Source organism: Triturus cristatus, chromosome 3_2 (genome assembly GCF_964204655.1).
Source record: "Triturus cristatus chromosome 3_2, aTriCri1.1, whole genome shotgun sequence".
Lineage (NCBI taxonomy): Eukaryota > Metazoa > Chordata > Amphibia > Caudata > Salamandridae > Triturus > Triturus cristatus.
Genome location: NC_140584.1, coordinates 328,434,484 through 329,546,399, shown reverse-complemented (window position 1 = coordinate 329,546,399; position 1,111,916 = coordinate 328,434,484). Strand labels below are relative to the sequence as shown.

General features: G+C 45.1%; 1 protein-coding gene and 1 long non-coding RNA gene across 3 annotated transcripts; both read right to left on the bottom strand.

Annotated features, from left to right (window-relative positions):
* Positions 1-183,075: 183,075 nt before the first annotated feature.
* On the bottom strand, positions 183,076-278,070 carry LOC146857292 (uncharacterized). Its single transcript, XR_014979563.1, has 4 exons — positions 277,607-278,070; positions 264,530-264,661; positions 183,522-183,702; positions 183,076-183,425 (listed from the first exon to the last, which is right to left on the bottom strand). It is a non-coding gene; the product is annotated as an uncharacterized LOC146857292 (long non-coding RNA).
* A 261,068-nt stretch (positions 278,071-539,138) lies between these two features.
* On the bottom strand, positions 539,139-1,110,005 carry LOC146857291 (uromodulin-like). 2 transcript variants are annotated; one of them, XM_085647790.1, is made up of 9 exons: positions 1,109,823-1,110,005; positions 1,064,167-1,064,184; positions 971,496-971,672; positions 843,201-843,302; positions 810,664-810,887; positions 710,771-710,934; positions 609,254-609,496; positions 608,265-608,424; positions 539,139-540,288 (listed from the first exon to the last, which is right to left on the bottom strand). In XM_085647790.1, exons 1-9 carry the CDS (start codon positions 1,109,884-1,109,886, stop codon positions 540,271-540,273), a joined length of 1,170 nt encoding a protein of 389 aa, XP_085503916.1. In that variant the 5' UTR covers positions 1,109,887-1,110,005; the 3' UTR covers positions 539,139-540,270. The 2 variants fall into 2 exon arrangements, with proteins under 2 accessions (XP_085503916.1, XP_085503915.1); XM_085647789.1 differs by lacking the exon at positions 1,109,823-1,110,005 and adding an exon at positions 1,082,810-1,082,985.
* Positions 1,110,006-1,111,916: the final 1,911 nt, after the last annotated feature.

The window sequence follows — 1,111,916 nt, the reverse complement described above, 5'->3', positions numbered from 1 at the left end:
ATGTTTTTTGCTGCTGCTGTCGCAGGTAAACTGGTAGTATCGGCTATTAGCAGCAGCTTGTGAACGGGGTGATACATTTATCACCACTTTGGGTGCAATATAGTGTTGATAACTCGCCGATAAGTCCTTGAGAATATGTCCCTAGGTATGCTCACTCTGCCTCCTTACATTTAAAAAAAAAATCATTTACAGGACACAGGGACCAAGACCCTGAGGCTTGTAATGGCCGCCAAAACATATTTTTGGGATTGAAACCAACCAATCGGGATTGACTAGTCCCCTTTAAATTGGCCAATCAGAGCATATCTGGACAGTCTAGATATCTCTATTTAATTGAACCTTAATTTCTCAAAAGCTACTGGATGCATTCATGCCAAATCACAAAAAGAACATTCTGCGTACCAGGATCTAGCATCCTTCCAAATTTGGTGTACTTCTGTTCAGCAGTACTGTAGCCCTGCCTAAAGCAGTCTTTGGAAAATGTATGGGGATTTCGCGTTTTGGAAGCCTTCTTTTGTTTTCAACACCCGCTTGATGTATCACCCCAAAACTATCCATGCACAAGCTAGTCAAAAAGTAGCACATTTTTGGAATGTCTCATAGAGATTCCTCAAACGGGGCCAAAGTTATAAACAACAATTAAAACACTTAGCCTATGGAACAGCTTACAGCTTACCTGACTATAACTACAATATATATATCTCAGTGGCAGTTGTCACTGGGTAGTTATAGTCAGGTAAGCTGTAAGCTGTCAGCTCTCAGGAATCCCACTGTGTTGTACTTACTGGAGGTAACAGGAGGGCATGTGGGCCCCCACGAACACACAGCATCCAAGAGGACTTCATCCCCTAACCAGTAGTGCACCAGGAGGCACGCTTGAAGAGTGGTGGAGGAAGGGGGCATGGCCTTTGAAGACCTCTCAACAATTCCTCTGTGTGGCAATTACTGGAGCAAACAGGAAGGCTTGTTGGCCCCAGGGACACTCTATTGCCAAGGGGACTTCATCCCCTATCCAGCAGTGTGCCAGGAGGCGCGTTTGCAGAGTGGTGGAAAAAGGGAGTGTGGCCTCCGAAGACCTCTCAGCAATCATGCATTTTGGAACCTACTGGAGTTAGCAGAAGGAGTTGTTGGCCCCCTAAGAACCCTCAGCAGCCAAGGGGACTTCATCCTCTAACCAGTAGTGCATCAGGAGGCATGTTTGCACAGTGGTGGAGAAAGGGGGTATGGCCTCCGAAGCCTTCTCGGCATTCCTGCTGCGTGAGACTTACTGGAGCTAACAGGAGGGCTTGTTAGCACCCTAGGACCCTCTGGATCCAAGGGGACTTCATCTCCCAATCAGCAGCATGCCGGGAGGCATTTTTGCATAGTGGTGGAGAAAGGGGGCATGGCTTCTGAAGCCTTCTCGTCATTCCTACTGGGTAGGACTTGCCGGAGCTAGCAGGAGGGCTTGTTGGCCTCCAAGGACCCTCAGCAGCGAAGGGGACTTCATCCCCCAACCAGCAGCGTGCCAGGAGACGCAATTGCAGAGTGGTGCAGAAAGGGGGCAGGTTTCCAGCATCATGCTGTTAGCCTTTTCTTTTTTTTCTCTAAATTATAAAGTAAGGGGGCCATCTGGCCCGCCTTCTCTGGGCCGATTTTGGCCCCCGGGACCCCATCCCACAGGGCATGTCCCCTTTTTTTTAAACATAGGAGGGGAGCCATGCAGCCCCCCTCCCGGGCCGATTTTGGCCGGGGACGCATCTCCCAGGGACTGGCCACAATCCTGGGTGCCCTGGTCCCACCCAGGGCACCCAGTTATTCATGTTGGGGACCCCGGGGTACCTCAAGGCCAGCTCCCCACCTCCTGCGGGAGCCAGCATTGCTTTTGGATAGAGGAAGCAGCTGAACATGCAGCTCCCTCTGTCTAAAAGCAATTTTGCTTTGAGTAAGTAGAGCATTTTACATGCTCTCACTTACTCGAAGAGAGAAGAGTTTGGTATGATTTGGTGTGAGCGGTGCTCCCACCAAGTCACAGCAAACTGCAATGTCCCGGGGTGGGCACTCCGAGACATTGTTGGAGCTGGCTTTGAGAGGTGGCGGTCCACAGGGTCCTTATTTGTTCCAGGAGGGGGGTTGTGTGGCCCTCCTCCTTTGCAGGTCACAGCAGGTTGTGGTCCCAAGGGCTGCGGGGGGCTGCATGACCCCCCACTTTCACTTTCAGCTTTTGCCCTGTTGAGGTGGCATGGGGGTTGCAGCAAGGTCAACCCCGCAATCAACTGTGAAAAATGCCCCAGGGAAGTGTTGATCCCTGGGGCCTTAGGGATCCTAGTAGGGGGGCCTTTTGGCCCCCCTCCCATATATTTGGACATGCCCCTGGGACCTGGCCCACCCGGGGGCGATTCTAAACGAAGCGTGGGAGCCTGCGCTTCATTTAATTTTTTACATATTAGGTGGGAGTCGTGGGTCCAGTGCAACTCCCACCTAATTGTTTTTGAAAAATGCTTTTTTGGCCCTGTGGGTCCTCCCCCCAAGAGGCTTATGGGTCAGGGTGTTTTTACCCTGCCCACGTTTCTTTTTTTAAATGTTTTTTATGTGACTCGGTTCAACCGAGTCATAAGATGGCCGCCAACACTTCCTGGTTTGAAGTGTTGACAGCCAATCAGATCTCAGTTCGACATCTCGGCTGGGGACATGGATCCTCCGCATCCCCAGTTACAAATCTTAAAAATCTTTAAATGCGCTTTCTAGTCCAACAGGTACCGTTCTACCAAATCTGGTGTAACTCTGTTCAGCACTTCGGGCTGTAGCCATGTCTAAATTTTCCTATGGAAATCAGCATGGAGAAAAAGCGTTTTTGGACCCCCCCCTTTTTTCTCAACCCCATCTTAACGAATCATCCCGAAATTTTCAAGACAACAGCTGAAGTGAGTAGCAAACTAGTTTTGAAAATTTCGCAAGGATTCGTTAAACGAGGCCAACGTTATTGGCAAATTAAAAAACGATCTTCCTATGTAAACAACATCCTAATTATAACTACCTTCTGGCAAATGCCAGTAGGTTTTATATACATATATATATATATGTATATGCCAAGAGTACAGCAACAGTATTTCCTGACGTCTTGCATATAAAAATTGTTCAACACTCCGATTGGGCTTACAGTTAAGGCACAATAAAGTTCATTGAGGTTTAAAAGAGTAAAAAAGAAAAAATAACTGTATTGCAAGTATACAGGACCCATAGTGATGTAAAATTATATTCATTGAATCACAGTGCGAATAGAGCACCAAAGCATGTAACTGGAAGTTATTATATAAACATTGTTATATATATTTTTAAGTATTGAAAATTGCAAGCAATGAACTTTTCCTTAAAATGTAGTCTTTCGTCTATGTTTTCTGCATCACGGGGTGGAGGAAGCACACATAAAATGGATTGTGGGAATTTGGCTCATTTGTGTGATCAAGGCAGAGGATCCTGCCGACACGCGTCATAGCCCTCGATCAAATGCTAATAAGTAATTTGGAAATTACCTTTGTCGCTGTGTCGGACTCCGGTGTGGAAGGAAAGACGCTGTTTTTTTTATATATATATATATATATATATATATATATATATATATATATATATATATATATATATATATATATATATATATATATATTCACTGAAAAAACCATAGGTTTCACACATGTTATAGTTAGCGGAAATTTTACTGATAAAAAACCAATGAAATTGCCCCGTTATAGTTAGTGCTGGCAACTATAACTCACGCGACCGCAATCCTCTGCTGATGCTAATACTGTATTTAGACACTTATTTGCCCATGTCTTCTTCCATACATTTTTAGCTATACATATATTACAAATATTTTTTTTTCATAAAGACACATATGTCATCAGCAGAAGATTGCGGTCGCGTGAGTTATAGTTGCCAGCACTAACTATAACGGGGCAATTTCATTGGTTTTTTATCAGTAAAATTTCCGCTAACTATAACATGTGTGAAACCTATGGTTTTTTCAGTGAATTTGCAAGGTTTTTTAAATGCTAATTCCTAACTATAACGTGTGTGAAACCTATGGTTTTTTCAGTGAATTTGTACGGTTTTTTAAATGCTAAGTGACTTTACGCCATTCGTGGCGTGCGCGCCCACTTAACGCAGTTCGTTCCGTGCGCGCACGGTGCGCTTCGCGCACCGTGCGCGCACAGTGAGCACGCGGTGCGCTTCGCGCACCGCGCACCCACTTTACGCAGTTAGTGCCGTGCCCACGTTACGCTAGATGGGCCATGTACGCACGATGCGCTTCGCGCACCGTGCGCACATGGAGGACATATTATGCGCTTCCTTGTGATAGGTAATCTGTTGAAATTTTTTGGGAAAATTGTCTGTGCTCTGATAAGCCATGCACAAATGGTGGGCTTCGGCCACCATTTGCACAAGGGGTGGAGAAAGTGTGGATAGTGTTTTTTTTATTTTTATTTTTTTACCGTACGCTTACGGTAAGCGTACGGTAAGCGTACCCCGCGAAATTGCCGAAAAAAAAATAATGCCGTTTTTGCTCTTGGGGGATGTTTGGGGACTCCCTCAACATGACTATGTGAGAGGGAGTTGTCAAAACATCCCCGTAAGATGTTTTTGGCCATCATGTTTGATACATAACACCCAGTGCGGTAGACAAAATGGCGGACGCCGCTTCCTGGTTTCTGCCGATTCGAATGTTTACTAAGATCTAAGAGCCAATCAGAATCGCGCTCGCGCACGCCACCGTACGCTTACCGTAAGCGTACGGTAAGCGTACCGTAAGCGGGCTCAGATATATATATTGATTTAAAGGCTATTTTCTCAGAATCTACTGAACAGATTTACACCAAACCTACAAAAGGCACTTCCTTGACCTAGGGACTACCTCTCTGCCAAATTTCTAGTAATTCTGTTCAGCCGTTCGGGCTGTAGCTCGTTCTAAAGGTCCTATGGAAAAATGCATGGGAAAAACGCGTTTTGGGACCCCCCTTTTATCTCAGCCCCCGCTTGACGAATCCCCCCGAGACTTTCAGGGTAGGAGCGGAGCGTAGCGCCCCACCTATTTTGAGAAATTCGCGAGGATTCGTCGACCGGCGCCAAAGTTATTCAAAATAGAATGTTGAGGTTTTCCTATGGAAACGTGGTCCTAACTATAACTACCTACTGGCGACCGCCAGTAGGTAATACACACATATATATATATATTATCTACTGGCGGTCGCCAGTAGATAGTTATAGTTAGGACCGTGTTTCCATTGGAAATCCGCAACATTCTATTTGGAATAACTTTGGCGCCGGTTGACGAATCCTCAAAATAGGTGGGGTGGTCCGCTCCGCTCCTTCCCTGAAAGTCTCGGGGGGATTCGTCAAGCAGGGGCTGAGAAAAAAGGGGGGTCCCAAAACGCGTTTTCCCCATGCAATTTTCCATAGGGACCTTTAGTCCAAGGTACAGCCCGAACGGCTGAACAGAATTACTTGAAATTTGGCAGAGAGGTAGTCCTCAGCTCAGGGACCCACAAGTTGCCTGCTGAAGAGAGAGCCACACGACAGGAAAGTCTTTGCCAACAAACATTTATTGCAGGGTACAACGAGAAAAACAGCCGTGGATCACAGGAATAAAGTCCAGTTTAGCCTGACGCGTTTCGTGCTAGATAGCACTTTCTCAAAAGCTCCTGGACAAGCAACAGACTCGGCATTCTTTCAGCACCACTATTTCAATCATACACCCCGCCCAGATAGGCGCGGTCTCTCCCGTGGCCTGCTGGATGTTGTGGTGCATCGTATTGCTACTGTGAGCGGCCGTTTCAGTGCTCAATGTCGAATTCAATAAAGCCCCAGTGGGTTGCGATACAGGGCTTGTGTCCCCGCTGGCACTATGGTTCTTCCAACAACAGGCACCTGTCCCACAAGCAGCGGCGTCGATTGGCGTCGCTGCAGGATGCTGAAACAGCAATGGGCCTCTCTCTGCGGCTCAGGCAAAGCTGCATAAATCCAACCCACAAGTTGCCTGCTGAAGAGAGAGCCACACGACAAGAAAGTCTTTGCCAACAATCATTTATTGCACGGTACAGTGAGGAAAACAGCCGTGGATCACAGGAATAAAGTCCAGTTTCACCTGATGCGTTTCGTGCTCGATAGCACTTTCTCAAAGGCACCTGGACAAGCAACAGACTCGGCATTCTTTCAGCACCGCTATTTCAATCATACACTCCGGCCAGATAGGCGCGGCCTCTCTCGTGGCCTGCTGGATGTTGTGGTGCATCGTATTGCTACTGTGAGCTGCCGTTTCAGTGCTCAATGTCGAATTGAATAAAGCCCCAGTGGGTTGCGATACAGGGCTTTTGTCCCCGCTGGCACTATGGTTCCTCCAACAACAGGCACCTGTCCCACAAGCAGCGGCGTCGATTGGCGTCACTGCAGGATGCTGAAACAGCAATGGGGCTCTCTCTGCGGCTCAGGCAAAGCCGCATAAATCCAACCCACAAGTTGACTGCTGAAGAGAGAGCCACACGACAGGAAAGTCTTTGCCAACAATCATTTATTGCAGGGTACAGCGAGGAAAACAGCCGTGGATCACAGGAATAAAGTCCAGTTTCGCCTGACGCTTTTCGTGCTAGATAGCACTTTTTCAAAGGCACCTGGACAATCAACAGACTCGGCATTCTTTGAGCACAGCTATTTCAATCATACACCCCGCCCAGATAGGCAAGGCCTCTCCCGTGGCCTGCTGGATGTTGTGGTGCATCGTATTGCTACTGTCAGCTGCTGTTTCAGTGCTCAATGTCGAATTGAATAAAGCCCCAGTGGGTTGCGATACAGGGCTTGTGTCCCCGCTGGCACTATGGTTCCTCCAACAACAGGCACCTGTCCGACAAGCAGCGGTGTCGATTGGCGTCGCTGCAGGATGCTGAAACAGCAATGGGGCTCTCTCTGCGGCTCAGGCAAAGCCGCATAAATCCAACTTACAAGTTGCCTGCTGAAGAGAGAGCCACACAACAGGAAAGTCTTTGCCAACAATCATTTATTGCAGGGTACAGCGAGGAAAACAGCAGTGGATCACAGGAATAAAGTCCAGGTTCGCCTGACGCGTTTCGTGCTAAATATATATATATCCACAAAAGTAGTCACAAATTTGTGCGCTCTCAGGGTCAAAAAACACATCCAAGTTAATTAGCAGCCAGGTTTATTCCACCACAACGTGTTTCAACTGCATCCGCAGCCTTGATCACGTGTACTTCGTGTCTTTTAACACCAGACGTGAGATCACCAACATAGATAATGGACAATGCATGGTACATTTGGCAGCCATATTGGACGGGTGATATAGTCTAGCCGTTAAGATAGCAAAGCTTGCACTGATCAGACCATAAGAACAAAATGTATAAAAATTCCAAATGAAATCGTGATCAAATTGCGTCGCTCCGGAGGCCACGCCCCCTTCTTGAAGCACTCTGCAAACGCGCCCCATGGCGCGTTTGCAGAGGGGGAACTAATTCCCCTTGAATACTGGGGGTCCCTGGGGGCCAACTAGCCCACCAGAAACCTCCAGTATGTGCCAGGGGGCTGCATTGCAGAGAGGTGGTCTGAGGCCACGCCCCTTTTTACACCTCTCTGCAACGCAGCTCTGTCGCGCTTACTGGAGGTAGCTGGTAGGCTAGTTGCACCCCAGGGACCCTCAGTATTCAAGCGGAGTTAATCCCCCAACTTAAAACGTGCCACAGGGTGCGTTTGCACAGTGGTGAAGGGAGGGGGCGGGGCCTGTGGCGTGGTTTAAGTTGGGGAATTAATCCCTTGTCAATCCTGAGGGTCCCTGGGGGCCAACTAGTACACCAGGTACCTCCAGTATGCGCCACAGAGCTGCGTTACAGAGTGTTGTAAAAAGGGGCGTGGCCTCTGAACACCTCTCTGCAATGCAGACCCCTGGCGCATACTGGAGGTACCTGGTGGGCTAGTTGGCCCCCAGGGACCCACAGGATTGAGGAGGAATTAATTCTCTAACTTAATATGCGCCACAGGGCGTGTTTGCAGACATGTCACTTCAGGCCACTCCCCCTTCCTTCACCACTGTGCAAACACACCCTGTGGCGCGTTTTAAGTTGGGGAATTAATTATCTTTCAATACTGAGGGTCCCTGAGGGCCAAATAGCCCAACAGGTGTCTCCAGTATGCGCCAGGGAGCTGCGTTGCAGACAGGTGTTCAGAGGCCACGCCCCTTTTTACACCTCTCTTCAACGCAGCTCTGTGGCGCTTACTGGATGTACCTAGTGGGCTAGTTGGACTCTAGGGACCCTCATGATTGAAGGGGAATAATTTCCCCAACTTAAAACGCGCCACAGGGCGTGTTTGCACAGTAGTGAAGGGAGGAGATGGTGTAGGAAAGTGGCTCTATATATTCTGGACCAAAGTAAAATCATCCGAACAATGAATTCCGATTTACTCACCTGTTATCAGGAGAGACCTCTGTGCTGCATCTTTGAGCCCAGTACTGATCCTGAAAAGAAATTCTAACCTACTTACCAGTAAATTGAATTTCGTTCCATAGGCTAACATTGACTGGTTTCACTTGGAAATTCTTCTAAGTGTGGTTTTGGAACTTTAAAATATTCATCTAAAATCATCCGAACAACGAATTCTGATTTACTCACCTGTTATCAGGAGAGAACCCAGTGCTGAATCCTTTAGCCCAGCACTGACCCTGAAAAGTAATTCTAACCATACTTACCAGTAACTTGTATTTCCTTCCACAGGAATCCATTGTCAGGTTTTCACCAGGAAAGTTTCTAAGAGTCAACTTTTAAAATACAATAATATTCCTTAAAAATCACTAGTGTAACCAAAACGCTTTTACTCAACTGTGTACAGGAGATGTCCCAGGACTGAATCTAGGATCCAGTCCTGTGGTTAGAAAAGTAATCCATAAAGTAACTAATTGCATTTAACTAGAAATTCCCATTGAGCTCAATGTTGCATTGGGTTTGAAATTGTGTTGCCCATTGCAACAACAGTAAATACTGTACTTAAAAGTCTATTGCCTATTTGCAAAGTATTTAAATTAAAGTAATTCCTTCTGAGAAATATATTTTGTAATGTAATGTATAATGTAATTAGAATGTAATTTAAAAAATAAAATATCTAAAAATAAATAGTTTAAAAACATGTAGTACATCAGTATCAAAAAAATAAATATAACAATTAATACATTTAAAAATTGTCATTTACAAAACCTTCGAAATTCACTGAAAAAAACATAGGTTTCAGACATGTTATAGTTAGGAATTAGCATTTAAAAAACCTTAGGAATTCACTGAAAAAACCATAGGTTTCAGAGGCATTATAGTTAGCTGGACATTTCACTCGTACAAAACCATTGAAATTCCCCCATTATAGTTAGTTCAGCTAACTATAACTCGCGCACCCGCAATGCACTGCTGATGACGTCACAAATTATATCACTCATGACATGGTCAGTGACATCACTCATGACATCACTCATGACATCTCAAATGACATCACTCATGACATCACTGATGACATCATCCTTGTGATAGAGTGGCAGACCTCCTCTCACCCCAATATAACCTTTGATACACGCACTCAAAAATAGAAACTAACATTTTCTAAACAATGGTCATACCAATACCAGTTACAACAACCTATTCAGTAATTCTAAGATCTACATACACATCCACTCAAACACCAACAGTCCTATATAGTCACTCATACATGTACTCACTCATCAAATGTACTCATATACCTATACATCCTGTTACACACCGCCACTCATCCATAGAGTTACTCACACACATAGTCACCCATGCTAATAAAGAATCAAACTTCCATTTACTTGCATATACAGTTATGCACACACCAGAAAACTTACTTCTACAGAAAGTTACACATACTTACTCTTTTAAAAAATCACTTAAAGAAACACATACTTATTCATACAGGAACTCTTCCAATCTCTCACTCTCACACATGCTCACTTATATACAGCGATACTCACATATACTAGTTTAAAACATATGTAGTTACTTATAAAGACACTATTGAGACAGTCATTCACTCACTAACACACCCATACACACACTCATCCACTCATACAGTCCTGCACATATACTGTCTTCAACACATACAAACAGTGACGTACTCATTCATACATCTATGCACTAAGTAATACCCTCCACTGAACCATACAGACACTCAGACACTCATACTGATACTCGAAAAACCAAGTAATAACCCAAATAGACACTCATGTAGCTACTCACCAACCCATACAGTCACTTATACACAAAGTGAGAGACTTATACAGATATTTACATATTTAATCATCACTCAGTAACCCATGTATTCACTAAGATACACTTAATCAGTCCGTTATACAATCAATTTTGCAAAAACAAATCATCCATTTAGACACTTATATACCCATTTATTCTTCCATCGACCTTGAGATCTACATATATAAAAAATATTTAATTTTCAGAAAGACACACATTCACTGGATGATGTCATCAGTGATGTCATCAGTGAAGTCATGAGTGACGTCACTGATCATGTCATGAGTGATGTACTATGTGACATCATCAGCAGTGCATTGCGGGCGCGCGAGTTATAGTTAGTTGAACTAACTATAACAGGGGAATTTCAATGGTTTTGTACGAGTGAACTGTCCAGCTAACTATAACGCCCCTGAAACCTATGCTTTTTTCAGTGAATATATATATATAATATATATATATATATATATATATATATATATTCACTGAAAAAAACATAGGTTTTACAGACGTTAAAGTTAGTAATTAGCATTTGAAAAACCTTAGAAATTCACTGAAAAAAACATAGGTTTCAGGGACGTTATAGTTAGTTGGACCTTTGACTCATATAAAACCAGAGAGATTCGCCAGTTATAGTTAGTCGAGGTAACTATAACTTGAGCGCCTGCAATGCGAATTTCTCTGGTTTTATATGAGTCAAATGTCCAACTAACTATAACGTCCCTGAAATCTATGTTTTTTTCAGTGAATTTCTAAGGTTTTTCAAATGCTAATTCCTAACTATAACGTCTGTAAAACCTATATTTTTTTCAGTGAATTTCAAAGGTTTTTTAAATGTTAATTTCATATTTTAATATTAATAAAACCTATATTTTTTCTAATTGTGTTTTAATATTTTGAAACTCTATTATCCTTTTTTTAACTTTAAAAATGATGTAGTGTTTTATATCTTCCCTCCTAAAAATATGCATATCAAACATTTTTTGGGGGGGAGAAAACTACTGTCCCGTACCGGTACTCTACCAACCTCGATCAGCACGCGAATCCTATCCACCACATTTAAATGATGCGCATTTCGTATCCAATAGGTTTATGACACCACGTCCTGCGTAACAACATGTACGTGTGCGGTCGCGCCAGCTGCTACTTTAGTATGCGATGGGTACGCACTACCAAGCCGTGCGTTACCCACCATCTTCATCAATATTCATGGTCTGTAAAGTAGCCTTCCACCTGTAATAGCCATACACCTACAAGTTACATAACCAAAGTTTTCCCCACTACCAGAGGTAACATAGTTACATACACTGCCCACAGCACAATGTAATATCATACGGCCCAGGGGCATTATCATGCATAGATAATGAACAAAAGGACACAGATAAATAGTGGAAGTGGGTATGAGCATATGTGCTCAACACCTTTTTATTACCAGGGTTACATATCCAGTAACGTCTGTGGTGGATGCGTGAGGAGTCAGTGTAAACAATTCCTCAAGAAATAGATGCTGCTATCATCTACTACAGCAGTAATCATTGGATCACACACAGACATTCAATAATAAAAGAATCAATAGTTTGTACTGCAGTAAGGTAGGGACAGTAGATGTGAAGTAATACAGAAAAATATTCTATCGTAAAAGAAACACAACTTATGGTATACTGAGACACAATTAATAGATCAGAAATAATACACAAAAAGATTTTATCATAAAGGGTCCATCAGTTTTAGTGCACTCAGAAAGCCACATCAAAATCATTCAACATGTCCACAACCTCAATGATGTGTGCTGTAGACGGGCAGGCCGTACTTGGAGTAATATCTGTTGCCATCAACAGAACATCATCAGCAATAGCAACTCAATCTAAATTGTGAACACTGCTGTCTACAGTGTAGGCCAGAGAGAGCGGTCAGCAAGGGCCCACAGCTACGTAAGGGGGAATTCAGCTACACAGTTTGTTGTACGTGACGCAACACAAGCGTGTCTGGAGCCTGTAATAATACGTATTCATGGTGTAGACAGAGCACACTGGAGCAATGTCTTTTCCTACAGAACTGCGTCATCTACAAGACCAACTTGAGAAGAATTGTGAACACTGCTATCTTCAGTGTTAATTGTAAACAGTACTCACACAGACATTCATGAATACTTTCTCTCACTTCCTCTTAACAAAAGACAACAACATACATTGCAGAAAAATCTGCATGCAATAAATAAAACAAAACAATTCAAATACCATTTCTGATGTCTCCTGTGTAGACTATTCAGTGTTCCTTTGCACTTGCAAATTAAATTTGGTCATTGTACTAAACCTATAAGTCATTTCAAAAAATGGCTTCAAAGAAGTATACTAAAAACATAATATGTATATTCCAATAGACGTTGTAGTTACTTGACTACTGGATTCTATAATTAAATAATCAGCACTCGATCTGAATTGTGAACACTTCTGTCTGCATTCTAGGCCAGACTCACTATTCATTAACACCTGACAGTCATGTACCGTTCAATTCGAAAGCATGGACTTGCTTGCAGCAGATCAGAAGGGGTACACAGAAATAATATCAAACTTCAACTTCTGACATCCTCAATCATACAATCAAGACCCCATTTTACTGTTCAGACCTGCTTCGGACCACAGTGTACTCCACCGACTAGTGTCAACCAAGCACAATGATAATTTGCAACAGTTAGCTACGGAAACACGGAGTCTGATGCACCTCAACGGAGGGAGTTCTATGAAAACCAAGCAACAAGTAATATCAGACATCTTCCACTGTGGAATCAAGACACCGTTCCACTGTTGGGACCTACAGTTGCTTGCACCTGGTCGAAGGGAGTACCTTCATCTCCACTCTCAGATGAACTTCTAACATCCTACATTGTCAGATCAAGACACCGTTCCACTGTTGGGACCTAGAGTTTGATGCACCTCATCGGAGGGGGTACCACAATTCATCACAAACTGTAACTTCTGACATCCTCAATCATAGAATCAAGACCCCGTTTCACTGTTTGGACCTGCTGTACCGTGGTGTACTCCACCAACTACAGTCAACCAAGGCCATTAATCATGTGCAGCAGTTAACTACGGAAGCACAAAGTCTGATGCACCTCAACAGAAGGACCTCTGAAAATTCACCTGCACGTTATATCGGACATCGTCCATTGTGGGATCAAGACACCGTTCCACTGTTGGGACCTAGAGTTGGTTGCACCTGGTCAAAAGGAGTATCTTCATCTCCACTCTCAGATGCAGTTCTAACATCATCCATTGTGGGATCAAAAGACCGTTCCACTATTGGAACCTACAGTTCGTTGCACCTGATCAGAGGGGGTACACAAAAATCATCACACACTTTAACTTCTCACATCCTTAATCACAGAATCAAGACCCAGTTTCACTGTTCAAACCTGCTGTACCACGGTGTACTCCACTGACTGGTGTCAACGAAGCACAATAATCATGTGCAACAGTTAACTACGGAAGCACAGTGTCTGATGCACCTCAACGGAGGAAGTTCTATGAAAACCAAGCAACAAGTAATATTCGACATCTTCCATTCTGGTATCAAGACACTGTTCCACTATTAGGACCTAGAGCTGGTTGCACCTGGTTGAAGGTGTTACACAGAAATAAACACAGACTTTAACTTCTGACATCCTCAATAATAGAATCAAGACCCCGTTTCAGTATTCGGACCTGCTGTACCGTGGAGTACTCCAGTGACTACACTCAACCAACCCCAATAATCCTGTACAGCAGTTAGCTACGGAAGTACAGAGTCTGATGCACCTCAACAGAGTGAGTTCTGCGAAGAACAAGCAGCAGGTAATATCGGACATCATCCATGGTGGAATCAAGACACCGTTCCACTGTTAGGACCTAGAGTTATTTGCACCTGGTCGAAGGGAGTACCTTCATCTCCACTCTCAGATGCATTTGTAACATCGTCCATTGTGGGATCATGATGCCATTCCGCTGTTGGGACCTAGAGTTGATTGCACCCGGTCAGAGGGGGTACACAGAAATTATCACAGACTTTAACTTCTGACATCCTCAATCATAGAATCAAGACCCCGTTTCACTGTTTGTACCTGCTGTACCGCATTGCAATTTCAACTTCATGCATAGCAATGGCTGCTTCATTTTCCAGTATTGCTCATCCAAGAAGATCGTGACTACATGGAGCACTAGTTTCACTCTCTTGAGAACTTTCATTACTAATTTCAGCTGTAATAGTATTTTCTGTTCAACTTCATCATTCAACATTTTTAAATATATAGCAAAAATGGTACATGCAACGCTACTTTGACATGTATTACAAGAATCTTCGTAACAGTCAAAGTCTCCAAATAATTCACTTTCACTACACCATGAATTAAACAGTTGCAGAAGTGCTAAATAGTAAAATTCTCCCTTATCTAAACTTTCACAACTAACTTTCTTATGGTTTGTGAGATTACTCTTTGCATGTCTTACTAAACAACCATGACATCCAACTACTGCATATTTTCCTTCTTTTACATTCTCTTTAACATTTCAAGCTGTAATGTTGAAGTACTTCATACAGACATAGATGTTGACTCCTTTTCGGTTAGTACGTGTCCAACATATTAGTTTTAAGATTGTCTGTACTGTCTGCTTCATTTACTGCAAATTCTTCAATTTCTTCAAATCATTTTAAGACTCTATTTCGTTTGCAGGCAAGATCTAATCTTACCCAAATTACTCCTCGTGGCCTTGAATTTAAATTTGAAGAGCACAATCAGTCTGAACATCCATACAATCCAATTTCTCGGTGGGAAAGCATTTTCAAAGTAAAGCTGTACAATTCTTTACTAAGGCTCTTCTCTTGTGTAATTTCTTCCCACAGTTCTTTCATCTCTATTTTTTCTGATTTTGGTATGTACGATGTAATGTAACATACAACAGCAATTGAGTTATCTGTAACATACTGAATTTCCATGTTCGCATTCCACATTTTTAAAACGACTGAATTGTAATCATTGATATACTTTGATACTTCTCTTCTTTTTAACTTGTAGTTATTCTTTTGATATTTCCGAGTTATTGTGTGCCTTACAGAAGAAAAAAGAATATTTACAAATAACTGGACAGGAGAATCCAAACCGACATCTGGTGTAATATTTTCCTTTAAAGTTGAAGTTTCTTCTGCAATGCTTTCAACAACTGTGACTTTGGAAACGTAAAACTTGCTATCTCAAGCTTCTATAGCCTTCTTCTCTTGGTATCTCACATGTCACATAATATTCAATGAAAGACAATACTGTTTCATCAGAATCATTTCCAAATTTAGGTTCATCCTTGATCCATAGTAGCATATGTACATGAGACGCACCTCTTGCTTGATACTCCTTTCTCCAAAAGAAATCGATAACCTCTCCAAGAGCTGTATTCTTTTTATTGCAGATAAAAGACATTATAGATTGAAACCTATCATTACAATATCTGAACACTTATACAGGATCCAATGGACACAGTTGACCATGAGTCTTTATTTCAACATTTTTTATATTGGAATTCGCTTCTCTTAGAAAGTCAAGCAAATCTTCCCATGCATACTCTGCACAGCTAAGTGAAACAAACCATGTTCTTGTACCTACGTTCCGTAACATACACTTGACTTCTTCATGACGACAATACCAGTACTCATTTGTTTCACGTTGACATGCCATCAAATTGATTAAGTGTCCTTCTAAATTTTCATCTCTTTCTTGATGTTTCTGTACAAATTCATTCGCAGAAAGAACTTATTGATGAACTTTAGTTTTAAGTATGTGGTTCACTGCATACGACAAAGAAGACAGATCACTTTCAAACAAAAAGGTGAAATATGTATAAAATGCACAGTCGAAATCTAGGATCTTCAGAATTTAATCTGAAATTTCAAGTGGTCAAATAGAGAAAGTGGACAAGTCAAGGACTGAAGATATTTATGAACATTACACAATATGTCCTTTGCATTCAAAAGAAGTAATAGGAAGCAGCATTGAGTTATTTGAAATGAAAAAAACACAGGGAACTCCAATAAGTGTATGGGAGAAATCCTTGGAAGGTCATTATTTTCCACAGCTGTTTCCTACAGGAGAAGGTGGACGGTATAATGATCCACCTGTACCGATTGCAGCTTCAGAATATCGATCAACAAGATTCATCTTCTAAACTTATTACCTGTTCACCCACATTTACAGTTTTGTAATAAATATTGTTCTCTTTAAGATATAAGGTAGCCTTTTCAACTTTATTAACACCCCCAAAATCTTTCCATATTTCCCGACTTTTTGTTACTACAACATTTACTAGAATGACTACTGCCTAATTTTCCTCTTTCACTCCCGCAATAGTTTCAATATCTTTCTTAAAATCCAAAGGTAAGTACACCACTCTTCCTTCAAACCTCTTTGCAAGTCTGTTGGTGACAGTTTACATGTTTTAGGCTCCATCCGAATTACAGTTTGAAAAGAATTAACACATTGAATTAGAACAGACTCATATGTATTCAATTCTGCCAGTTCCTCCGGAATAGCTACTAATTCTAATTTATTATGTACTTCTCTAAAAGGCATTTTCTTCTCTTCTAATTTGTTATAACAATATTTACATATACGTTGATCACTACCTAACTCAAATTGACCTTTCACCAACAAGTAAATTGTAAATTCTACCCACTTACCATTGTTCTCCTTTTCACTTTTCAAATACAAATCAACATTCCTACTTTGACTTTTATAATCAGTACGTCGACAACAAACACAAACATAGTCTCGTATTTCACACCACACTACATTAAAATTTGCAATTTCTTCTTCAAACTGATCAGTGCTAATCACTTTCCCATCTCCTCCAACATCTGTAATTTTCAAACTTTCACGTTCTATGAACTGCTCCTCTGAACCAAAATATTGCATTTAAATATCATTACACTTTTTTTTGAACAACTAATAAAGAAGCATATAAAAGACTTGTACTTAGTTCACTTAAAAATAATGGAGAACTTTTTACATAGTACACTTTCCTCACAAACTTCCGCATTTCTGAATAACATACTGCTAACATCCTCAACTGAAAAAAAACACTTTTACAAACTTTTCTTCAAAGACAAGCCAGAGAATGCCCATACTTCTCAGTATATTTTCTTACGTGACATAGATCTAGTCCTTGTAACAACTTAACGTTCTGTTTAATACTTTCTCTTCAAAATCACAATTAATAACTTCTGTTTTAAATTGAAAGCACTATCCACTATACTTTCAATACGCTGTTTCTCTTTCAATTCAAAAACATTCCTTTTATATTTGAAGCATTCTTTCATTGAATTCTGAATCACTCTAGATCGAAAAAGTCTCTGACGATTTTCATGAAACTCCTTTTGTCTCCGAGTAACAGATACTATTTCTTTATCATCTTTCCTTTTCCTGGTATTTGAAATTGAACTCTGCTTCACCTTACTTGAAAAATTCCTATTTTTCCTCTTGTGTGATCCTTTTTCATCTTGTACTTATAGTAGAACAAAGTTTTTTGTACTACTCCCATTTTATCCAAATACAAACTTTTGCCTTTTGCACAAATATATATTTTTCTTCTCTTTTATTTTTTACTTCTTCTTGGCCTTTCCAAATTTTAATCCAAATGAAATAATTTTCTGAAAAAAAACAGATTCAATTATTTTTCACATTTGTTCACTATGTTAAAATTATAAAATACAATTACAAAACTTCCACTAACAACTTCCACACCCAGTGCTGCAACGTGATTGAACACGAAAGAGCAGCACTAACATGACAAGTAGTGCCATAGAACATACAGCAAGTATTTATTTAATTATTTACAAACACCTTTACAATTTATATGTAACTGCACTACCTCATACTTTTCACCTCTCTGCCGCACCCCACCAGCCCACACCACTCTCTCTGCAACCCACTACAAACAACTTCATAGATAGTATTTTAATTTTTTTTTAATCTATGTACTTAAGATGATATTATCAACCAAAAAGCACACACAAAAATTACCATTATTAGCCTACAATTTTATCTACAACTTTCCAAACATAACACTGCCCCCCCCGGTTTTAAGTGCGGGGGGAGGGGTGTCTGTGGGTGTCTGAGCAACAGCACTTTATTTTAGGTGGCCTCGAAACAGGTCTTTATGGGGGTCTACTTTTGGGCCTCGCAAACCTCATCCCTTTTTTTTTCCTTTAGTGCACTGCAGTGAGACTGTGAGAGCATGCACATTACTCACTACTTAGAAGTGCAGACATCATGCCAGGTGACTCGCATTATAGGAGAAGGGAAATCCTTTAAAAAGACACTTTTTCTCTCAGAATTTCCCTTCTCTTTTTGCAACGCAGGAGCAACATCATCGTGGGGTAATTAGCAAACACACCACTAGGCGCGCATCACCCATTGCCCTGGACTCTCTCAAACAGCTTCCTGAGCGCACACACAGAGCCGCACCCGAGTACTTCACAGGTTTTCAAAAGATCATTTTTTGGTAAAGAAGACTCTGTTCTTTTTCACCCCTTTTTACAGCCCCTACATCCCCACTCTGCCTATTGCTGAAAAAATTAGGCTCCCCCGAAATTTCGCTCTGGTTGCACCTCTTGAAACGACCACAAGCAAGCAACTCCAGCACAAACCTGCTCTGACCTTACACATTCTCTTGTTTTAGGGCAACAAAAACACACGCTTTGCCTGCCTCAGTTCTCACACCCCCTCTTTAATATGAACATAAAAGCTTTCCACTTACTTTTATATTCCTATTCTGTACATCACATGGAAATATAGAAATCAAGGTTCTCACCACCCCAAATTACCTCTCTGGTATACTTTCTCAAATGTAAGAATACAGGTATTCAGTATCTGTAAGTCACGGCCACTTTTAAACAGTGTACCTATATACAACTCGACAAAACGTTATGTTTGTAAATTAACGTCTTACACTTAAAAGCTCCTTCACATTTCTTTCGCTATATGTACCTTTCTTTAAAACACCACCAGAGAAGGATGGTGAAGTATGCTCCACAAAGAGCAACTCAAAGCTTTGTTATTCTTTATAAAATAATCTGCCCGTCAATGCTTTTCGCAAACCTTTTCGACCCCTTAAAAGGCTGGATGGATGAGTATAATACGTCCTATTTAGGATTGGGGGCGGACGAAGCCCGAAAATAAGAACGTATAGTTGAATAAAAGGTGAGTGGATGCATGGCCAGATGCATCAATGCATATATACATAGATGGATGTATCAATGTATGAATGGAAGGATAAATGAATACAGGGACCAGTACTTACGATAGACTGGTGGACTGATAGATGCTTAGGATTGGTTATGGGACAGATGTATCTATGGATATATAGGCGTATGGCTGCATGAATGATACAGTGCTGACAATAGGCGAGTGCGCTCATAGATGCTTAAGATAAGTGCAGGAACAGCTGTATGTATGTATATAAGCAGGAATGTATGCATCAATTAAAAGATGGTTGGATGGCGCAGTGCTTCGGATAGATGAATGCTGGGCTTTAATTGGGCCGGGTCTGAGGACCAGCACTTATTTTCAAGGAGCCTCCAAAAGGGTCTCTATCAGGCTCTATTTTCAGCCCTCGCAAACATAGTCAATTTTATTTTCGGCCCTCTCAAACAGTAATTTTTTTTTTCTTGCACTGTAGTGAGAGCATGCACATCGATGTATGCATGCTTATTTTGCTAACTACTGAGAACTGGAGACATCAGGCTACGTCACCCACGTTGTAGAAGGAAGGGAAATCCTTCAAAGAATGTTTTTTTCCAAACGTAGAAAAATTGGAGAGGATTTTCTAAAGCACACAATGATACTTATCTTGATTTAGACCACGGCCCAACTTGCATAGCCAACACCCCTTTAAGAGCTCCCCCCCCCCTTTTAGAGCACCCCGACTTTCTGAAATGCTCATAAGCAAAGCGTATTAAAACACGCAAATTTGCGAGTAAAACATATACCATGCCATAGGGCACTTTATAAGTGCTCCCAGTGGTACTACATCACCTTTATTAGCTCGACATCTGCACGTTACTATATTCTGTGTTTTAATCAGAAACATACCCACCTCCCCCGCACCCACAACCACCCACGCCCTTCCTTAACCGTACAAAATAAAAAAGAAACCCCCACCATTATTAGTAGCACCACTATACCCACACACAGGCTTAATTTTAACAGGTGTGTGCCGGAACACTTATCAACAAAAAGTATTCAAACATGCAAATTTGCGGGTAAAACATATACCATGCCATAGGGTACTTTATAAGTGCTCCCAGTGGTACTACATAACCTTTAGTAGCTCCACATCTCCACGTTACTATATTCTGTATTTCAAACAGCAACATAACTACCACCCCCACACCCACCCCCGCCCTTAGTTAACAGTATGAAATCAAACAGAAACCCCCCATTCCTAGTAGCGACACTATACCCATACACAGGCTTAATTTTAACATGTGTCTACAGGAACACTTATCAGCAAAAACTATTCAAACATGCAAATTCGCGGGTAAAACATAAACCATCCCATAGTACTGTTTATAAATAGGCCCAGTGAAACTACATTACCTTTAGTAACTACACATGCCCACGTTACAAATATCCCTCTTATAATCAGCAACATACGCACTTCCCTACCCCCACCCATCCCTTGCTTAACCTTACGAAATCAAACAACGAGCCCCAGCACTCCCGTTACCGCTACTATAGCCATACATAGACTTAATGTCAACAGGTGTCTGCCGGAACGCTCCTCAGCAAAAGCTATTAAAACCTGCAATTTTGCAACTCACACATACACCATACCATAAGACGGTTTATAAATAGTCACAGTACCACTACACCACCTCAACACTCGCCCTTGTTTAACTTTACGCAATAAAAGAAAGAGCCCCACAAACGTAGAAGTGCCACTATAGCCATACAGAGGCTTAATTTCAACAGATGTCTCCCAAAAAGCTCATCAGCAAAACGTATTAAAACATGACAATTTGCGGGTAAAACATATACCATGCAATATGGCACTTTATCAGTGCTCCCAGTGGTACTACATCACCTTTAGTACCTCCACATCTCCACGTTACTATATTCTGTGTTTCAAACAGCAACATAACTACCTCCCCCACACCCACCCCCGCCCTTGCTTAACAGTACAAAATCAAACATAAACCCCCCCATTCCTAGTAGCGCCACTATACCCATATACAACGTTAATTTTAACAAGTGTCTGCCGGAAAACTTATCAGCGAAAAGTATTCAAACATGCAAATTGGCAGGTACAACATAAACCATCCCATAGCACGGTTTATAAATGGGCCCAGTTGAACTACACCACCGTTACTAGCTAGACATCTATATGTTACGAAAGTCGTTTAAACACTCTGTAGAGTGTATAGCAGGGCATGGGAGAGTAAACAAAGTTCTAATTCCCAAACTTTAGATATACAGTCCCTTTACTGTATCTATATTAAAGATATTAAATGGAATGAATAAATTGAGTGTCTCAAAACGGATAGTGAAGCTCACCATCAGTAAAACACGAACCACTTCAACAACTACATATATCCGCCACAGCGACACAGCCTGACAAATAGTATCACTTATAATCACATGTAGTTCTGTAATGTCAACAAAGTCATACAGTAAATATACCGCACATTTAAATTTTTTATCTCTCACACATTTATAAAACATCTCTTCTAAAGAAGCACTCCCCAACTACTTCTATTCCATAAGAACAGACAATAATTAATAAGTTTACTACCATATATTTTAGTATATTTACCTTTTTATTATTCACTTGTCAGAAAGTACAAAAACTATTCACTATACCAAATGCAAACCAAAAACCATATTCATATTTAGCTCAACCTAGGATCACATGATTCAAACTATGCGTACATATAAAAGGAACGTATTACTTTTCCTATCTCCATCTCCTCTCCATGTAATCTCAAAACACTGTACACGGCCCCACTGTACAACAACCTACCCTGACTTACATTCAAACCTACCTCTCTGTGTCAAAAATAAGACCACAATCTGCCCACATAACATTTCCGCATTTCGTTTTATCGCTTTTAACTTAATAACACATACGTCTCCTACCACCCACCGCCCCACTATTTCCACAAAAAGTATCAGTTGCAAATGTGCAACATTTTCTTTATCTCCCCAAATACATTACAAGCTCAAATTAAAGCTGTACCTCATTTTCAAAACAATACAGTCCTATAAAGATGACAAACTACACTTCTTCTCTGTGAAAAATTCCTAAACATATATAAAATACTTATATAACAGCTCAAATTTTATGCATATTTCATAACCAATATCAAACACCACACTTTACTAACACTATATTACTTTGAATTAAAAAATACTTTAAAATCAAAAACATAACCTCAAATACTTAATCAATACTATAAAACACATAACACACCTTGTTCATTTCTAACTCACCTTTGAAGTTATTATCCAGATTTCAAATGACACACGCATACAATTCTCTCTTTCTCACATAGTACATGTAAAGCTCCAACTTCATCAAGAATGAAACCAGGAATGGCACAATTTCTCTCTGTCACTCCACACATAAAGGCATGTAAAGAACAAATCAGAATACTTCATTCCTTCAACGACATTCCAAAACTTACCTCCATTGGTTAATTTTGAATTTTTCTTCAGAAAAGCTACTTATTATTCCGCGCCACATACAGGTCACAAGTTCAACCTATTTTATCACATTTCTGGAACCTTCTACGACACCTGCATGTTAAAAGTTCATCATTTTTTTTTTTAACCTAACAATATACTTTTGCAACATTTTATCGAACATTCAACGGCACGTGCACGTTAAAAGTTCACAATAGGGGTCAGTAGTTCAGCAGCATTATTCCCAACTCCAGCAGCACCTCACCATACGCCCCCAGCACCATCAGACCCATAGGAGTCAATGCTTTCCCCTTTCCAAATACCAAATTCATTTCATAAACACAAATTTACCTTCGCACTCCCTGTATAACACCCCCTAAGCACCATACACAAGTTACAATGTTCAAAACAAAAGTTCCTCCAAGTAGTTATAACTACATGCTGACACTACTTGCACAGTTGTGGCACAGCGGCCAGAGCACATGACTTCACAGCATATGACACACAGTTTGGGCTCACACTTTCATCCCCGAGTCCGGCAGCAGCGCAGCTTAGCAGCATGAGACTCTACACACTACCTCACATATTTTCCGTACCCCAGACCATTCAGACTAGTACGGGTCAGTAGTTCGACCTAGTAGTTATAAACAGATGCTGACACTACTTCCACAACTGTACTGCAGCTGCCATGACACATGACTTCACAGCATAAGACACACAATTTAGACTCACGCTCTAATCCCCGAGTCCTGCACCATCCCACCCTAGCAGCATAACACTCTAGGCAATACCTCACTTAATTATCATAGCCTAGCACTTTCACACCGGTAGGTATGATTAGTTCACTTCGAACCCCCTCTATAGCACACCCTAAACACCCCACAGAGGTTACAGTGCTTCTACACTCCTATTTCCCATTTTTCCCCCTTTTTTCCCCTTACTCACTTCAACGGAATCACAAAATGGCAGCCAACACTCCCTCCTTCCATGAGACTCTAGACAATACCTCACATATTTTCCGTACCCAGAACTTTCACACCACTACGGGTCAGTAGTTCATCCTAGTAGGTATAAACACATGCTGACACTACTTTTACAACTGTACTGCAGCGTCCAGAGCACATGACTTCACAGCATAAGACACACAGTGTGGGCTCACGCTTTAATACTCGAGTCGCGTACAAGCTCACCTTAGAAATATCACACACTAGCCAATACCTCACTTAAATTTTGCAGCCTAGAACTTTCACACCGGTAGGTATGCTTAGTTCACTTCGCACCCCCTCTATAGCACACCCTAAACACCCCACAAAGGTTACAGTGGTCCTACGATCCTCTTTCCCACATTTTTTGCCCTTTTTCCCCCTTACTCGCTTCAACGGAATCACAAAATGGCGGCCAACACTTCCTAGTTGCAAACGCTCACAGCCAATCAGCAGCAAGCTTGTGCTCGTAACGCCTCAGCCAATCAGATGACAGAATTCCCAAATATCGATATCTGTAAATTTCGATATTTCTCAAAAACTACTGTGACGGTGCAAAGCGCTGTAATGTCACTGCAGCGACGGAGGGAGGTAATGCATATGCAAGCAGAAGAAGGCAGAATGCCGAAACGCATCCTCGCACGCAAAATGTGGACTTTGGAGCAGTGACATTACAGCGCTTTGCACCGCCATTGGGCACCCAAGGCACAAGCGTCGATTGAATCGACGGTCATCCAGACTGGTGGGGATCCGGATATTTACCGCCCCCTGCGCCGAGTGCCATGAGCCCAGGGTTTGACGAAGGGGCTTCCGAATTGGGGTCATCATAGAACAACCAGTGGGACACTTGGAATTGCATGACAGCGACGGAGGGAGGTAATGCATGAATTGTGGAACTTTGGGAGGGCTATCAAGGCACAATATGAAAAATCCTCATTAAGTATCGGGACTTTAATCTTCATTACATACTCCCGCTGTACGGGTTGAGAATTTCCTGGAAAAATAAGGTTAAAGACATTGGTACTGAATCAACCAATCCCCTCCCTCCTTTGAGTCGCTGCATCCAATAAGGAGTCAGCTAGTATTTTAAAAACTGTGCCGTCACTAATATATACAAATGCATATGCGAGCAGAAGAAGGCAGAACGCCGAAACGCGTCCTCGCATGCAAATAAATTATTGAAGCAATCCCGTGAGTGCAGTGTGTTTTTGACACAAGAGCCTTCATATTTGGGATGGACCACTTCCATTTCTTTCATGCACCCGTCAGCAAGAGTGCAGTATGCGCAAAAGGTGGACTTTGGAGCAGTGATATATATATATATATATATTTTCGTTTATGATGGAAGGGCCATCGTGTGAGGCCCGCCTCCACTTGGGGAATGGACTTTTTCAGCAGCTAGGATTTGCAGAGGAATTTTTCCTTAGCACCTTGTGCTTGAGGCAATGACTTTGAAAGGCAAACGAAAAGCTGCACGGAAACTCAGTGGTAGTGAGTCTTTACTAATGCACCGTGACCGAGGTATGGAACTGTCCGTTTAAAAGCATGTGTTGCACTCGGTACACTGTGGATTAAGTGTGGTTTTACCAAAATCGACTTTGAAAACCAGTATAGGCAGTTATGGAGCACTCTGGGTATTGTAGTCCCGTATGATGTAATTAAAAGTTAATAAGATCGTACAACAAAGGAAAACCATGATGGTGCTACCATTTGGGGGTTTAAAAGGTAACCTAAAACAAAAACTTGTACTTGCCTCTGTTGTACTATTGAAATTCGGTGAGAATTACAAATGAGAAACCATGAAAGAACTGTCCCTTTAAACTGGAAGAAATGGATGTTGGTCCCTTTTCAATGTCTGAAGAAGTTACGTTATTTAAATCTAACGAACCCACTGACATTACAGCAAGTGGCATATGATGAAGAGTCGCTGGACTCGAAACGCGTCATGCCTGTTGGTCTTATAATAAAGAAACCCTTCAAGCACTGTTGGTGTGGCCCGTACAGCGTTGCAGTAGGATCGCGTGTTTCTTTTGGATATATATTTCAGCAAATCGGCTCCAGATACAGCAGTTGGTGCAGGCATTCAGGGCGGAACCATGCCTTGCAATTATTTTTCACCTAAAAGGCGACTCGACTGCGTGATTCTACTGACGAGGGCTACAGCTGATTAAAGATATTGGAGGATACTTCCAGAAGATAAAATCGATGTTTAAAAAAATAAAGGAACAGTGGAAATTAAAAAAATTGAAATTACTTGTTTTGGACTATACTGATTGAAGCCCTTAAGAAGCGAAACATTCACGAAACACGTGTTGGCTTGGCTGTATATGTCAGAATATTTGATGAAGAACTTTGATCAAGTGTATGGAGGCTTGGCTGTAAATTTCACGCTATTTGAGGAAGAAATTTCTCAAGTGTATGAAAAAAAGATAAGCTTGAAATAGAAGACTATATATGCACTTCTGAACTGTGATATGTGTCTCGGCACATGAATAAATACATATATATATATTTTATGTTGCTGCTAATGGGATAACAATAAAAGCACTCTAAAGAATTCCTGTCTGCTTGGTGGTCCGTTCCTGCCTGTGTTTTGTGAATCAAACACTTGGGTGTCAGGATTGTGGTCGTGATATATATATATATATATATGTATATATATAATTATATATGTGTATATATTACCTACTGGTGGTCGCCAGTAGGTAGTTAAAGTTAGGACCTATTATCCATAGGAAATCTGCAACATTCTATTTGGAATAACTTTGCCGCCGGTTGACAATCTTTGCGAAATTTTCAAAACTGGTGGGGCGCTCCGGTCCGTTCCTATCCTGAAAGTCTCAGGGTGATTCGTCAAGCAGGGGTCGAGAAAAAAGGGGGGTCCCAAAACATGTTTTCCCCATGCAATGTCCCATAGGAACCTTTAATCGTAGCTACAGCACAAACTGCTGAACAGAATTACACCAAATTTGGCAAAGAGGTAGCCCTTGGTTCACACTCGTGCCTATTTGTTAAATGGTGTAAATCCGTTCAGTAGTTCCTGAGAAAATCAAAATCACATATATATCTATGGCAGCGGTGGATCCGCGCACCCTGCCGAGCACAAGCTGTATGCTAATTGGCTGTCAACACTCCAAACCAGGAAGTGTTGGCAGCCATCTTGTGCCTCGGTAGAACCGAGGCACAAGAAAGCAGGAAAAAAACCTCGCAAAACGCAAAAAGTGGGCAGGGTAGAAACCCCCTGACCCCCTAGGCCTACTTAGGTGTCCCACAAGGACCCCCAGGGCCAAAAAAAGCATTTAAAAAATAAAAAAATTGGCGAGATTCGCGCATTTAGCACGAATTTCGACCGAAATTAACAAAAAAAACGAAGTGCAGGCTCCCACGCTTCGTTGTTAATTAGCCCCTAGGGGGCCAAATCCTGGGGGCAATACTTATTATGTAAGTGGGGCCCAGAGGGGCCCCCCAGCCCCGGGGACCGCCACCCCTGGGGCCTCTTTACATTAGGTGGGGGGGCTCTCAGGCCCCCTCAGCCCCAGGAACCGCCACCCCCCGGGGCTTTCAGAAAAGAATGGCGGGGAGGCTCGTGGCCCCCTCGCAGCCCCGGGGACTGCCACCTCCCGGGGCTCGATTTAATTTTGATTGTGAGGGGGCACACTGCCCCCCCGCAGCCCCGGGGACCGCCATCCCCCGGGGCTTTTAAAAAAAGAAAACCCTGTGTGGGGAGGCTCAAGCCCCCCCACACGCCCTGGCAACCGCCACCTCCCCGGGGCTCTAAATATTTAGATTGGGGGGTCCGCAATGGACCCCCCCAGCCCCGGGGACCACCACCCCCCTGGGGCTTTGAAAATGTGAGGAGGGGGGCCGCATGGCCCCCCTCCTGGAGCCATTAATGGCCCTGGGGACAGGGCTGAGGTGACTTGTGCAAACACGCCCTGTGGCGCATTTTAAGTTGGGGAAAAAAATCCCCTTAAATCATGAGGGCTCCGGGGGGCCAACTAGCCCACCAGGTGCTTCCAGTAAGCACCACTGCGCTGCGTTGCAGAGAGGTGGTCTAGGCCGTGCCCCTTTTTACACGTCTCTGCAACGCAGCTATGTGGCGCTTACTGAAGGTACCTAGTGGGTTAGTTGGACCCTAGGGACCCTCAGGATTCAAGGGGACTTAATCAGACAACTTAAAACGGCCACAGGGAGCATTTACACAGTGGTGAAGGGAGGGGACGGGGCCTGAGGTGACGTATGCAAACACGCCCTTTGGCGCATTTTAAGTTGGGGAAATAATTCCCCTTCAATCCTGAGGGACCCTGGGGGCCAACTAGCCAACCAGGTGCTTCCAGTAAGCGCCACTGCGCTGCGTTGCAGAGAGGTGGTCTATGCCGTGCCCCTTTTTAAATCTCTCTGCTACGCAGCTCTGTGGCGCTTACTGGAGGTACTTAGAGGGCTAGTTGGACCCTAGGGACCCTCAGAATTGAAGGGGAATTATTTCCCCAACTTTAAACATGCCACAGGGCGTGTTTGCACAGTGGTGAAGGGAGGGGATGGTGTAGGAAAGTGGCTCCATATATATATACTGGACCAAAGTAAAATCAGCCGAACTACGAATTCCGATTTACTCACCTGTTATCAGGAGAGACCTCAGTGCTGCATCTTTGAGCCCAGTACTGATCCTGAAAAGTAATTCTAACCGTACTTACCAGTAACTTGAATTTCCTTCCATAGGCTAACATTGACTGGTCTCACTTGGAAATTCTTCTAAGTGTGGAGTTTTGGAACTTTAAAATATTCCTTTAAAATCAGCCAAACTACGAATTCCGATTCACTCACCTGTTATCAGAAGAAATCTCAGTGCTGCATCTTTGAGCCCAGTACTGATCCTGAAAAGTAATTCTAACCGTACTTACCAGTAACTTGAATTTTCTTCCATAGGCTAACATTGACTTGTTTCACTTGGAAATTCTTCTAAGTGTGGAGTTTTAGAACTTTAAAATATTCCTCTAAAATCAGCCGAACAACGAATTCCGATTTACTCACCTGTTAGCAGGAGAGACCTCAGTGCTGCATCTTTGAACCCAGTACTGATCCTGAAAAGTAATTCTAACCATACTTACCAGTAACTTGAATTTCCTTCATTAGGATATCATTGCCTACTTTTTGCTGAAAAAGTTTCTTAGTGTCGATTTTTGAAACTTACATATATTCTCTAAAAATCGTGCCAACGATAAAAACGTGCATGTTTTAGATAGAGGGCCCAGTGCTGAACCTAAGAGTCCAGCACTGGATTAAAAAAGTAACATGAACATACTTTACCTGCAAACTGAATTTCCTTCCATAGGATAACGATGGTAATTCCAACTGAAAAAGTTTCTGTTTCAACTTTTAAAATACAATAATATTCCTTAAAAATCACTACTGTAACCAAAACGCTTTTACTTAACTGTTTACAGCTCATGTCCGGTGACTGAATCTAGGATCCAGTCCTGTGGTTAGAAAAGTAATCTACAAAGTAACTAATTGCATTTAACCAGAAATTTCCATTGAGCTCAATGTTGCATTGTGTTTGAAATTGTGTTGCCTATTGCAACAAACTGTAACTATTGCATTCAAAAAGTCTATTGCCTATTTGAAAAGTATTTAACTAAAGTAACTCATCCTGAGAAAGTATATTTTTATACCTTGTTGGTTCTAAAATAAAACAACTATATCTTTTGATACAAAACAATTGGCTTAGAGTTCAGTTCTTGAGTGTGTGAGACCATTTGCTGACTGAGTGTGTACAACAAATGCTTTACACTGTCCTCTGATACTGCCTTACTGCTCGACCAAGCTACCACTTTAGAGAGTAAGGTTATATCTAACTTTAACCTCTGCCAAACCTCTGGGGACTGGGGACTCTATACACACTGTATCTTACTTTGGTCCAGTATATATAGGGCCACTTTCCTACACCATCCCCTCCCTTCACCACTGTGTAAACGCGCCCTGAATCCGTTTTAATTTGAGAGATTAAGTTCCCTTGAATCCTGAGTGTCCCTAGGGTCCAAGTAGCCCACTAGGTACCTCCAGTAAGCGCCACCGAGCTGCTTTGCAGAGAGGTGTAAAAAGGGGCACGGCTTGGGCCACCTGTCTGAAACACAGTGCAGTGGTGCTTAGTGGAAGCACCTGGTGGGCTAGTTAGCACCCTGGAGCTCTCAGGATTGAAGGGGAATTATTTCCCCAACTTAAAACGCACCACAGGACGTGTTTTCACACGTCACCACAGGCTCCACCCGCTCCCTTCACCACTGTGCAAACACGCCCGTGGTGTGTTTTAAGTTGGGGGATTAACTCTTCTTGAATACTGAGGGTCCCCGGGGTGCAACTAGCCCACCAGCTACCTCCAGTAAGCACCACAGAGCTGCGTTGCAGTGAGGTGTAAAAAGGGGCGTGGCCTCAGAACACCTCTCTGCAACGCAGCCCCATGGTGCATACTGGAGGTTCCTGGTGGGCTACTTGGCCCCCAGGGACCCCCAGTATTCAAGGGGAATTCATTCCCCCTCTGCACACGCGCCAGGGGGTGTGTTTGCAGAGTGCTGCAAGAAGGGGGCGTGGCCTCCGGCGCAATACCGGTCTTTTTTGGGTTTTTTTGTTTTAAGAAGGGGGGCTGTGTGGCCCCCCTTATTTTCCTAATATTTTGGCCATCGGGACCCCATCCCCCAGGGCCTGCCCTCCAATTTTTTTTTTTAAATCAAAAATTGAAAAGGGGGCCACGTGCCCCCCCTCCCGAGGCCTTAATCGGCACTGGGGACCCCATCCCCCGGGGCATGGCCTTTTTTTAAAAATAAAATTCTTTTGGAGGGGGCTGCGTTGCCCCCCTCCTTAGGCCACTTAAGGCCCCGGGGATCCCATCACCCGGGCCGGCCTTTGTTTTTTTATTTTTGTAAAACTTGTAGCCCCGGGGGCTGGCCCTCTCTGTTGGGGACCGTGTGGGTGTCCCCAATCCCCCCATGGTCCCAGTCGGCTCCCCACGTCCTTCGGGAGCCGGCATTGCTTTTCCACATGGGGAGCTGCTAAGATGCAGCTCCCCGTGTGGAAAAGCAATTTGGTTTGAATTTTGAAAGAGAGAGCAGATTTCCTGCTCTCTCTTTCAAAATTCAAACAAAGTTTGCTATGGTAGGACAGGAGCCACGAGGCTCCCGCCCTGCCATAGCAAACTACAGTGTCCCGGGTGTGGGCACCCTGGGACACTGCAGGAGCTGGCCCTGGGGTGTGGCGGTCCCCAAGGCCATCAATGGCTCCAGGAGGGGGGCCGCGCGTCCCCCTCATCACATTTTCAAAGCCCCGGGGGTGGTGGTCCCCTGGGCTGGGGGGTCCATCACGGACCCCCCAATCTAAATATTTAGAGCCCTGGGGAGGTGGCGGTCCCTGGGGCGTGTGGGGAGGCTTGAGCCCCCCACACAGGGTTTTTTTTTAAAACCCCGGGGGTGGCGGTCCCCGGGGCTGCAGGGAGGCAGTGTGCCCCCTCGCAATCAAAATTAAATCAAGTTGGGGAAATAATTCCCCTTCAATCCTGAGGGACCCTGGGGGCCAACTAGCCAACCAGGTGCTTCCAGTAAGCGCCACTGCGCTGCGTTGCAGAGAGGTGGTCTATGCCGTGCCCCTTTTTAAATCTCTCTGCTACGCAGCTCTGTGGCGCTTACTGGAGGTACTTAGAGGGCTAGTTGGACCCTAGGGACCCTCAGAATTGAAGGGGAATTATTTCCCCAACTTTAAACATGCCACAGGGCGTGTTTGCACAGTGGTGAAGGGAGGGGATGGTGTAGGAAAGTGGCTCCATATATATATACTGGACCAAAGTAAAATCAGCCGAACTACGAATTCCGATTTACTCACCTGTTATCAGGAGAGACCTCAGTGCTGCATCTTTGAGCCCAGTACTGATCCTGAAAAGTAATTCTAACCGTACTTACCAGTAACTTGAATTTCCTTCCATAGGCTAACATTGACTGGTCTCACTTGGAAATTCTTCTAAGTGTGGAGTTTTGGAACTTTAAAATATTCCTTTAAAATCAGCCAAACTACGAATTCCGATTCACTCACCTGTTATCAGAAGAAATCTCAGTGCTGCATCTTTGAGCCCAGTACTGATCCTGAAAAGTAATTCTAACCGTACTTACCAGTAACTTGAATTTTCTTCCATAGGCTAACATTGACTTGTTTCACTTGGAAATTCTTCTAAGTGTGGAGTTTTAGAACTTTAAAATATTCCTCTAAAATCAGCCGAACAACGAATTCCGATTTACTCACCTGTTAGCAGGAGAGACCTCAGTGCTGCATCTTTGAACCCAGTACTGATCCTGAAAAGTAATTCTAACCATACTTACCAGTAACTTGAATTTCCTTCATTAGGATATCATTGCCTACTTTTTGCTGAAAAAGTTTCTTAGTGTCGATTTTTGAAACTTACATATATTCTCTAAAAATCGTGCCAACGATAAAAACGTGCATGTTTTAGATAGAGGGCCCAGTGCTGAACCTAAGAGTCCAGCACTGGATTAAAAAAGTAACATGAACATACTTTACCTGCAAACTGAATTTCCTTCCATAGGATAACGATGGTAATTCCAACTGAAAAAGTTTCTGTTTCAACTTTTAAAATACAATAATATTCCTTAAAAATCACTACTGTAACCAAAACGCTTTTACTTAACTGTTTACAGCTCATGTCCGGTGACTGAATCTAGGATCCAGTCCTGTGGTTAGAAAAGTAATCTACAAAGTAACTAATTGCATTTAACCAGAAATTTCCATTGAGCTCAATGTTGCATTGTGTTTGAAATTGTGTTGCCTATTGCAACAAACTGTAACTATTGCATTCAAAAAGTCTATTGCCTATTTGAAAAGTATTTAACTAAAGTAACTCATCCTGAGAAAGTATATTTTTATACCTTGTTGGTTCTAAAATAAAACAACTATATCTTTTGATACAAAACAATTGGCTTAGAGTTCAGTTCTTGAGTGTGTGAGACCATTTGCTGACTGAGTGTGTACAACAAATGCTTTACACTGTCCTCTGATACTGCCTTACTGCTCGACCAAGCTACCACTTTAGAGAGTAAGGTTATATCTAACTTTAACCTCTGCCAAACCTCTGGGGACTGGGGACTCTATACACACTGTATCTTACTTTGGTCCAGTATATATAGGGCCACTTTCCTACACCATCCCCTCCCTTCACCACTGTGTAAACGCGCCCTGAATCCGTTTTAATTTGAGAGATTAAGTTCCCTTGAATCCTGAGTGTCCCTAGGGTCCAAGTAGCCCACTAGGTACCTCCAGTAAGCGCCACCGAGCTGCTTTGCAGAGAGGTGTAAAAAGGGGCACGGCTTGGGCCACCTGTCTGAAACACAGTGCAGTGGTGCTTAGTGGAAGCACCTGGTGGGCTAGTTAGCACCCTGGAGCTCTCAGGATTGAAGGGGAATTATTTCCCCAACTTAAAACGCACCACAGGACGTGTTTTCACACGTCACCACAGGCTCCACCCGCTCCCTTCACCACTGTGCAAACACGCCCGTGGTGTGTTTTAAGTTGGGGGATTAACTCTTCTTGAATACTGAGGGTCCCCGGGGTGCAACTAGCCCACCAGCTACCTCCAGTAAGCACCACAGAGCTGCGTTGCAGTGAGGTGTAAAAAGGGGCGTGGCCTCAGAACACCTCTCTGCAACGCAGCCCCATGGTGCATACTGGAGGTTCCTGGTGGGCTACTTGGCCCCCAGGGACCCCCAGTATTCAAGGGGAATTCATTCCCCCTCTGCACACGCGCCAGGGGGTGTGTTTGCAGAGTGCTGCAAGAAGGGGGCGTGGCCTCCGGCGCAATACCGGTCTTTTTTGGGTTTTTTTGTTTTAAGAAGGGGGGCTGTGTGGCCCCCCTTATTTTCCTAATATTTTGGCCATCGGGACCCCATCCCCCAGGGCCTGCCCTCCAATTTTTTTTTTTAAATCAAAAATTGAAAAGGGGGCCACGTGCCCCCCCTCCCGAGGCCTTAATCGGCACTGGGGACCCCATCCCCCGGGGCATGGCCTTTTTTTAAAAATAAAATTCTTTTGGAGGGGGCTGCGTTGCCCCCCTCCTTAGGCCACTTAAGGCCCCGGGGATCCCATCACCCGGGCCGGCCTTTGTTTTTTTATTTTTGTAAAACTTGTAGCCCCGGGGGCTGGCCCTCTCTGTTGGGGACCGTGTGGGTGTCCCCAATCCCCCCATGGTCCCAGTCGGCTCCCCACGTCCTTCGGGAGCCGGCATTGCTTTTCCACATGGGGAGCTGCTAAGATGCAGCTCCCCGTGTGGAAAAGCAATTTGGTTTGAATTTTGAAAGAGAGAGCAGATTTCCTGCTCTCTCTTTCAAAATTCAAACAAAGTTTGCTATGGTAGGACAGGAGCCACGAGGCTCCCGCCCTGCCATAGCAAACTACAGTGTCCCGGGTGTGGGCACCCTGGGACACTGCAGGAGCTGGCCCTGGGGTGTGGCGGTCCCCAAGGCCATCAATGGCTCCAGGAGGGGGGCCGCGCGTCCCCCTCATCACATTTTCAAAGCCCCGGGGGTGGTGGTCCCCTGGGCTGGGGGGTCCATCACGGACCCCCCAATCTAAATATTTAGAGCCCTGGGGAGGTGGCGGTCCCTGGGGCGTGTGGGGAGGCTTGAGCCCCCCACACAGGGTTTTTTTTTAAAACCCCGGGGGTGGCGGTCCCCGGGGCTGCAGGGAGGCAGTGTGCCCCCTCGCAATCAAAATTAAATCGAGCCCCCGGGGAGTGGTGGTCCCCGGGGCTGCGGGGGGGCCATGAGCCCCACACCATTCTTTTCTGAAAGCCCCAGGGAGTGGCGGTCCCCGGGGCTGGGGGGGCCTCAGAGCCCCCCGCAACTAATTTAAAGAAGCCCCGGGGATGGCGGTCCCTGGGGCTGGGGGTAAAGAAGCCCCGGGGGTGGCGGTCCCTGGGGCTAGGGGGCCTGAGAGCCCCCATCATCTAATTCAAAGAAGCCCCAGGGGTGGCAGTCCCTGGAGCTGGGGGGCCCCCCGTGCCCCCCTTTACATAAGTATTGCCCCTGGGATTTGGCCCCCCGGGGGCTAATTAACAACGAAGCGCGGGAGCCCGTGCTTCATTTTTTAAAAATATTTCGGCTTAAATTTGCACTGGGTGCGCGAATCTCGCCGATGTTTTTTTTTTAATGATGTTTTGGGCCCTGGGGGACCTTGTGGGACCCCCTGAGCAGGCCTAGGGGGTCAGGGTGTTTCTACCCTGCCCCCTTTTTGCGCTTTACGAGGTTTTTTTCTGCTTTCTTGTGCCTTGGTTCTACCGAGGCACAAGATGGCTGCCAACACTTCCTGGTTTGGAGTGTTGACAGCCAATTAGCATACAGCTCATGCTCGGCAGGGTGCGCGGATCCACCGCTGCCATAGATATATATTTGATTTTGATTTTCTCAGGAACTACAGAACGGATTTACACCATTTAACACAAAGGCACAAGTGTTAACCAAGGGCTACCTCTTTGCCAAATTTGGTGTAATTCCGTTCAGCAGTTCGGGCTGTAGCTGCGATTAAAGGTTCCTATGGGAAATTGCATGGGGAAAACACGTTTTGGACCCCTCTTTTTTCTCGCCCCCGCTTGACAAATCACCCCGAGACTTTCAGGATAGGAGCGGACCGGAGCACCTCACCAGTTTTGAAACCTTCGCGAAGATTCGTCAACCGGCGCCAAAGTTATTCCAAATAGAATGTTGCGGATTTCTTATGGATAATAGGTCCTAACTATAACTACCTACTGGCGACCGCCAGTAGGTGATATATATATATATATATATATATATATATATATATATATATATATAAAAATATATATATATATATATATATATATATATATATATATATATATATATATATATTACCTACTGGCGGTCGCCAGTAGGTAGTTATAGTTAGGACCCTGTTTCCATAGGAAATCCGCAACATTCTATTTGGAATAACTTTGGCGCCGGTCGACGAATCCTCGCGAAATTTTCAAAATAGGTGGGGCGCTACGCTCCGCTCCTACCCTGAAAGTCTCGGGGGGATTCGTCAAGCAGGGGCCGAGAAAAAAGGGGGGTCCCAAAACGCATTTTCCCCATGCATTTTTCCATAGGACCTTTAGACACAGCTACAGCCCGAACGGCTGAACAGAATTACTTGAAATTTGGCAGAGAGGTAGCCATAAGGTCAAGGAAGTGCCTTTTGCAGGTCTGGTGTAAATCTGTTCAGTATTTCCTGAGAAAATAGCATTTAAAAGCATATATATATGTGGGCGGAGCCTAACCACACATCTCATCCTGAGATCTGATTGGCTGTCAGCACTTCATCCAAGAAGTGTTGGCAGCCATCTTGGGACCAATATACATGATAGCACCTCATTAAAAAGCATTGCAGTTAATAGAAGGTTTTAAGACTTTAGTTACATTATAAATCATTTGTTGATGGTACCATACTCATTTTAGGAATTGTGGTATGTTCTAAGGTGATTTCACCATGTGAAAAAGCCTTCTGCTGGGATATCATGATTGAGAGAAAAATATTTTCTCATGCTTTTACCACAGAGGTTTGGAAGGTGATCTATAGGCTAAACTGAGAGCTTATTTTCTGTAAATTCACATTATCTTTCTCAGTCATGTGAGAATGAAGTCTGACATTCTCAGTAAAACATGTACATCCAACAAGGGCAGAGACTGTCAGTTGATTCCTTTGTGTTCTACTGCAGCTTCCCAGAGTGTTCCAAAGAACTGCTAGAGCGCTAACAGTCCTACTTATGATAAACGTATGGCACACCTGAAGCCATCTTGCTTGGATTAAAGTGGTAACTCTTAAAACATTTAATTTAAAAAGGAACAAAATGAGGAGGTTCATTTTTCCATAAAAAGTATGATTAGTGCTGCAGAAAGAAAAATTAGGGCACATTTTGAGTGACTTCTCAAATCCTCTTCTATTTCATTAAAAAATTCTGACATGCAGACTGAAACATGCACTTTCAATACCAGCAGCAGTTTTCCCTGGTGAGCAGTAGCTTTACTACAGTGATCTAATGAGCAAAAAGAGTGCTAACATTCTGAATTTATGGCAAATGTGTGACACATCTGAATGCCTTCTTGATGGAATCAAAGTAAAAAACTGAAAGTATTTCCTACTGAGGAGACTGCAGTAAATGAGGAAATTAGGAAACTTCATAACAAATAAGTCTCCCAAGATGGCCACCAGAGACAAAAGAGCCCAAATGTAGCCCAAATATCACCCAGATGTAGCCCAAGTATAGCCCAATGACAGAATGTCCCAGAATGTTCTTAAAAACAACTAGAGCGCTTACTGTCTTCATTATGACAAAAGTATGGCACACCTGAAGCCATCTTGATTGGAATAAACTGGTAACACTTAAAACATTTAATTTAAAAAGGAACACAATGAGGAGGTTCATTTTGCCATAGAAATTATGATTAATGCTGAAGAAAGAAAATGAGGGCACATTTTGAGTGACTTCTCAAATCCTCTTCTATTTCATTAAACAATTCTGACATGCAGACTGAAACATGCACTTTTAATACCAGGAGCAGACTTCCATGGTGCAGTAGTTTTACTACAGTGATCTAATGAGCAACTAGAGTGCTAACATTCAGAATTTATGGCAAATGTGTGACATATCTGAATACCTTCATGATGGAATCAAAGTAAAAAACTGAAAGCATTTCCTACTGAGGAGACTGCAGTACATGAGGAAATTAGGAAACTTCATAACAAATAAATCTCCCAAGATGGCCACCGGAGACAAAAGAGCCCAAATGTAGCCCAAAATCACCCAGATGTAGCCCAAATATAGCCCAATGACAGAAGTGTGCAAAACACTTATTATTTTGTGTTTTTGCAGTGTTATATAGTGCAGACTTGTCAGGTATTGGAGTGCTTTACATGAGCATTGGTTACATCACACAAGAACAAATTCATTTTGGTTGTAGACATGGGGAGACTAAGTGATTTGACCAGAATCACAGAATGTCGAGCTGAAGCAGAAACTTCAACCTGGTTCCCCAGTTGCAAATTCTGCAGTTCTGGAAGTAACACCACATCCTCTCCCCTAAGTGCAACATTTAATCAAGTGGTCAACTGGATAAAAAAACATAAAGATAACAAATAATTTAAAAGTGCTTTGTCGCTATTTGAAAACTCAGAAAATATGTCCTTATTTTAGTCTTTTAGAGCACTAACCATAATTTTGATGCCAATAAGACCCTCTCATATATGTAATTTCTAAAGGAAATGCTCTAGGTATTACAGTTTTGATTACATCAAGATGATGTCAGGCGTTCCACACTTTTGTAATAAATATAGAATGTTAGCAATCTAGTTGTTCATTAGGATACTGTTGAGAGGCAGAGGCCAGGGGCACGGACTCTGAAAATTGAAGGCAGGTAGGAGGGTGCAAAGGCAACAATTTAACCACACTGAGCAGGCAGGAAGGGCCGTGGAAGCACAACAGACTATGGAGGGCAGTGGAAAGGGGGGCAGGGGCAACAAACCAACAATACAGGACTTGCAAGAGAGGCTGTTGGAGGGAAGATCTATTACGGGTCAAGGAAGCTAGGGGCGGTCCCCAGATCCCCGGGAGCCACCACAGAACTGAGCAGGAGAGTGAGTCAGGGACAAAAGGGGCACCTTAATTTGAGCCGGGGTGCCTAGGAACGCTTGCTCCAAAAATGAAGAAAACAGACATATGAGACATGGAATTGGAGGCAGAATACAATGGCAGTTTAATGAGAAGATGCAACTTCAAAGAAACCGCAGAATAGAGACATAAAGTACAAAATACAGAATCCAGATAATCATACAGCTGTCATAATATTCTCTGTATCTCAATTAATGTACTGACAGAGAGAGAGAGAAAACACATCTATAAATGCATCATGAGAAACAAGTTACACCAAGGAAAATGTTACCTAGGAACACTCACGTTTACTCTTAGAGCAAGCATTCCTGCAATTACAATACAAAATCTTTTAAATGCAAAAGTAAAGAGAACAATGGTTAAACATAACATGACCTTTCATATAGGTAAAATAGAATAAGATACTTCAAGCAAAGCAGAGCAAGACATTTTAAGCAAAGGAAGACAAGAGCTCCCAGCTCTTGGGGAAAACCTGCACTGCCTGTTAACCTACATACAGACGGCGAGGTAGTCCGTCGATATCTGTGGGTGCTCCCTTTTTATATCATTTTGTGGGCTCCTTTGCACGCTACATCTACCTACGTATGCTACCCAAAAGCTTCGTCTGCAGATTTTACCAGACATTTCGTCATTTACCCACTTAATGCTGACAATGGACTGGGTGAAAAGGTCAGTCTCTCAGGCCAATCGCTTATCGTAAGTTCCATAGAGCAAGCAGAAAATAATGGGTATTGTACGGGAATTCAATATATTCATGTATAAAATCTCCTCAGTTCTCCTAACTTGACGCTCTGCGGTTGCCACTTCCTTAAAAGCGGGAAACCTGCCCAGGAAGCAAGTACCAGTCCAGGATGCAGCCTACTGTATGTCGACAGCTTCAGGGGGATCTTGAACTTTGATACCGAGCACGGAGCACTCGGGTAGGGTGGGGGCTACTAGTTTGGATCAGAAGGCCTCGCAGACCTGCCTTCAGACTGCTATACACTAAAATTGCAGAGCTATGGTCAATTTAACAAAGAGGCCTACATATTGAACAGAAGGGCCTACACAGGGGTTTTATGCTGGCTGAGTGGTAAGGATGTCTCAGGATAATTATATAGCAACACAGGACCCGCTGGTCAATTTAATACGGCCTACAAATGCAGCTGGCAGGGCAAGGACAAGGGTCTCATACTTCAGGTGTGGACAGAGCGGGCCAGGGGCCCCCTGTGATACAAAATCTACCCTCCTTCAAGGCTGTGGCAATGTAATAGACCATTGTGGGCAGAAGGAAGAGGCAATGGTAGTACAACCATACATGCCAACAGACCCGATTCAGCCAGGAAACGTCCAATGTTTTTAAGCTCAAATGGGCTTTATTTGATCTGTCTCCTGTCTACAATATCCTCTTTTTCAATGTAACTCAAAGGGGAAAATCAATACCCCAGTTCTTTTTCAAAATCTCCCTCTTACCAAGTTCAAAATGTTCGCAAGTATGGTACATTGGATCATGGAAGGAAATGGGATAGGGACATGGACTTGAATAACAGAGGACAGGAGGGACATGGAGAGGTGCACCAAACTGACCCTGCAGGGCAGGCATCAGGGTTTGCAGCAGCACAATACACCACACAGGGCATGCAGGACGGGAGTGCAGCACAACAATCCATAGAAAGCAAGAGGGAGGGGACAGGACCATGCACATGGACAACAGAGAACAGAGGGGCAAGAGGCAATGGTAGCTAGCTGACCATAACAGACAAGCCAGGAGGGAGGGAGTAGGGCTGGGGGCAAGGGGGCAGGACAGGAGCAGCAAGATAGCCATGGAGGTCAGGCAGGATGGGCACTAGAAGCAAGACACACCATGAAGAGCAACAGTGAGACTGTGATGGCATACACACAGACCATGGAGGGAAGGTGGGAGGGGGTCAGGGGCAGCTAACTGACCACACAGGGAAGGTGGGAGGGGCCATGGCAGCACAGAAGACCATGCATGGCAAGTGGGAGGGTTAGTGGCAGCACAATGGCTATGATGGGCAAGAAGGAGGGTGGAGGGGCATGCACAAAGGACGATGGAGGATAGAAGGGAGGGTCAGGACCTGTGCACAGACAAGAAAGTTCAGGGGAAGGGACCTCACAACAGACCACACGGGGCAGGCAGGAGGAGCAGTTGCAGCACAACAGACCAGGGAGGGCAGAAGGGTGTGGCAGTACAATGGACCATGTAGGACAGGAGGAAGAGGATAGGGGCATGGCATGTGGACAGGCAGGGTGAAGGTGGCAGGGACAGGTTACAGTCATCTGACAATGCTAGGCAGGTGGGAGGGGAGTGGCAGCTCAACAGAACACTCAGAGTAGATAGGAGTGGCAGGTCCATGGGACATGGTGGGCAAAAAGGATGGAGCAGGGGCATGCACAAAGACATCGGAGGGCAGGGGGAAGGAGAATAGGGGCAGCAAGCTAAGCACAGAGTTTAAGCAGGAGGTCAATGATGGGGCATAGAATTGGGCAATGGAGGGCAGAAGGAGTGGACTGGTACATCATACTAAATTGAGGGCAGTGGCAGCACATCAGACCATGCATGGCAGGAGGGAGGAGGCTAGTCCATGGATTCACACAACAGAGGATAGGGAGGAAGGGGATGGGGCAGCAAGCTAACTGTTCAGAGAAGGCGGGTATTAGGAACTTTATTGTTTTTAAAACATTGTGTCTGTGCGAACTACTTAAAATATGAACAAGTATGCAGCATAATCTCACTTTTATTCAGGAAGAAGAGGACATTTGTGACTGTGACTCCGGGCTCACTTGGCAGAAACACCCCCTGACCCTCCACCCCCTATCGCAAAATGTAATGCCCGTGAAAAGGGTAGGTGAACACAGTGTTATATAGAACATAGTCCTGAGAGCACGATTGAAAATGAAAACTAGATATAGTGTATGGTATAAACTATGCACCAAAAAGTGTGATATAAGATGAACCGGGCGTGAAATATAATATGCAATACATTGTGCGCAATGACAGATTCATTGGAGAGCGCGAGATAGCACAGGCACTAGCGCGTGCTATGCGATATGCGCCTTGGAGTGTAATATGCACAGGGCAGTGTTGTGTAACCTAACTAGTCTCTAAAGTTGTAATATAAAATATGTGCTGGGGAGTGTAACGTTGCATATGCACTGTGACAAAGATATGGATCCCAGATTGTAATATGTATGGCATAGCACTGTGCCTTATAACATAGGCATCAAGAAAGGCACGTTAGATGGGGCAATATAACCCGTGCGAAGACAAGTGTGGCATGACATATTCACGGGGTGGTGTTACAGTGCACATGGGCTAGAGAGTGTCATAGCATATGCACTAGCTAGTGGAATACAACACAGAGGTGTGTGGCCCTCGGCAGGCAATGGTGGGTGTAACACAGCATTGGGCTCTGTCAGGAGCACGCTGTGACTCTCAAGTGATGTTCGTCCCCTTTCCAGAGAGTAAAATAAAAAGTATTACACATCCGGCAGTGGATGTGTGTTTTATTAACCGTGAGGGGGGTTTCTTGCATAGTTTTGGTCGAATTTTTGTCGAATCCCCTTTGAAAGGCTTGGTGTGCATGTGTATTAAATGTGCCAGTCAATAGCTACCCATGTTTGTATAAATAAACGACAAGGGTGTCTACCAGGATTAGGCACGGTAGGGCATCAGACATGTCAGAGCTTCACTAGTGGTGTAAATACATTCCACGTGGATTCATTGCATGCATAGTCGCCTTTTAATGAATATCACGCAAATCGTCATGGTGATAGGTACGTACGGTTTGTCCAGCATGTCCTAAGTGTGTCTATAAATATATATTTTTTAAAAATAATAAAAAACAGTGGCCGGCCCTGGGGATTGGGGTCAAAAAAATATAATTAGGAGACTGGCCCTGGGGGATGGGGTCATCAGGGCCAATAAATTAGAATAAGAAGGGGAACCAAACAGCCCCCCTTCTTAAAAAACTAAAATAAATAAAAGACTGGCATCGTGCCGGAGGCCATGCCCCCTCCGTGCAGCACTCTGCAAACGCGCCCCCAACAGGCATCTCCAGTATGCGCCAGGGAGCTGCGCTGCAGCCAGGTGTTCTGAGGCCAAGCCCCTTTTTACACCTCTCTGCAACGCAGCTCTGTGGCACTTACTGGTGGTACCTAGTGGTCTAGTTTGACCCTAGGGACCCTTAGGATTCAAGGGGACTTAATCTCTCAACTTAGAACAGCCACAGGGCGCGTTTACACAGTGGTGAAGGGAGGGTACGGGGCCTGAGGTGACGTGTGCAAACACGCACTATGGCACGTTTTAAATTGGGGATATAATTTCCCTTCAATACTGAGGGCCCCTGGGGGCTAACTAGCCCACCAAGTGCTTCCAGTAAGCGCCACTGAGCTGCATTGCAGAGAGGTGGTCCAGGCCGTGCCACTTTTTACACCTCTCTGCAACGCAGCTCTGTGGCACGTACTGGAGGTACCTAGTGGGCTAGTTGGACCCTAGGGACCCTCAGGATTCAAATGAACTTAATCTCCCAACTAAAAATGGACACAGGGCGTGTTTACACAGTGGTGAATGGAGGGGACGGGCCTGAGTTAACGTGTGCAAAAACGCCCTGTGGCCTGTTTTAAGAGGTAGTTTTAATCCCCATGCCCTATTATATACTAGGGGCTTACAGAGGAGGTCATGCTAATCACAGGGGGACCCCAACGCATAATGTTCCCTAGTGTATGTAGGTGTTTTCACTGTATTCTAAGTGTCTTTTAACATAGCACTGGCTCTAGGACTGGTTAGTCAGACTCAGTTACCACCAGTATCCGTCTGAAAAAGTTGAGGGTACAGGATGATTTTGCAACAAGGCTTCTTTCTGCTCTTCTTTTTGTTCTTTCTGCACGTTATCCTTCTTCCTGCACTTATCTTCGTATTTGAGGACTTCTGTTGCTTCTTTCTGCACTTCTTTTGTTTCTTTCTGTGCATTTTTTCTTCTTTCTTCACATGTCCTATCTCTGTAGGCATAGTTAGAAATTAGCATTTAAAAAACCTTTGAAATTCACAGAAAAAACCATAGGTTTCAGGCACGTTATAGTTAGGAATTAGCATTTAAAAAACCTCAGAAATTCACTGAAAAAACCATAGGTTTCAGGGGTGTTATAGTTAGCTGGACTTTTCACTTGTACAAAACCATTGAAATTCCCCCGTTATAGTTAGTTCAGCTAACTATAACTCGCGCGCCCGCAATGCACTGCTGATGACGTCACATATTACATCACTCATGACATGGTCAGTGACATCACTCATGACATCACTGATGACATCTCAAATGACATCACTGATGACATCACTGATGACATCATCCTTGTGATAGAGTGGCAGACCTCCTCTCACCCTAATATAACCTTTGATACACACATTCAAAAATAGAGACTAAAATTTTCAAAACAATGGACATACCAATACCAGTTACAACAACCTTTTCAGTAATTCTAAGATCCACATACACATCCACTCATTCACCAACAGTCCTATACAGTCACTCATACATGTACTCACTCATCATATGTACTCATACACCTATACATCCTGTTACACAATGCCACTCATCCATAGAGTTACTCACACACATAGTCACTCATGCTAATAAAGAATCAAACATACATTTACTTGCATATACAGTTATACACACACCACCATACTTACTTCTACAGAAACTTACACATACTTAGTCTTTTAAACAATCACTTATAGAAACACATATTTATTCATACAGGAACTCTTTCAATCTCTCACTCTCACATATACTCACATATATACACCAATAGTCACATATACTAGTTTAAAACATATGTAGTTACTCATAAAGACACTATTGAGACAGTCATTCACTCACTAACACACCCATGCACACACTCATCCACCCATACAGTCCTGCACACATGCTGTCTTCAACACATACAAACAGTGAGTCACTCATTCATGCACCTATGCACTACGTAATACCCCCCACCGAACCATGCAGACACTCAGACTGATACTCAAAAAACCAACTAATAACCTATATAGACACCCATGTAGCTACTCACCAACCCATGCAGCCACTTATACACAAAGTGAGAGACTGATACAGATATTTACATATTTAAACATTACTCACTAAGCCATGTATTCACTATGATACACTTAATCAGTTCCGGCCACTGTTCTTTATTATTTTTAAAAAATATATATTTATAGACACACCTAGGACATGCTGGACAAACCGTACGTACCTATCACCATGACGATTTGCGTGATATTCATTAAAAGGCGACTATGCATGCAATGAATCCACGTGGAATGTATTTACACCACTAGTGAAGCTCTGACATGTCTGATGCATCCTTTTTGCCCACCATGTCCCATGGACCTGCCACTCCTATCTACTCTGAGTGTTCTGTTGAGCTGCCACTCCCCCCCCACCGAACCATACAGACACTCAGACATCCAGTGAATGTGTGTTTTTCTGAAAATTAAATATGTTTTATATATGTATATCTCAAGGTCGATGGAAGAATAAATGGGTATATAAGTGTCTAAATGGATGATTTGTTTTTGAAAAATTGATTGTGTAACTGACTGATTAAGTGTATCATAGTGAATACATGGCTTAGTGAGTAATGTTTAAATATGTAAATATCTGTATCAGTCTCTCACTTTGTGTATAAGTGGCTGCATGGGTTGGTGAGTAGCTACATGGGTGTCTATATAGGTTATTAGTTGGTTTTTTGAGTATCAGTCTGAGTGTCTGCATGGTTCGGTGGGGGGTATTACGTAGTGCATAGGTGCATGAATGAGTGACTCACTGTTTGTATGTGTTGAACACAGCATGTGTGCAGGACTGTATGGGTGGATGAGTGTGTGTATGGGTGTGTTAGTGAGTGAATGACTGTCTCAATAGTGTCTTTATGAGTAACTACATATGTTTTAAACTAGTATATGTGACTATTGGTGTATATATGTGAGTATATGTGAGAGTGAGAGATTGAAAGAGTTCCTGTATGAATAAGTATGTGTTTCTATAAGTGATTGTTTAAAAGACTAAGTATGTGTAAGTTTCCGTAGAAGTAAGTATGGTGGTGTGTGTATAACTGTATATGCAAGTAAATGTATGTTTGATTCTTTATTAGCATGAGTGACTATGTGTGTGAGTAACTCTATGGATGAGTGGCATTGTGTAACAGGATGTATAGGTGTATGAGTACATATGATGAGTGAGTACATGTATGAGTGACTGTATAGGACTGTTGGTGAATGAGTGGATGTGTATGTGGATCTTAGAATTACTGAAGAGGTTGTTGTAACTGGTATTGGTATGTCCATTGTTTTGAAAATTTTAGTCTCTATTTTTGAATGTGTGTATCAAAGGTTATATTAGGGTGAGAGGAGGTCTGCCACTCTATCACAAGGATGATGTCATCAGTGATGTCATCAGTGATGTCATTTGAGATGTCATCAGTGATGTCATGAGTGATGTCACTGACCATGTCATGAGTGATGTAATATGTGACGTCATCAGCAGTGCATTGCGGGCGCGCGAGTTATAGTTAGCTGAACTAACTATAACGGGGGAATTTCAATGGTTTTGTACAAGTGAAAAGTCCAGCTAACTATAACACCCCTGAAACCTATGGTTTTTTCAGTGAATTTCTGAGGTTTTTTAAATGCTAATTCCTAACTATAACGTGCCTGAAACCTATGGTTTTTTCTGTGAATATATATATATATATCACTCCAAAAGTGCCCAAGATCATGAAGACGCCACTCCGTGACTGAACAGGTCACCAACCTTCTTTATTTGGGAACTGCACAATGTGTCTGTTTGTTGACAAGGTCCCGACGCGTTTCGAAGTACATTCTTCTTCCTCATGGGACGATACACGAATGAGGAAACGGAGCGCTGCACCCATATTTATCCAGAGCATATGCACTCTCAGGTGAGTTGCATGCTGGTAGATGCAGTGTTGCTTTTGTTCCTTCGGTGGAATCCGTACGCCTTAATCTCAAACCTTTGCGTGTCATTGTTCATTTTTCATTTTTACAGCCCTCCAGTGGGCTACAGACACATTATTCAGTTCCAATTAAGCAGTTCACTCACGCTGCAAATCGGATGTCTAATGGCATTCCCAGCAGTCCCGCTATCTCATTCCCAGCGGGCGGTGCATCCTCCGCGGTTGAGGCTAACCGCGTGAAACATCACTCCAAAAGTGCCCCAGATCATGAAGACGCCACTCCGTGACTGAACAGGTCACCAACCTTCTTTATTTGGGAACTGCGCAATGTGTCTGTTTGTTGACAAGGTCCCGACGCGTTTCGAAGTACATTCTTCTTCCTCATGGGACGACACAAGAATGAGGAAACGGAGCGCTGCACCCATATTTATCCAGAGCGTATGCACTCTCAGGTGAGTTGCATGCTGGTAGATGCAGTGTTGCTTTTGTTCCTTCGGTGAAATCCGTGCGCCTCAATCTCAAACCTTTGCGTGTCATTGTTCATTTTTCAGATCGAAACGCGTCGGGACCGTTAGAGCAGGAAGGTCGATATCCAACTAACAGACCGCCAAATTTGGTGCCGTCACCCAAACACATAGAAGTCAGGACCAGTCAAATCAAATAACGGGGTAGAGATGATAAACTCCTACGCCAATGGTTCTGTTACAATATAGATTTTCCCACATAAAGAAATCTATATTAATAATATATCCCAATTTATACAAAACGGTGGCTCTAACGGATACAAGGAAAGGATCCATACCTTTATAGAGGTTCCCTTAGTGTGTTCCGAGCTGAGGCGAGAGATATTTCACTTCTACAGATTATGTAAATTATTAGACATAATCCCTCGATATATCCAGATTGAAAAATTATTTTACTGTCCTGAGGAAGGTGAAAATATTGAATAAACACCGAAACGCTGCGTCGACTTGTAATGTTTTTAAGAACTTTGATTTTTATATGCTTTTAGTTTTCCGATACGCTTAGATTGTAACCTATTTTGGGAGGAAGATTACCATTGATTTATGATTGATTATGCAATATTTCTATTTTTGGAATAAAATTGTCTTTTGCAATATACTCATGATCAAAATGAATGAGTCTCTTTGTGCAAACATATGCTGTACTGTGTTACTGTGATTAGTAGATTCTTCTTAAGTTGTATTAGGTTTTGTTGATTGAGGCACATAGTGAATAAGGATCACTGCTAGATTTTTTAGCATCTAATTCTTTGGTTTAGATAGAGGTATATTTGCTTCTACCTATCACTACATAGGGACTTCTTGTTTTTTAGCTCATTAGTATACCTCGTCCCTAATAACTATATAGGGGTACTTCCCGTACTTGTTTACGTTTTACATGCCCTTGCACCTGTAATGCTTGGTTTATAATGTTGAATACTGATGTGTTGATGTGAGGTACTCCCTGTGGTCCATGAGATATGTATCCTATTCTGGTGGGTATCTGTTAGAATTGAGAATCTCTGGTTGGCACAGATATGCACTTGTGACAAGCAGGGACTCTTACTTCTAAGTCAGGATAAGGGGATCACCCTTTCAAATAACCCCTGCTCACCCTTTAGGTAGTGTGACGCAAGAAGTCAAGACTATTATCAGGGCGTCATAGGTTAAGCATTTGTGAACACATACAGTAATACAATGACACACCACAAATGGACACCAGTCAAGGTTATATCAAAAATAGGTTTCTTTATATAAGGCTTAGCACAAGACCAGAATAACGAATAAAATGACCACAGTATTATTTTAAAGTTCAATGTTCTTGTAAAAAGGCTTAAACTACAAAAAATAGGCTTCTTTTAGTCAATTCTGCTTCTTTTCAGGCTTTGTACGGTTCGTACCTGGGTGTGCGACTCGTCCGCATTAAAAACAAGGAAAGTACGAGTCAAACAATCGGTGCGGACTCCGGGGTTCGTAACATGCACGCTGCGGTGCGAACAGAACAAAGTACCTTAAGTTCGTGGGGTCCGCGACGGACAGTGCGGGACAAGTTGATGGGTCCGGGTCGTAGTTCGGCAGCGTATTCAGATGCTGGTCGGGTCGCGGCGTCGGGACGCGGCGTTGGTACGGGACCTTCAGGGATATGTGCGGATGGCCCGGATCAGCTTGCAGAGTCCGTGGCATTCGGCGTTCGAGCCGTACCTTCGCTGCGGATAGGCGGCGACACTTCTCGGCGCCGTACAGCGTACGGGGAGGATCAGCGTGATGCGGCATCTCGGTGCTGAGTATGGCACGGTGCAGTACGATAGCAGCGTACGGACCGTACCTGCAGGACAGCGAAGCTTGTTTTCAGCGTACAGGGTTCGGCAGCCAGGGCTGTACGACTCGAATCGGCAGGGAAGGTTAGGTGCGATGCGGCCGGGAGGGATACGGCGCGTACTAACGCTTTTGGATCAGCGTAGACGCACGGTGCCGGGCGGCAAAGATACGGCTTCGCGGCGGATGGGGTACGAGTCGTACTGGGGCCAAATCCAGCGGGAAACAAGCAAGAATTGTCCAGGCAACTCAGTTTTGGAAGGCAGATGAGTCCAATGGTCCTAGGACTCAGTTCAGGGGGAAAGCTCTCTTCCAAGCCCTTGGAGATAGTTGAAACAAAGTGCAAAGTCTCTCTCAGTCTTTTCCTCTCCTTTCTCAGCAAGGCACCAACTGCAGGCCAATCCCCCAGGTCAGGGAAAGTTACTCCTCCTTCAGCTTCTTCCAGGTCCTTCGGGTCAGGCAGAGTTTCTTCGTGGTTCAATCAGGATCTCCTCTCTCTGGAGGAAATTAGAATAGAGCGCTCTCCAGGCGCTATGTGGAGGACCAGCACAAGGTCATTGATAGATCCAGGAACAGAAACAAAAGGTCCCACAAAGTCCATCAGGCATCCAGGGGCTGGGCTTGGCCCAGGGAGGCAAGCCTTCCCCTGGGCCCCAGCAGCAGCAAGCCCCTGGTTGTTTCAAGTTAAGCACAAGAACAAGAACATTTTCATGGGCTCACAGCCCCTCTTTTATACACAGAATCCTTTTTCTCCAAAGGTGGAGGGAAGGGGCAAACCAGATGCAACTGGTTCCTGAGCACTTTGTTTTGCTCAGCCCCTCTCCCTATTCGCAGAGCAGGTCAGGGTCATCAGCCGCACCACGGGGGGTGGAGCCAGCATTGTGTCGGGAAAGCCCAGCCCTATTCTCAGAACAGGCCAGGGTCATCAGTTGCACCACAGGGGGCGGAGCCAGCATTGTGTGGGGAAAGCCCCGCCCTATTCAGGTCCTAGGTGTACTCCTCCCACTCATCAACCTGCAGAGCTCTCCACCCACCACTGGGGCAGACCCACCCTGACTCCTGGAGCCAGGCACACCAGCCAATCACACGCCAGACAGTCACTGCACATTTATGCCAGTGTCTAGAAGTGGCGCCTTTATACTAGCTACAGTAACGCCGCACACATCATTGCGCAGCATTCACTCTCACGAGTTTGCACATATCAAACTCGACCCTGCAGTCCCCACGCATCAGAAACTAGCACGGTCACTCAGATCCCCCATGCATTCCTATGGGAGGGCAGGTCAGTCTCATTCAACCACACAGAGCGCACGCGCTTTCCACTGGGACACAGTGTGAAAGTGCCTAGAGGCCTAAAACTACTAGTACAACACAGGAAAAAGGCTAGGATACTGCAAAAAGTTCTAGGGGTGAACTTGCCAGAAGGGCCAAGTCCAACAGTATCCATGTCATCCTTTGCAGATACCTGGGTGTGTCAGGATCAACTATTTGTGTACATCTCTCTGTGAGCATTTCATTGGCATGGTCACATCTGTGGCTTGCACTGAGGTTCCGTGAGAATCGTAATGGCACTTTTTGGGTGTGTTCGAATATGGACGATTTTGGTATCTACGAACCGCAAATGACGAGTTTAGTGGGTGTACGCGTTTTCGCTACGCTACTATGTACGGTTCGTCTCATTTCTGGGTATGTCCATCTGAACCCTTGGGTTCCATCTTAGATACGGCATCCATTTTGTTTCTTGCACTCAAGTAGCCAGCGAACGGACCTTGTCCGCTTCGTGACCCTGGGATTCCCAAGCTTTTGCGGAAGACACGTGTTCCTTTGAAGGTGTCTTTATGATGAGGGGGTTGACACGGCAAGGGCAGATGGCTCCGCTCGAGGCTCATCTTGCCGTGCCAGTCTATTGTTTCAGTCATGAATGCATTAGGCACGAGTCCTTTGATCCTGCAATCGAGTTTCCGATATTGCTCTTTACACTCTTTTTCCAATCTGTTGTGCATCCTTGTTTTTCCTTTGCATCTGTTTTGTCCCTTCTTCTAAATTCGTTTACAGTCGGAATGGAATGTGCTTAATGTGGGGATAATGTGCTTTTACAGTTGGGAACCGGCAATGCTGCTGTAATTATGTTCCGGGCTTCTGAAACGTGAGTGCGACCTTTTTGAAGTTTACTATGGGAACTGAGTTGTAACCTTTTGTTCGTCATGTTGTGCAATGACGAAAATGTGTATAAAAGGAGCGATCCACTTGTGCAATTTGAAGCAGTCTCTCAGAACCTACACGTTGTGTACTTCTTGCGATTTCTGTATCCCTGCAGTAAATAAACGCTGATCTTTGACGCCGCAGGAAGTGTCCCGTGTCTCTGTGTTTTGTACGCTGGAGCAGGTAACCCACGGAGGTTTCAGGTGTTGTCCCCTGGCACCGCTGGGCCTTAGAATAGCCCAGTCCTTCAGTTGGCGCCCAACATGGGGCGACATCAGCGGTACCGGTCCAAAGCCCGACGATCGTGAGGAACTTCGTGTGAAATCTCCGAGGGAAGGTGCACCCCGCTTCATCGATCCAGTTGTCGAAATAAGTGGCCCGAAGACTTTTCCCGCGAAGATTCCCGCCTCCTGACGGCTGCGACGGACTGATGCCCTGACTGTCGACCTGTTTTGGCGCCTGGCGTAGTCCTTTGTACGGCGAGACGATAGACGGGCCTTCCTGGTGACGCCATTGCACTTTCAGTTAAGTATTTGTGGGTCGCTCCCAGAGTTCTTGGTTAAACCTGGTTGTTTGCATGGTTCCATTGCATTTGTGGTTGTTAGTTGTTGGTTCTTAGTTGTTGGGTTTTATTTGACGATTGCAATTGCCAAAAACCGAGGGTCTTGCATTTTTTTTGCGAGGACATCGTAATTCGATAGCTCTTGAAGTTTGTAAACTCGGTTAGTGTGCACAATGCCTGGCCGTAGTACTTTGTTTGGTTTCCTTAAATGTTGCAGCACGGATTCCCGACTGGAGGATTCATGTCCGATACCTCCAGTTGGAACTCCAATTTATGAGCTCTATAGTCGCCACGGAGTAGGTCCTATTGTATACAATGAATATTGGATTCGTTACACTAAAAATGATGGTGTTCTTAGTTGGCCATCACATGGTAGTTTCGAAACTGCAATATTAGATAATCTTGAAGCTAAATTGTTTAAAAAGAAGGTTAGGCCGGCCATGTTTGATTCCTTTCGGTTATGGCGTAAAGAGGCCAAGCAGAAAGAAATCAAACAGATTAAGAAAAATAAGAGAGAAGGTGTTATTACGGTGATGCGAAATGCAGAACAGTATCAGCGAGACAAAGACGAGAAGGAGCAGGAAGTTTGTGCTAGACTTCATCATATGGCAGTGGATAAATGTTATCCGGTTTTACCGTCTGGTCCTGATAAGACGGGAGAAGAAGCGGTAGAAGATCCCATATTGTCTTATCTATTGAAATCACCACCTCCCTATGCACCAGATACTGTGGGTCCTGTGATTCCTCCTGTTCTTCAACCTGTTGTTCTGGCGGTTGCTGGTCAGCCTGTCGTTCCTCCTGTTCTTCCGAATCCCCTTGTGCCACAAATTGTTCATCCTCCTTTACCCGCTCTTTTTCCTACTGCTCCTTTGCCAGTATCTCATCAGCCTATTGTTACTACTACTCCCGTTATCCCGACTACCGCTACTGCTTCTACGTTTACTCCTAATGTCGTTGCTCCTGTGCTCCCTTCTTCTTCTCCTTCCGTTCGTAGTCGTATATTTAATGCTGTCGCAAATCTCTATTCTCCGCTTTTCGGACCAATACTCGGGTCTGATCTTTCTGATGTCGCTCAGAGGCGCAGTCAAATTCCTGATGGTAGGGAACGTGAGTCGTTAGTGAAAATGGCACGTAAATGGATTAGGCATCCTGCGAAGTACACTTCGCGTATAGTTTTTGAGACATTTTCCCAGTTCAATGAGCCCACACAAAGATTCGTGTTCGAGGAAATGTGTAAATCCTTGAGAGAAGAGTGGGATAATGAGGAGGTAGACAATGTACCGCCCGAGATCACTGAACTTCAGAATCAGTTTTCGACTGGTATGATTGTGGGTGGTAATGTCCGACGTGCTTTAGAGCGTCTGTTATCTTTTCGATCTACAGTACAACCTCGAGCATTGTTTAAGGACGAAACTGAGGAGCGGACGGCTCAACCTGGTCAGTATCCTATGCGGGAAGTTCCCCCAGTATGGATGCCAGGTGATCCTGCTGCTAATCCTGTTGTTCCACCACACTTTCAGAGAGTTTGGATACACCTCCCATGGAAGCGATCGGAAGTTTTGCAGGTAAAGCAAACTTTGCCTGACCCCCGCAAGAATCCTGCAGGTTATTATAAGGAGTTGTCCCAATTAGTGGATGCTACTGTTATGAACCATGCCGATATCGACATGTTGTTTGGTAACGTAGTCCCTCAACCGATTTGGGCGAAAATCCGTCAAGAGAATCACGCAGCTGAGTTAGGCGGTGATTGGGCTGCTCTTGCGGCGGCTGACGGACGGCAAGTTGGTGGGGCTAAACCTGAACAGATCATTGAGAATCTGCCCCAGAGGATAATTACACTTATGAAGACACTTATGCCAGCAATACGCGTTAATTGGGGCAAATTGTTTGCGTGCAAACAAAAGAAGGGCGAGAGTGTCTCCGATTTCTTTACGAGATTTGAGGAGGCATTTATCGATCATAGTGGTCAGGATATGAGCTCTGAGGGAGGTCAGCGATTGTTCGTTGATAAATTTGTATCGAATTTGTTGCCTGAACTAAGCAACAAGTTGAAGAATTCTGAAAGTTCGTGGGCCGTTTCTACCACTGCTCAGATATTAGCCACGGCCCAATACTACGAAAATAGAGAGAAAGAAGAAAGCGAGCGCGCAGATAAGAAAACGAAGGATCTTAAAACTAAGGTCTTATTGCAGCAAGCGTTTCCTCCGCGCTCGAATCAAAATGACTCGCAACAGCCAAATCGATTACAATCACAGTTTTCTAGATCGCAGTCGCGTACTGACTCCTCTACACCTCGCTCTATGTTGGGGTATAATCAATGCGCATATTGTAGGGGTGAGGGCCATTTGAAGTTTAATTGTCCAGTTTTGCGTGACCGAAACAATGGTGTTTCGGCTCGAGGAGGTCGTAGTGGTCCTCAACAAGCGTCACGTGGTAGAGGTCGTGGTGTTACTCAGAATCAGACTGAGCGTTTTGCCACTTCATCAGACTCGCAAAATTGCTTTGATCGGCGCGATCCATCGTCTGGTAGATCTGCGCAGTATCATATGGATGACTATTATGTCGAGCATGATGTTGATGCTGACGGTAATTACTAGGACAGCCATAGACAAAGAGAGGGAGTAGTATCAGTTCCGGTTGATCAGAGAGGGCCTTATGTCGCAGTTACCACATTGGGCGTAGTTGAGCCTTTTCTGTTGGACACTGGTGCAGCGAAAAGTTCCATTATGCATTTGAAACTCCCTGCCGCGCCTTTGTCTGGCTTAACAAATGTTTCCGTTGGATTCTCTGGCGTCCCTGTTAGCAATCCAGTTTCTAGCCCTTTGCCCCTTACAATTGGGTCTCGTGAGTTAGAAGCTCCTTTGATTTTGACTACTGGTTGTGGTGAGAATCTTTTGGGCCTGGATTTGTTGAAGCGGTTATATGCGACTTTGTACTGTTCCCCTGCGGGAGTGGAGTTTACGTTGGGTCAGAGAGTGATCTCTCCTATGTATTTGTCGACTGATAAGCTCCCACCGGAATTGAGTTCTCTTCCTGAGTCTTTGTGGGCAACAGGTCCCAATGATGTGGGCCTGCTGGATATACCACCTTATGTTGTTCAATTGAAATCCAACGTGCGACTGCCACGCATTCCCCAGTATCGTATCTCTCTTGATGGAGAACGAGCACTATTAGCGATCATTTACGATTTGATCGATAAAGATGTCATTGAAGAAACTCGGGGTAACGTGTGTAATAGTCCTGTGTTACCGATTTTGAAACGAACTGATCCATCCAAGCCTCCTGTGTATCGTTTTGTTATTGATTTAAGGGAGGTAAATAAAATTGTTATTCCACAGTTTCCCGTGGTGCCTGATATTACGGCTTTGCTGACTCTGATTCCAGCTTCTGCATCATGGTTCTCGGTAATTGATTTGAAGAATGCTTTCTTTAGCATTCCAATTGCTGAAGAAAGCAGAGATCTATTCGGTTTCTCATTAGGTGGTCGCAGTTTCAGGTTTAAATGCGCACCTCAGGGCTACTGTGAGAGTCCATCGATCTACAGCCAAGCTCTTAAGAGTCAACTTGATGCGTTTGTGTTACCGGCTGGTGCGGCCTTGATTCAGTACGTTGATGATCTGTTGGTAGCTGCTGACACCGAACAGATTTGTAGAACTGCTACAGTATCACTGTTACAGCATCTATGTGACTTACATCACAAAGTGTCACCTTCTAAACTACAATATTGTTGTCACGAAGTAACCTATCTAGGTCACTTATTGTCAAAGGCGGGAAGAAGGTTGACCCCTGAAAGAATCGCAGCAATTGCTCGAATGACTGTGCCAATAACTCAGAGAGATGTGCGTGCCTTTCTCGGTATCACGTCATACTGCAGGCAGTGGATTCCGAACTTTTCACTGTTAGCGAAGCCATTGATAGCTCTCACGTGCAAGGATGTTTCGACTCCTTTGCCATGGACGGAAGAATGTCAGAAAAGTTTTTCTGAACTACGTGATGCGCTGTGTTCGGCTCCTGTGTTAGGTACTCCTGATTACAGTAAGCCATGTACACTATACGTTCACGAGAGAGAAGGTTGTGCGTTGAGTGTTTTGACGCAACAATTTGGTGGTAAGCAGCGTCCGTGTGCGTATTTTTCCGCGACTTTAGACCCGGTAGCTAGAGCGTTGCCAAGTTGCTTGAGGGCGACAGCGGCAGCTGCGGTGTCTATTCGACAATCCGCAGGTCTGGTCATGGATAATATGCTCATAGTGATGGTTCCGCATGCAGTTGACACTCTCCTGAATCGGACAAAAACTCAGCATCTGACGAGTGCAAGGTTGTCCGGGTATGAGTTGACACTTTTGGCAAGTCATATACAGATCAAGCGTTGTAATGTGCTGAATCCGGCGACATTGTTGCCGACTAATATGGAATCAGATGATGTACCACCACATGATTGTTATTTACGAACTGAGGAAGAAACAAAGGGTCGTGTGGACCTGAAAAACACTCCATTGACAGACCCCGATGGCACTTTGTATGTTGATGGTTCATGTTTTAAGTTGCCGAATGGTGATGTGACGACTGCGTATGCTGTAGTGACGTTGAGCACGGTTGTGGAAACTGCGAGATTGAGTCAGAATTCAGCGCAAGCGGCAGAATTGATTGCATTGACAAGAGCGTGTGTTTTATCTAAGGGAAAGCGAGTGAATGTGTTTACCGACAGTCAGTATGCGTTTGGTGTTGCACATAGTTTTGGTCGATTGTGGAGAGAAAGAGGATTGATGACATCGCATGGTGCGAAGATCCAACACGGACAGGTCGTGAACGATCTTTTGGATGCACTTACATTGCCTAAACAGGTGGCGATCATTAAATGTAGTGCGCATCGAAAGGTTACGGATGACGTTGGTCGTGGTAATGCATTTGCGGATGAGATTGCTAAAGAAACGGCTAAGAATCTTGCAACCCGAATGTATGTTACGAGTTCAGTGAGGTGGCCGACGGAGACTGGTATGTGTGAAGACACTGTTGAGAGCGTGAAAGCAATTCAGAATGAGGCCACTGAAACTGAAAAGATCAAGTGGAAAGAAAGCACGGGAAAGTTAGACACGCATGGATGTTGGGTTGACTTGTCAGAATATCAGAGGTGAATGTTACCGGATGCATATGTGCTAGCTGTTGTGACTATGGCTCACGGCTTGTCACACATTAGTGCGAAAGGTATATGTAAGTTATTGTCCCCTGTATGGAAGAACGATGGTATTACTAAATGTGCTGAGAGGGTGGTTAAGAGTTGTATGGTGTGTTTGATGCATAATCCTGGCAAGGGCACCCCCACTCCACCCGGTCATTTTGCTCCTCCTGCCTGTCCCTTTGAGGTTATCCAACTGGACTTCATCCATATGGAGAGATGCAATAATCTGAAGTACGTTTTGGTTGTGGTTTGTGCGTTCTCCAGATGGATCGAGGCCTATCCTCTTAAGGATAATACTGCCCTGTCCACAGCGAAAGTCCTACTGAAGGAATACTTTCCTCGGTATGGAATGCCACGGATTGTGTGGTCAGATAACGGAAGCGAGTTTGTGGGAAGCGTGATGCAGAGTGTGTGTAAGGGCCTTGGAATTCGACAGAAATTCCATAGCGCCAATCATCCCCAGGCAGCGGGTTTGGTTGAAGGGTACAATGGTACTCTGAAGCTGAAACTTGCGAAGATACAAGCTACGACTGGTTTGTCATGGCCTGATGCCTTGCCTCTGGCTCTCTTATCAACCAGAGCGACTGTGCACTCTCGAGTAGGGCTCAGCCCATATGAGATTGTGTTCGGCCGCCCTGCGAACATTTGGGGAGTCCCGAGGCCTAAGGCCTTTGACAGTCTTGAGTATCCAATGCTAATTGATTATCTTCATGATCTGACTGCTAAACTGAGGTTAATTCATCAACAGGTCTTTGAAGCGTTACCGGCACAGACAGAGGGTCCTGGACATCGGCTTCAACCGGGTGACTGGGTTGTTACCCGCAATTTTGACAGAAAACGTAACTTGGAGCCGAGATTTGTGGGTCCCTTCCAAGTGCTGCTGGCTACAAGGACTGCAGTTCGGTTGGAAGGCAGGAAGAACTGGGTGCACGCCACACATACCAAGAAAGTTCCGATCCCTTCACCAGCAGACAGTTGGGTGAGAACTGGTATTGCGGCAACGGAAACCGAGACCCCTCTATGCTTTGTGCCGTTTAGTGATGCTCAACCTGTAAGAGACAATTCATTGCAGCCAGACACATCTGTTGAGCCGTCTGTTTTGGAGAACTCAAGGTCTGCATTGTCATCTGATCGACTGAACACTGTTTCACCAGTTGAACAATTATTTGAAGAACAGACTCGACCTGGAAGAAATCGATATTTTCTTCGCCCATGTGACAAAGACTAATAACATTTTTCTTATATTTTCCTTTACTGTTGCCACGAGCATTAAGAACAATTACATCCTTTTCTGATTTTTGAGTTCCTTTTTATGTGTGCTCTTTACAGCTAAGAGATTTTTATTAAATTGAGTGTTTGCTTAAGAAAACCTATCATCCGGGTTAACCGTAGGGCCGTGCGGGTACTCCTTTCTGTTTAGCAGGTTCCTGACACTAGGTCGGTTACTTTTTGTCGACTCCTGGGAACTCCTGGGAATTGATAATCGCTACTCAGAACGAAGTGCGTCAAGGACGTCACGGACGGTTTTTAGAGGATGGCATTCTCTAAGCTGTTGGAAGTAGAAAGGATGTCGGCGCAAAGATCAAAATTGCATAAGATTATACGAACAAAATGTTTTTTGTTTCTGGTATTCCTGCTGTTTCTGACTGTATCTATGCTATTGGTGGGTGGAGTGTATTTTGGAATACAGTCGTTATTGCCTTCCATTTCACCTACTTTTTCACCTAAACTAAGTTCTCCACATTCCTTTCATCCTCTGCCCCAACATGAACAGGTTAGGCGTGCGGAATTCATGAATAATTCCTTCGTTCAACTCCTACATCAGCATCAGTTGGTGATGAATACTACCAATTGTTGGGTGTGCGGGTTAATGCCACATACCATGGATAGGGGTATTCCGTATTTGGTTCTCCCTTATAGCTCCCAAGGGTCAGCTCGAGCATTCCAAACTATGTTCCGTAGTGCACTAGATTCCTACCCCAGTCGAGAGCCACGCTCTACAAACTTCGGTCCTGGTCCGTACCACAAGCCTTTGGCGATAGCGATTGCTGATTTAGATAGAGATATTTTTGAGGCATCGCTTATTCCAGATGAAGAGGTGCAAGCCTATAAAGATCTGAGTGAGGCTGAGTATAGTATGTCAGTGGGTGATAGACAGCTTAAGAGCTCGTCTTCAATATGGATCGTACCCCACCTCGGTAACTTCTGCTTGAAAGGTCTTGGTCGAAATCCGAGAGCACAACTTGGGAAGAGTGCTTGTACTGATACGTATGTTTTACCAACGCTCTCTTCCCCTGTTTTCTTGACTGCCAAGGGTACCTATTTCGTATGTTATGAGCGTGCATATACATGGTTGCCCCGTGACTTCTCGGGTACCTGTTATATTGCGAATCTTTTGCCACCAACTTTTACAGTTGCCTCAGACTATCACAAGACTAGAGTTGTGAGAGGCGTTATTAGTGAAGAGGACACTGCCGGTCAAGAAGCAGGAGACTTCTTTAAGGGTTTCTTGCCGTTTTGGGGACCTATGGTTAATAGTAGGAACCTGAGACAGTTGACACGTGTGGTAGAGTCGACTGCTAACATAACTGCGAGTGCTCTTGGTAATTTAACAGCAGAACTTCAGGCGGATAGACTTATGACGTTGCAGAACCGGATGGTTCTAGACGTTGTTCTAGCAGATAGAGGTGGTGTGTGCAAAGTGATCCATTCGAGTTGTTGCATTTTCATCCCTGACAACGCTCCAACTGTTTACCAAACAATCTCGAAGTTACATAAGATCTCCGAGTCCATGCACGTGGACGAAGGTGGTTGGGCACTTCTAGGATGGTTTTGGGGCCTGATATCAACTTGGGGTTGGAAGATTCTGATGATCGTAGGGGTTGTTGTAACGTTTTTGTTCACGTGTTGTCTTTGTGTGCAGTGTGGTCCTGCCTTATGTGGTCTTTGTGCCTCAATGTGTATAAGACGGCCATCTGTTACCAAGGAGACATTGATGGATAGAATGATGTTCCAGCAACAACTGAACGATTTGATGAATATCGAAATCGATTCTGATCTCGACTAGTGCTTGCCTACATGAGGGCAAAAGGAGCGTCTGAGGTTCCGTGAGAATCGTAATGGCACTTTTTGGGTGTGTTCGAATATGGACGAGTTTGGTATCTACGAACCGCAAATGACGAGTTTAGTGGGTGTACGCGTTTTCGCTACGCTACTATGTACGGTTCGTCTCATTTCTGGGTATGTCCATCTGAACCCTTGGGTTCCATCTTAGATACGGCATCCATTTTGTTTCTTGCACTCAAGTAGCCAGCGAACGGACCTTGTCCGCTTCGTGACCCTGGTATTCCCAAGCTTTTGCAGAAGACACGTGTTCCTTTGAAGGTGTCTTTATGATGAGGGGGTTGACACGGCAAGGGCAGATGGCTCCGCTCGAGGCTCATCTTGCCGTGCCAGTCTATTGTTTCAGTCATGCATGCATTAGGCACGAGTCCTTTGATCCTGCAATCGAGTTTCCGATATTGCTCTTTACACTCTTTTTCCAATCTGTTGTGCATCCTTGTTTTTCCTTTGCATCTGTTTCTGTCCCTTCTTCTAAATTCGTTTACAGTCGGAATGGAATGTGCTTAATGTGGGGATAATATGCTTTTACAGTTGGGAACCGGCAATGCTGCTGTAATTATGTTCCGGGCTTCTGAAACGTGAGTGCGACCTTTTTGAAGTTTACTGTGGGAACTGAGTTGTAACCTTTTGTTCGTCATGTTGTGCAATGACGAAAATGTGTATAAAAGGAGCGATCCACTTGTGCAATTTGAAGCAGTCTCTCAGAACCTACACGTTGTGTACTTCTTGCGATTTCTGTATCCCTGCAGTAAATAAACGCTGATCTTTGATGCCGCAGGAAGTGTCCCGTGTCTCTGTGTTTTGTACGCTGGAGCAGGTAACCCACGAAGGTTTCAGGTGTTGTCCCCTGGCACCGCTGGGCCTTAGAATAGCCCAGTCCTTCAGCAACCCTGCACATATGATGTGCTTCCCATTGTCCAATTTGTCATTTCCACATAATTTGTGTTCATCAACATTGGACCTACAGGTGTGGGCATCATTGTAATAGGAGCAACTGGGGCCTCTGTGCAACTTGCTAGACATATGGTTTGGGTATGGGCAGATGACTAAGGGGAGACTCACGTACCCAGGCTGTTGTGACCAGAGACTTCATTGTGTGGTAACTGATGGCTGACTGACCAAGTGTTCTGCAGACATGAGTGGGACTTGCGGTGAATATGTTTGGCACAGCTGGGCTCCTACAGGAGTTGTGTCCCCTCAAGTTAGTGTGTTGTCCAGTGACATGGCCTGGGCCCATGGTGTGTGTTGTATGAGCATGTGTGTGTGTCCACATCCCTGTTCATACGCAGACAGTGTTCCCTTGATATGTTCCTGTTGTTGATGCTTGCTGAGTGGTACTGGGTTCATCCCACTACTTTTCCAATGGGCTACCAGATGTGTGGGTGCATGACACACTACTGTTAATTGGTGTATCATCATTGGGATTTGTCAGTTCTGAGTGGTGATGATGTTGTCAGATACAGATGGGACACAGTCAGGGTTCCTCAAGGCACTTGTTTGTTTGCGATATCATGTAGTTGTCTCTAGGTGGTAGTTTTCAGTGATTGAGACATTTGTATGTGTGTGTGACTGCTCCCACTTGTCGGGTTCACGGCTGCGATGCTGGCAGGTGTCAGCATGTGTGCCTTGTGTTTCTCCTTGGCATCTGCATTGTCCTGGGACTGTGGCAGGGATTCTGAAGGTTACATGAGCTTTGAGGTCATGAATTGAGTTTATAGATGAATGAATGAATGAAGGAATTGAGTTTTATAGAGCGCACATAGCTGCCCTGGGGCGTCCAAGCGCTGAGATTACCGACTGAGGTTAAGAATGCTTTAGGGAAGAATGTCTAACCTAACTACTAATTAATGAACAAAAGCGTTTTCAGCTGTTTGCGGAAAGAACTGAAGTCGGGGTTGGACCTTAGATGTTGGGGAAGAGCATTCCACAGTTTGGCCACATTAAAGGAAAAGGAGCGGCCTCCCGATCTTGATTTCTTTATTTTCGGCACAATGGCCAAATTGGCAAAGGTTGAGCGCAGATGTCTGACGGGCTGATAGGGTGTAATAAGGGGAAAATTAATTGCTGGGCCTGAAGACCAAAAGGCCTGATGTGCAATGCAGAGTGATTTGAAATTAACTCTTTCCCTAACGGGAAGCCAGTGCAGTCTCCTTAGGCCGGACTTTACTGATGATCTGCGGGGAATTTGTAGAAGAGTCCGTGCAGCGCAATTCTGTATCAACTGCAGTTTGCGTAGTGTGAAGTCGGGAGCTCCCAGATATAAAGCATTCCCTAAATCCAACCGTGATTGGATCAGGCCCAGAACCATGGTCTTTCTTGCTTCGAAGGGGAGTAGAGGAAGGACCTTCCTGATGACTCTAAGAATGCCAAAACAGATAGCAGATAATCTTATTGCCTGCTGGTCAAATGACAGGGACCTATCCAGCCATACACCAAGGCTCTTAATGGTATCTTTAGCCACAGGGGCAGGTCCCGAACTGGGTGGCCAAAAAGTATCGATGGAAGAAGGTGCGAGACGACCTAAGAGCATAAGCTCAGTCTTGTCTCCGTTGAGTTTGAGACAAGACTTGGTCATCCAGCTCTTAACCATCTCCAGACAGCCTGCAAGATTCGCACACGCTAAGGATCCCCCTTCCTGTGCCAAAGAAACCACCAGCTGAGTATCGTCCGCGTAGGTAATGATCTTAATACCATACGGATGGACGATCTCAGCTAGCGGTCTCATGTAGACGTTAAATAACGTCGGGCTCAACGATGATCCCTGCGGGACTCCACATCCCAGAGGCTTACTGGTGGAGGTAACATTGCCCTCATATACCTGAAAGGATCTGTCATTCAGGTAGGACCTGAGCCACTCCAAGGCCTTGTCAGATATTCAGGTGTCCAGGAGACGTTGCAAAAGGATATCGTGATTGATGGTATCAAATGCAGCGCTCAGATCGAGGAGGATGACTGCCACCGATCCTCCCCGATCTAAGATCCTCCTGGACTCCTCTGTTACGGCCAATAGTGCAGTCTCGGTCCCATGCTTGTGGCGGAAGCCTGTCTGGGAGGGATCGAGCAGCTGGTTTTGTTCGAGAAAAGTTGTTAATAGACCGTTTATGTATTTCACCAAGATTTTAGCTGCCCAAGGCAGCAAGGAGATCGGACGAAAGTTGTTAAGATTCTTGGTGTCCAAATTGGGTTTTTTAACAAGGGCCCTCACCATGGCCTGTTTCCAGGCCACTGGGACTGTGCTGGTAGAGATCGAGGTGTTTAATACAGCTAACAGTGTAGGAAGGATGGTCTGAGTGGCAGAGACTAGAATGTGTGGAGGTGCTGGGTCCCTAGGGGAACCTGATTTCACCTGATGCATGAGGGAGGTGAGATGGTCCGCATCCATCTGGGGAAATTCCGCCAACACTGGAAGGCAGTTAAGTGTGTTTTCTTGTAGGGGACATAAAGGTGTCTCCTTCAAAGTAGTCTGCTCTGGGGATGGAAAGGAAGAGTAAATGAGATTTATTTTCTGGAAGAAAAAATTGGCCAAATCTTCACAGCGGAGCCGAGGATTTTCGTCAACAAGTGGAGGCGTTGGGAGGTTAATAAGACTTTTTACAATCCTGTAGATCTCCTTAGAGCTGGAGCTGGCCTCTGCGATTTTGTGTGAGTAATATAAAGATTGTGCGCTCTTTATGTCTTTTTTTATATACTCTGATAGCCTCTCTATAGATGGTTTTGTCTGCTCCAGCATATCCTAATCGCCATTTGCGTTCCAATCTCTTACAGTGGCACTTTTTCATCCGTAAATCATTCGAATACCAAGGAGCTGAAATCCTAGATCTTTTTAAGACAGTTTTCTTCATAGGGAGCGTAGCATTTAAAGAGTTGTTTATCCATTCATTAAACATTTCATTGCCCAGTGATGGAGTCTGACCAACTGAGGGAATTGAGTTTTGTAATTCCTGAGTCCACTGAGCCAGCGGGATTTTAGACCAATTGCGTGTTTCTCGCACTGTAGGTGCGAGGGACAGAGATTTATCAGTTTTCCATAGAAGCGGGATTAATGCATGGTCTGTCCAGGGGAGTGCTGTAGGGAGGCATGCTTTCAAGTTGGGACAGTTGCTAAACACCGGATCCAACAAATGACCTTTGGTGTGCGTGGGGGATGAAACCAGCTGGGACAGCTGTAAAGCAGAAAAATCCCCAATTAATTTATTGGCGATAGAATCATCAGGTTAATCGAAATGAATGTTAAAATCGCCCAATAACGTAAAGTTGGAGGGTGAACAGGCTAGGTCAGCAACCAGCGAGGGCAGAGATTCGTGAAACTGTTTGGCTGGGCCCGGAGGGCGATATATAAGTGCACCAGAATAACTTGTATTAGGAGAGAATTCAAGGGAGAAAGACAGGCTTTCGCAGTCCGAGAAGGGATTAGGGGTGCAGTGACAGGTGAAACAGTCTCTGAAAATGATTGCCAAACCACCCCCTCTTTCCTTCACGCGGTCCTGTCTCACATGGTAACCCTGCCCCAGGGTTTGAACCAACTCCGGGTTGGATTGCGAAGTTAGCCATGTCTCGGTGAGAAAAAGAACATCGGGTTTTCTCTCCTCGAGTAGCAATGATAATTCTGTACAATGTCTAGGCAGAGACCTACAGTTTAAAAGGGACATTCTAAACAATTGTTGCCTGTGTGTGTGGGGCTTAGTAGTGAGAAGTGTGTTGCAGTCCCTGCATTGAATAGGTAGGTCAAGCGGAAGGTACTTATGTGCGCAAGACAAATTTACCTGTGAGTTGATCATTCGTAATTCTGTAGAGGTGTATCTCCTAATATTTTTAGTAGAGATAAAGGTTGTGGCCCCTGGTCCCGGCCCGTCGCGGACGGGCGCAGACGGGCGCAGACGGGCTTGCCTTAAGCGCGCCTTCGGCGCGCAAACGGCGCGCCCGCTGCGCTCGTCCGCTGCGCCTCCTGAAGTGACACATTTTTATATGTGCTGGATGACGGCCAGGGGGGCGTGACCTCAAATGGGGGCGTGGCCCGCCGGTGATGGCGGCGGGGTGTTTGCCTCTGCCCAGGGTCCCGTGTCAGCGCTAGATCCGCTGCACGGCGAGGGGAAAGCGTGTAACCCCAAGAGGAGCAGTTGAAGCGGTAAGTACAATAAAAATAAACAAATGGATATTAAAATCAATAGCAAGTGTTAGCCTACTCCCGGCTTCCGCCTCAGGAGGTAAAGTTTCTAGCGTCGCTCACAATCAGTAACGTTTAAGTAAGGTGGGCGGGGGGCGTGGCCTCAAAAGGGGGCGTGGCCAGCGATCTCGCCGGTGATGGCGGCGGGGTGTTTGCCTCTGCCCAGGGTCCCGTGTCAGTGCTAGATCCGCTGCACGGCGAGGGGAAAGCGTGTAACCCCAAGAGGAGCAATTGAAGCGGTAAGTACAATAAAAATAAACAAATGGATATGAAAATCATGGCCATGTACCGCATACTGTGCAGTATGTCTGTCATTCCCCAGGTTTGTAAACTGTCCTTGTGTGATGTGTCTGTGCACCTTAGTTCATCCCAACATTCCTGGGTTTGTCATGGTGCATGTGCAATGTCACCTGTCCATGTGGGCTTCACAGATACACATTGTTGCAGTTCAGGGTGTGTGATGTTGAGGGTGGACTGATGTGAATGTTTGCATGGACGGTCCCCTAGCTCCCGTTTGTCCATGGATGAGGGGCCATGCTGAGTGATTTGTGTTTGTGTATGTGTGATGTATGTTTGTGGCACAGGACACATGTCTGGGTTACCCAGTTTGTACGACATCTGCCTTTGTCATCACAGTGGAGGTGTCATGCATGCTTGTGTCACCCCAATGTCTGGTCCTAGGGGGTAGTGCTTTTGTGTGTCAGTCTCTTGCTGTGTTAGTTGGTGTTCATTCCAGCTTGCGTCACATGTGTCTGTTGTGCTCCCTCTCATCTCCCAATGCCTGATTGCCCACTGAGGGTGTTCCACTGCTGGTTTACTTTTGTATGGCACTGTGTCCACATCTGTGTCACTGTGGTTCAGCCCCCCTCATGTGTTGTGTAGTTGCCTGGGGATACTGTGACATACACACACATGTTGTGTCCGATGTGCAGTGTGAGTTTGCCTGTTTGTGTTTGTGCATCTGCACCAGTGCGTTGGTATTGCTGTTGTGAGCCTTTGTCTGGATGCTGTTTCTGTGATTTTGCATGCTGTCCCTGTGAGTCATTTCACATCATTGTGCACATTCATCCTGGTTGTTGGGTGCCATTGCTGGCATGTGTAGGACCGGGGGTCACCAGGCCCTATGGGGGTAGCGTGGCGCGAGCAGGTAGGCATCCAAGGGCTTACGTGTAAAGTGACCATACAGCACACACATCCACTGAGACAGGAAAGGCACACAATAATTGACACCACACAGTGGGTTGAATAAAACCAATCAGTTTTATCTAGATCAACATTAGGATCAAAAGCATTTCTTTAGGAATAGATTGGCAGTTCATTAAAACATCAAAACCTGGCATGGAATCATAGCGCAGCACCTGGCGATCCTGGGGAGCGTCAAACACAGCATTTACACAAAGCGCTGCCCATAGCAATTCATTAGCGCTTCATGACATGGCATTGGAACATAGCGCTGCACATAGCAAATCAATAGCGCTTCATGGCATGGCATTGGAAGATAGCGCTGCAGATAGCAAATCAATAGCGCTTTAAATATGGCATTTTGACATAGCGCTGCACATAGCATATCCTTAGCGCTTCAAAACATGACCTGTAGACATAGCACTGCACATAGCAACTCATTAGGACACTAAGCCTTGTAATTCATGACGGCGCTAGGCTGGCAAGGACTCGGGGCACTATAGCCAGCCTCGGGCATCACAGCAGTAGCTGTAGCGTTGCATCAGTGCCGGGGATCAGAGCGCTAACCATTTACTTCCTTAAAGCGCTATTCCTTGCAGTGTATCCGGGCATGTCAGTGGGGCCTCAAATGTGTTCACCCCCTACAGCATCCCTCTAGGCCATGTAAGGCAATTACCCGCAATGTAGCCGGTAGGAGGCCTTCGGTATGGTAGGGGGGTACCCCGACTCTCCTGAGGCCCAGTTCACTCCTTCCACGAGGTACTCACGCCGCCCTGCACAGGGCGAGGAGCTGAGGGTGCCATAGCTTGTTTAATTCCCCCTTCTGGGGTCAATGAGGCCCACCGGCTTGTACACGAGTCGTCCCCGGGGGAGGGGCGAGTCCCGGGACTCTCCTCGGCCTTCCGCCCGCCTCCCCCAGGGGTTACCTGGATCTTCGACTCCTCGCGGGTCGCTGCTGACGATACTCGGCTGCGCGGGGGCTCGCTTCCTCCAGAGCCTCTCCCGCCAGCCCCCTGCGCCGCACGGCGTTGTCCGGGCCGAAGGTTGCCTGAGGGTTGCAGGACTTCCTCCACCGGAGGTCAGGGCCCATCGCACCCGCAGCCGCCGATGTCAGCGCGGCCTGCGGGGGCTCGGCCCTCTCAACGAATAGCGATGCGGCGGGGACGGCGCTTGGCAGACCGCCCCCGTCAGGTGACAGGAGTCGTGAGCTTCAGGCCTACGCGGCCTCGGCAAGACGTCTCGGCCTAACGAGGCCTTCCCGCGGATTCTGGCGGTCCTCTCCCAGCTACGGCCTGCGTCGCGTGGTCGTCTTCGGTCGCGGCGGGCCCCAGTCTTCCCCGCGGGCCCCCGGGAATGTCAGGGGACAGTCTACTCGGCCCCGGGCCACAGCGGTGAGTGCGTTTCAGGACCCCTCAGCGGTGGCCTGCAGCTTGGGGGGTGGCGATTGGTTTGGCGCCCAGCGCCCCTTTTTCCCCCCAGAGACGCCCCAGCTCAGGGCAGGTAGGTTGGGAGGTGGCAGGCCACACGCTAGTGGTAGAACAAGCTAGGGAGGGGGAGCCAGGTTAAGTCAGGGAGCGCAGGCGTGGCACAGCACGGGAACCTGGTCGATCCCCCAGCAGTTCTGTGGTAAGTTTCTGTGGTGAGTTCTTTGGTAAGTTCCTTGGCGCTGGTTGGATCTGGCGCCCTTAGTAGTTTGGTTCCTTGGAGGGGGGTAGGATGAGTTGGTGACTGAAGGGATTTCTCAGTCACGCTTGGTAGGTTGTCCCTGGGTTCCCCTCCCGCTGAGCCAGGTCAGTGGGCTAGTTCAGGATCCCTCACTCAACTTAGAAGGCAGCATCTAAGCCCTGTCACTTTCAGTGACATAGGTCCCTGACTAGGCCCTACCGCCTAAAACTTCTGCGTAGGTTCCCCCAGGTCTGCGTCGCCCCAACTGACTAAAAATGTTCCCTCCTTTCCTTAAGTATCCCTAGGTCAGGTGACCACTCTCTAAGGCGGCAAAAGTAAACCCCACCCTTCTTCTAGAAGGTTCCAGCAAGTTCCAGGAGCTTCCCCACTCTAGCTATAGGACAAAAAGGCGGGCTGGTGTTGCAACAATGTTGTAGGGTCCCAGGCAGCTCCTGGCAACTAGGGTGCTACTAAAAAGGCCACTCCGCAGTAGCAGGGGCCTGTGGCAGCCATATTGGGGGAAGAGAGCACCTGCACCTTAACACCGATTAGCAGTGAAAAGGCGCTCGGAGACCTAAGGCCAACGAAAAAGAGGGTGGAAAAAATGAGGCAAGGGCAAAAACACAGGGAAAGACCACCCTAGGGCTGACAGGTCTAACAGCATGGAATGTGAGTTAGTGAGCTGACACCTACAGTCTACACATATTGTTTTGGTTAGTGTGTCTATTTTCGAGATGTGTGCATGCTTGGTGATGGTCACTTCTGCTGTTGTGTCATTGTACGCTGTGTGCATTGTCAGCCCCCATGTGTGGTGCTTTTCTGCACATGGCCCAGAGTGTTATGTTTTCACAGCACTGTTTGCCTCAACACATCTCTGTGTGTATGGGACACAACCACTATTTTCCCCCAGAAGTGTTTGATGTGTTGGGAGCAGGGATCATACATGCTGTTAGTTATTTGCAGCTTTGACCATGATGACACTTACCTTTTGGTCACTGTGTTGAGGGGGGTTTGGTCCCCATCACCACAATGCTCCACATCAGCTGCATTTTGTGAGCCCCCACTTGACTTCTGTTCTACACAGTGAGGGGGTGTTCTTTTAACATTGCCACAGTGCTATGGTGATGCTTGCCTTGTGTATGTCACACTCATGTGTTGGTCACACATGTGCTGTTACTTACATTGTATGCTCGTAGCCATAATCACTGTTGTGGGCATTTGTCACAGACTACACACTGTTGTCATGATGTTATGGGGGATGTATTTGGCAGACATACCTGATGTTGGAGTATGCTGGATGTGTTGCTCATCACCCATCCTATGGCTGGGGGTTGCAGGGGTGATGGGCAACATAAGCCCTATGGATGGGAGTGGCAGGGGTGATGGGCAACATAAGCACTATGGGTGGGGGTGGCAGGGGTGATGGGCAACAGGTCCCCTGTGAGTGGGGGTGGCAGAGGTGATGGGCAACATCAGCCCTATGGCTGGGGGGGCAGGGGTGATGGGCAACAGGTCCCCTATGAGTGGGGGTGGCAGGGGTGGTGGTCAACATAAGCCCTATGGCTGGGGGTGGCAGGGGTGATGTGCAACATAAGCCCTATGGCTGGGGGTGGCAGGGGTGATGGGCAACATAAGCACTATGGGTGGGGGTGGCAGGGGTGATGGGCAACAGGTCCCCTGTGAGTGGGGGAGGCAGAGGTGATGGGCAACAGGTCCCCTGTGAGTGGGGGTGGCAGAGGTGATGGGCAACATCAGCCCTATGGCTGGGGGTGGCAGGGGTGAAGGGCAACAGGTCCCCTATGAGTGGGGGTGGCAGGGGTGATGGTCAACATAAGCCCTATGGCTGGTGGTGGCAGGGGTGATGGGCAACATGTCCCCTGTGAGTGGGGGTGGCAGGGGTGATGGGCAACATAAGCCCTATGGCTGGGGGTGGGAGGGGTGATGGCCAACATCAGCCCTATGGCTGGGGGTGGCAGGGGTGATGGGCAACATAAGCCCTATGGCTGGGGGTGGCAGGGGTGATGGGCAACAGGTCCCCTGTGAGTGGGGGTGGCAAGGGTGATGGGCAACATTAGCCCTATGGCTGGGGGTGGCAGGGGTGATGTGCAACATAAGCCCTATGGCTGGGGGTGGCAGAGGTGATGGGCAACATAAGCACTATGGGTGGGGGTGGCAGGGGTGATGGGCAACAGGTCCCCTGTGAGTGGGGGTGGCAGAGGTGATGGGCAACATCAGCCCTATGGCTGGGGGGGCAGGGGTGATGGGCAACAGGTCCCCTATGAGTGGGGGTGGCAGGGGTGATGGTCAACATAAGCCCTATGGCTGGGGGTGGCAGGGGTGATGGGCAACATGTCCCCTGTGAGTGGGGGTGGCAGGGGTGATGGGCAACATTAGCCCTATGGCTAAGGGTGGCAGGGGTGATGTGCAACATAAGCCCTATGGCTGGGGGTGGCAGGGGTGATGGGCAACATAAGCACTATGGGTGGGGGTGGCAGGGGTGATGGGCAACAGGTCCCCTGTGAGTGGGGGAGGCAGAGGTGATGGGCAACAGGTCCCCTGTGAGTGGGGGTGGCAGAGGTGATGGGCAACATCAGCCCTATGGCTGGGGGTGGCAGGGGTGAAGGGCAACAGGTCCCCTATGAGTGGGGGTGGCAGGGGTGATGGTCAACATAAGCCCTATGGCTGGGGGTGGCAGGGGTGATAGGCAACATGTCCCCTGTGAGTGGGGGTGGCAGGGGTGATGGGCAACATAAGCCCTATGGCTGGGGGTGGGAGGGGTGATGGCCAACATCAGCCCTATGGCTGGGGGTGGCAGGGGTGATGGGCAACATAAGCCCTATGGCTGGGGGTGGCAGGGGTGATGGGCAACAGGTCCCCTGTGAGTGGGGGTGGCAAGGGTGATGGGCAACATTAGCCCTATGGCTGGGGGTGCAGGGGTGATAGGCAACATAAGCACTATGGGTGGGGGTGGCAGGGGTGATGGGCAACAGGTCCCCTGTGAGTGGGGGTGGCAGAGGTGATAGGCAACATGAGCCCTATGGCTGGGGGTGGCAGGGGTGATGGGCAACAGGTCCCCTATGAGTGGGGGTGGCAGGGGTGATGGTCAACATAAGCCCTATGGCTGGGAGTGGCAGGGGTGATGGGCAACATCAGCCCTATGGATGGGGGTGGCAGGGGTGATGGGCAACAGGTCCCCTGTGAGTGGGGGTGGCAGGGGTGATGGACAACAGGTCCCCTGTGAATGGGGGTGGCATGGGTGATGGGCAATAGGTACCCTGTGAGTGGGGGTGGCAGTAGTGATGGGTAACAGATCCACTATGGGTGGGGGTGTTTGTGGTGCTGGCCATGCAACCCCTATGGTGGGCTGTTGTTAGTGGCCAGGATGTGGATCCCCTGTGTGTGTGTGCCATTTTGCGGGTGCGTGTCGTTTGTTTGTGTTGTAGGTGTCTGACTTACCGCCTGCGCCGTTGCTCCCTGATCCGGTCATAGATGTAGAGTACTGGTATGACCTGCGCGATGGGATTCATGATGTGTTTGTGTTGTACACGCTGCTTTTTGCTCCGTCTCATACCCGCTGCAAGATTGTCCGTCTTGTAGCCGTGGATTGAGTTGTGGCACGAATCGTAGCTGATATGCTTGTTTTCCGGATGCTGTGACGTCCCGTGCGTGACGACCTGTCCGGCACGTAGGAAGTACGCATCGTACTTGTCATGCCGGAAACTGCTATGGATACTGTTTCCGGGTGACACGGTTCATCTTTAAGAGTTACAGCTCGGACGGAGAATGGGGCTTGATTCACAGCCTATGTGTCGGTCGTGTTTTGGCAGTTATGCTCATCGTACTTACTCTACAGGACGGACCGGCTCTGGGTGCATGTCGGTCGCACGGTAAGGCTATGGACAGCTGTCCGACCGGCCATCGGAATCGGCCCCAAGGTGCGAACAGAAAAAGAACATCTCAAAATCAGCAGCAGAGCCAGAACTGGCCTGACCTCCTCATCAAGCTCTTCAGCTGAAACCGTGAGAGCGTGAGCACAGCCATCTTTGTTCGAGGCACTTATTCGCCGAAGGCCACAACTACTGCTAAGGTGACAGGCACTTGCCATATTAATCATAGTATGTAGCACAAGTTGTCTGTCAAGCAGAGGTTCCGCAATGTAGACATCTATTGTAATACATATTATCATACAGGAATGCAGAAAATGAGTACAGTGTACCAAGCCAGTAACCCTCTGGCAGTGCAATTACTTGAGAGGAGGGTGTTCCTGTGACTCTCTTATTAGTCAGATGTATGCTATTGAGGGAGAGTTAGCTGCAAGTAAAGTCTCTATTAAATATACATTTGGATTGTGTTTACATAGTGACTCCTATATATACAATTGTAGAACAAACAGGGCATCTACACATATATGTCCTAAAAGTGTAGATGATTCCCCTCATCAGACTGCTCCCGCTCAATCGAAATGAACTAAATATCACAAAATCTATCTTTTTAGTGCCAATTATCATAACTGAGAAAACAAATCAATTTATACTTATAATTTCTCTACATTTAACACCTCTCCAACTCCTTCTTGCCCTTTCACAACTACACAGACAAACTCACCGTCCAACCTTACACTTATAGAGTGACTGGCCACGTAGATTTAGCAAGTCTCCTTCCTAGTGACGTAAACTCAGCAAAAGAGGAGTAAAGATTTACCAAGCCAATACTAAGCCTCCTTTTAAAGTGAACAGCCCTCATTCTGAGTCGTCTGGTAATCGTCATTGGGGCGGTAATGGGAGTTACCAGACCCCCCGGAGTTATCACAGAGTATTTTTATTGTGAGTCTACAGGTGTGCCAGTAAAACACCCAAACAGGACTCGACTCCGAAGAAAGTTGAACAATTTGATGAAAATGTATTCATTGGAAGAGCCTAGAAGAAAGGAATCGCAGCATCCAGGCACAGATCATCAACTGCCGTGATCCGATTCAGAAACACCATGGTCCAAGCGAGACAAGCTAGTAGATAAAATTCACTAAAAACACAAGAAACATGGAACAAAATACTTAACCCATTGAGTTAGTGAATGCTAAAAACTAGAATACACAATAACACCAAATGGAGGATACAGCACTTTGGCAGCTGAAAGCAGCCGATATCTCCAGGTAATATATGGCTAAGGCGCCCTGTTTACCGTTTTCACTGATTTTTACAGATAAATACAGGCATAAAACATACATTTTCTTGCCTGTATTTATTTTTTAAATGTGGATAAAAACGGAAATTTGGTTGCTTTTTTAGTAATTCTAAATACTGTCTGCCATGACTGCCAGGCTAATAGATGTGTGGATTGATAGATAAGGGGTGTTGTGTCCTGCTGGACACAGTCTAGTGTTTCTGCCAGCCACTTCCCCGAGGGCTGGCCCACACACACACCTCCTCACCCATCCAACACGGACGTCACCAGTCAGGTGACCCCGCGAATAAAAGGGCCCGAGTGCACGTGCTCGTGGCTAGTACACAGTACCCCATACGCTGTGTCTGTGTCGTCCTTTCTCTGACATGTGGGCCTAAGGCCCAGAACGTAACACTGGCGACGAGCGGGATTTGCCCGTGTGTGCAGCCGCCGTTTATGAAGATGGTGACAAGGGAGAATGTGTGTTGCCTGTATCTAGGGCACCCCCTGTGAGGAAATGCCCGACAGCCCGCGGGGCGTGAGAAGAGCCCTGGGGGCGGAAGAGCGAGCCCACCCCGCACTACAGAGGCTGCTGGTGAGCCATCCGGCGTGAAGTGCCTCTTCCCCCCCCCCTATCCGTGTGTGCAGGGAAGGAAGGCGAGTGAGGCCGGACTGCCTAGTTTGCCAGCCGCCGCTGCAGACAGCACCTCGAGGTGGTGGCAGGCCGCGGAAGATAGGGGGCTGAAGGTGAGCCCTGAATGCGGAAGGTGGTGGGCAGCCAAGAGGGCGGTTTCAGATGGCGGCGAGACACTGCCGATAGGCAGCTACAAACTCCCAGCGCAGCCCGGAGGATGAGAGGTGCTGCGGAGGAGCAGCAGAGCGGAAGCCCACCCCGCAGTGGAAGGGGACAGAACCCTGGCCATCTAAGAGGCCGTCAAGAAGACTGCAGTGCGGCACCCCCCCCCCTCACCCCCCCTTCGCACCAGTGAAGGTTGGTGCGGAGAATGCAGCGAGGGGAGAAGTGGCACGTCGGCATTGTAAGGGGAATGTGAGCGCAGTGAGGCAAGGCCCAGCACCTGCCGAGTGGAACAGACGTCTGCGGGCAAGGCTGGTGCCGCTGTGAGCTGATGCAGCAAGTGACGAAACGGCATGGGGCAATAAAACAACCCGTGAGCGGAGGCACCCTGCGGCGAGGAGCTAGCAGATGAGCCTCCAAGCGTCCTTCCTCCCCGCTGCCCTATAGTGCATTAAGTAACGGCCAGCGGGAGCAGGAAATTACGCTGGTCACTTCGCTCAATCCAGCCCTGAAACCAGTAGGCGTTTTGGTGGCTTTTCAAAAGAAAAAAAAACTGAAAGCGCTGACAAGAGTACATAAATAAATTCCGATGGCAGCCTGGCGTCCAAACCTTTAAACGGAAACGAGACTGACCTTTTTCAAGCCCGCATGTGAGAGGGAGCCTTCGTTTTGTTGTCTGGCGGCAATAGTTGCTAAAACGGTAAAGTGACCCACGGAATCAAGGGAGCCCTCGAGGTTGCGAGGAAATCCGGGCACTGGCATCACTACAGGAGGAGAATGCAACAGGAGCTACAAAACGCACGTTGACTCAACAACACAGAGTTAACCTAAAGAGAGACTGCAAAGAAAACAAATATATGAGCAGCACTGCCACCTAGTGACCATTCAGCAATACTGCATCCGCTAAAGAGGGGAAAGAAAAATACAGTACATGACCAGGACGCACTGCTGGGGCACACAGACACTGCAAAGGGAGAGGCAGCCCCCTGTTTTGTCTCTGATAAAAAAAAAAAAACACAGTGAAAGGGGAGGATGCCAGCCCTACCGAGAATATTTCCATTCCTGATACGACCCCGCTAAGAACTCCTGACCCACAGCTGTCCTAGACCAAAACAGCATGTAGTAGCCAAGCAGCAAAGTGCAAAGGCAACAAGCCCACGAAAAGGCGCAAGGAGAACTTACTCGGTGCACATGCCCTACAGTGGTCTTCTGACCCCACTGCAAGGAAAAGGTGCAAGAACACCAGGAGCCAGCAAGCAGCTCGATATCAAGGGCCACAGAAGGTATGCAAGACTGCACCAGAGAAGAGAGAGAGAAGCCCATGAAGACACGGCGCACAGGAGAGACCGCCAGGCCGGTGGAGAGAAGAAGAGACCGCCAGGCCGGTGGAGAGTAGAGACCCCAGGCGGGTGGAGAGAAGAAGAGACCCCCAGGCCGGTGGAGTGAGTGAGAGACCCCCCAGGCTAGTGGAGCGAGAAGAAGAGCCCCAAGGCTGGTGGAGAGAAGAAGAGACCCCAGGCCGGTGGAGGGAAGAAGAGACCCCCCAGGCCGGTGGAGTGAGTGAGAGACCCCCCAGGCTAGTAGAGCGAGAAGAAGAGCCCCAAGGCTGGTGGAGAGAAGAAGAGACCCCAGGCTGGTGGAGAGAAGAAGAGACCCCTACCAGGAGAGAGAGAGACACCCTGATGCCAATACCAATGTCTTTCAGTCAGAGAATTACCTACCCTGGAAAGCTGAAAGTGTAGTGAGCCGAGAGGAGAAGTAACGCAACAGTAACAAGCTCTAGTGAGAAATGCGAACAGTTGCACGCCAACTCGCGGTGAATGGTCCCATCGCAGTAAAGAGAACCTGGCTGATATTTCTCAGAAAAGTGATAGATAAGTATATACACTAGTTGTGGCAAGTGACCACCACAGCAAGAAAAGCAAGTATGCAGCGCCACTGCTGCCAGAGCAGAGGCAAGGAAAAGAGGAGACGGAAGGGCGATTACCGGCCATCTGCAAAGCACCAAGGAAATTCCCAGAAGGGAGAGGGGCCCCGTGTGGCCCGAAAGCAGGAGGCAGAGAGATCGTAATCACCCCACCTGCACCAACGTCGCCCAGCAGTGGGCCAGAGATTAGTCAGGGAGTGCCCCTAATACTGGGTTAAGACTTTGGTGTGCAACAGTCTGTTGCCGGCATGAGGATAATCCAGCACTCCGAGTGGCGCGTCACCACTACTGACGCAAGAAAAGGGAGATAATTACCTCCCACAGCAACCCTAAATCACAGCCGGACTATACGGATCCCTCAAAGCACGCCTACTTCCACTACCATCCCTGAAATTGGCGGGCGCACCTGAGAAGACGCCCTATCCTACCTGACCGGACCGGTGAGAGATCGGTGGCGGGAGCAAATGTATAGCCCAGAGAACACAACGGAGTGAGCAGGAGGTCCCTGTGAGATTTTGTGGCCCTATCGCCACATTTCAGAGCAGGTGTAGAAGCGACTTGCATTGCGCGGCTACTGCAACACGATGCCACTGCAACACTATGCCATTGCAGCACGATGCCACTGCAACACGATGCCCTTGCAGCACGATGTCACTGCAACACGATGCCATTGCAGCATGATGCCACTGCAACACAATGCCATTGCAGCACGATGCCACTGCAACACGATGTCATTGCAGCAAGATGCCACTGCAGCAAGATGCCACTGCAGCAAGAAGCGACCTGCATTATGTGGTCTGTCGACACATTTTAGAGAAGATAAGGAGTGGCGAGATATAGGACAGTGAAAGTCCTATTCCAGGAAAACGGACGACAACAAGTGAGCAGTGGAAATCAACAAAAGGGGACTAGAACAAGTACTCGCACGATCACCTGAGTGCACCTTCTAAGATACGACAGCCACTGGGGTGGGGTGACATCATTCTTCATAGTGACCGTCATCCACCTGTCGCCGGCTGCTTAAAGGAAAGGGCATCCCTGTTCTACTTACGCAAATGCCAAATCAGAAGAGCTGCGCCAAGTGTCCGACGAGTATCATGACTGCCAAGATTCGCCAGTCATCCCTACTCACTGCCAGTTATCACCAGATGTGGTGCAAGTCGTCTCATGGCATCCCCTCCATATCTGTCATGTGCATCACTACCATCCTTGGAGCTTCAAGTACAACAACTGGAGTCCCACACCACTTGCCAGAACACTCGACGATCCGAAAATGCAGTGACCATCTGTTTAACCGGCGCATGTTCTGATCCTGGTAGCGAGAGCATGTTTCTGACCAAGACACATCCACCCCTGAAGTTTGCACGAGTGACGAGGCAGTGGCTCCAGAGTCAGAGCCCATATGCAGTCCCAGGGCAACTCATCCAAGGGGCCTCCCAGAGCGTGAGAGATGGACTTTACTGTGCCCCACCAATGGATTCCAGGAAGTAGCCAGGCCATCTAACCGAGAATTTCAACAGGTCACAGAATGCCAAGTCTGTCGTCGAAGGGTCAAGCGACGCAATCGTCCGGTGTGGCAGTGGACTCATCTATACGCTCCTGATGCACCCATGTTGAACAATAAGACACTAATCGCCTCACAGCAAGAGTACGCTCGACCGATAAACATCACGTAGGTGGACCATCCCTCAACTGAAGCAAAGCTGAAAGGTCCGGATATCATCAGCACCGTGTTCGTCCCCAGATATACCTGGTTAAAGTATGGACATGTGCCAAGACATCTGGGTGCTCCCAGCTGCACCTGTTCACCGCTGTCCTGCGAACTACATCTCTAAACTGTGAGGCTTTTTTCCATTTATGTTCGTTGTTTTTTTTCCTTCCCGTAGGTTGGACTTTTGTTTGTTGTTTTTCGTTTTATTAAAATTTGGGAGGAATGTTGTGTCCTGCTGGACACAGTCTAGTGTTTCTGCCAGCCACTTCCCCGAGGGCTGGCCCACACACACACCTCCTCACCCATCCAACACGGACGTCACCAGTCAGGTGACCCCGCGAATAAAAGGGCCCGAGTGCACGTGCTCGTGGCTAGTACACAGTACCCCATACGCTGTGTCTGTGTCGTCCTTTCTCTGACATGTGGGCCTAAGGCCCAGAACGTAACAAGGGGGTTGACAAAGGCAGGAATTTCAGTAAATATGTGTGGTATCTTGTTTTCTTCTGCACACTCTCCTTTCTTTGTGTCCTGTACTCAGCTGCTCAGCCAGTCACTGTGATATCATGGAATGTTGCCTCTGTGTATGTTCAAGTGTATCTGTCAGTTTATCTATGTAGGCTGAGCAGCAGGGTTGCTGCTCCTGGTGGGGCTTATTTTGCTGTACTTGATTATCTGGATTTAAATGCTGTTTATCCCACTTCATCTCTTGTAACTATCTTCTAAGAATAAACCTGGAACTTGGATACAGCTACAACGGAGTTTCTTGCTTTTATTGGATTTCACAATAGGCTTTAACAGCAGTAGATATGCCCAAGGTTGATGTTGAAATGTGCATGTTTTCATATAAGTGTCTTGATTTATCTTCTCTGGGTTGTTCACAGCACTGAAAACTTGCAGACATTCAAGCATGAGTGGATATTTATCGGGTAAATAAATATGGAAATCTACTAATTTCAGTTGAATTTTTCCACAAAACCCAATATAAATATGTATAAATACTGATAAAATTAGCAAAAAGAAATACGGATAAATACAGATGGAAATGGCAAAAAAATAAATACAATAAAACCGGGAGCCCTATATGTGGCCCAATGCATAAACAATGCAGAGACTGGTGCGGAAAAACGTAACATCCCATAATTTAAAGTATTTACACCCTCGGAGTCTATGGGGGAACACTGGAGAAATCTGCGCAGCTTGCAATGGTCATGGGCGAGATTGTGTTTGTGTGTGCAATAGAATAGTGAATATACAAAAAGTGATGGATCGAATTCTTAAATTGATCTCAGCCACTGGTAATTAATTACTTGGGCCACATCCTAGTCCATTGCTGTTTTGCACACCATGCCACCTCAGTGATTTGCAGATCAGTCTTGACCCTGATCCAGTGGCAACAGTCTAGATCGAGCAGCTACTCCAGGTCCTCCCTGATCCCGGACAGAAGCAACCTAGGACCGGTTTCATCCAATATTGGACTCGTGTGCCAGGTGTAGCTTGTGTTGTATTTGAGACATTGGACCTTCACACATAACAAAGTAACGAAGGGAAGAAAAAGTAGAAGAACCTACCCCATAATGACCCAAGTGATATTGGCTATGACGTGATGGGGAAGTAAATAAAAGGACCCGATGCCCAGACCTCGTGGTCAAATAGTGAATCTGATACTGGTGTTGTCTCCTGTTTGATTCTGGCTGTGCGCGCACTCATGGCTTCAGGTCATGCTACAGCACATAACAGCTTGGTTCTAGTGACGCAATATGTAAAGAACCGACGCCTGGGCATACCCTTCCCACTGAGGTGGCATGCTGTGCAAAATAATTATGGACCGGGATGTGACCCTGAATGAACACCAGTGGCAGCAATTAATTTAAGCATAGTCTTAAAGGTAGAAGGAGTGTGCTGTTCCTCAAGGTAAGACATGTGAGAGAAATTATAGTTCGCAAGGAAAGGAATATGCTCCAATAGGAGCACGGGTCTTCACACACCAGGATGGGTGTCATGCTTCATCATTGGGCTAGTTCCTCATCGGGCCAACGCTGCAATGCCCGACGGGCACCCACTAGGGGGCTCTTTGCAGGACATCTTTTTCTTAGCCATCTTGGTTGGTTGGTAAGAATCACATACATTGGATGGCTTGCCAGGCTTCAGGACCATGATTATTAGAGCCTTACAACCAGAGGGTGGTAATTGACCTGATTGCCTAGCCTCCTCAAACATCTCCAAGAAGCACAGAGCCAGAAGATCAGCATATTCCTTAAAAATTGGGCAGTCAGGCCTTCTAACCCAGGTGCTTTATCTCTGGCCATACTGTTGATGATTAGAGTGACATCTTACTGTGTAACTGGTATGCCAAAGTACATTCTCCTGCCATAGCAGTTGAACGGAGTCAAAGTAGACATTAAGCCTGTTAGGCGGGTATATAGCTTGTGGAAGCGTAAAGAATGGTATAATAGTGGAACACTGTTTGGGCGATGTCCTCTGAGGCGTAGTAGGAATTTTATCAGCTCTGTCTCCCTCACCGAATCGGCATGCTGCATCTTTCTTATGCAGGAGTCTGACTTCAGAATCGGTGGTGTCCTCGTATCCGGACATTTTGTGCCATATGTCCGTGAGGCATCAGACATTCAACTACTCAAAGATTCAAAGCTCCAGATCACAAATCACGGACTCTAGTGTCTGCAGCCATCTGCGTAGGTCTTGGAGGACCCCAGAATGTTTGATATGCAAATACCCCAAATGTAAACCTTGAATGCCTCTCAAAGAAGGCCAGGTGAGTTCACTGATCCAACATTGTGTGTAAAGTATTCAACCATGGCACCATGTATCTCGGATCTGAAGGAGAGTCTAGCAGAGCACATGCAGGCCACCTCCAAGTGAAGATCCAATTGGGCGTGCCCAGCAGGGTCAGCAAGAGGGCCAGCTGTGCATGATCAGAAAGTGTGCACGGCAAGTGCTCTACACCCTTAATGTAACCAGAGAGGTTTGGAGTCAGTTGTCAATGCATGATAACATAGGTGCCATTAATGACAAGGTGGTGCCTGGCTTGCCAGATGTCTACTAGCACTTGATCAGTGAGGGGGGACTGCAAATATGCATTGGTGTGGGGGGTGCAGCCTAACAGTAGAAGGCAATTTGTCCAGATGTGGGGCCAGTACTACATTTAAGTACCCTCCTCAGATCACTGTGACAAAGACCGGACACAGCAACCCAGAAGGGCACTGTCAGTTGACTCACCAGGGTAACCCAGTCATGCAGCAGCCCTCAGGTCCATTCCACCAGCCTCAGTGCCATCTTGGGGCCCCAGCAGTCACTGGCAACTGGGTGCAGCAGTAGGAACATCCAGCAGCCCGCAGTCCTGGATCTCTGGCAGACCGCCGCCCCACCACCACTGCACAGGCACAGCCCAAGGCTCCCCTCCAGGGTCCCAGGCAGCTGCCACTCTACAGATCTAAATAGGGGGAGGGCAGGCTTGGCAGGCAGCTTCCCCCAGAGTCACCCTTTTGCTGTTGCATAGCTGCGGTTGCAGTGGGCAGCCAGCCGGCTCTTCAAAGTCCAATCGTCCACTGCTCTCCAAATGCCAGGGGAGGGGGCAGGCTCAGCAGGCATCCATTCTCAATGTCTTTCTGGCATGGCTGCAACAAACACAGCTATGGGTCTTGTCTCCTCCAGGTCTTTCAAGCACCACCTCTCCAGAGCAGGGCAGGCCGAAGGCAACACAATGCACACAGTAGGTCCCAATCTCTGCAATCACTAGGGAGGTTCCTCAGGGCCACAAGTGGCCATTGACGTCAGCCTGGCTCTCCAGCATGCAGTGCTAGCCCACCTGATGTTTCAATATTAGCCCGATAGAATCACATTTGTGAAGGATAATGGGCTGGGCCAGTGGAGCCTCACCAAATGTCAGTTATCTTGCAGCTTGTCTCACCAGCGGCACCACTTTTCTGTAGAATTAAGTGTGTCGTCCCTAGGAGGGATGTGAATACCCAGACGTGGATTCGGTGCTGTAAGAATTACAGAAGCCAAATTAACAGATTCATCCTTCCCCAAAACTGAACAATAATGTGTTACAAAAAGATTTGTGGTGGACCAGATAGCTGTCCAGCATATCTCCTGATGGGAAATTCCAGCTAACTCGGCTCATGAAGTAGAGAGTGATCTTGTTGACCTTCCTTGTATTGTTTGTGACAGTTCTGCCCCTGTTGATAAGTATGCTTGGGCTGTAGCCTAACTGATCCATCTACTTAGTGTGAGTGTAGATACTTTCTTCCCTCTATTCACTACCTATTGTGAAACAAAAAGGGAATTTGATTACCTGAAGTACTTTCTCCTCTGAAAGTAGATTTGTAGAGCTCTTTTATTATCTAGCACAACTGGAATGGACTCTTGTGAATCAGTGGTCATTACCGGTAATACTATCTCTTGTGAAAAATGAAACTTGTTTTGATAATGGGGTTAAAATTCGTTCTGGTCTAAAGACAACCTGGTCTGGTAAAATGTATAATAGGCATAAATTATCGCAAGTGAGGTCATTTTCACCTGCCTCCTAGCTGATGTAATTATGACTAAGAATTACAGTTTTGATGAGTTCTGTGAAATGTTGGTTGATTCTAAGGGTTCAAATGGAGACTTCTGTAAGCCTTTTAATACTTTTGTGGAAGTGCTGTATGCCTAACATCTATCATCTCAAAAACACGCCCACAGGTTGGGTTGTTCAGGGATGGCACCAAAAATTAGACTAAGTCCTAAATATGCAACAAAATCAGTAAGGAATCGAACAGCATCCCTGGTAACATAGGAAACATCTCTGGCTCACCTTCAAATTCGAGGGTTTATATGGGAATTTTCCCATAGAAGGTCATGAAAAGTGCAGAATCATTGTGGTGTGAGCAAAGAAATTAATTTTCAGCAAATCAGATTACCGAATTTTAAACTGTAATAAAACCCTTCCACTTAAGTACTAACTCACTACATGAAAATTGAATTAGTATTTCTGACCTGATCATCCAGAAGTGTGAGAACAAACTAGTTACATTACCAACAGTGAACTATTTTGAATGAATGTAATGCTTCATGCAAGCGGAAGATCCTTGGAAAATGTTTACATTAGTGAGCACATGCTAGAGAGGCTTCCACAAGAGCATTGCCATTCACAAATAAACAAAACATTTCTTGCTTGACTACGTGCAGAAGAATTATAAAGAAAGCACAAATATGATGCAACATCCATTGGAAACAACATAGTGCTGAGGCCTAGTTAGCATAAGGCAGGAAATTGTAATTTAACAGACCATATTAAAATACTTTCAAAGATAATAGCTCTGTGTCAGTGAGCACATATGAATTTGAGTGTAGGGCATTGGTCCAGCACACTGTTAATAATGCACAATCTTGATTAATACATAAAGGCTCCCTTAGTATTGACAAATCCCATTTTCCTATCAAGTTTGGAACTACAGGTTTTATTGGTCTAAAACCTTTCAATAACTTTGGTGTTAATGGAATGATTTTTGAGATGTCTGAGGAGGTTTCCCTAAAAGCTCTTATGGCTGCCCACTGAGATGACAATGTTGCCGGAGGTAAGCCCATTAGAAACCCATCTCTTAGGAAGCCTAAAATTTGTAACTGATCACAAGTCTTTGGATCTAAGGACTCGGTAAAACACCACTTTTCAAGATATAACCAGTATTGAAAGTATGACCTGAGTGTAGATATTCACAAGGATCTATCTCCGATTTAACAGCACTTTAGCGCAGCCAAAGTTGTGATAAATTTACCTCCCCATTCACAAGCTGGGGTTAACAGCCCACAGCGCCAGTTTACCCGCGATAGCAGGCTTAAAAAACATCGCCACAGAAGACCCCCGCAACTATCGCACAGTAGGCGTTCCTGAGCAAAATGCAGCAACAACATCACGCAACATTCTTAACGACCACACAGATCTGCGATAGGAACACAAAACAGGTGATAAGGCACGTTAGCACCACAAAATTAACACCTGCTCAGACCTCGTGCAAAGTAGGACCACAACCTGCACCAGACAAGGGAGCACAGCCCATAGCCACACATGAAGAACAATAGATGCCCAGAGCAACTGAACATGCAGCTCCGACACCCAAGAGGGCCACAACACCCACCGACATCAAACCTAGGCCAGCAAAACCCTCCCCTGGGCCCCCCCAATCCCAGCCAAAGAAACTGCACACCAACAACACGAATCCCAAAAGAAATATCTTGCCTGATGTCGCACAAGCAGGAAAATCAACATACATGCGTGGCCAGAAAATGGAGAATCAGTCATACAGCAATACAATCATCAACACAAAACAATATTCAAACAAAAGCCAAAACAACCATTCGAATGAGTCCTAGCGGGTCCTCACTGGACAAGCTGTAGGACACAGCCTGGAAGACAAAATCCAAGAGAAGAAGGTGTGCCATGCGCCCAACAAAGGAAAGAGAGGGAGAGAGCGAGGAAGAGAGACAGAGTGAGATTGCACAAGCAGTGCAAGGCCTCTCCGGCACCTGGCACCACATGCCAACATGTGTGTGTTTATTGCCATCCGTACACCATGAGCCCAAGGCCTCGTCCCTATCCCAGCGCAAAGCCACATGAGATTCCAAAAACGCAAGTAGCATTCAGACAAACATCAGGGATGAAAGCTCCATTGTTCAAATGCAGAAGGTGGGAGGACACCTGCACTTCCGGCCTTGGTCCAGAACGCGGCTGGAACACCCTGGAAGAGATGCCATGGCAGATGGGGACGACTCCCACACCACGCATTACACCATTGAACTATCCGACTTATCCACACCCCACACACAGAAGCCCCTGCCTGAGGTACCCCCGCATGGGATGCCCATGACACTCACGGAAACAGCAACCCATTCTCCCCAACATTGCACACACATTCAAATCATTGCTCAGAACTGTGGCATATTCTCCACACAACTGCAGCAATCCAGAAGAGTGCCGGCTCCAGGAGACGCACCAACACAATGGCAGGCCATCCCGGGCACATGCACAGCCCCCGTCACGTGGAACAGTACCGCATTTACTGGGCGCACTGCCACTGGCAGTGCTGCGGATCAGTTACCCGCTGAGCTTCCGCCTGGCCTATGTCACCTGTGTCCAGCCATGGTTCCACTGCCGAACATGCACTTTCGAGTGTCCCATGGATGTCTGCCTATCCAACACAACCGTAGATGAATTGGATTATGACTTGTGTCTGCGCCCCCTGTTGGATCACCAACAGGAGTGTAACCGAGACAGCCGTGCATGGAATGCATGACCTACTGTGTATGTATTGGCAGTTGTGCATGGGAGATTGCACAATTCCTCGTGTGCAGTGACCACATCAAGGTGCTCCCCTATTGGGCTGTGTTGCGAATTGGTGAAACCTGCCCGGACCAGTTAATGGATTGGCTCACCCTGGTGTTTCTTGAACACGACAACAATGTAATATTGGAACACATTGCACATGAAGCCGCACGGGCATACATGGACGAGTGTGCAATGGGGGTGACTCCCTTTTGCAAGCTCCACCTCTGTGAACCAGACATTGTTTTGGGATAGTAGCTGGCCTACCTGTGCACTTACGTGACCTCAGCGATATGAGTATGGTGTCCAACCTCTGACCATGTGGGGCAATGTCATATATCATAACAGAATGTGTCCACACAGATGTGTGTGAGTAGGTATACGACGTAAAGTTCTATTGCCACATGTGATGTAGGACACCACTCCTGGCCTGCTACCGATTTGGTCATTCCTACACACAGCCCTATTCAATACATGGACGTCTACCTACGTTGGGGGGTTGTGAGATTGTTGTTGATGTGCAATGGGGACACAGCTAGTACTCACCTTCACAGTCATCCAATTGCCCATGTGTCTCAGGGATATACATGCACATAGATGTCAGTTACCAGGGTGTACCTTCATGTGCAATCATTATCCCTACATTCAGCCATACTTCCATACGTGAGTGAACATAGTCATGACACATCTGTGTGATTTAGAATGTTTTATTCACATTCAGGTGACTGATGGAGCTGGAGCTGTACATGGCCATCCAAGCCCACATTACATGGAAGCTCAGTGGTAGGTCAACCAAAGTCCTTTAGGGATTGAAAAGTGATTAGGAAGAGGGGGAGTGCAGTCCACAGCAGGATTTCTGTGTAATTGTCCAGCAGTGAAGATATGGCAGTCCGTGTTGGGGTCTGGGGGAATGTCGCAGAGTGTTCCGGGGGTCAGTGGGAGGTATTGTCCCAGGGCATGATGCATAGGGCAGAACCAGGCAGGTACAGGCCATTTGGCGGTGATGGATGCTACTGCCTCCTTCCTCACACAGTAATTGCCATCTCCATCTTACTGTTTGTGGCGGGGTAATGGCTGCATCACTGTGTGCCACTGACACATCAGACTGCGAAGGTGATGGGGCAGCATCACTTTGTGCCACTGACACATCAGGGGTTGGAGCTGTGTGTGTCAATGTTCTCGCTTCAGTCATCTGGGACAGGCTCAGTGGCAGCAGTGGCAAGATTATGAACCGCAGGGCACTGAAGTTCACAGCTACTACTCACTGGTGTCCAGCTGTGGCAGCCATGCTTCCAGCCACCATCTGCTCCATGGTCTCCTTTGACCTCCGCATCTGTGCCAACTCTGTGCTGTCACAGCTGGTGCCTGTCTGACCACACAGTACTTGTATTCGATTAATGGCCCCAGCGAGTTCAGCCAAGGACTGTGGTGGAGTATGGTGCGTACAGAGGCTGTCTGAAAGGGACTGTATGTGGTCCCTGATGGGACTCAGACTCCCACGTATGGCATCGAGTTTGGCTGCCCCGAGCTCGAAACCCACCTGCAGCTGTTCAGCCAACTCCACCTGGCAAACCCACAAACGCTGTTGGAACTCCATGTATTGGTTGGGTGGGTCCTGGGTGACAGCCGTGGTGGTGCGTGTTCCTGCTGTGTGGTCTGTGCAGGTGGTGGGGTCACCTTGGGGCATCTGGCCTGCCCTGCTCCTGGGCATGGGGTGCGGAGGCTGTCCATTATCCGTTGGAGGGTGTCTTGACATATGTGCAGGTTGTCCTCTTCATCATCAATGATGGGAAGTGTGATGTGCTCTTCAGGAGGTGTTATTTGTCCCTCTGCAATGTAATGGGGAGATGCAGGTTAACAGAGTTACATATGAAGGTTGTAGATTTGCAGATGTTTCCATTCAGACTGCATGCCAAGGTACACTGTGACTGTTTTTGTGGAGCTGGCTATTTGATGGCAGTCAGTGTGTTTTTTGACAACATGACGGATGTGTGACAGTACCCGTACATTGTCATCACACAGTGTTAGGCAATGCCAGATGTGAGTGGACGGTTACTACACACGTAGGGAGACCTGTTGTGAGCCCTGTCCTGTGGTGTTGGTGTTGCACTTTGTGCCACATTGCCGTCATTGCTGATGTTCTGTGCTTGCTATGTGTGTGTGCTGCATTGTGGGTGAGTTGTCCCTGCAGCTCTGATTTCGTGTAGCCTTCTCCCTTTGTGGCGGGGTGCCTTTGAATTGTGTGCTTTTCGGGGGCTGATTTGTTTTTGACTTGGGCCATCTGTGCTCTCGAACAGATTTTGTGGCCTGGTGCATTGGTCGTCTGCTGCGTGTATTGTACGGCATGTGTTGTGAGTGCACGTGGATATGTCAGAGTGTGATGTGCTCCTTTACGGATGTGATCCACACTGGGCCACCTCCATGTCGAATCATGGGCCATGTCATGTTTTTTGGCTGCTGCCATGCTATCGGGCATGCAGTGTCACTTGCATAGCCTGTGTGGGTCACAGAGCCGCTGCTTTGCTGTGTGCAAGGGTCGGTTGTGATATTGGTGATAAAGAGGGTGGCCCTTTGGTGCACATTGTGGACGGGAACCTACTTGGTGTTTCTATGTGTGCTGCAGTGTGCCAAGGCTATCAGGGACATGTTCCACGATCACTGTGGGTGTGCAGTGTGCAGTGTGCAGTGTGCTACACATAATTGTGCATGCGTGCCATTGTGCCCATCTTCCCCAGTCCCCCCAGTCCCTGGTCGTTACTCACCCTGTTGCTGTTGGGTCAGGTCGTATCGAGCTTTGTCCAGGGCCCCAAATCCTGCCCCCGTCTCCACACTGCTGACTGTGGCCACAATTTCCTCCAGCTCATCCAGCTCCTCCTGTGTCGCAGGACTCCCACCTCCTGTCGCTGTCGCTGCCTTCCTGTTGGCTGCAAGTTTCTGTTTGGTTTGGTTGTGCACTTCATGCCAGCGCCTCTTGACCTCCTCCATTGACCTCCTCGACACTCTGACTGCATTGACGCTGGTGACGATGGCCTGCCATATTTCCGTTTGGGTTGCCAGTGCAGCACTGGAGGTGCCGAACAGTTGTTGATGGTGTTCTGTCACCTCCGTGACGATGATCCGGTCTTCCTGCGGACTGAACCCCATCTTCCTCTTCTCCTTGCACTTCCCCGAACACGGGGTTCCTGGCTGGCCCTCCGTGGGGCTTATGGGGTTGAACTTGTCCTCTGCACTCGGTCCGGATGCATCCATGGTGCTACACAGTTTGAATTGGTTTTGGTGTATTTCTTTCTTTCTTTTATAGGGTATTTTCCCGCCAGACGCGTGGGATTTACAGGCCTGTGTCTGCTTTTCGCAGATTTTTGTATGACGATTGGCCTCATGGCATGATTTATTGTGTTCGCATTTCGCATTTTGCGGCGTGGCGTTGATTTTTACGCTGACGTTTGATGCGTCATCTGGTGACTCGCATGCTACCGCCGCGTTGTGAATACTTGGGGGCCGATTAGGATGGGGGGCAGAAAACCACCCTGACCGCCGTGGATCCGTAAATCGACCGCCCGCTGGCACCGTGGAAAATCCAGCGTCCAAATTAGGAACAACCTCCAAAAAGCACCGCGGCGGACAAGGCCACGAAAAACCGCCCGTAGCAGGCGGAGATGGCAAAAAACGTCCGCGGCATTCGCGGCGGTGAAAAAACAATCCGCCGCCAGGACAGCAGAGAAACCGCACGGAAAATTAGGATAACCCCGATGCCCACGCTGTACGTTCCACAGTTTCCGACCGCTGCGGTCGTAAACAGTGATGAATGGGAGAGCTGGCAGAAGAGCTGCAGCACAGCCACCTCTGCGGACGCTCTGTGACAAATATGGCGGATTAAAGAAAAAACCCACAACAAGGCTACAAAGTGCACACAGCAAACTAGCAATGCCTCCAAAAACACAAAACACACCCCAATGACACAACCACAAGGCAAATACAAAAATACAAATCCCAGGACAACCCACACAACACACCTGACAGCAATACCCCATTTGGACACACCCACATAGCTGAGTATAAAACCAGCCCCTTCCCTGACCACAATCCCTTGCAACATTCTAAGACTGAAGTCCACTAACCCTGACAACAAAGGATAGGCAAAGCAACACACCATCACTACTCACACCACACACAGCACCACCACCACTTCCACACCTGTACCTCTGAACCCCCTGCCCATCACACACCACACACATCAACCCCACCACTCACACCCCTGCTCCCATAACCCCTTTGCACATCACACACCATGGCCACACATAAAATGCCAAAATTCAGGTGAGTTGACAGTCATGGTAGACGAGATAGTCAGAGTGGAACCACAACTGTTTGGTAGCCTGGTCAAACAGACACCATTAGCCACAAGAGCACAAATGTGGTCAAGGATAGTCGATAAGGTCAATGCAGTAGGGACCACCCCATGCTCAAAAACTGAAATCATGAAGCAGTGGCATGACCTGAAGAGGGTTGTCAAACAGAAAAGGAGCAAGAACCATGAGCTGGCTCAGAGGACTGGCGTTGGCCCTCCCATCCCACCAAAACCATTCAATGCATGGGAGGAGAAGGTGCTTGCCATACTGCATCCAGAGAGTCTCACAGGAATAGCCGGGGGAGTGTAGGCTGGTAAGTACAAACAAATGACTACCACCACACTGCTATGTACTGTCTTGCACAACTACAAAGCTACACTACTAGGCCCAAGTACATTCACATGCACCACACACTACCCAACACATGTCTCACAGATCCAACATTCACTCACTCACATCCACCCTAAACGTAGCTAGCAACATCACCATGGGGGCATGTTCACAGGAAGCCAGCACAACAACTTCCACCAGGCCTCCTTTTCCCACAGCTCAGCAAGATGGAGCACTCCAAACCCAGAAGTAGTTGGAATCCATTGGCTCACCACAAACAAACTAACAGGTGGGTAGCCATCTTGCCATGGAGGCTGTGTGGGGGTGGGAGGACTGCACAACAACTCCCACCATGCTCCCTGTCCCACCCCTGAGCAGGATGTAGCACTCAACATCACCCAGAAGCATCAGGAAGCCATTGTCCCACTACTAGCAAACTAACAGGTAGGTAGCCATCTTAACAGTGAGGGGTGTTAGTGGGTGTGAAGACTGTACTACAACTCCCATCATGCTCCCTGTCCCACCCCTGAGCATGATGGACCACCACCCCCACCCAGAAGTAGTTGGAAGTAATTGTCTCACTACAAACAAACTAACAGCTAGGTAGCCATCTTGCCATGGAGGCTGTGTGGGGGTGGGAGGCCTGCACAACAACTCCCACCATGCCCCCTGTCCCACCCCTGAGCAGGATGTAACACTCAACACCGCCTAGAAGCATAAGGAAGACACTGTCCCACTACAAACAAACTAACAGATATGTAGCCATCTTGCCATGGAGGCTAGGTGACGGTGGGGGGCCTGCACAACAATTCCCACCATGCCCCCTGTCCCGCCCCTGAGCAGGATGTAGCACTCAACACCACCCAGAAGCATCAGGAAGACATTGTCCCACTACAAACAAACTAACAGGTAGGAAACCATCTTAACAGGGAGGGATGTTTGTGGGTGTGAATACTGTACTACAACTCCCACCATGCCCCCTGTCCCACCCCTGAGCAGGATGTAGCACTCAACACCACCCAGAAGCATTAGGAAGACATTGTCCCACTACTAACAAACTAACAGGTAGGAAGCCATCTTGCCATGGAGGCTGTGTGGGGGTGGGAGGCCTGCACAACAACTCCCACCATGCCCCCTGTCCCACCCCTGGGGGGATGTACTACTCAACACCACCCAGAAGCATCAGGAAGACATTTTCCCACTACAAACAAACTGACAGTTAGGTAGCCATCTTAACAGGGAGGGGTGTTTGTGGGTGCGAAGACTGTACTAAAACTCCCACCATTCCCCCTGTCCCACATCTGAGCATGATGGAGCACCACCCCCAACCAGAAGCAGTTGGAAGCCATTGTCTCACTACAAACTAACAGCTAGGTAGCCTTCTTGACAGGGAGGGATGTATGTGGGTGGGAAGACAGCAGTAATACTCCCACCAGGCCCCCAGGCACACTCCTGAGCAGATGGAGCACTCCACACCCAGAAGCAATTGGAAGCCATTGCCCCACCACAAGCAAACTAACAGGTAGGTAGCCATCTTGCCATGGAGGCTGTTTGGGGGTGGGAGGCCTGCCCTACAACTCCCAGCAGGCAGCCCTGTCCCAACACAAGCAGGATGGAGCACTCCACACCTGAAACCAGTTCCAAGCCATTGGCTCACTACAAACAAACTAACAGGTAGGCAGACATCTTCCCTGGGAGGTCTGTTTGGGGGGTGGGATGCCTGCACAACAACTCATCCCAGACCCCCTCATCCCACAGACTATTAAGATGAAGCATACCCTCCTACCCAGATGCATGTGTCAGCCATTGTATCACTACAAACAAACTAACAGGTAGGTAGACATATCATGCTTGCTTGTCACACCCCTGAGCAGGATGTGTCAAGTCAAAGCCAAATGGGAAAACAGAACAGGTAAGTAGCCAGTATGTGCACACAGCCATTCTCCATAAAAAGCATGGTGCCACATGACAACACCAGCCCTCTCATTGCACACACATACACACAGATCCTATTGCCACTCACAGTGTGCACACAGCTAAGCAAATGAGACTGTCACAGCAACCAAAGTGTGACACCAATGCACATGTTGAAGAAAGTCTGGGCACAATCATGCACAGCACTGAATTCCATGTGTAAGTGTCATGGGGTCAGAGCAGCAAGGACCAAATGAGAAACAAGAAAGCATTGTTGGTGGTACAAATCCAGATATGCACATGACAAGACCAAGGTATGCAGGAGATGACAATGGCCAGTTCATGCCCAGATGTCAGGTCTGACAGGGCAGAGTATACCCTAAAATATTCCTCACCGAGATTTTATGTTGCGCTAGTCCCTAGATGGCAACATGTCCCTGCACTCACAAATTATGCACGTTGTGCATGGTAGGTATTGACAACTCGCACCATGGACAAGTAATGTATGTACCACAGCATCATGTCAGGAGGCACAGTAGTGCACATAGAAAAAAATGTGATGAACAGGCAACTGTGTGGTGTACAAACAGCGAATGATATACAGCTAACACAAAGCTTTCGGGGTGCACTACAATGACAATCTCCCATCTGACCCACAGAACTCACTGCAGAGGGAAACCTGCAGAGCCAGTCTCCCCCCCCCGGTACATGGACTCTTGGATGTTGACTCCCGGGATTCTCTGGACGATGAGCTCAAAGCCGGCCCATTTGGTGTGCCACGGCGGAACAGGTCCCAGGGCCCATCGTCCCCCCACCACATCTACTGCAATAACAACGTCTCTGCAGACCCCTGCTGTTACGGCCTGTGTGTCCTCCACCACCACCATCACCACCACCAGTGCTGCCTGCAACACTCCCCCTGTCCCAGAGGATGGCCACCCCACCCCACCAACTGAGGAGGGCAGGGAGAGGATGCGGGTGCCTACAGTGGTGAGGCAACAGGTCTGTGGCAGCAGGGAAGGTGGGAGGTGCACGGTCACTCACAGAAAACAAGAAGCTGGGACCCAATCCCTGGACCACATCAACAGAGTCCTTGGGGCATATGAACGGGCCCAGGGACAAATGGGCCGGTCGGAAGAAGTGTTCCGTGAGCTCATCCTGCTGATGAGGTCCATCGACACCCGCATGGGACTAATTGTGGACCTCTTGGGCCAGCAAGTGGCGGCACTGAGTGACAGGCCTGCGCCACAACCAACACCTCCACCTCCCTCTGGTGGGCCACAGGATGACAGTTCACCATCCTTCCCTGCGCCCACAGAGAGGGGTGAGTCCTCAGACCCCACTGTCCCTACAGCAGGGGCCCCCCTGCCAAGCAACGAAGGGGCCATCCTAAGAAAACCCTGGGAATATCTGGAGGCAAGGCACCTGCCAAACGCCAATCACGGAGCCAGCCTTGATGGCAACCCACTTCACCACTGCATTGACTTATTGGACTGTCCTTCCCCACACTGCATTGTGAATGGCATCTGTCTGTTGGACTGGGTCACCACATCAATGTGGTGGCTACTCGATTATCTCATCCACCATACCTGTCAACTCACTGCTCCACTAATCACCTCAATGTAAATGTTCACCCCCTCACATGTCACCATTGTAAATAAAAAATCCTTACACAAAAGTTGTTGTGTCTGCTCCATCTTTATTCCAGGATGTGCTGTCTTCAACATGATTACAATGTACCAGGAATATCGAATGTATGTAGGCAAGGAGAGGTTGAAGGCACCTAGGAAAACACAAAAGAACAACATTCACTAGTCTGGGTGTGGCATCACAGACATCACACAACACCTACCATCAAGATAATCCAACATGCACACATCACCTACCATCAAGATAAGCCAACATACACATCCTGTCGAAGTACAAAACTGCCCTGTCCCAGAAACATTGTCAGCCACCACTGAGTCAACAACTGGCTGCAGTCACAAACCCCACATACACCTTCACAACAACCGCAACATCATCAGACAATGGATCCGTTGTACATTGTCACTCACCTTCAAGTGAAGTAGCGGGTGATGAGCTGTTGACGCAGGTCAACACCTTCCTCCTCTCCACTGTCCTCATCACTGGACACGGGTTGGTGTGCAGGCGGGGGCCTTTGCTGCTCATCATCATCCTGGATCAAGGGAATCTCCTTGCGAATGGCTAGGTTGTGGAGCATGCAGCATGCCACAATAATCTGACACACCTTCCCGGGCGAGTACATCAGTGCACCTCCGGTCTTGTCCAGGCATTGGAAACGTGACTTCAGCAGACCAAAGGTGAGCTCCACCACACGACGTGTCCTCCCATGGGCATCATTGTAGCGGACATCAGCTGGTGTCCTGGGATCCCGCAGTGGGCTCAGCAACCAAGGACGGTTGGGATATGCAGAGTCACCTATGTGTGACAAACACAGAAACACATTGCAATGTTGCTGGGTCAGAGGACAGCATGTCACACACACAGCACGCTATTGACTAGGCATACTCACCCACAATCCATGCACGCTCGGGAAGCAGATTAGCCATCAGCTGGGGTATAATGCTATTCCGCAGGATGTAGGAGTCATGGGCCGAGCCTGGAAATTTGGCACACACGTGCGAGATGATCATGTCTGCCTGGCACACCACCTGCACATTTATGGAGTGGAAATGTTTGTGATCCCGGTAGATGTGCTCACATGCCTGTGGTGGTACAAGCCCAACATAGGTGCAATCAATGGCACCAACTACATGGGGGATGTGTCCAAGGGGATAAAAATCTCCCTTCACAGCAGCGAATTCCTGCCCTCTGGTAAAATGGATATATGTGTCCTTGTATATCATCATGGCAGACAGGACATCCCGTAGCACCATGCTGAACATCGGTTGCGACATTTCACCTGCGCTGGACACCGTGTGCTTGAACGATCCAGTGGCAAAAAAATGCAGGGCCACCATCACCTTAGACGTTGGGGTGAAAGCTGTTGGATATGTTCTGCGAGGCTGCAGGTGGGGCTCCAACTGAGCACAAAGGGTCTGTACGGTGGCTCTATCCAGATGGAATTTCCGGATGATCTCCTCATTCTCCATGTCTGCCAGCACTGTAAAGAGACGATGCAGATTTGAGATGAAAGTGGACACATGTCAATGCAATACATCATGAGATGGGCCCAGCATCTCACGTTTTGGCGGACACAACGCCAACAATGACTGTCATCTAAATTGTGTTACAGACCAGCTGACATGTAGGGACTCCATAAGCTACACTGATCGTACACCTGTCAACTGACACACAGCAAGTACATCCAAATCATACTCGCCATATGAGAATGCACATATGGATATGGCCACGTTCACCATGGGCACGGCTGGGAGTATATCATCCAGCATTAGTGTAAAAATGCAACACCACTGTCTCACACCTAGGTGCTGCACCTGACACACCTTCAGGCGTTAGTCGAACCTGGCACACATCAACAACACCAATGACCACAGGCTGAGCGTACGTGATGAGTGTGTGCATGGTCAAACATAAGTGAACAGGCACATATGGGCAATCTTCAACTTGAAATACATCACAGTGATTTTCCCTGCATATTTACACCTTGACATGTGTACACATTGGGGAGTCCATAACAACACTGTCCTGTGTACAGGCCCATCAATATCACATATGACATGTGAGGGAGTACAAGCCAATCTAAGAAATTAGATACACAAACATGGCATATGTACTCAGCAGTGGGGTACATGGCACATTGGCATTGTGTGCACTATGACGTGCCATCAACCATGGGGACACTGTGCACTGTGGATGACTGCCAGATGGCCACTGACACAGCATGGTGTGCCCTTTGGTGCTGTCACAGTCACAGTCACCCGCACCCAAATCCCAGTCTCCCATGTCTCTGTATGGCACCCAACTCGTGGTAGCTACTGCCTGGCCCCTGTGGTGTGTCATTGGCAATGCCCAGGACACAATTGCGGTAGTGATTGATATATATGTATCGCCAAATGGCTGTTGGCATGCTCCACCACCCAAATCCCGGTCACCCCTGTCTCTGTATGGCACCCAAGTCGCGGTAGCTACCACCTGGCCCCTGTGGTGTGTCACCGGCAATGCCCAGGACACAATCGCGGTAATGATTGATATATATGTATTGCCAAATGGTGGTTGGCATGCTCCGCCACCCAAATCCCGGTCACCCAAATCTCTGTATGGCACACAACTTGCGGTAGCTAACGCCTGGCCCCTGTGGTGTGTCACCGTCAATGCCCAGTACACAATCGTGGTAGTGATTGATACATATGTATTGCCAAATGGCGGTTGGCATGCTCCGCCACCCAAATCCCAGTCACCCATGTCACTGTATGGCACCCAAACCACGGTAGCTACCGCCTGGCCCCTGTGGTGTGTCACCGCCATGGACCATGCCCTTACAGCCAATAGGTTCCGCTATTGCAGTAGCATGATGCAATTTTGAAAATCGCGGTAGGCATGCTCCGCCACCACGGAGCCGGTCATTGGATGCAGTTGAAAGATGCACCACCGCGGTAGTGCCCGCCTGGCCCCTTAGGTGTGTCACCACCATAGACCATGCCCTTACAGCCAATGGGATCTGCTATTGCGGTAGCATGATGCAATTTTGAAAATCGCTGTAGGCATGCTCCGCCAAGGCAGAGCCAGTCATTGGATGCACCACAGCGGTAGTGCCCGCCTGGCCCCTGCGGTGTGTCACCGCCATGGATCATGCCCTTTCAGGCAATGGGATCTGCTATCGCGGTAGCATGATGCAATTTTGAAATTCGCGGTAGGCGTTCTCCACCACCGCGGAGCCGGTCATTGGATGCATTTGACAAAGGCTGACCTGGAACACCAATTGCAGCAGTTTAGAACCACTGAAACGACACCAGGGGGCTATATATGTGTGGAAGAGAGCCCCACATTTCCACTGCTCACAGAGCCTGCTGCCTGAGACCCCTCACCTGCTGCTGCCTCCTGGGACTGCTGCCTGAGACCCCTCACCTGCTGCTGCCTCCAGGGACTGCTGCCTGAGACACCTCACCTGCTGCTGCCTCCAGGGACTGCTGCTTGAGAAACCTCACCTGCTGCTGCCTCCTGGGACTGCTGCCTAAGACCCCTCACCTGCTGCTGCCTCCAGGGACTTCTGCCTGAGACCCCTCACCTGCTGCTGCCATCTCTGTAGTCTCATGTCCACAGTGATGGCAAGGACTGAGAAGATCCTTGCCAGTCCCTTCACAAGCAAGGAGCTGGAGGTCCTGGTGGGCGAGGTGCTCACACAGTACCCAAGGCTATATGGTGCCCCAAATGGCGTGGTAAGTCTTCAACAGTGGGGGTGAGAGTGCAGGGGGGCACACATGTAGTCGGTCTGATGCAGTATGTGCCTGAGAGTGTGGGGTTGTGTCATGCACTGCCTAACATGGTGAGTCCTAGGGTGAAGGGGGTGTACCCTACTCCACACGTTTCCCTGCCTGCACATCAAGATTGGAGGGACATGTCTTGTCTTGTCAGCCATACAGTGACGCAGCAAGTTGCTAATGCAGGAGTCATGACAGTGATTGCTTGTGTGAAAGGCTGTGTGGGTCCCAGTTGTCTATCTCAGTGTGAATGCACCTGCCCTGCACAGTCACCACCCAATCTGACATGGACACATCACTGAATGTACAAAGTGTTACATGTGTGTTTTTTGCAGGACTCTCCATCAATGAGCCATATCAGCCCTGTAGATTGCACATGACTGGCCCTGTGAGAAGGGTGTGGGTTTGTGAGATCATGTCCCTCAATGTGATATCCATGACACAGTGAGCTATTCATAGGACAAGGTCGTTGAGTCCTGTGCAGTGTTGGACACAGTGAGTCTCCCCCAAACACATGTTGATATGTGACGTATGTCTTGCTCTACCTGGAAATGGACAGTAGATGTGGGCAGACTACACATGGCTTTCTGTGCTAGCATCCTGCTTGAATATGAGATGTGCAGGTACAGTGTCCCCCTCACACCTGCATGCATGTACGTGTGCTTATCACATGCAGATGTACCCTGTGAGATGCATTCCTGTCTCTGCAAGACATATCTGTGGAGTTGGGATGAGTCAGTATCATGCTACTTTACTGAGAGATTTTGTTACATAACACTGTGTAACTGACGTTTTCCCCCTCTTGTCTCCCATGCCTGCAGCTCAAAGTACACCAGCATAAGGCCATGTGGAGGGCCATTGCGACCAAGGTGTGGGCTCTGGGTGTGTCAAACCGCCGGCGCTCCCACTGCCACACGGCTGGCAAAGAACGTTGCGGAGAAGACACTGGGGCTGCTCCCTCGCAGTGGCAGATTGGCACGGCGCTGCATGACACCACTAATATGCCGCATCTTGGCCGTGACACACCCTTAGCTGGATGCATGATTGAAAGAGCATCAGCAGCAAATTAGGGGTGAATATTCTGGGAAGAGTGACTTTGGCTGTGTGTGGCTGCATGTGTACCAAGCCTGTGCCAGTGCTGGCCTATGTGATGTTGGTAGTGTGATGCAGTGGCTTGTGAATGGCCTCTGTGCTGGGTGCAGTTGTCATGCATTTGTCCTACCTGTACTACCTAAGGGAATTCGAGTACTGGGTATTTCAATAGCATTCTGGGTGGTGGGCTTCAGGTCTAAGCTATTTGTGTACTGTTTGAACTGAGCCACATACAGGATGTTGTGCTGTGTGGTCATCACATGGCTCACTTATGGCCGGTTTTCTTGCTTACACACACTGTTTGAGTAACAAAAGTGTGTTTGCACAATGTTATTGCACAGGTTGGCGTGCAACATATAGATTTAGTAATCCTCAGTGTTGCTTTGCTTGCATATGTTTGTTCTGTTGCTGCCACTGAACTGACCCTACATCTCTCTCTCTCATGCAGCATTTGCCGTGGTCACGGAGGGACAGGGGACGGACACCAGTGGTAGGGAAACAAGCACAACAGCTGCACAGGAGCCCAGTGACACAGATGTGACCAGCGCCTCGGAGGGGGACAGGAGTCTGCTGGAGGAATCACAGCCCGAGACGCAAAGTTCTACGTCATCTGATGCCAGCGGTGACACATCCATGTTGGCGGTCACAGGGAATGGGGAATCTGCATCATCTTCCACCACACAGCGAACAGTGCCCACCCTCCCAGCCACTTCCTCTGGTGCTGCCCGTGTTCGCATCAGTAAGAGAGAAAGTGTCCTTCACCCCAGGCACCGCTGCCCCTGCCCCTGTCCCCCCTGCTGCCATCAGTGCTGAGACTGTGGACCTTTTGCGCCAGCTTTGTGTAGGCCAGACAGCTCTCCTCAATACATTCATAGACCACGACAAAAAATTGGCACAGGTGGTTACTTTCATGGAGGGCGTACATTCAGACATGTGTGAGCTACACCGGACGGTCCAGTCTTTGTCCTCGGCAGTGACAGCAGCCCTTCAACTGGCACAATCTCATATTCCAGCTCCAGTCCCTTTGGCCACCCCCATGCCAGTGGCCATGTCTGACAATAGTGACCACACTCCACAGACCTCAAGGTCACGATACAGCACACGCAGCACACAACAGCAGCAGCCCAAGCGGTCCAGGCCGCAGACACCATCCCCACAGAAAACCAAAGCCACCCCAGAGCGCAAAGAGAAAAGCCCGTCAGGCGACACCACGGCCCAAAAAGCAAAGAAGCAGACCTCAGGGTCACATGCCTCAGAGCCATCCCCAGCCAAGGACTCCCCTGTCCCAAAAGCGTCTCGCAAAGACAAGCAGACAGTTTCCGTGCCCAGTGAGAAAGTGGTGCCTGCCAAGGCTACACATAAGAAGGGCTCCAAGGCAGATTCACCCACTACCTCGACTCCCATTCCAATCCCAGTGAAGCAGGGAAAGGAGGGCACTGTTGGGGGAACACCTGGTAAACAGGGGATGGAGGGGCAGAGGCAAGGCCAGTCGAAGCATCCTGCTGGATCCAGCACGTCCCCAGAGGGAGGGCCAGCGTCTGCACCTGCTGCAGCCTTGGTGTTGAGTGTGCCTGTTGTGTCCACACTACTTCCCATTGATCCAAAGTCAGGAAAGCCATTTAGAATCCCCACAAAGTGGAAAGGCACCCCTCCACAATCTCTCACCGACACTGTCTCACGTCAGCATGACTCCACCTCCACGTGCCACTACACCACCTGGTCCAAGCAGCCCTCCGGCTTCCCAAGCCACTAATAGCTCTACCTCAGCTGGGCCTCTCTCTCCCCAGTCAAGTGCTCCAACTGTGCTGGACACACAGACAGCTCCCAGTCTGACTGACAGCCAAGTCTGAATGCTGGTCAACCTCACATACCTGTCTCTCCCACAGCAGGGCCTGTGCTGCCCATCGTGACACCCCAGACTGTGTTGCTGACCATGGCAGGGTACAGTCACACACATTCCTTGTGCAGCTTCTCCTGGACTCACTCTGCACTTTGTCCTTCCCACTGGCATTTTCGTTAACTGCTGTGTGCCCCCTGCCTGTGCAGCTTCTCATCGACTCACTCTGCACTTTGTCCTGCCCACTGGCCTTGTCGTTCACTGCTGTGTGCCCCCTGCCTGTGCAGCTTCTTATGGACTCACTCTACACTTTGTCCTGCCCACTGGCCTTGTCGTTCACTGCTGTGTGCCCCCTGCCTGTGCAGCTTCTCATGGACTCACTCTGCACTTTGTCCTGCCCACTGGCCTTGTCGTTCACTGCTGTGTGCCCCCTGCCTGTGCAGCTTCTCATGGACTCACTCTGCACATTGTCCTGCCCACTGGCCTTGTCGTTCACTGCAGTGTGCCCCCTGCCTGTTCAGATTCTCATGGACTCACTCTACACTTCGTTTTGACCACTGGCCTTGTTGTTCACTGCTGTATGCCCCCTGCCTGTGCAGCTTCTCAGGGACTCACTCAGGAAGAACTGAAGACTTCGATTTTGTGGACATCGATATTTTGGCTCCGATATTTTTGTCATCGATAATTCGGTAGTCGATATTCTGTCAGTGATTCTGTCTGTTCTTACTACAACAGTTTTGTGGACAATGTGGTGAGAGAAACATTGAAGTGCTCACTGCTCTGCCTTGAGCTCTAATCAATTTGATGAACGAGTCAATTATTCTTCTGACCATTTTTCGTTTATTTCTAACCTCTCTAGGACTGCTCCCCAGCCAATTGCAATTGCATCAGTTGTTATGATGTGTGTACCGGGATACTGGAAACATTTTTCCTTCTTGAGATGGTTTGTTTGACAACTACTACAGTAGTTTGTTTGTTACCTCCATGGCTGGAATGAACCTGTTGCAATGCAGAGTCTCAGGAGACCAGTGTTTCAGTAGATGGAACACCACAGGATTCTAACACCATTATAATCTTAGACATAAGTCCCTGAATTTTCAGCCACATCCTTGCAGATGATTAGGGCAATGTAAACAGTCTCGACAACTGCTCCTTTATATTGGAGATCCGGAGCCTGGAAGATAAGCCTTATTTAATTCTGGATCCAGCAACGCTCCTACGACGTTCTTCTTCATTGTGGGTTGTAGGCTCTATTTGAGGAAGTTGACTTCATGACCCAGAGATTGTAGTATTGCACATACTTGGTCCATACTGGTCTGCACCTTGAAAAAAGATGACCCACACACAAGCTAATCGTCTAAGTAGGGAAACATCTCTATGTTCTGTAAACAGAGGTATGCCACTGCTGGTGCTAGTACCTTTGTAAATATCCTCAGTGAGGGTGATAGGCCGAATGGTAATGCCATGTACTGAGAGTGGTTGTTCTGTTCTCCACCGCTTACCAGAGCTATTTTTGTTGGCAAGGGTAGTCAGTATGTGAAAATACACATTTTGAAAGCCTAGTGTTGCCATAAAATATCCCTCTGAAAGGAGAGGAATCATGGATTGCACAAATTCAGCATCCTGAATGTGGTGTAATGTCGTACTTTAATCTCTGGGACCGCGTAGGGGACAGGGCCCTACCCCTGTCTATCTTGGTATTAGCAAACCGCAAATGGTAAATGCGGCATGTACGAGTGCTTTATATATCGTTCTAGCTATGAATGCACTGTGTACACGTTATTCTGCTTCAACTACGCGGGTTCCATTTTGGAAGCAGTGGCCATCTTGTCATTGCCCTCACATAGGCTATGATGGAGTAAATACGGGCCTCACAGTACATGGACTTTCCCTCTGACTTCTCTGTGACCTGGGCAGCTGGCTCTGCTGCCCCAGGTCAAACCGGTCTCACGAGCTCCCCTTCCTCCGTCCACCTGTGATTAGCATCAGGGCTTGACCCGTCATAAAACCCTTTCATTCTATACAATCCCCCGGCTAATCTCTTCCACACCTGCTTGTTCCTGCTTTATGACTTGTTTCCCAAAACAGGAGATGCTCGTGTTTATTGGGGGGTCTATTGACATCAAATGTGGGATCTGAACCTTACTGTGTAAATCATTATGGGCTGGCCGAACTGGAATGTGGGATGGTCATCATGACTCTGCTTTTTCGTTTGAAATGTATACATGTAATGGCCGTATCATAAAACCTAGGAATGTATGCTTGAGGCAAGTAAAAGGGTATTTAAGATGAAGTCCGTTCCTATGATTTTCAGCAGTCTCCTGAGAACATACACGCTGTTGTACTTCTAGGATACCTGTAATTGGTCTGCAGCCAATAAACGAATCTTTAACTTCACCCAGAAGACTCTGTGTTTCTGTAGGTCTGGAACAGGGTGAACCCAGAAGTCATAGGGTGTGTGCCCCTGCACCGCTGGGTCTAAAATACCCAGTACTTCAGTTTGGCGCCCAACTCGGGACGATTTCAGCGGTACCAGTCCAAGCCAGAGGTTCGTGAGGAGCTTCGTGTGGAAATTCCGGAGGAAGGCCGCCACTTCATCGACCCCTGCATGTCGACGTGGTCCGAAAGTCTTTTCTGCGAGGTTCTCCGCGTCCCGACGGCTACGAAGGACTGCTGCCCTGATTAATCGACCTGTTTTGGACCCTTGACGAGTTTTGAGAGAGCGAAACAATCGAGAGAGTCTTCTGGTGACGCCATCGATCAACAATATTCAGTTAAGTATAAGTGGAGCGTCTCCTATTTGTTTTTGGTATCCTTCGGGATCGTTTGATTTGGTAATTTGGTACTTTGGAGTTTGCAAACGCCAAAGCCAGAGGACTCGTGTATTCACGAGGCTATCGTAATCGATAATCCTTTGACGTTTGGATCTAGACTAGCGAGCAAAGATGCCTGGTTCTGGAATATTTGGTAGATTATTCTGTTTGGGTTGTGGAAAGGATTTCCAGCTAGAGGAATCATGTCCGGTTCCTCCGGTTGGAACTCCAACTTATGAGCTCTATGTAAAACTTGGCGTAGGCCCCATTGCATATAACGAAGTATGGATCCACTACACCAGGAAAGATGGTGTTTTAAAATGGCCCCAAAATGGTAGTTTTGATACCGATATTTTAGATAATTTGGAAATTAAATTGTTTAAGAAAAAAGCCCGGCCGGCGATGTTTGACTCTTTCCGCTTATGGCGAAAGGAAGCCAAACAAAAGGAAATTAAGTTAGCGAAAAAGAATAAGAGAGAGAAAGTATGACAGTAATGCAAGCAGCTGTACAATTTAAAGACAATGAAGAGGAGCAGATGAGTGAGCAATTGCATAGGCAGCGCAAGTTAGGGATTGACAAATGTTACCCAGCCTTACCACATTCTAAGCAGAATGAGTTAGAAGAAAAGGAGAAAGATCCCCTGATGTCACATTTGTTGAGTTCGCCACCCCCGTATGCTCAAAATGCCACGGCGCCTCCCCAGCTTGTAAATATGCCACCTCCAGTGAATATACTGCAAGCCTTGCCGCTACCGCCAGCTGCTTTGCAGCCGGTTCCTATCCATGTAGCGCAGCCCTCTCAAGGGCCGCCAGTTGTGCTTCCAACTGCCCCCGCACTTCCTGCGACTTTGCCTAATACAGCAGCTGCCTCCGCTGACACTCTTCCTTCCACCACTCCAGTACCTGTCTCTACATCCTCTTTTCTTCCCTCTGTTTTTCCCCCTGTTCTCGCCTCAGCTTCTCCTTCAGCGCGACAGCGCTTAGCTAATGTGGTTACTACATTAATGTCGCCCCTCTTTGAGTCATCTGGTGCAACTCCTGGTTTACAGCGTAAGCAATTGCGTAGCCAATTGCCTAACCCCGATGAGAAAAAGGTCATAGATAACATGGCGCGTAGATGGATTGTTTTTCCTTCACTGTATGATGTGGAATCAGTTGTCAACGTTTTCCATCAATGGGATGCCCCAAAACAGAGATATGTGTTTGAGAAAATGTGCGAAATTCTCTGTGAAGAATTGGAGGATAGTGGTAAAAATCCGAGCCCGCAGGAATTGTGTAGAGTGAGGTTTGATTTTGGAACTGGTATAATTGTGGATCGCGAAGTAGATAAAGCAGTTGCGGTTGTATTGTCCTTTAGGAATGATGATTGCCAACAGTCATTGTTTGAACAAGATGTCCTTGTGGGGAAAAAGGTAAAAGCACGACAATACCCTATGAGAGAAGTTCCCCCGGTATGGAAGGAAGCGGTTGCAGCTGCCGGTGGTAACCCCGCTGTGGCAGCGCATTTCCAGCGTGTTTGGGTGCATGTTCCATGGAAGCGCTCTGAGGTGTTAGCGCTTAAGCAGTCCTTGCCTGATCCCCGTAAAAACCCAGCAGGTTATTATAAAGAGTTGTCACAGACGGCAGGGTCATGCATTATGAATCTGGCCGACATAGACATGTTGTTTGGTAATGTTGTTCCACAGCCTCTATGGGGATCAATTCGTAATGTAGATCACAATGCAGAACTAGGGGATACATGGGCTAACATTGTTGCTGCTGATGCTAGACAAACTGGTGGTGCGAAACCAGAACCTTTAGTAGCTGAACTGCCTGGTAGAATCATCACGTATATGAAGACAATAATGCCTGCGATGCGCGTAAATTGGGACAAGTTATCTGCATGCAAGCAGAAGAAAGATGAGACAGTGTCAGACTTCTTTACTAGGTTTGAAGAAACATTTATTGACCACAGTGGGCAGGATATGAGTACTGAGGGTGGCCAACGGTTATTTGTGGATAAGTTTGTGCAGAATCTACTCCTTGACCTGTGTAAAAAGTTAAAGGATTCGGAAAGTTCTTGGGCTGTTTCTTCTTCAGCGCAAATACTGGCTACTGCACAGTATTATGAAAATAGAGATAAAGACGAGAAAGATAGAACAGAGAAGAAAACGAAGGAACTAAAGACAAAGGTCCTTTTACAGCAGGCCTATCCGCCACGTGGAGGTCAGAATAATTATAGGCAACCCCAAGGTGTCTATCACCAACCCCAACAGTTTCAGAACAACCAGCAAATGAATGGGTATTATCAAACACGTGTCCCTGTAGGTCCCAACCAATGTTCATACTGCAAAGAGGAAGGTCATTATAAATATAGTTGCCCTAAATTAATGCAGCGGAACGGTAATGCGTATGGCGCAAGAGGTAGGGGTGGTCAGCAAGCTCCTAGAGGCAGAGGGCGTGGAAATGCTCCCCAGAATGCGCGTCCTCTGCCGCCTCAAAGTACCATCAATAGCTTTGATCAGCAAGCTAACGCGATTAGTAATACGGCCCAGTATTATAATAATGATTATTATGCAGAGGACGGTGATGCAGAAAGTATTGATTACTAGGACAGCCATAGACAGAGAGAGGGAGTTGTTTCAGTGCCAGTGGATCAGAGTGGACCGTATGTTGAGGTGACTACAGCAAATGTAACGGAGCCTTTTCTGCTAGACACTGGTGCTGCAAAGAGTTCAATCATGCATTCAAAACTCCCTGGCGCACCTTTGTCTGGCGATATAAATGTTTCAGTAGGTTTTTCTGGCGCCCCAGTTAGGAACCCGATTTCTAGTCCCATGTCACTTTCTGTTGGACCTTGCGAGCTGAAAGCACCCCTGATTCTGACAACGGGTGGTGGTGAGAATTTGCTGGGATTAGAGTTGTTGAAAAGATTGCATGCTACACTGTATTGTTCTCCTTCAGGAGTACAACTTACATTAGGTAAGAAAGTGATTTCCCCAATGTACTTGTCTAAAAATACAATGCCACCTGAATTGTCATCCCTTCCGGATGCCCTTTGGGCTACTGGTCCCAATGATGTGGGCCTCTTGGAGATACCACCATATGTGGTGACTTTAAAGGCTAATGTCAGACTGCCACGTATTCCCCAGTACAAGATCTCTAACGAAGGCCAGAAAGCATTGTTAGACATTGTCAGCGACTTGATTCATAAGGGCGTGATTGAAGAGACAAGAGGCAACGTTTGCAATAGTCCGATTTTACCTGTCTTAAAACGAACGGATCCTTCACAGCCACCTGTTTACAGATTTGTGATTGATCTCAGAGAGGTTAATAAGATTGTTGTGCCACAGTTTCCGGTTGTCCCTGATATAACTGCCTTGTTAACAATGATTCCAGCCTCTGCTGCATGGTTTTCAGTGATTGATTGAAAGAATGCTTTCTTTAGCATCCCAATTGCAGAAGAGAGCAGAGATATTTTTGGTTTTAGTCTGGGAGGCCGAAGCTTCCGCTTCAAACGCGCTCCCCAGGGCTACTGTGAAAGTCCATCAATATATAGTCAGGCTTTGAAAGCGCAGCTTGATGCACTTGTTTTACCTAGTGGCGCTATCCTGATTCAGTACGTGGACGATTTACTGATCGCTGCGGATACTGAAAAGATTTGTAAAGAAGCCACATTGTCACTGTTGCGCCATTTATCCGCTTTCCATCACAAAGTGTCTCTCTCTAAGCTGCAATATTGTCGACAAGAGGTGACCTACTTAGGTCATCTCTTATCGAAGGAGGGAAGGAAACTGACCCCAGAAAGAATTCAAGCCATTGCACAGTTGAGTGTGCCGAAAACACAGAGAGAAGTGCGTGCTTTCTTGGGAATCACCTCATACTGTAGGCATTGGATCCCTAGTTTTTCTTTGTTGGCAAAACCTTTGTTAGCATTAACATGTAAAGACACACCGAATCCTATCCCATGGTCTGAAGAGTGCCAGAAAAGTTTTGTGGAATTGCGTAATGCATTATGTTCAGCACCTGTGTTGGGTACCCCTGACTACAGTAAGCCTTTTACATTGTATGTTCACGAGAAAGATGGTTGTGCGTTATCAGTGTTAACACAGCCTTTTGGCGACAGACCGCGCCCATGCGCATATTTTTCATCAACCTTGGACCCTGTAGCGAGGGCATTGCCAAGCTGTCTGAGAGCGACAGCTGCTGCAGCGATGTCTATCCGACAATCTGCTGGTTTGGTAATGGACAATACATTGATTGTTATGGTTCCACACGCAGTAGACACATTATTAAATAGGACCAAGACACAACACTTGACTAGTGCGCGATTATCAGGTTATGAGCTTACACTGTTAGCAAATCACATACACATAAAAATATGCAATACGCTGAATCCAGCTACGTTATTGCCAATTCCAGCAGACTCAGACGAGATTGAGCAACCTGATTGTCTGTTCAGAACAGAAGAAGAGACGAAAGGGAGAGTAGATCTTAAAGATACTCCCCTGATTGATTGTGATGGCACTTTATGGGTGGATGGTTCATGTTTCAAGCTCTCTAATGGTGACACGACTGCTGCATATGCTATCACGACTTTGCACACGGTCGTGGAAACTGCACGAGTGCCACATAATTCGGCCCAAGCAGCAGAATTAATCGCCCTCACGAGAGCATGTGTGTTATCTGAAGGAATGAGAGTGAATATATACACAGATAGCCAGTACGCCTTTGGCGTGGCTCATAATTTTGGGCGACTGTGGAAGGAGCGTGGGTTCCTGACGTCGCATGGAGCTAAAATTCGGAATGGCAAGTTGGTGAATGATCTCCTTGAGTCACTGACCCTACCGTTGCAAGTTGCGATCATGAAATGCAGTGCGCACAGGAAAGTCACAGATGATGTTGGACGTGGGAATGCGTTTGCTGATGAGACCGCGAAAGAAACAGCACAGAATGTGAAGACTAGAATGTATGTTGCAGGCCCCGCAAGATGGGTTAATGATGTGGGAATGTGTGAGAACACAATAGAGAGCGTGAAGTCGCTTCAAGCTGAAGCCACAGAGGAAGAGTTAAGCAAGTGGAGAGAAAGTATGGGTAAGTTGGATGAGAATGGTTGTTGGATTGATCTGACAGAACATAAGCGATGGTTGTTGCCTGATGCATATGTGCTTCCAGTGGTTACAATGGCACATGGAATGGCACATATCAGTACGAAAGGTATATGCAAGTTGTTGGCTCCAGTATGGCAGAATGCTGGGATTCCCAAGTGTGCAGAGAATGTGGTCAAGAATTGCATAGTATGTTTGAAGTACAACCCTGGTAGGGGAACCCCAACTCCAGCTGGTCACTTTGCACCCCCATCATGTCCATTTGAAGTTTTGCAGCTGGACTTTATTCACATGGAAAGATGCAACAACCTGAAATATGTACTGGTGGTTGTTTGTGCTTTCTCAAAATGGATAGAGGCTTATCCTCTGAAAGATAACACTGCCCTATCCACAGCCAAAGCCCTTGTGAAGGAATTTTTCCCTAGGTTTGGGATGCCAAGAACGGTGTGGTGTGATAATGGAAGTGAGTTTGTGGGTAAAGTGATGAAGAACGTATGTGAAGGGCTAGGGATAAAGCAGAAGTTCCACGCTGCAAATCACCCTCAATCAGCTGGATTAGTAGAACGCTACAATGGAGCCTTAAAGCTCAAGCTGGCCAAAATTCAGGCGAGCACCGGTCTTAAATGGCCTGACGCTCTGCCTTTAGCACTCCTGTCCACCAGAATGACCATACACTCACGAGTGGGACTTAGCCCTTACGAGGTTGTTTTTGGCCACCCGGCCAACGTATGGGGTGTACCGAGGCCTACGAAGTTCAGTGAGATAGAGCATCCAGTACTGCTCGATTACCTGCATGATTTGACTGTTAAACTGCGTGTTTTGCACCAACAGGTACATGATACTCTTCCCCAAGCTTCTGAACCTCCTGGACACCCTATCAACCCTGGCTCGTGGGTGCTAGTCCGAAATTTCCAGCGCAAGAGCAACGACGAGCCTCGCTGGATCGGCCCTCATCTTGTTCTTCTTTCGACAAGATCAGCAGTGCGAGTAAAAGGGAAGAAACACTGGATCCATGGTACCCACTGTAAAGTAGTCCCCTTGCCTCTGCCATATGACCAGTGGGTCAAGGAGGGTATCGCCGACTCTGAGACGGACACTGTGCCTCGTTTTGTACCCTTCAGTGACGCACGCCTAAAAGACACAGTTTCAGACCAAGAAAGTGACAATATTCTGCAAGAAGCTGTGCCACCATCAAATCGATTGGACACCACTGAGCCTGAACTTTTGTTTCAAGACCAAACAGCACCTGGCCGTCTCCGCTATAATTTGAGACCTAGGCCCATGGACAAATAAAGATTTTCTCACTATTTCCTTTTTAACATTTTTGCTCTCCCATCTGAAGGACTTTCTTGATTTTTATTTTTCGAACCACCATCCGGGTTCTGCCGCAGGGTCGCGGTGCCAAGACTTTGGGGTACAGGCCGAAGACGCTAGGTCAACAGTTCTGGTTGGTCTAGGGCGTTTCCCTGGACTGACAGGCGTACTCCTTAGCAGAAGAAACTCATCCGCCGTGAGCGGCCCGAGTAGAGGATGGAGTTTTTTAAGATGGAGAGACCGATTGAGGAAATGAACTTTAACGCAAGGATGTGTAGAATTGTAAAAAGTAAATGTTTTGTCTTTTTGTGCCTTTTTACACTGTGTAGCATAATAATGTTTATTGTAGGATTTGTGTTTTTCTCCGCTCAAAAGCCCATTGCACCCACTGAACAGCCTATACCTCTTTCTACTGCCTCCTCTCACTCTTTTCACCCTTTGCCTGAGCACGAACAGACCAGACGATCAGAGTTCGTAAATAACTCGTTTATCCAGCTCTTGCACCAGCACAAACTAGTAATGAATACGACCAATTGCTGGGTGTGTGGGTTAATGCCACATACCATTAACAAGGGTATTCCCTACCTGGTGCTAGTTACAATGGATCGTCATGGACATTCCAGACCATGTTTCTCTATGCTCTAGATACATACTCCCCTCGCCAACCGCGTTCCATCAGACCTATCACCAATAATAAGGCTTTGATAAAAGGAGTTGCCGATATGAGTAGGGATATCGATGCATACTCATCCATTCCCAAAGAAGAGTTGAGACCTTATGTAGGATGGAACGCGACGGGGTATAGTATTAGTCTGGGTGAAAGACAGCGAAAAATTTCATCTCCAATCTGGGTCGTACCCCACATGGGTCGGTTCTGCTTACAGGGTAATGGTCAGAATCCTAGAGCTCAACTGGGAAGAAGTGACTGTACTGAAACGTACACTTTCCCGTCACAGTTTTCCCCTGCGTTTTTGGCTGCCAAGGGCACATATTTCATCTGTAATGACCGAGCATATACATGGCTGCCCCCTGATTTCTCGGGCACATGTTATATTGCGAACTTGCTACCGCCGACATTTACTGCTGCCTCTGACTATCACAAGACCAGAGTTGTGAGAGGTGTGATTAGTAAGGAAGACACTGCGGGTCAGGAAGCGGGAGACTTCTTCTTGGGTTTCCTGCCATTTTGGGGACCTATGGTGAATAGTAGGAACCTGAGACAGCTGACTCGTGTGGTTGAATCCACTGTTAATGTAACGGCTGGTGCCCTTGGTAATCTGACAGCTGAGCTCCAAGCGGATCGCCTTATGACTCTGCAGAACCGCATGGTTCTAGACGTTATTCTTGCAGACCGCGGTGGGGTATGCAAGGTCATCCAATCCAGTTGCTGCATTTTCATACCAGATAATGCTCCAACAGTGTATCAAGCCATCTCCAAACTCCATAAAATATCTGAATCCATACACGTGGATAAGGGAGATTGGTCACTGGTGGGGTGGTTCTGGGAATTGATATTTGCCTGGGGTTGGAAAGTTCTGATGGTCATTGGAATGATCTTAGCCATTCTTTTCCTGTTCTGTCTGTGCGTACAGTGTGCTCCTGCGATATGTGGCCTCTGTGCTACCTTATGTGTAAGGAAACCTGTATCGAGGGACGAACTAAGTAATAGGATGATGCTACAGCAACATCTCCATGACTTCGTGAACATTGACCTAGACTCGGATTAAGATGAGTATAGTGATTGCCTATGTAAGGGCAAAAGGAGGGTCTGTCGTACTTTAATCTCTGGGACCGCGTAGGGGACAGGGCCCTACCCCTGTCTATCTTGGTATTAGCAAACCGCAAATGGTAAATGCGGCATGTACGAGTGCTTTATATATCGTTCTAGCTATGAATGCACTGTGTACACGTTATTCTGCTTCAACTACGCGGGTTCCATTTTGGAAGCAGTGGCCATCTTGTCATTGCCCTCACATAGGCTATGATGGAGTAAATACGGGCCTCACAGTACATGGACTTTCCCTCTGACTTCTCTGTGACCTGGGCAGCTGGCTCTGCTGCCCCAGGTCAAACCGGTCTCACGAGCTCCCCTTCCTCCGTCCACCTGTGATTAGCATCAGGGCTTGACCCGTCATAAAACCCTTTCATTCTATACAATCCCCCGGCTAATCTCTTCCACACCTGCTTGTTCCTGCTTTATGACTTGTTTCCCAAAACAGGAGATGCTCGTGTTTATTGGGGGGTCTATTGACATCAAATGTGGGATCTGAACCTTACTGTGTAAATCATTATGGGCTGGCCGAACTGGAATGTGGGATGGTCATCATGACTCTGCTTTTTCGTTTGAAATGTATACATGTAATGGCCGTATCATAAAACCTAGGAATGTATGCTTGAGGCAAGAAAAAGGGTATTTAAGATGAAGTCCGTTCCTATGATTTTCAGCAGTCTCCTGAGAACATACACGCTGTTGTACTTCTAGGATACCTGTAATTGGTCTGCAGCCAATAAACGAATCTTTGACTTCACCCAGAAGACTCTGTGTTTCTGTAGGTCTGGAACAGGGTGAACCCAGAAGTCATAGGGTGTGTGCCCCTGCACCGCTGGGTCTAAAATACCCAGTACTTCAGTAATGGGCAAATTTGCTGAGTAGTTTCAAGTTAGACACTAGCCTGGACCTTCCTTCTAGTTTTGGTACCAAGAAGATTATAGATGAGATGCCGGACACTTTCTGTGCTGGTGGAACTGGTAAGATCGCTCACTTCTGAATCAGGGTTTGTACCCCTGATATCTTTGCCAGTTTCTCTTCATCCCTCTTGAGAAGTGCTATGCTTTGTGTACTTGCAAGTCACACTAACACCCTTGAGGGTACCCTGGCGCTAAAGTGGTGTCAATGCGTAATGATTTTTCTGGAGGAGTTTCTGTGAACTCTGTCATGTATCATTTTTGGTGAGTTTGGAGAACCCACGGATCTTGAACAATCTTCTGCCATCCTGGATAAAAGCTTAATATCCTGCCGTCAATGTTCTTTTTCTTTAGTCTTTTAGTGTGGCACTTGGGCCCCAACCTTCCCGCCAAATGCCATTTTGATTACTACAGAGGCAGCTGTTTTTTCTGTAGGAAATTGTAGATCCTTACTGGTGCTTTGAAATGATATAACATTGTCCTTTCTTCCACTGACGTTTTTGTCATAGTTATGCTCTGAACAGCTTGGAACCTGACAATGGCAGCTCGTAAATTAATGACCTTTGGGATTGGTATGCTTTCCACATCTTTAACCATAACACTCTCCTTCCAGCTGCGACTTATCCTTTTGCCTGGCTGCTTCCCAAAAAGAGTCAAAGGTGATATATGAGAGGATTTGTGCTAATAGATCTATCTTCCTTAAAATCTTGGTTGGATCTTTTTCTTCCAACAGGCAGATGTAAAGCTATAGGGATTGCTTGGTTGGCCGGTGTTAGTCATTTTTAATGAATACTAAATTAAAAAACAACTGTTGTTGTGCTCATCTTTAAATTTGAAAGACAGCACCGTCATTTGGCAGACTGTGGTAAGTGCCAGTGTTGATAATTAAGGGGCTGATTAGGATGACAAGCAGACTTTCGTCCGAATGCCACCCTATCAGAAACAGGACCGCCTGACAGGCTGTCAGCGGTTCCGACATAGGCATTACAATGCAACCACCACCATGCCAGTTGCAATGGATATATATTACATTGCAGCGGGTGCTGCTGACTGCAGCACATGCCGCAATGCAAAAATTGAACATATTAGATATATCTGTACCACATGGGGTGCCGGCCACATGGTGCTGGATATGTAGGGGGGGCACAGTAGATGCCCCCATAACCCACAGCTCAGGGCAAGGGGGGAAGAGGGGCTCCCTGGCGGCCCCCAAAGTACCTTTCCACCTGCCTTTTACTGGCGGGTTACCCACCATGAAAAGGCAGGTGGAAAGGGACATCATAATCCCAATGGCGGTGCCTGGTAGGCACCACCACCGTTGTAGGAATATATGATTCCCCCGACACACCGTCAGGCTCAAGGAGCACGTTGGATGCGTGGCTTCGGTCTTTCCGAATGCCATGCATCCGCCCGCCATCGTAATGTGGCAGGTGGTGATACAGTCACCGATGGTGGAGGGACCACCATTGACAAGCTGTCGATGGGGGTACCACCGCTATCCTAATCAGCCCCTAAGTGCCGGTCCTGAGCACAGGAAACCACCAACTCAAATTAAGTACTCTTGAAGCATAAAAACATAAGTGAAAACAATTATGTAATTAATGTAAAAGTAGCACCAAAGTATAAGCATGACACTTACCTTGAAACTGCACGTATCGAACAGGTTATAACAAACCGGAAACCAGCATGATGCCAAGGGAGGGAGGAGGGATCATTCATAGCGACTAAAACTTGTTGAAGATTAAACAAAAGCATCTTCGATTAAAAGCTTGTGGATGGGCTTTTGCGAGGTGGGAACACCACAATATTTTTTGACTGGGACTTGGAGCACTGGTAAGGGGGTAATGTACATAATTCTGGGTACACTTATATTTAGCCATATGACCTGTGGCCCTGGCTGAATTGTTCTCTGTAGGAAATTGGGATTCTGGTTGAGGGTTTGAAACACTACTCAAGCAGTAAACACAATATCTGTCAGGCTGAGACGCAAGCAAGCCCCAAATTAACCTGTGTTCAACCTTCGTAGTTTGGCACAAAGCACTCAGGCTTAACTTAGAGGCAATGTGTAAAGTATTTATGCAGCACTTCAAACAGTAAAAAAGTGAAAACACAACGCAAGAAAAAATCCCATACCAAATTTGAAAACTAGAGTAAAATGTATAATTATTTAAGACCAAAACAACAGCATGCAATTTTAAAGTTTTCAATGAAAATAGCGCTTACAAGCACAAAGGACCAACTGTGGTTATTTGGTTGTGCCGGACTGGGACAAAGTCAAAAGTTTAGGCTGACCACGATGGAGTGTGGATTGGATACAGGGACCAAGTTAAGCCTGTATTGCATCATCATCAGGAATGCCATTGATGGGGGGTTTGCAATGTGAAGGCATGCACTAAGGATGCTGTTGAGGGGCTGCTATATGGAGTTCTGCAGCATCGTAGAGGATGCCATTGATGAGAGGCTTACGTCGAGGCCTGCGTCGAGGATCCGTCACACAATGGAGGTTCTGAGGATGCTGAGAAGAGATGCATCACACAGTGTCAGTTCTGTACCCATGACCACTGCTGGGTTGGCAGGGCACTTACAGGCCCTCTTCCAGGTGTCCAGGAGTGGGGTAGCACCACTTGAGGGGTAGGACTCACAGCAGACAGAGTCCAGGTGCTGGGTTCAAGGTGGTTGGAGCACTTCCTGTGCATAAGGCTCCGATCTGCAGTCAAGCCACCTGACCCTTGGAGTCACTCTGGTGGTCCTGGGTTCAAGATGCAGTCCTTTCCACTCAGGCATCTGGGCAACAGTGACAGTCCTCCTTGCAGAGCAGCTCAGCAGTCCTTCTGAGTCTTCTGCAAGTCCAGAGATTTATTGAAGAGTTGGGTCTGAGGGTCCATTATTTATACCTTGTGCCCACATTAAAGTAGGAGACATTTCTAAAGGCTTCCACCTCCAGTTTGTCTGAGCTAACTAAAGACTAAGGTCAAACTGTTTGTGAGAGTGCATAGCCTCTGTGATGTGCAAGTGTGGTAGGTGACAGCACTCCCCCTCATCAAGTTACAGATGGCCCATCCTGCTAACACCTATTCCCCATTTGCCTCACTGTCTGAGATCATTACGCAAAGACCAATTGCCAGCTGAACCTAGTCATGTGGCACAGGATACAGGCAGCAAATGGTTAGGATAACAAAATGTCAACTTTCTAAAAGTGGCATTTTTAAAATTGTGACGAAAAATCCAACTTCACCATTAAAGAGCTTTATTTTCTTTTAGAAAGAAAAGCAATACAGAAGATTTACCGTACCTACATCCATAGACCGGAGAGGCATAATATAACAGATAGCAAGAGACAAACTGTGGGAGGAAGAGGGGAAGGTGAGGAAGTTGCGAATGTCCGCTAGGGACTGGGAGGTGGGGATTTGGGTAGAAGGTAGGAGAGTAATGTCCAGGTGAGGGAGAAAGTGCTGCTTGACGAGTGCTGCCCCCTCATGGTGTACTAGCTATAATTCAGGGGATGAATGCAGTTGTCCAAAGCTCAGTTTCACTAGCTCACCCAGCATCATTTGCAGAGGGTGTAAGTAGAAGAATCCGCATATAGGCCAGACAGGACAGTTCCCTGAAATCTCATGCCAGGAATTGTTTGCATGGACCTCATGTCTTATAAAATTGGGGCAGCCTGTGTTCAATGGCAGCTGTCAGTTTCTCCAGGCTGAGCAATCCCTATTTCTGTGCCCTAGTTGGACAGAATCACTTGGCTGGCTGCACATAGGGCAAGCGGAATGGCCCTTCCTGCTGCTGTGCAGAGGGGTATGTTGGAGCAATTGGGGGGGGGGGGCACAAAAAAATATAGCTAGGAAACTTGGGTAAATTTGTCTTATACATTTCATTAATATCTGCCAGAATGCCCACTCAATAGTGCTGTCATTTAGGGCATTGCCAGAGAATATGGGTCAGCGTACCTGGATGTCCGCAGTTTCGCTAGCAGCCATCATTCCCATTTTGTTTCCACTTAGCCATTCCAGCTGGGGGGTAGTACTAGTAATTTGTCAGTATGAGGAGGGTCTCTTTCCTGGAAGCCCTATAGGTGCGGGACAAAGCCATGAAATCAGCAGGCCTGGGAGTAGCAGTCCATCAATGTTAGTGTTCACTTGTTGCCACCCCACTGCATCAGGGGGCACCCCTCCTGGTGCACCCCTAGAGTGGATGGAGGGGGAGGGGAGGAAGAGAGCCCCCACCAACACTCAATGGCGGTGCCGTCCAAAAGGCACCAGCTGTCCCCATTGCTAGCCGCAGTGCGCAGCCCTTGGTCACTGCAGCCAGATGGCTTCTGGGCACTCAGTGCAGTCCTAAGCAAAATTGCTTGTCATGCAATAGTGAAAAAAGAATTTAAGCACTGCGCCCTGCTCTCTGGGCTATTTAGGGCTCACCCTTGTGGTGACTTGTGTGTGTATTAAAAAGGAAGATTTAGGAGCATGGGAAAAGATTTATTTTGCCAGGTATGAATGGCAATGTAAACTGCATGTACAGGCTGCAATGGCAGACCTGAGACATGTTTAAAAAGGCTACCAAAGTAGTCGGCACAATAATTGCTGCAGCCCTAATAGAATATGTACGCAAGGAAAACCCAAGGATCGTTAGGGGCCAAGGGAACCTGAGTAATTTTAGAGACAACGGCCCCTTAGCAAAAACTTAAATACAGTTGTTCTGGATACATAAATCAGTTCCATAAATACATTCAAGGATCAGAGTTTTCAATTTTAGTACTACAATTCAAACAAAAATTTGAATGACCCCAGCCGGAATAATTTCAAAATCCAAATATCAAGAGAGCAAACAAACAATAAACTGGACCATACAATAAGCAAAAAAACAATAAAGCACAGAAAACCAGGTGTTAAAAACTGGCAACAAAAAACATATAGACATATACAGGCAAGCAAACAGTGACCAACGTTAATAGAACACATTCAGGTCAGTTCTTATTAAAAGCAAAACACTACGGCACCCAAAAACAAAAAATACTACAAAGCATAGTGTAACGGGTCAGAGTGTATGTCAACGACATTTCAATGCCGTAAAAATATGGGATCATCATCAGGACTAAGGATCAGTTGCCTGGCATTGGTATCAATTGATATATTACATCACGTGTCTGATTTTTTCAACAGTCTGTAACTAAGCAAACATCAGGCTCTTTCAACACAATAAGGTCTGTTCATGAGTATCATATGAAGATGAAGCACCTACAATAAACAAGGAGAGAAAAGGAAGGAATGGGAATGAGAATTAGGAGAATGAAGAAATTATTTTTATGTTTAAGATATGGATATGAGGGTCGTGCACCCAGAGAGATGTGCACTGCGAAAATTTTTTTTTTTTTTTTTTTTTTTTTAATTTTTATTGAGCAGATTCAAGAAATACAAAAAAGCAATAATGATAGAAACTTTTGGGTGGCAGGACGAACAAATAATGAATACTAGGCGGTTAAATAACGCAGTAGACATCAATGGGAATCCAATTACATTTCTGAAAGCGAGAAAAGCGGAGAAAGAAAAGAAAAGAAAGCCATTTTTAAGGATAAAATTAACATTGAAGCGAAATTCACCTGAGGTATTATAAAGCATTTATAGTGAACAAAGCCTTCAAATATACGTATATACTAATGTTTTAACAGGAGAATCGAATTAGTCCCTCAGTGACTCATACCAATTAGTTATTGGTAACCAAACTTGTTCCCCATGAAGTCGAGACTTTTTCCCTCTGGCTCCATAGATAGCTATTTCCTGCTTGTATATTGCCAGTAGTCTATTTAGCCATCCCTGGAAAGTTGGTGCTTCGGGATCTTTCCATCTTGTTGATAAAATTATTCTATAGACCGCAGTGCCTATGTAAATAGCAGGAATTTCTAGGTTGGTGAGACCGAGAGAATCATCATATCCTAACAAAAACAAAGTAGTTGATGTTTTTATCTCATGCCCAAAAATTTCGGCCCAATACTTAATGATGGCATTTTTAAGCTGTTCCAGTTTGGGGCAATCCGAAAACATGTGTATAAGGTCAGCCGGACCTAGAGTACATCTGGGACACTTGTCATGTTCTGTCTTACCCCAGGAGAACAGTTTGAAGGGGGTATAATATAAATTAAATGTAGTTTTATAAACTTGGGCCTTTAAATTAGAGGCGAGTAGGACTTTGGAAGACAGGTAAAGAGTCATATCTATATCTACATTAACATTGTTCAATTTATTGGCCCAGCTGGTTTCTATATGTTCAAGGTCGTCGGGGGGATTTCTTATGAAAATATCATATAGATGACTTATTCTGGTACGGTGTTTTCCTAAAAGGTCTAGAAGTGGTATGGGTTTCAGTTCTATGTCGGATTTAATTTATCTAAGACTTGTATAAATTTGAATAAATTTTAAATAGTCTGTGGGTTGAATATGATATTTCACATATACTTCATCAAATGTTGTTTTGCCCTCACTATCCAGAAAATCCCCAATAGTTATGATGCCCAGGTTCGCCCACCGCCTTGTTATATTATCATTGAGGAATTGCGGTATGGCTGCGCTATCCCATAACGGTGTATATGTAGTGAATTTTGAGATTGAGAGCATTTTAGTAATTCTATTCCAAATTTTCCGGGCATCTATAAAGGTCTTAAATTTGATTTTTTTAAAGTAAGAAGGTTCTACTTGTCTCAATAGCAGACCTCTTGCTTTACTGCCCAGCATCAACTCATAGATTGATGGTATATAATGATCATGATTGTTGTTGTTACTGTTAGTACCTGGTATAAGCAAAACCATCATCGGTTGTAGGAAAGTGGCCCATAAATAATAAGTTAAATTTGGAATGGCTAAACCACCTCTGGAAGATGATAATGTCAGTTTTGCTAGGGCTCGCCTTATCTTCCCATAGCTCCAGATAAAGGATGATATCGCACGATCTAAAGTTTTAATTGTGTCGATACTGGGAAGAAGGGGAATTGCTCTAAATAAATATAAAATCTTTGGGAATACCACCATTTTAACGTAGTTACCTCTACCAATTATAGAAAGATGAAGGTTATTTATTCTAAGTAAGTCTGTTTTTATTTTTTTAATTAGGGGATCATAATTTATTGCATTAATTTCACTTATTTTTGGTGAGATATTCACTCCAAGATATTTTGCCGAATTAACTCTATAGAGGCTTATAAAGGGAGTATTGGCAGTAGATAGCACCATTGTTTTATCTTGGTTCAATGAGTATCCAGAATATAAACCAAAAGTACGGGTGATTTCTTCAATATTAGTTATAGCCTCAGTGGGGTTAGTTGATGCAACATCATCGGCATAGGCAAGAACTTTAGTGTCATATATGCCAGCATTGATAGGTCTGATCGATGGTGATGTTAATAATTTGAGGATTAAGGGATTGATATATAAGGCGAACAATAATGGAGAGCACGGGCAACCTTGACGTGTACCCCTTTGGATATTAATAATTGCAGACTCACATCCACCCGTCATTACTTTTGCCTTGGGGTCTGCATAAAGGGCTTTAATAGATTTTATAAAGACCGGGCCAAAGTTGTTAACGGCTAATATTTCCCAAAGAAACTGCCAAGAGACCCGGTCAAAAGCTTTCTCAGCATCAAGCAAGATCAACGACATCTGGTCCCCCCTTGCTCCCACGATGTCAAAAAGGGAGATCACTCTACGCGTATGATCCGTAGTGCTCTTACCGGGTATGAAACCATGCTGCCAGGGAGAGACCAGACGTTCGATGATCCTGCTCAAGCGATTAGCAAAGATTTTAGCATATATTTTTGAGTCTGAATTAATCAGGGATATTGGTCGATATGATGTTGTTAATTCTGGTGGCTTGTCTTTTTTAATAAAGATGACAATATTCGTTTGTTTCCAGGATTCAGGAGATTTACCAAGCCATTGTATCCCCAGAAAAAGATCATGCATAAATGGGATAATTAAGTTGCCCAATATTTTATAAAGGTCAGTAGGTATTTTGTCTGGCCCCGCCGCCTTTCCTGCTGCTAATTCGGCTAAGGCAAGTTCTACTTCAGCTATGGATATGTCTTTATCAAGCTCGTCTTTTGTACCATCATCAATGCTGTTAGTCAAATTAGTCTCTTCCAACCAGTTCTCTAAGAAATCCTTGGTATCAACGGCTGAACCTTGATCTTCATTTTGATACAATTTTTGATAATAATCATGAAAGCATTTAGTGATGTCCTCTTGAGTGGTATATTCCACTCCCCCATATTTGATACTCTGGATGGAATTACGAGACTGTGATTGCCGAGTTCTAAGGGCAAGGTATCTCCCTACATTCTCGCCAGTCTCATAGATCTTACTCCGATTCGATTGGAGAATTTCGGCCGCCTTACGAGTTAGGTCGTTGTTAATCTCGGCTTTGAGCACTAAGATTTTACTTAGTATGTCTTCGGCCGGAATCCCCAAGCGCAACTGACTAGCATGTAAGTACTCTAATTCCATGAGTCTATTGGTCAATTGATTTTGCAATTTTTCCTGCTCTTTTTTTCGACTGGCGACAAAGGTAGCGGTCTCTCCCCTTAATGCAGCCTTGAAGCAGTCCCAAACATTGAACCGAGATGCACTATATTGATTAATATCAAAGAATTCTTGGGTCCATTGCCTGATATGAGCGATGTATGCTTGATTGACAAGAAGTTTGCGGTCAAATGTCCATTGTGGATAGGCCCTCTTAAAGTTGGGGACATCACATATTAAACAAAGTGCGTTGTGATCTGATATTGTCTTTGGGGCTTTAACAATGGAGGCATTAGAAGCAATATCGGTGGTTGTGTATATATAATCAATACGTACATATTTCCTATGAGGATAGGAAAAATATGTATATCCGGGATCTCCGCCATTCTTTAATGACCATATGTCACGAAGATTATGACTATGAATCAAATTTTGTAATGCCCTGAACACTCTTGGTTTTCGACCCAAATAAGTATGTTGGTTTTGATTATATTGTAGTTGGTCACTTGATAAATTGAAATCGCCACATAAGATTAGAGGGCCAGTCCATAATGCTAATTCTGAGTCTAGCTCAATCAATAATGTAGGGTCATCGATGTTGGGGCCATAAATAGAACATATGACAATTCCTATATTAAGTTGGGCAATGGCCCATCTACCGTATATGTCAGCCTTTTTACGTGTTGGAGTGCCGAATCCTGTTCTTGCAAAAATAGTGACCCCCCTAGTTTTAGAGGTTTGTGTGGTTGCAACCAATAGGTTAAAGCCCGGGATGTTCAAATTATCAATCTCCCCAATCGGAATATGGGTTTCCTGTATACATATAATATCCCAGGAGTTTTGATTCACTAGTTGATTAAATTGAGCCCTCTTTCCTTTGTCATTAAGTCCTGCCACGTTCCAACAGCCTAATTTTAACTTCCCCATTTTATTGTTTTATTTTTTAGACAGTGCACATGAAGCGTAAATAGTGGTTTAATGTTCATACATAATCTTATAGTATTCTCAGATCTGCTCATTTTACAACACATTTTTTCCCCCCTTCCCCCCCCCGTCCCTCCCAACAAAACACCCACCCAGCTCCGCCCCCTACACACCCCCCCCAACCCACCCAAACACCCCAGAAAAAGGCAACAAGACTCCATAAGAGTCTTTTGTGATGGTTTAGCAGTATCTGACCGACACCGGAAAACAATACGACCCAAAAAAAAAAAAAAAAAAAAGGAACAAACAAGCAGAAAGGGAGAAAAAGCAGAGCAAAGCCGCGCGAAAATCAGAGAGAGAGGAGTGACCAGAAATTGTTTGTCCTTCTCTCTACAATGTATAGTGCAATTAAACAGTCAATTAAACAGTCATTTAGACACCGTGAATCGCCCTCGCTCTAAGTTTTGCATACTAATTGCAGATTTAAGAGAGGTAGTCCAACAATGCCGATGATATAAGGCGTTTATAAAGTGGTTTAAGCATTTTACTTTAAGCTGTCAAGGTACTCTTTAGCCTTAATCTCGGATGTGAAAAACTTAATTTGCCCACCATTGATCACTTTTAACTTAGCCGGGTTGTTAAGATATACCGTTACATTCTTCTCTTGGAAAGGTTTATTAGCTGTCTTAATCTCCATCTGCGTTCAACTGTGTAATGGCAAAAGTCAGGGCGCACGAAATAGGAGATGGTATCTTTGCTGCGAGGTTTATCCGGCTTAGCTTTATCGGAGATGACTTGTCGAAGCATAAAGTTTCCAAAATAAACTAAAATCGCTCGTGGGTATTTCCCAGCTACAGCCGTAGATTTTGGAATTAAAGGAACTCTGTGCGCTCGCTGTACCTCGTAGTTCCAGTCCCAGGCAGCAAGTTCAGGTAGTGTATCGCGCAGCAACTGTATGATGAAGGATCGACAATCTTCGCCCTCGATTTTCTCTGGAACACCAAGAACGCGAAGGTTATTCCTGCGAAGTCTATTTTCATAGTCCTCCAATTTCCATCTAGTATCTTTAAGTTCTGCCTCATGTGCCTCAAGCCGATCATTTACTCTGGTAGCATCGGTTTCATTCTGAACGATCCGCGCCTTTATGTCGTGCAGCCTTTCTGTAAAAGCGCCCATCGTTTTTGATAATTTTCGGACAACCCCTTGGACCTTCTGCACAGCTACTCTCGCTTTGCGACTGTCTCTTGAGGTCTCTTCACGATGAGAAGCAATGGCCTGTAACACTGTTTCCATGACTTGAGATAATGTCGCACCAGTTACACCAGAGTCATCAGGTTGTGGACCAGCTTGCTGACTATTTGCGGCTTGATTTAAATTTGATGCCTGTGGCGTGACAATGATATTTTGATTTTGACTAGAATTCAAAACAGTTGGAGTGTAATCCCAGGTTAGTTCGTTTGTTCCTTGACAGCCTGCTTTCGCCTTTTTAAGTACTGTCCGTTTTTTATCACGTGGTTCCCTTGAAGGATTGAAGTCAGAATCGGTACTGGTGTACGAGTCAGAATCGTTCTCACCCTCATCCACCTCGTCCTCTGTGTCGCCGGACAAACTAAAGTCTTCTGATAATGAGTAGAAGTCGGTTATATCTTTATCTTTATCTTTATCCGCCTCAGTTGTCTCAATATGATCAGTATAATGATCGCTTGTCTCGCCATTGACTATTTTGACTATTTCAGGTTCTCCATTCCGATTTAACAGAAGTTCAGCTGTCTCTTCCCTCTCAGTTGTTGGCCGGACCGTAGTATAGGGTGATTGAGTTAAAGGATCTATTGAAGTTCCCCTGACCGGCTCTAACGGCACTAACGGACAATTGCTGTCACTGCCACTGCCAACATGAGGATAAGGACTGTCTGGTCCTGTGACTGGAGCGAAGGTAGCTAGGGTCTGTGGCTGAGTGGCTAATGTCTCCAAAGTCTCAGAATTAAATACAGAGAAATCTTGACCATTGGTGATCTTAGTAATCATAGGAGCAAAAGCAGAAGCAGGAAGAATCGCTTGACTTACCGGGGTGTTCGCAGCATCCGACCCCTCAGCAGTTAGCAGAGCGTCTTGTCCTCCATTGCAACCTTTATTATGCTCTGGTATATCAGAGTCAGGAATCTTCCTCATCTGCTTCGGGCTATCAGTATTCTCGATATTATCAATATCAATATCGATATCAATTTCAACAGCTGTTAAGGCAGCCACTCCGGCTGTTGTAGTATCGCTAGCATCTACCTCCTTCAGCTCCTTTGACTGGCCACGCCGAGTCTGCCTGTGTTGGAGTCTCTGATTGGCAGCACGCATCATTGTCAGAACAGTGGGAGCACTTACAGAGGCGGAAGCAGACGAAGATGCGGTAGCCTTTTTGTTAAGGACCTCAGAACCATGGGACGAGACTCTTGTAATTGGACCCCCCGCATACTCCTCTCGGGACGTCCCGCGTCTGTTGTTCATTTCTTGCTCACGCAGTGCTAGACGGGTCGTTCTAGCTTTGGCGGCTGCAGAACTGAGAGCCGCGCTTTTGGGAGGCATGGTATCAGCGCCGTGCTTAACCTGCAGTTCGTGCTCGGAGCCACTGCCGCCACCGCTACCGCCACAGCCGCCGCAACTCTGGTGTGAGCGCTCAGGGAGAGGATGAGTGCCGAGGAGGAGGCGGCCACCAACCAGTGAACGCAGGACGGCACGTCCGACGATAGAAGCAAGAAGCGAGAGCGGCGTCCTCGAGATTGAGATCACGACCTGCACAGGTAGAATCAGGGGCTTGGTAGGCATCTCTTCCTAGAATCCTCTTAAACTATTGCAATGCTTTTTTTTTTTCAATTGATCCGGGGAAGCATAGTACATCTCTTGTTTGTTACAATCCGATCCGGGCCGGTCAGGAGCTGCTACCGGCGTCTAGCTCGACGCCTCCATCTTGCCGTGTGTTGCAGCAAGAATTTCCTATTTTTTTTTTATTTTTTTTTTATTTTTATTGAGCAGATTCAAGAAATACAAAAAAGCAATAATGATAGAAACTTTTGGGTGGCAGGACGAACAAATAATGAATACTAGGCGGTTAAATAACGCAGTAGACATCAATGGGAATCCAATTACATTTCTGAAAGCGAGAAAAGCGGAGAAAGAAAAGAAAAGAACACTGCGAAAATTTCTATTGAAGTAGTGGAAGCAAAGGACCAAAAAACAATCATACATGAACCTTGAGAAAGGGTAACATGCTAGCTTGTGCCCTGGCAACAAATGATTACTAGTAATGCTCGATCAATAATTCATAGTGCCAAGGTGACTGGAAAAAGTGTGATTGCACGAGTGAAGGATCGAAAAATATAAGGGCAGATATACCTACAAGGTAGTGAACTGTTGTATCGAAAAATTGAGGCGGATTTGGGAGAAATGCAAATATACACTCAGTGGGCCCGATTTACAGAACTAACTTAAGGCACAATCCTAAACTTACTACTTTTGGTATTCACAGAAGGCATTTAGTAGTAGTAAAGATAGGATTTTGTCTTAAGTCTGTCTTAAGTCTGTCGTACTACTTTTGGTATTCACAGAAGGCATTTAGTAGTAGTAAAGTGAGGATTTTGTCTTAAGTTTGACTTAAGACAGACTTAAGACAGTCCTAAGACAAAATCCTAACTTTACTACTACTAAATGCCTTCTGTGAATACCAAAAGTAGTACGTTTAGGATTTTGTCTTAAGTTAGTTCTGTGAATCGGGCCCAGTGAGTATAACATATATTCTGGTGTAAGAGACTAGTATAGTAATAATTCAGAAGACCCTTACTAGTGCTGCTTCTATTGACAAGCGTTTTCAATACGATGCGAGAGTAAACCACAAGTGGGAATAAATGCCTGTTCAGGGAGGAATTACAAAAACAAATCTAACATGAGAGCAATTTGTAAAAAAAATAGCTCCTCCGATTTTGGAGAGCATCTTTTCGGCAAAAGAGAAAGAAATTATCAGTGTGGATGGTGGGTCTTACCTTAATAGAGAAGTGGTCCGAAATGAAAACGTATGTGTGTCATGCTGACCCAATAGAAATGTGCAAAGCAGAGCATGCTTACAGAGGGAGTAGAAATAGGACAGGCTAAACATGGAAAGCAGAACATTCTTACAAACAGAGAAAGTATAAATCAAGCTGGTTCAAATAGGAATAGTAAATGTTTTTGAGAAGACGGCTGCCATCTTGGAAGGGTCCTTAGTATCGTTAGGCCTTATTAAGAATTTTTTTTATTTTATTTATTTTTTGTTTTTTATAGAGCGTGAACTTGACCCGTCAGGGTATCAGAGCGCTTTGCAGGAATCCGCAGTTGTAGACAAAAGACTTGGAGTGGGGGGGGGGGGTGCTGGATACATAGGAGATAAAAGGACAAGTAATTACATTTTACATTTACAATATACGAGAAACAAGGTCCCAGGGTACATGGCGTGATGCCCGGAGGTGCTGGGTGGATGGTGTATGGGTACTCCATGGGGATGCATTAGACAGAAGTGGAGCAAGGTCTCTGGATGATTAGAAGGCAAAATTTAGGTGAGGAATTTGACCATTAGTAAGGTTTTGGCATCTTTTTTGAAGTGAGCAAGAGAAGGGATTCTTCTAATGGCGGGCGGGAGTGAGTTCTATATTCTTGGTGCGGCCCTGGAGAAGGCCCGATTGTAAGTTTTCTTTTTCCGAAAGCGTGCAGGTTGGAGCAAGAGGTCTCTGGTGGACCGGGAGTTTCTGCTTCCTCCGGATATCACGAGTTTCTGGGCAAGATATACAGGGGAGTTTGAGTATAATGCCTTGTGCGTGATCCATGCCTATTTGAGTTGGATTCTGGCCTGTAGAGGAAGCCAGTTCAGAGCTTTCAGATGTGGTGAAATGTGGTCGAATTTCCTTGAGCCAGTTAGTAGTCTAGCGGCCGCGTTGAGGCAGGCTTTTACAGGTGCCAGGGAGATCTTGGGTAGACCCGAGAAGGTACAGGAGCCATATTTAAGTCTAGAGATGACAAGTGACTGGACTGCCATTTTTAGGTCGAGAGTATCAAGGAAAGGTTTGAGTTTCCTTAGGTAGCTCAAGAAGAATCTGGCTGATTTGACCATCGAGTTGATGTGGTCCCGCATGCTCAAGTTACAGTCAAGGATTATTCCAAGAGATTTGTTTTGTAACTAAAGAATGGTGCTGTCCTGATATGTAGACCAGGAGCCAGGGATGTAGTTAAGTAGATTTATTGGTTCAGGTAAGATGGTACAGGGTGCCCCACCGGGAGCAGCATCCTGCTGCTCAGCCCCACTCAATATAACAGATCTCTCCTTCAAAACATGCACACACTCCCAACATTCCATGACATCATACTCATGCAGGCTGAGCAGCCAGGACTCGGAAGTATAGGATGTAACATATCTCCTTCCTTTAAAACAATTAAAACAACAAAAAGCAAATTGCAGGAACAATATCACATTTCGTTACTAAGGAAATAAAATCAATTAGATCACGAAAATCACATTAGATGGGTAAATGCATACTTAGATCACAACATCAATCAATTAGCATTCTCGGATATTAAGATCGACCAGATCAAATAAAATGATAAGATAAATGATTTCTCTCTAGTTCACATAAGAACATATAGCATAAATAATAGTGTTCTTCATAAAGAATAGTAATGAAACATGTAAGGGCACATTAAAAAATTGCACATGTTTCATGCAGTGTGCAATCAAAACATATGGCAAATGTTTCAGGGAAAATACAATCACAATACTTGCCCAGTACACCCTGTAGAACACCGCAGGGAAAATGCGATCACCACACTTACCCAGTACACTTCAGAAGAACCTCACAACACACCTATCTCCCTCTGCCAAGGAACATGAAAAGAAAAAAAATAACAATCACACATGTTTTAGCATGGATGTAATAACGCACACTAAATGACGTGCGAGGGAGAACTAAAAAAAATGTAATGCACGCCAAACATTACATGTTACCAACACAACCTTGACGTGCGAGACAGAAGATAAAATATATGCACTCGGCAACTACAAAACTAATTATTAAATACTCTGCCAAGGCAACCCTGACATGCAAAGCAAAGCACCTTCCCAACACAACCCTGACGTGTGAGGGACATTCCCAACGCAACTTTGGCGCGCGAGGTACACTGCCAACGCAACCCTGACGTGCGCGGCAAATCATATTCTCAACACAACCATGACGTGTGAAGGACACTCCCAACGCAACCCTGACGTGCGAGGGACACTGCCAACGCAACCTTGACGCGCGAGGCAAACCACATTCCCAACACAACCATGACGTGTGAAGGACACTCCCAACGCAACCATGACGTGCGAGGGACACTGCCAACGCAACCCTGACGTGCGAGGTAAATCACATTCCCAACACAACCATGACGTGTGAAGGATACTCCCAACGCAACCATCACGTGCGAGGGACACTACCAACGCAACCCTGACGTGCGAGGCAAATCACATTCCCAACACAACCCTGACGTGTGAAGGATATTCCCAACGCAACCCTGACGTGCGAGGGAAAAGCAAAGATACAACAATACAGCACGGGGTACTCGACCCACCAAACATGCTTAGACAAAACACGGTTCATACCCCCAGGCCCGTATAGAAAATCTCAGCCTGTAAATAACAGAATTGCTATAATAATACATAAGTACATTCACATTAATTTATGGTTGAAAGGTCTTGAATAACATTACCACAGTACAACATACATTAACTGTGCAGGTAAACTATGTAAATTTCTTCTTGCTTGTTTAGCAGAATTTTTCAAAAACAATAAACTAAAACTACACAAAGGTAGTCACCGTTGTCGTCAATTCCAGAGTAGTTTGAACACGATCTCAACTAGTTGGCGAATTTTTTGAATAACGTAGAGGAAATCACTGGTCCACAGTTTTCATAAATATGTCATGCCCTGATGAAGAACTCAGCATGCAGAAACAGAAACCACTTCAAAAGCAACCATCAAACAAATCTTACTTAGTTATCCATGAGGTGCAACAACATCGTGGGCACATCGCATTAAAAGTTGAAAAGTACACGAGGCTGGACCGTGACCACGATGCTTCGAAAACTTTACTGTCCTTGACAAACAAAAAAAAAAACGTGGTTGGCCAAAATTTACGTAGAGAATAAAGGAATCACTGACTGCAGGCCTCCACAAGATGGCGGCACGTTTCAAACGCAAAGGCGGATGGCTCACGGCACAAACGTGCTTTCACTGTCCATGCACATGATGCAGACATCACAAGGAAATAATAACGCAAGAGGCAAGGTGAAGGTCAGTGGTGCGTGCACCGAACACCTCTCGGATTCAAAAAGAATTAATATTGTTTAACTGCAGCGAAAATGTTAGCACATAGGCAACCTCGTTTAAGGAAATAAACATACTCGTTATAATCAAAACTGCGGACATAAACACACCACAAAGTACTTAGCAGATGCTTCCCCACGGTTTTCTCCATATTGCGTGCACAATTTTGCACAAATCTATACGTGTTTCCCACGCAGTTGATCAATATCGCAACCAACTCCTCTATGTGCCTCATTTAACTGTCCTTTCCCCGGTTGCAAATGCTCGACAGACTCTTGGTTGCGCTCTTGATGCTGAATAGGAAAACCCCATAATTTCTGCTTCTACTCACTTATGTCATTTCATATCTACTCTCCATTTACACGGACCTGACCAGCATTACGTGAACAAACATATGGCCCCAAGTTAAACGCTTCACGGGACCCGACTCATGCCCCCGATTTCGGAATGCTTTTTAATATGTACTCTCCCAGCTAAAGTGAATGTTCCAAGATCCGTGTGTTACTTCAAAACCCACATTGCCGGTTCAGATGACTTCAGCTTGGCAGACCGCTTAAACCTCACATTTAAATATCTTCTGGTCTTCAGTATGTCGTACAGGCATTGTGCCAATTGTCACTACATGTGGATTGTCAAATCAAAATCCAGAGCAAAACGTTCATTTCATACTGTCTGAAGGCAGTTCAAAATCCCACGTCAAAAGGTTTCATTTAATACAGTCTGTAAGCAAGTTTCACGCCACTCAAGCCACATAATGTCCAACGCCAAACACATACCTCGGTGGACTGTCTGTTGGAAAAGACACCGGTGGGGCATCCAAGGCGTTGCGCAGGCTTAAATTTCAGGCTTCTTTTAGATACTGGCCATCTTCTTTTAGTTCCATCTGTAATTTCTTGGTTCTTCGCGCGTGGTTCTTTTCAAAATCGTCGCCATTTTTGTAACTAAAGAATGGTGCTGTCGTGATATGTAGACCAGGAGCCAGGGATGTAGTTAAGTAGATTTATTGGTTCAGGTAAGATGGTACAGGGTGCCCCACCAGGAGCAGCATCCTGCTGCTCAGCCCCACTCAATCTAACAGATCTCTCTTTCAAAACATGCACACACTCCCAACATTCCATGACATCATACTCATGCAGGCTGAGCAGCCAGGACTAGGAAGTATAGGATGTAACAATTTAGCCGAGTTCACGATGGTCGAAGCATAGTTGAAGGCTGTGATGGCCTCAATCCATACCTAAGTCTCAGGGTTGTTTTTAGGAGGGGAAATTAGTAGAAATTCTGCCTTCTTTGCGTTGAGTTTGAGTTGATTGGAGGAGAGCTATTGGACAGTCAATTTCAGGGCTTTATTCAGGGAAAGAATATCCTCGAGGGAGGAGATTTTGATGTAGATCTGGGTGTCGCCAGTGTACATGTGGTAGGAGATATTTGCAGTGTGTACTACTTCAGCAAGCGGCTCGAGGTAAAAGTTTGAAGAGTGAAGGAGGAGCCTCATCAAGATGGCCGCTCGGAGCTAATGCTCCATGGCGAACCCTCTGACCAGCTACCTGTGCGGCGTTCCACCACACTGTTATCCTACCTAAAACAACGATTCTGGAACCAGAATGCAGGAGGATCACCTATAGCTCAAAATCACCCTTCTCCGATCTTGCATCACAGAGAAATAAGCCGTGACGTCCCTGCCACCGAATATGCCAAGATGGCTCCTGGGGAACTGTGAGACCGCACCAGGTGGTTGAAAGAAGTGCTCTGCGATGCAGCTGACCTTCATTTATCCAGCCGACAGTGCCCCCCCCCCCAAAAAAAAGTGATTTGCAGCTATCGTAAGACCTGTTTGCAGATCGGAGAGACCTACCTTGTGGCATGTAAAACATAAGATGGTGCCTCGGATCGATCTAAGCTCGCTGTGACAGTGAGGGTGTGTGGTAGCACGTAATCATGCACCTCGGCTTGGCGGTGGCTGGCCGGGACATCGAGACTGGAGCTCGTACCGCAGAGACAAGACGCGTGCAACCAGGTGGCCTACAGTAGCCTGATTGTGAAGTTCGATCCGGCAGCGGATTGAGTTTGCAGCCGCAGAGTAATTGCGACACAGCAGGATCCGTAACTACGGGTGGACAACCGTGACATCAAACGGCCCAACGGCGGGCGGAGCTCCCTCCTTCCCTGCGGTACGATAATTGCGAGGGAGTGGGAAGTATTTTTGAACGCTGCCGGGGGCTCTCTCAACACGCTATCTGCAGGGGCTGTGTCGATAGCGTGCTATGGCGGCTGTCCAGTGACATGGGAAACAGCTGGATGCAGCGTTGTAGTGCATCGCGTAATGTAAAGAACTGCCAAGTAAGGTCATGGTGACTCTGCATACGTGACAAAGCTTTCCTGGGGACCAGTATGAACAGCGCTGCTGGAGTTGCGTAAACATTATTGTGTGGGAAGCCTGCGAGGGAGTGGAGGCAGATGGCCATCAACAGTGCAGTGTACTCAGCAGTGAGGGAATAGGCCGCACTGCAGACAGATACTGAATGGAGCCTGAGTGGTCATGCTGAGCTGTGTTATCTGAAGTCCGGGAGGAGCTGTGACCCACAAAATAGGCCCGCACTTCCGACGAGAGGGCTGCGAGTCCAGTGACTGCACCAGTAACCGGTAAAGACAACAGGCGAGTGGAACCACTGTGTAGTGTGTGTCAAAGGTGGGGACAGTGAGCAGAAATGTGTGTGGAGAGCGGCAGGAGGGTGTATTTGTCTGAACAATAGAAACCCCTGTGCATAAAATACTAAAGTGCAGTATGGGGAGGTCTGATAAACAACTTTCCAAGCTCTCCTTTGAATCACGCCGCACATCTTGGCCGGTGGGCGAGCACTTCGACATTGAGTTTGAGATGGGCCAACCACATGTGCCTCTTCACTAGTGCTCCCCCTCTCTACAACTAAGTTGCCCCGGTGCGGAGAGAGTGCCCGTCCCCGGAACACAACTAGACTGTGGACTCATTGTCTTTGACCTTTGGAGGACCCCCTGATGTTTTTACCTTCCCCATTGCCGGTAGGCTTGTCTTTGTCTGTTTGCCAGCTTCTAGCTCAACTCCCCCCCCCACCTCCCTCTATGCTCCTTGGGACTTGTTTTTGTTTCATCTCTTCCCTATGTAACCGATGTTATTCGGTGTTTACTGATATTATCCTATGTAACCGACAGCGGAGCCCTAGAAACATGGTCGTTGCCTGGTGGAGCAACCCTGGTAACTATAGAGGAGATTGGGTGTGGATCTCCCCCTTGGCCTTCACCTTCCCTCCTGACCTGGGCACTGTTTCTCGTCTCACCGCTTATCTGCTCCATAGGACTCGTTTCTATATTATTTACTGTCCCAGTAACCGATGTAATTATGTATCTCTGTTTTTATCTCCGTTATGCTATGCTTGAGTAACAGATGTAACTATGTAACTCTATTCCTTTCTAATGCTCTTTTCTGAGGCCTGGGCAACATGGCTGATGTCCAATGGAGCTGCTAGACAGCTATAGAGGAGATTGGCCCTGGTTCACCCCTTGACCGTCACCTACCCGGCTGGACAGTGGGCATAGTTGTCCATGTCTCCCCACTGTGTCTACTACCTCCCTCACTGACCTTACCACCACTCATTGAGACCTTGCTTTTTGACTGATGCCCAGTGGAGCTACCTTGATAGCTATAGAGACGATGGGCTGTGTACTCCCCCCACGGCCGTCACCTACCCAGCCAGACTTTGGGCAGACTTTCCTTCGTCTCTACGCCGTATCTCCCTCCCACCTGTTTACCTCACCCTTCTACGCTCCTTTCATCTTGTCTTCCCTGAAGAAGGGAGGCGTTAATTATTGCAGTCCAGCTAGGAATGATGGATCGGGCAGCAGCAGCTAGGCAGTTAGAGGGGAGTGGGTCATTAAAGTGGTTGTTCGGATTTAAGGTGGATAGGATTTTCGAGACGGAGTGTTCGTCATAGATTTTGAAGTCGGTCCAGTGGGCTTGGTTTTTGGGTGAAGCCTGTGGAGGCGGCTCAGAGGGAGGCAGAACTGGAAGAGGTTGAGAGTGGGTTGCGGATCTGAGTTCGTTTCCTAAGGCTGTGATTTTGTCTGAGAAAAAGGAGGAGAATTCCTCGGATGATATTAGTGACTTGGAGGTTTCTTTCGATGTTTTGGCCAGTTTCTAGGAATGGTGTTTGACCAATTCGAAGAGTTTGCGGAGTCTGTTCCTGGTGTTGCCCAGTTCAGATCTGAAGAATTCTTTTTTTGAGTTGAGGATGTTCTAAATGTGCGGCTGAGGGGTCCTGTCTCCAGATTCTTTCTGACTGCTGGAGGGATTTCCTCTCGCTGTTGAGGGACTCATTGAACCAGGGGTTTCTGTCTTTGGTTTGAGTACTTTTTAGTTTTAGCGGGGCAAGCTCATCAAGGACGTTAGTTATGGTCGCAGAGTAATGATCATTAAGGTCACTGACTGATGTGATATGGGGGGGAGGTCAGACTTACAGCGAGCTGCCAGTTCCCTGGAATCAAGGTTCTTGCTGTCTCTGACCCAGCGTTTGACACAATTGACACAATCAATTGTGTAGTGAGAAACCAAAAGAAGAGAAATGGGGGTTATATTATTATCAAAATCATATAAAATATATTGTTAAACAAAGTCATTCTCTGTGCCAAGGTCATTTAGTGCAATCAGCGAGTAATGCAGTTATATGATTAATGATCACATGAACGTAGACCAGTCCTTCATCCGGTTTAGTCCTTTTTGAAAACTATCCGCTTTCAGAATCCATTTTAGTTCAGTTTTATGGAGAATGGCTGAGATGTCTCCTCCACGCATAGGGACCTTAATGACTTTAACTACTTGCCATTTAATGTCTTTCTCATCATGTCCACACCTTTGGAAATATTCCACCAGTGGTGCATTTGCCACCTTGCATTTTATTCAACTTTTGTGTTGGTAAATTCTGATGCATATTTTTTGCTTGGTTTGCCCTACATAGATAATTTTGCAAGGACACATAGTCACATAAATACCATTCTGAGTATTGCAGTTAAAAATTTCTGTTAAAACATTTCTTACATTGTTGTGAACAAATTGTTTTGTTTCAATTGTGTATTCATACCTATTGCATTCTCTGCATTAGAAATATCCAACCAAAGATGTGGATCCCCATAGGCCGTGCAATGTTAAATTTTTCTTAGTAGGAGGAAGGCATGCCCTAGCTAAGTGCTCTTTTAGGTTCTTGCTTTTTTCAAAGGCAAAAAGTAGGCATTTAACCTCTTCAGTGCCCCGCCCTTTCCACGCCCTGTGCCGGGCGTTTCATTAGCGGGCGGGGTTCATGACGAGATAGTCTCGTCATGGGCACAGCGCAACCGCGCTCCATGACGAGACTATCTCGTCATGGGCACTGAAGGGGTTAATGGATAATTTATCTGTATTTATGGTATGCCAATAATGTTTGATAATTTTCTTTGAGTTCATTATAAATTGGTGAAAAAGTGGTCCCACATACCATGTTATGTGAGCTTTTTTTAGTGTTAGGGGAGAGTAGTATCCCACGCGGACTGTACCATGCCCTCTTACTGGATTTGGTGATAAGTGCGTGGGCAAGCTCTGGCCAACAGTTTAGTCTTGAGCACCTCTGCTTCTTTGAAGAAATCCTCTTTGAAAAAGCAATTTCTATGTATCCTAAGAAATTGTGAGTATGGATGCGAGTCTTCAGTGCTCTGGGATAAAAGCTTGAGTATGCTAGTATTGTGTTTCGTACAGTGGGTTTGTTGTATAGGGAAGTGTACAGCTGCCAATCATTGTCTTTTATCAGTAAGTCTAGAAAGGAAATTTGTTGTCTATTAGATTGGAATGTGAATTTAAGTCTTTTACAAGTTGTGTTGAGCCAAGTGATAAATGTGGTTAAGGTGTTCTCATCATCCTTCCAAATCATGAAGATATCATCAATATATCTCTTCCACATTAATGTGTTTTCATTGTATGGGTTCCTTTCTGTCAAAACCGTCTGAGACTCTATTGCATCCATAAAGAGAATTGCAAAATTTGGGGCATAGATATCCCCCATGGAAGTGCCCTTGATTTGTTGATAATAACCTCCTTCGAATAAGAAAAAAACTCCTTTTGGGAGTCAATTCCAGAAGATCCAAAATGAAATCTGACAGGCCTGTATGAGGCGGTTCCCTGTCCTCAAGGATCTGTCTAATAACGTCTATTCATTCTGCTTGGGGCATGTTCGTATATAGAGACTCAATGTCCAAAGTACAAAGAAAGCATGTTTCTCTGTTAAAGGGCATACGCTCAATTTGGTTGATCATATCAGTGCCCTCTTTTACATGGCATCTTGTTCCAGGTACATATTCTTTGATAAAAAAAACCAATGTATCTTCCAAGTGATTCTAGAATTGAGCCACACCCAGAAATGGTAGGTCTGCCCAGGGGAGCTGTTTGATCTTTATGTATTTTGTGAGGGTGTATATCACAGGAGTTCTAGGATTCCTGGTGTTAAAAAAAATCTTCATTTTTAGAAAGGAATCCTTCTTTCCGACCTTTTCTAGTAAGTGATGAAATGGCGGTCTGTAGTTCCTTTTTATGGTTTCCATTGAGTCTCAAGTAGTGACAATTGTTTGAAATCTGTCTCATGATCTCCTCTTTGTATCCTAAAGTTCAATCCCTCTGCCCTTGTTGGTAGGTTTACAATAAGAGTGTTGTTCATTTTCAGGTTATTGAGTGCTTGTTTTTCCGAAAGAGTTATATTGTAGGGAACAAAATCTTTTTGGGGGGTAACTTAGAGATATCTTTCAATACCAGCTTTTCAAATGTGGAACTTCATGTGGAATGGCCGAAGATGGGGCGAAAATGTAGATGGGGGTTGAAACTGTTATATGCCTGAGAAGGAGTGAAATAATTATTCTTAAAAAAGCATGCAGCCTGATTTTCCTAAAAAAACTGAATATGTCCAATTGTAATTCCCAAAAGCTGGGGTGGGTCGTGGGCACGAAGGATAGTCCTTTGCTCAATATTGATATTTCAGTTGTGGATAAATTGTGGGTAGACAGATTAAATACTGGGATGGTTTGGTCATTTCTTATATCTGTGAAATTAGAAATGGGGATGTTTGTTACTGGTCCCCCCATTTGTAGTATTTATGACAAGTTTGTCTTTCCCCTGGAGTGTCAAAATACCATTGACTCACCCCTTCCTCTCCCCCTCCCATGTCTCCATGGTCTGTCTGAGTCAGCCCATGAAAAATTAGGTTTATGAGTGGTTTTCAAGGAACTCGGACCCTCTCTGGGGTCTGAACGGTCTGTTGATTCCGCAGATGAATCAGTAAAGGTTATCAGATCCGACTAAACTGTTGTCCAGAGGTTACCCACGCAAACTTATCACCAAATCCATTAAGCGGGCATGGTACAGTCCCCCCTGAGATAGTACTCCCCCCTAACACTAAAAAAGGTCAGACAAAATGGTATGTGTGACCACTTTTTCACCAATTTCCAATTAATTCAAAAAAATGATCAAACGTCATTGGCATGCCCTAAATACCGATGAATTATTCATTGAACGCCCACTTTTTGTCTTTAAAAAAGCAAGAACATAAAAGAGCACTTAGGGGCTCACTAGGATTGCAGAAGGACCACCACCACCAGCCATGCGGTGGCGGTCCTTCTGTCCTCCAACCGCGATTTCCCCTGCCACATTAGGATGGCGGGCGAATCCGACCGCGGCCGTGGCGGTCACAAAGGCTGTCCGCCACGGAACTGCCACAGGCAATCCTTATGATTGCCTGGTGGAGCAGTCTTCATGAGTAAAATGCCGGCGGTGTCTAGCAGGCACCGCCTGCCCAATTACGATGCTGGCTGTAGCCAGCCTTTGGCATGGAAAGGCTGGTGGGGATTGGGTTTGGGGGCCCATTGCAGGCCCCCTTTGTGTTGGGGAAGGTGAGGGTGCACTTGGGGGGTACCCATGGTACGCCCCTACATTTCACAACACTACGTGGCAGGCAACATGTGGTAGTTGCCACGTAGTGCTGTGAAATGCGCAACATGGCATATTGACATTGCGGCGGGTGCTGCTCTCAGCAGCACCCACGGTAATGTTAATAATCAAGATCCGACCACCATGTTGGCAGTCGCATCGTGTGCGGACTGCTGCATGCAAGGCGGACCGTCCCAGTTTACACTAGGATGGCGGAAAAGCTTAAGTACGTCCGCTATCATAATGAGCCCTTTAGTTAGGGCATGCCTTCCTCCTACTAAGACAAATTTACCATTGTATGACCTGTAGGGATCAACCCCTTTGGTCGGACATTTCAAATGCGGAGAATGCAGTGTGTGTGACTACACTATTGAAACAAAACAATTTGTCCAAAACAATGATGTGAAATGTTTTAACAGAATTTTTTAACTGCAATACCCCAAATGTTATTTATGTGATTATGTGTCTTTGTAAAATGATATATGTAGGGCAAACCATGCAAAAAATACGGATCAGAATTTGCCAACACAGGAGTCTAATAAGATGCAAGGTGGCAAAGCACCACTGGTGGAACATTTCCAGAGGTGTGGACATGATAACAATGAGATTAAATGGCAAGTTGTGGAAGTCATTAAGGCCCCTTTGCGCGGCGGAGACATCTCCGCCATTATCAACAAAACTCAATAAAATGGATTCTGAAGACGGATAGCTTTCAAAAAGGACTAAACCAGATGGAGGACTGGTCTACGCTCGTGTGATCATAATTCATATAACTGCTTTACTGGCTAAATGCGCTAAATGACCTTTGCGCACATTCACACAAAATGATTTTGTCAGCATTATGTCCATTTGCTAAATCTTGATTACAATATAATTATATGCACACCTGTGGAGATTATGATGAGATGAGAATGACTTTATTTAACAATCTATTTTCTTCGATTTTGATAATATTATGACCCGCATTTCTCTTCTTTTGGTTTCTCACTATTCAATTGATTGCTTCTCGATGAGGCCTATCGATACTAAGGGAACTTCCAAGATGGCTTCTGTCTACTCAAAAACATTTACTATTCCTATTTGAACCAGTCCTATTTCTACTTCCTCTGTTTGTAAACATGTTCTTCTTTCCATTTTGAGCCTGTCTTATTTCTCCTCCCTCTGTTTGTAGGCATGCTCTGCTTTCCATTTTGAGCCTGTCCCATTTCTCCACCCTCTGTTTGTAAGCATGCTCTGTTTTGCACATTGCTGTCGGGTCAGCATGACACGAATACATTTTCATTCTGGGCCACTTCTCTATTAAGTTAAGAACCACCATCCTCACTGATAATTACTTTTCTCTTTTACCGAAAAGACGCTCTCCATAATCGGAGGAGCTATTTTTTACACATTGCTGTCATGATAGATTTGTTTTTGTAATTCCTCTCTGAAAAGGCATTGATTCCCACTTGTGGTTTACTCTTGCATCGTATTAAAAATGCATGTCAATAGAAGCAGCACTAGTAAGGGTTTTCTGAATTATTACTATACTAGTCTCTTATACCAGAGTATATGTTATACTCACTCAATTCCTTAATTTGAGAAATAGAGTGTATTGTTTTATGGGTGTTTATTTGGATTTCTTAACTATCCGCCGCAATTTTTGGTTATAATGGTGCACTACCTTGTATGTATATCTGCCCTTTAATTTTTCAATTCTTCACACATCCATGGGACTGCAATCACACTCTTACTAGTCACCTTGACTCTATGGATTGTGGATCGGTGTGTTACTAGTAATCAGTTGCTGCCAGGGGACAAGATAGTATGTTGCCCTTGTCTCACGGTACATGCATGATTGTTTTTTGGTCCTTTGCTTCTACTACTTCAAGAGGAAATTTCGCAGTACACATCTCTCTAGGTGCACGGCCCTAATATACATATTTTAAAAATAAAAATGATTTCTTCATTTTCCTAATTCTCATTCCAATTCCTTCCTTTTCTCTCCTTGTTTATTTTAGGTGCTTCATCATCATATGATACTCTTGAACAGACCATATTGTGTTGAAAAAGTCTGATGTTTGCTTAATCACAGACTGTTGAAAAAATTAGGCGCTTCATGTAATATGTCAATTGCAGTGGCGGCTGGTGGATTTTGAAAGTGGTGGGGCGAAAAATTTTCTACCCTAATGTAATAAGCGAGCGAAGGCCGAACTGCAAAAGGAGAATGCCCAATCCTCAAACTGGTATGCTTGCAAAATGACCCCCAAGCCAAGCACATACAACCAACGGAAAGAGGCCCTCTAAGTGTTTCCCACCTGTAACACATCTCTGAACCACCTATGTTTTCATTGTTTATAATAATGAAAATGCTGCAGTTTGTTCTTATTTATCTTATGCAACTTACAACCATTGACAAAGCCTATAGTCCTGGCTCGTTATAGGTTTAATATCACTCATATTATATATCTGGAGGCAATGACAGAAGAAGCAAATTCACAAGGTGGCAATAGGAGTGAAACTTAGACAAAATACCTGTTTCTAGGGTAATTTTCAGAAAACTATATGCAACACAACTGCTTTAAGAAATCCTTAATATTAGAATTATGCCTAAAAATGCTTTAGTTGAAAAAATTCTGTTTACCCCATCAAGTTTTGACATTCTTGTGTGTTTAAGGCGTTATTGTGATAGCAAAGTAAAACAAATCAATGAGCACCGGAGATAAATGAGAACCAGGACTAGGTTGTCCCCACATCACTCAAACCCCATGGAAACATAAGTAGGTCATTGTCACCATCTTTAAAGTGCCATAGCCTTTAGAGACAGTCCATCCAAACAATGGCAAAGTATTAAAAAAACGCAGGCAAGGCTGTGGCCGACTTGGGCTGACCAAGATAAATACATTAATCAATCAATCCATAAATCCATCTATCGGCTTAAAAAAAAAATAGACAAAAAGGAAGTCACAACCATATAGACGTTCCATAAACAGATAAGGCCTCAGCCAATTCTTCTGCCGGATTTTCTCCATGCAATAAACTGCTGAATGCCTTGAGGAGCTTGTTTTTTTTCACTGAAACATTTCCAGGCCCTGGGGCTACCATTGTAATCATTGTGGGGAAACGTTTTAAAGCAATGTTAAATGCATACCACAATGGCATTGCAAATTAAAGAAGTTTAATGCCGTTTTTCCCCAGAGTGGGTTCCAAGAGCCAGAGAAAGTAAATTGCGAGCTGTCCATAATGTCACATCTTCAAACAATTTATTTGTATTTCTAATTTCTGGTGCTTTCGTTTGCTTTGCAATGCGAACATCTATCTCATGTAGGCAAAGTCAGCCACTCGGCCTAGTACATACATTAATCATCTAAGATATTTTAATTTACTCGTTTTTAGGTCTCGCCTGACCCAGCGCATGCGCTGGTCTGGCGAGACTTATTGAGAGGGCTCCAAAAAGTGCTACCAGGCCAGCCTAGAGCTACAGTGCATGTGCGCGGGCACGCGCGCCGCTTTACCGCGATTACTTTCGCGGCCGAAGCGCCGCAGCACCGCTTTGATGTTTGATCGTGATTGCGATCACTTTCACTTTCGCGGCCCTACGGCCGCTTGGCATAGCCAATAGGTCTCGCTTTTGGGACCTTATAAGTATTAAGTTATGCAACTGTTGCATGGCTAAACACTTATAAGGTCCCAAAGGCGAGACCTATTGGCTATGCCAATGCTTGTTTGACACTGTCATTTGTTTTATGTAGTACTGTGAACCATCCTCACTTAGGGCGACACCAAGTGACGATGGCAGCATCTCTGCATCGACTAACTAACGAGAGGAAACTGAGGCCCACCAACGAGCTGAAAGGCGGAAAATGTGGAGACACAGCATAAGGCCCTTCCTGGAAGGTGACCGCTTCATAACCACCGCGCGCTGCTGACCTCAAGCAGGTCTGTGCAAGGCCCTCTCAGGTCTCTGTGTACACAGCGCTCCGCGCCATTGCTGGTCTGTATCTTTAAACACCTGAGTACTAGTGCGTGACTATTGGTTTAACATGGGACATATCTCACACTTTTACCCACAGGCTCGCTATTGAGCTTGTGTGCACTGCACAGGGTGGGCTATTTGCGGTCAGTGACAGTGTCGCGTTGGCGATGGATGACATATAAAGGCTCAGATTGGCCAAAGATAGCATGAGAAGAAGTTTAAAGATTCGTGTCTCAGCAATGGCCATAGGCTTTGATCCTCCTAAGGGCAAAGTATTGCAAAGATGACACTTTAATGGTCTGGTGGCATCAAGCTCTAGCCCAATAGTTCCAGCGCCCTTGCAGAGGCCCGAGGTATATTTTAATTCAACGCCAGGATACCCCCGGCGGGTGATAGTGTGCTTTGCAAACCCCTGTGGTGCATGCTAGTGATCATTACACAGGGCTTTCAACAGTAAGAAGCGGAGATCGTGCAAATACTTGCACACGCAAAGACACTATCGGAGACTATTGGCCTACACTCTAACCCGGTTTGCCGATTCTAGAACACTATGTCACGATGCATTAACTGTACACAACACAGCTTCCTCTGCTATTACTCGTTTCTCTATGGTTTCAACGTTATTTCCTCATTACAATGCATCAAATGTTTTCAAAAAAAGTTTACTACGCCATGCCCCATGGTTATCAAGGTTCTACAGTTTAGCCAGAGGGGAAGAAGGTCCATACGTCTTCCAACATTGAGATTTGTAAGACTATAAATCTGCTGTCCCCGTGGCTTCTGCTGTGAGCAGTTATTGCGAGCCTGCGGAGCACATGCCAAGACTTGGTGGCACATTTTGTACTTCTAAGGATAGAATTTAATGTTCTGTTCACATTTGAGGTAGTCTGCCATGCTAAAGGCACCACTTTCCTTTACGTTAGATTAAAGTATTTGATTTTCAGTTGCTTCCTATCTGACATTGTCACCTATACATCCAGTTTACCGACATTGCTGGTAAATGCCTGTGTCTGTCTGTGCTTGTGTGACGCGTGCACACTTTGGTTTGTATACACTTGCAGAGACGCAGACAAGAGTCTGACATTAGCATGTACAGACTACGCACTTAGAAAGTCATGCAGACGGCTATGTTCTAACCCCACTCTGGTGCCCCTGTGATTATTGAATATAGCGCCATGTGCGCCCAAAATGCCTCTTGAATGCTTCTGCCAGACAAATCTACTATGCGATGCGAAGGAGTAACAGATGTTTATTGTCACTCAACAGTACCAGTCACGGACGGAATTACGGGTGGGTGGGGGAGGGGGGGGGGAAATGGGGTTGTTGCGGGGGAATAGTGGGAAGCGGGAGGGGTTTAATTAAATACAATTTATTATCAAATAAAAAAGTACTTAGCTTATGGAAGGGTCCGGGTCCGACTCCCGCCGTCCTACGCCATGCCAATTCCTGCAGGTCTCCTGAGTCTCCTTGTGACCTCGTCACCAGGAAAGGAAGCCTCCCTTCCTCTGCCTCCGCCAATCACGGCGCTGCTGAGGCGCTGGGGAGAGCGCCCCAGCCGCGCCATTTTCGCCCGCATAGAGAACAAGGGAGAGTGGGCGGTAGTGCTCGAGGGCAGGGGGGAGTGGCTTACCCAGTGTTGTGGGTACTGGCTGTTTGGTCGGCTCCATGGGCCGACCAAACAGTCAGTACCCACAACACTGGGTAAGCCACCCCCACTCTGCCCTCGAGCACGTCCGCCCACCCTTCTGTCCCCAACAAGGCACTTCTGCTTTCTCGCAGTGCGAGAAGCAGAAACATAAAATGGTAGTTTTTACCATTTTATGTTTCTGCCTTCTCGCACTGCGAGAAAGCAGGGGGGCGACGCCCAAACGCCGCTATGAAGGAGCCGCCACTGGTCAATTGATACCATGCCAGGCAACTGATCCTCAATCCTGATGACTATCCCATATTTTTACGAGATTGAAATGTCATCGACATACACTCTGACCCGTTACACTATACTTTGTAGTATTTTTTGTTTTGGGTGCAGTAGTGTTTTGTTTTTAATAAGAAGTTACATAAACGTGTTATGTTAATGTTGGTCACTGTTTGCTTGCCTGTATATGTCTATATGTTTTTGTTGTCAGTTTTAAAAACCTGTTTTTCTGTGCATTCTTTTTTTTTTGCTCATTGTTCGTTTCAGTTCTTTGTTTGTTTGCTCTCCTGATCTTTGTTTTTTTTAAATTATTCCGACTGGGGTAATTCAAATTTTTGTTTGAATTGTAGTAACACAATTGAAAACTCTGATCATATAATCTGTTTATGGGACTGATTTTTGCATCCAGAACGACTGTATTTCATTTTTTGTTAAGGGACCGTTGTCTCTAGCATTACTCAAGCAGCCCCACTAGTAGTATTTCATTTACATGCCCCGGGTACATGTGGTACCACTTTACAAAGGATTTACAAGTAAGTTACATGTCCCAATTGGGTGTAATCCAATGTTGCCATGTTTAAAGGAGAGAGCACAAGAACATCAGCACTGGTAGCAGTGGTAAAGTGCTTAGAGTCCTAATGCCAGCAAAAATGAAATCAGAAGAATGGATGTCAAAACATTGGGGGGAACCACACAATGACAGGCCCAACATTCTTCTTCCGTGAACTGTATGACAGAGCACGTGCATCTGCGCCAATATAACTGCAGAGCATTCCAGTTAGCTTGAATAAACAATGAAAATACATGAGTTGGGTGGCCTCATTGCCACCTAAAAGTGGTGTGGGAGGATTTTTGCCTCCAGTGGCGGCTCCTCTCCTAAGGCACAGGAGCTCCGCCCCACTGCATTTTTTGCAGTGGAAAGAATAAAAATAAAATGATAATAAAACTACGTTATTATAATTTTATTTTCCCTTTGTAATGCAGCTTTACAGGGAAAGCTTAGCTCTCCTCACAGCCAGCAAGGGGAGAGATGGTGGGCACTTAATTGAGCATCACTGATTGGCCAGCCCTCTGGGGTGGGCCAAACAGTCCTGCACACTTTGCATGTTCCTCACCAGGCTGCATTTCGCAGCCTGGTGAGATACATGTACAGGCTCCCATTCCCTGTCCTTGCGCTGATTCGCGGTGCTCAGACCAATCACAATGCTGCATTGCAGCATTGCGATTGGCTTAGGGGAGGGAGCCTGTACTTCTGAGGATGACAGGAGTTGAAGCGGTGGTCTAGCGGTAGGCCGCAAGGTACGTTTATTTTACTTTATTTTTCAATCTCCCCCTCCCCACCCGTGTTACTCGGTGGCAGCCGCCAATGTTTGCCTCTCTAGCCCATGTATAGCTTCAAGCAACCAGTGACATTCTTCCGCTTCCTGCCACTCTTGGGGTTGATGTCACAGAATAAGGCTGCTACTGAGAGCTTCACTTCATGCCCCTCTAGACCTGCTTGTGGCTCATAGGATCTATCAGGTAAGATTTAGCTGCCACTTTTGTAGACCCCCTCATGAAGAATAGTTGCTGAAGAGAAAGCATTGGCAGAGTCAACAGGCCTCGCCTATGTACAGCATATAAAGAGGGCAATGGCAGAGCATATAGGTTCAAAGGCGAGAACTATTGGCTTTATCAATGCTTATTAGATCGTGGCGCAATACCCTGTGATTCTGAGCAAGTCTGATAATCTCCCCAAACATAAAAACATGTATATGACATTTGACAAAAGATCCTATCACAAAAAGAAAGCAATTGCGCCTATGTCCATGCCTTTGTGAAAATACATTTGGAAGCAGATAACATCTGTTTTCACAAGAAACATCCATTTTAGAGGAGAAAAGGGAGTCTTTGAAGTGTGTGTGACACAGACAAACATAGCTGCAAATGGCAAGAAGTTCAATGAGGTGAACAGAGTAAAAATAAAAATAAGTATCTCAATTACAGCTCGATCAGTTGAATGACAGTAATCAATCTGCAACCATCAGTGCTTGGTCCATGCTCCAGCCAAAAGAAGAGGAAGTGAAGCCGGTCCCCGCTGGCCAATTAGAAGGCAGCACATAAGAGTGACAATGAAATCAACAAATGAAATGTTAAGCAATGCCAAAGGCAAGACCTAAAAATTATGAAAGAATATTATCGTAAGTAATAACTTCGAGCAGCGCTTGATGTACTGTTTAGAATAGATCACCAGTTGCTACTTCTGTTAAAACTTGAGAGTAAATCCTCTACAGTGGCTAAAAGAAAAATCGGTATTAAAAGCCATTTTATGACTTTAACCATTCATTGGAAAAAAATAGGAATGTGAGCTTGATGCTGCAAGTCTGTAAATGGGGCATGGGGAGGCACATAGTGATAACAGAAAAAATATGATTGAATAAAATGAAATCTGCTGGCACAGTGGCCGGTAGGGCGTATACAGTGCTCTATACTGGAGCTTTTCAACTTCAAACAGCATTTTGCATTGCATTGCATATTAATTTAATATGCAGCAGTCAGTTTACTTTTAATGGAAACAACAAACTTTGTAGCTAGCGAGGGCTGCAAATGCTTTCATCTCTACAGCCGTGTCATACCCTAATTTCTTTATTAAGAAGTAGGGTAACCAGAATTTGAAAAAAAAGAAAAAAAAATAATTTTGCAAACATAAAGGAAGGACTACAAGTTTCCATCACGTGATGGGGACAGAATGACCTAAATAACAGAGCTCATCAACATAGAAACACACAGGATGAAGCACTAAGTGAATACATTATTTGCAACTTTTAAACCCAGTATAATGGGTGTTTGTTAAATTGCTTTCTGAAAACAGCTGCTACCTAGTCCTGTCTTGGAAGGCAAAAAAATGTGCCCTGGTCTGTTTTCAATCATCCCTCTCTGAAAACTTGCCAAGATCTACTAGGACAACTCCTAAAAGCCCTGGACTAGCCCAGCAAATCCGAGACACCTGATCACAAGGAGGGATGAAAAGCCTCACCAATAGAGGTGCTCCACCCATAAGCTTGGTGATAACAGTACCCTGCTCCGAAAAAGTGAGTTAACCTCAGAACGGCAAGCATTCATTAAAAACATAAATATGTTATATCCATTTAATCTAAACAGAATTAGAGAGCAAACGGGTATGCTAGGATACAGGAAAGTTATTGGCCACTGTCTGACCTCATCTGTCCATGTCTTTGCTGACCTGAAAAGAAATGTGTCAGAGCACCGTCATGATTAGGATTTCGGATTCCCACAGGCTTTTCATGTTGGGCTTTCTGACATGAAAAGCCTGGCAGAAAACGACTTTGGGGGCCCCTAGTAGGGCCTCCTTGCTACAGCGTCCTCAGGTTGGGGCCCTGAGGGCACATACGGTGCACCCTTTCAATTCCTGCACGTGTGGTCTCTTCCACATGGTGCAGGGATTAACAAAAACTCCAGTTTTTCTATGGAAGCTTGTGCTGTGGCCAGTTTACAGCTGCAGCACAAGCTCCCATACAGAAATGGGAGTTTGCGACCGCACCATATAATTAGATGGTCGGAACCGCCGACGTACTGTCAGTCAGTTCCAACACCGAAACGGTGTCCCCGACATCGTATGAGGCCCAGAGTGTTCAAACCTTCGGAACAACAAAGGCCCTTACTTCATCACTTACATATGTGGGCTAGAGAAACTGTCCTCTGGACAGGAAAGGAAGAAAAAGCCCTGTCTAAAATCCAGGATTTGAGCCACAACATTCCTATGCAATGCTGTCAGGGACTCCTTTAATTGAATACTCACTTTCCCTGGAAACTTTCAAAATAAACTGTTTGCTGTTACTGTTCCAAAAACCAACATTTTCAACTCATAACTAAGTGATATTTGCTCTTTATGAATGCTTGCACATGAACACAAATTCCCCAAAAAGCCAAGGGTACAAAAAATTACATTATTCACCCTTTGACGTCCTTAATTATATCACAGAGTTGACTCTTTACCTCACATGCAGCTCATCAACAGACTTCTGTTTGCATTCGAAAAGATATCCCAAATGGTAAACCATAGGGAAATGTAAAAACGTTTATTAAAATTAAAAACAAAGAACACATATTTTTGTGTTAAATATTAATGTAAATGAATTGTATATATTGTATTTTACATGTACAACAAAATAGAAAAAATTCTGCAGCACTAATAAATTACATTTCAATAAAATATTTAATGAATTTATATATTTAAATTAATTCGAACAATTTTCCATTTAATGACAAAATACATATTCTTTCTTTTGTATTAATAATTATTAAAAGCGATGTATAGAAATAATTTAAAGAAATGTAATTATACCTTAATAGAAAATAAAGTTACATTCATTTTTTTATTAAAAAGGTTAATAAAATATTTAAAATAAAATAATCTATATGTTTTAGTATAAGAATGTTTTAAACAATAAATCAAATGTATTCTTATTTTGAACTTGTTAACATTATTTCCAATAGGGCTTCATTTTAAAGGCCTACCTCCAATATTTCCTATGGGAGGGTGTTGCAGTACCAGTGGTTGGCCATGTGTTGTGCTGGACTTACTCGAGCTGTGAAATGAAGTGCATTTACTACAGTGTTGGACCCATTTTAGCCATAGTAGCTTTTGAAGATTTAATTTTAAAATAAACAGTCTCCTTCAAACGCCCATCAAATACACAAATTTAAAAGACATCTATTATAATGAAAAATATTTGTGCAATGGTAGAAAAAATTAATTCTACATATTTTATATTTTCATTAATTCTAATGTAATAGTGTGTTTTAAGAACAATACTCAGCCATTGCTGAACAATATACCCCACAACCTGTGATAAATAGCTAATAAATCATTATTTAATACAATATGTAATCACCTAAGTTAATTTCTTTAAAAAATGTAAACAAACCATTTTCTGTTAAAACGTAACATAATTTATAGATTAAATACATTAATGTTCATTTGCATATATATTCAAGGCTATCCACAAAATTCAGAACAAGGCAAGGAGAAAGTTCCTCTATGAAACCGGTGCACTGAGAGTTGCTACCTGGCAGGGAATCAAGTCACTGGGAGATCTGAATTTCAGATCATAATGCCCTCACACACCTGTTAGGGTGTCATGCTTCATCATAGGGTGCTCCTTGTCAGACCAGCGCTGCAATTTCTGACGGGCCCTTGGCTTCCTTGGCGGAGATCTTCAGATCTGAGGGTGCCGTGTGTGGTGAGTGCATGTGGTCTAAAAATAGTGAATTGTGATGTGCATAACGTGACTTAAAATAGGCACCGGACCCCAGCACCGTTTAATTCAATAAGGGCACAGGACTAAGTAAAAGTAGTGGTGCTATCAAGATGTCCTAAGGTACCAGGATAGCTTTTTATGTGTGCATGGTCAACATGTTTCGTGCCCGTGGAGCCCCAATGTCTGGCGACACTTAATCAGGACCTTCATAAACAATAGGATTGAGCCTCCTAGTGGGGCCGGGGGACTCCTCGTAAATTGAGGATGTCCAGGTAAAGTGTGTCTGATCCCGGATAGGAATCAGTGAAAAGTCTCTACCTCAATGGTGGGGTACACTACTTCATAGGCGAAGGGGAGGGACCCGACCACTGTAGGGACCACCTAGCTGGAAGATCGGGCACTGCCGTCTCACCTGCGCATCTACCCCACATCTGGATATCCACAAAATTCCCCAATAATTTCCCAACATCAAAAATAACAAATTAATTGTAAAATTATAAAACATATGCACTAATAAATAACAGCGTCAAACATTACAAACTGAAAACATTAAATAATACAGATAAATAATATGCCCTTCAATATAAACATCACTCCCCATAGCTCCCAAAAATGGTACACCTGGGTAAAAAATATTTTCAAACTATCTAAACAAATAATTTTTAATGTAAAATTAATTAAACATATTTAAAATAATGTTAGGTTATGAAATGGCACAATTAATACTCTACACAATGAATATCAAGTTATACATTTATTTATATTTTAAACACTGCCCACCCAGTCCCAAAATAAACTCTGCAATCAGAATTATATGTCATTAACAAATTAAAAATGTTAGTACACATCAAACCAATAAAGTATCAAGAATTAGCACATCAATACAGTATCATTAAATAATATATAACTAAATCTACTACTCAACTAATACTCCCAAAACCCAACAACCTGAGAGAATTATACATTACTGTATTTGTTTAACAAATAATTAACAATATATATTTCACAATAAAATAAATAATTTAAAACATCACCTAGTTAATACAAAATAATCAATTATACTTTAGTTCACAGTATTTTAGACTCCAATATTAGTGCATAAAAAAACAATATACTTTCCTTTGATATTTTTTTAGACAATGATTTGTTTTACCACAATATCATGGTTAGATGATATTATGGAGTCGATATCTGGGTGGAATAACATAAATTGGTCACCAAACGTTGTTGGGTGCAGTAGTTTGTAAACTAGTTTCAGATTTACAATAACCTATAAGAGAAAGCCTAATTTTCCGCAGTGCCACGTTAACATGTTCATGCACAAATCAAATATGCCTCTAACCAGTTCACATGTGAATGTCTTTCAAGTAAGGGAGTTGGACATGTGCATGGCACGCATTTAGCTGTGTTTCTCTCTTTAACTGCACCACCTGCTTCTGGCTTTGCCTTTGTTATAAACCAACGAGCTTCAAGCTAAGCACATGATTTCCACAATGACTGCACACGTAAATGCCTTGGTGAAACATCACAAGGTGAAGCCAGAAATCGGTTGGCAAAGCATGCCACTTTACTCCTCTCTTGGGATAAAAAGTATGGTGGTACGGTCCTTGTCACATGAACTATCGACTTGTATCATGGTGGCTCCCTTGTCTATGGCCTGCAAGGAATCCTCCCAATTACATTTCCACCCAATCTTTCAGATGACCCCACTCACCACAAAAACATCAGAAACTTGCCTATTCATTTTTCCTCTATAGATGCAGACCACGGGAGTGTGATAATCTAGCGTGCAATCTGCTTAGTGGGCTTTAAGAAGAATTTGCTACTGAAGGTCTGATTATGATGATGGTGGGACCATCACCGACAGCTTGTCGGTGGCGGTTCCACCGCCATTATGACACTGTTTACCGCCCACCCCATTAGGATGGAGGGCGGATGTCTGGCGGTCGGAGAGACCGACTGCCACGCATCCGACCGGTTGTGTCCGTCGGTGCATCGCAGGGAGTTGTATCCCTACAACAGTGGCAGTGCCTGCTCAGGCACTGCCGTAGGGATTACAATGTCCCTTTCCACCAGCCTTTTCATAGCGGTTAACCTGCCATGAAAAGGCTGGTGGAAAGGGACTTTGGGGACCCATAGCGGGCCCCCTTCCCACCTGAACCTCTGATATGGGCCCAGGTGCCCCCTACATATCCCTGCACCATGTGGCAGGCATCTCATGGTGCAGGGTGCAGCACATGCTGCAAAACAAAAAATACACTTTGCGACGTCATTGAAGGCGGTCGCATTGTAATTACCATGGTTGGACTGCCGACAGCTAGTCGGGCGGTCCCATCCTCAATATGATGGCGGTCAGACGAAAGTCCGACAGCCATCATAATGAAGCCTGAGTTTCTAACTCCTTATTTATATATATAATGTGTAATGGACACTCTCCAAAGGGCACTCTTTCACTCATCCTTTTTCTGTCTGTCTCTCCGCTTGTCTATGCTTTGTCATCTCTGCCATTCCTTCATTTCTCCCACTGTCTCTGTTGCAGCCTTTCTCTCTCCAACTCTCCTCTACTCTTTCTGCTTATTCTGTCTCTCTTCTTCTCAGTCTGCATCTTGCTGTCTCTTTCAGAGTATCTCTGGTTTTCTATCTTGCCATCTTTCTAACAACTTCTCTTCCATCTCCTGTCCTCTCTGCTTCACTTTTTGTCTCTCTGTTTCTGCCTCTCTTTGTTTCTCCCTGCCTGTCTCTCTCTGTTTCCCAGTTTCCTATCCATTTTTTGTATATGCTTCTTTCTCCATTGTCTTGAGTGCTCTTATTGACTGCATGTGACACAGTGGCATTATATAAAATAAATTGGCTGACCTGCTTTCAGTGTTTAAATTTGTGGATTCCAGCAGTGTTTTCTGTGTTTTCCAAATCTTTTGAAATCAGTGCTTATCAGGGTTTATTCAGCTGCCTAACCCTCAAATTAGACATTTGTTTCCAGTTTTTACAAAACATTTTGGGGCCTATTAGGATGGTGGGTGGATCGCCACTGCCAGGCCAGCGGTAGCCACCGCCGGCCCAGCGGGGGCGATACGCCCGCTATCCTGCCATGAATGACCCCCCGCCACATTAGGATGGCTGGGGGGTCCACGGCGGACGGGAAGACCGTCAGTCGCTTTTCCACCGGTCGACTCGTCGACCTAGCAGAAAACTGCCACAACATGGTGGCAGGCACCACGCAGTGCCTGTCACCTTGTGCATGCGAATGGATGATGTGCATCCACAGCATTGTAGCGGGCCGTGCTGTGAGAACCCCACCACAATGTTGTGGATGGGGGATGCCACCATGGCGGTGGCATCCTAATGGCATCCTAATGGCCACAGCGGGATCGCCGCACCTCTGGCGGGCGGTCCCGTTCACCGTTACGTTGGCAGGCGGACTTTGTCTGCCCGCCATTGTAATAGGCCCCTTTGATTTTTGCAGTGATTGTTATAAAGCGCATATTTACTTTAAAGTAGAAGTAATGAAGGCTATGTAGTGTCTTCCCATTGGCAGTGTGCCAAATTGACTCATGTTAGACTGTTTTAAGTATAGAAATTCTGCCTATTGCACACTCACTCACACTCACATCTCATTACTCTCTCTCACACATCACATTACATCTCACTCTCGTTCTGTCAGAACTCCTTCTGGTTTACAGGACTACTAATTGATTAAAAACATGAGTGCTATATACAAATGTTTTATTCAACAAATTCCTGGATGCAATCTGTGGTAATTCACCCGCTTCTTACTGAATATTATGACATTGAACTGGTGGTCAAATCCACCAACAGCATTGCACCTTGTCAAACCATTAGAATTTTGAATTAGACCAGATTCATTTGTAGCTTTTTATTCTGCGTGGGCATTCTTAGCACCCAAACGGCCCCTGTACTAATATTTCACTTTAAGTCAGTCCTGACCTTATAACAGATATCATATTACATTCTTGGACTTGACATTTAGCTGGTAACATTGTAATTTATAAGCTCTAAAACTTCAACAGTAAAAGTAAGTTGCATATAAATCCAGGATTAGCTAAAGGTTTCACACATAACAATGGGCCACCTTGCACCTTTTGATAAGTGGAAAGTCTTGTTATATTTTCACCACTATTCCATGTGCATGGTGACAGCCCTCTTTTCACAGGTGCCTGTTGTAAGGAAATGTCTCTTTTTGCATGATAACCCCCAAAGGTTTGGACTTATGCTGCTGTTTCTTCGAAACTGAGATTGCACTGAGGCCTGCTAACATGACCTCAGTGTCAGTGCTGTGATTCTAAAAAACTATATGTCTGATTGGCTTATCCACAATTGGCATAGGTTGACTTACTTTTAAGTCCCCATTATATTGTGCCACGGAAATCCAGTACCTACAAGTTAAAGTGCCACTCGTGCAGATATGCTAAAAATAGGTAGTGATTTGGAGAGAAAGGTTTAGCTACATCTGTTATTGGTTTTGAAAAAATAAAAAATAAATTCTGTTTTTAGGGATATTCTAGAAATTGCCATGCGTCAAATACACCTGCTACAGTTTAATTTGAAGCTAGTAGTATTCTGCTTACAAAAAGTAATGTGTACGTTTGACCTAGTGGTAGCTAGGGAGTGCTGCTAACTTGGTCACCTGGGATATGGAGCAAAAAGAAAATGGGGGAAGGGAACAAAAACGACTACACTGTGCATCTCAAAAAGAGTAGTGTGAAAACATTGATAATTAGGGAGTGTTTGGCTTTTATTTTGAGTAGTTTTTACAAAGTAAGACATAAATGAGCATAATCGCAGGTTGTTAAGTGATTTACGGGCTTCCATGCACCTCCTCAAATCCACCGCAAAGTTGCACAGGAGGGCCACACTGAGCATCGTGAAGGATCAGCGGAGTTCCGGAAATGACAACCAAATTGATCTTCTACCCAGCAAACATGGAAAGGGTTAAAAAAAATACTGACCATTCAAAAGTGGTATAACGAGAATAAAAGGTTAAAAGAAATCTGTGATTTGTTGACTACAAGAGAATAAGTAAGAAAACATGGCGATGGGTAGCCATTTTAGCTGCTTTTGCATTGAGAGTGGAGGAGGATTGCCATACTTCTGTAACTTGAGATTTTTAATAAAAACAGATGTTAACAAAAATAGAAATTAAAATTGGAGAACAGCAAAGAGCTTGAAGTATAAAAAATATATTTAGATAAACAATTGTGAGTGTATACAAGGTGAAATGAAATGTGTAGCTTCTAGACACTACACTAGAAGGAAGCTTAGATGAGAACATTAACTAAAAATAGAGTGTGCAGGAAAGGAGAAAGAAGAATTGTTATACTGAAAATATTGTCATTTTATTAAGTCAGTATGAGTTAATATGCTTGAAATTAGATGTGGGTGTTTGCCATCGCATGTAATTTAATAGTATGTAATTTCCAACCACTCACAGTGAGGCAGGCACTTACATACCCAGTTACATTCCCACAAAAGCACTTATGTACCCACCACTCATACACCCAGACAGTGACCGGAGACCAGCAGACCAGTGGAAACTTTTTTTTTACTGAATCTCAATTAGCAAACTACTGCCCGATCTCCCTGCAGCCATACCCAGCCAAGATCCTGGAGAGAGCAATCAACAAGTGACTTGCAGACCACCTCTACCTTCACCAACTACTGGGCTCCAATGACTCAGGTTTCAGACCCAATCACAGCACCAAGATCGCAGCAGCCGATGACATCAGGATGATCCTTGCCCAATGAGAAACAGCAGCCCTCATCCTGCTTGACCTCTTAGTGGTCTTCGAACGGTCTCCCACTTCACCCTGATCAGAAGACTTCACAGAAAGTCATCATGCCACCCTACGCGTCAAAAGTCAGAAACCTCATATGTGGAGTCACCCAAGCGGATGTTGCAGCCCAACCTTGTTCAATATCTACATGACCCATTTGGCTGACATCACCAGATTGCATGGCATTAACATTCTCTTAGATCCAGAGGACACTCAACTGATATCCTACCTTACGGGCAAGACTCCCATAGCAAATAACAACTTCACCACCTGCATGTTCACAGCAGTTCCAAATGCCTCAAGTTCAACTCAGACAAGACGGAAGTTGTGATTTGGTGGCAAGGGGAGAGAAGTTGGCCTAACGGCTAGGGCGGTCGCCCTTGATTCTGAGGAACTGGGTTCGAGTCGCGGCAATGACGCTGAACATCCTGTGATTCTGGGCAAATCACTTAATCTCCCAGTGCCTAACAAAAATGAATGTGTCCTCATGTAATGCAACTAGTGCTAAATAAACCGCTCTGATACCCGACTCGGGTCAAGTTTGCGCTATATAAAACTCTGTAAAAAAAAAAAAAAAGACCTCTCCGTGGGACTCCACCTGGTGTCAGGCAGAACTCGAACCAACCCCCATCGCCCATGGAAGAAACCTAGGAATCATCCTTGATGACAAGCTTGACATAACAGCCCAGGGCAGGATGGTGACCTCCAACTGCTTCCAAATCCTTAATAGGCTGCAAAAAATCTGCAAGTGTCTACCAGAGAACACCAGGAGAAGGCACCCATAACCATCAGACTTGACTATGGCAAAGCACTTTAAGTAGGAATCACCAAACACCTCTTGAACAGGCTCCTAACCATCCAAAATGCTGCATCAAGTCTTGTCCTCAACCTACCATCACTCCACACCTAGAGGAACTTCATTGGCTCCCCATACACAGGCGCACTCATTTCAAACTCCTTACATGTACAAACACACACACAAAGCACCTCACAACATAGATCTGCCTACCCACCAGCACATGTACTCCGCATACATGGAGCAGGAGATTGCGCCTTCTCATACTCTGTGAAAGCATGGAGCAAACTCTTACAGCACATCAGATCCTCTTCATCATTTCTTGAGTTCAGCAAGAAGCTGGAGACCTGGCTTTTTGAATAAATAAATGGGAGATCGCCGCCTGCGAAGCTCCTGGATACCCTAATTGGTAATTTGCGAGCTATACAAATATGCATATCACCATAAACACCCCAGCCAGACTTCAGGGGACATCGACCACTGTTAGCAAAGTGCTCCACTGTGTTCATGGATCAACAGCCACAGCATCTTTTAGGATCTTAATCATCCTGTATCCCCTGCATCAGGCCCTCTCTATTAATGTCTATGGCGGTTTGCCCATAGGACCTGGAACTGCACTGGAGACTGCTTTTGCTGCATGGTAATTCTCCTGCCAATCATTATTGGCCCTTATGACTCACTCACTGCTAGAGTTGGTCGCCCAAAGTGGGCCAGAGCAATCGAACACAACTTTACAAAAGTAAAGCAGTACTTTATTTGCTTAATAATTTATATCTCTAGAATCCTCTGCTGGATTGTATTCATTTTGGAGTCTAACAATTCTAAAACCAAGAGCTATTTTTATAAATTGGTGTCAGATTTCCTTTGTGTTATGCTTCTTTCTTATTCAACCATTTCGATATTTCTAAATCCTTTACACTTGTTCCTTTGACAAAGCCTGACAACTCGAAGCCAAACTACCCAGGGTTGAGCTAAGGTCCTGCAAACAAACCTGACTGGACCCTAGACGGGGCTGTGAGTTTATTACATGATGAAGTCACAGAAGCACACCAAATAATAAAATGCTTTCCTCAGATTGTTGCCTAGTGGTGGGATCCACCACTTGTAGCAAGCAGTGCCATACAGTTAATAAGGATATAACTGTCAAAAAGCCACCCAGGCAATACCTGAAAGGAAGTTCTTGTAATTTACAACAAAGTTGCAAAGTTTTGGAGTCTCCCAAGTACTGTTTCTGAAAGTTTTCAAACTTCTAAAACGTTTTGAGAAAGTAAAAAAAGTTTTAAAAGTTTTGTCACAGTTTTTGCAAAGTTCCAAAAGGTCACAAAAATGGCTAGGAAACATGAAAATAGACTTGGTCACCCTGTCCACCCTTCGATTCAATGACTTGAGGGATATGTACAACGACAGGAAGATCAGCTTGGGGGCTTCAGCAAAAGAAGAGGCTCTAGAGAATATCCTCAGCGCCTGGGAAGAGACCCACAGAGCTAAGCACTATCAGAAAAATGAAATCACCCCAGACAGTAGGGGAGGTAGACCATGACAGAGAGGCCATCAATAAGGAGGGTAATATTGATGATGACACCCTTACTCCCAGTTTCTGCAGCAGGCTGCATCTTGCAGTGAGTGGAGCATGAAATCAGAGATGAGGTCAACAAACTTCGAGGGCCAACTAAGTCTCTTCTAGCAGGAGTAGTGCATGCTGACTTTGGAGGAAAGGAGACTGGCCTTTGAAGAAAGAAGGTTCAAGGTAGGCTTGAAGTCCCAAGAGAAAGGTGGCAGCAACAAAGGCAGTGAGGTAACTGCAGAGGGTGCCTGTGATTCGAGCTTGCCCAGATGCCGCTTGTCAGTTTCATGAGGGCAATGACACTGACAAGCTGCTGGCATCCTATGAATGTGGTGGACTTTGAATAGTGGGGGGTTACTGGCCTAAAGAAGGAAGCTGTGTCCCCTGCCACACCAGTGTGGTGTCTGCTGGGAAATGACCTGGAAATATCTGCTGTGAAAGGTATGGAAAGGAGGTCTCATGCAGCAATGATTGGCCTCCCTGAGAGGGTGGGTGTCAAGTAGAGCTCAAACAGCCTTACTGGGAAGTTAAGACTCTCTTGGGTTTTGGAAGAATGACCCAGGTCCTTAGTAGCAAGAGAAAGGGCAGGATGTCTGGTCAGCCAACCTCCCAAAGTCCTCAGGTTCAGAGGGAGCTTCACCCTGTAGGGAAGAGTCTGGCACCTGAATAGGAGGATGTTTCCTTGACAGACCTTCCAAAGATGGCAGAGCTTCTGAAGCAGCTGGGCCCTACAGAGAAGACGAGCTAGGGAAAGAAGACGTGTCACCCTCCTGAAGACTTAAGGCAACTATCTGAAAAGAAAGAACAAAGGGATGGCAATGGTAGCCATACGGTATACTGGAAGGAGGGATTTCTGTACAGTGAGTCAAGGGACCCATAACCAGGGGCAACCAAGAGAGAGGTTGTCCTCCAGCAGTACAGAGAATTCCCCCTTAACCTAGCCCATGAGATTCTCTTAGCTGGCCCTCTGGGACAGACCAAAACCTGGGAGAAGTTTGTCAATCACTTTTACTAGCCACAGATGTGTGAGGAAATAAAGGAGTTTTGTCTATCCTGTGTCACCTGCCAAGCTTGTGGAAAGACAGGAGGCAAGTCAAAGGGTCCCCTCATATCACTCCCTGTGGTGGGGACTCCCTTTAAGACTATGGGATTGACATTGTTGGTTCTTTAGACACACAAACTGCATCTGGAAATTGTTTTATCTTGGTGGTAATGGACTATGCCATCAGCTATCCAGAAACAATTGCTCTGAGGACAGTGACTACTCCTGATGTGGCTAAGGCACTGTTTGGTATGTTAAACAGAGTATGTTTCTGTTAGAAGGGCGCTCTCTGGGGAGTCAGAGGGTGTCGGACTGACCACCCCGAGAGCCAACGTTCCGTAGGAAAGTAGCCGAGCGCCGCTGAGAAGCCTCCTGGGCGAGGTCCTTCTCCTATGATCGTACCAGCCAAGCAACCCCCACCACCACAAAGGGACACAACAAGGGTATCACTTCTCACAAGTCTTTATCGGTATCTCAAAGGCAGGTTTCTGTGGCAATATTTACAGGTGGATCGAGGGATCCCAAAGAGTCTCAGGGTCGTTCAGGGACGGGGTAGCGGGACAGTCTCAGTACCAGCCTGGTACGGGAACACCCTGCACCTAGCTCTCAATCCTCTCGCTGGGGGGTTTCTGGGAGCCGGAACGTCGTCCGCCGGGCTCGGAGGGTTGCCTCGATGAGGTCGAGCCGCGATGAGATCAGCAGGGCTCCGATGGTTACTTCTGCGAGGTCGAGCCGCGACGAGGTCAGCAGGGCTCCGATGGTTACTTCTGCAAGGTCGAGCCGCGACAAGGTCAGCAGGGCTCCGATGGTTACTTCTGCGAGGTCGAGCCGCGACAAGGTCAGCAGGGCTCTGATGTTCCGTGAGGGTCTTCTTCTCAGCAAGGGGGAGCTGCGATGCAGTCAGCAGGGCTCGAGTTCCACGTTCCAGGCAAGGAGTCTCTCTCCGTAGGGTCAGCCGCGATCCGATCAGCAGGGCTCTCGACTCCAGGATACAACTACTGTCCTGGTTTTGGGCTGCCCCAGATATAGGTCTGGAGCCCTTTAATGCCCGGACCCTCGCACCTGGGGAGGTCGGAGGGGCCGGGAGAGGAGCGTCCAGACACCCAGCGGGGGGTGGAGCCAGCGCCCAGGGAGGCCGGAGGGCGATCGCACCCAGGCGTCGGGGGACGGCTGGAGGCCCCATCGAAACTCTCCTCCTCCGGAATCTGTGGAGTGGCCACTCGACCCCCTCCGGTCAGGTCTTGGCACCTTGAGGTCAGGGCTTCGCGGGGACTGAGGCCGGGGGCGGGTCGCGTCACGGCGGCTGGAGGGTAGCGGGGTAAAATCCAGGGGGACCCCGAAGGATTTGGGTAGCCCCTGTTTAGTCTGGTAGGAGGGTTCAGGACCACGCCACGAGGCCGGGTCCAACAGTTTCCCTAAGGAAGTTATTTTAGACAGCAGCATTAACTGTATGTGTGCCTATCTGAAAGCAATGTGGGATGAGTATTATAAGTACACCACCTCCTTTCATTCCCAAGGTAATGGTTGAGACATTTAACAAGACCCTAAAAGGCATGATAATGAGTTTGCCATAAAACCTCAGAAGGAGACGGGATGTTCTCCTTCCATGCCTCTTCTTTACCTACAGGGAGGTACCCCAAAAAGGAGTGGGCTTCAGCCCCTCTGAGCTCCTCTTTGACCTCCTCTGTTTACTGAGGAAAGGTAGGGAAAGGCCCATCAAGCAACATAAACAAGCCATTGAGGATTATATAGTAGGCCTTCATTACAGGATGGCAGAGTGCATGAAGAAGACAAACAGAAAATTGGAGACTAGCCAGGAGCTTGCCAAGCACTGGTATGACCAGAAGTCCTTACTGGTAGATTACCAACCAGGACAGTTAGACTGGAATTTAGAGCCCGTACCTTCTAGGGCCCTCAAGGACAAGTTGACTGGAGCCTATCCCATTTTGGAAAAGCAGGGGGGTGTTACCTATCTAGTAGAATTATGCACCCCAAGAAACCTTCACAGCATTATCCATGTTAACAAGCTAAACTTCCACCATGACACATCAGACATGACCATGCTCATGGTGACAGATGATGGGGAAGAAGAGCAAACAGAAACTCTCCCTGGCCTACTATCAAGCAATATCAAAGATGAATCAATGGATGGTGTAGTCCTCTCCTCCACTTTAACCAACCAACAGCAAACAGATTGTTACAACTTTCTGAAACAGTTTGCTGGTCTGTTTTTCTTGACTCTAGGTCTGACAACTTGGTGTACCCATGAGGTGGACACACATGACAGCTTGCCTGTCAAAAGCAAGATTTATAGGTAATCTGATCAGTTCAAAGCCAGCATTAAGGCTGAGGTTGCCAAGATTCTAGAGCTTGCAGTGATTGAGATGTCCAGTAGTTCATGCACCAGCCCAGTGGTTCGCGGGCCCAAACCATACCAAAAAGGGGGTAAACCTGAGATGATGCTCTATGTGGACTACAGAGGTCTAAATGCAGTCTCCCAGATTGATGCTCACCCCATACCCAGAGCTGATGAGCTCATTGACAAATTAAGGGCTGCCAAGTACCTAATAACATTTGATCTGCCTTCAGGCTAGTAGCAGATAGCCTTCACACAAGGAGCGAAGCAGAGGTCTACCTTCTCAACTGCTGAAGGCCACTTTCAGTTTAAGGTGATGCCCTTTGGGTTAAAAATGCAATTGCCACCTTCCAAAGTATGGTAAAACAGAGTTCGTTGAGGTTTGGAAAGTTTCAGTGCAGTGCAGCAATTTGTACAGATGTTGACGTTATACATATGTCAAAAATTGGTGCTTGTGGGCCCGATTCACAGAACTAATCTGAGACAAAATCCCAAACTTACTACTTTTGGTAATCACAAAAGGCATTTAGTAGTAGTAAAGTTAGGATTTTGTCTTAAGTCTGTCTTAAGTCTGTCTTAAGTATGTCTTAAGTCTGTCTTAAGCCAAACTTAAGACAAAATCCTCAGATTAGTTCTGTAAATCGGCCCCTGTGAGTCCAATAGAATTTATTTTAAGATTCATGTGCAGAGCCACACTGGCCACTGCTGCTCCCTCCTCCAACCATTAACTGCTCACCCCTCCACGCACACACTCACGTCTAGGTCAAACATTCTCATTCACTCAGGAGGGCAGCATTCTATGCGATGTCCACTCGTTAGCAGGACATTGTGTGACCAACCCTGGAAAAACAGGACAGCAACTGCCAGGCCTCACATCACATATGATATAGCTAACGTTCCTAAAACTATGACATCACTTTGACTAATCTGAATCATCTTGAATCTAGTTACACTATATAACATATTTCCCTTCCCAAAAAACATTTGTAAACCCCAATCCCATCAAAACTATAAGCATATAAAAAAAAACAATTCTACAGTTAATATACTTTTTTTAATTTAACAAATAATTTCTCAGATATCCTGGCAATTTCACATCTCTTCCACGTCTTCTTCTCTCCAGGCCATCTTCACTTTTCTTCACCACATTTTGTTTTACAATATTCACTTCTGTTTTCTTCCTTTTACTTTTCCACTTCAGAATTACCTCATTTAACCTCACTCTTCATATGCCACTCTTTTCCATCTTCCAGCACCACACTGTATCTTTTAACCTCCATTACCCGCTTCGGGGCAGACCACTTTGACATCCCTTTCCTCACACTTCCCAACATCCTGGTACACACGCAGTTTTGTACACATCACACCTGGTATCTCCTATTCTCTTTGTGGTGTACTCGTTTTGCTTACACTGCATGCTTCACGCAAATCCTTCTCATTTACATTCCTTCTTCCCATGTTACCCATCCACCCTGGTACAACTTTAGTACAAGGTTTCCTTCATTTTAGCAACACAAACAGTTCTTGTAATGTAGTGAAATGTGGGGTAGTGCGATAACTCCTTAACAAATTCTTTAACTCCTCCCTCCACTCTGACCTATTTCGTAATACCAATTGCACCTTCTTACTTAACACTCTATTTAATCTTTCCACTAGTCCATTTTTGCAAGGGTGCCCACCAGCAGTTTTAACATGCTTTACCCCACACTATGCCAAATACATCTCAAATTCTTCTGACACAAACTGTGGTCCATTGTCCATTACTACCTCCTCAGGATACCTTTCTTTCCTCCACACTTCCTCGCAAAACTCTTTTATTCTTCGGGACTTGACCTCATTCACCATGCTTACTTTTTGGCAGTTTGAATGGTAGTCCACCATTATTACAGCAAACTTCTTTCCTCTTCCTTCAAATTTGAAGGGTCCACTAATGCCCATGGCATCCTTCTGCCAAGGTTTACAAGGAAATGGAATGAGAACAACTGGTATCTCCTTTACTGCATGCGTCTTGTTACTGCATGTACAATTCTTACAATTTCTCACAAACATCTCCACATCACAGTCAACTTCCAGCCACCAGAAATCTTCCCTCACTTTTCTTTTCATTCCAGAAATACCACCATGCCCTTCACATAAAGCCCACAATACTCTTTCTCTCAACTCTCCAGGCACTATATATCTGCTCCCCCTTCTTACAACTCCCTCCTGATACAACAACTCGGACCACACGTCTATATAGTTCACCAAATCCTACACATCTCCCTCTAACTTGGTCCAATCCTTAGGTATCTTTCTCACAAGGGACTGCATCTCTGCATTACTAGCCATAGTTTCTTTCCACTCCTTTTCAGACACTGCCTTGACCCCAGTGTCACTTATGTTAGCTACCATCCTTTCTTCCTCCTCTTCCTCATTCTCTCTCTGCACCGGTAAATGCGTCAAACAATTAGCATTTACATTCCTTACTCCAGGAACATACTTCACTTCAAAAGTGTATTTATGCAACCTGTACATCCACTTAGCAATTCTTGGGGAGAAGTCTGATCTGCTCCCTTGGTTGTAAATACATCAACCAAAGGGTTATGGTCAGTACGCAAACCTTCTCCCCCAAACAACATTTCTCAAATGTTGGACTCCCCATCAGCAAGCAAATGCCTCGTTCTTAATCGCGGAATAACTCACTTCTGCCCCCTTCAACGTTCTTGATGCAAACGCCACAACTCTTTCTTTTCCACTTCTTACTTGCATGAGCACGGCACCCAAACCATGCATGCTGGCATCTGTGGATACAATAGTATGATTATGCCAATCAAAATGTTATAACTCTACAGCATTAACTATGCTCATCTTTATATCATTGAAGGCAAAATTACACTTTTCTGTCCAAACATATGTTTGCCCTTTGTTCATCAGAACTCGCAGAGGCTGCAAAATACCAGCAAAACCCTTTACAAGCTTGGTGTAATATTCTGCCAAGCCTAAAAATTCTCTCAAATGGTCTTTATCTAACGAACATGGCGCCTTCTCAATTGCATCCATCAGCTGGTGTTTGGGCTTAATTCCTTTATATGAAATAGTGTGGCCAAGGCACCCTTCAAAATACCCCACACTTTCCTCAACAACTCGTCATGCTTTACCTTGTCTTTCACCCACAGCAAAATATCGCCCTGGAAAAATCGTACATTTCCTACCTCCCCCAGTAATCTCTGCATCACCCTTGCAATTACTGCAGAAGCAATCTGAATGGCATATGCACAAACTGGAATTTCGTCTCTGGTGTTATGAATGAAGTCAAGTGCCTTGAACCTTGCTCGCTGCATCGCCAATTCGGCGATGCAGCGAGCGCAAGGTGAATAGTTTTATTTATTTAATTACTTACCTTACTCCTGTCCGTCGTATGTCCAAGTCCACTACCCACCACCCTGCCCCTCCCCTGCCTCACCTCACCGCCTGCAGCATTCCCTCGGCGAGCCGCCACTGGATGCAACAATATCTGGTGGTATGCGTTGGATAAGTCAAGCGTCGAAAACATTTTCCCCCCTTTCACTCCAGCCAACAGCTCATTAATGTTAGGCATAGGATGGCGGTCCACCCATATATTTTCATTGAGTTTGCGTAGGTCCACACACATTCTAATACTTCCATTAGGCATGCAGGCGATAATTACCGGACTTAACCAATCTCATGACTTGAAAAGCTCAATCATCCCAACTCCAACAATCTCATCAATTAAACTTTCAATACATCCTTCAACACTGCAGGTACACCTTCGTGGCAATAGCTCCTTCCTTTATCATGATTCTGAGCGCAAATATCTTCAACTAATCCAAACCACTTCCGAACAACTTTGGGAACGTATCTTGCAACACCTTCACATCCCTGTGAGCTACTGACAACACTTGTTCCACCGTATTGGGATTTAGGACAATATCTATGGCTCTTTGCTCCCTACACCCTAGCAAACAATGCCCTTTCTTCACCACGTATATGCAACATGTGATTTCTCTGGGCCTGATTCACAAAGTAAAATGAGATAAAAGTCTAACTTTACGACTTTTGGTATTAACAAAGGGCATTTACGAGTAGTAAAGCTTGACTTTTTCCTCAGTTTTGGTCTCAGTTAGACTTAAGACCAAAATTTAAGTTTAACTGAGAGAAAAATCGAACATTACTCCTCCTAAATGCCCTTTGTGAATATCATAAAGTTAGACTTTCATCTCAGTTTACCTTTGTGAATCGGGCCCCCTGTGTTTGAACGACAAATTGGCTTAGAAACACCCTTCAACTGGTAACTTATTCCCACCATTCCCAACTAATTCAATCTTAGTAGTAGATAGCTCTTCTTTCCTTAAGCGTTCCCATATTTCCTGATCAATGAGTGTATACGGCGAGCATGAATCGGCTCACATTTCCACAGGAACCTCATTGATTGATACATAGCAGAGGCTGCCCCCGAAGGGAGCCTTGAGGGCCAGCGCCATAACAGCCGCCTGAGCCCCTAGGGAACGAATCCGGTTGGCGCTGGTTTGCGCCACCCGGCGAAACGCGCCGAGGCCTGCTCCCTTCCCCCTTCCAAGGACAAAGGGAAGAGAGAAAGGAGGAAGGGGATATAAGGCGACACTCTACCTGGGCAGCTCACCTTTGCATCAGGGAGCTGGGGGAGCGGCGCCGGCGAATTGCAAATAACCGTCTCGTCTCCGTCGCGACCCAGGGAACAGTGAAGAATGACCCCGGCCAGCAGGAGAAAGCAAGGAGCCCGGCGACCATGAGAAGTACCGGGAGAAGGAGGACGGCGCGGCCTCCACTGGGGCATGGAAGGTCGGGGCAGAGTGGACCGGAGGCTCGAGGTTGCGAGACGCAGGCATGACCCCCAGCTCCCCAGGCAGCAGTCGAAGACGCTTTTGCTGCCGAAAGTAGTGGCAGGGTAAGGAATCAAGGAGAGAGGAGTGGCGGCGTTTCAGGCTGGTCACCCTGTGAGTTATCATCTTCGTCCTGCTCTGACTGTCTTAGCAGTCGAATTATGTGCGAGATATGAAAAAGTAAATAATAGTAGCGACAATGGTTGCAGATGCTGGAAACCCAGTGGGCTGAGAGCGGGACTGATGCATCAGAACGCCGACACCGGCGGGTGCCCTACCACAATTTACCCCGTAACAAACCCTCCTTAGCGTCTATGTTTAGCGGGTATGTCGTGAAACCCTGCACCATGGTAAACAGTCCTTTTCCGGGCCATAGTCATAAGCATGGCAGCCCCGGCAGCAAACCTGGTCCCTGTTCGTCTGCTGTTTTATTTACCAGAAGTGTGTGTTTGCATAATTATACAGGACCTGCGTCAACGTTTAATGAAAAGGCCGTCTATGTCCCGTGGGCGGGATGGATGGTGCGATTTACTCATCTCTTACCGTCATTGTTGCTCCCTGCTGCTTCCGTTTGTTACCCACCTATGCTTTTCAGTCCTCCCGCTTGGAGCTGCCACTGTGTTGGTCGGTCTTTCCAAGGTCTGTTACGAGCAGAGGGGGTGGGGATCTGCAGTGCAGGTCAGTGCTGAGCAGCGGGGCCGGTGAAAAGGAAACTGGTCACAGCTAGCATCATAATGTGACTCCAAGGGCTGGAAATGTTAGCACACGAATCCGGAAGCCTGGTCACCAGCCTTCCTCCCTTCACTCTAAAAGGCAGTCTTCCTTCAGGAGAGCTGCAGAGGGCTGCACCAGAAGTGTTGGACGTCAGTCCATGAAAGAGGATTGTCTGCCCACTGCCAGCATTGCATTAAATGTGGTAGTTGTCATAAGTGTCTTTTAAAGTGGAGGAATTCAGTGATGTGTGATTCTGGGGCCCTCCTATGCCTGTCCGAAGCTTCATAGGGCCCGGGTCACCTAATTAATGCAGCGCCTTTCTCTGATTTTCCTGCCTCTGGGCACCTGTTTCACAATGGAAATATTTTCCAGGGAAACATTCAAATGCTGCTCTAGCAATTTGCCCCAGTTAGTGGAGGCTGGGCTTATCCCCTTGGTTTCAATACTATAGAACACAATAGCATACCGCGCTCACGTGTGATGTGTGGGCACATTTTGCTGAGGGAAGTGTGTCTGTGAATAGCGCCGGGGGACTGTGAGTGTTGCGCACGCTGTTTTGAACCCAGCAAGCGTGCTTCGGCCCTCGGCGATGTGTGTGCTGAGCCGAGTGACTCATCACGACAGCTGCAACACCTGCACAATAGTACAAAGTGATGCTCCATAAATGGTTGCCATAAAGGGTTAGAGGCTAGAATGACATTTACGAAAATAAGTTGCTACCTGATAGACTGAATGTCGATTTTGAGGCATTTCTGGCTGCCCCCCCCCCCCGGATTTAAACCAGGTTACAATACTTCTTGCGGAATGTGACCTTGCGGTGTAATAACAGTGACATCTAGTGGCCCGAGTGCAAGGGGGCATAGTATCACTATTGGCATCCTTTCCCACCCCTCCAACATAACATACATGCAAATAAATAAACACACCACACATTTTTTGTTTGGGTAAAGTTGCTGCAGGTTTATTACATACACCGTTATGTAATAGGTGGGTTATCTTCCGGGTGATCCAAGGGCAAGCAACCAACTGGGCCGCCTGATGAGCCAGGCAGCAATGGGGCAAACCCCACCTGTGCTGCCCTTCCTGGTGATCCTCTTCCCAGATCACGTGACACATGGTCCGTTATTACTCACGCCCCTTTCAGGGCGGAGCGTAGCATAACAAACCCCCGGTTGTTCAGGCCCACAACCGCCCGAAGGACTAACAGGCCGCCAACACGGTATCCCAGGAACCTCCCATGAGTCTCCTAGGATTTGGCTCTGGCACCCCCTATGGTGCCGCGCAGAGGTACCCTTCTGTACCCGTCTGCTTCCAGATCGCCCTGTAACTCCGCCACAGCTCTGGAGGCGGCCACCGTTGCTGCCAGAGCCCCCCACCAAAACAGCTATAGTCTTACCTCCAACCTCTCCTGTCTAGAGCCTCCTGCAACTCTTGATGAAAGTGAACCATTCCTACTGGTTATAAATGACCCCATCTATATTCCAATAGCCCTTGACGTTAGCCTGGTTCAGCTAGTGTCTGATGAAACAGAAGGCCCTTTTGGCCTGTGAAGTTGTGCCAAGAACTATTCACCCCCTGCGGCGAAGTTCACTGCGTCGCATGACTCAGCCCCACGCCAACTCTGGGTGTGACGGTTTCAGACACCCTGGCTCACAATTCCCCATCTATTTGCTGCTCTTACCTAGCTGCCGTCCTTCTAGCACGGTGTGTAGCTGAACAACTGTGTCCAACATCTATGGGACTGCAGCCCACTTGCTGGGTGACCACTCCCATAACCCACCTGCCTGCATTGGCTATAGGGCGAGAAGGGATGTCCTTAACATTTGAGCAGCCCCTTTAGCTTTCAAAATCATGACGCACAGGAATGTTCATAACTAGAAGTATGTGACAATGAGCAAGGCTGCCCTACAGCACTTACCCTGCATTCCTTATGGGGATTTTTCCCGCTCAGCTCCCTCTGTGGTGAAACCCCCTAGGAACACCCGCTTCGAGAATCTGTCTGATTTGCACAATGCGCACTGTCTGCAATAGTAGCCCATTGTGCTTGACACCTTATTACCCCATTTATTGGGACGGCAGCACACTATGTTGGCTGACCGCGTCACACCAAGCATGACTAATCTAGCTGACCGTGCGGGACTTTTGAGCTTGAACACAGGAACAGGTCACTTAGTAAAGTGACCTGTCACTTAGTAAAGTGACTTAGGGAAGTAAGTGCACTGGGGTGCACTTACTTCCCCCCGTTGACCAGACAATTGCACAGACCTCTTTGGGAGCTAACCCTGGTGAACGCCTTATTGTTGTGAAATCTGGTTTGACACTGTATGTATTATGCCCGCTATTGGCGACACCTCACCCTTTCATGTCGGGACAACTTCTGCAGTGCACCTCGTTTGGGTCACAGATGCCAATACCTGCTAACCTTTTCTGACCCTGGAGGCTTAAACTCGTAGAAGTTTCGGAATCCCAGATTCCCAGTTTCATGTTAGCTGCAGTACACTTTCAGTGGATCCGCTGGGAGATACCACCAACCGCATTGGTCATGAGAACATTAAGAAGCACCCAATTTTCACCTGGGCGTACCTCGAAATGATACTGGCTTTGCATAGCTGTAAGGCCAGAGACACACATCTTAAACCGGATTACTGGTTTTTGCCGGGGAACAACCTTTACAACGCAACTTTTACAACGCACTACCTTTACAACGCATTTTTTACAACGCATAATCCATTACAACGCATGCCATTACAACGCATGACACTACAACGCATTTTTAAAAACTACCTTTACAACGCATTCCATTACAACGCATACTACCATTACAACGCATACCATTACAACGCATAATATTACACTACACTATCCAACACTTACCCTACTGTTGCACCCCCTGGAGTTAGAATAGTAATTTTTACCCCTATACTATCCAACACTTACCCTACTGATGCACCCCCTGGAGTTAGAATAGTAATTTTTACCCCTATACTATCCAACACTTACCCTACTGTTGCACCCCCTGGAGTTAGAATAGTAATTTTTACCCCTATACTATCCAACACTTACCCTACTGATGCACCCCCTGGAGTTAGAATAGTAATTTTTACCCCTATACTATCCAACACTTACCCTACTGATGCACCCCTGGAGTTAGAATAGTAATTTTTACCCCTATACTATCCAACACTTACCCTACTGATGCACCCCCTGGAGTTAGAATAGTAATTTTTACCCTATACTATCCAACACTTACCCTACTGATGCACCCCCTGGAGTTAGAATAGTAATTTTTACCCGTATACTATCCAACACTTACCCTACTGTTGCACCCCCTGGAGTTAGAATAGTAATTTTTACCCCTATACTATCCAACACTTACCCTACTGATGCACCCCCTGGAGTTAGAATAGTAATTTTTACCCCTATACTATCCAACACTTACCCTACTGATGCACCCCCTGGAGTTAGAATAGTAATGTTTACCCCTATACTATCCAACACTTACCCTACTGATGCACCCCCTGGAGTTAGAATAGTAATTTTTACCCCTATACTATCCAACACTTAGCCTACTGATGCACCCCCTGGAGTTAGAATAGTAATTTTTACCCCTATACTATCCAACACTTACCCTACTGATGCACCCCCTGGAGTTAGAATAGTAATTTTTACCCCTATACTATCCAACACTTACCCTACTGATGCACCCCCTGGAGTTAGAATAGTAATTTTTACCCCTATACTATCCAACACTTACCCTACTGTTGCACCCCCTGGAGTTAGAATAGTAATTTTTACCCCTATACTATCCAACACTTACCCTACTGTTGCACCCCCTGGAGTTAGAATAGTAATTTTTACCCCTATACTATCTAATACTTACCTTAAATGTAATTTAATATAATGCGTTGTAATGGTATGCGTTGTAAAGGTAGTATGCGTTGTAATGGCAATGCGTTGTAAAGGTATTTTTTAAAAATGCGTTGTAGTATCATGCGTTGTAATGTCATGCGTTGTAATGGATTATGCGTTGTAAAAAATGCGTTGTAAGTGCATGCGTTGTAAAAGTGTGCGTTGTAACGTCATACATCCGTTTTTGCCACTTGGCACCCTTCAGGTTGCAGCTCTATGTTTGTGAGTGCGCGTGCCCCCAGGGCACAATGTCACTGAACAGCCGGTGTCTGTTACCCACTCGCTGTTACTTATCTATCTCCGACTGCCCTTACTTGGATTGAAGGAAAGCTGGATGCTTCCTAAGGACTGTAGAATTAATGCTCCAACCTAGTTTGACCCCAAAACTTAGGGAAAACCCAAGTAGTACTCATGCCCTTCATGGTGCATCTACCCCAGCGTTGACCATCGATATATTTGGGACACTGGTAGCAGGAGATGCCCCTTCCAATCTCAGGTTCTAGCCCATAGAAGGATAACCCACGGGGCAGGCAAGCCTGTGGGAACCAGAGGGGAACATTCTGTGCAACTACCTGCCTTTTCCTGAATCAAGGTGATGCCAAGGTCAGTAATACCCTGTCACTATTTGGCTCTAATGCAGTGTTTACCAAACTTTTTATGCACCGCAGCACACTTGATAGATGAAAACTACCACCACCCGCCTGCTGCCCTGGCTAAAGCGTGGGTGAATATGTCTTACTGAAGAGAACTGAAACCTGCCCATGGTTGCAGAGGGATGCCCACCCAGAGTACATGGTACCTGTCTCTATATGGTGCCAACAGATGTTCCTCATAAAGGCCCTTGTGCCGAATTGCCCAATGCAGCTCAGCATTTTGTAGCGCCTCTCGTTGCGTTGTAATTTCCAGAATAAGTGTAGAATTATACTTCCCATCTTTGGGCTGGTAACCGGTGGCAAAGGCAGACAGACCCTGGGCATAAGATTAGTTTCCTAGAGTAAAACAATAATTATACCGCACCATGACCACAGGCAGTGAGTGCGCCCCCTGAGACATCCCCCAGTTCTGTGTGACACAAACCCTGACGCGCCGTGTGCCAGTTGTGTGTATCATTCTAGGGTGACTAAGGCCTAATGTCCCAGGTTGATCCCCGTATGAGGGTACAGACTGATGATTAAGCGCTGCGCCAGCCAATATCACTAGAGTCAGTGCAACCATTGCAAGGTGACATGCCGAGGTAAGCCCACCCAGAATTCGCCTGCCAATGCGAGAGGACCAAGCATTCATCGCTTCTTAAGCCCTCACTGTCGATGGTAGGCACGCCCCGCGTATGAGACCACTCTACATGGGCAACGGTTGTCTCTCACAAGGACTGTGTTACCTCAGCCTCAGTCCTCTGGCAGCACAGTGCCCCACAGGCTCCCTCCTGTTTGCGCGGTCAATGCAATGTGGCATGGCTGACCCGTACGCTGCCGTTTCGTGCTAGGCTTAGTGTGCTGCCGGCTTGTGTTTTGCGGCATCTGTCATTGCATCCGGATATATACTACAAAGCCACACTACACCTACAACACGCCAGTACCATTGGCTTTAACCATGCTTGTTAGTTGTATAAGATCATTGAAGCCACAATTCTGGCTTGGCATCGTAGCATACTGAAATTCTTTCATTCTGACATAGTGAGACTGTCACCTTTATGTGTTGAACATTGCATTAAATGTCTCCCTTCAATGAATAGCAAGCTCAACCGCAAATAGGACCACAACACCACCAATCAACGGAAATCAACCATAGCCCCCTGTAAAACAGGTAAATGTGTGTAAAACCCAGCCATAGCCAAACTAAACCATAGAAGCAGTTTATCTGGGGAATTGTAGAGACGTAACTGATTCTAGACAACCTGTCCCTTCTATCTGAAACTCGATAATCATTAACAGAATGCCAAGTGACTTAAAAAGAAGCATATCAACTGTACTGCTCCACGTGGTGCAAAGGCTCTTGCTATAAGAAGGGACTCAAATATGGTGCTTTCTTTACCTGCCTTCACATAATCTGCAGTCATGTGACCTTAGCTTGATAACATTAACAGGATGCCAAGTGACTTAAAAAGAGGCATATCAACTGTAACAAGCTTCACGTGGTGCAAAGGCTCTTGCTGTAAGAGGGAACCTCCAATAAGGTGCTTTCTTTACCTGCCTTCACTTCATCTGCAGTCATTTGACCTTGGCTTGTGGCTATGGCATTCAGACTGGCCATCGGCACACCGCGCATTTACTAGATCTTCCGCTCCCTGAAACCCTGACCGATCTGCCATTCATAGCGTTATTCTAACGCGCATTGAGAATTACATATTAATTACACAAATGTAACGTGTATGTAAATGCAAAGGTATTGAAATGCTATACATGAGCGCCATCTCTTCGCAGATGCTGCTATACACCAACCGCAGACATCCAGCTGCAGCACACGCAGTGTGTGTCCTGTACAGCGCAGCACAAAGCATGTGTGATTAACTTGTACAACCACCGACATTTGCTTCTGGTTGAGTTACACCTTTACGACAATGAGCTGACCATTGCATTGTGAATCCACAAAGTGTCGCTGGGCTATAACCTTTTGACCGGATGTATGACGTTACAACGCACACTTTTACAACGCATGCACTTACAACGCATTTTTTACAACGCATAATCCATTACAACGCATGACATTACAACGCATGACACTACAACGCATTTTTAAAAAATACCTTTACAACGCATTGCCATTACAACGCATACTACCTTTACAACGCATACCATTACAACGCATTATATTAAATTACATTTAAGGTAAGTATTAGATAGTATAGGGGTAAAAATTACTATTCTAACTCCAGGGGGTGCATCAGTAGGGTAAGTGTTGGATAGTATAGGGGTAAAAATTACTATTCTAACTCCAGGGGGTGCATCAGTAGGGTAAGTGTTGGATAGTATAGGGGTAAAAATTACTATTCTAACTCCAGGGGGTGCATCAGTAGGGTAAGTGTTGGATAGTATAGGGGTAAAAATTACTATTCTAACTCCAGGGGGTGCAACAGTAGGGTAAGTGTTGGATAGTATAGGGGTAAAAATTACTATTCTAACTCCAGGGGGTGCATCAGTAGGGTAAGTGTTGGATAGTATAGGGGTAAAAATTACTATTCTAACTCCAGGGGGTGCATCAGTAAGGTAAGTGTTGGATAGTATAGGGGTAAAAATTACTATTCTAACTCCAGGGGGTGCATCAGTAGGGTAAGTGTTGGATAGTATAGGGGTACAAATTACTATTCTAACTCCAGGGGGTGCATCAGTAGGGTAAGTGTTGGATAGTATAGGGGTAAAAATTACTATTCTAACTCCAGGGGGTGCATCAGTAGGGTAAGTGTTGGATAGTATAGGGGTAAAAATTACTATTCTAACTCCAGGGGGTGCATCAGTAGGGTAAGTGTTGGATAGTATAGGGGTAAAAATTACTATTCTAACTCCAGGGGGTGCATCAGTAGGGTAAGTGTTGGATAGTATAGGGGTAAAAATTACTATTCTAACTCCAGGGGGTGCATCAGTAGGGTAAGTGTTGGATAGTATAGGGGTAAAAATTACTATTCTAACTCCAGGGGGTGCATCAGTAGGGTAAGTGTTGGATAGTATAGGGGTAAAAATGACTATTCTAACTCCAGGGGGTGCATCAGTAGGGTAAGTGTTGGATAGTATAGGGGTCAAAATTACTATTCTAACTCCAGGGGGTGCAACAGTAGGGTAAGTGTTGGATAGTGTAGTGTAATATTATGCGTTGTAATGGTATGCGTTGTAATGGTAGTATGCGTTGTAATGGAATGCGTTGTAAAGGTAGTTTTTAAAAATGCGTTGTAGTGTCATGCGTTGTAATGTCATGCGTTGTAATGGATTATGCGTTGTAAAAAATGCGTTGTAAAGGTAGTGCGTTGTAAAAGTTGCGTTGTAAAGGTTGTTCCCCCTTTTGACCATATACTGCCCATCCCAAATTAAATACACAACTCGCACACTTCCTTATACAAAACAATCATTGTTCTAAGGGCCTCGCTGGAAGTGCGCCTTTTTAAAGAATAGCTGGAGAAACCCCCTTAAATTGTGAACGTTCAAACTTGGGTGAACAACAAAACAGAGGGGCAGTGCCCCCGTTGGCCCAGACACCTCATTGTGTTTTTTACACACTAGCTGGCACATGCATCAACGTAGGCTTTTGCGATTCCTTAATTGCGATTATTAAGAAATCACAATTAAGGAATTGCAAAAGCCTATGCATGTAGGAATCGCTATAAAAATGAGAATCTGCCCGTTTGTGACCGGTTTTTCATTTGATGCATGTGCCTGTAGATCACATATTGGCTACCGGAAAGGAAAAACTACAGAACCGTAAAGAAAGCGGTTATACTGATGCTGCCGTAATAGACGAAGCAAAACTTACACCAGTTCCCCACACTGGCCTCAAATCTTGATTTAGCTGGTCAATGAATGAAGAGACCCAAAACCAAAGTACACAATGCTCCTCATGCCTTAGTACGCCCGGGAGCTGTTCATGCCATCCATTGTGTCATTTTCAAGCCGGACTGAAGTTCAATTTAATAAAGAGGGTCTAGGTCTCACTGAATTGGAGGTCATTATGTTTGGTTTATTTGTTGCTGTGGGCTCTTTCTGAGGTTAGGATCCCTTATGCTCGCTGTTCACAGGAGCTGTGGGGCTGATCACTTACTTAAGCCCACCAATATCTGGGGTGGGGGAGGGGGAGACTGTAAAACATAGAAGTACTTGTGAGCGTCAGTCACAGGCTACACTTAGGCCCAACTGCATGATTACCAAATGTGGTGGGAGCAGGGTCAGAGTGACTTAGGGACTGTGACATGCGTCTTCTGCAAACTGAGATTAGAACGCAATGGGAAACAGCTGGAGCTATATAGTAGATAGTGCTTCCTAGAACCCTCCCTACAACGAGCATTTTTACCACCCGTCCGTGACTCACTTCTGAGCAGGCAGCATGGACCGGACTGAGGGGGCCCTGCTGACTGCCTGCCTCCAGCTACCGGGCACCGGCTCCGTCCCTAAAGGCAACTGAGCCTGGGCTATGCACCTGAATTTAGAAAGGCGCCCAGCACCACTGCTGCCACTTGCAATACACAGAGCCCGCCGCACACCCCACGGTATGCCTACTACTCTCCGGCACGCAGGACCGACTGCCAATGCTTAGCACAGACTCCAAACTTCTCAGATTTCAGCCCGCACACAACGAAAGGCACTCTGCACTTCAACCCACTGAGGAACACCCTTCTATCCAGTGGACGCCGAACACTGCCAATCATCGAAATGTGTCAGCAACAAATAAGGCGGCGTATACAAAATATTACAGCTGCGGGACAGGTCGACCAACTCTTCCAGACACACTTGTGAAACTCAAATCTCAACCCGTTTGATTTGGCAGGCATCGCATGCCGTCAGGGCGCCAGACCTCAGCAGGTCGAAAACAGTGAAGGTCACAGACTCAATTGCAGGGACCCGCGACCAGCACGCAACACAACTCACCCCAAACCCCCCAAGGATGACCGCCACACCGGTTCGAAAGCGACGTGCACACCGCGTGTCCCTCCTGACACACCTGGACCACCAGAGACCCTGCACACTGCCTCTCGTCCCCCAACCGTGCAGGCATGGCTGCCTTGCCAAAGGCCCCTCCCGGCCTCAGACTAAACACTCGAGCACTCGAACATTACTCTCCAGGGGTGGAACTGGCCGGCTCTGCACGTGTGAAGATGCGCTAATTACTCACATGACCGAGCCCGCGACCTACACACAACTCGGCTCGGATGCCCAACTGACTAAAACCAAGCCAGTATTTGTCCACGATCACACAATTTAGAGGAGTGGGAACAGAAACCCTATTATCGGGTCTCGTATGGTCAACAATAACACTAACGCAAAAAAAATCCGACATCAGGGATCAGAGAACCTAGCTAGATGGGAAGGGAGGGGTCTACTTAGTGAGTAAGACGCACCTCAAATAGAGAAAAGAAAATACTTTTCTTGAGTCCCCTCACTCACCAAAGGTTTCCCCTAGGTGACATGCTTCATCATTGGGGCCATCCCTAGCATCTACTGCTTGGGGCGTGCTGCGACTTGCGACAGTTACGTGGGAGCACTATTTAGTGAAGACTATGTGTAGTGCAGTGAGAGGGGAGTGGTGTGGTTTTAAATTAAAAATTACCTAGCTAGTGAGCGTAAATGAGTTTATTCGTGCTCCTAGTTGGTAAAGGATAAAAAGGGGGGTTAATAAAAGGGAGGAATTAGGTAATAATGTGCTAATAGTCCCTAATATTGAAAGCCAACATGTTTCGAGGTTGTCCCCTAAACCTCTTCTTCAGGACCGCATGGGGATCAGCCCCATGTGTACCACTCCGTGCAAAGACCTATAATAAGGTGATAAAGTAAAAAGGAAAAATAAACGCGCACATTAGTGTCAGCGTAAATCTATTACATACGGTTAGATTGAACGCGTAGTATTTAGTAGTTAATCAAAATTTGCCTCATGGTCTGCCGGGGTGGAGGAGCCTAAATAACCTTGACACGGCTTGCCTCCGTCAAATTGACCTATTGGATCCCATCGGCGGACCACATCTTGATGTCGGATCTTTTTTTGCATTATTAGTACCTAGGAGGACGAACCTAGCCATATCCTCCTCTCCCCTTTCCCCTCTCCTTATTTCAACAATAACACTAGACAGGGATATTAATGCGAATCTTAACCAGTTCTGTAGCATGACATCAAAAACACGCGGAGAGTATTGCAGACGTTAATACTTAATTGTAAATTGTGTGCGCACTTTTGTTATCCGTGAAAGCGGTTGGCACAACACCAGCAACCGTGAGTTGGGGTGGGGGATAATGCAAAACATCCCACCCCACACAAGTACAAGGGAGAGCAACGACCTCCAGTGGCACATGAAAATATACGCGTTTAAGTAACAGTTGTGACTGTCGGCGAAAATGGAAGAGAACGCAAACACAGAATTGAGGGAGGCCATCCTCAATGCCGCTCGTCCTGGGCAAGACACGCCCCCACATCAAGAAAAGCCAACAAAGCCAATACCACCCTCACGGGGCGCAGGCTAACCCACGGAAGACCGCCCCGGTATCCCAGAATCCCGTTGGGCCCAGGCACACCCAGGCCGCAGGCCCCCATACATGTCGCTCCCTAACCCTCAAAGAGCCAAGAAAACAGTAAGTCAATGGGGCGGCCGCTGGCACCGGCCCGTCCCCAACTCCCGCAATACAAATCGAAACCACGGCATCCGGGACTGCCTCAACCCCATACAGCAACAACCAAGCGGTCGGTGCCACCGGGTCCCTTAAAGGGGAAACAAGTGGAGGGAGGCTGTTCGGTTCACACACTGGCCCCTCCCGGTCCGCACCAACCGTTCAACCCTGCATGCACCTCCACGCGCCGCCAGCCAACGGATCAGCGTGCATGTCCCCCGGGGAACTAAGAAGACGGCATCAACGCCAACGAGGCCGGCCATCAATTACGGGGACACAAGACCAGATGGCTGAGACAGCCCCCGCACACGCAAAGCATCTCCCAACGCCTCCCCACACGGGCTCGAGAAACTGGCTGCCCGACCAGATGGAGCATTGTTCTGACCCCGTAGGCCACCTTCATGGCACAACACTAACCTCACAATCCGCTGAGAACCCGGACCATGGGTTGAATAGGGCCCCACGATGCAAGAGAACAGTCGCAAAGCCCGCAAAGAGGGCGCTAAGTTGGTCGGAGGCATATATCCTCTCCCCAAGTCCTGGCGCCGAGGAAGGGATACCCCTAGCGCACCGCAACCAGGCTGGGGGGACTCCACCTAGAGTCCCTGCCCCTGATGGGGGCGGGGGGTGTGGGGTGCCCAGGTGACAATAGAATGCTGACCTCTCTAGTGGCCCCCTGCGGGGGCCTCGGTCAGCCACATAGATATCAATAATACACAGGGTCCCACGTTGTTCATGTGGCCTCACCGCTATTGCTGCCGACTTTGACACAGGGAAACCAAGTTTCGAGTCTTGGGTCAACTCCACATCCCGTGATTCGGGGCAAACCACGGACACCCTGCATCCCAATGACAGTAGGAATGTGTCTGGGTGTAACGGCATTGATGCTCATGTGAAGCGCTCCAATACCCGAGTCATAAACCTGCAACAATTAATAAATAAATTAATAAATAAACCCACAGGAAGGGTTCTTACGGTTTGCTACCATAGATTAGAGGTGACCCTTTGCGCGACGCACAATATCATTAAAAAGTGAAAGTTTTAAAGTGAAAGATTTAAACATGAACATGGAAGCATTTTTGTCTTCCGCCCTGACGCCCAGATCACTAGTACACAAGGTGGGCAATCGAATTCACCCATCTAATTGCTTTTATGGAAGATGATTCAAGCGGGTGCATATATAAACCGAGGATGTGGTCCGTTGGCTAGACTGCCGACTTTGGTGCTGGCAACCAGGGTTCGAGCCCGGGTTCGCGTCCAACTCCTGTGATTCTGAGCAAAACACTTAGGGGCATATTATCAAGCCAGGCGATAAAATTATCGCCGCTTTAGCGGCAGAAAACTGTTGCCAAAACGGCGATAATGGGCTTGATAATATGCTCTATGGAATTCCAATTGAAGCTCAGGTTAGATGTCCTTCACATCTAACATGGGCTTCAATTGGAATTCCATAGAGCATATTATCAAGCCCATCATCGCCGTTTTAGCGGCAGTTTTCTGCCGCTAAAGCGGCGATAATTTTATCGCCTGGCTTGATAATATGCCCCTAGATCTCCCCGTGCCTGAATGTGTAATGTAAAAACGGTGCTCAGGTAACGCGCTCCAATACCTAGGGGTCGAGTTCGCGCTATATAAATATGCAACAAGAACTTATAAATTTTAAATAACGGCCGGGAACGCGTGACCCTGTTTTTAAATTTGTTTTCGAGCCCAATGAGCATGAGCGAGCAGCAGTATGCTCTTCGCATTCACTCCAAGGGTGTTGACTGGGTGTAAATAAATATAGTACAAAGTTATGCTCCATCAATAATTGCCGGGGAGCACTGCTGCACACTGAATTACTGGGTGTAAATGAAGGTCGGCTAAGTACAAAGTTATGCTCCATAAGTAGTGGCAGGGGAACACTGTTGTTCGACCGAATTGTTGTGCACGCGGTATTTTGAGCCCAGCAAGTGTGCTGCAGCCTTCAGAGTGGTGTGCTGAGCCGATGTGATGCATCACAACAGCTGCAGAATCTGTACTATATAGTATGAAGTGAAGCGCCATAAATAGTTGCCGGGGAGCACTGTAGTACACGGAATGACCAAATTGTTGTGCAATTGGTATTTGAGCTCCGCATTTCTGGCAAGAGTCCGGATAATTAAAAAATAAAATAAAAATCAGGGCAGGAGTATAGGGTCCATTAGCGAAGGTCCCTCGCCTGCCGCAGTAACCTTATGTCCTGGGTGTACCGAAAGGGATCGTTTCCCCTTGGAGATATTGGCTAGTCCATAAATGAAAGGCAGTGATGTCCCTGTCTATCGCGTCATTGCCTCGCAAATTTAGTCGCAGTACTTTAGCGGGGAAAAAGATGGTGTCGGGAAAAAGCAGTTTATTGTGAGTAACGCATTACACTCCAGGTGTAATTGTGGTGCTGTGGTCTATACCAGGATTAGCTGAATATTAAATAACACAGGGGTGAGCGGTGACCTAGCGGTACACCAGAAGTCAGCTGAGTTAAGACTAAAGAGTATAAAATCTTCGAGCGACAACTGAATTAAACCGGACCACTGAAGCTCGAGATCGCGGTGAGGTCCCTCAACCCATCCAGTAGTTAATGTAAGCCTACGTTGCGGTGCGTGGGGAGAAGTTGGGCGCAGCGGCCAAAGCTTCCTGACCCCAGACTAAGAGGTTCACGATTCGAGCCCTGGTGCCGGCTGCAGGTTAGCCCAGCTCCATGTGACTCGGGGTAATAGCTTACTTAATCTCCCCGACGGCCCCCAGCGCCGGAAAATAACAATAAAAAAAATCACTCTTTGGAGCTGGCTGCGCGCTTTGCAAAAATGCTGGTATGTCATTCCTCGATTCGTTTATGTTTTCAATCAGCATCAATGGACAACCTCGCGATACCACAATGCCAGATAGTGATATTGAATATTGGCCAGGCGGTCACCGTCCTTCAACGGACACCACAAATTTAGAATGAAGAGGGATGCATGAAACCAGGGTGTATGCCAACCCGGGAGGTACGGCCTGATGCAATGTGCAGTGGTGCTGGCATAGAATCATGTTTCTTGCTCACTGGGGTTACCGAGAAGGCGCGTTTTGGGCAGTATAATGTGGGTTGTCTTCCTCCCAGTGTAAGAATTAAGCACAGTGGATTGGGTAGTACAGTCGGCAAATATGAATCAGGCTCACTGATTTTGCAGGGGTGCCTAGCGCTTGAATGGGGCAACAGCAAGGGCAGGCTGAACAGAGAGCAGCAGCAGGCGCATGGGACGACATAGAGAGGGGGGAGCCGCAGGAAGACAGAAGCCTCCCTGGCGGCGTGTCGGAAACAAAAGGTGTATTGGTTTAGTTATGGAAACACACCAACAGGGCGGTGTGTAGAAGGAGGGCCACTCACTCTGGGATGCCTTACGGCTCAGTGAGTACACCTGACAAAAATCGGGGTAGCAAACGGAGACGGCACTCGCAGCCCAGCCCCCGCCAGACGGCAGGGCACTAAAGGGAACTAGCAAGGTAGTGAGTTGGGGCCTACCACCGGGGAAAGGATACCCCCCACATGCAAAGAGGCGTGGAAAACAATAAAGAACAATCTACGAGCTGTCAGGGTGATTTACGACCCTAGGAGATGCAAATGAGCAAAAGACAAACCAGTGATTTATGGCCAAACGATGATTTATGGCTGATGATTTATGATGCCCAGGCAGAATGATTTATGACAACAGAATGATGACAGATTGTGACAGGATGATTTATGACAGCCGATGATTTATGACCCCGATTTATGGCTGATGATTTATGATGATCAGGCAGAGTGATTTATGACAGCGAAATAATGGCCGGTTGCGGCAGAATGATTTATGACACCCGATGAATTATGACCCATGAGTTATGATGTCCTATAGCACCGAGTGATAACTAATTTGTGATCATGTTTGATAATGAATTATGACCCCGGACACCAGAAGGTGTCCAGGGGAATGTACATATATGATGTATGTAATGAGTAATAAAAACTGCGGCCAACAACCACCACAAAAACTGCAATGACTGTTGGCTGTGTTCATAATGCAGATGCACAAGTATGGTACAGTTCCCGGAATAGGCGCAGTGCGGGGGTTAATACACTTAGCGAGGCGATAAAGATTGTCACCCGACATATCCACTTTGTTTACTGTAAACTCTTGCTCAGGTTCCTCTTTTGTAATCTCATCCAACATCAAAACTTCAACATCATCATCATATGAGTCCTCATCCTCTCCTCCATTGGCACCTTATATACAATTTACACTACTATTCCCTTGGAATTTCTTTTGACTACTTACTCTAGAAAAGTGTTGAATTCTGTTACACTAAAAATATTTGGCCTTCGTAGCAGGACAGTTACTTGAAGATGTTATATGTCTAATGCTCCCACATCTATAACACTGTCTTTGTGCTCCTTCATTCCTTTTGCTATACCCTCACTCTTCTTTTATCTATCATCCTTACGTTCTTTATATACTATTTGCACAGATTGGTTGTCATTCCACTTTCTTTGTAACTGCTTCACATAATGCGGTGTCTTCAATACGTTTAGCAATTGCAATGGCCTTATCTAATGATGGATCCTTTAAACGTAACAACTTTTCTTGTACCTTCATATTCTTTGTGCAATCATTTGATTCCTTTTATTATTTGTGCCTCACTTCAACAGTTACAGCTTCCCCTGTTGATTCAGCGCGCCTCAGCAGAATTATGCGCCTCTCACCCAATGCGCTCCTCTCCCACCATTTTAAGTTCATACCCCACCCAGCTTGGAATTCTCCTGCTCCTGACGTCATGCATCCCAATACGGAGCTGTGCACATGTTCCTCTCTGTGCAGGGCACACCGTACTCCAGCCATTGTAATTGCTCCAGTCAGCATTGGCTGGCAACAAAAAATGTGAGCTTGCGCTATAGGTGCCCATGCTCCTCCTATGCGGCACTTAATTTCTCTTAACAACCTGGCTCACTTGGAGTGACCCTTGTGCCGCTACCTCCATTTTCTTCCTTGCCACAAGAATTTTTAAAATGTAAGCTCACGCTACAGGAGCACGCGCTGCTGTCACGCAGCACGTACTCTAAACAGCCTGGCTTGTGCTGAGAGATGCTCGTGCCGTTACCTTGTGCTTCTTCTTTGCGGCAAACCTTTTAAATTGGATGAAATATTTAACAATTTCACCACCTCTTCAGATCGCTCCTACTCCAGGCAACCCACACAGCGGTCGACACTGTCCTCAGAACTTCCCCACAGCAAAACAGCAGTGGTCACACCAACCAGCCCACGCACAAGTACAATTTAGGGTTGGTCTTCCTCATGGGAAAATCCCATCCTTGTCGCCATTGAAAAAGAAGGCAGACTCCAATCTTCTTGATTTCTTTATTTTTCTTAAGAACAAGTGTGCGACCAACCCGGGTAAGCAAGGACAGCAACTGCCAGTCCTACCATCACATATGGCATAGTTAACATTCCTAATAATATGAGATAACTTTGAATAAGCAGAATCATGTTGAATCTAGTTACACTATATAACAGCTATTACTACAACATTTGTAACAAATTATTGATTCCTTCTGTGGTGTTTAGTTAAAATTATAACCTGGTCTTTTTTTGTTTCTTTTGCATCTTTCATTCTAATAACATTTATTTCATGAGAGTGTTTACTCCTTGTCTCTTCTACAAACTTTTCTGAATGTTCAATACTCTTGTCTTAAACTACACCACCCACAGAATTCTTAAAAGAAGCTACTTCCTTTAATTTGATAAATCATCTCCCCGTAACACTTCAACATAAGCTAGAAACATTTCCAGCCAAATCGCCCACCTTATTATTGACTCTCCTGGTGACAATAAAAAGAATGGTGGCTTCTGAATTCCAGCCATGATCAAATAGGTGCAGAGAAGGATAAAAATAATAAACTAAAACAAATAAAAAGTCACCGTTGACAATATGGATGCAGTTTGCAATTTATAAAGTATGCTTGTCACCATTGGTAAGTAACAGCAACATGTTGTATGTAGACAAGGGAACCCAATTAGATAGGTGAGGGACCTTGGGTGCTGGTATTTTATATGAATAGTGGGCCCTCACATGAAGGATAAGGTAAGGGAATTATTATAGAAGTACAATGAGAGCTATAATGTGTTGTCCAGCCGGACAAAATATATTTAATATTCCAAATATACACAAAGAAAACAAAACAATGAAGTGGAAACACAAACCCTGCAACAATTAAAACATGAAAGGAAGCTCAGGCATTTCTTGGTGCTTGAAGGAAATCATGGGATTGCCAAGCATAAATTAAGGAAAACACCTTAGCACAAATAAATAATGCATAAAACAGTGTCAAGGTGTTAAGGAGTCAACGACGTTTCGATCCCATACACAGAGGTACCAGGATCATCATCATGACTTAGTCATATTAGCATGAGATTAGTACCTGTTAAAGTGAGGAGAGAGAGGGGTAGGGGGAGGAGAAGAGAAAAGAGTGGGGGTAACATTAAAGAATTGGAGTAAAAATAAAAATAAAAGATTTGGAGTAAAAATAACCATGAAGCTCATGGGCAGTCATGCAGGCGTAGTGATACTTTTCGGTATTTATCTCAGTGGATGGTAAACAGGTCTATTAAGGAACAGAATAGCTGTGAGTAAATGTGAGTAAAAATTAGAAGAGACGTTTCTAGTTAAGTATGGTGTGATTATAATATTAGCAAGCACATAGGTAAAGCGTTGCGCTAAGAGGTAAAAAAGTGAGACATATCCTTTTTGTAAAGAACAGTGCGTGAAGGAATGCTTACCGCTTGCAAAAAACAGTTGTAGTCCCGCAGGAGACTAAGAAGAACTGTGAAGGCAATCGAATGCCAACTCTAAAGCCTAAAATAGGATAATATGGAAGGTTTAGATGGAGTGTCAGTGTAAAATAAACAATAGCGTGAGGAGTGAAGGTGGGGGTGTGAGCATATGTTTCTATTTTCCACATAATCAGATTCATCCAATAGGATAATTCCTTTTTTGTAACACAAGACAATAATCACAAGCAATTTGAATAGAAGAAGTAATTTTATTGGCATCAGCCACTTTTTCATTTCATTTAGAGAAAAGGAATAGCAGACACACGTTTTGCCTTTCTTGACAATTTAAGCCAGGGCTTTCTCAAGGCTAATTATTGTATTCAGCAATCAACAGATCAGAAGGTGCATATGCATTCAGATTTGCTTCAAAGGACTTATGTCAACATCAAAGGTATTTGTGTCCATGTACTGTCTGTACACTCGAAAACGGTCCCGGGGTAATCCCGTGTAGGGTCGATCCAGCGTGAGGAGTGAAGGGGAAGAATCTTACCATAATCGTGATCCAAAAATAGGGTACAATTTAAATGGCCACAATGGGCAATCTGTGAAGGAAGTCAGAGGAATCAGAATACGGTAATGAGGGCGCTACATGCTCAATACAACGCTCAATACAACGCGCAATAGTCCTTTTGACTTACCAAATTTGTAGAAAGCCGGGCAACAAGTGCCAAATCTCAGCAGCAAGGGTGTTACGACCGATCAAGTAGACCGCGAGTGTCAGAGTGAAGTGATCGCGGTATCCATGTTTTGAAGAAACAGAGTAAGGTATCTTGTGACGGCGGCACGTCGGTCACATGGGGGGTGATAGTGTGCGGTGAGCTGGTGAATGAGAAGAGAAATTAGGCAGCCATATTGTTAGTAAGGAAAAGGGAGTTGAGACAATGAGCTTGTATAGGAACGATACCACAAAATGCCGCAAAGCAGCCATTAAAAATAATCCTGGAATTTTGGCATCGCATACATTTCTGCAACACACATATTGCCATCATACAAGGGCAAAAACTGTCTCCAGTACTTGGCAATACATAGACTGTCATCATATGAGGGCTTAAAACGTTTGTATAAATACACTGACTAGATTTACATACATGTGCCACAATCAGAGTAGTAGAACAATAATAATTCCTAAGAACATGAATCGCATAAAAACTGTTTCTGAACGCTATGGGAATAGAAGATAATGGAGCTAGTCAAGACTAGAAAAGACAGAGGCATATGGCAATTGTGCCTCTTAATAGTGATGCGCTTTGCGTAGGTGAAGCAGAGCAGTTTTTGAACTGCTAACTCGACTTTGCCATTTAAACTAATGACAAATTTCAGACCATCCCTTTTTTTTATATATATATAAGTCAGCCCTAAGACAGGATGCTATATATTAAAAATCAGAACATGCACTTTATGTGTTCTTACAGTAAAAATAACCAACATGTTTTTTGCTGTAGATAGGCTAGTTGCCCCATTGGCAAGTACAGGGTTACAGCTGACAACTGTGCTAACATCTGAATGTAACTTCTAACATTGGTACTTCAATGTAACAAAAGAATTGTTAAATTTAACTCGACTTAATGCCCAAGTCAAATTTAATGAAAATGCTAATTTAGAAAGTTGTAACTATGTTACCCATGTTTTACAGTGACTGTTTAGGGTTGCTGGCCACGAGACAGCTTTCTTCTCTCCAGGGGAGATGGTTCAGCGATTCACAAGAAGGAACACAAAAGGGGCCTGCCATTTGAAGAGGTGTTACCTCTGCACACCATGAAGGCCACACAGGGTGCAAGCCTGTAAGGCAGGCTTTAAAAGGGAATCCACCTTTAAAAGACAAAATATGGACACACACGAGAGGAGTTGCTAGTTTATTCTGGTAGACAGGATGGTGTTGGGGACAGAGAGAAGGAAATCGTTGCCAAATAAGTTGTTCTGTGGGCCCCAACTAGCCACACTTCTAGGGCAGGCTACCAAGCTCCACACATGGAGAGAGAGGGTCTGTCATCTTGAGAGTGGGCAGAAAAGTTCACTCTGAGATAGCTAGATGCCACACTTTGCAGGAAGTTGTCATCAGGTGGGATGGGATCTGGTATCCCATTGGCTAGTGGACACTGCATCCCCAAAGAAAGGTTGTGGGCATGAAAGTGGCACCACTGGCACCCAGACCGCAGATTACATCTGCACTGGAGAGAGGACGGAAGATGGAATGCCCTGCTGTTCCCTGGACCTGGCACAGACAGACTGCATTAACGAATGGACTGCAGCTTAGGCTCCTAGGGCTAGCAAAAAGAGAAGTTTGACTTTGGTGCCCTGCTTGAAGAAAAGTTATCCTCGAGCCCCAGACAAAAGAGGTAAACTCCAAGAGTCATTTGGCTGACTTCCTGCTACAGCTCCAGGGCCATGAAAGATGAGGAAGCCTGCCTTGGTAAGTTTGTAGCCACAAGTGTTGCTGACTGGCAAAGTGCAGCTGGGAGATGGAATCTTGATGCAAAAGTTGCATCCGAGTCTCCTGGACCTTGGAGATTCATTGGAGTATTGTTTGGTTGCCCAGGATGGACACTAGCCTCAGTGAAAGAGAACTGCTGATTGTGCTGTAACTGGACACTAGTGGGCCTCTGGCAACTGGTTTTTGGCTGGGCTTAAAGTGGACTTTGAGAGACATCATCCTCTGTTCCCCCCACCTAGTTCGTGAACCAAGGGTGGCCCCAGGAAGCACCCAATCAACCGGATCAGCATTCACAGCATCCTTCAGCAACTTCAGCTTCCTACATCTCTTGCAACAGGACTACTCCATTGATGCATATTGCGGTTCACCCATAGAACCTGGAACAGGAGTGAAAACTGCTTTGACTGCAAGATAATTGTCCTGCCAACCCTCATTGGCCCTTGTGACTCTCTCCCTACCGGAGTTGGTCACCCAAAGCAGGACAGAGTGATCCAATAGATTTAATTTGTTTTGGTGTCTGAAAAGTCATAAAAATAAGTGCTATTTTATAAAATGGTATCAAATTTCCTGTGTGTTGTGCTTTTTTCTTATTCAACAGTGTGTTACTTCTAAATACTTTACATTTTCTGTTTTGACAAAGCCTGACTGCTCAAAGCCACAGCTACCCAAGGTTGAGCTATGGTACTGCAAACAAACCTGACTGGGCCCAAGATGGGTTTGTGAGTTTATTGTGAGTTTATTACATGGTGAGTTCAAACAGACACACCATATGATAAAACGCTTTTCTCACACCTGTCACCACACTTTGCATTAAATGTTTATAGTCTGGGGTGTTTGGCAGTTGACCTGCTACGAATAGTGACTTGTTAGAACTGGGGGCTGATGTATCAAAGGGCTTTACCCATTCTTTGTCTGTGAATAATGTCATAGTACATATTAGCCAAGGATCTAAAGAACCAGCCATTTCACCAATCAATGAAAGAATTAAATAGTGCCAAAATATCAAATATGATTTTAATAGTCCCAGATTCTCTACAGTTTCTATAATTCTTAGATCAAACCTAAACCATGCTTAGAAACCCTGAACCTTTAATCAAAGCACCCAAAACTGGAAGAAACAAAAGGAAGAAGAAACAATATTGTAGGGATATCACTAAACAACCAGACTCAAATAAAATAATCTTAGACCAATCTTTCTTTCTGCTAACTTATATAACAAAGTTACATTGTGTTGGCCCCTTCAGCAAGAAATAAAATTGACTCATTCTCTCTCATTTTCCTTTCTTTGAATTACATTTTGATTTATAGTTGTATAAGTGTTCATCGGTTCTTATACGCCGTACCGTTTCCTTTTCACTGGGTTTTTATCAAGAATTATAGGTTTATACCTCAAAGAGGGCAGCCTAAAAATACAATAAAGAAATAAACATATAGACTTGCGACTCAGGAGGTCTTGGGAGTGTTCAGGTAGAACAATGAGACTGTACTATGACATTCTATACCCAGGGGCTCCCAAGTTGGTCTCAGACCTGCCCGTGGTCCTCGCACAACATGGATACTAGAGAACCTGGGAGACAGTGAAATGCGTAATTTGCTCTTTTCTTGCTAGTCACCTGTCAAAACACCATTTACACTTAGCAAGGAATACTTGAGACACATGGCCAGAGAGTGCAGAAAGGGGTCCACAAAGTTAAAGCGTGTAGCGCTTGGATCACTTGCACAGCATGTATGAGGCCCTTGTGGCGAACAAACAGACAGCATGAGGATCTTAACGTACAGAGACAGTGTGAGGAGTTTGAGGCATAATGAAAGATATTGAAAGGAACTTAAGGTACATTAACAGACTGTAGGAATGAAGGAAGTGACCCAATTAGGGCCACCTGGGACACTCGCACCACCTCTCAGCCTTCCATACAAATGAAGAGTCGGTCAGACAGTAGAGAATACAAACCAAGTATGTTTTATTCAGGATACACTTGAGTGGAGTCCAGTCTGACCAGTCTTCTTGGATTGCTGCAGAGGGAATGGGCCCGATTCACAGAACTAACTTAAGACAAAATCCTAAACTTACTACCATTTTGGTATTCACAGAAGGCACTTACTCATTTCGGTATTCACAGAAGTTAGGAGTCCTAACTTTAGGACTCCTAAATGCCTTCTGTGAATACCGAAAGTCTTAAAGTTAGGATTTTTCTCAGTTTAGGAGTCCTAAAGTTAGGAGTCCTAACTGTACTACTCCTAAACTGAGAAAAATCCTAACTTTAAGACTTTCGGTAATCACAGAAGGCATTTAGGAGTCCTAAAGTTAGGAGTCCTAACTTCTGTGAATACCGAAATGAGTAAGTGCTTTCTGTGAATACCAAAATGAGTAAGTGCCTTCTGTGAATACCAAAATGGTAGTAAGTTTAGGATTTTGTCTTAAGTTAGTTCTGTGAATCGGGCCCATTTACTTTGGCAAGCATGGTAATACAATATGTACAGTTTCAGAGTCAATGAAGACACGCCCCAACTGGAAATTTCCAGTTGGTAGCTGGTGAACAAAGGAGATACAGAAGAATGGGTTTTAATCCTGAGACCGGGCACATCCTATGTCAACTCCAAGGTCACTCTGCCTGCACCCGCCGCTCTAAGGGTGGGAACAGGCTTATCTAGTGAGAGAGGTGTGTACAGACAAGGACAGTGCATTCATTAGTAAAGTGAAGCTCAACCTTGGAGAAACGAAGACTATCGCAGCTGCTTTCAGCTGGGGCAGAGAGAGAGAGAGACAGAAGTTAGTCTTGATCATGGTTCAAAATGGCCGCTGTAAATAAAATGGTGCTGGGAATGCTAACTTAAGACATGCAATGCATAGACAAACATTTTTACTCCAACAGGAATCATGAGCAATAAGCAACAAGTTCACAGAAGGGATGCTTAAATTAAAATATCCATTGGCAATCACTTCCATCTGCATTCCAGACCGTCATTTTTCTCACACTATGCCACTCTGGACATAGGCCTACTATATGCAAATCATTCTTGCTCCAGCTGCAACAGAAACAGTCCAACCTTAACTGCCGGGCCAGGTCACTACCACACAGGAACGTAAACAACCCCAGACCGGTTTTGACCTACGTACGTTGTGCCGGTGAGATGTAGCCTGAGTCCTGTGGCACAGTGAGCAGGAAAAGCATCACTGGGGATACCCTTCAGACCTAGGGCATCTACTACAACAAACAACATGGTAATGGTAGAAATGCTTCAGTTAATGTCAGCTACTGACAATCTCTTAAGGTTGTATTCCAGACCAGCATTCCAGTCAAAGGAGACCTAACCTGGCAGTCAGGGCTGGATTGTTTTTATTGGAGCAAGACCAAGGCTGAGCTGAATATGACTGGTTCATCTCTGCGGTGGTATCATGGACAAACAAATGATTAACTTGATTGCTGCCCAGAGTAATTATCAGTGTCTGTTATTAATTTGATCAATCCACCCATCACATTTTTGTTTTCCTCAGTGTGATGTACTAAGTGTCACAGGTGTACCCAGATATGGATCCTGGGCTCACTCAACCACTGACCTCAAGCACCCTGCTAACTAGGTTCATGTAGGTTGAATCCAGTCTGGGGTTGCATGTGTCTGGAGTTGCTTGTGCTGCCATTGAGGGGGAGCCTGACAGTTTAAGCTGCACTGTTATTATTGGAGCATGACCAAGGCTGGTTTCCACATGGCTGGTCTCTGCTTGAAGTAGCATGGCGGCCAAAAAAGGATGCACTGGAATGTGGCCCACAGTAATGGCCAAGTGGCTGAGATGAATTCATGCAATCCACTCATCACTTTTCTGTTTTTCTCTGTTAGAATATTGAATCACATGGATAGATGCCGTGAGTCACAGAGGTAGTGCAATAATCGTGGGGCACGGAAACAGACAGTGTTAGGACCTTGACACTTGTGGAGAGATAGTCCAAAAAGCTTGGAGCACATCAGAAGGCAGGATGAGCAGCATCTGGCCCAGGGACTGCTAGTATGATGAGCTCAAGCTACAGAGACAGTGTGAGGACCATGAGGTATATGGGAAGACTGCCCAGGACTCCGCAGGCACACGCCGGGAGCACTTTAAGATCGAATATTTTTAAAATCAATGTGATATTTCTGTGTATCTGTTTTTAAAACAAACTAAGCCTACCACAAACAGCTGAGAGCGCTCCTTAGTGCCGGCTGCAACGATTCCTTGACGCCATTCCGGCGAGACTCTAGGCCACGCCCACTTCCAGGCCACGCCCCCTCAGGCAGCATATTTAAGCGCCAAACCGAGCGCCGCACTCAGAACTGCCCAGGACTCCGCAGGCACACGCCGGGAGCACTTTAAGATCGAATATTTTTAAAATCAATGTGATATTTCTGTGTATCTGTTTTTAAAACAAACTAAGCCTACCACAAACAGCTGAGAGCGCTCCTTAGCGCCGGCTGCAACGATTCCTTGATGCCATTCCGGCGAGACTCTAGGCCACGCCCACTTCCAGGCCACGCCCCCCCCAGGCAGCATATTTAAGCGCCAAACCGAGCGCCGCACTCAGAACTGCCCAGGACTCCGCAGGCACACGCCGGGAGCACTTTAAGATCGAATATTTTTAAAATCAATGTGATATTTCTGTGTATCTGTTTTTAAAACAAACTAAGCCTACCACAAACAGCTGAGAGCGCTCCTTAGCGCCGGCTGCAATGATTCCTTGACGCCATTCCGGCGAGACTCTAGGCCACGCCCACTTCCAGGCCACGCCCCCTCAGGCAGCATATTTAAGCGCCGAACCGAGCGCCGCACTCAGAACTGCCCAGGACTCCGCAGGCACACGCCGGGGGCACTTTAAGATCGAATATTTTTAAAATCAATGTGATATTTCTGTGTATCTGTTTTTAAAACAAACTAAGCCTACCACAAACAGCTGAGAGCGCTCCTTAGCGCCGGCTGCAACGATTCCTTGACGCCATTCCGGCGAGACTCTAGGCCACGCCCACTTCCAGGCCACGCCCCCTCAGGCAGCATATTTAAGCGCCAAACCGAGCGCCGCACTCAGAACTGCCCAGGACTCCGCAGGCACACGCCGGGAGCACTTTAAGATCGAATATTTTTAAAATCAATGTGATATTTCTGTGTATCTGTTTTTAAAACAAACTAAGCCTACCACAAACAGCTGAGAGCGCTCCTTAGCACCGGCTGCAACGATTCCTTGACGCCATTCCGGCGAGACTCTAGGCCACGCCCACTTCCAGGCCACGCCCCCTCAGGCAGCATATTTAAGCGCCAAACCGAGCGCCGCACTCAGAACTGCCCAGGACTCCGCAGGCACACGCCGGGAGCACTTTAAGATCGAATATTTTTAAAATCAATGTGATATTTCTGTGTATCTGTTTTTAAAACAAACTAAGCCTACCACAAACAGCTGAGAGCGCTCCTTAGCGCCGGCTGCAATGATTCCTTGACGCCATTCCGGCGAGACTCTAGGCCACGCCCACTTCCAGGCCACGCCCCCTCAGGCAGCATATTTAAGCGCCGAACCGAGCGCCGCACTCAGAACTGCCCAGGACTCCGCAGGCACACGCCGGGAGCACTTTAAGATCGAATATTTTTAAAATCAATGTGATATTTCTGTGTATCTGTTTTTAAAACAAACTAAGCCTACCACAAACAGCTGAGAGCGCTCCTTAGCGCCGGCTGCAACGATTCCTTGACGCCATTCCGGCGAGACTCTAGGCCACGCCCACTTCCAGGCCACGCCCCCTCAGGCAGCATATTTAAGCGCCAAACCGAGCGCCGCACTCAGAACTGCCCAGGACTCCGCAGGCACACGCCGGGAGCACTTTAAGATCGAATATTTTTAAAATCAATGTGATATTTCTGTGTATCTGTTTTTAAAACAAACTAAGCCTACCACAAACAGCTGAGAGCGCTCCTTAGCGCCGGCTGCAATGATTCCTTGACGCCATTCCGGCGAGACTCTAGGCCACGCCCACTTCCAGGCCACGCCCCCTCAGGCAGCATATTTAAGCGCCGAACCGAGCGCCGCACTCAGAACTGCCCAGGACTCCGCAGGCACACGCCGGGAGCACTTTAAGATCGAATATTTTTAAAATCAATGTGATATTTCTGTGTATCTGTTTTTAAAACAAACTAAGCCTACCACAAACAGCTGAGAGCGCTCCTTAGCGCCGGCTGCAACGATTCCTTGACGCCATTCCGGCGAGACTCTAGGCCACGCCCACTTCCAGGCCACGCCCCCTCAGGCAGCATATTTAAGCGCCAAACCGAGCGCCGCACTCAGAACTGCCCAGGACTCCGCAGGCACACGCCGGGAGCACTTTAAGATCGAATATTTTTAAAATCAATGTGATATTTCTGTGTATCTGTTTTTAAAACAAACTAAGCCTACCACAAACAGCTGAGAGCGCTCCTTAGCGCCGGCTGCAACGATTCCTTGACGCCATTCCGGCGAGACTCTAGGCCACGCCCACTTCCAGGCCACGCCCCCTCAGGCAGCATATTTAAGCGCCAAACCGAGCGCCGCACTCAGAACTGCCCAGGACTCCGCAGGCACACGCCGGGAGCACTTTAAGATCGAATATTTTTAAAATCAATGTGATATTTCTGTGTATCTGTTTTTAAAACAAACTAAGCATACCACAAACAGCTGAGAGCGCTCCTTAGCGCCGGCTACAACGATTCCTTGACGCCATTCCGGCGAGACTCTAGGCCACGCCCACTTCCAGGCCACGCCCCCTCAGGCAGCATATTTAAGCGCCAAACCGAGCGCCGCACTCAGAACTGCCCAGGACTCCGCAGGCACACGCCGGGAGCACTTTAAGATCGAATATTTTTAAAATCAATGTGATATTTCTGTGTATCTGTTTTTAAAACAAACTAAGCCTACCACAAACAGCTGAGAGCGCTCCTTAGCGCCGGCTGCAACGATTCCTTGACGCCATTCCGGCGAGACTCTAGGCCACGCCCACTTCCAGGCCACGCCCCCTCAGGCAGCATATTTAAGCGCCAAACCGAGCGCCGCACTCAGAACTGCCCAGGACTCCGCAGGCACACGCCGGGAGCACTTTAAGATCGAATATTTTTAAAATCAATGTGATATTTCTGTGTATCTGTTTTTAAAACAAACTAAGCCTACCACAAACAGCTGAGAGCGCTCCTTAGCGCCGGCTGCAACGATTCCTTGACGCCATTCCGGCGAGACTCTAGGCCACGCCCACTTCCAGGCCACGCCCCCTCAGGCAGCATATTTAAGCGCCAAACCGAGCGCCGCACTCAGAACTGCCCAGGACTCCGCAGGCACACGCCGGGAGCACTTTAAGATCGAATATTTTTAAAATCAATGTGATATTTCTGTGTATCTGTTTTTAAAACAAACTAAGCCTACCACAAACAGCTGAGAGCGCTCCTTAGCGCCGGCTGCAACGATTCCTTGACGCCATTCCGGCGAGACTCTAGGCCACGCCCACTTCCAGGCCACGCCCCCTCAGGCAGCATATTTAAGCGCCAAACCGAGCGCCGCACTCAGAACTGCCCAGGACTCCGCAGGCACACGCCGGGAGCACTTTAAGATCGAATATTTTTAAAATCAATGTGATATTTCTGTGTATCTGTTTTTAAAACAAACTAAGCCTACCACAAACAGCTGAGAGCGCTCCTTAGCGCCGGCTGCAACGATTCCTTGACGCCATTCCGGCGAGACTCTAGGCCACGCCCACTTCCAGGCCACACCCCCTCAGGCAGCATATTTAAGCGCCAAACCGAGCGCCGCACTCAGAACTGCCCAGGACTCCGCAGGCACAAGCCGGGAGCACTTTAAGATCGAATATTTTTAAAATCAATGTGATATTTCTGTGTATCTGTTTTTAAAACAAACTAAGCCTACCACAAACAGCTGAGAGCGCTCCTTAGCGCCGGCTGCAACGATTCCTTGACGCCATTCCGGCGAGACTCTAGGCCACGCCCACTTCCAGGCCACGCCCCCTCAGGCAGCATATTTAAGCGCCAAACCGAGCGCCGCACTCAGAACTGCCCAGGACTCCGCAGGCACACGCCGGGAGCACTTTAAGATCGAATATTTTTAAAATCAATGTGATATTTCTGTGTATCTGTTTTTAAAACAAACTAAGCCTACCACAAACAGCTGAGAGCGCTCCTTAGCGCCAGCTGCAACGATTCCTTGACGCCATTCCGGCGAGACTCTAGGCCACGCCCACTTCCAGGCCACGCCCCCCAAATCCGCCTATAATATGTGCTACCAGAGGAAGCGCAGCGGACGAGCGCAGCGGGAGCGCCGTTTGCGCGCCAAAGGCGCGCCTAAGGCAAGCCCGTCTGCACCCGTCCGCGCCAGGACAGAGCCCAGGGCCAGACCCCCTGCACAAAAGGATAAAGAAATCGTTCATAGGAAATACACTTCACAAGAAATCTTGTCGTTAAGATGCTCCGCAACTTGCCCACCAATAGATCTGCAGAAAGAAGGTAAGCAATGTCCTTGCTGCCCTCTTAAATTCGATTTCGCCACAATAAATAACACAAATAAGATTTCTATAAATAACAATATAGAGAATACTAAAATGTGTACTATCAAGGCAGGGCTAATAAACGCCAGATCAATGGTAAAACACAACACCCACATCGCCTATTTGATCGAAAACCAAGAAGTCGATGTATTGTTTGTAACGGAAACATGGGCGGATGAAGCATCCGACGCCGACCTCTCATTAGCAATACCCGAAAAATACTCATTATATAGAGTAGATAGAAAAATGAAACGGGGAGGAGGGTTAGCGATTATAGCTAAAGAAAGCCTCAGGATTAAGAGCTCTGAAAAAGGTAGCCACCCTGACTGTGAAACCATGACATTTCAAATTATGGTTACAAACAAGTATACTTTCAATGGGCTACTAATTTATAGACCACCAAATGCAAAAAAACCGCTCATTGAATTATTAAGTCCCTTCCTTGAATCTTGTGTAATGAACCAGGACTATACAATATTGGGAGACTTCAATTTACATTTGGAGAAAACCACAGACCCCAGAATCAACACCTTTAAAGAGGCAATGGCTAATTTTGATCTAGACCAAAAAGTCCATTTAGATACACATGTAGCAGGACATACACTTGATGGTATCTTTACATCCTGCCAAAAATTAACAAAGGTAGAAGTCCACCCGATCGCATGGACAGATCATAAATTAGTATCCTTCCAGCTAGAGACTATAGAGGACCTGGGAAAACCAACTGAAATTCCCAAGAGAGTCACTTATCCTGATTGGTCAAAAGTAGACCCTCAAATATTAGTAGAGGTAATGAACTCCTCATTTCCAACGCTAGAAAGTGACAGCAATATAGCCTGCACGCAATTCAACGATTGGTTAAATACAGCCACTCAGAGTTCCGTACCACAGAAAAGAGCGACCTTCAAAAGGAAGTCACCTTCACAACCCTGGTACTCGGAAGCTTTAAAAACACAAAAACAGACCTGCAGAAGAGCAGAGAAAAAGTGGAGATCGCAATATGACCCCAAATTAAAGGTAGACTATAAAAATGAACTGGCCACCTATAAAAATATGATAATCGCAGAAAAAAGCAAATTCTTTGTACACAAAATAAATGAATCCAAGAACTCGAGTAAAGATCTGTTCGCAGTATTCAAAAAACTTGCCAAAATCGAAAATAATAATCCAGAGGATATATCATCTGACTTCTGCAATACTTTAGGCCACTTCTTCGTAAATAAAGTGTCTTCAGTATATGAACTATTTAAAAACAATCAGATAGACCATATAACTCAAAACCCCACAAATAACACAAAACTAGACAACCAACCCAGCGGCACCCCATCCTTTCACTGGTCCTTACCTACAGTGGAACAAATTATTAAGGAAATAACGACAACCAACTCAGGCAGTCCCTTAGACCCATGTCCACCGAAGATATTGCAAATATGTTCAGAACAAATAGGACCAGCACTTCAAAAATTGTTTGAAGTAATTCTGAACACCAGCATATTTCCAAATGACTGGAAAACCATTTCAATCAGGCCACTACTGAAAAAACCTCATCTGGACAGTGAAGTCCCCAGCAATTACAGACCCATAGCTAGGATTCCTTTCGCCGCAAAAGTGCTGGAGAAACTGCTGAACAAACAGTTCTCAAGGTACCTACTGGACAACAATTGGCTTGACCACTCTCAATTCGGATTCCGGGAAGGGCACGGAACAGAAACAGCCCTCCTCACGGCCACCGAGGAACTTAGAAGTATACTAGACAAGGGGGAAAAGGCCGCCTTGATGCTATTGGATCTCTCGGCGGCCTTCGACACGGTCAGCCACGAGATACTAATAAAACACATTAGGGAAGCCGGAGCTAGCGACCACGCGTGCAATCTCATCGTATCCTACCTCAAGGACAGAAAATTCACAGTTGAATTAGGAGAAGCAAAGTCAGACTCCTTTAAAGTACCATGCGGTGTCCCACAGGGCTCTTCATTAAGCCCAACACTTTTTAATTTATACGTGGCCCCCCTTGCTGAAGTAATAAGAGAAAATGGCTTTACACCAATATCCTACGCCGACGATACACAAATTGTCATTTCCATAGGCAAAGACAATAAAGTAACAGCCAAGAAATTCCAACTATGCATGCTAAAAGTTAGTCAATGGATGCAACAAAATTGCCTCAAACTCAACGGAGAAAAGAGTGAGGTAATGATTCTGGGAGGTAATGCTGATATCTGGTCCCCAGAGTGGTGGTCTCCTGAACTGGGAACAAGACCAGAACCCTCAGAGAAGGCTGAAAACTTGGGATTCATGATAGACACCAAATTAACATACGAAGCCCAAGTAAACAAACTAGCCTCGTCTTTCTGGCTGATATTAAAAATGATAAGAAAAATACTCCCATATCTGCCTCAAGACACACGCAGAACAGTAGTGACAGCCCTTGCACTGTCTCGATTGGACTACGGTAACGCATTATATGCGGGAGCCAGAGTAAAAATCATGGAAAAAATGCAGCGACTCCAGAATGCAGCGGCACGACTGATACTGGAAATTCCCAAGTTTCAGCCTATTAGTCATAAACTAGAGACACTCCATTGGCTACCTGTGGCCAAAAGAGTCAAGTTCAAATCACTGTGCTTAACCTACAAGGCACTGCAGGGCAAAGGCCCTCACTTCCTGAAAACACACCTGAAACATTACGAACCTTCAAGGCTTCTCAGATCTGGTAAAAAAAAACTGATAGCGATACCCAAGTTTAAACGATCAAACTGGGGAGGAAGAAGTTTCCTCGTTCACGCAGCACGGACATGGAACTTACTACCACTTGATGTAAAAAACAGCCCAACTCTGGAGATATTTAGAAAGAAAATCAAGACTTGGCTTTTCACCGCATAAACTACACTAACTCCAGACCTGCACCGTAAACTGGACAATTCATAGCGCCAAGACACCTCCGGGCATTCGTGCGCTTTAGAAATGGACAAATCAAATCAATCAAATCAAGACAGTGTGAGGACCTGGGACACATATTGAGAGTATTTAAAGGCATGTTCAGACAGTGTGGGGAGCTTGAAGCACATTAAAAGATGATGTTACCATCTTGAGGCACATGAACCATGTGAAGTGACTGAGACATTGAGACAGACATTGGTAGGATCTTGAGAAGCAGACAGAAAGTGTGAGGAGCTTATGGCAACTAGAGAGTGACTGTAAAGATCTTGAGATACACGGACAGAGAGTAAAAGAAGCTTGGGTGAACTGACGAGGCAGAGTGAAGAGCTTGGGGCTCCGGAGCAGACAAGGTGAGGAGCTGGAAACATATGGACAATGTGATAAGCTTGATGGACATAATGTGAGTAGCAAGAGGCACATTAATTGGCAGTGGGAGGGGCTTGAAGCGGCGTTTAGAGACAGCATTAGGATCTAAAGGCAGATTGACAGACAGTGTGAGGAGATTGACACACAAGATACGTTTTAGGATCCTGAAGCACAGAAGCTCGAGGCACAAAGATGGAACCACAAGCCTGAGGCACATAAATAGTGTGAAAAGCTTGAACACTTAGTGGCGATTGCGATGTAGTTTGGAAAGCATTCCAACTGAATCGGTTCCGGAATGCTTTTCGAACGACTAGGATCGGGGGAGTCTGACCAAGTGATTTGGATGCATTTGGATACGAGTGGGTCGGACACCCATTGAAGTCTATGGAAGCCTGTGTTCCGAACAAGAGCACAGGCTTCCATTCATCAACTTGGGAAGTGCAAACAGATACAAGGAGGAGGAACACAGTAAAAGATACAACTCCTGAGTGACCATATAAAATAAATACAACATCATGCGTACCATCACCCTGCACACCTTCAGGAAGAGCCTTAAGACCTGGCTCTTCGACTGACTGGAGCTGCTCCCCCCACCCCCCCAGTGCCTTGAGACCCTCACGGGTGAGTAGTGCGCTTACAATTCCCCTTATTGATTGATTTGTCCTTGACCTAGTTGGATCACACATATTGATATAAAGCCCAGTATAAGGCACTGATTAAAAACCTTTTTTGCAATTTTCAAGGGCTCCTGTCTCAGATAGGCACTAAAGGGAATGCCATGTTATATCAGGCTAGAGGATTTTTGCATACAAATTATTTGCCATTTGGTTGGTCTCTTGGAGCTATTGGCTGTGTCAGCAGAATTTGGAAGTTTATGGCAAAATATTATAATTGTGGACAGTTTGGCAGGCACAGGTACATGGGGTCCAGAGGAAGATAAGGTAGCTTCCCTATGGTAAAGCTATCATTACTTTGGCAAGTGAAGGGAGACAGGGCTAGGGCTGCACCCCAATTATGGTAAAATGTTGACTATAAAACTGGGTGCTCAAGTGCCATTTCCCTTGCTTGTGTTGGGCCCATGGCACCCTTTCTGTGCAAAAAGGATCTTGGGCTTCACTCTGGTACAAACAGTGAGCTGCCGGTCACTGCTCAGAACAGGAGAAAATGTGTCCATTTGAATGGGTGCCCTTGGAGAGCATCGAATTCGTTTTCTGGAAGTCCAGACATGGCCTTCACTTAGTCTAATTCAGACTTTATCAACAATCAGAATGCACTGTGGTCGAGGCTGTATGGAAATAAGGTAGGATGCGTCTCCATTCACACTCAAGTCTGCAACATTAATCCTGATTTTTAGCAGTTTTACATAACTGAGTGACGTGTGCAGGAGTTCTGGGTGGGGGTGAGGTGCTGGGGACTGGATGATGAAGATAGAGGGTGTGGATCTGTACGTTAATAGAAGATTGGAGTGAGAGGGCGGACAAGAGGAGCACGTCCATTTTAGAATGTTTCTCTGCCCAAAGAGTAAAACACAAACTTCTGTTTTTCTTCAGTATCTACCTGGACGATCACCTTGGAAACTGTGGCCACGGCACATTCCTTTGAGAGACTCATATAAATCCATAGATTTCATTGTTCCCTGTGACAGCTTAAAGATCACTTCCTCTAGCCCTCAGGGTTCCAAAGGATGGGCAATGGTTTGCGTGTAAGGAATTACTACTGAAAGGAGCAGTAGTGCAAGTTGCACAAGATTCTAAGTATGTTTTTCAGCAACAGTTTCCTCGTTGGGAAAAACCTAAAAATGTTACGCCCTGTCCTGAATTATGAATAGGACATTTTTGCCCACTGTGTTACAGAGAAACTAGTTGTTTCTTTGAGAGTTTTTAGAATTAAAACGATTTTTATTGGCAGAACTCACATCATGACAATACAGAGCGTCGTTGCCTACAACCCAGCACAACTGATGGCGCATGTCCTTCTGTGGCTCAAATGAAATTGTTTCAAGTTTGCAAACCCAACATTGTAAATCATTGTCTTGAGCCACAACATCCACTGTATATATTTGTTCACATCCACACTTTGCGCCGTTTTCGCTGATATCACAATTGTCACTTGCGTCGCCACCTGCTTGTGTCACATACACAATTGAGCACCAAGTCCAACTCGGGTTGCCTCACGCATTATTTGCTTACAGTGCTGCTACAACTGTACCTTTTAATTTTGTACATAATTATATGATGCCATGTGCACATTTCAAAACCATCTCTGAGTCTCCCTCTTTCCTTTCCACGTGATGTATTATACATACGTATCTAATTGTCCTCTTTAGTGCTACCAGTTGGGATATTGTCTTTTCCTTTATTCCAGTGTGGAGCAGAAGTTTGGATGAATATATATATATATATTCACTTAAAAAACCATAGGTTTCACACATGTTATAGTTAGGTGGACATTTCACTTGTAAAAACCAATGAAATTCCCCGGTTATAGTTAGTTCAGATAACTATAACTCGCGCGACCGCCACTCTATCACAAGGATGATGTCATCAGTGATGTCATGAGTGATGCCACTGACCATGTCATGAGTGATGTAACGTCATGAGCAGTGGATTGCGGGCGCGCGAGTTATAGTTATCTGAACTAACTATAACGGGGGAATTTCATTGTTTTTTTACGAGTGAAATGTCCACCTAACTATATGCTAATTCCTAACTATAACGTGTGTGAAACCTATAGTTTTTTTAAGTGAATTTGTACGTTTTTTTAAATGCTAAGTTATGTATGTATTATTATATATTTTTTTTAAGGTTTTTCACCATGCACGCACCCCGTGATTTAAAAAAAAAAAAAACAGTTTTTTTCACCCTTCGGGGTCCTTCAGGGACCCCCTGACAAAGGCTAGGGGGTCAGGAACTCTCTACCCTGCCCCCTTTTCACGTTCGCCACCTCTCTTCTTCAGTGTCGCACCCAAAACAAACAAAATGGCGGCCGACACTTCCTGATTTCGACCGATTCGAATGTTGACTGACATGTAACCACCAATCAGAATTACGCTCGCGCACGTAAGGGTGCGCGCACGGTGCGCGCACAGTGCGCGCATAAAGATATTTATGTACTTTTAACTGCAATTTTATCAGGAACTACTGTACAGATTGACTCCATATATGCAAAAGGCACATGCCTGACCTGAGGACTACCTCTCTGCCAAATTTCAAGTAATTCTGTTCAGCCGTTCGGGCTGTACCTTCGACTAAAGGTCCTATGGGAAAAAGCATGGAGAAAACGCGTTTTGGGACCCCCCTTTTTTCTCGGCCCCCGCTTGACGAATCACCCCGAGACTTTCAGGGTAGGAGCTGAGCGGAGCGCCCCATTAGTTTTGAAAATTTCGCGAGGATTCATCATCCGGCACCAAAGTTATTCAAAATAGAATTTTCAGATTTCCTATGAAAACACGGTCCTAACTATAACTATCTACTGGCGACCGCCAGTTGATAATATATATATATATATATATATATATATATATATATATATATATGATCGCTCACTCCTTCCTCCTTCCAGAAACAAGGCAAGCACTCGTAGGGGATTATTCTTTCAAATTTATTCAATTCTCCGCTCTTAAAACATGACGCGTTTCGGCTGACGCCTTAGTCTTATGTTTTTAAGTTTCGCGCCACAACACGGCTCACCTTTAAAATTACGGTATAGGTCACATGATGCATTTTACAATTAGCATGGAAATCAAAGACAGACCATTGAACTCGTATGTCTTAACGCCATATTGGAGTATGCAATTCCTCAATTCGCCCGATATACGGGACAGACCTCACTAGGTAATTCACCAACTGCTATCAGAAGATTTCCAAAGATGTTTATTTGGACAGTATACAAAGATATCACGATATGATCAAACTATGGCTGGATAAATCGATGTTGGACATGGAGGAATATTTATTTCTTCGTTGCCTAAATCCAGTAGTACCGACTTTTTATCATATCCCCAAAATTCACAAAAGTTGCACGAAACCACCAGGGAGACCTATCGTTTCCTCACAAGGAGGACTTACTGAACATTTGTCATCATTTATTGATTTCTTCCTTTTTCCTTTGGTTAAGACATTGCCCGCGTATATTAAAGACTCACAGGATTTCCTCATGCTCATTGAGAAACAACAGTGGAGTCCGGGATACAAATTGATTGTACTAGATATCACTAGTTTGTACACTCGAATACAACATGAACATGGCCTGGAGGCAGTGACACATTTTTTGAAAAAGAAACCATTAAAATTCACTGAGCATAATGTCATGATTCTCCAATTCACATAATTTTGTCTGAAGAATAATATCTTTGTTTTTGGCGAGGATTTCTACCGTCAAATCTCCGGTACAGCGATGGGCACCTGCTTTGCTCCCAGCTACGCAAATTTATTTGTGGGCTGGTGGGAGGAGCAGGTGTCCAGAGCGTCTAACGATGCCATTATGGGAAAGGTAATCTCCTGGCATCGTTATATTGACGACCTCTGTATAATTTGGGATGGTTCGGAACAATCAGCCAGACAATTCATTGATGATCTAAATGAGAATGTAGTGAATTTGGAGTTTAGTGGAACTATTAGTTCAGAGTCAGTGAACTTTTTGGATCTTAAAATTAGTATAGACAACAACCAAATACATGTGTCACTATACCGTAAACCAACGGCAGGTAACTCATTGTTACACGCGACTAGTAACCATCCATCAGGGTTAATTAAAAGTATCCCCTATGGGGAATTTTTAAGATTGAAGCGTAACAGCACTAGAGAAGTGGACTTTGAAATAGCCGCTCAGGCTAGTGTTACCAGGTTTCTTGCCAGAGGCTATAATAGAGCTCTTCTGGACATGACCCTTAATAAGGTGAGGAGTATGTCCCGACAAGATCTATTTACCAATGGAAGAATGAGAAAAAACGAAATGGGAATCAACAAATTTAGGATGACAACTACTTTTTCGAGTGATGCCAACGAATTAAGAGCTATTATGAGAAGAAATTGGCATATCCTCACAACTGATAACATCATAGGTTCAGATATTCCATCTACTCCTTTGTTAACCTTTAGGAAGGCCAGATCGTTAAAGGATGGCCTTGTCCAAAGTCACTTTTTCCCTAAACCAAACACAAAAGGGGAACCTTGAGGGATCTCAGGGGTTTCTTCCCCTGTGGTAAATGTAAGGCCTGTGTATACAGTAGAAGAACTCTAACGTATCAAGTTATGGGTCTTAAAAAGCCCAAAACCATAAACAAGTTTCTCACATGTAACAGCGTTTATGTGGTCTACTGTCTTGTATGCCCATGTGGACTGCGGTACATCGGCAGCACTATTCATCCAGTGAAGATAAGAATTCTAGAACACATGAGGGCAATAGCTAAAAAGGATGCAACCTATTCAATGGCAAGACATTTTTCTGAGAAACATGGTAGCGATAGGGAGCTGCTAAGGTTTTTCGGGCTAGACCAGGTACCTGCCAATGTTAGAGGAGGAGACAGGATCAAACAACTACGTAGACTTGAATCGAGGTATATCATTGACCTGAGCACTAAGATACCAAACGGATTGAATATAGGAGAAGAATTGGCTGTGCATTTGGGTGATTAATTAATTAATTTCTGTGACAACAAAAAAATGCTATGATTAACAGATATTTTTTAATATTGAAAGTGTAATTGATGTACTCATGTTGATTGGTTTTATGATTGGGTTTGGATGTACAATGGAAATGCGAAATGTAAGCCGATACACGGCAGGATAAAAGCATTGAACTCATAATCTCAGCCGATACACGGCATGATCATCATTGAGATGAGAATGAGGTTTAATATAACCTCTTACCCGTGAAGAATGTATATATACATTTTGGCCTCGCTGTGTGAATTACCTAGTGAGGTCTGTCCCGTATATCGGGCGAATTGAGGAATTGCATACTCCAATATGGCGTTAAGACATACGAGTTCAATGGTCTGTCTTTGATTTCCATGCTAATTGTAAAATGCATCATGTGACCTATACCGTAATTTTAAGGTGAGCCGTGTTGTGACGCGAAACTTAAAAACATAAGACTAAGGCGTCAGCCGAAACGCGTCATGTTTTAAGAGCGGAGAATTGAATACATTTGAAAGAATAATCCCCTACGAGTGCTTGCCTTGTTTCTGGAAGGAGGAAGGAGTGAGCGATCATTTGAACGCGGATGCACCTCCGCGAACGAAGCACCCGTCCGTGAGTGCGCCGGTCTGAGGTGCAGTCGGAGCTACTATATATATATATATATATATATATATATATATATATATATATATATAGGCTGTCTGGTTTTAGGTTTAAACCTATGATAACTAATAAAACACCACCAGAAGGGAATAGCTCTCACCAGTGTAAACATATAAACACTGAAAAAAAAACATGCACAACCTAAATGCCATTCAAAGAAAGGAAAAGGAGAGTGAAAGAGTCATTTGTATTTCTTCCTGAATGGGCCAATACAATGTAACGTTGTTATGTAAGATAGCAGTAAGAAAGACTGAGCTAACATTATTCTGCTTGAGTTTTGTTGTTTAGGGATGTCACTAAAATATTGTTTCTTCATCCTTTTTTCAGTTGTGTAGTATTTGGTCTAAAGATACAGGGGTTAGAAGCATGTTTTAGGTGTTGTTTATTTATTTTATAAACTGTAGAGAATCAGGAAATATCTAAATCATATTTGATTGTTTGGCACGTTTGAGTCTTTCACCGATAGGAAAAATTTAGGTTTCATAAGAATCTTTCCCAACATGCACCATCACATTTACCCACAGAGAATGGGCAAAAACCCTCCATACATCAGTCCCCTTTTCTAGTGAGCCAGTATTGATAGTAGGTGAATTGCCAAACACTCCAGGTTTAAACATTCAATGCAATGTATAGTTACAGGTATATGAGCGCAGTCACAAAGCATCTGGGATACTGGTGAAAACATGACACCAGACTTTTGGAAAACATGGAATGCAGTGTCACTTGGAATGCTGCTGCAAAAAGTTGTTACCAAGTTCAACAAAGATTGGAGTGATATTGTTTGTATGTGCAGTGATTCAGCTACGTATATGAAAAAGTTGTGTGATGACCTGTCAAAATCAATACCTGAGCTGAAGTGCTTCCCTGTAAGAGATCCTTGCCACTTGTTAGATGCAATCTGAAAGCATCTTTACAATCTTCAGAGTTAATGAAGAATGCTATTGACTTTTTAGTCCATTCTGGTGCACTGTTTTGTTATGCGTGGGAACTAAAACACAAATATTTCTCTTTTTGTGCTTTGTGTGGCATCAAAGAAAGAGTCATCCGAACTGTGCCACTTAGCTGGTGGTTCTCAGTCCTAGAGGCATGAATGTTATATTATCCATGTGGCAACCTTTTACACAACGTTTGCTGAGTGATGATGCAAACGGCAAGAAATGTGAGGATCTTTGTTCACATATTGATGGTGATCTGAAAAGAGTACACTCTTCTGCACTCTTAGATTTTTACAGGAAAGCATGACTGCTGTAGTGGACATAATAAAAATACTAGAGTCTGAAGACACACTTGTCTGCCAAGTGTTCAGCATAATTTGTGTAGATGTGAAACATCTCCTTGAGAGTAAGCTGGGTGACACTTTTAGTGACTTTGGCACTGCAACATGTTCCATGTTAGAGTGCTTGCCACTTGGTAAGCATAGAAATGTTGGGGAGAAATTTAGGAACTTTTATTTTACAATGTATGAGAAATAGCCCTTCACCAACCATGGCATTTGAAGTCAATGAAGCCTCCCTATGGTACTCTGCACAAGTTATAGATCCCTCCAGTAAAGGGAAATTTTCTCCAGAGTTTCAAAAGTGCTGCCTCATTTTTGACTACTTCTATAACTCTGAGGGCATATGCGCCCAGTTCAACGCATATGTTGCAGAACCTCTTGTAGAGAATCACAATTTTCAGGTGCACCAGTATTGGCATGGAAAGCGGTGCCAGTGGCCAGAGTTAGCAAATTGTGTACAGGTTATTTTGACTATGCCTGTCTCAAGTACCAATGTTGAGAGGACCTTTTCACAGATAAAAGTTTACATGAGAAGGAAAGAGCGAGCGTGCATGATCAAATACTCACTGAAGAAGTATTGTATGGTGTACTACGATAAGTTTGATTTATAAAAATGCATTTGGACCTCATATATACTATGCGTACACTGTCTATATACCATGCACTATCAGTGCAGAAAGAAAGAAATAATAAAAGCAAAAAGTTCCATAAGCACCGGAAAAACACTGTTTCTATTGTTTTTAATGGCACAAAATGTGTAACCACTGATAACCACAGTTTTTTTAAGGTACTGAAATCACTGGAAAACACTGAAAAAAACCACACCAGAATTTACCAAAAATATAAACTGAAAACAGGAAAGCCTATATATATGGCTTATATATGTTTATATATATATATATTTTCTTTTTCGCTACCGATTCCTGCTTTAAACAAGGAAACCAGCACTCACGGGGTCAAATTGCAGCAAGTATCCTTTATTCGGAACGCGCAACACACAAACGCGTTTCGGAACTTGTCCTTCGTCATTGTTTGCCATTCTCAATCATCAGCCACATGTTTTAAAGCACCATGGTTATAGGCATGAACACAAAGGAGGGGTAATGCTCGTAAAATACAAGCGCCATTTTATAATGGTGTTTCGATGGTAACATCAATGCCCAAATTTCATGTTTATAAAAACTTTTAACAATTTATGATATATATAACAAAATCACTTGTCATATTGATATGTATAGACATACAGAAGGAGAATAATGCTCATAAGATACAAGCGCCATTTAATAATTGTATTGTGATGTTAGCCTTGATACCCAACTTTCCTGTTTATGTAAACTTTTGACAATTCATGGTAGGCCTTACATTTACCACATGGGTAAACCCCCTTCAACTCATTTAATGTTCCCTTGATCACTGGCTGGGCTCGGGTGGAAGAAGTCTATCAGACTGCCCTTTCGGGGGCCTGTCCTCGCTGTGCATGCTGGTAAATGCAGTTCAGGAAAGTGTAAAATCTTTAGTAGACGCTGTCCTTCTTCCACCCGAGCCCAGCCAGTGATCAAGGGAGGTTGTCCCGGAACGCGTGTGGCATAAGTGGCAAAGATCATGCTGGGAGGTCCGTTACCGGTCTTGTTGCTGTCATTCAAATAAAGGAGGCAGAGTTTAACATTGTGTGTGGTTTCCTCAACGAACGAGCAAACTTCATTTGGAATGTTTTGTGGCCCGCTCTGGCCACGAGGAGACCCCCCTGCAGACTGAACAGGTCCGTGTGCCATGGATTTTGAAGCACACAATGGAACAACGTGCTGGTTTGGCTGACAAAAGAAAAGCAGCAAGCAGGTAGTGCACCACACAGCAACCCAATGGATTTTTATTTTTATTTTGGTAGGGAAAACGGACAGTGTCTACTAAAGATTTTACACTTAACTGAACTGCATTTACCAGCATGCACAGCGAGGACACGCCCCCGAAGGGGCAGTCTGATAGACTTTAAAACATTGTAAAAAAATGAACACGCTGTCCTTCTTCCACCCGAGCCCAGCCAGTGATCAAGGGAGGTTGTCCTGGAACGCGTGTGGCATTAGTGGCAAAGATTATGCTGGGAGGTCCGTTACCGGTCTTGTTGCTGTCATTCAAATAAAGGAGGCAGAGTTTAACGTTGTGTGTGGTTTCCTCAACGAACGAGCAAACTTCATTTAGAATGTTTTGTGGCCCGCTCTGGCCACGAGGAGACCCCCCTGCAGACTGAACAGGTCCGTGTGCCATGGATTTTGAAGCACACAATGGAACAACGTGCTGGTTTGGCTGACAAAAGAAAAGCAGCAAGCAGGTAGTGCACCACACAGCAACCCAATGGATTTTTATTTTTATTTTGGTAGGGAAAACGGACAGTGTCTACTAAAGATTTTACACTTACCTGAACTGCATTTACCAGCATGCACAGCGAGGACACGCCCCCGAAGGGGCAGTCTGATAGACTTTAAAACATTGTAAAAAAATGAACACGCTGTCCTTCTTCCACCCGAGCCCAGCCAGTGATCAAGGGAGGTTGTCCCGGAACGCGTGTGACATTAGTGGCAAAGATTATACTGGGAGGTCCGTTACCGGTCTTGTTGCTGTCATTCAAATAAAGGAGGCAGAGTTTAGGGTTGTGTGTGGTTTCCTCAACGAACGAGCAAACTTCATTTGGAATATATATATATATATATATATATATATATATATATATATATATATATATATATATATATATATATATATATATATATATATGTTTAAATGAAAAAGTTGTATGGAAAGCATAAAGGAGAGAGTAGAGTGAGAAGAGAGAGTAACATAGAAAAGAAGAGAGAGAGGAAGAGGGGAAAGCCTCACACCATAATACCTGAGTTCTCGTTCAATCTTCCAGGCTTGGGACTACATTCCAATCTCTCAAAACCCATCACAAACCTGATTGTTATGTCTCTCATGATGCACTTTATTGCAGGGGTAGTTCACAAAAGTCAGTCACCTACAGGGCCCTGTGCAATGAAATCCACCACGGTAGAGCCCAGGACTTCCCATGCACACTGCCAGAGGTGCCAAGAAAGTTATCAAGAACTAGTCCTCTACGAGGCGCTGTCCGTGCACAATCCCAGAGGTGGAAGACGGTGCCGATGTAGTTCACAAGATTCAGTCACCCACGAGGTGAGGTCAATGCATTTTTTGTTTTCCAGTTTTATGTAGCACAAACTCGACCCGGAGGTATTGGAGTTGCTTTACATGAGCACCAGTTACATTACACAAGCACACAAACATTTTAGGTCAGGCATGGGGAGATTAAGTTATGTACCCAGAATCACAGTGAGCTGAGCCAAGGCCAAAGCTCGAACCTGGTTCCCCAGCGACAAAGTAAGAAGTTCTGCCGTTACGCCACATTCTCTTCACAAGTCAGTGACCTACGGGGATCTATGCAGTGAAATCCACCACAACGGTGCCCACGACTCATAGTATGCACTCCTACTGGTGCTGAAGTAGTTCACAAGAGCCTGTCACCTCAGGGGCACGGTGCAGCGAAATCCAGCCCTACAGAGCCAACGGCCCACGGGCCAGTGCACACTCGCAGAGGTGTAAGCTCACACAATCCTGTCACCTATGGAGTACTGGCGAAATATTCACCCACAAAAAACCCTGCGATGCACTAGGCACACTCTTCGACTTGGGTGGCGGCAGTTCACAAGAGCCTGTCACCTATGGGGCCTTGTGCAGAAAATTCAGCAGAGCTCCCAACGCACCAATGCACGCTCTTGGAGGTGCTGGCAAGGTTCACAAGAGCAACTCACTTATGGGTCTCTGCGCAGTGAAACCCACCATCCACGTGTAACCCCACGGCACACTAGACACACTCCCACTGGTGACTGGGTGGATGTCGAGACCTGGCCGGCTATAGGCCTTTGCCATAGGAAAATCCGTAGCGGGTGCTGAAGTAGTTCATGCGAGCCAGTCACCTCAGGGGCCCGGTGCAGCGTAATCCAGCCCAACAGAGCCAACGGCCCATGGCCCAGTGTACACTCACAGAAGTGTAAGCTCACACAATCCTGTCACCTATGGAGCTCTGGCGAAATATTCACCCAAAAGAAACCCCTCGATGCACTAGGCAAACTCTTACGACGGGGTGGCGGCAGTTCACAAGAGCCTGTCACCTATGGGGCCTTGTGCAGAAAATTCAGCAGAGCTCCCGACGCACCAATGCACGCTCTTGGAGGTGCTGGCAAGGTTCACAAGAGCAACTCACTTATGGGTCTCTGCGCAGTGAAACCCACCATCCACGTGTAACCCCACGGCACACTAGACACACTCCCACTGGTGACTGGGTGGATGTCGAGACCTGGCCGGCTATAGGCCTTTGCCATAGGGAAATCTGTAGCGGCTGAGCACGTGACTCACCAAGCACCCATGCACGTGTTCGGTAAGGGCATCAGATCCAAGGTTACCCCATTAGGGATTTTTCACCACAGATAAACAAAGCCTAGAGACACCTCGCGCTCTGACACAACCGCTAGAGCCTAGAGATCGTTTGAAGGGCAGGAGGTGCTGTATAAAGACCGTGCAGCATAGAATAAACACACACTCCTCTAGCAGGAAGCAGAAAGCTGTTTGCAGAAAATAGCGGTGCCGGTGTAGTTCACAAGATTCAGTCACCCACGCGGTGAGGTCAATGCATTTTTTGTTTTCCAGTTTTATGTAACATGACCTTGACCCAGAGGTATTGGAGTTGCTTTACATGAGCACCAGTTACATTACACAAGGACACATCCATTTTATGGCAGGCATGGGGAGATTAAGTTATGTGCCAAGAATCGCAGTAAGATGAGCCGAGGCCGAAGCTCTAACCTGGTTCCCCAGTGACAAAGCCGGAAGCTCTGCCATTATGCCACATTCTCTTCACAAGTCAGTGACCTATGGGGATCTATGCAGTGAAATCCACAACAACGGAGCCCACGACTCATAGTACGCACTCCTACTGGTGCTGAAGTAGTTCACGAGAGCCAGTCACATCAGGGGCCCGGTGCAGCAAGATCCCGCCCAACAGAGCCAACAGCCCATGGCCCAGTGCACACTCGCAGAAGTGTAAGCTCACACAATCCTGTCACCTACGGAGCTCTGGCAAAATATTCACCCACAAGAAACCCCGCGATGCACTAGGCACACTCTTCGACTGAGGTGGCGGCAGCTCACAAGAGCCTGTCACCTATGGGGCCTTGTGCAGCAAATTCAGCAGAGCTCCCGACGCACCAATGCACGCTCTCGGAGGTGCTGGTGAGGTTCACAAGAGCCACTCACTTACAGGTCTCTGCGCAGTGAAACCCACCATCCACGTGTAACACCACGGCGCACCAGACACACTCCCACTAGTGACTGGGTGGGTGTCGAGTCCTGGCCGACTATAGGCCTTTGCCATATGGAAATCCGTAGCGGCTGAGCATGTGACCCACCGAGCACCCACGCACATGTTCGGTAAGGGCATCAGATCCAAGGTTACCCCAATACCCCATTACAGATAACACAGTCTAGAGACACCTGGCGCTATGACACAACTGCTAGCGCCTAGAGGTCGTTTAAAGGGCAGGTGGTGCTTTATAAAGACCGCGCAGTATAGAATTAACACACACTTCTCTAGCAGGCAGTGGAAAGCTGTTTGCAGAAAATAGCCATGCCGGTGTAGTTCACAAGATTCAGTCACCCACTAGGTGAGGTCAATGCATTTTTTGTTTTCCAGTTTTATAGGGTTTCAGAGAGGGATTGTGTAGAGGTTACTGAATGTCACAAAGCCTGCACTTCCATTAGACTGCGCCAGCACAACTGAGCGTCACAGGAAGACTGTTGAAATGGCCGTCAATGTTCCCCCTTTCTGAAGTGGTTCATTCTAACCAACGGCTTCTAAATAACAAGCGCGGCGGGGTCCCGAAAGTGAAAGAGGATCCCTTGTCTTTATGGGACCATGTGTTTAAACACATGGCCCCATAAAGTTAAGAAATCGCTTACGACAGAAGGAAAGCAGGTGAGCCAGTCCAAGTGGGCCGGAACAAAAAGCCAAAGGAAGGCAACATACATAGCTAATTTCCAATGGCTGGCCACCATTTAGCATAAACGGTGACGCCAGCCAATGGAAATGAGGGGCGGGGCTTCAAGCCCTTTTCTAAAAGTCCTCATCTGAATTAAATATTGCCGAGCGAGATGCGCATGTGTGTAGCAACGCTAGGCGAGACCTAAAAAGAACATTCCCAAAACCCAACCAATAAAGCCCTACACCCAGCCCCACCCCCGCCCCTCCTCTCCCCCGGTGATCCAGAATTATAGGCAGAAGATCCTATATGTTCCTAAGTGGCCAGTTCCCTGGGTATCAAGTGTCTTTGAGAGTTTTTACGTCTCGCATAGGGCAGCACATGCGCTGCCTCTACGAGGCATCAGGTAATCTAAATGTGTTGGGTGAAACTCCGCCTATTGGCAGTAGTTTTTGCTGCCGCTTGCTATTGTTGGACGTTGCCATAGCTCCTGTTAGCTTGGTTTTTACAGGCTCTTTAGTCCGAAAGCAGCGGCACCTAACTACTGTTTTCGTCCGCCATTGGAATGCAATGGCTGTTCTGCTGAATCCCAGAATATGTAGTCCTTTTTTCCTTTGAACTGCTCTAAGTGCCCGAATAGCGGGAGTTGCAGGGACTACATATCCCATCAGGCCAAGCGCTTTCTTACCGCACGTTGATATCACCACCATAATCCACATGATCAGTTCATGGACATACATGGGAACGCTGCGTGAAGACATCGACATCATGATTAATTACATCGAACACCCCCTTTGGAGAGACCCCACAGTTTTGTCATCCCACTTAAAGCCCTGGAAAAAACACCATGCCACAGTAACCTCATGTCCTAGCACTGTGCATCATGCATGACTTCCAAGGCTTCAGATTGACTATGTGCAGGGCATCTTGAACCCCTCCCTTTGCTTTAGGAAATACAGTAAGGGGTGAGTTCCTGATGGGTCTCTTCTATCTGCAACTCTGCAGACGAAGGCTCATCTCACAATTAATGTGAAAAGGTGGGTGAGAGAGTAAGTAAAGGGATGGGTGGATGGCTGGATGGATGGATTAGTGAAAGGGTGAGTGGATGAATGAAAGTGTGAATCGATGGATGATGAGAGAGAACGGATGGATGGATGAGTGAAATGATGGATGGATGAATTGATAAGTGAAAGGGTGAATGGACGGACAGATGTGTGAAAGATTGGATGTAAGGATGGATGAGTGAGTGAAAGGGAGGGTACATGATCAAAAGGTTGGATAGATGAGTGAAGGAGTGAAAGGGTGGATGGATGAGAGAAAAGATGGATGGGTGATTGAAAGGATGGATGAGTGACAGGGTCAATGGATGGATTCATGAGTGGATGAGTAGATGGATGGTTGGTGGATGGAAGGAAGGATGGATGGCTAAGTGAAAGGGTTGATGGAGAGAGAAAGGGAGGATGGATATGTGGATGACTGAAAGGGTGAATGTGTGGAAGGGTGAGTGACTGCGTGGATGGATGGGTAAGTGAAAGGGGGGCTGGATGGGTAAAAGGGTAAATGGCTGGATGTATTAGTGAATGGATGGATGGGTGGAAGAGTGGATGGATGAGTGTGCGGATAGATAGGGTGAAAGGGTGGATGAATGGATAATGGATGAGTAAAAGGGTGGATGGAGGGATGGATAATTGAAATTATGGATGGAAGGATACATGATGGATAGGTTTGCAAATGGTTGAATATAATTAGATTTGGATTAGCCGCATCTTATGCTTGCCACTTTACATCTCACAATGTCTATCCGAGCAGATCTTCCCGACCATTTCTCTCACCAAACATGCCTGCTTAGGACCATGAATTGTAAACAAAATATCAGACTGGACAACCCAGTGCTGTAACCGTATATTTAGATTATTATCATTTGAAATACCACAAAAAGACCTGCACAGTTGATCAAAGCTGTGGGCATACTGAAAAACTGTGAAGTGCACGATTGTTTCAACATAATATAAACGTATTTTGACTAGTGCTTAAAAGGTTGTCTATTTACATACTTACATCCTATTGCACAACCTCCTCTGATGTGTCTGTAAAACTTACCTTTTGTCCTGAAGTTTTGTCCTGAATTTTGACCTCCTGTCCTGAATTTTTGTCCTGAATTTTGACCCTTTGTCCTGAATTTTTACACTCACCGTCCTGAATTTGCACCCATGCCAGTTGGTCACCCTAGTGTGTGTATGGGAAGCTTCCGCTACTAGTATACAACCTATATATTTTAGTGTGTGGGAGAAGCCCACACCAATGTTTCCCGTGCTGTCTATGTTCTCTAGGGGCGCTTGAATGTGTTGCAGTGTGTCTTGTATGTATATGGGGCACTTGCACTGCTAATCAAACGACAAGGTAACAGTTCCTATAGCGGGCAGTCCCAGTAAGGTATACTGCCTGAAGGGTGGCGAAAAAGAGGTAGAGGAGGTTCGTGGTGATGTCTGAGATGTAGGCCAGATACTCCTGGGTGGTGTTCCAAGTGCCCTCACACACCCTTGCGGGTGCAAAGCATCATCATCGGGCGTTGCTCCTCGTGGGGGTGGCGCTGCAGTCCCTCACGGGCCCTTCAAGAGGGCTCTCGGTCGGAGATCTTTTTGTTGGAGTAGCCGTAGTTGTGCGTGCGGGTGTGTGGGGATAGTGGGTGATGTGGTGAGACTAAAAAGACCCGCAGGTACCTCAAACGGTTTATTAGTGAGTCCATAGGGTCTAGTTAAAATCTAACGGGGAGTGGTGCCTGAATAGCACTCTAAAAAGTAGGGGAAAGGTAGATTGTTCTGCTACTCTCAACCCGTGTGTGACAAAATTAGAGTGAGAGTGAGAACGTGAGGTGGGTGGTCAACATGTTTCGCGCTGCCCGCGGTCCCTAACGGATCGATCCTGGAGGCACGTAGGTTTTCGGAATAGATTACCCGGGGCTTAACTGGCGCCGCCGCCCCAGCTGATCTCTATCCGGTACAGCTTGGACCCACTTAATATTGGGTTCGCTCTTTGGGACACGAACAATACGTGTTCCCTCTGAGATGGGAATATAGGATACACTTGCTCCTATATCTCAGTTTTTGTTATTCTTTTTACTTTTGGTCCTGACGAAGTGCTACGGATCCGTTGAGGTACCTGCGGGTCTTTTTAGTTTCACCACATCACCCACTATCCCCACACACCCGCACACACAACTATGGCTACTCCAACAAAAAGATCTCCGACAGAGAGCCCTCTTGAAGGGCCCGTGAGGGACTGCAGCGCCACCCCCACGAGGAGCAACGCCCGATGATGATGCTTTGCACCCGCAAGGGTGTGTGAGGGCACTTGGAACACCACCCAGGAGTATCTGGCCTACATCTCAGACATCACCACGAACCTCCTCTACCTCTTTTTCGCCACCCTTCAGGCAGTATACCTTACTGGGACTGCCCGCTATAGGAACTGTTACCTTGTCGTTTGATTAGCTAACTTAGGAGCGTTGGTACAGGACCTTCTCTTTAACCCTTGCTCCTGGTCCCCCTCTAGTGTGTTTAGCACTTGCACTGCTACCACCTGTTCTGTGCCTATTCGGTGGTCGATTGATTGCTTGTTCACCGAGCTGTGGTGTGTTGTAATAAGGCCGATTGGTTTCGCGTTTTGTTTTTTATGTTTGGGATATTCCCGGGTGCTGTTTCCCAAATGAAACATTTGCTTTTATTTTTGGACTTGTTAAGATTTCGTTTTTTTAAAAACGGAAATGAAAACAAACATTTATTGTTCCACTTTGACGTTTGTATTAAACACAACCTGCATTGCTGTAACATGTAGGAATACGTGTTTTTTTATACATAACCTAAATTTGTAAAGCGCACAGTCACACGGGTTTCTTGTGGCTGAGTGACAGGTTTTTTTGTTTCTTGTTTTACATAGCACTTCTCATCGCAAACAGCGTTTGTTGCAATCAATGTCTTTTAATGGTACTCATTTTACCTACCTTGCAAGGATGAAATACTAAATCCTTTTGCCAGGTTTAAACTTGTGATCGTCAAGCTCCAAGCATTTCTTAGCAGCCAGCACAAAGCTATTTTGCAGTTGCAGAGGTCAAAGTTGAGCCGTTGCGACTACAAAATAGCCTTTTTACGGAATCGCAATTAGGGTTCCAGGATCAATACAGAATCAGTATTTGGAAAGGGTGTGTAAAGAGCATAGCTTCCAAATACCGATTCCTAAACTTATGTATTAATGTTTTGCAACCTACATTACGGTTGCAAAACATTAATATTTTACAACCAAATCCAAACTGATGGTAACCATTTACAAAAGAGAAGGGGCCCCTTGGGATTGTCGATAAACATTTTTAGTAGCTTTGGTCCCTTGGACCACTGCCTGCTTCTAAAACAAGCATTTGCAATGCAATAAGTCTCGCATTTGCGAGAGTTTAAGCTATTGGCATTGTAAATGGCAACGCCTTTTATTTATGTTTTAAAAACCAACACGTAAATAAAAGACATTGTCATTTACAATGCCAACAGCTCAAACTCTTCCAAATGCGAGACCTATTGCATTGCAAATGCTTGTTAGAAATGGAGATATAGACTTCAATGCGGTTTGAAAAGAAGTTTTATTCATGTAAGCCCCAGACACATCTGGTTCAGAAGAAGGCCGAAGGAATAATGACAAGCAACTGATAAGCAACCGTCAACTGTGGAATGTGAGGTATGGTGTCACAGGCAGTGCCAATGAGGATAGGAGAGAGGTATTGCATCACAATGGAACATTAGCATGTTTATACATCATCACAGCAGAGTTATCTGCTGAAATGGAAATTCTGAGTAGAGGGGTATTTTTGCACGGGCAATATTACCGCGGATTTTTTTAGACACATGTCATATTGTGAAATTTGTCTCTGGAAATTGGCCCGGTAGTGGGTCCTTAACCTTTTCAATCAGGGTGGGAATTATAATTTTTTCTGTAAATTCCCATTCCCATGAAATGACATTAAATTCGAAGGTAATTTCTCACAGGCTCTTGCAATGAATGGCAGTGTGTGTATGAGTGTTTTTTTTCCCAGAAGCTGAGAGGACACAAATCAAGCTGCAGCATTTAAAACCCTCTTAAAAAGGAATGCTCAGGGAAGATAAACGAAAAGCAATTGAAACCCAAATTAAGGTTACTCATAATCCTGCAGTTTTGAGGAAGCTTTTTTAAAACTGCTTTTAGAAGGTTTTTTTCTCTAAGAAAACCAAAAACATTGCTCAGGTGCAGACAGACAGCTCATTGGAACAGTGTTTTGGCAGATGTGCATTCAACACAGATCAAGAAGCACTCGTTTTTTCAATATTTCTTTTTGTTAATAGATCATCTCTCAGTGTCCATTATACATTCTGATACTCTTCTAGTTGTCTCTCGTAGGTTCTCCATAATCATCAAGAAGTCAACATCATCTTCAAAACCCGTAGTAGGCTCTCGATTTACCCCACACTACTTTGAAATTTTGTGGGCATCCCTACTTTCATCACTACCGTCTCTGCTGCTCTGAATATGTCAATACCCTTTTGCTATCTTTGTTTCCCCAACTTGGTAGTTGTTATGTATCTTTCCCCTATGATAAATTCCGGTACACAAAACAATAGTATACTCCTGGGAAAGTCTAAGAAATTTGGATGTAACTGCTGATTTTGCCTGTCACCTCTTACAGTGTTACATGTTTCTCCCATTCACGTGCCAAGCCTAATTCTGTTCTAGGGCTGGACTCTGCTCATCTGCGGCTCCACCGCTTGTCTTTAAGATCCCGTCCCTTCTCCCTCAGCCGTTGGCGCTCTTTGCACTCTCCGCTGAGGCGGGAGTAAGCTGCCAGGGCCACTTCTTTTCTCACTGACTGTCTCATTCTTCCACACTCGCGTCTCTCAGCCAGCAGCATTCGAGTCCAGGGTGAGTCGCAGTCTCACTCAGCCACACAGGCTCACTACATAATGGAGCCCTTGGCCAGCTATTTGCAGTGAGGTGAGATGTACCAATTCTACATTGGGCCCTGGTCTTCTTTTTTGTGTTTTTCCGTTACCACTGTCATGGATCCTCTTTATACTAGACCACACTTCTGTTCACCCCAGTGATGTGCTTTGATTTCCTCTCTATTGCACAATCAATCTTGTCTCACCGCCTGATAGTCAAAGACGCTCCTCATGAATTTTTTTTAGATGCTTAGTTTAGAAGGCTGTTTACTGATTAATATAGGAAGTCGGTTTGAGCAACAAAAAAGAAAGTTTGCCATGCTGGCTGTTAGTCCACGCCCCCAATTTTGGGAAAACTGTAGTTTATTTTTCAAATCATGTACCCAGACACCTTGTCCAGCCTTGTCTGTGTCATTGTTGGGGCCTACTTGTCTTTAAGTTGAATTAGAAAGGATTGTCCAGAAAGGGTTTAATGCTGACATGATTTGAGTTTTTTTCTGTTGGAACTACAGTTCAGGGTACAAAGTCCAGCCTCTCTGGATTGAATCCTTGAGGGCAGAGTTGGTTAATGTACTGCCCACCCAGAGAGGTAAAGACTTCACCACCTTTTATGAACGGCACCTCTAGTATTGAGTTTCAAGCATCACTTAAATGGTGTTCCAGTTCTGTTATTTGATTGCAGCACATTGGGAATGCCAAACACAGAAATTCTTTTCACTAGGATTGGGCTACATCAATAGCGGGCGGTCGAAGTTCGAAAGGCGGGGCCGAGATCGGCCCCGCCGCAAATATGGCGGGGCACCGACCCCCTCCTCCCCACGCCCTTGTGTGTCCATCAGGCGGCGCGGACCACCGCGTCATCATGACGCGGTGGGCGCGCCGTGTGTGGGATTGGCTCACAACGGTGACCCATGGCCCGGAAGCGGTTAAGGCGCTTCCGGGTCATGGGGGAGTAGGGGGGGGCTGGGGGTCAGACCAGTTAGAACTGGTCTGACCCCAGGTATGAGGTTAAAAGGCTGGGGAGCGCGGGACTCGGTCTCTTTGTCCCGCGCTCTCACAGCACCTGGTCGCAGCCCTTTAGGAGACTGCTTAACTTCTTTTGTTTGCTTTTTCTTGCAGGCTCGCTTTACAGGAGGACCGTGCAGCGCCGGTATCAGTTGCCGTGGTTCCGGGTCTACTGGCTTTCGAGAGCATCCTGGTGGCAGCGCGAGTACTGCGGGGACAAAGAAGCATTGGTCGCGGTCGCGTGAGGTGTCGTGATCGTCATCGTCCTGGTTCCAGCACGGAGCAGGGAAGCGCTCGTCTCGTGGTTGCGTGAGGGGGTGGTGAGGCTCGTGAGCCCGGGTGCACGGCGCGCGTACGCGCCGAAAAGGTATTCGTCAGGGGGGGGGGGGGGTGTACGGATGGTGTGTGAAGAAAGCCCCGGTGCTTAGCATTGTTGTTGTCTCCCATTCGATTCGCGTAACGCTACGGGTGCTCGTGTAAGGCGCTCTGATACCACGAGGGTGCAATTTCATGTGAACAGCTATTGAATTGAAGGGTTTAAGTCACGGTGATAACTCGCAAGGCTTTTTAAAACCGAATTCATTGACTCGAAGTCAATGTTTGTGATAGATTGGCGCTTTGTCTGGGGCCCTTGCTCTCAAGGTGACAGGCTCAATCTGCAGGGATTCTATTCAGGGGGACCTTTTTTAAATTACTGCTCCTGTGAGGCTACGCATTGGGTGTTTATTAATTTTGAGCAATTAAGGAGTTTCATTGGCCTAGGGGTAGAGCGGCTGACTCTCACTCTTAAGGTTAGGTGTTCTAGTCTGGTGTTTCAGTATCCTCACTTAAGGGGTATGAGAGGGTAAAACTTTTATATTTATCCGCAATTACATTCTTTGTGTTTGTGAGTGTGAAGGGGGGCAGGGGCAGTGTTTTTTGCAAAAAATTGTAATTGTTGTATTGCGCTAAGGTTGTGTCGCTTGTTTCTTTCTCAGGTACAGAGCAAGTTGAATTGAGTTAGGGAGGGTTATTGCAGGGTCGTGGTGTGGGACATAGCACAGCATGTCAGCTAAGCGGGGAACTAAGCGTTCGCGCATGGAGCATATGCTGGAAGCAATGATGCGTAGGATGGCGACTATGGATAGGAGATGGGGCAAGGTTGAGCAAATGGGGCATAGCCTAGCTGAGCTCAGGCAGAAGGTTGAGGATCAGGGTGGGCCGTCTGGTAGGCCCAAGCGGACAATAGTACCCCCAAAACCGAGGGGGGAATTGGAGGCTCTCCCCAAACGGGTCAGACATAAGAAAGCGAAGAGTCAGGAGCCCAAAATAGTGGGACCTATAGAGACACCGGGAGGGGGTGGTCCTTCTGGGCTTCCAGCAGTGCCAGAGATTCCTAGTTTAGTGCCCAACGTCCCAGGGTCAGCAGTCCCGGTACCTACACCGGTTCCGGTGACCCCTGTGCCGGTACCAGTAGTGCCAAGTATCATCCCAGTTGTGCTCCCAACAGGCCCCAATGTTCCTGCCTTGAACCCGGTGGCTCCGGTACCGTCACCAGCAGGAGGTGGGCAGGTCCCGTCGGAATTAGCCAATCAAATAGCTGCAGTACTTCCATGGTTAGGAAAGGGGGGGGTGTTGCAGTTGGCGGCGGGCACTGACCCTTTGGTAGAGGCGCAAGGAATGGTGGCAAAGATCATGGCGGCCCAGGGCGGGGAACAGAGCCTGGGTGCGGAGAAGGTCCAGCAAGCACAGCCAGGGCTTCAGGAAAGCGACAGTGGAAAGGCCAAGACGGCAGACCCAGCGGGTAAGGAGCTGGCGTTACCTTTGTTGGGCGCCGGGGTGTTACCTTCCAGGAAGGAATATTTAGCGTGTCATGTGGCAAAAGATGTGAAAGAATTGATTTGGGCTGGGGCGTATGTAAACATGTTTTCCTTGTTGGTGGATAACAGGGAAATGGAGTATGCAAAGAGACAGAAGGATTGGATGCTTCCCAGTGAATGGCGGGCAGAAATGTCTAGATTCAGAGTAGAGGAGACATTGACTAATTGGATAAGGGCATTTTCTGTGTATATGGCCATAGTGGCAGAACGTACACCCAATATGCAGGCGGAAATGGCTTGTTATCAGAGCAGGGTGGCAATGACGCATGATAAATACGGGGGTGTTGGTTGGAAGGAATATGATATGAACTTTAGGAAAGCGAAGGAGTTTGACCCTTCACTCACTTGGGACAGGGTGGATTCTATTTCCTGGTTTGATCAGTTTGCCCCAGGGCAGCCGGGCAATACAGGGCAGAATTGGGGCAAGGCGCACATTTCACCGGCACATCAGCCCTTTCGGGCAGGGCACCCCGGGGTGGCTGCGCCGGCCACTGAGAAAGGGGGAAAGCGAAAGGGAGTGTGCTGGGACTTTAATAGGAAGTCTTGTACCAGAGCCCAAGGCACCTGTAAATTCAAGCAGCCATGTGCCATATGTAATCACCCCTCTCACCCGGAGTCAAAGTGCCTTAAGAAAGGGAACACCTTTCCAGGGTCAAGAGGGGGAAAAATGCAGGAATGAGGAGGGAAGAGAAAAGGTAACGCATTCACCCATTGATGTCTTTGCAATGAATCCCTGGTTAAATCGGTATCCAGATCATGCTACAGCCAGAACGCTACAGGAAGGGTTTTTGTATGGTTTCAGGATACCAGTGGGAGATTACAAGGGGACTTCAGAGTGCAAAAATCAATTGTCTGTCAGATCAAACACAAAGGTTGTAGTGCAAAAGATTAAGAAGGAATTGGGCTTAGGTAGAATTGTGGGTCCGTTCGATGTCCCCCCGGTGCCTAATTTTGTCTGTTCTCCCCTGGGGGTGGTACCAAAAAAGGAAGAAGGGGAGTTTAGGTTGATTCATAATCTATCAGCGCCCAGAGGCAAGTCATTGAATGATGCCATCAATGAAGAACTTTGCAGTGTAAAATATGCGTCCTTTGATCAGGCAGTAGAGATGTTGAGGGCTGTGGGTCCGGGGGCCTTGTTGGCTAAATCTGATATCGAATCTGCATTCAGACTGTTGCCAGTGCATCCTTTAGATCATCATTTGCTGGGTTTTTCATTTCAAGGACAGTTTTACATGGATAGGTGCATGCCTATGGGTTGTTCAGTTTCTTGTGCCTATTTTGAAAAATTTAGTTCTTTTTTGGAGTGGGTTTTCAGACAAATTACAGGACATCATTTTGTGATGCATTATCTTGATGATTTTCTCTTTTTGGGATCGGCTGGTTCTCAGGAATGTGTTGTGGCCTTGGAGGAATTCTGTGGACTCATGCGTACATTTGGGGTCCCCCTGGCTCAGGGAAAGACAGTGGGCCCAACAACCACGATTGAGTTCCTAGGCATTGAAATTGATTCAGTACAGGGATGTTTTAGGTTACCTGAACAAAAGATAATGAAGTTCCGTGCTGCTTTACAACAGTGCTTGTTAAAAGACAAAGTGACGTTACATCAGTTGCAACAGGTGGTAGGACAGTTGAATTTCGCACTGAGAGTGATACCTATGGCTCGACCATTCTCTCGTTCCATTTCTCAGGCTATGACAGGCTTACACGAGAAGCACCATCACACGCGACTGTCATCTGAGGTTCGCCAGGACATGCGTATTTGGATCGCATTTCTGAAGGGTTTCAATGGCAGAATAGTGTGGCCCGGTCCCCCCACTACTTCGGCTGCCTTGGGATTATGGACCGACGCGGCGGGTAGTGTGGGTTTTGGTGCCATACTTGGGAACAAGTGGGTGGCTCAGCAGTGGCCGGGTTGGTGGTTTGAGTGTGGACTAACAACTAACATAGGTTTTTTGGAATTGTTTCCCATTTGGGTTGCTTTAACGGTATGGCCCCAGAACCTGCAGAATCAGTCTGTAATCTTTTGGTCTGATAACATGACAGTGGTAGAATCCATCAATTAACAGGCGGCAAGGTGTAAAATGATTCTTCGCCTGTTTAAAGAAATAGTGCTGTTGTGTATGAAGCTAAATGTACAGTTTAAGGCGAAGCATGTCTCTCTCGCTTCAAGATGCAGGTTTTCAGGGAACATCTACCATCCGCAGAAGCATCATCAACACACTTTCCAGAAGTTCTTTGGCAGATTGGTGCCCCCAACTACAGAACCTCGTGGCTGCTAGCCTAGCTCCTGGGACCAGGAAAGCTTATGAAGGGGCGTTTTGGTCTTACTGTAATTTTCTGGGTCAGGACTGGGAGGAGAGATGGGATACTTCAGGCGCTTTCCTCTTGTTTTTAGACAGCTTACATAGGGGGGGGCGCACAGTGGCGGCAGCCAGGCGTCATGTAGCGGCAGTTTCCTTCTTTGCGCAGATCAGAGGCACGAAGGATCCCACAAATGGTTTCATTGTAAGAAAGGCATTGAAGGGTTGGCGACGAATTCAAGGTACGATTCCGGACACCAGGCAGCCAATAGGGTTGGAGCGGCTGAGCGCGCTGCTGATGGCGCTGGGCGCCGTATGCAGTTCAGTGGGGGAGACTCTATTATTCAGAGCTGCCTTTGCATTGGCTTTCTATGGGGCACTCAGAGTTTCTGAATTGGTAGCACGCAATAAGCGAGATGGTCAGGGCGGCCTTTTAATGGAATACGTGAAGGTACAAGGTGACATTTTGCTGTTGACCATCAAAAAATCCAAAACCGATCAGGAGGCTCGGGGAGAAGGGGTGGTACTGCATAGGGCGCGTAATAACCCGTGTTGCCCGATAATGCATCTGAAAAATTACCTCAGTTTGAGGAACAGCGCGTTGGGAGGAGCATTGTTATTACATGCGGACGGTACCCCACTGACCGTGTATCAGTTCAAAAAGGTATTGAATATGGCAATCAGCAAGGCAGGCATGGAACGCATTCTTTCAGGATAGGGGCTGCCACTGAGGCAACGGCTAGGGGGTTGCACTTCAGTAAGGTACAGAGGATCGGACGATGGGTGTCCAATAGTTATAAACATTATGTGCGGCTGCACATGTTGTGATTGCACATTATGATTGTGTACTGATGCTTCATTGTCTGTCATTTTCTTCACAGTTTCTCGAACCTGTCACGCAGGAGGGGAACTGCCATCATCACAGCAGCAACAGTCTTCGCAGCAATCGGCAAAGCTACAGGTCATAGGGACACGTAATGTGTGGATTGTGGGGCATTCATATGTACGGCGTATGAAATCTGGTTTTTTTGCAGGTAACTATAGGCAAAGGGCAGAGCAGAGGGGTTTCACAGTGTCTTTCCATGGGAAGGGGGGCCTTTGCCTTAGTCAATTTAGGGGATTTATGATGGATCTGCTGAAGAGGCACAGTTCTCCCTCTATCGTTATTCTACATCTGGGGGGCAATGACTTGGTAACGTTGGGCAGGAGGGTTTTGTTGGAGAACCTAATCTCAGAGATTAGTTGGTTAGCCAAGGCCTGCCAGGGTTGCTACATAGTTTGGTCTCACATGATACCTAGATTTAAATGGAGAGGGGGGGACTCTGTGAGGGCCTTGAACCACTCGGTAAAGAGGGTCAACAATAATTTAGGGAAACTTTTCAGATCCTCCAAATTGCAATGCATTGCGCATGGGTGTGTCAGGGGGGAACAGTGCTTCTTAAAAGACGGGGTCCACCTGACTAGGTTAGGTAATGACATAATGTTGGAGAATTTCATGGCCTGGCTAGAGGGTCTGAGGGAAGGGGCATGACCTTTCTGAGGGTTAGTTTGGGGGGGGCCAGATAGTCGGGCAACTATGCTGGCCTGTGGCGGTAAGGTCATGACTAGTGAGCAGTAAATTTAAGGTCCTTTTGGGGCGGCCTCATTCTCGGATGGGGTCGCCCAGGGGGAGGGACAAGGGGTCCCTCCTATAACTCCAGGGGCGGTACATCCGGTTGGCTGGATGGGTGCGGGGAAGGGGGGAGTCACGCTTTCTTTTAGGCTGGTTGGCCACCCCGCACTGGCATGGACGTCATTAAATGGCGCAGAGTGCAAGACCCCCCAAATTGGCGTGGAGTTCAGGGAACGTATGGGGGTAACCGGGGGGGGAAGTACCCTCTCGGTAAGCGGGCCCCCTGCGCATGCGCAACCCTACGGGGGGGCGCGGTCAAATTGATAAGGATCTGACACCAGTTAATGACCTTGCCGTAGGCCCAAATAGGATACGTAGAAAGTAATTAATGTATGATTATGATCTTTATGTTAGATTCGGATAGGAAAACTATGTATTAGTGATATGTTAAGGTTAGCCATCAGAAATCTGTGCATATTAATTGTAATCAAATGTCGTGTTATGTTTCTGCGTATAAAATGTAAATAATATTTATCTCTTAAAACTTTTTGATTTGATTTCATATTTTAATAAATACGGCCAGGGGTTGTTCGACCCCCGCCTCCAAAAGTCATTACCTTTTCATGTGCCTCATTACAAATGTGTTTATGTCCAGGGGGGGGAGGGGGAAATTCGGTAGTCCCTGCCCATATCGAAAGGCGGGGCCGGGATCGGCCCCGCCGCAAATATGGCGGGGCACCGACCCCCTCCTCCCCACGCCCTTGTGTGTCCATCGGGCGGCGCGGACCACCGCGTCATCATGACGCGGTGGGCGCGACGTGTGTGGGATTGGCTCACAACGGTGACCCATGGCCCGGAAGCGGTTAAGGCACTTCCGGGTCATGGGGGAGTAGGGGGGGCTGGGGGTCAGACCAGTTAGAACTGGTCTGACCCCAGGTATGAGGTTAAAAGGCTGAGGAGCGCGGGACTCGGTCTCTTTGTCCCGCGCTCTCACAGCACCTGGTTGCAGCCCTTTAGGAGGCTGCTTAACTTCTTTTGTTTGCCCACCCTCCATCCCCTGTTGCAAGGTATTTAATGGGTGTTAGTAATTGACGGTGTGGTTCCTTCCTTAGGCGTTTTCTCCCGCTTGCAGGTCTTCAATCGTCGTATTTATTGCTATTCCTTGGTCAGGCGGTAAGGTCATGACTAGTGAGCAGTAAATTTAAGGTCCTTAGGGGGCGGCCTCATTCTCGGATGGGGTCGCCCAGGGGGAGGGACAAGGGGTCTCTCCTATAACTCCAGGGGCGGTACATCCGGTTGGCTGGATGGGTGCGGGGAAGGGGGGGAGTCATGCTTTCTTTTAGGCTGGTTGGCCACCCCGCACTGGCATGGACGTCATTAAATGGCGCAGAGTGCAAGACCCCCCAAATTGGCGTGGAGTTCAGGGAATGTATGGGGGTAACCGGGGGGGGGGGGGAAGTACCCTCTCGGTAAGCGGGCCCCCTGCGCATGCGCAACCCTACGGGGGGGCGCGGTCAAATTGATAAGGATCTGACACCAGTTAATGACCTTGCCGTAGGCCCAAATAGGATACGCAGAGAGTAATTAATGTATGATTATGATCTTTATGCTAGATTCGGATAGGAAAACTATGTATTAGTGATATGTTAAGGTTAGCCATCTGAAATCTGTGCATATTAATTGTAATCAAATGTCGTGTTATGTTTCTGCGTATAAATTGTAAATAATGTTTATCTCTTAAAACTTTTTGATTTGTTTTCATATTTTAATAAATACGGCCGGGGGTTGTTCGACCCCCGCCTCCAAAAGTCATTACCTTTTCATGTGCCTCATTACAAATGTGTTTATGTCCGGGGGGGGGAGGGGGAAATTCGGTAGTCCCTGCCCATATGAGTTTCCTATCATTGTCGTCGTTGGAACCGCGGGATGCCGGCGCACGGGAGTTCCACGCCTCCACGCCGCTAGCGTGCTAATGGCCCCGCCCCCTTCCCACAAGCAGAACGAGAAGCGTACCGATGGCGGCAGCGGCAGCGGGGAATTGATGCGGTTACACGCGCGCTGCCTGAGGCTGGTTAAGCAATGATACTAGCTCCAAGCGCGTTGAGAGGAGAGGGGGAAAAAACGGGCTTCTTTGCTCCAATGCTGACGCCGACGCTGACACCAGGCTGCATCGATGTCTGGGAATGCCAAACACAGAAATTCTTTTCACTAGGATTGGGCTTGTGTGGGAATCCAGCGTTTGGGTATCTTAAATGGTCATCAAACAATACTGACAGCTACCAGCCAGTCTGCAATGAGTCAAAGTCTGCACAGACACTCTGCCACCCTTATGTGCCTCAGGGTGAAGTGTAGCTGGCTGTGGTCTTTTGTGGAGATTCGGCCACTTTGGACAAAATGCAGATGCTTAATATCTCCTCCACTAGGTTATCTGAGATAGCATTGTCCATCAATAGCTAAATATCATTTAAAGAATGTCTGCCTATTGTAGGTAATAACTGTAACTGAACATCCTACTTTCAATGGGATTATATTTTTTGTAAACAGTAAGTAGGACACAATAGAGCCTATTGACAAAAGCGTTTTGGAGTTCATGAAGCAGTACACCTCTAGTACTCTTTTATGTACTTTTACATGTCTGTGTGAATTAGCCCCAAAACTTCTCAAATTGGAATAACATGGGAATATTCGGCGAATATTCATATACAATTTGTGCAAACAGAAAGTACCCCCTTTGCACTTTTACTATTAGTGGTTTGTACTTTTCGGGCACCATTCACAAAGGGATGTGATAAAAAAATATATGCCTTTAGAACTACTTCCTGCAGTCTCAAATGGTTTTGTTTAATTATATTTTTAAATAAACCACCCGAGATACCAGGGTGAAAGATTGATACAGGAATGCATATGAGCACCAACATTATTTCATCTTTAAGTGGTGAAAGCATTCTGCAACGCTGATGACGGTGAAGATGAAATTGCCTAGCTTACATTTCTCTTGCTTTTCCTTTTCTCAGCATCAGGGTCCATCACATTCCATGGATTGGGATATTTATGGATCTAGGTGGTATCAAACATAGACTTCTCTCCATTACCCTGACTGAGGGTTTTTTTTTCGTTCAGGGAAGAAGGGACATATTTGGCAGTCAGCTTCTTTTCACTAGGCCTGGGAGAAATTTAAATTAAGCCGTCATAAATCTGGAAACTCCACCTTACGCCAATTAAATGCATAATAAGGTCACCGTTCTTGGCAAAATGATAGTGCTGGAACGTGGGAAAAGTGCAAACAACCAGAACACAAGCAGCTGTTGTTCTTTGTGGTTTTTGCACTTTTTTTTAACTGCGAAATGCATCTTTGCATCTAAATTTGCACGATGACACATTTCGAGCTAAAATATATTGCTAAATTATGAATTTTCATAATGCATAATTACTTGCGATTTCACCTACTTTTCCTGATATTTTGCATAATTAAGCAAAAGCAAATTACTCAAATTCTGCACACTTCCACTTTTTCACCAGCTGGAATAGTGAAAAGATTCCACATTGTTGACTCAGGTGGAGTTTTTGAGAGGTCATCTGCTATTATTTGAGATCTTATTCCTAATTTACTCCTTATTCTATATTTCTGCCTCTCTCCTGCTGTTCTTCTTCTGCAGAAGCCATCCTAAATGTGAAAAAGTATTTTAGTTTTCCCCAAAAATATAAACCACACCAAAAAACAGTACAATCTTCTTTCCTGAAGGTCTTCAATGAGCTATTACAAACTCAATAACTATTTGAATGCGAATACGACTGAAGAATAGGGGGGCGAGGCCAGCAGCCAACGGGAATGGCCGCAAGCTAGTGGAGCTCCGCAGCCCTCGCCCATTATCCTGCCGTAATCCTGTCTCACAATCGACCCTGAGTGCCACAGCCGGTGGAACTTGAGCCCCAGATGCGACTGGACCCAGTTGGTTGCAGCCTTGGTGCCTGATTGCGGCTATATCGACTCCCAAGTGATGAGCCCTCCAGAGGAGCGACAACACAAAATGGTGGCACGGCGATCACAGTGAACTGCCTCCAGCTTCTGGAGCCAATGGAGCCTCCACTCACACTGCCACCTGGCTGCAATGCCTTGGGTGCTGTGAGGAGCAGGGGCAGGACCCGCAAAGACTTCCTTCTCGGCGGTGAGTCGGCAGAGCCGGGGTGTGTGCTTAACGCCAGCAAGAGTCTGCAACATGCCGGCCCGCAGCGTGGAATGGTAGCGCGCCGGCCCGGGAGCAGACGGAGTGGAACTGCAGCTTTCCAGGGCCCGGCGGGTGTTAAAAGGCCTGAGATGATGGCGGAGTTCGGCTGTGGCCGGATTGATGCCTGTGTGGCCGGAGGGGACATTTATTGCTCATGACGTATGGTGCAGTGGCGCAGCTGCTATAGACTGAGTCAATGGATTCCCTCGGCGGCAACACCAAAAAAAGGCCGTGGCTTTGCGAAAGGACACCCATACCAGCTGAGGAATCCAGCCGACAAGGTGGAAATTGAGGCCACGGCACTGCCCTGGTGGGCGCAGGCGGTGGTGAAGATGCCCGGTTAGCCTGCCAGCCCTGGGGAGCCTTCTGACTGCACCCCAGCGACCTGTGTGTTGGCCCCCCTGCCCTGGGAGATCTGTGAGGGTGCCAGTTGCTGCACTGTGCATGTCCATAAAGGCGACCACCCAATAAAAACTGTTTGAAGAGGACAATTCGGCCCACCGCGCTTCCTGGGGCTTGCATATTCCCCAAGCCTAGAGACTTCCGTACACGATGTGGCGAGGACTCATCACTCACTGTTTTGAGCCATCTGTGAATGCCTGGACTGGAAAACCTGACAGGCCACCGGAGGCACGTGCGCCCCGGACTGGCGACAGCGATTACCGGTCTCGACCCTAATTCTGCTCTACATACTTGGCCACGCGCCAGGAACCATGGCAAGGGGAGAGACACGAAACCTGCGATGCAGACCAAACTTGAAAAGTTTGCCTGGTCAAGAACCGGTGAGAATCAAGAGCCCCCCCCGCTCAGAGGTCCGCAATGAAGCAGGGCAAGCATCCGCCTCCAGAGACCTCACACTTCAGGACATCATGACTGCTATTAATGCCTTGCGTACCTCGCTAGAGACTCAAATTGACGTGGTGAATGTTGAGGTCTCACTTATCAGAGCGGACCTCCGAAGGATGGACAACAGAGTCAAGGAGATTGAAGAGGTCACTACTGAATTAACGAGGGAGACCTCCCAACTCAAACGTGAAGCACAACTACTGCGAGAAACCCAGGCCAAAATGGTGATGCAACTGGACGATTATGAAGGGCGGGCACAGCAAGACAACCTGCGCATCCTCGGGGTCCCAGAACGAGCGGAGGGTCCGGCGACCAATCTCTTTGTGGTGGACTTGATTTCCAACCATCTGAAACCAAAGGGATTATCCAATTACTTTTCTATTGAACGAGATCTCCGAATCCCAGAGGGGCGACCTAAGCCTGGAGCTCCACCTCGGCCAATTTTAGCTCTGGTTTTTAACTTTCGAGATCGTGATGATATTCTTCCGGCCGCATGTTCCAGCCCGCCACTTACTCTGGAGAACAGCGCCATCACAATCTTACCGGATTTTACAACGAAAGTCCAAAACCAACGGCACCATTTTTTAACGGTCAAGAAGGCGCTGAGGGATCGAGACATTAAGTATGCAATGCTCTTCCCAGCGAAGCTGCGTGTGGTTGCAAAGGGTAAGACCTGGTTCTTCTCCACCCCTGAGGACGCATGGGACTGGCTTGAAGGGTGGCGTCGAGTGGGAAGGCCTGCCACCGAGAAACCTGATGATCCACGGCAAAACAGACTGAAGCCCACCACAGCGTCCCAGACCGAGTCCGCCGCTGCGGATCATGAGACTCCTTCGGGGAGCTGAGGAATGGTTAGACCCTGACTTTCCTATGGGTCGAGCATCATAGTTAAGTGACTCGGGCTGCACATGTGTTGTATCTATGAGTAATCATTTGGGGTCCCTGGTTGGAGTTCTGTTGACACTATGCTGAATTGAGACCTTGGATCGAGTACGCCTAACTGCTGGCTATCTGGGGGAGGGAGAGGTATCACTTTTCGATTGTATTCACTATATGGCCCAATCCGGGACGAGATTCCTGTCTCTTGTCCGTAACGGTTTTTCATGCTTAACATTTCGAGTTGAAATACCAACAAACTTGCCAACAAACTTTTGATAGACACTCATACGGGCACAAGTAGTCTACTCAATGTGACCTGACTGTATTTATTTCAAAAATGCTTTTTATTCAATTTTTTAAATAATGTTTGCATCTCCTATTAGTTAAAATGCAATTTTACTACTTCCACACATTACAAACACCCCACAAAAATACCAAATACATTCAATGAATTGGGATCTGCACAGCAAATAATTTTTAACAACATAAATAAAGACAAATCCTACACATGACTCAGACAAGACATATAACATATAACAAACAAAGAATTTGCTCCAAATGGGTTAAACTTGATTTGCACCTTTCTTAAACCTCACAGTAGAGCAAAAACAAACAGTGTGTATTTTTCAAAAAAACAATTTCTGCACTGTCAAAGCAAAACAATATGCTAAATTTACAAATTTGGTGGAACAGGCAGGAATAAAATTCTTTGTATCACATATGTTTGAGGAAACAGAGGTCGACTCGTTTCAAACCACACATTTGTTAGTTTGGGGTTCTCTTCAGGACCAAACACTAAAAAAGAAGAGTATTTTACTCTTATTGCCCTGTCTAGCTTTTTTCTACTGTCGTGAGACAGCAGTGTGTGGCCCCTCTTCGAAGCCAGTTTCAAAGAGGCTCATCGCTTACCTATTTGGAAAGATCAGCCGATCTTGCGTAGGGATCAATCCGATATTTTTTTCGCAATTCTATTTTAGAAGAAAAATGGAGAAAAAAAAAAAGAAAGCAGTCTAAACCTTCAGTCTTATAAATCGTCTTGATAATAAAACTTGGACCCCACGTAGTAGTTGACTTACTCAATGTCTAGAAATAGTTGTGTCCGTGCTGAGGGTCTGTGATGTTTAGGTTGACACCTCTGGGGCAAAGGAAAACATGCGTTAAACATTAACGTACGTTAAAATTTAAAGTTGGTATTTTATTTTCCGTGTGTTGTCAGCCCCACTTTACGTACTTTGTGAAATCTTCTTATGTGCAAATGGAGGCTATCTTCGTTTTTTTCAAATTCAGGAACCTGCATTGAGAAACAATACTTGGCATAAGCTGTCTGAGTTGCCTACTGTATCTCCTAAGCTATAAGCGATGTTAACAATTGGCTGGCTGTAATTATTTTAGTAGTATTAATGGAATGCAGTCTTAACTGGGATTCTTTTTATGCAGTGGCATACCATAAGCCTCGCGGCCAATAACGAAACTTATCTTAGAAAATACTGAAAAGTGCTGACATCTAAGTTTGCCCATTAGTTCAGCTTTTCTACAATTGCAGCAATAATGACAGTATGCTAACATTAAGCAGACATTAAAAATGTGTTTCCTTCTGTTTCTCCGGTGCGAGTTTATACCTTTTAGGAGTTTCTTACAGGCACCGCAGAGTCCATTATTTCATTCTCCGGAGTCTATCACGGTCGTAATGATTGCGGATCTAATCCCTCCGGTGTTGTATTTCATCTTCCGGGTGATGGGGGGAACAGTGTCACGTGGTCGTTTCCCAGAATGAATTGTGGGAGCTGTAGTCTTTATAGTGCGAGACTCGGTGAGTTCATTCATTTAACTTGCTAATTTGCCTCTAAGCTTGCTAAATGAATAGATTGGAGCACACCATAATGTTTAAAGTTGTTTATTGGCAGACTTGTAAGGGGAATCTTCTTACTTGTTAGGCATATATACTCACGTCAAAACTGAGATATCAATAAGGGGTGAAAATCAAATTGTTTACAAGAGCACCTTCTTGGTTCATCTTTATAACTTGTAAATTTCCAAAAGTTCATTAAGACCATCAACTGCTGTGTTAAATTTAACTATAAGCAAAGCTTCTCTTTGGATCAATTTTGCGTCTTTGTCCCCTCCTCAAGGGTCATGTTCCACCTTTGATATGACCGTCCACGTAAGATCCTTCTATAGATGGTTGTTATTCTTCCAATGATTGACCAACGGGGCTGATTGTACATTTTTTCTAATTCTCAATTTGTGTTGGGAGATCCGATGGCGGACCTCCTGATTGATTTTACCAATATAGAGTTTAGGACAAGGGCATAGAATTCCGTAAACCACATTTTTTGTTTTGCAGTTAGTGTATGTCTCATGTTTCCGATTTATATTTCTATAAGAGAAAAGGGAACCAAATTGGAGTTGGGGCAAAAATTTGTGACACAAACAACTCTGTTTGTTGTTGGTCTCTCCTTCTTCTGCGGGAAAACTTACCCTATGGACAATTTCTAAGGATTAAACGTAATTGTTCTTTTAAGGATGAGTATACCTGCCATGCCAACAATCTACTTGAAAGACTAATGGATCGAGGATATCCTAAGAAACTTCTAAAAAATGCCATGAAGAGAGCATGGTGGACACCATGATAGTCTCTTCTACAGAAGAAAGAGAAACCAACAACAAACAGAGTTGTTTGTCTCACAACTTTTTGCCCGAACTCCAATTTGTTGAAAAGAAATATAAATCAAAATTGGCATTTGATCCAAAATCTTGACCCTTCATTTGCAACGTACCCTTTGTTTGCCTTGAAGAAGGAAAGAAGTATCGCGAATCAAATTGTTTGGGCTGCATTACCAAAAATTCCATCAAAAAATACACTGCGAGAACATTTGTATTTACCTGCTATCAAAGGACACCACAAGTGTGGGACTTGTGTGTGCTGCGATACAACTATTGAAGGTTCCATTTTCTCTTACAGAAATATTAATTGGAAACATGAGACATACACCAACTGCAAGACAAAAATTTTGGTTTATGGCATTCTATGCTCTTGTCCTAAACTCTATATGGGTAAAACCAATCAGGAGGTCCGCCATCGGATCTCTCAACACAAATCGAGAATTAGAAAAAATGTACAGTCATCCCCGTTGGTCAATCATTGGAAGAATAACAACCATCTAGAGAAGGCTCTTACGTGGACGGTCATATCAAAGGTGGAACAAGACCCTCGAGGAGGGGACATAGACCGGAGACTGATCCAAAGAGAAGTTTCACTTATAGTTAAATTTAACACAGCAGTTGATGATCTTAATGAACTTTCGGAAATTTACAAGTTATAAAGATGAACCAAAAAGGTGCTTATTGACATCTCAGGTTTGACGCGAGTACATATGCCTAACAAGTAAGAAGATTCACCTTACAAATCTGCCAATAAACAACTTTAAACATTGTGGTGTGCTCCAATCTATTCATTTAGCAAGCTTAGAGGCAAATTAGCAAGTTAAATGAATGAAGTCACCGAGTCTCGCACTATAAAGACTACAGTTCCCACAATTCATTCTGGGAACTCTAATGTTTAACGGATGTTTTCCTTTCCCCAGAGGTGTCAACTTAAACATCACAGACCCTCAGCACGGACACAACTATTTCTAGATGTTGAGTACATCAAGTACTATGTGGGTTCCAAGTTTTATTATCCAGACAATTTATAAGACTGAAGGTTTTGACTGTTTTTCTTTTCCTTTTCTTTTTTCTTCTAAAATAGAATTGCGAAAAGACTATCCGATAGATCCCTATGTGAGATCGGCAGATCTCCCTAAATAGGTAAGCGGTCAGCCTCTTTGATGCTGGCTTCCAAGAGGGGCCTTGCACTGCTGTCTCGCAACAGTAGAAAAAAGCTAGACAGGGCAATAAGAGTAAAATACTCTTCTTTTTTCCTTTTTAGTGTTTGGTCCTGAAGAGAACGCCAAACTAACAAACGTGGGGTTCGAAACGTGTCGACCTCTGTTTCCTCAAACATGTGTGATACAAAGAATTTTATTCCTGCCTGTTCCACCAAATTTGTAAATTTGGCATATTGTTTTGCTTTGACAGTGCACAAATAGTTTTTTTGAAAAATACACACTGTTTGTTTTTGGTCTACTGTGAGGTTTAAGAAAGGTGCAAATCAAGTTTCACCCATTTGGAGCAAATTCTTTGTTTGTTATATGTTGTATGTCTTGTCTGAATCATGTGTAGGATTTGTCTTTATTTATATTGTTAAAAATAATTTGTTGTGCAGATCCCAATTCATTGAATGTATTTGGCATTTTTGTGGGGTGTTTGTAATGTGTGGAAGTAGTAAAATTGCATTTTAACAAATAAGAGATGCAAAACTTTTTCAAAAAATGTAATAAAAAGCATTTTTGAAATAAATACAGTCGGGTCACATTGAGTGGACTACTTGTGCCTGTATGAGTGTCTATCAAAAGAGATATCAGTATTGGCAAGTTTGATGGTATTTTGATTATTAGGCTCAGCCTTACTGATAAGAGCCAGACCCTTCATTGTTAGCTAAGGTTTCGAGTTTGGCGGCGGCGGCTGCTCACCAAGCACCTCTGTAATTTTGGGAAGGGCGACAGGCACTCTGCCTTGTTGGGGAGTGGGTAGTTTTAGATCCACTGGCAGAGGGGCAGGGAGGGGAGAAGGGTTTGGGCGGTGGGAGGAGTCATATTTTTCTTTTTGTCTTCACAGTTTGTTATTTGCAGCGTTACACCCAGTCACTGATACTATTGTCACTCATGCCTCCCATGGCCTCCGGCCGCTCTTCACCTTCGGTACATCTATGTACATCCTTGTTTCTGATAATTGGTTGGGGAGATAAGTGACGATCCAGGTGGGCCCACATCTCCATATTTTTATTTGCTCTATGGCTACTACCTCAGTTGAGACTTCATTGTCAGCACTGATGTGGAACGTCAATGGGTTGGGGGACAAGCTGAAATGGGGTCTAGTGCTGCAATATCTCCGGCCCCATGCCCCTGATCTCGCCCTAGTACAGGAAACTCACTTGGTGGGTAATAATTGTAAAGCTTTGTCCCACTGGGGTTACAAACTCCTTGTTCATGCGGGGTACACCTCCGGGTCCAGAGGTACAGGTATTCTGGTGAGAAGGAGTTTTGCACTTACACCGAACCGTACATGGGCGCACCCACAGGGTAGATTTGCGGTGTTGGAGGCTAGCTGGGAGGGGAAACCCATCAATGTTGTTTCAGTCTACATCCCACCAGGCCTGGGCAGGGAGGCATTGGCCGACCTGGTATGACTCCTGTTGGACCTCTTGGAGGGTCCGCTTCTCCGGGGGGGGGGGGGATTTTAATATGCCTCCCAATGACCTATTGGATAGATACCCGGCGCACCCCCAACACCGCTCTGGTACACACATGTCAGACTTGTTTGCAGCCATAGTGGTCATCGACATATGGAGTATTTCCACCCAGACCTGACACAATACACCTTCCACTCGGGTGCACATGGTAGTCTCTCTTGGATAGATTTTTTCCTGACCCAATCGATCCATATTGGCAGCTTCCGGAATCTAAGCTGTCTGATCAGGGGCATCTCAGATCACTCCCCGGTATGGGTTGAATTCACACATTCTAATTGGCGACAGCGCAACGCGATAGTCTTCGCTCCCTGGCTGCTCCGTATCCCAGATGTTAAAGAGAGCCTGGTGTCACAAACAGAGAATTACTTCAAGGAGAACGTCGTGTCGGTGGACTCGGCGCAGATAGTGTGGGAGGCCTTTAAAATGGTGGTGAAGGGTCGGGCGCTAGCCCTCAAGGTGGGATAAACTAGGAAACTAAATCTACACCTAGAACAGCTTGAAAGAGAAATACTGCATCTTGAAACAGAGTATTCTCACGCCCCTATTGAGAGTACAGAACATAGCTTAGTTATGAAGCAACTTGAATATAAAACCTTGGCCAGGGAGTGGCCAGGGTTTTATATTCTAAAAATACCGCACTGAATATCCGTCGTCTCCATAATGTCTTGGGCCGTCAACACGTCACAGCAGAAGACACAGTGTTGCTGTCCTTGGACACCAAGATGGCATTTGACTTCATCAAGTGGCCTTACCTCTTTGAGGTGCTGTGATGCTTCGGGTTTGGCCCCAAATTCCTGGGGTGGGTCAAGCTGCTTTAGACAGACCTTAAAGATCAGGTAAAGGCTAATAACCGCCTCTCATGAACATTCCCACTGAGAAGGGGGACGAGACAAGAGTGCCCATTGTCCCCTTTTATCTACTCTTTGATCTTGGAGCCACTAGCTTCGTAGCTCCGGGACCATCTGGTGTTACGAGGGTTGAAATGGGCAGAGGGGACAGAAGACAGAATATCCCTGTACGCCGATGATATTCTCCTGTATCTGGCATCTCCAAAGAGATCAGTGCATAGACTTTTAAATATCTTCACCAACTTCGGCAGGTACTCAGGGTACTTCATTAATTGGTTGAAACCCATGATCTTTGCCATCCATGGCTTGCTTTCTGTACTCCCACCTGATTGTGACATTGAAATAGCTACCGATGGGTTTCGGTACTTGGGGATCTATGTCACCCCGATCCCGTAAAATTCCACGCTAAAAACCTAGCTGTGCCTCTAGACAGCCTGAGTGGCGACGTTAAACACTGGCGCACACTGCCCCTTTCTCTGTTGGGTCACACTTTATAAAATGTTAGCTCTTCCCCGTTCCCAATATATACTTCAGAACTGCCCATACAATATTTCAATAAAATCGAGGGTGAGGTTCGGACTCTGTTGTGGGATGGGAGGGTGCCCAGTTTTGCTTTGACTGAACTGACCAAGGGCTGGTACGATGGGGGGATAGCACTCCCGGATATGCGTCTGTACTATTGGGCCTCACAGCTGGTGGTGGCGAACCACTGGTTGTTCCGCCCCCCTGACGGACCCAGCCTTTTTCGTAGACAGTTAACATATTGGTCGTGCAGGCTAATTGGGGGCCCTCTATTCGATGGCCGGGAAGGGTCACTATCTGGGACCTACGGCCTACACGGTGGACGTCTGGCATTGGGCAAAGCAGAGACTTGGCTGGCTTGATGTGTTGACGAGGGCTACCCCACTATGGTCAGCCCAAAGGCTGGGCACCCTCTGTAACCAACCCGGCTTTGACAGATGGGACACTATTGGCATTTTGACAATAGATCACCTATGGAAAAAGGGCAAAATACTGAAATTCACAGAAGTGGAAAAGGAATATCAACTCTCACGGGGAGAGGTCTTTTGCTATCTCCAGATCCGGCATGCTCTCAAGACAGCCCTCCATGGGGCCGAGGAACTACCGGAATCGGCTCCCCTTGAAGAACGGCTCCTTTGCCTCTGCCAAACCTCTGCCAAAAAAAGCAGTGTCGCTCACATACCGGAAGCTCTGTAATAACTTGCCAGACTAGTTTCAGTCGCTCCGGGATAAATGGCAGAGGGATCTGGGGCTGCTCGAGGATGATGACTGGCAGTCAGCGTTGATGCCCCCTAGGGAAGTGGCTTTCTCTCTCAGACTCCACCTTGTCCAATTGAAGGTTCTACACATAGCTTACATGACGGGTATTACCCTTGCAAAGATCGTTAGGTGCCGAGATTCCCTATGTCTCTGTCGCTGCAATGGGTAGGCAACCTTCTATCACATCATGTGGGACTGCCCGCACATTCAGGCCCTATGGGATATGGCAACACAGTTCATGCAACGAGAACTGCACAAGGACATCATTTTGACACCACAAATGGGGCTCCTCAACATTTGGGAGGCTACTGACCTCACCGAGATTGAGCAGCAGTGGGTTGCCCTGGGATACACATTGGTAAAACGAAACATAGCTACCAAATGGGGAGTAGCGGACACTCCAACCTCCAGAACTTGGGCGAGAGACCTAGATAAATATATGATTGCCGAAAAAGAGGTTCTTAAATCTAGGGGTTGCCCTCGGAAGTGGGATAAGAAATGGGGAAAGTGGAATGTTGATAGGGGGGACCTGTGTGTATCGCCGACTATAGAAATGGAGATGTCAGAACACCGACGTGACAGAAGGGATATCGATGGCTGAGTGACACTGATATTTCAACAGATAATGTGTGTAAAACATCTGTTTTTGTCAATGTATTGATGCTGACTATATATGTGACTGATGCTGCCTTATTTAAAATAATAACAACTGTTGAAAAAAAAGACTGAAGAATAATCGCAAGTGCTAAAAACAAGTACCTAAAAAAATCACAGTCGTGTTTGTAGTCATAAGTTTGTAGTTTAAAAAATGTGTAAACATATTAAACACTTTCTTTATGAAAATGTTTTCAGACAAAAACGATTCTGTGGAGGATCACAAAAAGGAAAAAAATTCTCAGTTAAAAAATCAAAATCCCATAAAAAGGTTAGATTAAAGAATCCCAAAAATTAACAGAAAAAAAGTTTAATTAAAGAACCAAAACAAAAATCTGCAAAGCACGTATTGCCTAACTGAAATGGGTTATATGGAGGGCAAAGCTATAAGCCAGGCACTGCAGACCACACCCGTTTGGTGCAGCCAAACGCTATGAACAATTGGTGTTGGTCGACCCCAGCATGTTGGACACACAGCCAGGGTCTGCAGACAGCCACCACTGCACATGCCTGAAAGAAGGAATTGACCACATGCGGAGGGTTGGGCTCTGACCCTGACTATAAACCAGGCCTTGTGGTCCGCAGGGTGTTAGCTAATGGGCAGTATTATTTTGATCCATTTCACATAAAAAAATGGTAGACCATTCACCAAAGTATTTTCAGAACATAAATAAGTACGCCAGTACTTTTACTTTACTTTCTTGAAAATTATATTCAAAAAGGTCCAGCCAAAGATCACTGCCACTCTCCTATCTCTTATAAAAGTTCTCTGCTACCAGAGAAATGCAGAGTTCTACTTTTTGGGTGTTAATATGTAGTTATGACTTTCTGCATCCCAGGATTAGTTCATATCTGTCACGGTGAGAGAAGGTGGGTTGCGCAATTGGAAGTTCAAAAAATAAGAGTTTTCCATTTTAGCTCCCATAGGCAATTTTTCTCTCTGCTACAGCAGAAACCTATAACCGGTGGCTGCTGCTGCCAAAGCAAAGCTCTAGTACAGGGATTTAAATAAAAATAAAATCACTTACCTGCTGCCTGCCCCCGGCCACCTGGGTGACGCCCCCTTTGCCCACCACTCTGCAAACAAGCTCCCTGGTGCATTATTGGATGGGGATTAAAGTGTCCTTTGCTGCTGGGGGTCCTTAGGGGCCAACTAGCCTACCTGCTACCTCCAGAAGCCCCACACAGCTGGATTGCTGAGAGTGGTCAGACGCCACACACCCTTTTTACACCACTCTGCAATCACGCCTCCTGGCGCACTCCTGCTTGGTCCACTTTAGTTCTGAAGCACTCAGGACCCAAGGGTAGATCATTGCCCCACCAGCAGTGCGCCAAAAGGTGCGTTTGCAGAGTGGAGGAAAAAGGGGCGTGGTCTCAGACCACCTCTCAGCAGTCCCACTGTGTGGGGCTTAATGGAGGTTATAGGTGGGCCACTTGGCCCCTAAGGACCCTCAGTAGCGAAGGGGACTTCATCCCCCAACCTAGATCGCACCAGGAGGCACATTTGCAGAGTAGTGCTAAAAGGGGGCGGGGCTTCTGGGAAGTTGCTGTAGTCGTCCCTTATTTTTTTTTTATTTTAGGAAGGGGGGCTTTGTGGCCCCCTTTTCCTTGCCCCTTTTGGGCCGTGGGACCTCATCCCCCGGGGCCAGATCCATCTGTCTCTTATATTTTAAATACATAGAGAGGGGGGTGAGCAGCCTCCCTCCCAGGCCATTTTTGGCCCCGGGGACCCCATCCCCCTGGGCATGGCCATTTGAAAAAATGAAAATTAATATCATTTTCAGGGAGGGGGGTGCGTGGACCCCCTCCCCAGGCCAATTTCAGCTCTGGGGACCCCATTCCATGCTAACATGCAGCTTCCTGGGGGTAAAAACCAAAGTGTACTCGCTTTGAACAAGCAAGAGCAAAGTGCTCTCGCTTGTTCAAAGTAAGTACACTGTTTGCTATGGCAGCTCCCGCCCTGCCATAGCAAACTGCAATGTCCCGGGGGTGGGTACCCCGTGACATTTCTGGCACCGTCCCTGGGGGGTGGCATTCCCCAGGGCTATAAAGAGCTTTAGGAGGGGGGCCGCTTGGCCTCCCTTCCATCGTGTTTAAAGCCCTGGGGAGGTGGTGGTCACCGGGGCCGAGGGTCTGCAATGGACCCTCGCACATAATTATTTATGTATGCCTCAGGGAGGTGGTGGTCTGTGTGGGGTGGCTCGGGCCCCCCCACACAAAATTTGCTTTCAAAGAAGAGCCCTGGGGAGGTGGTGGTCCCCAGGGCTGCGTGGGGGCCACGTGCCCCGGCACATAATAATTAAAGCCCGGGAAGGTGACGGTCCCTGGAGCCCCTGCACCATATTTTGACATTGCCCCCGACATCTGGCCCACCTGAGGGGCTTAATTAAATGGAGCGCGGGAGAACACGCTTTGTTTTTTTTGTGCAGGATCCTGCCGATTAATTTTGTTTTTTAGGCTTTTTTGGGCCTTGGGACCCCTGAGCAGGCCCAGGGGGTCATGGTGTTTCTATCCTGCAACCTTTTCTTTTTTTATCAGTTTTTTTACTGTTTTTCTTGTGACTCAGTTCAACCGAGTCACAAGATGGCTGCCAGCACTTCCTGGTTTTAGTGTTGACAGCCAATCAGAGTCAAGCTCGTGCTCAAGGGGTTCACGGATACACCGCTGTCACCAGATACTAATATTTTTAAATATATCAATTTCTCAGGAACTACTGAACAGATTTACACCATTTAAAGCAAAGAGTGAGCTCCGGACCAACAACCACCTTTCTGCCAAATTTGGTGTAATTCCGTCCAGCAGTTTGGGCTGATAGAAATTAACATGGAGAAAAAAGCATTTTGGGGCCCTCCTTTTTTTCTCAGCCCCGGTTTGAAGAATCACCCTGAAACTTTCAAGACAGGAGCTGACAGGAGCGAGCCATTAGTTTTGAAAATTTCGAGAAGATTCATCAAAGGCACTAAAGATGTTGGCAAAAGAAAAAACACTTTTTCTATGGAAACTAACTATAACTCGCGCGCCCGCAATCCACTGCTGATGACGTCACATATTACATCTACTGGATGATGTCATCAGTGATGTCATTTGAGATGTCATCAGTGATGTCATCAGTGATGTCAGTGACCATGTCATGAATGATGCAATATGTGACATCATCAGCAGTGAGTTATAGTTAGTAGAACTAACTATAACGGAGGAATTTCAATGGTTTTGTATGAGTGAAATGTCCAGCTAACTATAACACCCCTGAAACCTATGGTTTTTTCAGTGAATTTCTAAGGTTTTTTAAATGCTAATTCCTAACTATAACATGCCTGAAAACTATGGTTTTTTCAGTGAATTTCAAAGGTTTTTTAAATGCTAATTGCTATCTATAACATGTCTGAAACCTATGGTTTTTTCAGTGAATTTCAAAGATTTCTTAAATGACAATTTTCAAATGTAATAATAGTTATATTTATTTTTTTGATACTGATTTTCTACATTTTTTAACTATTTATTTTTTGTTATTATTTAGTTTTTAAATGACATATATTTTTTATATAAATTGAATTTTTTTTTTAAATATTGAAACTAATTTTTTTTGTTTTATAGTTTTTTTTAAATATATTTATATTATTTTCTTTATTGTTTTCTTTTCCAATTTTTTGGGGGGAGTTGCGCACCCAATGCGTACCTTTCTCGATTGCTGAGCGGAACCTAGCCGCCATTTTAGGATTGTTGTGTAGGATCCGTGTAGGATGTGCGATGGGTGCATATTTTCGTGCGCGATCGCTATGCAACCGGTACGCGACTCCAGGCGCCTACGCGACACATACGTATTACTTTACCCAATGCTTGCGTGCATGTGCGTGACGTCATATACGTGTTCGACGTGTTAGGAGTCGCGCACCCAGCTCCTGCACACCAGGGGGCCGCGCTGAGCGCCGCACTGGGTGCACGACTCCTAATTTGCCCGTAAAACAAAAATTTGCACCCGTCAATAATTTCTATTTACCCCGGGGACCCCATCTCCCGGGGCCTATATACAACGTTGTGGACCGTGGGGGGAGCCCCATTACCCCCACGGTCCAAGTCGGGTTCCCGCGTCCTCCGGGAGCCGGCATTGCTTTTCCACACGGGGAGCTGCTAATATGCAGCTTCCCATGTTGAAAAGCACTATGGTTTGCATTTTGAAAGAGAGTGCAGATATCCCTGCTCTCTCTTTCAAAATCCAAACCAACTTTGCTATGACAGGGCAGGAGCCTCGGCTCCCGCCCTGCCATAGCAAACAGCAGTGTCCCAGAGGTGGACACCCCGAGACACTGCAGGAGCTGGCCCTGGGGGTTGGCGGTCCCCAGGACCATCGACGGCTCCAGGAGGGGGGCAAAGCCCCAGGGGGGTGGTGGTCCCCGGGGCTTGGGGGGGCGTTTGAGCCCCCCCACCCATTTTTTTGAAAGCCCCAGGGGGTAGCAGTCCCCGGGGCTAGGGGGGGCCTTTGAGCCCCCCCGCCCATTTATTTTGTAGCCCCGGGTGGTGGCAGTCCCTGGGGTTGGTGGGCCCCTCTGGGCCCCCCATCAAATTTATTATTTTTGCCCCCGGGATTTGGCCCCCCGGGGGCTAATTAGTAAAGAATTGCAGGAGCCTGCACTTCGTTTTATTTCATTTTTTTACAGCAGGATCCGCGCACCCTGCACGCATTTTGCCATTTTTTCAACAATTTTTTTTTTGGGGGGCGCTGGGGGTCCTTGTGGGACCCCCTAAGCAGGTCTAGAGGGTCGGGGTATTTCTACCCTGCCCCCTTTATACGTTTTGCACACTTGATGCACTGATTTCTTGATCCTCGCTTGGCTGCCAACACTTCCTGGTTTGGAGTGTTGACAGCCAGTTGACAACCAATTAGCATGCAGCTCGTGATCGGGAGAGTGCGCGCTGGGTGCGCATAGGGTGCGCAGATCCTCCGAGGCCATAGATATATATGTGATTTTACTTTTGATCTTCTTAGCAACTACTGAACGGATTTACACCATTTAACCAAAAGGCACGAGTGTGAACCAAGGGCTACCTCTTTGCCAAATTTGGTGTAATTCCGTTCAGCAGTTCGGGCTGTAGCTGCGATTAAAGGTTCCTAAGGAAAATTGTATGGGGAAAACACGTTTTGGGACCCCCCCTTTTTTCTCGGCCACTGCTTGACGAATCACACCAAGACTTTCAGGATAGAAGCGGACCGGAGAGCCCCACCAGTTTTGAAAATTTCGCGAAGATTCATCAACCGGCGCCAGTGTTATTCCAAATAGAATGATGCGGATTTCCTATGGATAATAGGTCCTAACTATAACTCCCTACTGGCGACCGCCAGTAGTATATATATATATATATATATATCGAATCCTCCTTCCGAAGTACCAGCCGGTACTGCCAAGAAGACACGGACACTCTGATGCTGGTTCAAATTCTCATGCTCGGTTTATTTGTTCAACAAAATTCTGGTTCAGACGCGTTTCGACCGACACAGCGGTCTTGATCACATGATTAGCATCTACTGAACGTGGCTTTTTAAAGGAGCCTCGCCCCCAGTTACGTGTAGACATAGACAAAATACTCTCAATTTGGCTGTGTATATCGGTTATACAAACATACGAGGATCATGTTCCATATTAAAGGTAAAAATGCATAGAGATCTAATAAATTGTAAAATAACGCATAGATTAGCTTGATAGTTGATTCCAGTCCAAGAATAAATGAACACAATTATATTTTCCTCATTGATATTTTTCAAACCTATAATTATCATTCATATTGCTCATCGCTGCTATCCGGATAAAAATGCCTGCACTGCATTAAATTACAGCCATTGTAATGGGTGGAAATGAATCAAGAGCGAACTCTCCTCACCCATTGTGTGCAAATAACGCATATCATGTGCAAGTATAGCATCACTGATGACATCTCAAATGACATCACTGATGACATCACTGATAACCTCATCCATGTGATAATTTGATGCATCTTCTCACACCCTAGTATAACCTTTGATACACCGACTCTAAATTACAGACTGCCATTCTCAAAACCATGGACACTCCAACACAAATAACTACATACCCACTCACTGATTCTTAGGTTTACACACACATCCACTCACTCACCCATACAGTCACTCATACTTATGGTCACTCAGTACAGGACTATCATATGCACTCATACACTTATATAGACACTCACACACTGCCACTCATTCATAGAGGTACTCACACACCTAGTCAGTCATGCAAATAATTAATCACACTGCCATTTACTCACCTATGCAGTTATACACACACCAGCTCAATTACTCATACAAATACTAGCACTTTCTTACGCTCTTATACAATCACTGATACAAGCACACACCCATCCATACAGCCACTCTCACAATCACACACTCTCACTTATAGCCATTTATATACTCCAACACACATATATACTGCCTTTGACATATGTAGTTACTCATTTACCACTGAGATATACATTCACTCACTAACACACCCATACACACACACACACCCACCCATACAGTCCATCACAGATGCACTCTTGAAACCATGCACCCAGTGAATCACCCACTCACACATCTATGCACAGAGTCACACACACCCCACCCACACAAACACTCAGGTACCCATACAGATACTCAGAACAACCAATCAATAGCCCATATAGACACTCATGTAGCTATTCGCAAACTCATGCAGCCGCTGACACACCAACAGACAGACGGATACAGACATTCACACAGTTTAGTCACTAACCCATGCATTCAGTAAGATATGTTTAATCACTCACTTATAGAGTCAGCCACGCAACTACTAAATCATCCATTCAGATACTTATACACCCACTCATTCTTCAATACGCCATTCCCTATATATATATTGAACATATTTAAACTTTACAGAAACACACAGTCACTCGATGATGTAATCAGTGATGGCATTTGAGATGTCATCAGTGATGTCACTGACCATGTCATTCATGAGTGATGTAATATGTGACGTCATTAGCAGTGCATTACGGGGGCGTGAGTTATAGTTAGCTGAACTAACTATAACGGGGAATTTCTCTGGTTTTGAGTGAAATGTCCAACTAACTATAACTTTCACTAAAACCTATGTTTTTTTCCAGTGAATTTCTAAGGTTTTGTAAATGCTAATTTCTAACTATAACGTACCTGACACCTATGGTTTTTTCAGTGAATATATATATATGTTTAAGGGTACTTCAAACTTTTTATGTGTTTAAACATACATTTGCGTAATATAATTGATATGTGCTCTGGGGACCCCACACATGGGTGGGACTATTCGGTGCTTCTGACTTTGATGAGTATCCCCTGTAAGACCGCGCTGTTGCGGCCGAAACACATCATGCAAGGCAATTGCCTGGATTATGTGACTGTTGGATTACTTTTTGTTCCTGAAATAAAGCACTTTTTAAATTTAACTGCAGCGCCTTGTGGTTCGTACCTGTTTGGCCGCAGCAAGCAATTGTGAGGAGCCAGGACTGTTGTAATATATATATATATATCAGCTCTCATTCCCGTATTATAAGGAAAGTAAGCACTCACGGGTGACGTTCCTCAGGATCTTTTATTCAGACCAAACAAATGCGTTTCGGCGAACTGCCTTCTTCGGTGTTACCGGCACAGCCGGAAGTCGCCATCTTTAAACTCTTACAGAAATACATCGTAGTAAACAATGTTGAATGTTTGTATAGTATGGAAAAAAATAATTAATTTGTTGCCATTCTAATTGCACACTACAAAATGGCGCCGATATCGGCTATTATGTGCAGAGCCCCTTGTTTATTACGATGTATTTCTGTAAGAGTTTACAGATGGCGACTTTCGGCTGTGCCGGTAACACCGAAGAAGGCAGTTCACCGAAACGTGTTTGTTTGGTCTGAATAAAAGATCCTGAGGAACGTCACCCGTGAGTGTTTACTTTCCTTATAATACAGGAATGAAAGCTGATATATTTTTTGTGGAGTGCACCGCCACTGGATAGCACCCGTCTGCGAGTGATTTCAATTGAGTGCAAAGAGAGCGTTAATATATATATATATATATATATATATATATATATATATATATATATATATATATATATATATATATATATATATATATATATATATTATCTACTGGCGGTCGCCAGTAGATAGTTATAGTTACAACCTAGTTTCCATAGGAAATCTCAAAATTCTATTTTGAATAACTTTTGTCTCTCGCAGTCTGAGGGGGTGAAAAAAAAAGGTGGAGAACGTGAAAAGGGGGCAGAGTGGACAGTTCCTGACCCCCTAGCCTTGGTGAGGGGGTCACAGAAGGACCCCCAAGGGAGAAAAAAACTTTTTTTTTTTTTTTTAAATCGCGAGGTGCGCGCACCCTGCACGCACGGCACCCACTGCGAACTGTGGGTGCTCGGTGCGCGAAGCGCACCGAGTGCCCACAGTGCGCGCACGGTGCGCGCAGGGTGCGCGCACCACGCGATTTAAAAAAACAAAATACATTTCACGGTGCGCGCACGGTGAAAAACCTGAAAAAAAAAATTATTAAATACATAACTTAGCGTTTAAAAAACCGTACAAATTCACTGAAAAATCCATAGGTCTCCCACACGTTATAGTTACGAATTAGCATTTAAAAAACCTTGCAAATTCACTTAAAAAACCATAGGTTTCACACATGTTATAGTTAGCTGGACATTTCACTCGTAAAAAACCAATGAAATTCCCCCGTTATAGTTACTGCAGGCAACTATAACTCACGCGACCGCAATCCTCTGCTGATGACGTCAGATATTACATCACTGATGACATATGTGTCTTTATGAAAAATAAATATTTGTAATATATGTATAGCTAAAGATTAATGGAAGAAGACATGGGTAAATAAGTGTCTAAACACAGTGATGTAATATCTGACTTCATCAGCAGAGGATTGCGGTCGCGTGAGTTATAGTTGCCTGCAGTAACTATAACGGGGGAATTTCATTGGTTTTTTACGAGTGAAATGTCCAGCTAACTATAACATGTGTGAAACCTATGGTTTTTTAAGTGAATTTGCAAGGTTTTTTAAATGCTAATTCGTAACTATAACGTGTGTGAAACCTATGGTTTTTTCAGTGAATATATATTACCTACTGGCGGTCGCCAGTAGGTAGTTATAGTTAGGACCCCTTTTCCATAGGAAAACCTCAACATTCTATTTTGAATAACTTTGGGGCCGGTCCATGAATCCTCGCGAATTTCTCAAAATAGGTGGGGCGCTACGCTCCGCTCCTACCCCGAAAGTCTCGGGGGGATCCGTCAAGCGGGGGCTGAGATAAAAGGGGGGTCCCAAAACGCGTTTTTCCCATGCATTTTTCCATAGGACCTTTAGAACGAGCTACAGCCCGAACGGCTGAACAGAATTACTCGAAATTTGGCAGAGAGGTAGTCCCTAGGTCAAGGAAGTGCCTTTTGTAGGTTTGGTGTAAATCTGTTCAGTAGATTCTGAGAAAATAGCCTTTAAATCAATATATATATCTGAGCCCGCTTACGGTACGCTTACCGTACGCTTACCGTAAGCGTACGGTGGCGTGCGCGAGCGCGATTCTGATTGGCTCTTAGATCTTAGTAAACATTCGAATCGGCCGAAACCAGGAAGCGGCGGCCGCCATTTTGTGTATTTCACTCAGAAAAAAAAGAGTGAAAACAAGAAAAGGGGGCAATGAGGAGAGTTACAGACCCCCTTACATTTGTGAGGGGGTCAAAGAAGGACTGTAAAGTACAAAGAAAACATTTATTGATTTTAAAAAAAATCACGGGAACGCGTACGGTAAGCTTTACGGTAAGCGTACGGTAGAAAAAAAAAATGAAAATCAGATTTAAGTGTTTAGATATTAGGGGGCTCTAAAAAGAGCCGTTGTGTTTATGAAATGATTTTTTAGTGGTACCTACAAGTAAGTACCGATGCAGAGTCTAAGGTTCAAGAGGAAGACTCTGTTCCCTTCATCATTGAAGTGCACACCATCTCCTCTATAAATGTCTTGCAGGTCATAACGCAAGTTGTTGTGGTAAATGGCACCCATACCATAGTCACGGAGGAAAGCAGAAACTGATTTGTTGACGTGCTTTCTTGCTTTGTCATCGCACCGCGTGCCCACCGTGCGTGCACGGCACTAACTGCGTAAAGTGGGCGCACGGTGCGCGAAGCGCACCGTGCGTGCACGGAACGAACTGCGTTAAGTGGGCGCGCACGCCACGAATGGCGTAAAGTAACTTAGCATTTAAAAAAACGTACAAATTCACTGAAAAAACCATAGGTTTCACACACGTTATAGTTAGGAATTAGCATTTAAAAAACCTTGCAAATTCACTGAAAAAACCATAGGTTTCACACATGTTATAGTTAGCGGAAATTTTACTGATAAAAAACCAATGAAATTCCCCCGTTATAGTTAGTGCAGGCAACTATAACTCACGCGACCGCAATCTTCTGCTGATGACATATGTGTCTTTATGAAAAAAAAATATTTGTAATATATGTATAGCTAAAAATGTATGGAAGAAGACATGGGCAAATAAGTGTCTAAATCCAGTATTAGCATCAGCAGAGGATTGCGGTCGCGTGAGTTATAGTTGCCTGCACTAACTATAACGGGGGAATTTCATTGGTTTTTTATCAGTAAAATTTCCGCTAACTATAACATGTGTGAAACCTATGGTTTTTTCAGTGAATATATATATATATATATATATATATATATATATATATATATATATATATATATATATATATATTACCTACTGGCAGTCGCCAGTAGGTAGTTATAGTTAGGACCCTGTTTCCATAGGAAATCCGCAACATTCTATTTGGAATAACTTTGGCGCCGGTGGACGAATCCTCGCGAAATTTTCAAAATAGGTGGGGCGCTACGCTCCGCTCCTACCCTGAAAGTCTCGGGTGGATTCGTCAAGCGGGGGCTGAGAAAAAAGGGGGGTCCCAAAACGCGTTTTTCGAATGCATTTTTCCATAGGACCTTTAGACACAGCTACAGCCCGAACGGCTGAACAGAGTTACTTGAAATTTGGCAGAGAGGTAGTCCTCAGGTCAAGGAAGTGCCTTTTGTAGGTCTGGTGTTAATCTGTTCAGTAGTTCCTGAGAAAATAGCATTTAAATCAATATATATATCTGTGGCAGCTTACGGTGCGCTTACCGTGCGCTTACGGTAAGCTTACCGTACGCGTACGGTGACGTGCGCGAGCGCGATTCTGATTGGCTGTTAGATCTTAGTAAACATTCGAATCGGTCGAAACCAGGAAGCTGCGGCCGCCATTTTCTCTCTCGCACTCTGAGGGGGGGAGTAAAAACAAAGGGAAAAAACATGTAAAGGGGCTGTTTAGACAGCTCCTAACCACCTAGCCTTGATGAAGGTGTACCCAAAGAACCCCCAAGGGCAAAAACAAAAAAACAAATTTTTTCGAAAAATTTCCAATTACGCTTACCGTACGCGTACGGTAAAAAATAAATAAAAAAAAAAAACGATCCATACTCTCCCCAACCCCTGTTCAAATGGTGCCTGCCATGCACCATTTGTGCATGGCATATTAAAATAATGAAAATGTAAAAGTTTACCTTGCACAACGAAGCGCATAATATGCCCTCCATGTGCGCACGGTGCGCGAAGCGCATCGTGTGTACATGGCCCATCCAGCGTAACGTGGGCACGCGGTGCGCATAGCGCACCGCGTGCCCACCGTGCGTGCACGGCACTAACTGCGTAAAGTGGGCGCGCGGTGCGCGAAGCGCACCGCGTGCTCACTGTGCGCGCACGGTGCACGAAGCGCACCGTGCGCGCACGGAACGAACTGCGTTAAGTGGGCGCGCACGCCACGAATGGCGTAAAGTAACTTAGCATTTAAAAAAACGTACAAATTCACTGAAACAAAAATTAGGTTTCACACACGTTATAGTTAGGAATTAGCATTTAAAAAACCTTGCAAATTCACTGAAAAAACCATAGGTTTCACACATGTTATAGTTAGCTGGACATTTTACTGATAAAAAACCTATGAAATTCCCCCGTTATAGTTAGTGCAGGCAACTATAACTCACGCAACCGCAATCCTCTGCTGATGACATATGTGTCTTTATGAAAAAAAAATATTTGTAATATATGTATAGCTAAAATTTAATGGAAGAACACATGGGCAAATAAGTATCTAAATACAGTATTAGCATCAGCAGAGGATTGCGGTTGCGTGAGTTATAGTTGCCTGCACTAACCATAACGGGGGAATTTCATAGGTTTTTTATCAGTAAAATGTCCAGCTAACTATAACATGTGTGAAACCTATGGTTTTTTCAGTGAATATATATATATATATTTATATGTTCACTAGTTTTTGACATGCCTGTACTCTCACCTAGAATAACTTAAGGCGACATATGGCTGCTTTTTTTTTTATCCTGTACTCAAAGCAGAATGACAATGTCTGCAAAGTGTGCTGTTACTCGAAAGTCAAAATGTCAAATCCCATTTTACTGAACGCACTCTATCTTTCTAAAATTAGGAAATTCAAAGGAAAATGAATTGGGTAATTGAAATCATTCTAATATGCAGTACTATGAAAAGCTAAATGTTCAGCAAAAGTGTTCTGAGAGAAACAAGTACTATTGATGTAACAGACCCTAACGGTTTCATTTAAGACTAAGTGCTAAATCAGGTGATAGCACTCCATGGCACAGTCAGAGTTGTTGACTACTTTAAACAGCTGATTGAAAGCAAAATTTTCGAAGGCTTTGCAACACGCGAGGTGATGCAAAGCAATGCAATGCAAAGTGGCGCACAGTATTTACTATTCAGAGCAAAAGTTGTTTTGTGCTGGAATGGTGTATGTTTCTCTGTCCAAAAATCAATTTGAGCTGCTTTGCTTCACTTTGCGTCTAGGGGCATTATTGAGACGGACCACCGCAAAAACTCACAGATTTTGAAAGAAAGCCTAATGCACTTAGGTAGCACAGACTATGTGTAGAATTAATGGCTATTTGAAGCAGATACAGACATGGGAAATTTGTTAATTTCTCAAACAAAAGGGACACTTTGCATGTGTGGCAGTGCAAGCAAGTTAAAACACATGTTTCCCGTCGAGCACCGGGCCCAAGAGAGTGCTAGTCTCTTCTCCAATCTTACTTGCTATAACCAAGAGGTGATGGTCCTCTGATGGATCTTTCTCTATGGTAGTCAAGAAGGGGAATCTAGGATAGCCCCACTGTTAGTCTACCCAATGAGGACCACCAACTGGTAGCCTAACTCCATGCACAGATCAAAGGAAATAAAGTAATCTCGAATAAAGGACTCACAAAAGATTAGTAAAATAAATGATTTATTGGATTAGTGATCCAAAATACACAGCTGAGTAATATTTTTATCAATTCAGTCATGCATCCTAATGCATGCAGCAAAAACCTTAATATTTGGACAGAATAGTCAAGGAATACAAAGGATAGTTCATAAATCAATATAATCTCTTTATTTAGAATCTCTCAAGAGTGCACAGGGTTCAAATAGCGTTGCCATAGAGTCCTCAGAAAGCAAATGAATAGCTCATAAGTGCAAGAGCAAGTTTGTGCAAGAAGAGTTTTTTTCCAAAAGCCTTAGCTTCTCCTCAAAATCAACAAATTATATAAGGGGTATTTGTCATCATGACGTTAATTGTCAGTCCACTGTGGAGTGGCCTCATGTGATCACTCTTCCGTTCAGCAGGTACAAATTGATACTCCAAGAGATTTTACCACTTGTATTATGTGAAAGTATGGAAGATTACATCCTCACAAGTGTATCGACAGTAAGCCTTAACATTGTTGAATTATCCAGGGACACAGTCAATAGACTAAGTTCCCATGAAATCCACACAATGGAGAATTTAGAAAGATGTCCAACTGTCCTTTAAGGAATGTGACGTGATCAAAAGAAATAAGCAACATTGGGAAAAGAGTAAAAAGTTCAGCACATCATGTCATAGAAATACAGAGCCTGAAGAGAAAAATTAATTCAAATGTCTTTGAAAATCATTTGTAATTTATACAATTATTTTTTATGTATAAAACTCCTAAATTATGCAAAAAAAATCCTAAAAACTTTCAAATATTTATATATGAGCATATCACAACATTTAGGAACTAATTACGATGTCGGGCAGACTTAAGTCCGCTCGACACCGTCTCGGTTCTGGGAGCAACCGACCTCTAGTCGGCAGTCCCGACTGCCCAATTAGGATGCAACGAACACTGATTGGTTGCATTCCTACATTTTCCTTTGGGAGCATACATTACGGTGTAAACCGGCCGTGATACATGCTCTTATGGGGAAATGGGAGGTGCTGTTCCTCCTTCCACCCTGTGGCTGCCACCTCAAGGTGCCTCCCACAGGGTGCAGGGATCAACAGGAGGGGCACCACAGGTACCTCCTTGGCCCCCAACCGCAGGTCACTCACAGAAGAGGGCACTGCTGGGGGTCCCCAAACATCCTTTCTGACATAGTTTCCATGTCACAAAGGCACAGCGTGCAAATGACGTCGCCACTGCGTCACTGCTTTCACCATGCATGCGTGGGAAGGAAACAGTGCCCTCACGCATAGCTCATCTACAACTCTGGTGCAAGGGAAAGGTACAGGGACAGGGTGCTCTTTCAGAGGCAAGTGGATAGTGTCAGGAAGTATAAATAATATTGTGTGGTGGTACCTGTGGCTGGAAGCTGACATTAAGGTAGGATTTGAGAAGGTACATTTAAGAGCAAGAGAAGTTGCTGCCTAGGCTAGTGCGGCCAGGTGAAAGAAGAAGATGGAAGCGCTCAAAAGCAAATAATTTCTGGCTGTTAAATTGGTATTGGAATTGAAAATTTACACTGCAGTGGAGAGGGAAGCGTCAGAGGTAGGCAGTGTTCAGGGAAGGGTGGTTGGGGCTGGAATATTTTGTTAAATCATATGTTAATATTTTTAGAGTGTGCAGCTAAGCCGGAGGCTGTATACCGAGAGCTCTGCTTGTTTCCAATATATTAGCCTTTTTCATGTGTACAGGAGTGTAAGAGTGGCCTTACACGGAGGTGATGGAACCACCCTCTCCACATGGAGTATTTGCGGAGGACGCACAAGCACAGTATGCAGATGACATCGCTGGTCTTTTCCTCATCACGGAGAACGTTAGAGTTGCCCTTCCTCAAAGACCGCCAGCCCGGCCACCTTCAGTTCTGGGCCTAAGATAAAACACCAAAGACCATCTGGCCATGGTTATCTCTACCTTTGTCCTGCAACCCCTAAAATGATCTGTCTGTAACCTGATGGTTGTGGCCTTCTCAACCTAGACATTCAGTGTGTGTATTGTGCTTGCCTGATTAATAATGGATCATAATAATGAATACATTTTAATATCACCTCACTCCCCACTGATTTTGTTGGGCAATATTGACTGTCGAAAGTAGTGTTGCGCGGACAGGGCTTTAACTACCAGCGGATATCTCTCTAGTGTTACACAACCCCTAACCTCATCAGCAACCCCGCGAAACCACTTTATCCTGTTTAAGATCACATCCTGGCATGCATGATGATTTTCTCGAGCACGAGTATTCCAGAGACCTGTCTGATGGGCTCTTGGTGATATTCAGAGACAAGGCGACACATCACGCCCGAGGCTGCGAGTGTTGTTTTTCTTTGTTGAACTTTACCATGGTATTTACCTGTTAAAAGGATATTTTTAGCATGTAGACAGCATAGAATAAGAGAAGGTGAGAAAATCAACACATTTTCCTGCTGCCTGGGGCATAAAACCACATGCATTCTTGGTCAGGGTGGGGACTAAGAGAGATAATAGCGCCGGGGTGGAGGAGCTCAGTTAATGGCCGGATTTCTAGCCTCGGTCTTTACTCTATCAGGCAGACACATCGCCTCCTCAGGCCAGGAATCCTTTGTAGAGCTCTTTAAATTATTTTTAAAAGTAGATATTTGCTTTAATCCCTCCACGGCTCACAGACGGTCGTGGGCATAACCTACCTGCCAAAAACAATAAAGGGCATATTATCAAGCACGGCGTTAACATTATCGCCGCTTTAGAGGCAGAAAACTGCCGCTAAAACGGCGATAATGGGCTTGATAAAATGCTCTATGGAATTCCAATTGAAGCCCATGTTAAATGTGATGGACATCTAACATGGGCTTCAATTGGAATTCCATAGAACATATTATCAAGCCCATTATCGCCGCTAAAGCAGCAGTTTTCTGCCGCCAAAGCGGCGATAATTTTATCGCCTGGCTTGATAATATGCCCCTAAGACTCTCTAGACAGGGCCTCTAGGAGGCAGGAAAGGAAGGCAGGTACAATGATGAAGATTACCATCAAGCAGTCTACCTGCTCACCCTCTTTTTCCTCCCCTTCATTTCTCCTGGAGGATATACAAAAGGGTGACTACATCTTGATCCATGAAACCTCCAGCAAAACATACCGCCAGCAAAGGCAATGCAACACATATCGCTGTTGTGCCTCACCAAACCACAGCAAAGAGGAAAGGGTAACCCAGGACAATAACCAAGCTGACAGTCCCACTGCCGCTCTCGTGACACAACAAACCTTCAGGGGGAGAGCAATAAAGTTGAAACTGTACAGACATCTCCCAATGCATAGCTTTAAATGGGCAGGTACTGTCCGGTTTGGAGTACTGGCACTTTTTAATTTTAAGAGGGAGAGTACCAGCACTTCTCAAGAGAAATGTAATACTTTTAATTGGAGAGTTCCGGCACTTCTCAGAGACAAGCAGGTAGTCTGGTACAGAGTACCTGCAGTTCTGTGTTTCCATTTCAAGCACTGTCCCTATGTATCAGATAGGCAACACCTGGAACTCCACCCTGGATGGCAGTGGGCACAAGGAGAATGCCCAGCAATCCTGCCAGCAGGGAAATAAAAGAACAGAATTATACCAGCATATTGAGGGTAAAATATCATCTAGCAAAAATAGTGTGGCCTAAATATCATCTAGAAAAGTATCTCTCAATCAGAATTAATAATAGAAAATGTACTCAAAGTGGAGCAATATTCTATCCACAATATTCATACCAGATGACATTTTTTTTATTGATACTGATAGAGCGAACCTAAAAGCTACAAAGAATATGAAAAAATACCAGTGTCAGACAATGCAAGATGCAAGGGCCTTTCAGACAAGTCCCCCTTGACACCATCAAGTTGCATAGGAACTCAGCACTATAAGAAATACCAGAGATAACAATCTCCCACGAGGAAGGATGCCAGCAAGTATCCAAACCAGGGGAACAGTCCAAGAAGTAGCTAGTTGATGGTTCCAGTGCTGTGACCTCAGCCAGCCACTCCAAAAAGCAAAGTAGCAGACTGCATTGGACAAAAACTTGCATGGAAATTCCCCTGAGGTCCATAACATGGAACAGTGGAGCCACCACAAAATACAAGGCCAACGTTATTGAGGGCAATATGAAAACCAACCCAGGTATGCAGTGCAGATAAGTAAGGATCGAACCAGATAGGCAACTTTGAAAAAAAGACCAATGGATAGAGAATGCCCACAGTGATGCCTGCCTCCAGGAGCCCAAACACACCCAGGAAAGTAGGTGAAGAAGCAATGCATTACCCAAGGAACAAAGGGAAAGCCCAAGACATAGGTAGGAGACCATAGTAGAGGGCAGATGACAAAAAGCACTGGACAGGGTCAATCCTGGTACACCAAAATCCATATAATTTGACATAAGGCTACCAGATCAACCCAGAGGACCCCCAATAGCTCCATCCAAATGCAGATATCTCTCAGCAGTGGCTGGGACTGTAGAAGAAGCTGCATGTATTGAAAGCCCATCCACAGGCCACAAGCACAGTAGTGCAAACATTTCCAAGGAAACGTGACCCAAAACCAGAACCAAAGAGGAGGGTAGCAGCGTACAAAATTGCAGGTGACAAGTGGACAATGAAACATGCACCATGGACATATGCTGTCATGACAATCAGAGAACATTACCACCCCTAGCAAAACAGAGAAAATCCCAGAATAACAGACAAACTGAAAGGATGTAACCAAGAAGGGAATTGCAAGTCCCCTCTGACACAGGGACCCATTGTCAAAGCCTGCCTTGTCATGGAGTTGCAAGTCTCCTCTGATGCAGGGACTCAGGGTCTAAGCCTGCCTTATCATTGCCCAATGACTACCACAAGAGACAAGCATCTTTATTCCGTTGGGAAGGAAGGGCTGGTCCTACAGTGGCCTACTCCTGCAGCAGGAGATCTCACATTGCCAGTCCCAGTGACAAAATGACAAACATGATCACCTGCGCCCTGCCCATGCAGGACACCAAATGTAGATGCTAGGGACCGGAAACCAGCCCAACAGATCAGAAACAGGAAGTGCAACAATGGGCACTGACACAGGAGAAATTAAAAATAAGTACACGGCACCTCGAGCAGGAGAAGCAAAGGGCAGTAGTGTTAATGCCATAAGAACACCAGACCAGAGGAGAGAGGGTCAGAGGGCCATCCAGTCCCCCAGTGGGAGGACTTCAGAAGAGGTACAAAAAAAGAATTAAAGGGATCCACTCCTCACCTTGCCATATCTAAGATGAGACCATCAACGAGTAGCTGCTGAATGCATGAGAGAAGACCTGAGCAAATACTGCCTTCACCGGGGAAGCCAAAAGAGAGCCCTCTCTGACCATAAATGGTCACACCATGCATACCCCAGCCTCTGGAACAAAGATCAGGAAGCCTGTCACCATGGCAGTGACAGATGGGTTTTGTTATTTTCCTCCGCAGAATGCACTGCCTTTATACATATAAAATAGAATTTTAAGTTGTTAGCATGTGGGTCGAAATATGAAATCAATAGAACATGTAATGGTATGAATATTATCCCTAAGGAATATTGGCAAGTTACATCGACCAGTCTAGACAGACCAAGACAAAAGAAAATAGGATTCATTTCACTGTGTAATTGACCGCATCATAAGGGGCAGTCTACATGTTATTGCCCCATCAGAATCCCAGAAATGATTTCCAACTTGTAGGCCATCTGACATAAAATTATATAAGAAACGTCTGACATTTGACTCTAAATTGGCCTGCATTTCTTTTGAGCTGTCATAGTTTTCCTGCCGGCTGATGGTGACAAGGATGAGGATACCACTGAATCCCCAGGAACAGATGAGGGAGCCAGACAATCCAGCCTTGACTCTGCTACCTGGAGGCTGGGCACATGGGACCTCCATAAAATGAGGAGCAGTTGTGAATCAACATCGGAGCAGTCCACCAAGGTGCTGAGATTTGAAAGCGATTTTCTTTTACACTTGATGGCATCACTTTCACATGTTTTGCTTGTGGTTGTTTCAGTTTAAAAATTTACGTTTTTACCTGCCCCTGATTGCATCATTTTTTATCTGTTTTGTTTAGAAATTTGAAGATTATACTTGCTTGTGACTGTTTCATTTTACCTGTTACATTGTGGGCTTTTCGGTCAAAAATCTGGTGTATCTGCAAATTGCCTGTGACAACCTGATTTTTCTTCCTAGTTTCCCCCTGTATCTGTGTTCAGACCTGTGTGTGAAGCAATCCACCCCAGCTCCCATTTTGTCTTAGCAAGTGATTGGAACCAGATGAATCCCCCCCCCCCACCTTAGCAACAGAGATATTGTACTCCAGAGACTGAACAGAGGGTGCTCTGAGATTGTAGTAATCTTCTGTTAGTTGTTTAAGCTGTATTTTAAGGGATAGTAAAACTGGTTTTATGGCCTGGAGAGTGATTTCAGTGTTTGAAAAGCAGTATTGTTAGAGGGCAAAGTTTTAGGCCCTTACCTGCAGTACTTCAGAGTGTGGATTGAGCCTACTTGTCTCCTAGGAGATTCAGAATTCAGGAGCAGCTTCCAGTCCCCTGGCCAGTAAACATTGCCTGAGGTCGCTGGTGCCTTATATAGGCTGCTTTTGGATGTTACATGCGTGCATTGATTGGTGGCTGTATCTGATGTTTCTACTGGATTAGGGTTAGTGTTCTCATTGGCTGACTATTTGAGGGTGCTGATTGGTTCCTGGGTTAGTTGTTCTATTGGATGTAGGGCTTAGGGTTAGTAACACATATGCAGCAACAACGCATCTCTCTTTTAAACACCTCTCATCAATTGGACAATTTAGAATCATACTACATGACTCACATGCTGCACCACCACCCCAACACATACACCTTCTGCAATAAACAGACGCATACAAAATAAGCAACATGCCACTCTTCACAACTTTACTTTTTCATGTTTGCTGCACAACAAGTTTACACTACAAAAACAACACAGCTCACCAACTCACTCTCAAACACTGTGTCCACCACCTACACACGCCAACCTATTAAAATGTCTTCTTAGCCTGCTGAACGAGGAACATGATACAGAACAGCTACACGATTGATATCCTCATACAGCTAATTCTAAAGACACACCTGCTACAAGCCCACAGCATACTGCTCACTCTTCTACAGGACAAAGTCACGCTATCACCAAAGCACATTCTCTAAACTGTCTACTAATAAATGCTCGACCACTCTCTAAAAACAAACATGACATCTACAACCTTCTCATTGACCCAAAACCTGACATACTCTTCATCACTAAATCATTATTAGGGCATGACATGACTCCAGTTCTGCATGAAGCCGTTCCCCTAAGCTATCAAACTATCACGCAAAATCGAATACACAAAGATGGAGGTGGCCTAGATTTTGTGTTCAAACAAACATTACATATCACTAAAGCTGACAAAGTCTCCATACAGGGTTGTGAAGCCCTTTTCACCAGATGCAATCCTACACCGTCTTCCTCGCGTAACTTTCTGCTCCTTTACAGACCTCCACCTAGCAATGCAACATTCACAGGCACAATTCTAGACACTCTTTCAAACCTGATAACACTACACTTCAACCTATGCATTCTGGGTGACCAACATTTGGTTTGACAAACCCAATATGCCACATCCAAAAACAATCATCACTGGCCTAGACACACTGAATCTGCATCAGATCGTCCACAAACCCAAACACATCACTGGACACATTCTAGATGTCATTTTTGCTAATACAGAACCAGTTACCTTTCAAGCAATGACTCCAGTTACATGGTCAAGCCATCATTTTCTTGCTTTCCAACATAAAACAACACAAAGCAATGCACCTAAAACCACCTTATGTGCATCTACCTATTTACGATGGAACAAACTCAGGGTTATATTTACAAGAATTGCCGCTAAGCAAAATTGACGTTGCTTAGCCGCAACTTTTTAATGCGGTGTATCACCGAAAACTATCCCCATGTGAGCAACGTATTTACAGTACATCTCTACATGGTGATAGGCACAGCTCACTGAGCCAAAAGGTGCCACTAACCAGAGTGTCCCTTCGATAAAAATCTTGACCCTAACGTGAAAAAAGTGCAAGCTGGCCAGTCAATTACCTGCTGAAAACTCACGTTAGCCGGCGGGCCGGCACTTTTTTTGCGTCTGGTGGGAAAAAAGTGCAGAAAAACGCCTAAAACAAACAAAAAGCAACCCTCAATGCAAAATGGAGCAGCCTGGAACCCGTGTAGCAGCAGACAACGACCACCCTAATCCCCCTAACAACCAGGATGACAAGCCAGAGTACCAGGGGAAGAGGAAAAGGAAAACCACATTCAGTTAGGAGGAAAATTAGATACTGATTGCGGAGGAGATGGAGAATCAACACCAGCGCTTCGTCAGCTCCAGGGTATCATTGGGGACCAAAAATGCCATTTAGCAGTCCATTGTCAGCAAGGTGAATGCTGTAGCAGAGGTCACGAGGACAGTGATTAACGGCAAGAAGCGCTGACATGATGCCAAGTGCACGACTAAGCAGAAACTGGCCAGCAATCGACAGGCAGCACTGCAGACTGGAAGTGGGAGTCCAGCACCACAGGAGGAGCTTGATGCCTTTAAAGAACAGGTGTCCACAGTCATCTGTGAGGAGTCAGTGTTTAGAGACAGGATAGTGCTGAATATGACCAGCTATATCAGCAACAGGGTAAGTACCAACTAGGAACAGGGGGGAGTAATGTTTTTCCGTCCATCTACAAATGTCTCAGTGTCCACCCACACTGTTTGTTGACCAAATTCCAGCTACAAATGTCCTTGTGGGTACATGCACATGTCCCCTGGGATGCTCAGGTTATTAAAAAACATTTAAACTCATATAATGGTGGGGTAAGGGACTTTTAATCAAGCACACCTGCATGCACTCAACACCAACTGACCAGTCAAGTGTCTTATAACTCTGGGGCAAATTAACAAGAAAAGTGATGGAGTGTGGCATCAGTTCCCTTGGCATAAAATAGTGCTCTGCCACTCCAGAAATGCAGGCCTGTGCTATATATACCACAGTACGTCCCAGTCCTGGTTTCCACCATGCACTGCTGAAAAATGTGTCTGCACAGTGTCAACGCTGGCACTCTTGCACAATGCTGCAAGAGTGTCTGTATTAGTACTAAGCCGATACATTTCTCTGAAGTGCTGCGTGAAATACAATGCTGCACTCTATCGTTGTACATACAGTTCTGAAATGTGTGTCAGAAGTAGGTGAGTATGGCGTCAATCCAAAAAGGCTGGTCTGTCACAGTCTTGTACAAATGCCCACAAGTACAGTGTGAAAGTGTGTCACAATTACACATTGTCGAAAAAGCCACATCAGGTGGCTCTACACTACCTGTTAAATGTTGTGAAGCACGGTTTCACACAGTAAAGTCCAAAAGAGTGATGGTCCTGTTGCCACAGTGGCTTCGAAAAATGCCACAGGTAGCATGAATGCGTCATCTGCTGTTTGGTTGTGTGCAGGTGAATACAGCACATAAAATCACTTTCTTAAATGTAGGACAGAACTATTTGCAGGTGATTCACCCTTGTTGTTCACATGAAAAGCCACAAAAACAAAGCAAGCACCTTGCTTTGTGGATGTGCACATTCCCCAATGATTACACATTACATACTGGAAGTGCAAGTTGCTTTCAATGTTTGCACACGTGTCCTGTTCAATTGAGTATAGTTCACTGCCCCAGCATTGTAGGCATGGGTTAATCATAAATATCCACATGCCTGTTGTGTATGCAATGCTCATTTAACCACACATTCCTATCACGGTAAGTGAAGGGTGAGAAGGGCCCTCATTCACAATGTTGCAATTGTGCAAATTACTTGGCTACACGCTGTCTTGCTCTTATTATTATGAAATCTGTTTATTGTCCTTTTAGTTGTGAACAAATTACATAGTACAATGTAGAATCCAATTGGTTAATAATTGCAATAAAGTCAGTAATACATCACTTATCTTGTACACAGTAATGAATGGAATCTGGTTTGACGCCCATTGATCAGAAGGGAATAAGATTACGGTCCCCTGCGCCAGTACCATCTTAAAAATGTCCCCTTCGCCGTCTTGTGATCAGGTGCTTCCCCCACGGGGACTGGTAGTATTGCACCCAATTATCCCCGTCAGGTGGTCACTTCTATTTCATTAGCCATAAGAAAACGAGGCAAAACAACAAGCGCCCCAATTAAACCAAAACAACAGCAGCAAATTCTGGCCTTACTTCAGCATCCCCTCACATTGTCCTCTGTGCCATCCCCCCTCCCCCCCTCTCTCCCCCGTCATCCCCGTACCCGTCCATTCAGGTCGCTCATTCAACACCATCTCTGGCACCCTGAACCTCTCCTAGTCGGCTAATCCCTAAGCGCCATATTTCGAGCCCAGTCCGCCAGCTAGGTATCTCCCCTCCCCTCCGCAAGGGCATCTCCGAATCGACCCCCATCATGCCCCAGAGTGTCCTAATCCAGGCACGTCAGAACCCGTAAAATTGTGTCCCATTCGGCCGCCATTGGCGTTCGCCTGAGGCCTAGTGTTTCCTCCCTCAGGAGGGCCGTGCTCTCTGCCCTTGCCCACTCCAGCAGCGAACTCCGACACGCTTGTGCATGAGGAGGATCTGCCGCCTTCCAGCGTTTAGTAAGTAATCCCTTCGCCACCACCAATCCCAAGTCGATAAACCTCGACGTGACCTTCGTAGCTGGAGTTCTACGAAAAAGGTGTAATAAGCAGGCTGACCATTCAAATGGGACCTGGCGGCTCGTACATGTACTCAGCGCTCCGTGAATTGCCCGCCAGTATGAAGTCAGCGCGGAGCAGCTCCACAACATGTGGACCAGCCCAGCGTCCAGCTCTCCGCAACGGGGACAACCCACGTCCACGCGATGGAAATACCGGTTGATAGAGGCAGGTGTGAGGTATGCCCTATGCAGAATAAAATATTGGATTTGGCGGAACCGCACGTTCCTTGGGATCCTTGTTGGGCCCTGCAGTGCCCTGTCCCATTCCTTGTCAATCATGGGACAGACCAAGTCCGCTTCCCATTTCCGACGCAGCGGAGTCAAGTCGACCACCGTGTGTGTGCGCAATGAAGCCGCGAACCATCTGATCAAATGCCACTCTCGCCCCATGACATGGAGGTATTGCATAGTGAGGTGTTGCCCAGGCTCCTCTCTGATGTCGCCCCACCGACTCGTCAGCGACGCTATCAGCGAGCGGTGACGAAGAAACACGCTGTCTTGCTCTTATTACTCAAAATGCATTTATCAACATGAACGTTGCTTAATGTGATGTTTTGTTGGCAGTATGTCATTGTATTCATGGTTCAGGGTTTGGTGGTCAATGACTCATATAGACATGTGTGGAACATTGGTCTTAGCTAAAGTCAATAGTGGCAGGAGAAAATGCATAGCCACTGATGTCTGTGATCATTCAGCCATTAACTACTGCATATAAGGACTCTGTACACTACAGTACTTATCATCCATGTGCACACCTCTGTGCTGTCCAACAAAGATCTCCTGCTTGCATCAGGTCATCATTGTCACTGCTGTGGGAAACACAAGGGGAGGGCATGCACTTCTCCACTCTGGTCCACTCCTCTGTCTGTTGACATATGTTTGAATTGGCACTTTAACAATTTGCCAGCACCATGTGCAATTTAAATCTGGTTTAAGGGGCATATGTAGTCAATATAGACCATTAACACAAATGACACATCCCTGGGTGTGCTGAATGACACATGGCACCCTCTAACAGATTGCAACATCTTCCTGTTGTGGCAAGACGCAAAAAATGCAAGAAAGTAGCCACATTACACAATACTCAGTAACTGTCAAGGAAATCATTCCTTGGGAGCACCATCCTCAAAATGCCCAACTTCTGGCAGCACCAATTCTGTTTGTTAAATGTACCAAAAGATCAGAGTGGCCAGATAAGGGGAAGAGAATTAGGGAGGGTACTGCGGGGAAGGAGGCCTGGAACAAGAGATATAGGCGCTTTTACTTGTAATCAATATGAATCATGATTAGTCACCGAATGATTGTAGAACCGAAAGGACGTGACAAAACGTAATAGTCTCTTACCTGTGGGAATAAAGTGAAAACTGTTCTATGTTTAAACACTCCTAAAACATAGAGTGATTACACAAGGAAAGCTTGATATCCTCAGACTCTATATTTATATCTAGAGCAGTAATTAATTCAACACTCTTAACTGCAGAGTGTTTCCATTCATAGTTTCATTATTGTTCCAGTTTAATGCTCAGAGTCGTATCTTCTTTCAGCAGAAGAAAATATACACTGCTTGATATTGACACTGCTTCAGTATTTTGAGTGGGCAATATGCTATAGATGTAACTGTTATCGTAATTTCCAAACAATTAGTCCGTACTTCTGCACTTATTCTGTAATTATGCTCTTTTTTCCACAACTGTTATTGTCACATAATCATTAGTTTTCAGGTTCTTTACTGCCCAGATGTGGGTCCCTTGCTCACTGATTCAACCCAGATCTGTGACTGGGGGTGAGTGTCTGAAAATGTTCAGCGTTCCGTCAGTCATCTCCTTCTGTTTGCTTTGTTGGCCCTAAGCTGGCAGGGTATGCCCAGACGTGGGTCCCTTGCTCACTTTGCCACTGAATTCAAGCTAGCCATGCTGATGAGGGCTGTTACCCCAAACCGGTCCCATGATGCTTGTTTCTGGTCCAGGGAACACATGGCTTGGCAGTTCAGGCTGGACTTTTCCCATGAGGCACAAGATCTAGGCTGATTTGCATATAGCTGTGTCTGAACTGGGGTGACGAAGTGAGCTAAAGAAGGATGATGGAATCAACCCAGATCTGTGACTGGGGATGAGTGTCTGAAAAGTTTCAGTGCTCCTTCCATCATCTCCTTCCGTTTGCTTTGTTCGCCCTAAGTTGGCAGGGTATGCCCAGATGTGGGTCTCTTGCTCACTTTGCCACTGGATTCAAGCTAGCCTGGCTGATGAGGGCTGTTAGCCCGAAACCAGTCTCCATGATGCTTGTTTCCGCTCCAGGGAAGACATGGCTTGGCAGTTCAGGCTGGACTGTTCCCATGAGGCACAGGGTCTAGACTGATTTGCATATAGCTGTGTCTGAACTGGGGTGGCGAAGTGAGCTAAAGAACGATGATGGATTCAACCCAGATCTGTGACTAGGGTGAGTGTCTGAAAAGTTTCAGCGCTTTGTCAATCATCTCCTTCTGTTTGCTCTTTACTGTTAATGTCACACAATTATTAGTTTTCAGGTTCTTTATTCATTACTCATATCTTTTCTCTCTTTGATTATGAAATTCCACCTTGGTAGTTTGTACTAGTCTCTATTTGACAGAGATCTCCATTCGTATTCCAGAGAAATCAATGGGGGTGGGGCAGGAAGTATCACAGCGAACAAGGTAATGCGACGTCCTTACTAGTGAGACTTTGATCTGACTCTGAACGCAAGATAAATACTCCTATCTTATCTTCCTGAATGCACAAACTCTGGAAAAACAGCATAGAGACAAAAATTCACCTGTTTCTTCTGACCGCGGCAGGAACTCCTTCTTCTACAACGAGCCGCAATCACAAGCGATTGGCATCGGGTGCGGCCGGTATTTATAATAGTGCCACACCCAAGATGGCACCCATAACGAGAAACACGTACCTGCATAAACAGAACAAAAGATGCCGGTTAACAAAGGTAACAATAGGTTTCTATGGCATAAGAAAACAAGGCTAATGGTGCAAGATGACCTTTACAAAGAATGAAAGCGGCAATAAATACATGTGGGTCAATCACAACAAGGCACTATTACTGGGCATAGGTGACAATAAGAGCATGTGTGCCATTCACAGTAAAGCTACTAATGGGCTCACAGTACAAGTTACACACACTACAAGCTATCAGTTACTATGAAGGCACTAATGGGCACACAATACACAAAACAAGTTATATAGTAGCTATCAGTCATGACAGTAACATGGTCACATAACTGTATAACAGTCAGTTGTTTGTCCTGATCTCAGTTTCAAATATACAGAGGGATCAATGGACACATATCCGTGTTCAGAAGACATACCTATGATGAATCACATCTTGCTAAACACAATCACTTAAAACAATGCAATACAAAAGATGTCTGTGATTTCCATTTGAAAAATAGGTTACGTTGTAGCCACTTTGTCTACATTAACCACCGAAAGGCAAAGTGAATATTTACGTTTGATTTACTAACAATGTCCTTCACCATCTTGAATAATCTGGGTTGTGTAGATTTCCCACTTTAAGCTTCACCCCTGCACTCATAATTGTATGTGTGTGTATTGAATTTACCTGGTATCAACCAAGGTACACTTAGACCAAAGGGTTAGGGGGTCTGAGTAGAGGGTATGACTGTCAATGAACATGAAGGTGTTCCTTCCTGCACTCAAACATCCCTTAATGGGACTGACCTGGGTCAATGTGTGCCTCACACATGAACACACATAGACACATCTCAGATCATGCTAATTGGAACAAATCACCTTGTCTCAACAACTTTGAAATTGCTGTCTCCCTGGGCTCAAGTTCATGAGTGGCCTCATCCTCAAGCCACACTAGTAAATAGGTGGCATTGGCAATATCAATTATTATTATAACATTTGTTAAGCGCTACTGTTACCCGTAGCTGTCCTGGCACTATGTGAAATCTTGCCCAAGGCTCAGAGCAGAGGTCAGATTAACCGGTAAACAGCCAAGTTTTTAAAGCTTTTCGAAAATCCAGTAAGCTGGTCATACCTCTGAGGTATAGTGGAAGATTATTCCAAGCCTTGGCTGCATTCACTACAAAACTTCTTCCACCCCAGGTGGCCTTTTTTGCAAATGGCACATGGACCAGCTTAGCATCAAATGACCGCAGTGATCTGATTGGCGTATACCAATACAGCACTCTTTTAAATAAGCCGGGCCGGTCCCATGAAGTGCCCTGTGAGCCAGACACAAAGCTTTAAATTGGGTACGCTTCCTAACTGGCAACCAATGAAGCTTCTGTATCTCCTTCAAGATTTGTGCATATTTTGGAATGCCCGATACCAATCTAGCAGCAGCATTCTGCAGGAGTTGCAACTTCTGCATTATTCCTTCCTGGATATTAAAATACAAACTGTTACACTAATCCAGCCTAGACATGGTGAGAGCAGTGATGACTGTTTGGCGACATTCTTTAGGTAAAAACGGCAGAATTTTCTTGCAGGACCTGAGAGCAAAGGACGTAGCAGTGGCCACTGAATTCACTTGGTCTCTGAAACTAAGCTTCTGGTCAACTCACACTCCTAGGATTTTTACCTTCCTGTTAGGTGAGGGGAGAGGACCCAAGATGTCTGGCCACCATTCTGGGGTCTAAAAATTAGGATCATTGTCAAAACATACCACCTCCGTCTTACCAGAGTTCAATTTAAGGCAGTTTTGGGCCATCCAAATCCCTACGGCATTCATGCAGTCCTTAAAATGGACAGCCGTGCTCCGCCACTCAGCTGGTTGTAATGAAACCACGATTTGGGTATCATCCGCATAGGAGGTCAAGCTAAACCCAAATGACTGAATAAGGGGCGCCATAGAGGACACATATATGTTAAATAGTGTCAGACTCAATGAGGACCCCTGCGGGACCCCACATGGCAATGAAAAAGGCTTGGATGAGAATTCCCTCAGAGACACTGACTGACTCCGGTTTGACAGGAAAGATTTCAGAAGTCTCCAGGCGGAGCCCTGTACTCCGATCTCCTGCAGCTGGTCCATCAACAAATCGTGATGGGCCGTATCAAATGCTGTAGAAAGATCTACCATGATCAAAGCAGCCTTGCCCCCTTGATCTAAAATGGTCCGGATCTCTTCAGTAGATTTTCAGGAGAGCAGATTCGGTGCTATGCCCCCCTCTGAAGCCATACTGGGTTGGGTCCAATGCTTGAGTAGACTTCAGAAGTTGCGTATTTAAATTCCTCTCAACAATTTTTGCAGGTACCGGGAGTCTGGATATAGGCCTGAAATTGTTGGGGTCTTTTGCGTCAAGATTCGGTTTCTTTAGTAGTGGCAGAATAGAGGTTTTTTTCCATTCTAGCGGGAAATACCCCTCTGAGTATGTAGTAATAAAAATGGAGTTCAAGACTCGGGAGACCGGTTCTGCCACTAACTTTAATATCGTTATCGGGCAAGGTTCAGAAGGGGAGCCAGATTTAACCAGCATATGAAGATTAAAGGTCTCTGTAACTGTAAGCTGGGCACATTTTTCCAGGTGAGCTTTCTTTTCTGTATTTAAGTCATCCATTTGGCCCAAAGTAGTCTTAGGTGTTACATTAGAGAAAGTGGAGAAGATAGCATCCACTTTCCCATAGAAGAATCTGGCCAATTTTTCACAGAGTTCCTGACTAGGCGTAGCTGTAATAGCCACTGGTTTGGCCAAACTGGTGACTGTGATAAATCTTTCCCTTGCTAAGTTTTTTGCATTGTTTATCTTAGTGGAGAAGAATATAAGCTTTGCATAATGAATCAGCTGTTGGGTTCAGTGGAATGTCCACATCAAAACTTTGGGCATCATTCATATGTATCCAGCCAAAGGACAGCACAGCGGGCCTTGCTTCTGTTCTGTCCTACGGCTAAAGAAAAGGGCATGAAAGGGCTGTATCTCATAGATGTTACATTCCAGTAATTTTCTCCTGCTGTGGTGCACAATGTGCTGCGTCTTGCCAAAGCAGGCAGCCTTTGCACCATGGTCAAGTCTGCCTACATTGAGTGGACGATCACCTTTTGTGCAGGAACCGAAACCTTCTTGCACAATATCAATCAGAATAGGCTTTTCCATCTTTGCATGTGTGCAAAGTGTCAAAAAGCCATGGATGTTCCTGGGAATACCCCAGCAACATCTCAGGAATGTACCTTTCACACGTTTTTCAGTGTAAAAGGGATACAGATTCATACGCCCTTGAAAAACCACATACCATGTCCTTATAAATCTGCCTGTGTCACAATGCACCACCGTAACGTCAAACAAAGTGATTGACTGTCAGCACAATGATACCGGCTGGCCCTCATAAATGAGACCCTCAAGGATCCCTAATCATACACACCTAGAGTATGGAAGGGTGCATATTCACCAGTGGGGTGTATCCATGTGAGGTAGCTCAATGCAGCATTGTAAATAAGTTTAAATAACAAGCACCACAGGAAGGTCTGCATAGATGAAGTTTTAGGTACACTTATAGTACGGAGTCTGCTCTGTTGGAGGTGACAGAATGTATCATGGGTATGCTAGACCAAGAAGGAAAGGCTGTTCGGATCCTGCTCTATTTTTCGGCGGCCTTTGACACTGTTCCACACAATAGGAAGCCTCTTGATAGACTAGCAAACATTGGTTTGGGCGGGACCGCCCAAACATGGATGTCCTCCTTCTTGGAAAACAGATCACAGGACATCTGGTAACCCCCTTTTTCATCTCCCATATCTGCCATTAATTTGGGTGTTCACTAGGGCTCTATTATCAGTCCCACCATTTTCAATATATACCTATCACCCCTTGAATTTGTGGTAGAAGAAGAAGGCGATAAAATTGTGTCATACGCGGATGACACTCAGCTGATTTTTACCTGTGACAAAGGAACCGACTTTGACAGCGCAAATAGCACAGCACAAAGGTATTCAATTGGCTTAAGATAAATCAGCTGAAGTGTAACCCGGATAAAACAGAAGTCGTCTTCTTTGGACAACCTGAAACGTATAACTGGAGCACTTGGTGGCCAAAAGACCTGTCACTCCCGCCTTCAGCTAAGGAGAAAGTCAAGATCTTAGTTATTGTCATTAACAATACTCTCTCCATGTGTTCACAGATTCAAACTCTAACCAGCGCGTGCTTTGGTATACTTCGCATGTTAAAGAAATTCCTGCCACTGCTATCACTAGACAGTAGAAAGATAGTGGTGCAATCCTTGTTGACATCTAAACTAGACTATGTCAACAGTTTGTACCACGGTTTGCCAAAATGTCTCATTCAGCGCCTGCAAGTGGTGCAAAACACGGCAGCCAGAGCATTTGTGAGGCCTAAACCCAGATCTAGTATGACCCCAATTCTAAGGTCCTTCCACTGGCTGCGTATGAAAAAAAGGATCAACTTCAAAGCTATGGAGAACTTTTTTAAAGCTTTCTACGTATGAGGGAAGATCATTCGGTTTCCTTGGCGCAAGGATGTGGAACAGTCTTCTAGATCCTCTGAGTTCAACCACAGACCTGCTAACTTTCAGAAAGAATCTTAAAACCTGGATTTAAAAAACGTACCCTTCTCCATCACCCCTCCACTCCTCGCGCTGTTTTGCACCAGGACACTCTAGTTTGAGTGGCTGTGCGCTATATCAAATGCATTTATTTCATTTAATTTCATATTTCATAGACTTTGAACACTGACATACAAACCTGCGTGCAACAGGTGTTACGTGTAACACAAGAGAATGGAAAGTGTCATGAACTCGAATTGTAAAATGCTAAAATGCTTGGAACAGTATCTGCCCTTTACAGTGCAGAAGATGGAACATCACCTCCTGCTCAGAAGTCTGTCCCACTCTTCAATGATGGCATTGATGGTGAAGAAGAGCTCACAATCATCGACCAGGACACCCTCCAAGAGCTGCTCAACTCCATAGGTAGCCCTTCTCCGGACCCGGAGAGATCCAGCAGCGTTGTGGCATCTCCAGCGGGCCCGCCAAACATCCAGAAGGCACCACCTATCACCACAGCCACAAACATGAACTCTGAGGACCCACAGATACTATTTCAATGTATTGCGGTAGGAGTCCAGCGTGAGGTGGCAGACCTGGTGCAGCGGGGTTGGAGAGCCTGGCAGCCAAACCATAAGGGGATCCGTGGGTACCTTAGTTCCAGTAGGGACCCCTCCGCTGCCATCAGAGGCCCCTACAGTCCGCTCTATAATCTCCAGCAGAACCTGGCTGACATTGCCGGTGTTACGACACAGAGGCAACAGCAACTGTCCTGCTTAAGTGGCACCAGCGATGTGGCCAAAGAGTTGGGGGCATTGCGGAAGATCATGGAAAACATGGAGCAGAAGCAGGCTTCCCACTTGGCTGCCATGGCTGCCTACCACCGTGACATTGCTGGAGTCCTGCAAGCCCTGCAGCCCATTCTCGCTGTAGAGATATCTCATCTGGTGGCACAAATGAATGCTGCTGCACCTACAGCATCCACCTCTTCTGCCTCTGAAGTGTCTGTGTGCCCCTAAGCTGCCGCAAATCATACAGCACCTGCACGGGAGGCACCAGACATATCAGAGGAGGAAGATGTGGATGAAAAATCAATCACAAGGAGAAGCCAGCAGTAGTGTTCATCTGTGTCAAATGGCTAGTTTCTGCTTAGCCCTGTGCTTACCATCATGCCTCGGAATATCACCAGTACCACACTGACGTTGCTACGTTCACCTTGGACATTTCATGGACTGCCAATGTGGCCATTGATCCTCAGTGACACTGCAATCATTCTCCTAACTGAAGTTTTTTGATTCCTCAACATATCTCATGTCATGTCGCCCCACAATTACTCTGTCTGTCCATCACCTGGCTATGTATACAATTTGGGGGTTGTTCTCAAAAGAACCGATCCAACCAAACTATTTCAAATTCACACATGTAAATAAAAGCACTTCAATTTCCATGATGTGTGTTGTCAGTGGTGATCAAACTTGAGAGTTGTCAACAATGTGCGTAAGCAGTGCAGCTAGCACAACAAAGCCAGAGGGCATTACCAAAAATGTGGTCTGCTGAGTCTGCTTCCTTGTTAGGCAGTGAGATGACAGGAGATGTGTGAATGACTCACTGGCTCAAATCTTCAAGGCAACATTGTCACTGGAATGCCACTTTCACAACGTTCGTGTGGGGATAGGGCCTTGGCCAATTAATCAAGTCTGCATAAAGCCAGTTGAAGTGGCCTAACCTTACTTAGGTAACGAGGCATAGTTTGAACCTATACTAGCCAATGTGGTGTACAATGGGTGTTGTGATGGCTGTTCTGCCAAAACACAGTGCCAGATAGATTCTTTACCACATTCACAAAGATAATGTACTAATGTTGCTGTAAGAGGAGAAATGGTGGTGCAATAAAACAGTGACCCACATACATAGTTTAAAAACAAATGTTGTAGTGGCATTTCGAAGTTGATATAACACGTATACATTCACTGTATCTACTGTCATAATTACTTTCGTTGTTTTCCACATCTCAATCTCCTGACATCAATATCTGTAGGATACTTGATCCATATACATTTATGTTAGAAGGTACTATGCATTTTTCATTATAAACATTGTAACCTCCCCCCATTGTTGAGTCAGATCATCTAAAAGGAGAGCTAGCAGGAAGGTCTTCACATTAATCACTTCTAGCCTCTTTGTCATTCTCAAGTATTACCTCCAGTGGTCGGTTCCACTGGACCTGAGCCCTCTTCCCTTTCTCCCAGTGATTCCTCATCCAGGGCACGTGGTTCTTTAGTGTCAGCTATCATGAGGAACCACTCTCGTGCATCCTCTTCTAGCCTTTCATCCCTCCTGAGTTTTTTTCATTCTAACTAGTTCCGCTATCGCCCATTTGCCCATGTCATTTAGTCAACCCTCCAAAGTGGTGAGGTCCGGGCTGAGCCACTTCATCGCAATCCTTATTTTTGCCAGTACTAGACCCAATAGAACAAACTTTCTACTAAACGCCTTAGTTTTAGGCATGTGAAACAGCCCTAATATTACTACCATGACTGTTCGTGAGATTTTCCATCCGGTGGCAACTTGTATCCTGTCTATTACGTTCCCCCAGTATTGTGCAAGTGTGGGATAGTCCCATATCATGTGGACAAAATTCACTTCTGCCTGTTCACAACTAGGGCATTTGTTAGTGCGGTCCGGGTATATTTTGTTAAAAGTTTTGGGGGTCAGATAGTTCTGATGAATAATATTATATTGGATAGGCTTAAATCTCGCATAGGAATTTGTATTCCTGACTCCCTAATGTACTTTAACCCGATCTTTTTCTGACAGGGGTTCGCCTACCCTATCGTCCCATCGTGCCTGGACAGGAAGGTTTTTTTTTTGGAAGATCATCTCTTAGCACTCTCTATAAATGTGTGACTAGTCTGCGTCCCCCGGTCAGGTTAAGTAGTGCCTGTAGGGTCAATGTGATGTGCGGCTCCTGTTGAAATGAGGGCCATATTTCCCGGGCGACAGCTGCAATCTTTGAATATTGTAAGAATTGGCCCCTACCTACTTCATACATATTTTCTGCTTCTTCCCTAGTTATAAATTGATTATTACTATGTAGATCTCCCATTGTATGGCATCCCCCTTTTATCCATCGCTTAAGGGACATTGACTCCGCTATCTTTTTAAAAGGTTGCACCTTCCATAGTGACATATCCGGGGCATAGGGTGCATGTCGGACTACTTGTTTAATTGCCATTTCCCAAATCGCTGCTACATGTTGAATAATGTATGGGTATGATTCGGGGATTTCGGTCCCCCTCATAAAGAGCTCGGGCAAGGGGATCTCTCCATATGTACCCACCAATAATTGTTTCTCTCAATTCTTATCTTCATCCATCCAGTGTACAGCATGCTGAAGTTGCGTGGCCATATAATAGAGCTCCAGACGTGGGACCTCCATTCCTCCCGCTTCCCATTTTTGTTGGAGGGTGTCAAGTTTTACACTTTTCCTTCCATTGGCCCACAATAGTTCTATCAGTAAGCGCTCTATTGTTTAAAATAATGTTGTGGGATTTTATATATTGAATTCTGCAAGATGTAGAGGCATCTTGGTAGTATGACCATCTTTGTTATAGCTATTCTTCCCATCAGAGATAGCAGCAGCTCCTTCTAGAATTTAACAGAACGACTGATGCCTTCTATCATTTTCCTAACATTGCTCTCTAGATAGGCTGTGGGGGTGTTGATTAATTGTATCCCTAGGTACCTGACCTGCTTTGATACCCACGTCAGCCCTACACTGGGTAAGTCGTGTTCCAGTAGCTCAGTCAGTCTCCCCATAGGGAACAATTTCGTCTTCCCACAGTTAAGACGGAGACCGGACACTGCTCCCAATTTTTCAAGTTCTGCGAATAGAGCTGGTACTGCTTCATCTGGGTGGCGCATATATTCTAATGTGCCGTCTGCGTACATCAAGACCACATGTAAGGTCTCTCCTAATTGGATTCCCCACTTTCCCAGCTTCTATCTCAGTGTAATAGCCAAAAGCTCCATTGCAATGGCGAATATGAGAGGAGATAATGTGCAGCTCTGTTGGTTGCCTTTCGTCAAAGCAATTGGTCTCAAACCTGTCCTCGTAGTTTCACTCTGGCCGACGGTCGGTATAGATTATTTTATTTTAACCCATTGGATAAAGTCCTGACCCAGCCCCATTCTTTCGTGAATTGCCCAGATATATTCCCACTCAACTTCGATATCTAGAAGCGCCAATGCACTGTTCCCACTCACTAGACTGGGAGCATGCCATACATGTACCAGTCTACGCAAACTGCGAGTGATATTCCACCTGGGTATGAACCCAGCCTGGTAAGAATGAACAAGTTCGGACATATATGGAAGCAGGCGGGACGCCAAAATCCAGCTTAAGATCTTGGCGTCCATATTTAGGAGAGATATTGGTCTGTAGGTGTTCGGGATTAGGGTTTTTAATCTGGTTTAAGTATCATAGTTACTTCTGCTTCTTTCATTGTTTTTGGTAGGAATATTTTTGCTAGTGCCTCATTAAAGACCTCCAGTAACTGGTCAGCTATCAGTGGGGATAATCTTTGGTAGAATTCTGCTGGAAGTCCGTCACTCCCCGGGTATTTTTCTGTTTTTAGTTTCTTAATGGCTAGTAACAGTTCCTCTTTTGTAATTGGCCCCCAAGGGCCTCAGCCTCCCCTCTTGTTAATGTGGGTATTTTCATAGTGTTTAAAAAATCTCGCATTATTTGCTTGGGTGGGTGAGGATTTTTGTTGCATACTGATTCTAAGTGTAGTGCAAATTCCCCTAGGATCGTCTTCTGTGTACAGAGGGTATCCCCATTTTTATTTTGCATTTGTAAAATAGGTGTAGCTTCTTTATCCGATCTTAGAAGTCTCGCCAATATTGCGCCAGTTCTATCTCCTTCCATATATATCCTCTGTCTATGTGTTGTGTATGTACATTTTTCCAACCTAGTCCAGGATTCCAGTAATTCCTCTCTCACTTTATGCCATTTGGTGCTATATTGTGTTATATTGTGTAAATCGTCTTCCATTTTTTTCAGCTGTCATTCTAGTGTTTTAATATATCTCTCCAGTTGATGTTTCACCCCATAGGTCATCTTCATACATACTCCCCTTATTACCACCTTCATAGCCTCCCATTCGGACGATCTGTTAGCTGTACATCCCTAGTTTTCCTCGAAGTAATCCAATATAGCCTGTGATATTTGTGACGCATAAGGTAGATCAGTATGCGCCTCCACCTGTAGTCTCCATAGTGGAATAGCAGGGCAGCCCTCTCTCAATTTTTCAGTGTCAGTAACAGTGGCGAATGGTCAGAGAGGTAGTGAGGCAGATAAACTATACCTTCCGTCGCTGCTGATAGCTCAGGTGTCAGACATTAATGGTCAATGCAGCTGAATGTGTTAGCTGCCGGGGTGCAGCACGAAAATGTTTTCCTATGTGGGTTCCTAGCTCTTCATTCGTCTCTCAGCTGCATGCCCTGCACTATTGTTAGTAGTGATGCTGTCATTCGGGGCTTTGTGTTATTTCTAGGGGGCTCTCTATCTAACATACCATCAAATATGCAATTAAAGACTCCTGTGAGTATAATCTCCGCACCCATATATGGCGTCACCGCCTTCATAATTGTCAGAAAAAAATCAGAACAGTCCGAATTGGGTGTGTAAACATTAATAATACATACTTCCCTTCCCTCCAAATTGCCATGCAAAATGACAAATCTCTTCTCTGATTCTAGGACATGATGTAAGTGCTGAGAAGGAGTCCCAGATGTTACCCATATGAGTGCTCCTCTCGCGTATCCCGAATAAGAGGTAATATAGATCTGTCCCCTCCATCTCCTCTTTACACTAGTAATTGTATCTCCCCATTTGTGAGTCTCTTGCAGACAGGCTATGGCCACCTTATATCGAGTCAGAAAGGCATGTATTCTGCGTCTTTTATCAAATCCTGCTATACCCCGCACATTCCAGCTAGCAATCTTTAGAACTTGTGCAGCCATCATTAGTTGTTGTAATCCGCATTTTGCCTGTTCCTCCCATAAGTTTGTCACATCCCTCACTCCATACATACTGGATTTTAAATGGGACCGGTATTTTGGACTCGACAATGTGATCTACCCCCAACTCAATATAACATTGGAAACTGAACTTTACCTTGCCCTCTCCGTCCCCTTGGGCAGTCGTTCGACTCTCGCCTCCGTCATTATAACTGATGCCATTTTCAACACTTACCGCCTTATCACCCTCCCCCCTCAACAAGTGCGTACTTTTGGTTTCCATAACATTACTTTCCAAGTACATATATCGTATACAAGTATTTAACTCTGGTTTTAGTATTAAAGTTCCTATAGATGGTTGCTGTGACAGTGGACTGGTCTCCGCCGGGGTGTGAGGAAACTCCTCAAGCTCCCCAAGTGAATCTCAGCCTCTGTTGGGGGAAATGCTACCCCTCGACTGCCGCGCACCATCCTAAGTTATTTTTTATGATAGTGTTTTCTCCGCCTCATTGTCCTTATTGTTAAAGAAAGAGATCTCTCCCCTGATGTAAACATGTTCGTTGATCGCTTATCTGTGTTTATCCTTATGTCCTCTAGATTCTGTTCATTCATGCCCATTTCCAGAGCCCCCCGGATCTGTCATCATATCCTGTGATGTCATATCCGATTCGGGTACGGATCTGTATCAGAGGCATGAAGTGTCCCATCTTGTAGAACTTTGATCCGCCCAGGAATGCCTTGCCATCTTGGTTGAAGCTGTCTCTTTGATCTCCGTGCCCCTGCATCTGATTCCTGGTCTCCTGGGTTCTGCTGATCCCGTGGGTGGCACCAGGCAGTTCCATCCTTCTCCCCTGGCATCTAGCCAGTCGCTGGCTTCAGAAGCTGAGAAAGACAACAGAACACGGCCCTCCTGTTCAATGCGTAGCTTTGCAGGGAATATGAGACTATATTTTAAATGTAGGTCTCTAAGTCTCCTCTTGACTGCTATTAAGGTCTTTCTCTGCTCTTGAACTCTTTGTGTGTAGTCTGGATATATTGATATAGGGTGTCCCTCCTAGTGAATTTGTCCTCTAGTGCGGATAGTCTGCAGAATGACATTGCGGTCTTTATAATTAAAAAATCTAGCACTGATGGCTCGTGGAGGTGTGCCTGGTTTGGGCGGGGGAACTAATGCCTTATGTGCTCTATCCACATTGAAAAATTTGGAGAGTCTCCTAGGGGTCAATTCCTTCGTGATCCAGACCTCTAGAAATAATTCTGCTGAGGGGCCATCTGCTTTCTCTGGAAAACCAAGAAATTGTAGGTTGTTCCATCTTGATCGTCCTTCTGAGTCTTCTGTCACTGAGATTACGTACTTCCTTCTGTCCGACACTTTCCTTAGGTCACATCGTAGAAGATTAACATCTATGGCTATTGCTTCAATTCTGTGTACCATATCTTCTCTCGTTATCTGGATCGCTTGAATTACATCTGCTAGTGTAGGGGGAGCTGTGTTAGTCTGTTCATGTGGGTCCAGCCTTCCGTTGGTGTTTTCTTCCCTCGTTTCTGCACCTTGTATAATTGGTTGTGCATAATTCGATATTTATTAGCTTGTGCTTTTGTTGCCTTTTCCTTCACCATTGTTTCAGGGAGTGCCACTTCTTGTATTAGTAGAATTAGGAAGTCCTCCCCCCCTGCACTTCCTTAAGTGTGATATTTGATCCAAATATTTTCCCTATGAGAGTGTTATATTCTATGTATCCTCTTGGGCTCAGCCTTCCTTCCGCCCCTCCAGGAGTGCCACAGCTTTGCCTGGTCTTGTAGAGAGTCCTTACCAGCGGCGCTGCGTCACTGGTCTAGGTGAGCAGCTGCCGCCCGCCCTTGCTACTCCCCTTTGGTCATTGTCATTGTGATGTCCCGTTCTCTTTGTGTTTATCTGCTTGCCTGTTGCCGACTTTGCGTGCCTTGGTCCTCACTACTTCATATATTTTAATGTTATTTTTTTCAGGGTGCCGCCTTTCTTTTGTGTCCTGGTTGTTCAGGCCTTTGCAGTGTCTCTTAGGATGGTCCACAAGAGAATCGCACCCTCCCTTCCTTTGCTACTGTTTTCCTTGTTGTTCAGGATGGGTTTCTTGAACCCCCTTCCCCATTAATCAATGTGGGGCCGTGGGCGGGCTTAGTGCCACATTATGTGTTGTCAGTTGATGCACAAATAATAAACCTGGTGTGTGTGTGCAATGTTATGCAGGCCCAAACCTCAGCTTTTAATTTTCTCCCCTTGCTCTCTTGAAATATTCAATGCGTTGTGGGCCCCTTGTATATCCACCGCATCTAGGTGTGGTCTACCCTCGCTGCCGGCACTCCTTACCCTGTGACGTGGTCTATCAGGACTCTCCCCGTCGTCGGCTTGCCCATGAGTGCACCCGCACACCGGCCGCTCGTCACGGTCACAGGCCTCTTCCCTTTTTGTCAGACTTTGGGTCTCTGTCTCCACGCACTATCGGCCCTCCGGGTACCATTCGGCACCCCGTGTCTCCTGCGTGTCTTCTTCAACTCGGAGCTTGTTGGACTGCTTACTCTGCTCCTACGGCTCCTCAGCTCTCAAGATGGCGCCGACCGGCTCCCGAGAGCCCACCACTCGTCTTTACGATCTCTACACACTCGGCTGCTCTCCGTTTTGTATAAGCATCAGGGAAGGTCGGCACCGTGTTCCGATGACTTTTGGGACATTTTTTGGAGCAGGATTCGGTAGGATAATGATAAAATTAACAGGCAGTTGAGAGGAGCTCTGACGAGTTTGTCTACATGGCTATCTTGCTTGGCCACGCCCCCAATTCACATACATAGTTGTGCAGCATTTTGATGGACACATCCATGCAGCAAAACAAAATGACTCTCAGTGTAAGGGTGTCTGCGTTGTAGGTGAGGTAATTTTCATGTGCAGGAAGGTGTCCCTTCCTGTACATGAAACAACAATTGTGTTTTGCTGTTTCCATGGGTTCTGTTCAACGCATCACACATGGAAACAGCAAAAACAAAGAGAAATTGGACATTTATACTCATTGTTCAAGGATAAGTCCAGGTTTACCCTGGTCTCAGTTTTGACCACTGCCCCATCTTTACAACACCCCTGTAAATATGGGGCAGCCTCAAAATCGGGGTGTTTAGTGGTGGAACGGCCAATACAACACCCATTGCCTTCCCCTTTCATGCTAAGTATAGCATGAATTTGTGCCTCATGTACAAGGCAGTGTTAAGCCACATTAGGTGGCTTACCGCTGCTTTGCAAATAATGCAAATCCCCTATCGCCAACCAAACATCTACAAAAGTGACGGGGTGACAATAGGGGCTTGTAAATATGACCCCAAGTACCACACAAAATACCTAGATCATGGAACCAACGTGGTGTGAGTCCAGTGCCTCCATTGTCTAATGTATTGTTTTTTACTTGGTGAGTTTCATTGAAGATGGCAACTTATTCAGCACACTATCCCAATGCAATATCTACAAATAACTTTGCAATCCTACATATCATGCGTTTTTGTAACTCACAATGAAACAGCAGTATGACAGTAGCCTGTCCCTAGAAGAAGACGTGACTCCGTTTTGAGATAATCAATAGAGTTTTGGTGAAATTAATCTGATGTATCCAAATTCTAACTCATAAGTTCACAGATTTATCTTAAACACCAGGGACACCACTAAACACTATAACTGTATTAATTAAAAAAGATACTACCTAAAATAAACCTAATACTAATAAACTATCCTAACCTACACTAACCTAACTTATGTGAGTTAAATAAACACTAAACTAACTATTTTACTTTAAACTATACACATAAGAACATACAATATACATCAACCCCCTTTTAAGGCATATCTGTAGACGGGACCAAGAAAACGTAACCTGCACAACACTAACTAAACCTATATCCTAAACAAATATATATTTTTTTGTATTTTTCTTTTTTTTAAATTAAAATACAAAAATATTAACCTCCAACCCAAAGGAAGAGGAAACTTAACACAAAACACTATATAAAATGCATAAGAAATATAAAAGCTAACCTCCACCTAACACTAATCTAAACCTACTCTAAAACTACACTCAACACTACCTAATATCCTACAAGAAGAAAGAAGAGAAAAGTTAACATAAAGGAATAGGAGGATTGTACAAGGAGGATTGTAAAATTGGTTTTGGGTCAGAAGGGGACCCCCAGGGCACCCTTTATGGCCTGGAGGTTGGACATCGTCTCCAATATGTCTCGCTCCATAGTAGCCATGTGCACGTTGAGGTCCAAAATGAACCTTCGGTCATCATTGCTGTAGCCAATTATCTGTCTAAGTTGTTCTGGTGCAGCCGGTTGAGATGCTGTGCTTTGCGGGGCAGGTTGTGATGGGGAGCCGGTAGCAGAGCGGATGTCATTGTTGCAGGTTTTACCCTCATAGAGAACAGTCCTTTTCTGCCTGATCTCTGAGCACACACCCTAAACTAGCTTTTATTCATTCCGTAGGCTGTATACCCATTTGCACTGTCCTGAGGAAGACCCGCCGTGACGCTTATTATATTTTGCGCAGTACACGGGGTCGAAACGTCGACGCACCCTTATATGTCTACACAATGCTTCTGATCACAGATTAATTCACATAGGATCTTGTAGCATATGTGAAAAACCATAAAGACATATCAAGAAATAATGTACCTTTCTATTCTACTTATTCACTTTTACCTCATTTGAAATATATTGTATGTACTATTTATCATCACATGTCACTTTATCACCACAAGTCACCAATATTTTGCTCTTTTGAACTTATGTATTACGACAGCCCATAATACTTTATTCCCTTAAATTACCAAATTGCAAACTTTTTATTGGTGTGTGCTTTTTTCCTCATTTATCTGATATCTGTTACATGTAATGAATATTTTTTGAACTTTCTAAAAGAAATTAGAAATTCCCGACAGAACCATTGTATTTATATAATAACTTGTAGCAGGTTGGGCAGGTGTGGTAGTTTGGTGAGCAGCTGATGGGTGAGAATGTGTACCCCCATGTCGGACATCAGAAGGGCCTGACATTGCATCATTGTCTCTCTGCTGCATTGAAAAGCAGGCATGACACCACTCTTTTGTCCACTTATTTTTAAATAATAAAAAATCCGACCCTCTCCTCACAGTACCTCCTCGTCATGGCATGGTACCCCTTAGCCACTTGATAAATGTGTTTATAGCGGTCCTTTCGCAGATTGAACAGCCTGACCTCCTCAGGTGGACTCTAGTCTGTAAAGAAATACACACATGACAAGATGTAAGATCCAAGACAAATAACAACGTTCACCATGTATCTCATAAACACAAGTGAACAAAAACATGAACTCTACACTTTTATCAATTGTTTGCTACTTCTGACATGATATGACAAGTTCAATGTGAAGGAAAACTCTTTATCACAACCTGATGGTGATACCAACATGGCAATATATGGTACGGTACATATCAAGGGAAGAGTAGAGCAACAAAAGTGGTAGATTAGCTGAGTTCAATGATGACGCGGACACAGAATCAGACTGAGTCCACCATGGTAATGTCGTCAAGGAGACAGCTTTACAGGCCCATTGCAGAGCCAGGGCATGACATTTACACCAAGACATAGGATGCACTGGTTGAAATAGTGGCAGACCACTAAACACCACAGTGCTACTCATGTACAACTGGAAACCAAATAACTTTTCATTAATTCACTACAAAGTTGGATGTGTCTACACAGCTACACATCCATGAGTCATGCTGTATACATCTACTTGAAACATCTAAGTAAACGTATGTCACAACTCTGCTTTTTGAAAGACAACGGGCACATTTACCAGGAAGTGGCGGAATGCGGTGTTAGTCTGCTTGGCATCACGCTGCCCTCTGCCACTACTGAAACGCAGGGCTGCACCTTATTTGCATCAAATTGGTGCAGCAATGCATATCTCCCTGCACGGGTGCTAAACTTATCAGGCTAGCGCCAATGCAGGCACCCTTGCACAAAAGTGCAAGGGTGTCTACTTTGAGCGGAAGGTTGTTTATGTGCAGGAAGGTGAAACTTCCTGCACATGAGCAATCAATGGCCCTTTTGCTGTTTCCTTGTGTGCCGCACAACACAGCACACATAGAAACATCAAATATGAGGAGAAATTAAAAATTTCTTATTCTTGTACATGTTTAAGAACATGTTTCCCATGGTTTTAACTATTCCGCACTCCCCCCTATTTATGCTGCCCTAGTAGATATGGGTCAGCGTACAAAAAATAGGGTTTGCGGTGTAGCATTGCCCACCCCTTTCACCCTAAGTATAGAGTGAAAGGGAGTCTTATGCACAAGTTAGGGTTAAGCCACATTAAGTGGCTTAACGCTGCCTCGTGACTAAGGCAAAGCTCTTATCACCGCTACAACATTGTGAAATGGTACGTTGTGGTGGCGATAGGGGCTTTGAAATATACCCCGACATGTCAAAAATTCACTATATTTGAAGCAAGACAGGGATTAATGTCTGAAATTGAAGTTGGGCACCTAACTATGACTTATGGTTGTATTGACTCATTCAAACAAGTTGTGGGTCTGGGTTAGGCCACTCATCCAATGTTGTCACATACACTAGCTCTCAGCTTGTGTATGAGACTGCCTCTTTGGAGTAATACTTGTCACAGACAACTGTTGCTCCAATGATCTGATCATCAGTAACTGCTACATCAGGCCAGTGTGTAGATGGATTCCATGTCTGGTCACACCCATCACCAACATCCCTCAAATGTTTCCTCTTTTGTATGTACACTGTGAGACCCACCTTCATCGGTTGGAGTAACATACACAATTTGCACTTATGGCCTCAGTAAAAGTGCTACCGTAACTTCACAAGATTCACTGACTCAGTCAATACAGACAAACCCAACCATATTTCATGTTGCTGTAGCCAGACAATGTGAACTAATGCTTCCATGTACACATGCCACTATATCAAGAAGGCATATTCACTTTGTGAATTGAATAAGAATTTACACCTGATATCACAATACTACGCAAATTGCAGGCCCATTGTATGAAAAATCCATACAGTATTAATCTTGCTATTAGCATCCACAGCGCACAGCTTCCAACAAACATTTAAAGGAGGGACACAATGAGTAACATAGAACCCAACATCAGATAAAAAGATTGTATATGGGCAACCTTTGAGTAGAATGGTGTAGGGCAGTGTCTTTCCAAATTGGTTGCCAATCTGCTCCAACATTTTCCAAATGCATGGTAGCAACGAATGTGCCATGATAAGGGGCACACACCATTTTTTATTGACAACAGTGTCAACTTTTTCTGCCTAGCACCAAAGCAGGCCCCCTTGCACAATGGTGACAGAGTGCCTACATGGTTGGAATGCAGCAAAATATGTTCAATGACAGGGAAAAACACTGAAAAGACCATATACTTGCTAGTACAGTGCAGGGATGAATTTACAAACTGGGGATGTGCAACATAAAGTCTAGATGACTTATGATCTGTTCTATCAGTACATCATAAATATGTGCGAAAATCTCAACTTTATGCTGCCTCACCACACTAGAGGCCATGTCCATGTAATGCACACCCAAACTGTGTTCAGCAACATACAGCAGAATTCATCTAAAAGTATCTGTTTTTACAAAAAGCAAACATATGGCCTAAGACACTCAACAGTGGCGTGTGGGTCCATAAAAGCATCAACGTCAGCTTGAGTGAACAGTGGTCTACCAGCTGTGACAGTTTTTTTTTTATCAGACATGAGTTTTCACATGTCATGTTCATTATTGAATTCATCTTCATACAATTTTATGAACGATTACAGTAATGTCTTTGTTCATGTTGCCTACATGAAGGGATGTGCTTTGCCTATCTGACACACAGCACTTGGCCATTGCAGGCTTGTGGACTACAAAACAATCCTGCAAGTATACGTGATCATATTGTGACTACAACTTGAAGGACACATTTACCAGGCACTATTGCCTCAACAGCCTGACTTTTCTTGACAATGTGTAGTCAATATGGAGCTAGCATTTTTCACAAAGCTGTGTTAAGACACTTGACGTGGTTTTATCCCGCCTTGTGTATAAGGCAGCTTTTCACACTCAACTTTGTGTGAAGTGTTTCTTTGTGAATGGGTGTTGTGATGGGCGTTCCAGCACAACAGCCATAGTATATTTCAATGGAGCATATTTAAAAGGCTGGTGTACATATGGTCCTGTGTCGACATTAGGAACTGTCAAAAACTGGTTAGACCCTTGTTCAACAGGGATAGACGAGTGATTCCATCAGGTTTGGAGTTTTGCCATGTGTGTTGCGTTGTTCAGCTCACATAGGCCGTCCTTGCACATTGCAAGTCCTCATCGACAAAACCCGCTGTCCACTATCTATGTATATTGCATGATACCGCACTTTCTAATTGTTCATATGCGGGAAGCAACACATTCCTGCACATGGCCAATCATTCACTTCAATGCAGGCACACTTGCACAATGGTTCAAGTGTGTCTACGTTGGAGCTAGGCAGCTTCTATTTCCCCAGAGTTGATAGCATTATCCTGTTGCACACATTACATTGTGTCACTGACTACAGTTGTTAACAGAGAAAACACACTGTGTTATATACTTACCACCTTGCCTGCCAACAATGATCCCCAGGTGATCCAGAAGGTCTCCCTCACGTCCGACCAAATCCTGCCATCGGTGGTTTCACTGGTGGACAGTCCAGCTAGAGGAACCCCCACAATGCCCCTTCTGACATACAGCCCTCCCTATCCTTACCCAACATAACTAAACCCACTATTCCCAAAAAAGTAAACACCCCAACCAAGTAACTAACAAATATACCCCTTCCACAAACACCTGACACGATAAACACAAATATGTAAAAACACAAAAAGACAGCGACACAGGACTTGACAGGGACAGTAGACTAGACACCAAACCACTCTCTCACAACACAAAACCAGCAGACACTTCTAAACACCTCCACAACTCTCTACAGACACTAACAGTGTGGTTAAAAGAGGAAGTGAAAGTATTGAGCCCGGGCGTAGTGCTCCGCTCCGCCCACGGAGTGTACGTAGCGCTGCCTGCTTCGCGGTTTACGAAGTAGGCATAGCAGGCAGCGCTACGCACACGCCACGGCGAAGCAGAGCTGCCCGCCACCCGCCGCCCGCCCGCCCTCATTTTAAAATAATTTAAAGAATTTTAAAGTAAATAAAATGCCTTACCTGCGGTGCGGCGTCCCGGGGCCCGCGAGAAATGCGCATGCGCGGGCGTCCGCGCATGCGCATTTGTGAGAAGAAGTTGCAATCAACCAGGAAGAGGGAGCCCCGGGACGCCGCACCGCAGGTAAGGCATTTTCTCTTACTTTTAAAATACTTTAACTTATTTTAAAATGAGGGCGGGCGGGAGGCGGGCGGCGCGTAGTAGGGCTACGCGGAGCGCGCGAGTGTGCTTAGATTTGGCCACACTACGCGATGCTCCACGTAGCCCAACTACGCCCACTACGCCCAGGGTTAGAAAGTATACAGTACTACTACATGAAACATGATGCATACTGACATCATTCCCTGGGCGTATGCGGCATGTTTTTGGACTCTGTGTGAACAAATTTGCCCTTTAAGGTGTAAGGTTCATTTGTCATTGATGACACAGGTACTTAGCGAGGGTTTCCCACGGGGGTATTAAAAAATGTACTGCTTATGGGAAAACACAGTAAAAAGGTTGCTGCTAAGTGCTAGTTGAACAGCAAATGTAGCTTGCGATCTGTGTTCTGTAGGTGACTTCAGTCATTCTGATATGTCTTGAAATCAGTAATCCTGAGCTGACAACATGCACTCATTCCTCACACTGATGCATATCTAGATATTGTCATGTGTGATAGATAATGGATGCATCAGTGGTAGTCATACTGATTACCATTGGTTGTATGTGTGACTATATATAAGGCTGTTACATTACACATTGCTATGATGTTTGTACCAAGTTAATGGGCTTGCAACACACAATAACTTGAACCACAAGCATTCACTACTTGTGTTGAGGAATTTTAATACTGCATACAATAAAGATTGACTTCAGAATCTCATTTGAGTATATGCCTAGGTGGAGGCAAAGACGTGCATATTTACAATGGTTTGTGCTAAGGCACTCATGGCCATATTTGCTACACATTTTTGAGGTTGCTAATCACAAATATTTTTTACGGTGTCTATCGACCACATCCACCGACATGTTATCGACTTATGTAGAATATGTCATTACATGGCGTTAGGATCAGCTCACAGCAGACTAAAATGCCCCTCACTCTAGCGTAACAGCGATACACATCTTGCAGCTAAAGTGAAAAAAAAGAAGGCTGGAGACTCAGCATTAAAAAATATTATGCAACTCGGCCCTCTGTCACTTTTCTACCTCTAGAGGCAAAAAGAGCTTACAAAGTCACTTCTGATGAAAAATTCCAAAATGTATACACCAGAATGCAGAATGGTTCAGCACAGGTCAACAACCCCAACAAAGCCAGTAACAGCCATGATGTCCAGCCAGAGTCCCTGGGGAAGAGGAAATGCTGAATCTGTGCCTCATGTCTGAAAAGTGGCACAACGTTTGGGAAAAACAGCATTACAGCACTTTACATTGCGCAATCATTCCAACACCATAGTGTCCAATGCCTGGAAGCGCAGACAGTCCCCAGGGCCTGGAGACCACGCTGGGCCTTTGTCTGAGACCCGGAGTGGTAGACACAGGTGCTGTGGAGTTGCTGCAGACTAAGGGTGGAGGCGGGGCGCGTGTCATGCACAAGCCTGTGGTCCCCAGCTGTAGGCATTGAGGCGTCAGTGATCACCCTTACCTGATTACAAAGTCTGTCAGGTCATATGTGGACACATTGCTGACCTGAGAAGCCCACATGGTGCACCTTGGAGCTGTGATCAGTTGAGGCGCACCTGCACAACAACATAGGGAAGTCTGCATTGCATGACTCGCACCAACGCTACACTGGGGTGACAGGGGAGATTACCAATGTTGAGCTGTCCCTCTCAGCATCACGAGGCCGGAGGAAGTTGCGCTGGCTGGATGCTGTGGAGGGTGAGGCCACTGAGCTGCGCAAAACTTGTGTGGCAGGAGAACCATGACAATGCACCTAAGAGGGGCCAGTTGCATCACCTGCATCAGGAGGTTCACCTGCCGACTCGGGATACACTGCTGTACCCAGGCTTGTGAAATCCAGACTGGCTGATGATTCTGGTGGCTGAGTCATAGATTTGGAATGAGCGCAGTGGTTTGAGGCATGGTGTCGATGTTCAGGTTAGGAGAAGGTTGGACAGGGAGTGGAGGAGGCCCAGGGGTCGTGTCTGGGCAAGAGCCGTGGGTGCACTGCTTGTACCACCGTGATTTCCTGGTCCTCTGGGGAACATGGAATCTGGTTGCCACAGTTAGATCGGAGGAGGCGATTGGGTGGTGCATCCTTTCCTCACCCCATGGTAGTGAGCTCTTGTGTGTACAGGTGATTTCCCTAGGTGCCGCTTGAATGGAGATTTCTGTCTAGCATACACCCGACTGGGGGAGAGGGGCTGGTTGGCCACACTGGACTGCAACACATGTCATCCATAGTGCATGGCCATCTGGCGCAACGATGTGTGTTCATGAGTATTTGGTACATTCCTTGAGAGATACAACCGTATGTGACATGCTCATTTCATATTAGATGCATGGTTTTATTTGTGTTCAACTGTGCCTGCAGATGTAGGGATATTTTGACTTGCCCCTAGATTACACACATTGTGCAATTGGCATTTGTAAGCTTATAGTGGCAGTCCAGAGGCAGGTAATGCAACTTCATTGTGCTACCATGTTTACGCAGTCCATCTTACACAATACATTGACCATTGCTAATGTGATTGCAGCCGCGGTCTGTGCAGGTAACAGCGGTGGGGCCAAGTGGGGGGGAGGTTTTCAAGGGATGATGCTGAGGGAAAATTAATGATTTATTTAAATTTCCCTCAGCATCATCCCTCGAAATACCACCAAGCGGCCCCACCGCTGTTACCTGCACTGACCGCGGCTGTGTGATTGGTTGTTTGTTACTTGCATGTTTTGGCTATATTTATCGGTATTCCTGTTGCAATTCACTCATGTGTCTGTCTGTTTTCTGTCTTTGGGCTGTCAACACAGAGTAAGTGTGATGGGATGAGGATACTGCCAGTTCTCAACATTTATTACCATGCCACACTCATGTTGTTGGACATGTGACATCCACAGTTTCTTGTCATGGCATTGCCATGTCTATAGTCCTACATACACGTTGTTGATTGATGATGTTTTCCCAGTTGTCCCATGTCTGACCTATGTGTCATTGTTTGTGTGGATAAAAATGTAGCATTGTTATATCAGTGCAGTGTTGAATGATGAGTCATGAACAGTGTTTGTGATGCAAGACATTTGCTTATTTGTCATTACAGTGACACATGTTTCAGCTAGGGAGTTAGTTCACTTGCTAATGCTGAATATGTGTATGCTGGGTGTTTAAAGCATTCCCTTCACTGTATTGATACATTCGTTAGTTTGGCTCTACTAACTTTTGATTCTTCAACCTCCACACCCTAAAGTTGTTCCAGTTCACCTTTGTCATGTATCTTTGAGACTTTTTTCAGTAACCATTTTTTCAGTGTCACAGATTACACAGAGATATTGTTTGTCAAAAATTTAGACTGGAGTAGAGCTGTGTGGTCCCAGCTACACTGATGCATCATACACACATTGTATAGAGTCCTACACTCTTGTGTTAAGACAGACCTGATTGTGCTTAGGACACCACACAACAATCCCCTTTTTATTTCTCAATGATAAACTAAATGCAGTCTGTAGTTCCGATGCCCAAAACATTTACCCATTCCCGGTCATACTTTAGTTGGTGTCATATCCCCTGCTAGGTGATTGATCTATGTGAAACTCTTGTTTTTTTCACTTAACTTTACATGATTGTTGACCTTCTGAAGTCACAAACCAAGCATACAAGATATTATTATGCTACATCACAAGGTGGCACCATTTGTGCACAACTATAAGTGATGCAAGAAATTTGAGAGGTGACATTAGGAAAAGAAGTTACGGATGATGGCATCCCTCTTGATGTTGCAGCTTCTGAAGTTGTAGGTTGGCTTGGATCAACTTCTTCCTCCTGCCCATCCTCAGGATTGTCCATCTCTTCCTGGTCTTCAGGCAGAGGTTTATTTGTCCTCACACAAATGTTGTGCAAGATACAACAGACTAGTATGATCTTTCATACCTATTCAGGTCTGTACAGGAGTCTTCCACCAGAAATGTCCCAGCAACAACAACTGGATTTGAGGACTCCAATGGCCCTTGTGTGGCCCAGTGCCACATTATAGTCTCTCTGGGCCTGTGTGTGGGGCACTTCGATGGGGGTCATTACCCATGGTAATAGTGCTTATCCTTGGCCAGCTGAAACAGAACATGGAGAAAAGGGTACATTATGTACTATCCTGATGTGTTAGCGGTGTAGATTTTTTGACTTTGTGTCCATTGTGCAGCTTTGCACATTCTCCTTCCACTTGATGTGGTTCATACAAATGGTCTGCATCCATACCATTGAATTGCCAATAGTTTTCAGCCTTCAAATCACTCGAATGCAGTTGGCCCAATACTGTGTAAGAGCTCCAAGTTGTAATTGTCAAGTCAGGATGTATGGGTACCTTTAAAAAAAAAGTTAACACTCATCGTCCTTACGCTCACATGACACATGGCAATGGCTGTAGGGGTTACCTCAATTTGTGCCAAATTTGTTATTGGCTGTGATAATCTTCATGTTAAACTTGCAATGGGTCAGGCATGGACATGAAAGCAGATCATTTTGACCCTCTGAGTTTTGATCATCACATGTTAGTGCATACTGAACATTTTTGGGACCCCATACATTTTCCTTTGTGCATATGGAGTTTGGACATTGACATTGTCACAAGTATACAGCATACACTGCAAGTCAAGACAACTTGGCGCAAGTGTATATAATATCTTAAGGTAAAAGGAATTTCTCTTGGGTAAGAAGTTACGGACGTCAATCCAAGTTACAACCAACCATACATCAACCTAAAAACCACTCAGATTCCCATTTATATTCACAGATAAGGACCCAAAGAACAATTATATGCACATGGACAGAAACCAGTCCTGGTATCGCAAAATTACTTTATTTTAAAATCACAAATTGATACAAATAAGAGTCAAATACAAATCAAATATGGAATAGCTAAAAAAATGTATGTTGACAAAATCATACATTAGAAAAACAAATCACTTAAAATACACAAGAGACAAAAAAAAAAGTGAAACATTAAAAACATCATAGTTCAGTTATTTCGAATAAATCAACTTTGTTGGAGTCTATCCATATTCATATGATTAGATTGAAATGTTCCAGAATATTTTTAACATATAGAGGGAGTTTACTGCGGTGACCAAGAGAGATACCGCCACTTCTGTGTTAAACTAAATCTCAAATACAATTTCTCTACGTGTGGGGAATTTGACATAATCAAAGGTATGTAAGATGCCTCTTTACTCAAGGCTCACTAATATCATAATATAACTTAGTGAGAGATGTGTGTGGGGGAGTCTAACTTCCTCACACAGATATTTATAGATATGCATCTCTATATTTCTCCTTTATAGGACTATTCCAAAACTACAGAGGAGAATTAGTGGAATGAGCTCGAGGTTAGCAACGCCCACGGCCCCCCAGTAAGGCTTGAGGACTATTCAGCCTCTGGCAGGAGAGGCACCATAATTAATGGTTGGTGTATTACTATAAGACACCTCAAATTAGGATATATTTGAGTAAATTGTAGAATAATATCTCTCAAAATATATATATTTAGTTCTTTTGTAGGATCATCATCTTCCACTATTTGTTAAGATTCTTTAATATTGCCACGTCTGCACATCGCACAAGGATTGTGGCTTACTATTGAGTATCAGTCTCAAAGGTGGGTGTCATTGAAGACAGTTTTAACAGAATCAAACCCATTTGGGTGGTTATCTTGGACTTTAATGTTCTATCTTAATACACTAGAGGACATCTTGAGCGTGGATAAGGACTTACAGTTATTATATGAAGTTATCCTTACTATAATGAGGACATCTTTTGGAAGACTTCTTAAATAGATATTCCTCTATATGTATGAGTATGATAACTGTTGAATGGGAATATGTGACATTTGCACTGCCCGTTTGGGAGATGGAGAATTATATACATAGCTCAGTTAACTTTGGTTTTGTAGAATGATTGGTGGTTCTATATATGTTTTCTCTTTATAGAGTGTTGAGTGTGTTATGAATGGAATGGTGTCTTTGGGCCCTTAAAACAATTGTAAAATCACAGCGCCATTATGGACCATTCATGTACAGTTTATAGAGATGGATTAATGTGTTTAGTTTTAACTCCATATTGATTCTAGTTTTAATTCTATTGTGATGCTATATACATTTTTCTTGATTTAACAGTATTTTTATGTGGTTTTTGTTTCATTTCATTATTTCCTGTTTTTTAACTAGGCATATATGAATATGTATCACAGATAGGAGAGACAATAATCATTAATGTCCTGATGACGGTGGTTTACAAATAAAATACAGCCACCGAAACGCGTCGACGCTCTTTGTCACATGGTTATGTTCTAGGAACATTTGAGTCTAATCATATGAATATTGATAGACTCCAACAAAGTTGATTCATTTGAAATAACCGAACTATGATGTTTTTAATGTTTCACTTGTATTTTCTGTCTCTTGTGTATTTTAAATGATTGGTTTTTCTAATGTATGATTTTGTCAACATACAATTTTTTATCTGGTCCATATTTGATTTGTATTTGCCTCTTATTCGTATCAAATTTGTGATTTTCAATAAAAGTAATTTTGCGATACCGGGACTGGTTTCTGTCCATGTGCTTATAATTGTTCTTTTGGTCCTTATCTGTGAATATAAATGGGAATCTGAGTGGTTTTTAGGTTGATATATGGTTGGTTGTAACTTGGTTTGACATCTGAAATTCCTTTTAGATTAATTATTCTTGGTACCCTGTCTCTTGGAACGTGGGGTCACTTCCGTTTTGTTTTACATATATAATATCTTGGACACTATTTGTTATTCATTCATTGTGTGTTTACTCTGGTACGTACAGTTCTATTTACCACTGACACACACACAAAATGCCCTTTTTATTCTCAGTTATGATTAGATGAGATGTGTTGTGTGCATGTAATGTGATGTGTATTGGCTGCACAGTGTGTTCCCTTGGATGAGAGCTAGGTCAATGTAGTTTCTCAGCAAATGTTCTTTTTTTATGTTGCCTGCTATTTATGTCAATATTTTTGTTATGTTAAGCAGTATTGTCTAGCATGACTAGTGCAGTATGGGTGTCTGTGATTCATTAGCTTACTCAGGTGAGTGTGTTATGTCATCGCTCCTCTTGAACTTGGGAACACCGTTGGACCCACAGCGTTCACAACAGGGAGCATTTGCTTTCTCATTGGCTAGCTATAGCTGTTGAATATGAATTGTGCTTACATTCATGTCCCAGACAATATCCGGATGTGCAGATGTTTGCCATGATAATCTGTGTGCCACTGTACATCGGTGATTGTGTAGAGAGCTGAGCTTACCTGAATGCATAGCAAAGTGTAGTGATGTGCTTTTGTCTCACATACACAACATCCATGTTGTTAATACGCAAACATATTTGACGATTAATGTAGTTGAATGATTGAGCTGTTGGCACATTGTGGACATGTAATCTTGTTGGGTGGAGTGGACATTAGGTAATATGATACATGTTTCAGAAATCATGCTATGTGATCTGAGTTACTCTTTCTTACATTATGTGATATAAGTACCATGGACTAATCATGGTGTATATGAGGATGACCCTTATGCTTCTGTATCCTAATTTGGGATTCAGGAGGGTGACCCAACACTTGGAGCCTCTTAAATGTCTGCACTGCTTTTGAGGGCTATTTTGAGGTTGTTGTCTCAGGATATCTTGAATGTTGAGGACTGACAAATTGTCTATGTAAGCCAATGTTGCCGTTTGCTAAGTTTGTGATGGCCTTCGCAGTGGGTTGCCTTACATGATTAACTATTGTTATTTTGTACACTCAGCATTAATTCTGCACATGACCAGGTCGTGGGACAATGGCAATGTCCTTCACCAAGGCAGCATGCTAGATGACTATCCCTCATCCCATGAGACTGGTTTGTGTGGTCAACAATGTCTTGTTGAATGTCACCATGACCAACACCAGGGTATACGGTAGCACACGCTAGACATAATTGAGCATGGGAGATTGTGACAGATGTGTTTGACTTCCCATAGCTGGCTGACATCTGTGGCAGCACTGGCATTGTATGGACAAAGGAGAAACTTAACAACAGTGGGAAAAAAATAATATTAGGCTACGATTGTGATTCAGAGGGTTTATTGACTATGAACCACTAAACAGGAATTATGAACACTTGATGGATAAACTATTGTTACTGACATGGCAATAGCAGGACAGAGTGATGATAGACTGAAAATGAGTGTGAAAGCTAAGGAATTTGGAGATGGTGGGACCTTGACTGAACATGTATAATAGATCATGGTTTGACGATACAAGTGTGAGGCACGTAAACAGTCAACTTCAACAAATGGATTGGGTTATACACATATATTTGAAATTTGGAAAGCAGACTAATCAGATTTCACATGGGAATGAGTGGATGAATTGAGGTCAAGACAAAGTTGATGAATGAAGGTAAGAAGGAACGATGGAAGGGCTTGAGGTAGTTCATCCAACTGGACTCCACAACATGGGAATAAATGATTAACTGTGAGGCAGATCAGATTATTTTAACATGAAAATAAATGAGCAATGCCGAAAGCTAGGAGGTGTACAATATGTTGAGATAATAGACCAAGGTGAGGTATGACTTTAAATGAGATTCTACTGCACATGAGATTGGAGGGATCGATTCAGATGTTTTTGTGGTGCCCATATTTTGAATGGGTGAGGTATGCAGTGATCAAATGTCACTGACGAATGTGCACTTTCTGCACATTACTATGAATGTGCATCTGCAAAATCCATCATTGTGAGACATTGTAATAAGGGTATCTGGCACCAGAGGCAATTGAATGCTAAATGTTGAACTCAATGCGGCTTAGTTATAAGCCCCTTTCACCACAGGTGGGTCACCATTTGAGACACACCAGCAGAGCTACCTGCTGCACTCTACTTACTGGGACATGCAAAGCCAAACCCCATGTCTTTTCATGTCCTTTTTCATATCTTTGGGCATATGGCAACTTTAAACCAGATACTTTTTGTATTGGTGGCAGACCATGGGTGTTGACGTGGGTGTTCCCACACAACATCCATTTATTTGACTACATTCAAGCTTCCTGAAAAATTGTACACCTGGAAATGCATCAGAATTATACGAATCCCCAGGGGAGGCATAGAGATGTGCAACATGGAGATACGTCTACATTTCTCTTTCTTTTTTTAGTCTTTCTGAGCATGCTGCAATCTGACACAACACATAGGAAGAGAAAATAACCTTTTATGATTGTTTATGTGAAATAAGGTGTCCCTTCATGCTGAAGTACTTTCATCACCATGACGCTGGCACACTTGCACCATGGTACAAGGGTGCCTGCGTTGGTGCATGTCAGCTAATTGAGCACCAGCACAGGGGAGAGCAGAGTGATCCATCATTTCATTGTACATATGACGCATCCCTCTGTTTCAGAATTAACACAGCACAGCACAGACATATGGCTTGTGGCGCCTGCTGCATTGTTTCCTTGCAATTTTTGGCTAATGAGTTCTGCAAGATTTGTATTCCTTGAGTGACTTAGTGGGTTTCAAGTGCATTTCAAGCCTACTCCCTTGTCGGAACTAATCACATATATGTTGTTCTTTGCCATTATGTGTTTATGTATGGTAGTTGGCCCAGAAACAATATAAGCACAATGCGATTCTCTACATGTGCATTTTAACATTGTTGACCTCCATGATTGAGTGACTTGAGGTGTGTAGTGTGTTCAGTTTGTACTTACCAACAAGCAGTCCATTTCAATAGATGCCATGCTGGAACCGCTGGTTGATGACCGATTGGCGGAAGATAAATGAATCATGGACACTGCCAGGGTACTTAGCCATGACATTCAGGAACACTCCAAGATGATCAATTATTCCCTGCACATTCATTGAGTATGTGTGCTTCCTGTTCCTGTAGATGTGTGCAGTGTCCGCAGGAGGCACAAGTTGCACATGGGTGCAGTCCATTGACCCCAACACATGCGGAAAACTAGCAATAGCATTGAAGCCTTGCTTATTGGTGAGTTGTTCTTGCACAGTGTTGGGAAGGTGTAGGTGCTGCGGTTTCTGGCTAATGATGGCATCCAGGACAGTGTGGAGAAACCTGGAGAAGGATGCCTGGCAAACTCCAGCCACTCTGGCGGAGGTAGGTTGGAAAGTGCCGGAGGCCAACATGTGCAGCACAGAAAGTAGTTTGGTCTGCGGAGGGATGTTTGTGCTGTGCTGGGATTTGACCTGCAGCCTTGTCGCTATCTGGTTGAGGAGGCATAGAATGGAGAATCTTTTTAGCCTGTAATGAGCTATGACCTCATCAGGATGGAGGTGCATAAAGGTGATCCCTTGGCGGTAGACCTGCTCTCATCTGCGCCACTGCCTCAGTGGTGGTGGGGGTCTTCTTGGTGCTCCAAGTTGCAGTAGCAGAAGCTCCATGGCATCGTTGAGGTTGCCAATGATGATCTGGGATTGTCTTCCTTATATACAGGTGTGTTTGCACGATTTAAGACCAGGTAAGTATTGACGTTAGAAAACTGCTGCTAATTTGACATAGAAGCAGTTTTGGGGGTTAATCGACATACTGGGATTTCCTTGTAAATGTTGTGTTGTGTGTCTTGCCTCAGTTTTTTCATGGGAACGCCTACATTCATCCCCTTTTCATTCCACCAACAGAAGTGGTGATCTTGAAAATTCCCATTTCTCTGGGAAACTGCCGCTAACATGAGTTTGCGACAATTTGTAACTATGGCGATAAAAAAAAATCCACTGTAACATCAAAAAACGATGCTATGCCAGTGTTAAGTTCTTGTAAATATACCCAAATATTTTTCAAACTAACCAACATTTTTAAACCCTACAAAACGGAGACAAGAGAATGAGAGTGTGTGTTTTGTCTGTGTGTATGTGAAAATGTCAGTTAAAATCTAACAGACACCTCACCATACCTAACTGTAAGCACCTGTTCCCAACTAATTACTACAGAATTTCGTTTTAGGGGTCGCACACCCCAAACACCTCCATGAAGCTATGCCCCTGCAGAAGACAAGTTCCCTTTCCTTAGCTTTAAATAAAAATTAAACGTATCACGTTACCCAAGTGGATCTTTTTTAAGTGCTTTACTTTAAATGCTATGTTGACAAATTTGTCGTTTTAGGACAAATCATTGGCACTTTTCACTTTTGTTGGTATTAGGCATTTTATCCACTGCCCACCAGAATCGTTTTAACTGTTTTTAGTCTTCCTTGTCATTTTAGAGGATGAACTATTTCCACTAGCCACATTTAGTTGCCAAGCAGTTTACCTATTATGTAGATTGCTTTAAGGCTTGTATTAACCCAACATATTTTTCACTTCCTGCTGCATTCACTCTTTCCCTTATCTTTCCCCCTTCTATTTCACCACACACTAAAAATTCCCGTTGTGTACATTGCTCCATTATTTGAAGCTGCGTTTGTGTGTAAATCTGAAAAATACATTAGGTCAATGGTGGAGCATGGGAATTTTGCATTTGTAGTCGGATAGAGTGTGAATCCTGCCACTTTCGGCTCAGAGTGCCAGCCCCAGTGTTACAAATCAGAACAAGCATTGGCATAGCCAATAGGTCTCGCCTTTGGGACCTTATAAGTGTTTAGCTATGCAACAGTTGCATAACTAAATACTTATACGGTCCCAAAAGCGAAACCTATTGGCTATGCAAAGCGGCCGTGAAAGTGATCGCGATCATATATCAAAGGGGCCGCGAAAGTGAAAGTACTCGTGGTAAAGCGCGGCGCGCGCGCCCGCGCACATGCACTGTAGCTCCAGGCTGGCCTGGTAGCACTTTTTGGAGCCCTCTCAATAAGTCTCCCCAGACCAGCGCATGCGCTGGGTCAGGCGAGACCTAAAAATGAGCAGCCCTCATCTGTTGTCAACAATGATGTACCTTAGTCTAAATACCAGAGAGGAAGCAGCTCTTCACGAGAATCATGAATCACCAGGCAGGAAGCATTTTTTCTTTCTCTATGATAAGATCTAGCCCTGAGAAGCTCTGCACTCCGGCATGTTTGATACAAATGAACTTCAAGTCCAAGGCAGCAAGGCAGCAAAACATAGTTACCCTGAAGCTTGGGCGTTGCTAAGAATGTCAACATTTCTTAAGGCTGTGCTAGGCTGTGTCCTAGCTTAATGCAAATGCCACAGGTTTTTCTGGGTTTTCTCTCATACCGCAGGAGCACTCTCTCCCTAGATGTCTCACTTACTTCACTCACATTTTAATACAGGGTTCGCCCAATAGGGGGGTATTACTATCTGGATTAAGGTTTCAATTAATTGACAAATTAGCTAAAAGGACAAATGTTATAAAGATGTTTTACTGCTACATTTGTGGCCCTATTCCACATTTGTAATAGTGGTACGACAAAAAATCCCCTAACCTGTATTAACTTGATAACATATTGGCCAACAATACCTATCCAATCATCCCAGATGTACTTGGAGATTTTATCACATCACATCTGAGTCCTTAAATGGGTTTTTGGTCTGACTGTAAAGAATGATTAAATATGGGGTATCTCTAATTTATCAGCTCCTTATCTAAGAAGATGATCTGTAATTGCTCTACAGCTACTTACCACCTTCATGGTCTGAAAGCCTGTAAAGGCAGATCATCATCAGATGAGAATGTAGAACTCACTATTAGAAAATGGGAATTGTCTAGTAACATTGATTAAGTTTAATTGCAACAATGAATAGAAAATAGCGGCTGCGTAACCTTGGTGCACAGAAACGTAGCAACCAAATTACACATACAAAATCAAATACTTCACTGGATTCTCAAAGACGAAAAACACTAACAAATTGTCTTCAGAAGGACAATGCCCATGAACATAAACGGTAGTCTTGAGCACTCCGAAAATAGTCAGAATCTACTCTTCTGTAGATTGTCTTTACACTCATTTATTCAGAAATCAAGGTCAGCATCTACACATCTTCCTAGTCAACGCGTGTTTCATCTTTTGATGGGTACATCCCACTTGACTTCATCAGGGCTAAAAATCTAGTGCATTTTATTACATACATATTATACTTATATGCAACATGCCTCCACTATGTACCCAGTAATAAGTAGTATGTCGTTGAGTGTAAAATTTAAACAACAGATGGAAAGTAAAGGATACATTTAGTAATCTATTAAAAAAGCACAAACAGAATAGACTTTAACCAATGCACAGCGTGGGAAAAGTGAATTAATATATCATAGCTACATTCTCACCCGAGATAGCATCATATATAGCCATATGTTTCAAAATTAAGAGTATTCTACAATATAACGACTGTAAATTATTAATAAAACGTATTTAAGATCATTTAATCTCAACAAATTGTTTACACAATGATCATCCTGCTGATTTGGCACCCTCAAACTAAATCTATTAAAAATCATGAATAGAATGGACTTTAACCATTACACCACATGTGAAATGCAAAATATGGACGCATATTTCATAATAATATGACATACAAAGACCACCTCCTCGATCTAAAGAAAGGCGACGAGCCACTCTGATCAGGTATGCAGCAAATGTATTTTTTAATGACGGAAAAGCATGAACACAGCATGTTTTAACCCTCTCTGGGTCATGCTCATGTGACCTGTGATACTACTCTCTGTTTTAAATGCCCTCATCACCGTAGACAGTGAAGACACACTACATTCACATTTAGTATCGAGCAGGTGGGTCAGGAGGAGGCTGTCAGGGCCACTTGGAGGAGGGTACAGGCTCCCGGGAATGGATCTGTGATCACTGGGTTGAGCTGCTACCTCTAGGCCATGGAGGCTATCCAGCTGTGGTGCTTTCTTCTGGCAGGGCAGAGTTGCGTCGACACAAATGTTGGTCTTCTACCTCTGTGGTCCATTTTGTAGTAGTGAGTCGTTCGACACAAATGTCGGTCCTCAACTACTGCGGTCTTTCTACCCAGGGACTAGTGCCTCTAGCCCTCAGGAAGGATCTTGGAGATTGTTTGAAGGCTGAAAGGTATCCAGGGTTTCTTGGAGGCCTGGCGGGGATTCTGGAAGGACAACCAGTTCAGTTGTCGAACCGGCTACAGACGGCGGGGTTCTTTCTGCAGTAGTTCAGTTCCTGGTCCAGCAGCAGTCTCAGGAACAAGGTTCGGTAGAGCCCTTAAATTCTAAATTTAAGGGAGTTACTGAGGTCGGGGCTAGTAGCCAATAGCTACTGCCCCTAGGGTGACTTCATCCTTTGGGTGACCCCTCCCTTTGGGAAGAGGGGCATATCCCTGTTCCTATTGGGCCTGATCCTCCAATTCAAGGCCGGCAATTTCTAAGAGAGGGGTTTACCTCAACTCCTGGTGACCCTAAGGATGTGCCATGCTAAGACGGACACTCCTACTCTGCTTACTAATTTTCCCACTGGTCCGGCCCCCAAAAGTGGGGTCTGGACAGGGTCTGGCATCGCAACTATTTGGAGCTGCCCAAATCAGCACATCACATGGTGAGAGCCTTTAAGGGTCACTGGCAAATGTTGCTTCTCCTGCCAGGGGAAGGTGTGATGGAAGCAAATGATGGACGGAATGCTGAATGAATCAAACATTTACCGCCAGTCAAGAGATCTGGGTTAAATCCATTATTCTTTTGCTCACTATGCCACCCCACTGTGGACCAAATGGAAACAGTCCAGCACAAACAGCCAAGCCAGGTCCTTCCTGGACTGAAAAGAAGCATCCTGGGACCAGTTTTGGAGTAACACCCCTCATCAGCAAGGCAAGCTGGAATCCAGAGGCACAGCAAATAAGGGATGCACAGCCACTCAGAGCAGGTTTTGTTTCGGACCTCTAGGAGTGCAAAGGCTCTCACCCCATGAGGTCAGAAACCTGTCTGGTTGTGTCTGGCTGGCGGGGACCAGTTAGCCAATATACTATAGGTCTGTTGTTTTTCTAAGATGCCCTCTGAGTGCATTTTGTAATAAATCCACAACTGGTATCAGTGTGGGTTTATTATGCTGAGAAGTTGGTACCGTACTTCCCAGTTTTCAGTTAAACCATCATGGAGCCATGGAGTTCATAATGATGACCTTCCAGCCCATGTACTCAAAATGCTTCACTGCAATTACAATGTCACAGAGGGTACTTTGCTCATGCAGGTATGCCCTCACCTGTGGCTTGGTGCACCCTGCTTTAAAGCTGTAAGTTCTGCCAGAGGGGTGGCTTGACCATGCCACAGGCAGGGTTGGGGAGCTTGGCACACAGGGATGTGTGCCATCTCAACTCTTCAGGTTGCTCTGCACTAAAACACACATCCTGCAATGGTAGTGAGTGGATGTTAAGGTGAGGGGTCTTTGAGTGTGGCATAATGCATGCTGCACCATTCAGATGGCCCCCTTTGGTCAGAAGGCCCATAGTACCAGGGATACTTTTTGCAAGGGACCTACATGTGGCCCAGGGGTGTGCTATTTTTGGGAAAGAACAGAGGTGCTGGGCCCTGGTTAGCAGGGTCTCAGCACACACTTGGTCAAATTGGCATGTGGCATCTGGCAAAAAGGTAGGGGGTAACCAAGCAAGAAGAGGCACTTTCCTGCAGTTGTTTCCTAAGTAAATCAAATATCCTTGTAGGCCTTCATCCAAGCATAATTTATGGTTTGATAGTCCTTGTAGGAGGCCAAATTCAAATATTTTAAGTGGATTTAAGAGTAAAGACTAGAAGGCTATAGCTGGTACAAGGCATGCCTAAGAAACTATCTTGAATTTGTGCAAGGGAAATTAGGAACAGCAACAATGGTGGAGCTTAATGGTATTGTCAAGGGACAAAGATTCAATGTATTTTGCCAGATTTTTGCATGTGGTAGCCTAGCAATAGCGAATAGAGATACACACACATTTGGCAGTTTATATACTCACAACATTCATACATCCACATACATACATCAGGCAGTTCATATATTTACAATGTTTGGATACCTCAAGGTTGCAATTAGGATCCCTCACTCACTCACTCATAACCATAAATTGATCTACCACCCTCCTAATCTAAAATCAGTATTTTTACAGCAAATAGTAGATTATGTTGCCTCCGAACAAACACTATCTCAGAAAAACATCTTCCTAGGAGATCTCCACATTGACTGCAGGAATTTCAAATCAACTCACTGAACTACATCATCAAACACATGATCTCCAACAATGCTCTTTCCACCCATGTCATGTTCTTGATCATGTAATGTCAAAAGCAATACAGGCAAAGTGTCAACATCTAAAATTAACTGGGCTGACCATTTCCCCGTCTTGTTTTCGCTATTTCTCCCTGAGACTTCTCTCATCTTTCCTGACCTGTTAGAGGTAATGAAATCACACAGACTCCACAACCTTACTGCTAAAATGGAATTCAACACACTTCTTAAGAAATATAACAGCATTATTTCCAAAGCCATTAATTTTTTGGCCCCACTGAAAAGGAAATGTTTACATCCCATTCCCTCCCGTCTTTAGTTCACCCCTGAACTAAATTACAGAATGAAAGAAATATATGCATTTTAAAATCAATGGATACTTACCAAGTCACCAATAATGCACATAAAGTTGAAAACTATACAGGCATCACATTTAGCAAGCTGACTTCAAATCTTTCAAAATCCTTCCAGAACTGTTTTCAATTCCATTCACCTCTCCCCGTGTGAAGACTAGCCTAAACTCACCTGTTAAATTATGTAAGACCTTCATGAACTTTTTCACCCTAAAAATCTCTTTGTCATGCTCAACTACCTCCACCTTAGTGACCGGGCCTCCAATCACAACCAAATCAAAGAGCACATGGAAGACATTTAAAGCCATCTCACAAGCTCTCAGTATGACCTCCTCGAGATTGTCAAAACATGAATTCCACCCCATATTGCAAGAGCGTCATCCCAAATATCATGGCCAACTTCACCTTGGTCTCTGAAATCTGGGTCAAATTTATCAACTCCTCCCTTCTATAATTAGGTGGCATTTTATTATACTGATATGTTAGAAATGTGGGTGAATCCAGAATCCATAATTGAACAACAGTGTAGAATCAGTGAAAAAGATACTAGGGCTGTTTAAGATACAAATTACTGATGGAATAGTCTGTGATGGTCAGATTGAACCTTTTTGAATTTTAAATCTGTAATGAAATTTAGGAACTGTTTAGAGTAATTTGAGATGTCACTAGCAAAATAACTTTCTATAAAAGTTTGACTGGTCATTTTACCACTAACTTCAACCTACCATACCTGGTCTAAAGTGAATAAATTTTGACTTGTTCTATTTTTTAACAGTTTACCATAAATTTAGAAATAAAGGACTTATTTTGGTTAGGGTATCCGAATTATATTATTGTTTAAGAGAATCTGATGATAGAGGCCCTTTGTATTTGCTATTTTTCATTTCCAGCTGTCGGTATAGCTGGTGAGACACATACTCCTAGGGTCTCTTCATGAATTTCCAGAAACAATTATGTTTACTTAGTTGTTATCACATGTTTAGGCCAATTGCATCATTTGCATTGTAAATAAATTGTTTGCATTTACTTTAATGCTTTGGCTTAACTTTAAGTGTGGTTGCATCTGTATTTGTATGTTTGTTGGGCGTTGAACCCAGCTGAACATAAATGATTAAATATACAACAAAGTCAGTTTTTGATTTATTTATTGTTCTCTTCCCATTGTGTTTGTAATGTAAGATCAATAATACTTTTGTGTGTTGCACACACACAATGAACATCCTGGGAATTATGTTGCACTCTTGATAGACCCCACAAAGTATGTTGTGTAGTCTCTGTATATGTTCGATTGGTCTCATGTTTAACATGTGGTTTTTCAGATTCTGTTTTCAGATGCCGAATTGAAGAAATTCCTCGGGTGTGGCAATACGGATCCCTCTGAAACCCCTTCTTGGCGCAAACCTTCAAAGACCTGCTCTCTACATAGCTACATCCCCTGAGGCAAGGAACATATTCAACAGCTATCTGGCCTTAGTAACCTTATCTTGTAATTCAAAACCTTTTGCATTATAACACTCGTCCCAAAAAAACCTCGATCCATCAAATCCTGCCACTACCGACCAATTACCAGTGGCCCATTCCTAGGAATACTAATTGAAAATACTGCTTTCCCTCAGATTTCTGAATTAATGAAAGGAAAAAATCTTCTTTCAGATCACCAACTGGGCTTCCATGCAGGCACAGGAAATAAATCTGCACTGGTAGCTATTCTAGGTAAATCTATTAATGGTGATAGCCAGAAACAGAGTAGTAGCACTATTAATGTTTTGTCTAATTGATGCTGGTCACACTTTGAACACTGTTATCTACTACTGAGACTAGAAAAACTAAGCATTTGAGGAAGCATCCTATAATGGCTGTCCTCCTATCCCAAAGGCGAGTACCTCATAGTTACAACACCCTTGTCCAAATTAATCCCTTTCGTTGCAGTCCCTGAGGAACCCCAAGGCTTGGATTATCTCTCCATTGCAGTCCATGCTCCTTATGACTTCTATAACAGAATGGAATAGTTTCTTCATCATAATCTGCTACAACTATGCCAGTGATACACAGATCATCTTAAAATTGGAAAAACTGGAGAAGCTAAAACCAAAACCTGACCACTGTCTCTGAGAGATTAATAAATGGATGCTAACTAACCAAAACTGAAATCCTGACCCGTGAACAATGGGGAATTTTGAAATCTACTACAATATGGCCAAATAAATGAAAGACCTGGCTATTGTCATCAAATGAAACAAGGAACTTTGAAGTGGATATAGACTCAGACCTCTCTTTGCTCGCTCATGTGAATCAAATCAGAAGTATCTTTCACACAACATGAACACTCAGACACCTGGGATGCCATTAAAAACTACAGACTATTTTCACCCTCATTTTGTAGCATTTAAACAATGTGTATGCCCGGTACCTCTTTATAAATTGCAAAGGATTTAAAAAAACTTGCAGCAAAGCATCTAATACACCCGCACCTTTAGAATAACACCATGCCAATACTCCAGGCACTATTCTATCTTCTTATAGCCAGATGGTCTGCCTTTAAAGCACTGACGTGTGTGCTCAATAAGAGTTAGGCAAGTAACTCATGGCTTGAAACAGAAATGATGTCTGACCTCTAGATTGTGTCTCTTTTATAATAAACAATACAGTGAAATCATGCAGCAGGCATATATTATGATTGAATTCTTACATAGGTTTAACAAATCAGGATACAGGATATAATGTAGCGTCATCTAACAAGATCCCTTAAATAAATATAGTAATAAGAACCCTTTTAGCCTAATGTCATTGGCTGTGATAGTTCAAATTGTTATGTTTTGTAATGTACCGCAATATAGGCCTGGGTAGTCACCTAACCTTTCACCTACATTTTCCCTGCAATTGTGCTACATAATGGTTTGTGGCTTGGACCGTGTACCTAGTTAGGTGCTGCACAAAATGTAGTGTGGTTTTCCCAGAAAATTAGCCGTATTAATTATGCATGAGGATTCTCAGAATCACAGCAGGATTATCATCTTCTGCATTATAACTGTGTATAAAGGTCATCCCTTCCGTCATCCTGGGCCGACATGACACAGCAAGGTAGTACCCCTGAGGGTACCGTTTGGGTATATATACACCAAATCTTTGCTGGGGTGGGCAGAGGAGAAAGATTTCTATGCTGACACACTGACGCGAGATGCTGAGGTTCCTGCACACAGACACTCCAGCACGCAGTGGTCTGACATCTCTTGCGTTGTGTCCATCTCGTAACCAAGACGGGGTCCTTCATTCTCTCACACCAGGGAATGGGGTTCGTCTTATCCTAAGGGGATTCTTGGCTCAACACCTTCATTCATGCTAGGTACACTTAGGTATATCTAGTTGCATCGTAGAAGTATGCATTATTTTTGTCATGTATTTACATACATGCCTATAGTCATTGTTTGAGCACTATGGCAGAGATCTACCATCCATTTACTCTATTGGTGCTTATAATCATTTATATCTGTTTCTGTCTTATGGTTGTTTCAGCAAACCTATTTTACACTAGAATGACACTGGTTCAATAAATACTTATTAAAAACATCCGCATTGTGTATTCTGTGTATCTCTCCAAGACAAAGTGAGCACGAGTGACTGAGCGAAAAGTACTGTACTGTTTCCACAATCCCTGATGGGACAGGGTTGTCATGTTCGAAAAATGCAAGAAACTATTCTCTCCTTGGTAGGAGGAGTTTACAGTGGCACTGTGAGCTAGCTGGTATACAGGCGAACATACACGGTGGGGGTGTCTGGAATCAGCCTGAACACAAATCCCACAGTTTATGTTGTCTAAATGTGCAGATCCTATATAGATTTATAGGAACTACACAACAAAATCTAGTCACACTCAAAACAATGACAGACCCATATAATAAATAGACTTCCTGTAAGCAGACAGTAAAAGGCCTAGACCAGTAACAATTTGCTGTAAGGCTTCCCTTTAGTTCACAGAGAACAATATATTTGTATTTATATTTATTGAGCGCAATATTTATCCCAAGGGACATCACAGCGATAGGAAATCGTTATTGTGGTATGAGAATGATGATTAACCTGACAATTTCGGGATTGAGACTTCAGTCAAAGTGGAAGTAAGTGGTTTGGCTATGTTTTGGGGAACAGCCATGTTTTTAGTTTCTTCCTAAAGGACAAATATTCATCCGTTAGGCGAAGGTCTAAGGGTAGCTCATTCCATTGGACGGCCGCCAGATTAGAAAAGGACCGCTGTCCAGCTCTAACCTTCTTGATCCATTTGGTCTTGGCCATGGCCTGATGGCGAGATCCCACATTTCGAGTGGCCTATAAAATTGAATTTTATCTCTTAAGATTCGGGGGACATTCTTATGTAGTGCTCCTTGAGCATAATACAGGAGCTTGAACTTAGCCCTTTGGCGTACGGGCAGCCAGTGCAGTTCCCTCAGACTTTCAGATGCCGATCTGTATTTGCTCTTGTTGCAGACCAATTGAGCAGCAGCATTCTGGACCTCCTGTAATCGGGAGAAAAGATAGTCAGGCATGTCCACATAGAGCTCATTCCTGTAATCAAATCTGAGTAATGGTTTCTTCAGTTTAAGGGGATCCGTGAGAAAAGTCTGCGTAGTAGTTTAATCAAAGCGAAGCTTTTTCCACGTAGCGCTCGGAGTTGGTCTTGCATTGTTAGAGCATTATCAATGAGAAAGCCCAGTTTTTTTGTAGCTCACTTGGGTTCTATGGCAGCCCCCAGTGCCTGGGGCCACCAGGTATTGTCCAAGATTAAGTGTGCTTCACCACAAAACAGGATCTCAGACTTTTCAGCGTTTAATTTCAGGCTGTGTCCCGTCATCCAGGTTGCTGTTTCTGAGAGAAGGTTAATTAGATTGTGTTTGGTATTTTACTGCCTTTGTTCAAAGTCAATTAGCAACTGTGTTTTATCCGCTTAGAAGCAGATGTCGAAGCCCCATGTCCTGCTGATCTCCGCTAGGGAGGAGACATAAGCGTTAAAGAGAGTGGGGCTCAAGGAGACCCCCCTGTGGGAATCCGTATCTGATAGTTCTTAAGCTGGAAGGATGTTATCTGATACTGCATGTAGGGTGGCTTCTGTATGTTTGTCAGCTCCTAAACCGGTCTGAGAGGGATCTAGCAGTTCATTTGTTTCTTTGAAGTTGTTTATTGACCAGTTTCTCCAACAATTTAGACAGGTAAGGTAATTGAGAGATTGGTCGGTAGCTTGCAGGATTATAGATTTCTAGACTGCTTTTTTTTAATAATGGAAATACAATGGTTTCTTTCCATTTGTCTGGAAATTATGCTGAGTCCAAGGATTTAAAAAAAAATGAGAGTGACATGCCGGCTTAGGACTGAAGCAAGTCTTGAGAAAATATCAACACAGCATTGCATATTCTGCTGTTTGTGGAGAAAGAGTGAGATCAAAACGTGGATGCTTATAAAGACAGCATGGCGTTAGGCCTACTTTAGCCCTTTGTTTGGCTAATGTTAAAAAACATGGTTAGGTGAACTACAGCATTTTTTTTTCAGTGCAAACTATTCATGTCCCTACTCAAACATTATATATGAATCAGAAATATCTCTAACAAATTTCCCCTATTGTGATGATGATTCATCATCATAATTCATGCGACATTTCCATCATCTTCAGCTTCATGTGTCTCAATTCTTCTATATTTATTATATCATCATAGACCCGTGCTTTTATCTTCTCCGTTAGACCAGTCAGACTTAGTGTGGTCTTTCCCCAAACTTTTTGCCTTACCTCCTTTGCCTTACCCCCAAGGTAGGCCCTAGGTAGCCCATAGGGCAGGGTGCTGTGTAATTAAAAGATTGGATGTATACTTATAAACTTTGGATGCCCTGGTAGTGAAAAACTCCAAAGTTTGTTTTTTACAACTGTAAGGCCTACCCCACCCATAGGTTAACATTAGGGATTACTTGTTATATTTAAGAAGCTGTAATTTCTCATTTGGAGTAGGTAGCTATATCATGTTTGGTGTCTTTGGAATTATAGTGCCCTATTCAATGGAAAAGTCAGGTCTTTGATTACAATTTTAAAATTGGCACTTTTAGAAATGGCATTTTTCTTCCCTTAGCCCTTTTGTGCCTATAGCCTTGCCTACGTCACATGCCTGGGTGTAACTGACGGTTAGACTTTGTGACTTATTTCCAGACAGTCAAACAACAGGATGATTAGGTGTGCCTGAATTGACCATCTGCTGGCAAGATGAGGAGGTGGAGCTGAGCACCGCCGGAATAGCATGTGCTCTGCCTTCTCACAAGGTCTCCATCCTATTGCCACTGCAGCCAGCTTGGGCAAGGGAGTCAGGAAATTTCATTCACTTCAAAGTCACTGTCTAGAAGCTTCTCCTATCTTCTAGAACCAGGGCACCACCTTATAAAAAGATGACCTCAGACACCAACTCTTCCATACACTTCTGGACCTGTAGATAGTCTGCCAGGAAGAAGGACTGCTGTGCGGCTGGAAGGACTGCCACTCTGCAGGATTCCTGCTCAGAAGGACTGCTGCCCTATTGGATTGCTACCCTGTTGTCCTGCATTCTGCCAGGGTACAAGAACTGGACCTTCAACTGCCCCAGGACCTCCAGAGTGACCCACAAGGGCTAGTTTTCTGGCCTCCTGCTCAGAACCAATGGGACACAAAAGGCTTTCTCCATCTTGAACCTGCCCCTGAATTCAGCCTATGTGAGTCCTGACCCTCTAAGTGGTGCCCCTCCAGTCCTGGACTCCTGGAATTAGTGCTAACGGCCCCTAGATTGTCACAATCCGAAGGTGGGGACTGTCCGCCTGAGGTGCATTACTGGTCATATTGATTTCACGGCTACTCCCACTATGCTCTTCTCCATAGCAGCAAATCCTTTTCAGCGGTAGTTCACCAAATGGGTATCCAGCCTCATGGAAATGTTTTTAGATACATCCCTCTTTCTCGTCCCACTGGAGATTTTCTACTTCCATTTCAGAAACTAAGTCCAAACATAAAAATCTTTAATGTAGCATCAACCCAAGGCTATCCGACAACAACCTTCCCTCCTTGGACACTTACTGCAGCCTTGCCCCGCTAAACCTTATGATCTCAGGGCAAGTTTATCAAATAATTTTTAAGTCTGAAGGCAAGCACTGACCAGGTTCAATCCTCTTCTTGTATCCGAAATGTGCTCCATTGTGTTCAGCCATATTTATTTACTTTGACCTGGTCTTGTGCAGCTAGATGTCCGCGGTTGACGAGTTGATCTTTAAGGCACTTGTTTTTACTAAAACATTAAACAATTCATAACTCCTGTTCTACTGATTGGATGTTTGTCATTTTAGTGTAAAATAATTTATTAAAAGTTACTCAATTTTTCTTAATTAGCTTAAGATTGTTCTTGCATTGTCTGTTCACTTTTTTGGTGTTTGTGTGCTGCATAAAATACTTTACTTTTTGCCTCTAAATTAAGCCGGATTGCTTTTTGTGCTAACTACACAGGATTCAGCACAGGTTAATTTAGTGACTTTTTGTGGTTCACCCTGCAAGGGATTGTGTCTGTTGCTCGACCAGGGCTCATCCCCAGTCAACCAACAACCCAATTTCTCACATTGGTGTTCAGTGGTGTGGATCAGGACTTGTGTTTGTGCACTTTCATAAAGTGAATTTTGTTACACATAAATCCCAGATAAATAATTTGACATCAGAGTGACCTCTTTTTAAATTCTTCCTTAGTTTTCCTTTGGCGGTTCCCCCGTTTCTAAATTTGATTAACCCTACCTTCCTTTTTTCTTCAATGAAGAAAGAGCTGTGAAACTTTGATAACCACAGCAGGGCTGAGCTGCTGAAACTCTGCAAACAAAGGTACCTGAATGCAGACAAGAGGGTTAACAAACAGGATCTCCAAGTAGCCCTCAGAGCTTGGAGGAGGCACACATGTAGCAATCGGCTTCAGGAGAGGACGATGGAGAAGATGATGCGCAGGACTGGGACTTAAGTGAGGATGAGGAGCAGGACCAGGAGAGTAACCCTGGACTGCCTGGATAGCTCAACTGCCCCACAGAGAGAAACCAGGATAACCACGATGGGACTGGGGCCGGTGTATGCTCCAGAGGCCTGTCACAAGTGGAATTGGAAGACAGGAGGGAGGAGAGGAATCTGGAGCTGGCCAAATTTAATCTTGAAGCTGAGAAGGAGAAGGCTGAGGCGGAGAGGGCCTTGGCAAAGAAGAAGGCTATGGATGAGAATGCCTTAGCTGGGAAAAAGCTGCATTTGGAGCATGAAAACAGCATGAGGGAGCTAAAGCCAGGCAAACCTCAGGAGCCAACAGTGATGTTTGCAGTGTACCAACAGTGTCTGCTGGAGAGGTGAGAGTCTGCATACCTCAGGAACTGGTGCATAACTATGTGGTGGGAGACGATATGGGCAAGTGGTTTGGTGCTTAGGAAGTTGCACTTAGGCTACACAAGGTGCCAGAGGAATACTAGAGGGTGGGGAAGCCTGTAGAAACATATGCCCACAGAGAGGAGGGATACACTTTTCACACTAGAGGCAGAGGTTCATTCCAGGTATGCCCCAATTAAAGTAATACTTGTTAAGTTTGGGATGAATCCTGAGATGTACTGTATGAGGTCAAGGGACAGCTACAAGCTCTCAATCCAGTCTTGGGTAGATTTTCTAGACTATGCCAGCATGGTACTGAAGGGCTCTGTGAGGGGCAGCAAAGGGGATGATCATACTTGGCTGTACATCCTAATTCTGAGGGAGCACCTGCTCAAAAGTTGTGGAGCAGCGGAAGCCCCTGGGAGATAGCAAGCTTACTGACCCCAGGAAGCTTGCTGGGGAAGCAGACCTCTCGGTCAGCACCAGAGTGTCTAAGAAGGTGTCTGGGGGGACTCCGTAAAGGATGGTCAGGGTTCCAAACAGCAGGAAGAGGGGGAGTTAAAAATAAAACCAAGGAGTTCTCTCAAGTCCCCCAAAACAGTTTACAGGGGATAGGGGCCCAATCCCAATGTGGCCAACAGAGGAAATGCTTCATAGATAAGCATCCTGGAAAGTTCATCCCTAAGTGCTATGAGTGCTAGCAATATGGGCATGTCAAGGGAGGTGACAAGTTCTCCAAAATGGTATCAACCCCCAATAGCCCGGAGCACAGCAGCTGGCCAGTATGGCGCTTGGGGAGGAGCTGGCCCCAGTTAGTGTTGTGTAGCCTAGTGATGGCACCATAGTGTCTCTGGGTGACACAGAGATGGTGCCCAAAGCCCACAGTTCTTCCAATACTTCAAAGTATGAGCAGTGGGTCACCATCAATGGGCAGTAGGTGGCCGCTTTGAGGGACACAGGAGGCAGTATGATTACTGTCAGGCATTATCTGGTGTCTCAGAGTATGTGATACCCTAGACATTCTACCAGGTTGTAGCAGCAGGCAAATAAGAGAGTCACAATCCTGTGACTCTGGTTCCCTTCTAATGCGGTGGGAGGGTCTCAGGTCTTCTGAAAGTTGCTGTAAGTCCTGCGATGCCCATGGACTGTCTCTTAGGGAATGACCTGGAGCACACTGCCCTGAAGGAAGTGGAGCTCTGGTCAACCTGGAAATGTTAGGGTTACCTGAGTGGATCTGTGTGACTACTAGGTCCATGACTGCCCAGGAAGGGAGTCAAGAAGGTCTACAGCCTGGGAGAATGGCCCAGAAAGCTGCCAGGAAAGAGAAGGGTAAGGGACGTGGGAAACCAGCCCTTGAATGTCCAGCAGCACAGGTGGATAGGGTGCTGGAGGAGGCCACTTCGGAGCTAACTGTGTAGGACATTGCCTACCTTGGTGACCTGTTATGTTATGTTATCTTACCTTGTAAAGCGCGTCAGCTGCCCCAGCAAGGGGGTGTCCCGGCGCTAATGCAGGAAAGACAAACACAGCAAAGAGCCCGCCAGAAAACTAAGGGGCAGGGAAAAGATAGGTCTTAATGGCCTTTCTGAAAGCCAAGTATTTGTCAAGGCCACGGATCTGCACAGGGAGTGAGTTCCAAAGGGTGGCGGCTCTGTAGCGAAAGGAACGGCCGCCAGACCGAACTCTACGGGGTCGGGGAACCACCACCAAGTGCTGACCCTGTGAGCGAAGTTGTCGCGAAGGGACATAAGGCAGCAAGAGATCAGCCAGTATGGGAGGTGAGGCCAATTTCAAAACCTTGAAGGCGATGCACAAGGCTTTGAATTCAATGCGTCTGGCTACAGGTAGCCAGTGCAGACGGCGAATAGCATTAGACACAGAGCAGAATTTGCGGAGACCTAGAAGTGTTCTGGCGGCTGCATTCTGTGCCCTTTGCAGCCTCTGGACCTCCGCCTTGTTGGACCTAAATAAACGGAGCAGGCATAGTCAAGTCTAGATAAGACCGTCGCCTGAATGATGACCTGATGCGTAGAGGCGTCGAAAAGGCCTAGCAGTGGTCTAAGCCCCCGAAGGAGTCCAAAACATGTCCCAGACGTTTTTTCATTTGCACTTGATAATTCAAAGAGGAATCAAGCCATACCCTGAGGTTTTTTACTACCTGTTTTGGGGAAGGGGGCTTGCCAAGGCTAGTTGGCCACCAGAGATCACTCCACCGACCATGGTCCCTACCCACTAACAATACCTCAGATTTATTGGAGTTCAGTTGGAGGCAGTTACTGTTCATCCACTCGGCCACTGCTGCAAGGTCACCCTGAAACTTAAGGGCATCCTGCTCGGTGTCATTAGAGAGTGACACCACCAACTGAGTATTGTCAGCGTAGGAGACCATGGTCAGACTTCTACTGCTGGCAACTGCCGCTAAAGGCTGAACATATATGTTGAATAATAGGGGGCTAAGGGAGGAGCCCTGGGGCACCCCTTGTTTAACTGGATGTATGGCAGAGGCGAACGGGGGGGCAATAACCGTAAATTACCTCTCATGGAGAAATGAGCAAAGCCAGTCCAAAGCAGAACCCAAAATTCAAACCTCCGAAAGGCGTCTCAGCATTATGTCATGCGACACCGTGTCTCATCAGCAGCTGACCAAAGATGTTCCGTAACTGCTAAAAGTGCTGACTCCGTACTATGGCCCGGCCTGAAACCATTGTGGGAAGAATCCAGAAGATTATTAGCGGTCAGATACTCTGATAGAATGGAATTCACATAGGCCTCTGTAATTTTGGCTGCCCATGGAAGCAGAGAAATGGGGCAATAGTTCTCTGGTCTGTCTGGGTTAAGGGAAGGTTTCTTCAGTAAAGGAATCACATTAGCCTGTTTCCAGGCCCGGGGCACTACAGCTGTTCTAAGAGAACAATTAATCAACTGATTCAGGGGCGGTAGAATTGTTGACAGTACCTTCTTAAACTGGTCAGGTTTAAGTGGGTCGGCAGGAGAACCTGACTTGATCTTATAGCAGAGAGCAGAGAGTTGATCAGCCGTGACAGGCGGAAAAGTGTGGAGAGTGTTGGCCTGTTGACAGCCATGTGGCTCCAGCGTGATGCTATTAATGGACGTAAACGACTGATAAATGGAGTCCACCTTTTCCACAAAAAAAAGGGCAAGATCCTCACACTGCTTGTTGGACTTAATGGTAGACCCAGCTGCAGTTTGTTTAGATTGCAAACTGGCCAGAATAGAGAAAGTACCTGCCTGAACTTGTTGGATTGCAAGTAGAAGGGGGACCAACCAAGGAGGATTTAATCAAGGCACCGAAAGAGTGCCCAACCCTTGGTGGCCTGAGGGGGAAAGCTACAGCCCAGGCAGCTGGTGACACCTCTGGATTTCACCTCTGGATTTCACCTCAAATATTGGGAGAATGACCTGCATAGTGAGTCTGAGGCAACTGGTGTATTGGTATTTCCTCAATGTTATTGTTTTTTCCTACTGGAGCTGGCTAATTAGATACCCCTAGCAGAACTTCTAGTTCAGGAAAAGATCTTACGCCATCTTGAACACACACCTGTACCCACCCTGACTGAATCCTGGCCCTCTAAGTGGTGCCCTTCCACTTCCCAACCCTTGGAAGTGGTTCAAAAGGTGCTCAGATTCTAAAGTGGGGCCTAAAGTGTACCAGGAGGAGACCGGGACCAACCTGCTCACTTACCTGCCTGAGGTGCATCGCCGATTGGATTGACTTTGTGGCTTCTCCTCTATGATTGTCTGCACAGCAGCACATCATTTTCAGAGGTACTTTACCAAAGGGGTATCCAGCCTTGTGGAACTGTCTTCAGCTGCAAGTGCTCTGCCTCATCTTGTTGGAGATTTTTGACTTCATTGAACAGACATAGGGCCTGATTTCAATCTTGGTAGATGAGTTTCTCCATCATAAAGTTGACAGATATGATCTCAACTGAAATAAAAAACACATAGGACATAATGGGATTTATATTTTGGCGGATGCGATATCCCTCACCTTTGTGACAGAGTACTCACCCACAGAGATCTAAATCAGGCCCTATGTCCGAAAGTGAAATCTTCAACGCAGCTTCAACCCAATGCTATCCAACAATGGTGCTCCCTCCTAGTACACCTCCTGCAGCCTTCTCAAAACATTTTTTCTAAGAGGTTTTTATAAGTCCAAATGTAAGCGCTCCGACTGCGCTCCATCATAGACGGTCTTATTTTTTACTTTGACCTAGTCTGGCACGGCTAGATGTCATCAGTTTGGGCTTTGCTCTTTTAGGCCCTCATTTTTATAAAAATATTTAAAATTCATTACTCCGGTTCTATTGATTGGCTTTTTGTCACTTTTGGTGTCAAATAATTTGTTAAAATGTACTCTATTTTTCTAAACTGGTTTGGGATTTTTGTTGTGTTGAACTTTATTGCTGTTTGTGCGCTGCATAAATATTATACACATTGCCTGTAAGTTAAGCCTGACTGCTTTTTGTACCTAGCTACCGAGGGTTAAGCACAGGTTAATTTAGTGACTTTTTGTGGTTTACCCTGCAATGATTGTGGCTGTTACTTGACCAGGGCTCACAGCCCAATCAACCAACAAGCACATTTCTCACATTTTTCAAATTAATCTAGTTGTTTCTTTCCCTTATTTATAGACAGTGCTGGTGACTTCTTTTTACAACCACAATGTAAATACATTTTTAAGAAAATTGCTACTCAGAATTTAGGCAAAAGAATGAAACCAATCATACATAGAAGAACAATGATTAGTGGTGTAAGCAAAATGTCCATAGGTAGGCGATTTTGCATAATCACTTAATGCATTGCCATAACCTCCTTATTAGTGCAGATTACTGCAACAGCAGTATTAGAAGTCAAACAATTTACTAAGGGAAATAGCTTTCTAATCTTCACATCACTAAAAACCACACAGATTAAGAGTATCATAGCACCAAGTGCATGTGGACTGGGAACAGCAACCAGCCCTGGCAGATTGCGGCTCGGCCGGCCTTAGGAGCGGGGTGGGGATAGTAAAAAGCACTACCCGCCCTTTCGCTACAGGGGGCTGAAATAGCAGCACTGCAGCAAAACTGTCCCCGAGTGACAAACCAGCTCCCTTCGGCCAGAAAATTGGCCCCGCCCCTCTGGCCCACCGGGGAAATGCCCGGTGCCCACTATGGCCAGTCCGGCACTGCATCTAACATATTTTGTCGAAAACCACATTCATTCTCTTAACTTTCTTATCATCCCTCTCACCTATATCAATTACATGGTAAATATGAGGAAAGGCTAAGGCAAGATAGCAGCTTCCCACCAAATTAAGTGGGAAGTTAAAATGAGCAGTTTTACAACAAACATAATGAATCCCTCTAAATATCAATTCTTCTCCTGACTAAAATTTATCATCAACAATATAACTCTGATCACACGCACTCTCTTCAACCATTTTCTTTGGCTCCTTTTGTCATTTGCTCCATTCTCAGTCTAAAATCTATTCTTGATTTCCTGAACTTTCCTTGCGCCTCACCCTGCAAATGAATCTCTTTCACATCTTCAATCAATCAGGGAATTAAAACCGCACTACTCACCCGTGAGGGTCTCAAGATGCTGGGGGGGGGGGACAGCAGTTCCATTCAGTCGAAGAGCCAGGTCTTGAACGCTTTCCTGAAGGAGTTCAAGGAAGGGGCGCTGATGTTGATAGGGAGCTCGTTCCAGGTTTTGGCTGCAGTGTAGGAGAAGGCTCTTCCCCCTGTTCTGGCTCTGCGGATGTGCAGGATTTTGGCGAAGGTGAGGTTGGTGGAGCGGAGGTTTCGTTTGGGTACGTGGAAGGCGATTCTTCCTAATTTCTGATAATTTTCCCACTTGTCCCAATATTTTCTTCAATAAACAAATGCATCTCATCACTCAACTTTCACACACACAAGCGTATCTATGGTCGTATTAGATTTCAGATTAGAATGTATTTCTTTATTAGCCTCAAATGACTAGAAATGGATTTTAGATTTTCATTCTCAGGAATACTCCTCCCCCCCCCCCGAGAAACATTGAAGTCTGTGAGGTAGGGTGCAAGTAATTCATGATCAAGATGAATGTTTGCATAAATATTACACAATAAATAATAGGATAAAGGAAATTTCAGGTAAGTTACCTCTCTGAAACAGAAGCAGGCAAAATATTACATACATAACAGTTATGAATCTACATCATTTCAGAATATGGCACTAACAGATTAGAATATATGTTCTTCTCAAAATTACCTATAGATCTATCCTTATGTGTTACCTTCCTATCTACTGTACTTTTGTGTGCAGTGGTTAAATCACTATACCTAAAGCGAGGTGAAGCATATGCAACTGGCAGAATTAGATGAAAAATGTTGTCCAAATAATATTTTGCTTCCTATTAACTTTGACTGGATAACCAAGGTAAAAAAAACCAGGCTCTATCACTGAAAAACTTTGCACACATTTTTCCCAAAAGAATGTTTTTTTATTTCCAATTGTTCATGGTGGGTTCTTATTCAAACATAAATTGGCAATTTGTCAAATAATATATATTTTCACATCTAATTCAACATCTGCCAAGTAGAACCACTCTGGACCTGCATATGTTTTGTTCAGGACTCTTACCTTTGTTCATCTTTTGACTAACGTTTGCTCACTATCACACTTCTTGCAATCTTTTTTTTCCATCTCTAGTTCTTCTCTGATTGTGGCTCTTTTTCCACTTCTCACGGGCACAGGCCACTTATCTCCTTGATGCACATTCTCATCTTCGGTTGTATGTTTAGATGCCTACCTTTACCAGGCATGTTGTTACTTCACAGTCTTTACACCAAATGTGTCTTTACCATGCATATTGTTACAACGACATGCCTTATAGAAAGCAATGGACTTTGGAACTGTGTAATTTACTATTCCAACTCCGGTTTGCGCATCAGTAGGAAAAGAGTTGAACTTTAAAGTCCAACGCCTCTTTCCCTTTGGCATGTCATTGTAATGATATGCGTGGTAACACAGCACGTTTTAATGGCAGCACGTGATACGCACCTTGTTGTAAATGTGGTTTCCCCTTATCTTCAGATACTTTTATGGCTACTTCTGTATCTTCCACGTTTTCACTTATCTGATTGTTGGTGTCAGCAGCATGATCCATCATAAACTGATATCCTTCAAATGCAATCACTTTTCAGCTTCACGCCTTCTCATTGAGCTTGATTCTCTTGTTGTTCTTAAGTTAGAACTTGATCTTGAGTCTGATCTTCACCATCCTAATCTGGATCCATACAGCAAACTGTATGAGAACTTAAGCAAAAGAATGAGACCAATCATACGTAGAAGACCACTGATTAGTGATTTCACGCTGTGAAGCATTCGTCGTTGTCACCACTTCTTCACCTGCACTCTTAACTTTATTCATTTGAGATGTGTGGATCCACTGTGGAAAGCCTCCATAATTCAGAGCAGTATTTGACACAAGGGTCACCTGATGAGGGGCATTCCATCTTGGCTCTAGTTGTGAACGGTTTCTACTATTCAGTAAGACTGTGCGTTTGGGCAACATATGCATCAAAACTGTGTGAGACTGAGTCGGCTCATACCATCAGAACATGTTGACCTAATTCTGGCTAGCTCACAGTGCACCATCTAGATTTCTAAATCTTACAAGATAGCGGATAGTGTCTGCAGCTTCAGAACATGACAACCCTGATTCTCGAAAAATAAATTGTGGAAACAGATCTACCCTTTCGATGTCAACTCAGGCATAACCAAAGGGAGACACAAGAAGTACACAAATATTTATTGGAGCTATTGGATTCTTGTATAAAATATGTGCAATGATGAATAGAATGAAGCAAAATAATATTACCAGCGCTATAAAAATGGTAAACAAAATAAACAATTCAACTATTGCGCATTTACATTGATTATATGCATACACATAATTGTACTTCTACCTAGAACTGCCTATCCTATAAAGCATAGGCTGTGCAGATCTGCCTGAATACCTTACAGTGGTCTAACTCCCCATTTACCTGTGGCTGTGTGTCATTTGGGATCCAAACTTAGTGTAGAACAAGCTGCCATCCTTATCAGGATAGTGACGAGATTCTGCTGAGCTTGAATTCCAGCGTGGGGCGACCTCGACAATCCATTAAAATGCTCCTTTGTCTAAACAAAGGCTGGGTGCAGTTTATATAATAAACTCGACCCATTCTTTCTATGCAATAGCTCTGGTCCATCTGTCATTGTTGATTCTTCCTGCCCAGAGCTGTCGCCGAACGGACAACAAACAACTACATTTTGCGCAGTGTACCTAGTCCTTGTACAGAATGTTCGAGGGCCTGATAACGGCCCTACAGAGAAATGTAAGTGTAAGTTATCTATTTCCTGAGAACATTATCCCATACGGGCATGCATGCAAATGTGTGCTAAAAGTCATTATTTAAAAATATGTCAACATTAAACGTGAAATGTAAAAGGGAAGTGTTTGTGTCCTATGTAACCTTATGACACTAAGCAAGATTTATGGACATGCTTTTTCACAGCTCCCCAGGCTGCTAGGGTGTGCAACACAGTTTTTCTTTTGCTGATGGAGTTGCCAAGTTCATATGGTGAAAGTTAAAGCATACAACATCAATTAGACCATTACAGTAATCTCACACATTGTCACCACTCATAGATATAAGTGCAGCTGAAGGAACAGAAGAAATTGTCTTGGCTTTCACCATTAGTACCTTGTATTTTGCTACCTCATCCGCACATCCACATACATGTTATCCTTAGCAATTATATTGTTTATTGTTCATGGGCAGTACATTTGACCACTGAAATCTCGTAATGTTACTCTAATGCTGCCAACAGTTTGAAAATGTATGTCCCAATATAGATAGGGACACCAGAAATGTCATATCTGACAATTGTCCAAAATTGTAGATTACTCCAAAACTGTCTGTTAGTGTGAATTGACATATTTAATTAATTGGTTAAGCAGCATGCTCTTGTTAATGCAACCAGTTCTGCAGCGTGTACTGAGGTAACATTACAGAAGTATGATGCTTCCATAATATTCTATATGGTACAGACTGCATATGGCGCTCTCAATATTCTATTATGGTCTTTTGGAATAGAACCATCCAAAATAAAATGCAATCATCTTGTTCAAGCGCATTATCCTGTTAGCTTGGACTTGGTTGTGTATACAAAATCCAGTTAAATAGATTTAATCATGATCACAGTCATCCTCATCATTATCTTTACTTTTGCTTACAAAAGCATTGTAGGATTTAGGACAGTTCCTCTTCTGATAGAAATATTGCCAGCCTCTAGAATTGTTTGGTCATAGTTAGTCTGCTGTTTGTCAAATGCTGAGTTGGAGTCAGCAAATTCTCAACTGAATGAGAGGCTAATACAATAATGGGTATAGAATCACAAACCGAGAGGATTATGATGATCCATCACGTTCATCTCGCTTTGTTCAGTTGCTAGATTACGGCTGGTACTGAGTATTAACAACAACCAGGAAGTGCTGTGGGCACTGGATCTAATGTGGTAGAGAAGTAAGCCACTGGTTGTTTCACTTGTCTATGCATTTGAGTAAGTATTGGCGATAGACATCCTTCTCTTTCATGGCATAATATGTAGAAATCCTTTTTGGGGGATTCCTACAGTGGTTTTTCTCTGAACGCGAGGAAGGCATGCATACCTTTATCATCAAATGGCTCTGGATCGTTAACATTGGTGTGAATAAACCTCAATAAAGGCTTTGCAATCAGGGAAAGGGTTGAAATCCACGGTCTTCAGTAACCAACCATTCACAGAATCATCCTCACTTCTCTTTTTCGTAGTTTCAGAAACACATTGTTTTCACTCCTTTCTCAATAAGTTGCCCCAAATAAATAACATCTGTCATGCATTACTTCATTTGTGTGGTTGACACTTTATGCCCATTGTCTGCAAGATGGTTCAAGAGTACAACTGCATCTAACTTGCAATCCTCTCTTGTTTTAGATTTGAGCATCAAGTCACATATATACTGCATCAGCACTGAGTTACAGGGCAACTGCAGATTTTCCAAATGTTTCTTTAAAATCTGGCTAAGGATTGAGATACTCTATATATACCTTATTGCATACACATCAAATGAGAGCTTTATTTTAAAGTGTAAATGCAAAGAGATATTATCTAGCCACATGAAAAGGAATGGAGTTGAACGCCTGGTACAAGTCAATGACTGTATACCATTATGGATCTGAATTAATCTGAAAACAAACTCAAAGGAGGATTCAGTACCACAGCACAACATGGGACTACAGTTTTATTAACTTGAAGGGGTTCTTAGATCACCCTCCGCAATATGCTTATTTTTGAATTCCCATGACAGGCAACTCGCAGGGGCTACCTAGTAATTTACCATGTTCAATCACTTTCTCAATCACAGCTTCCAAGCCTTCCTCTGCTTCTTGAGTAAGCTTGTATTAGCAGTTCAAGGGTAAACTGCATTTGGTTCACTACAGTTTTTACTTTCTCTGAACTTGAAATCAACCCAATTTCTTTGCTTGCACAATTCCATATCTCCCCTTTTGCTGTGTGTCTTAAACCAGGAGGTCAATTCACTTCTGTTAGAACTTGGAATAGATGAACCTTGGATTCCTGTGATTTTTTTTATTTCAGAGTCCTCTTCCTGTGTTTGAACTGTTATCCCTTGCATAAAAAATCACACAATTCTTTTTGCAGAGTAAGGGTCTGATTTAGATCTTGGTGGATTGTTTTACTCTGTCACAACACTAATGGATATCTCGTTCACCAAAATATAGATCCCATTGAATATAATGGAATTTCAATTTTGGAACAAGGGTTATCCGTCATCGTTGTGACAGAGTAACCCATCTAGATCTAAATCAGGCACTGCATCTCTACCCAGTAAATTAACAGGACTCATTTCACATATTAAGAATTGGTGGTTATTTTCTATTGACCGAGTTTTAACAGGGGCGTTCATTGAGAATTAGTATTTTTTCTGTTAATGATGCCTACAGCTTGGACTTCTGTTCCAGAGAGGGGTAGATTTCAACTCTCCATGGGTTGATTCTTGAAGCGGGTAGCAGTTGTATCAATCAGAAATTATACTGGGTGGGCATTCACCTCACTTTGTACATATGGGGCATTCTGATAAACCTCTAGAACTACACCAAGCATGCAATCCTCTTCCCCCTCAGGGACTGTCATTGTGACTGATTGAGTCAAGTAGAAACTCCAAAAGTTGCTGAAATCTAGAGAAATGTGTTATTTAGCCATTAAAAGATTTCATTGAAAACTTGAACTCTGTTGGAAATTAGGCATTCTATTTTGCATGTTTTGCTGCATCACTAGAGCTACAGGCATATTCATCACATTGAATTGCCTTTGATTCTGCATGTTCTGCTCAGAAGCCTATTGAATACATCACATTCTGCGCTATCTGATTATGCAGCATTTGAGGAACCAAATAATTTTAAATTCTATATGGATTCTGTCTACATTCCTGATTTCAGAGCCTAAGGCACCCCTAAGAATAAAAAAGAGTACCTTTTTAAGCATCTTAATGTTCAAATTCATTTCATTAGAATTATTCCACAAATCCTTTATAGCTACCCTGGGTAACAACTTTTCCAACCTGTGTAGATGACACACTATTTCCTTGAACACCTATTGACCGTATGCTAGGATTTACCTCACAATGTGTATCTTCAACATAACCAGAGTCAAAATCTGAATCCAACATTTGATTTCTAGCGCCTTTCTCTTTTAAGTTTAAAAGCTTTATTAAGAAAACTGGCAGAGGACAATACATTCAAAGATCAAGAAAAATGTACAATCAATACAGTAATTAAAACATTGAAAAATGCAGAGCATATAATAAAATAAAATCTATAGCAGTCGCAAAAATATTAAATATTTACTTAGTGAACAAACAGCACGGTACAAGTTTTAAAAAAAAAGATTTTGTAAACGTAGATAAAAAGGGAGGAGGGGAATGAGGAAAATAAATAAAGATCAATAAAGCTCATATCATCCTGTGGATGATATAATAATCATTAGCCAATGAAGATCAAGTAACTAAGTTAATATCTAAATACTTAATAAAATATTAATAAATATAGCATGTCAATATATGAACTTAGTGGACAATTCAAACATCCAAGGAGGTTTAATGTTTTCAGATCTGTAAAAGTAGCTTTTAGTACAATGTTTACTAGATTTAGTAAAAAATAATGTGGGAAGTAGGCATAATAATTCCCTACTAGGGGAACCAGGTGAAGAGTCTGCAAATGCCCTCTCTAATCTGTGATGATAGCAAACCTTTTACCACCAAGCCTTAAAAGAAATATTGGAGGTACATTCCTAGTTGGTAGTAATCTGTTGCAAAGCAATAGCTAAGAAAAGATCTAGCAACATATTAGCATCACAATTTGATCACTAATTATTAGCCAAACTGCCTACAAATATAGACGTTGTACTAAACCAGAATGGAAGATTGCAAGAATGAGATTAATTTGCTTCCAAAGTTAGTGTAAAAAAAGTAAAGTATTAGGGCACAAAAATACCATATGCAAATTATGCATCAGATTGCTATGTGTACAGTAACAAGACCAACTAACACCTTTAGCAGTTTTGGAAACCTTTTAAATTAGGGGAGTAAGATGTAGGTAATAATAAAGGCAAAACCGATCCTGGGTAGCTTCTGTTCCGGTTCAGGGAGGACCTGGCTAGGCAGGTCGGGCGGGACTATTCCCATCGGAGCACGATGACGACTAATTGGCATATAGCTCGGTCTAAACTGTAGTTGCATGGTGTGCAAAATAAAGATGGACTGGGATGTGGCCCAGTAATTACCATTGGCTGAGATTATTTTAAGCATTCCTTCAATCACTCTTTGTATACTTTGCCATGGATTTGTTAACATTAGTTTTTTTGTATAATATAATACTTGCACTGCTCCTTCCCATTCTGAATCTGTGTTGTATAAGTGTAACTCAACAAGTCTTTTCACTTAAGAAGAGCCAAGACTTTGCAATAGCTATGTGTTTTTTGCTAATATAGTACCATAAGAAGGTCCACTGGAAATATGCAACTATGCAGCTGCAGCGTATCCCACATAATCAAAGATTCACCACATTTGTTACATAATCCATCATCTGCTGCATAATTTGCAGATTTTAACAAAACAAAATGTTGTTTCTAACCCAAGCTCATCAAAAGTTACTAAAATGCAGTGACGTGTTGCTGTGTAATGGAAGGCCATTTGCAAAGGTTGCCTGGTCATCTTTGAGTTGCTTATTTCTGTATTTCAGTGTAAAATTTTCCAATATAGTGTAAATGTGTAAAAATCATGAATACTATCACAAAACATGCCAGATTACACCAAGTAATATGCCTTTATTGAGACATAATATAGTCAACCCTGGTGATTTATTTATTCTTAGCCACATAATTCTCGCAGCCCTGGTTTAAGTCAGGAGCAACAACACAGCAGAACGAAATACATATCCTGATTGTATGCTCATTTTCACTTACTTTTCTTGCAATGACAAGATCCTTAAAACTGTTTCTGCCATAAAACTGTTTTGATCTCTTAATTCCTCTGTGACAGGAGCTTGTCCCCTTGATATAGTGAGGTGTCTCAGGTACGCCTTCTGTTTACATGTGCACAACAAAAGCACCCAATCCAGTGGCGTAACGAAAGTTCAAGGGGCCCCCCTGCAATATACACGGAGGGGCCCCCGCTCCAGATTTATTCCAGAGCACTCAGGCATAAGTACTGTGCTGAGGGGGCCCCCTGCAGCTCAGGGCCCCCCCGCACCGTGGGGGCTGCGGGGCCTGTGTTACGCCCCTGACCCAATCCTGCGCCGCCACCCTTGTAACCAGGCTCTTAAACTATCCCAAAGAGTTGGCAGCTCAGCTAAAAGTTGCACAAATATGCTTTTATTGCAAGCCTGCAGGCTCATTTGTTTTTCTCTCTGAGAAAAAGGACAGAAGAGGATTTTCTGTTTGTGAACTGGCATTGGGTGAGACACAGGGCTATCTTGGGAGGGCTTGTCTAACCATAGCAGTGACAATGAGATGAAGCATTTAATAACCAAAAAAATGCCTGTCTAAGACAGAAGACCTTGTTGTATTGTATAAAGTAAGGACAATTGAAATCTCCTTCAAGTCCTTTAAGTTTGTATAAAGTAATTCAAGACTTCCTTTTATCCTATACAAAGTTTAATAGGAGTGAGTTAATTGTCCTTAAATATTTCTGGGGAAAAGGAACAGGGATAATGAAGGTACTGAAAAAAATTAATGGGGAAATCATCATTTTTTTGAGTCTAGGTGACCCCATCAAGATAAAATTAGAGGGGTCCAATCACAGATTCTGGTTTTAGAAGATCTTTAAATAAGATTAATGAAAACTGAGTTAGTAATTCACTTGGTGATTCAAATCCCTGTATATTTAATTTTTGTAAAATTCCTGGTAAATCCTGAAGACTCAATTTATTTATTGTTAAAATATTTACTTAAGGGAAGCATTCCCATTTTATCTTGGTGGGCCATGGGCGTATTTTGGGTCCAAATATAAGCAGAAAAACTGAAATCTTGCTAGGTAGGGATGGCAAATGTATTTCCAGATTTAAAACAAAGAAAATAATATCATGCTCATAAGCTGCTATTTTCTAATGATTGGTATCATAATCAAAGGCTGAAATTAAAGGGTTTTGTCAGGTTTTTGAATAAAATGGTAGAATAATAGACAACCATGGATAAACAATAATGGAGATACAGGCAGCCTTGCTGTACATCGTCTTGGAGATTGAAATAGTCAGAGACTCTCCCATTAACTAATATACAACTTTAGGGGAATCATATAACTAAGATATGAATGAGATTATTTTATGAACCAAGGCATGACAATGTCGTGATTTAAGTATAAAACCCCAATCAAACCTAGCAAAACCATTTTCTACCTCAATGGTCAATACAGCCAGAAGCTATCTTAGAGAAGAGACTTTACTTAAAACATTGAAAAACAATATTGTGTTATCTGAGCCAAGTCTTTCCTTTATGAAGACAACTTGGTCAAGTCTAATTGACTTTGGTAAGATGGTATTGGGTCATAAAGCAAGGGCTTGGGCAAATATTTTATAGTCATCATTACCTTATGATGTTGATCTTCAACTTTTACATACAGAATGATCTTTGCCCTCCTTTTGAAGAAGACAAATAGCTGCTTTTTGAAAAGTTCCTTTAGTTGCATTAATAGATGAAAACGATGAGAATAAATGTAACATTTGTGGCACTAATATGATGGAGAAACAACAGTAAAATTCAACAGAGAAACCATTGGGGCCAGGTGACTTACCATTTTTTTAAATTTTAATTGCAGAGGTGATTTCTTGAAGAGATATAGCCTGTTCTAGAAAAACCTGAATTAGTTTGGTAATAGAATTTACCAAACATTGGCAGAGCCATTAGGTTTAGCCCCAGTAAAATCCATTGGTTTTGTCAATGTATTTTTAGACATGCTGCACAGCAACATATTCTGCTGTGCAACATGACTTAAAGTTGTATGTTTTTTTAAAGTATTGTGACATGCCCAGTCTTGACCACTTCATAGGACTTTTTCTTGTAAGACTAAGCAGTTCCAGCGGCTGTGTATTTGTGTTAAAAACAGGGCGGGGTGAACAGGTGATCAAGCAACACGAGGGCAACATGGCTTAAAGTAAAAAAAAAGTGGTGCGCTTAGCTCTTTTTAAAATTTTAAGCCACGTTGCCCTCATGTTGCTTAACCACCCCCTCCCCCATACTGTTTGTTATACAAATCGCACACATGCTGCTGTGCAACTGGTCATAACAAAAAGTACTATGGCACGGCCAATGTTGGCCATTGTCATAGCACTTTTGCAATTTGTAAGTGTTATGATAAAACTGAACAAGAATCCAAAGCACTCATTTGTGAACCAATTGCAAAGCCCAGGGTACACTTAGCAAAGTTCTATGAGGCACAGTCTCTTGAGATCTGATTGGTAAATGTTCAAAATACATTGCTGGAAAGTAAACTTGTAGTTGAAGAATAGCCTACAATAGTGTATCGTCAACAAAAGTAAAAACCCAGCAAGGGTAATGGGGTAGAAATTGGCAATCTTTCCACCGTGATAGAAATGAGAGAAAAACAAAACTTTCCTAAAAAATCCCCAACCACCAGAGTTGCCCCTTGGTCGCATGCTTCATCATTGGGGTTCCTCCCGATCCGCTGCGGATCGAGGCGTGCTGCGACTAAGTGAATAAGTGGGAGCACTTGTTGGTATTTCTATGATAAAATAGTTACAGTAGCCGGGGAAGGACATTCATTTTAACCAGGTTGATGCGGCCTAACCAGGAAATGTGAAGTGGTCTCCCCCACCAAAAGCCCTCCAGAATTGAGCTCCACCGACGTGGCCAATTCGCCACTGCCCAGATGGATAGAGTGTTTGTGATTGTGAGGCCTAAATATTGGATAGAGCAGGAGGTCCACTCAAAGGGAGAGTGTAGATAGATGGCAAAGGCACTGTGGTGGGAGAGCTTGAAGGTCTACAAAACTTGGACCACTGCAGGGAGGGAGTAGTCCAGCTCTGTTATGGTAAGGAGGAGGGCATCTACATAAAGCAGAACCTTATGGTCCTGTCCTCCAAAGGAATACCATTGATGTCAGCTGCTTGCCGCAAGTGTATAGCGAGTGGCTCTACCACAAGGGCAAAGATCAGGGGGAAGTGGGGGCAACTATGTTGGGTGGCCTGAGAGAAGAGGAAGTAGCTGGTGAGCTGGGCATTAATGCAAATGGAGACTGTAGGGGCCAGGTATGATGCCATAATCCTTCTAACCATGACCAGTACTAACCCTATGTTCTGGAGGACCGCGATGAGGAAAGTCCAGCTCACCTGGTCAATAACCTTTTCAGCATCTAAGGAGAGCAGAAGAGCAAGGATTGAGTTTTGCTGGGCCTCCTCAACAAGATGTACAAGACCTTGTGCATTGTCTGGTCCCTGCCTAGGCCATATAAAGACCACGTGGTCCGGGTCAATCTACAGAGGGAGGAGATTTTCAAGGGGGTTGGCCAGCGTCTTGGTACAGAGATTTGCATCAATATTCAGGAAACTGATTGGGCGGTAGGATGAGCAAAGCATCAGATCCGTGCAAGGCTTGGTAGTTAGCATAATTTTTAAATTGGACATAGTCGGCGTAAGGCCTATTGTATGAGTAAATAAATTATAGAGGGGGCAGGTGGTCCGGCAGCTAAGACAAAAAACAACATATAGGTCGGGTTGAGGCCATAGGGGCAAGGGGATTTGCCCTTGAGGAATGCTTCAACACCTCTGCAGAGCTTAGTAATCGTGAAAGGTTCCTCCAGGTGTGGAGCAAGGGAGGTGTCTAGTGGTTGACAAGGGCAGCTCTGGATGTATGCAGCTACTTCAGTCTGTTCTTCACTTCCTGAGGTGTATTGGTTAGTCGCCCACTCAAACCTTTGCTATGCGTGACCTAGCGTGTTCAAGTCTTCATTTATATGGAAGCAGGGAGCCCGCTTTATCCCCACCCTTGGAATATTTTGCTTGCGAGTGAGAAGGGAGAGCTCAGCTTTGTTGATCCAGTATGGCTGAAGCTGGCCACGTAAAATTGCTGATTGATGCTTACTGCGCAGTTTAGGACACTGTTTATCAGTATGCTCTAGCAAGAGAATTTCTTCTGTGAATGCAATCCAGATAGGCATGCCTCCCAGGTCCAGGCTACAGAGATGGAGGTTATCACTCTGCAAATGGTGGCTCTGAGTCCATCCCAGAGAACATGGGGAGGGGTATCAGGTAAAGAGTTGAGTGTGAAGTGTTCTATGATGGCATCTTGGATAGCTGCCTTGTCTACCGGGTCCCTCAAGAGTTGGTGGGGATATGCAATGTGAAAAGTTGGCACATGGTATCTATAGGAGCTCAAAATGCATGTGATCTGAAATGGATATATCGGAGATCTGCACAGAAGAGAGAGTGTTTACTAGAGAGGATGTGAAAAACAGATAGCCAATGCAGGAGTAGGATAAGTGCATGGGGGAATAAAAAGAGTAATCTTTCACCTCTGGATGTAAATAGCGCCAGTCATCAACCAGGACCGCATCTCGAATCTCTTTCATAAGTTCCCCAGACATTGCTTCTGTACCCTGCATGTGTGTTGTATTCCTATCCAGGTCGGGGTCCCCAAACAGTTGAAGTCCCCGCCCTACTACATTATTGCCCTTAATAGTCTTCAGCTATTCCAATAAGGTTTGAAGTAGGAATGTGTCTTGCACCTGATTTGGTGCATAGTGGCTGAAAAGCGTTAGGGTGTTCCTTCCCCTATCCACAGTCATAGTGAGAAATCTCCCACCTGGGTCTTTTGTTGATTTAATGTCTTTTGTGTGGAAGCCCCTCTTACCAAGTATGACAGCCCCCAGAGTCTTGGAGTCAGTAAATGCCCAGTGTTGGTGTGGGAACTTAGTGTAAGCCATGCGATAACAATCAGTGCGAAGCAGGTGGGTCTCTTGTAGAAAAAGAAAATATCAGGGTCATGTTGCGCCAGGTAATGCCAGATCTAATGTCATTTACTAGGAGAGTTAAGCCCATGGACATTGAAAGATAACAATCTCAAATCATGTGTATTGATCATAGAAAAGGATAGCTATTTGGAGCCCCCATTAAGAGATGGGGCCACCTTGAATGCGGGGGTTGGTGTAGCGAGGGTATCCCACGTTCCCATTACATGATAATGGTCGTGGAGAGCAAGTGGATAGGAAGACAAACGGGGGGAAACACAAAAGGCCAACAGAGAGCATCCATGTGAACTGCTCCATGACGGGTCAGGGAAAAGGTACCAGACCCTATTGATCTTCAACGGAGGAAAGTTCATGTAGTGGGGCATGAGACCAGAGGGAACATTGAGTAGAATTAGACTCAATACCCTAGCTCTAAAATAGGACAGAAGGAAAATGCAGCAAGTAGTCAATAAACAGTCACAGGCTGAGCCCGAGCCCCAAACCCTGCCAGGGGAGCCACAGTCCGGGAAGCCAGAGGGCAATAGGGACAGAGTAGAAAGAGGAGTTAGATAAGTTTATTGTGGATTTATTGTCTTGGCAGAGGAGTGAGCATGTTCTGTTTTCATCTGTTGGAGGCATGCAATGATGTCTGCTTTGGTTGAGTCTGAGTCCTGCACCACCCTATTATTGTGGACGCACCATTGAACCGTCTGCCACTTGGTTCATCAGGAGTCTGGGCGCACAGAAGGGGCAAGATATCCCTGTCAGGGGAGCAGCTGGAAACGCCGAAGATCAATCTGACCTCCACGAGGGAGCGAACCATGCGCTATTTCTCATTCCAGGCGAAGAGAAGTCCGAATGGGTGGGCCCTTTGATATTTGATTCCCAGAGTGCATACTTGGTCTGTTACTGGTTTCAAGTCTTGTCTCCTCTTCATTGTCAGCAAGGAGTGGTCTTGGTAAATCTGCATAGTGTGACCCCTGAACACTTTGTCTGCTTTGCCTATCGCTGCTCAAAGCACTGCCTCCTTGTTCGGGAAGTGGACCCTGATGAGAATGTCTAGGGGCGCATCTGACTGGTCCAGAGTGGTTGCAACACAATGGGCCCTATCTAGAATAAGGGGGATCTCCTTCTGCTCACCCTAGATTGCCATCTGAAGGTCCCTAGTGAAGGACACATAGACCTCCCCCTCCAACCTGTAAGGGATGCGTCTGATACGCAGGTTGTTGCATCGCCCCCGATTTTCCAGGTCCTTCTGCTTGGCCTGCAGCTCAATGTATTGTGCTTCAAAAGCATTGACCCTCCTCCAAAAGGCCTCCTGGTCCTCCGCATGGGATTGGATGGTGCATTCCAGGTCGTCCACCCTGTCTCCCACTGCAGTGATGTACTTGCATAGGTCAGAGAGGCAAGTCTTCAGAGACTATATCTCTTGTTGGATGCCATCAATTAATTTCTCTAGATAATCCTGGGTGATTGTGAGGGTGGGGAAGCCACAGCGGGCTGCGAGGGGGGTTCTTTCTTGTTGCCTATATTAGGTGTCGCTATCTTAGTCCATAGGGAGACCACTGAGCTGTCCCTGGCAGCTTAGCCCCTGGAAATATTCAAGAAGGCTGGTATGATGCACAACCCAGGGAAGCCAGGTAGAGAGCTGCAGGGTGGCATGCCCACCGGGGATCTGCAGGCATGGGCAGAGAAGGAGCAAAAACCTCAGTAGTTGAAGAGGTGGTGGTGCTATAAAGCGCCATGGCAGGAGAGTTTCGCAGTATACGGAATTGCCACAAAAGATGCAAGTTGGCCCAGCACTACCACTCCAGGTGGCAAAGGAGTAGAGAGAGTCAGTCAAGATTCTGTCTGAGAGGCTCAGTTCATGCTGGTAATGCCCCTCGCTTACCACCAGCCCTGTATTAAGGCAAGCTGCAGCAAAGTGACCTTCCCCAATGCGGCACTGATGGAGGGACCGCACCTTGCATCCCAAGGGCTGGAGGTGTTGCAATGGCTGCAGGTCTGCTTGTAGAGTTCATTGGGAGCCGCTGATCCCCCAAGATGGGAGGGAGAAACCAGATCAAGTCCCCGACAGGGTCCCCGCAGGAGGAAAATCTGACCCCAAGAAGACCACGCAGCCACTGATAAGTTCTCAGTGGGCAGTGGAGGCAGGCAGTCCAGAAGCCTTCAGGGTCCCCCTAAGCCCCAAGAGAAAGAGTACCTTTGAAGTATGGCTCCCAAGTGGCTGTGGAGAGGGGGCCAGATGCTGTGAGGGTGTTGTTTAGGACTCCCACGCAACGTCTGGTGAGCCAGTATCAAAAGAAGGGCACGCACTGCTCACTATTGATGAGGCCTCTGGCAGCTGGGCAGTGGGCAGGTCTCACCGGTGGTAGTGTGGCCACATTCACCTGGGGGAAGCAGGCCTCGGTGCCGGGAACCCTGCAAAATCTCAGGCGGGTACAACTCCCCTCGCTACCCAGGAGCATGGATGGCCCCAATGAAAGTCCTTGTCACCAGTGACAGGGAGGTGGAGGTGCTGCACTGTTGAAGGCCCCCAGCCAGTCCAAGTCCATCTCTGGTGAACCCCTCGGGGTAAAAACGAGGCTTTAAGAGGCTATCAAGGCCTGAGGGTTGCAGGAGCTCCGATGAGCCATGTCCTACACCATTCCTGGTCAGGCAATGATGGCATAGCACTTTGAAAAAAAAAACTTAAAGCCATGTTGCATAGCAGCTGTCACTGCTGAACAGCATGTCAAAAATACATTAACAAATAAATTGAGGTGAAACTTATTGACTTTGCCAATTCTTGTTGTTGAGGGCAATAGCTTTTGTTGACAGCGCACGCACGTAAAAACTAGAGGCATTGAAAAGCAAAGTGAAATAAACCAGAGACACCATTGAGAACCACAAATACAATAGACCAGGAGTTGTGAAGATAACAGCCAATGCAATCAACAGACATTGAAATTATAGGATATGGGGTGGGAGTGGTGATGGTGATGGCAGTTAGTTGGGGGCAGTGATGTGGCAACTTCATTTATCACCATTTGATAATTTGTGAGTGCATTTTACCATTTTCAGAGTCTAGGAATATTGCACTTTATAGCAATGGAAAAAAAAACTAAGTACTTTGCAAATCAAATAGAAAGGTGGGGTGCATACGTATAAAGAGATTTGTGATGTATGCTGTAAGCTCACCTTATGCAGCCGCTCCTTCTCCCTGAGTTGCTATGACGCTCTCTTGTCTTTCAAAATGTTTTGTTTCTGGTTTTTAGGGATTCGGGTGGGTCGATTTAAAGAATCTCGACTTTCTGTGAAATAAGAAACTTTTATCTAAAAGGGGCTTGAAATAGAAGAATGCTCTTAATCACGTTTCCTTATTTTACAGGCTTTGATGGTACAAAACAAGGTGGACTAATGACATTTAAAAATGAGCATTACATGCACACTAAGGACCTGATTAGGAGTTTGGCGGTCCATCTGACTGCCGAACCCGTGGTGGCGGTCTGCCCAGAGTATTACTAATACGGCAGTGGGACCAACACAGGATCGCTGCAACTGCCGGGGATCATGGATCCCTATGTTGTGGCTCCGCGATCAGAGGCCCTATTATGCTTTGAGAGGCAGCTGTGGCACAGCCGAGCATATTAGGAGTTTCCTGACCCCCTCACCTTCAATGGTGGTGAGCCAGCCATTAAAAGTGTGTTGGTGAGGAAACGTAGTGGTACTTACAGGGTTCCTGTTTCCTCAGGCCACTAGATTCATGCAGGGGGGCACATGGTGTGTGTGCATGTCCCCCTTTTACTGTACGGCATAGACTTCACAGTCCATGCCTTGCAGGAACAAGCTTTGGCATTCCAATTGCTGTACCTTTTTAATAGGAACCGCTGTAGAAACGCCAAAGGATCGCCCACCAGACCAGGAGAGAACTTCTAATCTGACAGGCGATCTGACTACAGGTTTGGTTGTCCTGGAGCGAGATGCTGGCATGGCGACCCGCTACAGGACCACCAAACTCATAATCAGGCCCTAAGTGTTAAAAAAGCATGTTGGATATCATGATCTGTATGAGCGGTAGTGACTGGCTATGAAACGAGTACAGCCTTGCTAAAGAAGCTGCCAGCCCTCTGCCAAACAGTCATTCACACATAAAAAATTTGTTTTTAACAACATATAAGGGTATGTGTTAGGAGACCATACAATGTCTGTACTACCTGGTTTTGCTAAAAGCACTTTCATAAAATACATCTCTTAAAGATGGCACCTTTTCTTCAATATTATTACTATATTTTTTAACAATTTATGAATAAAGTAATTTAATTGATCAAGCTACCCATAATCAGTTAGAAATGTGTCCGGTAATGCACTTAGTACTCAATGGTAAATACTAAGCATATTTTAACGCAATATGGCACAATACTTTTGACAAGAAACCATCCTTCTGTTTCCTGTTCTCTCTGAGTCAGAACAGGCAGAGTATCATTAAACTGAATGTGGAGAGATAAAGGGACATCTGTGTGCTGTCTCATCTACACAAACTGCTCACATTTACAGTCACCACGAAAAGCTCGTTCTGTGGGTTACATGTTTACTGCAGTAGTATTGTGTTTGATTAACAGCATTTTGTGTGCATGCCGGTAAGTTAAAATAATGTGTCTGCTGGTCAGTGAAAGTACACTGGCCAGAGGAAGCAGTATTTCGTCCTGGCTCCATGGCAGGGACAGAAGACTCCGAATCCCAGGAAAAAGCCGGACGCCAATAGGATCAGCTCACCAATGGGAAGCAAGAAAACAACTGTGATGTGAGAGCCAGCCAATTATAGGTAAGGGTAAATAATGGCCAAGCTTGAAGCCCCCTTTAAGATTTTTTTTCCGTAGAGTGGCTTTTTTTTGTCAGGGCATGCGCGATGTAGGCAAAACTAAAAATAAAGTCAACAGTGTATTCTGGGGTATGTAAATTCTCATACAATTGAACACATTTCCCAAGAATATCACTATTTTTAAATATTGGGATACCTTGACTATTTTGAAAAGATTCGAATTTGGTACCTTTTAATTAATTTTGAGATAATTTGCCAAACGTTCTCTGCTTTGTTACAACACCCATAGTAACCGGAATTACTCTTTAGCAAGTAGTCTGAGGCATTATTTTCTCAAAATTAACTTAGCAACTACTGGATCTTGCAAAGTACTATTTGATTTAGAGAAGTAAAATTGATGTTCGTCTTATAAAATTAGCAAGCAAATTATTGTATTCCTTGAGTAAATTCTTCTCTTTCTGAAAAATGTAATCAATAGTAAAACCACGTGCAGTTTCTTTCAAAGTAGCCCATAACAAACTGAGGAGACATATAGGAGTTGTTCTGAATATCAAAGAATTTAGAAGCAAAGGCAGGGATCGAAAATAAAGTATCTGATAACAAAAGCATTGTTAAATTTCCATCTCTTAATTTATGAACAGGAAGTAAATCAAAATCAATCACAACAGGGGCATGGTCTGAAATCAAAATTGGCTAAGTCTCAGCTCTAATAAGATTTTGGTACAATTGTTTGCCAAAAAAAAGTAAGTGATCTAATCTAGTGAGAGACCTATGGGATGACGAGAAAAGAGTATAATCATTTGATGCAGGATTACATAATCTCCAGGAATCTACCAGGGACCTATTTATTTATTTATTTCGTAAACTTATAAGGCGCAACAGCTACCCAAAAAGGGTTTCCCGGCGCCGAGCTACCATCAAGAAAGTCAAGGAAGTCAAGAAAGTCAGGGGTGAAGAGACTGGCTATTCACGTTAACATTCGAATAGCCAAGTCTTAACATTTTTCCGAAATCTGCCATAGTTGTCTTCTTTACGAATAAAAGGAGGAAGAGTATTCCAAAGTGCCGGACCCAGGTAGGCAAATGATTTGCCACCCATTCTTGCCAATTTAAATCTAGGAACACAGAAGTATGAGAGAGATTGTGACCGGAGGTTAAGTTTGGGAAGATAAGGGTTGGCCAAAGCAAGGAGATATTTAGGCGCTGTACCTGCCTTGATGCTAAACATGTACGTCAAGGCTTTGAAGCGGATTCTGCTGTCTACCCTGAGCCAGTGAAGCTCACGGCGGTAGCTAGAGACCTCAGAGTTTTTTGGAATTTTACACAGCAGTCGGACTGCGGCATTTTGAACAAGTTGTAGTCGACTGACAACAGCTTTATTTGACCCAAGATACAAGATATTTCCATAGTCAAGCCGCGAGGTGGCAAGGGCATTGACTACAGTCTTCTGGGTTGAAAGGGGCAGCATCCAGATAATTTTCCTCAACCATTTAATGATGGTGAGGCACAACCCAAAAACTTTATTGACCTGTTTGCTCATTGAGAGGGCACTGTCCAAAATGAAACCCAGATTTCGAACTTGGGTCACTGGTATTGGAAGAGCGGCCAGCTGGTCAGGCCAGTGGGCAGGAGTCCAAAGTTCTTGTTGTTTCCCTAAAAGGAGAACCTCAGTCTTGTCTCCGTTGAGTTTTAGTTGATTACTCGTCATCCAGTTAAGGATGTTTTGAAGGCCAAGTTTAAGGGGAGATGAAGAGGCGGTGCCTGGTTCGGATAAGGAAAAAATGATTTGGGAATCATCTGCATAGGTCATAAGGGAGAGTCCAGATTTTTCTGCAAGGTCAGCCAAGGGTCTAAGGTAGATGTTAAAAAATATGGGGCTCAGAATGGATCCCTGAGGTACGCCGTGGGGGGCACTAAATGATTCAGAGCAGGCCAAGGAGGATGTTATTTGGAAAGTCCGGTCATCCAAAAAAGAGCGAATCCAATCAAGTGCTTTCCCCCGGACACCATTTCTATATAGTGTCTTGACAAGAATGTCGTGTGATATAGTGTCAAAGGCCGCGCTCAGATCGAGGAGCACAAGCGCGACCGTCTGACTTTTGTCGAGGAGAGAACGGATATGCTCTGTAACTCCCGGAAGCGTGGTTTCCGTCGAGAAGCCAACTCGGAAACCAGATTGTGAGGGGTGTAGGAGAGAGTTCTTTTCGACAAAGGTGGATAAAGCCGTATGAACATGTCTCTCTAAGCACTTGGAGAATGCCGGGAGCAGGGAAATTGGTCTGTAATTAGCCAGGCATTTCGGATTAGCTGTAGGTTTTTTCAGCAGTGGCGTGACCATTGCGTGTTTCCAAAGGCTCGGAACTGAGGAAAGTTCAAGCGAAGCGTTGAGCGTATCAACAATGACTCCTAAGGACTGATCGTCGAGTTGTTTGAGGATTTTAATTGGGATAGGGTCCCTAGGGGAACCAGATTTGATGTTTTTAAGAATTAATTTCATTGTGTCAACCTCTATGAATGGCCACGCTTCCAAGATAGTTCCACCGGGTGGAGCACAATCCACATCAATGGAGGGGATAATTATGGTGTTGTAAGATTTAATGTCCTTGATAATTTTTTCAATTTTGTCAGAGAAGAAACAAGCAAGGTCTTGGCATTGTTGTGAATTGAGTGGAGGGGCCACGGCTGTGGTGTGGGCGCCAGCTAAATCCTTGACCATGTTAAAAAGAGTTTTAGATTTATTGGATGCTTCGGTAATAGCCTGGGACACGAAGGCCGCACGGGTTTTGGCACAGGCAGAGTGGTATAAATTCCTGGCCACATGATAGTTGTTTTTAGCTTCAAGGTCATAGTCTTTGCGCCATTTTCGCTCCAATGCCTTACATTTTGATTTTTCGATTTTTAAAAGGTCGTTAAACCATGGGGCAGGATGGCGATGTCTATTACTTTTAATGGAAGAGGTAGATAGGCAGTGATCAGCAGCAACGCTGAGCCATCTATGAGTGGCATCAGCCAGGCTATTCATGTTCTGGCTCATTTTAGGAGGATTTTCATGAAGTGCCTCATTTAGTTTGACTATATCAAGTGACTTCCACTTTTTTCTAAGAACGACGGGCGTATCAGATATCGAAGCAGTGGTAGGTGGAAATGTAATACTTAGTTCGATTAGGTAGTGGTCTGACCAGCAGATGGGAGACGTGTTATGCCATTTAAGCTCAATAAAGTTGGAAAAGATGGGGTCAAGTAGATGACCTTTGTTGTGAGTCGGCCCAGTGTTGATTAAGGTCAAGTTAAGGGCCTTCAGGTCATCAAGCAGATTAGTACAGGCGGAAATGGAGGGGTCCTCCAAATGCAGGTTAAGGTCACCGATAAGGGAGAAATTTTTAGAAGCCATATAGTAGGGAGTAATATGGCTAGCTAAATTTGAAGCCCAAGTGGCAAAATTTCCAGGGGGCCGATACATCAGTATGCCGGACATTGTACAATTGGGATTCAGGGAGATTTTAAAAAAGCCCGCTTCACAGTCCGGGATGGAAATTTGTTCAAAGGTACACTTCACAGTTCTATCAAAAATAATAGCAATTCCACCGCCGGACTGGTTTTGTCTATCAATTCTAGTGATAGCGTAGTTAGAGGGGAGGGCGGAAGCCACATCAGGGCCCGCACTCTCGTGGAGCCAAGTTTCTGTAAAAAAGAGGATACTGGGATTAGCTTCTAATAGGAGATTAAAAATGTCGAGTCTATGCTTGGGAAGTGAACGGCAGTTTGTGCTATACAGCATGAATTCCTTCCCCACGACAGGACGAGGTTGTTTGTGTTTCCTGTGTCGTCTAGTGTCAACAGGAAATGGTTGAAGAATAGTTGTGGTAAACTTACACTTGTTACATGACACCACTCTGGTGCTGTGGAGGTTTAGTGTGGAGCAACTTACGTTGGATGATGGGCGTAGCGCACGCAGTTCAAGCGAGGATCTGACCGACTGTCTGAGAATGGGAGGTGTAAAGTCTTCTGCCCCTAGCCCCGTACTGGCCCGGACGGGCCCAGACGGGCTAGTCTTTGGCTTGTCTTCGGCGTGCGGAGTGCGTGTCCGCTGCGCCTGTTAGCTGCGCTTCCAGGGCGTGTACATACTTTAAAGGTCGGGAAGGGGGCGTGACTAACTGAAAAGGGCGTGGCCAGGCGATTCGTGGGCGGCAATGGCGGGAAAGGACTCGCCCTCCTCGTCCCAGCACTGGCTCTGCTAAAGTGAAAGATGACCGGCCCTAGAGCACCGGCAACACAGGTAAAAACAAGTACAAATAGTAAACAAGTAACTCTGTGCAAATTAGCGTGTAAGGTTAAAAGTTAAAAAAGTCAACACCCCCGGCTTCCGCCTCAAGGGTAGCTTGTAGTAACACCGGCTCGTGATTCAGCAGCGGCGTTTAAGTGCGTCGGGAAGGGGGCGTGGCTAACTGAAAGGGGCGTGGCCAGGCGATTCGTGGGCGGCAATGGCGGGAAAGGACTCGCCCTCCTCGTCCCAGCACTGGCTCTGCTAAAGTGAAAGATGACCGGCCCTAGAGCACCGGCAACACAGGTAAAAACAAGTACAAATAGTAAACAAGTAACTCTGTGCAAATTAGCGTGTAAGGTTAAAAGTTAAAAAAGTCAACACCCCCGGCTTCCGCCTCAAGGGTAGCTTGTAGTAACACCGGCTCGTGATTCAGCAGCGGCGTTTAAGTGCGTCGGGAAGGGGGCGTGGCTAACTGAAAGGGGCGTGGCCAGGCGATTCGTGGGCGGCAATGGCGGGAAAGGACACCTATGTGTTGTATAAGAGCAAAAATGTTTGTGCATTCTATGAAGAACAAATTGCCAATCTAAAAAGGAGTGCATAATTTGATTACAATTACCTCCTGGATAAAATATTCATCATCATGTTGATCATTTGTTGTAATATGAGGCCAATATATAAACTCATTTTGAGAGGGATCATAACATTTGAATATTGTCACAAGAATATTGTTAAAATTAAGTTTGCCAATATAGTATCCCTTCCCAATTTCTTGAGAAATAACATTAACATTGGACTGTTTACTACACAGAGTACAGCACCATTATTTTTTATTCAGAGTTTGGGAGATGAGAACCTTGCCCACCCAAGACTTTTCAAGCCTAAAAGATTCTGGCTCTGTGAAATGAGTTTCTTGTATTAAAACGAAGTCAAGCTTGTATTTAGCAAGTTGGGAAAGAATTCTCTGTCTTTTAATGGGATTATTTAAACCTTTGACATTTCAAGTAATGGCATTGAATTATAATTGAACGCTATAGATAAGAGCTCTGATCACACTATGTTCATGAGCTAGAGTAAACAAGAGGATGAAAATGAATTAAGGGTAATGGGGGAGAAAGAAAGAAGAAAAAAGAAGACAAAGAGAAAATAACATACAGGAAAAATATGCAAGGGGGACAAACAAGAAGGAGAAAAGATAAACAAAATAGAAGAAAGTAGATAGTGCACACCACATAAATGGTGACTGAATACTGTACCTACTTGGAGCTGAAAATGTGTAGGGTGCTGACAGCACAGTATGAGGGCACCCAGGAGATGAAAGGTGCCAAACGACGGTGAACAATAATAGAGGGGTAATAACATGAGGGTGATACACAGCGAGTATACCTGAGATGAGAAAAATGAAAAGCTATACACAGAAACAACAAAATGTATATAATAACAGAAAACTCATAAAACAGCCAAGGAAAACAACATTGACTTCATCACTATGTAGAGTTTGAAGCATGACTAAATTGCATATCTAAAGATAATGACTAAAATTAAAAAAGAAACATTCTATATAAAACAAAAAAAATAAACATTAATTAGGTGAGGGACCAGCAGTATCCATGGATTCTCCAGAGTATTTTTCAATTTGTTAGGTTCTGCATGATCATGAAAGGTGAACGATTTACCCTTGTAGGTGACTTTGAAGAAACATGAATGAATCAAATCGATGCGAGCTCTCATGGGTTTGAGTAATGCATGAAGGCCAAGAAAGTCTACCATCTATTTGCTGTGGATTTGGCAACATCTTTGACAAGAAACGTTTTCAACCAGACCAAATAATTCCCATTTTAGCTGTTGTAGCTTTTAAAACGTTAAGGAGATCTGTGAACTCTAGGAAAAGAGTAATAACCCTTCGAAGTTTAGAGAAAAATGAGTGTGAGGTATGTTTGTGACCTAATCTGTAAGCCTTTTCAATGTTTAGACCGGTATAATATTCCATATAGGTACTATAATATGCCTCGGTAAACTCGTTACCCTTCACTTATATTCTCTCCCTACATTACACTTGTCACAGTTTACAGGGACTGACCGTTTACCTAGATATTAGACTGCATTCATAACACAGGTTTTCCCTAGTTCGAAATCTCATACATTATGCATGAGGGTTCTTGGAAACACAGCAGGACTACCATCTCCTGTATAAAATCTAATTACAAAGTTCCGGCCCAACGTCATCCTTAGGCTGACACAGTAACACAGCAAGGTAGGACCCCTGGGGAGACCTATGGAGATATATATACATCACATCTTGCTAAGATAGCTAGAGGAGACCAAGACTTCCCGGCCGACACACTGACCAGAGACGCTGAGGTTCCTGCATGCAGACACTCCAGCTCGCAGTGGTATAACATCCCTCGCGGGATGTCCAACTCGAGACCAGGACGGGGTCCCACAGTCTCACTTAAGGTAATGTGGTTGACTAGATCCCAGAGGAATTCTTGGCTTAACATCTGCACCCATGCTAGGTACACTTAGGTACATCTAGATAGGGAGGCATTGTAGGAGTACGCATATTTTATAATGTGTTCTATACACTTAAATGTATTCATGATTTTAGTAAGAAGGTAGAACTATATCATCCTTTTACTTTCATAGTACTGTTAATCATTTATATTCTATACTGTCTAAGGGTTGTTGCGGCACATCTATTCTACACCAGAATAACAACTGTTCAATAAATGATTATTGAAAATGGCAAGTTTGTTTCATTCTGTGTATCTCCCTGAGAGAAACTAAGTAAGCACGAGTGACTGAGCGAAAGGTAGCACATTGTTTCCATGGTCCTGAGGGACCAGGGTTGTCATGTTCATGTTGCCAGAAACTATTCTCTCCTTGGTAAGAGGAGATTATAGTGGCATTGTGTGCTACCTGATACAGAAAGGCTAACATACCCGGTGGGGGTGATCAGAGTTTGTCTGACAGCAATGCTACAGTGTATGTCGTCTAAACGCGCAGATCCTGTATATTTTCTATAGGAACTACATGACACCTGGTGAGTTTTGTAGATCTAAAATGTGCTAAAAGGTAGTGAAGCTAGAAATATCGTCACTGCCTACATCGTCTTCAGGAAAACCATAAATGCGAATATTATATCACCTATGTCTGTTTTTATAGGTATTACGCTTGCTTTTTAAGAGAGTTATTTCTTGTTGGAATGAAGCAATCTTATTAGACTCATCCTGAATGCTACTCACTCTTTGTTGAACCTCAGAGACACAAGTTTCCAAAAATGATCACTCTGCATCCAGATTCTGAATGCTTATGTTGATTTCTTCCACAAAAGTGCGAAGCTCCTATTTCATTGAGTAAAAGTTCCATGGAGTTGAATGAGGATGATGTGCCAGGTGAGGGAGCATTCTGGACTTTCACTGATGTATTGATTTTGTACTGGCTGAAAGGCATGGTAAGGCATAAATATTGGGAGATGACATACATTGAATGTTCACCTTGTGAGATAACAAAGTCAAAACGCACAGATTTAAAAATGTTGCCTGCCAATTTTAGGCTTCTTGTTTTTCCAAAGTAATCAAAGTCAAGAGAGATTACCTATGTGATCAAATATGAAGACTCAAGCAGACAATAATGATGCTGCAAATAAAAGATAATGCTAATCGAAAGTAGGAGGAGAGGTTTTGGCCTTTACAATGGCTACATGTGAAGATTACAAAAAGGAAGCTCTTGCACCAGCCAAAAATCTGAATAAAAAGCAAAAAGGGAGCATAAAAAGAAGTGAAGAATTAAACAAAGTCAATGCATGCATTTAATGAAGAATTGTGCCTTTGTGAGATATTTTCTGTGGTAGTGCTGTAAATAAAATTAGAAGACAATGGCCCCTGAGTCTGTGTGAGTGGGAACATGATTCAAAGCCATGCAGTGGAGCGCATCCAGAATGAAGAGAAAATCAATCCGCTCACCCATGAGAAGCTAGTTCTTGAAATATCATAATTTCAGTAACAGCAATGTAAGGGAGGTGCCCATAGCAAAAGAAAAAATCAGGTGCAGCACTTAGTTCCCTCAGCAAGCGACCATCCTCCATAGCGTCCAAGCAACATCCCCCTTCTAGCACCTTTCTGAATTTTTTTTATCCTCACAACCATTAGGTTTTCTTTCAGCTTCCCTGCTTCGCATCGAAACAGTAAACACAGAACTATGCATATTTTACCGTCTTATCAATACTTAGTCTGACAACACATTGCAATATACTGGATATGGAAACTAAGTTCCATACACAAATTCAAAACAAAATCTGACACTATGCTGCTAAAGCCTTCTTTTTTCATATCTTCAAGTCTGCTGTACTTTCTATAAATTTGCATTGGCCTCTCATAATAAGCATACACTGATTCCTTTGGATCCTGTGTGGCTGTCATAATTTCCGACCAATTCACCTCTTTCTTTGGCACATTTTGATTCATATATGTTATATGTTTTGTGCACTTCTCCAAAACGGCAGGTTCCTGTCCATTCTGAGGAAGGCCTCTTTGAGGTTCTTCTGTTGGCCATGTTACTGATGGCTTGCATTCGGTCCATAAATCCTTTGGAACAATGATTTCAAACAACTTATTCAAATCTAACCAAAACTAATGTGAAATTGTCATCAATGTTTCCATCTCTCTATACCATATATCTGGTTTCTCCCTCAGCTTTGGAAAGCTTATTATAAATGTAGAGAGATTCAGACCAAGTGCAAGGAGCATGCATACACACCCCAACATGCATAAATTGAAAAAGGAATTCAATCACAGCCATTTCCATTTCATTCATAGTCATACTCACTCCTTTTTCTGCTTTTTTCTTTTGTGCCTTACCGTCTTATTTAATTTTCCATTAATCTCTGTGTTACTTCAAGTCTCACAAATACCTTGTGCACTTAATTCTCTAATATGTACATGTAGGGTTAATAAGCCCATTTAATTCACCTCGGTTTGGCCCAAATCCATTCTGTAATTTCTGTGTAAATTTCATAAATCAACATCACACTGTTCTGCTAATTCTTCAAGCTTACTGTATGCTTCTCAAGCACATTTATCTGCTTCGTTACTAAAATATTTAAATTCATCTTTATTATATAATGTCAGTCTTTCTCCACCAATTTTACCCTGAAAAATGTCTTCAAGCTCAGGTTTTGATTGATGAATATTTATTTCTCTTCTTGATGCTTCATTAAATTGCACTGTAGAGACAATAGCAACAGTAGACGTAACTGTGTCAACAGCAGTTGGAATGATATTAGTAGGAGTAATCCTACTATAGCCTACTCACCTCTTATGTGCTGTTGGCACTCCCGATGAATACATATTCATGCTCCGCTCTACGGCACCTATATCCTGAGCAGGTGGTCTGGATGTCTATGAAACAACATTATATGGAGGGGGCCTTAAATTTAACAGATTATAAAGTACATTGTCCTACTTATCTGAATTATTCTGTATATTTTTCTTTTTTTTCTACTTCTAATTTTTCATTTAATCATTCTTGCTGTCGATTTTCTCAATGACAATTGCAGGAAACCCACCTAGCCACAGCATCACATCCTCTCTCCCTGCTCTTCTCTGCATTCCCCATTTAGAGTCTAACCAATGGCTCACAGTATTCTACCTTGGCTTTTCATTCTCTTTCATTTTTCCTACTTCCTACATGATCCCACTCATCTAACGCTTCTAATTGTTCAGGTCTAGGTGCGATTTTCTTTCATACACCACATGCTTCAAATGTTCAATCTTTCTCAGACTAAAGGTACCATTTAAAGGAAATTGCATCATCTTGTCATCAGATGTTATCTCATTCCATTCTCTTAACCACATACATGTATTGATCCCTAAATGTAACATCATTTCAGAAATAGGAGAATCATCCAGAGGAATATCTTCTCTTTCCATAGTAGGAACCATAGACTTTTAGAAAGCAGCATTCATTTGCAATTAGTCTCACTATATGCAAACCAGGTGATATAATAATAATCAACCAATCAGAGTGCCGCTACAGTACGGATTAACCAATCACAGCGTGACCTACAGTGATAACAAAGAAATAACAGATATTTTAATACAATTCCTTGTCTGCTTCATATAAATACAGGAAAGAAAGGACAGCAAGCTAGATCAATCTCACACAGAAAGAGAACAGCACCTATGGTACTATCAATCATTCTAAGGCAAGTTTTGACTACTGGCAACCCTTTGATCAGCTCATTTACACCCGTGCAGTAAGAAATACACAATCACCAATCCAGATTAGAAGGCATTTAACTAAACTTTTGGTAATTCAGAAAATCTCTATCCTGAAATGAAGGTTGTGCCTCACAATAGACCTCCACTTTCGGACAAGCTTAACATGAATATCTTGAGAACTTAGATTTCAACTAATCTGTTTACCAAAACCAAGGAAAACTCAACATTACTGACAATATTTCAATATTTTTGATGCACTAACTTTTGAAATGTCAACACATTTGACAATGATGCATAAAACGTACTTTAACAATCTCATCTAAAAGATCTGACAAAATTATCAAAATCTCAATAAGTTAGACTCCTAAATCTGCAAATCAAAATCACTTAATGAAAAAGCCTGTGAACAATATAATTAATGACACCACGAGAATTCACATTCTCTGACTACAAGTACTACAATGCATTCCCTAGATGGTAAAATTAAGAAAACATGAAGATACCACAGCACTCAAAATAGAATTCTGACAAATCAAAGTACATCATGTAGGGTTCATAGAAAATCCAGTATCAGTTTCTACAAACCCTACATGGTGGACTTTGATTAGTCAGACTTCTATTTTGAGTGCAGTGGTTTCTTTTTCCTCAAGTTTATACTGTAGACCCTTCTGGTCTGTTGTACTCTGTACCTTCTTGCAGAAGCGTGCATGATGCTAGGAGAGAACCAACAAAGTTTTTTGCTTAGTATACTTTATTCACAATATTGCATACCTCACAGTCTTCCAGATGCCAAAATTAGTTGCAATGCATTTGCCCTATTGATACTCACACTTCTTTGCTTGGGAGCAGCTCAGGAACCCAAAACCACTCCAAATAATCCAATGGATCCAGATCTTATGAACCAAGAATGTATACAGTATTCCAGAGAGAGGTGACCCTTATATAGGGCGAGATGTACGTATGCTTCGCTTAGTGATTCCCAAATAGTGATTCCATCCAAATCACAATTAGGAATTCTCTAATGGTAATGTATGAAAGTTCACTTTTCACAATTTGCGATTCAGTAAGAGTTGCTTTAGCTACTTTGCGATTTGATAATTGGGAATTGCAAAATCTGTAAATTGGCATTAGGAAATCACAATTAGGAAGAGTCACTTTTGGGGAACAGAATGATGACATCACTATGAGCAAGTGATCAAATGCATGCCCCTCCTAGTGTTCTGTAACACAGAGGAAGTGAGTGCAGTTGTAGGAGTACATCTTTGGACCCTTGTGGAATCTTTGCTTGCAAATAACTACAATTATGTCCAGGGAAGAGGCAGACTAAGATCTAGCAGGTAGAAAGTGCAAGCTTACATTTTCAGAGAAGGAACTGGAGGTCCTAACTGAGGAGTGTGTTGCCTATAATGAGGATCTGTTTGGTAAGAGCCAGAAGCCCAAAACACATAAAATCTGGAATTACATCTTGGAGAAAATCAAATCCCTTCGAGAGCTGCAATGTACCATTCTAGAAATCAGGAAAAGATAGTGAGACTGAAGATCGTGTACACAAGAGAAGGTAGCAAGTCGCTTGGTAGAGTAACATTGGACAGCCGGAGAAACATCTCAGCAGTCACCACCAACACCCATGGAAACAATGATTTAGGAAACAATTCTGCTGAAGAGTGCTGTTGGGGTGTCCAACATCAATTCCTTCAATTGACCATCTACATTGGAAGGCAACATTTCATAAGATTTTCATTAAATTGTGATGGTAAAAGAAATACAGATATTTCAATAATGTATATAAGAAAACTCTCTCCATTTAATGGTTGTTTTAACTTTCAAATGCATTATGGAAGTTGTAGTAAAAATAATCATTCATTTATCATATGCAGAGATACACATGTAAAATAGGTTACTCTCAAAAACATTGTCATTATCTTATCTAATAATGACAGAAGAAAATCTTAAATTTTCATGTAAAAAAACAGTATTTGAAAGTACTACTATATATTTTTCATATATATATATTTACTGAAAAAACCAAAGGTTTCAGGGGCGTTATAGTTAGGAATTGGCATTTAAAAAACCTTAGAAATTCACTGAAAAAAACATAGGTTTCAGGGATGTTATAGTTAGCTGGACATTTCCTTCGTACAAAACCCTAGAAATTCCCCTGTTATAGTTAGTTCAGCTAACTATAACTCGCGCCCCCGCAATGCACTGCTGATGACGTCACATATTACATCACTCATGACATGGTCAGTGACATTACTGATGACATCACTGATGACATCTCAAATGACATCACTGATGACATCACTGATGACGTCATCCAGTGACTGTGTGTTTCTGTAAAGTTTAAATATGTTTTATATATTTATAGTGAAAGGCCTGTGGAAGAATGAGTGGGTGTACAAGTGTGTGAATGGATGATTTTCTAGAGCGTAACTGACTCTATAAGTGAGTCATTAAATGTATCTTACTGCAGACTAGTGACTAAACTGTGTGAATGTCTGTATGTGTCTGTCTGTTGGTGTATAAATGGCTGCATGGTTTTTTGAATAGCTATATGAGTGTCTATATGGGTTATTGATTGGTTGTCTGACTATCTGTATGGGTGCTTGAGTGTTTGTGTGGGTAGGGTGTGTGTGACTCTGTGCATAGAGGTGTGAGTGGGTGATTCTATGGTTGTATGGTTTTAAGAGTGCATCTGTGATGAACTGTATGGTTGAGTGAGTGTATATCTCAGTGGTACATGTGTGACTAACTACATATGTGAAAGGCAGTATATATGCATGTAAGAGTATATAAGTGGGTATATGTGAGAGTGTGTGATTGTGAGAGTGGCTGTATGGATGAGTGTGTGCTTGTATCAATGATTGTATAAGAGTGTAAGAATGTGGTACTATTTTTATGAGTAAGGGAACTTGAGTGTGTATAACTGCATAGGTGAGTAAATGGGAGTGTGATTAATTATTTGCATGACTGACTAGGTGTGAGAGTACCTCTATGGATGATTGGTGGTGTGTGAGTGTCTATGTAGGTGTATAAATGCATACAATAGTCTTGTACGGAGTGACTGTAAGTATGAGTGACTGTACAGGTGGGTGAGTGGAGGTGTATGTAGACCTAAGAGTTAATGAGTGGGTATGTAGTTATTGGTATTGGAGTATCTATGGTTTTGAGAATGGACGTCTGAAATTTTGAGTTGGTGTATCAACGGTTAAATTAGGGTGTGAGAAGATGCAGTAATTTATCACATGGATGACGTCATCAGTGATGTCATCAGTGATGTCATTTGAGATGTCATCAGTGATGTCACTGACCTTGTCATGAGTGATGTAATATGTGACGTCATCAGCAGTGCATTGCGGGGGCGCGAGTTATAGTTAGCTGAACTAACTATAACAGGGGAATTTCTGGGGTTTTGTACGAGGGAAATGTCCAACTAACTATAACACCCCTGAAACCTATGGTTTTTTCAGTGAATTTCTAAGGTTTTTTAAATGCCAATTCCTAACTATAACGCCCCTGTAACCTTTGTTTTTTTCAGTGAATTTCAATGGTTTTTTAATTGCCAATTCCTAACTATAACATGCATGAAACCTATGGTTTTTTCAGTGGATTTCAAAGGTTTTTTAAATGCTAATTCCTATCTATAACTTATCTCTGAAGATATCATGTTTAATGATTTTAATTGGATTTGTATATTTTCCAAATTCAGTGTGTCAATTTCATTAATTACGTTCTGTTTAAAATACTTTTTTATCACCATTTTTTAAACTTATTTTTTCAATTAATTCTTTTAAAAATTAAAAAATATTATTTGAACTTAATGGGTTTTTCAAACATTTTTTTAACTATCTGTTCAAAACTTTATTTTATATATATTTTTCAATGTTTTTGGATCCGCGCACCCTAAGCGCACCGTTCTCGATCCCTACGCGATAGCATCCGCGCATGGTAAGCGTTGGGTACGTGTTTAGTGCGTGATTGCAATGCGACCGGTACGCGACTCCCAGCCTATACGCGACACGTTCGATGTACGTGACGTTTACACGCTTCCGCGATGCGTCATCTGCGTCTATGACGCGGTAGGTGCGCGGATCCCGTGAAATATTTAACATTTAAAAAAACATATATATATGTATTTCATGTGAATATTAATTGAAGACAAATTCTAAACTAGTCTTAAAACTAATATATTTTTACATCTAATCCTATAACTTTTTTTAATTCAATTTCGCGGATGCGCGCTGTGTGCGTGCTGCGTACGCGCACGGTGCGCGGATCCCATGTGACCTGCAAAAAAAGAGATTTGATTGGTTCATTACACTTCCTCTTCTAATTATTAAAAGACCCCACCCATTTCAATCATTCTTCTTTGACCTTCTTTAGAGCACCATCTCTTTGGAGAGAAGAAGATTTTTTAGACTAAGTTTACACTTAGCTCTAACTTTTTTCAACCAAAAATGGCTTCAGGGCAGCAGGCATCACCTGCATCTCCTCATACTTCTGAGGATGAATTTTTGGAGGAGGCACCACCCAAAGAACGTTTTTCTTCAGTGGTGTGGAAATTTTTTACTTTTCCCGAGGGGCAGAATAAGACCAATGCCACCTTGGTCACGTGCAAGATTTGCAAAAGAGTGCTGTCATGAGGGGATCCTAACAAGAAATACTCGTGCGACACGGCAAGTATGATGAAGCACCTGAGGAGCCTTCATCCAAACAATCCTCGCAGCTGAGCACATCAAGAGTGCATCCATCAGCCCAAACCTTGGACATCCGTCCTCAATTTCAATTTTTAAAAGTGCTCTGCACTAAGTGCAATAAGACTTTGTGCTATGGTGAGCAGTCGATCGATCTGATCTGCCACTGGCAAGAAAGTCACATTTGCTAGTTTTTTTAATTTATTTTTTATTGTTCCCTGAAGTTCATTGTTTGGTTTCTCCTGTTTTTTTTTTTTTTTTTTTTTGTAGAAAAACCAAAATAAATTTAAAATTGATCAGAAAACCCCCAAAAAAGTTATAAAAGAAGAAAGAAGGAAAAAAAAAAGTTCTTGTAAGAACTAACTTTCCTGGTTTAAAAAAGAGCTAAATTTCTTTGTTAGTGTTAGTTTAGATGAATGTATGTGTAGTACGTAATTGACTGAATGAATGCATTAGTAGCGTATGGTGAATGTATAAGTGCAGAACTATGAGGAAGTGCTGCAGCATCACACAGTAACCTCTTTAACTGCAGTATGCTGTAGTACTTCCGAAGCTCAGGGATGCAACATATGTACATAAATATGTTGCAAATCTATGCTTCTGTCTGCACGGCTGCTTAAACTGCAGCCATGTGGTGACACAGGCACCCTTGCACCATAGTGCAAGGATATCTGTGTCATGTGCTGTTTGTTTTTCTACAGGAAGACAAACCTTCCTGCACAAAAACAATGAGAAAATGCATTTTTCTCCTTCAATGTATGCTGAACATTTCAGCATGCATTGAAGATATAAAAATGTGGAGAAATTAAAACAATTCTCCTTGTTGTGCTTTCCTACACCAATTTTAGAATGGTGCACCATTCACACACATATCGAGATTTATGATTTCTGATAAATCTAGACATGTGTCTTGTTCAATGAGTATTAAGTGCAATCATGCACAACAACACTTATAGAACACCCTTTCAACACAAAGTGGTCTGCATGATGAGGTTGTATTTACATGGAGTATAAAAAGTGCACAGAGTGCCTTTTCCTCTCTTTGTAAATATGAAAGAGTATCTTACACAATAACTATGCTACAAAAAGTGACATATTTCCGTTTTTAAAATTCCTTGAGAATGATAAAAGGTAAGCACAGAGTTTTGTCTGCAAAGATGTTCAAAGAAGAATGATTGAAATAATTGCGGTCCTTCAATAGCTAAAATAGGAAATATTATGAACCCCTCAAATCTCTTTTTTTGCAGGTCACATGATATCTGATTATGGTCAGATTTCAAAACTACATAGGTATAAACAGAGTGTTTTTAGGAACATGTTTCAACTTTGTAGCTTCTTGCAGACCTCCCCATTCTGCATATTGAGACTTGGTTAAACTTACCTTCACAGTAATAGGAATAAAAAATGGTACACATTTTTTTGACATTTTCATTCCAATCTAAATTCATAAAAATTGCTTATTTCAAAATTTGGATCTGTGAAAGAAAAGGAAAAAAAATTATAACATGTAATAATACATTTTTTACAACACAGCATAATTTCCACAAAGTAAGTTTTTTGTCTTTTTGCTGTTCTCAGAATATATTAAATTTCACTAAAAATAGTGATTTCAATCGTACTCATCACTTAACAGCGGGCAAAAAAAAAAACAATCTCAAAGATTGTTAAAAAAACAACAACATGCTATTCTCAAAAAAAAAAACAAGATACAAATCACAGATATATAAAATGCATACAGCTAACAAAATTTTATAAGTTTAACTTACAAAAACTGTAAATGTTGTCGCTTTAAAATATTCACCGAATCTAAGGATGAATGTTTGGAGGATGCACCACGCCCACAACGTTTTCCTTCAGTGTGTGGAAATGTTCTTCTTTTCTCGAGGGGCAAACAAAGACCAATGCCACGTTCGTCACGCGCAAGATTCGCAAAAGAGTTCTGTTACGAGGGGATCTTAACAAAAAATACTTGTGTGGCACAGCAAGTATGATGAAACACCTAAGGGTCCTTCATCCAAACAATCTTGCACGAGAAGAGTGCAAACAGATGAGAAACACTCCTGTTCTGTATCTGTATAAAAGAATCACAAATAAATGTAAATTAATAACTTTCAAATTTATACTATTCCATTACTGTACAAACACATTTTATATAAAAAACTGACTAAGAAACTATAGCCCTGAACCACAAGGTTAAAACACTACATGCATAGTGCATACTACTTTGAAGCAGTTCATGCCCTAAAGCCTACCTCACTAAAAGACTACATGCTAACTGACTAAATGATTACAGTACTATAAGGAGACACAATGGGTTAGTGACAGGGTGTTTGCTAGAAGTGTATGAATAGTAACTAGGGAATTGAAGGTGTGAAAGACAACTGTGTAGGTGATTAGAGGACTGCATCCATACTGCATAGGCATTTAAAGCAGTCCATGTGCTAAGGCATGTCTACTTGGGTACTGACTGAATGATTAGAGTACAGCAAGGAGAGTGCCTAGGTGAATTTATAAGTGGTAAGCTTTTCGCACAGGGAATGGATTAGTACTTGGTACTGAATGGGTCACTAGAGGAGTGCAAAGGGAGTGACAGGATGTTTGCTGGACTGTATGGATACTGACTAGGGAATTGAAAGTGTGATAGACAAGTGTCTAGGTGGTTAGAACACTGCAAACAGAGTGGATAGGGGTTTGAAGCAGTCCATGTTCTAAGGCCTGGCTCAGTGCATGAATACTTAGGCACTGACTGAATGATTAGAGTACTCCAAAGATAGTATCTAGGGGAATTTATAAGTGTTTGGGTTTTGGCACAGTGAAAGGATTAGTACATGATGCTGAATGGGTCACTAGAGGACTGCAAAGGGAGTTACAGGGTGTTTCCTGGAAGTGTATGGATACTGACTGGCGAATTGAAAATGTGAAAGACAAGTGTATAGTATGTTAGCAGACTGCATGCATACTGCATAGACATTTGAAACAATCTATGTGGTAATGTATGTTTCACAACATGAGTACTTGGAAACTGACTAAATCATCAGAATACTGCTAGGTTAGTGCCTGGGTAAAACTTTTAAATTTTCAGTTCTGGCACAGTGAAGAGAATAGCACATGGTACTGCACTTTAGTGTCAAACCCTGACTCATTTTATCAATGCATAAGCAAAGAATAGCTTCTGAAGCTACTAAAACTTGACAACATGACCAATTTTAAAACAGTTATCTGTCATCAAATACACTATGTTACCAAATGCTTCTCTCACAATCCTTACCCACATGTACACAGACTCACAGTGTGATTTTAGACAAGCAACACTATCCCTAGCAGTTTACCAAAACTCATTCACTAGTCTAGAAGAGGTAATGGTACTGCACACAATCTACATATTCAAGTACAGCACATTAGTGTCAAAGCATGACTCACTTGACAACATGACAGGTTTTAAAAGAGTTATCTGCTAAAAAATACACAATGTTACCAAATGCTTCTCTCACAGTGGTTCCCAAATGCACACAGACTCACAGTGTGATTCTAGACAACAACCACTATCCTTAGGACTTTACCAAAAATCATTCACTACTGTGGAACTGATAAGGGAACTGCACACAATCTACATATTTCAGGACTGCACTTTTCTGTCAAAGCCTGACTCATTTAATAAAAGCATAATCGAAAACTGGCTTCTAATTCTCCTAAAACTTGACAACATGACAGGTTTTAAAAAAGTTATCTGTCACAAAATACACACTGTTACCAAATGCTTCTCTCACAGTGGTTCCCAAATACACACAGACTCACAGTGTGATTCTAGACAAGCAACACTATCCCTAGCAGCTTACCAAAACACATTCACTACTGTACAAGGGGTAAGGAGACTACACACAATCTACATATTAAAGTACAGCACATTAGTGTCAAAGCATAACTTATTTTATCAATGCATAAGCAAAGACTGTCTTCTAATGCTACAAAAACTTGACAACATGACAGGTTTTAAAACAGTTATCTGTCAGCAAATACACGATGTTACCAAATGCCTCTCTCACAGTGGTTCCCAAATGCACACATACTCACTGTGTGATTCTAGACAAACAACACTAACCCTTGCACTATACCAAAACACATTTCTTCATCTGGAAGAAGAACTACATTTTAGTATAGAAACATAACATAACTCATTTCACAAATTCATAAACAATGACTGGTTTCTAATTCTACCAAAATATAAAAACAGCACAGTTATCTGTCTGCAAACACATGAAAAACACAAATGCTTATCACAGAATGGTTTCTACATGCACACACACTGTCAATAAGATTGTAGAGTAAAAAAGTACTCCCTACACTTTAGCAGGAGAAATACATTAGTCTGATTAAAATCAAAATAGTCTACATACATCCCCTCACAATTAAATAACTCTCCTTTCAATTTGTTTTGTAGATTAAGAAGTTTATCAGTCACTCACCATATTTTCTTTTACAGAATCTCTGCACTGTGCACCTCTCAGCAAAAACAAAGAATGGAAAAGTTTCCCTTTCATTTTCCACACATATACATGTAAACATCAAATCACAATCCTTCACACATAAACTCAAAAGCAAACACACATTTCTATTGGTTAAACATTTCAACCCTTTCCAACTGAAATACATTTCAACCCTTCCCCCAATCTGCCTTCTGCCTGTTACCATAGAAACAGGTCATGGAACACTGCACTGAGCACACAGGTCACAAGTTCAGCACACAATGTTGCTAAACAAGACAGGAAGTGTGCTTGACTTTTCAACATATCAGCTTATCATATATAATGTTCCTTACAATCTGTTTTTGTCAACCAATAAGAATCATACCTTTCAATAACAGCAAAATACACCCTACCTTTCAGTGTAGAAAGTAGTCATACAACCAATGATTTCTTGTCTTTTTTCAAAAACAAATTCTGTGGATCCGCGCACCCAACGCGAGAGAATCCATGCACCCAATGCGATAGGATGCGTGCACCGTGTGCGCATTTCGCTGTTTTTTTTTTTTTTTTTTTTTAAAGGGGACCCCAGGGGGTCCTTCTAGGACCCCCTAAGCACCTCTAGAGGGTCAGAGTATTTCCACTCTGCCCCCTTTATATGTTTTACACACTTATTCCCCTTGCTTCTTCAGCCTCGCTTTTACCGAGGCAGAAAATGGCCGCCAACAGTTCCTGGTTTTGAATGTAAACAGACACTCAACAGCCAATTAGCATTCAGCGCGCGATCGGGAGGGTGCGTGCTTGGTTCAGGGAGGGTGCGCTTACGGTGCGGGTAGGATCCGCGGATCCTCCCCGGCCATAGATATTTATGTACTTTTAACTCTAATTTTCTCAGGAACTACTAAACGGATTCACACCATTTATGCAAAAGGCACTAGGCTGAACTGAGGACTACCTCTTTGCCAAATTTGGTGTCATTCCGTTCAGCGGTTCGGGCTGTAGCTGCGACAACAGATCCTATGGGAAATTGCATGGGAAAACGTGTTTTGGGACCCCCCTTTTTTCTCGGGCCCCGCTTGACGAATCACCATGAAACTTTCAGGGTAGGAGTGTAGCAGAGCTGGCCAAAAATTTCGTGAGGATTCGTCAACCAGCGCCAGACTTATTGGGAATAGAATGTTGCGGATTTCCTATGGAAAATAGTCCTAACTATAACTACCTACTGGCGACCGCCAGTAGGTAATATATATATATATACATATATGACAACAGATAGAGCGTGACACAGAAGAAGCACTGACTTGTGAAATTGATCAATCCACAGACATACCTGCCACACAGACAGAGCAAGTAACAACCAGAAGAAGAGCTACAGTTTCATCACTCCCTGATGTCCCAGATATGAGAGATGAAGCAACCCCAGCCTAGGAAAGCACTGCAATATCTTTGAGAGAAAGACAGGTGCGTTGCAGATTTTTGCATTAGCATCGTCATGCCACAGTTTCTACTAATGCTGGTCTTCTTACTGCAGGAAATGCTTCACAGACATCTAAATTGTTCGAAGGATTAGAGGCCTCTATGCTCTCTGTGCAGCAGGTGCAGACCAATATTATTATAAATATTATATATGTAAATCGTCAACAAAAGGTTATCGCACAATGTCACATTTGCTCGATGGGCAAGGGAGCTTTAGGTAAGCAGTTGAAGTAGTAAGATCATGATGAATAGCAACTTTGCAAGGCTCACTGAATCTATAAATTAACTTGTTACAACAATACACCAGGACCACTCAACACAGGGCCAAAATAATCACCAGCACATGGTGAAGTTTGACATTAAGCCAATCCATAAACCCTCAAGCACAGGCTACTAGCAGTTGCTCTAGATGCATTGTTAACATTTAAAGGAGGATGGGTCACTTCAGTAGTTATGTACTTGTGACTTAGTGCAGGTTACAACTGCCTTGAAAAATATTCAAACCAGTGTAATATCAGGGCCTGCAGAAGTAGGGTTAGGGGATAGTGAAGAGACATCAAGCTTAAGTAGCCTCTCCATGCCTGATGTATCAAACCTTAGGCGCAAACGGCAACATACATCTAGTACAGATGTTGGTGATCCTCCACAGCAGGCAAGGCTGAGAAAAGTGGTGCAAGTAGCGATAGAAGAAAGAATTAATCTATTTGTTGTCTTTTTATGTGTATTTCACTTCTTGTCATGCTTGCTTAATGAAAAAACACTAAACAATGGTGAAAAAAGTTGTTCATGCTGTATATTTTTGATCTTTCAACACAAATTGATAATGATTCTTGATTAAAAGGAGCATTTTGATTTTAAACCATCATCAAACATGTGGTACTGTTTTTATTTCTAATATTCCATGTTTACTTGCATTAAAAAAAATTAGTGGTAATTTCAGCCTAATGTACTCTATCATCAGTAGCACTACAGGCATCTTGTTGGTGTTGTATTTGTGTTGTATTTGTGGTATTCCATCCTCAGGATCAGAATCTGATTCAATTTCTACATTGTGTAGACCCCTCCTAATTCCAAGATTATGCAAAATTGCACATGTAGCTATGATTTTCCAACATGTTTGGGGAAGGTACTGGAGGGGTCCACCACTCTTGTGCCGAAACCTGAAGCGTCCTTTTTGGATTCCAAAGGTCCTCTCTATGACAGCGTGTGTAGTTTTGTGAGCACTTCGTATTTCCACTCACTCCCTGTACGTAGATTTAAATAAGGCGTCAAGATGCAATGCCATAATGCATATATAATATCTCCTAAAACATTAAAAAACTGAAATTAGTATGGATTTTTAGTTTGCATGCTAAACTGAGCATAAAATATTTAATATTGTTTTACCAAGTAGAAACTGTGGCGAAAGTCCCCTGAAGACAGCCTATTGTATATCCCTGTGTGGCAGAACATATATGAATCATGAGGACTGCCTGGAAATCAGGGCACAAGGTCTGTTATTATACAGGATGCATCATACGCAATCTGTTCATTAAGGGAGTGACTATTTTTGCAGTTTTGAAAAATAAATTCATTAGCAGATGGTGGACAGATAGCAATATGTGTACCATCAACGCACCCAATGACATTAGGAAAATTTGGCTGACCATAAAATGATATTTTTGCATGTTGTAAGTCCTGTTGAAATGCATGAAAATAAATGTGCTCATTCATTTTAGACAACATAAAATAAAGAAACATATGGAAGAAACTTGCCAATGGACTTTAGGACACTGCCCCTGCTCCTGCCATTACTCCCTGGTAACACCCAGATACTAAAATGTGCAGGCAACATTAGCATTGCTTCTATCTGTGGGGATCTGTAAGACTGTATGTGAATCAGCAATCATTTCTAAAATTACCTTACTGCTGAGCCTGTATTTCTCAAATATCTCCTCCTCACTTTGATTGAACAGAGTTACCCTAACCCTAAAAATCCTCTCTTGTTTCCTCCCCTGAACATCAATCAAAATTCTCATCCTCTTTGCCAGAACATACAATGCTGCCATTGTGAAAAGGGTCTGATGCATTTTGGGCCAGTTTATATAGGTTGCACCTGATTAGCACCAGATTGAAATTGGTGGTAATTGCATTTCTAAAACTGCATTTTACGACAAGTTGCAATTAGGAAATACTTCATACATACAAATTACGAATCACAATTTGGAAATCCCTATTTGTGATTCTTTACTTGGAATCTCAAAAATAGCGATTTGCAAAATTAAGGACCAGCCAAATTGCCTTTTGTATATTCTGAAACGGGCATTTGCATTCACAAATAGCGATTCAGAAAATTTGCAGATGCAAAAGCCTTCCGTACATCTGTCCCCAAATATCTTATCAGCACCTGAATTCTCCACCAAAACTGAATCTGTCTGTCATCTTTAACAAGTTTATTTATCACCAAGCTCATCTGAGAATCAGTTCACCAGGGCTAGCACTCCTACCCACAGTCATTAGTCACCTCAGACTCAACACTCCATTGCTAGGGACAATCCACTGGAAGTGAGCTGAGGGGGAACAGCTGTGCCCCAGGGTGATGTAATCAAAGAAACCTAATGGGGAATGTAAAATATCTCCACAGCAGTACAGGTAAGAGGGGGCATAAATTTAAAGTAAGAGAGAGAATGCGGAAGAAGAATGGGAATGGAAAAGTGCATGTAAGAAATTGAGAGAATGGATATGACAGAGAGGCAGATATAACCAACTGTTATGACAGAAGACCAAGCTCTGAAGATCAAGGATATTTATGAATTGAACATACAGATACAAAATCTTTAAATTTTTGGGGCGAAAATCTTATTCCAGATAATCTTTGAGTGAATCTTCCATTGCTAGTTTGACTTTCCTTCATGTGTACTGAATTATCATGTGACATCTTAGACCTACTCATGGTAATACGCTCCATTCTCCATACTGGACCATTGTCAAGTTTGACCACATTTTTCCACCCATATGACGTGTGCTGGTGAAAAATGCATGGAAAACTTACTCCATTTTTTTTTTTACAGTTATAACACCCCCAACCTTCCAATCGATTACTCTCACATTGTTAGATGTATTGTATTGATAACTGTAGTTTTTTTTTGTTCATTATGTCACCTCGGTCAATATCAACCTGACAATACAGTCTTAGCTACAGAGGAGCTCATTTACATCCTGGTTATCTCCCTTTCAATGATGCATAGGGGAATATTTAGGTGACAATGTGAGGAGTGCTATGATGCCCTAATCATATTTTGAAGTGCAAGTTTCCCAGATTGCCCATTGATTGAAGCTGAGTCATCATGCAGTCTATCCTCTAACAAACCATTGTCCCTTGGAAAATCGGGATCAGTCTTTTGATGATGAATAGTGAGATGCAGAAACATGTTTTCATCTGTTGTGATGTGACGTGCACCCCATTTTACAATGCCAATGCATATGACACACCTTCTTCCATGAATGTTTCTTTGAGGAATTCCATCAACACCACAGTGGTAATGTGTTTATGACTCTAAATCGATCACTATGATAGTTGTTGGTCTACTAACTCGGGGACAAACCTTCCCTTTCGTTCTAAAACACCTCAATGGACCTATGCTATCTATCATGGACTAAAAGGCGCATGGAAAGTAGATTTGACTATGTTGTTGGCAGAACAAATTGTGCAAACCCTTACTTTGCGATCTTTCGTTGTATCCATTCCTGACTTTATAATGCCTAAAAACATATAGCGCCACACCGGGGCATCGGGAAGCATGTGATCGAGACAAAGTCAAAGTTTAGGCCGACTGCGATGGAGCCCTTGTCAGATGCACTAAGAAGTAGGTCCGGTCAATATTTCACCTTCACACTTAGAAACGTTTCTGGAGTTTTTTCTTCCAATTTCGATCAACCCTCCGCAGCAGTTCAGCTTCAATAAGGGTTCGCCAGCTGAACTTTGTGCGAGGCCCGATCAAATCCTGGAAGTCTGGAGCTCAGGAGCTTTCAGAGGGATGACCTGGAATCCTGGGTGGGTCGCGGTTCATGTAGTCAGATTGATTCTCAATGCTGGGTCGGTCACCACATGGAGCTTTTTTACAAAAGATCTCAACATTTCTCCAAACTTTAGGAGGTGCTTTCTGAAGGTATCCTTGTAGGTTTAAAGTGTTCAAAACACCAATCCAAATGTCTAGAATCTCCTAGATGGTCTCTGGGATGTCTGGACTACAATTCCCACAATGCACCTGGCCAAATCCTTGAAAGTTGTTTGTACACACTTGAGGATAGGGATTCTTGATGGAGATGATGCAGGTGGGCTCTGTTAACCTGTAGCTGGCAAATTGTCTTTAGATTACATATGCATGTCTCTAGTGCATGTCCTTGGCCACTTTTGTCCTGCAGCTGGAGGAACATAATAGGCTATTTATATAACTCTTTAGCCAGTCAATATGGCTGCCTGTATCCAGTGCCAGCCATTTTCTACACCCCAGTCACACCTAGGTTGACTCTTTAGGGTTTAACACTGCCTCACTTTTACTAACAAAGATATAGGTTGCTCTACTAACCCCACCTCTCTGGGCTCTCCTCATTCAGTTCCACACTTACCGCCACTATCATATCATCATCTCACTCTGAGGTTGAAACTTTAAAGCATTATCTTACTTGCCTTTACAAGTGAAAGCCTTGGCCACCCTCTGTTGCTCTGATCTATCCCTATAGAACATGTGATTTGATTGAATCCTTGTGTATCCCTGTAGGTAGCCCCGCTGGTTCCTAGACAGATCCTCAATCTCCCTGACCATGTCTACTAGGTGAAATACATGCCAATTACTCATTCTTGTGTCACTCTAGGGACTGGAACCTGCCACAACTGCCTCTAAATAGTGCATATCATGTAGTCATCCACTGCCATCTTTTATTGGACTCCTTAGAGAAGTGCTGATTTGTTTACAATAAATAAATGAATGTACATTGTCTTTGTTCAATCTCTCCATTTACTTGTCATTATCACACATATTATTGATGCAACTTTGCATAAGAAAAGAGCACCACTCTGATCACTTCCACAAAACATCAAAAGCTTCCCACATAGGCCCCAAAGAAAATGACAACATTTCCTAATATGTTTTCCGCACAGAGCGGAGTACTACTCTTCTCTTAATGCACTTCCACATCTCGTCAGAGGTAGTTAGTGTTATATAAGTTACTTTACAACACAATACAGAACAGGGCTCACCCTTTTTTAACTGAAGCAGCATATGTTCTCCTCATTAGGCTATGGGGAAGCTGAATTTAAACCAGGGCTGTGGGGCTTTGTAGCTACACTTGTGGGAGAGCAGCCTACTCCCTCTAAAAACATTTGTGATATTGTGAGGAGAGTACAAGAAGAGTTATGTGGTTAGTGCAAATGTGTCCTTTGCAGACCCGGATGACTGACCAGCTTCAAAAGATGAACAGTCCTCAGGAATAGGTAAGAAAATTATGTGTTAAAAATAAAAAGTTACACTGACGATGAAACCAATGATTTGGGCAGCTGACACAAACAGAAGACAATGCCCAGTATTTCAGATTTTGCTTATTTTTGATGTTGAATTCTCCAACATCTTCCTCTTTACGGAAAATATTATATTTAAATAGCCCTAAAGACTACACAATCAACCCAACGAAAGCTTGCAACTGCAACCTCATTAGAATGAAAAGCTCATTCTGTATGCAGAAAATATATCTTTTACACTCTCTCACTCTTCTTTCTAATGTCTCTTTCCATATGAGGTCCATTATCAGCCTTGGGAACACCCCGTGATCTATCACTTCCAACAGAACTAGAGACCTTGAGATGACCTACATTCCACTATTGGTTTCCCAAGATCCTAACAGAACTTTCTTGCATTCCCAGCACTTCAGCTGATTCACAATACCTGGACAAACCTTTATGCTCAAACAGAAGATCCTTCATCGGCACTCATCCACAAACATACACCACTTTGGACCTATGGGTTATCAAAAGTCTTCTTCATCAATGTTTGTCTCTCTTAAGGACTTCACTTGACTTACGCCATACATCCCACACAGAGAGACCAATCTGTCCCGGGTCACCCCTTTCCCTAATCCATAAGGCACACAAATCAGAAAAAGCTTTCCTTTCTCTTACTCCTTCTGTGGGAGAAATTCCAGCATCAGTATATGGGCCAGTCCTATTGAAGCGAAACATTTCCTGTATGAATTTTATAATAGCTTGCCCGTACCCCATCGTCATTTGTATAAATAAACTCTATAATAATTCTGTTGTACCCTTGCACTAATCTGTTGATCTGATGATGATATAATGCTGCCCTCACATGCACAATTCCCTTCTTGAGCTATAAATTAATCTCCATAGAGGTCATTTCCTTCCTATGGAATGCTAAAAAAGAAAAAAACAATAAAACTCAATCTTGGGTTACTTACTAAACGTTGCTAACACCCACCTTGTTAAATAATCAACTGCCGCTGTTACATACCTATGTTTCTCAGGTTGCCAGCTAATCAGTCCCAAAAATTGAATCCAAGCATGTCTCATGCCTTATCTACCTACTCAATTGGTGGAAAATTGGAAGAAATTTGTCACACATTGAACAAATACCACAACACCTCCCATACCTTTCCAATACATCGTTGGACACAAAAATTGCTCTCCTAGGGCCTCATGTAGGTAAATAAATTTTACCGGTTCTTAAATACCGAGCCGTACCGAATCGGTAAATTAGAATAGGTAAGTTATATGTAGGTAAAAATTCGGTAACAGTTACCGATTCGGTAACATTCGGTAATCACGAATCGGAATTCACCGAATCGGTAAATACCGAGGTGGTATATACCGAATCGGTAAATACCGAGGTGGTATTTACCGAATCGGTAAATACCGAGGTGGTATTTAGCCAATCGGAAAATACCGAGGATACTACCACCTTCCCTCAACCAAGTAGCCAATATCATAATCATGTCATAATAGAAGGTCTCCCCGGCTTGAATAGGGGACCCCATACCTCAAAAATCAGCTCAGTGAAATCACATCACAGGAGCATCAGGAGCCGTCTCGCAGGAAGGCACGTCTTCGGTCTGAACAATAAACATGATGTCTGTGATATGAAAAGCACCAACTTTCAGGTATTTGCAGCTGCGCGTGTGTCATGGCTAAATAGTGGGTCGAACAACCTAGAGTGGAAAACATGCATCGTGTAAAATTCCAGACTGTGTGTCACAGCATGTACAGACCAAGGTCGCTGCGCAGAGCTTGGGATGGGAACAACAGAATGCACTCGTCTGAAGGAAGTCTCGAGTCAGCAGTTTATTCAAGAAAGAACATGTAAACGCAGTGTCGTGTGCAAAGACAAAAAGATGGCTACATAATATTCAACGTGGTTATGCTAACTGAACAATGTATGTACGTATTCAGGGAGAACTCACTACACGCCCCCTTGAGCGAAGCAACATGTAATAGGCAAGAAAAGAGAGAACGCAGAGTTCAGTTTCGTCAGAGCAGAACAAGGCGTAACCAATGCAGCGCCAAAGTCCTAAAGTCCAATTCATTGCAGCATAAAATTCCAAAAAACACAATGCAAGTATAGTAAAAAACTCAAGCAGACCATCAGGAAGAGAAAAACGAGAAATAAGAGAAATAAATGTTGCGCCAGGGTGCTGTCCAGTAGCACAGGCGCAATGGACGACAATCCAGTTAATCCATGAATGTATAGGCAGCATATGTGGCCACGGCTTCCAACAAAAAATCGTTAGCAGGGCCACTAAAAGTCTCAGCCATCCAATTAAGTAAAGAAAAGGAACATACGTGTTCTCCAACCAACGGAGCCTCTAGCACAATCAGAGGGCACCCGGAAGGTTCCTCCAAATAGCTCATGGACAAGAAGTCGTAGGCTGCCGCTGAGATGTCCCAATTACCCAGGATACCATGCGCCGCACCACACGCCATGATCCGGACACCAGAACAGGACAACTCGTGAGACACTAAGGGCCTCATCAGTCGATCGAAATCCGGCACCGGAGACACCATGTTGGTCAAGCACAAATCCAGAGGCCATTCAAAGGGACAATCCAGGCAGTGTAATACAGGTTGTACGCAGGTGAAGTAGGAATACCTGAAGGATAATCCATAAGCCAGGCTCAAAGTCGCCAATGGCAAAGTACCATAGAAGTCAAGCATCCTATCACGAAGAAGATGCAGACGGGATAGGTGCTCGTGTGGCACAGAAGGAGCAGCCATTCCGGAGTACGAAAAGGTAAAGCAGCACACCTGCCACTAGCGCCAGAAGCAGCGGAACACCTCAAAAGATGCTCGAGAAAAGTGAATGAACAAATGCCGGAATTACACCAAAAATATTTCGGAAAGAGGTCACGGGGCCCTGAGCCCACATGTTACAAAAAAATGAGCCAGGCCGGTCGTGGACGAGGCATTGATAATAGTTTGGATCAAAGAGCTGAAATGCAGGGGGAGGTCAGTATTCAGAGGCGCCTGTACCTCAGTGCGCGTATCCGCAACGTGAAGGACAAATGTTTCACGAGAGGAAGTCAAAGGCACCTCTTTGTGGGACAATGGCGCTCTATTCTGCTCAACTTGTTGAACTCTGCTTTCAAGGTTGGAATCGAAGGCCAGATGGAAACATCCCGCCGCACATGCGGGGGTGGAAAAAAAAACAGTATTGCAGCAGACAACTTTATGCGAGACAGTTATGTACGGGATTCCCACTCACATCCCGCAGCAAGCTTCATTAATCAAAATTAAATAAATACCGTTTGCGAGCAGAGTGAAAGAAGGTGTAATCACAGGCACTGGGATACCTCGTAGGACGCACGCCAAAATCGGGGCTCGTACATTGCATGCGCCGTGTACTTGCATGTGCCTATTGTCTCATGTATGAATCCTAGAAGTGAGAGTGCTAAAGCTATTATCTATGACGGCAAAAGCCTTCTCCATGTTTGCTTGGTCAATAGCTCTCAATCTGGAAGCCGCCTCACTGTGCGACAACTTGCAGACTTCGTTGTAGGTAGCATACGCCCGCCTTTGGGTTCTGCCACCCACAGGACCATTCCCAAAATCATTCAATTCGGTATGCACATTGATGGAGTGAGTGGACTTCCTGATCCTGTAGATGTGCTCTGTGTCAGCTGGTGGACAGATTGGGATGTGTGTACCATCAATGCAGCCAATGAAATGGGGGAACTGTGCCATGTGATAAAAGTCTGTTTTTGTTTACTGCAGTGCAGCCTGTGTGTTGTGGAAGCTGATGTAGTGGTGCATTCTCTGCATCATGGCATCCAGGAAACTCCTGAGGGAACGGGACGGGCAACTCTGGGATACACCACCCACCGCAGCTGTCACCACCTGATAACTGCCGGATGCCAACAGATGTGGGCTGCAGAGCACCTGCACATGTGGGGGTGTGGCGTGCGCCCTTCTTATTGGCTGGTCCAGGAGTGGGTGCAGGTCCCTGATTAAGTCCATGATGGTTTCGGGGTGTAGCCTGTACCTCTCATGTATCTCTGCATCAGTCAGCTGGACTAGTGTGATGCGCTGTCTGTAGATGCGTTCCTCCTGTCGCCAAACCCTCAGTCCTGCTGCCTGTAGATGTGGGCGCCTTGCAATGACGTACATAGCGGGCATGTTGTCCACGCTGTTGCATTTTGGGATTGCTTATCTGCACTGTTGATGGTTACCACCTGCTTTCAATCCGTGTTAATTACCGACTCTAATTTACCGATTTTCTTGGATTTCTTAATTACCGAGTGCTCCTACATGTCATTTTCATTTTTACCACTTCATATTTACCACTTCATATTTACCGATTCGTTAATTATGTATTCGGTAACTCTGAATCGGTATTTTGGAATTCGGTAAATATGAATCGGTATTTACCGCCTCATATTTACCGAAAAGTCGTTTTTGGACTCCTACATCTCACTTGTCTGACTACCGGTCGGTAACGGCATATTTACCGAAAATCGGCCGTTACCGACCGGTATTTGGCTACCTACATGAGGCCCCTAATGTTTTATTTGCCAGCCTCATTCCTAAATTTCCTTTCTGTGACACCTGAACAGCTTCCCACATAGTAGTCCTTCTTCTGAGAGTTCAGTAATACTGTACCTCAGTCTCTAAAATACTTTTACTGGGGCCACCCTTAAAAAACATATTTCGAGAGAAATCACTTTAACAGCTCAATGCCATTCTACTCTAATCCTACCCACCATTCCAAAAACCACAAAACATGCTATCAAACACCTTTCCAACTCCTTATCCTCACACTGTCCCTCCTCCTCTATGATCAGTATCCTAGACAAACAATCTAACATCCATTTCTCACCACTCAGTACAAATTCTACGGTAAAGCTGTACTGAAGTAATGTGCAGGCCAATCTCAGCAATCTAGCTGTAGATATGTTAATTTGCTGTCACCTCAAAATATCTGTAAGTAGTTTGTGGTCAGTCCTTAATATAAATATTTGCCCCCACATATAAGTCCCCACCCACCAACATTTTGTTTTCAGTAATGAATTACCTCCTCTCTGTGTCTCTCAATGTATTGGAAGCAAAGTCCATAATAAACTCACAACTGCTCTCCTTTTGTGTTGAAACGGCCCCCAAGTCATATGTACAGGCATCAACCACTGCAATTGTTTCCCTGGCAGTTACATATGGTTGTAAGATAGGTGCTTCACTTAGTTGAGTTTTTATTAGAAATAGGTGAAATTTAAATTACGGTGATAAAATGTGCATAATTTCAGGAATTTCACATTACCCTTATGTGAAATTTACGCCAGTACCATTTGCTGCAAAAATGTACTGCGCATGCACAGGAACAACTGAACACGACCGACTGTTGTTCATGGTGGTTTTGGCTTTTAGCACTTTTTTAGTATGAAATGCGTTCTTGCCTTAAAAATTGCAAGAACGCATTTCATACTGAAATATAGAGCTAGATAACGGATTTGCATTTAGCGTTATTATGAGGATTTTTCTGCCATCTCGCAGAAATTTTGCATAATCGCGCAAAAGCAAAATATGTAAATTTGACACACCCCTATTTTCCTACTCGTCAAATATTTAGAGACTAACTGACATCTAACAGCAAGAAGCAAACTCTGATCTCACCGAAAAGCGTACAATTCAGAAGCACACTTCGGTTTACAACATTGAAAAAGACTTCACTTCCGGAGAACAATCCAAGCCTACAGTACCTAGATTCCATACTAAATACCTTGCATCAGCTTCATTGTTAGAGGCCTTTAGGTTTCATGGCATCTTGTCCTCTTGGTCACCACATAAGATCCTTATAGAGCCACCTATACCTTGAGTGGGAAAAAGAAGAAGAAACTCAGATGAGATTCCAAGATTAAACAAAATCCACTGGTCAGAATCTAGTCTCATCCAGAGGCATCCTTTAACGTCTAACATCTTGGTTCTCAGAATTGGACTGGTTTCCTCTCGGAAGATGGTCAATTTTTGGCAGCATGTGGCTCGTCAAAACGCAATTAAACACATGAATATTCTAGAATTTGAAGATTGTTCTTTACCCCTCATATTTTCCAACATGGTGAATAAGGAAGAGAGATGAGATCTTCCCATCTGCGCGTATAATACCACTGCAATTATTTACATGGAGAAGTAGAAGGGAAGGTGAACTAGCACCCAAAGTTCTTTGTCCATCCGGATAGAGCTTTGATCAATGGTCACACGGAAAAGGAACTCTCTGTATGAAAATCAAGTGGCGGGTCACCTCAACCTAGTGGCAGACAAAGACAAACTGAGCAGGATGTATTAGTTGCTACATATGTGATCTCCACATCCAAACATGATAAGATAGATTTTCATATTAGTGTTTCTGTGAAACACATCTCCCAATTTATCAGATACAAATCTTGGATAGGTTTTGGTCATAACTCCAAGAGACACTTTACTTGCAGCAAAAGAGTTCCTGGTCTTCTTTCATCCACATCCATGTCATCTGCAATTTAATAATCAATTTTAGAAGGAAGTCCTCTTGCAAAATGAGACACATAGATCAGTGTGGCCCAATGAGATCTTCTATAAAGATATATCCTAGAGGAGAGATGTGGAGTCATGTTCTAGCTCCCTCCTGCCAAGTGCTGAGCTTGACTACCTAATCACAACACACTGTAGAGAGGGGGGACGGGGAGCTATTAGAAGGAGAACAGGTCAAGTACCATTGCTCCCAAGAACTAACGTAGTATACACTAAGGGGTAGCTGTTCCTGAAGAGAAAATGAATGGCAAGGGTGTGTGAGGGCACTATATTCAAAAGGAGGAATTCCCCTTCATTCTAATCATCCCAACTCCATTTGAGATAGACAACTCTTATACCTATGTGCAAACCAGAATAGGTTGCCATTCCTTTTCTCTTCAGGAACAGCTACCCCTTAGAGTATACCTTGACTACCTAATGCCTTATAATTTAAGCAATAATCAATTCAACCTTTCTGATGAAAATGTGTTTTTTATTCTGGCTTTGCTAATTGTGCTTTAGAACAAGTCCTAAATCCACTGCTCTACAGACAGACTTTTTTCTTTGACTTTCCATTTAGGACCTTGTGATGCAGAGAGAGTCTAGGTTGTCTTCCTGAGCAGCTAAGGAATTTAAAACCACCGCAGGCCAATTGTACTCTTTGCAAAGATGAACTGCTCCAAAGGATATTGTGATGGGCATCTGACAGAATATATATGTAGCCCTGTTAGCTCCAGTTCACAAGTCATTTGAGTAATTGACATCTTTTAACAATTGTTGACATGGAAATCTGCTTTTTTTGTGGTAAGGATATATATAGGCTGGGGATGTTAGTTATATAGTGGCTTTTTTTGCCAAGGAATAAAAAGAGGTATTCATGAATTCTAAGAACTCAGCATACATTTTAAGCAAGGATGGCTTCTGGGTTTCAATCCTTCTATGGAATTAGTCTCTCGACTGTTTTATGTCCAAGAACAGACTTCTGAGCTGTGTGGAAAAAATGTTTCAAGAGTCTTCAGGGGTGTTCCTTATGAGGGCCCTGACATTGCAAGGAGCAGACAAAGTCTATATGGAGTGTTACACAGTCACCTGTATTCGGCAAAGCCATTGCCTTTGTTGGGTCGTGTAATTTAGGTAAAAAATACAAAATGAGAAACTTTTACCTTTTTTAACATTCTTATCTGTTTTTTTATCGGGAAAATATCACAACAAGAGACAGAAATGTTTCTCTTTTTTTGGGCTGATTTATATAGCGCAAACTCGACCCGAAGGTATTGGAGCGCTTTACATGAGCACTGATTACGTTACACAAGGACACATTCATTTTTAGGTCTCGCCTAGCAGCGCGCATGCGCTGCATAGGACGAGACCTTTTGGAATCGAATCAGTTTTTGGCCTATAAACGTGCACACGTTGCATTGCTTTTAATGGCAACGCATGCACGTTTGGCGATTCCCTTGCGGGAGCGAGCTTTGACACCATATGTTTGTAATTAACTTGCAAACACATGGTGCCCCTGGCTCGCTTCCGCAAGATAAACGCTCCCCCACCCCTCCCACTTGTTAACCCGCGGGCGCACACAGCAGCAGTCACAGCCGCCTGTCCAAGATCAGGAGAGAGCCCGCGTAACTCATTTCTTTGAAAGCCTCTGCCTGGCAAAGGAAACGTCTCAGGATGTCCCACCGTGGTAAGAATAGTAGAGCGCGGCGTCCATGTCAAGCGACTGTTCACAGCCGCCACAGCGGAATCCCTGCCTGGCGATGACTCACTCGCCCCCGCTCTTCCGGTACGTTAACTCCGCATAAGAGACTGAACATACTGCTTAGCAAAAGCACCTCACTTCTGACCGTTAGCAGCCCTGCCAACCGGCGTTTTTTAAAAACCTGTATCTTGTTCCTTTATCTTTTGTTAAAAGCGATCGCTACCTTGCGAGCACTGAAATTCACAAGTTGAACCTATTTCTTCAAAGCTGTTTTCAGTTCATGAACAGATTTTATGTTGTTCGGCGAAATAACATGTTAGAAGCCTTTTAAGTAAAATCACAAAATTGTTTAAGTTGTTTACTGTCCGCTTACACCTGGAGGCAGTTGGCCATACAACTTCTGCCCCTCAGGTGCTAAAGCATGAATGTGTATTGTCCTTTTAAGTGCAGGCATCAAAGGGCCTTAAAAGAGCAGCACCAGCAAAATCGAAGGATGACTGAGTTGTTAGCCGGTTTTCTGAAATTTACACCAAGACAAAGAGATTTTTTAATATATTTATTAAGCTTGTTAAGAGCAACGAATATATACTTTAGACATCGATAACTACTAAACGTAGCTCCATCTGTGTTTTTCTTCTGACAGTCAAAGGAGGAGATGTGGCTTAAAGACCAAGGCTTGAGACCTTAGAACACGGGCAAGGAACAAGGCACGAATCCGCAACATCGTGTGATTCTGAGAAACATCGCTTCATCCCCCATGCCAAAATAAATGTGTGACGTAGTGTATGGATCTGTCGCAGTGAGCTATAATGCCCTTGGGAGAGGATCGCGCTATTATAAAGTGTGTAAAGAGGCGCTATCAATAAAAACTCCCTTATGTATAAAGCTGTTGCAATGCAGAAGTTCTAGAGGAAACGCGAATGATAAAGCAGGGCTTATCTGACGTAAGCGGAGTTATCACAACCTTTGTCATGACAAGCCACTTAGGTCACGGACTGCCTCGCCCAAGATTACACTACCTAAGTGGACTAAAGGACACGTAAAACTGTTTTGGAAACAGTTAAATTTCGAGTGGCTCTGAAAAAACGTCCCCTCCATATTTGACCACAGATTAGGAGAACACGAGGTTCAAGACCGACGTAGCAACCCGCGTGACCTTTCCCCCACATCCACTGCAAACGGCCTTAGTTCACTGGATTTCTCAATCTATATTTCTTAATGTTTCTAACGCGGGACGGGTGTGGTTGCTACACTCTGGCAGAGGAAGTACTAGTCACGCTAGACAGTAGAGCTCTACCTTACTCAATCTTTCATTAAAGATCGGGTTAATTTAAAAACAAAGGGGCATATCAGCAACAACCGGCGATAATTATTGCTAAGCGCACTTAGCGCTAGGATAATTATTGCCGACTAACGTGAGATAGCGTGCTATTAGCAACACTTATCTCAAAAGCGACAAAAATCCTAACGCTAACTGCCTATCGTGAGATTATCGCTGGAAACCCAACGATAATCTCACGAAGTGTGGCGTTAGCTTGTTGATAGGGACTCACAAACTTAGCCATGATATCCACCTTCTGTAGGATATCATGGCTAAATCAGTCCTGAAGCAGGTGTAAGGAAAGTAGCGACAACAGGGGTTATCGCTGCTTTTCCTGCCGCTATGCTTCATAGCGTGGGGCTTGATGATAGGAGAAATGTCGCTTAGCGACATTTCTCCTGTCATGTCAGGTCAGGAACGCCCACTTTGCATCTCATTAGAGATGCAAAGCTGGGCGTTAAGAATCCCGGCGGAAAAGCAAGGTTTCACGCGTTAGCGTGACCTTGCTAATTAGGCGATAAAATTATCTCCACTTTTTGGCCGAAAACGGCCGCAAAAGCGGCGATAATTTTTTATCGCCGCCTTGTCAATATCTAAACGTCCATTCATTAACTGCAACTGCAGTATCATTGCCGCCGTTAAAAAGGCTTCGTTCGCTTTGTACATACTACTAGAGATGTTTTCGTGAGTACGAAAATAGATTAAAAAATGTGTGTCTATTTGCTTCATCTCATGCCAGCATACGCCATGATTATGTTAAAAAGGCAAATACACGTGTATGCATCTGACTCTAGTTCGGATCTGTCAGTGGTCATGTTTTACTATTTTCGAGTAGAGAGATGCAGAACTAGTCATAGCCAGGTTCGATGCATTTATATGGAACTGATTATTAATTATATATACATGTTGGAAAGTAGGTCTTTCAAATGTTTTTGAATTGCAGTTAAATCACTGATATTTCCGTATATATCACTATATTGGCAAAATCAGTACACGTAATGCCGTATCAACAGGGAAAGAACATTATGGGGGAAACTGATTGATGCAACCGGCAAGGTCACCAAGAAAGCTCTCGGCTTAGATTCATAGGCGTGCACTGAGCGTTCCGGAATCCGGATTTGTTCTAGAGAATCAGGAATTCGGGTCGTAGCTCAGAAAAGTGTCAAGGACAGGGGAAGTTTTCCATGGCTAACCACATTCACTCCAACTTTACCAGTAAATAAGTGGAGTTTTACCTTTGATTCACCTTTGCATCTTTGTTAACCTGCTGTGGAAACTGTATACGGCTATGTCATATAAAATTTAATATATTGGCACAGATCACGTTTATGGGTGAACCACACTGCTCTTCCATCTAGTCTGATCATACACCTATCCTTTTCCAGCACCTAGACACCCTACTTACGTACCTACACCCCCCGCCCTCTGCCTTGTGATCCCCACTACCAGATTACACCTTTGGTGCAAATTATGTTTAAGGTTCAAATGCCCAAGTTAGGCAGTATTTACCCAGCTACTAGCTGCACATGGGCTTTTTTGCACAGCCTCTACCCAGTGCTATTTGTCTACAGGTTTTTAGGAGGAAGAACCTGGGAAACCACTTTTTGACAAATAGCTCAACAAGCATTTGCAATGCAATAGGTCTCGCATTTGCGAGAGTTTAAGCTATTGGAATTGTAAACGACAATGCCTTTTATTTAGGTTTTAAAAACCAACACGTAAATAAAAGGCATTGCCATTTACAATGCTAATAGCTCAAACTCTCACAACTGCGAGACCTATTGCATTGCAAATGCTTGTTTTGGTAGGCACGGGGAGATGTGGGGGCATATCAACAAGGGCTTTATCTCTGCTTTTTTGGCTTTAAAAGCCAAAAAAGCAGAGATAAAACTAGCACCCTATCAACAACAGGGTGCTAACATGAAAATTTGCATGTTAGCACCCTTTTACTCTACGCTTCCCTTTGCATCTCTAATGAGATGCAAAGGGGGCGTTCCAGAGTAAAATAATAGGAGAAATGTCGCTAAGCGACATTTCTCCTATTATCAAGAATATCGCTAACCCTGTTAGAGACAAAAAAAGCAGCGCTAACCGCGGTTAATGCTGCTTTTTTACATCTGGTATTTTTCTGACTTAGCCATGATATCCTATGGAAGGTGGATATCATGGCTAAGTTTGCCTGTCCCTATCAACAAGGTAACGTGAGATTATCGCTGTGTTTCCAGCAATAATCTCACGTTAGCCTGTTAGCGTGAGGATTTTTATCGCTATTGAGATAAGCGTTGCTAATAGCACGCTATCTCAGCGATAAAAATTCACGCTAGCCGGCGATAATTATCCTAGCGCTAAATGCGCTTTGCGATTATTATCGCCGGTTGTTGTTGATATGCCCCTAAGTGATTTGCCCAGGATCACAGGATGTGGACGCGACCCTGAGGCTCAAACCTTGGTAAAGAGGCCCACTGTACATTCTTCATGAACAATAAATAACAACAAACTGATTCACATTAGGACCCCCTGCTCGGCTCTTCTTGAGGCAGCTACCTCAAAGCAGTGACTGCCCATGCAGTGCCAACCACCTTCAATTTCTGGCCAAAATATTTTAAATGAAAACAGCTTCTTGAGGAGAAAGACAGTGCCTACAAGAGGTGTGCAACACTCATTCTGGGGGTCGCTTCATAGTGTGAATTAGCAACGGGTTGACAAGACGCAGAAGAGAAAGCGAGATCCTACTGAGCTCACACAGTTTTATTTGAGGCTCCTGAGACCCTCACACCCTTGTCCTTGCACACTAAAACCCCATCCCCATCTACCACTCAAACATCCCATCTTTATGTCCTTGGAACCAAGGGCAGGACAGGCCATTTATTCCACCTGGCATTTCCCCTGTGAGTTGTAGCTCTTGGAGGCTAGTTTTGAGATCTCAGGGCCACTCCTGGTGCCTCTGTCACTCTCCCCAGAACCCCGGGGTTAATTGAAGCAGGCACAAGGAGGCTTTTATAGAGAGAGGGAAAGAAAGAGGGGTAGGGTGAAATTAGAGCAAAAAGTGATCAGAGAGGTAGGATAGGGAGGAGAGCAGCAGGGAAAATGGATGGATGGAAAGCGAGAGATAGCACGAGAAGACGAAGAGAGCGGGACTGGATTGAGCATTTTTGCCAGAGCTGCTTTTTGTACCACAACTTGGCTCTGTTAGCACCCTTCATTCCCTGAAGGCCCCGTATCTGTGCACTCCGTGCTAATCACACCCCTTCAACTTTCTTACCGGCAGCTTTGTACATAGCATAGTCCCTGGTAAATCCAACAATTTACCACATCTATGACCAGGCTCCGGTACACTCTCAGCCCTTTTCATTTACACACCAATAACCCTTGTCTCCTAACACTCCTTCACCAACTGGTGTCACAGAGGCCGTCACCCCCCCAAAGGGGGGGGGGGGGAGGCTCCGGGGCCAGCGCCATAACAAACGCCAAGCCCTAGGGGAAAAACTGGTTCTGGCCGCCCAGAAGTGCCCAGATGCAGCGCCAAGTGTGCATGGCCCCCACTCATCATCACCACAGTGGCACCAGGCCCCCGTCCAATGGGGGGCCTGGTGAGATACAAACCCCCCAATGGGGGAACAGCTCCCGCGTGGCGGGAAAGGTGTGGGGGGATATAAGCCACCGCTCCCCAGGTAGCTCCTAACTTTGTGGAGCGGGGGCGCACTAGTTTTTCGGACCGTCTCTCAAAGTCAGTTTGCGGCGAGGCGAAGCGCTGCCGGAGGAAATCTGGACCCAGGGAGGAGCAAGGTTTGAATCCCTAAGCCCTAAGGTGCGCCCGCTCTTTGATCACCACCACGGCCGGAGTCGCGATCCGCTACACCGATCACAGCAAGGTTTGGGAACCCCTGAGCCTGAAGGTGCGCCCGCTCTCTGGTCACTGCCGTGGCCGGGCTACAGGGTGCGTGCCCCGGCTCGGTTCACGCCACAGTGCCCGGTCACCACGCTGGGTGGGCTTGCCCTGCTACATCGATCCCGGAGTGAGTCAAGCCCACTCTGCTCGGTCCCCGCCGCAGCCAGAGCCATGATCGACAGACTTACCCGGTGGCATCGCCCCCCTGTTTTAAACTCAGCTGCCCGAAGGGACACTCAGGCCCCCCTTTTCACCAGGCGCTGAAGCGGTGTGGAAGTCCCCGTGCCGGCACACGAGTGCACCAGCCAATACTCACGGTGGATGGTTCTGCAGAGCAACGCAGTGTACCACTGAGCAGCCGATCAAACCCCGCCCAGTGAAACCAAGGCAGGAGATTTAAAGAGGCCATCGCCAATTTTTTTCGGCATTCGTCGAGCAAGACAAAAGCAACAACTGAACACGTGGGGGCGCGAGGTTTAGGCAAAGAAGGTCTCTTTTTGGTGCATACAAGAGGGCAGCAGCACCCGCCAGGAGCAATGGAAGCGCAAGGAGGGCAGCCAGAGGAACTCACAGAGCTGCTAAAGAAGATCCGGGCAGTCTCTGCAGTGCATGGCAACGATTGGCTACAAACGCATTTGGGCCAGGAAGGCGGCGAAGGGTCAGGGGGCCAAGCACCGGGAGACGAGGGTTCACCAGCACCCAAAAGAAGCAGGAAGACAGTGCCCAAACAGCCCCAGAGGAAAGCCCCTCGGAAGAAGCTACAGAAGAGGGACATGCCGCCCGAAGCCATCCCGGCAACGGCAGGTGACCACGGCGAGACCCACAGCAGAGCTGCAAGTGGTGAGCATATTACTGCAATTGTCCAAGAATATTCAAAATCCATGGCACCCGTATTACTCAAGGGGTTTGGGTCACAGGGAACTGAGGACACAGGGGCGCAATGCGCAGAGGGGGTATCGGGACTGCCATGGCATTTATTTGACCCAGGCTAAGCGCGGCAGGAGAGGCTGTAGGGGCAGGTTGCGCAGGGCAAACGGGGGGAGCTGGGGTCCCCACTCGCAGCTTGGGGTTACACTGGCACGGCAAGCGACACAGCGCGAGAAGCGGCAGCCACAGAGGCATACACTAGACCATCGCCAGGTCCGGCCTCCATGACCACAAGAGCCACGGGTTTGGCAAGCCTCATACCTTTGGCAGTCAAGGAAAGAATATGGAGGAAAGAATTTGTGGACATTTTTTTCCCTGCTAGAAATCCAATTAGATGGTTTGGAGCTCACGACTTGCGAGAAGAAATATGAGAATAGAAGGGAGAGGCGCAGGGAGAGAAAGGAAATACATTTTGATAATTGGCTGGACGCTATTAGAATAAGGGCGTGCATAATTGTGGAGAAATATCCACGCTGCACAGCAGACCTTTGGTTATATGAGGCTGATATTCATTGGGCGCAAAGGCAATTTCCCGGGGATGCATGGCTGGAATACGACAAGGGTTTCAGGTTAAAAATGTAAAGGCACCCGAAGATGGAATGGAACGAGGAGGACGTCTCTGGTTTCATACAGAAAATGTTGGTAGCCAAGGAGGTGAAGTCTTGGGCAGGCAGGAGGGATCAGTCATTTCGGTGGTCATCCTACAAAGGGAAGGGCAGGGCGTTTAACAGGCCTAGGCATAGCACAGGGAAACCGACAGCCCCCAGTGGGACAACAGCAGTCTGCTGGAAATATGACGCCGGGGAATGCACGTGGGGTGCATCATGTAAATTCCAACATGCATGTTCCATTTGTGGGGGTGGACATCCAGCGGCCCGTTGTCGGTGCAAGCATAAGCACAAGGGGGACAAAAAAGATAAGAAAAGGAAACAATAGTGCAAACACGGATGCGGCGGGGGAACCACAAGTGTTACACAACTGCCAGCTAGCCACATCCCCAATCATCACTCAGCAACTTCGAAGGCTGGCAAACAAATACACTAACAAAACAGACGCAGCAATATTGGTGAAAGGTTTTGAGGAAGGTTTCAGGACTCCATTTATAGGTCCACTGCCATTAGATGGGGCAAACAACCTAAAATCTGCGCTGGCACACCCGGGGGTGGTGAACAAGAAACTTGGAAAAGAAAAGTCCTTGGGCAGAATAGAGGGCCCCCTCCCCGCTCATTTGCATAAAGGTCTAGTTATCTCTCCCCTTGGAGTGGTCCACAAAAAGGAACTGGGGCAATTCCGATTAATCCACCATCTCTCCTTCCCGAGGGGTCATCAGTAAACGACGGTCTAAGTCCAGAGGTTTGTACAGTGGGTTATGCGTCAGTGGAGGATGCAATTGACCTAGTGAGGTCAGCAGGACGGGGGGCACTCATGGCTAAGGCGGACATTGAGTCCGCTTTCCGCCTGCTTCAAGTACATCCCTCCAGCTTCCACCTGCTAGGTTTCCAGTGGGAGGGGAACATGTATATTGACAAAGCCATGCCTATGGGTTGCGCAATATCCTGTGCATATTTCAAACAGTTCAGCACCTTCTTAGAATGGGCTCTACATGACAGACACCCAGCAGGGGGGAAGCTGCACTACTTGGATGATTTTCTGTTTACAGGCCCTGCTGAGTCACCAGAATGCGGTAACACACTAGCAGCCTTTGAAGAGCTTGCGGGGGAATTGGGGATCCAGCTGACAGCTGACAAGACAGTGGGACCCACCACAAAAATCACGCTTTTGGGCATAGAATTGGACTCAGTCACAGGGACGGCCAAGTTACCGGAAGACAAGGTGGTAGACTTCAGAGCAGAAGTAAGGGGTCTATGCGGCCGCAACAAAGCGACTCTCCGTGATCTGCAGAGGTTGATTGGTAAGCTCAATTTTGCAGCTAGGGTAATCCCTGCAGGAAGGGTTTTTACAAGGTGCCTCGCCCAGCTAACTACAGGCCTCACCCACAAACACCAGCACATCCGCGGCAGGGGTCAATCAGGACTTGCTAATGTGGAACCAATTCTTAACAGACTTCAACGGTGTCCTGATCTGGAGAGAGGGTTGGGTAACAGCCAGGCAGATAGCCCTATTTACTGATGCTTCCGGGAACACGGGCTTTGGGGCAATTCTGGGGAAGAAAGGGTGCGCAGACCAGTGGCCGGATAAGTGGCACAGGCAGGGCATCACCAGTAACATAACATTCCTGGAGCTGTTCTCTATTGTAGTAGCACTGACAGTATGGAAGCAGGACTTAAAGAACATGAAGCTGACACTTTGGTCAGACAATAAGGGGGTGGTGCAGGCCATTAATAAGGTTCAGCGAGGTACCCTGACACTAAGATTAATGCGACAGTTGGTTAAATTGCAGCTGGAGGGGAACTTCGATCTGAAGGCCCGCCATGTACCAGGGGTGGACAATGCAGTAGCGGACGCCCTGTCCAGATCACAGATAAGCAGCTTCAGAAAAATGGTGCCTGGGGCAGACGAGGTGATGACCACTTTTACAGAACACTTGTAGAACCTGGGGGGGGTAGACCGATCTGCATTGGTAAATCAGGCCCTGACACCAGAGGCAGACAAACGATACAGGAAGTACGCAGCAACAGTGATGCAGACAGGGGGCATACAGACTCTGACAGTTATGGGCAAGACACAAAGAGCAGTGGAGCTATTCATACAATGGGCATTCACCATCAAGGGATCAAGGTCATAGGCGCAGGCCCACCTGGCGGCCATAGCCCATTTCACAAAGATACACACAGGGGAAGATCCCACGGCTTCCCTGTACCTAGAAGGTGGAAATGGGCTGAGGGGGTTAGAGCGGACAGCAGGCGTCCCATAGATTTCAGTAAATAGGGCCAGCTAATGGAGGCACTAGCGGTTTGCGCGAAGAACATATTTGAGCTCCACATGTTCCAGGCAGCCTTCTCCACGGTGTTCTTTGGCGCATTCCGCATCAGCGAACTGGTGACACCCAGGAAACATGGGCACGCAGGGCGGTGCCTCCAAGCGCGGACATCAAACCTGGGGCAGCATCAGTGGAGATAGTGCTGAGGAGGTCCAAAACGGACCAGGTAGGAAAGGGGGCAGTAATACGGCAGACGTGCATACGGGGGAGCGAGTATTGTGCAGGGTGCTGCTTGCTCAAATACATGGGAACTCGCCCGGCAAGGGACGGGCCATTTTTCAAACATCAGGATGGGAGCAACCTGAGCAAATTCCAATTCACAGCAGTGTTGTGTCAAGCCCTCACCAAAGCTGGGCTGTCACCGGAGGCATTTGCCTCCCACTCTTTCAGGATTGGCGCGGCAACCTCTGCATCGCAGTATGGCATGTCGGAAGCAAGGATTCAGGCAGTTGGCGGTCCCGAGCATACAAAAACTACATCAGGGCACAGTTACTTTAATCCCACTGGCAAGGGTGGGGGGGCCATCACCTTCGGATGCTGCACGGCAGGGTGAGTGGCCGAGCCTGTCACCTTGGGATGCCGCACGGCAGGGTGACGGGGTACAACTTCAAAGGGGGATGGAGGGGGAACGGGGCGCCACCACCGCTGCAACAGCCGCCTGACATTTTGATCCTTTTTCTAGCAGGGAAATGCCCCCGTCTGGTGTGGGCAGTAGACCCCTCCTTCGTGTCCAGGATGTAGACATGGTGGCAGCGTGCAGGTCACAGGATGGCAGGCAGACCCAAAGGCACATGCATTCGCTGGTTGGGGCAGCTGGGGATGGGATGGAGCCAGCTGCAGGAAACACTCAAGAACCTGCTTGCAGATACGGCATGGCACCCGGACATACTGATCATTCACCTCGGGGGCAACGACCTGGCCCAGGTCGGAAGTAAGGCTCTGGGGCAAGCCATATAGGAGGATCTCACAGGAGCAGCCACATGGTTCAGCAGCACGACCATCATATGGTCAGAGGTGATCAGTAGGATGCATTGGAGGGTCGCTGAATCGAACAAAGCGGTGGATAACGCCTGAAGAAAAATGAACATCGCGATTCACAAATTCTGCAAGACCAACGGTTTGGAATCCATCAGGCATGGGCTCATCCACCCTGGGCGCCTGGAACTGTATGGCCAGGACGGGGTCCATCTATCAGAAGAGGGGATGAGAGTCTTCTGGGATAACCTGTGAGGTGCAATGTCCCTGGCAGGCTGTAGATAAGAAGAACAAGAAACAAACAAATCGGGGGGGGAGCCGCAGGAAGACGTTAGCCTCCCTGCGGTGTGGCAGAAAAATAATGGTACAATGGTTGGCTAAGGAGACACACTGACAGGGCGGTGTGTAGGAGGAGGGCCACTCACTTTGGGATGCCGCACGGCAGGGTGAGTTGGCCGGGCCAAGGAGGGGAGTAGCAAATGGAGACGGCGCTCGCAGCCCAGACCCGGCCGGACAACAGGGCACGAAACCGTAGCGAGTTGGGGCCTAACTCTGGGGAGAAGCTACCCCTCCCTACACGCAGAGGTCGTGGGTGACCAACCAAACGGTGGTCCCAGAAAAGACAAGAAAAGAAGGATTACCAAGAGCTAACAAAAGAACTGGTTTGGGTGCCATTTACGAACTGGGGAAGTGTACAGAATGTACCGCAATATGATACGCATAATATGCTAATGATATGTATGATTTATGACCATGTGCGTAATCCTAATAAACTACGGCCAACAACCACTACAACTACAATGCATGTTGGCTACTTTATTAGGGGACGAAGGCGGTGGAGTGGGGAAGGATGGGCCCGAATGGGCTCAGTGCGGGGGTTATTAATATCTTGATAGTATAGCACCGTGTCACCCTCTTCTTCTCACACTCCACCCAGCCACACTGCTTGCCTCTCACATCTCTCCAGTGCTTGATTGGTAAAAAAACATAAGTGCCAGAGCCCTCATCAGGAGGCCGGTCCAGCTTGCACAACCCATTGCTCTTTCCAAGGCGACCAATGACAGTAGCGACAAAACTACTAACCATCACACTCCAACAATCAGACAATTCAGTCTGACAATTCAGACTATACCGGGTCCCAAAGCTATAACAAGCAGTTGCAATGCAATAGGTCTTGCATTTGCGAGAGTTTGAGCCATTAGCATTGCTAATGACAATGCTTTTTATTCATGTGTTTTGAAAACCTGCAAGCTGTGCGTTAACACGCATTTTGTACTTATAGTCGATGCTTACGAGAAGCAAGGCTGGCAGTAACTGTGCATCTTTTACTGCCAGCCTTGCTACTCCTAAGCAACGAGTATAAGTACAAAGTGTGTGTGATTACGCACCGCTTGCAGGTTTTAAAAATACATAAATAAACGGCTTTGTCATTTACATAATAGCTCAAACTCTCCCAAATGCAAGACCTATTGCACTGCAAGTGCGAGGTGCTGCCATCCAACCAATCAGACGAACAACAGTGTTTTAGAAAAAGACCAAACATCTTTATTAGGAGTGTAAACCAGTTTTCCTGAAAGTGAGAACACTGAAACTGCATGCATTTTGAAAATGAAGCACGATCAACTAATTTTCAAATTAATCACACTGTCGCTACAATTCCAGAACTGTTGACAAGAATTTTACAATTCCTGCATCTCATTTGAAAAATGCCCTGTTATTATTTTTTTCCCTAATCTTTTCAAATATTTTAGAGCTTACATAGTCTATCTTGGTCTCGGGCCAGCCTGGGATCATCATACGGACAGTTCAGACAGGGAGACACGTGATTTACTATCTCTGGGCAGAAAAGAGTAATGGAACCAATCTCGCACCAATAGCTGTTTGAAAGTACTTTTGGTATCTTATGTGCGTGAGTTTGCAAAAAGAGGGAATGAGAGCTGATCAAGGGAGGGACGGGCACAATGCATTCTCCAATTTGTTTCAGTTCATGTTCAATCCAGTCCAGCAACTAAAAACATCGAGGTTGTCACATGTAAAAAAAAATATTAAAACAAATAAAAGGTTTTATTATTTGCAGACGAGCAGAGCAATATCACTACTGTTGTGCCTGGGACAGGAAGCAGCAACTGCTGAGGATTTTGGTAACCCCCCCAAGACGGCTTCTCTGAAGATTGCTGCCTTTCTTCAACTCCATAGTTTATGTAGCGCCCCCTGCATAGCACGAGTTGTATAAGAGTGCAGTGAAGTCATGTTTTACAACAACAACATGGCAGTAACAAATGAATATCTCTAGATATTTATACATACAAATACACGCGCATGTAAAACCAAAAGCACCTTGCCTGTCTCTCATTCAGTGCCTGTTTCTGCATCATTCTTCGCCCGCCCCTGTCACTGCCTTTCCCGACATACTTAAAACTCAGAGGATAGTATGCAGGCATACACTGCACATCAAACAGATGAATTTAAAAGTAACTCCCCTGTCTTCTAGAAAAGTCGAATTTGATGTGGGAGTTTGGCTAAAGAATAAAAGAAATACTTTGATGGGAGCAACTTCTCATTACTTTAGAGGGCACACACTGCAGGCAAAACCCCTCCCATTTAGGGGTGGAGCCTCAGGCCGATCTGATCACTGACAGCCGAAGCGCTTTCATTTCCAGGAGTGGGACTGTGGTGTCGCGTGCCTTGTGTGACCCGCTACCGCTGGGGGCCTGGCCGGACAATAATGACAACGGACACGGAGCTTTGTGGTATAGTCCACCGCCGCAGCCTTTCTGGCGTACTCTATTTTATTATCCCACATCACGTGACCTGACGCGTACGCCTCAGCGTATCACTTCAGTGTCACGACATTACATTCCTCCCCAACACACAAAAACTTAAACATTCAAAAAACCATATCCTAATACTCCGGACTTCGGAAGACTGTCCACTCTGACATTGGCCCCACTTTAACATATGCCAACTTATCAACCCCAAATCAAAACAATCTTACTTGACGTAGTCCTTAAGGCGACGGGAAGGCTCGGGGGGCTGTCGCAAGTTGTAACGAGACTCCCCACTGTCCGGCAATGCACCTGAACTTCTGCCCACATAGTCATCGTTGGCATTCCCATCACCGACGGCTGGGGCATCCGGTTCACTTCGCGGTGACACATCTGGCTGGTGGTCGAGCCACCTTGAGTCAACATCCCGAGACTGGGAATCAGCTCCTCCAATCGCTGTGTCCATGGACTCAGTCTGTTCTGGCGACCTCTCCACACTCCGAGGGCGGCCCTGGTGCACCCCCTGATGCGAGCTTCCTGTTCCGATGGAGGGCTGAATCTTCTTGAAGTATGAAACAGTGACGCAGGTACCCTTGACCTCTTCCACAGTCCATGATTCCGTTTCGAACCTCAGTCTGAACTTGCTGCCAGGTGTTCTATTCTTGATAAGTACCACGTCACCTGGTACCATGTCCGGCACCACCGCTCGGCGTCGGGTATCGGCATGCACATAGGCTCCTCGGCGCCGGGTGTCAATGGCACGGTCGTCGGCGGCTTCAGGTCGCCACCCCGGATGATGTGGTATAGTGTCCGTGACTACCCTTCCCATCAGCAAGTGAGCAGGGGCAGCCCCAGTGGTAGAGTGGGGCGTCTGTCGATAGCTTTGGAGGAAGGTAAAGATGGCGAGCTCTACAGACTGGCTTTTGTCATGAGCAATGCGTATTACCTTGTTGAGGGTCCTTATGAAGCGTTCGGCCTCCCCATTTGCTTGAGGCCAACGGGGCGTGATTCGCCGATGACGAATACCCAAAGCCTGCAGATACACCGCGAACTCTTGGCTCTGGAAGGGGGACCCATTGTCCGTTCTGATTTCCTTCACCAGTCCATGGGTAGCCATCATCTTCTCTAGTTTTTTAATCACCTCACTGGCGCTTAAGGCCGCCAGTATTTCTACTTCGGGATACTTTGAGTGGTCATCGATGGCGACTAGAGTGTGCCTTCCGTCCGGTAGGCTGCCAAAATCCACGCTGATCTGGGACCAAGGTATTCTTGAACGAGGTTCCATCACAATGGGGGCAGGCCTGGGTGCTTCCCCGGTGACCTGGCAGGCGTGACAGGCCTGAACCGTGGCTTCTACTAGGTCGTCCATGAGGGGGAACCAGACCTTCGTGCGCAGTCTCGACTTGGTTTTCACCATGCCTTGATGGCCGACATGGGCTAGACCCACCATTCTTTGAGTTAATGACGTCGGGATGACCAGTCTATGCCCCCTCAGCAGACATCCAGTGTCATCCTCAGTCAGCTCCTCCCTGACATGGTAAAGGCTGTCCATTATCTGATTCGCCACGGGCGTCAGGCTCTTCCACTCTTCTCTGGCTCCATTCCAGTTGTTGTTCTGGACTGCTTGCTTAGCTCTTTGCAGACATTCATCCTGGCTGGTGGCACGTAGCAGGCTGGCCATGGACACCGGTATGGGACACGACCGAGCGGTGACACATCGTACATACTCCTCGGTTTCCGCCGCTTCTTCCATTTCTTGTGGAGAGGCCTTACGAGGGTGACGAGAGAGGTAGTCCGCTGGATTCCATGTCCCAGGCTGGTATTCTATTCTGCAGTTGTAATTTTGCAACTGGAGCATCCACTTCTCGATTCTCGGTGGTGGTTTGGTGGAGGTACCCGAGAAGGGGGCCACCAGGGGCTTGTGGTCAGTGACCACTACGAATGGTTTTCCGTACATATATAAGTGGAAATGGCGACAGCCCCAATGAATTGCAATTGCCTCTTTCTCTATTTGGGAATATCTTTGTTCCGTCTCGGTGAGTGACCTGCTGGCGAAAGCCACGGGAGCCCATTCCTCTTGACTCGTCTTTCTTTGCAGAAGGACTGCACCCAGTCCAACCGGACCTGCATCCACGGCAATTAGCGTGAGCTTGGCAGGGTCAAAGAAGGCGAGCATGGTTGCTTCTGAAAGCGCATTTTTGATTTCTTCGAAGGCCCGAGCCTGCTTGCTGCCCCACGTCCACGGGGTGGACTCTTTTGTCAGCTCTCTCAGAGGCGCTGTTAGGTTGGCCAAGTCTTTGATGAATCTACCACAGTAGTTGACCATTCCTAAAAATCTCCGAACTTCCGTGATGTTTGTGGGTGCAGCCGCTTCTTTAATGTTCTTCACTTTCTCCAGATCCGGGTTTACTCCCTCCGCCGAGAATGTGTACCCAAAGAACTGCAGCTTATCGCACAGGAACTCGCTCTTTTCTCGATGCAGTGTGAGACCCGCGTCTTTTATCCGCCGTAGCACTTGTAGCAGTCGCTCGTTGTGTTCTGCGATCGTCGTGGCGTGTACCATAATGTCATCGCTGACATTAATTGCCCCCGGGATCCCCGCGATGAGCTCCTGGATCACGTTTTGGAACACCTCGGCAGCACTCGATACTCCGAAGCTCAACCGGGTGTACCGTCTTAGCCCAACGTGTGTTGAAAACGTGGTAATGTTTCGGGACGCTTCATCCAGTACCAGTTGGTGGTACCCTGATCGAAGATCCAACTTCGAGAACCACCTGGCACCCGCCATCTCTCCAATGAGATCGTCGATGGTGGGGGTGATGTGGCGCTCCCTCTTGATGGCCACGTTGGGGAGTCTCATGTCAACGCATATCCTGACTGCGCCGGGTTGCTTGGGCTTCCTTGCTACTACTATGGGAGACACACACGGGGTAGGTCCAGATACCTTTTCGATTATTCCGGCCGCCTCAAGCTTCTTCAGTTCAGCCTCCACCAATGGTCTGAGATGGAATGCTATCCGCCGGTGTCGCAAGGCTATTGGCTGAACGGTGTGATCTATGTGTAAGTGGATTTCTTTGCCACAGAATTTGCCTATTCCTTGGAACACCTCTTCAAATTCCTCCAGGATATGGTGCATGGATTCCTGGTGCACTCCGAATGCGAAAGTCACTACTCCGAGGTCTTCCGCAGCTCTGCAGCCTAGGAGCATGCCTTGCCCATCTTCCGTGACGTATATGTTTGACGTGACCGACCGTGTTCCATGAGATATCGTGGTTTTGAACTTCCTACACACCTTCAGCGGTTCCTCCTGTCCATACGTGAACACCGTTATTGTTGAGGGGTGTAACACGGGCTTCGGGTCCATGGAGTTGTGCAGTGCGGCAGCCATGATGTTGATGCTGGCCCCCGTATCCACCACTGTGGTGATCTCTTGCAATCCTACCCGGACTTTGCACTGCGGGAGCCGTCGCGTCTTGCGCATTGCATTGCCTATCATGTGTATCCTGTGTACCACTTTCTCTTCTTCGCCATCGTCATCCATGTCGCTGGCCACTAGTTCTCCTTCATCCACAGCGTTCACTGTTTGGCGGGGTTTGCGGAATCTTTTCGATCGGCAAACCTTCTCGAAGTGGTTGAAGCGACCACACCCCAGACACTTCTTCCCACGTGCGGGACATTCCGCCTCGGCATGTGGCGTTCCCCCGCAGTATCCGCACGACTTCGGCTGTCCCGGAGCGGCAGGTCCCGCCCCCTTTTTGGGCCACCTCTGTTTCGGCCTGACTGCTACCGCGTTGACTGGCTCCACCTTCACCGGTGCCTGCAGGGCAGCTTCCATGTGCACGGCGCGCGCTTTCGACAGCTCCTTCATCCGACCCATCGTTAGTATCTCCGCCAGGGGTTTACCAGATTCTTCCAATATTCGCTCCCTCAGTTTGGCTGACGCACACCCCTGTATTGTCTGTCCTCTTATTTCTTCCGTCTCATCTCGGAACCCACAGGTGGTTGCTAGGTTCTTAAGGCGGGCGTGGAACTTGTCTAGCGACTCCTCGGGGAGCTGGCGCACCTGGCGGAATATGAATCGCTCATAATCGCGGTTCGCCATTGGTTCGAAGTGTTCATTTAACGCGGCTATCAGTGTCGTGTGAGTTTTGGGGGTGTTTTCCACGAGCGTCTTGACTATATTGTGAATGTCCTTCCCCCCGAGATGAATGATCATTGCGCGCTTTTGGTCCTTGTGGACCTTCGTGGCTTCAAAGAAGATCCGTAATCTGTCTTCCCAATCCTTCCATCGGGCTGCCACTGCGGTCGGGGGCCCCTCTACTGTGAATGGCTCAATTGGGGGAATGTTTGTCATGTTGCGCGTGTGCCGCCTACGCTAGGCGAGACCTGTCTCTGAAAAGGGTGTGGTGTCTTGCAGTGTCCCTCTCCCCTGTGGCAGACTGACGCCCCTTGATGTGTAATAGTGGGACCACTCCCGTACCTGTAGGGCTGTGCAGTCACTTGGGGGCCTTTTGTAGGGCTTTACAGTCACTCGGGGGCCTTGATAAGCTGGCCCACAGCACTCTTCTGAGCTCTAATCAGGGAAATCCCACTTCAAAGCCTTCAAAACGCAGGGCTCATTACTCACGGTGCTGATAGCTCCCAGAGTGCACCGCCCACGGCCTGCGCGTGACAGCGCTCCCGGCCGGCTTCAGGGGGACAGACCACGTGGCAGGCAGCGCGTCGAGGGTAATCACGGAGCGTTACAACAAACAAATGATGGACGGAATGCTGACAATGCAGACATTCTCCCCCAGTCAAGAGATCTGGGTTAAATCCATCGTTCTTTTGCCCACTACACCACCCCAGTTCAGACATGGCCATATGCAAATCAGTCTTGACCCTGTGCCTCATGGGAACAGTCCAGCCCGAACTGCCAAGCCATGTCTTCCCTGGACCGGAATCAAGCATCCTAGGACCGGTTTCTGGCTATCAGCCGTCATCAGCCAGGATAGCTTGACTCCAGTGGCGTAGTGAGCACGGGTCCCACGTCTGGGAATACCCATCCCACTTAGGGCAAAAAGCGTTACAACAAACAAATGATGGACGGAATGCTGACAATGCAGACATTCTCCCCCAGTCAAGAGATCTGGGTTAAATCCATCGTTCTTTTGCCCACTACACCACCCCAGTTCAGACATGGCCATATGCAAATCAGTCTTGACCCTGTGCCTCATGGGAACAGTCCAGCCCGAACTGCCAAGCCATGTCTTCCCTGGACCGGAATCAAGCATCCTAGGACCGGTTTCTGGCTATCAGCCGTCATCAGCCAGGATAGCTTGACTCCAGTGGCGTAGTGAGCACGGGTCCCACGTCTGGGAATACCCATCCCACTTAGGGCAAAAAGCGTTACAACAAACAAATGATGGACGGAATGCTGACAATGCAGACATTCTCCCCCAGTCAAGAGATCTGGGTTAAATCCATCGTTCTTTTGCCCACTACACCACCCCAGTTCAGACATGGCCATATGCAAATCAGTCTTGACCCTGTGCCTCATGGGAACAGTCCAGCCCGAACTGCCAAGCCATGTCTTCCCTGGACCGGAATCAAGCATCCTAGGACCGGTTTCTGGCTATCAGCCGTCATCAGCCAGGATAGCTTGACTCCAGTGGCGTAGTGAGCACGGGTCCCACGTCTGGGAATACCCATCCCACTTAGGGCAAAAAGCGTTACAACAAACAAATGATGGACGGAATGCTGACAATGCAGACATTCTCCCCCAGTCAAGAGATCTGGGTTAAATCCATCGTTCTTTTGCCCACTACACCACCCCAGTTCAGACATGGCCATATGCAAATCAGTCTTGACCCTGTGCCTCATGGGAACAGTCCAGCCCGAACTGCCAAGCCATGTCTTCCCTGGACCGGAATCAAGCATCCTAGGACCGGTTTCTGGCTATCAGCCGTCATCAGCCAGGATAGCTTGACTCCAGTGGCGTAGTGAGCACGGGTCCCACGTCTGGGAATACCCATCCCACTTAGGGCAAAAAGCGTTACAACAAACAAATGATGGACGGAATGCTGACAATGCAGACATTCTCCCCCAGTCAAGAGATCTGGGTTAAATCCATCGTTCTTTTGCCCACTACACCACCCCAGTTCAGACATGGCCATATGCAAATCAGTCTTGACCCTGTGCCTCATGGGAACAGTCCAGCCCGAACTGCCAAGCCATGTCTTCCCTGGACCGGAATCAAGCATCCTAGGACCGGTTTCTGGCTATCAGCCGTCATCAGCCAGGATAGCTTGACTCCAGTGGCGTAGTGAGCACGGGTCCCACGTCTGGGAATACCCATCCCACTTAGGGCAAAAAGCGTTACAACAAACAAATGATGGACGGAATGCTGACAATGCAGACATTCTCCCCCAGTCAAGAGATCTGGGTTAAATCCATCGTTCTTTTGCCCACTACACCACCCCAGTTCAGACATGGCCATATGCAAATCAGTCTTGACCCTGTGCCTCATGGGAACAGTCCAGCCCGAACTGCCAAGCCATGTCTTCCCTGGACCGGAATCAAGCATCCTAGGACCGGTTTCTGGCTATCAGCCGTCATCAGCCAGGATAGCTTGACTCCAGTGGCGTAGTGAGCACGGGTCCCACGTCTGGGAATACCCATCCCACTTAGGGCAAAAAGCGTTACAACAAACAAATGATGGACGGAATGCTGACAATGCAGACATTCTCCCCCAGTCAAGAGATCTGGGTTAAATCCATCGTTCTTTTGCCCACTACACCACCCCAGTTCAGACATGGCCATATGCAAATCAGTCTTGACCCTGTGCCTCATGGGAACAGTCCAGCCCGAACTGCCAAGCCATGTCTTCCCTGGACCGGAATCAAGCATCCTAGGACCGGTTTCTGGCTATCAGCCGTCATCAGCCAGGATAGCTTGACTCCAGTGGCATAGTGAGCACGGGTCCCACGTCTGGGAATACCCATCCCACTTAGGGCAAAAAGCGTTACAACAAACAAATGATGGACGGAATGCTGACAATGCAGACATTCTCCCCCAGTCAAGAGATCTGGGTTAAATCCATCGTTCTTTTGCCCACTACACCACCCCAGTTCAGACATGGCCATATGCAAATCAGTCTTGACCCTGTGCCTCATGGGAACAGTCCAGCCCGAACTGCCAAGCCATGTCTTCCCTGGACCGGAATCAAGCATCCTAGGACCGGTTTCTGGCTATCAGCCGTCATCAGCCAGGATAGCTTGACTCCAGTGGCGTAGTGAGCACGGGTCCCACGTCTGGGAATACCCATCCCACTTAGGGCAAAAAGCGTTACAACAAACAAATGATGGACGGAATGCTGACAATGCAGACATTCTCCCCCAGTCAAGAGATCTGGGTTAAATCCATCGTTCTTTTGCCCACTACACCACCCCAGTTCAGACATGGCCATATGCAAATCAGTCTTGACCCTGTGCCTCATGGGAACAGTCCAGCCCGAACTGCCAAGCCATGTCTTCCCTGGACCGGAATCAAGCATCCTAGGACCGGTTTCTGGCTATCAGCCGTCATCAGCCAGGATAGCTTGACTCCAGTGGCGTAGTGAGCACGGGTCCCACGTCTGGGAATACCCATCCCACTTAGGGCAAAAAGCGTTACAACAAACAAATGATGGACGGAATGCTGACAATGCCGACATTCTCCCCCAGTCAAGAGATCTGGGTTAAATCCATCGTTCTTTTGCCCACTACACCACCCCAGTTCAGACATGGCCATATGCAAATCAGTCTTGACCCTGTGCCTCATGGGAACAGTCCAGCCCGAACTGCCAAGCCATGTCTTCCCTGGACCGGAATCAAGCATCCTAGGACCGGTTTCTGGCTATCAGCCGTCATCAGCCAGGATAGCTTGACTCCAGTGGCGTAGTGAGCACGGGTCCCACGTCTGGGAATACCCATCCCACTTAGGGCAAAAAGCGTTACAACAAACAAATGATGGACGGAATGCTGACAATGCAGACATTCTCCCCCAGTCAAGAGATCTGGGTTAAATCCATCGTTCTTTTGCCCACTACACCACCCCAGTTCAGACATGGCCATATGCAAATCAGTCTTGACCCTGTGCCTCATGGGAACAGTCCAGCCCGAACTGCCAAGCCATGTCTTCCCTGGACCGGAATCAAGCATCCTAGGACCGGTTTCTGGCTATCAGCCGTCATCAGCCAGGATAGCTTGACTCCAGTGGCGTAGTGAGCACGGGTCCCACGTCTGGGAATACCCATCCCACTTAGGGCAAAAAGCGTTACAACAAACAAATGATGGACGGAATGCTGACAATGCAGACATTCTCCCCCAGTCAAGAGATCTGAGTTAAATCCATCGTTCTTTTGCCCACTACACCACCCCAGTTCAGACATGGCCATATGCAAATCAGTCTTGACCCTGTGCCTCATGGGAACAGTCCAGCCCGAACTGCCAAGCCATGTCTTCCCTGGACCGGAATCAAGCATCCTAGGACCGGTTTCTGGCTATCAGCCGTCATCAGCCAGGATAGCTTGACTCCAGTGGCGTAGTGAGCACGGGTCCCACGTCTGGGAATACCCATCCCACTTAGGGCAAAAAGCGTTACAACAAACAAATGATGGACGGAATGCTGACAATGCAGACATTCTCCCCCAGTCAAGAGATCTGGGTTAAATCCATCGTTCTTTTGCCCACTACACCACCCCAGTTCAGACATGGCCATATGCAAATCAGTCTTGACCCTGTGCCTCATGGGAACAGTCCAGCCCGAACTGCCAAGCCATGTCTTCCCTGGACCGGAATCAAGCATCCTAGGACCGGTTTCTGGCTATCAGCCGTCATCAGCCAGGATAGCTTGACTCCAGTGGCGTAGTGAGCACGGGTCCCACGTCTGGGAATACCCATCCCACTTAGGGCAAAAAGCGTTACAACAAACAAATGATGGACGGAATGCTGACAATGCAGACATTCTCCCCCAGTCAAGAGATCTGGGTTAAATCCATCGTTCTTTTGCCCACTACACCACCCCAGTTCAGACATGGCCATATGCAAATCAGTCTTGACCCTGTGCCTCATGGGAACAGTCCAGCCCGAACTGCCAAGCCATGTCTTCCCTGGACCGGAATCAAGCATCCTAGGACCGGTTTCTGGCTATCAGCCGTCATCAGCCAGGATAGCTTGACTCCAGTGGCGTAGTGAGCACGGGTCCCACGTCTGGGAATACCCATCCCACTTAGGGCAAAAAGCGTTACAACAAACAAATGATGGACGGAATGCTGACAATGCAGACATTCTCCCCCAGTCAAGAGATCTGGGTTAAATCCATCGTTCTTTTGCCCACTACACCACCCCAGTTCAGACATGGCCATATGCAAATCAGTCTTGACCCTGTGCCTCATGGGAACAGTCCAGCCCGAACTGCCAAGCCATGTCTTCCCTGGACCGGAATCAAGCATCCTAGGACCGGTTTCTGGCTATCAGCCGTCATCAGCCAGGATAGCTTGACTCCAGTGGCGTAGTGAGCACGGGTCCCACGTCTGGGAATACCCATCCCACTTAGGGCAAAAAGCGTTACAACAAACAAATGATGGACGGAATGCTGACAATGCAGACATTCTCCCCCAGTCAAGAGATCTGGGTTAAATCCATCGTTCTTTTGCCCACTACACCACCCCAGTTCAGACATGGCCATATGCAAATCAGTCTTGACCCTGTGCCTCATGGGAACAGTCCAGCCCGAACTGCCAAGCCATGTCTTCCCTGGACCGGAATCAAGCATCCTAGGACCGGTTTCTGGCTATCAGCCGTCATCAGCCAGGATAGCTTGACTCCAGTGGCGTAGTGAGCACGGGTCCCACGTCTGGGAATACCCATCCCACTTAGGGCAAAAAGCGTTACAACAAACAAATGATGGACGGAATGCTGACAATGCAGACATTCTCCCCCAGTCACGGAGGCACCGTGCAGCGGTCCAGTCTTCACCGGGCAACAAACGCGCGGCGCGCGCTTCAGACCTCGCACGTGGCCACGTACAACTCCAGGGGCACCACGCGATTTACTGCTCCCTGCGGGGGCACGAGCACCGCGAGCGGAGCTCGCTACACGGCTGCCACACCCGCACGAGGGACAACAGCGAGGGCACGCCCACCCTCGTCGCCACTCTGTGGTGTCGCGTGCCTTGTGTGACCCGCTACCGCTGGGGGCCTGGCCGGACAATAATGACACCGGACACGGAGCTTTGTGGTATAGTCCGCCGCCGCCGCCTTTCTGGCTTACGTGCGTGCGCGACTCTATTTTATTATCCTGCATCACGTGACCTGACGCGTACGCCTCAGCGTATCGCGTCAGTGTCACGACATTACATGGGACGATCTAATCGGCATGTGGCACTGAGGGAAAACTTGTAATATATTTGGAAGCAGTGGGCGTGGTGTTGCTGGGGTGAAGTGGGTGCATAAAAAAAGAAATATATAAACACGGTGGCCATAATCATTAAATAAAGGGCGGCACACAGTACGAGAAATAAGCACTCACAGTGTAACACAAACAGAAAAAAATTAGTAGTCCCCAAAATAGTACATAAACACTCACAGCGTTAGGAAACTGTAGGTGGTCAGTGCTCCTGGCCGATTAATGGAACTGATGTATCGAGTGCTCCTACCATGAGGAGCCAGCAAGCAGGAGGGTAGCAGGAGTGAAGCAACCCAAAGCAGCTGGTGGGATTACACTCCGTATAGTTATTACAGCAGGTCTTCCAGCAGGGCATGCATGCTGCTATAGGCTCAAACTCAAACTGGCTTTGCGTGGCAGGTTTTAGTCACTTTAATCAGTATTGGCTGAATAAACAACTATTGTTGTGTTTCTCACCAAAGCAGACTAACAGCACCACCACGTGGCAGATTGTCATAAGTGCTGGTGTTGACGGTTAATTACTGGTGTTATGTAAAATCTGGTATCCCTTTGGGATGTGTATACCCTGCTCTTATGCTATCTTCTGAGAATAAACTCCACACAGGCAGGATTAGACAAAAGCAGCCGATCTCTCCTCAGGGTGGGTGAGTGAGGAGATACAGGAGCTCAGGCTATAAATTACCTGACGCTTCTCTAATACTGCAGCCACTGCTGCACAAGAAGAGACAGGAAGCAAATTCTGAGTAATACAAAGAAGGAAACATGAAATGAATGAAAATTAAATGCATGCATGGAGTCGGGCAAGGGGAGAGAATGACAGAGAAGGGAAACAATGGCAGAGGTTAAAAAACCTATAAGGGTAAAACACATCAATAGGGGAGGGATATTAAAGTGTGATGAATAGAATAAAGACAATGAGAACAAGTCTCGCTTTTGGTACCTTATAAGTGTTAAGTTATGGAGCACAATATCCTTGGTGCAACAGCATTAACTGTTGCATGGATAAACACTTATAAGGCCCCATAGGCAAGACCTATTGACTATGCCAATGTTTTTTTTAATTAAAAGGACAAGCAGTGCTATCAGGCTCCAGCTGCCACTTAGAGGTAGAGAGAGAGAGGTGTGTAGAGAGATAGGTGTGTAGAGAGAGGTGGGTAGAGAGAGGTGTGTAGAGAGAGGTGCGTAGAGAGAGGTGTGGAGATAGAGGTGTGTAGAGAGAGGTGTGTAGAGAGAGAGGTATAGAGAGAGAGGTGTAGAGAGAGAGGTGTAGAGAGAGGTGTGGAGAGAGGTGTGGAGAGAGGTGTGGAGAGAGGTGTAGAGAGGGGAAGAGAGAGGGGTGTAGAGAGAGGGGTGTAGAGAGAGGGGCGTAGAGAGCGAGGTGTAGAGAGAGGTGTAGAGAGAGAGGTGTAGAGAGGCAGAGAGAGGTAGAGAGGTAGAGAGGGAGAGGTAGAGAGGTAGAGAGAGAGAGAGGTAGAGAGGTAGAGAGAGGTAGAGAGGTAGAGAGAGGTAGGGAGAGAGGTAGAGAGAGGTAGAGAGAGGTAGAGCGGTAGAGAGGGAGAGAGGGAGAGTTAGAGAGAGAGGTAGAGAGAGGGAGAGAGGTAGAGAGAGAGGTAGAGAGGTAGAGAGAGGTAGAGAGAGAGAGGTAGAGGAAGAGAGAGAGGTAGGGAGAGAGAAGTAGAGGTAGAGAGGTAGAGAGAAAGAGGTAGAGAGAGAGGTAGAGAGAGAGAGGTAGAGAGAGAGGTAGGGAGGTAGAGTGAGGTAGAGAGAGAGAGGTAGAGAGAGGTAGAGAGAGAGGGAGAGAGAGAGAGAGGTAGCGAGGTAGAGAGGTAGAGAGAGAGAGGTTGGAGGAAGAGATAGAGAGAGGTAGAGAGAGAGGTATAAAGAGGGTGGAGGAACAGAGAGATAGGGTGGAGGAAGCACGTGTGTGTATGGGTCTAGGAAATGGCATAGGGTCACACTCAGAGGTAGGAAGTACGCAAAAATGAAGGATGCCAGGGGTGTGTTAAGAAGTATATGTGGTGTGTAGTGATTGCCTCTTTGTCTTCAAAGTAGTGATCTCAGGGCGGTATAACGAGGAAGAATGAATGAGATTCATTTGTGCAATGACATGTTGGATTTGCAGAACCAGGATATTTTACAAGTGGGCTGACACATTTAGTATTTCCAAGTGATTTCTTAGGGCAAGGGATACGTCATGATGGAGTACATCCCTTAAGTATTGTACATCCACAGAAGTTGACACAGTCGATAAGGACACGTGGGGTATATCTCTAAGCTTATCTTTCCCACAATTTTGTTTTGTGTGCTTAAATGAATGTTCAATTTATAGATGCCCACAAAACCAACTGTGAAAACAATCTGCAATACTTGTAAACTGATAATATGTAGTCATTCGAAAAATGTTTTTACAGATGAACATATGCTTTATTATTGCAGCGTTCTGAAATAAAAACATTAATATGCTGCTTTCTCCGTGTCTTTGTATAGTTTAATTGTTCCAATTACAGTTTATTTGTGCACATTGGCTAACCTTGGGCAGCTGCTTTTGCGCAAACTATTGGTATGGACATCATCGTTTGTAGGTTGCTGAGGTGCTCATGAAGGGTGGTCTAAGCTTCAAAACACACATAAGTGGTTTGTGGAAGTGATATGAGGAATGGCCAAAAGGAACTGTGAGTGAAGTCGACTTGGGAGGGAACAAAGCACAGAAAGGAGGGTGGGTAAAGTTGAAGCCGATCGCAAAGGGAAAAAAACATGAACGAAAATTAACTAAAGAGCATAAAGACACATAATCAGGCCAGTCACAGCAGCGGAGCCCGGCTGTTGGAAATGTCACAGTGAAAGCCTCTGCTCTTTACGTCCAACTTAAGTTGTGTTGTAGGTGGTGGTGAGGAGATAAGGATGTGATTCTACGTCAAGAGCAGCTGACTGAGGAGCAATGGGTTTGAGACTTGGCGTTGCCTCATCAACATTATGTGATTATGGAAACTCCCGTATTTAAAACATTTTTTTCAAAATGAGGTAAAAAAATACATAAAAGTGATTTGGGAGGGGGTGGGTAGACTGGCAGTCTCACCCGCTTCATGCCGCACCATGGGCTCCTGCTGTCTGTCCATCAGGCGCCCTATCTGTCCTAGGCAGAGGGCCACCTCATGCTTGAGCAGCGCAGACGGATCCTGGAACGCCCCGCTGATACCGGTAAATACACTAACAAGCATTTGCAATGCAATAGGTCTCGCATTTGTTGCAGTTGGAGCTACTGGCATTGTAAATGGCAGTGTTTGTTATCAATGTTTTTGTTTGCAGTGGAGTGATTATTTAAAATTTACACACTATACCATATTATAAGCTATTCTAGCAACTGTACAGAAAAGCTATGGCTATTTTAACGTAAAGGAGTGTGAATGGGTGAATAAAAATACAAAAAACAGGATCTAAAAATTTTAAATGGAATGTATAGCAGGGGACAGGGACTACCGATCACAACAAATGTACTTGAAGTGATTGGGGCATCATATGCAATTAAAAAAATCAAAAAAAAATATCAAAAAAAAAAAAAAAAACGAGAGCTGTGCAGTGAAGCTGAACACTTACTTATGGTACTGGGAGCAGAGATGGCTCCGAAGCTGAACAACTGCCAATGACACAGGCAGGAGAAAATAACAAGCAACAAAAAGATGCGTGGCCGCGAGACGTGCTCTGTGGTGGGGGAGGGGGAGGAGCTTTGAAGGCAGCACGAGCAAGACGGAGAGGCGGAGCGAGGCGCGCGGCCTTGTGCGCGTAACCGCACGCTCTCTGCCTCACAAAAAGCTATGGTCGGCTTTTTGAAGCCCCGTAACGAAAAGTCTCGCCAGAACTCAGGCGAGACCTAAAAAGCAGGAGAGGAAAATGGAGGAATAAATTTTTTGGATTTTATACAATGAACAATTTACATATCTGTTTTCAAAACACATAACTGGCACTGTAAGTGCAACAACAGTGATCGTTTCATTATCTGAATACAATAATAAGGCTGCCACCTTACTGGCATATCACCAGCCTGCGTTATATTTCTGTGCCTGTGCCATTTAAAACAAGCATTGGCGAAGCCAATATGTCTTGCCTATGAGAGAGTTATTTGTCTATGTTGTGTAGCAGTATGGCTGGAGTGCAGCATGAATGAAAGTAAAAAAAAGGGGATGTGATATAGTCTTAGCCTTTTTTTATTGTAGGCGGAGCAGGAGTAAAGCCAGAGGACATGAGGAGGGAGGAAGGGGATGGGTGTGGTGTGGGGCAATATTGACAACGGAAGGGGTGGTAATAAAAGCACCTTTTGGTTTTTTTTAGGTTGGAGGCAAACATCTTCCAAGTACCATGCATTAGTGGTTAGCTTAATGCAGTTTAATGTGGTAGTCCTAAACACTGCACTAAATGCTTAGTCATGCATTTATAGTGCCTCCTAGCATGGCAGCCCTGCAAGGCCCAAGAAACTGAAAGTAGGAGCAGGCTGTTGCAAAAGCTCAATCCACGGGCTCCATGCTGGCAGTGCTGTGCATACAGTGCTGCCAGTGAGCATACATTATATAGTGCTGCCCTCAAGGTTGAGTTTCTTCACTCACAATAATGAACACAAATTGTCATCACACAGCACAGTGCCTGCCTCAGGCAATGCCTGCAGTGCACAATAAGGTCAGGCCTCGGGTACTCCACCATGCGACATGCCATGGCTCAGGCTGTCAAACAGACTCTGATAATTGCATCCACTCTTACTTTTTTTAACTCTTTTTATTAATCAACATGCCAAATAGCACAGGTTGCAAATCATCAATGACATACAATCATATGTAATATACAGGTAGGTTATTCTCAGCATAATTTTTACAAAATAGATTAATCAAACATACATCTCACCATCAATAAGTAATGAGCCTTACCGTCTTTCTTCACTGCATTGCGTTGTAGTTCCAAAATGGATGACAAGCACATCTCCCCCTGTAAGTATTCCAGGCAGCCCATTTACGATCCCATTTTTTGGGGCATCCTCTATATTTGAACACATCCTTCTCAGCAATCATGGCTCTATCCATATCAGCTACCCAGTCCCAGACAGTTGGCGTTTCACCCACACCCCATTTTTTTGCAATGTTTCGTTTTGCAGGGGCCCATCCCAGTGAAACCCATGTTTTCTCAGTCTGGGTGAGGTCTGTGGCTTCCCAAATGTTTAATAGGCATAGTATTGGGATAACCATCAATTTCCCACGGCACCCTCCAGGTGATCTGCGATTGCTTTACAGTATGTTTGGGCAACTAGGCACTCCCAAATAGTGTGAAAGAAAATTCCATCCTGGCGACACTGTTTGAGGCAATAAGGGTCAGCTCTCCTGCCCATTTTGACCAGAACTCCTGCGGCCAAGTAAACGTGGTGTAGAACTTTGAGTTGGACAAGCCGCAGTCTCATGGGGATGGCTACCTCCCTTAGGGAGGCCAAAGTGTCTCGCCAGTCCTCTTCCTCCAGCTCTCCCAGATCCCCCTCCCAGCGCTGCAATTGCATCCACTCTTGACAGTCATAATCAGCCTGAGACCACCCAGCAGTGGGCTCTCCTTGCCCAGGTTGAGACTGAGAGTGATGATCCATCCAAGCGGCGGCGATTTGCCATGTTGTATTTTGGAAACTGGCGCCACCTGCATGGAACCATAGGTGACAGTTAACTCACGTCCACAAAGAAGCCAGTGATTGTATGATGAATGACCAGTAACCTGGAAACTGGTGAGCAAAACTATGTTTTTGTGTTATGGCATGCCGATTGCACCCCTGCAGGCATGGAGTAAGTAGAGCTGCCAGCACCTATCAGGCCACTCTGCCCTACAGACCCCCGGCCTCATTTGGTAGTGCTGTACTTGTACGACCTTGTGTGCTAGTGTATCAGCACATTGACAGACTGGCACCAGAATGTTTTTTTTTTCAAAATCCTCCTGCTTGCTTCCAGGAAGGCATCACTGCCACAGGGCAGGGTCCATGGGGCTCACCTGCTGGTGCCAGAAATACAAGTGACTCATGCCACACGTGCTGCTCTGGACAGGCATCAACATGTGGGAGGGCAAAGGATGGCACTTTGCTTGTGTCCAGTCATGGCAATTACATGTGCCACAATGTCACGTTTTAAACAGCTGGAGCAAGTCAAAATCAACAGGGGTATACCCAAATGACCCTTTATATACCTGGGTAAGGGACGTAGTTTTATACAATCGAAAATGGTAAAAAGGAATAGATCAAAAATGTTTTTGAGTAGAGCACATTTAATTACCCTCTCTCCAATTATTATTTTTGAAGAATTGTATCAAAACATATTTACACTCTACATAGATAATAGCACCTAATCAAGAAGAAAACAGTATATATACACACAAAAAAATATATATTTATACACAAAGACATGACATAAATCACAACATTCTGCCAAAAATTCACAATATGCGGCAATTCCTAATTATCTAGATGCTCGGATTGCAGTGCACCTCCCTAAACCAATGGTGGTGCTCCCTCAATCAATAACTCATTCAACTTCTTCGTTTTCACATATCGCCATCTATTCAAATATCAGGCGTAACTTTTTTCACTTTTTTCGAGTCTAATCACTTCTCCGGCTCTCTATTAGTCACTCGCCACAACAAAGCATCCACTGCAATCTGAGCACCTAGATAATTAGGAATTGCCGCATATTGTGAATTTTTGGCTGCGGTGTCAGCCTGTGAGATTTTTTGTACAGTAATGTATTAACCCTGTCCTGAGGAGGCCTAAGAAGTATTAAGGCTGAAACGTGGTCGCGTAGACACTTCGTAAGGAGGAGTCGTCGGAAATATAGTGATTATTTGACATTGTATGATGGTACACTGGTATGACCTATACTAGTTGATAGACCTTAAGTGTACCACCTGGACTACCTCTTAGTGGTCCTTCCAGATCTGTAAGGAGGACACTAGTGGAAATAATTCTCTTAGGGTTATTGTGTTATACATTGATGGTTTGTGTGTATATATACTGTTTTCTTCTTGATTAGGTGCTATTATCTATGTAGAGTGTAAATATGTTTTGATACAATTCTTCAAAAATAATAATTGGAGAGAGGGTAATTAAATGTGCTCTACTCAAAAACATTTTTGTATGTATTAAACAGCTGGAGCGGCTGAAAAGTGTGGTGGACTTGCAACAGGCAGGGAGTTTGTACCCGTGTACCCCCATGAGAGTGCAAGGTCTCCACCTACTCTTACTCCACGCCGTCACCACCAGCAGCATTGAGCAGCAGAGCATGACAGCAGACTAGGGAGCAGCATCTCTGCTCTAGTTGAGTGGTAAAAGGCATCCAATGTGTGTCCACACACAAGAGGAGCTATTTTGTGAGCATCAGCCGGCAGAGGGCTAACAAAGAGAGGGTGGGCAACACGGACAATTGATGGAGGAAGGGTGGGACTCAGAGCAAGCCCATGGACAATGCATGTACGCAAACACTGGCAACAACAAGGACAACAACTGGCAGGAGGGTGAGTAAGGTACAGAATAATACAGGAAACAACCAAGGAGTGTGATTTGGGAAAGCAACAACACACGAAACAATGGAAGGTGCATGGGTGGGTGGGTTGCAAACAACAACACAAGAAGGTAGCGTAGGTGGAGGCAAGCAACAACACGGGCAACAACTGAAGGAGGGTAGATGTTGAAAGAAACTAAACAGGCAAGGAGAGTTGGTGGGGAAAAGCAACATTAAGTGGGGCAACAATGGAAGAAGGGAAGGTGGGTGGAAGCAAGTAACAACATAGGCAACAATGGATGAGATCCAAGGTGGATGTTGCAAGCAACAACTCAGGCAACAACAGACGGAGGGAGGGAGGGCCAGGAGCAAGCAACAACAAGTGCAACAATGGAAGTAGGATGGGCAAGTAGAAGCAAGCAATAACATGGACAACAATGGAAGTAGGGAGGGTGGGTGCAAGCAAACAACAATGCTGGCAACAATGAAAGGAAGGGGGTGGGTGGAATAAGCTACAATATGGGCAACAGCAGAAGGAGGGATGATGGGTGTTGCAAGCCAAAACACCGGCAACAGCAAAAGGAATTTGGATGGGTGGGGCAAGCAACAACATGTCCAACAATGGAAGGAGGGAGTGTTGTTGCGCAACATGGATGAGGAAGGGACCCTTAGGGGAGTACATGAGGAAGCCAGCTGAACAAGACACACTCTGTTAGAGTGCTTAAACACAAAGAAAAAGTAATGCTTAGAAAAAATGAACAGTGAAGGGACAAAAGTAACATGTCCATTCTCGAGTGATGGGACAAACACGCAAAAAAAAAGGAAGCCTACGGAATCTTACCAATAAAAAGCAAATAAATGAGAGTGACAGTGAAGTCAACCAATGGTAAGCAATGAGAGGGCTCTAAGCCCACTCTTAGAAAACAAAAGATCTAAAATTCACAGCGTAAGCTCTGTCTAGGTGGCAGATACAAAGCAAATGCATACAATTCTGCATGTTTTCTTTTAACATATGAACCTAAAGCAGGAAGCATGTGAATGAATCATTTAAGTGTAACTTTCCAATACTCACTAAAAGAAATGGAGGCATGATTGTTATAAGTAATGAGGACTGAGCGTTTCACACAAATTCATTTTCACCTACCAGCTCTTGGCTGTTCCAAAATAGCAAAGGTAAGCAAAGTATATATATATTTCTAGTGTAACCTGATTATCAGGTATCTGTACATGATGTGAGATAGCAGACTTCACTTCTTAATTTACAACATGTTGCAGTTTGGGACTTGTAGTTTCCCTTCCAAGATTGATAGCATAGCTGAAAAAATATAGCAAGCAAAGTACTGATGTAGCTAATTGAGAAGGTCACCAAAATATGCTGTGTGGGCATCAACAGTGCAATAGTCAACAACTTGAAAAGAATCAGTACTTCCCAGGCACCTGCAGCTCAAGCCTCAGTCAAACACAGAATAGCTACAGGCAGGTACACTAATACACCTATGCATTGTTACATGCCTAGGTGTCCTAGATGACTTCTTAAGGAGGCAAGAGAAGTACAAAAAAAATTGGAGGAAAACATTTTCAAATAAAGAAAATTAAATTAGGAACAATCCTTAGTCTATATCTATTGTTAGATATTGGAGTTGGATGCATCATCTATTTGGTTTGCTTATAGTGTCAGGTTAGTTAATGGCAGCTAGTCTGGTTTGGCAGTGGTTACAGCACATACTTGCTTTGCACTATAACGTGTATTTGACATTTTGCAAAAATTTGGAAATTGGTAGCTATCACAACATGCCCATATAAGCTAAGTGAACAGTGAACCAAAAATAATGGCCCATACGGGCTATTTTTGATAGCCCCTCCGTACCAAGTGTTATCACTTACCAGCATAGAATTTGACATACTCTTCACTTGTTGACTAAGTGAATACAGTACCCTTCCTAGTAATTTCCACTATGTTTTTTAAGAATACAAAATTTTATGAAATATACATTGCCATAGTATCTCTATCCCCTACTACTCAAGGGTTACCTTTTAGCCATAGGCCATTTGAAATTTCATTTAATTTTGCAGGGGACTACACTACGTCTATCTACATTTGAAATTTGTAACGCACCCTCACATCCAGTTGTTGTGGAGATTACCAAATGTAATGACCTGTACGCTGCTATAATATTTTGTATTAGTTACGTTTAAAGATTTAACGCTTACCTTGTTAAGATTTTAAACAATTTCATGTTGGCTTGGTGACTATAGTATTTTTCCACCACGTCACACCCTTCTTTGTGTTTTCCAACATCTTCTTCTACAGGGACACCAAATATTACAGCTAATTTATTGCAATATCTTGTATCCCCTACATTTCAATGCTAACCTTTTAGCCATTTGCCAGCTAAAATGGCTTTTTTTCAATAGGCAATTATAGTATCTTTTAGCAGTTTTGATATAATTACACAAGCTTTCACTTCTGATTCTATTAGGGGATACTAAATATAATGGCCCATACAGGCTGTACTATTTGGTATCCCCTATGTTTCTTGGGTTAAAACATACCAGGATACAATTTGACATGGTCTTATAGTAGTGTGGAGAACACAGTACTTTTCTAAGACATCACAGCCTTCTTTATGTTTTCCAATGCCTCTTTCAATGGGGATACCAAATATTATGGCACATGCAATGATATAATATCTGCTATCCCCTACTTTTCAAGGTTTACTTTTTAACCACTGACAAGTTGAACTTGCCTTTTATTTGACAGCAGATTGCAGTATCTTTTAGCACTTTTTATTGCATTCCACAAGCTTTCACATCTGGTTTCTTTGAGGGATACCAAATATAATGGACAGTGCGGGCTATATTATTAGCTATTTCATATGTAATTAGACTTAAGCTTACCAGGTTACAATTTGACATGGCCTTGTGTTAGCATGGTGAGCAAAGTGCTTTTTTGCCATCTCGCAGCATTTTTTATGTGTTCCAGTGTCTCTTTCTATGTGGATACCAAATATTATGGCTCATGCTTTGCTATAATATGTTGTATCTCCTACTTTTCAAGGTTTACCTTTTAACAATCGACAAGTTGAAACAGCTTTTTATTTAACAGCAGATTACAGTATATGTTAGTACTTGTTAATGCATTTCACAAGCTTTCATATAGGGTTCATTTTGGGGACACCAAATGTAATGGCCCATACAGACTGTAATAGTATCCCTTAGGGTTTAGGGTGAAAATGTACCAGGATACAATTTGACATGGTCTTATGTCAATTGGGTGAGCACAGCATTTGCCTTCCAACAGGCACCCTTCCTTGAGTTTTCCAACACCTTTTACTATGGGGATATCACACATTATGGCTCATACATTGATGTTATTTCTGTTATCCCCTACTTTAGAAGGTTTTCTTTATAGCCATTGACAAACTGAAGTTGCCTTTCATTAGATACCAGATCTCAGTCTCTTTTCGCTTTTTTGATTTCATTCCACATGCTTTAATGCCCGGTTCTTTTGGGGAATAACAAATATAATGTCCCATACAGAGTTTAGTATTTGGTATTCCCTAAGTTGCAAGGGTCATATCTTACCAAGATTCTTTTGGACTTGGTCCTATGTTGGCTTGGTGAGCACAAACTTTTTCTGCCAACTGGCACCCTTCCTTGAGGTTTTTACCATCTCTTGCTATGGGGATACCAAATATTATTTCTCATGCATTGCTGTAATATCTCATATTCCCTACTTTCATGGGTTACCCTTTAGCCAATGACCCGTTGAAGTTACTTTTTATTTGATAGCAGTCTATGGTATATTTTCCCATTTTTAATATAATTACGGAAGATTTTACATCCTTTTCTTTTAGGGTATACCAAATATAGTGATCTATATGGCCAATAATATTTGGTATCCCCTATGTTTCTCGGTTTAGAACTTTCCAGGATTCAATTTGACATGGGCTTATGTTGGATGGGTGAGCACAGTATTTCTATGCCGAATAGCACCCTTCCCTGTGCTTTCCAACATTGTTGACTATGGGGATACCAAATAATATGCCTCAAGCATTGCTGTGACATCTTGCATCCCCTTCGTTTTATGGGTTAACCTCTAACCATTGACCAGTTGAAGTTGCCTTTTATTTGATAGCAGACTACAGTAGCTTTTTTCAATTTTTTTACATCATTCCACAAGATTTTACTTCCCTTTGGGGATACCAAATATAATGGCCTATACACACTATGATATTTGATATCCCCTATGTTTCTCAGGCTAAAACGTACCAGGATTCATTTTGACATGATCTTATCTGGGATGGGTGAGCACAGTTTTTCTATTCGAAATGCACCCTTCCTTTTGCTTTCCAACATTGATTACTATGGGGATACCAAATATTATGGCTTATGCATTGATGTAATATCTCTTATCCACTACATTTCATGGGTTACCCTTTAGCGATTGACCAGTTGAAGTTGCTTTTATTTGATAGCAGACTACCATATCTCTTCAACTTCTTTTATATCATTCCACAATATTTTACATCTGGTTCCTTTTGGGGACACACGGCATATAATATTTGGCATTCCCTATGTTTTTTAGGTTAGAACCGAACAGGATTCAATTTGACATGGTCTTATGTTGGATGGGAGAGCACAGTATTTCTATGCCTAATAGCACCCTCCCTTGTGTTTTCCAACATCACTTACTATGAGCATACTAAATATTATGGCTCACGCATTGCGGTAATATCTCAAATCCCCTATATTTCATGGGTTACCCTTTAGCCATTGGCCAGTTTAAGTTGGCTTTCATTTAGTAGCAGACTACAGTATCTTTTCAGATTGTTTACGTCATTGCACAAGACTTTACATTTGATTCCCTTAGGGGATACCAAAGATAACAGCATATACTGGGTATAATATTTGGTATCTCCTATGTTTCTCGTGTTAGAACTCACCAGGGTTCAATTTGACATGGTCTTATGTTAGATAGGGTGAGCAGAGTATTTGTACACTAAATAACACCCTTCCTTTTGCTTTCCAACATCTTTTACTATGGGGATACAAAATATTATGGCTCACACATTGCTGTAATATCTTGTATCCCCCTACATTTCATGGGTTACCCTTTAGCCATTAACCAGTTGAAGTTGTTTTTTATTTGATAGCAGACTAGAGTATCTTATCACATTTTATTGATCATTCCACAAGATTTTACATTTGGTTCCCTCAGAGGATATCAAATATAATGGCCTATACCGGCTATAATGTTTGGTATCCCCTTTTTTTCTTGGGCTGTAACCTAGATTCAATTTGACATGGTCTTATGGTGGATGGGTGATCACAGTATTTCTATGAAAAATAGCACAGTTGCTTGTGTTTTCCAACATCATTTACTATGGGGTTACCAAATATTATGCCTCATGCATTGCTGTAACATTACATATCCCCTGTGTTTTATGGCATACCCTTTCAGCCATTGACCAGTTGAAGTTGCCTTTTATTTGATGGCTAGCTAGAGCATCTTTTCAAACTTTTTAACATCATTTGATATCCGGTTCCCTTTCAGGATACCAAATATAATGGCCTAATCCGGGATAATATTTGGTATCCCCTAGGTTTCTCAGGTTAGAACATACCAGGATTCAATTTTACATGGTCTTATGTTGGATGGGTGAGCTCAGTATTTTTTTGCCAAATAGCACCCTTCCTTTTGCTTTCCAAAATTGTTTACTATGGGGATACCAAAAATATTGGCTTTTATTTGATAGCAGACTACAGTATCTTTTCACATTTTTGATATCATTCCTCAAGATTTTACATCTGCTCCCCTGGATGATTCCAAATATACTGGCCTATACCGGGTATAATATTTGGTATCCCCTATGTTTCTTATGTTAGAACTTACGAGGATTCAAATTGACATGATCTTATGTTGGATGGGTGAACACAGTATTTCCCTCCCATTTAACACCCTTCATTGTGTTTTCCAACATCTTTTATTGTGAGGATATCACATATTACGGCTTTTGCATTGCTTAAATATCTGGTATCCCCTTCGTTTCAAGGGTTACCTTTTAGCCATTGGCCAACTCAAGGTGTCTTTTATTTTCATTATTATTGTTATTATTATGTTTACACATTTTGATTTTATTCAACAAGCTTTCACATCGAATTCCTTTAAGGGATAGCAAATATCATGTTGAATATAGGCTATAATAATTGGTATCCCCTTTGCTTCTTTGGTCCGAGCTTACCAGGATTTTATTTAACATGGCCTGTTGGCTGGGTGAACACAGTATTTTCCTGCCAAATAGCACCCTTCCAATTCAAGTTGCCTTTTATTAAATAGCAGATTAAAGGATCTTCCCTGCACTTTTATTTTATTCTATAAGCTTTCACATCAAGTTCCTTTGGGGGATAGCACAATCAATGCCTCATATGAGCTATAATACTTGGTGTCCCCTATGTTTCTTGGGTTAGAGTTTACCAGGATTCAATTTGACATGGCCATCTATTGGCTGGGAAAACACAGTATTGTACTGCTAAATAGCACCCTTCCCTTTGTTTTCCAACATCTTTTGCTATGGGGAAATGTTGGACATGGCCGTTCTTAGGGGGATTTCCCTAAAACATTTTTGCTTTTTGGCCTCCTGGTTTTTGCTGACTCTCTTTTCATGACCTTAAGACTCTAAGCAGTTTCCCACTGTACTGCAGAGGGAAAGTGCACGTGCCCTACCTACACATGCCAGGATGGGGTGCTTACTTGATTGGTGTAGGTGTAGGGGTCGTACCTGTGAGTGCCCTGTAAAAAGATACACCACATGCATACCCAGGGTAGTACTGCACTGGCTAGTAGTGGCTGTCAGTACTGATTGTGTGACCCACCGGAATAGCCTGTCAAGCTTGTATCATGCTCACGTTGGCTTTTTTCACTCATTTGCCAACCCTGAGGGGGCCTTTCACCATCACCAGAGCACCCTTAGGGTACGTCCTGAGGGGAGAAGCTCAGGGTAGGTAAGCGGCTGGGTAGGTACATATGCATGTGCTCTGCCCGGGTAGTGTAGAAGCCCCATGAGACACCTCCTGTGTTTGACTGATTCTCTCATTGTGGCCTTTGAGCCCAGGGCACTTTCGCACTGTAAATGCAGTGTGAAGGTGTGTGCACCCTTCTTCCCATGTTAGGAAGTGGTGCTTACTTGGTGCTTGTAAAAGAGGTCACCAGCCTGCCATTGCATGCAGGTGTGTGTGTACTTGCACCAGGAGTGATTTTAACCATGTGTCCAGCCTGCCACTGCAGGCCAGGTCGGCACACATGCACCTATGATGTTTTTAAACATGTCACGAGCTTGCAATTGAAGACTGGTGTGTGCACTTGTACCTATAGTGTTTTTAAGAATCTGTCCAGCATGCCAGTGGAGGTCTGTGCACGTGTAATCGTGCTTATCCACAGGCTGGCCTTTCTAAATTCCTAGCCAATCCTGAGAGGACCTCTCACTAACACTAGAGCACCCATAGAGGACGTACTAAGTGGTGAAGTGAGTGGTACGTGAGAGGCCATACAGGTACACATGTATGTTCCCTGCCCAGGTAGTGAGCAATACCCATGTGTGATTTTACTATCTATGCGATTTGCTCTTCCCATAGGCTAACCTGGGGATATGGTTGAAATTACTTCAGGATGCAATAGTGGATTTCAGTGAAGTACCATCATCATGTTTCCTATCATTGGATTCACAATGGCAAACCCTTTCCTATGGTAAAGGTGTTTTTGTCATTTCTAGCTTAAAAATACGACTTCTAGAAAATGGGCTTTTCTCTGCTCTAAAACTTTGCGTGCCTTTTAGCTTGATTCCAGTCAATAATGGAGGCTAGGGGAGTACATCTGGGCATTCCCCAGTGACAGCTATAATACACTGGGCATGCAACTGGAACGACAGATTTCGGCCATTTAAGGGCCTGGCTGAATAGATTGGAAGAAGAGGTTTTGACACTTAGCCTCTGGGAACCAGATCATGGCCCCACTAAAGATTAAGATCTGCATTCCGTGGTCTCAGGGCAGATAGTACTGAAATTTAGGAGAGACATCTGTGGTTCAAGGGGAGACCCTCTGAACCACCTCCTCTTCAAAGGCACACTACAGTATGACTACTGGTGCCATACATCAGCAGGGGAGGGATACACTTGTGCGTATGTGGGACTGGAGAGGCTGGAATTGCATGGTGCACACTACCAGAGTAATCTGTTGTGCACAAGCAGGATTACTGCTATTGACTGGAACATTCTGGTACTACTGTATTAATGCACACCAGACTTTGTGCTTGGATTGCCTGGGTGCGAATCTAATCAATGTGCACCTGATCGGGTGCCTCTTTCTTCTTAGAGGCTCTCCCGCTTCATTCCCCATTCATCTATTGTTCACTTTTTGGCCCTCAGTGGGGTGGACCAACTGCCCTTTACTCACCTGACTCCAGACAACATTGTGTTGCTAGGTAGTATTGCCTAGATTGGGCCTGGGTAGGGAGAGTGATTGACTGGGCTGAAGGAGAGCTTCCAAGTGTGATCGAAACTGGTCAAGAGACTTCGTGACCACACCCTATTCTTTGCAGAACTGGGCTGGTGCCTGAAGGCCATTGTGGAACCCTTTTTGAGTGACCAACTATTGCCCTCAGCCCACTTCTGTTCTTTATCCTGTGGGTGAACGTCCTGAGTGGCTGCCAAACTCCCATTTGACGACTGCCTCCTAATTAGTCCTGCTACCTACCCCAACCTACTTCTCTGGTATCCTGACTAAGTGTGACTTTGGCCAAATGCAGACTAGTATTTGGGGGAAGACTGGTTATCTCAAATCTGCGGGCATAGGATAGTTGGGTAGTTGGGGTGAGTTGGAGGGTGAAGGGAAGTTTGGGCCACAGGGTCTTCAGTGTGCAATCAATTGACCTGCTGGGTATCAGTTGCACTGGATTACGGTGCTGTGTGTGAGCGCATTCTGTCTGGACCTGCCTGAAATCCGTTGTATGGTGTATCGGTGCTGAGTGTGTGTGTGTGTGTGTGTGTGTGTGTGTGTGTGTGTGTGTGTGTGTGCGCGGGAGTGACAGTCTGCGGACTGCCTGTGATTAACGACACTGGCCGGTGGTGTAGCCTTACACGTTGATTTCTTGCCAGAACGATACGCTTGACATTGGTTTTTCCTGCGCGTCCTCGGCCCACGGACCTGCTAAAAAGTGTTAACATTTTTATAACTGTCTGGAATTGAATTGTAAGAATTGCTAGGATGGACCTAGGGCTGACAATGTGTTTCAATGCACAAGGGTGCTCCAGAATTGGTTAGAATAGGATATTTCCCAAGGGTGCATACTACTGATGTAATTTCAACACAGTTGGGCTAGTACTTCTAGTGATATTTCCAAGCGTTATTTATGCCCAGAAACACAATGTTCATGTTTTGTTGATTATTGTGTGTTGAATACAAAGATTACTAACATGTATCTCCTGTGAAGTCTCTTTTGTGAAGCTCAATGTATTTATTGTGAGTGTTGTACAAATGATATACACTTTGCCTCTGTGATAAGCCTGACTGCTCAGTGCCAAGCTATCCAAGGGTGAGCGCAGGTTATACAGTGAGTGTAATCACCCACACCTGATGGGAGTGGAAGGTTCTGCCTGGCTAGGTTCTTGCCTCAGTCAATCAGAAAGTGACAGATCCAACACGATTCCACATATTATGGGTCCTGCATTGCTGTAATATCTGTTATCCCCTACTTTTCAAGGGTTACCTTTTAGCTACTGAGCAATACATGTTGTCTTATAATTAATGGCAGACTACAGTATCTTTTCACTTTTTAATTTTTGCTTCCACAAGCTTTCACATCAGGTTCCCTTAGTGGATACCAAATATAATGCCTGATATGGGCTATACTATTTGGTATACCCAGTCTTTCTTTGATTAGAGCTCACCAGGATTCTATTTGACATGACTTTCTGTTGGCTGGGTGAACACAGTATTTTCCTGCCAAATAGTACCCTTCATTGTGTTTTCCAACATCTTTAATTGTGGGAATACCACATATTACGGCTCCTGCATTGATGTAATAGCTGGTATCCCCTACTTTCCAAGGGTCACCTTTTAGCTACAGACCACTTTAAGTTGCCTCTAGTTTTATTTGATAGCAGATTGCAGTATTTTTTGCATTTCTCATTTCATTCCACAAGCTTTCATTTTGGGTTCATTTGGGGGATACCAAGTATAATGCCTCATATGGGCCCTAATATTTGGTATCCCCTTTGTTTCTCAGGCTAGAACTTATCAGGATTCAATTTACATGGCATTCTGTCTGCTAGGTGGACGAAGGGGCATATTTACAAGAGAATAGTGGAGTGCTACGTTAAGCCAAAATTGCTAACGCCGCGCCATTCTGAAAATGCAAGGATACGTCATATTTACAATAAAACAGTGCAACCCTGCATTTTCCCTAGCGCTGCTCTTAAATTCAGCTGCCTAGAGCCAATGCAGGTACCCTTGCACCGTAGTGCAAGGGTGCCTCCGTTGCAGGAAATGGTTGCACATTAACAACTACTAATGGCAAATTGTAACTTCTATGTGTGCTGCAGAAAGCAGCTCATATAGAAGTTGCAAAGCTTAATATTTTAATGATTGTTCATGTGCAGGAAGGGACACCTTCCTGCACATGAAGGGACACCTTCCTGCACATGAACAATCATCAGTGGCGATTTACTGTTTCTATGTGTGCTGCAGAATGCAGCACACATAGAAACAGCATAAACAAGGAGAAATTAATAATTTCTCCTCGTTTTGCCAGGTTAAGACCAGGTTTTCCCTGGTCTTATTTTTGGCGCCACTCCATATTTATGCCGCACTTGTAAATAGGGGGCAGTGTCAAAAAGCAATGGGTGTTGCGGTCGAAAGCCCACCGTAAAACCCATTGCCTACCCCTTTCACGCTAAGTGTTGCATCAAAGGGGGCCTTATTCACAAGGTCGCGTTAAACCATGTTTATTAGCTTAACGCTGCCTTGCAAATAAGGTGATGGGAATATAGCCACAGGAATGTCATAAAAAGTGAGGTTCTTGTGGGGAGAAACTCTTGAAAATGTGCCCTAAAGTATTTTCCTGCCAAACAGAACCCTTCCCTGTGTTTTCCATATCTTTTACTGTGGGGATACCACATATTACGGCTTCTGTATTGCTGTAATATTTGGTATCTCCTGCTTTTCATGGCTTACCTTTTAGCCTCGGATCAACTCAAGTTGCCTTTTATTTGATAGTAGACTTCATTATATTTTCACATTTTGATTTAATTCCATAAGCTTTTGTAACCGGTTCCTTGGGGGGATAACACATTTAATGCCTCATTTGAGTTATAATATTTGTATCCCTTATGTTTCTAGAGTTAGAGCTTACCAGTATTCAATTTGATATGGATGTCTGTTGGCTGGGTGAACACAGTCTTTTCCTGCCTGTCAAATCGCACACTTTACTGTGTTTTCCAACATATTTTACTATGGAGATACCACATGATAGGGCTCCTGCATTGCTGTAATATCTTGTATATCCTAATTTTCAAGGCTTACCTTTCAGCAAATGTCCAATTCAATTTGACTTTTATTCTATAGCAGAGTACAGTATCTTTTCACATTTTTGATTTCAATCTATAAGATTTCACATGCAGTTCCTTTTGGGGATACCACATATAATGCATCATATGAGCTATAATATTTGGTATCCCCTATGTTTCTTGTGTTAGAGTTTACCTTAATTCTATATGACATTGCCTTCTGTTGTCTGGGTGAACACAGTATTTTCCTTCCGAATAGCACCCTTTACTGTGTTTTGTAACATCTTCTACTATGGGGATACCACATATTAAGGCTTCTGCATTGCTATAATATCTGGTATCCCCTACTTTTCAGGGGTTACTTTTTAGCCACTGACCAATTCAAGTTGCCTTTTTTTCAGTAGCACACTACAGTATCTTTTACATTTTTTGGTTTAATTCCAAAAGCTTTCACATCCGGTTCCTTTTGGGGATACCAAATATAAGGGCCCATACAGGCTATAATATTTGGTATCCCCCTAGGTTTCTAGGGTAAGAAGTTAGCAGGATACAATTTCACGTGATTTTATGTTGGCTGGGTGAACAAAGTATCTTTCCGCCACACAGCACCATTCCTGATGATTTACAAAATCTTTTGCTATGGAGATAGCAAACATTACAGATTATACGTTGCTATAATACCTGGTACCACCTTCTTTTCAAGGGTTACCTTGTAGCTGTTCAACATTTGAAGCTACCTTTTATTTGATAGCAGACTGCAGTATCTTTTGACTTTTTTAAATATCATTCCCCAAGCTTTCACTTCCTTTTCCTTTTGGGGGATCCCAAATATAATACTTCATGTGGGGTATAATATTTGGTATCCTGTATTGTTCTAAGAGTAGAACTTACCAGGATAGAATTTGACATGGTGTTATTTTTTGCGGGTGAGCCCATTTGTTTCTGTCAACTGGAACCTTTTGATGTGTTTTCTGCTTTCTCTTTCAATAGGAATACCAAATATTATGGCTCATGCATTGCTGTAATATCTGGTATCCCCTACTTTTCACAGGGTACCTTTTAGCCATTGCCCAACTAAAGCTGCCTTTTATTTGATAGAAGATTACAGTAGCTTTTTGTATTTTTGATTTCATTCCATAAGGTTCACATGCTGTTCCTTTGGGGATATCAAATATAATAGCCCATATGGGCTATTATAATTGGTATCACCTGGGTTACTAAGGTTAGAGCTTGACATATTATAATTTTACATGGTCTGAAAGCCAGCATAAAAACACAGTATTTTTCTGCCAAATACTACTTTTCCTTGTGTTTCCCAACACTGTTTACTATGGGGACACCAAATATTAGCGCTTTAGCATTTCTGAAATATCTCGTGTCCCCAGCTTTTCATGGATTACCCTTTAGCCATTAACCAACTGAAGTTGCTTTTTATTTTATAGCTGATCAAAGTATGTTTTTGCATTTTTTATTTAATTACACAAACTTTCAGATCTGTTTCCTTTTAGGGTTACCAAATGCCTCATAGGGGTATAATATGTGTTATCCCCTATATTTCTGTGGTTACAACTAGCCAGGACATTATGTGTCATGGCCTAATGTTGGCGGGTTGACAATAGTATTTTTCTGTGACATTGCACACTTCCTTTTGTTTTTCGTTCTCTCTTTCTGTGAGGATACCAAATATTATGGCCAAAGCATTGCTGTAATATCTTGTATACCCTCCTTTCCATGGGCTAACTTTTCACAATTGACAAGTTCAAACTGACTTTTATTTGACAGCAGGTTACAGTATTGTTTAGTACTTTTGATATAATTCCACAAGCTTTCACATTTTGTTCCGTTAGGGAATACCAAATATAATGGTGCTCATGGGCTATAAAATTTGGTATCCCTTATGTTTCTTTGATTAAAACTCACCAGGATACAATTTTATATGGTATTATACTGGCAGGGTGAACACAGTGCTTTTGTGACAAATCACATCCTTCCTTGTGTTTTCCACTTTCACTTTCGAAGAGGATACCAACATTCATGGATCATGCATTGCTGTAATATCTGGTATCCCCCTATTTTTCAAGGCTAACCTTTTAACCAGTATTACATTGATATTGCATTATATTTAACAGCAGAATACAGAGTGTTTTAGTAGTTTTTTCAATTATTCCACAAGCTTTGATTATCAGCTTCTTTAAGGGATACCGAATATAATGGCCTATGTCGGCTGTAATATCTGATCCATCATGCCTCAAGGTTAAGCCTGACTGCTTTGTGCCAAGCTACCAGAATGTTATGCACAGGTTAATTTGAGGACTGCTTGTGTTTCACCCTGACAAGAATTGTGTTTTTTTTCTTTGATAGGGTTTTCATCCACCCCAACCAATAACCCAATTTGTCACAAGAGTGATAGGTTGCAAGATGAAATTTTAACTAAGATAAGAAATGTTCATTTTATTCCCAGTGCTCACCAGCTGCCTTAAGGCTGTTGTAGTAATATTCTGTGTTCTTATTTTAAATGTGCAAGGCAACAAATTGAACCTGGTGAAGTAAACCCTTTTGTAATCATAAAAGGGGATTTAGACAAAATGTCCGAAATAAAAATACCGTTGGACAAAACATTGTGTCAGGGATATTGAGCACAAAAATATTGTAAAGGTAAGTTTCTATAGGTAAGCAATGTTTGACTATATATAACTCCACATATATGTACCTTAACAATATGCATATCTTCAAAGTACATAGGTGTGGAGTTACAAATAGTAACTTGATACTTTCCTATTTGCACTTATCTTCTCAATAGTTTAGACCTCAATATTTTTTAAATAATATTCTGTCCACACAATATTTTTTTCCGCTATTCTGTCAGTGATCCCATAAAAGCGTTTTTTCATAGTGTAGTGATTGTGTGTGACATTGAAAAGGTCAAAGCTGGGCTCTGAAATTAGCACTGCGTCCCTGTTTAGGGACTGTTAGTAACGAAAAGCACAGACATCATTTCAACTATGTATTAGTTTGTGCAGGGCTACAACCTGTCTTTTACATTCAAGTGCTCGTGCATTGAACTAATTTCACTCCTGTCACCTGTGGGTGTGAAAACAATCGTCCATTTATGTGTTTTTACCATAAGGCAGCATCGCAGGCCTCCCTGCTGTGGTGCCCTGCAGTAAAAGAAAAGGGCAGGAATGTGCCGTATCTGTCAGATACGGCGCAATCCTATCCTTTTCCCCTGCGCTGGCGCACAATGCGATGCCATGCGTCAATGCAGGAACCTTTGAACCATTGTGAAAGGGTGCCTGCATTGAGGGGATGATTGTTTTTGTGAAGGAAGGGAAACCTTCCTGCACAAAAAGAATCAAAAGAGACCTTTTCCTTTTTCTATGTCTGCTGCAGAATGCAGCACACAAGGAAAAAGGAAAAATGAGGCGAAATAAAGATATTTCTCCTCGTTGTGCCTCCCATACGCCTCCCCTGGGGAGGCATACTTTTTGGCGCTGCCTCAGATTTATGATTTCTACTAAATCTGGGGCAGTGTCAAAATGCCATGGATGTTGCTGGGAACACCCCAGCAACACCCATTGCACGCTCCTTTAACACAGAATACTGCATTAAAGGGGACAATGTTTACGAAGCAGCATTAATTAAAAAAATAGTGGCTTGGTGCTGCCTCGTAAATAGGGAGCAGGCTCCTGCACTATGGAACATCACGAAAAGTGACGTTCCAACGGCGCAAGGGGCTTTATAAATGAGGCCCCAAGTTTACACAACATCACGACATGTAGATCACCCAAACGACCCTTCAAGAGCTGTCATGAACAAACTACCTCAACCTCAAGTGTGTCTTAAGACTCATCACATGGAATTTAGCACTCAATAGGCAGACCTCAGAATTCACCATTTCAGATCCCTTTCTGGGAGTCTTTGGGCCAGATCCATGGAAATTGGACTCAATTACATAGTATTGTGTTAACACAAATATTGTGTTAAATTAGTGTTCCTATACTAATGAACATAGCCAAAATATTTGTTTTAATTGTGGACAGTAATAGCATCCAAAAATATCAATTTTGTAATATTTATACAGGTTAAAGTAGTAAATGTAAATTCTATAATATATAAAATTAATATAGTGTCTGATCTACAGTATGGAGCACCATGTAATACAGTACAGTGCCATCAAGTGGAGTGGATTAGCATAGATTGGAATAAAGTGTCATAGAGTGGAGTGGTGTGGCATGTCATATAGTATGGGAAACCGTCAAATAGTGGAGTAAGGTACAGTGTTGTAGAGTAAAGTGACATAGAGTAGAGGACAGTGTGGCAAAGTGTGGTAGAGGATAGTTGCATAGAATGTCTTAGATTTGAGTGGCATAAAGTGCCATAGAGTGCAATAGTGGAGTACCGAGGAGTAGTGTGTCGTAGACAAGACTGGAGTAAATTGGGGTGGTGTGGTGTAGCGGGAGTTGCGTAGAGTGGAGTAGAGTGTGGTAGAGTAGCATACAGTGGACTATAGGGCTCTTCAGTGACATACACTGTAGTGCAGTGTTCTGCAGTGGAGTAGCATAGAGTGGAGTATTGTAGAGTGGAGGGGCATAGATAGTAATAGAGCGGAGTAGAGTGGCTTACATTGGCATAGAGTAAACTGGAGTGGTGTAAACTGGGTGTAGACTGGAGAACAGTGTTGTACTGTGGAGTCGCAGATTCGCACATAAGCTCATAGGCCCACTCGAATGAACAGCATGATAAGCCAGGTTGATGGATATATGACTTTGGCAGTTGCAGACGCCATGTACCACTACAGTAGTGATGGTGGTTCTCACAGGATATACCACAAATTGGGCAGTGCCATGACAAGTGCCTCAGGCATGCTGCAAGAGTGCTGGACAGCACAATGATGGCTGTCTTGTAGTGTCTTGATGCAATTCCACACATGAATTTTACAGGTGAACAGGTGACCTCACTCAACTTCAGACAGCGCAGGCTTGGTTTCCAGTGTTATTCGGCATCCTTTGGTCACTTCACAGCTGGTAATATAGCTGGACAGCCTCTCTTCCATTATGGCTATGCCCAGCCTCTCCCCTTCCCTCTCTGAGCAGTCATACATTCGTCCTGGTGCTAGGTAGACCCACAGCTTCTCCAGCTAGTTCCAAAGACTTCTGGTGACATACACTCACCTCTGTGAGGACTGGCTGTCAGGACCACAACCCAGTCCTGGATCACAGCACCTCTGTGAAACATTCTCTTTCATGGTGATACTGGAATCTGCATAAAAGTTGTTTGGACCCCATCATTATACTCATTATACTAATTTTCCCGTTGGGACGTGGATTTACTACCTAAGGTCCTGCGATTGGTTTGAGGTGTTCCTTTCCTGATGTCTTTGGCTGTAGTGCAGGCAAAAATGTAAATAGCACATAGCTTTTGTTAAAGGTAATGTCTCTCACAACACATAATGAGGATTCTGGCTCAAAGTAGTAGTATCTAAAATACTGGCATAGTTAAGTCTGAAGGTTCTTCACCTAGCTGTCATCCATCATTCACCTTCCTAAAATCGCAATGAGGACATACAAAAGGGCAGGCCCTACCTTGATACTTCCTTGCCTCTAGCAACAGAATCTCCTGGCACACGTCTACTCCCCTACTGACCATCACATTGTAGTATCTACGAAGAGCAACCCCTTTGTAAAAGGTCCTCATATCATTTCCAAGGGTATCCCAGTCTACATCCTCCTCTTTGTCATTGTGTGGGTCTGAACTCCCCAGCTTCAGGAATGCAGGAAATACACTTCAGCAAGTTGAATTTTGCCCCAACATTTTTTGTGAACTTCCCTTCCTTTACTCTGCACCCTACAACCTAGATGTACAATTAACTAGTTTTCATGAATAAGTGCCCAATTAGACACATTCTATGCAGGTATTGGATATTAGTCTGCAGCTGAAAAATGAGTCTAGATTGAAGACAGAAGAAGAAATAAGTGCCCCAGGTTTTTGGTTAAACTGGACAACATGACAAGTCAGGAAAACAATGTCTCCCCTGCTCACTTCATTTCGGAAACTCATTTTTTATTTCACCTTACTCCATATTTCCTCAAACATAAAAGAAAATAAGCTGTGTCATGCAGTTTTTATGCTGTATTCTGAAAATATGTTTTACAGTCATGGTATACATTTTGCATGTTTGATTTTTCTATTGTGGTGACCTCATGCTATACACTGCATTTTTCCTTAATCACTTATAGACATTCTTTTAAAGACTCTGATAAATTGAATGCAATATAATTTAAATTGAAATTCAGTGAGGGAACGTTGCTCTTATGCACCCACAGTTGCCACATCCAGCTCATCCAGGGGCCGTATTATGCAAAGTGCCCGAGGGGTGCAATGGGCATTGTTATTACAGTAGGGGCTGCAGACATTTTTGTGGCCCCTTCTGTAATAGAGATAGTGCTGGGGCACATATAGCTCCAGCCCTATCATCATCAACACTTTGCGGCTGCAACAACCGCTTCTTTTGGCGTGGGTGGGATTCCGAAGTGATGGGGGGTTCTTGTGACCAAACTGGCACCTCTTGTGTTAAGTGACTTGGACGTAGAAGAGTGTAGCAGCAATGACGAGGGGTCTGTGACCAGCACGGCAGCCCCCAGGGAACCACGCAGCAGGCTGAGACCCAGCAAGGACAACAGATATGGTGAGCACCAAGTGCTGAGTGACAGGGACATGCAGAGCACGAGGGGGCACGGGCAAAAGCAAAAAAGTGAGGGAACTACTGGGCAAATTGGAAATTATGGCACACAGCTGGGTTTAAACAATTATGCAGCAAATGGGCCATGGGCAGCGAATGGGCCCTGGGCTTCTCAGCCCCTGTGGCCAGCACACCCGAGGATGGGACAACAAGACTTCCAGGGTGAGGCATGGGGCAGGCACAGGCATACCCAGTGGCATGGAAGCACTAGTGGCAGTGGCCGGTGCCAGGAGTCCCGTACGGGGGGCCCTCACCTGGGAACAGGGCACGACAAGGAGGACATTTGCCTCAACTGGAAGAGAGAGGGAAAGAAAGGGCAGAAGGAGCAAACAGGCATAGCACGTGAGAGGTCACAGGAAGATAGAGACAAAGAGGGCACGGTCACAGGGGGAGCAGCACCGGGCAGTCAGGATGGTACAACGGTACCCAAGTGATCCCAACCAGCCAAGTCTCGGGCAGGGGAAGGGCGAGACTTGGCGAGTAAGCCCCAAGCAAGTACATATGTCCCTCTCTGGGCGACCCGCTCACCACCACAAAACTACTGGGCTTAGCAAAACTTATCCTGCTTACGGTGAAGGAAAGGATCTGGCGAAAGGAGTACATAGATATTTTCTAGTTGCTCAAGGAGCGCCAGGCAGGGTTAGTCTTGGCAATTCAGGACAAAACAGGATGAGGACAGAAGGGAGAGGCGCAGGCCAAGGGTGGAGAAAACGATAGAGAACTGGCTGCAGGCATAGAGGACCCTGGCATGCGTGTTCATAGAAAAATTCCCACAAAGTGCAGCAGCTTTGATCCTATATGAGCAGAAAGTTCATGAAGCTCAGCAAAAGTATCAGGGAGACGCATGGTTGAGGTACGATGAAGGCTTCAGGGAAAAAATGCAGACCTAGCCAATAACGGAATGGGCCTGTCAGGACATAGAGGGTTTCACGAATCACATGGTGGCAGCCAGGGAGGAGCTAGGCACACGTGAACCTAATTTTCGTCCATCAGGGTGCAAAGGGAAACATGAAGGGCATGAACAAGGGTTCAGAGGTAAAGGCCAAACAGGCGTGAGAGCAGGGAAAACACGCATGGCGACATGCTGGAAATACAACAAGGATGAATGCAAATGGGGGACCGCCTGTAGATTTAAACACAGCTGTGGGACATGCGGCAGCAGCCATCTAGCCATACAATGCAGACAGTCGCAAAGAACAGCTAACAACAGAGAAAAAGGCAAAACAAAGAATTAATGGTAGGGGTGAGACAGTGCAGAGAGAAAAAGGGGATGCGGGCAGAGGGCCACCACTGCCTACTCCCATAAATACAAGGAGAATGATAAGGTTGCTAAGTCACTACCTGAGGGCAGCAGCCAGGAAACAACTAGCGGAGTGTTTCACATCTGGGTTTCCCATCCCTTACAAGGGACCAGTGGCACCGCGGCTTAGCTGCAACCTAAAATCCATGCAAGACAACCCAGAGGCTGACAGACATTCATATCAATGAAGCGATAAAACCTTTAGCTCAACATCACCGGAGAGTGCCCATACATCTGAAACCACAGTTAGAAGAAGAAATTCAAAGCCTGCTGGCACAGGATATTATAAAGCAAGCCGATGGACCGACCCCCTGGGTGTTTCCAATAATAGCAGTACCAAAGAAGAACACCTCAAAGATTTGCATATGCGTTGACATGAGAGTACCAAACACAGCAATTGAGTGGGAAAGGCACCCTGGACCTCACCTAAATGACATGATCAGCTGTCTTACTGGCGCATACCGATTTTCAAAGCTAGATCTGTGCAAAGGATACCATCAACTGGAGCTTGACCCGCAATCACGCTACATCACTACCTTCTCCACTTACATGAGTCTTTTTTGCTACAAACGACTCAGTTTTGGGTTATCATCAGCAGCAGAGATATTTCAAGAGATCATAAGGCAAGTAATAAGGCCGGTGAAAAAAAACTTGAATTACAGTGATGGCATCCTGGTGTTCAGCCGTTCAGATGAAGAGCACGACAAGGCCCTATGTGAGGTCTGCAACCAGTTGGAACAAGCGGGCCTAACTCTGAATGAAGAGAAGTGTGAACTGGGGAGAAAGGAACTAGTATTTTTTGGTCACATCTTTTAAAAAAAGGAATGAGGTCGGACCCCAGCAAAGTGGAGACACTGGAAAAGGCAAGATCTCCAACAGAAGTAGCGGAAACGAGGTCATTTCTTGGTCTAGCAAGCTACTGTGCTCACAGCATAAAAAGACTTTGCCACAGTGAGCACACCTCTTCGGGACCTAAAAAAGCAGGGTCAGAAATGTCTCTAGACACAGGAATGCAATAGGGCATTTGAGGCCATTAGACACGCAGTAATGGCTGTAGATCATCTTGCCTATTTCGACCCATCGCTATGCACTGAGCTGACTGTGGACGCAAGCCCGGTAGGGTTAAGAGCAATCCTAGCACAACACATGCCTGGAAGAGATTCGCCCAGGAAAATTGTCGCATATGCGAGCAAAAGTTTGTCTCACATCGAAAGGGCATACTCCCAGCCAGAGAAGGAAAGCCTAGAAGTGGTATGGGTGTGTGAACACTACCACATGTTCATCTACGGGAAACCATTTACCATTGTAACAGACCATCAGGCCCTAGTGACAATATATGGAAATCAATACACAAAGATACCTCCACACATTGAACGATGGGGAATAAGATTATGATTTCAAGATTGTTCACAAGCTGGGAAAAGAACACAACCCAGCTGACTACATGTCATGACATCCCCTACCACAGGCACCAGAAGAATCCCTCAATTTTGTGTTGAGGCAGAACACTCCTGTACCAATAACAATGACAGAGCTAGAACAAGAGACTGCGAGAGATGCCACAATGCAAGCAGTCAAAAGGGCAACACAACAGCAAAGATGGAGACACGTAAACAGCAACAGCACCATGGGAGAAGGAGTTAACAGGTAAGAAATGCTGGCATTCAAAAACATACACGAGGAACTCTCAGAGACAGAAAAAAGAATCCTACTACAAGGAACAAACACTATGTTGGCAGACTGTAAACTTGGCACATGAATCCCACAGAGCCATGGTAGGAACAAAAAAATGCTATGGGAGAAAGTATGGTTCCCAGGCTTGGATCGACTGGTGGCGAACACTATCCTAAACTGTCACCTATGCCACATAACAGGACAGGACGACCAGCAAAGCCAGAACAGCTACAGATGTCAGAGCTTCCAGGGGCAATGTGGACAACGTTGGAAGATGACATCTATGGGCCATTGGACACGGGCAATTACTTGCTAGCGGTCATTGATGAATACTCCAGATTTAACATAGTGCGACACGCCTTGTCAACATCAGCGACCGCGACATTGCCAATACTTGATGACGTATTTGCAGCCTGGGGTTCCCCACAAACAAGTTCATGGACCACCTAAGCATTCACCACCGGAAAATAACGCCTCTGTGGCCACAAGCAAACAACATGGTGGAGAGGTTCATGGAGAACATAAAGAAAGCAGTCCAAAGCGCAAATCTAGCACAGATCTCTATAGGACAAGCACTCTGTCAAATACTAAGAGACTATTGAAACACCCCGCACAGCTCCACGGGACGATGCCCAGCAGAAGTAGTGCTGGGAAGGACAAGCAGGACAAGATTACCCCAACTAGAAGCAAAAGTGCCACCAGAGCACAACAACATTGCAGTAAGAGACCAGGAGGCAAAACACAAGATGGAACTATATGCGGACGCCAGGAGACATGCCACTTCATCGCACCTGAAGCAAGGGGACTCACTCTGGGTGCGCCAGCAACAGTCAAGAAAATCAGAGAGTCCATTCTCAGATGAACCACTGACAATAATAAACGTCAAGGGGCCAATGATAACAGCTGCATCAGGCCCCTTTTGAATCACCAGAAATAGTTCTCACTTCAATGGACTAAAGACACTGGATGAAGGCGGAGGAGACACAGCAGCAAAGAACAACGAAACACATGGAAAAGAGGAAGTTATGGACAGCAAGGGAAGAAGGACACTCAACGGTGAGAGACAAGAAGAGGGATCACAGAAGGAAACGGAAGAAGTATGTCCAAGAAGAGTGGGCAAAAGGCTAAAAAGACTGATTGAGGAAATGTAATGATGGGGATCAAGGACCATCGTCTCTCTCTCTCTCTCTTTTTCTCTCTCTCTCTCTCTCTCTCGCCATCACTTTTCTTTCATTTTATTTCTACTTGGAGGGAGATGTTGTGACCTGGGTCAGAGGGCACTAGGACCCTGCACCCGAATGTTGGGAGGGGATAGCAACCGGACACCACTTCCGGTCAAGGAGTGGGGAGGGCATTCTATGAAGACATGGGCAAGGAGATGGACATGTGTGTGGGCACCAAGAAGAAGTAACTAATAAAGTACATAAGGCTAACCTACCTGTCTGCGCGTGTTCTTGTGTGGCGACCCAACAAGCGGCCTTCTGCATCTTCGGCGGGTCGCTTCAGCACACAAATATGGTTAGGAAGAGAGGTGAGAGTAGAGTCCAACGCCTTGGCCCTTGGCTTCAGGTCAGTAATAGCCTACTCGGTATCATGGACTCTGTCCACTAATTTTCTTTGATCAGCATGTAGTAGTGTGAGGTCAGTTGTTATTTTGCTCTCCAAGGATGTGCTTGTGCTTGCTAGCAAGGAGTTGATCTTTTCCACTTCCACCCATACTGAATCCAATGTATCACCTTTGAACACTGATGAATGCAGCTGGGGGGAGAGTCAGAGGGCACAGATCTTTGATCGGCGGCCAGCGGTGAGCGGGTGGCCACCTCATTGGTACCAGTGCGTGTTCGATCCATGTTGTAAAGTACTGTGTAAGTGTCACGCCAAGAGCCCGCTTGCCAACATCAGCCGAGTGCGTTAGTGCGGCAGTACGAGCAGCTCCAGGATACTAGAACACAGAAAGACGTGCATGAAATACAGAGAATGATGCAGCCATAGCGGCTGCAATATGTGTCAAGGAGTTTTTCCCTTTTGGTGTGCTTTAGCGGTGCCTCAAGCAAGAAAAGACCCACAACAGTGGCCAGCATTAAGAGCTCACCAGCTTTCAAGCAGTCAATTGGACCCACAAAGTTTACGGCATGATGAGCTTACCTAGTCAGCAATTCATCCATTTTACAGCTTTATGTTGTTACTTTCTGACGCTATGGGTTCATCAGCTAAACCAGATTTTTGCATAGCTTCCACGAACAGTCAATGAAACAAGTGAGCTCTGGGCAGTGCTTTAAATGGGCCGGTACTGTCAGGTACGGAGTAGAAGCACTTTTTTATTTTGAGAGGGTGTAGTAAGCGCTTTCGAAGGAGACGATCCAAATAACTTGAAGAAGCGAAGGATAAGGAATATGAATATGTTTATTCCAATTGAGAAGACCCACGACTGATCACATCAGAAACCCAGTCTCAATCTGAATGTCACATCAACATTCTAGAACAGGACTGAGTCACACAGAATACCTACATAACTAAGATTCCTTAAAGTAACAATATACAAATAGAAATGAATTAATGAATATTAACTTACTACACATCCTCTCTTTTTCACAGAAGAAGAAATTAAGCCAAACTATAAAGGAATATATTTGAGAAAAAGAAAACAATAAAATATAAACAAAATAACATAGAAAAAAAAAAGAATAAAACAATTAATTAAGTCATGACATAATCACGGAAACGGAGGGGTGCTGACCTTATTCTAGAGCCTCCATGAATCCTACTACTACCATCACCTTCTCCTTTCTAAGATGTTGAACAATGTGAGGCTTGATGTGATGATGTTGCATTAGAAACACCTCTATCAGGATGATCCGAATAACTAAGAGATGAGTGAATAGAGGAACTAGTTTGTGCGCAAACATTGTCACAAACACCAAACCAATCTGAATCCAAATTTTCAATTACATTAGTGTTATGTTTGTTTTCACGAATAATGGTAGCTTGTTTATTGGTTATTTTAATAAGTGCATTTTTGTTCCACCAACCTCTATCCTGTAGGAGAACGGCCATACGAGAAACTCTTATAACTTGAACAGGAGATAAAAATTTTGAGTGACCTTTAGAAACTTTAATGGGTTTCCTGATCAAAACCCAATCACCAGGAAATATAGGTTTATCAGAAACATGCTTGCGTTTATCATAATCATGTTTACAACTGTCTTGTTTTTTATTTACACAATCTCTAATTTTGTTTAAATCAAGAGGAACGCTGGGCGTGGCCAAGATGGCGGAGAGCTAGGACGTGCTCTGCCTTCTCTCCTCCGCCCGCCGCACCAAAAGCACTAACATCGGCCTCTGATCGCACAGGTGCCGGCAGAACTGAACCCTACACTACCTGGTCACAGCCGGCGATTCCTCTGCTGGGCCTCCCGGGCTCTCGGTGAGCATTCCAGCGGCTCTTGGCCCCGGCCAGGCCTGTCTCCTGGACGCGAGCGTGCCGCTGGGGGAGGTGCTGCGGTCGCTGGTATCTGAGCTGACGGCGCTGACCCGCGAGTCGCTACAGCGTGACGGAGGTGGAATACTGGACGCCGAGGCATATCCTACTATTTGAGGCCAGCGAACAGCAGTAGCGGCGGCCGGTGGCGGCCTTGAAGTCCAGGCCCAGCGTGGAGCGGCAGCCTAGCCGAGGTGTGCCCGAGGAACGCGACTGCCACCGCGAGGACTCGCGGTCTGAGGTGAGCGACTCGGCCTACGCAGCGATACCCCAGCCTTCGGCGTCGCGGGACGCCTTGATCAGCGGCGCTGCGCTTTGCTGCCTCCCTTCCTCGCTGTGCTCTCTGTTACCCGGGGCCATCGAAGGGCCTTGCATGCGAGGCGGCCAGCCCGCGAGAAGCGGCGAATTTGGGACTGTGCCTGCCCGGAACGGGCCTACCGCCCCTGCTCATCTGGTCACTGCAAGGCGGACTCTTGGGGCCGAGCCCCTGCTTGGTGTGGCCCTCAGCCTAACTATCACACGTTCCAGCGGCGCCCGTCAGGAGGCAGGCGGAGTCTGCGGCCGGCTGAGGCCCAGTGCAGAGTGCGGTAGCCACGGCCTAAATTTTGGGTGAACCCGGCGGGGGTGAGGGACACCCGAGGCGGCGCCGGTGACGCGTGGATGCCCTGCTGACCCCCTGAGACCGGGAGGACGTGTGGGCGGCATTCCAGTAGCCGCAGCGGCGGGGCACCGCAGACGCCCGCACGAGTCTGGAGAACGCTGGGGCGGTCGGACGACAGAGGGACCTGAGGCCTGGTCGGGCACGCAACGGCGCTGGCCTAGCTTGAGGAGAGGCGGCTGGGGCGCCTGCGGGCAGAGGCGGCAACCCAGCATCCACGGCGGAGCCGGGGGCCGCCTGGCTGGTGGTCGCCCTTGAAGGACGGAGGGCCTGTTTGGCTGGCCCCCACCCACACGAGACGAAGGACTGGGGCCCGGAGGGGAAAGAACCAGCGGCGGAGCGTCCCTATCTGCACACGGCGGGGTAGAGGAGACGCCGGACCCCCAGAGGTGAGACAGCTCTGTGCCCGCAAGGCGCTGGGGACGTGAAGGCGCTGCACACCAGCTGAGCCCCCGGGCGTGAGGAGGTGCCGGGAGGTGCCCGGGGGCGGGGGGCGGAGGGGACGGGCCCCGTCGCCACGACAATGGGCCAGGAGCGGGCGGAGGCGGCCGCCGGTTTTCCCCACCCGAGAGGGGGAGAGCCCCCTGGAGTTGAAGAGTGCTAGCGGCTGCTGCCGGTCCCCCCACGGCGGCTGCTTCGGAGAGAGGCGCAGGGGCCTGCAGAGGGTGCCACTGCGACGGGCCCTTCAGCGGAGGGGGTGGAAGGCGCTGAACACGAGGGTGGACCGTGTAGCACCCCAGCGGCGGTCGGAGCCTGCAGCGGGCGGAGCGCTGTGGAGAACAGACCTTGGGGATCTGCCTGGCGGGCTGGTGGCTTGATTTCTGGTGCCACGCCAGGAGAGACGGTACGGCGGTGCACCTACCCGCACAATGGCGACCCACCGGGGCAAAGGCAAAGACAAGGCGCAGAGCAAGTCGTTGCAGGAGTTGTTTGCTAAGCCGCAGGGGGGAGCTGCGGCGCCAGCCCCAGAAACTCAGACAGCCATGGCTGACGCGACACGGCCGAAGGGGGCCAGGGACGATGGGGAGGCACCGATCACCAGGGCGTTCCTGATGTCGTTATTTGCGGAGCAACGGGAGGACTTCAAATGCATGAAGCAGGAACTCGCGGCGGAGTTACGGGAGGTACGGCGGGACCTGGATGGCATGGGGGACAGAGTGCAAGCGGTGGAAGACAGGATGGATACACAGGACACGGATCTCTCCCTAGTACACCAGGATCTTCTACGCCTCCATGACCAGCAGGTGGACATTCAAACACTATATTAAAGATATCTCAGAGATGAGTGGGGGTCCAAGGGATAAAGTTTAAAGACTCAAATAGTTGTAATCCCCAGGTCCACGAACTATATCAACATAAGCAACTATGAGTCTCGCCTGTGTGAAAACCTTGACACAATCGTAAGGGAAATGCTAATGCTGTGAGTTCATGTGTACATGTGTGCGTGTACGCATGAGTGTAAAATTCCCATCATCCACCCGAAGTGGTTTGCTTCATCATCTGGGAATTAGGGACTCATTTAGAGAACCATCTTCTACTTGACAAGTCGTAGATATTGGTCTCTTCTATGTCCCAAACTGGTAAGTGGTAGTTTTGTTAGATGATGATTGGGTGTGATGGTCGCAGTGCTGGTGTGAGGTGATGGTGTATAAGTGCTGGTTAAAATATGTCTAGCAAGGCACTTAAAAACTTTATTGGGTACCTACCTTGTTGACAAAGTCTAAAAACAGTGCTCCAACAGTTTCAAAATATAATAACTGTGTTGAAAAACGGTCTACATGTTTCTGCTAACGGATGTAAATCATCCAAGCTTTCGTCAGGACCTTGAAGCTACTGCGAAAAAAACTGTGCAAATTAATGAAGTGGTTTATACAACCTGGACCCTAATGGGGGGCCAAGAATCTCCGTAGGAGGTAGTTTACATTCACTGACCTGCATAAATGGAGAAAAAGAGAAAGAAAAAGAACACAACATAGCAAAACAACCCTTCACATAGTGTAATTATAAAGGTTAACAAATAGCATCCAGCACAATGTCCGATATACCGAATACTCTTAGATGTATTAAGACTATGATAAGTCTGTGAGCTTAAATCGAAATTAGACGACTTAAAGGCACTTACCCTATACGTGATGGGTGTGCGCCTCACCTCACCTGGCTACTGCTCAGGTTTAAGGAGGCCCCGCTCTGTAGAGAAAATCAGAGGGTTCGACAGTGTTAAAACCTAGTGGTTGGTTGAAATTAAAACGCTATAGCCCAGCCGCGTAATGTCGAGATGCGCCAGATCTCACTGAACGTCACCCGACTGCCACAACAATGGTCTCAAAAAAAGTGTACTAGATCTCGGTAATGTTTGTAAAGACTTCAGGATCGGCCTCAGTGGGGGGCCAACTAGTCTAATAAGTCTAATGCGTGTCGCGTTGCATCAAGTCTTTTGCTCAATAGCGTCGGAGAATACGCTAAACTATTTCAGACGGTAGGAAAATGCCAGCTCACCTATCCGTCGGTACCTCTTGTCAGTGCTGAGCTCGTAGGGGAGGCAACCTGCGATGTGTACGAGCTCTGCAGAAATAGAGAAAGCCGATCTTCGTTGTCACGGCAACCAGGGAGAAACGCGGCCGTCGTTCGGACGCTGATGAAACGTCATCGCGTTCCGTTCGTGAGCCTGGGAAATGTAGTATTAGAACCGATGGTTCTAACGAGCGACAGTCGTTGGGACCATACCTACACTCAACCTCTCATATTAGATCGGAGTACATGGATGTTTGTTTATTTTAAATCGGTAGTATTTGCGTAAAAGTAATGCACCAGGCCAACAGGTACATATTGAGCCCGTGTCTCATACTCAACCAGAGCAGCTATTCAAAACTACGAAACACCTGATAACATGGTGTTAATAGCTTGTACTAGACAGGAAGAAACAGATCGCCATCAATCTTAGCGAGACCACTCCTGAGCGGGGCGAGAAATGCCTATAGTATATTGAGCATCCCTATATCTTAGTACAGTTCATCTGAGGGGTACTAAATGGTGTCTGCTCTTAGAGTGAGGCCCAAGGAATATCATCATTCAGCCCGTTAAGATCACTTCGAAGTCTGAAGACCCATTTCTGTTCCTTGTGGAATAGAAAATTAGTGATGTCTGTTATGTGTGGTGGGATGAATGGTTGTTCAAGGACTAACCACCTTATGTCTTCTGGTTTGTGATTTAATGTAAGGAAATGGTTAGTCATTCTAGTCGCTTGTTTTTTCCGTCTAATAGTACTCTTGTGTTCACTTATTCTCACTTTAATTTTACGGGTGGTCATCCCTACATATTTAAGTGAGCAAGGACATGTAATCAGATAGATGACTTTCTCTGAATTACAGTTAGTATGTTTGTTGAGAATCCAGGGTTTTGAGGTACCAATGTCAATCGATTTGGTGGGTTCAGTTTGTGGACAAACTGAACAGGAACCACAAGGGTAGTGGCCTTGAACAGGTGGGAGGTTCCAGAGTGTTGATGTGATAGGGTTCCTTTTTGCTTTTGGTCGTGTGTGTACCAAATTGTCCCTGAGGTTCGTTCCTCTCTTGAATGAGAAGAGTGGAGGAGGGATTTTTTCATTGTTCAAATTGAGAATCCGCCAATGCTTGCGTACCACTTTTTGCACGTCATTTGACAGTGTGCTAAAGGTGTTTACAAATGTCAGTCTCTTGAGTGGTGGTTTTGGTATAGCTGGCGCGATGAGAGCGTCCCTGTTATTGTTTGCTGCTCTTTTTTTGGCTTGTCTTACCAAGTGTCTAGGGTATTTCCTGACTTTCAATTGCTGTGACAGATCGGCTGCATGTTTGTCAAAAGTCTCTTTCGTGGAGCAGTTTCTGCGTATACGCAGGAACTGACCGATAGGCAGATTATTCCTTAAGGACTTAGGATGGTGGCTCTGGAAATTCAACAGAGAATTCTTCGCTTGGGGTTTCTTGTATAGTTCACTCCCCAGAGTCCCTTGTGAGGGGTAAATGACAATATCTAAGAAAGGCAATCTGCATTGGTCGTGTGTCACAGTGAATCTCAAAAAATTGTTTTGGGTGTTTAACCAAGCATGGAAATCGAGTAAGGTAGTAACACTGCCACGCCAAACTACCAAAATATCGTCGATATACCTCTTCCATATGACAATTTTGTCACGGAAGGGATTGGTATTAGTCAACACATTGTTCTGTTCAAATAAATGAACGTAGAGATTCGCCAGGCTGGGAGCAAAAATGCTCCCCATCGATGTGCCTGAGGTTTGGAGGTAGATGGTCTCCTCGTACCTGAAGAAATTTTCTTTCATTGCCAGCCTGGCACATTCCATGATGAAATTGATTGGGGTAATCGTGACCAGATCTTTGGTGTCAAGTAGACCCCTGATAGCCTCTAATGTTTCATCCTGGGGAATGCAGGTGTAAAGTGACTCGACATCGAAACTAACCAGTAGGTCTGTTTCGATGTCAAATGGAGTCTCAGGTAACAGTCTAAGGACATCTTTGGTGTCCTGAAGGAATGTTGGCATTTCTTTGACCAAAGGCCGGAGGAAAAAGTCTACAAAAGTGGACAAGGGTTCTAAAAGTGACCCGATCCCTGAGATAATGGGACGTCCTGGTGGTGGTCTAGTGGCTTTATGTATCTTGGGGAGGACATAAAAGTAGGGCATGACAGGATGTGTCGTGATTAAGAATTCAGACTCTTGTTGAGTGATCCAGCCTGATTCCTTGGCTTCATAAACCATGTCATTTATCTCTTTGGATAATCTTGTGGTTGGATCCTCGGGCAAAACCCGGTAGGATTTTGTGTCGTTTAATTGTCTAAGACATTCCATCCGATAGATGGCTGAGTCCAGAATGACAATGGCACCCCCCTTATCAGCAGGCTTGATGGTAATAGTGTCGTCATTAGATAGTGTCGTCATAGCTTGTTTCTCCACAAGAGGAAGGTTACAGTAGCCACTTCTACTTCTAGAACAGAGAGAGGAAACATCATTGGTCACAGCTTGTTCAAAGACTTTGACATTATCTGGCACTAAATGTGCTGGTGGAGTGAAATTAGAGGGTGGTCTTAGACCTGTGTTGGTTTCTGCTGATAGGTCATCTTGATCTATCGTATCGCCTCCCTTTTCTTTATTCTTGAAAAAGAAATGTAGACGTACTTTACGAAAGAATTTGCCCATTTCACACCTCAATTGGAAGGGGTCGCCTATGGAAGTTGGAACAAAACCTAAACCTTTATTAAGGACCTCTAGTTCAGTTGAAGAAAGTTGACGCTGGCTTAGATTCACCACTAGTTTGTCACGTTCACATGTGTGTCCCATATGTTCTAAGTGTTCTGTGGTGGCTGGTCTGTTTGCCAGTGTACCTGTTGTGTTGATCCTCCTCTTCTCCTGCCTCTGCTGCGTCCACGACCTTGCCCTAAAAAAGGTTGCTGTCCAAAATGGGTAGGTGGTGGTGGCTGGCAAGGAAAGGGTGGCATGGGTGGAGCATATGGGGAGGGTTGAAAACCCCACAGTGCGGGGGGCCACCAGGGTCTGGGTTGGTCATAGTAGTTTTGTGTACCTCGTCTCCTGTTGGCCCGTGAGCGCTGATAGTTTTGTCTTTGCGACGGTGTCCCTGTGGTGGAACCCTCTGAATCTGATGAGGGAGTATCTGTCCCTGATGAAGAATAGTTTGAGCCATATTTCTTGCCCTTTTTGTTATATTCTGGAGGGATGTAGGTGTCGCTAGTATATGGGTAGACTTTTTCGAAGGAGAAACGAGCCAGATCTTTTTTGAATTTCTCTATCTTCGTCAATAAGATAGTGTCTTTGTGCTCTTTGTTGGCTTTATTGGTGTCCTCAAGATTTCTTTTAAATAAAGCACTAGTGATGGTGGCTTTGATTTGGCCCTCTAAAGTTTGTATTTCTACAAGGATAAGGTCAGCTGCCTTTTTGGCTGTAGAGATGATTAAAATCAGCCAGTCGCGGGTACATCGCCACGCGATGAGCGACCAGTCCTTGAGGAAAGTTTTGTCTGTCAAAAAAAGTCGTGGTGTGTTAGTTACTATCAGGCCCATGGGAGCACTATTGTTTCTTAAATATTCTGTCATTATAGCGCCATGTATGAATGTGCGCGAGTGAGACTTTTTCAGAGTAAGTAAGGTTTCCCATTCGTCTATAGTGTTGTTGGAGACCGATGGCAGACTGTCTATGATGCTGGGGTTGGTACTCAAGATCGACTGTAGCATGTTGTCATCAAATGACAATCCAGTGAGTTCGGCCATCTTTAAACAGAGGGCGGCGTGGGCAGCGAAGTGAAAGTACTCGTAATGCGCTTAGCTGCGTGAGTACAAAGAGAGGACCCGCAGCCGAGGCTGCTCCAAAAACTATATTAAAGATATCTCAGAGATGAGTGGGGGTCCAAGGGATAAAGTTTAAAGACTCAAATAGTTGTAATCCCCAGGTCCACGAACTATATCAACATAAGCAACTATGAGTCTCGCCTGTGTGAAAACCTTGACACAATCGTAAGGGAAATGCTAATGCTGTGAGTTCATGTGTACATGTGTGCGTGTACGCATGAGTGTAAAATTCCCATCATCCACCCGAAGTGGTTTGCTTCATCATCTGGGAATTAGGGACTCATTTAGAGAACCATCTTCTACTTGACAAGTCGTAGATATTGGTCTCTTCTATGTCCCAAACTGGTAAGTGGTAGTTTTGTTAGATGATGATTGGGTGTGATGGTCGCAGTGCTGGTGTGAGGTGATGGTGTATAAGTGCTGGTTAAAATATGTCTAGCAAGGCACTTAAAAACTTTATTGGGTAGCTACCTTGTTGACAAAGTCTAAAAACAGTGCTCTAACAGTTTCAAAATATAATAACTGTGTTGAAAAACGGTCTACATGTTTCTGCTAACGGATGTAAATCATCCAAGCTTTCGTCAGGACCTTGAAGCTACTGCGAAAAAAACTGTGCAAATTAATGAAGTGGTTTATACAACCTGGACCCTAATGGGGGGCCAAGAAACTCCGTAGGAGGTAGTTTACATTCACTGACCTGCATAAATGGAGAAAAAGAGAAAGAAAAAGAACACAACATAGCAAAACAACCCTTCACATAGTGTAATTATAAAGGTTAACAAATAGCATCCAGCACAATGTCCGATATACCGAATACTCTTAGATGTATTAAGACTATGATAAGTCTGTGAGCTTAAATCGAAATTAGACGACTTAAAGGCACTTACCCTATACGTGATGGGTGTGCGCCTCACCTCACCTGGCTACTGCTCAGGTTTAAGGAGGCCCCGCTCTGTAGAGAAAATCAGAGGGTTCGACAGTGTTAAAACCTAGTGGTTGGTTGAAATTAAAACGCTATAGCCCAGCCGCGTAATGTCGAGATGCGCCAGATCTCACTGAACGTCACCCGACTGCCACAACAATGGTCTCAAAAAAAGTGTACTAGATCTCGGTAATGTTTGTAAAGACTTCAGGATCGGCCTCAGTGGGGGGCCAACTAGTCTAATAAGTCTAATGCGTGTCGCGTTGCATCAAGTCTTTTGCTCAATAGCGTCGGCGAATACGCTAAACTATTTCAGACGGTAGGAAAATGCCAGCTCACCTATCCGTCGGTACCTCTTGTCAGTGCTGAGCTCGTAGGGGAGGCAACCTGCGATGTGTACGAGCTCTGCAGAAATAGAGAAAGCCGATCTTCGTTGTCACGGCAACCAGGGAGAAACGCGGCCGTCGTTCGGACGCTGATGAAACGTCATCGCGTTCCGTTCGTGAGCCTGGGAAATGTAGTATTAGAACCGATGGTTCTAACGAGCGACAGTCGTTGGGACCATACCTACACTCAACCTCTCATATTAGATCGGAGTACATGGATGTTTGTTTATTTTAAATCGGTAGTATTTGCGTAAAAGTAATGCACCAGGCCAACAGGTACATATTGAGCCCGTGTCTCATACTCAACCAGAGCAGCTATTCAAAACTACGAAACACCTGATAACATGGTGTTAATAGCTTGTACTAGACAGGAAGAAACAGATCGCCATCAATCTTAGCGAGACCACTCCTGAGCGGGGCGAGAAATGCCTATAGTATATTGAGCATCCCTATATCTTAGTACGGTTCATCTGAGGGGTACTAAATGGTGTCTGCTCTTAGAGTGAGGCCCAAGGAATATCATCATTCAGCCCGTTAAGATCACTTCGAAGTCTGAAGACCCATTTCTGTTCCTTGTGGAATAGAAAATTAGTGATGTCTGTTATGTGTGGTGGGATGAATGGTTGTTCAAGGACTAACCACCTTATGTCTTCTGGTTTGTGATTTAATGTAAGGAAATGGTTAGTCATTCTAGTCGCTTGTTTTTTCCGTCTAATAGTACTCTTGTGTTCACTTATTCTCACTTTAATTTTACGGGTGGTCATCCCTACATATTTAAGTGAGCAAGGACATGTAATCAGATAGATGACTTTCTCTGAATTACAGTTAGTATGTTTGTTGAGAATCCAGGGTTTTGAGGTACCAATGTCAATCGATTTGGTGGGTTCAGTTTGTGGACAAACTGAACAGGAACCACAAGGGTAGTGGCCTTGAACAGGTGGGAGGTTCCAGAGTGTTGATGTGATAGGGTTCCTTTTTGCTTTTGGTCGTGTGTGTACCAAATTGTCCCTGAGGTTCGTTCCTCTCTTGAATGAGAAGAGTGGAGGAGGGATTTTTTCATTGTTCAAATTGAGAATCCGCCAATGCTTGCGTACCACTTTTTGGACGTCATTTGACAGTGTGCTAAAGGTGTTTACAAATGTCAGTCTCTTGAGTGGTGGTTTTGGTATAGCTGGCGCGATGAGAGCGTCCCTGTTATTGTTTGCTGCTCTTTTTTTGGCTTGTCTTACCAAGTGTCTAGGGTATTTCCTGACTTTCAATTGCTGTGACAGATCGGCTGCATGTTTGTCAAAAGTCTCTTTCGTGGAGCAGTTTCTGCGTATACGCAGGAACTGACCGATAGGCAGATTATTCCTTAAGGACTTAGGATGGTGGCTCTGGAAATTCAACAGAGAATTCTTCGCTTGGGGTTTCTTGTATAGTTCACTCCCCAGAGTCCCTTGTGAGGGGTAAATGACAATATCTAAGAAAGGCAATCTGCATTGGTCGTGTGTCACAGTGAATCTCAAAAAATTGTTTTGGGTGTTTAACCAAGCATGGAAATCGAGTAAGGTAGTAACACTGCCACGGTCCCCCCCGGTCCCCCTCGCCCGGATAATGCCCCGCCAGCCGACATCCTGGTCTGCCTCCAGGACTACAACACGAAAGAGGAGATCCTCCGCAAGGCCAGATCTCAACACCCCATCACCTTTTGAGGTAATCTCCCGGTTCTCTATCAGGACCTTTCCGCCCTGACCCTACAAAAGCGCAGAACCTTCCGCCCTGTCACGGATGCTCTCCGTCAACGGGACATTAAATACTCCTGGGGACACCCATTTCATCTTATCTTTCGGCACAACGACCGGCTCTATCAGCTTCGTTCCCTGACGGAGGCGTGCAAGCTTTTGGACATTGACTGCCCGCAGGAGGAAGAGGAGGGTCCGGTAGCGGGCTCTCAGAAAGCCGGTGGCCCGGGTTCAGGCTGGAGCCAACTGAAGCAGCGGCGCAGAGGTGCCAGGGGGCGGAGACCCCCCCCCCGAGGAGATTGCCCAGGGCCGTCAGGGGGCCATTGCCTCGGTGGTGGGAGCGCTGGCTCCAAAAGCCGAAGGCCCTTGAAGGGGGCCGCCTGGGGGCTGTGACATTATGGTTTCGTATTGATTTCCATTACCCCGCACCCACTGGAGAGTCGCTGGCAGACGCAAGGGCGGGCGGGGGAGGGGAGGCTCTCTGGATGGCCACGTTTCTCCCCTTGACATTGAACATTCCGATCTTCCTTGGAAGATGGACTACTGGTTCGCTTCACACTGTTGGGGTACGGGAGGGGGGTGATTTGGGGTCAGTTGGGGAAATTTTTTCTCTTCTCTATTTCTTTTCTTCCTTTCCTTCTCTTTCCTGTGTCGGGCTCGAGGGGCGGTGGTTGGATGGCTTTGGCACACTCCGGTTACCACAGGGATGCACGACATCAGCTAACGTTTCCTGACCGGTGGGAATGCCTCCAACAACTATTAAGATCCTTACGCTCAATGTCCGGGGCCTTAACAATCCTATCAAACGAAGATCCATAATTTCCCTTCTCGCACAGTCGGGGGCGGAGTTATGCCTGCTCCAGGAGACGCATTTGCTTACGAAAGACACACACCGGCTGCAGTCTAGGTCGTTCCCCATACAGCTCTTTTCCTGTGATTCCGCAAAACGGGCGGGGGTGGCGATGCTTCTAGCGCCGAAGTTTAAGGGGTTCTCGCTGCGCAAGGTGGCGGAGATCAAGGGTAGGCTGCTGGTTTACCAATTCCGGCTGGGAGAATACACATTCACGGCGGGCATGATTTACGCACCCAACGATAGACCTGAACGCTTCCTCCAGACGGCGCTGACGGAGTTGTCGGCTTCCACGGACCGGAGGTTGCTACTTGGGGGTGACCTAAATCTGGTCTTCGACAACGTGATGGACCGCTCTGCACAGCGCACGGGGCAGGTAGGCACGCTGTCACAGACGGGACGCACGGCAATACAGGAATTAGATATGGTGGATCTCTGGCGGCTGTATAATCCCGCGGCCTGGGAATATACGCACACTTCAAGCGCGCACGGCACGTATGCGCGCCTGGACTATTTCCTGGCCACCCGAGTACTTGGGCAAGAGACCTCTGAGGTGGAGATTTTAGCGGCCTCCCTCTCTGATCATGCAGCGGTGGTTATGACGCTGAAGCTCCCACCCATGGATAGGAGAAGGCGCCTCTGGCGTTTGCGGGACGCACTCCTGCTTCGCCCCGTGGTGGTTAAAAAGCTGCAAGGGGTCATTGAAGAATACCTTCGATTTAACGACAACGAAGACACGGCCCTGCCCACGCGCTGGCTGGCTCTGAAGGCGGTGGTCCGGGGGGCCATTATAGCCCTCTCCGTGGCAGAGAACAAGGAGCGACAGGCGAAAAGCTTGGAGCTATCACAGAAAGTCAGGGAGCTAGAACATATGCATAGTTGCACCGGGGCCCCGAGGCCCCGAGGGTCTGGCGGCTGTTAAAAACACAGAGAGCGCAGTTGGAGGCGCTGGACCGCGACAGGGCAGAATACGCATCGCTGCGCCTTCGGCATAGCTACTATGTGGGAGGTGATAAATGTGGTGGCCTCTTGGCCCGCTGCCTTAGGGAGCGCAGAGCGAGAGACGGTGTCAAGGCGATAGTGGACTCGGGTGGGGTCCTGCACACGGAAGACCGAGAGATCGCTGCGACGTTTCGGGATTTCTATGCCCGGCTCTATGACGGGCAGCCCCTCGCTGATGGCGGGCTGGACACCTACCTAGACCAAGCACGGGTAACAGGCCTCTCGGCACTCCAAGTGGAGCTGCTGGACTCGCCGATCCGGCCGGAGGAGGTGATTTCGGCCATCTCGAGGCTCAAGCTAGGCAAGTCCCCGGGCCCCGATGGCTTTACGGCTTCATTTTACAAGCAATTCTGCCCCTTGGTCACCCCGATTCTCACCCGTCTATTCAACTCGTTTGACTCGTTCGGGGAGATGCCTTCCTCCTTCTTGGACGCCGCTATCGTGGTGATCCCCAAAATCGGGAAGGATAGCACGCTGTGCGGTTCTTACCGGCCGATCTCCCTCTTAAACTTGGACCTCAAGCTGTACACGGGGATTTTAGCGGCCCGTATTGCGCCGCATCTGCCGAACCTCATTGATCCGGACCAGGCAGGCTTTATTCCAGGCCGCCAAACGAGCGATCACACGAAACGGGTCCTGCATCTTATTGAGAAGGCCTCTCGATGCCCGGCAGATTACGCCCTCCTGGCGGTGGATGCCGAGAAGGTCTTCGACCGAGTACATTGGCCCTATCTTGAAGCGGTCCTGCAACGGTTCGGCCTGCGGGACAAAATGCGGGCGCGCATACTCAACTGCTACCGGGAACCCCACGCATCGGTCCGAGTTAATGGCCATACCTCTGAGCCATTTCGGATTTCACGGGGCACTCGGCAGGGCTGTCCCCTCTCCCCGTTGCTTTTTGCGATGTATACCCCTTGCCCCTTGCCGAACACATACGACAGGACAGCCGGATCACCGCCATTCGTTTCGGGGGAGACACCCACAAGATATGTCTCTACGCCGAAGATGTTTTATTGACCTTCCGCGGGAGCCCTTGCCGTCCCTGGGGGCGATCCTCGAGGACCTCGCGGTGTTTGGGGAACTGTCCGGCTTTAAAGTTAATGTTGCTAAGTCAGTGGCGCTCTCCCTCTCTCTCACACCGGGAGCGGTGGCGGACCTCCGTGCGGCCTATCCGGTTCCCTGGTCGTCGGAACCAGTCCCCTATCTCAGGGTGCAGTTGACCCCAACGATTCCGAGCATTCGGACCCTGAACTACGAGCGCCTCTCTTCCGCCATCAAAACGGACCTCCAGCGATGGAGACACCGGCCTCTCTCCTGGCTTGGGCGGGTGGCGGCCATTAAAATGACGATACTGCCTAAGATATTGTATGTGTTCCACACGCTCCCCGTATATCCACCGAAGGGCTGGATCAAAAAGGTCCAATCGGAGTTAGCACGCTTCATTTGGCAAGGCAGGAAGCCTCGCCTCAAACGCCAGGTTAGTTCTCTTCCGCCAGAGCACGGGGGCATTGGAGTCCCCGATCTCAAGCTCTACTTCCAGGCCGCTCAGCTACGGTATCTGGTGGAATGGATGAGGCCTGAATCTGAAAAGCACTGGCTGTTCCAGGACCGGGCGGTGGCGGGGACAGCACTGGCAGCGATCCCGTTTCTACGCCGGGAACAGCGGCCCCCTAACCTGTATGCCTCGTGGGTGACCCAAGCTGTGGTACGGATCTGGGATCAGACCGGCGAAAGACAAGAGCTGACGTCGCTCCCCTCGCCCCTGACCCCCCTGTTCGGGAACTCCGATTTCCCGCCGGGGTTCCCGGAGTCCTCCTTCCCGGGTTGGCGATACTCCAGCTGTAGAGCATTGGGGGTCCTGTATGACGAGGGCCCGTTCATCCCCTTGGCGCGGTTGGCAGCGGATTATGGAATTCCGGCTAAGGACTTGATCGGCTATTTGCAGATCAAACACTGGGCCACGCAGCCGCGGGAGAAACGGGCAGCACAACGCCGGCTCACAACGTTCGAACGTTGGCTGATCACACGTCAAACGGACAAAAAGCTGACATCCGATCTTTATAAGACGCTCCTCTCGTCACACTACCACTCATACCACGCGGGGCAGGCACGATGGGAGAGGGACCTGGGAAGGGACCTTTTGACACGGGAATGGGAGGGTTGCTGTTATAGGGATATCTTGGCGATGGAGCGTATCTCTCTGACACTGGCGGGGAAGGGCGCCTCCTTCGCGGAACTGTGGCAGCCGTTCCGGTCCCTCTTGTCCCAGGATTTCCGGGAGCTGACTTGTCCCCGATACCTGCGCCTTCTCCGGCTCAGTGCTGACCTGGAGGATGGGGACACCACTTCGAGGCCATGATTACCACATTGGCTCCGGGGTGGCCCTTTACGCCTGGGTTGCGGGTCCCTCTGCTCCTGAGACAGGACTACATATCTTGATTCTTTCTTTCTTCTTTCTTTCTTTCTCATCTCTATTTCTTTTTGTTCCAGGGGTACGGGGGAGGGGGTGGAGGGAGGGAGGCCGAGGGGGTTTTGGGGGTTCGGGTTCAGGGTGGGGGGAGGAGGATATGGTGGCTGCTGGGCCTCGTAAGCATCCCTCCGATTTCCCACCCGGCTAATGGGGGTGGAAGTGAGCTTTGTTGATTTTATTCCTGATGGGGTCGGGGAAAGTATGCTTGCCTGTTGCTATATTTTTCTCGGTGGAAAACTTTAATAAAAAGATTTAAACCTAAATCAAGAGGAACATGAGAAGATTTCTCTAGTAACCATGAAGGATTGAGTTTAGAAGTTGGTATGCAGCCTCTTAACAACATAAAAGGTGAAACACCTGTGGTAGTATGTGGTGTGGTATTGTAGTTCCAGACTTTCTGGAATAAAAATGAGGGAATGTTTAATCCACTACTAACAGCTGTTTGTACCGCATCTTTTAACAAACGGTGAGCATGCTCAACAAGTCCATTAGTAGATGGACTGTACAATGGAGCTAGGGTATGTTTGATATCTAATTTCCTTAAAAACATGTCAAAGTCATGAGCAGTAAAATGAGAACCATTGTCAGTTAAAATGTCATCAGGTGTTCCTTCAGTGTAAAATAAGCGTTGCAAAAATAAAATGGCAGTATTTGAATCTGCATTTTTGACAAAAGAAAAATAGATCCGTTTAGAGAAATAATCTACAGCCACAATTAGATATTTGTTTTCCGAATTGAAAACAGAAAATGGACCCGAATAATCTAAACCAATTTTCTTCCATGCTGCAGAAGGCCATTGGACTGGACAAAGAGGGGAATTAGAAGACTTCCAATGTTTGTCGGAGCAAAGACGTTGAGGACATTGGTTAACGTGAGTTTTTACTTGATTGTCAATACCAGGCCACCAATACGTTTGTTTAATTTTGTTGACAGTAGCAGTGGTACCTGGATGTCCCTCATGAGCTAGAGAAATGTTCCTGTCTCTAATACCTCTGGGAGGAACAAATTGTTTTCTTCTACAGATAGACTCCGATCCAAGGGCCAACCATTGACTAGAAATTTTTTGGCATTCTGCAAGCAATCATCTTGTTCAAAACTTCGCACCCAATCTTCCTGAGTTATTTTGTAGCTTTGTACAACATTTTCAACAGAGAAAACACATTAAATCTCATCATCAGAATCAAGAGGTCCTTGCTTGTGAGGAAGAGGAATGCGTGAAAGACAATCGGCTCGAATATTTTTCCCACTAGGAAGATACTTGATATCAAAATTGAATTCCTGCAGTCTAGCTAATAACCTCACCAGCCGAGAAGATGCTTTATTAGAGGAACTATCACCAAGCATGTACATTAACGATTTATGATCTGTAAACAGCTGAAATTTAGTTCCCCAAATATACATGCAACATTTTTCAACCGACCAAATGCAAGCTGATGCTTCACGCTCAATGGTACTGTAATTGAGTTCAGCAGAAGTTAACGTACGAGAAGCAAAAGCTATCGTGCATTCTTGTCCATTAACAATCTGGCTCAAGACAGCCCCAAGACCTTTGGCACTAGCATCAACGGTTATTATGCTTTGAACACCAAAGGTAAATGGTTTAATTGCAGTGGCATTGACAATTAATTGTTTGACTGATGTGAAAGCTTCATTTGTGTCTGCAGACCACTCAAATTTTGCATGTTTTTTAAATAAATTCCTAAGAGGTTGTACGACTAAGGCATAACCTTGAACAAAGCGAGCATAGTATTCACTCAATCCGAGAAATGCTCTCAAAGAATCCTTGTCTGAGGGAGCAGGTGCATTTTTGATTGCATCCAGTAACGAATTTATTGGTTTAATACACTCACTAGATAAATTGTGACCTAAGTAGTACACGTCCTGAGCAAGAAAATTGCATTGTTTTATATTTACAGTCATACTTTGTGTTTGTAAATTTTGCAAAACCTTTTCAACTAGGATGTAATGGTGTTCTAATGTTTCAGAGTGCACCAAGATGTCATCCTGAAAAGCTTGAATCCCAGAGCAATTTTTGAAAATCTTGTCCATCAATCTCTGAAATATACTGGCAGCAGATGCTAACCCAAAAGGGAGTCTCTTATACATGTAAACACCTAACGGAGTTACAAAAGTCGTTAGAGGTTGAGATTTGACGGACAACGGGATTTGGTGATATGCGGAGCGTAAATCAATTGTGGAAAATAATTTACTGCAACCTAATTTTGCAAGCATATCATGAATTTTAGGTAAAGGATGGGCATCCACAACAATGCTACGATTGAGAATTCTCAAATCCGCACATAGATGAATATCGCCAGAGTGCTTACGTGTCACGACTGCAGCAGAAACCCACTCTGATGATTCCACAGGACAGATAATATCTTAAGAACACAATTGGTCAAGGTGTTTTTTGAGATCGTCCCTAACAGAGAGGGGAACAGGGCATACTTTTTGAATAACAGGAAAAACTTTATCTTTCAATTTAATAGTGTGTTCAAAGTTTTTGACTAAACCAACTTCTGTACTAACCACAGATTTGTATTTCTCAAATAATTTACCAAGAATAGGGTCTTGTGTTTTGTTATCGTCAATCGATAAAACAGTAAAATCCCCCAGTACCACAGGTTCAGGATGACCAGGTTTCAACAGTATCCCCAAACCAGCCTGATCACGCCATCCTAAAATGTCTCTACCGTCCAATGCAACATAAACTTTTGTGTTGATGACTCTTCCTTTGAAGTTAATTGTGTCATTAACATATCCACGCATAATGATGTCATAATCACCAAACGCTTTGGATTCACATCAGTAGATATTAATTTAGTGTTTGGCCATAACTTGTAAAATGTTTTCTTGTCTAAAATAGTGATTGGAGATCCTGAATCTGCCATTACATCAATGTCAATTTGACCGATCAATACTTTGCAATTAGGACCTTTAACTTTTTTACCATCAAGGGAATTGATATGTACAGATAAAGAAGACACATTCAAAGCATCACAAATTTCATCATCAGTGTAAATGTAGTTCACTTTGCTTTTGTCCTTAGGTAATCTACTCATAGTGAAAAAATGACCAATTTTTTTACAAATATTACATCTCTTGCCTTGAGCTGGACAATTAGGATTATTACCTAGATGAAATTTTGATCCACACCTGTAAAAAAAATGTTTAGGTTTACGCTCAAACACTTTTTTGTCCTTTAAACGATTGGTGACAGCATTAACATCAATTTGATTACTATTATCTGAAGATATGTTCATAACATTGGTGTTGTTGGGTGCACTAGAAGTCTCAGCTAAGCTTTTTGACGATGTAACAGAGCACTCAATGCTCTTTGCGATGATCATAACTTCATCCAAAGTAGGATTTTTACAAGTTAAAATACGTTCTTGTATTTTTTTGTTGTAACAGTTAAATACTAATAGATCTCGAAGTGCAGTATCTAAGTAGGAACCAAATTCGCATTTTGAGGCAAGAACTCTTAACGTTGCTAAATAATCCTCTATAGATTCCTCTGCCAATTGTTTTTGTTTAAAAAAAACATGCCTTTCAACCATAATTGAGGGTTCATCTTTGTATTGTTTCCCCAAGCGAGCTAAAGCTTCAGAATATACATTCCAAGAATCATCTGATGATGGATTTTGGACAATTGGTAGACTATCAAATAATTGTTGGCCAGCATCACCAAGCTGATTAAATAAAATAGCCCTTTTTCTTGATGGAGAATACTCAAGAGCATCTATTGCCTCCAGATAGTTTGTAAACACTTGCAACCATTTGTGCCAAGGAGTAGGTGGCTTACCTGCCACATTAAAAAAACATGGTGGTGCTAAAATACTTTCATTTGAATTTGCCATTGTGGGAAGAAAAAAACGACAGAAATAAAAGATTGCCTTTTGGTTATAAATCCGATGTAATAGGTTCCGATTGTAAATAAAGAAGAAAAAAAAACACGAAGGAAAAACGATCTCAAAGAACAACGTGGCACCAGTATCTTTGAATGGAGACCATCCCAATCATGCAAACTGGCCACTAAAGCGTGATGAAGCAATCACCCGTTGACGTATTACCCTCGTGTGAGGAAGCGTCACAGTTCCGAAGGAGGAGCGTCTATGATGAGGGAGATGCAGACGATATCAGTTTGGAACGGGAGCGCGAACCAGAAGATAGCATGCAAGAGCAATTCAGGCAATCCAATGGGTGCAGCAGTCGGTGGGTCCTTTTTTAAAATTCTTCTCGGTTGAGCACAATTCACAAAATCTAAAGCACTCTGCCCGAATGGTGAAATCCCAGTCCGTCGCCAAAATATGTAGTGAGCGCTTTCGAAGGAGATGATCCAAATAACTTGAAGAAGCGAAGGATAAGGAATATGAATATGTTTATTCCAATTAAGAAGACCCACGACTGATCACCAGTCTCAATCTGAATGTCACATCAAAATTCTAGAACAGAACCGAGTCACACAGAATACCTACATAACTAAGATTCCTTAAAGTAACAATATACAAATAGAAATGAATTAATGAATATTAACTTACTACAGAGGGAGAGTACCGGCACTTCTCAAGAGAAATGCTATAGTTTTAATTGGAGAGTACCGGCACTTCTCAGAAACAACCAGGTACTCTGCTCCAATTTCAATTTCAAGCACTGGCTCTGGGAGGATATAAGGCAAATAATGAAGATAAAGGGGACTTCTGATCCCAGGCTTGCAAGCTTCCCTCCAGTAGAGCCATGTCTGGTATGCCAGAAAACACCATAGCAAGCACACCCTAGATCCCTAGGAAAATCACTTCTCCGTGTTTATCAAGAGGGAGACTGTGTATTATACACAGCATGACAAAGGGGAGGATGGGGCCTCTGAGTAATCATGAGCAGTGTGCTAGGTCTGTCTCCAGCCACTTGGTGATGCGGCGGCGCCCTCCAGCAGGGACCGCAGACAGGGGAGTGCTAATGTGGTACCGGTGCCCTAAAGGAACATGACCAAGAGTTTTTCAGAACATTGAGGGGGTGCGAGGTCGCCTGATCACAGCAAAGCAGCTGGACTCACTGTCAGTCCCACATGCCATCAGCCAAACCACAACGCAGCCCCTAACGGATCCTCTCAGGAGCAGTCATCCCCGTCAGGAGCACTACAGGTACAAGTAGCAGTGCCTGCATCCACCCGGGTCAGTGCGCCCAACACTCCAGCCACCAGCAGGAAAAGCCGTGGAGCGCAGCCACCAAAACGTTACATCCAATGCTCCAGCGGCACGATGGACGGATCATCTGTAGGATGGACCCACGCTGATCCCGAGCATGCAGGTACAGCTTTTAGGTGTTGCCGGGGGGAATGCTGGCAGCCAGCCAGCCATCGTATACGCCCTAGCACACAGGTCTCATGCCTCAGCAAACGGATCCGGTATCCCAGCGGTGCAGATCCGGTTTGGTCTCCGGCAGGCCGCACCAGGCCGCAGTTTACCCAGAATCTCAACTAGCCTCATAAAAACGGGGATCAATTACCCCTGACGGTGAATTGCCCTGGGGAAGCAATAACCATCTAGGAGAGTATGAATGGCAGGCTCATATCAGGACAATCGAGCGACTGATGGGGATTAGTGGCGGAACCCTCTCAAGATGCGTCTGCCATCTTGGCTGCCTAAGCCACGTCCCACCAACTAGTACACATCTTATCCCACTCTGTTATGACCAAGGCATTAACCGTGTGTTTGACGTCGCCTAGTTGAAGCCTCTATTATTCTGGATATGCATCTGGTCGACAAAGGAGCTGTATGATTACAGAGATTGTCTGAGGGATCTAATGAGACTTGACTACGCCATGAAGGTTCCCTGGTTGAGGTTCATTTATAGCTGGTGTAAGAAGTTTAATTTATTAACATTTTGGAAGACCCCTGACCAAATTTGTACGGCAAATAGACAGGTTTTAAAATCTGTATATTGGCCTTATGTGTGTGAACAACAACTTAGAAAGAGTAACCTAGGCCACTAGACTGAGATGTTTCTTGAGATCAAACCAGTCCCGGCATTTGAACACTTCTTAGACATTGTTACTTCACCTGTTGCTAAAAGCCTTTATTTAAGGATCACATATGGCTGCTTGCCTTTGAGAACATTTAGTAGCAGCTGCAATAAAAATCAGGTTTCCGTGGTATGTCCTGCATGTGATTTGGACCCAGAGTCATTGGACCATATTTTGATTGTATGCCCAAGTTATAATGACATACGTCATAAGTGGCTCAGTCCTATTTGTTTGAACATGGGGTTACTCATTACCAAGAGACGCAGGGCATAAGAAAAACTTACATGTCAGGACCTATTGTGTTTTCAGTAAGAAACCCACATAGCGATAGGGGAAGTCGTGCATCTCCAGAAACGTTGGTGTGGTCAATGTTACAGCACTACTTATTCAGGTTTCGCCCAGAGAGCCCTTATATGGGTTAGGCCTGCGGTTTACTTTCGATGCATGGCCACGAAAATAGACCCTGAAGGGCAATATGTTCTGGTGGAGGGACAGTTAGGTGGCAGACCCCTTTTATTAGGAAGTATTTATGAGCCGAATGTAGCACAACTAGCCTTCTTGGTCCACCTCATTGTCATCCTTATCAGTGGGACGCACATCCCTTTGATTTTTGGGGGGATTTTAACTCTGTCTTAAACCCACAATTAAAATGCTCCTACCCTCCTTTGCTGACCTCTCCTGTAGTGGGGGCCACGACTTGCCTCACCCAATGGCTCACACACTGGTCCCTGTTGGAAAGCTGGTGCACCCTACATCCAGATACATGAGAATATTCTTACTACTCACACCCACATGATCTCCATGTGTGCCTGGACTGAATACTCTGTCATCCTGCCACCCAACTCCAGGCCATTATTTTTAAGTACTTAGGGAAAACATTCTCAGATCAAAACCCGCTCCAATTGCACCTTGAGTGGAATGCACCACATCACTGGTCCTCTCATGGCGGTTGCAGTCATCCATGTTGGAGGCCCGGGCATTTCGAGATGTGACTTATTAGCAGACTCCCATTACCTCACAGAGAATTGGAGTACAGCTACCTCCAGATCAGTGGAATTGGAAGCACTGAAAGTGTTACTGTGAGTGAAATGCATTCATGCGGTGGTGGGTGTAAGGACAGACCTTGAGGGACCTGGTCTGGATGGAGACATCTCTAGGAACCCTGGAACTGGCATCGAATGTAGATCTGTTGGAACACCTGGCCATGGCTGCTGCCACAAAATGTCACGCCCAACTGATAGAACATCTTCGATGTCTGGACTTTCGGGCCTACCAGGCAAAAATGCTTGTGGAAGGGGACAAGTCTGGCTACCTTTGGGCTTGGCTACTGAGAAGCATGATACCAGTTACTCCTATTACCATGCTTAGAATGACTCTGACTGACCTGGCAACTAGTCAAGAGACCATACATGCCGCATTTACCACTCATTGCCAACACCTCTATGATCCCCCCTTGCAGACAACCAGGTCCATATCCGAGACTTCCTTAATAAGGTCACATTACCAGTTGTGGATTCCGTGTACCGGGAGCACTTTAATGTGCTTATCACGTTGCAAGAAAGCAGAGGAGTCATTAGGGGAGCAGCCACGAGTAAGACTCTGGGACTAGATGGGCTCCCAGTCAAGTTTTATAAGACCTATGAGGACCTCCTGGCTCCTAAGCTACTCGAGCTGAATCAGGATGCAGTCACGGCGGGTCGCCTTCCCCTGACTCTTTCAGAGTCCTTGCTCGTATCCCTCTCAAAGCCTTACAGAGATCCACTAGAGGTGACATCATACCACTCACTGTCTCTGCTAGGGACGATTACAAAATTCTAACTTAGATCATAGCAATGCAACTTCTCGAGTGTCTGCCCGGCCTGGTCCACTGGGACCAGAACGGCTTTATTCCCGGCAGATCAACCACCCTAAATATTCATAGGCTTCATAGAGTGTTGGAACTGGCGCCTGCCCAATGACCATACGTGGCATGCATATTATTAGACCTGGAGAAGACATTTGATACCGTGGTTGACTGTGGGTTTATTTTTGAAACGCTAACATGCATGGTATCAATGGTGGAATCCAGCGACTCATCCAGCTCTTCTATATGCAACCCACTGCCCGTGTGAAGATTGGGCAATGCATTGCAGACCCAATATGGGTGAGCAGGGGAACGCAACAGAGGTGCCCCTTGTCCCTGCTCCTCTTTGCCAGAACGATAGAGCACCTGTTGCAGTGACTCAGACAGCAGGGCCATAATTCGGACATGCTGATAGCAGATGAGATGCACATCGTCGCCCTATCCGTGGACAATGTGCTGATTTACATCCACGACACCCGTACAGGAATAGAGGAAATCAGAGACAGCGTAATGGAGTTTCAAGCCACTTCAGGCCTGAGAGTGAATTGGGGTAAATCTTGCCTGTTCCCGCTTTGCTTGGACTGTCTGCTGCAGCACTTGTGGGTGGACTTGCACCTTTCGGTATTTGGGCATTCACATTTATCATGCCACACATGACCTCATTGATGATAACCTCACTAGGACCAATGCCAGATGGCTCTTTGGAGCACGCTCACACTCACTGTTCAGGGTAAAGTGTTTTTGTTCAAAATAGTGATGATCCCACGGTTACTATATTTCTTCAACAATTTTTAAGTGCAGATACCTAGAGGTATGTTTTGTGCCCAACCTGCTATGCTGGGGGCTTCCTCTGGAATAAAGGCAAATTGCTTAATCACCCTGTGCAAAAAAATTGAGTCCTTGCGTAATGCAGCTAGTGCTCATGTGAAGGGCTCGAATGCCTTTGGGTGGATTTTACTCTACATGGAACTGCTAAAATAAAAAAAAATATGAGGTAGAAAGCTGTTTACAGCAGTGCAATATCAGTAATTGATGACTGGCTGTAATTTAAGTGTCAATATAATACATTGGAATTCCATCTGGCATCAGATGTTTTTGTGTCTGATCATCATCTCAGGCCTTTGTTTCACGCATTTTGTCTTTGGCTATCTGATATGGGTTTTCAGGATAATGATTTGCATAGAAACCTATTGTTATAACCTGTTGTGTTGTGTGCATCTTCCTTATTACTATTCTGTCCCTTGCTGCTCAGCCATGAGTGATGTCACTTAGAATGTTGAGTGTGTGAGACTGGAGGAGTTGGCAGTTGGTAGAGATGGGCTGAGCAGCAGGGAGGCTGCTCCTGGTGGGGCTTTACAGGGCTTATATATGGACTTAACAGAGGCTTTACTTGAACTTTACATGGACTTTGTAACGTATTAAATAAACCTACAACTTGTTCTAAGCGGCCTGTCTACGAGACATCCTTCATTATTACACTGGCGACGATTGGAAAATAATCTACATGTGTGCTACTTCTATGGATTATGGACTTTGAATTTAATGGATTTACAAGTGAAAAGGAACTTCAAGTGAGCTTTCAAGCTGGATGCTGATAGGAACTGTACTGAAACTGTGAGTAAAGTGGAATTACAAGCTGCGTATTTGCTGAAGGAAACTGCACTCTAGCTAAAGATGTGTGGAAAGTGATTGAAACTGGAACTTAAGAGAGATTACAAGTGAACTTTTGGAAGCTGACACTCAAGAGCCCCACCAGTGAGCACTCCATCGGTCGCCCTAATGGGAGTGTCAGTTCTTTTTGAAACTTTCTGTACAAGACTTTCTTGTTCTCTCCATGTTAAAGTGAACCTACATGTTGTGGAGGAACGGTTGTGAATACCTTGTGAAAAGCAGATTTGGAAATTGCTGCCATCCAGGAAGAATTGCTTTGCCCCAGCTATCTGTTTTGGGAGAGGAAATGACCCTCCTGTTTTGAAGTAAATACTTCAGTTGGGAAATGTTTGCTACGTGACTCTCTAGAGGAAGCAGTGTTGTTGTGGAGTTACACGAGATTGGTGCAGTGAGATGCTGTGAACGTGAGCCTCGACGCTCGTGAACACTCAAGCGCGAGTTACAATCAGCGCGCGCAGTCTTACCTGATGTTGATTGTCTTGCGATCCTCTCCGATGCTTCAGGCTGCTCGCGGTGTGTGCCTGCTTCTGGACGCGTGCATGCACGGGCGTGCTGTGAGCCATCCAGCCCAGCGTCATTAACGTGCCACCATCTTTGGTTTACCTACATGGTGGGAATTACGCTCTACAAGCTGTATGAAGGTGGAAACGGAATACTGCTAACCACGATTTGAAACTCGATTCTGAAGAGGTGTTGGAGTTTTCCTGAAGTAAAGTGAAGTTTGGCTCACACTGTGTGCATGAGCGGCTGGCGGTTGAGGGAGGCATAGTTCGACCACAGGGGCGCTATGAGGACTGGAATTGCTTAGGCTCAGAGTGGTGAGTCTAAGTTTACCGAGCATGTAGTTCATTCATCTTGTCAAGGTGGACAGTTTCCTGCTCTGAAACGCATTAAATACTCTGAACTTTTGAGTGGGAATTTCGGGTGAGAGATCGCTCACCGGAGTATGGGACTTTCACTTCATTTTTAATACTTGTTAATTTCTTCTAAAAGTGATATGAGTGTTTGGGGTAGTTACTACATTGTGGGATGGTAACTCGTTTTATGAGTGGTGAATTATAGTGGGTTAATGAGTGATCTAGTTTTCAATGTTATGTTGAGGCTGTGGGGTGTGTGTCTCTCAGTCCTGGTTCAAGGGTGTTGTCCTGGTTCAAGGGTCTTGTGTATAATTTTGTGGTGAGGTTGTTGGCGGGCTCTGCTTCAATTCTGGGTGGTGAGTATCCATTTCTTTGGTAGGGTGGTGGAGCTGTGTGGAGCGATGTGTTCAATTTTGAGACGTTTTTGGGAGCTAAATGCCTTCGTAAGGAAGGGAGATGTGTTATAACCTGTTGTGTTGTGTGCATCTTCCTTATTACTATTCTGTCCCTTGCTGCTCAGCCATGAGTGATGTCACTTAGAATGTTGAGTGTGTGAGACTGGAGGAGTTGGCAGTTGGTAGAGATGGGCTGAGCAGCAGGGAGGCTGCTCCTGGTGGGGCTTTACAGGGCTTATATATGGACTTAACAGAGGCTTTACTTGAACTTTACATGGACTTTGTAACGTATTAAATAAACCTACAACTTGTTCTAAGCGGCCTGTCTACGAGACATCCTTCATTATTACACCTATATTTTAATGAAAGTAGGCTTGTTTTGGTTTGAATATTAAAAGGTCCTAAACTACAACATGGGCCGTTTTACCAACAGCACTTTATAGTTGATGGGAGGCGAGTCAGGCAGCACCTGGAATCTTTAGGGAGTTTACTGCTGGCAAAAGGTGACTAGTTATGAAACTAAGAGAAGAACTACTTGAGGACTTGAAAAATAGAAACAATTTTCTCTGAAGGCTAGATAGCAGAAATGAAAGTTGGGATGATGTTTATTTTAGGTGGTACCAATTGAACATTTCAACACAGAAAAGACAATGAAACAAAGTCAAAGCTGTTTATTAAAGTTTGATGACTCTCTCTTTTGATATCCCAGGATTAGAAAGCAAAGGGCAGGGAAAGCTGGATGCATGCCCCAGTGTGAGAGTCAGGTCCTGACTGAGTTTCAGTCTCTACACAGAAATGCTTGCTTTCTCATCCTCCAACCCCCTGGTCCCTCTTTACCCAGCAGTGCTTGCTCTTACTTTCTCCATTCCATTCCTGCCTTGACATTCTTTCCTCAGCGGTTATTGCTCTCCCTCTTTCTCTCAAACTTCTCACCTATTAACCTCCAACTCTCATCCCTTTACTCCCTTTGATGCCTCTCTTCGGAGCAGCACTTGATCTCTCATTCCCCCTCCCCTTTTGCTTGATCTTTGCTCAGTATTGCCTTCTCTTATTCCATCCCTCTCCTTGGCCACTCTCTTTTTGGCAGTGCCTTGTTTCTATTCTGTCCCTTCTCCTGGTCACTCCTTTCTCTGAAGTGTTGCTCTGCTTTGTAAAAGATGGTATTCCGCTTTCCCTGCTGAGACTAACCAGAGCCACATCCCAGATCTTGGTGCAGTGTCGATACAAGATGAAAGTTATTTGGCTTGTTGTGGAAAATTTGGTTGTTGGTTGAGGAGGGTGTGTGAGCCCTTCTGAAACAACAGTCACAATCCCTGTGAAGGTAAACCTTAAACATTACTAAATTAATCTGTTCTTAACCCTCTGGTAGATTGCCACAAACGCAACTTAGAGGCAATGTGTAAAGTATTTATGCAGCATACAAACAGTAATAATGCGAAACACAACACTAGAAAAATCCTAACCCAATTTAGGAAACAACGGATACATCTTAATAAACAAAACAACACCAAAACAAATCCAATCAGTACAGCCAAAGTTATGATTGTTTAAAGTTGTTAGTAAAATCTAGAGCATAAAAGATCAACGCGCCAACCAGGGATATTTGGTTGCGCAAGACCGGTACAAAGTCAAAAGTTATGGTCAACTGCCATGGAGCACAAGCCAGATAATCAAGGTGGATTAGAACTGGTCTAGACGTACCTTTGGACTGTGAAGAACTTTTGAAGAAAAGTCCAGGAGAAGGTAGAGTTCAATAGGGCAAGCCAGCAGGCTGTGCTCAAAGAGGGGTTGTCATCACCGGGGAGTGCTGGAAAAAGTCTTGGTGAAGCAATTGACAATGGCAGGAAAAAGCTCTGAGCAGAAGTTGGATTTCCAGGATAAGGTGTTTGTAGTTGTTGATGGGGAGCTGGTCGGCATTGAGCCCAGAAAAGATTTTTACCTTCCAACTTCGACAACTTTTTCAGGTCGAAAACCTCCGGCGGAACCGAGCTACAAGCTGTAGCCGAAGAAGACTCGACAAGGCCAGATGCCGTCACTGAGAGGTCCTGGTGAACAGGATTTGCTGCTGAGGTGAAGAACTTAGTGGGAGCTACTGCAAAGTCAGACCGACTGGCAATGAACCTTGGGCAGATCGACTGGCAGGTAGGTCCCGGTCTTCTGTTGGTTTTCCTAACACTTTTTAGTGATATTTTTTGAAGTCCCAAGATTTAAGGGTAGGTGGTAGAAGCAACTCTAACACCACTTCCAAATGTGCATGATGGGGGGAACCATTTGGAGGCTGAAATAACTCACTCCAGCAGAGTGACCAGGTGCAGGGTTCAAGGTCCCTGGAGCTTGTTATGCCCCTGTAGGTCAGTCAGGAGGCCAGCCAACTGGTTCTTAGAGTCACGTCTGGTGGTCCTGCATTCAAGGGGATGGTCCAGTTGTCCTTCAAGCAGTGAGGTACGACTCTAGAAGCAGTGCAGTCCTCTGGGGAGCAAGGCAGGTCTCAAGAAGCAGGGCAGTCCTTTGGTAGCAGCAGGACAGCCCTCAGGAGGCCAAAGCAGGCCTCAAGCAAGAGGGCAGTCCTCTGGAGGTCCATGAAGTCCTTCCGAAGTCTTCCACAGGTTCAGAAGCGTACTGAAGGAATGATCTGAGGGTCCAATATTTATACCTGGTGCTGGCCTTTGAAGTGTGAGAATTTCCTATGCTACCCCCATATCTGGTTCTTTAAAGATCTTTCCTTACCCTGCCAAGGCTCTTAGATTTCTGGGGTGAAAAAGACTAGTTTCAGGTTTCTCTGTGAGTGTACACTGGAGGCAGCCTTTTTGAAGTGTATTTGGGGCAGGGAACAGCTCCACCCCCAGCTATCCTAGCAGGATGACCCAACCTGCCAACACCTAATCCCCTTTAAACAGGGGTAATGGGGAAGGGGAAACTGGTCCAGGTGCGGTAGGGAGTAGCGTCGATGTTTCGATCTGGCTTATCAGCAGAAGAGGGACTTTAATACCTCAGCTATGCGGATCTTCTTCAGGTCAAGGGGACGGGTGAAGTTTACTGCCTTACGGAAACTCTCCTTACAAATTCAAATGAATAATTTGCATGTGGCCAGGTTGCATCTAACTGTTTATTGATTATCAGTTTTGTACAGTCTTGTAAATATATGCCCTTTACTTTTCTACACACTTTGAGCTCTCTTGACTCCTATATATACACTTGAGCACTCCTTCTTACACATTCCCTAGAACATTTTCCTACCTTCTTGACCCTCTAATGATTGTTCCTTTAAATGATTGAATAAATATATTGTAATAATGCTTAGCGGTTTTTTCTGTACATTTATTTTTACGATTTTCACACATTTGGGAGCTGATTAATGTAAGCACAAATAGGTTGTTAATTCTGTTAATCTAACTCTTCCTTGAATAATTGGTCCAGGACCATTGTTTCTTTATAATAACTGATACCCAGGTTCGGGGACCTTTTGGGAATACCCCATTGTTTATAATAACTTTCTAAAAGTTGCATTTTCTGAATTTCGACCTAATATTGACTGTACCATTAAAGATGATTTACGTTACAATTCATTGAGCCCATGATTTGAGACATCCCTACCTGTTCCCAATCAAAAGATAGCACCTTTTAAATGTAATGCAGTAACACAATGTTATCCACTGGGAGAGTCAGGCCTATCAGTAGTAAAAAATGAACTTAGGGGGTTTTTACTACCAGGACATTCAAAACGTAAAAGCAGACAGGGGCGGTGGGTGAGATTTTAAAGTGGTGGGGCGCAAACGAATTAGCATACAGCACCGTCGCGAGCGAGCCCCCAAAAGGGGGGTTTGGGGGGGTTACCCCCCCCTAAGAAAATTTTGAAAAAAAAGAAGAAAAATCGTGCATTTTCAAGCAAATTTGAGAAAGCAGGAAGGTTAATAAAGCAATTGTGAAAGTGCAGTTATTACATTAATAGATGGCATAACATAGGTAGCTGCTTATTCAGTATTACCACAGAGCTTCATACATTCTGTCCTATTATGCTCAGGTGCTGAATTCAGACTATAAGACTCATGGAAATCTCAGCTCTAAGAGTAGAAGAAGTTGCACAGCAGTGTAATGGTTGCCAGGCTCGTTCCGCAGGAGCGTCAGGAACTTGAAGAAAAGTCCACAGTCTTCCCCTACGGCCTTCCGACTCTATTAGACTCTAGAGTAACGAATGTCACGCAAGGGGAAAACAGGGAAACAAAACAAGGAAAGGCGGGGGAAGAAAAACAGTCTGACAACATACTGAATATTAGACTCTAGAGTAACGAATGGCAAGCAAGGGGAAAACAGGGAAACAAAACAAGGAAAGGCGGGGGAAGAAAAACAGTCTTACAATATACTGAATATAAAAGAGGCAGCGCAATGCGCTGTTACCGTGATTCTGGTTGAGCTGAACTTTGTACACACACTTCACATAGGTCCACGCAAGTACCCCAAATATAAATGGTATAAAGCAGTGTTTCCCAAACTGTGGTCCGCGGACCCCCAGGGGTCCGTGACACATTCCCAGGGGGTCCTCAGGCAGTAATTTTAAAAGCACAAAAAAGTTCCTTGTAGAATCAGCAGTTTTCCAGCAACAATAAAAGTGTCAAGATTACGTCGGTGATTAATGTACCTGCTGGAGAGAGATGAGAGTTGTGTCAAGTGGCAGCTTTGACTTATCTAATGTAGCACAGAGGGTTAATATGCCTACTGCAAAGAACGTGTACCATGCATTTTGAAAAACATTTTTTATGTGCCTAGGTTAGTGGGTTACTGCTTTAGTCACAGATTCTTTTGTTACTGTGCAGTTCATAAGTGACAATAGTAATCTAGCACAGTGACCTATAAACTGTCATCAAAGAGCTGCTTGCAAGCTGCATGATACAAGTTAGAAACATATGTTTGTTTCAAGTCTTTCATTATCCTAATCCTGCTAAAAAGGTTTATTTGGGTGGCAATACATTTTTATTGTTAAAGTCAATGCTAACCACTGTTATGTTCTGAATCCTGAGTTTGTGCTTCTCCAGACCAAGCACTCTTTAAAAATGCCTACCAGTATGAATAACATGTGAATCCTACACCCTGTAGTCGCATTTGCCTTATGTAACATTTTCTATACACTGATTTACACGTATGAATCATTGTCTCCATGGGGCAGATTTGCAAGGAAATTGACTGTGTGTGTCGCAAGCCATTTGGCTGCGCCGCACTGAGTCACTTTCGAAGCACAGGGATGCGACATATTTACAACAATATGTTGCATCTCTGTGCTTCCCCCTGTGCTGGCGCACAAACTGCTGCCATGCGCCTGCACAGGCACATTTGCACCATGGTGCAAGGATGCCTGTGTCGTGGGGAGATTGTTTACATGCAGGAAGGGTTACTTCCTGCACATAAACAATCAGAAATGGCGTTTTTCAACTTCTAAGTGTGCTGCATTAGCACACATAGAACTTGCAAAACGTCATTGTTTTACTGATTGTTTATGTGCAGGAAGGGACACCTTCCTGTACATAAACAATCACCAGAGGTAATATCCTGTTTCTATGCGTGCTGCAGAATGCAACATGCATAGAAAGAGGAGAAATTAATACATTTCTCCAAGTTGCCCCTCCCTACGCCTCCCCTGGGGTGGCGTAGCATTCAGACACATTTCCAGATTTACGATTCCTCGCAAATCTGGAAATGTGTCTGGTTCCATGGGTTATGTGTGGGAACACCCACAGCAACACTCATGGAACGTCCCTTTCACGTAAAGTGCTGTGTGCAATTGGGCCATATTTACAAGACCAGGAAAAGTCACGCAGGGTTGCTTTTCCTGCCTTGGAAATATGGGGCACTAAAATGCGTCACCGGTGCATCACTTTTTGTGACGCACCTGTGGCGCAAGGGGCTTGTAAATCTGCCCCTATATGTGTGTGATTTAAGGTGCTCTGACATCCTTCAATGGTATGAGAGATGTTATAAAACAAATTATATACATGTGACAGAGGGGCTATGGAGAGATGAGAGGCACTGTTGGAGGAGGATAATATGGGAATCATTGAAGAACCCCAACAAAGATTGTCATATCCTGGTGCATAGTAAGGTCATCATTTACTACTCTTTAAAAGCTGATACAATTCAATATATAATGATAAATTTGTTGTAGACTGCACCATTGTTTCCTAAATTGTCTTGGGGGGAGAGCCTCCCAAAGCCCCCTTTGTAGTGGTCAGGCGCACTCACTGCACTAGGTGTGCACTGTATGGGGACTGGTCTGAAAACATTTGCCAGGGCTGCTTTGGGTTTCCAGTCTGGCCCTGGCAGGAGTCTCATACTGCGAAATAAAACCAACCATTTAAAAGTTAGTCATGGAGATGCAGCGCTAACCCTCCTGTTTTTTGCAAATTCTTTCAATATAAAATACTAAAATCCTTAGGAATTCGAGTATCCGTTTTGTGTGCACACGTGTGTTTATTGTTTTCAAATTACTGTTTTAATGTTTGAAATTTAAGTCATACAAATTGCTTGGGGGTCCCCGGCTTCCAGTGGTGACTCAATTGGGGTCCTCGGGAGTAAACAGTTTGGGAACCACTGGTATAAAGGTTTTCGCAATTTGCCAAGGGGAAAGGTTTGATAGGCAACACAAGCAACGAATCGTTCACCCTGCTGGAGACAGGTCCGGCCAGTGAACAAAGGTGAGCAAATCTGTGTAGTCTCCAAATAGAACAAACACTACAAAACTTTTAAAAACAGAGATAACAATGCATTTCTTACCTCAATCAGAATTTTTTGTATTCAAACAAGTAGCAGCATTCACTTTTTGTAGATGAAATCCGCACGTCTCTCTTTCAGTGTAGCAAACTTGTCAATTACTTTCATGTTGAAGTCCGGTATCTTTTGGACTAGCTTGCTCTCTACAGATAGCATCGCCAAAGCATTTAGTCTTTCCTCTAGCATGGTGTTCCTGAGGAATATCTTTATGCGCTTTAAGGCTGAAAAACATCGTTCAGCTTCTACTGTTGTCATTGGAGTCGTAATCACAATTTTTAGTAAAGTCAATGGGCCCGATTCACAGAACTAACTTAAGACAAAATCCTAAACTTACTACTTTTGGTATTCACAGAAGTTAGGATTTTGTCTTAAGTTTGTCTTAAGACAAACTTAAGACAGACTTAAGACAGTCTTAAGACAGACTTAAGACAGTCTTAAGACAGACTTAAGACAAACTTAAGACAGACTTAAGACAGACTTAAGACAGACTTAAATTAGGATTTTGTCTTAAGTTTGTCTTAAGTCTGCCTTAAGTCTGTCTTAAGTCTGTCTTAAGTTTGTCTTAAGTCTGTCTTAAGACTGTCTTAAGTCTGTCTTAAGACTGTCTTAAGTCTGTCTTAAGTTTGTCTTAAGACAAACTTAAGACAAAATCCTAACTTCTGTGAATACCAAAAGTAGTAAGTTTAGGATTTTGTCTTAAGTTTGTTCTGTGAATCGGCCCCACTGTCTCTGTAAGTGAGTTTTCCATATGCAGTTTATGAATTAAACTCAGCAAAGTCAAGGCGCTTGTGGCCTTCCGGTACACAGGCATTCCGTAGAGTACAGTTAACTCAGTTCTCAGCTGCTCTTTTTTGAGCATAGGATATGCTTCCACAGCCTGATTCAGAGCACGCTCAGGGAAGGATTCATCATATTGTGCAAACTCTTTACTTTGCAATAAAGTCGCACTCACCAAATGTTTTGTGAACGAAAAACGTTCTTTCGCCTGCACAATTACAATGTCACATATCTCCTTTCCAATTCGAACCAGAGAGGTGATGTTTTGTCTGCGGTTTGCAAAAACAGAATGCTCCGGCAGTTTGCTCTCTAAATCTTCAACCCCATCTCTCACTTTCATAATCTGTTGTACAAATGCAGATGTATTGGCTTTCACAGAGACAGTATCTAGGTCTTTTCTTTGCAACTGATCGTATAACACATCAACAGGAATCATTATGTCATGAAATAAAAACAGTAAGAACTGAAACTCTTTGTCTTGTAGTGTTCTAATAAAGCCATGGGCTTCATTCTGACTTGTGTGATCAAAGTCTGCTCTGGATGCTATGGCGACAAAACATTTCTCAAGGCCCTCCCTCTGTTCAAAGATTAAGTTGACTGTACGAATGTGAAAGTTCCAACGAGTTGAGGATCCCCTTGGTACGCTTTTGTCCACAATCTCATGAAGGGCTTCTGTTCTTTTGGGGGAACGTGTGAAGAATGCTGCTATGCCTCCGATATCATGAAAGAAAACTCGTGTCTCTCTGATCTTTGATACCGCCTGTTGCATAATAAGATTGAGTTGGTGGGCGTAACAGTGCACAAAATGAGCATTAGGGTACACATCTCGAATTCTCTTCTGAACTCCACTAAGGCTCCCACTCATTACGGATGCACCGTCATAGCTTTGTGCGATAAGTTTTTGTTTTTGAGGCAGGTCCGGGAAAATTAAGTCCAGTTGACACAGTATTGCTTCAGTGATGGTTGCTGCACTAGAGTCACTTAAATGCGTGAAGCCATAAAATCTTTCCACAATGTTTCTGTCACTGTCAAGGTACCGAAACACTAACACGGACTGTGTTTGAGTGGACACATCAGTGGTGTCATCAGCCTGAATAGCCACAAAGTCTGTGTTTCGCAACTCTTGCACAATATGGCTTCTTATAATTTCGAGCATACAGTCAAGGAGTTCATTTTGTGTTGTATTAGAGGTGTCCTTAAAGACTGTAGCATGTGCTAAATGTCTTTCCAAATCCTGGTCTATGGTTGACATTAAATCCACTAGGCCTCGGAAGATCCCAGGTTTTGAGGAAGTTTCTGATTCGTCATGGCCTCGCAATGCCAGTTCGAAAGCACCACAGAAACGAATGCAATCAATGATCTTGGATAGATTTTGTCTGTTCTTATCAACAGCTTCATTGTGTTTTTGAATGGATTTGCGATACGCATCATTTATCTGCTGCTCAATTGGTGCGTCTTCCCCCAACATTCCCAGTCTTGTCAGGTTTTCCAGATGATTTCTTGTGAGCGCATGCTTCTTTATTTTTTCAGCGATGTGCTTCAGGTCGACCATTCCTTGCCGTGTCCAAGAAAAGTCACCGCCAAACAGCAAGCAGGGGAAGCAGAACAGAGAATTGCGTATAGGGCAGCCTGTAAGCCAATCAGCTTTTGTGTACCAGGCATTTGAGAATGTACGTTTTGACATTTTTCCTCTGTCCTGGGTAGTTTGCTGTAGGTTTATTTCAGGCTGATGAGGTCCCAATTCTTTTAACTTCAGTTTTTGTTCAAGTGGAATGACTTTGTAATCAGCTCTTGTACTGTATTCATGATGGGGTGTCGGGTGTTGCTGGCCTTACCAATATATATATATATATATATATATATATATATATATATATATATATATATATATATATATATATATATATATATATATTAAAGAAACCTGTCAATAATCAAAGTACAACGTATAAGGTGCAGTGCAATAATATCAAATTTCAGTATAAATACATTATACATATATATTGTGCATTATCCTAATACATCTCAAATGACTGCTAAAAATAGAGCCGTACTGCCTCCTGCCTCTCTGTGCCATAGTGTTGCTGGAGGCACTGAAAGACACTGCTTGAGGGCCTTGAGAGTGACCACATGACATACATGCTCTAACTACGATGTAAAAAAATATATAGCATCAGTTGCCTTACCTTTAACACTGGTGTTTGCTGGGTTGTAGCCGGGGTCGGGTGAGAGAGCAGCAAAGGAGGTTGGGGTCCTCTTGTTGTTTGCTGGAAAATTGCCCCAAAATGCGGTAATGTTTCAGGTTGTCAGGTGCTGAAAATGAAAAGATAACAATTTATTTTTGAAACAGTAGGGTAATGAAACAAAGACTGTGGGGAAAAAACATAACGCTCCAATTTTTTCCTAGACATCAGATGAATCTATTGGAGGCTTTGAAAATAAGGAGAAAGTGACTGCCAGGGAAAGAGGTCCCATCACTGCCCTAGAAACAGTTACCAGATTAGAAGGAATGAATTGAGTGCAAAAACCTGCATCCTCTGAGGTCCAGACATCATTCTCATTGTAAGGTCCCTGAAGAGGCAAGTCTGAGTCTGACCCCTAGGTACCAAATATTTAACCTTTGCAGCGGGTGTCATAACTCTGCAGGACGGTCTGTTCTGTGACCTCATCACTACTCTAGAAAAGTGGCTAGGGATAATGGGGAGAGACCCAATCTAGTTAGTAGAGCAAACAAACACACATAGGAAACAGACAGGGCAACCCTAGTCTTTGTGCTTCTGAAAAGCTGTGTTCTCAGTGTCAATGGGAAATAGTCACATTTTGAATGGTGTCTTGTTTTTTACACCACTTTTTCCCATACATCAACCATTTCGACTACCACACCACCAGCTCATTGTCACTAACAAGAGCATCATCATTACCCCTACCGCTACTATTACTACAACACATTAGCACCACTGCTATTACTACCACCAATACTACCATCACCATTAGCAGTGTTACACTACCATTACCTCCATCAACATTACCAATACCAAAGCAATTGTGCCTGCTTGTGTTCACATGTTTTACTAGATGAAAGCCAGATCAAAATTGCAGTAGAAGAAAACATTGTGTTGAAGAAATGAGCCTCGGTTAAACAGCCCTGCTCGGTGCAAGCGACTGCACTGCTATGAAACTAGCACGACTCCCCTACCCCGCTCTCATCCCTCATTAGAAAACAGTAAATCGTGGCTGTCAATACAAACCCCTTGATTTATGGCAGAATAGCAATTACCGAATCATTGAGGCATTGTGACTGGCCCTGGGCATGTATTTTGGCAGGTATGCTTGTCTCCGTTATTGACTGGGGCGAGCTTTGTTTAAGTCTGAACTGTGAAAATGTAGTAATTGACAGGGAGCGCTTGGCAGCTCGCACTGGCAGCCTTGCCAGGCATTATGCGCAATTGAAAAGAAATCATAACCCCAAGAAAACCACTCTGTGGCCTCTGCCGCGGGATAGGGTAAGAGAGAGATAAGGAGCTGGCTTTGGAAGGCATGGGTTATGTAATGCGGTCCATAAGAGCGCTACTATGTGCACCGCATAAGTATTTTTTTTAACTGAAAGTAGGTCTTAAACTTTTATTAAATCGATCGTGTTTTTTGTTGTTGTTTGTTTTTACCTGTGACGTGGGGAAGTGTTGGCAGTTAAGTATACAAGGAACCAGAGTGACGGAAAAGGCGATGAATCAAAAGAGAGATCGGGTGGAGGTATAGAGGATTGTGCTGGAAGCCTGAAGCGATTCGTTGTGGTAGAGAAGGTGGGGAGTGGCGATAAGGTGCTATATGATGCCCTTACGGAGTACCGGGAGACGAGGCCAGAACAAACAATGAAGTAGAACGATGTGCTTATTTCCATTTATTTATGTTACAGTTGGTGAGTGAGGAGTAGAAGTTTTATGCAAAGCAGGATCAGGGATTATTGAATTGTTCTACTTTCTCAGGTCGTGTCATTGCTCCGAAAAAAGCTCGCGTGGTCCAACAGCAGAAGCTGAAGAAGGTGAGCTTTCAGTATCAAAAACTGCTATGCAGCAACTGGATACAGCGATTAAATTCTGACCTGCTCATTAAACAAGCGCAATTCATTTCGCTCTCATCTGAAACGCCTAAAAAAAGTCGGGTTTGACCAGCTTTACAAGCTACCGCTAATATTTTGTAACGAGACAAACTTGCAGCTCTGCCAGTCCACGAAATCCTGACCACCGTAGTGCTCTTTCTGTCTAGAGAGTAACACACACAGCCACAGGTACGTCACTGCACCTAGTATCTGACCTGCAGCATCCCCCTTAGTTACCTCACTATGATACGTAGCTCTGTAGTGTTAAATCACCATAACCCTGTTTTGAAGCACTCTACTGTTACGTCAGTGAAACCAGCATTTACCCATGTCAAAGCACCACCGTCATGATTATATTACTTTCTGCATGCCATAGGTACAAATTGAAGACACAGACTGCAAACAAAGTGCCTATTCTGTGGGCAGTTTGTAAAGTATGTGCTGTTTGTATGAGTCTCTATGAGCTTCCTGCCAGGAAGAAACACAAAAAAATACACGAGCTACACAAAACACCTGAAATACGACAGCTTCTCAAGATTTAACAATTGTTCTTTTTCCATAGGGAGAATATGGCTCCCCAGGGAAAAGCGCTTCACCTTTCACCTCCGTTAGAGATCAGCGTCTCCCATTCCCATCCACCCAGGAAAGTCACTTGTATCTCTAACTAGAGCAAAATTGAATTCATTTCCTTGTTGCAAGCCCACCGGCTGAAGAAATCTAAATATATACAAGCCTACATGTTTGTGAGTATTCATCTATTTGTAGGGGGTAGGTAGATCATGCTAAAATTATCCAAACCCAGGCTATAACTACTGTCACCCTAATGAATTTCCATTTAAGTGTACTTTGCTATCGGAAAATCCCACAAATCCGGGTTCTATGAATTATGGTGTGATATTTATGAATGGAAAATACATTTCCCACATCTAAACGCCATTCGGGTTGTAATGATTTTGAAATATAGCCTGGAGCTAATGAAGCGAGGGGCAGGGCAGTGTGTGAACTAAACGGTCAAGAACCAGCGAGGGCAGTGATTGATCAGAGACGAAAGGGAGCACAGGAGAAAGGGTAGTATGTGAGGAAAAGGGTCAGGGAGCTGTGAGGGCAGTGTGTGAGCAGAAGTGGCTGCGAGTGGAGACAGCATTGAGTCTACAGATGGGGCAGGGAAGAGAGGTAGTAGTGTATGAACGGGGGCACTTTGTGAACAGAAATGGCAGAGTGGGCAATGAGTGTTTAGCGATGGTATGCAGCAGATGAGGCACAGTGCAATCAGAAGAGGAAAGAGAGTAGGGTGGAGCGAGTGTGTGAGCGAAGGACAAGGCAGAGATATGGTAATGAAAATAATGCCATGAAATGATCTTAAAATGTATCACAATTAACACATTTCAGAAGTGGATACCGCCTGGTGTATTCCAGTACTCCCTATAGTTCTTACCAAGTTATAAATCAAAATAGGGAAATGTGTTTTGTCCCGTAGCAATACATTTGTGAACCTGGCTCCCATGGTCGTAACCCGACACGAAAATAAACAAACAGAGGTGCACCCATTCACATGTTTTTGCAGGTTCAGATGGCGCGAGCTCGACCCGCAGGTATCGGAGCACTTTACCTGATCATCAGTTACATTACACAAGGTCACTTTTTCCCCGAATTAGATCCTGCAGTATGGTAGAGGATCTAGAGTTGTGACCAGAGCTGTCGACTTTGGAACGGGGCCAGGATGATCCTGGCCCCGTTCCAAAGTCGACAGCTCTGGTCACAACTCTAGATCCTCTACCATACTTCCCGTTTCCTACTGTGAAGTGTCAGTGATGCTCTCTCATTCAAAGTATTTCACCCAAGGGTAGCATCGCGTGCCACACAAGATGCAAAAGGACAACGCAGACACGACTTGTGTGCTGTTCGCCCAGCCAAACGTCTGCATACAGCAGCACAGAAAGTACACAACACAATTAAGAGGAGAGAAATGCAAATATCACGGATAAAATCGACAAATGTGCGTGGGAGTCACACCGCTGGCATTATTTTAAACCAACTATCAAACAAATGTGTCCCTAAGAAAGCAGCAACACGTTAGCGCGGTGAAAGACCTGGTTAAGCATTTCCCCATATTTCCCCAACCGATCCTACCTGTGTGTCCTCAGCCACCGTCCAGTCCACGAGTGGAGTCACGACCACGAGGCTCAGGCGACGCGCACGAAGTGAACCTGTTACCCGACCGTTACCGGATCCAAGCAGCACGCTTACCTTACGTCAAGGTCAAGTTCGGCATCCAATCATGATTGCCCCTGCTCATGCTGCGTGGTGACCGGCCAATCCTGGCGCAGTGGCGCTGCATGCAGCGCCAGGATTGGCTTGGAGGGCAGAGTGACTGCTCGCCATGTCGCCCTTTTGCTGCCAGCGCTGCCGCCAGCAGGTCCTGCACCCCCCCCCCCCCTCCCCCCTACTAGCTAATGGGGCCGGCCTGGGTGCGCATGCTCGGGCAAGTTGCTGCCCGAAGCATACATGCGGGCAGCGGGGAAAAAAACGTTTTTTAGACCTGTCAATCATCCAATCACCACACCAGCCAGCCCGCCCCCCTGCACACTCCCGATAAAGTCGGGTGCTGCCCGGCGCCGCCGGAATAATGTGCGCAGTAAGTAAATGGTAATTTGGAAAATGGTATTGTAAAAGTTTAAAACATTATATTTTAATTATTCCACGCAGCAGGGCTGGTGGGGCTACGCCCCTACGCCCCAATGGACGCACCGCGGCTGAAAGCAGATGCCATACTTTTTAATTACAATGCACCCTGTCCTTTGGGCTTTTTAGGGCCTACACGAGGGATGACATATGTATTAAAAAAGAAAGTTTAGGCCTGGCAAAAAGTGTATTTTGCCAGGTCAACCAGGCAGTTTAAAGCTGTAATGGCAGACTTGCAAAGTGCTACTTTAGTGGTAGGCACAATGAATGCTACAGACCCACTAATAGCATTCCGGTCCAGATTTCTCAATGTCATGCAACACAGCGCAGCAAGACACCTTGCTGCACTGCGTGACAGGGAAAGGGCAGGAATGCACGCAGATATCCTTGCACCATGGTGCAAAGGAGCCTGCGTTGCACGCAGGATTGTTTTTATGGAGGAAGGGACACCTTCCTGCACAAAACCATTCTTCTGAGGCTTTTTGCTCTTTCTACATGTGCTGCATTCTGCAGCACACATGCACAAAGAGAAGCAAACAAGGAGAAATAAAGATATTTCTCCTCGTTACGTCTCCCTTGGGAAAGCAGAGCATTTCATACATTCCCAGGCCTACTACTCAAGCTAAATCTTGGATTGCACCCAAATTCATGGGTGGGTGCGTGGAAACATCCATGCACCACCCATAGAACTCCTCCCTGGGGCAGAGTAATGCAAGGCAGTGACTTCCAAGCCATGCAGGGCCATGCAAGCTGACATTGCGTGGCTTGGTAAATCTTATTCTAGGTTTTGCGTCACACTGTGTCCCCTTGAGTGGCGCAAGGGCAACAAACAACCTTTAATAAATATGCCCCTTAATTTACAGGTCCTGGGTACGTGTAGTGCCACATACTAGGAACTGACATATAAATTAAATGTACCAATCAAGTGGAAGCCAATTGTATCATGTTTTAAGGAGAAAGCACTTTAACACTGGTTGGCTGTAGAAAAGTGCACAGAGTCTTAATGCCAACAAAAACGAATTAAGAACACATAAGGGGACAAAGCAAAAAGTTTGGCAGTGACCCTGCAGAGAGGGTCATGTCCAACAGATACCTGAAGTCATTAGGCATCTGACCATAAATGCTTTCTGAATGCGGAAGGGCAAAGGTCTAGCAGAGAACCAGATTTCATTCTCAAAACCACTTTGGTAAGAGTCTTAATGTGAACAGGATGAAATTCGGATAGTAATGTGACCTGGGCAGATCAAGCTTTGAATCAACTTTAAAAAAAATATATTTTTCAACCCCAATTCTGATAACATTGATTTTTTATCCATGTGTTTAGTTGATTGCAGAGCATCTTAGAAGGAGCTTGTAAGAAATTGGGTTACAGTATGAGGAGGGCTGAAACACTTCTGAAGCAGCAACCACAATTCCTTCATGGTGAGGTCACAGGCAAACCCTAAATTAACCCTTGTTCAACCCTTGGATAGATGACACTGAGCCTACCTTAGAGGCAATGTGTAAAGTATTTGTCAAGTTTCAGTGCTCCATCAATCATCTCCTTATGTTTGCTTTGTTCGTCCTATGTTGTCAGGGTATGCCCAGACCTGGGTCCTCTGCTCACTTTGCCACTGGATTCAAGCTAGCCTGGTTGATGAGGGGTGTTAATCCGAAACCAGTCCTTGGATGCTTGTTCCCGGTCCAGGGAAGACCTGGCTTGACAGGGTCAAGACTAATTTGCACATAGCTGGGTCTGAACTGGGGTGGCGAAGTGAGCTAAAGAATGATGATGGATTCAACCTAGATCTGTGACTGGGGTTGAGTGTCTCTAAAGTTTCAGTGCTCCGTTCATCATCTCTTTGTGTTTGCAAACGTATTTGTGCAACATTTAAAACAGTAGCAGAGTGAAAACACTCCACAAAAGGATCAGAACTCAGTTTAGAGAAATAAAGTAATTTATTATAAATAAAAAATGACCAAAAACATAAAAAATCAGTAAAAATAGCGTTAAAAAGTACAAAGCGCTAACTGCAGATATCTGGTTGCACTAGACTTGGACAAAGTCACAAGTCCAGGCCAACCACAAAGGAGCATGGGATAGCTACATGGACCCAGTTAGGTACAAAGCACCTTGTTTTGTGCAGCCTTGTGCATTTGCGAGCCGAAGATGAGTAGGCAAGCTGAAGTGATGCATCGGTTCTGAGATGTAGCAAGGCTGCGGTGTGAGGTCCTGCACCATCGTCCATGATCCCATTGACAATGGCTTGCAATGCAAAGCCCACCTTGAAGGATACGTCACACAGTCAGGGTGGTGCGTAGGTTCTGAGGCACTGAGAAGCTGCGATGCTGAGCTCTGGATCCACAGAGGCTGGTAGAGCATCTTAGGCCAACTTCCAAGAGTCCAGGACTGGGGTGGCACCACTTGGCAGGGTATATTCATGGATGTCGCAGTCCAGATGCTGAGTTCAAGATTACCGAAGCCTTCTGTCCCTGAGGCTCAAGTCAGGAGGCCAGCCAACTAACCTGTGTAGACACTTTGGAGTCCTGGGTTCAACAGATGGAGATCCAGTCCTTCTCACCCAGGCAAGAAGGCAGCCAGTCAGCAAAGCGGGTGGTAGTCCTTCTTCCTGGCAGAGTATCCACAGGTCCAGAAGTGTGCTGAAGAGTTGGAGTCTGAGATCCAATATTTATATCCAGTTGTGCCTCTGAAATGGGGATGAGCTTCAAGAGGTTTCCATTTGAAGTCCCCAGGCATACTGCCTTCCCTGCCCTGGCTTCAAACTAACGACACGGGGCATGGAGCCCTTGTGAGACTTGTTCCAGTTCCGCCCTCCCATCCTACCAGTGATGGCCCATCCAGGCACATCTAAACTCACTGTTGTGTGTGGCTATCTAGGAACACACAAATCTCATTTGTCAGCTACACCCAGTCATATGACCAAGAGACATGTTACAGACACTAAATGGCTAAGGCAGGAAATTGGCAGCTTTCTAAAAGTAGCATTTTCAAAATGTTAACTTTAAAATCTGATTTCATCACAAGTTAGGATTTATCATTATAATTCCAAAGACACCAAACCTGACCTGGTTACCTGCTCCCATTTGAAAATTTTAGCTTCTAAAATGTAATAAAGTAACTCCAATGTTATCCTGTGGGAGAGGTATGCCTTGTAGTAGTGAAAAATGCATGTAACAGTTCTTCACTACCAGGAAATGTAAAACTTAAAAGTAAATGTCCTACGTTTTAAACACACTGCACTGTCCCCTCTGTGCTGTCCAGGGTTTATTTTGCCATGTCAAAATGGCAGTTTAAATCGTCACACACAGGCTGCGTTGACAGGCCTTAGACATGTTCAAGGACTACTTACTTGGGTAAAACACACAAGATGATGGACGGAATGTTGCACATTGGCAAAACATTCACCCCCAGTCACGGAGCTGGGTTTAATCCATCATTATTTTGCTCACCACGCCACCCCAGTTCAGACATGGCCATATGCAAATCAGTCTTGACCCTGTGCCTCATGGGAACAGTCCAGCCCGAGCTGCAAAGCCATGTCTTCCCTGGACCGGAATCAAGCATCCTAGGACCGGTTTCGGGGTTTCACCCCTCTTCAGCCAGGATAGCTTGACTCCAGTGGCGTAGTGAGCACGGGACCCACGTCTGGGCATACACTTCCCACATAGGGCGAACAGCAAAACACACAAGATGATGGACGGAATGTTGCACATTGGCAAAACATTCACCCCCAGTCACAGATCTGGGTTTAATCCATCGTTATTTTGCTCACCACGCCACCCCAGTTCAGACATGGCCATATGCAAATCAGTCTTGACCCTGTGCCTCATGGGAACAGTCCAGCCCGAGCTGCCAAGCCATGTCTTTCCTGGACCGGAATCAAGCATCCTAGGACCGGTTTCGGAGTTTCACCCCTCTTCAGCCAGGATAGCTTGACTCCAGTGGCGTAGTGTCAGAAACCGGTCCTAGGAAGCTTGTTTCCAGTCCAGGGAAGACATAGCTTGGCAGTTCGGGCTGGACTGTTCCCATGAGGCACTGGGTCAGACTGATTTGCATATGGCCATGTCTGAACTGGGGTGGCAGAGTGGGCTAAAGAACGGTGATGGATTAAACCCAGATCAGTTGACTGGGGGTGAGTGCTTGCAATGTTCAACACTCCATCCATCATTTCCTTTGGTTTTTGCTTTGTTTGCCATAAGTTGGCAGGGTATGCTCAGACGTGAGTCCCTTGCTCACTTTGCCACTGGATTCAAGCAAGCCTGGCTGAAGACGGCTGAAATGCCAGAAACTGGTCCTAGGAAGCTTGTTTCCGGTCCAGGGAAGACATGGCTTGGCAGTTCGGGCTGGACTGTTCCCATGAGGCACAGGGTCAGACTGATTTGCATATGGCCATGTCTGAAACTGGGGTTGCAGATTGGGCAAAAGAACGGTGATGGATTAAACCCAGATCAGTTGACTGGGGGTGAGTGCTTGCAATGTTCAACACTCCGTTCATCATTTCCTTTGGCTTCTACTTACTTGGGTGTCAGAATTAGTGCTGCGGGCCTACTAATAAGCTGGAATGGCATGGGGAGCAAAGTAAACAGCGGATTTAGGCCCAGATCTCTGTACTGGGTCAAATGTTTGACATTGTTCAGCAATCTGTCCATCAATCGTTGTTTTCGCATTTGTCACCCGAGTGGGACGGGTATGCCCAGATGGGGGTCCCGTGCTCTCCTTGCCACTTGACACAAGCTAGCCTGGCTGATGAGGGGTGATACCTCAAAGCAGGTCCCATGGTGCTAGTTTCTGGTCCGGGGAGGACCTAGCCGCGTAGTTCGGATTGGACTGTTCCCATTGGGAGCAGGGTCATGACTGATTTGCTTGGGGAGCAAAAAAACAATGGATTTAGGCCTCGATCTCTATACTGGGGTGGATGTTTGACATTGTTCAGTATTCTGTCTATCAATTGTTGTTTTTGCAGACCCACTAGTAGCATTTAGTTTACAGACCGTGGGCACAAGCAGTACTGCTTTACTAGGGACTTATCTGTACATTACATAAGCTAATTGGGGCTAAGCGAATGTCATTAGATTTTATGGAGTTATAACATTCACTTTAGCACTAGTTGGCAGTGGTAAAGTGTGCAGAGTCCTCATACCCGTAAAATGAGATTAGCAAATATGGAGGAGGAAGGCAAAAGGTTTGAGGGAAGACCAGTTGACAGGTCTAACAGAGCTTGTCACTTCATAAGTACTCAAGAGGTAAACTAGGGTAAAAGGTTGATGGTAGATGTTTGTCCCATCTACCATTTGAAGTAAGTGTTTGATGTGTCCAAACCAAGACATATGTATGTTCTATAAGAAAGTCAGATGCATTATTAGGACAAACTTACTGATACAAGGATTATCACAAAACAACAGTAATCCACTGAGCTGTCTAAGTAAAATACAATCTGTCACACAAGAATACATACTTGCATGTTACACACTGTGCTTTGCAACAGGCATATTAACCCTCAATGCTATGATTTAAAATTATTGTATTGTTTATTTAACATGAAAAATACAATGAATACACAACAATGCATTTGGGTCACAATTCGGTATACAACGCAGCATATTTATGAAGATGTAAACCGTTTTCAGGAGGTCATGCCCTCTACTGGTAGTATTGGGGCAAGACCTGGTGAGAAGTTCATGCTATTTTATGATAAATGAAACCTGTAACTAGATTGTACTCAGATCCGTTCAGCAAGTGCATTAACCTTCATAGTCAGTTATCTTACCAATGTTATACCTGGGAATTTGCTTACACGGTGATCACCACAGCTAGTGCCTTATTGTGAGGTAATTTAAGATGTAGACTGCTTGTTTTCAAAAAAGTACCAAGTACACATTTACTGTAATATGTCAATTTCTTTGAATCTGATGTATATATGTATATATATCTTGAATATCAACCCCTGCTCTTCTTCTCTGCCCCTTGTGACTCCAGCATTGCTACCAAGTTTCCCAGATCCATGCATGATGTGCTGCTCCAGCCCTGGTTTTTCTTTGAATTCTCAGATTTGCAGTCCTGTTTTGTAATGGAAAAAGACAAGACTACAAGTCCCAGAATTGAAAGAAAAAAACTGGATTAGGGACATAGGAAACTTGAGAGGGCTCCTCCAGCCAGTTCATCTGCCACAATGTCCGCCCCACTTTATAGGATCCTTTAGTCATTGTTTTCCACAGACAGCATTGGTTAAAAGAAAAATCTACGAATGCCACAATGCAACTTTTTGCAGGTTGAAGTAGAGGTGGGTAAGTCAAAGAAAACTTGAGGCAGGCTGAAGCCTGAAGCCTGGCTCTGGCTTACCTGGAGGTCCTGTTAGAACCTTAAACCGATAACAAGCTGAGCGTTGAAATGGTTCAGCCAGCTCAGCCCAGGGTGTGGCGTTATGGCTAGCGCTGTCGCTTTTGGAACAGAGTAACCAGGTTCTAGTCTAAATGTTGGCTCAACATTATGTGATTCTGGGCAAAACACTTAACCTACACCAAATATTACGCAACACCCGCTTTAGTGCTGGTGGCGCCCAGTGACAAAATAATTTTTGGCGCCCCCGTGACCACCTCCTCGGATTCCCTCACTACCACCGGGCAATAGCACCCCTCATCTTTCCGTAGCCTCTCTCTCACATACATTTAATTTGTTTTTGAAGCTTTGGTAAAGGCTGGCTTTACTAATAAGAAGTACATCTACCCAAACAAACCCTTTTCTGCAGTTTGCATGCACCTCTTTGATGACAGTTCATAACAGTCACTGTTCTATATTAGGAATGTTTCTTATGAATTGCGGCAACAAAAGGATCTCTGTGACAATAGCAGTCATCCACTCAGCTATCCACATAAAATACAGATCTGTACTTTGCAGCAGGTATATTAATACTCTTCGCTATTTTATGGCAACTGAAAACTGCCCCTGGATAAAACTCTGATTTCCCTCCCTAGCCGGAAAATTACCCAGAAGAGTTACTTTTACGGAAGGAACTCTTCCAAAGGTATTTTTAAATCATAGGTTATAGCTAAACACAGTGCTCCTATCCCCACTAGGCCGGCGCCCTTCCCCAGGTCAGTGCCCAGTGTGGCCGCACCAGTCGCACTGCCCTAAAGCCAGACCTGATATGGAGTATTTTTCACCCACCAGTTCCATCTCGCTATAGATGACTTGCTACAACACCTTCCACTGACAACAACATGCGCATAAGAAAAAGAAGCCTTAAAATAACTTTCAAGTGTTGACCTCTACAACATTACTGTACGTCAATCATGGGTAAATATTAGCATGTAAGAGTACTATAGCATTCACAAATTTTTATAGCTTTTACCAAAACACATCATACAGCAGCACAGACAATGTTTGACAGTATTTATAAGACACAATATAGCTTAATGGTCAAGTGCTCCACTAGAAGCAGGTACAGTGTTCTTAGCAGATTCACCAAAAGTATTAGATTATTTTAGTTTTTAATATTGCTCAGACTTGATCTTGCTGATGCAGCGTTTGACACAGTAGTGTCAGGTACAGTACACCACAGCACGTGTACAGTAACAATCTCTATTAACAGTTTGGGAAGTAGTAGGACATGAAAATGATAGAGGTAGACTGAAAATGTTCATCATAAGTCACAATACCCTTAGAGAGCTTGAAGCAAATACTCTGCACACACACATTCCCCAGTGGTTTGGTAAGAGAGAAAATATGTGGTGCACTCTCAGAAGCACCATACACCCCAAATATACAATACAGAAAACTAATGTTTGAAATGCTTGATTCCCATATAGGTGACGAGAATTCATCAAACGGGCAACGCAAAGTTTCACCTGAAATGTATTTATAGATCTCTAGATCATCTTATCATGTCACACCTGTTGTATTTTATGAAACTCTTCAACTAGAAAGTTTCCCTGCTTTTTCCTGCTGTTGTTCCAGGATTGAAAACAAATTAATAAATAACCCACAACTTTACCACAATAGACATATTCTAAAGGTATCCACAGATTTATCTAAATTGTGACTGACCCAGTATATTTTTAAACGTCGACATTGTGGTAAAACATGGAATACGTGAAAACATGAATAAATAAACCACCACTATGTAGAATACGGATATGTGTTGCATTTTGTTAGGAAATATGTTATGCAGCATGTACTGTTTTCTTCAATGCTTTGTTTCTTTAATGGCATGCGTCTCGTTTATATTCTACAAGGATTCCACATTCTTCTGGAAGTCTAGCAATGAATAGTTCCACCAGGTCATGTGAGTTGCATCTGCACATCAACCTAGGTGGATGCCTATTTGCCGTGCTGTAATAAACCTACTAATTTTCTACAAATTTGACTTCAGCAACTTCTTAATAATATGTGACTTACCTGTAATCCTAGTTCTCTTCCAGGGGATACTCATCAAAGTCAGAAGCACTGAATAGCCCCACCCATGTGCCGGGACCCCAGAGCACATATCAAATATATTAGATATAAGTATGTTTAAACACTTAAAAGTAAGAAGTACCCTTAAACATATATATATATATATATATATATATATATATATATATATATATATATATATATATATATATATATATATATATATATATATATATATATATATATATATAGGAGTGTGTGGGTTGTGGACATTGGTATTTATTCGTGTGTCTATTTCACTGGTGGTTAAATATTTTTAGCTATTGCAATATGTCTGCCGACGCCTTGAAGAGTAGAGAGGAGGCAGCCAATGAAATGTTTGATTACTCTTCGGCCGGCAAGTCATCGTCTACTGGACAAGCTACAGCCTCGCAAGCCAGGAGCCCAAATTTATGAGAAATGTTCAAAAGACTGGAAAAACTGATGAGGGCTGAACAGTCCAAATGGTGGGAGCACCGTTCCCTATCCCGCTATTTGGAAGTTGGGTGCATCCCCGTGGGCTCCGCAACAAGTTGGCGCCCAGTTATAAACAACCGGACCCAAACATGCTTAATGAATGGGCAGAGTGTAATTTAGAGTCTTCGCGTATGCTAGTAACCATCCTGGTTAAATATGCTGAAAGCGATCGCGCGTCTCTGCAATTGAAAATTGATGAACTCAACCATGAAATCAGTACTTTGGAAACCCCAGCCAACTGTGAAAAATATCGGGAAGATATGCAAATTAGGCTACATAAAGAGGAGGATGTGATAAAAAAAACGGAAGGCGTACAAATTTCAGAGAGACAAGATCGACTATCAGCAAGGGCGATTATTCACCTTCGCAAAGAAATTTGATGCCATTAAAGCCTCCAAGAACCAAGCTATTCGGTTGCCTGCAGAAGCCAGTACCAGTGCAACTCCTCAATTGGCTTCTTCACTATTTGATCTTAGCTCTCTGCCTGATAGTGAGTCAGATACCGAGCAAAGCCGACAAGCTGCAAGGTTGGGGTTTACCAAATTCTCCCTAGCCCAAGAGGTGGATTGCTAGCAGCAAGATCGCCGAGAAACCTTACGACCCAGGAGGACAAATACATACAGCACCAAAGAAACAACCAAAGGCGAAGGCAACGACGTAAATCAAACATCAAATGGCAAACAAAAAAGACAAGCATTGGCACAGCCAATAGGTCTCGCCTTTGGGACCTTATAAGTGTTTAGCCATGCAACTAAACACTTATTAAGGTCCCAAAGGGGAGACCTATTGGCTATGCCAATGCTTGTTTCTCGTGTTGTTGATCTCTACTATGTTGATGCAATTACCTTAAGGCCAAATTTCCTCTCTTGTGCCCTCCTTGCATTAGGCCACAACATTACTGGATCTTTTTCGTTGTGTCTTTTCGTGTCTGCAAGGAAACTCTGGGGTTAAGAGTCCACACCACAGGACATTCCACACATTGAAATGGCTGTCTTGTAACTTTTCAGTTTGCCTGCATTCAGGTGGTTGGTCACAAGACAGCCAATGTCAGGGCTGCACTAAGATGCTAATCTGACTGGAGCACTTCCGGAATTCCACTGATAACCATCTGTGCGGGTCAGCAATAGACCTGGGGAAAGGGAAATGGGACAAGAGATAGAAACTGAGACTTGGGACATATTCACTTTGCCTGTTCTTGCTGCTGGGCTCAACCTACACTGCTGAGGCATTAACATATACAACAGGAAATAAACTGTTTTACTACACTGTAATTTGCATTACATTTAATGGTTTCTACAATGACATATGAAATACCTTGTGACAATCTCTGTAAAACCCAATCTCTAGTGCCGATGTAAACCCTAAGACTTCCTAAAGCTGAAAGATACAATCACCCTTTGTAATAGATGAATGAAATAACCTGAGCTATAATACATATTCCTACACAGATAGCTACCTTCCGTGAATTGTAAATCAAGTCTGTCATTTGAATGTCTCCGTGTACATTAGTTGTAAAATTATGAATACACATTAGTGTTGTGTATACTCTACTGACAATATATATTCGCTTCCCACCAATGGCAGTACCTTAATACTATATGTGACTCGAGTAATCTAAACAAAGTCTTTACAAGTTCAGTATTCCTCTAGCTTCTCTTTGGTACCAGAGTCATCCTTCGGAGGATGACTCGAGTACTAATGTGTAAATAAAAGTCCTAATCTTTGATCTCAAGTGTTAAATATTGTTGAAAATATGAAGAGTTTCAATCTCCTGGTAACCATGTTCTAGCTGCAGCAACTTAGTATCCTGCTAAATTCCTCGTGTTTCAGACATGCTCTGAAACACAAGGAACTTACACTGCATGGATCTAAGATGGCTGCAGCAATTGCAAGTCGTGTGAGAGTCTTGTGGTTCTCTGGGATATATATTTTGTCTCGACTTGCGTGTTTTGCATAGTGCATGCTGTGCTGCTGCAAAAGCTCACATCAAACGATGCCTACAATCTGTTGGCCGCCTCTACAGACTCAAGCACACATGAAGTTTGGAGGAGCACATCTCTGTGTTTGCATGGCATACGCAGGTGAGAGCAGCACGCATACAATCATGACAGCTACTCAGAATGGCTGAAACATGCAGCAAGGCTTAGTTGTTACTCACCCTGATTGGTCATTCTACAGCAAGTCAGATTGACACAGCTGCCTCAGGGCTTTATATGTCTAGTTTTGTGGCCCAGGAAGACCAACCTGCAGAGGATGGGCTTTTGCTCCTTTTGCCCTGCAGCCCTGAAGGTAGGTAGTATATATACCACCAGCGCAGGACGACATACAAAGGAACGGAAATAATATTTTCCATTCCCGCCATGAAGGAAACACGTGATGTTTTAAAACTGAGAGCACGTGTCTTACTTCTAAGGTCCTGTCTCCATATTTTTTCAACATAGAACAAAAGAGTGTTCTATATTGGGAATTGTAGGAGGCTTGTGTGATAAACACTGTATTTAACTGGCAATGATTTTTTGAGGCTTTCAGAACAAACAACCCCTGTGCAACTCTTTTGAGAAAGCTCTTGTGAAACTAAGAGTACAACGAATTTTGAGAGTATACCAGGGTATCATTACAGCACTTGATCATAAAAGGCCTTTCAATGACCTTAACACATACAGTTTATTCCAGTTTGTTCACTGCATAAAGGTTTTGGTGTTTGTAATAATTCTAGAAATAACAGTGCTATAGAGTGGTACGTGCCAGATTTTAAATATAACCAGAGACTGTGTAATGAGTTCCTTTCAACTTCAGTGCTTGCTGGAACTATAGAAGGGGAGAAGTGTGGCTCAATGGTTAGAGTGGCAGACCTCGATGCAGAGCACTGGTCTGGGACCAGGGTTTGATTCCCGCCGTGGCAGGGTCTCGGGCTATAAATTCCTCGGACTGGATATTCTCGCCTCAGTGCCTATTCTAATCTTGGGTCCCACGCTGCAACTCTGGGCAATAGCTTGCTTAATCTCCACAACAGCACTGGGATGCCTGGCCTCACCATGGGGGTGCCCAGGAGTGGACACTTCACATGGAAAGCCAGGAAGGGTTCCTTCAGTGGTATGAGTACAGCACTGAGATACCCGTAGTGGTCACGGTGCTATATAAATACCTATACATTTACATACTGCGTAAGTATTCCGGAAATCTATCATGGAGCTAGACATGTGCTCTATTACCACCAATGTGGCACAGAAATATTGATTTATTTATAAATGTATTGCATGTTTACATAGACAGAGAAACATTAATAGAAGAATCAAATGCAGCATTTAAAAAATAAAAACATTTTATATAAAGTTAGTCCATATAAATGTTACATATACTTTAGGGAAACACCCGTTTCTTGATGTTTATTCTGTGACTGTCAACATTGGCTTCTTGTTTCTCCCTTTCACCTTGTATGCTTTTCTTGTACATTTTATTCTTACCTTTATCTACCCATATGTGTGTGTGTATGTATATATAGAGAAAGAGATAAGTGTGACCAAAATGTTTGCAATGGCGTTGCCATGAAACTAAAATTCATGAGTAACGATGCTACATTCACTTTGTCCACACGCTATACTTACAAGTCAACCTTAACATCTGTTATTACGCGGGAAAGCTTAATTGAGATGCTTTTGGGAGGCTATGTTCATAAGTTTGTAAAAAAATGCATATGAACCCACATGCATGTGTTTCATTCATGATGGCACCACTGGGAACTTTACAACCCCCTGTCGGTGAAAACTAAAACTTGATATCTGTGTAGTATCCTCTTACCGAGCATATTTAGTAGCCACCATAGGGTGGAGGGCGAGGCTACCTCGAGGGCCCCTTCGAAGAGAGCCCTGTCCGCTAAAAGTAGAACAACTGCTGCCGAACTCAGCAAAGCACTGTGAGGCGGCATGCACTGCACCCCTGGGGATGCACGGGAAACGTGTTGCATTATTTAATGAAGCGCTGTATTGGCAGGGGTGGCAAGAAGCTTTGCAGCAGATGCCACAGGGCAGCGATACTTCTGTTGCTTGGCAGAGCCTAAAATACATAATAACATTACGTCGCGTTGCTCCCAGACACCGTCAAAGCACACAGTTACCTGTACACACCCTTGCATTAGGTGAAAGCATACCTTTGAACTTCTTTGGCAGTAAGTTTAGGCTGAGCCATAACAACCTGTGAGATTGTGCCAAAGATGCTCATGTCACAACAACCTGCCAGTGGCAGGGTATGCTTGGCAGGAAGGATACCGCAGCACTCGGTGCGCAGCAGCAGGAACCCCTAACCGCCCTCCACCACCCCCCCACCCACACAAACACTTTCCAAACAATAGACAGTGCTAAAAAAAGAAATTACAACATGCATTTCCCATCTCCGGACCATTGGTCTTCCTGAAGCTACCCAGTCCTCGCCACAGGATGTCACACCAAACCATGACAGAAGAAGCACGGCCAGCGGGCGTCCAACTAAATTGCACCTTGCTTGGTCACTTTCAATAAAAGTACCATGAAAAATGATTTTTTTAGAAACACAAGAGAGGTTTTCTAACCGATGCCAGACAAAACAAGGTTTGAGCCCTGCAAGCAGCCGCCACCGTGCAGGCAGCCCCTCCAGCGCAGCGTGCAGCAATCAATACATGAAGCATTACGGGTGGTCATCTCTGGAAATCTTTCTCTACAGAAGAGCAATTTCTGCCTGCGACTCTGCAGAAAGGAAATGCCCGTAAGCGGCTGTCGAACTCCAGAAGACCCATCGATGCAAGGTTGAGTACGTGACACATCTGTAAAGTGGGCTCTGCACCCAGACAACCAGCCAGAGCCACCTAGTCCCCGTTGAACTTACATTTCCAAACACCACCAAAAGCCTCCCTTGGGCTGACCGTGAACGGATTCTCTAAAGAGGAAACTAGTAAGGCGGGGCCGGCATCGGACCTGCCGATGATATGGCGGTCCTGCCGGCCCCGACGACACCGTAGGCGGGCCTGTCGGGCCCCTTGTGACGTGACAGGCTCGCCCTCCAATGAGTCTACAGTTAGACATGGCCCGGAAGTGAAAGTTTCACTTCCGGATCATGGAAGTCGCCAGGGCCCGCCCCTCTTGAGGGGCGAGCACTTGCCACTAATAAAAGGCTGGGGAGCAGAGGAATCTTCCTCTGTTGCCTTCCGCGCTCCCCAGCCTTATTGTGCGACCTCCTTAGGAGGTCGTTGGATAATATTTGGTGACATTTGGTGACATTGCACCAATTGCAGCAAACTGTAGGGCAGTTGAACTTTGCCCTCAGGGTGATCCCAATGGCACGCCCACTCTCTTGCTCTATCGCCCAAGCCATGACTGGACTTCAGGATAAACATCATCATACCAGACTGTCAGCTGAGGTCAAGCAGGACATGCGGATTTGGATGACATTCCTGCAAGATTTCAATGGCAGGGTGGTCTGGCCCAGTCCACCCACTACCTCTGCAGAGCTGGGTTTATGGACTGACTCTGCAGTGTGGGGTTTGGCACCATACTTGGCAATGAGTGGGTGGCCAGACGCATGGGTACAGACTGGTTTAACGTCTAACATTGGTTTCTTAGAGTTGTTCCCTATTTGGGTCGCCTTAACGGTATGGTCGGACAGGTTGCGTAACCAATCGGTAATATTTTGGTCTGACAACATGACTGTGGTAGAATACATCAACCAGCAGGCTGCAAGATGTAAGTTGATCCTCCGCCTGTTAAAAGATATTGTCCTTTTGTGTATGAAGGAGAATATACTGTTTAGGGCTAAACATGTCCCAGGTGTGTTGAATAATGCTGCTGATGCACTCTCTCGCTCCAAGATGCAGGTTTTCAGGACACACCTCCCTTCTGCAGACGCGAACCCAACACCCTTCCCAGAAGTACTTTGGCAGATTGGTGCCCCCAACTACCGAACCTCGTGGCAGCTAGCCTAGCCCCCAGGACCAAGAAAGCCTATGAGGGGGCGTTTTGGGCATATTGCACCTTTTTGGGGAAGGATTGGGTGGAGGAGTGGCACACCGCTAGGGCATTGCAGCGCTATTTAGGCACATTGCACGATGAGGGACGCACAGTGGCGGCAGCTAGGCGACACGTGGCGGCAATATCTTTCTTTGCCCAAGCCAAGGACAGAGGGGATCCCACGGATAGCTTCACAGTCAGAAAGGCCTAAAAAGGTTGGCAGCGCATTCAGGGGACAACACCCGGTTCAAGGCGTCCGATTGGGATGGAGGCACTAGCCGCCCTACTAGGGGCATTGGACGCTATCTGCACGACAAGAGGGGAAGCTTTATTATTTAGGGCTGCTTTTTCCTTAGCATTTTATGGCGCATTTCGCGTAAGCGAATTGGTCGCGCAGAATAAGCGGGATGCTCATGGGGGTTTACCATGTAAAAATTCAGGGCGATGCCATATTGATCTGCATAAGAAAGTCCAAGATGGATCAGGAGGCCCAAGAGGAAGGGTTGGTTCTACACAGAGCACAGGGCAACCCATGCTGCCCAGTAACACAAGTGGAGGCATTTTTGAGTCAGAGATCTGCTAGGGGAGGTGGGAATATATTAATTCATGCAGATGGTACACCTCTCACCCGGTTATCGCATCTTCCGGCGCTCGCATTGTTTATTAGTTACAAAAACATAAAACACAACAGTTTTGAACCAGAGAGGTCACTCAGCAACTTTTTAACAGTGGTCACGGAAGCACAACTCCAACAACGAAGTAAACAAAAAACAGACTCGCTCATGTAGTCAATCCATTAATCTGTTTTCTGACAAAATTATGGAATATTGCAGGCTGTTCACTTCTTTGAATGAAAGCCTGGCCATTCGGGACAGCTTACAAGCCAACTTGAAGCACATGGCAAGCAAAGCACATGCCAAGTGTGCAGCTCGCCTGAAAAGCGTTGGTGGCAGGGTCTATCTGCATTCATACCTTGTCTGCAGTGGCAGGCTTTAACAAGCGCGCCTCGCGCTACAAGTGGGAGGGGTGGGGGGAGTGCAAGAGCACACAAAGCGTTTCCCTTGCGGGAGCAAGCCAGGGGCACCATGTGTTTGTAAGTTAATTACAAACATATGGTGGCAAGCTCGCTCCCGCAAGGGAATCGCCAGACGTGCACGCGTTGCCATTGAAGGCAATGGAACGCGTGCACGTTTTTAGGGCAAATGCTGCATCGATGGCTAAAGGTCATTTTCCAAGCAGCACATGCTCGCTGCTAGGCGAGACCTAAAAAAACAATGCCAACAAAAGATGGAACAAGAAATGAATATACCAACTGATGAGATTGACCAAGCAGGGTCACCATTGACTGTTATAAATCTCACTGATAGCCGTCTGAGTCAAGCAGAGTTGCGAGTTCTATCCCTTGGCCTCCATTTCAGGCCAGTCAGCAACTTCAATTATGCAAAGACGCGGATAGACTTGTATAAATATACTCGCAAGTTGAAACTCCGCAAATATTTCCTGTCTAACAAAGCTGAACGTAAGGTCTCTAAGGTTGGAACAGGACAGGCAGCAGGCACCACGCAAGTTTTAAGTGCCAATGACCTAGCACTTTAACAAGACTTACAACAATTGAACAATGAGAGCGCAGGTCCAAATTTTGAGGATGAACAGATCAATTTGAACATGCCTGGTAGCACCAATTTCAAACCAAAATCTACATTTACACCTTTGATGCTACATGACAATATCGATATTTTCCATGAACTTTCCATTGCAGAACTCAAAAGACTATATACTGCCACAATGCGTGATCACTACAAGCACACACCACAAAACAATTGCTAAACCCAACTTATGAAAAACTTAAGGCAAATGGCAACATCATAGTTCGCCAGTCCGATAAAGGAGGCAATGTGGTGCTATGGCCTAGAGACTTGTATCTAGAGGAAGCCTTTAACCAGTTAAACGACCATCAATGCTACAAGAGATGTGACATTGGTACCGTTAAACTGGCGCGGTTTGATTTCTACACACAACTGGTGGCCTGGAGAAGCGCAGGATTACTTAGATGAACTAAAATTTTATAAAAACGATCATCCTGTGATCCCAGCAATATACTTCATCTCCAAGATACACAAATGTGCTGAAAAACCCCTGGCAGGCCCATAATATCGGCACGCAATGGATTGATGGAAAATACATCTGTCTGCATCGATGCCTTCCTACAGGAGCATGTGAGGGCTTTGCCATCTTTCGTCCAAGATGCAGGCGACTTCCTGAGAAAATTGGAAGGGGTTATATGGGATTCCTCATATTGGCTGATAACTTTGGATGTTACATCCCTATGTACTAGTATATACCGTCAGGATGGTCTAAAAGCTGTTAGACATTACTTAGGAAAGAGGCCTATTCAAATGTACAACCACAATAAGATGTTAATTTCCATGACTGCTACATGTTTAAATAACAGTTTTTTCTTGTTTTCTAACCAGTTTTTTCAGCAGGTCAGATGTGTTGCCATGGGGGCCTGCTTCTCCCCAAGTTATGCCTCTCTGCATATGGCCATGTGGGAGAAGCAGGTCCTCTATGGCCAACATCATGTGGTCTTTATCCGGCATGTAATCCATTGGTATCGTTATATTGCCGACATTTTCTTGATCTGGAATGGCACAAAGCAACAGGTCGTAGATTTTATCAACCTGATCAATGTAAACACCCTTAATCTGCAGTTTACAGCAAATCTGAGCCAAGATCTTTTTTGGTTTCTGGACGTAGAGATATTTACCAAAAATGACAAACTAGAGACCAGGCTATTTGGAAAGCCTACGGCCGGCAATACCGTTCTACATGCTGCAAGTCACAATCCGGTACATTTGATATGCAGCATCCCCTATGGCGAGATGTTGCGCATTAGGCTCATTTGTAGTACCGAATCTGAATGTACTTTAGCGCAGCAAGCTAGTAAATTGAGATTCTTGGCCAGAGGCTATGCTGCCTCCACGATTGACAAAGCCATTTACCAAAGCCAATCACATCCCTAGACAGGTTGTCTTGGAAAACAAGACAACCAATGATTCTTCGGCACATGGGAATGAGCCTACTAGACTAATTCTAATTTACAATCGCCAGCACCAGGCCCTTTGCAAGATATTTAAGAAAAACTGGAGTCTGGTACGCAATGACCCTGTCACTGGGGATCTAATGGCAGCTACTTCTGAGATTACTTACAGGAAAGCACGGTCTATGTGGGATTTGTTAGTCAAAACCAGTCCAGAGTTAGTCGTTAACAAATCATGGCTCAACTCCAGTAAGAGTTTCAGAAGATGCACCAGCTGCAAAGCTTGCAGACATGGTGTCAATAAAACTGAATACAAGATTCCCTTCTGTGATGCCCCTAAGCCCATCTATAGGATGCCCACTTGCAAAACAGATTATGCCGTCTATGTGCTGGAGTGTCCGTGTGGCCTGCAATATGTTGGTAGTACCAAGTTGCAGGTCCACAAAAGGATACTCCAGTACATTAGAGAAATCAGTGGAAGGGACTGGGGGGGGGGGGGAAGTACCCTCACGTTGAACGGGCCCTCTGCGCATGCGCACTAAGGCGGGAGGGCGGGGTTTAAGGGATAAGGATCTGACACCAGTTATTGACCTTGCCATAGGCTCAAACATGGATGCGCAGAAAATGATTGCCATTATGATTATGAATGATGTATGCTTAGATTCGGATAGGTAATAACTTGTATTAGAGTGATGTTAAGGTTAGCCATCTGATATCTGTACATATCAAATGTAATCAAATGTCAATAATATGATTGTCTGCGTAAAGATTGGTTTTGTAAAAATTAATATTTAATGTTTGATTAATTTTGTTAATAAATACGGCCGGGGGTTATCTACGACCCCCTTTTCCAACTAAACCCGTGTCCCTGATATTCTGTGGAGCTGAACAATGGAGGAGGGGGTCTAGGTAGTACCAGGCCATATTATTTTCTGTGCCCCGTTATCGCATCTTCCGGCGCTCGCATTGTTTATTAGTTACAAAAACATAAAACAAAACAGTTTTGAACCAGAGAGGTCACACAGCAACTTTTAAACAGTGGTCACGGAAGCACAACTTCAACAACGAAGTAAACAAAAAACAGACTCGCTCATGTAGTCAATCCATTAATCTGTTTTCTGACACAATTATGGAATATTGCAGGCTGTTCACTTCTTTGAATGAAAGCCTGGCCATTCGGGACAGCTTACAAGCCAACTTGAAGCACATGGCAAGCAAAGCACATGCCAAGTGTACAGCTCGCCTGAAAAGCGTTGGTGGCAGGGTCTATCTGCATTCATACCTTGTCTGCAGTGGCAGGCTTTAACAAGCGCGCCTCGCGCTACAAGTGGGAGGGGTGGGGGGAGTGCAAGAGCACACAAAGCGTTTCCCTTGCGGGAGCGAGCCAGGGGCACCATGTGTTTGTAAGTTAATTACAAACATATGGTGTCAAGCTCGCTCCTGCAAGGGAATCGCCAGACGTGCACGCGTTGCCATTGAAGGCAATGGAACGCGTGCACGTTTTTAGGGCAAATGCTGCATCGATGGCTAAAGGTCATTTTCCAAGCAGCACATGCTCGCTGCTAGGCGAGACCTAAAAAAACAATGCCAACAAAAGATGGAACAAGAAATGAATATACCAACTGATGAGATTGACCAAGCAGGGTCACCATTGACTGTTATAAATCTCACTGATAGCCGTCTGAGTCAAGCAGAGTTGCGAGTTCTATCCCTTGGCCTCCATTTCAGGCCAGTCAGCAACTTCAATTATGCAAAGACGTGGATAGACTTGTATAAATATACTCGCAAGTTGAAACTCCGCAAATATTTCCTGTCGAACAAAGCTGAACGTAAGGTCTCTAAGGTTGGAACAGGACAGGCAGCAGGCACCACGCAAGTTTTAAGTGCCAATGACCTAGCACTTTTACAGGACTTACAACAATTGAACAATGAGATCTCAGGTCCAAATTTTGAGGATGAACAGATCAATTTGAACATGCCTGGTAGCACCAATTTCAAACCAAAATCTACATTTACACCTTTGATGCTACATGACAATATCGATATTTTCCATGAACTTTCCATTGCAGAACTCAAAAGACTATATACTGCCACAATGTGTGATCACTACAAGCACACACCACAAAACAATTGCTAAACCCAACTTATGAAAAACTTAAGGCAAATGGCAACATTATAGTTCGCCAGTCCGATAAAGGAGGCAATGTGGTGCTATGGCCTAGAGACTTGTATCTAGAGGAAGCGTTTAACCAGTTAAACGACCATCAATGCTACAAGAGATGTGACATTGGAACCGTTAAACTGGCGCGGTTTGATTTCTACACACAACTGGTGGCCTGGAGAAGCGCAGGATTACTTAGATGAACTAAAATTTTATAAAAACGATCATCCTGTGATCCCAGCAATATACTTCATCTCCAAGATACACAAATGTGCTGAAAAACCCCTGGCAGGCCCATAATATCGGCACGCAATGGATTGATGGAAAATACATCTGTCTACATCGATGCCTTCCTACAGGAGCATGTGAGGGCTTTGCCATCTTTCGTCCAAGATGCAGGCGACTTCCTGAGAAAATTGGAAGGGGTTATAAGGGATTTCTCATATTGGCTGATAACTTTGGATGTTACATCCCTTTATACTAGTATATACCATCAGGACGGTCTAAAAGCTGTTAGACATTACTTAGGAAAGAGGCCCATTCAAATGTACAACCACAATACGATGTTAATTTCCATGACTGCTACATGTTTAAATAACAGTTTTTTCTTGTTTTTTAACCAGTTTTTTCAGCAGGTCAGATGTGTTGCCATGGGGGCCTGCTTCTCCCCAAGTTATGCCTCTCTGCATATGGCCATGTGGGAGAAGCAGGTCCTCTATGGCCAACATCATGTGGTCTTTATCCGGCATGTAATCCATTGGTATCGTTATATTGCCGACATTTTCTTGATCAGGAATGGCACAAAGCAACAGGTCGTAGATTTTATCAACCTGATCAATGTAAACACCCTTAATCTGCAGTTTACAGCAAATCTGAGCCAAGATCTTTTTTGGTTTCTGGACGTAGAGATATTTACCAAAAATGACAAACAAGAGACCAGGCTATTTAGAAAGCCTACGGCCGGCAATACCGTTCTACATGCTGCAAGTCACAATCCGGTACATCTGATATGCAGCTTCCCCTATGGCGAGATGTTGCGCATTAGGCTCATTTGTAGTACCGATTCTGAATGTACTTTAGCCCAGGAAGCTAGTAAATTGAGATTCTTGGCCAGAGGCTATGCTGCCTCCATGATTGACAAAGCCATTACCAAAGCCAATCACATCCCTAGACAGGTTGTCTTGGAAAACAAGACAACCAATGCTTCTTCGGCACATGGGAATGAGCCTACTAGACTAATTCTAATTTACAATCGCCAGCACCAGGCCCTTTGCAAGATATTTAAGAAAAACTGGAGTCTGGTACGCAATGACCCTGTCACTGGGGCTCTAATGGCAGCTACTTCTGAGATTATTTACAGGAAAGCACGGTCTATGTGGGATTTGTTAGTTAAAACCAGTCCAGAGTTAGTCGTTAACAAATCATGGCTCAACTCCAGTAAGGGTTTCAGAAGATGCACCAGCTGCAAAGCTTGCAGACATGGTGTCAATAAAACTGAATACAAGATTCCCTTCTGTGATGCCCCTAGACCCATCTATAGGATGCTCACTTGCAAAACAGATTATGCCGTCTATGTGCTGGAGTGTCCGTGTGGCCTGCAATATGTTGGTAGTACCAAGTTGCAGGTCCACAAAAGGATACTTCAGTACATTAGAGAAATCAGTGGAAGTGATGCATCCTACCTGGTGGCTCGCCACTTCAAGGAATACCATGACAACAAGATTGAGCTTCTAAAATATTTTGTCACCCAATCAGTGTTGCCCCTCAGTCGTGGAGGTAACGGGAAGCTCTCTTGAGAGCTCTGGAAACCAAATATATCCTTGAACTTGATATCAATACGCCATTAGGCTTACATTCCATCAAATACTTTTTTACTTGCTTGTAACAGGGTTCCAACTACTATAGTGCTGCACTTTATTGACCTTATACATTTTTGGGTTTGCCCCTTGAATCCATGAAATCTTAACATTATTAACATCACTTTTTATCATTTTATACACTTTTAGAACTTTATTTGCATCAACACTTTTTATGGTTATATGTATGGACATATTTCTTCATGGCCCACTGGGGCATGTATGGTTCTTCTCACATGCTACTGCAGCACTTATATTCCAGTAGACCAGACAGTTTTTTTGTTTATAGATAGTGTAATTAACAGCAAATCTGCTATCTGTGAACACAAGGTCCGAGTTCAAACTTTTGTACCAGAGACTTCAACAACCTTAGGCTATTTAGCATGCCTGTTCCTCTCAACCGCGTTTATTATGAATAGATGACAATCATTTGATGTCCTATTTTGAGTTGTGGGTCATGTGCTTTGACGTTAATTGGTCATATGTGTTCATTGATCAAGTCTAAACCCACTGGGGTTTTATTTTTCTCTGCATATTTTGCACAACATTATTTGCACTATGTTCAATTGGATTTTTATAACATTTTAAAAATCTTTCTTTTACTGTTTGAACCTTAAAATACTGATTACGTGCATCAATATCATGTTTTTAATATGAAGCATTTTTAATATGAAGTAATTTTAGCTACATAGTTTATTGCTGCACTTCATTAAGACATTAGCCCTTGCATGGTTGAATTTCTTCTATGTCCATATGTTGGTGCTGTCAACCAATCACGTTGCGTGTTACTTTGCACTTTAAATGTTGGCATACTACTCACAAGGCGCCATGTGAACAAGGCCTCTGGTAGGCTGAAACGCGTCATGGCAGGCATGCAGAGCAGCTATTAAAACTCACTTTGCACATACAGCTGGGTCTGTTATCGTCTGTTCCTGATTCCTGATATCTGGCAATTCGGGGATTTCTGTGGTGAAATTGTTGGTATGTAAATATATATATGTTCACTGAAAAAACCATAGGTTTCAGGGGCGTTATAGTTAGCTGGACTTTTCACTCGTACAAAACCATTGAAATTCCCCTGTTATAGTTAGTTCAGCTAACTATAACTCACGCGCCCGCAATGCACTGCTGATGACGTCACATATTACATCACTCATGACATGGTCAGTGACATCACTCATGACATCACTGATGACATCTCAAATGACATCACTGATGACATCATCCAGTGAATGTGTGTTTTTCTGAAAATTACATATGTTTTATATATGTATATCTCAAGGTCGATGGAAGAATAAATGGATATATAAGTGTCTAAATGAATGATTTGTTTTTGAAAAATTGATTGTATAACTGACTGATTAAGTGTATCTTAGTGAATACATGGCTTAGTGAGTAATGTTTAAATATATAAATATCTGTATCAGTCTCTCACTTTGTGTATAAGTGGCTGGATGGGTTGGTGAGTAGCTACATGAGTGTCTATAAGGGTTATTAGTTGGTTTTTTGAGTATCAGTATGAGTGTCTGAGTGTCTGTATGGTTCGGTGGGGGTATTACGTAGTGCATAGGTGCATGAATGAGTGACTCACTGTTTGTATGTGTTGAAGACAGCATGTGTGCAGGACTGTATGGGTGGATGAGTGTGTGCATGGGTGTGTTAGTGAGTGAATGACTGTCTCAATAGTGTCTTTATGAGTAACTACATATGTTTTAAACTAGTATATGTAACTATTGGTGTATATAAGTGAGTATATGTGAGAGTGAGAGATTGGAAGAGTTACTGTATGAATAAGTATGTGTTTCTATAAGTGATTGTTTAAAATACTAAGTATGTGTAAGTTACTGTAGAAGTAAGTGTGGTGGTGTGTGTATAACTGTATATGCAAGTACATATACATGATTCTTTATTAGCATGAGTGACTATGTGTGTGAGTAACTCTATGGATGAGTGGTGCTGTGTAACAGGATGTATAGGTGTATGAGTACATATGATGAGTGAGTACATGTATGAGTGACTGTATAGGACTGTTGGTGAATGAGTGGATGTGTATGTGGATCTTAGAATTACTGAATAGGTTGTTGTAACTGGTATTGGTATGTCCATTGTTTTGAAAATTTTAGTTTCTATTTTTGAATGTGTGTATCAAAGGTTATATTAGGGGGAGAGGAGGTCTGCCACTCTATCACAAGGATGATGTCATCAGTGATGTCATCAGTGATGTTATTTGAGATGTCATCAGTGATGTCATGAGTGATGTCACTGACCATGTCCTGAGTGATGTAATATGTGACGTCATCAGCAGTGCATTGCGGGCGCGCGAGTTATAGTTAGCTGAACTAACTATAACAGGGGAATTTCAATGGCTTTGTACGAGTGAAAAGTCCAGCTAACACTAACTACACCTCTGTTTTTTTCAGTGAATTTCTAAGGTTTTTTGAATGCTAATTCCTAACTATAACGTGCCTGAAACCTATGGTTTTTTCAGTGAATTTCAAAGGTTTTTTAAATGCTAATTTCTAACTATGCCTACAGAGATAGGACATGTGAAGAAAGAAGAAAAAACGCACAGAAAGAAAAAAAAATGCAGAAAGAAGCAACAGAAGTCCTCAAAGACGAAGAAAAGTGCAGGAAGAAGGATAACGTGCAGGAAGAACAAGCAGAAAGAAGCCTTGTTGCAAAATCATCCTGTTCCCTCAACTTTTTCAGACAGATACGGGTGGTAACTGAGTCTGACTAACCAGTCCTAGAGCCAGTACTATGTTAAAAGACACTCAGAATACAGTGAAAACACCTACATACACTAGGGAACACTATGCGTTGGGGTCCCCCTGTGATTAGCATGACCTCCTCTGTAAGCCCCTAGTATATAAAAGGGCAGGGGATTAAAACTACCTCTTAAAACGCGCCACAAGGCGTGTTTGCACAAGTCACCTCAGGCCCCGTCCCCTCCCTTCCCCACTGTGTAAACACGCCCTGTGGCCGTTTTAAGTTGGGAGATTAAGTCCCCTTGATTCCTGAGGGTCCCTAGGGTCCAACTAGACCACTAGGTACCTCCAGTAAGCACCACAGAGCTGCGTTGCAGAGAGATGTAAAAAGGGGCACGGCCTAGACCACCTCTCTGCAACGCAGCGCAGTGGCGCCTACTGGAAGCACCTGGTGGGCTAGTTGGCCCCCAGGGTTCCTCAGGATTGAAGGGGAATTATTTCCCCAACTTAAAACACGCCACAGGGCGTGTTTGCACACGTTAACTCAGGCCCCGTCCCCTCCCTTCACCACTGTTTAAACACGCCGTTTTTAGTTGGGATATTAAGTTCATTTGAATACTGAGGGTCCCTAGGGTCCAACTAGCCCACTAGGAATTAATTCCCCAACTTACAACTGGCCATGGGGTGCGTTTGCAGGGTGCTGCAAGGAGGGGGCGTGGCCTCCAGCACGATGCCTGTTTTTTATTTATTTTATTTTTTTAAGAAGGAGGGCTGTGTGGCCCCCCTTCTTTTTCTAATTTATTGGCCCTGGGGACCCCATCCCCCAGGGCCTGCACCCTAATTTTTTTTGTCGAAAAAAATACATTTGGAAGGGGGCCGCGTGGCCTCCCTCCCAAGGCCTTGGGCCCGATTCACAGAACTAACTTAAGACAAAATCCTAAACTTACTACTTTTGGTATTCACAGAAGTTAGGATTTTGTCTTAAGTTTGTCTTAAGTCTGTCTTAAGTCTGTCTTAAATCTGTCTTAAGTCTGTCTTAAGTTTGTCTTAAGACAAACTTAAGACAAGATCCTAACTTCTGTGAATACCAAAAGTAGTAAGTTTAGGATTTTGTCTTAAGTTAATTCTGTGAATCGGCCCCCTTAATCGGCCCCGGGTACCCCAACCCCCGGGTCATGCCCCTTTTTTTTAAAAATTCTTTAGGAGGGGGCTGCGTTGCCCCCGTCCTCAGGCCACTGATGGCCCCGGGGACCCCATCCCCAGGAGCCGGCCTTTGTTTTTTATTATTTAAAGAAAATATATATTTATAGAAACACCTAGGACATGCTGGACAAACCGTATGTACCTATCACCATGACGATTTGCGTGATATTCTTTAAAAGGCGATTATGCATACAATGAATCCACATGGAATGTATTTACACCGCTAGTGAAGCTCTGACATGTCTGACGCCCTACCGTGCCTAATCCTGGCGCCCCCGCCGGTGGGTACTCTCCAAGTAGACACCCTTGTTGTTTATTTATACAAACATGGGTAGCTATTGACGGGCACATTTAATACACACGCACATCAAGCCATTCAAAGGGGATTCGACAAAAATTCGACCAAACTATGCAAGAAACACCCCTCACGGTTAATAAAACACACATCCACCGCCGGATGTGTAATACTTTTTATTTTACTCTCTGGAAAGGAGAGGAACCTCACTTGAGAGTCATAGCGTGCTCCTGGCTGAGCCCAATGCTGTGTTACACCCACCAGTGCCCGCCGAGTGCCACACACCTCTGTGTTGTATTCCACCAGCTAGTGCATATGCTATGACACTCTCTAGCCCATGTGCACTGTAACACCACCCCGTGAATATGTCATGCCACACTTGCCTTCGCACAGGTTATATTGCCCCATCTAACGTGCCTTCCTCGATGCCTATGTTATAACAGACAGCGCTATGCCATACATATTACAATCTGGGATCCATATCTTTGTCACAGTGCATACGCAACGTTACACTCCCCAGCACATATTTTATATTACAACTTTAGAGACTAGTTAGGTTACACAACACTGCCCTGTGCATATTACACTCCAAGGCGAATATCGCATAGCACGCGCTAGTGCCTGTGCTATCTCGCTCTCTCCAATGAATCTGTCATTGCGCACAATGTATTGCATATTATATTTCATGCCCCGGTTCATCTTATATCACACTTTTTGGTGCATAGTTTATACCATATACTATATCTAGTTTTCATTTTCAATCGTGCTCTCAGGACAATGTTCTATATAACACTGCGTCCACCTACCCTTTTCACGGGCATTACATTTTGCGATGGGAGGTGGAGGGTCAGGGGGTGTTTCTGCCAAGTGAGCCCGAAGTCACAGTCACAAACGTCCTCTTCTTCCTGAATAAAAGTGAGATTATGCTGCATACTTGTTCATATTTTAAGTAGTTCGCACAGACACACATTTTAGAAACAATAAAGTTCCTAATACCCACCTTCTCTGAACAGTTAGCTTGCTGCCCCATCACCTCCTCCATATCCTCTGTTGTCTGAAACCATGGACTAGCCTCCTCCTCCTGCCATGCATGGTCTGATGTGCTGCCACTGCCCTCCATTTAGCATGATGTACCAGTCCACTCCTCCTGCCCTCCATTGCCCAATTCTATGGCCCATCATTGACCTCCTGCTTAGCCTCTGTGCTTAGCTTGCTGCCCCTATTCTCCTTCCCCCTGCCCTCCGATGTCTTTGTGCATGCCCCTGCTCCATCCATTTTGCCCACCATGTTCCATGGACCTGCCACTCCTATTTACTCTCAGTGTTCTGTTGAGCTGCCACTCCCCTCGCACCTGCCTAGCATGGTCAGATGACTGTAACCTGTCCCTGCCACCTCCACCCTGCCTGTCCACATGCCATGCCCCTATCCCTTTCCTCCTGTCCTCCATGGTCCATTTTACTGCCACACCCTTCTGTCCTCCCTGGTCTGTTGTGCTGCAACTGCTCCTCCTGCCTGCCCCACGCGGTCTGTTGTGAGGCCCCTTCCCCTGAACTCTCTTGTCTGTGCCCAGGTCCTGACCCTCCCTTCTATCCTCCATGGTCCTTTGTGCATGCCCCTGCACCCTCCTTCTTGCCCATCATAGCCATTGTGCTGCCACTAACCCTCCCGCTTACCATGCATGGTCTTCTGTGCTGCCATGGCCCTTCCCACCTTCCCTGTGTGGTCAGCTACCTGCCCATGACCCCCTCCCACCTTCCCTCCACGGTCTGTGTGTATGCCATCATAGTCTCACTGTTGCTCTCCATGGTGTGTCTTGTTTCTAGTGCCCATCCTGCCTGATCTCCATGGTCATCTTGCTGCTCCTGCCCTGCCCCCTTGCCCCCAGCCCTCAGTTTCCATGTGCAGACCCCTATTCCCTCCCTCCTGGCTTGTCTGTTCCATTGTAATGCCCTTGATCCGCCCCTCCTGCCCTTTATGGTCTGTAATGCTGCAGCTTTCTCTCCTGTCTGTCCATTATGGTCAGCTAGCTACCATTGCCTCTTTCCCCTCTGTTCTGTGTTGTCCATGTGCATTGTCCTGTCCCCTCCCTATTGCTTTCTATGGATTGTTGTGCTGCACTCCCGTCCCGCATGCCCTGTGTGGTGTATTGTGCTGCTGCAAACCCTGATGCCTGCCCTGTAGGGTCAGTTTGGTGCACCTCTCCATGTCCCTCCTGTCCTCTGTTATCCGAGTCCATGTCCCTACCCCAATTCCTCCTGCCTACCATGATCCAATGTACCATACTTGCGAACATTTTGAACTTGGTAAGAGGGAGATTTTGGAAAAAAACTGGAGTATTGATTTTCCCCTTTGAGTTACATTGAAAAAGAGGAGATTGTAGACAGGAGACAGATCAAATAAAGCCCATTTGAGCTTAAAAACATTGGACGTTTCCTGGCTGAAACGGTCTGTTGGCATGTATGGTTGTACTACAACTGCCTCTTCCTTCTGCCCACAATGGTCTATTATTTTGCCACAGCCTCTCTTGCCAGTCCTGTATTGTTGGTTTGTTGCCCCTGCCCCCGTTTCCAGTGCCCTCCATAGTCTGTTGTGCTGCCACTGCCCTTCCTGCCTGCCCAGTGTGGCCAAAGTATTGCCTCTGCACTCTCCTACCTGCCTTCCATTTTCAGAGTCCGTGCCCCTGGCCTCTGCCTCTCAACAGTATCCCTAGATTGCTAACATTCTATATTTATTACAAAAGTGTGGAACACCTGACGTCATCTTGATGTAATCAAAACTGTAATACCTAGAGCATTTCCTTTAGAAATTACATATATGCATCAAAATTATGGTTAGTGCTCTAAAAAACTGAAATGAGGACATATTTTCTGAGTTTTCAAATAGCGACAAAGAACGTTTAAATTATTTGTAATCTTTATGTTTTTTTATCCAGTTGACCACTTGATTAAATGTTGCACTTAGGGGAGAGGATGTGGTGTTACTTCCAGAGCTGCAGACTTTGCAACTGGGAAACCAGGTTGGAGTTTCTGCTTCAGCTCAACATTCTGTGATTCTGGTCAAATCACTTAATCTCCACATGTCTACAACCAAAATGAATTTGATCTTGTGTGATGTAACCAATGCTCATGTAAAGCACTCCAATACCTGACAAGTCTGCACTATATAAAACTGCAAATACACAAAAAATAAGTGTTTTGCACACTTCTGTCATTGGGCTACATGTGGGCTACATCTGGGTGATATTTGTGCTGCATTTGGGCTCTTTTGTCTCTGGTGGCCATCTCATCTTGGGAGATTTATTTGTTATGAAGTTTCCTAATTTCCTCATTTACTAGTCTCCTCAGTAGGAAAAGCTTTCAGTTTTTTACTTTGATTCCATCAAGAAGGTATTCAGATATGTCACACATTTGACTTGCTGCTCTTGCTATGCCACCAAAAGATGCAAGAGGTAGAGTGGTCAACGCTAATCTTACAGGAACTATGGACCAGTTTATTACCAAAGTAAATTGTGTCATAGATCAAGAGATTACGATATTGGAACGCCGAGTTTCCCAGGACCTTGCGATAGCCAGGCGGTCTTCAATGGGGCACATTGCTAATGTGCGGTCTCCTGTCCATCAAGTCCATGACTGTAGTCGTGCTGTATTACCAACAACAGAATCCCCGACTACACACCTATTATCTAGTGGAGTAACTCATGTTTCCTCGGGGGAACTGTCTATGGCCTCTGACTCGTTACTGTCTCCCCCCCATATGCTGTTGCCTGCTCCTAGCATAGCACTGGAGAATAGCACCAGGCAATTGCGGGAGAGGCACCCTGGGGCTATTCCTAAGTATAAGCAGGGGCTGTCTAATAGCAATGGTGGTAAGAACAAGAATGGGGGGAAGAAACTGAAAGCAGTGAGACATATTAGAAACCCTAGGCCAATCCCTGCTATACTGGAGCAGCCTGATATGGATGCCATGGCAAACATAGCCGCACCATTAGCTTATCCATTATCCACCAGATTGGCAAATCAGGCTGCAAGCGGGGGGTCAAGCCAAGTAGACAGGGCTGAGGGAATGGCCTCTGAGTTGACCAATATATCTGACACAATTAGGATGCTCCTTCGTCCAATGGAGGATAGATTAAGTAAGATTGAGCAGCATTTATTAAGGATCGAGCAAGGCTTTGCGGGAATCATTGATTCCTCAAAGAATGACACTCATTCCAGGATTTCCCAACCACTAGATAATGTTAGAGAAGATAATGCCCTGGTTGTCTAAAAAGATCCACCAGTATCGACTGTAGGCCATCAGGTCTTGGTTGAAGCTAATAAGGGTATAACTGCGGCTGTTGCTATTAAATCTTCCCAGCATAATATCTCCCAGTCTAATGAGGGTGGTAGGGTCTCTATTACCCAGGTTTCTAGGGGGGAAAATATCCCAAACTTACCCCCGGAAGCCTGTCCATTTGTGGTAATTCTAGCAGGGGTCCCCGAACTGGGCAAACATGAAGTTGAATCCCCCGCAACCCTGAGGAACAGGGTTGTTCATTGGCTAAACAAAAATAGACCTTTGCCACTACATATAATGTGCAAAATACTCATGGTTAGGAGGGTGCCATGGGTAGGACATCTGGCCAAGAACATAAGGGGGGACTGTATCGTGATCAACTTCAATGATCCTAAAATAGTTGAGCATATCTGTAATTGGAGATATCCCAGCCCAGGAGTAATTATTCGCCCTCTCCCTCTGACCTACTTCTATCCCCCAGGTCACTTTATATCTTCGGCGGAAGGGTGGACATTAGTGCAGCGGAATGGAAGGGGGCTGCCGCAAGGGGGATGGCGTAGACCTTTACCATCCTTAGACTCTACCCCCATTCAAAATCGATTTAGCAGTTTGGAGGCTGTCGACTGACTCCAGGATAGAGCTGGAGTAACGACTAGTCCCCCGCTCCCCCTAGGCTGCTGTACTTCTGCCCCTCTTGTATTATACCAGCCCCCGGGTCCTGATTTACTGACTCCTGTCATAATATCACAGAGGGTTAAAAACATTACTGGTCAACATCTGGATTATTCTTCAAGTGCCTTAATTTCCTGTGATTGTCTTACCAGTCATCTTAAGCTTGTTTCGTGGAATGTGGCGGGCTTGCGTAATAAGCTTTCCCTTCCGGATTGGAATGATTTTATTGATGGGTATGACCTGTGTTTATTCCAGGAAACCTGGAGCCTTGAACTGCTGTATAAACCTGGCTTTTCCTGTTTCTTTGTACCAGCTATCTCGGTAGGTCGAGGTCGTCCATCTGGTGGGCTCATGGTATGGGTCAGGGTAGAACTCAACCTTAAGATTACTCACCATTCTTGTTCTTCACTGGATGTAATGAGACTCTCTCTTAAGGGCACTGATAGTAATTTTACCTGGGAACTCTTTAATGTATATGCTAGAGGCACCCAAGGGGGTGCAAAATCCCCTACCATCTCTGCTCTCTCTGATATGCTTCTTTCTTGTCCTTCTGATTCTTTCCTTCTGGTCGCCGGCGACCTTAATTGCTCATTTGAGCCTTTAGCAGTAGATGCCATCTTGGGAATCTATGATGAGGATGCTAGATGGGGCATCCCCTCTTTGTCACTCAAGCCAGTGAAGAGATGGCTACCAGTTGTCATTCAAATAAACGCTCTTATGTTAGAATTTGGGATAAGAGCTGTAAATGGGCGTACGACTTCTGATGTAATGGGAGCAACTACATATAACAGGGTCCCCTGCCAAAGTAGAATCGACTATATATTGGTCGACAGAAGGGCCTGGAAGTTTGTGGTTGATATGGCCATTATACCCTCAGTAAATAGTGATCATAACCCTCTGTCTCTTACAATGTTGGAAATGTGGCATAGGAAGGAGCATACTTCCACCATTGGATTGAAAATGTTAACCAAGACAGTCATACCATCTAACTGTAACAGGTTCCTTAAATGGCCTAAGTTTATTTTGAGTGATTTAAGATTAAATACCCTTGAAGAAATTCTTATTGATCAGACTCTTAGGCTTTCTGCAGCATGTAAGGATAGGGTTGGGCCCGTTGCTGCAGAAAAAATGTATGTGGACACCATAGATTCGATCAGCACTCTGTTTGTAGACCACAGTAAAAAGCGCCAGATGAGTGCTAAGCCAGCGCAGAAGTGGTTTAATAGAAACTGTAGATTGAAAAAAGACAGCTTGGTCCTTGCTACTAAATCCAATAATCCAGGTGAGGTCCGGCTGGCAAGACTGCAGTATAGGCAGGCTATTGTAGATGCAAAGAGGGATAGGGAAGAATTGCATTGGGAGAGTTTAAAAATTGCGAGCCAGTCTAAGAATGGCGAGCTTTTCTGGTCTATAGTGAGAAGATCCAATGACCGTGATCTCGACCAAATTCCTAATAATATAACGGATAGGGAGTGGTTTGAGCATTTCAGGAAATTGTATGTAGGGGATGAGCAACTAGGTGGCTTAGGGCCCCAAAGTGGCACCCTAGCCACCGACCCAGAACAGGTCCCATTTAATAGGATAGAGAAGAGAGAGGTGGAGGCTGCTATAAATAGGATTGTACCCGCTAAGGCCCCGGGATAAGATGGCATTCCGGGTGACCTATTTAAAGCTAATATTGAGGGAAGGGCATCTTACTTTGTAATTCTTATCAGTGCTCTGTTGGAAGGCTCGCCGGTCCCGAATTCTTGGAAGGGGGCCGAAGTAATTCCTATTTATAAGAGGGGTCTAAGGGGGGACCCTGCCAACTACCGCCCAATCAGTCTTATAGACGCTGGACAGAAGCTGGTCGGCAGGGTTCTCCTGGAGAGGGTCCTCTCATGGGCGGAAGAAAATAATATTATTTCGCAGTTCCAGGCGGGATTTAGGACCCGTACAAGTACGATTGATCAGGCATTTAGGTTGGCGCTCTTACACTGGAAGGTGGTCACCATTGGCAAGGGCGGTCTTTATTTGGCATTTATTGATCTAAAGACCGCCTTTGACTTGGTCTCCTGTGACCGCCTATGGCTGGTCCTGCAGGAGATGGGGATCCCTCCGCCTATTCTGAATCTTTTGATTCGTAGGCATGATGGTAATTATGCCCGAATCAGATGGGGGTCACAGGAGCAAAAAACTGACAAAATTCCTGTGAATAGAGGGGTCCGCCAAGGTTGTGTATTGGCTCCCACACTCTTCACGCTCTTTGTGAACGGTGTAGTTTCTTTCTTGCTTGAAGTCAATGCCGACGCCCCGGTTCTGGCGGGTGATAAAGTCCCCGCATTACTCTTTGCGGACAATACGCTGTTAGTATCGAAAACACCGGCAGGATTGCAGAAGCTGTTAGATCGTTTCTCTCTGTTTTGTAAGCTGAGGGGCCTTGCCATTAATACTTCTGAAATTAAACTTCTTTATTTTAACCCGAGTAGATCGTCCAGATCTACTTTGATTCTCGACGGGATGCCATTAGAGCGTCAAAGAGTTTGACTACTTGGGGATTAGAATTTCTGACAAATTTAAATGGCAGCCACATATTGATAAAATGGCGCTTAATCATAAGCGGGTAGTGGGAGCACTAGGGAGGGAACTTTGTGCCTCTATTACCAAGCCCATTACTCCTGCCCTCGAAATCTACGCTGCGAAAGCTCTAGGCTGCGCCCTTTATGGTGCAGAACTCTGGGGCTTTGGTTGTGTAGACGTGTCAGTTACTTCTGAAAACAAGTTCTTTAGGGAGCTTGTATCGCTCCCAAGGGGACCCTCAACTAAGCCACTTCTGAGTGACTTGGGTCGGCATTCTATTAAAGACCTAGTCACTCTGCGCCCTCTTTTATATTGGGCGCGGTTATGGCGCACTCCCGAGCTTTCTAGATATGCTGATGGCCTAAAAGAGGTCATGAATCTCCAAGGAGCCTATAAAATTGGATGGCTAGTTAATATAAAGAAGTTCCTTTTGGCAATAGGCCTTTTAACAGCTTGGGAGTCTGGGGCATTGCTATCTAAGGCAGAAATTAAGAGAGCCTATTGGGTATGGATCGATCACCAGGAGCAGAGGGATCCAAACCAAGGCAGATTGACTGAGGCATTTCGGCAGCTTAAGCCTACGCCCCGCCTTGAGCCCTATCTAGACTTTGTAACGAAGCCGAGGGATAGATCCCGTTTTATCCAGTTTAGGATGGGCACCCTTCCTCTTCGTGATCGTACAAGTAAGTGGAATCTCCCGCATCAGACACCTGTGGATTGTCCTAATTGCTTAGGTGTTATTGAAAATATCCCTCACTTTCTTTGTGTATGCCCAGCCTACTCGAAACCTAGACTGAAATGGCTAAAACCTGTGTGCTTGCAGCTTGGAACTAGGGACCACTCTGTTGCACTTAGAATACTTAAGGCTGACGTCAGTACAACCCTAGTATGTGGGGTGGCTAAATTTCTTAGCTGGGCATGGTTGATCAGGCAGAAGGCTATATGATGAATTTTTATTATATTTTTCTTATTCTTCACAAAGCTGTCAAAGTTTAATACTTTTTGTAAAAATATTTATTGTAACAATTAGGTTTATATATGGATTCTCTTTTAATGTACTTTTTATGAATTGTGCTTCAATGTGTAAATGTGCTTTTATGATATCAAATATTGAAATAAAGCTTTGTTGTTGATTGTTGATTGTTGATTGTTGATATGTCACACATTTGCCATAAATTCTGAATGTTAGCACTCTAGTTGCTCATTAGATCACTGCTACTGATAACCACGGAAGTCTGCTGCTGGTATTAAAAGTGCATGTTTCAGTCTGCATATCAGAATTTGTTAATGAAATAGAAGAGGATTTGAGAAGTCACTCAAAATGTGCCCTAATTTTTCTTTCTTCAGCACTAATCATAATTTCTATGGCAAAATAAACCCCCTCATTTTGTTCCTTTTTAAATTAAATGTTTTAAGTGTTACCAGTTTATTCCAATCAAGATGGCTTCAGGTGTGCCATACTTTTGTCATAAGTAAGACAGTAAGCACTCTAGTTGTTCTTAAGAACACTCTGGGACATTCTGTCATTGGGCTATACTTGGGCTACATCTGGGTGATATTTGGGCTACATTTGGGCTCTTTTGTCTCTGGTGGCCATCTTGGGAGATTTATTTGTTATGAAGTTTCCTAATGTCCTCATTTACTGCAGTCTCCTCAGTAGGAAATACTTTCAGTTTTTTACTTTGGTTCCTTAAAGAAGGCATTCAGATGTGTCACACATTTGCCATAAATTCTGAATGTTAGCACTCTAGTTGCTCATTACATCACTGTAGTAAAGCTACTGCTCATCAGGGAAGTCTGCTGCTGATATTCAAAGTGCATGTTTCAGTCTGCATGTCAGAATTTTTTTATGAAATAGAAGAGGATTTGAGAAGTCACTCAAAATGTGCCCTAATTTTTCTTTCTGCAGCACTAATCATAATTTCTATTGCAAAATGAACTCCCTCATTTTGTTCCTTTGTAAATTAAATGTTTTGAGTGTTACCACTTTATTCCAATCAAGATGGCTTCAGGTGTGCCATACGTTTGTCATAAGTAAGACTGTTAGCGCTCTAGTTGTTCTTTGGAACACTCTGGGAAGCTGCAGTAGAACACAAAGGAATCAACTGACAGTCTCTGCCCTTGTTGGATGTACATGTTTTACTGAGAATGTCAGACTTCATTCTCACATGCCTGAGAAAGATAATGTGAATTTACAGAAAATATGCTCTCAGTTTAGCTTATAGATCACCTTCCAAACCTCTGTGGGAAAAGCACGAGAAAATTGTTTTCTCTCAAACATGATTCATGATATCACAGCAGAAGGCTTTTTCACATGGTAAAATCACCTTAGAACACACCACAATTCCTAAAATGAGTATGGTACCATCAACAAATGATTTATAATGTAACTAAAGTCTTAAAACCTTCTATTAACTACAATGCTTTGTAATGAGGTGCTATCATGTATATTGGTCCCAAGATGGCTGCCAACACTTCTTGGAAGAAGTGCTGACAGCCAATCAGATCTCACGATGAGATGTGTGGTTAGGCTCCGCCCAGATATATATGTGATTTTACTTTTGATTTTCTCAGGAACTACTAAACGGATTTACACCATTTAAGCAAAAGGCACGAGTCTGAACTGAGGACTACCTCTTTGCCAAATTTGGTGTAATTCCGTTCAGCAGTTCGGGCTGTAGCTGCGTCAACAGATCCTATGGGAAAATGCATGGGGAAAACGCGTTTTGGGACCCCCTTTTTTCTTGGCCCCCGCTTGACGAATCACCGTGACATTTTCAGGATAGGAGCGGACTGGAGCTGGCCAAAAGTTTGGAAGAGTTCACGAGGATTCGTCAATCGGCGCCAACGTTATTCCAAATAGAATGTTGCGGATTTCCTATGGAAAATAGGTCCTAACTATAACTACCTACTGGCGACTGCCAGTAGGTAATATATATATATATATATATTCACTTAAAAAAACCATAGGTTTCACACATGTTATAGTTAGCTGGGCATTTCACTCGTAAAAAACCAAATGAAATTCCCCCGTTATAGTTAGTTCAGATAACTATAACTCGCACGCCCGCAATCCACTGCTCATGACGTCACATATTACATCACTCATGACATGGTCAGTGGCATCACTCATGACATCACTGATGACATCATCCTTGTGATAGAGTGGCGGTCGCGCGAGTTATAGTTATCTGAACTAACTATAACGGGGGAATTTCATTGGTTTTTTACGAGTGAAATGTCCAGCTAATATAACATGTGTGAAACCTATGGTTTTTTAAGTGAATTTGCAAGGTTTTTTAAATGCTAATTCCTAACTATAACGTGTGTGAAACCTATGGTTTTCTAAGTGAATTTGTACGGTTTTTTAAATGCTAAATTATGTATTTATTAATTAATTTATTTTTTTCAAGGTTTTTCACCGTGCGCGCACGCTGCGCTGCGCGCACAGTGCGCGCGCTTCGGGCACACGGTGCGCTGCGCACACCGTGCGCGCACCGCCGCAATTTTTTTTAAAAATAATGAAATGTTTTTTTCACCCTTGGGGGTCCTTCTGTGACCCCCTGACAAATGCTAGGGGGTCAGGAACTCTCTTCCCTGCACCCTTTTCACGTTTTCCACCTTTTTTCCACCTTTCCTTTTCAGTGCGACAGACAAAATGGCGGCCGACACTTCCTGATTTCGACCGATTCGAATGTTTACTGACATCTATCAACCAATCAGAATTTCGCTCGCGCTCGGCACCGTGCGCGCACAGTGCGCGCCCGGTGCGCGCATATAGATATTTATATGCTTTTAAATGCTATTTTCTCAGGAAATACTGAACAGATTGACACCAGACCTGCAACAGGCACTTCCCTGACCTGAGGACTACTTCTCTGCCAAATTTCAAATAATTCTGTTCAGCCATTCGGGCTGTACCTTCGACTAAAGGTCCTATGGAAAAATGCATGGGGAAAACGCGTTTTGGGACCCCCCTTTTTTCTCGGCCCCCCCTTGACGAATCACCCCGAGACTTTCAGGGTAGGAGCTGAGCGGAGCGCCCCATTAGTTTTGAAAATTTCGCGAGGATTCGTCAACCGGCGCCAAAGTTATTCAAAATAGAATTTTGAGATTTCCTATGGAAACACGATCCTAACTATAACTATCTACTGGCGACCACCAGTAGATTATATATCTATATATATATATATATATATATATATATATATATATATATATATATATATATATATATATATATATATATATATACATATATACATATATATATTCACTGAAAAAACCATAGGTTTCACACATGTTATAGTTAGCGGAAATTTTAGTGATAAAAAACCAATGAAATTCCCCCGTTATAGTTAGTGCAGGCAACTATAACTCACGCGACCGCAATCCTCTGCTGATGCTAATACTGTATTTAGACACTTATTTACCCATGTCTTCTTCCATACATTTTTAGCTATACATATATTACAAATATTTTTTTTTCATAAAGACACATATGTCATCAGCAGAAGATTGCGGTCGCGTGAGTTATAGTTGCCTGCACTAACTATAACGGGGGAATTTCATTGGTTTTTTATCACTAAAATTTCCGCTAACTATAACATGTGTGAAACCTATGGTTTTTTCAGTGAATTTGCAAGGTTTTTTAAATGCTAATTCCTAACTATAACGTGTGTGAAACCTATGGTTTTTTCAGTGAATTTGTACGTTTTTTTAAATGCTAAGTTACTTTACGCCATTCGTGGCGTGCGCGCCCACTTAACGCATGCCCACGTTACGCTAGATGGGCCATGTACGCACGATGCGCTTCGCGCACCGTGCGCACATGGAGGACATATGATGCACTTCGTTTTGAAAGGTACTATTTTAATTTTTCGCAGTAGTTATAAGCCATGCACAAATGGTGCCCTTCGGGCACCATTTGCACACGGGGTGGAGAGAGTGTGGATAATTTTTTTTTTAAATATTTTTTTTTTGATTATTTTCGTTTTTCACAGCTGTTATAAGCCATGCACAATGGGTGACCTTCGGTCACCAATTGCACACGGGGTGGGGTTATTGTGGATAATTTTTTTTTTTATATATTTTTTTACCGTACGCGTACGGTAAGCGTAATCGGCGAAATTAGCGAAAAAATAAAAATTCCGTTTTTGGCCTTGGGGGATCTTTGGGGACTCCCTCTACATGGCTATGTGTGTGGGAGCTGTCAAAACAGCCCCTTTACATGTTTTTGTGCTTTGTTTGTTAATCATCACTCTCAGTGCGAGAGAGAAAATGGCGGCCGCCGCTTCCTGGTTTCGGCCGATTCGAATGTTTACTAAGATCTAAGAGCCAATCATAATTGCGCTCGCGCACGCCACCGTACGCGTACGGTAAGCGTACCGTAAGCGCACCGTAAGCTGGCTCAGATATATATATTGATTTAAAGGCTATTTTCTCAGAATCTACTGAACAGATTTACACCAAACCTACAAAAGGCACTTCCTTGACCTGAGGACTACCTCTCTGCCAAATTTCTAGTAATTCTGTTCAGCCGTTCGGGCTGTAGCCCTGTCTAAAGGTCCTATGGAAAAATGCAGGGGAAAAACGCGTTTTGGGACCCCCCTTTTATCTCAGCCCCCGCTTGACGAATCCCCCCGAGACTTTCAGGGTAGGAGCGGAGCGTAGCGCCCAAAGTTATTCAAAATAGAATGTTGCGGATTTCCTATGGAAACGTGGTCCTAACTATAACTACCTACTGGCGACCGCCAGTAGGTAATATACATACGGTACGGCCGAAACGCGTCATGACCAAGAGCAGTGAGAACCGAAAATAAATTTCGTTTTGCCACCTAAGAGGAGTTCGTGTCATTTCCTGATGGAGTGATTGTTGCAACATATATATATATATATATATATATAAAAACATACATATACATGCACCCTACTTAACAATAGGCTAAAATGCCAAGATTGCATTGAATATGTCATTTAAAATAACCAAATAAATTTAGCATTTCTGTAACATAGAAAATGCACTCCTAAACTTTAGAACATAGCCTTTATTTAAAAGGAAAAGGGAGGGTAAAAGAAGGAATAGTAAGCCAATAGGCTGCATTGACAGCCACAACAGAGTAAACTGGCGCCGTGCCTTTAAACCCTCCAAGACCTCCCTAATCCCATCATGCCCCACAGGTGATAATTAGGTAGATTTTTTTTATGGCACTTAAAATTATTTAATGATAAGGGACCCTTATTTGTGAGGAACTTTACCTGGACGCCGCCACTTGCCGACTAAGTGAACTGGGAAACCGCCAATTCATCTTGTAGCCTCCCCGTGTCCCTGGAGGGATTGACCACCATATCGCCGTTTAACAACTTGCAGCACCCGCTTCGCGGGTGCCACTGCGCAGCATTTGGCGTGGGGTCGAGGCTGCAGGAGCACCGGAGAGCACCCGGAAGGAGGAGGGAACAACAGCGTGAGGTAACTGAGGGCGCGTGCTGCAGGGACTCTCTAGACCAGGAGTCCCTGCGCTGCACAGGTGTGCACGGCCGCGCCCCCAGCAAGACACTCCCCCGGCCGACCAAGCTCTTAAGTGTGAAGACTTCCTGAGTGCAGTGGGACCCTTATTTGTGAGGAACTTTACCTGGACGTCGCCACTTGCCGACTAAGTGAACTGGGAAACCGCCAATTCATCTTGTAGCCTCCCCGTGTCCCTGGAGGGATTGACCGCCATATCGCCGTTTAACAACTTGCAGCACCCGCTTCGCGGGTGCCGCTGCGCGGCATTTGGCGTGGGGTCGAGGCTGCAGGAGCGCCGGAGAGCACCCGGAAGGAGGAGGGAACAACAGCGTGAGGTAACTGAGGGCGCGTGCTGCAGGGACTCTCTAGACCAGGAGTCCCTGCGCTGCACAGGTGTGCACGGCCGCGCCCCCAGCAAGAAACACCACCGGCCGCAACGCCTCCTTTAAGAACAGCGCTCTTCCGGTCAGCGGGATGCGAGCGGTACGCCGAGCGAAGCCCGGGCAAAGGGCGGGCCCTCTGTGGCCCTCAGAGGCCAGAGGAGGCTGGACTGGGCCACAAACCCTGGTCGGTTACACTTAGCTCCTTTTTGCTACTACTGCTAGGAAATACGGGTCATGAACTGTCGCGAAACTAGAAGTATGGCCGCTGTAGGAGCTAAAAAACTCACCGGAACTTTGGATGATTTTATCACCCGCACTCATGCGTTAATCGACGAGGGAATAATACTAATGGATAGGAGAGTGTCCCAAGACTTGGCCATGGCCAAGCGATCCTCCCTGGGCCTTATTGCACAGGCACAGACACCTAACATTGACTCTCGGACAGATATACAGGCCCTAGTACATAGCACTGGAGAGACTGGGGATCTTGATGCTTCAAACACTTTACAGGATCTGGAGGCTTCTCCTAACCTTCATCTCCTAACAGAGAGTGGAGCGCAACAAAGTGAGTTAAACACCTCTAACACCATATCCGCTACAAAAGAAAGGGGCCGGATAGAAGGGGCAATCCCCAAGCAAAATCGAAAGGCCAATAAACCATCCATTCCTAAAGGAAAGAAGGTTCGAATTCCCCCTAACCTCCCTAACATGGATAAATTGCCAGTAGTTTTACCTAGTCCCACAGGGGGACCGCATTCTATTAAGAGTGGTTTACCCTTGAGCCTTCCAGACGACACTATCATCGACCAAAGTCTGGAGGAAATTCTGGAGCTGACCGGGGAAGTTGGTAATTTAGCAAAATCACCATCACAGGAGGGGAATGGTTCAAGCATAAATAACACCACTATTTTTAATATGTTAAAAGTATTGCTTGAACCCATAGAGGCTAGATTACGCTGCCTGGAAACTGTCCTAAAAAACATACATAAGGATATAAGTGCCCCTAGTTTTACCTTGAACAACAAAACCGCCCAGGTCACCATCCCACCTAAATCGGCCAACAAGCCTTCGGTGGCTGTTAACAGAACGTTGGAGACCAAAAATGTGGCCCCCAAGAAACCTAGTAACACTCCAAACCAGGTTGGCACCAAAACAAAGCCCTCTGTAATTGACCAAACTCAGAAAACAGATCAAACCCAGAAAACAATTAAAATTAATCCAACCCCTCAGGCTACATCAAGTGATTGCTTATCACAGCCTCTAAATCTTGATGCATCCGACAGAGCCAAGGGCATGGCCCGCAGAAATATTCACCTTCCCCCTGATGCCTGTCCCTACGTGATCATTCTCACTGGTGTTACTGAAATCCCTCCATCAGAAGTAGAATCGTACCAGGCTCTTAAAAACAAAGTATGTCACTGGCTATCCAAAATTTATCCCCTCCCGCCAAACATACCGAGCAATATTCTAATGATACAGAGAGTTCCGTGGGTGGGAGGCAACAGAAAAAACCTACAAGGGGACTGCGTAGTGGTCACCTTTGAGAATACGGAGGTTGTAGATTTTATTTGTAGTAGTGGATCCCCTAGATATCAGGCGAGCACGGTGGCTGCTAGACCTCTTTCCTACTTTTATCTACCACAAAATCAAGCTGATAATCGATGGAGCTGGTTAAAAGGACCACATGACCGTAAATCCAGACAGAGACTTAATCCCCCCTGGGAAATACAATCCTTTGGGTGGGAGGAGGGGTGGGATGCGGGATGGAACCTGGCAAGGAGCAGAAGAGGTAGACCGCGCCAAGGCGGTCCTCTTGTTGGTCCACATCACATCCAACCTTATTATTACCACCAGCTTACAAATGGTCTAGACAATCCCTTGCACTTTCCAATAGCCAATCGCTTTGAATGCCTGTCAACCACAGACTGGGTTGACTGACAAACACAGGGCTCGTCAATTGGACGGAGTTATCAGATTATTCCTATTCAACCATGTAAGGATGTTGCTGCGGAGGACTTGATTAAATTAAACTTATCTCCTACGCCTGACAAAGGCCCGGCGGAGGGCGAGTGCCGGGGAGCGCTTACCCCTCCTAACGTAGATTCACTATACTGTAAATTTCTCACCTGGAATGTGGCGGGTTTAAATGTAAAGGCTCTAGATCCCATATGGCAAGGGTTCGTAAAACAATACGACATCCTGGCAATCCAAGAAATATGGGACACCACCACAAGTTTTTCATTGGATGGTTTCCGCAGTTTTTCTACTCCAGCAGTTCCAGGAGCAAGAGGGAGAGCAAAGGGTGGCCTACTCACACTGTGTTCTCTGGACTTGGTGGGGGTTTTTAAAAAACTAGATTCCGCACCCATGAACACGTTAGTTGTGGAGTGGACTCTACCTGATTCAAAAAATTTTTTGCTTATTAATTTCTATAATTCCAAGGAGGTTTCCTACGCGAAGGAGCATTTGACCTCCCTGTTAGACTTCCTGTCAGTCTATAGACAAGATTGCATTTCCGTCCCAGAGATGGTAATCCTGGGTGATTTTAACATTCACCCTTGTGAGGGAGATTGCTATAACGATAGATATGGGGGTTTACCGACCGAGGGCATTCCCCATTTTGAACACACGAACGAGGGTGAGTGTCTTGAGAATTTCCTTGCGAACTTAAACCTATTTGAATTTGATCAGGGCAAAAATGAACCCAGAGCCCCAACCTTTATTGGGAGAGACGCCAACACCGTCATAGACTATATTTTTGTATCAACCGGGGTCCTGTTAAAGGCATGTGAGTATAGGGTTGTTACTGCTAGTTTCAGTGATCATCATCCTGTCCTCCTAATGCTGGACCTAGACTGTTTCCGGACCAGTAGATTGACAGGCGTGGCAGCTTCAAAAGACTTGACGACTAAGGACCAGGGAAGGCGTCTAAAATGGGGGATGATTGTCCCTGATCAATTCTTCCAAACATTAGCCCAAGAGTCGGAGGCTAATATGGCAGTGTGCTTAGATCCAACCGCCCTGGGCTCTGATGTAGTGGCTGCATATGAGGAGATATGTGTAAGGATCTCTAAGAACCTGGAGCCAAGGCCAGGCGCACAAAGGAATAAGAAGATTTACAAATGGTTTAACAAGGAATGCTCGCTAAAACACAGTGCCCTGTTGAAAGCACTAAAATATAAACCCAGAGACAGGCCCTTAGTGGCTAACCTAAGGAAGGAATACAAAATTGCAGTTATTAATCGCAAAACCCAAATTAAGGAGGAAGCTTGGGATAGTTTACTATCCATTGATGTATTGAGAGACAGCAAAAAGTTTTGGGCCACTGTGAACCAGCCTTTTTTTTCCGAGGATGGGAAAACTGATATGGACTGTGTGATCGAAGACGATAGATGGCTAGGCCACTTCAAACAGATTTATGAATCCACAGCATTAACTTCACCAGTCAGTGCCCATGCTTCATCCCACCTGGTTATGGAGTTTAACACCACCGAGGTTGAAAGGGCGATTAAAGACACAAGTAAACACAAGGCCCCGGGACCTGATGGGGTCCCCGCAGATCTCTACATCCAGTATCCGCAATTTTGGTCAAAAATATTAACCAATGTTTTCAATGCGATACCTGCAGCTGGTTTTCCTTCCTCCTGGTCTACCTCTATTATTGTGCCCATCTTCAAGAAAGGGAACAGGGGGGACCCTGCCTGCTACAGGCCAATCTCCCTGTTGGACTCTGCCGTTAAGATCCTGGGCAGAGTCATTCTGCAAAGACTGGGGGATTGGCTTGTGGAGAGCGGGATCCTTTCGGAACTACAGTATGGTTTCAGAGCACATAGAGGGACCATGGACCAATGTTTAAACCTTCACCTTATTATTAGCAAATACACCGTGGTGAAGGGGGGGCTTCTTTATTTGGGATTTATGGACTTATCTTCTGCTTTTGATTTGGTTAACCGTTCAAAATTGTGGATTATTTTGCGTGACTTGGGTTTGGACACTACTTTGGTTAATTTTTTGCACGACCTCCATCAAAATTTGTCCGCCTCTGTTAGGGTAACAAGGGAAGGAAGATGTACGGCGAAGTTTAGGTCAGGGAGAGGGGTCAGACAAGGCTGCATCCTGGCCCCTCTCCTCTTCACACTGTATATTAACTCCTTGGGGAAATCCCTGAACTCAGCTACCTTGGACATGCCGCGTATGGGGGGGCTACCTATTCCGGTCCTCCTATACGCGGACGACGCTGTTCTTATAGCTCGGACTGGTACGGGCCTGCAAAGACTATTAGATCACTTTGGTGGTTTTATGGAAGCCTTGGACCTAAAGATTAACACTGCTAAATCTCATGTTATGGTTACAGGTTCACGGAAGAAAAATATGAAGGTTAGGTCCTTCAGCTGTAACAGTTCTCCAATTTCGAGGGTACCCTTCTTTTGCTATTTGGGAGTCACCTTTGACGAGAAAGGAACTTGGGGTGCCCAACTGAAACTAAAGGAGAATGGAGTTAGCAGATCCACCACAGCTCTTATGCATTTCTCCAAAAGATTGGGTTCGAGACCCATAGAAGCCATGACTCGTATTTATAGAGCCAAATGTGTGGCAATTGCATCCTATGGGGTAGATATTTGGGGCTACGTTTCAGCCCCAGGAATCCAAATTGCAGAAAACAATTTTATACGAGCCTTGTTATCACTCCCGAAATCATCTCCTACATATTCAATCCATAACGAAATAGGCTTGGGACATGTCACTGATCTCTTAAAAATGTCCCCACTGTTATGTTGGATTAAAACCTGGACAAATGAGGAGATCACATTGAATCATTGCATTCTCAAAGATTGTATGACTCTGGATAAAGCAGACAGCATGCGCTAGGCTAGGGCGCCCGGATATGTACTCTTTTCCACAGAATCTTAACAAAGAGGATGTAAGGTGGGTCAAGCAGCACTTTCGAAATATGTTGGAAGCTGAGAGGGAAACGGTTGAGCTTTGTAAACCAATGGTAAGATCATTTTACCAACTTTCGTCGTCCATGGCTATGGAACCTTATTTAAAATATGTAACCAAACCATATCATCATTTCCTACTTATAAGGTTCAGGTTCAACCTGATACATCTTGTGCTTGGCTCGTACACAAAGTGGGGTACTCCAGAAGATTCCCCACCCTGCACCTGCGATTTTTTTTCCACACAGTACACTCTGCACCTAGTTATGCTTTGTGAACATTATTTGGTGGCCCGTAAAAAATTTCTTTTCCCTATCTTGAAAGACTTAAACTTTGCTCAGGTACGGCCGGCTCTATTATACCTACAGATGTTGAACTCGGTACAGGTCACATATGGTGTAGCTTGTTTTTTGGTAGCAGCCGTTAGACAAAATAAAACAAGACTTGTCCCAAAAATCAACCACCAAACCTGACACTTGCAAAAAAATTTGGGTGGGAATGTTTAAAATATACTGAAATGGGTACTCCCTATATCTATTTTTCAAACTTGTTCTTGTAAATCCTTTTTTAACATGTTTTTTTATCCAGGATTGGCAATCACTTTTAAACTTGTTTAATTGAATTTTAACCTTGTTTTATGTACTATGTATTGCTTTTATGGTTTTAATTAACCGAATAAAGTTCTTTGACTGACTGACTGATAATTAGCCAATTAGAGGTGCTGCATAACGTATTCGTCTGGGGAGGCGAGAGGGTTGCTTATGACTTTGATCAGTATACCCCTAGAAGAGAACTAGGATTACAGATAAGTAACTTATTCTTCTCTTCCAGGGGATGCTCATCAATAGTCATGAGCACTGTTCCCAATAAGGTGCGCTCGCACCTCTCTTCCTGTCAGCGCGCACTCCCGTGTGTGGTGCGCGCACACTCAGGGTCACATCCCGAGATCCAGGGAGAATTCGCGCCGCCGCTTTAAAAAGCGAGCGGCGCGAAAAGCACTTCTTTGACATTCATTGTTTTGCCAGCAGGAGTGCAGGTAAGGCTGGCTTGGGGCACTTGCTGAATGTTATGGGCGCGGCGCTGTGCGGGGAAGACTGTGGGCTTTTGTTGAAGTATTCATGTTAATCACAGCCCATTCACGAGTTGTGATTAACATGAATACTACAACAAAAGCCCTCCGTCTTCCCCGCACGGCGCTTTACTGGCGAAAGAGTAGTTGCTCTACTCGTTTGTTAATGTACCGGAAGTAATTTAACCAAACCCCGCTTGCTGTGTATAAGAGGCCAATCACTTGCCAAACGACTTAAGAGTGCAGTCATGCCGTCGCCTGTATCACTGTATATTTAGCACTTGTATTAGTGTATGCTGTTTGTTCCATGACACAAACATCACACATACTGCATAGAACTGACGAGTAAGTACCTCCTGTTTTTATTTTTTTTACGCGCTTGGCTGTATTGTTGCTGTTGTGCCGAAGTTCCAAAGGGCAGACTTCCAACAATATGGTTTCAAGCTCCTTTTCATATTTTAATATCCGAAAGCGATCAATATTGTGCTCCCGAAAAATGTTATGTCAGGGTTTTTCTGAAAGCCATCAAAGCAATGTTCTTTATTTACTAGATATTTGACTTACTGTAAATACTTTATTGACAGTACATTTCTTCAGTTACTCTTAAAAGTGATTGAAAAATTAGGAATACGGGCACCTGAATGCTGCACAGGATGTGCCATCATCAGCCCCAGGACGGCGGAATTCTCTTATCTAGCCCTTAGAGTCTGTCCGTATGGAATTATTTTCTGCAAGAACACTGCTCCTCTGCCATGCCACATGGAAGCGTTTCTCATAATTTAGCCATCACCGTATTAAACACATATTTCCACATCAGCAGCCTTCGTTTGTGTATGGGTGAGGGAGAGAGGCCGCTGTGTATGCCTGAGGTAGTGTGTGTGTTCGAGGGAAAGAGAGAAAGACATCAATGTATGTGAGAGAGACATCAGTGTATGTTAGAGACAGCAGTGTAAGAGAGACAGCAGTGTGTGTCCTAGAGAGAGACAGCAGTGTAAGAGAGACCGCAGTGTGAGAGACAGCAGTGTGTGTGTATTTCCTAGGGAGAGCATGGCGTGTGAGACAGCAGTGCGAGAGAGACAGCAGTGTGAGAGACAGCAGTGTTTGTGTGTGTCCTAGGGAGAGCATGGTGTGAGAGAGAGACAGCAGTGCCAATAGCTTAAACTCTCGCTACTGCTATTGGCATTTTAAATGACAATGCGTTTTATTTATGTTTTTAAAAACAAAAGCAAAAAGAAAAGGTATTGTCATTTACGATGCCAATAGCTCAAAATTTTGCAATTGCGAGAAATATTGCATTGCAAATGCTGGTGTTTTTACTGTTACTTATTAGCTGAAACAACGTCCTTCACTTTATCTTCCTGTGGCTCCCCTTACCCTCCCACAACACCTTGCTGTCCTTGAATCCCCCTGTGCATCCCCTCCCACCTCCCCACCCCTCCGAGGCCAAGTGTCCAGTCTTCATATGGCGTTTATGTTGTGAAGGCCCGGGACCTCTGCTCTTTCCTTGAATATCTTTTTATGATGTCCGTGACTTACTCTGAGCTCCTCTTCACCTCCATCTGGGAGACGCAATTACTGCTTCTGCAATAACTTAATGGAAGGTACTTTCTAATTATAATAGGCAACATCTGTTTTATTTTAAAGAAAAATAATTACACATCGTATCATTTACTGTGCTCACACCGGGTCAGTTGTTTAAAAGAATGGCTAAATTGGGTTTTGTGACAATAGCGGGGTGTTTTATATAAAAATCTAGGCTTGTTAGTTTTTTGGGCACAAGTTTGAAATATCCACAATAACACATGAAAATGGTAGAATCTTTTCACAAGTGTACGTTGTTTTTTGCGTAACATCTCTGACTGAATTCATTTACATTTAACTTGCATTTGCAGACAGTTGTCCTCATATATGCCAACAACAGTAATTTTGATAATTTTCGACAAAGTGTGTGGATTTTGTATAATTTGGATGTTTCAGGATGTGCATCGGGTGTGTTTGTATTGGCATGTGCATTCGGTGTGTCCCGGTCTCCATCCTGTGTGTGCAACCAGCATGTCTTTGTATTGGACTCCTATATGTTTTTTTTATGGCGATTAAAGTGAACAAGCATTAGGTCTCGCAGTTGTGGGAGTTTGAGCTATTGGCATTTTAAATGGCAATGCCTTTTATTTACTGTTGGTTTTTAAAACATAAATGAAAGGCATTGTCATTTACAATGCCAATAGCTTAAACTCTCGTTCTAATGCGCGCCCGAGGGTTTCTTGGCACAGTATAACAGATGTTTATTACACCACCATCACTAATTGCTAGTGTGTGCCTACATTGGCTAAATAATACAATCATGCCATGATCCATCTCCCAAACCACCATTAGAGCGCCTGAAAGAGTCCAGTTTGAAAACAAACTTGGTGCTGTTTTAGCACTTCCAAATCCCCTGTGCAGCTGCAGGGATTTACCGAAGCATCTCTGCTGTGAAAGGTCATTACGGGGTCCTTAAAGCAGTGGTTAACTTGTAAAAGACTACGTGCCGGTGCCCAAATGTTTACACTACACAATGTTGGGGATTACAAATAGCAAAGATCGCTCGTCTTGATTTTGCCTCATGGTTCTTCCATCCACCATCCGAAACTCCCTGTTCCTTTATTTTGCTCTTATACGGTCTTTTTCCTCCCTGTTTTCTGACTTAGTCATTGATTTTCCAAATTTCTCTTCCTCCTTCTTTACCCCTTTTGTGTTTTCTTTGCTCTTGCTCAAGGTCGAAGTTGGATGAGCAAAAACAAGTGCCGGTCCAGAAAAAACAAGCATTGAAAATGCAATAGGTCTCGGTTTTGATTAAGTTAAAGCCATTTGGTTTGCTAATGGTATTGTATAGCAAAGCAAATGGCTTTAACTTAATAAAAGGCGAGACCTATTGCATTTTTAATGCTGGTTAGAGGAATGGGACACATTTTTCATTATTCAGACGGAGTACGAGATAAAGGCGGAAAAAAGAAGAAGGGATAGGAAAACTGTAAAAAAAAGGAGAAAGCATAAACGAAAATGTACCTTTGAGAGGGAGATAAAGAGACAAGCAGTGTTGGGGGGTGGGGTGGAAAAACAGACATTCGTTATCCACAAGTCTAGCCACTCCAGCATTCGGCTGCTCCTGCAGCAGGCCCCTGTGAAAATCTTTGGGCCTCTGTGCTAGTTATTTTTTTAATTAGGCACAGTCTCTCTCACTAACTCTTATTTCCACGAGTTGACAGTCTATGCTTCCCAGGAGCGAGAACGGAAACAGTGAGTAAAGAGAGAGAGGTAGGGAAATAAAAGGAAAGGAGTGATAGGGAAGGACAGGGCCTCTAGGAGAGGTGGAAGGGAGGTAAAGGCTAATGGACAGGAGAGTTAGAAGGGAAAAATGGAGGGAGAGATAAATGGAATAAGGGGAGAGGGATGAGACAGGGTGATGATAGAAACAAAGATCACCTGTGTGATTGAAGGATCAGGGAAAACTAGAGAAAAGGAAGGAAACGTAGGAAAAGAGAAAAAACAAGTAAGCAGACGAGAGGTGAGGGAAGAAGTAGAGAAAAGCAAAAAGAAGAGGACAAGGGGAGCAATGGGAGGAGACAGAGACAAAAGGAGAAGCAAGACACATGAAAGAGAAAAGGAGAGAAAAAAGAGTTGGGTTAGAAGGAGGCATAGAGTCTTTTGGGGGTCCACTGCCATTGATGTAGTATCTTAAAATAACTATCTTTCAGACGGGCCTCCCTTAACCCTCAATCATGTTCTTCAATGGCTCCTCTGAATCCACCTCAAAGAATTGTGTCTGTAATTGCGCTTCCCTCCAATTCTGAAGTGCATTTGAGGTGGCTTGCAAGAAGAGCTTAGCAATTAGAGTTGCATATAAGCCAGAATCCGTCCCACCATATTCCTTCCAGGTGAGTAGATATTGAAGAATTGGGGACTGTGGTATGTAGATAGGTCATGGGCCCAGTTTTCCACGTATTGGGTGCACCAGTAGAGCAAGTCTCCACTGTAGGGTATGTGGGATATTATGAGATTGCACTAAGTCCTGGAAGGTTCTAACTAAAGTATGTCAGTTATCCCTGTCAGCTTGCAGGCTCTCCCCATCGCCCATCTAATTTCTTCTCCCCTAATTTCATTCTGACCATTCCGTTATAATGGCATTTTCAGCTGGAGAACTGCATGTACTTCAGGCAGTCTATGGACCCTCAGCCATTGGAGTCTTGTGCTTTTCTAAACCTAAAGTGTACTTGCCTGTGTAACCAATTCATGTCATGTCATTGCAAATCTGCCTTAAGCCCCTTAACGTGGGTTGTATGTGTGGAAATGCACCGTCTTTTCAGTTTTTTAAAGCAAAAGTTTGGAGTGATATTTGGCGCTGCGCACAAGCGCGGTCTGGTTTCTGGCGCACACAGCCATGGCTGCAGCGCACAGAGACCTTACACTGCCGCACACAGACGATAAAAATTAGAGGGAACACTGGTCATGAGCACTGAATAGAATACCAAGCCCCTCCCTTACATCTGCAGATGAATATCAAAGATGCTAATAGTAACGACAGGCTTATTACTCAAATTGATTCCTTAATGAGACCTGCCCCACTTGGGCATCTGCCTTAGTGTCTGAATCCAAACAATAATGGCGAGCAAAGGTGTGCACAGATTGCCATGTGGCAGCCTTACAGATCTCAGCAATGGATACATTTCTGAGAAGAGCTGCAGTGGCGGCCTTACCTCCTGTAAAAGGAGCCTTCAGTCTACCAGGGAAGTGTTTGTTGGCCACCTGGAAAGCAAAGGAGATACAAGAGACTATCCATCTCGAGATAAATTTGCTTGGAAGAAGGTAAACCAGTGCGCATGAAACCATAATTTATTAACAAATAGTCAGCCTGTCTTACAGCTTTGGGTTTGTCAAGGTAAACCTTGAGAACCCTTTTGAGATCTAGGGAATGTAAAGCCCTTGCTTGAGATGTGGACGGGTTTGGAAAGAATTTAGGTAGTGTAATAGTCTGTTTGATACGGAAATCAGAAATAACCTTTGGTGAAAAACTAGGATGTGTTCTCAGAACCACCCTGTTGGAATGAAAAATCAGGTAAGGGTCTTTTGTACAAAGAGCCTGGATTTCACTCACTGCATGCAGAGGTTATCGCCACTAAAAAAGCGGTCTTCCAAGTAAGATGCTGTAGGGACGCTTTGTGTATAGGCTCAAAAGGTGGACCCGTCAATTTAGAGAGCACCAAATTAATCTCCCAGGTAGGGCAGGGTGACCTTACAGGACAGACCATCTTTAACCCTTTAAGGAAGTTGTTAACTACAGGCATTTGGGAAAAAAGAAACGTGTGGGTGACTTTCGGTAGGCTGTAATGGCCACCAGATGAACTTGATAGATGTGAACTGAAATCCAGATTCAGCTAAATGTAATAGGTAAGAGAGGATTACCTGTTCTTGACCTAGAATAGGGTTAAAACCGTTGCTGATGCACCATAAGTGGAAACGCTTCCACTTGAAAGCGTAACACTTCCCTGTAGATTGCCTCCTAGGTTCTTAAAAAATTTCCATACACCATATTGCAGGAATTCAGGAGTCCTGCCCTCAAGCTCAGAGAGGGGAGGTTGGGGTGGAAGACCTCCTGTGTGGGATTTCAGACAGGTGAAGAAGGCTCATATACCACCATTGGCGAGGCCACTCCAGTGCGATGAGAATCATCCTGGTCTTGGCTCTGCAGAACTTGTTGATGACCAAGGGAATGAGAGGTAGTAGAAGAAAAGCATGCAGTAATGTCTAGAACCAGCTGATCAAAAGAGCACTCCCCCTGGATCCTTCTTGGGGAAATCTGGATGCGAAGACACTGTATTTTGCGTTTGCTGCATCTGCAAACAGGTTGATGTCTGGCATTCCCCATTGCTGGAAAATGTCCTGAGTGACTTCGTCCTTTAATACGCAGTCATGAGGTTCGGCAAAGTTGTGACCGAGGGAGTATGCATGCAATTTGAGCATGCTGGAAGATGAATTGCAGAGATGGTGAGATCTCTGGCCAGTAGCCATTTCCATATTGCTTGAGCCTCCAGAGATAAGGGCTGTGACCTAGTTATGTTATGTTATGTTAAGAGTAGTTGTATAGCGCATGGCTGCCCCAGCAACGGGGCGTCCCGGCGCTCACGGACGGATAACCGGGGTGTGTAGGAGAGTAGGATCTGCACTTGTGTTGCCCCCACTTTTTTTCTGATGTATACACTGGTTTCTGGCTATAGTCTGGCTGGGTCCCTGCTAATCAGGGCCCCAGTCTACCTGATCTCTCTAAACAACTTGATGTGCATACTAGATGCACTAGTGATTGGATACTGTGGTACCTTGTGAGCCCCTAGTATATGGTACCTTAGGTACCTAGGGCATTGGTACTTCACAGGCCTACCAGGGGCTGCAGCATGTATTATGCCACCCCTGGGAAGCATTCTCAATCTGACACCACAGGCCTGCTACTGCAGCCTGTGTGAGGTAGTGTTAGCACTCCTCACTGAGGTATAGGTTTCTATATCTCACCATACACACACATATGAACCTATCAGTCACCCCTATGGTAGGCCCTATCAATCCCAAGGGCAGGGTGCGTGGTTTACTATGTGAGGGGGTGCTTCTGCCTGAGCAGGACCCCTCTGCAGCTGGCAGAGTCTATTCCCTGCTGCTGTTTGTGGATGCGGTTAAACCATATACTCTTAAGTGCATTATAACCTCCCGGTTAATGCTAACTTTGGAATGACTGCATCAAAACATGTCGTGTTTGGTGTCAAACGTTTTGGAATCATACCCCCACACCAGTAACTGGTGTGGGAGTATGATCCCACCCTACTAGAGGGGACGACATGTACCCACTGTACCAAACGGTAGAAATCTTCTAAAGCCCTGGCATCACAAAATGGATGCCACCAGCACAGACACCGGGCTGCCCTCCTGCTGCTGACCGAAACTCGCAGTGGAGGGAGCTCAACAAAGGGTTTCCTGTCACAGGGAGGTGTCACAACCTTCCAGACAGGATTTAGTGTATTGGAGCTGGGTGGGTGCACTCTTAGAGTGCCTTTGAAGTCCTGCACTGGGGGAGCAGTAGGCTCCTCTGTGCATATGCCAGCTCAAACCGGTTCAGGGGCCTCTGCCCCTGTCCTGGCGCGAAACTGGACAAAGGGAAGTGGGTGTAACCACCCCTACCCAGGCCCTCCTAGAGGAGTGGCCATAGAGCTAGTCCCTCCCATCTTTACAGTATAAGATACCAAATATTGCCAATGCAATTCAGATTACACCTGGACGACGCTCTACGAAGAAGAATCCGGTCCCTTCAACGTTCTACTACCTTTAGAAGACCGAAGGATCTCCCTTGGAGCCAAGGAGTGGCTCCCCTGCTTTGCAGGCACCTTAAGGACTGAACAACGGTTGCAAACTTTCCCGCTCCCGCCGGAGCCCGAAGTCCCTGCGTCCCCTGAAGTCAATTTCCTGACCTCTCTACGGCCATTTTGAGTCCCCAGCGAAGCTGTGGCGTCTGGACCCCACGAGTGACGAGGAACGACAATACCAGGGAACCGTGCACTGATTTCAAGTGCAAGCCCTGAACGACAAACTACAAACCTGTGCTTTGGACCACTTAATGTCCAAGTCCTGAGCAGGCACTGAACCAAAGATCAGCGGCCTACCCCGTCCCGAGTGACCGTGGGCTGTTGCTGAAGTTTTCCTGCAAAGGCGTCTTTGCGGTTGCTTGCCTGTTGGCTAGTAGCCCTCCTGAAGACATCCTCGACTATTCCAAGGGCTGGCCTGGTTGCTCTGGGCCTACCCTCACTTACCCTCGCTGGGTAAGTCCCTCGGACCTTGCTGGTCTGAGCCATCCACAATCTTCACTCTACACGAGACTTGCAGTTGCCAAGGTTTGTTGGCTCCAATCCGAGTGCCGACACCGCCAACAGCTGCAGACGTTGTGGGACCGTCCAACTCCAGCTGCTGATTGTCATCGATCCCTCCTGGACGACGTGGGCGAAGAGACAAAACACCATCAGCGACGAAAGCGACGCACAGATGTGGTCATCTATCCTGAAGGCCACCGGTCACTGGCAAGTGACTCTGAACTCTGTCCCCTCAATTTCCAGGTCGCCTGCAACTCCAATCCATCGTTGGAACCGAACGGACACCTCTCTCGACGACACAAGCAGCAAGAACACATCGATTCCCATTGAAATCAGCATCGCGACCCGACACCAAAGGACACCTGTGCACCCGGACTCCCTGGGTGAGGTAACTCTGGCATTATGGTGCCCAAGTGTGCATTGGCTATCGAAATACTTACCCTGTAAGTTGTGTGCTTGTTGTCCACTCAGAAGTGCCCTAGAACTTTAAAATACAAATCGCGACATTTTTGCATTGAAGTCTATGAGAAACTCGCGTGCGTGTTTAGACACTGCACGCGCCTCCTGTGGGCTAGTTACTTACCTAAAAACACTACAGCAGTGAAGCCCCAGCGATTCCCAAGGCCCTAGGCCTCTTCATTTTGCTTGTCGAATTTGTTATACCATTTACTTAGTATATGGTCTGGTACGCCCCTAGGGCTACAGTGATTTATGTGCTTAATTTGTTGAGAAATGTTGATCTTTTAAATGTTTACCTGGGACTAATCTCATAAAGAGATTAGTAGAGTATATTTAGTAATAAATACATATATATTTCATATATATACCTGTGTGGTGTCTTTTCATTTGGTAATTCAAGAGATTATAAGGTAAAACAAGCTGCTTTACATTCCTCAGAGACTTAGCCTGAAGGCTGCTCTCCACAGCTACCACTAGGATAGCTTTCTTTTAAAAGGTTGTCTTTAAACCTATCTACCAAGAGTCGAATTGGACTGGTGCAAGGTGGCCACTAGAACTAGTGACCAGCATATGCCAGGCCAACTTCTCACATTGGTGGGCAGCGTGTGGGATTACAGCTTGCCATTGTTTTACCAGAAAATCTCAATTTGAATTACTAACTGAAAACCACTTAAGGTACTCAAGGTACATATAAAGTCAAGCTAGTATCAATAAGTTCTACTGAACTTAGAGCTGTGTGTAAAGGGATAAGCACACCCTTGCTACAGCTCAAGCTAGGTTTAGTAGGCCACAACTAGTGTAGGTAGTACAACACTGCACAACACTAGTATGCCTCACCAGGATGGAGCCAGTGGGTCCATCCCAGCTCAGTACAAAGACCTGGCCTACACTGACCTGAAGGCCTTATGCTTTGAAAGAGGACTGAGGGTGGGCAGGAGTCCCTCATCACAGCACCTGATAGATCTGCTAGTAGCAGATGACCTGAAACAAGCTCTAGGAGCAAGTGGGTCTGGATCAGGGGGTGGGTCAAACATAGTCTCTGGGTCTGATGATGAAAATCAAGATGACCTGGAGTCTGTGATTGAAGGGCCAGACTCAGAAGAGTCTGAAAGGAACAGAGGAATTCTCTCTAAGAGAACTGACAGAGTGGGAGAGATGCCTAGGTCCCCCTCAAGGGAATCTGACCATTCATACCACTCTGGAAGAGAATCTGTCCCACAGAAGAACTCCAACTTTCCCAGGGAGACCTCTTCTGAGAGAATGTACAAGTTGCTACAGTATGAGGAAGCTAGGCTTGCTCTCAGAGCCAAGCAACTGGCCTTAGATAGGGAAGCCTTCGAGCTCCAAAGAGCTTCAAAGAAGGAGGGGTTAGATGCCCCTGGTGGCAGCAACAGTGTCCCTAGAAACAGAGATTATACTCCTGACCATAGGAACCTGTCCAAGGTTGTTCCTCCCTACCAGAGTGGGGATGATATCCACAAATGGATAACTGCTATGGAGAGGGCCTGTAAAGTGCAACAGGTCCCCCAGAAACAGTGGGCAGCAATCTTGTGGCTCTCCTTTTCAGATAAAGGTAGAGACAAGCTCCTCACTGTTAGAGAAGAGGATGCTAATGACTATGAAGCCCTGAAGAGTGTTTTGATAGATGGGTTTGGCTTAACCACTGAACAGTACAGGTTGAAGTTCAGGGATACCCAGAAAACACAGACTCAGGATTGGACTGACTTTGTTGATTGTGCAACCAAGGCTCTAGAAGGTTGGCTGGTTGGTAGTAGAGTAACTGACTTTAAGGGATTGTATAATCTTATAATGAGAGAACAGATCCTTAATAATTGCCAGAACCAGTTGTTGCATCAGTACCTGGTGGACTCTGATCTGACCTCTCCCCAAGAATTGGGAAAGAAGGCAGACAAATGGGTCAGAACCAGGGTGAAGCAGAAAAACCAGAACCAGGGCGGTGACACTAAGAAGCAAGATCCTAAAGGCTCAGAGAAAGGTGGGGATAAGTATAAAGACCAGAAGTCTTCACAAGGGCCCCACAAATCTGCATCTGGTGGGGAGTCACAATCTAACAAGAAAAAAGGCCAAAAGAAGCCCTGGTGCAACTACTGTAAACAGAAGGGGCACTGGACTTCTGATTGTACCAAGTCCAAAGACCAATCCACCACCACTTCAGCCCCTAAGGCACCTGTTCCCCCTAGTACAGCCAGTGGTGGAGGTAATGCACAGAATTAGAGTGTAGTAGGGTTGACCCTGGGTTCTGATGTGGACTTTGGCCTAGTCAGAGTACCAACACAGGCATTGCTTGTTTGTGAGGGAGACCTTGATCTGTCATTCCTAGTGAGCCCCAGTAACCTGGGCAAATACAAACAGCAGCCTATTATAAATGGCAAACAGGCTTTGGCATTTAGGGACACAGGTGCTAGTGTCACCATGGTGGCAGAGGACCTAGTGGATCCTACACAGATCATCCTGGGGGAAATGTACCAGGTAACCAATGCTAGCAACACCAGGACCAACCATAGCCTGGCAGTTGTTAATTTCTCCTGCGGAGGGGTAACTGGCCTTAAAAAGGTTGTAGTCAGTGCAGACCTCCCTGTCGAATGTCTGTTGGGCAATGATCTGGAGACTTCAGCCTGGTCTGAAGTAGAATTATGGACTCATGCTGAGATGTTGGGCATACCTGCAGAGGTATTTGCTGTGACCAGGTCACAAGCCAAAATGCATAAAGCTGAACCAGCTCTGGATCCTGAAACTATGGACCAGGTGCTACCCAAGAGGAGGAGCAGTAGGGTTAAGGCTGGGCCTTCCCCTCTGTCTCAGATCACAGATTCCCCTCCAGAGGGAGGAGAAGCAGAGCCTGAAGAAGGAACTGCCCCAGAGGGACTTGCGCCTGGACAGGTTGAGTTCTTGGGGGCAGGGGGCCCTTCCAGGGAAGATCTGAGCAAAGAGCAACAGTGCTGCCCCACTCTTGAACTCCTCAGACAGCAAGCTGCTGCTGAGGCTGCTGGGAGTGCTAGTGGGTCCCATAAGATTTATTGGGATGAGGGGCTCCTTTATTCTGAGGCTAGGGAACCAACTCCTGGCGCCACCAGGAGGCTGGTGATTCCTCAGAAGTTTAGGGGGTTCCTCTTGACCCTAGCACATGATATCCCATTGGCAGGTCACTTGGGCCAAAACAAGACCTGGGACAGGCTTGTTCCACATTTTCATTGGCCACACATGTCTGAAGACACAAAGAAGTTTTGTCGCTCCTGTGTCACTTGTCAAGCCAGTGGCAAGACAGGTGGCACTACAAAAGCCCCCCTGATACCACTACCTGTGGTGGGGATCCCCTTTGAAAGGGTAGGGATTGATATAGTCGGTCCCCTTGACCCTCCAACAGCATCTGGGCACAGATTCATACTGGTGATAGTGGACCATGCCACCAGGTATCCAGAAGCTATTCCCCTCAGGACTACTACAGCCCCTGTGGTAGCCAGAGCCCTCATTGGAGTATTCTCCAGAGTGGGCTTTCCTAAGGAGGTTATCTCTGACAGAGGGTCCAACTTTATGTCAGGATACTTGACTGCAATGTGGAAGGAATGTGGTGTAAACTACAAATTCACCACTCCCTATCACCCACAATGCAATGGGTTAGTTGAGAGATTCAACAAAACCCTGAAAGGAATGATTAAGGGCCTCCCAGAAAAGCTTAGGCGAAAATGGGACCTTTTACTTCCTTGCCTTCTATTTGCATACAGGGAGGTTCCTCAGAAGGGGGTTGGCTACAGCCCCTTTGAACTTCTGTTTGGGCACCCTGTGAGAGGACCATTATGTCTAGTGAAGGAGGGATGGGAGTTACCTCTCAAACCTCCCAAACAGGATGTAGTGGACTATGTACTTGGTCTCCGCTCCAGGATGGCTGAGTACATGAAGAAGGCCACAAAAAACCTTGAGGCAAGTCAAGAACTACAAAAAGCTTGGCATGACCAAAAGGCTGTACTGACTGTTTACCAGCCAAGCCAGAAAGTGTGGGTGTTGGAGCCAGTGGCCCCAGCAGCTCTCCAGGACAAATGGAGTGGCCCCCATACAATTGTTGAAAAGAAGGGAGAGGTCACCTACCTGGTAGACCTTGGTACTCCCAGGAGCCCTCTTAGAGTGCTCCATGTCAACAGACTTAAAGCATATGTGGACAGGGCTGACATGAGCTTGCTCATGGCAACTGATGAGGACCAGGAGGAGGAGAGTGACCCTCTCCCTGACCTCCTCTCTCAGAACCCTGATGATGGATCAGTAGATGGCGTTGCTTTGGCAGGCAGCCTCACTGAACATCAACAAACTGAATGTAGACAAGTGCTACAGCAGTTTAGACATATGTTCAGTCTGACCCCAAGTCAGACTTCCTGGTGCACCCATGAGGTGGACACTGGGGACAGTCTGCCTGTAAAGAGTAAAATCTACAGGCAACCTGACCATGTCAGGGACTGTATCAGGACTGAAGTCCAGAAAATGTTGGAGCTAGGTGTTATTGAGCCCTCAGATAGCCCTTGGGCTAGCCCAGTAGTCCTTGTCCCAAAACCTCACACCCAGGGCGGTAAGAAAGAGATGAGGTTTTGTGTTGACTACAGAGGCCTCAATGCAGTCACAAGGACTGATGCCTACCCAATACCAAGGGCAGATGAACTAATAGATACTTTGGCCTCAGCCAAGTATCTAAGTACATTTGACCTTACAGCAGGCTATTGGCAAATCAAGTTAGCTGATGAAGCCAAGGCCAAAACTGCATTTTCGACCCCTGGTGGGCACTATCACTTTGTGGTAATGCCCTTTGGTTTGAAGAATGCACCTGCCACATTCCAGAGGTTGGTGAATAAAGTTCTGACTGGTATGGAAACTTACTGCTCAGCATATCTAGATGATATTGCTGTCTTTAGTTCTACCTGGCAGGATCACCTGGTCCACCTCAAGAATGTACTGGAGGCCCTGCAGAAAGCAGGCCTCACTATCAAGGCCACTAAGTGCCAGATAGGGCAGAGTCAGGTTGTGTACCTGGGCCACCTTGTAGGTGGGGGCCAGGTTCAACCATTGCAGAGCAAGATCCAGACCATAAAGGATTGGGTAGCTCCAACCACCCAGACACAGGTGAGAGCCTTCTTGGGCCTGACTGGGTACTATAGGAGGTTTGTTAAGGGATATGGATCTATAGTGACCCCCTTAAATGACCTAACCTCCAAGAAAATGCCAAAAAAGGTTCAGTGGACAGCTAGCTGTCAAAAGGCATTTGATGACCTCAAGCAGGCAATGTGCACTGCCCCCATCTTACAGAGTCCAGATTACAAAAAGAAGTTCATTGTTCAAACAGATGCTTCAGAGCTGGGTGTGGGAGCTGTACTGTCTCAACTTAATGATGAAGGTCAAGACCAGCCAGTAGCTTTCATAAGCAGAAGGCTGACCCCTAGAGAGAAACGTTGGTCAGCTATTGAGAGGGAGGCCTTTGCTGTGGTTTGGGCCCTGAAGAAGTTGAAGCCATACTTGTTTGGCACTCACTTCATTGTTCAGACTGACCATAAGCCCCTCCTATGGCTCAAACAGATGAAAGGTGAAAATCCTAAACTGCTCAGGTGGTCCATTTCCCTACAGGGGATGGACTATACAGTGGAACATAGACCTGGGACCCAACATGCCAATGCAGATGGACTCTCGAGGTATTTTCACTTAGAACATGAAGACTCAACTGGTCAAGGTTAGTTTAATGTCCCTGCGTTTGGGGGGGGGGGTTGTGTAGGAGAGTAGGATCTGCACTTGTGTTGCCCCCACTTTTTTTCTGATGTATACACTGGTTTCTGGCTATAGTCTGGCTGGGTCCCTGCTAATCAGGGCCCCAGTCTACCTGATCTCTCTAAACAACTTGATGTGCATACTAGATGCACTAGTGATTGGATACTGTGGTACCTTGTGAGCCCCTAGTATATGGTACCTTAGGTACCTAGGGCATTGGTACTTCACAGGCCTACCAGGGGCTGCAGCATGTATTATGCCACCCCTGGGAAGCATTCTCAATCTGACACCACAGGCCTGCTACTGCAGCCTGTGTGAGGTAGTGTTAGCACTCCTCACTGAGGTATAGGTTTCTATATCTCACCATACACACACATATGAACCTATCAGTCACCCCTATGGTAGGCCCTATCAATCCCAAGGGCAGGGTGCGTGGTTTACTATGTGAGGGGGTGCTTCTGCCTGAGCAGGACCCCTCTGCAGCTGGCAGAGTCTATTCTCTGCTGCTGTTTGTGGATACGGTTAAACCATATACTCTTAAGTGCATTATAACCTCCCGGTTAATGCTAACTTTGGAATGACTGCATCAAAACATGTCGTGTTTGGTGTCAAACGTTTTGGAATCATACCCCCACACCAGTAACTGGTGTGGGAGTATGATCCCACCCTACTAGAGGGGACGACATGTACCCACTGTACCAAACGGTAGAAATCTTCTAAAGCCCTGGCATCACAAAATGGATGCCACCAGCACAGACACCGGGCTGCCCTCCTGCTGCTGACCGAAACTCGCAGTGGAGGGAGCTCAACAAAGGGTTTCCTGTCACAGGGAGGTGTCACAACCTTCCAGACAGGATTTAGTGTATTGGAGCTGGGTGGGTGCACTCTTAGAGTGCCTTTGAAGTCCTGCACTGGGGGAGCAGTAGGCTCCTCTGTGCATATGCCAGCTCAAACCGGTTCAGGGGCCTCTGCCCCTGTCCTGGTGCGAAACTGGACAAAGGGAAGTGGGTGTAACCACCCCTACCCTGGCCCTCCTAGAGGAGTGGCCATAGAGCTAGTCCCTCCCATCTTTACAGTATAAGATACCAAATATTGCCAATGCAATTCAGATTACACCTGGACGATGCTCTACGAAGAAGAATCCGGTCCCTTCAACGTTCTACTACCTTTAGAAGACCGAAGGATCTCCCTTGGAGCCAAGGAGTGGCTCCCCTGCTTTGCAGGCACCTTAAGGACTGAACAACGGTTGCAAACTTTCCCGCTCCCGCCGGAGCCCGAAGTCCCTGCGTCCCCTGAAGTCAATTTCCTGACCTCTCTACGGCCATTTTGAGTCCCCAGCGAAGCTGTGGCGTCTGGACCCCACGAGTGACGAGGAACAACAATACCAGGGAACCGTGCACTGATTTCGAGTGCAAGCCCTGAACGACAAACTACAAACCTGTGCTTTGGACCACTTAATGTCCAAGTCCTGAGCAGGTACTGAACCAAAGATCAGCGGCCTACCCCGTCTCGAGTGACCGTGGGCTGTTGCTGAAGTTTTCCTGCAAAGGCGTCTTTGCGGTTGCTTGCCCGTTGGCTAGTAGCCCTCCTGAAGACATCCTCGACTATTCCAAGAGCTGGCCTGGTTGCTCTGGGCCTACCCACACTTACCCTTGCTGGGTAAGTCCCTCCGACCTTGCTGGTCTGAGCCATTCACAATCTTCACTCTACACGAGACTTGCAGTTGCCAAGGTTTTTTGGCTCCAATCCAAGTGCCGACACCGCCAACAGCTGCAGACGTCGTGGGACCCTCCAACTCCAGCTGCTGATTGTCATCGATCCCTCCTGGACGACGTGGGCGAAGAGACAAAACACCATCAGCGACGAAAGCGACGCGACAGTTGTGGTCATCTATCCTGAAGGCCACCGGTCACTGGCAAGTGACTCTGAACTCTGTCCCCTCAATTTCCAGGTCGCCTGCAACTCCAATCCATCGTTGGAACCGAACGGACACCTCTCTCGACGACACAAGCAGCAAGAACACCTCGATTCCCATTGAAATCAGCATCGCGACCCGACACCAAAGGACACCTGTGCACCCGGACTCCCTGGGTGAGGTAACTCTGGCATTACGGTGCCCAAGTGTGCATTGGCTATCGAAATACTTACCCTGTAAGTTGTGTGCTTGTTGTCCACTCAGAAGTGCCCTAGAACTTTAAAATACAAATCGCGACATTTTTGCATTGAAGTCTATGAGAAACTCGCGTGCGTGTTTAGACACTGCACGCGCCTCCTGTGGGCTAGTTACTTACCTGAAAATACTACAGCAGTGAAGCCCCAGCGATTCCCAAGGCCCTAGGCCTCTTCATTTTGCTTGTCGAATTTGTTATACCATTTACTTAGTATATGGTCTGGTACGCCCCTAGGGCTACAGTGATTTATGTGCTTAATTTGTTGAGAAATGTTGATCTTTTAAATGTTTACCTGGGACTAATCTCATAAAGAGATTAGTAGAGTATATTTAGTAATAAATACATATATATTTCATATATATACCTGTGTGGTGTCTTTTCATTTGGTAATTCAAGAGATTATAAGGTAAAACAAGCTGCTTTACATTCCTCAGAGACTTAGCCTGAAGGCTGCTCTCCACAGCTACCACTAGGATAGCTTTCTTTTAAAAGGTTTTCTTTAAACCTATCTACCAAGAGTCGAATTGGACTGGTGCAAGGTGGCCACTAGAACTAGTGACCAGCATATGCCAGGCCAACTTCTCACAGGGTGAAGTGTCACTAGCCAGATGGAAAGCCAGCAGGGTATTAACTGTTTCTAAAGGGCAAGGGGACAAAGCGTAGTGAGCCACCGATCAGGTGCTAGATGGATGAAAACAGCCAGGTTTTGATCTGTTTTCGGAATGCCCAATGCTCTTGTGTGCTGCGTGCCTCCCAGCTTATTCAGATAATGCATTGTGGTGGTATTGTATGTTTGCACCAACAGGGAGTGCATTTGAATGGATGGGTAAAACTACTTAAGCGCAAGATGGACTGCCCTCAGCTCCAACATGATATGGTACATCCACAATCCTCGCACTTGGAGAGGAACCGTGGAGGGAAGCATCCATAATGTGTCTTCATGGGAAGGTCCCAATGAAAAGGTACCCCTATTGAGAGATAAGTATGCTTCATCTACCAATAAAGAGAGTCTTTGGACATCTGGGGCAGGGTAACTTTGTCTTCCCTGCGGCCCAAGATCTGCTACCACTTGTCTTGCAATTCCTGTTGGAGAGGCAGCATGTGAAGTCTGGCATTGGGAACATTGTAGATGCAGGACACGATGAATCCCAGTAGAGCGGACAACTACCTGGCTAATGGCTAAGGACTGTGGAGAAGAGTGAAACACTTGTTGATGATTAAGGATAAGCTCTTCTCCAAAGGATACACTCTTGCATTTTCGGTATCCAGGATTGCTCCCAGCTAGTGAATCGCCTGCGTTGGGTTGAGAATGAATTTTTTGTAGTTGACTTGTAGACCCAACTGCCGTAGCACTTGTTTGCAGGTTTGAAGATGTTCCTGCAGGAGGAGAGGTGAGGAACTTTTGATCAACCAATTTGTCTAATTATGAGTAGACGAAAACCTTCTCTCTCTACAAGTAAACCACTACCACCGCCATGCACTTTGAGAAAGTGCGAAGTGCTATCTTGAGGCTGAAGGGCAGGAACTTGTATTGGTAGTGCTTGGATGCCACTCTGAATGGCAAGAATTTCCGGTGTTTACTGGCAATCAGTATGTGGAAGTAGGCATCCTGCAGATTGATGGAGCACAACCAGTCCCCCTGATAGCGTTGGGGGTAGATCTGGTGAAAGGTAAGCATCCTGAAATTTTCCTTGCGGATAAACTTGTTTAAGAGTCTTAAGTCTAGAATGGGTCTGTACTAGATATTTGGACCTTTTTTTGTTACCAAGAAATAAATGGAGTATTCCCAGGCCTTGTTGGAAAGTGCAAACCTTTCCAATGGCTTCTTTTTGTAGCAAAATGGTTACTTCTGCTTGAAGCAAATCTTTTTGATGACCAGAAGTGAACAGCAGGAGGAGGAGACTTGAACCTGATGGAGTAGCCATTCTGTACAATATTGAGCACCCATTTCTCTTTTGTTACATTGTGCCACTCGTCTAGGTGTGTGAGAACACTTCCCCCCCACTGGAGTGGGAAACGGGGAAGGGGGAAGCAGATGCTCATTATTTTGCTGGTGTTTTAGCAGTAAAGGCTGATGGATGGGAGGCTCCCCTTTCTCGGGCTGGCCGGTGAGGATGGTAGTGTGACCTGGCCTGGTGTTGCTGATGTGTTGTCCAGTGAGGGTCTTGAACCCTCTGCTGGTAATGGTGATGATCATAGGGGCGGTATTTGCACCTAAAGTCCTTGCGTTTTTCCACTCTCACTGCTTTTAGGGTACCTGCTCAAACTTCATCTTCACCATTTCATTGCCTGCGTGAGTGCCGAACAATGAGCTGTTACTGAAAGGTAAATCCAAAATTCTATACTGGGCCTCAGTTTAAGCCCAGTGAGCCATAGCCAGTAGGAACAGCTAGCACAGATTCCGTGTGAGTATCCATGGGCTACCATGTCTGACACATCAGGGCTGCGCTGATCACTTAGTTTGCCACGAAGCCACCCTCCTGTAGAATCTCCTGAAAATCTTGCTCTTTTTAGTGAACCTAGATAGGGAGACCCATAGCACTCTGTCATACCTCCCTAGAAGTGCTGAGGCACAGGTAACCTTCATGTAAGATGCGGAGTTGTTACACATTTTTCTGAGGGAATCCATATGCTTGCTGTCCTTATCGAGGGCACTGCAGATGAAGACGCCCCCGGATGCACTTTCCTAGCCACTGCCACTATAATGGAATCAGGTGGTGCTTTGGCTGCAAGAAAGAGAGGGTCCTGGTCTGGTGCTTTATACTTTTGTGTAATGTGTGGAAGGGCAGACCCTATTATTGCTGGCATTAGGAATCTTTGGAGAGCTGGTTCTAACAGACCATGGACTAACAGAAGCATCAGCCTAGATCAGAGCTTTCCAAAGTGTGTGTCACAACACAGTACTGTGTCGCCTCCCATCTGTGGGTGTGTCGCACGAGGATGACGTCTGCGGACAGATTAGGGCGAATGCTCTTGCATTTAGTGACGCAGTACGGCGTAGGAAGTAGAAGCGTTAGGCGAGCGTGAGCAGAGCTTGTGGCCTTGTTCCCTTTGCGACGCAGTGACTACGGAGCCGCCTCTGCTCCCCAGGTAAATCTTCGATATTTTAAAACTCTGTTTAGGCCCCAGGCGATCGTTCCTATTTAGTTACGATATTATATGCAGTTGTGTGATTCTGTGCAAATCCTTCATCTATCTTTCGTTTTCCATCACTTTCTCGCCTTTGTTCCCATCTCTCCTCTCACCACTATGTTAACCCCCGGCCTAGTCAGATTTCTCCTCTTCGGGCCCTTCAAAGTTCAAAAGTTCAAACCACTCTGTGGCTCTCCTTGAATGGGCCACTGGCCCAGGGCACAGGGGACAGTTCTCGGTGGCTGGGTCCATCAAGTTTTCTCTTCTCAGAATTATTCATCCCAGGAAAAACACGTTTATTTGTATGGTGCCCCTGTTGCTTTTTTTTGTTATAGTGCATTTATCCCAAACCTCATTCACGTGCCCCACTGCAACAGAATATAGTCCTGGCATCAAATAAAAGGGTCCCCCCATTAGTGAATTATACAGCTAGTAAAGTGGCCAGTGTTTGAAAATGAGGGCAGTTTCGACACACCGAATGAGTGATTCGTAAGGTATGGAAGACTGCATGGATTTGAACTTCCACAGACAATGTTTGTGGTAATACAAGGGAAATCTACAGTAAAAACCTACCCAGCAGACCATATAACATGGCAACAAACAGCCAAAACAATGCTAACAGATTGACCTGTCAGAACAGCTTTTTAGGCATTGCCTGATTGCCCTCAGAGTTAAAGTAGTTTTTGTTCAAAATCATTTATAGGCGTTTTTAGAATGACAATTGAACTATACAGAGAAGAAAGCAAGAAGGGAGAAGGAAACAAAACATGTGTAAGGGGCTATTACAGTCCTCCCAATAATGTCACTACTGTGGTATTACACAGAGTCAGCCATCTATAGTACACAGCATCTTAGAGCTACCTCCCAGGTCATGTTGCCGTCCATTTGTAGCCCTGGATCTCTCGGTTTGTACTGTGTGCTCCTGGGACCATGTCTGGTTACATTTATGTTTAGGCTTTCCAACCTGCATTTATTTGCCTTCCTGTTTTGTTTGTTTCCGAACCTTATTCTTTGTGTGCAAGTTGTTGAGTGTGTTTGTCTGCCTGCAAGGGTTTCTGCGTTTGTTTTGCGTGTTGTTTCACAGCTGTGTGCGAGTTTAAAGCCAGTTGTATTTTAACCATCTAGCAGGGCAGACATGGTTTCAGTTACTTGAGGGTGTACTGTCAAAAGTGCAGGTGCTTCCGGTTTTGTTTTGGGGTGCTCCCAGAGAGTTTGTCTCGTTTCAGCATTGTGTGTTTGTTAGTCAATTGCCCTTTGTGTCTAGGAGAGTGCAAGCTTTTGTGTATGCGCTTGTCTGCGAATTTGTGTTCGCCATGCCATTGCTTCTTTGGGTCATCTCTGTGTGTGTGAGTGTGTGTGTATGTGTGTGAGAGAGAGTGTGTGAGAGCCTGGAAATTTCACATATTTCTGCATGTGATTGTATATTTGTTTTTGAACATGTGTCGGTCATCCTTTGTCTGTATATTTATGCATGTTTGTGGCAGAGTTTGAGGGGGAGGTATGGGAGACATTTATATACTCCAGTGTCAATGTGTGCATGATTATATTCTTGTTTCAGGCACAAACCTAACCTTGCTTACACCCAGTTTTGCCAGTCACTGTCTTTGTTAGAACTGATTCACAATTGCTTTATTAACCTTCCTGCTTTCTCAAATTTGCTTGAAAATTCACCATGTGCCCACTATTTTGTCAAAATTTTCTCGGGAGGAGAACCCCCTGATCCCCCCTTAGGTGGTTTGGGCTCGCTCGCTGCGCTCCCTCGCATTACCGTGTCACAAGATGAAGATTGTCTAAAAGGTGTGTCACTGTCACCAACATGAAAGGTTTGGAAAGCTGTGGCCTAGATGATGATCTGTGATGTAATAATGTGTCAAATATCACAGATGCCGATGTGGTTGGAGCAGGCATCTCAATATTTACCTTTGTGGCCCCTCTGATTAGGACCTCATTAAAGGTGATAATGTCGTCCACTGGTGAGATCCTTGCTGGAGGAGTAGCTGATAGAGTTGGTGAGTAATCTCGTACAGAGGAATGAGAGGTGTCTGTGGACCACAAAGATCTAAACCTTCGTCTCCGACATCTGGATTACGGAGAGCGGCGAAATCTAAAAGATGTTTGCCCTGAGAGGTGTTCTGGATTGAGGAGACCTTTTAAAAGGAGATCATGTTCGTCTTGGAGATCTTCGTGGAGACTTTGTTGTAGTCTTTGAAGGAGGAGTAGTACCAGCTGAGACCCTAGAAGGAGGGTAGGTCTGAGAGAAATCCGAACTTGGACTCTGGCATGGCATTCCATTATTTCACACTTTGTAGCAAATGTGGTGAAAGATTGATAGGTGTGTCCTGTTTCTCCAAGGCTTGAGATCCATCTGGAGTAATCTGCACAATTCTGAGTCCTGGGGAGGAAGATCTGCTCCTGTGTACCGGATTGTACATTCCTTAATGTTGAGGAAGGTCTCAACGTTGGTGAGGGTCTGGACATCTATTGTCACCATGTGTCTTTTGCCGGTGAGCCAAAAGCCCGCTGTGTCTTTGCTGGCAGTGAATGGTGGTGCGACGGTGAGGATATCGACCATCGTTGCCTCGATGATGGCGAGGTTTTCAACATTGACCGATGCTGCCTTAAAGGTGAGTCAGAGACTTGTATTGTCGGTTGCCTGAAAGTGAGGTTCTCAATGTCGAGCCATGCGGTTGCTTTGTCTTCGATCTGTTGCGTACCATCAAATGGTGTGACGGTGAGATGTTAGCCTTGGTACCTGACACCAAAGTGTGCGGCCTCGATGTCGGCTTCCTCTTCGTTGACGCGGCTGACGCTTGGACGGTGATGTTTCTACTGTTGGGTGCTTCAATGCCGCTGCATGTTGCGATGGCCATTCCGGCATCGACCATGACACTGATGGAAAGCATACAGGTATTTACATCAACGTGGACCTCCTCCTCGTCGACAGCGTTGGAGAACAGTGTTTTTTCTCTTCTCCATTCTTCCACTGTGTTCGGGTCTTTTACGAGAGGAGAGCTCTTCTAAAGGGTTTTCAGAGCCTCCAAGGCCAGTTGAGGACCTCACCTTTCCTCTTTCCTGAAGACCATGCAATCTGATAATTTCTCTGACGTTCTCCTGGAAAATGGCTTTCAGCAGTAACAATTCTCTGACTGATGAGAAGATGGTAAACACACAATGCAGACAGAGTGAGGATCGGATTTTTCCATCTTTATGCCACAAGAAGGGCATTTATTGAACAAGGATGGCATTTTCTGACTAAAAAATAATTACATTAAGTCAGGAAAATGGTTAAAAGTAGAGCATGTACTTAAAACCGTCGATTGAAAGCCACAAATTCGTTTTTTGGACAACGATTTTTACAGAGTTTTCAAAAATGAAGAGCTCAGTGTTCCCGAATCCTCACAGAAGGAGCCGCAAAAACATAACTGACCTAACTGTCACGGGCATGATGGGATTAGGGAGGTCTTGGAGGTCTTAAAGGCAGAGCGCCAGTATACTCTGGTGTGGTTGTCAATGCAGACTATTGGCTTACAATGCCTTCTATTACCATGCCTTTTTCCTTTTAAATAAAGTCTATGTTCTAAAGTTGAGGAGTGCATTGTTAGAAGGCGACCTCAGAGGAGACAGGAAGGGTACCTGAGCACCCTGAGACCTACCCTCGGGGTATCGTAGCCGGGCACTGGCGGGAGACTCCTCAGGGGAAGAGTCTTGTGTCTAGGATCGTACACACTGCACCACACGACAAAGAGACATCACACGGTATGTTCTTGGGAACAGATCTTTATCTAATCAGCTTCGTAGGATCTTTAGGATCAACAAGGTGGATATTTACAAATAGAGCACGGGCTCAAAGAGTCTCGGTAGGGGTAGGGGGTAGCGGGACAGTCTTTGGGGATCCGGATCAATGCAGGGACGTACCCGGCGCACAGCTCACAATCCTCGAGCTGGGGGATACGCTGTGGTCATTGGGGTCCAGCCGGACCGAGGGAGTCTTTAGGAGCCGCGAGTCACTCAGCAGGGCTCAAGCACAAGGTCGGAGGTCTTACGATCTTCAGGGGAGCCGCGAGTCACTCAGCAGGGCTCAAGCACAAGGTCGGAGGTCTTACGGTCTTCAGGGGAGCCGCAAGTCACTCAGCAGGGCTCAAGCACAAGGTCGGAGGTCTTACGATCTTCAGGGGAGCCGTCACTCAGCAGGGCTCAGGTGTTCCAAGGTTGCAAGGGAGCCGCGACCACGTCAGCAGGGCTCTCGACGTTCCAGAGTCGAATCTGCCAGATAGTCCCAGAGCACCCCTTGTTATAGGTCAACTCCTCTTTGATGTCCGGAGTCTGTGTAGGCAGGGGTTTTAGCACCTAGGGGTCGCTTGTTGGAGTTTCCTGCCATGTCGTCCTTTGATCCTTTCAGGGCCGTGGAGCCAGCCCTCAGGGAGGCCGGAGGGCCGATCGAAACCCATCTCCCAAGGGGAGGTCAGAGGTGTGATGGAAACCGCTCCTCCCTCTCACTCCGTGGGGGCGCAATGTCCTCCAGCCGGGGCGGCGCCTCTAGGCCTGGGTTGCGCTGGAGCCGGGCGGCCATCGTAGGTGCATGAAGTGGGCACGCGGGCCCTGTGGTGCTGGGAAGATGGAGGGCACGGACGGGGAAGTCCGGGTCGGGTGTGTGTGGGTTCTGGCGGGAAGGAGCGGCTAGGCCGTGTACTCGGGGGCTGAGTGAGATGCACGGGTCAGGGTGTGTGGCTAGGGGTCAGGGATGGCCATGCCACAAGGCCGGGTCTAACATGCATGTTCTGTGTTACATAAATGCTAAATGTATATGGTTATTTTAAATGAAGAATGTATTGCTATTTTGGCATTTTAGCCTCATGTTAAGTAGGCTGCATGGGGTTGTATATATATATATATATATTACCTACTGCCGGTCGCCAGTAGGTAGTTATAGTTAGGACCTAGTTTCCATAGGAAACTCGTTTTTTGTTTTCCTAATAACTTTGGCGCCGGTTGGCAAATCTTTGCGAAATGTTTAAAACGTATGGCCTGCTCCGGTCATCTCCTATCTTGAGAGTTTCGGGGATATCCGCCAAGCAGGGGCAGAGAAAAAAGGTGGGTCCCAAAACGTGTTTTCTCTATGTTATTTCCCATAGGAAACTTTAGACATGACTACAGCCCAAACTGCTGAACGGAATTACACCAAATTTGGCTAAAAGGTAGGGCTTGGTTCAGAAAGTGCCCTTTTTAGGTCTCGCCTGACCCAGCGCATGCTCTGTCTCAAGCAAGACATTTAGTAAGCGGGCTTTGGAAGTGCTACCCAGAGGCAGCCGGCCACCAGCTTGCTGTTACGCGCACAAGCGCGCGCAGCCGCCAGCTTGCAGCGCCTGAGGCACCATCTGGACCCTGAATTACTTTCACTTTTGTCACTCACGTGTTTCCCGTGGCGCGTGCGCACGTGCACCCCTGCTTTCACTTTTGCCGTTTTGTGATCTATGCCACCTCTTTTCTCTCTGACCCTTTGCTTTCTGTTCTTGTCGTTCTAATTCCTCCGCGTGCTCAAGCAAAGTGTGCTAGACCTAAAGTGTCACGCATATGCAGTAAAATACACAAAAACACGTTGAAAACATGAAAGTGACACACATGGGCAAACTGAAAACTCGACAGATAGCACACCACTGCGCCATGCAGCCCCTCTCCAAATAAATATTAAAATGAAAAAACACTGGCCATGCCCCTGGGGATGGGGTCCCCGGGGCTGAATATGGCCTCGGGAGGGGGGCCACGCGGCCCCCTTCTATTTAGAAAAAAAAAATAGGTGTCTGGCCCTGGGGGATGGGGTCCCCACGGCCCATAAAATAGGTAAGGAAGGGGGGCCACACAGCACCCCTTCTTAAAAAAACAACAACAAAAAACGCAATTGTGCCGTACGTCCCGCTCCCTCCCAGCAACACTTTGCAAACGCGCTCTGTGGCGCGTTTTAAGTTGGGGAATTAATTCCCCTTCAATACTGGGGGTCCCTGGGGTCCAAATAGCCCACCAGGTACCTCCAGTAAGTGCCACAGGACTGCGTAGCAGAAAGGTGGTCCAGGCCACGCCCCTTTTTACACCTCTCTGCAACGCAGCTCTGTGGTGCTTACTGGAGGTACCTCGTGGGCTAGTTGGACCCCAGGGACCCTCAGGATTCAAGGGTACTTCATCTCCCAAATTAAAATGTGCCACGGGGCGCGTTTGCAGTGGTAAAGGGAAGGGGCGGGGCCTGAGGTGACGTGTGCAAACACGCCCTGTGGCGCGTCTAAAGTCGGGGAATTAATTCCCTTTCAATCCTGAGGGCCCCTTGGGGCCAACTAGCCCATCAGGTGCTTCCAGTAAGCACCACTGTGCTGCGTTGCTTAGAGGTGGTCCAGGCCACGCCTCATTTTACACCTCTCTGCAACGTAGCTCTGTGGCGCTTACTGGAGGTACCTGGTAGGCTAGTTGGCCCCCAGAATTGAAGGGGACTTTATCCTTCAACTTAAAACGCGCCACCATACATGTTTGCACAGCGGTGAAGGGAGGGGGCGGGGCATGAGGTGACATGTGTGCAAACAGGCCCTGTGGCACGTTTAAAGTTGGGGAATTAATTCCCTTTCAATCCAGAGGGCCCCTGGGGGCCAACTAGACCACCAGGTGCTTCCAGTAAGCACCACTGCGCTGCGTTGCAGAGAGGTGGTCCAGTTCATGCCCCTTTTTACACCTCTCTGCAACGCAGCTCTGTGGCGCTTACTGGTGGTACCTGGTGGGCTAGTTGGACCCCAGGGATCCTCAGGATTCAAGGGGACCTAATCTCCCAACTAAAATGGCCACAGGGTGTGTTTGAACACATGTCACCTCAGGCCCCCCCCCCCTCCCTTCACCACTGTGCAAACGCGACCCGTGGCGCATTTTAAGAGGTAGTTTTAATCCCCCTGCCCTATTATGTACTAGGGCCTTACAGAGGAGGTCATGCTAATCACAGGAATACCCCAACGCATAGTGTTCCCTAGTGTATGTAGGTGTTTTCTCTGTATTCTAAGTGTCTTTTAGCATAGCACTGGCTCTAGGCCTGGTTAGTCAGTCAGTTACCACCAGTACCTGTCTGAAAAGGTTGTGGGCACAGAATGATTTTGCAACAAGTCCTCTTTCTGCTCCTCTTTTGGTTTTTTCTGCACGTCTTGCTTCTTCCTGCACTTCTCTTTGTCTTTGTGGACTTCTATTGCTTCTTTCTGCATTTCTTTTGCTTCTTTCTGTGCGTTTTTTCTTCTTTCTTCACATGTCCGACCTCGGTAGGCATAGTTAGAAACTAGCATTTAAAAAGCCTTTGAAATTCACTTAAAAAACCATAGGTTTCAGGCACGTTACAGTTAGAAATTAGCATTTAAAAAACCTTTGAAATTCACTGAAAAAACCATAGGTTTCAGGTACGTTATAGTTAGAAATTAGCATTTAAAAAACCTTACAAATTCACTGAAAAAAGCCATAGATTTTAGGGAAAGTTATAGTTAGTTGGACATTTCACTCGTACAAAACCTGAGAAATTCACCCGTTATTGTTAGTTCAGCTAACTATAACTCGCGCCCCTGGAATGCACTGCTGATGACGTCACATATTACATCACTCATTACATGGTCAGTGACATCACTGATGACATCACTGACTTATTAAAAGTGATCCAGTTATTGGACATGACCTAACCTGAACTCCTTCAATTTCATTCAGGCGAGCTAACTATTTGCACAATGAACTAGTGCAGAATTGCCCGCAAATCAAGAAGGGAATGGATTGGTTGAGAGGGTGTTGGGGCTTCCAAAAATGTCACAAATGCAAAGCATACCGCTATGGAAGCAATACCAAGAAAATTAAAACACCCCTATGTTAAACACCTATTACCATCCGAGGGGTGTTCAATTGCAAAAGTGAATATGCTGTTTATGTGCTACAATGTACGTGTCTTAAATTGTATGTTGGAAGTGCTATCCACATGGTCCATGTAAGACTACTACAACATTTCCGGGCCATAGACAAGGAAGATAAGAGCTATCCCGTAGCTAGGCATGAGCATCCCCAAGGTAATGATAATGAACTGGTCTACTTTGTAATAGATGCAATCCCCAACAATCCTAGGGGTGGTAATAGAGAGTTACAACTCAGGAGGCTAGAATCACGATACATACTGATATTGAATAGCAAGATTCCGCATGGATTAAATTCAGACAAAGATTTACTTGTACATTTATGAATACTCCCGCTCGTAGGCAACATAGAGGTGCGCCCCTTTAATTTAATTTTCATTCTAGTCATGGCTGACCTAATGGATCTTTGTTAGAAATACAAGCTTCATCTATGTTGAGATAATCAGGTAGAAGGACATATATTTAAATAATGAACAGCTTCATAGGTTTGATGTGGGTTAACGAATAACATTGTTGATTACGTGATAGTGTTCAACCTTGAATCTATAACTAGTATTGAAATAATACTCAGTTAGATTTATCCTGTAAGGTAGAATGTTTGGCAAACATGCTTGTATTGCCCACTGGGGCTGAATTTGCACAACCTTTACAATCTACATCATTTTCCAAACTTTCACAAATTTTCTTAATTTTCATAAATCTGCTTATTTCACTTCTTTCCCTATTGTACACTTACCTTAAATCCTTCCTTTTTGTATTAGCACCTCATGTTTCTAAGTGCACTAGCACTGTACTATAATTGGGAAGCATGAAAGGAAGTTACATGACCTAAGGATACAGTAAGGAATGTTCTATTTTAGGGTTACACTCCCCCCAATAATTGTGAAATACTTGCCACAGAATGGGTAACCACTACAAAAGTCTGATTCGAAGCATCCTATTTAGAAATGTAATTTTATTTATTTCATTTGATTTCATTACAGTGCTGTCCGACATTGTTTATGTAACAAACATTTGGCTTGAACATTATTTCTTTTATGTGTATGTCTGATGACAAGGTTGCCATGCCAATAACTCCTCAGTGGCGCCAAAGTATGTGAGCAAGGTGGTTTAACCCCCGAAACGCATCAGGAGCCTTCTGTCTAAATAAATCATATAAAACATACATCCTGCGTGTTGGTGCCTGTTTCAAGTAGCCTGTGAAACGGGAGTTGAGTATATATATATATAAGGATGACGCCGCCGTGTGAAGAGCTAAAGTTCTTTATTTGTCAGCCACTATCGGACGTGTTTCGCCTGAGATATATATATATATATATATATATATATATATATATATATATATATATTTATATATATATAGTCCTTGCTCATGGACAGGACTATTTAGTGCTTATGACTATTGATGAGTATCTCCTGGAAGAGAAGTTGTCTTCCTGAAACACAAAGCTGATTGGTTGAATGCTTGCAACAGCCTAAGCAGCTGCCAATCGTTTGGATTGCATTCCAGTCCATTTTTGTATTGCGCACTAGGCCACTTCAGAGAGGCAGCAGCAATATGTAAATCGGACTTTTACATAGTCTAATCAGAATAGTCCAGCCCAAATGAGAACACAAGAACCCCAGACTGTTTTTTGGATTTGTTGGGCCTCATCAGAGAGGCTTATCTTGAGTACTATGGCAGAGTGAGCATGGCAGCCAAATCTGGGCAAATCTATCATGCTTAGGGTGTCCCAGGGAAACACAAACATCATCTGTGCAATGCTTGCCAAAGTCTCCGTACCAGGGTAGTCAGACTGCAAAAAGTCCATCCTCTGTTTTAACAACTATCTCGCTCAAGTAAGGTACCATATATATGCAAATCATATTTTGTCCTGCTCCAAAAGCAATTGTACCACCCAAACTGCCTGGTCAAGTCTTCTCTAGATTGGAGCACAAGTAACCAAAGACTACTTCAAATAAGATGTACCCTGGTAGTTGAGACTATCCTTTCCTATTGGCGCAAAATAAAGGCGGATTTCCATATTGTTGGTCCCTGTCTGCAGTGGCAGGGTGATAATAAAAGCAATGGACTGGTATTTGGCCCAGTACAATTAGGAATGATTAAGATTAATAAAAGGTTTTCCTTCATTCTTTTTTGTATGTCTCTGAAAAACACCTTATGTGCTAGTACATGTTGTGTGCTAGTGTGCCACATTACTTAAGTTGCACCTCACTTATAAAGACCAAAAATGTACAAACCAGTCTGCGTTTGCTTTTGCTCCGATTCAGAGGGGACTTAGGGCAACATGTATGAAGCCTTTTTGAGGTCACAAACGGGCCGATTCATACATTTGAAATAGCAATTTCCTAATTGTGATTCTCAGTAAATCGCAATTAGGAACTCTCTATCTTAAACTTTCATACCTGTCGCCCTTAAACTGGAACTTTGGGCTGGACTATTCAATTGAAATTGGCTGAGGCTAGTTTGCACAAGGTTGCTTCGTTTTTGGAGCGGTACATTGAGAAAGAATACAAAATGACTGGAATATGAAATATGGTCTATAATAATAATCAGGGACTGAGATTATTTCAAGCATGCCACCCATCATTATTTTATTTTTTTACAAAGATATAGGGCATGATTTACAACAGTAATTGACATTTTTGAGTAGTTTACACTTTTGAATAAGTTTATTACTGTTTGGCTATTCACAAAATACGAGTATAAATTTGCTCTAAAAGTTTAACTTTCATTCAGAATAGTGAAAATGTAGTTAACGTATTCAAAAGAGTTAATAACTAAAACATAGATAGCCCCTAGAGCCTTCATCTTGGAGCAGACATTTAAGTTACACTTTTGGAGTAAATTAACAAATGGATATTGTGAATGACCGAAAATCAGTAATCATACTCAAAAGTCTGAATTACTCAACAGTGCAAGTTACCTTTGAGCTCATAGTGTTGAACACAGCAAATGGTTCAAGATGCCCTGGGTGTGGATCAAATGGGATTAGGTTATAATTAATTATATGCAAAAAGAGAAAACAATTATATTAATTGTAATATTGTGAAATCAACTTCATAACATATCACTAGTTATGAAAATAATTGAAGAAACTCAAATTATTCTAATGTATGTTAATGAATATGCCTTTATATAGGATTTTGGTAGGAATAAGAATAATTTGTGCTTCTGCACTTATTCAGAACATTTTCAGTAATTAGATTTTTTGTTTTCAGCCTTTAAGAAGTGGCTGAAAAAAGTAGCTAAACGTCTATTGGTTGGAGTTTCATTACAGTATGATCGAAGGATAATGATCTGTAAATAATTTTCAGATGAAAGTTTGAATTATCCATTTCATGCATTCAGTTAACCACTTTTGAGACTAATCAGGTTTTTTTTGCAGTCTCTCTATTACATTCAATTGATTGTTGCTTTTCCTAGTGCTTGATTGCTGATTAGCATTCAGTAATACCAATCACTTTCATTTGGAGATTTTCACATGCAGTCCCATATTTTAGGACAGAGAAGGTTGGGCCCAGTCTCGTGTCCAGTGGCATACTGTTCTATATTTTGGAGCATCTTCAGAGAATGCATTATAGATTTCTTCATGAAGTATGTAGTTTCCAGATGACGTGTAGTTTTGCAGTACAATCTAGCGTTACCATCAAATGTTGGCATTTTACTTCTCCAGATGTTTTCAATTACAAAGATTTCAACGTGTGTGTGAACACTGCAAGGAAATAAAAAGAAAAAAAGTACTTAAGCATTTTCTTCACATCTGGATATTTTAACTCTTCTGTATCCAGAAAATCTAAATCCCCTATTACATCAGCTCTTTCAATTTCCCATCAGATCCAGCACTCCATTCATATTTGCCGCTCCATCTGCTCAGGAAGTGGTCTCATCCATAATTCCCTCATATATTAAGCATCTTTCTCAACCTCGGAATCAAAGCATTCCTGCAGTCCAATCACATCCAAAACGCAAATCAAATTTGGCACTCACTGATATCATCAACATCTAACAAAGCACCTCCTCGTATACAAGCTACTATCTCAAGGGGCACACCACAACACCCAAAAGTCTCTTTACATTGAAAACCTACTCACATCTGGCACAGAGGCATCCACCTTCTATCCAGGATGTTCTTAAACTTAGCTACCCTTTCCATTTTGTAAACATTCATACCCAATGCAATCTCACCTCCATTCACTTTCAGAATTCCCAATATTTGGTATTCTCTTGACATCCAGCACACATAGCCAATCCAGCTCCCCACATTCACCATCTTAGGTGAACCTGACACTATCATCACATATAAGAACACCCTGCGATAAGTAGCATCTTATTAGAATCGCCATCTCTATAACACTCATCCCTCTCACATTTGACAGACTCCTCATATTAATGATATCCTGTTATCTAGCATCCTTAGATGTATCAGTGAAGTGCCCACATATGTCACTATATGGATAGTTCATGGTTGTTGCGTCGTGATCGCCCTTAATTATCAGCCGCTGCGCCGCGCAATAAACAGACCACACACAGCTTGGGTCTCTCGGCGCGAACTGCCGAACTCGGGGCACGCCCCTCTTTATTTAACTCGACGCGTACGCCACCGTCACGGCGTACGCATCACATAGGTTACATGTGCGCTCTAGCGTCCAACGCTAGAGCGCTAACTGCAACATCCCTCTCCAACTTGGATGACAAAACTCCGACTCGAACTCCCCCACTCAGTCACTTACTTGGCAGGCAAAGTCTCTGAGGCGGCTACTTGGTGGAGGATTCCCTCTCAGCCCATACCTGGTCGTCGCTCGGGTGTTGGCGTCTGGCGGGCAGTCGCGCTCCGCCCGGTCGGCTGCGGAGCTGGGCCCGCCCGGGTCTGTTGCCGACTCGGGTTGGGTCAGAGGTGATGAAAGTTCTCTTTCGGGAATCCTGGTGTCCTCCACCTCTTCCTCCGCGGCCTCTGGCCGGTGTTCTGTGGCCGAGGGTATGCGCTTGAACCACGAGATGTTACGTGTGGCTGACTCAGCCCCTCTTCGGGCCGTGATCATTGTCCCGTGGCGGCGTTCCACTGTCCAGCTCCCGGGTTCGTACGGTGGCTTGAATTTCCCCCCGGGTCTCCGGGTCTTTATGAGGACATTGTCTCCCGGCCCTAGGGCGCGCTCCCGGCTTCCCCTGGCCCGGCTTGCTTGCTGGTTCCGCCGCTCTCGTCGTTGCAGAGCCTGCTCCGCTGCAAACGGCGGGGGGGCCCACCCGGGGACTGTGGGTAGGCCATCACGGCGTGTCCCTTTTAGCATGAGGGCCCAGGGGGCTTGTATGGTGGAGCAGTGTGGTGTGCTGCGATACTCCCCAAGGAATCGTTGGATTTCTCGTTCCGGGTCCCGATGTTCGGCACTGGCTATTCGCAGAACTTTGTTTAGTGTCCGCATGAAGCGTTCAACCTCGCCGTTGGCTTGGGGCCACTGTGGGGTGATCCGCCTGTGGCGTATGCCGTGATGTGCGAAGAATTCGCGGAATTCATGGCCCTGGAACGGTGGCCCGTTATCGCTCTTCAGTTCTGAGGGGCGCCCGAACATGTGAAACATCTTCTCTAGTGCTGGCCCTACAAACGTGAAGGCGGTGGATGGCAGCGCCTCCACTAGGGGGTATTTGGAGAAGTTTTCCACGACTACCAGCGTTACTCTCCCGTCTGGGAGGGTCCCAAAGTCCACGCTGACTTTGTCCCAGGGGTGTCTCCCGGGCTCTTCAGTCACGATGGGGGCTGGAGGTTCAGGTCTGCTAGTCATCTGACATGCCGGGCAGTTCCTTACGATGTTTTCCACCAATGCGTCCATTCCCGGAAACCACACCTTTTCTTTCATTCTGGCCTTCATCCTCTCCGTTCCTTGATGACCTCTGTGGGCCAGGAGGGTGGCTTGGTGGCGAAGCGCTGCTGGCATGACGATCCTCGCTCCTCTCAGGACTATTCCATCCCTGGTGGCGCTGAGCTCATTCCGTACGCGCCAGATCTGCTGCAGGTCAGCCCTCTCGTCCTCTGTCCACGTGTTGGCCGACTGTAGGAAGTTGGTCCACGACCCCTGTTGGAGGGCTTCCCGAGTTCTGGTCATTACGGTGTCGCGATCCGCAGCTTGCAAGATCTCTTGGAGTGTCAGTACCTGCGGGCAGGTTAAGGCCGCGACGAAGTCTAGATGCGCTTCAGCTGCGTCTTCCTCGTCCTTCCCGGCTTGTGGGGGCTCTCTTGTGTCCGGGTGTCTGGACAGGAAGTCGGCCGGGTTCTTGGCGCCAGGCCGGTAGGTTATGTCATGTGGTATTGTTGGAGTCCAATGGCCCATCCCTCAATTCGTGGCGGGGGGTGTGGTGCTGTCCCTTTAAAAAGGGGTACCAGGGGCTGGTGGTCCGTCACGACTGTGAACGGATGTCCAAGACGTATAGGTGGAAGTGTCGACAGCCCCACCTTATGGCCAACGCCTCCCGCTCGATCTGGGAATACCTTTGTTCAGTTGCTGTGAGTGCTTTGCTCGCATAAGCCAATGTGGCCCACCACCCTGGCTCTTGTTCCTGCGTGAGGACTGCCCCGAGTCCCACGGGGCTGGCATCGACTAGTAGCTCCGTTCTTCGTGTGGGGTCGAAGTAAACCAGAGTAGCATGGTCGAGGAGCGCTGTCTTGATGGCTTGGAACGCGGTGTCTTCCTGGGGCCCCCACTGCCACAGTGCGTCCTTCTTCGTCAGTTGTCTGAGGGGCTCGGCAAGTGTCGCTAGGTTCGGAATGAATCGGCCGCAGTACGTGGCCATTCCCAGAAAGCTGCGTACCTCCGAGGCGGATGGGGGTGCTGGGGCGTCCTTGATGGCCTGGGACTTCCGGGGGTCCACCTGAATGCCGTTGTTGGTGAACTTGTACCCGAAGAATTCTATTTGCTGCTGGAATAGCTGGCACTTGTCCTTGTGGAGTGTGACTCCGTAGTCCCTGAGGCGTGTCAGTGTGGCTCTGACTCTCCGATAGTGCTCATCTATGGTGGTGGAGTGGATCAGTATGTCATCACTCACATTCATGACTCCTGGCAGGCCTTGTAGTATGTCCCTGATCGTGTTCTGGAAGATCTCCGCCGCAGACGATATCCCGAAATTGAGCCGCCTGTATCTTCTCAGCCCAAGGTGTGTACTGAAGGTGGTGATGTACCTACTCTCTTTGGCTAGTGTTAGCTGGTGGTAGCCGGCGTTTAAGTCCAACTTGGAAAACCACCGTGCCCCGTTGAGGTCCGCAATGATGTCGTCCATGGTGGGTGTGATGTGTCTCTCCCTCTTGATGGCTTTGTTGGGGAGCCGCATATCAATGCACACCCGGATCTTGCCTGGTTGGCGAGGCTTCTCCGCGATTACCATTGGGGACACCCATGGGGTGGGGCTAGTGACTGTCTCTATGACCCCTTGTTCTTCCAGCTTCTTGAGCTCTTCTTCCACCAGAGGGCGTAGCTGAAAGGGGATCCGTCTGTGCTTCAGTGCCGTGGGTGTGATAGAGCAGTCGATGTGGAGTCTGACCGGCGGGCGCTTGATTTTCCCCAGGCCCGTGAACAGTTCAGGGAACTGGTCCAGCAGGTTGGCCGTTTGATTATCTTGAACTTTCCGGATGAACACTAGGAGTCCCAGGTCCTCGGCGGCGTGTCCACTTAGGAGCGTATCTACCTCTTGGTTGATGATGTGTACATCAATGGTGATCTCGGCGTCCTCTGTTCCCACCGGTACTGTCATTTTCCCCAGAAGGGGTAGTGGGACGTCGCTGCCATATGCATATATGCGGGCCTTCGATGTCTTGAGTTCTGGCTTCGGTCGGAGTCGGTTGTACTGCTGCACCCCCATGACGGTGACTGATGCTCCCGTGTCGATCACCGCGTTCACCTTTGACCCTGCGACTCTGACGTCGCACCGGGGTTGTGGCCGTCTTGTGCTTTTCAGGGCTCTGGTGAACAAGATCACGTACGTCTCCTCTCCATCATCAGACTCCGAGTCGTCCTCCTGCAGGGCTCGCGTGTGTCTGGGTTCAGCGTCAGTACGTGAGGAGAGGGACAGTTGGGATAGCTGTCTCACCATGCCTTTCGCAGGCCTCTTGCCCCTGTGATCCTTCCGTGGGGCGCGCTTCCGGCAGACGGAGGCAAAGTGGTTCAGGGTGCCACAGCTGGTGCACGTTTTACCTTTCGCAGGGCACGTCTTGCCTTGGTGTTCTTCATACCCGCAGTAATCACACTGCGCTGGGGGCGACCTCCTGGGTGTTGGTCGGCGCGTCTGTTCGCGCGTCCTCACTGCATCTGCGCGCTTTGTCTTGATGGTCACTCCTGGCCCCGTGCCTCGTGTGAGCGCTTGTTCCATCTCCTCCGCGCGTGCGTGGGACAGGTCGTGGGACCGTGCCAGCACCAGAATGTCAGCCATCGGGATGTTTGGTTGGCGGAGGATGAGGCTCCGCAGTTTCTTGCTTCGGATGCCATAGATGAGCTGCTCCCTGATCTCTTCTTTTGCTCGGTCACCAACCAGGTGAGTGTCTGCGAGCACCCTCAGCCGTGCATGAAAAGCATCCACTGACTCCCCCTCTTTCTGCTTCGCTTGACGCATCTTGAAGTTCTCGAAATCCGGGTTCATCTGGGGGTCAAAGTGAGTATTGAGGGCCGTCACGGCCGCGTCGTAGTCGTCCGCATTACCGGTGTTGGGAAGGTGCTTAAACAACAGGTAGACTTCCTCCCCCGCGTAGTGAAGAAGAAGCGAGCGCTTCACCGCCCCGTCCGTCTCCCGAGAACCGATGAAGTAGTTGTTGAGCCTGCCGATCCACGTCTGCCAGCGTGGGGCGGCCGTGGCGGGGTCAGCCGTCTCGCTGAAGGGTGGCAGGACACCGGTCGGAGGGTGAAACGGGTGGGCAGGCGCCTGGGCTCCGTCATCCCCCATGGTGCGGCAGGGAAGGTGTGGCGCTGGGAAGCAGGGCAGCTGCTAGAGGACCAGCGTGGCGAAGGGCAGACGAGGGCTACTTGGAGGACTTCGGGGCCTCTGGGGGGGGCTGGCGCAGAAGATGAGGCACGATGCACCAGGAGGGGCGCAACGCTGAGGCGAGACCAGCGGGAATCTTCTTCCACCGGTTGCAGGCACAAGTGATTGGTGCACATACGCTCACCGTGTGGAGAGGGCAGCAGTGAAGTCCAGGCCCTGGCAGCAGTAGCAGGAGACACAGACACGTGGTGGCCCTGGCTCGAGCAAGCAGCGTGACTGTCCGGAGGGGGGCTCAGGCGAGGCCAGAGCAGAATCGCGGGACTGCCGCGATCCCAGGAGCAGAGGCAGCGCTCATTGCAGTGCACGCAGCAGGTCCGGCCCCCTCGTCGCCAATGTTGCGTCGTGATCGCCCTTAATTATCAGCCGCTGCGCCGCGCAATAAACAGACCACACACAGCTTGGGTCTCTCGGCGCGAACTGCCGAACTCGGGGCACGCCCCTCTTTATTTAACTCGACGCGTACGCCACTGTCGCAGCGTACGCATCACGTAGGTTACATGTGCGCTCTAGCGTCCAACGCTAGAGCGCTAACTGCAACATCGGTGATAAATCAAAAGGGCAAAAGTGAGGCTGCTGTAGTTAGTAAAGGGTAGATGATTCATCCTTAGGTCCTGGCCTGATCTAATAATGAACACTGCTATACTGTGGGATGGAGTTCTAAACCTGATGATGGGTAGCTTTCCAGGCAGAGGGAGTAGTTGAGGCTGCTACATATTCAGTCAGTGCAAGAAGTGGACAATACACCTGACCCAAAAACATCTACGTCATTCGCAGTTTCTGGGTGTCATCTTTTCAATCGTCAGTGGCCCCCGCATTAAACACCCTGTGCTTAGCTTCTACAAAGCAAAATGTGTGCTCAAAGGCAATTAATGGCACTGGATTATGGGATCATGCTGAGGCAAGATCACTCTAGAAAGAAGAAAAATTATTTCAGGGCAAAGGTTAGGTGTACACCCAGCTGCCTCAATTAGTGCATCAAGAGTGCACCCTACCTCATTTCGAAGACACCGTTAAATTGGCTGCGTTAATGTAGTGGATTACAATTTGGCTCCAACTCAAGGTAACAATGACATTGAACATTTTCCGAGATTTGAGATAAAAGGAACGATGGACCCGATGCGCAGAATTAATGAATTCTTTATTTGTGTGATTAATAAAAACCATTACAGAAATTCACTGGTTCCACCTAATAAAAACATTAAAATTACCTTAGCACACTTTTCAAAGATTTTATCAAGGAACAGGAGAAGTAGGTGCATGCCCCTTAAGAACTACAAGAGGGGACTAGCAGTCACAAACTCGACGAAGCGTTCACCCGCCTCCTCATAATTCATTATATACATAGTATACGTGTCTAAGAATAAAAATTGATCAGAATCTGGTCAAAACACACGAGGAAAAAACATATGTGTCCGGCCTTATGCCTCACTAAAAGGGTAGATGGACCCCCAAAGAGCGTAAGGGATTAAAGTGCTGTCAAAGTTGCGCAAACTCAGGTCAGAGCAGCCTTTCGAGTTACTCAGTTAATCAGATCTCAAGCCAAATAAAACATGCGTGTCTGAACTATACCTCACTAAGAAGGTAAAATAGATCCCCAAAGCATAAAGAAAGTAAAGTGTTATAGGAATGTTTCCCTCTAGAATCACAGCCGCATTTCAAAGTACTTCCATTTGATGCAACAGTTACCTTTTTTATCAATAAGGCTAGTTTAGGGCCAACTGAAACCTGCATGTCCAGGAACGAGCCTCACTAAAGGAATGTTTAACACCCCAAAGTGGATGAAGTAAATAAAATACTAGCTAGACTACTGCATTGCACATCACAGGTACATTTCATTTTACGATACATTTACCACAAATCTTGCTTTTAAAGTTCCTGATTGCAAATATAAAACTAGTCCCCGTCCACTTAAGGATTGAAAGTGAGCAGCCCTCCAAGCCTGTTTTGGATAATGTTTTGTTTAACATGTACTGACAAGCAAACATTTCTGACCGGTTTAATTGCTTAGAAGCAACCAGGCATGAGAGCATGTTATTGAAGCTTCTGTAGTGCGTGTATACCCGTAGGTGTCTTGACGCTTTCAGGTTCAGACATACTGCACTGAGGTGTAGCTAATTTCTGAAGAGCCACGTCTTATGTTGTTTTCTAAAGGCGAGGAGGGTAGGTATAGTCCTGAGATATAGTGTTCCACAACCTAATTGTTGTTAGAAGGGCCGGCCAAAGGGAAGGACAGAGTATGTACCTGACCACCCTGCGACCCACCTTTCCCGGGAGAGGTAGCCGAGCACTGGCAGGAGACCCCCTCAGGGCTGGGTCCCGTATCTAAGATCGTATACGCTGATTTAGCACCATGCAACACAGAGAAACCACACCATAGAGTCTGAAGTACGTTTTCTTTATCTAGAAATATCAGGACCTTTATGATCCGCAAAGGCATATGTACAAGTAGAGCAAGGGCTCACAAAGTCTCGGTTGGGGTAGGGGTAGTGGGACAGTTTTAGGATCTGCGGCAATGCGGGTGCGTATCCGGCGCACGGCTCTCAATCCTCGAGCCGGGGGATACGATACGATCTTTGGGGTCCAGCCGGACCAGAATGTCTCTTGAGTTGCGACCAAGTCTGCAGGGCTCGAGTAAGGGTGTTGGAGGTCGGACAATCTTCGAGGAGCCGCGAGTCGGTCAGCAGGGCTCAGAGTTCTCAAGGTTGCAAGGGAAGCCGCGACCACGTCAGCAGGGCTCGGATGTTTTTAGGCAGAAGTCCGTCTCTGCCAGGTGGAGCCGCGACGCTGTCTGCAGGGCTCACCAAGGTTCCAAGAGTTCCGTCGGACTTTGGGAGGATGTTCTTTCAGCCGCGACCACGTCGGGATCCCAGACACGCAGCAGGCGTGGAGCCAGCCCTCAGGGTGGCCGGAGGGGCGATCAAAACTATTCTCTTGAGAGGAGGCCAGGTGTGAGTGAAACTACTCCTTCCTCTCCTGCTCACCAGGAGCTCTCTCTCCCCCCAGCCGGCATGGCGCGACTATGCCGGGGTTGCGCTTGGGTTGAGGGCGGCCATCTGGGGAGCGGGGCCGGGTCAGTGGAGGCCGCGAGGCCGATGGAGGGGGAAGGGTGCCCGGTGTCGGGAAGATGGAGGGAAGGGCGTGGGTAGCCCCGGGTTCTGTGGGGGACCAGGTGGGGACTGGGTCGAGTAGGCTATGTTAATCAGGTTCGTGTGGGGTGTAGAGGTCAGTCTGGTGTCGCTACAGGTCTGGATGGGCCACGAGGCCCGGTCCAACAATTGTACTGTGACTGAAACTCCTACCATCCCAGCTTGCCTTTCTAATTCTAACAGTGGTCACCAGACTGGTATTGGCCGATTAATGAGATCTATTTGGAGAGTACCAGCTAAATATATTCCAAAGGAATTTTGGACCTTCTCTGTGAAGAGCCTTGTGAGCAATGCAAAGTGCTTTAAATGTAACTTGCTGGCATACCGGGAGCCAGTGAAGATCCTGGATTCACAAGAAAAAGTACATTTGCAAGAAATGATTCAAAACTCAGGGATGCATAAAAGTGTGAAGCATCACGAAGAGTCAGAGGCAATAAAAAGAAAAAAATAGATTGAGACAATAAGTAGAGTATAGCAAAGGGAAACAAACCCCGCAACACTAGACCCAAACTATAAAACATTCTGTTGCATAATGCACAGATTACTAATTTTGCAAAAATAGCAACATTACAAATGTAAGGAATGGTTCAAAACCAGGGATGTGCGATTAAGAGAACATCACGAGAGATAAAGAACCATTCAAAGTAGAGAGAACGGATAATATACAACAACTGAAAAATTGAGTACAGTAACCCATCCTCTCCCAATAAACAAAATGAGAAAATGTTGTTGCATAACGCAAAAGGTAAACACCCTGCCACTGTATTTGGGTCTAACTCCCATGTATGCACATCCTGTGTAGGAATGACCTTGTATAGCATAGATGGGACCCAACCAATGCACACCAACCCTATGTAGAAGTTATGCGCAACATAATGGGAAAAGACCCATGACCTAAAGTAATGTAAATTGGCAGAAACCCAATAAACAAACCCCGTAAATTCAATCCCTACATCAAGGTAACAAATGACATCACATAAAGAATCTTACAAACGTTGTGAAGATGGAGCTAAAAACCAATCTTTCACCCCTCATATGAGGTACAAACACTTGGGAATTAAGACCCTAAAGTCCACCCTCATGTAAGGATCTAAGACTTTAACAATGAATATGGGACCATAAACCTAGAGAATACACCCTGTGTAGGGGAACCGTACCCATAAATCCAAACCAACCCAAAGGGAGGGTTACATGCTATGTTAAATGGAGGAAACCCCACAAACATACCCCGAGTAAGGGTTACCAATCAAAGAACTATTAATGGGAATCGTGCCCATGAACAAAACCAACCCAGAGAAAGGGTTACTATATTGAACACTGTAAGTGGGAAACACACTCACGAACCTGCCTCAATGAGGAGGCCGCGTGTAACGCTTTATGAGAACCATAACCACAAACCCACCTGTGTAGGGGTTGTTAATGCTTTATGGGAAGGAACTCGACCCAAACCCATACCCATCCCTAATATAAGGGATAACGCAGTACAGCTACCCACCTAACCAAGACTAAAAACGTCCCTTTCGTGAGGGAGAATAACATGTGGAAGCTGAAACACGTATGCTATGAACATGAATTTTCCATTAGATAGCATCTTAGTAAACAAACTTGCATACATATTTAACTGACAGTAAATTAGTTCCAGGTGACAGCAAACAGGCTCTGTAAACGAGAAAAGCATAAATAAGCATTGAAAAAAAAATGCAGACCCACAGTAAAATGTACACTATAAATTCAAAATTGCCACACACATTTTGCATAGAAAGGCAATAAAAAAACGAAGCTTCCAGCATCAGACTTGCTAAGTCCAAGTACAGGAACAGAAAGGTAAGATGGTGTGGATAAACTTCACTCGGAAGGAAAACATAAGAACATTTCAGTCAAAATCGAAATTGGCACTAGGTGGCAGTGTAACACTGGGAAGTGAATACAAGAAAAGACATGACCACTCCAACACTGCGCTCGTGAAAAGAACTGCTCCGATAAGCCTTCCAAGTATGTTTTGCCCATTTTTTCATGTTACAGTTTCCTGAAATTCTGATGTGGAACAAGAAGAAGAAGACAAATAGATCCTCTCACCGGATAGAGCTCAATCTTATTAACATCCACGAGCAGGCAAAGCAACAAAGAGAGCGTGTAATTGCTGCTCCCACGACGACGTTCTAGTCAGCCAAATGCTTCACTTAACTTTATTTAAACTGCCAGCATAGGAATCAGACGTGGTTAGCAAAACAGAAGCAGAGAAACATATTTGAAGTAAAAAATCGCCAACCTTAAGAAGGTGGCACGTAGATTGACGTAAGGAAGGGTGACTCATGGCAGAAAGGTGCTCCAAGGATTCCCGAGCAGCTGCAGTGACGCTGAGGATAATCGTCACCAAGACATGAAGGCAGGAGGCAGCAGGAATGACGGTAAGAGCGTGTGTGAGCTCGAGCAGGCTCTGTGTGAGCTTGACCTACTATTTAAAAGTGTGGCAGAAGCGGTTAAACTGCCATAGTGGGGGACGCATGTGGCCCAAAAATAACTGTAATTAGACTCCCCCGAAATGTCCAAACAAGCCAAAAATAAAGTGGAAGGCCAGGAACAGTAGTATCGCTGCAAAAGCGGCTCCCACACTCTGTCTACTAAATTACCCAAAAAGGTGACGGCATATCTCTAACTCTATGAATTGAAGCAACCTTTTCTGTGCACCTCCTGTGGAAATTCAAAGTAGAAAACATCCACGGCTATCTGCATGTTGAAGAGAGTCCTCATTGTTATGGAAGCACCTCCACAGTAGCGCCCACAACTGGCAGTGGACAATTAAGGTGTAGGACAACTGTCCTTGTAAGCCCTGACGTGGGCTGCGCCCAAGTAACGTAGTCAAGTACAAAATCATTTCCAATAAGTACTCTCCTTGCAGGCGCAGGACTTGTGGGTGTACACACAACCACACGGTACAGCACTCTGTTGTTGGGGCTGTCCGATGTACAGGACACTGGTGGGGCTGCGAAGAGTGCTGTGCCAATTTCTTTTGTTGCTTGTGACATCTTGTGTTGCTTTGGAAGGTCTTGAGTCTCTTCATAAGTCACTTTTAGTGTGCTTAAAGTTGCGTAGTTTCTATGCTGCCTTAGCAAGTTAGACCTGTGGCTTCTTCTCTTCATGTGGACTTGTGCAGATGTCATCTTGTGATTACTAGACCAACTGTAGAGACAAGTAGGCATGTAGGAACGTCTCCAACTGTCGCTCATCGCCAAAATATGTTGTGCTCTGTGGTAGAAAGTAGACACTGGTAGCCATGTAGGTTCTTAAGTACCTTTATTCCAGTTGCACAGCAGGATGGTAAGTAAGTACATCAGCTTGGTAGTCCAGGTAACAGATGAAGTATAAGTAGGTTAGCCCAGTAGTCAGCCCTTGGTCCTATGCCACAGCAACCCCACCAGGAGCAGCCTGCCTGCTGCTCAGCCCATCTGTAACTGGCATATCTCACTCAGTCAGACACCCAACATTCCACGCATCACAGCTTTACCAACATTCTACTCCAAACACACACAGTGGCTGATCAGCAGGTGGACTGGTAAACTACAAGATATGAAAGTACTATGCAGGGCATTACACAATGCTTACTCATCCTGTTACTCAGGGCAATCATGCAGTCATGTAATTTTAATGAATGATCTACATCCTTTTCCACCGCTGACATTACCAACTGGGTGTCGTCAGCGTAGGATGTGGCTTTCAGATTAAAACTTCTAATCAGCGGGGCAAGTTCAGAGACATATATATTGAAAAGAGTCGGGCTCAACAAAGAGCACTGAGGGACTCCACAAGACAGGATATATGGTAAGGATTTAAACTGACCTAAGTGTACCGATTGGGATCTCCCTTATAAAAAAGATGTTAAAAGAGAGAGGGCTTTTCGTCCAATCCCTATAGCATTTAGGCGGTGGACCAAGAGACCATGCTCCACCGTATCGAACACTGCGGACAGGTTGAGTAGAATGAGGGCTGCTGACCCTCCACTAATGACATGCGAATTTCTTCCGTGGTTTTTATCAAAGCAGTGTCAGTGCTCACAATCCAAATTGACTGTGGTCTAGGAGTTGATTTTCTGAAATGAAATTAGAGCGTTCAACATTGATTATTTTCTCTATAATTTTTTCCGGCAGTGGAAGTCTCGCTATGGGTCGATAGTTAGCAGGATCACTAGAGTCCAGATTTGTTTTTTTAATAAGGGGGAGAATGCAGGCCTGTTTCCAAATGCTAGGAAAAGATCCTTGCAAAAGCATTTGATTAAATATTCGTGACAAGTGGGGGGCGATGCACTGATTTACAAGTTGTAGAATCCTAGGGGGGCAAGGGTCATCTGGGGATCCAGATTTAGCAGCAGAGAGAAGCGTAACTATTTGTGTTATGGATGTTGGAGTAAATTCTAGAACCAGCATCTCATTAGTTATTTCCTGCTCTTTATGGTTGGTGTTGACCTTAGTTTTGTCGAAAAGATCAAAAATTTGATCAACATTGCCTTTGAATATCTGGGCAAGCAAGTTACAAAAATCTTGGTTGTGACTAGAGGATTTATTTTTAGTAGCTATAGTGAGTTTATTTATGACCTGGAACAATTCTTTACTAGAGTTGCCAGGATTTTCAATTTGTTGTGTATAATACTGACTTTTTCTCATTAATGAGCTTTTTTTTAATAGTCTGTAAGCATGGCTTTATAACAATGTTTTTCAAGTTCATTATAATTTTTGCACCTGTTTCTTTCTTGCCTCCTGCTTGTTTTTCCAATCTCAGGGCCTCAGAAAACCAGGGAGCCGATGGTGTCTCTCCGTGTTTATTTACCGTAGTGATGGGCGCTAGCTTTGTAATATTGGATTCGAGCCATGTGGTGTAATTTTTGGCAGATGAATCAACTTCCATTTCAACGTCAGGTTGACTTTATGTTAACTGAGTTGCCAAAGTTATGGGGTCCATTTTATGCCAGGGTCTATTGAGTACCTTTGTGTCTGGTGTGGTCACAGTTTTAGATGGAGGTAGCTTATACCTGAATAGTACTGCGTGATGATCTGACCACACTAGAGGTAATGTGGAAGGATTAGAGATGGCAGGATTGTTAGTAAAAAGGCCATCCAGAGTATGACCGGCTGAGTGTGTAGGGTCTTGTATCAGTTGTTTGAGTCCTAATTATGATGTCATTTCAAGAAGGTCTGATGTGTCTTTGTCTGTCATTGATTCAAAATGAAAGTTCACATCTCCTAAAATAGTTAGATTGGAGACCTAGTTCTAATAATGAATGAAAACTAGTCACTAGGCATGAAGCCAGTTTTTGTTTATCAGCTAGCCATGATATCTGTTGCACCACTTTGATAATTATCCTTTCGAAATTGACAATGAGTGTGGGGGTTGCCCAGAGTTCAGCTCCCTGAAGGTTCTGGACTGATTGATCCTGATAGCTCTGGGCTGCGGAGTGGCTACCAATTTAGATATCTCTAGACATAGTTGGGTTTCTAATGTGTTGGTTCAAGCCGTACATAGCTGAAAGCATATTTTCAACAAGCATTTACAATGCAATAGGTCTCGCATTTACGCGAGTTTGAGCTATTCACATTGCAAATAACAATGCCTTTTATTTGTATTTTCGTTTTTCAAACATAAATAAAAGGCATCGTCATTTACAATGCCAATAGCTTAAACTCGCGTAAAATATGGGGGGGGGGGTTGTTTAGAAGCGGAGCAGTAGGTAAGGAGGCAAGGCCCTGCGTACTGGTGGAAAGTGAGTGTGTGGCCCAATGGCGGGCAGAGTGTTGGGACGTGTGCTTAACGTGCAGCCGAGTCCTTTTCCCTGGGCTGGCGGATGCGGTGTTGCTGAGCGTTTGATACACTTGTGCCGTTAATTAGTGCGGCGGCTTGGACTGCGTGAATGAGTTGGAAAACAGCAAGAGTTTGCCGGCAGATGGAAGGCACAGTGAGGGAGTAGGCTAGGCTACCAGTGTTTTAGAGGGAGGGGGCTACTTGTTGCAGTGAAGGTTCACAGTGGATTTTCATGGGCAGGCCTGTCTTATAGCGATATGGAGCATCCTGCAGCTTCAGAGGCAGAAGTGCGGCGAACCGTAGTTGGGGAAATATTGTAAGTATGAGATGTACGTTTTTTAATAGTTTTCAGTAACATATTCAGTGCTTATGGCGCTGTGCATAGGCAGCTGCGGGGTAAAATTATGCAATTATATGGGTGTACGGTAGAGTGGAGAAAAGGGTGGTAAGGGCAAACAGTGGGAAACTTGGATAAATGAGCTGTGATATGAAAGCGTAAAGTAATGGAATTTTTTTTATATGTAGTGCGTTAGTGCTGTATGTAAGTTGCTAGCGTACAGTTTCCTTATGTTGAGTCTAGGGTGAGGCGCATGGATAAAGGGGCGCGAGGGGGGTATGCAGCCAGGGCTAGGGAGTAAGGAGGAGATGCTGTTAGACCATTGGAGAGGCTCTGCAGGGGTTGATCAGGTTATCGGCAGCGGGTAGCAGGGAGCCTCTGGGGGGTGAGTGGTGGCCCGGGAGTTAGCCTATTGAAGATTTTTTAGAGCCAACATATTCCCGGGGGAGTTGGGTGGTATCTGGCACATCTGATCCACCCGGTGAAATTTGTGGAGCGGCGGTGGACTGAGAGCATTTGGGGGTACACATGTGATATGGTGGTTAGCCTGCACTTTTATAACCGGGGGTGAGGTGAGCGGAGGGTTGGCGCCTGGCGGAGAGTTGATCTACAGCGGAGCAGTAAGTAAGGAGGCAAGGCCCAGCGTACTGGTGGAATGTAAGTGGTGGCCCCGTGGTGGGTAGAGTTTTAGGAGTTACGCTTAATGTGCAGCCAAGACGTTTTTCTTGTGCTTGCAGAAGTGGTGTTGCTGAGGGTTGGATACACTTGTACTTTTGGTTAGTGCGGCGACTTGGACTGCATAAGTAACTTGCAAAGTAGCAAGAGTTTGCCGGCAGATGGGAGGCCGGTGAAGGAATCAGCTAGGCTACCGCTGTTTGAGAGTGGGTGTGTACGTCTTGCGGCAAAGGTTCACGGCAATTTGCTAGGGGCAGGGCAGTTAACAGTGATACAGAGCATCTTGCAGCCTATGAGGCAGAAGTGTGGCAGACCGGAGTCGGGTAAATATTGTAAGTAAAGATGTACGTATGGTAATACTTATTGGCAACATATTTAGTGCTTATGGCGCTTTGCATAGGTAGCTGTGAGGTAAAAGTATGGAATTATATGGGTGCAGGGTAGAGTGGGAGAAGGGGGATGGGGATAAGGGCAAACAGTGGGAAACTTTCATAAACAAGACAAGCCCGGTGGAGCGTGGCGCGCGCGCGCCTGGGGGCGGGGGAGCGCATTCCAGGTGGGGGAGCGGACCCTTTGAAGTGCTCCCAAAAGGCGGATTGCATGGGGGCACGATGCGCGTGATTGTGCGCGTGCTAGCCATGCAACCCGCTTTTTGGGAGCACTTTTCAAACCCGCTTTCTATATGCTTGCTTTGCGATCGCTTACGCGATAGCAAGGTCGAGACCTAAAAATCCAAAAGTCACTAAAATATAGATGCCCCCCCATGCCCCTAAAAATACGTCATTCATAATACCTTTTTTTATTTTTTATTTTTTTAGAGAAAATGGAGTTTAAGGATTCGGGACAATATAGCTATATATGCTGCAGCTATGTTAACATAAAATCTGACTTTGGTTAGTCACTTGCTTCTATGTGGCCCTGTTGCATGCGGTGGGTTTGCACACGTGGGTGTTGAAGGACTGGTGGGAGCAGTGGCTAGTGGTGGAATTCAGTGATAAACACTAGTCTACTTGTGTGAAGCACGTGAAAAAGATTGGGTTGTGTTGAAGGAACCATAGACTTGCTTACTGGGGATGGCCTCGCTGCTGGCGAAGCGACGTATAGCTATGGCCTGGAAGGCAACGAGTGCCCCCTCCATTAGCGACTGGTGGTTGAATGGCTGTAATGGTCTATGGCTGAAGAGTCACTGGGATGTCTCCTCGCCCCCCCTTCCTTTTCGCCCTCCCCAGTAGTGTGTGTGGAGGGGGAACTTTTCTCGCACTGGGATGCTTACATTGCAGGGATGGAGGCGAAGTCTGACATTTGCCCCCCTTGAGTGACTGGCCATCTGCTGGCCGAGATATCCATCCGGTAATATGTGTGTGTGTGTGTGTGGGTTTGGAATGACTGTGCAGTGCGTTGGTGTCGATGTAGACCGAGGCGAGCACTGCTGCCCTTGTTATGAGGTGCCTTTTGTTGGTGGAGCATGAGATGTGGGGCCTCCCAGCACTTTGGTCTCTCTTTTCGCTTGGGGATGGGTATTATGGAGGATGTGGGGACATTGTGAGGGGGCACTGTTGCAATCGGGAATGTCACAGATGTTTTACTGCTCCGTTTGTATGTTAACGCATTTATCCTACACTTCTCGTTTTGCTTTTTCTGTTGTCATTCTTCTCAATGGGCTCGAGTGATGTCCTGTATCCATGAGTGTTTTATTTATGCTCTCCATCTGTGGCAGTGATACATATTGTTTCAGTATATGTTGGGTAAAACCAATCTGTTCCATGTGTGATTCGCAATGCTGCTATTGCTCCGGAACTCGTGGATGTACGGTGGTGTGATTTCGCTTCACCGGTTTCCTGGTTGTTTGTATAGATGCTTTCATGTACCAAAATGTATGACTCAAGTCTTCTGGAAAAGTGTGCTACTGAGAAAGTTTAATAAAAACAAAAGTAAAACAAACAAGCGTTGTCCGCGAGCGAGCGGCCGGAGACGCAAAATGTGGTGGGGGAGGGGGAGAAGCGGGAGTTGTGTGTGTGCGCGTGCGTCATCGCGATCGCCCTGAAAGCGAAAGTGATCGCGATGACGCACACGAGTTTTCAAAGTGCTGCTGGCGGCCGGCTGCGCGCGTGCATGATCGCGTGAACGCAAGCGTTAGGACAGCCAGCAGCACTTTGAAAATTCCACATACAAAATGTCTCTTCGAGCCAGCGCAAGCGCTGGGGCTCAGCGAGACCTAAAAAGGCTGCTTGTCCTTCCAGGACTTGAATGTACAGGCTGAATTCTAACCGACTTTGTGCTAGGGAGGCATGTTTTGGAAGGCAAAAAACATTTTATAAGTGCTCACTACTAATATATCCAGCAGGTGGGATCCGCTTCCATACATGGCCCGAAATCAATAAGCTACGTTGGGCAATAAATTAGCATCATTACCTTCATTAGGGAGTCAAGAGCTTTTAGGAGAGCTTGAGGAATGCATGTAGCGGGGTGGCTGCTTTTGGCTTTATAGTCTCCTTATGAGATTGAAAGATTCCACATTTATTTATCTATTTATAAAGTTTTGCACAGTGCAATCATGACCCTAGTGTATATCAGAGCGCTTTACATGAAGGGAATGTATGGTATAATTGAGCTAACTAAACTAGTCACGTGTATGAACAAAGAACACAACATTAAGAATAAACAGAATACTAAGCTTGATCTCTAAAGGTAGTCGGCGATGACGAGGTCAGGCATCATAAAAAAGTAGCAGGTATGGTTACAATCAATAAACGCAGAGGTGTCATTTTAGGGCAAAAACTTGTTCAATTAGAAATGATTTTGCTTATTTTTTGAAGGAGGCGGTAGATGAGATTAGGTGAACATCCAGTGGCAGAATGTTCCATATCTTAGGTGCGACACCTGAGAAAGATTTACAGCCTGTTTTCTTTTTATGGAAAAATTGGGGTTTCAGAAGCAGGGAGCTGGTGCTTCGCGAAGGTCTTGGACCCCCCCTCCCCGATTTTTCTAGCTTTTGAGGCAGATATCTGGGACTAGTGACATGAAGGGCTATATGAGTCATGAAGACAATATTTAGTTGAATTCTCGCTTCATAAGGGAGCTAGTTATGGGATTTTAGACCCGGGGAAATGCGATTATTTCTTTTTGTTCCGGAAACAAGTCTGGCAGCCGCGTTAAGGGAGGCCCTTAGAGGGGCCAACTTGTATCTAGGTAGGCTGCACAGTGTGGCACTACCGTGGTCCAGTCTGGGCAACACTAGGGCTTGAACCGCATGCTTGAGGTCATCCTGTGGGAGGTTTAAGTTTCTGCAGATTGCTCATCTGGTAACCGTATTGATGGGATCCTGAATATTCAGAAGTTTATCAAATGTTATTCTCAAGGATATAGCAGAACTTATGATGTGAGGGGAACAGTTGAGATCTGTAAGATGTTTAATCCAAAAATCGATCTTGGGAATGTTATTCAGAGGCGAGATGAGTAGGTATTCCGTTTTGGCAGCGTTGAGCTTGAGATAGTTATCAGTGAGCCAAAGATGAGTGTTTGCAAAGTAGAGTTGAGGGATACGATGTCATCTGGGGAGGATATTTGGAGATACAATTGAGTGTCATCTGCATACATGTGATAATGAATGTTAGCAGATTTTAAGGAGGCTGGTAGAAGTTTCAAGAATAGATTGAAGAGAATGGGTGAGAGGGCGGATCCCTGTGGAACACCAAGAGTGACAGCGGAGGGCTTAGAAAAGGATTGATTCATCTTGACTCTTTGGGATCTGTTGTGGAGGAATGAAGTAAACCATTGCAATACGACCCCTAATATGCCCATCCTTTGTTCAAGTAGGTTCAGTAGACTCTCGAGTTTAACAGTTTCAAAGGCAAAAGATAAGTCAAGTAGTATCAGAAGGCCTGATTCATTTAAATCCAGCCTTTTTAGTATGTCATCCACAAGGTGAGTGAGTGCTGATTCAGTGCTGTGACCTTGACGGAAGCCTGATTGTTGTTGGTCAAGGAATTGAAAATTGTGTATGTGATGCAGAGTTGGATCTGGACACATTTTTCCAGGAGCTTCGCAAGAGTGAGGATGTTTGAGATAGGTCGAAATTGTTGGGATCTGAGCAATCTGCATTAGGTTTTTTTTTTTTAAAGTGTGGGTTACCTGTCCTACTTTTAGACAGTCAGGGATAATGCCTTGGCGTAGTGAGGCATTTACAAGCTTAGACCATAAGGGGAGAATAATGATTTTGATCTCTTTGAAGATAGTCGGAGGTAGAGGGTCAATTAATTGATTAGATGGGTTTAAGGATGAAATAATGTTGTAGATGTCACTTTCATTGATTGATGTGAAAGTGTTCCAAGAGGCATTGTTTTGGGGTACCTGCCTGGGTGGATCACTCCATTCAACAGCCTGGGGGAGTGTGGAAAGATGAGTAGGCAGCCAGGAGTAGCTCCTTCACTGATTGTGGTTTTTTCCAAGAAGAAGGAAGCCAACTCTTCACAGTTTGGGAGAGTGATGGTCCCCATGCCAAGTGGGTTTGATATGTTGCGTGATTGTTGTTTGATGATTTCAAATAGTTTTGGGGTCGATTTCTAGCTTGGTCAAGTTGAGTTCTAAAAAAGCTGGCCTTCGCTTTTTTTATTCTGTTGTTGTATGTGTTCCTCACTAATCTTAAGCATTTTAGGAGTTCCAAGGGAGGAGAGGATCTCCAAGCTCTTTCTGCTGATTTTAGATTGCATCTTTCAGTGTTCAAGTTGTCATTGAACCTGTGTTTAGAGACTTTAGTGGATATTTTCTTTTGTTGAAGGGGAGCGATTAAGTCAAGAACTTCCAATATGGAAGTTTTGTAGAAGTCTGTGAGGTCATGGACATTAACCATGTCGGTTTGAGGAGTCAAGGTGTTGTTACAGTGGGTGAATAAATCATTGAGAATTATATCACGAATATTCCTTATCCATTGTTGTGTTTTCTTCGGTTGCTCTGTCTTCAAGGGGCCACCATTAAATTGACGAGGAAGGTGATGCAGTAATGGTCTGTCCAATCACAGGGGCTAATGCACTCCAAAGTCATGTTGTCCACCTTTGAAATGATAAGGTCCAAAGTCTCACCCTTGTTGTGAGTCGGACTGTCCCAGACTTAGGTCATCTCGTGGTCTAATAGAAAGGACTTCAGGCTGTTCTCTGCCTGGTCATTCCAGTGGTGGTTAAAGTCTCAGAAGAAGATCTGGGACACTTGAGGGTTATTGTTGGTTGTGATGACCTCCATGATTTGTTAAAATGAACTGCAAATTATCACCAGAATGGTGGTAGAAGGCGTGTAGTTTACTGGGTTTATTGTTGCTAGTGAGATTGATGCAATGAAATTCACATGCAGGCAGGGTGATTGTTTTTGACTGAAACACAAAGAGGGTGTTGCGGTAAATGTAGGCTATTCCCCCACCCTATTTCTTGGGTCTATCTAGTCGAATGATCCTATGACTAGGGGGTACTGGTAGATCTATAATAGGATGAGATGAGCTGTTTAACCAAGTTTTCATGAGGATAAGGATATCAAACTTATGTGTGAGGATGAGGTCGTAAATACCGGTCTCATGTTTATTTGCTGAGCAGTTGAGGAGCATACACTTCAGTTGGTTATTCGTGTGAGTAGAGGCTGCCTTGGATATGTTAACACGCTTGAGGTTGTCATTGTTTACAGCTCTATGACTGTAGGTGACAAAGGCTGTTGAATACAGCTGAAATGCATCATGTCCGGAGTGGCCTGATCAAATAAACAGAGTTCCTCACATCCTAGAGTGCTGTTTCTTTGTTGCTTGAAAGGAGTTGTGATGGTTTAAAAAAGTGCTGCTGTAGCTCTTAAACATACACCACCAGCGTTCAGGATGCAAACCGGGGCAACCACAAACCTGGAGCAGCTCTATAACTGTAGTTACGGTCTCTGTAAGGGTTAGCCTGGATGGTTTGGATTTGATCCACACCAGCCTTATTGGTATTTTTCTTGGGGGGGGGGTAAGAGAGGAGGAGGTCATAGATCACTGTCAGATAGATCTTCATTTGATCTCTTTGTTCGAGAGGAGGCGTTGGGGAGGGTGTAGAAACGTAGGATCTGCTTCTTATGGTTAGCCCCACTTTTTGCTTGATTTCTGCTAATCAGGACCCCAGTCTATCTGCTTTCTCCCTAAGATTGGATACTGGGGTACCCTTGTCAGTCCCTAATATATGGTACCCATGTACCCAGAGCATAGGTACCCCAGAGGTCTCCCATGGGCTGAAGCATGCATTATGCCACCCATGAGAGACCATTCAAAATGGAACTAGATGCCTGTCATTGCAGCCTATGTAAGTTGCTGCATGCACCACCTACTAAAGATATAGGTTTACTATATTTAAGTGTCACTGCATTAAAACCTTTAAGTCACCCGTATAGCAGGCCTTTAAAATCCTGACAGCTGGGTGCTTGGTTCTAAGTGAGAGCCTACGGAGTACATGCTCCCGGGTTGTCAGTGAAGCAGCCATATATAGATGGGCAAAGCATAATTGCGCGATGACCATATTGAAAATGGCTGCAATTAATACTATTATGTTTGGAATCATACCCCCACATCGTAAATGGTGTAGGAGGTATGATTCCAAGCACCAGGAGAGCCCTCTGTTGGGCTCTCAATGGTTGCTGACGACCAGAGACACATTTCTGCCCTTCTGCTGCTGAGCTAAGCTCGAGCAGGGAAAGTCAGAACAATAGGCATCCTGTCACACCTGTGACCACCTCCCAGAAAGGATTTAGTATATTAGGGTTGGGTGGGTGTGCTTGCCAGCCCCTGAAAGTCTGCATGAGGGGCATATTTGGTGTCCCTGTGCATAGTCCAGTTCAAACCAGTCCTGGGAGCCGTTGGCTCCCACTCTGGCGTGAAACTGGACAAAAGACATGGGAGTAACCTCCCCCCTGTCCAGACCCTCCCCTGGTAGGGTCCCCTGAATCTTCCCATCCCTTTCCTTAGGGTACTTAAGGGCTTACCTGAGTGAGGCCCCTAGATTTGTCGTGGGATAAGATTCAGAACTGAAACCACTGCATTTCTACCGTCTGGGCACTCTGGAATTTGGTTGGGCCTGACTTTGTCTCCCTTCCAGTCTCCTGCATCATCTGTGCCTGTGCATCATACAGGAACCTTCCAAGGCCTGTGAAGCATCAAGGACAACCAAAATAATCTCCCTTGGAGTGAAGGAGTCACTCCCCTGCATTCGCAGGCACCCCAACGAAGATGACCAGTCTGCAGATCCCGAGCTCCTCCGGACTCCGTGGGCTCTGCAACACAGGTGGTGGTTTTCCTCAGCTCCCGAGGCCTGCTCTACCCTCTCACCAAGCAAAGGCTTGTTCACATCTTTGCAAGAAGATCTTGTGGTTCCAAGTAGCCCCAACCTTGAGCACCTCCAGTGACCAGAATCTTCAGCCACTCCTCATCATGTGCATTATGGCCTGCATCTTTTGGTGAGATGCTTGAGGTCCTCATCACAACTCCAGTGCCTCCAGTCTGTGGGTCCACTTGAAGGTCACACTTGTTTCTTTTGGGTCGTCTGATAGTTTGGGGTCTGCCCTGACTCCCCTGCTTGTGGTGAGTCTCCTGGACCTTGCTGGCCGCAACTGTGCACCTTCTTGACTGCATAAGTTGCATTTGCCAGGCTTATTGGTTCTCCCGCTGGACACAGACGCCACAGATATAAGTGATACTACGAATTTAGACAGAACAGAAACTATACCCATCTATAATCTGTCCAAATATACTCCCACTCAAACTGAATTGATGATTTTAAGTAAAGGCCTATCATTTGTTCCTACTACTTTACAAAATCCAGTGGACACAAAAACCGAAATCCTACACTTTCTTAGAAAAGTCAGGCTGAAAGCGTTTTTCCTAGAAAGGGAAAGAAATGAACAAATTAACATAAGTGGTTTACGAAATAAATCAAACTTTGTTCCAGAAAGCATACTCTTACCAGCTGAAATCTTAATCTTTGAAGAGCAAATCTTACGTGAACTAGACGCACTACAGAAAAAGAAATCTTTCTATAATGCAAACTGCTCTAAAAATGAGTTTCAAGCCCTAAGAGACTTGTCCAATAATCCGGCTATTATAATCAAGCCGGCTGACAAGGGGGGAGGAATTGTTCTGTGGGACACAGAAAAATATGATCAAGAAATAATTCGTCAACTATCCAATCCCTTGCATTATAGAGCACTTGACAATAATCCCACACCTGAGTTAAAATCTAAAATTATGGAGATTACCAGGAAGGGTTTAGAAGAAGGATGGCTATGTAAAAATGAATTTGAATTCTTGAACAATGACAAAACTAGGACACTCAACATATATGTTTTGCCCAAGGTTCATAAAACTTTGATAGATCCACCAGGCAGACCGATTGTGTCTGCTTGTGGGTCTATCTTAGAACCACTAGCCAAATATATTGACACCTTTTTAATTCCCTTGGTGAAAGAGACTCCATCGTACATAAGAGACACTATGGATTTGATATCAAAGGTTGAAGGGTTACCCTATGATAAAGAAAAACAACTTTTGGTATCCTTTGATATCGAATCTTTATACACCAATATACCCCAAGAAGAGGCATTGGCAGTGATGGAATATCAACTTGACACAAGAGATCGTCCCCATCAAGTCCCGACTGAATTCATAGTAGCATTAGCTACCTTGTGTTTAAAAAACAATTTCTTCAACTTCAAAGGAAACATTTACCTCCAAATATCTGGAGTAGCTATGGGTTGCAGTTTTTCCCCAGAAATAGCCAATCTGGTGATGGCGGAATTTGAAAAAAGATGGATATATAGCGACACCAATCCCTTTAAACATCATATTGGGTTTTGGTGTCGCTATATAGATGATATTTTTATGATTTGGGCAGGAAATGACTCTCAATTAAACGAATTCCACAATTGGTTGAACTTTAGAACAGCGGAATTCAAGTTCACAATGAGCTCTGACCATATGAAGATCAACTTTCTGGATGTATTCATCCAACAAGAAATTGATAAGCTAGGAGTGTGTTTGTACACAAAGCCCATAGATCGTAACACCCTACTACACTTTGCAAGCTGTCATCCGCGGACATTAAAGGAGAATCTGCCATATGGGCAATTTCTCCGTGTAAGGAGAAACTGCACCAATAAATCAGATTATTTTATGAATGCGGAGATCTTAAAAGACAAACTGATATTACGAGGATATCCGAAAAAACTTGTGAAAGGTGCACTAAAAAGAGCGTGGTACACCCCAAGGGAGGAATTACTAATACCAAAAGTAAAAGATACAAATACTCCTTTGACTTGTGTGTTGACGTATGACCCCAAAGCAAATAAAATAAAAAAAGATTGTCCAAAAGAATTGGAAACTGATTGAAACCTTGGGAATCCCCAAACCTCTTTTTGCTTTTAAAAAAGGTAAAAACATTCGGCAACAACTGGTTAAGGCAACTAGACAACCTGTACCCCCTAAAAAAGATCTCAGAAATCTCTTGAATTTACCACCTATAGTGGGCCATTTCAGATGCCAGAATTGTTTGGCATGCAGTTTAACAGAGGATTCCAAGCAATTGACTATCAACGACCAAATACACTACCAAAAAGTTTTTTCTAATTGTAATTCCAAAAATGCAATTTATTGCATTAAATGCCCGTGTAGCAAATATTACATTGGACAGACTATACAACCAATGAAAAAACGAATATTACAACACAAATCGAGAATAAAATGCAAGGTCCAAGGAGCCCCGTTAGTACAACACTTCCAGACTTTAAATCACTCGGAAAATGATCTGAAATGGTCAGTACTTTGTTTAGCTGGCAACTTGGAAAAAACACAACTTCAGACAAGATTGAATAGATTGGAAGCCAGATTAATTGAAAAATACCACACTACAGTTTTGGGACTGAACGACAGAGATGAAATATGGTCTTTACTACATTAGAACAAATTTAATGATTGAAAGGCATTAAGTATGTGAGTTGTTCGGTGTTACCTCGGTTTCTAAAAATTTCTGATAAAAAATGTCTGATAAAGAAATGTTATGAGTTACATAGATTGTAAGGAGTGGCGGGTATACACTGGGCTATAAGGTGGTGTCATTATGATTCACTCCTTTTTTATTTTTATCCCCATTTTTAATTTTATTTGGCATTAGGCATTACCATTTATGGTTTTGGTTGTAGAAATATTTGGTCATTTATGACGACTACAGGCCACTCCGATGTAGTGATTAGTCTGCCTTCGAGTTTCATCTATTTAGGAACAGAGTCCGTTGTTTAGCTCGATTACCTTTCATTCCGGATATATTCTCGCTCCCGCATCACGTGTTTCCTGATGCCGGAAGCGCGAGGTATCTAGACGACAAGTACGTGCACATTAAGGTGAGAGTCACTAGAGAAATCGCCCTTAATATTATTAGGGTTCTCAGTTATAAGAGTGGGTCCTTAGTGTAATTCTCCGTCTCGTTATCCCGACAGAGGCGACGTCTACGGTGTTCCGTTTTTTCTCACGGTTCTCGTGCAATGAATTAAGGCATTCACGTGCGATAAACTGAAGATTTTTCAAGGTAGGATTTACCATTTTTCATCCATGATTCCTTGATGTGGGTAGCAGGAATGGATTGAGGCAGTTTTACGTTTAGGCATTGGTTGGTTTGTTTTGCAGTTAAAAATAACATTGGATGGAGATTTGGAGAAATAATTTACGAATACTTTACAAGATACCCCGGCAGAACGACTTCTACTAGTAAGTTTTGAATATTGAAGTATCATGGTCAGGATTGCTTTAGTAAGTTCCCGTGTATTGGATATTTAGATGACCATAGCATTCCCAGTTAATAGAATTGATGATCTGGGACCCTACGGGACTATATGAAATAGCCGTACGCTCCATAATACCCGCCTTGGTAAGAGATATTATACATCTTAAGGCCATACTCCATTTAGTTGATAGAGAGGCCTGATATGCATATACATATTGATTTGAGCATATGTACAATATACCTCTATCACTTGTAGTAACAGATAGAACCGGTACACAGTGGTGTTAGTGCACTATTAGGTTTATGTTTATATCACTTAATTTTGGTATGTTTGGCCCGCCACTTCAGTGATTTTCTTGGAATGTATCTTTGTCTGTAATGTTGGGGTCATATGACCTGGTCTTATGCTCCGATGTGTATACATAGTGTAAATAATGATATATGTTTGTATTATATTGTACATATAAAATTAGTAATACAGAAATATTGAATTTGTATCTATAGGTGAAATTTGAAGAAATTATATATACATGTGCCCTAGTCCTGATGAGGCCTTAAGAGTTTTTTGGCTGAAACGCGTCGACAACGATTTGGAAGACATTCAGTTGAATTATTGATTATTTTGGATTCACTTTAACAGAGTACTTTTATGAAAGTAGAGATCATAATGAAAAAAAGATCTCAAAAGTTCTCGAGTAGGTTTGATCTTCATTAGAAAGGAATGCTTGAGTAGATTAATCCTATAAGCATCCTAATTGAAATACAGGGTTTCATAGATGTATATGTTCATTGATTTCTGATTTCTTGTAAGTAAAGATTGTAAATATTATAAATGTTTTTGTATATATGTCTGAAAGATTAATCTCTTTATATATTGATGCTGAAATACACAACAATAAATATACTTAGACACAGATCCAAGGAAAGATATACTCATTGTTGGGTCGGATTTACCATGTATGACTACTAAAAATAATGATAACATAGTTCATATTGAGGATAAAATAACTCAAGGGAGGAGATAATTAATTTTTCTCGTCACCAGAACGTAGAAATATCATTAATCCCTAGGCGTTCGTTTTTTCTTTACACTTGTTTAAGTACCCAGATGCCAAAGGGTTATTATGGGTTCCCCCCTTTCTTTCTAAAGGACACAGACGCCTCAGCACTCGACATCCTTCATGGGACAGCTCATATTCAGGTCATGGTCATCCTTAGCGTCGCCTGGTCTTTGCAGCTGCAGAGTCACGGTCACCATCATCATTCCTGAAGCACCTGACATTAGAGGGCATTCGTCTTCTATGTCTCCTAGTCACCCCTGAGTGACATAGACTCTCTTCGCTCTTTCAGGTACTCCTTGTCAAGAATCCAAGTTTGGATTCCTCCGGACACTATCTCCTCTTCCACCAGAGGCACTTCCCTGGAGTCCTCCATTGGGTTTGACTGCAGTTTCCGATGCCACTTCACACCTATGCAATCGGCTTCCCTGGGATAGGTAAGTTGGGTACCAACAGTATCCACGGGTGGGGGGGCTCTCGCACCTTCTGTCTTTCACTGGGTTTCTTTAGGGTCCACTGGGAAAAGTCCCTATTCTTTAAAATTCCAACTGCTAGTTGCACATTGACTTGTACTGAGCACAAGGTCGTGTTCACACACTGCACACGCTCTCCGTGGGGTCCCTATTTATTTACCTTGGGTGTTTCTGTGAGTCCCCATCAATTCTACGTCCTCTTGACATTGTCTTGACTCGAGTCGTGGTTCTTATACTACTTTCTAAGTATATGGTTTGGTTCCCCACCCCCCCCCCCCCCCCCCCCCCCCGGGGCCCACTGTGTATTTGTGGTATTTTCTGTGATTTCTTTGCTAAAGTATGGTGTGCTTTGTGTCTAGCTCCGTGTAGGAGATACTGTTATGTACTAGAGAATATTATATAATAACTACATATTTTTATAAATACTTTTTGTGTGGTTCTTTTTCATTTAATCTATACAATAAGATGGCATTCTGGTAAAACAAGCTGCTTTACACTCCTTAAAGACTAAGCCTGAAGGCTGATCTCCACAGCTACCACTTGGATAGCTTTCTAAGGTTGTATGAGACCTCCTAAATCACGATAAGGGTTGTCTGGACTGGTGCAAGGTGCCCACTTATATTAGTGGGCATGATATACCAGGTCAGCTTCTCACAGAAGGGTATTGTTTTTGAGCCAAGATTGGGAGTGTGGGGGACATGGGATGGTAGCAAATCTGTTTGGGAGTCGGTCCGATTCATCAGGTCACAATTGGGTCTATGAGTGAGCCAGCACCCCAAGGTGATGGATGTGAGTCTCTGGAGATCTTCCTTGAGATGGAGCAGGCTGTGAGAGATCTCATAGAAGAGCATCTCCTGGCACGTTTACAGGTAGTTATAGGTTGAAAGGAGAGATCCAGGTGAGTGAAGAGGCCACATGAGAGGCCAAGCTGAGAGGAGAGGCCATTAATGGGCCCTGGGGTACTTGTGAGTCTGGGCAGTCTTGTTGAGGGCCTGACTGAGTATAAATGGATGCTGGGGAGGGGGAGTAGTAGAGCTGATTAAGGGGTGGTCAGAGGACCTGGTAGGCCTAAGGTTAGATAGATGAGAGGGATATAGGTTTGGATAAGTAGGACTTCCAGGCATAGGGAAGCACTGTGGGAGTACCTAGGGAACCTCACTGGAGGGCACATGAGAAGAAAGAGAGAGCGCATGTAAGGGAAAGGGTCCAGTGATGGAGGAATCTTTGCTTGCCCTAGTAGAGGCGGGCGGTTGATGCGATGGTTCGGCCAGTCATGGATTGATTCTCAGGCCCTGTCGTAAAGGAGGGCTCTGGAGTGGGGAAGGTAGCAGAGAAGGAAAGATAGTAATCACTGGGAGTAGGCTGAGTGAAGCTGGAGTAGTCATGGGCGTTAAAGAGGGTGAGAGTGATTCATCGAGGTCACTAGGGTAATTTTGGGAGGGAGGGTGGTTCTTAATGTTCACTATCTTCTTGAGGATAGTGAAGATCTCAATGATCACACTAAGGTACTTGTATTCCACAGTAGTGTTAACAACGAGACCATTTAGATGCCACCACCCTGGTTAATATTCTTTCTGCCTATAATCATTATCCTTGTTTTCTCGAGGTTGATGGTGAGGCCATTCTGGTTAGTGTAGGAGTATAGTACATCCCGGAGTCGCTGTAGTCCCACTCTGGTCCTGGACATCATCTGCATAAGGGAGGGAGCAGGTTGGTTTGTCTCCCCGTTTTGGGACATGTGCATTCACTTCCCAAAGGGTTGTCAGGAGATCCACAAACAATAGTTTAAAGAGCAGAGGAGCAAGGACACAGCCTTGTTTAAGCCCTGCCGCTGTCTGTATTTTCCGAATCAGGCATGTACCACCCCCAGTTTTCAATTGAAGCCAGGTATTTGAGTACAGGGTGACAATACTTTTCAATAAGTGCTGTGGAATATTCCATGCTGCAAGCTTCTACCACAATATGTTTGGTGGAACTGAATCAAAAATCTCTTTGAAGGCCATGAACCATAAATACAACAAGGATTTGGTTATAATAATTGCATTCACAAGCACTGCAAATGCAAGATTTCAAGTGATTCCCAACCCCTTTCTAAACCTTGTTTGGTTCAGGGAGGGGGACTATAAAATGCTCATGCACCAATGATTCCAATTCTTCTAATAGGAGTCCTGCAAAGTATTTGACCTCGTTATTCAACAGGCACATTTGTCGATAATTTCCCGGGTCTGAGGTCTTCCCTCCAATGTATCAGGGATGGATTATCACCCCTCTCCATCACTCCGGTATTTGTGCAGTGGAGATGCAGTGATTGAATAAAGGTGTCAATGAGGACACTCAGTATTATGGTTTATCTTTAAACATTTGTTAAGGTAGGCCATTTGGCCATCGGGTCCCTTTTTGTCTGCCCCTGGAAATTACATCAATGACCTGCTTGCAGGAATAGCTTGCACAGCTCATGGATAGAGGGGTGCAGGGTTCTGTGTTTCTCTGATTCGGATGTTCCATTTCAATAGCAGTTTCAACCACAGGGATTCCTGTTGCTATGAGCTATTTACTTTGCAGAGTGAAATACATACCATTTGTGCGTAGGTTTCAACCTCAGAAATAACTGTTACTTTCAGTTTTTTATGAGCCATTCCATGGGGACTCTGGGCTGTGATCATATGTCTTTCCTATTGGTGCGTTGATATATTTGCAGAGTTTGCCACTGGATGATCTTGTTGGCTTGTAGTCACAATCTCCCAAAATGTTTTTTCATTTCTCGATTTAGTACCAAAGAGGAGTATTGCCCAGTAGTAATCATAAGCAGTGTGTCTATGTGCCCATATTTTCAAATTGGATAGTGTTCAAGCAGCTGAAATTTTTAGTTCTAAACTGTTCTCAGTTGGGTTGCTTTTAAGAGCTTTAAAATGTTTGCACAATTCTTTTTTAATGACCCTTCCATATGGCGGGAGCCTGCGGCAGAATCTTCTATTTCGTATGAGAACACATGCACTCTGTTGTTGAGGGGGAAACTCCTCAATCAGATTCTTGGCTACCAGTTTCCAGGTTTTACGCAGGCTGAAACCAATGGAAGCCACATTTTCTGTGGTCTGTTGGTAGTGCTCATCAAAGTCCTTTGCTGTGCTTTACAGTTTAGTGTAGTGGTTGGTGATGCTGAGCCCGAGTCAAAGCTTTTTGCTAGAAGTCAGCATTTATTGCTTGATTGTAGGTTTTGTGGATTATGGTCACTTTCTGGGCGGACATCTATCTTGAAGGACTCCAGGTAGCCAAACAGGAAAAGGCTCATGAAGGTGTTATCTATGATTGAGCATGATTTTTGAGCCGTGTGAGTAGGTGCCGGAGGCTGATCCTCTTGTGCTCTTCTGTTGAGTAATCGGGCTAGCCGGCACACACCCAGACACTTCTCCCCAAGATTGTCACATCTTTTAGTAGATTGTATCACTTGATGTGGGATATGCCAGAGGTCGTCGTGTAGCAGTCTGGTCTCGTCCCTGTGGCTGTTAATGAATAGATTTGAGATCAAATCGCTACCTAGGATTGTATATGCCTCACCATGCTTTTGGCTTAGGCCTGTTATTATTAACTCCAGCTTAGGTACGATTTCATGTTTAGAGTTGGGGTGTGGGTGAATATAAATGTTTATTATTATTAGAGGTGACTTGAGATCACATGTCCAATTGTGAATGAATACGGCCATGATCTAAGGTTCATATAAAGCAATTTCTTCTAACCCGACGTCCAGATCTAAGACAATCTAAATGGCCAGGCTAACTTTAGGTCTGCCTTTTGCTTCATTGTAATTGCCGGTCAGTTAAACTCCAGATACCCAATCTGGGGGGGTTGACGTTGAGCTGCAGTTTCCTGCAGCATGATTAAATTAAATGTTTGCTAGGACATGAACACTTCTACATCATCAACTAAGCTGCTCAGGCCTCTTGCATTCCAGGAACATATCTTTAAGCCAATAAAGGAACCAGAAAGGCTGGCCAAATGCAGTCAGGACTCAGGAGGTAATTTTCCTGTTCGTTTAGTTAAGGTTGATGGCAGCCACGACCAGTCTGACTGCATATTACCTGGTTACGTCTGCATGTAATGCCCCCCTGACTTACTCTCGAGCCTTATTATTGTTTTTCTGGACTGGCTGCTACTGCCTGTTGCATTTCTCACGATCAAGGTGGTTTTGTTTGGGCAGCCTCTGATGTGATTAGCTGTCACAATGGGACTGCAAAACTGTACTGGGTACGCTTCAGTCCCGTATCTTAGTAACGTTACTCCTCAGTTTCTAATATGATGCTTTTCATGCCTCAATTAATTCATTTGTTCGGGTGTGGGCAGTGTTATTAAAGGTGGTTCCTTTGATTGCTTACCTCTTGGCCAGAGTAATGCAATTGATAGGCATGGAGTGATGGGTACAAAATAATAGAATGGCTTTAAGTGTGAAATTGAAAGGGACTGAGTGGGAGGGTGAACCCCCAGTCCTCAGAGTAGTATAGTGACATCCTTTCTAAATGAATATTAAAATTTGGACTGAATCAAATTGGACATTACAATTATATAATAAATGTATAAAAGGGATTTCATTTGTTTGTTGGAAATAGGTTGCAAGTCAAGCATATATGAATTTGATGTATGACTTTTGTTAGTGCATTTTAGATGATTTTTATTTTGATGTTTTTATGCAAGATTATATAAAATTGGCATTCTTGTAAGAGAAAAAAACGTTTTGTCTTTGAAAAAGGTGGTTATAGATTGTAATTATCCCCGACCGAAACGCGCCGACTCTTATGCTGTGCTAAATTTGAGGAACAGACAAGCACAATAGAAGAAGATTTGTCTAGTATCTTGTGCTGCTGGGGTTGACTCCTATAAAATAGCGCAAGTTTATGAGAGATGTCTTGTATGTGTTCTTTCTCTAAGTTTGATTTTTGTGTTTTTTATTTTATTTATGCACCTTTTCCTATTATGTCATGCTATGTGGATTGATTTTTTAATAAAGCCTTGCGAGAAAAATCTGGTATGCTCTGTAACAACTGAGTCATTTAGGATGGGGTGATAAGTGTTTGACGCATGATCATTGGAGTGAGATATTGACTGGCTGAATGTACAACTGGTGAATTGGCGAGGCATGGTGTAGTCCCAAAGGGAAAAACGAATTGACAGACAGCAAGGGAATGGCATTATTTTCTGTGAGAATTGGGCCAAGCCATAATCCTAGGAAAATGGAATGATCAGTGCCTCAGAAATCCCTGAATCCATTACAGTGCTCCGCATAACTGCTATCGTGTACCAAGTGCCATGTTGGAGCACTCAATTCCATTGAGAAGAATCTCTATACAATCTGCAAATGTCTGAAGACTGGGACCTTGAATGGATCAAGAAGACGACAGTGATGGACCGGCAGGACTCCACCAGCCTACGTTCATGCCTTCTCAGTATATGCCAGCAATCTGGTGTTGCCCATCCATTAAGAAGAACCATCATCTCCGAGGACGCACACAACTCAATACAAACAACGCATACTGAAGGCTGGGTCACCTGCAGCGAATATGACTCGCTGCCACGCTAGTCCTTACATCGCGTGGCATTACAACGCGGTAGTTACAAAGACCGCGTTGTTACCATGCAATGCCATTACTACACAAGTCATTACATCGACTTGCAGTAGATGGCGCGCTGACAGTAGAAATATATCATTTACTATTCCAACTCCAGCCTACGCAACAGTACGGAAGGTGTTGGAATACTAAACTATACTATTTCTAATGTTAGCACGCCATCTACTGCAAGTCGATGTAATGACTAGCGTTGTAATGACGTTGCGTGCTAACAACTTGGTCGTTTTAACAAACGCGTTGTAATGACATCGCGGTGTAATCACCGAGATGTAAAGGTTGTTTCCCGCCTGCAGCACATGAACCATCCCCTGAGGAATGCCAGTGAGTTTCAAAGTGCACCACACAGCTGCCGGCCACACGAGACAAGACACTTTAAAGCACCGGCCAGCACCTCACCTCCAATGTGCCTGTACTGATCTTCTTAGGTAAGGCCAGTCCCCGTACCAGTTGATTGTCCCTCCAGGCACCAGGTGTATTATTGCAACCCACCCTTTGGTAGTGTTTGGCTCTCAGGCTGCCGAGCCAGTGGGGAATGAGAGTCCATCCCTGCATCCTTCCCTTGGCCACCTCATATCAGCTGCCAAAGCAAGGAGACCACCAGTACCAGGCAACAAAACTGTATCCTAGGTCTCATCCTCTGTTTTGTTCTTCTAGCCCTCTTTTTGTTTGTCTCTTTATCATATTTTTTTCTCATTTTCAATTTTTCTTTCCATGTCTCTCTTTCACTGCCAGTCTTTCACTCTGTTTCTTTGCCTGCTTACACACTGTTTATTGTCTGACCTTCTGTCTTTGTCCATCTCCTCCTCTTTCTGGAAGACTATTCCCTGCTCTATTATACTCTCACACTTCCCTCACCCGTCTCTCTATCTTTAATTTCTTGCCACTCCCTCCTTCTGCCTCCCCATCTCTCAGCCGGGCCATATTATCAAGAACGGCGTTAAAATTATCGCCGCTGTGGCGGCAGGAAACTGCCGCTAAAGCGGCGATAATGGGCTTGATAATATGCCCATGTGAATTCCCATAGAAGCCCATGTTCTGGTGTGAACATGGGCTTCTATGGGACTTCACAAGGGCATATTATCAAGCCCATTATCGCCGTTTTAGCGGCAGTTTCCTGCCGCTAAAGTGGTGATAATTCTAACGCCGTTCTTGATAATATGGCCCCCAGTCTTTCCCACCTACTTTGCCTATCTCTCTATTTTACCTAGAATGCCTCACTCTCTCTTTTTCTTTGACTGTCTCTCTGTTTCTTTACCCTTTTTTGTCTCTACCACTCCTTCTTTGCCTATCGTGTATAACTGGTCGCATCTTCCCTTCTAATGGATATATCTCCCTCTTTGTGAATCTCTACTTGACTTTCTCAACAACGTTGCTCGTCTCACTTTGGCTATCTCTCCCTCTTCTAATGTTTGTCTCACCCCTCTTTCTTCACTTGTCTACAACTCTTATGTTTCTTATCTCTTGCTCTTTCATTACTTGTCTCTCTCTGATTTTCTCGCCCTCATTTCTTTGCTTGTCTCTCTATTACTTATGATCTTTCTCTCTCTCTCTCTTTCTCTGCCTGCCTCATCCTCTTATTCCCTGTTTTCTTTTTACACTTGTCTCTCCCATTTCTGTCATCTGTTATCCGATTTCTGCCCTCTGTTCTCTCACTTTGCCTACACCCATTACATTTCTTGTAGGGGATAAACCAAGCAGCAGCCTTTCAGAGCTTGCAAATGTGATTGGTTGCATCCTGATATCAGAAAATAAAAGAAAGAAAGCTGGGCCACATCACCTAAATCTCCATAAAACCTACAATGGAGAACTTCTCAGCAGACCTTACAACAACCCCAAAACAGATTTTGAATTGTTGAACCAACTTTGCAGACTGTGGCAAGTGGTAACCACAGACATACTGAGCTGTTCTTAATTGCATCGTATTTGATTGTATTGCAACATTTATATATTACTACTTGTAAGTGGGGTGCTAAAGTGGGTGCCTACATGGGTAGCATGCTACACCATGTAGGGTGCTTGGTTGGAAGTGTGCTGCCCTCGTTTTGATCCTGTGTGGTAAGAGCGTTCATGTTGTGTGTGATGACCACAGAGGAGGGGTTATCGTGTTATTGGATGCAGCACTTACCAGTGTGACGGAGGAAGAAGAGTGAGAGACTTCATGTCTTCAGTATGAAAAAAAGAATTGATAATCACAGAATTATACTGAGATTACACATGGCTGACTAGAGTCAAGCAAGAGTAATCCCAAAGAACCCTGGGAGGTTATTTTCTTTAATGTTTGGACATGGCTGCTCAGTGTACGACTGGCCTCTCAGACCTTTTCATGTAACAAACTTCCTAGAAAAATAATTCAAGCTCTTCTAGAAGAGACTTTTCATGCCTCAGCAAAGATGCAAAGGCAGTATTTATATGCAGCAGTACCAGGGGCGTAGCTTGGTCACTAAGATTGGACTGGGGGTGAGCTTTTGTTTTCCAAACAGTCACTCTGGGATACCTTGTTAACAAACATTATATGAGTAGCAGGACATGAGGGGGGCTTAAAGGGCAGTGGAAATAGAGAGGAGAGTGGATTGTTAAGGGCGCTTAAAATCCTTAATTCTACAAACAAAATCAACATTTTTGAGGTCTTTAAAACAGAGACGGTGGCTTGGACAGCGCATTGCTGGCAGCAGAGTCACGCTGCTCCTGTCAATGTGGCTGACAACAGCAAACTAACCCGCCTCAAAGACGATCCCGGATGGAAAGAGCGGTTGATTCATGAATTGGAACACCACAGGCAACTGACGAGCGTGGTGTTGAACTGATCGGTGAGCTCGTTATACCTCTTTCCTCCCTCATCCGCTGATTTTGGAATGTGCTTTACTCTATTTGGGACAAAATAGCCGATGTCCTGAATTGCTCCAGGCATGTCACAGTCCACGCGACCCCAAGTAAGACAATCTGTTTACCTCCTCGAGCCTACAGGCACTCGGCTATCTCCAAAAGGCCGGCTGGTCATGCATCATATTGTAGGTATTGTCTCTGAGTGATGATTTCAGGCAAATCCTCCCTACGCTCTGCCTGCCGTTAGAATAGCAGCCGCCCATGAGGCACGGATTAATACTAATGTTGCTTTAATTTGAGCTGGATCCTATGGATTTTCGGCACTTACATGTTATTATTTTAACTGATCCTCATGAATTTTGATTATGTCTAATTATCTCCACGAATTTTCATGATGTTTGGGGACACTTAGTGGACATAGGAAGCATTACCTTTATGCAACAATCCGATCTCTAAATCCTTCTGTGTCATGGAGCCTACTGCCAAATCCTGAGTCCTCATGGTCCTAGGCTGAGACCACTGCAGTGCGAATGACGGTTATATGGTTGAAAGCTGCCTAGGTCCTGGCTACATCCCTCTGATCGCAGTGATCTCAGGTGGTGCACTGTGGGTATTCAGAATTATTTCGATACTTAAGCTGTACACTACCCTTGATGCAGGACAACACCCAGGCACTTTTCTCAGCTGCTGTCTGTGCCCCCCGGGTTGGCACTACTGTCCCCTTATTCAGTGGTGCGCTCTAATTTCAGCATAACATTCGTACCTCAAAACAACACGCAACCCTGGCGTGCAATATGAATCGCCTAGCATCTGGTTAAACCATGGCTGACAAGGAGTCCAAACCAGGCAACAAAGCGCACCAAAGTGGATCCTCCGCTTCCTGACTCACCTGTCAAGGTGGGGATGTGGTCTCGCTACTGATGGACTGATTCGCACGCCGTGGGAGCTCCGGGCCGGCGCCGGTGACTTAAGCATTTTAAGTGGCACTGAAGCCTCGTGGGCGACTCAGCCTGGGGTGCCTGACCTGCGGAGGTGCCTGGGTGACTGTTTATAGGCCCGGCATTCCTCTGGACCAGCTAACGGCGGCGAGAGCGGAGCCGGTGAGGGGCGGTCTGGCCGGTGAGAGCACGGCCGCCATCTTGGAGTCCTCAGCCCTGTGAGCCCCGAGGCGGACTGATCGCTGCGCCGTTCTGCGCCTTCTGGCCAGTGACCCTTGACAGAGACAGCCGGAACCCACAGTGGAGGTACGGGGGTTGGGACTCCCCTTCGCTGGCCTATAAAGGGGGCACTCTCTGCCAGCGGCCCGTCTGGCCGCCATCTTAGGTCCCTGCCGTATTGGATCTTCGCGGGGCGTGAACTGCACTGCCAGCGCCCCAGCGGGGAAGCCTCACACTCGGCTGGGCCCCGGGGATCTCTTGCTGACACCGCCAGAGGCGCTGGGCTGCATACTGCGGAGGCCACAAAAGGAGCACATCCTGCTAGTGGCCCGTCTGGCCGCCGCTTTAGGCCCCTGCCGTCCTGGATCTTAGTGGGGCCTGAACTGCACTGCCAGCACCCTGGCGGGGTCCCCTCGCCAACGGCTGGGCCCCGGGGATTCCTTGCTGACGCCGCCGGAGGCACAGGGGTGCACATTGCGGTTCGCTGGGCGCTACTCGATCGAGCCTTGGCCGGTGGCACAGCAGCCGCCATCTTGGGCCTCTCCGGACCCTGGGGGGCGCCTGTCTGGTCTTTCCTCATTTCGCTAGCGCTGCACTGGGGGGCTTGCTCCCTCGTTGGAGGCCTGGGACGGCGACCTGGGGGTAGGGGCCCTTCCAGGTGGCCTTTCTGAGGACCTACAGCCACGCTGCCCTCGCTGCTGTCTTGGGCCCCTTCTGGTGGATCGCGGGGCCTGGCGACCCGGCTCGCTTCCTCGCTGTGCTGCGGTGACTTCGCTGGAGCCCCCCGGTGAGTGCGTGCTGTGCGCTACTGCCTAGCTGTTCCCCGGGGGCGGTGGACACCTTGACACCTAGTACCACGAGTGTCCCTGCGGATACTGGAGGGCCCCTGGGGAGCCCCGGAGCGGAGTGTTCCTCCTCGAGGTTTGGCATCCTCGGGGGATGTGAGGGCGCCTACGGGGCGGACACGCTCTGGACTAGTGATGTGCACTGAGGCTGGGCACCTGAGAGCAATCTGGATTCCTGAGCTTGTTCTCGGTCTGTGGGAGCGGCCCACCCTTGAGTGCCCTGGTGGAGGGGTGGTGGTACGTCACACTTGTCTTGCCTGGACCTTAATATCTCAGCTGCGGAGCCCTGACCTGTGCTTCAAACTCTCCCAAACAGCAGGTGGAGCACTTGGGGGGCTTCGAGGAGTCGCCCCTTGGCCACCTACACATCACTTCACCAGTATCGTGCCTCTGGTGGCTGGGTCGCCCTTCTCAACCTGACCGGGCAGCCGTCTGACCTTGTGCGGCACTTCCTCGCTTAGACCCCCTGCCCGTCGCATGGGACTCTGAGGGGACATGATTCGCTCACTGGCTGGGAAAGACTCTGCTGCACCCCCTAAAGACAACTCGGCCACGGCTCTGTGGAACAGATCGGGATCAGCCCCTGGGGCGGAAATGGCATCATCGGCGGGGGGCCTTCTGACCCCGTCACTCAGTCCTTCATGGTCAATTTCATGCATTAAATTGGCTCCCTTAGAACAGAGGTAAAGGCCTGCGTCAAAGAGCCCAGGAGAGATGTCGTGGAGCTTGGATGGAGAGTGGACGACCTCGAAAGGACAGTTGACGCCCGCTCATATGATCAGGAGCACTTATGGCAGCGTCTGGCCACCTTGGAGGAACAGCCCATTGAGCTGCAGATCAAGCAGGAGGACTTGGAAACTAGGGGACGCCACAATAACATGCGCCTAACGGGGGTCCCGGGTGGGGCAGAGGGCTCGGACATTATGACTTTTATAGCGGACCTCCCTCAAGAAATCAGGGGAGACGATGATGCATCCCCGTCGGCCCTGGACCGCGCACATCGGGTGTCTTGTCCACCTGGCCGCCCTGGCCTCATCCCCGACATCTTTACCCAGGTTCATTTTTTCACAGAGAAGGAGGCCATCCTCAAGGCAGCACGAGAAAAGCAGAGCTCACCTGTATGGGTACTTCCATCCAGCTGTTCCAAGACCTTTCATCCACCACGCTCTGTCACCACAGGGACTTTAGGCCCTTTACTGATAAGTTACGGGAGTTGGGCGTCCAATACCAGTGGAGACACCCATTTGCACTTATCTTCCAGTGGGAGTCAAAACGCCGGGTACTGCAGTCCTTCCGAAAAGCTGCCCAGCTGCTCCAGATTCCATCCATGCCATCCTCTAGCCCCTCACGACTGCCCTTCCTAAACCGTGAGCCTGTAAAACCCCAATGGGCTATGGTACAGCGCTCCAGACTCCCATCCCATCGGGGAGAATGTGCTTCATCTCAGGAGAAACAAGACATTATACAGCACATCCATTCCTTAGAAAGTGGACTTTCGCCCCCAGGCTCCCAGCCCTCTGAAAAGTAACTACTAGGCGCCCCTACACGCTACCTGGTTCTCCGCCACCCATGCCGACCTCTTGCGGGAGTGGGACTGGTTCCCCACTCACCCTCTCGGCGTGATTGCCCTTCGCCTGGACTGCACCCCAGCGGCGGTACCGGATTGTGCCTCTGGATGGCGATGCTGATCTTCTGAGACCCGCTTCCCCTCCTATTCCACAGAGAGTGACATCTCTGGTATGGCCTGTGCCGCTGAGCCTGGCTTGCTCCCGGACTGGAATAGGCCTTGTTCTTCATTGTTACTTTTGGATATCATGTCTCTTTTCTTTCGCTTCTTTCTTTCTCTCTTCTTTCTTTCCTCCCCTTTCCCCCGCGGGAGGGTAGTCCTGATCATGGTGGGTGTTCTCCTCTCAGCGAAGGTTGCTCCCTCTTCTCTCAGCAATGCACTAGGCCTGCGATGAACCTCCATCTTTCTCGCTTGCTTCGGAAATGCATTGGGGGGTGGGACTGCACCGCTCCCCACTCCAACTCCTCTGCTCGAGCTGGCGCTAGTGTGTGACACGCCTGTATCATGACCTCCATTCCGTCTGAAACTCCTCTCTCTTAACGTGAAGGGTCTCAACTCCCCCAATAAGCGACGCCAGATATGGCAATACCTCCTACAGCAAAACCCGGACATTAAATTCCTTCAGGAAACTCCCCTGCTGAGGGAAGATATCTCTTGCATGGCTCATCCTAGATACCCTCGCCAATTCTGGGTGTCTGCACCCACTAAATCAGCGGGGTGGCAATCCTTTGTCAGGCAAGAATCCGCCAGGGCGACTCCAGGGTGATCCGCAGCAAAGATGTCAGATTCCTCAGAGTGATGGTCAAGATCGGGCAACAAATCCTCACCTTATGCAACACTTATGCACCGAACCAGGCTCAAGATTTATTTCCTAGGAGTTTTTTGCGGGAACAGATAACACACGATTACTCTAACCTCATCCTTGGGGGGCGACTTCAATCTGGTATGGGAGGCGGGACTTGACCATAGCAAAGGCTCGTTCAACGGGACGGGGGCTATGTCCTCCGCCTTAAAGAGGTAACTAACTGACCTTGGCCTAATAGATATATGGTGTTATCACTCCACAGACTCCCGCGATTATTCTTATTATTCCCATGTCCATCGCTCCTACTCGCGCACCGACTACATCTTATCAAGGACACCCTTTCAGCGTCCATGTCTGACATCTCTGTCAATGACCATGCTCATGTGGTACTTCTCATTCAGGATCACTCCTCCTGCTCCAGTCGTTCCCCCAGGTGGCGCTTCTCCCCTCACGTCCTCAGGGACCCCGTGGACCTGGCGGAACTTTGGGACGCTATCACGTCCTACTTCGAGACCAACGACCTCCCAGAGACTCCACTCCCGTGGTCTGAGACGAGTTAAGGGCCACAATTTTTGGCAGCATTATGTCCATCGCCGTAGCTCGGGTTCGGGAGGCCCATTTGATCCAAGACAAAATCTCGGGACATAAAGGCGCTTGAACGATTGGACCAGGAACACCCCCTGGTGCTGCATAAGAGACACCTTGCTATGCTTCGAGGCCAACTGTGGGTGCATAGAACCAACAAGGCAGAACACGCTCTTTTAGCCTTGAAGTAACGGTACTATGAGGGGGGAGGTTAAGGTGGGCATGGTCCTGGTACGCCGTCTTCGGACATGGGCTTCCCAGGCACACATCACTAAACTTAAACTAGGGGACGGTGCCTGGCCTACTACTGAAGCAGCTAGATTGCAAACTTTCCAGGAATATTACTCGTCTCTCTACGCCAGGGAGTCGACCAACCCGGACCATGTGCAGGCTGCCCTGCAGGCCTCTGAATGGTCCCCGATTGGCCGGTACCATGCTCAGCTACTGAAGGAACCTATCAAACTAGAAGAGCTCGTCAGCACTTTAAAGGATGTCCCCCTTGGTAAATCCCCGGGCCGGATGGCCTACCGATCTCGTTCTATCTCGCATTTTACCCGCAACTTAAGTCACATTTACTCCGCCTTTTAAATTTCTTTTCGGACACGATAGGGCCCTCCACATCTAGGTAGGTAAAGCTTTATTCGATAAAAGATATCATAAAAGCACAACATACAGTGATATAAAAAAGATCACGTTAGACAATAAAAGAATCAATCGATCATAGGTATGTCTAAAAGGACTATAAATCTCACATCTATCTCATCGAGCCGGACCAGGTGGGCTTTATTCGCCAACGGCAAGGTGCAGATAACGTATGACTATCGCACATTTAGTCAGGAAGGCGCATCATTGGAAGAGACCCTCTTGCTTGTTATCGCTCGACGCTGAGAAAGCATTTGATCGAGTAGATTGGGTATTCCTCCGAACTGTCCTACATAAAATAGGCATGGGTCCCCGGATGATCGCTAGAATTATGGCTACCTACCTCTCCCCTCTGGTGCAGGTGCCGGTTAACGGCCTGCTTACAAGACCCATCTCTATCCACAGGGGCACCCAAAAGGGGTGTCCTTTGTCCCCCCTTTTAATTGCCCTCGTAGTGGAACCCCTTGCTACCATGATACATCAGTCCCCTGACATTCACGGCATTACACTTGGGGGGGGTTCGATCATAAAATCGCTTTGTTTGCGGATGACCTCCTTCTTACATTATCCTGTCCACGATCCTCTCTACCTGTCCTACATAGATTGCTCCAATCATTTGAACTGGTCTTCGGACTTAAAATCAACCATGCAAAATCATGGGCTCTAAATCTCAAAATGCCTGCAGAGGAGATCACTGCACTCCAGTCTCTTGTCCCGTATCAATGGGCATCCCACTCCATCCGGTACCTGGGGCTCTACTTGACTCCAGACACATGGTCGCAAGCGAACTGGCCGGAGTGTAAAAAAGTCATCTTAGCTGACTTGAGAACATGGAAATCCCTTCCGCTTTCCTGGTTAGGGCACCTGAACACGGCCAAAATGTCGATCCTTCCAAAGATACTCTACCTCTTTCAAACCCTTCCCACGCCCATCCAGGAGCATCAGATTCAGATCTTCCAGGCTGAACTCACCGCGTTTATCTGGGGAGGGAGTAGACCGCGCTTCTCTAATAAGATACTCATGTTCCTGCGCGATAGGGGGGGGCTGGCTTGCTCTAACTTATTAGAATATTATTGGGCATCACATCTCTGCTTTATCTCAGAGTGGATGGCGTGGGAGAGAGAGAAAGTCTGGTTCCACATGGACAGGGCGGTGACCTGTCGACCCATTTGGGACCTTGCTTGGCTATCACGGGAGGCCCGATCTCGTAGTGCCTATATAGCGGTCCCTACAAAGACGGTACTCGATATCTGGGATAGGTGAGCATTGCGTAGAGGCCTCACTTCCTTTCCATCCCCCCATACCCCTATCGGTCGCAATTTATACTTCCCGCCTGCCTACCATCCGCTCTCCTTTTCAAACTGGACTGAAGGGGGTTGTCGGACGATTCGGGATATGTTTAAGAGAGACTCCTTCAATAGGATGAGAAATCGTCAAGGCTTCAATGTCAGCCTAGGCTGTTTTGGAAATTGGATATGGATCCTAAAATCAATAAAAAAGAACATTTGATATTCTCATCCTATCCGGTGGAACTGTGGAATACCTTACTTTCTTTTAGGACTCTCGCATATTTTGTACCTACTTAGCATTCAACATTGGTCCTTATACAATAAGTTGTGTCTAGGACTTTTCTATACTGAGCATGGGGTGTGTGTAACTAGCTGGCTTTCTTTTGGTAACTACATTCAACTTAGACATTGGTTTCAGGTGTCATCTTTGACACGAGTGGCCACTCAACCTTTTACTCCTTTTGAGCGGCTTGGGCACTCAGACAACTCCAGGGGTTTAATCTCTCGTACATATCAAGTTCTCCAGCATTCTCAGTGGACGGCACCACACGCTTACCAGTCGCGGTGGCAGTTGGCCTCAGACACCGACATTACCCCCACCCAATGGGAAAACTTGTGGAGAGATATCTCGAATGTCTTCCGTAGCATACTCCAGCGGGAAACCTCGTATAAGGTCATGACACAATGGTACTATACTCCTCACAGGTTGCATAAAATGTTTCCCACCTCCTCATCTCTATGCTGGCACTGCAAAGGTGCCCCGGAAGACTTTCTGCATATTTGGTGGATGTGCTCGCTCTTGACCATCTATTGGAAGGAGGTTTTTAGCCATATCAGATGGGTAATAGGCTATCCACTGCCTGACAACCCGATCACGATTGCCCTGGGCCTCCAGCCGGTGAACCTGCGTGCCATGACCTGCCGAGATTGGCACTTAAGCCTCCACATGCTTGGCACTGCAGATCATTGCTCTCTATTGGAAAAAAGCTGAAACGCCTCCGATCAAGGTCTAGTTCCCCCGCCTGTGGCACACAATGGCAATGGAGTTACTTACGGCACGCCTGCAGCTTCGTGACGCTAACTTCACCAAACTATGGCAACAGCTTGTGGACTACTTCTGCAGTTTGAAACACGCCCAACTCCAGCCTCCGAAGCTACAGGCTTTACGCCTCTTTGAAGATGCTGTGTACCTCCCAGATGCGGATAGCCTCTGAAGACCCACTAATGATGTCGCTCAAACCCCCCCCCCCCTTGGCGGTGCCTTCACCACAGGCCCGGGCGCGTCACCCCCATCTCTAGCTTAGGCAGCCCCGGCCCTCATTTGTACACCACCCGCGATCACCAGTGACCTTGGCTATCATAGCGCCTCGCCTTGCTAACCCACGCTTCCAGCGCCAAGAGACTGCCGATCACCCTCCGCCTTACCTCTCTCATTCTTCTCTATCCCTTTCTCTTCTTTCATGTTTCCTTTCTTCTTCTCCTCTCTTTCTCTCCGTTCCCTATGTTGTTTGTATTGTTCTTAGCTGGAACTGTGATCCCAATGAGCAGCTTTGAAATGTACATCAATCAGGCAAACGTCTGCTATGTCAGAGTTTTGATTTGAGATACAGTAATTAGGCGGACACCCCTCGATAACCAAAGCACTGAGACTATAATAGGCCCAACTTTGTTATTGTGTCCCCACTTAAGATCATCATTCCTTACCGTATGAAATGCTTCTGACACTACCTCAGTTGAGTAATACAGAGGACAATACTGAATACTGTATAATGGATCCCACCTCATGGCTTAAGCGATGTATTGTAATGCTGTGGGAGAACGGACGATAACACTGCCTGTATCTGCTCTTTTGTGATTACTTTTAATGCCAATAAAAATAAGTTTAAAAAAAAATAAGCAAGAATGAAGCAAATGGCACCATGGACATGATATTTTAAAAAATAAATTAGACATGGTGCATGATCAAGCTAAATCCACCAAACTCAACACGGACATTATGCAGCAAGAACTGCGCGCTATCAGGTCCGACATCAACTCCATCAATAACAGAGTGTTGGAAGCCGAGCAATGAATCAGCTCTCTGGAAGACAAATCAACCATTTCTATAAGGGATATCCAGAAATTTCAAATCACTACCAAAACCCTACATAGGACGTGACTGAGTTACAAGATAGATATCGCAGGGGAAACATGCGCATCTTTGGGTTGCCCGAGGGATTGTAAGACTCACCTGACTCATGCAATTCCTTTTTAGAAAAATGGATCCCTAAAATGACTGGCCTAACCTTCAAAAAGGACTTCGAGCTTGAAAGAGCACACCGGGTACCCTCCTTCAAATCTAATAAAAGAAAAACCACTCGCCAGATTGTCTGCCGCCTGTTGAGATTTCAACATGCAGAGCTCAACCATGTGTGCAAAAATAATACAAAATCTATGTCACTCAGGATTACTCCAGACCCACTGCAGAAGCAAGAAAGGGCTTCCTGGCACTCCACACCAGACTCAGAGCCACAAATCTACAGTTTTCATTCATCAGGCCTGCAAAATTCAGTGTTTCTACAAATAGGAGGTGCCACATCTTCAAAGAACCAAAGGACCTCCAGTTGTTCCTAGACAACAGAGAGACTAGCTTGATGGGCACTAGACCTGTGCCCTCTTCCAAATCCAAGCCTTGATCCTCATCAATGTACACCTTATTAAAATTATATCCTTTACCAATGTTTGTCTGGACTTACAGAGGCCTCTCTCATTACATTGAGCCACAAAGTTCCACAGTGTTATTATCTTACACAATGTTCTATAATGTTTTACGCAAAAAAAGATCCGACATCAGGGATCAGAGAACCTAGCTATATGGGAAGGGAGGGGTATACTTAGTGAGAAAGACGCACCTCAAATAGAGAAAAGAAAATACTTTTCGTGAGTCCCCTCATTCACCAAAGGTTTCCCCTAGGTGACATGCTTCATCATTGGGGCCATCCCAAGCATCTACTGCTTGGGGCGTGCTGCGACTTGCGACAGTTACGTAGGAGCACTATTTAATGAAGACTATGTGTAGTGCAGTGAGAGGGGAGTGGTGTGGGTTTAATTTAAAATTACCTAGCTAGTGAGCGTAAATGAGTTTATTTGTGCTCCTAGTTGGTAAAGGATAAAAAGGGGGGTTAATAAAAGGGAGGAATTAGGTAATAATGTGCTAATAGTCCCTAATATTGAAAGCCAACATGTTTCGAGGTTATCCCCTAAACCTCTTCTTCAGGACCGCATGGGGACCAGCCCCATGTGTACCACTCTGTGCAAAGACCTATAATAAAGTGATAAAGTAAAAAGGAAAAATAAACGCCCACAATAGTGTCAGCGTAAATCAATTACATACGGTTAGATTGAACACGTAGTATTTAGTAGTTAATCAAAATTTGCCTCATGGTCTGCCGGGGTGGAGGAGCCTAAATAACCTTGACTCGGCTTGCCTCCGTCAACGTGACCTATTGGATCCCATCGGCGGACCGATGGGATCCAATAGGTCAAGTTGACGGAGGCAAGCCGAGTCAAGGTTATTTATTTCTGCCTTATGGCATTTATGTTGCTCTATATTTGCCTTCCTCTACGGCTCGTCAACTAGGCGCTATTCCTTGCCATTGGCTCCAGTCCAGAGACTTGCTTTGCTGCTACACGATGCTAGAACCACACAATCCCAGAGGGTTTTCTAGTACGCTACACCCTTGCTGCTTGCCAGAATCTACTTATATCAATCATACACTGCACAACCCTATGCTAGGCTCATATTCAGGGTCAATACTACCCATCTTATCTACAATACAATCTGCATCGTACATGCTACCATCACATAGGCAAGCTCACACCTCTGCATTATGAATAATTGCACATTAGATAGTAACTTAAAATTTGTCTCTCTAAATGTCAAAGGGCTTAACCACCCAATTAAACATAAAAAACAGAAAACTATCTATTAAACTGAATCCCTATGTGATCCTATTACAGGAAATGAAAAACAACCATTAGGGTCTTACTGGCTTTAGGGAGAGTTGGATTGCAGACATCCTCTGCTCTCCTGCAGAAAGTAAAAAGGGGGGTGCTACCACCTTAATCTCTAAGAACTCAAGTCTGACCACCGATTTGCACTTAACAGATGACAAAGGTAGATAGGTTCTATCGAAGTTCTTTAAAAAACTCTAGCCACTTTCATATCCTCAAAGTATACAGCTTGAACTCTGATAACCCTAAATTCTGACACTTCCTGAACCTCCCCAAGCAATGATCCTGGCCGATGATGTCAATCTTCCTCTAGATGTGACCTTTGAAAGACAGTCCAGATCTGCCCATTAACCCTCAAGTTACCACAAATCGCTCCGCAAATTCTGCGCTAGATTTGGTCTACTTGATACCTGGCGACTTCAACACCCTGACACTAGGGACTACTCCTTTTTCTCCAGCCCTCATCAATCTTATTACAGAATAGATTACCTAATGATCTCCAAGTCCCGTACCCACTTAATTGACCAGACAGATATACTGTTGAGATTAATCTTCAACTACTCAGCTATTACCCTATCCCTTACTGGTGAAAATGTGAGAAACCCTCAGAAGATTTGGAAATTCAATGATGAATCAATGAAGAATGCCACATTCAGAGATACTATTGAAAAGACCATACTAAATTACTTTGAGGAAATGAAACCACAGAGACCTCCCCTCCATACATTGGGACGCACTAAAGGCCACAGTTAGAGGTGCTCTAATAAACATTCAATGCAAACTAAACAAAGACCATAATTGAGAACTAGTAGACTTGGAAAAGGACATTAAGTTACTGGAGGCTGCTCTCATTTCCAATTCGGACCCCCAAACTCCCTCTACCCTCACTGAAAAAAAATATGAATACAACAGAATCCTGAATGAGAGGGTGAGAGTATGGATTAACAAATAGAAAGGCCTAAAATTATGTGAGGCAAATAAAGCTGTCAAAATACTAGCTTCCTGCTTAAAGCACAAGCAGAACCACAAGGGTACCAACTCCATCACAGAAAACACAAATGTCACCCACACAATACCCCAAAACATATTAGAAATCCTCAAAGACTTCTAACAATCCCTATACAAAGATGACTCTGTAGCATCTGCTGCTTCCAGGGCAGCATACTTAAAATACAACCCCCTCCCTACCATCACTGATTAAGAGAAGAGGCTCTCAGCGCCCCAGTTTCAGCCAATGAACTAGACTCGGTATACATTAATTAAAACCGCATAAAACCAAGGTCCAGATGGCTACACAGCTACCGTCTAAAAAGCATTGGCTCCTTTACTTAAACCAACCTTATTGGATCTTTACCACCATTTTGCTGACTCTGGGGTCATATCTGGTTCAGCCAGTGAAGCCACTATAGTGGTTATCCCAAAAGTTGGTAAGGATCCGACACAGGTGAATAATTATAGACCAGTCTCCCTAATTACTCTGGATAACTGGATCCCTCGCCTTATTGATCGTTCGCATGTGAGTTTCATGATGAATAGGCTTTCAAATGATAACACCTGCCTCCTATGGCACATCATTGAAAGGGCCAAGACTGCATCCACAGGAACAGTCGCAGTTACCCTCGATGCTGAAAAACATTCAGTAGGGTCTCTGGATGTTTCTCCATGAGATACAATTTAGGGGAGACCTTTACTAAAATGGTCATGGCGCTTTATAGTGACCTTTCCGCTGAAGTGAGATCTGCAAGTCTACTATTTTTGGCATTTAATCTAGAAAGAGGTACAAGGCAGGGCAGTCCCCTCTTCCCTTCTCTATTTATTCTGATCCTTGAATCCTTACTCCACAAGATCAGAACTTACCTCTTGCATCAATGGTGTCTCTTTTAACATCCCTACCGTCAAGCTAGTGACCTACGCTAATTAAATTTTAATAATGTCCGAAAATGCATCCCATTCGACAGACAATAAATGAGTATATTTGAGTGGCAAATTACAAGCTTGATAAGGAAAAGTGTGAAATCCTTGGTCTAAATAACCTCTGCTCCAGCAATCTCTTAAACACTGGCAACCTATGTTCATTAAATAATTTGGTCTTGAGTTTAACTCATATCTACTAGAATCACTACAGCATAACGAAGCCCTAACTCTGAGGAAAATACAATTCCTTTAAGAGGATTGGAGCCTTAGATTCCTCACGTGGTGGGGTCGTACAGAGACCATCAAAATGTTGGTCACCCCTATAATTAATTTTCTTGTGAATATGTTGAATCTAGTGTTCTGAAAATGTTCACCAGAAACATGATAGACTGCTAAACAAGTTCATTTGGCAAAATAAATGTCCTAGAATTTCTATTAAGAAACTCTGGCTGCCTGTTCACCTTGGGGTATTAATCTATCTTTCCTGCAAGACAGGGCTCCCTCTGGTTCTCCCAAATGCCGAATTACATCCACATTTGGTTAATAATTGAAAGAGAAATTTTGGCAGCCTCCACCCCATAAAATTGTTAACCAGCAAACCAAATTCCACCTTCATAGGGAAAAGATATCATTAACAATACCAAAAGAGCCCTTTTGAATATTGACTGGAACTTCAACCTGTTGGGCCTAGACCTTTGCGACTTAAACTTAAAATGTTTCCCTCTAAATTCCCCCATGGAAATTGTGTAGCACCTCTGTATGGAAGTCTCTTGATAACTATTTTGCCACCACCAAACCCCCATGAACCTTTTGTATTCAACGCATGGTTTTCATACTATGGGGAAGATTTACAAACACCTTGCGTGACTTTTGTACCGCTGTTGCATCACTTTTGTGATGCAGCTGCAGTGTAAATGTTGTGGCCCATTTACAAACGGACGCATCTAAGGGAGATGAGTCATGTTATAAAGCCCTGCATCACATTAAACCTGGTCTGGTATAATGTATGCAGGGTGGGCGTTCCCATGCGAAAAGCCATGTAGAACTGACGCAGTGAAATCTACAAGATTTCACTGTGTCACTCTAAGGCTTCACTTTGTCAAAATCCCTACGCCTGCTCAGACCAGGCGTAAGGAAAGATGCAGGGCTTTTTGAATTGGACTCACCCATCTATTGTGGCACATTGCTGGAGTTGCGTCATTTTCATGAGCAACTCCTGCAATGCATCACTTTTGTGCCAACAGATGCGTCAGAATTTCTAACGCATCTGTTAATCCTTGCGCCCTGGAGCGCTGTATTGTAAATACAGTACATCCATAGTGGTGCAAGGACATTCGGCGCTGACGCAAGGAAACTGACGCATCTTTGCACACTCTGTCTGTCTCTCACCCCTGACAGACCCTCTGCAGTGCCAGTACATGTTAACAGGACACATGCATTGGAAGCAGGACCATGAGAACTCGAGCCTGCACACTGCATTTGTTTTCCGGATGTGACACTGACATCCAATCACACAATATGCAGCTGCACTGAGCAAGCTCCAGCTTTCAGTGTCGTAAGGCTGTTTATTTTTTAACCCCACCCTTTCTCAACAGGTCATATGATGTGCTAGGATCAGTGAGGCTTACCATTCTCAGCCCATTCTGTGAAGAGTTGGGGAAGGCAGGGGTATGGCAGTATTTCCTGATGACTGACAATCAGCTGTCAACACTGTCAAGATGAACCCTAATGCACCAGCAGCTAAAATGAACTGTAAGCTAGCTGCACGGCATCAAAGAGATGGGCATTTCAGTTCAAAATCTTTGAGGGCTGTAACAGTATCAGCCAAAGAAATCTGTGTGATGGCTTACGCTGACGTGCAGGAGGCACATCAAATGTGCCTGCCTGACCCTGTTCAGAGTGAGAGTTCCTGAATTGGCCTAATAAACTACTTTTATTGTGCACTGAGAGTGTCCTACAAAAGTCGAGCTGATAAAGGGGAGGCAGATCCTCAACACCCTTTACAACAGGCCACGAAGGCACCAGTGACATCTTCAGGCAGCCGTAGTAATTCGCCAATTGCACCTTGCATGATGGTAATTTTTTACTCTATGGCTACAACTCTAAACGTGAAACTACAAGACGGTGAATGCAACATACTTGGGGACCGATTATGAGTTTTACGGTGCAGCAGTGAGACCACACCACTGCCGCACTGCCAAAACCGTGGGATACCTGCTCCCCTTATAATTACTTTTTTATTCATTGACAGGTGATTCAATATTTTTAAAATTGATCCAAATGCAACGGCAGAAAATTCTCGTTTCGCCGCAGGTATGAATTCCATCTCTAATTGGATGACAGAGAACCTTCTCCAATTAAACCCCAGCAAGACGGAAATCTTGTTAGTAGGGAAAGCCTCTCTCTTCTGGTCCACAGAATGGTGGCCTAAGGAGCTTGGAACTGCCCCGATCCCAAAGCAAACTGTGATGAACCTGGGGTTCACACTAGACTGGGCTCTTTCAATGAAAGATCATGTGGCGACTATTACCAGCTCGTACTACTATGGCCTGCGTCTGCTGCGGAAGATGCTTCCTTACCTCCCCATTAAGCACCGTAGAACGCTAGTACAGGCCATGGTCACCTGTCGTCTCGATTACGGCAATGCGATGCTCGCCGAACTTGGACCTTCCCTGCTAAGAAAACTGCAGGTTATCCAAAACACGGCTGCCCGGATGATTCTGGACCGACCGGCGGGCTCGCCCTCAGCCCCTATCTTATCAGAGCTCCACTGGCTCCCAATCAGAAAGCGTTCTCAGTTTAAGACCTGTTGTCTCACCTACAAAGCCCTGAACGGCCTAGGCCCCAAATACTTGATGAACAAATTAATAAAAAAGACCTCAACCGTTAACCTACGGTCCAATGCTATGAATCTGTTAAAGACTCCCAGAATTCGCCGCGCCCGATCAGGGGCAAAGTCCTTCTCTTGCCTTGCGCCGCGCTACTGGAATGCGCTCCCTATGTCCATCAGGAATTGCCCCTCCCTCGCGACCTTCAGGAAAAAACTGAAAATCTTCTTATTTCTGACTCCCTAATGCCTGACAGGTTGCTCTTTTCCCTCCTCCCTATCTCAGTGAACGACAATGCAAGCGCCGAGATGCCCCCGGGTGAGTCGTGCGCTATAGAAATATTCATAACATAACATAACATTCTTTGGCATTGGTGCCTGTAGGAAAGTAGGATCTACTTCTTATGGTTACCCCCACTTCTTTTCTTGATGTGATGCTGTTTTTGACTACTCTGACTGGGATCCTGCTAATCAGGACACAGGTCTATCTGCTTTCTCCATAAATTGTTGTGTTAGTACCTAGGAACATCCCAGATTGGATACTGGGATACCCTTGTCAGTCCCTAGTATATGGTTCCCACATACCCAGGGCATAGGTAGCCCAGAGGTCTCCCATGGGCTAAAGCATGTATTATGCCACCATAAGAGACCATGCAAAATGGAACTACAGGCCTGCCATTGCAGTTTTGTGAGATAAGGAATAAAAAGGTCCTGATCCCTTACTGACCGTATATTGAGCAAAGATTTTGCTGTGGTACTTGCCCTTGACAGGGGGAAAATCCCTAACCCCCTAATATGTAGACAAAGTTCAAAGTGGTTGCAAGAGCAAGACTGTTTTTTGAACTTCTTCAGGAAAAAATTCCAGTCAGACAAAAGATCATTTTGTTGGTAGTTTTTAAGGTGTAGTTACTCTATCCGTGAGAGTGAGTGAGAGACAGCCAACACGTGTTTCACCCATTTACATGGCCATCTGGCCCGGGGCTTCCTCAGGGCTGCACATACATTCATGGTGAGCAAGAAAAACAACAAAAAACAAAAAAACAAAACAAAGAGGTGGTGTATATCCCCGTGACAACAGGCAACAAGCATTGGCATAGCCAATAGGTCTCGCTTTTGGGACCTTATAAGGATATAGTTATGCAGCATAATATCCTCGATGCAACAACATCATGGCTAAACATTATAAGTTTCCAAAGGCGAGACCTATTGGCTATGCCAATGCTTGTGTTCATCTGTGAATGTGCTTCTAAAGCTGCTCCACGGGCCACAGTGATCACTTGTATATGTGTTTTTGTGATTTTTGTGTAGAATGGTGTAGTATTGCATGAGCCCAAGGGAACACGAGCCCAAGGGTGTGAGGGCTAACTGCACCCAAACTTTGTCTGCCTTTTGCTACTCAGCCACTGGCAAGAAAGCCCACTAACTTTCTTGTATGAGGGCCATTGCACCCTTGCTATGCCACTGCGCATAATCATCAATTTATTCACATGACCTCTGTTTTCATCAGTGCAGATGCCCTTGTTCCATTTTCATCAGTTAGCATACATTTTAAGAAGATATTACTACGTGAAAATATTTTGAAAATCATTCATGCTCTTTTTTCACTGTCTTTTAGTTAGGAACAACTTCAGAAATTGTGCACTAAATTTAAAAATGTTCTCTGCACCTCTGGGCTAAAAAGTAAATGCCCTAATCATAGGTACATGGACACCTTTGTGCAAACATAGGAGGGCAACCTCATTTTTGCCACATGCACACATTGTTCATAAATGATACACCATATGGTCTCAGATCCCTGCTTCATCACTTGGCTCCTCATTTTGAGTTGTGCAGTTAAGGGAGGCATGAGTAAATCACACATTTTAACTGTTACCTTGTGCTAAATGCAAGCGAAACCTCATCCAAAGGTGAATTACCATGTGGGGCTACTTTTTCCTGTTGTAAAGCAATACTGTATTCCCAAATCTGTGCGCGTAATTTATACAGTTAACATGAGATTTTAGGCCGGTGGTAAATGTATGCGGTTAAGGTGGAAGGTTAGAAGGGTGTGTGGAGAGTAGGGAAGGAAAAGGTGTTTCTGGCAGGGGGAAGCAATGCATGCTCACCTGTCATTAAAAATGGGGAATGAGGCTACAAGTGATTTTACCGTGCTAAATCACCGCCTGGTAAAAACCAGGTCTGGTTACCCCATGCCCAGAAAACATGGATGTAAAAAAAAAATGACCCACTTGGAATCAGGCAGGGAGCAGTTCTGCGCAGTGTGTCTCGTAATGAGGGCCAGATGGTGCGATCTTGGAAACTCAATTTATCACACTGTGCCTCAATATTTTGTTTGACTTTAGCTTTCCCCATATCTTAACAGTATCCATTGTACTTATTTTCAGTACTGTTTATTACTTCATAGGAGTTAAGCACTGAGCTCTGCAAAGAGATATTGTTTTGCTTTTGAGGTGAATAGCTCAGTCTGGATGATTTGAACAATCTTGTCAAGTAATCTATGCCTTTAACTACCTCTTTTCTATATTTTTACTAGCTTCACTTGCCGCGTCCATCTATGCTCTTTTAAGTGAGTTTCCTTATCTCAATCTTGCACGAACTAAGGTTGTGCATTAGGACTCAACCCCCAACCACCCAGCCTCCCTTGAACCGTCTGAAATGTGGAAGTTTGAACCTCCGTAAGCCCCTCACCAAATCTGTGCTCTGACAAACACATTGGGATGCTAAATTTCCAAACCAAACCCCTTGTGGCACGGCACCTGGTTGAAAGAGGTGGCCACACTGGAAGGCTTCGTGAAATGGGACCTTATTGGCATAACACAATTGGGCGATATCTGGTCTGGGGCTCACATACGCACATGTCAAGAGTTGCAGGATGCCTAACTCCACACAATTTAATAAATATTTACAACTCAGGCATGCACTTGCTACCCGTGTCCCCTGTGACACTTCTATCCTGGAGTTCAGCCCACTAGAAGCCAAGCTCCTGGTGAGTGCACTAGGAAAAGGAGGCATATCTCTGATCTATCGAACTCTCATCAATCTACCTAACACAATAGATCAACTTAGGACGCGCTGGGAGCGATGGTTGGGTCCCTTGGAGGATGATGATTGGTGTGATGCCATTATGGCCCCTCAGGCCATAACCATCTCTTCCAGATTGAGATGAATTCAAACTAATAACCTTTATTGCGCCTACCTCACTCCAGACCACATGGTGTGGTCATGTACAGCAATACACAGATACTGGACAGACATAGTAACAGAACTCACTGATGTGCTGGAATGTGAGGTCTCACACACTCCTCTGGTTCTCCTCATGGGGGTTTTGGAGGGATCCGGGGGTTCCTGGGCAGACAGTACATTCCTAGGCACAGACACTATGGTAGCATAACTAGATATAGCTGCCAAATGGAGAAGCCTCACACCTCCCAGTGCGGCACAGTGGTGCAAAGGGTTGGACGGGAATGCGATGCAGGAGAAACCTGTATATGAGACGAGAGGTTGCCTGACCAAGCACGAACGAGTATGGGGTAAATGGCTGGGTTAAATGGGTTGATTTGAGTGACATAGTGACTTTGATGTCTTTCTAATGCCGCTTTCTCATATGTAATTACCACCGACTTATAACTGATGCTGCTTGGTTATCACTTATTATGTACACATTTGTAATGTACCCCATCAAACTTCTGAGTGGTTTTACTACTGTTATTAAAGTTAGCTTTAAAAATGTATATTCCTTAACTCACTGGCTTCCTTCTTGGATATCTCATCCTTGTTTTTCAGTGTGCACACTCGTGCTTTACTACCCAACTTTGTTTCTCTCATAGGACCATATCATAAACACGTGCTCTTGTGCAGGGCACATCTATTTCCTTTTTTTATACAAGTGCACTGTCTATGACTCTTACACTTAACTCTGAATGTCTCTGTTTTCTATCCACGAAGAGCTGCACCGACTCAGTGCAGAGTCAGTAGCCTCTTTCTAACTTTCGTTCACATAACTTGGAAATTCTACTGTTAATGCATCAACTTGAGACAGCACAAAGCAGAAAAAGAGAAAAGCAATTCCTGGTCACTGTTTCCGCCTTGTGCTATCTGCATTTCTTGCTATATTTTAAAAAAATATTGAATTATATGTACTAATTTTAGACATCTCTTATGCGAAAAACAAAAAATAACATGCCCTCAGTTCTGCTCTGAGTTTGCGCCCTCTTTATGATATGATAGCAGTCAGTCAAAAGCTTTTATTTCGGTATAATACCATAAAACGACATAATAGCTATTTACAATAAAAATGAAAAAAATATACAATACATAAGATACAGTCCATCATAGACACCTTGTTTACAATAAAATTAACTTAAAACACGATTGGGAGCATTAATAATAGGGACAAGATAAACAATATCCAGTCCCTAGATAACCTCATCGCTAAACATGATTCCACTACAGCGCTAAAGTCTTCTTTAAAAATAAGGTGTTACCTCTTAATTTGTAATTTTTTACACCTAGAAAACCACATGGAGAGAAGAAACCTAGCCGTCGCAAAAACTATCATGGGGGCAGTATCGTATTTAAGAATTCTAAACACCTCCTGATAGTCCCTAAGACCCCTGGACTTGCAGAGTTGAATAATCCATTTTTTTCTTGCCTTGATGTAAAGAGGGCAAAAAAGGACAACATGCAACTCTGTCTCACAGCTATCGGGACATTCTGGGCAAAAGCTCATAAGGCAAGGCGCGTTAGACCACCTATGGGTGAAAGCCCTCAGTGGTAGCGAGCCGTGTCTGAACTGAATGTAGAGTTTCTTGGCCAATGGGGGCTGAATAACATCCAAGAAAACTTCAAAATGAGGACTAATCTTAACATCCAGAAAGGTGTTAGTGAGCCTACCCAAGGAAGAATGTAATAGAATTCCCTTTCGAAACTGCTGTAAAACCACAATCAGTGATTTCTTAGTTAACAAGCGGCAAGGTTCTTCTGGTGTCGACCACAGATCCCCCTTTCCTAAGAGAAAACAAAGATTCTTAACATACACCAACCATGGTATTTTTTTCAAATTCCCTTTTGACAAGAGATCACCAAGATCCTGCCTATAACTCACAAGCTCAGGTGTAGACCAGAGCCGTCTCCAATAGAGGAGTGGGCGGTTCAAGGCGATCTCTTCGATAGGGACTAAACCTATATCCCATCTCAAGGGGATTAAGGGGGTACTCATAGGTAATTTCAGGAGTCTCCTAATAAAGGAATTCTCAGTGGAAGTTAGGGGAGCGATACTACAATGGCCCCAAAGCTCAGTGCCATAAAGTGCACCACCTCTAGCTTGTAATTTGTAAATTTCCATAGGGGGGCCCAGAGGTTTAGAAGATGTATTATTAAAAACCTTCAGAATACCCCCCACAGTTTGTGTTAACTTCAAATTGGCCTTCGCCACATGAGATCCCCAATTCATTTTATCATTAAGAGTCACCCCCAAATAATCAAATGTGGATACACAATCCAACTCTATACCTTCCATCTGGGGATGAGGACAATTGGCTAAGTTAGGGCTAAAAACCATAAATTTGGTTTTGGATAGATTCAATTCTAGACCCCTTATTTTACAAAAAGGAGCAAAATGCCTCTAAGGAACGCTGGATGCCCATAAATGATTTTGACAGTAGGAGCGTATCATCCGCGAACATTAGGGCAGGTATCTTACGCCCCGCTAACATTGGGGAATCCAGATTAGTAGCACACAGTAAGTGCTCAATCAGCCCATTAATAAAAAGAGAAAATAAAGTTGGAATCAAAACACAACCCTGCCTCACGCCCTTTTCAACCGGAAATGGAGCCGAGATTTCCCCACATCTCCCAAATCTCACCCTTGCATAAGTACCTTCATGCATACGTTTGAACAAGTGGCAGAGATAAGGGGGGGCACCCATCTCCAATAATAATGTCCATAGTTTCTCCCTTTGGACCATGTCAAACGCAGACCGAAGGTCAACGAAGATCAGATACAAGTTACCAGCACCCATAGAAACTGTCTTCCAATAGACCAACTGCAGCTTGAACAGTTGATCAATAGTGGAGACTTTTGCTCGAAAGCCCGCTTGAAGAGAGGTTAAAATTTGGTGTTCCTCCATCCAAGTCTGTAATCTTAATAGGAGCACACGGGCAAACAGTTTCTGTAAAACATCAATCAGGCTTATGGGGCGATAATTCGCCGGGTCCAAAGGGGAAGATTTTTTATGAATGGGTATAATTTCAGCACCTAACCATGTGTAGGGAATCTCAAGGCCCTGTAGAATAGCATTAAAATAAACCCGAATATAGGGAGCCCAGATTTTTATTTCGCTTCGATAAAGATCGCCTGGAATCTTATCGAGGCCCGGGGCTTTCCCCACAGATAGGGTACTGAGGGCCAACTCAATTTCCGAAAAGGTAACAAGTCGGCTCTCCAAATCTGCGTGTACCGGATGAACCACAAGAATATCATTTGGCTGAATTACTGGATCTAATCTACTATTGGCATTATTAAGCGAGTAGAGGGGCTTGAAGTACTCGAGCCAAACCTCCTTGCTGAGATTAGGAATAATGGCGGACGAACTTTCAGCCGAACCGGCTCGAACGAGATTCCAAAATGCCCTTGGGTCACGATCCTCTAGTGCTTGCTTCATGCTCATCCACCTTGAGTCCTCCCACTCAGATTTTGCCATTTTTATCAAGTTTTTATAATAAGCCCTCGCAACTCTAACGCTTGACTGAGTACCCTCTTTTACCTCCGTAATTAAAGCAGACTTTGCCAACCTACAACTTTTATTAAACCAGTGATCTTTCTTTGAGGTCCTCGGCCTCTGTGATGTAGGGCTATAAAAATAGCCAACCACACAGCCCAGAAATGTATTATGAATATCCTGCAGGTCCGAGAAATGATGCTGTAAAATAACACCATTGGGACCCAAAAGGTGGGAGACCTCCACCAAAAGACAGGAGACGCTGCGGTATAGTTCCGCCAGTTTCGCCTCCTCAGTCAGGAACCTTGCCCACCTAATGCGTCTACCACCTGCAGCTAAAACCAGATTCTCGCTGCTTGGTATAACTATACTGCCAGGAACTTTACCACCTCCAATTTTAGTTAACAATTCTAATGACAGTAAATTGTGGTCACAGTCAACCCTAGGTATGACAGAAAAAGCTCCTAAGTAGCCCCAGAATTCAACATTCACCAAGATATAATCAATTGTTGTACAATTCCCGGGTCTATTAAAAGTGTAGGAACCCGGGACATCAGGAGAAAGTCTGCCATTGCAGGCCCTTAAGCAATGGAGGATAACTATCTTGTTAATCTCAAGGGCCAAAGGCAATAAACGTTTTGCTGGGTACATAGTACAATCTGGGATTTTGAGGATTTCATCCTCATCTAGAGTAACTGGCGGGATCCCGAGGAGGGGTTCAAAATGGCAATTAAAATCAGCCCCTATGATTTTATGAGACAGAGGGGGAAGAGAGTGTGAAATAACATCTAGGGCACCCAAGATCGATAAGCCCAACTGTAGAGGATAGGGACGCAGGTAGACATTCAATACTACCAACGAATATCCTGCGGGAAAAGTCAGTAGCAGACATAAGATGTCAGGGGACAGTGAGTCAATAGTCTTGACTGAGCAACCTAAGTGCGTGGCAACCCAGACAGCTAACCCCCCAGAAGGTCTACCCCTGGCTCCTTGAACCGCGGGAACAAAAAAAAACGCATAGCCCACCCTCACCGGGGAGGACCGTGGCCAAGTTTCTTGAAATAGACAAATATCATATTTGTCCATTAGCTCTCCCCACTCTGGATTAGAAAGTTTGGACCCCAAACCAGCCACATTCCAAGACCCTACCAGGGGTCTGCGTCAAGCTACTTGGGAGGGACGATCCGCTTGAAGGTCATGGTCAACAAGACAGGGGGACACTGTTCGGTCCAAAGGATCAGACTCAGGTGGCCCCTGAATAAAACTATTGCTTTGAGGGGATAGAGGGATAGAGATTACTCCTGTCCCGGTTCCATAAGCTGCACTAGGGAGGACCACCTCCGTACTACAGCCAACCTTACCCTGGCCCCCAACCCCATGCATGTGCCTTCCTTTGTTGTTCCTCAGAGATGATGGTCAATCCACAGAACTCAATACATCAAAAGGGTTTGTGGTCGGAATATTATAGTGAAATTGGTGGGTGGATTGATGAAAATAGGGTAGTTCCCTAAGGTTTGGAGCACAAGGGTACGTATAAAAGTACCCTAAATGGCAGGTATCAATAGATCCTGTTTTAGTCTTCCCTCCAAAATCCAAAATATGACCAACAACTCTCAGGTCCCTAAAGTTGATTAAGACACAATCCCCACCAATGTCTTTAGGTCTGGTCCCCAGCCAACAAACTCTACGTACAAAAAGAATCTCCCCCCGACCTACTCCATTCAATGGTCTATATTTAGATAACCAGTGAATAACTTTATTTTTTAGTTCCTGGTATGTTTCCCCCCCTGTCACTTAGTAAAGGAGGTACTCCCGTAAGCGCCACCACATAGGGTGAAGCCTCGGGAGGAAGCTGCGGGAAGGGAGGAGATTTAGCCAAACCTGTTGTTCCTGTATTTACAGCCGAATTAGGTGGCAGCCTACCCACCCCCAAGTTCCGAGTAGTACAAACCTCAGTACTAGGAGGTTGTTCACAAAGGGCTGCACCACTAGGAACTCGAGAGGTGTTAGAAGTAATAAAAGGTCCACCTACCAATGGGGGTATCGTTGGCATCACCAAGGGCAATTGGGCAGAAGCAGGTGAAATAGATTGAGGGGAAATAGAGGGAACCTGTAAGATAGATTTGCTAGTCATAGTTAATGTTCCCAGACCCTCCAAACTACCCTGGTCTTTTAAAGCAGAGTTTAGCTGTTTTTTCCAGGCGCCTTTGGTATTGATCAAGGTTACTAATCTGTCGATGTTAGACGACAGAGTTTTTAGAAAAGCATTTAGGGTCTGATCTATATGAGACTGTAAATCCAATAATAAGTTAGTAACCCACACCGGCGGATTTAAGATTGGTGGATTACGAACAGTATCCGAAAAATTTGAACTAGATTCAGAGGGTGCAGGATCGTCAACCATTTTTTTTGCTTTCTTTCTTTTTTTAACCTTCATCCGCCTTTTAGGTGCCACTGTGGACGTCAGAGAAGATGAAAGCGGACCAACTTCCACTTGCACCGTCTCAACTGGTGCAGGCTGAGCACATGGTAAATGTGAAAAGGAGGGCAACATAAAAGACAAAGCTTCCACCTCAGTTTGATTAAAAGAATCTGCCGAACCATCATCCAGAGGGGGTGCAGACGGAATAGCGGGGGTGATAGACAACCGCCTTTCAGTATTTTCAATTGCCATAGCTACCACCCCAATGGTTTTCTGCAGCATTTTATCAATAGCTGTGAGGCTCGGGAGTGGCGGGTTCGAATTGGCGAGTTGGTCGAGCAGTAGAAGACTTACAGTGTATCCCCATACTTAAAGCGGCGGTCGCTTAAAACAGACTCGACCTTGCAATTATTTGTTAGATAACTAACAACACAGGTAGATAAAATAAGGCACTACATGAACCGCTTTTGACTGATTACTTATCAGGAATATAAGACAATAAAATAACTAAGCATGGGTGGGCACATACCTTAGCTTTAAGATTAAAAGAGTAGAAACCAATAGTAGAGACATAATATGTATTCTTATGTCCCACAGGAAGACCCCTAAGATTGCGCTTATCAACATCTATTCGCATTCTACTTGTTGGGGTGGTACTTCATCTACTCTCGAGTCTTTGTCATCCCTTCTGGAATCTCTCCCAGATGATGTCGTCTTGATGATTGGAGGTGACTTCAATTGCCATTTCGAGCCCCTGAGTGGAGAAACCTCAATTACTTACGAGGAAGATGAGGCCAGATCTATTCCACCCACCAGCATGTACAGAGTTAAACGCTGGACTCCCCTGGTCCTTCAACTCACCTCTCTCACCTACTCATTCTCTTTGAGAGCGTGCAATGGTCGCTTCAGCGGGGATATGCCGGGGCAGCCAACATATAGGGGAATGGGACACAAATCTGTGATAGATTACCTTTTGGTTAGCCTAGATTTGTGGCCCAAAGTGATGGGTTTTAAAATAATTAGGCGCACAGAGAGTGACCATGATCCCTTGATAGTAGACCTGAATTTTCAATTGTTGAATGGAGGGTCAGATAAAGAAATTCTTCCAGTTGGGAATACAAGAGTCATACAAGGGGGGAAGCGGATACGCTGGCTTACTGTAAAACAGTCTGATTCAGTTATTGCCAGTATGTACCAAAATATTCTTCCTCTCCTTGAAAGGGTGTTTACGATGGAAGTTAATAACTATGTGGCCGGCGGAACCATGGACTTGGCCAAAATTCATAAGGACCTTGTTGAAATACTGTCTGGCTTTTTCTATAAAATAGGTTCAGCAAACCCAAAGAAGCAGGGGAAAACAAATCCCTGGTTTACAAAGGGCTGTAGGGTAGCTAAATGTGAACTACTACAGGCCATTAAGGCAGGCAATCGGCCACATATTCTGGAAGCAAGGCGGGCCTATGGGAAGATAATCCTCAGTGCCAAAACTGAGTGGGAAGAGGGAAGATGGGTTGCTATCAGAACAGCCCTTATGGCAAAAGATTCAAGGTCCTTTTGGAACCTTGTTCACACGGGGAAATCGGAGGGTAAAACCACGATCGACCCCAATGTTTCTGAAGATGCATGGGCATCGCATTTTAAAAAACTTTACTCCATTAATACAACTAGGAGAGACGATCCCCCCGCTATCTTAATGACCCTGGACCCATCCTGGGATGCCCCTCCTTGGACGATAAAGGAAGTGGATTTGGCACTGGATAATCTACAATTAAATAAGGCCCCTGGGTTAGACAGGATCCCTGGGGACTTCTATAGAGATGAACGGCCAGTTTGGGCACCTTATTTCCTAATCTTTTTTAATGCTATTCTGCAAGGCTTACCGGTTCCATCTACCTGGACGGGTGCGGAAATAATCCCTATTTTTAAAAAGGGATCCCCCCTTGATCCAGGTAATTACCGGCCTATAAGCCTTATTGACGTGAGCCAGAAAATCTACTCAAGACTTCTCCTGCAACAGTTGCAGAACTGGATCGAGGAGAATAACATCTTAACCCCACTTCAAGCGGGATTTAGGTCCAAAATATCAACTATGGACCAATTATTTAGGCTCCAGATCCTTTACTGGAAACACGTTACATTGGAGGGGGGTAGCCTATACTTGACCTTCGTGGATTTGAAATCTGCATTTGATATGGTGGACCGTAATCAGCTTTGGAATCTATTGTTATCCATGGGGGTTCCACCATATCTATGCTACCAACTGAAGATTCTCCACGAAGGGACATATGCCAGAGTTCATTATGGAAAACATGGTCATCTGACCGGCCCCTTTCCAGTAGAGAAGGGTGTCCGTCAGGGCTGTGTCCTTGCTCCAACTTTGTTTTCGCTCTTTCTCAACGGGCTCATTGATGAACTTCTGGCAACTACAGATATTGATGCCCCTAAATTGGCTTTTCGAAGATATCCTGCACTTATGTTTGCAGACGACACCCTGCTGTTGTCAAAATCGCCGATGGGCATGCAGCGGGTGTTGAACCAGTTTACCAACTTCTGCAATAAAAGGAATCTGGTGGTCAACATAGACAAAACAAAATATATGGCCTTTAATGTAAAATCTTCCAATTATCCACATCCCATGATGGAAGGTATCCCCTTGGATCGAGTTTCTACTTTTGAGTATCTAGGTTTGACCTTGAATGATAAAATGGGATGGGCTCCTCAAAAGCTTACGGCAAAGTTAAAACTTACCCAGGCTATAGGGGGCATCCTTAAAGTCCATAAAAAATGCAGTTCAAAAATTATAAGTGCCCCTCTCGAAATTTATATTGTGCAATCCAGGTCCTCGACACTTTATGGGGCAGAATTATGGGGCCATACTTCTACAAAAGATATGGTCAGTACTGAAAATAATTTCATCAGGAAAATCCTAACCCTTCCAAATAATATACCGCTTATGCCATTGAGGTTGGATTTAAATATTCGCCCCATTTCAGAGGTTGCTGCATCAAGGCCATTGATGTATTGGAGGAGGATCTGGAGTACTACCGAGTTGGCATGCTATAGAGAGGAACTGAAAGTAATCTTGGGTACACTAGGAGCCGACAAGATCCCCTGGCTCCAGTATGTTAGGCAGACATTCAATCAGATTGGTCTGGCACACCTCTGGGATAACCCAGAGGATTCAACTCCAGGCATTTCCAAGAAATCTCTTGCCACAATACTCAAAGATTATTATTTAACGAAAGCTTACAGCTTGGCCAAACCATCAAACCTGACTGATGCTTTTTTTGACTTTAAGCCATATTACGCTTTTGTATCTGAACTTGATGTTATTCAGCCAACCTTAGCAAAGAAGTTATATGTACAGTTCAGATACAGAACCCTTCCCCTATATTCATTCACCGATCGATGGGCGGGCGGACTACTTCGTGTATGCCCCGGTTGTTCGATTGAACAGGAAACCATGATTCATGTTGTGCTCTTTTGTCCGGCTTATGCCGGTATTTGGAAAAAATGGATCATCCAGTTATGTTTAAATCTGGGCATTAGGAGCTATCTTGATTTTTTTCAGGATCTTGAGAAGTGATACCAACTCACTTATTGTGGTTTCAGTTACCAAGTTCTTGTTTTCAATGTGGTTAATTCGCAGGAAACTAACTAGCGAAATCACTTATTGATATCTTGGTATCAAGCATGGTTAGAATATTGTAAAACCACATTGTTATTTTGATTATTATCTATTGGTATTTTTGTACTCCCAAATTGACTGGAATATGTATTTTATCATGGAAATTGTGTTTTTAAGACTGTACTTTTATGATTTAAAACAATCGCAATAAAGTTTTCTTGATGATGATGATAACTAAGCATACATAACACAACTAACCCAATGAGAGCAGTTAAGGGGGGTGGCCCAGCCCAGCCTCCTCCGGCCTGGAAATCAGCCGTTCCCCTCACGGCAAGTAATGCTATCTCGAATGCGCGTCCCGCGCTGCGGGAGGCGCCCCGTGCTTATAAGGGCTTCCTGCCCTCCGCTGGCGTCGTGCGCGCTGGTCGCGCTAGGGCCTCTGGGAGCTGTAGTTCCGCCTCGCCGGATAAACAATGCCTTTCCCCTCACGGCTTCGAAGTGAATAGTACCAGGCAAATGAGGGAATAGAGCAAAGTATCTGGAAATCAGCCGTTCCCCTCACGGCAAGTAATGCTATCTCGGATGCGCGTCCCGCGCTGCGGGAGGCGCCCCGTGCTTATAAGGGCTTCCTGCCCTCCGCTGGCGTCGTGCGCGCTGGTCGCGCTAGGGCCTCTGGGAGCTGTAGTTCCGCCTCGCCGGATAAACAATGCCGTTCCCCTCACGGCTTCGAAGTGAATAGTACCAGGCAAATGAGGGAATAGACCAAAGTATCTGAAAATCAGTCGTTCCCCTCACGGCAAGTAATGCTATCTCGAATGCACGTCCCGCGCTGTGGGAGGCACCCCGTGCTTATAAGGGCTTCCTGCCCTCCGCTGGCGTCGTGCGCGCTGGTCGCGCTAGGGCCTCTGGGAGCTGTAGTTCCGCCTCGCCGGATAAACAATGCCTTTCCCCTCACGGCTTCGAAGTGAATAGTACCAGGCAAATGAGGGAATAGAGCAAAGTATCTGGAAATCAGCCGTTCTCCTCACGGCAAGTAATGCTATCTCGAATGCTATATTTAAAAAAAATATTGAATTATATGTACTAATTTTAGACATCTCTTATGCGAAAAACAAAAAACAACATGCCCTCAGTTCTGCTCTGAGTTTGTGCCCTCTTTATGATATGATAGCAGAACTCTGCATCAGTGAGCAGCGTTTGATTTTCTCTGTTTATGAGCTGTACTGTCTGCAGCTCATGCACTAACTGGAAGGAATTCATTGTATGCACATTTAACAGAGCAAACGCATAAAAACAGGCTCTCGGGGATGAGCCAGCGACCTGGTCTTGGTGTGAGCCGTGCGGACACATCAGGAAACAAGTGGACTGGCGCAGAGCAGGCGATAGTCCTGCTTTTAAGACATTGCTTTGAGTGAAGCACGTACACTTCGGACAGTATCTGTGCTAGTGCATGAGCTGGAGACATATCCTGGAAACCGGAAGAGGCAACCACAGTTCACGGTTTCACAAGAGGAGGTGATGGAGTTATTTTTGTATTAAATGTTTTGCATTACATCGAGGTTAATAATTAATCACATAGCTTGTTTATGGCTTATGTAGGCTTGTTTTTTTAACATGACTGACATCTGGTTGCTATCTTGTTTGATAGCATGTGAATTTCTCTAATTCTAGAAGTTGAATTACAATTAAGAGACACGATGTGTCCTTTTTTCGTTTCTTATGTCAGTAGGGTGACCAGATTCTCAAAACAAAAAACGGGGACTGGTCATAGACATAGAAGTAGGGCTACGGTTTGCAGTAACCATCGACATTAAAGTAGGACAATTTGACAGCTGTCATAGACATAGAAAAAGGACTACGACAGCTCCCTCCACAGCCCGAGATGAAGCATTACAGATAACAAATCCGCGGTCTTTTATTGGCACCCCTCTCCTTTACACAGCAGCATTAGTACTTTTTATTACATTTACACTTTTAAGGACTATAGCATGTATTTGCCAAAAATCAATAAAACATCACAGGCTAGAAAACGCCAGATTTACTAGCTTTATCAATGCTCATTTCTATAGCTGCGCGTCAGCACCACGTAAAGTACAACTCACCAATGTTGCTTAGTTGCTTAGTTGCTCATGACAGAAAAGCATGGGAGGTAAACTGCGGAATGCTAAATTGCCAAATGGCAGCCATGGACCAATATAAAAAAAAAAACACTTCTCTCCAGGTATTACTGCCTTAGGGTCTTAAGGGTGGCAAAGGCTGGCCAACCACAAAGTCCTCCCACATTTGCGTGGTCACTGCTGGGATGTCATGTTACCTTACTGGGGTATGTATAGTGCACTCTAGCCATTGGTATCATCTCATAGTGCAATAGTGTGAAGACCTGAGCAAAAAACTTGAGCAGCGCTGCTCGCCTCCAGTTTGTATGTCTATGAATACAAGCTACAGGACGAAGAAATATTGTTTTATCCAAAGTAGAAACTTTGGCTGGCACGATGACGTAGGTGACGCTGCGTGTAAAATGTCTCTCTTCAAAGGATTTCCCTTCTTGCTACAGCGCTCACCTCAGTGACGACACATGCCGTAAACGCGCGCATGCTCAACCGGAACAATGAAAAACAGGGACATTTCTGTGTTTAACCTGGACACTGTTTGAAAACAGGGACATTTGAGTCACTTGGAGAAAAGTGTCGGGACACGGGGACCCTTCTCCAAAAACGGGGACCGTCCTGGGAAAACGGGGACGTCTGGTCACCCTACTTATGTGAGATGTATTGCTTTACGTGTTAAATGGAGAATGTTCTAACAAGTTGTTACAGTACAGATGCAGAGCACAGACTGATTCAATGCATCTCGTTAATTTGCAGATAAATGTAAGTTTGAAGTTCACTTAAAGAATCTTCATTGTGTAGGAGCCTGAGAAACTAATGATTTAGTGTTATATCAATATGCTATAACCTGATTGGTTTGTTTTGTGGGGACCATGTGTAGGTGCATCAAATATTAGAATCGTGTGAATTAAGAAACTGCAATGTATTAGAGAACGGAGAAGCATTTCCAGAAAGCGTGCAGACAGCTTAGATCAGAGTAGGACACCTCTTCTTTATGGGAGAACCAACTTTACCTAACTTTTTCTCTTAGGGGACGTTATATTAGTTTGTTCTCTTTCCTATATGACTTTGATTGATTTTGAACTTCATATTCATTAAATGTATTCACGTACTTCTTACCAATTGATGCTGATTTGTTGATTTTGAATCTGTAAACTTTTAACCTTTAATAAACCTTTATGGTTTGAAAGCTTAACCATCTCTGACTTCCTTGTGGAGTCTGATGTGCTTCACTTTATCTAAATGTATTGATTTGATGACTAGCGTCAGTTGTGGATTCTCATTCATCACATAGCGATTTATGGGCCCTGAATTTGCACTAAGAAAAGAGCTACAACAAAGTATGCGCAGTCTTAAAAGAGGAGCACCCTTCTGCTTTGTGTCAGCACACCCCCCACGATGCAGCTCACCGCATTTCTGTTACACAAGTGAGGGTTTGGGGCATTAATTAAATTCCTTTTCTGTATCAACCCCTATCACTTACCCCGCAGCCGCCTGGTCTTGCCTTCTCGCACAGGGATATATCACAGGTCATATACACTTCATCCTGGTCTTTAAAGGCAAAGGTCTCCATCCGAAACTTTACTTCCAGGGAATCGCCGTTGCTGAGAATCTGTACGTCCAATTCATCCGTCACTGGGCAGCTGTGGAGAGAAGAGAGCGTGGAGTTAGATTTGGAAGACTGCTTTTAATGCCACAGCCACCCCTATAGTCCTGCTAACTTGGGTGTGTCTTGTTCCCCCACGGAAATTGATGACATTCAAAGTCCACGACATCGAGTGTGACAGAAAGTGCTCGGAGGGCTGATTCTCTTTTCCACTCAGTGCTACAAAGTGTGAAACTCAACCACTGATTGAAACTGTGCTACAAAGTTCAAACCTTGCCACAATATTGGCGACAGCACTAAGAATACCGGATGAGATTCCACTTTTCCCAAATAAATCCGGATCAGCTCTAGATGACGCATGTGTCAGGGGTTGTGTGCGCCGTATGTTGTCGTCTGCGGACGGGGACAGGTGCTGGGATGCGCAGGGATCCTTGGACCTCCAGCCGCCGTTTCCTGGTGGGCACGTTTTAGAGACAGCTGAACTCACTACAGTCATCCAGGTGTTAGTGCATTTCCACTTAAATTCCAACTCCGTTCTCACTTTTTGTCTGAATACCAATGGGTTTCTTTCAGCTCTTGATGCGTGCTTTTAAAGTAAAAGGTGGGCGCTAGACAAAGTATCTCAATAACTCTTTCATTCACTATCACTGGGTTTGTGTTTCCAACATAAGTGGCCTCCCTTCTTCAAACGGAGGAGGTGCTGGTCCTTAAAAGATATACGTCACACCTATCTGCTGTCCAGATTTCACTTTTATGACATCGGAGAATATTTCATTTCAACTTTTGTTTGCTTGTTTGCTACGTTTGTGTTTTAAATCTAAATGTAGCGACTGTAGACTAATTTCACTAGTGTAATGACCGCTTACCCGTTTGATAGTAAGAGCACGCCGGGTTCAGCCGGGTTGTTGTTGGGGGAGGCGACGCACTTGTCTGCTCTCAGCGTAAACACGTCTCCATCCGAGAATGTAGTGGAGATGCCAATGTAGAGCGGGCTTCCCACCGTCAGTTCATCGCCCTCTGTGTACGGATCAGTAAATGCATCAGTCATGTAGGCAGCCATGGTGACGGCGATGGGTCCCGAGCCAGTCGCAGAGGGCAGAGGTACTACTCTGCACATACAAAGAATACATCAGAGGTAAGTACCGAACAGCAAATGTCATGCACATATTAACGACTGAAGAACACAATACATTTCATTACATACTTGGCATTTGTAATGCAGACAGTCTGTAACTACACAGCTTCGAGAGGCTGAACCAACGCCCATCAGGGCTAACACTTTGTCAGCAAGAACGGGACGTGTTAGACGAAAATATTTAAAGGCACCTTAATCCAGGCGAGTGCTTGCTGTGCAGTGTGCAGAACATCATAACCCAAAGAAGAACATATAGGGGCAGATTTATGAGGTTTTGCCGTAGGGAAGCGCAGCAGGCCTTCCTGCTGCGCTTCCCTACGGCAAAAGAAAAGGGCAGGGATGCGCCGTATCTATAAAATGCGGCGCATTCCAGTCCTTTTCCCCTGCGCCGGCGCACAATGGGCTGCCTGCGCCAACGCAGGCACCTCTGCACCATGGTGCAAGGGTGCCTGCGTTGCGGAGATGAATATTTTTGTACAGGAAGGGAAACCTTTCTGTACAAACATAATCACAAGATGTTTTTCCTCTTTGTATGGGTGCTGCAGAATGCAGCACACATAGAAAAAGGAAAAACGAGGAGAAATAAAGATATTTCTCCCCGTTGCGTCTCCCTTACGCCTCCCCTGGGGAGGCGGAAGCTTTTGGCGCTGCCTCAGATTTACGATTTCTCGTAAATCTGGGGCAGTGTCAAAAGGCCATGGATGTTGCTGGGAACGCCCCCAGCAACACCCATTGCACGCCCCTTTAACGCAGAACACTGCGTTAAAGGGACTGATATTTATGAGGCAGCATTAAGCCAAAAAAAGTGGCTCAGTGCTGCCTGATAAATATCACGCAGGCTTCTGCGCCACGGAACGTCACAAAAAGTGACGTTCCGATGGCGCAACGGGCCTCATAAATCTGCCCCGGAGTACTGAACCTGCTTTCAGCAAATCGATGGGTAACACAGTAAGAACATTTTTGTCTGGCATTCTTGCAACATATAAGTAAGTGCTGGAGGTTGTTCCTGGCAAGTGATAGAATGGTGGTTGTTTTAGAAACTTTGTTCCTAATATATTGTATAAATAGGGGAATGAATGTTGGTTCAGCATTTACAAATATTTAATATTGTTTATCAAGGGCCACTAGCAAATGGTATTTGTAAATAAGAGACATATTATTTATACTCTTTTGCGTAGTGGTGGCCATCTTTATCTGTTGGGGGACAAACAAAAATTGTTTTTCCACAAGTGAGCTGTAGATAACAGCTTGTTAAAAGTGTCTTGAAGGTAGAGTGGACTGTATATTTATCAATCAATGGGTGTTGTGGATAGATCATGACTTATCTTGTGATAATGAGTTTTTCTTTTAGCTGATGATAATGAATTCACTTTTGATGTGGAAGATGGAGGGTTGGAATGAATAAATTGGAGTCGAACATAGAATATTTGATGACTCATTTTTGATGTAAGTATTTCAGACACGTTAGGACTTTATTTGATCATAAGATTGAAGTAATATTTTAGGAGTTCTTAAATATTATATTCTATATTTTATTCAGACTATCTTCTGGGATCCATTCAATTGCAACGCAAAGCCTAACTAGATATGATACACCTGGATTCGGGCATTAACGTACAAGTGAGTTTTAAGGAACATGATTATAGTATTTGGGGTCATGAAAACTGATTATCTGCCAACAGTAAGACATTTGGAGTGCTTAATCTATCATGGTAAACTAATCTATGTTGCATGACACATTGTTTTTGCATGAAACATTGTTTTGTTTTTTATTATAAAATGTATATAAACTTCATTGATACAAACTTACCTAAACTGTTTCTTCAATATGTATCAGTGCTTTTTAGAAATGTTTTATATAGATATTTGATCCTGTATGAATGTCCATACGATCTATTGGTGTAGGTGGAGTCACGGTCTATTTGTATTGATTATTTGTTGATTAATGTATGAAAAATGATGTTGATGATTTAAATTGTGACTATGTATATTTAAAGCAAATATCTGATCAAAAATGTCTTGTATATGTTTTAATCTTTTCAGCCCTGGTGAAGTCCGTTTAGGGCGAAACACGTTGGGTAGGCTAAATTCATGTTGACATCTACAAAAAGAATAAAAATTAAATCAAGATTTTTCCATCAAGATTCCGTGACTCCTGTGTATTTCTAATGTACACTCCTGTAATTAAGGGTTGGATAAATTATACATTTGGTCTATATTAGTTATGATGTCTGTGTATTATCAATGATGGAAATGTGAAGTTTAAAGAAGCTTAATGATACTATCAATGATAAGACATGTTTAGATCATAGACACTTCTGTCCTGTATGTGCTAAGTAGTTTTGTTTAGTGATTCGTTGGCAGTTGAATCACAAACAGTTGAGTGGCTCGGTCTAGCTAATGAACTAAAACTAAATACTAGTGCGACTGTCCTATATCCTCACTGCCTTTCTTTGTCTTATAAAACGTGGCTAATACAAGGTAACGAGAAGAATAGGCATGAAAGAATATGCTAGAGATAAGAAAGGGTGAAAAGAAGGAAGACAAAGGATGGATATTTAATCTATCAGGAAAAGAAAATACTTGTGTGTAAATAATTGGAAAAACAATCAGGTATTACATTTAGAAAGGAGAAATGAAGATGCACACTGAAGACCTTGGCTTCTTGGATATGCAAGCCCTCCTTGGAGGTGAGGCAACAAGGCAATTGCTTTACGGCGCCTAGAGAATACTCCGGGTAAATAGATGCTCTTCACTTTGTGTAGCTTATCTTTGTTCATTCAATAAACAGGCATTGTGCTGACGGCATTTACCCTGTACACTTTGTCAGACTATTTTTAGTTATTTTTTCCAAATGTGTAGTAAGGCCTGTAATTTCTCCTCCCGAGTTCGTAGACATTAACATCTGTTTTCAAATTTTCTGTCTTTCCCACAGAAACAAAGCTACATTTCTAGTCAAGTGTTGTCTTGACCGAAGTGGCTTAGGCATCACTTGCTTCTCCTTGATGCCTTGAAACAGTCCTAGAGGGTTCATGTAGATAGTTTATTCATCATTTCAACAATGTTGAAAACTGTGGGTGATATTTTCCATTTGATGGTTGTAGCCTTTGCAAATGTTGGATGCCTGTCTTTTCCAGGATGTCTCTCGGATGGAGTTTTCTGGTATATTGGCTCCAGATGGTGTGTAAGGTGTATGTAAGTTTGGATGTTTCAATGATGTGAAGTGTGGTAGAAGAATGTCCTGGTGATCTGTTATGTGAGTTCATGGTATATTGCTGGGCTTTTTCTCATCTTTCTAGTCAATATCTGTAGTCGTAGTTTCAGTATCTCTCATCTCTGATAATTCAATAACAGTAGGAGCTAATGTTTTTACTAGGAAACATTTTGCCCCTTGAATTTGCTTCCTTGGCTTTAAAGGATATGAATCGCAAGAGCACTCAGGGGCATATTTACAAGGAGGCGATAATAAATTATCGCCGCTTTAGCGGCCGTTTTCAGCCGAAAAGCAGCGATAAGTTTATCGCCTAATTAGCAAGGTCACGCTAACGTGTGAAACCTTGCTTTAGCGTGGGGATTCCTAACGCCCAGCTTTGTATCTCTAATGAGATGCAAAGTGGGCGTTCCTGACCTAAAATTACAGGAGAAATGTCGCTAAGCGACATTTCTCCTATCATCAAGCCCCGCGCTATGAAGCATAGCGGCAGGAAAAGTAGCGATAACCCATGTTATCGCTACTTTCCTTACGCCTGCTTCAGGACTGACTTAGCCATGATATCCTATGGAAGGTGGATATCATGGCTAAGTATGTGTGTCCCTATCATCAAGCTAACGCCACATTTCGTGAGATTATCGCTGGGTTTCCAGCGATAATCTCACGTTAGGCAGTTAGCGCTAGGATTTTTATCGCTAATGAGATAAGCGTTGCTAATAGCACGCTATCTCAGCGATAAAAATCCACGTTAGCCGGCGATAATTATCCTAGCGCTAAGTGCGCTTTGCGATAATTATCGCCGGTTGTTGCTGATATGCCCCTCAGTCTTTTACAACATCAGTCCAACATTCATCTATCAGTTATACTTTTCAGAGGTACTTTTTTTGTGCAGACCTCATAGATTTTTCTTAAATTCTGTGACATTCCTTGTAAATGTACAATCTACTTCCAAAAAGGCCATCGGTGTTTATTGTAACTGGAATAGTAAGCAGATGCAGAACTATCTCGGGCATAATTCCCATAGTCCACTGCCAGCTCTCGGCACAGTAGAACAACAGCATTTATTATTCAGAGTTTTATATAGCGTGGACTAGACCCGAGAAATTGGGTATCAGAGCGCTTTACATGAGCACCAGTTTCATTACCGAAGGACACATTTATTTTTGTTAGGCATGGCGAGATTAAGTGATTTGCCCAGAATCACAGGATGTTTTAACGTCGTTGCCGAGATTCAAACCCAGTTCCCCAGCTTCGAGGTCGACTGCTCTAGCCGTAAGGCTACATCTTCTCCCCATTTCCCTTCCCTTTAGCTATGGAAACAATGGGTTTAATCAGAGAGCATTAGCCTTTAACAAATCTGGAAATGGATTATATCTGCTCCCTTTAGCTTTACAACTGGTTCCTCATAAAAAAAAGGGTGGAGAGAACCAGACTTTAGACAGTGAAACCAATTGTCCAGTTTTTGCCAGTGAAAATGAGTGGCTCAGTTCCCTTTTGGCTAAGTTTGACCTATACAAATACAACATATATACATACATTCCTTTTCTACATTTTCAGGACTCTAATCCCCAAATCATCACTTTACTGTTTGTTTGATTCAGTTTGATATTATTTCCTGAGCAGTTAGTGGCCTTCCTATCTAGGAGCCTCGTAAGGCCATGTAAGGTTCATGATATCAGAATGGAGCTATAGAGCTGTCAAACGTATATTAAGGGATCATCACTGGAGTAACAACTTTTTGCACAGACATATCATTCAGTAACACTGGTGACTAGTAGTGCAACAATAAGGCACCCCTGCCAGGCTTGCGCAGGTGCAATGAATTTATCAGTCACTTTGCCTTTAGGATCATAATCAACATGCATCACAGTTTCATCTTGTAAGGACCTTCTGATGGAGGGTTGAAGAGGGTTAAATGTGATATCTGGTGGCTCTTTCAACAGTGAATGTCAATCAAGCAGATCAATGGGTGAAAAAGCAACGTAAGAACACCACGAATAGCTGCCGTAATTGCTTTGTTGTCAATTTGATGATCAGATGGCATAAGAGGAAAATCTGATCAATTGTTAAAAGGTCCTGAAGAAAACTTCCCTGAAATTGGAGCTTATCTTCGGATAGTTCAGCCAGTCCTAAAGATTACTTAAGATAGGCTTCAACTTGTCATTTATACCCATTAGGATAATACACCTATAGCTATCAGACTGTATTTTGTTTACTTTGTTTTGAGGGGAGGAATTTATTTAATCAAATGCATTTCAAGCTCCTTAAGCTCTCTTCTTTTACAGAACAACACACATAATTTGCACAAACATAAGTTGTGAAATTTCTGCTCTCTAAAAAGTGCCTGATTATGAGCAATTGGGAGCTGCCCATATGGGCCTGTTCAACTCTGCCCAAAATACCAGCTCTTCAAACTGGCCACCAAAGATAGGTTTTCATAATGTCCTTTTATTTTTGGTCTTAGTGATCCTGTACATTAAGCTGTTTTCTGTTTACCAGTCTTGTAGAGAGGACTCCTTTCTGGATCTAAAAGTGGACGACCCTTGAAGATTTCATGATGGGCTCATGCTATACATACTGATCCTCAATACTGTGATGATCCAAGACTGTCTCCGGCTAAATGGAGAAAACTGATGATAATTATTGTGGGAAACAGGGTTAATTGGAAAAGCATCAGCTTGTAGCCACCCTAGTCAATATTTCAGCCACATAAGCCTTCACTAACTTCATGTGGAAGCCGCTACAAAGCTTTCTGTTTTATAGATAAAGTCTGGCTTCTAAATACCTACAAGGGATGATCAAAGAGTACTGTGTAGAGTGTAAATGATACGCAATGAGAGAAAGAGATCACTGTCTTCCTGTTAGTTGTGACAGGGCTCCCAGAAGGCTCAAACAATCTAAACCACAGGGTTAATATGATTCCTGCCAGGAAGTATGTGTTGTCTGTGAACACAATTAATCAATCACAAATGCAGATAAGATATAAAGAACTTAAAGGTTCAAATCAAGAACACATTACACTGGGTAGCGTGTACGCCCCTCCGCCTCTTGGTCAGACGTTCATAGATAAAATAACACAGCTTTGGGGGTACCTCCTAGGTAGCCTTATGGTATTGGGGGGCGATTGGAATGATATTATAGGTCCATTGGAGAGGTGGCGAGCCCGACAACCTGATACACCCCCCACTACATCCAAATTGAATGTACTCACACATACTCTGGGATGGGTGGACACGTGGCGTGCCTTATACTCGACGGACTCTGGATTTACATACGCGTCATCGGTTCACCCCACTCTTTCACCACTAGATTATTTATTCCTTCCACATAGCTATATGCACAGGGTGGCACATACATCCATTCTGCCCCGTGGCCTATCGGACCAATCGCCGATCCAACTTAAATTGCGAGTGCTAACTAACAGGGCCCCCTATAGGTGGCGTATGTCCCCCTGGCTGCTCCGTGATGAGGCATACAGGGAGATGCTAAGTCAGGCAATTACCGATTACTTCAGATACAATGCCGACACATGCCAGTCCCCAGTTGTTTTATGGGAAGCGTTTAAGCCCACAATTTGGGGTGCAGATATAAGCTACTGCACCGGGGAAAAGCATCGCCGCTTGGACCAGGTATATGACCTGGAGACCAGACAGGAAGAACTCCAATTCCTTGTGGTGGAAGGCTCTGATCCAGCGGCCCGCAGGAATCTGCTGCTCGTGCAACAAATGCTCCATCAAGCCCACACGGACTGTGCCAAGGACGCCTGGCTGGCCACCCAGCATAGGATCTACCAATGAGGCGATAAGTCTAGCCAAATGCTTCATAGGCTCTGCCAGGCTAGGGTGGCCCCGACACAGGTACCTCTTCTGCGGTCCCCTGCGGGGTTGCCTGTGCATCCCCCGAGGTGGTTGTTCTGGCATTCGCTGATTTTTACGCGGCGTTGTATGTAGAACGGGAGGTTATCTCTGAACCCCTCATAGATGCCTTTTTAGTGGACATCCCTCCCGGACGCCTATCGGACGAGCAGCGCGATGCCCTGGAGGAGCCTATTTAGTTGGAGGAACTGCTGTGGGCTCTCTCCAACATCCACCCTGGCTGTGTGCCGGGCCCAAATTGGTTCCCATGTGACTTCCTGAAGCCTCATCTGGAGACTCTGGGGCATCATTTGCTCAAGGTGATTCATGACGCCCGGAAAAGCATATTCTCCCTCTGGATTGGAGACACGCAGAAGTCGTAGTGTTCCTAAAACCGGGCCGCCCACTGGAAGACCCGGGTTCGTATCGCCCCATTCCAGTGCTAAATTTTGAGCCCAAACTGTTAGGGAAAATCTTAGCGGACCGCCTCCATACCTGTAGACAGGAGCTGGTACACCCTGACCAGTCGGGCTTCATGCCACAGACATATTATCAGACGAGCTCATAACGAGATGGCGGAGGCTCACGTCTGGGATGTCCTGCAGCAGTCCTGTTGGCCGATATCGACAAGGCAAACGATTCATTAAGTTGGACGTACCTTTTTAAGCTCTTGGAGGCGGTTAACTTGGGCCCCCAATTCCGGGCCTACGTGCAATTGCTTTATACGGACCTCACTACATCGGTCCGAGAGGCTGGCCATTGCTCAGCCCCATTCCCCATTCGGAGGGGCACATGGCAGGGTTGTCCCCACTGATGTTTGCACTGGCTATTGAGCCCCTGGCGGCGTGGGTCCATCTGGACTCTGGCCTACGGGGTTTGGATTGGTCTCCGGAGTGCTCGGATAGGATAGCGCTTTACGCTGATGATGCCCTGTTTTTTATGTCCGATCCATGCGTCTCCGGGGAGACCTTCGGCCTCTGCGCTAATCCATCCAAATCCATTTTGTTTCCGATTTGCGGGGACCAGCGGTCCCAAGCTTGGGCCTCGCAGTTGGTGGTTGCTGAGTCAAGCTTCCGGTACCTTGAGTTAGTTATTACACGGTGCCCAACCGAAGCTTGGTCATGGAATATCGCACAGTTACTGCCTACATTTCGGAATGAGATGACGGTGTGGTCCCAACTTCCTCTCTCATTATATGGTAGATCGGCCATTTTTAAAATGGTGTCTTTGCCTCGCCTGCTCTGTAGGCTGCAAAATTACCCCTTTCCAATCCCCCCATCCTGGTTTCATCAAATTAATGCATTACTGAATAGGTTTCTCTGGGGAGGTGGAGCGGTTCGGGTGGCGCTTGCGACCTGTGTCCAATCTACCTATTGCGGGGGGATAGCGGCGGCAGATGAAAAGGCGTATTACCAGGCATCGCATCTCCTGGTGATAATGACTGGTGGTACTGCTCACAATCGGACCCAGCTTATGCTGTGGAATGACTCTTCATGGCCGAAGCCCCGTTACTCCACTTTTTGTATAGCTCCTCGTCTCTGGCAGAACTCCCCCTGGCATGTAGGACGGCCATTCAGATCTGGAGGGGAGCGATCCGACAGATGGGATAGGGGGCAAACTCACCGGTGCTACGCCTCTTTGGCGCGGCACTCAACTCTGGCCAGTCGCGGATCTGGCAGGTTTCCGCAGGTGGGATGACATTGGGATTTCTGTGCAGGGAGACGTAATGCGGGGATCCACATTAAATTCCTTTCAGCAGCTACATGCTGATTTTGGCCTCCATAAAATGCAATTTCACAGATATTTGCAACTCAGACACGCTATATCCCCTTTTCTAAGGGACCTCAGGAGTCTCCCGGAGTTCCACCTGTTGGAGGGCCGGCTGCTCATGGGGGATCTAGGTGCCCACAAGATCTGTCAAATATATCAAACACTGACCAAACACTCCATGACCACTTTTCCCGGACTGGAACAGCGTGGGAAGCCGATGTGCCCACATTGACGGATGATGACTGGGTCGAGGCACTGGCTAGCCCCTGGTACTCTGCGGTCTCCACCTGCTATCGACTGATCCAGTTCAAATATCTTCACAGGATTTACTTTACATGTTTACGCCTTTACAAGATGGGGGCTATTCAGCCCCCTATGTGCCTACGATGTGATTCAGAGGAGGGGTTGTTTCTCCTCACGGTGTGGACCTGTGCGGCACTGCAACACTTCTGGCCGGGCATAAGGTCCTGCTTAGGGCAGGTGCTGGCATGGTGCATTCCTTCAGACCCCCGATTGATACTCCTACACAGTACTGAGGACATTGGGGGAACAGATATAAATGGCATTTATTGTTTCTAGGGCTTGCACTAGCCAAAAGTGACATTGCACAACACTGGAAGGCAACACTCCCACCCAGTATAGGTACCTGGAAGAAAGCAATGGATAGATGCCTGTCTGCGGAAGTTGCAGTATTTCAGGGTAGGGGATGTCCGCAAAAACACAAGAAGATCTGGGCTAGATGGGCCACGTACCATAGCATAGACCTGTTACAGCTGGAATCAGTGGCTCCCCGTGACCCAATAGATAGGTTGGTTATGAGCAATTCACTGATATAGGGTAATAGTGTCGTGCAGAGGTAAAGGAGCAAGACCACACTACGTTTGTATAATGTTGTATAAATGATGTATGGTGTGTGGTTGGGGGTGAAGGAGGGGGAGGGGAGTTTAGGGTCTGCTGTTCTGCAGACTTCATTGGAGGTGTTATACAGTGCCTTGCTGGTGTATATTTCATCTTTACATGCTTCGATGCTCGCTGGGCTTGCCCATATGGTACCTTGAAAATCAATAAAATTTGTTGTTAAAAAAAGGTTCCAATCAAGTAATTAAAAAAACTAAATATGTAAGCAAACAAGTCAAATCACAAAATAAGGAAATCAGTAAGGATGTAAAGTAACTGGAATAAAAAAAAAATCAAGATTTTTAACAGGCATCAAAAGGGATCAAAGTTAATCTAGAGCTCAAGTTAATTTCAAAATTCAGTTTGAATGTATATCACTATGTCCAACCATGCTGTCTTGGCCACTGAAGTGCTCTTCCCTTAGGAGTGAAGTGTCTTGAAGACTAACAATAGGGTGTTTTGGAGAAGTGGCTCGAATGCAAACAAGCTCAGCTGAGGTAGAGCTAAATAGGTAGGAATGGTTGATCAAGGTGAAATTAATCCTGGTTAAAGGTAGCTTGAAAATCCCCGGGTTTAGGTAATGCAGTGTGGGTTTCTATAGGCAGCATGATATCTCTAGTGACTTGAAGGTTTGTTGTCGTAGTTTGGCTTAAATGCCATCTCAGAGGGTCTCAGCAGCTTAAAAAATTAAATTTCTCAGAATAAGTTACAAAAGCTACAGTGGTTGCAGGGTTTGACACATCTAATTCCAATAAGCCAATCTCCCTTTAGCAGTCTCTCCCATAAAACCTATGTTACTTAGGAAAATGTCCTCACTAGCTAGCAGACCTTTGCAGGAAGCTGGCTCTTCTCAGATCTACATTACTCATTCCTTCCCTCAGAAAGTGGGCATTTTTAGAGGACATTATAAAAATATTCTTTTGGGCCCCAAGAGAGGAAACAGGAGTAACCAGTTCCAGAGAAAAGTGCTTGAGACAGAATTTAAAGGCAGGGTTGGACACACCAATCTACAAAGATTCCATCAGCGAGTCATGAATTGCAGTAGAAAGGGTAATTTATCGTCTTGTTCAGTTTTAGCAGCTTCTCCTCTTCCAGTTTTTTTAACCATGTGTTTTAAATGATCACCTAGATTACTTATGGTGGTGATCCTGCAACCAATCCTGATACCATTCTTATGCTTCCCACTCCCATGTGTCAGTAAAGTGATACTCCTCCTGTCTAGAAGTGTGACCTGTAACATGAAATCCATTCCATACCAACAGAGCTCTCCTCTGCCTTTCAACGCTGCCAATGTTACCCCCCGTTCAACCCCTTGAGTTTAAGATATAACATTACTCCCTCAACTAGCATTTGGTCTAAACCACTCACAGGAAAAATGCAAAAAAAGTCAAATTGATCCTTAATTAGAAAGGAGAAAGGCGTTTCCACATCCATTCCCTCGCAAATGTGTACTTTAAATTTTGTTTTAATCATGTTTTCCAATTAACAGTTTAATACTAAAAGTCACATTAAAATGTACGCAGCAGTTAACCTTTCTTGCATATAATACAATGCATGTATAATTCAAACATTATTGATCATATGAAGCCAGGGGGCCTGTATCCTTCATTGCACCACATTCTTTCTTCAATTGACATTGAAACCCTCAAAAGCTTCTTAATTCAGGCATTATGAAGAGACCTTTCTTCAAATGTCATCCAGCTTTTGTGAGGCACGAATGTTGTTCTTCCCACTGCAAACCTTGTCTCTTGCTGAGCTGCCAGCCAAGAACCTTGACCCATGTACCACAGCTCACTGATGCCACTCCCCAAGTTCCCACTGCACCTTGAAACTGCCAATCCTTCCCACAGCAGCCCATCACCTTGGACAGAGTGATCTCTGCCAATCAAGAGGGGTCAGGCATCCTGATCTCTGCAACTGCCTCCCTTGTGGCCTGGAAAATATGAACTGGAACTAAAAGTAGTTGAAGCAAACATTTGTGCTTGATTTAGACCAGGGCCTATCCCTACAAAAATAACCACGGATAAGTGGACATAGGCGACAAACACAAAGAATTTACAGAACAATATAGATACTACTTTGACAAGAGTGCTACTGCCCAGAACTTATTAAAATCACTGAGTATATTTCCCAAATAAAAAGTATTTGATATTTTTACATAAGAATAACACTGCTTTCTTATTGTATTTATTGTGGATGTAGATGTGCTACATGAACGAATTGATCTGCCTCCACTCCACCATCCACCCAAAAAGCCTTCAATGTTTGACTGCACCCCTTAAAATCAAAATGAAGGGAGTAGTTAGTAATTAACTGAGGCCTCAGCAGGGTCTGGTTACTGTGTTACTAAATGCAGCAGCAATACTTGGTATAAGGATTGCCTTTAAGTCACACAGGCTCCACAGAACTGGCCTGACAAGTGCAAAGTCTAACACTGGGTGCAAACAAAATCAGTGCCTGATTTAACATTTAGGGGCTTATTTCGATGTCAGGCAGACTCAACCGTCGCAGAAACTGGACCGACCGACCTCCAGTTGGCGGTCCCAACAGCCTTATCACGATGCAACTGCACATGGTGGGGTCGCATACTTTCATTCCTCTATGGAAGCTCGTGTTATGACCGTAAACCACTTAATGCAAGGAATGGGAGTCTGTGTTCCTCCCAGCACCCTGTGGCAGGGACCTAAAGGTGCAGGGATCAACAAGGGGGCACTTATGGCGCCCCCTCGGCCCCCAACCTGAGACTGAAAACAGAAGGGGACCCTGCTAGGGGCCTCCAAATACACTTTCTGACAGGGTTTCCATGTCGGAAAGGCCAGCATGGAAACTCTGCCATACACCATGCATCGTAATCCATAAGGCAGAAACGCCTTCCATGTGGTTTACAGGCCGGTCTCCGACTGGCAGACCGGCTTCTGGAGCCCGTTGGAAGCCAGACAAAATGACCGGCTGGTTTCAATTTCAACCAGCGTAATCAGCCAGTCAGAATTGAAACCAACAATCTTGTTCATAAGGCCTCTGACATAAGGTAGGAGGCTTCACAACCGAGATTGTAATCGGGCCCTTAATATTAACACTTGGAGCGTGGCCATAACTATTAACAAAATTAGTCATTGTTTATGTGCTGTACCAGATTACAGAGGAAATCCCTGTGGGCCTTCCGATTTTCACCTGTTGTTCTACCTGTGACCTATTTATGATATATTCTGATCTTTCAATGTGCAATTTGGTAGCTACATAATAATTGCCCCTCCGATCCGCTTATCTTACTATTTACAATATGGAGCCCTTCATTACCGATGATAATGTATATTACTTGCAGCATTTTCATAACAGTAATTGTTGCTTATTTGACCACCTTGATAAATAACTATCCACAGGATAATACTTTAACATGTACTACTTCCTCCTGACGTTCTGTCCTGAAGAATGTTTGAACACCATGTCACTCTGATGAGTCGAAACCCATCAACACACGTAACTCTGGCACACCTGTTGACCTTCAATGTACAAAGCATATATTGTATTGTACATGCCTGTAGACCAATAATAACAAAAGGAACTAAACCTAGTCTCCTTTATGACATATGTCCACTCAACCAAGGCCCCTTACTGGGCCAACATCTTTTAGTTATTTGTATAATGTATAGAAAAATAGTCCTCATCCAGTCTTCTCTGATAACATCAGTTTATTTTGTGACTGTGAGTGGTACACTAAGTGATATTTAAATGCACTTCTAATGATTTAGTATATAAAGTTAAGTAGTAACTCATACAACTACTAATACTTTCTTGAGACCTCCGTGAAACCTCCTCTTACAAGTATAATACCCAATCCAGTGGACATAGGTGGGCTCTAAACTCTCAGGTGAGGGAAGGGGGGGTCTCAATTGGAGCTCCGATTTAACACCAAGTGGCATTTTATAGATCATAGTCAGCAGTTAGAGAACACACACCCTGACACTACTGTTTCTGCAACACAGTCTCAAATTCCTCCGCAAACAGTGGTAAACTCACCCCTTCTCTGCCTGTGTATTCCTCAGCTGGAGCTGAAAAAAGCACAGATGCTTAGCACGCCGAGTTTCTCTCCCCACACTCTGATGTGCCTGTCAACATGAGCACTTCAGTTCACGTGATATCACCTGTGAAGGCACTCTCACCAAAAGTACAGAATTTGCCCTCTGCCATTAGTACTATTATGAAATTCCTAACGTGAAAGTTGAATTCAAATGCAAGTGGTGGGACCAATTGCTCAAACAGTAGAGACAAGCTTAGGGTGCATGTTTATAAATTTCATTACAAACCTGACCTAAAAACATAAAAATCCCAGATTCATGAATTTTTCTTTAAGGAGACGTTGTAAGATAGAGATTTAATGTGGGAATGAGTATCCAGTGCCAAGCGGAAACAAAAAGTGTATGAAAGTTCATCTAACAGTGCTATCTTGAGCAATTTTAGAAACCCAAGGCTGAACGCCGTTGCCTTGCTTTCACGCAAATATACAAAACCAATATGCTTACATGTGCTTTGGGGGGCCAAGATGGCGGCCACATCAGACTCACTTTAGAGAGCTCTGAGGGTGACCCATGCAGAATCCCACATTTATCCTCCCCATCCAGTTGCAAATTTAGTGCTAATTGTTGCTCAGATTGCCTGCTCACACCAGAATCACAAACTGAGATGACGAGTGTGCACTGCCTCAGTTTTTAATGACTTTGGCAGAATGGAATGGTGTCCAGGGAGGTAAGGCCTAATTGACGCAGTGATCCCACTGTGATCTGAAGGAGCTGAAGCAAGGAAATGAGAGGACAAACTCATCCCCACCCCCTTACCCCCAAATCTCCCTGGGATGTCCCAGAGGTCTGACCGGTGCCCCTTGAGTGTGTTCCCCCAATGCTTGCCAAGGCCTGGGCCCCAAGAATTTCGCAAAGAGCGGATGCCCCCGTGATTTCCAGCCATTGTAAGTATAGTGAATAAAGACTCCAACAGCAGTAAGGTTAAAAGCTTTATTCTCACTGAGGGAGAGCGACCGATGCAAGGCTCGTCCGGCCGAAGGACAAAGTGTAAGTCACCAACGGTAACCCACAGAACGTTGAAGTCTTAACCTTCTCTCCACGCGCTTGTTAGCAACTTTGTGCGACGGGGAGAATGCCAACACGACACATCTTTCCTTTTTATACACAGAAATAGAAAGATGCAAGGTCAACCACTGAATAAGCAGGTGCAAAACAAAATGAACAAAAAGACAAAAGTCACAAACAAGAAAACATTTCATAGTACAAGAATGTAATAGTATATCAATAATATGATCGAGTACTTGACAGGCAATTTGATATGTCTTCCCAGACGCGTAACTGTGACACCACCATCAGTTACAAAAACACTCTACTAAAACAGGAAAACATTTAATCGTACAAGTATGCAATAATTGATCGACAATATCATCATTGTTCTTGACAGGCAATTTGAGTTGTCTTCCCAGATGCGTAACTTTGACACCACTATTGGTTACAGAGGCGCTCTGTGTAACCAGCGGTGAAGTTGGCTCACCCTCACCCCTTGCCAAACTCTCCCCTTGCGCCCCATTTGGGGGTGTATCATCAGCTTGTGCCGAGGGTGTGCCCTCCCAACTGGCGTTCATAGATGCATCTTCATCCCAAACCCATGAACCTGAAGAGTGACCACAGCCCCTCTTCCAAGACAATATTTATTGTCAAGCTTGCTGAAATGCCAAACCCTGCCGTCTTCTAACTCGGCAGAACATGAAAAGACTTTCCTTACTCTTTTAGGTTCAGAAAAATGGCTGCTACCCTTCCTCACCAGCCTGCTGGACACGTACCCACTCTTCTTTGGCCCAGGTTGCTACCTTGGTGCTCTTCTTTTTGTCAAAGTATTCTCTGTACATGTTGTGGGCTTTTTTCTTGGTTGGTTTTGACAATTTCTGGAGACCATTTGCTTTGCAATTCTTGAGATATCCATGCCAAATTGTCTCTTGTGAAGGGATCCCTACCCCTAAGAAACTTGAAAGGGCTGTACCCTGTTACAGTGGGAGTGATGCAATATGCCCATATTAGCTTACTAAGTTCTTGCTCCCACTTCTTACCAGCGAAAATGGCAGCTTGAATGCAGCCCATAATGACCCTGTTAAATCTCTTGCCCGCTCCATTACAAGCAGGCTGATAACCAGGGGTTTTCCTTCCTTTGTTGCCATTTCTTTTAAGGAAACAAGTACATTTTTCCGCCAACAATTGTGGTCCATTATCACCCAACAGGGATTTGGGAATGCCCTTTCTAAAGAATACAGTTTTGAGAAATTCTACAATATTAGTAGTATCAGAAGATTCACAGATCTTCAATTGCGGCCATTTTGAATACCTGTCAAATAATACAAAGATGAATTTGGATACCCCCATCCCATCTAACACAGAACCCAGGATATTAATGGCCGAATCCTCCCACGGACCAGAAGGTAAAATTCTGCTACCTAAGGGTGGTGTTAACAATACCAGGGATTTATCAGAATTGCTGCAATGTACACACGTTCTGACAAATTGTTCCATGGCTATGTCAATACCGGGCCACCAATACGAACTCCTAAGTCTCTGTTTAGACTTAATAATAGCTTGGTGTCCATCATGTGTAAGTTCAAGGATTCTCTCCCTTAAGCAAAGTGGCGGAATGATCTTGTTATTCCTAATAAGGAATCCGGATTCCAAGACAGATACTTCATCTCTAAGCTCCCAAAAATTCTTGCATTTATCCTCAATAAACTTTTTGTCAGGCTAACCTTGCAAAGTGTAATCCATTACCTTACACAAGGTACTATTCTCCCTGTAACCAGTTTCCCAATCTGCCGCTGTAATGTTTCCTGCATTTTGTTCAACACTTGCTACACTGTAATCCTCCCATTCACAAACATCCTTAAAATAATTTTTTAAGGGTGACCTGCTGAGATAGTCAGCTACCCTATTTTTTAGGTCTCGCTGAGTCAGTGTGCATGCGCTGCTCGGAGAGACTTTTGTAGATGAGTTTTCAAAGTGCTGCTGGCTGGCCCAGCGCTTGAGTTCACGCGAGCGTGCACGCGCGCTGCCGGCAGCTTTGCAATGTGTACAGCCGCGATCACTTTCACTTTCGCACTCGCAGCCGACTTTCACTTTTCCACCACTCGCGTTTCTTGTCTTGCTTTATACCCCTTCCACACTAACTCACATCTTTACTTTTAGCTTCCTCCTTTCTCCATTTCCTCATTCCTTTGTTTCCTCCTTCTTTTGTTCATTATATCCTTTCTTCCTGCCTTGTTCCATCCTTTCTTGCATTATCTATTTCTTCTTTCCAAACATCCTTTCTTACTTCCCTTCTTCCTTCTGTTCTTCATTCGTCCCATTTCCTTTCCTTCCTTCCTCCATGTTTTCCTTCCACTATTGCTTCTTTTCTTATCTCACCATCTCTCGTTCCCCATCCCACTCTCTCCTTACCAACTTTTTGTCTCCCACGCTCTTTTTGTCTTTCATTGCCTCTCTCTGTCTTTCCTTCTTTAATGTTTTTTTCTTGTTTACTTTCTTCTCCCGCCTCACGTTACCTTTTTCTCTCTGCCTGTAACACCACACACGCGCTTTCAATAGCTAACCGTTTTCGCATCATTCTCTCTTATGTTGTTTTGTAAGTCTCCCAATTACAAATTCACATTTCTGTGGCCGCGGCACTGTGCGCCTATCCTCCCCCCACCCCTTCTCTCTTCCATGCCCTCTCTAAATTTAGTGCCAACATCTGCAGGTCAAGTGATACCATCTCTGCACCAGACAGCTGCAAGCCACTTTTCAAAGTATAGCCAATAGGTCTCGCATTTGGGACCTTATAAGTGTTTAGCCATGCAAAAGTTGGTGTTGTTGCACCAAGGATATTCTGCTGCATAACTAAATACTTATAAGGTCACAAAAGCGAGACTTATTGGCCATGCCAATGCTTGTCTTTCCAGGGATGTACTCAACATTGTATGCGTAATTAAGTAAGCGGAGAGACATTCTAGCAATGCGGGGAGTTGCGATGCTAGAGCCTTCAGCTGTTAACACCTTCACAAGTGGCTTATGATCAGTAAAAATTAAGAACTCATTACCACACACAAACTGTCTGAACTTGGATGTGGACCATACACATGCCAACATCTCGCGTTCTATCACAGAATATTTTTCTTCTGGAGGGGTTAGGGACCTGGAAGCAGAGGAAATGATGCCTTCCACCCCATCACATGAAATCCGTGAGAAGACCGCACCCAGTCCCTTACCGCTGGCATCCGTGGTAATCAACGTCTTAGCTCTATGGTCAAATCCTTGCAGGGGTAAGGCACCACATATGCTAAGTTTGATAAGTTCAAATTGCCTTGGACATTCCTCACTCCATACAAACTCTTGTTTAGCACGCAGGAGTTGTCTCAATTGGTAGTTTTTTTCTGCAAAGCCTTCAACGAATTTAGCATAAAATTCGGCCAAGCCCAAAATGGCCTAACCTACACGTAGGAACAGGGGCATTCTTAATGCATTCGGGGATTTCTTTTATTGGGGGGATGCCACTACCCCCTAATTCATGTCCTAATTAAGTGACTGAATTTTTCACAAACTCACATTTGTTAATTTCAGCCGTTAAACCACAAGCCTTCAATTTGTCTAACACATCGTGGAGTCAGCTCTCATGTTCTTCTTTGCTCTGGTCCATGATCAACAGGTCATCTTGGAAGTAAGCTACACCAGGCAGATCCTTGAAAATTTTGTGCATGAATCTTTTAAAGACTGCAGCAGCCGTGGTTAGTCTGAATGGCATGCGGGTAAACCTAAAACATCCTACAGGGGTTATAAATGGAGTTAGATACCTGCTGTCAGGATGGAGAGTCACCTGGTGGAAAGCTGATGCCAGGTCGATAGTGGAGAAACACTTAACCCCTTTAGTGAGAGCCACCAATTTATTTATTTTGGGAAGGGGAAATTTGTCCACAACTATATTTTTGTTGAGGTCTCTCAAATCTTTGCATAACCTCAGTTTGCCATTACTTTTCCTGGCCACCACCAGTGGGGCCATCCACTCAGCACATTTCACAGCTTCTATGAAACCTTTACTCTCTGAATCTTTCAACACTTTATTAACTTCATCCCTAACACTGAAGGGAATATTCCTTACTTTGTGCGAAACTGGTACAGAATTCTTCTTTAAAACAATCCTATGGACAAAGTTTTTAGGAGTCCCTATCTTCCCCAAAAACATTTATGGGTATTGTTTTTTTTAGCACATTCTTCAAATCCCACTCAGTGTCATTTACGCCCCGCGCCTGCTCCACACTGTTAGGGTTCAAAGTAATGTCTAAGGCTTTTTGATCTACCCACCCCAATACTGCAGGTCCACGTACAGTTTGGCCATGGTCATTCTGCTTTTAAATGAAAAGGGTAAAACACAATATCCACACATTGGTATTTTCTCACCCGTGAAGGTGTAGGGATGAATATCAGATTCAGTTATTTGTTTCTTTACTACTTTTGCAAATTTACTCTCCCATACTGTTTTGTTCACAATAGTAAAAGGTGAACCAGAGTCTGCAGTAATGCTTATTGTCACCCCTCCGATGTACACATTGCACAATGCTTTGTTCCTAGTAGCATTGCATAAGTTTAGAACCGTACATTCAATGCATAGTACACCTTCCTTCTCATCGACTTGGACTGCATTAGACAAATCAGAGTCTGACTTGTTATCTACAAGTTTAACCTGTTGCATACTTTTATTTTTCTTCCTACATACCTTGGCATAGTGGCCCAGTACACCACAAAATTAACATTTAGCTTTAATTGCTGGGCAGTTCTTATCATTGGAAAGATGCTCTCTACTACCACACCTAAAGCAACTAAGGGGCATATTCTCAAGGATATATCGCCGAGTTAACGGCACTTTATCCCAACCAAAATCGCAATAAATATATCACCCCATTCACAAGCTGGTGCTAACAGCCCATAGCACCAGTTTACCTGCGATAGCAGCCGCAAAAAACATCGCCACAGATGACCTCGGCAACTATCGCTAATGAGATGCAGAGTAGGCGTTCCCAAGCAAAAATCCGCAACAACATCTCTCCGCAACATTCTCAACGACCAGACAGAACTGAGATAAAAACAGGAGATAAGGCGCGTTAGCAGCAGGAAAATAACACCTGCTCTGACCTGGTGCAAAGTCAGACCACAGCCTGCACCACAAAAGAGAGCACAGCCACATCGGAAGGGCAACAGATGCCATGGAGCCACTGGTCATGCTGCCCGGACACCCAAGAGGGCCACAACACCCCCTGCCACCACCCCAGGACCCCAACCCCCCACCCAGACTAACCCCCCGGACCACCACAGAGGCAGTGCAGACAAAGACAGTAGACCCCAAGGAAGCGCACCAGTCTCACAGACCCAACACCTGACAATTTAATTCGCCACTACAGGCCCAAAAGGACAACCATTCTACGCATCCTGACCAACAACACCCAACAGGCCGACTGAACCAACACATCGGACAACCAACATCCCACCCCACATAAAGCTGCTGGCTGTGCTGCACCTGTTGACCCCTTTTTTTCCCTCAACCAACACCCACCAGAGTCGGAGGAGTCACACAGCCAGCCACATCCAAGTCCCTCACACATGTCCTGGACATCACCACAGCCTGGAACCCCAGTCCCTATACGTCCAACACAATGCGCAGGATCCGCTGGACACTAAGCAAGAACCATACGCCATAGCTGGATGCACGCACGTGTTGGGGGCAATCCACAGCACACATTCATACCTGTGCCCCCTGCCGACACAGCACACATTCACCGCAACAGAAAGCACAGTCTCACATCAATGTGCAGGCAACAACCGAACACCGTGGAACCTCCACCAATGTCGCATCCAAATACCCAGCCAGTGTGCATGATTCCTCCATCCTCCAACAGTGCATCAGCAACCAGCGTCCCCACAATGGCACCAAGGGAAATGCACAGACCCTTGGCAAGTTCCAAATGAACACCCCACTCACCTCAACTCCACAACCATGCAACTCACAACTCTGGCAATGCACATGTCACAAAATCTAAACCAACAGGCAAAACAACATGCCCACCCACCAGACACGACAGAACAACTCACAATGGTAACCTGGGCAAGCCCTGCACATGAGCCATCAACGGAATGGCACCTCTGCCACACACTAGCTGAATGTGGGCAGAGGTGGCAACCAGGCATGTTTGAAGGAGCCAGGAGAACCTTGATTTGGAAACTACACAATGCCAAGATTGGCGGAGATGTGCTGGACAGACCGCAGTATGCAGAACACACCCACATCCATGGAGACATACACCTCTGGTGTATGGAGTATAGTGGACGCAACCATGTCACCCCGGCCAGTGGGGGAGTTTGCGAAAATTTTGCCTGTGTCGTCCCCCCCAGTAAGCGTGAGCGGAGTGGGATGGCCCGGTGTACACCAGGCCAGTGTAGGCATGTGCACAAAAAGTAGGTAGCCCTGGGTGTGGTCCTCTTCTGGAAAGCCCAACGTCTCTGCCAGGGTGGCGCTGCTCACCACGCCAAGAGGCCAACAGCTGAAAGAGCAATATATAAACAAGGCCTCCTATGTTATAAACAGATGCTGTTCGAAACCAAGCGTGAGTTCTTTTCTGGACAAATTAATCTAGCCAGTAATTCTCCAAAGGAACTTTTTAAAGTAGTAACTACGTTGGCACATCCACAACCTGCAACTATTATAACCAGTCAGGAATTTTGCGAAGAAATTGCAATTTTTTTTCAGGCAAAGGTGGAAACTATCTTTAGCATCTTTTGAGGACCCTGTTGGCAGCGGATTAGGAGATTTAACACAGGGCCAAAAATCAGGGCCAGTGTTAAAGCTCAGTATGGATAGATTTCCATCAATATCCTACTTGGACACACTCAAGCTTCTCTTGTAAGTCAAATCAGGTTCACCCTATGACCCTTGCCCAGTAGCAGTAGCAAAACTGGCCTCTGAACCTATAGCCATGACACTCACGCCTTTATTCAACGCTATGTTTTCCGAAGGGCTTTTTCCTAAATTGTGGAAAACTGCATCGGTCATGCCTCTTTTAAAAAAGCCTAGTTTGGATATGAAAGATCCAAACAGCTTCCGGCCCATCTCACGCCTCCCTTTGCCTTCCAAATTGGTTGAGAAATAAGTGAATGCTAAATTGAGCTCTTATTTATGTGAAGCCAAGGTCCTAGACTCCTCCCAATTTGGGTTTAGGGAAGGGCACAGTACCGAAACAGCCCTTCTTAAATCCACGGAAGAGATCAGGAGAGTGTTGGATCAGGGAGGAAAGGCTGTACTGATCCTGCTTGATCTCTCCGCAGCCTTCGATACGGTCCACCATGGAGTACTGATGGACCGTTTTTGTTGGCTTGTGGAGTGAAGGATAAAGCCTGGACTCTCCTTAAATCCTTCCTCTCGGACAGACTCCAGACAGTCTTGTTGGGTGAGTTTGTCTCCAAGCCTTTTTCTCTCTTCCCTGAGCCCTACGCTCTTTAACATTTATGTATCCTCTCTGGCTCCTTTAATTGAGTCTTTCGGCTTTTGCCTAGCATCATATGCCGATGATACTCAAATTGTGGTCTCCCTCCGACCAGGGCAGGAGAAGGCAACTCGGGAGAGGCTTCATGATTGTATGGGAGCAGTGGGAGGTTGGATGACGCAAAACTGTTTAAAGCTGAATGCTAGCAAAACAGAAGTAATCCTGTTTGGGAACAATGTTAATTTCTGGACCCTTAGTTGGTGGCCAAATTTTATGGGGACTCTACCAATACCCTCCAGGAAAGTAAAAAACCTGGGTGTGGTATTGGACGAACATCTTGACATGCGTGGTCAAGTTAATGCCATGGTCTCTGCCACTTCTTATATTCTCAGGACCACGAGGAAAATTCTGCCTCTTCTACCGGCAGACTGTAAGCGCACAGTGGTAACTGCCTTGATTATGTCAAGATTAGACTATTGTAATAGTCTTTATTTAAATATGCAGGAGCGCAGTTTACAAAAACTTCAGACGCTCCAGAATTCAGCAGCTAGGCTGCTTACTGGAACCTCGAAATTTGCGTCAATCTCGAGCGCAATTAAAAAACTTCATTGTTTGCCTGTAAAAAAGTGAGTCCTTTTAAAAACTCTTTGCTTAGTCTTCCGAGCTCTCTAGGACACAGGTCTAGTCCATCTGAAACAACAATTCCAGTGGTATGTGCCCAGAAGATCTTTATGCTCGTCAGGAGCAAAATTAACAGTAGTACCTACTATAAAAAGAGCCATATGGGGAGGCAGAAGCTTTTCCGCTGGGGCAGCCAAGGCCTGGAATAAGCTCCCTTTCGGTTTGAGAAATTCGAAGGATTTACTTGCATTCAGGAAAGCGTTGAAAACATGGCTGTTTTAAACTTTCTTCGCCGGAACCGTGAGTCAGGAGGACTGCTGTAAGCGCCAGGACACCTTAGGGCAACCGTGCGCTTTATAAGTTTTACTAACATAACATAACATAACATAACTGTCCTCCTGAGCAGAGTTGCCTGCTATCCTATGTGTCTGCCATACCCCGGCACGCTGGACCCCGAACCTGCTCAGCCAGGCCACACTGATCACCTGCCAACACCGGCGTGTGTAAAAGAGGGCCCACCATGTGCCTGCGCAAACTCTAAGCCCCATGACCTTGGCAGCCTCCTCAGACCATAACGGCCTCCACGATACAGGCCCGCTTCAATCTTTCTCGTTGACGTACTGTACTACCTCCTCCGGCCTACACCACGGTCAAGTAGGGCACACATTTGGAACTGAGTCTTGATTACACCATGGCAGTGAACATTATTGGCAGAGTGCATGTCATTACACTCCCTTCGATGTGGTGCCACCAGGTCTGTGCATAGCATGAACAACCACAAGTGTTTGTGGGCCTACGTGGGCTACTGCCCTCGGCCTACGGTGTGCATGAGTAGGTCACAGAATTGGAACTGAACATCGATTATTCAAAGGCAGAGCACATATCATCGCATGCACGGAGAGGCAGAGGAGGATGACGCATTGAAGTACGGAGGGAGCAGGATCATCGTTATGGAGGTGATCGAACACTACCGACTACCGACAACTGCCGTGGTGTCACTAACTCTGTACATCGCTAGCCAACGACAAGTAGGTGTGGGCCATTGCTGACCGCTGCCTCCAGCCTACACTGCGGTCCAGTAGGTCATAGAGTCTTGATTTAGCGATGGCGGAGTTCATATCAGTGTACCGGCATCATCGCAGACTGCATCCCCTCTCAGCACCAGTGCCACTAAGTCTGTTACCCGACATTCATGGACACTCTGTGGTCATACATTGGTGGCGTCTGAGTCTATGGAACAGGGGCTAGTTTTCATCCTCATGTAACTGATACCTAATTGGTGGTGAAAACGAGGCTGGCGCTTTCCACTCCTCGATTTGCTGCTGCCTGATAACATCCGACCTTCCGCATCATGCCCTGGAGGACACCTTCCTCTGTCCCCATTAAGCCTACGCCACATTCACCTTGGACATCGATGAGGACCTGCTCACTGCGCGTGGACCTACCTCAGTGAACTGCAAATCACCATACCGTGGCAGGGTGCCATGCCGGCGGCTGTGCATCCGGGGCCACTAACTTTGTTTTGGTCAGGTCCGGGATCCCTTCTTCTGAGATATTGGTCCGCAGCCTCCGGCCTCAACTGCGGTCCACCAGGGCTCACACATCAAATCGAGGCCTGGCTGGCCTGGACGTCGCATCACCGCATGAGGCGCACGCCACCACCGCCAGGACCAGCTCCAACCACAATCTGCCAGAGTTGAAACGGTGGTTCTGACAGACTTACGGAGTTGCTCACACCTGTCGTGGATGCCATCATCAGTCGGCTACCCTGCTCAGCACTCCAGGTGCCACTGAATCAGTGCACGGTAAGCCATTGTCCGTTACTGATTGAGTTTTGTGTTGTTGAGAGGTTGCGCAGCAATGTCACCACAAGCAGTGTGGGAGACCTGTGACACTGATGAGGAAGATGATGCAGGTCTAATACACCCCACTGCATCTGCATCAGGAATGTCTCGAAGGGACAAAATCCAAGACTTTTTCTTCACATGGGCACGCTCAGCTGTAATGCCCCTACCTCAGTGCACTGCAACTCACGGACACTTCGGTTTGCATGTTGTGTTACCTCAGGACTTTCTCCGGCTCCCTCCATGTTGCTCAGCAGTTGACTCTGTCATGCAGGTGTTTTCAGTTTCCGATGCACTGTTGTCCACTGTTCAAGTGGTTGCCAGCACCAAGCACTCTCTGCGGGCTGGCTTGCACTCACCCCACACACATCCAGCACATGGCATCACTGTACATGTGGCCCTGCCAATAAAGGGGCCGGGCGCACTTGCCCGTAGCCAGTACAACATAATGTCTACGTGTGCCCCTGTGGTCTTGTTGTATGCATGAGGGCCCTGGGCCCTACGACATTACATTGTGCTGTGTACATCGGATGCAGACATGTCACCGCAGGCAGTGGGTTGGAGCTTGGACATGTAGCTTTGTCGTCATCCACTCAATTTGTGAGGGGAGTTGCCAGGACCATCATTCACTGAGCCAACGTGGGTGTGTGACTGCTATTTGCGCGCCCCTGGGCGTGATTCTGTACGGTGAATGTGCATCTGCATGTGTCTCTATGGCAGTGTGGGTCTCTTTTGTGGGGTGTGGGTGGTCCCTGAGAGTGATGGACACCAAAGTATGTGTTCTAGTTTGCCTTCCATGGGTTCGGCACCCACCCACACCTGTTGGGCCACCTCCTTTTGGCATGCTGACACATGGAATTGGGGTGCCATGTGTGGGTGAGTGAAGTGTCGTGAGCCAGCTGTGCTTGCGGGTGCTTTCTGCTGTGTGGTCTGTTGCAGGCTCTGTGTTCTCCCCCGAGTAGCTTGTCTGTCCTGGTCCTGTTGGTGGGTTGCGTGGGAAATCTATGGGCTGTTGTTGGGCATCGGTGTCGACGGTGTGGTGGTCCTCTACGGAATCACAGATGTGTTGTCTTCTGTGCTCTGCTGGAGGTGTTGTGTGCCCCTCTGCAATGTGAAGGGGAGATGCATGTTGACATTGTGTTGACATGTATGTTGGCGCATTGTTCTTGTTTACATGCAGACTGTATGGCAATGTACATTGTGACTGTTTGGGAGGTGCTGGATTCTTCTGCGGGACAGTGTACATTTGCAATACATGGCAGTTGTGAGGTTGTACGTGTACATTTCCATTTCACAGTTTCCAGCTCTGTCAGATGTAGTAGGCATGTTTCTGTGCATGTGTGGAGCCAGTTGTGTCCTCTGTTCTGCAGTGTCGGCTATGTGCATTGTACCACGTTGTCGTCGATGTGGGTGTGCTGTTCTTGCTGTGTGTGTGCTGCAGTGTGCCAAGAGGATGAGGGACATGATCCTGGGTAATTGTGGGTGTGCAGTGTGCTACACCTCGTTGTGCATGTATGCCATTGTGCCCATCTCCCCCGTCCACCCAGTCCCTGTCCGTTACTTTCCCTGTTGATGTTGTCAGGTCCTCTCGAGCTGTGTCCGTACTCCCTACTCCTTGCACCGTCTCCACACTGATGACTGTGGCCTCGGTTTCCTCTAGCTCCTCCTGTGGCGCTGGACTATCACCTCCTGTCGCCGTTGCTGCCTTCCTTTTGGCACCGGGTTTGTGCCTGGTTTAGGTTGTCACGTCATGCCGGCGCCTCTTGGCCTCCTCGATTGGCCTCCTCGGCACTCCGACTGCATTCCAGGTGGTCTGCTTGTAGGTCAGTTGCTGGTAGTGTTCTGTCACCTCGGTGGCGCTGGTCTTGTTTTCCTGCGGTCTGCACCCCGTCTTCCTCTCCCTCTTCTCCTTGGCCTTCCCTGACCCCATTGTTCCTTGTTGGTTGTTTGTGGAGGTTGTGGGGTTCACGTTGGCCTCTGTGCTGGGCCAGGGTGCATCCATGTTCCTACGTGCTTTGCCTTGTTTCTGGTGTGTTGTTTCTGTGGTTTTATGGTGCATTTTACCGCAAGACGCATGGGATTTGCAGGCCAGTGGCTGGTTTTCGCATCTTTTTGTACCACGATTGGCCTAATTGCATGATTTTTTCCATTTGCGTTTTGCATTTTTGCGGTGTGGCGTTGATTTTTGCGCTGCCATTTGACGCGTTATCTGGTGACTATCGCATGCTACCGCCGCGTTGTGAATACCTGGTTGGCACGGCGTACTTTTCCCGCAATGGGCTGCGATGTTGAGAGTTGGGTTAGGCTACTCTTGCGGTAGTTATCACATGTTCTTGTGAATATACCCCGAAGCTTCTTGCCTCTCCAATTGACTGCAGACTTCTTTCTTGTGTCAGAACTGCTTGTAGCTTTAAAACTCTTGGCTTTAGAAACTTTGCAAATCACTGTACCCTTGTTTGACTAGAAGTGGCTGATGAATGAGCAGCCTTAGCCCATCTTTTAGATAACTCACTTTTTTTAACCAGTGCTACAACATGCTTGAGTGATGAGTCCTCAATAACCCAAAGTCTTTCTTGTACATTAGCGTAATTAGTGTGCATGATGACCTGATCTCTAATTAGTTCATAATGTAAGTTCCCAAATTTTGATCTCTAATTAGTTCATAATGTAAGTTCCCAAATTTACATGTGATAGCTAACTGTTTTAAAGCCGATACATAGTCTTCAACTGGTTCCGACTTTCCTTGCTTCCTCTGGAGAAAATTCAACCTATCTATTGCTACGCATACAGTGGGTAAGTAGCAGTGATCCACGTTGTCCAGTGCATTCACAAAAACATCCCCTTCCTCTGCAGACCTGGTCTTCTTTTCCATTTGGAGGTAGATGCGTATACCTTCTGGACCCAGACTATGCAGTGAAACTTTCTTTTTACGTGAGGAAGTAAATTCTTCTGAACCCTCCACTTCAATTGCTGATAAATAGTTCATAAAATAGTCTTTCCACTCAGGCCACTTCATTTGTAGTTCACCAGGACCAGGTAAGATTGGCAAGGGTGGGGTCAGCGAAAAAACGTGTGCACACATAGCTGAACTACTTCAGTAAAAATAATGCATGGTATGGTACACCTAGTAGATAGCGTTGAAATGTCCAGAGTAGACATAAGAAAAAGGCTAAGGAGTGCGTATCACCGTGACACACGTGATTCCTCAAAGGGATGGTACTCTCTAGTGTGTGTTACTGGTGTAGAAATGTAATGTATAATTAGGTAGTAAGTATAAGGTGTACGTATCACCGTGACATGCCAAACTCCAAGGAAATGTTTTTATAACAAAGTGTGCATGCCACTGAATGAAATACTTTCAGGATAGCAAGAATGAGGTGTGCGTTTCACCGCGACATGCCAGATCCAAGGAAATAATATATTCCTCAGGATGGAATAGAATGTAGCGCACGGCTAAAAAACAGGCAATGATGCTCTTAGGGGTGCGCATATCACCGTGACACGTGAAGTGTAAAAGAATCAGGAGACACTCAATAGAGATCATTTCCTCAGAGAGGGTGTGCTGGAGTGCAACGTCAGTCTCCACAGAAAGGTGGCGAAATAAGAAGGAAATGAGCGCGCATGCGCGGCCAAAGAGTTGGTGGGAGGATCAAGCAGTGAGCAGCAGGCAGAATCCTCTCAACACAACCGGCACAGTTCCAGCAGGGTGCTCCGCTCTCCACATGACCAGCACCTGATGAATTCTCCACTGTCCCTCAACACAGTGGCAGGCACCGAAGATCAATAGCAGACACCGAAGATCAGCTGCAAACGCCCAGAGACTGCAGCGCCAATTAAAGTAGAGCCAGCCGAAGGAAGTCAGCACCAGGAACCAACGCCGGAGGAGCACGCAGGGATCAGATATCAAGTAGTCGCCAAATTGTGGTGAATAAAGACTCCAACTTCAGTAAGGGTAAAATCTTTATTCTCACTGAGGGATGTAATGTTGTATGATGCCAGGCTGTAAGTACTTTCCCCCACTGACTCTCTGGAGACGTTCTACTTGCAATCAGAACCTTTATTACACTTTATAAGATACCTATGGAGAGAGCGCCGGGCAACACGCTCCGATCGCGTCTCTCGTTCGCGCCGCTCTGCTCGCGCATGCGCGGTAGCGTCCGACGTCCGCTACGCACCTCTACGTCCCTCCGTAGTGCGCGCGTCCACTAGACCGCGACACTACATATCTCCCCCTTTTCACAACCTCACACAAAGTCCCCGACCCGGAGGTCAGTCCATTTCAAAGTCTCTGAACTTGGATGGTCTCACCACTGCTCTTCCCCCCCGGGTGTGTCTTACCGGAGTGGAATGTCCTTCTCGGCTTCCCTCTGTGACCAGGCCTCCGTCAGTACCTTTCGGAGTGCCCGGACTCTCCTTCTCTTTTACCTCGCCATCTTCTCTCGTGGTCTCCCCCAAGGGTCTTCTCCCTGAGTTGTCTCTCTCTCTCTCTTGCTCACCGCCCATGTCCTCTCCGGGGCCTCCTTTGGATGAGTCTGTGTCCTTTATCGCCCCCTCTGCCGGGGTTTCCCCTTCCGTGCACTCTCGGGGCCACTGTAAGATCTTATTGCATTTGGCCATGCGCTCGTGTGACCACACGTTACCGTCACTGAGCAGTGCCGCCCGGTCATACACCTCTTCTACTCTGAGGGGTGGGGAGTATTTGCTTTCTCCTTTCCGCTTAAGGACAGCCAGCTTCACTCTGACCCACTCCCCTTTTTCCAACGCCGTATCTTTTGTCTTCTTGTGGCGGTTGTAGTGCTCCGTGTAGATGCGTTGTGCCTTCTGCAGGTTGTGCTGCACCACTGCTGGGGACCATTTGCTGGTGATGGTCTTCTCCTGCCATGCCACATTGTCTTTGGTAAAGGGTTGCCGCCCCCGTAAGATCTGGAAGGGACTGTACCCCGTTCCGGTGGGGGTAATGCGGTATGCCCATATCGTGCTGAGCACCTCCTTTTCCCAGTCTTTACCTCTTGTGATGGCCGCCTGTATGGAGCCCATCAGCACCCTGTTAAACCTCTCTACTTGTCCATTGCTGGATGGGTGGTATATCGAGGTGTGTTTGAGTATTATGCCATTCCTGTTCGCAAACGTGACCCACTTGTCGGAGATGAACTGGGGGCCATTGTCGCTGATAATGCTCCTGGGTATGCCTTCCCGAAGGAACATCGCCTTGAGGAAGCGTAGGATCTCGTCCGTGTCCATGACCTCGTTGATGTGCACTTCTGGCCATTTCGAGTATTTATCCACTAGTACACATAGATATTTGGGGATGCCTTGGTCGTCCAATATTGGTCCCAGGATGTCTACTGCTACCTCTTCCCACGGGTTGCTGGGGTTAGTGAATTTCCCTAGGGGTGGTCTCATTGGTTTGAGAGTCTTGTCTGCCCCTTGGCATTGCGCGCAGTCCTTCACGTGCCTCTCCACATGCGTGTCCATTCCTGGCCACCAATAAGTTTGTTTTGTTCTGGCCTTTGTCTTCACAATTCCCAGGTGGCCTTCGTGAAGTATGGCTAGCAGGGTAGGTACGATGTTCTCCGGCGGCACCACCCTGTCACCCCTGTAGACGAATACTCCATCGTTGCCCACCGACAGCTCTTCTCTGACTTCGTAATACTGCCTGATTTTTGGGCCTTGTCTCCTCCTGTCCGGCCATCCCCGCACAATGCACGCCTTGATTTCTTCCATGTCGGCATCCACCTCATATGCGTCCTTCCAGTCCTGCCTACTGATGGCCTTTTCCGGATCGTCCGTCAGAGCCACCATCTCGTCGTCGTCTTCCCTGTCGTTGGAAGCGCTGTCCATCGCCGATGCCCTGCTGAGGTAGTCCGCTATTTTGTTCCTGGAGCCCGGGATGTACTCCACGTCGTACCTGTACTCCAGGAGTTTCAGTGTCATTTTCGCTATCCGGGGCGTGGCGCTGGCATGGCCATCTGATGTCAGTACTTTCACGAGAGGCTTGTGATCTGTCTTCACCTGGAATCTGGTCCCCCACAGGAACTGACGGTACTTCGCCATGGCCCACACTACCGCTAGCATCTCTTTCTCTTTCACGCTGAACTTTTGTTCCGATGCTGTCAGCGTCCGGGACGCGAAGCTGATCGTCTCCGTTCCGCCTTCTGGTCTTTCCTGCATGAGCACGGCTCCCAGCCCCTTTTCACTCGCGTCCGTCATCAATATCGACCGCCCCTGGGGGTCGAATCCTTGCAGCGGGATCGCTCCGCCAATCTCCCGTTTTACTGTGTCGAACTCTTCTTGCGTCTCCTCCGTCCATCTGAACGCCGTCTTGTCCCTCGTGAGCTGCCTCATGTGGTGGGTTTTCGTGGCAAAGTGGTGGACGAATTTGCTGTAGTACTCTGCCATCCCTAGAAACGACCGTACTTCCTCCTTGGATGTGGGTGGCGGTGCTTCGCAGATGGCTTTTACGTTCCCTCTCTTCGGCGTTATTCCTTGTGCCCCTATCTCATGCCCCAGGTAGGTGACCGATGTCATCCCAAAATGGCACTTCTCCCACTCTGCTGTGAGGCCCTTCTCCTCCAGGATCTTCAGTACTGCCGACAGTTTCCTGTCGTGGTCCTCCTGCTCCGTCCCCATCACTAAGATGTCGTCCTGAAAGTATTGCACCCCCTCAATGTCCTTGAATAGGCGGGCCATCAGCTTCTGGAACACCGCCGCTGCCGAGGCGAGACCGAAGGGCATGCGGCAGAATTGGTAGCAGCCGAACGGCGTGATGAACGATGTCAACTTTTTGCTTGTCGGATGTAGTGCTACTTGATGGTACGCCGATTGCAAGTCTATGGTGGAGAACTATTTTACTCCTTTCGTGCGGGCCAACATTTCCTCAATGCGTGGCAAGGGGAACTTCTCCACCACTATGCACTTGTTCAACTCCCTGAGGTCCACACAGAGGCGCACTTTGCCTGACGGTTTCATGGCCACCACCAAGGGAGCCAACCACTCCGCGCTGTCAATGGGCTCAATGATTCCTCCTTCTTCCAGTCGGAGGAGCTCCTGTTGCACCGCTTCCCTAACGGCAATCGGGATGTTCCGTACCTTGTGCGCGACTGGCCGTGCGTTGTCTTTGAGAACGATTTTGTGGGAGAACTTCTCCAGCCTCCCTATCTTCCCGCCGAAGACCTTCGGGTGCCCGCTCCGCCATTTTCCTGCTGTCGACTCCTCTCCGTCCAGCGTCGCCAGCACTTGGGTGTCCCCTCCTGCGTTCAGCTGTATTCCCAACACTCCCTGGTCCATCCAGCCCAGGACTGACGGTCCCTTCTCCGCGACGTACAGCTTGCAGATCGCACTCCTCTCCTTGAACTGGAACTTCATTGTCTTGAACCCTACCATCGGGATTGGGTCCCCTGTGTAGGTGACTGGTCGAATGTCGGGGGGTTCTAGGTGTGCGCCCCATGTGGGTCTGAACTTCTCGTTCCATACTGAACGTTGAATGATCGTGTAAGGAGATCCTGAGTCCGCCACGATGGTGATGGGTATGCCTCCTACTATCATGTCGCATTGGGGCTTGCGCGATCTCCTCTCCTCTATGCCCAGTACCTGGTCTTCAATACACAGGACTTCTTCGTCTTCTTCACGGCCTTCTGCTTCTTCCCCCTCGTCCTGTGTCACGAACTTCACCGCCTGCTGTCTTCCTTTCCTGCGGCAAACCTTCTCGTAATGGCCGACTAGGCCGCAGAACGCGCACTTGGCTCTGAATGCGGGACACCGTTTGTCATGCGCTGCATGATTCGAGCTGCCGCACCTGTAGCATTTCATGGCCTCGCCTTTGCTCTGTTTCCATGTCGGTCCGGGTCTTGGTTTCCCTGTGGCCGCTCCTCTGTACTCCCCCGTCGTTTGTTTCCCCCGCGCCTGTTGGTCCGCGTCGTCTACTTTGTTGACTGTGAGTCTGGGGGCCTGTTCTCTTTTGGCTGCTTCCGCACAGCGTTTTGTTAGCTCCGCTCTCTTCACTATGGCGATCACTTCGTTCAGCGTTGCATCTCCGTTCGCCCATAGTTTGTCCTGTACTGACTTGCTTGTCGTGTGCATGACGATCTGGTCCTTGATGAATTCGTCCTGCAGTCCGCCATACCTGCACGTCATCGCCAGCTTCCGCAGTGCCGCCACGTAGTCATCCACGGATTCTCCCGCTTCTTGCTTCCTCTGCTGGAAGTTATAGCGGTCGATGGAGGTGCACACTGCTGGTTGGTAGTGGTTGTCTAAATCTTCTATGGCGTGGGTGAACACGTCTGTGTCTCCTACTGGTCTGGTGATCGGTGTGAGATTTTGGAACACCCGTATCCCTTCTGGTCCTAGGTTGTGTAGGAGTATCCTCTTCCTCCTGGCGCTAGAGAACGCCTCCTCGTTCTCATCTTCTAGCGCTTCCAGGTAGTTTCTGAAGTACTCCCTCCAGTCTTCCCACTTCATTATGGGTTCTCCCGGGCGTGGTAGGAAAGGTATCGGCGTCGTCAGGGTCGCTGACTGTGCACTCATTTTTGCGTCCACTTGCTTCCTTGGGCTACCTGGTGCGTCCGTACCCACTCCCCTGCTTCGGGTACCTGGGACTGCGTTCGAGCCGGCTGCTCCGTCGTCCCCTGACTCCGCCAGGATCTCTTCTGCGACTCCGCCGTCCGTCCGCGATATCCCCTACCACGTGGCTGGCTCCTCGTTGCCCACGTGCCACTCTCCGGCTTCTATCTGCCTCTGCCGCGCTCTCCCGGTGTGTAGGTGTCTGCTGCTGTTAGTCTCTCCGGTCTCTCACCGCGTATGGTGGTGTTTCTCCTGGTGGGCTTCTCTCTGATGCAGGTTAGGGGGGGACCTTCCGCCTGTTGCACCTGGGGTTCTTCTTGTCCCAGTCTCGTCGCCACTGTAATGTTGTATGATGCCAGGCTGTAAGTACTTTCCCCCACTGACTCTCTGGAGACGTTCTACTTGCAATCAGAACCTTTATTACACTTTATAAGATACCTATGGAGAGAGCGCCGGGCAACACGCTCCGATCGCGTCTCTCGTTCGCGCCGCTCTGCTCGCGCATGCGCGGTAGCGTCCGACATCCGCTACGCGCCTCTACGTCCCTCCGTAGTGCGCGCGTCCACTAGACCGCGACACTACAAGGGACAGCGGCAGATGCAAGGCTCGTCTGGCTGAAGGACAAACTGTAAGTTATCAACGGTAACCCACAGAACTCTGAAGTCTTGGCATACTCTCCACGCGGTCGGTAGCAACCTCGCACGACGGGGAGAATGCCAACATGACAGTAAGGGTCCATATTTGAATGGGCACAGCTGCACCAATTCAAACCTGGCTGACCGGTACCGGGGTTTTTGACTTCACTGTGCTAGAGGCATATGGGCCTGATGGTGACTGTGCCACATCAAGTATAGCACAAACAACAATGGGAGTAGAAAAACCGCCACTGCAAGAATAGAACAAACAACAATGGGAGTAGAAAAACCCAGCCAGCTGACTCAAATTGCAAAGGGGGAGCTGCTGGGCCTTGTTTTGTACCTGCATGAGAGCACTACAGTGAGTCTCCCCGCTACAGACCCCTGAGACTTGCACCTGCTAACAGACCTATTTGCACCCTGTGATCGGCCTGCTGTTTGTCTTCATGGCGTTATACCTGATAGGGACAGCATGGTTTATAGGCTTTCCTGCTCATAGCTTCCTCGATGGCTGACTTACCGAGACTGATTGTGAACTTGCTGAAGGGTGAAGGCTGTTAGTGCCTTACTCATTGAGGAAACACACTACATGCTACTGCCCTGCCCTATTGGCATCGCTTGCCTCCTTTCAGTGCCTGATCATCCTGAAGTATTGGGAAGTAGTGTTGCATTCCAGTCGCGGCTCCTCAAGGGAGGGCTGCGGGGCGGTGGGGCGGGGTGGGGGAGGGACAGAGTGGGCAGTAGTAAACTCCGGCATAAAGCCGACCGGAGTTAAGTACATAAATAAATAGAACGAATTACAATGCGCGTGCGAGCAATGTAATTCGTTTTATTTGTTTATTTATGTATGTACTTAACTCCGGTCGGCTGTATGCCGGAGTTTATTGCCCACCAAACTGCCCCTCCTGCACCCCGCCCCACCGCCCGCAGCACTCCCTCGAGGAGCCGCAACTGTTGCATTCGGTAATCCTGCACCGGCTACTCTTAATACAGGTGTACGCTGCTCTTGATTTCCCTGATCTAGCGGGCCCCAGAGGTGCCAAGACTGCACTGCTAGACCGAGAAGGGGGATGCTTGTCTCGACCTGGTCATTCATGCACTGCAAGGAGGTCTCACAACACAGCGCAAATTAATTTGCTCCTTTGCAAATGGCACACCCATCTGAGTCTAACTCGGGCATGGGTGGCACTGTGTGCTCGACAGCTGGCGTCCACCAAGGCCTGAAAATGACACCACGATCAGCGGATGACTTGTAGCACATAGTTCTCTGTGCCCCACAGGCGCATACCTGAGCACTTGGACTGCTAGCGCAACTGGGCTTTTCCAAGATAAGCCGCCGAGATTTGAGTGGGCTGGATGTTGAGTTCTCCGAAACAGGTTCACGCCATGGTGTAGCTGGGCATTCGTTTTTCCACGCTCCACATTGAGACTCCAAAGTGGACATGTCTCCCCCATTGAACAGTTTCCTTAGTTTTTGATTCCTTGTTGAGGGCATATGGCCAGGGACTCCAATGTCCCCTTGTTAGACCCGGGATCCCTGGTTGGCTGAGGTAGGTACCTTAGGCCAAATAGGGACCTGCGATTCCAAGTCAGGGAAAGGAAGGTCACCTCTTGAGATAGCCACGCTCACCCCCTTGGTAGCTTGGCACGAGCAGCCAGGCTTAACTTCAAGGCAAATGTGTAAAGTATTTGAAACCAGGCTCACAGCAACACAATAATGACACCACAAATAGTCTCCACACAAGTTTTATAAAAACAAGTATAAACTTTGTATAAAAAGGTATACGATAAGACCACACAATATAAATCCAACATATATACGTATTTGTAATATTCCTTCTGGCCGGTTGTTAGGCCAGCCAGCACTTGTAAATCCTGGCGATATTAATGGGCACTTCTAAACAGTCTACTGTAATCCTAACATCATGGTATGCAGATCGTAATGCTAGAATCAGGCACTTATGCAATGTAAAAATAATGCAGTGCATACGCAATAATCAGGCACTTTGCAATGTAAAGATAATGCAACGCGTAACACAACAATCAGGTACTTTACAATGTAAAAGTAATGAAATGCGTAATACAACCAACAGGTACGTCGGTATGCAGAAATAAGGTAATGCGTAATACACTAATCAGGTAGTTCGTTATGCAGGAATAATGCAATGTGTAATACGCTAATCAAGTAGTTCGTTATGCAGAAACAATGCAATGCGTCATACGACAATCAGGTAGTTCGTTATGTGGAAATAATGCCATGCGTCATACACTAATTAGGTAGTTCATTATGCAGGAATAATGCAATGTGTTATACTCTAATCAGGTACTTCTTTATGCAGAAATGATGCAATGTGTACTACGACAATCAGGTACTTCATTATGCAGAAATAGAGTAATCCGTAATACACTCCGGCACCGATCACGGTGCCTCAGGTGGTCCCTCTGCCACTCGTACTGACTCGCAGGTAGCCTTTGACAACAGTTGCCCCCTACACGGGTATGGTATAACACAAAAAGTGCAGCTCCGCACTCCGGCCCCTGTACTGCCACTCCCTTGGCAATACAGGCCGCAATACGAGCCGAAGCAGAGTCTCGTGCTGCTGAAATGAGAAAGAGGCCGAGAGCGTCTCACTCCGAGCCCGCGCCCCGCCCCAGGAGTCGACACACGTTACCTGGGGGGCGCAAACTCACTCTCCTAGTCCAGCGACTTGGGCCTCCAATGCAATGTTTGGGACTTGGCAACGGCAGGCTCGGGCCAGCGGCTCAGCTCCTCCGGGGCTGCTGGTCCGGGCCGCTACTGCTACGAAGATCTCAGGCTGCCACAGGGCACAAGCATTCAGCGTTGATGAGACTTCCTTGAGCTTCGGGTGCACGATCACCGAGCACTCCACACGATGGTCTCAGGCTGCACGATGAACACGCACGCAGCGTCACTGAGACTCACTTTAGCTCCAGGTGCACGGTTACAAGGCAATCCTCACGAAGGTCTCCCGCTGCACAAAGCACACGCGCACAGTGTCGTGGAGACTCACTTGGATTCCGGTGCACGATAACAAGGCAATTCTCATGAAGGTCTCCCGCTGCACAAAGCAAACACACACAGTGTCGTGGAGACTCACTTGGATTCCGGTGCACACAATAACTGGACAATACTCACAAAAGGTTCATGCTGCAAAAAGCACATGCACACAGCGTCGCTGATCCTCGCTTGGACTCCAGGTGCCCACGATCACAGGGCACACCTTACGAGGGTCTCAGGCTGCGACAAGCATGCGTATACAGGGCCGCTGAGACTCTCCCGGAAACTTTTGTGTTCCTGAGTTTCCGCAACAGAGAGCCAGCTCACCTCGGGCCCTTGGGGATAAGTTACTTCAGGACTCAGCACAGCAAAGTACTTTCAAGCAGGGGGACACAGCACACAGCAAAGTCCCTTTAGCCTTGCCTTGGTTAAAACAGGAAACTGCAGGCCAGCCCCAGAACACACAGCAAGGGTCAGTCCTTTCCTTCAGTCTATTCAGTTGTTTCTTCCTTGGCAAAGGTTCCTCTTGACCATGAAGTAGCTCCAGTCTTGTTCAATCTTGATCAAGCCAGTCTTCAAAGTTCAGGGACTTCAGCTCTCATAGTTATACCCCTCAATGGCTTTGAAGTCTTTGTGTTTCAGGGGGCACTGACCCCTGTTCAAACCAGTTCTGGGTGCCTCCCTGCCAGTGACACTTTCTTCCTTTGATTAGTGGGGATCTGGATTCTCAGTCACTCAGCAAGAGATGGGACAAATGTTTTATAGCAGCAACCCAGGCCTCTTCAACTCTAGGGGCTACTCCTACCCCTACACTCCAGATGCAGGTCAGCCTGTTGCTGTCTCACCTCCTCCCCTGGGTCAAGACATTCCCCAGATCCTATCCAGACAGTCAATCCACAACCAGGCAGAGACACACAGAAATTTTAGAGCACAAAAACCCAGCCACTTCTAAAAGAGTGGCTTATAAACACACAATGCAAAAACCATCTTCATAAAAAGATGTGTTATAACATTGTGAGTCCAGGCATAATACACTTCACCTCTTCATCTTAAGCCTTTGGGAAGATAGGCTGGAAAACATATTACACAGCCTTCCCATTCTATTCTATAGGCAAGATGGCCTTTCAACAGTGAAAAACTAAATGGCGATTATTTCACTATCAGGACATGGTACACACCTTAGTAAATGTCCTACCTTTCACATGCACTGCACCCTGTCCAGGGGGTACCCTAGACCTACCATAGGGGTGTCTGATGTGCATAGAAAGCGAAGGGTAAGGTCTGGCAAGTGGGTGCACTTATCAGAACAACATGGCAGTTTAAGAAACTGCATGCAGGCACTGCAATGGCAGACCTGAGTTCCTTTTTTAAAGCTATTTGAGCGGGTGGCACAATTAGTGCTGCAGGCCCACTAGTAGCTTTTGCATTACCAGCCCTGGCACACATAGTGCACTTTACTAGGGACTTTTCTAGTAAGGCAAACATACCAATCATGGACAACCAATTACCATTACACTTTATACAGGGAGCACTTGCACTTTGACACTGTTGGCAACACCATGTCAGAAAAAAGGTCTAGGGGAAAAGCAAAAGGTTTAGGGAACTTTAGACAAAAAGGCCAAGTCCTACACCCCTAATCTGGGGGGAATAATTGTTATGTTGTTGTTTTCATTGCATGTTTGTTTTTATGGAGCCTTTTTATACAGTCAAGTATATTTGGTGTGCATATTAGCAGTGGAGAGGGTGACGATACTCCAGTATGAGCAGTGTTAGACATGGGGTACATGGAGACTTGGGGCATCAGCTCATTGCCTGGTACAAACATTACCATTTCATTTTATGGGAGCATGCAGGGACAGTCTTACCTCACAGTATAATGTGATAAAATGGAATGTGCACAGTATGGCATCTCCTGTAAACGATACTTTATTTATGCCTATCTCATGCGCCGCCGCACACATATTACCCGGCTGCAGAAAACACATCTAACAGCTGCTGAACTCCAGTAAGTCAGCACAAAGTAGTAAGGACAGATCTGTGGCACGTCCTCGCCCGCATATGCTCGAGGAGTGCTTATACGGATTGCTCCAAGGGCCCCACAGTGTGGATGTTGGGCGTAGATATGCAAAACTGGTGGTACACTTGTACAGGGCTCAGCTGACACTAGTGGGGATCTATGCACCTAACCCCAATCAATCAGATTTCTTTGATACACTTACCCCTGCGCTTTTCGGGGATCCCCATGTGCCGGGCCTTTAGGTTGGGTACTTCAATTGTGTGCCAGATGTGACCTAGAACAGTTCTCTCCCTCCCTTGTGCAATGCAACATGTATCAGGACAACTCAACACTTCCTCAAATGGCTGACTCAAAGTTGCTTATATGATGTGTGGTGCCTGGGGCACCTGAACCACCCAGCAGACCGCGAATATTAATTTTATTCCCTGGCTCACGACAGCCACACCAGACTCGATCTGATTCTCTGTACCAACCGACTGGGAACGCTGGTTACCTGCACTCTACGGACCATTGTCTCCTGCAAATAGTTCTGCAATAGGGCAGAAAATTCCCACATGGCGGTTACAATCTGAAGCGCTGCTTAATCCCCCTTTTTAGAAAGATCTATCAAAATGAATCACTTGATACTTTGAACTCAATAAGGGAGCCACCCCGTTCAGGGCTCTGGATTAGGATTTGCACAAAGTGGCTTTACGGGGTTCATTCCATGGCTGCCATGAGGGAGGCTATTGCGTGCTACAGGAGAAATTGATGGGGAGGGAGCTGCGCCCCTTGGAGAGCGCAGTGGCTACTTTCATGACAGGGGCTGAGCGTCTCCTGCAACTCTGTGAACAGTACAGGAGGCGGTAACTTCATTAGGTCAACATGACTATAAGCGTCGCCTTGCCATGTTGCATGAATAGGGGAATTGATCAGGTAGGCTACTGGTGTGGAAAGTTCAGGAAGACCATCTGCGCACTCCTATGGTCACTATTAGATACGAGGATGGCTCATTGGTAATCCTGCAGGCTGGTATTAATGATGCATTTCAGGATTATCACACTCTGTATGGAGCTGAGGCTGCCCCTATTCCTGATCTGTTGCACAGGTTCTTAAGTGGGCTGCTGCTGCCTCATCTGTCTCCACTTCAGAAGCAAGACTTGGATGAGCCTATCCAGTTTGAAGAGATAAGAACGGCCATAGCCCAGATTGCTCAAAATAAAACACCAGGCACAGATGGGTTGCCAATTGAATATTACACCATGTTTTCTGCCATGATTGCCTAATACCTCCTGGATGTGTTTAATGAAGCTAAGTTGAATAGCCAGCCTCCAGACTTGCTGCGCGAGGCATTGATCATGGTCCAACCTGAACCAGGATGCAACCGCTTAGATGAGCGCTTTTACCGTCCGTTATTCCTCCTTAACCTTGACTGTGAAGTCGTGGGGAAGGTGCTTGTCCACAGATTGCTTCCTATAATTGGCACATTGGTGCATGGTGATCAATCAGGCTTTATACCTGGGCTTAGCACCTTCCTCAATATCGGGTGACTTTTGCGGATTATTAACGGCACACCGCCGGAGGCACATGGCAGAGTTGGCGACTCTAGAGAGCATGGGATTTGGACTGGAATTACTGGGCTGGATTGGCATTCTATACTCAGACTTGATGGCTAGAGTTCAGATGGGCCAGTTGGTCTTGAATGGCTTTCCCATCCAGAGGGGCACTAAGAAGGGGTGGGTGCCTGTTATCACCATTGCTCCTCACGATAGCCATGGAGCTGCTAGATTGCTGCTTATGCATGTGAGAGCAAGACTGGGGGATTCGAGAACTGGATATCCATCACCTTGTTTAGCTCTATGTGGATGATGCCCTGGCCTTCTTATGCGAGGTTGGGACCTCCCTTCTGAGCTTGATGCGCTTATTAGATGACTTTGGGGTTGTCTCTGGACATCAACAGGCTCGAATCCAGTCTCTTCTCTCTTACTCCAACTCCTATGCCCCATAGAGATGCCTCAGCAAAACACTGACTCAAATGATGTCATGATCCATTTAAATACCTGGGTATTCAACTATACCACACGATAAGGCCCCTAAGGAAGGCAACGTGTGTAGAGTGCTACGATCGATTTGTAGATTCTTTGCCTTCTGGTGTTCATTGCCCCTCACCACATTGAGGTGAGTAGTGATTGCTAAGATGCCACTGCTGCTTAGGTTGCTGTATTTTTTGTAGCACTTCTGATCGTTCTCCCTAATGTTTTTTGGGAGTTAAGTTGTCTCCAACTGGAATTGATATGGGGGGAGGGAGGGGGCGCTATGGTGTCTCTCGCCATAGAACAAAGACCCTTACTTGAGGGAGGGCTTGGCTCGCTAAACTTTGAAATGTATTACGTAGTGGCGCATCTACAATGGACTCCACGCTGGTTGGGCGTGACTCCTTGCCCTGAGCAGGTGGCCATGTGAATGATGTTGGTTTAGATGGGTGTTTATACCTGGTTGACCTATCGAGATTGTCATCTTCAACGAGGAGTGAGCCTGATGACGACGGCGTGGGAGTGCTGGCGTCAGTTTGTGCACAGTAAGAAGTTTCACATTCCTTATTCGCCATCAATAGTACTGGGACACAGTTCGGCAATTTGCTGGGAGACATGATTTGACACCATGAAGGGCGGCGATGATAGCAGTTTGGGAGATCTCATTCACCAGGGAGTCCTTAAGACCTTCCAGGACATAATTTACACACATAATGTGGGTGTAGGCCACTTTTGGCATACCACGCCATCCAATGAATAGTGCGGATTATTTGGGAGGCGGGGGGGTGGAACAGGTCCCATCACCAGTACTACAGGCACTCCTGATGCATGATGGCCCACATCCAGCTATCTCCACATAATATTAAGCACTGACAGCTGGTACACTCGAAAACACGGGGAGGGCGCTGACTAGATGGAATGATGTTCTTCAGCAACCATTGATGGACAAGGCTTGGGCGCGAGTGCTTTAGCACTTGAAGGAGGCTTCCAGAAATCCTAGATTCCACTTTACAAAATTTAATTACACACCATGCATATCTTCCCCCCTCACCCATTCAGGGCATGTTCCCTGCATCCACGCCCGAGTGTACGCACTGCAAGTTGGAGGAGGATGGTTTTTACCACATGGAATGGGAGTGCCTACTGCTACAATTGATGTGGGTGGAGGTAAAGGCCACCATGGCTGAACTGGCGAGGCACACCCTGGATCCAACCCCGCGTCCTGCCTCCTGGGCCCCAAGGCCAAGGGGGACATTGTGGTGATGGAGGAGAATAACCACATGCTGCGAACAGCAATTCTAATTGTTGAAGAGGTAAGTTTATTAACATGAGCGACCAGACGTGTCGGCTCAGCTGCTCACACCGACTGTCATAGAACATTGACAACACATCACTAACATTCCAACCTCCCTACATTCCACATCAAAAAAACCTTTAACATTCCACTGCCTTGTCTAAAACACCACAGGCAAAAATTTCATAGGTTTATAGACCTTACGTTTGGATTTCTTCTTTCTTTATCAGGTTTAAAACAAATCATGAAATCAGACACATATATATTAAAATTATAAAATCCATAGCACCTTACATTAATCGCCACAGGCGGCTATGTGCCAATTAATCGTGATTCAAAGATACACTGTACAGAAATATACATAAAACAAGAGCCAGCTAATTCAGTAGCCAGTACCAGTGCAGTACAGCTATCTCAGCCCTAAAACAGTTTGTTTGCTTGCTAATTGCTAGAACTAGAACACATTATTAAAACCCATGTCAATACAACTACAATAACTTGGCTAGCATTTGTACACTAAACGAACAATGAGGGCATGGACATAAATGGGCGTGTGCATTAAATCTCATTGTCGATGGCAGTAAAGACAATAGCGACAACATTTAAAGTGCTTTTGCAATAAAGGGCCAACAGAAGCCTATTTAGAAATAACAACATAATTCAAAACCCATTAACAAAACTATGTTCTGGCTAATTTCTTACAGTAGTCCAGCAATTTAAAGTAAATAAGGATGGTATTTATGCATTGGAGTGCCATCTATCTCATTGGTTGCTAAATGTCTTGGACCTATACATAAATGAGTCCCGACGGCCACATATTGAGAACAGTTAGGACATTTGTAGTGCCTCTAATAGGCCTGATTTTGGTCCAGAAAGCCTTGGACTCTTCTTGAGATTGGCTTATGCAAGATTTTGCCAGGTAGAAAAAGCTGAAGATGGGATGGCAGTTATCTAGGACTTTCCTGTCTGCTCTTGTTTTCTTCAGAGGCATGAGGATAGCATGTTTTAAGGGTAGAGAAATTAAAGTAACTGGGATCTTTTTAAGAATAGGGTAGAATGATACAAACTTATGACGAGATAAGACTCTGCTGGTCATTGAAGAAAGCACTGTTAAAGAACTTTGTGATTGCGGTAGGATTATTGGTGGGCAAGGTGAATGTTCTGGGTTACTGGAAAAGCAGTAATTGATTATGGTGATTTCTTTATGTAAAAAAATCAAAAGATCCTCACAAGGCTTTGGGGTTGCATCGAGAAAGTGCTTTAGGACCTCAAGATTGGTCATATCCTGATACGTGCTACTAATATCTCTACTCTAGTTTGTATTCTTTCCAATGCATTCAGCAAGGTAGGAATTTTGAATCTCGTCAAGACCCTCTGGTGGTTTTCTTTTACAGGGGTGTTGTCATTGTTGGCCAGAGCTATGCAGCACTAGAATTCAAGGTTCTATCTAGTTTGTTTCAGCTTCATAGCTCCCATTTTATATTTTTTTTCCTGGATGTGATGTCTGTGATTAATTTTTCATCTAAGTGGGCAAGCTCCACCAGTGTGATTGAAACTTTACAGAAAAAGCTTTCTGGCGGGCTTCCACTTGAGGTAATTATGGGACATTATTTATTTATTTATAAAGATTTATATAGAGCGAACATGACCCAAGCGGTTATCAGATCGCTTCACATAATGACGAGGATGACAGAGGGGGAGGCAGGTGGGTAAAACAATAATTTACCAGTGCAGGATAAACAGGTAAACAGTGTACCGCGGTATCAGAACACCACATAAATACAGAAAATGAGCAGACGTGTGAGAAGGGGACCTCATTGCATTGTTGCCGGGGGGAGTAGATACATTCCAAGTTCAGAACGTATCCATAAGAAGCGCTTTGACTTCTTTTGTGAAGGAGGACTTTGAGGGAGTCAGTCTGATTTCCGAGGCAGGGCGTTATAATGATTGCACTGTAGTTTGCTTCAATTTCCTCAGCATTTATACTTGTGTTGTATCTGAATAATTTAAGTTCAAGTGACTTATTTTTATGGGGTAAAGGTGTGGACGACAATGAGAAAGTTGTCTGACTAGGATTGTAGTTTCATGTACAAGTTGGAGGATTTTATATTTAATGTGATTTGGTACTTATACATGGGGACAGGGTTGTTCACAGATTCATACAATGCTTGATTGAAAGCACTGTCTGAATGCTTCCCGAGAAGTCTGTTGGACTGAATACTCCTTGCTTTATAGGAGAGGGGAAAATGCTGTGTGTTTGTTCAGGAATGATGAGCTATATTCGGAAGGGCAATAGGATTCAATAGTCAGTTAAATGTTTGAGGTGATTCTGCCTTTTTGCAGGGATTGCTGGTCACTGAGTTCTGTACAGGTTAGGCCAACTGTGTGAATTGTAACCACCTACCTCCTCTCTAAGACTTTGTTTTGGTCGACAATTTTGAATACTGCTGCAAGGAGATAATTGAGGAGAGTGACTGACCTGTTGCGTACCATGTTTCCATTAATTTAATCACATACAGTTTACGTTTAAAAGTGTGTTGTCAGTACTTTTGAAACAAGATTTTGTGCTACCTTTTTGATGTAAGATTATGTTCCACTGGGGAGTTTGCCCTGAAAGTTGACTGGATTTACGTTGGTTTAAGTGTCACTTGAGAATCAAGAGTCAGCATGATGAGAATAGAGCCTCAATTGTCTGGGTGCCTAGGGCCTGCAAGGCTTCTTAAAGGAATGTGGGTGGTGTACCTCAGATGAAAGAATCGATGGAGCTTTTACCATTTTGTTGACAGGCCTTGGTGGCATGAGAAGTGTGGGAATTATGGGAGTATTTAGGTAGAAATCAGGGGTTCCATGTATCAATCAAGTTTCTTGTATAGCATGACTACTCACCTGTGAGGGTCTCAAGGTAGTGAGTGTGGGGGCGGATTTGCATTTCAGTCGATGAGCCAGATCTTGAAGTCCTTCCTGAATTGTGGCAACGATGGTGATTGCCTGGGGTGCAGAGGCAGGGAGCTCCAGGTCGTCGCAGCGAGGTAGGAGAAGGATTTTCCTCCAGCCGTGGTTTTGCGGATCCGTGGGATGGTGGCCAGGGCCAGTTGGGTGGAGCGGAGATGCCTTGTAGGAGTGTAGAAGGAGAGGTGGTGGTTGAGGTATGCAGGACCAGCATTGGGGAGGGCTTTGTAGGCATGTGTGAGGAACTTGAAGGTAATTCTTTTGTTGATAGGTTGCCAGTGAAGGTCTCTCAGGTGGCCGGTGATGTGGCTGTGGGGTGAGATGTTCAAGATGAGTCTGGAGGAGGCGTTCTGGGTGTTTTGTAGTTTATTTTGGGAGTTTCTGGGTGGTGCTGGCGTAGAGCGCATTGCCCTAGTCGAGTCTACTGCTGACGAGCATATGTGTGACCATTTTCCTGGACTCAGTGGGATTCCACTTGAAGATCTTACAAAGCAGGCAGTGCATGTGGAAGCAGGAGGACGAGACGGCATTTATTGTGAGGAGTCTAGTTTGATGCCAAGGTTTTGTGCGTGGTCAGTTGCTTTGGGGGGAGGCGGTCAGAGCACTGCAGGCCCCCAGTAGTTGTCCCAGGCAGATGGGGAGGAGCCAAAGATAAGGACTTCAGTCTTGTCTGAGTTAAGCTTGAGGCAGCTGTCCTTCATCCAGGTGGCAACTCCCTTCATCCCATTGTAGAAGTTACTCTTGGCAGCTGTGGGTTCGTCTGTGAGGCAGAGAATCATCTGAGTATCGTCAGCGTAGGAGACAAGGCTGCAAGCGGGGCCATGTAGATGTTAAAGAAAGTGGGGCTCAGGGAGAATCCCTGAGACACTCCACAGCTGATCTCTGTAGGTTTTGAGTTAAACGGTGGAAGTCTGACTTTCTGTGTTCGGCCGATGAGGAAGGAGCAGATCCATTCTAGGGTTTTGTTGCAGATGCCGGCATCGTCGAGTCTTGCCTAAAGGGTTGGCGTTGTGACCAGTTGATTGAGTCTGATGGTGCAGAGGTTCGCCAGTATAAATGAGGTGATTGTCGAGGATGTATAGGTTGTACAGGTGAAAATTGAGGTTGCCAAGGAGGATGTAGTCTGTTGAGGCGAGAGCGTGGTGAGCAATTCTATAAGAAGAGTGTTCCTAACCGATCATTGGTCGCAACACTTTTTCCATCCACATTTACGTCCAGCTGATAGGTATCAGTCCTGGGTGTTTCACTTATAGTCTTACTCTGTGTTATTTAGGGAGAAAAGGGGATAGGGGAACTGTAATGGGTTTACGTTACCTCGATCTTGGGAACTTATGGATAGCTGGGGTCATTACTTTGTGGTGGAAAGAGCCAATAAATCACCAATTTACTTATAAGCAGCACTGAGCGCTGATAAACTCCACCACATAGTGTAGGCAGAGATTATGCGAAACTCCACGCTCCAAGCGCAGAGAAGGCAAAGTTCCATGAACTCTTGTAGGTGATTGATTTCTCCAGAAGCTGTCTCCTCACTCGCTGCTATGTGGCACGACACTACAAAGTAATCACTTCAAGGGAATTAATGATAGAAAATGTATCTGGAATCAGACTGAGGCAGGAAGGGGATGGGATACACTGAGTCCAGGTCAACACACCAACCACTCCCTGTGCAGCAGATGCTGAGGCACCTTTAGGGAAATGCAAAAGGAGGCAAGCAAGTGGGGCAAAGGTTACACAAAGGTATCTATAGCAAAAGCATTTACCCACTACGCTAATCAGACTACAAATAATCTAACATACTATGCAGTGCTCTGGGGAAAGTACATTAACTAACCAAGGTATTTACAAAGGACTGAAACTATGAAAATAGGTTTAACAAATATTTTAATGCCAAGTCAGATGCAAAAAAGTCATGAAAAAGTGCAAGCTACTCTCCTTCACGGAACATGCAGTGGAAGAGTCCCTTCCTGACACTGAATCAGCAGTATGTGCTTCTTACTGTCATGGAGCAGGTATAAGTCTAGAAGTATCAGAGAAGCTTTCTTTCTCAGATAACAAGTACAGCACATTCTGCAGCAGAAGTGCTACTACTCTAGCCTGTTTGATGCGTATGTTTCAGTATGGTTGTATTGGTAAGTGCATGGGTGGTTAAGGAAGTAATACAGTTAAGTATGGATGCTTGAGTATAAACATCAGTTATTTCAGCACCAAGAAGTCCTAAGGCCTGAACGTGTGCTTACAAATACATATTGTTATGTTATGTCTGGAGGCTTGAATTGCTGTATTGATACATGGGTAAATGGATGTGAAAGTGCATGGTAGTGTCACTTGGATGAGTGGGAGACAAGGTGGCTCATAAAGGTATGTTTTGATGAATGCTTCATTTGTGTAGACAGATGGATGAGTAGATAAATGGAGAATGTGGATAGAAAGTGCATGTGAAAGGAAAATGCTTGTGAATTAATGGTTATTTGTGTTAGGATGTTTTAAGGTTAGTTTGTGTGCATGGGCGGAATGGAGGTTACTGTGTATGTGTGCATGTCTGGCTGTGTGTGTATGGATGTGTGTACATATAGAAAAGTCTTTTGTTGGAGTGTGCATGTGTATCCTGTTAAGGATTACCACAACACTTTGTAGTGGCTCCTATTAAAGGTGCTAAAACTAGACCTTCTAAACTTCAAGCCCCATGGTACTCAGCCGAGTTAGGAATTAATAAACCCACCAGTAAAAGACTAGAAAAGAGATGGTGCAGAACACATGCTTCCCATGATATATAAGGGCCTACAAACATGCCTGTCGTATCTATGAAAAGAAGATTAGGGAAGCTTACGAATTCCACATTATTAGAAGGATCGATCAGGCAGGCAATTCTATGAAAGAATTATTTAAAGTTCTTAATGAATTTACCAAAACTGGCAACCAGCAAGCTAGTAATACCGTTCGCCCAAGAGTTCTGTGATGCACTTGCCAACCCTTTCGAGGAACAGATCTATGGGATCTATGAAAACTTTTCCACAGCAATAGGCAGACCCACAAATATGTGCAATCAGAATCTTCTAGAGGATAGTTACATCTGACTCTCCGGCCAACCTCTAACCATATAGCCTCTTCCCTAGCTTCCTCGCCTATTCCCTGAATCACAGACCTACTTAATTTATCTTTAGACACAACACAGGTTTGGAAATCTGTTCAGGTCATCCCTAATTTAAAAATTCTAACGCGGATCCCTCTGACCTTGCTAATTATAGGCCCATCTCCCTTCTGCATTTTCTTAGCACAATTTTGAAGGACTAGTCAATAAATAACTCTCCAAATATTTGGAGGACAATTGTATGCTGGATAGCTCACAATCAGGTTTTAGAGCCTCCTATAGCAGTAATGGGTTCCACCTGATTACAGTTGGACGAAGACATTCCAGCCATGCTGGTCTTACTTGATCTGTCAGTGGCCGTCGATACGGTCTCACATTTTACTCCTACTCAGAGACTGTATGAGATTGGCCTTGACAGGAAGGCCCTTGATGGGTTTAAAGATTTCCTGACCGACAGAACCCAAGTGGTCACTCTCCATCCTTTCAATTCCAGATCTATGACCATAGATGAAGGAGTTCCTCAGGGGCCTTCAATGAGCCCTACCCTTTTTAACATTTATGTGGCTCCTCTTGCCAAGATTGTTTGTGTCTGCAGCTTTGTAATTATATCATATGCCAACGACGCCCAATTGATAATCCATTTTGAGTCATCTAAAGTCAAATTCATTAACTGCATTTTTAATGTGGCCACTTGGAGGACCCTTCATTTGAAAGGAGGAAAGATTGGAATACTTTTGTTTGGCAAAGTGCAGATACTTTGGTCAGATGACTGGTGGCCCACAGAGCTAGGGCCTGCTATGTGCCCTAAGAGAGTAGTAAAAACCTTGGCATCCTGGTGAATAATAATTTATCCATGAACGATCAAGTTACCTTTATTTGTGGCAAAAACAACAGTTGATGGACAGAATGCAGAACAATGTCATACATTCACCCCAGTACAGAGATCTGGGTCTAAATCCATCGTTTTTTTGCTCACCATGCCGTTCCAGTTTGAACCCAGCCATATGCAAGTCAGTCTTGACCCTGTGCCTCATGGGAGCAGTCCAGACCGAACTGCCAAGCCAAGTGCTCCCTGGACTGGAAACAAACATCCTAGGACCGGTTTCGGGGTTTCACCCCTCTTCAGCCAGGATAGCTTGATTCCAGTGGCATGGAGAGCACGGGACCCACGTCTGGGCATACCCTTCCCACTCGGGGTGACAAATGCAAAAACAACAGTTGATGGACAGAATGCAGAACAATGTCATACATTGACCCCAGTACAGAGATCTGGGCCTAAATCCATTGTTCTTTTGCTCACCATGCCGTTCCAGTTTGAACCCAGCCATATGCAAGTCAGTCTTGACCCTGTTCCTCATGGGAACAGTCCAGCCCGAACTGCCAAGCCAGGTCCTCCCTGGACTGGAAACAAGCATCCTAGGACCGGTTTCGGGGTTTCACCCCTCTTCAGCCAGGATAGCTTGATTCCAGTGGCATGGAGAGCACAGGACCCACGTCTGGGCATACCCTTCCCACTCGGGGTGACAAATGTAAAAACAACAGTTGATGGACAGCATGCATAACAATGTCATACATTCACCCCAGTACAGAGATCTGGGCCTAAATCCATCATTTATTTGCTCACCATGCCGTTCCAGTTTGAACCCAGCCATATGCAAGTTAGTCTTGACCCTGTGCCTCAAGGGAACAGTCCAACCCGTACTGCCAAGCCAGGTCCTCCCTAGACTGGAAACAAGCATCCTAGGACCGGTTTCGGGGTTTCACCCCTCTTCAGCCAGGGTAGCTTGATTCCAGTGGCATGGAGAGAACGGGACCCACGTCTGGGCATACCCTTCTCACTCGGAGTGACAAATGCAAAAACGACAGTTGATGGACAGAATGCAGAACAATGTCATATATTCACCCCAGTACAGAGATCTGGGCCTAAATCCATCATTTTTTTGCTCACTATGCCGTTCCAGTTTGAACCCAGCCATATGCAAGTAAGTCTTGACCCTGTGCCTCATGGGAACAGTCCACCCCGAACTGCCAAGCCAGGTCCTCCCTAGACTGGAAACAAGCATCCTAGGACCGGTTTCGGGGTTTCACCCCTCTTCAGCCAGGATAGCTTGATTCCAGTGGCATGGAGAGCACGGGACCCACGTCTGGGCAAACCCTTCCCGCTCGGGGTGACAAATGCAAAAACAACAGTTGATGGACAGAATGCAAAACAATGTCATACATTCACCCCAGTAACCAGATCTGGGCCTAAATCCATCGTCTTTTTGCTCACCATGCCGTTCCAGTTTGAACCCAGCCATATGCAAGTGAGTCTTGACCCTGTGCCTCATGGGAACAGTCCAGCCCGAACTGCCAAGCCAGATCCTCCCTGGACTGGAAACAAGCATCCTAGGACCGGTTGCGGGGTGTCATCCCTCTTCAGCCAGGATAGCTTGATTCCAGTGGCATGGAGAGCACGGGACCCACGTCTGGGCATACCCTTCCCACTCGGGGTGACAAATGCAAAAACAACAGTTGATGGACAGAATGCAGAACAATGTCATACATTCAGACATTGCTTGGCAGTTCGGGCTGGACTGTTCCCATGAGGCACAGGGTCAAGACTGATTTGCATATGGCCATGTCTGAACTGGGGTGGTGTGGTGAGCAAAATAACGATGGATTAAACCCAGAACTGTGACTGGGGGTGAATGTTTTGCCAATGTGCAACATTCTGTCCATCATCTTGTGTGTTCTGCTGTTCGCCCCATGTGGGAAGGGTATGGCCAGACGTGGGACCCGAGCACACTACGCCACTGGAGTAAAGCTATCCTGGCTGAAGAGGGGTGAAACCCCGAAACCGGTCCTAGAATGCTTGATTCCAGTCCAGGGAAGACATGGCTTGGCAGTTCGGGCTGGACTGTTCCCTTGAGGCACAGGGTCAAGACTGATTTGCATACGGCCATGTCTGAACTGGGGTGGCGTGCTGAGCAAAGCAACGATGGATTAAACCCAGATCTGTGACTGGGGGTGAATGTTTTGCCAATGTGCAACATTCCGTCCATCATCTTGTGTGTTTTGCTGTTCGCCCCATGTGGGAAGGGTATGCCCAGACGTGGGTCCCGTGCTCACTACGCCACTGGAGTCAAGCTATCCAGGCTGAAGAGGGGTGAAACCCCGAAACCGGTCCTAGGACGCTTGATTCCGGTCCAGGGAAGACATGGCTTGGCAGTTCGAGCTGGACTGTTCCCATGAGGCACAGGGTCAAGACTGATTTGCGTATGGCCATGTCTGAACTGGGGTGGTGTGGTGAGCAAAATAACGATGGATTAAACTCAGATCTGTGACTGGGGGTGAATGTTTTGACAATGTGCAACATTCCGTCCATCATCTTGTGTGTTTTGCTGTTCACCCCATGTGGGAAGGGTATGCCCAGACGTGGCTCCCGTGCTCACTACGCCACTGGAGTCACGCCATCCAGGCTGAAGAGGAGTGAAACTCCAAACCGGTCCTAGGATGCTTGATTCCGGTCCAGGGAAGACATGGCTTGGCAGTTCGGGCTGGACTGTTCCCATGAGGCACAGGGTCAAGACTGATTTGCATATGGCCATGTCTGAACTGGGGTGGCGCGGTGAGCAAAATAACGATGGATTAAACCCAGATCTGTGACTGGGGGTGAATGTTTTGCCAATGTGCAACATTCCGTCCATCATCTTGTGTGTTTTGCTGTTCGCCCCATGTGGGAAGGGTATGCCCAGACGTGGCTCCCGTGCTCACTACGCCACTGGAGTCAAGCTATCCTGGCTGAAGAGGGGTGAAACCCTGAAACTGGTCCTAGGATGCTTGATTCCGGTCCAGGGAAGACATGGCTTGGCAGTTCGGGCTGGACTGTTCCCATGAGGCACAGGGTCAAGCCTGATTTGCATATGGCCATGTCTGAACTGGGGTGGCGTGGTGAGCAAAATAACAATGGATTAAACCCAGATCTGTGACTGGGGGTGAATGTTTTGCCAATGTGAAACATTCCGTACATCATCTTGTGTGTTTTGCTGTTCACCCCATGTGGGAAGGGTATGCCCAGACGTGGGTCCCGTGCTCACTACGCCACTGGAGTCAAGCTATCCTGGCTGAAGAGGAGTGAAACTTCAAAACCGGTCCTAGGATGCTTGATTCCGGTCCAGGGAAGACATGGCTTGGCAGTTCGGGCTGGACTGTTCCCATGAGGCACAGGGTCAAGACTGATTTGCATATGGCCATGTCTGAACTGGGGTGGCGTGGTGAGCAAAATAACAATGGATTAAACCCAGATCTGTGACTGGGGGTGAATGTTTTGCCAATGTGAAACATTCCGTCCATCATCTTGTGTGTTTTGCTGTTCACCCCATGTGGGAAGGGTATGCCCAGTCGTGGGTCCCGTGCTCACTACGCCACTGGAGTCAAGCTATCCTGGCTGAAGACGAGTGAAACTTCAAAACCGGTCCTAGTATGCTTGATTCCGGTCCAGGGAAGACATGGCTTGGCAGTTCGGACTGGACTGTTCCCATGAGGCACAGGGTCAAGACTGATTTGCATATGGCCATGTCTGAACTGGGGTGGCGCGGTGAGCAAAATAACGATGGATTAAACCCAGATCTGTGACTGGGGGTGAATGTTTTGCCAATGTGCAACATTCCGTCCATCATCTTGTGTGTTTTGCTGTTCGCCCCATGTGGGAAGGGTATGCCCAGACGTGGCTCCCGTGCTCACTACGCCACTGGAGTCAAGCTATCCTGGCTGAAGAGGGGTGAAACCCTGAAACTGGTCCTAGGATGCTTGATTCCGGTCCAGGGAAGACATGGCTTGGCAGTTCGGGCTGGACTGTTCCCATGAGGCACAGGGTCAAGACTGATTTGCATATGGCCATGTCTGAACTGGGGTGGCGTGGTGAGCAAAATAACAATGGATTAAACCCAGATCTGTGACTGGGGGTGAATGTTTTGCCAATGTGCAACATTCCGTCCATCATCTTGTGTGTTTTGCTGTTCGCCCCATGTGGGAAGGGTATGCCCAGACGTGGCTCCCGTGCTCACTACGCCACTGGAGTCAAGCTATCCTGGCTGAAGAGGGGTGAAACCCTGAAACCGGTCCTAGGATGCTTGATTCCGGTCCAGGGAAGACATGGCTTGGCAGTTCGGGCTGGACTGTTCCCATGAGGCACAGGGTCAAGACTGATTTGCATATGGCCATGTCTGAACTAGGGTGGCGTGGTGAGCAAAATAACGATGGATTAAACCCAGATCTGTGACTGGGGGTGAATGTTTTGCCAATGTGCAACATTCCGTCCATCATCTTGTGTGTTTTGCTGTTCGCCCCATGTGGGAAGGGTATGCCCAGATGTGGGTCCCGTGCACACTACGCCACTGGAGTCAAGCTATCCTGGCAGAAGAGGGGTCAGACCCCGAAACTGGTCCTAGGATGCTTGATTCCGGTCCAGGGAAGACATGGCTTGGCATTTCAGGCTGGACTGTTCCCATGAGGCACAGGGTCAAGACTGATTTGCATATGGCAATGTCTGAACTGGGGTGGCATGGTGAGCAAAATAACGATGGATTAAACCCAGATCTGTGACTGGGGGTGAATGTTTTGCCAATGTGCAACATTCCGTCCCTCATCTTGTGTGTTTTGCTGTTTTCCCCGTGTGGAAAGGGTATGACCAGACGCGGGTCCCGTGCTCACTACGCCACTGGAGTCAAGCTATCCTGGCTGAAGAGGGGTGAAACCCCGAATCCGGTCCTAGGATGCTTGATTCCGGTCCAGGAAAGACATGGCTTGGCAGTTCGGGCTGGACTGTTCCCATGAGGTACAGGGTGAAGACTGATTTGCATATGGCCATGTCTGAACTGGGGTGGCGTGGTGAGCAAAATAACGATGGATTAAACCCAGATCCGTGACTGGGGGTGAATGTTTTGCCAATGTGCAACATTCTGTCATCATCTTGTGTGTTTTGCTGTTCGCCCCATGTGGGAAGGGTATGCCCAGACGTGGGTCCCGTGCTCACTACGCCACTGGAGTCAAGCTATCCTGGCTGAAGAGGGGTGAAACCAAGAAACCGGTCCTAGGATGCTTGATTCCAGGCCAGGAAAGCTCTGCTCTGGCCCCCAGTCAGGAAAAGTTCATTGTTTGAATTCCTATGTCTCAATCATGAATCTCTCATGAGGAATGGCCAATCCTACCTCCAAGCCCTTCTTTCTTGGTATCATCCCACCATAGACCTGAGATCTATGGACAAAGGCTTTTTTTAAGACCTCACCGAATTTGAACGTCTTGTGGAAGTGTGCCTTTTTTGAGGGCACACTGGTGCAGGGTCACCCTCTCGTCCACGGGTCCGCAGACCAACAAAATAGAGATCGACCCTGGAGTTGAAGTAAAACAAATCAAGTTTATTAATCACTCATGAGTGGGACCGCATCCAAACAACACCCTCGAGTGTTGCAGTAGGAAGCACACATAATGTAAATACCACCGTCTTTATATACTGTTTGTGCAATGCAATCCCATGGGAAAGAAAAACAGAGGGAACTGGTTTAAGCATGGAAATAGCTATAAGCAAACAAGAACAAAGGCTAACCAGGGGGTCAGGAGATGAGGAGGGGGAGTAAGGAATGTTTATGGCAGCAATAAGCTATCAATAGATCGCATCTGAGACCAGGCATTTGCAACCCCCAGCATGTACGACAAATTTACTATGTCAGCGAGGTCAGCTAAAGTTGAGGACACAGGCTGGGTGAAAGGACGAACAGCAGAGAGTAAAATGAACATGATAGAAATGAAATGGACGCAACAGTCAAAATGGCTGCCGCTTATGCTAACATGAAATTCACACTTTTCCACAGACGACCCTTTTAGCATAAGCTAAGACAGTTTTGTCCCTTCTAAGGGGCATATCATATATCTTCAACATCTATATGCATTAATTCATATATTTATCGTTTCACTGCTAAACGGGCATTTACATTTCGGGCATTCACTTTAGATGGTATGCAGGCAGTACAGACAGAAGTACAGAGGGAACAGAGCATTGGTCCACAATGAATACATAAACAACAAGAGAAGATGATAGCTATTATTATGAACAGGACTGACAATACTTTTAAAGCCCAAGCTGAAAGTAAGTTCAAAAACCACCCCATCCAAGTCCATGTTCCTGGGTCTTGATGTATTTCAGTGGCTATTTTATGTAGCTTGGAGATGGCCACATAGACAGAAGGAGAATTGTCCGGTATGAAGACACAGCAGCTGGATCCGATGATACGGCATGTTCCACCTCGATCAGCTAGAATGACATCTAGAACAAGTCTATTCTGCAAAGCAAACATGCGGATTGATGCTGGTTCTTCTGTCAAGTTTCCTAGGGCCGCAGTTGTCTGATTGATCACTGCTTCCATTGTACGGGTGGGGTGACGGACCAGCTTACTGTTCTGTACTGGGCCAACGAAGAAGAAGAATCCTTTGTTAAAGTCTGTATATTGTTCCCATGTGGTCTCAGTCTGGTCGACCACAGAGACATCGATTGCATGTTTTCCCCTTCTACGAGCCTGGTGATCAAACAGTTGCAAATCTTGCTGGTATGTTGGGGGAGCTAGAAACACAGGTGGTAGAAGGAAGGCTATATTACAGGTACCAGACCAGCCTGGAGGTAGGAAGTAGTATGCCTTAGTTCCACAATCAAAATAAGTGTTACGTGATGCAAGGAAGCTGCTTCAGCCTCTCGTGGACATCTGCAACACTGTAGTACAGTTACTGTTGCCCACTGGTACATCGTCTGTACTCTGTACACAAAGGGGGCCAGTAGTCATGGCAACAGAGATAACAGGTGGTCCATTTTCTTTAGCCGACTTAGAGTTTGGATACACATAGTTTGTTGCTGTACTTCCTTTTACTGTATTCTTCCATTTCTAAAGCAGTCCCTTTTGCTTGTGGGTCCCCATCTTCGTTGGGGTAACAGACTTTGTTCAGTTTGGCGTTGAGGTCACCCACATCCCATGTTTCTGAGAGATTAAATACTTTAGAGGCATATAGAAGTTTGAACGAAGCAGGGCATGAACCATTGTGAGAAAATAGCAGTGGTAACAATGGGATTCCTTTTATGTTCTGATGAGGAGGAATCTTGCCACAAACCCAACAGTTAGTAGCATTGCTTAGCTGGTGTGTCTGATGCAACATTTGAAGAAATTAATTATTTTTCAGATTTTGTCGGTGTACCTGTTCATGTTGCAGCAAATCAAAATGATGGTGTTCTTTGGGCCAAATGATGTAACAGTAATATTAGGTAAAGAGGCTCCAGGCATTACTTCCTCCACTACCCACATTACAGTAGCGATGATGGTAGCAGTCAAAGTCAGTCCAATGATACAGATTGTACAGCTGTTACTCATTGTTGCAGCGATCTCCTTCTTTTTGGACAAGCTCATTTTCATCGGCAAACAACCAGAAAGTTAACGCCCTAAGAGTCCTGAGCGGACGTTGGTTTCTTCACTGACATGGAGACGAGTAGCCGCTAATAGGAGACCCCCCCTTTGAAGTCAGACTTTACCACTCAGGACAATGGTTTCACCTATCTTGTTTTGCACCGGAGCGCCTTTCTTCCTGGATCGGTGTAGGTATCTGGATGAACCAGGGATCGAGTGGTCCGAGAAGACTTCCTCAGTTCTTTCGGGTGATGGACCTCTTCCTGTTTATGTAACCAAGATGTTGCGGTGATCTTTCAGCGCAGTATGATCCACCAAGGAGTACGGAACTTTCTTACAGTGACTGGCGTGGGTCCAATTCTTCCTGTTGGTCACTCGGACTGCAGTTCGGGTGGCGAGGAGGACCTGCTCGGGGCCCCTCCAACGAGGTTCCAGACTGTTCATCCACTGGAATACTTTCACCATCACATAGTCTCCCGGATGCAGGTCATGTCCGTCATCTTGCGACCTGTCCGGGAGAGTTTCTCAAACCTGCTGATGAATAGAAAGTAAGCTGTCAGTCAACTGAGACAAATAATCACTCATCAACGTGTGTGGAACATCATGTGTAGGGCGAGGCTTAGGAACCCCCCAGATTTTCATGGGCCTGCCAAACACAATCTCATATGGGGTAAGCCCAGAGCGTGTATGAGGTATTGATCTGATAGAAAGCAGTGCCAAAGGCAATGCATCAGGCCATTTCAGAGATGTGGAAACCTGTATTTTTGCCAATTTCAATTTCAGTGTGGAGTTGAAACGTTCCACCAGGCCTGCTGACTGTGGGCGAAGAGCAGCATGGAACTTTTGCTTGATCCCTAGTCTTTTCATGACATAATTTACAACCTGTCCAATGAAATGGGGCCTGTTATCACTCCATAAAATTCTACAAATTCCAAATCTGGGAAAAAACTCCTTAAGGAGTATTTCCGCAGTTGTAAGGGCTGTATTATCTTTCGTAACATAGGCCTCCACCCATTTACTGAAGGTGCAATCTACTACTAAGACATATTTAAAATTATTACAGCGTTCAAACTGACTGTAATCCATTTGTAGGACCTCAAAAGGTGCAGATTATGTCGCAAACCCTCCTGTTGGAGTCTGCCTTCCCTTTCCAGGATTATACTGGAGGCAGACCAGGCAAGACTGAACTATCTTTTTAGCAGTACCAGCAATATCAGGATGGTCCCAAACTTGCGTAAGCTGTTTTGCTATTGAAAGCGCACCAACATGTGCTGGACCATGTGCCATATAGATCAAAAGATATAGGTATGCAGTGGGCAACTTCCATTTAGTCATATCTTTGCTCCTCCAACAGCCTTCATCATCCAATGCTCCCTCCTTAGCCCATTGGTCTAATTCATCAAAGGAGGCAGATTGCTTCATATCCAGTACTTCCTGTCTAACATCATGCCAACGTTCAGCTTGCGACTTAACCACATACATAGATGTGGTGCTTCGCTGCGTTGCAGTCTCACGAGCTGTGCAATCTGCAAAGGCATTACCTGCTCCTATTTTATCTGTCACCTTTTAGTGTGCACTGCACTTAACAATAGCTACTTTCTTGAGATAAGTTAAGGCAGTAAGAAGATTGTGCACTAGTTCTCCATGCACTGTCTGTGTTCCATGTGAAGTGAGGAAACCACGATCCTTCCACAAACGGCCAAAGTTGTGCGCTACCCCAAACACGCACTGACTGTCAGTGTAGACATTGACAATCAGATCTGTACTAAGCTCACATGCTCTTGGTAGAGCAATCAGTTCAGCTGCTTGAGCTGATATTTGTGGGATGCGAGCTGTCTCAACTACTGTCTGGAGTGTCGTGATAGCATAGGCAGGAGATGTGGTGCCATCGGGTAATTTCAAACATCAACCCATAATTCTCCATCTGGAATGGAGAAGGGAGTGTCTTGCAGGTCAACACAACCCTTTGTCTGTTCTTCAGTGAGAAATATGCAATCATGTGACTCTTGTGACTGTGGCTGAGTAGATGTGAAAGGTAATAGTGTGGCAGGATTCAGTGTCAAACATCTTTTCAACGTAATATGGGGGGCCAAAAGTGTCAGTTCCTATCCTGTCAAACGAGCACTAGTCAATTGTTGCATCTTTGTTTGGTTTAGCAAAGCATCAACTGAATGGGTTACTAACACAAGCAATTTATGTGACAAAACTATTCCTTCACTCTGGCGTATAGATACAGCCGTTGCTGCCACCGCTCGAAAACATCCGGGCAGCTCGCGAGTGACTGGTTCAAGGACAGCTGAAAAAAATGCGCACTGGCGTTGTTTATCACCGTGTGTCTGTGTTAGGACCGAGAGGGCACAACCTTCCCTTTCGTGTACATAGAGTGTGAAAGATTTTATGTAATCTGGAGTACCTAATACTGGTGCAGAGCAGAGGGCTTGGCGTAACTGTTGGAAAGCGCTCTCGTACTCAGCAGCCCATGGGAGGAGCATCGGGGTATCTTTGGTCAAAAGCGCTAACAAAGGTTTAACAATGTGTGAAAAACAGGGGATCCACTGCCTACAAAAAGAGGTAAGGCCAATCAATGCACGAACATCCTTTTGAGTGCAGGGTACAGGAGTATCTAGAATGGTCCGAATGCAATCTGGTGTGAGCGCACATCCCTCCTTAGACAGGAGGTGACCTAAATAGGTAACCTGCTGTCTATAATATTGCAATTTCTTTCTAGAGACTGTGATTATGTGATGCAAGAAACAATAACATTGACAATGTACCTTCTTCACATTGCTCAGGAGTGTCAGCAGCTAACAAAATATCATCGACATACTGAATGAGGGCCACCCCTTTTGGTACAGGAAAGGAATCAAGTTGTCTCTTCAAAGCCTGACTGTAAATACTGGGGCTTTCTGTATAGCTCTGTGGAGCTCTACAGAACCGTAAGAATCTATTTTTCAGTGTAAATACAAAAAGATACCGGCTGTCTGGGTGAATAGGTATCAAAAAGAACGCATTCTTCAAATCAATAACCGAAAATGTAGTGGCAGTGGGAGGGACCATAGTGAGGAGGGTCGTTATGTCAGAAACAACTGGATATTGGGGCACCACGATTTTATTAGCCTCACGCAAATCGATAATGAACCTGTAAATCTTAGTATCGGTGTCATTTTTCAAAATAGGAAGGATAGTGCTATTGCAGGTATTTCAGGGAACCTCTTCCACTACACCTACTTTAATCAAATCCTGAGCAATACCTACTAATGCTTCCTCGCCCTCTCGAGATATCTTATATTGAGGCAATGAGGCACCTTCCCTTACTTGAATGTGTACAGGAGGAATAACCATTTGACCCACATCAGTATCTGATCTAGCCCACAGGGTACAAGGTAAGGATGCCAGAGCGGTGTCCTCATTGATAAGGCAAGATCTATCAGTGATTGGATAGTTGTCATTAAGGATAATATGTACACCTTCCGGGGAACAGCGTATTGTAGCACGAAAATACTTGAGCATATCAATTCCTACAATGTAATCTGGAGTGTTAGGGGAGAGCAAAAATGGGCAATATTGTAACAAATTTATCAAGTCCAAATGCAAGCGGCTGTGATAGTGGGCTAGGTGTAGGTGTTCTATTGAACCCTATCTATGTTATCAATGTGCCAGACAATGGGAGCCCTAGGAACCAGTCTTTTAGACAGGGCACTACGGGTAGCCCCTGTATCAACCAGAAATTGATCAGTAGATCCCAAGACATTTGCGTCAAAATAGGGACCCATTTGATCTACTGGCACCTCAACCGATCCCGCACCCCGTCCTAGGCACCCCTATGCATAATCAGAATCTGTGAGTGTATCAGCGTAATAATCAGTCATTTGGTACTGATGTTGTTTATCAAAGGTTTTAGGGTAGTTAAATCCCTGCTCGACTGCCTCAAAGCGGGGCGAGTACTTGCACCACCCCTGCTCCCTACATTCCCTGGATGCCCTCTCATACTTCCCCTTCCCCGCTGGTATTGGTGACTCTGGAAAATGGGGCATCTGAACGCCAGTGCCCAGTCTCTTTACAATAGGCACACTGATCAGGAGACAGATTGGCCCTTTGGAAAGGGAGTGCTCCAGGTGCATGCAGTTCAGTCCGCCTCTTCCACCTCCCCTAAATGGTGGACCATACACTTGAGCCATCATAACCTTTGTTTTCAAGTCCTTAACCTTTTTATCCTCCCTTCCCTTTGCTTCTAGTTCCTGCCGTGCATAATATTGGGCCATTGTCAAAAGGGAAACCGGTGAAGACGTGGTACTAGAACTCTCACTCGCTTTAAGGCAGCTAGATATCTCTGGTAGCATATTAGCAACAAATTTGTCAACGAACAAGTGTTTACCCGTGTCGGTGGCTAGGGACTGGCCACTAAAATCATGAAATGTCTCCTCAAATCTTGAAAAGAAATTGGAGATTAACTCATCCTTTTTCTGCTTACAGGATGCTAATGTAGTCCAATCTATTTTCTTAGGGGGTATGTGAGTCTTCAATTTAATCACAATAGTTTTTGGAAGGTCTAATATTGCCAGTTGGGGCTTTTGGGCAGGCTCCGTGTCCCTATCTATTTCTTCCAACTTTTCCCAAGTGTCACCAAATGCCAGCGCATCATCACTCTTACGTATTGTCCTCCACATATCAGGAGGTAGAATAAGCCCAAAGAACATATCTATGTCTGCTAATGTCATGGTGCAAGAACTAATGGCTGCCTCCACCTCCTCATAGAAAGCTGCAGGTTTTTTTCGGAGGTCATGCAAGGCAGTCTTAAGGGCCATAACATCTTCTCTACTCCACGGAGTGTAGACCCAATTATATATAAAATATCCCTTTGCATCATCGGAAGTCTTATAATCATTTGTTACCGCACCCTTCAGGGGAACATACAGGGGTGAGGCTTCACGCATTGGTCTCATGACAGACTCACTACTGCTAGGATTATTCACATCTAATGGGACAACTACATTCTCTGTCTGAGACTTTTCTATTTCTACACTTTTATGCCGCTGTTTAGCTAATTCTTGTTCCTTTTTCATTCTTAATGTCTCATCCCTTAATTTAACCGCTCGCCAAATTGTATCAGGTATGTTTTTAATAGGATAGTCCCCATCTACCAATTGCTTATAATCTGTATTCAAATCGCCTGGTTCTGTTTCGTTAGAGATATGTCGTCAACCATATATTACATCCCAACAGAATTTTTCTACGAAATATAACTGTTTTACGTCTTCCCACGCCTGGACCATATTTATGAGGATCATCGCTGTAGTAGTCCTGCGAGATTCCTCCCTGGCACTGCTCTTCGATTTATCTTTATCTTCGCTAGACAGAGTAGAGCGAGTCTGTCGCATGGATCGCTAATCTTTGTCCTTATCATCTGATGAGGAGATTTTTTCATCAGAAGCATCTCTCTCTGGGGTACTCGGATCAGGAGGTGGGGGCCACTCTAATAAAATAGCGTCATCATGAGGCTTATTAAGTATCGGATAGATAGGACGTCCAATAGGATATTGGCCATTTACCTGTAATCGACGTTCTCTCTCTACCTTTTCTATCCCTTCCTGCATCTCCTTATCACTTAATTCAACACATTTCTGATATATCGTTTTCTGCTGTTCTTTCTGTGCTATAGCTTCTGCTTTCTTCGCTCTCTCTCTCACTTCCTTATCCCACATACGCAAACAATCAAACAAATCCTGTCTACTCCTCCTTTTGAACAGACACTGTTCCACATACTGAACCTTCTTAAACTCAAACGATCTATTTACTGGCCACTGTAGATCGTATTCTTTCTTTGTGTATTTGTTCCACAAAGAGCCATAAATTATAGGACAAATCCCATATTTTCTAAACATTTCTCTATTCGGGGTCCCTTCTGGGGGAGCCGGCTGACGTTGTTCTAAAACAGTCCTAGGTCTACAACAGCAGCACCACTTACGAAGTGTGCTCAAAGCAGGCATGTTTTCACAAATATATGTAAAATATTACTTATCCAAACAAGTCTCAAAAAGGAGAAAAATACCCACAATACCTGCCTTCAGTCTTTGCAAAGAATGAATACCAAAACCAAACCAAACAAACAAAAGTGCCGCATCAGCGACCTTACCAAACAGAAGTCTTCAAGTCCCACCTGCTGATCTCTGGTTGACCTAAGGTCACTACAAAATTCGCCAAAGAAGCCCCAGTCGAGACTGGCCACCACCTGGAGGGTCAAGTCAGGAAAACCGGAAAATCCACGTTGGCTGCATAGACAAGGGTCTTCTCATGCAGTGCGCTTCCTCAGCGATAATTTTGATCTTCCGTCGAGACCACTCCTTCAGACAGCCAAGTCTCCGATGGGGCCCCACATGCTGGGCGCCAACTGTGGAAATGTGCCTTTTTTAAGGGCACACTGGTGCAGGGTCACCCTCTTGTCCACTGGTCCGCAGACCAACAAAATAGAGATTGGCACTGGAGTTGAAGTAAAACAAATCAAGTTTATTAATCACTCATGAGTGGGATTGCATCCAAACAACACCCTCGAGTGTTGCAGGAGGAAGCACACATAATGTAAAAACCCTTCGGCTTTATATACTGTTTGTGCAATGCAATCCTATGGGAAAGAAAACCAGAGGGAACAGGTTTAAGCATGGAAATAGCTATAGGCAAACAAGAACAAAGGCTAACCAGATGGTCAGGAGATGAGGAGGGGGAGTAAGGAATGTTTATGGCGGCAATAAGCTATCAATAGATAGCATCTGAGACCAGGTGCACCGGCAGTTGCAACCCCCAGCACGTACGACAAATTGACCATGTCAGCGAGGTCAGCTAAAGTTGAGGACACAGGCTGGGTGAAAGGACGAACAGCAGAGAGTAAAATGAACACAATAGAAATTAAATGGACACCACAGTCAAAATGGCTGCAGCTTATGCTAACATGAAATTTACACTTTTCCACAGTCTAGGTACGGGGGTTGCTCTTTTTCCTATCTGCCTCCCCCTACTAGAACAGCCTCCCCCTACTAGAACAGCCTCACACACCACGTTCGCTCCTGTTCTGATTTTTGGAAGTTTCAAATAATGCTGAAAACATGGTTCTTCTGTAAAGCTGCCTCTTTCTCTGCTTTTATCTTCCTAGTGCCGAGACACTACTTCAGAAGTGAGTCATTTTGCGCTTCATAAATGCTGGTGGCTTAACATAATAATATTTTCTACAGTTCTTTTTAGGAATTCGAGCACTGTTTGTGCTTGCAAAGCACATGCATTTAGGACCTAATAGGAACCCACTTTAAAGACAGTATTTACTTACTGTCCATCTGAGACCTGACAGGACCTGACCATCTTAAAGTCCTGCTGGTGGCACATTCATGAGGAGTGGGTGATGGGCAGGGTCCAATCACATCTGTGCCTTCAAGTCTGTCTGCAAATCGCATACATCTTTGTAGGTCACTCTACCATCCCAGACCCTGTCTTTGAGATGGGTGAGCCACTGAAGGTTTGGGCCAGATGCCTGGCTTTGGCTCACCTTGAGGTCTTCTGGGACATTAAGCACAAAACAAGCTCTGCTTTCATTCGGCCCTGCATACTACGACGTTCTAAATTCATGCACCAATAATTAATGAAAAAGCAGGGAACTTTCATATACAACAGGCCGGGGAAAGAGGTATCCACTTAGTAGCTCAATTGCACAACATGAATCCAGAAAATCTGAGATCCATTCCAGGCTTCCCATCTTTAAGAAAATGTGTACTCCTAAGCAAATATTTTATTGTACTGAGCCTCTTTCTTCATTTTCACACAGGCGACTACCTTCAAATGTGTGAATTCATGTAATGTGCTGTATAAAAACCTCTCGTGTTTGATTTAACAGAGTGCAATGTTGCTCCACCTATAATCTAGACCACATTACTGGTACACATGACAACAAACTTGCCTCTGATTTCACTAGTGGTATTGTTGTCAGAGTTAGGGGCGCTATCAATATTTCTCAGTTCATGTTTTAAATTTATCACTTTTAATAAATGCTTCTCAATGCAGTGATATAACCTGAAGTACTTAGGTGAAATACTTCCACATGTTATAGAAATACACTTTAAAACAAAAATTTGAAGCAACTTTATCATAGTCTCCCCTGATGTTTGCTGCATACTATACATGGCATATATTTTCACAAGCCACAAAGTGCAGGGCCCTTAGAGCCAAATCAGATCCTTGGCTGTGTTCTTCTTGTTAATATAGTGGCTCACCCACCTCTATCTAGCCAGCAACAACAGTGATCTCATGGCACTGTTGCCGCAGACTGCTTATATGACTTTCACTTTACCATTTACCCGCACAACCATCCCACCAACTCAGACTGAAACTCAACCAAGAAATTATGAGTGGGTGCTCCACCCCACAGACCCCTCCAAAAGTATACCCCAGGGTATGGTGTTACACTGTCTAAAATGCATGCTCTATCCCCCTTCAGGAGCAGCTTTCATTGTGCAAGTGCACACGTCCTCTTCAGAGCATTAGCCAGATAATCTAAGGAAAAGACTTCAGCACTGAAAGCTCAACCTAGCCTGCACTGGGTCAGGTAAGTGCTAAGAAAAGTGTCAGCACCATGTGGAATGCTCTTCAACAAACTCTTTTTAGAAGCAGGAAAACCAAAAGAGGAGTACCCAAAGCTCCATTCCTCCAACTGCTCTTTCAGACATAGGGTCATGGATAAATGTTCACAATAGGGAAAATATGCATAAGAAACCAGAATATAGACATTGTAGAGTGGATGGCCTTCCTCCCAGATTCTTTCTCAGGCCTACCATATTATCTATTGTATCATGAATTTAAACTCTGTCAGTCTCTTATTCCTCTCACTGTCAACCCTCACCCCAAGCATTACCTCCTTCACCCTCCTTTTTGTGACACCTGCCCTCTCATGCTCCCTTCTTACCTGTTAACTAGACTTCTAAGGCTAGCTACCCACAACACACTATTGCTCAGTAATGTGAGATACCAGTCTTTTGGGGGCTCTAATTCCATCCAGAAATTTGCTTCCAGATCGTTTGTTTATATCTCATCTGTCCCTCTTCAATGCTTTACGGAGTTCTTGGGGGCCAGAAAGTGCTATACAAATGACTAAGAGCAAAGGGCAAGGAGGGAATGGGGTTCCATCCCCATTTATACGTGACAGAGCATGGGCCACAAGGATCTCAAATAAAGATTTGCACTTGTACAAAGGAGTCAGAACCCCAGGGCAATATGAGGCAAGGCATGTGTTTATCAGTCTTGTTCCGGACAGGACAATTGCCTGCCAACCATTTTGTGTTTCACCTTTCCCTGCACAGTGTGTCAGTATGGCTAGGATTTTATGCATGACTTGACTAGGACTCAGCCGAACAGAGATCATCCAGCTTAGGTAGCTTTCTGGGCCATGAGATCAGCTTGAAGATCAAAACTCTGTTATATTTGCCTCTCACATCCCTTGAAGAGTAGGCGAGACGTAAGCATTTAAAAGGTTGTGAAAGTTGTGTCTGTGTCGCCCACTGTGATTCCTGCTCTAATAGTTATGTCTCTCGTTTGGGGTAAATGCACACCAACAGGCAGTATTATGGCCTTAAAAGAGTGCTTAGGATCTGCTCATGTCACTCTTTGAATCACTGGGCCATGCCTACTTTGACTTTACTTTACATTTTTGCACGACACTATGTAATCCCTCTGCCTAGAATTGTGGAATGTAGATACATCTAACAAAAGAAATCCAAAATACTCTAAAATGGCATATACAGTCAATAATAGACATTAGAACTTGGCTACTCACAAACATTTTGCAAGGGGCCTAAAATGATAGTCTGTGCTTTCATGCACACAGCTGGAGATCAGGTGTAATGGAGTGCAAGGTGGGCATAGGAGGAGCGACTCACATGCGTGATGTGGAGTGTGAGTCATGGAATTATTTAGAGGGTTTCATGCCATACTGTTATCTACATTAAGCCCACAGTCTCTAAAAGACAGACAGATTTGACAATACAGTGTTATGCTATGTGTGAGTTGCTGTCCTTCTACCTGACCCGTTGGCCTTCTCTGCTTGCTATCAGTACCTTTGGAGAGACAAGTGCACTGAGAAAGTAATTTTATTATTTAATTGGAATGAAATAGAATCTTAGGTCTTACAATGTCTTTATGCCTGTAAGGCTCTTATCTAAACCGTGCTTTATTCCTAAAATAATAAGTGCCGGTGCCTAAAGCTCTGCTAAGAATTCTACGGCCGGTGCTAATAAATGTCTGCATGCAGAATGCTGAGGATGCATAGCCTTGAACTGAATCTACCTCATGCCTCTTTAATCTACTACCAGACACTCCCTGCCCCTTTATCCCACCCTTGTAGGTCCTTGATTTCTCCCTTTGAAACATTGTTTCTGTCTTTTTCTCCCTCTTATTTCCCCTTTGTTTGATTTTCTCTCTTTTGATCTCTATAAATGCCTTATGAGAAAGAAAAGAGTGATGGTCCCAAAAAATAAAACATGCTTGATAAAGACTTCCAAACAAGATGTGCAATTCACTGAGATAGGCAGATACATTCACCCACCTCCACTAATACAAGTGGTACAATGGGAATGTTATAGCCATGGGACCAGGAAATTTGCCATTTATTGCTGACTTTACCACGTTCTCAAAAAGTTCTGTTTATGAAATCTGTATTTAAAGTCTAGGGGGTAGGCAGGAGTGGCCAGCCATCATAGCCCATGGACGCCATCCACCAGCGCTCCCCTGAGTTCTGAAAATCAAGTAGGCATTGGCTCTGGCCCCACATTCAGCAACCATCGAGCAGTACTTTGACCAGGGAGAATGGGGGCACTAAAAGCGGCACCAGACAGGCCCTGCAAGAGCTCCTCCAGTGCCAACGCCAACCCGGGCCTAAGTCATGTCCATGACATGATTGAGCGTGCAGCATTGAGACAAGTTAGAAGAACAGAAGCCGACGACTAGCACCATGCCCTGGCCCATACTATGCTCACTCCAATGCCGCAGGGCAATTAGCAAGGGGCTATCTCCTCTGGTGTCCCCCAAAGTTCCGTTTGGGGCGGCCATACTGAACAGCGGGAGCTCACTCTACGATATTTAGCACCTGGATTTTCTTTGTGAAGAGGACAGCGTGGGAGGGGTGAGCTGCCCAAAAGAGACTGTCGTGGGCACTGAGGGGCAGCTTCCTAATTTCTGAGAGACCTACCTGAAGAATTGGTGCGAACAAGCCCCAGCGGCAGACTGCAAGGGAGTGGGCTAGGGGCCCTTGATGGCCTGAGTCCCTGGTAGGGGAAAACATAATCCACAGTACAGTCTGTTTGATCCTCCAAGTTGCACTGATTCAGAAGGGGTGAAGTAGCGAAGAGGGCCATGACATGTCGCCTGATTCCACATGCCCTATCTGCGGATGCACTTGGGCAATCTTCTCTTCAATCTGGATACCAGAACCCCCCACCGGCAATCTATATGCCTCCGAAAAAAACACAAATGAGTGTCGAGCAACTTCCAACCGAGAGAAGCAAGAGACTCACAATCCTCCATTGCTAGGGAGGGAATAATGGCATTAACTATGGAAGATCTCCTGTCCTCACTTCAAGATTTTAAAAAGGAGCTGTGGTAAGAACTAAAAATGGACCTTGCCACCTCCCTAGATGCTCTTTGGTCTGATCTCAACTCCATTCTCGCTACCCTACAATAGGATCTAAATTCAGTGGGGACTCGCACTCTTGATGCCAAATGGCAAACCCTTGAACAACGGGTGTTTGGCTAGAAGGCTATTCGGGCCAACTTAAAGCAAACATCCAAATTACACTCTTAAAATGTGAAGATTTGGAAAATCGTTTCCTGCATGACAGAATTAGCCTGCGAAACCTGGAGGAAAGTGTGGAGGGCCTGGACCTAGTGGCGTTTGTGGTGGGCCTGTTCTCGGATCTCCTGGAAGATGACCACACCAAGATTGAACTAGATCTTGTGCACCGGGTTGGGCAAATGTTGTGTGGTGAGGGGAAACGTCCCCACAACAGGCACTACACTCCTTTAAGATGGAAGAAGTGATCTCACAAGCGTCGAGAAAAGTAGAGTCTGTTTCATTCCAAGGCGCAACATGCTCTGTGCTCCAAGATATTGCACCAGATACATTGGCTCTATGACATTTTTGACCCGTTACTGATAAACTACACTGTGATCACATCATATGTAGGTGGACTTATCCTTTGAGCCTTGCCTTGGAAGAGTGGTGACTTTGCTGGGAGTGTTGGTACTGGAAAGGGAAAAAAGAAGAGGAAGCAAGGGGAAATTAGAAGAGAATTCTTAGCGGGGAAACCCAAAAGGTTGTAAAGATGGCCCTCACCCCCTAAATAGTGCCATGTTTCATCATAGAGCCACTAACACACCCTGGTGCAGACCAACGTACAGGGTGGAGTGCAAAAAACACCTTTTTTTTATATATATAGAAAAAAAGAGAAGAAATATCCAAATAAAGGGATTCCTGTTGCAGGAAAGAAGAATGATAAAACTGTCTAAGTAGGTACCCATCTAAATTGTATTCTAGTTCCCACTTGGCAGGATTAAAAGAATTGAAGGGTATATGAGAGAGACAACGTCTCCATTACCCTATCTGCTGTACCAACATGTTTCAACCCTTAACTAATACCCAATATGGTTGATGGCATTCATCAGGATACAATCCCTTATAATGTGTTATTAGTACTTCCCTACTAGTATAATTACCATATGGTAGGGAACACTCGGTGGAAAAACTTGCCCTTAATAAGCACACATTGTCAGTGTACCTACAAGGATAAAACAAGATTCATCAATATGTTTTCCACTTCTCCCTTCCACTGCAATTACCCCCTTTGTTAGTTAGCACACCTAAAAATTGTGATCACCTTGTTCAGCTGCCACGTGTTCACTGTATTTCTCCATTAATTCATAACAAACATGAATTGAATTGTTATCTGGTTTATACCTGTACCATAGGCCCACATTTGTGGTTTCTTTACTTGCCCATTTGCAGCTCTACATAGTCTTATAGGGAGATAAATTATGCGATGAACACTGAGACAAGAGAGGCCCCACTGTCCTGATATGGCACCTCTATGAAGTTAGTTAGCCTTGATCTTAAGAAATCGAAGCAAGAACGCTTTAGTGTTGCCAGACCCACACGCCTGAACGTATGCAAGCTATATACTATTATATTGTTGGGAGAACTAGGTTTCCAAAAGTTAATGTTTTGTTACTTATGTTTATAATACATGAGTGGGATAATGCTGAAGCACTGTGATGGGAAGGGGGCGGGTGGAGGTAGGGCCTGGGGGGTGGACTCCTACAGCTTATACGTTCTGCATGGGGGTACAGGAAGATGGGCGATGTGCTAGTTCCGGGGCCTCTGAGTGCGACTACTTAACCTGGAGACATCATGGTGTTAACTAAATTGACATGAAATATTAAAGGGCTCAACTCTCCGGCCAAACGTAATAAACTCTGGAAATACATTTTGGACCAGAGATATTATATAGTAGCACTACAGGAAACACACTTTGAATGTAGTAAGGGTCATAGATTGTACCATTAAGGGAATCCTCTGATCGGTAGTTCTACCGACACCAAACTCAATGGGGTCGCCCTCTTCTTTCATTCCTCTTTAAAGTTTTAACCAAAAGGCTGCCAATCTGATAATTAGAGAAGAATGATGATGGTAAAGGGGACAATAATGGGTCAGATATGCACAATAGCATGAGTCTATGCCCCTAATTATGCCCAGGCTGCCTAACTCCAGTCATTCCTCACTCTTTTGGAAGGGTTTGCAGAGTGAGAGGTTATTCTCATTGAGGATTTCAATCTCACCTGGAACATGGAGTTAGATAGCACCCATCCACATTGCTCCTGTACAGGGAGTTTCACTAGGGCCCTGAAGGAAGCCATCCAATCACTGGGCGTGATATATGCCTGGAGAGCCACACACCCTACCACTTGGCGACCACCTTCCATTCTATTGCACTCTCGGACCACAACCCGTAGAACTTACACCAGATTGGACTTCCCCCACATCTAAGTCCTGCAGGTAGTTCTTCCTTGGACCCCTCACCAGAGATTGCCCTTTCCGGGAAGAGCTGCATAAGACTATCAGGGAATTCTTACAGACAAGCTACCCTCAAGATACTAACCTGTCCAAATTTGTGAGACGCCTTTAAGGCAGTGATAAGAGTGAAATGCATTTCGCTGTTATCTACCTTAACTAAACCGAAAGCCCAGGATAGGCTGGCTCTCGAGAGGAACACCAAGTGGAAGAACGGGCCCGTAAAGACTCCCCATTCCTAGCCCTACAGGGGAAGGTCACTGCTCTTAGGGGAAAATTTAACACAATATACAAGAATAGAGCAGAGTTTACTTTGCTACGCCTTAAACATGTAACTCATGATCCAGTGAATCAGGTGCTTCCCCATTTTGTGCAGCAACTCAGGATCAAACACGAGAAGGAATACATTAGCCACATCAATAGAGAGAGGTGGTATAGCTACATCTATAGAGGATAAAGCAAACATCTTCTGTGATTTCTATAAATATCTGTACACATCTGAGACACCAGGGGAAGATGCACAGTTAGAATAACTGCCAGAGGTTCAACTACCGCAAGTGACAGCTGATCAAAATGAGGAGCTGGATAGCCCGATCAGAGAAGAAGAAGTTCAGGTTGCCATCAGTGCTCTTAAAATCCATAAATCGCCTAGGCCTGATGGGTTTATGGCCCAATTTTATAAGACCTTTAGCTTAGATTTAGTGCCTCACTAAACACTTCTATTTAATCATATGGCTTCCTCCCGAAAGGTCACCCCTTCGCTGAGTGAGGCACTGATCACAGTCCTTCCAAAACCCGGGAAAGACTCCCATTTCTGTGCTTCCTAAAGACCGCTGAGGGCGGAAAGTGAATTTGTGGGGTGTGGTTTACTTTCACTGCATTGAGATGGGGAAAAGGAAGGGGGTTTCTCATAATATGGTCGATAAATGACCAAGGACTAGTAAATACAATCTATCTTTCCTCAACAGCGCTGTGGGGGCCCTCATAGAGGGATTACCTCCATAAAAGTGGAGTGAGCTACCATTCAGTGTGAGTCCAACCTAGTCACGGGGCAGGGGTCCATTTGATGCCCATTACCGAATCCCCTTACAGTATCCCCATTCAGCCCTGTAGGGCCAGTCCAACCTAGCCTTTGAGATTGGGGCAAGAGGCTTCATCATCGCCTCCCATCGACTCCATTAATAGTATTTCTACCCAGACTTGTTCCCTGGTTAACCCTTCAGTCATGGTTCTTGTCAGGGTTTCTTTACCTTTATCTAACCTTAAGCAAGATCCGGCTTCTGCTACACAGAATCAACACACTCAACATGTAAGAACTCAAAGGGAGGGGGTCAGGTCAAATAATAGAATGCCAAAGCAGGCAACAAGACAACTAGTGGTATCAGCAAAGGCACTTTGCTCCAGAAGCCTGCACTGGTGGTAGCCAAGAGCTCTCATTCTGATTATTTCCAGAATTTAGAACAGCTCACTAAGACAAACTTTGATGATTTGGTGAGCAGTATCTCCAAGTTAGAATAGCTCACGAGCAATCTGGGAGTTTCCATGGCTGCAATTCATCCCCTCCTGACCTCCCCAAATAAATTTGGCAAATCTACCGTTAAGCCTGCTGTTAATCCATGTGTTCCTTCTCAAGCCCATGCTCATATTTTGAGGCCTAGTTGGTCCCAAGCTGGGGATGAGGACAAGGTGTGCTGGTCCTGCTATTTATTTTCCCGGGACGCTTCTCCCGTCATCCTCTCTTATACAATCTGTGTCCCAGTCACGAGGGGGCCTAACTCCACAAATGACCCTATTCCCCTAGAACATAAGTAGTTTCTAGCCCTGTGGCCGATACTAAGTGGTCCCCCTACACCTTTGGATTCCCCAGCGGGGACTCTTCCTTGTAAGGATGTTATCAAACTTCCTCCTGCCTCAACACCCTATGTTTTAGGTTTGGCCAAAGTTCCGCTCCTAAAGCAAGAGACAACTGAGAGTTACTAGTAACTTAAAAATAAAGTAACTCATTGACTGTCTAATAGAGTCAATTTCGAATTTCCTTTCTGTAACGACATCATCATGGCATGCAGGGTGGGCTCGATTGACGTTTTGGAGAAAACTGTGACTGGTAATTGTATTGTTATTAACTTTTGTAATGCTTGCAGGTCAGGTCACATTTTAAATAGGATAACTCTTGGACCACTCTCAAGCAGCAATATTACTCTCATGCCTTTAGTTTCATTTACAACCCTCCTGGCTCAATCCATAAGAGGAAGGCTGGGGCTAGAGCCCCAATGGCCACACAGGTGACCAGAGCTAGCTATCCCAGTCATCAAGCCCCAATGGATTCACAGGTAGCCATAGTTAGTTATCCCCGTCAGCAGGTTCAGGTCCCCAGTTTACCTCTGCGCAATCGATTCAAATCCCTTAGAGAGCTAGATGCTCAGAACGGACTAATTTCTGGGTGGGATAATTATGCAACAATTCATCAGCCACATACTCCTAGCATCCTCAAGATCGTGAGTTGGGAAGTTGCTGTAGGTCAGGGCAAATTAGCTGCTGAGGAGTGCCTCACCACACTCAGCTCTTGTGACATTGTCTGTTTACAGGAGACCTGGGAGTTTGGGACTACTCTTATGCTTGATGGCTTTGCCACTTTTATTTCTCCTGCTACTCCCTCTTTTTACGGTAGAGCCTAAGGGGAGTTAGCTATTTTTATAAATTTGAGTCTTAGCTGCAAAATTGTGAGGGTCACTTCTCACTCTCCACATATTTTAGGCACTCTTTTGATTTTTTCGAACTCGCTTAGGGTATTGGTGGTATACATATATAACTTGAAGTCAGCTAGGGAGGAGCATGATTTAGTTCGTGAACTCAGTATTTTTTGGGATGACTGCAAAATTTTTCTAATTTTACAGCTTTTATGTTGATGGGTGATTTTAACTTGCACTCTTACCCTGATTGCTTCTTGTATGAGGACAATGAAAATGATTTTCTAGCATGGATCAGGTGCACCTTAAACATTTTCAAAAGGAGGACCTGCTTAACAGCTTGATCTTAGAACATACCCTTGTAAATTTATTTAGCAAGAAGGATGTAAACGCATGATACAAATTCCAACTTTTAAAACGTTTAAAGGGGTAGGGTCAAGCTCAATTATTTTGTATTGTCCTGTTTATTTCCCTCTATAATTAAGTTTGATGTGTGTTGGCACACTCAGAGTGATCATAATCCGCTTCTGGTCACTTTTCGTTGGTCTCAGACTCCAATTAAGGAGGATAGCCTTTACCAAGAACTTGTCAATATTAAAAAACAAGAATGAAAACTCAATTTGGCTAAGGTAGCTCCATCTGATTTTTGTTTCTATTTGCTATCTTCCTGACAATTTGATTTTAACGCTTGCCTTGATGAAAGAGCCTCTGTTCTGAATATTTTGGCAGCCTCCATAAATCACATGGGGTGCATTAAGGCTGCATTCACCCTGCACAGTGCTGAGTACCTGGTGGTGCCTGCAAAGTGGTTTGATAAGGAGTGTTCACAACAAGCTATAGGGTGCTTATGGCTTCACTGCAAAGGAAGCCTCGTATCCGTGAGGATGTGAGGAGGGCTAGGGCGTATTTTCGTGTGGCGGTTAATGCAAGAAAGAGGAATTAAAAAAAGCAGCTTTGGGACAATTGATTGGAGGCTATTATTTTAAGGACAGTTGTGAACCATCTCCTGTTCTTCCCTGGGCAGGTTTCACTGTAGAGCCTCATTATTACTCCCTAGGACTGGCATTACCACTTTGAGGCAATTATGATTTTGAAAATGACAAGGATCTAATCGATAGTGGCCGCTTGGCTGGTGGACATTGCTTCCAGTGAGATGAAATCAAGAAAGCCATCATGTCTCTTCCAGATAGCAGGCCCCAGGTTTAGATGAGGTACCAGGGCATCCGTTCAAATCTGAAGTTAATCTCTGGGCCCTTCTAGTGACCCAGCACCTTAATGAAGCCACCCGTAGCTCGCTTCCCTCAAGTTGGTGTCAATCTGTAATTGTGCCCATTTGTCAAAATGGGTTTAGAATAGATCCTGCCTGTTATCATCCTATCTCCTTGTGGATAGTGAGATTAAAAATCATTGGGTGGGTCCTTCTGGGTCACCTTACCTTATGGGCCAAAGGTAAGGACGTTCTAGCAGAGATTTATTATGGATTCAGGGCAGGACGAGGGACCGTTGAACAGAACGTAAATCTTTTTCTGTTGACTTCACAAATGTACCAGCGCGAAGGGAGAGGCAGTTAATTTGGTCTTCATGGGCCTCAGCTTGTCCTTTGACAGGGTCAACAGAGCTTAGCTCTTCGCCGCGTTATATCCATGGGGGATATTCTTCGCAATCTTCATGAGGGATTCACGGCATCTGTGAGATTCGGGGAAAATGGAGAACGTACCTAGCCTTTCAGTTTGAAGAGGGGGTGCGCCAGGGGTGTATACCTGCCCCCTTTATCCTCATTCTCTATATCAATGGTTTAGCATCAACTCTACCCACTCAGGGGCTAGATGCACTGAGTGTGGGCAGACGCCCTCTGCCCGTTCGAATATATGGGGACGATGCCATTCTAAACGCGAGTAAGTCTGGGGGATAGTAGCACCTTTTAGATCAGTCTGTCTCCTTTATGGATGACCTTGACCTGTCTACCAACTATACCAAGTTCCATGTCATGGTGATTGGTCCTAGAAATACCAATACAAGAAAATTTGAGATAATGTGCAATGTCATTAGCAAAGTTGAGCACTTTACTTATCTGGGCCTCCTTTTGGACTCACATCTTACATGGCAACCTTTGATTCAAAAAAATGTCATGATGTTTAAAAGGGCAATCAATGGCTTTAGCTAATTTTCTAGATGCCTAAGCCAATCTCATGTAAAGACGTTGCTCAAAGTCTACAAGGCCAAATGTATTTGAGTGGCTAGTTTTGGTTGTGAGATCTGGGGGTACACATATATGGCGCCTTAACAGGTAGCCATATTATCTTTCTAAGAGGTCTAGGAGGCTCTAGTGAGATTGCCCATGAGGAATTGGGCCTGGGGTATACTTCTGACTATATTGGTTTATGCCCCCTGCTTCTAATGTTATTTGTTTGGCTAAAGGAGGAATTCAAACTCAACAGAGCCATAGTTTGCGACTGCTTAAACCTGGACAATTAGTCTTGAATCTCCTGGTTATCTTTTCTTAGAAGTAATCCTGCTGCTTTGGGTCATCCTGAACTCTTTGTAGCCTCAGAGCGGATTATGAAAGGGGATATGGTATGGTTGAAGCAGGCCTTTCTCTCTAGGGTGACAGCTGAGAGAGAGGCCTCTGCTCTGTAAACCTTTGATGCAACAATATGTCATGGTCAAACGGTTATTGGGATGGAACCCTATTTGAATCTGGGGATGACCAGCTATCACTGCAGATTGTTAACCTATTTGAGATTGAATCTTTTCCATCAGCTGTTACTTCTTAAGGGGGGCTAATCCAAAGTATCGGAGTTACAAGCTTGTATTGGTGATAACATTTGCATCCATTATACTCTAGACATTGTATTGAATTGCCCCAGATTCAATAGCTTACACTATATGTATAACAATCTGTCCGCTACTAATACTCCAGGACTTTAGGCAGGTGAAACCGGCGCTCTTGTTCTTACAATTGTTCATTTGCCTAGGATATGCTACATGCCATCTCTATTTCTCTCTGGCATATTTAGTTGGTGTTAAGCGTTTTTATGAAATTCTTTGATTGCACCAGCATGAGCTTTAGTCAGTGACCTAGTATTAGATTTATGGCACTTTTATGTTGCACCATATTTTACCAAGTTTGGGCTTATTCACTTTACCCTGAGTTTTTTCAATATAGTCAGAGATTGGGGACATCTGTTTTTATTTCCCTCTTTTTAGATAGCTTTACTGTATTGTATGTACTTTTATTATTTAATGAGAAAATCGAATAAAGTTAATACTGACTAACTGACTGACACTATTGTGGGTGCTGGTGAATGGAGTGGGTTCGGATCATTTCAGGTGGGAATGCGGCATGTGCCAGGGGTGTCCACTCTCCCCACTTTTATTTGCCCTTAGTATAGAACCCTTTGCAGCTAAAATGCAAGCAATGCAAGGCATCCCCTTTGCATCAATCGATCATAAAACCTTGCTGTTTGCGGATGTCTTACTCTCCCGTACCTCTCCTTTGACATCTTTGGTGGCTTTGCAGCAGGAATTGGCACTTTCTGAAACAGTCGTAGGTTATCAAATCAATCTTCACAAATTTTTCCTTTTCAATTTGACCCTGTCCACACCAGAGATAGAGGCACTGGTGGGTTTCACCCTCTTGCGTTGAGCTAAGAAAGACCTCACCTATCTGGGGATCAAAATTAGTCCCAAAGTTTCAGATCTGTACCACCCTAACTACTTTTCAGTCCTTCAACAACTTAAAGCTGATCGTAAATGATGGGCGCCCATGTATTTATTGTGGTTAGGCCGTATTCACACAATAAAAATGACTGTTTTACTTAGGGATTTATATCTTTTCCAGGGACTTCCACTTGAGCTAGACAAGGACTTCTTTACCGAGCTCCGTTCTCCGGTGACTTGATTTATTTGGCATGACCACAGAGCCTGACTACCTTATAAGCTGTTGTGCTTGCCAAAAGAGGCTGGCGGTTTGGCCTTGCCTGACTTCCCACTAAACTACCAGGCAGTACAACTAAGGGTGAAGTCCAAGTGGGCACTGAGAGAATCAGATAAACATTGGCTCCATATGGATAGGGCGGTGGTTGGAGAATACGTATGGGATATTTTACGGAAGCTGAAGGTGGACTGACCCCTTAACGCATTCCTTAGCACATCTACAAAGATGACCCTAAACATATGGGATGCTGTGGACCAAGTGGCTGGGTGTGCCACCTTCCCCTCCACTCCTCTACATTTTAGTCCTGCCTTCCCACCTGCAATCACATCTGCCCCTTTGACCTTTGGAGGGAAGGGGGATGCCTCACCATATCTGACCATTTTCATGGATGGGAAATCCTCACCTTCGAAAATTGCCAACAAGACTTTGGACTACCGACATCAGAGAGATACCATTATACTCAACTGAAACAGTGGGTTCTTCACCCAGAAGTGAGACTGGCAGCTACTAGAGTCTTCTCCCCAGCTGAGTAATTTGTAAGGCAGGTGGGGGTCTAAAGGTAGCATTTCCTTCTTCTATTCTCTTTTAATTAATACCTACCCCATGGCTAGGCCACACCATATTGATTTTTGGACCACTATACTTGGGAAACAGTGCTAGATGAGCAATGGGGGAAACTCTGGAGGGACATCCACAGATGTAACCACTCTATGGGGGAGAGTATGTGTAATTACGACTGCAAGGCCAGTAAGAGGTTTAATGGGAAAGTACTCTGAACCATTTCAGGCATGGGGCCATTTTCTAAAGTAGTACGGGGTTACAAGAACACAGAGTTCCTAAACAGCAATCAGTCTTCAGTATCAGAATCCCCAATACAAAATACTTTTTGATTGGTATCTCTACCTCACCAATCTAAAAATAAAATGCACCCCAACACATCTGATCTTTGTTGGAGAGGGTGTGGGTTACTTGGTGATTTCCGACACATATGGTGGGACTGTCCAGTCATTTGACCTTTTTGGACTGAAAACTGAGAAAACCATATTGGGTTACCCACTCCCATCCATGCCACGCTTTGATCTCCTGAGGGTGAGGGACACGACTCTTAAACGCTAAACTTCAAGCAAGGGCTTTATTATATGGTTATGTCTGGGGCAGCTAAGACAGCCTTGGTCGAGTCTTGGAAGAAAACTGCAGTGCCCTCGATGTCTCAATGGGATGCCAGACTATGGCAGGCCCTAACAATGGTGATAATGGCTGAAATTTCATTGGATAATTATACAATTTTTTAATGCGGTTAAGGTCCTCTAGTCACTTTCCTTTCAGTGGGTCATCCACTCACGTCCTGCCCCGCTCGTACAATAGCGCTTCACCTCTTTCAGATTTGACTACCCAAGGGGGTTGATGATGATCATGGGAATGTGCATAACTCCCGTCTGGTAGCTCCTCAGAGTTTGGCCCGCTTTGCACCCACTACCTAACCCTGGGCGGAGCAGGCGTAGTGCCTCTACGCAAAGTTCCACGGAGTTGGAAAACAACTCCGTGGAACTTCGCTCCGCCCCCTCCCAAAGTAATTATAAAGTAATTAAAAAGGCACTTACATGCCGTGGCTGCCTCCTCCTCGCCATGGCCACTCTCCTTCCTCGTCCTCGCCATCCTTCTTCTTAGATAACCCCTACGTTGTACGTCTTGTACGTGCGCACTCGCAAGACGTACAACGTAGGCGTTATCAGTGAAGAAGGATGCGAGGAGGAGGAGGAAGGAGAGCAGCCATGGCGAGGAGGAGGCAGCCACAGCAGGTAAGTGCCTTTTAATTACTTTATAATTACTTTGAGAGGGTGGAGGGACCGGCTAACTACGCTCTGCCACGGAGTCGTAGTTTTGCCTAAACTCCGTGTTCACACGGACACGGAGTAGGCAAACCTACGTAAACTACACTGGCGGAGCATAGTTACCTGCCCGTGCTTACCACCTCCCAATACACTGCTTCAACACACTCACTCATGGTTTAATGTTCAGGGGTATTTGGGGGTGGGAGAAAAATTTGGGCAAAAGATTTATTAGTTGCTAAAGCAAACCTGACAACAGCGGTTTACTTGAATTATCTGATTGTAATGAAGACGTCATTATCTGTTTGCATCAATATGTAACAATAGCATTTTGCTGATGTCAAAGACAGGCTACTCGTTTCACCAGTCACTATTTGGAATTGAGACACAGACCCAACGATATAAGTTGGACAATTCTTGAACAACCCTTCATTCCAACACACGTTACTGATATTTCCAAATTTCTGTTTAAAAAAGAACAGCGTTGGGTGTTCAAATTGAGAAGTGATGAGGTGGGGCTGAATGAGGCTATTCCCTGGACCCTACTTTAATACAGTTGTGTTCCACTTTCCAGTTCGGTCAGTTTTTTCAGCAATCCGCGGTCAATGATTCCGAATTTGTCCTAATGCTCAAATGGCCTGGATTAGCATTCAAAGAGCCACTGTCGAATTTAAATGGTTCCCTTTCCTTTCGTGCCCGTTCATTAGAAATCTGGGGCTTATTGTTTTCGACCTCCAGTGTGATGCCAAAACACGTAGTGCTCTCTTTTATTGCATTTGATGCTGAAGCCTGCAGGAGATTACATTTATTATCAACCAAAACGGGGTTTTATGATCACATCACTGGTATATCATGAGGGGGTGGCCTGTATCGATGCCATTTGTCCAATGAACCCGTGTAATTGCAGTCGCACACTGTTGTCTGTTTTATAAATCTCACTATCAGAAATATCACGGTAATTGATAGGCACTTGGCCGGAAAAAGTGAGCATAGAGCCATTACGGTATTCAAATGGCTTTTTTCGGTCCAATCACACTTTGGCAGGACTTATTTCTATATATAATTGTGTTACTTACAGGATGCTGGCCTTGAACAAAAATCTCAGAGCCATTTTCACACCGTGGTCCTGTGTGTTCGATATACTATCTCTAAACAGGACGCAACCCTTTTATTAAAAAAAAAATCTTTTTTAAGAAATTGAGGTGAGGAAGGGATTCTGTAGTGAACTACAGTACCCAGCATGCTCATTCGCGCACACGTTCTTTGACACGTATGACGCACGAGTACCCCTGTCATGTGACGAGGGTTACGCGTAGTTTGCGCTTAACGTTTTGCAGCCAACAACATTAGTTTATAAATTCGGCATGCTTACACTGATCCGGTTACCACTCGGAACAACTAGGAAGAAGGTCCGGGGTAATGACGGACAGGTAACCATGCTCTTGATTTCAGGTTTTTTCATTTTCATTTCTCTTTACAGTACATGGCGCTTTTTCTGAAGGTCGTGCGTATGTGTTTACTGACACCTGTGTTTGACTAACAGGGCCACCACCGCTTTTATATTGGCTTATTTAATACACCAGCCATAGTGTTCTCTGAGAGGTGAATGGACTCTGTCCTCTCGTTTGAAGTATAATGATTTTCTACCAGAGAACACTTATGTCGATACCTGTGAAATGATGCGATTTATCAGCTGTGAACCAAATGAAGTGAATTGTATTTAATCCTTCGGTTCTAAACGTACACATGCTCTCCTTAGTCAATCGACCCACTTCATGTGTTTTTTAATCAATCCTGCTCGCGCTTGGTCTAGTGAACAAACAAATCTCTGCTTCCCTCATGGTATTAGTTTGTTCTTTTTATTTTTGTTTTTTACAGCGTTGCCTCACGCCCTGAGTTGTTACCAGGAGTGTAGGACGCATCCCCGATTGATTACGGGTAAGAAGGCCATTCAGATCCCTTCATGAGAAATGTTTCCTATTGACACATTTGTTTTAAGTCATTGAATACTCTTGACCTCAACCAGCATTTATCATTCATTTTTTCTCCTGTTACAATTCTTCTTTTTTCAACAGGTGATAAATTCACATCCCTACGGTGCCGCATATCTCAAGATAAGTAGGTACCTATGTAGGTTGTATCGTTCCTTTGATATTGTGTTTTTCACATTCTTAATTTTGCAGTAGTGTTACCATTCGGTCCTGACGAAAGCCACTGTCATATTGTTTAGACACTAGTTGGCTGAAACATGTAGACCACTGAGGACATGTTCCTATAATGTTTGTACACACGTTTTCCTCTAATTCCTGCGTTTTTATTTAACACCTCTAGATACTGAATAAAAATACTTTTCTAGTGGTAATCAATTTTAAAATCACCTTTTCTTGTCCACACACTGCACTTAGCTTCACCACACTACTGGCAGCTTTTTTCACTAGGAGATTTTTACCCTCCATGTTACATCTAAAAACATCCATGAGCTCCTCCTTTTTATAGTAAATAAAGGAGTTGTAGCTCTTTAACTGCACTAGGTGCAGTTAAGGGAGGTCCCAGATGATGAAGCATGCCACTTCGGTGGGTGATGGGACTTGGTCCCTCATAGAAGGACCTTTTTATGTCTGAATATGCTGGTTCGCTGTCTTTGCTATCTTCCTGACAATTTGATTTTAACGCTTGCCTTGATGAAAGAGCCTCTGTTCTGAATATTTTGGCAGCCTCCATAAATCACATGGGGTGCATTAAGGCTGCATTCACCCTGTGCAATGCTGAGTGCCTGGTGGTGCCTGCAAAGTGGTTTGATAAGGAGTGTTCAGAACAAGCAATAGGGTGCTTATGGCTTCACTGCAAAGGCAGCCTCGTATCCGTGAGGATGTGAGGAGGGCTAGGGCGTATTTTTGTGTGGCGGTTAATGCAAGAAAGAGGAATTAAAAAAAGCTGCTTTGGGACAATTGATTGGAGGCTGTTATTTTAAGGGCAAATGGAGAACGTACCTAGCCTTTCAGTTTGAAGAGGGGGTGCGCCAGGGATGTATACCTTCCCCCTTTATCTTCATTCTCTATATCATTGGTTTAGCATCAACTCAGGGGCTAGATGCACTGAGTGTGGGCAGACGCCCTCTGCCCGTTCGAATATATGGGGACGATGCCATCCTAATAGCGAGTAAGTCTGGGGGATGGCAGCACCTTTTAGATCAGTCTGTCTCCTTTATGGATGACCTTGACCTGTCTACCAACTATACCAAGTTCCATGTCATGGTGATTGGTCCTAGAAATACCAATACAAGAAAATTAGAGATAATGTGCAATGTCATTAGCAAAGTTGAGCACTTTACTTATCTGGGCCTCCTTTTGGACTCACATCTTACATGGCAACCTTTGCTTTAAAAAAATGTCATGATGTTTAAAAGGGCAATCAATGGCCTTAGCTATTTTTCTAGACGCCTAAGCCAATCTCATGTAAAGAGGTTGCTCAAAGTCTACAAGGCCAAATGTATTTGAGTGGCTAGTTTTGGTTCTGACATCTGGGGGTACACATATATGGTGCCTTTACAGGTAGCCATATAGTCTTTCTAAGAGATCTAAGAGGCTCTAGTGAGATTGCCCATGAGGAATTGGGCCTGGGGTATACTTCTGACTATATTGGTTTATGCCCCCTGCTTCTATAGTTATCTGTTTGGCTAAAGGAGGAATTCAAACTCAACAGAGCCATAGTTTGCGACTGCTTGAACCTGGACATTTGGCCTTGAATCTCCTGGTTATCTTTTCTTAGAAGTAATCCTGCTGCTTTGGGTCATCCTGAACTCTTTGTAGATTCAGAGAGGATTGTGAAAGGGGATATGGTATGGTTGAAGCAGGCCTTTCTCTCTAGGGTGACAGCTGAGAGAGAGGCCTCTGCTCTGTAAACCTTTGATGCAACAATATGTCATGGTCAAACGGTTATTGGGATGGAACCCTATTTGAATCTGGGGATGACCAGCTATCACTGCAGATTGTTAACCTATTTGAGATTGAATCTTCTCCATCAGCTGTTACTTCTTAAGGGGGGCTGATCCAAAGTATCGGAGTTACAAGCTTGTATTGGTGATAACATTTCCATCCATTATACTCTAGACATTGTATTGAATTGCCCCAGATTCAATAGCTTACACTATATGTATATCTGTCCGCTACTAATACTCCAGGACTTTAGGCAGGTGAAACCGGCGCTCTTGTTCTTACAATTGTTCATTTGCCTAGGATATGCTACATGCCATCTCTATTTCTCTCTGGCATATTCAGTTGGTGTTAAGCGTTTTTATGAAATTCTTTGATTGCACCAGCATGAGCTTTAGTCAGTAACCTAGTATTAGATTTATGGCACTTATGTTGCACCATACTTTACCAAGTTTGGGCTTATGCACTTTACCCTGAGTTTTTTCATTGTAGTCAGATATTGGGGACATCTGTTTTTATTTCCCTCTTTTTAGATAGCTTTACTGTATTGTATGTACTTTTATTATTTAATGAGAAAATCGAATAAAGTTAATACTGACTAACTGACTGACACTATTGTGGGTGCTGGTGAATGGAGTGGGTTCGGATCTTTTCAAGTGGGAATGCGGCATGTGTCAGGGGTGTCCAATCTCCCCACTTGTATTTGCCCTTAGTATAGAACCCTTTGCAGCTAAAATGCAAGCAATGCAAGGCATCCCCTTTGCATCTATTGATCATAAAACCTTGCTGTTTGAGGATGTCTTACTCTCCCGTACCTCTCCTTTGACATCTTTGGTGGCTTTGCAGCAGGAATTGGCACTTTATGAAACAGTCGTAGGTTATCAAATCAATCTTCACAAATTTTTCCTTCTCAATTTGACCCTGTTCACACCAGAGATGGAGGCGCTGGTGGGTTTCACCCTCTTGCGTTGAGCTAAGAAAGACCTCACCTATCTGGGGATCAAAATTAGTCCCAAAGTTTCAGATTTGTACCACCCTAACTACCTTTCAGTCCTTCAACAACTTAAAGCTGATAAACGATTAAAGCCGTAAATGATGGGCGCCCATGTATTTATTGTGGTTGGGCCGTATTCACACAATAAAAATGACTGTTTTACTATGGGATTTATATCTTTTCCAGGGACTTCCACTTGAGCTAGACAAATACTTCTTTGCCGAGCTCCGTTCTCCGGTGACTTGATTTATTTGTCAAGACCACAGAGCCTGACTACCTTATAAGCTGTTGTGCTTGCCAAAAGAGGCTGGCGGTTTGGCCTTGCCTGACTTCCCACTAAACTACCAGGCAGTAAAACTAAGGGTGAAGTCCAAGTGGGCACTGAGAGAATCAGATAAACATTGGCTCCATATGGATAGGGCAGTGGTTGGACAATACGTATGGGATATTTTACGGAAGCTGAAGGTGGACTGACCCCTTAACGCATACCTTAGCACATCTACAAAGATGACCCTAAACAAATGGGATGCTGTGGACCAAGAGGCTGGGTGTGCCACCTTCCCCTCCCCTCCCCCTCCACTCCTCTACATTTTAATCCTGCCTTCCCACCTGCAATCACATCTGCCCCTTTGACCTTTGGAGGAAAGGGGGATGCCTCACCATATCGTACCATTTTCATGGATGGGAAATCCTCACCTTCGAAAATTGCCAACAAGACTTTGGACTACCGACATCAGAGAGATACCATTATACTCAACTGAAACAGTGGGTTCTTCACCCAGAAGTGAGACTGGCAGCTACTAGAGTCTTCTCCCCAGCTGAGTAATTTGTAAGGCAGGTGGGGGTCTAAAGGTAGCATTTCCTTCTTCTATTCTCTTTTAATTAATACCTACCCCATGGCTAGGCCACACCATATTGATTTTTGGACCACTATACTTGGGAAACAGTGCTAGATGAGCAATGGGGGAAACTCTGGAGGGACATCCACAGATTTAACCACTCTATGGGGGAGAGTATGTGTAATTACGACTGCAAGGCCAGTAAGAGGTTTAATGGGAAAGTACTCTTAACCATTTCAGGCATTGGGCCATTTTCTAAAGTAGTACGGGGTTACAAGAACACAGAGTATCCTAAACAGCAATCAGTCTTCAGTATCAGAATCCCCAATACAAAATACTTTTTGATTGGTATCTCTACCTCACCAATCTAAAAATAAAATGCACCCCAACACATCTGATCTTTGTTGGAGAGGGTGTGTGTTACTTGGTGATTTGCGACACATATGGTGGGACTGCCCAGTCATTTGGCCTTTTTGGACTGAAATCTGAGCATAGATTAAAACCATATTGGGTTACCCACTCCCATCCATGCCACGCTTTGATCTCCTGAGGGTGAGGGACACGACTCTTAAACGCTAAACTTCAAGCAAGGGCTTTATTATATGGTTATGTCTGGGGCAGCTAAGACAGCCTTGGTCGAGTCTTGGAAGAAAACTGCAGTGCACTCGATGTCTCAATGGGATGCCAGACTATGGCAGGCCCTAACAATGGCGATAATGGCTGACATTTTATTGGATAATTATACAATTTTTAAATGCAGTTAAGGTCCTCTAGTCACTTTCCTTTCAGTGGGTCATCCACTCACGTCCTGCCCCGCTCGTACAATAGCACTTCACCTCTTTCAGATTTGACTACCCAAGGGGGTTGAGGATGATCATGGGAATGTGCATAACTCCCGTCAGGTAGCTCCTCAAAGATTGGCCCGCTTTTCACCCACTAACTAACCCTGGGCAGAGCAGGCGTAGTGCCTCTACGCGAAGTTCCACGGAATTGGAAAACAACTCTGTGGAACTTCGCTCCGCCCCCTCCCAAAGTAATTATAAAGTAATTAAAAAGGCACTTACCTGCCGTGACTGCTTCCTCCTCGCCATGGCCACTCTCCTTTCTCGTCCTCGCCATCCTTCTTCTTAGATAACCCCTACGTTGTACGTCTTGCGCGTGCGCACTCGCAAGACGTACAACGTAGGGGTTATCAGTGAAGAAGGACGCGAGGAGGAGGAGGAAGGAGAGCGGCCATGGCGAGGAGGAGGCAGCCACGGCAGGTAAGTGCCTTTTAATTACTTTATAATTACTTTGAGAGGGTGGAGGGATCAGCTAACTACGCTCTGCCACGGAGTCGTAGTTTTGCCTAAACTCCATGTTCACAAGGGACACGGAGTAGGCAAACCTACGTAAACTACACTGGCGGAGCATAGTTACCTGCCCGTGCTTACCACACACTCACTCGTGGTTTAATGTTCAGGGGTATTTGGGGGTGGGAGAAAAAGTTGGGCAAAAGATTTATTAGTTGCTAAAGCAAACCTGACAACAGCGGTTTACTTGAATTATCTGATTGTAATGAAGACGTCATATATTTAGGCGCCCCTGCAGCGGTGACCAAAAGGCTCCAAGTCACCCAAAACTGTGCCGCCCGGCTATTGTTTAATATTCCCCGTTGGCAATCAGCCAAGAAAGCCCTAAAGGAGCTTCATTGGCTTCCAATGACTGCCAGAGCTCAGTTTAAGGCTATGTGCATTGTGCACAAATCTTTCCATCGAGCAGGCCCTGCCATCTTGTTCCTCTTTGTGGTGCCTTACGTCCCTCCCAGAGCCCTCCGCTCCGGCTCACTGCACCTAGCAACTACAACAAAGGTTCTCAAAGCTCGTTGGGGCGGCCGCTCCTTCTCACACACTGCCGCCAAACTATGAAATTCCCTTCCTTTGAGTATTAGACAGATTAACAATAGGCTGGCATTCAGGAAAGCCCTAAAAACTTATTTGTTTGCAAAAGCGTGTTAATGTACCTTGGAGCTCGTTATAGTAATCTGCTGAAGCGCGACGAGGCCTCCGGGTAGTTACGCGCTATATAAATATAATTTTTCATTTCATTTCATCTGTTTGCATCAATATGTAACAATAGCATTTTGCTGCTTTCTGTTACTTTCAGGAAACTGTAACGCTGAAAATAAAATTCCAGTAAACATTTTTTGCCTCTTTGTCCCACGTTTGTGATTCAAAACGGGGGCCTAGTGTACAAGAGGCCTTTGCCACCGGAGCATCACTTTTAATGCCACTGTGGTGGAGTAGGCTTTTCAATCATATATACGAGGCCACAGAAAGTCACCCTACATGGCATTTCATGGTTTCATAGACATGGTGTGTTGCAATGGAGCACTTGTCACTGTGTTGCCCCACAATGCCACGGAAAGGCATGCCATGGGCATTTGGGTGGGTGTGCCCATTCAACGCCCATAGGTTTTGACACATTCCCAGGTTTACCAATAAGCGTAAATGTTGGAATGCGCATGGGTTGTTTTTGTGATGGAAGGTGTCCCTTCCGCCACAGAAACAACCTGATTTTAATGCAGACAGTCTTGCACCTTGGTCCACAGGTGCCTCCATTGGCGCTAGGCAGCCATTTGTGCACCGGTGCAGTGTGAGAGGACAGAAATGAGCCGTAACTCATAGATACAGCGCATTCCTGCCCTTTTCTTTTGACGCAGGGCATTGCAGCAACATGACATGCACTGCTGCCCTTGACAAATTGTAGTAAATGAGGCCCTGGTGGAAAATGTTAGTAAATCTGCCCCTTAGTCTCATTGTACACCCACTAAAATGTGAGGTAGTGAGAAAGATATGGGTCTTGAAACAAGGAGTCTTGCACTGTGGGCTTGGTACTTGTAGGAAACCCACCTCTCTATATAGTGCATCACAAAGGGGTACACTGTGCAGAGAGGTCAAGGAGACCCTTACTGGTTCACAGAGGCAAAAGTAGATAATACATTAGTATCTATTTTGTGGGAGAGCAGTTAGGCTTATCAGAGGGTAGTGCTAAGCATTTGTTGTACTCACAGAGGCAATAAATGATACACACACTCAATGAATGAAGTCGAGACCGAATTAGAAAAATAGTACTTCTTTTTATATAAATATTTACACCACGAACTTTGGTTATGAGGTAAATACTTTTCCCAACGTAGAAAAATCACACTAAATGCAATATTCACAGTTGTGGGCAGTTACACACCGTACATTTCATATGGAAGGAAAACGTAAGTTGGAAAATCAAGGTAATACAATTTCTGATGTGGTTCACCTTTAGAAAGTTGAATGTTCAGGGTCCAAGTTTCAAAGTTCCAAGGCCAATTTATCAGGAACCTCCAGGATTTGACCAGGAGAAAGGGGACTCTGTAGCTGGCATGCTACGAAGAAAGATGCCACCTGGAAAAGTAAAGCAAAGGGGGACTTGCAGGCAAGTCAGAGAGCTCTCAAGGGACAGTAGAAGTCACAAGGGCTGGGGCCACGGGAGCACAGCTGGTTTGAAGATGCCCTGACTGGAGGGCTGGCTGCTGTGAAGAGGTGCAGCTGGGCAATGGCGCACAAAGAGACACCTCGTGGAAAGGGGCTGGCACCTTGGAGAGATGATTCTGGAGCTGCTGGGCCACTGCTTAACTGGATCTCTGGATTCAATCAATCAATCAAAGATCTTTATTTAGATATTGGATAATCCATAAAAGATATAAGACACAGCAGCGGTCCGTGGAGGGAGTTCCGTGGGGCGGAAAGGTGGGGCGAGGGAGGGGCAGGGTGGGGGGTACTAAACACTGGAACATGGATAATTGGAGGTAAGTAAACAATTAAATAAAACGAATTTCGTAGCGCGCCCTGCATCACAAAATGCGGTGCAGCACGCGCTACGAAATTCGTTTTATTTATTTAATTGTTTACTTACCTCCAATTATCCATCTTTCGGTGTTTAGTACCCCCCGCCCCACCTTTCTGTCCCACGGAACACCCACCACGGACCGCTGCTGATAAGACACATTCCATATGCTATGCTTTTGGATTTATAAAGCACATGGCGACCCGAGGGCATCCCAGCACTGGCGGACGGAAGTACCACTACACCAAGGCCAGAAGTCCTACCTAAGGATCAGTTCGTAAAAAGCCATGTCTTAAGGGATTTTCTGAAGCTCAGCTCACCATTCATAGAGTGAGGGATAGCATTCCACAGCTTGGCAATGTTAAAGTCAAAAGACTGCCCGTAACTTCGAGCCCTTCTGACAGTGGGGACGGTTACTTAAAATGAGTTGGAGGATATAGAGAAACCCATTAGGGAAGTAAGAGGTGACCAGTTTTTGAGAGATTGTCGGACCACCCACATAAAAGGGTCTGTGCACAGTACACAGAGATTTAAACTCAATCCTTTGAGCAATGAGCAGCCAGTGGAGGTCAATCAAACCCCGTATAGTTGAATCATACCTATGAATAGCAAAGAGCAGTCTCGCAGCCACATTTTGCATGACCTGGAGTTTATGAGTCACTGCCTTGGGAGCACCGAGGTAGAGCAAATTGCCATAACCCAGGTGAGAAAGGATCAGAGCCTGCACTACCAGCCTCCTTGAGGACTGGGGGAGAAGAGGCAGAATCTTGTGCAGCATGTGCATGATTCCAAAACAGGAGGCTGACAGTCTGGTTGCCTGGTTCCATGGACAGGGTTTTTTCGGGCTATACCCCCGCTGGAGGACAAAGTCAGACCGGCCAATCAAGGGCCCTTCAAGGCTGGTAATTATTCCCATAAATCATAAGTTCTGTCTTGGCTCCATTAGAATTAAGGCAAGACTTATTCATCCAGCTGGCTACCTTTTCCAGACATGGTCCTGAGCTGGTCACAGAATGGTCCATGTCTGGGATAAGAGGAAATACCAGCTGAGTATCGTCCGCATAGGAGACAATGGAAATCCCAAAGGGAGTTACAATATCCGCTAGGGGTTGCACGTACACGTTGACCAACGTTGGGTTAAGAGAAGACACTTTCAGAACTCTACAGGTGACTGGTAGAATTGCAGAGGAACAAGTCTTTCCCTCCAGCACCGGTCTTGCTAATCCTCTCTAAAAGAGTGGAATGGTCCACTGAGTCGAAGGGTGCGCAGAGGTCCAAAAGAATAATCGCTACTAAGGCCCCTTGATCAAGTCTCTTTTTCGCTTCCTTCACCACCTCTAGAAGGGTGGTTTCGGTGCTATGTTTAGGCCTAAAATCTGTTTGTGTGGTGAAGGAAAGCATTGACCTCAAGGAATTCCGAGAGATGCCTGTTAAATAATTTTCCCACCACCTTACTTATGCCAGGGAGCAAGGAGATGGGGAGAAAATTCCCAGGACATGTAGGGTCAAGGTGAGGCTTTTTTTTAAATGGCTTTCACCATGGCATGTTTCCATGGTTGGGGCACCAAAGCCTCCTTCAGGGAGAGTTTGACCATTTTGAGCAAGATGGGGTAAGATAGACTCAGCACCAAGAGCAAGAATTGTCAGAGGTGCAGGTTCAAGAGGGGATCCCAATTTAATTTTGCTGAAAAGTTCACTGAAAGTATCCAAGGAGAGGGGCAGGAATCCCAACAAGTTAGCTGGGTCAGATTCCTTGGTGAAACTTGGGCATGTGGACTTGAGACATCTCTCCTCCCTTTAAAAGGAGAGGTAGATATCTGATATTTTAGTATTAAAATATGAGGCCAGAGCATTATATTTATCATTGGAGGGTCAGAATGTTGTCCAATGGTATGAGCTTCCAGCAGAGCTTTTGTGAATTTAACCATCTTGCTAGGGGAGTTAGCAGATTCTTGAATTCTAGCCTCATGGCAAGCAGCTTGTGCAGATATAATTTCTGAGTGATAGATCCTAACGTCCAATATTATGTGCTTTTGAATTCCTCAAAGTCTTTTCGTCATTTTCTCTTTCTGCCACCTTGCACTGTTTTTTCAACATTCTAAGGCGGGAAGTACCAGGGAGTCGACCTATTTGTATGTGTCTGCATGTGCCTCTTCTTGGGAAAGCTAAATCGAGAGAGTGGGTTAGCCAGTCTGTAATATTAGAATTGGTTACTTGGGGATCATGTCCCATTGACGGAGTGGTCTGACTAAGGATTCCTGTCCAATTATCAAGATTTATTTGAGACCAGCATCTGTCTTCCCTGGTGAGAAATTTAGGGGGTCTGTTAGGGCCAGGGATGGTCAGATACATAGGGATCAAAACATGATTGGTCCAAAAGATGGGTATCGGATCTGCAACCTGAAGCAAAGGAGAACTGGTAAATATAGGGTCTAGCAAGTGCCCCTTTACATGAGAGGGGCCTCGTACTCTTTGGCTTAGTTGCATAGCCGCTAAATCTGACAAGAAGCGAGATACTTACATAAAATTGTCATGAAATCATTATAAAAGATCACTATTCAAGCAAATCAAGTTATATATAAATTATATAAAATAGTGTGCAACTCTACTCAACTGTACATATAAAAAACAGTATAAGCAATTTCCTGTTAAAACTTTACAAATGTATACAGGACAGCATTTCTTATAATTAAATAGTTACTTAATCTCATACCATAAATCAACTTAATCTATTAATGATTCTCCAATGGCTGGTACATTCTTAATAAAATCATTGTTTAAAAATGTACATTTGGTCAGGCCAAGGCAGAACCATGGTACAACTTAGTTTTTGTATCTTATCTCATCCAGAGCAGTTAAAGTTTTCCTTCTTGGTATTACATGCCCAATGTGGGTAGCAACAGTATGACAAATTATTGCATTTTCCAAATTACATAAAAACTTAAATCAATCTTGATAAAAGAAGAATTTTTAGGCTAAACAAAAAGGGCGTAACAAGCTTGTCCTAATATCTTTATATAACCCCTAAAATAAATAAGATGGACAGTTGATTGCAATGCTAGGCCATCACAAGGGCATTTAGGTAAGTTTTTTGTCCATGCGTCTTTCTTGGGGCACCTATGTTCGTCCCTACTGAATTTATTATTGAACTACTCACCATAGCCAGGATGAAGAATTTCTTTTTTCTTTCAGGGCAACTACTATGTACAGACTAAGGGTGTGGCAATAGGGGCAGCCTTCGCCCCGGATCTGGTGACCATCTACATGGACAATTTTGAAAAATCTTTCCTCTTTAACAATAATCCCTTCAATAACCAGGTGATGATGTGGAAGCTGTATATCGATGATATACTGATGATCTGGACTGGAGACATTACGGATTTGGGTGTTTTCCACGAGTGGCTCAACCAGCGTAATCAGGATATCAAGTTCACAATACAATCAAACCCCAATGAGATAGATTTCCTTGACATCACGATACGTTGCGAGGATAATAAACTGTACACTATGTTGTACCGAAAACCCACGGAATGCAACTCTCTCCTCAGATACAATAGCCATCATCCCCGTGGCCTGAGGGACAATCCACCCATAGGACAGTTTCTGCGGATCCGCAGGAACTGTTCCAAGAAGGCAGACTACATGGCGGAGTCAGAAGACCTGAGCAACCGCCTCCTTGAGAGAGGGTACCCGAGAAGGTTGGTAAAAAGAGCACAGAAAGGGCCGGGTTTGGCCCTCGTGAGACGCTGCTAACACCAAGAGATAAGAAAGACGATAAACAACAGAGGATAATCTGCGTGACCACCTTCTCCACAAGAAGCAATGCCATTAAGAAGGTAATCAACAAACATTGGGGCCTGGTGTCTGATGATATTGAGCAATCAAATCTACCGATGCACTCTTTAAAAGAAGCTAAGAGTGTCAAAGACCATGTGGTGCGCTCATTTCTTGAACCGGCAGCTGCACCTACAATTCAATCGCTTTGGAGTCTACCTCCTGTGCAGGGCCATTTCAAATGTGGAGACTGCAAAGCGTGTCAGACCACGATTCAAACTAAAAAATTCATGCATAAACATACGATTGTTCTGGAGTCATTCACAAATTGCAACACAATGAACGTAATTTATGGAATCATCTGCCAGTGTGGACTGCTCTGCGTGGGCCAAACACAGCAGAAGATCAAGGCCCGAATACTTCAACACCAAAGCAGCGTTCGAGGTGTGGTCCAAGGGGCACCTCTAGTTGAACACTGCACAATGAAGGGACATACCCCAGATCAGCTACAATGGTTGGTGTTGGAGAAAGCTACGTTGGGCCCTAGAGGGGGCAACATTGCATCAATCCTGAACACACAAAAGTGTAAACGGATGGCTCATTTGGACACCATTATAAACAGACTCAATGAACTTGACTGTAGTCATGCACAATTAGCATGCCTCACGACTGAATAGTTGGCACCAGGTCCCATTCCACATACGTAGTTTTCAGAATGTATAATTGCTAAAACGCGGCCATTCTACGATACTCCCTTAGGATGACCTATAGCATATGAATAATAGGTTTTTTATCAATTATTACGACTAAACATGTTTAATATAATAAACCTTCTACTCTAGGTTTATATCTCTTTCATGTTTCCAATAATGTTGATTTTTTTCCACTTTTTTCAATATGAATGTTTTACAGTTTTTTCTTAACAGCTCGAGGAGGATGTTTACAATATAGTGCACTGTAACTAATGTTTTCTTATATTGGTTTGTGAACACCTTTTTGATTATACTATGTGCTCATGATGTTGTTCCCTTTGAATATATCCAGTGTTTGAGCAATAACTAAATGCCTGACTTTTTTACAGCATTTTTCCGTCTTACACTTTAATACATCGAGATCTAATATCCATGAATGCTGAAGTTGACTTCGATATCATCCATTGGTGAAGTATAGTCTGTTTTCCCTTCCTTTAAGCCCAGCGCTTGTTTTTCACTAGCATCTAGTGTCTGCCGGACGCCGACACTCACGCGGCCACGACGGCCCTTTTGGCCGTATGTAAATAGATCACGCGCCACCGCTCTGGTTCCTTTCCATTTTGTGTGGAGCATCTCTGGCGAGTAGCAGTGAGTTTGAGGGCTAGTCCCCATGAGCGCGAGGCGCTTATTCATGTGATACTGTTTTTTTTTTAGTATTTACCTATAATGAAGTCCGTGCTCTCTGCTTTCTTTTGCAGATTCAGCACCACGCTACCACCATCGCTTACACGGTTAATCCGGTATATGCGGTGAGTTTGGTTTGTCTTTTTCAGAGTTTCAAGCCAGCGTGACTTTTGTATCCACTTTTGTAAAAAGATCTTTTTGCGACATAGGAGATTTATATTCTCTTTAAATTTTGTTTTCAGATTGTGGTGGCAAAAGGGTTTGATTCTCATTTGAAGCCACGGACAGGTATTTATTACTTTAATCCTTAAACGGTGGCTTTAGTATTTTAGCTACAGTGTGTTTTGTTGGTTTAGTAAGGGCCCTGTGATAAGCAGTTGTTTTCCCTGTTTCCTACGATTTCAGATCTAACCTTTTCGAGACAACCAAGGTTTCTTGAAATATGAATGATATGGATTGATATGAATTATATGGATTGGACAGCAATAACTTGACTCAACCACCGAATAAGAGATCTGTATTTACTAATGATCCTAACAATACTTAACCCTATCACATGCTAGGGGATATTGATATGTACCTTATTCTTGCAGGTGTTTTTCCGCTCTCATCCACTTGAAGCCTTTTGAGCCCTACCCGTCTCACCAATTAATTAAAGTTAGGCCCCCCTTCATTGTTTCACAGTAATTACAGGGATTTGTACCCTTATTTATGCATTTTTCTTGTCTAGCGGTTAGTAGTGGTGAACTTTTTTGTACTTAATCCCTAGGTGCCCCCACCCCTGACCCTCCACGCCCCCCCACACAGTCCTGAGGAAGACCCCGTTTGTAAGGATTGCAAGGACCTACATTCACTCAGGGGTCGAAACGTCGACACTTCATATGATGCCAGTATTATCAACAGTGCTTGTTTTACTGTGTTATTGTGCTTATTGTACATGGCTATAAGATACATAAGTATTGATCATTGTAAAAAATTGTTTGGCTAAATGATATGCCACGTAAACAGAATATTGTGATATACACTATACTCTAACTTCACATACCCCGCTACTCTCACTCGAATCCGTATTCTTTTCCTTTTCCTGCTGGGCACTTCCGATAATCCTTTTAAATTTATGTTAATCCAAAATATATGCTCAGTGTGATTAAATATCACTGTTGAAAAATATATATATGTTGATTCTGTAAATACGTTTCTAACACTGTTGGATGTATTGTTACTGGGACCACTTATTGTTGTACTGCTTTATACCCAGGTCCCAGTGATCTTTGGGTTTACCCTTTTATGTAACAATATAAAATACCCAGCCACATTTGTGTGAGATAAAATCTATGCTGGGTATTTGTTACTATAGTCAGATACACAGGTAATCCCTGATGTTCCTGACCTGACAGATATCTAGATACAGAGGGTTTATGACTTTTTCTTATTTCTCTTACACTTCTCCTATTGTTGTTAAACATTGGATTTCTTACAGATGTACCCTTAAATGATTTGATTAGCAAACTGTTTATGTATGATAACCATGGAATCTTATGGTAATGTTCAAGATTTAGGAATTTAAATATAACTTCTTTTGAAAATGTTGTATCTGCCTTTCTCTAAATATTATACCAGCAAATAATATAATTCAGGTCAATCAAATCTTGAATAAATGGCATATCCATCTTGTTGTGGGTGATGAAAAGGGCATGGTACTGCCAGGACCCTACATAAAAACTGATTTTCCGAGGACTGTGGTAGTAAGCTTTAGGCCATACCCCAGACAGCTGCCCCATTAATTGCAGAAGGTATGCATTTGCTTCTGTATAATTTAGACAATTCTCTAATTGGCTTATTGCCTATTTTACTTGAAAATCTGAAGAAAGCCTCAGTAGTTCTAGCTGTTTTTGCGTTTCTAGTTTGAGGACCCCATGTACCTGAATGTGTGAAGAGTATACCAAGGTAAGAAAAGGTCTGCACTTTGACCAGTCTATAGTCCTTTACATAATGCATTCTCTTTTTCGGTTTTCCCCTTCCGCAAACCATGGTAAAGGTTATGGAAGGTTAAGCTTCAGATCTTTTTGCTCCATGTATTCTGTGAATCCTTCGAACAAGAGCTGCAAACCATTTGCAGTTCTTGAGATCAGGACCGCATCATCAGCATACGATATAGGGAGGGAAACCACCCTAGAAACGTCTGCCTCCAGTTGTTGTAGTACCTTGTACACCACATTGATATATATTGAAAATAAAAGGGGGGCAAGAACTCAACCCTGTCTTATGCTTCCTTTAACCTTGAAGCTACAGGCGCTTTCTCCTCCCATTCCATATCTTATTCGTGTTGCCAACTGTGCATAGATCTGTGATGGGTGTGAAAAAATATTGACCGGGGCATACAACTCCATCAGTGTTTTCCATAACATTCCATGGTTTACTAGGTCAAAAGCGCAGCTCAGATCAGCAAAGCATAGATAGATATGGCCCTGCTTAACCTCGATATATTTACTAATCAAAAGGTTAATAATAATACATTGTTCAGTAGTTCCAATGTCCCTTCTAAAGCAATAATGTGTATTAGTTAATACATATTTTCCTGCGCCCATGCCTCTAATCTATTAATCTATCTAGAATAATTCTGCCCATAGTTTTTGCATCAGAATCAAGGAGAGATATTGGCCAGTAACATTTAGCTTCACTCCTATTGCCCTTTTTAAAACAGGTATCATTATGCTCTCAACCCAGGTAGGCGTTATTACCCTATGTACTGCAGCATTGTATAACTGAGTCAATATGGGGGCCCACAATGGGATGTTGGTCCGAAAAACGTCCATAGGGACCCCATTGGGCCCTTCCCGCTTGCAGATTTGGCTATAGCCAATTTGACTTCCTCCAAACTGACCGGATTCAGGAATACAATTGCAGAATCATACTGTAGAGCTGCTCCTTTGTCACTTATCAGATTAAAAATACTCTCACAGTGTAAAAATCAATCGGACAATCAGCTCTGGGGCAGCTTCAGAGTTAATATAGGCCTTCATATCATCTTCGTTGTTGCTCTGGAGTCCTGAAGTCCCCCGTCGGGTGCTGGCTCACTGTAGAGTTGGAGTACGCCTGGACTCCATTTTGTAGGTGTTTGCGGTAAGGGGTCCTGTGCCTCGGGTATTCATGTCTTTCAGCTCCAGTGGGTCCTGGGGCCTCAAGACTTGGTGCAGAGGCCGAGCTGACCCTCCAGGGCAAGTATTCTGTCTGTCGGGCTGGGTAGGTGGACAATGCTGGACTTGACTCTGCTGGTTTTGGAGACCTGTGGGTGCAGGGAGATAGCCCCACTATCTCACAGGAATTCTTGGCAATTTGCAAAGTGCTGATGACCCTCCGGGGTTTGTGGAGGATGATGATGGTTGAGTTTATGGCAGCAGGCAGGAGTCACGCCCACAGTCCACCACGAGGTCTGCAGTTCTCAGTCCAACAGCTTTTCTTCACTTGCCTTCTTCTTGTGTCTGTGGATACTTCTGCTCAGGTCTGGGGATACCATCTAAATACAAATTTTAGGGGCTTTTACAAGGGAGTGACAGGTAGTGGCCAATGGGCCCCTTACCTGGGTTGTCTACACCCACTCTTATGCTCACCTCCTGTGGGAGAGGGACATAGCCGTAGCCCTGATTGGAGAAGTCCTACCATCTTCAAGATAGTGGGCACTGAAAAATGTGCTTCAACTCGTTTCCAGTACCTGTGGGGTAGAGTTGGCAGAGGGGGACACACCTCCTATTCTTTGTTCTCCCACCTATCTTCCCGCCAAAAGGGGCGAGGAAGTGAGGAGGGGCCTGCTCCTTATATCAGGAGGGGCTCAGGGTCGCGTTCCAAAGGTAGTAAGGCCTTTGAAGCTTCTCGCCATGGATGGCTCTTCCTGACCGGGGAAGGTGTGAACACTTCTGCCCAGGGCAGGCATTGTTCTCGACCTCTGAGCACGCAGGCACTCACCCCATGAGGTCAGAGCTCTGTTTGGTGGTGACAGGCTGGCTTAGACCAGTTGGTGACCACACCAAGGGTTAGTAGGTTTCAGAGGAACCTCCTATGGAGTCCTCTGTGTGCAATTATTAGTAAATCTGACACAGGAATCAGTGCAGGTCTATTGAGACTAAATGTTTGTTACCAAACATCCCATAACACAATGAAGCCATCATTGAGCTGGAGAACTCGTAATGATGAGTGTACTCCTTACGGCTTCCCTGTTTACTTACAATATCCAAGAATCAACATTGATATTGCAGGGGCATCTCTGGTCATGCAAATATGTCCTCACAGGAGATATAGTTCACCCTGCCTCAGGACTATAAGGCCTGCTGTAGGGGTGTCTCACCTATATCCCATGCAGTGTCTGTGGCATAGCACACAAGGATGTGTGCCATGCCAACACTTCGGTTTTGTCCGCTCCAAGGCACACAGTCTGCAATGGCAGTGTGCATGGCCTTGTTGAGGGGACCCTAGGGTGGCACAATTTGTGCTGCTGCCCTAGGGGTCCCTCTTCAGTGCCAATGCCCTAGGTACCAGGGGTACCATTTACTAGGGCCCACTGGAGCTGTACCAATTGGAAACAAAAGGTACAGTTTAAGGAAAGATCTCTGGCACAGGGGACCTGGTTGGCAGGGACCCTGAGAATCAATCAGGATTTATAAAGCGAGGCTAATCACCCCATAGTGTATCCAGGCGCTTGCAGGTCCTGGAGGCTTATTGGAACAGCCAGGTCTTGAGAACCATTTGGAATTCTGTGAGGTGATAGTCCAGAGGTTAATGGAGAGGCTGTTCCAGGTCTTTGCTGCTATGTGGGAGAAGGAGCGTCCTCCACTTACACTTCTTCAGATTCAGGGAGGATGCACATGTGAAAGGGAGGTGGAGCGTAGTCTTCTCGATGGTTGGTGGAAGTTCAGGCAGTGGTTAATGTATGTTGGTCTTTGGTTGTGTATAGGGTCAGCAGCACCCTGTGCACTTTAATCACATCATTTTCTAGGCAGAAAGTGGGGGCTAGCCATGTCCAAAATAGGCACTTTCCTACAGTATTTCCACTTCAACAGAATTGTTTGATCATGATCATATCATGCCCTTCCTATGCCTTTGCCCCTTAATTGCCACAATGCAATAGAGGTGGGAGAGCCACTAAAAGCTCAAGCCTGTGCCAGATAGCTCAGGCTGAGCTCAAGGCACTCTTAGATCCCAAGCTCAAAATGATCTGAGTCTTCATGTGGCTTCTGTCTGCCAACCAACCTCTAATCTCATGTCCCAGAATTTAAAGACAAACCATTAACTTTTGATGTAAAATGAAATGCAGAAAGAGCTAGCCATCTAGTGGATGAACTGCACATTACGATATCTGAAAACCTGGTATCAGCTTCTCGGCTTTACCAAAGTGTGTGATCCTTGGCAATTATTTTATTTCACCTTGAATCCCTTTTCTCTGTTACAACATATGTGAGCACCTTGATGTAGTCGAGCTAAGGATAAGTGTTGTACAAAAACTACTCTTGTGTTTGATTTCTTTTAATGGGATATAATGCTGTTCAATGTATAATAACAACAACCCTGGCTACGTAGATGGTGCACCTGAAAACTGACTTGCTTCTTGGGTCACTAATAGCATTGCCGCCCAAAATGGAGTGAGGGCATGAAAGTTTCCAAGTTCATGTTCGAAAACTGTCACTTCTAAAAATGCCACTACAGTAAAGTAATATATTCCGATGTACTACGGTGAAACACACCACATGTTAGAGAAATACACAATTTTGAATTTTAGGGAGACTTCATCATATTTTTACGTGTTTGTTACACAGTGGGCCTGGTTCACAAAGGTAAACTTAAATGTTTGTGTAAGTATACTCTTTCTCGGGATTCATAAAACTGTGATTTAATAATAACTTTATGGACTCCGCACATAAAGATGGGCCAGAACTGTCTTTTTACGTGTGGAGTTCTCCGCCCGTCTGCAGACTCTCTGCAGTCGTAAAGTTACTATTAAAATGCAGTTTGGTGAATACTGTGCTACTTTTCCTTAGGTTAACGTGTATGCTTGTCCATTTGTTTAAGATCTTTCTCATTGTTGGTGCTCAGTCAAGTAAACAGCATCTCAGTGCTGCTCTTCACCAGGTGGCCACAGGTAGGTCAGGCGGGCCCTCGGAACCGCACAAGCATGCCTGCATTAAGTCGTCTGTCCCCCATACGTCCAAATGAACTCAGATTTAGAATATACGAGGCAATGTCGCTGCTCATAACAGCACTTGCCATAAAGATAGATCACACACAGATATCCAACAGAGCACATACAACAGAACACCTCATATCAATACCACTCAAAGATTCCAGCAACGTAATGCCAAGACCCTCTTAAAGGGCCACACAAAAAGATCATGACATATGAAGCAATTGGTAGGACCTCGGAGAAGAGGTATCTGGCACCAAAATGACACAGCCATTTCTCATTGAACTTGATACTGGCACCAGCCAGTGTTAGATGTTAACTGACAAAACATGAACAACAAGATGTCAGTGCTTAATTTGAGCCAGTGGTTTCGGCTGCTGAGCACTGACACTTGAAAGTGTGCACCGGCGATTTGACAGTCTGCCACACGGTGGTGCTGTCTGGCTAATTCAGAGATGAACACAACAATAGTTAATTATTAATTCAATATATATAAAAAATTACTGTTACCTGCTGCCCAAGCCAAACTTATAGCTTTGGGGGCCTGAAATAGTCCGAATTGTCAAACTTGTAAAAGTGCGGTGGTTAGTTGTTGTGTTGTTACCATCATTTGCAGCATGTCAGGGGCAATGGGTGGTACAAGCTGCAGTGACCTCTTGACGAGAGCCATGGCACTTACTTTTTTTAAACAAATTAAGCACTGCAAGGTATCACAAAATGTCTCACGCTCTGTGGTGGAAAAAATCAGAAACATGTGCCAAGGCACCCCGACGAGACCCAGAGTGCTAGAAGGTGACACCACTACAGTCTGTGCTGCCAGTAACATTAACATAGGATGGAAAAGGAGAGTCTGATGAGGGAATCATAGCAGTTTTCCAGTAAAAGAGAGTACAGTATAAAAGGCAAAGGGAGTGCACGATAAACGGCATAGAAAATGACAAATCAACAAACAAACAATTAAGGGTCTATAGGTGAAAGTGTTTCGTTTCAGCATTCAGCGCCTTTTAAATGCACTTACCCGAGAATGGGATGCAGGACTGTCTGCAGGCTCGTCTGCGTTGTCATGTTGTAGGTACAGGAAAAGGGGAACTTCAGAATACTGCTTATTATAAGACCACTGGATGTGTCCGGAGGAACATACAGGACGTTTGAGAAGGTTACCGTTTTATCAACAGGATTTATCTAGGACAGGAATGATAGACGATCAACAAAAGAAAAAAAGAAAAAGTGTTTGTGTTGTGAAGTAATAATTATGAAGTAAGGACAACGCGAAGGTAAGTTACAGTCCTTTATTCCTCACTCCTCTCTCCATCAATGCTTCGTGTCATCAACATTCTAAAGTCACCTTCAAGGGACACGGGGCAAACCATATGCAGTAGGGGTGGTCCAGGAATGTACCAACTATGGTCATATGTTTATGATAACTATCGTGGGTAAATAACATGGTAATAATCTAGCAAATTAGGTACATCGTAACACATCATCCCCCCTAACGTAGAGGAACAAAATAAACAATACCTAACAGTTACATTTTCCTACTTGTACATAATAAAGTCTTTGTGCCAGCCTGGAGCCCCGCGTGATCTACGTGTTACAGGTAACCCCTCGATGTCAAGGTTATGTTGCACTTCTGCTTCTACACTAGGTTGGTTGTGTGTGCTTTGTGGTTTAGCTAACCTGTCCATGCTCCACATTTGGCCATTATCTAGTATGGCTGTGTTGTTTCTTACATCCTTTATGCGCATGGGTCCTGTAAATTTTGTTTCACCTTCGTACCTCCTCGGCACCTTAACGCATACCCAGTGTCCCACTTTCCACTGGGGGTCAGTCAGTCAGTCAAAATTACTTTATTCGGCTCATATCAAGAACGATAAAAGTGCAAAACATCACATATGTACACAATAAATAACATTTAAAATAAGCATTTACAGATAGTTTTTAAACAATACTAAAAATAAGATTTGGTCAAATATAGTCAAGATTCACAATTAATTATAAACAACACTATATCCACTTGATTTTTTTCCTTAATCTCATCGCAATAGCCAAGAAATTCGCTATATTAAAAATCTCCCAAGTAGTACCTAGCAGCTGGAGATACAAAAGAGCAGGTTTGACTTGTCTAAATCCTTTGTTTTTAATAAGTGGGATGATGAACTTTTTACGGAGAGGGGACAAATGTTTACAAAAAAAGAGAAAGTGAGCAGTATCCTTAAGGGAGAATCCGTCACAAGAACAGATCTCCAGGTCCCTGTCCTTCATCCAACCAACAGAATCAGTAAGCAAAAGATGGTATTTGTTCAGTCTAAACCTGGTCAATAAAAAGCGATGATTCATGTTGTTCACTATGGTCAGGTAAGGTTCTATGCTGCCTGTAGTTATTAATAGCTGATGGGCCTTTACTGTAGGTTTTATTAACTCCTTTTCTTCTCTGGCTAAGGTTGTTCTAAGCTTATGTATATCTTTTACCCATTTTGTATCTCCCTTTGATAAATTGTTAGGGTTATCAAATATGTCTGGGCGACCTATTTCGTTGGTTAGGTTCTTAACATAGCGCAACCAAGGGATAGCCTTTCCGAACTCGAGCGATAAACAATCTTTTATAATTTCACGGTTTAACTCAAGTTCCGGATTTTGCCAGATTGATAACCATTTTAATAGAGGGGCTAATGCTATCCGGTCAGTTAAATAACCAACCCCACATTCTTGATGGACAATATAACCGGAGGTTGCCTGGGGAAGTGATAGAATAGATTTAAGAAACTTGTCCTCTACCACCTGAAGTTCCTTTACATTTTTAAATCCCCACAGGTCCGCGCCATACATGGCTATAGAAATACATTTAGCTGCATAAATGTTCAAAATGGCTTGCATAGGTTTCACCCCCAGTTTACGAGCAAAGTCCAACACACCTATGATTGATCTGGCAAAGGCATTTCGTTTTGCAGCTAATTGAGGGACCCATGATGACTTATCATCAAAAATGACCCCCAAGTATGGAAAACTGGTGATTCTAGATAAGACATGGCCCTCACAAAGCATAGTCTTAGTTTTCTTGGGTTTACAACCTACAGTCATAACATGAGATTTGGCGAAATTCACGCTTAAATCAAGTCTTTTCATAAAATCAGCAAATGTATCTCAAAGACTTTGAAGCCCTACTGCCGTACGCGCTAACAGTGCAGCATCGTCTGCGTATAATAATGCAGGAATATGGTACTTCCCTGCCCTAGGAATATCCTTACATGTCTCAGTTAAGGCAGTGGCTAGGTCGTTAATGTAAAGTGTAAAAAGCAGGGGAGCTAGGATACAGCCCTGCCTAACACCATTAGAGATTCCGATCTTGCCTGTACAGTTGCCCAAACGGTCGAATCTAACAATGAAGATCTGCTAAAAAATAGACAAGATTTTCATCTACGCCATGCTTGAGAAGAAGTTCCCACAATTTCGACCGATTCACTCGATCAATGGCCGAGGATAAATCCATAAAGGCAAGATATAACGTCCCTTTCTTGGCTCTGGTATATATACCTATTAAAAGGTAAAGATTCAGGCTTTGGTCTATGGTGCCCCGACCCTTTCGAAACCCATATTGTAGGCACGAAAGGGTGTTGGTATTCTCCAACCATTCTGTTATTTTGCCCAAGACTACTCGCCCCAGGACTTTTACTGCGGAATCAATAAGGGAGATAGGGCGGTAACAACAAGGGTCCCCTCTATTACCCTTTTTAAAAATAGGTATGATCACAGACTCGGACCAAGTGTCCGGAATGCCTGCGACACAGACCCTGTTAAAAATATTCGTTAAAACTGTGGACCAGGTCTCAATATCTGATTTAAAAAGGTCCGATGGGACGCCATCGGGTCCTGGAGCCTTGTTGCTCGTCATCTTGCCGATGGCCTCAACCACCTCGCCCTTGGTTACCAATAAAGTATATTGTTTCACAGTGGGAAGGGGGACTTCGATCCACCATTCATACCCACTTCGTAGACTGACTTGAAGTGAGAGTGCCACTGGTGTACCCCAATACCGCAGTCTAATTGGTTATTACAGGGATCACGAAAAAAAGGTTTATTAACAACGGACCAGAACTTTGCACTATTACGAAGGACGTCAACGGAAGAGAGTTCTTCCCACGCGTCCTCCCGGATCTCCTTTTTCCTGGTTTCCAAGGTTTTAGTATATTCTTTCCTAAGCTGGGCTATGGTAGACCGATTCAAAGGGTTGCTGCTCAAGGCCGCCCTCAGCTTTCTGTTGGCCAATGAACAGTTTTTGTCAAACCATCCCAACTCAGCCTTGTCCATTGTTTTAACAGGACACCGAAGATCTGCTGAGATCTGAGAGCAGATTACGGAGTATGCCCCTAGTACTTCCACGTTCCCTGCTTCTTGGTCAAGGCACATGGTCAACTCTGGGCCAACCTTCCTTTTTAAGTTAGCAAAAAAATCATCAGGAATAACTTTGTTCCATCTGATCCTGCGATCCTGATCTGTGGGGCGGATGTAAGATTTGTCCGTTTTATCAAGGGTCATAACAGGTTGTAAGAAGAGATCAGACAAAATGAGGACCACAGGATTATGGTCACTAAAATGTGTCCAGGCTGCTGAATATCCAATAGTCCTGTTCCCCAATGCTGTACTGATAAAGATACAATCAATCACAGAGTATTTACCGTTCCCTTGGGGTCTTTGGTCCCATGTTTGTTGTCATATTGGGCTTTGTATTTGCCTTGATGTGCATCCACTCTTTCCCTGAAAGCGTGCTTGTCCGTTGTGACGTGGGACCCCCCTCCTAACCAATATGGGAAGAATTTGGTACCTGGTTTCCTCCCTCTCAGCGCAGAGGGAGGAAACCAAAACCCAAAATTTGTTCCAGCGTTCTACATTTTAAGTTCTTAATTGTAGCATTATTAACGTTATTAAAAGTACAATATACCGAGTTAAAATACAGATTTAAAAGTCACAAAACTCAACCACCACATCAGCAGTACACAAGTGAACGTGAGAAAGGGAGTCAAAATAACTCGCATTTGTAATTGCTAAAATAGTTGAAATTTAGAGTCAAGGCAAATCAAGTGAACAGCATAGGAGGGCTGGGTGTAACTTGCGGGATTTGCTGTAGTTTAATTCTTCGAAATTACAGCAAAATTACGCGAGATTACCCAAAATTATTTTCTTAGCACAAAATTCACCCTTGCATTCATGATGAACCAGAGAATACATTTTGCGCTAAGAAAATAGCTATTAATGCAACAAACATGAACAGCAGCAGCCAGCAGCTAATTGGGATCTGTCCATGTACTCTTGGGTAGGAACTTTTGCCCCAAAGTACTCCAAGTTACGCTAATAGGGGTAATCTCATAATTTCGAGTAATTTTTCATCAAATGAGTAAAGTAAGATTACTCCGTTTACTAAACATAGTAACATTTTTGCTCAGGCCTGCAGCATAGCTAAAAATACTAATGCCAAATCTCCTGTGGAAAAAAAAGCTATGTTGTGGCCGGCGTTGGCCAAGTCATAGTGCTTTTAATTTTCTGGTGCGGCGGGAGGGAGGGCAAGTGGCAATACAGACAAAGGGAGTGCATGAGGGTGGCAAAACGCACAATGGAGGCTTTGTTATAATGTAGCTTTAATGCAGCTTTCGCTGGCAGAATAATCGAGCTTTTTTTATGGTGCGGTGGAAGGCAACACTGAGGGAGGGAGGCAACATGGGGTGGAGGCAAGTGGCAAAACTGATGGCGGAGAGGAGGAAAGCAACACAGAGGGAGGGTGCTGGAAGGCAACACAGAGGGGCATATTCACAAGAACGTGTGATAACTACCGCAAGAGTAGATTAACGCAACTCTCAACATCGCAGCCCATTGCGGGAAAATAACTGTGTCAATGTGGAGTTCACAACAAGGCAGTACCATGCGATAGTCCGCCGAAAACGCAGCCAATGTCTGCGATACAACCACCTCGACGGAGATCAAAACACAAATCACAACACCAGAAAACGTGCGATGAGCCCATTCACGATGAGGAAAGCAGGGATAAACACCACCAGGACCGCAAAACACACGGCAGGCGGGAATAAGCAAAACAAAATCCTGTAAAAGTAAGACAGACCAAACAGAAAACAACAGACAACCACAATGGAGGCAACCCGAGCCAGCAGACAATGGAACAAAACCAGAACTCCAGCAATGATGCGAAAGGCACAAAGAAGCAGAAACACGCCAACAACAAGAAGGCAGCAATGCACACCAGAGGTGGGAGTCCAGCGCCACACCAGGAGCTGGATGACATGGAGGAAAATGTCTCCACCACATCAGTCTGGAGATGGTGGCGGGACTCGGGGACCGCAAACTGCACCAAACAACAGACACAACAGCAACAGGGAGAGGAATCAGCAGGGCTTGGGCGATGGGGGAGATGGGCACAATGGCACACATGCACAACTAAGCACAGCACAACTGCAGACAAACCTTGATTACGAGCAACAACACCAACCAGGTGCACAACCTGGCAATGTCACACCACTGAACAGGCACAGAAGTGAACACAACACCGCCTGAAAGGGAGAGCCAAATCAGAGCTGAAGGGACATATCACACACACAATGCAGCACAAACACAGAGGAAGCAGAGCACCCCAACATCCAACACAATGTGGTACAAACACCCACTTGTGCACAACCAAACACAGGACACAAGTGCACCCGTCTGTGGCCAGTAAACGGCCATACGCATCTGGCAAAGCATGAAACAGGGACATGATAATGCATATGTACAAACGCACAGTTCTGATGGGGTAGCAATGCATGGATGGCAGGGTGCCAGAGAGTCTGTGACACACATTGGCATACAAATCAAGACACAACACAGTTGGAGACATGAGAAAGTGCGGAAACTTTATCAACAAGTGCGAGTCAGTACGGCCAAGATAAGTGCCACGATATACAGACCAATGCAGCAGCATGTCTGAATGAGGAACGTAGGAAAGCGCCCATGTCCATCTCGGGGGAGTGTCTCACCAACACAAGTCAGTGCCAACCCGTGTTGGTTGTCCGCGCCTGGAACATGAGTCCTGGACAATGTAGTCATGTACACTGTCGTCTCATTGGCTTGTGACCATATCCACAACATGCAACCATGTGTCGTGACAAGTGCAATGGCTCACATCCAGTTGTGGCTGCAGGTACCTTGTCATTCGTCCATGAACGCGAGTGCAGCTGCGTAGGCCAACATCTCCAATGAGCGATCGTCGGCCACCACATCTGACATGCCGTCGACATAATCCATCAGCTGGTAGGGACAGATAGGCTGACTCCAACCAGTGGACCCAATGTGCACCAAAGCCCAATCGGGTAGTGGCTCAATGTGCTCACTGCACATGATGATTCGTGCAATCTCCCAGGTCCAGTTTCCAGCCTGCATGCCGAACATCCATGCATGCCATAAGCGGTCATCCTGGTGACACTCCTGGTCGTGGTCCAACAGGGGGCGCGCACACACGTCATAATCCCGGTCAGCTACCGTTACGTTGGAGAGGCAGACATCCATGGACCACTCCAATATGCACGAGCGACAATGCAACACAGGCTGCACGCAGGTGACGTGCGCAAGGCGGAAGCAACCCGGTAACTGATCCACAGCACTGCCAACGGCAGTGCCCCCAGTACATGCAACAGACGTGCACGGTACCGCTCCACATGACTGAAGTAGACCATGTGTCCGGGATGGTCTGCCATTGCGTCAGTGGCTGTGCTTGAAGAGGCACTGGCTTGCCCTGAGACAGTCCGGTGGATGAAATGGCACATCTGGGTGCAATGAGCAGTGTCTGTGTGCAACGGGTGCAGGCCTTGGGTGGGGTGGAAGTACGTGTGAAGGCCATATCACGCACGCCAACTACGACCAAGGACAACTGCGTGTGGGATGTGTACACGTTGGTCTCACGCAGAGCAGTGCCTAGTGTGGGAGTCACAAGCAAATGCCATCGTACCTGTCAGGGGATGCTGGGCACATGCAAGTTCCTGCTCGGAGCTGCAGATGAGCTACCGCCTGATAGTATAGACAAAGGACCTTTCATCCCTACGTTATCTCCGCCAGCTGCATGCATACAGGAGACGTGCAGAGGCCGGTCGTGGGTGTGGTGGGACGTCTGCGACCCTGGGAATCATGGATTATACGCCAAGCACGATGCACATGAGCAGACTCACTGTGTCACGTTGCCACACAGCTGCTCCACCCTGCCATGGGCCCCCACACTTGTGTGCGCTGCATGGTTGCATCACGTGCACTCCTACGGGACACCATTCTAATGCCTGTCCGCGCATGTCCGGCGCCATGCCATCAACACTGAGACGCTGGCCTTCGAAGGTGTGCGCCCACTTGGGTATAGGCCAATGGTACGGACAGGGTAGACACAGGTGTCCAGCCGATGGCTGGCTGGGACCACACAGCGAATGAGGACAGGCAACAGACTCATGCATCCGCAAGACTGATACACATCACTCCTGGCAAGCATGTGCCAACACCCCGAGCGTCCTAGCGCTCCTACATGTCCTCCTGGTACATGCCACATTGCAACATCGTGTACTGTAGCCCTGGTGGCGACAACACCCCAATACAGAGACACACTTAACCCACTTCCTGCACCGGGCCACATCCAGACCACACCCTGCCCCCCTGCCGAACCAGCACACGCAGCCTGTGCATGCCGGGGGGCAGGTGCAGAGCTACATGTCCAGGGTCACTGCCAACGCTGAGGTGACATGGCAACGTCCGCAGAAGACAGCACACTGTGATGTTGCAGGGCCCATGCACATCAAGCTGACACAATGAACACATGGACACACTTGCTCAGATGGTGTGAATGGCTACGGGCACATGTGCATAGCCACATTTACTAGCAGGCACACTTACCGAGTGACACCTGTGTTGGATGTGTGTGGGGTGTGTGCACACCAGCCGGCAAGGGCTCCCTGGTGCAGTCAGAAATCGACAACAGTGTACATCGTAAAGGGCATAACCATACAACCATAAAGGCCCCATGATATGTGCTGCACAGACTTAGTGGCCAGGATGCACAATGTCCTGCACAGGCCTGGCGCCACGGGCCGCTGACTTGCGGTGCACTGGGGCAGGGTCACGGGTGCAGAGCAGGTCCTCGGGATGACAAGGGACCTTGTTGTGGAGAGTCTCTAGGGACAGTGGAAGTTGTACCCCCAGGGCAGGATGCAGAGGACAGGCTCACACTGATACGATCACTATTGTGGAGATGAATGGAACAGGCACATGTCGGACACCAAGTTCGGTCCAGCCAGAAGAAGATGCAGGAAACCACCAAGCCATGGGCTCTGACGCCACCAGGGTCCAAACAGATGGTGCCCATGACTCATTGTGCACATAGTGGCACCAGTGCAGTTAGAGGATGCTGCCTGCGATGAGGTGTGTCCAATGGTGTGGATTCCTCCACATCTTACCCAAGACAAAGTTCCACATGTGTGACCTAATGGACCACAGTGTAGGCCTGAGGTAGTGGTCAGCACGGGCCATTCACCGAGTATCGACAGCATGGGTTGGATGGCACCACTGGCCTGCGTATTTCAGGTTCAGTGGCACCACGTGATGCGGACTTACGATTAACTGTACTGAGCCGCATCTTCCTCTTACTCCTCTCCTTGCGACCACTGGTGTGGACTCTGCCATTCGTGATTCGTGACTAGGTGGTGGATGTTGGACCTACTGGTCCGCAGGGTAGTCCTGGTCCCTCATCCACGTGTCGCCAGCTGCCGTTGAACAGGGTTAGTGGCACCATGTGTTGCAAGATGCCTATATGGAATTATGCCTCACTGATCGGGGGGTCTGGTGCTGTGGCTGCTGCCCAGTCTTTGGGGTCACTGCCATTCAGGACACAGGACACAGTTTCACATATGGGACATACTGGGCCGAAGAGGACGCCGGTGTATGTGAAAGGAGTAATGTGGGCCAGCGTCGGGGGGCCAGCGATAGTCTGCGGAGGCTGCAGAAGTTACAGAACTGGTGCTTGGACCTTGCACCGGCACGTGGTGGGCCCTCCTTGATACACGCCGGTGTCAGCAGGTGATCAGTGTGATCTGGCTGTGCAGGGGCAGGCGTGGCTGTTTTGGGTCCAGCGGGCCGGGGAACGGCAGGCGCACAGGATCGCAGGCAACTCTGCTCATGAGGACGGCGTCGGCTCGTGCCGTGGTGAGATGCACCACCCTGGCAGAGACATTGTGCTTTCTGGAAGTGGACCACGCCCAGGGCAACGTGCTTTTTATTCACACCCCTACGCTGGCCTGGCGTACGCCGGGCAATCCCACTCCGCTCCCAGTTACAGGGGGACGTAACAGGCAACATTTGCGCGAACTACCCCACTGGCCGGGTTGACATGGTTGTGTCCACTGTCCACTACACTCCATACACCAGAGGTGTATGTCGCCATGGATATGGGTGCGTTCTGCATACTGCGGTCTGTCCAGCACATCTTCGCCACTCTTGGCATTGTGTGCTTTCCCAGTCATGGTTCTCCTGCTTCCTTCACACATGCATGGTGGCCACCTCTCCCCACATTGGGCTAGTGTGTGGCTGAGGTGCCATGCCATTGATGGCTCATGTGCAGGGCTTGCCCAGGTTACCATTGTGAGTTGATCTGTCGTGTCTGGTGGTTGGGCATGCTGTTTAGCATGTTTGTTTAGATTTTGTGACGTGTTTATTGCCAGAGTTGTGAATTGCATGGTTGTGGAGTTGAGTTGAGTGGGGTGTTCATTTTGAACTTGCCAAGGGGCTGTGCATTTCCCTTGGTGCCATCCTGGGGACGCTGGTTGCTGATGGACTGTTGGAGGATGGAGGAATCGTGCACAGTGGCTGGGTTTTTGGAGGCGAAATTGGTGGAGGTTCCACGGTGTTCGGGTGTTGCCAGCACATTGATGTGAGACTTGTGCTTTCTGTTGCGGTGATTGTGTGCTGTGTTGGCAGGGGGCACAGGTATGACATGTGTGCTGTGGATTGCCCCCGACACGTGCGTGTATCCAGCTATGGCATATGGTCCTTGCTTGGTGTCCAGCAGATCCTGCGCATTGTGTTGGACGTATAGGGACTGGGGTGACAGGCTGATGGTATTGTCCAGGTCAGGTGTGAGGACCTGGATGTGGCTGGCTGTGTGACTCCTCCGACTGTGGCGGCTGTTGGTTGGGGGGTACCAGGGGCCAACTGGTGCAGCACAGCCAGCAGCTTTGTGTGGGGTGGGATGTTGGTTGTCCGCTGTGTTGGTGCCGTCGGCCTGTTGGGCGTTGTTGGTCAGGATGCGTAGAATGGTTGTCCTTTCGGGCCTGTAGTGGGCAATGACATTGTCAGGTGTTGGGTCTGTGAGGCTGGTGCATTTCCTGGGGGTCCGCTGTCTTTGTCTGCGCTGCCTCTGTGGTGGTCCGGGGAGGGTGTTCTGGGTGGGGTTTGGGGTTCTGGGGTGGTGGCTGTGGGTGTTGCGGCACTCTTGGGTGTCTGGCCCACATGCCCGGTGGCTCCATGGCATCTGCTACCCTTCCGACGTGGCTGTGAGCTGTGCGCCTTATCGCCTGTTTTGTTTTCTTATCGCAGTTCTGGCTGTTCGCTGTGAATGTTGTGAAGTGGTGTTGTCGCGGCTTTTGGCACGGGAATGCCTACTCTGCATCTCATTAGCAATAGTTGCGGGGGTCATCCGTGGCGATGTTTTTTGCGGCTGCTATCGCGGGTAATCTGGTGCTGTGGGCTGTTAACACCAGCTTGTGATTGGGGGGATAAGTTTACCGCACATTTATCTGCAATAAAGTGCAGTTAACTCGGCGATAGTTCCTTGTGAATATGCCCCAGAGTTACAGGGCGGTAGGCACCACAAACGGTTGCTGGAGGCCACAAGGAGGGTTCAACACAATGGGGGGGGGTCAATCGGCAATAAAGTTGGAAAAGGATTAGGAGGAAACACAGTGGGGGTGGCAACAAGGACAGCAGAGGGTGTGCTGGAGGTGATGGGAGCAAGTAGACAGACAACAGAGGGTTGGAGGAAGGGGCTGGGAGCACGCAGATGCACAGTAGAGCGTAGGAGGGAGGTGATGAAGGCAAGCGGAGGGACAACAGAGGGTGGAGGGAGAGGGAAACGGCCTTTATAATGTGGGCTGAACCATGCATGCCGTTTCCAGCAAGCGGAACCATTCTTGCCTTAACCACGGACAGTGTGCAGTATAGATGCATGGATAGGCTAGCACAGGAAGAGGAAGGAGCGGGAGAGAATACTCGGGGACGTGATCTGGTAAGTGGGGCTTGGGCAAGGTTTTGGGAGGGTGGGGGTAGTTTTTAGGGTTGGGGTAGTATTTAGGGCTCGGAGGGGTCGGTGTTTTTTTAGGGTGAGGCGGGTTTTAGGGCTCAGGGTAAGGGAGGGGTCAGGGTAGTTTTCAGGGATGGAGGTCCTTTTTTAGGGCACGGGAAAGCTGGAGTCGGATTCATTTTCAAGACGTAGGGGTGAGTTTTAGGGATCAGGGCGGAGGGAAGGGACAGCTTTCAGGGCCGGGGAAGTTTTAGGGCCCAACGGCAGGTCTGGGGTCAGGGTAGCTTTTAGTTTGTGGGAACATGTTTTAGGACTCAGGGTGGGGTGTCTAGGGTATGATCTTTACCACGCATATCCCTTTACTAATCATGCGTTTACAATGAAATTACATGGTAAAGCCATGTGTGGTAAAGGCATGCATCGTAAAGGAATGCGTGGTTAAGACGCATTCGTTGTTGTGCAACATTGTAGAGGCACGCATGGTTTAGCAATGCCCGCTTCTGTCATACAACTAGAGGGAAGTGCTCGGGGCAAGCAAATGAGAGTGACAATAAAGGCAACCAAAGGTAAACAATGGGCGGCCTCTAAGCCAACTGTTACAAAACAAATGGTCTTGCAACAGACACCTGTTGCACTGTCTTAAGTGAGACGTAAAAAGTACAATTGATCTTTGGAAGAAGACCAGAATGCAATTTCCTTTGCTTCTTACTAGTTCCTAAAAAGGTGTACATTATAGCCTATGTTTCCAGAATTTATGCCATCCTCAACTCATATTACTGCATTCTGGGATCTGTTTTCTTGTTTAGTTTTATCAGAATCGATCACACCAACCCACCTAATAGCGATGGTTTGTAAAAAAATAAGTGAGGACTGTTAAGACTGGGGTATGGAGCATCTGTTAAGCTCCAGGCCATATTATCAAGAACGGCGTTAAAATTATTGGCGCTTTAGCAGCAGGAAACTGCCACTAAAGCGGCGATAATGGGCTTGATAATATGCCCTTGTGAATTCCCATAGAAGTCGATGTTCTGGTGTAAACATGGCCTTCTATGGGGATTCACAAGGGCATATTATCAAGTCCATCATCGCCGATTTAGCGGCAGTTTCCTGCCGCTAAAGCGGCAATAATTTTAACGCTGTTCTTGATAATATGGCCCTAAGTCTCTTCTGTTGTGAGGAGTATGGGTGCAAGATCTTTGGCATATGTCATACTCTCATGCCTGTGGAGCATTATATCATTGTATCTATACCAAAACATAATGATTTCCTTTGAGAAATTATTCTAATAATATGTTAAGACGACACTAGGTAGATCTACGTGCTCTCTGGAATAAAGTTTGGAAATTGCTCTTTCTTTACTTTAACTATTATTTGAATCTCAACTGAGTCAACACAAAATCTAAGGTCAACTGTATTGTTATATGAAACACCTTCAAGCTTCTTCTCATAACTAATTACACATTGTTCAGCATTATACTGTTAATAAAAGCAACTTATTAACAAAATTCCCTTTTCATCTTTGGATGAAAAAGACAAACGGTGAAGATTAGTTGCAAATGAAGGATATTATATATATAAAGAACTATGGGCAAGATGTACAAAGCATTTTTCCAGTCGCAAATGACCCAACTCACGGATGTACAAAATGCAAAATGCGATTTGTTTAACTTGCTACAGAATCGCAATTTCCATATGCTATTCAGTATTTGGAAGGGGCGTGTTTTACGTGTCTCTTTGAAATACCAAAGTGTTATGAAATGTATTACTGTTTTGCAACCAAATTCCTGAATGTTACCATTTTAAAAGTGGAGGTAAGCCATTTGCAATTTGGAAGCAGTCCCTTTAGCATTTCTTCACCTTTGAGAGTATCCTAAAAAATATTTTTTAAAGAGGCGGCAGTTGTCCATGGACCACTGCTGGCTCTTAAAAAGTGAAATGTAAACATTTCATTTTTTTCCATTTTATACGCACACTGTTTTCCTTTAACCCCTTCAGCGCTGCGCGGATTCCCCCGCGGTGCTGAAGGGTTCGAGCGCGGGCGGGGCCATGACGGAACGGTTCCGTCATGAGCACAGCTCAACCGATGCTCATGACGGAACCGTTCCGTCATGAGCATCGAAGGGGTTAAGGAAAGTAGGCTGCATTTAACAAAAAAGGTTGTTTTATTTAAAAGCAATATTAGACATGATGGTCTGCTGACACTATCCATGTGATGGCAGAGAATCCTAGTGGGCCGTAAATTACGACCTACCTCATTAATGTGCATGAGGTAGATCTCTTTGAGGCTCATTAGGAATCACTAATGTAACTCAAAAGGGTTTCAGGCATTAGAAATAGAGATTTCCTAATTGCGATTCACGTGAAATCGCAATTTGGAAATCGCTCTACCTAATCTTTGCTCATCTGGCCCTATATTCCTACTTATATTTATCTGTTTACTCTGAATGTTTCAACTCGTTTAGACCTCTAATTAGGTGCTACTCCTCATGTGGACAGTAAATTTAACATAACAATGTTTGCAAAATGATTTATACCAATCTTACTTGTCTACAGTAATACAGTATGTGGCAACAGATAACAAATGACCCTGGAATATCACCTTTGCATGTGGTAGAGGGCAACTAGGAAGGGAGCAAAGATGTTATGGACTCTAGAAATAACATTTTACCACTGAAGCATTCTCCATCCATTATTTGGGGTCCCTTTTATGTGGAATTAAGGCTGCTGTCTCGTGCTCTTGCCTTATTGAAACTAAAATAGAAACACTGGGGGTCATGAGGATGGCGGGCGGACTTTGTCCACCCGCCATCCTGTCGTAGAATGGGACTGCCCGCCATCGGTGCAGGGGTCCCGTTGCAGACATTAGGGTGCGCCTGCCACACTGGCGGGTGCATCCTGCATTCCTAACATTGAGGCGGGCGGTGCTCTCAGCACCACCCGCCGCAATGCCAGGAAGGCATGTCGTGCACTTCCATGCACAATGTTGCAGGCATCCCGCGGTGCCTGCCATGTTGTGCATGGAACTGCAGGGGGGTACCATAGGTACCCACCATGTGCACCCCCCACCCCCCAGAATCCGTGGGGGCTGCCACGGAAAGGCACATCCCCGCATTCATGCTAATATACATGGCGGTGTCTCCCAGACACCGCCACCATGGTAGCTGCTTTTCCGCCCGGTCGACTCTGCGACAGGGCGGAAAACCGGCGGACGGTCTTTACGACCGCCGGGGTCCCCCCCACCATGGTAATGTGGTGGGGGAATTTGGGAGCGGGCGGTGGTTTTGAGCGGGCAGATCGCCACCGCCACACGTGCGGTGGCGATCCGCCCACTATGCTATGAGCCCCACTGTGTCTACTGAGATTAGGCTATCATTGAGATTGCAGAAGTTACAAGTGGGGAGATGGTGTATTTTGCTATGCCAGCCCACAACACCATTTGGACCTTCATTAAGCTCTGAGCTTTCACATTAGCAGGACTTTGGATCGTTGTGTTGACAATTAGTAATTTCTTGATTTTGTGTGTACCAAGAAAGGCAAAGCAGTCCATAAGCAGACACCCTCCAGCTGACCGGTCCTATTCATACGTTTGTGCAGTGCCCTAGCCAACAAGGAGCCTCTTCTCGCCCTCAGGAAGCATTCCACCAGGGAGAAGGTCTCTTCTTTAGTGTTGTGCAGGTGTGTTCCTGTTGTAGCTGCGATGCTGACTTCATCCACATACATTCACCGGGAATGACTGTCTTGACTCTGAATTCTGCAGAGATGGTAATTTTACCATACCACACCGCAAAACTTTTTATTGTGATCACCCCAGTCCCACCTCCTTGATGGTACGGCTTTGGAAATGATGCGTGGGTAGAAGTATCTATCAGAAAAAAAAAACTTATTTTCAGTAACAATATTTCTGGTGAACACTACCAACAAATTTGTCTCCTCTGAATTCACCTCCTGAATCCGAAGGCGGTCTTGCATATTTCTTTAATAAAGTTCCAAGCTAGCTTTATTCTGTATATTGCCTGCCATCTGTCAATCTTGTTGTTCTGCTCTATAACTATGAGGTTGAGGAAAAAAGGACAGGCATCCAGTGGTGGACCCAGAACCATGTGGTGCCACCTGTCAGTGCCGAAGACCTATTGCAAGAGTTTCCGGATCAAGTCTGGTACCTGAGGGAAATCACCAGATGAGAAATCTACAGACAGCCAAAGGTGTCCACCAGCAACACTGTCACCACAGGTAAAGAGCTTTTTTATCATCTTGCCCCAGACGGTTATGCCTGTAGCATATTGATGTTATACGCACTGGGCACCTTGTTCTTCTGGGGCGGACTATGACCAGGAACTGCATGATATGCAGGGAAGTGCAAGGGTGTAGTAAATGTTGAGCATGAGATAATGCACAGAGTTTGAGTGTATGCTGAGGAATAAAGACATGTTTAACTACAGCTCCCGTGTGGCATAATTTATCCGCATGCTCTAGGGCTGGAGAAGATGCTATGTCTGGCAACAAGTAGGGCATACATGCCCCGAAGAAAACAAGGCTGCTCTCCCTGAGAGTTTGTAATGGTACAGTAAACTGCTTATGCATGCCTAAGATCAATGCAAAGCAGTCTGCGACTGTTACATGTGGAGTCAAATCCCTGCTCCAGCCCATACATGGCCAAAGAAGAAAGGGAAGGCCCTGCAGAGGAGCACATTCAAAATGCCATCGGTGATACGATAGACAGAGATGCTGCTCGACGCCCCAAATAAGGAGTGACTACTCAAATGAAGCAGAAAAAAAACAGCAGAGCCAACCAGGTAGGAGAAGTAGAGAATCTACTTACCGTCAAAAATAAGTGAAGCATTCTAAGACCTCAGATCCAGCGTGGTGGGCAAGCTCAAGTACAAAGGCTGTGTTGCAGAAGTTAAAGGCCACTGCGTATAGTGAAAGCTGTCTGAACAGCACGTTTTCTCAGTAGCAGAAAATAGGAGCGCGAAATACAATGCAGCCGTGTTACTGAAGTCACCACCACTCTTCGACACTTCTAAGAAGCAAGACATCTGTGCCTAGTTGGCTGCATGGTTCGAAACATTCAATGACTTCAAAGATGATGTTTACTGACAAAATATCAAAACCAAAATATCGTGGTTAAAAATATTGAGTCAAACCAAAATATCGTGGTTAAAAATATTGAGTCAAAGATATTGTTTTCCTATACTTATAATGTAAATAAGAAAAATGTTGGAAAAAAATATAATTGTAAACTAATATCAAAATATATATACAGAAATATAGTTTTTTCAAATATATATGGCTAAACATAGTAAACATTAAATATATTAACATGTAGCAGTAATATAGAATACAATAAATATATTTAAATAATATAAAAGTATATACATTTATACTAATATATTAGATATTACAAACATTATTGATTACAAAAAAATAAATTTTAAATACACAGACTCATAATCATAGTATAATTTTAAACAATGTAAACAAAACTATACATTTCTAGGAATAATACATATACTATTCCTACACCTTTCGACTCAGGAGGAGAAAAATTTACTATTCCCACTCCAGTCAGTGCAGCGTTAGGGAAAGCGTTGGACTCAGAAGGTGTAAAATCTACTATTCCCACCCAGTCGGTGCATAGGTAAGGAAAGTGTTGGACTCAGGAGGTTTAAAGTTTACTATTCCCACTCCAGTCAGTATAACAGTTGGGAAAGTGTTGGACTGAGGAAGGGTAAAATGTAATATTCCCACTCCAGTCTGCGCAATAGTAGGGAAAGTGTTAGACTCAAGAGGGATACAATTATTTACCATTCCCAATCCAATCAGTGCAACAGTAGGGAAAGTGCTGCACTCAGGAGATACTAAATGTAAACATCCCACTCGAGTCTGTACAACAGTAGGGAAAGTTGAACCTAGGAGGGGTAACATGTACTATTCCCACTCCTGTCGGTGCAACAGTAGGGAAAGAATTGGACAAAGGAGGGGTAAAATGTATAATTCCCACTCCAGTCTGTACAACAGTAGGGAAAGCGTGGACTCAGGAGATGTAAAATGTACTATTCCCACCCAGGTGGTGCATAAGTAAGGAAAACATTGGACACTGGAGGGTAAAATGTACTCTCCCCATATCAGTCAGTGCAACAGTAGGGAAACCATTGGACTGACGAGGGGTAACATTTACTATTCCCACTCCAGTCAGTGCAACATTAGGGAAAGTGTTGGCTCGAAAGGGGTAAAATTTACTATTACCACCCGAGTCTGTGCTACAGTAGGGAAAGTACTTCACTTCAAACACATAACTCATTTTAATACCAGTATTATTTTCATAAAATAAAAAAGCTATTAACTTAAAATTAAATATATACATTTAAAAAACAAAAGAAGCAATTAAAACAATTACGTTTTAAAAAGAATTAATTTAGGAATAAAATGTTATTTAACAGTTATTTCATTACATTCCCACTCTATAGTCCCACATATCTGGCAACAAACATTTAACATGTATCGAAATCATTTATTTTTTAAAACAATTATGCAATTTACATAATTAACAATTAATTGACAATAAATAAAAAAATATAATTAATCAGTTATTATTTAATTTAATTCCCACCCTACACCCCTACAAACCTAAAATGTAAATAAAAAATGATAATACTTGCACAAGTTACATAATTAATTAATAATTATTAATAATTGATCAAATTTTATTTAATAAACTTCCCACCCTATCCCCCTACAAACCCAACAACTCGCATCTAACATATAACTTAAAAAAATTATATTTACACTATTTACATACTTAATAATAAAATAAATAATTAATAATAATAAAAAAGATTATACAATAATTATACTTAATTACCTTCCCACCTTGTACCCTACAAACCTCACAACCCAATACAACACTATTGGGCCGATTCCGGCTGCAAAACGAACCGACCGACATGGCCCCGGACTGAATACCGATCGACACGGACCAGCGCCGTATGACCCGTGCAGTATGATGCAACGCGAGTGAATTACAACCGACACGTACGGAATACAAGCCGTACGACCGAGCCGGAGGGAAAATAGTGATCCGGCCGGAAAACCGACGCGATTTTCACCGACCGACACAAACCCGGAATCAACCCGATAGACCCGTACCCGCGATGTACGATTAGCGCAGTACGATGCAATGCGTGTAAAACCAGACCGACTCGCACGGAGACCAAGCCGCATGACCGACACGCACAGACAAACCGGCACACAAGCAATAGAGACCGCAGCGACCGACGCGTATCAAACACAGAAGATAGGCAGCGTGAACGAGGCGGAGAAGCCCGCACGAGACAATAGCAGCGTCCGTTTCCATCTCATGAACGTCTCCTACATGCCTACAAAACACAAAGGAAAAAACACCAAAAAAGGACCAAACAAGCAATGACTAACAGCCTCATGCATCAACCCAAAATCCAGTCGGTAAAATACCGATTCGGTAATAGCTCCCGGTATTAAGTAAAAAATACCCAATCCCAATGCATCAACCCAAAAGCAGAAATCGCTATTTAAGGAATCCTTAAATAGCGATTCTTTAAATAGGGATTCCTTAAATACCGATTCCTTAAATAGCGATTGCATTTAAGGAATCCCAAAGTGAGATTCCTTAAATGCAATGCATCAAAGTTAAAAAATTAGCGATTTCGCTAATAGGGGGAGCAAATTACCATGAAGATGAACTGCATGGTAATTTGCAAAAACTTTGAAAAATGCACTTTTGTGCATTTTTCAAAGTTTCATGTTGCGCACACACATGCCCTTAGAGCATGTGTGTGTGCAACATATGTGCACATATCATTTTCAGGGGTGCAACAGGGTGTCCTTTTGACACCCTGGCACCCTTGAAAGTGCTCCCGCTATTAGCGATTTGGTAATACCGAATCGCTAATACAGACTGGCTTTACATTCATTCCTATGGGCCTCCAAGCCCATAGGAATGAATGGGTAGGTATTCCTTATTACCGATTCGGTATTACCGATTCGGTAATAAGGAATATTAAGGAATCGCTATTTGAATAGCGATTCCTACATGCATAGCCTTTTGCTATTCCTTATTAGCGATTCCTTATTTTTCGCTAATAAGGAATCGCAAATGGCATTGTTGATGCATAGGCCCCTAAGCTAATAAAAACCGAACACAAATTAATTGGACAAAGACACACCCAGAACTACAACTATATAAAGGACTACAATCACTACCATCATCCCTTGCAAACAGGAGACACAGCCAGCAGCAAACACCAGTACACAGCAAACACAGACACACTCACAACTCACACATCACACAACTCACACACCATCAGCACCTCATACAAAAGCACACACACATACACACAGCAAAACCAACACCAAAGTAACATCACTTGCACCCTCACACACACATCCCTCACCACCACCACCCATCACCATGCCTCCAAAGAAGAATCCAAAGTTCACAGATAGTGAGTTAGAAGTGCTGGTAGACAAGATCATCAGAGTAGAGCCACATTTGTTTGGTACATTGGTTCAAAGGACCCCCATCTCACAGAAAACCAAGATGTGGGCGAGGATTGTGGACAAGGTGAACGCACAAGCACCAACGTTGCGCACAAAGGGCGATATCCAGAACAGGTGGTATGACGTGCGCAGGAGGGTCAAGAAACTCATCGAGAAAGATCACGCCTTGAGTCAGCGCACCGGCAGTGGCCCTCCTGCCAAACCAGTCTACTTCAGGACCTGGGAGGAGAAGGTGCGGGACATCCTACCACCAGAGAGCGTCCATGGCCTAACAGACATCCCAGAGACTGGTGAGTACACAAACAACAAACCCAAGATTGTGTGGCAAGGGGACAGTGAAACCATGCACCCCAAGCAAACCTACACTAACCAATAGATAATCAACCCAAGAAGTGTATGCCAGTCACACAAACACAATACCTGCCATCTCATAGTGACTGGGGACTGTGTCATGACATGCACCAACCTACAAACAAATAGAGCAAGCCACTGGCACTAAGCCAAATACATCCAGCAAGACAGTTTGCCACCACAAACACACCACCTCACAGTGCAGCTGACTGTCAGGAAGGAATAGTGGAGATGCAGTTGAAGTGAGTGTAGCCAAAAGCATGATGGGGACTGTAGTCACAGATAATGCTCCCCCTCCTGATTGGCCCATCAAGACCTCTCTGAAACATGCCCACATCACAGTGAGTGGAAAATGGCTGACAAGATGGCTGACACTGGGTCCTGCTGTGGGGAGCACAAGGCCCTGCTAGGGCATGTGCGCAAATCTGAAGCAGGACACCACTGACTGACATCCTGAAAGACAACTTGCACGCCCTACAATGGAAGCACGTGTCATGATGGGAAGGATGACTGACAGCCCTGACCATACTAATCAGCATGGGGAGACACCACCCCCAACACAAACTCCACACAACTCACCGGGTACAATGCATTGACACAAACCTCATTGAAATATCAGCAAAAGATACCCCGTACTGGGTGCTGCTGTGTGAAGCACAGGGGCTCACTTGGGACTTGTAGCCAAACAAACACCAGGATTTCCCAGTCAGCCATCTTGCCACTGCTGTCACACCCCCTCACAGGGAAGCAGAGTCAAGAGGGAGGAAGCATGGGCATGCTGGGAAGGGGGGTGTAGCCAAGAGTATGATGGGACTCGCAGTCACAGACAACCTACACCCACCCACATGGCCCAGCAAGATCAACCTGAAACATACTCACCTCACAGGGAGTGGGAAGGGACCGACAAGATGTCTGACACTGGGCTCTGTTGTGGGGAGCACAAGGCCATGCTGGGACTGCTAGCCAAACAAACACCAGGATTTTACAGTCAGCCATCTTGCCATTGCTGCCACACCGCCTCACAGGGAAGCAGAGTCAAGCAGGAGGAAGCATGGGCATGCTAGGAAAGGGAGTCTAGCCAAGAGTATGATGGGACTCGCAGTCACAGACAACCTACACCCACCTATATGGCCCAGCAAGATCCACCTGAAACATACTCGTCTCACAGGGAGTGGGAAAAGACCGACAAGATGTCTGACACTGGGCTCTGTTGTGGGGAGCATAAGGCCATGCTGGCAAATGGCCAACAACAAGATCAAACTCTGTCTGTGACAAGCTGGGAACAAACAGTGTAGAGGCAGGCATCTGTTATAAAAGTAGAAAATGTCATGTTTGTGAACCAACGATGCATGTAAAAACATAAATCACATTGTGTGTCTCTTCCAAACACAGGTCGTGCTGGGCACCCACTGACAAATGACGAGGATACCCAGTCCCAGACTCTGTTGGACATTGAGCTCTCTGGTCTGACTCTCTCACTGTCCTCTTCGGATGATGATGACCAACCTGGCCCCTCCGGTGTGAGCCATCATGCAGCACCAGCAGCAGCAACATCTGCCCCCCCTGTACCCACGCCTCCACCATCTGGACACCGACAGGTCACCCCCGCCAACACGGACAGACCAAGGACAATCAACACCCACAGCACAGGGACACAGGACCCCCCGGAAGCTACAGCCAACACCACCAGCAACACCACCCAAGGGGTCCCAGGGTCACCGGTGCGTACCGCCGCTGGTCCTGCCCGTGTGGAGAGGGGTGCTGGGAGGGGTGGGAGGCACAGGGCATGCCTTGCAGAGGGGTCTGGACTGCATGATGACCCCCAACTGGCACGCATTATAGATGCGTACCAGGATAGCACCGGAGGATTTGGCCAGGTAGTGGGGATCCTCAAGGACATAAAACAGGAGCAGGTCGCCCACCATGGAGGCAAAGTGGGATGCCCTTACTGCGGTGCATCGGGACATACTACAATGCCTCCGCCAGATGAACACCAACCTGTCCCCACCCCCCTGTGTGCCCACAACATCTGTCGCAACACCATCTGCCAGCGCCACAGGGAGGGAGGAGGACTCTGGCGGAGAGTCCCCTGCACCGCAGAGGCCTGCACATGAGGATCCCCCCCCGGAAGAAGAGGGGTCGTCCGAAGAAGGACATGTGAGAGGCAGATGTCCCAGCACATGCCCCAAGGCCTCTAAACCTGTTCTGGACAATGTTCTTTGTGCGCAACCCATTCATCTTGTCCAATCGCACACAACTCGCCCACATGACATGGAGGGTTCATGTTGGGCCAATGTATCGGATGACTGTGGACTTTACTCTGAACATTTCATCTACCAGCACTTCTAACTCAAATGTGAACTTTGGATTCCCAAACCACTGTACATCACCCACCATCCTTTGCACCTCACTCACACATGTTTGTAAATAAACTCACCAGTACACCATACTTGCCTCTGTTGTGATTCAAACTTGTCATTTTCAGGGCGAAGTCGATCTGCAACACAACACAGTGCATGCAAAATACTGCAACAATGTGACCAACGTAAGGTCAGTCATGGGGATGTGACACATGTGAGGGAGACACACCACTATGGCAACACAAAACATACTCACCATGGCCATGTTACTCATCACACACAATGATGTTGACCTGACACACATTGGCATGCACAGACACAACACCAAGCACAGTCAGTGGTAACAAGTCCACAGGTAAGGTAAGCAGATATCATTCACACGTGGGAAGACAGACAACGCACATAACAAAGCGTAGCACAGGTTCATTACACATCAGCAACACGTTTATTCCACAATAGTTGCACGGTAATTCCACGTAACAGTGGACACACGCTCACAATGTGTTGGAGAATGGAAGTCCATGGATGTGTGGTACATCAGTTGATGGGAATTGTCAACTTCCAGACTGGTGTTGGCTTCTGGGTGTTGGGGGTCAGTGTTGACCACACAACAGGCAAAGGACCCTGGGAAGGACAGACAAGATACAGTCAAAAGCAGAGACGAACAGGAGAGAAATGCAATACACATGCACAAAACGTGTTGCAAAACACCTACACAAACACTAGTTAGCAGTACTACCCTATTGTGGAGTACACACCACCTGAATGGACACATCACAGTACGTATCCAGTCAAGTGGCACACAGGCACACTCAGACAGCAACAGAGCTGGCTCAACACATTCCTGGCTACCTCCATACATTCACATAACAACCCTGGAAACTCACTTTCAGGTGAAGAAGTGCTTGATGAGCTGGGAGTGGACGTCATCATCATCTTCATCATCACTGGCATCTTGGCCCAGGCCGGGATCCTCCACAGGTGCCAGACGTTGGTCGTCGTCATCCTCATCCAGGATGAGAGGCACCTCCTTCCGCACCGCCATGTTGTGTAGCATGCAGCAGACCAGTATTATTTTGCACATCTTTGCAGGCTCATATGGGAGGGCCCCTCCGGTCTTGTCCAGGCAGCGAAAGCGGCTTTTCAGGAGGCTGAATGCCGCTCAATCACCCTCCTGCTCTGACCATGTGCCTCATTGTAGTGCAGCTCGGCTGGTGTCACAGGGTTCCTGAGGGGTGTCAGCAACCACAGCATGGTGGGGTATCCGGAGTCACCTACACACACAAAAATGAACAAGTAGATGAGTTTGGTAGGAGTGCGGAATACAACACTGACAAACACACACAATGAGAAACAGTCAGTACACACCGACAAGCCAGGCATGCTGAGCTGGCATCTGTGACATCAGCGTTGCAATGTGACTACTCCTCATTAAGAAGGCATCGTGCGCCGAACCAGGGAACCGTGCACACACATGTGTGATCAACATGTCAGCAAGACAGACCACCAGAGCATTGATCGAATGGTAGTGCTTCCTGTTACGGTATGCCTGCTCATGTGCCTGTGGTGGTATCAGGGCAACATGTGTCCCGTCAATGGATCCAATGATGTTTGGCATCTTCCCCAGTGTATAAAAGGCATCCTTAATTTCAGGGAGTTCATCTTGGCTCGGGAACTTGATATACAGGTCGAGGAATTGCAACATCCCCTCCAAGACATCGCGTAGCACCCGACTAAACATCGTTTGCGACATACCACCAGCAGTAGCCACAGTGTACTGGAAGGTACCAGTAGCAAAGAAGTGCAGGGCTGCCATCACCTTCACCTCTGGGGTCAGTGCTGTAGGGTATGTCCGGCCAGGTAGCAGATGTGGTGCCAACTGCTCCGCCAACTCCTCAATCAGCCTGGTGAAGCGGTACCGTCTGATGCTGTCGCGTTCCTGCATTGTTGCAAGGTCTGGGAACGGACGATGCACAGCTGGTGCCCTGCAGTACAGAGATGAATAAAGGAAGATTGTCAGTACATCCCCCCATGTGGCCATGACCACGATCACTCTCACATGCTAGTTCATGTCATTGCACAATGTACTGAGGTGTGTGCTGTTGGGCATGGACACATATGTCACCTACAAGACCACCACCTCACATCTCAATTCCACATGTCCACATGAGTCCCATGTAGTGCAATGGGCGAATCATCTGTCTGTTTCACCCAACCTATGTGCTGCTGCAACGTTAAAAAAAACCACCCCAGTGACTAATGAGGACTCATGTCTCCCAGGCATCACAGATCTTTGCCATGCAGAAACCCAGGCTCCCTGTATTGCCACATCAACACAGCAATGGACATGGCGTAGCACGTACACACCACAAGGCAAGCGTAAGCCCCACAGGTAGTGGCCACTGTTGTTCATGCCGGCCCTACATGTACGTCTCTTAGACACACACCCCATCAAGGTTGATGCATATGGTAACATGTGATCAGACACATCTGAGACACAACATGCACACAGACTTTGGGTGCACACCAGTATTGGGGCTACAGGTCTCACTGTGACGTACTTGCCATCACCACCAGGACTCAGGGTGTATGTGACATGCCCCAAACATATCCAAGCTGACACTGTGGCCTTCACTCATGCCAATTACTGGCTCCTGCTATGGCACGTACACTGGAGAGGGCCCCAGCCTTCAATGAGGAGGAGAACCAGACCATGCTGGACGGGCTCCTTCCAGAGTACAGAAAGATCTAGGTGACACAAGGGGAGCAGGTGAGTGTGCTGTCCACTGCCTTCCTAATTATGCATGTTGTCTGACTAGCAGTACTAGCAGTGTGTACACCAGTGGCAAGCATTCTCACTGACTACTTTCATCCACCAAAGTGTGTAGGTGCATGTAATGAATAGTTTTCCTGCTGCTAAAGTGCATTATTGCGAGCTTAAACGATCCAGGCATTGTTAACATGTCAGACATGCATGTGAGTTTTCATTCCCCATGGTTGCACTACCTGTGTAATTTATTTCCCTTTGTGATGATGACATGTATATCCAATTGTGTGCTGCACAATTCTGGGGCATGTGTGTTAATGTACTTTTCACTTTGTCTTCCTCACAGGTTGATGCCTACCAGAAGCAGGAGATCTGCCTGACCAACGCCCGGGCTGTTCGTTCTGTGGGGATGTACAAGCGCCGCATCCGCAACTGCCAGAAGAGGTGGCAAGACCTTCGGGGCTGGACCGGAGGATAGCTAGAGTCCAGCTGAAGCTGTCACCTCCACGCAGGAGGAGCGGACACCGGACCCTGACTCCCCACATGCTCAGGATACTGGCGGTGGTCTTCCTGGACCTGGATAGGCAGCTGAAGGCCAGACAGCAGCAGGAAGGGGGTAAGTCCATGCCTGATCTGTGTACTATGTCTGACATGCAAATAGCAGTCTTATGTCCGGGTCACACTTCCACATTACGTAGGTCTTGTAGTCCCAAAATCAGGTCCCTCATCTGTGTGATGCACCCTCCTCATCTGTTCCACAGGTGTGGCCCCTACAGTCTGTTGCTTGTGTCACTAGGGCACTGTGACCCTGCAGTCAGCTATGTTTCAGGTACCAGTCAGCATCAGTTCCCGTGACTCTGTTGTGTGTTTCATGGGTGGTTCAATTGTTTACACAATGCCTGAGATCTGACATGTGAACTGTGTGTGCCCTTGAGATGTGTACCAATTGCTGGTCTGACTTGCAACATGTTTCTGGGGTATTCAAAACAAAACCATGCAACAGGGGACTCCAATTTTTGGGCATCAGGAGTATGTATATCAAGTATGTCACAATTGCTTACTCACCTGACTACTGTCCGGGGCAAAACACTGTTTCACTTAGTCCTGCCCAGTCATGCCCCCTCAAGGGCATTCAGAAACACTCTGTAATCCCACTCCTGTGTATGAAATTGCAGGTTGTGCTTAGTGACATGTGCCCTCAGATGTGTGCCTCTGTGTCATTAGGGTGTGGCTTGTTGCTACGTACAACTGGGGTGTCCATGATTCAGACGGTCAGCATGACATCTGCAATGTGACTGTGGGAGACAAGACCTGTGTGACATATAGGTGTGTGATCATCTGACAGCGCACAATGTTGTATGCAACTGTGTCCCTCGTGCAGCTGGGTTATATGCATGGCAGACTGTTATGTGTTATGTACATGGATCTGTGTTTGCTGAGACTCATATGAATGATTTTCATGATGTGGGGTCTTCTGGGTCCTGGATATGTTGTTTGCATGGGATGGGCAAGTGCGCTGGTCATCTGCAGAGTCAGATTTACCCCTGAGCTAGGATTGTGAGTCAGTGCATATTGTTGTTGTCTGGATGCCCTGCCCCTGTGACAGGAGACAGTGTTGACTGACTTTCCGGGCATCCCAGTGCCATGGCATTGAACTTGCTATGAGTGAGCCTGCGTTGTGTTCAAGTGTGCACCATGCACCCCATTGTGGCATTGACCATCAGGACAGGAGTACATCATAGTGTGTGTTGCTGGCATGCATCCCAAGCATGTGAAATGAGTATCTGCCCATCCCTTCATCCGGACACCTGTACTGAGTCAGTCGCAAGAGATGTGCTGTGTGTCTAGTGACATACTCCTACATGGGCACTTGCATGTACAACTAATGTGCGGGTGGTGCATGTTGGCACATTGGTGTGTTAGCATCCAACATGCAACGGACATATGTGTGAAAGTCAAGGAGGGATATGTGTGCCATGGTTGATGTTGAGAATGACATTTGTCTTATACTAAACAGTGTTGGCACTTTGAGCTGTGTTCAGCTGATGATGCCAGGGCTTGCCCTGTGATGTGATGTACTCACTGTGTCTCGGGTGATATTTTAAAACCCGGGACATGTATCGGGTCTAGAGATCATCAGTTCAACAAGTACTTACTTGCACCCACTGTGGTGAACCACTCAAGAACTCTATCAGAGATCATCAGTTCAACAAGTACTTACTTGCACCCACTGGGGTGAACCACTCAAGAACTTCATGTACCAGCTTCCCTTGGGGCGACCCGGAGGAGGGGCTAGCGGAGTGCGGTCCATTGCGGTTGTTTCTAAAAATGGCTCCCTCAAGCTTTGAGCTGACGAGCTCCTGGACGACGCACCTGCGTGCCTGTGTGGGCACTGAGGCCTTTGACGGTTGCTTGGCGGCCCTCTCTTCCACCCCTAACTATTTTCTCTACTGATGAGGGAAGTTATCCCGAAACCCGAGCCATGTCTCGGGCGATATTTTAAAACCCGGGACATGTATCGGGTCTAGAGATCATCAGTTCAACAAGTACTTACTTGCACCCACTGTGGTGAACCACTCAAGAACTCCATCAGAGATCATCAGTTCAACAAGTACTTACTTGCACCCACTGGGGTGAACCACTCAAGAACTTCATGTACCAGCTTCCCTTGGGGCGATCCGGAGGAGGGGCTAGCGGAGTGCGGTCCATTGCGGTTGTTTCTATGCATCCCAAGCATGTGAAATGAGTATCTGCCCATCCCTTCATCCGGACACCTGTACTGAGTCAGTCGCAAGAGATGTGCTGTGTGTCTAGTGACATACTCCTACATGTTCACTTGCATGTACAACTAATGTGCGGGTGGTGCATGTTGGCACATTGGTGTGTTAGCATCCAACATGCAACGGACATATGTGTGAAAGTCAAGGAGGGATATGTGTGCCATGGTTGATGTTGAGAATGACATTTGTCTTATACTAAACAGTGTTGGCACTTTGAGCTGTGTTCAGCTGATGATGCCAGGGCTTGCCCTGTGATGTGATGTACTCACTGTGGTGTGTGCAGTTGGTGCAGGTGACTGATGTTGTTCTGTTACTTCCTATTCCTATCCAGATACATCCTCGGCCACAGGAGGGGACAGCTCCACGGACCAGGAGGAGCCACAGAGCCTTACAGGGACAGAAGGAGAGGAGTCAGGGGTACCCAGTGGCACAGAGGGCAAGTTGAGCCACACAGAGGCGTCGTCAGCACCATCCCCCCAGCTGAAGGCCACAGAGGCTCTGAGGATGACTCCCCTGTGGAGGCGGGTGTCAGCAGCCACCAAACACCAGCGAGTGAGGCTGTCTCCGCCACCGCCGCCACCACCACCACCACCAACACCACCACCACCACCACCACCCCCTCCCATCGGCTCCCATCCCAGAGGTCCCTGTGGGCTCCTGTGTTCGTGAACATGTCTCCTTTGTGCCAGGCACCGCACTCCCTGCCCCTGTGTCCCCTGCTGCCCTGAGTGAGGAGTCTGTGGACTTACTTAGACAGATCCATGTAGGGCAGACGTCGATGCTGAAGGTCCTCCATGCACACACAGGTCTGTTGACACAACTGGTGTCATTCATGGAGGGCATTTCCTCGGGCATGTCTGCCCTACAGAGGACCAACCAGTCCGTGGCCTCCTCCCTGACGGCAGCAGTGTCCCTCCTCCAACAGTCCCACACCCCTCCTACCCCTGCACCACCCACAATTCCTAGCACCCTACCTGTCCCAAGCACAGAAACCCCCAAACCAAGGGCTAGACGTGCACACAAGCAAGCGCAGGGGACTGATTCACACTCACAGGGGCTGGTTTGCTGACACACACACAGTCATCCACAACCACTCCACAGTCCTCTGAGACCTCTCCCTCCCAGCCCCCTTCCCTTGCCTCACCTGCAACCCCATCCCCCCAGAAGCTCTTCCTCTGTGACCTTGGCCTCTTCCCCACCAACCCAGCAGATCCTGATTACAAGGGGAAGAGGAAGTCCCCACACACAGAAGGGAGTGCCCCTCACACCCGGACAGCCTCCCCCAGGCGCAGTCAGACCGAGACGCCCACCCGCAAGTCCCCCGGCGTAAGAAGAGCAGGACCCCTCCGCCACCATGCAGCTCCAAGGCAAAGTCTCCGTCCTCCATCCCCCAGGCCACCAATCCAGAGGTTCCCCCGCCACTCCCTGCCCCGGGTTCCCCCACACACAGATACACCATCCCCAAAATGCTAAGACCATCCCCCCTTAGCACTTGCTCCTCCACACCTGGTCAGACAGTAGGTACCACTGATGTGGGGACCGTGTCCCCTCCCCCTGCCCTGCTGACCTCACCTGCCCCCCATTCGGCTCCCATGGATGTAGGCACTGCTTTGGAGTCCACGATCACCCCGTCTGACTTGGGCACTGCAGTGGTGAGCCAATCCAATCCATCTGACCTGCCCACTGGAGTTGTGTCGGCACCCACCCCATCTGACTTGTGCCCCACAGTTGTGACAGCACCCACCACTTCAGTCAGCTCCACTGCAGTTGCAAGTGTCTCGCCTGCATCCCCCACCTCTTCACTGCCTCCTTCTGCTGCGCCCTTATCCTGACCCTGCGGTGCCTAGCTTGCCCCCATGTATGCCCCTCCGAGGGGATGACCCCAGTCCTTAGCAGTGCAGGCAATCAAGGTGTGACAGTTGTCACTCTAGTTCACTCCTTGGCATTTTGACATGGACTGGCCACTGGCCTTTTGGTTGCACAGACGTTTAGCATTTCATATACTGAATTGTCACTCTAGTTCACTCCTTGCCATTTGGACATGGACTGGCCATTGGCCTTTTGTTGGAACAGACGTTTCACTTTTTATATGCTGAATAAAGCTTTTTTTGTCCCTGTGAACTTGATTTAGCTGTACATCATGTTTATGTTGTTTTACATGCCCTTGCACCTGTAATGCTTGGTTTACAATGTTGCATACTGATGTGTTGATGTGAGGTACTCCCTGTGGTCCATGGGACATGTATCCTAGTCTGGTGGGTATCCATGTCATCCTTTGCAGCTACCTGGGTGTGTCTGGATCAACTATTTGTGTACATCTCTCTGTGAGCATTTCATTGGCATGGTCACATCTGTGGCTTGCACCCCTGCACATATGATGTGCTTACCATTGTCCAAATGGTCACTTCCACATACTTCGTGCTGATCACTACAGGCCCGACAGGTGTGGGCATCATTGTAATAGGAGCAACTGGGTCCTCTGTGCAACTTGCTAGACATATGTTTTGGGTATGTGCAGCTGACTTAGGGGAGACTCCCATACCCAGGCTGTTGTGACCAGAGCCTTCATTGTGTGGTAACTGATGGCTGACTGATCAAGTGTTCTTCAGACATGAGTGGGACTTGCGGTGAATATGTTTGGCACAGCTGGGCTCCCACAGGAGTTGTGTCCCCTCAAGTTAGTGTGTTGTCCAGTGACATGGCCTGGGCCCATGGTGTGTGTTGTATGTGCATGTGTGTGTGTCCACATCCCTGTTCATACACAGACAGGGTTCCCTTGATATGTTCCTGTTGTTGATGCTTGCTGAGTGGTACTGGGTTCATCCCACTACTTTTCCAATGGGCTACCAGATGTGTGGGTGCATGACACACTACTGTTAATTGGTGTATCATCATTATGATTTGTCAGTTCTGAGTGGTGATGATGTTGTCAGACACAGTTGGGACACAGTCAGGTTTCCTCAAGGCACTTGTTTGTTCGCAATATCATGTAGTTGTCCCTTGGTGGCAGTTTTCAGTGATTGAGACATTTGTATGTGTGTGTGACTGCTCCCACTTGTCGGGTTCACGGCAGCGATGTTGGCAGGTGTCAGCATGGGTGCCTTGTGTTCCTCCTTGGCATCTGCATAGTCCTAGGACTGTGGCAGGGATTCTGAAGGTTACATGACGTTTGAGGTCATGGCCGTGTACCGCATACTGTGCAGTGTGTCTGTCATTCCCCAGGGTTGTAAACAGTCCTTGTGTGATGTGTGTGTGAACCTTAGTTCCTGGCAACATTCCTGTGTTTGTCATGGGTGCATGTGCAATGTCACCTGTCCATGTGGACTTCACAGATACACATTGTTGCAGTTCAGGTGTGTGGTGTTGATGGTGGACTGATGTGAATGTTTGCATGGATGGTCCCCTAGATCCCGTTTTTCCATGGACGAGGGGCCATGCTGAGTGATTTGTGTTTGTGTATGTGTGATGTACTTTTGTGGCACAGGACACATGTCTGGGTTTCCCAGTTTGCACGACATCTGCCTTTGTCATCACAGTGGAGGTGTCATGCATGCTTGTGTCACCCCACTGTCTGCTCCCTGGGGTTAGTGGTGTTGTGTGTCAGTCTCTTGCTGTGTTAGTTGGTGTTCATTCCAGCTTGTGTCACATGTGTCTGTTGTGCTTCCTCTCATCTCCCAAAGCCTGATTGCCCACTGAGGGTGTCCCAGTGATGGTTTACTTTTGTATGGCACTGTGTCCACATCTGTGTCACTGTGGTTCAGCCCCCCTCATGTGTTGTGTAGTTGCCTGGGGATACTGTGACACAATACACACATGTTGTGTCCGATGTGCAGTGTGAGTTTGCCTGTTGCATTGGTAATGCTGTTGTGGGCCTTGGTCTGGATGCTGTTTCTGTGATTTTGCATACTGTCCCTGTGAGTCATTTCACGTCTTTGTACACATTCATCATGGTCGTTGGGTGCCATTGCTGGCATGGAATGTGGGTTTGTGAGCTGACACCTACAGTCTACACATGTCGTTTTGATTGGTGTGTCTATTTTCGAGATGTGTGCATGCTTGGTGATGCTCACTTCTGCTGTTGTGTCATTGTACGCTGTGTGCATTGTCAGCCCCCATGTGTGGTGCTTGTCTGTACATGACCGAGAGTGATATGTTTTCACAGCACTGTTAGCCTCACCACATCTCTGTGTGTATGGGACACAACCACCAGCCCCAGCCCCAGAAGTGTTTGATGTGTTGAGAGCAGGGATCATACATGCTGTTTGTTATTTGCAGCTTTGACCATGATGACACTTACCTTTTGGTCACTGTGTTGAGGGGGGTTTGGTCCCCATCACCACAATGCTCCACATCTGCTGCATTTTGTGAGCCCCCACTTAACTTCTGCTCTACACAGTGAGGGGGTGTTCTTTTTACAGTGCCACAGCGCTATGGTGATGCTTGCCTTGTGTATGTCACACTCATGTGTTGGTCACACATATGCTGTTACTTACATTGTATGCTCGTAGCCATGATCACTGTTGTGGGCATTTGTCACAGACTACACACTGTTGTCATGATGTCATGGGGGATGTATTTTGCTGACATACCTCATGTTTGCATATGCTGGATATGTTGCGCATCACCCATCCTATGGCTGGTGGTGGCAGGGGTGATGGGCAACAGGTCCCCTGTGAGTGGTGGTGGCAGGGGTGATGGGCAACATAGTCCCTATGGGTGGGGGTGGCAGTAGTGATGAGCAACAGGTCCCCTGTGAGTGGGGGTGGCAGGGGTGATGGGCAACATAGTCCCTATGGGTGGGGGTGGCAGTAGTGATGAGCAACAGGTTCCCTGTGAGTGGGGGTGGCAGGGGTGATGGGCAACAGGTCCCCTGTGAGTGGGGGTGGCAGGGGTGATGGGCAACATAAGCCCTATGGCTGGGGAGTGGCAGGGGTGATGGGCAACATAAGCACTATGGGTGTGGGTGGCAGGGGTGATGGGAAACATAGTCCCTATGGGTGGGGGTGGCAGTAGTGATGGGCAACAGGTCCCCTGTGAGTTGGGGTGGCAGGGGCGATGTGCAACAGGTCCCCTGTGAGTGGGGGTAGCAGGGGTGATGGGCAACATAAGCACTAGGGGTGTGGGTGGCAGGGGTGATGGGCAACATGTCCCCTGTGAGTGGGGGTGGCAGGGGTGATGAGCTACATAAGCCTTATGGCTGGGGGTGGCAGGGGTGATGGGCAACATAAGCACTCTGGGTGTGGGTGGCAGGGGTGATGGGCAACATAGTCCCTAAGGGTGGGGGTGGCGGTAGTGATGGGCAACAGGTCCCCTGTGAGTGGGGGTGGCAGGGGTGATGGGCAACATAAGCCCTGTGAGTGGGGGTGGCAGGGGTAATGGGCAACATAGTCCCTATGGGTGGGGTGGCAGTAGTGATGAGCAACAGGTCCCCTCTGAGTGGGGGTGGCAGGGGTGATGGGCAACATAGTCCCTATGGGTGGGGGTGGCAGTAGTGATGAGCAACAGGTCCCCTGTGAGTGGGGGTGGCAGGGGTGATGGGCAACATAGTCCCTATGGGTGGGGGTGGCAGTAGTGATGAGCAACAGGTCCCCTGTGAGTGGGGGTGGCAGGGGTGATGGGCAAAAGGTCCCCTGTGAGTGGGGGTGGCAGGGGTGATGGGCAACATAAGCCCTATGGCTGGGGGTGGCAGTGGTGATGGGCAACATAAGCACTATGGGTGTGGGTGGCAGGGGTGATGGGCAACATAGTCCCTATGGGTGGGGGTGGCAGTAGTAATGGGCAACAGGTCTCCTGTGAGTGGGGGTAGCAAGGGTGATGGGCAACATAAGCACTAGGGGTGTGGGTGGCAGGGGTGATGGGCAACAGGTCCCCTGTGAGTGGGGGTGGCAGGGGTGATGGGCAACATAAGCCCTGTGAGTGGGGGTGGCAGGGATGATGGGCAACATAGTCCCTATGGGTGGGGGTGGCAGTAGTGATGAGCAACAGGTCCCCTGTGAGTGGGGGTGTCAGGGGTGATGGGCAACATAGTCCCTATGGGTGGGGGTGGCAGTAGTGATGAGCAACAGGTCCACTGTGAGTGGGGGTGGCAGGGGTGATGGGCAACATAGTCCCTATGGGTGGGGGAGGCAGTAGTGATGGGCAACAGACCCCCTATGGGTGGGGGTGTTAGTGGTGCTGGCCATGCAACCCCTATGGTGGGCTGTTGTTAGTGGCCAGGATATGGATCCCCTGTGTGTGTGTGCCATTTTGCGGGTACGTGTCGTTTGTTTATGTGGTAGGTGTCTGACTTACCGCCTGCGCCGTCGGCGTCGGTTCCTGAGCCAGTCATAGATGTAGAGTACTGGTATGACCTGCGCGATGGGATTCATGATGTGTTCGTGTCGTACACACTGCTTGTTGCTCCAGCTTGTACCCGCTGCAAGCTGGTCCGTCTCGTAGCCGTGTATTGATTTGTGGCGCGAATCGTAGCTGATATGCTTGTTTTCCGGATGCTGTGATGTGCCGTACGTGACGACCCGTCCGGCGCGTAGGAAGTACGCATCGTACTTGTCATGCCGGAAACTGCTATGGATACTGCTTCCAGGCAACACGGTTCCTCTTTGGGAGTTACGGCTCGGACGGAGAATGGGGCTTGATTCACAGCCTTCGTGTCGGTCGTGTTTTTGGCAGTTATGCGCATCGTACTTACTCTACAGGACGGACCGGCTCCAGGTACGTGTCGGTCGCAGGGTAAGGCAACGGACAGCTGTCCGACCGGCCATCGGAATCGGCCCCTTAATGTTTTTGGTATATTTATATATGTTTACATATATTTTTGATAATATTATGCTATTTTGATTTTTTTTATGATAATATTAATTAAATATTAGTTTATATTTTATAAATATATATGTGTGTGTTTAAATTTTTTAAAAGAAGTTTGTTGTATTTGTTCAAATATACATCTAATTATGTTTTAATAAATTAAAGTTAGTATTTAATTTATGTCTATTTTAATATTTTAAATAATATATTTTTTACATTCGATATTTAATACAACTATAATATTGTAAACTATATATTTTTTCAATATTTTTGTACTTACCTCTTTATGTAAAGGGAGTCGATATTTTTGCATTCCATATTGTTACCTCAATATTTTTTACATCTATATTTTTGTGGTCGATATTCTGTCAGTGAACCGTTTGTTGATTATGCTTTGTCGTTATTTCCCCAGTGGCAGCAAGCAAGTTTCTGATGCTCCGAGGATGCCATTGTGTTGAAATCTCTCTCGGCCACCGTACCACCCCTGGTAGGGCAGTGTGACAGTGACACCTGGTCCCCCCAGGTAGAATTCTCGGTTACACACATGACCACAAATTGGGAATGTTGTTTAGTTTGAGGGAGGCTACATGGACACAACCTGATTGCGGGGTTGGTATGGGAGATAAGGAGGGTAGGTTAGTTCCCTTTCAGTTATTAGGGTTGGGAAGGGTAAATGGGAGAACATTGCTACTTAACGGAAAATGTAGACTTGCACCCGCATCACTTGCATACACAGTGCTGAATCAATACAGCAAGGAAGCCACAGCCACAATTCAACTAAGGGAACTCTGGCTCAGAATACATTACTGGAACAGGACCGAGATGTAGACAAACGTAGTTCCGTAAAATGATGTCAATTACCTACCTAAATTTGAGTATTCACAGTCTGAATGACCATAGAAAGACATGCTTAGTACAAGCATACCTGTTTAGACATAAAATAGACATTTGTTTTCCCAAGGAAATGCATCTTACTGGCACATCAACATCCAAATTACACTCTCCAGACTGGGGCTATGTTTATACTGCGACTTACTCAAGTTATTCCAGAGGGGTGGCGATGCTGATACACAAAGACCTGTGATGGACTACTATACAATCTTTGACTGATCCAGACGGTATATTCATGATAGTAAAAGGTCACCTTTGGGGGATATGAATTACTGTGGTGGCTATCTACGGATTCAACACAGATGACCCTGTGTTTTTGGTAATATCTGGTCCAAAATCTCAAGATTAGGTGGGAACACAATGATATGGGGTGAGGAGTTTAATGCCATACTAAATGACGCACTAAATAGACCGGGCACCTCCCATAGTCTACACTCTAGGCCAAAGGTGATGCTGTAGATGACCGTGAAGAAACATTATTTAATGGACGTCTGGAGACAGTTGCATCCGGACACTTGATAGAGTACCTGTTTATCCACACACCACAGAGCATGGTCCAGACTGGATTTCTGGCTTGTAACTAAGGACGTTGTAATTTGGACCACATCTATTGCATACATGGCACACACACTATCTGACCATGCCCCAGTTCTACTTCAGATGCTGCTGCCTCAGACGATCCCCAGAGCCTTCGTATGGCATCTGACCAGAGATTCCCTGATGGACACAATCTTTAGGGAGGAAATTTGCAAAGAAATTATTGAATATTTCACATTAAACAAACACTCTGTAACATCCCCAGCAGTTCTATGGAAGGCCTTCAAAGTGGTGGTCAGGGCCGAGTGTATTGTCATTTAGGCAGGGGTACTGAAGGACATACATAACATGGAGGCAGTATATTACCAAAATAATGAGCTGTAGCACCTTGCCACCCTCAGGGACAAAATGACCGACTTTAATGAAGAGGCACACAGGGAAACTTGCTTCTTGGGTAAATTCTCAATGGCCCGTAGATATGGAGAAGGAGACGGGCCTGGTAAAGCTCTTGCCACCACGCTTATGCCCCCGGGTCCTCCACTTATGTCACGGGGTTATTAGATACTGTCTCTAACCCGATCAGAGACCCGAATATCCTCCCTGACATTCTGACTGACTTCTATACAAAATTATATTCGTCTGACCCAAGTTGTGGGACTGCTCCACTGGACAAATACTGGGACACGATACAGCTCTTATGGCTGGATCACGCACACAGAGCATACTTAGATGAACCCTTTACCACGAAGACATAATTCAAGTAATCAAAAGTTTGCCAGGCAACAAGGCCCCAGAATTGGACGGCCTCACTACCGTCTTTTATAAGACGTACGCCTTAATAGTTGCACCCCACATTCTTAAAGTCTATCAGGAGGCATTAGAGAAGGAGACCCAGCCCCCAACTATGCAAGAACTGCTGATAATCACACTTCTCAAACCCAGGAAACCTGCAAATCAATGTGACTCATATCGTCCACCATCCCTAATCAACATATACAACTAAACCTATGAGGAACTGCTGAGTACTAGACTTGTTGTAACGCTTTTCGCCCTAAGTGGGATGGGTATTCCCAGACGTGGGACCCGTGCTCACTACGCCACTGGAGTCAAGCTATCCTGGCTGATGACGGCTGATAGCCAGAAACCGGTCCTAGGATGCTTGATTCCGGTCCAGGGAAGACATGGCTTGGCAGTTCGGGCTGGACTGTTCCCATGAGGCACAGGGTCAAGACTGATTTGCATATGGCCATGTCTAAACTGGGGTGGTGTAGTGGGCAAAAGAACGATGGATTTAACCCAGATCTCTTGACTGGGGGAGAATGTCTGCATTGTCAGCATTCCGTCCATCATTTGTTTGTTGTAACGCTTTTCGCCCTAAGTGGGATGGGTATTCCCAGACGTGGGACCCGTGCTCACTACGCCACTGGAGTCAAGCTATCCTGGCTGATGACGGCTGATAGCCAGAAACCGGTCCTAGGATGCTTGATTCCGGTCCAATGAAGACATGGCTTGGCAGTTCGGGCTGGACTGTTCCCATGAGGCACAGGGTCAAGACTGATTTGCATATGGCCATGTCTAAACTGGGGTGGTGTAGTGGGCAAAAGAACGATGGATTTAACCCAGATCTCTTGACTGGGGGAGAATGTCTGCATTGTCAGCATTCCGTCCATCATTTGTTTGTTGTAACGCTTTTCGCCCTAAGTGGGATGGGTATTCCCAGACGTGGGACCCGTGCTCACTACGCCACTGGAGTCAAGCTATCCTGGCTGATGACGGCTGATAGCCAGAAACCGGTCCTAGGATGCTTGATTCCGGTCCAGGGAAGACATGGCTTGGCAGTTCGGGCTGGACTGTTCCCATGAGGCACAGGGTCAAGACTGATTTGCATATGGCCATGTCTAAACTGGGGTGGTGTAGTGGGCAAAAGAACGATGGATTTAACCCAGATCTCTTGACTGGGGGAGAATGTCTGCATTGTCAGCATTCCGTCCATCATTTGTTTGTTGTAACGCTTTTCGCCCTAAGTGGGATGGGTATTCCCAGACGTGGGACCCGTGCTCACTACGCCACTGGAGTCAAGCTATCCTGGCTGATGACGGCTGATAGCCAGAAACCGGTCCTAGGATGCTTGATTCCGGTCCAGGGAAGACATGGCTTGGCAGTTCGGGCTGGACTGTTCCCATGAGGCACAGGGTCAAGACTGATTTGCATATGGCCATGTCTAAACTGGGGTGGTGTAGTGGGCAAAAGAACGATGGATTTAACCCAGATCTCTTGACTGGGGGAGAATGTCTGCATTGTCAGCATTCCGTCCATCAATTGTTTGTTGTAACGCTTTTCGCCCTAAGTGGGATGGGTATTCCCAGACGTGGGACCCGTGCTCACTACGCCACTGGAGTCAAGCTATCCTGGCTGATGACGGCTGATAGCCAGAAACCGGTCCTAGGATGCTTGATTCCGGTCCAGGGAAGACATGGCTTGGCAGTTCGGGCTGGACTGTTCCCATGAGGCACAGGGTCAAGACTGATTTGCATATGGCCATGTCTAAACTGGGGTGGTGTAGTGGGCAAAAGAACGATGGATTTAACCCAGATCTCTTGACTGGGGGAGAATGTCTGCATTGTCAGCATTCCGTCCATCAATTGTTTGTTGTAACGCTTTTCGCCCTAAGTGGGATGGGTATTCCCAGACGTGGGACCCGTGCTCACTACGCCACTGGAGTCAAGCTATCCTTGCTGATGACGGCTGATAGCCAGAAACCGGTCCTAGGATGCTTGATTCCGGTCCAGGGAAGACATGGCTTGGCAGTTCGGGCTGGACTGTTCCCATGAGGCACAGGGTCAAGACTGATTTGCATATGGCCATGTCTAAACTGGGGTGGTGTAGTGGGCAAAAGAACGATGGATTTAACCCAGATCTCTTGACTGGGGGAGAATGTCTGCATTGTCAGCATTCCGTCCATCAATTGTTTGTTGTAACGCTTTTCGCCCTAAGTGGGATGGGTATTCCCAGACGTGGGACCCGTGCTCACTACGCCACTGGAGTCAAGCTATCCTGGCTGATGACGGCTGATAGCCAGAAACCGGTCCTAGGATGCTTGATTCCCGTCCAGGGAAGACATGGCTTGGCAGTTCGGGCTGGACTGTTCCCATGAGGCACAGGGTCAAGACTGATTTGCATATGGCCATGTCTAAACTGGGGTGGTGTAGTGGGCAAAAGAACGATGGATTTAACCCAGATCTCTTGACTGGGGGAGAATGTCTGCATTGTCAGCATTCCGTCCATCAATTGTTTGTTGTAACGCTTTTCGCCCTAAGTGGGATGGGTATTCCCAGACGTGGGACCCGTGCTCACTACGCCACTGGAGTCAAGCTATCCTGGCTGATGACGGCTGATAGCCAGAAACCGGTCCTAGGATGCTTGATTCCGGTCCAGGGAAGACATGGCTTGGCAGTTCGGGCTGGACTGTTCCCATGAGGCACAGGGTCAAGACTGATTTGCATATGGCCATGTCTAAACTGGGGTGGTGTAGTGGGCAAAAGAACGATGGATTTAACCCAGATCTCTTGACTGGGGGAGAATGTCTGCATTGTCAGCATTCCGTCCATCAATTGTTTGTTGTAACGCTTTTCGCCCTAAGTGGGATGGGTATTCCCAGACGTGGGACCCGTGCTCACTACGCCACTGGAGTCAAGCTATCCTGGCTGATGACGGCTGATAGCCAGAAACCGGTCCTAGGATGCTTGATTCCGGTCCAGGGAAGACATGGCTTGGCAGTTCGGGCTGGACTGTTCCCATGAGGCACAGGGTCAAGACTGATTTGCATATGGCCATGTCTAAACTGGGGTGGTGTAGTGGGCAAAAGAACGATGGATTTAACCCAGATCTCTTGACTGGGGGAGAATGTCTGCATTGTCAGCATTCCGTCCATCAATTGTTTGTTGTAACGCTTTTTGCCCTAAGTGGGATGGGTATTCCCAGACGTGGGACCCGTGCTCACTACGCCACTGGAGTCAAGCTATCCTGGCTGATGACGGCTGATAGCCAGAAACCGGTCCTAGGATGCTTGATTCCGGTCCAGGGAAGACATGGCTTGGCAGTTCGGGCTGGACTGTTCCCATGAGGCACAGGGTCAAGACTGATTTGCATATGGCCATGTCTAAACTGGGGTGGTGTAGTGGGCAAAAGAACAATGGATTTAACCCAGATCTCTTGACTGGGGGAGAATGTCTGCATTGTCAGCATTCCGTCCATCATTTGTTTGTTGTAACGCTTTTCGCCCTAAGTGGGATGGGTATTCCCAGACGTGGGACCCGTGCTCACTACGCCACTGGAGTCAAGCTATCCTGGCTGATGACGGCTGATAGCCAGAAACCGGTCCTAGGATGCTTGATTCCGGTCCAGGGAAGACATGGCTTGGCAGTTCGGGCTGGACTGTTCCCATGAGGCACAGGGTCAAGACTGATTTGCATATGGCCATGTCTAAACTGGGGTGGAGTAGTGGGCAAAAGAACGATGGATTTAACCCAGATCTCTTGACTGGGGGAGAATGTCTGCATTGTCAGCATTCCGTCCATCAATTGTTTGTTGTAACGCTTTTCGCCCTAAGTGGGATGGGTATTCCCAGACGTGGGACCCGTGCTCACTACGCCACTGGAGTCAAGCTATCCTGGCTGATGACGGCTGATAGCCAGAAACCGGTCCTAGGATGCTTGATTCCGGTCCAGGGAAGACATGGCTTGGCAGTTCGGGCTGGACTGTTCCCATGAGGCACAGGGTCAAGACTGATTTGCATATGGCCATGTCTAAACTGGGGTGGTGTAGTGGGCAAAAGAACGATGGATTTAACCCAGATCTCTTGACTGGGGGAGAATGTCTGCATTGTCAGCATTCCGTCCATCAATTGTTTGTTGTAACGCTTTTCGCCCTAAGTGGGATGGGTATTCCCAGACGTGGGACCCGTGCTCACTACGCCACTGGAGTCAAGCTATCCTGGCTGATGACGGCTGATAGCCAGAAACCGGTCCTAGGATGCTTGATTCCGGTCCAGGGAAGACATGGCTTGGCAGTTCGGGCTGGACTGTTCCCATGAGGCACAGGGTCAAGACTGATTTGCATATGGCCATGTCTAAACTGGGGTGGTGTAGTGGGCAAAAGAACGATGGATTTAACCCAGATCTCTTGACTGGGGGAGAATGTCTGCATTGTCAGCATTCCGTCCATCATTTGTTTGTTGTAACGAGTACTAGACTGCAGCCACTCATACCCCAAATAGTTAGACCCAATCAGTCCGGTTTTATTCCGGATGCTCCACTTCACAAAACCAGTTAACAATATTAGCAATATTACATCATTTGGACCTCCAGGTGTCGACACTGGCCACTCTCTTGGACGCCACTAAAGCATTCAATACCCTGGAGTGGTCATATTTATTTGCATTGCTGGCTAGAATAGGCTTTAGTCCCAATTTCATACAACAAATACACTTTTTATACACAGACCCCACTGCACATGTCAGATTATATCAAAACCCTTTCTGGTGACCCGAGGCATGAGCCAGAGATGTTCACTTTCACCTCTACTATTCGCTATTACGATGGAACCCCTGGCTGCTAGACTCCGGCAGCACCATACTAATAGGGGACAGGCTTCACATCTAGGGGGCTGGTAGTATGTTTATACGCAGATGGTATCATGTTATATGTCTGCAACTCAAAAGACAATCCACGTCCCATGATACTCGAACACATCCGGTTTGGCAGGTTATCGGGACTACACATCAATTGGTACTAATCCATACTATTTCCCCTTACTGACATGACAAAGCCATTTACATTCGAACACCCACTACAACGAGCTGACGGGCCAGTTAGATAATTGGGAATTTGGCTTAGCAGAGCCATACAGAAGCTTTGAGAAGCAAACTGAAGCAGAATAATCAGGTGAATGGAGGAGAAGGTGACAGTTTGGAAAAAATTGCCCATTTCAATGGCTGGCCAGATAGCAATAGCAAAGATGATTGCCTACCCAAATTGCTGTACTTGTTATCTGGTTTGAGGAAAAGAGCGGGTCTCTCTGTACTGTATGCCCCATCCATTTCACTTGCACATAATCCCGCCTTCCCCGATGCAGGATGGAAGAGCAATTAGGCGGGCAAGTAGACTCAATATTATTATATTCGCAGATCTTTATCCTGGAGATGAATTTATTGCTCCACCACAACCAAGGGAAGGCATACTTCCAAACATTCTTCTATATTATCAACTGCATGCTTCATGCCGCTAGTTACATAATACATTTCCGCCTCCTACTCTCACTGCACTGCAACACATATTAACCGACTCATCTCCATGTAAGTTAATTACACACCTTTACAACATTACAAAACGAACATCTCTAGTAATTAAACTGAGAGCACTGGAGAGTTAGAAATCGATTTTGGAACCACCAATCATGGACGAGCAGTGGCTCTACTGCTGCGGCCAGTTGGAATACCTTTCCTCTAATTACAGGTTGCGCCTCATTCACTTTAAGTTATTACACCAAAAGTATCCATACCCACTGCAGATCTTTGATATGGGCCTCAACACTAACTGCTGGAGATGCCATATACCACAAGTCACATTCCTTTATTTAGCATGTCAATGCCCACCGGCTGCGAGATATTGGGATAAGATGTATGACACTATACAAGATATTACCGTACTGGAACTTAGGCACATGCCTCTGGTGGGCTTATTGGGCTTTGTTAAAGAAGCTTCCGTCGTAGATCGCCGCCTACTTGCCATACTCTTGTTGTTGGCAAAGCGCAGAGTGGCCATACACTGGGCCAAATGCTTCTCACCATCAACTGACACCTGGGTAAATTATATAACGTTTTGTCAGGAACAATTGTCTACCTATAGGGAACTAATGCACCTGGCATCCAGAACTAAAGACATATAGGCTCCATTTCTTGCCTGGCTAAGGCAGAAAGACTCAGACACTTCCACTTCGCCTAATGCGCCTTAAGAACTGCCCTGTCTTGCATGCTCAACGCTCACGAGGTTGGAAGTGCTGACCAGTCTAGGACTACCACTAACAATGAATGCTACATGGTGTTAATAGATGATTTGTAAGCAACAGTTGGATACACTGTTGTAATAGGAGATATATATGAGACTGTGTCTTAGTTCATACTATTGCTGGCTGTCCTTATATTTCTGCCACAATGTGATGTCAGGTTAAAGCTTGCAAATGTGATTCGATTGTCTCCCCCGTCCCCCTCCCTATTTTTAGGTCGTGCCTGTCCCAGAGCCTGCGCTGGTCTGGCGAGACTTTTTGTGAGGGCTCAAAAAATGCTACCATGCCCAGCCTAGAGCTACAGTGCATGTGCAGGGCGCGCGTTTAGGAGCAAAGGCTGGCAAACCTCGACATGCTCATTAAGCGCCCGTGATCACTTTCACTTTCGCCCGCGATCACTTTCGCGGCGCCCCTTTGATGTTCTCGTTCAAAGAACATCAAACATCAAAGAACATGTTGAGTTAATGCTTTGCTGCGCCCGTTTGACTTACAATGGGCTTTCTCTTTCCACAAACTCGATGTTTGTGTTCCTTTATTTTGAGATGCTTTTAGTATTACTGTTTTGTGACTTAAAGAACATTAAGGAAATGTTACTGTGAAACTGGACAACGTTCACAGTGTTTATTTCTATTATCGCAGCGGCTGCTTCATGTCCGTTGCACCATTCAGGAAGTCCTTTCGTTGGCGCTTTCATGAGGACATGATGAGGAAGCTAGAAACTTTTGGCACATTCTCTTTAAAAGCACAGCATGTTGGTGACTGGTTAATCGATGAGACCTATGTAGCGCTTTAGATCTCAAAGCGCTATGGTGGGTGCAGCAGTAACAACTCATGAAATATGGGGTGCAACTCACAAGGAGGGGACAGGTTTGAGTGCAGATTGGCTGCAATTGAACTCTTAAGATGATGGTCTGTGTGTATACATTATCAGCACTCAGTCTTCGCTAAGTGATCTTGTTTGTTTTGTTGTTGTGTTAATGCTTTGCTGCGTCCATTTGACTTACAACATACTTTCTCTTTCCACAAACTCGATGTTTGTGTTCCTTTATTTTGAGATGCTTTTAGTATTACTGTCACACACACACACCCACACACACAACCACACATACAACCATACACACACACACACACACACACACACACACACACACACACACAACCACACGCATACACACAACCACACACAGACAACCACACCCACAACCACACCCACAACCACACACACACAACAACCACACAACCACACACACACACAACCACGCACACACAACCCCACACAACCACACACACAACCACACACACATGTACAACCACACAACCACATCCACAACCACACACACAACCACACACACACAACCACACACACACAACCACACACAACCACACACACAACCACAACCACACACACACAACCACACACACACGACCACACACACAACCACAACCACAACCACACACACAACCACACAAACAACCACACACAGACAATCACACACACAACCACACAACCACAACCACACACAACCACACCCACAACCACACACAACCACACACACACACAACCCCACACACACACAACCACAACCACACACACAGCCACAACCACACACACAACACACACAACCACACACACAACACACACAACCACACACACAACACACACAACCACACACACACAACCACACACACAACCACACACAAAACCACACACAACCACACACAAAACCACACACAACCACACACAACCACACACACAACCACACACATAACCACACACAACCACATACAACCACAACCACACACACAACCACACACACAACCACACTCACACACAACCACACAAACAACCACACCCACAACCACACATACAACCACACACACACAACCACCCACACAACCACACACAACCACACAACCACACACAACCACACACACACAACCACATACACAACCACACCCAACCACACATCCACACCCGCACCCACAACAGCACCCACACCCACAACCGCACCCACACCCACAACCACACCCACACGCACAACCACATACACACACACAACCACACACACACAACCACACACACAACCACACACACAACCACACCAAGCATTGGCATAGCCGATAGGTCTCACCTTTGGGACCTTATAAGTGTTTAGCCACGCAACAGTTGATGTGGTTGCACCATGGATATTGTGCTGCATAACTAAATACTTAGAAGGTCCCAAAAGCGAGACCTATTGGCTATGCCAATGCTTGTTTATCTTTGTTATTAGAAGTTTCGCTGTTTTCCATTACTCTGTAATAATGTGGAGCATTGTTCGGCTTTGAAATAATCCAATTAAACAAAAAACAATGTTAGACTTCAAAAATAAGCTGCAAATTAGAAACTGTGTTCCTCCCTCTGGACCTATAGTAGCGTTGCACCGCCCCTCCCCAACCCCCACCGATAGGGAAAGGAAGTCACAATTATAGCAGAGGACCACAGGAATCAGGGTATAGCTGTCAGGTAAACATATGTGAAATGTTGTCACCACTAGGAATGGTAAAAAAGGCACCATATGTCCCCAGATTTCTGCAGCTGATCATTCAGCTTGTAGATCAGCCTCTCACGGGCCCCAGTTTTTTTCAGTGCTTCCATCTATGCATCATAAGTTGGGCTCCGATTTATCTTCCTTTTCTTGAAAATACAGATCTTTGCTGTTGCTAGGGAAGTATCAATCCATTTGCTTGGTTTGGGCATTAGGTCCTGCAATGTCCTGCTTGTCATGCATTAGTGCCAATGCCAATTAGGTATTATGGGTAAACTGCTTGATTCCAATGGAGTGTTCCACACTAAGTACCAATACTTTTGTATGACTGGAAATCATTTTAAATATGTGGTATCTCCCTCAAGGGTTGGCCACCTTGCCAGCAGTTAGATGTGGAGTATAAAATCGCAGTATGAAGTTTTCTGGGTGACAAATGCCGTCATGCAGGATTTTGAAAAAGCTGAATTTCAGTCTAGCTACCCAAATACTCTGTCATGTGTTTGTATGAGGTCTGTCTAGTCTTCTGCTGTATATTCCATTTGCAGGTGCTGTCCCCATGTGGCCTTAAGAAAGGTGCTCGTTGGTTTGAAGCATAGTTCTCCAATCAAAGGGCTCATAAAGTCCAGTTATTAGCTTTGTTGTCGATTGGAGGCATGTTTCACAAAGCAAAATATGATTGCCTGATCAAAGTTTCTAAGAAGTTTGAGGAGTATAATTAAAAGAATCATGCCAAAAACATATTTGAATCTAAGGGTCACAACCATTCACAATGAAGATAACTGTAACTGGTTCCATCACTTGCAATATTTACTCATTTGATTGATTAGAATCGCTATATTGTCTTGGAGTATTCCAGGGATGTCCCTGTAAATAGGATACCTAGATATTTGAGTTTAGTAAGGGATCCATTTAAATCTATGCAATTGAATGAGCTATCTGTTGTCAGATCTGTCATAGGTATGTGTAGGAAAGTGCCCTTCTTGTATGGTCAACGCCCCACCTCTTGCTCCAGTGCTGATGGTTATGACTCTGATGTGTACTGGAGCCTGCTGCCCAGGCCCAGTGCCAGCACTCTTTCCCCAAAACTGACTTGCGTGAATTGATAACAGTAATTGGTAAGGGCGGTAATCCCCTTATAAGTCCCTAGTGGTACCCAGGGCATGGGTGTTAAAGGAGTCACCAGGCACTGTTTGTGCCACCCTGAGTGGCTCAAGTAAACTACTGACAGAAATCTTGCCATTGCAGACTGCAGGAGCAGTACAAATTGTTCGAACTCGACTTTGCACTGACTATGTGTGACAAGGTCAAAGCACTATCCTTAATATATGTCAGTCACAGTAAGAAAGCTTATATGACCCTATAGTGGCCTTTACCATTAAAGGACATTATAAGTATTACATAGTCCATAGGATAACATGGGCGGACACCTGAGCAAATGTGAGGTTGCCAGCTCCCTATGGGACACCTTAAATATGTCATATTTTGTTTCAAACAACATGCCTTCTCATCCCTGACACAAATCTTGTGCCAGGAGTGGTGTGGCATGCACCCAAGTGGCTACCTTAGAGGTTGCCCAACCTGGCTACCCCAGCTTTCCTGTGCTCTGGCTGACAGCCTGCACTTGCTGCTGCCAAAACAGGATTCTGACCTCCTGCCAGGCTGTGTGAATACTTCGAGGAGTCAGGAACCAAGGCCTAGGTAGGAAAGAGGTTGCACCTCCTCCCTCCCAGGATAGCTAGTAAAGTGGCACATCAAGGCGGTGAGCTTCAAAGCTTTCACCGTCTCAAATATGCATCCAGGCTGCCTTCCAACAGAAGGAACAGCCATCCAGTGGTTGCCCATTCAGGTAAGTGTGGTGGCATAGTGAGGCGGGGCAGGGGTGGGAGGGTGAAACTGACATATGACGGAATAGGGAATATAAAATAAATAAATCAATGAAACCACTTACCATGCGCTTGCCACATCACCAATTTATTTTATGCTCCCTATTCCTTATCATGTTACTTTCACACCCTCTACCCCTCCTCAACCCACAGTGCTTTTCTCAAAGGCCCCCACTGCTGCCATCCCCTACACCCAGGCACATTTGCACCAGGGCAGGTAGAAAAATTAAGTATTCAGGAGTCATACACCCCCAAAGGGCTAGCAACACCTCAAGTGTTGGCTACCTGCCCTGTACAGCTGAGAAAGACTTCAGCCATTTTAAAAATTGGTAGAATAAAAGGCTCTAGGTAGAAAAAGTGACCTACACCCCCGGCTGTTCTCACTTCAGGGCCAAATTAGCTGCTATGGCTAGTAGTCCATTGTCCATTTGCACACACACCACAAACACCCCTAAATCTAGGATTTAAGGCCCACCCTTGACTCTAGAACCTTAGTTCTGATCCAACTTGCATCACAGAGGAGAAAGAAGAAACTGAAGGTGACAACAACAGGATTTGCTCAAACAAAAAGAGGGAGACTCTGTACCTGTGGCAACACTCTTGTAACTGATCAACGAGGCTCGTCCTAGGCTAAAGGTCAAATTCCCCCATAGAGAAGGACCCCTGTGAGAGCCAGAAACAACATCAGACTCCCCCAGACTAGTGACACTAGTCCCCTGTAAGCTGCAGGTGAAACAACGCTCTGGATCCGAAGACTTGCTGGCCATCTGGCCCTCTGAGGAATCGCCCAAATCCAGACAGTTTAGTGCATTGTGGGAATTGTAGTCCTGCTTCCAACAAAGTTACAAAAAGAGTCAATGGGGTAGCCCTGTAACCCCCATGGGTTTGACCCAACAGAACCATTTGAAGTTTGTTTGTTTTTTCCACAAAGTTACAGGCAACTACCGTGTTCCCATGGACTACTGGACATAGAAGTATCCATCTGCTGTGCTTACCGCTGCCAAGGATTGTTTGTAATTAGCCTGACAACCGACACCTGCACTCAACGCTACACCTAGAAACAATTCCATTTGACTTTCTTTCGACGTCAGCAGCGACCCTGTTGTTGTGTTTTTGCATCTTGTTCCCCAGAGCACCATGTATGCGGTACAAGCAACTCTCCACGGACTCCCGTTTAGCACCAGGGACAGCCAGGACAGCTCTGCGCCCAGGCTCCACAAGCCAGGTAAATTGAACTGCCTGTCATGGCTTGGTTCTGTGATCTGCATCATCTTTACCCTCCTTGGATTCCACGCAACTCGACCCACAAGTGACCGATTGTCAATACCACTTTTTCCGACTGACCACAATGTTTTCCAGTTTTAAATTGCTGTGATTTATGTTTTCTTCTAAAATTCATAGCTCTGGTTTTATGTATCTGATCATGTTTGTTTTGGAGTCTAAATTAATATAAAAATCTGCTTTAGTTTTAGAAATTTGTGTCAGATTTCTTTCGATTCGTGTCAATTACTTATCCTCCATGTTGATACTCTGAAATGCCTATAACATGTTCCTCTAGTAAAGCCTGACTGCTCTTTGCCACACGACCGGGACTGAGAATAGGATTTATTTGTGTGAATACCATATTTGGGGTTTGTGATAGTATTGCATGGTGAAGCCTAACCAGCATCACCACATAGTACTCCCCCTTCTAACAGTATGGCCTCACTTTTTGTCCAATTTATTTTGTACCCAGAGAAGCCTTAGAATGTTGCAATAGTTTTTATTAGAAGGGGAAATTATATGCTTTGGGTACAGGGAGTCAAAAGTACATTGTCAGTGTAAAGAGTGATCTTTCATTCACCAGCTGCCGTGAGGAGTCCTAAAATTCCTGAGCTTGCCCAATTGCAATTGCCAAAGGCTCAAATGCCAGTAGAATAGGAGCGGGGATAGGGGCATTCTTGCCTAGTATCCCTCTTAAATTACATATAGTTACACATAATGCAAATCCATTATGTTTTGCTATATTTGAGTGAGAAAGGCACCCTCACAACAATTGTAGGTGCAAGGGCACATTTAACAAACATATTTAAAAAGTGATGGGTGCAAAGCTTGAGGTAATCTTAGTCACTGGTAATTACTCTGGCTGGCTGCATCCTAGTCCAATGGTATTTTCCCCACTAAGTCACTTTAGTTTGTATCCAGCCATATGCAAATCAAGCTTGACCCTGCTCCAAACCAGCCCCAACTGACAAGCCAGATTCTCCATGAACTGGAACAGAAGTAACCCAGGACTGGTTTTGTTCTAACAAATGCAGTGTTCTGTTGGCCCAGTGTGTTTGTGATACATTTGCTGTGAATTGTGCGTTTTGCAAATTATTACCAGCAATAGCGCTTAATTGCGCAAAGTGAGGTGCTGGTGTAATTTTGGAAGTTTTGCATGAGAACCATAAGCCAGATTTCTAAAATTGCACAAATTAATAAGCATGATTTAAATTTTGCCTATTCTTACTTTTAATGACAATTATATTTGATAGGCGGCCATTGCAACTCACCACTGTAGTTGGACCATCGTACAAACATTTATTGATTGAAAAGAAGGTAGGTCCAATGCCCTTTCTCTCCCTCAGACAGAAAAGGAAAGGTAGCCCCACTGTACTCTGTCAAAAGCCTTGTCAGTATTTAATGAGATGTTCACCCTTACCTCTGGTTCAGCCTTGGACATCCAGGGGAGATGAAAGATATCTTAAATATTTCTGTGGCATCCATTCAGGAACAAAGCCCACCTGTCTTTTTTTATGGGTAAGGCTCGGGATTGCTCTCTGAAGCCTCCACACCAAAGTCTTTCCGAGGATCTTGATATCATAATTTAGGATTGATATAGGACTGCAATTAGAACAGAAAAGCGGATCTCTACCTAGATTTAGGATCAATGACAGTAAAGCTTTATTAAATTCTGGATGTATCCTTTACGTGTTGGATAGATCGCTATAGAAATTCCTAGGTAGAGGTGCACAGTCCAGAAGAATTCTATAGGGACTTCCCTGGTTGCCTTTCCTGACAGGAGCGGTCTGTGCTGGTAAGAGAGGTGGGGCAGAGTGGGGGGAGGGGGTTCGACAGATGATGATGAGGGAAAATTATTTATTTATTATATTTTCCCTCATCGTCTGTCAAATCCCCCCATCCCACCTGACCGCCGACCGCTCTTACCTCCACAGGCTCCTGTTTCCTGATGGTAATAGTGCAATAGCCTCAGCTTTCCTGGTGTCTCCGATATCATGTTCTAGTACTTCCCTATGAGATTCGGAAGCCCAGAAAAAAATGCAATTCAATCTCTGTTTCCAGGGTTTAAGACTTCACCTTTTTGCGTCTCTCTACGGAGCCTCTCACCAGAACGCCGCAAAGATAGGTTTTCCCAGCAGACCAAAGCAAATTTGGGGATGTTACTGAATGCTCATTGTGCTGTAGATATTCATGGAAGTATTTGCATAGTATTCTTTTCATTTCAGGTAGCTTTTATTTAGAGGTATTCATTTCCCTTGTTTTGGCCTTTAAAAATATATTATTCATATCTACCTGTAACAGGACTTCTATTTCAAAATCATAGTGGAAGACCCTAAGTATCATTGCGTTACTACCCAGAAAGAAGTCGATCCTTCTTTCTGTTCTGTCAACACAGGACAGGTAAGTGTATTCTTTTCCCAATGGATCAAACAGGTGCCAGGGGTCTAGGAGGGTATGATCTGCTACCTGATCTTTCAGAAGACCCCAGTCAGTAGAGTTTCTAAGACCTGGGTAGCCAGGTGTGTCTAGAATGGGGTCAACTGTCAGATTCCAACCCCGCCTATTATTCATGTAGCATATTTAAATTTCGTAAGGAATCTGTTCAGATCACCTTCCCTACCTAGTCACTATTTAGTTTCTCTGATTCAGTCTGGGATAGTTGAGTCTCCGGCAGGACTCTGATGTCCGTCCTCTTGTTAGTGAGGTAATGACATTTTTTTTTCTATATTTGATATAGTTCGATATACCATTTTTGTTCATTGACCAAAAGGAAAAAGCCATGGTTCTGTATATAGTGATTAATATGTTTCCTCTAAACGTATATATGTACACGCTACAACTGAGGTCTGACGTCCTCATAGCACAAGAAGTTATCATACTTTCCTTTTTCCCTATAGGGAGGGAACTGGGAACTAGACAATTAACAGGTGTGCAAAAACATTAAAGTGATTGTTTAACAATGTTGTGTCCTTTACAGTGTGAGGATGTGAATCCATGTTATTGAATAATTACTTTTTTTTACCGCAGAAGGATATATAGTTCTTTGAGTTGTCCTAGTGAGATATCAGAACTTTAAACAGTTGGGCTGAGTTGAACATGGCATCAAAGCCACTCTTAGAGGTAGGACTAGTGGTAGTACATTGAACTTGTATGAATTTACTAGGGGTTGATGGAAAGATCAACCATTGCATTACCAATCAAAGCTGTGGAGGAAATTTCCATGACATCTTAAGGGGTGATTGTGATTTATCTCTGTCGCTAGCAATTTCATGCATCAGAAACATGATTCCTAGCACTGTCTTTGCAGCAACAAGATGACAAGAAGCACCTGTGGGCAAGATCATATTATCACCAAAATCGCTGATGTGTGGGCGCCTGTCATCTTGCTAGGTGAGTTTCACACCCATTACCATTTCTGTTCAGACCTCCACTAACTGTCACAGTTTGTTTGCGTCATAGTATTCTCTATTTTCGCCATCTATGGTAAACTATCATGGTTGCTGGATCTATCAGGCTATAGCTGATGTCTTAATCTTTAAGCAGGGGGCGAGGCACCAGCTTCTCTCAGAGTATATTTGTATCAAAGAAAAAGTCAGAGACACTAGCGATGTTGCCATTGTTATAGATGGGGGCCATGTTTTCTGAACATTTTGAGTATTTGTTGAATATGGTGGTGCTGCAAAAGGAAGGCTATTGTAGGCCTCAGTGAAAGTAGAGTTGGCCAGTCAGCACACTGGTGTCGCCTGTATTTCCTTTAAAATACCAGAGATGACCTGAAGACTATAAAATGGAGCTTTGGTAGGAAAAGGCCAAGAAGTTGGCCATGTCCCATTTTTCAGCTTCCGGAAAGCCAAGAATCCAAAGGTTATTCGTCCTTCACTTGTCCTCCACAGCAGCAATTTTTATTTTGAGATTCCATAGTTTATGACCCCAATGTGGAGTTTTAACTAATATGGTCTCAATCTCCTATATCCAATGTTCGGTCCTATTGAGTTGTGTCTTAAATGCTGCCAGTTCACTGTGAATTATTTTGAGTTCTTTGTTTAGGTCTCATTAGCAAGTTCCACTGTAGTAACTGAGGTCTTAATGCTTTTGAATTCTGACATCAGGGAGTCCAACGTGACTGATGAGATGTTTGTAGGTTGTAGGTGTTTTTCCCTTTTCTTGCCTCTGCCCTTCAGGCCTCTGAGAAAGAAACGTGTCTGGTAGGCTTATGTTTTAGCATTTATAGTAGTAGATGAGATGTTATTTTCTAAACCGTGGCTGTTCCAAAACAGCTACTGCTGCCAAAAAGAGCTGCGGATGATTTCAGTAAGATGTAGGTTACAGCACTGAAAATAAGAGGACAAAATATAGTGGGGTGATTTCTATTGTGCAGAGGAGGAGCAGCATTGTAATACTATTAAAGACCCCTACCAGGTGTTGCCCTTCTTCTGTTTGTGGGCAAATTCACTTCCACCTTAGAAAACCTCACTTCACTTCACTCCATACTAGGCCTTTCATGTGCACTGGAGGCTAGAGTTGCCAAAAAAGCAATACCTCAGATATAAGACTATGGATGGCCTCCACATAGATAGGAGAAAGCCACAGGCCTAACAGAGAATGGGTTTTGAGCATGAAGTGAGTTATGGTCTGTTGGTTACCATAACTGGTGAGTTTCAGTAATTTTGTGCATTTGTCAGAACCAGAACTCAGGAACTGATTTAATTCTTGTGGGTAAAGATACTCTGTCACAGCAGAGTATCCTTACTGCCAAGAATGCGGTCTGCCCACTGAATTTAGATGCAGGCAGAACTTTGATTTAACCATGGTGGAAATTATTCAGTCTCCGCCATGATTAAACCTCTCAGGTTCTGTGGAGTAAGGTCCATTGGAGGCAGACCTCTAATTCGGCCTACCTACTGTAAATTGGAAGAATTAGAGGTCAGTGTTCACTGCCCGCAAATTTTATTTTATTTGTTTATTTATTTGGAGTTTTATATAGTGCAGACAAGACCCTTTTGGGTGACAAAGCGCTCTACAGACAGTGTACAAAACATGGGATAGGACAGGAAGAAATACATATACCAGACAAACATATAATATATATGTGAGAAGGTGGCCTGATATATGCTGTCCACTAGTTCTAGTGGGCACCTTGTATCAGTCCAAACAACCCCTTATGGTGATAGGTTAAAGACAACCTTTATTGAAAGCTATCCTAGTGGACGCTATGGCTAAGTCTTGAAGGAATGTAAAGCAGCTTGTTTTACCAGTCTATAATCTCTTGAAAGATCAAATGAAAAGACAACCACACCAGGTATATATTTAAAATATATGTATTTAGGTTAACACACACCCCTCTAGTGTCTTTATGCGACTGGAGTTTGAAGTACTTAAGTTACAAGTGAGCAATCATCAGTAATAGCACAAATACACATTTGGGCCCTAGGGGTGTACCAAACCATATACCAAAAAAGTGGTATAAGAACCATGATTGAAATAGACACAAGACCTAGAGCCTGTAGAATCGCTGGGACCCCAAGGAACCACCCAAGGTAGTGACACAGGGGACTCACGGGGACTGTATGCAGTGTGAGAACACAACCGCGGGTTCCCATTATCTTCTATGGGCAATGTCGCGGTTGGAAATGTAAAGATCAGGGACACTTCTAATCGAGTCAGGACCAAACCCTTTTGGACTTAAGAAGTTCTAGGGCCAGCACCCACGAGAGCACCAGAGTACTCGAGTTACCTCACCCAGGGAAGCCGGGTGCGTAGGTGTCTTTTGGTGTCAGGTCGCGTCGTCGATTTCAATGGAAGCCTGCAAAGAACTGCTGCTGCCGTGAAGAGGAGAAGTGTCCGAAGAGATCCAAGCCTGGATCTAGGATGGAAGGAACCTGAAAGCAGAGGGGACAGAGACTGGGTCACTATCCAGTGACCGAGGGCAGGATGGACCAATGCCCACAGATGTCGGTGCTTCAGGTGAGTTGACAGGTGTCTTGACTCTTCAGCCACGAGGTCCAGGAGGTGTCGACGAAGTCCACGAGCCGGATTTAAGCTGTCCCACGAAGTCTGTTGAGTGCTGCAGTGTCGGCGACCAGAATAGACCCAACAAGCCTTGGCAACGGCAAGTCACTGGGATTCAGAGAAAGGACTGCGGTGTAGACCAGCAAGGTCTGGGGGATTCACCCAGCAAGGGTAAGTCAGGGCATGTCTGGAGCAACCAGGAAAACCTAAGCAGAAAAGGAGTGGGCTAGTGATTGTGAAGGAGCCTCGAGCGGTCACACTTGAAACTGGCCCACGGGTCACTCATGGAGTGGAGGCCAGAAATGTTCAGTGCAGGAGTTGCTCAAGGCTGGAGCTACTCGGAACCCAAAGCACAACTTCGAGGAATCCCAGGAAGATGCTGTTGCTGCAAAAGATCACGGTGTCCAGGGGTCACGGTTCCACGTCACCCACGATAGCCATGGGCCTCAGCTTTGCTGTGGATTCAGGGTAGCCTCGGGGAAGTGTGGAAATCCACCTCTGGTGATGCAAAGACTTCGGTGTCCGGCAGGAGCTTCAGCAAAGCAGACCGGTCAGTTGCTTCTTTGGTGCCTGTCAAGCAGGGGAGTCACTCCTTGACCCCAAGGGAGATTTCTTCCGTCTTCTAGTCGAGATAGAAAGTCGAAGGTCCAGGATATATGTTGCAGAGTTTCGTCCAGGGTAATCTAATGTCCTAGGGTCTCGATTCCTATACTTTAGTAAGTTTAGGGGATGGACTAACTCTAAGGCCCCACCTATGGGTGGGCTTGGAAAGAGGGGTGGTTACACCCATTTCCTTTGTCCAGTTTCGCACCAGAGCAGGGGCAGGTAGCCCCTGCAACCGGTTTGAACTGGACTATGCACAGGGACACCAAGTGTGCCCCCAGTGCAGGACTTCAAAGCACCAGAGAGTGCTCCCACACAGCCCCAATACACATCTGCCTGTCTGGGGCGATGGTTACACCTCCCTTCAACAGGAAACCTATTGTCCAGGCCTCCCCTGCCGGAGTTTCGGTCAGCAGCAGGAGGCCAGACCCGTGTCTGTGGCAGAGGCATCCATTTTGTGATGCCAGGGCTCAGGAAAGTCCTACTGTGTTTGACCAGTGTGAACATGTCTCTCCCTCTAGAAGGGTGGAATGCTACCTCCACCGCCAGAATTGGCAGGGGGGTAGTATTCCAAAGCGTTTGACACCAAACACGACATGTTTTGATGCAGCCATTCCAAAGTTGGCATTTACCGCGAGGTTATAATGCACTTGAGTATATGGTATGGAGAACAGTCATAAGGAAGGATTTCCAAAAGCTGCAGAGGGACTCAGCTCATGCTTGGGCACCCTCTCACACAAAACCAAGCACTCTGCCTTCAGGATTGTTAAGGCCTGCCATAGGAGTGACTTATAGGTTTATATGTGTCTGTATATATATATGTGGATATAGGTAGCCTATACCACTGTAAGGGGTGCAAGCACACCCTTACCCAGGCTGCAGTAGCAGACCTGTGGTGCCATTTTGGAGTGTTTCCCAGGGGTGGCATAATACCTGCTTCAGCCCCTGGTAGGCCTCGGAGGTACCTATGCCCTAGGTACATGGTAGGCCTCTGAGGTACCTATGCCCTAAGTACATAGTATACCATATACTAGGGGCTTATAAGACACTCCAGAATCCAATTAGATATGTACCTAATGTACAGGCAAACCATTTTTACAGAGAAAGCAGATAGACTGGGGCCCTGAATAACAGGATCCCAGTCCAACTAAGTCATAAACCAGCAAAACACCAGGCAAAATGTGGGGGCAACCATATAGTAAGATTCCACCTTCCTACAATATATACAAGCACTAAGGTTGAAGAGAGAAGTAGGAGCTCATAGTAAAGCATAAGTCCAGGCCTGTAACATATTCCAGCGTGACAAAAGGTTGGAGACAAATAGGAGGGAGGAATCCATCAAGGGGTGCTGGAGGCAAGTTCTCAGTGTGAGAGAAGGTTGTTGCATAGTAACATTTTTACTTCTTTCCTTAAGATGGATGTGGATAGGTTGTATCTGATTTCAGTAGGGAGAAAGTTCCACATTTTTGGGACAAATCTGGAGCAGGATTGGTTGTAGGTTTTCTTTTTGTTAAAGTTTTTGTGGCTTAAGGAATAAGGACCTAGTGCTTCTGGAGGACCTGTTTCCATGTGATAGGGTCAGTTTCTGGGTCAAGTAGGACGGGGGATTGTGATGCAATGCTTTGTGGGTCATACAAGCAATTTCAAGATGAATCCTGGCCTCAAAGGGTAGCCATTGATGAAGATCAGAGTGATTTAATCCCTTTTTTTATTCCGTGATTAGCCTCGCTGCTGCATTCAATGTAGCCTTCAGCGGTGCAAGTGAAGTTTTCGGGAGATCAACCAGGGTAGTACTACTGTAGCCTAATTTCAATAAAACAAGTGCATGTACCGTAGTTTTAGGGTCTGTCACAGGGAGGACAGTTTTTTGTTTCCTGAGAATATGTAACTGATGGTTAGCTCCTCTAGCGATGGTGCTGATGTGTTTTTGCATGGAGAGGTCTTTGTCCAAGATAATACCTGGGGATTTCGCAGAGTCAATGATGTGTGGGGGACAATTCAAGGTAGCGAGAAGAGGGAGCCAGTCTTTGATGTTAGGAGTGGTGGTGGGCAGTGCGATCATTAAGAATTCAGTTTTGAGGTCATTGAGTTTGAGGTGGTTACGAGTCAGCCAATGTAGAGGTTTTTTCAAAGTGTTGTTGGGGATATAGATGTCCTCATGGGAGGTGATTTTCATGTAGATTTGGGTGTCGTCAGCATACATATGGTAAGAAATTTGTGGGAGATTGAGGACTACAATTAGGGGTTCCATATATAGGTTAAACAATGTCGGGAGAGAATAAAGCCGTGGGGTGTGCCCAGCGACAGTGGAAACTGATCTGAAAGAGTGTGACTGTTAGGATGCACTGAGATCTGTTGTGTAGAAAATAGAAGAACGATTTCAGCACAGGAAAGACCCTTCCTGTATTCTGCGAGGTATAGAAGGGTAGCATGGTTGAAAGCGTCAAAGGCTGCAGACAGGTCCAGTAGGATTAGGAAGCAAGATTAATTCTGGTCGAATGAGCATAGAGAATTGTCGACAATGAGGACCATGGCAGTTTCGGTGCTATGACCTGATCAGAAGCCAGACTGACAATGGTCAAGGAGTTGGGATTGCTTAATGTGTTTGTGAAACTGTAGGTGCACAAATGTTTCTCAGAGTTTGGCAAAAGTAGGGATGTTGGAGATAGGGCGGTAATTGTTGGGGTTGAATTAGTGGGAAGTGGGTTGGTTCTTTTAGGATAGGAGTAACCTGCCCACTTTTGCAGCAGTTGTATAAGGAGCTTTGAATGAATGAGGCATTGATTATCATAGTCCATAGTGGGTGTAGGAGATGAATGGACTCATTAAGGAGTCTGGAGGGGAGGGGATCGTTGAAGTGGTTGGAGTACAGATTTAGAATGGCATTTTTATTGAGGGTTTTGAAGTTTGACTTGGTTTTATTTTAGCTGAGAAGGGGGTTTCTCTGGCATGCTTAATGATTGGGTGGGGTGTAGAGGGGTTCACATGGAAGTAGTTCTATAGCATTCTGGATATCTTTAGTGATTAGCATGGTTTTCTCAACAAAAAGGAGGCAAAGGTTTTGCAATTAGGTGAAGATAAGGAGGACACTATTTTACTTTTTTATTATTGGAACAGTTGAATATGTTTTTGGCTGATCAGGAATATGGAGCTCATCCAATTACAGTTTCCACTTGATTTGACCAATGAATTTTGAGGATTGCTTTAATTAATTTCTGCACCAGGAGTATAAAGTATATTAAGATATTTCAGGTATGTTCATTTTCACCAATATATGGGGGTAAATAAATGTAACATAGGCTCTGTAGTATTATTACATGAAACATAAATGTGCAATTTGTGATAATTATTAAATATTAATAACATTAAAAGCTATGGATGTATCACAAATATGATAAGAAAACACTGATTATGGGCAACATTTGTTAAGTAACTAGCCTCATTGTTTTTTTCTTCATTTATGTGTTATCTATTTTTAAAGAGTTACGGGATAGTATTGGAGCAAGTCCCCTTCTTTGGTGGGGTTTTCTTGTACACTAGTTCCCGCAGTTATTTTGTTCTGTGATTATGGATTTAATGTGTTGTGATTGTTGCCTTATCATATACTATTTAATGTTATTGTCTTTTATTGTCTGTCTTGCCCATCTTTGCAAGTATTGTACTGTTTGTTGTACCAATTTATATTAGTGTATGGTTTCCTATCTGTGTTTTTTGCATAATAATTACAGCCCTGACAATGTTCAAATGCTTGTTTGAATAAAATGTACTGACTGGATGTCTGTTTAAATTGAAATTTTATGAATATGAATTGAAAGGAAAAATGTAAAATATTTTTAAACCCAACTGAGGATTTGTGGACTGTTATATTTCTGAGTGCACCATTCCACGTCTTTATAAAACAGCTGTCCGCTTGGCAGCGATATCTAATGACAGCAGGTACTGGAAAAGAGGTGCACCGGCTCATAATTGGTTGAAACTTTACGTGAAGTGTAGTTAACAAGTCTGACATTGGTGTTTGGGTTGTTTATACTTTAGCTAACGTTTTGTTGTCTGCGGAAGTGGGTTAGCTTTCGTGGGTCAATTGTTTTTTGATAATTTGGAACTGTTTTTTAGGTTGATTAGTTGCAGTGTTTAGTTGATTCTGGAAGAAAGCTGCTTTGGAGTCCCTAATATGCCAATTGTAGGTGCTGTGTCTTTGTCGTAGACGTTTGAGGTTGGCCAGGAAGGGGGTATGTCTCCATGCTCTTTCTGCGAGTCTGAGGTGTTGGCGTTCTATTGTTAAGGTTACAGTTGAACCAGGGATTGGATCTTTTGGATTGGATTGTTTTTAGTTGTTTGGGGGCAAGAGTGTCCATGATTTTGGACATGGAATTGATGTAGTGATGAGTGAGATCATGGGCATCGTTCATGGAGGAGTGTGGGAGCAGGATATCGTTACTAAGAGTCAACATTGTGAGAGAGTGAATCTTGGGGTATCTTGGATCCAGTGTTTGGCTTTGTTTGGTTATCCCCTATTGGTGAATGCCTTTTTTTGAGGATAAACGTGATGCAGTGATGTTCAGTCCAATCCCAAGGGAGAATAGATTCAAATTGTATGGTGTTCTCATTTGCAATGATTAACTTTAGGGTGGGTCCTTTATGTGTCGGGCTGTTGCAAACTTGAATAAGGTTGAGGCCCTGGAGAAAGAATTTGAAACTGTTAATGAGAAGGTCACTTGAATGGCTCCAGTGTATATTGGAGTCACCAAGGAAAGTCTGGTTTTTATGCTAAGACAAGGTCATTTCCATGATCTGTTCGATGAATGTGTGGTTTTCCCTAGGCGGGTGATAAAACGTGTGGAGGAAGCACTTTGAGTTGCTATTAGAGGTGACGTTGATCCTGAGGTATTTGCAAGAGAGCAGAGACATAGTGTGTGAATATTATGCAGAGTAAGGATCTATGGATAGAGGTTAGGCCACCCTCTGAGCATCCTGCACGGTCTAGTCTAATGATATAATGGCTGAGTGAGACAAGTGTGTCCAGAATAGGTGCTTAGGATTCTTTCAACCAAGAGAGCTTTCAAGTTGACCCTAAAGGCATTCTTACTGTCTCTCAGTGCCTGACAGGAGGTGAAAAGGATTTACTGATTGCCTCACCACTTATGGATGTCACTAGCCCCCACTGCATTCAATGATGACCACAATATCACAGCTGCCCTGTTGCTACCTTGTAAAGCACAGTTTCCACACCAATACCACCCAGTCACCTTGTACTATGTAAAAATTGAGTTGTTCTTTGAAGAGAGCTTGTTCTTATTAAATGGAGACAGATAATAATGGTCAAGCATGAATAATGGCATACATTTTAAGAATTTAAAAATAAGATAAAACATATAATAAAAACTGGTAAGTGACAATAACCGGTTAACCTTTCCGAGCCCCTTCAAGTAATCTCCATTAACTTGGATAATGACTCCTAACCTGCTTCTTCTTTGTCTGAATGTGCCAAAGCCACCGTGAGTACCGTCCTCTACTTATCTGCAGGTGCACACAAATCAGGGCTGTCAGAAACCCCCTGCTTTAACAGCTACAGCTGGGTTGGGGTCCTTGATGGGCCTCTTCTGTCTACAAGTCAGGAAAGACTCATAATTAATGTGCAAGGGTGGGAGGGTGAGTGATTGGATGGGTGGATGGATATGTGAGTGAAATGGTGGCTGGATGGGTAAGTGAAAGGGTGGATGGATAGATGCATGGTTGAATGAGTAAAATGGAGGAAGGATGAATGGATGGATGGATGGATGAATGGATGGATGAGCGAGTGAAAGGACATATTGGTTGGTGGATGAGTAAATGGCTGGATGGATGATGATGATGAAAACAGATTTATAAAGTGCAAAGATGCTCCTAGGAGTGTCCCATCGCTAATCAAGCGGCCAATCCTTGACAGTCTCACTCTCGGCACTCTAGCCAAAGCCAAATTGCAGGACCGGGGACTCCTCGTAGGATTGTAAAAAATGAATGCAAGAAGCCAGATAGCACTGACCAATATTGTGGAGAGCATGAAAAATCAACACCAAGGTTTTGAACATAATTCTCTTTCTTACTGGAAGCCAGTGCAAGGTAGAAAGAGGACTCTAGATTTTAGCTCTCTTCGGAAGAATCAATAAAAGTTGCGCTGCAGCGTTTTGCACCACATAAAGTCTGTGGCTGGCATATTCCGAAAGGCCAAGACACAAGGAAGTAGCATAGTCCAGGCGAGATGTTATCAGAGTCTGGATGACTGTTTTCCTGGCAGGGAAAGAAAAACAGAAACATTTTCAGAGCCCTTAAAATATTAAAGCACATGCCAGTCACTGCACTGACCTGTGGTTGAAAGAACAAGCACTTGTGAAACTAAAATCCCAACTTCTTGGCTGTGTCCGTGCAAGGAACAGGTGGAACAGAACCATCTGGACTCCTTGCAGACCATCTGGTAGGTGCTGTAGTGCCAAAAACGAGAACTTCAGTTTTGTCAGTGTTACACATCAATTTATTCTGATGTAACTAGACAAGCACCTCAGTAAGGCACGATTTAATTGAGTCAAAAGCCAGATCCTCCCTGTCTTTATAGGACTGGGAGGATCTATTACCTCTGCCGCCTTGACTAATACACTGATGGGGAAGGGATCGGTGGGTGAACCACCAGACTTGAGTTGTAAAATGGCTCCTCACAAGAGATGGGTTCATAGGATGAAAGGGAGCACCCTGCTTCATTTATCGCTTCCCCATGAAGGGAGAAGCCGCGAGGCTCCTGCACGGAGCAAGCAAGACTTGATTGGAGATTCATAATTTTCTCATGAAAAAAGATAGCCAGCTTGTTGCACCATTCTAAAGACCATGGAATTTCTCTAGAGCAGGCCGCTGAAGACATAAAGCTGGTCACAATCTTGAATACTTAATGTGACTTATTGCCTGCCCTTTCAATCATGCCATCAAAATATTGCCTTTTAGCAATCTTGAGCAGGCCATGATATTTCCTCAGTGCTGTCCTATTTGCCTCCTTCTCTCTCTGATTATACTCCTTGCACCACCCTCTTTCAGCCTTTTTACAGTGCTTATTTTCCTCTAACAGAGCTTCAGTAAATTAGTGAGATGAAGATCAACTTCTCTCATATTTTTTGATCTTAATAGGACTCAGCAATCCAGTCTACCAGTGTCTACCTCAATGTCGTTGGTAAACTTGGACATAGTCATACTAAGAGAGGTCAAAAGCTCAGCTTTTTGAATTTTATTGTAAGGCCTCATAGGCAGGGCTACCCTGGTTGAAGGTATCGAAGGATGCTTGGAGGTAAAAGGTGTCCAACTAAATCTAATCAAAAAGTGGTCAGCCAACTTTTGGCTGGAAAGCCCCAGATCAATTGAGTGCCCCCAAATTTAGCTGAAAAAAAAATAAAATTTTCCCTCACGTTTCTGTCTGGGATCACCATGCCAGCACAAATGTCCTACCACACAGCGTTCCCCTCATTCTAAGGATAATAGTGATGCCGCACTTGTGTGGGTGTCCAATGAAGAAGCGCCTAAAAAGCTATTTAAAAAAACAATAGCGCTTAGAATACGCTGTGCAATCCCCTCAATCCCTATGTTTTTGGCACTCTCCAGTCGCAGGCCCTTGGCCCACCCACACAAGTGAAGTATTATTTTACTGAGGAGACTGAGGGGAATGCAGAGTGGTAGGACATTGGTTCTGGCACTGTGTTCCCAGACAGAATTGTGTGAGAAAAAAGTGTTTTTTTTAAGTTAAATTTGAGGTTTGCAGGAGATTATGCGTAGGAAAATGTTGGGGATCCATGCAAGCCATACCTCCCTGGACTCCCCCGGGTGTCTAGTTTTCAGAAATATCTGGGTTTGGTAGGTTTCCATTGATGAACGTCGAGCCCGGAGGCAAAAAACTAGGTGACCCCCCTGAAAAACCAGGTAGTTTTGATGTCTCCACAGTACGTTTTGGGGTGTTTCCTGTCACGTGCACTAGGCCTACCCACACGAGTGAGGTACCATTTTTATTGGGGCACTTAGGGTAATGCTGAGTGTTAGGAGATTTGTGGTGGTCCAGTGATCCGACAACTTTCCCGCACAGAAAATTGAGGAAAACATGATTTTTTAGCTACATTTGAGGTTTGCAGGGGATTCTTTGAAAGAAAATGGAGGGAGATTTTGGGGAATGCTGGGTAGGTGGAAGTTTGTGGATGCATGCAGATTCCAGAACTTTCCATCACAGAAATGTAAGGAAAATTAAGATTTTTTCAGCTAAATTTGAGGTTTGCAGGGCATTCTGGGTAGGAAAATGTGGGGAGATCCACGCAAGCCGCACCTCCCTGGACTCCCCTTGGTGTCTAGTTATCAGAAATGATCGGGTTTGGTGGATTTCGCTAGATAGCCGCTCACCAAGGGGCAAATAATGTCGGTGTCTACTTTGCAGAAATGTTTGGGTTTGGTAGGTTTCCCTATATGGCAGCTGAGCCTGGGACCAAAACCTAGGTGACCCCCCCCTTGCAAAACCAGGTTGTTTTGTTATGGGTAATTTTGATGTCTCCATAGTACGTTTCGGGGTGCTTCGTGTTGCGGGCACTAGGCCTACCCACACAAGTGAGGTACAATTTTTATTGAGAGGCTTTGGAGAACGCTGGGTGTTAGGAAATGTGTGGTGGTCCGGTGATCCTACAACTTTACCACACAGAAAAGTGAGGAAATCCAGATTTTTTAGCTACATTTGAGGTTTGCAGGGGATTCTTGGAAGGAAAATGTAGGGAGATACCCGCAAGCCGCACCTCCCTGGACTCCCCTTGGTGTCTAGTTATCAGAAATGATTGGGTTTGGTGGATTTCGCTAGATAGCCGCTCACCAAGGGGCAAATAATGTAGGTGACTCCCTCGCCAAACCAGGTAGTTTTGCGATCGATAATTTTGAATTCTCCAGAATACGTGTTGGGGGATTTCCTGCCAGGGATAGTAGGCTTACCCACACAAGTGAGGTACCATTTTTAGCGAGAGACCTTGGGTACAATGGGTTGTAGGTAATTTGTGGCGACTCTGTGATTCCACAATTTTCCCACACAAAAAGGGAGGACAATATGATATTATTAGCTAAATTTGAGCTTTACAGCGGATTCTAGGTAGGAAAATGTTGGGAGACACATGCCGGCCACACCGCCCTGGACTCTCCTAGGTGCCTAATTTTCAGAAAGGTTTGGGTTTGGTAGGTTTCCCTAGATGGCCGCTGAGCCCGGGAACAAAAACACAGATGACTCTCTTGCAAAACCAGGTAGTTTTGCGAGCGATAATTTCGAAGTCTCAACAGTATGTTTTGGAGTGTTTCATGTCGTGGGCACTCGGCCTACCCTCACTAATGAGGTACTGTTTTTATCAGGAGACATGGGGGAACGTTGAGTGGTAGGAAATTTGTGTCAGCCTGGTGATCCCACAACTTTCCCACACAGAAACGTGAGAAAATTTTGATTTTTTAAGCTACATTTGAGGTTTGCAAGGGTTTCTGGGTAGGAAAATGTTGGGGGTTCCATGCAAGGCATACCTCACTGGCCTCCCCCGGGTGTCTAGTTTTCAGAAATTTCCGGGTTTGGTAGGGTTCCCTAGATGGCCACCGGGCCCAAAATTCCAGGTGACCCCCCTTGCAAAATCTGGTCGTTCTGCAATCGATAATTTTGATGTTTCCACAATACATTTTGGTACCTTCCCTGCCACGGGCACTTATCCCACCCACACAAGTGAGGTACCATTTTTATCTGTAGATTTGGGGTAATGCTGGGTGGGTGGAAGTTCGTGGATGCATGCAGATTGCAGAACTTTCCATCACAGAAATGTAAGGAAAATGTAGATTCTTTCAGCTAAATTTGAGGTTTGCAGGGCATTCTGGGTAGGAAAATGTGGGGAGATCCATGCAAGCCGCACCTCCCTGGACTCCCCTTGGTGTCTAGTTATCAGAAATGATCGGGTTTGGTGGATTTGGCTAGATAGCCGCTCACCAAGGGGCAAATAATGTAGGTGACTCCCTCGCCAAACCAGGTAGTTTTGCGATCGATAATTTTGAATTCTCCAGAATACGTGTTGGGGGATTTCCTGCCAGGGACAGTAGGCTTACCCACACAAGTGAGGTACCATTTTTAGGAAGAGACCTTGGGAACAATGGGTTGTAGGTAATTTGTGGCGACTCTGTGATTCCACATTTTTCCCACACAAAAAGGGAGGACAATGTGATATTATTAGCTAAATTTGAGCTTTACAGCGGATTCTAGGTAGGAAAATGTTGGGAGACACATGCCGGCCACACCGCCCTGTACTCTCCTAGATGCCTAATTTTCAGAAAGGTTTGGGTTTGGTAGGTTTCCCTAAATGGCCGCTGAGCCCGGGAACAACAACCCAGATGACTCTCTTGCAAAACCAGGTAGTTTTGCGAGCGATAATTTCGAAGTCTCAACAGTATGTTTTGGAGTGTTTCATTTCGTGGGCACTCGGCCTACCCACACTAATGAGGTACTGTTTGTATCAGGAGACATGGGGGAACGTTGAGCGGTAGGAAATTTGTGTCAGCCTGGTGATCCCACAACTTTCCCACACAGAAACGTGAGAACATTTTGATTTTTTAAGCTACATTTGAGGTTTGCAAGGGTTTCTGGGTAGGAAAATGTTGGGGGTTCCATGCAAGCCATACCTCACTGGCCTCCCCCGGGTGTCTAGTTTTCAGAAATTTCCGGGTTTGGTAGGGTTTCCTAGATGGCCACCGGGCCCAAAATTCCAGGTGACCCCCCTTGCAAAATCTGGTCGTTCTGCGATCAATAATTTTGATGTTTCCACAATACATTTTGGTACCTTCCCTGCCACGGGCACTTATCCCACCCACACAAGTGAGGTACCATTTTTATCTGGAGATTTGGGGTAATGCTGGGTGGGTCGAAGTTTGTGGATGCATGCAGATTGCAGAACTTTCCATCACAGAAATGTAAGGAAAATGTAGATTTTTTTAGCTAAATTTGAGGTTTGCAGGGCATTCTGGGTAGGAAAATGTGGGGAGATCCATGCAAGCTACACCTCCCTGGACTCCCCTCGGTGTCTACTTTGCAGAAATGTTTGGGTTTGGTATGTTTCCCTAGATGGCCGCTGAGCCTGGGACCAAAACCTAGGAGACCCCCCTTGCAAAATCAGGTCGTTTTGATATGGGTAATTTTGATGTCTCCATAGTACATTTTGGGGTGCTTCCTGTCGCGGGCACTAGGCCTACCCACATGAGTGAGGTACCATTTTTATCAAGAGGCTTTGGAGAACGCTGGGTGTTAGGAAATTTGTGGCGGTCCGGTGATCCTACAACTTTACCACACAGAAAAGTGAGGAAATCCTGACTTTTTAGCTACATTTGAGGTTTGCAGGGGATTCTTGGAAAGAAAATGTAGGGAGATACCCACAAGCCGCACCTCCCTGGACTCCCCTTGGTGTCTAGTTATCAGAAATGATCCGGTTTGGTGGGTTTCGCTAGATAGCCGCTCATCACGGGGCAAATAATGTAGGTGACTCCCTCGCCAAACCATGTCGTTTTGAGATCGATAATTTTGAATTCTCCAGAATACGTGTTGGGGTTTTTCCTGCCAGGGACACTAGGCCTACCCTCACAAGTGAGGTACCATTTTTATCGGGGGACCTGAGGAAATGCTAGGTGGTAGGTAATTTGTGGCAGCCCAGTGATCCCACAACTTTCCCACACCGAAAAGTGAGGAAAATTTGATTTTATTGGCTAAATGTGAGGTTTGCAGGGGATGCTGGGTAGGAAAATGTTGGGAGATCCATGCCAGACACACTGCCCTGGACTCCCCTTGGTGTCTAGTTTCCAGAATTCTTTAGGTTTGGTAGGTTTCCCTATATGATAGCTGAGCCTGGGACCAGAAACCCAGGTGACCCCTTTAGAAAACCAGGTCATTTTGTGATAGGTAATTTTGATGTCTGCACAGAACGTTTTGGGGTGTTTCCTGTCGCGGGCACTAGGCCTACCCACATGAGTGAGGTACCATTTTCATCGGGAGACTTTGGGAAATGCTGGGTAGTAGGAAATTTGTGGCGGTCCGGTGATCCTACAACTTTACCACACAGAAAAGTGAGGAAATCTTGATTTTTTTTTTAGCTACGTTTGAGGTATGCAAGGGTTTCTGGGTAGGAAAATTTTAGGAGATACACACAAGTCGCACCGTCCTGGACTCGTTTTCAGAAATGTCTGGGTTTGGTAGGTCTCCCTAGATGCCCACTGAGCCCAGGACCTGGATGTATGAGAGGGGGATGGACACATGAAAGGATGGATGACTGAGTTAAAGAACGGATGGATGGATATGTTTGATGGATAGGTTTGAAGATGGATGGATAGGTTTGGATATGGATGGGCGGACAGATGGACAGGTGGATTGAATGGTAACAGACTGAATGTTGGATGAAAGACTGGATATATGACAGAAAGTAAAGGTAAAATAGTGGATATCAGGGGGTGGATGGAAGGAAGAAAGGATGACTGTGTAGATGCCTAGATGGAATAGACAAACAAGCTCTTCTGGGAAGGATCGCTATGACTTGCTTCTCTTGCTCGGTGCCATAAGAGATTTAGTTCAAAGTGGTGGGTATTTTTACTTTCTGGCTACTCCCTTGACTCAAATTGTTCTGATCTCCTCCAAAGTGCCAGGGTACAGCCATCACCAGGCCCACCACATGCCTGCAAATACATTACATGGCTCATTAACGTTACCCTGGCACTTCCTTGCTCCTCCAATGAACTTGAGCTTTTATTGAAGGCTTTCATCATGCTAATCTACCTTTACCATACATTTATTTCAATGTGGTAGAGGCTGTGAAAAGTAGCCTCCATTTGGCATGACAAGCACTCATTCTGCACTAATATATACTTCAAAGTGCTGTTAGACACTGACACATTCTCTGCTCTTGTTCACTACTGTAAATACTGGTAAGCCGATAGTCCAATGTAAGAAAGGCCTTATTGCCTTTTGAGAGGATTTCCACTGTTGGCTTGATCACATCCACAGTGATTTGCCCAGTTTTGCACAATTTGAAGAAAGTGCTGAAAGCTGGATTACGACCCTGGTCTCCAGGATCTAAAGTCTGTAGTTTTGATGTTGGATCACATCTCCACCCACATCATCTTCCGAAGGTGATGTGCTAGCCGTTAGCATTCAAATAATTTGTTTGTGCCTTTTTGTAAATTTTTAGGATATTAGCGACATAGAGTGATTCTTGCAATTAAGTGCTCTATTGCCTGACAGATTATTATACACTATAAACGACTTCTTTTCTGTAGCATTCTATTGAAATAATTTGTGGAAAAGCAAGGCAGTTCATTGACATAATGTCAATCACAACAATATTGTGATACAGAAATATCTATACTTATAATCTGAAGTACAAAAATATCAAAAAACAAATATTGTTTCACACTAATATTGTTTTTTAATATATATATATATATATATATATATATATATATATATATATATATATATATATATATATTTACAAGCGTTACCCCTAACTGGTCGGCGCACTCAGGACTGCTCCTCTTCATGGGAGGGTGCGGTAGAGAACTCCCCTCTCGGCCAACGCGTTTCGGGAAATTGACACCCTTCTTCATAGGCAACATTCAAATAATGACGGCATACAGGGCTTGCAATGGCAATCCTTCTTTTATTTCAATATTTCCAAGGCATTCTGGGACCTGTAGTATCAAAATCACAACCCAAATGGGCGCCGTCAAATCTCATCATTAAACAATCACAGGGGATAAATCCAGTCCAGCAAACCTCCCCATATCATGAAAGATGGCAAGTCCTGTCCCGCTCAAGCTGCGCTATCCTCGCAGCGAGTAGACCCATGAAGCTGCAGGGGTGGGACCACCCGCAGCAAACGCCGCTTGGAAATCCCGCTCAGTGACGCCCAAACAATCCAAGGCATACGGACCTCTGCAGCAAAATGGTGGTGCCTCACCGTGACCAAGGGCTGGTCACTATTGTGTTTACAAGCGTTACCCCTAACTGGTCGGCGCACTCAGGACTGCTCCTCTTCATGGGAGGGTGCGGTAGAGAACTCCCCTCTCGGCCAACGCGTTTCGGGAAATTGACACCCTTCTTCATAGGCAACATTCAAATAATGACGGCATACAGGGCTTGCAATGGCAATCCTTCTTTTATTTCAATATTTCCAAGGCATTCTGGGACCTGTAGTATCAAAATCACAACCCAAATGGGCGCCGTCAAATCTCATCATTAAACAATCACAGGGGATAAATCCAGTCCAGCAAACCTCCCCATATCATGAAAGATGGCAAGTCCTGTCCCGCTCAAGCTGCGCTATCCTCGCAGCGAGTAGACCCATGAAGCTGCAGGGGTGGGACCACCCGCAGCAAACGCCGCTTGTATGCCGTCATTATTTGAATGTTGCCTATGAAGAAGGGTGTCAATTTCCCGAAACGCGTTGGCCGAGAGGGGAGTTCTCTACCGCACCCTCCCATGAAGAGGAGCAGTCCTGAGTGCGCCGACCAGTTAGGGGTAACGCTTGTAAACACAATAGTGACCAGCCCTTGGTCACGGTGAGGCACCACCATTTTGCTGCAGAGGTCCGTATGCCTTGGATTGTTTGGGCGTCACTGAGCGGGATTTCCAAGCGGCGTTTGCTTTTTAGATCCAATGTGACTGATGCGTTAAACGCCTCTATGTTGTCATAGGGAATATTTGGATTATATCTGGATATCAGTTTTAATCCACTGTGTTTCTGATCGGTGTTCATGATTCCACATGATTGTACAAGTACCACGTGGTCACAGGCTTTTTTACTTTCATTCGTTTCCAGTTCATACATGATCCTTAGGAGTTCCATGTCTTGAACTTGTAGAGCAAAGACATTCGGGCCTTCACATGTTATGTTAGTAGTTGGTTTTATTTTGCTCCTTGTTTCATATATTTTCATCAATTTTAATTTACAAATGTAAAGAAAAAGGTCGATTCTTGTGTCAGTATAGATCAGTTCATTGCTGGGGCAAAAGGATAATCCTAATTCTAGGACAGATGTCTCTGTTTCTGTTAAAGTTCTGGATGGTAGATTGACAACCGATTTAATGGACTTGAGATTTTGAGTTCCAACGGTGATGTTTTTCTTTTTCTTTCTATTACTCAGTCTTCGTCGTTTTTGGTCCCTCGTCCTCTTCCTCTTTTTGGACCTTTGCCTTTGCTTTGCCCCCTCATTTTTTGGGCTGGCTTTGGTCTTTCTTTTGTTTCATAATCTGAAGTTCGTGCAGGAAGGTCAGTGGACGTGACCCTAAAGGGGCCGCTCTGCCGCGGTCTTCAGAATCTGTGCTTATATCCGAGCTTGATCCAGTAGAGACTGTTTCTCCTTTGCGTTCCCCAAGTGTGGCTCTAAAGTTTTTTGCGCCCAATCGTATCTTTTGGCGTAAGTTAGAATACGTCCTTCAGCATAATCCCGTTTGTCCCTTAAGAATTTACGTTGCTTTTTCAATTTTATGGCATATTCTTTCAACTTCTTTGGGAGTGTTTTCATGAATTCCTCCACTACTTTTTCACTCTTGATTTTCTCAAGAACCACTTTCAACTTTGCTAATTCCTTTCTTGTTGTTTCTAAATCAATCTGCGCATATTTGATGAGCATTTCCAACATGCCTTTGCATGTTTTGGCCATGAATTGAGCCCATTCCATTAGTAGATCTTTATTAGGATTATCATATGTGGGAACAATTGTTATCCTTAATCCTCTCGGTACACGTCCGACTTCCACATAGTTAGTTAAGGACACTACCTCCCACCATTTGTTAATCTCGCGTTTGCTCAATTTTTCAAGTAAAGCGAGTTTCTGTTTGGTTGTAGATTCAATTCCAGCAGTGGCAGTATTAATAGATGATCTTACAGTCAGTGTTTCCTGTTCCTCATTGAATAGCGAGATAGCTTCTGCTTTCCTCTCGTTATCCCATTCCTGCATATTCTAACAGTTTCCTGACGCCCACGGTTGGTAGACACCACGACAGTCACGCTTGCTCCCAGTGCCGTATTAATTTCGGTTACATAATGTCAATCACAACAATATTGTGATACAGAAATATTGTGTCCAAAACATTGATTACAAAAATATTGTTTTTCTATACTTATAATCTGAAGTACAAAAATATCAAAAAACAAATATTGTTTCACACTACTAGTGTTACAAAACATACACAAATATTGTTTTTTAATATATATATATTTATATATATATGTGTGTATATATATATATATATATATATATATATATATATATATATATATATATATATATATATATATATATATATATATATATATATATATATATATATATATATATATATATATCGCATTGAAGTTCTCCCCAATATAAATAAAAGTTTAATATAGTAAGAGCCAATTCACAAAGGTAATCTGAGGCAAAAGTCTAACTTTACGACTTTTGGTATTCACAAAGATCATTTATGTCCGCAGTCGGGCCGGAATCTCTGCACCTGGGCCGTACTCTCCGGCTCGGGCCGGATGAAGGGTAATCAATCGCACAGAACGCTATTTTTAGAAAAGGGAACATTAGGAACATGTGATAAATGGTAGAAGACTTCATGAAAATCAGTTTGGCTAGGAAAAAGGGTGTGGCCAGCCACTACATCACATCCCTGAAAAGTTTGTTCCAGTGCATCATGGTACAATTTGTGCTCTCCTCAGTGTTGGCTGCAGTGTTACCACTACAGTCAACACTAAGGTGCCGATTCCGATCCTGGAAAAACCGGGTACGAACCGTCGGTCGGAGCGTTTTCTCCGTCCGACTCGTACCCGGTTGTAAAACTTTACAAACATGCAAGTACGATTCGCACGGAAACACCATTTCCGTACGAGTCGTACAAAACACCGACCGAAGAAAATATACATACAAATGTGATCCGGGAAAGCGCCGACGTGACGTCGGGACGCTTTCAGGCAACGTTTCACGAACCAGGAAGTACGATTCGAACCGACAGCAGTCCGGACGGCAATATTTTTACGGCACCCAAAAAGTGCCGGAAAAGCGAAGTACGCCGCGAAACGACCAGATCAGGGGGCCCGGTACGCGCCGTAACCCCCCCCCAGCCCCCGTGTACGTACGAGTCGAACCCCCCGTGTATGTACACCCGTGTACGGGTCGAACCCCCCCGTGTATGTACACCCGTGTACGTACGAGGCGTACTCCCACCCGTGTATGTACACCCGTGTACGTACAGTCGTACCCCCACCCGTGTATGTTATGTTATGTTAAATTAATTTCTAAAGCGCGCGTACACCCAGCGGTTTCATGGCGCTATGGCAATGACGTACTAGATCAGGGGGTTACTGGTAGGCTTGGATGAACAAGAGAGTTTTGAGGAGGGATCTGAAGTGAGACAAAGAGGTTTCGAGTCTGAGTTCCAAGGGAAGGGAGTTCCACATTTGAGGTGCCAGAAAGGAAAAGCTGAGTCCACCGTGTTTTTTTCGGTTAAAGCGAGAGGGGGTGAGAAAGTTGGCATGTGATGAACGAAGTGCACGGGTAGGGGTATAACGAGAGATTAAGGAGGAGATGAAGACAGGCCCCCTGCCTGTTAGGGCTTTAAAAACAGTACAGCCCAATTTAAACAGGCAACGTTTGGCTACTGGGAGCCAATGAAGATGTTTCAGCAAGGGGCGGACGTGTTGGGTGCGAGGTTGATGAGAAATAAGGCGTGCGGCTTGATTCTGGACCAGCTGAAGGCGATGGAGTTGATAGATAGGGATGCCAACGTAAAGAGAGTTGGCATAGTCTATCCGAGAAATGACTAAGGCCATGAGTACCACAGTGAGGGCTTCGGTGGTGAAAAATCTTGCGATCTTCCGAATTCTGCGGAGGTGGAAAAAGCATGAGGATGTAACTGCACCGATCTGAGGCTTCATGGACAGGTCACTGCTGATTATTACTCCAAGGCTTTTAACTGATTTGGAGGGTATAGGAGAATTTCCTAACGAAGAGGGCCAAAAATTATTATTCCAGGGATTTAACGAACCGGTCAGCACCAGCTCGGTCTTATCAGGGTTGAGCTTAAGTTGGCTGGCGTTCATCCAGTCCCTGATGAAGCATAGAGTAGCCTGAAAGCTGGAAATAGATGCGGTAGTAGAGTTAATGTTGAACACAAGTTGAAGATCGTCCGCATAGTTGAAGCAGGCTACCTCAGAGTTGCGAAGTGAATAGATTAAAGGGACCATGTATAGATTGAAAAGTAGAGGAGAAAGAGAGGAGCCCTGTGGCACACCGCAGGTTAAAGTGGGTTTTTTGGCGGAGAAGGCGGCAAGGCGAACGGCCTGCAAGCGGTCCCCCAAGAAAGAGGAAATCCATTTTAGGGGCGTGCCCTGAATGCCTGCGTCCCTGACACGGTCGATCAAGAGTTTGTGATCGATCGTGTCAAAGGCGGCCGAGAGATCTAGAAGGACGAGGGCTTGAGAGAGGTTGTTATCAGCCCCCCTACGGAGCTCATTCATCACGGCAAGTATGACCAGCTCAGTAGAATGTGCAGGCCTAAAACCGGCCTGGTGGGGGTCAAAAAAGGACGAGCATTCAATAAAGGAGCTGAGGCATTGTGTGATCTTGCTCAAGTAGGGGAGGAGGGAAATGGGACGGTAGTTGGTGAGATTGGTGGGATCGGCATGAGGCTTCTTCAAGATGGGTATGACCTCTGCTACTTTAAAGGAGGCGGGGACAACCCCTGTGTTTAGTGAGTTGTTGAGGAACGCGAGCGGGGGATCGGGGCAAGAGAGAAAGGCTTCTTGGAGGAATAAGGGAGGGCAGGGATCTGAGGGGGAACCCGAGCTAACCTTTTTTAGAAGTATAAAAAAATCTTCTTTGGAGATCAAAGGAATGTGATCCATAAATTGGGTGTTTTTGGGTGAAGTCCCCAAGACTGGACAGAAGGGGATCGGAGGAATACTCTTTTTTGATAGTGGAGATTTTCTGAATGAAGAAGTTGTTAAGAGCGTCGCAGAGATCCTGGGTGGGTGCTGGTTTGATAGTTACTCTATCAGGTAGAGATAATTCATTGACGATAGAGAAAATATCTTTGGTTTTAGTAGACGAATTCGTGATTTTTAATGAGAAATATGAGGTTTTAGCTGCGATAATGGCTTTTTTATAATCAGTTAAAAGCTCAGTATAGGTGTCTTTTGTGCTAGGGGAATATCTACGTCTCCACCTTCGTTCCGCTTGTCTAAGGAGAAGTTTTTTTAATTTGAGATCCTCTGTAAACCACCGCTGGGTGTCATGTGGCCGCCTGATTATGGAAAATTTACAAGGGGCAACAATATTACTGGCCGCACATAGCCAGTTATTGATGGCAGTTTCTTGAGCGTTAAGACAGTCAGTGACCGTGGGCAGAGAGGTGGAGAGTAAGGAACAGAACTCCTCTTTGTTTGCTCGGCTGAAGTTCCTGGTTAAGATTTTTTCCAGTGTTGGGGGCTTAGCTGGTCGAGGCAGGTCCAAGGAGAATTGGATAGAATAATGGTCAGACCAAGAACAAGGAGAGATGGATAGAGAAGAGATGGACAGGTTTGCTGTCCATAGCTGGTCGAGGAGGTGTCCTTTGATGTGAGTGGCAGTGCGGACATGCTGCGTGCAATTGAGGCCCGAGAGAAGATCTGTAAATTCACGGGAATGAGGGGTTTCGTTAGGGTTAGAAGGCCAATAGTTGAAATCACCAATTATCATTAGTTTGGAGTTGTTTATTATAAGTTGGGAGATAAGATCTCCAACTGACTGAGGAAAAGAGGGCACGGAATGAGGGGGCCGATAGAGCAGAATGCAGATAAAGGAGGCATGAGGGGACTCAAGTTTAATAACGAGGCTCTCAGCAGAGGGAATAGTAGTGGCAGTGAGGGCAGTGAACTGTAGCTGGTGGTGGATAATGGCTGCCACGCCACCTCCGGATTGTCCAGCGGGTCTATTGGTCTGTAGAATATAATACCCCGTGGGAATGGCGGCCAAGATATCTGGAAGAGAATCATCCATTAGCCAGGTTTCAGAAAAGAGAAGGACATCGGGTTTTAGAGTGTCAAGAAGATAGAAAATTTCTGATTGATGTTTTGGAAGGGACCGAGTATTTAGATAATAAAACTTCAATGACTGTTTGGTGGGGCGGGGGGGGGTAGGAGTATTAGACGGGGAGGCAGGAAGGTCTTTCCTAAGCGGTGGGGGAGGGGGTACAGGCAAAAAAGGCCCGGAGGACAGGATTCCACAAGCGGAAAGCCTTTGTTTTAAACGTGGCATAATAGGCCAGTGGTGACGGAGAGCGCATAACTCCCCAGAAGAGTATCAGAGGGAATAGGCGGCGTGACCTTGCCCTGGTCCCGGGCGGTCGCGGACGGGCGCAGACGGGCTTGCCTTTAGCGCACCTTTGGCGCGCTGCCGGCGCGTCCGCTGCGCGCTTGCGCTGGCATTGTCAATTTATGGCCACTGGCTCACGATGACTAGAGCACAAGTTAACCGCCTCACCTAAGATGGCGGCCCCGATGCTGACTGCCAATTCCTCCGCCCGCGAGAACGCGACGGGTCCGGACAATGGCAGCAACGATGGAAGCGAGGCGGGCACGAAAGGTACAGGTAAGGGTAGTGGCAAAAAACAAGTATTTTAAAAGCAAAATGCAAGAAACAGTATTCCAAGCAAGTGACGTGACAGTATTCCAAGCAAGTGACGTGACAATAAATGGCTTGTGGTGTATGTACACCCGTGTACGTACGAGTCGAACCCCCCGTGTATGTACACCCGTGTACGTACGAGTCGTACCCGCACCTGTGTATGTACGGTGCGGGTACGTGTACGTACACAGGTTTACATACACAGGGGGTTCGACTCGTACGTACACGGGTGTACATACACGGGTGGGGGTACGACTCGTACGTACACGGGTGTACATACACGGGTGGGGGTATGGGGGTACGACTCGTACGTACACGAGTGTACATACACGGGGGTTCGACTCGTACGTACACGGATGTACATACACGGGTGGGGGTACGACTCATACGTACATGGTGTACATACACGGGTGAAGGTACGACTCGTACGTACACGGGTGTACATACACGGGGGGTTTGACTCGTACGTACACGGGTGTACATACACGGGGGTTCGGCGCGTACTCACGGGGGCTGGGGGGGGGGTTTGGCGCGTATGTGGGCACATGTCTCCATGGTTGCTATGGGAGTTCGGTGCGGACGGTGTTTTTTCCATACGGGTGTAACATCGGACGCACGGGATGGATCGTACTTGCGCGGTCGGACTTAACTTTTCACATTTGTACAGTAAATCGTCCGGGGACGTGTCGGACACATTTTCTGACCCGTGGACGTGTGGGGAATTTTTCCCAATGCGATTCGTATGGAATTTTTCCCATGCGAATCGTACTTGGCAGTTTGTACGGCACTTGTACGATTCGTACGGTAAAAAGACCGGATACGAGTCGTACGGGGAAAGTTTTTCCAGGATCGGAATCGGCACCCAAGTGTGCTCCCCTCATTGTTGACTGTAGTGTTCACTACAGTCAACACTGAGGGAGAACGCAAATTGTGCACTGCGTGTACCGTGATGCAAAGGAACAAACTTTCTGGGATATAATTTCTGACCACACCCTTTTCCCTGCCCAAACTGATTTTCATGACCTCCTCTGCCATTTATCACACGTTCCTCATGTTCCCTTTTGAAAAAACTTGCATCCTGGCCCATTGATTACATTTCATCCGGCCTGAGCCGGAGAGCACTGCCCAAGCTAGAAAGTACGGCCCAAGCCAGAGAGTACGGTCTTGGTGCGGAGAGTACGGCCCGAGTACAGAGATTCCACCCCGACTAAGGACGTAAAGATACAACTTGTAAATGATCTCAGTGAGTACCAAAAGTTGTAAAGTTAAACTTTTGTCTCAGATTACCTTTGTGAATTGGCCTCATCTCTTAAATATTTTACTATATAACAAAAATATAATGACAATTAAAAAAATAAGTAACATTTAAATATAAACTTATTGTTAGAAATGGGATCTCGGGTTGGCTAGGGCTTGCGCCAAAGCCAGGCAGAGACCACCACTCTAAGTCAGAGCTGGGGAGTTACACGCCAAAGATAACCCCTGCTCACCCCCTTGTTAGCTTGGCACGAGCAATCAGGCTTATTCCGGAGGCAATGTGTAAAGCGTTTGCACGCGCACACAGCAAAAACACCCTGGGCCCACCACAAAAGAAACTCCACACAAGGTTATATATAAAAAATAGCCTTTGTATTATAATAAACACATTAGATGATAATCACATAATTTACACGGTGCCAACTGGAACTGGGCAGAATTTTACCGGGGACTATTTACACAAGACAGGGCCACATGGACCACTGTCAGAATTAGCCCAAATCACCAATTGTAAATGTAGAACATATACCAACTGGAACACAAATTATAACTGTAGAGCACGACCAGTAACTACTGGCGCAATAATGACCTCAGCATTATCACAATAGAATCAGTTATAAAACCTATCCTGTATACATCACACGGGCATAAACACATTATGCAATTTCTCATAAGTCTAATGCATTAGACCTTACCTCCTCAGTATAATTACACTAGGGGCATATATCACACAGGGAAGTATAATATCCCTAACATAAACCTAAACAGGTAAAACAACCTCAACCTATGCAAAAATCATATCTAGAGGTATAAAACACAGGGTTCGCAAAACATACTACACACAGTACATTCCCTAACCATAAGCATTAACACAGGGTGCGCAAAACATACTACACACGGTACATTTCCTAACACCCTAAGCATTAAACCACAATAGTACTTCAATCATATTAGGGCCCAGGTTGCGCCAGAACCTAAACGTAGCAGCTGGCACTAAGTGCTGCGCAGCTGTGCGGGAAAAGATGGGGGCGAAGGAGTGCGTCTCACTCCTAACTTAAAACACATGTCCCCCAGAGAAAGAATACCCTAAACGGTGCAGCTGCCCACTACTTGCTGGGCAGCTGTGAAGTCAAACTGTGGCAGGGGCTCTCACTAGCCCCCGAGAACAACTGCGCCAATCATTGGAGCCCTCTAGGCTCTAGAACCATCATGATGTCCCTTAAGGAACAAATATGCAGAACGTTGGAGCCACAGAGGCTCTAAAAACAACCATGTCCCCCAGCACCGTGGAGCCACACGGGGCTCTGGAAACCAATATCCAAAGCGTTGCAGCTGCCCTCTGTCAAGCGGGGCAGCTGTAGGAGATGCCAACTGGAAGGGGCACGGCTTGGGAGTCCCTCCCTCTGGGGCCGTAGGGAAATAATCTTCCCCCATTGTGGCAGCAGTCCCGCTGTAATACTAAGAGAGCCTCTGGCACCTCTGTGCCTCGGGACCACCCCCCATGGGACACTTTAAAACAAATAGGCCAGTAACGTTGGAGCGGCCCGCAACGGCGGGTCCACTCATGGAAGATAGGTGCCGGCCATGTATCCCGCCCATCAATCACTCACCGGGCTGAAACACGCGGGCTGGCGACTTCTCCGGTCTCACTGCGGCTGCCGCGGGGCTCCCTCTTCATCACGGAAGCCCCGCCTGGGACGCTGCTTGGTCGCGGCCTTCTCCAGCCGCTTGTCCCCTTCACCCGGGCCCCCTCCTGGTGCCCGGGACTTCATGCGCACATGCAGGACTTAGACTGCTACCGCAGGGCTCTCCCGTCCTCATGGGAGCCCTGCATCAACGAGCCGCACCGGCCTCTTCCGGCCGCTTCACAGGCCCCGCCCATGTCCCGGGTAGGGATGCCTGACTTCCTGGTTTTGATCGGGCCGGCGGCGGTGAACGCGGGGTGGGCACCCGCTTCGTTTATAAATCGAAAAGAATGGCACAATGAGGGGTAGGCTCCCTCCGAATTTAGAATATAAAGCAGGGTGGGATCCTGCTATTTAAAGCAAAAATAAGCGGGCTAAGCGGGGTGGGCACCCGCAACAGGACACAATGCGGGGGAATCCCTACGTCGGGATTCCCTCAGAAGATCGCAGCACAGCGCTGCAAAGACAAGGCACAGGCTCCCTCTCAAATCAAAGGGGGCCAATTAAGTTCAAGCGCTCCCAGGCGCTAGAAGAATGCAAAGGTCCTGGGGCAAAGAAAATAAATCTAAAAAGGTCCCAGAAGTCCATCAGGCATCCAGGGGCTGGGCAGGGCCCAGGGAGGCAAGCCTTCCCCTGGGCCCCAGCAGCAGCACGCCCCTGGCAGATTCGAGTCCAAGAACAAGAACATTTTCATGGGGTCACAGCCCCTCTTTTATACATAGAATCCTTTGTCTCCAAAGGTGCAGGGAAGGGGCGAACCAGATGCAACTGGTTCCTGAGCACTTTGTTTTGCTCAGCCCCTCTCCCTATTCACAGGACAGGCCAGGGACATCAGACGCACCCAAGGGGGTGGAGCCAGCATTGTGTAGGGAAAGCCCAGCCCTATTCAGGTCCCAGGTGTACTCCTCCCTGCGATCAACATGCAGATCTCTCCATTCACCACCGGGGCAGACCCATCCTGACTCCTGGAGCCAGACACACCGGCCAATCGCAAGCCAGACAGTCACTGCACATTTATTACACAGACATGCCAGCTTCTAGAAGTGGCACTTCTACACTAGACACCGTAACGCCGCACACATCATTGGGCAGCATTCACTCTCACGAGTTCGCACATACCAAACTCGACCCTGCACTCCTCTCACATCAGGACTTAACACGGTCACTCAGATCCCCCAGGCATTCCTATGGGAGGGCAGGTCAGTCTCACTAAAACATACACAGAGCGCACGCGCTTTCCACTGGGACACAGTGTAAAAGCGCCTAGAGGCCTAAAACCACTAGTACAACATAGGAAAAAGGCTAGGATAAATGCAAAAAGTTCTAGGAGTGAAGGGCCAAGTCCAACACTTATATAAACACACACACACATATATATCTCTCTCTATATATATATATATATATATATATATATATATATAGAGAGAGAGAGAGAGAGCTATATATATAACATTATTATTAACAATAACAAATAAATAAAACATATGGAATGTTAGCATATCAAATGCAAACTATTCAATAAATGACCAAATTAATTAGATTTTAAAAACAAGATATTTATTTAAAATATATATATTTTTAATTAGATAAAAATCACATATATACAAAAATATTATGAAATTAAACAAGTAAACAATTAATAATATTAGATATACTTTAACAATGTTAAAAAAAAGTATTGACATATGGGAATATTAGATATACTATTCCTACTCCAGTCTGTACAACAGTAGGGAAAGTGTTGGAGTTCAGAGGGGTATGATTGAGTATTTCCACTCCAGTCTCTGCATCAGTAGGGCAAGCATTGGAGTTTGGAGGGGGAAGGGGGGGGGGGTACATTTACTTTCCCACTCCAGTCTTTGCAAACAGTAGAGAAAGTGTTCAACACTAAAGGGGTAAAATTGACTGTACCCACTTCAGTTTGTGCAACAGAAGGCAAAGCGTTGTATTCCAGGGAGGTAACATTTACTATTCGCACTCCAGTCTGTGAAACAGTAGGGAAAGCATTGGACTTCAGAGAGGTAAAATATACCATTCCCACTCCAGTCTGTGTGAATTGTATGGAAAGTGTTGACTCAGGGGTGGAGTAAGATTTACTATACCCACTCCAGTCTCTGCAACAGTAGGGATAGCGTTGGACTTCGGAGGGGTGGCATTTACTATTCCCACTCCAGTCCATGCAACAGTAGGGAAAGGGTTAGAATTTGAGGGGTTGCATTTACTATTCACACTCCAGACTGTACAACAGTAGGAAAAGCACTGGACACCATAGGGTTATTATTTACTACTCCCACTCCAGTATGTGCACGGGTAGGGAAAGCGTTGGACTTCTGAGTGCTAAAATGTACTATTTCTAGTCCAATCTATGCAGCAGTAGTGAAAGCATTAGACTTTGGAGGGTTAACATTTACTATTCCCTCTCGTGTCTGTGGAACAGTAGGGAAAGCATTGAACTCCAGAGGGGTAACATTTACTATTCCCGATCCAGTATTTTCAACAGTAGGGAAAGCATTGGACTTTGAAGAGGTAGAATTTACTATTCCCACTCCAGTCTGTGCAACAGTAGGAAAGCATTTGACTGAGGAGTGGTAAAATGTATTATTCCCATAGCAGTCCATGCAACAGTTGGGAAAGCGTTGGACTCAGGAGGGGTAACATATACTATTCTCACTCCAATCTGTGCTACAGTAGGCAAAGCGTTGGACTTCAGAGAAGTAACATTTTCTATTCCCACTATAGACTGTGCAACAGTAGGAAATGCGTTGGACTTCGGATGGGTTAGATTTACTATTCCCACTCCAGTCTTTGGGACAGTAGGGATACCGTTGGACTTGGAGAAGTAAAATTTAGTATTCCCACTCCAGCCTGTGCAACAGTAGGGGAAATGTTGGACTTCGGAGGGGTAGAATTTACTATTTCCACTCCAGTCTGTGCAACAGTAGAGAAAGCATTGGACTTCGGACTGGTAAAATTTACTATTCCCATTCCAGTCTATGCAATAGTAGAGAAAACATTGGACTCAGGAGGGGTAACATATACTATTCCCGCTCTAGTCTGTGCAACAGTAGGGAAAGCTTTGGACTTTGGAGAAGTAACATTTACTAATCCCACTCGAGTCTGTGCAAGTAGGGAAAGCTTTGGACTTCAGTGGGGTTAAATATACTATTCACACTCCAGTGTTTCCAACAGTGGGGAAAACATTGGACTTTGGACAGGTAAAATGTACTATTCCCACTTCAGCTAGTGCAACAGTAGGAAAAGGACTGGACTTCGAACGGGTTAAATTTACTATTCCCACTCCAGTCTGTGCAACAGTAGGGAAAGTACTTCACTTCAAGCACATAAGATATATGAACCATAACCCCATTCAGTTTTAAAACATATAAAACTCTTGATATAACCATATTAATTGACCAAAATAAATAATATATATATAAAGTTAACAATGAAAATTAAAATGATTAATAAACAATGTTAGTAATTAATTATCATTTTTTTTTAATTGGCCATTATTTATTACCTAATTACCTGACCACACAATAACCCCACAAACCTAGCAGCCCGCCAGAGCAATGTAAATTACTATTAGCAATTAAAATAAAAATTATGAATCACTTCAAATTACAAACTATATTTTAAAATATTATTGACAATTATACAAACAATAATAACTCTTAAAATTATTATATAAATTAACAGACATAAAGATAATTTAAAAACTAATTTTACAGTTCAATTATTGAAAATGATATTAACAACAACAATTTTCCTGAAAACAATATTACTTACCTAAAATATTGATATTTTTGGCAACAATATTTCTGCATCCTGATATTTTTGTACCACCATATTTTTCCCCTATTTCTGTAACCAATAGTTAAAACTCGATATTTTGTCCAAATACCAAACAGAAGCATGGAAGGGGAAAAATAGAACGATAAATGACTTTTCAAAGTAGTTGATTGAGAACTCAAATTGAATATTAACTGTTTTCTTCTTAAAAAAGGAAAAATAAACAAAAAACACCAAATGAGCGCAGTTCACACTTTCTTAGGGGGTCTTGCTCTGCTAAATGCAATATGTTTCCTATTGTATAAACAATTCAGTGTTCTCTGATAGGTTGCAGTGGATAGACTAGGGACAGTTTTTGTCAGTCTTGTACCTGTCGGTACCAGGAACTGTATCTGCAGCATTAGGCTTCTTCGTTTGTGGGACGTTACTAGCACTGTTTGTTTCATAAAATGAGTACCGGTGCCAAAAGCTCGGCTCAGAAGCCAATGGCAGTGCAATTAAATGTTTGAGCACCAAATATCAAGGTAGTCTTCAATCCACATCATCAGCCGCAGCCCGTGGAGGGAGTTCCGTGGGGCGGTAAGGCGGGGCGGAGGAGGGGCAGGGTGGGGGGTTCTAAAAACCGGAATATGGATAATTGCAGGTAAGTAAACTATTAAATAAATAAAACGAATTTTGTAGCGCGCGCTGCGTCGCAAAATGCAATGCAGCGCGCGCTACGAAATTCGCGGCTGCACATCATGCCTATTTAAACCACTACAAGGGAATCCCTGCTTCTTTTTGCGATGCAGCGCGCGCTACGAAAAATTCGTTTTATTTATTTAATTGTTTACTTACCTGCAATTATCCATATTCCGGTTTTTAGAACCCCCCCACCCTGCCCCTCCCCCGCCCCGCCTTACCGCCCCACGGAACTCCCTCCACGGGCCGCGGCTGCACATCATGCCTATTTAATCCACTACAAAGGAATCCCTGCCTCTTTATCACCTCTCTTATAGGTTCCTGCTTTCTCCCTTTGTGCCCGTGTTTTCATCTTTCCTTTTTCCATCTTTCCGCTGTATGTGTTTTTCTCTCTCTTGCTACCAGAAAATGTCTTATTAAAAAAAAACAAATGCTGGCCGCCAAAAATTAGTGCTAATGGCCCCCACTGGCAATTATTGGCTCAAACTGAGCACGGGTTGTTATAATTAGTCCCTTGCACATTACGGATGTAGTGAGAGGAATATCAGGGCCCTGGAGAAAGTTCATAGGGGTGTTTAAATGGGGAACAATATGGCTGAGACACGCAAGTCTCACAGAGGGAGATCTGGAAGGCATTACAGCCTGTTAGATAGAAGCAGAGGGTTTACCAGGGCAATTATTGTGAGGTACAGCAAAATAATATGAAGATACAAATATCTGAGGGAATTAGTTTAGGGATGCAGATGTCTGATATGAATCCTTCTTTCAACTCGAAGAAGCCTATTAATAAAGCTAAATATACACATGTATATTCACTAACATGTATATTTACTGCAGCACCTACATGTAACTCTCCACTAGTTTGGTATCCACTATGTATATGTACACGTAGGTGGAGACTGACATGTCCCCACTCCCTCAAATCAAAGCCTACTCCAACAAGTTTTATAAGTCTAAAGTTAATACTGGAAACTTTGCACACAGAGCATTGGTCATACATTTTTGTGGATGTGTGTTTGTATTCAAATTTCCCTCTAAACCCCTTTTTAAATTTCCCTAAATCCCTCACATTTTGTAAGAAGTGTTTCCCATTTAATTTTCTAGCCACTTGCCCGTGTCCCTCCTACATTTACTACCAACACGGCTCCCTACCTGTGCGGAGATCTCTGCCACCGTGGTTTGTAAAGTGTATTTTGTAGTATGCCAATAGTACTATTACTTTACATGCTACAAAATGCAGATAGCGAATAAGCCCCATGATTTTCTGCCATACATCCAAATAAGTCTGGGCTAACGGGAAAAGTCTGAAAAAGCTGCAGTTTTTTAATTTTCCTTTGCTGGTTACCCTCTGTGTTCGGACGTGTCTTCACCTCTACGACAGGATTGGTTGAACCTCAAAAGGCTGAGCACCACCTGGTTTTTAGGTTACGCCTAGGCAGTGCACATGTGCTGTATGCAAGACGTGGTGTAATCACTATGTGGAGTGAAATCCCACCTGCTGCTTACCATCGGTTGACTCCTGCATCACTTTTCTTTGCTGGCTCCTCATTGGTTAGGACTCCCGATGCATCACTTTCATTTTTCATTCGGTAGCGCCTGCCAACTACAGTTTCCTTATGCTGTAGGTGTTTATGTGTTTTTTGGGGACTACGTCTTTTATTTACTGCTTGTGTTGAACTGTGAGTGCCTGTTCCTAGTACTATGGCTGTTTATTTTTTGTATTTTTCGTAGCACAATATGCCATGCTTTAACTTTATTAATAGCAGACTTGCATCTTGTTTACATGTTGGCAGTGTGCCGTGCTGCTGTGCACACTGCGCTTCAGCTTTAAAATGGCGGCAGCACTTTTTGTTTTCTTCTGCGGGGCTACACACTAAAGAAGCTCAGGAACACCAAGGCAGCCCCACCCGCTGTCTCTATCTACATTCCCTCTATACTACACTATGGCTGTGTACAGACACCCTGCTGTGCTGCATGTCGCAGAAAATGCCTGCTGTCATTAGGTTTACTTGTGGTATGACTGAGCTGCAATGGTGTATGTATGGACATCAGAGGCACCCTTTCTGTGAGTGCAAAGCTTCAGCTGGTGCCATGGGGTCCACGTGCAGCAGCGTGCATAGTTGCTCTACACAGCACCTCTTTAGCCAATCTTCAGCCAGCCGCTGGCATTGTAAACCCATTATATGGACGGACTTGGACACTCCTACACGGCCCTATGTTATGTTGGGCCCTAGGCCCTCATGCTGTGGTAAAGGACTGACGCAGACACATAGTTGGGTAGTGGGTTACTGGCCACGAGCACGTGCGCTCGGCCTTTTTATTGACCTCGTCACCTGACCCAGTGACGTAGGTGGTGGGTGGGTGTACAGTGTAAAACATACAGTTGGAACACTAGAACGTGTCCATGCTCGGACACTACATTCCTCCCAATCTTTAATGAAAAAAACCCAAAGTCAAAATTCAACCTGTGGGAGGAAAAGAATAGATATACACATATACAATACAGTGACCAAACTTCTGCAGAGTCTCTTACGCCTCAGCTGCTTGGAGTCACAGACGACGTCCTTTCGGCCGTGGAGACCAACAGTTCGCTGTGGCACCAGCCATGGGTGCTCGATGGATCCAGTCTGTTGAAGGCTCTGCCTTGAAGTTGTCCTCACAGTCTTTTCTTCAACTTGCTTCCGTGGCGACAACCGCAGTCAGAATTCTTGTGGTTCACCGCTAGCTGTTGCCGTTCATCTTTCCGTCCTGTCCTCTTTTCATCTGTGGTGTGTATTCTGTTTGGCAAAAGACGGATTGTTTGCAAGACACCCCTCTCACCATGATGCCTCTCTCGCAGGTGTTCCCCTGCCACGGGATATCCCTGAGGCCCTCTTCATCAGATCTGTCCTGGGTTGAGAGTCCTGTATCGTGTTACTCCCATGCCGATAAGTGCGGGTGCGGAGGAGATGACAAGTCTCACCTCAGGTTCCGCAGTCAGACCTGGAGGGTAGCTGTTGGCTCCTGTCTTTGCGCGCGATGTCTTCATCCCCCTGGGACCTTTGCTGAAGGGCGGCTGATGACCATCTCTCGTCGCGGGGATGCTCTCTCTCACTGGCATCCCTGAGGCCTTTGCCCCTGAGTCACCACGGCTGGCGTTGTCCAGTGTCCGCGTGACCCCAAAGGTGGATGTTCCGAACGGTCCGGCCTGCTCACCTCTGCAGATCCCAGGTGTGCTGAAAGCATCGTCAAGCAGATGATCTTCTCTCCGTGCCACGGGTGTTCTCAGGACTTGCTTTCCATGTTCTGGCACTTGTCGCCTTCCTTATCTTCGAGGTGTGAGTAGTCTTGCCACACTCCTCTCTCTTTCCTCAATTCTTTTCTCCGTGAGGGTGTCGAGTCACTCTGACTTCTTCTCCTTCTTCTTGCAGTGGCAACCGTGCCACTCAGATCTCTTCCTTTCCCCTTTTCCTTTTAGTGGCAGACGTGCCACTCCGATGTCATCTTCCTTCTTTTCTTGTAATGGCAAACGTGCCACTCTGGTATCTTCATCTCTTCGCTTCACAACCTACTCTGGACCGTTTCTGTTCTCCTCTTGGTCTGGCCAGGCTTCTCCATGCAGCGCGCGACTCTGCACGTGTTCCCCCTAGTCTTGTCCTCGTCCGAGGGCACTCTCACCATCTTCCTCAGCATTCCGAGTTAGGGTTGTGACCTTCTCTTCGTCTTCTCCTTTTCACCAGTTACTTTGGTTGTTGAAGTTCGTGGGGCCATCCTCTTGGTCCTCTTCGTTCTTTTCCTTTTCACCAGTTACTTTGGTTGTTGAAGTTCGTGGGGCCATACTCTTGGTCCTCTTCGTTCTTCTTGAGCTTCTTGGACCACTTGACGGTCCGCGCTGCCGATCACTGGCAGGATACCTTTGGTCTTGTCGTCAGACCTCTTGTTCTGTAGATTCACTGACCCGTGTGTCGGTCACCTCCTTGTGCAACCCCTGGCGGGTTGGCTTCTGTGGTGCGACCATCTGGCTGGTCGGTTTGGCCTTTGTGGTGCGACCATTTGGCAGGTCGGCGTGGCCTTTTTGGTGCGACCATTTGGCAGGTCGGCTTGGCCTTTGAGGTACGACCATTTGGCTGGTCGGCTTGGCCTTTGTGGTGCGACCCTTTGGCTGGTCGGCTTCACGAGGTGCGTCACGTCGTGTGACTCCCTGTGTCTTCTGACTTGTCGAGCGCTGGTGCGTGCTTCTCTTCGTACCGTCGTGGTACATCTTCAGTGGAGCTTCGCTCCTTGTGCCGTGTGATCTCTGGTTGTCGTGCACCCGCTCTTTTCCTTCTGCAACTGTGGCAGTGCTTCAGACTGCGCCCTTTGGTTGCTTCCTTGGATGCACGTGCTGCGCACTTCCTACTGATCCTCTTTTGAGACTTGCTGCCTGGTCGAGTCTCTTCACACCCTTGCCACCCAAGGCTGGTGCACTCTGGTGTCTTCACTCCTGCAGCGACTACCCCTGGCCAGTAGGCGTCACCGCACTCCACGCAACCTTGTCAGCAGGTTCTTTCCTGGAGGATTCCTCGTGTGCGCACCTGGCGTTTGCCACCTCAGCGTAGGCAGTTGCTCAGTCTATCCACTTTGCTTCTTGTAAGCAGCCTGGTGCTGCCTCTCTGCGTGCATAATCTAGGTGCCACCGTCAAACTTCCTTGTGTCCTTCCGACGGGCGTGACTCACACACAAGCTATTGTGTACTTCAGTGACCTGGAGCTGTGCACCCTCTTGGTGCCTTGGTCACTCTTTCCCCAGAATCAGCTGGACGCCTCAAAGCTATTGTGCATTTCACCTGGCATCCACAGTGATACTCTTGTCACTTTTGCAGTTGATTTCCTGGACCTACTTCGCCTTAGGCATTTTCATTCTGCCCTGGCAGTCTCTGACGATTCCTTTGCAGGTTGCACAGTCTTCCGTTTAGTGGGTGTAGTACCGCCCTTTGGCCACCAGATGGCAGTGAAGCACATAGCACCGTTAGCTTTGCCTTCCTGCTATTTCTCTCGGTGATTTCCTTTGCTTTGGAAACGATCACTCGTGGAGCAGAGGGAAGGAAGGAAGTCCCACTCCTGGTGAGTGCTTTTTTTTTTCATTATTCACCCGGGATGTGCAGGGGTGGCACACTCCACCTTGGCCTTGCGTGGGGAGGGAGGTCTGGCTGTGGGAGGGCTCCGCTTTGCACCGTGAGCCACGTTGCCTCAATGTAACTTTTAAACTCCTTCCCGCCCCGCTTCAGGCCTTATCTCTTCCTGGGCCGCATGCTTGCACTCTCCTCCTCTTTGGGGGCACCTCGCGCTCACTTACAATTCACGCTTCGATGTCGCCAGACACCCGCAGCTTTCCGAGCTGGTACTTCTGCAGCCGGCCCATTCTTACATGGCCTCAGGCTGGCTCCATTCACCGCTTCACCCCCACCGCAGCAGCTCCTCGCAGTCGACACGCTGCGCGCGGGGGGGGGACAGGAGTCGCTGCCATACGCTGCGGACTTCGCTCTGTACCCGCGCGGGCTCACCTTATGCCCCGCGGGCTATCGGATTGTCCATATGCGGGGTGGGCTCCCGCTCCTATTCGCCGCTACGGCCTCGGGCCACTCAAAGTCACTTCCCTGCTTTCCCGGGCTCACCTCCCAGGGGGGGTGCGCATTTAAAGCAGGCACTGCAGGAGCGGGGTGGGCACCCGCATACCTTCTCACGCTGGGACCTCTTCATCTACCTCGCGGCGAGCTCGGCGTGTCCAGCGCTTGGGGGCAGGGGGGTGCAGTCCGGCCTCGGGGTAGGCTCCCGGTCACTACCTCTTCACTCCAGGCACGGCGGCAGGCTCGACGGGGTCAGGGTGGACACCCGACTTCGTGTTGCGGGGTCACGGTGCCGCGGCCGATGCGGGTGGGCTCCGCTTGGCTCGCTCTTCTCCCCCAGGGCTCTTCCACGCAGGGGGCAGATTAAGTCAGGCACATGAGGTGTGAGGTGGGCTCTCAGACACCTCGCTTCCCGCCGGGGCTCTTCACACGCCCACAGGCGATCAGGCGCTGTTCTCGCCTGCTGTGGGGGCTTCACGCCGGCTGCCCACTCCCCCTTTTCATCAGCTGGGCTGCTGCACGCTGGGGCTTAGACCCTCGTCGCCATTGTTATGTTGGGCCCTAGGCCCTCATGCTATGGTAAAGGACTGACGCTGCACATAGTTGGGTAGTGGGTTACTGGCCACGAGCACGTGCGCTCGGCCTTTTTATTGACCTCGTCACCTGACCCAGTGACGTAGGTGGTGGGTGGGTGTACAGTGTAAAACATACAGTTGGAACACTAGAACGTGTCCATGCTCGGACACTAAAGCCCTACTGCCAGGCTAATAGTCTTATGGTGGCCTTCTGCAGAGGTGCCAAAGTGGCTTCCCATCTGGCATAAAGGAAATTTTAATCTCCTAGTAATCAACAAGGACCCCTGCCAGAATGGTTCCTGTATCAGCTGTTTCCTGTGGCATCCCAGGCGTCACTTTGGTGACAAATTCTGCAAATGATACGGAACCAATAAGTGGTAAGTGAAATTAAAGGAATGCATACCGCATCGTGAAAACCACTGGCAGCACTTAATGCAAGCACATTGTTGGGTAACTACAAAAAAATGGATCTGCTGCTTTGCAACTGTAATGTATATTTACTGCTGGCATTGATTTCAAAGTAGTGATTAACCCCGGCGTGTAACACCGATCCGCCAACAGAGTTTGCAGATTTTTTGTCTACTCCGTGCTCCGGACTGAGCCAGCCCTTCCACCCTCCCAAATTAATAAATAATTAAAAAGAAGGCACTTACCTTTGTGGCTGCCTCCTCCTCTGCCTCGCCGCTCTCCTTCCTGCTCCTCGCAGGCCTTGCCGTCCTTCTCCTATGAAAAAACACTACGTTGTGAGTCTTGTGGGTGCGCACGTGCAAGACGCACAACATAGTGTTTTTTCATAGGAGAAGGATGGCAAGGACGGCGAGGAGCAGGAAGGAGAGCGGTGAGGCAGAGGAGGAGGCAGCCACGCAGGTAAGTGCCTTCTTTTTAATTTTTTTAAATTAATTTTGGAGGGGATACGGAGCATAGCGTATTTCCACAGATTTTTTTTCAAACTCTGTGGAAATACGTGTAGAGGCATTATGCCTGCTACGCCTAGCCTTAGTAGTGATGAGCCACATTCTGGACCAAAACCAACGCTGCACAAACGCTCTTGGCTAATAACGTATGAGAATTAAGGCAAGATCCCATATAACCTTGGTTTGTCCCCATGTCATTGAAACTCCAGTGTTTATACAAACCTATCTACAACCCTTGTCAATGCCCCCCCCCCCAACCACACAGCAGTGTCTGCTCTCTCAAGGACTACTTCCTGCTTGTTTTTAATTGCTACCTCGTGTCATCAGATGCCCCACGCAGTGCACTGCTAGCATAACTTCTATCGACAAAGGTGCCACGCTGCATTTTTCAGCACAGTGCCCGCTTTTATGTTTCTTGTTTAAGTTTGAAATCTCTTTAGCTATGCAGAGTCTGTTACTTTCTTATATGTCATTATAAAGAACCTCAAATTCCTTGTACAGCTGAAGCATAATAACACATTTTCTTTATTATTTCACATATAGAGCTCAAATAGGTGATTACGGATTGACATGTCTAAATTTGTTCCCTCAAGCACACTGATTTAAATTGGTTTTGTCATTTCCAAGATCGTACCTGAAGTGAGCTGCTCCATCACACTTTCGAAGTTACGCGCTGAGAGTAGGGGGCTCTAAGCCTACATACTTGTGAAATAAGGCATGCACACATAGTGGCTATTGGCACGTGCACCTGGCCCCTTTTATTATGGGCGTCAACTGACCAGGGACCCCTGTCATGGACGGGTGTATAGTGTAGATAAAGAACAATGCTGAGCACTAGAACGTGTCCAGCAGGACACTACATCCCTCCTAAACTTTATTGGAAAAGAACCAAACAAAGTTTAACCGCTGGGAAAAACAAACAACAAAACACAGCACCACTGAGTCTCTTCAGGCCATCTTCTGGGTAGTGCTGGATCTCTGGACTGCCTGTCCATTAAGTTTTAGTTCACCTCGGTGATGTAGTTTAGACCAGCATAGGCTCACGGTGTTGGAGACTATTGGTACAGTTCAAATGTGGGTGCATACGGAGCGGTAGTGGAGTCCACTGTGGAGATCTCCTGAAAGGCGCTCAGACTCCAATGGATTGCAAACCTGCAAAGATTGAGGATGACATTGATGGCTGAGGGTGTTCCTTGAAGGCTAAAATACTTCCCAGTGCCTTCTGGAAGATCAGCTTCAGACTTTCCTCTCTGGCCTGGACTCCCCACGCACAGGCATCTCCTTGAGGCTCTTTCAACCAAGCTGCTAAGGAGTCGTGTGGACTGTGCGGGGTCTCTCTTAGCCACACAAAGACATAGCCTATGAACTGCCAACAGGACCACAACCAAGTCGATCTGGCAGCCGCAAAGGGTGGTTTCTCAGTGTCTGTGTGCTCTGGCAGTCAGTACTCAGGTTCACATGTCTTTTGCAGATATTCTTTGGGTGACCAGTCTCCGTCTACCATCAGTATGCATCTCAGTGCCTGTTGTGGAGCTGCTGCATACCCATCTCTCTTGTCAGGATTCCCCTCTCACCGGAATTCCCTTGAGGGCCTGGATTCCCACACAATTGTGGGAGCTGTGCGGGCTTCTTGTATGCCATGCAAAGGGGTCGCTGCGGAACTCCCAACAGGGCCTCAGACAAAACCTCATTGCAACCCCACGGGTGGATTGTCCAATCGTCGAGTATGCTCTTTTCGGTAGGTCTCACGTGAGCTCACAGAAGGTTTCTGGGTGGCCAGCCTCCCACTATACCAGGAATACCTTGTTGGTCTCTGGATGTTTCAGGCATTTGGATCCCCTCTGGTGGTGCGATGCTCCTTAGGTTGTTCTGGTGATGCATTTGGTAATGATGATGATTACCATCTTAGACTTAGGCCACAGGTGGCAATATCTCACTTTAAGGTGAGGAGGACTGGACAAACTACATAGCCACTTGCAGATATCTTTTGGTAAGTGCAATTGCTAGCTGGGATGCCATCAATGCCAAGCAGCCGGTTACATTTGACTGGATGGTTGCACTGTGAAGTGTGGGGTCTAGATGCATATCGTGCTCGCTGCTTTTCGGTCCTCCCACAGAACTGTCTTCAGTGAGCTCTCAGCATCCTGGTGGCTGGCTTGTGTTGATGGAGGCCCTCTTCGGTAGTGGCATAAGTCCTTGGACTTAGCTCTCTTCTCCATTTTCTCTTGCGCACCTGTGGTAGTTGTTCACACTGTGGCATTGTACCACTCCCTCCTTCTCTTCCAACCAGGTTCCTCGTAGTGATGTGGCATCATAAGTGTCACATGTTGACTCCACATGGACATCTCACTGGTCCGCCTGGTTCTTAAGACTGCAGGTCCGGACCCTTCCTTAGGGATCTTCTACCTGAATGGAGGGTCACCTTCTTTTTATTTTCTTCACTCAATGGCTTAGTGCTTGTTGCTTGATCATGCACCATTGTGGTGCTTGCTTCTGCCTCCGTTCAGGCATGTTTGGTAGGATCAGTCACTTTTTGTGGCATGCTCAATGCTGGGCCAGAGGCCGCCATGCTGTGCAGCGGGCGCCCAGCGGGTGCAGCACCTTCCATTCAGCATTGCTTCTTTTTTCTGGAGAGGTCTCTCTCTCCCGGGCACCTTCCTGTGCTGCCAAGTTTTCAGGTGCAGCCTTTAGCGCACCTCTGACTTCACGCTATTGGTCCTTCTTCATTGGTGCCCTGTTCTGGTACTTAGCTTGCCCATTCTCCTGGGGGCGTGTGACGCAAGTTTCTCGCTTACAATGGTGTCAGACAGCCACTGGGGGCGAGCATGCATTGCGCATGTTCTCCTTGCACCTTTCATAGGGCTGGCTTGGTGCTTGACTACCTTGAGGCTTTACTGTCTGGCTGCTCTTGGCATCACTGGACCCTTGGCAGCTTTAAGTTCTTGCTGAGTGGCTTATGCTCTCTCTAGGTTGTTTTTCCCTTTCGGGCCAACTCAGTTCCACCGCCTCATGTGTTGCGCTTCAGACCAGGTAGATGCCGCTACCTGTGCAGGAACACATGCCTTACATTTGCATAACTGTGCAGGCCTGATTTGTGAAGACTGCCTCTCACTAGTCACTATCGGGCTACAGTGCACACTGGTGACCGCTAGGTGGCGCTAGAGTTACTTCAAGAGGCCTTGCAGTGCATGGGAACGCCAGTTCCTCTCTGTGGGTGCTGATGATTCAGGTTTGGGGTGGGTGCCTGCACATGTGTGCTAGCTTCCTTTTTGTTGGAGTGCTCCTCATGCCTTTAATGGGCTTTGGCTGTATTTGCACATATGAGGGAGGGGTAGCCATGGCGGGCGCTGGAGATTCAAGTGCAGGGACTTTGAATGCAGTCTGCTCACCCTTGGTATCTTGGCGTGAGCAGACAGGCTTATCCCAAAGGCAATGTGTAAAGTATTTGTACCAACACTCACAGTAACACAGAGATAACACCACAAAGGGACACCACACAGGTTTAGAAAAATAAAGTATCTTTATCTAAACTTAACAAGACCAAAACGACAAAAATCCAACATACAAGTATTAAAAGAAATGACTTTCAAAAGGTTTTAGCAACTGAGTCGATAGAAAACTATGGATGCATGATTTCCTGTTGTTGCAACAAGATTCACCATGCCAAACAGCCGCAGCAATGAGTGTAGAAAAACAAAGAGATGCGTTGTTCCTGAGACCTTTGTGGATGCGAGGCGACAGTTCCGCTGTACACAGGGGAGCGATGTGTCGAGTCCGGTCTGCAGGGGGAAGCGATGCGGTGATTCTGAGACGACTCCGATCCGCAGGTGATGCGTCAGGGAAAACTTGCAGCACAGGAACGATGCGTGGAAATCCGGAAAGCATCGGCAAACGATACGGCAGAGGCGAGCGGCGCTGCATCGAGCTTTTCAGCCGTGATCCCTCGATGTGTCGGTTCTTGCCGCGGCGACAATCGCTGCGTTAGTTTTGGCAGCGGTGCAGCGATGTGGGGAGATTCTTCACGCACCATGGCGTTGCATTGAAAAAACTGTCGCAAGAAGAGCAATGAGTCGATTTCCTTGTCATTGCGTTGGTTTTTTCCAGCTCCCAATAGCAGAAACAACCTCCAGAGGCCCCACACAGTCACAGGCACTCCTGGAAGGTCAGAACTCCCAACAAGGACGTTCAGGGGAGCTGGGGGTGAGGTCTTTGTGTTCCTGAGACTTCAAAACAGGAGGGAAGTTCTACTCAAGCCCTTGGAAACTTTCCTCAAGCAGGGGACACAGCACACAGCAAAGTCCTTCTCCTTTCCTTGGCAGAAACAGCATCTGCAGGCCAACCCCAGACACACAGTAAGGGCCGTACTTCTCCTCAGTTTATCCAGCTCTTCACCTTGGCAAAGGTTCCCCTTGATTCCAGAAGTGGTCTAAAGTTCAGGGGTTTTAGGTCTAATACTTATACCCCAAATTGTCTTTGTTCTCTTTGTGCAAGGGTCTCTGAGCCCAGTCCAAACCAGTTCTGTCCTCTCTGGTGCAGACCGGGCCTATTCAGGTGCAAGTGAGAACTCCTCCCCTGCTCTCAATGCAGCCCAGGTCTATTCAGCCCAGCCGACTCATTCAGGAAAGGACAAACATCAACCCCCCGGTGGTTGTCTGAGAGAATGCACCTCCCCAGCCCCTGTCACTCCAAAACCAGACAGTCAATTCACAAACAGGCAGAGGCACACAGAATGGTTAAACAAGAAAATGTCTACTTTCTGAAAGAGGCATTTTCAAGCACACAATTTTAAAACGATCTTTAGTAAAAGAGCCTAAACTTTATTTTTCCATCTTACCCCTATGGGAAGATATGCTTGTAAATGTTACAAAGTGTTCCCCATTCTGTCCTATGGGGTAAGATAGCCTTTCAATAGTAAAAAAACAAAATTGACAGTATTTCACTATCAGGACATGTAACACACATCAGTACATATCCTACCTTTCACATACACTGAACCCTACCCAGGGGGTACCTTGGGCCTACCATAGGGGTGTCCTATATGTAATAAAAGGGAAGGTTAGGTCCTGGCAAGTGGGGGCACTTACCAAGTCGACATGGGAGTTAGCAAACTGCGCACAGGCACTACAGTGACAGGCCTGAGACATCTTTTCAGGGCTACTCATGTGGGTGGCACAATCAGTGCTGCAGGCCTAATAGTAGTATTTGATTTACCAGCCCCAGCACACCCAGTGCACTTTACTAGGGACTGACCAGCTAATCAAAATATGCCAATCAGGGGGAACCAATGATAATAACAATTAACACAGAGAGCATATGCACTTTAGCACTGATTAGCAGTGGTAAAGTTCCCAGAGTCCTAAAACCAACAAACATAGGTCAGGAAAAAATAGTAGGAAGAAGCAAAAAGTTTGGGGATAACCCTGAAAAAGGGCCAAGTCCAACATAGTACAACTAGAATGTGTCCAGCCGGACACTACACATGCTAGAAACATCTTTATATTATGAAGCACGAGCCACCTGTCTTAGGTTGGAAGCATTTCTGACTGGTTTGACCTACTAAGGGAGTGATTAAGTATTCTCTCATGCTGACTTGTGGATCGCGGGTGTGACCCATGTTCACCTTTACCAGTCCCACTTGGATAAGTTCAAAACTTAAGTTATTGCATATTGTTTTCAGGCCATTTGTTACACATAGTCTGTAAAATATTTATACATGTGTCCTCCTTTGGGCTATTTTGTTTTTTTTCAGCGTTTTGGTACATTGAGTAAGTACCTTTGCTGAATATACCTCGGGATGCACCTCATATGCGTTGACTTTCCTGGCTTTCCACGCGACTTCCCTGCTGGGACAGCGGGGTCATTCTACAGAACTATGCTTAAACTGACAGTAAGACACTCAGGAGCACCCATCACATGCATGTTTTTTCAATCATCACAGTAGCAATCTTCACACGTGGGTTTGTAGATCAATAATTAATGCCACGTTTTATTTTACATACAAAGCGGAATTTTTTGCTACAGCGTTATGAAGATCCAATCCCAATTACATTTAGTGAGATATTAGATATGGTGAGCTCTGTTTTGGCATGCTTTCTGTCTGCTAAAAAATGCAACGGTAAGATTAAATGTACTCTAAAAAGCTCTCGAAGCATCCAGGCACTTATTTATAGCTTTTGCCTGCTCCACACATCTTTGTGGTAATTAGAAGAAAAGTGAGCCAATTACGGTTTCTGATCCTGTTTCCTTTTCCAAAAAACCTAGCTCTCTAATAAATGCATTTTTCTTTCTTTCTTTTTGAATTGTCTTGCATAGCACATATAGCCAATCATTTTTCACTATGATGAGTAGTTTTTCCACACCAGCATGAGGCGGGGTTATAAAACAGCATGTGCTCTACTGAAAAAAGGCACACAGGGCCACCATTACATTACGTAACACACCACATATATCCAATCCATATCACAGAATTCCACATCATGCCCCAAATTTATCAGCACACCAGATAATTAAACTTCTCTACATACCACCCCACAATAGAAAATACAATTCCACATAATTACACTCCATGACACACAGTCCAAGTGGCGGTTCCTCCGCTAAGGCAGGGAAGCATCGCCGCACTGCTCAAAAGGAAAAATAAAATGACAATAACTTATTGTTATTATCATTTTATTTTTCCTAAATTCATTACAAAAGAAACATGGGTATGCTAGTTACCCTACACATCCATTCGAATTGTTAGTTCTTGACTTATGTAATAAAGAGCAAATATTCCGGGTGCTCCTGTGATGTTAATATACCTACCCACCAAGGTTTAAAGATACTTAGATTCCAAAGAATCTATAGTACAATTGTATTATAAACACATCTGGGCACACCAATTTACTATATCTGTCATCCAAAGGCAAATAGCCATCACAAGGTGAGGAAAGAGATTGATAATACTCAAAGAAAATAGGAGTCCAATGAGCCACTTATCATATCGTCCTTTAAGTAAGGAAAAATTTGAAGAAAGGTCTTAAATCAGGTTCTTCTTTTGTGTTTTGTTTTCGGTTCACAAAGGTATGAAAAACAACGGCAGCCGACGTAAGTTTCGCCCCCTCTGGGCTTTTTCAAGGCTTTTGAAAATTCTATTTAGATCGCACAATGACACATACTTCTGTATTAGAGACATCCGAGATGTCTCATGCGTACAATGCAATTTCAATTTGCGACCAACATCCCCGTATCAATGCGCGTTGGAGTAATGTATTCCTTTTTAAAACACGACGTCCTAGACCTTGATAAGTCTGTATTCCCGTGTGTGCGTTCTGCTCTCAACGGTCCGCACTTATGCGTACAACATGCCTTTGGATGACAGATATAGTAAATTGGTGTGCCCAGATGTGTTTATAATACGATTTTATTTTTCCTATTGAGGTCAGTGGCTCTCGGGCGGGGCAGAGTTGGCCAGAGCAGGGAGTGGAGTGTTTTTCACTTTCTAAGTGCACATGACTGCTGGCCAGCCCTCTTGGGCCGGCCAAGCAGTCATGCATCCTGTGCATCGTCCCTACCATGCTTGCTTTACACAGCCTGGTGAGGAACATGCAAAGTCTCCCGGTCCCGGTCTGAGTGCCTAACCACGCCGCTCGACCAATCACAACTCTGCAAGCAGCATTGTGATTAGCTCAGGGAAGCCTGTGATCGAAGGTGCTTCCTGCTGCTACTTGCTGCCGGCGGAGACAGGAAGAAGAGGACGGAGGAGAGGCGGCAGCTGACTGGCCCAGGCAAGTGTTTTTCTTTTTTTTATTCCCTCCAGCCCACCACTCCCGTCTAGTAGATGCCGCTACTGAACAATCACACTCCACTACACACCACATGATTCCACCACACACAATTCCTCAACAAAACATTGCAATTCAAAACACATAATTCTACTCCAAACCACATACATTCAATCCACTCCAAATCAAAACACATAGATACAAGACATTGGGGCATATTTCCAATAGAAGTGGTGAATCGCGGTGTTAGCTTCTGAAACACAAGGCTGCACCATATTTACAACAATACGGTGCAGCCCTGTATTCCCCCCTGCACTGGCTTTAAATGTAGCTGCCTAGCGCCAACGCAGGCACCCTTGCACCATAGTGCAAGGGTGCCTGCGTTGCAGGGGGAGATTGTTTATGTGCAGGAAGGGACACCTTCATGCACACAAACAATTATTATCCTTTTGCTGTTTCTATGTGTGCTGCACAACGCAGTACACATGGAATCAGCAAAAACTAGGCAAAATTAAACATTTCTTCTCATTGTGCAAGGGAAAGACCAGGTTTTCCCTGGTCTTAATTTTGGAGCGCCCCATATTTATGGCACCTTTGTAAATATGGGGCAGCGTCAAAATCAATAGGTGTTGCGGTGAAACAGCCACCGCAACACCCATTGCCCTCCCCTTTTACGCTAAATATAGCATTAAAGGGGCCATTATTTACAAGGCAGCGTTAAGCCACGTTAAGTGGCTTAACGCTGCCTTGTAAATAAGGCGAAGCACATATCACCCTTACAACGTGAAAAAAAAGTGACGTGGTGGAGATAGGGGCTTGTAAATCCGCCCCTTTGTCATTTACTATGTCAGGAGCTCTAACTCTCGCAAATGCGATATGTATTGCATTTGGAAATGCTTGATACTAGTCCGCTACGAGGCATTATGTTGTATGCGACTCTTGATGGCACTGACCCTAGGAAAGGAAGTCTGTTGTGCCACTAAAACCGTTATGTTTTTCATTGATGTGTGATTTATGACAGGACAGCAGCAGCTGTGAATAACAGAACTCGGGGCTGCTAGTGAGCGCCCAGCAGCTGTTTGATTCCAGTTTCAGCACCACTGATTCTGCTGCGGTCTATGATTTATGTAGCATGTATTAATACATCCTACTGCAAAGAGCCCAGAGGCGAGTTCACATTCCCTCACCGAGCGCCCCGGGTGCTAAAATATCAAATACATATCGTGACCTTTATAGAACAACAGTGACTTTCACTAGTGGGGAAACCTGGAGTACTCACGGTGCATCTCTTCTTACCATCATGTCATTTCCGCACCATCCTGCCAGAGGTATGGCTTGAGCTCTGACCCAACTTTCACCCGCCACCAGCTCCGGATAAGAAGGGTCGGTGCAGTTCAGGTCCGAGGTATTGAAATGCATGCCTGGGACGCTGTACCTGAACCTCTGCAGCAGGCACTTCTTGAAAGACACGGCCATTGCTGAACTTTCACATTGAACAGTGGGGGCGATCTCACTGCGACCTGCAACAAAACAGAATCAGGTTAATATTATGAATCGAATGCAGGTGCAGAGACTAGCACTCCGCTTGTTTAACCCTCTGTAAGACACAGCCTTGTCAACACGCGCACACGCTTGGAAACACAATAATCACAAGAGGTAGACTGCTCTATCAATGTATAACCTTCAGACTAACACCCCCGATTAGGACGTGGGGCGGTCAAGCGGAAGGGTCTATTTGCGGTATTTTGAGAATGGGCGATTAATTTCAAGGGGAACTGGAAAAAACACTATTCTCATCAGTCTTTACCACTCCAATAATACCAGGAACATGCACTGGGTCACCTCCCGGTATTACTCGTCCTTCTCCCGGTAATTATTGTAGATCATTGTCACTGAGTGGAAAAAACTATCTGAAAACCCGACTACCAGACTTTTGGGGTGGTCCGCACAGTTATTGTAAAAACATCCTCGTGAGCGAGTTAGTGTTAAAAAAAGCTACAGACATACGAGCCAGACTGGAATATCATGCTACATAAAAACAAATAAGAATAAATTGATAGGTATCTAGGAGTCGCATTTATTGTAATACATATCGGAACAAAATGTGGGTTCTAATCATCCGTTCAAAGAACAATTTAAGTTAACTATTCAAGCTGCACAGACCGAGGGGCATATTTACAAAGAAGTGCCGGAGTGAGGCATTAGCCGTCATGGCTTAACACCTAACTCCACCACTTCAGGCTGCACCATATTCACAAGAATCCCCCTGCGCTGGCACTAAGTGTAGCAGCCTAGCGCCAACGCAGGAACCCTTGCACCATACTGCAAAGGTGTCTGTATGCAGGGGAAGACAGTTTATGTGTACGACGGTGTTCCTTTCTGCACATAAACAATCTTTGAATGCCGTTTTGTCACTTCTATGTGTGCTGCCTTCCTACACATAAACAATCCATGGCGTTATGCTTTTTCCATGTGTGCTGGACAAGGCAGCACAAATGGAAAAAGCAAAAACAAGGAGAAATAAAGCATTTCTCCTCTTTTCGCCAAGTTGAGACCAGGTTTTCCTTCGTCTTAATTTAGGGGCTGCCTCCCATTTACGCCACCCTTGTAAATAGGGGGCAGCGTCAAAATCAATGGGTGTTGTGGTGGAACGCCCACCGCAATACCCTCTGCCCACCCCTTTCATGCTACGCATTGCGCGAAAGGGGGTCTTATTTCCAAGTCAGCCTTAAGCCACGTTAAGTGGCTTAACACTGCCTTGTAAAGAAGGTGGAGCCCCTATCACCACAGGAACGTCCTACAAAGTGACAGTCCCGTGGCGATAGGGGCTTGTAGATATACCCTGAGTCTTCTGGCCATTTTCAGGTATAGTTTGTTTATTTATAAAGTGTGCACCATCAAATGTAATGGCTTTTGTAGTTGAGCCAACAACTTTGCAGGAGTAGTCAGTCAGTCAATAAGTCTTTATTCGATTAACATCATAAAAGACATACTATACATATTAGAAAAAAGAAAGTTCATATAAAATACAATATCATATTACAGTACAAGATAAAAATATTAAAATCATGTAAAATATTTCATAGTAGTCAAATGATTAAGACATAATGACTAAGCATAGTAGAATTTAATAAAACACACGCCAGTCTAACCTAAAAGTCCATAGTGATGGCGCTAGTTTAAAAGCAACTGAAACCGTGTGGGATACATATCAAGAATTAAGTTTCCGTACCCTAAGAATCCACGCCCAACTAATGAATTTGGCAACACCTATTACAACAGGTTTTGATGTGTCTGGTTTCAAAATTCTACTAGCAACCTGTGCAGAACGGGTGCTCATTAATCTGCAGACGGGACGAAGCCAAACACGTCGAGGAAGAAGGTAGGATGGACAGCAAAAAAGAAAATGATCCATAGATTCGATCATATCCACACAAAAGGGGTACTTATCACTACCAAGAGGACTACAGCTTTTAGTGAGACCTCGCAGTGCTAGGGCGCCCACTCTAAACTGATGGTACAGTTTACGATCAAGATGTTTCATAATGGTGTCCCAGTAACCTTCATAAACAGACTCGTCTTTAAGAGCGAAAAATGTAGCAGTCATGGAGGTGCCCGTAAGGGAGGCAAATCTCCTGTTCTTAATCATACACCAATAAGCGTCCCTTAAAACATTTTTCGGCGGGAAAACTGCAGTGTCTGGGTTGGCCCAAAGGTCACCCATCCCGAAGGTCTGTCAACAGGGTTTTAATACCAGACAACCATGATATCCTATGCGAACCCTCCAGCCCTTTGACCTCCAAGAGGGCTTTAGCATAGATAGATAATTCAGGAGTAGTCCACAGGCGTCGCCAAAACGCCAGGGGTCTATACCCTGCCAAGTCCTCTAGAGGCTGGATTCCCAAGTCATATAATAATGGAATACGCGGTGTTGATTGCGGAAGCCCTATTGCTGACCGGAGAAATTTGTTCTGGGCAGTCATCAATTTGGACAGGTTACTAAAGCCCCAAATTTCAGCACCATATAAAATGGCAGGAAGAATCTTGGAGCCATAAATCTTCATTAGGGGAGCTATTGGTTTTGTTAAAGAATGTTTATGCTCTTTCAACAAAGCTCCACCTAATTGTGCATGTTTAAGAGCGAGAAGATCCAGCTGGTTTGACCAGCTGCAAGTCTCGCTAAAGGTAACCCCTATATAAGTAAACACAGCCGTTTGATCCAAACTGACACCACCCAAACATACCCGCGCATTAATGCGCCTGGGGCCTCGAAAAACCATGAACTTGGTCTTCCCAACATTTATTTCCAACTCATGTTCGCGACAAAAAACCTCGAAGCGAGACAGGGCTAACTGCAAGCCCTGTCTCGTCTTCGAAATCAGAAGAGTATCGTCTGCGAACATGAGTAGGGGAATCTTCATTCCAGCCAAAGAGGGAGCATCAGTTGGATGGTTGGAGAAATAGTTTATAACCCTATTAATGAATAGTGAGAACAGAGTGGGAGCAAGCACACACCCTTGGCGAACTCCTTTGGATACTTTAAATCTGTCCGTCACCTCCCCTGGTTTGCCCCATCGAACACGGGCATACGTATTATCGTGAATGGTAACCAGGAAGGACACCAATTCTTTGGGCATGCCCATCTCCAAAAGTGCTTCCCATAACTTGACCCTCGGCACAAGGTCAAACGCGGACCGTAGGTCCACAAAGGCTGCATAAAGCTTACCACCCCCCAAAAAAACCTCCTTCCAATAAAGGAGTACAACCCTAAATGCTTGGTCCAGGGTCCCAATATGTGAACGAAACCCCGCCTGAAGAGGGGACAACACATTAGAGTCAGTCATCCAGGATTGTATACGACCCAGTACAAGGCGGGCTATAATTTTTTGTACTGCGTCAATAAGGCTAATTGGTCGATAATTGGCCGGGGCAGAGCGATCGCCTTTCTTATAAATCGGCAATATCTCTGCCCGGAGCCATGAGTCAGGGACAGCAGCACCACCCGCAAGGCCGTTTGCTAGCACAGTCAAGTACGGCATCCATACATCTTGCTCTTGGATGAATAAATCAGCAGGGATACAGTCGGGGCCCGGGGCCTTACCATTCCTAATACATTTTAAAACAGACTTAACCTCACAGGGGGAAAATTCCAAGGGGGTTTCAACATCAAATGGACAAATATTATTAACCACCCTATCGCTAACCTTGAACTGCTCCTCGAAATACGCAACCCACTGCTGTGGCTCAACAGAAGTGGTGGGCCGGATATCCGAGGGGCAGTTGCCCCATTTGAGAAGATGCCAGAATTGGGCCATATTACGGTCATGACAAGCCTGATATAGGTCCCTCCAGCGGTCCTCATCCCAATTTTGCTTGGCCTCAAGTTGGGCAGATTTATATGCAGTTCTACATTTTTGGATGGTAGTGGTAGAACTGGATTTAATGGCCTGTATCAAGGCACTTTGGGCCAGTCTGCAGTCCTTGTTAAACCAAGTGCAGGATCTCAACTCTTTGCCTTTACCGATAGAATTTTTTAAATTTTTTTATTTATTTATTTTTTTTAAACATGTTTTTATTGCAGCATTATAAACAAAACATCCATTAGGGCAACCGGCACCCGCGTATATTCTCAAATCACACCCCTCGTTATAGCAATGCACACAGCCGTTTAGCCCACATCCCGGGGGCCGGGCGGCGTATTAAGACAGTGATTCATATTATCATAACGATCTCCTCATAGCGAAGCCCGGTCCATGTCCTATGATAGCCTCTGCATTTATTCCTATCAGATTCTCTCCCCAAATCCAACTACCGCCTGCCTGAAGCAACCCCTCGACGCGGTTGATACTAGTATTGTCCGTGTCGGCAGCCTCCATCCCCATCTGCGCCCACCCCTGTGAGCAGTGCCTAAGGCCTGCCACTCATCACCTTCTAGGTGCCCAAGGAGAGCTGCCCATGCGCCCCGTTCCCCGGTGGTCAGCAATCAGGGGTCCTTCCTGCCGGCCCTCATCGTAACACTACAACCATACCCCAGTAACTCCCCCCCACCCACCCCACCCCCCAACTGCTGCTGATGTGGGCCCTACCAGTGGGTCGTAACACTAATGCGTGCCAGTCATCGGGGTTTGCATATAGTCTCCCCAGCCTCAAGGAACTCCGCTCTCCGAACGCTCGTGCTCCGCACGCTCCAGCCGGTGGTCCTGCAGAGCTTGTACGATCATCTCCCAAGCCCTTACCCACTCCAACCCCTTCTCGTTATCCGCCTTGGTGGCCTGCCGCCTTCGAAGCACACTCTCGCATCTAGACCATTTCAGCAGCTCGGATATCCATCGCCCAACTGATGGGCCCTCCCGGGATTTCCAGTGCCATGTAATTTCTCTCTGGGCCAACATGAGACCTAAGTCAATGAATTTGCTCGTCACCTTCGTCTTTGCCGTGTGAGGGAACCAAAGCAGTAAACATGCCGCCATGTCAAACTCCACCTCCCGGTCAGTTACTGCATTCAAAAGCTCGTCCACCTCAGCCCAGTACGTCCCAAGCTTCGGGCACCCCCACAGTATGTGGTCTAGTTCGGCCCCCAGCGCTAAGCATCTCGGGCAAGCCGCATCCCGCACCTTAAAGTATCGTCTAATCTTTCCCGGGGTCAAATATGCCCTATGGAGGACGTAGAAATGCACCTGCTGAAAGCGGGCAGTCCCACTACCCTTCCAAGTCCTCCGCATGATGTGGCTCCAGACCGTGTCCGGAATGGGTTTGCCTATGCTTTCCTCCCACCGCTCCTTCAATGCCGTGAGCGGCTCCAGCCCCTCCTGCAACAGTCTGGCATGGAGGCAGGTCACCGCCTTAATCGTTCCCGCCGCCATCACCACGTACTGGCAGGTCAGGGTTGCGGTAGGTTCCGCCAACCCTTCCCTCCAATGTTTTTGTATCACCGCACTCACCGCCGCATGCAGGAGGTAACTCCCATCCGGGAGGCCAAACTGCTCCTGCAAAACCTCGAAGGGGGCCAGCGCCCCGTCGACGTAGAGGTCCCCCACCATCTGCAGCCCCAGCTCTTCCCACTCCGCCAACGGGGACCAGTCGCCTCCATGCGGCAACGCTGTCAGCATCCCCAACGGGATCTCCGGTGAAGGTTGCGCCGCTTTCGCTCTCTTCATGCTCCTTTGCCAGCATAACCGAAGAGTTCTCTCTTCAATGGATAAGCCTCTCGGGTCTAGTTTCTGTTGCATGACTATGTAGGATAGAACGTGCCTCTGGATGCCGGTCCCCCATTCCTGTTCCGGGCCTCTGAACACTTTAGCAACGTTCTGAGTCAGCACTTGTAGCTGTGCCGCCAGGTAGTATAATTCAAAATCAGGGACCGCCAGTCCTCCCTCGATTTTAGGCCGCATCAGAGCAGTCAAGGCCACCCTCCGCCGTCCGGTCCCCCACAGGAAGCCAATAACCTGTGTCTTCAGTTCTTTGAAAGTCCGCTGTGGGATCCAGATTGGCAGGGTGCGGAAGTAATTGAGCAGTCGGGGCAGAGCCACCATCTTCAACAGCGCAACCCGGCCCAGCACCGAGAGCGGGAGGGAGGCCCAGAAGGCCATGCACCCCTTCAGGGCCCTTATACAACGCCCTATATTACCTTCCAACAGGTTCACGATGTCGTGGTATATCCGGACCCCCAGGTAAGTGAAGCACGTAGCCTCCCAAACCACATCCACAGTGGGAGGGGAATATGGCACATCCGCCCGCAGCGGGAAAACACAAGTTTTGGTCCAATTGACCTTGAGGCCAGAGAGCCTGCCGAAGCATGACAGCATCCCCATAGCCCCTTCCAGAGCGTTGCCGGTGTCCTCTAGGTACAGCAGGAGGTCATCGGCGTACAGCGAGATATGATGCTTCTCCTCCCCACAACTAACCCCGCCGTACACCGCCCCTGTCCGCGCTTGTGCCGCAAAAGGTTCCATCGCCAAGGCGAACAACAGGGGAGACAGCGAGCAACCTTGTCTCGTTGTCTCGTCCCCCTGCGCACCGGATAATCTGAGGATATGACCGCTCCCAGCCATACCCTGGCCGTAGCAGAGGAGTAAAGGACCCTCGTCCAACGTCCAAATCCCTCCCCCAGGCCTTCTCGAGCACCGCATCGAGGTACCCCCATTCGAGGCTGTCGAAAGCCTTCTCGATATCCACGGAGAGCTCTGCTGGTTTCTGATCAGGGCCCCAAACACTGTCTATGATACGGACCAGGCGGCGAATATTCAAGGCCGTGCTCCTGGTGGGGATAAAACCGGCTTGGTCCTCATGAACCAGCTTGGTCATATGTGGCAGTAATCTAGTGGCCAATATGCGACTCAGTATTTTATAATCGACCGTCAGCATAGACAAAGGTCTATACGACGTCACATCAGAGGCGTCCCTGCCGGGCTTCAACAGCGGCACCACCAATGCCTCCCTCATCGATTGGGGAAGACGCCCCAGCGTCATGGCTTCAGCGTAGACCAGCAAGAGCCTGGGTGCCAAGGCATCCACAAACTGCGCATAGAATTCGATCGGCAGGCCATCCACCCCCGGCGTTTTGTTTCTGGCGTTTTGTGCTTAATGGCCACCCGGATCTCCTGTAGCGTGATGGGCCCGCCCAGTTCCGTCGCAGTTTCGGCATCCACCTGCGGGAGACAAATAGTCACCAGATAGTCAGCTATTGTGGAGACCTCCACCCCCAGTTGACTCTCATAGAGGTCCGTGTAGTACGACCTGAAACGCTTCAATACTGCCTCTTGCGAATAAACCACCTCCCCCGTCTCCGTTCGAATGTTCATGACCGGGCAACCTCGGGGTTCTGGGTTAGCTAGTCTAGCTAGTAGCGTTCCTACCTTGTCCCTTTCCGCATGCACTCTGACTAGATACAACTTGTAATCAAAACACCGCAGCCGCTCTGTTTCAGTCGCTACCACCTCCTTCGCCTCAAGCAGCCTGTCCTGTAAATCTGGTCGCTCAGGCCTACGCTGTTCTATATCCCGCAACACCCCTTCCGCCTTCCCCAGATCAGTCAGGACTGTGGACCGTACATTCGCAAATTTGCCCATACAAATGCCTCTGGTCACCACCTTCATTGCATCCCATTCCATCGACCTCGTGGCAGTGGAGCCCTCATTCTCCCTAAAGTAGTGCTCTACGCCCTGTAGGACCGCATCACTAAACACCAGGTCTTCCAATGTATCTTGCCTTTACCGATAGAAGATGGAGTTCTAACAAAGAATGATTTAAGTTCGGTAAAGAGCACGTTGTGAATATCCCATATGTTAGCCTTAATCAGATCTTGGGACTTCAGCTGGTTGAGAGTTGCCATGGTATTGCAGACCAAATTCCTGATAGCTGCCCGAGAAGCCTCACAAGTGGCGATTTTCGGCCATCTCACCCTTCTTAGATCGTTTGTAAGAATAACATCCATAGAAGTACGGGCATCAGGAGTAGTAAGAGGGTCAGTAAAGCTATTATCATTAATACAAAGGACCAGTGGGTTGTGGTCACTCTCGACTCTACTTGCTACCACCATATCATCAATAAGCGACCACAACTCCAAATTGACTAAAATATAGTCGATTCGACTCCCAGTTCTGCCATTGTTAAAGGTCATCCTCCCCAGCCTATCCGATTTTGTTCGCCCATTAACTGCTCTCATTCCCTGGTTTAAACATAAACCTTTCATGAACAGGGCCGCTTGTGTCCATTTTCTTACAGGTTCCAGCTCCAACTGGGGAACACCCCAGAGAGAGTCTTCATCCTCTGTAAGATCCCCACTATCAACACCCAAGGGCTCAAAGCAGACATTAAAGTCTCCAGCCACTATCTTATTGGTGGATTTCGATTCGAGCCCTAAATAGTTCTCCAAAAGGAGACAAGTGGGTGAACATTTGCCTCCTGGGAGGCCCCTCACATAAATGTTTATTATAAGGAGATTAAGGCCATTGAGAGATTGGACCCTGATGATCAAAATGTCTGGACTATCGATTGGGACCTCTGCCACAGAGACACCCTCACATTGACGGACCCAAGTGGTTAATCCACCCATCGGTCTACCCCTGTGGCCCTTGACAGCAGGTTTAAAAAAATTCAAGAAACCTATACGGAAATGGGGGACCATTGCCCAGGTCTCTCGGAATGTCCATATCTCAAAATCGTCAATAAAAGTGGCCCAATCAGGAATGTCTAGCCTGGATCCCAACCCTGCAATGTTCCATGAACCAAACTTCAGGGGCGATTTAACAAGGCCAATTTCCACCACCTGACCTGGCACAACCAGGGGGTCAATCAATTTAACAGAAAAGGGCTGTATAGAAACAGAGGGGTTAGACGTGCAAGGAGTAACACTAGGAGGTAGTAACATAGTAGTATCCGGGCTCTGATGACAAGAGAGACCCGAAACCCCAGGATCTGTCAGTAGGGGGCAAGCAAAGCTAGCCCTCCGTCAATCATTGTCCTCCAAGGTTGAGAGGATATCAAAGCGATTGGAGGTCACTATGGGCTGATTAGACCTTACTGGAAAGCTCGAAAAAGCACGGTTATCCCCCATAGATTGAATACACCCTGGCTTATAAAAAAAGCCTAGTGGGAGAATTTTAATCGAGTTAAATGTTGGAGGTTGGTGAGAAGCGGCTTCCAATATATATTCGACCAGTGCCGGGGACCTAAAGCTCAACACCACACAATCCCCAGGAAGGGACTTGTAAGACTGGCCAATCCAGTTAATGCGCCTAACCATTTTCAAATCATCGAACAAGGCCTTACTATTCCGTATTTTAGTACCGAAGTAATGCAGGGATTTATTCTTAAGGTTTGACCAATGTTCGTAGGTTCCTTCCAAGAGGGGTGGGACATTAGCCAAGACTATGGAGTAGGGGGTGGCTTGCGGAGGGAGGTGTAAGTTGGGAAGAGTAATAAAAAACCCTGCTCCCACCTCCTCATTACCAACCCTATTACCCAGGGGAGGGCGACTTTGCTTGTCACAATAGTTGTTGCCCCTAGCAGTAACCACTTCCAAACCTGGGTCATAACCCTTCTCTTCCCCTATAGGAGGAATAGCTGGCAAGACCCCCACAGACTTAGGTGGTCTAGCATTACAAACCTCGTTGGTCACACCGACAGACATCACCCCGTTTGACTGTAAGGGAGGCCCTATTACAGAGATCTTATCGCCAAGGAGTCTGGCTTCTAGCGTATCCAACCTTCCGGCCATAAGATCCAGTTTATGAAGGACGGGTTCTAAGAGGCAAGCTAAATGGTCTTTAAGACTAACAAATAGGGAATCCAGGAGAGGTTAGATCGCAACCTGAGACAAGGAATTGGTTTTACAATCAGGACACTTCCCTTTTACGGAGGTCCCACTAGGCTCGGGTTGGAGCGTCACAACAGATAGTTTACTAATCCCTTGGCCTCTCCTATTTTTGCTAGCAACCTCTTTTTTTTTGCCTTTATGAGCCAACCTCCCTCTTGTTGTAACCCTAGGAGGACTCTGGTTACTAACACAAGCCTGGGAAGTATACAATGACCCCGAATCTGGAGAAATAAGCATTGGGGGGGGTAGTGGTGCCAACAACTATACTGGGATTACCAGAAGGGAGTGGGTCTTTCTGAATCTGGGCGCATGGTAGTGAAGAAGAAGCGGTATCTAAAGAGAGTCTACGTTCCACGGCTTGGATCTCAAGATTCAGTGCAGACTCAGCCCTAATTAAATAATGGTCTAATGTCCCCCCCACCTTATCAACAGCCCTCCTTTTAGTCATGTTAAAGCAAAACCAAAATCCGCCCTACACAAAACCAGCCCACCTTCCTCTGTGGCGACACAACAACCTAAGGCGATACGCAGCAGACAATTACAACATAAAAAATAAATAAACAATAAGTTCATCAATGATGCAATTGCTACACCGCCCACCTTCTCTGAACACAGCGCTCTGCCACACCCAACAGCTTAGTGGACAGGCCCTGCCCTGCCTCTTCCTGGCTCTGACGGGCCCGCCCTTGGCCCAGGCGCGTCCCGTGCGCGTCCCGCGCTGCGGTTCTTTGGCGTCCCTTATGTAGAGCCCGGGCGCTGCCTGATGACAACTACGCAGGCGCCCGGAGCTAGGGAGTCTGGGAAGTGGAGTCCAGTTGCGGCCGTTCCCCTCACGGCAAGGATACAGAGTTCAGGGCAAAATGACACCCGTACGCCATTTCCCTCACGGCGGCTCCGTTATTCAAATAGTGTCACCAGGTTTAGAAAGCGCGTCCCGCGCTGCGGTTCATTGGCGTCCCTTATGTAGAGCCCGGGCGCTGCCTGATGACAACTACGCAGGCGCCCGGAGCTACGGAGTCTGGGAAGTGGAGTCCAGTTGCGGCCGTTCCCCTCACGGCAAGGATACAGAGTTCAGGGCAAAAAGACACCCGTACGCCGTTTCCCTCACGGCGGCTCCGTTATTCAAATAGTGGCACCAGGTTTAGAAAGTGCGTCCCGCGCTGCGGTTCGTTGACGTCCCTTATGTAGAGCCCGGGCGCTGCCTGATGACAACTACGCAGGCACACGGAGCTAGGGAGTCTGGGAAGTGGAGTCCAGTTGCGGCCGTTCCCCTCACGGCAAGGATACAGAGTTCAGGGCAAAATGACACCAGTACGCCGTTTCCCTCACGGCGGCTCCGTTATTCAAATAGTGGCACCAGGTTTAGAAAGCGCGTCCCGCGCTGCGGTTCGTTGGCGTCCCTTATGTAGAGCCCGGGTGCTGCCTGATGACAACTACGCAGGCGCCCGGAGCTGGGGAGTCTGGGAAGTGGGGTCCAGTTGCGGCTGTTCCCCTCACGGCAAGGATACAGAGTTCAGGGCAAAATGACACCAGTACGCCGTTTCCCTCACGGCGGCTCCGTTATTCAAATAGTGGCACCAGGTTTAGAAAGCGCGTCGCGCGCTGCGGTTCGTTGGCTTCCCTTATGTAGAGCCCGGCCGCTGCCTGATGACAACTACGCAGGCGCCCGGAGCTAGGGAGTCTGGGAAGTGGAGTCCAGTTGCGGCCGTTCCCCTCACGGCAAGGATACAGATTTCAGGGCAAAATGACACCAGTATGCCGTTTCCCTCACGGCGGCTCCGTTATTCAAATAGTGGCACCAGGTTTAGAAAGCGCGTCCCGCGCTGCGGTTCGTTGGCGTCCCTTATGTAGAGCCCGGGCGCTGCCTGATGACAACTACGCAGGCGCCCGGAGCAAGGGAGTCTGGGAAGTGGAGTCCAGTTGCGGCCGTTCCCCTCACGGCAAGGATACAGAGTTCAGGGCAAAATGACACCAGTACGCCGTTTCCCTCACGGCGGCTCCGTTATTAAAATAGTGGCACCAGGTTAAGAAAGCGCGTCCCGCGCTGCGGTTCATTGGCGTCCCTTATGTAGAGCCCGGGCGCTGCCTGATGACAACTACGCAGGCGCCCGGAGCAAGGGAGTCTGGGAAGTGGAGTCCAGTTGCGGCCGTTCCCCTCACGGCAAGGATACAGAGTTCAGGGCAAAATGACACCAGTACGCCGTTTCCCTCACGGCGGCTCCATTATTCAAATAGTGGCACCAGGTTTAGAAAGCGCGTATGCAGAGAGTGCCTGTGAGCTTCCTCTTTGTTATTGAAAAAAGCATATACGCAGAGAACACAACATTACACATATTCTGAATAGCAATTTATACTGGAATTGCAGAACGCAGACAAATACATAGAGTCGGTTACTAATTAACAAAGGAAGTTACAGTTGTGGTTTGCGCTGCACCATTCCCTCTATCGGGTGGTGGGACTGGGCTAATGCTCGAGTTAGTTGGAATAGAAACAGATGAAAGCCTCAGGCTTAAAAGAATAGAGCCATAGTTACATTTACCAAAATACAGACATGACATACCCTTTGACCTTAATAACATCACAGGAAGACACGTCATATGACCCCTGACTCTGATTTCTTCCAGAAAGGCAGGTCACATGACCCTAACATCACAAGATTTGAGGAATGGCATTGGATAGTATCACAAAGCAACCCAGAGTTATACTACCCACTGCTTTGCATTATTTGTATCAAGGGGGCATTCCTTGGTAGTTACATGGGAGTTCCCCTGCAACCACCAATGGATTTTGACACAAATGCCTATGTACCAACATTGGCACCCAGGAATTTGGGCCAAAATCTTATGCCTGCTCAAGGAGGAGATTTTTTTTATTTCTTCTTGTTTTTCCAACTTCGCATTTGTTATGCATTGTACAGTACACATAAAAAGTGGGAGAAGCCGTGAAGCATTGCTTTTGTACTGGAAAGAACTTCTTCCAGTACAAAGCCTATGCTTCAGAAAATGTACACACTTTGCACTCTGGCACAAGGCAGTGTGTGTTAGCGCATGGCTACCAAAAGTGCATCAGCGCACAGCGGGAGAAAGAATGCACCATATCTTATTGGATATGGAGCATTTTTTTCTCCCCCTTTGATGCAAGGCAGTGCAACAACTTTGGTGCAGTGTTTCTGTAGCTCGAATCTGAATTTATAGTTTGGCTATAGAATGTCTGTGTTGCTGGGAAGTGATTGATGTCTCTGTGGCAGGTATTGTGGGTATAGTGTCTGTCTGTGTGACGTGAGTAGTGTTTGTGGCTGGTATTGTGGGTGTGGGGTCTGTCTATATGACACCAGTAGTGTCTGTGGTTGGTGTTTTGGGTGTGGTGTCTATCTGTATGATGTGAGTAGTGTTTGTGGCTGGTGGTGCGGGTGTGGTGTCTGGCTGTGTGATGTTGAAAGTGGCTGTGGCTGGGTCTGGTGTAGTGGTGTCTGAGTGGATGTCAGTGGATGTGTTGGTTAGGGTGGTGAATGCTTGGTACGTGGATGTGCTATCTTGTTGCTTCTTATGGTTTTTTTGCGTGTGCCGCATGTAAATGTTGATGTGCGATGATGTGTGTGTGTTTGCTTTGGGCAGGTACGGGTATAGGGATAGTTAATGGGGAAGACGCAGAAGGCGGAGTGGAAAATTGGAAATGAAAGGCTGCCATGAATATGGAAGCCAGAGCCTGAAAAGATCGCTAGGCCAGACATGTAAGCGTGAATACCTTCCAGGTACGACACCATCATATTTAGCTGGGGTGTCTGCACCTGGAGAGCATTCAGCACTGCTGCCTGACCCACAGAGATCTTCCTCAGGTGGGCAATAGTCTCCACACTCAGGGCAGCAGGGAAGACAGGGGCAGGAGCCAAGGTGGCTGGTGGGAAGGAGACTCTCACCTGCTTAGGAGAGAGGGCCCGGAAAGGTGTTTGGGGAGCAGTAGGAATGGCGGAGAAGGTATGGGGGCGGTGGTGGACATGGATGTTGTGAAATCAGGTTCAGGTGGGTCCACCACCACCAGGGAGCATCCACCGGAGCTTGTTGATGCTATTGATGAGGACTCATCCTGTTGCTCCTCCATGGCACTTCCACCACCCTCTGGGCTTCTGGCTCCCTCTGTGTCACTGCGGTGAAGAGAGCCACTATGGCCAGATGTGTACCCATCGACCTTGGCACTGTCTCCTTGCTCCGGCTGCTCACACCGTGTTGTCGAATTAATTTGTGTTCTGTGCGCAGTGCTCTTATTTCAGCAGAGTGACAGTTGATTCCTGTATTGTTTACGCTTTTTACTATCTGCCCACAACAAATCGGGCGTCCTTGGTGCGCCGTTGTTTGTTGATAATCTACCAATGAATCAGTTCATCTCATTCATCTGTACGATTTAATTTACGCCTTACGCTCTGCTTCCACTGTAGGCACTTGTTTTGAGAATTTATATTCCATTTTATTTTACACTGGTGGTGGGCGATATCCTTGGTTGAGATTGTAATTGAGTTATAATTTCCAATTTATTTTAAGCACTTGTGGGAAATGATCACTTTGTCACTGCTAATAATTTGAAAAGATTCATTTGACTGCAGCTTTTTCTTGATTGAAGTTATTTTTGTCTTCGCTTGTTGTTTTTCGCCTATGGCATTTTTTGTAAAGGTGGGCAGAACTCGCAGAGTTTCACTCTGTGGAATTTTGTGGAGTTACTTAAAAACTCTGCAAGATTCCGCAGAGTTCCATGAGCGGGCAGATTTCAGGCACGTCGCTCTGCTCATGCCAAATTTTCTACTTGAGCATCAGCTTTCTCAATGCAAGCAGTCACAACCTGTCGGGACCACCCACATTGAGAAATCTCTGCCGGGAGCAGTGCTTAGTTTGTGAAATATTAGGTGCCGGGGCTCTGACCAGGAGACCACTGCAGCTTGCACCACTCATCACCCTTGTCATTGCTGCCAAAACAACTACATACCTTCTCTCTCGCATGTAAATGCGACAGTTCGCATTATTCCAGGTCCCCACAGCTAAAGGAATGGCTGGGAAGGCAGATATTAGCAATATTTGTATGTATATTGTTTCCTTAAACAACTGTTATACTGCTCATCTCTAAATTACATGAGCAGCGCCACCTTGTGGCAGACTGCCCTGAGTTTGGTGTTGACAATTAGGTGCCGGCGCCGAGCACCGGAAACCATTAAGTGCCGGTGCTCCGCACCGGAAAGCACCGGTTCAAATTAAGCACTGGCCGGGAGACATTCTAGTGCCCAAAATTGTGCTTCAGGACGCAAATTCTCACGTGCACTATCCAACTTAACGCTTAACGTTGGTGAGCCACACGTGAGAAAAAACTCTGCCACGTGGTGGGTGACGAAGTTTTGCCAGAACTCTGCACTCCAAGCAGAACACAGAGTTGGCAAAACCCTGAAAACTCCGCTAGTAGAGTGGAATATTTTGCTCAGCCCTGATTGTTTCCTTGAAAGAGATGACACACTCTATTTCATGTGATTTAACACTTGCAAGGCTGGGGATAACAGGAAATGGCATATGGAAAGTTTGCCTATTTAAGATAGCGTACATACCTTCGCTGTGATAGCAGAGTTCGAGTAATAATAATCGATTATGCTGTTCCCTGCACTGAGATTTACTCTTATTTCCATCATTTGGAGTAAGTAGTTGATGAATGATATTCTCAGTCTGATGCTTGCTGCCTAGTGATTCCTCAAGTAGCTACTGCATTATCAGTTGCCCAGTGAGGATGCTTCTGATGTCCGCTTGAGCACATTGATCTCCATTTATGAGGGAGGATGCTTGTACGGGGGCTGCAGATGCTTGGTTTTTGGACCATACAGACTGAGGTGCGATTTCATTCTCACCCCTCACTGTGCAATTAATCGACTGTGAATGATTGTCCACATTGGTTTGTACTTGATCACATTGTGGTTCAGCATCCTCTCTGGCCTCGCAGATTTGTTCAGTGGTATACCAGATGATTCTGTTGAGGGTTTTCTGTGTTAACTATTTGTTCGGCTTCCCTGGTTCTTACTTATTCAAAATATCTTCTGACTTCTTTGAGACTCATTCCTAATTAGGCTAAGTTCTTCTGGCCTTATCTCTAGCAGATATTCAAACTCAGAAACTCTGGTTTTAATTCTGGTTGTTTCTGTTGTTAATTGTTTCTCTAAGGCACTTTCGGGCTTAAGTTCTTGAACTAAGTGTGGAGCCTCTTTTCCAGAACAATTATTGTCTGTCTCCAGAGAGTGGTTCTCTTGTTGGTTATCCTTCTGTGTATTGATTGAGAAAAAGAAAGAAATATTTCCATGTGCGATACTTTTGTCTACTATAAAAGTGTTAATTACACATGTGAGTTAATACAAAGTTGTAAGTTCAATGTGCAAGTTACTGCAAAAGTATAAGTTACTACAATATAGTATCTTTGTGAATAGCCCTTTGTAGTAAGTTTTGTATAACTACAAAACTTACTACAAAGTGCAGTTTGTGAATCAAGCCCAATGAATAGAAATAGCGTGAGCCCTGGAGGCAAGTGTGGTTGTGCATGTTGAAAGATATATGCTGCATGATTTACAAATCAGTAAAGTTTGAGATGTAAATAGTACTTTGTGTTAAAGAAGCACACCTGATGTGAATAACAGAGGTGTGTTTCAAAGTAAGTTATTACTTCAGACCAAAGGCTGTTGCAAAAAATCTGTGAGAAAAGCCAAAGCTTCTGTCGACAGTTGATTATGCAATAGTGATTGCAAAACAGTACTTTAGACAAATTATATGTAACAAAGAAATTTATAAAGTGTGGATGTTTACTTACAGAACTTCGTTGAAGATTTTGAGGCATTGTAGATTATTCAAAAATGTAATATGTACGAGTGACCAACTTAGATGAGTTTAACTCATATAGGGGTTGTAAGCATGTGTCTAAGGTTGTGTGCCATTGTGCTTATCTCAGGAATGTGTATAGTGTATTTTACCAAACTACAGAGGGTTGTCCACAGGGCCGGGAGATGGTGTCTTATCTGAGGCAAATGCGTACCTGTCAACTGCTTGACTCAAAATTGTGGGCTATTTGAAGTCTTTATGAGGGTGATCCTGTTAAAATGAATAGAGTATGAACTATTTTTTGCAGTGTGTTCAAAGTTAAAAAAGAGTGTTACCCCATTAAAGTATTTGAAGGCATTGTGTTTGCTAGGTTGGGGAACACCATAAAAGGAGGGTAACATCCACCAAATGTGGCTTTCTTGATAGATATGCTATGTGTCCAGATGCGATCAAAGGTTATCTCCATTGTCACTTGACTAGTGATAGAAAATTGGCCACAGGTGGAGCTTCTTAAATAATTTTAAATCCCTAAACACTATAGGGTACTGTCACAAAGACTGGATTATGTTCTCAGCGAGGTCATCAATTATGAAACTTGAGATGCCATCAAGGATGTCACCAGTGATATTATTTCACTAGGCTGCCCTGTTTTCAATGTTTATTTTTGTGGATTCCAGTGTTGTTTTCTCATTGTTTTCCAAACGTTTTGAAATCTGTGTTTATCAGTGTTTATTCAGCTGGCTAACCCCCAGAATAGACCAAAACATTTTTTTTCGCCTAGGTTTTTCAAAGAATGTTGTTTTTGCCAGTGATTCTTATAAGGCAAGCTATATAGCATCTTACCAATGGCAGTGTGTTCAACAGACTTATACTAGACTGTTTTAAGCATAGAAAGCATGCGTATGGCATTCTCACTCACACTTATACCTCATTACCCTATCTCATATCTCAATACCTCTCAGACCCAATCTGGCAAGACTGTCTGGTTAACAAAACTATTCAAGGATTTTTAAAAAGTGCTATACTAAAATGTTTTAATAAACACCTTTGTGGACACAGTTGGGGTCATCTACCCACTTCTTACTGATTTGTTTTATATTGTAGAGGTGTTCAACCCACCCAACAAATAGTAAATTGTTAAACCTTTAACATGTTGAATTAAACTAGAATAATTTGCAGCCATGCATTCTAGAGCACCCACTAACTGTTGTAAGCCTGCTCACTACTGCTTTTCTGCACTCTTTGATTGATTCCATTATAATGGTACTGCTGTTGTGTGGACTTTCATTGCAGCCAAGTGTCCCCATGGCAAATTACCGATATTAAGCCAGTCCTGACCTATTAACAAACATTGCATTGTATTCCTGGACTTGAAACATTGTAACTATGGGTTCAAAAACCCAGCAGTAAGGTCCTGTTGGTTAAAAAGGCAGGATTAGCTGAAGGTAACTCACATAACAATGGCAGACCTTGCAACAATGAAATTTGTTGTTGAGTGGAAGGACTTGTGTCATGTTTTCACCACTATCCAGTGCTCATGGTGGCAGCACTCTTTTTACAGGTACCTGTCTTTATACCTTGTATTGAATGTTGAAAGCCTGAGGGTTGACACAGGTGACCCACTATCAATAATGACTTGTTAGAAAGAGAGTCAGATGTATCACAGGGTTTTACCTATTCTGTGTCAGTGAGTAAATGTTACAGTACATATTGGCCAAGATTCCTTTTAGCCAACCATTTCACTAATCAGTAAAAGAATTGAACACAACTAAAACATAAACATAAAATATGATTTTAATATTCCCAGATTCTCTGCAGTGTCTAAAATCGTGACTCAGACCTAAAACATACTTCTAAACTTTGCAACTTTAATCTAAGCCCACAAAACCGGAGGAAGTATCAGGAGGAAAAAACTATATTTTACTGACATGCATAAGCAACAAACTCACCTTGAATAAGTTATATTGTGTTGTAGCATTCAGGGAAAAAAAGTGATTCGTTCTCTTGTACTTTCTTTTTTTTTAATGGCATTTTAATTTGTGGTTGTGCAGGTGTTTATGAATAGTTATATGTTCACAGTGATAAGGGCTATTTACCTTTCAATGGGATTTTATCAGTAATTATAGGTTTAAACCTAAAACAGGATAGCTTACATTTAACATATCATGAGTGATGTAATATATGAGGTCATAAGCAGTACATGTCAGGGGCGCAAGTTATAGTTAGTTCATTGAAGTATAGCTGATGAATGTCTGTTTTTTTGATTTTGTAATGTTTTTTTCTTATCTCATTTTTGTACGTGATTATAATGTCACTTTATAATTTGCTTTTTTCAGTGAACATAAATATAGATAGCTATCGTTAATAGATATCATTGTTTACAGATTCACAGCTTTTGTCATATCTTGCTATAACTCTGAGCAGTGATATTACATTAGCTCCAGCACAGAACGTAGCACAAAAGCCCTAATACAGTAATATTTCAAGGAGTCTCCTTCAGATAAAACACACACTGGCACAGCTGTTTGCAAATTGGATGTGTGACTCTATGGCCAGCATTGCCATTGTCTTTGCAATTTCTGGACCAGGTATTGCTGCAAGTCCACATAGCGTATGAAAGCACTTCCAGATATGAGTTCTGACTACCAGTTGTAGAAAAATAACACTTTAAGTATTCTCAATGTAGCTCTATAATGTGCCTATTAGTGTCAAAGCTTCTGATAGAGCGCCATGTTATTCTGAAAATTGTAGGGGTGCACCTTAATCACTGTTAGTCTGCACCCACATATTAAGGGATCCATATTAACGCGTGTCTTAGAAATGTATTACTAAAATCTGCTTATATTAGTGTGATTAGAAATGTAACCAGGCCATTTATGAAGAGCCATGTCGTAGTTAATTGCAAATGTATTTTAGTTAGTGCACCATGATTGTTTTTTGTGTAATGTGATGCATTAGGTTTGAACGTGCACCATATTAAAGTCTGCACGTGTAGTTTGCTTATTCATATATGAAGTGTAATGAAATCAATGCTTATAGTGTGATTTTAGAAGTTTGTGTTTAAATTGTGTAAAGGCCTGATCACATATACGTTTAAAGAGAAAGGCCGGTTCATTTCTTATGTTAGCTAAACATTGTAGGCCGAAAATGATTTCCCTTGGTAAGGCTTTGAGTTTCAGAGATGTTAGAAAATCTGAGAGCAGTGGAAAATTTCTCGTTCCCATGTTTTCTGTTGCAGGTGCAAGGACACCTAGCTTGTTAGAGAAACTAACTCTTTGTTTCAGGAGTTAGGATGGCCTGAGAAGCCAACATGGGAGTATACTGGAATGTAAGGATGATACTTTCGGCGCAGAAGGTGCCTGAGACCCAAGGTCAAGCTAACTGTCGTTGGATGAGAGACAACTTTCAGTAGAAAAGTACTGGGAGAAGACCTGGCTGATGAGGTGTGCCGGAGGGCGTGTTCTATATTTTTGGGATTTTGAATTAGGGACAGTGCCCCGTGGGTTGAGCAGTTGAGGTTTAGTTGGGGAGCTAGAAGGAGCATCTTAGAACGAGCTCTGACTAAGTGAGTGTTCTTCTAAGGAAGTCTTCACTTCTGACACCTTTTTATTCTCTTGCCTGGGGAAAATGCTAAGTAGGGATGTCACCTTAGAGATAGAGTAGGAAAAGACAAACTGATTTTCTTTTTAGGTTAATGACTTCTGATGTAGAGATCGGAGTGGTTATCGCTTGCCTGATACTCCTAGAGCTGGCTATTCTTCTTATTCTGAGTCGGATGAGACTCCTGCTTAGGATATTTTTTGTGTTAGTGCCAATTAACTTTCTTAACCTCGTGTTGAGGTGCTTGTATGTGCAATTATTTTTGGCTTTGTAATAAATCCCTAAAATTTGAGATTCGGAGTCAGTGGTCCTTTAGAGTTTAAATTCAATTCGATTGATTATGTGTTGAAATTTGATTTCCTCCCCTCTACACTATTTAGCAGATAGAAAGATCCTGGCGACCTGAGAGGATTCTTGGTGATGGTAAGACAGATAAGAATCCGGTTTTATCAGTTGGTAGCAGAGTAGGATGGTTTTTATCTCTGGTAGTGAGGTGAGATCTAGATCAGGATAAGAGATTCTAGAGAGCCCATAGAATTCGAGTAATGGTGACCCATTGGATGGTGAGTGGCAGATGACAGCAGCTGATGGAGACGGACGGAGAGTAGCGGTGCGGCGGAAAGCAGCAGTTTGTGATAGAGTGAGTATGAATAGGGTGATGTGTTTTGTAGATTGCGGTGTTGATTTGATTGTGTGATGTCTTGCGGAGTTGGAATGAGAGTTGAGTGATTGTGAGATCAGGCTGTGAGCGCGCTGCCCGGGGATTCTTAGACTCGTCAAGTAGTCTGAGAAGTTGTGGTGTAGAGGACACCCAAGGTAGACTTTGTTGACCATTGAGAGGGGAATTGTGAGACGTCATCGATTACCCAGACTGAGATAGGGGGAGCGAATGAGTAAGTGTGTGAGTAACCGAAGCTGGTCGTGGGTTGCTGTATGTGTAACATCGAGCGTTTGAAACCTATCAGTTGAAGCGATTTTCCAGTCATTTTGAGGACAGACAGTTGCCAGGTTTGAGATCAACAATTTCGAGAGACTGTCGGAGGCAGTCAGAGAAGTGATTGTCCGGTCGTTTCATGGACAGATAATTACTTCAGAGTGTGAATGGGACGAATACAAGAGTGAGAAGCGAATTGTGAAGGAGGGGAACTGCTGCGAGTGGAGGAAGTGTGATGTCAGAAGGTGTCACGCTGAGATAGGTCGGCTGGTGTGAGTCGCGCTGCTATTGGTGGACTGACATCAGGAAGTGAACGAAAACATTGTGCGCGATCAAAAATTTGTTCATCATGAAATGTTTTAAGGTTTTCTGAGAATTTTGTAGAGGTGACAGACATGTGGTTACTCGTGGGGGAGAAGAAGCCCCTCCTGAGGATACTCCAGCACATTATATAGCAAAGAATGTGGGATTGCATACTATAATTTGGTTTGAAAATTGGCATAAAATGATTCATGGTGAGGGAGAACTGATTTTCCCACGATATGGTACTTTCCGGTTGGATATGTTGTATCAGTTAAAATCTGTGATGTCTTCCTTGCGACCTCTGCCTAGACCGACCCAGTTTGAGGCACTACATGCATGGATCAGAGCAGTGTATGACAGGAAAAGAGACAGAAATCAAGAAAGAGTGAAGAAGTCCATCCGGGCATTCCAAGATGTGAGGTGGGATGCACTAGAGAAGAGGTGGAGAGTGGAAACGATTGAGGGGGATAGATTGTACCCACTACTAGAGAATACAGACAGTGCGAAGGCAAAGAGCGTATATGAGGATGATAGTGAAGTGGATGACAGTTTGGTAGAGAGGTTGTTGTCGGAAAGACCACCTCCGTTCAATACAGATTCCTACGAAGGAAAGTCGGCTCCAGCAGAAGGGACTAGTGGACTACAGACTCAGTCAGATGTGAGAGTAGTAGGGAAAATCTCGACAGGAATGGAGGACATGAGAATTCAGTCTGTAGCGAGTACTGAAGCTGCGAGAGGTGTGAGGTTACCGGTTGCTTTAAAAGTATCGGTTACCATTGGACCTATTGTTTCAGTTTACAACCCAGACCAAGAGAGAGTTGGTAGTCTAGCACAGTCAGCTGCTGGATCAAGGAGTGTCGTTGAGGGGAACAGGACGGTGAGCGAGATGGAAGAGGCCCCGAGACCTATAGAATGGAGTACGCCTTTGCCAGCCACCGCAGACTCCTCTAGAGGACAGGTGGATGTGAGACTGATAAGACCAAGGTCGCTGGCCGAGTCAAGATCAGATTTGAGGATGTGGGTACCGCCTGCGAGGAATCAGAGTGACAGAACTGCAGGGAATGATGAGCAAGATAATTCAGGAAACCGACCAGTCTCTAGGAACATGACAGAAGAGAGTATATCTCGAGGTCAAAGCTGCGAGTACGATGAACAGAATGGTGCAGCTTGTCGAGAAATATTGAAAGGAGCCATGAAAGCGTAGATGCTAGATGTAGTGAGACTGAAAGCAGAAGTAGACAAAATAATAATTGGAAATTTGCCTTTTGAAAGGATAGACCTCTATGAACAAGATGAGTTACTCTTTGTAGCGAAAGATGTGACTCGCAAGTCAAGAACCGCACATGAGAAACTTACCGAGTTGGCCAAGAAGTATGAGGTGGATTTGTCCAAAACGAAGTCATTGCAGGGAAACCATAGGTTGCAGTATGGAGACCAAGAACTGGAAGAGAAAAGGGTCATAGGACTGAGAACACACATCAGAGATTTGATTATAGCGATGCGTGCATGGATCATGCTTGACAAATGGGAGGAAAGGTGGTCTAAGAAGAAGAGTTCCAAAAGGACCGTAGGAGAGACGAGGGTTCAACAGGTCCAACAGGGAATACGGACTTACCAACAGATGCCTCTGTTTGAAGGGAATGATGAGTTCAGCCCAGACCCGTTACCATGACGGTGCCTGAGGGGGGAGGAAGACTGCACACTTGGAGCAGTCTTGGAGGTAGACCAGAGGGGACCATTTGTGGAGGCAGATGTTGATGGTCACCCAACCACCTTTTTGATTGATGGTGCTACCTGTTCTACTGTAAGATCCGCAGTAGTCCCGAACCTACCCCTCTCGGGACAATCGATCCAAGCTGTTGGAGTAGCGAATAAGAAAATGACCAGTCCATTAACAGAGCCAATTCCTGTGAGAATAGGAACTTTCCGAAATCGACACCAGTTTGTGGTGTGTGACTCGAGTCCAGTTTGTCTGTTAGGTAGAGACTTGTTGTGCAAATTAAATTGTACCGTCTATTGCACACCTAAGGGAGTTGAAGTACAGACGAAAGATGATGATGTGACCTTTAAAGTTGCCAATCAGCACTTGTGCATAGAAATGTACCCAGCGCTGACAGTGGAGGAACTTCCACTCGACTTGAGAGATTCTGTGTTGCACGAGGTGTGGGATTTCACTAGAGAAGAGATTGGGTTGATCAAAGGTGTAGAGCCAGTGAAGATTCAGGTCAAACAGAACGTAGAATTCCCTAGGACACCCCAGTACAATTTGTCACCCGAGACTATTGCAGGGATCAAACCTGTGATTGAGTCCATGATCAAGCAGGGAATTCTGAAAGAGATTATGGGTAGCCCATGTAATTCACCTATCATGAGATTACAGAAACTGAGTGGGAAATTCAGGATCGTGCAAGACCTGCGAAAGGTCAACACGATAGTTGTTCCATTTTGTCCAGTGGTACCAAATCCATCTGTGATCCTGTTTCAGATTCCATGCGAAGCTGAGTGGTTTACGGTGATTGATCTGTGTCAGGCATTCTTCTCGATAACACTCCATGAGGAAAGCCAATTTCTTTTTGCTTTCTGGCTGGAAAATCGTGTGTTAACGTGGTGTTGTATCCCTCAGGGGTATACGGAGATTCCATCGATCTTTAATCAGATCTTGAAGAAGAATCTTGAGAGTCTTGTGTTGCTACTGAACTCTGTTCTTGTGCAATACATCGATGACTTGCTCATTGCCTCAGAAACAGAAGACGCCTGCAGGATTGATACCATTGCTTTACTGAACCATCTGGCAGAGAATGGACATAAGGTGTCTCCAAACAAATTGCAATACTGTTTGAGTGAAGTGCAGTATTTGGGTCACAGAATTGAGAAGGGCAAGAGGAAGGTGTCACCAGATCACCTTGAGGCAATTATAAGTATGCCTGTGCCTACCACACAGAGAGAGGTCAGAATGTTCCTGGGGATGGTGGGCTATTGTCGCCAATGGATCCCCAACTTCTCGTTTGAGGCGAAGCCTTTACAGCGGCTGACGCACAAGGATGTAAGTGATCCGGTACCATGGGACAACGACTGCTTAATGTAGTTTTTAAGGCTGAGAGAGGCCATGTGTCGCGCTCCAGCTTTGGAAATGCCTGATTACAACAAGGCTTTCTCGTTGTTCTGTTGCGAGAGAGAAGGTTGTGCATTGTCAGTTTTGACTCAGAATCATGGAGGTGTCCGTAGACCAGTTGCCTACTTTTCAGCTACTTTAGATCCAGTAGCTTCTGCGTTGCCCGGATGTCTCAAATCCGTTGCTGCAACAGGTGTCAGCATTGAAAGGTGTGAGAGTATTGTAATGGGACATCCACTTACAGTTTATGTGCCACACTCTGTTGAACTGTTGATGACGAGACCAAGACACAGCACCTTACAAATAATCGATTGACACGTTATGAGCAAGCTATACTTGCGGCAGAAAATGTGACTTTGAAGAGGTGTTCTGTTTTGAATCCTACAACATTGATGCCTACTCCAAATGCAGATGATGAAGATTGTGAGGATCATTATTGTCTTTATGTTACTGAACTGTGCACCAAACCGAGACCAGACATTGTCGATGAACCACTCCCTGATCCTGATGAAATTTTCTTTCTGGACGGTTCATGCTTAAAGGATGTTGGTCGATTAAGAGCAGCGTTTGCTGTATGTACTATCACTGGAGTTGTTGAAGCTGCTTGTTTAGAGGGAGTACACTCCGCACAGGTAGCTGAAATCATTGCTTTGAGCCGTGCCTGTTTGGCTGCTGATCAGATTCGTATAACGATCTACACCGACAGTCAGTATGGGTTTGGTGTGGTTCATGACTTCGGGCAGTTATGGTCACAGAGAGGTTTCATGACATCTTCAGGTTCGCCCATTATAAATGGGGAATATATGAGACAATTGTTGGAAGCCTTACAGTGTCCCAAGGAAATTGCAGTTGCCAAATGTTCAGCTCATGGGAAAGGGACTGATTCTGTTTCATTGGGTAACAACTATGCAGATGAAGTTGGCCGTTTCTGTGCAGAACAAGGATGTATATTAGCAGGAGGCTATACTGGAGAAAGCCGAGAAAGAACCAAGCTCAGCATGATGTTAGCCATGGCAGACACTTGGGAGGAACTAAAACGATTGCAGGATGAGGTTACCAATCAGGAACGAGATGGTTGGATAAGGTCGGGATGTGAGAAGAGAGATGTGGATGTGTGGGTCTCGAGTGTTGGTCGAGCTGTGTTGCCGGAAAGTTTGTTGAGCCCAATGGCAAGATTGATACACGGTGCAGTACATCTTGGCAGAGATGCAATGGTGCAAGTGTTTAGACAGACATGGTACAATCCGAAGTTTCGTGCGGTTGCTGAAGCTGTATGCCAGAGGTGCAGATGCAAGCAGCAACTGTTCCAGCCTCAAGTGACCTGTGCCACGGCCTGTGTCCGAGAGATTGGGTGCTTGTTCGCAGACACGTGAGGAATAGTTGCCTGGATGTTCGTTGGAGTGGCCCGTACCAGGTAATACTGGTCACGAACACGGCAGTGAAGTGTGGAGGGTTGCCGAACTGGGTGCATGCCTCCCATACCCGCAGAGTTCCAGCACCCTTGGAAGAAACAGCCCCTCTCGTGAATGAAAATCCAGCAGAGGTGGCAGGGCCATCTGAGAGGGCAAGTCAAGCTGTGAGGGTTGCTGACGCAGTTGGTTGTGCACTGGATCAAGCTGAAAGGGGTTGTGTCAATCAGAGCCCCGAATTTGACTCGGACGGAGAAAGCATTGCTGTGGATGGAGTAGAGTCAAATTCAGCCGAAGAAGGAAGTAGTGCACAGGGTACTCAGAGGGAGAGCAGAAGGGACACGTGAACAGAAGAGGTTTAGCTCGTGAGTCAGAGGCGGCTGAACCTGAGGTTGGCACCTGAAAGAGATCTTGCCCCAGTTTCTGAAACGTCTGAATCTGAACAGAGTGACGAAGAACAAGCTTGAGGAGGTTTGAGAAGATCCAGGAGAGCAAGAGTGCCGTGTCAGAGATACGCCACCCCAGAGTGGACGTATGCTGTGACTGATGCCAGGAGTTCTGAGTTCGGGGAGGTTGAGGTTCGTGACTGTGGTCAGCAAGACACCGAACGTGAAAATAGTCGTGGGATTGGTGGTCCCAGGTCTCGAAATCGAAGGAGTGCTGATCCTGACTGTTCCGAATCCCCCACTTCTGAGCAAAGTCCGTGAACTGATACTGCAAAGATTGGTCTTTCCAACGTTTAGATTTGAGGCACCAACCCATGAAGTGATCATTCTTCATCTTGAACTTTTGCAGCATGTTTTAGAGATTCTGGGAAATTATATTATTTTGGACTGAAAGTGAACTTTGTTGTAAATAAAGGTCTATAAAGAAGATAACCTAGGCCCGAGTGGAAGAAGAATAAACTTAGGGACTTTCCACAGAGAAGACGAAAGAGGGCTAGGGAAGTCTTTTTGTGGACTGTGTAAATAAGGAACTGCAATTGCAAGGGGATTTCAAGCTTCTCGGAGTATTGTTCGAACTGGTTAGCAAGCGACACTTGAATAAGAAAAGAGACTCTTAATTGTTTGCTGCTGAAACCAAGAACTTTTGAGAACTTTGCGAGATCATGGATGCTGGAAATACTCGTCGTAGGTCTAAATCAGTAGTAGGTACACTTGTAGGTGGGGAGATAGTTTCTATAATTATTGTGGTTGTAGCTTCGTATATTGTTTCACATGAGCAGGAAGCGGAAGTACAGGGAACACCTACACCTACCACTTCTAGCCAAAAGGAGGTCACCATAGGAGTTGAAAGAGCTTTACTAATCGAAGATAGTAGTAGATTTCACATAGATTTGTCAAAAGATGATTTTAAGCTTAATGCGTATGCGAGGCTGCTATACAAATATGTGGATGCGATGGATGCGAAAGACTGCTACGTGTGCATGCAGTTACCTGCCTCAGTGGACGAGGGTATTAGATATCACCATCTTCCACTGGCATATGGAATTTCATGTAGTCTATTGCTTAGTATCTTTTACGAAAGAGGTCAGTTTGAGTATTTCTTTTCCAACTACGATGCAGTGCTTCCTAAAGTTCCAGCTTACAAGCACCTGAATAAGTGTGACTATTAAAAGTCAGAGGACAGACTTCGGAAGTATTTCATACCGTCTTTGGAACTGGATACGGCTTATGCCTATCGGCATAACTTAACTTGTTCATTGTCAGATGTAGAAAAGAAATTTGTAGATCTGGTAGAAGATAGATATAGAAAACTAACACAAACACGAAATACTGGATAGAGTCCGGTTGATTGGACTGAAGAAGAAAGATCTCACAGAGCTAGAGGAAGGTATGGTCATATAGCATTGGACAAGGAACAGAAAGGAAAGTTGTGTGTGAGACGTTATCAGACCTACTATGAAAAAGGTCCGGTGGGTCAAAGTGCATATGATCATGTTTTCACCATGGAAGATTCTGCTAAGAACTTTCTGCAAGGCTCTGTGCAAGTGATTCCAACTGTTTATTCTGTGTGTGGAAAGAATGCATATGTCAAGTTGCCTGCGAATTGGTATGGTACGTGCTATTTGGAAATTATTTTTCCGAAAATTTACCATGCAGAGGATTTGGAGCTTCTGGAGGATGGACAGCATTCGAGGATAAAGAGAGCTGCGAGTGCAGGAGCAGTGATTGGGGATATCTTTGGAGCAATGATACCAAGTTTAGCTGTGGTTTTGATTGATATGAAGATCAGACGATTGGCGTCTGTGGTTGATGAGTTGTCAATGAATACGGCAAAGTCATTGGTACTTGTGGATGGAGAGAAGTTATCGATAAGAACGATGGTTTTGCAGAATCGCCTTGCTTTAGATGTATTATTAGCAAAAGAGGACAGAGTCTGTAAATTATTGAAGGTTTAGGAATGTTGTATGCATATTCCAGACAACAGCAAGGATCTGGAGAAATATATAAGCAACATTACTACAATCCATAATGAGAGAGAGGATTTGACTGAAGAGGGTGTGTGGGAAAAGATTGGTAAAGGATTTGGACATGTGGGAAATTGGTTTGCTAGTCTAGGGAAGGGGTTCTTTGGCTTTGTGTTAAAACCACTCATCATTGTTGTGGTTTGTGTGGTTTGCTTGTGGGGATTCATCAGAGCTTATAAGTGGTATAAAGGAAATAGAGTTGAGAGAGCTCAGAGAGCGAGTGAAATGCGAATGGCCTGACTGCAGGACAGTCAATATCAGAACCTTAAGAATATGAAGAGACTCCGACGGGGAAGGATGGCAACAAGTACTGTTTAGGTCGGTTCTTTCTCCAAGGGAATTATGAAATGGTGTGATGACACGAGTCATAAAAGGGGAGAACTGATAGAGCACCATGTTATTCTGGAAATTGTAGGGGTGCACCATAATCACTGTTAGTCTGCACCCACATATTAAGGGATCCATATTAACGTGTGTCTTAGAAATGTATTACTAATATCTGCTTATATTAGTGTGATTAGAAATGTAACCATGCCATTTATGAAGAGCCATGTCGTAGTTAATTGCAAATGTATTTTAGTTAGTGCACAATGATTGGTTTTCATGTAATGTGATGCATTAGGTTTAAACGTGCACCATATTAAAGTCTGCATGTGTAGTTTGCTTATTCATATATGAAGTGTAATGAAATCAGTTCTTATAGTATGATTTTAGAAGTGTGTGTTTAAATTGTGTGAAGGCCTGATCACATATATGTTTAAAGAGAAAGGCCTGTTTGTTTCTTATGTTAGCTAAACATTGTAGGCCGAAAATGATTTCCCTTGGTAAGGCTTTGAGTCTCAGAGACGTTAGAAAATCTCAGAGAAGTGGAAAGTTTCTTGTTCCCATGTTTTCTGTTGCAGGTGCAAGGACACCTAGCTCGTTAGAGAAACTAACTCTTTGTTTCAGGAGTTAGGAGGGCCTGGAAATCCAACATGGGAGTATACTGGAAATTAATGATGATACTTTCGGCAGAGAAGGTGCCTGGGACCCAAGGTCAAGCTAACCATTGTTGGATGAGAGACAAGTTTCAGTGGAAAAGTACTGGGAGAAGACCTGGCTGAAGAGGTGTGCCGGAGGGCGTGTTCTATGTTTTTGGGATTTTGAATTAGGGACAGTGCCCCGTGGGTTGAGCAGTTGAGGTTTAGATGGGGAGCTAGAAGGATCATCTTAGAACGAGCTCTGACTAAGTGAGTGCACTTCTAAGGAAGTCTTCACTGCTGACACCTTTTTACTCTCTTGCCTGGAAGGGAAAATGCTAAGTAGGGATGTCACCTTAGAGATAGAGTAGGGATAGACTAACTGATTTTCTTTTTAGGTTAATGACTTCTAATGTAGAGATCGGAGTGGTATCGCTTGCCTGATACTCCTGGAGCTGACTATTCTTTTTATTCTGAGTTGGATGAGACTCCTGCGTAGGATATTTTTTGTATTAGTGCCCATCTACTTTCTTAACCTCGTGTTGAGGTGCTTGTATGTGCAATTATTTTTGGCTTTGTAATAAATCCCTAAAATTTGAGATTCGGAGTCAGTGGTCCTTTAGAGTTTAAATTCAATTCGATTGATTATGTGTTGAAATTTGATTTCCTCCCCTGTACACTATTTAGCAGATAAAAAGATCCTGGTGACCTGAGAGGATTCTTGGTGATGGTAAGACAGATAAGAATCCAGCTTTATCATTTCTAATTAACGAACCATAGATGTTGTAGCACCCAGGATAAGGTGCTGCATGGCTAAATACGTATAAGGTCCCAAAGGGGAGAGCTATTGGTTATGCCAGTGCATGTTTTTGTTGCATATTAGCAGCACCACATGGTCACTTTTAAGTACACAAAAAAATCACAAACATGTCTTATGTGTAGCAGTGGAGACAGATGTGTTTCTGGGCAATATGTTGTTCCATACCCTATTTTTTGCCAATGTGAAAACAGTTTTGCAGTTCAGATTTCATCAACTGGCTCTTGCAATTAAATTACAAAGAAGCACCATTTAAGAATAGGTAACACCAGTCTAGTTTATATACAATTGTACGATTAAATGACATTTTTAGCAGGAAGAAGGAAATGAAAACTACACAACAAATTATACCTGTTACCATCTTAATTGCATGCACCATTGTTACTGCACTGCTATTACCCCCGCCACTACTACTTGCACCACCATTACCATCACTACTGCCATTGCCATCACTATTACCACATCATTACCAGCATCACCACAACCCTTACCTCCAGCACTAATACAAACATCATCTCTACCACCACCATTACCATCACTATTACCATACCAGTTTCCAAAACCAACATTTTACCATTGCTAGTGCTACTAATTCCATAACTATTTAAACCACCACTTTTATCATCACTATCATCAACAGCAGTATTACCTTAACCACCACTCCTACCACTCCTCAGGCAATGCGGTTAGAATCTGGAACTCGCATCCTCCATTACTCCGAACCACCACCTCTACCCGGACCTTCAAAACAGACCTCAAATCTGTTCTCTTCCAAAGACACGTCCAGAATTAATACATCCCTTTTCATGTCCCTCAAGGCCACTTGGCATTCACCCGAGCCCAACGTTGTAAATATGTATTCTATACCTGTACTTACCTAATGTTTGTGTGTAATTTTTTTTTCTGATTGCCACCTCTTATTTTTTTTTATTTTTTAATTCTCCCGGTTGTATTTGTAAAGTGTAAGTTTGTAAACCTCCTTATGCAATGTACTTGGTTCTATTGTAAAGCGCTCTCACACCTTTGGGTAAAGTCTGCGCTATGTAAAAATGCAATAAATAAAGTAAATAAATAAAATAAATCACCACTGTCTCACCTGCTATTACATTAGCACACTCACAGCTGCCACCATCACTGAGACTACCCCAGTATCATCTTTATTATTACTTCTACCACAATCACTATATCCCCTCACCTCCACTACACACATGACCATCATTACCATCACTACTATGACCAGTGCTTCTACTACCGGCGGGGTTCACCAGCACACGTTTTTGAAAACCAGCACTTGTTATGCGTATCAGCCATGTATCAATAGCAAGAGATGGAAAACACACAGAGTGGGAAAACACAGGAAGAGAAAAACTCACAAAGGGAGAAAGCAGGAACCTGCGAGAGTAAGATCAAGGGGAAAGGAGTGACTGGTGATTGACTAAAGAGGCAAGAATTATAATGAAGACCATGCAGTGTTGATATTCGGTGCCCAGGCATTTATTTGCACCAGCTGAGGCTTCTCTGAGCTTTGGGCACTGGTACTCATTCATTTTCAAATCAATCACTGACAACATTCACCATCTGCACTTCTGATACCCCCATCTCTGCACCACTAGGCTACCACTACTACTGCTAAAACCAAAATCACCACTGCTACGTTCACCACCACCATAATGTTATATGGTTACCAACGTTGTGTTTTTAACATTGTTATACGTGTGTATGAGAAAGCTGATGTGTGTACATGTGCACGTCATTGTTCGTGTGCTATCTGAAACAAAAAAGGGCATACCTATGGGCATTGTCAATGTTTGTTTGTGAAGTTCGCCAGCCGCAACTGTTTCCAGACTGGTATTTCTACATGCCACAGTGACAACCACCATCCCCGGACATCAAGGTCTGTAATCTGGCGCTCAGTGAGGGTCGGTGATATCAGAAATATCAACGCACAGTCATAGAGGAAAGGCTGCGGTGGGATTTGTTTTGTTTTATGATGAGAACAACCCCTTAATTCAGTGTATCCGGACACATTTTGCTTTGCACCTGTTAGAATCAAAGTGCATGAAAAGGGAAACTGTAACTTACTGGCATGCAGATATGTGGTTTCATTGCATATGCACTCCGCAACCCCTTCAATGTCAGTGCACACCTCATCATCCGCACACGCAGGTTCACAATTCAGCTCCTCTGGAATAAAAGAAATCAACAGATCAAACATTTGGAGGCAGTCTGTAGATGTTAGGGCAGCTTAATGCCAACGCTGCCAAACAAACAAGAGCAGCCCCTGCCTGAAGGTTGTGCAGCCCTCCTCGCGCGTTTCTCAGTGCTTCTCATGAGGGCATGCATGCTTTTAATGGAACAGCGCCAGCCTCTCTCTGCAGGGCTATCTCGTGTATCTATGGGAAAGTACCAGCACTTTCAACAGTGGCTGCCCTGCCGGGAATGAGCCAGCGATAACACGAGCATTTCCCAGCAGGACCAGGATATCTTTAATATCTGATACAGCGAGGATCTAGCTCAGAGAAGCAGCGAGGCACCCGTCAGGGAACATTTCTGTTGCAGCAGAAATATCTCAAGCACGAGGCCCTGTACACACACCATTAGGGGGTCCGGGGTTCACTTCAGACCAGATTAAAAATCAGGGTGTAAGGGAAAAGGGCAGCACACCGTACTGCTGAATTTTTACGCTACACATATTTGCATTGCACGTGTGTACATGGTATTTTTCATAATTAGAGTTGTAGCTACGAGTAGCTGAATGGGTCTGCCAGCATTTCTTTGATGACACAGCCGTTACATTTTGATTACACGGTACTATCTTTTCCCTGCATGGCTCTCATCCCATTCATGACCAAATGCCGAACCTTCAGGTTGCTGAAATTTGAACCCTAGAAGTCTGTAATGAAAATGCACCGCATGCCATGTTCCATCATTTCTATCCCTGATGAGTGAACTCAGCGTCATCAAGACCTGTGCACAGTATTTTATCGAATGAGAACGCATGGCCTTATCTTCCCTTTATGTATACACGTCTTTCAGATCCATGTGCATTCTTCTGTTCCCGAGTTCGGTAACAGCTGAAAACCTCAGGGCCTCTTCGTAGGTTTCTCCTCTTCAGAAGCATTTAAAGGCATGGACAAAGTGAGATATTGCCTAGCCCCCCGTCACCCCCAAGTTAAGTGAATGGGACAGTCGAAATTCCTGCCATAATATTTTTTATAAATAAACATGCTTTTGTAATTTGACCGTCTAGTATGTGTCTAGTATGTTTAGCAGAAACTTAAGTCCAAATTTGCTAAGGGTTCGCACTCTGGTAAAGTGACACGGAGCAGTGCAAACTCTTGTAAGGGTATTTAGTGGTGCCCTTAGTTTAGCACAAATAACACTTTGCGCTGCTTTACACCACATTGTGCCACTTTGCATCAAGGGAGTGTTACTTGAGTGTAACCTGGAAGGATTAGCTTAAGCACCCATAGTTTTGAAGGCATGATTAACTATGAGAGGCAGACGGGCTTTGAGTGAAAAAATAATGCTTCACTGAAGCAGGTGCTAACATGGAGACATATTTTTATTTCTGCACACATTTCACACATTGCATGTGTGCTGCACAGTGCAGCACATGTGCAATAAGTGTTCTGTTTAACAATGTGTTTAGGCATAGAATTTTGGACTGAAAGGGTATGCTTCCATTACAAATCTAATAGGCTAGACAGAACACACTCACCTCGGCACCATAGTTCAACGCTTGTGTTTTTTGCTAGGCAGACTGTTTGTTCACCAGCACTGGAGTTGTGTACAGAGGCAGGTCATTTTTGGGTTTCGCCTTTACAGCGCTTGCTCTGTGCTTGAGAAATCTATTGTTTTTAATGCAAACTTAAAAGGGACTTCTCTCTTTACTGTCTGCTCACTGGTTTCTGTGTGTGGCACATACCTTTCCTCCGTTGCTATTGGCTGTAGCATATTTTCCTGCATTTACCAATGCTTGTTCCTCGCCTGCTTCTCTTATCAGTTTCCCGCCACCGAAATACTGTTAACATCCACTTTGGTGGAACTATATTTTCATAAAGTTTTGCCTTTGACTATTGCAGCATATTTATATAACAATTTATCATCCGGAGCAATTAAGTGATTTGCATAGAATCACAGGATGTTTAGCTTCACTGCCGAGACTCGAACCGGGATCCCAGCACTGAGTCAGCATCCTCTTGCCTCCTGTGTCAGCGAGCTCTTTTTTTCTGCCGAACAATTATTGATGAAAACAGCTCTTTGTTCATTACATAGGCGAAACCGATGCATTACCAATGCTTGTTCAGAACTATGGTTCTGTGCTGCTTTCTCACTCTTGCCAACTCAGTGCAGCAACTTTAGATGCTGCAAAATCTGCCTCTTAACGTGCATACTTGGCCTGCCCAGCTTTAACACTTGCACACGCAGTCAGTTGGTGGCAATTGAAAAATAATCTTTTTGTGTCATTTCTCTCTCCTTACTTCACTTCAAATATTCTACCTTAACCCTCTCTCTTAACCTCTGTGTTCCTTCATCCTTTCTCTCTATCCATTTGTCTATCTCACCTCTCTTTGAATATACCCCTTATATCTCACTCAACTTCATCCCCATTACATTTTATGTTTACTACCATATCAATCATTGTCGATCCCTTCTCTTGCCCTTATTTCTCTCTCTAACACATCCTTTTTTCTGTACCTCACTGCATATTTTCCATCTGACTTCCATTAAGCGACAACACTTCTCATACAAGCTTATCCCTATCTTCATGTCACCGCTCTATCTTTCTCTCTATATATCTATAACTATACCTTTTCTATCTCTTCCAGCCCTTTCTCTAACTCACCACTCACCCTCATCTCTCTGTCTCATTAATTTCTCTATCTATGTCACATCTTCATCACTACCTGGCGTCTCTCTGCCTCACTGGTTTCTCTGTCCCTACCCAATCTTTCAATTTACCTCACTATTAGTTCACAACCTCACCTTTCCATCTCCTCTTACTCTTTCCACCACTGTTACCACCTCTCTACATAACTCACTCCATAAGGCTACCTCTTTTTGTCCACCTCTACCCCTTTTTTCTCTATCATAAAATATTCTGCCTCTCGCTCACACTTACAAAAAAAAACAAGCATTTGCAATGCAAAAGGTCTCGCATTTATAAGAGTTTGAGCTATTGGCATTGTAAAATTACAATGCCTTTTATTTATGTTTTGGTTTTAAAACAAAGAAAAGGCATTGTCATTTACAATGTCAGTAGCATAAACTCGCATAAAAGCAGTGTGTGGAGTGCAGCAGTGTGCGGCGTGCAGCAGTGTGCGACGTGCAGCAGTGTGCGACGTGCAGCAGTGTGCGGCGTGCAGCAATGTGCGGCGTGCAGCAATGTGCGGCGTGCAGCAGTGTTTCGTATAGCAGTGTGAGGCATGCAGCACTGTGACGTGCAGCGGCATGCAGCAGTGTGCGGCGTGCAGCAGTGTGCTGCGTGCAGCAGTGTTTCGTGTAGCAGTGTGAGGCATGCAGCACTGTGGCGTGCTGCGGCGTGCAGCAGTGTGCTGCGTGCAGCAGTGTCGTGCAACATGCAGCAGTGAGTAATGCAGCAGTGTGTGGCGTGCAGCAGTGTGCCGGTTGCATCAGTGTGTGCCGTGCAGCAGTGTGTGGTGTGCAGCAATGTTTCGTGTAGCAGTGTGTGGCGTGCAGCAGTGTGTGGCGTGAAGCAGTGTGCGGCGTGCAGCAGTATGCGGCATGCAGCAGTGTGCGGCGTGGAGCAGTGTGTGGCAGTGTGTGGCATGCAGCAGTGTGAGGCGTGCAGCAGTGTGGTGTGCAGCGGCATGCAGCAGTGTGTGGCGTGCAGCAGTGTGAATCGTGCAGCGGTGTGAGGCGTGCAGCAGTGTGAGGCGTGCAGCAGTGTGTGGCGTGCAGCAGTGTGAGGCGTGCAGCAGAGACACGTGGAGGGTGAGGAGAGACACGTGTAGGGTGAGGAGAGACACGTGTAGGGTGAGGAGAGACACATGTGGAGGGTGAGGAGAGACACGTGTGGAGGGTGAGGAGAGACATATGTGGAGCGTGAGGAGGAGACACCTGTGGAGGGTGAGGAGGAGACACATGTTGAGGGTGAGGAGGAGACACATGTGGAGGGTGAGGAGGAGACACGTGTGGAGGGTGAGGAGAGACATGTGGAGGGTGAGGAGAGACGTGTGGAGGGTGAGGAGAGACGTGTGGAGGGTGAGCAGAGACACGTGTGGAGGGTGAGGAGAGACGTGTGGAGGGTGAGGAGAGACGTGTGGAGGGTGAGGAGAGACGTGTGGAGGGTGAGCAGAGACACGCGTGGAGGGTGAGCAGAGACACGCGTGGAGGGTGAGCAGAGACACGCGTGGAGGGTGAGCAGAGACACGCGTGGAGGGTGAGCAGAGACACGCGTGGAGGGTGAGCAGAGACACGCGTGGAGGGTGAGCAGAGACACGCGTGGAGGGTGAGCAGAGACACGCGTGGAGGGTGAGCAGAGACACGCGTGGAGGGTGAGCAGAGACACGCGTGGAGGGTGAGCAGAGACACGCGTGGAGGGTGAGCAGAGACACGCGTGGAGGGTGAGCAGAGACACGCGTGGAGGGTGAGCAGAGACACGCGTGGAGGGTGAGCAGAGACACGCGTGGAGGGTGAGCAGAGACACGCGTGGAGGGTGAGCAGAGACACGCGTGGAGGGTGAGCAGAGACACGCGTGGAGGGTGAGCAGAGACACGCGTGGAGGGTGAGCAGAGACACGCGTGGAGGGTGAGCAGAGACACGCGTGGAGGGTGAGCAGAGACACGCGTGGAGGGTGAGCAGAGACACGCGTGGAGGGTGAGCAGAGACACGCGTGGAGGGTGAGCAGAGACACGCGTGGAGGGTGAGCAGAGACACGCGTGGAGGGTGAGCAGAGACACGCGTGGAGGGTGAGCAGAGACACGCGTGGAGGGTGAGCAGAGACACGCGTGGAGGGTGAGCAGAGACACGCGTGGAGGGTGAGCAGAGACACGCGTGGAGGGTGAGGAGAGACACGCGTGGAGGGTGAGGAGAGACACGCGTGGAGGGTGAGGAGAGACACGCGTGGAGGGTGAGGAGAGACACGCGTGGAGGGTGAGGAGAGACACGCGTGGAGGGTGAGGAGAGACACGCGTGGAGGGTGAGGAGAGACACGCGTGGAGGGTGAGGAGAGACACGCGTGGAGGGTGAGGAGAGACACGCGTGGAGGGTGAGGAGAGACACGCGTGGAGGGTGAGGAGAGACACGCGTGGAGGGTGAGGAGAGACACGCGTGGAGGGTGAGGAGAGACACGCGTGGAGGGTGAGGAGAGACACGCGTGGAGGGTGAGGAGAGACACGCGTGGAGGGTGAGGAGAGACACGCGTGGAGGGTGAGGAGAGACACGCGTGGAGGGTGAGGAGAGACACGCGTGGAGGGTGAGGAGAGACACGCGTGGAGGGTGAGGAGAGACACGCGTGGAGGGTGAGGAGAGACACGCGTGGAGGGTGAGGAGAGACACGCGTGGAGGGTGAGGAGAGACACGCGTGGAGGGTGAGGAGAGACACGCGTGGAGGGTGAGGAGAGACACGCGTGGAGGGTGAGGAGAGACACGCGTGGAGGGTGAGGAGAGACACGCGTGGAGGGTGAGGAGAGACACGCGTGGAGGGTGAGGAGAGACACGCGTGGAGGGTGAGGAGAGACACGCGTGGAGGGTGAGGAGAGACACGCGTGGAGGGTGAGGAGAGACACGCGTGGAGGGTGAGGAGAGACACGCGTGGAGGGTGAGGAGAGACACGCGTGGAGGGTGAGGAGAGACACGCGTGGAGGGTGAGGAGAGACACGCGTGGAGGGTGAGGAGAGACACGCGTGGAGGGTGAGGAGAGACACGCGTGGAGGGTGAGGAGAGACACGCGTGGAGGGTGAGGAGAGACACGCGTGGAGGGTGAGGAGAGACACGCGTGGAGGGTGAGGAGAGACACGCGTGGAGGGTGAGGAGAGACACGCGTGGAGGGTGAGGAGAGACACGCGTGGAGGGTGAGGAGAGACACGCGTGGAGGGTGAGGAGAGACACGCGTGGAGGGTGAGGAGAGACACGCGTGGAGGGTGAGGAGAGACACGCGTGGAGGGTGAGGAGAGACACGCGTGGAGGGTGAGGAGAGACACGCGTGGAGGGTGAGGAGAGACACGCGTGGAGGGTGAGGAGAGACACGCGTGGAGGGTGAGGAGAGACACGCGTGGAGGGTGAGGAGAGACACGCGTGGAGGGTGAGGAGAGACACGCGTGGAGGGTGAGGAGAGACACGTGTGGAGGGTGAGGAGAGACACGTGTGGAAGGTGAGGAGAGACACGTGTGGAGGGTGAGGAGAGACACGTGGAGGGTGAGGAGAGACACGTGGAGGGTGAGGTGGAGGGTGAGGAGAAACAGAGTTGGAGGGTGAGAAGAGACGGAGGTGGAGGGTGAGGAGAGACGGAGGTGGAGGGTGAGGAGAGACGGAGGTGGAGGGTGAGGAGAGACGGAGGTGGAGGGTGAGGAGAGACGGAGGTGGAGGGTGAGGAGAGACGGAGGTGGAGGGTGAGGAGAGACGGAGGTGGAGGGTGAGGAGAGACGGAGGTGGAGGGTGAGGAGAGACGGAGGTGGAGGGTGAGGAGAGACGGAGGTGGAGGGTGAGGAGAGACGGAGGTGGAGGGTGAGGAGAGACGGAGGTGGAGGGTGAGGAGAGACGGAGGTGGAGGGTGAGGAGAGACGGAGGTGGAGGGTGAGGAGAGACGGAGGTGGAGGGTGAGGAGAGACGGAGGTGGAGGGTGAGGAGAGACGGAGGTGGAGGGTGAGGAGAGACGGAGGTGGAGGGTGAGGAGAGACGGAGGTGGAGGGTGAGGAGAGACGGAGGTGGAGGGTGAGGAGAGACGGAGGTGGAGGGTGAGGAGAGACGGAGGTGGAGGGTGAGGAGAGACGGAGGTGGAGGGTGAGGAGAGACCGAGGTGGAGGGTAAGGAGAGACCGAGGTGGAGGGTAAGGAGAGACCGAGGTGGAGGGTAAGGAGAGACCGAGGTGGAGGGTAAGGAGAGACCGAGTTGGAAGGGAATCAGAAGTGAAGGAGAGAGAGAGGTGGAGGGTGAGGAGAGACAGTGGTGGAGTGGGGGGAAGGGGAGGATATCACTGTTACTTCCTCTCCTAGTGTAAGGTAACGCCCACAGGCCCTGCCGGGGCCGAGAGCAGATCACTGTTCGCATCAGCCGTCGCCCGCGACCGCTCCGTACTTGTTGGTAAATAGAGGTTCACTATCTGTTGATAATGGGATTCACTTGGGGGGCTGACTTACCTCCTCCACCCCCAGGGCCAACACTGAGAAGGCATTAGAGACCTGGTGCTGCCTATGCTGCAGTACTGCGAGAGAGAGGGATGGGGGGGCGGGCAGAGGAAGAGGAGTGGGGTTAGAGAAGGGAAAGGTGGAGAGAGAAAGAGGAGAGAAGGGACAGAGACAGAAAAGGAGCAAAAAAAGAATTAGAGAGAGTAAAGAGGAGAGTTGGGGAAAATGAAAACATTACGAGAGAACATGTAGCAAAGAGGTGGAGAGAGAAGATGGGAGAGAGTAAGGACGCAGCCAAGAGATAGGGCAGAGACAAAAAGAATCGAAACAATACAAAAGTATTTTCCAAACTCGTAAATAACCACGGGCCAAACAACTGATCTGCAATGAAGCATCCAAATCCGGTATCATGACGTTAACCATGCAATAAAAAATAAATAAATAAAAAAAAACACCCAAAACCACGTATACACCATGTTGACCCTTTTCCATGCAACGTATTCTAAAACGCCATTCTCATTCATACATTCACAGCAAACCTGTTCACAAGAGTGACAGAAAATGTGGTATTAGTGTTACATTTTTGTTTACATCCATACCCGCTCACTTATGCAATTAAAGGATTCATGACCACACGGTTAAACAAAACGTACTGATTGGCCTTGCCGTGAAGGAGAAACACGTGTTGACACACACTCCCGATCTGTGAAACGTTCATCCCACTTTCTCGAAATTGAAACCAGTGCATGTGTCCGACGAACTTCCTGCCGCTTATCTGAATGCACCAGTGGCAGAAGATAGTCACCATCTTGCAACAACACAATTAAAGGGAGGCATGTCTGTCTCTCCCCACCGCCACATGTCTCTGAGTCTTACTGTCTCATGCGAGATCTCCCTCTAGGAGACAGCTGACACCGACTCTTCCCCTGAGACAGTACGGGAGATGCGTGTGTGTGCATAGTGTGTGTGTCTATATGTATATATCTGTGTGTGTATGCATGTGTGTGTGTTTGTATGTGTATATGTTTGTGTATGCATGTGTGTGTTGGTGTGCAAGTGAGGGTGTGTCATTGTGTTCATTTGTCTTCATGGATGTGTACACATATGTTTGTGTGTATACCTATGTCTGTGTATGCATGTTTGTGTGTATGTATATGTGTTCGAGTAAATTGGTGTGCGTGCTTGTTTATATGTGTATGTGGGGTTGGTGTGTTGGTGTGCATGTATATGCATATGTTTATGCATGTCTGTGTGTGTTTGTATATGTTCATATGTGTGTGTAAATGCATGTGTGTGTTTGTGCATAGTTGTGTATGCATGTGATCAGAGGGAAGAGTGCACTTGAGGGCAAAGAGGAAAACATACAGGGAAGAGTATGTGAGGGCAGAGAGAAAAATATAGAGGGAAAAGCACGTGAGGGCAGAGAGAAAAATACAGAGGGAAGAGTGCATGTGAGGGAGGAGAGAAAAATAGAGAGGGAAGAGCTCATGTGAGAGCAAAGCAAAAAATACAGAGGGTAGGGTGCATGTTAGACCGGAGATAAAAACATAGAGGGAAGAGAGCATGTGAGAGCAGAGAGAAAAATATAGAGAGAATAACACATGCGAGGACAGCGAAAAAAATACAGAGCGAAGAGCACATGTGAGAGCATAGAGAAAAAATGCAGAGGGAAGAGATCATGTGAGGGAAGAGAGACAAATACAGAGGGAATAGCATGTGTGAGGAAAGAGAGAAAAATGGAGAGAGAAAAGCACATGTGAGGGCAGAGTTAAAATACAGAGGGAATAGCACATGTGAGACCAGAGAGAAAATCATAGAGGGAAGAGCATATGTGAGGACAAAGAGAACAAGTACAGGCTATGCCAAGCGGAAGTGATCGCGTTTGCGATCAAACATCAAAGCGGCGAAAGTGAAAGTAATCGAGCAGAGCATCAAAGGGCTGGGTGAGAAGGGAGGGGGGAATGCAAGGGTCAAAGCGGCTAAAGTGAAAGTAATCGAGCAGAGCATCAAAGGGCTGGGTGAGAAGGGAGGGGGGAATGCAAGGGGCAGAGGAGCCGCTGTGCACGTGCACGCCATCGTGCACTCAAGCCCTAGGCCAGCAAAACCATGTGGGTAGCACTTTTGAAAGCCCACTTACAAAATGTCTCAAAGAGACAGCTTTCGCTGTCTCAGCGAGACATAAACAGTGATGGATAGAATGCAGAACAATGTCATACATTCACCCCAGTACAGAGATCAGGGCCTAAATCCATCGTTTTTTTGCTCACCATGCCATTTCAGCTTGAACCCAGCCATATGCAAATCAGTCTTGACCCTGTGCCTCATGGGTACAGTCCAGCCCGAACTGCCAAGCCAGGTCCTCCCTGGACAGGAAACAAGCATCCTAGGACCGGTTTCGGGGTTTCACCCCTCTTCAGCCAGGATAGCTTGATTTCAGTGGCATGGAGTGCACGGGACCCACATCTGGGCATACCCTTCCCACTCGGGGTGACAAATGCAAAAAAACAGTGATGGACAGAATGCAGAACAATGTCATACATTCACCCCAGTACAGAGATCTGGGCCTAAATCCATCGTTTTTTTGCTCACCATGCAGTTCCAGCTTGAACCCAGCCATATGCAAATCAGTCTTGACCCTGTGCCTCATGGGTACAGTCCAGCCCGAACTGCCAAGCCAGGTCCTCCCTGGACAGGAAACAAGCATCCTAGGACCGGTTTCGGGGTTTCACCCCTCTTCAGCCAGGATAGCTTGATTCCAGTGGCATGGAGAGCACGAGACCCACGTCTGGGCATACCCTTCCCACTCGGGGTGACAAATGCAAAAAAAACAGTGATGGACAGAATGCAGAACAATGTCATACATTCACCCCAGTACAGAGATCTGGGCCTAAATCCATCGTTTTTTTGCTCACCATGCCGTTCCAGCTTGAACCCAGCCATATGCAAATCAGCAGTTCGGGCTGGACTGTTCCCATGAGGCACAGGGTCAGACTGATTTGCATATGGCCATGTCTGAACTGGGGTGGCAGAGTGGGCTAAAGAACGGTGATGGATCAAACCCAGATCTGTTGACTGGGTGTGAGTGTTTGATTGGTTCTGATGCTCCGTCCATCACCACCCCCTTTTGTACCGCTTTGTTCGCCATAAGTTGGCAGGGTATGCTCAGACGTGAGTCCCTTGCTCACTTTGCCACTGGATTCAAGCAAGCCTGGCTGAAGACGGCTGAAATGCCAGAAACCGGTCCTAGGAAGCTTGTTTCCGGTCCAGGGAAAGCATGGCTTGGCAGTTCGGGCTGGACTGTTCCCATGAGGCACAGGGTCAGACTGATTTGCATATGGCCATGTCTGAACTGGGGTGGCAGAGTGGGCTAAAGAACGGTGATGGATCAAACCCAGATCTGTTGACTGGGTGTGAGTGTTTGATTGGTTCTGATGCTCTGTCCATCACCACCCCCTTTTGTACCGCTCTCTCTCACACTTAAACACATATCTCTCTTTGGACCTCCTTCTCCATTTCCAATCACTGCCTCCACCTCAAATATGTCATTCACCCCCTTTCTTTTTAGCTATATCTACTTCACCTTCTCTTCTTCTTTTTCTATTGCACAACTTTCTCTCTCTGTATAAACCTTATCACTTTTTCCCTATTTCACATTTGTGTCTCAGCATCTCAACTGAATCTTTTTGCTTAGCTCTACATTTTCCTTTCTACCCTTCATCCTTCTTGCTACCTTTCTCTCTTCCCCACCATGGCCCGTTTCTCTATACTTCTTCCCATTTTGCTGTCTCTCTTTCTCTTGTGTCTCTTTGTTTTTCCTCTAGTCACTCTCTTTATGTCTATCTCTCACTGCCTGTACCTCTCTTTAAATCACATCTTTTTCTACATTGTCTCTCTCTCTACATCATCCCTTGGAGTACTGTAGACCTCTAACAATCTACATTTCCTTTTCCCTATCTCTCTTTACCGAACTCCAAAACCTTACCTATTCTTTGCCTCTCTTTCTCTACATACATCTTCCACTTTAAATTTCTGCTTATCTTACCTTCTGGCTATCTCACCTTTCTCTATTTTATTTATTTATTTATTTATTTTATTTGTAGAGTGCAAATAATACCCGAAGGCGTCTAGGCGCTGGAGCAGAGAAACCTAAGAGGGTATCACGTATTATATTAAAATCATTAAATAACAGAAGAACTAATGGGTGAACAACCAGGTCTTCAGACTTTTCCTGAAGGAAAGGAGATCAGGAGATTTCTTTAGATTAAAAGGGAGGCTGTTCCAAAATCTGGCCTTAACACTAACAAAGCTTTTGCCTCCCCAGTTAGATAGTCAAAATCTGGGAACCTCCACCATCTTTTGAGATAAGGATCTAAGATTTCTCAGTGAAATATGTCAACGGAACCAGAATTTTAAATATTCTGGACCTTGAGTATGAAGAGCCTTGAAGGCAGTAAACAGAGCCTTAAAAACAATCCGCTTCTCCATGGGAAGCCAGTGAAGCAACTTGAGAACTTGTTTAGCAGAAGGATGTCTGGGAATTCCTAGAAGTAAACGAGCAGCGGCTTTCTGCATCACCTGAAGTTTGTTAAGGTGACCCTTCTGAATACCAACGAGGAGGGCATTACAATAGCCTAATTTGGAGAGAATGAGCGCAAAAAACACCATTTTTCGGAGGTCCAAAGGCATAAAAGGGAACATTTTCCTTAGGATGTTTAGTGTGAGAAATGTGGATGAAGTGATGGCTTTTACCTGGTTAGTAAAGGAGAGAGCTGTATCATAAATAACTCCCAGATTTTTTGCCTTTGTAACTGGAAAAGGGTGCGGGCCGAGTCCTGGAGGCCACCGACTTGTACACCAGAAAGAAGGGTTGCTATTGAAAAGCATAACCTCGGTTTTATTTGAATTTAATTTTAGGCAGTTTTCCATCACCCACTTGCTTACCTGAAACGATGATCTGCGTGTTATCGGCATAAGGCACCATAGAGAAGCTGAATTACTTAATCAGCTTGGCCAGTGAAATAACGTATAAATGAAAAAGGCAGGGGCTCAAGGACGAGCCTTGTAGAACCCCACAGGGAAGTTGAAAAGAATGTGATGCGTAACTATCTAGTTCCACAATTTGCTCGCAATCATACACAAAATGATTTAAGAAGGGAAAGAGCTACGCCACCTATACCGACGTCTTGGAGGTGAGTTACCAGTAGATCATGGTGTACCGTATCGAAGGCCGCTAATAGATCCAATAAGATCAAGGCAGCATTACCTCCATTGTCAACTGAACATCTGATTACTTCAGTTGCAGTAATCAGGGCATGTTCAGTACTATGCTCACTTCTGAATCTATACTGCGTGGGATCCAGTACGTGGTTGATATTAATAAAAGTTGTCAGTTCTTGGTGTATGAATTTCTCCTGCATTTGTGTAGGCAGTGGCAGCCGGGAAATCGGACGTTAGTTGCAAGGGTTGGCTACATCCAGGTTAGATTTGTTTTTAATTAAGGCAAAATAGAAGCCTTTTTACAGATTTTTGGGAATACACCTGTCTCAAGAAAGAAATTAAAGATGTCAGTTAACTGCTGTGCAATAGGATCCAAGCCTGCATGGGCTATTTTAGGGGGGCAGGGGTCTGCCAGTGAACCAGTTTTGATGATACTGAGAAGCTTTTGAACCTGTTCGTAGGAGATTGATGGAAATTTCAAGAAGCAAGCTGGGTTGGCTAATGATGGACAATTAGGAGTTATTAAACTGGCCTGAAGACCTAAGTTTTGAGTAGTGGAGTTACTTGTTGTCCTGAAGAGACTCAGGGTGAATATATCATAGATACTACCAACCTTTTCGCAGAAGAAAGAGGCAGGATTATTGTAAAAGGCTTGATCCACTACAGTGTTTCTAGTCTTTGGGGCCCGGCTGAGTTTCTGAACCATGGCAAATAGTTCTTTAGTGTTGTTTTTAGTAACTTTTATTTTGTCCTTAAAGCAGTTGGTTTTTGATTTCTGAATCAGTACTTTATACTGTGCGCTCAAATCCCTATAGATTTCTTTCTCAGTGATGTCATACAAGTGTCTCCACAGCTGGATTTGCCGGCAACATTGCCTTTTGAATAGTCTGAGTTCTTCCGAGAACCTGGGCTCTGAGGAGGTACATTTACTCACTTTCCATTCTTTCAGAGGTACTAAAGTATGGACTGATGAGGTAATCCAAGAATGATATTCTGCTTATGCTGTCTCCAGGTGGCAAGACAAAGATGGTCTACTGTTATCAAGTAGAGCGTTAAATTTGACGGTGTCTAAGCAGTGCCATTGGTATCGTTTCCACCTCCTGGCTGGGATGTTCTTGTTGCCAGAGGTAATGGGTACTGATAAAGTGAACAAAACTGCTGAATGAGCTCACCAAAGTAATGGGAGTAGACTTTTAAATTCAAGGTAAGAGCAGTCTGTAAAGATAGCATCCAACACGTAACCTGCTCTATGAGTGGGGCGTACAGTGACCTGTTCTAGCCCTGCACTAGCCATCAAATCAAAAATGTTGCTGGAGTCTCTGTCCTGCAACTTCTCCAGATGAAAGTTGAGATCACCGAAAATAGTGTAGTCCTGGGGATTAACTTTATACTCCAGTAACTGACTGAGGGTATGTTTAAAGTTGGCTCTACGGCCTGGGGGGGGTAATAAGGAGACTGTTAAAAGAGTAAATATTATTGATGGCAATTTAAAAAGAGATCCCCTCGCAGTCAGGCATTGTCAGAATGTCAGTGAAAAGTGCCTTCAAGTGATCCAGATAGACTATGGCTGAGCCCCCTCCCTTTTTGCCTACCCAGTCTTTTCTAGCAATGGAGAAGCCTGTCGGTGTGGCTACAATCATGTCACGACCAGATGCATCATTAGTCCAAGTTTCCACAACAAAGACAATGTCAAGGGTGTGTGCTTCTAAAAAATCTGCAAATTCATGCTTGTGTTTAACCAGTGAGTGTGCATTTAATAGTGTGCCGTGCAAGCAATGTGGAGCCGTTTTACCACCGACCCGACGTATCTCGTCAGCCTAGGGTAACTTCCACTCATGGGGGGCTGGCAATCTTATTAGAATTGACCCTGGAATTCATGAGTGTAAGTTTACAGACTGGGCACGCACGCGTAACCTCACTGTCGCTCCAACTCAATACATGGTCCAGTTTATTCACTTTATCTCTCTTCCTAGCTCAGATATCTCTTTATATCCTCTCTATCTCTACCCTGTTCTCGCTCTTCTTCATACAACTTGCTACATTCTTCTCTTTAATGCTCTGTCCCTTTCTTGTAGAAAGATATAATTTGTGTCCTCGACGGAGGGATAGTGCACCAAAAGAGAAGTGAGTGTAGCAGGGATGATCTTTGTGGATAAGATTAGTGAAAATGTCCCTTGTTTCTGGTTTTCTCTATTAGATTAGGGATCAGAAAATGGGTGCACTGTCTGAGACGCAGGACAGAATAAGTTGAGGGTATCTTCCAAGGAGGGAGAGCGCCCTATCCTGAGAACAGTGAACATTTGCTGATGGGCTGCAACAGTGTGGCTCCACCGCAACGTGCTCATTAGTACCACAGAGGATTAAACAATAGAAGCCTGCCTGGGAGGCTTGTAACGGAGCCTGATCTTCTAATTGTTTTTTTTTCATCTTTTCTTTTTTCGTGCCCTTTCCATTATTGGTTCCTTTATATGACGTCTCTTTCTCTGGTGTTTTCATTTGTAATTTTATACCGAACATGTATCTTTTTGGTCGTCAGATCAGTGCGATTGGTTGCTCAGGAAGAAAATGTTTTGGGCTGTAGTCATATTGTTGTTTTTCCTGGTGGGAGGGGGGCTGTTCTGGGCATTGGAGTGTCCTGGAGTTGCCTTATCATGTGTTTTATAATAGACAGTTTCCTCAGATCGTAATAAAAGAATAATGCATATTAATGTTTTCTTAGACATACACCAGAAATTCTTTGGAGATAATACAGCTTGTTACCCCACCGATTCTATTAGAAGTTTATGGACTGCTTATCCCTTGTCATTGGTGAATTATACATATGTTCGTCCTCCCCATTTCGTAGAGGCAAAAGGTGAATGCAGCCTGGGATATCCTGGTCCTTGCTTATATTATAGAAAGCCTAGGGGGACAGGGTACCCAGGGTGCATGCCCAAAATGTACTGTGGTGATTTGTACATTGGTAAAGGAAACATCACCCTGACAGGTTGGCACTACCAAGATCTGACTGTCTCTCAGGAGGCAGGTATTTAGCCTGTGTGTTGCCCTGTAATAAATAGTACTGATGCTTAGTTGTATCTCAATTGTTCTAGAGAAGTAGTGTAGAAAAATGTAATGCGTTTAGGAAGAAAGGATGATCCCAGGATGAAGGGAATGAATACTAGATATGCTACATTAGATTATCAAAGTCCACTCTAAACACATCCAGGTTTTTATTTTTTAACAAACGGTACGTATTCTAATATGTACAACGGTACAAAGGACGTGGCTTTGGGAATGGTGCTACCTCTTGGGGTCCCTTGCAGGTATAGCAGACCAAATATACGATGGGTAAAAAGAACATTGACCAAGGAATTCTGTGAAGGCGTTACCGATTTGGAAGTTAATAATTTCAGTAATGGTATCACTTTTGGATATATCCTTTCCTCTATTATTACATTTGGTTGTACTACCATGGCCAGAGGTGAACGAGCTAGAGAGTATTTTGGGTGTAAATTGCACATTTTATCTAATTCTACAGTGGCAGCTTTACGGGACATCACCACTAAGTTGGAAAGTATGCACATATACTCCAAACAACAACATATGCAGTTGACTTTATTTCAGCTAAGAATGGTGGTGCATGCGCAATAATAGGAGTGCAGTGTGTGGTCGGTATCAAAAATATGGACAAGAATACCACTCAGCATATACTAGATATTTTGGAAAATGTTAGAGGGATGGAGAGCGGTAATTGGAGCTGGTCCTTATTTGGTGGTTGGGGTTGGATTCTAGAAAAGGTGATATATTTAATTGTCCTTTTAATTTGGTGCTGTGTTTTGATTCAGTGTCTTCCCTTATGCTGCTCATACTGTGCTACTTATCTCACTCCCAAAAGGATTTTGGTTCATGATACAAATGCAGCTTTAATGCTTCAAAAAGAGCTTGATACCATCATGCAGTTCAGTGGCGGTTTCTCTTCGAGGGCGATGGGGCTCTGCCCCTTTACATTCAGGGTCAAAAGAAAGCTTTGAAGCAATACTAAACTGCTTCTTTAAAAAATAAAAACTTCTACACAATACACATTGAATTTTCTTACTAGGAGCTGCTGTACACTCCCACTCACCATATTTTGATGACAGTGACGTGATGCTTTCCCAAAATATGCTTCCTGGGTTGGCCCAACCTCTCGAGTATTTGCCGGGCTGAAAATCTCACAGCCCTGAGGCCTGTGAGGTCATCAGCTCGGCAAAGACACTGCATCCGTGACTAGGCTCCATCCCCTGAAGACGTGGGGGTAAAGTTAGCCCTGGGCGTTTAAATCTCAAGCCTTTGTGGCACTAGCTCTCCACGTCAATCAGGGAGTGGAGCCACTGTCACCAAAACCTTTTCCAACTCAACAGACTGCAGGGTGGAAAGCCAAGAAATCGAGTCTGCGCAGTTTGCCATCAGTTTTGAAGACACACTGCGCAACCTCGAGGTGTCTCTTGCTTCCCGCGCTGCAGTTAGATGCTATTTGAGCTCTGGCGTGTCCTCAGATTTATTGCCAGCGACAGACTCATGGAGACGTGGAATGAAGGACAAAGTGTCACGCACTGGAGGTTCGTGTGTTTATATGAAGGAGTCCGCATCGCCGACTCGTCTGTCTTGAAGCTTCCCTCCGTGTCACTAGGTCAGATACAAAAAATGCCAACTGGCCGATTTGATTTTTTGTAATTATTGGAGGCCTGGCCTGCTAAAATGAATGCCTGTTTCATTGATTGCATGATTATTCCCTCCTTCATGCTGTTCGGGTTTTCAAAGATAGACAGGAGCTGTTTTTATTGAACTATGTGGGATTTGCAGACACGCTTAAGGAGTTCCTATTCTAAACTGTATAAAAAAATCAGGTCCTTGAGCCGAATGACATAAATACATCACTTTGAATCACTTGGTTTAATATTTGTAGCTCCCCAAAAAGCATAATCATTTATTGCACTATTGCTCTCTAATCAACAAAGAGTTAAAATGGGAGGCTGGGGACGGCACGTATATTGAAAACATTTTCAACATAGACAGAGCTCAAAGTTTGACCTGCGGGTACCTTTATTTAGCCACTTTGCATCGAGACCCATTAGGTAAGAAAAATAATTGTGCTGCACTTTTAATTTCAAGCACCCGGATATCGGATTATGTTCATCTTTCTCTGATGGGACAATGCAACAAGTAAACTGTGTTTATTTCTATCTCTATTTGTCAAATGCAAATGCAGTCCTTGGATGTCTTTGGTGCGGATGTGACATCAACAGCTGTTATTCTAAATGGACACATGCTAATGTCACTTATCTATTTTCTTGTAGCCTGCAGCCAGTATGTGTGAATAGCTTGAAAGCCCAGGCCTGAAAGCTGTGCTTTTCAGTGTCTAAGCAATATGTGTATTGGGTTGAATGTACCTGGGCGAGATAAAGTTTGGGATTTTATTTTGCGTTTGAGCAATAGAGTTTGTCCCATTTCATTTTCAGTCTCTCTGACTAGAACCTTAAAGTAATATCAGATTGAAAAGACAACTTCCATTTCTTTCTTAGGGGATGATTGGATATTCATAAGGCTTCTATAAAGACTTTTGATTGTGTAGTTGATGTTCTTTTTAAAATACTTTACTTTTGTCTTCTCAAAGGGCAGCTTGGGTACCTCAGTCTCCTACCACTGCCTTGTAAGAGGCGGTGAGCGCTTTCTGCATGGGCAGAACCCCACACCAGTTTGTGGGTGCAAGTTGTGTGTGTGCATATTAAAATAAAAATTATTGTTTTTATTTAGGTCTGCTGAACAGTCGGCATGCATACGTAACTGCACTCAGTGTGTATCCTGCAGATTTTGGGAATGATGTGTGTTTACATGCCCTACTTGTTCAGCATATTGGGATCAGTATTAGCTTGTAGAGGATTTTTTAGAGTATATATTGTGACAATGCTAGTTGTGCTCAGAATAATATTGGTTTATGTAGTTTGTGCGCACACACTGTATACCGTATATTTGCATGTGACCTGTGAATGAGTACAGTGTGTGTGCATATTATTAATGTACAGTTATTTTGATGCCGTGCCTGTATATTTTATAGGGTTTGTACAGTCTGTGTGGCATACTGTGCATGCACGTTGTGTTTCCCCTGTTTGTGTTCATTGTCTGTACAGTATAGTGTGATTACGTCAATGTTCCTAATTTTTCTAGTGCATATTGTAAATGAGGCTAGAATATAGTGTAAGCACACTCCATCAAGCTGCATCATTTTATCTCATTTTCGTTAAATAACATTTGCACAGAAATTGGCGACTAGCTTCCCCAAAAATGGCGTGCCCCCCTAAAGTGACCCCCCACCCGAGCCTAGCCCAGCCTTACCACTCTCAAACTTCACCAGCCGCCACTGCTGCAGTTGGCTGAAGGAGAATTTGGTTCAACTACTTCTCTCGCAGGTTCTACTCCTGATGTTACTTGTACTACTGATGTTTAGTGTCATTTTCTTCCTGACGTTGGCTACGGCTATATGCATATTTGTACCTGACATATTATTGTCTGTATGACTGTATTTTTACTGTTAGAATAGTAAAGACCCTTAGCTGATAGCAAGAATAAAGGTGACCATATTAGCATATTATGCTAAAAGCAGGGTCTGTTAGAATTTAAACGTAACATTGTCACATTACTCGTATTTTACCCAATATTATGTTAGCATTTATATAGCTAATACATTATATTTGCATACTGTATGTCGACACAACTAGTAAATTCAGATGTTATGTAAGTTAAGTTGACATCTGTGTCACCATTTTAGTTCTCAAAGACGCCATTTTGTATTATAATCGAAACTGTTACTTGCTCATTTACGAGAAATGGTCCTTGGTAAGGTTTGTTTCTGTAATGTTGAAACTTTCTAACTAACGCATGCCTTTTCTGTTACATAAAGGCCTTCTCCCACCTGTCTAGTGGGAAGGATAAGCCAGACAACCTTGAGTAGTAGTTTGTACCATGCTGAGGAATTAAAACTTCTGTTCTGTACCCCCATTGTATTACGACAGCTACCAGTGTTTTTCCATAGTAGGCGGGTCTTTGTGGGCTCTCCAACATACATAATGTAACTTTATGCTTACTAGAGTCAGTCCCTCGTCAGCCATCATAGGAGGCTGGTTAGATTGGACTCCACTGCAGTGTACTATGTGAATAAACTAGTTTGCTTGTATTCTCTACTCCGTCAATGACTCTTCATTAGTTGAAGGCTAGAGGAGGTCGAGAGTGACCCAGGTGGCCCTAATTGGGTCACTTGCTTCAATAGGATGTAATTGAACATCTCGACGTGGGATGCTTCTAGGCATACAATTGAGTATCGTTAATATGCTGTAACTTGACATGTTCAATTGAAACAAAGTGATTGTCCTTGTATCCTGGTAGTGGAGGTAAAATCATAATTTGGGTGCCCTTAAGACAAAGGACAGGGACCAGAACATGGTATGTGGAACTGAATTCTTTCTTGGTAGCCACTTTTTAATGAACCAGATCACCAACTTTTGGTAGCCAGCCAGAAACGGGAATCAGCACTGCTGCATCCATTGGTGAGGGCAAATGGATTTTCGCCAGAGCGTCACAACTTTTTTGTAGATCCTGTTACATAGCACAGTGGTTATCTACGTCAAATGTTGTGGCAGCCGCCACAACATCTAGACCATCAAAGTCTGGAACAAACATTTTAATGCCAAAGAGCATTTCGTACGTGGTCTGCCCACCCAGAGGTCTTCAAGGGAGATTATTAAGAGCAGGTTGAACCCCATTTAGATGAATCAACCAGCCACGACCCGTTGCTAAAACCCTTGTGTTAAAGACTGCTTTATGTTACGGTTCATCTGCTCCACAACATAATTGCCTCCTGGCCTATATGGAGACATGAAATGCACCTGCACCCCCATGGATTTCATCAAATCACAGTAAGCCTTGAAGAGAAATCCAGACCTTGGTTTGAATGAAAGGCGCCACCGGCATAAGTCCTGACAAAGATATGCAAATCTTTTATAACAGTGTGTCAGCAGAGCGCTGCAGCCAAACCCAGAGGAACCTAGTGCATGAATCCAGTGCAACCAACATATATTTGAAAGCATTATCGGATGTTAATGGACTACAATGATCAAATAAACATACCCAAATAGATTGTTAGAAATGAAAAGATGCGTCTGTGGTGGGTGCGTCACAGTAGAACTCTTAATTTGTTGACAAATGTTACCATAAATCACATATTTGAAATTTTGCTGGTATTAACCGTGCCACTGATAGTATTACTGTAAAAGAGAAACTGGTAGCCGATACCCCAGCATGAGCAAAAGCCATGCCTTCATGGGCGGCCACAATGAGCGAAAGTCTACGGTTATCGTTGGCAATCAAGCGATCACCCACCGTAGGAATAGTTACCATGGGTACTTTGTCAGTATTCATCTGATAAGTTTAATGGGAAGGGAAACCCTGGGGAAACTGAGTACCCTCCCACGTTGCGGCAATAGCCGACAAAACGTCATCATCAATTTTATTCATGGATCTTGAATAGGTGCTACTATATCTGTGGTCACTGCAGATTTGGCTGCTTCATCGGCCATAGAGTTAGCAACCGCATGCGCTCCCACACGCTGATGTCCTAAACTAATGATAACATGTGTAAGTGGCAAACGGTCTTTTAAAGTAGCCACTCGGACCCAGAGCGTTTATGCTTTATTGTGCTAGCTTCAGAATCCTGAAAAATCATTTTGTTTCCAAAAAAACAAATTGTCATAAAAACACTGTACACAGTAAAAGCAGTGGCACACAACAAGTGAGGGAAACTCAGGATCAGCAAATTCAAGAGCTAAAAGTAGAGCTTGCAACTTGGCCGATTGTGCTGTGCAATCACCAAGGGACTGCATGTGAACCAAAGAAGACTGAAAAGCACCATCCACTATTGTACCTGCTACAATAGCACAGGCTGCAGAAAAAGCTTGCTTAGAACCAATGGCCGGTTGAGCGGAACCATCAGTGTAAATAATGGATTTGTACTGATCAAGAGGAAGAACCGAAGAAGGAAGAGGATGAACATGTTCATATTGAAGAAAATATTGTGTTTGTAAACAAGGATCAAAAAATAAGCCAACATCAGTCAAGGATGTAGCCCATTGTATCCAAAGAGGATGTAGAGCTTTAGAGTTAGGCATACTAGCCTTCGTGACTGCCTCTAAGGCAGGCATGGTGAAATGACAAAAATGTGTTTAGTCTGTTCAAGAGGACATTCTTTCAGTATTGCCATCTGCACAGCCATCAGTATTTTTTCAGTTGAAGAAAAACGCAACTCTGCAGGAGTGTACAGATGCAATTTATATGCAATGGGAACTGTGTCCCCCTCATTGAAAGTCATATATGTGAAACCAATTGGTCCCGAAACAATCTGTATGACCAATCTGGTAGTATTCAATCTAGTTTGTAAGTATTGTGTTACTAGCAAATCAGACTGCAAAGAGCGCAAAACCCCAGTGTGTTCCGAAAGCCAAATGGACGACGAAAAAGAAGGATGTATCAAAGTGTAAAGCGGCTTGATACGCTCAGCCTAATCAAGAATGTAAGTCCTGATAAAATCCAAGAAACCCAGCCAAGATTGCAATTGCTTTGAGGGTAGTTGGTGGCTGCAATTGAGCACATTTATCCAAAAAGTGATGTGCTAACCCCCTACCCTCATTGGTCTATTCATAACCAAGTAAAAGGACGGACAAAAATGCAATATGTGATTATGCAAAATTTAATTTGTAACCTAAAGCAGTGAAATGCGTGCCAATTCGATCCACGCGCGCAAGATGAGGGCTTAATTCATTGTCTGTCAGGTAAATGTCATCAACATATGAAAATGCATCAGAGTAAATTTTATTTAAAATGGACACTCTACATGCTGCAAATACTCCGGAACTATTCTTACACCCCATAGGCAAAGCATCTCTGACTGCCGAGAGCGCAGAATGCGGTCAAGTCCCAGCTCTCCAGAGCCAAATTGTGGCTGGAAAAGCCATTCGAATGTCTAAAGTCGTTTGAAATTTTTTTAACAACAATATTATTAGTGCTGTACTATGCGTGTTCTGTACGGCAAAGGTACGGACATGGCTATTCAAGTGTCTGTAATACAAAACAATACGATACAAACAGTCCCGATTCAATATCTGGAAAAGAGGATTATTCATTGAAGAGACACAGGGCTCAATGACACCCTGAAATTCCAATTGAGTGAGCATGTCATTAACGGATATTTTAACATCACATTTAATGGGATATTGAGGCTGGGGCTGAGGACTAGAACGTCTTGGAATAACATGCGAAGGAGAATCCTTATCCCAACCAGCCTGATTACGATATATAGTAGGAGCTAAGGTGAGAGTCCACTCCGAAGCATAAGCATGCTTTGTCTCATCAGGGGCATACTGCGAAAAGGAAGGAATAAAAACCGAGGACAAAAGGGGGAGGCCAATCAACCTCCGCCAGTAAAATGTCATAGGAGGGCATCAGATTGTCCCAAAACACTACGTTTATAGTGCGCGTAATAGCACCTTTGATATGAAGGTCTACATGATAAAGTCTATCTGGGGAAGCCACGCGGGTGTCAGCGGTTTCAACAGTAACAAATGTGTCAGTTGCTTTTGCCTCCAGAAACTGGCGGAGTGTCTGCCACAGTATGGTAACTTCCCACGCATGGTGAGGAGAGTCACCAACCAACTCCTGTCCAGGGGGAGCATTTTGACCGTCTGGGGCATATTTCACTTTCAAGGTGGCAACGTTTTTCTTCTGAAACAGGGTACGATATGGAGGTGGTTCCTCCCGTTTCACTTTCACGTCAAACCGGTGCTGCTAGTCTCATTTTTGTTGCGTGGACTTGCCTTATCTGCGATCCTGTCGTCTCCCTCTGCCAAATTGTTGATTCAATGATTCCTGAAAGGAGTGAAGAGAACGAGGATCAGAAACCTGGAACCTCTCATGAATTTTCATTTTAGGGCCATCACGTAAATCAAATCTACGTTCAGAAGCATCAGGTGGTGGGGAACCAGCACAAGATCTAGGCTTCTGTTGCTGCTTATTTTTTACTCATGTCTTCTTTGGAAAAACTGGACGTCTCTCCTTGTCAGGAGGGGGTTTACCGTGAGACTGGGTAGATGGTCTGACTCCTAAATCATTGTGACCTAACAAGTATAAACATCAGCAATAATAATCGGCAACTCATGCTCCCTATCAACGTCAGACACCACCATAGGGGCTTGGTGAAACTGTAAGCAAACTGCTTCACCCTAAATATCAGAAAGAATCATTTTGGGGAGACACAGGAAAAATACTCACTAACTTCATACCCAAATCAAGGGCCAGACTGGTCCCGTATTCATTCTGTACTTGCTTCAGAATGCTCGGAAGAACGCTCATGGAGGGGGTGCCAAAACAAAGTGTGTACAGTGAGGCAAACACCGTCCCCTAGCTGTTGCACTCTGCTAAAGGAGGAATCAGTCCACTCGGTAAACACATAGTAAGGATCCTGTGTTCCTCCACAGAACCAGTGTGTGTGAAGACAGCATCAAGCTGTTCAGTCTTCTGAGCTAACAAAAATGGAAGGTCCTCAAGATTCTGAGGATGTTTGCCCATCACCGAATAAATAAGAACTGGGCTAATCACAAGGCCCCCCCTGTGTATCTGTAATGGAGGTGCAGCTCCAGGCGGAGCCACCAGAAAAGCACAAGAAATAAACTGGATCAAGTGTCCATAGAGAAGAACCACTTGACCATATAGTAAATATCCATACGCCACATTAGCAATAAAATAGTTCAGATGTGGTGTTAAACCAGCCAATACCGGCCATGTGGCCCCATCAGTACTTAAGGGACCCATACGAACAAATGAGATAGGATGGGGAAGGGCACTATTAAACCAAATTTGGTGCTCCCAGGAAGTAAGAGGAACTTCAACCACAGCAGGTCATGTCTTGATGACATGCTATGTCATGTTAAGTTATTGCTATTTGCAGGGTGTGCATGTCACCTGGGCTGGCATCCTGGGGGAGGGCTGACCTGTCTGTGAGCTCTCGGAAGAGCCAGGTTTTCAGTTTCTTCCAGGACTCAAGGACGGATCTGGCAGCTATGATGTGGTAGGGGAGTTTGTTCCAGAATCACTGAGGTGGTTTCAATAAAGATTGTTTATCAAAAAATTTACAATAGTAGGCAATAAGGGTCACATGACATCGCTTCTTCTGGTGCCCCTCCTGGGTCTACAGTTCCAGCTCTGTGGCACTCACTGCATGGGGTTCCGTCAGCGCCACGCTGACATTTACACCGGGAACATGTTTATAAAACGTGTTCTGTATATATCTGATTTTGTATGACTGTTATGCTAAAATTATATTGTACAGATCTTTATTATGTGAGTTGACACAACTGAGTACTGGTTCACATTGAACAAACCTACAAATAAATTAATGAAATAAACGTCCCAGACGCGATGTGGATTAAAGGTGTCTTTAAGTCCCTTTCAAACCCTGTATGATATTAGTGAAACAAGGCCTACTGCCTAGAGATTGGTAGATGTGTGCATGTGATGACATCGGCTGATGTGAGCCTCGATGCCAAAACTGAAGGTAACGCTTAGGGAAGTGGTCTACTAGGTGAGTACTAGAATCGGCCTTCGAGGCGCACACGGAGAACAGCAGTTGCCAGTATCTGACATTTCAGCCCACATGACTCCAAGGGAGATTATGAAGGCAGGGCGAGACCCAGACCTATTTGATTGCAGAAGCTCTTCATGGAACTCCAGCTGAGCTGTGAAGCAAACAGAACCAAAAAACACATTGCCGCTACAAGCAGTCTCTTGGGGTTCCTGGAACAGAGACATCACTGAGAGGGAGAGTGTGACATTTCTTGTGCTACCTTTAATACAGATTGGCATTACGTCACCCTACTCTGTCAAAAGAGAACATGTAGAAAGATAGGCATGGTCACAGACTTATCTATCTTATTATCAATATCTATAATATAAGAAACTTACCTTCCTCCTACCGAGACCGCATCACGCGGCGCGGCTGCCTCAGCTCCTGCTTGCTTCGGAGTCCTTGCGCGTTTTAGGCAGCCTCCCTCCTCCTGCTCCCCTAAGCCAATCACAATGCTGCAATGGCAGCGTTGTGATTAGTGAGGCGCAGCGGAGAGCACCCCAGCCGGTCCATTTTCTCTATGTAGGCTGCGTGCAGCAGCCTACATAGAGAAAAAGGGAGAGTGCGCATGACTGTGTTGGTTGGCCACAACAGTGGGCAAGCCACACCACCCTGCCCTCGAGCGGGACTCCCAACCCGCCCGCCCACAACCATGCATTCCAGGCACTTCTGCTTTCTCGCAGTGCGAGAAGCAGAAACATAAATGGAGTTTTTACCGTTGATGCTTCTGCCTTCTCCCACTGCAAGAAAAGCAGTGGGGTGACACCCCCACACCCCAATGGGGAGCCGCCACTGCCCAGAACACAATACTCCCGACTCTCTCAGGAATCGTGGTTGTAAAACAAACCCTTTCACTCACACTCTTGTACTCGTCCACAATAAGATCTGGCAGAGACAAAAGAAAAGTTTAAAATGTTTATTTTAACTAACATGCTCTAGTATGCAGTAAACGTGCCACATCCCGTAGAAAAATGCCAAACACAAATACGGTCTGCATAGCAAGTAGTATGTAGATCATAAAAGGAACTGTCATGATATAAAATAGAGTAGACCATGTCTACAATGTTCAGACTAAATCCCAGAAACGAACAGAGTGCAAAAACAACAGCATGTTCTATGTGAAAGTTTTAGCGTGGCACAAGCAAAATAGGTTTGTGTAGTAACGTGAGCAAAGCAGGAGACAGACTGCAACGTGGTCATGCTAACACAGGGAAGATGACAATGCCCACCATGTCAATGCCTCCTTATTGAAATAAGAAAGATTGAAGGCCACCTAAGACAATTTAGTTGGAAAGCCTGTGGTCTTTTCAAGAAATGATGCCCACATTGGACAGTGGAAGTGATGTGGGTCTCCTGCATTCGGCTGAGGGGCCATACCCATTAGAGGGGCTGCTGTACTTGCCCCTAGCTGGCCATTCATACCAGAATTGGGCGTGGTAAAAGAGGACCCTCATTCTGTACCACTATTTGAAGGTCCTTTTTATAATTCAAATATTTCAACCACTCAAACGATTCATTCTTTCCTGGTGAAGTCAGGATTGTCCTTAATATATGTGATGGTCTGTGCCATGGCCTGAAGAAGATTAACATCACAACAACTTGACCTCATAATCAGTCCAGACTCCTGAAGTAATGAGGGGATCATGGTGACTGGACTCCAACAATAATCTTTCACTCCTCTCTATGGAAATGAATGAGCAGGACCTTTACAAATCATTCACCAGACCACACAATCTGCCCAGCAGAAAATTTGGTTTGCAAAAGAAACACAATGGATACAGTTAATTTCTTGGGAGACACAGCAGATCTGAATTGGACTGTCTTTTGTTTCACTATACGGGCAATGATAGCACAGTTTGTTTCTCAGGGATGTATGTATCATGCAACTTTGTACTGCAGCCAGAAGCTGTGCCAAACATTTTTCAAATCCCAGAGGCCCTCAGGGGGTTACCTGATGCTCCAAGGATGAAAGTTCATCACCTCAGGAATTACTGAGAGATCACGCACAATTTATTTTTGGTAGCGCTGTGGAGTGTTTGTGGAAGTCACATGTAGATTCAAAGGACATAGCTTTTCAGTGACAACATTTTACAGTATGACACACATAACTGGCTAGCACTCAGGCAAGAGATATATAATGCACTGTATATTATACTGTTGCAAGAAGATCGAAAAAACCTGCAGGGTTTGGTGAAGGGAGTCACCAAATCCCAAAAACCTCAACGATAGCCTATCCTTGTGTACGCTTTCACTAGCCCTGACAAAGTCATAGGGTAACACCCGTGTTGTCTGGCGAGAACATTGCTGATCAAAGGTATAGAATAAAAAGAAGAACTGGAAGAGGGACTGCTGAGATCATTGTTCTTTGTAGTTGTATGAGAGCAATTTCTTAAAAGAGCCAACTACTTGTTTTTTTACTAACCAAACCTCTGTGACTTTTGGAGGCAATGGTCCTGGCCAAGCAACTGCCATGGCCACCATTGTTGGATTGATTAAGTGCTGTATGACCTATTGTTACTTTTGGGAGGAATCCTCCATGTGGTGTCCACCTTGGCTAAGGTGGCATTAAAGGCAGTAAGTAGGATTCAAGGTGTCAGGAACATATGCTTGTGTTGCTACAGGTGCCACCCCACACACATTCTGCCAATCCTTCCTCCAGAGCTATACAGAGCTTGGTTAGTGAGTTCTGCAAACCCTTTTGCCTTGGCTTAAGCTACTCTGTGCTGACATTTTCCTCTTCTTGTTTTTGGCTCTTAGTTGCTGTGGAATCTTTCAAACATTTGAGAATGAGACATAACCTGCAAATAAGAGCAGGACAAATTAAGTTTATGATGAATAATCGACCTGTCATCTTTAGCGTGGTTTTCCCTGTCTTTTTGACTCTGACATCTTGTTTTTGACTCTGTGCTGCATTTAGATTGTGCTGCTTTTAAGGTGATGCCCTGAAACCGGTCCCAGAATGCTTGTTTCCGGTCCAGGGAGGACCTGGCTTGGCAGTTCGGGCTGGACTATTCCCACAAGGAACAGGATCAAGACTGATTTTCACATGGCTGGGTCCAAACTGGGGTGGTGTGGTGAGCAAACAAATGATGGATTTAACCCAGATCCTTGTGACTGGGGGTGAATGTTTGCATTGTATATGGCTGGGCCCAAACTGGGGTGGTGTGGTGAGAAAAAGCATGATGGATTTAACTCAGATCCTTGTAACTAGGGGTGAATGTTTGCATTGTCCAGCATTCCGTCCATCAATTGATTATTTTGCATATGTCGCCCTAAGTGGAAAGGGTATGCCCAGATGTGGGCCCCGTGCTTACTACACCACCGGATTCAAGCTAGCCTGGCTGATGAAGGGTGATGCCCTGAAACCGGTCTGAGGATGCTTGTTTCCTGTCCAGGGAGGACCTGGCTTGGCAGTTCGGGCTGGACTGTTCCCATTGGGTGCAGGGTCAAGACTGATTTGCATATGGCTGGGTTCAAACTGGAATGGGGAGCAAAGCAAACAATGGATTTAGGCCCAGATCTCTGTACAGGGGAACATTGTTCTGCATTCTGTTCCTCAATAGTTGTTTTTGCATTCTTACTGGGTTACGCTCATAATGTGCCTCTGGCAGGCCATTTAGGGCAGGACAAGACTTTTGACAGGCTTGTCGCCCACTCTTATTGGCCCTAAATGAAGAAGAACTCAGATGTGTTCTGTAGGTCTTGCCATTTCTACCAGGTGAGTGAATAATCTAAGAAGGAGTGCAAAGGCTCCACCCCACCCATTTTATGTTGTTAGCAACCATTTTGAGAGGGTGGGCATTGACAGTGCAGCCTCTGGATCCCAAGACAGCCATGGGCAACAGGTTTGACCAGATCTTGGTCCACCAAGCCATCTGGTACCCAGGAGCTATCTCTCTGAGGTTGGCGACAGCACCCATCGTGGCCAGGGCACTGATGGGGATCTTTACCCATGTGGGTTTCCCCAAGGAGGTAGCTTCTGACCGGAGTAATAACTTCATATCTTTGTACATGAAGGCCATGTGGAAGGAGTGTGGTGTTACCTACAAGCTCACCCCCCTTACAAGCCCTAATGCATTGGGTTGGCTGAAAGGTTGAACTGTACTCTGAAGGACATGAATATGGTTCTCTTAGAACCCATGAGGCATAAGTGAGGCATCCTCTTACCTTGCCTCCTGTTCGCCTACAGGGAGGTATCTCAGAAGGTTGTGCGATGGAACAACTACCACTTGAACAATTACAATCTAAACGACGACTCCTGAACCACTACTTAGTCTAAACCACTAAAGTTTTAACAACAACAATTATTTTTTACAACTACTATGCCTTTACCGAGATTGCCTTTACCCCCATCAATGTATCTACTTTATAGGTAAGTATAAACCCATTTTATATATATATATATATATATATATATATATATATATATATATTTTCACTCCTCTTCCCCTTGGTGAACAAGCCTTAAATTCACTTAAAAAACCATAGGTTTCACACATGTTATAGTTAGCTGGACATTTCCATTTCACTCGTAAAAAACCAATGAAATTCCCCCGTTATAGTTAGTGCAGGCAACTATAACTCACGCGACCGCAATCCTCTGCTGATGACATCAGATATTACATCACTGTATTTAGACACTTATTTACCCATGTCTTCTTCCATTAATCTTTAGCTATACATATATTACAAATATTTATTTTTCATAAAGACACATATGTCATCAGTGATGTAATATCTGACGTCATCAGCAGAGGATTGCGGTCGCGTGAGTTATAGTTGCCTGCACTAACTATAACGGGGGAATTTCATTGGTTTTTTACGAGTGAAATGTCCAGCTAACTATAACATGTGTGAAACCTATGGTTTTTTAAGTGAATTTGCAAGGTTTTTTAAATGCTAATTCGTAACTATAACGTGTGTGAAACCTATGTTTTTTTCAGTGAATTTGTACGTTTTTTAAAATGCTAAGTTATGTATTTATAAATTTTTTTTTTTTTCAGGCTTTTCAACGTGCGCGCACCATGCGGGCGCTGTGGGCGCTCGGTGCGCTTCGCACACCGAGCACCCGCGGTTCGCAGTGCGTGCCGTGCGCGCGCAGTGCGCGCACCTCGCGATTTAAAAAACCAAAAAAAAATGTTTTTTTCTCCCTTGGGGGTCCTTCTGTGACCCCCTGACCAAGGCTAGGGGGTCAGGAACTGTCCACTCTGCCCCCTTTTCACGTTCTCCACCTTTGTTTTTCACCCCCTCAGACTGCGAGAGACAAAATGGCGGCCGACACTTCCTGGTTTCGACCGATTCGAATGTTTACCGACATCTAACAACCAATCAGAATTGCGCTCGCGCAAGGCAGGGTGCGCGCACAGTGCGCGCACGGTGCGCGCGTATAGATATTGATATGCTTTTAAATGCTATTTTCACAGGAAATACTGAACAGATTTACACCAGACCTGCAAAAGGCACTTCCTTGACCTTATGGCTACCTCTCTGCCAAATTTCACGTAATTCTGTTCAGCCGTTCGGGCTGTAGCTGCGACTAAAGGTCCTTTGGAAAAATGCATGGGGAAAACGCGTTTTGGGACCCCCCCTTTTTCTCGGCCCCCGCTTGACGAATCACCCCGAGACTTTCAGGGTAGGAGCTGAATGGAGCGCCCCATTTGTTTTGAAAATTTCGCGAGGATTCGTCAACCGGCGCCAATGCCTTCTGTGAATACCGAAAGTCTTAAAGTTAGAATTTTTCTCAGTTTAGGAGTAGTAAAGTTAGGACTCCTAACTTTAGGACTCCTAAATGCCTTCTGTGAATACCGAAAATATTAAAGTTAGGATTTTTCTCAGTTTAGGAGTAGTAAAGTTAGGACTCCTAACTTTAGGACTTCTAAATGCCTTCTGTGAATACCGAAAGTCTTAAAGTTAGGATTTTTCTCGGTTTAGGAGTAGTAAAGTTAGTTCTGTGAATCGAGCCCCCTGATTTAGTAAGAATCGCCATGAACATCATGCCGCATAACATTTAAAGTTTTGTAAATTTTTAGTTCAGCACTTCTGCGGAACTTTTACAGAATATTTAAAAAAATTGATGCATGAATCCACATATTCAGTTGGGTCAATAACACAACTATCCAGTGGTTAATTGACATCTCAAGATGTTTTCCCTTTCTTTTACCATTCCAAGATGCCACTCATTTTCTGTGGAGCATATCCTTTGTTGATCTTGATTTGCATTGGCTGTTTATGTAGTAGTCCTACACTTATTTTGTATGTTTACTTATGACGCTCTGTAGGCACTTTGCATTTTGTGTGAGCAAGACCGCTTGACGGTTCAAAGGCGTCACAATGTGTGGATTTATGATGCAATAAATATTACCTACTGGCGGATGATTCTATTAAAAAATAGTTTTTTCTTTTGCCAATAATTTTGGCGTCGTTTGACGAATCGTTGCGAATTTTTCAAAACTAATGGCCTGCTCAGGTCAGCTCCTGTCTTGAAAGTTTCGGGGTGATTTGTCAAGTGGGGGCCGGGGAAAAAGGGGGGTAACAAAATGCGTTTTCTCTATGTTAATTTTCATAGGAAACTTTAGACACGGCTGCAGCCCGAACTGCGTAACGGAATTACACCAAATTTGACAAAATGGTAGCCTTTGGTCCAGAAAGCAGGCTTTTGTTTAAATAGTGTAAATCTGTTCAGTACTTTTTGAGAAATGTAAACATTTACAGATATCTATATTTGAGAATTGTGAGATCTGATTGGCTGAACCCTCCCCAGCATGAGGTTGACTCTGAATGTCTGCCAACACTTCAAGCAAGGAAGTGTTGTCAGCCATCTTGTGACTCGGTTGAAACGAGTAGGAATAAAAAGAGTGAAAAAAGAAGAAAAGGGGCATGGTAGTAACACTGTGACCCCCTAGGGTGCTCTGAGGGTGCCTCAGGGACTCCGTAGGTTAAAAAAAAATGTTTTTAAATATTTTCAGCAGGAGTAGCGTAGGGTCCGCAAATCACGGTGGAAAAAATAAAAAAATAAATGAAACATGGTGCCACGAGCTTCGTTTAATTAGGTCCCCGGGTGGGTCAGTTCCCAGGAGCAATGTTTAGTTATGATGAGGGGGCAACTTCTGTCACGGGGACCCCCACCTCCCCGGGGCAAATATAATGAAATGAGGGGCACACAGCCCCCCCTCTCTGTCCTGAAGAGCACCACCTCAGCGGAGCTACATGTAAAATTTAAGTGTAGAGGGGTTCAAGGTTACCCACACTGTCCCAGGGACCACTACTACCCCGGGGCATTCATCAATTCAATTAAAATGTGGGGGTCCGTTGCAGACTGACGGCCCCGGGAAGCACGATGTTCCTGCGGCTTTAAATTTGATGGAGGCGGATCGCGCAATGTCCCTTGTGGAGCTTACCATGTCCCTAGGTATTGCCATCTCTGAGGGCCGGTTCCCACAATGTCCCTCGGTGTCTACCCCTGGGACATTGCTGTTTGCTATGGCAGGGTGGGAGCTCTGCAGATCTCCTGCCTTGCCATAGCAAACTTCTGCTTCGCTTTATGGAAGCGAGAGGAGGATATTTGCTCTCACTTCCATGAAGCGAAGCAGATCTGCTTTTGGGAAAAGGGAGCTACATGTCAGCAGCTCCTTTTGCCCAAAAGTAAGGCCGGCTCCTGCAGGAGGCAGGGAGCCAGCAGGGACCGTGGGGGCATTGGGGCTCCTCCGCTGTCCCCAAACATTGTGGCCAGGCCCCGGGGGATGGGGTCCCTGGGGCTTTAAATGGCCCGGCTGAGTTCTGGGTTATAGGGTGGCTCTAAAAAGAGCCCTTGTTTTTATTATGACATTGTTGGAGCTACATGTAAGTGCGGATGCACAGCTTGAGGTTGTTGAGAGAAACTGTTTCCTTCATCTGTGAAATGAACTCCATCACTTCTGTAGATGTCATCCATATCAAAACGTAGATTGTTGTTGTAGATGGACTCTATTCTATGATCTCTGAGGCAAACAGAAACAGTTTTATTGACATTCTACCTAGATTTCTCAATCTGAGGACAGAATTGATTTGACCATTTCCATTTTTGTCTTTGGCATATATTAGAGTATACAAAGACAGCTTGAGACAAAAGCAACATCAACTGTGCAAAGGTATCCTTCATTAGCATTTCCAGTGCAACCCCCATCAATGTTCCTAGGTCATTGCCACCACAGTGCACAATCATGAGGTCAGGGGGTTAGAGATGCAAAAAGGTTTTAACCAAGGGCAACAATTGGTGCCAAATAATCCTCTCTGAGCAAACCATTTAATGTCCACATTTTACAAAACTAGGTGTTTGTCAATACGTTTGTGTTCAGTATACCTTTTGCACCAGAAAACATAGCTGTGTCCTACCCTACGATCCATACTATAAGCATTTTGAAGGGATGGCTGGAAGGAATCAAAAGATATCTGTAGCTGATGTAGTCAATTGGTGGAATGAGAGATATGTCAAAAGGTGGATAAGAAGCTTTTTTTCAGAAAACCAATAACTGATTGGCTGGTGAACAACACTGTGCACTGAAATATAGGGTGCATGTTACTTTCGTGAAAAAGCATATTTGTGATTGGTTAATAAAACATTTTGAAAGGTACACTACATAGGATACGATAACACATGCAGAAGTCAACCACACCTGCTACTTGCATTCTGGAAGCTACTGTTCTGAACTTAAAAATATGGTGAACTTGTGACCTGCTGGTAAATGTTGCAGAAACTGTTGGTATGGAATCTGGCATTAAGGAGAGTGGGAAGGGGTTGAAACATTTGAAAATGCAATTTTAATTACTACTGATAAGCCATTAAATTTCGTTTTTTGAAATCTGTAGTATGTGTAGAAGAAATGTTTGTTCAAAATTAGCAGTAGTGTTATTGGAAATGGGTTTTTGAACTCTTGTTAGGGTTCGGAGCTCCATGGGGATGCAGCAGTGTGGGGGAGTCTTGAATCTACACAGTTACAGAACCAGTTTGGGCACTATTAGAAGACAGAGAGGGTTAATGTGAGTAACCAATAGAAATGTGTTTTACAATTTGAAACAATGAAGGAACAAATTTGATTTGTTACTTACATCTATTTCTGTGCAGAAAGTGAGGGAAAGTTTGGATTGATATTTTTAAGTTTGAAAATATATATATTTTTTAAATAGCATATTATTACAGAAGTGCGCTGTTTGACATATGTTGCGAAAGGTACATAGACTGTGAGTAGTTGCTGAATAGTCGAGCTACAAGACAAAATTGAGGTTTAAGACATGCTGGTAGAGGTATTACTGAATACAGTACTTTGTATGACTCTGTGGAAAGGTACGGTTGAAGTACCCTGTATAAATTTAGATGCCTTCGAGAAATAAGGAGTGAGATTTGTCATGTTGAAAGGAGTGCATGGTCTTGTGAGACGGCCCAGGCAACGTAAATGAAATGGCACACGTTTGCAGATTGCGCCTTGTCGGAAAATACTAGGGGGGTGGAGCTTTACAAGAGATATGTTTTATTAACTTGAGGGAGATAAAAAAAGAAATGGAAATGTTGCCTGCACACTTTGTGCTCGGATTTATTCACACTGGTGAACTACACATGAATATAAGTGAAAGTAATTGTCAGACTCCCTGCCTGTACAGAATGTGCGCGCATTAAAAGACCGGCAGATCGAGACACTAGGAATGAAACGTCCCTTGACCTCCTCTTTTCCTCCCCCCCACAGTTACCCCCCCCCGTTTGCAACAAAAAGGTAACAGAGGCGTATCTGCTTCGAAAAATACTGTTAGACCCTCATTGGGCTGCTGGTACCACCTGAACAGGACAGAGAAAGTCCAAATCGCCTTCCATCCTATACAAAAAAGCTGCACACAGTTGCAACTTACATACCGGCCTATTGTATATTGCCCGAGTGTTCGTCTGAGCAGGGTGACTTTGCTGAGGTATGTCTAAATTCCTATATGTATTTTGACACGTGTTATGCATCGGAAGATCCGATACCTAAAAAAAAATTCAGGTATAAATCTATTTGTATGTTTCTTTTATGTTTGATACAACTACCAAAAGGTGCAGACAGATGGATGCATGCTTTCAGCAAGATGGCGAAACTTACAACTGTGATATGTGAAGAGTTTCTGCTTTACATTTGGCTAGGCCCAACACTCTTAGTAGTTTCTGAGTAGTAAAGATGCAAGACAAAAGTGAGGTTAAAGACATGCAGGAAAAGGGATTAGTGATTATGGTACTTGGTATGAGTGTCTGGAAAGGTATAATTGAAGTACGCCGTATATATTTAGGTGTCTTTCTGAAATGTGGAGTGCAGTCTGTCATGTTGAAAGCACTACATGGTCTTGTAAATGAGGAACAGGGTTGAATTGGGATCAAAAATCAGCCCGGGCAATGTAAAAGAAATGGCCCACGTTCACAGATTGTGCCTTGTCGGAAAATACAGGGGGGCTTTACAAGAGAAATGTGTTATTAACTTCAGGGAGATTAAAAAGAAATGCAGATGTTGCCTGCACACTTTGTACACGGATTTGTTTACACTGGTGAACCACACCTGAATATAACAGAAGGTAATTGTCAGGCTCCGTGCTCGTGGTGAATCTGCATACATTACAGGGCCAGCAGATCGAGAGACTGGTAATGGCACATCCCTTGAGTCCCCCCCAACGCTTCCTCTAAACAGTTTGTAAAAGGAAGGTAACAGAGGCCTATCTGCGTCGAAAAATGCCACTTAGACACTCACTGGACTGCTGGTGGCATCTGACCAGCACAGAGAAAGTCCCAATTGGCGTCCATGCTGCACAAAAAGCGGCACACAGTTGCAACTTACATACCGGCCCATTATACATTTCACGAGTGTCCGTCTTAACAGTTTGACTTTGCGAGGTATGTCTATGCTTCTACATGTATTTTCACATGTGTTATGCATCGAAAGATCCGATGCCTATAAAACACAGGTATACATCTATTTGTATGTTTTTTCTAAGTATGATGCCACTAGCAAAAGGCACAGACAGATGCATGCATGCTTTCAGTAATATGGTGAGACTTACAACTGTGACATCTGAAGGGTTTCTGCTTTACATATGGTAGGCCCAACACTCATAGGGGCTGATTCACAGAACTAACTTAAGACAAAATTGTAAACTTACTACTTTTGGTATTCACAGAAGTTAGGGTTTTGTCTTAAGTTTGTCTTAAGACAAACTTAAGACAGACTTAAGACAGTCTTAAGACAGACTTAAGACAGTCTTAAGACAGACTTAAGACAAACTTAAGACAGACTTAAGACAGACTTAAGACAGACTTAAGACAGACTTAAGACAGACTTAAGACAAATTTAAGACAAAATCCTAACTTAAGTCTGTCTTAAGTCTGTCTTAAGTCTGTCTTAAGTCTTTCTTAAGTTTGTCTTAAGTCTGTCTTAAGACTGTCTTAAGTCTGTCTTAAGTTTGTCTTAAGACAAACTTAAGACAAAATCCTAACTTCTGTGAATACCAAAAGTAGTAAGTTTAGGATTTTGTCTTAAGTTAGTTCTGTGAATCGGGCCCTTAGTATTTGCTGATTAGTGCAGATGCAAAACAAAAGTGAGGTTAAAGATATGTTGGCAAAGAAATTAGTGATTATGGTACTTGGTATGAGTCTTTGGGAAGGTATAGTTGAAGTACACCTTATATATTTAAGTGTCTTCGTGAAATGCGAAGTGCAGTCTGTCATGTTGAAAGGACTGCATGGTCTTGTGAGTGAGGGAGAGGGTTGATTTGGGATCCAAAATCGGCCCAGCCAACGTAAAAGAAATGGCAACGTTTGCAGATTGTGCCTTGTCAGAAAATACTGGAGGGGGGGCGCTTTACAAGAGATATGTTTTTTTTTCCTTTTGGAAGATAACAAAGAAATGGAAATGTTGCCTGCACACTTTGTGTACGGATTTGTTCACACTGGTGAACTACACCTGAATATATGTGAAGGTAATTGTCAGGCTCCCTGCCCGTGCTGAATCTGCATATATTACAGGACCGGCTGATCAAGAGATTGGGAATGGCACGTCCCTCGACTCCCCCCGTTCTCCCCCCACCAACATTTCTGCACCCTGCCGTTTAGTAAAGGAAAGTAACGGAGGTCCATCTGCGTTGAAAAATACCCCTTAGCGCTTCACTGGCCTGTTGGCGGCATCTGTACAGCACAGTGAAAGTCGCAATCGGCTTCAATGCTACACAAGTGCAGTCTGTCATGTTGAAAGGACTGCATGGTCTTGAGAGTGAGGTACAGGGATGAATTGGGATCCAAAATCAGCCCGGGGCACGTAAAAGAAATGGTCCACGTTTGACGATTGTACCTTGTCGGAAAATACTGGGGGGGGCCTTACAAGAGACTGTTTTCTTAACTTCAGGGAGGTAAAAGAAAATGAAATGTTGACTGACTGAATAATTTATTAAGCGCACTATTGCCGAGGCGTCTTGGCACTGTATGAGGGTAGAGATTAGCCACTTCCAGTCTAAGATATAGTAAATAGCTAGGTTTTTAAAGCCTTTCTGAACAGGATCTTGTTTGTTTCTAGGCGTAGCTCTGTGGGCAAAGAATTCCACAGCTGTGCTGCCTGAAATGAGAAAACCTTACCACCCCAATGTTGCCTGTACACTTTGTGCATGGGTTTGCTCACACTCGTGAAGCACACGTGATTATAAGTAAAGGTAATTGTCAGGCTTCCTGCTCATGCTGAATCTGCGTACACAACAGGGCGTCAGATCAAGAGACTGGGAATGCCATGTCCCTTGACACCCCCAACCCCTCCTCTCTCTCACCAATGCTTCCTCTCCCCCCGTTTGTAAAAGGAAGGTAACAGAGGCCCATCTGCGTCGAAAAATACCACTTAGACCCTTAACATGCTGCTGGCGGCATCTAAACAGCACAAATAAAGTCCCAATTGGCTTCCATGATACACGAAAAAGCGGCAGACAGTTGCAACATACATACCGGTATATTGTACATTGACCGAGTGTTTGTCTTAACAGTTTAACTTTGCTGAAGCATGCCAATGCTTCTACATATATTTTCACACGTGTTATGCATTGGAAGATCCGATACCTATAAACCACAGCTATATATCTATTAGTATGTTTCTTTTAAGTATGATGCCACTAGGAAAAGGCACAGACAAATGCATGCATGCTTTCAGTAATATGGTGAGACTTTCTACTGTGACTTGGAAAGGGTTTCTGCTTTGCATTTAGCTAGGCCGAACACTGTGAGTATTTGCTGAGTAGTGAAAAATGAGATTAAAGACATGCAGGCAAGGGATTAGTTTATATGGTACTTCGTATGAGTCTTTGTGAAGGTATAGTTGAAGGTCACCATACGTATTTAGGTGTCTTCATGAAATGAGGAGTGCAGTCTGTCATGCTGAAAGGACTGCATGGTCTTATGATTGAGGTACAGGGTTGAATTGGAATCCAAATTCGGTTTGGCCAACGTAAAAGAAATGGACCATGTTTGCAGATTATGCTTTGTCAGAAAATACTGGGGGGGCTTTACAAGAGACATGTTTTATTAACTTCAGGGAGCTAAAAACATAAATGTGAATGTTGCCTGCACACTTTGTATGCGGATTTGTTTACTCTGGTGAACCACAACTCAATGTAAGTGACGGTAATTGTCAGGCTCCCTGCTCGTGCCGGCTGATCGAGAGACTGGGACTGACACTTCCCTTGACTCCCCCTCACCTTCGCCATGCTTTCTCCCCTCACGTTTGCAAAAGAAAGGTAAGAGAGGGCCATCTGCATGGAAAATTACCAATTAGGCCCTCACTGGGCTGCTAGTGCCATCTGAACAGCACAGAGAAAGTCCAAATCAAATTTAATGCTGCACAAAAAAGCGGCACACAGTTGCAACTTACATAGTGCCACATTGTACATTGCCCGAGTGTCCATCTTAGCAATCCGACTTTGCTGAGGTATGTCTATACTTCTACATGCATTGTTACATGTGTTATGTATCGCAAGATCCAATAACTATAAAACACAGGTATACATCTATTTGTATGTTTCTTCTATGTAGGATGGCACTAGCAAAAGGCAAAGACACATGCATGCATGGTTTCAGTGATGTGGTGAGATTTACAACTGTGATACATGAAGGGTTGCTGCTTTACATTTGTTTGGCCAAACAGTCTAAGTAGTTGCTGAAAAGTGAAGCTAGAAGAGAAAACTGAAGTTTAACACATGCTAGCAGAGGGATTAGTGATTAGGTTACTTTATATAAGTCTTCCAATCACCCAGGCTCTACCTTTGCACTGATGCAATCACACAAGCAGTATGCATGTACTCATGCAATCAATAAAGCACTAGAATTCCACTCAATGGTTCACTCAGGCACTACCTATTCAGTGATCTATTCCCTCAGGCACTACTGTGGCACTCATCCAATGATTAAGCCATTCCTGTTACATTCATGATTTTACTGAGGCACTGCTCATGCACCGATCTAAGTATTGAGACAATACGCTTACTCTCATGAAGGTACTCAGGCACAACTTATGCATTCATTCAATCACACAGGCACTAATGTGCACTCATGCTATCACATAGGCACTAGCTATGGACTCATGCAATCAGTCAGGTATTACTCTTGCATTCAGCCATTCACTCAGGCAGTACGTATGCAGTAATTTAGTCACTCATGAAGTACCCATGCCGTCATGCAATCAGAGAGGCACTATCTATGCAGACATCGAATTAATGAGGCATTACATCCACAGTCAAGCAGACTACTAGCCAATACTTTTTCACTCAGGCATTTACTCAGGGACTGCTCATGTACTCATCCATTCACTCAGGCAGTACGTATGCACTCATTCAATGACGCAGCCATTACCCTTCCATGGATTGTTCCATTCAGGAAGCACTGATACACTTATTGAATCATGCAGGCATTACTACTGCACTCAAATAATCACACAGGCACTACTCATGCACACATGCAATCAACAACACACTACCTATGCACACATTGAATTAATAAGAAATTACCTACACAATTTTGCAATGAATCAGGCACTACTCTTGCACTGATCTAGTCACTCAGGCACGAGCCATGCACTGATGTATTCTATAAAGCACTATGCATGCACTCATCCAATGACGCAAGCACTACAGTTGGATTAATGCATTCAGTCAGGTACTATTCATGCAGTGTTCTAAGTAGCCGGACATTACTCTTGGACTGATTAATTTACTGATACACTAGCCATGTGTTTTAATACATGTTATGCATGTGAAGATTGTAGACCTATAAAACACAGGTATACATGTATTTGCATGTATGATGGTAATAACAACAAGCATTGGCATAGCCAAAAGGTCTCGCCTTTGGGACCTTATAAGTGTTTAGCCATGCAACAGTTAATGTTACTGCACCAAGGATATTGTGCTGGATAACTAAACACTTAAACGGTCCCAAAGGCGAGACCTATTGGCTATGCCAATGCTTGTTAGCCTTTGAGTGTGATTATAGAGGTATGGGCGAAACCGTTTAGGGACGTTCCGTCCAGAATTTGATGGCCTGTGGTGTTGAAAGCACTGCTAGATAACAAGGGTATAAGAAGTCGGGAATGGGCACAAGTGAAGGGTATGACATGAAATTCCAAATGTCAAAATCATAAAATGTGTGATTTAAGATATGGATGTCGTTTAAGAACAAATGTGTTATTTTCTTGAAAGTTAAAAACAACCAATAACTGCATTGTAAATAGAGACACGAGTTTTCAATATTTACTATAAATGCTTCCCTCTCTTTATTTTAAAAATCACAAAGAAGTAGAGGTTAAGGGTCTGATTTGCAAAGGGACTTACGTGTAGTAAAGGTACAAGTGTGGAGTCTCTGCACTCTGGGCAGCCTCTCTGTCCAGCGCACTGCAGTGAGTGCAGTGCGGAGATTCTGCCATGAGTGAAGAGACACGTAACTTTATTGCATATTAGTCCCTTTGTCATTTGAGCCCTAAGCCTTCATTTAAGGTTCTCACCATATGTTCAATCATGTCTGCTAGATCAAACGTTATGCATATAATCAGAAGCCCTAGTATTAAAACATGGCATCTTTTAATGTGCCATACATTGTCATTACCTTTTCTGTTTGCGAAAGGCACCAGTTATCAAAAGTAGTAAAATAAACTTTTACTAAACTCACCTTGGTGAAACTGCATTGATTGCTGCTGCTTATTGAGGAGCATAAGGGCTGGTACCCAGCTAATGCCCCGTGCGCTCATTGAGAAAAGTGTGGGGTGACCCGCAATATCAAAGGAGAGGCAGAACGATCTAAGAGTATGAGCATAGACAAGAACAGAGGAGAGGATAGGATAGTGGAATGAAGGGTCCCAAACACAGGAGAGGGTTGAGTAGTCGGTTACAGGACAGGCAGTCAGTGCAAAGGGAAACGCAGGGGAAACTGTTGGATGAAAGAGGCAAAGATTTGATGAAGGGAGGACGAAATGGTTACAGGGGGGGCACAGGGTGGATTAGCAACTTTCATAAGAGGAAACATTTGTTAGGAGGATGTTGTGTTAAATCGTAATAATGTAACTGCGCAGGGTTGAGGCGAGTGAGGACTTGAGCACTGTGGACTTATTATAGTGTTAATCTTGGAGCAGATGTAGCAGGGTGAAGTCATGAGCAGGTAAGGATGAACAATAGAATACTGATAATTGAAGATGATGGAGAGAGTAAAGAGCTGAAGGTTTGCACAGAGCGCTTGTGGATGGTGAGGTAATGAGGTCCTGGAAATAGATAGATTTGACACCTCCTAGATCATTATGCAGTGTATGAAGGGCTTGCTTATTAACCAAGAAGTTAGCAGTGAATATGTGCTTTTGCCATTTATGTACTGCTGCCCTCATTTACTGTTATGCGCTCTTATTTCATGTGCAATTCATGGCTGAGGCCTATCTTTGGTACAAGGTGGATAATGAAGCAGTTGTATGAGCTGTAGTGCAAGACTGAAGTGAGGTCTTTATGAAGATCACGTGGAAAGCAGTGAGAGCAGTGGGGTCCTGTTTTCTACAGCAGATGGGTACATGAGAGAGCGATCTACAAGGAGGCGAACTGATTTGCATGTGAAATGTGTGATGTCAGCTGGAGCGATGATGGGTTTAGATTTGGATAAAGTGTTTGAAATTAGCATAAAATTGAGTGGCTTACCTTGCTTGTGGGTGGGATTAAGGAAGGTGTCATTTGAGGAGTGATCAGACAGAAGTGGAGACACTGTCGAAAGCATCAGTAAAATATTTTGGCAAGTTATGGTCACACCAGTGAAAGCAGAATCGTTTGGTGAAGGCAATAAATAGGTGTGTAGCATAATTTCCGCCAGCTGTAACTGAAAGCCATTACTATATAGTTACAGAGACGAATGCGTTTCCAGATGTTTGGAATGAAAGAGGCTTATGGTGCGAGTCCTAATGAGAAAACATCTTGTCATCCATAATAAAACACTGACCAAGGAGAGTAAGATCACATAGGTATGCTTTACTAAGGTAATACCTAAGGCAAAACAAATGTTAGATTGGTTTTGAAATAACAGTAAAATCATGAGTCTGAGTCTTAGGACCTGGAAGGCCAGTGCAATCAGGAGTGAAATACGGACAGTATTGGAGCATGCTAGTATAAACTATGTTCATGATCCTTTGAGACACCTTTAAAAATACATTTTAATACAAGTAAAAGGGATAGCTCCTTTCCGCTCCTAAAGCGTCTTTTTTTTAACGCAGAACAAAATGCTGTATGGTGCTCTGTAAAACACGTTAGCGCCACCTGGTGTATTTCATGCAATACGGCCCCAGAAATGTTCTGCCAAATGCAATGGATCTCCGTCACATAAACAAAGGCATAAAAATCAAACATCAAAGCGGCGAAAGTGAAAGTAATCGAGCAGAGCATAAAAGGGCTGGGTGAGAAGGGAGGGGGGAATGCAAGGGTCAAAGCGGCTAAAGTGAAAGAAAGCTATAGAGAAGGAAGGGGGGAGTGGGAGCAGCTGTGCACGTGCATGTGATCGTGCACTCAAGGTTTAGGCCAGCCAAAAGACTGTGGGTAGCACTTTGAAAATCCCACATACAAAATGTCTCTTCGAGCCTTTGGCTCAGCGAGACCTAAAAAGCACTGACATATGTATGCATGTTTTCAGGAATATGATGACCCTTACAACAGTAACGTGCAAAGGGTTCATCTCTACATTTGGCTAGACCTAACACTCTTAGTAGTTGCTGAATAGTAAAGGTGGTAGACAAAAGTGCAGTTTAAGACATGTTGGGAGAGGGATTAGTGAATAGTCTACTTTGTTGAATTATTAGTGACATCCTATATGAAATAAGGATACAAATACATGTATAGATGTGTTTTATAGATGTACCATCTTTAGATGTATAACATGTGTGAAAATAGATGTACAAGTACAGATATAACTGAGTCACAAGAGCATGCACTGTTTCCAACTAGAGAGACTGTACTTTCCATTTCAAGAACAGTGTGGATAGGTACTTGAAGTGTGCCTATCCACAGACTCATAGGAACTAGCCTAATCACTAATTCCTCTGGCAGGATATTTTGAACTTCAGTTTTCTCTTGTAGCTTCAGTATTCAGCGACCTGTCAGTTTGTTTGGACTAGCAAATATAAAGCAGCAACCCTTCACATGTCACTGTTGTAAGTCTCTGCATATTGCTGAATGTATGCATGTATATGTCTGTGCTTTTTTGCTAGTGCATCATACATAAAAACATATATACAAATAGATGTATGATGGCACTAGCAAAAGGCACAGACACATGCATTTATGCTTTGAAGAGTATGGTGAGACTTACAATAGTAACATTGCAAAGATTGGGTTTTTAATTTTTGGAGTTCTCTTGCTTGTTTGTGCAGTTGTCTGGAGTTTCTGCATGTGAGTTCTTTGTTTCTGCAGTTCTCTTGTTTCTTTTTGCATCATTCGTCTGTGTTTCTGGAGCGCTGGTGCATGTTTTTGTACTTCTCTTCTTTGTTTCTGCACCTTTTTTACATCTTTTTGCAGGGCTCTTTCTCGTCTTTGCAGGTCTTTTGATTCTTTCTGCACCCCTTTTCCGTGGTTCTCCACTTCTGTTCCATTTTTCTGTACCTCACTATTTTTACTGTAGATGGCTAAATTATTTATGCAGTTGTGTTGCCACTTTAATCAGGTCTGTTGCTTCCTCTACACTTGTCTTGCCTCTATCTGCACCTCTGTTGGCTCTTTTGGCTGTCATCTTGCTTCTTTTTCCACCCATGTGGTATGTTTCTGCACCCCTTCTCTCTCTTTCAGCACGTTTGTAGCATCTTTGTTAGCCTGTTTCTGCACCTGTCTTGCTTTTTTTGGCACCCCTCTTGCCTATTTGTTAACCTGTGTTTCCTGTTTTGGAGTTGTCTTGTCGCTTTCTGCATCACTCTTGCGTCTTTATACATTCTGCTGCAGGTTTGTGCAGTTGTGTTGTTTTTTAGTTCAGTGCTATTTCTCTTTGTGCAGCTCTGTTGCCTCTTTCTTAATTTTTCACATTTTGTAGTAGTTGTGTTTTTGTTTGTGTGTTTCCTCTAGGTGTTTTTAAAACTTTTTTTCTGTCTCTTTCTTTCTGTTTCACTCCCATTTGTCCTCTTTCTGCAGTTCTCTTGCTTGCTTGTACACTTGTGGTTTTTATTTGAAATAAAGAGAATAGCAATGTAATTGTAAGTAATTGCTTACTAGTTAATATCAGTAATCATATGTAATTATTTTAAAATAGTTCATTGATGTAAGAAACTATTAAAACTGATCTTTGTTTTTCAGAAAATTATTTTTTTTGGATCACAAATTCAGGTTGGCAAGAAAAGAGACAAAACAAAAAAACAGATCTACTTAAAGAAAAGTAAAAAGACTGTGTTCAAAAAGATGAAAATGTTACTAAGGATAAAGTTTGTTCTGGTAAGAGCACTAAACACTTTCTTAAAAGAGAAATTAAATGAATACAATAGCAATGAAAGGAAAAAGAAGAGTTTTTCAACAGAGAAGAAGGAGAATGACACTTCTAATGGTAAAATAGTTATAGTTTTTGGACAAACAACACATGTTACATGAAGAGAAAAACAATTTCAACAGATTCGTCAACGACTCTTACTAAATAGAGTAATTAAAAATGTATTAAAAGATTGTAAAAAGTATAAAAAAATATCAGCAGCGTATATGAAAAAGCAACAGATTAAAACTGTAGTAGATACTGCTTTTGATTTGAAACAGAAATTATTTCTTTTAATAGTGAAGAGAATTCTTCAATTAGCGTTTTCAGTTGACACTAGTGGTCGATGCTCTGAGATGAAAGATGATTGTCTCATTCCAAAAGAAGAAATGGTTGTTAAGAGTGCGGTAGAAGTAATAGCTGAAGAAGTGCAAGGAAAGCGTACACAAGCTCGTGTATAAAGTGGGATTATAGCAGTATTTGCAGTATTCGACAGAAATATATTGACATATTTTGAATGTTTTTTTACGACAGTATTAAAATAAAAAGTGTTAAGCAGAAGATTAGGTTGTTACAAGGACTAGATCCCCCTCATACACACATGGTATTATGGATAAAGAATGCTCCAAAATATTGGATCGGATACTGATGAAACTGTATTGTCTTTCATTGAACAATATGTTATCTGTGACTTTCAAGAGAAGGAGGAGAAAAGAGCTTGAGACAAGTTTTATTTTTCCAAAGTCACCGCTGTGGAAAGTGCTGTCAACAAAAATACAAGTCTAAAGGAAAATTTTATACAAAGTGTCGGGTTGGATTCCCAAGTCCAGTAATTTCTAAAGGAAGAGTAAATTCTTTTTTAGCTGCAGTAAGGCAAACATTAACTCCGAAATCTCCCAAGAATACATACACCTTAAAAAGAACAGAACAGTCAAAGTATATTAATGACTACAATCCAGTTATTTTGAAAATGTGGAATGCAAATATGGACCTTCAATATGTTACATCATATATAACGAAATCAAAAAAGACAGAGAGGAAAACCTGGCTTTTTGACTGATCCGGAGCTGCACACCCGCCCCCTATTGCCTTGAGACCCTCATGGGTGAGTAGTGCGCTTTATAAACCCTGATTGATTGTTTGAGGAATGAAATGTGGGAAGAAATTTCACAAGAGAAGAGCCTTTGCAAAACATTATACAGCTTTAGCATGAAAATGCTTTCCCACTGAGAAATTGTATCCTATGACAGTTCGGATCACTTGTGCTCTTCCAGTTCATATTCAAAGCCAAGAGGAATCATTTGGATAAGTTTAGGCCTTGCCTGCACAAGAAACAGAGTATTGAAAACATTAGAAGTAATCGAATACTTAGCACTGAATGAACCAGAAAGTACTTAAATTCTTAAAACTAATATATTGGATACATACTATCCCAAAAGGATTCCACACCTGAAAAAGCTTTGTCTATATGAAATACTTCAGCATTACAGCTTTAAAATAAATGTTACACAAAATATAAAACAATGAAAATATGCAGTAATTGGACGTGATGGATGTTTAGTAAAACATGCCAAAGGAAATCTTATCAACCACAGAAAACTCAGTTGCGAAACTCCAGATAAGAGAGAATTTTTCTATTTTGCACTTCTACAACTGTTCAAGTCATGGCGTAGCAAAACAGAATTACTTGGAGATTTCGACTTCAATGAAGATTCTTTTAATGCATGTAAAGATAGCATTGAATGCACAATTTTTCCTACATATCTACAAATGTTAAATGATGAGATTGAACAAGAAAACACTATTGCAGCTGAAATAGCTAAAGACAGTTGTCAAGACAGTCAAAGTTCTGGTCCACTGAGTCAAGATCCACTGGAACAACCAATAATTGAAAATGAAGCAGCAATAGCCATAAATGAGGTAGAAATTGCAATGCAACAAGCACAGCAGGATAATATTACGTTGGAAAACTTAGAAGAACAACTAAATATTGAACAAAAAGAAATATATCTACGTGACACATCAGATACAACATGGTTTGTTGCATGAAAAAAAAGAATGCCAGTGTTCATCATTTAAACTTATTCTTATGTACATCAGTGGTCAACCTGGAACAGGTACAGGTTTTTTAATTAAAGTTTCGACCAGTTATCTACAGAAAACTACAGATTCACATTTATCTTGTGTTGTAACAGCTCCAACTGGATTAGCAGCACATAACATTACATGGATTAATTTACATAGAATTATGCTACCAGTTGAACATGATAATAAATTGGAATATCAGAAGCTGTCGGGAGAAGCTTGTTATGACATGCCAAGAATACTGAAAAAAATTTAACTTTTAATCATTGATGAGGTGAGCATGGTCTCAAACTTAATGCTTGCCTTTGTACACTTGAGAATGCAAAAGGTTTTAAAAACAGATTACAATGTTCGATTTGTAGGGAATCATTTAATTGTATTTGGAGATCAACTACAACTAACACTTGTGCATGAAGACACTAGAAACCCTTTGGGAAGTATTGGAAATGTGAACATTTGGTTACATTTTGAATATAAAGAACTTCTAAAGAACATGTGACAAGCAAGTGATGAAGATTATGGAAATATTCCTAAAGATATAAGAATTGGTTTCTTGACAAAACATGGTAAACAAGCTTTAGAAAGTCGGCTACTAAGGAACTTGTTTACAACTGAAAACACAGCAGCTGAAGTAATGTACAAGAAAATTGCAGAAAAGAAGACTATAGTTTGCCTAATGCCTACACTGCAAGAGTGTTCCACATTTAATCAAGAGCTTCTGAAACTGGAAAAACAAGAAATAGTTTAAATTCAAGCTACTGATAAAATTGAACTCTAGGGAGTGACTATTCTTCTTTCAGAAAACTACAGACTAAATTGCACTCTTTAAAAAAGTTTGCATCGAAAACAGCAGGCTTAGAAAAAACTTTAGATGAATGTATAAACTGGTAATTTTGGGCGTAATTTGAATGTAGCAGAAGGTTTAGTAATGGGAAAAGTTGTTGATTTTGTAAAATTTCAGAACAGAGATGGAATAGAATTCTTGAAAATAACATTTGACCAGATTACAGAGGTAACTCAGATTGGGCGTTGTGTGGTACGTTTCTTGCTCGTAAAAGACTTGTATGTTCACAGAAAACAGTTTCCTCTGTCTTTAGCATATGCAGGAACAATTCATAAATCTCAAGGTTTAAGTATAGACAGTGCTTTGGTAAATATTGGAAGTACAGTGTTGAAAGAGGGAATGGCATATTTTGCATTATCTCGAGTAAGAACATTGTGTGGTTTGTATTTGATTGATTTCGATGAGAAAAGGTTACTGCTGATGTAAATTGTGTAAGAGAACATAATTGTTTAAGAAGACTTTATATACCAGATTTAGGTGGATATCCCACATATGAGATACGTGTAGTGTGTCCAAAACAGAAATATGTTAAAGATTCAAGTGAGGTTGAAAAAAAAAATTGAAGAGAAAGATAAAGGTGTGAAGAAACAGAAAATGGAAAGTGTTGATGAAATTGTAGGATACAAGTTGGAAGATAGTTCAGGTATCAACTGTTATGCTAATGTGATTCTGAATGTTGTGTTTTATCTACAAGATCTTCATCATGAAATCAAGGGGACTCGTGAAACAAGATTCTGTTCTGCACTACATTATGTATTTCAACAGTTGACAAATGACAGAAGTAAAATCCATACTGCTTCTGGTATTCTGCATCTTTTAGACATATGTACTAGTTCTTTGACGTTTACTCTTAATATACAACAAGATGCACAAGAATTTCTAATGCTTATGCTTGGAGTTTTAGAAGATGAAGGAATACAGATTGAAAACTTATTTGGACTCAGTTACAGATAGGATCATAAATGTGAACAGTGTTCATTAACTTCCAGCACTGAAGTCAACATAGAAAGATTCATATATTTAACAATACCAGACTGAATATCAGTACCTTTTAACAGATTAGTAAAAGTGGCAAATCATGATATGAAATGTTCGCATTGTAAATCGGAGATGTTATCTACAGAAAGATATGGAATATATATCATTTTAATGCTACAGCGTTGTAGAGCAAATGGAAGAAAACTTGAAAGCAAAATTAGAAATGTTGTTGCAAGTCAAATATCTATTTCTGGAAGAACTTTTACAACAGTGGCTATTATTTTCCATGCTGGACCTACTACAACATCTGGACGCTATACTGTGCATTTAAAGTGTGCAATGATGCCCACTTGGAATTTAAACCCAAATTGCCTTACGAATTACCAAATTCATATTTGATATTTTTGAAGCCAAAGTTTTGAATACATCATTTGGCCTATTGGGAAGATGTAAATACACATTAACAAATTCATATTGGATATTTTGAAACCCAAAGGTTTGAATCAATTATTCGGCCTATTGGAAAGATGTGAACAGAAAGTAGAGAGCACTGTAAACAATTACTAATTATAATGAGTGTTTGGACCATTATTTGTGCTGATTGGTATTGCACTTGGAAATATTGCATTGAAAAGTAAATAGTTTACATATTAGTTCTCTATATTGTAGAATATGTAAATGAGTGTACATTTTGGAAATGTTCTTGAGATAAATAATAGACGTACTGTACAAGAAGGATGTAATGAAAAAATGTATTGAGGAACACACATAGCTACACATATTGAAAATAATGCTGTACACTCATTTTTTTTCAACAATCTAGTTGATTATTTTTTCCCCCGCAGTTCCATGATGATACTACATTGAAATCACTGTTTATGGTGAAGTTAAGTGGAATCTGAGAGCAGCAAATAAGGGAAACTGAAAATGATATGTAAATCTTAAATTATGTTGTGGTCTTAAAAAAGTAATAGTATAATTTCTGTGATACATTACATTACATAACAGTTTTCTTTTTATTCTTCACTGTACGTAGTGGTGAACTTTGAAAATAGTTTTTATGCTGAATAGTGCAACACTGCTCTAAAAATATTTTTTATGCTTAGTAGTGCAACACTACTCTAAAATAGTTCAAGAGAGTCATATTTCTAAATTACCTAAACAGGTAAGATTACATAACATAATATGTATGACAATGTGAAAGAATGTTTGAAGTACATTTATATGTTATTTATTTGTAATTAAAATTATTTTTGATCCTTTATACTATTTGGTAAATTTGGTCATATAGCTAATGTCATCAGTTAGGTAGTTATTCTTTTACACAAACAGTACGTATGCTCTCATGTAATCTCTGTAGCACAACTTTAGCATTAAAAGGATAACCCAGGCATTATCTTTTTGTTTTTCCATTTAAGAGGCACAACCTATGCGCTCATGGTATCAACCAGACAGTACTCCTGCACTTATGCAATCAACAACAGAGTACACATGTACTCATACAATCAACCAGGCACTAGTCTTGCACTCATTCACTCAGACACTACCCATGGAGTAATCCATTCACTCAGGCTGTTGCAGGGATTCTGGCTAAGGTGACAAGTATGGGTACAATTGTGGGACCTTAGTATTAGGCCTGGGCGAAGCACTACGCTACGCTCGCGTAGTTTGCGAAGTTCGCGCTACTTCGCACTACGCGAACTGCACGTAGCACAGTGCGAACACGCCTAGCGTAGTGTTGCGTAGTGCTGCGGTCATTTTTTGCTTGCTCGCGGTCCTCAACGTCAAGTTGGCGACCGCGAGCAAGCAAAATGACATCCCTGCGAGACTTTTTCCTTGTTCGCGATCGCGAGCATGGAAAATAAACCTCCCGGCGAGATTCCCAACGCGAGGAGGTCAGGTTTCTCATTACGAGGGGTCGCGTATGCTCGCGACCGCTCGCGATGAGAAACTACCAGTTCGCGTTGAGAAAGCTGCCGCTCCGGTAAAAATCTACTCGAGCAGCAGAAAACTACAGCTCGCACTGTGCAAGATGCCATTTTCAATGATTGCACAGTGCCGGTTGCTTGTCCGCACTGTGCAATAATTGAAAACAACATCTTGCACAGTGCGAACATGTTACTACGCAGTTCGCGAAGTGCTACGCGTAGCTCGCGTAGTGCGAACTTCACTTTGTGTAGCTTCGCGAAGTGCTACTTCGCGAACTACGCCCACCCTTACTTAGTATGTAGGGACTGTGTCATCCTATTACCTTAGTGCCCATAAGGCCCGGATCAACTTGCTATATTGTTTTATTTTCTGTCCTAATCCCTTATAGAGAAACAAATGATTAGACAACCCAGAACACAACCCTCCCACATGTCTGAGGAATTGCGGTAACAAGACACATCCTTTCACTGACACAGACTTGAAACATTTAAAAATATTTCTTTTAAGTAACATGGCGTAAAGTGCAGTATATGTGCCACAACACAAATTAAAGTGTATGATAGAAATATAATTGGAATAACAGTTAGTCAATATCTGATAAAGGGAGATGTCATCGTAAAAAGACAATGGAGAAAAGAGTATACTGCGTAACCTCCCTCTTCCTTTGCTAAAAAGAAGTATTATTATATAATAGAACATCTCTGAGCTTTGTCTGCACACTACATAATTGTTAATATAGATGGTAATTGTAAATTACAGAATCTGTTTCGCTGTTCTCCCTAGAAACGTTTCTTTCCAAGTGTGTGTGCCACTTATTCATATATCCCAATTGTATAACAGTATGGTGGTTCAACAACAATTTAAGTGTTTTTTTAAACAAGTGCTAGGGCCTGACCAGAACAAAATAACAAGGGACATTGTTTATCAACTTTTCCCACAATGTTAATTTTAAAGTTCTGAAACATGCTCAACAGAAACAAAGCAAATAGTTCTCATGTGAAAAGTACAAACAAGGTATTTAGCTAAAATAAAGCTTTGTGTTATCGTGTGTAAAAGCTGGAGAATGGCTTCACAGCTGATGGTAACTTAGTGAAGTCGATAATATCATCAATGGCCAGGTCGCCCATTTCCTTGGCCAGCTCTGTAGCACCCAGACAAACAGAACGCAAACATAAGCAGAGCGAAACCGAATCTGTAAAGCCAAAATCGTAGAGAAAGTCAATATCTGAAAGTTTGCAAGGAATGAAAGGCGAAATGAGAAAAAAAAACCAGTGTTCTTGAAGTGTAGAAATATTAGATCATCAAATCGGGTTCCCATGAGCACTTATGGAGATCCATCAAAATTCAAGAACTCACAAGTACAGTGAAATGCAATCAGCTCCAAAAGGTCATCTGCACCTCTCCAAGCAAAGGGGCTTGCCTTCAGGGCTTTAAGTGGGCCGGGTCTCGCCGGTGCTGAGCACCGGCAGTTTTTTAAAGGGGGCCTCAAACGGTCTCTATCGGGCTCTGTTTTGTGCCCTGGCATAGTCAGTCCATTTTTTTACGGACTGCAGTGACAGCAGGCACATCGATGTGCACGTACTCACACAGCTCAATTCTCACTAGTGAAGTTACGGCATGACATCATGCCAGGTGAGCGTTGTAGGGGAAGGGAAATCCTTTAAAGAGTCATTTTCTCTCCTGATACCCTTCTCTTTTTAAAACTCAGGAGCAGCAACATTGTCGTGGTGTCACCAGGGCTTTAAGGGGAAGCTTTTTCAATATTATATACAAGCCATAGTTGCTGTTTATTTATCTTATGTAACTAACAACCATTGACAAAGCCAATAGTCCTGACTTGTTGTAGGTATGATGTTACTTGTTGTATCATATATCTGGATGCAATGACAGAAACAGCAAAATACAAGTAGGGTGGCACACTATGCTAAGCACAGATTTTTAGCTCACCTGTATTTAAGCCACGCCCTTAATTACATTGGCCTCGCCCCTTCGAGAGAGCCCCCAGTTTTTTCATCCCACTTAAAGTCCTGGTCGCCATCCAATTGAGCAAGTCGAAAGAACAGACATGGTCATCTTAATCTTGTGCAAGCAGGAGCATGTCAGGGCAACCTGCGTGATATTCGCTGATACTCCGCTGCAAGAAGCACTGCGTATGTCCACATGTACTCCAGTTCCCCCTTATTGCTTACTTGAATGCATCCATCAAGCGTGTGTCTCCGGAACAGTTGTGGTCATGAGCCAGTTATGGACTCACCAATAGTTCATAATCCAGGTGAGCGCCTGAAGTACTAGAGAGGCACACATCTAGGTCGCACTCAAACAGGCACCAGAAACAGTAGAAACCGGGTTACACGCTGGTGAAATACACGTAGCGGAAATTCAGCCTATAGCTGATGCCAAAAGTTGCAATGCAGGCATCCAAAATGTTGTAGCATACGTTCATGGTACAGCCGCAATTGGCCAGGATGGGGCTTAAGCACAGGACGTGCAGCCATTTCATAGTAGGAGCTGAAGAACGAGCACTGCGCAAACCAGCAACAGAACCAAGGAAACCCGCCAAATGCGCTTGGAAAATTAGAATGAATAAAATCTGGTATTACTATAAAAATAGTCTGAAAAGAGATAACAAGGCCGGAGTTGACTAGTTAAAAAAATATGGTAGACCTTTGGTTTCAGACTCATTACATTTTTGGCGTATTAATTCAGCAAAATGTAGTGGGAGATTGGTATTGAGCAGTGACTCAATGTCACCTGGTGGTTTAGCCACATGCTATTTGAAGGTCTCACGACGAGCTGATGTGAGAGCCACTTCTTGTTGAAACAATAGCGCTTTGAGTCAGTGTACATTATTAAAATCTGTTTTCAAAGTGGGAATGGAAGGCCATAGCAAACTATTTACAATTGCATGTGGGGGAGGCCAAAAGACATTGGTGCAACATGTAACACGGTGTGAAAGAGTTGGTATGTACGGGACGCTTGCTCGCAAGCCACAGCAGTTCTGGTTATTTAGGGTAAGGTAACTGCTGTTGAAAAGCACACTGAGCGTGGAAATAACAGCAGCCACTGGATTTTGTTAAAAAATATGGTGTAAATTACGGACGGAAAGATAAAATCTCCGTATACTTCACTTTGTTTACAAACTAAAGAATGTACTGCGGAACAATCACAGTGCTTCTGTGTTAGGAAAACATACTTATCTTTATTCTGACAGTAAAATGCAAAAGCAAGGAATCCAATTCATGAATAAAACTACTTCCAAGGGTCTTAAATGTTCCAACGGAGTAATGTTTTATGCAATCACGGAGGCAGTAGCTATACACACATCCAATAAATCAGACATTACCAACGCAATCATGCAATCACCCAGGCTCTATTCTTGCACTTAATTAATCACTCAGGCAGTACCAACGCACACATTGATTCCCTCAGGTACTACCCATGCACTCATACAATGACCCAGGAATCACTCTCAAAGTCATCCTTTTACTCAGGCAGTATTCATGCACTGTTCTAAACAGCTAGATATTATGTTTGCACTCTTTCATACACTTAAGCAGTAGCCATGCAGTCATAGATTCAAGTAGGCACTACTTATACACACATTGAATCAGTCATGCATTACTTATGCAGTCATGCAAAGAGCGAAACACTACTCTTGCACTCACCCATTCACCCAAACACTATGTTAACACTCATGAATTTCTTGAACTACAATCTATGCACTTATCCATTCACTGAGGGACTACGCAAGCATTTATCCAATTAACCTGGCAATACACCAGCACTCATAGAAACTGTCTGGCAGTACTGTTCCACTCATTCTTTCACTCCAGGTGTACACATGTATTTATGTAATCCGCTACGCAGTTCAATTATACTCATAAAATGTCTTACGCACTACAAATGAGCTTATGCAATCATTCAATAATGCCGCCCCTTTCATACTATCAAAAGTAATTATGGACAGTTTGATTTAACAAAAAGTAGTAAAAAAATAAGTTAATTTTTTTTTCAAAATGTAGTTTTTTAATTGAAAATTCTGTAATATAATATCACACAGTACAAAAATGCAAACAAGAAAAAAAAATTATTGAAAGAAATAAAAATATATAAATGTTAGCTCAGGTATGTTATATATTTTTTTATAACTGTTTATAAATATTTGTAAACTTTTTAAACAATGATAAATGAAAAAGAAAACAAAAAGAAAAATATATTTTAATACATTTTTTTAAAGGAACACTAGCAAATCATACATAAAACCATAGGTTTAAGAGATGTTACAGTTAGGCATTTGTAGTTAAAAAACCTTAGAAATTCACTGAAAAAAATATAGGTTTCAGGGATATTATAGTTAAGATTAGCATTTAAAAAACCTTAGAAATTCACTGAAAAAAACATAAGTTTCAGGTATGTTATAGTTAGGAATTAGCATTTAAAAAACCTTAAATATTCCCTGAAAAAAACATAGGTTTCAGGGACATTATAGTTAGGAATTAGCATTTAAAAAACCTTTGAAATTCAGTGAAAGAAACCACAGATTTCAGGGACGTTATAGTTAGGCTGACATTTCAATCATACAAAACCAGAGAAATTTGGCCGTTAGAGTTAGCTGAGCTAACTATAACTCGTGCCCCCGCAATGCACTGCTGATGACGTCACATATCACATCACTCATGACCTGGTCAGTGACATCAGCTAACTATAACGGCAGAATTTCTCTGGTTTTGTATGATTGAAATGTCAGCCTAACTATCATGTCCCTGAAACCTGTGTTTTTTTCACTGAATATTTTTATGTATATATATCTCGGGTTGTCTTTCTGCCCAGAAAGTAACTTCAACTATGGTCGTACAAGAGTGGACATTTTTTAATTCATCTGAAAAATAAAACTTAAGAAGTTCGTTACTATAAAAGAAGGCACACATCAACCAAACAAGGTACAAGTTTATACCAATGTCAATAGGGAGAACCTACAGGTTTCTGATGCATCTACCCTCCTAATCATGCAAGAACTGAGTGATGAGACCTACTCAGGTCCACAAATGAGATCAACACAGGAGAGGTTACGAACAATGGACATTGTACAATATAGTGTGGGCAGCAGCCCCTTCAAACCCAAATCAACATTCTTACCAATGACGCCCAAGGACGCCATAGACATTTTTCATGAGTGTGTTACAGAAGATCTAAAAACCTATACCACAAAATGAGCCATAGTCACCGAAACAACAAATATAAAAATCGCCAGTAAAAGAACTTCATAAAAAAACTCAAAAATGAACATGAAATTGCCATCAACAAGTCAGACAAAGGCGGGAATATTGTCATTTGGCCAAAACAAGAATATCTCCAGGAGGCATACCGCCAATTAGAGGACAAATAATATTATGAAAAATTAAGTATGAAAGACTATAATGAAGCAAAAGAAGGCTTGAAAAAGGACGTACTACAGTGGAAGAGACAAGGGCTAATCTCCAATGAGGAATATAAGTTTATGCATAATAAATTCCCTGTGCTTCCCACAATTTATTTCATACCCAAAATTCATAAGAAAATAACACCCATTCCTGGCAGACCAATCCTCTCTGCCAACGGTGGCATATGCGAGAACGCAGTATGTGGACTATTATCTCCAAGAGCATGTTCAGAGACTCCCCACATACATTAAAGATACTGGAGATTTCCTCACCAAGTTAAACTAAATTGTATGGACAGAAGAACTACTGCTAATTACATTAAACATTGAATCGTTGTATATGAGTATAGATCATCAAGTTGGTCTAACAGCAGTAAAGCATTTTTTAGACACCAGACCCCTTACCACATATAATCACACCATAATGGTATTAGAACTTATCAGGTGGTGTCTGTTCAACAATTTCTTCTTATTTGGCAAATAATTATACAGACAAAAGCGGGGAGTTGCTATGGGAGCTTGTTTCTCCCCAGCTACACTTGTCTACATGTTGGCTGGTGGGAGGAACAGGTTCTTAGGACAGCACATAAAACATAATACTCCACACATGTCATGTACTGGCTAAGATTCATTGATGACGTTTTCATCATTTGGAAAGGTGAACGCAATAGTGCAGCCAATTTCATCCAAGAAATCAACAACAACACTGTGAACCTTAAATTTACTTCAGATATCAGGGATCAAAGTGTGGATTTCTTGGATGTGAGAGTGTATATGTCAGATATGAAACTTGAGATGACACTGCACTGCAAAACAATGGCAGGGAACTCCACGCTGCATGCGAAAAGTTCTCACCCAAAGCACTTGGTTAAAAGCATCCCCTATGGCGAATTCCTTAGGCTAAAAAGAACTTCCAGTACAAGATCTGAAGTAGATAAATCGCTAATTGAAGCCAAGGAAAGATTTAGGATGAGGGGGTATGGTGACAAGATCCTCAATGAGGCTATAAGTAAAGTCAAGGCCAGAACTAGGGAGTCCCTGTAACAGCAGAAGAGCCAAAAGATTATATCTGGGCATGAATCAGCAACAGTAACGTCATCCATGATTATAGATGAGAATACACCTAGACTCATTACTACGTACAATTGTCAGGAAAGGCAGATAAGGTCCATTATTAAGAAAAATTGGCCAATACTACTCACAGATGTAGTAATGGCACACAGATTACCGGCTGTACCAACATGTGAGATCTCAGCTAGTCAAAAGTAGTCCAGAGATTAGCCCAAGTACCTCGTGGCTAAAACCCAAGCAAGGATTCTATAAATGCTCCCCTTGCAGGGTATGAAAATTTGGTGTCAACACGACACACTATCATCATCATCATCATCATAAAGCTTTATTCGATTGTTACAAATTTACAATCATAAAAGTAAAATTTTAAAAAACATTTTACAATCAATCAAGTAAAATTACGGAGTAGCAGCAATCATATTGGGCAAAAACAGAATCATAGATAAAAAATTATACCATGAGAATTTAAAAACGTTCAACAAATAATTATAATTCATCAGTGATCGCTAGACTTTTCCTTGATTAAAATACTCTCTTTAAAAACATAGCAAGCCTCCATACTGCATGTTCATTATCCAACAACTGAAGTTTTAAAAAAGCAGAACGACATTGTCTCAGCCCATAAGTTTTCAAAAGCGAAACCAACCACGTTTTTCTTAATTCGGAATAAAATTTACAGAAAAGAACGGAATGGATGGTAGACTGGCATGAGTGATTATCGCAAGGACAAGGTGGAAGTTGTCTCGACCAGTCATTCGTTTTGGGCCCTGACACCAGTCTATGAAATGTATTTAACCTGCATCTAGCCAATAACATTCTGTCAAAGGTAACAGTTACAAATGACAAGTCAAAGGTAACAGTTACAAATGACAAGTATAGTTCCATTTCAAATGTAGTTAAGATGGTTTGGTGTTGGTTAACGGTGGGCTTCGTAAGTTCGCTAGACAGTCTGGCCTCTTCTAGCATATAGAGCCCCTCCCTTTTTAATGATTCCCGTGAAATCATCTGCAAGGAACTTGGGTTTGTAAAATATTCTAGGTGCCCTAAGTCTTTCATAAAATCATGAACAAAGCTGATCCATGGTATTTTTAAGGCTCCATCTAATTTAAGACAATCAGCGAGAATATCTCGATTTAACTGTGTCCGTTCCTTAATCCAGATACTATGCGCCAGTAGTATCTGTTCTATTTTAATTAAATCAGATAAAAAGGGAAGACCCAGTTATTCTTGACAAACAAAAGATGATGTACTAGGGGGGACGGATAATATAAATCTTAGAATAGAATTCTCCACTTGTTGCAGCTGTGTGGTATTTGCTAATCCCAAAACCCCGGCTCCATACATTGTGAAGGTGATACATCTTGCTTTGTAAATTTGTATCATCTCCGCAGGGGGTTTCCGACCCAGTTTCTTAGAAAAACCCACCAAAGCATTTGATGTCCAGATAAGCATCAGTTTTTTGGCAATTATAGTTTGACCCCACGATTCGTTTTGATTAAACAAAATGCCCAAATATGAAAAACTCTTAGTTGTACTTAGTTTCTGCCCTTCTACAAAGATGTCCTTCCCCTGCATAGGTCCACGGCCACATCTCATTACGTAGGTCTTTGAGATGTTAATACTGAGGCCTAGATCCTTCATAAAAACAGAGAAGCCATTAAGGACCCTTTGGAGAGCAATTTGGGTTCTTGCCAACATAACTGCGTCGTCCGCATAGAGGAGCACCGGGATGGATCGGCCTGTAACATGGGGAAGGTCATGAGTTGTTCTTACTAATGCCTCACCCAACCCATTAGTATACAAGTTAAAAAGGAAGGGGGCCAGCACGCAGCCCTGCCTCAACCCCCCTTCTTACGGGAAAGTTAGCTGTACGTTCCCCCCCTGTTCCAAAACGCACACTAGCTGACGCATTACTGTAAAGGTTCCTTAAGAAAACAATAATTTGAGGGTCTACTTTCAAATCCTCATGGACCTCCCACAACCGTGCATGTATCACCAAATTGAAAGCCACAGTTAAGTCTACAAAGACCATGTACAATCTGCTATTGTTTGCCCTTGTATACTTTCCTATAAGTAGGGCCAGATTTAAACACTCCTCCGTGGTTCCAAGCCCCTTTTGAAAACCATATTGCAAATCTGTTAAAATATTATTTTCTTCTGACCATTCCTGCAGACGTTCTAAAATCACACACCCCACCACTTTCACCATTGAATCTAATAAGGAGATCGTCTCTAGCAGCCCGGATTCTGGTGGTCCCCTTTTTCAAAAATAGGTACTATTATAGACTCACCCCAGGTTTCAGGTAATTTGGTTTGAAAACTAGCATTTATGACCTGCGTTATAATTGGCCCCCATAGCGCAATATTAAATTTGAATAGGTCTATGGGGATGGGGCCAGGTGCTTTGCCGGTCTTACTCCAATGTAGAGCTCTGTGCACTTCATCTAAAGTGAAATTTAGATTAATATTTGAATAATCTCCCTCCAGATCATCATCAGATCTAATACAAGAAGTGTCATTACCATTATATACCTGTGCGAAATGGGTAATCCATTCCTCCTCTGAAATAGCAATTGGTATTGATGGGCCTTCCTGTGGAGTGAGGAAAGGTGTCTTCACTGCCCTCCAGAATGCTGCGCTATCCATTAGTACTGATGCTGTGTGTAGGGTTTCCCATGCTTCATTTCTCAAGGTATTTTTCCTTTCCTTTAATGCCTGTCTACATTCCAATCTTGTAAGTCTGATGTTATCCACTAATCTAGGTTGCCTATGTAATTCAGTTTTTAAATTGGAATAAGCTTGGGTACATCTTGAATTAAACCAGCTTGATTCCTTATTTTTCTTGCGATGTTGAACTAGTAATAGTTTCTTAAGAGCATTCGATATTTCAGCATAGGATGCTACGATACTTGCAGTGGGTGCTGACTCACACAGGCAGATTTCAATCGCTGACTTACAATTTACCACTAGAGATCTAGTTACTTCTGCAGGATCCACCTTTGACCATTTAAGTGTGAACCCATTGATTTTATCTAATTTCAATTGTCCCGCTTCCTCTCTGCCCTTATTTATATTGGGGACCTTCTTTACGGGTAAAGCGACAACCGAGTGTAGCGGGAAATGGTCACTTAAAAAATTCTGGTTGAACTCAAAGCAAAGTAACCTTAAAGCATGATTATTTGAAACTAGTATGTAATCGATTGTAGAGACACCTCTTCCATTATAAGTGTGGGGCATCATTACTGGGGGCTCCATAAGCTCATTTACAAAGCCTAGGTCGGTAGTAGCTAAAAATTCATTAAATAATTCTCCTGCCGGGGAGTGACAAAAGTGAGTTAAGTGAGTAGCTTCTTCAGGTATATGGCCACATAATCTCTTGGCCTCAGTGGGGCACATTGCACAATTAAAATCACCCATCATAATTACCATAGCATTTGTGGGGCTAGAATTACAAATCACATTTAGTTCCTCACTTAAGTTTTTTTTAAACTTGGTAGAGTTCTGCTGAGATCACATTGCTATAAAAATGTACTAATATTACACATTGAACCTTCGTTATTGACACCTTAATTATCTGATAAAAACTGCTGCTCAAAAATGCCTGTGTTTTGATAGTAGCTAACTTGTTGGAAATATACAAACTCATGCCGCCCATAAGCCTGCCCCCAAGGCCCTTCACGGCCGGTGTGTTAAAAGTTTTAAAACCATTAATATGAAATAGGTCATTAACCCAGGTTTCCTGTAGGCCTATTATATCACTGTCTTGAATAAATTTGCACCACTCTGGGTTGTCTATTTTTGACCGCAACCCCGCAATATTCCAAGAAATGATATCGCAGGTGGGCACATCACCCTTTAATAACAGTGGCGGTTGGGCAGGCCTGCAGATGTTACTATCTCCAGAACTAATCAACTCTATTGTTTGCATGGCAGGTGTGGGGTATGGAGGTGAAAAAACCTCCTTACTGTATTCTACACCCCTCACTTGCTCACCCCCTTGTCTTTGCTGATTACTCACTTCAAACACCTTATTGCTTATCCCTGCTGGTAGAAAATCCTCACCGATGATCCTTCCTGACTCACTATTCTCGGCCGCATGGTACGCCCCAGCAGTCAGTCAATCAATATCACCCAAAGAGTTGAGAGCCTCAAATCGATTACTGGTCGAAATAAGGAATATTTGTTGGAACCCCCTAACGAATTCTCTGTCTCAATGGGGTACTGCGGGTGCCTGGAAAGTTGATAAAAGAAACCCAGAGGTAAGATATTTATCCCCCGTGTAGTGACAAATCTGGATCCAGCTCTCTCCAGAATAGTTTGGGTCATGTAAGGTGAACCAAATGTTAGCACTGTACAATCACCAGGCATTGTTTTGCTAGACCTTCCTATCCAAGCAATTCTTCTAGCCATTTTAAATTCAGCAAATAAGGTGTTAGTAAGCCCTGTCCTTGTCCCCAGAAGGTGTAGAGACTTATTTCTCAATGTTGTCCAATGCTCTATTGTTCCCGTTGGAAATGGGGGAACATTCGCTAGAACTACAGTAAATGGGTTTGCCTCTGGCGGAAGATGCAAGTTTGTGGTTTCTAGTGAGCATTCCTGCCTCGATGTTGCATTTCCTGTTATATTTACGGGCTTGTCCTTGCCTGATTGTGCTTGCCTAGCCGCCATAACTACTGTCTGTGTGAAATTATTTGCCGCCCTTCCTCTCCCTGATGATATGCCTTGTCTAACATTGGTTGCCTGCAGTTGTATTTGGGGAGCATTTGGTGCACTTACTCTCAACAATTCTGGTCTGATCAAGGAATTCGAAGTATTTGGGTCTAATTGTGTCGGCTGCTGGTGTGCAACCCCACTCTCGTTGTTAACTAAGAGATGGCTATCTAACCTAGCTCTTTTTAAACTGGGGTGCACCGCTTGCATGCTGCAGCTGCACATCGTACTGTTAGCATTCATTAAACTCTCCAATGATGTCAGCCTGTTGTCAATGTGTGTTAGCATTTGTTTTAATGGATCCAGCAAACTCCCTACAGTGGATTCAAAGTTCAACCAAAAGTCCTCCCGCCCATTAACAGCTTGAAGATATATACAAAATTCCAGAGTATATATGACCCCAGTCTGTATTGATAAGTGCAGTGTCAGGTGGTCCCGCGCCACGGGAGCCCCTTCAGGGATTTAAAGCGCTGAGTGGCTGACGCGCAGTGGGCGTAGGCGGCTGCACGACGCCGCTCAAAAACCGCTTGGGTCACTGGGAGATGTAGTTTCCAGACACCCGGTCTCAGTCTGCTTCATCCTCCAGGGCCAGTAACAGCAGGTACAAAGTGCAGTGTCAGGGGGTCCCCCGCCGCGGGAGCTCCTTCAGGGATTTAAGTCTCTTCAACAAAGGGGGGAACCCAAATAACCCTCCGGCATCTGGGTATATAAATGATATATAGAAAAAGATAATGCCTCGGGACTGATACTCTCACATAAGTTTAGGCGAAGAGATAGATAAATTATCTCTCCCCTGGAGTAATATTTATTTTTCCAACAGAACCTGTATTATTGAATTTTGTGACCAAGTCAACGGCGATTCCAATGAAAACCAAAAGTATATAAATTAACTTTTTATAAGTGTAAGGATATTTATTTTATACCACACTTTTTTTGAAATTCTTTTGTAATTCTTTTGTTTTTAGACATATATATACAAACAAATACAATATTTACAATACTTACATATAGCAAAACCACTGAACATATACATATCAACAAACGCCCTTTTTAATATACCAGGATGCTCATGGGCTTTTTTTGAAACAGCATTCCTATATATCGAAGATCACTACTACAGACGCACTACGAGATTTTGTCGTTTACAATCTCCTAATTAATTTGAGTGCTCTTTCACAAATCAGTCAAAACATAAATCATAATCCAGCGAGTGTCTTCAAAATAAATGTCGACGCGTTTCAGCCAAATAACTCTTTTGGCCTCATCAGGACTAGGGCATCCGAACAAATAATTTACAACCTGTAAGAACAAATTAATTGTCCCTGTTAATATCCATCTTATCTCTATTTAAATTATATACACAGGAGCACAAGGAATAATATTAAAAAAACACTATATTACAATTATATTACAACAGTTCAAAACTGAAGTGGCGGCTCATACAAAAAACCGAAGAACTTTCAATAAACCACCCAGGGTGTATGACAACCTTACAACCCAATCTGATATATCACCGACAGTGAATGTAAAGCAATTAGGTGTATTAATATGTGATATGCTAAATAAACCTAAAATGCCTTATATTGAAAATTGCATATTACCTATTGTCCAATTAGGGTCTCATTGGGACAAATAATCGTCTTTTCTTTCTTTCTTTTTTCTATAAATTATTTTGGCGGGCTAAAAGCAATCAAAACCAAGAATTATCTCAATGGAAAATCACTCCACCTATAATAAATGTATCTACTTTCAAGTCACTGTCTCCCCCATCCGTTACCCTTTATCTCGAAGTCAGTATAATCTCAAAGTGCATCGATTGCATCGTTATTTAAAGCGAGAAAACCCAAAGTAATTGACACCGTAAGTCACACCCATTACGGGAAATAGCAAATAGAACCTGCATGTTATTGAAAAGGATATGTAATACATACCTTGTGTGTTATTATTCGACCCTTCCAAAACCACTCGTTATACGGTTCAAGTATTCTACATATGTTTATGCATATACAATGTTTTAGCACTGCTTGAGGTCGCCTCGCTATCAACTCTGTCAATAAAACCAATGAAAAACCAAATATAAGTATCAATTCTCTTTCGCCTTAGTGAAACAATATATTCATTTACACTTATGCCGAGTCGTTCGTCTCCTTACCTCAAAGTTTATACACAGGACCCGCTTCTAACGTTCATTCTCCCTCCAGTCTACAAGGATCGCGTCCGATGTCACGTGATGCGGAAGTCTATTTAAACCCGGCAGAAATTGCCGTAAACATAATAAAGGGACCACTCTCTCAACGTAGATGGTAGACAAAGACATTGCCAATCATAAACCTAGTAAAAGGACTACTGTTCAACTACAACGGTGAACAGCAAGTTTACACATACGGAAACGAATAAATACCCAAAAGTAAAGTAAATTGTTTAACCAAAATTCACCAGAATGCACACATATGTTATTACCGCCATCAAGGAAAGTCCTAATCAGGTCCCAATGAATTCAATTAAGAGTGGGGATGATTGAATAATATCGAATGCCCCTAAACTAGTGTTATATGCACTTCTTTCTTGTACTCATTATATACCTACTTAAACAAGATTGAAAATAAAATAAAATGCAACAAAATAGAAAAGTCACCTTATATCCCAGTATGTTACCGCCACTCCTTACATTCTAGCTATCCATAATACATTGGTGTAGGTAAGTACGAACCAACTATTGCAAGCAACATCGTCTGAAGAACATGTAAACCCTTTATACCACTCCCTTATTGTAACAGAGCCCAGATCTCATCTTTATCATTCAGGCCTAGCGTTGTGGTATGATATTTCGCTATTAGTCTGGCCTCTAATCTGTTAAGTTTTGTTTGTAACTCAGTTTTTTCAAAGTTACCGACTAAACACATTACTGACCATTTTAAATCGTTTTCTGAATGCTGATGGTTCTGAAAATGTTGCACCAATGGGGCCCCCTGAACTTTACATTTAATTCTTGATTTGTGTTGCAATATACGTTTCTTTACATGCTGTGTTGTCTGGCCTATGTAATATTTATTACATGGGCACTTTATGCAATAAATTGCATTTTTTGAATTGCAATTGGAAAATGTCTTTTGGTAGTGCGTAAGGCCATTAATCTCCAACTGTTTGGAGTCTTCTGTTAGATTACATGCCACACAGTTTTGGCATCGGAAATGACCAACTACCGGTGGTAATTTCAGGAGGTTCCACAGATCTTTTCTTGGTATTTCTGTCTGTCTTGTAGCCCTCACGAGTTGTTGTCGGATATTTTTACCTTTTTTAAAAGCAAACAAAGGTTTCGAAATTCCCAAAGGCTCAATTATTTTCCAGTTTTTTTGGACAATTTTCTTGACTTTATTAGCTTTTGGATCAAAAGTCAACACACATGTCAATGGAGTGGTTTTATCCTTTGCTTTTGGAACTAATAAGACTTCCCTCGGGGTATACCACGCTCTTTTGAGTGCACCTTTCACTAATTTTTTTGGGTATCCTCGAGTTATTAATTTGTCTTTTAATGTCTCTGCATTAGTGAAAAAGTCTTTTTTGTTTGTACAATTTCTTCTTACACGGAGAAATTGTCCGTACGGCAAATTTTCCTTTAAAGTACGTGGGTGACTGCTTGTAAAATGCAAAAGAGTGTTACGGTCTGTCGGTTTAGTGTATAGACAAACCCCCAGTACTTCATTTTCCTGTTGGATAAAAACATCCAGAAAGTTTATTTTGTCATGGTCAGCACTTTTAGTGAAGTTAAATTCAGCTGTTCTTGAGTTTAGCCAGTTGTGAAAATCTTGTAGACATGTATCGTCTCCATCCCAAATCATAAAGATATCATCTATATAGCGACACCAAAACCCAATGTTGGTTAAAAATGGGTTGGTGTCACTATATATCCATCTTTTTTCGAATTCAGCCATAACTAGGTTAGCTATTTCAGGTGAAAAACTGCAGCCCATTGCGACTCCTGATACTTGCAGGTACAAATTTTCTTTGAAATTAAAGAAATTATTTTTTAGGCATAAAGTAGCTAGAGCTATTATGAATTCGGTAGGAACTTGATGGGGGCGATCTCTTTCATCCAGTTTATATTGCATGACAGCCAATGCCTCATCTTGTGGAATGTTGGTATACAAGGATTCGATATCGAAGGACACCAGAAGTTGTTTTTCTCTGTTATAAGGTAGTCCTTCTACCTTCGATATCAAATCCATTGCATCTCTCACATAGAATGGAGTCTTTTTCACCAAAGGAATTAGAAAAGTATCAATGTATTTGGCCAATGGTTCCAAAATAGAACCACATGCAGACACAATGGGTCTACCTGGTGGATCTATCAATGTTTTGTGCACCTTTGGTAAAACATATATACTTGGTGTCTTAGTTTTGTCACTATTGAGATAATCAAATTCGTTCTTACACAACCAACCTCCCTCTAAACCATCTTTGGTAATCTCAAAGATCTCTGATTTTAACTCGAGTGTAGGGTTGGTTTCCAGTAGTCTGTAATGCATAGGATTAGATAATTGTTGGATAACTTCATGATCATATTTGTCTGTATCCCAAAGCACGATTCCTCCCCCTTTGTCAGCCGGCTTAATTATTATTGTAGGATTATTGGCTAAATCTTTAAGGGCTTGAATTTCCTGTTTACTGCAGTTCAGGGATTTAAAGCACTGGGTGGTTGACGCGCTGTGAGCGTAGGCAGCTGCGTGCTGGAGCTCAAAAACCTCTTGGGTCACTGGGAGATGTAGTTTCCAGACACCGGGTCCTGATCTGCTTCCTCCTTCAGGGCCGGTAACAGCAGGTACAAAGTGCAGTATCAGGGTGTCCTGACTCCTTTCAATCCCATCAAGGTAGAAATCAGGGGTAATTTTAATTCCCGGGCAGAATATGCGGTGTATGTGCTGACATGTACCTGCAGCTTGAGATATGTGGGGAGTATCAAGCTGCAGGTACATGTGAGAATTCTTCAGCACCTGCGGGCCATAGTGAATAACGATGCCACATGCCCTGTGTCATGGCATTTTAAGTCCGAGCATAATTATGACCTAAACTGCCTCAAATATTATGTTGTTGATGCCATTCCTACGCTCCATAGGGGCGGGAATAGAGAATGTCTGCAAAGGCAGCTTGAGTCACGTATGATCTTAGAACTGGACAGCAAAACACCAACAGAGCTCAAAAATAATGAGGACTTTCACAATTTCCTTTAAAGATCGCAGTATTAATGCTGCATCACATTGAATATACAGTATGCCTTTTCAAGTGGACATCTGATAACAAGAATCAGTCTCGTGCATATGATGCAAATTAATTTGGATATATGTGCTCCTTTTAAAATGCCCTTTAACCAGCAAGCCTAGATGCTAATATTTTAAGATTACCACACAATGATAAATGAAATTAGAGATTAATTGCTGCTACTCACATCTTAAAGCCTACCGCCAATAAGTTTATTTTATTTTTAAACAAAAATAACACCCAAAAAGATTTTATAGATGTGAATCATCATAATTAGTTAGACTAGACAATGTGTTGCACTCAGTATATTTTTGCACTAAGACGCACATGCACTTTAAGGCACTATGCACTAATAGGATAATTACAAAGCACATTAGCACTTTAAAAAGGACAAATAGGCTCTCTTTGCACATCTGATGGAGTGAATGCTCATATTTTAGACTTCCTTAGGATGATTTTAGACATTTTAACATTGATGACATCGTGAGTATTGTATTGAATGAATATGGGATAAGATTATAAAAATGCATTTAAGCAGCAAGAAAAGAGATAGCAAAGCTTTCTGAATATTTTCCATTGTTTACTTATCATGTGTATAGTCGCCAGTTGAAGTAATCTGAATTAATCTTTTAATAGTTATCCGATGTATGTATTTATCTACGTGTTTATTTAAACAAACATAAAGAACGGATTTCATATTTAAAAGGAAAAATAAGTCTTGTGACACTTGTTGGTAGAAACTTGGAGCAACAATTTCACTAAGTTAACAGTGTAGTCTGTTTATCATGTCCTTTTTCAAAGTCTACACGTGACACAATTGGGTGTGTTAAAATGTAATCCTCCCATAGCGTTTCTTTATGTGATCAAGGTTACTTGTTGACCGAAAGAGGAGTTGGAAGGGCGTCTTTACTGAATCCTATATTATATGTGATCAAGACCGCAGCGTCGGTCGAAACGCGTCAGAACCGAATGGAGTTTGGGAGAAAATAAACCGAGCAATCTATTTGTACCAGCATACCTGTGTCCGTGTCTTGCAGCAACACCGGCTGGTGTTGCGAAAGGAGGAATTTATATATATATATATATATATATATATATATATAATCTACTGGCGGTCGCCAGTAGATAGTTATAGTTAGGACCGTGTTTCCATAGGAAATCTCAAAATTCTATTTTGAATAACTTTGGCGCCGGTTGACGAATCTTCGCAAAATTTTGAAAAGTAATGGGGTGCTCCGCTCAGCTCCTACCCTGAAAGTCTCGGGGGGATTCGTCAAGCGGGGGCCGAGAAAAAAGGGGGGTCCCAAAACGCGTTTTCCCCATGCATTTTTTCATAGGGCCTTTAGTCGAAGGTACAAACCCGAACGGCTGAACAGAATTACTTGAAATTTGGCAGAGAGGTAGTCCTCAGGTCAGGGAAGTGCTTTTTGCAGGTCTGGTGTCAATCTGTTCAGTATTTCCTGAGAAAATAGCATTTAAAAGCATATAAATATCTGTACGCGTGCACCGTGCGTGCACGGTGCGCGCACGTGCACGCACAGTGCCATGCGCGAGCAAAATTCTGATTGGTTGTTAGATGTCAGTCAACATTCGAATCGGTCGAAATCAGGAAGTGTCGGCTGCCACTTTGTCTCTCGCACAGAAAAGGAAAGGGGGAAAAACGTGGGAAAAACGTGAAAAGGGGGCAGGGAAGAGAGTTCCTGACCCCCTAGCCTTTGTCAGGGGGTAACAGAAGGACCCCCATGGGTGAAATAAACATTTTATATTTTTTTATAAACATCGTGGGATGCGCGCACGGTGCGCGCACGGTGCACGGTGCGCGCAGCGCACTGTGCGCCCAACAAGCGTGCACGGTGTGTGAAGCACTCCAAGCGCCAAAAGCACGCGCACGGTGCGTGAAGCGCACCGTGAGAGCACGGTTAGAGCACGGTGAAAAACCTTAAAAAATATATATATATTAATAAATACATAACTCAGCATCTCAGCATTTAAAAAACCATACAAATTCACTTAAAAAACCATAGGTTTCACACACGTTATAGTTAGGAATTAGCATTTAAAAAACCTTGCAAATTCACTTAAAAAACCATAGGTTTCACACAGGTTATAGTTAGGTGGACATTTCACTCGTAAAAAACCAATGAAATTCCCCCGTTATAGTTAGTTCAGATAACTATAACTCACGCGACCGCCACTCTATCACAAGGATGATGTCATCAGTGATGTCATGAGTGATGCCACTGACCATGTCATGAGTGATGTAATATGTGACGTCATGAGCAGTGGATTGCGGGCGCGCGAGTTATAGTTATCTGAACTAACTATAACGGGGGAATTTCATTGGTTTTTTACGAGTGAAATGTCCACCTAACTATAACCTGTGTGAAACCTATGGTTTTTTAAGTGAATTTGCAAGGTTTTTTAAATGCTAATTCCTAACTATAACGTGTGTGAAACCTATGGTTTTTTAAGTGAATATATATATACACACGCTATGGCATTCGTGGAAAAGGCATACTCGTTGTAAAAAAAATTGTTGTAAAAACATTTGTGGTAAAGACTTTATCCAGATTGTCCTCTTGATTATGCACAAATACGCATTGATCTGTATAAATTTGTCAGAAAACTTAAGTTCTGTAAAATCCACACTGCACGCAGGAAAACTCAGCAACCTAACCCTATCCCAATGACAAAAAATACGAACATTATTGAACACGCATTTCTTGACACCAATGACCTAGAAATTCTAAACACTATGCATGACTTAGCTAACGAAGACCTGAGCATGTCATATCCTACTCTTACTATCAGTAGTTCGCCCAACTTAGGTGGCACACAAATTGAGAGGGAGATAGACACAGATCTAGCCCCTGACCCAAAACAATCTACGAAAACGATTTTTAGAGCCAGTTCCAAGTACATCCCACAAACACCGAGAGACAATATCGATGTCTTTCAAGATGCTGTGATCTGTGATTTGAATAAACTAACACAGACATACACACGCAGGAGAAATATCACTAAAGAACAGTGGGATGCTATAATTTCCTTACAAAAGGATGACACCATTGTGATCAAGCCATCCGACAAGGGGGGAAATGTGATCATCATGGACAGGGAATTTTATGTCAAAGAAGCCAACAGAAAACTTTCGAATAGTACTTGTTATGAGAAAATAGACAAGAGTTACCTTGATAAATTACAGGACAGATATCATGTCATGATTGACAAATGGGCTCAGGAGGAGCTCATCAGTTGGGATGAGAAAAAGTTCCTCACGAACACTACACCTGCCACACCCACTTTCTACCTTTTGCCCAAGGTACACAAGGACCCCCAGAATCCCCCAGGGCTCCCCATTGTCTCCTCTAAAAACAGTCTATTTGAAAATACTTCCATTTACATTGATCAGTTCCTGTTCCCGTTTGTCAAAGATTTAAGCTCCTACGTCAAGGACACCAAGGACTTCCTACAAAAAATTGAGAACTTACATTGGGGTCCAAATTGTTGGATGGCGTGCCTTGACGTAGAGAGTTTGTACACTAGTATTCGCCATCCCGACGGCATAAGTGCCTGTCAGGAGTTTCTTAAAACCAGAAGTGTACACCTGCTTGGCCACACACAGATGATCCTCCAAATGATTGAAATGTGCCTCACTGAGAATGTTTTTATGTTCAATGGCAGTTGGTACAAACAAACGCAGGGCACTTCGATGGGCACTTGCTTCGCTCCCAGCTACCCGAATCTCACTGTGGGCTGGTGGGAGAAGCAAGTGCTCTGGAGTGAGGACCTGGAAAGGTGGACTAAAAACATCCATCTCTGGCTCAGGTACATTGACGATATTTTCTTCATTTGGGAAGGTATGGAAAGTGATCTGTTTTTGTTTTACAATGCTCTGAATGACAATCATATGAACTTGAGGTTTACTATGGCACACAGCCAGCAAACTGTAAATTTTCTAGATATCAAACTGAACATCATCAACAACACCCTAGCCACAACCCTTTTTAGGAAAGAAACGTCTGGGAACAGCATTTTGCACGCCACGAGCTGCCACATGCCTAGTTTTAGGTGGAGTCTCCCTTATGGAGAACTACTCAGAGCAAAACGCAATTGCAGCACAGAGGAGGCCTCTAAATATAAAAAAAGATATGCTGACCAGATTTAGAGAGAGAGGATATACTGATAAAATGCTTGAGAAGGGGGTACGAAAAGCAGATAATATCAACAGAACTGAGGCCCTTTTCAAAACAACGAGAGCACAGAAAACCACTCCTACTGACATAACACCACTTAGATTTATCACTACCTTTTCCACCCAGGCAGATCAATTGAGAAATATTCTGAGGAAAAGGTGGGATATGCTTACACAGGATACCCTACTGTCAGCTAGGATTGGAACTAATCCATCCTTCTCGTACAGGAAGAATCCATCCCTGAAAGATCTACTGGTCAATAGCCATTTCAAACCCAAGAAAGGGACCTGGCTGGAACAGGGTAAGGGCTTTAAGCGATGCAGGAAATGCAAAGCATGTAGTCATTCTGATGATGTTAAAGAGGTCCCCTGCAGAAGACAGGGAAACGCTGGAGGATTCCCAGATTGATCCACTGTAACACTGACCACACTGTGTATGCCATCACCTGTCCCTGCCCCAAATGGTATATAGGGTCCACTACTTTTCCAGTGAAGAAAGAAACGCATCTTGGAACACTGGCGAGCAATCACTAACCAAGATCTAAGTTACAGCACTGCCAGACATTTCAGGGAACACCATTCCAGTGACTGGACCAAAGCAAACTTTTTTGCGCTTGACAGTGTGCCCAAACATCCCAGAGGTGGCAACAGGATACAGTCCCTCAGGAGACTAGAATCTCGTTTCATATTACAGACAGGCAGCCTTTTTCCGATAGGGCTTAATAACGATGAAGAAATGTATTCACATTTGTAGATTTCTCAAACAGATTCTTTTAGCCAGGCTTGACCCTTTTTGAAACCAGTTGTTTTTCTCTTCTATGATATTGATTTTATCTTCACTTTGTACATAATGGACAATCGTGTTATGTTTTCTTTCTCTCGTGTCTGGTATGTCATGTTCGATAGACCATGCGTAAACCCGAGCCACTTATGCTTTATCCTGAGTATTGATGCTTTATAATCATTGCAATGTCATAATACATGTCAAACACTAGTGTAATACTTTCCTTTTTGTTGTTGCAGCTTGGGGATTCACGGATAGACCAGTTCACTACAAATAGTCACGGATATGACGTATTGGTAAAGTTCCTGTTATGCGCACATCCCTCACTGGATTAAAATGCACAGATGCAAATATAAGGGTACTATACCTTCACCTTGCACCTTCAGTTTGCACATATGGATACTTAACACAATCCATGACCAATTTATTAGGACACCATACCTTTTACTTGTCAGTATTCTGTGTGATACGTAGGTCTACCGCTTAGGATCACTCCCCGTCTGCAAAAACTCTATTCATGATGCACTGACATAAATGATTTACTCTATCAAGAAATTCGTTAAAATGATTGTCAACAAGCAATGGCTCTATCTATACTTTAAAGTTTTTTGTTTGGAATGATTGTATGGATTTTCCAGCAATGTATCATTTGAATTGCTGACACTGTGGGTTATGACTACTACAGTTTGATAACTCGCGACAAAAAAGCAAATTTTTGTTTAATCCCACGATTGTCTAAGTCTGTCTTCACTGTTACTTTGTGCACGCTGCGACGTGCTTAACGCGTATTTGCATTATATACTTCCTGGTTTACTGAAGAGGTCATGTGATCAAGGCTGCTTGACAGCCGAAACGCGTCTTCTGCCCCCTCGTGTAAATAAACCTACTATTTTGCAGCAAGATCGGTGTGGCTCGCCTTCTTTCCTTCGGAACTGTGGGTAGAATTCTGTGCAATATATGTATATATATATATATATATTCACTTTAAAACCCATAGGTTTCACACATGTTATAATTAGGTGGATATTTCACTCGTAAAAAACCAATGAAATTCCCCCGTTATAGTTAGTTCAGATAACTATACCTCGCGCGCCCGCAATCCTGCTCATGACGTCACATATTACATCACTCATGACATGGTCAGTGGCATCACTCATGACATCACTGACGACATCATCCTTGTGATAGAGTGGCGGTCGCGCGAGTTATAGTTATCTGAACTATCTATAACGGGGGAATTTCATTGGTTTTTTACGAGTGAAATATCCACCTACCTATAACATGTGTGAAACCTATGGTTTTTTAAGTGAATTTGCAAGGTTTTTTAAATGCTAATTCCTAACTATAACGTGTGTGAAACCTATGGTTTTTTCAGTGAATTTGTACGGTTTTTTAAATGCTAAGTTATGTATGTATTATTATTTTTTTTATATATTTATTACACTTAAACTTGATTTTTATTTCTATTTTTTTAAATGTTTTTTTTCGGGTGCGCGCAGAGTGCGCGCACCTCGCGATGCTTTAAAAAAAAAAAAAAATCTTTTTTTTGGCCCTTCGTGGTCCTACTGTGACCCCCTGACAATGGCTAGGGGGTCAAGAACTCCCTACTCTGCCCCCTATTCACGTTCTCCACCTTTCCTTTTCAGTGCGACAGACAAAATGGCGGCCGACACTTCCTGATTTCGACCGATTCGAATGTTTACTGACATCTAACAACCAATCAGAATTACGCTCACGCACGTTAGGGTGCGCGCACAGGTCTTGCACAGTGCGCGCACGCTGCGCGCGTATAGATATTGTTATGCTTTTAAATGCTATTTTCTCAGGAAATACTGAACAGATTTACACCAGACCTGCAAAAGGCACTTCCTTGACCTTATGGCTACCTCTCTGCCAAATTTCAAGTAATTCTGTTCAGCCGTTCGGGCTGTAGCTGCGACTAAAAATCCTATGGAAAAATGCATGGGGAAAATGCGTTTTGGGACCCCCCCTTTTTCTCGGCCCCCGCTTGACAAATCACCCCGAGACTTTCAGGGTAGGAGCTGAGCAGAGCGCCCCATTAGTTTTGAAAATTTCGCGAGGATTCGTCAACTGGCGCCAAAGTTATTCAAAATAGAATTTTGAGATTTCCTATGGAAACACGGTCCTAACTATAACTATCTACTGGCGACCGCCAGTAGATATATATATATATATATATATATATATATATATATATATATATATATATATATATATATATATGTATATATATATATAAATATATATATATATATATACACACGCTATGGCATTCGTGGAAAAGGCATACTCGTTGTAAAAAAAATTGTTGTAAAAACATTTGTGGTAAAGACTTTGTCGTTATTCGGCTTTCGTTGTAAGGCATCTTGTTGTTCAGCCTTCATTATAAAGGCTGTTATCCACCCACGAAGGGGATTGGCTTCAGCCCTTTTGAACTTCCGCATGGGATCCCTGTGAGAGGACCTCCCAGTTTGGTAAAGGAGGGCTGGGGTAAGCTCCTATAAAGCCACCCCAGGATGTACTCAGTTACATGCTGGCCTTCTGGAACCAAACTGCCCGCTACCGGAAACTCACCCAGGAGAATCTGGAAGCTAGCCTATAGGACATGAAATGCTGGTATGACCAGAATACCACTCTGGTTGAGTTTCAGCTTGGCCAGAAAGTGTGGGTGATGGCCCCAGTAGAACCCCATACTCTCCAAGACTGCTGGTCTGGGCCATTTGAGGTGAAGGAGCACAAAATTGATGTCACCTACCTGAAGGGCATGCAGACTCATTGGAACCCTTTGAGAGTCCTAACACGTGAACTGCTCAAACCACATTTTGAGAGGTTTGAGTTGACCATGCTCTTGGTCATGGAGGACGGCGTGGAAGAGGGGAGTGAACCTCGCACCAACCTCCTGTTTTCTAAAGAGCAGCATGGGTCAGCAGAACGGCAGAGAGGCTGTCAACAGTTGCTGGGACAGTTTGCCTCTTTGTTCTCATTCATCCCTGAAGTCACCCAATGGTGCACCCACAGCATTGACACTGGCGACTGCCTGCCTGTTAAGTACAAGTCTTACAAGCTGTCTGATAGAGTGAGAACCAGCATCAAGGAGCAGGTCTCTGAGATGCTGGTTAGGGGTGATTGAGCCCTCTAACACTCCTTGGTCAAGCCCAGTGGTTTTGGTCCCAAAGACTGCCCCACTTGGTGTCACACCTGAACTGTGGCTCTGTGTTGTGGCTCTTTGTTGACCACTGCGGGCTCAATGCCATTATTATGACTGACACCCATCCCATACCCTGAACTGATGAGCTCATTGACCGGCTTCGAGCTGCCAAGGTCCCCATCACATTTGACTTAGTCACATTTGACTTAATGTCTAGGTACTGACAGATTGCCTTGACCGAGGGGGCACAAGAGAAGTCAGTGTTTTCAATGCCAGAATGGCGCTACCAGTTCCATGTCATGCCTTTTGAGTTGAAGAATGCCCCTGCCACATTTCAGAGGTTGGTCAATCAGATCCTGGCTGGGTTGGAGAACTTTAGTGCCACCTGCCTTGGCAACAATGCAGTCTTCAGCTCCAGTTGGGAGGATCATTTGTACCATCTTCAGGATGTGTTGAAGACCCTGCAGAGCACAGACCTCACTATTAAGGACAGTAAGTGCTAGATAAGGCAGGGGTCTCTGGTGTACTTGGGACACCAGTTAGGAAGCGGCAAGGTGCAGCCTCTACAGCCAAAGATTAATCCAATTCTAGCTTGGGCACCCCCGAAAACCCAGATTGAGGGGAGAGCCTTCTTAAGTCTCACCGGTACTACAGGAGATTTGTCAAGGGATAAGGCACCATTGTTGCCCTCCTTGACAGAGCTGACTTCCAAGAAGCAGCCCGTCAGGTGATCTGGACTGAGGCATTCCATACCTTTTTTAACACCCTGATTGAGGCCATATGCAAGGAACCAGCGCTCATGTGTGGTAAATTTAAATTACCTTGACTTAATTTATGCGGTAAAATTCAATAAGAATAACTCAGTAAAAATAAGAGGCAGAATCCGTGGTATTTGAGGTTATAAAAGGGAATTTATTCCTTACAAAGGAATTATGGTTCGAACCAGGCAATCGGGTTCCGTCACCACGAAGGTTCAGGAAGGGATCGGCAATACATTATTGACAGGTTATCATATTTATAGTAAATGCATTACAGTAAAGACATATGCAGAAGGCGTTACAGCTGAGAAGAGAGATAAGAATACACATACGTAATAAAAAAGGCGTTACAGTAGGCGTGCGTAAAGGCGTATACTAGAAACGTCATTAAGATGATGACACAGGTGGGTGGATCCATAAGAGAATCCTGCAAAGTCAGCAGAAATACATGGCAGAGATGCGCGTGCAGCCGCATGACGTGTGATTGACGTGTAACTAGAGGGTGAAGGGGACTTGACATTTAGCCCTACATGAGGAGACAGAAGTCTGAGATGTCAGAACAACCTAATCCCAAATCGTATCTAATATCTTGTGTTTAAGGAACTAAATTATCTGGAAGGGAAGGTCTCTCAGGCAGAGGCTATCCTATACTAACTACTAGTGCGAGCATAAGCGTCTATGAGTCTACATGAGATGCGAGGGGCATGGGCCTACCATGGCAACAGAAGTCATGAATTACTTGCTCGGAGACAGTAAGGCCGGGCCCTTTGCTCTGCAGCTGGAAGGATGTTTACCTAAACTACTAGACAGGAATGCATTTCTCGAGGAGCGGAGCAGATAACTTGAAGGCTGAATACAGTTTTTGGCAGGCAACAGGCCGGGCCGGGCACCGTTAGCCGCGCAGGGAGTAGGACAAAGGTCATGGATACAGATGCAGGTCCAGGCTGGAGCATTCAGAGGCAGAAGGCAGGAAAAGCTCGATGGCAGAATTCAGGGCCTACCTTGCCAGAGCTGGAAAACGTGAAAAGTACACCATGTAAAGACGGTGGCAAGGCATACTTAGGAACGGAATATCTGACCCATTTATGGCAGATCTGAAAGAGGTCATGTTAACGTTGGACACAATTGTATTTGCGTCTTCATAACTTGAAGTGGAGGGAACATACATGTACTTGTAGCATGTACATGGAGCCGTTGGGGTCTAAGATAGGGGACACAATTGATCATAAAAATTCATATTTCCTCATTCCCTCCTTGTCCCCTACGGACCCTTCATGAAATATCGATCCTCAGGAATCCATCAATCTGTTCATGTAACATCATTTGCTCTTCTTTCTTCTTCCGGGATTTTGAATGAGAACTTGAACGTGGAATACATGATGTGGCACACAGGCCGCAAATCGCTGGTCCACATTGTAGACACAGGCAGCAACTGAATACTATGAGAAGGCCAATACCTAGGAAGGATAGGACTTTCCATCCCCAGGCTGACAACACGCTCCAGAACCAACCGGACCATGTCCAGGTGCCTGGATTCTGATGTATCTGGCTTGCAATCTTGTGAAGACGAGTTATGGCTTTATATACGGATGGCGCGTTTTCTGGAATGAAAACACAGCAACTCGATCCGATGACTCTACAGGCTCCGCCCCTATCGGCTAGGATGACGTCAAGGACAAGACGATTTTGGAGAACAACAATCCGCATCGCAGACTGCTCCTCTGTTAAGTTGCCTAGGGCGGAAGTAGTTTCATTCACTACTGCTTCAAGGGTTCTGGTTAATCTACGTATCAGTTTACTGTTTGAGACAACACCTATGTAAGGAAAGAGACCTTTATTGAAGTCTGTATATTGTTCCCATGCTGTTTCAGTGTAGTCGACAATCGGGATATCTCTCTGGGGTCTATTGTGTACTAGATGGGTATTTCTATGATAATCAGGAGGGGCTAGGAAAACAGGTGGCAGAAGGAATGCAATGTAACAGGTACCATCCCAATCTAGAGGTAAACGGATATATGCGGTATGACCACATATGAAGTAGGAATGACGGGAAGCTCTAAATGTAGACTTGCCTTTATCACTGAATTCGATCACAGTAGTACATTTACTATGACCCAGGTGTACTGAACCATTCTTTCTTACACATAATTCACCTTTGACTGGTAATACGGACATAGCAGGCAAGACTAGTGCAGTTTCAGATTCAACATTCAGAATCATGAGGTTGAGTGTAAAATTACCTAATCCATATACTTCATTTTCTAGGTCAGTTCCTGTCCTTTTGGGAAGTCCCTCCTTGTTAGGGTAACAGGCTTTAAGCAAAACTAAGTTCAGGTTTCCCCATACCCAATTGCTCTGGTAAACTACAGTGTTTGAATCTAAAGAATTAATCAAACTAAACCATGCGCCACAGGAACCATTGTGTGTGAATGGATACGGAAAAAGAGGCAGAACTCCCTTGTATTTCTGATAGGGAGGGAGTCGGCCACATATCCAACAATTTGTAGCATTGCTGGCCTGATGGGAATGATGTAACATACTAATGAATGTGTTGTTGCGCAGCGCAAGTCTATAGGGCAACTCATGTGAAGGTAATTCGCTAAAAGAATGTTCGGTAGTAGCATTGTAAGCAGAATGAGCACGCTTGAAAATAGGATAGTACATGTGCAACAGTATACTTGCAGCAATAATCAAAAGACTTAGAAAAAACATAATTAATAATGTCACTACACAGTGACTACGAAGTGATTTACAGTATGCATATTTCTTGAGCTGTTTCTGTCTATTTCTCTCTCTAATTCGGTCTAGAGGATACATGTCAGAGACTAATTCAACCGATTCACCTTGGAGAGGACTTAAACAATCGAATTGTCTGATTTGTTAGACCTTAGTTTCAGTTTATAATTTTGTGATTCGGTTTTCTCAACCAGGAGGAGTTTTGAGTCAGTCTGTGGGGGAAGGCAGGGTTGAGAGTTCAAATCAGAAAGTGGTCCATGAAATTTCTTGATATGGCTCGAGTGTAGCCAACCCTTGCGACCCTCGACCTTCACTGCTGTCCTCGTGGTCAGAAGTACCAGTTTTGGCGTTTGCCAGCGAGGCTCCAACGGGCTCCTCCTGTCGAAATTTCTTATGAAAACAAAGTTTCCAGGAACCACTTCATGGGGCTTCACCTCGGTGTTGTCGGGAAAGGCTGCAGCTACCTGTGAACGGCAAGATTGTAGTGCAGACATCAAGGAAGCAAGGTAATCTGTCAACATATTACAATCAACATCAGTGATTTTACGAGGTATAGGCGTCCCCCACATATTTGGTGGCCTACCGAAGACCACATCGTACGGGGATAGCCCTGTGCGAGAATGTGCTACCATTCTCATGTAAAAGAGTGCAACTGGTAAGGCTACTATCCAGTCGACGCCTTTCTCCCTACAGATTTTTGAAAGTCGAATTTTCAGAGTCTGGTTGTGACGCTCCACGAGACCTGCTGCCTCGGGATGTCGGACACAGTGGAATTTCCATTGATAGCCTAACAAGAGTGAAATGTGTTTCATTAGCTCGGATGAGAACGGTTGGCCATTATCTGAGTACACGATACGGGGCAAACCATACCGTGGGAAGAATTCACGAACTAACTGTTTGGCAGTAGTCGGGGCAGTGTAATCTGAGACGGGATATGCTTCTGTCCAATGGGAAAGAGCACATACAACTACGAGGACGTATTTGAATCCTCGACAACGTTCCATCTGGATATAATCCATCTGGAGGACTTCAAAAGGGTGATCGGGAGGTTGAAATCCACCCTGCTCTACAGGAATGCTTTTACCTGGGTTGAACTGACAACAAATCATACAAGTTCGGACTTTCTGTTTGGCTGCAGCTCGTAAGTGTTTATTAAACCAAATGTTTTGAATACTGTCTAACATAGCTTTTTCTCCTAGGTGCGCTGGACTATGTATTGTGTTAATGATAACTTGAACCATTGAGTCGGGGAGAAACCATATAGATTTTCCCTTTGTCATCCATCCCTGATCTGTTTGGATCCCTCCTAATTCAGTCCATTTCTTGATTTCCTCTGGTGTAGCATGTGTCTGTATGTCAATTACATCAAGGGCGGGATCCTTAACTGTCATGCAGTGTGTCGATGTCGGAACTATTGTCTTTGTCACGTCCGTTGCGTGATTCCGATTCTGAGCTGTCTGTTTAGCTGTTCGGTCTGCTAGATCGTTACCCTGGGAAATAATATCGGTGACTTTTGTATGGGCCTTACACTTCATGATAGATATCGAAGTAGGTAGATGTATTGCATCTAACAGAGCTTGAATGAGGGGACCGTGTTGAATGTTGGCACCGTGAGAAGTCAAATAACCTCTCTCTTGCCAAAGGACTCCGAAGTCGTGTACAACTCCGAATGCATAACGTGAATCTGTGTATATGTTGACTCTTTTATTTCTGGCTTGAATACAGGCTTGTGTCAGAGCGATGAGCTCTGCTGCTTGAGCTGACAAAGTGTTAATACAATTCGTTTCAATGACTTCAGTGTCTGTTGTGACTGCATAAGCGGCCACTAACTCTCCCGTACTTGTTCTCATACATGAACCATCTACATAAAATGTCAGGTCTGGATCTGATAATGGAATGTCTGTCAAGTCTTGTCTGGGTTTCGTCGTAATCGTAATGACTTCAATACAATCATGTGCCAGTGGGTCTGTTCCACTTAATGGCAAAAGTGTGGCAGGATTTAATGTACTACAACGTCTGATTTCTATGTGTGGCTGAAACAATGTTAGTTCATAACCCGTCAGTCGTGCTATAGTCAAGTGTTGTGTTTGTGTCCGGTTCAAGAGAACCTCTACTGCGTGTGGTACTTGTACTGTCAATTGATGTCCTAATACTATGGAATCGCTTTGTCTGATCGCTAAAGCTGTCGCTGCGACTGATTTCAGGCACGCAGGAAGAGCCTGAGCTACGGGATCTAATGTGCTAGAAAAGTAAGCACACGGCTTGTGTGATCCTGCTTGTTCCTGAGTGAGTACTGACAAGGCAGTACCTTCACGTTCTGTAACAAAAAGTGTAAAAGGCTTACTGTAACATGGTGTCGCTAAAACAGGTGCTTGACATAAGGCTTTCTTTAAGTCTTCAAAAGCTTGTGTATGTTCTGGAGTCCAAGGGAGGACAGTCGATGTCGCTGCCTCCTGGGTTGTCAACTGAATGAGTAGTTTTGCTAGAAATGCATATTGGGGGATCCACTGCCTACAGTACGAAGTGAGGCCTATGAAGGCCCGTACCTCCTTTTGTGTCTTGGGTGGTGGCATGTTTACAATTAACTGGATGCGGTCAGGTGTGAGCTGTCTCCCCCCCTTGGACAGCAAGTGCCCAAGGTACACAACTTGCTGAACACAGAATTGTAGCTTCGAAGGGGACACCTTGTGCCCCTTGTCGGCCAGAAAATGTAAAACCGTCAGTGATGCTTTTTCACATTCGGGTTCGCTTCGGGCGGTGATCAGCAGATCATCGACATACTGAAGCAGTGCAGTGTTAACAGGCATGTGGATACTGTCAAGTTGTCTTTTCAATGCTTGGCTGTAGATGCTAGGACTTTCTGTAAATCCTTGAGGTGCGCGTGCGAATTTAAAGCTTCGTCCATTTAAACTAAATCCGAACAAATATTGACTTTCCGGATCGATTGGGACGCTAAAGAAGGCGTTCTTGAGGTCAATTACAGTAAAGAACGTTGCTTCTGAATCAATAGCTGTCAGTAATGAAGAGATATCTGGGACCACGGGATATTGTGGTACAATGCATTTATTCAATTCGCGCAGATCAATAACTAATCGATATACTGGGGGTGCTTTTGGATCAGTTCGTTTAAGAATCGGAATGATCGGAGAATTACATACATTGGAGTCGGTTTCCACAACCACTCCTTGTGAAATGAACTCGTCAATGATTTGCAGTAAAGCCACTACAGCATCTGGAGGTAACTTGTATTGTCGCATTCGTGGTAATACCACTCCTGCTTTGAGTGTGACTCGATATGGTGTAATGTGCATACAACCTACATCAGTGGGGCCTTGCGCCCATAAATGTGCAGGTAGATTCTGTAACCGGTGATCCATGTCTCTTGACACGTAGTGACCTTTAAAGTCACGCAAAAATAGTCGTACGCCGTCCGGAGAACAACATATTATAGCTCCTAGAGCTTTCAATGTTTTTATACCTAACAAGTTTTCTGGACATGATTTAGTAAGCAATAAATCTGTAGTCCGTGTCAATGGACCAACTGTAAGAGGAAGCGGTTGTGATACTTCGTTAATAGTAGGCTTTCCTGAAAAACCAAGGGAAATATTCTGTGAGCCTGAGAGGGGTGCCCCTGGAACCTCGTCGTGACTTATAGTTGTTCTGCTTGCCCCTGTATCAAGTAAAAACTTTCTGTCTTTCCCTAATACTTGACTCTGTACATAAGGACCCTCTTGATCTACGGGAACCTCAATAAGGGGTAAGCCAACTTCCCTCTCTAGGCTATTTCATGTGGATCGCTGATAATCTGGATAGTCATTTTGTGCATACTGGTACATCTGTTGTGTCGTGTTTTGTGTTGCGGCAATAGGCTGTGACTGTGGTACCGCTACGATCTGTTGTGCAGCTTGCATAGGCTGTACATTCTGAGGTGCTTGTTGTTGGATCTGATCCTGTCTAGGCGGACGTGGTCTCTCCTTGGTTTTACCCGTAGAGATATTATGTTTCAGAACTGCACAATCGTTTATATAATGACCTGGCTGTTTACAATAGTTGCATGTCCCTTTTACAGGAACCGCTGAATTACTGGACTGTGTTGCACCCTTTTTATGACCGTCAGCTGGAACTGACTGGGCGACGAGCATTTTCATTTTCGTGTCTTTCATACGTCTTTGTTCGTGTTCTTGTTCTTCTCTAATTCTATTCTGGTGATACTGTAACATTTGTAACATTTGTGACGGAGTGTTAGCTTGCCAAGTGCTCTCAACTTTCAATACTCTGTTTTTAACCTGGGGCAGGGAATTCTCGACTAGTTTTGTTACAAAGAGATGTGGATATGACTCGCTATTTGCTTTTAGGCCGCTATTAATACCAAAACATTTTTCAAATCGGGAATAGAAATCACTAGTGTCTTCATCGGGTTTCTGTTTGCAAGCTGAGATTGCTCCCCAGTCTTCCTTTTTCGTAGTTAATAAACGTGGCAATACTTGTACTAATAATCCTGGTAATGCCTTAGTTTTGTCTCCAAGCCCTACGCCTGCAGTTCGGGCATTTTCTTCGTTTTCTAATGCTGTCCAATCAATCTTTTGTTCTCCCACCTCCCACTCTTTTTCTTTGAGTTTCTCGTAAATACCGGCAGGCAATAATACTTTCAATATTTTCATAATGTCAGGATAGGTATAATCACCCATGAGTAACATGTCTTTTATTTCACGGTGAAAACCTGCTGGATCTTTGTCATGGCTGGGCACTAGTTTTTTCATTTCCAATAGTTCTATTTTAGTTATAGGCGTGTACACGAACACGCGTCTAAAAGTATTATCATCATTTCTAACTGGGTGTACTTCGCGTAAGGGATTCTGTTGGTCTATGTAATACGTTTTTCTTTCCATGGAGGGAGCTGGATCATGTTCTGGACACAAAAAGGCACTATATCTGTGTCGGTATTCTAGAATTTCTTTAATTAGATCGGTACCCATACCTCTCCATTTATTCGTGAGTAATTCTATCAGTATATCAGGTAGGGGACCAGGATCGGAGTGTTGGCCTTTATATAATATAAGGAGATGTTGTATCATGTATATACTAGCTAAACGCTGTTCGTCGAGTGTAAGATTCAGAAACGTGTGTGCTAGCGCATCATCACTGTATTTTTCAGAACTGTCAGCCCATTGTACTGCTGACCTGGCTAATTCTTGTTCATCCATAGAATTGAGCACATGGTACCCCCTTCGTTCTCGAAGCAATTTATCAGTAGCCTGGAATAAGTGTTCAGGGGTCCTCGGATTTGACATAGCTGTTTGAAAAATTCTGTTACATTCTGGACGTATCGGACGCATTGTATTATTAAAGGATCTTCCTTTTCCTACATAAGCTATCGTTTCTCTAGCTGGTAATTCTAATTGTCCTGTGGTCATTTCTGACTGTTCCTCCTCCTCTCCCTCTGATTCAGTTTTATCTGCCTCTAATCTTCTTTCATGTATTCGTTCTACTTCTTTTCTGATTTTTCGGTACATAACTTCTATACTCTTCTGTTTATCATGTTTTCCGTCTGCTACATTCTGACCCCATCTGGTAAGTACTTGCATTTCATCCGGATCTACCTCAGGCCTATCTCTGTTTCTGATCAAGCAGTTTATGAAGAAGCGTAACAATAATTTTTGCATGTCCACTTTCTGGTATTCCATGGCCTCGCCAATACTTTCAGGACCTTGCCCTGTTTGGATAAAGTGATATATTTTGTCTAGATGACCAATCATTCCTGGTAGCGTCATTAGATAGGTCGAAACTCGTCGTAAACGTACTGATGATAGCAACATTCTGTCGTGTTTACCGGGCACTGGATCATATCTACAATCTGTAAGAGGCTCATTAAATATATTGTGATGAGCTGTTTGGGGTGTACGTTGGTGTGCTAAATCCCTATAAGTCAACCTAGGTGCTGGCGGTGGCGTGGAAAAACCTCCTGTCGCACCTCCTGTCACACCTCCTGAGGTGCCAAGTCCAAAAGGATTTGTTGGATGTAGGGTAGAGAGTGTAGATGCAGGAAGGACTGTAGAAACAGGTGGAACGTTTAGAATGTGAGGAGGAGTTTGTTGCTGCGGAGGTGGGGGCAGATGATCTTGGGGTTGAGCGTCGTCAACAGGTGATGCGCGTGGCTGCGCACCATTAGCATATTCGGGGGCGGCATCATCTAAATAGGAAGAAAGGAAAATGTCCTTTGCGGTCTTGGGATGTACTTTAATCGGGAGTAATGGAGGTGGCAGATCTTTTGGTACCTCCAGGGTGGCCTTAGGCAAACCCTCGGCCAGAAGAGGATACATACCATTCATAAGAGTGTTTCGTTGTCTGTCTACTTGTTCTGTTTTTACTCGGATACCTTCGTCAATTAATATGTTTTCTCGGGCTTTGTCTGAATTCTCTCTACTTTTCTCTTCTTTTCTGAACGCTTTCTCTGCGCGTCTATGCGATTCTTTACGCCATAATTCAATGGCATCTTTCTGTGACTGCCTGGCTTTCTTTTTCCATAATACTTCTTCTACTCTCATGATGCAATCTGCATCCCATGTCCCAGCAGCGGGCCATCTCTGACTCTCTGCTAAATCCTTGGTATAGTCCACCCATAAATCAAGATATAATACGGCATCTAGGCCATGTTTATGGTACATAAAGTACCCTGGAGTGTCCCTAGGTGGAATGGGAACAGCTTCCTCGAGTATCCCTTTTCTAGTTTTTATCTGTCTTAATTTCGAGAATAGCGGCATCTTGAACCTTGCTACTTGATTCTTACTTGAATTTTTAACACTTGGATTTGAACACAATTAATACAATAAACACAGTAATGAAGATCGAACAATCACTCATACCACGACATTTAAAACATATCAAAACATTTTAGAACGAACAATAATAATTAGAATAAAACTAGTTAACTGCATAATACTAAATATAATACTAAATATACTGGATGTACTGCTAAACAGTACAGATACACTGCTGAAACAGTGCAGACCGGATCTGTGTACCCAAACCCGTCTTGACCGGCACAAACTAATGTGCACGTCTAGATGCGTCCCCAGCAACGGTACTCACCGGGAAGCACGGAACGGAAGGCCTCGGAAACTGGACTGGACTGGATCGGACTGGACTCGACTCGACTCGTAACATAGATACTTCGGAACTTCGGAATCTGGTGGGCCTCTGTATACCTCGGATCTTGCTCTCTCAGCTAGGCTCTGGTCGGGATTCTCCGCACTCCTCACCGCCTCGTCTGGGTGTTGATCGCAGCCTCAGTCGCCCCCGTTGGCCTGAGGGAGATACAGGAAATCCTGCGGGTACGCGTAGTTGTCCGTCCGGCTGTGGCAGGAGACCGGGTCTGCAACGCACCTCCGGCGCGTGGGGTGTGAGAGGTGTCCCTGTTCGGGCGCCAATTATGTGGTAAATTTAAATTACCTTGACTTAATTTATGCGGTAAAATTCAATAAGAATAACTCAGTAAAAATAAGAGGCAGAATCCGTGGTATTTGAGGTTATAAAAGGGAATTTATTCCTTACAAAGGAATTATGGTTCGAACCAGGCAATCGGGTTCCGTCACCACGAAGGTTCAGGAAGGGATCGGCAATACATTATTGACAGGTTATCATATTTATAGTAAATGCATTACAGTAAAGACATATGCAGAAGGCGTTACAGCTGAGAAGAGAGATAAGAATACACATACGTAATAAAAAAGGCGTTACAGTAGGCGTGCGTAAAGGCGTATACTAGAAACGTCATTAAGATGATGACACAGGTGGGTGGATCCATAAGAGAATCCTGCAAAGTCAGCAGAAATACATGGCAGAGATGCGCGTGCAGCCGCATGACGTGTGATTGACGTGTAACTAGAGGGTGAAGGGGACTTGACATTTAGCCCTACATGAGGAGACAGAAGTCTGAGATGTCAGAACAACCTAATTCCAAATCGTATCTAATATCTTGTGTTTAAGGAACTATATTATCTGGAAGGGAAGGTCTCTCAGGCAGAGGCTATCCTATACTAACTACTAGTGCGAGCATAAGCGTCTATGAGTCTACATGAGATGCGAGGGGCATGGGCCTACCATGGCAACAGAAGTCATGAATTACTTGCTCGGAGACAGTAAGGCCGGGCCCTTTGCTCTGCAGCTGGAAGGATGTTTACCTAAACTACTAGACAGGAATGCATTTCTCGAGGAGCGGAGCAGATAACTTGAAGGCTGAATACAGTTTTTGGCAGGCAACAGGCCGGGCCGGGCACCGTTAGCCGCGCAGGGAGTAGGACAAAGGTCATGGATACAGATGCAGGTCCAGGCTGGAGCATTCAGAGGCAGAAGGCAGGAAAAGCTTGATGGCAGAATTCAGGGCCTACCTTGCCAGAGCTGGAAAACGTGAAAAGTACACCATGTAAAGACGGTGGCAAGGCATACTTAGGAACGGAATATCTGACCCATTTATGGCAGATCTGAAAGAGGTCATGTTAACGTTGGACACAATTGTATTTGCGTCTTCATAACTTGAAGTGGAGGGAACATACATGTACTTGTAGCATGTACATGGAGCCGTTGGGGTCTAAGATAGGGGACACAATTGATCATAAAAATTCATATTTCCTCACATGGCTCATGATTTCCCAATTTGTGGTACAGATTGATGCCTCAGAGCATAGGGTGGGAGCTGTGCTTTCACAGCTAAACAAAAAGGTCCTACATCAATCCATAGCCTTCATTAGCAGGAGGTTACTTCCCAGGGAACAGAGGTGGAGCGTAATAGAAAGGGAAGCTTTTACTGTGGTCTGGGTGCTGAAGAAGCTAAGACCCTACTTGACTCACTTCAGGGTTTGGATAGACCACAGGCCTCTCAGATGGTTGATACAGATGAGGGGTGAGAATCCTAAACTGTTGTGGTGGTCCATCCCCCTAGAGAGAATAGAGTTTATGGTGGAACACAGCCATGGAACAGAACACACCAACGCTGAGGGTCTATCGAGATTCTTCCTCCTTAGTGAGGAGGACTCCCAAGAGGTTTGGGTAGCTCTCCCTAATAACATCTGGGGGGGACACGTGTTAGACCTGGTATCTTTTGGCATGGTTTCTCCTGTCTTTTTGCCTCTGACCTCCTGTTTTAGACTGTGTGCTGCATTTCATTTTTGCTGGTTTTAGTACTCAAGGCACTTTACCACTGCTCACCAGGGCTAGAGTGTAAGTGCTCTAAGTCTAAAACATGATGGTAATTGGTTTCTCCATGATTGGCTTATTTGATTTCCTAGTAAATCCCTAGTATAGTGCACCAGGGGCGGTAGTATGGTAAGTGTGCATTTTCATTGTCTGTGCCGGGTGCACCTTTAAAAAGGTGCGCTGGGTGCAAACAGTGAAAATGCACCCTATTACCATGATTGTGATGCTCCCAGGGCAGCCACTAACTTGTGCTGCCCCCATGGCAGTGCATACCTATGAAAAACAGGGCAACTGATTTACAGCCGCTCTTTGTTTTCACAGCGCAGGCAGCAATCCGCCCACACTTTTAAAGAGGATTAGAGATACACTTTCAGGTGGGTGCAGTCAGTGACTGCACCCGCCTGCAAGAGGATGTTAGGGAGACCCCCTCTCCTCCCCCCAGAGGGCTGCCATCAGGGGGGCACTGACAGTGCGCCACCTTTTAGATGGTGCACTATCAGTGCACCTCCTGAGGGTTTTTTTGCCTCTGCGCCCGTGTCTGTAATACAGCACAGGCGCAGAGGCGAAGGGATTCCCTCATGTAAATGAGGGAACCTCCCTGCAGATAGCACTGGCACTTTATGGGTGCCAGTGCTATAGGTATTATAAAGGGGCTGCACAAGCGTCTGCGGCCCCTTCTCTAATACCAAAGTGCCTCAGGGGCATACAAAGTGGGCACAAACGCTTGTTGCCCCCCCCAGGCAATTTATGTAATACAGCCCCAGAAGTGCCCAGGGCCTGTAAATCAAATGCTAGCAAGCCTGCAGCACTGATTGTGCCATCCACATAAGCAGCCCTGAAAATATCTCAGGCCTGCCAGTGTAGTGTCTACGAGTGTAGTTTTAAACTGCCATACCGACCTGGAAAGTGCACCCACTTGCAAGACCCAAACCTTTCCCTTTTAGGTCGAGCTTGATTGACCTGTTATATCTCTTCTGTGGGGTTTGGCAGACCCACCAATTGCCATTGGTTGTTATCCGTGGCATTCAGAAATGCTGGCTTGGTATTGGTCCATTTGTGAAAATGTCCCTCCTCTGTGTTCTTAGCTCCCTCCCAGGCGATTTCACTCCGAGAACATTTTAGTTGCCCATCACACTGTACAAGCGAATGATGGGCGCTCCTCCTTGCTCCGTTTTTTTCTTCCGAGGAGGCAGCATGTGTGCTTTTGGTGTCGGGGTGCCCATTTTCATGTTTCAGCACCGCGCAGACCTATCAGCTTCTCCTTACTTTAACCATTAAGCACGAGCGGCTGGGTCTCGTGCAGGGATTAGCTCATATACAGAGCATCTACTGCCAGGCAGATACTTAATGCGTGAGATAATAGTCTGTGTCTGGCACACCTGAAGCCAAATACCAACAGTGAAGGTTAACACTTGTAACATAGATCACAAGAATGTGGCGGAGCGCGAGGCTTGCTAAAAGCAAGAGAAACGCATTATCTCTCTTCGGGATAATCAATTCAACTGGCTTTTCAAGTGATAATGGGGAGATCGGCGGCTGCCAAACTTTTTCACACATCTCTTGGACCCCCTGCTAAGATCCTCACCCCGTGCATATGAACCTTTCGCCGGCTCAAGCCGTGTTTAATTTTATGACATTAACAGCTACATCCAGTGAGCTTTTATTGTGCGCACGCCACATCGCGCTGCACTCACATCACATGACCTTCTAAATTCCGCTTTATTTCAAGAAATCTGTTAACGTCAGCGATCACATAGTGTCAGTTGTGCGGTGCATCGGCCCTGCGTCCCTCCAGGCCCCCAATCAGTGATGCTCCCGAGCCCTCTGGGCTGCTCACAGTCTCTTAACACTCGCCGTGTCCCTCAAGTTTATGGAGCGCTTCGCACCTCTGTGTACAAGGTGGCTTGAGGCAAGTGCCCACGCAGGGTGGGTGCCCCTCATCCTCTGTGCTCCTACCCTCTACTCCGGGGCCCAGGGCTGCTCGCAGGGCCCACCAGCAGCCCCCTTAGTCACAGCGCTGCACTCCTCCTTCCAATGTTTAGTAGATTTCGGCCAGATTTTTTAATTTTCTCACTTCAACGATGATCAGGTATCATTTAAAAACATATGATATTAATGTGAAGTAGACTGTGGTAAAATGCAAATTACGTTTCGTTCTATGGCCGACACCCTTAAAACATCTCCAAGTTCATATTTAAATCCGTCTCAACTGCTTTCTTTGCAGGGATAGTTTTTTTAGGTCTCCCCTGCGTTGTAGCGCATGCGCTACTCGCTGGCGAGAAATTTTGTGAGCGAGGAATTTCAGAAAAAGGCTTTAAACCCTGCCCCTCATTTCCATTGGCTGGCGTCACCGTTTATGCTAAACGGTAGCATGCCATTGGAAATTAGGGTTTTTTGTGGATGCCCTTTTGCCTCCGATCCGACTGGGTCGCCGGCTTTGCTTCTGTCACAAAACACTTTCTTATCTTTCTGGGGCCATGTGTTTCTAATTAGAAACACATGGCCCCATAAAGACAAGAGATATTTTATATTAACGCGTATTTCGGTGCATCACGGTCTTCTCATCACTGCACAAAATAAATGCTATAAGTAACGGTATTCCATCACCTACTGGTTTGTTTAAACTCATTTCACTTTTCTCTGCGATTCTTTCATGAAGGCGGATGGCTGGGAACGCTTGATGACTGGCTCCCAGCTACTGGCTTGTTTAAACTAGTTACAATTTTCTCTGTGTTTTTTTTATCAAGCTACTAGATTTTTCTGCGATTCATTCATGAAGGCGGTTGGCTGGGATCGCTTGGTGACTGGGTCCAGCCTTGCTAATACTCTGAATCATCTAAAGCATGAGGGCCGTAGGGGTACTTCAAGGGCATGGGAACCAGGGTACATTCCCAAACCCAAGGCTGCTGCACAATGCAGTGTCATCATGCCGCCCGGTTGGCACTTTACATTCTTTCTCTCTGAATCCAGACAATTGGACCCTGAGCTCAGCAACCTCAATATAAAATGGAAAACAATATGCACGTTTGATTCTGCGCCAGGCGAGGGCACGCAGGCTGCCAAGAGAGCCGTAACGTGAATTCCTTTAAAGTTTATGGCTCTGCTGGGATGACGTGTGTTAAATACAGGGGGCGAACAAAGCAAAACCAAAGGGGATGATGGACGGAGTGTTGAACATTGCAAGCACTCACCCCCAGTCAACTGATCTGGGTTTAATCCGTTATCATTTTTTTTAGCTCACTCCGCCACCCCAGTTCAGACATGGCCATATGAAAATCAGTCTGACCCTGTGCATCATGGGAACAGTCCAACCTGAACTGCCAAGCCATGTCTTCCCTGGACCAGAAACAAGCATCCTGGGACCAGTTTCTGGCTAATCAGCCGTCATCAGCCAGGCCAACTTGAATCCAGTGGCAAAGTAAGCAAGGGACCCACGTCTGGGCATACCCTGCAAAATTAGGGCGAACAAAGCAAAACCAAAGGGGATGATGGACGGAGTGTTGAACATTGCAAGCACTCACCCCCAGTCAACTGATCTGGGTTTAATCCATCATCATTCTTTAGCTCACTCCGCCACCCCAGTTTAGACATAGGCATATGCAAATCAGTTTGACCCTGTGCCACTGGAATCAAGCTATCCTGGCTGAAGAGGGGAGAAACCCTGAAACCGGTCCTAGGATGCTTGTTTCCAGTCCAGGGGGGACCTGGCTTGGCAGTTTGGGCTGTATCCATGATGGCACAGGGACAAGACTGATTTGCATTTGGCTGGTTTCAAACTGGAATGGCATAGTGAGCAAAAAAGACGATGGATTTAGGCCCAGATCTCTGTACTGAGGTAAATGTTTGACATTGTTCTGCATTCTGTCCATCAACTGTTGTTTTTGCATTTGTCACCCCGAGTGGGACGGGTATGCCCAGACGTGTGTCCCGTGCTCTCCATGCCACTGGAATCAAGCTATCCTAGCTGAAGAGGGGTGAAGCCCCGAAACCGGTCCTAGGATGCTTGTTTTCAGTCCAGGGAGGACCTGGCTTGGCAGTTTGGGCTGGACTGTTCCCATGAGGCACAGGGTCAAGACTGATTTGCATATGGCTAGGTTCAAACTGGAATGGCATGGTGAGCAAAAAAACGATGGATTTAGGCCCAGATCTCTGTACTGGGGTGAATGTATGACATTGTTCTGCAATCTGTCCATCAACTGTTGTTTTTGCATTAAATACAGTGGGGCAAAGCGCGGTCAGCCGTGGGGGCAGATGTATACTGAGGGGGCTGCAGAAATACAATTGTAATTAGTGCACAGATGGGCAGACTAAGGCCTTGCAAAGCAATCACTTCAAGCATTTCTTTCGTTTTATCATATTTCTTTCTAAACGTTTTCAGATAGACGCAAATATGAAAGCTACATTATAAAATATATGTGAAGGGCAAGGTAGAATTTGATACTAGATCAATATTGTCAGCCACAGCAGGTTTGTTGTTATGCCTGCCTTGCCGTGCTACACTGGCCTAATATGGCCTCCTGCTTGTGCCTTCTCGCCTTAGAACTATTTGCTCCGGAAGGGTTTGACGCAGACATTTGTAAATCCATTGAAGGGTTTTGTCTTCATCACGTCATCAGGGAGGTTGCTATGCCCATTCAATATCCTCTGTGTAAATATACCTGACTCTTGTACACTACTTAATGCCTATGCAATATGCACCCCTTTTTTCCCAGTATGTACTTTTTCAAATTGTCACCTACGACTTGCATTTGAACCAGGTACCAATGTAGTATTCCACTCCTAGACAATCTTTGATTGGTCGTTGAACTCATGGAGATACAACCTTTAATCTTGAGCATGGCACAATTTTCTGTGCAGGGTCTCACGATGAGCGCTTTTCAAAACAATGACTGTAGTTCTCAATCTTAAGAGCCTCTGGAGAAGCGTGGCTTCTGAAAGCTCTTGCAGGATGCAGTCACCGCAATAGTAAACAAGCATTTGCAATGCAATAGGTCTCGCAGTTATACGAGTTAAAGCTATTGACATTGTAAATGACAATGCCTTTTATTTATGTTTTTAAAACGAAAACAAATATAAAAGGCATTGTTATTTGCAATGTCAATAGCTCAAACTCGCGTAAATGCGCGACTTATTGCATTGCAAATGCTTGTTTTAAATAGTTCCAGCCAGCGAACAGGCGAAGGCACACACTAATGAAAGTCTGTTTGACAAAGGTAGCTTCCTCATTCATATTAACAACATTTGGTTTTATAAGTGGGGCACGACACTGTCGTTTTTAATTACATAACTCTCTATATAACGGGTGTTTATACCCATCTTGTTCGATTTGTCAATCATAAATGATTAACGAGAGCCCTGCCGAGATTCAAACCTGGACATTTTATATTACACACAGGGTTCCAATAGTTAGTTAAGTTCTCTCTGCCGAGATTAAAAACCTAGCCCTGGGGGGCTGTACACAGTATTTAAAGCATACACATGGTAGAGCTAATATGGTGGCCTTTTAAGGCAGCTAAAGACAGGTTGCTCAGGAGTGCCAAAAATTATTTCTGGCTTAAAAAACTGATCTATTCAGGCGATCCAAGGGTTACCTCCAGTCTGCCTGAAATCTAAAGTTAATTTCATAAGGTCTGGAAGAAACGGAAGAAAGGAATTGAGTAAGTATAAGCTGCTTCAGAAATTATTTGGACGGTTGAATGTACAAGCATTATGTTTCATGTTTTCACAGATTCTTTGTGTCTAAAAGCATGCACAATGTCTAACTAGTGTAATTATTTCTATTTAATTGTTTCCATGCCTTATTGGGGTTTTCATTAAAAATTAGAATTTCTGGAAATACCAGGCACATATTCATGTTTTGATTTAATTGGTTGTGTTTTTTGAGGATTATTTTGCTATTGCTGCTCATTTGCGTTTTTTTTTTGTTTGAAATCTGTTTAATGAATACAAACAAAGACATAACAAGAAAAAAAGAAAAACGGAAGGTTCACACAAGTCGCAGAATCAGAAAGTCCAGGGTGGGGAGGAAACCAAATGTGGGGAACAGGAGCAACAGACAGATCAAGATCCCCACAATAAGGCTGATGAAGCTAGGTGGGAATAATAGTTCAAATGCCATGCAGGTTCAACATCGTCCTAGAATATAGGGGGTCACTAAAAAAGGGAAGGACCTGCATCCCACCCGCAGGGGAAGTCATGAAAAGGACAATCCAGTGTGGACCTAGCTAAAGTCTCATGGCCCAGTATCAAAGTCCAGCAGCCACATAACCGAACCAGCCTCCCCAGTTGGGAAAGGTGAACAAGTTCTAAAAAAATCTAGAGGGCCTATCCTCCCGGAAGGCACAACATATACTGCAGCAATAGTAATACACTTTGCCATTTATGAAACCAAGATCAGCATAACCCAAGGAAAGAGTAGGGAGAAAAACCAAAGATAGAGAAAAGACAAAAGAGAAAGAAAGAACAGCGGAGGGGTGACCCTCCAAAGGAGAGAAGAATAGAAAAGAGAAAAGGTGTGGATGCGCCCAAGAAGTGGGGGGGAGGGGTGGGGAGAGCCAAGAGCTAGAGCGGTGCCCAGAGGACAGAAGGCCCCAGGGGGCAGCCCAGCTAACCAAACTGGTTACTCCGGGGTAGCCGGTCTCTTGCCCCGCTTGAAGGGCTCCAAAGGATCATCGAATAGTTGAAGGGCCCGCAGTCGAGGGGGCATCAAGCAAGAGTGTTTGGTTTTAGTGCGAAAATGTATGAAGGGATGCCAGATGCGGTCAAAGCCTGTGTCGGTGAGAGTGAGACAGGCCGTGAGGAGCTCTAAAGACAGGACATCCCACAATCGCTGAAACCATGTTGCAATGGGATGGGGGGTGGCAATGGACTGTCTCGCCGCACCCAGTAAGTGAAGTATTAAATGCCAGAGGGACGTGGACATGGCCTTCGATGCACCAGGACGAATGCCCAGAATTGCTAGGGATGTGGTAGAAGGGATCGGGAAACCCATCACCTCCTCAAAATGGCTGAGGACCTCTTTCCAGAACATCAGATGGCTCAGGCAAGACCACCAAATATGGAGGAAGTCCCCCTATCTTCTGACAACACCAGCATGTTGGGAGGGGTGTCCAGGAACATCTGGTGTAGGCGGAGGGGGGTGTAGTACCAACGGGTCATTAGCCTGTAAGCGGATTTGCGCTGGGGGATGCTACGGTATACTTTAGGGATGTCCATCCACAAGCAGTCCCAGTCCTCTGGGGGGGATGTCAGCAGCCAAATCAGATGCCCAGCGCACCTGGTAGCCATGAGGATAAAGCTGTCGAGAGTGTTGAAGGACAGAGTAAGTTTTAGAGATTAAGCCCTGAGAGCCCTCGAATCTACGCACCAGGGTCTCGAAGGGAGTGAGCTGACGAGTCACCCCCTGAGAGTACACCGGGTAAGATAACCAATGATGTAATTGACAATATTGCAGACGCGCGCTATCCGTGAGGTGAAAAAATTGCTTGCATTGATCAAAGGAGCGGAGGGCAGAGCCATGAAAGAAGTCCTGGAGCACTCGCGGACCTTCTACAGTCCACACCGCAAAGCTCTGAGAGTGCAAAGCAGGGGGGAACACAGGGTGGAGTGTTAGTGTGGTGTTAGGGGAAGGGAAGGTCGTAAGGCCCCGGGAGAGTGCCAATTTTTCCCATATTTCCAAAACCGTTCTTGTTGGGGTTGCGATGTAGGCAGTACGTGGGCACGCCCCGCGCGGGAGCCAGGCCAGATCCCAGAGCAGTCTAGAGGCCACCGCACGGTCCATATGGAACCAGTGTCTTTCGCTTTTGGGGACGATCCATTCTGATATAAACCAGAGGTGACAAGCCCAATAGTAGTCCAACAAATTGGGACAAGCAAGGTCACCCCGAGACCGGGGTAGCATAAGTAGTTTCTGAGAGAAGCGGGGGCGGGACTTTCCCCAGATGAACTTGGTAAAATCCCGTTGCAGAGCCAGGATGTCAGCGTGCGGAATAGGAGTAAGAAGGGACTGAAATAAATAAAGAATCTTAGGGAGAAGGGACATTTTGACTGCATTAAGGCGTCCCAGCCACACCAGTAGGAGGCCCTCCCTGCGGTGCATTTCATCACGGATGAACTTCCGGTACCTAGGCCAGTTAGAGGAAGACCAGGGAGCCAGGTTAGGAGTCAGGTCAAGACCCAAATAGCAAATTGCCTCATCTGTCCACTGCACCGGGAGCAAGTACCGTAAACCCTGGACCTCCGAGGGTGAAAGTTTGAGATTAAGAGCATGAGACTTGTCAAGAATAATCTGGTAGCCCGAAGCGGACTCAAAGGACTTCAAAAGCCCAGTCACTGCGGGAAGAGAGGTCAAGGGAGAGGACAAAGACAAGAGCAGGTCGTCAGCAAAAAGACGCCTTGTGTTCAGCACCCCCCTACGGATACCCCGTATAGTCTGATTGTGACGTATAGCAATAGCTAAGGGCTCAACGATAAGAGCAAAACGGAGAGGGGAGAGTGGACACCCCAGGCGAGTGCCTCGATGGATAGAGATAGGAGCGGTGACGGTTCCGTTGAAGCGAATGCGGGTGGTAGGTTGCGCATAGGGGGCCATCAATTTAGAGCTGAAAGCCGGCCCCAAACCAACCTTTTGGAGGATAGCCCGGAGGTACCCCAAATCCACACGGTCGAACGCCTTTTCGGCATCGAGAGAGACCTGGCATGCCGGGATATCTCTAATTTGCGATTTTTCTACCAACTGGGTGATCCGCCGAATGTTATCCTTGCCCTGACAGTGTCAGATAAACTCCACCTGATCCGGGTCCATAAGACCTGGGAGGTGAGGCTCCAAACGATTAGCTAAGATTTTGGCAAATAGTTTAGCGTCAGTATTCAATAAAGCAATGGGACGAAAGGAAGCCGCCAGGGTCGGGTCCTTGCCAGGTTTAGGAACAAGCACAATTTCTGCTTCATTCATCGTGGGGAAGAGGCTGGTGTGATCAGTAAAGTTATTAAAGAGGTGGAGAAGATGGTCCCGCAGCGGGTAGAAGAGGTGATAAAAAGAGACCGGAAGGCAGTAGGGACCTGGGGTTTTGACAGTCGGCAGCTGTTTCAGTGCTTTCGCAAATTCCTCATGAGAGATAGGCTCATCAAGTATCTCCCTGAAATAGGGTTCGATAGGGTCCCAGGGACAGGAGTCAAGAAACAACGCAACCTCCTCCGGGGGGCAAGTATCCTTGGCAAACAGATCAGAGTAGAAGGCCATCAGAGTATGAGCCTTGTCTGCCTCAGCGGTAGCCCAGGACCCATCAGGTTGCTTGAGCTTCGCAATATGGGATCGAGCCGTCTGAACCCGTAGACGGCGAGCCAAGCATGCCCCAACTTTGTCACAACCCACATAGTATTTCTGTTTAAGATTAACAAGGAGACATTCAGCCTTATTAGTGCGCTGTAAGTGCAGCTGGCCACGCAGGGTAGCCAGGTGCCGCTTATTGGCAAGAGAGAGACAGGCATGATCCACACGCTCCAAATCCTTAATATCCTGCGAGAGGGTGGTTTCGACCAGTCATGCCTCTTTAGTCCGGGCAATGGAGATTGAGGTGATAACCCCCCCCGGATATTAGCCTTAGAGGTATCCCAACGGACGTCCTCAGGAGTATCAGAGAGAGAGTTTGTCACAAAGAAAGAGTCATTCTCCTCATGAATATCTGCCACGTCCACTGGGTCACGGAGCGCCTGGGGGGGCAAATGCCACCGCAGGAGAGGTTCGCCACGGGCATCAGGAACCCAAAGCATAGGCAGGACATGCGCATGATCAGAGATGGAGATGTCTGAGATATCTGCAGTACACAGAAAGTGAGGCAAGGGAAGCAAGAGAAAAAAATAGTCGATATGTGAATAAGAGCGATAAAAGAATAGTCCCGGGAATCCGGATGGAGGTATCTCCAGGCGTCAACCAGCCCAAAGTCAGTGATGGTATTCCTCAATGGCGCTGACATTGCAGCAGAAACATGGTGTCCCTGTGCAGTGCGATCATGTTCAGGGTCCCAGACCAAATTAAAATCCCCCCAAGCACAACAGGGGTCGAGAGGGAACATAGCAGAGACACAAGATGATGGCGCAGGAACATATCCTGCTTCTGGTTAGGTGCATAGACATTAACAAAGGTGCAGGAATCCCGACCCCACACCATGTCAACTTTAAGATATCTCCCACCATTGTCAGACAGTCTGAGCCGTTGTCGCGCGCCAACCAGGTTTAAACTAAATTGCCACCCCACAAGTCTTAGTCGGAGAGCACGCCCAGAATTGAGTAGGGTATTTGCGGTGCAACATGAGGTGGGTGTCCGAGGAAAGCAAGTGGGTCTCCTGTAAGAAAATCACATCAGGATCATGGTGGAGTAGATAGCGCCACACCTGCTGGCGTTTATTAGGGGAGTTGACGCCCTTCACATTAAGGGAGAGGAAGGTGACATTACGGGTCATGGTGGTAGAGAGGAGGAGCAACATGCTACAGCCACATCAGCGGATCGTAGAGACCCTCAGAACACACACCGAAGCAGGCACTCTCCTAGAAAGCAGCGGGGAAAAAAAAAACCATGACCGAAAAATCGCCCCAGCAACATAGTGCCCCTGCACGTTGCGATCGTGTTCAGGGTCCCAGACCAAATTAAAATCCCCCCAAGCACAACAGGGGTCGAGAGGGAACATAGCAGAGACCCAAGATGGTGGCACAGGAACATATCCTGCTTCAGGGTAGGTGCATAGACATTAACAAAGGTGCAGGAATCCTAACCCCACAACATGTCAACTTTAAGATATCTCTCACCAGCGTCAGCCACAGTCTGAGCCGTAGTTGCGCGCCAACCAGGTTTAAATAAAATTGCCACCCCACAAGTCTTAGTCGGGGAGCACGCCCAGAATGGAGTAGGGTATTTGTGGTGCGACATGAGGTGGGTGTCCAAGGAAAGCAAGTGGGTCTCCTGTAAGAAAATCAGGTCAGGATCATGGTGGAGTAGATAGCGACACACCTGCCGGCATTTATTAGGGGAGTTGAGGCCCTTCACGTTAAGGGAGTGGAAAGTGACATTACGGGTCATGGTGAAAGAGAAGAGGGGCAACATGCTATAGCCACATCAGCGGATCGTAGAGACTCCCGGAACGCACACCCAAGCAGGCACACTCCTAGAAAGCAGCGGGGGCGAAAAACATGACCGAAAAAGAGGCAGCCCCCCAAGGTCGTACAAGGGAGGGAGAAGGGCACAATGACAGAAACAATGACAGAGGAAATGGATAGGACACAGGGGGACAGGCCCAGCCAGCCCGACCAGTTGACAACAGCCCCCGTTACACCCCCAGGACCACATGACAGTCTCAGGCAGGGACGCATCCAAAGACAGCCCATAGAAGGGTGAAAGAAAAGGAAGAGAAAGAAATAAGAATAAACAGGCCAACTGGGCCAAGGCAATGAAGAGTCCATTCGGAACAGCCCGGACTCCCAAAGGTGGGTCATTCCAGAGAAGTCACTCCCCTATAGTACTCTGGAGAGGGGGGCAGCAGACAGGCAGAGGGCGAGGAGCCTCTGCTGCCAGCCCTCCATGTAGCAAGGAAAAATTACCAGCTGAGTCCAGCCACCAGGCCCTGTCGGAGGGTCCCAAAGAACGGATCCCCAGTAGAAACACAAACAAGCACTGCTCCGCATAGAAGGCATCTAGTTCATAAGAGATGGGGAGGCACTCAGGGAGAGAACATGGTTGATGATGTCCTGCTTGGCCTGTGTTGAATCAAGGTCCCTCGAGTGGCGTCGGGAGCGAGGGGGGGAACAGTGGACCACTCCGGCCGGAGAGAACCCGCAGGGCGGGCACGAGAGGATGGAAGATCGTCATTGTCCGAATCCACAGGAAGGCGGAGGAGACGTTGCGCCTCCTGTAAAGACCGAACGACTCGCCGTTGACCCTCCCAGGTAAATGACAGAGCAAAGGGATGCCCCCACTGGTATTTAATCTCCAGTGCCCGCAATTTGTCATTCACAGGTTTAAAGGTCTTCCTCCGGCGAAGCGTAGAAGGTGCAAGGTCCTGAAATATTTGTATAGAGAGCCCATTATAAGAAACCGCCTGAACCTCCTGCACCTTGCGAAGGATGGCTTCTTTGTCCGCAAAAAAGTAGACTCTTGTGATAATATCTGGGACAAAATTAGGACGGTTCCGGGGGCCAGGAACTCAATGCGCTCTATCCAGCATGGGTGGCGAGGTACCCTCACCCTCGCGGATGGCATGCAAGAGGTCCGCCGTTTACGTCAGGATATCTGGCCCCTCCGTGCCCAATGGGACGCCTCTGATGCGAAGGTTGTTCTGCCGACTGTGGTTTCCAGGTCTTCTTGCTTCAACTGCAGGATGATATTCTTATCTTCCGACTCGGATACCTTCTTCCAGAGGCCGTCAATGTCTTCCGTCCTAGCATCCAGTGTCCTTTCAAGGCCATAAACTCTGTCGCCAAACTCTACAGCATCTCTGCGGATATCTTGCAACCCGGCCTTGAAGTCCTGTCGGAGAGAGCTGATTTCGGTCTTCACTTCCTGCAGGAAGGCTGACATATAGGCCTGGGTGATCGGTACAGCATGGGCTGACGAGTCTGAGGGTGACGAAGAGGCAGGGGGGTCCTCCTGAGTAGATGAGGGTGCCTTAGACCACAGGGAGGTCAACGGATTGTCACGGGAGGCCGCTGAATCAGTGTCTTTATTGCCTCTGTGTTTAGGAGGCATGCTGATGGGGTCCAGAAGTGCCAAGGGCCCAGCCGGAGAAGAAGCAGAGCTTTGCAAGTGGTGGCAAGGCCAAGGGGGGTGCCTATGAGAGAGCAAGGAAGGAAGAGGCCACACAGCGTGCGCAAGGCCCACTCAGCTACACACAGAACAAAGGAATGTCCAAGATCACCCAAGGGTTGAGGGGCGATAGGAGGAAGAGGGAGACCAGTGCACGTGTCAGCCAGCAAGGGTATAGCACAGGGTGGCTCCCCAGCCCCGCAGGTCCAGCAAGGCCCCGACCCAAGGGCAAATCAATTGTCGTACTTTAATATTCGGGACCACGTAGGGAACAGGGCCCTACCCCTGTCTATCTTGGTATTAGCGAACCGCAAATGGTAAATGCGGCATGTACGAGTGCTTTACTTATCGTTCTAGCTATGAATGCACTGTGTACACGTTATTCTGCTGCACTACGCGGGTTCCATTTTGGAAGCAGTGGCCATCTTGTCATTGCCCTCACATAGGCTATAATGGAGCAAATACGGGCCTCACAGTACATGGGCTTCTTCTCTGACTTCTCTGTGACCTGGGCAGCTGGCTCTGCTGCCCCGGGTCAAACTGGTCTCACGAGCTCCCCTTCCTCTCTCCACCTGTGATTAGCATCAGGGCTTGACCCGTCATAAAACCCTTTCATTCTACACAAGCCCCTGGCTAATCTCTTTCGCACCTGGCTGTTCCTGCTTTATGACTTGGTTCCCAAAACAGGAGATGCTCATGTTTATTGGGGGGATCTGTTTACATGTAATGTGGGATCTGAACCTTGTTGTGTAAATCATTGTGGGCTGGCCGAACTGGAATGTGGGATGGTCATCATGACTCTGCCTTTTCTTTGTAATGTACACTTGCATATTGCCGTATCATAAAACCTAGGAATGTATGCTTGAGGCAGGAAAAAGGGTATTTAAGATGAAGTCCATTCCTATGATTTTCAGCAGTCTCCTGAGAACATACACGCTGTTGTACTTCTAGGATACCTGTCATTGGTCTGCAGCCAATAAACGATTCTTTGACTTCACCCAGAAGACTCTGTGTTTCTGTAGGTCCGGAACAGGGTGAACCCAGAAGTCATAGGGTGTGTGTCCCTGCACCGCTGGGTCTAAATTACCCAGTACTTCAGTTTGGCGCCCAACTCGGGACGATTTCAGCGGTACCAGTCCAAGCCAGAGGTTCGTGAGGAGCTTCGTGTGGAAATTCTGGAGGAAGGCCGCCACTTCATCGACCCCTGCATGTCGACGTGGTCCGAAAGTCTTTTCTGCGAGGTTCTCCGCGTCCCGACGGCTACGAAGGACTGCTGCCCTGATTAATCGACCTGTTTTGGACCCTTGACGAGTTTGAGAGAGCGAAACAATCGAGAGAGTCTTCTGGTGACGTCATCGATCAGCAATATTCAGTTAAGTATAAGTGGAGCGTCTCCCATTTGTTTTGGTATCCCTCGGGATCGTTTGGTTTGATTTGGTAATTGGTGATTTGGTGTTTGCAAACCCCAAAGCCAGAGGACTCGTGTATTCACGAGAATATCGTAATCGATAATCCTTTGACGTTTGGATCTAGACTAGTGAGCGAAGATGCCTGGTTCTAGAATATTTGGTAGAATATTTTGTTTGGGTTGTGGAAGAGATTTCCAGCTGGAAGAATCATGCCCGGTTCCTCCGGTTGGAACTCCAACTTATGAGCTCTATGTAAAACATGGCGTAGGCCCCATTGCATATAACGAAGTGTGGATCCACTACACCAGGAAAGACGGTGTTTTAAAATGGCCCCAAAATGGTAGTTTTGATACCGATATTTTAGATAATCTGGAAATTAAATTGTTTAAGAAGAAAGCCCGGCCGGCGATGTTTGACTCTTTCCGCTTATGGCGAAAGGAAGCCAAACAGAAGGAAATTAAGCTAGAGAAAAAGAATAAGAGAGAGAGAGGTATGTCAGTAATGCAAGCAGCTGTACAATTTAAAGACAATGAAGAGGAGCAAATGAATGAGCAATTGCACAGGCAGCGTAAGTTAGGGATTGACAAATGTTATCCAGCTTTGCCACATTCTAAGCAGGATGAGTCAGAAGAAAAGGAGAAAGATCCCCTGATGTCACATTTGTTGAGTTCGCCACCCCCGTATGCTCAAACTGCCACGGCGCCTCCCCAGCTTGTAAATATGCCACCTCCAGTGCATATACTGCAAGCCTTGCCGCAACCGCCAGTTGCTTTGCAACCAGTTCCTATTCCTGTAGCGCAGTCCTCTCAAGCGCCTCCGGTAGTGCTTCCAACTGCCCCCGCACTTCCTGCGACTTTGCTTAATCCAGTAACTGCCTCCCCTAACACTCTTCCTTCTACCACTCCAGTACCTGTCTCTACATCCTCTTTTCTTCCCTCTGTTTTTCCCCCTGTTCTCGCCTCAGCTTCTCCTTCAGCGCGACAGCGTTTAGCTAATGTGGTTACTACATTAATGTCGCCTCTCTTTGGGTCATCTGGTGCAACTCCTGGTGTACAGCGTAAGCAGTTGCGCAGCCAATTGCCTAACCCCGATGAGAAAAAGGTAATAGATCACATGGCGCGTAGATGGATCGTTTTTCCTTCACTGTATGATGTGGAATCGGTTGTTAACACTTTCCATCAATGGGATGCCCCGAAACAGAGATATGTATTTGAGAAAATGTGCGAAATTCTCTGTGAAGAATTGGAGGATAGTGGTAGAAATCCGAACCCGCAGGAATTGTGTAGAGTGAGGTTCGATTTTGGAACTGGTATAATTGTGGACCGCGAAGTAGATAAAGCAGTTGCGGTTGTATTGTCCTTAAGGAATGACGATTGCCAACAGTCATTGTTTGAACAAGAGGTCCTTGTGGGGAAAAAGGCAAAAGCGCGACAATACCCTATGAGAGAAGTTCCCCCGGTATGGAAGGAAGCAGTTGCAGCTGTCGGCAATAACCCCGCTGTGCCAGCGCATTTCCAACGTGTTTGGGTGCATGTTCCATGGAAGCGCTCTGAGGTGTTAGCACTTAAGCAGACATTGCCTGATCCCCGTAAAAACCCAGCAGGTTATTATAAAGAGTTGTCACAGACGGCAGGGTCATGCGTTATGAATCTGGCAGACATAGACATGTTGTTTGGTAATGTTGTTCCACAGCCTCTATGGGGATCAATTCGTAATGTAGATCACAATGCAGAACTAGGGGATACATGGGCTAACATTGTCGCTGCTGATGCTAGACAAACGGGTGGTGCGAAACCAGAACCTTTAGTAGCTGAATTGCCTGGTAGAATCATCACGTATATGAAGACACTAATGCCTGCGATGCGCGTAAATTGGGACAAGTTATCTGCATGTAAGCAGAAGAAAGATGAGACAGTGTCAGACTTCTTTACTAGGTTTGAGGAAACGTTTATTGACCACAGTGGACAAGATATGAGTACTGAGGGTGGCCAACGGTTGTTTGTGGATAAGTTTGTGCAGAATTTACTTCCTGACCTGTGTAAAAAGTTGAAAGATTCAGAGAGTTCTTGGGCCGTTTCCTCTTCAGCGCAAATACTGGCTACTGCACAGTATTATGAAAACAGAGATAAAGACGAGAAAGATAGAACGGAGAAGAAAACGAAGGAACTAAAGACAAAGGTCCTTTTACAGCAGGCCTATCCGCCACGTGGAGGTGGTAATAATTATAGACAACCCCAAGGTGTCTATCACCAACCCCAACAATTTCAGAACAATCAGCAAATGAATGGGTATTATCACCCACGTGTCCCTGTAGGTCCCAACCAATGTTCATACTGCAAAGAGGAAGGTCATTTTAAATATAGTTGCCCTAAATTAATGCAACGGACCGGTAATGCGTATGGCGCAAGAGGTAGAGGTGGTCAGCAAGCTCCTAGAGGCAGAGGGCGTGGGAGTGTTCCCCAAAACGCGCGTCCTCTTCCGCCCCAAAGCGCCATTAATAGTTTTGATCAGCAAGCTAACGCGACTGGTAATACGGCACAGTATTACAATAATGATTATTATGTGGAAGATGGCGATGCAGAAAATAATAGTTACTAGGACAGCCATAGACAGAGAGAGGGAGTTGTTTCAGTGCCAGTGGATCAGAGTGGACCGTATGTTGAGGTGACTACAGCAAATGTAACGGAGCCTTTTCTGCTAGACACTGGTGCTGCAAAGAGTTCAATCATGCATTCAAAACTCCCTGGCGCACCTTTGTCTGGCGATATAAATGTTTCAGTAGGTTTTTCTGGCGCCCCAGTTAGGAACCCGATTTCCAGTCCCATGTCACTTTCTGTTGGACCTTGCGAGCTGAAAGCGCCCCTGATCCTGACAACTGGTTGTGGTGAGAATTTGCTGGGATTAGATTTGTTGAAAAGATTGCACGCTACACTGTATTGTTCTCCTTCAGGAGTACAACTTACATTAGGCAAGAAAGTGGTTTCCCCAATGTATTTGTCTAAAAACACGATGCCACCTGAATTGTCATCCCTTCCGGATGCCCTTTGGGCTACTGGTCCCAATGATGTGGGCCTCTTGGAGATACCACCATATGTGGTGACTCTAAAGGCTAATGTCAGACTGCCACGTATTCCCCAGTACAAGATCTCTAATGAAGGGCAGAAAGAATTGTTAGACATTGTTAGCGACTTGATTAATAAGGGTGTGATTGAGGAGACAAGAGGCAACGTTTGCAATAGTCCGATTTTACCTGTCTTAAAACGAACGGACCCTTCACAGCCACCTGTTTACAGATTTGTGATTGATCTTAGAGAGGTTAATAAGATTGTTGTGCCTCAGTTTCCGGTTGTCCCCGATATAACTGCCTTGTTAACGATGATTCCAGCCTCTGCTGCATGGTTTTCAGTGATCAATTTAAAGAATGCTTTCTTTAGTATCCCAATTGCAGAAGAGAGCAGAGACATTTTTGGTTTTAGTCTGGGAGGCCGAAGCTTCCGCTTCAAACGCGCTCCCCAAGGCTACTGCGAGAGTCCATCCATATACAGTCAAGCTTTGAAAGCGCAGCTTGATGCACTTGTTTTACCTAGTGGCGCTATTCTGATCCAGTACGTGGACGATTTACTGATCGCCGCGGATACTGAGAAGGTCTGTAAAGAAGCCACATTGTCATTGTTGCGCCATTTATCCGCTTTTCATCACAAAGTGTCTCTCTCTAAGCTGCAATATTGTCGACAAGAAGTGACCTACTTAGGTCATCTCTTATCGAAGGAGGGAAGGAAACTGACCCCAGAAAGAATTCAAGCCATTGCACAGTTGAGTGTGCCAAAAACACAGAGAGAAGTGCGTGCTTTCTTGGGCATTACTTCATACTGTAGGCATTGGATTCCTAGTTTTTCTTTGTTGGCAAAACCTTTATTAGCATTAACATGCAAAGACACACCGAATCCTATCCCATGGTCTGAAGAGTGCCAGAAAAGTTTTGTGGAATTGCGCAATGCATTGTGTTCAGCACCTGTGTTGGGCACTCCTGACTATAGCAAGCCTTTTACATTGTATGTTCACGAGAAAGATGGATGTGCGTTGTCAGTGTTAACACAGCCTTTTGGCGACAGACCGCGCCCATGCGCGTATTTTTCATCCACCTTGGACCCTGTAGCGAGGGCATTGCCAAGCTGTCTGAGAGCGACAGCTGCTGCAGCAATGTCTATCCGACAATCTGCTGGTCTGGTAATGGACAACACATTGATCGTTATGGTCCCACACGCTGTAGACACATTATTAAATAGGACCAAGACACAACACTTGACTAGTGCGCGATTATCAGGGTATGAACTCACACTGTTAGCGAATCATATACACATAAAAAGATGCAATACGCTGAATCCAGCCACATTATTGCCGATTCCAGCAGACTCAGATGAGATTGAGCAACATGATTGTCTGTTCAGGACAGAAGAAGAGACGAAAGGGAGAGTAGATTTAAAAGATACTCCCCTGACTGAGTGTGATGGCACTTTATGGGTAGATGGGTCATGTTTCAAACTCCCTAATGGTGACACGACTGCTGCATATGCTATCACGACTTTACACACGGTCGTGGAAACTGCACGAGTGCCACATAATTCGGCCCAAGCAGCAGAATTAATTGCCCTCACGAGAGCATGCGTGTTGTCTGAAGGAATGAGAGTTAATATATACACAGATAGCCAGTACGCCTTTGGCGTGGCTCATAATTTTGGACGACTGTGGAAAGAGCGTGGGTTCCTGACGTCACATGGAGCTAAAATTCAGAATGGCAAGTTGGTGAATGATCTCCTTGAGTCACTGACCCTACCGTTGCAAGTTGCGATCATGAAATGCAGTGCGCACAGGAAAGTTACAGATGATGTTGGACGTGGGAATGCGTTTGCTGATGAGACCGCGAAAGAAACAGCACAGAATGTGAAGACTAGAATGTATGTTGCAGGCCCCGCAAGATGGGTTAATGATGTTGGAATGTGTGAGAACACAATAGAGAGTGTGAAGTCGCTTCAGGCTGAAGCCACAGAGGAAGAGTTAAGCAAGTGGAGAGAGAGTATGGGTAAGTTGGATGAGAATGGTTGTTGGATTGATCTGACAGAACATAGGCGATGGTTGTTGCCTGATGCATATGTGCTTCCAGTGGTTACTATGGCGCATGGAATGGCACATATCAGTACGAAAGGTATCTGTAAGTTGTTGGCTCCAGTATGGCAGAATGTTGGGATTCCCAAGTGTGCAGAGAATGTGGTCAAGAATTGTATAGTATGCTTGAAGTACAACCCTGGTAGGGGAACCCCAACTCCAGCCGGTCACTTTGCACCCCCATCATGTCCATTCGAAGTTTTGCAGCTGGACTTTATTCACATGGATAGGTGCAACAACCTAAAATATGTATTGGTGGTTGTTTGTGCTTTTTCCAAATGGGTAGAGGCTTATCCTCTGAAAGATAACACTGCCCTATCCACAGCCAAAGCCCTTGTGAAAGAGTTTTTCCCCAGGTTTGGAATGCCGAGAATGGTGTGGTGTGATAATGGAAGTGAGTTCGTGGGTAAAGTGATGAAGAATGTATGTGAAGGTTTAGGCATAAGGCAGAAATTCCACGCTGCAAATCACCCCCAATCAGCTGGACTAGTAGAGCGCTACAATGGAGCCTTAAAGCTCAAGTTAGCCAAAATTCAGGCGAGCACTGGTCTTAAATGGCCTGACGCTCTGCCTTTAGCACTCCTGTCCACCAGAATGACCATACACTCACGAGTGGGACTTAGTCCCTATGAAGTAGTCTTTGGCCGCCCGGCCAACGTATGGGGTGTGCCAAGGCCTACGAAGTTCAGTGAGATTGAGCATCCAGTACTGCTCGATTACCTGTATGATTTGACTGTTAAACTGCGTGTTTTGCACCAACAGGTACATGATACTCTTCCCCAAGCTTCTGAACCTCCTGGACACCCTATCAACCCTGGTTCGTGGGTCCTGGTCCGGAATTTCCAGCGTAAGGGCAACGACGAGCCTCGCTGGATCGGCCCTCATCTTGTGCTCCTGTCGACGAGATCAGCGGTGCGAGTAAAAGGAAGGAAGCATTGGATACATGGTACCCACTGCAAAATAGTCCCCTTGCCTCTGCCATATGACCAGTGGGTCAAGGAGGGTATCGCCGACACTGAGACAGACACTGTACCTCGTTTTGTACCATTCAGTGACGCACGCTTAAAAGACACAGCTTCAGTCCAAGAGAGTGACAATATTCTGCAGGAAGCTGTGCCACCATCAAATCGACTGGACACCACTGAGCCTGAACTTTTGTTCCAAGACCAAACGGCACCTGGCCGTCTCCGCTATAATTTGAGACCCAGGCCCATGGACAAATAAAGATTTCCTTACTATTTCCTTTTTGGACACTTTTTGCTCTCCCATCTGAAGGACTTTCTTGATTTTTGTTTTTCGAACCACCATCCGGGTTCTGCCGCAGGGTCGCGGTGCCAAGACTTTGGGGTACAGGCCGAAGACGTTAGGTCAACGGTTCTGGTTGGTCTAGGGCGTTTCCCTGGACTGACAGGCGTACTCCTTAGCAGAAGAAACTCATCCGCCGCGAGCGGCCCGAGTAGAGGATGGAGTTTTTTAAGATGGAGAGACCGATTGAGGAAATGAACTTTAAAACCAGAATGTGTAGAATTGTAAAAAGTAAATGTTTTGTCTTTTTGTGCCTTTTTACACTGTGTAGTATTATGATGTTTATTGTAGGATTTGTGTTTTTCTCCACTCAAAAGCCCATTGCACCCACTGAACAGCCTATACCTCTTTCTACTGCCTCCTCTCACTCTTTTCACCCTTTGCCTGAACACGAACAGACCAGACGATCGGAGTTTGTAAATAACTCGTTTATCCAGCTCTTGCACCAGCACCAACTAGTAGTGAATACGACCAATTGCTGGGTGTGTGGGTTAATGCCACATACCATTAACAAGGGTATTCCTTATTTGGTGCTGCCATATAGTTATAATGGATCGTCATGGGCATTCCAGACCATGTTTCTCTACGCCCTAGAGACATACTCCCCTCGCCAACCGCGTTCCATCAGACCTGGTACAAATAATAAAGCCTTAGTGAGAGGAATTGCCGATATGAGTAGGGATATTGATGCATACTCATCCATTCCCAAAGAAGAGTTGAGACCTTATGTAGGATGGAACGCGACGGGGTATAGTATTAGTCTGGGTGAAAGACAGCGAAAAATCTCATCTCCAATCTGGGTCGTACCCCACATGGGTCGGTTCTGCTTACAGGGTAATGGTCAGAACCCTAGAGCTCAACTGGGAAGAAGTGACTGCACTGAAACGTACACGTTCCCGTCACAGTTTTCCCCTGCGTTTTTAACTGCCAAGGGTACATATTTCATCTGTAATGACCGAGCATATACATGGTTGCCCCCTGATTTCTCGGGCACATGTTATATTGCGAATCTGCTACCGCCTACATTTACTGCCGCCTCCGACTATCACAAGACCAGAGTTGTGAGAGGTGTGATTAGTAAGGAGGACACTGCCGGTCAGGAAGCGGGAGACTTCTTCTTGGGTTTCCTGCCGTTTTGGGGACCTATGGTCAATAGTAGGAACCTGAGACAGCTGACTCGTGTGGTTGAATCCACCGTTAATGTAACGGCTGGTGCCCTTGGTAATTTGACAGCTGAGCTCCAAGCGGATCGCCTTATGACTTTGCAGAACCGCATGGTTCTAGACGTTATTCTTGCAGACCGCGGTGGGGTATGCAGGGTTATCCAATCCAGTTGCTGCATTTTCATACCAGATAATGCTCCAACAGTGTATCAAGCCATCTCCAAACTCCATAAAATATCTGAATCCATACACGTGGATAAGGGAGATTGGTCACTGGTGGGGTGGTTCTGGGAACTGATATCTGCCTGGGGTTGGAAAGTTCTGATGGTCATTGGAATGATCTTAGCCATTCTTTTCCTGTTCTGTCTGTGTATACAGTGTGCTCCTGCGATATGTGGCCTCTGTGCTACCTTATGTGTAAGGAAACCTGTATCGAGGGACAAGCTAAGTAATAGGATGATGCTACAGCAACATCTCCATGACTTCGTGAACATTGACCTAGACTCGGATTAAGATGAGTATAGTGATTGCCTATGTAAGGGCAAAAGGAGGGTCTGTCGTACTTTAATATTCGGGACCACGTAGGGAACAGGGCCCTACCCCTGTCTATCTTGGTATTAGCGAACCGCAAATGGTAAATGCGGCATGTACGAGTGCTTTACTTATCGTTCTAGCTATGAATGCACTGTGTACACGTTATTCTGCTGCACTACGCGGGTTCCATTTTGGAAGCAGTGGCCATCTTGTCATTGCCCTCACATAGGCTATAATGGAGCAAATACGGGCCTCACAGTACATGGGCTTCTTCTCTGACTTCTCTGTGACCTGGGCAGCTGGCTCTGCTGCCCCGGGTCAAACTGGTCTCACGAGCTCCCCTTCCTCTCTCCACCTGTGATTAGCATCAGGGCTTGACCCGTCATAAAACCCTTTCATTCTACACAAGCCCCTGGCTAATCTCTTTCGCACCTGGCTGTTCCTGCTTTATGACTTGGTTCCCAAAACAGGAGATGCTCATGTTTATTGGGGGGATCTGTTTACATGTAATGTGGGATCTGAACCTTGTTGTGTAAATCATTGTGGGCTGGCCGAACTGGAATGTGGGATGGTCATCATGACTCTGCCTTTTCTTTGTAATGTACACTTGCATATTGCCGTATCATAAAACCTAGGAATGTATGCTTGAGGCAGGAAAAAGGGTATTTAAGATGAAGTCCATTCCTATGATTTTCAGCAGTCTCCTGAGAACATACACGCTGTTGTACTTCTAGGATACCTGTCATTGGTCTGCAGCCAATAAACGATTCTTTGACTTCACCCAGAAGACTCTGTGTTTCTGTAGGTCCGGAACAGGGTGAACCCAGAAGTCATAGGGTGTGTGTCCCTGCACCGCTGGGTCTAAATTACCCAGTACTTCACAATTAAGTCAAGCAGAGGGGAAGACTCTATCCAAGGACAGTCCCCAGAGTAACAGCGAGGGTCCCACCAGGTTCCACGGCCAGGGAAGAAGCAGCAGAAGTAGGTGGGAAATCCCAGGGCTCGGGGGAGGTCCAGGGCCTGCACAGGTCGACGCTGCAGCAACGCAGGGCCCAAGGAGCAAGGGAGTCTGGCCAAACTCTAGCGGGAGGGCACTGGCAGTGTACGCGCTTCTCCACTCTGCGACGCAAAGACAAGGCTCCAAGAGAAGGGCCTAAGCAAGGCCGGGCTGGGGAGCATCAGCCGCAGGCAGGGACAAATTGGCGGGCCTGGCCCCGAAGAGCCCTAAAAGTCTAGGCAGACCAGGAATTCACATTGAAAGGGGTCCTCGTCCAGGTACCTGCAGCGCACCAGTCGCTGTCCGATGTCAGCACAAGACGCAGAGTGAAGCGACTGCCCAGGGAGGAACCGCATTTTTGCACAGCAATCACCGGGGTCTCACGGAGGGTCCAACAGCGGCACGGGCCCCAGGATGTCAGCAGAGGTCAGGATGGCAGGGATCTCAGAGCCGTCACCAGCGCTGCTCACCACCTCAGGGGAGGGGCTCCAGGTGCCGGCGGAAGTGTGGTGGCGGACGGGGCCCAAAATGGCGGCAGCTGCGAGTCTCCAGTCAGCGAAATCCAGCCTCGGGGGAAAGCAGCAACACAGGTCTTCAGCAGGGCAGCAGGGGTCAGGACATCAAGGACCCCCACCGTCGTCGCCAGCTCCACTCCTCACCACAAAAGCAGAGCACCCAGTGCCGATGGGGACACAGCCGCAGCCGGGGCTCAAGATGGCTGACAGAACACGTCAGGCCGGGACCGGTCAGAAAGGTCTCAACAGGCGAGGCTCTCGAGGGCCCCCGTGGCCAAGGACATCACCCAGGAGGTCCTGACAGGAGTCTGGGTTCACCACAGCTGCAAACGGGCTCGGAGACTAGGAAACAGGTAATTGCAGGAGGCGCTGGAGCGGAGACTCAGTGGAACACGTCTCACTCCATGCGCGCTCAGGCCACGCCCCGCGATCTTTTTTTTGTAATAAACTGTAGTTGTAATACCTGCCCTAGGAGCCTTCAGACTTTGGTGATTAGTACTGTGTGAAAGATCAGTTATTATTAGTCCTTGACAGGCTAGTGCCTATGGCGAGTCATTTTCCTGGTATTCCCATTTTTGAATCACTTTCCACCCTTTCTTTGCTGCCTCGCTAGGCCCACAGTGCAGGAGGATGGCGGGACGTGATGTACAAGAGCTTTGAGGATGGTATTGTTCTGCTGCGGCTTCGGAACTCCTGCAGCTCCATCATCAAGCTCAAGAGCAGCATCCAGAACATGTTGCAGTTTTACATCATGGAAGTGGAAGGCGTGGAGCAGGCAAGTAACACTAGCCATGATCAGTGTTACTTGTCAGGCCCGGAGCTGGCCTCGCTTCAAAGTTAACATTAAATAGCACCAAATACAGGATTTGCCCACAATCAACAAAACACTGATGTATGCTGCATTATCATTACACCTGCTTTGTGTGCGATGTTCAAAACCAAATGCTTTTCTTAGCTATTAACTGGTTTACTCTTTATTCGCAAAGTTATCAGCCACAGAATTAAAAACAGGCCTTGCTGCACATCCTGCCACAAATAAAACAAAGTATAGAACTCTTTAACAGGAGTGATCTCCGTTTTCCCACCATTCTCATGCCAGGAGTCCCAGTGATTGGGCAGAGTCTATCAATTTCCTGTCAAAGCAGAAGTTGTTCTGAAAAAACTGGACAACAATCATACTAACTTGAGCCAGTATAGTGGTATTGGTGTGTTTACGCAGAGACCAAGCTTATATCTTACGTTTCAGCTGCAGTACTCGGCAGCCCTGAGACATTACTTAAGGACACTTCTAAGGTGCTAAAAAAATAATCTTCATAAGTAAAACACATTTCCATTACAATGGCAATATATCTAACTCTGAAAAAATGTGAGACCTATAGCATTGGAAATGCTTGTATTTACTTGTAAGGCACCCCTAAGGTAGGCCAAAGGCATCCCTATGGGCAGGATGAAGTGTATTTAAAAGGTAGGACATGCACTTGTGTTTTGCCAATACATGCCCTGGTAGTGAAATACTGCTACTTACATTTTTCACTACGGGAATGCCTATCGCTCTCATAGGTTAGCATTTGAGCTGCTTTGTAACATCTTACAAGTGTGCCTTCCAATGGGGAGCTGATAGAAAATTGAAGTATGGGGTCTCTGGACTCACAATTTAAAAATAGGTCTTTTGGTGAAGTTGGTTTTTAAATTGCAGGTCTCAAAATGCCACTTTTGCGTTATAAATATATGTAAGTTGTTTTGATTTTTGTATGTTTCTCTTAAATTAATAGGAAGTGTTCCTATTCATACATTTATGAATGTACATAAGTACAAGAAAAGTTTTCTAAAGAAAAAAAGGTTTAACAAATGAAATAACCAGATAATATGGAATTCTTATCTCTTGATCTTTGCTAAAAATAGGCGGCATAAAAAACTGAAGATAAGCAGGTCCCAATTGTTTTCTACTTTTGGAAAGTGGGCATGTTCTTACTTTAACCGTTCTGGGCCTCTGCCTGTATTGGAATACAGGATGACAGTTGGGCTGTTTGTGAATTCACTCATTCACTCTAAGGGAGCTGAGATGTGCCCTGCATATCCTGATGGCCCATCACCAGGCTTGTGGTTCTTCCTGAGCTACAGTGGTGGGAGGATTTGACACTGACACCTGAATAGGGCTGTGCCTGTCCTCACACAAAGAAACCTCCACCCACTTTAGTGTGTCTGGAGCCAGTTCAGGGTCCTGTGCACTACAAAGACTTTACTTTGAAGTTTGCCTACATCAAAGGCTAAAATGGACCGCTGACACCATATTTTCAGAACACTTCTAGGTTGGGGACATTCTGCCAGGAAGAAGAGCTAGATAGCTGGATGAAGTGAGTACCACTTTGCTGTTTGCTTTGCTGTGTTGGACTGCTGATTGTTGACTCTGTCCTGGGAGTGAAAGGACTGGAATTAGCTTTTTATATCCTTCTTCCAAGGCCCTCCAAGTGCTTAAGTTGAGCTTGCCTCCTGTTAAGAAGTCTCAGGGCCATCAAAGACTTCACCTGGGCTCTTCTGCTGGGAGTCCTGACTTTCCACGTAGTACCAAATCTAGTTCCTATGTCCTTGGAGGTGAGTTTGTTGTTTTCATCAAGAAGAAACTGGTACATTGACTTTGAGCACCACTGCCTACACCGGATCCATGGGCCCGCTGAATACAATGACTGTGACTAACAACGCAAGCCCCAACACCACCGCAGCACCTCCGAAGTTCCGCAACAGCATGAGTCATGAGTGCTGTGTCATCAACGTCCAGGGCACCCAACTCGGCCGCATAACATGTGGCACTGTGTCAGCACCTCACAGTTTGACCATCCGAGCTTCATTGCCCCGCACCATCGTAAGGAACTGACACCTCACTGCCAACGCCACCTCATCTCCCCTGCAACAATAAGGAACTGACGTATCACTTCCGCTGCCTAGCAGTTAGGAACTAACCCCTCACCTCCCCTGGAGCAGTAAGGAGCAGATGCCACACTGGCTTCAACAATGTCTCACCTTAACAACGCCATGCAGTTTCTTTGTTTCTCATTTTCCAAGTTACTGTAACCGGGGTCCATGTGACTCTGTAGCCGGCAGACTCTCCATTGCGGTTGCCGTCGAACTGTTGACTTCCACTTGGTCAAGCACGTCGAATAGCCCCAGTTGGAGCTATTGTGTTTTTAAGTGATATAACTGCACTTAATCTTTGAAACTTAGTATCTTTACTTGTGTATGTTGGATTATTGTTGTTTTGGTCTCGTTTTACTCAAATAAATATTAGTTATTCTTCTAAACTGGTGTGGAGACATTGTGTTGTGTTTTTACTGTGTTACTGTGTGTGTGTGTATGTGCACGTGTGTGTGTGTGCACACAAATACTTTACACATTGCCTTTGAGATAAGCCTGATTTCTCTTGCCAAGCTACCCAGGTGGTGAAAACGGGTTATTCATGATGGTGTAACTTACTTGCCCTGAGGAGAGTGAGGGTCTTTGCTTGGACAGTGTGCAAACCAATGCCAACCAATGACCTTATTATTCAACAGATAAAATATTATTTTTAGTCCATAGGCTGTCCCCCATCATCAGCATTCTATCATCAATCAGTTAGCCGCTAAGCAAAAAGACAAGACGCAATGATTGGCTCCTGTTTGCATCAAGGAAGTTGGCAAAAGCACACATGCATGCGGGAAAGTGGAGACATGATGCATATAACAACACACAAATGCTTGTGTGATACGTGCATGCAAAGCTCTGTAGAAACAGCTTTAGAGACAGTTTCTTTTCCTACCGCTATATGGCACGGTACCCATAAGATGATAATGGGAAAGAGCCAGGGGTTTAATTGTGATGGTCCCCATAATATTATCCTTATCATACTGCTCACAGTGTCCCTTTCTTCTTGAACATGTCCAAGAGTGCCAACTCTTCAAGCTGTCAAACATTGGCAGTTTGTCACACTGCTCAATAGTGTCACCTCCTTACGCTTCCAATCAATGACCCCTTTGCATGCTCCCCAGAAATGCAATATTCTCACGCTATCTACCAATATATACTCCTCATGACTTCCACCTCCTTACACTGACCACCAGTCAGAGCTCATCCTATTTCTCACCATCATCCCGTCTCCCACAGGCAACTAACAGGGCCAGTTTATCACAGTGCCCATTAGTGCATGCTCCTCACACAATGTACCAGAGTCATATGTTTGCTCCGTCTTTCTGTTCTGGCTCATTATAGTGTCAGCCACTTCCAGCTCTTCACTGACCACGAATGACAGCTGCTCACACTGCTCCTCAGCACCTGAGGCACACTGCCCGCCACTGTCTGCTCCTCATACTGCCATTTTGGCTTCTTCAGTGGTGCCCAGGATGCAGATAGCAGAGTTGAGTCTGGTGGAATGGGAAAGAGAGTGTCAATTGGGTTTTAAGCAAGCGCTTGTCTCTGATCTTGTTCTCCTTTGCTCTTCTTCCTCTCTCCTTTGTTTTATATTTATGGAATTATTTTACACGTTACTACTTTGAAAATGCAGCAAAGTGCCATAGTTAGGCATTTGTTTTTGCAACCAAGCTATCATGCTTTAAGTGCTTATAAGTAAAATAAAAAATTTAATTCTCATTTTCCCCTATAAAAAGTATGTCCATTCCTTTATATTTTACACTTAATAAACCTAATTCTATATAGGCCTGCATTTTTCCTTGCTTTTCGCAATCCTATTCTCATGAGAAAGATTATAAGCTTGCAATGTGAAGAGAAATTGTGTCCCACAAGGACAGTTCTCATTTGCTTGCATGGATTATTCATTATAATTTTGATACAGTGGGAGCACTTGCCATGGGAAACTGTCCTCTCGAACCTTTGCTAAAGGATCATTGTTTGAAAGCTTATGTTTATTGGATAGCCTGACAACCTTCATAATAGTTACCACCTCTTTCTACAGTATGTGTTTTCTTTATGTCACATGGCAATCACCCTATATGAACTGACCAATGGACTGAGTGGTCTTACCAAATAAGGTGACCAAGGAAGTGTCACCCCGGAACTTGAGGATTATAATATACATTGATTTGATGGAAAGGACGCTATTTCTCTTGCTTCTGACTCCTGGAGGTTCTCCTTTGTGGATGACATTGCGGCCTACTTGGCAGACCTTTGCGGTCCTTCCTGCCTTTCTTTTTGGCTGACGCCTGAAAAGGGAACCGCTGATGAGTCGTCATATCTCATGTCCCTCTTCCTGAATTGCCAGAGCTTTGATAATTTTTATGCCATACCCCAAGCCAATGAATATGTCTTGCACTTTTCAACCTTCAATGCTTATATTAATGTTTTTACCCTTTGGAAGTCTTTATAAAATCTAGCTTTACTAAATATTGACTCTGTCTTACCATGATTTATTCTCACAAGTTGATTGTGCATTCCAAGTGATATATAAATGATATGGGGAGATCAGCGTTGAAAGATCTCCAACTATCAAGTACTGATGTTAATATTTTGCATAGCTTAAACAGAGTTATTGGTCTGTATGATTTTGGTACGACTACATTTCTTCAGGAGATTTGGTCTGGCAGTAAAAATTCTGTACCTTTATAGTTGTCTAGTTCCTGGTACTCACTGGACAACTGGGTTTGGATCCCCTATGGCCAACCCCTCTCGGCACGAAGCATGGTCCATCGGAGGACCAAGTAAGTGATTATATGTAATGAAAAAAAGAATACCCATGTGACCAAATTTGGGCCCAGGAACACTGCAACACCCCCTTTCTACAATGTTCATTTTGCTTTGCTCCTTCTCGGCGCCACTCATCTCCTCTTTTTGTAACAACACCATCGCTCTCTTCGTCTGCCCACTTCTTTTACATCATTCCATGTAACCATCTTTCCAGCGACGGCTAGTACAGGTAAGCGCGATGGGCGGGGCACTGTGGGGGGGAAGTCAACAGACAAGGGAATATGTATTATTTATTTATTTAATTATACCTATTCCATCGTCTGTCGACCCCCCCCATGCCACCCCGCCCAACACACTTACCTGTGCCGGCCGCCGCTGCATCTTTTTTTATCTTCATCTAGGTGTCTGCTTATAAACTCATCCTTTTCACTCTCTTCCTCCTCTTGTTTTTCTCCTCTCATTCCCTTCCTTGAACTCCCCTTCTCTTCGATCTTCTCCTTCTGCGCCCTCTTCCTCTGCCAGCTGCAGCTTGCTCTACCCTGAGGCCTTATCAGGCCAGATCCCACCAATCACAGGGCGCTCTTTACTGCTGGCTACCGTTCACGACCATGACCAGGGATAGGGAGAGAGTTTCACAACACTCCTGGAGCCATATTATGTATGCAGCACATTTTCCTATATTGCGCTGGGCGCACCTTTTAAAAGGTGTGCCCAGTGCAATACAGAACAAGCATTGGCATAGCCAATAGGTCTCGCTTTTGAGACCTTATAAGTATTTAGTTTTGCAGCACAATATCCCTGGTGCAACAACATTACCTGTTGCATGGCTAAACCTTGTACCTTATAAGTGTTTAGCCATGCAACAGTTGATGTTTTTGCACCAAGGATATTGTGCTGAAGTTATCCAGCACAATATCCTTGGTGCAACAACATCAAGTGTTGCATAGCTAAACACTTATAAGGTCCCAAAGGCAAGACCTATTGGCTATGCCAATGCTTGTTTTTTCAGTTTTGTGTGTCTTTCTGGCTCTAGTTTGTCGGTGTTTGAGTTTGTTCCCCCTCCCTATGTGTCTCTCCGCAGTTCTAGTGCTAGGATGCCTGCGGATGACAGTTTCCTCTCGATAAAAAAATACATATAAAAATGAACGAACAAATAAATAAAAGTACTGCATTCCTGCTGAGAAGTGCTGTTATTTTACTGTTGAAATAAAAGTATTGTAGCTGCTAAGTACCGTACAGCCCTTGCCCATTTAAATCACCACTTACACTAATTATCTATAGTATTCTGAGTTTTCAAAATTAACTTTTCTGCTCGATCTTGCATGTTTGAAATTGTTGACTCAGCTTTTTCTTTGAAACTGTTAGTTAAAGACGGGAATCACAGAGAAACTTCCTGGTTGGGTTCTGTGCACCAAGGAAACCAGAAGGGGCTCGGTGTGACACTCCCCTACTGGGAAAGAGTGCTCAACTAAACAAGAAAGGCTGTTTCATAATACCATAACTTTGCCTCCTTGCTGCACTTGATAAGGAGCCCCGAAGCTGGTGGGGTGGATTAACAGGAAAACACAAACGCAAACACACCCATGCACACAAGGCACTCCACAACACCGGACCAGCGTACCTCAACTGCCGACTCAGCCTCTACACCCCCGCCCCCCAGCTCCGCTCCGCAGACCGTGCCCTCGCCACCGTCCCCCGCATCCGAAGAGTGACCGCCGGCAGCAGATCATTCTCCCACCTCGCCGCCAAGATGTGGAACACCCTCCCCATCCACCTACGGCAGACCGAAGACCTCCTAACCTTCAGGAGACTCCTCAATACCTGGCTTTTCGAACAGTAGCAGCGTTCCCCCGCCTAGCGCCTTGAGACCCTCACGGGTATGTAGTGCGCTTTACAAATGCTATGACTGATTGATTGATTGAAATAAATAGCTATACTTTTTCTAGTGGAGGCAGGGACGTTTTAAGGATTTTGGGGGCCCTGGGCCAAATGTATTTTGGGGGGCACTGTTCGGAACAGCTTTGATTTTATGATCCAGTTTCAGCTCTTACATGCCCTCTTTGCTCAAATCCTAAATGTGCGTACTCTGATATTCAGGAAAAGTGATGTGTTTTCAGTATTGTAACACAGCAGCAGGTCACTAATATTACTGTAAATAATCTCCGTGATACCCTCCCATTTCACATATGTGAGGTCCTGTATTGATCTAAAAGAAACTTTTATATGGCTGTTGCAAGAAACAAAGACATTTTGTCTGCCAAATGTCTGTAATAGACTCTAACCGATTAAAAATAAATTATAGAAAAACGCTCTTTACAACAATCTGTTGAAAACGTATTCAAGGTCATCAGGGCAGGGCCCTCTGAAGAACAGAGCTGGCTCTGTCAGGGCCCCCTGAAAGCCTGAGGCCATGGGCCAGAGCCCACTTTGCACATGCCTTAAAACGTCTCTAAGTGGAGGGTGGAAAGCGCATTACGAATCTGTGCAAAGAAGCTATGCTAGTCTCTGACGTCGATAGCCAAAGCACAGGCAAAGTGAGAGAAGGATTTATGATCCTGGTTGTCTCATGAAGAATGGTCCATGGTGAGCGTACACTCCAAATAAATTTCACGCAGTAAGCAGAATGGAGGAAGAGTGATGAAAAGGTGTCACTCCTTTCAGCCTTCCTATATCATTGGGTGAGTAGGTGGGTGAAGCGAAAATGTGCATGAGGGTGTACGAATACTAGTGGCATCACAGATGTTTGCAGCTTACCTCTTCAGGGATTGGGTGGATATATGCGTTGTGACGAACTCTGGCCTTTATCTCTATAACTTTCGATAACGTCGAGCTATTTTTTTATTGCCAGGAGGGTTCCGAGCGTACGGTACACACATGGCCTCTTAATATAGCAGTTATACATAAAATTGCTCTCACAGTGAGCACAGAGGATATCAATACCCCTTTGAGGAATTATGGCTCTCATCAAAGATGGAAAGGTAAACAAGCATTAAAAATGCAATAGGTCTTGCCTTTCATTAAGTTAAAGCTATTTGCTTTGCTATACAATACCACTAGCAAAGGAAATGGATTTAACTTAATCAAAGGTGAGACCTATTGCATTTTAAATGCTTGTTATGTAACGAAACTGGTGTTATGTAAAGCACAGCTTCACGTGCGGAAAGAACTATGCAGCACACAGCGTCGCACACAGCAACTCACCAGCAGTCTCCCTGGTACAAATAGAGAGTCACACAACACTGAGACAGGCGCACCAAAACACAACGTAACTGTCAGTGGCAACACGCTCCCACACACAGCATTACTCAGCAATGTAGACACCCTAAAACACAGCAGTACTGCCATGCGGCGCTACACAACACACAAAGGATGACAGACATGCCAACACACCAACAAACTCTTTAGTGCACATAGAGAGACCCGCAACAAACACACCATCACTGAAACACGTGCTGAAAGAGCTACACATGATACACAGCATCACTCAAACCAAAACGTATATATCATCATTAGAAGAAAGAGATGTTCACACAACACTGACACAGGCGCACCAACACATAACTAACCGACACACTGCGTGCACACACAGCTTTACTGAGCAACACGGACACACTAAAACAACAGTACTGCCATACGCAGCTACATAACCTCATGGGTGCACATAGAGAGCATTAAAACAAACACAGCCCTCTGATACATGCACGCACAGCATCACACACGCACCACCAGCACATCTACACCATCACTAGTACAGAGTCACACAAACAACTTTAAAGACACTGACACTCGTACACAAACATAATTGACAGTTACACAAAGCACACACTGCATTATTGAGTTTCGTTTCATTTATTGTTTAGTTAATAAAATCCATAACAACATGCAGGCAAAAAACAATAAAATGCAATAATGACTATAAAATCGCTTACACATTACAAGATTACCTCCAAAAGGTATTGTGTATATGTTCACAACATTATTAAATAACACTGACCCACAAACAAAGAGCTGTCCTGCCACACTGAACTACACAACATGCAAAGCATCATAGTCTCACCACGTACACACTTCATATAAAATGCATCACGTACACATGCAGGCACACACGGCCAAAAGTACCCCTAACACAGACCAACCCGAGCACCATATCACTGATACTAAAGTAGCAATTCACTCAGCACATCACTGACATGCAGAGTCACCCCACGTGCTCAGTGTCTCTGACACAACAATACACTCACAGTGTCATGGGTACACACATATGTAGCTACACAGCATCATTGAATCACGCTACTGAGCACACAACGCGTCACTGTTACGCCAACACACTCACAAAGACACCTGTACACACACACACTCACATTACAAACACAGCATCGCTGACATAATCACACAGAGCTGTTCAACATTCCTAAGCATGTACCTTACATAGACATACCCAAAACGCTAGGTAACACAGATAAGCCATCACACATGTGCATCACTCATACACACATAGAACACCCAACACACAGATTGACTGACAGAGAAGATGGAGAGATACACAATACTAAAAGTGCCACTGACAAAGACATACGCCACTGATACAGGACACCAATAAACTCGCAACATCGCTGCCAGACAGAGCCACACACAACACACTGCTTCATTTGCACATCCAATGAGAGGGAGAGAGAACACAAAAACCTCCACTGATACAGACACCCAGATACATCACTGACAAAGAAACGCGTACACGCTCTCATCACTAATACATAGAACTGTGCAATACGCCTACGCAAGTGTCACAGACACACCTACACACAGCATCTCATACACCAACACACTTCGTTGGCACACGGCTACACAACAGTGTTACTGAAACCGATACAACAATATGCTTACAGCATAACTGATCGTAACACACAATAACAGAACTCGCATGGTATTATAACACAGGCACAGACAGCATCACTCACAAAGACACACAACATAGTAAATTACACACACTCTTTAATACAAACACACCTGCACACTTATTATATCACTGACAGTGACACAAACTGCACACAGAGCAGAACCGAGGAAAACAAGCATACTAACACAACCTCAAGTGACACAAGGCACAAAACACGAGTAGTGTCACTGACGGTAACGCAGTCACCATTCATACGTCTTCACTGACAGCAACAGACACACCAAAGTATCACAGACTACAACACTAACAAAACACACACAGCATTCCTATCGTTAACACGCATGCACAGTAACAGACATACTGGTGCACATACATTGCTGCGAAGACACAGACTCACACATAGACAACAACAAGCCAAATGCTTTACTTCCAGGGCTAGGAACCCGGGCACAATTTAAAAACCCATTTACAGCATCGCTGAATAGCACAGACATTCATCAACACACACGCGGCATCATTGGCAGGAACAGCAACACACTCAGGCACACTAGTGCAGTTAAAGCAACAGAAGCAGCCACAAAAAAGCACAAAAACCCCACAATATACCTCCTCATATACATCACTGCTAATCGCACAGGAACATTCCTTCCAGTAACACACACATACAGTAGCAATGGTAGTAAACACGAATCAGTACAACACCATTAAGATTACGAGCCACACTTACATGCGTATGTGCATACCAACACCTTCACAACATCACTGACAGTGACACACACACCAACACCCGATGCACCTCAAATAGAGACACACACGGGCAGCAACCCACGTCCACCGTAACATAACCTCACAATAAAACATGTCATGGCAGAAGAAAACATGACTACACGTGCTGACACGCTGGAGTGGATAGGCAGACAGTGAAGGAGGCAGGCACTGGAAAGCACACGTGTGCACGAGGCTGCACACACACACGCGTCCCTTGTACTGAACTCACAGGGCAACCACACACAGCCTCAGGCAGACATAGTAATAACCACACTGCGCGCAACAACAGAGAACGTGCACATTCAGTTGTGTAGTATGACAGGTTCACGTGAGTGAAACTGTAATCCTCATTTCAGTCGCAGTTGAAAAAGAAAAACCCCAAAATATCACTATTCCATGCAAAGCAAAGAGAATTCCCCAGTGACGCACATTCCGCTAAATCCCTTACTCTGCCAGAAAGGTAAACCCCCAGCGGCCCCTACACCAATCATCTTCTCCGGAGACGCCCAGACGCGAAGAAAGCGGGGAGGACGAATTACTACCGTGGCAGTGGCGGCGAAAATTACAAACTGCTGCGACTCATGTGTTTGTGTGTCGATAGAAAAGGTGGCAGTTGGCGCATCTGAGGACCCACTGTGCTGCCATTTATTTATTAGTTATCATTATTGTTCAAAGTGTTATGTTTTGAACACACCTTTGACGGAGGTGTCCCTGGCACCCAATACTCAGATGAGGCGGAACCCTCTCCATGCCGCCCACATGTGCCACCACGGCTCGCTGCACCTCAGTATACCACCATCACAGACCCAGTCCTACCCATCACGTCCCCATATGCACCATATGCACCGACTGATAAGACTGTAGCTTTACCCACGTTGCACGCAGTAACACTAGTTGGCAAACCTCACTTGGTAGCACCAAAGTGAATCAACACATATTAGAGACGTTGTGATGGAGGGGGTGGGTGTTCTGGAAGACATAGAAGATACAAAAAAAAGTGCTCGCCATGATGTATTTGCTCGGCTTTTTCTGCTCGCCTGCTAAAAGGTTTCTTGTCTTTATGGGGCCATGTGTTTGGCCCCATAAAGATAAGAAACCTTTTGCGACAAACGCAAAGCAGGCGAGGCCGTTCAAATGGGACGGCCGAAAAAGCCGAGCAAATACGTCACAAGGAGTTATTTTCCAATGGCTGGCCACCGTTTAGCATAAACGGTGAAGCCAGCCAATGGAAAAGAGGGGCGGGGCTTAAAGCCCTTTACCAAAAATACCTGAAAACATTAAGTCTCGCAAGCGAGACTGCGCATGCGCGCAGCCTACGCCAGCCGAGACCTAAAAAGCACTCTGTCCAAACCGTAAAACGCTTATCTGCTTTAAAAAGCGGAACAAATTTGGCTGTTTTTCAATGAATAATAAAACTTTAACTGCGCTGTTCATGACAGAAGCTTGTGGGTGAACGTGTGTCCTACTTCAAATACCTACTTTAAATACCAAACGCTGACTACAGATTTTGACGAACACTCGAAGTGGATTTCATGTAAAGGGGTTCTTAGGAGCAGACATTTTGGCAGAAAATGACAAAAAAAAAATCACGATCGGAAGGACTCCGGCGAATATACAAATAATGTTTCACCATCCTTATTCACAAACCAACTTCTTTCTTATGTGCTGTTGTCTTTCGAATTTTTTCCAATTACTCATCAGAGAAAGATAAATTTTGATCAATATTTTGGGGAGCCGGCGCATTTCCTTACATTCTTCTGAGCACACCACCTGTCGTCTTTCCAACACTATTGTGAGTTGGCTTTGGAAGCGTAGGACCAAAAACGACCCGGCTTGCAACTGAGTTGGGGTGTGTTAGTAAAGGCCGTCAGGACAGCTTGTTAGGGCGCAACCTCTGCGTTCTTGGAGTCTGACGGGCACCACCGGCCTGAGTGAAAAGGCAGACAGTGTTAACAACTGCAGCCCCAGCCCAGACTTGACGGGCAGCTTCCGGGGTGCTGTGTCTTTTCGTAGCCATCAACTGGCGGCTACAGTTCCCAGACGCAGCAGGTTGCGGCAGACAAAACGACCCTGTTTGCTTTCTCAATAGGCTGCAAACAGTTGCAATGTGCCTGTTGTTTACCTAGAGCGCAGCGAGCTGACTTGTGGGTTTAAAAAACGATGGCATATCCGAGTAAATACCCTACTTATCATGGGGCTGCTAAGTGCTGCAATACACTTAACCGCCCTGGCCACCAGTGGCCTATTCAAGCAGCATAGAGTCCTTCCAGCCCGTTTAGACTCAGATTGACGGGGACACTAAAGCTGTTCAATTAACTGTTTCTGGATGGAAATCTTTACTTTTTTTTTTTTTTTACTGTTTTGTAGGAAAAATACAGATCTACGGCTCATATTTTTGAAGCACTACTGACTCCATCATTGCCAGATCGATAACGCCTTTGAATAGTGAACCCTGCAGGGTCTTCAGCATTGCATTAATAAGATGCCGACTATTGGAGTACAGGCCAACACGTGTAGAGCCGCTTCGTGGATTCGTAAACATTAATAACCATACATGAAGCGCATGCACTAAATGTAATGTGCTCTAGATAGTTGCTGTGCCAGTGCTTGTTCACTTATTGTAGGATGATTAGCATAGTATAGTGCCTTGATGGCGTGTCGCCAAGGAAAGCACACGCTGTTTGTTTGTTTATTTGTACCTAATGCAGATCTGAGAACACGCCACTCCCGAGCTCTCAGAACGGCAAATATTTCATGCTGACTTTTGAATACCTCCGGAAAGGGGTGGAGGCGATGAAGTGTCGAGAGCCCAGCTCTCAAAATGAGGGAAAAGGTAAGTGCAATGCCACAAGCTTTACCAAAGAAGCGGGTATTTTAAGAACAGCAAACACTGCGCTTTTCCCTCAAATCGAGCTCAGACGTACAAGCATAACACCGCAAGCAAGGACAACAAGCATTGGCCGTGCGCGCGCCTCGAGCTCAGTAAAGAGAGGGGGGGGGGAGTGTTGGCCAGCAGAGTGATGCGATCTGTGGTGGGGGAGGGGCAGGGAATTGAAACGAGGAGAGAGGCACCAAGGCTTAATGAGCCTTGACAGAACCCACATGGTGGCTGCGCGCGTGCATGCTCACATGCACGCAAGCTTTAGGCCACCAAAAACCTGTGGCAGCACTTTGAAAACCTGTACACTAAATGTCTCAGCCAGACCAGCGCATGCGCTGGATCAGGCAAGACCTAAAAATGTTCTGCATTAGTGTGAATGTGCTAGCCCCAGGGCCGCGCATTCAAGTGACAAATGGAGCAGATGCTTTAAAGCTGCTTTGTGTTGTCACAGTGCAGGCGACAACCCGCCTGCACTTTTAGGGGATTAGAGATCCCCTTGCAGATGGGTGCACCCAGGGACTGCAGCCGTCTGTCATGGAATGTCTGAGGGGGGTCCATGAGACCCCCTTTCCCTCCACCAGAGGGCTGCAATCAGGGTGCGCACTGATAGTGGGCCAACTTTTAGGTGGTGCACTGTCAGTACGCATCCTGAGAGCTTCTGTGCCTCTGCGCGCGCGTCTGTAATACGGTGCAGAGACAAAGGGATTCCCATTTGGAATGGGGCAGGCCACCATGCAAATGAGAGAAGGCCCTCTAAAGATAGCGCTGGCACTTTAAGTGCGCTAGCGCTATCGGTATTAAAAAAGGGGCTGCACAAGCGTCTGTGGCCCCTTCCGTAATAGCAAAGTGACCCGAGGGCTAGCAAAGTGGGCGCAAACGCCCGTTGTACTCCCAGGGCACTTGTATAATACGGCCCCTGGATGTAATTTAGGGGTTGCAGCTGTGACACCCGCCTTGCCCTGTGCGACCTCATGCACTGCCTGTGCGACCTTTGACCTCAGAGGTGGCAAAGTCAGTGCCAGGAACACAGGGTCTGCTTGTCCTTAGGGACTTTGGTTGGGGCACCACTTTCCCTGTTTTCTGTAATAAAAAAATGAGGTACAGTTAGCTGGAATATATATGACTATCTAGCAAATGAGATAAGTAAAAAATGCTTTTAAATACATGTTTTGTGAGTTCTTGCGGGTAAAAGTGCATGTGCATTTGAGTAAAAGTAAAGGTCAAATTGTGTATGCTGTTACTTCCGCTACGTATGAAATTTTGGTGAATGATCGAGCATGCCGATACCTCACCATCGGCCCATGTGCACGAGCAGGAAACAGTCTGTTCGGGGGGGGGGGGGGGGCGGGAGGGGGCTGGGCAGTACTGGTTTATACGTCATACTCTCACGTGGCCCTCATTAAAGGATTGAGTTCATTCATTTTTTTCTTCGTGCTTTCTTAAAATTCACCACTTCTTCATTACGTTTTCATTCGGTCATAGCAATGCATTGTTTAGCATTTTGTTTTTGTTTCTTCTCTCTTAACAGATAAGTCTGTCTTCTTACACTTTTGTATTAATAGGTGTATTTGGCCTGGGTGGGAAACAGCTGCAGCGAAAGACACAGAGTAATATGGGAGGGAGAGGGTAAAACATAGGAGCAAGGAAACACAGCGAGGTCAAGCTCACCATATCCAAGTGGAATACATGTATTACGATGTGGAAATGACACCGTCTTCTTGTAGAGGGTCCCCTGCACAGCATGTGAATGGACACTTTGCGTTTTGGAGCATTATTTTATTAGCCGTTTTTAACAGGGTAGCAACTAACGCTCCCAAAGAGATGTATCTAATCTAATGCTTTGTATAGGTCTAAAGGGAGGCATCACTGGTATCGCACCAACAAATCACAGTATACACAGGCAACAATATGTGTTCTGAACTGCGCGTTATTTTATGTATGTGCTTCACACAGTCACACGGCGAGACTCACCCGAGCAGCAGGAGGAGTCCGAGTGCCAGAAGAGTCCCGCCGGGCAGCACGGGGTTGTTGATGGATCACACGCAGGTGAAACGCAGGGGTAACCACCACTACAGAAACACCCGGCCTCATCGGTACATTCTCCATTACAATCTTGGTCTGTGCACAAGGGCACAGAGTTGTTTCCGGCTGCAAGAAGAGGGAAGAAGGAAAATGGGGCAGTTACCACCTGAAACCTGACCAATTACTCATCACTGCGCGCATTCCTCACACACGTTTTTTTTTTTTTAAATAAACATTTGGCAAACGCGCAGCATTAGACCCAAGGGGCATCAGAGACTGGGAGAGATCCGATGTCATTATAGAAACAACAACATAACAACAACACAGTATGTAATACTGGGATACCGACCATACACAGATACAATCAAACAACTACTGGAAAAGAAGGGCAACCGGAGTGAATTTCAAACCTGGGTCACAAAGTAATAGTAAGCGAATATTTAATTTTTTCAACTCTGACTGGAGCATTTACCCACTCTAATCCCTCTTTCTATGGACTGTTGGGTGTGTCCATCTTTCCTTCCGCTCACCTCCTCTCCAGTTCAGCTCTTTCTTCCCTTCAACTACAGCACCTCAGGCTGACGGCTTGGAATGTGAGAGTACTGCATGGAGCAGTTATTTATTTATTTATAAAGATGCTCGAGGTTAGCAGCTGTTGACATTCAAACATTACACAACCATCAACCATGAACTCATACAAGAAACACCAGGGCTCTTTTCACGAATAGTGTGCATCTAAAGGCTTACATCCGTAATCTATTGATTTGCAGGTTCTGTTATTCCGGAAAGATGGATTTTACATGGGTATCTACAGCAACTATTTCCTGTCAGTGGTCAGCCATATAAGTATTACATATCCAGGGAAATTTCTCTACAATGTCCTTTCTGATTTCGACTATTAAACAGGTTCAGACTCAAAAATCCAGTTAATTAAAATCTGGTTCTTTCTTGGGAACTATTGATAGTGTGAGGGGCCTTCAGTAAGAATCTTTTCCGCATCTAGAAACGTAGCCTATAGCCTGCTTATCATTTAAATCAGATTTTCTGGTGGCATTTACCTCTGTGAAGGGCTGGGCGTGTTGGGAGCCATCATTCCCTTACTTAAGGCAGTTCTCAACTTAGGTGCTAAATGTGTTCTAAAGATTCATTCTTCCTTCCACTTATCACAGGAAGTGGTATTACAGGTTCTTGTTTCAGAAATAATTGGCGGTCTTACTCCATTGAATGGTAGAAGAACGTTGTCGCTCTATCTCAGCAGAACTGAGGAGTTGGGAACGCCCACCTTGCTTTTTGTGTCTCTTGGGTCAGCAAATAAATGGAGCAAGGGCTGAAGCCAAACAATAGGTAGATGGGTTCACCAGACAAAAGCTCAGGCATGCAAATCAGAGGGGTTAGGTCATTCCTACTAATATCCCAGGGCTGTCAACGAGAGGAATGGCAGCTTCTTGGGCGCAAGCAGGTGGGGCATCTCTCCACGAAATTGGTAGAGCTGCGACATGATCATCCCACCAGAAATTTGATAACATTATTAATTTGAACTGTCAGTTCTTTTAGTTCTACAGTTTTGGAAACAGGAATGATGCAATTTTTGAATTATTAAATTTCTTTTGAGCCTCATATGTGTCGGTGCAATTTTCTGAGCGATGTGGTCTTTATAAAGAGCACATTACTAACTGAATTGTTTTTGTAATTTATTAAGATTACTAATTACTAAATGGCCTATGTTGTATCTACACATGAAGAATGCTATTTTAATTAGCCCTGCAAATGTTCAAACATATACCAAGTAATCCAAGTGCAGATGTTTGCAGCACGCACATAACCTGTTGAACTATTTCATGGGATTGAAAGTCATGACCTGCAGGTTACAGGAGGATCTCTGTAACAACCACACAAATCCACTGAAAGTCAGTACTAGGATTGCAGCCTATGCTCTGTTGGTTACATGCACTGCTGCTTATATATGGACGGTGTTTATTCAGCTTGCTGCTATAGGTTGTCCCAAGGTATGCTGGACAGAGCTTACACTGCAAAATATAAAAGAAGCAGAGGTGGTGCCGTAGGAGCTGCATATGTGTGAAATGGCGGACAGCGCACTGAATGCAGGGGCCTGAGAAGAGGCTGGCAGGGAGTCGGGGTCAGACGTTTATGGAAATGGCAGAAGGACTGAGAGTCAAAGTGAGGGCCTGAAGGCTAGCAGAGGTACTCTGAGGCTATGTAAGGGTTAACACTGGGGGTCCGAGGGCTGGATGACGCATCTAGGGCCGAGTGATAGATTCCAGCAGCCATTAGAGGAGTTTGTAGGGGTGTTAGCGGCTAGCAGGGTGAGTATGAGGGTCTGTGAGGTCCAATGTGAGGAGTCAGCTATCTGTGCTTTTCAGTATATTAATGCACACAGATCACAAATGCTCTGGCCCGAGTATCTCAAGTTCAAATCCTCATAAGGAAGGCTCAGACTTCCAATCTTTCTTAGAACATTGGAATGTTGGGAGCCCCATTGAAGACAATGGAGTGCTCCAGGCTTATAATGGATGATAGAAGCCCTGAGCTCCAACATTCCAATGTTTGTCATTCACAGCTGCTGCTGTGAACAAAGGCCTCATTGAGCCTGAGCGGATTTCAAACCTTCATGCTCTGTGAGACCTTTGTTTTACTATTTAGAACATTCTGCCCTCTAGGGGCAAAATATTCTAATAGCCTTATAGCTCTCCATAGGGCAATGGTGGCCATTAAAGGCCCCCTCCCTTGATAAAGGCCCTCACCTTCGGCTCAGACCTTTAATGCTGGAGTAGGCATTTAATGTCCGTTATACCCTGCTACGGTGAGCGATAAGGATATATTAATACACAGCCTTTTAGTCACTGGTTGCTGGTGGGCAGCACAGCAATACTTTATGCCCCTAGGACTCTTTACATTATCTCATGGGAGGCAATGCTGGTGATGAGCCAATACAGTTAGAAGGAAGTTCCATAGTTGTGCCTGTTTAGGATCCCTTACAACCCGTCCTAAGAGAAAGCCTATTGTGGTGGACTAATTTTTAAGCTGTCACAGATGCACCACTTCCCTGCTCTGGCCATAGTCTGGTCCAGGCTGTTCTTGGTACTATGATCTGCCTCTGCTGGACAACTCAGTTCCCCAAAGCAGCCTGCCTATTGGAACCCACCGACAATGACGGGTGTCTGCTAGTGAGTTCCTGCAGGTGACCATTCTACGACTCCTACCTGCTGCAGGCCTCAGATGCATTCTGAAACTAGCTGGGGGTGAAGTGCCGTCTCTGCTCCTCAGATCCCCCATTATCTTAGGGTGGGTGATGCCCACATGCTTGTAGTGCTGAGCAAAGCTGCTCCCGAAACCTGCACAGAGCCATGCCTACTACAGTGCACACTTCCAAATGGAAGAGGAGGTTAGAGAGCAGTGAAAGAAGGGTGAAGAGTGTAGAGGAGCAAGTGGGGAAAGGTGATGGGAAGAGTGTCAAGAGGAAGATATGGGAGGTGAGAGGAAAGAGAGGAGAAGTAGAATAGAGAGAAGGAAAATCAGAAATACAGGAACATAGGTCACAAACAATGAGGACAATGTAAAGAGAGGAAAGGGTTTGGGTGGAGTGAGGATATATATATTTTTTATATTCCATGCGCCTTGCCATAAACATGTTTGTAGACCACTTGTATAAAGTCATGAAGACAAGCTGGCTTGACTCAAGTATATTTTTTAACATTCATACTTCAGCCCATCATGATATGAATACCGTTCCTCCTCTTCCTCCACCTACTAAAACAATAATATTCATAATAACAATTTTAGCAACCTGTTCTTTATAGAGGTCACATTTATAGCATTACTGGTGGATGAATTTACTCTGAGCAATAGTGAATAAGCTCATTTGAGAGTGCAGCTAAATTTAGCTCACACTTAGAGCAACTCATGAATGACTATCAAACTGAGGCCGTGATGGGGAAAGCTCATAGTGGGTGAACTGCTGAAAAAACTCACCGCAGGAGTAATATTAAAGAAAGCTGACTCAAAGTTCTGCTGGAAAGTGCACAGTGAGGGCATTGGTGACTCCTGTTGGAAGCTATGAGGGAGGATACAAGTGCAAAAACTTCACATTATCGTTTGCTGATGGATGAAGTTTACAAGGGTAGTATTGGTAGAGTAAGCTCATACTGAACCCACTGCTAAAGGAAGCTTTCACTCAGAGATTGCTGTAAGAATTTCAAACTGAAGGAATTACTGGAGGAAGCCTACTGCAGCACTGCTAGAAATATCTCACAGTGAGAATTAACCTGGAAGAAGCTCAAATTGAGAGCACTACTATTGGAAGCTCCCATGGAGGGCACATCTGGAGGAAGATAAACGTATGGGCACTTCTCTGGGAATCTCACATTGCGGGCACTGCTGGTGGAAGTAAAACCGAAAGCCACTGCTGGAGGAGCTTAAATGGAAGGTACTTCTGAAAGAAATCACCTGGAGGGCACTGCTCTCTAAAGTTCAGATGGAGAGTGCAGCTGGTGGAAACTAACCCCAAGAACACCACTAGAGGAAGCTCAGATGGACAGCACTGCTGGTGGAAGCTCACACGTGGGAGAAGCTAAATCGCTCAAGTGTTACTCTTCTGGGAGAAGCTCACATTGATGGGAGCATTGTCATGCAAAGTTTACAAACAAGATGCTACCCCACCTGCTCCTCAACAACACTGGCTATAAAAGTAGGCATACCCGCTACTGTTGTTCTTGAAACAAAAGATATTAGAATAGTTTTCTCAAACCACAAACATTAGAAATGATCCCCTTCTTCAAGCACCCTACCCCAAATAGTCCTCAACCCACCTGTACTATCTTCCTTCAGTCTTTGGAGCACAAACTCGTAGCCACTGCATTTAATTTTTTTGCAAAGCAATTTTATTGTTTTGACAATAAACAAACACCAGCAAATCTGCATTGGATACTGAGAATAACAATTCACAGCCAGATGTCTGATCAATTCCAGAACAAAAGACCCCATAAGGTACAAATGTAAAAAAACAATGTGCACACAACTTTCACTACTCCATGGTACCCAAACATTTGCCCCACACCCATGCCATTTGGACAACCCCGTGCTTCATACATAGGTTTTTCTTGTGTTGCACATCAGTCACCCCTCTCCGCCACCTCCCAGAGCAAGGAGGATTTGAGAACTTCCAGGAAGCAGCTATGTCTCGCTTGGCCACTACCATGGCCGTGTTGAAAAATAATTTTCCATTCCTAGATCCATCCAGCCCATCCGTAATCCCAAGGAGAGAGTGTCGTGGGTCATAAGGGCCTTCCCATCCCAAGATTTCTGTGAGCTCCTCCTCAATGTCACCCCAGATCCGTGCCAAATGGGGACACGCCCACACCATATGGAAAAAGTCAGCCGGGTCTTGGCCGCACCTCTTGCAGGAAGCGCTCGGGTAATAGCCTGCCTGATGGAGGCGTACTGGGGTTAAGTGGGCTGCATGTAAATAGTATAGTTGGATCAAGCGGAGTTTAGCTGATGCAGTAATCGTCTTGGGTGCCATGAGAGCATCATGCCATCTTCCTCATCTAGAGTACCCACCCACTCTTCCCATTGGCTTCTAAGCCGATCCAGTGAGGTTGGAGTATTGTTATCCAGAGTCTGGTAAATGTGGGAAATACCCCCCTTCTCCAGGTCACCCAACATATTCTGCGCTTCAGGAGGGCTGTACTCAGGGATCCTTGTGTCTTCCGATATGTGTACATGGAAGGCATGCCGCAGCTGCAAATATATGTAGAATTTTGTTGGGTGCAGTGAGTATCGGGATCGGAGGTCTTGGAAGGCGTGCATGTGACCGCTCGCCCACACATCCCCAAGTTGTGAGAGTCCTATAAAGTCCCATGATCTAAATCCCTGCAACCTACTGACCTCTCGGAGCCCAGTGCCATGCCAGAGAGGTATGCACTGAGTCAACTTGTGCGTTCATTGAGTATGACACAGAGCTGCCCGCCAAGCCAAGCCAACAGCGCGGTGCATGTTATATCTGGTAAGATGGAGGGAATGGACTCCCCATACATTAGTGACTGGATTTTGGACAAGCCTAGTTCGCGCAGTTCAAGCCTGTAGGCCGGGTCGGACCAGCCCCCATTAAACCAATCGTGTATGGTCAGTAGTCGAGTAGCCAAGTAATACAAGTATAAGTGTGTCATCCCCATATCCCCAACAAATGAAGGAATACGGCATATGGTCAGGGCCAGGCACGACCTCCACTCCCCCACCCCCCAGAGGAACTTGGTAGCCCTACTGTCCAGTTCCCGGCCTGCAGAAAGCAAAAGGAGGTGTTTTGAAGGACGTATAAGAACCTGGGGAGAATCATCATTTTAAACAGGGCGACTATCCCCAAGTGATTCATAGGTAATGTCTGCCACTTATGAAGGTCCCCCTTGGCTTTCTTCACCAGCAGGATAACATTAAGGGAAAAGCATAGCTCTGGGAGGAGGGCAACCCAGATCCCTAAGTATTTGAAGGATTGACGCCGATTCTGTTTTGTGGATTGCCAGTCATAGCAGTCTCTAGATAAGTATAGGGGGACCAGGACCGACTTAGCGGAATTCAGCCGGAGGCCAGAGGCCTGCTCAAAGGAGTGCAAGATCTGGAGGCATTGAGGGCCCAACTGGGTGGGTTCAGCCAACAAGATTAGGACATCGTCTGCATAGAGAGCGATCTTGTCCGCCTCTGAGTTTGGCCATTACCATCCCCAAACGCGGTCGTCGGACCGTACCAGGGTCGCCAGGGGCTCCCTTGCCAGGGCGAAGAGACGGGGCAAAAGGGGGCATCCCTGTCTGGTTCCCCTTTGAATGGGGAAGGCCTCCGATAAAACCCCATTAACTAAAACTCGCGCCTGGGATTGGGCATATAGGACGCGTACTAGACTACGGAAGTGGGGACCAAAACCCATCATGGCCAGCACGTCGTCTAGATACCTCCAATCCACTGAATTGAAGGCCTTTTCGAAATCTATGAGCAGAATCGCCAAATAGGGGGTGAGCAAGTGGCGGTGAGCCAAGGCCAGATGTGGAAGGGCACTTGTGAAGAGGCTGTGCATACGATATGAGGGACTATCGCAGTGTGTCTCAAGAAAGCAGGTGTAACATAACAATATGAAACAACAACCATGGGAAAAACAATCCCAACCCCTCCCTCCACCCCCTCCGCCCACCCTATACTTCGAGAACAGAAGCATCTGTCGGCCCACCAGTAGAAACAAGAACCAAACTAAAACACTCGGGTTGGGTTGCGTGGAGGACCCCTCCATTTAGGCGGATGTGCAATGTCTTGGCAGAAAGACAACAAAGTAGAGCAATAGGTCTGCCGTGGCTCCCAGCCCCTATGGTGGCTGGGGCAAGTCTCCAGAGGACCTCGCACCAGGCGGTGCCCACAGGAGCTTCAGAGAGTTGGGCTGCGGTAAAGGTCCGAGTCGCCGTCAAAGAGCCCCGTTGAGCCAGCGACGGAGGAGCAATAGATGGGCCGTTGGTTGAGTGATGTTGGAGGCGGGGAGGAGAGCCCGATGGGATAGAAGAGTCTCAGATTCTATGAGCAGCCAGGCTCGATGCCCTAGGTGTCGCTGCTTGGGACCGGCACCTCCTGCGGGATTGCGTGTGCCTCCGGCGCTGTTACCTAGGCGACCGAGGCCTCGTGGACTGAGGACCTGAAGGCACGGGGAACAGATTACGCCATTGTCGGAGGGGATGTTCCTCCATCAGCCAAGTCCAGGCCGCTTGGCCCTGGAAAATGACGCGGAGATGTGCAGGGAACTGGAGTTGGTATTGCAAACCAAGGTTCCACAGTTTCTTTTTAACATCCATGTTGGAACGGTGCTGGTCTTGCAGTTCCTTGGTATAATCAGGGAATACCATGATGTTATGGTTCTGGAACTTGAGGGGCCCCTGAGAACACGCCTCGTGCAGGATGGCACCCTGCTCTTTGAAGTTAAGGATCTTCAGTATGATAGGACGAGGTGGGACCCCGGGTGGCGGTATTGGTGCAAGGGACCGATGCACCCTCTCTACCACGAACTATGCGGAGAGTGCCTCCTTGGGCATCCATGATGTGAACCAGGCCTCGATGAAGGTGGTTACCTGGTTCTTCTCGACCACTTCGGGGAACCCCACCAGGCGGAGGTTGTTGCGGTGCGCTCGGTTCTCCACGTCCTCTGCGCGCCGATGCAGCTCCTTGTTGTGCGAGCTCAGGTTGGCCACCTGCTCTTTCAATTGATGGATATCGTCCTTCGCCGTAGAGAGGCAAGATTCAGCCTCCGCTATTCGGGATGTGGCATTGCGGAGTTCTTGCAGGAGAAGAAACACATCCACCTTGACCTCCCCAATCTTCCCCTCCACCGAGGCCTGCGAAGTGCTAATCGCCTGTAGGATGGTTGCTAAGTCTTTGCCCGGAAGGGAAGGGGCCCATCAGCCTGGCCAGGGGGGTCATGCTCAGAGGTGGTGAACCGGTCCATCTTCGATTGCATATTGGAAGCCCAGTCTCTCCCCATGGTCGATGCCAGCTCTCCCCTGCAAGGGCCCCAAGTCCCAGAAGGATGGGCCCAAGAATGGTCAAACGCCCCAAGTGTTAATGCGTGACTTCTCCAGGGTCGAGGGCCGCAAAGCCAGTTAGAAGATCGGTATATGAGAGGTAGAGAGGGGGTTGGGATTCAGCTACTCCAGTTCCCAGCTAAGCCCCCCGGTATGGGAGTCAAGGATTAGAGCAGTGGGCAGGGATGGCAGGTGCCCACCACGGTGATTCCCGGTGCTGGATGGAGGTTCTGCGAGGCCTTCTTGAAGGTAAAAGTCCGGAGGCCAGGATAGCATGGGGGGACAGCTTAGGAGAATGTGGGGTGGAGGGGGGCCCTGCTCCCAGGGCCCACGCTGCTCAACCAATGCAGCCAATTCCCCCTCCACTCGAGTGGCCAACGTCAAGCACTGGGCGCCGCTGCTGATGAATCTTGGGGACCCACCGCTTTGGCTTCGCCAGCCGGGTGTTACAGGACACGGAGAGTCCCCCTCCGCCGAGAGGGCACCCCCGGATGGATGGGCCCGTCAGCCCGAAGGGTGCGCCCAGGAGAAGCAGTGCAAAGAACAAAGAGGCACCTAGAGGGCACCGGCTGCTCCACACACCACCTCCCGAAATAGTGGCCGAAGGAGGGAACAAAGGTCACCCTACCTCCACCAGGTCCAGGACAGGGTCATGGGAACCGGGCCTCACCCCGGCTTAGAGGACACCAGCAGGACCACCCAGGGCCCGTTGTCCACCAGTCTTAGACACCCACAGGAGCAGGGGGGATGGAAGGTCAGGGGCAACTGCACAAGGTGGGCGCCCGGGTGTCCACACTCCACCCTAGCCACACAGCCACCAGGCCCTTTAGGCCACCCTGCCCCAGGAACACCCAGTGCAGGGGCTGGGGAAGCACAGATCGGAGGCAGAAGGAGGCCGGCAAGTTTCACCCAGGGTGGGGCCTGCTGCCCGAAATGCACAGCCGAACGGCCCAAGGCACAGGAAGTGACCCCGTTTACAGCAGTCCGGACGGGCCCAAGCACTCCACAGCTCCGGGACAAAAAAGAGGGCGAGAGGCCTGGGCAATGACCTCCCACACCGCTGCCTGATGTGACAGCTGATCCCCGGTCAAGTTCCAACTCACCAGTTGACACCTCGCGCCGGGCCGGCCTCAGCCGCTGGTATCAGCTCGTTGGTCAGGCCTCAGGAGATGCAGCTCTCCGCTCTGGAATGCGGCTCCCCAGCACGCCGCCGCCCGAACTCCAGCCACTCCCCCACGGGCCAGGTCAGGATCCGCAGAGCCCCGAGTTGGATGCAAGGCTCGTCTGGTTCAGAGGCCAAAGGCGCTGGAAGCCGCCATCTTGTGTAATCAGGACCCGGGAGAGTCAGGGCAGGGGACAGGCTGGCGGTTGTCCAGGGCAGCTCCCTTGGGGCCAGGCGACACGCCGTGCAGGCTTCCCCGCTGGGCAGGAGCCATAGCGCCAGCTAGCACCTCCCGATGAGGGGCGTTGCAGTCAACAGCGGGCCGCGGTGGAGGCCGCCATGATGCAGCCCGAGGGCCCTGCCAGGTCTAGAGCCCAATCAGGTGCCAGGAGCCCGCTATCAGCAAACTGGTTTCACCAATGCAGCGTTCCCTCTCCGGGGGCTCTCTGTGCGCAGGTAAGGGAAACATATGGCAGACGCAGGCATTGGGATGAGAAGCGGATGGCAGAGGGGTCCGGAGCAGTCTTAGAGTGCAACCGCCATCTTGACGCTTTGGGCCACGCCAAAAACTCAGCCACTACATTTTAATCAGCACTCAAAATATTTAGAATTTCAAAAGTACATTTTAGCTTTTCATGTTTCACTAGCACCAGAGATTACCTTTTCTTTCAATTTCTCTGCTGGTTTTGATCTATGGAGACTTCATGTGTTATCTCTGAATACTGAGTAACAGATTGAAAGTATGTTGCCTCACTCATCATGGATGCCAACTTATTTGTGTGAGCTGGTTTGGTTACTCTTGTAGGGAAGCGAGAATACCTTTTAGGTCTGATTGGGGAGCACACAATTTAGCTGTCGGACAGGATCAAAAGGGAATAGTGCAGATTTGTGTGTGTTTTTTTAGTGCAAAAACGCTGCAAAATCTATTTTGTGCCTAAGTGCTTCTGTGCTTGACCAGATTTAACACACTTGCTTGAAGTACAGAGGATTGTTAAATTGGTTTGCAGAGAATTGTTTAGATGTAGCAGAGTGCACTCACTCTATTGCATTAATAATGTGTTTGCTACAAATTTTGTTTATTTCTTGGTGACATTCCAGAACATCTGGTTGCTTCTCATCACTTCTCATGTAACACTGGGTTCCACCACGTGTTGGTATTCTTATGCAATGATGGCACAGTGATTGGTGACTGCAAATTAGTCACAACATTTAGTTGTGCCACTTTGTGAATACACAAAACTAACATATTATTTTTAAATTTAAAGATAAAAATTATGACCTAGGGGTTTCAACCTAGTAAAATCGTAACTTAATCTGGTTCCAGCTATTACCATTGTGTTTAAGATGTTTTAGCAGGAGAATACACACAGATATTGCCAGCAAGAGCTACCCACTTTGCAGGCATTAGTGGGAGTCTTCTGTGTTATACTCTGGTTATTCCCTTAATTATTCAACAGGTATGCTCATTTATAACAATAGAGCAATTTGATACGGACCAAATCTGCCACAGGGTTCAACATTTGACAAGAATATGACCCAACCTGCTACACCAGGGCAGTCAGAGTGAATTACTACCCTAAAGCACATGAATTGGAAAAATAAAAATGTAAACGGTAAACCACTGTGGAAAAAAGAAGGTTGCTGCATTAAGAACTCATTGAACTCATGCAATAATACCAGATACTGCAGAAACCAATCCAATCTTCTGTTGGAGAGATGTGTTAATTGATTGCTGAAAACTGTATACAATACAACTATTTTCACCAGTAAATATAGGATCAAAAAGGCAATAAAATCAGTGTACAAAGGGGTTCTGGTAAAATCAACAAAACGGTTCTGAAAATAAGCTTCAAGAACATACGGAATTGACAGGTACTTTAAAGGACACGAAGAAGGGCCACAAAATGGGGCTATGAGATACGAAGGAAGAATTAATATAAACCCATGGGGGGCAGAATTAGATGGTAGATGAGCACATATGCATGATATAAAACAAAAACTGGGCCTGAATAACATAATTAGAAGACGGCTGTTAGACCTGGCATTCTTGGCGTGATTTCTCCAGACCTTTTTCCTTCTGACCTGTTTTTAACTTTTCTTGCTGACTTCGTTTTTGCTGGGTTTAGAAATCTGTGCACTTTTTCACTGCTAGCCAGTGCTAAAGTGCATGTGTTCTGTATCTGAAACATTGGTGCATCCAAAATTGGCATAATTGATTTACTTATAAGTCCCTAGTAAAGTGAACTACATGTGCCCAGGCCCTAGAAATCAAAATCAAATGCTATTAGTGGGCCTTCTCACAAAGATGTTCCCAGAAGAATCGGTTCTACAACGTTCATTAATTAATCAGTCACAAATTGATCCTATTGCATACCATCAAATAATCACTCATAAGATCAAATGCAAGTGTATTGAAATAAGAAAGAGTACATTATGATTTAACTCAATCAATATTTCATCATATACATTGTACAAACATTTAATACAAACAACATTAGATATACCAAAATGCAAAGCAGTACACACATACGTTCATATATTAACACTGGCGCCGCCACTTGATCCCTCAACATTACTAGTATAAACTTATTACGGGGATCTAGGGAAGCAGACAATCCTCTTAACAGAATAGGTTCATAAATCCGCGGTCACCGCAAGTAAATCTTTAACATTCAACTGGTCAGATAGAACTAACCGAACGTAAGATGTAACTGATAATGTTAAGAAGGATATACTGTCAATGTTTCGGTCTCAAGTGGCTATCGAGACCATACTCAGGACTCAGCGTTGAGAAGGAAACAATCCTGCAAATACTTACAAAAAGGACATAACGAGAGACAACTCTGAAGATAATCAAACTAATACACCCAACCAATCTGTGCATCGCCTGCTCATAATTTGAGCTCCTAAGTGTGACCACACATCCACCAAGTGCATGACTAGAACCGGAAAAGTGAAAGCCACCGTTAAATCAATAGGCTTTAAAAGATCCATTGAAACAAAGTGAGGTAACGAACACCCAATGTCAAACAACTAAAAATTCACTTAATCTATAAATAAATACATTGCTTACAAAATATCGGCTCTGCAAAAGATGCCCAATATAGCACAAGAGTCACACCATGAAACCAAGCACATAGCTCCCATTAGATTGGCACAAAACACTTTAAGCAGCACATAGAGTCACCATAGGGCACTCAGAAGTCTTACCCACACATGACTTCAGCACTGGTGATCCCATCTATGAAGAAAGCAACTGAACACAATGCCTCTAATTATGACGCATGGACTACTGATATACGTTATTCACATATTCAGCCTCATGTGCTATATTGGACACCTTCTTATCTCAGATTCCATGCACAGCATAATGGTTCACTGTCGGGGAGCTTTGTCAAGCTTTCTTCTCGATTCCCATAAACGAAGGTAACCAGTTCCTGTTCTCATTCGGGTTTCGAGAGAGAGTTTGGCATTGTGCTGAGTCCCACAGTGATATACTTAGAGTACTTCAAGTTTTAATCATTACTGAAAAAGAATCTGGAAGCATCACAAATGCCTTGTGCTTCGGTCCTTATCTACTACATTGACTACTTGCTTGTGGCATCAAAAACAAGAAAAGCTTGTAAACCGGACACAATAGCTGTCTTAAACCAACTCCCAGAGAATGGACATAAGGGGCCGATTCACCGAACTAATCTGAGACAAAATCATAAACTTACTACTTTTGGTATTCACAGAAGGCATTTAGTAGTAGTAAAGTCAGGATTTTGTCTTAAGTCTGTCTTAATTTTGTCTTAAGTCAAACTTAAGACAACATCCTAACTTTACTACTACTAAATGCATTCTGTGAATACCAAAAGAAGTAAGTTTAGGATTTTGTCTAAGATTAGGTTTGTGAATCGGGCCCAAGGTGTCTCTGAATAAACTACAATATTGTCAAAAAGAAGTCCAATACCTGGACATATAATTGAAAAAGGAATGAGAAAAGTGTCACAAGAGAAGGAGAAGACAATGCTCAGAATGTAACCTCCTAAAACACAGAAAGATGTCAAAATGTTTTTGGAAATGATTGGCTACTGTAGATAGTACCCAACTCTCCCTGGTGACAAACCCTTTGCCAAGGCTGACGCACAAAGATGTGCCTGATCCACTGCAATGGGACACAAATGCATGAAGGCTTTTCTAGAGCTGAGAGAAAGTCTCTGTTATGCCTCAACACTAGGAATGCCAGATTATACCAAGAGATTTTCCTTGTTTTGCAGTGAGAGTGAGGGCTGTGCTCTCTCAGTGCTTGCACAAATGCACAGTGAGGCCTGTTGCCTGCTTCTCTATTACCCTTGATCCCGTAGCTGGAGGGCTGCCTGATTTTCTGAAATCAATAGCTGGTGTGCGTCCCAGTCTGGAGAGGTGTGAAAGCATAGTAATGGGGCCGTCTTTCATTGTCATGCTGCCTCACTTAGTGGAGATCTTGCTTACCAGAACCAAAACCCAATATATAACACATCCCATCTTACTAAGTATGAGCAACAGATTTTGGCTTCTGACAAATTTCAATTAAAAAGATTTCAGATTTTTAAATCCTAGTACATTGTTGCCCCTTCCTGAAAACTGTCAATGTTGTACAATACTGTCTAGATGTCACAGAATTAGGCACCAAGCCAAGACCCGACATATAAAATGAGCCTTTAATAAGACTTGATTACATATTATTTGAGGAGGACTCATGATTGAGTAGAAATGGTGGATTCCTGAGAGCAGCATATGCTGTCTGCAAAATCCAAGAAATTGTTGAAGCTTCCTTATTTCAGAGTATAAACACAGCACAAGTTGCAGAACTGATTGCCCTTACCAGAGCTTGTCATTTAACAGCCCAAATTAGAGTGACTATATTTACAGACAGTCAGTAAAGCTTTGGTTTTGTCCATGATTTTGGACAGTTATGGTCACAAATTGGATTTATGACCTCCTCTGTTTCACCAATAAGATACAGTGACCATGTTAAAAGGCTATTGGATGCATTACAACTCCCCATCAAAATTGCTGTAGGTACATGTGAAGCTCACCGAAGTGACAATGGTTATGTCACAGTTAGCAACAGATAAGTTTACAAAATAGCACGTTATTGTGTTATAGTGGCCTGCACATTCAACGGAACATACACAGATGAATCTCAGGAGGATGCAGTCTTTTCAATGTTGATGTCTGTAGCTGACACATGGGAAGAGCTTAAAAGTTTGCAGGAAAACATCACTGAGATAGAACAGCAAAGTTGGATCAGAGCAGGATGTGGAAACAATGCAAATGACATTTGGTTCTAGCAGATGGGAGGCTAGAGTTACCATACAGTTTACCACCACACATGACACAATACTTCCATGTACCTACTTATTTACGAAGGGGCGATATAGTGAGGTCATTTCATCGGAACTGGTTTAACCCCAACCTCAGGAGGCTTGCAGAAGATCTATCTCACTGTTGTGGAACTTGTCAACAGATGAATGTAGGGAAATGAACACCAGTTACACTGTGTGAAGTAGTGAAATTGGGAGGGCATTTCAATAGGATGCAAACGGGTTTTATATAGATGCCCATTTGTAATGGGCTGAGATATGTCCTGGTTATAGTGTGCATTCTCTTCAGGTGGGTGGAAGCCTATCAAACACAGAGGAATTACAGTTTCACTGTAGCTAAATTTCTGTTGAGAGAACTAGTTCTGCAGTACGGAATGGTGGTTTCTCTTCAGTCAGATCAAGGAACTTACTTTAATAATGGGATCCTCAAGATGTTGTGTACAGCACTATATGTTAAACAGAAATTGCATTGTAGTTACAGACTGCACATTTTTGGAAGCAAGGAGCAGTTGAATCGGGACCTTAAAGTCCAGATTGGCAAACGTCTGTGCATCTACTTAATTGAAATGGACCTGATGCTTTTCCTTTAGTGTTAATGAGTCTTCGAAGTACACCTGACAGGAAGATGGGGATATCACTCCATGACATCCTGATGGGAAGAGCAATGAGACTACCTGCTGAACCCTCAAATGCAGTTGTGAACATAAAAGATGGTACTGCAAAAGATTGGGTGATGTGGTATGTTCTGTTTCTCAACAAGTTGAAGCTGTTACTGCAAATCCGCATCAAGATCAATGCTACAACTTGACCACAGGGGACTGGGTGGTCATAAAGTAGCATGTGAGAAAGTCCTTTCATGAGGCAAGGTGGAAAGACCCCTACTAGGTGATCCTAATTACCCATACAGCTGTTAAATATGCTGGAGTGCCTGACTGGGTACACGCTTCCTATACCCAGAGAACAAGAGATCCATATGAAGAAACAGTGTGTGAGCCAGAACCCAGAACACTGGTGAATATACAACTGCATTTAGTACAACAGCAAAGAAGAAGTGGTGAAGAACTGCGTACCGGTGAAGAAAATCAGTTTCCTGATATCTCACAGAGTGAGATCAAATCTTATGCAGACAGAGGAGAAGCAGACACTGCAGCAAATGTCACAGTCAAGATACTTCCAGAGCAACTGTAATATCCGGGAGAAGGCACTAGTGCTCTATCGAGACCAGAATGAATTTTCAATGCTGAATAGTCAAAAGTCTTTGAGAGGAAGAAGCTGAGATCAAATGTGTTAATGGGATCAATACCACCCACAATCACTGAGGAGACAGAATCAAGTGGTTTAAGAGACACAGAGAGTGAACAAGAGCCAATGAGTTCCAAAAGAACAAGAGTACTGAGTCAAAGGTATTCTGCACCTGAATGGACCTATTATGTGGGCCAAGTATTAAATTTGCAAATTCCAGATTTTCTTGCCTGGAATAAAGAATTTCCTGAACCTCCTTGAAACTGTTTGACCTAAAAGCCTTTGCAAGGTAAACCCAGTTGTTGACAACATTTATTGAATGAACTGTACACAGAGACTGAAAGTAAAAACTCTCTAAGAAGAAAAGAAGACTGATTACCTAGGCCCAATGCAGTAGAAAAGTAGGGATGACATTTTGTAAGATCAAGGAGTAGGGTTTAGGAAAACTATATGAGGACTGTTGTAAATAAAGTTACACGCAAAGTAACTGACATTTGCAAGGCTGAGAAGAAGAATAACAATTAATTGTAAAATAAAAACATAGACATTAACTGGCTGCTATTCGTATTGTTAAGAGATCTGACTTGAGATAAACATTTGTATTCTAACCAGAACTAGGTGCAAGATTAATGTAGGGATTACATTTTTAGCAATGATATTAGTAGCTATAGCATTATTGTTGGTTATATATTTGACACCTGACAAAGAGAAATCTGTAATTTCATTCCCTAACATGACACTTTCACATGATATAGATGAGGACCAATTGAAAACCTAATTCATAGATTACCTGAAAGAAAATGTTTCAACTAACATTTATTCTAGCTAGTACAAGAGTATACATGTGCAATGAATGCTAAAGATTGTCATATGTGTGCACATTTACCTTCCTCTGCTGAGGAGGACATGACATACCAATACATTCCTTTGTCTCATGCAATCACAAGCAGCATATTTCTTAGTTTAGTTTATAGGCAACAACATTTTGAATACTATTATTCAAATTATGACATGATTCTTTCAAAAGTACCTTTGCAAAAGAGCATGAAATTACACCCACAAGCAAAAGAAATGGAAACTACTTAACCTTATTTTAGACCCTATTTTCCTATTAACACTGTGAGGGCTTATGAAAACAATTAAACCTGTTTAATGAGACCATTAGAAAAGACGTTTATCATGATTTTAGAAGAAAGAAGATCACACATTGCGCGTAGTTAGAACACAGGTAAAGATGTTTTAAATGATCCATGGGAAAAGGAAGAAGAAGATTTTAGAAAGACAATGACTTATCAAAAGTTAACACTACACAAGAAACACAAAGGGACAGTACGTGTTTTCAAACACAAAGTTTCAGAACAGAAAGAGACATGTAGGGAAAAGTAATTCTGAACATACATTTGAATTGCCAGGAGGGACACGGCAAACATTAAAAGGTGATAAACAAGCAATACCAGGAGTTTATTTTATCTAAGGACAAGATTCATAGTTCAAATTACCCGCTAACTGGGAGGGTATTTGCTATGTGGGCTTATTGTTTTCTAAGATGTATCATGTAGCTAATGTATAGGCATTAACAGTAACACCAGCACAAAGACACGCTAAAAGTATTAGTGAGGGAATGCAATTAGCTGGAGAAATATTTTGAGCTATCATACCATTTGTGGGAGTGATACTGAATGATGAGAAAATTAGAAAGTTTCCAACAGTAGGAGACAAGTTTGTAATCAGTATATAGGGAGCTTTATTAGTCACAAAGACTGATCTAGTAGCAGTTAGATCCATGGTCTTGCAGAATAGATATTTTTTAGATATTGTACTTGCAGAGAGAGGCTGAGTCTGTAAGATTTTAAAATCAGAACATTGTTGTACCTATATACCTGACAAGATAGAAAAATAAAAAAAAAGCATTTTTATACATTTCTGACATCAAACTTGATCTATAACCTTTAGAAAATAGTTGTATAGTAAAATGTTTCTGCAACCGGTAATTGGATTGCAACAGCAGGAGGGGAAATCCTCAAAGCCATATTAGTACCTGTATTAATCATAGTTGTTTCCTGGCTTTGCTAGGAGTACACAAGGCTGTTTAAACTTTGCTACAAATGAAAAGAAATAGAGAAAGAAATAGGCAAATAAGAATGAAGCTAGAATTAACTGAAAACAATAATAAGGAGTATAACATAATAAAAGAAAGAGAAATCTTATATCGAAAAAGGAGAGATTCAACTAAAAAGCTGTGATGGTTGTAAACTATCAAAGGGGGAGGTTGTTGTATCGTTTTAATAAATGCAAATTAATTAAATTCATGTGTAGAATTCATGTGTAGGCCTGAAACTAGAAGCACCTTTGTTTATAATGGCAAATGAGAGCACTATTTGCACTAGGCTTTCATAGTGGGCTATGATAAGTTAGAAATGCTTCTGAATGCAGTTTTTCCCTTTCTTTTACTGACCTAAGGTCAATCTTCATGGTAATATGAAGACATGAAGAGTTCAATGAAAGAATGTGATGAGCAAGAGATATTTAATGTTAGGTAAGATAGTTTTTAACTTTCTCATAGAAAGAATACAATTGTGTATCAAGTACTGTAGTTACAATTTATATAAATGTTTCTTCAAAGACAAGACTTGTAATTTGGGATATGTGAAAAAGGGATGATTTCATTCATGTATTGTCAAATCTAATTGTGAACTGTTTTGTCTTGTAAAGAACTAAATAGTGGGAACTAATCTTCAACTTGTTCAATGTTTTAAGATTTGTCTATATAATACTTAATATCTGTAAGGCCTTCATTTAAAATGATCTTAGACTGTGGAAGCTTTCCATTCCCTTGAAGACATCGTACCTTGATTGGACGAAGTGTCCGGACACCAGCAACATTTGTATTAGTTGTAGATATCGAAATGTTATAATAGTGCGAGTTCCTAGGTTAGTGTGTAGCAGACTTTCCCGGGCGACTTCCCCGTGAACTCCTTTCCACACAGCTACCCAGATTCTCTGCACTCTGAAGCTTTATGCTCTGAGCAGACTTTCCTAAACTCTTTATTGATCTATTTACTTAAACCCATTTATTTCCCATCTGCCAGAATCTATGCTTTATTTCTGAAGACTCCACTGAATATTCTAAACTTCTCTTCATGAGAAGAGCTATTTGAATTGCTTTGAGCTTTGCGCTTTCACCTCAGTATTGCACACTCTTTATGGGTTCAAGATACTTTCCTCATCTTAATATATAGCATAGGGAATTACTTATGAAACACACATTATGCTATATGTTCTGTATTGTACTGATAAAGAATTGATGCTCAATAAAAGATAATTACTAAAAGATTTGAATAAAACCCGTTAAACTCACATCAAATCTCATCATTGACTCTTAGGAAGTGGTTATTATACTGTGGTAATTAAACTGATTTGGATTTGTAGCTCTCATGTATCCTTGCTTGTGTCAAAGGTCTGGAGGCCAATAGCCCAGTAGAGTACAGGGAATTTTTCTTTCATAGAAGATAAAACAGAAATCCTGATATTGTAAACCAAATATTTAATCAAGTATCTGTGCCACCAAGTCCATCGACAAATTAATGGTTCACAACCATATGCCTGTATAGCCATACATTGACTGTACGTGAGTATGGCGATGTACATCTATTATAACGTCCCTTATGATTGATCTGCAATTTTGGATTTTGTTGAGCCAGTAAATTACTTTGTTAGTCAGGGACTCCTTATTTTCCTTGGCACAGCCTAGGAGTTTTGGCACTTTTATCATATATATGCCTCAGATTCCTGGGCGTTGTGTCAATGGTGCGATTAGCATCTGTATACATGCTAATAGGAGCACTTGGGTACGATCGCCTTAACAGTATATTTGTACCCAGGCTATTAGGAACATGTTTGCGTGCACCCCTTAAGTTGGCCTGAGTGCTCAGCCCTAGATTCCCATTGATAGGTTTATTTTTTTTGTTGAAAATATTTTTATTGAGCATCACATGAAGATTACACTTACATCTTTGCACTAATTTATCATACTGGACACATTTCTAAAAAGTCAGTGATCTGATATTGGATTCACAATGTCCAGCTTCCCCATCTGTGGGCTTCAACAGTTCCAGCGATGGCAATAATTATAAGCGAGGGAGGCAACCAAACCATTACCCCCTGCAGCTTGTACCATTCCTGCTAAGTGCAGATCAATATAATACTCAGTTCAACCCCTTCCCACTACCACCCTCCTCCCAACATACCCAAACAAACAAAGAATCTAGGTGCCGCTGCTTGGCCGAACCACCCCCGCCGATGTACCTGCGGCAGGTGCTCACCCAGCTCAAATACCCCCAACTAGGGGTCTGTACCGAGGGGGGGGGGAAGAAGACCGGGCAGGGGGTGTAAGGGGGGAATAGGGAGAGGAGACAGAGGAGGGGAGAGGGATGATAATAATAATAGGGGGGGGAACCAGCACTGGAAGGAACACAGGAGGGGACCGTGTGCACAGGAGATGGTAAAGATCTCTGACAGAGAGAGGGACCTACAATAACAGTACCTACTCAGTGCTTCGAGCGCCGTGCATCCACCTGCTTTTATGCATCCACCCCACTTACTCGCATGCTATTTTGTGATACTTCAGGATCTAAGGCTTCTATCGCCTTGAACTGTTCCATCAGTTGAGCCCAGTCCAGTGATATCGGTCGTTTTCTCAGGCCCCTATACTCCTCCTGGTATAAAGCCTCTCGTTCTGCCACTGCCCATCTGCCCACCTCCTCATGCCAGGCTTCAATTCTCGGTGCCCGAGCTGCCTTCCAGCGCTTCGTTATCATGCGTTTTGCCAATATCAGAACCAGCCCTGCGAATCTACGCTGCAGTTTTGCCTTTTTGGGGAGGGGAAATAGCCCCAAAAGGCAGGCCTCAATGGTGTCCCAAGGGGTGCGCCCCATCACCACCGCAAGCTACCGCGTCACCCCTGTCCAAAACCCCCGCAGCTTTGAACAATACCACATCATGTGCATAAAATCAGCGTCTGGCGCTTGACATCGCGGACATGGTGCAGATGCCGTGGGGTACATCCTACGTATTGTTGCTGGGGCAAGGTATGCTGTATGAAGAATAAACAACTGGATCGTTTTTAAGCGACAGTTCAGAGAGATTCTTCGGGGATGTTCTAGCATTTGAGTCCACTCCCTATCGTCTAAATTCCGCCCCAAGACCAAGTCCCATTTCTGCCTACTATGCCTCAATGAAACCGACAAATGTTCTCTCAGGCCGCGATAGAGCCAGCGCACTAAGTATCGACCATGGCCCATGATGTGTAAGGACCTCAGTAATTGGAAAGTTGGGGGCTCCGCGCGATCTGCAAACCAATAAGTTCGAATGTAGTGTACTATGGTCGCATGTGTAAGGAATAAGGTGTCAGGCACTGAATTAGTATGCACGAACTCCTCATGCTGCATCAGTTGGCCATCAAGAAAGAAATCCCCGACTGACTCCACCCCCTCTCGAGTCCATCCCCGCAATTGGTTCCGAGTCAGTACCCCTCTCCTAGTCGGTAGCCCGCAAAGTGGGACATTTGGGGCATAAGGAGACGGTAACCCCGCCATCCTCCCTGCCCGCTTCCAATACTGGAATGCTACCCTCCACAAATAAGGAGGATCGTGCAATTTCTGTGCCCCAGGGCATAATTGCGACTGGAGTGTCCCTCTCCGTAACAGTTCTGGGGTATAGCCGATTTCGAATAGGTTCTTACTTGCCAACCAATACGCCAGCCATTGCAGCTGCCCCACTATACAATAAGACCTAAAATCTGGTGCCCCCATGCCACCTAGAGTGGTAAGTAGCTGCAGCTTAGCCAGCGCCATTCGACATCTGACCGTCCCCCATACTAATGATATTAATAATGTGTCAAGCAATTTAAAAATCCTAGCCGGCAGTACAACTGGTATATTCACAAAGTAATAGAGGAGGCGGGGCAGCATGACCATTTTTGATACTGCCACGCGGCCCGCTATCGTCAATGGCAATGAAGTCCAGAAAGCAATCTGGGAGCGCAACGAGTTGATGGTGCGAACTACATTACCATCTATTGTATCCGCATCTGATCTGTAAATATGAATTCCTAAGTATTTGAAAGTAACAGGCTCAACTGCAAAATGCAGGTCCCCGAATTGTAGGGTAGGGGCCACTGGAGCATTGTAAAAGGCAAAGGCCACAGATTTTGTAGGATTAAGAACCAGGCCCGATATCTCCCCGAACCTAGCAAAAGCAGCAGCTACTGGGTGTTTATCAGCTCCTAGGTCGCGGAAATATAACAGCATATCATCCGCATAAAGCGATATCGAATGTATCTCCCCACGGAGTGGAATGCCGAGCGGGGCCATAATCCGACGTAGATGTTGTGCTAACGGCTCCAGGGCCAAAACAAATAACATTGGGGATAAGGAGCAACCCTGACGAGTACACCGGGATATTCAGTACAAGGGAGAGATGGCCCTACCCGTCTTGGCACGCGCTGTGGGCCCATTGTACAACAGATTAATCCATGCACAATAGGACTGGGGCAGGCCGAATTTAGCTAATGTCACCAGAATATAATCCCAATTTAGGGTATCGAACGCTTGACGCACATCTAAGGACAAGCAACCAGCAAGCGGACAAGAGGTTGACACCGCGCGCATCAGAGCATGCAGCCGGCGAATATTCAAAGAGGTGCTGCGGTGGGGTATAAATCCACATTGGACCGCGTGAATTAAGTGGGGCAGACTGGGCAGTAGCCGCGCTGCCAGCACCTTACTGAGTACCTTATAATCAGTATTCAGAATAGAGAGGGGTCTATAAGACAGAAGATCAGTCACTACCTTGTCCGGTTTCAGTAAGGATGTGACGATCGCCTCCTTGGTAGTGTGTGGCAGAAGGCCATTTTCCAGAGAAGTAGTATAAAGTTGTAACAATCTCGGGACCAGTTTATCTGCAAAAGTGGAGTAAAACTCCACTGGGAGGCCATCCGAACCCGGTGTCTTACTACGGGCCAATGCTTTTATTGCCGTCCTGATTTCCCCAGCCGTGAGCGGAGCAGCCATCTCTTCGGCCATTGCATCAGAGATCTTAGGAAGCTGAACCTCCGCCAGAAAAGCGTGCATGGGCGCTAGATCATCCATGCATGGGGCCGTATATAAGCGGGCATAGTGTTCCTGAAATGCCAGATTAATGTCCCTCTGTGACGTAACCAAAATATTATTAATGGTGTACACTGCCAGGACCGGGGTAGGACTCAATGTCGGTTGGATCATCCGAGCCAAGAGGGTGCCTGCCCTATCTGCCGTAGAGTGCGTACGTTGGGTATAAGCAGCAAAATCCAACAGACGTAAGCGCTCCAACAACTCTGCGTATTTAATCCTAGCAGACTGTAATTGTTCCGCACCGGTTACTTCTCTCTGGGCCTCAACTTCCAGGGCCTGCAGCTTCCCTTCAAGATCAGTAAGGTCCCTAATCGCCTCCCTCCGTGATCCCGCCAATGCTTCCATGGCAAACCCACGGATCGTCATCTTGAAGGCCTCCCATTCAATTGCTCTAGACGAGGCTGAGCCTTCATTTTCGGCAAAAAATGTGTCCACAGCTGTAGACAGTGCCGCCTGATAGACCTGATCTTCGAGCTGTAGCGGCTGCATCCTCCATGCAGGGATGGGAGTCAGGGAAGGGCCCCAGGATAATCGCATCTCAATAGGATTATGATCAGATATTGTCTTACCCCTAAACTCACAATGCAGTACCGCTGCGGAAAGCTCAGGAGAACAAAGAAAATGATCCAACTGTGTATGTAGCTTATGGGGGTAGGAATAAAAGGAATATTCCCTCATATTCACATGCAGGGCCCTCCAGATATCTAATATACCCCAACCGTGTGCCCAGCGGGTTAGGGCTGCCGCCTGCGTCCTGGCTGCCGTGTTGAGCAATGGCGGGTGTGAGCGGTCCAAGCTGATGTCAAATACTGCATTGAAATCACCGCCCAGCAGCCACGGGACATGGGACCACCCCGCAAGCGCCCGGGATACCCGCGCTAAGAACAGTTCTTGATCTGTATTTGGGGCGTACAGGGAGCCCAGTACTACCTGCCTTCCGTCTAATGTTCCCAATAAGAGGACAAACCGGCCCTGGTCATCAGTTCTACATTCAGTGAAAGAGAAGGTGATACCTGCCCTGATCCAAATGGCTGCCCCTCGGGAGAAGGCGGAATATGCCGTTGCGTACAACTGACCGCGCCATCTCTCCTTTGTAGTTTCGCGGTTTCAGTGGGTAGCAAGTGTGTCTCTTGAAAGCAGATTATTTGGGCTTTACATCAATGTAGTTGCGCAGATATTCTATGTCACTTAGAGATAGAACCCATGCCCCGCACATTCCCCGAAACCATAGTGTAAGTATTAGTATCAGACATCATCAAATACAAACAAATGAGGAAGTCCCTCCCAGATCCCACCCCAGCCCACCCAACCCTACCCCCATCCCCGGTAACATCAGATTATGCAGCATACATAGAACTAGTTTAACTAACTCCCAATACTGGGTCCAACGTACAAACCTCGTTCGACCAAACCATGTGAGCCATGCAAGCATTCCACTCATCTAACCAATGCAACTGCCTTAGGGGGAAGGTCGCTAACCGCAGAGATTCCCATTGATCGCTAATGTTGAGGGCTCAAGCCTCGCCCTCTACTGGGATAAGTTGTGGATTGAGAATTGCCTACTGGTAGGGAACCAGTCTTCCTCCCAAGGGGTAAGTCGGTGTTTGGGGTATTAGTTAAAGGAGAACTTAATGCTTTTTGATCCTTTATGAACCGATCAGATTTGAGGATTAAATTTGAAAGTAAAGCAGTTAAGTTCTCCGTTTTATAATTTAGGACTTTGGACAACTAACTAATATCATCTTTTAACCCAATTATATCATCTTTTAATGCAGTTAATTGTATTTTACTGTCGTCCCTCAGGTGTTGTGTTACAAGAGAGCTCTAAGGGGGAGCTGATTGCAAACTGGGTACAATGGCTTTCTTCATCCATACAATTCCAACTCAATTCTCACATTTCACATTAATTAGGGTGGTTACAGTTTTACCAGATCCCCTTTCTTGATCAACTGAAGGGCCAGAATGACTAGCTACAGTAGTCAAAGATGTATCTGCATTTGTACAAGCTGGTTTAACAATCATGGGAGGTTTGTTGGTGAGATAGGATTTAATATGAAGCCACATAGCGATTCTGTCATGCTCCGTGGCTGAGCTCACATCCGGGGAGAATGCAAGATGGCCTCAAGGAAAGGGCCTTCTAGTCCCAAAAGCAAAGGGAAAGGAAGCCGAATCACCGATGCGGGCAGTCAGACGATAGAAGACAGGAGTTGAGAGGTCAAAGATGAGGAACACCGAGAACACAAGGGATCGAGTATAGCAGACTACCGTCGTTACTGCATTGCTGCGCTGCCGACGCTGCTGGAGACATTAGGCAGCTTTTTGTTAGTTGAGTGAGTCCTTTGGCATATTCGCACAGTAGCAGGGATAGAAAACACTGTCTTGCTCATGGATAGTCTTGGAGCAGATTGGGGCAGGTCTGCGAACTCATGGGGTCCAGAGGAAACAGCGGCTGTGACTGGGGAGAAACACGCTTTGTCCCGGTGAGTCGCGTTATGCTGGTTGTGTGGGCTCCATCGGATGATTGATTCATTTCTTTTTTGCCTCTAAAGTGCCTGGTCAAAGGGGGCTCGATCTGGGGCCCCATTGAAAGTGCTTGAACTCGCACTACCATAAAGTGCGGAAAGGGTCCCTGAGGGAGCTATTAAGAAGTAAGAAATTTGAAATTCAGGACAGGGTAAGAATACCACATGGTGCCCTTCTCACAAGTGTTTCACCATTTACATTGGTTAATCATCCATATACAACCCCCTTGAACAAGCTAGAGCTATCTTATCCTTCACTAAATACTATCCTCTTAAGGAGCCCTTGAGATCGAGATACAGGAGGCTGATACCCAATAAACCAAGTAAACAATCGAGGGAGGCACCTGCGAAGCCCTATAGCCTATGTGGAGGATTGGACCCTACACAGACCCAGTCTATACGCAGCCCTGCAACAGGAGAAACAAAGAATAGAAACAGTTTAGGGTGGGGCTCTAGGTCCCTTCTCAAGTGGAGGAGGAGGAGCGGGATAGTTGCAGAAGCTGTCTGTGTAGCACAGATGCGGCTTGGGCTACTGTGCGATAACTCCTGTATCCTCTATCCTCAGAGACTCAACTATATACTATGCTACTCAACAGGTGCTTTAATTAAACACATTTAAAGAGATTCGTCAATGTAAACTTCCATGGCCAGGAAAAAACAACAGTCAAAAAAGCAAATCTGCCTGAACCATTCTCAGGCACCTCGTCAACCGACCCTTTCCCCTGACGGACTCTGACACCATCTCTCACAGGAAACAGATGACAGAATGGAATCCACCTCACGCCTGAGAACATTTCACCTCCCGCCATAGTGTAAATAGACTTTCCAACTGGTCAGGTGAATACTCGTTCTGAAGAACCAAGTAAAGAAAATGAGAAACAGACATATCCATTGTTCAGGCTGGGGGCTTCAAGAGAGGGCCAAACGGAAATTATAGCGGATTTAGACAATGTAAGCGAGGGCACCCAAACCAGGACCAATACACCAACTGCTCTGAAAAATATCTTTAGCCAGCCAATGCCTTGAGTCAACCAGGGCACCTGGCTGTTGCAACACTGAACACAGCTCAACCTTCCTCGTCAGAGATAACATTGAATCAGATCTTAATCAAACTTCACGATATGAAGCTCTCACAAGAATCTGCACATCTTAAAACTAATGAACAGCTTGGGCAGATCAATGAAAATCTTCCACAGGTCACCACTCCCATGACCCAGGTGGTACTGAGGGTATCTACTCTTGACTATACCTTCAATAAACAAAACTGAAGCTTTGCTAAAATGTAAATCGAATTGGAAGATCCCTAGCTAAAATGAGATGATGTGGTAAATCGAGCTAGGTGTACCAACCTAAGATGTGTTGGCATACTCTAGGATCGCAAGGCAGGACATTTGCCCATAAGGTTGATATTAAATCTGATTCATGAATGTGTCCTCCCAAAAAAACAGCTGAAGGCAAAGACCTAACCATTGCTAGAGCTCATCAGGTTCCACAGATGCTTAATATCCTCAAACAATCTTGGTCTACTTCAGGGATGTTCGGTTTAAAGAACAGATCCTCACTCAGACAATTAGGAAGAAATCCTTCTCTATGCCAGGAAATATTTCATTTAGAAAATATTCATACATGTCAATTCTAGCAACACGAAGACGTTGAGAATTTGTTGGACTGATTGATGATTTCAAACAGAATGGTGCTCCAACTTGGCATAATACAACAATCCAAATTAAAGTTCCTTTTCAAGGGCCGATCCCATATATTTTAGTCTATTGACCGGGCTAAAGAATTTTTACATACAGTCAAGGGGGAAGGGGATGATGAGGTAGCAACCCTGTAGGATAAACCCTCTAGACAGATGAAGATGAGATGGCATGTGTTGCACTTTGATTTTAAACAGTTAACAAGATTAATTTAACAACATTTGGAGAATGTAACAGTATAATTATGTTTACTAGGATGACTTGGTATTTCAAGGTCCAAGGCTGTCTTGCACGATCTCCCTAGAAAGAGCCCATAGAGTACCATTCCAAGGTACTCTTCTAGAGGGAAGAGGTGGTGGCACTGGTGGTAGGATCGGGCATGGGTCGGGTACAAGCCCACCAGGAGTAGGGCTCTGAGTATGGGGAGGAGGTGGGGAGGGGACATGGAGAGTTGATGGGATAACAGGGGGGGAAGAAATCTCAGGTAGAAGGGATGGAGAGATGTTTGGATTTTCTGAGATATAGGTCTATTTACATTGAGACCTGGCTGGTGAAATCGGGAAAAGAAATAAGTGTAGCCATGGCTGATAACCAGATAGTTCGGATAGCCTCCTGTATCATCAATGGGGTAAATAACCAAACTAAATTGAAATCTACACTCGAGTGGCTTATGACAACACAGATACAAATCATTTTACTACAGGAGACACATTTCAAAACATATTCCACTCCCCCCAGATTGCCAAACTTTATTTCCCAAGCTTTTTGTGCATCTGCGGGTGGGGCAGTTAGGGGAGTTGCGGTTCTACTCACACTTCACTGCCAGGGGGAAGTATTTCAAATTATTTGGGATCCTAGAGCGAGATGGATAGTTGTAAACCTGAAAATGAGTAATCAGATCCTTCAGATAGCCAGTTTCTATGGCCCAATTGTGGACGATGCAACTGCCTTGGATAAACTTGAAAATGCGCTACATTTATTACCAGGACTTATAGTCATAGGACGTGATTTCAATATCTTACAGAATCTAACCTTAGACTCCACTGACAAGAATAAAATAAACCCAACTCATATAGGCGATTGGTCAGAATTAGTTGAGGCTTAGCATTAATTGACCCCTAGAGATCTCAACATCCACTAACTAGAGAATATACATGTTTTTCAAACAGATTCAATTCAGCTTCAAGAATAGACTTTTTTTATTTTCTATCAATGGAAAAAGGGAAATCATGGATTCTTTGAAATCCACTTTCAAATCATTCTGTACCTGTGATCGAAATTTGGATTAGGGTTAATTCCATTGAGTGTCCTCGGTGGACATTAGATAAGGTTCTCTTGACTGAAGAGGGGTGGGTTACGATCATGCAAACTAGCCTCACTGAATTTCTCGAAAGGAGTATTGGATCAGCCCCAATTTTTTCTGTTTGGGATTCATGTAAGGCTTTTATTATAGGGAAGACAATATCTTGTAAGGCAAATGTTCTAAAACTTAGGAAAGAGACTGCAATCAAATTGCAGAGGGAACTAGATCAGTCAACCCAGTTGCATTTAACACATTATTTGCAAGCAACTAAATCCAGGCTAAGAAAAGCTAGACAATTATTATGATTTCCAGACAATAGCCAACCAGACAACATGCTTTCAACAGCTCTACGAGGAGAGTGAACATGCGGGGACATTTTTGGCCTGGTCAGTTAAAAAAAATGCAATAATGCGCCATCAAGACTTTTTTTGATGAGGATAGAGGCCTAATAGTGAATCAAATGGCTGCAATTGATAGGATATTCCTGACACATAACAAAAGGCTTCACACTTCTACATCATCGATTTCCCCAGAGATTGTTAATGAGTATATTAGAACCATTTGATTTATCCACCATAAGTGCCGTACAGCAGGCACATGTAATGGCTCCTATTTTGATTAGGGAAGTCCATGAAGCCATTAAAAACACCCCTAGGGGAAAAGCTTGTGGCTTTGACGGATTGCCAATAGAATTATATAAAGGTTTTATGCCACAAATAACAAGATTGTTAGTACTATTAGGTAAAGAAATTCTAGAGGGTGTCAGATCCCTAAAACCGTTTCTGAAGTAGTCATAGTTAGTTTCTTGAAGAAAGATAAACCCCCAGACAGGCCAGGATCATATCATCCAATGAATTGGTAGATTAAGATCAGTGTGCCTTCCTACCAGAGAGGACCAATGCTAACAATACAAATTTTCTAATTCAGGCCATCAATTATTTTACAAATAACGATGTAAAAGCAGCAATCATTATGATAGATGCTAAAAAAGCTTTCCATTTAGTTCAGTGGGATATTTTATTTGCCATTTGAGATTTGATTTTCCCTTAAGTTTTTGTGAATACTTTCCAGAAATGATATGGCAAAGCTGAAGCAAGAATTATAATGAATTCTCACATGGCAGGGTCATTAGAAATCCGGTGCGGCACTTGTCAAGGTGGTCCTATGTCCCCAGTGTTATTTGCGCGGTTTATTGAACCCCTAGCCTCACAGATACGAAAAGATTTGCAAATTAGGGCACCTTTTTTGGGGCACCTGAGCTTAAGCTATTTGCAGATGACCTAATGTTGCATTTAGTGGTAGAAGTGCAAATTATCACCAGAACGTTTGATAAAATTAGATTTTTTTAAGACTTAGGGCGTTACAGGTTAACCGCACAAAGTTGGAAATCTTGCTGTTCAATTGTTCCAACAAAGTCCTTATAATCAACATGCAAGTCTGGCTTGAATAGCTATCTGGGCATCTTAGTGTTGCACAACATTTTGCAGCTTTTCCAACTTAAATATGTGTTGATACTTGCTAAAGCCAAACATATTTTTAAAAACTGTCAGTCGCTGCCACTCTCCATTATTGGCAGAACCGCGCTAATAAAAATCATGATACTCCCTCTTTTTCTTTTTGTTTCTTCAAATGTGATAATGAAAGCTCCCCAAAGATATTTTAATGAGATAGACCAGATTCTGCTTAAATACATATGGTCAGGAAAGAAATCTCGTACCAAATGAGAGCTCGTCAATTGATGATAAAAGATGGCGGTCTTGGGTTGCTCCATATCAAGAAATATTTTCAAGCTGCTTTTTGGGATTGGTGTGGATGGTCAGTCGCTGCTCAGGGAAAGGAAGGAAATTACTACCTCCAGCAAATGTATTAGAAAATAACATTCAGCTAGTCCCATTTATCAAAATCCCAAAGCTTCCCAAATGTAGCAGATACAAAGTACTGCACATAATTCTTCATAGATTCTTTCTAAAGAAGGAAGAATATCGATTTACCCCACTTCACACCAATAACTGGCTAAGCCATTGTGATATATTAGGTTTTTAGTTGGGTGAATGGAATATACGCAATCAGAAAAAGGTTGTGGTTTATCAGTTTAAAGATTTATTTATAGAGGGGGTTGTAAAGACATGGGACTAATTAAAAATGGGTAGACCAGAACCCCCACTCATTGTTTTTTCTTTTATACAGCTACACAACTTTGTGTGGAATTCACAACTCCCAAATGGTACCCTTGCATTAGCAATTAATTAGTAAAGCATTCCATGTGAATGAGACAAGGGGGTAGGTATGTGGTATCAAATACTCCTGTAACCACTTTATGGACAGATAATTTCTAATACCCAAGATTCAGGCCTCCACAGGATTCAGAATAGAAGCACCTTTATGGAAAGCATTTAACGAATGATCATACAAAGCCATGAGAGGGGCTAATATCAGATGCATGGCTTTCTTCTGCAAGTGGAAGCTCTATTATACCCCAGGTAGTTTACACAAAATGTTTCCATTGGTTTTTGGACTGTGTTTTAGATGTAGCCACCAAATAGGAGACTGGATGCATGCTTGTTTCACTTGTCCGATTTTAGCCAGAATTTTCGAGTCTGGTCTTTCAGTGGCTAGGCACAAAATTATTGACACCCTTAGCTCCTGATCCGCTGGCAACTTTGTTTGGAATTGTTAACTTCAACCTAACAATTCACCAAAAACGCTCATGTTTATAGCATCTTTAGTGGCCAAATCCCTCATTCTACAAAAATGGAAAATGGTTGAAGCACCTGTCTTTAGCCACTACTAAAATAGGATGACTCAAGTTAAACATAAAGAAAAACTGTACTCCAAAAGAACAGGTACCTTGATAAAATTTAACAAATTTGGGGTGAAGAGTAGGAATTACCTTTGCTTAGGAGAAATAATTGCAATTCACTCAGTTTCAAAATTTAGTGAGAGGACTGTATTTATAAATTGAAATTGTAATGCTTTGGGGAATGCCCATTATGAACTGTATTTAACTATTAAGGTTTTATCATAATGATGAAATTATGTGGATGAGATGTTATCTATTTATTTATTATGATTTTTTTAAATATCTTTATTACATTTTGCAATCACATAGGACAATACAAATAAAATCAATTATTACTAAACAAAAAAAAACAATCAGAGTATACATACATGCTTGATCCAGAGACATTCTCATGCGTAAAGCACGGTCTTGCAGGACTTTACAGGAAGAGGTGATGATCAATACAGGGTGATAATCACAATCATCGTTAATAAGCAGTGATAACATCATATAGAAACAATCTGTAAAGACAGGTCCTCTGAGGGTGCCACAAAAACTGTCCTTTGGTGCAATACCCCGAGCTACCCCTCAAAATAAATGCCCACTAGGAAGACCATCAGTGCCCCGCCATCGCCCTCTGCCATGCCCACTTGGGGGAGAGAGAAGGGAGCTACAGGAAAACCGATTATTTCTTGTTCACCAGATATTCTTGATAAAGACTCCAGAAATTCTTGGGATGCTTCCGGGGAGGGTGCAGTTCACTATATAATTTGGTTTTTGTATTGCAATATAACATATCTCAGGACCATTGCACTATGGTGGGGGGGACCTCTGGCCTAATACATTGCCACCACTCACTTGGCCAACAGTAGCCCCATGTCAACCAAACGCCTAATATTTTTGGGCATGTGTTTGGAGTAGTCAAGCAGCTCCAGCAGCGGGTCCGGGTCCAGAATCTCTCCTGTAATATCACTAAGTTTCCGGAAGATGACTGACCAGTATTTGGCCACCTCAGAGCACAACCAAGCCATGTGGATGAGCCCTGCGGGGTGAAGACCACACCTCTAACACCTCGCGAAGACACCGATATTATATTTATGAAGCCGGAACGGTGTGTAATATACTCTATTGATAAATTTAAAATGTATATGGCGGTGCCACTCATTCAGGGAGACATGTTGTGTGGCCTCGCAACAGTAGTACCATGTGGTGTCATCTAGCACTCTATCTAAATCAGTCTGCCAGTCAAGCCTGGCTTTAGTGAAGTGATGCCTCTGATAATCGTGGGTAAGAGAATAAATGTTTGAAACCATCTTACAGGGGGATTCCACTCTTAGCAAAAGGGTAAAAGGCACTACTTCCGGTGGCTCCGACAATTCCTCACCCAGCATACTACGAACTGCATGCCTCACCCTATAATAGTGCAATATCGTCAGAGAGGTGACTTCCCACCCAGCCGAGAAAATGTCTTCCCATTCCTGCCCAGCTCCGTCCACAAAGAAGTCGCCAATACGAGTAATGTTGAGTGCTGTGAGTGTGCGTTGCACCTCTGGTTCAATGAGGACCAAATGCAAATGCACAACTCCGTAGGGGATGAGGGAGAATATAAAATGGTAGCTGCCTGCTTCTTCAGAATGTTCGACCATGCATGTGTAGTAGTGTTAATGGAATCCAGCATGCCCGAGCGTCTGTGAGGGGCGCGGAACAGAAATGAAGCCAGTGAAGAGGGCGCAGCCGCAACCCTCTCTATATACAAATGAGGTGGGGGAGCTTGCTGGTGCAGCCAATAAAAAGCAGGCAAACATTGAGCTGCATAGTAGTAGAGTTCTAAGTCCGGTGCACCCAGACCTCCCATAGAATAAGGTAGCGTTAAAATATCCCTCCAGACCCACAGTTGTTTACCGGCCCAGGCAAGCTGATTCAGGAGCGACTTAATACGCTTAAAAAAGGGAACGGGAATTATCATCGGTATGTTGCAGAACAGGAATAAAAACCAAGGAAGGACTACCATTTTCATCAAAGTGACTCCGCCCATGAGGGATAAAGGCAAGCGTATCCATCTGCAGACACCGTCTTCAAGTCTGGCAACCGCCCTGCCATAATTCTCATTGAACACCACTTCGGAGTTAGTGTGAACCTGTATACCCAGGTAACACACTGAGTCGGTAGTCCACTGTAGCGGGAAATCTAGCTCAATGGGATCCAAAGCCGGCTTGAGTGGGAAAATAGGGGACTTAGTCCAGTTAATATGTAGACCAGAGTATTTGCCATAATGCACCACCTCCCTCAAAACTGGGGAGAGGTTAGACTCGGGGTCTCTGATGTATAGCAGGGTGCTATCCGCATAAGTGGAGATGATTAGGTTATACCCAGGGAAACAAATCCAGCGGTGAAACTCCCGTAGAGTGCACGCCAAGGGCTCAGCCAGAATTGCATAGAGGAGTGGCGACAGTGGACACCCCTGACGAGTGCCCCTGGATATCCTAAAGAGGGGAGTGACTTTATTACCTACCCTGACCCTGGCAGTAGGAGAGTTGTACAGGACAAACACTAAGTTGGAAAAAAGGTTGCCCACAACCATTCGCCTCAGGACTAACATCATAAAGTCCCACTTGACCGAGTTGAAAGCCTTTTCGGCGTCCAAGAAGATCACAGCTGCTTTGTCTTCAGTGTTGGTATGCTGGATAGACCCAAAAACTGTGCGCAGATTGTGGGTGAGTGTGCGACCCAGAACAAAGCCAACTTGTTCAGAACTGACCAAAGTCAGTACTAATGGAGCCAAACGATTGACGAGTACTTTAGCAAACAGTTTAGTGTCCACATTCAGTAAAGAAAGCGGTTTATACGATGAGCACTCGTCCGGAGGCTTGCCTGGTTTTGAGAGGGTGACCAGCCGAGCCTCCCGCATCGATGGCGACATCACTCCGCTCTCTCCCATCTTCTCAAATAAGGATATCAAGTGGGGGACCAGAAGATCCCTAAACTCCTTGTAAAAGGCTACAGTGAGGCCATCCTGCCCGGGAGTGCTCCCTGCACGCATAGATTTAAGCGCCTCATGAATTTCCCAGGCCTCAAGTTGTGCCTGTCTTCCAGCCAGGGGAACTTGATATATTCCAAGTAGTCTACCACTCCGTCGCCTCCTCCTGATAGTCTGGACTGGTATAGCTAAGAGTAATAATCCCTGAACCTATTAGCGATGGCATCAGGGTCGTGTATGAGTTCGCCAGTGTCAGTACGGATTACTGTAACTCCAGATGTCTCCCGTTTACCCTACAGGATCGCCACGAGTGTGACGCCCGGGCACTCCCCCTCACCGTACAATTTGGCAACGGCATATTTGCCAAGGAATTTGACCTCTCTGTCCACAGTTTCGTGATACTAAACTAGGGTGTCTCTTAATTCTGCTGGCCCGCTCAGCACCCCCCTCCTGAGCCTCTCGTTCAAGGGTAGCAAGTTTATTTTCTAGGGTTATCAGATGATCCCTGGTAGACCAGAGTACTCCTGAGTGCTTAAACATAGCAATCCCCCTTATGTAGACTTTAAAAGCTTCCCATGTCATGGAGAATAGAGGAACCAAGCCAATATTAGTGTCGAAGAAGACCTCAATGGATTCTGCTATTTCTGCCTTGAACGTGTTATCGAGCAAGGCGTAAGGCGGGAACCGCCAGGTAAAGGGTGCTGGCCGTTTCGACTGCGTATTAGACCATAATTGAACTGGGGAGTGGTCTGAGTATGAGCGTGGGTGAAGTTCGCAACTGTGGATAGCCGCGGTCAGGAGACAGGAGATAAACCAAATATCTATCATAGTATACAGGTTATGAGGGGCAGAGTAGTGTGTAAATCCTTCCTGGCCTCTATTTCTGGAGCATCAAACATCAATCATATTGACCGTTATAAACTCCAATCCCCTCCCTTTGACCTTAGAAATTACAAACCGCCCCTCCCTGTCGGTCTCAAGAGCTTCCAGGGATATGCCATCTTTAGTGTTGACCCATGTCAGCACCCCGCGGGCGTGAGTGGAAAAACCAGCAGCATGAAAAGCGCCATGAAGACACCTGTGGGTGAGCATCTGAGAGTCAGTAGGCAGATGGGTCTCTTGCGGCATCCATGTTATGTCTGTTAAGGTAGGCAATCACTTTCCTGGTTTTCCAAAAATCATTGAGACCCCTAATATTCCAAGTTTATAGTTTCAGACCATCACTTTAGAAACCACGTAGAAAATTATAATGGCATGAGCCCCCCTGCCATGTCTAGAACAAGAAGACCATTGAATCACACTTTTTTGCTGCATTGCAAAAGTACCATGTATATACTGTGTCAAGAAGAAAACCAACAAAACACAAACATTGCTTGTCAAACCCCACCCCCTACCCACGCCATGCAATCCCCAACTTAGCATTGACGACACCCTCCAACCACCCTCCATCCCCACAAAAACCCATACTTTGCAAAACTTAGACAGTGAGTAACACACAGGGGCAGATGTTAACTTCTACTGCGCAAGAAACAAAAAAGAAAAAATTGCAAATTATAAATCACAACGCTGCCATCAAATGCTATTCAGTTGCTTCCATATTGAACAATAACTATACAGTCCAGTCGGCTACAAGAGTCGAGCTCCCCCGGCCAATATGGAGGGTGACTACTAACCATTGGAACAAAGAGTCAAAAAATGGGGAGACCAATCCCAGTCCTGCTTAATAACGTGAAAAAGCAAAACAATACTTGCGGTACGTTGGATCCATGAGTAATATAGGACGGGAACAATGACCCAGACACGGTATTCCAGGCCGATGAGATCAAAAGAGATAGAGAATAACAGGACTGGGCAAGACCAATCAGTACAGTGAGTTTTACACCAGCAGGTTTAAGCCGGCGCCACTTTATTCCTCGCCACCTGCAGCCCCACTAGCTGCCTCGTCCAGTCCCGTAGATTCCTGACCGCTTCTGGTTGTCTTAGGCAGGTCTTTCAATGCTTTCTGAGGAGATTTGGGGTCATGAAAAATTCTAGAATGTCCATTAAGGTTGAGCAGGGTATTGCATAGCGTACTCACAATTTTGCGCTGTTTTAGAGGAGCAAATTGACGCCTAGCCACTTGCGCTTTCATTGTGAAGTCTGGAAATAGGGAGATCGTGGAGCCCTCGTATTGGAGTGTACCTTTTGCCCTAGCTTGTTTCATGGTAGCGTCCCTATCCCTGTAATTGAGGAGCTTGACAATTACTGGCTGTGGTGGTGTCCCTGGGGGAGGCCTGGGGCCCAGAGACTGGTGCGCTCGCTCCACCATGAACATATCTGAGAATATCTCTCGGCCCAGGAGTGTGACCAGCAGCTTTTCAGTAAACAATTCTATATAACCAGTATATGTCGTTTCCGGCAGCCCTGTGATGCGTAAATTGCTCCTTCTAGACCTCGCCTCCAAATCCTCTGCTTTCTCCTGCAAGGCAGCTAGAGTCTTGGCAAATTGTTTCTGTGTGTCGCTGACCTCCGTCTGCGCCTCCTCCACCTCAGTGACTCTCCTTTCAGTCATGTCGATGCGCTCGCCATGGTTGTTGAGGTATTCAGACATTCTGTCCATATGATATGCAAGAGTGTCAATCTTGCCATCGATAGTAAATGTATGTAAATGTAAATGTAAATGTATGTGTCTTGTAAAGCGCACTGCTGCCCTGAGGCGTCGTGGCGCTGTAGACCGCTGGGGAACCCGTCCTGGCTATCCCTGTGAGATGGTCCCTCCTGGGTATCTCCAAGGTGAAACCAGGCATCCCCGGCGAATGTGGGGGGCCGTTGTGGAGATGAGGCAAGCTAATGCCCAGAGTTGCCGAGTGTGATCCCTGGTTAGAGTAGGCACCGAGGCGAGAATTATCGAGTCCGCTGGCCCTGGTCCACGACCCTGCCGCGTCGGGAATTGAACCCTGGTCCCGGGCCATCCTCTGCTTCCGGGTCTGCTGCCTCTAACCAGTGAGCCACATAGTAGAGAGGCTTTTCTGTAGGCTTCTTTGCATTGCAGCTAGGCTCTTTTTCAGATCTCCCTCAGCCTCCTACGATAGGTCGTCATGATTGTCCATGGGAGGGGCACCCTCTGCATCTCTAGATCGTGACTTGCGCTGCTCGAATTGCAGCTTCAACTGGGTTTTGTCTACCTTGCCCATAATTTGTCGATGAGGTAGCAGGAACCGCGCTCTACACCATTCAGCTGTGCTTCTCCTCAAGTTTTAAGGACAGGGTGCAACACTTCCTTCCCTGCAGTTTCAATCATCTTCACTGTCTCGGTGGATTCCCCAGCCCTCTGGCTGCCCCTTCGCTTGCTAAATCAGTGTCACCTCAATGAACATAAGGCGCGAAAATAACAGGGGCAACACACCGCAGGGCCCTAGATAGTGTAGTCCAAGTGCTCATTCACCAAAAGGGCTGACAGCAGGAAGAAGAAGCGCCTAATGAACAGCAACATACAGCCCAGCACAAGATGTCTATGTGCCCCAGATTCAGAGAAACCGCACCCCACTGGGAGCGAGGACAGAGTAAACACAAGTCAATAAGCGGGGAGCTTATGCGCCATCACAGGCGGGATCAGATAGCAGCAGGCAGCCACATCAGCTCGAGTCTAAAGCCATCGGATCATAGAGCATGAAGCCTTCGTAGGGGCCTCGAGCATGGGCCGCCCCACCAGAGGCCTCGTCTCTGATAGTGCAATCTGCTATTCTCTCAGAATCAGGGGGACAGCATACACAGCAGGCCAGCTGCAGGGCAGTCAAGGGCAGCAGTAGCAGAGCCACGGGTGAAGCAGCCACACCGCACACCTCCCGGTGCAGCCTCCATGCCCTGCCTCTATAGTCCAGGTATGGCGAGTCCCCACGATCCGCGGCCAGCTGCACGGCTCATGCTACGCCCCTAGGAAAAAGCGATCCAGTTCTCCACGGTGATGTCTCCCCACCAAACAGAGGTCTGCCACTCACGAGGCAAGGCCGCCATCCAACTTCGCAGTGACGGCCGCGCCAAGCCTCGCATTCAAGCGGGACCGCTGCTATCTGCGCCCATGCTCTGTCGCGGACAACACTGGATTGCAAGGATTGCAATAACAGGACATCATAACTGGGGGCACTCCAGTGTCGGGAGGAAGATCGCGTAGTCTCCGAGCAACAGCTCCCGGGCTCGTGAAGGCGGGGGAGGCACCAAGTCAGGACGGCTCCGCGTTGTGTTCCAAGGCTTCAGTCAGTCACTGCATTGCTGGCGCTCCAGGCTGAGCGGTACTTGCCTCGATCTATGATGCTACCATCAGCTGTCTCTCGCCGTGGATCGGGGGTCAAAAATGAGGCAAGGAAGCCAGATAATTGTAGGATAGGAGCAATGACGGAGCTCGCTCAAAGTGCGGCCATCTTAGGCTTCGGCAAGCTCCGCCCCTCATGTTATCTATGTATTTATTGTTCCTTTATACCTGTGGTTATAAATAAAGAGATTTTTTTTAAAGAGATAGGATTTATTATTTCCCTTGTTCTTTTCTGTAATATTTCCCTTAATCTTTGTAGATAGGAGGTCCTCAATATCCTCGATCAAAACATCTATTTGATCGAGGATACAGTTTTCAGTTCAATGTCTGCACTGCAATCAAATACCTTGTTTCGCGCATGCGCGTTTATTCAATTCTGGCCCGTTTCGCTTTTGCCAGTGAGCGTTCATTGCTACTAAGTTCAAAGGGCTGTGATTGTGTGTGGTGGGTTCTACAATGGCGCTTTGCTGTTGTAGCAGCGTGGAATTAAAAGTGATCTTCACCCATTATATTCATAGGTTCTCACGCATGAGCCTCCGATTCTAGAACCTATGAATATCATGGGTGAAGATCACTTTTAATTCCACGCTGCTACAACAGCAAAGCGCCATTGTAGAACCCACCACACACAACCACAGACCTTTGAACTTAGTAGCAATGAACGCTCACTGGCAAAAGCAAAATGGGTCAGAATTGAATAAAGGTGCATGCGCGAAACAAGGTATTTGATTGCAGCGCATAAAGACGAGTTAGGATCCACAAACAAGATGCTGACTGCAAGAGAGTAGCGCACATGCGCAGATAAGGAACACCAATCCTTGCGCATGGCCAGCCACGTTATGAGGGTAGGCCATTTGATCTCTCTACGCAGAAGCGCATGCGCTCCCGGGAATCACTAGCTAGTATTCAGACAGTAAGAGTGTGACTGCCACAGTTGAATGCGAGAGTGAGATTTTGTTTCACCCACTGCTGAAAGGATGTGTGTGTACTGCCTACACTGGGCATACGAACAAAAAAAATTATATATTTTTTTTAAAAATGCACTATTTGTCTTGTTGTCCTTGTGTGTCACAACCCTGTGGTTACACAATTAGGCTCTGACTCACTGTACTTCTCCATTGCAGAAAGTCATAGTAGGCCCTTTCACTCTCGCCCTCCCATGGAACAAGTAGGATAGTATTTTAGGGTAAGAAACAATATGCTATCTCTTCATTGGTTGTATGATGATACGTTTACTTGCCACGTGTTTCATTTAGACCAAACCACGCGCCCAATAGGTATGACACCGCACGGAAGTCAAAGTGTGCCAATTGTACATATACTTACACGTCTGGTTTGTATGTCTCTTTTTGTTTCCTTTTTTCCTACAGAATCATTAACATTGGTACTACACCGAGCGCGGAGCACAAAGCACACAGCCCCCGTCCCCCTAGGGGCAGCTTCTTTTTGCACTAGATGTGAGGAGACAGTGCCCATAGTTAGAAACCCCTTTTGGTCCTGACGAATGCTACGTACCCTTCGGGGACACAAATGCAGAAACATGTTAACTACACTTAACACGGTGAAGGGAGAATAACGACCCGGATCACCGCTCACCTCTTTTAATACCATACATTTGTTCTTTGAATAAACATTGTCTATTGACAAATGTAATGGTTTTTAGATCACTTCTCACCTATTCACGGCCATCACTTAGCTTTAGAAGTGCATCCCTGTCTCCAGGTGTATGCCCGCCCTCTATCAAACAAAGTTTTTAGAGGGCGAGGACAGCTGATGATGAAGCATGACACCGGGCGGTGTGTGAAGCCAGTCCGTAACTTTTTATGAGATACCCCCACTGGTGCTGCATCTCAAGATAACTCTGTAGGAAACTGTAGAAACCCATACTAGGGGCAGTCCATTTTTGTTTATACATAGCAGAGTGGAGGCTGGCTTGCCCCTAAGCCCCGTGTCTCTAGTTCCCACCTCCAGCAAGGACTGGTGTTAGTGTGTGTGGAATACAAGGCAACAGCACATTTATCCCAACAACGAACATTAATTAGGTTCTTAGCCTTATTGCTACCTGGACTTTAAATGGGTTTAAAAAGGAATGAAAAAAGCAAACCCCAAAAGAACTTGAAACAGTTTGCCGTTGCACAGGGGGAAACGTACTCTTGGCTAAGTGTTAGTACCGTATCTTCCAAAAACGTGAATACGAGGTATATTAATGTGATAATTAATTCAGTAATTTTTGCAACTGAAGAACTATAACTTGATATGTACTGCTTATGACCTCATATATTCAATCACTCAGGAAATTTTCTATGACATCATTGATAACCTCATGGATGACACCTGAAATAAAATCATTGATGACAATACTGAATATGGTGGAGGCAAATGTTATTTTTTATTCAGTTAACCATAACTGGTAACTTTCAGTAGTTTTCGGAGTTTAAAATTGTAAATTTGTACTGATATTTTCACCTTACTATAACACGCACACACACACACATATATATATATATGTGTGTGTGTGTGTGTGTATATATATATATATATATTACCTACCGGCAGACGGCAGTAGGTAGTTATAGTTAGGACCTTGTTTCTATCCAGAAAGCGTTTGTTCTTTTGCCAATATCTTTGGCGCCGTTTGACGAATCTTAGCTGAATTTTCACAACTAATTTTTTCGCTCAGTTCAGCTCCTGTCTTGAAAGTTTCGGGGTGATTTGTCGAGCAGAGGGCGAGAAAAAAGGAGGGTCCCAAAACACGTTTTTTTCTCCATGTTAATTTCCATGGGAAACCTTAGACAAAGCCACAGCCCGAACTACTGAATGGAATTACACCACATTTGCCAAAAAGGTAGCTCTTGGTTCAGAAAGCGACCTCTGTTTTTAAATGGTGTAAATCCGCTCAGCAGTTCCTGAGACATTCAAAAAATAAAAAATATGGATATCTGGTGGCCGAGGAGGATTCGCAAACCCTCCCGACCACAAACCTTATTTTGATTGCCTGGCAACACTCCAAACCAGGAAGTGTTGGCAGCCACCTGGTGACTCGGTACTGAGTCAGAATAAAAAAGGGAAGAAAATGGTTAAAAAAAAGAAAAGGGGGCAGGGAAAAAACACCCTGACCCCCTAGGCCTGCTCAAAATTTTAAAAAACAAAGCTCGGGCTCCCGCGCTTCGCTTCTTTGAGCCACCGGGTGGGCCTTGTCCTGGAAGCAATGTGTTATATATATGCGGGGGCAGGGTGGGCCCCCACAGCCCCAGGTCTTTAATAATTATGGGGGGCCTCACTGGCCCCCACAAGTCCTGGGGACCGCCACCTCCCTGGGGCTTTCTTTATTAATGGGCAGGGGCCTCGGTGGCCCCTTCAAGCCCCGGGGACTGCCACCTCCCCATGGCTTTCTTTTTTAATGGGCATGGGCCTCGCGGACCCCCCAAGCCCCAGGGACTGCCACCTCCCTGGGGCTTTTGTCATTAATGGGTGGGGGGCCTCGCGGGCCCCCTCAAGCTCCAGGGACTGTCACCTCCTCTGGGCTACTTTTTAAAATTTTGTTTGGGGGCTCGAGCCCCCCACACTGCCCCAGGGGCCACCACTTACCCGGTGCTATTTACAAGTTGGGAGGGGGACCGCGGGGCCCCCCTCCTGGAGCCCTTTATGACCCTGTGGACTGCCACCCCCCAGGGTCTGCTCCAGAAATGTCCCGGGGTGCCCATCCCCGGGACATTGCCGTTAGCAATGACAGGGTGAGAGCACAGCCCCTGCCCTGTCATTGCAAACTCTGCTTTGCTTAGTGGAAGCGAGAGCAGGAAACCTGCTCTCGCTTCCACAAAGCAAAGCAGTAATGCTTTTGGACAAGTCAGCATCTTCCCTTGTCCAAAAGCAATGCCTATGGGTCCTTATAAGTGTTTAGTTATCCAGCACAATATCCTTGGTGCAACAACATCAAGTGTTGCAAGGCTAAACACTCATAAGGTCCCAAAGGCAAGACCTATTGGCTATGCCAATGCTTGTTTTGAGTGACTGGCTTGTGCAGATATGCCACTGTGAGTTAGAGATGCTGCGAGTGCTTTTACAGTAGCCCCTGTGACATTGTGCCTCTTCAAAATGTATCTTGGGTCTGGTGTAATACTTCTAGCCCCTATTCCCGTCTTCTTGCACCCAATGCATCCTTAAATGTCCCATGTACAGCTGGGGTTGACACTCCTATTACCTCTGCCCTCCAGTGACACTTTACCTATTATGGGTGGTGGTGGACGTGGTGGTGGTGGATGTGGTGGTGGTAGTAGATGTGGTGGTGGACATGGTGGTGGTGGACATGGTGGTTGACGTGGTAGTGGATGTGGTGGTGGTGGACATGGTGGTGGTGGACGTGGTGGTGGTGGTGGACGTGGTGGTGGTGGAGGTGGTGGTGGTGGATGTGGTGGTGGTGGATGTGGTGATGGACGTGGTGGTGGTTGTTGATGTGGTGGTGGACTTGGTGGTGCTGATGGACATGGTGGTGGACGTGGTGGTGGACATGGTGGTGGTGGTGGATGTGGTGGTGGTGGATGGGGTGGTGGTGGATGTGGAGTTGTTGGTGGTGGTGAATGTGGTGGTGGTGGTGGACATGGTGGACGTGGTGGTGGTGGACGTGGTGGTGGTGGACGTGGTGGTGGTGGACATGGTGGACGTGGTGGTGGTGGTGGACGTGGTTGTGGTGGTGGACGTGGTGATTGACGTGGTGGTGGTGGTGGACTTGGTGGTGGTGGATGTGGTGGTGGTGGACATGGTGGTGGACTTGGTGGTGGTGGATGTGGTGGTGGACGTGGTGGACATGGTGGTGGTGGTGGACTTGGTGGTGGTGGATGATGTGGTGGTGGACGTGGTAGTGGTGGTGGATGTGGTGGTGGTGGTGGTGGACGTGGTGGTGGTGGACAACTATTGGGTAGGAGGGTGCTGGCAGAATGTGGAAGGAGAGGAGGCTCTCAGAGGGGGAGAATGGGAGATCAGAAAGAGGCCGAATATTAGAAACAAAAAACAGCGAGTAGATAGAACATGAAACAGATTTAACAGGGTGGTCCCTTCTTATAGCGCATGTGAATGTTCCTTAGCACCCCGTTTTTAGTAAACAGAGGGACCATGGGGATATTAATTGATTAATCACGCATGATGAGCGCTCTGTACAGCCCAGTACTGCATTTAAAATTTAAAGCGCATTAAAGCGCAATGCTCCGTTAATAGAAAAAAACATGTCGTGCCTGCAGTGAGAGTGGCTCATGTAATTTTACTGGGCGTCTCTACTACTCTTGAGCTCAGTTTGTGCTGTATGAATTCGCTAAACAAACAACCAGCAGACCTTGTAGAGTAAGAGCCTATTATATCCGTTCATGTAGCGCACGCACAACCATGAGGACTCTGTACAGCCCAGTACTGCACACTACACAACAAACAAATATCCGTTCATGTAGGGCACGCACAGCAATGATGGCTTGTTGGCTCCCAGCGACCCTCAGGAGGCAAGGGGACCTCATCCCCCAACCAAGAGCATGCCAGGAGGCACGTTTGCAGAGTGGTGCAGAAAGGGGGCATGGCCTGTGTCCACCTCTCAGCAGTCCGACTATATGGGGCTTACTGGAGGTATCAGGTAGGCTAGTTGGCCCCTAAGGATCCCCAGCGGTGAAGGGGACTTCACTCCCCATCTTTCTGCACTTCTACCTCTTTCTGCACCTCTGTCCCTTCATTCTGCAACCCTTGTGCATCATTCTGAACCCCTCTTCTCTCTTTCTGCACCCCTCTTGCCTCTTTTGCCACCACTGTTCCTTCTTTCTGCACTTCTTTTGTTTCTTTCTGCAACTCCCTTGCTTATTTCTGCATGCCTCTTGCTTCTTTCTGTACCTCTCGTGCCTCTTTCACACCCCTCTTCCCTCTTTTTGCACCCCTCTTGCCTCTTTCTGCATCTTTTTTTCCTTCTTTCTGCACTTCTATTGTTTCTTTTTGCACCTCTGTTGTTTCTTTCTGTATCCCTCTTGCCTATTTCTGCATCTTTTTCCCTTCTTTCTACACCCCTCTTGCTTCTTTCTGCACCTCTCTTGTTTCTTTCTGTATCTCTCTTGCCTCTTTCTCCACCACACTTCCCCCTTTCCATCTCTGTTGCTTTTTTATGCACTTTGCTTGCTTCTTTATGCACCTCTCTTGCTTCTTTCTGCACCCCTTGTGCCTCTTTCTGCAACCCTCTTCCCTCTTTCAGCACTCCTCTTGCCTCTTTCTGCATTTCTGTTGCTACTTTCTGCACTTCTTTTGTTTCTTTCTGCACCCCTCTTACCTCTTTCTGCACCTCTGTTCCTTCTTTCTGCACTTCTTTTGTTTCGTTCTACAACTCTAGCTTCTTTCTCCACCCCTTATGCCTCTTTCTGTACTGCTCTTGCCTCTTTCTGCACCTCTGTTCCTTCTTTCTGCACTTCTTTTGTTTCTTTCTATAATGTTTGCTTCTTTCTGCACACCCTTGCCTCTTTCTCCACCCCTCTTCCCTCTTTATTCCCTCCTGTTGCCTCTTTATGCACCTCTGTTCCTTCTTTTTGTACTTCTTTTGTTTCTTGCTGCACATCTCTTGCTTCTTTCTGTACCCTTCATGCCTCTTTCTACACCCCTCTTCCCTCTTCTTTCTGTACCCCTCTTGCCTCTTTCTGCGCATCTGTTCCTTCTTTCTGCTCTTCTTTTGTTTCTTTCTGCACCTCTCTTGCTTCTTTCTGCACCGCTCTTGCCACTTTCTCCACCCGTTTCCCATTTTTGCATCTCTGTTGCTTTTTCTGCACTTCTCTTGCCTGTTTCTCCACCCCACATCCCTCTTTCTGCACCTCTGTTTCTTCTTTCCGCACTTCTCTTGCTTGTTTATGCACCTTTCTTCCTCTTTCTGGACTTCTGTTGCCTCTTTTTGCACTTCTCTTGCTTTTTTCTGTGCCTTTATTCATCTTTCTCCACATGTCCTACCTATGTAGGCATATTTAGTAATTACCATTTAAAAAATCTTTGCAATTTACTAAAGAAACTAGGCCTGGGCTAAAATTCCGTTCCGCTCGCGGGAACTGCGATAGTTTGACATTTTCGCGTTCCGCGGAGAGCGCAAAAATGTCAAAATTTCCGCAATCCGCATTTTACCGGAAATTTTTTGCTTGCTCGCGCTGTAAAATAATACATTCTCGCGTGCGCGTGATCGCCTTACCTGAATCTCCGCGTTCGCCGACAAGTTTTCCCGATCCGGTCGCGTTCGCCACGAGATGTTGGATTGTTGGTAGCCATTTGCGCTGTCTTGCGCCCGCAGTAACGTCATTTGTCGTGCGATCACGTCTTTCTTCTCGCAATCATGCACCGCGAGACAAGTGAAAACAAGATGGCCGCGCCCGCGAGCAACCGCATGGGTAAGTTGGCGAGCCGCGACCACGCAGAAAATACCGGGAACGGGCGGGAAAAAAACTTCCGCATCTTCGCGATATTTACACGTGTTTGCGGAGATTTTTAACATTTTTGCGATAATTTGCGAAAGTGAATTTCGCAAATTTCGCCCACCCCTAAAAGAAACCATAGGTTTCAGTGACGTTATAGTTAGAAATTAGCATTTAAAAAAACCTTAGAAATTCACTGGAAAAAACACAGGTTTCAGGGACGGTATAAATAGTTGGACATTTCACTCGTACAAAACCAGAGAAATTTTGCCGTTATAGTTAGTTGAGCTAACTATAACTCGCACCCCCGCAATGCACTGCTGATGACGTCACATATTACACCTCTGATGACATGGCCAGTGACATCACTGATGAAACTGATGACATCATCCACCTAATATCTGAGACACCTCCTCACACCCTAATATAACCTTTCATACACCCACTCTAAAATACAGACTACCATTCTCAAAACCATAAACAGACCTATGCCTGTTAGTACATACTTACTCACTGATTCATAGGTCTTCTGGCATCCACTCACTCACCGATACAGTCACTCATACAAGCAGTCACTCATCAATACAGCCTCTGATATATGCACTCATACATCCATACAGACCCTCACTTACTGCCACTCATCCACAGAGATACTCACACAGCTAGTCAGTCACCCAAAAACTCAATCACACTGCCATTTACTCACCAATAGTTATAAATGCACCACCTCACTTATTCATACAGATACTAAGACATACTTACTCCCTTATACAATCACTGACATAAGCACACACTCATCCATACAGCCACTCTCACAATCACTCACTCTCACATATAGTCACTTATATACTCCAACATTCACATATACTGCCTTTCACATATGTAGTTACTCACACACATACCACTGAAACATCCATTTACTTACCAACAGAACCATACACACACTCATTTATCCATACAGCCCCTCGCAGAAGCACTCATGAACCCATATACCCACTGAATCACCTACTCGCTCATCCATGGAGGGAGTCACACACCCTCCCACCCACCCACACAGACATTCAGGCACCCATACAGGTAATCAGACAACCAATCATTAACCCATATAGACACTCATGTAGTTACTCACCAACCCATGCAGCCACTCACACATCAGCTGACAGACTGATACAGACATTCACACAGATTAGTCATTCACCCATGCTTTCACTAAAACACATTTAATCTCTCACTTAAACAGTCAGTCACGCACCCACTAAATCATCCATTCAGACACTCATACACCTACTCATTCCCCTTTGTGCCTCTTTCTACACCCCTTACCTCTGTCTGCACCTCTGTTGCTTCTTTCTGCACCTCTGTTGCTTCTTTCTGTACCACTTGTGCTTCTTGCTGCACCCCTCTTCCCTCTTTCTGTACCCCACTTGCCTCTTTCTGCACATTTTCCTTCTTTCTGCTCTTCTTTTGTTTCATTCTGCACCTCTCTTGCTTCTTTCTGCACCCCTCTTGCCACTTTCTCCACCCCTGTTTCCCAGTTTTACATCTCTGTTGCTTTCTCTGCACTTCTCCTGCCTCTTTCTCCACCCCTCATCCCTCTTTCTGCACTTCTGTTTCTTCTTTACGCACTTCTCTTGCTTGTTTCTGCACCATTCTTCCTCTTTCGGGACTTCTGTTGCCTCTTTCTGCACTTCACTTGCTTCTTTCTGCAACTTTATTCATCTTTCTGCACATGCCCTACCTATGTAGGCATATTTAGTAATTAGCATTTAAAAAATCTTTGCAATTTACTGAAGAAACCATAGGTTTCAGTGACGTTATAGTTAGAAATTAGCATTTAAAAAACCTTAGATATTCACTGAAAAAAACACAGGTTTCATGGACGTTATAGTTAGTTGGACATTTCACTCGTACAAAACCAGAGAAATTCTCCCGTTATAGTTAGTTGAGCTAACTATAACTCGCGCCCCGCAATGCACTGCTGATGACGTCACATATTATATCACTGATGACATGGTCAGTGACATCACTGATGACATCTTAAATGACATCACTGATGACATCATCCACCTTCTATTTGACACACCTCCTCACACCCTAATATAACCTTTCATACACCCACTCTAAAATACAGACTACCATTACCGAAACCATAGACACACAAATACCAATTAGTATATACTTACTCACTAATTCATAGGTCTACATGCATCCACTCACACACTGATACAGTCACTCATACCATCAGTCACTCATCAACACAGCCTCTGATATATGCACTCATACATCATTACAGTCACTCACATACTGCCACTCATCCCCTGAGATATTCACAGAGCTAGTCAGTCACCCAAAAACTCAATCACACTGCCATTTACTCACCAATACAGTAATAAACACACCACCTCACTTATTCATACAGATACTAACACATACTTACTCTCTTATACAATCACTGACATAAGCATACACTCATCCATACAGCCACTCTCACAATCACTCACTCTCACCTATAGTCACTTATATACTCCAACATTCACATATACTGCCTTTCACATATGTAGTTACTGAGACATATACCACTGAGACATCCATTCACTCACCAACAGAGCCATACACACACTCACTGACCCATACAACCCCTTGCAGAAGCACTCATGAACCCATACACCCACTGAATCACCTACTCACACATTCATGGAGGGAGTTACACACCCTCCCTCCCACCCACCAACACAGACACTCAGGCACCCATACAGGTAATCAGACAACCAATGATTAACCCATATAGACACTCATATAGTTACTCACCAACCCATGCAGCCACTTACACATCAACTGACAGACTGATACAGACATTCACACAGATTAGTCATTCACCCATGCATTAACTAAGACACATTTAATTTCTCACTTAAACAGTCTGTCATGCATCCACTAAATCATCCATTCAGACACTCATAAACCCACTCATTCTTCAATACACCTTTGTGTAGCTATAATTAACATTCTTAAACGTTTAAAAATCACCCAGTCTCAGGATGATGTCATCAGCGATGTCATCCGTCATGTCATTTGAGTTGTCATCAGTGATGTCACTGACCATGTCATGAGTGATATAATATGTGTCATCATCAGCAGTGCAGGGGCGCGAGTTATAGTTAGCTCAACTAACTATAATGGCTGAATTTCTCTGGTTTTGTATGAGTGAAATGACCAACTAACTATAACATCCCTGAAACCTGTCTTTTTTTTCTGTGAATTTCTAAGGTTTTTTAAATGCTAATTTCTAACTATAACGTACCTGAAACCTATGGTTTATTCAGTGAATGTATATATTTATATAACTACCCCTCCTGTTAACTTGGGTAAGTCCCTCACTGCAGGATTGCTGAGAGGTTGTCGTGCGCCACTCATCCTTTCTCTAACACTGTGCAAATGCGGCCCCTGGCTCACTACTAGTAGGGGTATAAAGTCCCCTTGGCTCCAGAGGATCCTTGGGGTCAAGTACCCCTCCTGTTAACTCCATTCAGTCCCATACAGTGGGTTTGCTAAGAGATGTTCAGTGGCCACACCCCTTTTCTCCACCACTCTGCAAATGCACCTCCTGGTGCACTACTAGTTGGGGGATGAAGTGCCCTTTGCTGTTGAGGGTCCTTGGAGGCAACTACTCCTCCTGCCACCTCCAGTAACACCCACACAGCTGGATTGCTTAGAGGTTGTCAGAGGTCAAGCCCCCTTTCTCCATCACTCTGCATACGCACTTCCTGATGCGCTACTGGTTGCAGGAAGTATTCCTCCTTAGTCCTGAGGCCCGCAGGAGTAAAGTGGAGCTCATTCCCCAACCACAAGTGCACCAGGTGGTGTGTTTGCATAGTAATGGAGAAAGGGGATGTGGCCTTTAATGTCTCTCAGCAATCCCGTTGTCTAGGACTTACTGGAGGTGATAAGAGGGCTTGTTGGCCCCCAAAGGCCATCAGCATTTAATTCCCCAACCTCCACTGCACCAACAGGCATGTTTGTAGTGTGGTGGTGAAGGGAACATGGCCTCCGGCGACTTACCAGAGTTTTTTTTAATTAAACATATAGTTTTTAGGAAAGGGGGGGCTCCGTAGCTCCCCTTCCCTCTGCCAATTTCGGCCCTGGGGACCACATCTCTCAAAGCAGTATTTTTTTAAATGGGGAGGATGACCATGTGGCTTCCCACCCCGGGCCCCCCATCCCTCAGGGCCCACCTTTTTTTTTTTTTTTTTTAAATAAAGGAAGGGGGGACGTGAGGCCCCCTTTCCTGGGCCAATTTCTTTTTTTTTTAAATGGGAGGGCAGCTGGGTGGCCCCCCTCCTCAGGCCTATTTCGGCCTCAGGGACCCTATCCCCCATGGCCAAGCTGTCATCTTTTTTTTCTAAATGGGGAGGAGTTTATGCACGCCCCCCTCCCCAGGCTGATAGTGGCCCGGGGACCCTATCCCTCGTGGATGGCCATATTGTTGGGGACCGCGAGGGGAGCCTGAAGGTCCCCACAGCTCCTGCCTGCTCCCTGCCTCCTGCGGGAGCCAGCATTGCTGCTGACAGGTATCTCCCTCTGTCTTAAAGCAATTCTGCTCCACTTCTGCCAAGCCGTAGCATACGGAAATATCCCGGGGGTGGCACCCGGGACATTGAAGGCCAGCCCTGGGGGCTGGTAGTCCCCAGGGCCATCTACGGCTCTACGAGGGCTGCCTCTGCCCCCTCCAACATTAATTAAGCATCGGGGAAGTGGTAGTTCCCTGGGTTGTTGGGAGGCAGAGCCAACTCATGCATTATTTTTTGATATGGTTCAGGGAGGTGGTGGTCCCCAGGGCTGTGTTTGGGGGCTAAAGCCCCCCACGCATTATTGTTTATTGAAGCCCCAGGGAGGCGGCGGTCCCTGGGAATGTGGGCTCCCACATAATTATTTTTAATTGGCCCGGGACCTTGCCCACCTGGGAGCCTTAACTAAATGAAGCTTGAAGCCTGCGCTTCATATTTTCCCCATTTTCTGCAGGGGTAGCAAATCCAACATGACTCCCGGTTAAAATGTAATAAAAAAGATATTTTTTTGGCCCTGGGGGGGTTTCTGTGGGACCTCCAAGAGGCCTAGGGGGTGAGGGTGTTTCTACCCTGCCCCCTTTTCTTTAAAAAAAAAATAATTCTTGTGTCTCGGTTCAATTGTGGGAACTGCACTAGCATGGATTGAATCCTTCCTATCCGACCGCTCCTTCCAGGTGTGGGACGGTAACTCACGTTCAGACTTACTATCACTTAAGAACGGAGTTCCCCAGGGATCATCGCTCAGTCCCACCCTGTTTAATGTATACATGGCCCCGCTAGAAGATGTCGTGACCCCGTACGGGATAAAAATAATAAATTATGCTGACGATACTCAACTCGTCGTTTCCTTGTCCCACCTGGATAACCACCCAGACAGCCTGCTGAACTGTCTCCAGGACATTCACATCTGGATGTGTGAATCCTCCCTGAGGCTGAATGGTGAAAAAACTGAAATTATGCTCCTAGGCAATAAATGGACGTCCATCCCTCCATCAGTATGGCCGGACGCCTTCGGTGAAATTCCAACACCAAAAAAAGAGATCAAAACACTAGGAGTATGGTTGGAACCTGACCTCACCATGAGGACCCAGGCTGTCAAAATAGCTGGCACCTGTTTTGGTCTCTTGCGATCGGTTCGCAAGATCCTCCCTCTTCTCCCCCTCTCATCCAGGAAACTTCTGGTCCAGGGGCTCATATTAGCCAGGCTCGACTACAGCAACGCCATCTATCTTGGGGCACCGGAATTCACTCTGGCCAAACTCCAACGCACCCAAAATGCGGCGGCCAGGCTCATTATGAACCTTCCTCCCAGAGCTTCAGCCAAACCGGCTATTAAGGCCCTACATTGGCTCCCCGTTCGTCAGAGAGTAGAGTTCAAAGCCTTGTGCACCACCCATAAGCTCATCAACGGGGTTGGTCCGGCTGCTCTGAAAGATATGGTCATCCCCTACAAAGCCCCCAGATCCCTTCGCTCCGACGCCGAACACCTGGCCACTGTTCCAAAATTCAAGAAGGCCCGCACAGGTGGTCGCCGCTTCTCGGTCAAAGCGTCCACAGGATGGAATTCTCTTCCACGCAGTCTACGTTTGGAATCCTGTCACGCTCTATTCCGAAAAAAACTTAAAACCTTCCTGTTTCCCAAATAGTCCATCCCCTCCTCCCCCTCTCCTGGTCCACACGATTTATAGCGCGGGGATGCCTTCGGGTCACCAGGCGCTTTAGAAATCAATAAATAAATAAATAAATAAATAATAAATAAATAAACTGAGTCACAGAATGGCTGCCAACACTGCATGGTTTAGATTGTTGCCAGCCAATCAGATCTCAGGCACGAGATCATCAGGGGTCACGGATCCTCTGTGGCACAGTTGTATATCTGAGAAATCTTTAAATGTCTCAGCCACTACTTAACAGATTTACACCATTTACCAAAAAGGTCCATTTCTGGACCAAGCACTACTTTTCTGCCAAATTTGGTGTAATTCGGTTCAGCAGTTCAGGCTGTACCCATGTCTAAAGTTTCCTATGAAAATTAACATAGAGAAAAAGCGTTTTGGGAAACCCCCTTTTTCTCGGACCATGCTTGACAGATCACCCGAAACTTTCAAGACAGCAGCTGAAGTGAGCGTGAAACTAGCTTTGAAACATTCGCGAGGATTTGTCAAACAACGCCAAAGTTATTGACAGCCCAAAAAATGCTATCCCTTTGGAAACTGCAACCTAACTATCCTAACTATAACTACCTATACTGGAAACTACAGATATGACTGTATATATAAATATATGTATATATATATATATATATATATATATTCACTGAAAAAAACATAGGTTTCAGGGGCGTTATAGTTATATAGTTAGCTGGACATTTCACTCGTACAAAACCATTGAAATTCCCCGTTATAGTTAGTTCAACTAGCTATAGCTCGCGCGCCCGCAATGCACTGCTGATGACATCACATATTACATCACTCATGACATGGTCAGTGACATCACTCATGACATCACTCATAACATCTCAAATGTCCAGCTAACTATAACATGTCTGAAACCTATGGTATTTTCAGTGAATTTCGAAGGTTTTTTAAAAGCTAATTCCTAACTATAACATGTCTGAAACCTATGTTTTTTTCAGTGAATTTCAAAGGTTTTGTAAATGACAATTTTTATATGTATTAATTGTTATATTTATTTTTTTGATACTGATTTACTACATTTTTTTAACTATTTAGTTTTAGATATTTTATTTTTTAAATTACATTCTAATTACATTATACATTATATTACAAAATATACTTTCTCAGAATGAATTACTTTAGTTTAAATACTTTGCAAATAGGCAATAGACTTTTAAGTACAGTAGTTACAGTTGTTGGAATGGGCAACACAATTTCAAACCCAATGCAACATTGAGCTCAATGGGAATTTCTAGTTAAATGCAATTAGTTACTTTATGGATTACTTTTCTAACCTGAGGACTGGATCCTAGATTCAGTCCTGGGACATCCCCTGTAAACAGTTGAGTAAAAGTGTTTTGGTTACACTAGTGATTTTTAAGGAATATTATTGTATTTTAAAAGTTGACACTTAGAAACTTTTCTGGTGAAAACCAGAAAATGGATTCCTATGGAAGGAAATACAAGTACTGGGCTCAAAGATGCCGCACTGATGTCTCTCCTGATAACAGGTGAGTAAATTGGAATTCGTAGTTCGGCTGATTTTAGAGGAATATTTTAAAGTTCAAAAACTCCACACTTAGAAGAATTTCCAAGTGAAACCAGTCAATGTTAGCCTATTGAAGGAAATTCAAGTTACTGGTAAGTACAGTTAGATTACTTTTCAGGATCAGTACTGGGCTCAAAGATGCAGCACTGAGGTCTCTCCTGATAGCAGGTGAGTAAATCAGAATTCGTAGTTTGGCTGATTTTACTTCAGTCCAGTATATTTAGAGCCACTTTCCTACACCATCCCCTCCCTTCACCACTGTGCAAACATGCCCTGTGGTGCATTTTAAGTTGGGGAAATTATTCCCCTTCAATCCTGAGGGTCCCTAGAGTCCATCTAGCCCACTAGGTATATTCAGTTAGCGCCACAGAGCTGCGTTGCAGAGAGGTGTAAAAAGGGGCATGGCGTCTGAACAACTGTCTGCAACGCAGCTCCCTGGTGCATACTGGAGATATCTGTTGGGATATTTGGCCCTAAGCGACCCTCAGTATTGAAAGAGAATTAATTCCCCAACTTAAAACGTGCCACAGGGCGTGTTTGCACAGTGGTGAAGGAAGGGGTCGTGGCCTGAAGTGACATGTCTGCAAACACGCCCTGTGGTGCGTTTTAAGTTAGAGAATTAATTCCTACTCAATCCTGTGGGTCCCTGGGGGCCAACTAGCTCACCAGGTACCTCCAGTATGCGCCAGCGGTCTGCGTTGCAGAGAGGTGTTCAGAGGCCACGCCCCTTTTTACAACATTCTGCATTGCAGAGAGGTGTAAAAAGGGGCGTGGCCTCAGACCACCTCTCTGCCACGCAGCACCCAGGCGCATACTGGAGGTTTCTGGTGTGCTCGTTGGCCCCCAGGGACCCCCAGTATTCAAGGGGAATTCGTCCCCCCTCTGCAAACACGCCATGGGGAGCTTTTGCAGAGTGCTTCAAGAAGGGGGCGTGGCCTCCGGCGCGATGCCGGTCTTTTTTTTTTTGGTTTAAGAAGGGGGGCTGTGTGGCCCCCCTTCTTTTCCTAATATTTTGGCCTTGGGGACCCCATCCCCCAGGGCCTGCCCCCTAATTATTATTTTTTTTAAATAAAAAAATCGGGAAGGGGCCGCGTGGACCCCTCCCAAGGCCATAATCGCCCTGAGACCCCAATCACCCGGGGCATGGCCCTTTCTAAAAAAAAAAATTCATATAGGAGGGGGGCTGCCTTGCCTCCGTCATTAGGCCCATTTTTTATTTTTTTTAATACAAAATTTACATTTTGGGGAGGGGGCCTGTGGCCCCCCTCCCGGGCCACTTGTAGCCCCGGGGACCCCATCCCCCGGGGCTGGCCGTCTCCGTTGGGGACCGTGGGTGGGTCTCCAATCTCCCCACGGTCCCGCCGGCTGCCCGCCTCCTGCAGCTCCCCCTGTGGAAAAGCATTTTGCTTTGCTATTTGGAAGAGAGAGCAGTTTGCTATGGCAGGGCGGGAGCCGCGAGGCTCCCGCCCTGCCATAGCAAACTACAGTGTCCCGGGGTGGGCACCCATGGACACTGCAGGAGCCGGCCCTGGGGGGTGGCGGTCCCCAGGGCCACAACAAGGCCCTAGGAGGGGGGCCGCGTGGTCCCCCTCCCATCTTTTACACAGCCCCGGGGGTGGTGACGGACCCCCCATTTTGAATCTTTAATGCCCCGGGGAGGTGGCGGTCCCTGGGGCGTGTGAGCCCCCCACGCTGGGTATTTATTTATTTAACAAAAGCCCCGGGGTGGCGGTCCCCAGGGCTTGAGGGGCTTAGAGGCCCCCCACATTAAACTATTAAGCCCCAGGAGGTGGCAGTCCCCAGGGCTGTGGGGGGCCGTGTTCCCCTCAGCAATTATTCATACTGTGCCCCGGGGGTGGCGTTCCCCGGGGCAGTGTGGGGGGATTGGGCTCCCCCACACTTTATTTTTATAATGCCCCTGGGATTTGGCACCCCCAGGGGCTAATTAGCATTGAAGCGCAGGAGCCCGCGCTTCGTTTTGTTTTTTGATCGGCAGGATCCGTGCACCCAGCGTTTGTGTGGTTTTTTTTAGGTTTCTTGTGCCTCGGTTCTACCGAGGCACAAGATGGCTGCCAACACGTCCTGATTTGGAGTGTTGACAGCCAATTAGCATGCAGCTCGTGATCGGGAGGGTGCGCGCTGGGTGCGCATAGGGTGCGCGGATCCTCCGAGGCCATAGATATATCTATGATTTTACTTTTGATTTTCTCAGGAACTACTGAAGGGATTTACACCATTTAAGCAAAAGGCACAAGTGTGAACCAAGGGCTACCTTTCTGCCAAATTTGGTGTAATTCCGTTCAGCAGTTCGGGCTGTAGCTGCGACTAACGGTCCCTATGGAAAATTGCATGGGGAAAACACGTTTTGGGACCCCCCTTTTTTCTCGGCCCCCACTTGACGAATCACTCCGAGACTGTCAGGATAGGAGCGGACCAGAGTGGGCCACGAGTTTTGAAAATTTTGCGAAGATTCGTCAACCGGCGCTAAAGTTATTCCAAATAGAATGTTGTGGATTTCCTATGGATAATAGGTCCTAACTATAACTACCTACTGCCGGTAGCTTTTTTTTCTATAATTGAATATTGAATATTACATCTGCATTGTGCACCACTTATTGTTGAATTTGTCATCTATTTATATAAAAAATACATGAATCATCTTATTTTAAGATATTTTCGAGATTCGCAACAATGTTGTGATGATCACAATGCGAAATCACAAAACAAAAGCAGACGTTCAATGACCACCAACTAATTAAAACATTATAACTTAAAAAATTAATTCTATTACAATGTACACATTCCTAACTACATCACTGCTTAACACATCTTTTTCTACTAAGCTTTTCAACTGTGTTTGAACCCTACTTTCCATCTGCGCGATGACGCCGATAGTCACAATGACTTCGATAACCATGACAATCGTGCCTTTTTAGAGGTGTAAAACACTTATATGCACACATTTCCCAGTATTTTAGACAGTAAGGGTTTATTAGTTCGCTGTTTAAAATCATCTTTAAAACTGATTTTCCCGATGAAGCTGGGATCCACCTGAACTTGGTTGTCTTGATCAACGCGAATGCGTCGTGAAATGACAAAACACTAGCAGATATTCAATAGCCACCACCACATAAAAAATGTATAACTGCAAGAAAAGGTTATTAACAAGACACCAAACATATTACTATCTAAATGAGTCTATAATAACATGTATAACTCCCTCACTATCTCTATAGCACCGTGTATAACTCTTTCAGTGGAATATAATACTGCATGCATCACTATCTCAGTAAGTCTCCCATTTACTGTATAAGTATTTGACTATAACTGTGACATGGTGCATCAGTCTCTGAGGGGCTCTGTAACTAAGTGTTACTGTGACTGTCTCAGTGGATCTATGACTGGTGTGCATGAGTGTCTCAATGGGTCTATCATTGGTTGCATGAGTCTCTCAATCTATGACTGGATGCATGAGTGCCTTAATGCTTTTGTAATTGAGTGTATAACTGCCTGACTGGGTCTGTGACTGCATACATGAGTGTCTAAGTGGATTTCTGACTCAATGCTTTAGTGTCTGTCTAGGCCTTTAATGGGTATCTAAGTATCTGAGAAGGTCTCTCAATGGGTGTGTCAGTGTCTAGGTGGATCTCTGACTGTTTGCATCACTGTCTGATTGGCCTCTCACTGAGTGCATCAGTGTCTCACTTGGTGTCTCAGCGGACTCGTCAGGGTTTTAGTTGGTCTCTCAGTGCATGCACCATTCTTTAAGTGCATCTCTGAGCTGCTACATCAAAGGGTGTGTCTAATGCGATCTGTGAGTGGATGCATAGGTCTCTCAGTGGGTTTGTGAGTGTCTAAGTGGGCCTGTCAGACTCTGAGTGCATATGTTAGTGGGTCCATGACTGTCTGAGTGTGTGTGTGATTCGGTACATCAGCCTCTGACAAGACATACTGTCTGTCAATCTGTGCATACGTCTCTCAATGAGAATGTTTATAACTTAATATGGCAGTGGATAAATGACTATCTTAGTCACTATGCAGCTGAGTGCATAAGTCTCTCAATGGGTCTGTAACTGGGTGCAGAACTCTGTAAGTGTGTGCATGAGTCTGTAAGTGGGAGCATGAGCCTCTGAGTGGGTCCGGAAGTGGCTGTGTGAGTGTCTCAGTAGGTCTGTGAGTAGATGCAAAAGTGTCTAAGTGGGCCTGTGAGTGGGTACATAAGTGTCTGATTGGGTCAGTCAGTGGGTGCGTGAGTCTCTGAGCGGGTCTGTGAGTGTGTGCATGAGCCTCTGAGTGGGTCTGTGAGTTGGTACAAGAGTGCCTGAATAGATCTGTGAGTGCATGCTTGAGTGTCTGCTTAGAGCTGGGAGTGGAGGCATGAGTTTTTGAGTCTGTGAGTTGTTGCGTGGGTGTCTCAGTGGGTGCATGCTTCTCTGAATGTGTCTGTGAGTAGATGCGTGAGTCTCTCAGTGGGTCTGTGAGTAGATGCATGAGTGTCTGAGGGGACCTGTGAGTGGGTGCATGACTCTCTGAATGTGTCTGTGAGTGGGTGCATGAGGACCCAGGTGGGTTTGTGTGTGGGTGTAAGAGTCTCTCAGTGTGTATGGAACTGTGTGTATGGGTCTATCAGTGGGTCTCTAAGTGGGTATGTGAGTCTCTGAGTGAGTCTGTAAGTTGGTTTAGGAGTACCTGAATGGGTATGTGAGTGGGTGCATAAGTATGTGAATGGGTAGGTGACTGGATGTAAACGTGTCTGAGTGGGTATATGATTTGGTCTATAAGTGTCTGAGTGAGTTCATGAGTCTGAGACAGTGACCGGTGAGTGTGTACTAATATATATATATTGTGAACAAGGGCACGGCTGTGCTCGAAACGCGTCACGGAGTAAAATAATAAAAATCTACCTGCCATTGATATCGGGGTCAGTTTTTTGGCCGCATATATATATGTATATATATATATTCACCGAAAAAACCATAGGTTTCACACACGTTATAGTTAGCTGGACATTTCTCTCGGAAAAAACCATTGAAATTCCCCCGTTATAGTTAGTTCAGCTAACTATAACTCGCGCGACCGCAATCCACTGCTGATGACGTCACATATTACATCACTCATGACATGGTCAGTGACATCACTCATGACATCACTGATGACATCTCAAATGACATCACTGATGACATCACTGATGAAGTCATCCAGTGAATGTGTGATTTTCTAAAACTTTTCAATATCTTTTATATATATAGGGAAAGGCCTGTTAAAGAATGAGTGGGTGTACAAGTGTGTAAAGGGATGATTTTCTGTGTTGCGTAACTGACTCGATAAGTGAGTCGTTTAACTGCATCTTACTTCAGACTAGTGACTAAACTGTATAAATGTTTGTATGTGTCTGTGTGTTGGTGTATAAGTGGTTTTGTGAATAGCCATATAAGTGTCTATATGAGTTTTTGATCGCTTGTCTCAGTATCTGTATGAGTTCCTGAGTGTTTGTGTGGGTAAGGTGTGTGTGACTCTGTGCATAGATGAGTGAGTGGGTGATTCTATGACTGGATGTTTTTAAATTTAAAAGTGCATCTGTGATGGACTGTATGGTTGAGTGAGTGTATGTATGGCTGTGTTATGGATTGAATGTATATCTCAGTGGTACATTTGTGACTAACTACATATGTGAAAGGCAGTATATATGTGTGTAAGAGTATATAAGTGGCTAGATGTGAGAGTGTGTGATTGTGACAGTGACTGTATGGATGAGTGTGTGCTTGTGTCAATGATTCTAATAGAGAATAAGAATGTGATACTATTTTTGTGACCAAGGGAACTTGAGTGTGTATAACTGCATAGGTGAGTAAATGGCAGTGTGATTATTTGTATGAATGACTAGGTGTGAGAGTACCTCTATGGATGATTGGTAGTGTGTGAGTGTCTATATAGGTGTGTGTATAAATTCATATGATACTTTTTTATGGAGTGACTGTAACTATGAGTGACTGTACAGGTGAGTGTGTGGAGGTGTATGAAGACCTAAAAGTTAATATGTGGGTATGCAGTTATTGGTATTGCATTATTTATGGATTTGTGAATGGAACTCTGTAATTTTCAGTTGGTATATCAAAGGTTTTATAAGGGTGTGAGAAGATTTGGTAATTTATCACATTGATGATGTCATCAGTGATGTCATCAGTGATGTCATTTGAGATGTCATCAGTGATGTCATGAGTGATGTCACTGACCATGTCATGAGTGATGTAATATGTGACGTCATCAGCAGTGGATTGCGGTCGCGCGAGTTATAGTTAGCTGAACTAACTATAACGGGGGAATTTCAATGGTTTTTTACGAGAGAAATGTCCAGCTAACTATAACGTGTGTGAAACCTATGGTTTTTTCAGTGAATTTGCAAGGTTTTTTAAATGCTAATTCCTAACTATAACGTGTGTGAAACCTATGAATTTGCAAGGTTTTTTAATTGCTAATTCCTAAATATAACGTGTGTGAAACCTATGGTTTTTTCTGTGAATTTGCAAGGTTTTTTAATTGCTAATTCCTAAATATAACGTGTGTGAAACCTATGGTTTTTTCTGTGAATTTGCAAGGTTTTTTAAATGCTAATTCCTAAATATAACGTGTGTGAAACCTATTGTTTTTTCTGTGAATTTGCATGGTTTTTTAAATGCTAATTCCTAACTATAATGTGTGTGAAACCTATGGTTTTTTCATTGAATTTGCTTGTTTTTTTACATCTTTTTTTAAAAAAATTTCCTTTAAACACTATGCTACCTATGTATATATTCATGGATTTAATGCATTCTGCAATATAGAAAGATTCACCTTTTTTAAATAAATGGTTAGATATAGTTGTATAACATAGTTAATACCTTCAACAAACCTTTATCTGTTTTTTTTATTTTATTTATTTTTATTTTTTTACCGTGCGCGTACGGTAAGCTTACCGTAAGTGCACGCTTCGCTTTATGTACGGTGAGCGTACGTAATATTTATACTCCGTGTGCGCATGCTTACGCAATTTACGGATGCGCCCGTACTTCATACGCGACGTGTAAGCGCATGCTTCATACGCGCACGCGCGCGCACGTTACGCGGAAGTGTACGAGCGTGCCTGTAATGCGCATGCGCGCGTGCGTGTGTCTTCCCTACGCGCATGCGTACTTTTACCGTACGCGCTCGGTAAGCTTAACGTGAGCGTACGGTTGGTCATGTGATCAAGAAACAACACTTTTGATTGGTTTAAACTACTTTCAGTTCCAGAATCTTCCTACACCACACCCATTCCCCTCATTACTGCTTGTGATTCCCTAGGAGAAGGAGCTGAATTGTCTTTGGGATACAATGGCAGAGCAGCAGTCCTCTTCTGAGAGTGAGCAGGGCAGCACCATCATTAGACAGAGAAGGAGGAAACAAAAGAATTCTTTTGTTTGGGAATATTTTACATTTCTAGAGGGGCAGAAAAAGGTAAATGCTCCATTAGTCACCTGCTCACTTTGTGAGCGTGTCTTATCTAGAGGTGATCCAAGGAAGAAGTATTCCTTTGGTAATCACTCTATGGTTAGACACATTAGGGATGTACATCCCAGGACTTTTGCTCGACATACTGAAGAAACATCTCCAGTAAGTCACCCGAGCACATCCGCAGAAGCTCAGCCGAGTACATCTTCGGCAGCTCAGCTGAGCCCTTCCTCTGCGGTGGGAGCATCACCCTCTTCTGCTCCTGTGGAAAGGAACCCTCGATTTCAGAGGGTACAAATGAGGTGCATCAGATGTTATGGTCTAATTGTTCATGGGGAGACCAGTATTTCCCTAATAAACAATAAGATAGACCAGCACATCTGTGGTCCTTGTTAATATTCCCATTCTTTCTTTCCTCTGTCCCTGTATTAACACAACGGCTCTTTTAAGAGCCAACCTTACCTCACAACTTTTTTTTTTTTTTTAATCACTTTTTTTTCATTTATTTTTTTACCGTGCGCGCATTTTTTTTTTTTTTTTTACATTTTTTTTATTTCACCCTACAAGGTCCTTGGGGGACTACAACAGAAATGAGAAAAGCATAGAGAGGAGAAGTGAAAAAAAGGGAGCATGAAAGTAAATGTGTGATAAATACAGAAATTTCACACTTACCTGACCAACAAAATAACGTAATTATCAATAAATGGTTTATTTAAATTTCTAGAAAAAAGGTTTATTTTTTCCTAAATTTTCTTTCTCAATCTGAAAAAAAAGAAAAAAATATTAATATTTAATAATACATTTTAGAATACAGTACACATATTTTCATATTTTAAAAAACATATTTTTGCCCTTTTTTTGCTGTTTTCAGAATATATTGCATTTCACTGTAAATCGTGAAAGCAATTGCATTCATCACTTAACAGCGGGCAAAAAAAAATAACAATCTGAAAGATTGTTTAAAAAAAGCCCAGAATCTCTTCTCACTAAAACATACCTTTAAAGAAATGTAACATATTCAATAAAAATATCATCTAAGAACAATAACTATTTCCAATAAATATCGTCTGAAAATGTTGTTGCATAAGCATAATCACCAAAATAATATGTGTCAAAGAAGTCCACAATACAAATTGTTACCTTTCCTTTAGGCCAAATGGTAATTTTTAAATTCTTTTTTGATGACATTTCCAATGGTAATCCAATAAAATTGCAAAAATGATTTGTACAGATGTTGCAATTTCTATCTAAAATTTTGGTTTCAGAAAAATTAAATAGGAATTTACTAAATCAAAAGGCAAACATTGCTTGAAAACCAATTAAGAATCATTACACAGTGTCCAGCCTTTTTCACATTTAAGATAAACTGTGTAATGACCAGAAGTTACAGTAGGCCCATCATGGAAAATTATTGCAACTGTAACAAAAGTTTTTCCTGAAATTGATAATTGCTGTCCTATAAACTTCTTTATTAAAGTATCCAATTTTGAACCATCAGCTCTACAACGTTGCATCATTAAAATGACATACTGTCCGTATTTCTTTAAAAGTAAAGTTGAAAACATGTCAGATTTACATTCACAGCATTCCATGCTATGATTGGTATCTTTAACTAATTTACTAAAAGTCACTGATTTAGTCTCTGGCAATGTTAAATAGATAAACCTTTCAGAATCAACATTAGAGCTGCATGTGTAGAAATAGTTTTCACAAGTATGTTCCCATTTATAAGAGAGACCGAACATATTCTCCACATCTATGCCTTCATCTTCCAGTACCATAAGGACATACATCAAGAATTCCTGTGCATCTTGCTGGACATTTTGAGTAAACTGTGTACATCCTGAACATACATCTAAAAGTTTTCTAATTTCAGTAGCACTTTCTATTTTAGTTTTATCTATACTCAGCTTCTCATAAAGAAGACTTAGCACAGAACAGAATCTTTTTTCATGATTTACTATTATCTGCTCTTGCAAACTTTCAAGATAAAATACAACATTCAGCACTACATTAGCGTAGCAGTTGACACCAGAGCTATTTTCAAAATGACAACCAACAACCTCTTCAACACTGTTCTTTTTCTTTTTGCTTGCAATCACATGACTCTCTTTTTCTTTTCTCTTCTCTACATCCTCATTACAGATATTCTCAAATCTCCTTTTCCGAGAAACAACACGTTTTTCCAACACAGGATACTGACCTAAATGAGGAGCATAGGTTCTTCTTAATCTATTATACTCCTTTACACAATTTGCATCTGCACTAACTTTTGAGTCATCAAAGTCTATCATGAATAAACCAGATAATGTTTTCACTCGTGACAAAGCAACATATGCCATACCTTCTTTGAACACAGTAGAACCAATGTTTACAAAAGCACTATCTACAGTTAATCCTTGAGACTTGTGAATAGTTACAGCATATGCTAGAGAAAATGGAAACTGCTTCCTACGTACATATAAGTCTTTCACAAGCAAAAAATGGACTGAACAACGACTAATGTCTTTAACCTCTTCAATCTGATCAAATTTTATTTTTAAAAATTCAATCCCATCTTTTTTCTGGTACTTAACAAAACCCACAACTTTACCCATAGCTCCATTCACTAAACCTTTTTCAACATCCAAATTTCTCCTTAAAAATACTCGACAGTTCATGCAAAGATATAGATTTTTTTCTAATCCAGCTGTTTTCGAAATGTTCTTCTCTAGAGAATCCAATTTATTTTTCAGTTTGCCTGTTAATGTAATAGTAATTCCTTCATGCTGAATTTTGTCCACTGCTTCCATTTTCTTAATCTCTTCCTTTTCCAATTTCAAAAGTTCCTCATTGAATATTGAGCATTCACGTAGTGTTGGCATTAACCCCTTCGGTGCTCATGACGGAACGGTTCCGTCATGAGCCACGGTTGAGCTGTGCTCATGACGGAACCGTTCCGTCATGACCACGCCCGCGCAAGATTCCGTCAGCACAGCGGCGGAATTTGCGCAGCATGGAAGGGGTTAAGCAGATTACAGTATTATTTTCTGCAATGTTCTTGTATATTTTCTCATACACAAAACACAGGACTTCCTACGCTTATCTTTCAAAAAACAACATAAATACAACATAATACAACATAAATTCAAGGACATAATGTCCTTGAATTTATGTTGTATATATGTTTTTTAGATGTATTGTCTTTATATTGTTAAGGTTAGTTACAATTTTGTTTCAATATTGTGACGCTATATGTATATGTCGCCCAAAAGAATAATGAAAAAATGAAAAAATGAACAAAATGAGCTAATAAATGAAATAACATTGTTTTGTACACCGTTGTCTGTGGTTGCTGTTAATATTTGTGGACATATTGCCTTTTTGAAAGATAAGCGTAGGAAGTCCTGTGTTTTGTGTATGATACTTATCCCTGCATTCTTCCTCGCTCATTAACTTTATCAGGGTCCCTCTTTTGTAGTTCCTTCTTGTATATTTTCTCTGCAACTATTTCTTCCTTTGGATATAAATTATGTAGCAACCGACTCTGTAATGCTTTTCTACCAACTTCTGTGAGTAGTCCAATTCTGATATCTTTCAGAATACTTGCATAATCTTCATCGTTTGCTTGCCTCATATTGGTAGTAAGTTCTTTGTACTCAAAGAACGACCAAATATTCGCATTAACAATGCTTCCTAATGACTTCTTCGTGTCTTCATGTGTCACAGTATTGAACACTGGTTGTCCTTTACCTGGAGTAAGCTGTAGAAGATCCCCAAAAACTATAACATGTTTTCCACCAAATACCATGTCATAGTCTCTCTTTAGAATTTGCTGCATTCTTAAATGCACAAAGGTAAGCATTAAGTTTGATACCATGCTTACCTCATCAATAATGAGAACTTGCATCTTCTTCAACACTCTTGAAACTTCGAAGTATGCTTCTCCTGTAAGCTTGTGATATTCTATTTTGTTCTCATGCTCCACTGGTAACATTAGCAAGCGATGTAAGGTAATTCCTTTCATGTTATATGCTGCTAACCCAGTTGGAGCAGTAACAACACAAGACAAAGTTGAATCTGTTTTTTGCTGTAGGTAGCTTCTGATGACTTTAATTAAGAAACTTTTTCCAGTTACAGCTTGTCCACTCACATACATCCTAATTGGTTCAAATGATGTGCATGTGCACTCTTTATTTTCATGTAATAATCTGTGATCAATTTTTTTTCTCACTTCTTCATAAATTTGTTGTTGTTCTTCATTCAGTTGTTGTTCCAAATTTGGTAAGTCTATTAAATCTTCTTGAGCTTGATTCATAGCCGTTTCCACTTCAGTCATGGCTATTGCAGCTTCATTTTCTACGATTGGTTGTCCTAGGGGATCTTGACTGAGCGTTCCAGAACTTTGGCTGTCTTGAGAACTGTCTCTAGCTACTTCAGCTGCAATTGTAGCTTCCTGTTCAATTTCTTCATTTAACATTTGGACATAATTCATGAAAGTACTGCATTCAATGGTATCTTTACATGCATTAAATGAATCCTCATAGCTTTGAAATTCTCCAAGTAGTTCGTCCTCTGTACGCCATGGTTTAAACAGCTGTAAAAGTGCCAAGTAGTAAAATTCCTTTTTGTCAGTAGTGTCGCAACTCAGCTTCCTCTGATTAATCAAACTTCCTTTTGTTTGCTTCACCAAACATCCTTCCTCACCAATGACTTTATTTTCCATTGTTGATGTCTTCTGTGGCTTTCCGTGAACAAATGTAGTTCTGCAGCACTTCATAGAGACACATGTTCTCAAGATGACAACTTCTTTTTGGGTAATACGTGTCCAACATGTTTGATTTCAAAATATCTGTACTTTCCGGGTCGTTCTCGGCCAAATATTCAATTTCTCCAACAAATTTCAGTACCCGATTTCGCATTGCTGGAAGGCCTAAACTTACCCAAATTATTCTTCTTGATTTTGAGTACAGACTTGCAGATGATAACCCATCTGAGCATTCGTAGGATCCAATTTCTCAATGCGATAACATCTTTAAACTGAAACTGTATAGCTTCTTACTGACAGTTTTCTCGTGAGAAATCTCTTCCCACATTTCCTTCAATTCCGTTTTCTCAGATTTAGTGATGTACGATGTGACCTACCGAGCAACAGCAATAGAATTGTCTGCCACATACTGAATATCCATGTTAGCATTCCACATGGATAAAATAACTGGGTTGTAGTCATTTATATATTTTGACTCTTCTTTTCTTCTTAGGTTGTACGTATTTTTTGGAGATTTTCTTGTAATAGTATGTCGCACAGCTGACATAAAACTGTTGACCCTTCCTTTTGAAAGAACAGGTCTGGGAAATCCAAATCGACATTTTGTGTAGAATTTATCTTTGCTCTTGTACTTCCGTCGACAGTATTTTCCACACCGATGACTTTGGAAACGTAAAACTTGCTCTTTTCACTTTTTCTCTTCTGTGCTTTTAGGTATAGCACATGTTGCATATTCTTCAATGAAAGATAACACTGCTTCATCAGCATCTGTTCCAAATTTTGGGGCATCCTTGATCCACAACAGCATATGAATATGAGGAGCCCCTCTTGCTTGGTACTCTTTTCTCCAAAAGAAATCCACAACTTCTCCAAGAGGTGGATTTTTTTATTGCAGATGAAGGACATCATAGCCTCAAATCTATGATTGAAATATCTGCAAACATTAACCGGATCCAATGAGCACAGTTCTCCTGCTGTCTTGTATTCGATGTTTTTAATGTTTGAATTTGCCTCTCGAAGAAAATCCAGTAAATCATCCCAAGCGTACTCGGCACAGCTTAGGGTTAGGAACCATGTAGGAGTTCCTAAATTCCGTAACATACATTTCAATTCTCCATGGCGTCGGTACCAATATTCATTTGTCCCACGCTGACAAGCCATCAGATTGATCAATTGTGATTCCAAATGATCATCTCGCTGCTGCACTTTGTTCATAAAATCCTTAGCAGACACATTATGTAGATGTACTCCACTTTTTAAAATGTGATTTACTGCATAAGATAGTGCAGACAAGTCACTTTCAAATAACAGATGGAACAAATAAGGAATACTTTGACGAAATCTGGGATCTTCTGCATATAATCTTGTAGTCCGATACTCAGAAGCAGGAATCTGTACTGGGTGTTCATCGTATCATCCACCTTCTCCTGTAGGAAACAGCTGGGGAAAACAACGAGCTTCCAAGCTCTCCTCCCATACACTCACGGGAGTTCCTTTGGCTTTTTTCATCTGAAACAGATCAATAGTGTTTGCCATGACTTCTTTTGAATGAAGAGGATGTATGCTGAAATGTTCATAAATTTCTTCTTCTTTTGACTTGTCAACTTTTTCAATTTGCCCAGTTGGTGTTTCTGTGTCTCCTAGTAAATCTTCTTCATCTTCATCTATATAAATTGATTCATACCATTTATTATTCCTTTTCAAATATAAATTTGCTCTTTGTACTTTCCGTACATCTACCAGCTCCTGCCAAATGTTCTTATTCTTTGTAGGTACACCATTAACCAGAATAACTAATGGTTCAGTTTCCAAAGTATCTGCATCAATAGTTTCCATATTTTTTTTCAAATCCAACGGCAAATAGACAACTCTTCCTTTTAAACCTCTCTGTAAATCTGAAGGAGGTAATTTACCGGTTTTGGGCTCCATACGTACTATAGTCTGGAACGGATGAACACATTGAATGAGTATAGACTCATACGTATTTAAATCAGAAAGTTCAGCAGGAATATCAACCAATTCTAAATTATTATGTACAGCTCTAGCTGGCATTTTATTTTCTTCTAACTTGTTATAACAGTATTTACAAATACGCTGATCTTCACCCAAATCAAAACAATTTTCAAGAAATATATATGTTGCAAAATCCTTCCACTTATAATTATCTTCTTCTTCACTTTTTTTGTAGAGATCAACATTCCTTGTTTGAATTTTATAATGGCTTCTACGGCAACAAATACAAGTAATATTTGGTCTTTCATTAGAGATGATAGCAAATTTTGTCATTTGAACTTCAAATTTCTTACTTACGGAGGGTTCTACATTCTCTTCCACATTTTCCTCAATAACTGTGTCATTACCTGCACTTTCTTGTTCTGGACCAAAGTAACTAAACTGAATTTCATCAGTAACCTTCGCAACATCTGATACAGTTCCACGGAACAGAGCCCTATTCAACTCATTTAATTTTAGTGCTGGACTTTTAGCAGAATACAATCTTCTCACAAATTTTCTTATTTCAGTATGATGTACTGCCAGCATCCTAAAATGGTGAAAAACACTTTGATAAACTTTCCTAGATAGACAAGCCAGAGAGTGTCCTTGCAAACCAGTATTCTCTCTCACTCTGTATGGATCTAGTCTTTGAAGCACCTTAATCTTCTGTTTAACAATTTTTTTACTATATTCTCTTAGAAACTGGATGTCTCTCCATAACCTCATCCGCCATCACTTCTTCCTCATTTCTTGGAACCATTTTCTCCTTTTCCATTATACAACCATCTTTCACTTCATAAGCTCGGCCACTGGTGTCAACTGCATGCAGCAAACTATTACTTTGAAGATAACTCTCTTCATTAAAAAATGGTTCAGTACTTGAACTATGCATCCATTTTCCTAAAAACACTTTACAAAAGTTATTTCTTTTCACTAGTCTTTTCGTTTTGCTTTGTGACTTCATTACATTGACCATTTTATCTAATGTACGCATCCTGTTCAAAATTAAAATGAATAGTTTTCTTTTTAATTCTAAAGCCTTAGCTACAATGGCTTCAATATCTTTTTTTCTCTTGTAAAATTTCGCTTTTTTCTTCTATTTTTTCACATCCTTTAGCAAATTGGACATCACTCTTCTCTGAAACATTTTTCTACGGATCTCTTTAAATGATGTTTTTCTTTTTAAGTCAATCTTTATTGCTTCTGATTGTACATTAGCATTTAGTAAATTCTCACTTTTGTCCTGTTGTTTTCTACTTGAAACAGTATTTCCAGTGGGGACATTTTTTAAATTTTTCCTTTTTTTGAAGATATTTTTAAAGAATTCCTTTGTCTGCTTACCAGAAGACTTTTTCTTTTTTCCAACATGAGCATCTTCAACTAACTTTGGTCCTCCAGTTGTCTTCAAATATACATGTTTTTTCTGTTCTTTTCTCTTTCTTGATTTTATAGGCATCTTAAATTTGCTTCACTGCTCTGCAGCAATACCTGAAAGAAACTAAAAAAAAAATTCCTTTATGTAATTTAAATATATTACTATATTTATTATGAGCTTTTCAAATCTTATAATACTATCTACCCCTTTTATACGAGTGAAAAACACAATAAAACCAACACGAATTAAATCTCTAAGAACAATTCCTGTGTGCACACAGACTCTTGGTGTGATTCTAGGCAGAAAACGAAATTTGATTTGCAATTCAAAAGCACACTTACTACTGTTTTTTTGCAAGTGATAATTACTGTAACAGTCTGACACATTTTCCTTATAGTTTTCAGAAGCAGAAAAAAGAACATGTCCTAACAGCTACTTGAGACTATGACCAGGTGTAACCTGGGTAAGTGACTACACTCCAGCAAAGGAAATGAGCCTTGGTGATGTAGAATGTATTAGTGTCACTCACTCCAAACTGAAACACCACACAGTGCGGATTAGTAAGCATAACTGTGCATGAGAAGCTGCTGGCTGTGTGCTAAGAGTGTACTTCTAGAGACTGTTTATTGTGAGGTGCAAGAGACATCTGCATTGACGCTTGCACAACTGCCTGATCACTAGATAGATATATGTAAGAGTACATGTGTGGTAATGGTTAATAGGAGTTTTGAACATGTGGGAACTAGATGACCCATTGCATGAGTGGAAGGAAAATCTACCATGTTGATTTCAAATATGTTAGCATTTGCCTCTCATTTGAGAGATACTGATTTTGGCTGTATGCTAACCAACACAGTTCAAGAAAACAAGCTTCCCCTTTCCTACCAATGCAATTCTAAAAGAACCAGAGTAATACGAATTAAATCTCTGACAACAATTCCTGTGTGCACACGGACTCATGGTGTGATTCTAGGCAGAAAACGAAATTTGATTGGCAAATTGAAAGCACAGTTACTACTGTGGTAGAGCAAGTGATAATTACTCTAACAGTCTGACACATTTTCCTAATAGTTTAGAGAGGCAGAAAAGAGCACATGTCCAAACAGCTTTTTGAGACCATGAACATATGTAACCTGGGTGACTGACTACACTCCAGCAAAGGTAATGAGCCTTGATGATGTTGAATGTATTAGCGTTACTCACTCCTACCTAAAACACCACACAGTGCTGAATAGTAAGCATGACTGTACAGGAGAAACAGCTAGCTCTCTGCTAAGAGTGTGGTTCTTGAGACTGTCTACTGTCAGGTGCAAGAGAGATCTGCATGGACCCTTACATAACTGCATAAACACTGTAAACATGTATGTAAGACTACATGTGTTGTAAGGGTTAATAGGAGTTTTTAGCATGTAGCAACTACATGTCCCATTGCACGAGTGGAAGGAAAATCTACCATGTTGATTTCAAATATGTTAGCATTTGCCTCTCATTTGAGATACTGATTTGGGCTGAATGCTATCCATCACAGTTCAAGAAAACAAGCTTCCCCTTTCCTACGAATGCAATTCTAAAAGAACCAGAGTGACACGAATTAAATCTCTGACAACAATTCCTGTGTGCACACAGACTCATGGTGTGATTTTAGGCAAAAAACGAAATTTGATTGCCAATTTGAAAGCACACATACTACTGTTTTTTTGCAAGTGATAAGTACTCTAACAGTCTGACACATTTTCATTACAGTTTTCGGAAACAGAAAAGAGCACATGTCCAAACAGCTTTTTGAGACCATGAACATGTGTAACCTGGGTGACCGACTACATTCCAGCAAAGGTAATCAGCCTTGGTGATGTTGAATGTATTAGCGTTACTCACTCCTACCTGAAACACAACACAGTGCTCATTATTAAACATGACTGTACAGGAGAAACAGCTAGCTCTCTGCTAAGAGTGTGGTTCTGGAGACTATCTACTGTCAGGTGCAAGAGAGATCTGCATGGACCCTTACATAACTGCATAAACACTGTAAACATCTATGTAAGACTACATGTGTGGTAATGGTTAATAGGAGTTTTTAGCATATACCAACTACATGCACGAGTGGAAGGAAAATCTACCATGTTGATTTCAAATATGTTAGCCTTTGCTTCTCATTTGAGAGATACTGATTTGGGCTGAATGCTAACCATCACAGTTGAAGAAAACAAGCTTCCCCTTTCCTACCAATGCAATTGTAAAAGAACCAGAGTAACACGAAATAAATCTCTGACAACAATTCCTGTGTGCACACAGACTCATGGTGTGATTCTAGGCAGAAAACTAAATTTGATTGCCAATTTGAAAGCACACTTACTACTGTTTTTTTTGCAAGTGATAAGTACTCTAACAGTCTGACACATTTTCATTACAGTTTTCAGAAACAGAAAAGAGCACATGTCCAAACAGCTTTTTGAGACCATGAACATGTGTAACCTGGGTGACCGACTACATTCCAGCAAAGGTAATCAGCCTTGGTGATGTTGAATGTATTAGCGTTACTCACTCCTACCTGAAACCCAACACAGTGCTCATTATTAAACATGACTGTACAGGAGAAACAGCTAGCTCTCTGCTAAGAGTGTGGTTCTGGAGACTATCTACTGTCAGGTGCAAGAGAGATCTGCATGGACCCTTACATAACTGCATAAACACTGTAAACATCTATGTAAGACTACATGTGTGGTAATGGTTAATAGGAGTTTTTAGCATATACCAACTACATGCACGAGTGGAAGGAAAATCTACCATGTTGATTTCAAATATGTTAGCCTTTGCTTCTCATTTGAGAGATACTGATTTGGGCTGAATGCTAACCATCACAGTTGAAGAAAACAAGCTTCCCCTTTCCTACCAATGCAATTGTAAAAGAACCAGAGTAACACGAAATAAATCTCTGACAACAATTCCTGTGTGCACACAGACTCATGGTGTGATTCTAGGCAGAAAACTAAATTTGATTGCCAATTTGAAAGCACACTTACTACTGTTTTTTTTGCAAGTGATAAGTACTCTAACAGTCTGACACATTTTCATTACAGTTTTCAGAAACAGAAAAGAGCACATGTCCAAACAGCTTTTTGAGACCATGAACATGTGTAACCTGGGTGACTGACTACACTCCAGCAAAGGAAATCAGCCTTAGTGATGTTGAATGTATTAGCGTTACTCACTGCTACCTGAAACACCACTCACTTGTGAATACTAAGCATGATTCTACAGGATAAACAGCTGTGTGTGTGCTAAGAGTCTGCTTCTGCAGACTGTGTATTTTCAGTTACAAGAGACATATGCATGAATGCATCCATAACAGCATAAACATTGTAGTAATGTATGTAAAAGTACATGTGTGGCAAGGGTTAATTGGAGTTTTGTATATGTAGGACCAGGCTCACCCATTGCATGATTATAAGCTAAATCTACTATATCAATTTCAAATGTGTTAGCATTTGCCTCCCATTTGTGTGTTACAGATTTATGCTGAATGGAAACCATCACATTTACCAAAAAAAAGCTGACCCTTTCCTACAAATGCCATTCTTACAGAACCGGACAACAATTAAAACATCCCCTTCCCTACCAATGCAATTCTAAAAGAACCAGAGTAACACGAAATAAATCTCTGACAACAATTCCTGTGTGCACACAGACTCATGGTGTGATTCTAGGCAGAAAACGATATTTGATTGACAGCACACTTACTACTGTTTTTTTTGCAAGTGATAAGTACTCTAACAGTCTGACACATTTTCATTACAGTTTTCAGAAACAGAAAAGAGCACATTTCTTTGTGCACACAGACTCATGGTTTGATTCTAGGCACAAAACAGTATTCCTCAGTGATACCAGTACACCTTAACTTATGGTGAAAACATACTCCATAATATTTTACAAGTTCAAGACAGTTAAATATCTCCCAAACCACAAAATGTAAAACACAACTTTTAAAGAAGAATCACAGTTCTATTTTTTATATCAAAATTCACCACATACATCCCCTCTCAAACTCATATCTCACCTTTAAAATTAGTTAGTTGAGAAAGAAATGTGGCACTCACACAGCAGATGATCAGAGTCAGAATCTCAGAGCTGTAGACCTCTCGCCTCTCAGCAGAACCAGTTAATGGCAATGTTTCCCTCTCTTTTTTCACACATATACATGTTAACTACAAATCTCAGTGCTTCCCACATTTTTTCAAATGAAATCACACATTTCTATTGGTTGAAAATTTCAAACCTTTTCCAAATGAACCCTTCCCCCAACATGACTTCTACCTGCTACCATAGCAACAGGTCATGGAACACTGGTGTGAGCAGAGAGGTCAGAAGTTCAGCACACAATGTTTCTATTCCAAAGAGCAAGAGTGCTTGACCTGTCAAACCTAACAGCAAATCCAAACTAATGCTCTGTGGGAACACATTTTTCTGAACCAATACAAAACATGCTTCTAAAAATGTAAACATACAGCCTAGTTTTAACTGTAAAATGGTTTGAATCAGCCAATGAGTTCTTTTTATTAAAAAAAAATATGTATGCCTCCATTTTACAACTGTCTTTCATTTCTTATTGCCATTCTACTGAAAGACACCTCCTGAGTCCATCCAGATCTCCTTGGAAGATGTTCACAGTGTGGATTGTAGGTCACAGCTATGTCTTCTGGAGTGAAAAGTATGCAGAAAAAAGAGGTATGGTGAGAGACCTTGCTTTGCCAAATGTATACATTAAATGGATTGGTCAGAGAGAGTTAAATTAATTAAAGCCTTTGGTGAAATCTTTTCTACACCTCCAACAGCCTACCCTTATTATTGTGCACAGTGGTGGAAATGACCTAGGCACTTTAACTGGGGTAGGTCTGGAAATGCTTGTTAAGGACACCTTTGTGCAATTGATGGCGCTTTTTCCACAAACTGCCTTTGTATATTCTAATATATGCCAAAGGCAAAAGTGGAACTGGTCCAACCAATTTTGTCCACAGATTGACAAAGCAAGAAAGCACGTCAACAAATCTATTTCTGCTTTCCTCAGAGACTATGGTATGGGTTCTATATACCACAACAACTTGCGTTACAACATGCTAGGCATTTATAGAGGAGACGGTGTACATTTCACAGATGAAGGCAACAGAGTCTTCCTCTTGAACTTTAGACTCTGCATCGGTACTTACTTGTAGGTACCACAAAAAAAACACTTCATAAACACAACGGCTCTTTTTAGAGACCCCTAATATCTAAACACTTAAATGTGATTTTTAATTCAATTTTTTTTAATGATTTTTTTCTGCCGTGCGCGTACGGTAAGCTTACCGTACGCACACCCCGTGATTTTTTGTAAAAAATATAAAATGTATTTTTCATACTTTTGGGTCCTTCTTAGACCCCCTGACAAACGCTAGGGGGTCTGCAACTCTCTTCGTTGCCCCCTTTTCACGTTCTCCACCTTTGTTTATCAGTGTGAGACACACAAAATGGCGGCCGACACTTCCTGATTTTGACCGATTTGAATGTTTACAGTCATGTAACCACCAATCAGAATTAAGCTCGCGATCGGCTTCGTGCGCGTACGGTAAGCTTACCGTACGTGCTCGGAGCGCGCCTATAGATATATATATTGATTTAAATGCTATTTTCTCAGGAAATACTGAACAGATTTACACCAGACCTGCAAAAGGCACATCCCTGACCTGAGGACTACCTCTCTGCCAAATTACAAGTAATTATTTTCAGCCGTTCGGGCTGTAGCTTGGACTAAATGTCCTATGGAAAAATGCATGGGGAAAACGCGTTTTGGGACCTCCCCTTTTTCTCAGCTCCCGCTTGACGAATCCCCCCGAGACTTTCAGGGAAGGAGCGGAGCGGAGCGCCCCACCTATTTAGAAAATTTTGTGAGGATTCGTCAATCGGCGCCAAAGTTATTCCAAATAGAATGTTGCGGATTTCCTATGGAAACATGGTCCTAACTATAACTATCTACTGGCGACCGCCAGTAGATAATATATATATATCTCTATATATATTTATATACATACAGTTTTTATATTTTCACCAATATTCACGATGTTGCAGAGATATTAGCGATGTCCCCGCAACAGTACATGGGGGTTGCGCTGGTAATCACGTTGTTGTAGCTAAAATTGTGCACAATTAAAAAAATCCATTTTACACACATAACTTGTGTCATGGACACCCCCATTTCTCAAACATGGGGTCAGAGTACCTCCACCCTGACCCCTTATATAAACCTTTCACACAAATTTTCAGCCCCAGAAACTGTTCCTGATCAATAAAATGACTACCGCAATTTTCTACTCAGATTGCGTCCAGCCAATCACAGCATTCCTGTTGATGGGCACATTCGCAATTAATTGTGTAATCGCTGTAAAATATTCATGGCCAGAGATATTGCTAAAGCTTTGAACTTACATTTTTCAATAAATACTGAACAGATTTGCACCAAACAACAAAAAGCACATTCTGCATCACAACATCTACCTTTCTGCCAAATTTGGTGTAATTCTTTCCAGTGGTTTGGGCTGTAGGTTAGACAAAGCGTTATTATGGGAATTAAAATTGTGAAAATGTACTTTTTTTAACTCCCTTTTTCTCTGCCCTTGCTTAAAGGATCACTCCAAAACTTCCCAGGCACAATAGAACTTGTTTTGACACTTTCTTTGGAAAATGTTTCGTGAAGATTCGTCAAACAATGCCAAAGATATAGGCAAGTCAAAAAATGCTTTTCCTATGGAAACTAGGTCCTCACTATAACTACCTACTATATATATCTTTACTAGAACAAACAAAGGCTACTTTGACGTTATAGTTAGGTTCTGCATTTACACGTTCAAAATCATAGAAATTCAGCAGTTATAGTTAGATTTATGTCAAGAAATTGTAACTCGTGCCCTAAGGTAACTATGACTCGCGCCTCCACCATGCACAGTTTTCTCAACAATGTTACAGCAAATGTCGCACTGATAGTATCTATGGTAACTTAGAAGATGTCATGAGTGATGCAATATGTGGGGTAATTAGTGGTGCAAGTTACAGTTACTTTAGGGTACGAGTTATACTTTCTTGACATAACTCTAACTATAACTGCTGAATGTCTATGGTATTGTGTGTGTAAATTGCTAACCTAAATAAAACATCAATGTACCTTTAGTTTCTTTAAGTGAATTTCTAAGGTTTCTTAAATTCTGTTTCCTAACTTTCACAACCCTGTGACATTTGTTTTTTCATGGAATTTCTATATTTTTTTTAACTCATTGGAGGTTGTCACCTGACCAGACCCTTCAGGCACCCCACCTACATGCCTTTTGGCCATGAGCGGTGGGGGATTTGCTGCAGGGCCCAATCCTCCAAACGCAGCCCCCCTCTCCAGGCCGATTTTGGACCGAGGGCCACATCCCCTCTGGCCTGTCAGATCTCCCAGGGCCCGGCCTTATTGTGGATGGGGAGGGGGGCATATGGCCCTCCACCCCAGGCCCCTATCTCCCAGGGCCTCACCATTGTGTGAAGGGGGCACTTAGCTCCTCTTCCAGGGCCAATATTGGCCCCCGGGGACCCCATCCCCTAGGGATCATCCAGAGAATGGTGCGTACCCTGGAGCCCACCCAAGGCACCTACCATATATTCAAAAGAGGGAGGGGGTCCTGCAATAGAGGCCCCAGGGACCCCATCCCCTGGGACCTATATAAAAAGTATTTGAGGAGGGGCCGGTGTGGCCATTGGTACTACCCCTTGTGGCTTCCCACAAAAAGGAAGTGAGTGGTATGGATGGGCTCCAGGGCACCCACCCAACACTCCAGAGAATGCAACATTAGGGAAAGTGTTGGATAGCATAGGGAATAAAATTACTATTCCCACTCCAGCAAGTGCAACAGTAGGGAAAGTGTTGGATAGGGGAGGAGATAAAACTGTTATTCCCACTCCAGCTAGTGCAAAAGTAGGCAAAGTTTTGGATAGCGTAGGGGTAAAAATTACTATTCCCACTCCAGTGAGTGCATTAGTAGGGAAAGTGTTGGATAGTGGAGGGGAATAATTTACTATTCCCACTCCAGCGAGTGCAACAGTAGGGATAGTGTTGGCTAGCGGAGGGGATACAATTACTATTCCCACTCCAGCGAGTGCAACAGTAGGAAAAGTATTGGATAGTGGAGGAGATAAAATTACTATTCCCACACCAGCAAGTGCAACAGTAGGGAAAGTGTTGGATAGTGTAGGGTTAAAAACTTACTGTTCCCACTCCAGTGAGTGCAACAGTAGGGAAAGTGTTGGATAGCGAAGAGGAATAATTTACTATTCCCACTCCAGCGAGTGCAACAGTAGGGAAAGTGGTGGATAGCGGAGGGGGATAAGTTACTATTCCCACCCCAGTAAAATAATTACCATTAATTATCAAACAATCAATTAATTAAAAATAATGTACCTTCCACCATATTCCCCTATATGTGACACCACCAATGATGTAAAACATAACACAATTAACATAATTAATTAATAATTAACAAACAATTTAAAAGCAATCAATAATAAATTAAATCACACAATTAACACTATAAAACAACTTAAAATAAATAATTTATTTTACAAAATATATTAAAATTAAATTACTTCCCAGCCTACTAACCACAACCCGCTCTTAAATAAAATGACACAAATAACATAATTAATAATGAATGAATTGATTATTATTAATAACCAATTAATGCATAATTACCAATAAATTATGTATCACACTTAACAATACAAAATGGTAAATACATAAATATTAAATAGTAAAATATATATATTAATTAATTATTATTAAATTACTTCACACCCTACCCCCTATAAACCCACAATCCACTCATAAAAAATAACACAATTAACATATTTACCAATTAATTATTATAATTAACAAACTATTAATAACTAACTAATAATATAAGAATTACCACAATTAACAATATAAAATCTTAAATACTTAAATATTAATTAATACAAAATATTAATTAATTAATTAATTATAAATAAATTGTTTCCCACCCTATTCCCCTATAAACTCACAACCCGCTCTTAAAAAAGTAACACAATTAATTTACTTACCAAATACTGATTAATAATTAACAACCAATTAATAACTAATTAATAGTAAATCAATTACCACAATAAACAATATAAAATATTAAATGCATAAATATTAATTAATAAAAATGTTAATTAATTAATTGTAATTAAATTACTTCCCACCCTATTCCCCCATAAACCCACAACCCTCTACGGAACATAAACGCACAATTGAATTAAAAAAAAATATTAAGAAGTGGACTCAGAGTCCAGTCATTTGAGGCTTCCTGCCTAGTTGGGCAGTTACAGTGGGTTTCATGGTGGCTGGCGGGGTGACACATGTGGGAGACCTGCAATGAATCCAGTCCCCTCTTGCCATTCATGCTTCAAAATGTCCTGCTCCCCAAAATCACACTCCAGTCTGCATGGCGTGGTCATTGCAAAGTCATGGTCACCCACAAGTGTCTGGTAAGAGACTCTTATGTCATATGTTTCATCCTGTGGTATACACCAGCACCACCCCCCCCCCCCCCCCCCCAGCAGGGCATTCCACAATTTTCATGTTCCTACTCAGCCACTGACTTGCTAAGTTCGCATGAGCACTCCCTGACCACAGTCGGTGACCTACTTGTAGAAGACCATCTCCTAACCTTTGACCAACTTATCTTTGAGCATGCTATCCCTCGAGGACAGTTTCTCATGTATAGACAGCTACATAACACATGGTGTGTTCTCTGGTCCACGTGTGACGAGGAACCTAAAATGCCCCCGTTATACAGACTCTTCTACACGTGGGGGCAGGGTGCACCTAATTAACTTGGATCTAATGGAACATACGGAACCACACTGGATTTCCACTTTCTGCCCTGCGGGGCAAATGGGAGGACGATATAGGTTGGCCCCTCTGCATGACACCGAGTGGGATCAGGCAGTGGGATTCCCCCAGTGAGTGTCCAGAAATTCTGGGGTCAAAAATATCCAGTTCTCTATCCTAAACCGGGCCTACCTGACACCTGAGCAACTTAACCACTACTTTCCTACTGAATACCTTTGCTGCCCTCACTGCAGGTTGGCATCGGCTTATTTGCAGCATATGTTGTGGCACTGCGCTACCCTCTCCTCCTATTGGCTCTCCGTCCATGACGTGTTTCTGGAGATCACTGAGCTCACTGGTCTTGAAACATGGGAGGCCTTTGCCTTTGGCAATTTTAAGTGTAGGAAGCAGCATAGGGTGATGATGCGCTCCACCGGAAAGTCCTCTCTTTACAGTGGAGGGCTGAAGAGGCCCCTCTGGTGGCTGCCTGGCATGGGGTGCTGAGGAAATGGGGAAGGGCAAAGGAATTGGCCCTGCTCTATGATCGAGTTTAGCACCTTTGTAAGCAGGCAATTTCAGCAGCTTGGAACACTCTACTCAAGCTCTTCCAAAAACTTACTCGAAACAACAATTTACCCCCATGAGCCTGACAGAGCCAACAGAAGGGTGTACACATACCCAGTCACTCCCCGTCTCGTCCTTCTCAGCAGAGCCCCCCCTCCCACCCCCGGTGGCACATGGTTTATACACCTTAATTCCTTAAGGGATTTCTGCCTGTGCTCTGTAGCGTCCTCAGAGTTTCTCTTGATCTATTGCCACTCAGCCTTCTGGCCTACAGCCTATGCCTGCTAGCCCAAACCCCAGTTCAGCTCGAACTGCCAACCACACAACAGAAGGAGCCCCCCCCAGTCTTACACAAGTGTCTTGGGTAGATATGGTCTTGCCTACCTTTGAGTCTTATTCATCATTCCCCTCTCCCAGTTCAGGGGTAGCATCCCGCTTATTCAAGGAGACACATAGGCAAGGAGCTGCATAGTGCCCTACTACCTCTTACCCATCACTGGGATGGCTTGGTGTCTGCCTCACTTAATTCATGGCCTACTGCGCATGCTACTGCTTTGTAATTCATTGTGATGTGGTTTTATACTGTTTCTGAACCTCATGAAGGTCTCATAATGCTGTCTTTGTTTGCCCAAGAAAACCCCAATAAAAACAGTTGAAAAAAAAGAGCAGACAACAAGCATTTGAGGGCTTTCCAGAATAAGGGGAAACTTTCTTATAGCCAAAGTGTTAGTGGAAGAGGGATCCAAAGTAAAAGTCCCAAAAAGTGGAACGTATGACCTCCCTTTCTATTATTACTTTGGTTACTGGGAAAAGTAACCATGTGTCAGATATCAGAGAACATGGGACCACATATTTCTTAAGATGGGCTTTATTAGAGTCATAGAAGGTTTTATGCATAATTCATGCTGTTTGAAAGTGGATCCTCTGTTATATTGGAAGCCAGGCAGTTTTCGCCTAGACTTCATTACATGATGAAAGTTTAAAAGCCCAGCAGCTACTTTGACCGCAACATTTTGACTGCAATGTTTTCTCTGTATGACCTAGGAAAAAACGGTTACAATAGTCAAGCTAGGTGAGAACACATACAGTATATTTTTTGTAAGAGCATGAAAATGAATGGTAAGACTTTCCTCAGGATGACTAATAAAGAAAATAGCAGCAGGTCTGTAATTAACATTCACATTAAGACAGAGATTCATCAGAACGGACTCCAGTGGTTTTAACGAATATGTGAGATTACAACGCGTACTAATACCACACGTGCCATTACAGCGCGGGTATTATTACACAAATACTTTTACAACGACCTACCATTACAACGCAAACTTTTACCACACATATGCCTTCACCACGCATGCCAATACAACGCAAAGGCATGCGTGGTAAAGGCATACATTTGGTAAAAGTGGTTAAGGTAGGTATATATAGCTTCCACCTCAAACACCTTATAAGTAGTATCCCTTTTGGGGAATTCCTTAGAATACGTAGGGCCTGTAGCTCCGAGAGTGATTTACATAAATATCAACAGGAAGTTAAACTCAGGTTCCAACAAAGGGGTTATAAACCTTCAATTTTGGAAAGAAAATTAACAGAGTTAACATTAAGGAAAGGGTAGATTTACTTAATTCCAAAATTGTTGAGGTTACGGTCAAAACCACTGCCCCATGCACACAAGAAGGTAACAAGGAGAATGTGGTGAGGCAGATTACAACTTACAGTAAGCAGGCTAACAACATCAGAGCCATAGTAAATGAGCAATGGCCTGTAATCCTCACTTATGCCACATTAAAGCAAACATTACCCGATAGAGCAGTGTTTACATTCCATATAACACCATCTATGCGAAATGAATTGGTTTAGAACAGCCCTGAAGTGAACAACAAATCTAGTTGGTTAACTCCTAAATGTGTTTTTTTCAAATGTAGCACATGTCGTTCACGTAAATTCGGTGTCAAAACCGCCACATACTGTACAGCATTCTCCACAAGACTTATTGACCTTAAAGGACACTACACATGCAGAACTGAGTATGCTGAGTATGTCCTGCAATGCAGTTATGGCCTACGCTACGTGGGAAGTACAAAACTACAGGTACATGTTAGAATCTTGCAACACCTGCGAGCTATCATCAATTCCAACCCAGCGTATCCGGTAGCTAGTCTTTTTAAATCTGTACATGAGAACAAATTGAACTGCATGAAGTATTTTGTCACAGATGCTGTACAGGCAAGTAAAAGAGGAGGGAACTGTGAAAAGACACTTGGACAACTCGAATCGAAATACATCCTGGAGCTAGACACCAAGACCCCAAGTGGTTTAAATATCAAGAGTGATCTTCACAATTATCTATAAAGTAAAGCTGTTTCCAATTTTACAATACTAGTAACACGTCATTAGTCAATATTGAATGTATGCCATTAAGGGCTTGATATTGACATCACCAGTGTTTTTAGATAACATGTGAACATGATTGGTCCCCCTTTTTCTCATTTATTGCTAATTATTATAGTTATGCCTCAGCTGTTTTTGCTCCTTGAACATAAGTAGATAAGTTGACATCGCCCATAAGTTGTGATTGATCAATATTAGTGAGGTTGTGTAAATAGCACTTTAGTGTTCATGATACTTTATTAGCACATTTGCACTTTATTCACGATTTCACTTTTAATAGAGAATAGCAATGCACTTTATATAAGAAAACAGTATTTTCATTAATTGAGGTTTTAACATTTGGCTATGAAGTATGTTGGTAGGGCAGTGTGCCATAAAGTTGGCAGGGCAATAACATGTAACTTTGAGGTCTATGAGAAAGGCCTCTCTTAAAGGTATGTCTAAGGTGCATTGAGGTCTATGAGATAGGCCTCTTTTGAACGTATGTCTAAGGTGCAATAACAATGGTACAGAATGGATATTATATTTGAAGCGCAACTTTGCACAGTCATTTCATGCACTTTATAGGTATATATAATCAATTTTGTATGAATACTGAATTATTAGGCTGTTGCTTGGTATCACTAGAATGAGTTACAGACATGATGGGAAATGCTGTTATCGTAAGGCCGATGCAATATCTGAGCATATGCAGTAAATGCCACTAGTGCGACTTGATATTATATCACTAATGTCAACTTTGGGCTGTGAGATGGGGTGCGAGTTATAATAGACTCACTATCCATGGCCAATGTAATTGCACATACCAAACTCGATAAAGTGAGAATTGCACAATGCGACTGGTGAAGGATAAATGTTACCATATGCTGATATAATATGCAATTATGCCACTAGTGCGATTTGTAACTCGAATAATGTCAGCTATAATGTACCAGAAGGGACGTGAGCAGGAATATGACTTATTGTCCTTGGCCGTTGTTTAATTTTAAACAGCAATCCTTTGCTCAAAAAAGGCGTATAAACTTGAAATATGATTTTTAATTGAGAAAATGTATATAACTTCATGTAAATACACTATTGAAAATCAATTGTATACGATATAAATACCTGAATTTGCATACAGTTTTGCATATTACAAAATGGCCGATTATTTTACAATGCAGGCAGGATGTAACCTGTAGTCCTTTCTCCATTACCATGTATGTTTATTTATGCACACTCATGTTGCCGTGATTTTCGTGTGATCAAGACAGTAATTGTCGAAACGCGCAACGAGCAATAAAGAGCATCCTGCTTGATATCTACCACTTCGAGAGTGCGTTTATTTGAACAATTTAAGGATTACAAAACGCCGGTTTGGGGTTCACCGGCAATACGCACCACCTAACTTAAGGCTCGGTCCCGGAATGACCCTTCTCCATGGATTTAAGAATATATGACCCCGTCATAGGAAGCACTTGCATGAAACCCCCTCAAATCACTTTCAGACAAGCAAAGTCTGTGCGCCAAGAGCTAGTATGCAACGCACCAGTGCTTGACAAAGGAGCTGGCTGGCTCAAACCGCAAAAAGGCTTTTTGAAATGCTTTCAATGTCAAGCATGCTGATATGGCGTTAACACCTGAAGTATTTAATTACCACTCAGACATACCCCTTTTGAAATCCGTGGTAGTTATTCTTGTAAAACGGATTTCGCGGTATATGTCTTGCGCTGCACTTGCATCAAAATGTACGTGGGTAGCACAACACAACCCGTACATGTATGGATTTTGCAACATCTGAGAGCGATTACCCATGATGATCCCGCAAACCCAGTCGCAAGACATATAAATGCTTTTCATGGCGTCAAAACAGAAGAACTTTCTTTCTTTGTAATATACGTGTCCCCAAAAATATCAGAGGTGGAAATAGAAAACTGTCTCTTAGAAAATTGGAATCGCGTTACATAATACTACTGGACAGCAAAATCCCAAATGGGATGAATGCTGATGAGGCTTTAAATGTACACCTCTAATGACCAGCTGCTTGTCCTGTACCTTAACCCTGTCCGAAACGTCAGGCTCTCACTTAATATTACTTGTCTTCTCAGTTACCAGGGCACTTCGACACTTTAGCTACTATCTTCTCTCAATTATTTTATTGTAGACGATGGTTCCTTTTAGATTCCAGCACCGGCATATGCATATTAAAACTATTGCACTTTAGCATGGATAGACTTACGAAGACATTGAATAAGACCCACTAGGGCAATATTCACCAAACAGCTGTTCCTTTAGGATATACCTGTTACATCCAGAGATAGTCACTAGACTTGACATAGGATATGCCTGTTACATCCAGAGATCTGTTGCCCTAATATAACGCATGGAAACAGGTCCTAGAAGCAGCATAAGAGTCGAACCAAGCCGCTATGATATATTCACTTACATATATATTTACTTTGCGTTTGGTACTCTTTGTAATAAGTGTATTGATTTCCAATGCTATTTATATGCAAAACCATATGCCGATATCTGGTTGTCACCGCGTCATGACAATTCTTTATTGTGATACACTATGAACTTTCCTTTTTCTTTATTAAGTTTTCACAAGTTATGACTATATCTGAATTTTCATTGATATATGCATGCTAACTGTTGCTACTAAGCAGGATTAGTGATAGCAACGCGATAATGTCTGTGTATAAGAAGTGTTCCCTTTCTCGTTTGTTCAATTGTTAAACAACAGCATGGCTGACCTACACTAAATGTTTTCTATGTTTATGACCAGCAGTGAGTTGCCGTGGCAACCAGCGTAACGAGTGGATATATTTTGCCATACGTTGATATGCCTGATGTAGTGAGCAAAGCGGCAAGACCGCCGAAACGTGTCTAGGCCATCACAACGGAATAAACATATTTTTCTATGATCATTTCACCCACGGAGTCAGCGCCTGTTTTCTTACCTCCAACCAGGATTGGTACAATATACATATCTATATATATATATATCGACAAACCAGAAAGACTCTTCAAACCTCCACATGGCGAGAAGAGAGTAAACGGACTCCAATAGGTAGAATGGCAAGTTTTTTTATTCTTCACACTCCTCCGTAATCTGACGCCTTTCGTGACACAAGTGCCCTTGATCGCATACGGAGTGCAGTCCTCCATGATTTTTATACATTTCTTTTTCTGCCCCCCCTTTAGTGTCACGTGTTAACAAACATAAAAGAAACACTACATCTTTGACTCTCCATTGTTGCAAACAGATATTTTAAATCGGACTATGTTATCCACATTAACGTTATAAGATTTTTCATGATTGTGGATATTCATTTGGCATTTTTTCTTCTATAAATAAATGAATAACCATAAATACGTAGCAAACAATAAAAATGCAAATAAATACATAAATAGATAAATACATGGGTTTCTGTATTGCCACAGTCTACATCATTGCCTTTATATAAACTGATTATGTGCAAAAATTGCTTTTTATAAAACCATATAAACAATCTTATCTAAAGATTTTTTGCCCTCATGTTAATATGTACTACCATCGTCATGGTTCTTTTGCGGCATCATTGCTTGAATGCTTTTTTCCCTACTCCAAAGACGTGGTCGCCATCTGTAAACATAGTCTCATATTGTTGGGATGTAATACTAGGGAGTCATCTCGTTTAAATAGTCTTATCATTTTTTCTTTTTTCTTTTTTTCTTTGTATATTTTTATATTTTTTTTATTCATTGAGAGTATTATAACTCATATGCCGTGCTTCTGTGCCTAGAAATTTCAGCATTTTATTCAGAATTGCATAATGAAAGTGCTGAGTGCTTACAAGTACAATGTTGATTATGTGAAATATAAAGTGCTAGTGATATTTTAATTAAAAAAACCCTATACCTGATAAGGACGCGTGGGGGTTAGGATTGTTTTTGATTTCATTTGGGTTGCAGCGGTTATTTAAAATTTCATTGTGATAAAGCCCTACTAATTGATCTACAGTGACACATCAAATGGTTGTGGAGCTATATCACTTCTACACCGTATTACAGGAAATTATGCATGTCCTCTGTATTATTTAGCCCGTTCGGTGCTATGCAGTCCAGTTCAAGAATCATGTGTGTTTCTGGCTGTCTCAGTAGTTTTTCCCTGTTTCCTCCTCTACGGGGGTTGGGGATAACATCAACAACGTAATATTTTAGACATTTTAAATCGTTGTTGTGGTCACTCTTAAAGTGACGTGCGACAGGGTATGCGGTATCATTGTTTACGATAGCTCGCAGATGCTGCAATATCCTGACATGCACCTGTAGCTTGGTACTCCCAACATATCTTAAGCCACAGGTGCATGTCAGAACATATACTGCGTACTCTGTTCTGCAGTTGTAGCTGCCTTTGATGGTAGTCTCTTCTGGACTGAATGGAGTGGAGTAATGTGTGGTATTTACTCCAAATTGACATGCTCTGCAAGATGAGCATTTGAAAAAACCCTTTCTGGGTTTGAGCCATGTAGTTATTGGACTCAATTCCGGGCTATTCTTGACTAATTGGAACCTCATAGATCTTGCTTTCCTGTAGGTAATGTTAGGTTGTGGGGGGAGTCTAGTCCATAGTACTCAATCAGTGAGTACAATTGGCCAATTCATTCATGTGATTGACCTCACTTTTCTTTCCTGCTTTCTATATGCTGTTATAAGTCTAGGGCCATCATCAGCCTGCAGGGGTTCTTTTTCTTCTAGGTAGCAGCAATGCCCTTGGTCTTTCTACCACTTTCTTTTCTGCCTCCATCAATATTTTCTCCCGTTTTCTCTACTTCTGAGTCTAACTCTAAGATGACCCTAACCACCCCAAAACCCATATCCACCTGAACCCTAAAATTACCCTTGGCACCCCAAAAGCCCTACCTACCCTGAATCCTAGAATTACCCTTGACAACCCAAATCCATTACCCACCCAGAACCCTAAAATTACCCTTGACACTCCAAAACCCATATCCAACCCCTAAACGCATAAATTACCCTTGACACCCCAAAACCCATACCCATTCTAAAACCTAAAATTACCCTTACCACCCCCAAAATCCAAACCCACTCTAAACCCTAAAATTACCTCTGGCACCCCAAAAGCCATACCCACCCTTAACCCTAAATTTATGCTTACCATCCCAAAACCCAAACCCACTTTAAACCCTAAAATTACCCTTGGCACCCCAAAACTCATACACACCCTTCACACTAAAATTACCCTTGGAACCCCAAAACCATCACCCCCCCCTAAAACCTAAAATTACCCAGACCACTCCAAAACCCAAGCCACCCTAAACCCTATATACTTATCTTATACTTCCATGTAAAACACATAAGGGGGAGGTTTACTAAGATTTTGCTCCGTCTTTGTGTCACAAAAGTGACACAAAACGGCGCAAAATATTTTTCTACTAATTGACTTTCCAGCGCTAAACAAGTTTAGCACTGGAAAGTGAATTTGGAAAAATAACATAAAAGTAATGAGAAAATTACTTTGTCCCATGGGGGCATATCAAGGGTGGGACATGCAACTACCCCAGGTTTCTCACGCTATACCCAGTTTACTAAACACAGTAGAGTCTAGCGTTAGAAAACTGCACCCTTTTAAACTAGGCGCAAGGAAAAAGAAATGCTTTCATTCCTCCTTCCTTATCCGACTTTGCATGCGTGCTGCACTGTACAGCATGCATATAAAGTGGGAAAAGCTTTCACGCGTGTCTAGGCATAGTGGGAGGCTGCACAGCGTTGAGTGGAGATTTGGTAAATCTCCCCATATGTCTTTACTATTCATGCCTTTTCAATGAAAGTCGTTGTAAAAGCATGCGTAGTAAAGGCATATGCATTGTACAGGCATATGCGTTGTAATGGCTGTTTCCTGTTTTACCTAGCCCACTGTAATAGTCAGGGGTCCAAGTGAAGTTGCCAGCGCCCTAAACAATTGCTTTAAGAGTAGCTCTCTTTCCTTCCCCTGAGTTTTATGAAGCTCCGTCTCATCCATGCTTGGATGTCGACTACAGACCTCTTATATTCTTAGGGAGTTAGGTGCCATTTAACAATCCTAACTACATGCTGAGGGTCACAGCCTTACATCATTGCTCGGCAGCCATGGAGTTTGATTAGCTGCAGTAAGGATGCCATGTAGATTTTAAATGAAAGGGGTGACAAACGGCAGCCTTGGGAGTGCTGAGTTTACTAGGCAACGTGCTGGACTGGAAAGAATATAAGGCCAACTTGTGACCAGTTGGACGTGAAAGAGATAAACTGGTTGGCAACAGGCCCATCCAATCCCATTGTTCAGAACTGCAGGAACAAGATGGAGTGGCCAACCATATTGAAAGCAATAGATAGATCCAGGAAGGCCTAGCACCACCTCTCTCATCTACGGTATTCCAAAGCACATAAACAATGAGGGGCTTATTTATGAGCCCTTGAGTCACATTTACGCCGCTGTTGCTTCACTTTTTGTTACTCTGCGGCGGTGTAAAGAATGCACCACACTGCTCCATATTTACTAAGTGACGTATCTAGACAAATGTGTCACTTCGTAAAGACCTGGGCTACATTTAACCTGCATCAGGTATAATGTATGCAGGGTGGGCGTTCCCCCGCATCAAAGCCTCATAGAAGTGGCGCATTGAAATGTATAGAATTTCAGGGCACTACAGATAGGTTGTCACTGTGTCAAATCCTTACGCATGCCTCATAGCAGGCATAAGGATGCGGCTGTGCTATAATCATAGCCCTTACCACTGTATTGCTAGAGTTGTGTCACGCCTCTGACACAACTCCAGCAATGCATCAGTTTTGTGCCAACAGATATGTCAGTAAAACTGACGTATCTGTCATTCCTTGTGACATGATACGTCATACAGTAAATACGACGCATCGATTGTGTCACAAGGAGGTCGCACTGAGAAGTGTTGCATCGTTGTTTTGTCACAACGATGCATCACTTCTCATAAATAAGACCCTATGAATCTAAGCAGATTCTGCCCTTGTTTCCACTAAAAGTACATTTGTGCACCATAAAGGGCAATTATCTATTCCTGAAAGATGATTGTTGCACCATGGGTTTTTGTCAAGTGCTGGTAACAAAGTTGTAATGCAATAGCATGCAAATGTACCACTGTCCAGATTTGCTTTTTGAGTAATGGGGTAATTACTCCCGGAGAGTACTAATATCCCATTACGCACACTCACATCTATTGTCCCGTTAAAAACTGAATACAGACCCCACAGAAAAGAATACAAGAGCTCAAAATTAGACCACAGATTGGGGTTGGATAAAGATTGCTGCAGGTTTTTTTAAGCAGGCACGGTAACAGGTTATTTTACATGCAATCCAAGGGTGTCCAGCGTTGCTAGGAGGTAAGCTGCTCACCCATCCGATTAGCTACTGAGCATCAGACTTATCCTTGATGAGGTGCTTAGACCTTCTGAGTCAGTTCACCTCATCTCTGGACCAATTCGAACTAACATGCAGGGTCAAAGTATTACCAGGCCAGCCTCCAGTTGTTCATGCTTGCAACTGCCCTTAGTACGTCAACAGCAATGTTGTTTCATCCCAAGATCCTGCCATAAAGACGTCCAGGGGATTGACATGAAGCAGCCCCTTGGGGTTCCCGCAAGTGATTGCTTTTCTGCACCAAAATCCTGTGGATTGCCTCATTACTCCAGCAAGCTGAAGAAGTGCCACTGTTGGCTCTGAGGCCCCCCACTGCCTTTTCCAATTTTGTCCCTCTCCATTACTTCCAGCCTGCTGCATCAATGGTCTCCCACATATCGAACAGGAATATGCGAATGACCACATCAGATTAGTGTATACCATCCTCTGCAGAGTACCCTTCCATATGTGAATAAATCCTGCTGCCCACCAGGCTCAGGAAGTAACTTAGGGATCTCTGAGAGTCCACGATGAAACCCCTCCCACCAAGTTATGTCCCTGCCCACTCACTGGGCGCACTGCACACAATGTGGGTGGGCACATTCCATTGGACATCAGATCGCAAAATATACTTAGCTGATCTGCAGTTTTGGTCTATGCATGATGTTTTCTGATGCACAGTACAGACAAAGGTGTTTACTTTTTAACTATATATAATTTGATAAGAGAAAGAAAGTAGGGCTATAGGACAGTCACACTAGCATTTATGCGCATTAGTTTATTAATTAGACCCAGACACTCAACTATTTGTGATTCTACCGACAACGAATCACTACACAAAACTACTTAGCAATACAGGACAGGAGTGTCTATTATCTACACATGTGTTATCATTGATAATATCATTAATCTTTTTTAGAAACTTCACATTTCCATCATTGATGATGCCCAGACATCATAATTAATATAGACTAAATATATAAATTGTGCAACCCGTAATTACGGGAGTGTACATTAGTAATACACAGGAGTCACGGAATCCTGATGAAAAACCTTGATTTATTTCTATTATTTTTGTAGATGTAAACATGAATTCAGACTAGCCAACGCGTTTCATCCTAAACTGACATCATCAGGGTTGCAAGTAAATGCTCAAAACCAGGTGTATCATCATCTCTAGTTAGGCTTTGCGTTGTAATTGAGTGGATCCCAGACGATAGCATCAAAGATGAGTCACTCTGATCCATGGAAGAGCATTATAATTGATCATAACGAATTCACTTTTGATGAGGAAGATGGAGGGTTGGAATAAATAAATTGGAGTTGAACACAGAATATTTGATGACTCATCTTTTATACTATAGTCTGGGATCCACTCAATTAAAACCCAAAGCTTAAATAGAGATGATACGCCTGGTATTGAGCATTGGCTGGGCTGTATTCATGTTTACATCTACAAAAAGAATAAAAATAGAACAAGATTTTTTTATCAAGATTCAGTGACTCCTGTGTATTTCTAATGTACATTCCCGTAATTAAGAGTTCGATAATTTATATATTTGGTCTATATCAATTATGATGTCTGGGCATCATCAATGATGGAAATGTGAAGTTTCTAAACAAGATTAATGATATTATCAATGAGAACACGTGAAGATATTAGGCACTCCTTTCCTGTATGTGCTCTATATAATTTGACTTTAGCCAGAGCACAAAGGTTAAATCTGTGCCTTGAGATACAATCACAACAACTAGGAAGTTTGAGTAATGCTGCAGCTGTGTCCTTCTGTAGAATTATTATCAAATGTAATCTCTGATGCATTAAGCAACAGTTTTTCAATCTAGTTATACTGTAGCATTGTAATAGTGTGGTATTTGTCTCTTGCAGTGTAGTTATAAAAGTGTGAATGTTGATGTACTAGTACACGTCATGCAAAGAGCAAGTTTTATTGGATGGGATACCTTTATTTTCACTGGCATGCTCAAAGGACATTAATTTAGGTTTATAAATTACCCAAGAGATTTCCTAGAAAATCAGAGTTCAAGTGAAGTTTTCGTTACTAAACCAAACTGAAAAAAAATACATGAATTGGTCAGTTATCGTTAGCTGAACAAACCAAAACTCAAGCTCCTTCCTTGCAAACCATAACTGACACCCCATTTCTTATGACCTTGACCATGATGGGTCAAATGACATCTCAAATTACATGAATGAAATCAATGGTTACATTACATATTACCTACAAATTGATATTACTAATGACATCGCTACCAACAGCGATATTATTTTGTTGTGTGGATATGCTGTCATTTAATGATCTTTTACTGTTCACTGCTGAGGTAATATAAGGAGTTCCATATGAGATGTAAATTATGGTTTGCCTAGCCTGAGAGCAAGTTATGGTTTGTTCATTTCACCACAAATGGCCAATTTCCCCGTAAAGTTGGCAGACTTCCCTCATAAGGCTTGTTGTGTATAATTATCAGCAGCCTGACACCCAGCCATATTCTCCATATGATAAGAAGGCAACACTCACCAAAGCAGGTCACTGCTCCTGTGGAGAAAAGAGAGAAGTAATGTTAATATTGACCGCTGTTTCCTGGGTAGGTTAACAGAAAAGTGCTTTGAAAAAAAATGAATAACATGCAGTGGTGGAATGCCTCAGCAATATCAGCCAGTGACTCCTTCTCCATCATCTTGGTTGGGTTCAAAGGTTAACAGTGAATTAAGATAGGGTTCATGCCTGCTTGGCAGGGGATAAAAAGCCCCTTCAAACAGAGAACGTATCACACATGATTTAAAGCCTTTTGTTAGACCAGGTTGCTGTGGTCCAGGGCATTCAGAAATTGGTCTGCCGCAGTTGTGGCGATTAAAGTAGGTTACCAGTGGTGTCTTGAGCCTCCGTTACAATGGGACTCCAAATTTGTATATCACATACTCCCCTTTAGCACTTGACTCTCAATGGGTAACAAGACTAAGCAACCCAAGGCTTACTCAAGAGGTGATGACGATTGGGAACTCACAACATATTACAATGCAACAATATTCCCAAATAGCTGAATGTCCAATCAGCGGTGTACTTTTATGAATAGAAAAGTACATAAATACTTTAGCAAACGCTAAAAATACAAAAAGGACATACAAAGAAAACTAGAACTCTTTAGATCCTCCCTAGCCAGTGCTCTACCCCTAAATGTCACTATAGTAACTATGAACTAGCATGTTCCATAACATTGAAGTCTTTGGCGTTTGCAATTCTGTGAAGGTGTTCATGATCAGTTCTGGACTTCACAAGCACGGAAACAACAGTGTTGAAAAAAATACAAAACCTAGGCTTACAGAGCATTGATCATTTAGTTTAAAGAGGACAGTTCACACAGGATGCTTGCAAGCATAGTTCATGACAGTCAAAAGCAAAATGCCCAATTTCCTCTCTTCAGTCACTGCAGTGTACGCAGCCACCAGACAAGATATTACACTTCAGATGAAAATGTATCATACAATTTACTTTGCTGAAAATGTATGTGTCAACACAAAGGGCTGCATACCCCCTTGTGTTTAGTCTGGAGCTGGGCAGGGAAGGCGGGGCATCTGTGCACTTCAAAGGCATGCCTCTAGTTGTTTCTCCCGACTTCAAAGTCACTACTGTGTATAAAAGAAGTACCTTAAACAATTCTGGACCTGTGCATACCTTGTCAGACAAGAAGGACTGCTGTGCTTCTACAAGGACTGTCACATTGCTAGAATATTGCTCCTCTGTCTGCTGGCCTTTTTATTTGCGCCTGAGGGATGTAAAAGGTTACCCAACAACCCAGGCACCCGTCTTCAATGACCTCCTGACCCCCAAGTGGTGTGTCCCCGGTCCTGAACCCTTGGTGTGGCGCTTGAGTATTTAAATCAAGCTTTTGGGCTCTTCACGACTGTGAACGGGCCCATTAGCACCATAACCCAGCACTCGCTCTGAAAATCAGTGTGAGCTGCCACTATCCCCTCTCTTCGCTCGGCAGCATCGGAACACTACCAATGCGAAGCTCCAGCCAGTCTGCCAGCGACACCCAGCCTGCTCTTCGCACCACGTCGACTGCCATCCACGATATTTTCTTTGCTCCGTACGACCCTCCCTAGCATGAACTGAACTCTTGGCACAAAATTTGAGATGGTAAACCTTCAGTGGGACTAATCTGGGACTGTATCTGGCCAATGCTTCATTGCGATCGGCCTGAATTTCTGACTTTGACCCGGTGCATAGCTACCAGATAGCCGTGGTGGGAGCTTTCTTCTTATAGGTGCCATATTTCAGTTTATTCTTTAACAAGTCATAACTCCAGGTCTAATGATTGGATTTTTGTCATTTTGGTCTTGTTTTATATTTGAAAATAGGCTCTATTGTTCTAATCTGGAGTGGGATATTTAGATGTGGTGGTTTCACTGTTTTACTGTTTGAAGTGTTGCACAAATACTTTCCACATAACCTCTAAGTTGAGTCTCACTGTTCTGTGACAAGCTACCAGGGGCTGAGCACAGGCTCACACCCCAGTCATCCAGTAACTCAATTTCTAACAATACTTTTCAATCAATTGTAGACCACGGCAGAAGGCAAGGATAGAAGTGAAAGACCATCATAGTCACAATGACAATAGAAGGTGTCTAAGCCTCATACTAGAGTTCTGCTTACATTTTCCTTAGATAGCTCTTTTGCAAAGTGGACCAGCCCACAGGATGGGGGAGCTTACCATCTTTGTTTTATGTGATGCAACCTGTTGACTTGGTACGTCAGATAGAAGAGAATGATTGTTCATTCCAAACAAGTGGTCCAGCATCATGGAGTCACTATTGAGAACGGCTCCTAATTTCATAACATCTCCTTTTCAACATCGAAACATGACTTTAAAGCAACATATATATTTATCATTCTGCAAGTCTCCTATGCCAGTACAGAAACAAAGTAGGACAGTTTTGCAAAATTCATGATTAGCGTTCAGCGTAGGTGTGTGAGACTGGGCACATAAATAGAATTGAAGACTGCACAATCTCACATGCGCTCACTTTTGTGTCTATCCACATTATTTGTACTGGTACTCGCCACCCACCTATGCTCCTAGATACCTGGCTCTCCGCTTTGAAGGCTGAACTTGACTGAGAGGACTCATAACCCACGCAGCACTGCTGCATGCTTGGAGGAGGTGGGTTCCAATTCACTGTGATTTAAAGTGTAATTCAGTTTCTCACTGTGTGATGTGCTGAACTGGGCTGGGAGGACTCCATAGTCCACACATGAGCACTGCATCCCTGGAGGAGGTGGGGTCCCAAGGCACGAAAATGTAATGCACACTTTAGTTTTTCCTGCACATAATTCTTTGGAGACTGAACTAGGCTGAGAGGCAGAGCCAGCTTTAAGGCAGTGCAACCGGTGGACCTGCACTGGTTGCTGACCTGTGGAGGGGGAGTGTTGGCCTCAGGGAGGTGCTGTGTTTAGCCATAAGGTACAATTTAAAAACACCTGCTGCAGAGTCCTTGTGCATACAGCTTTCAAACAGTAATAAAAATGTCAAGATAACTCGTGTAATTGAGGTTCCTGTTAGACAGAAAAATCTGAGTTTATCCTAGTGGCAGTTTTGACTTGCCATAAAGTAGCGCAGAGGCAGGGGCGGAGCTTGGTCAGTAAGATTGGGGGGTGCGAGCTTCAAATTTCCCAACAATCACGCTGCCATATATTGCTAACATACATTATCTGAGAAGCAAGACATAAGGGGGCTTAAGGGGCAGTTGAAAGAGAGAACAGTGCGGATTGTTAGTGGTACTTAAAACAAAATATTCTCGAAAATAACCAACATTTTTAAAGAACTTCTAAACAGAGAGGAGTGTCTGTGTGTGCAGGTAAAAAAACCTAAGTGAAAAGCATTGGTTTCTAACTGTTTACTACATAATACATTTATTAGGGGGATGTATCGCCCTAAACACTGTCCCTGAAGCTAAGCCCCTGTGCAGAGGGTTAATATGTCTGTTGCAAAGAACACCACAATGCAGATCACAGATCTCTGTATTTTAGGGGGATAGCTGAGAGGATTACTGCTTTTATCACAGAGTTCCCTTTATCAGCGCAGTTCAAAAGAAGCAACACTCATATAGAACAGTGACTGTTATAAACTGTCATCAAAGAACTGCATGCACACTGCATAAAATAGGTTATTATATTATTTTTTTCCCCAGCCTTTCATTATCTATTCCTCGAGTTGCTAAAAAGGGTTTGTTTGGGTAGATATACATTCTTATTAATAAAGCCAGCATTTACCAGTGCTTTAAAACAAATGAAATGCATGTGAGAGAGGGGCTATGGAGAAATGAGGGGCAATTTTGCCCTGTTGTAGTGATGGAATCCGAGGAGAAGGTCATGAGGGGGGTGCCAAAAATTACTGTCGCACCGGGCACCTCCAGCGCTAAAATCGACCCTGCTGAGAAAACTCCATAGCCCACAGACACTGCTGTATGAGGAGGGGCCCCAAGACAGCCCCTCAAAGCAAGCTTCAGTTTCCCGCTGCGTTCCAGATGTTGCCCTGGAAAATACTATGCCAAGAGTAGCCCATCTGTGCCTGTCAGCAGCCAATAGAGAGAGTCAGGACTGGGCATCCTTTCTTTCCCCTTAATTGTATTCCCCATTTTCACTATATTTCTCAACCATGGGTAAACACAAGACCCCTGGCAATTCTAGTGCAGTTACTCTAGGGACACTATTAACAGTGATTTGGAGCGTGCTGTTGGTGTCCTACCTAAGGAAACAGAGCTTACAGAAAGGAGATTTTCTCTTGAAGGGAGTGTCCCTGCAAGCGAAGTCCCTGCCATACGTCTAAGCTCAGTTGTTCCTGACAAACTTAGCTTAGCCTCAGCCTGACTTTACACAGTTACCTCGCCTTTAATTGAACCAGTGGTTAAGAATAAAAAAGGGTGCACAAACTTTGGGAGCCGTAGATGAATATTTTAATAATTGGGAAGCATTGCACCTTCTTACTTCTTCTCTGAGCCTATTTGTTGGAACAACTTTTCCTGGTTAGTGTGTTGTGATAATTAAGGATCAATTACAACTTCCTTATGATAGACTGGGGCTTATTTAATCTAGAGGTGGGCAGAACTCGTAGTGGTTAACCTGTGTCATTTTCAATTCAGCCCAGCACTACAGGAATTAAGGTTCTTTGTTCCAAACAAACAATAAGGTGCCTTTTATGGCCCTGCGCAATTCCAACACAGCTGCCCGACAGCTCCAATGTAATCTTTTGCAGAAGGTGCCCTTCCTCAGGCGAGCCCTTCCTCTCTCTTACTTCTCCTCACATATGCGTTGTTAGTTGTGTGTCTCACAGGGCCCATATGCATTCCAGCCCTGGAACAAGAAGCCATCCACACCTTCTCCTGTGCAGGAAACAAGTTCCCAAATAGCTGCCACGTACCTCTGTTCCAATGTGCACATGTTTCCATTCAGCATGACCATCTACTCAGATCTGCCTTTGAAAAGGATATAATTATATTTTGATGCATGTTTTGGAAGTTTTGAAAATAACCACAAGAGTTTTCACGCATGAAAGAACCTGAGAAACCAAAGGCAGCGCTGAGAGACAAATATAGGATGCCCATAGTTTTCTCCAAAACACTTTAAAGATTATGCCCAAAGACAGCGTTACCTAAGTAAGTAAAATAAACACCATGACTGTTTAATATCACAAGTTGTGCAAATGTTCACATGTGCAAAGCACCTTATCTTGCAGCTGAGCGCCGCTGGCCTGGATGTCCTGGTACACAGCTCGTCTCTTCGTTACTGTGGCTGTTGATGATGATGTCCCACAGTACTAGCACAGCCCAGGGCTGGGCCAGCTCCAGGGCTAAGAGCCGACCCAGTCTGCTGCTGGCTTCCGTCACCAGGCACAACCTGTCTGCCACGCTCTTTTCCAAGGGCGGCACCAGCCTGCGACTTGCTGCCAGTATGAAGGTTCAGAACACCGGGTGACCAGCAGCAGCTCCACCAGGATGTTGTTCATCCCAACAGGAGGATGAGGGCAGATCGCACCCAAGTTAGAGTATAGCAAACACTGTGCATGAGCACTGCCTCAGGGGGCCACAGAGAACCAAGCCAATCTGATGAGCCTGCCCTCCTGATTCCACCAGAGGCTTCCTGGACTTTAGAGTTGGGCTAGTCCTGTCTCCTTAGGTTCTTTGAAACCTATCTGCCTCCGCCTCTTTTTTTAGTCTTCTTAACTAGTTCAAGCATGGAGACGACCAGTCGGGAAAGCTGGTTTACTGCCTCTCAGACCATGGGCGATCCTGATAGGTGCTGCTGTCTGTGCTGCCCCTGTTGGTGAAGTTTAGGCATGAGCAGAACTGGGACTCGTTGAAAGTCACAAGCCAGGACAAGGGTATCTGTTATGTGCATTGCATTCCACTCTTTGTATTTTTTGTGTTGAGATTGAGAACCTAATTTTTTTTGTGAGACTTTGATAGTAGAAAGAATCCCTTTTGCTGTTCTTTGCTGTGCTCTTGTACTTGTCACATCTGATCCGGCTGCAAATTGTCAGCGATTCCGCAGGTGAATTTGTCATCGAGTTATTGTGATTGCACTTATAACTTCACAAGGTGTTAACGGTGATAAATAGATGGCTATTATATCCAAATAATAGATGCATACACACCTCATTTGTCACCAGAGTTAAAAGGAAATGCAAGAGTGGGTGTTGCATATCACATAACAGAGTGCAGACACTTTTAATCCCTGTCTGAGTAAGAGAAAAGGAGCAGTGGTGGGCAGAGTGTGCCAGTAAACTATGCCATGTGGCAGATGGATGAGTTTATGTCAAACTCCACGCTCCAAGCGGAGTGTGAAGTGGCTAAACTCCACCAGTATAGGAGAGTTTACTGACCACCTCTAATTTCATCTAAATTCAGCATGGAGGTGAGGAGTAATTAGGCTTTATCACTGTGTAACCTGCCCCCAACCCAGCAAACATACTTGATCTATAGCGCCCTCAAATTCAGAGCCTCCAGCCCAGCCTGCTCCAACTGTGATGACCCCGGTGCCACATGTTAGCATCCATAATCCTTTTTTACTCAGTTTCTGCCACAGTCAATGCCCTCAGGAAAATCCTCCAGACTGCAAAGTACAGTGCTCTTAACTTACAACCATTATCCTATCCCTGCGTACTTATTTTGAATAATAGAAAACATAGGTTTACTTTACATCATTACATTTGGAATATGTCTGTCAGGAGATCGGAGAAGATTCCTGACAGATGTCCATGATCTTGATACTGTGTAATTATCATCTATGAGGATGTAAATGGTAATGGAAAGGACTCAAGGTTTACTCCAGCAAAGGGCTGGCATATTTTCCATTCCAGTGTGGGAGCCTCTCCTGGAGAGGCAATACTTTGTTGCGCATTCCCAGGGTTACCAGGTTTGGTAAGTCTGGGAATGTGTCAAAAACCATGGGAGTTCAATGCCCATGGAATGTCTCCCTTGTGCAGAGTAAGGCAACGCAGCAATTTGAGCTGGGTTGCATTACTCCAGATTTTTGGAGCCATTCAAAGCCACGCAATGAGGCTTTGCGTGGCTTTTTAAATCTGACTTAAGGTTTGAATCACTCTTGTACAACACTGCTGTGCAAGAACAATGCAAACCGGATCATAAATATGGCCCTTCGAGGAGTAAAACTGTAGGGGATTTCTATAAAGGGAAAAATGTTTTCCCACTGGAAGAAAAGCAAAGGAAATAAGTCTCCATTTGCATATCAGTCTGCCGCAGAGCGTCTTCCTCGTCCAAGTACTAAATGTGTGAAGGTGATAGAGCGGAAATTCGTATCCTATATGGGGATGCCTGTTAGGAGTGCAATGTAACCGCTTGTAATACGCACTCACATATTATTCAGTATGTTAGTGAAACTAAATGTTAGAGGAAATGTGAACCAAGTGACATGTTCCTATAAAATTAACACAATTCAATGTGAAGCTTGACAAATGATTCAAAGAATTGCACTGAAAACATAAAAACAATGTAACACCTTGTCTTGTCTGTCTGGATCTCCTCTTGCCAGTTATGGAAAGGCAAGTTGTGCACTTCCACTGTCTGAGAGCGCAGTTCTCACCTTCCATCTTCTGCTGGGCCAGGCCAGGGGAATCCAGATGGATCTCACTGGTCTCCCTTACTCTGGCTAACGTGCACTTCATACATTTGTTACACTAGTTACACACACAAATATGCATAACATGCACACATAATGTTAGTGCAAGGGGCAAGCACATAGGAGAGGAACTTTACACCGGTGGGCCAGTAGGGTCTGATCATACAATTAGAACTCCTAACCACGGTACTGTGGCACCACTGCCTTATCTTCATATCCCTCGACAGTCGATTGTCCTCAGTGAGGGCATTCTTGTTCTACCCCTTCATGTCACGGGATGGGTCCAGGACCTCTCATAGCCAGAAACAGGCTTGGGCCTGTGTGCACATGCTTCGATTAGTGTGATGTCAGGGCCAAAAGAAAAATTCAATTTTTCATTTTCCGTGCCCCCGGCACCCTGTTGTATTAGAGAAGGGGCAGCAGATGCTTGTGTAGTTCCTTCTGTAATACTGAAATCACAGGCAAAAATTTAACACCAATGCTACCTTGGAGAAACGTTCCATCATTTGCATATGGGCGCACCCCATGCAATTTAGGGAAACACTGCCTCTGTGCCTGGCCGTTTTATAGACTCGCGGCAGAGGCAAAGAGACCGTCATGGTCCAGAGTTGCTCTGACTGTTTACTTGCACAGGGATCTCCCCACCCCCTCTCCCCGCCCCTTTGAAGTGACGGCAGATGCCCCCTGTGCTGTGAAAGACAAAATGGCTGCTAGAAGCAGCTGCTCCGTCTTTCTCTAATGCACTGAATCAAGGGAAGCCGCGAGATTGCATCTGCCTTTGGGGAACACACCCAAGGCTGCCCGGGGGGCCATGTAGGGGACCCTCCAACAGGGCGGCAGCCTTAGTGCCACAGAAGGGCACAGGAGTCAGCAGACTAGACTCCCTGGGCTAGGGACCAAGGGGGTCTGCTGGCTGCATCACTTTCGGCCGTGGGAGGGGGACAGGGTACAAAAGCCTTTCCCCGCCCACTGTGCAGCCTCTTGACCGCTGCCCGTCTCGCTGTTTGGGTTGTGCCGTGAGCTGCTGAAGGATTGAAGTTTAGTCGTTGCCTCCACCCTCCCCTGTGCCCCCCCAGCCCACCTCCTCCTTAGAAATGAGGTCTCTCCCCGCACGGGTCGTGCCCTGGAGGGGCCCTGTCACGGCTCCCCCGGCGTGGTGTGGCTGGGTACTGAGGGACAGGAGTGCAGGGTGGGAAGGGTCGTAGACCCCAAGGCAGCTCCCACGAGGCTGAGGCCTGTAGTGCCAGGGCGTACCCGCTGCCGGTACTATGCATTTACCAAGGGCCTAACTTATCCTTCAAGCTTCCATGAGGCGGATGCCCCTTTTGTGGTGTGTCCCGTGCTCACGGAATCTCCCCAGGGTCTCCTGTACCTGGGGGGCCCCGGTTGACTCTTGTGGCCTGTGCCACTTGGTATTGAGCAGGGGTGCGGGCGGGCCTGGCTTCCCGGGGGACGAATCTGGGCCCGGGGGTAGCAGCGACGCTCTGCGTTGTGCTGTCCCCCCCCACACCAATCCTGGGCAGAATAATTCTGGGCCAGACTGAGGGCACGTCGGCACTTGGCCCGGTGTCCTTGCTGGGGAGGCAGGAATACTCGGAGGCGCCCCGGGGGGAGGGGTAGCAGCGTTGCTCTCCAGCGTGCTCGCACCCGCCCCGGGTGGTGGTTGCCTTGGGCCATGCAAGACTGCAGAGCCCTACCAGGCCCCCCCCTCATATAATCTTTCTGCTCCTTAGGTGGGGACCTGGGCCAGCCGACACGGTATGCCGCCTAACTCCGGGCATCGCGGCAGTATACGTTCACGCCGGAGTTGGGGGAAGGATTGTCCCTCGGGGTTGCGTTCACATACGGGGATCCTAGGGAACTCGATAAGACGGAAAATCGCTGCACGTTGAGGCACCGTGAACTTACACAGGCAAGCAGGGTTCGATCCCTGGGGTTTATAGAATTAATTTGCGCGATTCCTTGAATGCTTGAGGGGATAAATGCTACCAACTATTTCGCTTACCGCTCACGTGCCGGTATGTGGTTAATAGATTTAATTTACGCAAATTCTTGAAGGCTTGAGGGGATAAATGCTACCAACAATTTTGCTTATCTCTCACGTGCCTGTGTATTTGTGCTTAATTTAATACCTGTCCTCACATAAGCACTCCATACTCTTGGGTCGAGTTCCCGCTGCCGACCGGGATGCTAGGGTTCGCGTTCACACCCGAGGATTCCGAGCAATTCACTTAGCTCCTGTGCCTTAATGTGTATGTATCAAACAGGGTTCATGAATGCGCCGCCATACTGTTAGGTCGAGTTAGCGCTGCCGACCTTGGTGCGTGACCAAGGTTCGAGCCTCGGGGGTTGCGTCACAACCGGTGATTCTGGGCAAATCCCTTCTCTCCCGTGCCTATAGGTGCAATGTAAAACGGGGCTCATGTAAGCGCTCCATACTTTCGTGTCGATTTCGCACCATAATATACATGCAAAAAAAAAGAAATTGCAACTGGGGGCCTCTTTTGAAGGTGCAGGGTAAGCTATAGGAACTGCGCATCTGTAACTATGTGCAGCACAGAGGACCCCGGGCGTGCAGGGACCGGCACGGGGCGTACCAGGATATTCATGAGGCGATCTCTGTTAGATGGCCTGTTGGTTTTGATAGGTTGTTTTCTCACCTGCTATGTGTTAGTCGTGTTTAGGTTAAGTACAGTATGGCTCACGTGCAATTTTCCTGCCTTGACAGGTGAGGGGGCAGGTGGTCTTCACTAATTCCTACAGGTGTACTGCAATTGGCCAGGAGGCGGGGCTCCTCTGCTCTCCGTGTATCAATAGCATTAGGACTACGGGGTCTGCGGCTTGTCTCATTTATGCTTTGTCTTCCAGAGTCGCTACGAAGAGTGAACGATGACAAAAAAAAATGGTGGTTTTACCGGGTAGGCTGTTGACCTGCACATCCTTGAACACGTGCCTCGCACAGGGTTCCAGTAGCATGGGGGATATGGGGTCCACGGCTGCCTCATCTATGCTTTGTTTTACAGGGTCGCTACGAAGATTTACGCCTGCCGTCTACATGGGCACGCGGTCTTCTTTCGCAACTGGGGTTTGCGTGGTAAGCAAGGGCACAAGGGCAGATTGTGGTCCAGGCAACAGCAGGTCGCTTAGATTGTCGCAGATGATGGAGCACGGTGACAAGGGATTTAAACGCACGGGTGCGGTACCTGCCTGGGGCTGGTAGGGTTTTAGCCGTAGGTGTCCCGTTCTTCATTCTTGTGCTTCTCCCTAGCAGGTCAAGACGAGAATTGCGACTCGGATCACCGACTGAGCATCCCCCCTCCCCGGCTGGGAACAAGCAACAGGACCCAGGTACGGTGATATCCCAGGGATGCATGCTGTGGCGTAAGTAGGGCTGGACGGGTGGGGAAAGAGAATAGCTCCCTCACCCAGGGTATGCAAGACCATGTGTGGCGGTGTTAGTGCAGGGGTCGGGAGGCCGCCCGCCCTCCATGCCTCCCCGGAAGGGGGGCAAATGCACAGGGTGCAAGACCAGGGTGTGGGGAGTGAGCTAATTTAACCGTTGCTTCATTTCCACCAAAGATTTTGCCGAGGTACCCATCAAGCTGCTTCCATTAAGCACGATTGCCCACATTCAGGATAGTAAGTACGAACACGGGTTGAACGAGCATAAGGGACAACTTGAGGAAGTGGGCGCGTGAAGGGACAGGGTGCAAGACTACGGTGTGGGGGGCAAGCTAACCTAACCTCTGCTTCATCTCCACCACAGAATTCATTGAGGCACCCATCAACCGCCATCCATCCAAGTACATTACCTCACATTCAGTACAGTAAGTACAGGCGCAGGTTTGAGCGCCGCAGAAGGGACAACAGGAGGATCTTGTGAGTGCCTGTTCTCAATGGTCAGGGTTGTAGCTCACAGCTGTTTTTCTTCCAGGTTGAGCCGGCCAGATCAGGAATGATGGATAGCCAGGGATCCCCTTCACTTTTCACGTTGATGTCCCAAGTGGAGGAAACCCAACAAGGCACTTCCCAAGATGCACAGCTAGCAGCCATCGTCGAACTGGCCAAGACCAAGGGATTGGCTTGGGCCACTGAACTTTTGAAGGCTAGCAATCTGGAGGATTCCGGTATCGTTTGTGGGGGCTCGACCACAGAGCAGGAGCCTAGCGAAGAGGCAGGCCCCTCCCAGTCCAAGCGGACATGCAGGGTAACAGTCAAAGACTTCCCGGCTGACCCCCCGCCAAACAAGAGTCGTGCCGTGGCCACTGCCCGAAGTGCCAACACTCCTCTGCCCATTCCCCCACCCTTGACACAAGGACTAGTCTCTCCCCAGCTGGCGGCATGCCCCAAGTGAACTTCTCAACAACTGAGGACTTGGGTAAGCTCACTGACACTTTAATGAGCTTCATGGCAGAGGTCAGATCTGGTCTCACCGGGGCTAGCGCGCCTGCTGGGGCCACCACTGCGCACAATGGAGAGGGAGGGGTAGCAGCGGCAGCAAATGTGTGGGCCCTCCAAGGGAGCCCCACCCAAGTACAACAGTCGCCCCCCCTCGTGGGGGCACCCGTATTAGGAGCTCAGATAGGGACTGGTTTAACGGGCATTAGCAAGGGTTCGGGAGCTGCGGGGACGGTTGGTATCCTTGGGCTAGGTAACCAGACTCCAACTCCCCTGAGTGCGGCACCTACAGCTGGCACTATTGGAGTGCAACACGTCGAGGTGGGGGGCTTTCGGTAGCGGGGGCAGCGGCTATCATCACTGATCACTAGTCACTCCTTCCACAGCAATCCAGCCTGTTTCAGCAGCTAATGCCCTCACAGTGCAGCCCCCGGTGGTGCTGACAGGACACAAGCCGGTCACTCACATGCCACTCTTGTCAGGCCGTAGCTCCTTGTCCTGGGAGGTGCCGCTTGTTGTTAAGAAATTCATCTGGAGGCGTGAATTTCAAGACATTTTTTCCCTGCTCCTGCTCCTGCTTGGCCAACTTGGCCAGGACGCTCGGAGGGTTGGGGGTAAAGATAAGGATAAGAAAGTTAGGTTGGCTGGAAAAATCTATCGAGAGCTGGCTCTCGGCCTTCTCCATTTTCCAGTCAGTGATCTTGGAAAAATTCCCGGATCAAGGGCAGGCGCTGGTACAATACCAAAGGCTGATCCACACGGAAGCACAAAAGTGGGGTGGGTCAGGGTGAACTATGACCGCGAATTCAGGAAGAAGATGGCAGTATGCCCAGAGATGGGGTGGGACCAAAAAGAAGTCCAGTTGTGGATGGACCATATGGGGTCCCGCGGGGCGCAGAGCACAGTGACGCAGCCTAAGGCGCGGGGACTCACCCAGGTTCGGGGTTCTCCCAGACAAGCGTGAGGGCTTTCAAGCAGCCCTTTCAAGGGACGCGTAGGGGGGGGCCCAGAGAGGGGGGTTTAGGAGGGCGTCACCTGGAACATGCAATCTCTTTAACGCAGGGGGCATGCTCATGGGGAATCAAGTGTAGGTTCCAACATGCTTGTGGTAAATGCGGTGGCCGTCATCCCTCGACCTCATGTCATTCCAAGCAGGATAAGAAACCGTCAGCCAACGGTAAACAGGACAATTGAGGCAGCACCGACGGAAGCAGAAACATCAATCCCTCCAGCACATGTTCCCCGCGCAGCGCCTCGACAGTACTTGTCATTCCACCTAAGCTTAGCGAACCCCTAGCATTCCCATGCATGCTAGCTCCCCGCGCACTTAAAGGGCCGTCACCAGTCAACTTGAACAACATCCTCCCCTCCCCAGACGGTACCCTAACAAGGTGGACGGGGCTTTATTGCTGGGGGGGTTCTCGGAAGGTTTTGTGATCCCTTATGTGGGCCTCCTGTCATTCAGGGAGGCGGACAACCTCAAGTCAGCCAGGGACCTACCATCAGTAGTGCAGGCCAAAGTCAGGAAGGAACTGGAGCTAGGGAGGGTAGCAGGGCCTTTCAGTGAGCCCCCACTGGACAACTTTGTAGTTTCCCTGCTGGGGGTGGTACCAAAGATGGAGCCTGGGGCCTACAGACTTATTCATCACCTATCCTACCCTGAGGGGGACTCAGTCAACCATGGGCTCCAAGAAGGAACTTGCTCAGTGTCATACTGTACTCTGGATGTGGCGCTGGACTTAGTCAGGAGGGCGAGCAAGGGGGCCTGGTTAGCGAAGGCGGACACTGAATCGGCGTTCCGCTTGCTACCAGTGCACCCGAGCAGCCAACACCTGCTGAGTTTCAGGATAGATGGCTGGTACTTTTTTGACAAATGCATGCCCATGGGGTGCGCGGTCTCTTGTGCTTTCTTTGAGGCATTCAGTTCCTTCTTGCAATGGGCGTTACAGGATACCTTTGAGGGGGAAGGGGTTTCCCACTACTTGGATGATTTCCTTTTCATTGGGCGTGATGGCACGCAGGAATGCAAGGCGGCACTCTCTAACTTTCAGACCCTTGCAAATCATCTGGGGGTTCCCCTAGCACCGGAGAAGACAGAGGGACCTGCGCAGGTGCTTACATTCCTAGGGATTGAACTGGAAACTGTAGTAGGTGAATCCAGGCTGCCTCCAGACAAGGTTCGGGACCTGGGACAGCAGATTCGGGTAGCCGTGGGGAAGGACAAGGCCCCACTGGCCTTCATCCAGAGTCTCCTTGGAGAACTCAACTTTGCTGCCAGGGTCATTCCCGCAGGGTGGGTATTTGCGCACAGACTGGCCAGAACCACTGCTTCAGTCAGAAAGAAGCACCACATGGTGAAACTGAGCAGTGGCATGAGAGAAGATCTACTAATGTGGGCAGACTTTTTGGACAACTTTAATGGGTCTGTCACCTGGCGCGCACCCTGGGCTAACAGCGCAGAGTTGTCGTTGTTCACCGACGCGTCTGGAAGGGAAGGGTTCGGGGTTATCCTCGACAGGGAGTGGTGTGCTGAGAGGTGTCCTAACTCTTGGCAGAAGAGATAGATCACTTTCAAGATCACTGTTTTGGAACTCTTCCCCATAGTAATTGCTTTACACCTTTGGCCGGGGGTGCTGGCAGTGAAGAGGGTCCTGTTCTGGTCCGACAACCTAGCGGATGTCCAAGCGATCAACTCACACTCAGCAGGCTGCCCCCTGGTGCTGTGGCTGTTGAGAGAGCTGGTGAGGGCATGCCTGATAAATAATGTGGACTCGCCATATTCAGGGGGTGCAGAACATGGCCGCTGACGCTCTCTCTCGTTTTCAGTGGCGCCGTTTCCGGGAGGCGTGGCCGAGAGTGAGAGAGGAGATGACCCCTTTCCCACAACACCTTTGGCTTCTTCTGAAGTGGAGCAGCGGATGAGGGGTTTGGGTGAGCTGTCTCTGGCACCAAGGACGGTGAAGCACTACAGGACTTGTGTTGACAAATTTTGTGCGACTATGGGAGCATATGAGGATGAGGGGTCTTCTCTGGAGCTCAGAGTACAAAAGTTTATCCTGTGGGCCAAGGATGGTGGGAAATCCCACCCTTGGATCTTGGGCCATTTGTCAGCCATCAGTCATCATGCCAGGTTGAGAGGACAGAGTGGCCCTACCAAATCCTTTGTAATCAGGGCCGGGCAAGGGATGGGCAAGGAGTGAACCTCGATCCGCGGACAATAGATCCCCCATCAGTTACACAATCCTGCAAGGGATGCTGGACAGCATGCCCGGGGCCACCCACTTGGGGTATGAGGCATCGCTATTCTCGGCTAGTTTTGCACTGGCCTTTTTCGGGGCCTTTAGGATTGGGGAGCTAGTGGCTAGATCCAAGCAGCACACCTCGGGGTGGCTTTGAATATCAAGAATGTTACCATTTGCACATCATGTCTCAGGATAGTGGTGAGACAGTCTAAATCTGACCAGGCAGGGGAAGAGAGTGGTCCTGTTACAGGGGCTGGGTGACGCAAGGTATTGTCCTCTGCCCCTGGTCAAGGCTTATCTGGCCCTCTGCCCCAGGATTGCTGGGTACCTCCACAGGCATGAGGATGGGTCCCCGGTTATGAAGTTCCAAGTAGACCACATCATGCAGGCGTGATTACAATTGTCAGCACAGGCAGGGGTGGGCAAGAGATTCAGTAGCCACTCCTTCAGGATCAGGGCGGCAACCACAGCCTTCCTATCAGGGATGCCGCCAAAGCGAATCAAGCAGGTGGGGCGCTGGGAATCCCAATGCTACAAGCGATATATAAGGCCTTGAGCTGAAGGGTGTGGCGAGAGAACTCTGAGGCCCAATGTTCCAACCTGCATTTATGTGTATAAGGGTGTACAGTTTTGGCCCTGGTTGCCAAGTGATGTTGCAGTGATGTGGTTTGTTGTGCAATGTAGACTAGTTGTGTGTAAACGTTTACAATAAATATGGTTACAAACACAACCTCTCTTTATTTACCAGGAACCAAGGTCTAGGTAATTGGCCATTCAAGCATCGCTAGAGTGGCACAGTGGGCTGAGGACAGAAAGTGGCGTCATGGCTTCGCCGCCACCGAGATAACGTGGCTAGGTTACCCGGGTATGCGTTGAAATGAGCTGATGATGAAACTGCAGCAGAGGCTTGGGGTTGGGATCGCTCCACCTCATATTCTGGTCATACCCTTGGGAGGGAATGACCTGATGGCAATGGGGAGGAGAGTCCTGCTCCAAGACACCATGTGTCAGTTAAGCAATCAGCTGGGGGCTTGTGAACTGTGGTGGTCTGAAATTACACCACGCCCAGTGTGGCAAGGAGCCTGATCGGGATACACCATTGAGATCTCATGTAGGAGATTGAACAGCACCATGCGTAAATTCACGGAGCAAAGGGGATTTGGCTTTATCAGACATGGTTTACCTCATGCCAAGTCTACTGGATGCTGGGAGGTGGAGGGGCTTCACCTCTCAAGGGTGGGCATGGACTTATTATTTCTGGACCTAGGGGAGGCCTTGGAAGCAGCAGGATGTAAGTAGGAAGGTCTGCCTTGGTGGGGGGCCCTCATTGTGACGGTGGCCACCCCCAGAGCTGTGGAGGAGTTACAGGGCGATCCAGAGTCTGCAAGGTACAGAAGGGTACGATATGCAGCAGCACAACAAGGGTGCTAAGCCAAGGATACCCAGGGATGTCTTAGCGTTGTCCCCTGGAAGAACGACGGAGCCCCGTCAGTCCTACACGGGGTTGTGGGTCTGAGCAACCGGGGGCTGCCTGAAACACTCTGCCCACATTTTGGGGGCATGAGTAAGGGTGTGGACTGGCGGTACACTGATGGTAGGGGTGTCTTCTCCCAAAATTGGTAACCACCGATTGGCGATGGTCACAGTGTAGTTTGGCTCATCAGGCGGGTAGGCGGCATAGGGGCTGGCCTGCCCTTGGATTGCCCGTAAAATAACCCACCATGTTGGCATATTTCTTATGCAAATAAACTTGCAGCAATTTTCTCCACTAACAAAGGTGTTGTGTGGTTTATTTATGTATGTTGCTGTATGAGAACTGAGGAGTGTTGCAGATACTGGCACTATGCCAAGGCTGCCCAGGGGGGGCCACGTAAGGGACCCTCCAACAGGGTGGCCGCTTTAGTGCCACAGGAAGGCACAGGAGTCAGTAGACTAGGCTCCCTGGGCTAGGGACCAGGGGGATCAGCTGACCGTATCACTTCCGGCCGTGGGAGGGGGACAGAGTACAAAAGCCTTTCCCCGCCCACTGTGCAGCCTCTTGACCGCTGCCCGTCTCGCTGTTTCCCGCCCTACCGCTTACCCTGCGGACGTCCAAAGGGTGGTAGGGGGAGGGGAAGAATCTAACTTATTGTTTTGTGTTGCAGGAGGAGTTACAGGGAGATCCAGAGTCTGCAAGGTACAGAATGGTACTATATGCAGCAGCACAACAAGGGTGCAAAGCCAAGTATACCCAGGGATGTCTTAGCGTTGTCCCCTGGAAGAACGACGGCGCCCCGTTAGTCCTACGTGCGGTTGTGGGTCTGAGCAACCGGGGGCTGCCTGGAACGCTACGCCCACCTTTTGGGGGCGTGAGTAAGGGCGTAGGCTGGCAGTACACTGATGGGAGGGGTGGCTCCCCCCAAAATTGGTAACCACCGATTGGCGACGGCCATGGTGTAGTTTGGCTCATCAGGCGGGCGGGCGGCATAGGGGCTGGCCTGCCCTTGGATCGCGCGTAAGATAACCCTCCAAGTTGGCATATTTCTGATGCAAATAAACCTGCAGCAATTTTCTCCACTAACAAAGGTGTTGTGTAGTTTATTTATGTATGTTGCTGTATGAGAACTGAGGAGTGTTGCCGATATTGGCACTAATCATCAGTAATAGGGCGCACTCTCCTTATTTGAGACCAGCACACGAATTTGAAGTTGTACAACAGAGCAAACAGGGACAGTACACCCTATTTGTAATACGACCTCAGTTGGGCACTCAGGGCAGGGGTACTCGCCTGTATAACATGCAAAGGACATTCCCGCTCCAACATCCACCCATCCAGATTCACATTCACAACATGTCTGCTGTTAATGGACCATAAAGCCCTGCTTAAGAACAGCTGGACATCAGAGCACGTTTGATTATGCATGGCTCCACTACAACATAAGGCTAAAAACGCATCAACTGACAAGCCTATCTTTGAGCAGTAACCAATGTGACCTATCACGCCTAAGCTTTTCCTGTCTAGTAACATCCATAGCGCTCTGAAGCTGTCTGATCGTTGACATGTGGAGCTAAGCAAATAAAATATATGAATAGATATGAAGCTAAGCCAGACTCAGCAACTCTGACGTCGTAGCAATTTCAGTGTGGTAATACTGCCATAGGACCTAATGCAAGCAAGGGAAATATGCTTCCGTGGCCGCCACGTCGTTAGTAAATTGGGCTTTAGCGAGCTCCTTCCAGATATGAACCCTAGTGTATAGTACGACTTAGCTAGCTATCGCCTGACATTGTTGACATTTCCAGAACATCCTAAAGTCGGGTGCGCAAGGTTGTGCCACCCGCTGCCCCCTTCCTCCCCATTACTTTGTGAATGGAGTGCGTAAAGTCAGTGAACAGGTAGGTACCTGCTTCTCCGACGAGGGCGGCCAGGAGGACCCCCAACAGCAGACTCAGCTCTGGGCGCCTCATCCTTCCTCACCGGTAGCTTCTCCCCTCGGGGTCCGTACTTGGGACGAGCAGCGACTGAGAGCTGGGAGCGACTGACTGCGAGGCGAGCGCCTAAGTGACTGCAGCGCTGAGCTCACTAACTCAGGTTACTGACTAGAGCGCAGGGAGGACAGGTGAGGAGGGAGGAGAGTGACTGTGTGGACGCAGACTAGAGACAAAGGTAAAGAAGGGCGTGTCTGACAGGGAGAGAGACAACACGTGGGAAGAGACTCGAGAGCTGAGCTAGAGACCATTAAGGGAGTGAGCCACTGCCTGTGATATTGACGCTGAGAGAGAGAGAGAAACAATTGCAAAGTGACAGGGAAAGAGAAGCAGTGAGGGAAGAGAGGCACACACTGAGTGGGTCGGGCCCAGAGACTGAGAGGGAGAGAGATGTGTTCTGTGGAAGAGAAACCGACGAGGAGGAAGACACAGTGAGGGGTCGCCGACAGGAATACAGTCGCATTGAAGATGAAAGAGGCTAATGTGGAGAGAGACACACAATGAAGGGGAGATAGGGTGACATGGAGAGACACGGGCGAAAGTGACCCGGGGGTGGGGAGAGAGTCAGGCAAGGAGAGACACTACAAGGGGGAGACAGCCTCAGGTGGAGAGACCCCCCCCCCCCCCCCAGGCCTGTCCAGGAAGAATCTGCTAACAGGGGCATCTATATCAGGCCCGGTTCTAGCGGGTGGGCCGGGTGGGCCAGGCCCACCCAAGCAGGAGCCTGCCCACCCAAACAGGAGCCTTGGCCCTCGCCGGGCTTGAAGGCAGGCGCGCAAAGCACACTTCGTGTGTGTCAGCCCGGGCCCAGACAGCTTCCCAGGCGCGCACATACACAGACAGTTTTGGAGATTATCTCAGCCGCACCCGAGTACTTCACAGGTCTTTAAAAGACCATTTACATGTTAACGAGGCTTTGTTTATTTTCTCACCCCTTCATCTCCACATGGCAAAGGCGTCAATGTTCTGCTGCGTGGATATTTCTTTTTCTATGCAGCGCAGGAGAAAAGACGTTTGTTTATTCCTTATACCTTTCCTGTCCCCTGCAGCTGCTTATCACATCAGGCTGTGACACAAAGTTTGACTAATGGAGTAGGTAAGAGAATGTGTTACTATTTGCTTTTCTTTTTAAAGTATGCACAGGCCCAGCAGGACACATACTTCGTGAGTGCTTCATTTAAACAGTTTTTATCATTATCATGGCCGATGCAGGACAACAATAAGACAATACAAAATGCCCAGATAACGCTGGTGATATGATCCTGCTGGAGAACAATCATTTGTCTGTTAGTAGTTTTTAAATGAAGATAAACTGTATTTTATGTGGAAGCTCAGTGGGTTACTGCCTTTGTCACAGAGATCCTTGTGTTACTTGCAGTTCAGAAGTTACAATCCTAACATAGGACAGTGACCTATGAACTGCCATCAAAGAGCTGCATACAAACATGAATGGTATTGTGGTAAATATTTCATTACCGGTACTATTTTTTATGCGGTAAAGTCTATTAAGAATAACTCAGTAAATATAAGAGGCAGAATCCGTGGTATTAGAGGTTTTTTTTAAAAGGCTTTATTCCTATACAAAGGAATACAATTCGAATTGTAGGCATTCTATTCCATCACCACGAAAGTTCAGGAAGGAAGGGCATACATTATTGACAGATAGGCAGCTTTATAGAAAATACATTACAGTGAAACAGATGCAAGAGGCGTAACAGCTGATAATACAGATAAACTGTGCATACGTAACTAATAGAGGCGGTCATATGGGCGTAATTTAATAAACGTCATTATACATGATGTCACAAGTGGGTGGATCCATAAAAGAATCCTGCAATGTCAGCAGAAATATTTGGCAGAGATGCGCGCGCAGCCGCATGACGTGTGATTGACGTGCAACTAGAGGGTGAAGGGGACTTGACATTTAGCTCTATATGTGGAGACAGAAGTCTGGGGGTCATGTCAACCTAATCCCAAATCATATCTAATATCCTATGTTTAAAGAACTGTGTTATCCAAAAGGAGAGGTCTCTAGGATAGAATCTATTCTATACTGACTGTTAGTGCGTGTGCAAGCGTCTAAGTGTCTACACTAGATGCGAGGGGGTAGGAATATTCCATGGCAACGGGGCTATGAATTACTTGTATGAGGACAGCGAGGCCTGGCCCTTTGCACGGTAGCTGGAGGAATGTTTACCTAAACTACTAGACAGGAATGCATCGGATGAGGAGCGGAGTAGATAATCTTGAAGGTGAAATACAGTTTTTGGCAGGCGACAGGCTGGATCAGGCACCGTTAGCCGCGCAGGGAGTAGGACAAAGTTCATGGATACAGATGCAGGCTCAGACTGGAGATTTCAGAAGCAGAAGGCAGGAAAAGGCTTGATGACAGAATTCGGGGCCTACTCGCCTGAATCTGTAAAATGTGGAAAGTGAACCACATAAAGTCGGTGGCCTTTCATACTTAGGAATGGAATATCTGACCCATTCATGGCGGGTCTGAAAGAGGACATGTTGACGGTGGACGCACATATATTTGCGTCTTCAAAACTGGAGCAGGAGGGAACATACATGTACTTATAGCATGCACATGGAGCCGTTGGGGTCTACGATAGGGGACATAACTGATCACAAAATTCATATTTCCTCATTCCCTCCTTGTCCCCTACGGACCCTCAGGAGATATCGATCTTCATCAATCCATCGATCTGTTCATATAGCATCATTTGTTCTTCTTTCTTCTTCCGGGATCTTGAACGAAAACTTGGATGTGGGATACACGAGGTGGCACACAGACCACAAATCGCTGGCCCACATTGTAGACATAAGCAGCAACTGAATAGTATGAGAAAGCCAATACCTAGGAAGGATAGGATTCTCCATCCCCAGGCTGACAACACGCCCCAGAACCAACCGGACCAAGTCCAGGTGCCTGGACTCTGGTGTATCTGGCTTACAATCTTTTGAAGGCGAGTTATGGCTTTATATACCGACGGCGAATTTTCTGGTATGAAAATGCAGCAACTTGATCCGATGACCCTACAAGCTCCGCCCCTATCGGCCAGGATGACGTCAAGGACAAGACGATTTTGAAGCACAACAATCCGCATAGCAGACTGCTCTTCTGTTAAATTGCCTAAGGCGGAAATAGTTTCGTTCACTACTGCTTCAAGGGTTCTGGTTAATCTACGTATCAGCTTACTATTAGTGACTGTACCTATATAGGGAAAGAAACCTTTATTGAAATCTGTGTATTTCTCCCATGCTGTTTCAGTGTAATCGACAATTGGGAGATCTCTCTGCTGTCTATTGTGTACTAAATGGGTATTTCTATGATAATCAGGAGGAGCTAGGAAAACAGGTGGTAAAAGGAATGCTATGTAACAGGTACCATCCCAATCTAAAGGTAGACATATATATGCGGTCTGGCCACATATAAAGTAGGAATGGCGAGAAGCTCTAAATGTAGACTTGCCTTGATCACTGAATTTTATTACAGTGGTGCATTTACTATGGCCCATGTGTATGGAACCATTCTTTCTTATACATAATTCCCCTTTTACTGGGAATACTGACATGGCGGGCAAGATTGGTGTAGCTTCAGATTCAACGTTCAGGATCATAAGGTTAAGTGTAAAATTACCTAATCCATATACTTCATTTTCTAGATCAGTTCCTGTTCTTCTGGGAAGTCCCTCCTTGTTAGGGTAGCAGACTTTAAGTAAAACTAGGTTCAGGTTTCCCCATACCCAGTTGTCTTGATAAACTGCGGAATTTGAATCTAGGGAATTAATCAAACTAAACCATGCTCCACAGGAGCCATTGTGTGTGAACGGATAGGGAAAGAGGGGCAAAACTCCCTTATAGTTCTGATAGGGAGGGAGTCGGCCACATATCCAACAATTTGTGGCATTGCTGGTTTGATGGGAATGATGTAACATACTAATGAATGTGTTGTTGCACAGCGCAAATCTATAGGACAACTCATGCGGAGGTAATTCGCTAAAAGAATGTTCTGCAGTTACATTGTAAGCACGCTTAAGAATAGGGTAGTACATGTGCAATAGTATGCTGACAATGATGATCAGAAGACTTAGAAAAAACAAAATTAATAATGTTACGGTGCAGTGACTACGAAATGATTTACAATACGCATGCTTCTTGAGCTGCATCTGATGATTTCTTTCTCTATTCCGGTCTAGAGGATACATGTCAGAGACAAATTCAACCGATTCACCTTGGAGAGGACTTAAACAATCAAATTGTCTGACTTACTAGACCTTAATTTTAGTTTGTAAAGTTCTGGTTTTGTTAATTCAGCCAAGGGGAGCTTTGAGTCTGTCTGTGAGGGAATGCAGGGTTGAGTATTCACACTGGATGGTAGTCCATAAAATTTCTTGATATGACTCGAGTGCAACCACCCTTTCCGTCCCTCGATCTTCACGGCTGTCCTTGTAGTCAGTAGAACTAGCTTCGGTGACTGCCACCTAGGCTCCAGTTGGGTCTTCCGGTCGAAATTCCTGACCAAAACCAGGTCACCAGGAACCACGTCATGGGGCTTCACCTCAGTATTATCGGGAAAAGCTGCGGTTACCTGTGAACGACAAGATTGTAGTGCAGACATCAAGGAAGCCAGGTAATCTGTCAGCATATTACAGTCAACATCAGTGATTTTGCGAGGTATAGGAGTCCCCCACATATTTGGTGGTCTACCGAAGATCACCTCGTACGGGGATAGCCCTGTTCGAGAATGTGCTACCATTCTCATGTAAAAGAGCGCAACTGGTAAGGCTACTATCCAATCAACTCCTTTTTCTCTACATATTTTGGACAATCTAATTTTCAGAGTTTGATTATGGCGTTCCACGAGACCTGCCGCCTCGGGATGTCGGACACAGTGGAATTTCCATTGGTAGCCTAATAAAAGGGAAACGTGTTTCATTAATTCGGATGAGAACGGCTGGCTATTATCTGAGTAGACAACACGTGGTAAACCGTACCGTGGGAAGAATTCTCGAACTAACTGTTTGGCAGTAGTCGGGGCAGTGTAATCTGAAACCGGGTATGCTTCTGTCCAACGGGAAAGAGCACAGACAACTACGAGAACATATTTGAATCCTCGACATCGTTCCATCTGGATATAATCCATCTGGAGGACTTCAAAAGCATGATCGGGAGGTTGAAATCCACCCTGCTCTACGGGGATGCTTTTACCTGGATTAAACTGACAACATATCATACAGGTACGAACTTTTTGTTTAGCTGCTGCTCGCAAGTGTTTGTTGAACCAAATGTGTTGAATGCTGTCTAGCATAGCTTTTTCTCCTAGGTGCGCTGGACTATGTATTGTGTTAATGATAACTTGAACCATTGAGTCGGGAAGAAACCATATAGATTTTTCCTTCGTCATCCATCCTTGATCCGTTTGGATCCCTCCTAATTCAGTCCATTTCTTTATTACTTCTGGTGTAGCATGTGTCTGTATGTCAATTACATCAAGGGCGGGATCCTTAACTGTCATGCAATGTGTTGGTGTCGGAACTATTGTCTTTGTCATGTCAGTTGTGTGAGTCTGATTCTGAGCAGTCTGTTTAGCTGTTCTGTCAGCTAGGTCATTACCCTGAGAAATGATATCGGTAACTTTTGTGTGGGCTTTGCATTTCATAATCGATATTGCAGTAGGTAGATGAATCGCGTCTAATAGGGCTTGAATGAGGGGTCCGTGTTGGATGTGGGCACCGTGAGAAGTTAAGTAACCTCTCTCTCGCCACAGTACGCCGAAGTCATGGACGACTCCGAATGCATAACGTGAATCTGTGTATATGTTGACTTTTTTATTTGTGGCTTGAATACAGGCTTGTGTTAGAGCGATGAGCTCTGCTGCTTGAGCTGACAAAGTGTTTATACAATTTGTTTCAATGACTTCAGTGTCTGTTGTGACTGCGTAAGCGGCCACTAACTCTCCTGTACTTGTTCTCATACATGACCCATCTACATACAATGTCAAGTCTGGATCTGACAAAGGGATATCTGTCAAGTCTTGTCTGGGTTTCGTCGTGATAGTAATGACTTCGACACAATCATGTGCCAATGGATCTGTTCCGCCTACTGGTAACAGTGTGGCAGGATTTAACGTATTACAACGTCTGATTTCTATGTGTGGCTGAAACAATGTCAGTTCGTAACCGGTGAGTCTCGCTATAGTCAAGTGTTGTGTTTGTGTATGGTTCAAGAGAACCTCTACTGCGTGTGGTACTTGTACTGTCAATTGGTGTCCTAACACTATGGCATCGCTTTGTCTGATTGCTAAAGCTGTTGCTGCCACCGATTTCAGGCACGCAGGAAGAGCCTGAGCTACTGGATCTAATGTACTAGAGAAATAAGCACATGGTTTGTGTGATCCTGCTTGTTCCTGAGTGAGTACTGACAAGGCAGTACCTTCGCGTTCTGTAACAAAGAGTGTAAACTGTTTATTGTAACATGGTGTTGCTAAAACAGGTGCTTGGCATAGAGCTTTCTTTAAGCTTTCAAAGGCATGTGTATGTTCTGGAGTCCAAGGGAGGACAGTCGATGTGGCTGCCTCCTGTGTTGTCAACTGGATGAGTGGTTTTGCTAGAAATGCATATTGAGGGATCCACTGCCTACAGTATGAAAAGAGGCCTATAAAAGCCCGCACCTCCTTTTGTGTCTTGGGTGGCGGCATGTTAGCAATTAACTGGATGCGGTCGGGTGTAAGCTGCCTTCCCTCCTTGGACAGCGAGTGCCCAAGGTAAACAACTCGCTGGACACAGAATTGCAGCTTAGAAGGGGACACCTTGTGCCCCTTGTCGGCCAGAAATTTCAAAACCGTCAGTGACGCTTTTTCACATTCACGTTCGCTTCGAGCGGTGATCAGCAGATCATCGACATATTGAAGCAAGGCAGTGTTAACTGGCATGTGGATACTGTCAAGTTCTTGTTTCAGTGCTTGGCTATAGATGCTGGGGCTTTCTGTAAATCCTTGAGGTGCGCGTGTGAATTTAAAACTTCGTCCATTTAAACTGAATCCGAACAGATATTGACTTTCCGGATCAATTGGGACACTAAAGAAAGCATTCTTGAGATCAATTACAGTGAAGAACGTTGCTTCTGAGTCAATAGCTGTGAGTAATGAAGAGATATCTGGGACCACAGGGTATTGCGGTACAATACATTTATTTAATTCGCGCAGATCAATAACTAATCGATATACTGGTGGTGCTTTTGGATCCGTTCTTTTAAGAATCGGAATTATCGGAGAATTACATACATTGGAGTCGGTTTCGACAACCACTCCTTGTGCAATGAGCTCGTCAATGATTTGCAGTAAAGCCACTACAGCATCTGGTGGTAACTTGTATTGTCGCATTCGTGGTAGTACTATTCCTGTTTTCAGTGTGACTCGATATGGTGTAATGTTCATGCAACCAACATCAGTGGGGCCTTGTGCCCATAAATGTGTAGGTAAATTCTGCAGTCGGTGATCCATGTCTCTGGACACGTAGTGACCTTTAAAGTCACGTAAAAATAGTCGTACTCCTTCCGGAGAACAACATATTATGGCTCCTAGAGCTTTCAATGTTTTTATACCTAACAAGTTTTCTGGACATGATTTAGTAAGCAATAAATCTGTAGTACATGTCAATGGACCGACCGTAAGTGGAAGAGGTTGTGTTACGTCATTGATTATAGGTTTTCCTGAGAATCCAAGGGAAATATTCTGTGAGCCTGAGAGGGGTGCCCCTGGAACTTCACTGCGTCTTATAGTTGTTCTGCTTGCCCCTGTATCAAGTAAAAACTTTCTGTCTTCCCCTAATAGTTCACTATGTACATAAGGTCCCTCTTGGTCTACAGGAACCTCAATAAGGGGTAAGCCAACTTCCCTCTCTAGGCTGTCTCATGAGTATCGCTGATAATCGGGATAATCTGTTTGTGCATACTGATACATCTGTTGTGTCGTTGCTTGTGTTGCAGCAATAGGCTGTGCTTGTGGTGGTGCTACGATCTGTTGTGGAGCTGCCTGTTGCGGAGCTAGTTGTTGCGGAGCTAACCTAGGTTGTGCATGCTGAGGGATTTGTTGTTGATTCTGATCCTGTCTAGGTGGACGTGGTCTCTCCTGTGTTCTACCTGTAGCAATATTATGTTTCAGGACTGGACAATCGTGTATATAATGACTTTGTTGTTTACAATAGTTGCATGTCCCTTTCGTTGGACCTGCGGAATCACCCTTTTGATGACCATCGGCTGGAACTGACTGTGCAACAAGCATTTTCATTTTTGTATCTTTCATACGTCTTTGTTCGTGTTCTTGTTCTTCTCTAATTCTATTGTGGTGATATTGTAACATCTGTAACATCTGTGATGGGGTATTACCTTGCCAGGTACTTTCGAATTTCAATACTCTATTCTTGACTTGCAGCAGAGAATTCTCAACTAATTTTGTCACAAACAGATGTGGATATGACTCACTACTGGCTTTTATGCCACTAATTATACCAAAACATTTTTCAAATCGGGAATAGAAATCACTAGTGTCTTCATCTGGCTTTTGTTTACAGGCTGAGATTGCACCCCAGTCTTCCTTTTTCGTAGTTAATAAACGCGGCAATACCTGTATTAGTAATCCTGCTAGTGCTGTAGTCTTTTCCCCAAGCCCTGCTCCTGCAGCTCGGGCCTTTTCTTCATTTTCTAATGCTGTCCAATCTATCTTTTGGTCTCCCACCTCCCATTCCTTTTCTTTGAGTTTCTCATAAACACCGGCGGGTAATAGGACTTTTAATATTTTCATAATGTCGGGGTAGGTATACTCTCCCATGAGTAACATGTCCTTTATTTCACGGTGGAAACCTGCTGGGTCCTTGTCATGGCTGGGTACTACTTTCTTCATTTCTAATAATTCCAATTTAGTTATAGGTGTGTACACAAACACGCGTGTAAAATTATCACCGTCACCTCTGATTGGGTGCACTTCGCGTAACGGGTTCTGTCTATCTATGTGATACATTTTTCTTCCCATAATGGGAACTGGAACGTGTTCTGGGCATACGAAATTTAAATATTGGTTTCGGGATTCTAGAATTTCTTTAATCAAATCAGTACCTGACCCTCTCCATGTATTCGTGAGCAGTTCTGTCAATATGTCAGGTAAGGGTCCTGGATCGGAGTGTTGGCTTTTATATAATATAAGGAGGTGTTGAATCATGTATATACTAGCTAAACGCTGTTCGTATGGGTCAAGATTCAGAAACGTGTGTGCAAGTACATCATCATTGTATTCGTTGGGACTGTCAGCCCATTGTACTGCTGACCTGGCTAATTCTTGTTCGTCCATGGAATCGAGCATGTGGTATCCCCTTCGATCTCGGAGTAATTTATCAGCGGCTTGGAATAGGTGTTCAGGGGATTTTGTATTTAACATAGGGTTCGGAAAATGTCTATTATATTCTGGACGTATCGCACGTATCGGATCATTAAAGCCTCTGCTATTATTATGGGGTCTTCCTCTACCTACATAAGCTATCGTTTCTAATTGCTCTGATTCTTGCTCCTCCTCTTCTTCTGATTCTACTCTGTCTGTTTCTCGTCTTTCTTTATGTATTCGTTCTACTTCCTTGCGGATCTTTCGACACATGGCGATTATACACGCCTGTCTATCATGTTTCTCTTCTGATATATTCTGACCCCATTTGGCAAGTCTTTGCATGGTATCGTGATCTGCCCCTGGCCTGTCTTGATTCCTAATTACACAATTTATGAAAAAACGTAGTAGTTGTCTTTGGACATCCACTTTCTGGTATTCCATAGCTTCGTTAATACTTTCTGGACCTCGCCCTGTTTGGACAAAGCGATATATTTCGTCTAGGTGTTCACCCATTCCTGGTATCGTCATTAAATATAATGTAGCTCGTCTTATACGTAGTGATGATATGAGCAATTTATCCTGTCTACCTGGTACTGGGTCGTATCTACAATCCACAAGCTGTTCTTTAAACATGTCGGATGTCGCTAGTTGGGGTGTACGTTGGAGTGCTAAATCTCTAAGGGTCTGTTTATTTCGCGGCGGTGTGGCAAACATGTCTGTCGTACCTCCTGTAGCACCATCTGAGGTGCTAGGCACGAAAGGATTCGTTGGGCGTAGGATAGAGATTGTAGATGCGGGAAATACTGTAGAAACGGACGGGCCTGTTGGAACTTGTGTAGGAGTTTGTAGTTGCGGGGATACAGACGAATGCTCTTGGTGTTGAACACCATCGGCAAGCGGTGTGGGTGGTATGGCATTAGCATACTCGGGAGCTGCGTCATCTAAATAGGAGGAAAGGAAAACGTCCTTTGCTGTTTTGGGATGTGGTTTGGGATGTGCTTTTATCGGGAGCAATGGAGGAGTTAAGTCTTTTGGTATTTCCGGGGTAGCCTTAGGTAACCCTTCGGCCAGAAGAGGATACATACCATTCATAAGAGTGTTTCTTTGTCTATCTACTTGTTCTGATTTTACTCGGGTACCTTCCTCAAGTAATAGATTTTCTCGGGTTTTATTTGAATTCTCTCTACCTTTCTCTTCCTGTCTGAGTGCTTTTTCGGTACGTCTATATGATTCTTTACGCCATAATTCAATGGCATCTTTCTGTGACTGTCTGGCTTTCTTTTTCCATAATTCTTCTTCTACTCTCATGATGCAATCTGCATCCCAGGTCCCCGCTGCGGGCCATCTCTGACTCTCTGGTAATTCTTTGGTGTAGTCCACCCATAAATCAAGAAATAATACGGCATCTAGGCCATGCTTATGATACATAAAGTATCCTGGAGTGTCCCTAGGTGGGATGGGAACAGCTTCTTCGAGTACACCTTTTCTAGTTTTGATCTGTCTTAGTTTCGAAAAGAGCGGCATTTTTAGACCTTACTACTAGAACACACTTTATACAAGAAAACACAATAATGAACAGTCATTCATACCACAATATATAGAACGTATTTAAAACATTTTAACACTTAACAGTTTTACGAACAATGATAACTAATAGAAAACTAGTTACTGACATAATACTGACACTAGATAGTACTTATTTATATGCAAGACATACTATATATACTGCTAAACAGTACAGATACACTGCTAAAACAGTGCAGACCGGATTTGTGTACCCAAACCCGTCTTGACCGGCACAGACTATGTGCACGTTAAATGCCTCCCCGGTAATGGTACTCACCGGGTAGCTCGGAACGGAAGGCCTCGGAACGGAACTGAAACTGGACCGGACTGGACTCGGAACTTCGGAACTTGGTGGGCCTCTGTATACCTCGGATCTTGCTCTCTCAGCTAGGCTCTGGTCGGGATACTTCGCACGTCTCACCGCCTCGTCTGGGTGTTGATCGCAGCCTCAGTCGTCCCCGCTTGGCCGGAGGGAGATACAGGAAATCCTGCAGGTACGCGTTTTTGTCCGTTCAGCTGTAGCAGGAGACCGGGCCTGCAACGCACCGCCGGCGCGTGAGATGAGAAAGTGTCCCTGTTCGGGCGCCAATTTATGTGGTAAATATTTCATTACCGGTACTATTTTTTATGCGGTAAAGTCTATTAAGAATAACTCAGTAAATATAAGAGGCAGAATCCGTGGTATTAGAGGTTTTTTTTAAAAGGCTTTATTCCTATACAAAGGAATACAATTCGAATTGTAGGCATTCTATTCCATCACCACGAAAGTTCAGGAAGGAAGGGCATACATTATTGACAGATAGGCAGTTTTATAGAAAATACATTACAGTGAAACAGATGCAAGAGGCGTAACAGCTGATAATACAGATAAACTGTGCATACGTAACTAATAGAGGCGGTCATATGGGCGTAATTTAATAAACGTCATTATACATGATGTCACAAGTGGGTGGATCCATAAAAGAATCCTGCAATGTCAGCAGAAATATTTGGCAGAGATGCGCCCGCAGCCGCATGACGTGTGATTGACGTGCAACTAGAGGGTGAAGGGGACTTGACATTTAGCTCTATATGTGGAGACAGAAGTCTGGGGGTCATGTCAACCTAATCCCAAATCATATCTAATATCCTATGTTTAAAGAACTGTGTTATCCAAAAGGAGAGGTCTCTAGGATAGAATCTATTCTATACTGACTGTTAGTGCGTGTGCAAGCGTCTAAGTGTCTACACTAGATGCGAGGGGGTAGGAATATTCCATGGCAACGGGGCTATGAATTACTTGTATGAGGACAGCGAGGCCTGTCCCTTTGCACGGTAGCTGGAGGAATGTTTACCTAAACTACTAGACAGGAATGCATCGGATGAGGAGCGGAGTAGATAATCTTGAAGGTGAAATACAGTTTTTGGCAGGCGACAGGCTGGATCAGGCACCGTTAGCCGCGCAGGGAGTAGGACAAAGTTCATGGATACAGATGCAGGCTCAGACTGGAGCTTTCAGAAGCAGAAGGCAGGAAAAGGCTTGATGACAGAATTCGGGGCCTACTCGCCTGAATCTGTAAAATGTGGAAAGTGAACCACATAAAGTCGGTGGCCTTTCATACTTAGGAATGGAATATCTGACCCATTCATGGCGGGTCTGAAAGAGGACATGTTGACGGTGGACGCACATATATTTGCGTCTTCAAAACTGGAGCAGGAGGGAACATACATGTACTTATAGCATGCACATGGAGCCGTTGGGGTCTACGATAGGGGACATAACTGATCACAAAATTCATATTTCCTCAGTATAGTTAGAACTTCGCTTTCTTTTTTTGTGATATAGTTAGAACTTCCCCAGGCTTTCATTATTCTAATTGAATTGAGTATGTTTGGGCAGATATACATTTTAATCAGTAAAGCCAACCCCCCGACCACTGGGTTATGCTTTAAATTCTGTGTTTGTGCTTTTCCAGACCTAACCCTCTTAAAACATACTGCCCACCAGTATGGATGACATGTCATTCATACACCTTGTAATCCTCATTGGCTTATGTGACATTCCCTGTAGACTGATTTACATAGTTGTATGATTCATTGTCTCTGTATAATGTGTGCGTGGTGTAAAGTACTGACACACACTACACTGATATGAGTAGCGCTGTGCAACAAACGAAATGCTTATGAGAGATGGGCTACATAAAGATGAGGGGCACTGTTGGAGGGTGGCAGTGAGGGAATCCTTAGGAAGAGGTCATGGGGTGGAGGGGGGAGCTAGGGAGAGATGAGGGGTACTGCTGGAGGGTGGCAGTGAGGGAGTGTGAGGAGGAGGTCATGACGGGGATGGGCTACAGAGAGATGAGGGGCACTGGTGGAGGATGGCAGTGAGGGAATCCGAGGAGGTCACGAGGGGGAGGGGCTATGGGGAGATGAGGGGTACTAGTGGAGGGTGGCTGTGAGGGAATCCAAGGAGGAGGTCAATAGGGGGGGCCATGGAGGGATGAGGGGCACTGTTGGAAGTTGGTAGTAAAGGGTATTTACGGAGAAAGAGGTTATCGGTGCCCTGTCATGGCCTTTCTGTTTTTGTTTATTTAATTAGCAGTCGGGTCATAAAGGCTACTGTGGAACATACTTTAAAGTGCGTGCTAATTATATTTACTGCTATATTCAATGTTTTAAATTTGAAGGTGATTTTACTAATGTTTTTACCAGGAAAAATGAAAGTGGGGTCCGATGGTGCCTGATATGGGGCTGGGGCCCAAAGTCAGCTGTGAGATAAGGTGCACTGGTGAGGAGTAGTGGATAATAAAGCCTGTAGGGGAGTGCGCTGCAGAGTCCGGGGTCAGGTGGAGGTAGTAATGAAGAGGGATTCTCCCTGAAGGCTCGCACAGAGGGAGCCTGAGTAGTGTCAGTTGCCTGAAACTCCCACCTCAGAAACCTCCTCTTCCCATCAAAGGAACATTACATGGAAAAAACACTTTTTGAGAGTGATAATATTTAGAAAGAGATTTGGAAAAGAGTGCATTTTACTGGGCCTTGTAAGACTAAGAAGAGATAAAGGAGGACCCTAAAGCAGGCCTGCCTAGACATATATGCGACAAATCGAGAGCACAGTGGCCCACCCAAATGCACCCTTGGCCCACCCAAATAAAAATTCCTGGAGCCGGGCCTGATCTATATGCCCAAATATTTAAAGTATGGATGATAGTGAATCTCGGCGAATCTGAAGTTGGATTTGCCAGACTTGGAGTGATGGGGACCAGTTGACTTGAAGACCCGAGGCCTTTCCAAAGAGCTCCAACACCCCGAAGTAGCCAAGGTTCTGTCATGTGTGGGCGCCCCATGAATAAGAGCACATAGTCCACATATAGAGTTATGGGGTTCTCTAGCCCTCCCGCCCACTGAACACCCCAGATGTGCATGTCTCCCCTGATCCACACTGCCAGGGGCACCATCAGAAGGGCAAACAGGAGGGTCTGGTGGCACCTGGATGTGTCGTGAGATCATCCTTGTCCTGACGAAGATCGTATTTAAAGTTTTCTTACAAGGTTGAAACAAAGTGAGGTAGTAAACATGGGACACGTAGATTTGTCTGTATAATGTTAGATATAGATAGTTAAAGAAATACATTAAGATCTTGTCAAACCTGTACTGTAGCTCAGACAAACCATACTCGTATTGTTGTACTAAATATGTCACTGAAGCATTTTGACTTGAACTGATCAGTGCCACTTCTTTAGCCTTGTTGCTTTGCTTTGTCTCTTAACATATAACAAGAAGAAACAATAAATACATGTTAGAAGCTAATTGTCTGTATTGATAAAGACTATATTGAATAAGACCTTAGCATTAGCTCTATTCTGCTCTAGAAAAGGAAGAATTGTTTGTTTGGAGCACTCAGTGTGGCACACACATTTACACCCCAGAGTGTCACCCTGACATGCTGGGGCAATTGCCTTTAATTGTCACATTTGTCATCATCAATACAGTAAATACAATGCTATTAGAAGACAGATGTAAGAAATAAGGAATATATCACCATCCTCGATGATGTTTGACCAAGTTGAGAGAAAAGAGGCAGAGATTCTTGGTTAATTTAAATAGATTCTTTTTAAACATATGGTGAGTCATGGAATTGTATGCACTACCAGTCATTGGAGGATATGAAATACAAAATTCCTTTCTCTTCTGTTATCGACATGCAATAAGTAAGGAAGAGTGGAATTAGAGGATAGAGTGAGTGACGAATGTTTATTTTTTCACTTGGGTTTCTTTTTCTATGTTGAAAAGTTGATCACTACCATGTCAGTGGAACAATTTCTGTCTGTTTCAATAAGGAAGGCTAAATTATGGATACCTCAGAGGAGTTCTATTTTCCAGTGAGCCTGTGAATTAAGGAGAGATTGCGGTTCCAGCATATTTGTAAGATTGTGGGGGCCCGGGGAGGGGGGGAGTGGGGTTGGAAACAATAGGTAGTTTGAGAGTTCCAGAGACAGGTTGTGTGTCCAAGATGCTTGGAGAGTTTCTGAGAGGATACCGGTTCAGGAGAGGCTGGAAGGACAGAGATTGCATATTTCTTAGTTTATGTATTCTGGAAAGGTTGTGAGTTCCACAGTGGTCGGGAGATGGCGGGAAGGTGTTCATGTAATTTTAATGCTCCCAGAGTGGTGAACGAGGGTAAGTAATGAAGTGTGCCGTGTCATTAGTGGTGCATTCATACTTGAGCTGCTGTAAAATAATAATTGTATGTATCCTGTTAAGATTGAAGGCCCTTCAAACATTCACTGTGCTGGCTTCTTAAAGACAATTTACAACTTCTGGAGACATTTGAGAATTTGCAGGAGTTGTGCAGTACCAAAGAGGTTGTGAGTTTTAAAGAGGTGGTCGGAACCGGAGAGGTTGTGAATTTGGAAATGTTGCAAGTTCTCAGGGGTTGCCTTTTTCGGAGAGGCGTACAGAAGAGATGAACTGGTGAATTCCAGAGAGGAAGACGGTCCCGGAGAGACAGTTAAGTTTTAGAAACTGGTTTATAACAGTTCTGCACCGAGTGAGAGTTTCACGTGCCTCTTTTCACCCTCAGGCCATCTAGTGAGGGCTGAAATGCACATTGCTGGGATGGCTGCTTGAAAGCATTTCTGTAAAATATAAAAATGTTCCCAAACAGGTTCCTGACATGATGGTGGCAGCAGCCCGTTCGTTTGAGTCGGCAACGCCTATTTTCAATGTACTCCATCGCACCACTGCTGAGGGATTTGCAGTGTGAAGTGAGGTATTGCCATTATTCAGCTGGGCCTAGCATTTGTTACTATCCTAGTGTGGAAACCCTCTGAAATCCAGGTTTGGCAGCAATTCTCGTGCCTAAACTGAGTTCAGAACCGGTACCGGTGCAGTGCAGTGTTCTGATGCTGTGACACATGCAGAGCCCTCACACGTTCAGGGACCTATTCACAAAGTGTTTTTATGTAGTATGTAAAGCAGTACTACAGGATGTTCTGTTGTATATTGTGTAAAGTACAAATAAATGTTGCAGAGACAGAATAATGAATAAACAAGCATTTCCAATGCAATCAGTCTTGTCTTTGGGACCTTATATGTCTTTAGCTATGCAGCACATTAGCCTGGGTGCTGAAACATCTACTGTTCTTTAACATGGAGGGAAAGTAAGCACCAAACTGCGTGACACACCAGGTATGGGAACACATGGAGAGAAATATTGCCTTTCAGCAGGAAATAGTATAGTCCAAAGCTCTGTTTTTAATATAAAATCAGGGCCTTCGGTGGTCATATCGCTGAAAATACAAGATTTGAAAACAATATTATTGTCTACGGGTGCTTGTGGAAGACAATTTCTATGGACTGGAATCTAGAGACTGCTAAAGTGATTCTGGTATTTTACTGACCTCTGCCGGTCATTTTCTATCAAGAAAGTTAAATAGAGGCAGTTGCCAGAAAAATTAAAAAAAGAAAGTCCCTAAGCAGAAAGCAATTCTGGTATTTTACTGACCTCTACTGGTCGTTTTCCAACAAGACAGTTAAATAGAGGCAATTGAACAGAAAAAAAGTCCCGAAGCGGAAGCAGACAAGTCCTAGGGCTGATCTCCTAGAGCCGGGTCCTTCATTGCATCAGCCAGTGATCAAGGGCGGGAAGACGCCCGAAACGCGTTTGGCACGAGAATAGAATGGTGTCTGACAGGCTGTCATCCTGCTACCAGCAGCAAGCTGTTTGTAAACCCCCTTGTGTGAGGCTTTTCCATGTTGGGCAACCTATGTTTTGGATATATATAAGCAGCCGCGGCCCGTGGAGGGCGTTCCGTGGGGCCGTAAGGCGGGGCGGGGGAGGGGCAGGGTGGGGGGTTCTAAAAACGAAAAATAAAACGAATTTCGTAGCGCACGCTGCATCGCAAAAATGCGATACAGCGCGCGCTACGAAATTCGTTTTATTTATTTAATTGTTTACTTACCTGCAATTATCCATATTCCGGTTTTTAGAACCCCCCGCCCCGCCTTACCGCCCCACGGAACTCCCTCCACGGGCCGCGGCTGTATATAAGTATATACTAAAGTATATACAAGAGGTCTTGAATGCTCGACCTAAAAATGTCAAGTTGCATCAATATTGAGTCATAAATATCGTGCTTCAGAAATATTGAAACAAGAATATCGTGGTCAAGAATATCGGCTTAAGGTAAGTAATATTGATTTCAACAATATCGAAGTGTTTAATATCATTTGCAAAAATATAGATGTTAAAAATATTGTTTTTTTTAATTAATGTTTTTCTAGTTTAGTATATACTTTATATGTATTTGTTGTATTTTTTTGTATAAAAATTGTTTGAATTTTTAATAAATGTGTTACATTTTTTGTAGTTATTATTATTTTTTATTTGAATTTTATGTTTTTAGTTCTGTAGCGGGTTGTGGGATTACAGGGTAATAGGATGGGAAGTAATTTAAGGATATTAAATGTATTTATTATTTTGTATTTATTAGTATTTGTTTAATTGAGATATTATAGTGATAAATGTGTAAAGAACTTTATTATTAATTAATTAATAATTAGTTATTAATTAATTTTAATTAATTACTTGGTAATTAATTATACCAATTGTGTAATTAATTTTAGGTGTGTATTGAGGTGTTTATAGGTGAAAAGGGTGGGAAGAAATGTATTTTTAATTTATGATTTAATAATTGGTTGTGAACTAATTTTAATTAATTAATTGGTAATTAATTATGGTAACTGTGCAATTAATTTTAGGTGTGTGATGTGGTGTTTATAGGTGTTAAGGGTGGACAGTAATTTATTTTTAATTGATGAATTAAAATTGGATGTTAATTAATTTTAAATAATTAATTGGTAATTAACTATGGCAATTGTGAAATTAATTTTAGGTGTGTGTTTTGGTGTTTATTGCAGTAAAGGGTGGGAAGTAATTTGTATTTAATTAATTAATTAATATATAGTTGTTAATTAATGTTAATTATTTGACATTTATTTTGGGCAATTGTTCAGTTTTGTGTGTGTTGTTTTTACTTTTAAAGGAGTAAAGGGTCGGTATTAAATACATTTTAATTATTTTACTTTTGGTTGTTAATAGTAATAGGTTTAAAAAAAAAAATCATTATCAAAAAGAAATACATTCAAAGATTCTGGCACAAAAAAATACAGAGGTGGTAGCAAGGAATAAAATAACCATACAGTATAAATATAAATTAGAGTATGCAAATTCGGTATGCAAATTCACACCTGGTAATGAATGCTTTACACATATGCACAAATTTGCTGAGAACCAAGAAATAAAAATAAAAAAAGGAAAAGAAACACATACTAATCCAGTAAGACCATCAGCCTTTGCATTATCTAAACAGCCCCATATAGAACCACATTTTTGTAGGGCACGGGTACCCCTAACTTTAGCTAGAGCCTTCTTTCTTTCGCCAATTTCCCTAACAATTAACCACCACTCCACTACTGAGGGAGGCTTGGGTGAAATCCAGGCTCTAGCTATCGCCAGCCGGGCAGCAACTAACATAATTGCAATTATGGATTTATGACCACAACTATCCTTTTTATAGTCGAGCATCTTCACAGCTATCGTAAATGTATATTCAACCCCAAGTCAGAGTTTAATAACAAATAGTATCTTCTGACAAAAAAGACCTAAATCTGGGCATGTGACAAACATATGAATCATATCCGATGCATGTAACCCACACTTAGGGCAGTTACAGCACGCTCCTCCTTAAACCCCCTCTTGCGTGACCCCACCTTGAGACCATCTGGCGATCTTCTCCGGGGTATAATAGTAATATAGTGCGCAGATCGTCTGAAATTGTTGCAGTCCTAAATTGACCGAATGTACAGAGCATTCTACAATATCAAACACAGTCTTTACTTCTCTTATAGTAATATTTATCCATAAAGGTCTCGCTCCATCTTAACGCTAGCTTTTCACAGCAATCCAGTCTGAACTGGCAGAGAGATCGATACATCAAGGTAATGGCTACCTTCCGGTTCTGCGCACACAAACACTCCCATATCCCTGAGCTTGAGACACTTCGAATAGCAAGGTGTCTAGTGAAATAATCTCTGAACTGAAGATATTTAAAAAAACATCCGTTGAGGGATATCAAATGTGAGCTGTAGATTCTCAAATTATCTAAAACCATTACAGTCATACAACTGCCCCAGATAATGAACACCATTCTTTGCTCATTGCTGGCCCGCGGAATCCTGAAATATCGTAGGCACCATCGGGTTAACCCAGATGGGGAGCTTATCATGACTCCACGACGCAGGGATCCAAGACAAGGCCCTCAACTGGATCTGGTCCTTCCGCTCCGGCAGAACACAGTGGGTCAGACTCCCCCTTTCCTCTCCGAACCTACACCTACCACCTGAGGAGTCCCCCAGGGGTCCTCCATTAGCCCTACACTCTTCAGTGTCTACATGGCTCCGCTCGCCCCCATCGTCAGAACCTACGGACTCAACATTGTGTCATACGCAGACGACACCCAACTCATCCTCTCCCTATCCAACAAACCCAATACCACCAGACACAATTTTCGAGAAGGCATGGAAGCCGTCGCCAAATGGATGAAAAACAGCTGCCTACAGCTAAACACCAACAAAACAGAAGTACTCAGCATTGGCTCAAACCCCGACGCATGGAACGACACCTGGTGGCCCCCCATCCTCGGAAGCCCGCCCACCCCCACTGACCATGCACGCAACCTGGGAATCATCCAGGACTCCGAGCTCAAAATGGACTGCCAGATCAACTCCGTCTCGTCCTCCTGCTTCCACACCCTCTGACTCTTACGTAACACCTTCAAATGGATCCCCCTCAAACAAAGAAACAACGTCACTCACGCCCTGGTCACCAGCAGACTCGACTACGGCAACGCACTCTTCGCCGTAATAAACAAAAACCTCACCCACAAGCTACAGAACATCCAGAACTCCACCGCAAGACTGGTCCTTGACCTGCCAAGACACTGCCACATCTTCCAGCACCTGCACACACTCCACTGGCTCCCCATCGAAACTAGAGTCAACTTCAAGATGCTCACCCATGCCCACAAGGCCCTCCGCGACACCGGACCAGCATAGCTGAACAGCCGACTCAAATTTCACGCACCCCAGAGGACCCTACGATCTGCCCAGCTCTCCCCCGCACCAGAAAGACCAGATCGGGAGGTTGCTCCTTCTCCTTCCTCGTGGCCCAAGCCTGGAACGCCCTGCCGCTCCACCTCAGACAACATCGCTCCCCATCTTCGCAAGAAACCTCAAAACCTGGCTCTTTGACAGACCCCCCCCTGATGGACTGAAGCCTGCTAACTCCCCTCCCCCCGGAGCCTTGAGACCCTTACGGGTGAGTAGTCACGCTTAACAAACGCCTGATTGATTGATCATGTATAAGAGATATAGAAGATCTAGCCATAATGCCCTGCCATATATAAACACAGTCTTTGATAACTTTAAACCGACCCGTTTAAAGTAGTTAGGGTCATTAATTCGATATAAAAACATATGACTCTCCGGGCCAAGAACAAGCCAATGCCAAAAATCCGGTTTATCTGGGTTCAAGAGACTGCGCAGGTGACCGACAAATGCAGCCCAAAAAACAATTTAAAGTCGGGGAGTTCTAGACCCCCCTGATTATACAGAAGCTTCAGTAATCCAATGGCACGTCTTGATTATTTAAACCCCCAGATAAAGCTACTCAAAACCCCATCCAGCTTACTAAAAAACTAATTAGGAATACGCAATGGGACCGACTGAAATAAATACAGGAATTTAGGTAGTATCTTCATCTTAATAATGTTACACCTACCCAAAAATACTAATTGGGAGCTTGTGCCAGGATTTCAATTTCTTAGAAATAATAGCCAACAAAGGATCGTAATTTAACCCCTTCAGTGCCCATGACGAGCTGGACTCGTCATGGGCTGCGGTGGCGCTGTGCCCATGACGAGTCCAGCTCGTCATGAACTCCGCCCGCTAATACAAAGCGCGGCACTGGGCGGGGAAAGGGGCGGGCATACAAGGGGTTAATGCATGAATACGTTCGATCTTAGGAGATATACGAACCCCTAAATACATAGCAGTCAGGCAAGCCCCTTCCACCGGGAGTTCCGGCTGAAAGTTAAGAAGCACTTGTGTTTTATTAATATTTAATTTGTAGCCCGAAAAAAGGGCAAACTTCTTAGCTTCCATATTGATACCCTTTATTGCCAATATTGGATCAGCCGTAAACATAGCGATGTCATCCGCATACGCGGTGACTTTCAGCAGGCGTTGCGCAATATTCATCGGATGTATCCTTACATTAGCCAGGAGTGCCCTAATAAATGGCTCAATATAAAGAGCAAAAAGGAGGGGGGAGAGAGGACAGCCCTGTCTGGTACCACAGCGAATAAGAAAAGGAGCTGTTTGAATATTAGAATAAAGTAATCTAGCCATAGGACTGTAATACATGGCTTGGACCCATTTCCGGAACTTCTCTCTTACCCCAAATGCAGTAACTGTAGCCCAGAGATAATCCCAAGCCACCCGGTCAAAGGCTTTTTCTGCATCTAATAAAACCATGCCCAGGTTCGTTTTTAACTTCCCCACCGCATCGAAAGCCGCCTCTGCCGTGTTGACATGGGCAGTGGTATCTCTCCCTTGTCTAAATCTGTGCTGCTGGGGAGAAACCAGGCCGGCCATCATAGGGGCTCACTGGGTGGCCAGTATCTTGGCAAATACCTTTGCATCTGCATTTATTAAAGAAATTGGGCGATGGGAAGCCCGTTCCTCTGGTGCCTTATCCTTTTTTTTTTAAAAGATGATATTAGCAATATTCCATGAATTTGGAACTTGGCCAGTTACCACAATTTGCTGAATTACCTCTCTTAGTACCAGGGCCACCACACTTTTACAGCTCCTATAAAATTCGGCAGGAATAGCGTCCTCCCCAGTCGCCTTAACCAACGGGAGCCCCCCTATTGCCTCCTCAATTTCCTCCAATGTAATTTCCTGCTCTAATAAGAGCGAATCTTCATCCGTCAAAGCTGGAAGGCTATTCCCTTCCAGATAACTCTGCATATGTGTCAGATCCTGACCTGCATCTGGAGAATATAATTTCTGAGAAAAAATAGAAAGTTGATCAGCAATAGCTTGAGGGCGCCTATATAATGTACCCCCCTCGCCCTTAATAACTTTGATCATCGTCTTGAGGTGATTGTCCATAATCTGGTGAGCAAGTACTTTCCCAATTCGATCTCCATACTCATATTGTAGTGTCTTATGTTTAATTTATCTCACCGCTACCTTTTCCGTTAAAACCCTATTTATTGCCACCCTGTCCTCTATTAAAGAGGCATACAGAGAATCCTGATCTACTGGCCCCTGAAGCACCGCCTCAGCGTGCTGAAGTTCTCTGGCTATAAGACTTTGATAGGCTTCCCTTCCTACCTTCTCTCGTTCCTTATTCTGTTGCCAAACAAACTGCTGGGTAACTCCTCGAAGATATGCCTTCATTGCATCCCATACCACGCAAGGGGAAGCGGACCCTAAATTATCTTCCAAATATTCTATTAATGTTTTAGAAATTTATTTATTTATTTATTTTTGGCATTTATAGAGCGCGAACGAATACCCGTGGGCGTCTCGGCGCTTGACTGGGCAGCTGACTCTCCCCAACATTGGAGAGACCAGAAGGATTTACTGGTTAAACAGCCAGGTTTTCAGGCTCTTGCGAAACTGGAGTAGTGATTTACTGGATCTAATTTGTTGTGGCAGCGTATTCCAGATCTTGGGTGCTGCTACCGCAAAGCGGCGATCACCCCAGGAAACTGTTTTAGAACGTGGAACCACTAGTTGATTGAGAGTCGTGGATCTAAGTTGTCTAGTCGGTCTATAAAGTTTGAGCTGGTCCTTAAGAGGGCGTGGACCTTGATCATGTAGTAACTTATAGACTATGCAGAGAGATTTGAACTTGATCCTATTTTTGATCGTTAACCAGTGGAATGTCCTGATGGTGTCAGAGATGGGTACAAACTTGGGTGTTCTGGACAGGAGACGGGCTGCCGCATTCTGTATAGTTTGTAGTTTTTTTGTAACTCTGGTTTGGCTATTTAGAAAAAGCGCGTTACAGTAATCCAAGGATGAAAGGACCAGGGAACTAACCAATGTTTTGGCAGCAGCATCTGGGAGGAATGGGGTGAGTTTCCTTATCATCTTTAATTTGTAGTGGGCTGTGGCTGCTACTTTATTAGCATGCGCCATGAAATTGAGATGATCATCAAAGATAACTCCCAGATTCCTGACCTTGGAAGTCGGGCTGGGTGGGGTGCCGAAAGCTGGGGGCCACCAAGGAGCGGGCCAAGTCGGAGAAAGGGATCCAAAGATGACCACCTCCATTTTATCAGAGTTAAGCTTTAGGCAGTTACCTGCCATCCACTCTCCTATCAAGCTCATGGCATTTTGGAAGCGCTCTGCCACTTCCGTCCCTTCACCCTTGATGGCCAGCACCAGTTGCGTGTCGTCTGCGTATGAGGTTAGGCTCATCCCAAATGCCTTGATTAAACCTGCAAGGTCCGACACATATATATTGAATAGCGTCGGACTCAGGGACGAGCCTTGAGGAACCCCACACGGGAGTGACAGCTTGGCTGATTGATATGGCCCCAAAGTGACCACCTGTGTTCTGTCGGCCAGGAAGGAGGAGAGTAAATCTCTTGCCGTATGGTCAATACCCATCTTCCCGACACGGTCCACCAAGATCTTATGGTCGACCGTGTCGAAGGCTGCCGAGAGATCAAGCAATACAAGCAACGCTGTCATGCCCTGATCACGAATGATTCTAATATCATCGGCTGCCTTGAGGAGGGCAGTTTCCGTGCCGTGGTATTTGCGAAAGCCATACTGTGTATCGTCCAGGAGCTGATATGTCTCTAAATGCTCTGAAAGCTGCTGGTTCATCGCTTTTTCTGCCACTTTAGCTAGGAAAGGAAGACTAGCTATGGGCCTGTAGTTCTTAAACTCTTCCTTGTCTAGGCTAGGTTTCTTTAGCAAGGGTTTAATCAGCGTATTTTTGAGACAGTCAGGGTAGCTCCCGGAGGTCAATATGGTGTTACAGACATGTGTGATGACAGGGACAGTAGTGTCCATAACCATGGAGAATACTGAAGAGGGGCAGGGGTCCATAGCCGAACCAGATTTAATAGATTTCATGATAGTTGTTATTTGGTCAGTAGAGAGAGTCCTAAAGCTGGTCAAAGTATTACTGGAGACGGTGTGGGCAGGGGAGACTTTGCTGATGTTGTTTTCAGAGGAGAAGGCTTGGTAGATGTCGTTAAGCTTTGAATAGAAGAATTCAGACAACGCGTCACAGAGTAATTGAGACGGGGGGGGGATTTAGGTCTGGCGCATTACCAGTCAGTGTTTTAGTTATGGTGAATAATTGTCTACTGGAGTTTTTAGCAGTTTCAATTTCCTCCGAGAAATATATTTTTTGGGTTGCGACAATCATGGATTTATAGGTGGCCAGTGATTGTTTGTATATGGTCTTACTTTTGGTATCATAACCTCTGCGCCATTGCCTTTCTTTATTCCTGCTTATTTGTTTTTGGGCTCTTAGTTCTTCAGTAAACCATGGAGCAGTAGGTGTGCTTCTATTCCTGGAGTAACACTTGGTGGGTACCAGGAGATTTGATGCCTTGCCGAACCAATCATGAAATTGATTGGTGGCGGTAATGGGATCATCAGATAAGGTAGGGCAAGTTTTGTCCAGTAGAGTTTTGAATTTATTCAGGTCTAAACTCTTCCATACTTTGAAGGGGTGTGGCTTAGTAGATATAACCTTATTCCTCAGTGGTTCCTTAATTGTCAGACCGCTGAGTATGGCAAAATGATCTGTCCAAGGCATGGGCAAAATATTTAATATATGCAGGCCCTCTACGTTGGATAAAATTCCATCCAGCGTATGTCCTGCCTTGTGAGTGGAGGCGGTGACCAGTTGTCTAAGACCCATTATTTCTAGGTCTGAGATGAGGGCAACGGTGTCCCTGTCATTCAATTGTTCTAAATGAAAGTTCACATCACCCATCATTGTGGCTGACTCTTCGGTGGCTATAAATTCAGTAATTGCGCTAAGGTTGGTAAGGAAGCCTGCTTTAGTCCCAGGGGGACGATATAGAAGCACTCCCTTGAAGTTAAAGAGGGCTGTAAACTTTATATTAAAGTGCATGGCTTCACATGCGGTGGCAGGGATAAGTGGTGTTCGAACTTCGAACCGCTCTCTAATTATGATAGCTAAGCCCCCTCCCTTTTTACCAACCCTATCCTGTCGATAGGCTTTGTAACCAGGAGGGACTGCCACAGCAAGGTCGGGGCCCGAAGAGTCATCTGTTCAGGTTTCCGTGATGTACAGTACATCTAAGTTGTTGTCGATGATGAGGTCCGCAATTTCTTGTGTGTGTGAGGGCCATAAGGATGACCACTTCATTGGCATCATTTTGCAAATTAAGGAGCACCTTAGTGTTGTCAATCCGAATCATGGTGTTGCAGTGTGGACAGATCAGGTTGGCAGCCTTAGTTAGCTGTAGAAAATCGTGTTTGATGCATTGAGGGGAGTGGGTGGGTTGAAGCCTCATCAGAGTCGAACGTGAATAGGTTTGCTTGAGTTGTGAGGAGTATGGATCAGGGGTCATGGTCCTGGGCGCGGGCCAGGCGCGGACGGGCGCAGACGGGCTTACTCTCTGCGTAAGTAAGTAATAGGGTGCACTCTCATTATTTGAGACCAGCACACGAATTTGAAGTTGTACAACAGAGCAAACAGGGACAGTACACCCTATTTGTAATACGACCTCAGTTGGGCACTCAGGGCAGGGGTACTCGCCTGTATAACATGCAAAGGACATTCCCGCTCCAACATCCACCCATCCAGATTCACATTCACAACATGTCTGCTGTTAATGTACCATAAAGCCCTGCTTAAGAACAGCTGGACATCAGAGCACGTTTGATTATGCATGGCTCCACTACAACATAAGGCTAAAAACGCATCAACTGACAAGCCTATCTTTGAGCAGTAACCAATGTGACCTATCACGCCTAAGCTTTTCCTGTCTAGTAACATCCATAGCGCTCTGAAGCTGTCTGATCGGTGACATGTGGAGCTAAGCAAATAAAATATATGAATAGATATGAAGCTAAGTCAGACTCAGCAACTCTGACGTCGTAGCAATTTCAGTGTGGTAATACTGCCATAGGACCTAATGCAAGCAAGGGAAATATGCTTCCGTGGCCGCCACGTCGTTAGTAAATTGGGCTTTAGCGAGCTCCTTCCAGATATGAACCCTAGTGTATAGTACGACTTAGCTAGCTATCGCCTGACATTGTTGACATTTCCAGAACATCCTAAAGTCGGGTGCGCAAGGTTGTGCCACCCGCTGCCCCCTTCCTCCCTATTACTTTGAGAATGGAGTGCGTAAAGTCAGTAAACAGGTAGGTACCTGCTTCTCCGACGAGGGCGGCCAGGAGGACCCCCAACAGCAGACTCAGCTCTGGGCGCCTCATCCTTCCTCACCGGCAGCTTCTCCCCTCGGGGTCCGTACTTGGGACGAGCAGCGACTGAGAGCTGGGAGCGACTGACTGCGAGGCGAGCGCCTAAGTGACTGCAGCGCTGAGCTCACTAACTCAGGTTACTGACTAGAGCGCAGGGAGGACAGGTGAGGAGGGAGGAGAGTGACTGTGTGGACGCAGACTAGAGACAAAGGTAAAGAAGGGCGTGTCTGACAGGGAGAGAGGCAACACGTGGGAAGAGACTCGAGAGCTGAGCTAGAGAGAGAGGCAATTGCGAGAGTGAGCCACTACCAGTGATATTGACGCGGAGAGAGAGAGAGAAACAATTGCAAAGTGACAGGGAAAGAGAAGCAGTGAGGGAAGAGAGGCACACACTGAGTGGGTCGGGCCCAGAGACTGAGAGGGAGCGAGATGTGTTCTGTGGAAGAGAAACCGACGAGGAGGAAGACACAGTGAGGGGTCGCCGACAGGAATACAGTCGCATTGAAGATGAAAGAGGCTAATGTGGAGAGAGACACACAATGAAGGGGAGAGAGGGTGACATGGAGAGACACGGGCGAAAGTGACCCGGGGGTGGGGAGAGAGTCAGGCAAGGAGAGACACTACAAGGGGGAGACAGCCTCAGGTGGAGAGACGCCCCCCCCCCAAGGCCTGTCCAGGAAGAATCTGTTAACAGGGGCATCTACTATATGCCCAAATATTTAAAGTATGGATAGTGAATCTCGGCGAATCTGAAGTTGGATTTGCCAGACTTGGAGTGATGGGGACCAGTTGACTTGAAGACCCGAGGCCTTTCCAAAGAGCTCCAACACCCTGAAGTAGCCAAGGTTCTGTCATGTGTGGGCGCCCCATGAATAAGAGCACATAGTCCACATATAGAGTTATGGGGTTCTCTAGCCCTCCCGCCCACTGAACACCCCAGATGTGCATGTCTCCCCTGATCCACACTGCCAGGGGCACCATCAGAAGGGCAAACAGGAGGGTCTGGTGGCACCTGGATGTGTCGTGAGATCATCCTTGTCCTGACGAAGATCGTATTTAAAGTTTTCTTACAAGGTTGAAACAAAGTGAGGTAGTAAACATGGGACACGTAGATTTGTCTGTATAATGTTAGAGATAGATAGTTAAAGAAATACATTAAGATCTTGTCAAACCTGTACTGTAGCTCAGAAAAACCATACTCGTATTGTGGTACTAAATATGTCACTGAAGCATTTTGACTTGAACTGATCAGTGCCACTTCTTTAGCCTTGTTGCTTTGCTTTGTCTCTTAACATATAACAAGAAGAAACAATAAATACATGTTAGAAGCTAATTGTCTGTATTGATAAAGACTATATTGAATAAGACCTTAGCATTAGCTCTATTCTGCTCTAGAAAAGGAAGAATTGTTTGTTTGGAGCACTCAGTGTGGCACACACATTTACACCCCAGAGTGTCACCCTGACATGCTGGGGCAATTGCCTTTAATTGTCACATTTGTCATCATCAATACAGTAAATACAATGCTATTAGAAGACAGATGTAAGAAATAAGGAATATATCACCATCCTCGATGATGTTTGACCAAGTTGAGAGAAAAGAGGCAGAGATTCTTGGTTAATTTAAATAGATTCTTTTTAAACATATGGTGAGTCATGGAATTGTATGCACTACCAGTCACTGGAGGATATGAAATACAAAATTCCTTTCTCTTCTGTTATCGACATGCAATAAGTAAGGAAGAGTGGAATTAGAGGATAGAGTGAGTGACGAATGTTTATTTTTTCACTTGGGTTTCTTTTTCTATGTTGAAAAGTTGATCACTACCATGTCAGTGGAACAATTTCTGTCTGTTTCAATAAGGAAGGCTAAATTATGGATACCTCAGAGGAGTTCTATTTTCCAGTGAGCCTGTGAATTAAGGAGAGTTTGCGGTTCCAGCATATTTGTAAGATTGTGGGGGCCCGGGGAGGGGGGGAGTGGGGTTGGAAACAATAGGTAGTTTGAGAGTTCCAGAGACAGGTTGTGTGTCCAAGATGCTT

Excerpts from the sequence above, each read along its gene's own strand:
- LOC146857291 (XM_085647790.1), bottom strand. The coding sequence starts at position 1,109,886 with ATGAGGCGCCCAGAGCTGAGTCTGCTGTTGGGGGTCCTCCTGGCCGCC. Across the intron at positions 843,303-971,495 it reads GGACTCCTCCTGCTGCTCGG|AGGAGCTGAATTGTGAACCT; the intron begins GTGAGTCTCGCC and ends CTTTTATTCCAG. Across the intron at positions 710,935-810,663 it reads GGTGCGGAAATGACATGATG|ATAAATCCTGTTGATAAAAC; the intron begins GTAAGAAGAGAT and ends TTCCTGTCCTAG.